Source organism: Prorops nasuta, unplaced genomic scaffold (genome assembly GCF_024137725.1).
Source record: "Prorops nasuta isolate Cenicafe-Biocafe unplaced genomic scaffold, Cenicafe_Pnas_1.2 PNAS00022, whole genome shotgun sequence".
NCBI classification, from domain to species: domain Eukaryota; kingdom Metazoa; phylum Arthropoda; class Insecta; order Hymenoptera; family Bethylidae; genus Prorops; species Prorops nasuta.
In genome coordinates, this window is record NW_027116819.1 from 441,969 (window position 1) to 1,541,437 (window position 1,099,469).

The following is a 1,099,469-nucleotide window of genomic DNA, read 5'->3' on the forward strand; positions in this document are numbered from 1 at the left end:
CTTAGCTCACTCACCTCTATTCGCTTGGTCCTAGTTGGTCCGAACACAGAATTACTAGACCGAGCTAATAGGGAATTCTAGGGAAAGCTTCGACCAAGTGAGTAGAGCCAATTTCCGAACTCGCCTACTGTATTCTTGGTTCGTTCTGCTTTCTGCTTATTGCTTTCAAGCTCAAGCAGTGCAGAGCGCTTAGAAAACAAATTCATGTCTCAAATGGCTTTAGCGCTTAGTAAGCGCTGAACGGCTTTGAACAAATTAGGGTCGATGAAACGTTCGCCAATGCAATGCTGGAAACTTAAGAATTTGAAGCCAAAACAGCAGTTTTCATGTTCGGGGGAACTCGAAATAAAGATATTCTGAAGATAAACTAGATAAGTTAAATGGTAATTTGTCATTTTTACGCGGAATTGTCGTCTATTTAGAATGATCACTTCTTTTTTGGTTTCAAATTCTTAAGTTCCCAGCATTGCATTTGCAAACGTTTCACCGACTCTTATATGCTTGCAGTTTTCGTGTTTGAATTTTGGTATTTTGTTTGTTTATTTGAGCAAAAAATCGTTACAATTTTTAGTTTTATTGTTTGTAAACTTTCTACGGTGTCAACTTATATATACTGGCCGGCATGTATGGCGTCCCTCGATGCATTTAGGAGCTGCGTTATAGGGTCACTCATCATTTACAATAACTGAATATGAAAGAACGCGGATTAGCTTATATTTTGGATTAAAAAACTTCTAATAATAAAATTGTAATTTTTTGAATAAAAAATATATGCTAACTGGCACACTTCCGTCTTGAGTTACTGATGATGTGAGGGGCTTTATAACGCGGTTCCTAAATGCATCGAGGGATGTCATACATTCCGATCAGTGTATAACAGATAAAAGCAGATATACAGCCGAAATCAGACGATGCTTTTTCTCGTGCTGGATTGCTTGCTGAATTTAGAATGATGAATGTTGATTGGATATTTGCATTATTATAACCAATCAGCAAACAATATTTCAATTCAGCAAGCAATCCAGTACGAGAGAAGCATCGTCTGATTTCGGCTTACGAAACGATAAACATGCTTGATGTAAGTTTGTGTTCAGACACATCGGCGCTAAGTTAGCACTATTAAAATATGCGTCAAGAGTGGTTAATTCTGTTAAACTGATTGAATTGACCAATCATGATATAGCGCTAACGTTCTTAAACATAGCTATTCGCTGTCGCACGCAAAGGTCAGTGCCAACTGGTAGTGAATTCAGAACTGACTTAGAAAGGAAAACATTAAACAAATTTTTCACAGAAATTAATATCTAGTGTGTCGAACATATTCCAAAAGTAATTCCATTAATGGTGACCTAATAATTATATTTATTCTATTTTTTGTAACTTGCACTATCTTTTTTTCTCTAATTTTTTCCTTTTTAAGCGGCCATATTTTTATTACGATTCGATGCGCCACCTAGTGAGTGTTGCGATGGCGAATAGTTACAAACTTGTACAGTTTCGGCCATTAATCTTGCGTCAGGCGAGGGGAAGTAGAAATTAAAGGGGTGAAGGGATATCTAGGGAGTTTGTCCGTAGCTGTCAAATGGCGCGATTAACCCTCAATTATGGATTGTAAACAAAAGTAATATTTTCGGAAAACGATTGCGGAAAAGAAGGAAGAATTTTAATACATAACAGAGAAGAAGAAATATATCAAATGAGTATAAATTAATAAAAAAAATGAAAATTATTGTGAATTTTTAAGAAAATATACTTTGTGGCTATTTTATTTTTGTTACAGGTGAAATCCTGTTATGATGGCTTTCTATTAAGGAAAAAAGTTCTTATAAACAAATAAGTGCAAAAGCATTAAGATATGAAGTATTTCTGTGTGGCCCAGTCATTTCGATAATTGTGACTTAATGTTATGATAGTGAATGTGTAAGCGATTAGTGTATATACAACAAACTCTTATTGTAAATTTAATAATCTTGTATGACAATGTTTTAATTGCTATTATTTTAAATTAAAGCTAGTTTAATTAACATATTATTTTTATTTCATCCCTTTCACAAAATTCTAAACACACATGGTAATTACCTATTCTTGTAGTAGTCATATATTCGTTAAATTACTTACAGAATTACAGCTGTTTATATTTGTAAAGCATAGCTGTTTGTTGCAATGATTTTTATTATTCAATGTGAGACAAATTGCATTGGGTTTAGGCAAATGTCTTATTGATCCGCCACATCCTTCCATATCTTATGTAATATTTATTTGCCTTGTTAGTTCTTTCTTTTAGTTTTCAAAATATACCAATATTTTTTTGCTATTTTTATATACACTCAGATATGGCTATTCTATTGAATAATTAATCTTATAAATGTCAAGATGATTGGTAAACCATTGTTCTATTAAATTTGAAGAATGAACACTTGAATTATTTTACTTATAATGTTTGGCATCTCTTCCATAGGATTTATATTTGAGAGGATGTTGTTCTCCAGTACATTTAAGTATACTGCTGAAATCATCTTGCTTTTAGCTTCAAATAATTCACATTTGGATATCCTTCCTCAATATATAATACATATTTTGTTAGTCCTATTTGTTTGTGAAATTTATCTGTTCTAAAACCTTAATTAATCCAGTTACTAGATATATAAAATATCATTTGCAAAGAATTGATATCTTTCTATCAATCTTAACAATATCATAATAGATGAAATGAAATAAGTATTCTATATTCAAAATGGATATCCATGCGTGTAGTTGGAAAACTATTTGAAGCTGAAAACAAGATGAACTCAGGAGTAGTATTGTCAGATCTGTGTGTATGTATAAATGAATAAAAAATTAATGTTATATGTTGTAGACTAGAAGAAAATAGTGTAACAGAGCCAAATAAATGTCGCATAAGATATGGAAGGATGTGGCGGATAAATAAGACACTTACCTAAACCCAATGCAATTTTTCTCACATTGAATAATAAAAATCATTGCAACAAAAAGCTATGCTTTACAAATATAAAACAGTTGTAATTTTGTAAGTATTTTAACGAATATATGACTACTACAAGAATAGGTAATTACCATGTGTGTTTAGAATTTTGAGAAAGGGATGAAATAAAAATAATATGTTAATTAAACTAGCTTTAATTTAAAATAATAGCAATTAAAACTGTCATACAAGATTATTAAATTTACAATAAGAGTTTGTTGTATATACACTAATCGCTTACACATTCACTATTATAACATTAAGTCACAATTATCGAAATGACTGGGCCACAAAGAAATGCTTCATATCTTAATGCTTTTGCACTTATTTGTTTATAAGAACTTTTTTCCTTAATAGAAAGCCATCATAACAGGATTTCACCTGTAACAAAAATAAAAAAACCACAAAGTATATTTTCTTAAAAATTCACAATAATTTTCATTTTTTTTATTAATTTATACTCATCTGATATATTTCTTCTTCTCTGTTATGTATTAAAATTCTTCCTTCTTTTCCGCAATCGTTTTCCGAAAACATTACTTTTGTTTACAATCCAAAATTAAGGGTTAATCGCGCCATTTGACAGCTACGGACAAACTCCCTAGATATCCCTTCACCCCTCTAATTTCTACTTCCCCTCGCCTGACGCAAGATTAATGGCCGAAACTGTAGTATAAAGTCGAGAACAGACCTATAGGCATAGCTTTCATATTCATGTAAATATACCCAAAGGCCATCCATATTTACGATAGTAACTGGTGGCACTGGTGCTGGTAACTAGAGGACTAGAGGTGTACTTTTGCATTTTTCCCAGCTTATCGAAGAATAGTTCGTTACTCGTTAGTACGTAGTCAGTACGTAGTGCCTGGTGCCGTCGTTGAGTTATAGTCGAAATATTAAGCTATTAACAAAGGGAAGCAAGGTGAAAAGAAAATGAAGAGACTCATCCTGTTAATTCTTTGCACATCACTTTTTATTGTTCAAGGTAATTTCAGAAGTTGATTAAAGGGTCGCTTCTTTTCGTCTTATGCAAATGGCAGATGTAAGGTTTTCCGTGACGTTGCAATTCATTTCCCGAAAATAAAATAATTGTTTCTACATTCCTACTACGAAGATACCAAAATGATTCCATTAACGAATTCATTTACCAATTAAGTTTTTCTTTTTCTTTGTTCTCTTCCCACAATTCCTCTCTTTCCAAACCCTTTCCTGTTTTATTCTATTCCTTTTTATGATAAGTCGCTTTGTAGATGCACGCAGAATATTAACGAGCTTAGCTAATTTCGAGATATCTCTATACTTTCGCAGCTTCGCTATGATATCAGAATGTACCAATTGGTAATACAAAATGGAAGTACGTTACATTCTGTCCCCCAAGTTCAAATTTTCCCGACGGAAACTGACAATGTTTAACGTCACATTCAAGATTCTTCTCACTGTTAAATTAATTCTCGTTAATGTTTACGATGATTAGTCATCCTTCTCCGTGTTCTACGAGAAAGTTTGTAAGGCTTAATGATAGTTATTTATACGACGGTGTTGTTTAAATAATTTTTTTGACATTCCAATTTTGTTCAAAAGAAGAATATAAAAGAGGACGAATAATTTCTGTGCGATAAAGATAGGAACATTTGAATACAATCAAAAAATAGGGACGTTAACTCGGCTTTAAACACGTTCTGGTTTATTATCTTTACGCAGCAGACAAAGTACCGATTGTTGTCTGAAGTGGACTTTTTTCTCTTTCTCCCCTTTATTCTTTTTAATTTTAAGCACTAGTGGTTTACTTGAACGACCAACTTCTTTCTCTTTATTATCAGCTTTCTTAGAATAACATTTCCTTATTATTTCCATTAATAAAAAACCATTTAGATTTAATAACGAATTAGTATAATTAGAAATTTGCTTTGTATATGTAAATGGACGAACCAACATCGACCGAAATTAGTAAATAATTGGTAAAGGTTAAATTCAGCTTGGCATGCAAACAAATTCTTGAGTCTGGGCGTTCTTGTTTCAAACTAACTCTCTCGCGCACGCATACAACAAATGCTTTTCACGAACACAAATCTCTGTTTCAAATGACTTATCTGTGACTAACACTAATAAATAAGATAAATCTTTGCGAAGGGTAGATGTATACAAGCCACCAGTAAAGATTGTTTCTCGCGTTTGAAATTCTATATAAAAAATTCAACAGTAATTTAATCATAGGTCCATTGATTTTTTTTGTAATTAGTAACAGGACATACTGTTTATCATTAAAAATAAAATAAAACGCATTTTTTTAAATAAGATAAAATTAGTATTAAAATTTTCTAGATGTAACTTATTAGAATCATCAGTCAAATGATTTTTTATTGGATTTTTCAATTAATTTCATATAAATGAAATTGGAAAAGCTTAACACTGTTTGTCATTGAGATTTAAGGACTTATACTCGTTTCTTATTGTTGTTCGACTGCCGAGATTAAGATGAAATGAAAGAAGAAAGTATCGAGTTTGCATGGTTTTGAATTACATATCGAGTTCTGTGCACGTTATAAGTGATTATGCCAGAGCGTTATCGCGTATAAAGACGTGCAGCATAAGGAAAGGGGTAAAAAAATCGTGAACTTGGCCAAAGATCGATTTATTCATAGCATGATGCAAAATAGAAAAATTCTTTCGTGAGTTTCTCATCAACCAAATTATAAGCTTCACGTTTTTCTAAGTCATTACATTCATATTTTTTTATTCTCTTTTATTATATGTTACTTAGTTGCAATCAAATTTATAAATTCTAATTGATGTCCTCTTTATTATTAGGAAATAGCCTCCAAACATATAATGAAGCAGTACCTCAAAATAGGAACAGAGAGACAATTACACTAAATAGTTCTCAATCACAAAATGTAACAAATTCACCTGGGACTGGTCAAGAAGGCAAAGATGGCAAGCCTGCTAATTCTGTTACATTATCCACCGATTCCCCTCAACCTACAACAGCACCTATTACAACTATAATGAATAATACTGAGCCTATATCTACAATCATAACAACCCAAGCTACTACACCTGCAACGTCAACTGTTATACCTACTGAACCAAAACCTGAACCTACTAAACCTGAACCTACTAAACCTGAACCTACTAAACCTTCATCCGAACCTACTAAACCTTCATCTGAACCGACTAACCCAACAACTAAAGCTCCTCAAACCACAACTCACCTCCCTATAACATCAACAACTGCTTTACCCTTTGAAAATGCAGGAAGGTGGACAGTGAATGATACAAATACTACCTGCATCATTATTCAGATGTCCATTCAGTTCAATGTTACTTATACAGATGACCAAAATAAAGTTTGTAGAATACTTTTGGATTTGTTTTCAGTTTATATGAGTATGATAATTGACTAATCTTGTACTTACTAAAAATTATTGAATATTTTAGACTGTGTATGAAGTATTCGACATGCCTTCTAGTAATAAAACCACCAAAGCTACTGGGATTTGCAATAATACTGCTGAGCAAAACATAACAATTTCATGGCAGAATGATAGCAGCTCTATATTAATCCACTTTGTAAAGGAAGAATCAAAGCCAAGATACAATATTCATCACTTGAATGTAAAATTAGCACCCAGTTACTTCCCAAAGAAAAATTTAAGTATGTATAAAATTAAAAAGTATTAAACAATATAATTTTTCTTTTATCTATATTTAAACATTTTGTTTTGTAGATGAACCAGTTAGTTTAATGTATAATGCAACAGCATTTACCACCACTGTAGGAGACTCTTACAGATGTTTAAAATTACAAAAATTGGATTTAATAGATGTGAAAAATCAATCTGCAGGCTATTTGGCTGTTACAGGCCTACAATTTCAGGCATTTAAGAGTGATAAAACTCAAATGTTTGGATTAGGTATGTGTATGGATTATATTCTTTTTAGCTTTTAAGGTAAATTAAGACTTGAATATAAGGGAAATTTGAGCAAAAAATAAGCAATAAATATATGCCGAAAAGATGCTTCACATTTTAAATGAAAGAAAAGAAACAAATTTCATATTAATGTTTGTTTTGCAGCTGAAGATTGTGCATTTGATACACCAGATGTTGTACCAATTGCTGTTGGCTGTGCATTGGCTGCTTTAGTAATTGTGGTGCTTATTGCCTACTTGTGGAGTCGTCGAAGACGCGAAGCTCGTGGGTACCTTAGTATGTAAAAAATTGAAAATCGAGAAAATCCGTTTAACTCTTATATCCATTTTTTAAAAAAAGTTCATAAAAATTATTATTCGGATTGCGTACATGCCTGCATTTTTGTTTAAAAATTACATTACAAAGACCAGAAGAGAAACTCTTAAAATGAAGTTAGGTATGCGAAAAGTAAACTGATTAATTTAACAAAAATGAACAAACAAAACTTGTACGTAAGTAATATATAAGTTTATAAATAATTAGTTACGTTCCACTTAAATTGCTTCAGAGATTCCAACATCTCGAAATATTCAGTTTATATCTTTTATATATAGTAAGTTACTATAGCAACAGTATTTTTTATTAATTAGAGAAGGAAGAAATCGCGCGAGGGGGACAAAAATAAATTTGTTATTTGACAAATGCATACCCTAATTCATGTTAAATCTTTTTATAGTAAATAAGTGTATTTCTGTTTTTAAATAAGTATGCAAGTATTGCGTTTTCTCGTTCTGTGGGAAGCTTAGAAATAAAAGCAACAATAACAACTGCAGTGTATTCAGAAAAAGGTCTAGAATGTTGCATCGCCAATCTATTCTTCCATAGAATAAGATGTCATGGTTTTAACAATCTTTTATATATTTGTTTATAAAGATTTACGTATAATTTTTTTTTATATGTTCTACTCGTTTTGTTTGATAAGAGTTATGTGTAAAACAATTTATATCCCTTCTTTTCCTTTTCAAAAGTCTACAGGTTTCCATGGTATGGTCAAAAAAAGTACATAATGTTTATATATACATATGTATATATGCTCGTTCTGTGGTTTTTAATTTGCGACGTCCCTGGTTAAGTGTGTACAGATAAAATTAATTATTTGACTAAACTAAAATGTGATATGTTTCATGCTGCTTTGTTAGTGCTTAAACTTTGAGACTGACAAAGGAGGCCACTGAAGATTTTTAAGTACGGTATAAACTTTAAGCGAACGAAAGTGCTGTACATATTATAGAGTAGAACTACTTTTGGATTACATACCTGTATATTGCATATGTGTGTAAAGCAGGTGCCTCAATTATCTGAAATAAATTACTTACCTGAAATAACTCTTCTCTCAAATTACTAAAATTCCTAAGAACTTTTATTAATAAACTTTTCGCTAGTTGTAAAATAGTTGGATTAATTGACTTGCATCGATTTTGGGTTCCAGAAACTGAAAAGAGACTGATAAGTTGAACAACAACTTGATCGTCGATTTTTCGTTAACAAAACCAATGCATTGCAGGTCATGGTGTTTACATGAAATTGATTAATGAGTAAATTGTGTGAAATTTTTTAACATTGGGTAGTAAAAGCAAATAATAAAAATCGTTAAAATTGATGTTTCCATTGTTTCCAACATGGCGCCCGTAGATAGTTCTCCAACTGGAAATATGAGTGGTTTTGAATTTATCTGTTCTTTAAAGGCAGATGATACAATACCAGTGCATAAATATAAATCTGTTAATACTGGTATCACAGTGCTAATAGCAGAAGTCGATGGACCTGTCGTCTGTGGTTTTCTTTGTCTAGGTAATTATCCTAACCTCATTTATATTACAAATTTACTGAAATAAAGTAAATATGAACATAAATATCTTTTGTCTTGTTTAAAATTATTTTCATGCAGGTAATAGATTAATATTTTATTTTATAAATTCCTAAATTTCACTGCATTTTGATTGCAGCTACTGAAGCATTTGATGATGATGGATTACCTCATACTTTGGAACACCTTATATTTTTGGGAAGTGAAGATTATCCTTATAAGGGAGTGCTGGACTTGATAGCGAATAGATGTTTTGCTTGTGGAACCAATGCACAAACTGATGTGGATAATACATATTATACAATGACAACTGCTGGCAGTGATGGTTTCTTATCCCTTTTACCAATTTACATTGATCACGTCCTTTATCCCACTCTTAAGGTATATCCATAGTTCTTAAATTTTCTTATTTTTCTATGATTTAATATAAATATTATTCTTGCTCAGGAATCTGCTTTTCTTACTGAAGTACACCATATTACTGGTGAAGGTGAAGATGCTGGTGTTGTTTATTGTGAAATGCAAAGCAAAGCAAATATTGGAGAATATCTCACTTACATTGAAATGTGTAGAGCCATTTACCCTGGTCATTGTGGATACAAATCTAATACAGGCGGTATTAAAAATTATTTATAATGTTGTTCTAAGACTAAATTTAATATAATATAGTAAATAATTTTAGGAGCACTAGAAAATCTTCGAGAGAGTACAAACAATGAAAAAGTAAAGCATTACCATAAAGAGTTTTATAGGCCAGAAAATTTAATGATCATAATAACAGGACAGATAAAGCATGTAAATGTTTTCAAGGCATTGCAACCTGTTGAAGAGAAGATTATGTCAAAAGTAATGTTCTTAGATAAAATTATATAAAAATTAATAAAGTATTATAAAAAAATTAATTTTTAGGGGCCTAGAGGGCCGTTTAAAAAGCCATGGCAGAGCGAAGTTCCACCTCTTACAGAAAGCAAAGATATTGATATATATTATCCCTGTGATGATGAGGATAATGGCTGTGTGAATGTTGCCTGGAGGGGACCATCAAGCGTTACCGAACTTTATGATTTAACAGGCTGCTCTTTATTATTGAAGTATTTGACAGACACATCAGTGAGTCCACTGCAGAAAGCATTTGTAGAAATAAAGGATCCTCTAGCTAGTAATGTTAGATATTGCTTGGCTCAGAATTCAATATCAATGTTATACCTCATATTTGAAAATGTGCCTAAGCCCAAAGTTCAACTAGTTAAGAATAGTATCAAGATTGTCTTAAATAATTTAAGCAATAGCAGTGATATTGATATGAAGAGGATGAAAACTGTAATTCAACGACACATTCTTGAAACTTTGAGTCATTTAGAAACCAGTCCACATGAAGCTGTGACATATATGCTATTGGCAGATTTTCTTTATGGAAATACAAAGGAAGATGTAGGTTGAAACTAAAGTAATTTATTCCGAAAAAAATAAAGGCTAATATTTTTTTTTAAGTTTAGTTGGATAAAAGATTGAATCAAGTAAAGGAATTAAAGAAACTAATGGAAGAGCCACATTCCTATTGGATAGGTTTACTTCATAAATATCTTATTAATGGACCAATGGTGATAATTAAAGGTATTCCTAGTGTGGAAAAACAGCTTGAGCTAACGCAGAAGGAAAGCGATCGAGTTTCTGATCAAATTGAAAATCTGGGAGAGGAAGGCCTAAAGAAGAAAGAGAAAGAGTTAGAGGAGGCCATAATTGAAAATGAAGTATTTTATCTGTTATTTTTATTTTTTTACTTACTTTTTGTATATAATTGTGATCGTTATAACACTCTGGTTATATTTTAGAAACCCATACCAGATGAATTATTAACGGCTGTACCAGTACCAAGTACAGAATCCATTAATTTCCACTCAATTAAGAGTTATACTACTGAGACAGTTGATCAACATCCAAGACTCGATGTTACTAAATTTCCATTTTTCACTCATTTGGTTCACATCAATACTAATTTCTTATACGTAAGTATTAAATTTAAATGATCTGAGAAAAATGATAAAACTGTTTCAATCATTTAACTAGAAGACGTATATAGAAATTACGGAACGGTTCCGCCCGAAATCTTAGTTTTCAAAAAACAGTATCATTTGAAAAAAGATTTTTATTTTAGCGACTGTTTTAGAATAGCTATAACTGCATCGTTCGTTTGAAAAAATGAAATTTTCAACAAAATATACATTCTTAAACAAATGTTATATTATAAAAATAAAGTCAAAATTTCAAAATCGAATTATTTTATTTAAAAGAGACACATTCTAGGAATTCAAAAAGTCAAAATGAGTGTAAATTTTCAAATAAAGCGGCAGTTTGAAAATTACTAATTTTTATCGAATTGCATATAGTCTACTGGTAAGACAAAATATCAATAGTAGTTGTATTCACTACCAGCGGGAAGGCGGTAGTAAAAACTCTGTACTTACGATACAAAGAGAGTAACGCCTCTGTTAGTCTCTCTCTCTCTCTCTCTCTCTCTCTTTAGGTGCTTTCCAGTTAGACTGAAAATCGACACAGTCAGACACAATCGGACACAAATGTACATTTTGGGTGACATGCAATGTACCATTTGTGTCCGATTGTGTCTGACTGTGTATCGATTTTCAGGCTAACAGGAAAGCAGCCTTTGTCGCATAATAATTATTAATTTTCAAATGAATTGCATTTGGTTTAATTTTATATTGGTAGAACGTGTCTTTTTTTGATAATGCAACCCGATTTAGAAATTGCGACTTTTGTATAATATGAACATTATTTTTTAAACGATTGTTTTTACTTTTATTGGAAAAATCGTAATTTTTTTTTTGAAAAATTCTGTTCTGGTAATTGGAAAAAAGGTATAGAAATTATAATCAATCTTCAAATAACTGTTTCTTTTGGAAACTAAGATTTTCAGGGGAGCTGCTTTGTAATGTTGGTATCCAACCTTGCTCTTAAACCTAATAATATTTTTTAGATGTTTGTTATAATGGATACACAAGCCTTACCAAGAGAATACAAACCTTATTTACCATTATTATTGGAAGCTTTGATGGAATGTCCTGTGAACAGAAATGGAAAAATTATACCATATGAAGAAGTTGTATCTGAACTGGAAGCTGATACAGTTGCAATAAGCACGAGAATAGGATTTGAAAGTGGGAGTAGGTTTAAGTGTGGATCATTTAGTCAAAATGCTAATTTAATGATTCAAGTGGAGCCTAGCATGTATGCAAAAGCAGTGCAGTGGATTAAGGAATTACTTTTCCAAACTCAGCTAACGGCTGAAAGATTGAAAATTATTGCAACTAGAATAGTGAATGACGTTGCGCAAATTAAACGTGATGGGTCTAGAATTTCTAGTGACCTGATGAAAGGAATTATTTATAACAAAGGTAAACTACTTCGAATAAACAAATTAACTCGCATTTTCTATAAATAAAGTATGCAGTATTTTTACATTAAATTATATAACATTTTTCAGACAGCAATCATTATTCATCAAGTCTTTTGCGTCAGCAGAAATTTTTAACAAAATTCATAGAGCAGCTATCCGATGATTCCACTCAAAAAGAGGCACTGGCAGAAATAGAGGAAGTCAGAAAAATAATAACGACTCCAAAAAATATGGTTTTGTACATGGTTATGAACGTGGATAAATTTACAGCACAAATATCCCATATATATGAACCATGGGCTATTTTTGATCAGACGGAGAAAGTCAAGTAAACTGATAAAAAATACTTTATGCAATTTATAAAAGTATCGCAGTCAGTCTATCAGAATTATTTTTTATAATTTAGACTGATGCCGACAGCGGATTGGACGTTAATGAACGATCGCGCGGAAATGCCAGTGAATGGTTGTGTCACCGGTATAGGTAGCACAGAATCGACCTATTTAACTCAAGTTGCACCTGGAATTAAAGATTTTCAAGACCCTGATTTGGCAGCTTTACTCGTTTGTTTCCAATATTTAATTCAGCTTGAGGTAAATTTCCAACAAATTCAATTTCGTTCGTTGAAGTCATAAAAATCCATTAACAATGGTTTCAATAGGGACCAATTTGGAGACAAGTTAGAGGGCAAGGACTTTCCTATGGCTACTCTATTTTTCCTAAACCTGCGGAAGGTCTGTCTTATCTGTCTTTTTACAAAGCAACTAATGTTATTGCTGCCTACAATGAAACTAAAGCAATTGTGGTACGTAATTGAAATTAAAACAATTTTTATAGAAATATATATAAAGGGTAAAGGTAACAGCTACATACAAAATCATTGTAAAAAAAAAAAAAAAAATAATATTTGCAGGAATCCCATGTATCAGGGGGTAAGTGGGAGAAATTGTTGTACGAATCAGCAAAGTCTTCATTGATTTTCATGATAATTGATAAAGAAAAAAGTGTCGGAGATATGGTGATGCAGTCGTTATTATTTTACTTGAAGAACGTGCCTCACGACTACAATCATCAAATGGTGAACAGAATTTCTCATGTAACTATAGAGGACATTGATCGAGTTGCGAAAAAATACCTGGTACCTTTGTTCGATCCTAAAAAGTGTAACACAACTATCGTTTGCCATCCGTCAAAAGCTTCCGAGATCTTCAGTGCTTTCACAAAAATGAATCATGACTTGAAACTCTATGACATCCTTGAGGAAACCTACTTGAATGACTAGTAATACCGTAACATAAGCGGTGGGCTGTATTTTTTTTACAATCTTTTAAGTAAAGCATATTTTTCGTCTAAAAAAGAGTAAAAATTCCAATGTGAATAAAAATTGTTTAGTCTTTCGGGATTGATTTTGTGTTCCGTTCAAAGATATTATACTCTCTATCGTTCAGGTTTGAGTAAAAATAACTGGATAGCTCAACCGATTTGATTCACGATCTGTGGCTTACGTCTTTTTCTACACAACTCGTAATTTTCCGGTCTATTTGTCGCGTGGCGACGCGCACGCGCGCGACTATACCTATATATAATTTACAAAATTAATTTTTTAATCTCTCATATAATGTATAATTTTCAAATATAAAAATTACAAAGCTAATCGTATTTTTCTCTGTTCTTTCTCTATCTAATCTATTTTATTACGTATTTTAACGAATCTTTAAGTTATTCAAAACTGGGCAAACCTGTTTTTTTTTCAAGGGCTTTTAAGATCAAAAAAGTAGAAAGTACATTACCATAAAATGTGCCCAGCTATCATTCAAAGCAGCCTAAAATAAAAATTAACAAAATAAATTTTCTAACAAATTGGAGCAATCGTTTTAATAAACCGAACAAATTTGTATCTCCTATTGAAAATTGTTTAAATATTTATTTAGCGCGGAATATAGTAAACAACTGAAAGATTCGTCATTTTCAGTCAGTCGAATAATTAATGGGATCCAAACTAGCTCTGTATTGTGTGAAATTTTATGAGCTCTCCCTGATTTTCTCATTTTCCAAAAATCAACTAAATACTTTTAAAAAAAGGAAGTTCACACGTGAATCCGTTAGAGCTAGTTGCCAGGTTAAAATTAGCATTTGTCCCAAGTGTTAACGAGGCAGGTCAATGCGAGAAAGACCAATTCCAGTTACATTGATATGAAAAAAAAGAAGTCTTCTAAAAAAATCTAATATTTGAGCAGTACTAAGAAAAAATGTGCGTTGTTTTGAACAGTTATAGAAATGAATTTTCAATGGAAATGTACTAATTGGATACTAGGAGTGGTTTTAGCAGCAGGACTTCAAACAATACCGTTAAAGTGGGGTAACGAAGCATACGCTCGGTCAGTTCAGTGGGCACTCAAGAGAAAATTGCAACTGTAACGATAACGTTGTACTTTCTTGTCGTCGTATGGTCCCCGATGGAACCAGTTTTGTTGTGGCTGACGATTGATTTTCAAAGCAACGCATTACCTGGAAAAATACCGCCGTACGCTGGCCTGTAAGAAATAGATACTGAAAAATAAGACAAAGGATACACTGCTGCGGCTCCTTTGCTTTTCTGTTATATAACCAAACGGGCCAAAACAAAATGTGAATGGAGCATTGATTGAATAGGTATTGAATTAATTAATTGATAAGAAAACCAAACAATTTTCCGCTACGATGGAGTCAGGAAAATCAGTGGTAACCTAAAAACCACGTAGCGAACGAAATAATTATGTCGTAGACGTGTATTTTAATTACATCCGTTGCTTAAATCGGGTAATTAAATTGACGAGACCTTAGAATTTAGATGGGTCAAAATGAAGGTTAATATAAACGAAAACTTGTTTTAAGAGGTTAGTGAGAAAAAAACTCAAATAGGTAAGGAAAGGCAAGATAATAATCGTAGGTATACAAGATAGCAAGGAAGAGGTTATGAAATGGAATCATGTCAAAGAAGACTAAACAATCCAAAGCTGTACACGCACTTGCATCTGCGGAGAAAATAATTGAAGAGAAAGGAGGACGGATGGATATAAGAGTAATAATGTTCAGCGTGTATGAAGGATTTCCTTCGTATATAGCATACGTGACCACAACTTCCATTGGTTCACGGCGTCTAATCATTATTCTAAAATATAATATAAACAGTTTTTTCTCCTTTTATATCCCTACCACCCATATACTTTACTTTTACCGATCATCATCGACCGATCAGGTTGTTCAGGTTGAAACGAAGCGAAGCTTAATGGTAAATGAAATAAAATACAACTCATTTTTCTTAATCATTGCTTTATTAGAATAATATTTGAGGACGTTTTTAACATTTATTTTTTTAAGGTTAAGCGTTTTTTTGTTGATTTCGTGTGATTTCGTGGAACCTCAACCACTGAAGACTCAATTCCAAGTGACTGAACGGAGTGAACCAGAAAACGTAGAGTTCTATAAAAATGAAGTTGTAGCGAGGGAGCGAGGGTACATATTTGAGCTGGAGGAAAACTAATAGGGAAGACTTGTTGGTAAATGAAAACGGATATTAAATGGGGGCTTGACGTTCATTAGGTAAAATGAGATTGGCGAGCGTTTAGTTAGAGGCGATCGTGAAAGAGTACGAAGAGCGTACATACATATACTATTAGTCTGTAAACGCCAGCCAGGAAGGTGGGAGATTTGTGCGGCTATTGCGGAGTGCGGCTTTGACTGGCTTCGACTCGAACGTTGCCTGGGACCATTCCGACCATTCCGTTCTAGCGTCAGCTCTGAGTAACTGGTACACACGCTTTTCTCACATTTCCTATTTAACATTTCACTTCCCATATCTTTAACTCTTCTATACTATTCCAAGATCTATCTACAATATAAATCGGTAGTTTTCTTTTGACTTTTCTAACCGAGCTGCATTTTCAAATCTTCACTTATCACATTTGCATCGCTTGTATTCATTCTGCTGTTTACCACCTCCAGTCCTGTCGGCTTCATATTTTCTACTCTTCTTCTTTTTGTTCCTACTCTTCATTTCTATCTCCTGCCTTTTATCCAGACTTCTTCGAAGCGGATAATCACGAAAAGTTTCGAGAAGACTATTGTGTTATTATTTACGTTTTTTCTTTTCTTCTTTCGAACGTTTAGTGAAGGTGTCGTTGGAAATAATGATTCTGTGAAGTTGCGCTCTATTCGATTCTGTGTGTGAGAGATTCTTTCCTGGAACTAACATGTCTGACACTGTGTCGAAGAATAATATTGGAAATGGCACTGATCTATCCAAAGATAGAGTGAGTACTTTTCTTTTAAGAGAAAATGCATATGTTTGTAGAAGCGAAACAAATGAATTCATAAGAGAGAAAATAATTGAGTGGAAGAAGAAAGTTGTACTATTTCATTCGGATCCAGCAGAATTTTCCATCAGATAGTTCGATTCTTCTCATATATTTATATAAGACACGGTTGGTCCGAGAAAGTTACAAAACTAACTTCATACCTCTCAAACGCGCATTTGTAATGGTCAAATATATTTTTTGCTGATACATCATATAATAAAAATTCTTAGTTTACTCATGCCAAACTATCCAAACTAATAAATTCACCTAGAGCGTATGATTTTAAGAATTAAATTTTTATATTCGCTTATCTAGCCGTTAATTAAAAAGTTATTATGGATTAAGAGTTCTTTGATTCGAGATTCCTTAGTGGCAAAACTATCTGATGGCCTACTCCTATTGGTCAAGAAACGCTTGAGCAGTACGGGGACTAATAGTAACTTTCGAGGTAAGACATTTTTAATCATTAATAACTTTTTAATTGAGGGATAGATTAAAATTGATATAAGAATTTTATTCTTAACATCATTCGCTCTATTGGAATGTATTGATTTGGCATGAGTTTACAGGACACCTTATATATATACAGTAAAGTTTAAATGAATAATCTTGCGAAAGAGGAAAATTGGGAAAAACTTTAAAATTAGTAGAAAGGATACTGGTGTGTGTGTATGTGTGCGCGCGCTGGCGCGTTTAAAGGGTACTAAGTAAGTTTTTCAACATTCTTTGCAGAACGAAGGATTTTTGCTACCACAAACTCGTTTCGTTGTTGTGAAAGCACGTGCTAACATAAGATCTCATGGACCACGTCGCCAGGCAACGTTCCGTAAATGCACTCGGTCACTGGATTATATACGATTTCTCAACCTGTAACATAAAGATTTTCGGTGATTCTCGTCCTTCGCGTGTAACTTAATCTCTTACGTAACCACTCCCCCCCCCTCCCCCAAATTTTTACAAGGAAAAAAGTCAGTAAAATTTTTGCATCTTGGAAAATGATATTACCAAAAATAGAATTTTCATCATACCACCGCAATAAGAATTGAATTAATAAACACTGGCAAACTTTTTTCAAAAGGTAAACATTTTTTCAAAAGTAGAATCATTTTATCAAGGACACGTGCTACGTGTTTAAGACATTTCTTTACATGGAAATTAAAACGAGGGAGCGAAATAAATTTAACGCGTTCGCAGGAACTCGGGCTGATAAAGATTCAATAAACGAACTCACCGTTGCTTAAAATTCGTGCAGGGTCACGCGTGAATTTACGCAAACGTTTGTCGAATTTTAATTTCTAACTGTGAATAGGCATTTAACGTGATTTTTCTTTCCCGCGAAAAGCATGAACTGAAATAATTTCGTTCGACAATGAAATTGTAATATTAAAGTTAACAAGGATCAACTGAGGTCACAGAAATGTTTGTATATAGGTTTTATAATTTGATTCGCCCTAGGTCGTGGACGTGAAAATTCATTCATCTCTTTGTAATCAAATACAAGAACTACTATTTTTTACTTGATACTTTTTAAAAGTTTTTTTTCTATTTAAATTGAAAAGGGTACTACGCAAAAAATGATATCTCTTATAGTTCCTGAATTAATGTTTACATCTACACTCTGGAACGCGTCAAAGTGTACACTTTGTAAAAGGTGAGAAATACGTGACACTAGAGAAATACAACTGAAAAATTCATTTATCCGTGCGTAACTTCAAGAGACATCAATTTGTTGCTTGAGACCTCTTTGGATGTAAATAGAAAGGAGCTTCCAGAGGATTTTAAGAAAAAAAAAAAGAAATACCTTATAATTAATGGAATAGCACTTTTTTATGTCTACGTTTCTACGCCTTGGGGCGTTTTAAGTGCCTCACTTTATAGAATACCTCTTAAATACTTGGCTATCTACGTTTATTTTATTTATTTCAAAACTTGCAGGAAAAAAACCTTCCAATCGAATGATATGCGTGGTTGAAAAAACAAACGAGTTTAGCTATGAATAGGCGGGGGAGAATGAGACAATGAGTGAAATTACAAGTTTGCAATACGTTATTAAGTGGAGGAATTATCTTGATTTCGTGGCACTGGTTGAAAATTGTTGCGGGTTTAATTATTTAGTGGGCCAAGGCCGATAAGAGTTGCTCCAGGCTCAAACGTTTCATGACTTTTTCACGGGATGGCAGCACTTCGAGATTGGCCTATCGATTGTTCACAAATCCAAACATCGTCGTGTAACAGCAAAGTATATATACAAATACAACGGTGTCTCTCGCTTTGCTCCTACCGACGTTTTCTCGACGATTGGCAGAAAATATCTGAAAAAATTGCATATATTTTAAGAGAAGTCGAAGAGTCGTTTGGTGAGAATTTGCGTCGTTTTTTCTCATTGAAAAGGTTATCGAGGAAGATTCGAGTAAAGCGAATAATTCAAAAATGCGTGCTGGCCGCTGCATTCTCATTTGACAGGATCCGTGTAAATAGCAGGGTAAGTAGCAGTGATGCCAGGAATCAAACGACTGCAACCAAAACAATCAGAATCTCTTGTAGATATGCTTTTGTAGTGCGTGTGTTTATATACATATACACATATCCCTCTCCTAGTTACTCTTGTATGTACGTACTTTTTCATTACGGTGAGTATGAGGGGAGGGTTTTTTTTATAATTGTTGTGATAGAAATCTGAAAAATAATAATATACAGTTAGAATCGAAGATAAATCTAGATATCATAAAAAGCACTTAGGTTGTTAAAAACGCTTGTATATTATACTGAAGAATAAATCTTTTTTTAGCGTTACGTTATTTTGTACAAATGGTGTGTACCGGTCGAAGAAAAACTAGTCAAAAATGTCGTGTCCCACTGGGGTTAATCAACAAGTTTCGGCAACTTTTCTGAATTTATATTTTTAAATCAGAGAACGCTAAAATTGATGAGTAATCGTGGCAAATAAATGCGAGTAAATTCGACGTGATAAAAAAAGCTCCTCACATTTGCAATTAATATCGGATGTGTTAAATTTTTTATATCAAAATTAATTGGCCTTGGTCGACGAGAATAGACAGCGATTTTTGGTGATTCCACACGGGTCGAATTTTACTGCGGGGCCAACGGACACACTGGTCACACCGCACACGTTGCGCTTTATTCTTCAAATGAATGCAGTCTCAAATATTTATTCAGCATCTCTCCACAAGGTGAACGGTACGCGAAGGTTTCAAATTGTTTGCCTTGGTCGTGAGAGCTTTGCCATGGATGATCGCAATGCGGAAAACAAACTATAAAATCGTCAATTCTCTCACCAGTCTTCATCCTTTTACACCTTTTTCCACACTACTTATTTCCAAACACCTCAACCAAAGTCCATTGAGCCGAGTGTCCAAATAGTAATGAGAAATGTCCAAATACTGCATGAGTGTTGAGATCCCTGATTTAATGGATCGAGATAAGAGAATTCCACTGCAAATTGTCAATAAGCAATATAAATATCATCGAAAATATAAATATAAAATTGTATGATAATATGAATAAATGCAAAAATAAGCTGAGGGTCAGATTCAGTGAAGCTGATGCTAATAATCGATTACAAAGAGCGGCAAACATAACTGGAATCGTTAGAGAAAACGATCGTTTAATGTATGAAAATGCAAGCAATAAAGTTGATCGGTTAAAAAGTACGCAGCATTAATTATGGTTTACGACACTTTTTCTCGTTTACCGAAGATTTTGTTGTCTCATAGCAATAAATGCGGCCGCTACCGGCCACGGCGGGTTTTCACAGTACCTACGTGCGTCACGATTTTTCTAACCTTTAGCCTGAAATCATCACGAGCGCCTACCGTGGCGTGACGCCGTTTCGTTAAAATCGAATCGAAAGCCGTGAAGAATTCCTGTTCCAATACGCTGGAGCGACCTTTGATCACGAAACGTTATTAGTGCGAGTGACAATAATTAAAATCATTCATCATTCTTCACATGAAAATCCAATACTCCAATTTATTCACTTTTCTTTTCCGTCATCGTAAGAAGTCCCGAGTTATCATAAACCCTACGAGACCGCTCTATTGTCATTATGAATTCGACATTGGCAAAGAATTGGAGGAAGAAGATTCAAGAAAATCCTATAGAACCTTCCGTTCCAATTTCAACGGCTTCGGCATTGCACCAGTTTTATTTTTGCTCTTTTCATAACGATGCGTGAAGATGTTCCAGTTTTTCTACCTCCCCTTCTCTAATTCGGGCCCGGATAAGGATTTGCTCGCCTTTCTATTCAGCGATCGTGTCGATCGTCACGTTTTCCTCATTTTTCCTTCGTAATTGAATCATCTCTTTCTTCTTTTTAATCTATTTTTATCCTTATTATATTTTAGCCATGCTTGATCACCTTCGAGTATTATTATCAATATTGTATGCTAAAAATTTTAACTTATTACTAAGTTTCTTTTGATAAAGATTTAAATTATATCATACCGTAGGACCCATGCAAGGATAAATTATTAATACCTGCAATAGCTTGATTTATCGAAGAACCGTGCGAGACCAATCATTTCCTGAAAAGAACTTGGTAAAGTTGCCATTAAGAGGCTTTCCAGTTATTACCGGACAGCCGGATTGACTCCGGTTTCTAGTTTACCCTCCAACGGTACGCTTTCTAGTCTAATTTCACCATACACGAGTTCCTCTTCGTTACAATTCGCTACTTCACGAATCCCCTTCCTCTGCTTCATTACCTACGTTAATTCTATCAATGAGAAAACTTTCTTATAACCATGGACTGTCTTATAAAAAAATTGGAATTTTTTAGAAAAAGAAATTCCAATTTTGATAAAAAAAGGGAAAACTAGAAAAAAGAGAATTCTCTTGTAGAAATTGATCTTGATGAGAGGGTTTAAAGCTTACACGTTTTTTACAGTTATTCCGTTATTATGTTCGGGTTAAAATTTTCCTATTGACCCGTGCTTCTCTCTCGATTGTTTGGATTAGTTTGTCTGATTATATTGAAATCAGGATTATCCCATTGATCCACTGGAAGGATTTGAGGTTAAAATTGTTTTATTTCAGGACGTGGAGCGTGGGGAGACGAACGAGTGCGTTTTGGAGGGAGTAGTGACAAAATGCGAGGGAACTTTGGCGTCATCTGGTGGTCGTTCTGCGCAGCATACTGGGAACTGCGGTGGATCTGGGATAGCATCGACAGGAGGCAAGGAGAAGAAGACTAGGAATCTAGTTGGAGGAGGTACACGTGGCGCCGAACGTAACGGCGCCGGTGGTTCTGCCAATTCAACTTCCAGTTCAATTTCAAGACGTTGGACGCCAGTCGGCCGTTTGCTTCGGCGCCTGACGGTCGCCATGTTCCTCATAACCGTCCTCGCTGCTTTTCTTGCACTCCTCGCCCTTTATGCCGGTCCCATGTATCTCCTCCAGCTCCTTGTAGTCGTCGCCGTCGCCTATTTCGTCGCCGGAGGTCGTCTAAGGTGGTTCTACGTCGCCCTGAGGACTACTCCTAGGGACGCCAGGTATCATCCTTTTTTCATCGCCCTTATATCCCTTTTCTGTGTTTCTTTTTACCAATTTCGATTTTATCAATGTTTAACATATAATTTGATCTCTGTGTAGTGATCCCTCACTCGTCAATTCTTCGAGTGTACGCGCTAATTTAAACGCGAGTTAACAAAAGTGTCTTAGGTGATTATTTCAGTGAAAGAAAAAAACGAATTTTTAAAACGTCAAGAGTTAAGTTCTCTATTTGCTTTTACGAAATAGGAAACTCTTCCGTCATCCTCGAGGTTTTGTTTTTATTTAGCTGTCACTGGATCACCCTGAACTTGTTGAACGTGTTTTAACCGTGGAATGGGAAAATTCTTTGTTTATTTGTCGTTTACAGGCTAGTCATTATTTGGTAAAACTTTTATTGGAAAAGAAGAGTATACAGTCAATGAAATGATAAAAATTGAATTCTACTACGAAGCGATTGGTTTTGATGAACAGATTTCTAAAAATGAAAAGACGAGAATCGGAGTGGAATGAGCCAAAGTGAAAGGGATTGAAGGAAAACGGAATTGGAAGTTTATCTATGAATTGTGAAATATTGTGATAACTGTTTATCTATGCATTAGTGTTTACCTTAAAGAATTTCTTATTTCCTCACTATATATATATAGGTAAAAGTTGTGATGACTTATAAAGCTCTGAGATTCAATAAATAAATAAAATGCAACCTTTGTGTAGAAATAATTTGTATTGTTTTTATCAATGATCAGTGATTGCCAGACTCGATTCATCTTACAAATGATATTCGTGCTGCTTGTTTAGTTAAATACGTATAGAATTATCTTGGTATTTTTTATTTGTCTTTCACTTTGGGCGCGATCACTATCCTTATCCTGAAATGGTCATTCTCCTAAATGGGGTCGCGTAAGCAAAATGCGTATCGTCTTTTTCTCCCTGTCATTGTTTATCTACTTACAGAATATATTTCGATTTACGTGATATCTGTTTTTGATTTAATTTTTCTTAAACCAAACTCCTCTTTCACTCCCCCTATCCTTCCCCCTTTTCATCGCTAGACACCGTTGTGCGTTGGCTGTCACGTGTGACGAGGAACTCGATATTTCTGACCAAGATCAGAAGATTAATGTCTTACAAGTTCACGCGTCAAATTAATTTTGCATTGCATAAGAATCTAGATAGTTCTAAAGCTGATAATTCAAGAATATCATCAGAATATTTGATAAAATAAAGAAATTCACGTGATTTAACGGTCACGAATGGTAGAATCTCGGTCTTCGTCAAGGTTAAGGAGAAAGTAAAGTTTGCTCCCAGGCCTTGAATGTGAAGAGATACCGTTAGTTAGCCTGCTTAGATGCTTTCGCAAGAATCACGAGGCAAAAATTACCGGTCCACTTGCAATTGCTGCAGAATCAGTCAACCGCCATTATCAGCCTAAATATCAATTAATCGTAAAATTGTTGTAAATGAGACTTTTTTAAACTGTGCTTCTTTCCAATAATATAAAAGCGCGTACGTGGCAAGTATGAAAATGAATATTTATCGCGGTGTAAGTGGGTAAAGGTTCAGTACAGGTTTACGAGAGAGTGGGGAATAGGAGAAAAGTGAGAGGAGCAAAATTATAGAATAAAGTGCGTCATTGGCTTCATTTATTCCAAACGAGTCATCATCGCATATCAATGAATGTTATCTCCATCCATGACGGTGCATTAAATGATTTTGCCCAATTTCCCTCGTTGCATCGGAGTTAATTTATTGTTAATTGTCTCATGTCGCGCGATTAGTCTGTTCGCAGTTCCTCGTGACAGGCGAGTGCACAAAAAATAATGGCGGAAGAAATATGATTTACGCGATAGAACGGAAGGAAAATTTTCCAAGACGGCCGACCACTGACCAGTGAAGCTTTATCGACTTGATAGGAGAAAGTTCTTCTACCCGAGAAGAGAGTCGTTGCATTCGACATGCACAACTTTTTTCCTCGCTTCAAGAGAAATTGGTCTGAATTAGCAACTACCGTGGATAATCATTATACTATTCTCTAAATCTAATCTTTTGTTTTCATTCTTCACCACCATCAGTATTCTCGGATCACAGAAAATAATCTGAAAAACATCCAGTGAACGCTTTAGCATTTGTTGACATTTTTTTCCAGAGCCCTGTTTCGATACATCACACTACGACTGGCGATACGCAAACATGAGAAGAAAAACAGAACTGTAGCGGATGTTTTTAGGCAATACGTGGAAAAGCACCCGAACAAAGCCTGCTTTATTTTCGAGGACCAAGAATGGACGTTCCAACAGGTATACATAAACAAAGTGGTGAAGTTAATTATTTCTGCTTCCAGAAAATTCAACTGAAGAAGGGGAGAGAGAGAGAAGAAATGGTGTAATTATTGGAAGGGAGAACAATACCCCGGCGCGGCTATTTTGTTTCTGTTCAACAATAAGAATCGCGTGCCTATAACTGCTTAACAATTTTGAATCGATTTCCTTTATTGCCCCACAAGACCATTTACCAACGGATAATACTCGCGTGCATAATTTTGCATAATTTTGCAACCACAATTTTGCGCTTAGAATCTTCAAAGTCCGAAGAGCGATCACCTAAAAGAGAACCCACGTATTTTTTGGTATTTTTGCTTAGCTAGTGTTCTTTATCTTTTCATTTTTAGAAAATTTGATAAAATGGTGGGGATTGATTGTTCTTATTTTCTGTAATTATATTTAATAACGTTAGCGAGTAGCGAACGGCCATTGCGTAACTTTGTCGAGTGGACAATTGCTGTTGCAGTTGAGGCTTGCAATTGTTAATAAATCTCACTTAAAATGAGCGTCTCTTTCATTAATTGTCACTGCTCATAATTAAAAGATTAATAGAAAAAACACTTATTTTAATACGTACAGTTATTATTGTATTAAATTGAAGCCGTTGTTGTTATTAGATTATTACCTCGACATTTTCTTTGAAAAGGGATTGTACTAGAAAAGATTGATTCATTTTATTAATTTTGTTCCCGAGGCAGATTTGGAAGAGTTGAAGAGAGAGGTGAATTGTGTTAAAGCCGATTTTAATTATACGATGATAAGAGTTAATTGAACATTTGAGTTAAACATTTATGAGTAGATTTTAAAATGGTTGATGAACATGCACTATGAGAGGATATTGTACGTTGGTAATACTTTGAGATAATTGCAATAAAACTTTTGCTGTTAGTCGAGACAGTAAATAAACACGGATCACACAGTTTCAACGAGGTTGCAAATATAAGAAAAAAGACGCGTAATGCTAGTCGATTCTATTTTGCATTACAAATGCAGCTCTTGTCCAATGCTTGCAATGTTTCAATGGAAAACTAAAGAAGTTCTGCATCTCATTCTATACAATTCCATTGATTGGTTTTGAAACGCATAGAAAAATATTTAATTTTCAACTTATGAATTTTTCAAGATAAAAAATAAAAACATTTATTTTTACTCTTCATTTCTATATTTAACGATCATTGTTGTTTTCAGGTTGAAGATTTTAGCAATAAAGTGGCAAATGTCTTTAAAGCCCATGGATACAGAAAAGGAGACACAGTCTCGTTACTTTTGGAGAATCGGCCTGAGTATGTTGGAATCTGGTTAGGACTCTGCAAACTCGGCGTAATTGTGCCGTTGATCAACACGAATCTACGTAAAAGCTCCTTGCTTCATAGCATAAACGTTGCTAATTGCCATGCACTGATTTATGGAGCGGAATTAACCGAAGGTAAACTTAGTATCAATAAATGTTGGGGAATACTGATAACTGCCTTTGGTCAAGAATTTTAGAGAAATGTTTTTTTTAGCTGTGGCTGATATTGCATCTCAACTGGATGCGAAGTTAGCTTTATACAGATTTGGCGAGAAGCCAATTAACCAGTCAGTGAGCTTAAAGGAAAAAGATTTGATTGCTCATCTGAATGAAGTCTCGTCCGTAGCACCAGTTGTCCAGGACAAATCTGGATACCACGATAAACTATTGTATATATATACCAGTGGCACAACTGGTTTACCAAAGGCTGCTGTAATAACGAATTCAAGGTGATACAATGATAAGGATTGCACTTTATCACTTACTGGCAGCACCATTATTTTTTCCTTTTTCTTATCTTTATTCCAAAGTTTTATATTCTCCTATATATTTTTTCAGGTTCATATTCATAGCGAGTGGAATATTCTATATAGGAACGTTCAAAAGCTCCGATAGATTTTACACGCCTTTACCTTTGTACCATACAGCCGGTGGTGTTATGTCAGTAGGCCAAGCAATCTTGCACGGTGGCACGACGGTGATAAGGAAAAAATTTTCTGCCAGTGCTTACTTCACTGATTGTACCAAATACAAGTGCACGGTTGGACGATTGATTCACTTTACTTTTCTTCTAAATCAAGATTTAATAGGATGGTTATAAAAAGAAATTTTATTCTAGGTTGCTCAGTATATTGGTGAGATGTGTCGTTATATACTGGCAGTGCCGCCGAAATCGGAGGACAAACAGCACAATGTTAGAATTATCTATGGAAACGGTCTGAGGCCACAAATCTGGCGAGAATTTGTTAAGAGATTCAATATTCCCCGTGTCGTTGAATTTTATGGAGCTACCGAAGGAAATGCAAATATAGGTGAATAAAGAAATCTGTTTTCATAAATGAAATAAAAATATAGCAAGCATATAAGCGTTTATTGGATATTTTTAGTTAACACCGACAGCACGGTTGGAGCAGTTGGTTTTGTTTCGCGAATACTTCCACAAGTGTATCCTATTTCTATTATTAAAGTGAATGCTGATGGCGAGCCCATTAGGAATGCAAAAGGACTCTGTCAAGTTTGCGATCCGAGTGAGTAAATTTATATTTGAAGAAAAATAAAAAGAAAAAACAATTGAGCAATAATAAACGTCAATCTTACAGACGAACCTGGTGTATTTATTGGTAAAATTTTACCAAATAATCCAACTAGAGCGTTTTTGGGCTACGTGGACCAAAAAGCATCAAAGTCTAAAGTCGTTCATGATGTTTTTGCCAAGGGGGACTCTGCCTTTTTGTCTGGTATTTATTATTCGTTTAAAATAAATATGATAGTCTTCTCAACGAAATAAAATCTATTTTTAATGACATGCAATTTCTCCTAGGCGATATTCTCGTAGCCGATGAGTTGGGATATTTATTTTTCAAGGATAGAACTGGGGATACGTTTAGATGGAAAGGAGAAAATGTATCGACATCGGAAATTGAAGGAGTCGTCAGTAATTTGGTTAATTACAGAGACTGCATAGTTTACGGAGTAGAGGTAAACTTTTTATTCGGAACAATCGTTTGATATAAATAACTGGTGAGTGCAGTATCTACATTATTTGATATTGCAGATTCATGGAGCTGAAGGTAGGGCTGGAATGGCTGCAATTCTCGATGAAAACGGCACTTTGGATATTGAGAAAGTAGCTTTTGATATCAAAGAACAATTGCCAGCCTATGCGAGACCTCAATTTGTCAGAATCTTGGCAAAAATTGATCTTACTGGTTAGTTGTTAGGTTTTATTTATTTTAATTGTTAATAATACGTAAAATATTCAAATTTCGATGCTAATAAGCAAGAAAACAATGATTCTAGGAACCTTTAAATTAAAGAAAAAGGACTTGCAAGAGGAGGGTTACGATCCACGAAAGATACGGGATAAATTATATTATTTGGATCCGAAATTGGGATACCAACCACTGACACCAGAAGTATATGATCTGATTCAACAGGGAAAGATCAGATTCTAGGTGAAAATGTGTCGCGAATTTGTTTCGTTTGGGAAATTCATCTTTCCTATTATAAATCTGTGAACCAGCTTTGAGCTCGTGTGTTTGAGTAAAAGAAGAAATATCTTTATGGAGTTAGAAAACCTGAAGAACTCTTCAAATGAAGGAAATTACTTGGGATATAAAGGGAGAGCAATCTGTATATTCTTTCTTTCCTACACAAATCTGCTTCCTTTAAGGAATCTTTTGCCCCAACGGAAAAGTCCTTCAGAGCTTGTCTCTCGATCAAGTAATTTATCGTTCACGCACAGAAATGCCAGAGAATTGATAGGAAATCACTGAAAACTTGCTGGTTTTTGATAGGACAATACATGGTCTAATACTTTTATTATCACAGTACATGACCATCGAGGGGTGAGTTTTTAGCTCTCGGAATACATTGAAAATAAAAAGCAAAGCTTCGCAAAGATATATTTATACTTGAAAGATATACAAAGTAAACATTTTTAGTAGAATTTGAGAGACGCTTATTAGCCTGATGAGTAAAAAATTTTACTAAAAACAAACTAGAATTCCTATTTTATAAGCTCGAGCATGACCAATTAGTTAATTCAATCGTCGTTTTTCTACGGCTGCTTAATTTTTCCATTGCACATACAGCTCTTAACACCAAAAAGAATGTTGTTAGTAAAAGAAATCTGAAAGACAGAAATTTTAACATTTTAAATTTATTTGTTGAATTAAATGGAGTGATTGGTCCTTTTCGAGCTATTATCATGTAATATATTTTTATCTTAATTATTACTTTTATTAAAATTTAGTAAGATATTTATATTTTATGTAATTTCATTATATTTTTATTTTATATTTGTAGGACTAAAAAGAAATTATGGAATTTTTGTAAATAGTGGAGTATTTAAAAGATAATAGTAACGAGCCTATTTGATTATTGGTAGATGGCTGGTGATATAAATATGTGTATCCAATGTACAGCCCGAAAAATATAATTTTTTTATTAAGGAATTATCAATTTCCTTTTTCTTTTTAGTCTTATGTAAAACGATACTGGTGATTACTTTGTTCCAGCTGTACAAGAAAGGCTACTAAATTAGCATGCGTTTCAAAGAAGTTACTGTGGAATTTTATAGTTGTATACACGAGCACTGCATATTTTTCTATGTCCGCGATAAGAATATATACAAAAAATTATGCAAGGCAGAGTAATAAAAGCGTGCAAATATTTTTTGATTCCATGACAAAGTCATTTGTTAAACAAGATTATATAATTATATTTCATGGTGTATTTATCGTCGTAATGGCTTAGCGAGAATATTGTTATTTGTTATCTTTTTAGAATAAATATTTTCTATTTTCTACATATGTGATTTATTTCTTGAAACTATATGATTCTACATTACGAATAAGATAAAAATTCAACATAGCTAAATGATAAAATTGGATTATATTAAAATTAGTAAAAAATTAATTAAATTGTTTCAAATTATGAACGAAATTGGTTTAAATCAATAAATTTGGTAAAGAACTCTGTATACTTTAGAGAAAAAGGAATAGTAAAAAAAATTAGCATACGTTAAAGCTGGCTAATGCGTAATTAGCGAGATATGAGTAACAAATTATTACACGCCAAGTTTTTATCACTTATCGCGTTGAGTCTAGCAATGAATACCGCACGTACTTTGCTCGATACGCGGGCTTTTTGGAGGGGGTTAGTCGTAGAAGGGGTTGGGTTTATTCCGGTTTAGTATGACATTTCACCAGAGGGCCAAAATCGTTTCGCTGCTGCCGCCGAGACTGGCCGAGAGAGCCGCAGTGGCCGCAGGGCGCAGAGCAGTTACTAGTGTTACTACCACCATTAGACAAGCAGTGGCGTCAGTTCCTAAGAAACAGCCAGTTCCTCAAGAACTGTGTCTGTCTTTTTTTTCTTTTTCTCTTCTCCTCGGTGAGTGTCTCTTAGTTTTTGCACGCTTTTGTCCGTATCTGAATTTCGTCAATTTTGTTTCTAACCTATAAGTTTTGACTGAAAATATAGAAAACATTTTATTTAACGATTCGTATCCCTTTGTCGTTGCGGAATGTCCATTGGCTAAACTCCAAGTCACTGCAGGCTTTATCGATTTACATAAAAAGGATTAAGCGTGATAACCTCAAATTCACACAGTTCTTTTTGTCACCCTTTTCATTAATAAAATATTTATTTTCCATCTTAATTTCCTTATTGGGTCTCCATTCTTTTCTTTCTAGTAGAAATCCATTCATCTTTGTGACAGGTTTTATTCAATTATTTGATAACTCCAATTCAGTCACCTTTTGATTAAAATTATACGCAAGTTTAATAAAGTGTAAGAAATCTCCTAACTTTTATTTGCAAGCATAGTGTTGTAAATTTTTTTTATTTCAACTTTGCTACGCAATTAAGTTAATTAACATAATACATGTGTATAGTATTTTTTGCCCGTGGGTGATGTTTGACCTTTGTAACCTAACGGTGAGAGGATCGATATTGAATGTGCTCTGCCTGTGCTCTTCAGTTGCTAATAATGGCCTACGAGAGAATCTGATTGGTTGAGACACGTTCATTTACGAATAACGGAATGAATAGCGTGAAGAAAACTTACGCGGATCATTTGTTACTGTTAATTGTTACTCATCTCTTATCGCGGAATATAAGTGCTTTATTCTGACTGAATTTCTACCAAGCTGAATACGATTCAAAAATAATTTGCTGAAGCCACTGGATTGGATCCTGAAAGATTTGCGCAATGTTAAAAGAATAAAAGTGTTTTTTGGGGGGAAGAGAAAGCTGGCGTGCAATTATAACAGTGAACAAAAAATCTGGGGGAAAAATTATACTTACTTGTCTGACAATGTTTATTATACTTAGCAAATTCAAGTTTTGACACTAAAAACTTTTAACTACTTTTAAGGAATGTTTGCATATGTTAATTAAATCTATGAAAACAATTTAAAAATAACAGTGCATCGAATAAAAGATGAAATAAGTATACCTAAAAATCATATTCGTATCACACATGTCCAGCTTCGGCTGATAGTAGCCGAAGTTTGCCGTCTGTAAAAAAAAGGCGCGAAAACTAGAAAAGTTCGTAAACCATCGAGGTCAAAACTCAGATCATCATGTCAGTATATACAGACGGAGATTTTTTTATCCGGACAAATAAATTGTACTGATAAATTAATAAATGAAAGAAGAATAAAATTAGAATATCTTAAAGTAACTCTTTCAATAGTGATCTATACTATAGTGACAAAATAAGAATTTCTTATTAGATATTCAAATTGAGAAACAAGAGTAAAAAATGTACTAGTGAAAAGCATTCATCGATGCAGCTACAAAGGTGAATTAGTTTGTTTCGTATTGTGTACATATTGCTTTTTAATACTTCATCATTAATTATTCAGTGATGAAACAGAAATTTGTTTACTTCCAATTTGAAACATGTTAACGGGATCCCTCACGCATGCTTTACCGACAGTACAAGTTAATAAACAATTTGTTTAATAAAAGTAAAATGCAAAGCAAATTGCAAAAACGGGCTTCTTTATGACAAGGTGCCAATTCTAACGAGTCACTCGAGCTTAAAAAAACTCAAATCGGATGAAGAATAACGTTGTACCACTGTCCCGCGTTCTTGAAGTGGAAATAATCAAAAGTAACCTCTCTTCAAGAAAGCAGCACAATGGTACAGCGTTATTTTCAACTAATTTGAGTGTTTTTAAGTTCGTTTGACTCGTTAGGACTGGCGCATTGTCCAACAAACGCCCGATTGTTCAATTTGCTTCGCATTTGAATTTTATTAAACGAATTGTTTATTGACTTGTATTGTCGATAAAGTAGGCGTGAGGGATCCCGTTAAAATATGCGACTCGCACGCCAGGTGTTACACACCACACGCCGTGCAATAAATCGTGCAATTCCACCCTAATGTCATATTTGCAAGAAAAAATGGATACACCGAATCGAAAGAAATTCGTAAATTCATTCTGCAGAAACAAAGCAGAGGTGCGCGATGATGGGAACTTGCAAGTTGTTTTTAGATGATAGCTTTTATGGCGGAAGAGGGGTTATGTGTGAGCGAGAAGAAAAAGAACGCCTTTACATCTTGGTTTATACTGTATAAAATTTTGTAAAAGAGAGTTGTTCAAAGGGCGATAAAGAAGGGAAGCGCGTAGATACAAACAGAAAGCATGGATCGACGGAAATACACAAGTGTCACCAAGCTATCAATAAGATAAACGATATAACCTCGAAATTAGTAAAAACTTATAATTAAACAAAATTCATGCAAAACACATAAATTTTACCAACAAATCACAAAATTGAATAATAATAATGAAATTATAAGATTTTAGTACTGAGACGGAGTGAAAGGGGGCGTAATTGAAGCTTGCTGCCGTTGTATGTATTTGGAATACGAGCTTTTATAGAGGGGTAGGGGTCGTAGAAAATAAGTGGAGGAGAGGGTAGAATGTGAAAGTAGGGGAAGGAAGGGTCTGGGTCGTCGAAGTTGTACGGGAAGGTACGAGATAGGCCGAGTGGTGGTAAAAAGAGGAAAATGTGTGGTGTGGTGTGAGACGTGAGTTCGCGGTCGATGCGTGCGAGTGAGTGTGACGTTGTAGTGACGTAAGAATTTTGAAGTGTGCAGGTAAAAAGAGAAGGGAAAGGCCAGTAATCCAGATAAGACAGGTGGGGATATTTGTCAAAGGGAAAGAAAGGTTTGCTCGGTATGCTAGAACTTGTAGCTTGACTATTTGAAGCGTTTGAAGTAAAAAAGGAAGGAAAAACGCGACAATGGAAAAGGAAGCAGCTTTTGGTGGGAGTGGGGTGGGAAGAGGAGGGGAAAGCGTAGGAAGACTGACTGAGAGAGCTTGAACAACTTGTGCTTTTCAGACTCGGGCTCGGGGTGACCTGGATACGATGGATGTGAGGTTTTTACTCCTAGTGCTGACAGTTGTCGGGATCATGGTGGCTGGCGTGGCTGCTCGCATCGGCTCCTTTGCCAGGATTGCTCAGGTCCTTATAGCAGCTGCCCTTATACCTATTGTCTACAGGTTTCACAGGAAAATTTACATCATCCTCAAAACCCTCCCTAGAGACATCAAGTAAGTCCCATTAATTCTGAACAATAATTTTTCTCTCTCACAAATCACTATTCTTATCTTTATTATTTTTCTCTCTACACATATACATATACCTACTTCTCACCCAATTTTTTTGTTTCAGTCTCACTTTCAACATGACAAAAGCTTCTCTTCCTGTTTGTTTATTAAATTAGACGTACCATTAGGATCAATTTTGCTAGCAAATTTATGCAAAAACAGTTTTTTTAAACCATGCAGATTACCGGTTTTTTTTATCACCGCAAAACAATATTCGTGCGGCGCCACAAATTTGCAATGAAAATTTCCCTTCATTGCATAATTATTGGGAATTAGAAAGATAGATACGTGCATGCTTCCTTATCGCATTTTACATTTAAAAACTAATATATCGTTAGATACGATAGCTTCAGTAAAGCAAGAATTACATTTTGCGATTGGTTTCGTTTGAAAATAGAAGCTGCTCTCGTGGTAGAATTTTAATCTCCCACATATCGACAGAGCTTTGGTTTGCTGATTTCTAAAAGTCTATTCTGCAATCTTTAACACGAGTAACATTTTGCTTCCTGTATTTAGCAAGAGATGCAGTATAGCATCTTGAGACGATAAGTAATTTAAAGAAGATCCCTCTACTACGCATATATATATATATATTTAACTCAAAGATCGATTCTCAATTTTTTAATACTTTTTTCAAACGTCACATGATGTGATTGCTTTTAATGGAAAATTGAAGCAACGAATATCAGTTCCAATTGTAGGATTCTGTATTGAATTAATTCGCAAAAATGTTTGCATAAATACAAAATTATAGATTGTTTTGTATGCTGGGCTCTATTTGACCATTTTTACTCAGTATTTTCCGGTCCCAAACCCTTATTAACCATCCCAGAGAAAATTGAAGCGTCGTTTAAGCAAATACTCACCCAAAGTTTAGTTTCGATAGCTTCGATTTGGCCTTCACATTAATATTGCACCCGCAGGTGTCGCGTTCACGGACCTCCTGAACTTCGACCGGTGTTTCTATTTTCCACTGAAACCAGCCCAACGGTAAATGTACACCTGACCAACCACTATAAAACACCGATGCAATTTTTTAAAAATATTATTTCCTCTCTACTCCCAATTTCGCATTCAACTTTCAACGTGACCGTTCTCTTTTTGCCATCGAATAATTAAATAGACATTTTCTTATGACGCTATCTCTACACATTAATCATTTTCATTAAACTATGAACTATTCGATCCGTTCTGCCACATACATTTTTATGCACATGGAGACTTTTCGATCCACCATGTCAATTTACGAGCGTTCCAACTTTAATTGGATGCTATTTATTTTTTATTCTTGTAAATACTTTTGTCCCCCACGTTTCTTTCTTCAAGTTCAAACTCTGGCTAGGTGCAAATTGCTCGAAAGTACCACACTAGATTGGAATAAAGTATGTCTCGGGTGAATTTTAAAATTCCAAAATAAGTGCTGTGTGCGGATAAAATAACAAGTAGTGAAAATGTAAAGGAATTTTGAATTTTGCATTGTTGAAAAGTTCGTTGACCTTGAAATAATTAATTGTTGTATATCAAGAATAGCAACGATATGTGTAGATTTAATGTATTCATGCTGATTGCTTATTAGTTGTGATTATTTAGTTATTATTCCTTGTGATTATGAATGCTCGTAATGTCCGAGAATGATAATAATGAATTTACATTTTTATAATAGGTTCCTTTATCGTTACGCTAATGCTGATAAGGAGTCCAAGTTTTTCGCCAAAAATAACATGACTGTCATGAAATTGTTCAGGGACAGAACCCTGAAGTTTCCTAACAAGCCCTGCTTTATCATGGAGGGCAGGATCTGGACCAATGCCGATGTAATTTCTGATCACTCATAAAAGTCAAATTGGTGTTTTTTATTTTTTTTTTTTTTTTTTTTTAATGAAAAATAATAATACTTTTACAATATTTGATGTTAAAGCGAGAAATAAATTTTAGGTGGACGAGTATAGCAACAGAATAGCCGATGTGTTCCAGAAAGCTGGATATAGAAAGGGGGATGCTGTTGCTTTGATGATGCCTAATAGGCCCCAGTTCATAGCCACTTGGCTAGGTCTTGGAAAACTCGGAGTGATAACAGCTTTAATCAACACGCACTTACGACTCCAAACTCTTGTTCATTGCCTGACGATAGCTAATGTTAAAGCTGTTATTTACGTGGAAGAATATTCAGATGGTTGGTTAAATTACTAATGCTATTAGATAAAACTAAGCGAGGGAGTGATACTTCAAAACATATTTTTTATCAAATTAACAGAAGAATCGTTTTTCTTGATACTGTTTCGTTAATATTTCATGAGACAGCGTCATCCAAAAAGTACAGCTATATGCATATATTGATTTATTCTAACATTATAGGGTTAAATAGTTTTTTATCACTATGCTATGATATAGATTCGGTTAAAACCTGCATTTTAAAAGTTATTCCTCAAATGTCATTGTCTCCTGTTACTAACGAGCTTCTCTGTTGCAGCAATCGACGACATTGCAGATTCTATTCGAAATCTGAAGAAATACAAGCTCGGGGCTAGTAATACAAAGAATACTGAAAATGTAATGAATTTAGATGAACTGCTTGATGCTGCCAGTACCAAGCAACCTGTTGTTGAATCCGAGCCAGGGTACAGGGACAGTTTGCTGTATATTTACACTAGTGGTACCACTGGAATGCCAAAAGTGGCTATAATACCTAATTCGAGGTACTTGCATAAGCAATTACCAAACTTACTCTTGAAATAATAAATCTATATTCAGATTCTAAGGATCAATTAAGATATTTAGTTATAAACGGGTTCGATTAAATTACTAGATTTCTCTAGTCTCCTCTAGCTTGGCGATTATGCAACGCTTGACGGGCGGTATAAATCGGCTATTCGATACTGAACATAATGAACGATCCATAATCCTGTCAGAGAGACCTTACAACTTGCCGAGAGAATGAGATTAAAGACTTGAGCAGTTGTGGGACCAGCCAGTTTTCTAGCTGGATAAGGGTGGATCTTCTTCCTAGCAATCAAAGAAAAATTATAAACTTGAAATATCAAATTATTCTTGGAAATGATGATTGAAAAAAGCAAGAGATTCTTCGTGTTTTAGAATTCCGATTGAATTAAACAGTTTCCTTTAATCTTTCAGGTATCTTCTCGTACAGACGGCAACTTTCCATATGCTGGGCCTGAGACGAGACAGTGACGTCATGTACAATCCTATCCCTTTGTATCATATGGCAGGAGGCCTTGTGGGAACTGGGTGTGCCTTAATTAAGGGCATCCCTAGTGTTTTAAGAACTAAATTTTCTGTCAGTGCCTACTGGACGGACTGTATAAAATATAATTGCACTGTAAATAATATTTTATCTAGTATTCTTTCATCTTGATGGTTCATTTTCTAATGATTTCATAAATTTATCCAGTTGTCCCAGTATATTGGAGAAATGTGTAGATACCTATTATCAGCACCACCGCGTCCAGAAGACAGCAATCACACGGTGCGTTTAATGGTTGGTAATGGAATGAGGCCAGCTATATGGCAAGAATTTGTAGATCGATTCAAAATCGAGCAAGTCACAGAAGTATATGGCTCTAGCGAGGGTAACGCAAATATCGGTAAGTATGTAATACAACAAAACAGGTGACCTTTAATAACAGTAATTTTCAATCATTATAAGAGAATAAATTCTGTAATTTTGAAAGAGTGGTGACTGAAAAATTTACGATGGAAGAGAAAATCTCGTAAAAACTATTTTTTAACTTCTAGTGAACGTTGATAACCAAGTCGGAGCTGTTGGCTTCGTGCCATCGATCTTGCCAAAGTCCCTCCACCCAGTTGCCGTGATTCGAGTGAATCCTGATACTTACGAGGCAGTCAGAGGCCCAGATGGCTTCTGCGTTCGTTGTGAACCAAGTAATTTGTTGAAATAATAGTTACAATAATCGATAAAAGGTAGAAGCAATATTAAACAAAAAAATCTTTAGATGAGCCAGGGATGTTAATTGGTCTGATAAAGCAAGGAAATGTATCGAGAGAGTTTAATGGATATCTGGACAAGGAAGCATCAAAGAAGAAAATCATAGAAGACGTATTTGTAAAAGGAGATAAAGCGTTTGTAACCGGTGACATTTTGTCAATGGACGAGTTTGGCTATTTCTATTTCAAGGACAGAACAGGAGATACTTTCCGTTGGAAAGGTGAGAACGTAGCAACTGCTGAAGTTGAAGGGATCGTCAGCAACGTTGCCGGACACAGAGAAACTACAGTTTACGGAGTTCAGGTACTTGATTCTATCATCGAATAGAGGATCTTGTTTAAATTCGATAAAATTTTCTCATTACTGGAACGAATTAAACTTTTGTAACCTCAGAAATGCCTATCAGCCCTATCTGGAGAGAAGGAAATATGCTAATAGGTATTCGTAGAGGTAAAAGGCATCTACGATGTACAAAATTTAATTTATTTTAAATGCAATGGGATTTTATCGATTTCGAATAAGGTCATTTAAGAAAATTGTATGTTTAAAGGAAAGAGATAAGTAGCAACTTTTTTTCAGGTACCTGGAATGGAAGGTAAGGCTGGAATGGCAGCAATTGTTGATCCAGACAGTGTGTTGGACTTTAAAGCTTTGGCCGAGGGTCTTGATAAGACATTACCGTCCTACGCAAGGCCTATTTTTCTGCGAATCGTTAAAGAGCTGGAAATGACAAGCACCTTTAAGCTGAAGAAAATTAATTTGCAACGAGAAGGCTTTGATCCTAACAAAATTCAGGATAAGGTCTACTTTCGTTCTGGGAACAAGGAATATGTGGAGTTGACACCCGAGATTTATCAGGAAATCATCTCTGGGTCCGCCAAAATCTAATGCACGAAATTAATAAATTAAATAACAAATAGAAAAGGATAAGTTTCTTGGGACTGATGGACAATCGTGCTTTTTCAAATAGCAGCTTTACCTCGACTACCAAAGTGTTAAGATCTGGATTTTCTACTTTCCAATTGAATATATCAAAGTGACAATGTATTGTCGTAATGACTAAAAAAATTGTCATTCCATCGGATGGACTGTCTTTTATAAATATTCATCGATCTTCAGGAATATTCGTTCCATTCATCTCAAACGCGAAGTGATATTGTCTTGAACAATTTACGTCAGTTAAAATTGTCGTACGTGATTTATATCATTTTCACAGTTATTGTTCATTGATGTGATGATATGTTTAATATAATATCAAAATATTCGATCGAAAATGGACCGTCTTAATTTATGGTTCTATATAGGTTTTTTTCGCTATTATAGAGAATGTGGATCATTTTGATTTATTCAATTTTACACGTGTAACTCGTGCGTGCTGTATTATAATAATGATAATAATTAGAAGTAAAGCGACGAATCATCGTCATAGAAGGCAAATCCGTAGGCAATCGTTTGTACGCATAATAAATTCCGATTATCCAGTGATATTTCCTACTTAAGACAGCTTAGTCAATTACTTGATCACTCGGATAAAATCCATTTTAGATCAAGTTATTTTAGATAAGTCTGATTCAATCCTCGATCAAAAAAGCTCTAAAACAGATATTTCAAGAACCAAATTTAACCAGATGAATAAATTAATTACAATATTAGATTAATAAATAAATTAGAGTGCACTTCTTAGAGCGTTCACGAGCAAATTTTTATTCTAATGCAACTCCATTAGACTAATTTGCTGCAACTGTAAATATACCTATAAATAATTATATATTGTGTTGGTGCACTCGACTAATGATAAGAGAAAAGCTATAGTGCACTTGGCCTTCATAATGAGTTTAGCCAAATTTTCAATCATATTTCTACGTTAGAACTTGATCAAAGGTAAAACTTGGACGTGTTGATGCTCAAAAGATATTTTGTATGAACGTTCGATGCTGGAGCAAGCCACAAAACGAGCTTTGACGGTTCGTTAACGTGAAACTAAAGCTTTTATTATTGGTGATTGGAGGCATCGATGTCATATTAAATATAGCCATAGTATCATGGCATGTGCCTTGTTATAGAGTTATAGTATCATAATCGTTTGTTTTATCATTTTCAGAATAGAGATGGACAGAAGAACCAATCCTTTTGTGACTTGTTGTAAACTTTGTTAGATATCAATAAAACTTGTTCGCAGGACGTATCATTTATTCTTCTTAATTGTCTTTCTTTTTTTCTCGATCTATTATCTTTAATATTAGTAATAAAATTGTAGAAATAATTTATCAATGAAATAAATTTATTCCAAAATATTGCAGATACGTTCTTGGTCTGTTCCTTCACTATAGAATTGGTGTACACTTTACAGAAAATTTTACAAAGTAAAATTTTACATGGAATATAAAAATGCCCATAGTGGATGTTTGCTAGGTAAATAATAACGAAGACGAGCTGCGAGTAAAACATTGATTTAGATTCATTTTAACTTTAGGCAAGATTAACGAACACTTTATTACAACTAATTGGCGAAAAATTCTTTATAGCTCATTGCATCATCTCAACAAAAAATTATCAGTTTTTTTAATTGGTTCAAAAGCTTTTTAAACTCTATTCCTTCAATTCTCAAACTGAAATGGTGGTATCAGTCTTTGAAAAAACAGTTCTAGGATTCTTTCAGTTTAGTAAATTATAATATTAGCAATTTAAATATATACATTGATTTATTAATCTGTTAAATTAGTCGTTTGCACTTTGACACAGCCTAGCTTGGTACTATAAATACCAGGTTTTTAAATTATTCTGTAAATTATATTATAAAACTATATCACACTAAACGCCCACGCGCACACACACTCATTAACTGAAAGCATTCTTAATAAATAATAAAATTTATAATATAATAATAAATCCTTCAATTTGAGATCCACTTGCTTAAGACTAAAAATCGACTTATTATTCTTGCATTATATTTTGTAACGGAAGTACGGAATTACCTTAACTGCTAGTTCCCTTTTTACTTTATGGCGACTAAATTTACATGATTCGAAGTCGATATTTAAATTACAAATATATTAATCTACAGTAAGTTATGTTATTACAAATCTATTCCTTGCAATATAATAATTTCTTGAATTCATGGCTTTTATCAAAAAGTTATTGAATCCTCATTCCTCTAGTGGAGCTTCTTCTAGTATTCTCAGTAGATATATTAAAAACTGTACCAGAAGAAAAACTTACGCTGTTATCAGCTAGGGGGAATGGCTTTGGCAGTCTGTCCAAATCCGAGGTCAGGCCTAGTGCCAAACCAGGACATTTTCCACTCAAGAGTTTCTTGAAGTAGCTTTTCCTCTTCAGGCGAAAAGTGAAGAAGGGTGGCAACTGCTCTTGTCAAATGCAGTGCCTACAAAAAGATACACTGATATAGAGGAAGAAGTTAAAAGAGATTAAATTGAAAAAAATTAATGTAATAAAAAAAAGTTCTTGCCTCGTACTCCCTGCTGGTCAGAAACTTGATAAGAACATGCTTGAGGTATTTGAAGTTGACGTCGTCCTCCTTGGAATTGTTGTTCCTGGCAGTGATTGTTTTGGATGAGCTAGGATTAAGAATGGCAGCAGCTGGTTCAGCATCGCTGTCCAGGGATGAGGAAGGTACCCTCAATTCTCTTTGGAGTGTCTTTTTCATATCTGACAGTCTCTGTTGCAATACTTTGATTGTCTGCGACAATAATAAATAATAATTAGCTATATATACATTTTTTATTTCTCCGTAATTTAAGTGATTAATATGCTCACCTTATTTTTTTCACTCAGCTGTTCTTCTAAATCCAACAAGCTGCTCTTTAGCATTTTCTCATTGCCTTCCATTCTTTCCTTACTGCTCACTACTTCCTCTAGTTCTCCAATCCTCTGTTTAGCAGTTTCAAGGTCTATAGAGATCTGGTCTGCTTCATTGTTCTTATCCCTTAGACTTTTTTCCAGTTTTTCTACTTTGATGTGTAGTTCAACATTCTCTGTTTCTTGTTGCCTACTCTCCTGCTTTACCATTTCAATACTTTGAGACACCTGAGCATTTCTCAGCAAAGCTGTATCTTTCTCTTCTTTTTCCTTATCCAGACTAACCCTCAGGGTTGCACTAGCTGTCCTCTCGAATTCAAGACTCTTTTTGAAGTGAGCCAGCTCCTCGTGCAGCGATGAATTATTTTTTTTCTCCATGTCATAAGACAAACGTAACTCAGCCAGCTCCGAAGTCGCTGCTGTCAATTTATCAGACTTCTCCGCTAGCTCTGCCTTCAGTTTTTTAATCTCCATCGACGATGATTCCTAGAATTGACAGGAAAAGTGCAATTCAATCATTTTACTCTAAGACACTGATCTTTTAAATTTAGTAGCTACTGTTAAATTCATGTCATTGTCTCTAGATTTTTATTCATAGCATTAACTACTTGATAAAAACCTGCTGGAATAAAAATTGCTTTTAATATGTACAGAAAGTTAAAGAAAATTCTCTATTTTTGTGCTGAGAGGGAGAAAAATAATCTCATTACTCCTGTAAATAAGAAAACGGTGTAGATATAAATATAATAATGATAATGAAGATTGATAATAGTAATAATAATAAAAGTAAAGAGTAGAAAAGAGGCCATTTCTGGAAAGGATAAAAGTGGATTGAGAAATAAGCAAAAATGAATGTAAGTGTGAATCGCTTTTCTCTGTCTTTATTCAACAAATAAAATTTACATCAAATGCAGATTGTTGTACAGAAAACTTGTGTAACCTACCATTTTTTAGATTGTTCTTTTTGCTAAATAATTATGCATCATCTATGACAATTCGATCTCGCACATGACAAGGACTTCGTTTTGCATGCTACATTCATATAGGAATTAATTGTAAAGTTACGATGCGGGTTAAATATGCGTATTGTACAAAGTGTGCGAAAAGCAACAAGCGAAAGATTCATGCAGCAATAATTGTCATTTCAAACAATCTTTTACCATTTTATTAAGACATTTCAGATGTTAATCCTGATATGATAATATTTATTGGGTACGAGACATTCATATTAAATTGCAAATGATATCATCTTTAAATATTTATGACGTGCTATGGCACAAGCCTTTAACATAAGGATAAATAATAGAAATCAAAAAAGAATAAACGATAAAAATATGTATTATAAAGAAATAGATACCTTATATTGATATGCCAAATGTGTTAATAAAATGACTAAAGATGGCATCCGTCAGTAATTAAACGATTAAATACCATCTGGTTGATTAACATGAAACGGAAGCGAAAGCTGCCAGATAGAGCTCTAACGTTGAATATTAACGCTGAATAATAATAAACCTAACAGGAAATGCCTCGATAACGCAAGATAGGGTAAAATCAGTGGTAAAGCTTTATGAATTTATAAGATATGCAAACAAGGCTATTCTATAGCTATGGGTAAACTTTTTAGGATAAGGACCCTCAAATCTTTAAAGCTGTGATGGTTTATTCACGCTATCAGAAAATGAAATAAAATTGTTCAAATGTAAAAAGAATTTCTCGTGGGAGTTAAAATGCTAGCCCATGCACACCAGTCAGTGGCTATCACGGTAACTCACAATTTGCCGTTTATACTCTTCAACCTCATCATCGACGCTGGCACGGAGCTCTTTCAGTTCCGTGGCCATCTCATCGATGTCTTCAGCCATACGTAAAAGTTTGGCATCTTTTGTGGCCATGACAACACTGTTCACTTCAATTTCAGCTTCAAGCTCTTTAATTTTCTGTCTGAGCAACTCCTTATCCTCTTCGAGCCTCCTTCTCTCCAAACCCTCTTCGCCAGCCTGTCTGCTGAGTCTTCCGACCTGAGTTTCCAACCTGGAAATTTTCGCTGACCAGCTGGTTTTAATATCCGACAGATGAACGTGGGTTTCTTCCAATTTTCTTTCTAACAGTGTCCTTTCTCGCAATAGATCTGCCATTCTTTCGTCTATCGTCATGTGATTATTAGTTTCCAAGGCCACTCTTTGTTCCAGCACGAATAGTTTATCCTTTAAATGCCTCACTTCCTCCTCGCTCTGAGCCAGTTGACAGGATAACTGAGATTTCTCCCTCTGAGTTGTATGACGTAGACCCTCCATCTCATCCTGAAATCATCAGTACTGTTAGATTTATTCCTCTAGATTTTAATATATTTGTTTTCTTGTTCTATCTCAAAAAGCCTTGGCTACCTTACCCAAGCAAAAAGAATTTTATTGGATGTGGAAAAGATTTGCACTTGTTTAATAAGTTCAGGCAATGTACAGTTACTCAATATTAAAAATATGATTTATAGCTTATCTATTTTTTATGTGAAATCCTTTTTTAGTTACTTATATTTAGTGAATAGAAGTTACCATTAGCAGAATAGCAGTAAAGCTTTAAAGACGTACCTCTGGCCGTGGCGATAGCAGCAGCAATATGTTCTCCAATCTCGCTTATCAAACTTTCCAATCTTCATGCGTGTGTGGATTTTTATTGTCACAAAAACTTTTTGTATCACTAAATATTTCAGATGCTCCGTAACTCTCCAATTTTATCTTTCAAAAGTAGAAAAATGATTTGCTTTGCATTTGTAGGAGTTACGGAGCACACTCTGTTTAATTTAGCAGTACTCTAAAAATTCCCCGGACTTTACACAGAAATGTAAAAAAAGAAAAAAGAAAAATGACAAAGAAAATAAATAAAAAGGTGCAGGGATAAAATAATTGCATTGGTGAAAAACGAACAAAAAGCAAAACAAAATAAAAATATAGTACATTAAGGTGTAGGGAGAAATGTTTCTTTTAAGCATATCTAAAATATTTTGCACAAAATACAATGAGATAAAGCAAAAATATTGTTTGTTGAAATATTTTTTACGGGAGAATATCAGGGCCAAATAAGCTATATTTGGAAATGATAAAATAGAAATAAAGTGCTGCTTAGGTAAAAAAATTTTAAACAATTAAAAATTGATGGTTATCAAATACTTGCTGCTTTTCTAAATTGGTTAATTAATAATATACCCACCTGAACATTGTTTAATTCATCCTCATATCTTCTAAGTCTTGAAACTTCAGTTTTTAAGCTTTCTATTTCCATTAGTGCTGTTTTAAGATGATGAGATTTCTCCTCTGCTTCCTGTTCTTTCGCCAAAAGCTAAAAGAAGTTAGCTGAATTAATAAATTAAATGATCATTGACTATTTATTAAATATTGAAGTATCACATACAAGGTGTTTAATTTTTGCCATCTCTTGCGTTTGAAAGCCTTCCAATTGTTCTGCATCCTCTTGAAAACTATATAATTTCTTTTTGTACTCTAAAAATTAATTTTTTAAGTTAATTATTTTACTATAAAATAATTATTTCTTTTGAAAATACCTTCAGCATTTTGAAGAGCAAGCTCCAACGAGCGTCTGGTATCTTCAACTTTTTTTACTTCATCTTCCAGTTTAGTTTTTTCCTTCTCTTGCTTTTCCACCACTTTTTTCCATTCCTTCTCTTTTTCTAACATACGAACTTTCCATTCCTCATCCTTTTTGTCCAATCGTTTAATAAATTCATTTTCTCTTTTAGCCAATCTCTTTCTCCATTCATCCTCTCTGCTTTCCAATCTCTTAACTTCCTTGGTGGATAGCTGCATACCGTTATTCAATTTCAGTTCAAAGCTATTTTCTCTTCTCAATGACGCTGGTGGAGAAGGCGAGGCAGCATTGTCATCACGTGATCCATCCAAAGAAATTTGTGAGCCACTGATACTACTAGTAGATCCAGTCTAAAATCAAACGTTATTAAAAGAGGCATAAAACATTATTCTAACAACCTTATAAAGAAGGTAGCAAAAGTAGGTGAGGCACAAATCTGAGAATATTATGCAAAACAATTGAATTACCTGTGACGTATATTTGGAATTTAAGCCACGAATATTACCAGCATTTTTAACAACTGTGGAGACGTCACTGCCAATTTCCTCACGAATTTTATTTTTTAAACTAGCAAACATGATTTAATAACGTCAATAACGATATGAACGATGACAGTGACCACCTGTCAACGTCAACGTCACGCTAATAATGCTTTCTTTATCGCGAACCTCGTTTATCTATAATCCCTAGAGTGCCAGTTTCTTAACCTCCAATGATATGTTTAAAAATTCTGCCAAAATATATGCTGCATTCATTAAAGAATCAAATATCCAACGTATATCTGCGTATCTCATTTATTAGAATTATCAATGAATAAAAACGACTTATCGCAGAGTCTGCTAAATCCGCAATGCAACTACAAAATCCAAGAAAAAAAAGTTTAAGGGTGTCTACGAAAACTAATTTCATGCCTTTAAAAATCCGCCCTAATTTATGTTTTCTTTCCCGTATCTGAAGTTGCGATTGGTGGAAATTTAATTGAAGCCCCATTGGTCAAATTTGGAACAAATGGAACGAACCAGTGATACACCATTTTGCAAAATCGATAACTCTATATATAGGGTATTTTCAAACGTGATAGGCTGTTATGTTGGACAAGAAAGTAAAACAGCCAATCAGATCGCTCTTTGAAAATTAATGAATGTAGGCATATCTTCGAAATCGACGGTTTGGCAAGCCGAGTGCGTGGTTTACATTGTTTACAGGATTTGTCGGTGTGAGTTATGTGATATTTCAAAATAAACAAACAAGGAGAAGCGATATTTTATAGTGAACTGTTTATTTGTAAATCTACCAACAATGGCCCTATTAAACGATACGGCTTTGAAGGATTTTTTTAACGAGTAAGTTGAAATTGTTCTAACTGTATTTGCAAAACGCAGTTCTATTGTTTATTAATCGAACGTGCACTTATAATTCCTTACTGTCATTTATTAATACAGCTTAGCAAGTCACGTTGCACTTAAATAGGCTTAAATAATTAATTTGAAGAATGCATGACTGACATTATCATTGTTAATTAATGTCTACAATATAACCTTATCGGATCTGTACGGATACTTTTAAAGACAATAATTTAATAAAATTTATATAAAATAAAAGTACCGTAAAAGTTAAAAATTGTTATTAATACTTCCGATTTTTAATAAAAAATTATTCCAAAATGATTGGTGCTTAAAACTTATTTCTGTAGAAAAGCTCATAAGGCCATTATCAGTGAAGTACTGAAGTGACACTCGTGTGTGGAGGCTGTATCGTTGGAGATAGTGGAGCTTATCCCCCCACCCTATGATTTCTAAAAGCACGCCTGTGGGGGTTAAGCGTCTACACTCTACCTACAATGATGTTGGTCTGTCCGCCAGCGTGCCTCGCTCTTATTTCGAACACCCACTCCTCCAAACTCAGTTGAATCAGTTGCCTCAGTTCAGTTCACATTTGTGTCTTGATCGGAACACGTCGGATTGTGAATTAATTGCGTCGATTGCATAGTGATCCGTAAAAACAAGCATCCATTCGTATGCTATACAAAACATTTCCAATTAATTTTTTGAAGGTTACGATCTAAGGGAAATTCACAGTTGAACGATATTTATCTTTGATTTTCACAATGGGACTCATCAGACTTTTTGTGAGGAAAAGAAACGTTTTACCACGAAGGATTTGCCGAAAGTCCATGCTTATCTTGCAGTGACAATTTAAGATAAAAATATAAATCGGTAGTTCATACATACACAGACTACATTTAAGTTTAATTTAAAGGTTACTCGAGTGTTAAGTGAGATAAAGTGCAAGGTATCTTTGGAATTGACTCTGTTAGGATTCTTATATTAGATAGAAAGAAAAGACAGAGTTTATTCACGAGGAATAATAAATTGAGTTTCAGAGCGATTGTTGAAGTTTTTTGTTTGGATTGTTTCTTTATGAAGACAAGTTGTGATTGGATCTCGTTAAAACAATCACTAAAGAAGGCCCGTAAACAGTTTAATTGAGAATTTTCAATGTTAAAAATTAATGCAAAGTGGAAAGTTATCTGAACTAAGAGAATTATCTCGATTTTATCTCTATCGATCGGTCCAGCCAGCCTCCCTCCAACTTTATTCAGGGTAGACAACGTTTTCCAAGCTTTCATCACCCTCCCAGCGCAAACTTCACGCTAATAGAAACGAGGGCTTCGATAGTTGTTGCAAAAAATTTCTATATGGTGCAGAAGAACTGAAAAAAGACTGAATCGGGTATTTTAGTCTTGAATCTGTTTTATGGAAGCTCCACGTTTTTCGTTTTTACAAGGCAGCATGTTTTTTGGCGGACATTACTCGGCCCAAACTCAAAACAGCCCGCCATCGCCCATCAGGAATAGCGTATGGGGCAGTGCATACAGCCCTTTCAAAAAGTAAGTACTTTGTATCCTGAGAATGAAAATAAAAAGCATTAACAATAAATATAATAACATCTCATAATGTTAATAGTGATACAATAAAAATTCACTTAGAAAGAATCTAAAATCTTGTATTAGAAAATACGATAAACTTTGCTGAAGGAAATAAAGATAAAATGTTGCTTTCTGTGGGAAAACAAATGAATAATTAGCGTACTTTGTTCGTTTAAGCTGTATTCAATACACTTCAGTATCAGTTTGAAGAATAACAATGAATTATACACCAAAAGTGCAAAAAGTACAGTTAATATAAACAAAGCTATTGCTGGGGTGAAAAGTAGGGGAATTGAAGTCAATTATAGACGAGATTCGACAGGATTTGATGGATTTATACAGAGTTTGGCGCGTTTGTAAACTTATAACAGAATTCTTGATGAACAGGAAGGTCATCGCGGGCAAGTTGCACTTACGCATAGCGCATAAATTGCGACGGAAGCGCAAGCTGATCCATATGGAGGTAAAACTACGATGAGAAAACAAGTTCATTCGCCCACGAACGCCCACGTGGTCATAATTGAAGCGCTAAAGCGCTACAAACAGTCACTAATTGTTCTACTCATCATTTCTCGACTTGATTATTTCTTACCAATAATGATTATAATTTCATAAATAAATTTCATTCTTTTTTAGGGTTAATTTAAATATTCAATAAAGAAATTTGATCTCCGGATGAGATAAAGAGGCTGGAAGAGGGAAAAACTCCATCGAGCTCTGCTACTTTAGGATCGAATTTTTGAAGTACTCTAGCAACACCTGGTGTTGTTGGTAATCCGAGCTGTTCCAAGCATAATCTTATCCAAGCTACAAAAAATCCTCGAAACCCGTTTGGACAGTGCTGTAAACAAAGCCTTTTTCTCAATAATTTATGTAACATTCTGCACTTCTATTCTCAATATTTCAATGATATTATCATACATCTTTGGTTTGTTTACGTCACGAACGACTGTGTGATTCTCTTGTAATCGTTTTTCCCCGATGTAACGTGTTTACATGCGACACGAGATATGTAACAATATTTTTTCTTCAATTTTGTTTGTCTAAAAAGTACATCGCTTAAATTTATCCTATAATTCAACTTTACGATGTAAATCGATTCCTTAATTTCGTTCAAAGATTTTATGTTCTGTTGTGAAATTGAATAAAAATTTCTTCTGCGCGAGAGTTGAATTAGAACTGTATGGTTCCCGCACGAAAATAGATACACTAACAAATTGATTAGAGGAAGCTTTCGCAATGCATGTTCGCGCCTCATTAGAAGACATCTAAGATCGATAACTGCTTTCGAAAATTTACTATGTAGAGCATATCACCTTGAAACCAAAGCACCAATTCAAAACTATTTTTACATGATTGATAATAATGATAATAATAATAGCTGCATAATTCGGCATACTAAAATACTATTACAGTGTAACAACAGAAAAAATGAGCTAATTGTAATTATCTATATATCAAAATATTGCGTTTGTTAGTACAATTCTTTTCTATGAGAAAAGTAATACACTTGAATAATAGAAAACTGGTTTGTTACATAAAAGTATGTTTATTTTTAACATATATTAAATATACAAATTATTGCTGTGTCGACGATATTTTCAGCGGTCCGGGTAGTCTCAATCAATAAATTTAAACGCATTCTTAGTTTACGAAAGTATCGCTATCGGCGGAACTAGAAATATAATTTTAGATTATAATTATAGTATATTTAGCTCATCTTTACGTATGTCACACTGTGAAAAATCCCTTAATCATTTCACAGTGTAATAGTAAAGACAATCAGTTTCACTATATATAAAATTTGTTTATTTCGATGCTGGCTATTGATAGTTTTCCGATCGTATACACACAAACACAGTGACAGTGAATTGAGAATATGTAATAATATATGTATACGAAAAGAGTCTGTCAAAATTTATTGATAAATAATGTTGATTGCATCCTTGTGAGTGTATGTTCCACTACACGTTCTCACCTCAATCTTACCGTGCAGGTAAACACAGCGAATAGCCACTTTACACCGCGAAATAGCGAATTAAAATAAATCTTTGCTTGCATCGTCCGTAAGGGGGAAAAATTAATTCTCATTGATTTTAATAATCAAAATTTGTAAATGGTAGTCCCGGGAGTAGACTGATAAAAGTATTTTTCGTAACAGGGCACGACTCGTCGGGAACATGAATGGTTCATTTGAGATCATCAAGTAAATTGCTCGCGCGAAGGTGGTCAATGATGCATCGTGAAAGCTACATTGAACGTTCAATTGACGAGACGAGCTGTAACAAGAGCTCGTACCAAAGTGGCAAATTATTTACCAGAAAATTTATATCCTAACTGATGAAAACAAAACTCTATTCCAAGTAAATAACGCAAATTCTACAAAAAGCAATAATATTCCAAAATGCAACGAGTTTTCTTCGTAATACAATCTTAAACCAAACAATCGGCTATTATTGATTTATAATGGGTCTGAGTGATAAGGACTTTTTTCATCCGCGCGCATTATGGCTCCAGTGTTTATTGGTTCCAGTAATTATAACGAGCTTCCATAGAATAAACTCTCAATAATAGCGCTAATCCTCGAAGCAAGCTTGGATCAAAACATTCTCCTTTGTGTTAAATCCAATAAATAAACGCATTTATTTGGGTATTACTGTAGTTCTTCTATTCCTGGAAGGGACAAGTTTTTAGTCCTTATACACAGAATTATTTACAAACGAAAGACTCGGTGTATCTTCCCCACTCTCTTTGCTGTTTTTTTCTTCGGACACAAAGAAAACACTACGAGTCTTATAAACTTTTCTCGGAAGGAATAAAAATTTCTAGGTGGTGAATTGGTTTTGGTTTTATTTACACCTCGGTCGTCCAATCGTCGATATAACATAGAAGGCTTCATTCAGGTCTTCGAGGAAATTCGTTAAATTGTTCAAAATAAATCCACATCCCACCTTCTTCAATCTTTTCTTTCCCTCCATTTCTTTCTTAGCTATCTCCTGGCGAGCCTCCAGAGTTCGCCTGGCGGATTTTATTTCGGTTCCTCGGAGTCCCACACCGGACAAAAAGGAACGAATCATTTTCCGCGAATTCGCTACTCTACTCTGCGCGCCTTTTCCTTCATTTTGCTAAAATTCAAAGGAACCACTCGGTACTTTCCCCCTCTCCCCTATTTTTCTCTAACCCCACTCTTCCTCCCGCCATTCCCTAGTTATACAGCTTCGCCGGTAGAGTTCAAATACCTCAGCAGGTTACACTCGTTTAGCCCCACAGTTGTTATAGTCATCTCGATAAATTTTCTAATTAATAATCTTCTTTTTATAAACAATAAACAAACAAATTACGCATAATTAAGGAAAATTTGTCGAGCATGCTGCGTCGCTTTGAAAACTTTAATAAGGATGTTGGGGACCCAGTCTGGCGACACCGGATAAATTTATTTATTTTTTTTACTCTCGTGACCGATACTTTTAACGTCCCTCGTCATTTTTAATACGAATCAATTATCTGCATAGTTATATAAGAGCTCTATTCAAATTAACTAATTAATTTTTTATTTTTGTATACACTGTCTAAAACCGTGGCATCCAGATTTTCCTCGTTTTTGACCTTCCGCTTTTAATCGAAGGTCAAAGGTTATAAAAAAATTAACCAGCTCACACATTTTCGCTTTTACTCAAAGGCAATATTCTTTTTCTCATTTTCGTCTACGCGTATTAAAATTTTATAAAACAACCCGGAATTTTTAATCTCGTGGTTAATTCTTGCTTATTATTTAACGCACAAAATTTTCTCGTCGTAAAATCTAACCTTTCTTCGTTTTTGATCTCCAGTGTTCAAATTGTGTCCGAGGACCCGGAAATTCGTTTCGGTTCTAAATTTAGCTTGTTAAGATTTTCCTGCGATAAAGTCCATCGTTCGCCAGACAATTATTCGCGTCTGAGCGAAACAGGAATAGAATTACGTGAAATCTAAAATAAACCTAACTGGAACTGACCACTATAAAGTCCAGGTCTTCCTCCTAGTTGTGTTGAGCCATCTTGTCTCCAAACTTATCAAACTAGCCGGAAACTCGTTTTCCTTTTGGCAATTCGCCTCTGAAATTATAACGTGAAAGTTTGATGTAAAATAAAAAATTAACATTCAAATCATTTGGATTTTTTTTAACAACAAATAATTCCACCCATCTTTTATAAATATTGCAATCTTATCAAAGAGTAATAAAAAAATAAATTAAATTTGTTTAATTGCATATTTTTTCAAATTATCAAATAATTTACTAATTTGGTCGGGTTGAATGTTTATTTATAGAGCATCAAGCATGGTTCTCGATTAATGAGAGAACAGCGATGAGAAGATTCTTAATAGACTTTTCGTTTTTATCTCTGGAGATAATTTGGGACTGGAAGGAGGGTCTCTGGGCCTTTGGGAACTGCAAAGATTTTATTTTCGAGAAGCACGTGCCTTCGATCCGTTTTCAGTTCGGATCGAAATAGATTTATCTATACGTGACTCTGGCTTGGTCTATTCAGTACCGGAAGGGAAAAAATGCAGTTCCGGTTGGAACGCGTCTCACTTCAAACTCTATTCAATTTCATAAATCCTACTAAATAAAGCACATTAACCTAGCAGATCAATATCTCTTGCAAATTATTTCTCGATACGTTCAGTCATTCATTCATCAGAATTAAAAAAAAACATGCAATATTAAAAAGCAAATAATAATTAATTTGAATTTCCTTCAGCACTGAACAACCGGAAATCACGATACACGAGTAAGTTACCTAAAAAGATATTCAGTGAATTTTCATGGAAAATCTCTAAAGATTTATTGCTTATTCAACTTTTCTCTCTTGTGTTGCAGCATGCCACTCCAGGACCTAACCATGAACGAGACTCTGAGATTAACGAAAGGTGAGTTTGAATAAAAGGACTAAAAACTGAAGTTATAAGAGAGAAAGTTTTGACTCAATTGAAGCCTATTACATATCAACACAAAATTATAGAAAAGAGGATTTGTTTAGTGGTGCATATGTACATTATCAGCACTGGAAAATTTTTTGCATCAAATGCAATGTGTCGCTTGTGTCGAATTTGATACCAATTTGGAAAACACTCAATATCTATATCAATCAATTTTGCCATTTTTCGAATGGTTTTTTTGTGTAGAAATATAGATAGATGTTTCTCTTCAGCATCATTATACTGAGTTACAACAGTCTTATAGTTATAAAAATGCTGTTATATAGTCAAATGGTACAAATTCTTTTATAATGCAATTACAGAACAAAGATCCTGTATATTATTAGTAAAAACAACAGATTTGCAATTGGTAATATTCAATACTCATTTTGGTTCTCCAAAGGTCAAAATTATATTCGTATAATTATGCATGAGCCACTTTGCACGATTGAATTTGGTTTAAAAATGAGTGATTTAGTGTTACAGGTAAATTACTAAAGGATTGGAAGAAGCGTCAATAAGATAAGGTATCGACAGTTAGTATCCATTTTGATTGGTTCAGGAAGAAAGAATTTTCACGACTGGGAAGCTACGAATAATTCATGTTTAATGTCTTGCTCCTTCCATTGTGATTGGTCTATTATATACGTGAGCCAATTTGACCTGGAAAAGCCCTGTGAGACGATATAAATAGGCATGGGCTGATCATTGAACGATAATCGACGTCTATCAATCGCTTGGACTTCCGTTTAAACTTGTGAAGCATGAAGCATAAAGCGGAGAAGAAGATTTTAATGTCTTCAGCAATTATTGCTCCTCATCGTTCTGTCATGAAGCAATCGAGAAGAAATTTCTTCAATTGTGCTTTTGGCATTGCTTGGTGCACGAAGACAAGAAGGGTGAAAGGTAGAGAGTAAATGTGCACGAGAGGCTGATGATTCTCGTGGAGTGGCTGCTCCTGGGTCTCTCGTCTCGGCTGCACACTAGTATTTTTAGCTGTCAGATTTAGGCCGAAATGTCTCCTGGCCTCCTCAGGTATGGCTGCTGCTGAAGTCATTTTCAAACGTGTGAAAAAACCACCTGAAATCCCACCAGACTAATTGGCCACTGTCCAGTCTATTAAAATCTCTAGTGGAATTAATTTTCCTGAAAGTACAAATGCGTCAATTTGGTACTTAGCTGTGACTCATGCTTGCATTTTCCTTGCTCATTTTGCACTGGTGAAAATTTAGGGCGTCCCTAATATAATCTCAGCTGCACTTCAGAGAATCATGCATTAGCTACGAAATTAGCTAATTTATTAATGGACCGTTTGAGGAAGATGTCCAGGTCGTCTGTTCTCCATGCTTCATCTTCCTGGAAAGATTTGCTGGCTTCCAAAAAGGTTCTTGTGTACTTTTCGAAGAATCATCGATATCAGGACAGTTTTTGATTATATTGTAAATATTTAATGTCTTTGTGTGGTTGAAGTCAGAATTGAACAGGAAAAATATTTAGTCACATGATTATCTATGGAGGAATCCAGGGTTAAAGTCTTATTTAATAATCCAACTGTTCACTTGTGAACATATCGTAAACAGATTAGATATATAGAAGACACTGGCACGCGTATATAGTGTACCGAAAATATAATATTAACCTTGCCATTTCTACTGCGACGTAACCTTTTCGAAATCTCTCAGAGTCAAGTGGTCTTTCGCGGTGTACCGATGTGATTTGTGCCTTTGGATACCTGCAGAAATCTCGCTTCGCCTCGGGCAATCTTAGGAAAATAGTAGAAGTTTATGGGGAAAATTTGGAAGAAGTGGTTTTTGAAGCATGTGAAGGATTATTGATGTTATGGGATGTCGCAATTCGCGATTCAGAAACGCCACTGACGAGGCCTCCATCGAGGATCGGCCAATCAAGATCCAAGTTTTATTTGGTACTGTAAAGTATCTAAGAAAAAATTGAAATGTAGATTTTTTGCTATAAATTTAATTAGTGAGGGTTTTCTATTATTGATATTCGGTCTTCTGACCTAAAATCGAAACTGACTAGAGCACCAGGTCAAAGGTCAATTACATCTTTTTATTGATTTATCATCAAACAAAAAACATCATCATGGATCTTTGTGCTTTGGTATTTTGCCAGGACGATAAGTCAAACTGTAGGCGAAAGCTCGCATAGGTCACTACGAGAATAGTCTACTCTAATGTCTAGTCAGTTTAACTGGGAGTAGAAAAAAGTTCAAAAAAGGAACAATTTTCCACGTGTTAAGATCGATCACTCGATTATCCACCAAACTTCAGACTTTTCCATTTGAATTAAGTTTTCCTAACCAATTTTCTCTGCAGCTTCAACATAGATATTTCTGTGCTTTTTAAGCGGGTCGGATTTATTTCATCACTCAATGATTATTACAAAGGGGAGAAAATTTTGTTGGAATCTCTGATTAAGTAGAATATCTTTTCAGGCGCAAATCCTTGGTTACCGGAAAGTCCAGGAGGGGGAGGAGGAGTAGGAGCAACCACAGGACCAGGAATGGCTGGCACAAGGGGAAGAACAATGAAGGAATACGAGGATCAACTGGATAGCCTGAAAAAGGAAAATTTTAATCTCAAACTTCGGATTTTTTTCCTGCAAGAACGCCTGGGCATCACTTCTACCGAAGAAGATATAATCAAATCCAACATTGAATTAAAGGTAAGAGTAGTTGATAAAGTTTACACAACTTTGCGAATTAAGAAATTTATAAATAATATTTAATTAATCTGTTTAGATGGAAAACGAATCGTTGAAGAAGGATTTAGCGAAGAAGCAAGATCTCTTGAATCAGGGAGAACAAGCGATGGAATTTTTTAAACAGCAGAAAGAAACATCGTCGTCTTTATTGAAAAAAATGGAAGCCCTGGAAAAAGGTTGGATAGTGCAAACTCTACTGAAGGCAAAAATTGCACGACACGTCTGAAAGCATGTAAAAAGATTTTTTCTATTGATTTTTAGAATTGGAAGAGAAAGAAAGTATCTTAATTTGCTCCAAACAAGAAGAGGAACAGCTAAGAGAGGTAAGGGTCTCGTATTGTTTTTCTTTGTTCTATCTGGAGAGTTGAAAGGTTATTCTGATAAGAATAGTACACTCTTAGTGCATGAATTATTCGTTTGAATTAAATTGATTTGCTTCATGAATTATCCATTTTTAGGCAATAGAAGAGAAGGAGCAAATAGTAAGGGATCACGAGGAGTCGGTGAAGCAGCTAACCCTGAGACTGTGCAATGTGCAGAAATCTTCGGAAGATAAAGTCAAGAAATTGGAGGCTGATTACGAGAAAGCATTGAAGATGATACAGAGCTTTGTTGCCAGGCAACAGGAGCTAGAGACGAAGTGTATTATGAAGGAAAGAAAAATCATGGATATGCAGATACAGCTTAGCAGGATGCAGACTTTTGAGAAGGACCAGAAAAGTCGAGAATTTTGCATAAAAAAAGAATTAGACTCAGATACTGAAGATCCTGAGCGTGACCAGTGCAATCAGGTTGATACCAATCTTTTTTTTCGTTATATTTGCATGCCAAGTTTTACGATTTCTAAGCTTTTCCATATTTTGGTACATTCCTAGCAATTTATATATACAACTAACGTTTTAAGCTCGACTGTTTTCGTTATTTATTAGAGATAGTTAGAAGAAGTTCTCAATATGGAGAAGAATGTATAAAATGCTTGAGCTGCTACGTATATCATAAGAAAAAATCTTTTTCTTGCAGAATTACTGAGTTTCAAACTTCTCTGCTTTGTGCCATCACTATCACTGCATGCCACTCATTGGCTATCACAGTTTTGCCCTAAAAGGCCATTATCAATGCATGACACTCTCTGGTTATCTTCTATCTGCCTGCCAAGATACAGCTTTTCGTTAAACAATCGTATTGCTTATCTTTCCTCTAACAAAGCTTTAATTCTTTAACTTTTTTTTCTTATACCAAAAATTATCTTAAGGCTTTGCAATAAACTTTGTTTTAATACTAAGCAAAATTTGTATTAATCTTGAAAGCCACAAACAGTATGAAACAGAAATATACTAACGAATTTTTGACAAAAAATTCATTTGCAAAAAATGATTTTTTGAGACCTCTGTGGCACAAAATTAGAGTTGGATATTTGATTTTATTGGCTGTTATAATAGTTTTAAGTGGGACGTCTGGATACGATTACACAGAGAAAGAGAGAGAGAGAGAGAGAGAGAGAGGGGGAGAGAAGGAGGGGACAGAGTTTCTGGGGGTGTTTGGCTCTGTTTCTGCTTGAGAATCTCAGCTTTGCGTCTAAAATTAGATGCTGCCAAGACTGCCTGCTTTGCAGTACACGCTTACCAGTCTTGAAATTTCATTCGTGCTCTTCAAAACTCACCAGCAAAACAATAAACAATTAAAAAATAAGGCAAATTCTCTTTGCTACAACCAAACGACACGCATATTTGCAGTAAAACAAAATTTATAGGAAAAATTGGTGATTCCTCCTCTCTAAAATCGTGCAAAATGTTTGAAAAAGTCAATATCCAAAGTTAATAATTTTCATTAATTATGCTATCCTGCTTGTGTTTTTCCATGAGAATGGAGGTAGGTACTTTGTATTCTGACCTCTATCCCGAGCTAAAATTAAAACTATTAACGTTGCGTAAAAATCGACGCGTGAATGTAGCTAAGGGACAAGAGAAAAAGACAACATCGTATATCCAGAGACCCCAAGATTTTTCTAACGTTTCCCTTGCAGGATCCAGCAATCATCACGCATTTCCCCCAGCAAAACTGGTCAAAGCGAATGAGAAATTAACAAAATTAAATGCTTCTCCCCCCTCCCAATATCCACGCATGCTTGAAAAAAATCCTAAAAAATTAAAAAAAGAATAAAAATACAAAGACAAAAAAAATTGACTAAGAGAAAAGCGAAAGAAAGAATGAAAGCACAATATATATTTTCCCCTTGTAACCCCGATTGGTGTGAAAATAAAATCGATGAGAGCTAAAGTTTTTTGGTAAAATGAAAGTTTCGAGGACTTTGGATGTTGATTGACGGAGAAAATTCTGTGTGCAGCGACGTTTTGAGGAAATGGAAAGGAAAATAGGCGAGTTGAGAAGACAGGTCGAGAGCAACAAGACTGAGAAGAGGATGCTGGAGATGAAGATTCAGGTATCGGCCGAGGTACAAAATAATGAATAAAATATTCTTTGCTCAAAAAATATCAGCCTTGCAGGAATCGTCAGTTCCAAACAACTTTGATACGTGACGTGATTTTTCTTGATCCAGGAACTTCAGGGACGTTTGCAGGAGAGAGATAGAAGAATTATGGACCTGTCGAAGGAGAAGAGTCAGCTACAGCAGGAATTGGGCAAAAAGTTGTTGGAAATAGAGAGACTGAGAAAGGCCTACGAGCAGCTGAGCAAATCTGAGAGCTTGAGATTAACCGAGTTGGAAGCATCGTCGAATAATCAGAAATTATTGGGAGAATTGAGACAGAAAAATCAGGAGATTGAGGAGAAGAGAGAGAAAATCGAGCAACTCACCAAGGAGCTTCACGTGAAGAACCAGAATCTGCAGAAACTCGTGAATACAGAATTGTGGAGCAAGAACAAGGAAATTGCCAAATTGCACAATCATATGACGTCACAGCTGAGCAACGACAAGTCGAAAAAGAAAAGTGAAGTGCGAGAGAGCGAGGCGGCTGTGCAGTTATCCAATCTGATTAAGAGATTGACCGAAATTGGAATAAGGGTGACTTTCACCAATGACGTGGTACAATTGAACTACGTCAATGGAGACGAGTGTATCGATGCAAAAACCATGGCAGATTACGTGAAGAAGCTGCTAGAGCAGAAGAACAAATTGGAGAAGGAAGTCGATTATTTGAAATGGTTGAAATTAATTTCGCAACCCGATGCTGAAGATTCTGGTAGTGAAACTGAGAGGGTACGAAAATATTGCGAGCTATTGCGCTCCCACTTGAAGGAGCTCGTACGCTTTATGAAAGAGATGCTGAAGAACTCTGGAGACTCGGACACAATTGGCCAGGAGCATAAGAAAATTTTTTTAGATGTATTGATGAACTCCAAGCTTCTATCTGATGACGTTCTCGTTGCACTCGAGGAAATATCTATTCGTGAAATGCAATTCAATGTGAAGGTAAATAGGAGGGATATTAGGAAAAGCAGATCTGAGAATATTTTAGACCTTCAGCATCATCACTCCACTCACTCCGATTCGGAAGAATTTTCCGAGCCTGACAGGGCAGTATCTTTAGCTAGAATTGGCCTGCAGCAGACTCGAAAAAAAATTGTCAGACCAAGAGTTTGCAAGTACACAAGGACGTTTAGTGACTCCGATGATTCACTGGATTATATCTCTTATCACAAGACCAATCGGAATGAATTGGCGGAGATTGACTCCAGTCGTCAGATTATGGAGCTCAAGGATGCCAACAATTTGTTGTACTGCGAGCTTTGCAGTTTGCGAAAGGACCTGTTGACCAGAATCGATCTTGATAGCGTGAGTCAATTGCATGATCTTTGGGCCCTTTTCATAGTTCTCCTTAGGTGTAGCATGTAGTGGAAATTTGCACGTTGGTTGGTTCTGGTAGAATCTGTTTCTAAATTAGGGAACGATATTTGGGTAGATTCGCTGGAATGAGACTAGATATTATTATTGTTTTTATAGTACTCTGGGATTAGTCATTGAAAGATTTATCTGTATGTTATATAGACTGATTATGAAAATGGATATTGTAATTTTTTCAGGCATTCGATGAGAAGTTCTCGCCCATCATAGCCAAGCTGGAAAAGTCCCAGGAGGTTTGTGAGAAGATTGAGTCTACCCTGGAAAGTAAGGTGAATGAGTTCTGCACGAGAGACAATAATATCGGTCGCAGGAACGACAGGTGGAGTTTGGAAAATGAAGAGGAAAGAAAAACAACTGAAATAACTACAGAGGCGTTTCTTTCGTTAAGCGCGGAGAATGAGAGACTGAGATTGAGAATTCTTAAGTTGGAGGAGGAGACTAAAGTCTTTAATGCCAGAGTCACGACCTTGAGAGCGGAGCTTGATCATCTCACCCTATCGCACAGTCAGATTCTTGTGGAAAATACCAAATTGACCAACGAGAAGCTCAGGCTCGAGAAGGAGCTCAGGAATACGGAGGCTCGATACGATGCTACTCTCAAGTCTCATGAATTACACAGGGCAAGAATGCTGGAACTGGAAACGGCAAACAAAGAGTTGACGAGGCAGGTGACTATTTGCGAGGCAAGTGATTCAGCACCCAGCTCCAGCGGAGTTTCCTCCATCCCAACAGAGTCCAACACTCACAAGCAGTGTGACGATGGATACCAAATTTATAGCGTAACTGGATTCCTATACTAAAATTTCATTAAATTTATCATATTTATTTTATTATTTGCCCTTCATTTTTTCATTCTTAACGTCAAAATTAAAATTTCGTTTTACAGACTTCGCAGTATTGGTCAGTTGTAAATTCTCCAACCTTAGGAACGCGAAGCAAGTCTAGTTGTTCTCCAGATTTGGGAATTGAGAGTGACGCAGCTTTAACGATAACAACACCTTTTAAGGATAATTTGAAGATTACCGAGTGCATGACTAATTTATTGAGCGACGAGGATGCGAATGATAATCAGAGGGTTCGCGACATTGACAGCGAGAGTCCACCACCTGAAGAAGGTACTTCATCAGAATCATATTATTAGGTGGATTGGAAAGTAATATTGGTTCTCTCTATTTTTTTTAACATAATATTGACAATGCAGATGTGATATTATTTTCCGATCCATTCCCAATATTACATTGAAGATTAAAGATTCCAAACCTGATTTTTTTTTTAAAAAGGATAATCTCTCGAATTAAAATAAGTAACGGATTAAATATTTAAATTATGTATGCGTGTACGGTCGAGATATTGATAATCTAGGAAAATAGTGGTAAAAAAATTGTTTTCTTTTCTAGGCCTCAGCGAAATAGCGGCTTTGAAACAAGAAAATGAGGTGTTAAAAAGACGAATAGCAAAAACTAGGAAAGCCCTTGAGGACACTTATCAGCATGTAACGGCATCCAACAAAAACAAGAAGAATATAGAGAAGGCAATTTTGCAGCAACTGATAAATACTCAAAGCGTACTTAAAAAGACTAGAACCTATGATGAACTGTTAAATTAATTATCTAATATGCTAGCAATTATACAATTGATATCTGTTTTATCGACAAAACAATTGTTAAACTCAAAATTGTTAAAGAAGAACTGATGAAACTTTTGGATCTCGAAATCTTTCTCATGATTCTTATGATATTTTTCTAAGGGCTTACGGTTGAGACGCAATTATTATAGAGTATTAATCGTAATAAGAATCGACGACAAAAATGATATTTTTTTATCATTCGAATACTTTACCAAAAATAACCAATTGGTTGAAAGGGAGAGTTGTGTGTGTGTAACGTTTGTACATATTTACATAAAAGTTCAAACATATGTTTTCTATGTTACGCTTTCTTCCTTTTTCTCCTCACGATGGGAGGCGTTTTAAAAAAATTCACGCATACTTGTACATAAAATATCTATGTATGATTATTTAGCATTTGTATATATAGTATACATGAATAAAGTGCCATTAAACTTTGAGATTTAAAGCATAATTGCTTTGGCTTTTCTTACCATCACACGGGCTTGGATCAGTAAATAAGAAACAGTTTTGTCAGCTTAGATTATGATAAACTTTTATTATCACTCGATGATGACTAGATAATAATATAAAGATCCGTAATAACTTATTTCTCCACGAAAATGCGAATCTGCCCATAAAATCTGATGGATGGCACGAAACTTAATTTCCATCCCAACCATTTCCTACTTTTCATTTCACTTTTCGATCCCACGTAATCTCTTGAAATGCAAGACTGTACAATGATCCATGATCCCTAAATCGTCAAGTATATCATTTCTCCAGACACAAATAGATTTTCCCTTAGACTTGGCAAAGGAAAAACAAATAGTGAAAAACGTAGCTCTACCAAAAGTGGGAAACGACGCAATGTTACATTTTTCTCTTTGAATTTCGAACAATGCTTACCGTCTCGTGGATCGTACGTGCTCCCATCTCTTAATTATCCATTTCTCCCTCCTAGTTATTTACATTTACTGACATTTTGTTATAAATCTTTCTTCGCATAAGCACTGCAGACGATATCCGAGTTTCCGCTCTGATATTTATAAACGAAAGACGATTCCACGGAAAATGAGAAAAATGAACGACGAGATTGGTCCACGAATGGCAAACCAAAAGTATTTGGTCGATTCTCCTCCACTAATTTTTACAGCAACAATCTTTCCTTATTTCATAAATTTCGATCTCGTTTCGTTCATTTTTTTCTGGGCAGGAGGGAGAGACGGGTCTAAAACTAATCGCTAGTCTTAAGAGTTAAGAGCCTATGAGTACCGGGAAACGAGGAACTTGTACATAAATATATTTAGATTAATTAATATCGAATGCTTATCAATATAGATAGGGGAATGCTGGACATGGAATCAGGGAGAGGAAGGTATGGAATGTGCGCGTGAAGCGAGTCTCAGGGACGGCAGGTCGAATAAAGCGTAGAAACAAATCCAAATTGACCACCTAGATTAAATATTATAAATAAACTTTCACGTGTCAATCCACAATAAAGAAAGAAACATCCAAACTGGACCCCACCAATCAGACTTTTAAACAGAAATAAGGTCTTTCAAAATTCTTTTACCATCGTGGTTTCGTAACAAATTATCGACATACATTTTACACAGATATCTGTATAAGCCGAAACGTTTGAGAATTTACTGAATTTTGATAGAAAGTTGAGATTGGTGGACGCAAAACAGTTTGTTACGGTGATTAGATAAATTCTAGACGATATTCGACTGTGATTTAAGGGTTGACGGGTTATGTGGCGTAGTGTGGATGGTGATGTGCGTGAGGGGGTGGCTCTCCCAGCCAGGAGTCTGGCGATGGGGGTAGATCCGGGTATCCTGCGCCACCCCCGCCTCCTCCACCACCACCTCCGCTGGACTCGTTGCTTAAATCTGACGCTGGACCAGCCACCATTCCCCCTGGTCCACCTAAAAATAAAGGACAACGATTACACAATGAATTCCGATTGCACCCTTACCGGAGAAGGAAAGAAAGGAGAGGCGTGGGACAAATGGAAGCTTACCGAGGGTGGTATAGACGGACAAGCCAGCGTCCAGCGGATATGGGAACTGCGGTGGCAAGGACGGCGATCTGGACGTGGTTAGATAAGGTGGTGTGGTTGTACCCAAGTATCCTCTAGGGGGACCACCACCCCCACCGCTGCCCCCTCCACCAGGACTCGTCGTTTCTCCATCCAAACCCATATTGACGACTGTCCCATAACTATCGTTGCTCAGATCTGTGAAAAAAAGATAACAGAGTCATGAAAAGTGTACATTAAAAATTTCCAATAGTCTGGAAAATTGTACCAATTGGTGAAAAGTATACTATATTGTGTTACAAGAGGGGGATGAGGATAAAAGGTGGAAGAGGTTGGTTGACTGTAAATTCCGTTGGATGGTAGATAAATCGGTGATGGAAGCTGGGGTAAGGTTTGGTAGAGGCGCAATCTTCCCGAAATCTGGGCACGGTGAAACGTACAAGCTCAAGCCTGGTATAGCGTAGTTAGCCCTGGCTCTCTCTTGAATATTTGAAGGAATCGCCCGAGTCGAGCCGAGTCTCGAGTGCCGACGCCATTGTGCCTCCGGAAAACTTTCCTCGGGACGAGGCCTTCTCGATAATTAACTATCTCCTCCCCCCTCACATCTACCCTCCTCTAGGGGGAAACACGCGATTCCCGTCTCTTCCGATTCTCCTCCGCGCAAATTTATCACACTTCGTCATCCTTTATTAACCTTCCAGCACCGATGAGTGGCCCTTACTCCTTTTTAATACGAAAATAACCTGATATTATTACGTATTAAGTTTTCACGTGATTTCTATATTTACAGCGAATCACAGTCAATCCCAATAACTAACTAGTAGTTTAAAAATTCGAAAATCAAATTTCTTAGTGAAAATAATGTAAATATCATTATTTCTTATTTTCTTCAGATAAAAAATGTTCTTAGAATTTGTGCAGATCTAAAATTTTATCTGCAATCAATTTTCGAAGAAACGTAAATTTCTTGACAATCGAGGAAGGTAAGAGTGATCTGGATGAAAGATTAATACTGGAGACAGCTCTCTGGTAGCGGAAGTATGCGGTAATGATGCAGAAAACAATTCCTCTCTACTATAACTTTTGTTGGTCCTCACCGTGGTGGCCGAAGGTCGAGTCAAGGTCGACCTTGAGCTCGTCCTTATCCAAAAGCTTATCGTGTCTTGGAGAGTGTCCCCCGCTGGCCCCCTTCATGCTCCTGAAATATTGCGTCCACCTTGTCCTCCCAGCATCCTTCTTCAGCCTCTTTTCCTTAGCCCTCCTAAAAAAAATATTATAAATAAACATTGAGCATTAATTTACCACGGCAGCGTATATTTTGACAAAATAACCAAATAAACAAATATATTAAAACGCTGTAAGATTAGAAAAGTTAAATTTCAACGTCTGATCGTCAATCGACTCTGAAAAGCAGCTTGAAGCCTCATGGTTGGTCGAACAACTGACGTTTCTCGGGTTTCCCGATGAGTCGAAGCCATTTTCCTCCGGACCCACTTGAATTTCCCTCGAAAATCACGTGAAATCGTTGCTAGTGCTTTGCAAGGTGAAACAATGACTCTCGTTGGGAGAAAAAATGGACTATTTGTTGCCACGTGTGAGTCAGATAGGCAAAAACTCTTTTGATAAACAGATAGGCATGCTTCGCAGGTAATCCTACACGAAGCTTTTTTTTTTCTTAAGAGAAAAGCCACTCTTGGGCCACCACGATAATAGTCTAGAGTTCTTACGAACAAAACGCACTGTCGATGCAACAAAGTAGCTCTTATCGAACGTGATTAGATAACAATAACATTTTTTGTCAAGCCACGTGTGATTTTTTCACTTGCATTGCTTTGAGCGTCGATAACGGTTATTGTTTTGCACTTGTCATTCAACAGAATGTCCGTACCTATTTTGGAACCAGACTTGAACAACACGCATATCCAGCCCAGTATCTTGAGACAGTTGTTCACGAACATGTCTGGCAGGTTTCGGACTGGTATTGTAGGCTAGTTTCAGTGTTTCCAACTGCTTAGCAGTGATGGTTGTCCTCGGCCGTTTATTCGGGGGCTCTCCGTCTATGCTGCCACCATCGGCCAATTCTGAAAGTTGCGCATTGTGTTAAAAACGCTAGGGATATTACGAACACTTGAAAATATTCGTGTACTGTCAGAAGTGTTTCAGGACTTAACTTGACCCGTTAGAACGTTTTAAACATGATCCTGATGCTACACGTGATCTATGTGAAAAGCCTACTTCCAAAATTTGTCACGTGGACCATTTCTTATAGAAATAGTAATTTATTTATATTATTTCCCTATATTTAATTCCCCATTATTCCCGTGTATGCATGCAATTGCTAAACAAAAATAATCTATTGAATATTATTCGATTTAAAAGTTAATATATACTTCTTTAGAGAAATAATAGGTGAAAGAAATGTAAATTTCTAAGAGTCTACGATTTTAGACATAACCTCTTCATACGTAGGAGTATTAATAATTTCATTAGAGATTTTGATAGGACTGTCGATACCTTTTGCCTTGGCCGTTTCGTAGTCCGGTTTGCAGACGAGTTTACGGTCCTCCATGAGGTAGAATTCATCACCGGTGTCGAGCTGCCTCGAGCAGAGAGCGCAAGAGAAACAGGTGAGGTGGTAAACCAAGTCCGAGGCTCTTCTCACCACCTGAGAGGGCGCCAATCCCTGGCTGCAGCCCGCGCATTTAGTCCCGAAACGCCTGCCGCACCAACAACATACAACATTTTCAACATTACACTCACACACTTCCGTCTCAATTTCGCCAAACGTTCTTTTCTCTTCTACTTTTCACGCAAATCCTCTATTTTTTACTATCGAGCTCTGGTATGTGAAACGTTTGAAAATTCAGTAAGATTTTTCCGTAGGATCACTTTATCTTGACAAAGATTCAGTTCATTTTGCTACAAGAACTGGTCAGAAAATTTTGAGAGAAAATCCAATAAACCTAAACAAATTCCTCTGTTAAGCAACGCGAAGCAACAAAACACCGGTAGCTCTTCTTGGAACTTTCTTTATATTCCAAACAAATTATTTCCCCTCGGTTTAATACTTTTTTCAACCTGAATCGTTCACACGTAGAAAAGAGCAAGCAATGACCAGCCACGCAATATCGGTAACCTTCCTAAAATGTTAGAATCAATGTGCCCTCCCATAAAGTACCAAATGTCTATAAGACAACTTTTAGTCAAGTGTGCTATATGGGCTATTCATTCCAATAACGTTTTAGGAATGTTTCTGATGGGTTCTTGGAAATCTATACAAACCCAATCGTTGCTGCGACTAGAAGATATAAAAGATTTCTCAAGATTGTAAATACTATAGGGAAAACTAAAAAAATTTGGTGCTTACTTGAAGAAGTCGTCTTTACAGAAAACGTGGTTGTTCCTGGCGAAGCATTTGTCAGTCAGCCTGACCCCGCAGTCTCTGCAAGTGAGGCAGCGTGCGTGCCAACACCTTTCAAGGACACGGAGGACATACCTGTCCAAGATAGCCTCCTGGCAGCCACCGCACTTTGGTATCGAAGCTGCGAACAGAAGAAACACAGATGCACCAATCAGCAACTTTCTTCTGAATAGGTTAAATTCTTTTAAGATCCGATAGGGGGGGGGGGCATCCCCTAGAATTCTCACACAGCGAATAATAAACATCCCTGTCTGCACTCACAATAAAGAATATTAGGTATATGTGGTGGGAGTAGAATCTCTTCGGGTTCCTCGTGCAAATGCATCGTTCGATTTTCTCGTAAGTTTTGCCGTCGGCCACGAACTTCCTCCGGACTCGCCTGGCAAACACTCTCTAAGCCTTCGCAGCCCAACATCTCCAAGCTTATCATAGTCATCGTGATAAAGTCTCGTTTTACACCTTTTCGCTTCCTATCCTCTCGTCTCACTCCCTCCACATACACTTGCTACAACACTTTCCACACAGAAACACACACGTGTATTCGATTAGTTTCAAAAACAAATTCTTATCTATTCTGTTTTTGTCACCGTTGCCCCTTTTTTTAAGTTCTAATAAGACTCTCTAAAATATACAAATTTTAGAAGGGAGGTCGCAGCGATTATAGGGGTTGAATTGGTGGATAAAATTAAGTGTTTTAGGTTAGTTTATTCGAGCCTTAACGATATTTTGCACTGTATAGTGGTGCACGAGCATCGCACAGTCGCACACTGCCGGTGCACGCGTGCGACTGACAAAATTCACGCTAGTTCACGCAGAGCGCGCGCGCGCACGTGGCCAAAGTAGGCGTGGCCAGGACTAGCCCCGATTGGTCGACACCGCCTTCAACATGGCGGACGTCTACACCACCCGAAAAATCATCGTCCCCTTTTCCACCTTGTTCTCCCAGCATTTTGCCAAAATTCAGTCTTCGCCCACCTTTGTCCACTGACATAACCTTAAAAATTTCAAAAATTTTAACGTTTTTTCGGTTTCCCCCTCTCTAACCAGCACAAAGCCACGCCCTAACCTCAAAATTTTGTTCTTTTTTCAAAAAACATCACGCATCTTTGTTTTTTCTTTTCTCGTGATTTTTGTACGCGCGAATCGACAAGTTTTGACAATTTATTCTTGCCCTTTGAGATTCAAGATGGCTTCTAGGTGGGCTTATCGGGGCTCCCTGGGAATCGGCGCGGAAAGTTAAAGGAGTTGGAGGGAAAAAGAGAAGAGTTGGATAAAAAAAGGCAGAGAGTTCGTCGGAATTAAGGGACTCGAGCTTCGCTATTTTACAAATTTACTGCTGTATTTTCATTCGGGCTCCGATGCTTCCTACTTCCAGCTCGATGAATTATAACCAGGTCAGAGGAAGCCGCTTCCGGTAACTTTTATTCACAAACAAATCTTATAAAAATTCGCTTAGAAATGGTACGAGCAAGGAGAGAAAATTCTATTAACTATAAGTAAAATAATTATTAAATAATTTTTTTGAAATTCATTCTCCTATAATCTTCATCCAAAAATAAATATTTTCTTTTAATTCGCACACACAAGTGAATAAAAACGAATTTAACAAAAATTCATTTATTTATATTTTCAATAAAATCTTTACCAAGTGCCAGATAAATTATTGGTCAATTAATTTTTATAAACATTTCCCTCCAGAATTATTTAATTATTTCCCTCTCCCTGTGTGTGTGTGTGTGTAGTATATATAGATATAATTATATAGTGCACAAATGAATGTTTCAAATACAGTGAAAGCAGGAGGAAAGATTGATTGATTTTGCGAGATGAAAAAGGATGTTTGGTGGGTGTAAAAATGCCTCTTTTGCCGTTGGCAGATGCAGCGAATCTTTGTGCACGGCGTATCGATATTTCAAGGCAATACAGGCGGAATAGCTTCTATTTTCCTCTGGGATGTGAATTCCAGTGAAATATGGAGGACATACGTCTTCCTGCTCGTAGACGCATACGTTTACACTTCCCCCACCCCACCAGCCCGCCGTTTCGCCCACCCCTTCGTTTCTTGCATAATTCCACGCACCACTTTCAGTCTTTTCCGTCTTTTCCATGAAAAATTTTCACTCGAAAAATTTCACTTCCGATTCAATGGCCAACGGTTCTTCGAAAGGAAAATATAGAAAAAAAAAAACTGGATTTCTCCTGCACAGTGGGAAAATGAATGTTGAATGTGACCAGCGTTTATGGACTGACGATAATAAAGTTTGGGGCACGGGAGCCCCAATCAGGGCGCTTTAAACCAGGATTAAAGTAATGGAAGTGCTTGTCGTGAGCTTACGACAACGACACTTGGGGGACTGATATACTTTGGTAGATGCAGATTAAGCCTCGATTTCACTTTCGACCAGTTACGATGAATAAATGAAACACTCGATAAACTCGAATAGTTTTCCTGGTTCACGCGTGATAGAAAGAAATTAATTTCTTCGGGGAATATATATTGTAATTGTCATATAAAAATGTGGAAATAAATTGTTAAAGTAAAATAATAAAAATATAAATGGCCACTAGAGAGGACTATCATTTTTCTTGTTCAATTGCAGTGTTTTCCTGGAGAAATCGTGGGGCAAAGTTTTGCGATTGCGCGAATGATATCCGTGGGCGTCCTTGGCGGGGTTCGATCACACGACAACCTCGAGCCACCCCCTGCCACCCCATGCTAGTAAAACCCTCGCCATCCCGAGCAACCCCCTTTCGCGACACGCCTTCGAAAGCGTAAAAAGCGTCACCCCTGGGGAAAACCACCCCCTTCAACCCCCTGGGACCTGCACCCTTGACCTGACAAATTATGACATTTATTTTCCTACTCTGCTAAATTCTCTCCTCTCTCTCTCTTTCTCATATATGCACACACACACACACACACACACAATTAAACGTAAAAAGTTGAAGTATTTAAGAATTTCAAGAAAAAGCACAGAAATTCTTTACCTCCACTGTACATTTTCAGGAAAAAAGTCTGTGGTTATATTATGTATCGCAGTGTCTGATTTTAATATTCGACGTGATAAATCGTGTCACCCTTGGATATTTAATGGCTATATGAATTTATATGTACAAGGCACTTGGCCCATTTACGCATATGGTTAGATCCAAATGGGGACCATGCTCGAATTTGGTACGCGAGAAAATTTTTGCTCGTGCAAAATGGCATTGAATATTAACAACCATGTATATATTATGGGGTGGGAAAGTTTGCTCGCTTTTATCGTTTGAGAAATCAAGCATATATATATTGTTAAAGGAAATTTCGAATTTTTTAATGAAACGAAAAAAATCTAAAATAGCAATGTCATGCACAGGTGGGAGGTTATACAGATTAAATTTTTCTCTTTTGGTGCACGAGGGATGATAAAAAAAATATATTGCAAGGGATCAGGTGGCACTTTTCCATGAATGTTGACGTTTCCAGTGAATGAATCCGGGTGTGGGGGGCGAAGGTACGCAGATGTGCCATTGTCGACGTGCAGAACGAGAAAACGCGATGTTGCGGCGGAGGCAAATGAGACAGGGATGAAAAGGGCACCCGTGCGTGGGTGGAACGCGTCACGCCAGGATGCGTCTCGCTCCCCTTTTCGAATCTCCTCCCAAGTGTCGAGGTACAGTCTCCTAGTTTGACTCCGCTTTACCCCCTCCACTTTCCTACCGCGCCCCTTTTCACCAATTTTTCATTCTAACATTTCTTTTCAAAATTTTTCCAATAATTTTCAAAAAACTACAAACTATTACTCACCAATTTTATTACTAAAAAAGTTTATCTATAGCTACGATTATTCTTAACGACTGCACACATTGAACTTGATTAAAAATACACCACAAGGACACGTTTTCCCGCGTATCGAATGCTCAACTTTGACCTCGTGGACCGATATTTTTAAATTATTATTCAACACGAATCTCGCAACGAATTATTTATAATAATTAAAATTCTCCAAGCGAATTTCCTGGAAAGTGGCTCAAGAGGGTGGGATCGTTGTCCAGGACTGTACTTTGAAAAGGAGGGACAAAGGCACGGCGACAGGTCCTCCCATTGTCCTTTCCGCTCTGATCTCGCGAGCGGAGCGATTAAATGGGCTTAAGCGACAGACATTCACAGTCCATGTGGCCTTTTACCTCCCTCTTCCTTTCTTCCATTTAGACAAAACGACTGATAATCCAAAGCAACGCATTGTCCGACCAGCCCCGTTTGACTTTGCACGCCACCCCCTCCCCCCCCCCCCCTTTCATTCCTCATCTCTCCTGCAATTTCAAAGCTCGTCGCAACCAAATCAAAATATCCCCTTGCGATCCTCGTGCCTGTACCCTGCGCGTTCTTTTGTTTTTACATAAAAAAAAAAAAAAAAAAAAAAAAATCCACTTAAACAGAAAAAAATCGATAAATCCCTCGGTCACGATGAGTAAACGAAAATCCTGCGAGCGTGACCGCAGATGTCTTGGCAAATCAGAGCTTCCGGTTTGGAGCGGAAATGAAAGGGTTGACACGGATCGCTTAAAACAGCTGGGGAGGAGGGAAAAATGAAACGGGGGAGGTTTTTGGTCTTCGAAGGGATTTCCAGTCCGGCAATAAAGTTAATGGGGTGGTCTTATCGGGGATTCCTGGATGTATATATAGTAATCCGTCAGGTTTGCAAGAAGCTCGCCTCGGGCTGTACAGGGCTTGGCTAATGGGGTGGCTAATGTCCCCATATGCGTGAGCGAGCCACGCGAAATGGGCGGTGCGCATGCATAATGTATCGCAAAAATTTCACTTTCATCTTCTCGTCTCTCCAAACACAGTAGTATTATGGCAATGACGATGCTATACTATATAGCACATATACAACATAATCCTGCCTTGTCTAATTTTGCGATTCGAAGAAAACGATTGAAACCTCGCGTCGAAACTAAAAACATTGAGATCTCACCACGGGAAATCAATATTTGATATTTCATTCGGCAAAGAAATTTTTTGCCGAGTCTCGCGCGAATATACGGGGAACGACTTTGGGAGGGTAAAAGTGTATGATTTATGGTGGAGATGGAAGCCTCGTCGGCATAAAATGGTCCGGTGCATAAGGTTCATAAAATAAATCCGATTGCCTAACCAAGGATGGTGGCGTCGATCGATCGAATATCTTCCGAGCGATAAAACGCGAGTCGGAGACATTTGGCCAAACGCGCGTTGTGCAAATAAGTATAAAATGCTGACAATGTGTCCAAGTGTCTGGCTAATATGCCTGACCCACCCCTGACCGAATCCCCTTTTGGCCCTAATAATTTCGTATCCCGGTCGTTTATTGCTTTTTATCGAGGCTCGTCCCATCAATTTTTAGCCTGCGAATTCGCGTTTAAAGGGGGCGAGCGTCTCGATGAAGTAGATTTCGCAATGGAAGGCTTCGAAAGAATTTTCTCTCCTGCAAAAGTTGCTCGTATTCGCGAGGATATTCGCAGGAGCTGCGGGAGTTTGGATGAGAACCGAGCGGAGGACTGTAATAGATTAAAGCCATTCTGGCCCAGCGTAGTACGAAGGGACGTTTATTCCCACTCCCACCCCCTCCCCCCTCCTCTTTACTTCGCGCTATAACAGTCGATCGTATATACTCCGCAACCTGGATTTTCCACGCGTTTTCTTCAACATTTTCCACCATGTTTCCTATATACGCGCAAAATGTCATTCGTGCGAATATGCAGCATATTTTTCATTTATTCTCTCTCTTATTCTTTAATGTAGGGGGGAGGGGGTTAAAAACGATGGGTTTGTACCCACCTGAAAATATTGCCATCTGTAAATGTGTCCTTGTGTTTGTGTGTGTGTTAAAAGGGTGTGAAAGATGGACTGGTGGGGATAGGGGTTTACCAGTGGTCGGGGGTGGAATGTAAGAAGGGTGCGAAAAGTCCACGCAATTTCCTTAATGTACTCGCTAAACGTTCTAACCTGCAGTATACTATATATGCACACATGTATATATATATACTATGCCACCTTTCACAAGTAGATACCACTGCACCGTAGGAGCTTATAACGCTAGACAAAAATAGGTTACACTGGACAGATCCAGCGAGTAATAGAAATTTTTTGCAGGTTTATAGAACCTTGGACAAATTTTATTTTCATCGTTACTCCACTGTATATAATATTGTTTTGCTGGACCTGTAAAGAGGAAGAAATTGATTTGATCGAGAGTGTATAGTATAAGGAGGGGGAGAAGAGGGTGGATGAAGGATTTCCTGCAGGAAAGAAAAATCAGTGAGGAGAAAAACAGCTACGTCACTAAGGCAGATGGTGCTTGACCTGGTAGGTTTTCTTCCTCAGCTGTTTGGCCAAGTAATAATAATAATAATAATTTTGAGGTGTATCAAAACAACGAGCCACCGGCAAGATTGAAACAAACTGTGGCCATAACGCGGAGAGAGTGGCTCGTTCCGGGCTTCAGAATGGGCAGCTGTTTGAAAATGAAGGGCATCTCCCAGCCACGTGCCAAGGAACACATGGGAAGCTCCAGGAAGACACCGGGATATCGTTATTACAGGTGGCCAGGATTCTATCCAGTATCCCCTTTCCTACGGGACAACGACTTGCAAGGATTCTCATTTTTTGTCTCTTCGGTCTGAAAACTAAAAGAGTCCAGAAGAATCCAAGCTTTATCATCGTTTTCGCGTGGGTTTGTTTCCATCGAGAGTCTCGATGGAAATAAATTAATGGAGAAAGTTCGCAGAATTCTCACGCCCATCGATTCTCACAGTATTCAGCGGAGAAAGATGGAAGTCCAGTGGGAATTCTGGGAACTGTCCTTGCTGGCATATTGAAATCATCCCCAGGGACTCGGGAGCTCTCTGGAGCACCATTGGCGAACACTTGACTTCTGCCCAATAGCGTCCCACGTCACGATCCTCCGCTCGTTTATCGAGAAAAAACTTTGAGCGCGAGTCCCTTACGAGGATCCGTGATTAATATTCTCGGGACGAGAGAGAAGAATTAACGAGAATAATCCTCGTGGATGGAGGGAATAGTTTTGCGAGGATATAGCGTTAAAAATCATCCGGCTGGATGAAGGAAAAATGAAAGGGGATGATCGAAGGATCCATGGATCCCGGAAGCTGAATTTCCGCAGAATTTTCAAACTCGCGAGCGAGGCGTCTCGACGTCCCGCGGGAAATCAGCGAAACACGGGACTCCTGGCTTGCATATACTATATATATATATATATATATACGTATATATATACATCTATAGGGCGCACGCGCACCTATCAAGGGGTGAAAATGTTCGGTTTTACGATCGCTGACAGACAGCCAGGAATAAAACAAGGAGTTTCGTTCCCTCCTTACGATTCTATTGTGCTGACCAAGAAACATTTCTCGCAAAGAATCGAGGAGCACGAAATTCCTACGTGTGTTATATCAGAGAATTTTATTGTTCTAATAATTACAAAAATAGATTATCGGTGAGAGATTCTTCTCAGGAGTGGTGCACAGTTGTTGACTCGAAAGATAACGCCAGGATTACAAATCTGTTTGGAAGAATCCTGAAATTGGGCGGGAAGTCACGAACAGCACAGTGAACGCACACAGAAAATCGACTAAGAGGATAGTCGTTATCTGTACGTGAAATCTGTGGGATAGCCAGGATTGGAGGAGGACTCGTCGGTCCTTTCGACCAATCAGGATCCGCTGCTTCACCTGTTCCCAGGACGAGCCTTATCGATCTTAGACTGTCAATGGGCACAATTATTTGGTCACGTGCCCATTCAGCTAAAAATCCCCGGCACAGGTCCCCTCGTCGTGTCCTTCCATTCTCGTCCTTTTCTCCTTTCAGAACTCTCGCCAAATTCCCCACACGTGTCCCGCGAAAGTATCGAAAAATCTATTGTTATATATGTATGTATATACATATGTAATAACGATAAGACCTTCGTCCTTTCTTTAAGGACACGATGGGGGAAAGTATAATAAATTTGCAAACGGCGTTGATTAACACGAGCCTTATCAGCTGGATTAATCACGCGTCTAATCAGTACACGGTTGCACGTGATTGAAACTTTGCTTTATCAATGCACGTGAACCGCTGATATTAATAAACGGAACGATGCACGCAAACGTGGAAAATTCGTTCGTTATCGTTCCGATTTGAAATCACAATTCCGAATAATAATGCTATTAGCAGAATTATTCCTGCTCTTATTTCTCATGATTTGCAAAGAGAGAACGATAAAAATCGCCAATCCCACGTGACGTCGTCGGGCGTTTCGTGGGAAGCCGGCACGACGCATCCCGCGGGACTCCGGGAATGATCTGGATTTCGTCCAGAAGAAATCCCAAGGGAGCCAGTCGTGCCGGGCTTAATTATCAGGGCTCACGGTTAGCTCTGTAATTGGGATTAAGGAACGGGAAAAATGATTATTGCCGCAGTTCTCCCGGATTAAACTGCGCCTCGAGTTGAAAAGTATTTAACAACTCGCTATATATATATATATATATATATGTATATATACACACACACACACACACACACACAGAAAAATATGCATAGTATATACGCGGAAAGAATGAGTTTACTGGAGAAGAAAGTATTTTTGCATCACCAGGCTCGATGATAATGGGGATAGGGTTAAAAGTTTTAGGTGTGATAAAAATTGTTGGAGTTGAATAACGGGGAGATAAGTAAAAGGTAATTGATAAATTAGCATTCATTATAGTGCACGTTAAAGAGAGGGGGATGAAAGCGGAGCGATACTGCGTATTAATAAGTAGATTGGGGGGTGGTTGACTAAGTTTAACGATACGCTTCCGGCAATATTGGGTAACTGCGGGGCTGCTTTACTGCGCAATTTCTTGATTACGCCAGGTTTTACGACGCGAAACGAAGCGACCTCTCGTTAAGCCGTTCGTTTCGCACTCGCAAATTAACCGATTTTATCCGCGCGCTATGATTTCAGCCTTCTCGCTTTTTCCTCTTAAAAATGGACATATTTTGGAGGAAATTATCGAGAAGAGGTTCGTCGTTGGTGCAGAGAGTGATTTGTGGGAGATACGTGCGGGACTTTGAGTAATCAAGCGTGATGGCTTCGTGCATCGGGCACGCTCTATTTGCGCCATGCATGATATGTAGCGCGCTAATAGCGTCCCTTGAGGATACTGCACATCGACCACTCGTAATCCAAAGCGTACGTGTCCCGTATCTATCTCTCTCTCTCTCTCTCTCTCTCTCTCTCTCTCTGGATACACTCGACCGACGATCCTCCAGAAATCACCAAACTTTTCATTTTATCGATCGTCAGAGACAAAGAGAAAAGTTTCGTGCTATATATATATATATATATAATAGTCATAACGATGAAGGTCCGATAATAAGGAGAGTCACCGTAGCGTGGGTGCAGCGTGAATTCGAGGGGCCGAAAACAATGCCCCTCTACCTCTCACAGTTTGTTTGGTCTCCATCTATGATATCTTCGAGAACTAGGACAAAACTATAGTCCTATACGAAGGAGATTTAAACACGTCGAGGAAGATTTATTAACGCAGAGATGTTGTTTTTTCTCTGGTAAAAATGGACGTGGCAAAAATGATGAATGAATATTTATGGAACGAGGAATAGGTGTGGATATCGCTGGGTAAAATCAGGATTGGGATTAATTATGGGTTGGCCGGAAATCGTGATGAGCCAAAGGGGGGTGGGGGTGGTTAATTGGCGAGCCTTCTGGCGAGCCTCCCCCGCAGCTGAGCGCAACACTCCGGAACCAGCCATGGAACTGCGCGTATAGCAGTGTGGAGAAATATGGAATAGCCAGGATGAGGAACACCATGGAAGCCATAAGTGGAGCAAGAGTGATTCAGCCCCCTTTGCCCGGCAGATGCGCGATTTCTAAGATAACTCACCATTATATACTTACCACTATATGGTCTGCAGCAGTCTACACCGTAAAACATCGCACGATTCCCCTCGAGCCAACCTGACTTTGCTTAAACACGATCTCCTTTCGCCAGTCTCAACCGTAAAAACTTATAAGACCCTTGGTTCATCCTGAGAACTAAGCCTGTCTTAGACAACATTTTGCCATATAATTTTACCTCAGGTATATTATACTGGCAAAATACCGGCGAGTTCAGAGGGGGGTAATAAGACGGGAGAATTAGCGGTAGCAGAGTGTTTGCAAAGCACTGGAAGGGTATAAATAAATGGACGTGTGTGCGTATCATCCCCGGAGGATCGCGATATGAATTTCCAGAAGGGATCCGATCTCGGTGAAGGAGGGAATTAGGGGACGGGGGTGATGCTACGTCGAAAGTTTTGTTTGCCGCGGTTTACCTTTCATCCAGCCCACTGTTTACTTTTTCATCTTATTATTTCACTCTTCAGATATTTAAACACACTCGAGAGAAGCCCTCGCCCCTCGAACAAATCATCAAATTCGTTGAGCGACGGTATCATTTCGCATATGTACACTTTATCTTCATAAATCTTGCTTGATAACGCTGATCGAACGGTTGCTTTTTAATTTTCATTTTGGAAATTATTGATCCAGCTTGGTAACTGGATTTATCGTACGGTTATGGATGATTTTCTGGATTTTAAGGCCGGAAAAAAGTAGCGCAGAGTGGACAGGGAAGTTTCTAACCACGTAACGGGGTTGGCCACGCTGGTATGAGCCAGAGCAAACATTGACATGTTCAATCATTTCAATCCCCAACACCAGCTTAGCATTTGTAGAAAGAGAGACGGAGCGAGAGAGGGAGAGAGAAAAGTTGAGAAGAGAAACGTCGGCCATCTGGCCTGGAGTTGCGAGGGGTTGTCAGCTAGAAATCGAGGGTTGGAAATTGAAATGAAAGCAGGTCCTTGCGCAGGACTCGAGTCCTCGCCAATGAGGCCTATTAGGGGATGATATGTTTTTCCTTCCACAGATTTCACCGGCACGTCGTTGACTTTCATGACTCCATTCTTCTCAAAATCCTTTTCTCTCGCTCACTCTTCGACCTTGAGTCACGACAACTTTGTGTTTTTAGGATTTAAGGTAAATTTAACCTTATATGGATTGCCTTATTCGTAAGAGAGCACTGAAATAAGAAATAGTTATCTCAGTAATCGTATAATTCATTGCTTTGTATACATTAAATTTTACCTCTGTACAATAACGATAATAATATATACGTCTCTCTTACACTGTCTCTTTTATTGACCTAAAATTCTAGAAAGCAGTATATGTTTTCTTTCAAACGTGCAATTTGATATCTTCACTGGAAACAAAATAAATTGATATAGAAAAAAATTGCACTGTAAAGGATAGATAATCTTTGATGAAAGGATCATAATCCTGCGAATTGATTATTATCCATGGAATAACAGGAAGCCTCGTAAGTATCCTTTGGATTGAAATAACCCGAGGGCTTCGTTGATGCAACGGTAGAACTCACGTTGGTCTTATCTTCCCACGAAAAGATTTTAATTTAACACTAGAAAACCTAGTTATTGTGATAAAACTTAGTTTGTTCGCCAGAATTATGCAATTGGTCTGAATCGTGTGGCGAACGACCGGATAAGCTGGCGCACCTTTTTCGAAACAAGTGAAAATCTGTCGTATTCAAGTGTAACATAACCTAGTTCTCACGTAACGATTCACTAAAACGAGAGACAGAGACAGAGAGAGAGAGAGAGAGAGAGAGAGAGAGAGAGAGAACTGGTCAGAGATGAATCTGGAATATTGGAATTAATTCGTAGGATTAGAAGCAGGGTAAAATCGAATAAGCTTCGGTTCTTTCGAATGGAAATATGGGAGGGATGTGTATGAGAAACAGAGTGGAGTTTGATTGTAATGATCGAAGAGTGATTTGAATGAAGGTTTCGATGGAAGAATAGAATTTTCTAGTCGAGCTGCAGTAGCTATAGTTTTGGATCGACTGGGCGGAAGAGGAAACGCCCAGTGAGTGAATGGGCTTACGGAGAGCAAGCTAAATGCGACAAAACCGTGATATCCGGTGAACTACACTAGACACGTGACCGAGTCACGTGTTCCTGGCCTGCACACTCTCCATTAAGAATATTGTTACGATGAAAAGCCGCATTATTCACGCCTCTCTTCAAAAAAGACCTTCGACTGTTTACAAGCAGCTTGACCGATACACGCAAACAATGTCCTTCAAAAGCCACGGACGCTTCTCTACTCTATAATAGCTGCCATTTCAATGCCCACGTCGTTGCCCGTTACTAGGCTTCCCGAATTAAATTAAAAGCGTTCAACAAACTACTATTCTTATCCTCCGCATGGTGTCGCCCCCCTCCCCGCCTCTTTTCGCGTTCGCAAACTAAAAAGCATCGAGCGCGAATTGCAACACTAGCGTCATCTTCATACTAGGAGCTTCTTCTTTTCACTAACATCCTTTAGATTATTTCGATCAACCACGATCGATCTTATCGAGCCAAAAACATCGGTAAACCCAACTGGGAAATTTCACGATAGTAAGCGAACCGGTTTAATTTCAACGATGACGTTCTAGCTTTATGGGTGAAAAAGGTTTCGCCGTGACCGTAGACGCTGCGTATTTCATCACTCCTTTCGAACGTTTCGTGCTCGAAACGACCGTTCGATATTTCACTGTGCGATTTATCGGTCTGCATCAAACAGTGCAGTGACAAGTCGAAAATATTGTCGACAGTTCAGTTTCGATGGAATGCACTTATCCAATTTCCTAGAAAATAACGAGGATAGAATCGATCTAGCAAAAAACAGAGAATTTGGCAGAAGTGAGGTTATGGTCGTTTAGTACCCGCAGCAATTGAAAGATGCTGCGTATTCTCGAGTACCAGCATAAAACTCGACGAAAATTAGAACGAAGCTGTCCCGCTGCGAACCTGAGGGTGATAGACAAATTCATACAGCTTTCATTTATAGAAACCATGAAATAAATGAATAATCAATGAGAGCTCTGGAAAAAGCACAGAAAATATCGTGACAGAGGTTATAAAACTAAAATTGCTGTTGGGGTTGAAGTTGGATATTGTATGAATGAGAATATGAGAAGGGAACGATGCTTGTGTAAAATATATTAATGGGAAGATTAGCGAGATGTCAAGAAGTTCAGTGAACTTTTCAAGTATTTCGATCGTTGTCTTATAAAAGGTTGTTGGTGGCACATGCGTTTCGGTTGGTTAGGAGGGCAGAGGAGATATATTAGGAGGAATAGAGCACAATTATCTTAATGGAGTTGTGAACACCAGTAGGCATTATCGATTCCATGTATACTAACCCAGGAAACGTACGTCTATTCCCCACAAACATTCCTCTTCCACCTCCCTACCCCTCTCCCACTTGAAGCATAACTTAAATTAATACTCCATATTTCTCCAGATTCCACGAAAATTCTTAGATCTTCTTTTAGAAAGATTCACAAAACTCCTCTTCATTCTCGATGAAGCAAGAAAGATTACAGGGGAATTTTCAGTGAATTTTTTCAAGTTAATTTTGCAAGGTTAGAAAATTTTCTATAAGAGTAGATAAAAATGGGTGCAGTACGTTATTCAAGATTGTCCATTCGAGTGATTATAATAACGGAACACCTGTTTTTGGTGGAAAATTGCAAGTTTTCATTTGAAAAGCGTAGAGTGCTGGTTGCAGGAATTGAACAATCGACTCATCAGAGTGGACGCGTGCTCGGCACGTGTCAGGAGCGTGCCTGAACAACTGGTGCCCTGGCACAACATGTGCTAGCGACTCCTGCGACGGCGTACCCTATACCCCCTCCCTATACCAACTCAACACCCAGGCAAGTCCCCAAAAATTTTGCCTTTCCGTTGTTGCAGCTGCGAACAAATCAGTTTCCAATTTGAGCGGTTAACCATGCATCGAATTTCCTCTTTGCCCTGCGGCTACTACTTACAGAACAATAACAGTGTTAAACCACGAAAATAATTAAAACTTTTTGGTTTCTTTCGCGTATTGAAATGATTATTTATAAGCAAATAAGCGAATGTGCGTATAAATACCCAATGTTCACTTAAACTACTTCAGCTAAATCTATACCTTTATGCAATTTAAAAATAAAATGGCAATATATAACGAAAGACTGAATTTAACAGTAAAATAATGTATTGTCTTGAAGCGCTCTTAGATTTATCTGAAAGAATGTGAAATTCCAAAGTAAGGTTTTCCATTGAAAATACCTCATAAGGTGACCTTTATAATATCGAATCTCCTCCACCTAGAATATTTGTGAAATTATTACTTATAGACCCACTAAGAGAACGAACAAGTTTTCAGATTATGCTATATTTATTACTATTGTCCATTTATTCAGGATGGATACTTTGGAGAAAAATCAACCGGTATAAAAGTATAATATTGGTCGTATGTTCCAGGAAAAAAGGCTATTCGTCAGAGTCGAAGCGTAACCGATAAAGAAATGTAAACAAAGTGGCAGTGAAGCTTCGTTTGGTGGGAGAGAGGGAGTGCCTCTCTACCTTCTCCCCACCACTACTAATATACAGAGCAGTCTAGAGAAAAAGCCATAGGAGATTAGAGGTGGAGAGAGAAGGTTAAATCGAGCGTCCGCATAATAATTTTGTTTCTTCAGCGCGAGGCGTGTTTGCGATGTTTCGAGACTTGTGTTTCGAGTGTAAACTGTGTTTAGTTCCCATCGACAGCCACTTAATCTCCAATCGGCAAAAAGCAGCACGCGTGGCGCGTATCTCGAGAGCGGGTATTGTTCTCGGGCCGCGCGATTAGCAGCCCAGGGCCCAGCGCCCAGGCAAACAGGAGTCGACTCCTCGTAGGAACGAAGAGTCACGTGACTTGGATAAAAGTGAGCAGCGGCTGGGGAAGACCCTCCGGCCAGAATCAGAATCCTTTTTCGGGTTACGCCCACGTTTTCCCACGAGGTTTTCCAAATACGATATGAAAAATTTGTTACATCCAAAATAATTTGTTGGACCAATTCGCGAACGCAGAGTTGTGTTCGCTTCGCTACAACGTGCTAATTATCCTACTGCATGTGATATGATAATTGATATCTATTTTTTTTGCTACAGTCTGCAATGTGTTTTCTCGCTGAACTAGCGAGATAAGGTAACTATTAATGGTGCCGACGGCGATTCGAAGTGGACTGGAAGACCCGATAAGATTAAGCAAAGTTCGTTTATAGCCGAAGAGAATGAAAATCCATGATCGATTCGGACTGGAAGAACACATCGGACTGAGAAAGGGGAAAAAGTGGGAAAAACAACGGGGACGGAGAAACTTGAGACGAGTTTGGTTTGCAGTGAAACGTTTCGTGGGAACGGCTCGAGGTAAATAGAGTTGCTTTGGATTAGTCGTATTATTCCCACGTGCTGCGGTTGGACAAAAAATTCTTCGAGGTGATCGATGATTCTAAGTTATTTATCTTCTCGTGTTTTTCTTCTTTATTATTTGCTATTAATTTCAGGTGATTGAACGAATCGACTGGTCGTTCTACGAATCGTTGGATGTCCATTGTTTCTTGGGGAGAGAAACCTGGTTGCATGGGATAGCGATAATTCCGGAAACCCCAGGGAAGTCGATAAAGGAAGGCTCGATAACCGGTCTTTAACGAAGTTAGCCGAGCCATGCATCAACCGGAACCGAGAAAACGAAGGACATGAGGAATCCACGAAATCCCCACGAGGTTACGTCCATGAAAAACTGGGTAGAAAAAGAAGCTACAAGATCGGACAAACTTTTCACTCGACCAGCCATATATTTTCCTATTTTTTTATTTCTTTCTCCCGAATAAAAAAATCAGAAGCCTCGCCAATCTTCCCTCTCTACACGACCTAGCCATTACACTGCGCATTTTGTTTTCTGTGTCACAGAAGGAAATCCTCTGTTCGCCTTGGAGAATAAAATACATTTTTCTCAAAGGATTTCGAGAGTTTTATTGCAAAAAAATATTCACGTATGAAAGTACTCTCTGGTTTTTACGTGGGTGTACAGCCTCCCTCGGAATGGCCGCCATTTTCTTTCCACCCTTCGCTCCCCATGAGCTGGCGTTTCCTATGGTTACCACTCGCTTTGGGGAAGGTTGACGTCCTCATTGGAGCTTTATTTCTTCCTCCGCAAAGTCTCCCTCTGTCTAAAGATTCCCCTTTTCCTCATCCCCCAATTCTTACTCATCCTCATCCACCACAAAAGAATTCTCATCGATTTTAATCCACGAAAAGAAACCTCTGCTCTTTCTCGTATTAATAAAGCTTCCCAGATTCTCTCGACTCTCTACGGCTCAAAATTTTCTCCTACTATCGATAATAAAGAATACATACATATATATATATATATAGGCACAAGAAAAAGAATATTTTAGAATTATCCGACGGTGGGGTCGATGGCAGAGCTGTGAAATTTCTAATTGAACGAGAGAATGTCGGTGAGTGGAGCAAGGTCGAAGAATTCCTTAATTATGAAGAAGCTTGACAGGAGACGAGAATTTTCGTGGCTTGCTTCGAGCTAATCTCATTACGCAATCTCCCCAAAGCAATTCTCACGCCGATTTCCTTCCCACTATATACAATACTATATTCGACCATGTCAATTAGAGTTCTTCAAATACTCCCAATTTACCTCTCGAAAATTGCAGAGAATTTATTCTTTTTTTCCATTACCAAAATTCCAGAAAATTCCTGAACAAAAATTCTCCTCTCGATCCACATATTTCTCTCGTACTTGACACAGAATTTTTTCAAGAGCACCATAGTTTGCAAAGAGAGAGGAAAGGAAAAAAATGATATTTCTTAGGGACTGCAGTGGGTCGCGTTTCGTTAGAAGGGTGTGTCGGATATTTTAATAAGGTAAGTGCTGTAAGGCCGGTTACTCTGCCAATGGGGCGGTTTAATCATGTAATGTGTTGGAGGCAGGCCCGTCTTGCACAATCGATACGTTATTGCCTCCTGCCAGCTAAGCCCTCTCTCTCTCTCTCTCTCTCTCCCCCCCCCCCCTATTTTTATTTAAATCCTCCTAGAATAAAAAACGATTTAAAATTTTAACCGAAATAAATCTTGCCAGTAAAATTACTGACGATTCGTGAAAAAAATCTAGTAAAAGTTTATATTGTTGGAGGGGGGATGAATAAGGAAAATTTTTCTAAAGAAGAGAAGAGAAATTGAACGAGGTGGATTCGAGGAAAATCTGGAAGATCGCGTGAATTTTCCTAAGTTAAGACTTAACCCAGAGGAGCTCGGGTAAGATTTGGTGCATAATGCAGTAATCGGTTGCACGCTCGAGTACCCGTCGCGGAAAATCTCGATCGATAAACAAGTCCGTGGTTGCAACGTAACAGCCTTACTACGAAGAGTGGAAAAGTCTAGCGGTTTCAGTGTCAAGATTTTCGTAACGCTTTTTGAGATTCGCCGAATCGATGGGAGATGCCATCTTCGGCCAAAATACGATAAGAAAAACTTCTCTAAATACATCGATATCTAATCGCCATTACCAGTTTGATTTTAACTTATCGAGGGAGGCCGATGTGGCACGATTAGGCGAATCTTTGCTGGCCCGCCGGTGAGACCTTGAAACGCCATGAAAAAACTAATTTTAACCGCAACTTCTCGGGAAAGTCGCGCGAATAAAATCCTTAAGGCTATCTCCGAGCCGATCTGCTTTACCGACCGAGCTGAAAGTTGGAAAACACTCGAAAACTTTTCGCCAATTAATTTTAGGATCGTGGCTAGCGGACGGCGATAAAACTTGTGCTTTATACGCGAGAAGAGCTTCTCGAGAATGGTGTCGGTCGGTTTTACGTGTATTTAATCGTTGCGCAAGAAATCTTATTCTGACATAATTCTGCGGTGAGAGCAACGTCCACCGATCGAGATATTTCTTCGAGTATTTTAGGGGTCACGGAACTTATCGCTGTACGCTACATTGAATTCAATTTCGTTCTCAAAATATTGTCCGTATTATTGTTGAATTATATTACTCGAGATAATTTTATGCACTCGTTAGTAAAGTGTTGGAGAGAAAATCTACAAATAGAAAATTCGCTCGTGGTATCAATGTGGATTTAGCGAAGTAAGAATGTGTCGCACTGTATACAAATATATAAGAAAAAATTTTTGTACAATAATGTCAGAATTTGGCGATGGATAGTGTTGATAGTACACATATACATTTATATATATTTGAATTTTAGTATCACTGTGTTAGTACTCGTCACGCAGTAAATTTAATATTACAGCGAACGATCTGTTTCGAGGAAAGACGATAACTGGAGAAAATTTGGTTGCAAATATTACAGGTTTATAATGCGTCGTGAAATCGAACGATGCATTCTAGTATATATATATACTCGACCATAATAAATCACCGGTAGAGCAAAAACCAAGATGCTTCCGAGTGAATTTATTTCATGGCTCGCCTGTGGAATGGAAAAAAGCACATTTGTCGGCTTGTCGCCCAAGTTTTTGCTCGTGGCGAGAACATTCGTTTCGTCTTGAATATTACACGAAAAATCGATAAACATTATCCTTGACTAATATTTATCTGTAATTAAATATAATATTTGATATGGGAGAAATGGAATGACGTTGGGGATAAATATTATAAGAAGAGAAGAATTTTCTTGAGTAGACGAGTGGGTCCTTTACCTTCAAGATTTTTGTTTCTGGCGAGTAGAGCGAGTAGAACGTCCGGATTCGGCGGAGCATCGGCGAGTTCTGCAGAATCCACGGGATCTTGGCTGATGGATTGGGGCCCGAGCTGAGAGACCTGATGACCGGGTCGAGGTGTCAGCATAACGGGGGGAAGGTGGGGAGGCTGGGGAACTGGGCCCGATGATGGTGTAGCTGCACTGGCCTGGTGAACCGCCGCCGACATCGACAAATCGACGCCAGCTAGCAAAACTGAACTGCTCACCGCCGGGAGGGGGCCCCCCGGCAGTGGCGCGTACGGCAGGTACAGCTCCAGCCTAAGGCCCCCCGGATACTTCCGGTTATTCACAGCACTCTAACGATTCTCACCTAAACCCTCCCCTTTGTCCCCTTACGCTACGCCAATTTGTTCTGTCAGTTTCCTGCGCCACCAATATTCACTTCCGGTTTCACAAATTTCTAAGCGACGCTTCCCTCCCAAAATCTCTCGTTATACTCTCACTCCTCCCAGTGTCTCGTTCATAGATAAACTTTAAAGAAGGGTATTTTGGACTAGCTGAAAATTTTCGGGCAAAATTTTTCTTCTCGCACTGTCAACAATCACTTGAGCACTCGAGACAAGCTGCTTCCGGTAGTTTCCGGATTTCAAGCTTTCATTCTGATCGTGTGGATATCCCAAGGATTCACTTTCCACAGCGTCCGATCGTTTTCCGTAGCGTTTGCTGATTTTTTCCTGGGCCTCCGTGGTCACTTCCGGTTCACTCGGTGGGATCGGGTAAAGTTCTTCTCACTCCACCAACGACGCTTTACGCTCGGCATTGGATGCAAGGAGGGTACGATATATTCGGTTTCTCATCTCGAAATCTTCAGTTGTATGTTCGGGAGAGCTGCCACCGTGCTGGCTCGCGGCCGGCAGCAAACTCGACGTCGTCGATTTCGCGTTGGATTCGGTGCGTTTGCACGCGGTCTTATCTCGACCTTGGGCCCGTCACCGGACTCGGCACGCGTCCCGGGGTTCTCCGCCGCCTCCTCTTCCCACTCCTCAACATGCTCTATCCCTGAAAAATTAATTCCCCACTCTCAGTACACTCTACCTACCTACCTCGTTTTGTACGAACAACAAAACAAACATACAAATTCTATCCGATAAAAGATTTTCCGTACCTACGACCAATCAACGCTCCCTAAATTAATTTCTCCATCTAAAATTCATCGCTTATACATTTTCTTTTATCAATAAATATTTTATCCAATTTCGGCAGTAGCTCTATATTGAAAACCCACTTTATCGCGATTTGAAACGACGAGGCTTTCAAAATTATTAATCGTCCTCGTTCTAAAAACAAAAATACAGATTCTATTAGATAAGAAATATTCTGCACTTTGGCCAACGATCTATCAACGTTCTATTTATAATTTTCCATCTAAAATTGATTTCTTTTTCAGTTTTCTTCCCCCAACTAATTTCATACACGATCTTTGCAGCGACTCTAACGAAAATTCACGATTTTCCGCGATCCAGGACCAGGAGACACGAAAACCTGACGAAAAATTTTGGAACGATCGTGCTATCTCGAGTGGCCAGTCCTGACTGAGGACGCAAGAATGTTTGCAGAGGGACTCGGCGGCTCGAATGAGAAGTTTTTACACGCGAGTCAATGTAAATCGCGCGACGGTCACAATGTAAATCTAAGATGAAGAAAAAGTTGCGCGATCTAGCCGCGGCAACGATCGAAAGAACCGGCGAATTCCTCGATCTCGATCCTCGGTCAAACCCGTTCCTGGATCAAAATCATTTCATGTCAGTCTCTTCTCTCGAATCACCACAAATAATTGCCTCCTCGAATTTGTAGAAACCCTAACAAACCTCAATTTTCACGATCCGTGAAAAACCACCCCTCTGAAAATTCTATGCTATCTAAATTAATAATAATGAAATAAAAAAATAGCAAGATCCATATTTTTGGAGGGAAAAAATTGAGATGATGTATCGAGTAGAAAAAATCATACCGACTAATGGAAAGAATCGAAGAAAATTCGAGATCGAACACACTGGATTTATCACAGCTGGTTGAGTATCGAGGCTAGGCGACGGTAGTCGAGAAAGGGGTTGACAAATTTTCACGTTCGGTTTTATCAAACGGATGGCGCGCGGTACTCTGGACTGTCGGCGAGCGTCGAGACGCCAGCGTCGTGTCGTGGGAGGCTCCTGAAGGGTCGCGCCTGCCAAACGGGGGCGGTTCGACCCCTCCGACACCGCCCGCTTCTCCTCCAAGTACGCGCATGCGCCTTTAAAACGCACTGTTTCACCCTCAAAACAACCTTTCGAAATACCTCGGCGATAACCAAAAATTATCAATCGTCCAAACGCCCTTAATCTCATCCAAAAATCACGTCGATACTTAATTTCGCTGGACGAAAAAAGTATTCGACGATGCATCGTCTTTTTTTTATTTAAAAAAATAAAAAGAAGAAGCATATATATATATATTTTTGGCAAAGGTACTTTGCGAGAGGTATACTATATATAAGGTCGTGCGAACTGGCGCTAATCAGGAGCGATGGTCATCAATGGCGGCCACGTCCAGGTTGGGTTAATCCTCCGAGATTCATCGACCTCGAATTTCACCCCCTGCGAGACGCGGCTACTGCTCATTGGAATTTCAATATCCAACGCTCCTGCGAGCCATAATTTGCCTACCAAAAATTTCCTCTTCTGGGAGAGCGAAAACTTTCTCTCGCTCTTTCCTCGGATCCGTGGAAAATTCCATGCGACTTTTATCATAACTCGAGGATTTTGCGGGATGACTGGTGCAATCTTGGGGGTTAGAGATGGCGAAAAAATTAATGGCTGGGGAAGGGGGGGGGGCTGGCGGTGGCTTGGATTTAGAAATACACGTATAATACATACCTATATACGTCATATATTTCTTTGTAGGCGGGCTTGTAGCGGAGAGCGAACGACTCGTACTGGTTGCACTCAACGAAATTAAACCCACGTTCCTCGACCTCACCGTCCGTCCGTCCGTCCATCCGGACGGACGGTATCGACGGTTTCGGCTTTTACCGAGTTTCACGCCGCTTTTTCTCACTCACTCCCCCCCCCCCCTCCCACATACACACACTCCTCTACCTCTCTTTAACCCACATTTCCCAAATTGCCACGGACCAAAAACACGATTAAACGGTAGCACGAGAATAATAATAATTAACTCTCTTTATTTATTTTTAAAACTGTACCATTGTAAAAAATGAAATTTCAGTTTTTGGACCATGTATGTATACGCTTATCAACGATTATCGCGGAAGAGAGCCGGCGATTCCATTGTTGAAGAGGGAGGAAGAGGGAAAATATAAGTGAATGAGCGATTCTGTGTTGCGAGAGAAAAATTCGGAGCTGGTAAAAAAGAGGAGAAAAAAAGAGGTGAATTTGATGGAGAAATATGGAGAGAGGGAAGAAGCTTGGGAGGGGCGGAGGGGGTAAAAAAGGATGGAAAAAAAGAGATACGAGAGAAAAGAGAGAATATCGAACGGGAGAGTCGAGATAGGCGGAGTCACCCTAGCCAGGTTTCCATGGCAACGTGACACTCTCTTTCGAGCTTACGAGCTTTCGAGCTTTCAGCCTCTGGCATATCCACAATCTCTCTCTCTTTCTCTCTCCCCCCCCCCCCCCCTCCCACTCTTCTTATCGTTTTTCTCCACTTCCCTCATTAAGGAACCAATCAAAAATTCTCCTCAAGATATCTCAATTTAACCATAAAAAAAAAGACAAAAAATAACAATTACCGTATCAACAATTCTCCGATCAGATTCAATTATTCGCTGGCACAGCTATGTATCGCACGATATAATTTCATTATCGAAGCTGCGCGAGACCAAAATAACTTTGAATGCTGAAGACGCTGGCTGTTTTCTCGTTTCGTCGGATTTTCACACGTATTACTCGCGAAACTCTCAGACTCGTCACTTCCAATCAGCTTTTAGAGTAAAAAGCACGACCTTCTGGTGTCCTTCGTGTTTCAGAAAGCTTCGCTCTCACCGTTCGACCACTTTTTAGCCTCGTTCACAGCTCGCATATGCAGGAGCACTGCGTGTTTATTTACTGTCTCCCGTACGTGTGCTGCTAGGCGTTTCAGTGTGTTTACATTAGTGTGCGACGCGAGAAAGAGCGAGACGACATATGCAGACCGTGCCCATCTACGTATTTCACGCGAAACTGTTCCACGGAATTTACGAGCTTTCCTTCAACAGTAAAGGGGGGGGGGGAGCCCCCTCCTAATCTTTTGTCTTCTTTTCCGAGTATCGCTTATACTCGGTTCGTCTTGAGCAGGCCCGGGCTTCCTACGAATCATCCGTTCGATATTTCTTTTTGTTTCGTCAACAAACCAATTCTACGTACTGGCTACACTATTCACATCATCGCCCGTAGCTTGTTTGGTTAACCGCTCATTGCTTCTGAAATGTAAACAAAAAAATCTGTTTATAATTCTCATTGGGTTTTACTTATTAAGGTATTCATTCCGAGAGATCAAGAATCCTATAATAATATTTACAGAACTGATTGAGAACTGGCCACAGGGAGGATGAAGGAAAGATTTTACAGCACTGAACCGAGGCCACGTGAATCGTCATTAATATTCGAAACGAACTGGCGAAAAGTTGGCTCTTACCACCTGCCGTTACGTAATTCTCCAAATTCCTCGCGAATTATCAAATTTGCATACGTAAATTAACGAAATATGTGAGTCTGGCCAGATAAGTATCGATAATAGACAAAAATATTTGTGCCCGAATTATTTATTTATCGAAATATCATTCCTTCATTCCTCGGCAAGTTTTAACGCTGCTTTATCGATCCTACTCACCTAACGGCGCCGTGGCTTAGTTGGTTAAAGCGCCTGTCTAGTAAACAGGAGATCGAGGGTTCGAATCCCTCCGGGGCCTGCGGAGTGGACTTTTTTTCGCTCGCCAAATTTTTTCCAAGCAAAGAGAAGACTCGAAAGTTCGCTTTTCGTTACGAGGAAATTTTCAATGACCGTCGTAACACGAGGATTAACCTTTATTTACACTCTACACGAAAGAACACAAAGAGATTTCCAGAAATATACATAGACGAGCAGAGTCGAGATTGCAAGAGGGACAAGTTTTTAGGGTTTGGTACGTATGTTGTTAAAAGATTTGAGAAAATTTCCAACGAGTAGCAGCAGTCGTTATCTTTTATCCGGTTACTTCGCCAACTTTTTAAAGCTCTGCCGGAGGGTCAGTATTTTTAACCCAGAAGACGTAAAGTTAAATATTCAGCTCGTTCGAGTGCCATAAAGGAGCCGTTGGTGGCTTACCAGGGGCGGAATTTATTATCCGCTTCTTTCTGTAAACTTCTCCCGTCGCATTATTTATAAAAATATTCCGCCACCGTCGAGCGTTTATGTCAATTATCGCCATGTTGTTCGGTCCTTGGGACAAAGTGGTTTAGCGGGTTATAATAATTGCACCGAATTGTTTCGATAAAATAAATTAATAAAAATTTATCGGTCGAAACGCGAGACGCGCATCAATTAACTGGTTAAACGGACAAACCCCCATGAAATTCAATTGTCTTCGCCCCATGCTTCGTCTCGAGGCTAACTACCCTTATATTTTCGTCCCCCTCTACATAAAGCTCGCTATTAGGGTGTCAATTAAATTAGATCACTGGCGAGTCCAGGCCAACTTAACTGACGGCATACACCGCACCTTTCTCGATACAGTGCGTCACACTCTCGAATAACTATAATAATAGCTTTCCTTATTCCGGTATGGGTATAAAAATTTGCAACGACTAATTAATCGTGCAAAATAAAATATAAAAGCCGCAGGGTTTTAATGAATTTAAGCTGTAAATTCGGCAGGGTATTTAATTGCATAAAAATACATTGCGATATATAAACATGGAATTTTTGTTAATATTTAACATTATTCATCGATGGATAATCAAAGTTTGCGCAGTGTGTTAAAATTATGCACTTGACGGGAGCAAATCGAATTAGTCTCGGTAGCTCGTCGAGTGTAATGGCAGGTTATATTTTACAATCACTTGACTGTTTATGAATAATTTAGGTGAACAACCCCTGGCCATTGGCTGGTAGGGTGGAACTGGCAAGCCTCCCAGGACAAAATGCAGCGATCCCCCGGGATTCATCGTCCCTTTGTCGCTGGTGGCTGGAACAAGGATCCGGTATCCCCAATTCACCCTCGTTGCCTGGATCATCCTTCCACGCAAGCTTGTCCTGTTGCCAAACATGTTGGGATTCCTCTTGTCATATATATAGTAATATGATTACGAAATTGTTCATTTGGCCCCAACTTGAAAATTTCGACTCTTTTGACACGATAACGGTATAGTTATATAATTATTATACAATAAAATCGATCGTAATAGATATATCAATGATAACAAACTTACTTGATATTTCGTTGAACATAACTTTGCTTTATATAAAAATACCACTGACTAGGATACTGTGATAGGGTTAGGAGAGGTTTTTCATACCTTGTGAAGAAGTTTGTTTATATTGCTGTTGCTATAAATTACAAAAATTAATTTCATTTTATATATATATATATATATGCAAGTATCCTTGTCAATGGACTCTTCAGGAAAAATCAGCAATTGCTTTCGGAAAATTGCAATCTCTTATCATTCTAGTGGCAAGGTCGACTGTACTTACCTTTGCCAGAGCTCATTGATCGAACTGTTGCTAAAAGCTTCAATTTCCAGGGCTCAACACCCAAGTGTCCCGCATGAAATGTAGCGTGAAGAGAAGTGATCGGATTGTTGACTCGGTGAAAGCTGCGGATCAAAGGAGGTTAAGCACGTGTGATCCTCCATGAATAAGGCAAGAATGGAGAGAAAGAGGGGGGGGGGGGGGGAGGGGGACCAAACGTCCTACGTAAAGTCAGATGACAGATGGGACTGCGCTAATCCGCCATTATCGTTAGTTGCGATCGGTCCCTCGGAACTTTCCTTTCAATTCGCCAAGCCAGACTCTATCCCATGAATCACGTGATCATCCCCAGGATCATTGTCGGGATGGCACTCGATCGACTCGATACCACCGTAACTTTGATCACATGTACCGATGCACTTGCGGAAAATGACACTGGCTCTTCAGCATTTTACCGAATCCCTTCAGCTGTAATTAATTTTAACCTTATTAACTTTTATGGATAATTAACTTGACTATGGTAACTCGATATTTTTATAGAATTTAAAACTTTGATTAATTTTGTTAAATACCTCCAATACTTCTACAACGATAACGATCTCACTATGCTTGTTTTTTGTTTCACAACTAAGTGTTTAGAATTAAAAAAAAAGAATTATTGCATTACTAACAAATATCAATTTAGAACAGTGGGTCGAATGAGTAATGCGATGTTGTATCGCATAATTTGAACAGAAGACCATCGGTAGTCGAGGATTAAAAATTAACGAAAGAAATAAAATTAAATCTACAGAGAATGAAGTTTGGGAAAAATTCGCAGGGCGATTTAATTTTCAAGGTGAGGGAATCGAAAGTGGATCCGGAAGATGGAGCATACGTGACAAAGTTGATTTAGCCGCAAACAGGAATTTTAGGAATATAAACGAGGGAGTTAGGGAATAATCGGGAGGTGGGAAAGGAAGCAGGGGACTTATGTCGGATATACATTTCATTTGGCTGTTGGCCAATTGGCGCGATTGTGCTGTGGCCATTTTACGGATTCGTCGAGTATTTAGTGCCGGCTTACGGATTTTCCCTGTCGAAGCAGGTGGTCCGCCACTTCTGCGATTCATCTTCCCGTACTCGTTCTGCGGTGTAACCGATGATTCTTGCGTTTCGGTTTCCCGCTCATTCTTGCCCCCTCCTACTGCGGTTCCCCCTCCCCCACCTACCACTCACCATTCTTTATCGTCCACTCACTAATCTTCGTTTCTCCTGGACGATTCGCGTGTCTCGCACGAATTCCAGAAACCCCTGCACGCTTTTCTTTCTCTTCTTCTTTCTTCTCATCGACGATACTTTCTCCAAAAACTCCGAAACATTGAAATTTTCATTTATCGTTTATTCGCGAATTTATATTGTTATTTGTGCATGGAACGTACCTTGTCATTTGGATCGAGGATTTTCCGAATTTTTTTTAACAATAATTTCAACATTTTTTATCGATTATTATTATGCCGATACGTTGTTTGTTATCTCGGAATGATAATTAAAAAGAAAAAAATGAATAAAAGAAATGAGGGGGCACCCGGGTTTGAACCGGGGACCTCTCGATCTGCAGTCGAATGCTCTACCACTGAGCTATACCCCCACTGGTAAGTAGCTTCAGAGTTTAGCTCTTCAACTTTTCCCACTCTTGCGATAAGAAACTTATCGCCTACTTCGCGTGGTATAGATAGTAGAACGCGTCGTAACTATTTATAAATAAATAATATAGCCTATAACGTACAATTATTTGGTACAATTGACAAAATTATAACGAAAATATTAAATTCCTTATTATAATAGTGTAATAATATGGTATCTGAAAAAGAGTTTAATGTATAATTTTATTAATTACGAAATACAGTAATTAGGATAGTATGTAAGTGTTAGTTACTAGAGAGGGGGGGGGGGGGGGGTAAAGTTTTTCGAAGCATTTTAATGATTGTATCAGAAAAGCAGAAGCTGTTGTCAAACAAATAGCTGACGGTGGGGATGTCCCTCGAGCCTAGGAAGGCACCGAATGACGACAGGTAGTAAAATTTACTGCGGACCACCTAGTGGCTTCGTGACTTTACCATATGCCAGCGTGACTAAGGCGCACATGTCGAAATCAACGCGCACGAGCCTCCGTAAACGACACACGGGCTTCTCTCCCTTGCCAGCCTCGTAATCGAAAACCGGAAGTCTCGTTCCGATGAGCCCGATTACCATCCACGGAATACCAGAAACGCCTGGTGATGGTCGTTCGACGGTTATCGTGGCTCTGGAATGACTTCCTCGATTCCACGAGACTAGATATATATATATAGCACATAAGTTACGTTATCCAACGAATCGGTATAATACATTATTGAAGAAATCCAAGCGGGCGAGATCCTGGATATAAGTTTGGAGAACGAGGTTTACCAAATTTTTGCTCATTACGCCACGTTGAGTTAAAATTAAAAACTTGCTCGAGTTTTATTTTTACGCTCGAATTCCGGAAAAGGAGAGACGATTGTTTTTTTGCGAAAGGCAAAATTGTGGGTCTTGCAGCTCTCCGGTTGCTTTGCGAATTAATTCATCAAAACATCCACGGTCCAGCTCACACCCTCTTTTTGCCAGCATCTAAATATGGAGCAGAAATACAGCGAAGAATTGATTGTAGGATGCACTTACGTAGTTAACACACCGACAACCAACTAGCTCCCCTGAGTATCGTATATGAATGAAAACTTTGGATATTTTAACTCCCCGTTTTCTGTTTACACTCCTGTGTATACCAGCCAATATTGTTCCACTGTAAACACGGTCAATTGTATCGTCGGTTAGATCAAACCTCAAGATAAGCATGAATTCCCGACTTTTTAACAGCAATTCATGGAATATATTATATAATTGCACGCCAATGGAACACTAGAAGAGTTTCCGTGTCGTCTGAGAATGTTCGGAGAATCGTTGAAACGAGAAAGCCAATAAATTATTATCAAATTTGGGTAGCATCAGCATTAACCCATATTCAATTTTCGTATATAGAGCAGCGTTCGAGTTCTCAGCGACTGAATTAGTCAAGCTGATAGTCTTCAAGAACGCTGACCTCGAATTTGGCGTTTCAATAATTCAGTGAAACATTCAACTTCGCAGTATATATATATATATGTATAGTTATAATGTCCCATTTTAAAAGCTGCTTTTTCCTTTGCTCGATGCACATATATTCCAGACTGGGCCGTTCCGGTGGAAACTGAGAATCGGGCGAGGCAGCAATTGGGTCCTTTGCTGACCCATGCTCTAGCATTCGGTGCAGATGAGTCGATATAGAGTCCTGTCATCGTATATTTCTGCCTGGCATTTCAGTCCTCGGTGTGGGAACTCTCATCCGTGTGAGAATTGGCGAGCCAGTGTGGTGTAGGATCAATATAAGCGATGACATAGCGAGAGCTCATCTTTAAAGCACGCCCACGGAGCTTCGAAGCGACCAATCGCGTGGGAGCTTGGAGAACGGCTGACCAATGGGGAGGAAGCATCGATTTTGCGCGGGCTCTTTTTTTCGCGAATGTGAATTTCTTCGCGAAGCTGACGGCGAGCAGAGATGGAAAACGAGGAGGAGGAGGAGGAGGAGGAGGAGGAGGAGGAGGAGGAGGAGGATCGATGAGGATGGGGTGACTCTTCGAGGGGTAAACGAACCTCCATTTCATCCACCCTCCTTACTGTTATCGGCTATCCCTTTTTCAATCGGGGACCCCCCGCCGGGCAACGTGCCTTGCTACCTCATCTACATTCGATGCGATGCATGCTGCAGCAATCCTCGCTCTCCCCCCCCCCCCTCCTCCACTCGCCTACAGAAGCGTCATCTCGATGTTTAATCCCCTCCTCGATAATGCCTCGCAATATTTTCCATTTCTTCCTCCTATACATAACCTCTGCGAGCTCAACGGAATTTCTTCACTTTCCGTTACACTCAATGTCCCTTCGTAGATTATTCAACTCCTCGAGAATCCCGAGCACTCGTCATTCAATTTCTATATCAATTAGATCCTCCCGGATTCCCTCTCGTTGCTCTTCTTTGACTCCGCTTTTTTCTCCTTTCAAAGTAAATTTTCCCATGCGATGTTCACTTGCAAGGAATACGCCGTTTCCCGCGGCGATAGTCTGCAATCTGAACTTCAAACAGGAAAGTTAAGCAGTGCAGGGTTTAAAATTTCCGTTAAAATTTGCATGCAGATGAATCGTGAATCCTTATGAATGCTTGATTGGCTAACCGACGATTTGTTCAATGGAAGCCATTTTAATGGTCAAAGGTCAATAATGATCCAGCTTGAAAACGATTATTAAACGCGATCTTTTAATTCGGTTTAATGTGGGAAGGAAAATATTTTTAGACAAGTTTGTAGGAATCTTTCGAGAACGTGGAGTGGAGCTAACGCTTGAAACTTATGAAATCTCGATAAAAATTTGACCATTTCCGAATGGATCGCGTTCATAAATAAAAGTTAGACATATACGTGTACTTCTAGGGCCATTTACGATGGAAGTCCGACCGCTTCTCACGGGCCGTGCCCCGGGAGTTGGATTTTTATTAACCGTTACTCTTCGAACCAAAATAACGATAAATTTTTCTGCTATCATATACTTTAATCTATAAGGAATTTTCATAGGAATATACTTACTTTTGTATCATGCAAGCTAGACGAACATTTTTCTTACCTGGATTTGCGATATTGTATACTGAATTATTTTAGATATTTCTTACGAGAGTTTTACAATGATCGAATAGTGCTCTGCATGCGTCGGTTAGAATGGTTTAAACGTAAACGTGCCGCAACCTGTGGAGCATCTTCCAAACTGACAACTGTTCGCTGCGTCTATACCGCAGCGCTTAGTTCGCCAGTGGCCGCTAGGTGGCTACGAGGGATACGTTTCTCACTCATAAGATTAGGTTCACCAGGTATAAATAGGCAAGGGTTCTACCATCTCGTCACTCTGGTTTCACTTCAATACACGAATAAATCTTTCGCCTTTTACTAAAGATTTCCGTGGAGTGAAACAATTAAAAGGGTATTATCCCAATTTTTTGAGCACCCGACTCTTGTCGGGTCGTAAAAATATAACATAATTTTTTAGCAATGGTTGATAATCTGGTCAAAACTTAAGTGTAAGATCATTTTGAAACTTGTGAGATATTTGGTATGGACTTACACATATTTTACAAGTTTAAGCTTTGAACTTAAGGGATACCGCATTTGATGTTATAAGGTAAATTTTGTTTACATTTTCCAGCCTTCTCTCTTGATACATCGAATACGCATCGTAGCATTTTGGAAACTTCACAAGATTTATCCGGGTTGAACAATTCTATTTCTAAGTTTTCTCAACAATTTCGGGCCTTTCAAAAATTAGTAGCAGCAATCCTTGGCTTTTACACCTTATGCCATATGGACATTTAACAGTCGCCACACCGTAATAGCCTGAAGAAAAAGAAGGTAGAATCCATTGTTTACTTATCATAACGTAAACTTGAATTTGTTGGCGAGAAATACCACGCTTTTCATAAACGCTTGATGCATGTCGATAAATTAGGCGTTCCTACCCACTGAATAGTTCGAAAAATGCATCACAAGTGGCGCTACGATTGCTTTTATAGGTCGGCATTCATAGTAATTACTTATATTTAAGACCGACTTAAGCATAGGTTATCTTGTTCTATTACTGTTAGGTGAAAAAGGACAGTCGATACTTTAAGTCAGACTTAAATATAAGTAACGACTATGAATACCGGCCATATAAATTGTTCTATATAACAGCTTACTGCTTTAAACTTAATCGTGCTGCCATCTGTGGAGCTTCTTTGAAACTGGTCGTTGCTTCGAAAGCCTTGTCGGATTGCCACCACGTGGCTACAAAGAATGTGTTGTTTCTCGCAAATGAGTTTAAATTTCTTTTAGGACAAATAGACAGTGAGTACTACGTTTTCTTCAGGTTGTAATCCTTTAGGTGTATTATAGTCAATTGGATGACTAAAGAATGTCTTTAAGACCAATCGCTGAATAAGCGATAATTGCAACCAGTGTCAGATGACACAAAGCGTAAACCCGGAAGGTAGCTACTATTAATTTTTGAAAGACCAGACTTAGTTAGGTCGATAACGATTCAAACATAATTTTTCAGCTTAATCGTCGGAAAAGAAAAATGAGTAATCGGTAAGTTCTCCGACTACAGCCGGATCTAATTGAAATCATTAAGAAAAAAAAAGAACCTTGCTGAGTCCGCAAAGTAGGCCCCGGAGGGATTCGAACCCTCGATCTCCTGTTTACTAGACAGGCGCTTTAACCAACTAAGCCACGGCGCCGGTATTTATGGCTGGAATACGGTACTCATAAGAACTCTAGTAAAAAAAGCCTACAAAGATTGTTAAGAAATATCTCGTTTAAACTACATTTGCATATTTTACATTATTGATTATTTTATTTCAGTAGCTCCCTAAGGGATTGCAATAAAATGGAACCTATCTGTATGTTATATCGTTAGTATAAATAAAATATAAACAAAATGTATGAAAAAAAAACAAAGTTTTAACATTTCATTTGCAACTTAGGATTATATACCAATTATAGTATTTATAAAAAAAAGAAATCTTGGAGGCGCCGGGTATCGATCCCGGTACCTCTCGCATGCTAAGCGAGCGCTCTACCATCTGAGCTACGCCCCCGTTAAGATACTTTATACATTAATGACGTACAAACCTGTTTTATCGTAAGTGTGAAACGAATAATATATTTTTTAAAGAACATACCTTCCTACCTTGTTGCCTGGACAATCTACGTCTTCATGGTCGATTTTTTTTTCTAGATTACATAAATAATTTGACTCGTGCTAAAAAAACTCGTAGATCGTAAAATACTTCCTATAGTTATGCCATGAAGATTCCTTTCTATTCAGGTACACTTCCTTATATAACTTAAATTATGGTAACGATATATTTGCTATTAATTTTAACTGTTCTCTTCGTGCCACTTATATACATGTGTTCGTAACAATTAATGATGAGTAAAAACTATATGGATTCGAGATTTGAAGCAAAAATTGTACAAAATGCCTTCCATCGATCCAACGTTTCTATCTCCATAATTATTCATAAAGAAAAAAAAGGGCTCGTCCGGGATTTGAACCCGGGACCTCTCGCACCCTAAGCGAGAATCATACCCCTAGACCAACGAGCCGATTTGTGAAATCTGTACTTTCTGATAAAATCGATCAAGCTCACCAACCGATTTTGGCAGAGTGAAAGTGAAAGTCGTTCCTTTCTCTAAATTATGCAAATTTGCCTAAAATTGTCCATCACTCGATAAACGTCTGAAATATCCTATATATAAATAAGCATAATTTTTTCATATCACTTTTCGCATTATTAACTGGTTTGCAAGTTCAAATCTATCCCGAAAATTAGACTTTCTAAAACCAATTAAATCTGTCAAAATCTCACGAGTGGAATAATTAGAAAACGCCTCAGGGCTTTGCAAACTACGACGTTAGGAAAAATTTATCAATGGTTGGTGGATAATTTTGTGCAAACAACTGGTTCGTAAATCGGGATGAAGAAAATTTGCTGATGGCTCGTTGGTCTAGGGGTATGATGATTCTCGCTTCGGGTGCGAGAGGTCCAGGGTTCGAATCCCGCACGAGCCCTGCAAACATTTATATTTTGGTGATTCGAGCCTCGAACAGGATTTTAACGACTTTCGAATGCCCAGCGTACTCGACAGAAATTTTAAATCGATTATTTAGCATTTTACAAATTTTCCTTATCATTTCCTGCATATATCGCTCTCACCGGCTGCAATAACGGCACGACTCAAAAATATATAAATTTGAATTAAACTTCTGTAACAATCTTATTTCATATGTTCTATATAGCATTGAGAAAAAAATTGGCCACAAGATAACTCTTTCAATTTTCGCTTAGCAACGATCGTGCCCCTCTTTGGCAAATTTGCACAGGTGATTGCAAAAAAAGAAATATAAATGATTCGAGTTGAAATCTCAGAGTCAGTTAGCATCGCATCCTGTAGCATCGATGCAACAGAGCTCTTACGACAAACCTGTACAAAGCTAATTATTTCTGTAAGAAACATGAATTTTTCGCAATGGCGATAATTTGTAAATTCCTCGAAATCCTAAAACGCTGACATTTTTGTTTCGTCGCTGTTCCGGCTAGAGAGGAATATTACGCTGGAATTTAATGTAGAAAAATACTCGATTCGTGATAGAGCGTACTAATTCGATAAGAATCAATGCGGTTATTGTTGAAAAACAAAATATCCTTGTAAATTAATAGTGTATATCGCTGTAGATGAGCCGGAAAAGTTACGCTCGAAGGACAAAGCGATAAAAAACCAAAAGCCTAATTGGAAATTTTCATCGACCGATCGACAAATTTTATTCAAATTATTGGCATAATTTCAGTTAAGCAGGAAAATAGCGCGTGCCAATACTGAGTGCAATGTTCAATTATGTCGACCGTGACTTTGAAAATTCACTTTTCAAGCTAATTACGGAAAAATGCGATGCGCGTTAGGCTAATTGTTTATCGCAAAAAGATTAAATTTATTTTTTCCGCGTATCATCCGCGGGGATGGGCAAAAAAGGGAGAGAAGAAGAAAGACGTTTTTTCATGAGTCATCGCGAGTGTCAATGAAATTTCACGCGCGAGACAGGGAGAGCTGGGAAATTGGGGGCAAATTGTTTTTAAAGTTGTGTCAATGTTTTCGTGATTTGGGAGTATAGTAGCTTTTGCGTGTCGTTCAAGGTCAAAATGGCGGAGGCTCGACCGTAAAAAGCAACGAGGAAGCTCGCGCTTTATCTAGGAACGAAAACTGGTGGATCGTACGAGCGGCGAGGCAGCGGAGAATATAAAAGTGGGGTTATTTGATTTTTCCTGCAGTAATACGTGACTCGTCGTTCGAAAAAGGTAAACCGAAAATTCCTGTGAATTTTGCATCATCCACCAACTCGTGTGTGTTCCTCCTACACACAAAGAGAGTCCTTTCCATAAATTTTCTCCAAATCGTTGCTCCTCTTGCTCGCAATTATTTTCATTCTCGACATTGTCAGGAAAACTCTCGAGAATTTTCCAAGCAGTTTTCCATCGACCAGCAGAAAATTGTGCTATCGCAGTGAAATCAGATTTTTTTATACGTACGTGAAACTTTGTTGAATCGTTATAAACATTTTCAACGAGAAATTCGACGCTTTTCGTGATTCTCGAATCGAATTTTCGTGATTGTGATTGGTTTTCGTGTCTCTCGTCGAGTTTTCGATCATCGAAAAGAAAGTTTTTCAAGGTTCCAGCCTAAATCGATCAAGGGACTCGTGGAGCTCGTTCCATAAAATTAGAAAGCATTGATTAGTAGCACTCGGGCATGGAAAATATGCAGTGAATCTGAGAAAATGTGTAATTTAAAAGAATAAATTTCTTCTTCCGGTGCCGAAGAGTCGCCTCGGGAATTAATTTGTTTGCAAACTTAATGACGTAATTTTTCACACGTGACACTCGATAATCCTTCGATCCTTAATCTCCCGCTAATCGGGGACTATTCATTTACCTATAATTAACATAAAAATGAAATTCTTACCGAGTTACGCGAAGCACGCTCATTAACCTATTGGTCTTGATAAAAACTACCTATTAATCGATCCAAATCGTGGCAAAATTATAATAATTGCCTCCGATAAAAATTACTATATCTCCCGATGAAAATTCTACGAACTTAATTAAGAAAGATTAACGTCGTGATTTTTAATAGTCACTCTTGTCGTAAGCGATTAGAATTTAATTTTTAGGTATTTGTGTTTCAATGAGAAAGAAGAAGCTAGGGGGGGGGGGGTAGGAGGGTACTGTTATCAAATTGATTAACATTGAAAAGATCCGGAAGCATGGCAGAGCTATTCGTGAGATTTTTCTGGGAGGTCAACAAAATTTTCATGATCGCAGAGGGATAGGACCTGACTTTTCGTCGAGAGGCCGATATTTTGTATAATTACGGAGAAAGCAGGAGAAAGTTTTCTATCCTGGTATTTAACGTTAGCCGACTTCGTCAGGTCCAAGTCATTTCGTCGCAAGAACTTCTGCGACTGACATCGAATATTGCAAAAAAGGACCTATCCAATTTTTTTTCCATTTTCCTCCCCCCCCCCCCTCCCCCCATTAACCTTATCCTCTATACACACTGTGTACACGCACACACATTTATACATGTATACACGATAAATTCTACGAACGTTACAGTTGTGCGAGAAAGCGAAGCGTGATTGGTTGTCATTGGGAAAAAATGGAATCATCGGAGTTCAGGGAGTTTGGAAAAGCAATGGTGGATTTCCTGATCGAGTATCAGGAAGGATTAAGGGACAGAAGTGTCCTGCCTGACGTGGAGCCAGGATACTTGAGCAAACTACTGCCAGAGGAGGCACCGGAGAAATCCGAGTCCTGGAAGGATGTCCTGAAGGATTGCGAGCAATTCATCCTGCCAGGAGTGAGTGGAAAATCGTTTGAATTATAAAGAAAAGAAAATTTTGTTTTAACACCTAATTAAAAATTTACTAATTAATTTTCGTCAGATGACACACTGGAGTTCCCCGAATTTTTTCGCCTATTATCCTACGGGAAACTCTTATCCTGCGATAGTGGGGGAGATGCTGAGTGCAGGACTAGGATGCATCGGGTTCTCCTGGATGGCGAGTCCTGCTTGCACCGAACTCGAAGTAATCACTATGAATTGGCTGGGAAAAATGCTGGGACTCCCCAAGGAATTCCTGAATTGCACGGAAGGTCCTGGAGGAGGAGTCATTCAGGTATAATTAAAAATCTCAGGATATCTTGCACTTTTTTAACGAGGATCAATGTGGTACTTTTGCTTTCTCACGTGTCTCTGTGTGTGGGTTAGGTTTTTTCATTACTTTTTTCACACAAACACTAACGATGATTTTACGTCATTTTATACACGTTTTAGGATCGATTTGCACGAATGTGCAGTTTGGTACTCGAGTTTATGTGTATATGTTTTTTAAATTAGCTGGTCTCACTCACACACACGTGGCTCGAAACACGTTTTGTACATACGTGTGTGATATAAACATGTATAATATGATTGTGTGTAAAATGCACTAATTTTTAGCACAATTTTTGGTTATAAAAATCCTGATGATAATTTGGGCAAGAAGTAAATAGTAAACATTGCACGAATCGCATTGCACGTAATACCCTCAATCGCGAGATGCCAATTATTACATCAGTTGCGATAAGAGAATTTTTCAATATTACAGCGTAAAGTCGTTAAATTTACTGATTTAACAAGGTAATGTTTACAATTTTGTTAACACTGTAAACACCACAGTGTAAAATCAATAAATTCGGTTAATTTGTATTGAAATATTGAAAATCTGTCTTATCGCCGCTGATAACAATTGACATCCCGCGATTGAGAAGCACTGAGAACAATTTACAAAGTTATCATGCATCGTTTCATAATTGATTACTAATTTTTCATCAGGGATCCGCCAGTGAGGCTACTCTGATTTGTTTACTGGCTGCCAAAGAACGTACGATTCGTCGATTAAAAAAACTGCATCCTGAATGGGAAGAGTCAGAAATCAGGACGAAATTAATCGCTTATTCCTCGGACCAATCAAACTCCTCCGTTGAAAAGGCTGGATTTCTGGCGTCTACGCCAATGAGGCTTTTGTCGGCCGATGAGAAATGTTCCCTGCGAGGAGATACGTTGGAAAAGGCTATACAGGAGGACATCGAGAACGGTTTGATCCCCTGTTACGTTTGTGCCACGTTGGGAACCACTGGAACTTGTGCATTCGATAATTTAGACGAGATTGGACCAATCTGCCAGAAATACAACATGTGGCTCCACATCGATGCTGCCTATGCAGGTGATTTCAACTCTTTTTTATTTTCCCACAAAGAACCTCATCCTCCACCTGTGGTTAACGACCAAACTCTTCAAGGTGCTGCATTCGCCTGTCCGGAATTTCGTCATTTGTCCTCTGGCATTGAATTTGCTGATTCCTTCAATTTCAATCCTCACAAATGGATGCTCGTGAACTTTGACTGTTCTGCCATGTGGTAAGTGCGAAGGAGGATTTTAATAAAGGAAAAATGGGACGTTTCTCCTTTTAACGAGCGAACGACGTTTTTCAGGGTGAAGGATGCAGGACACTTGCAGGATATATGCAACATTGACAGGATCTATCTGGCTCACGATAAACAATGGCTGACACCAGACTACAGAGTAAACGCTAGATTTGTTTCATCAAACCCAGCATGGCTCTTCTAAATTTTCTGTATTTTCAATTAAGAATTTTTTCAGCACTGGCAAATTCCTCTCGGTCGTCGATTTCGGTCCTTGAAGCTCTGGTTCGTTTTGAGAATTTATGGGATCGAGGGAATTCAGAATCATATAAGGAGAAGCTTGAAACTGCTCAATGGCTTCGAGAAACATTTGATCAGCGATGAGAGATTTGAAATTGTGACCAAATCTGAGTTGGGATTGATTTGTTTTAGATTAAAGGTACAATTGATATAAAGTGTTGGCAGAAGATTTTGAAAACTCCTTGGAAATATTGTGATTCGATGGGAAAATGCTCGATGTAAAGAGAATATTGCTTAAACAAATCTATCGAGCGATAGTTTCAGTTTGACCTTGGGAGACCTGCCGAAGACCATACGAAGGTCACCTTGATATTTTTAATGGTACCACCTATTTATAAATGCATTTCCTTTTATAGTTCATCCAGAGAACTTCTCAAAACCTTGGTATATTTTTTTTTCTTCATTTAATTCAGTCGTTTACGAGGTTTCACGATTTGTAACTGTAGATAGTTGCTAGTTTGTCTGAGACAGTGTGCGTGACCGTTAGGTGGGCACACACGCATACTCGTTAATCTACGTACACTCTCAAATCGAAATATCTCGTAAACCACTGGATAAAATGAAAGCATGAATGCAGGGCTTTGAAAGGCTTTCAAGGTCAGCTACGAGAATATGTAATAAAAAATAAATAGTTCCATTAAAATAATAAAAACTGACCTTCGTGTAGTCTTCGGCACGTAGCTCAAGGTCGAACCATTACAGCCTTCTGATACATTTTTTAAAGCACTTTTCATTTTATTTCAAACCTTTTTCCAACGAGTCGATATTTTCCAACTTTTTAAACCATTTTTTCACTCTTTGTCAGCAAGTTTTAAGGTCTGATGAATCAGTTTGAAGTTCAGAGCTGTAATGATGTAACTGACGATTTTTTTTAGGGTGAAAACAGATTGACGAAAGAATTACTAGCAAGATTGAACGCACGGAGGAAAATTTACGTCATAGCAGCGACTTATCAGGAGAAATTCGTTATCAGATTCTGCATTGGCAGTCGAAGGTGCGAGGAGAGAGACGTTTCGTCAGCCTGGAAGGAGATCAGCGAACAGGCCAGCCAGGTCCTCAGAAGTTGCGATGGGAAAGATCTGCAAACCCCAGAGAAAAAATCGAATGCCAACGAAATCAGCTCCAGAATTCAAGATCTCAATCTGGAGGCTAAAACTGTTACCCAAAAGATATCATAAAGAAGATGCTTAAAATATTCCTAAGGAAAACACACTTGAAAAGTGTGTGTAAGCTGAAGGAGAAAATTTATTTAACGTAATTTAAAGCAATTGTTAATTAATTAAATTAGGGTCCATGAAATTTCATGAGGCTATATATAGTGATCGTTACGACATAGTATTATTATCTAACGTCAATTTTGACAGGAGAGGGTGAGTGAGAGAGAATGCGTGCGAGAGTATAAGCGTGAAGCGAGAATTGGACAGAGTAGAGGGTTTGTTAGAGACGTGTACACGTCTGATGTACGACGTCACGTAGTTCAGGACAGTGAGGTCAGAATTGAGTCGTCTGTTTGCAGCAAAACACAATCAAGTTCTTACGTATAGATATTCCCTTGTGGTGCGTTTATACGTACCCCCTCCCTCACCACTGTCTTTCTCCTGCAAAGAGGCTCAATTCGGGTATCGCTGCTCGAAGTAGAATAAAATTATAAAATGTAATAATTTTAAATAAATCATCGTACTGATATATAATCACGTGACGTTGTACGTAATACGTAAGACGTACGTCTCTACGTCTCACGTCTGCCCAAGTTCACAGAGAGTGTAAAATATATGTATAATTCAAAAAATAGAAAAGGCGAGTGCAATATTGAAATTCGAATAAAACTCGATCATTTGTCGAATTTTTTCTGCTCCTCTCGATTCCCATAATTACCCCCAAGAGGAGACAACTTCCGGTCTATCGATTTTTGTAAATTCTTTCATATGTGATTTCTACCCACTTTTGATATTATTTTTAACTCGAAGAGGGAAAAGGGGGTAAGGGTCGTGCAATGTTTGCCTCCTCATCAAGATGGCCATACCGGAAGTTGCACCGGCTCCTCAGCAGGTTCGAGCAGCCACATAACCTTTCAATCTTTCTCCTCGTCTTTCAACATTGCTCCAACATTTTTTTTTCTATCCAATGAACGATTTCTTGCAGATCTTACTCGACGAAGAAACCTCATGGTGCAGGGGGAGGGGGGGACGGATGCAAACCGATCAAGGAAGAAAAATGCCAGGTTGAGACGTGCATGGTTGACGCCTGCCAGCAGGAACCGACCGTGGTCATAGTTGGTGCTGGCATGGCTGGCTTATCGGCTGCCCACAGGCTGGTCCAATGTGGAGTTCGCAATTTCACCATACTCGAAGCCACCGACAGGTGATATCAGGCCCGTTGCAAGGTCACGAGAAATCTGGAAAAATCGTTGAGGAAAGTACCAAATTCCTGCAACATGGTTGATCTTCGAGTTCTCCACAGGAATACGACTCTTTCTTCAACGATTTTCTATGATTTATACGAGCAAAAATCCATTATCTCTATTTTTGCATCCCCACTCCTTTGAAAATTAATGCAATGTAAGTAGAAAAGTATTGGTGAACCGTTACGTTAAATCTGAGACGTGCATGGTTGACGCCTGCCAGCAGGAACCAACCGTAGTCATAGTTGGTGCTGGCATGGCTGGTTTATCGGTTGCCCACAGGCTGGTCCAATGTGGAGTTCGCAATTTCACCATACTCGAAGCCACCGACAGGTGATATCAGGCCCGTTGCAAGGTCACGAGAAATCTGGAAAAATCGTTGAGGAAAGTACCAAATTCCTGCAACATGGTTGATCTTCGAGTTCTCCACAGGAATACGACTCTTTCTTCAGCGATTTTCTATGATTTATACGAGCAAAAATCCATTATCTCTATTTTTGCATCCCCACTCCTTTGAAAATTAATGCAATGTAAGTAGGAAAGTATTGGTGAACCGTTTCATTAAATCGACTCCAGACCAGGTGGGAGGATCCACTCTTGCTGGTTGGGTGACGTTGTGGCAGAAATGGGAGCGAGTTGGATAGAGGGAGGATGCGTCAACAACCCAGTTTTCACGCTGGCTGCTCAGGAGGGACTGTTGAAGCAACCACTGACCAAGCCTGATTACAGCAAAGGAATGTTTTGCACGAGCGATGGTCGTGCAATCGATCTTCCAATTAGCATCACTGCTTATCACGCTTTCAAGCACATCGAGTACCAGGCTGCTGCCCTTTTCACCCTTGGATGTGCCAAGACCCATGGCAATCTCCAGAATTTTGTCTCCATCAGGATCCAACAAGAACTGCACAACTTTCCTGAGGAACAAAGGTTCTTTCTAAAAAAATAAGTAGGTGTCCGCTCAAAGACAAACCACCAATCATAAAATCCTCATTTTTGCATACCTTATTAATCCAACCCTCCATATTTAAGAATTTAAACAATTAATTCGAAGAATTGATAACGTTTATTCTTTATCATAATTACAATCATCTTCCTCTATTTTTATATAACTCTAATTTCAAAATATCACTATTAGAGATTTTAACAATAAAAAGAACCATTATATAATTTTTCAAGGTCATTGGTCCCTCTATAAATTTATATTGCTCTAGATCGGATATTTGATAAGATAAAATTGGTGAACATCCCAAGTGTGGTAAGTCTTAAACGTGGACACACTTTGCAAGTGTATTATTTTTTTCAATTCCAGTTAGTCCTCCTGTGGTAAAAGATAAATTGCTCGATGAATAAATTATTATCAGTGGGTATCGTTATCAACAGGTACGACGCAGCCAGAGTGATGTTTGGTTTGAGCAATTGCATGAGATGTCGCTGTGGCGACGATCTCTCCTTGGTCTCGGCCGATAATTATGGCAGCTACATCGAGATTCCAGGAGGAAAAGTCGCAGTCCCCTTGGGCTACGTCGGGGTCCTCGCACCTTTGCTCAGGGACCTCCCCAATGCTTGCATAAAGTGAGTCAGAAATTCCACGTTAAACTCCACAAAAATAAACACAAATCTCCACTTTGTCACAGATACTGCAAACCTGTGAGTTGCATAAGATGGGGTGGAATCAGCGAAGCGTGTCCAAGGGCAGTGGTGAAGTGCTGCGACGGTGAAGAATTTTCAGCCGATTACGTGATCGTCACAATGTCCTTGGGAGTGCTGAAGAATCAACATGAAAAATTGTTTTGTCCTGGTCTGCCAGCCGAGAAGGTCGATTCCATCAACAAGTTGGGATTCGGATCAGTGAACAAAATTTTCCTCGAGTACACGAGGCCTTTCTGGGTCTGGAGGGAGGGGGGGATCAAACTGGCATGGTCAGCCGATGAACTGTGCGATAGGTGTGATTGGGTCAAAGGTCGATTACTCCTCCGAACCTCGGATCAATCTTTTTTTCCCGAAGCAATCTTGGGTCTCAAGGTTATTTCTTCTTGGTTCCTCAGGAGTGTCGAAGGTCGAGGAAATGTCTTCGTCGCAGCATGTCCTGTGTGCCTGGGTCTGTGGCAAGGAGGCGCAGGAAATGGAACTCTGTTCGGACGAAGAGATCGTTGAGTCCTTGACGAAGTTGATCAGACAGTTTACCGGTGACCCTACCATTCCTTATCCTTGCAACATGCTCAGGAGCAAATGGTCCTTGGATCAATATTTTGCTGGTGCCTATAGCTATATGGCACTGGAGAGCACAGTTGGTCACCAGTGTGACCTGGCTTGTCCTCTACCAGGTCGATACAATTTCATGAAATTCCACGAATTTTTTATTTTCCCAGTTTTAATTATCAAAAATCTTGCACGATCCTCCACAGGAACCTGCGAGCCAGTGCCACCGATTATTCTATTCGCTGGTGAAGCAACGATACCAGGACACTACAGTACGGTTCATGGTGCTAGATTGAGTGGAATCCGCGAGGCTGAAAGAATTCTTCAATTAACCAAACGATTCGGTGGTCCTCCCAAACAGTCCTCATCGAAGCTATGATTGAATATTTTTTAAATATTTTCTTAGATATTAATCGGTTTTTCAACGTTTCTGAACAAACGCACTTATTCGTTCCAAGATTGGTCATTTACTGAGAATGATATTCGAGTATCGTTAAAAATCTTGTGAAATCTTTTCCAATAGCTATAGTGAACCAATAAACTGTACCACTGTTCATATGCTAGATCGAGAGGAATGTGCGAAGCAAAAAACTTGATTCAGTAATTTTGAAATATTTCTGTTCACTGTAAAGTAACGATATAAAGAGAACACAGCACTATTCATGAAAATCTTCCCAAACAGTCCTCGTCAAAGATGATTGGATATTTTTTAAATATTGTATTATTGTCTTAGAAATTAACCAGTTTTTGGACGTATCTAAACAAACGCACTTATTCGTTCCAAGATTGGTCATTTACTGAGAATGATATTCGAGTATCGTTAAAAATCTTGTGAAATCTTTTCCAATAGCTATAGTGAACCAATAAACTGTACCACTGTTCATATGCTAGATCGAGAGGAATGTGCGAAGCAAAAAACTTGATTCAGTAATTTAGAAATATTTCTGTTCACTGTAAAGTAACGATATAAAGAGAACACAGCACTATTCATGGAAACTGTATAAATGGAGTATAAAACGTGTGTGAAAAAATGTGAAAAGTCTGAAAATATTTGATCTTATTCAATTGCTAAAAATAAATAAGTTTTTATAGTCCTTTCATCAAACGAATTTTCTTTATTTCGTATTATACATTTATGGGTATTATTCATCAACATTTATTAATACGCATAAAAGAAACTTGAACGATTTTCAACAGGTACGATAAACTTTCAATGTCTTAAGATTTCTTGGTCCCAGTCACATTGATCAAGATCCTCACGAGAGCTTTCCAGCCAATTCTTCGCTATCGTTCAATTATTATTTTGTAATTATTGTCTGGCTGCAGAGAGATTTTTCAAAATTCGAAGCAAAAATATCACGAGGAAGCTACGGGGTTATCTGTAGTGGCCAGTGCTGGCCAGATATAGACTGGCTGACTGGCTCGTGTCGAGAAAAACTATATATATATATATATATATCTGTGATCCACAGTTCAATGATATGTTGGAAAGAATGAATTATTAACACGGATGGTATATACACAAATTAAAAGCTAAAATACTTATAAGACTAAATATATATAGGTATACACGATAATCTTTAGTTCGTTATACAATCTAAAATTTATAATGACAATTTTCGTCCTATAATTTTTGCGCATCTACTATTTTCCGGCTCATAGGATATACAACGATTAACGAGAATTGCGTTTCGTTCGACCAATCCCCTTATTCTCTCGATGTTTCATCTACTCAGCATGGACGATGATAAAGCTAGCGGTTTCATAGGCGACTGCGTCACGGTAAAAGTGGCACAAGGCGACTCAATACTGCAATTTGCCATTTAACCAGTCTTACCTTCGTGCCAAGAAACGATCTTTGGTATTTTTTTAAATCAACAACATTGTCAGAATTAAGCAATTTTACGAAGCTTGTGCATCTTATCCAGATATTGTGCAACGAGAATCGATAAAGATTCTCAGGTGGAATTTCATTCGTACAAATAACTCTGAAGGATTATTCAAATTAAGTTTGGGCAGGGAGGAGTTATGGTCCATTGATCAATCGGTATAGCGATGAAAAGATTTCCAAGTGGAAAATCGAGACAGAATAATTTTGGAAAATGAAGAATCAGGATTGGTTGCAGGTGGGGATGGACAGAGATTTGCAGCTTTTCGCCAGCTGAACCCGCCATCACTTTGCGACAGAGTTTTCAGTCAGTATCTCGTCAGCTCGCGATTTAATTTCCTTCCAAGCAAACTGCACGTCGGATGACTCAGTGTATCTCGAGCAAATTGCGACTCGTAGAAAATAGGTGTCTCTGATTTTCGAGGGAACCAAATGAATATTTCCAGCACCGTTGATTCTCTTCAGCAACGCCTCGTTCGTGTCATTCGAACCCTGAAATATCATCGTTGGAGAACGTTAACACTCGAGGGTCTTTAGTTTTATAGAAATTGGCTGTTTTTGCGTCAGTAATGCATTTCGTTGGTTAAAATACCTTGAGCCTGAAGCAGACCAGACCAAGAATCACTTCAGCAACGATCTCGAATCTTGGATCGGAGAGAACGAGTGATTCGAATTCGTGAGCGAGGGCAACGTGCCTCCTGATGTAATTTTGAAGGTTCTCCACACCGAAGATTCTCAGGACGAACCACAATTTCAGTGACCTGAATCTTCTTCCTAGAGGAATCTGCCAATGCTGAAGAGTATTCGAGGTTATGGAATCATCAACGTGGGAGAGTGAAAGAGAAAAGGATCAAATTACCCTGTAATCTGGAGCAGATCCTTGCATGTCGTGCTTCAAGTAAAGTGGGTCAACATTGAAAGCATTGATAACGTAAGTGGGATCCTTCAGCCACATTGCTGAACAATCAAAGTTCACCAGCATCCACTTGTGGGGGTTGAAGTTGAAAGAATCAGATTTCTCGATTCCCTTCATCAAGTGTCTGAATTCTGGACATATGAACGCTGATCCTGCGTAAGCTGCGTCCACGTGGAGCCAAAGTTCCTCCTGATTGCAAACAGTTCCCATCTCGTCCAAATTATCGAAAGCCAGGGAGCAGGTGGTCCCCAGGGTGGAAACAGCCTGTGGTTGAAAATTCTCTAATTTTCTTATATGTATATAAATTTTGTATTCTTCAATCGACACGAAGAACAATTTTATGCATAATTTGACACAGTTTTTAAAATAACAAACGAGAGAATCAAGTATTCGTGCAAAGTAAATAATTAATTGGAAATTGTAAACATTAGTTACATCGAGGAACTGATTATTCCAGGAAATAAAGAATCAGTTCTATATATATATATATATATATATATATATATGTTTTAGTTGTAAAAAAAAAGCATTTTCCTAGTAACAGCCTAATAATTGTCTCTCAGTGTATTTACAGGAAAATTGTACTAACGTAAAATGGAATTAGTCCTTGTTCCCTGTCTCTGCGAATGGCCTCAGCCAGAGTTTCACCTCGAAGACTGTTTTTCCCATCCACCTCCAGTAGTCTGAATTTCACACCCCCCAGCAAACCAGCCCTCTCGACCGAACTGTGAGCCTGGCCTGAATGGAGAAATTAAACGTCCAAACATTAAGGGATGAATTTGCTTCCATTCGTGGAAAAATCTGCAGAGCCACCAAGATGCGAATTCCTGGCAATTTTTCTGATTGGCAGAATGACACTTGGAGTGTACAATAGGGTCCAGTGGGGAATGGGACGATTATGGGGTAGTTGAGAGGAGCGAGGGGGTGGTAAGGGGGATGAAATAACTCGAGTGGCTATTACTGGTCTCCATGGTGACAAAGTGCTCCTTGATAAAGTGTTGCCTATATACTCTTGCATCCTTCTCTCTCCCCATTTATTCGAGATTCGAAAGAAATCAAAGGTTGATGAAAATACTCACAGGACCCATAAGCAACTAATTTCCCAATAATTTCATTGTCGCTCCAATCAGGATGTTGCTGCTTGATTTGTTGGATCTTTTTTGCTTTTGCACCTAGAAGAGCCACCAGAGTGGCCTCGCTCGCTGTTCCCTGAGGAAGATGTTTATTTGGAGAAAAAATATTGTGAATCGAGGAAATTACATGGAAGAAAAATTTACCTGGATGACACCCCCACCCTTGCCCCCACTGCAGGCTAAAAATTCTTTGGGAAGATCCAACATTTTTCCCAGCCAATCCAGCATGATGACTTCGAGCTCTGTGCAGGCAGGACTAGCTATCTGAAATATTGTTAAACGTGGCTAACTATAGCTCTTCAAGTTTACCATGCATCAATCGATCGATTATCAATTTACCCAGGTGAAGCCAATGCAAGCTATAGCACCACTCAACATGTCAGCCACTATGGCTGGGTAGGACTGGGCTGTTGGGAAATAGGCGAAGAATTTTGGACTGTGCCAATGAGTCACCTAAATCATCCATTTTCATCATTAAATTTAATTTTAATTCAATTGCCTTAACAATTCCACAGGATTACCCCTGGCATGATGACCCTCTCGATGTCCTCCATAATATCAGTCCACTTTTCTGGACTGTTTGGTGCCTCCTCTGGCAAGAGTGGCTTCATGTATCCTGGTTCCACATTCGACAAGGCTCGTCTGCAAAATTCATCTTCGTCATTATATCCTGTTTTTTTTACTCCTCATTCAAATTCAACAAATATCAATCAACAACACCACCTGTCCCTAATATTTTCCAAATAATTCACGATGTATTTCGCCATTGCTGTGGCGAATTCCTTGAAGCTTTCAGGATCCATTCTCGATCTGCAATTAAATATCTTGATGAATCTTCAGGAATGCTCATCGACCACAAACTGCATCGATCGATGATGGAATTTCAAGGAAAGAAGGAAGGACAGTCGTTTGGGACTGTGCGTCGCAAGACTAGTGTCGCTAATGAAGTTGTGCAAGGCAATTAATTATCCAGTAATTATAATCTCGAGTAAAATCATTTTCCACGTGGGGATCCATTGCCATGTAAGGCAATTACGTACTTTCGCTTTTATCGCAATCTTTACACAAGCAACCTTGCACGTTTTTCTAATCAATGACTCAAGCGACAAATCACGTTGCTGGATTTATTTCATAATTCACATCCCACGACTGGCGAGTGTTTATTAATCAGTCTTTTAATTAAGTTTTCCTCTCAAATTGAGAAACGTCTTGGTGAAGTTTCGACAAGTCTCGGAACACTTTGAGACATTGAAGGTGGCGGTAAAAGTGTATCTGGGAGGAGGTGGTGGGGGCTCGATAGACTCGATGGATTAGGTTAATTAGAAAGGTCCGTAAGATTTTCAAGGTCGAAGCAGTGACCATTGCGAAAGGCCAGCGATTCGCTCTACTTTGTACTGTCCCTTGACAATTCTGAGACACCGTTTGCCCTGGCACGCACCAAATGACGTTATTCTTGTCCAATGAAACACCAGTCAACTACCAATTCACTCTTGTTTGCTCCCATCGAGCTCTTCCTACTACAAAATCTCTCCACACTTTGTTACGATGTAACGAGTCGACTGGCAAAAAAAAAAAAAAATAGAACGAGTTCTGACCAGCTATAGTGATATTACACGTTGCAATATCGAAAGAAAATGTTTAAAATTCACGATATAATTTTTCACGAACAATATAGTTCTATGTTTACCGAAGAAAATTTTAATTATTACACGTGCATCGATTTTTGTATTCGTTTTTTAATTTTTACTGGTGAAATTTACGTACGATATTTATTGTCATGAATATTATTAATTTTTTCGAGTGTTTTATTCTACGCGAAAAAAGGACGTGTGTGTGAGTCATTTTCGCGCATCAGTCCTGACGGGTTTTACCGGTCGCGGTGAACGCCTCTCCTTCGCTAGGAATTCCCTCGTGGATAAACCGGGGGTCTCGTGACGTCACTGAGTGCAAAAAAGTTGGCGAGAGACCAGACGTCGTCGGATCCAACTGGTGAATCTTGCATTTCATCCCACTCTCCTTCTCCTCCTTCCGGGAAAAATGAATCCGGCTTGCATCGTCAAAGAAAAAAAAATTAATCCTCTTACCCCCCCCCCCCCCCCCCCACGGTTTAAAGTACGTCTGAAGAATCCTTGCTATAAATGATATCCTTCCATCAATTTCATCTTGGTAACCACGAGAGACGGTAACTCTTTAAATATATTTTTTTATTTATATATTAATTTTGCAAATTTTATAATTTTTTTATCAATGCAAAAAGATTTTTACTCGATCGTAAATTTTTTTTGACACTATGGTTGCTACATTTTGATAAAACGTGAAATATGAATGATACAAAGAGAATAATGATCCAAAAAAAATTATGTGTAATCATTTTTAATTAATTTATTTTAATCCATGTGCAGAAGCAATCTATATATCTGTACGTTCCCACTGCTATCTAAACTATTATTGTTGCTAATCGATAAGTGCGAGATAACTACTACAAAGAGAAATTTAAGCAAATACACTTTTTATATAATCTGTTTGTATAAAACAAATTTTGAATATTCTATAATTCATTTATTCTACACAAATACAATAGGAAAACCAATACTAGATCATAGATTCTTATTCACATTATTATTGTTGGTGCATAATAGTAAAAATCAGAGAAACAATATGAAATAAAACACGAACAAATACAACTTGTTTATAATATTTGAATAGAAATATCAATTACCAAAAATTCTTTAATTTTTCCATTTTACAAGCAAAGCTAAGAAGGAAAAATCTTAACTCGTGATCTGAGATTGCTATCTGATCTATCACTACACTGCGTATCGATAAACGTGAGAGAAAAAATATAAAGAGAGAAACGTGGATAATTATTTCTTTACATTAACGCGATTATTATGCAATTGGCTTTAATTGCAGAAGGACGCCAGGATTTCTCGTGTGTCCATCAGCACGTGGCTTTCATAAATATCCATCGACGTATATCCGCATCTTTACAGATACGTTCGATATTTTAATTTTATCCTTCTCTCGCGATCGAACGTTTCAATTTTCTAGAATTCGTTGCGTAACTTTTTACTCGACCAACTATATATAGATCTTGACTGTACTTCGAATCGATAAGGAAAAATTCATGAAGAAGTATAATGGAATGGTGAAAAAATGAGAAAGGGGGATGATCACACTCGCCTGAATTCGTCCCGTTGATTATCCACGTGGTTCTGGCCGAGTGTTGTCACCGAATCTGACGTTTCGCCACTCGAACGATTCGCTTTCGTGCGATGACTGGGATAATGACCGTTGGCGTGTGGAGCACGAATGTCACTGTGACTGAAATCTCGCCAGCATCGCTCCGTTTTATGTATCCCCTCCCCCCTCCCCACTCCTACAACAATCCCTGGACCAATGGCGGTTCTCCTCCCAACATTAATTTTCACCAGCAATTATTTGTCTAAACGTAAAACATTTATTGATTCGAAAACTTTGATAAAATTCGCCAAATTCCTGTTCCTCGTTCATAAATCGTTTCTTTCTATATAAATTATATTTTTTTCAGATACCTGGTTTTTTTATTAAGATACACGTCGATGTACAGTAGTATTGGAAAAAGGTTTGGAAAATTTTGATATTCGCTCGGGGGTTGTCGCAACGAGGGATAACGTGATTTTCCCTTCGATCGTGATACTGGAAAGCTCGTTCAACGCAATTAGCTGGATATTAGCGAACTTTAACGACCTGTGCAGAGACGAGAGTCAGAGTTTCCTTGTAAAATTATCGTTCTAATTATTCCTGCGAGATTTATCGAAATTTGCTTTTATTCTTCGTCGATGATTTCTCACATTTTTTTGAGTGCAAAGAATTTTCTCAAATACAAACGTCTCGTAATAATTTAGTCTGGTTCGAGGAGATGGGATAAGGCAAGGCGAGAATCGTGGGAAAAGAGGAGGAAAACGTGAACTGAACTCGTTAAAGTGGGACCTGACGAAGCTGACTCCTGCCAATTAAGGACCTCCGAGATATCCTGCAGGATATACGAGAGAAAACTCCCTCAGTTTCCTCAGGATCAATTGGTTTAGTTTGGTTTTCGCAGGGACCCTCCGTCTCTCGCAGCAAGATTTTTCATCGACGAGAAATTAATTTATGCACCAAGAAGGAAAAAGAATATTCGGAGTCGGTTGAAACGTTACGAGGTATCTCGAGATTCGAAGCACTGACAAAATAATAATTATCAATTGGCAAACAGGCTGGGGAAGTGTGGTGGATGAAATTATCGAGGAAACAAAAGAAATATGAAATATAATTTATTGGTACAAAAATATTTATTGGGGGAGACATTCGTTGAAAAGGAGATTTAATCGAGTTGCCACTTGCTTTCCGGCTGATCAAGGTCCTATTGAGAGTGGCAAATTCGATTAGAAGGCTCGTCTGGTTTAAGATTTCCTATTGATCCCCCCCCCCCCCCCCCCCCTCCAACCATTCACTCCTTGGAGTTTCCAGGCCAGGATCGACCTTGCAGGATCGATCGTGATACACTTGCATCCGCCAACGCTCCAATACTTTCACATTCGCAGCTTCCAATGCGACCCAACCTTATCTATCACAAATTACGTAACATCCTTCTTTAAAGATCAGCAAACGTATCGGAAGAAAAATAATTGTCGAGTCAATTAAATTTCAGCAAGAATATTCCGATCGAGGAACAAGGATTCCAAAGCGAACATTTTCGACCCTTTATATACGCAAATCCCATTAGGAATATCAGAAGCACAAAGCCAAAAGCGGAAACAGCAATTTCCTACAGCTGCTGGAGAACCCAACGTTATCTTTGAGGCAAATCTTCGAGAGAAGCAGGAATTATTCGAAAGATTATAATTCTACATCGTTCCTCCATCCCACTTGCTCCCATCGATTTTTCTTGGCTTTTGGACTCTTCACACACACACACACACACACACACACACACACATGTAAGCTAGATAGTTTTATTTATGAGAGTTTTATTTAGTGGGAATACGTGAAACAACGAGAGGGTGGATTTATATTCCAAGACCATTCGTTTTCTAACCTGGGGAAGCTCCCAGTGAAATCCATTGGCAAATGTGCTGCATAATGCATGATTGTCAGATAGAAAAGTACAAGTGGCGTTTTATCAGACAGCAGCATGCTACCCTCTCAAAGGTCGACTCGGAATTTTTTCCATCGACAACCTTGCATTTGTTTCAACGATTCTCCTCCTCTCGCTCTCTCGTGGATTTTTCGGTTGGAACCGAGTCTCTTGTGACGGAATGCAGAGGGTTTATTAATTTTTTGTCATTATAGGGGTGGGGACGTCGAATTTGGGATGATTTATACGGTTTTTCTCTACTGTAAAATGAAATGGGCAGGGTGGATTCTGTACAAGGAAAATCCATTAGGGGATAAAGAAGAAAAGCTAGAATTATCGATCCGAGAAAAGCAACAGTGTGTGACTGGGGATTTCAAAGTTAACCAATTTACTTTGTACGTTTAATTGGCAGTTTAAACGTATAAGAAGCCTGAAATTCTCGCTGCTATCAACGAATTCAATCTCCTCTCTATTCTATTTTATTCTCTAGAAAATGTTCTCACTGTAAATCGATTCGTGCATGGAGGAAAAAATATTTGTTGAATGTAATAAATATTTATTCGAATCAATTGTACGTATGTACATTGAAAATACATGGTACGAGAATATTTATTTAATTTTCGTGCATTTATTTGAAGAAAATAAATGATCCTTATGAAATATTTGTTTCGACAAAGAAATAATTGATTCGTGCAAATTTGTAATTCCTGATATTAATTATTTTTTTCTCTTTAAAATATAAATTTGTTCCAATCAGAAACATAGAGAAACGTTTAATTGAAAAATATGCATTTCAGTTAATTTAATATTGATTCGATTTAAAATTATATTCGACGAATGAAATCAGTATGATTTCTCTCTCTCTCTCTCTCTCTCGCAATTGGAACTAATATTGACTTGATTGAAATAAACATGCGATAAAAATACATTTTCATAAAATAACATGTACTTAATTTAAACAATTAATTTATAAAAGCAAAAATTTTTTATTTGGCTAAAAAAATATTTATTCGTACTTGTGGCATTAATGGGATCTCTTATACCGACAATATAAATAAAAAAAACGTGACAATAAAGTAGATTTTTGAAAATAAGACGTTCTTTCGAAATTCATCGAATCAGCTGTAGAACTGCTACGCGAATGTTTCTATTTTTAATTCAGGTACTTCTAAACCAATTAATAAATTCTATCATTTGTGTTTTGTCATGAGATAACCAACTAGGAGCTTCGAAACATAATCGATTTTTTAAGAATATTTGCTCGGTAACTTCCCTCGCTATCAGAGAATTCACTAGAGTGTTGACTCAAGTAGTAAAAGTTAATCATCTGTAGGATTGCATTTGGATCTACTACTCACATTCGTATCGGTAATATTCTGAACAATAGAAATGCGGTAAGATAATAAATGTTTTTTAAATATAGGGATGTATTTTTAACCAATAAAATTCTATCATTGATTCAAACTAAAAAATTCTTTTCGTTGTCAATATTTACTCGAAAATTTTTATAACTTTCTGACATAATCGAGGAACAAAGATGCTTTGCCTAATTTTAATTTTAATTTTTTTCGTTTATTCAACGAAATATAATTTCGTATTTCTTTTTTTAATTTAAAAGTATAATAAAATAATGTACCACAATTCAGATTGCTTACGTCAGAAATCTATGAAGTGGTATAAAGTTATGTATCCAATAGGATCTCGATCCAATTTATTGTTATTAATTACAATTTTTACATAACTCTTATAAGGAATGTTTCAAAATCATTTTTGTTACCTTCAAAGTTTTAACATTGATAGTTTTGTGAAAATGTACAAGAAAATAGCATTTTTATTTTGTAGAACACAATACTGATTAAAATTTTAATGATTTCTTATCAGCTTTTAATTTCTTGCCAATGTCCTTACACGTGAATACGAACTTTAAAGATAATTTGCATCTATTATATTTATCGATGAGTCAATAATAAATTATGCATTTGCAATTATACGTCCTTTGTCTAATTGTGAAAAATTATAGGATTTTATTAGTACAAATAACAATATTTATATATATAGATATATGTGTATATGTCAAGTTACGTTATTGTGTGTGTGTATATAGAGTTGCCTCATTTATCTACTGTTTCAGTTGAATGCAATTTAACTCGACTGGGCACTAGCATAATTATTTATGTATCATTAGCATTTCCTTATAAAAAAAGTGAACGATAATATAATCAAAGCATATCTTGAAGTATAGAAGACTCGCACGTGCGTGCAAACTCTCGTATTTATTAAAATAATAATGTCTTCATTCTTTATCGAACTGCAGTCATTTTTGCAGTTTGTTTCTTATTTTATTAATTTTCGGTGCATCGCCTTTCCTGGACTTCAATGTATATTATAATCATTAAATTTAAAAGTTTTTTACTTTCTCGGTGTAAAAACATGAATGCCTCACGAATTCCTGTAGATTCAGTTTTTTGACTGCAAAAGAGACTGATATAACGAGTATACTATATTAATTTCTCAACTGTCCAAATACAAACGTCACGAGAGTAAATATTTATGAAGGTCGTATGATAATGGATTTACTTTGTATTTTCCTGAAACTCTTTGGCTCACTTGCAAACTGTGCAAAACTCATTTTTCTGTACCACCGAAAGTACATTCTGAAGTTTTTATCGATCTTGCAATTATTTCGAAGTGAAAGTGAAAAATGTCATCGAAGGAAGACGATAGGGAAAATGGCAGTGATTCACAATTGTCTCGAGTGGACGATACTGAGATTTCGAAAATGTACAATGGAATTTATTGCATCGAGAAAAATGGTATCAAATGGGTGATGCCATCTGCTTACAGCGAGATTAGCGAATACATTTCTAATTTTAAAACCAAGCCTGACGATACTTACATAGTGACATTTCCTAGATCTGGTAAGTTCTTGACAGAAATTTAAGAATTTTTGTTAAATAGCAAATATTACAAAAAGCTGATTGTAATTATTTTTTAATGCGAAAAATATTGAATGCATATAAGTACATTTTTTCTAGAACAGATAAACTCTTGGAGAATAAAAATCATTTTTGCAGTCACACAAAGGCGTATAATTGTATATTAAATAATGAATTAAAAAATTTGCTGTATATAAAAAAAAAAACAAATTTCTTGATCGATGGGATGTGTTTAGTGCTTTGGGTAATCTGAAATCAAATTGTAATGTCACAAACATCTCTGTAACATTCTAAGAATATTTTAAACATATTCGTATATATATATATATATATCCCGTTTATACGAGAATCCTATTTTAAAACCTTTATGCGAATATTTTGAAAACAAAAAGCTGTAATAAAAATACTTCAGACAAAATTTCTATGTTATACAAATTTTCCACTGTTATTCGTGTTATTTAGGCACCACATGGACCCAAGAATTAATTTGGCTAGTGGCAAACGACCTGAATTTTGAACTAGCTACGAGCAAATCACTTACGCGAAGATTTCCATACATAGAGTAAGTTTCTATAGTCTCATAAAAAAAGCTTGATTATTTTATAGTGATTTTTAGGCAAAATGTTGTAGTTGGAAGGAAGCATATTAGCAAGTATATTAATGAACTTACGAATAACGTTTTGCTGAAGGAGGAAGATGCTGCAAAAAATTGGACGAATTATATCGATGCATTACCTTCCCCAAGATTTTTGAAGACTCATCTAGCTATCTTGCTGTCTAAATTTGTGGAGAATAATTGTAAGGTAATTTATGAGTAAAATAAATTAAATAATTCAGTTATAATTATTAAGTTTGAAAATTTTGTTGAGTGTGGGACGAGATTTACTGTTTAATATTTTATTATTTCTTGTGTGATTCTTCATCAATCTAGCATAAAATAAAAATTTCTTATTTTTAAGGCAATCTACGTAGCAAGAAATCCAAAAGACATGCTGGTGTCTTATTATCATTTTCACAAGGCATTTAAACCTTTCAATTGCAAAATGAATTTTACACAGTTTGCTGAATATTTTATGGCAGATTTAAGTGAGTTCACATGCATGAAAATTATATCCTACAAATATTCTATAAAATGATTAATATGTTTGAACGGTTAGCCTTCTACTGTCCACTCGTGGAACACCTGAAAATTGGCTGGGAGCACAGGAACAAGCCAAACGTTTTGTTTCTATTTTACGAGGATTTAAAAAAGGTGAAGATTTGCTTCATATTTTATAATTTTATAATAAACATTCTATCAGCACTTTTTAACGAGTTAAAAATCACCTCAGGATCTTTTGGGTTGCGTAAAGAGAGTCTGTAAGTTTTATGGTAAAACTTATAGCGATGTTGACCTGGAGAGATTGGTGGAGCATTTGGAATTTAGGAATTTCCATAATAATCCAATGGTGAACTTATCGAAACCAAAAGATGACGACACGAGTACCCTGGCTCCCAGATCCTTCATAAGGAAAGGACAAATTGGAAGCTGGAAGGAGGAGTTTTCACCTGATCTAGTGACAAAATTCGATAGGTGGTTGGCTGAGAAATTGACAGGCACAGATATAGTTTTACCAAATTGATATAAAAATGATCTACCAATCATTTAATTTCATTACAATTTTCCCCTAAAATCCTGTTTTATCACTCAATATACTTTTCGAATAAACGAGCAAAAAATGTACAGGTTATAGTACTTATCAAATTTATCAACGATTAGTAAAGAAATTCACAGAATAAAAATTTTTCAAATATATAGTGTATTAAGATTTGTACTCCTTATCAAGTATTATTTTCTAGATATAATTATGAAACGAAATACTCGACTACTATCAACAGATTCAATCTTTTCACATTTCCATTTCATTTTTATAAAAGTTTTTCACGTCTAATCCTATAATTAATTATTCTTAATTTTTGTCACCATAAATCAATTCCCAAAAACAATATTATGTACATCTGTTGAATTCCAGCAGATTACGTACGATCTTGAGTGAAAAAGATAGAGTGATACACAAACGAGCCTACCATTATTTTGTCAATTGTCCAAATACAAACGTCGCGACAGCAATAATATTATTGTATATAGGCCATAAGAGAACGGATTTACTTCGCATTTTCCTCAAACTCTTCTGTCCACTTGGAAACTGTGCAAACCGTGTATCAGTGCTATTCAAAAAATTGTCTTACGTTTTTGTTAGATTTTACGATTATTCGTCAAAGTGAAAGTAGAAAATGTCGTTGATAAAGGACGTGAGGAAAAAGGGCAAAAAATATCGATTGCCTCGAGTGGACGAAGCTGAGATTTCAAATATGTATAGTGGAATTTATTACGTCAAGAGAAATGCTACCAAATGGGTCTTACCATCCGTTTACAGCAAGGTTAGCCAAAATATTTCTAATTTTAACACAAGGCCCGACGATACATGCATCGTGACTTTTCCTAGGTCGGGTGAGTTCTTTTCAACAATTTTAAGGCATCTATCATAGAGTGACACCCAAAAAAGTCTAATAATAATAATTATATTTCTTGTTGCAAAAGTATTTTAAACATGGATATAATTTTCTGTCGCACGAAGATTATAATTAATCACTTGTTTATTGTTAACGATTGAACAATGAACCATTGAATCAAATCACAATTCGTTATAAAGAATATTTTGGAAAGTTTTTGAGATAAACTACGAGAATATTTTATAAAAAATAATAGATTCCATTTAAATAAAAATTACCACCTAATGGCCTTCGAGATTCCACTCAAGGTCGAATTTAGTATACGATTTGATACAGTTTTAAAAGTACTGCAAATCATTTTTGAATTTCGTTATCCTAATACGAGTATTTTCGAGATTTTCTGCTATTCCATTACTTTCGGGGCACCCTGTATAAAAATCATTTGTGGTGGTATAAAGCAAGAATATAAAAAAATCGTTAAGAAAGAGGTGTATAGGGCAGTGCAGTAAAGGGTTAATACTGTATTTTAGAACCTCTTGCGAAAAGCTATAATAAGAGTATGTAATAAACGATAGGTTATGTCCTTTAAAAAAACTTAGGGTGACTCAGGCTTTATCTAAACTTGGAATTATATTTCGAAGTCAAACAATCGAATAAATCTTATATTCTCTTCAGAGTCAAATAAGTGTTAATTATGTGAAACATTTTTGGCATCATATTTAGTATTGATAGTTTGAGAATTACGTCACAGCAACGCTTCAAACAATAGACCAAGTATACTTGCATATAATCAACAAAATGTTATTTTCCAATTTGAGTAAAAAAAAAAAAAAAAAGACACATGCATGCAATAATTTTAAATTAAACAGATCATAATTAATAACTGGTTATTTTTTGGGAATCACACTGTAATAGTCCATTAAAGTAAAGAATCAGATTGATCTTGTATTTTTTGTTTCATCCACAAAAATTGGAGTAAATAAGAAAACAAGAAAAATCGATTCTCCAAAATTTTCTCCTCGTTAGGCAAGTTTTCCTTCGTCTTTCGTGTTATTAGGTACCACATGGACCCAGGAATTGGTATGGCTAGTGGCAAACGACCTGAATTTTGAACAAGCCAAAAGTACACCACTGTTACAGAGATTCCCATTTGTGGAGTGAGTTTTTATTATCAAAGAAAGAAAACTTGATTAATGCTACAGTGATTTTTAGGCTCAATATAATAAGAGAAACGGAGCACTTGAGAGAGTGTATCAATGAATTTACGAATGGCTTGTTAGCGAATGAGAAAATCAATAGAAAATCTTGGATCGATTACCTGGATTCAATATCTTCTCCTAGATTTTTAAAGACTCATTTAGCTATTTTGCTGCCTAAATTTATCGACAATCATTGCAAGGTAATTTAAGATCTTATCGTTTTGTGTTTCTTGATTAATTCTAGCATGAAATGAAAAATTTTTATTTTTAAGGTCATCTATGTGGCGAGAAATCCTAAAGACGTGGTGGTATCTTATTATCACTACCACAAAGCTGTTAAATTTTTCAACTGCAAAATGGATATTTCGCAGTTTACTGAATATTTTATGAAAGATCTGAGTGAGTTGATACGGATCAAAATTATATCCTCTAAATTTTCTACAAAATAATTAATCTGTTTTAACGACCAGCCATGTACAGTCCATTTATGGATCACGTAAAATTTGGTTGGGAGCAGAGGAACAAACCAAACGTTTTGTTTCTGTTTTATGAGGATTTAAAGCAGGTGAGTATTCATTTTCATTTTTAGACTTTTATAATAAAGATATTATTCCTACCTTTTAATCAGATAAAATTCGTCTCAGGACCTTTCAGGGTGTATAAAGAGAGTCTGCGAGTTTTATGATAAAACATATGATAATTTTGATTTGGAGAGATTAGTGGAGCATTTGGAATTCAAAAATTTTCAGAACAATCCAATGGTAAATACACCAAAACCAGGGAAAAACGATGTACATATATTGGATCCCAGGTCATTCGTTAGAAAGGGAAAAATTGGAAGCTGGAAGGAAGAGTTTCCACCAGATCTAGTGCGAAAATTCGATAAATGGTTGGCTGAGAAACTGGCAGACACAGATATCATTTTTGCAGATTAATTTAATAATTTTATTTAACAATAACTTAATGTTATAAAAATTCCCCTAAATATTCCGTCCATTGTTGAATATTAACTTTTCAAATAAACGAATGAGATATGTACAGAGCACTGTTAGCTTTATTGATATTTGTATAAAAAAAAATTTTAAATAAAAATTTGTTACAAAGTATTAAGACTCTTAATACCTTTTAATTGTTTTATTTTTTCAATTTTAAATCCTGATAATTTACAAGTTTTTTTATTTGTAATTAAGATTACATTTTGTCTAACATTGATTGGACTCGATTGATATTATATCGACTTCCTTAAAGGTCATCAAGACTTACCTAAAGTTCTACCTTTACCAATTAAATTTTTCAGTGATGTCAAGGTTATTTAAATACTTTTATTTATATATCATTCATAGATTTATGAATGTAATTTTTTAAACAAAAATACCAGATAGTTTTTTATAAACGAGGATACTTACAGGCTATGATAGTTTTTAATACTTTCCTTTGGCATGTGTAAGCACACGAACACACAACACACACTCGCGTTTGCCATCATTCATTAGTATTTTAATTATTACACTAATTTTTACAAATTTAAATGCTTTTAATTTCACTATACACACTGCACTTCGATATTCTATAAAATTTTTACAAATTTAATAAAATATTAAAGTACAGTATGTGATGCAATTAAAATATTGTTTATATTTGTAAAAATTCCTTTGATAATTAAAATTATAATGAATGTTACCAGTGGAAAATGCATGTGCTGTTTTGTTTTACGGATTTGTGAACTTGCAGTAGCCAAAGGCCAAAGGTAAAACTGTCAAGGACTCTCATAGCTTGTAATTTTTAATGATTTTATTTTAAAGCTTAATAGCATAAGAGAAAATATCCAATTGAAGGATAAAGGTTTTTTATTCTGCTTTTGACCACTTTTATATTAATAATGTATAATCTTGAATGGTAGTACTCAAAAGAAGGCTGGAAATTAAGGAACAAGCCAAACGTTTATATTTTAATCAACGAGGATATTAAGAAAATGCGTAGAAAGAAACTGGGAGAGAACGAGGAAAGCTTTGATCAAAGACAGACGTTATTAAAGGTCACAGTAAAACTCATTAAGAAATCCTCGTTTGAATTTTCTTGAATTTTCCCATGATTCTGGCTACATTAACATTAATATTACAATTTTTGTCAAAAAATTTGTTAGAAGGGACCATAAATGCAGGTTCTTGGTGATTATGATATAAATCTGTGACTGCAAATATAAATTATACCAAAACACACACACACACACACACACACACACACTAATCCTTCAGTTTTATTTATAAAAAATTCCATATTTTTAAGGAACAAAAAATATTTAATAATTAATGAGAGTAAAATTTCGCGAACCAAAATAATTAACAGTACCATAAAAATTATTGGATGGATTAATATTGACAATTAATTGATACTCGTGTAACGAGACAGTGCGTCGAAATAGTGCAATATTTTGGCAGGTGTGGAATTGTTCAAGGTCAACTGTAATTTTCATTTACGCTGTGATCGTTATGCAAATTTGTTACGCAGAAGAGTGTTCAATGATCTCGATAAAGATACAGATTTTCTCGTATAAAAAAAAAATTAATTACAGCCTTCGATATCAACAAATTCGCGATCTTCGACCTAAAACGATGCTCGTCAATCGTTCCTTTTGCTTGCTCTCAGAGATTATTTACATTCAGAGATAAAAACTGTTTTCCCCTACCGGAAATTCGAATACCGACTGTCATCGATATTACTTAAAATATGCTCAACTCTTGTCAATTCATTAAAACATTGTTTCCTTAAATTCCACTCGTTCAAAGGAAAATTTCCGGCGAATCATACCACTTTTATACATATACACTAATTAAATCATAATTGCATCTGCTGTTTTCCAGCACCTCGAATGAAATTGGTCACAGCGTAATATCGATGTTATTATTGATACGAATTTTGTCAAAATATAAAACGTGCATCGTAACCTCGAAATAAGAAATTGACGATAATCAAGTGTAACGATTTTACAAGTAAATTGATCAATTCTTAAGGATCTATCGCCATAAAAGCAATCGAAGGATTGGATCTAAAATCCTGGTGGGGTGGGAGCAGAAATTCTAACAACGATTTATTCCATTTTCGAGGGTAATGGAGACTTTGAAGGACTGTTATCAGTGCTACAACCCGCATTGGTTGGTCATTGTGGCAAGTGGTATGTACTTACACTTGAGGAATAATTGCATAATTGGGTTTTGCCTGGACGAAGATCCTAAACCACCATTCGATCCCTCCTATTCATCCCACATTTTCATGATCTCTGTCCTCTGTTTGCTGGCCGAATACAAACTGTGGCCAAGGTCTCTGAAAGACCCTCCCATATTGTTATTATACATCTACGATGTAAGTTTTTGCCATGATATAAAAAATCAATATATTAATCTGCCATAAATTTATCAACAGATTTTAGTCACAGCCTTGGTGACAAATTTGGTCAAAAGAATCATTTGGATACCACTCCTGCATGTCCTGTATTGTTTAACCAAGGAATCCAGTATTTTTGTAAGTAAAAAAAAAAAAAAAAATGAAATTATTCATTTATTAAAATAATCGAATCTTCATTGATTTTTCAGATGCTAACGCTGATCGATATTTTAAATTTGGATAAACACTCTTATTTAAACACGATAGCATATTTCTTGGACCAAGATTTTGCAGCTGTTTGCCTATCATATTTGACCTCTTTGCTCTCGTTCCTGTGGATGCTAGACGCCACCGAGAACCTCGATGCTATTTTGGATGTATGGGCCAATTAGTGGGGAATAAAAACTAATAAAAAGAATTACTTATCGAGCCAAAAACTGTCGTTAAAGATTTTTTATTAATAAATCAGTACAGATAATCGTCGTTCTTACTTTTACCTCGATTCCTCTTCCTCGCCTTGCATTTGCAGTTGTTTCTCGCGATAGATTTTGGCAATTCGCTGTAAATCCTGTTGGTGAGTCTGTACACGACGTGCCTGTAAAACTCCAGAGGTCCATCGTCCCTGTTGAGATGTTTGCAATTCGTTAAATTCTGCGTTTATTCGGAGCTTCGAAAAATTTCTTACGTCAGAATGGAAAAATTGACGGCTCTCGTGACGTGGAGGGCAGCGAGGAGAAAGATAGCTGCGATTAAACACGACAGGATTGGCATGAAAATCATTTCCAGTCTATTGGCGTTGTGCTTGCAGTAGTGATCGAAATCCATGAGATCCATAAATCTTACGATCTAACGTGAAATTCGAAATGAACGTTCGTATCCCCTCTCTACATTCGTTCAATGGATTTATCAGTATAGTAAAATTGGCAGCAAGGACTACTTTACTTTGCACGACAAGTTGGACGTGAACAATTTGCCAATCGGGTCCCAGATGCAGTTGGTGGTGAATTCCAGGAAAAAGAAAGCAACCAGCGTCTAAAAAGTGTCTCGACAAATGATGACAAGGTAAAGATTAATTGGCATTTGAACGTACTTCGTAGATGGAAAATAAGACCACGTGTGGTTTCTTGAAGCTCGATGGGAAGACGTTGCAGGCTGAGAGAATGACGTAAACACCGAAGGAGAAGACACTGGAGGCTATTTTGGCGAAGATCGAAGCAACCTTGTGACCGGGGTCCTCGGAATCGACGATGCAACTATCGAAGATCTGCACACCGGCCAGATTTAAGAGGAATGGCCAGATTGTCAACGTTATCCTTGCCATTTTTGGTCTCGTAATTCCGGCCGCTCTGGCAGAAACAGCAATTTTCGCGTAAGGTTGTCGAAAAGGCCATTGGAGGTTAAAAAAGTTGAAGCTTAGGAAATTGAGAGGAGATCGATATATGAAAAAGAAGGCATTTATTTCGTTCGAACTGAAATATAAAGTACAAATGGTGTAGATAATATAGTGGTAGTAATGTCATAATTAATTAATAAATATTCATTCAATTAATTAGTACGGTGTGTCCCGGTATAATTGCTGATTATACATAAATACATGTATATATATATATATATATATGCGTATAGTTATGCACGTGCATATAGCCTCTCTTTATTATTTCGTCTGTGTCCCATACATGTGCATAAATATATGTATAAATATAGATATATACATAGTGACAAGTGTAATTGTACTAAAGGGATGTGTTCGCAGTGGCAGCGTTACAGATATTATTCGTATCTTTCAATATATTTTACAGTGATTTTCGTGTTTCTCACGCGGACGACATCGTTTCATTAACTTTGCTATTTTCTTCCAGAGATTATTCATTTTTTCGCTCTCTGTCTCTCTTCCCCACGTCATCTCATTTTTATCCTTTTGGATCTTCCGCTAAAAAAATCATTCGTGATAAAATTCATCAGCCATTATTGCTTTCTGCTTCCTCCTTTATCGAGTAACAATTTGAATAAACGATTATTAATTGAAACATTTTTCGTACTGAGATTCGTTACAAATAATATTCCTTTACGAATTATTGCGAGAATTTTATTATATATTAGAAATAATCGACGGGATCTCTCTTTCCATCTTGATCTCGAGAACGCTAGGCCCTGTTCTATCTCGTTTGAAACTTTCAAGTAAAAAATAATTATTCACATCTGTCTAGGCAGTTGTTTACTGATTTTTTGGATATGTATAATAATAATAATCTCGCATAACGAGGGAATTAAGGAAATAAATTTTTCGGTTAAATAGAAAAGATTTGTATAACACAATTAAAAAATCTACCAATATAAATATTAGAGTAAAGCACCCATTTCCCTCGATTACTTTCCAGTAAAAACGTAAATCAGCTGTCATCTCGTGAATTACACGTACACTTAAGTCGATAATAAATATACAATTGGACGATAATAATTTAAAATAAGTTACGTCGTTGAGTAATAGTACAATTGATACATTCGAGATATATTAATTATTTCTTAAGATAACCAATTACAATAAATAATTAATAATACGTATGGCTTGATGCATAAATACAATCGAGATTAGGCTTTAGCAGTTTTATATCAGACTTTTATCACGTGGTCTTATTTATATTACTAAGATACAAATTTTAAATACGGGAGGCAGTCCAGGCTGGATCGTTCTGATACTTTCCCAGTCTCTCTGATAAATCCGCAAATTTTGCTTTTGCTTCCTTTTCCTGCTTCGTTTAATTTTTAAAGCGAGATTGACGATAAGCCACGTTCGAGGGAACAGAAATTTGTAAGATCGATCGATGTACACGCGCCGATATCGTTTTTCCGACAGATTTTCCATTTCTTTTTTCGTCTGGAAGACTGCGATTCTCGTAAATCATTTATGAAAGGATGATCAATGAGATTGAGCAAGCAGCTTGAGCAAAATCATCTCGATCCTCATCTGCCATTGGTCGAAAAATGTTGCATCCCCAAAAAAAGTTCAATTCTAATATGCATTACGAAAACTAATCGAAAGGCTCTGAAAAAATCATTCTTATCAGCGACCGGTCTCGATAATCGTATCAATCGTATAATTATTTCGCAGAGCGAGAAAAGGTAAAGCTTTTCCCATAAAAAAATCCGTTTTGATCGCCCCGTGTACATCCAGGATCAAGATTAGCTTGAAATATTGCCACTGCACAACACGTTTAAGCACACCGTTTATTAATTCCGTACTGACCAATCAGGACTCCGCATTTTCTATGCTAAAAACGCCAGTTTTCCTAAAACTGTGCCCTTTCCTTATTTTCTACTCGATAGAGGAGTTAGAGATAATACAAAGAACGCAATAGGAATGTGAAAACGAACCAGTGCCCGAGTATTATACAAAAGTGAGAGAGATGCTGGACTTTATTGTGGTTTTTCAATTGTTTCTTCGTCTGAACGGTGGCGCCATCTGGAGTCTCACTCCGAGGACCGTACGTATGACTAGGTAAAACGATTAGAATTACAGTGAAAATGAACTTTTAATGAGCATCAGTCGTCTTACTTAATTATTTTCCCTTAGTCTCTTTCTTTATTGAATATAGTACGCATTTATTCGTTCGTCGTACGAAGTTTCTCTCGTGAGCCAGCGTTTGCTACTAACATAACCTTAGAAATGGACCGAGAAGGTGTTGTAAGAAAACGTGTTATGGCACCCCAAGAAAGTTACGAAGCTCCGCGCTACGATTCCGTATACAAATACAAGTGAGAGACGGGTATAATAGTAAAAAGTATGGTACAGTCTAGAGATTTGTGTAGAGAGGATAAAAACAACGGAATGGTCAGTCAACAATCGTGATGTTCTCGTAAGAAAAGTCCAAATGATCCCCGCAAATCGGCCACTGAGCTGCCGCGACTAGGGAGGGATATCTACGAGACTCATCTCTTTGGCTTTCGACTATTTTTTAAGAAACAATTCGCGCGAAAACCACCAATTCTGGGCTTCTTTAGTATCCTTGGGACGATTATACAACGATCCGTAAGACGGCGATTCTCGCTTTTTTTTTTTTTTTTTTTTTAGGTTAACTACAGTATTCGTACAGGTGCTGGTTACAGGAACTAACCTCAACCACCGAATTGACCAAATTTTCCTTCCTCCCCACAAAAGCGCCGAAGCGAAAACCTCCAATCGAATTGAGTTCTATCGTAGAGAATAAACGACGAGTGAACAACAAAAATATAAATATAGCTTTGATCGATTCTTTTCACGCTCGTGCTTGGCTGGCGATCTCGTTTTTAGAAAAGAAAACCGCGATCTTAGCCTCGTTTACTCGCACGCGCTGTCCTTTGTTCTGCACGTGCAAATATATAATATATATATATATATATTTATGTATATACTTTTATACTCATCTAATAATCATAATAATTACACATACGCTCACACGCGTAGTTTTCCTAATCTCGCACGGACTTTCACGGTTTTCTCGCATCACGTGTTCCTATATAAATTTATATTTATAATATGTATTTATATATTTATATATATATATTTATATATTCACTTTAATATCAATAATAATCGTATCGATGATCGTCTCTCAGGATCAATCTGACAACGCTGTAATGAGGATAATGGGAGAATGGCAATGACGCAAGATGAGGGTGATTCGCTCGATGGATAAGTTCGAGCGCATCGACCGATGGTAAAACAGAGCACAGTGATTTTCCTCTCACGGATTCGATCAACAACGACGGGGGTCGAGAGCACGGTGCGACCGGATATCTCAATGGGGTATGCTCTCCCACGAGTGCTAAGTACTGTCCGTGAGCTCGGCCCGAACAGGAATGCCAGTGAACACGACACAAATCTATCGAATGCGATGATCGACGGATGGAGAAAGAATATAATAAAAGTAAAGTTTTTCGCGACCGGTAATAATTCCTCTTGTTTCTCATATAGAAAAGTTTTATGTACGCTCGCGCGGATTGACTACGTGTGCGTGCGCCTTGTACACGCACCATTTACATTATTATACTATACAGATACAATTAATGCGAATCTCGCGCGCGAACCTCCTAGAAACCACACGTGATTACTCGAGAGAGAGAGAGAGAGTTATTGCAACGTTATCGATGGGGCGCGGCTCGCCTGAGATCAGTTTTCCGCCCTTCCGCAAGTTCTTCTTGCAGCCTCGCGTTGGACGTCATCCGGAAGCTCGAATAGTGCCACGCTACGCTCCAGTGGAGCTCACTTTTTCATATCTCACTCGCGGACGCGTGTCCCACTTCGTACTTAATAAGAAATTCAATAAAAAAATTTATTCCGAAGTCATTATCGATCGAAGGAGATTTCTTTACCGACCGTAGCTAAATCTCTTCGACGCGCCGCTTTTCTTCTGTCCGGCTTTCTAAAAATAATTTTTTTATCTCTTTCTTATGGCGATACTTTCAGGGTTTTTGTTTTTGGTTTCGTCGCGAGCCAGGATGACGTCCCGACGAGTTTTCCTTTGGTTTTTCTATTTAGCTACCCCACGACAGGGAGGAGATCACTCGTTGGAGTCCCGCCGGACTCCGCGCGAACTTTGGTTCCTGAGGATAGTTTCCGGGAAGTGTTTATTCCTCTTCTTCGCTCTCCACTGTGGGACCGTACATATCGGCCAGTTTGTCGAACCTCGGTCCCCAAGTGCCGATGTACTCGTAATCGTGTTGCTCGTCGTCCGTACCTGTAGCACAGGGAGCATTTTATTGTTATTTCTATTACATGAATTATATTTTTTTATTACGATTCAAAAAATTTTTTTTTCTATTTAGAATAAGGAGGGTTAAAATTTTTACCCGAAGCCAAGGACGAGAGTGATCCTGCCGTACTTCCGCCACCCTCGTACGCGTAATTTCGAAGATCGTCGAAGGGAGGCGCATTGGGATCGCTATCTGCCCGCTTCTTGTGATCCTCGATGAAGATACCCACATTTGGCTCGGGGCCCAATGGATCTGAATGGAAGAACATATAGAGATAAAGTGGACGACGACGGAAATAATTTGATTGAAAATTTAACGAGCAAATAATTTTTGCTTACAGGCGACTTTGCAAGGTGGGATCTTGCCACCCATTTCCGGAATGGGTCCTCCGATTGGAATCTGTAGAGGCGTGATGTCGAAGGCAGTCATGTCGTCCTCTCCACCACCCTCGTCGGCATAATTTATAATATTTTCTCTCACGTCGTCGTCTGGTCCAGGATACTTTATATGCGATTCTCTTCTCCTATTGTACACCACGAACACTAAGACTAGAACTGCAAAAAGAACGATAAACGTGGATTGGACGTTGCGCAAATCTAGCGAGATACGGGAGAGAGGTTGTGTAAAAAGAGATGATAGAAATGCATAAAAAAAAAAAAAACCTTGCAACGTGATGAAAAAAGTAAAACAAAAGATCTTCGGAGATGGAATAGAAAGACGAGGGAAAATAAGAGGATATCATATTTTATTGAAGAAAGTACCGAGAATTATTAGAAGACAGACGAGGATGGCCGCTAAAGCCCCCATGCTGAGTTTGAGCGCCTGTCGTTCCTGAACGAGTTCGCAGTTCTCTCCCCAGAAACCTGATGGACACATGCACCTGTATCGGAACTTGGGATCTTGATTGATGCACCTGCCTCCATTGAGGCAAGGGTAGTCGATGCACTCGTTCTTGTCCATGCAGCCTTTGTTATCCGGCGAGGACACCTTGCCCTCTCCGCAAGTGCAGTCGTGCTCGTTCCAAAGATCGATACACTCGAATGGCTCGGCGCAGATAACATTGGCACATGGCTTGTTCGAAGGACACATCCTCTCAAGATTCCTGGCCATAGTCGCCTGACCCCATTGCGTTCCATTCATGGCTGGTGGAAGAGGAAGATGCTTGCCCTCCAACCTGATATCATCCAAACAACCTTGCTGGTAGTCGGCGTAGACCTCGAATGTTCGGATTCCAGTATATTCCGCCTTTCCACCGGCGTAAACTCCTTCCTGCTTGTCCACGAGCAACCACTGGTGACCTTGGAAGCTGAAGGTTTCGTTGAAACGACGTCCTTCGCCACCGTCGAGTTCCATGGTGGCCGCGGAACCATATCTGGAGACTCTGACGGTGTGCCATTGGCCGTCGTCAACAGCCACAGCGGTCAGCCAGATGTCCCTCTCTTCGGTACGCAGGCTGTTCAGGTTGAACCTGAAGTGCAATCTGCTATTCTTGATCTCGAGGATGGCGTACTCTCGATTGTGCTGATCGCTCAGTCGAAAGAGTTCGCCATGGACCTCTCGAGTTCGGAATCTCAGCTGTACCTGAGTCGAAAATTTGTCAGGCTCGAAGGACAGAGCATACTTGACGTAACTCTGAGGCTTGAAGGTCGTAGGAATCGTGGCGAGCATGCAGCCTGGTCCGGTCCAACCAGGATTGCACTGGCACCTGGCCTCCACGAAGCTACCAACGCATGTGCCGTGTTCCCAACACCTGAAAGTCGACTCATGGTTGTTGCAGATCTCTTCTGTTTGCGGACAGCCTGCTACGCTATTCCTGGAGAGTCCTGGATGAGCCAGATCGTACAGCTTACTGTTATGAAAGAGATTCTTGATGCAGCCGTCGAATCCTTTGCCAACTGGCATGTGTTTCCACTTGTAGTTGGTAGGATCGAATTGCTCCACGTAGAGTCCTCCTATTTGCAACGGTGCATTAACATTCAGATACTCGTTGAACGGTGGAATGGTCCCCGTAGCTTGACAATCCGTATCGTTAAACTGCGGCAGCGTACCATCTTCCGGTTCCGAGATATCAGCGGACTTGCAGTAATCTATGATGAGCTTGACCGTTTCCGTATTCCAGAAGATGTCCAATCTGTGCCATTCACCGTCGTACAGCGGTTTCTGAGGTTTCACCTTCAGCTCCAACGTACCCGAACCGAAATCTATCAACAACCTTGGTATTCCCCGTTCCAACTCGACGGAGATGAAATCAGAGACCATTATTTCGTCGGATTCCGGAGGGACGATTGGTCCATTGTAGAGCAAAAGACCATCCGGTTTCTTCGTGATGAACTCGAAGCTCAAATGACTCTGGTCACACATCTCCAGGGCTGGATACCAGGCCCAGCCATTCCCCCTGAAGCTCCTCGCGGTTTGCTGGCATCTTGGACCATTGTAACCCGAAGGACATTGGCAGGATAATCCGTATCTGCCTTCAACGCAACGACCTCCGTTGTAGCATGGGCTATTCCTGCAGGACTCATCCTTGCTGAAGTTTCTAGCACCGCAAGTGCATTCCGCGATCACATCGACTCGTACACCCACCAGAGCTGTTTTATTGGCGTTCACCATATACGGCAAATTGCTGATATCTAAAGTATTCGTGCAACTACCCTCGCACATTTCGTTTTCGTAATAACATTCGTCGATCCCCACCATGGTGATGTTGATCCCAACTGCCTTCTCGATCTCTTCCCGGTGCATCAACACGATTCCGTTTAGTCTGACCGGTTTGTAATACGGGGAGCCATGCGCGGCAAATCGAACATCCGTTAATGGAGGATGAAGTCTTCTGGATTGCACGCTGAAGACATCCACGTTGTCCCTATCTGTGTTGAGCAAACTAGCCAATTTCTCCCTGAATAGATCAGCTTTCGATCTTGACAAAGTGTGACTACTGTAGTTCCAGACTCTGATGAAGTCCTCATCCGTGATACCGGATATTCTTACGGATCCGGAGTTTAGCACAGCCTCGTGCGGAATACTTTTAACGGTGACTGTAACGTTCGCAGGTACGTCCGTTTGGGTGTGCTTTCTGTCGTATACCTTGAACCTCAAATTGTATCGTCCATCGTGAGTACCGGATTTCATCGATATCATCCCGGTGTCCTCATCCAGCTTGAACTGAGCGTGCTCAAGACCCTCCCAATAGAACTTCTTATCAGGCAAATCCCAATCGTCAAGGTCGTACACGTAGACCCTACCAATCTCGGTATCCGGTGACTGACCCGCGTAGTTGTAGACGAAGATATCTTTAGACCCTGGTTGCATCTTGTTATCATTAACGTCTCCGATAATGACGGTTAAGGTGCTCGTACCGGACATTGAAGGACTCCCAGCATCTTTGATGATGATAGGGATCAAGTATTCCTTCTGCTGCTCCCTGTCGAACGACTTTAAAGACGAAACTATGGCCATGCCATCGCCATTGGCTCCTTTCTGATCATGCTCTACGGAGAAGCTCGCTCTGATGATGTCCCCAGCGTTCGGATCCATTCTGAAGGTGAAAGGTGGACCGTTCGTTTTCGACCTGTCATCATCGTCCGTCGCCAAAATCTCCACGACCTTTCTGTGCGGGGCATACTCCGGTAAGACTGGCCTGTAATCCTTTAGGAACCTCGGGGGGTTGTCATTGATGTCCTGAACTATCACCGTCAAAGTTGCCGTAGCCGTTTTCGGTGGAATCCCATCGTCTATTGCCAAAATCTTCACTTGATGCCTGGGTGTTTCTTCCCTGTCGAGACTCCTCTGTATGGAGACTGTTCCATTCTCGTTAATATAAAACTGTCGTTTCCTGTCAGAGCTTCTATCGATCGAGTACGAAACTTTGCTCTTGCCACCTTGGTCAGGATCAGTGGCCTTAAACGTCTCCAAGGTATTTCCTATCTCGGCATTTTCCGGGATGGCGAATTCTATGTTGGCTTTCTCGAACTGTGGCTGGTTATCGTTGATGTCACGCAGTCTTACCACTACCCACGAGTAAGCCACGTGATATTTGTCGTTATCGTTATCTTCTCCTTTATCGTTGACCTGGATCTTGAAGCGGAAGCCGTTGCTTTGTAGTTGGTCCTCGTAGTCCAGTGCCTGGACGATCTTCAGGGACCCAGTGCCATCGTTGTTTCTCACCATGGTGAACTTATCCGCACCGTATCCACTGTTTTCGATTACCTTGTACTGGAACTTGTTGGTTTCATCCTCATCGTGAACAGTCACGGTAAGGATTGGCATCTCCGGAAGATCCGGTCCCTCGGTCTCGTCCACTTCCGTGAACCATTCTTCTTTGGTGAACTGCGGAGGCATATCGTTTATGTCCTTCACCCGTATAGAAGCCGTCCCCGTCCCTGATTGAGATTAACATAAACATTCGGTTAATCGTCTTAAAAACTAGTTTTCTCATGCATGATAACATTGTACCAACCTTTCAACCCTCCCCCATCGTTCGCCACGACCTGTATAGAATAATCCGGCGTTCTTTCTCTGTCCAAACAGCAGACTGCGGTCTTGATGACTCCGGTTTCCGGTTCAATTTCGAAAATGGGAGATCCGGTACCTTCCTCGATGACATTCTTCTCGATGGAGTAAACTAATTTTGCGTTGGTACCTTCGCTCGGGTCATCATAGTCTACAGCGGTCATCGTCATCACTATCATTCCTGCGGTACCGTTCTCCGTGACGTTCCCGAAGTATACGCCTTGCGGGAACATCGGTGCATTGTCGTTGATGTCCTTGAGATTCACTTGGACGTCCGCATAGCCGACCAGACCTTCGCCTCCTTCGTCCTGGGCGAAAACTGTGAAACGCCATTGGGGCCTACCGTTCGTCTGATCCCGATCCAACGGCTTTAGCACGAAAATCTCCCCGGTCGTACGATTTATGTCGAATTTACTGTTCGCCGGGTTCTCCGGATCAATTCCCTGTCCTGTCAGGAAGTACACAATGTTCTGCGGTCTATCCTTGTCACCATCAGTCGCGGTTACCTAAATCCAAATAACCAGTCAAAACGTTTGACCCAAATCCAGACCTAATTTCATTACCACTTTATCAAACTATTTTCGTTTTAGAATAAATTTCGAAAATCTCTCGGTTTCTTCTAGAATGAAAATACAGGTGAGTATTTTTTAGCATTTGCTCGTAAGGTTATTCAGATTTTAGAACAAATTTTAAGTCGAGAAAAGAATGTTTAGGTTTTGCTCCATTGAAAAATAAGTAGTTTTTTTCGAAATTTATTTATCAATGTATTCAGATTTGTGGAAAAACCTTGAAGAATTCTCCACTAAATTTGTGCCAAAAGAGCTATAGGCTTATCTAAACATTTTGATGCGATTGCGTGAAAAATATGCAAACCAGCTCGCACCTTTCATATTTGAAACGAACGAAAAATCAAAAACTTAAACGACAAGATTTCATATATTTCCACATGAAAAAACAGTCGGAAGATAAGGCGATATATCTGGTCTCAGGACCAAGTTTTTTTGTTGCCAGTGAGAAAAATAGGCGAGTATATAGAACTTACCCCAAGAACTCGTTTCGGTAAATTTCTATCATCCTCCTCGGTGATTTGTGTCCAATAATTGGATCTTTCGAAAACAGGTGGATTGTCATTGACGTCCTTCACGTGGATCACAACCGTCGTATGGTTTTCCTTCAAATTATCCGAAGCCGTCAGCCTGAGCTCGTACTGGAAGAGGAAAAATCCACGTGATTCACGATCTTTTCACGATTCCATTTTATTCCATTCGATTCTCCCTTTCCCACAGGATTTTTCATCATTCCCACTTACTCTCTTTCTCGTCTCGTAGTCCAGCGCACCGGCAACATAAATGGCACCCGTCATGTTTTTCACCGCGAAAGCACCGCCTATGTTACCGCTCGTAATCTCGTATCGAATACGCGAGGCTGAAAGGCAGAAATGCAACATTTTTTAAAACTCTTCTCCCAATAAGCCGCGTGCAGTATATAGCACGATGCATTCGGAACAACGAATCTGGATTCGACTTTGCGTCAATGTCGATCCTACGATTGCTTCCCTCCTAGGGGCTCATCGTATATATTTTCCCTTAAAAAATCCTTCTCAACTTACACTCGTCGTGATCTTTGGCGGTGACGGTGAGTACCGTATGCTGGATGTCCTCATTCTCGTCTACCTCAGCCTCGTAGAGGCCCTTGTCGAAGTAAGGAGGATTGTCGTTCTTGTCGGCTATTCCAATTCGAATGAATTTCGTTACTGCAACAAAAAATGAGCACCATTGACTATGGAGATCGTCCATCGATCTTCGTGAAATTGGTTTAAAGTTATAATGAGCAAAGTGGAAACATATGGGTGTGCGTGCTTTGATGTTGAATTTTCGGATTCATTCATCAGCACGATGATTCCAGATGGTATCTATATCTTGCGGTTTACAAATTTAGTTTGGAGTGAGCTATCTTGATGCATTTAGGATCGAAAGTTTTGATGCTCCACGGTTGGCTGAGCGAGTACTCGGTTATTCGACTGATCGAATTAGCAGGGTAGTGAAATGGTTGGCTATGCCAACTGGAAGTGAGACCAGCCACTCTTGAAAGTCACAACCCAATGCCAAAAGTTTCCCAACTCAAAACACCCTTCGACTAATTAAGTAACAATTAACACACTGAGATCGAGCAACAATTTACCCAAGTCCCACCCTGTTAATCCTAACGCATCAACGTGAGTTTTTAATTAGCAAAACGCTCCCAACAATTATCAGTCGTTGGGCATCCTCTTCTGGCCATTTTAGGACAGAGTCAAGCGCTTTTCGTCGAGGCTATAAATCGTTTGATATTCCTCATGAAGCTTCGGACACGACTAAGAGGTATATGGCACGGGTCATGGCGCCAATGGGGGAAGAGTTTAATGCCCATGGAGACCATTGAAGACCCAATTCCAGCCCCCAATCTGGTCCATCGTGAAATTCACTGCCACATGGCTAATAAATCGTTTAACACCACGAGGACCACATCCAGGATTACCAGGAAGAACCATCCCAAGAATCCTGGAAGCTGCAACCGTTGAATTTATCCCAAGGATTAAGGACTCGGATCTTTCGATATGTCCTGCGTTAGTGATGATGGTAATAAATTAATGTAACTCGTGCAACGTCGAGTGGCAGGAAATATATATATATATATATATACACACATATACAGTTAATTTATAGAATTCTTTATTATTTCACGTTAATTTTAATCAAGAGCCTAGATAGCGAGACCCGCTGGAATGTTGAAGAGGGATGACGAGGAGATTAGGAAATTTTGTCGAGTGAAATTTGAGACGAAACGATGTGTTTTCTTGGTGACTGGTCGAATAGGTGGGCAACACCCAGTGGCTGGTGAACGTGGAGAGAAGCGTTACTGGGGCACGGGGTAAGAAATCGATGAAGCCCCCACCCTTCGGCGAGAGAGAGCCACCCCTACTCGAGCAACGACCCCATGCACCATGCCGCGCTGGCCAGATACACGGCATTCGCTTCTTAGCCGCGCCCCCTGACACTCCATTGATTTGCAAAACAGCCTATCAACCCTCAAAATTCATCTTCGCGATCCTTCCCCAAAAATACCCTCCTCGAATATTTCCTTATCGATTCAAAATCCATTCTCCACCGACCAAACACTCCCGAGTCGTTTTTAACCAGGCCAATGGATTCCTCGTACCCACCCCCCATTTCCATAATTCAATATCTCTCGAGGTTAATCTAAATAGATTAATCCTGAAAACGATCGTTAAAATTTCCAAAACTCTCCATGCCAGGGGTATTAAATTGTCAAAGGAAAATTCGATCATAAACGATATTAATTTTTGATGGGTTTAACAGATTTTTGCATGATATATTGCGTCAGTTTTTTCCTCCTGCGTAGAACGACCTAATGGAATATTATTTTCTTCGCGAGAGAGATTTATTCATAAGTGGAGTCTGCATATATTTATGAAGCGTGTCTTGAGAAAATTTTTTCATCCGTTCGCTGAGAGAGAGCTCGAGTAATTTTTATTTCCTATTTATATATATATATATAGAAGAGAGCAGTGTCGAATGGAAAATAATTTTTTTAAGGACACAAAGTAACGATACAAATGAAAGGGAGATAGCGAGAAGCAATCGTACGAGATTCCAAGGGAAGAATTCGAGAATCTTGGCGATCGTTGGCGAAGGAAGGAAAAGCGAGAAGGGTCGGGGCTCGAAAAGTTTGGCTAGTGTAAGTTGCACAGGATATTTGGTAAATGAATTCTCCGTGAAACTTGGTGAATGGTCGACTCTCGCTTCTGAACGAGATCAAGTTTACCCTCCTCCCCCCCCCCCCCCCGCCTCCCCCACTCTCTCCTTTTTTCTGGCTGCCAAGCAGCAGCGACTCGTTATTGAATTAATTCTCTTTTCCCAAAAGTCCAAAGGGAGACAATGTCCGTTTATTCGAAATTTAATTGCATTTATAATTAAAAAGTCATTTGAGAGGAGACCCACTTCGAAAAATTACCGGAAGACCGCGAAAACTACCCGACAAAATATATAGGTAACGACCGTGTCAATTTTCTCTTTCCTTTTTTTTCCCCATTTCCCTTGCCAAATTCCTCGCTCCTGGAATGCAAGTTTTACACCGCTCTGATTACAACCAATCAAATTTTTGTTCAACAATTTTTCCACCAGCGAAAATTACTCCAACAATTTCATACTTACGCGAGATTTCATATTTGTTTTTGGTACGTCGTGTATAAGGGATTATTTAACCGCTCTCGTTATTTCTATGTCTTTTTCTCAAACTTTTTCATTGCCATTGCTCACGAGCGCGTTTCACTCTCACAATATTTTTTCCTCGGGTTTTCGTCCGCCAGGCATTTCCGTATTTTCGTTCCATGGCAATATTCAACTTGTCCTTTCACATGGTACGAAAATAAAAAATATTTATCCATGCATCCTTCCTCATTATTTTCACTCGCCCCTCATTATTCCTCGTTGCTTTATTCTTCATCGACCTACAACTGTTTTTTCCTACCGTTCGCTGTTATTTTTCCACTTTTCAGTCGTCTTTTTCCCATCGTCGTTCATTGTTCATAGATCCCGATACAGAAGGGGAGACAATGGCGTCGTTGGAGAAACGCTGGAGAGCTCGCCAGTTTTCTCTGGAAGAGTGGGGGGGGGGGGGGGGTAAATAAAGGAATGAAAATGATTAAATCCGCGCAGATGCAATTAAATGGAAAGATCGGAGATATCACCCCACTCCCCCCCCCCCCCTCCTCAGGCTCCATCCCGATCCTAAGAGATCAGTTTGATTCGAGACAAAAATATAAATTTTTATCCCAAGGAATAACGCGGCTGATAAAATATTTGTTCGTTTACCTTTGATCTTTTTTCGTTTTACCTCGGGGGAACGAGCCGAGTGCTTTATCATTCCAAGTTGCGACCAGTCTCGACGTTAATTAATCCGGGATCTTCGGTGGACGAGGAACTAGCCTCGAGTGCTTTTTATATATATTTTATGGCCATAGGGGTGGTAAACTCGTTCTCTCGTGAATCGATCGGGTTTCGTATCGAGTTTCCGGGGGGCCCATCAGTGTTCAATCTATTCGGTTCACCAGATGCGACATAACAGGTGCAAGAAAGGATTGCGACGAAAGCGAATCTTCTTCGCTCGTGAAAAGTAAACGCGAGGGGGAAATACTTTGTTAATTCCGTCGACGAAAAATAAAATAAGTAGAATTTTCTTATGGATTTTCAGTTCCTGGTTCGTTCGTCAAATTCGAGGGGCGTTTAACTTGTTCGAAACTAGTTAGGTACAGGTTTTAATGGTAAATTCCTGACTTGGCAACGTATCCTCGTTTAATTTGGGAGAAATCCTAGTGATCCTTAGCAATTTTCTCATGAAAGGACTCTTGGACGATACATTCTGTTCTTTTTTCCCTACATTATCTTTGCCTCTATTATATTTTTGATTTTTTTCTTTCTCTCTCCTACGTCCTTTGTATATATTATTTTTCCTTTATACCGTTGCAATTTTTCATTGTTTCTCACGCCCCCCCCCCGCGCCCAGTCATCTTCCTTTCTGGCCCTGTTTATTCGGGTTATACCACGCTCCACCAATCTATATCCCATTCACTCCCCCCCCCCCCCCCCTCACAACCAACCTGATTGATTTCTGGTCGAAGCTAACATCTATTCAACCGACCAAAACAAATTATGTCCAATTCACTCCAGAACTCCCCAAAATCCATTCACGCGACGAACAATCTACGTGGAAAGTGCATAAAAAATCACACTGCTTTTAAATCTTATTAACGAAGGACAATTGAAAATTATGTCAACATTATTATAGTATTAAATTTACAGGGGCGACTGAGAGGCAAACGAATTTATTTGAAAATATTTCCAATTGTATTTTCGTCGTTATTAAATCAACGGAATAATGATTGACTTAGCCCTGTGTTGGAAACAAATTTTGAATGGAAAAAGGATATAAAGAGGAATTAATTTTTTGCTTGGATAATAATTGAATCGTATTGTTCATTGTATATATATATATATATATATATATACTGCTAAATCAATGTAAATAAAAATATTCACGTCAAGCCCCTTGTAAAAAATGTGCCTACGCCCTTGCATGGATCATACTTTGTATTCTCTCTAGCGAATTTATTTTATATTCGCACGTAGTCCAACTTTATCCAAAAGTTTCGCGAATCGTCGTGCGTGACCGGGAAACGGATTGTTCCCACTATAAAATTAGAAATAATAGATGGGACCAGGGTTGAGCGATAGTAATAGTTTATAATTTTATTACAAAGCTTTGTGTGCAAAAAATGCAACATATTTTCCTAATTTTTCGCAAAATCCTCATTGGTGCTATATACAAGGGTTTTCTTAACTCAATTTTCCCGGAAAATCGACAGTTCTTTGTTATAGCGTTTTGGTTTTATTCCAGGCCTCGTAATGACTTTTACTGCCAGCTGCGAGCATTCCTTTTCGCGCGCGACTTCAGATAAGCTTGTTAGGACACGTTTCCTGCGAAAATAACCGAGTTTTCTTCGGCAACTCGACCTAAGAAAGCTTTTATCGGACGGTATCTCAACGTCTGCAAAACCCTATCGTAAGGAGCTTAATGGGAAAGCGAGGAGAAATAATAATTTTCCTCGCGATTGGGGAAACAACGAGAATAAATTGTTAATTCTGCACATTGTTTCTCGTTTTTGCAATAATCGATGGTAGAAAATCGAACGAGTGTTCGCTCTAAATCGTTTATCAGGATTAAATCGTTTTTCGCATGAAGTATTTCCTCGCGATAATACAAAGCTTTCGTTGTAGGGATTAATTACCAGCGTTGGTTTTACGTTATGCGACTCTCCCCTCTGTATGTTTTCATCCGGTAAGTTTATTGGTCCGAATGAACATTAATTGCCAAAATTTCAAACTCGTGTATACGTGTGTATAATATTAGCTATATATATCGCAGTATTTATTCGTTCGAGCCTTTAAGCAATCTATAAAATCGTGACGTCGCAAAATCGTATGATACTTATTCGAGGAATCCATCGATCAAATTTTTCAATAAAATTTTCACTCCAGTCATCTTATTAGCTGTCAGTTGTAACGCCGCTGTTCGCTGCGTGTTGATAAAATTGTTAATAATTTTTTCGGACGAGTATCATCGAGCTATTCGTGCAAGATTGAATATTCGAGAGTGATGAAAATTTGATGGATGAATTTTCCAGGTATTATTATTTAACGTACCGAGATAAGTGCTGTTGGTGATAACCCAGAAGAGTTTTAGCGGATCAACCATTAAAACACGTTCATCACAAAAAGTCACTGATGATTCTTGCTATTTTTCCTCCCGTTTAAATCTTTGTCGTCACGGAAAACTTTGCGTTCACTCATCTAAATTGCTGTTCATTCCGCGTTTCGCATCACCCTGCGATTGCATTTCTTAATGATAATCTCGCGACACGCGTCTGCTCCCCTGGAATAATCAAGCGTTGCCTTTATTTAAATATTGCGAATCCTCCTTTTTCTCACGTCTGGAAAATCCGTCGTTCATCGACCTCGACTGAAAATTCGTGGAAAACTGCTAACTACGTCATATTGGAAAATTCTGTTAGAGAATGAAAATTATTAAGGAACAACGTTTTGAAAAAACAATCGATTTGGAAGGTGTCTCCCGTGATCTGGTAAACACGGCTGTGAAAAAGCCAATTTTTCCGGAAAATTAGGAAAATTGCTTCTAGCTCGGTACGGAAAAACGTTCAATTTTCGTCCACGAATTTTAGCGGAAAAAACAAACACTGCAGAGACTGATAATATTGATAAAAATAGTGATTTCTACAAAGATCACAAAGGGAACGATAGCTGTGTTTTCCATTCCAGAGTATGACGGATGAAAATTTTTCCAGGAATTTTCCCAATTTTCACTCCAGTCACGATCGTGCGATTATTTTCCGAGTTTCACCAAAAATCGCTCTCTCCCGATTCACTTTGCACGGTGAGCGAAAACACCAGAGGGGTAGTTGGGGGGAAAGCGGGAAAATTTGGGCAGGACAAATGGGAAAAGCCGGAAAATGGTTTTTCCTCGAAGGAAGAATCGGTCTGGACGACAGTGGCGGCGGAAAGGAGAGAAGAAGAAAGGGAAATTTTCCGCAAAGGAGGGAAAATGCGTTAGGGTGAAATTGGTGGATTCTAGTTGGAGAATCCCGAAGGACACGCGAAAAGGGGATGAGAATGGCGCGGAAGGAAGGGAAAGGGGTGAAATCGGTATCACACTGGCACCTGAGAAACGTTGCGTGTGGCGGTCCAGCGGCTTGTGGATGCCGAGCAGACGCAAACTCCCCCACCCCCGGCTACCCCTACCACCCCCGAGAAGCCCGCCCCTTCCACGACAAAAGCCCGTCCCCGTCTGATCAAGGGAATCCTGGAGAGGAGCCGAACATGCTCCGCTACAGCGAGCCCTCTCTCCTCTCGTCAACCTCTCCCCCCACCCCCTCCGAAGCTCACCAACCCTTTGGCAAAAAAAAAGAAATTCAACCCTACCAATTGTCCATAATATAAGCTATACCATCCAAGAGCTTTGTAATTTTTGCCTGTAATTTTTCCGGTCGCAAGAACATTTCCAGGACTTCATCGACGATATTTTGAGTCGTTGGGGGTGGTCGGGGGTGCGCAGGCGTGGGAAATCAGTCGGGCCAGCGCACAATCCGGCCCTCAGTCAATATACTCCGTGTGCCCTGTCCTCGGTGCAACGGAATTCCCGGAACCCCCGCTCGCACACACACACACATACATAAACGTCCTTTCACCCCCGTCGAATCCTTCCCATAGAAGATTCAATCCTTTCAGAGTCCCTCAACCCTCTCCGAATCGTGTCTAGGACTCTTCATAAATCCACCCTTCGCTCACAAAACTCCTCCAGCCCTCCCACCCTTTTTTATCATTATCCTTGGATAATTATCCCCAAAGAATATCATCCCCAATCGATTTCAATTATTTCATCTCATATTTTCCCCCCTTATCCTTCCCCTTTGTAATATAATTTCCCTGCCAAAGCAAATATCGCGGAACATTAAGTTTTTCACGACTCCGCACCGCAATAACGGATCGACCGATCCTTAAGGCGCGCTTATGAAGAAGACGGTTCGAAGGATTCAAGGAATAATTCGTTCCGCGTTTTACGAACTTTTTGCAGGCAATTTAATTTTGCAGGGAAAATTAAGGACGTCTCTCGCTGTTTATTTGTAGATGCCCGTGCTGGAGTAGCTTTCGGGGTGAGACGAGAGGCACGCTCCGTACGAATCAATTAAGCACTTTCCGGCTATTAATTAGCGACATAACTCGCGGAGGTTCGACGCTAAAATTTTCCTTCCTCAAACGCCAGTGTTTCATCATGGCAAATTGCTTTTTATTTACGTCTTCGGTGCTGCAATCGATTCTCGCAAAAAGTTCAAATTGTCTCCTCGTCGATAAAAAGAATTCCCGTTCAATTTGCCAGGGACTTTGAGAAGAGGGATTTTTTGTGGGAGATATGAGCTCCCCTTAAGGTTATACGAGACGTGACAAATTTCGTCTCGTAAAAAACCCGGAGAGAGTCCAACGAAGCACGTGGGTCCTCTCGCGGACGAAGCTCGTCCAGGCGGCCATTTTGTCTTAATTATACGTCACTCTCAGCCTCCACCTCCCCCTCCCCCCCCCCCCCCCACCCCACGAAATGCCCGGGGATGAAATCGAGGACTCGGAAATCTTCCCAGCTGGAAAAAAGAGTTTAAAGCTTGTAATTCTCGCAACAGAAAAGCTTCCTAAAAGCTGATGATACTAAACCATCCCCAACCAACCCTCCCTCCACGTACACCCACACGCGACTTGTTTATGAGACAAATCTCGTTTGGTGCAGGAAAACCAGAAAACTGGACACACAGTCCCAGCGAAATGGACCTTTTTTTTTTTGTAAGGAAAATGTTGGTCTCATCCTGAAAGTGGATCAGGACTGGGATGGTATTGAGTGGAAATTAATAGGAACTTATTTTCACCTATGATTGATATTTAGATTGGAAAACGTTTGTATATTGACCACCAGTCGGATATCCCCCTTTGTGCCGTGCTCGTTCCGGAAATAAACGTCGAGCAAGTCGATCGCTACGGTTTACGTCGGGTACACCTATATATAGAGACGTTCCGAACGGTCCGACGAAAAACTTACATTTTAAAATTAATTTTCTCGTTAAAAACGAAGCTCGACGTTGCGAAGAAAAACGTGGACGATGCTTTATACTCCTTTCCAAATTACAACCAATATTTTTCAGAAATATCTCCAAATTCCTCGAACGATAAATTAATACACTGTCATATGAAATTGATTGGATTTTTAATCCACACTATTTTTCATTCGAAAATTCATGAAAATTACCTATATAGCTTTCACACAGGCTCCCTTGGGAAAAATATAACTACAAAAATCGTAAACTCCAATTACGATTTTTTTATGAATTGCGAAAATTGACGAGAAAATCTATGTTTTTTGTATCTTCGAGAAGCAACTCGTTTAAATTTCAATAATTTCTTACAAGTTTTGAGTTTCTTACAATGGTCCATGATAGAATTCTCCGTGAAAGGGCTGCAGCCTCGTCCACTGAATTGCCGAAACGTTGAACCCTCGAGTTCTTTTATCAACATCGAAATTAATTTCTCAAGTTTAAAACTGACGGATCGGGCTTGAAATTGATAAATTTCGGGCATAAATTCATCAGAGATATGGGAGAAGTTTGGCTGATTTGGGAAGATTCCACCTAGTGGAGAAAAATTTGCAAGTGTATTAAATCATTTGGGTGACAGGGAGGGATTGGTAGTGGTGAGGGGGCGAATGATATTCGCGGAGCTCGTATTACTAGCTGGATCGAATCTTCTTGATATTGTCGCCGGAAACTCGTGCAATTTATGAGATTCCGGAGCGATACGTGTAATAAGAGCATCGCCTTGCTGCGCTTAATCACATCCCGTAAAATACAGGATAGCGAAAAAATAAAATCCTTCGGCTATAAATCCATCGGGACTGCCTCGTAAAACACTTCATTATCGTTAAAGCATTAAAGTAGAAAACTTCTGAAATGGGAAAGGATCAAAGCAGCTTTGGAGAGCACAATTGCGAGGTACCACTTATTCCTGGGCTTTATTTGTCCCAAAAGTACAGCCAAGTACTGCATGTGAATCTAAAAATGAAATACTGCCAATAAAGCGGAATGACTTTAATGATAAATTCTATCGCACGGAAATTTCCTTCGGCACTTGTTTCCGAGAATATCGATATTTAAAATTCGCAATAAATTCAATTAAATTCTAATAACTTGGACGCCAGGAGCTTTTCTACCTCTCGATGTCTATACGGTAAGCAACTAACTTCTTCCAAAAGTATATCACAGTGGTACCAGTTTCACCTTCGAAGGTTGCAAGGAAACAAAAACGAATTTTTTTAAATAGCATTTTTATTTCATATTTATCGTAGCTTATCTCAGGAGCTTTTCAAAACACGTGATGGGTTTATCGTTCCATACAGGCGTTCGCTGAATATTTCCATTGGAAATTTCATTTCTGTATATACATATATATATATATATATATATATATAGAGAGAGAGAGAGAGAGAGAGAGATGGGTGTATAGGTTTGGCTGAAGTTGGCTGAATATAGTTAATTTTGACCCTCCGGAATTAGACAAATTTGTAGGCAATCGAAGTCCTGGTGTTACATAGGATTATGTTACAACAATGTTCCCCAGTTGCCTGTGCTATAAAGCCTAATGCTGTTCCGCCACCTTTTCCGGCAACATTGTGCTTTCGCTGACGTCAAGCGTCACAAAATACGATAGGAAATTGGAGCAATGAAAAAATATCCACGAATGTACCACGATAAAACGAGAGGACGAAAAATGGGAATTTTTAGTAGTTTCTTTGTTTCTCAAATCCTCTTTGCTCGGTTTCGACGATCTTTTTTTCGTTTGTTAAATTTAACAATTCCACTTTTAAATGGTAAAATGAATAGATGTTTCTTCCCCCCCCCCCCCCCCCCCCCAAGGATTCGAATTAGAAGGATGCGCAAAATGGGCTCGATGCGAAACAGATTGCGAGTGAATGGAGTGGAATTAATACCGGCCAGTTTGTGATTTTATAGCTATTCGATATTCACTACGAGGATAATTCGCCAGCGATATATGTGAAATTCGCTGCGTTATGTATACTTGACAGCAGTGTATATCCACGTTGAAAAAATGCTCGACCCAATTTATCAAAATATCTAAACCTCCCAGTCTCTCGTATTCCGAATTTCCTTCGACAGGGATTTTTAAAATTCTAAATCAATATTGGTTTTTTACAGAGCAAACGCGTATGAACGATCGTATAGGCCAATCACTGCGTAGAAAGCACCATAATCGAGGGATTAAAAATAATGAATTAACGTTGTATCAATTTGCATTTCACTCTCGATATTCGTTTAAAAATTATCAGGAATAACGCGTACGTTTGATTTCAGATTTGGACAAATATTAATCGATCATCGTGGTTTTTAAACAGGTAATTCCCTGATTTCGTCCTATATATATACAATTATTTGCAGTTGTCGCGATTCATTTATCATCGATGTTAAGTTCGATAAGAATTTAATCTATACATAATAAAATGACGAAAATCCTTCGCTAATAATTTTCCTCGTAATAAAGATTGATTTTGTTAAACGTAAAAATATTCGAAACTCTCGTATGGTCAACATTTTAACGAGTGCTAAAAATTTAATGGAAGAAATTAACGAATTCTTTGGATATAATTTTCCTCCTAGCGAAAATGGATTTTCCAGTACATAAAAATAATCGAAACTCTCGCGATTCGTATCATCGATAATTGCAACACCTGCCAAAAAGTTAATTCAAGAAATTAGCAAATCCTTCGGGTATAAATTTCTTCCCCTGTATTTTCTCCTGGCGGAAATTATATCGCGAAAGTTTGCGCTAAAAGTGCAATAGAAGAGCAGAAAATTTCAACATGGCCGCTGGCGCGCAGTTTCCAAGTCCTTCCAGTTTGTTTTTGCTCGTGTCTGTGTTAACGTGCAAAGGTGTGGGTCACGATAAACGAGAAACTTTCCACAGTTGAAATGGCCACTGTGCGTATTACATTACACGTGGCCACCGTGTTTCATTCCACCCCTACACACACTCGCACACGTACACGTAAATCCCCTGCGGTTAGGTTAGGTCAAGTCATGCATTTTACAGGAACACACGGTTGGTTTATGCATCAGAACGTAATTGGCTACGTTAGGCAGGATTTTGCGTTTGATTCGTGTAAAAATCATTCTCCTTTCGACGAAAACCCTGAAATCGTATAAATAATCTTTTCCCACCACCAAAAATCCCACCCCCGTAAATTCGACTCGATCATCGACTTTTGCCTCGTCCAAGAAAGTTTTTTCCCCACGCGCCCTTGGAAAATGTTCAAACTTTCGCTATAAAGCGTATAACCTTGATGAACTACTTAGTTGCTTGATTTAATATTTAAAAATCGACTACAAACTCACCCCACGACTCAAACCCAATCCCTGAGCTGAGAAACCTTGGGAAATTCCAGAATTTTCCGGACTCTCCACAGAGTCGAATTGGACGCGTGATGTACGATGCAAATGTGCGAAATTCGATAGGATCTAGTTTCAGACATATTTGAATCAAATATAATTATTCCCATCCAGTTGTGCCAACGTTATATACAAACGCGTTAAATTAATCGTGCACCAATCACGAATATCTCATTTTAACGGCGTTCGCTTATATTTTTCGCTGATTCGATCAATTCGCACAATTCCCAGGACGGTTAACGTGATTTACATGATTTTTCCAGATCTTGGAGAATCGATTAGAAATAAGGTCGACGAGCACGTATAGTATCCGCGGAGCATAAAATGCATACGATCGCGCAGTCAGCAACAAATCCTCTGCTGACTCCACTGGGCGTTTGCATTTCGTGCTTGACAGCTTGAGAATTAACGAGGCAATTTTTGTCAATTTATCGTCAAAATTTATCCAGCGAGAGACCGATCATCCCTCTTGCACGAAAATTTCTACTCGATGACCTCCACTCGACGACCCTGTGACCATTTCATTTCTTGCCTCGAAAATCATTGGAACGATTGGTCCATTTTCAGCATCGACGAAAAATTCCAAGAAAATGTCGACTTTTCCTGGAATTTTCCTGTTTTCGAATGGATTTTCCATCCGCTCGTTTTCTGCTGTGCGAATAAAATGGGAGGGGGGGGGGGGGGGGGGTGGGGTTGCTGAAAGTGAGAAAGAGACACGAAACGTAAGTTTTTTAAGCACGCAGCTTCGGTTTAATAGCTTCCTGGTGTGTTTTCCCGTTTATATCTTGTCCTGACGAGACTCCACGGGCCATTGGACAATGAGCAACTCCCATCAGCTCTCCCCCCCCCCCCCCTTCAAGAAGAACAACGCTGAAACGGTTTCTCCCGAAACAATCGCGACAAGATTCCCCCCGTGTCGGTGCAAACAGCTCCAATTTCTCTCCACCAATCTCCTAGCAACGCTTATTGGTTCCTCCTTTACCCGCAAAAAGTCTCGTTTTTTCACCTGCGCGATTACACCGAGTTTTTCCAGTGATTTTCCATCTTTATGGTAATCGAACCTTCTGCGCGAGAGAAGATAAAACGCTCGAGTGAGTATTTAATATAATTTAAAAATGCTCATTTTTTCATCTTCCATTAAACTCTTTCCCACTGGTTATTAGTCAAGGATTTCCTCGGCAAATTTGCTATACTTATATATATATATATATATATACAAAGAATACTCCAAGTAAGTAATTACACTGATTTCACAAAATCTCTTTCGAATTTGCTCAATGATTTCGTTAAGCAATTTTGTCACTCACCAGAATTAGGCTGACCATTGCTATTGGGCCTCGCAGAAGGGGCCCCATCCCTCGCCTCGACTTCCAGTGCGTAAGCACCCTGCTTCTCACGATCGAACACGACCTTCGTGAAGATTTCTCCAGTCTCGCTGTTGATCTCGAAATACTCCTTCCCCTCGTTCCTCTGACTCTCCACCACGTAATAGGTCACCTGGGGAATGGTATCGAGCGTCGAGTAGAATTTTCCAATAATCGCGCGTGAGACGCTCGCACGCGTGAAAATGGAGCCCACCTTATTGTTCGGGTAGCTGCCGTCCTTGTCGATGGCGTTGACTTGCGTCACTTTGCTGCCGATTGGCTCGCCCTCCAGAACGGTTTCCTGCTCTCGTTCGGTGAACAGTGGAATCTCGTCGTTCACGTCCTCCAATAGGATGTAGACCGTAGCCTCGGAAGCCAGTTGTTGGGCTCCGTTGTTCTGGAATAAAAAATAACATAATAATAATAATGTAATAAAAGGACGTTTATAGTAAAAAAATTCAGTAGTGTTCTATTGATATTTTTTATTGGCAATAATAAGCTTCCTCGTTTACCTCCACGCGTATAGTGAGATTGTACTCTTTGATGCTCTCGTAATCCAGGGGATGATTGACCTTGATATCCGCCCAGGTCACATCCGCCTCGGCCCTTTGCTGCAGATAGAACGTGTGGTACTTGTTGGTTTGCGCGGTGGATCCCGGCATCAGACGATAGAACACCGTTGGATTATCCTCGATTCCAGAACTATATACACACACACACACGCGGAAGATCGATATTAGCCAGGGGCTCTCCAATAGCCGGATTTTCTTGTTCGAAGAACGGAAAAATGGACAGAACAGAAAATCCAAAGAAAAGGAAAAGAGAAATTACCTACTGTCGATAAGTAACATTTACTAGATTTATCACCGAGAAACATTACCAGATACCAATTCGTTAAGCTCGGGGTAACGGAAGAAAAATCAGAGAATTTTATTTACGGCCGGTTCCGGTCGGTGATGGTTTAGTGTGTTAGTGTGAGGAGATCGACCGAATAATTTTCTCCGATATTCTCCCCCCCCCCCCCCCCTCCTCACTCCTTTCATCTAGTTTCACGTGGATTCGTTTTATCGTCATGCACGCTGCTCTACTACGGATTTTATTTGTCTCGCTCTCTGGGATCTGGTAATTTTGTTTCTCGGCGTTGGCAATACGTACGGTTGGTAGTACATATTGAGAGGAAAAAAAACTAACGAATGAACGACGGCTACGAAACGTCTCGGAACGAAAGGTCACCATGCCATTTTTTTTATAAACTTTCTAGGCTCAACTATTAGATACTTGAACATAGGAATCAACGAATCAACTAGCGCGAATAAAACAAAAAAAAACTAGTATATATCTAAAGGCACCTGCGATTTACAAGATATTTGCTTGGCAGATTGGTCGTCCCTCCAGGATTAACACACACACATTCGCATCTGCCAATGCAAAACAGCTCTTCTTTTCTCTATTGTATATGCTTTTTTTCTTTTTAATCCAAATACAATTCCATATATACTAAATAACTATGCAAGTCTGCCAACAGTCAGGCAACGTAATTGGCGAGATACTCTCTAGTTACTTTTCCTCTGTTTCATCAGCGATGAAACTCATGCATCGATGCTGCCCCACTCCTCGCCGCGACTTCGCAAATCCTTACGCGAAAATTTATCAATAATTTCGCCCCCAACGTCGTTCCTCTGATATGTGATTATATTTTGTCACGAGTTGGCGAATCGAAGATGGAAAAAGCCCCGGTAATCCAAACATATAACGGGATTGAACAAGTACAAAGAAATCGGTGCACAAAGCGAGTTTTATAAACGTATTATTTTGTTTCGCGGTTTTTACCTCGGCTCTATATAACGTTTTTATAATTTTGCCCCTCCCTCTTTCTACATTTTTTATGTCATACCGAATTTCGGATCGATACAGTATGACTTTTGCGTTTCCGGACGTTCCACGAGACTACTGTCGTTGAAATTCATTTCTATAGTATGTTTATGCTAATATAATATAGCGTTAGTATTGAGAAGCGAGTGATCGATTAGTGGCTCGATTGTTCAGCTCCTTTCCTTTCTAGCTTTTTCCCTTGTTTTTTCTTTTTTAGTAGAGGTGCTGACAAGCGTGATCGTCGTGAAAATTCTCACTCGTGGTAAACCAACACGCTAGTGGAGAGAGCGTGTACACAAACGTTTGTGTTATTATTCTGCCACCCGGGGGGGGGGGGGGGGGGGGGGGACCCCAATAAGGCGTTCCAGGAAAGACAGGGCAACAAGAAATTCCCCGAAGAGCCCCGAGATCATTTTCCGTGCACGTGCGCGTGTCACCGCGAGATGTGTGCGTGTATCAGTGTGCTCTGATGTGTTCCTAAACTCGTTCGAATACGTGCCAATAATTCCCTAGATCGCGGTACTTCCCCTTTTCTTTTCTTTTCTCTCCCGAGATCTTCTCATGCTGACGCAAAACGGTTCTTCCCTCTAAGGAGAAAACCTCCGTTTGTATTATTCTTGCCACACGTTTTTCCACTTTTACCTCCAGTTTTTCTTTCAGTAACAATCGAAACAATAATTATTATCGGACCAATTATCTAACCTCTAAATTGCTGAAGCTCGGTAAACGGAACTCTGACATCTACGATAAAAGCCGTTGGAGTATGATCTTTGAAAATATAATATTTTTATGCAAAATAAATATAACATTGTATTTTATATAGGCACTTGGGTTTTGATATTGAACGTAAATTAAAGCAGCTGACGAAACATGCCCAAAAATTAATTACGGCATACAAACTCGACTCTAGTCTCTTCTAATATGTCTGCTGTACGCAAAAGGAGAGAAAAGGAAAAAGAAAATCAGTTTTTATTTATCTCTGAATTCGATCAAAAAACGCGACCTTTGTTCAAAAATTTGTTTTTTTTTTAATCTAGGTAAAAAGAGATTTTGAAAAATACCAATCGATCAATAAATTCACCGGTTATTCCAGAATGCTTGAGATAAGTCTATGGTAAAAATTTCTCAATTTTGGCCAAGCTTATCTGTGTGCGCGGTAAGACTTATCTTAAAAACATTTGGAATGCATCGTTGAATTCATTCCACAAAATACAAACAATGAAAAATTGAGGGTGTGTTCAAGTACGTAAGCATCTATTCGTAAAACATGCCCAAAAAATGTTTACGGCGCACACACACTAATCTTATACGAGACTCCTAAAAAAAAAAAAAAAAAATTTAATTTTGTCGATGGAAAAAGAAAAATTTATCAGCGTTTTTCGCGTCTCCTGGTAAAATGAAGAAACTCCTGGGTAATTTTTTAATTAGCCGATCTTTGTAGGGCTTGGTTGGCTCTAGTTGTGGGGAAGAAATTTCCAACGCGTTTAAAGATTGAAATATGTTTGGCGAGCAGGTTGGGTGTCGGTAGAAAAAGACGAAAACAATGCACGAGGGCTGAACACGTGGCGGCCACCTGGCGAGTCGCGCCTTATGCTCGCCGTACAAAAACCACCGGAAGTGCTTCCGTTACTCGTCGAGGCCGTCTAAAATTGCTCCATACGATTTTTTCCATCCATACAATACCCAGTCGTTTTCAACTGCGAGTTTCTTTACCAATGAAATTTTGCAAATGAGTTCGCAAAAACTGAAGAAATGTGAGTACGAATGTGAATGGGAAATAAATAGAAATTGCTCATTCGATTTCGATTACCACGGCAAAAAACGTAATAAAAATTAGCTGCAGGAGACGCAAGAAAACCGATGCCGGTCATCGTCAAAGTAAAAATGGGAAGTGGACCAAAAATGCGGGCTGATGGAAAATAGCAGCGCGCAAAAAATGGTTCCAAAAAGGTGTTCGAAAAAAGACTGAAAAAAATTAGATAGTGTAACAAAAAGACAAAGAGGCGGGTCTCCGTGAACAGCCACACTTACACCGAAAAAAGACGTGCATTTCGCGTGGTTATTGCGTGTGTGCCATTGTGTGCGTGAGAAATCCACGTCACGTGAGGTACTATAAAAATATCTCAACAATTACTCGACTATGCAAAAATGCTTAAAAATTTGCTATATCCAAATGAAAGAAAAAATTGGCAACAAAAAATTGGTTCACGTGACGCTTTCCCCACTCGAACGTGAACCAAAATGGCGTCTCACGAGTCTCGTCTAAAATTCTAACAAGTGTGAGTATTGCTAGAAAGATACCGAGAACGATCCGTTGATCCTCGGAAAAAAATGCAAGTGTCAACAATATCGAGAGGCTGGTAGGAGTGAAAGAAAAATAAAAACAGAGAGACGAACGGATCGCTTCGAAGAAAGAAAGAAAAAACCAAAACATAAACACAAGAGAGAAAAGTGTTCCCGTAACCATTAGTGTGTATATCGCGTGTATCGTGTTGTGATATTCGTACACAATATCAATGAAACGTGCACAAGAACAATGGCGACGAGATATATTTGCGTGCAGGGCGGGTTTACGTGCAGAAATGGCCGCACGCGAATCATTAACAGTGTGACAGACCTGGCTTTAACAGACACAACTTTAGCGCCAACGGCCGTGTTCTCTCTAACGTAGATCGGGCCATATACTACGTGGTCCCATACGGGCGGATTATTTGCACGGTCCACAACGTCAATCTGAACCTCCACCGTTCTCGACAGGGGCGGATAACCCTTGTCGTTGGCCATCGCCTCCAGCTTGTACGTCTCACGCTACGCATTTGTTTAAGAAACGGGAACAAAAAACAAGTGGCAAGTTAGTCTCGGCACGTCCTGCACACTCAAGGCCGACGTCGACCAATGAAAAAACGCGATAGCAGAGAAAATGCCTCTCTTTATCTTCCAGGAATCCCCTCTTGGATGGCCGCCATTTTTCATCACGGCCTGCAACATTCTGCACTGCTTCCCTGCCTAGGGATTTTCGACCCCCTATAGAACATCATTATAGGATACCTAGCTCTCTCGAACTTTGCAAATGGCCTCGCACAAAAAATCTCTATTTCTCATCACACACACACACACACACTCACACATACATTTTGTCAAACACACATACGCTTAAAAACTATGATAACCCAAACGTTTTAAATCTTATATACGATTATGGCTTCCGTTTGTTACCGCGCGTAGACCGCGAGATCTGGACGAGACGGAAAAAATCCTCAGCGGTATAGCCAACCTGCTAGAACCAAACAAACGTGATGGCAACAAATGTTAGTCTTTTCGATCTACGAATAGATATTCGGATATATGAAGCTAGAGAGCTTGTTCATTTTATTTTGGCATTTCGAGTTCTCGCAAGTTCCGATCAGGACTTTTTCCATGCTTTCTCCTCATTATTTTCGTGCGAATTTCCCCCATCTGGTTACTTCGAACCTCCGAACTACACCACAGTCTCCATCTAGCGGTCACGCGACATAGGGGATTCCCGCGAGCTTCTCTACCAGATCTCGATTGGCCGGCGCTTTTAAATATAAAGATAATACAAGTAAAAATAGGGACGGAGTGATAGTAGTTTGGCATTGGTATTAATGTAGTAATTAGTAGGAGTAGTAGAAGTAATAGAAGTAGTAGTAATAAAATAGTAGTTAGTAGTTAGTAGTAGTAGTAGTAGTGGTAGTGTCCGCCAAGCAGCGATCTACCGCGCCGCGCTTGACCATACGTGCTTCCGCTTCCGGGACGGAGAGTCGTGTGTTCGAGGGATTTTGAGGTTAGGTTACTTTTCGTGAAATATACCATAAATGAAAAGCTGCTACATATCCCGGACCATTCTTCCCCTTCCTTCCTCCCATCGGTTCCATTGAGAATCGATAGAGAGAGGGAGAGAGAGTGTGGGGGGGGGGGGGGGAGAAAGAGAAAAAGAGTGAGGAAGATATAAAGAGAGAGAGGGAGAGAAAGAGAGTCGTGGTTCCGGAAACGATACTGGGAGCCATGATACAGACGATACAGACTTTCTGGCAAAGGGCTTTACCGTTGTTCTCGAAACTAAAGAGCAATACAGTGTGGATAAACAGAAAAGTTTAGTGATGGAAGGAGAAAGGAGAGGAGGGGGGGGGGGCAGAGAGATAGAGAGTGGGGTAAAGCAGAGAGGGCAGCACAGCATGGCACGGCACGGCATGTCACGTGTCTTGTCTCTCGGTCATGTCGTGGCATACAAACCTGGCTTTCACCGACGTCACTACAGTACCCACTGTGACATTTTCTTTGATGTGAATGGGGCCGTATACATTCGCATCCCACACAGGTGGTTTATTGTTTCTGTCTACGACGTCTAACACAACCTCCACGTCTGCAAACAAGCTCTGCATCCCTCTGTCGGAGGCCCGTACTTGCAGGCGATACCTGTCACGCTATTGGCAAAACATTGGGCCGTCAACTCACATGACACACTCTGCTCTACGTGGGGTTTTGAATTTTTTTTTTTTTTTGAGTTTTTTACATTTGATTTTTGGCATTTTTTGGTTACTTTTTACTTTTTCAACATTCTTGACTTTCTCTACTGAATTATTTTGCGAAATTTCTGTGTTATTACTTATTTTTTATTTTTGGTTGTTTATTTTGCTGTTACTTGTATGTTTTTGTGCTTTTTTTTGTTTGATTTGTTTATTTTGGTTTTTCATTTCGCCCTTTAGCGATCTTTTCGTTCTTTCCTTGACGTTGCCACTTCGAGAGAGACTGGTCACTCGCCGAATTCGCGAATCTCGTCAAAATTCTACTTTCTTTCTCGTGATTGGACTCTATATAGCGATAATAATTCTATCGATCGAAACGGTGATTATTTTTGCATTAAATCTCGCGGATGAGAGTTTCGAGTCTCGCGGATGTCCCAATTGAATCAAAGTGCGCGAAACGATCAGTGAAAATATCCAAAGTCATTTATCCGTCTCCTGCAACATTAAAACTTTTTTAAATGAAGACGGTGAACGAAATGGGAGCACTCGACACGTTTCTTAATGTTTTTATGTACAAGACACCCAAGAGGCTCGAAACCAAAGAGTTCTACGGTCGACGCGAAACTCGCAAACTTACGAGGTTACGAATAAAAAGAGAACGGAACAAAATCAAGTTACAGAACGTAGATAGATAGATACAAAGTGAGAAAGAGAGAGAGAGAGAGAGAGAGAGAGAGAGAGAGAGAGATGGAAAGAGAGAAAGAGAGAGATAATATCGAGTAAAAAAAATAGAACGAAGTTTTAGACAAGTGACGTCTCCGAGTGACAAAAAAGTGAAAAAAAAAATAATATTGGAAGAAAAAAAAGAAAATATTCTAATTTTCAAATATACCGAGCGCACATAGAGCGAAACGAACGAAAAGGCCCTCTAATCGACTTTGCAACGAGTCTTACGTATTTCCTATCTCATTTACATTTTTACTCCGCGTTACTTTTCCCCATTTTCCGTGCTAGAATTTTACTCTATTCTTTTTTTTTTTTTTTTTGATTTTCCAAGCGAATCGGTAAACGCGCGAGCACACGGATATATATACATATATATAAAGAGAGATATAAATATATATTCAGCGAGTGAAGTCTCGTCGATGCAAAGTGTCGAAACTGAAAAATGGTATGTTTCCTACTTACTGGAGAACAGCCCTTTTATTATTGATCAGATCATCAAATCCGAAGAAAGTAAATGGTGCAATAAACACAAACATAAACAATAAGAAGATTGAAATTAGTTCCTTTACGAAATCAATCAATGCAGGCAACTTGCATGCAAGCGAGAATGCGTTAAAGAGGCTGAGAGGGGGGGGGGCAGGGGTCTTGTCGTGGGAATGGTAGAAACAGAGAGAGAGAGAGAGAGAGAGAAAGATATGGAGTGGTTGGCTAAGGCAGATAAGTCTTGAATATAATAGACAGAGATATACATAAAAAAGAGGTACATTAGCAGGATATTGGTATATCGAGGAACGAAAAAATGGTCGTTTTTCGGGCGTGGTTTTATAGGGTGAACAAAAAATATTAGACGACCCCATTTCGTCTGATTTCTTATTACATTATCATTTTTTTTTTTTTATTAACGACACTCAAAAACCGATGGACGTTATTCGATCACGTGGTTCTCTTTCTCCAACGTGTTTCGTGTCTGTTTTTATCGTCTCCTGACTCGTATTTTCATCGTTCATCTCGCTTGTCTCGTTATATACGCAAATGTACATATATATATATATATATATGTGTGTGTGTGCTTAACGTGGAAAGATACGTGTGCTCGTAACACACACACAAACACACACAAGTATATCGGGTGTTCATTTCTGCTCTAGTCACGACAGTGGTATGCCGCCCCAATCACAGAAGAAAAAATGTCACACCACGAACAGCTTTCTTCGCTATGAGAAACGCTCTCGAAAAAATTGGATTTCTCTCTTCTGTGTTTTTTATCATCGTTATAGTCATTGCTCTTTGCGTTCAACTTTCTTTTGCTTTTCTTTCATACGATCGCTGTCTGTCACGTCGTGGTGTATCGGAAGTGAGATATGGAAGAGTGCGAGGGAAAAAATTCGAAGTAGAAAACAGGATGTTCTGAAAAATCGTCAAAATTCAAAGGAAATAGACGTGTGTTTTGGTAGAGGGTGAGAGAGGGGGGAGAGAGAAAGAGAGAGACATAGAGATAGAATAGAGAGAAAGAGAGAGATTAAACAAAATCATTCGGCAAAAACAAAGCATCCAGTGTTAATAAAAAAGTGAGAAAAATCAATCGGGATGTTATTTTGGGGGGAGAGCGAGATAGAGTTAGAGAGAGAGAGAGAGAGAGAGAGAGAGAGAGAGTGGAGAGGAAATAGGAGCGAGAGCGAGATCCGTTCCTGTAAAGGAATCAAAAAACACATTCATATAAAATCAGCAAGCATTTGTCAAAAATTGTTTATGTCTGATGCACCACAAAATGCGTAGAGGTTGAAGTACACCGTACGTGGGGCTCAAAAAATGTCGTTCCCACCTGCTCCTGGAAGTTCAAAAAACATCACTTCCCTTTTGAAAAACATTCACAATTAGTATTTGTTAGGAGAGAGAACATTAAAAGGTTATTATTGATTATTATTGTTAGCTCGTCTCAATTATTGATCATCATCTTTTTGTTTTTTATTTTTTTTTGCTCTATCTCTTGCTTTTTGTCTCAATGTTTTTCTACGTCTCACTTTTTTTTTTCTCTAGTTTCTGCTTTTTGACTTTTGGTCATCTTTCGGGGCCTCTCCAACGCGTGACGTACAAAAATCGCAAGCTCCGCTCCCTTGGCTATTTTCCATTGAAAGAAAAATCGGTCGTGAGAGAAAAAAGAGCGCGACAAAAAATCGAGCGTTCGTTTCAACGAGCAAAGATCGTTTGGTAAAAATACGCTTGAAGCAAAAAAACCGTCGCGCTTCGATTCGCAAAAAATTTCCTCTTTTCGTGTTTCTCTTTTAAGCAGATTTTTGAAAAAAAGGTAACTTGGAAAAGTGGTGCTTGCCGATTGTTCGATCAAAGCTCTGAATTGGAACGTTCAAAAAGGCTAGTCACGACGCGAGTACATTTATTAGTACGGACAACGATTTAGTATATATATATATATAAATATATATATGTTCTCGAAGAGAGAATCAGAGAGAGATAGAGAGAGAGTGTTCTGTTGCAAAAATAGCCCGAACGGTCGATCGATTCAGGTACATGAAGCGTTTGAGGAAATCAGGCATAGCTAAGTATTTACCATAGTGAACACATTGTGCATATCAATGGGAATTAAAAAGTTCTATACATGTGCCGTAAAAAGGAAACTCATTTCGTTGCATATTAGTGATGAGAGAAATAATTGTCGACCAAATGGAAATGTATACGTATATATACACAAGTAAGTATCGATAACATCTGTATATATACATATATATTTATACTATAATATAGCAATAAATGTTAATCGATAAATACACAATTAACCCGGTAAGTCAGCAACTGAACGTATACTCGCAGTAAGAAAAGTCAACTTAAACTCGACGGAACGTTTAAACACTCGAGTTTTGCTGAATTCTTTTTTTACTCGATTATTCTTCCTTGCAAATGTATATTTATATAGTCTCGTTAGTCTCTTCGGTATATAAATATACATTTCTTTTCTTCAGCTATTTTAAGTAATCCTGAATTTGGGACAGTCGGTATCCTTGGTCCACTTTATATACTTTCAGACGTTTCGTTCGATCAACTTTAGACTATACTCGTGCAATTTTAATAAGATCCTTCTGATTCGTGATAAATGTGGTCCTGGTATACCGACTATCCCAAAAATTCCGCAAAGTACAGTCTAAGGAGGTTTATGATTATTGATAAGGATCGTTACTCACGTCTAGAGGCTTCTTCAAAACGATCCAACCAGACTCTGGTTGAATCTCAAAATAATCCAGCCCTTGGTCATTATTCGGAGAGCTGAGAGAGTAAGTAATCGCGCCATTATTATCGGCATCCTCGTCGGATGCCGACACTCTCAGTATATTCGTGCCTATACTGGCATCCTGTTTCACATTTTCCACGTATCTCTAAAAAAACATGGCCGAGTCAGTGTCGGAAACTCTAAAAATCTTCATTTTTCAGGAGAACGCAGCTCACCTGACGATCGAACAATGGAGGATTGTCGTTAACATCGGTGATTTCCACTGTGAACGAGCAAACACCTTCCAAGGATGGCTCACCCTGATCAGTGGCTTTAACAGTCACAGAGACGAATTTTCCATCATCTCCTTCGCGATCGAAAACCTGTCGCGAAAGGGGGAAACGAATTAATTGTAGTTATAAATTAATAAAAACACTGTGACAATAATCAATAACGTTTTATTTACCTTGTTGGTCAGGACTTGACCAGTCTCCTCGTCCACGGTGAACTTGGTTCCCTTTTGATTGGGCTGTTGTACAATGGAGTATTTCACCTGTCCATTGACACCCTTGTCCTCATCGGTGGCCTGGACTTTGATCACTGGACTCCCATTGGGTGCCCCTTCCTCAACTTTAGGATTGTAAGTGGCACAGTCCTTGAACATCGGTTTATTGTCGTTTACATCGGTGATGAAAACTACAACAACCGCTGTGCTAGTGTGTATGTTGAGGTCACCGTTGGGACAGCAAGCCCCGTCATCCAGGGCAGTCACGTTCAACTCGTACTTGTCCCTGTCCAGGGATATGTTGTTCCCGTGCAACCTAACGTTAATAATAAGAAGCAACAATTATAATTAAAACGTCAAACGTGTGGACCATTCCAATGGTTGGAGAACGCTGTGGAATATCGACCTGATAACTCCGGTTATTTCTTCTATGACGAATTGACCGGAAGTCGTGTTCCCTCCGACAAAACGGAAACGGACATTGTCTCCGTCCTTGTCGGAAGCCACGACTGTGGTAACCAGAGTATTGGGACCAGCGTTCTCGTCCACGTTAGGCGTGTAGACCTGTTGAGAAAATTTTGGCTCCTCGTCGTTTTTATTCTTCGTGTAAATCCGAACTGTCGCGTTTCCGGTCTTCGGTGGTTTTCCTGTCAATTCGGTACGAATTATTCATCCGACAGAAACGATCGTTAGAATATTTCCGCCATACCTTTGTCTTTAGCAGTAACGACAAATTCGTAATAAGCATTGTTGTTATCGGCATCCAGCTGTTTATTATTAACAATAATGCCATTGGTGTCGACACTGAAATGGTCATCCGACACCAAATACTCGATTTCCGCGTTGGCACCGGAATCAGCGTCGGTTGCTTTCACTTTGAGGATGCTCGTGCCCAGCGCTATGTCCTCGTCAACGTTGTGCGCTTGATAATCCGGTAGTTCGAATTTCGGAGCATTGTCGTTTACGTCCGATACTCGAATGGTCAACTGAACGAGAATTTTATTATTAATATTGTATTTAAAAAAAAAAGGAGGAGAAGCGAAGTTTAATCGTAGAATAAATTACCTCGACGGAAGTGGAGAAGCCACCAGAGTCCTCCGTAGCGGTAACCACAAGCGCATAAATGTGTGGCTGTCTGAGGTCCTCGAAATCTAGTTCTTTAGCGAGTTTTACGATACCGGATGTGGGACCGATATTAAAAGTTCCGGCTGCTCCTTGTCCAGCTGCCTTCAGCGTATACCGGATCTCTCGATCAGCGAACGATTTTGCTTTCACTGATATTATGCTGGAAATTTTTTAAAATTATTTCCCGTTAGTTTAAAGGGACATTTTTAAATTTATACGATTTTAGACTCACTCCGAGTCCTTCCTCTGATTCTCCGGTATTTCAGCCTCGTAACGGGTCATGTAGAACTGCGGCGGGCGTTTTCCACCAACGATCGATAACCTCTCTTCAGGGGTGGACTGGAATCGTCTCTCGTCTATTCGTCCATTTTGGTCCTCAGCTTTCACGTACAGCACGTATTCCATGTCCAGTTGGAAAAGATCCGTTCCTCTGGTGCGTACAACACCTGAACGTTCGTCCACTTCGAATCGACCACCAGCTGAAATTCAAATTGAGCCATTAGGAATGAGTAAAAGTTCTGGAAATTTTTTTGAAAATGAGGGACGTAAGAGCATAGCTTACTCCTGTCTCTAACGATGAAATAATGAATATTGTGATCGGTATCTGGGTCTCTGGCCTGAAGAGTAAACACGTGAGTGTTGGGTGGTGCATTCAACTGGACCACAGTCTCCATGGGTAAGGGTCTGTTGATGAAATATGGTGGCTCGTCGTTAACGTCCTTCATATTAATGATCACACGCTGATTATCCGTATCTGAAATGTTTTATCAGCTAATGAAACTGATTATTCTTGAACTCTCTCTCTCTCTCTCTCTCTCTCTCTCTCTCTCTCTCTCTGAGTTTTTCAAGCTCTATTTTGCTCTCAAGCTATAAGCACAGCACGATAACATTAATAGGAACGATTACTCATCGCCATGATGCTACACTATTAGAGATGATCATTTTTTAAAATGGTTTAGTTGGAAACTACTTACATGTTAATTCTGCTTGATCCAATGATGGCAAAAAAATGAAAATATTGTCTCATTAGTAAATAAGCTAAGTATGTATACTACTGAATTTTTGGTGCACCCTAATCGATTTGGCGTGTATAAGCACTAAATTTTAAGCTAAAAAAGAGAGAAGAAAATGAAAACTCATCCCGAATTGGGCCTGTACCGTTAGGCAAAGGACATGGCACGCCGATCTTCTCGTATTTGGAACAAATGGCTTCAATCGACAAAACAATGATACATTAATAAAATAACAGAAATGGTACAAAAATTAAAAATATTTCCGGAAGTGAATAAACTTGCTTGGATTATTTATAAGAATGGATGGAATGATCTATGTTTAACCTTTATTCATATTGGTGATGGTGACCCAGAAATCTATGGTTTTCTCCGGACCCAATTCCTCGTAGTCCCATTTCTGCTTGACCATGACGGAGCCATTAGCACCAACAGTGACCCATTGATTCTCATCTCTAATCTTGTAAGTCTCCTTATCGTTCTCCTTTTCCAGATAAAAAGCTATCTTTCCTTCCTCGTCACCGTCTGACTCAGCAAAATCAACCTTCTTCGTTGGTCTGACTGCCCTCGTCACTCTTCTCTTCTGAATCCTATGGACTTCCGGCTGGGGACCAATCATTTCCGGTTCCAGCTCGTTCTTCACATCCGGCACTGCCGACAGGAACCTCAGAAGCACCCTGGCTGGTTTTTCCGTTGTCCTTCGTGGCGTACCAAGATCATGAGCCTCTATGAGTATCTCGCACTCAGTGTCCTCGTCAGGGTCACCTTCCGGTTCTCCAACCAGCAGTAGTTCTCCAGTCTGTGGTACCACTACGAGAAGACTCGTGGGAGTCATCAGCCTGTAGAAAACCTTGTCCCCATCGGCGTCTTTCGCAGTGACCTTGCCCAGAGTGGAGAACCTCTTCCAGCCTGGTACGACCTTGAAACGAGGAGGATGAGTTTAGAAACGAACAAATATCTAAAAGAGCATCGAACCAAAGTGGATGGACTACCTCGAACATGTAGACGTCTCTCTCGAATACTGGTCCATTATCGTTTTCGTCCATGACCTTGACTATACCACAGATCTTGGAAGCACTGACGAATCCAGTATCGAATGCCCTGACCACCACCGAGTAAAGGGCTTTCGACTCTCTATCGAGTGACCTCGCAGTGACCAAAGTCACGCCCTGGTCCTGGTCCCTCAAGGTCAAATTGAAGCCAGTGACATTGGATCCCTCCTGCTTGAGGATGAACGGGTAACTCCCATCCTCGTCGGGAAGGATGCTGTAGTGGACCGGTAGTACACCCCACTTCCTCAGCACCGGAAATCCAACTATCTCGGCGCCAGCCGGATGGTTCTCCGTGACCTCGCCCTCTCCAAGGTACTCGTGGTAGTTGGACATGTTTCTCCTGTCGATGACGTAGAGGTGGAGGTCGTGGGTCTCCGTTCCGTTCGCCAGCTCCTCGAGGATGATCAAATTAACCGGCCTGTCCATCAACGGTGTCAAATCCGAGATGGTCATCACCAGGCCGTTCTTCAGGACCGCGAAATATTTCGAGAATCCGGTATCCAAAAGCTTGAAACTCGAGCCCTGCTTCTGGTCCGGATGCAACTGAGCCACTGCGTATCCTGGGTAAACATCGTGGGGCAGGAAGACCATCTTCTCCGCCCTCGACCCCGCCAGACCCAACGCCAGGATCACCAGCACCTGGACCCACATCCTTTCTTCTCTTTTCCACTAATGCATCAGTTCACCAAATAATCCTGCACAAACAATATTTTTATCTCAATTATATTTCGAAACACTACTCTCATACATATATATATATATATACACCCCCCCCCCCTTCATATTATTTAATTTCTATCCGCACTGCAGTTTCATAATAATTATAACCACTGGATAGATGGAAATTTTCGACGTTAATGATTTTCGAAGCAGCTGCATATATCCTCTATTTTCGTAGAATAAATCATGATTCTAGGCAATCGCTGGTTCTGCGCTGGCCCACATTTTCCACGAGTTTCCCCAAATGAGCAATAATTTCCACGTGCTTGGCCGAATTCATCATGCCCAGAGAGAGAGAGAGAGAGAGAGGAGCAATGCGAGAATAAATTCGTTCCGCCAGAATTAACCTTAATTTGCTTTTCCATCGGTTGTATCGTAAATTAAGCCTTGGAAATTTTCAACCACGAAAGGTTTATCATCGTTAAATGATGCGGATACCAAAAAATGTAACTCGACATTTTTCGCTAAATCACCTCTGCGAAGAATTTGACGAATGTTTATAAACAAAATCTTAATGATTTTCCTCGCAATCAATTGCAAATTTCGCACTCGAGCATTCTTTTTCAAGGCACTGACGTTTCGAGTTTTGAATTTCGACCGGAAATAAGAGTCGGGCGTACCGGGAGCCGAGCATTGTCATTTAGCGACCCTCCGCCGTTCCATTTGATTCCATTCACACTCGCGAACAACCGGATGCGGCTCGACCGCGGCTCGCTTAACTCGAGAGAGAATGCACACCCGAATAGCGTAGACCCCACCGTCTATCAAAATATTTAATATACTATATATATATATATATAGACGTCACACACGACAAAGTCCCCCTTCCTCAATTTTTTTTCGTGCCGGCTGCACTTGTAAAGCCGGTCTCGAATTAACCTTTCATTTGTCTCTATACAGAATAAAAAAATGCTCCAGTAATTTTATCAATTATTTTAATAAATTAACATTCTTTGATGTTTATAATAAACGCGGTACCAAATTGTTCCGGTACGTGAAATCAAGACAAATGTGAATATATATATATATATATGTTATACTCGTAGCATCTACTTGTGGTGACGACAGAGCGAGAGAGAGGGTAGAGGCAGATGGTCTGGTAGCATAATACAGTTAAGTCCTATAAGAAACACGACACCTAATCCTCCTCGAAACGTATTAAGTGACTGAAGTTTGATACGCGAGTTCTTCAAGGATAAAAATCGACTTATTCCATGAGAATGACCTTTATAGATACGCCCATTTCAAGTGAGCAGATTCAACGACCAAGGGATAATAAAAAAGCCTGAAAGAGGTCCTTCTTGGTATTCGGTGCTACTTCGTTGGCTGATTAACGCTCGAGCGACCGGAAATGGGATTTTAGTAAGCCTCGGATTAGTCGCTTCGGTGATTTTACACCTTATCTCACGCACGAAAGCTCACCTACGTATACGACTCTACTCGGAGATATACCTTATAAACCCTTCTTCAACTAGATACTGTATAAAAAAAATATCCCTCGAGTTACTCCAGGTTAAACGATTAAGGGCAACGATTACCCTTGGAAGAGAATTTTTTTTTAAAAGGGACTTTTGTTATTATAGTCTTTGAAAGAGAGAGAGAGAGAGAGAGAGAGAATGGAACTGGTAAAATAATTTAGATTAGCCGTGAATAATAGAAGGCTTTAGAGGCTGGGAGACCGAGTTCCTTTGACCTTTGCGAATCGCTGGCTGGAAAGGTCGCGCTGGGAAATAACGTGGGCGTGCTCGGCCTCGAATTTTCGCTCCGATACGAAAAAGCATGTGAGGCGGAGAGGGGGGAGAAAGTAAACGACACGGAAAAATGGAGAAAAGCCAATCAAATATTGTAATACAATCCCTCGTGGCGAATTGAAAAGGTGATCGTTGTCGGGAGGGGCGAAAGGGGGTTATCAATTAAACGGATCGAAATTAGAACGAGACCCGGTCGATCTGCCTCAATTGCGAACTTTCGGATTAACCGCCAATCGTTCGTTTATCTCGAAAATCTAACCGGCAAATAGACACTCGGGTATAGCCGGAATTGTTTTCCTAATTCCAACCACTGCATCTCGACTCATCCTCCGAAAACATTCCACGGGATTTCGTTAAATTGCAAATTTTCCCAATAGGTTTTTCCAACTGGTTCGAGTCGAGTACCGCTCGGATTGAGAACCACTGCTGCTGGCTTTTATCTACTCGACCAGGCTGGAGGCCAATTAAGCCAATTAATTGGAGGGTTCAGAGATGCTTCCTAAGAAAATGACGTAGTCTCGCATGTGTCCCAGACAGAGGAAGGTTCACCGTGTGTAATTTACTTAGTCCGATTCGCTTAAAATTTTTCGATCATCCGAGCAAATTAGGTCTTCGTGGATTGGCCAATTTTTCCTCCGGAGCAAATTCGCTTTGAGGGATGGATCAGCTTTGCCGATCCAGGTGGCACGTGCATTAGCGTAGAGTGTGCAGGGGCGAATCTTAAGTGCAGGCCTATATATATGTATACTACTGGTTTGTTAATGAGGGGAGCCCCCTCTCCTGATAGGTCACGTCTCGAGAATACCCATATCGACTCGAGTCAGCGCAATCCACGCTATTTTTTCTCCCCCCCCCCCCCCTTCTTACAAGCCACCATATATACTTCCCATGCAGTGTTCGAGAACGTCCCATGGAACCAACGGTCAAATTCGTAACATGTGACGGTTTTTTTAAGCTCCTTACGTCATCGTTCGTCCTTGAAGAAGTTTTGATCATTTAGAGTGTATAGCCTTGGTTCGGGGAAAGGATTATTTTTGAGAATTGTTGTGTATTTTCTTGAGTGGTCAAAGGGAAGATTTTGCGAAGGGATGTAATAACAGTAAGAGGCACAAAATCGAAGTCTGCTGAAATCATCGGTCAAAGGGACCGCACTTTCCCTTTAATCCCCCACCCCATCCCCACCCTTCTCGTCTGATCTTCGCGCATCGATTTCCGCAAAGCTTCGGAGGCCGCCGGCGCAGTTTAGTTCGTGAAATATTTCGGAGGAGCTCGTTAGAGGACGTTTACCCTTCGTCCCCCCCCCCCCTCCCTGTACCTCTGCAGCTCCTACATCGCACACCCCACTCCACACTTCGCCACCCCATGAGAAATCCACCCCCCCCCCCTCCCTTTTGCCCATCCAGACACGACCCCCAGCTTTGTCCTTTCTTGCCTCTCTTTCATCTCCCCTTCCAGGAAATCCTACGTAGCTCACCCCAGGACACACGCCCCCCCCCTCCGCAGAAATCCTGCGGGAAAATCGCCAGGAAAATATTTATAGCCCGCCGGAAAAGCCCGTGTTGAAAAGAGTGGTGGAACGTTTTTGATTTATGTTATTTTCTGAATAAAAAAGTGCCAGACCCCCATTATTACGAAGGAACGAGATTAGAAAAATATTAGGGGGGGGGGGGGAATTAGGAAAAGTTTAAATCAGGGAAAGTTGGAGATTGGAAGAATTATCTTTGGGGAAAATAGTGGAGATAAAGTTTCGGAGGGAGATGCAAATGTTTACTGAGGGAAATCAAGCGTGGTGAGAGGAAAGAAGGTAGGGAGGTATGGGGTGGGGTGGGAGAAGGGGGGAGAGTGAGAAAAGGAAAAACTTTGATTTCGATGAAACTCGAGGGCGGCATTGATTGAGAGAAAAGAAGGAAAAGTGGTGGAGGGGGTCGGGGTTGTCGACGCCGGCGTCGGCGTCGCAGGGAAGGGGGAGGGGGTGTCAATCGATAGCGCCGTTTCCACCCCCCACCCACCTCCTCCCCCTCTTACCATCCACCTTTACCTTCCAAGCTATTAGTGGCTCTTAATTTGACAGCGAACACGCGATTGTCGGATAAATTCATCAAGATCTACTAACGAACTACTGAATTATGCCACGGGTCAATTTTCCAGCTTCCACTAAAAGCACAATCGATAGCGTTCCGAGATCCCTTTCCCTCGCCCTGCAATTTTCATCCAACGATTTTATCAATTTTTCTCTCCTGAAAGCCCACTTTAATTTTTCTCGCCCGGCCCTCTCACTCCCAATTTAATCCTGATTTTTCTCCTACCTCCCAATCCGATTTTCAAGAGTTTTCAACGCAACGTACTTTCGAGCATCCAAACAACTGCTGCATCACCTGCAATTTCTCCACAAGAGCTGCCAATCCAACGAATTTTCATCTTCGGTCGTATATATATATATATATAGGAACCTGAAGTATATATGTATGTAATTTTTTTCAACGATAGCTGCGATTCTAACGAACTGTTGGATCTTCCATAAAACATATTCTACATTATATATACATATATATATATATGTATGTATATACGTATTGAGAAAATTGCTAGTCTCGCGTCGAATGGCAAAAGTTAAGCTACAGCGATACAATTTTCAACGAGATGTGCGAATCGAAGGTTCAACTTTGATAACGAAAATCTGCATTAAGTATATATATAATTTTTCAGCAAGCACTGCGAATGAAATGAACTTGGATCTTAAATAAAAAAAAACACTCTTACTTATATAATTTTTGATAAAATCTGCAAATAGAACGAGCGATGAAGCTTATCGCAATATTCCCACTTTGGTCTAATGATTCGGTCGAGACTAACTTTATCCGAACCTGATTAGAATCGCGGATGACCTTTCGTCCTGGATAAGCGTGGTGGCTGCGAAATAAAAAATGCAGGCTGATCGGAGTTTCCATTAGCTCCATTTTACGCGATATCGTGCTTCGATGAAATTTATTATTTTTAATACATATTTATCCTTTTCTTCCTTAAGGACGAAGATTGGGGTTTATCGGTTCTTCCTGCTGAGTCGAGGGAACGAAATATGAACGTGACGCGAAGTTTGAGTTTTAGAAATGGGATGAAATAGAGAAGAGGCATCAGTTTTGGTAATACGAGTGAAAGGTTGGGAAATCTCTGGGAGGAGAGTCCCCCCTGGTGCAGTTGCACTTTCGTCTATTGTGGCGAAGCGTCGCGACGTTGCCGTCCCTATTGTGTTCGTTTGGTTTGTACGCTGGGGAGCGGGCCCCTTCGCGATTCCCTTTCTCCCTCGGAGGTCCCCCCCCCCTTCCACCCTCTAGCCCAAAGCACCCTAATTATCGTGCCACGATGCCTTGTCCTTTATACTCTTTTTCTCTCCCTATACATATATATGTATATAATGTAAGTGATTGTAGATAGCTGACGATTTTGGAACACTTTATAGAAGGTAAAATTTTAAAATATGCTCTGGTTTATATGAAAATTTCAAGAAAAATAGTACGAAACCTATAGAAATATTGTAGTCGCCATTTTAATATTTATTTATCGAACAAATCTATTTTTTACAAATTTTTGATTGTACAGTAATAACTTTCATTGGAAAAGTTGTGATCTTTATGAAAAATATTAATTATTTCCTTGCAGAGATATTATATTTGCGTCAGTGATTTATTTTCTTTTTCCATAGTCCAAGGAAAAACTACTTTCCCACGCAATGCAAAGCTATTTCATTTTATTGTTTCAGACAACTTGGAAAAGTAGCGAATAACGAACAGATGCGATACTCGCGGATTTGGGATAACGATAATATCTCCCTAAACAGTACAAATATTAAAATATAAATATGTATCCAAGTTTATGAAAATTACTCTGGCACTGAAAAAAATCCCCAAAAAAACATATAGTTTTCAGCACACGTAATAAAAACGTCCCCTTAATTGTAAATTAGATTTACAACACAGCTACATAATTAATTACAACTCTTGTACATTCAAAGCTCTCCTCTCTCATAATAATAATTTTTCATCAACCCATGTCCCTTTTTCCCCAGCCCTCCCTCCTACGCTTCATTTCATATCCTGTCCAAAACTTTCAAGAAAAATCGCTCCGTTATTCCGGAACTTTCACCGCTCATCTCCCATTTGCTAATTCGCCCCTTTCCACTCGAGCAGGTTTCAATTATGGCCAAAGTTCCGTTTTGTATGGGTTTTTTTTTTGTAGACGGCTGACACGGAGTCAGTCGCGTAATGATACGTCAGGCTTTGGGGTTCCCGAACAGGTATTCTTGGTCTCGGTTGAGCGAACGAGATGAGTGTAGACGGATGGAGTAAAGAGGCTCGTGCCAGAAGAAGGTAAAAGTAAAGAAGCGCAGGCGCGTGCCCCAAGAGCGCGTGCGCCACTTGTCACCGGAAGACCGCATGGAATTTCCTTGCCTTTTCTGCACGCACGACCCTTTGTCCCACGGGCCAGACTCCCTTCCTTCCACTCCCCCCCCCCCCTTCCCCCTCCCATCCTGCTTGCCCCTTAGTAGCTCCTTTTTTCCCCTCGTCATAACCAACGTGCCATATGACACATGCTCCTGCTCCGCCAAAACATCAAACCTTCGCTATTTTCGTACTACCCCATACACCTATTCATTTTTAACTGTGTTCAAAAATTAAACAACTCTCCCTGTAGCTATGCTATTTATCTGAGAATATTTACCCTAAGATTACTTCATTCTGATTTCCCAAATTTTCTCACGCGTGGAAAATCCATATAAGGCTCGGAAAATTCGATCATTTACATATTTAGCTCGGAGAAAATTGGGAGCATCGCGATCAGTGTTGCCAAAACTTGCGTGGATCTATGGAATAGATTCAAGCTTTCCTGAAATTATTGTCGAGCGATTTTCCGAATTTTCCAGAGAACGGAAAATTCAGGGGGAAAATCTATATAAGGGTTTTGAAATATTATCGTTTTTTTTTTAAGCGTGAGTGAATCACTAATATAGGGGAAGGTAAATTATAAATGTGTAAAAACGTTGGGAGTCTGCGGAGAAAGAGGAGCGAAAACCCTGTGAGAGCTAATTTTCCCGCTCGACGAGGGTCATGAAAAGTGCATAAAAAGTGCTGGAGGGAAAAAGTCGCATGCAAGGGAAGTCCTGGACGTCAACGTACAACGATTTTTCGAGTTGCATATAGAAGGGGAACCCTCCTCGATGACGCCATGTGCGCGCGCGTGAATTTCACGCCAACGTAACGTATACACACGTGTGTATGTAACACACACGTGCATTACCGAAGGTACTAGACGTTCGGAAAACGTCGGGCTGGCTCGTATTTCGGGAAAGTCTTCCTCAGTACGCATGCACCGCTACTCGATCTGCACTTGGCACAGGCTGAGCCCTTCCTTTCAAGATTTTATCACTTTTTTTTTTCTACCTCCTCTTCCAATCCTTTCCTACGGGATTCCCCGGAAAATATCCAGGAAGTCCTTCCTCAGCCACGAAACGAAAGAATTTTAATTCGACAGAATTCAGAAGAATTTTTCCTCACGTTTTTCCTCCCCGCGTGAGCAGGAAAATTCAAATGTTATTATCGCGGAAAATTTTAAGGTTTTCCGGAGGGAAATTTAAGATTCGGGCATTTTCCAGGGGGAAATTGTGTGGAATTTATTTTCATGGGAGTCAGTGTTAAACAAGCGGAGGGAATATTCGAGAGTTAAAATACAGGGTGGAGAATAGGCTATTTTGTTTTCCCACGTAACAAACACAACGCGGCGGCCTCGTAACATTTGCCCGCCGGACTTTGCCAGATGTTCCCGTTGCTCACCCTGTCCGTTTGCCCGGAATTCCGGAGACGTTTCAAAACAAGATACCCCCTCCATTTGCCTCTACTATTATTTCAATTTATCGCTGTACAGGTACCCCGATAAAAACGGAAAATTGAATTTTCCTGCGAAAATTTTCACAGGAAAATTCGGAAAATGCGTTTTTCCAAGATTTTTCTACAATTTCTTGGTTCTCCGTCTCCTTCCATACCCTCCCATTGGAATTTTTCACTGAATTTTTCCTGGTATTCGAGAAAATTGAAGGATCCAATCAAATGCTCTCCAGCGAAACGAGGATCGATATTTGCGAGAATATTCCGGACTGGGCAATAACTAGCAAGACTACGGCTGATCCCGGCTTGTATGTAAATCAAGTAATCTAGGAGCACGGAATAATAGTAATGGTGCAAGGGTCCGAGAATTAGCGGTAAATGGAAATCGGCCGGTACCAAGTTTCACGGTTCCACGCGCGTGTCATCAATTTCGTCGGATGGATCTGATCGGCGCGCCGGATGTGGAATGCAGCTGGCTGCATTTATCAACGAGGAAATTGCATTCTGGCCAAAGTATATGCATGCTCGGTTTTTCTAATACACGCGACCGATTCCGGTCACGTAAATAACCGGAACGAACCGTGGCAAAGCTCCCCAAGAATGTGACGTTCGCCAACGACCTTTAACCTCGCGCTTTAGCAATTTTCGGCCTCGATACCAAATACCGCAGTATGTGCGTTTTGGAAAAACTCGGAAAATTCAACAACGGAAATCGGTATTGACCCAAAGTACACATATAGGAAAAAAAAAAAAATTCTGGAAATAAAACATTGTGAGGTGAGAACGGTGAGGGCAAACAAAGGGAAAGTTAGCGCGGAGATTTTTTGCTGATGAAAAAATTTTCCGAGGGACAGAGAGAAGGAGTCACACCCTTGGCAAGCTTGGAAAGTTTAATTTGTTCGCTAGACAATGCGGCAATTCGAGGTAAACGAACCCTCGACTAGAGTGACTCGTGCCAACTTCAGTCCAGCGACCGAATTTACGACTTTAACGTTCTCCAATCCCCACCCCAATGGACACCGCGGATTTTCCCAATTTTCCTTCCCATGCACTCGTCGCTGGAAAAGCCGCGAATATAGATTTTTCGAAACGAAAGAATTCGAGGCTTTTAAGGATTAAACGTCCATTTAATTTCTTTCTCCTATAAAGATTTTCCAGTTTAAACATTTTTCTTTGAAAGAAAATTCCGATACTTTGCGAAAAGCTATTACAAGGGGCGTAACAAACCCTGTTGGGATAATGAAGGGGTCGCCGTCCTGTTATCAGCGGCGAATGACTGCTATCGAGGAAGCCACGCTTATTTTTATTGAAAATTACAGGCTGTCGGGTCGTCCAGACGATGATTAATTCTTAAATGTCTCGGGGTCTAATTTAAACAATGTCTGGCCTGTATTAATTGGATTCAGCAATTTTAATTTTCCTCCCCCTATAGATTGCCATCAGAGCGAATGAATAATGCTTTTAAGCTCATTTTTCAATTGATTTTCCCACTTTTCCAAAATAGATGTTAGTGCATTTTCCGGAATTTTCCTTCGAGCGTCACTTGAGAATCCTCTCCATGAATTCACTTTTGGCCAGATTTGCACGAAGGATTATAAGCAAAGTTGGGAAATTCGGCTCGACTCGGTGAAATCCAGCGAAGCTTCCGTGCAAAATCTGCGGTCCATAATCCCACCTGCATACAAGTCAATTGGGAAAAGCTGCGCAACACGCGTAAACATTTGTGGGAAATAAAAAAGCGAGAAGCATTTTCCAAGACAATCGCCAATTCCGAAACATAAAGTTGGACTTTTACCAGCGATCCATAGCCATAGATAAGTTTGTATCGAGATGGAGTCATAAATTCTGTCCCTGCCACATAAATTTCGAAGAGTCTTCTAGATATTGATCTCCATTAAAGCAAGATCGAAAAAGAGCAAAGTAACATGTAACTTTTGCTCAGTTTTCTTTTCTCCATTTGTTACCAATTTTTTCCATTTTCTTTCGATCTTATTATGCCTTTTTTAAAAACAATCTTGTCAATCTCTTTCGTTTAATTAAATTTCCATTAAACCCGGCTGATCCGAATTTTCCCGCATTTTCCGAATATGTATAATAATAAATTCATATTTTTAATCTGCCTATGGGTATATACAGTTGCTTCATCGGATATTCCGCAGAAGTCTGATTAAATTTGACCGATGACAACGGATAATTCCGAGTCCTCGGATAATTTTTGTAATTTATCTCCTTTGCCTTTTTCCAGTTTTTCATTCGTCACATTCTTCTCGTATTTCCCCCATATACTATAGCTAATTAAATTTGTATGCTTTTTCCTGCCGTCTAGACCTGTCGTTTATTCATTCGTTTTTCCAGAGATCCAACGAAATTTGATCGATGACAACGGATAATTTCGAGTCCTCTGATAATTTTTACAAGATTTATATTTCTTCCCTCGCCTGATATCTTCTTTTCCCACGTCACATTCGATAGGAATGATTGGGCGATAAGTTTAGCCGGGACATGGGGCGCCATGAAACGAAAGAAATTCACGTTTCTAGGGATTCTATTTCGGGAATATAGGGAGCTTTGCCTTCGGGGCTTCAGCGTTCGCGAGATGAAAGATTCGCGGGGAATATCAGTGGTGGGTAAAGGATCTTCGGTGCAGCGAAGACTAAAAAACTGTAATCCTGATGGAGTATATCTAATTCCATCCACTTTCCTTAGGGATATTGGAGACGAATTTCTAAAGTTTAGAGAGAACCCAAGGGTCGAAGAAAAAAAAACATGAAACTTGCTAAGAGCGATGTTGGAAAAATTTAATTTTCCAAGGGTGGCTGGAAATTCCTCGAGTTTGGAGAAGGAACGTTGGAGTATCTTGGAATCCTTGGAAGTCAAAGAGGGGTTGAGAGATCGTGAGGGGAAAGAGAGAGAGAGAGAGAGAGAACACAGGTCGCAGGGCGAACGAGCCACGTCCGCGGCTCCTTACTTGGACAAAATCAATAACCTGTTTGGGGGTGTAGGTCCTAAGAACAGAGGCCATATCAAAACCACCGCAAAAAACCCTAGGCAGGTGCGTGAAAATATCTGCCCCCACACCTGGCCGCGCCATCTCTCCCAAAATTGTCACTCCCCGCCCACGAGCGCTCAACCAAAAATCCTAGAAATCCCCACGAAAACCACCGAGTAACCTCCACCTTCACCTTGCCAATTTTCCCAACCCCTGAGCGTGAAAATTCCACCTCACCCCCCTTCGAGCCCCTCACCAATCAGTCGCGCCCTCGTTAGCGGAAAAACTTTTCCTCGTAAAGAAAATTTAAAGAAAAAAAAACCGACGATTTTTCTTGGAAAATTCGGGTTTTTCCGTTGGAAAAACAGGATTTTCCGCTTGGTTTTAGGGAGAAAATATTGAACAGTGCGTCTTACCGTCTTCTGGCAAATCCTTGGCGTAGCTCGATCACCTCCTGCAGCACTTTTTTCACAGAAAATCCGGAAAATGCTTGTCCGTGGTAAAACTGGTGAAAATTGGTGGAAAATGGAGGTTTTTCCGATGGAAAATCGCAGTCGGGGGTTAATCGCGGTCGTTGCTTCTCCGCGAGGGCGAGTTCGGCATCCTCGCAGCGACCCCTATGAACCCCGCGCCACCCCCAACCGTCGTCGCTCGACAGAAGAGAAGAGGCTCGGGCTCGAACTGTCACCACTAGCCACCCCCGTGGTACACACGAAACTCACCACCGGACCTTCGAGGTCTTGGGTCACCCACGTACCTTTGCTACTCACAATTCCAGTCGGACATCGATGGATTTTCCCCGCTTTTCCAAGGCGTTTTCTCAACTCCGACAGGCGAGACTCTCGCCTTAGGGGTGGATGGGGGTGCAAAGGGGTGGTTGAGAGGAAAATCGATGAGTTTTTCCGGAGTTTTCCCGATGTTTTTTCGTGGAATTTTTTGACGGTTCTGGAGGGACTGGTCGTTGAAATTTTAGGCGGTAATCCGGAGAACGGTGTTTGAGTTTTGCGGGAGGCAAGGCTCGGGTCGAGTTAGCGCGGCTGAGGGGCGCGGACCACTAGCTGACGAGCCGCCCGGATCGTTGGATAAGACTCGAAGGGGCCGTTCCGCTCGACGTGCCAACTCCCCACTCTCTACCGCCCCACCAGAACCATCCACCCAGGAACCCCTTACCCTCCAACCCCCTCTGCGTCACCGTGACGACCGCGCAGCTTTCCTACCAACACCCGTACTCCACTCAGACCGACATCCACACCCGCACTCGGTGCTCACTCATGGTAGTAGTACTCTCTCTCTCTCTCTCCCCCCCCCCCCCCCCTATATCTATCCATCTATCACTATAACCATTCCCAATCGTTCCTAATCATTCGTCATCATTCCATCGTACGTGAATTACAGAAACATTCCTCCCTCAATGCTCCAATCTCAACCTCTTAATCCAGTTGTTTTTTTTTTTTTTTTTTTTTAAATTCTCATTTTCACAATTTTCACCCTTCTCTCTCTATCGTTTAAGAAATTATTTTTAAAAAAATCGTCCTCCTGCAACTTGAGACAATTCGACCTTAATCCACTTTTCCATAATTTTCATGGAAAACGTACTCAAAGGGGTAGTTTTTTCCCTATAGTAAAACGCGTGGTAAATTCGTTTCACCGAGGCTTTGAAGAATACCGATAATTCTAAATGGCCCTTTTCATGCATTTTTTAATAATCTTTCTCGGTAAAAACGTGACCTGTTGAGGGGTGGCACGATCGGGGCTGTGGATAACGAACAGCCAGTATAATACGCTAGCCTATGTTTTCACGAACGACCAGATAAGGGATGAATTTATTTGGCATCGAGAAAAATGACAAGAAGCTCGTGGTTTCCTGCACCAATGTGCCATCGAGATCGCAATCTGGCCCACGTATCGTTTTTTCGCCACTGTTTGGTGGAGTCTGAAAAATACGAGAGATTCAGTTCGGTTTGATTCGAACGAGCTGCTCGAAGCAGGAATATTAAAAGGGCAAATAATAGAAAGATATAAGAGAATAAATTCTACCTGATTTTATTTTTTCCACATCGCAATTGATGGAAGAGACGTGATCTCATTTGGCCAAAGTTTAATTAGAAACACGACAGGCGAATCTTGAAACAATTAATCTCTGCCTCGTTCAATTCGAATTAAATCCATTCCCATCAATCGTAACGGTACCTGCAGCAGTTTGGAAAATAATTAAACCATCATTAAAACGATGCAATATTAATAGTTTCCACTGGAAACTGGATAATAATCTTAATCAATAATTCAGCTGGAAGATCTTTGAATATTTGCAGAAAGATTCGAGTGGAGTCTGAAGTTGGCATCTGACAGCACAATGCACTTTCGATTTTAGCGAAAATACGCTCCAGAGATACCTGGGAAAATCTATTATCCTTTATCAGTTAAGCATCTGTCGGTGTATTGTACTCGTGCGAGCGATAAGAATTTATTACGTATCACGACTCTCTTATCGTATATGTATTTGTGTCATCGTGTCAAGGCTCCTCCAATTTTCGTCCATCAAGGCTATTCCACACATTTTCCCTAAAATTTTCACAAACTTGAGCCTAAGGAAAATTCTGCTTGTTTTTTTATCGACGAGAGAATGAGAGAAAGATTCAAACATATTCGAGCAGTGGCATATAGCGACGTTTGACCAGTATAGCATACATCAAAATAAGGCTCCTCCAATTTTCGTCCATCAAGGCTACTTCACACATTTTCCCTAAAATTTTCACAAACTTGAGACTAAGGAAAATTCTCCTTGTTTTTTTGTCGACGAGAGAATGAGAGAAAGATTCAAACATATTCGAGCAGTGGCATATAGCGTCGTTTGACCAGTATATGTAGCATATATCAAAATAAGGCTCCTCCAATTTTCGTCCATCAAGGCTACTTCACACATTTTCCCTATAATTTTCACAAACTTGAGACTAAGGAAAATTCTCCTTGTTTTTTTATCGACGAGAGAAAGAGAGAAAAACTCAAACATATTCGAGCAGTGGTAAATAACGACGTTTGACGAGTGTTCGATTAGTTAGCATGAAAATAAGTACAGCTTACGTGGACTGCAATAATACTGACAGTACGGATACAATAATTAGTTGGAACTTCCTGCCTTGCAATTCTTTCCACTCTTCCTCAGTATTTTACAAAATATTTGTTCTCTCTTCTCCTCTTCTCTTCAACGTCCATACTAATTTTTCCCTTTTGTCTCGAGTGTCTAATTACGAATAGTTTTGCAAAAAGAATTCAAAGCTGAAGAAAAATATTGCAAGAGAAACGTTTAATCGCGAGAAAAAGAGAAGGAGTGGAAATGAAGTCTCGTTGGTTTTGGTCGAAAGGGGAGAAATTCAAAGAGATTGTTTGATCAAGACAAAAGTTTTATTGTACAGACTTAGAGTAAAGAATAGAGATGAGTGTATGAAATAATATATATAGTATAATTTAATTAAGAACGAATGTCGCGGGATGGGGTGGGTCGAGATGGAAATGGAATTACGTTGGAATGGATTTCGTTGATTTGGGATCCACGAGTTTTCTTGTGATGTCTCAAGCAGAATTCGCCGATCCTTTGGCATGCCTGCTCCAGCATTTCCTTAGGCACTGTGATCACTAGCCTTATGTAGGAGGGATAATCGAAACACTGCAATAAGGACATAAATCAATCTTTGCTCAACCGCCACAATAATTAATTCCCAACCCAAGACATGAATATTAATAATCACGAAATAGTTTCTGCTGTACACCTGATTCGTGCTCTTGACCTGTTACGATAATTAACCCTATAAATTAACTTTATCAAGATATCAATCCATCAGGCAATTTTCATTCATCATCCTATGCTGTTCTTATTTCAGATTTTTTTTTTTTTTTTTTAATATAGGATAAACCACGAGTGATACAGAGCCAAGAGAATTTTTCTCGATTAATTCAGGATAAAATGAAATCTGCAATTACCTGTCCAGGCAGGCAGAAAACTGATTCCTCGGCGAGTAATTGTTTAACAAAGTCGAGATCGGAGTGGAACTCTGGAAAATTCGGGAGGTCCACGTGTACCTGGAAAAATTCTAGAATTTATCGACCATAAATCGAAGGGGTAACGCCCCCTTAGTTTGTCCCGTTTACATTAGCGCCGGAATGGCCCAGGATATTTATTGGCCAGCAAGAACCACCCCCGATGCTCCCCAATAAAATTGCACGATTTGCATCGAAAAGAAATCTCTGCACAGCTGTGATAAAAAATTCGTGAATGCAAACGAGACAAATCGTGTTATTCTATCTCCTCCCCCCTCCCCACCCCCCTCTTTCTCTAACTTGCAAATAATACAAGGCAATTTTAGTTTTTAATATTACCATCATGTACATGGCTCCATCTGGCATTATTGGCTTCAGTCCAGGGATTTTTTTGATCAAGTTGTACGACACTTTCGAATGGGCCTGTGGAGGAACAAGAGAAACGAGCTTGTAAATATTTTCTAATCCAGCAAATTTTCAAGGTTTTAATAAAAGAGAATGATTTTTATCGAGTCCAGTGGATAATTGGATTAACCAGATAAACAGTGAAATATAAGTTCATACAGGAATCTATAAAACCTGGTGGTGATCGTGATACGTTTCAGGACAGATAATAATATAATTGCCATTTACATTACACAGTGGGCATGTATTGGTAATCGGTTACGCGACCAGGACTTTTGAATAGTTAAATAAGGCACGTTCCGCTCGTTCCACAAATATCCGCTTATATTCGGTTAAACTACAATGAAATAATAATTGCCTCTAGTATCGATCAGCACTTTTGCCAGCCACGCCAGATCAATGCTTTTCGTTAAAACGGGATCACCCGCTGCAGTTTCCTTTCAAGCTGGCTGTAAATGGATAAAAATAAGAGTCCCTCTCCACGAGGGGACAAAAGCATTCGCACTTACATGCAAAACTCCCACAGTGTCGTCGAAAAACTTCTGTGGAGTGTGTTTCAAAATCGTTGGCAGGGCCCCCTGAACTATCGTGTTGCTGCCAATTATTCTCTGACTGAGGCAGTGCAATCCTTGCCTGATCTAGATTACCAGCGAAAAAACCAAGAAATTAATTATCCTCGGAATTCCACAATGTTCAAACGATTTTGAAAGGTGAGAAAAATTACCTCTTTGCCCAAAATATTATTTCGATCGTGAATTATTATCCAGCCCATTCTCCAGCCAGGAACGAGGAATCTGCAATGAACGCGTGTATCGTTAAAAATTTCTCAGTGGAGAACAAGTGGATTCCAAGTGGCTGGATGAGTTTTCGTGGAAAAGGGTGCAGGCCGGAGGAAAATCGAACGGTGCAGTTCGGCAGGTGATGGGCATTTATGGTAAAGGGGATGGAAATTTCGATTCGATGCACGTCTCGCGTGCCTACGTACCTTTTGGTCAGACCACTGCACGACAAAATAGGAACTTCGGTCGATAGAGACGCTAACGAGTGGAAAGCCCGGCCCGGAAACACCTGACGGAACAGAAATGGAAACAAAATGCTTATTTCGCCTCTGTGTGCTCCAGCTAATTTCTCCAGCCAAAAAAGCTTATCTTCAATCCCCCCCCCCCCCCCCCTTCATAAAACTATTCTACAATACAAGAAGAGAGAATTCCAGCAGAAAACTCACCATATGCTCGTAGATCTCATCCGCTATGATAGGCACGTAATACTTGGCAGCTATATCTAAAATGTCGAGTATGTGATCTCGACTGAACACGGATCCACAGGGATTCGAGGGATTATTTATAATAATGGCAGCTGTGGATTCGTCGATTTGCGATTCCAGATCGTCCAGGTCGATCTCCCAGCCCAACTCTGGCTGCAAGGACCACAACATTTTCACTCCTTAATTCCCGTTCCTCTTATAAAAATATAATTCTTTCCCCCACTCGATTCCTCGTACATACTCACGCGCAAATTGTAGGATTTCACGTTGATACCGAAGCTTCCAGCGAGTGTTTTATAAATGGCGAAACCAGGTCGTGGGATTAAAATATTTTGACCCTCTCTGGCGAGGGCCGAGATGCTGAGATCCAGGGCGCAGGAACATCCGCTGCAGAGGATAACGTCCTGAAAGGATAATGTGGCCTCTTAGCCAAAGTGCCAAAATTGCTCTTCTGCGAGGCTCCTCGATTATAGTCGAGATCCTGGCGTGGAATTTTCCGAGATTTTTTTGACACTTGTACAGGTCGAAATGATAAATCGGTCATTTACTCGTGATCGAGGGATTCTCGTGGGGTGAGTCGAGGAGTGATTTTCGTGGGACCGTGCAAAGGGTGGATTAAAATGCACTCGTAGGCCAGACGGACCAGCCACGAGCCTAGTGTGGGATTATTCAGGCGCGTTCGCGCAGTTTCGACTTTATAATTTCTAATTAAGGACCGTACCTTGGGGTCCACTCGTGCAAACTCGTTCGAACTGTACTCGGCCACTGCTGCTCTCGCACTTTCGTAACCTGTGCAACGAAAAAGTTTATTTCGATATAGTATATTTAATTAGAATTTTTTATCTCGACGAGTCGTTGACTCTAAAGGAATTTATTTTTAATCCACTTTGAATTTAATCATTGCTTTTTTTAGTTCGTTAATGATCGGTTCATGCACTGAGTGTGGAATTTTTTGTTGTTAAAAAATTGTTGCAAGAGCTTTATTTAATTAGCTTTTTGTTGTTTGGTTCAATAATTATTTTTTATTGAGTTTTAGTTTAGCGAGTATACTTCTGGACTGAAAGATTTGGTTTGGCAAACGAAGGTTAATTTTGTTAGTTTTTTTGGGAAATTCACCTGTGCTTGGAGCGTAACCATTGTACAATTGAGAAGCAACGCTCTCTTGGACAGCCGCGATGACTTCCTTTGGTGGCTTCAAATTACCAAACGTAGTTGGATCACCTGAAGGAGAGAGTAGATCGAGTTAATAATTTTTGAATCGTTACGCTATACGTTAATATCTAAGCTAGTTGGAGCAGCTTTGAAATTTAAATGAGAGTTCGAATTCCATGGTACAACACATTTTTCGTTATCTGCCACTGATTAAGATTCCATCGAATGAAATCTCTGTAAAACTCACTGGAGATTTTAGAGGAGATACGTAGATTGGGGAAATAAAGAAAATGGGAAGAAAGGAGATTTTGAAATATCAATTGGTACAATAAAATGCTTATATAGTGCAATAATAATTGATTGCTCGACGAAACTTGGGAGATCTGGAAAGTTTCCTGATTTGTTCCGAGCCGTCGAATCATTCACCTCGAGAAACTTCCAGAAATGCTTTGACTTTTAACATTTAGAATCGAGAATTCGCACTAAACTGATCAATTGCAAAATATGAATTTATTCCTGTCATTATACAAACTCATCTCCCTGCATAGGAAAACTTCCAAAATTTAATCCCATCTCGAAACCAGTTCTTCCCGATCTTCTTGAATAATTTCCGATTTACTCTTGAAATAGAAATGTAAAATTTCTCTTCGTGCAAAAACACCGATCGACAGCTACTCACGGGGGTTTGTTTTGGACACACAGGAAGCAGGTTTTTAGGAATTTTTAAAATGTTTGCTTATATTAAGTTTTTGCACGGTTTCTCCAACGATATTTACCGGACAGAAATGGAATCGAGAAGACAGGATTGATCGAAATGATGAAATATTGATTAAGAAAACAGAGAATCTCACCGATAGAGAGAGCAATCATGCTTTTTTCCGGATTCGGCTCGCAAACGATGTTCTCTACGATGGACCTGATGGGATTGTGGGTTCTTCTGCCGATTTCCGACAACTTGACGTCCCAGTGGTTCCTGGAGGTGCAAGACATTTTCCTGGCTTCCCTCCACCCACGGGAGTTTTCCTTGGATTCCTTAATTTTTCCTGATTTTCCTTGACTTTTTTCGAGAATTCCCCTCGACCCAGTCGAGTTCTACGATTAAACCTACTCTTACTTCTCTTTATCGACAAACTACAACTCTATCGCTGGCATCTGAAACCGATCGGCGACGGAGAAGAAAAATCGGCACGATTTTCGTGTTTCGCCAAAGCAGAAAACCAAAAACAACAGCTAGATCTCTGATTTTGCAGAAAATCGGCAATGATCGGTAAAGATCGGTAACAAATCGAGAGGCCAGGAGAAAATTGTAACTAGAATTTCTGTGCTCGATGATCGGATCGAAGGATGAGACCAGAATGACATGAAATGTACAAACGAGCAGGGTTTAAAAAGTTTCGAGAGGTTTTGGGAAACGAAGGGGAGAGAGAGAGAGAGAGAGAGAGAGAGAGAGTGCGTAAGCGCAAATATCGATCGCTGCTAGATCAGCGGGGCTCGATCCGCGGGAGTTGGCAGGATGGACCAATGAGCGTTCACCACGGATCGAGCGAACCGGTCGGATTGGTTAAACGGGTCCACACCTTCCTCGTAATTAATTGACCGGCAAGCGTCTCTACGTCACCAAATCGGAGTCCTCGAACCATTGCACGCGCTCGCCCCCTGATCGAACCGAGTCGAGCCTCTCCTTCTTCTCGTGCTACTCTGTTTACCAAACCGATCCTTTTTCCACTCTTTTTTTTTTATCCTGCAACGCCGAGCAAACAAGCTTACTCATTTGTTTTTTTTAAACAACCACGAGCATTGCCACGCTGCCTTCTCGTGACGCATAAAAACCGAACAAATTTTGCGAGCGACGAGAGTGCGAATTTTTTAAAATCGAGTAATAATTTCTATGGTCGGAGATCGTCAATTTTAATTACCCCGTAATGTCAGCGAACAATATGGAGCACTCGTTTAGCGATTGATTATTCATCGATCATTGTTTGGCGATACTCTAATATTATTATTATCATTATTTTTAATATTCTCTCGACAATGCTCAGGCTTATTTTCGAATCTCTAAATTTTCCACGCGTGCGCCTATAAATTTACCGCTTTTTCTTTTATTTATTCGCTCGCACTGGTTTTGCTCGAGCAGTTATTTCGTCAACGAAATTTATCGAAAGTATTGCATAAATAATTGAATTTAATTAAACTGGTTGCACAACGGAACCACCTATATCTATATACAGCGGTCCAAATAAACAAAGTTTAGCATACGTCGATTATGTGTTTTGATCTTTCGTTAATAATATTGAGATTTATGCGAGAAGAGGCTTTATGAAAATAGGGGGGGGGGGGGAAATTAAATAGATGCAACGATGCGATAGGAATTTGGAATACGATTATGAAAAGTTGGTGCTATTGGGATTGGTCAAAACAGAACCAGCTGATTACCATTAAGCTACCAAGGTCGCGTGCGAAATAAATGTTAAAGGAGGCTCGTGTGGTGGGAGATTGAGAAAGCCAGAGGTGTGCGGTGGGGCTTGGTCGAGGGCTGGTCCATTCGGCGACGAATCTCGTGATCGCGCGTCCTGGACAGGCCCCTTTACCACTGAATTTTACCGTATTAATTCACGCACGTGCCGAGCCGCGACACACCCGTGCATAAATCACAGACTTCCGAAATCTGTGAGACGATAGCCGGTTCGGACCCGAGAAAACCGGAGCTACGACATTCCACGTTCTCCTGCATAGATTCTCTCTCTCTCTCTCTCTCTCTCTCTCTCTCTCTATCTCTATCACTCTTGCCAAGTCAAGAGCAAAATGTTTTCATCGATTTTATTTATTAATTAACTTACCGAATTAAAACGCTAATTCGCTTTCCACCGATTTTCCAAATTTAATCGCCCAATACTCGACGCCTTTGAAACTTTCTAGAGATCGGTGTAAAAATCTTTCGATTCTCCTCGATCCATTTGTACCTCGTTGCTTCGATAAACAAACTATGCTGTTGTTTCTAATTAAAAAATATTTTCGGTCATTAAAGTTATTTTTTAGGTTTACGAATATTGCTAATAAAGATTCGTTGGTTTTGTTGATTAATTTACCAGATTCTATTTCCACCGATTTTCCAAATAAATCGATAACACTCGACTGTCTAGAAATTTTTAGAGATTGATGTAAAAACCATTCGATTCTCCTCGAACCATTTGTACCTCGTTGCTTCGATAAACAAACTATGCTTCTCCTTTTGATTAAAAAATGTTGTAGATCCTTGAAATTATGTTATAAGTTCACGAATATTACTGACGATATAATAAAGGTGCATTGATTTTATTTCCACTGATTTTCCAAATAAATCTATAACACTCAACTGCTTAGAAATGTTTAGAGATTGGTGTAAAAACCTTTCGATTCTCCTCGATCCATTTGTACCTCGTTGCTTCCAAAAGAAAACTATTCTGCTCCGTTTGATTAAAAAATGTTGTAGATCCTTGAAATTATTTTACAAGTTTACGAATATTACTGACGATATAACAGACATTGATTGATTTCATTAATTAACTTATCGAATTAACGTATCAGGCAAAATTCACTATTTCCACCAATTTTCCGAGCAACCCCCCTAACGACGACTCCCTGGGAAATTTCTGGAGGTCGCTATAAGAACCTTTCAATTTTCCTCGACCCATTTGCAGCACGCTACTTCGACAAACAAACTGCTATACTGTCCTTTCTAAACAAAAAATATTTTCGCTCCGTCCTTGTCACTATCTTATCGGTTTACGAATATTGCTATATAATGATAATCGAGAGAAAAGCATTGCGCAAATTACTTCGCTATTTTAGCACTACGGCCGAGGTAAATTGTTTATTGTTTTCGTATTGGCTGTGAATATAATTGTTATACCCAGTTTATCCACGTTGCGCTTGTTATTCACAAGTAATAAATACGCAGAAAATTAACCGTATCGTTGAGTATCGTTCCTCGTGAAAAATATTTTTAATCACCTATCTGCAAAAAATAACCAATTATACAAACGTTAATAATTGCAAGGTTAAGGGAAAGGAGAAAAAAGTTGGTATGAAGTTTCAAAATAGAATTTTATTGGCTCAGTAGCAAAATACCTATTTTATTTAAATATTTGGCGTCGCGCAATTATCAGGCTAGAATCGGATTTATATTAAAATTAATATACAATATGTAAATGTGCCATATTGAATATGGGCAGTGTCCATGGTAGTATATAGACTTAAACTTTATACGAAAGATTTACGATATATTTATAATATATATAATATTTATATATATATATATATATATAATATATTATTTTACATGCTAAGTAGTATGCTAGGCACTTTTAGTTATCCAATAGGGGACACGTAAAGAGAAAATGAGTGGGGGAGAATGAAAGAGAGGGGGAGTGGGGTTAAGAAGATTAGAGATAAAGAAAGAAGAGGAGAGGAGGAAAAATATGAGAGAGGCAGTGAAGTCCAGACAGGGAGTCTTGGGTCCCAAGGACCAGGTGAATAAACGTTTAACATTTTGACTGACTGAAACTACAAAAATTACTAATAACAAAAGGCTTGATCTGTACTGTCTGGAATAGGTTTACGCGGTGAGAAAATACGTTCTCTTTATTATAGACATCACTAGAACGCAACTTGACTCAGGCTCCTCCGATCAGAGGTTGCCAAAAAATATCAGGGTCGCACTGGGGGGGGGGGGGGTTTCCTACGTGTTCTTTATGCAGACTTGGCATCTACTGATCCTGGACCTGAGATTGCCCGCCTTCAGGGTCTGCTTGTTGGGCTGCTGGAACTGTTGATGGTCCTCGATGGTCACCATCCAGAAACTGAACTCGTTGCTGTAGTAATGACAGTGACCTTTGGCACCGTTACACTCGATGAACGGCGTCGCCCGGAAGTCCTCCAGACACGAGCCGGAACTGGACAAATCCTGACCTCCACCCTGGGCACCTGCACCGGTGTGCTGAAAGCATTGACGAAGATTCTCAGCTCCTGTCGTCTATCAATCCCCCCCCCCCTTTTTCTATAATTTTTACTGGTCCAGAAACTTACCATTATAAAACTGTAACCTATCCAAAGACCGGACCAGCCTGATGGACACTCGGGGATACTGAGGGATTGACTATGAACGGCTAATACGTTTGCTGGTACCTCGCACACGACGCACCTAAAAACAATTTGCATTGATTGGTATATGGACGTTCGTATATACACAGATCCACTGTGAAAAATTCTCTTTTTAATAATATTACGTCATTAACGATCAAAGTCCTCTTCCGTTTTCTTCCTCTTGGAAAATATATGATAATGTGGCAAAGATTTGATTTTTCCGGAGCTTCGACATTTTCTTACCTGGAGATGTATTCCTCGATGGCGGATTCCTCGACTGGCATCATCGGGATGGGACTGTTCGTGGACAACCAATAGGATCGGTCGTTTCGGCTGGCGTAGTGGCAAACATTATTGACGTCGCAAAATAGGAACGGCATCGTCGAGAACTTTCTTACACACGAGCCAGCAGAACCTGTTTCGTAAATTTATAATACAGGTTAGTATCTGGAAAGAGGCAGGCACGAAACTGGCGCGTGTCTATCAGTCCCAGCAGCCTCATCAACATCCCACACCATTGAGTTTCTTGAAATACTAATTTCAGGATTAATCGCGTGAGTTTAAATTACCATTTTTCCATTACCAAAAAACACCGTTTACCTCGCCGTTATTGATCAAAGTTTCATCAGGATATCATTGGTGGGGAGTTTTCAAGAAAATTATAAACTTTACCTAGATCTTGCGAATGAGCCCTTTCGTCACCATCGGTATAGAGCAAACTGTATCCATCCCATAATTTAATGTGTCCTGGCTCGCAAACTGGCATACTCTGACTCTGACTGTGTTTGACCAGTAGAATTCCAGTGAGATAATCGGGAGTGGCTTCGCAAGGTTGACCCGGCTCTCCTCGAGATCCGGGAGCTCCCACTGGACCCTGAAGACCTGGAAGACCCGGTGGACCAACCGGACCAGACAAGCCAGGCAACCCTGGAGGACCTGGTGGTCCGATGTATCCTTGAGCTCCCTTCATTCCGTCTAATCCTGGGAAGCCTGGAGGTCCTTGATGACCCTTCTCTCCTGGAGCTCCAGGTACACCTGCAGGACCTGAAAGGAAAATTCGTCGATAGAAAATTAACCATTGGAACCAGATTTAATTAATGGAAAATTTAGTGGGAATTGGTTAGCTATGGATATATTATTGCATATAGCACACGAGTTATTGTAAACTGGTTGGTTAACATTCTCGTTTATTTTACAAATCATTCAGCATGTTTTATTCATGTATCGAGATTTATTCCGAGGTGTGACTATTTGTGTAGCGCCTTTTTTATTGTTTTTAAGAAAAATCTAATTTACCTGGGTAGCCACGGTCTCCCTTTGGTCCCATTGGTGGCTCGAGACAGTCCTCACCCTTTTCTCCCTTGATTCCAGCATAACCAATGGCTCCTATCAAGCCTGAAGGTCCTGGATATCCTGTGTCTCCCTTCTCTCCTTTTTCTCCAGACAGTCCAGGGCTACCATCCCAGCCTCGGTCTCCCTTCTCTCCAGGAATTCCATTCAAACCAGGAGCTCCTGTAGGAATATTTTGATCATTATTTAATAGAGTCGTTCTAGCGAATAACACAGGTTATGAATAAAATATGAGTTAAGACATCAATGACTAGCCTGGTAATCCAGCATCTCCCTTCTGTCCAGGTGCACCGAATAGTCCAGGAGGTCCTTGGTCTCCCTTGAGACCACGATCACCGGGCAAACCAGGAACACCTTCCCTTCCTGGAGAACCATCTCTACCAGGTGGACCGTCGAAACCTGATGGCCCTTGATCTCCCTTTTCACCTTGAGGACCAGTCAATCCGTATGGACCTATATCTCCTTTGGGCCCTGGCAAACCTGGCAATCCTGGTTCTCCCTTATCTCCTGCACGTCCAGGTAATCCATCTCTACCGTGTTTACCCATCAATCCTGGTAATCCTTTCTCTCCCTTGATAGTAGCCCCTGGAACACCATCCGGACCAGGTGGACCAAATTCACCTGCAGAACAAATCTCGTTTAGTTGAAATAATCTTATAAATTACAAACGATCGACTCTTTGGTACAAGTTTTGTCACGATACCTTTGGGTCCAGGGAATCCTGGTGGCCCAGGTAATCCAGTAGATCCAGGCAAACCTCTGTCACCCTTTTCCCCATCAAATCCAATTCGACCTTCGGGACCAAGATCACCTTTATCACCTTTGAGACCTGGGAATCCTGGAACTCCTGGCTCTCCCTTGTCTCCCTTGATTGAGATCGTTGGTCCAGGTGGTCCACGATCTCCTTTCTCTCCTAGTGCTCCAAGCAGTCCTGGATGACCAACTGGTCCAGGGAAGCCTCTATCACCCTTGGCACCGTCCAAGCCTGGTCTTCCAGGAGAACCAACCTCACCATCCAATCCAGGGAATCCAGGCGAACCTTGAGGTCCAATCTCTCCAACTTCTCCAGGCAATCCATCCAGTCCAGGTGTTCCTGGCTCACCAGGTGCTCCTGTTGGTCCCTAAATAAATGGGAGAAAAGTGATCACTAACAATGACTTGTTAAATATGCAGGCTCGGCTATTTTAATATATAATTTCGATTATCTTTTAAGAAAAACCAATTGGACAAAGAAATTTCAAATAAAGGATCTTTATCTTTGAGGGGAATACGAGACCATGCTATTCGTTTGACCTTGAAAGTCAGAGGAATGTAATTTAAATTGTTTTAAATGTATCTCCCTATTTTCTATATTTTTATTTAATCCAGTCGTTCGTAAGATACGTCGGTTTGAAATTGCACAAAGGCGTGGCTTCAGCTAAAGCAGTGTGCGTGACTGTTACGCATAAACACTCACAGGCTCACTCCCTTGCTTATGACTTTCAATCGGGATATCTCGTAAACGACCAAAAGAAATGAAAAAATGAAAAAACTGTTGTGAAAAGCTGTTGAGATCAGCTTCAATAACATACTGCAAAAAATGGGAAGTTCAATTTACAAAAATGGAAAAGAACTGTCAAGGTTAAACCAATGGTATTGTCTCATGTCTCCCTCAAAGTGAAAGAGCCTGTTTTGCATTTTTTTTCTCCATATTTTCCTTTCTTACAAAGGCAATCGATGTTGCACATATTAAAATAGTCTACCTTCCATATCAGAGAGAGGAAACTTTAACTCACCTTATCACCCTTCGCTCCTGGGAATCCTATTACACCAGTATCACCCTTTTCACCTTGAAGTCCAGGCAATCCATCGCGTCCAGGTACTCCTCTCTCTCCCTTCAATCCAGGAATTCCATCTCTACCAATTCCAGGTTTTCCAGCGTCTCCCTTTAGACCATCCAGACCATCACGACCTGGTGGTCCTTGTGGACCACGAATTCCAGGCATTCCAGGCTCACCCTTTTGTCCTTTCTCGGAAACTTGTCCAGGTTCTCCCTTTCTTCCAGGGAAACCTATTGGTCCTGTATCTCCCTTGATACCGTCCGCTCCGATGGGTCCTGGCAAGCCAGGCTCTCCAGGTAGACCAATATCACCCTTCAATCCTTCCAGTCCGGGCCTTCCTGGCTTTCCATCCATTCCTGGTAGTCCAGGGAATCCAGGCATTCCTTTTTCACCACGCTCACCTTTGGCTCCTAAAAGTCCTTCGACTCCTGGACGTCCTGGAGAACCAGGCAGTCCTCTGCGTCCAGGGAATCCTTTGGGACCATCGATTCCAGGTTCTCCACGATCTCCTTTCATTCCTGGGAATCCAGGCAATCCTGGTCTTCCCTGTTCTCCTGGTAAGCCAGGCTCACCCTTCGCTCCGTCATACCCTGATATTCCTGCAACTCCAGGAGGTCCAGGTGGACCTACTGGCCCAGTATCTCCCTTTTCACCAGGTCCTCCAGGTAAGCCATTTATACCGGGTGATCCAACATCACCCTTTTCACCGGCAAATCCTGGAATCCCAGTGTAACCTTCAGGACCATCTTTTCCCGGAGGTCCAGGTAATCCCTTTTCTCCCTTCTCTCCCGGGGGACCAGGGAATCCTGGACTGCCCTTTACAGAAATTCCTGGCTCTCCCTTGGATCCTTTGGGCGCTGGTGCTCCTGGATGTCCTCTGGGACCTTCACGTCCTGACTCACCCGGGAATCCCATAGGACCCATATCTCCTTTGTCTCCTCGTGGTCCTGGCAAACCTCGTGGCCCAACAGGACCTGGTGCACCGATTGGTCCTGAAGGTCCAGGTGGACCCTGAAATATTTAATAGTATTTTTATATATTTTTCCCTTCTTATATAGATCTTTGTGCTTCCTTTTCTTACATTAATTCCTTGCAATCCTTTGTCTCCTGGCAATCCATTGTATCCTGGTGGTCCAGGTTCACCCTTTTCACCTGGAGCTCCTCTGTCTCCCTTCAATCCCTCAGTTAAATTCAATGGTGGACACTTGCCTGTACAGTAATTAAATTGTTTAAAAAATGATCCATCTGTTAATTTTTTCATTTTTTTATTAAATAATATTTTCGTCCTTAAATATTACCAGGTTCTCCTTTATGTCCATACAATCCTGGCTCTCCCTTGGGACCAGTCGCTCCCATACGTCCAGGCTGTCCAGGTTCACCTTTCAAACTGGTACCCTTTTCTCCCTTTCGTCCCGGTACGCCTGGCCTTCCAGGAATTCCATCCTGACCAGGGAAACCTCGATCTCCCTTTAAAAAAAAAGCACCAAATCCTATTACAGCAATTTATTCTTCAATCACAACTAAAGATTGGTTTTTGGTGAAAAAACTATTTTTTACCGGAGTTCCCTTCAATCCTGGAAAACCTTCGAAGCCAGGTCTTCCTTTCTCACCAATAGGCCCTTCCGGTCCGACTGGACCAGGTCGCCCTGGCTCACCTCGAATACCCTTTTCTCCTTTCTCCACTTTCAACATACTGAGGGATATCTGTGCATTTGCGCCAGGTTCACCAGGAGCCCCTATAGCACCAGGAATACCATCTTTACCCTAAATAAGAACGCAGTAATTCATTGAGACAAAGATTTAAAATTTCCATTTTTAAGAATAAAAGGATTCGTAAAATACCGGAGGTCCAGGAGCTCCGATCGGTCCAGGAAGTCCATCCGCGCCAACTTCACCAGGGAAACCACGTTCTCCAGGAGGACCACGAGGTCCGGTAAGTCCTGGTACTCCGTCGTATCCCCTGTCTCCCTTGTCCCCCTTAGCTCCAGGCCAAGCATCGATACAACGTCCACCACTGTCGCCTTTGTCACCAGGAGCTCCAATCAATCCAGGGAATCCATCTCGTCCAGGAGCACCTGGCTCACCCCTGTCTCCTGGAAGTCCAGGCGTCCCTGGAATACCATCCAAGGAATCTCCTGGACGTCCACGAACTCCTGCGTACCCTCTTTCACCCTTCTGTCCTTTTTCTCCGTCTGTTCCAGGCAAACCATCCATTCCTTTCGGTCCCTGAGGAATTAGCAAATTATCTTTTTTAAATATCTTATTCAACGCAAACGGAATACTGTCGAGGAAGTAACGCTTACAACAATCGAAAGTCCTTTATCACCAGGTAAACCTCTAGGCCCAGCAGGACCAGGAGGACCATCGAATCCTCTGGGTCCTGCACCTCCAGGGAATCCAGTTAATCCAGGCTCTCCCTTGCCTCCTTTTTCACCTGGAAGACCTTCCGGACCTGGAGTACCTGGTAGCCCTGGTCCTCCTTGTAAACCAATTGGTCCTCTTGGTCCAGGATCACCCGGAAAACCGTCGGATCCTCTCGGTCCTGTTGGACCTGGGAAACCACGTGGACCTTTTGGTCCTGGTGGTCCTGGTCTTCCTTTTCCACCCTATAAACAAAAAAAATATTTAGACTCTTATATGTTTAAAAAATTAATTTAAAAAACGGATAATTATTTTACTCACACCAGGAGGTCCTGGAGGACCTCGCAGTCCGGGAACTCCCAGAGGACCGTCTATTCCTGGTTCACCTTTCTGACCGTGTCTACCAGGAAGTCCATCCAAACCGTCGTATCCTCGATCACCTTTTCTTCCAGGTGGTCCAGGGGGACCAGAAAATCCATCTCTTCCCTACGTGAGAAGATCATTGCCGATGATAAAAAAATCCTAGTTGCCAAAGCCATACAATTTTTCTTTAACTTACACGAATACCTGGAGCACCAGGTAATCCCTTTTCGCCCTTCATTCCGGCTGATCCAGGAATACCATGATCACCCAGTGGTCCAGGCTCTCCTCTTTGTCCATCGTAGCCAGGCTCACCCTGAAATTGAATTGCAGTGAAGTTTCCTGACAGTGCGACCAGTGGTAAAACAGGATAAAATGGTGGATTACCTTGTCTCCCTTAGGTCCAGGATCCCCAGTGGGCCCAGCCATTTCCGAAGTTCCCGTCAGCGGTAAAATAGGAGCAGAGACTCCTGGAGGACCTGGATCTCCCTTCTGCCCTTTATTTCCCTTGAGTCCTTCGAAACCCAATCCAGTGTTTCCTTTTTCACCTTTTGGTCCTGGTACTCCTTGGGGTCCCTACGAGCAACGAACAACGCGATAAATGGAATGAGACTAAAAAACAAATTATTACAAATATTTACATAAGGACCGCGTTCTCCTTTGGGTCCTGTTAATCCTTGGTCACCCTGAGCACCGGGAGGTCCTGGTGGACCACGAACGCCATCTATACCAGGTTCTCCCTTTTGCCCTACAGGAAGACCACCATGGAAGGCAGATTGACCCTTGTCTCCTTTAGGACCAGCGATCCCTCGAAAACCTCGAGGACCTGGTTCACCCTTAAGACCGTCTCTTCCTGGAGCACCCTGAGATTTATCATTAAATTTGTAAGCCAATTTATGTAAAGAATTAAAAATCATGAAAATGATTTTCTTACATCTGTCCCGTTACAGCCATCCCTACCAGGAAGACCAGGAGATCCAGGAGGTCCTTGAACGCCAGGAACTCCATTAATACCAGGGAATCCTGGCATTCCCATTTTTCCCTATTGAAAAAACATCATAGTAATTTTAGCAAATCTATTTCTTCATTTGCTAAATAAAATTATTCTTATTACTCTATCTCCTTTGGCTCCTCGTGGTCCTTGTGGTCCAGGATCACCTTTATCTCCCTTAGGACCTAACAAACCTTCGGCACCGGGGAATCCCCTCTGTCCTCTGGGACCTTGAGGCCCGAGTATTCCAGGAGGACCCTATTTAAACGAATTTTACATTTAATTACTTCCGATCCGAAGAAGCAAAAAAATTAAAACACTCATCCTCACTCTTGATCCTTTTTCTGCAAAACATTTGGGAACGCAGTTTGCAGATCCCGTGCAATTTTTGGAAGGAGTCGCGCCTGGAACTGGAACCGACGAGTAGCTGTCAGGGTATCTTCTGGAGTCACCGGAAGTACCAATCTCTTGATTGTATCCTTGTCCACGATACTCTCCTTGCCTGTCATATCCGCTGGAAATTTCTCGTCCTTCGTAAGGATCCGATCCTTCCGATCCTCTCCCATAAGGATCGGGAACCGCGGACCCTCTCCCGTATGCGTCGGACCCCGATGATCCTCTACCATAAGAGTCAGATCCTGCTGATCCTCTCCCATAATAATCTTGACCTTGACCTTGACTACGATCGCCTTCGTGTACTTCTCTATAGCCATCTGAGGAAAAGCAAGTTTTCACGTGTGATATAAAATGGATGAAGAAAAATGAGTTCCTTCGTATCGACGGTCGGTAATACAGAGATTCATTGGGGAACTCGAAAGGAACTAACCGTAGCCTACGGATGATTGTGGGACGTTCTGACGATAATTATAGTCTCTGTCCGGGTACCTCGGTCGAGCATCGTTATCCGCCTCGTCCGGATAATCCCTGTTTCCGTACCGACTGTCCCATCTCTGTTTCTCTTCTTCCGTATAACCGGCTATTTTCCACGTTAAACAAATATTACAACGGAGAAATTCCAGACATCATGTACGGTTTACATATAAGAAAAGGATTAATATTTTTATATCATATTTAAATAATTGAAAATAATTAGTTTATCAGAATCAATTATAAGAGGAAAGAAAGAAATTTTCTGTAAAATTTACTGTTAAAAAATATAAAAATTGTCGTGTTTCACGTACAGCATAGGTATAATAAAAACAGAAAAATATTAATAATGCTGCAATTTTAACAATGAAATGTTTACAAAATTTTTCGAGTTTTTGATATAAATTTCATTCAGTTAATTTATCAACAAATATATACAAATTATTAAGTAAACACTGTTCAGTTGAATAAACTTTCGAACGACTCGTTTCATCCCTTTGTTACAATTATCTAACAATAAATTTTACAAAAACTTTCTTTCTCCTCGGGAAACAAACGTGATGCAGCAAATTGTTATAAACTATACCTGAGTAATCTGCACTTCTGTGCCCGAAATCTCTCGGACCACCAATGTCACCTCGCTGCAATGGTACTACGGATTGCGCCGTGTGATTCTGATTGCTGTTCCAGGGGTACGTTTGCTCCTAAAAAGGAAATAAAGAAGATGTTAAAAAATAAATTGTCAAAAAATAAGCCTGCTTCCAATGGAGAGAATATATGCTGAAGAATGTTCGAATGGCCAGGCGCTGATCGGCCCTGCAACAGCGCGATTGTTCAGGAACTGCCCAGAGATAATACACTATCTCTGCTTTAAAACGTGGGGTAACGATAAAAGAGGAAGATGTTAAGGACCTTTCAACCCTTTCCAGTTCATTGAGAGAAACGTCTCTGAACAGAGACAGCTTCATTCATCGATCATTCCACGAACTAATTACTTTCTCCTCCTCTTGAACACACAATTATATAAAATTATTAGCAGACAATCAATTGTGCCGGACATTGAAAATTTTCAGTAGAAGTTTATTTGTTGTCAGACTCGATTGTTTATCTCGGCAGTGATGACATCGATGACGCGATCGTTGGATGAATTTACATAAACTGGTTAACCCAATTCCCTTAGATCCAGATAGGATATCATCATTTTGTGACGGTTCAAGAATTGTCCCTTATATCATCGCGTAACTCGTCTTGATTACGCAACACAGTCCGATTAATCCCAACCAAATCCCCCACCGTCTTCTCCTGTATTCTCTCGGTCACGACCTTCTTCTTCTTCTTCTTCTCTTCGTTTTCCTCTTATTCTCGTCCTGCCCCTCCCCACCACCACCCCGTTCTCTCCAAGCGTCGGACTCTCCGGTCCTTTTCATGTTCCGCCGCGCCACGCCGCACCGTTGCGGCGGCGACTCGCGTGGGACGCAAAATTCTTAATCCGAAACGAAGACTCTCTTCGATAATTACGCGGCAAAAATTATGCAATCTTGGCCACCAACACCGTCCGAGAGTCCCTCGTCTCACAATTTTCCATTTGACTTTAATTCGCGCGTCTTCGGCTCCATTCTCCTACGTCACACTCATTTGGGTTTCTTCTTTTTTTGTAACGTTGATTTTGCACTAATTATGCAAATATCTGTGAGACTCTTCTCTCTTCTCTTTTTCTGTTATTGCTCGTTTCTCGATAAGCAATTAAGCGATGTGTCCTCCCCCCCCCCCCTGCTTTGTTTTGTCTCTTCCAAGAAAACGAGTGCTATCACCGCTATAACTCCGCCACGTGCTCGCGGGAAAGGGCAGAGTATGTCCTCTTTAAAAATAACCTAGCACAGCCTAATTCGTATATACGTATCGTGAAAAAGATCATCGGCCCCTTTTTCTACTCCGCGCGTGTTTACGTGCTTGACAGGCTGTGATCATTTCCCTCTTTTTTTCTTGTTTCCGTCGAGGAATTTCTCGACCCTCTCCCGTTCCGAATATCGCGAAGAGATCCTGCGGATCCTGAAGATTGATTTTTGTCGATTTTTGTTTTTTTGTTTTTTTGTTTTTTTGCTAATGAAGACGTTAAAACCGATCACGGGGATCGGGAGTAGACGTAAAGCGTCGAGGTGGATTTTGACTTTCACGATTTTCGAGACTGGATCGTTTCAGGAACTATTTCGAGTCCTGACTAAAGCGTCTCGCGTGCAGCTTGGCAGCGCGTAATAAAATTACGGGCGCAGCAGTTATGCTCGTAGGCGAACTCGCTCTCGACAGACGATTGCCCTATTTCGGATTAGCACCTTGCCGATACTTCCCGTGCTTACCTAATCTCCGTACGATAACCCCGATACCCCACGGAAACGAAAAATAGAAAACACTGTACAAAATTAGAGAGTGTGTGGAATTTTCAATGGAGACGCGAGAAATCGAGTGGGATTATTGGTGAGAATAAAGATTATTGGTATACGTACCCCGCTGACCACCCCTATGAGGCAGACTAGGGATGCGACGAGCCTGAAAACATAAACAAAAAACACTGTTATAGCACCAGAGGAGAATGATGAAAAATGTTCAAACGTTGCGAGAAAATCAAAGTGACATTTTAGGAGGAGTGAACTGACGAATGTTGGAAAAATGAATATCAATCTGATCGAGCGCAATGACGAGGATATCTTGTCACCGGAACACGTGCACTGGTATAGTTCCGGTAGATCAGCTTCCGGTTCTGAAAGTCACCGTGACCTCGGGACCACCGCTCTAGCATCCCTCGAGATTCACCCTTAATAACGTTGAACACAAATATAAAGATGGCGAGAAAATCACAAGAGTTAAACTCGCGAAAATTGGAGTTAAAATTGGATTTCTTCGTTTTTACGGGAAATCTCGAAGAGTCGGAGGATTGGTCGAGCGAAAGTTGGCAGGGCGTTAGGGGGGCGGTAGAGGAAGACCGTAACAGAGCGATTTTAAGGTTCGGTCGGGGAGCTTGGAGGGAATTCCAGGGAGAGACAGGGAGAGACATGGCAAAGTTTCAAGCGGAAAAAGAACGAACTGGCTCACTCACCGCAATCCCTTGCAGGTCATGTCGACCTCCCTATGCCTTGACGGACGTAGGGAGTCGGAAGCTGTAACGGGTGGCACACACAGGAGGCGGCAGGCACTCGGAGGCAGCCAGTGAGAAAATATATCGCGCGGCCCGGCACTGGAGTAGACGCGATGTGGACCGTCCCATCCAGGGAGGGCTCTGAATGAGCTCCGGAGGAGGGAAGGAAGGTGGAGGCGAGCCACGCCAGCTAGAATTCCTCCGCCGAAAGGACCTGTACTCTTCTTCTTGCGCCACTCCCCACCCCCGAATCGCGCGCGCGCGATAATTCTGCGCCAGATAAGGCCAATAGCTCGCTCGGCGAATGATCGACACTAACAACAAACTCCATTCATCCTTCCCCAGGACTTTCCAGGAGGGTCCTCGCGCAAAATCGACCGAGGACGATCAGGACCGCAGGAGCCGTGTTCCGGAAGTAGCAACCGCATCGGTTTGTCCCTCCAAGAAGAGGCTCAACGCATCGAGCCTCCGGACTTTAGACTCGTAGCTAAATTCCGGGATCCGTCCAAGAGACCGGTCCTCGGCTCCTCGAGGGAATACGTTAAAGTGGATCGGATCGTGGGGAGTCGATGGATCGTTTTCGAGGAGGACGCCGGCTCGAGAGAAACACGAGCCAGATGTACCAAAAAAGAAGAGGATCGTCCGAAGAGACGGGGCACAGAGGGGAGTGGGACGAAGATACGGGACCTGCTGGCGCTGGAGAAGGATGGTGATGATTCTGTGGATTGCTGGGAGGAAGGGGAGGAGGAGGGGGAGGATCGGAGCTAGCGCAGTAGCCCGGACGAGACGCGCGTCGCACAGTGACTGTTGCGCGGCCACTGATGCGATGCTGCTCGCCTGCCGGTGGACGCGCGAGCGCCGTGCAACGCCGAGACGCGCCGCGACGCGCAAGGATACAGCGTCTCTCACTCCTCCACCGGTCCACCCGGGACTCCGCGTGTGTGCGCCGGTCAGCACACGCCGTCAAACTCATCCTCGGGCGCTCCACACGAGCCCAAATCCACGACTCCCATCGAGGTTTCCGGCCCTGGCCCCCGTTCGCTCTTCGGCAACGACCAAAACTGTGAGTACGACTCCTCGATCTGGCCCTTCGACGCCCTTTCAAGCCCGTCTTAAGGGTACCTTTGGCATCCCCCTCCCCTCTTCCATTGTTCCTCTGCTTTAGCCAGAGTCAACGACGAACGGTTCCTCCTCGACTTCCCCCGAAATTCCATAATTTTCTGCACAATCGGTTCTCCAAATTTCCTCGGCTTCTCCAGGCCGGAAAACTAACCTGGAAACTAAATTTAGACTGTTATGCGTGACGAAGGATCGCTGTGAGAAGTTTAGTGTAATTTTGTTGCTCTCAGTTACAGGCTCGAGGGACTGGAGGTGGGAAAAGAAACGTTAGAGGGTGGGGACGTTCTGGAAAATTTCAAGGCTTGCGGAAAAGTCGTTGTGAAAAGTATACGAGAGGTGAGTCGAGGTATCATTGGTGAGTTGATTTGGAGTCTCGTGATTTTTGGAGGAGGTTTTATCGGTTTTGGACGCGAATAGTGTGGTTCGGTCCCTCTGGCTGGGGGCTGGGGGGACGCTCAGGGTGTCCCGGACCACGTGTTCTCGCTGAGTGGAGGGGAGGGGAGGAGGAGGAGGAGGAGGAGGAGGAGAAGCAGCAGAGCAAAAGGTGTTCGCCAGGTATCATGCGGTGCACAGACACCGCGATTACTAGGAACGCGATCCTCTGGGTCATCGTTCTCGTCCTTCTTGCCCCTTGGATACCTCAGAACGATGCTGTGGTGAGTCATCTATATTCTCTCTTTGTTTATCATTTTTTTTTTTGAATATATTTTCCTATATTTCAATTCACATATATAATTTGCTCTCTTAAAAAAAAAAACATAAGTAATAATTTAAATCGAAGGAAAACAATTGCACTTTAATCGTCGAAATTTCCTTCACGATTTTCTAATTTATCTTCTGGTGCTGTATTCGCGAACAAAATGAGGGAATTTCGCAATTCTGTCAGTGCTTTGAATGGAACGTGGGCAAATGACAATTTGATGAACGTAGGAAGCAAACCAATTTAGCGAACAGGGAAGATTCGTCTCTCATAAAGAAAACCTTAAAGTGACAAAGTCTCATTGGTTAAAATGGTATCTCGATTTTGTTGTTCCTCCTAGATCAACTTTTCATCTGCATTTCGAGGAGAAACGAATATGACAAAAATCAACAACGTACACTGAAAATACTAAACTTTTAACTTACACACTCGTTCGTGTGTGAATTTGTAAATATTTTTACACTTTTCAATGTTTTCTTTCCCAGATAAATCGCATTAGTCAAGTACGTAGTTTTCTCGCAATAATTATCATTATAATGCACTACAAAGTGCTCGAACAAATCTGGCTAAAACATATATATATATATATATATATATCACAGTTATAGCCACAAAATAAAAAAAAATAGCTAAAGCTAAACGAATAAAATTTATGAGATATAACGTTTTATAATTGTAAAAATTAAAAGCATAGACAACGATACATATTAAATTTTATATATATATATATATATATATATATATATATAGTATATATCACACGAATATCATGTTAGAATAAAAACGTTAAATTTGCGGTGCGTTGCTGCAGTTGGACGAGTGAAACGCGTTTGCCAAGGAAAAGATTTCCCTTATCGACTGCCAGACCCACGTGAATTTCTGTGACTTTCTATACGCCGCGTGTTCGCCCAAACAAACACAGGAATTAAACGTTACACAAAAAGCTCCTTCAAAAATCTAAAAATTCTCGAAAACGACAGTTAGAATCCAAAAAAATTGTTTGTTAATTTTCACCGAAAAATTCCCCTAGAGTCGAAATGGGCGAATCTGGAGATTTCAACGCTGGAATCAGCGATGATTCGACCAAAAAGCAGATAGGATCCGTATATGTTGCTAGAAAGTTTGAGCGAAATCAGATCGTATCATTTTTCGCGATCTTAAAAAGCGAGCCACGAGCAAACGAAACTATACGATAAAACCAAACGACATTGAACCCAGGCTAAACCGACAGCAAAGTTTCGTGAAAAAAATCAACAAGCTTGCAGATTCCAAGCGAAAATAGTCGAGTTTTGCGTAAGGAATCGTAGAATTTTTGCCTACTTTATCGAGTAATATTATCGGCGTAAATGAATAATGGCCATTACGAGCTTCCGCGTCAAATTTTTCCTCGGACTCGGTCTGACATCACTGACTAAAATACATATATATATATATATATATACATGTGTAAATTGATCAGAAACGTGAATGGACCGTTTCGAGCTGCGTTACAATTTCTGATAAGCCTCGAGGGTTGAGTGATAACCCGCTCGGTCGACTATTCGGAAATAAATTTTTCAGGGACATTTAAATGCAGTTGCTCAATGCTAGATCGTGTATCTTCGTCGTAATTATAATGGAACAGCTGTAAACTTGTATCCTTTCTTTTGTTTATTTTTCCTCCAACTCGAATCTATTTGAATTCGACTCCTCGATCAGTATATATATATATATATATGCTACCATTAATATCTTTTTTTCCCAATCCATACGTCTCTATTAGTAAAACGAGTGATTGTATTAAACTATACACTCAAAGACACTTGAAATTCAGTGCCATTTAATTATAACGTTGCTCGATAAATTTAATCATCAAAACTTGAGAAGATTGAGATAATCGGTCTAGATTTTTTCAGCCTGAAGAAGAGCAAACGCGTTTAATTGATTCTACGAAGTTTATAGTAGTATAATTCCTTTTCAGAGATAGACATATATATATATATTCTGAAGGAGTTTATTTATCTGGGCTCGGGAGTCCGGGGATACATCGACAAGACTTTCTTTCATCAAAATTTCTGGGTAGTCTCTTATCTTCGGAGAACGAGAAGAGGGAGGGGGTTAAAGTGTGGGAGGAAAAGGAAGAGGGGGGGGGGGGCTCGAAAAGAGTTCATGAAGAAGATAACGAATTTTCTAACTAGGAGGAAGACCAGCGATGGCCGAATTTCTCGAAATTCTAATCCGTATCTCAAATTGCCAGTTGACAGGGTGAACGCAATAAGCGTATTACGAAACGCGCTAGCCTCGATACATATTATCGTTGATCGCGTTAAAAGTTCAACGAGGTTATAAGCACGTATTGCGTATTCGGAGATAGCGTCAAAAACTCTGCTCGACCAAATTTCGCGAATACGCGCTATTTCTCGTAAAAATTACGTTTCGTCTGCCTCTTTCTACCCCCGCCGCTCTTTATTCTTCCAGGATCGTGTGAAAATTCCACTAGTAAGTATTGTAAGGTAGGTTAACGATTAAAATTTGAAATGCGATTAGAGGACGAAGTGACAACACTGCTCGACGAGGCAGTCGGGATATGGTGCTCGGATCGAAGAGAAGTGTCGCACTAAGCTGTAGAAAATATATATATGTAATAAAACTCGACGAGGTGTTTCGACCAGAGAATCGGTATTGGAATTATTTATCCATACATATTACAGTATATATATATATATATATATAGTTTTGTAAAGAAAGGAACTTTTCTGTTACATTAAAATTGGTATATAAAAGTGAGAAATCTTTTTCATGGGGGAAAGTTGATCGGTATTGTAATTCCAGGCGTTGTGTATATACTGGAATCGTCCAATCTGACCGGGTGCCGATTGCGAGGAGACGAAAATAGGACGAGTTACGCCTTCGTATCCGCTTCTATTTCCGCGCATACTCAACTTTTCCTCCCACCGACCGGGCTCGCTTTCCCTCATCGGCGCGGCGTCCGGGTCGAAGGAACTCTGGGAAGAGCGCACCCTGGGTGTTCGCGGGGTATCATCGATGGAACCCAAATCCGAATTCCGACTAAACTGTTCTCTCGAGGCTATTCTTAACGCTCTGTGATTTGTCAATTTTGCGGCCACGTGGAGAGGAATCGACGGGGTGAAAATATAAAATTAAACGATCGAGCTGACAAGGCCGACTCGCGCTTGGACTTGGTACCTTAATTCTTGGGGGTCATCTTGCTTAGCAAAGATCAAATTACGCTGGAGAAACGCCCTGTAGGCAGAGTCGACGCGGTAATTCCTCTTTTACTTGCAAAACGCACTATTGAGGATATTATGTGTAATATACGCGTGACACTCGAGTGTGTTTCGGTTCCAAACCGGTGATTCTGTCTGCGTAGACTCTGTAATCTATTTTTTCAAGCATCTTTTTACACTCTCTCTCTTCGTTAATTGAGTAGATCGTTGAGACAAAACTGAGGGGGGAGGGGATAAAATTAAACAATTCAGGTGCCAAGGTCAACTCGCGCTTGACCTTGGAAGCTGACCGTAGGTCATCCTGATGGTTTGGCAAAGATCGAACAACTTTGGCAAGAATCACCCTGTAGGAAGCCACGCCCCTCGAAACGAATCACCCTGTAGCCTCGAAACTCTTGTTGATTTCTCACTGTTTGTCAATTGAACGGGCACGTGGAGACGAATCAGCGGATGAAAATAAAACGAAACAATCGAACCGACGAGGTCAGATCACAGTTGGACTTGGCAGCTGATCGGGGGTCACCACGCGTTATATAGCCACGGTTCATTGCCAGCCTGGCGAGGAAAGTCCAGCAATCGATTCTCAGAATTTTCTAGCTCCGATTTACAAAGCACCATGATCTTTGTGTCGATGAACAACGAGTGTGCGACGAAAAGTAAGAAATTTCACTCTTTATCGCGAAACGCATCCACTCTTCGCTCCATCTTGACATACATTGACGAAGCAAATAGGGCGGAGGGTTTTCGAAACTCAGACTTCGTTCCGGCATAATTTAGCAGAGAATGGAACGCGTGTTTGATCAGGCCCCATCAGCCAGGCCATTCGTTTTCTTTTTTTTTGTTTTTTTTTTCACCCAAAGCATCCCAGACGTCCCGAAATCCTTGGAAGGACGAGTACAGTGAACGCCATAAGTGGTTTCTCTCCTCTTCATCCCTACCCGAAACTACCGAATAAATACTTGAATTTAAACAATTTTCCTTGAGTTAGAAAAATAAAAAATTTCCACTTTTCCATCAATTTTTCACCAATTTGGCGATTCGGGAGGATCGCAGGAATAAATCGGAACGGAGATTGGCATGGATAATAATTTTTCTGCCAGAGTGTCCAGGGCCCCCCGCCCAGAGAGTTTGGCAATCCAGGCGTCTCGGTCTGGTCGAGCCAGTTCGATCGTTTAAACGCTCCTCCATAAATGTACTTGAATTTTAAAAAAGCTCTCCTTAAAAGCCCCTCCGATGCAAATTTCCCTCGTCCCAGATGAGTCAGAATTTGGAGCCTGCAATTTTCAAGGTCGATCGTTGCAACAACGTCGTTATATCACTTTAACGTTCCTCCCTCCACAATGATCGACGATCCTGATGCCTCATTGTAATTTCTCGCTTGGAGTTTCTCCACCTAGAAAGTCTTCTCTTTGATTTTCCTTCGAGGCTAAAAGTGGAGATTTGCAAATATCCTGCGTGCTTGGCGCAAAAACTTTACGAGAGTCGAATCGGTCTAAATATTTAGAGACTCGGTCTGGCCTCTCCGAACCGTCGGATTCCGAAAATGGTTCCAGAGCACCGTTCGGTTTCCCAATAGCAAAACACGCGTTGCTCTCTCCAGAGGCAAATCGTGTTAAGCTTGGAAGATCCCAGTTAATGCTCCCGGAAATCCCACCCTGGATTAACGAGACACGCTTTCAAATTGGAAAATAAACTCGGTTCATAAATTTCTTGGCGAATTAATTTTAGCAAATATATATATAACGATAGAAATTTCATTTTCACCTTTGAAAATTCTTATATAGTGAAAATCCAATTTTTCTATCGTTCATTGCTCGTACGTAAGTCTATTTGTTCTTCTTACGATTGAACAATATATATATATATATACACTCAACTCAAAATGATACAAAAACCACATAAAAATATGTTCATCGACACCAATTAATCTCGTCGTTAAAATCCAGCTAAGAATCTGCTACACAGAAGCAACAAACTACTGTTTGTCGTTCAATCATTTAATTTACTAATCAGTGTTCACTTTTTATGCAATTTATAAACAAGCATTAATAAACACTACGTACATAACAATATTTATTTACTCTTATTAAAAAACCTCAGGTTTTTTAAGAAGATAAATTAGCGAAAAATTGTAAACTAAAAATTTCATAAATATACCGTTCGACTCTACTCAACATAATTAGCGTCTCGTAACTAAGGGATAATGGCAGAGAAAGAGTGCGAAGGGCTCGTTGGTCAAAGCGCAGATGTGTTTCAGGGAAAACGTTGGAGAGTCGAGCGAGGAATCGAGGGCAGAAGGCGAATTCCTCGATTATCAGTCTCGTGGAGCTTTTATCCCTTATTATCGCGCTACGTAGGAACAAAATGGCACAGTTGCGCAATTGATATATATAAAGAAGCTCGAGAGTTAAACGTTGGGCCTCCGGGACGCGCTCGGTTGACTCGCTGAGGGATTTCAGGGGGTGAGGGGATGAGGAGGGGGGGGGGGGGGGGTAGGACTGTTGCCACTGGAGCGGAAAGAGCGTTTTGCGCCTCGAGATTCGCAGATTGCAGAGTGCACGCCGCGCCGCGAGATCATCCGGAATTATGTCACGAGCGGCCCTGAACAATATTACGTCATTCAACCGAGGCCTCCTTCGCTACCACGGAAAATGACAAACTCTTACAATCTTATTATTTGGCTATGCGAGCAAACGCCCCAGAATTTTCATCACTTCGATCGTTGAGTTGAAGAAAAACGAGGAAAATATTGCTAATTTTCCTAAAGTTCGATTCTACTATATATATATATATATAAGGAGCGTGGAGCAAATACAATGATAGCAAAGTATCAATGTGTAACTGTACACGTATAAAAAAATTGGTACTCCAAAACTGCGAATATTGACCGATAGTTTGTGCTGAAAGTATGCATATACACCAAAACACATTCCAATCTCACTGTCATTGTGTTGGTATGCACGGTCCCTATACGTATGATACCCTTGAGAGCTGCAGAAACGGAAAAGATGGAATTTTTCTTGGAATTCCGAGTAAAACTTTCAGTAGTTCTCTCGAGTTTATTACAAGAACATTGAAATATTTTTGTTAGCATGAAAATTCTGCAAATTTTTATTAAATAAAATGTTTAGGCTTCGATCGAGTAATTTAATTTTTAGCACTCGTGATGGAATATTGACGAAGCTGAGCGATAATTCGTTTGGCAAAGAAACTTTGATTCGACGATAGAAATAAAAGTGGAAAATGATGTTACAGGTATGCCAGGACCTGAAATGCGATTGCAAGGGGGTAAAGGGCCAGCCTGGTCATCCTGGAATCGGAGGACCTCAAGGTCCCGAGGGACCCCCTGGTGACATCGGTCCCGATGGTCCACTGGGACCGAAAGGGGAGAAAGGTGCAGCTGGCGAACACGGATCTGCCGGGGAAAAAGGATATCGAGTAAGTAGCGAGTGTTCTCTTTGTTAAACATCAACGAAAGCATGACGCGTCACAAGCGCGGGAGGAAAATCCATTGTCACGTGACGCAATCGATGGCAGGCGAGAAAATTCAAAGCAGCTCCCACGACGCCCGCGTGATCGTAAAATCTCTGGCCCCGATTGAAAAAGTCTAATAAATACGCCACGCAGCTGACTTTTGCACACAGTTTATCGTCTATGCGCAGAATTTAATTATTTCCTCGAACCAACTCTGCCCTCCAGATGTTCCCGGATTATCCCTGGGAATATTCTCTACCCACTGACCAGCAATCTTAAAAGTTTCGACGTTCCTCGTCCTATCCGCACTGCGAATGCAATTTTTTTATTTCAACACTAAAGTTCTTGGTCGATTTGTGCGGATTGCGAAACGCGTTGTTTCCATTATAAATTAGAGAGTGTAATTAGAACACATTCGAAACTGTGTTCAACTAAAAAAAAATGAAACTCGAATAATAGTGTGTGGTAATTACAGAAATTTTTAATTAAATAAATAATCAATTTTATAATGCACATAAAGTGTCTATAGAATTATTTGTGCAAAAATTTTGAATCTGCCTGTGGCATGCACCGATTAACATCAACCAAATGCAATCGATCGATGCTGAAGAATTCTATTGGATAAGAGTCAATTTGTGCGGATTGCGAAACGCGTTGTTTCCATTATAAATTAGTGTAATTGGAACACACTCCAAACTGTATTCAACTACAAAAATGAAACTCGAATAATAACGTGTGATAATTACAGAAATTTTTAATTAAATAAATAATCAATTTTATAATACATAAAAAGTGTCTGTATAATTATTTGTGCAAAAATTTTGAATCTGCCTGTGGCATGCACCGATTAACATCAACCAAATGCAATCGATCGATGCTGAAGAATTCTATTGGATAGGATACGTGTGCCACTGGCAGACAGCGTCTCGCAGCTGGCACTCGGAGGAATCTGGGTAATCGTCACGTAGATAGGGATCAATGCCAAACTGGCCAACGTAATTCGCTATTAACACCCACGCGTCAACGATTCGTTAACCTAAAGCGTGGAATTGCAGGCAACCCACGACGACAATTCCACGAGTCGCGTTCGATGAGATTGAGATAAAATCATGTCATTCTCATCAGACTAACATTTGCCATAATTTCAAATTGAAATCAATTCGTTGAATCCATGTTTAAATTATTTCCTTGCTTCTCTCTAGAAATTAGAAAATTAAAGACGATTCGTTGTGAGGAGAGAGGGGGTGGGAGAGAGAGTGGGGAACAAAGGGTTCCGGAAGTATCGAAATTTCCAGAGTTACACAGAGACCGGAAGTAGTGCATCCACCCCCGGTCCTTTCAGATATATACGAAAGCGTGGGCCAGCGTGTCACTCTTATCGCGAGAGAAACGTCTAATTCATTGTTGCGCTCTTTCATGAAAGCTGATTTCTTTTCTCGAGCGTTTATTATTAACAAAGTAAGAGGCCAATGGCACGTTTTTGTGCCTCTGCGTGGTCGCTCTCGGCGATTTCATTTATCTTTATCGGCGCTTAGATAGCCTACTTCGCGAAGAAAAACAAGGGGCCGCGAGTAATTGCGTTAAATACCAGGAAAATCGTTATTAAACAAATCGAACAACGCGAGAAATCTTTGCGAAAAATTGTCTTACGAGATTCGCGTCATCTTCTTGCTGAATTTTTGCATGCTGCGTGTACGTGGAATCATTGCAAAATTGTAACGGAAGAAAGTGTGAAAGAAGGCGATGACTCGTCATCACTGCACTCGATAAAGCACTTCCCATTGACGAGTGACTCGTACCGGAAGTTCGTATAGTCATACATGGCGAACGAGTCTCACTCCCATATCCTCTGCCTACAATTTCTCTCGATTTTTCACTAATTTTCTCCAAAAAGTCACTATATATATATATATATATATATATACACACTGATTTCTCTAAGGTTTTTTAATACCTGAAGATGTTGACGATCGTCGAGATGAAATCCACCTGAATAGGTCTTATCAATGGGTTTTGCAATTTGGCAAGAAACAGCGATAATCCGGAGGTGCAAATTCGAGTGCATTGCGATGTAAGTGGACTCCATAGCCGAATATGTGAAAATGGCCCAGAAGTATACGAGATTTCAAGGAAACTCGACACCCGAGAAATCGCCAGACTGCAGACTCACTGACACATTATCCCTCGGGAGCCCATGAAACATTTTCTACGAACGGGATTCCTTGTTGGAGTACAGGAAAATTCGTTACCACCATTTTTTTTTTTTTTTTTTTTTTTTTTAGAAACAATTCTGTACTCTTTTTTAATATCGATAATTGTTTATGTTTATTCCAGGGTGACGATGGTATCAGAGGCTTCACCGGAGTACCGGGACTCTCGGTGAGTGAACGATTTATTTTACATGGGAGATAAACGCAGTTGTGGTAAAAAGGCTGTTTACAATGGGATATAAATTCTGATCGATAGGGAAGTCCTGGTTTGTCAGGATTGATGGGACCAGACGGTCTTGACGGATGCAATGGAACGGATGGAAGAGCAGGTTCTCCGGGACTTCCTGGATTCTACGGTGATCGAGGTCTTCCCGGTCCTGATGGAGACCCAGGACCCGTTGGTGAAGCAGGAGAGGGTGGAATCAATTCAAAGGGGGTGAAGGGCGAAGTTGGAGATGCCGGAAGAAGCGGACCAACAGTGAGATGATATTTTTTCTTTTTCTGGAAAAAATTTATGAATTGCGTAGAATAATAAAATTACGTGCTGTCGATCGTTCCTCCGAAGGAAAATTCTTCGTGCAAAAATGGCGACGAGAGAATGAAGATTTTTCTTGGAACTGTCCTTACGCTCAATTTGTATTTGTACTACAGGGTTATCCAGGAGCATATGGAATACCAGGAAACATGGGTTATCCTGGGGAGACCGGTGACATGGTAAGTAACAAGGTTCAAGTATTCCCTTTGAAATACCGTAACTGGAGAGTCCCTGAACTTGCAAGTAGAATCACGATCCAGCGATAGGCGGAATCTCCCCCTTACCAAGGACTCCGCTTCCTTAAGAAATAAAAAAACCTACTAGTCACGACAGCTTCGCGTTTCCAACGCGGTTAAAACGAGTCCATTTGAAACTAAAATAACCCCTCCTGGATAAATAAATTGCACTATTCGCTGCAAGAATTAATTCATTATATATATATATATATATATATATATTTTCTTTTGTCGAGGCTATGCAAAAGTGAAAAAAATACAAAGCAAGGTGATAAAAAGTATTCTTTCACACAACGAAGAATTTCTCCAGTAAGAGGGTATCGTGTTACAAGCGAATTCGCGTCGGTAAGTGATCTCGAATTCTTTTCGAGGCACGTGTTATTCTCGCTTACTATCAGGGAGAAACGCTTATTAGCATCCGCTGAAATCTGATACCAGAACTCGTCTACTCTCCAGTGGCTCCCTCTCTTTGGGAAATACGAAATGAATGGAGGAAGGATCGTTGCTTCATCATTTTTCGATGATTCGAAATTATTTTGACAGGGATATCCAGGATCTCCGGGATTACCAGGGATTCAGGGAGAGACTGGAGATGAGGTTTCCGGTCCACCTGGACCTCCTGGTGACCAGGGAGACCGAGGAGAACCTGGGGCACCGAGCGACGATCAACAAAGCAAGAAGAGAACTGATACCACTCCTATAAAAGGTCCACGAGGTCCCAGGGGAATGCGGGGAGACTTTGGTGAACGAGGTCACAGAGGTCAAACAGGACCCAAAGGTCCTGCGGGTCGTCCTGGTTACCCTGGTGCGAAAGGAGGCAAGGGAGAGCAGGGGGACGATGGCCAAAGAGGTAAACAAGGATACGAGGGTCCTGCAGGTCCTCCAGGAGAAAAAGGAGAAAAGGGTGCTCCTGGTTATGCTGGAAATCCTGGACCCGATGGCTTGGACGTAAGTGTCGTTGTATACATTTAAGCTTGGTAAATGCTATATGGATCTGATAAGGAGAGAAACTCTCGCTTAATTACGTAATTAACGTACGAAATAAATTAATATATTGTAATTATCGTTATTACGGAGATATTAATTTGATAATTTATTAATTACTGATGCAAGAATAGTTTTATTCAGGTGAGAATGAACCTTCGGTATAAGAATCTTGTTTTCAAAAATGTTTTTTTTTTTTCTTGTTTTTAATCCGGACCGATTTGACGTTTCAGGGAGAACCAGGTGAAGCAGGAAACCGAGGAGCTCCAGGAAGACAAGGAGCTGAGGGAGAGCCTGGCTTGTATATACCTGAACTGGACGAGATTATTGTCGGAAATATAGGGATTCAGGGAGATGTTGGTCCACCAGGTGAGCCAGGACAATCAGGAACACCTGGTTTGCCAGGAAAAGTAGGTTATATCGGACCACCTGGGCCACCGGGACCTGCAGGACCGCTTGGAACCGCAGGTGTTAAAGGATCATCTATAAAAGGAGAACAGGGGGATGATGGTAAGGATTTATATTTTCTCAAATGATATATATATCAACATTTTATATCACCCTGATAATTAATTCTTTTTTTTAAGGCCTTCCTGGATCGGTTGGTCCTCAGGGACCACCTGGATTTCCAGGTCCCGTAGGTCCTTTTGGAGCCAAGGGATTCCCTGGTATCACTATTATTGGTCCACCAGGGTTAGATGGAAAACCTGGTTTGGACGGATTCGATGGTCCACCAGGAGACCGAGGCGACTCGGGCGAGCCAGGTAAATAAACTTATTAATTATAAGACTTATATAATTATATAATAAAGTTCTGAGAATTGGAAGAGAGGGTATTTTATTAAAAAAAAAAAAAAAAAAAAAAATACAGGTCCGAAAGGATTCCCTGGTAAAGGAGTTCAAATCAAGGGTCCTCCAGGAGAGCACGGTCTTCCGGGTCTACCTGGAGTTCAGGGTCGAGATGGAGTGCCAGGACACCCTGGACTAAAAGGTCACAAAGGTTTCAAGGGTGACGACTGTGGGGTTTGTGAGCCAGGTCTGCCAGGGTTGAAGGGAGACATTGGAGATTCTGGACTCGATGGTTTTCCTGGAGCACCTGGATACGCAGGTCTTCCGGGACCACGCGGGCCAAAGGGTATTCCTGGGAAAGAAGGACGACCAGGTGCAACAGGCTTGTCTGGTGAAAACGGAAGAGCTGGATCCATCGGTATACCAGGTCCCAAGGGAAAACCAGGAATTATTATCTGGCCACCAAGATCGAAGATAGATATTCCCTTTGGAGATGTGGGTGATAAAGGATTCCCAGGATTCGAAGGTTTAAGGGGACCGAAAGGAAAACCAGGATCTATTGGAGACACTGGTCCTTCGGGTCCTAAAGGAGAGAAGGTAGAAATTCTCTTAAGCAGTTCTCGATAATTAAATACAATTTACAAATAATATTTAGGGAGATTTTGGTCTTCCTGGACCTTTTGGAAGAGACGGAGGTCCTGGCTGGGATGGAATACCTGGTGAAAAGGGAGAACCTGACACAATACCAATTGAATTTTTAATTGGTGAACCTGGACTTCCAGGATATCCTGGTATCAAAGGTGAACCTGGTGATATGGGAATTAAGGGAGAGGCCGGGGAATCAGCTGTATTCATCTTGGATATTAAAGGAGAAAAGGGATATAAGGGTGAATCCGGATCCATAGGTATATAACAATTTTTTTTTATATTTTTCTCCCCTCAAAAAGGTCAATAAATTTTCATTCTTGCCTGTTTTCATCGCCCTACATTCAGGATACGAAGGTAACAAGGGCTCTCAAGGATTCACAGGGGACGAAGGATTGCAAGGTTTCCCAGGATCTCCAGGACAGCCAGGAATATCACCTCAAGGTCCTGCAGGACTTAAAGGATATCCTGGAATGCCTGGAGAACAGGGTCTGAGAGGACCTGCTGGTACTCCTGGACCAATGGGTCAGGGTGGTTTCCCAGTAAGTCAGTTATCTCTTCAAACATTATCTTGTCCACTGATTAATGTATAATTGTTTTTTCTTTTTAGGGGCGCATTGGCGATAAAGGAGATCGTGGTGATCCTGGTAGCAATTTGACTTATGGTGAAACAGGTGAACGCGGTTGGTACGGTGATAAGGGTGATTTTGGTGATGCTGGTCCTCAAGGTTATCGCGGACGTACTGGAGCGGATGGTCCTAAAGGTATTAAAGGATCCAAAGGTGCTTCAGGATACGTAGGATTATATGGACTTCAGGTAAATTAGAACTAAATCATTTTTCTACCTTAAGAGTATATATACTTGTACGGTAACTGTTGGAATAAGAGAATCACATACTTCGCTTCATTTTTTAAAAGCTAAATTATACAGATAAATTTAAGCTCTTGCAAGTTATTTATTACATTTTAGAAAAAAATTAAAAATTGTTTGATTCATTTTATTTATTCGTTGTAAATTTTCTGGCCGAAATTCTAGTGATCGTAATGAACGTCTGACAAATTGGAATGAATAATTTTCACAATCCTAAAAAATGCCACTATGGAATAGAGTACAAATGATTCATTCGTATAAAAAAAATGGCAGCCTTTGAACGATTAAAATAAATCTTTCCTCTAAATACTAATTAAAGAGGCGAGAAGAATTAACAGCTTCTAATAATGGATTTAATTCTCAGGGAGTAAAAGGTGTGCGAGGAGATAGTATCCAGGGTCCTCGTGGTTTTCCGGGACTGCCAGGTCATTCTGGATTTCCCGGAATTTTGGGTGAAGTTGGATCACGAGGTAAATATATATCATGAATCATTTTAATAGGCTATCCCGAATTGTTTATAGAATTACAATTTAACAAAAATCCCAATTCTAGGTCCGGATGGTTCCTCTGGCGTTGATGGAATGAAAGGACTGAAGGGAGAAGTTGGATTCATCGGACGTCGTGGAGACGACGGTGACAGTGGTCCTTTCGGATATCCAGGTATGGTGGGAATTCCAGGATTGCTAGGTATGCCTGGACCGGAAGGAGATATCGGTGAAGTCGGAGAACCAGGGCCTCGTGGCTTGCCAGGATACGAAGGGAGTCCAGGAGCTTTTGGATTGAAGGGAAAACAAGGAGATCAAGGTTATTCAGGAATACCTGGAATTAGAGGACCTCCTGGTAAGTCATTGTCTATATGTTACTTGTCTATATTTTAATTAAAAGTTTATACATGGCCGATATTCTTTAACCGTAGGTTTCAAGGGAATGGCTGGAGATGTTGGTCAAGATGGTCCAGATGGTCCAGTAGGTGAAAGTGCCTTTAGTGGACCCCAAGGAGATATCGGTGATCCAGGGTATATGGGACAAGTAGGTCCTCCAGGACTGCCAGGTTTTGATGGAAGACCTGGCTTGCCTGGAGAACCAGGAACGGCTCTCGATGGATTCGATGGCGTTCCTGGTGACAAAGGAGACGCTGGTTTGGATGGCTACGAAGGTATCGCGGGACCAAAGGTACTTTTTATTAATTAAATTTAAGTATGTTGCACTGTGGATTTGGATAAATTATTGTATTTTCTGCTCAGGGAGAAATTGGGGATATAGGGCCAGACGGGTACAAGGGACAAAGAGGAGATGCAGGATTAAAGGGTGTCGCAGGATGGAGAGGAATAGATGGAAGGTATGGAGAGAAAGGTCATAGAGGTCCAATGGGACCACCAGGATATGATGGACCAAAGGGCAAGCGTGGATTGGACGGAGATCCAGGAATCATAGGACGCCCAGGAATGCCAGGTGATATCGGTGCACCAGGTAGATTTGGCATAACAGGACCACCTGGTCCTAAAGGTCATATCGGTGACCCTGGACATCCTGCTTATGGTACCGCCGAGAAAGGAGAGTTTGGACTTTATGGATTACCTGGACTTCCTGGACCGAAAGGAGATATAGGGGACTCTGGCTTCGACGGGAGACCAGGATACAAAGTCAGTAAAAAATGTTACTTACCTGCGGAAAAAGTAAAACAAAAGGAGTTGAGTTAATGCTGTCAATTTCAGGGAATGGTCGGTGATAGAGGATTTCCGGGATCCGAAGGCTTCCGAGGATTCCCGGGACCACCTGGAATACGAGGAGATGTAGGACCACCTGGATTACCAGGACTCCCGGGAGAATTTGCCGAACCTGGAGAACCTGGCAGGAATGGATTAGACGGAATACCTGGAACATCTGGTATTCCAGGACAAAAGGGAGCACCGGGGGAATATGGATATAATGGTCCTAAAGGAATTTCTGGAGCGCCTGGTTTCTCTCGGCCAGGATCAAAGGGAATCGTGGGCGATCGAGGTAGTTCTCACAATTAAATCTTTTTCACAATGATATATTCATTTTCCTTATTTCTGAAAATATTTCATTATTAAAATTCCCAAAACAGGACGACCAGGATACATCGGCATACCAGGAGCACCTGGATTGGAGGGATTGCCAGGATTTCCGGGATCTCCAGGACCAAAAGGTTTCGTGGGTGAGCCAGGATATGCAGCAGGAGCGGACAAAGGAAAACCTGGAGAGTTTGGAAGACCAGGAATCAATGGACGACCAGGTAAATTATGATGGATTCCAATATCATATTTTATTTAATGTATGACAATAATAATGGAGCAATACAATTTTTTCGATTAGGCTTGAAAGGACACGTTGGAGATTCAGGCTTACCAGGATATCGAGGAGCTCCAGGAATGAAAGGAAATCGTGGAGACGATGGAGAACCAGGACCTCCGGGACCACCTGGTCCCGAAGGTCCTCGAGGACCCAAAGGAGATGGTGGCAAGAATCCATTCCCTCCTTTCCCCAGGAAAGGCCTACCCGGTGATGTAGGATTACTTGGAATACCTGGATTACCTGGACGTCAGGGACTAATGGGTGATCCTGGTCTCGATGGCCTCCCAGGTCGAGCTGGAGAAATAGGAATGATGGGACCTGTTGGTCCCGCTGGTACCGATGGTGTAGATGGTCCCGTTGGTCATCCAGGACCTCCTGGTTCCATTGGATATCGTGGACCACCAGGTTAATAAATATTTCTTTTCAATTCAACGGTATAACATATCTCTCCCATGTGTGAGAATCATCGCGTCTCAATATGTTCTTGAAATTCAAGGTTTCCCTGGTATACCTGGAGAGCCAGCACCACCTGGTCCTGGCCCAAGGAACAGAGGATTCCACTTTGCCCGACATTCACAGTCCGATCTAGTACCAAATTGTCCGAAGAACACGGTAAAATTATGGGAGGGATTCTCTTTCCTACACATTATGGGTAATGGTCACTCCTACGCCCAAGACCTTGGTGAGAAATTATTCGAATGAAGAATCAGGATTATTCTGTACCAATCGTCGAAACAATAACTTCAATTTTGATTCAAGGCAAACCTGGAAGCTGTTTAACGAAATTCTCAGCAATGCCTTACTTGTTCTGCGATCTGAGCAACGTTTGTAATTATGCCCAGAGGAACGATTACAGCTATTGGCTGACCACCACCGAACCAATGCCAATGACGATGGAACCAATCCCATCACCGGAAGTGGGCAGGTACATATCGAGGTGTTCTGTCTGCGAGGCTCCAACGAGATTAATCGCGGTTCACAGTCAATCCATGAATATTCCTGAATGTCCTGGTGGATGGGAGGAGCTGTGGATCGGTTACAGTTTCCTCATGGTACGAGTGATGATTCTTTTAAAATAAATCTACAGGAAATTCGAGAGGAATACCAAAATGAATGTTACATTACAGCACAGAGACGCAGGAGCAGCAGGAGGTGGTCAGTCCTTGGTATCACCTGGATCCTGCCTGGAAGAGTTCAGACCAAGGCCATTTATCGAATGTCGTGGCCTTGGTACGTGCAATTACTTCACTACAGCAACATCCTACTGGGTGGCGACAGTAAAGGACTACGAGATGTTCAGGAAACCAAAATCACAGACCCTGAAGGCCGATCACACATCCAGGGTGAGCAGGTGTGCAGTTTGCATAAGAAGAAAAGTGACGGAGGAACCAAGGGTTGTCTTGAGACCACCTAGCTCCAACGGATATAGTCAAACGGGATACCATAATCCCTATGAACAGCCAGCTGTGACCTTGCACGACCCCTTGCAACAGCAGCGGGGTGCTCAGCCGAGGACCAGGCATCAAGGTCACAGAAGAATTCCTCACCAATACAAAAGAAGAGGTGGACGCATTCGTAGACCAACAACGGAAGCTCCCAGTGCCTAAACTTCCTCCACCTGGTATTGTTAAAGCGCTTGGAGAACACTGGAGAACACTCTCTGGTTCACCTGGATGATCCCGAGAGTCACGCTTATCTCCGGATGACCTTGTGCCAATTGGACACTCCCAGAAATCTTACTTTAGTCATATATCGTTTTACCGAGTAACTTATACTGCCATTTTCAAGGTCATCCTGCTCGAAGGTCATCCAGGAAGGACCTCGGGAAGTATTCAATTATTTTTGATACGGTAGATATTTCTAAATTTCATCGGACAGTGTGGAAGAGTACGTTGTCAGTAGTAGTGTCAAGTATATAACTATAAATCGAAGGCTGTCGACTACATTTAGAGTAAAGCCAAATATGCCAACGAGCTAATAAGCTGCCATTATTTACCGGTGAGAGCAGTCGCTTTAATCGCGGCAAAATCTGCTTTCGACAAAATTACACAGAGATATATTAAATGATAAGTAAATAATAGTAATGTAAATTAACATATTTCTATTGCTATTTTAAAATTATATACCACAGCAATAAAGCTATATAAACGATAAAACCAATTATCCCTGTACCCTTTCTCATGACTTACCTCTCGCAAACATTTAGGGAGCGTCGAACAATGAAAATGACAGATTTCAGAGATGCAAGTGATTCGGTCAAAGTGAATTGACAGCTTGAGATCGGTATTATATTTATATTTATAAAATTATTCATCATTAGAAAGCACATATGATCTATCTATATGACGTAATTCGCTAAGCGCGCACGCCACACGCAAGTACACGCACTCATAAATTTAAATGCACAGGCATACTGGCGCATTTATATCTCTTTTCTCTCCTTTATAATTTCTCTCTCTCTCTCTCTCTCTCTCTCTCTCTCTCTCTCTCTCTTTTTGTCTCTCATTCATTCTGCCATTCAATCGGTCATTCGCTCGCTCACTCTCGCTGTCAGACATATACATACGCGAGGACATATGCACACATGTACACGAGCCTCGATACACCTCAATGTGCATGCGTGTACGTGTGGGTAAGTACATGTGCATACACGTATGTGTACATAATCAGAGTACCTCACGAATGTGTTTTAATTTGTATTTCATAATAAATTTGTTATCCCATCCCTCGTGAAAATCGCAATTGAAAGAGATTATCGATTTCAATGGATTTGTCTCTTTAACTTTTTTTTTGTCACAATTAGCCATTGCTCCCCTAGCCGTTTCATTTTTTGTTTTCTTAAATCAGCACATTCAATCGTGGAACAAATCAAAACCAATGAAAAACATCAGTGAATCATTACGATAATACATATCATACATTTATTTATAGCAATTAATGATTCGTATCTCTCGCTTTATTTATAAATAAATTCACAATTATATATATTTATTATATATAATATATAAAATCAATATACAAAAGTCTATGCGCGTTGTTACAATCATGTGAATCAATTAATACGACTTTTCACTCTTGCGCGCCGATAAATTCATTCAATTCGCAACGTTCGAGATAATTTAGTTCTTATTGGCGAATCCATAAAGTGGTTTTCACGTTATCATAATAATAATAATAAATTCCTTCATCTATATAAACCAATATATTGCTACTTTAACCAAATAGATTTTAGCTTAACGAAAGACGTTATGAAAAAAAGAAAACAAAACTCTTACAATAAAAAAAAATTGAAATTGTTGAAAAATATTTTTTCTTTCTCTACCCTCTCTCTCTCTCTCTCTCTCTCTCTCTCTCTCTCACACTCGCTCACTCTCTCTCTCTCTTTCTCTTCTCCTCTCAAATTTTGTTCGTTCCCTAATTGCGATTCCCGCGGGACGCGAATCTAAACTCCGAACTTTGAAAAAATAAGACACTTGCGTGAGATTTCTTTCATATGTATGTGTATACGTATATACACACACTCACGTCTCGTGTATATATACGTATAAATATATATGTAGTTAAAAGATTTCCTCCATCATCTTTCTTCCCTTCTTTCGTTTCTCCTTGTTTTATCTTTCTTTCATATAACAACAGGCGTTATCGTTAATCATTTAGATGCATAATTTAGTGTGCATTTTTAAGGATCCAAAAAGAGAATTACCGACCTATGCAAAATAGAAGGTTGATTTCATTTCTTCACACGTATACATATATATATATAAATATACGTTTATTTATATATAAAGTATATATAAGTAACGTCTATCATTATACCATTTCTATGCTTCTTGGTTTACGGTTACTCATATATAACTCGTATATAAACCGATATACACATATATACATATACATTTATACAATATATATTTATATTTATATAAAGGTACTCTTACTATCGAATAGAAATATGTGTATGTCAAGTGTTTGACAATATCAATATTGACATAATATAATAATAATAATAATAATAATTATAATCCTTAATGTTATAATATAGTAATTGCAACAAGAATATTGGTAAAAGTGATGATCATGATGTCAATAATAAAATAAAATAAAATAAAATAATAGTCGTTACAATAATAATATAATATTAATAATAATAATAATAATAATAGCTATAATCATATTAACAACAACAAGTATTCTTTGATACATTTTGGTTGCAGATTCTTACAATCACAAATATATTATTCCATAATGTAATAGTCAAAAAGGATGTTAAATTAAGAGAAGAAGAAACGTGATAATCCTCTACTTTTTTTCATTTCTGTATACAATAATTAAACCTATAAATAGTTCTATGTTCAACAGCCAGTGGTATAGTAAAGTATACCTTTGAGGTACCTACGTAGTTTCTTTCAGTGATACCAAATACAATACTGACGGAGAACGTGACATCTTTACAGGTATAGCGAGACCGTCAGTTTCGTTTTAATTTTCTGATCGGCATTGAAACCTCGGGAGCCCCAGCATTATCTTGTCACGGTTGTGAATATCTCGCGGTAGCACGGAAGAGCGCCCCGAGAGAAAGGCTTCTCGCGCAAAATAACAGGAGGCTCCGCACCAAAAAGCCGTGTCCTCGCTGACGAATAAAAAGCAAAAGTTGAAAAATAGAAATTTTATCCTCGCTCGGTCGGTAAGAGCGCGAGCAGTACAGCGGACCAATCCCGATTAAACTAGATCTTCCGCGGCCGGCCCACATCTACCCTCCTCGGTCAAAGCACCAAATTCCCTCGTGCAAGAAACAGTCGTGACGTTCGGTAGTCCAACGAAACGGAACAAAATACATATACCAATTGGAAAAATTAGTCAATTACAATCTTTCTTTTCGTTTAACAAGCCAAGCCCATCGAGCCAATATAAAACTAGACAAAGTAACCAAGCAAGTAACATATAGAGCCTTAGCGCGGAAAAGGCTAACAATCAACAGTCGTAACTCTATCAGAGAAAGCACTCTACGCCCCTCTCTCTCTCTCCCTCGTCAAATAAAGAATAACAGCGAGCGATAAGAAACAGGATTTCAAGCCCTTGCACGCCTCGGTCTCTAACGCAAAATTTTTCCATCGAGAACAGAGGAGCCTGCACGATCGACCGAGCAGTCTCTCGCTCCGACACGTCGACGAACAAATCGTGTTCTCGATCGGTAACTATCACCGGTTCTCCATTATAAATTTTCCCCCTCCTCTTTTCCCTCCAGTTCGCACTATTTCCCGGAGGGTGCGCACCAACGGTGTCGTGGTTGGCCGGCTTCCCACGCACTTTTCTCGCGCAACGTCAGCCTCATCGGTACGAATGAACAAATTGTCAGGTCAGCCGAGCAAGCCTGAAGGGGTCGATGGAGAAGCGAAAAAACGACGCAGCCACAGCCAAATGTGAAAACGGAAAGAAGTTTTGGTCCTTTGAGTTCGAAAAAAAAAACGATGCAGACGCTATTGCAAAAGCCCCTTCTTCGCAGCTTTACAAAGTGAGAAGAATCGTTCTCTGTACATTTTACATCTTTGTTACATTCCTTCTAGAGAGCGCCGCGTACTGGTTCGCATTGTATTTGGTGATACGCATCTGAATACTGACTCCTGTATCTTTATACCGTTTACATATATAATACAATAGTATTCATTTACGTATTAGAAGTGCCCATATACAACTTGAGCTCCGCTCCTCGTTTTCAGCGAATATTTAGCTTAAGATTCGATTAGCGCTCGCATTCTATCACACTCTCACGCTGCCATTCTCGCACTATCCCGCTCAGACGTACGTTACGTATCTGATACACGCGTATGTACATTTATATATGCCCTCGTTGATGGCCGGCAGTCACTCTGACAGCAGCTTCTGCAGCAACGACGACTTCGGATCACCTCGGGCCACCTCCTCCATAGTAGTCTACGAAAGAAAATTTTCTCGTTAATTTTCGTTGCACAAATTTTCTCTATAAATATATATATATATATATATATATATATATTATTTATCAGTCACTCTACATAGGGAGAATCTTTGTGCCTTTTCGCAAGGTCGTTCGTTCGTCGAATTGGCTAATCGAGTGGCGAATCCTTGCGAAAATTGCGAGATACAGAAAGATAGAGATAGAGAGAGAGAGAGAGAGTAAGAGAAAAAGCAGTCTTTGAGGGTGCCTCTTAACTGTTTTATCGTCTGTCGGTAAGGTAAATTCTGACTTTCTCCCAATGCAGAGGACGAAGATTTCTTGAGAATAGGCTAATGAGAAATAGATAGAGAATAAAACAAATCAAGTACTACTGAAGCAACCTCGGCTACACATCCAATTCAATGCACACCAAAGGCTGCTCTACTTGCTCATTGGCTTTCTAAAATCGCACAAGTTAATTGATCGATTAGGAGTACGTTAATTGCGCGCAGGCAATTCAGCGCAAGATCTCTCTGTTTAAAATTTTTTTGTGTTATCTCTTGCTTCGACTCTTTACATCGTTTACATTGGTTTTTCCAAAGTCTCAGCTCTGCATGCAGCGAGAGATAGTCAAAAGTTTCTACGAAGGTTCTAATCGGCTCACTGTGAAAAAGCATTACAAATGCGAGACGCACGTTCACGAGACAACAAAATGCCGCAAAATTATTCTGATAATGAGAGAAAACTTATAAGCGTTCTTTCTTTTCGTACCACCACCTCCGAATACGAAACATCGTCGGCATGGATGCGCAAAAAATAAGAAATATATTAAACAAAAAGTGACTGCCTTGAGATTTGGCGGACGGAGATAGATGGCAGATTCGGAACAATTGCGCGGATAAACTCGAAGCAATTGTTCGATTAATTTGAGATTCGCAGTACAAGGTTTGTAATCGATGCAAGTATATATACATATATATATGTATATATAGAGGATCCTTCGCTCAAAAATATCCCAGAGCATGGATGAGAAGGACGCGCATCCCCGTAATTACAAGAGATACTCAGTTTTTGCTTAAAACCTTTCCAAAGCCTTTTAACAATAGCATTTGGCAAGGTTTTATACACTTTTTCGTACATCTTTCATACTGTTACAAAAATAAGCGTCTCTTTACACGTACACTCTGGGTTGCTTTTAGCGATAGAGCCGATATATAAACATTTACATAAAACAGATACATTAATCGAAATCAAGTATATCGATCACGAGAAAAAGAATCAGATTAATTTATGCTATTAGATCGTCAAATTAGTTTTCTTCTTAGAGAATTAATTGCAAATCAGAAGATTGATGTAACGTTACGTAGTCTTGATTAAAAAGTAACGGTATACGCAACGGCTATGCTGTTAATAATTGTATGCAATTAATACGGTCTAGCAAGATCCACTAATTAGCCTCGGCGTGATATCCACGAGTGTTCGATGCAAGCCAGCATTCTAAGCTCGTTACGTAACAGTGATGGAACAATGATCCTCGGTAAATGTTAATCTCTCCTACTGGCAGATGCTAAATCGTGAATATATTTAATTATATTAGTATGCCTGGCACATTTCAGAGTGTAAAACTTGATTGTTCCCCTCCGTACTAGTTCTACTCGAGTCGTCTCTATCAAATTACACACTTCATCGTTTCTATTCACGCATGAAAATTCTCTCCTGAAAAAGAAAAAAAAAACAGCTAAGAAATGCAAGAAAAACGTCAAACATGCATCTCTTCCCTTATAAAAATCACCCCTACGACAAGTTTTACGCTCGGTGCGTATATGAAGATGTTGAAGAGTATCGAAAGACAATTTGATTATAGATAAGATATATCGTGCAGAAAATGTTGAAGCCAAGCTTAAAAAGGGAAGACAGAGAGGGAGAAAAAGAAAAAGAGAAAGAGAGTAAGAAGGAAAGAAAGAAAGAGATAGAAATAGCGCATACAAAAAATGGGGCAACCTGGGCTAAAAGTAACAAACATTCCCTTCCAGAGATTTTTGCAGACTGACAGAAATATTTGTAATATTTAATTTTTTCTGCCCAATTGTTATTCCCAGATATTTTTACCAGCCACTGAAACCACTGGCCAGGAGTGTTCGTTACTTGTAGGTGAGGTCTCCGCCGAGATGAGAGATACGTTAAGATTTTAGATTTTAAATGTGGTTGTTGAAGGGGTCTTACCCTGGAGGACGAGGGGGCACTTCCGGCGCTCCCAATGGCCCAGCTCTTGGCAGGGCCATCGCTAATCACAGCCTCACCTAAAGTTGGGACATCGTTACCATAGATATTCAAAACACAAATGTCATGCCTCTCCTTACAAGAATCAAAGCTGCCAACTTTTTAATTGCCCTGCCAGTTCTCTAATTAAGCTGCCCTCTTTTCTTCTCGACAATTAATGACAAAAAGCGAGTTAATCTCTTGGCCCCTCTGGGCACACCCATAACAGGTCTGTAATACTTTTTCACAGCATCCAGTATGGACAACCCAGTATTTGTGTCAATCTCGAAATTCTATTTACAATTTTTGCAGAATACTCTTAAAGACGTGGGAGAAGGAACGATTCAGACTCTCTTCAGCATCCTACGTTTAGCATTCAATACTCTTTGCTCAGAACTTGGTACCAGCAAGGTTTGCTCCATACCAAAGCGTTACAAGTCCATAAGAATATTCTGCAAGTGGTTCAACGTACATTCTTCGCAATATCCAAAATATTGTCTTCCAGGTACTTCGACTTTTTAAGAGCAATGATAAATGGAAGGACAGGGAGATGAATTCCTTTCTGTTCTTTTCTTCTTCGTGAATTTTCTAAGCGTACACAAGTGCTGCTGCGTACCTGCAGGAGACATTTCGAAGGTGAGGCCGAGAGCCTCGAACTCGTCTTGGGAGACTTGGCCCGAGAGATTGTTCTGGATGTTGTTGGGTACCCTCTGTTGCTGCTGTTGCTGCTGCTGTTGCTGCGTTCTGGCGCCAACGATCGCTCGCAATTCCTGCCTCACGAATTCCGACGTCATGCTACCAGTGGTGCTCGCGTTACCTGCAAGAAAAAACTCAATTACCAAACCATCCTCGAATCCCACGATGAAGAGTCAACGTATGTTTCAGGTATTTCTTACAACAAAATATGAAGAAAAAAATTCTTTCCACGATTTGTGCAGATTATGACAAAAGCATTGAAAAAAAAATCAATTTTATACCAGGATGACATTGTGCATTTTTGATGGAGAAGCTGATAACTTACTTCAAGGTGAAGGTGGGGGTAGTGGGGAGTAGCTTTATTAATAATTCTACAATTGACAAAATGTAACATTGCTGCGAATGGTACCATTTTCTATCTTACAATCTGCGGTGAAACTTTTCTAAGAAACGTCGACACTGATATCACATGAAGCATTAAAACAGATTAATCACGAAAGCCAGGATGTATACATACAGATATACCTTATCGTTAGTTCACATGTTCCCATAGTACTTAGAGATAAGCGATACTTAAAATTAGGATTACATTAAAGTGTTATTTTACAATTGGTGAGACACAGAGATTGGAGGTTGCTGAAGATGAGAGTGACGTCTTGGCTCGTTCTACTTTTTTCCTAGACTTGCACAGAGCTGATAAGAATTAAGCCAGATCAGGAATTTGTCAAGAAAACTCTTCGTTGAATCAGAGATGGAGGGATCCATCCACGAATTTCTATCATCGAGAGGTTCAAAGGTCAAACAGACTCTCATCCGGATCCTCGTGTGTCTGATTCAAGGAAGATTCTCAGCTACTATTTACACTAAAAGAATGTACATAATAAAATTCTATGGATAAAATAACGCACTGTACTTATGTAGATACTTAATTACCATCAGGTTGGCCAGAGAGAGCGAGAGACGATAATTACTAAAAGCAGAGATTCGTGGTATCTTAAGGGTTACGTGTATCTTTTTTTTCCTCTGTTTTGTTAATAACACAAAGTGAGAAGTGGGTGATTACTGAGACACATGGTGGGCCAGGGGGGTGAAGGAAGTGTTAATGTACATTTTCACGTGGAGAGTGTCACAAGAGAATGTCTATAGCGAGGTGCAGAATGGATGATACATTAAAGCAAGACCACGGAATCCGATAGTCGACGATGGGTGCAACATGAGAAACCCAAGTGGGGGAGGGGAAACTTGATGAAGCGGACGTAACGCGGGACGACCATTATCCGACCAAACGTGACAGATTCCATGCTGCCTCTTCTCCCTAATACGGACACGAGTCGTGTGAAGAAGGAGCTGTTATGTACAAAAGAAAATCACCTTTGAGATGGAATAAAAATGAAAAGCTTTCGTGTGCCAGGCCATGAAAACAAAATGAAGGGGTGAGAAAATATTTCCTGGACACGAACAACGTGACCTTGCGACGTAACAATGGAAAATGAAGGAATTACTCCTGCGATGAAGTCCTGGTTACCAGATGTTCCATCCGATTAACAGGTGGTGTATATGAGAATGAGCAAGATGCAGGAAGAGGAATAAGAGAGGGGTCCACAGAGATTGAGGGAAAATCGTGACGAGAGAGTGAGGTGCTTCCAAAAACCAATTTTCATGCCCTTTTCTGTGGCACGTGGAGTGGAAGAAGCCATATGTCATGTTAAGAGGGGGGGGGGGGGGCTCAGGATTAGAGGGTTTGTTGCATGATGATGATGGTCACATGACATTAATTGGTCACATGACTTACCACCCATCTGGTGATTGACGTGATTACCAGGTGGCATGGGCCTGGCGTCCTCCTGAGGGCCAGGATAGAGAGGAGTCCGATCATAACAGAACTGACTCGGCTGCATTTCTGCATTGAGAGTATTGGCGGTGTTGTGGTATAACATAGAAGAATGTTGTTGCTGATTGGAGAAGTGTTGATGGGTATTGGTAGCGTTATGTTGGTTGTGGTTCGGTGTTGCTGGGCAACCAGAATGTGGATGACTAGGTGAATGGAGAGGTTGTTCCTTACTGACGCCGCCGTAGTGCCGGGGCGAACCAACCCCACCTGCAACATCAAGCTCATCTATCTTCTGCTCCTTGATGCTCCGCGCCGCTCTACGGACGCTGTACCCTCGAGCCCAACTGCTTGCCCATGCAAGCTCTACACCCAGCAATATCCAGTTATTATTATTATTATTAATCAGTGTCCCATCTAATCTACTGCCATCCCTCGTGTACAATCTTTCTCACATTCTGTGCTCTATAATTTCAATCGAGACAAACATTAAGATCGTTTCTAAAAGAAAGAGGACAAAACTGAAAGAGACTTATCTTGACGATCGGAGCGATCCTGAGTAAACTCAATTTTTGCGAAAGAAACTGAGCTTAACAGCCAGGGAAATTAATCCATGGACCGAATTTAGCATTTGGCTCTCGCTTTGCTCGGGAGAGACCACTACGAGCGTGTCTCGATATCGATTATTTATGAGGGGAATATAAATTACCCTTGACAGGCTTGAACCGCAATGCTAAATTCGGTGAATAAAATCTTTAATTCATAATTAAACAGTGTGATAGTATTCGTGTCGCGGTAGTAACGTCACCTTTGCTGCTTGTAAATTTGTCCTCGCTTTTATTCTTATTATTATGTTTGCTTTTTGTTGCATTGTTCTTTGGTTTACAGCAGAAACTACTGTTGCGAGCACAAACATCGATCTAAACACGTATATATATATATATATATATATATATATATATAAAGAAGAAAAGAGAAAAAAACACAGAGAGAAAAATACCAAATTTCTCTATGGCATGTCCCACTACTCTATGTAAACAAAATATATTCCTACTCTCCATCAGATTCAAACAGACTTATTTTGATCATGTCTACTTACCCCCAGTTAAGAGCACAAAAGAAATATACAGAGAAAAAATTCATAAATAAATCTATTAAACGAGCAGCCCATTAAACGTCAAATCACTTGTCACTAACAAGAAAATCATTCTTTCACAATGTCCTGGTTTTCAAATCGCGAAACGAGTCGGTACGGTATTATTCGTGTTAGAAGAGAATCCTGAAGTTGTTCAGGATGATCTTAGCGATAGTTTCTCTCGCAAGGTTTTATTGCCTGAGGAGAATCTTTGTGAGGAATTCGTCGAGTGTCTCCCCAGGGGCAATCGAGAATTACCTGGTAACTGGGTGGTGGCAGAGGGCGTTGAGGTGGTTCGCTGCAATCGGTACTGAGTCGAGGGGTTGGCACCCGCAGGGTTAGGAACAGCGGGTGGGAACTGGCTAGCTGTAGGGGAGGTTGGCGGAGGAAAGGCTTCCGCTGGAAACGGAGATTGGCGTGCCGATGCTGGCGTTCCTGGAGATGGCATAGAGCGTTGCTGCTGCAGTTGCTGTTGTTGTTGCTGCTGCTGCTGCGGAGTTGCTGCCTGTTGCTGCGATCGCACCTGATTCACGTTGAACAATCTCGGGTTGTTCCCGTAATTACCCTGCAATGTTAGTTCCAATGTTAGTACCTATTGCCAAACCCACGTTGCCTAGCAACGGGTAACCTACCTGCGTGACACGTGGCGACACTGGCTGGGGGTGGGAGAAGGACAAGATCCCCCCAGGCGAGTGCGGTGATAATCTTGCAGCAGCGGAGACTTGCTGATTGTTGTTAAAACTGTTGCTCACGATAGAACTGTGTGGTAAAAGTGGAAGAGTGAGGAGAGAATTAAAGATGCAGTTGCGAGAAACTTTTCAAAGAATTCACAATGAGAATTGCTTACTGCTGAGGCAACGCTGCTGGGTGCGAATACGAATGAGCCAGTCGGTGCCCGGAAGGCATCTGGACGGATCCCCCATAACCTGGAGAGACTTGTGAATCTGGGACACTCGACCGCTTCGCAGAAATGCAAATGTTTGTTAAGGACGTTTGATCTATGGATATAAAGTTTATTAATGGACATCGAACGATCGATTGCTTACCTGTAATGACACGTTTGGAGCAACAGTATTGTTCAGCAAATTATCAATATTGTGAATGCCAGTGGTAATTTGGTCCGTGGCTGTGGCATTGGAAGGAATGAGTAGTTGCTGTTGCTGCTGTTGCTGCAGCAATCGTTGCTTGAGCTGTTGCTGCTGCAGCAACTGCTTCGTCCTTTGCTGCTGTTGCAGCTGCAAGTGTTGCTGCTGTTGCTGAGGAGTAAATTGCGCTGCTGCTTGCCTCACGCCCAGCTGTGCGTTGAACCTCATCCTTGGCTGTTGCTGGTACACAGGTGGAGGTTGGTAGCTATGGGTCGTCGTCACTGGTGTATTTCCCAGCTGAAAATGGATCATTGAATATCATCATTTATATACTCTTCGTGATGCTTGTCGAGTGTGCTCCTTTTCCCTCTGGCAATCTATCCCTGGTGCTTACCGCTGTTGAATAGGCTGGAGGCGTGACAGGTATAGTAATGGTGGAAGACGTGGGATTCACGGCAGTCTCGCACAACATCAACGATTTCTGGATGGCGTTTATCGCCATCTTCTCGTTCATTGCGTTGTTTTGACTCTCCTCGATAACATCTAGGAGGTTTGCTATCGCGGATGAATCTGTGGAAAGGAAGCAATGTTACTTTCGGAGCTGTCATGTTCCTTTGTTACCATAAACAACTCTCTCCATCTGCCGAAGAAGAGGGCGAGGTTACCAAGAGGGTCGAGTCTTACCCGTGATAGCCTCATCTGGAACAAACTCGATAACCTGGTCCAGGATATCCGATAGATCCGGATCCGAGGATTGGTTGTTATCCCACGTTGCTGGGTCTGTACCTGGCTGCCTGTACTCCCCACTATTAGCGAATTCCGGATCCATCTGTCCCATTTGGGGCCTATGTTGCTGCAGGAGGGAAGAAATATAACGTTAGTTATATAAACCAACTGTGAAACTGGGACGATCGAAGGAAATGTTCAGCAATTTTTGCTTACCTGACTTAGCATATGACTGAGGTAGGAATTGGTTGCTTGGCGAGGTAGTTGTCTCGGTTGGCTTTGGAGAGGAGTACGAGCCGACGTTGCAGTGGTCGTTATAGTGTTACTGCCACCAATCGTCTGCATGCTACCGCCACTGCTCCATGGCTGTTGCTGGGGCTGTGGTTGTTGCTGGCCCTGTTGAGGCTGTTGCTGCTGCTGTTGCTGCTGCTTCAAACGGTCGCCCACTCGAGGAAGCTTATCCTGAAATTCAATCCCAATAAGTACAACTGGTTGCTTAAAGACGCCCTTGGAATATTCCTATATCATCCATTTCTCAGGACGATCCAACGAACCTGTGGTGTTGCCGATATCACAGACGCAGGTACAGGCGGGATACTCGTTGTTTGAGGGGGTTGCTTGGCCAATAGCGAGGCCAGCATCTTATTCTTTTCCCAAAGCTTGCTCGTGTTATTAGCAGCATTATTAGCAGAGGACGTGACTTGATGAGAGCTATCCATCGGTCGTTTAACAGCCACGTTCAAATCACCATCCTCCCCTGGTCTCTTCTGGCCAATCTGACTGGTGCCAGTGTGAGGGATGTGCTCCCCAGAGTGAGAGGGAGATGGCGTTGTGTTCCTGAAGCCCAAGCTCACCAGCAGAGGATCATCGGTTTGCTGCTCCTGCATCTTCCTCTCCTCATCCTGGTCCTTCAGCAACTGCTGCAACAACTCGTTCCTCTTCTTCAGACCAGCTCGAGCTTCCTCGTCCTCGTCGTCATTTTTCTCGTTAAGAAGCTGAAACCACACCCCCTCGATCAGACCAAAACACAAGAATCTCCACAACAAAGCATACCACTAAAAAAACCACATAAATACCTGAAGAAGCATGTTATTGCCAAGAGAGGACTTGGTATGATCAATGCCAGCCTTTGGCATACTACTAGGACTAGCCTTCATCTTGTTACTGTGTTCCGGATGATAGTCGTCGTCGTCCTGTTGATTCAACAGGATCTTCAGTATCCTGTGCTTGTTCTGATTATCACAGTCGTTACTGGTATTGTCCTGGCTGTCCTCGTTGCTGCCCTTGGTCAGGAGGTTCCTCAGTCTGCCGGATTCGGTGGAGACCAGACTGTTCTGGCCATCCAAGGCAGAGGCTGCGGTGGAAGGAACGGAGGTCCTCGAGTTGTCCGCGAGGGACGTCGAGGATTTGTCCTTGGGTGGAGGCAGCGCAGCGAGCGTCTGCTGGCCGTTGGACTGCAGCGTCGTCGTCGTCGTCGAGGTTGATCCAGCCGGAGTGGCAGCACTGGCCATTGACGATTCCTGAACAGGACTGAAGGGGAAGGGATTACTGAAGGTTGCCGCGTTGCTCGGGCTGAAGGCAGGAGGTAGTGTCGCAGTATTAGAGGAGAACGCCGCGGTTCCTTGGGGGGAAGCCGGGGTTGGTTGGCTCGGGGGCCTCGAGTTCTGCTGACTCGCGCGACTCTCCGGTCGATCTGGCCAACTTCCGCCCTCCAATTCCCACGCGGAGCTCGGGAAGAACTCGAACTCCAGATCCATGCTTCCGGTAAAGTTGTTGAAGAGGCTCGTCGTCGACAGCCCGGTCGGCTCCGGATTGCTAAAGGACGAAGAGGACGAGGAGGACGAGCCCGCGTGGCCCCCTCGACCAGCCAAATTGTTCACTTGCCCGTTCACGTGGCCCATCAACGGCCCACCCACGTTATTGTTATTCTTACCCGGATTGCTATTACTATTATTCGCACGGACACTAAACTGTCCCGAGTTCACTTTGCTGTTGGAAAGCTGACCACCCTCGATATTGTCCCTATTCGGACACAAAAACACACTTGTAGATCAATCCTCGTACACTTGCACTCCCTTCTCCTCTCCTACTCTCTTGCTTCCGGCTCAAGGATCCCTATCGATGACCTTGAGCTGTTTCAACCTCTTCCACCGAACCCTCGACGATCCTGAGGTCGTCGTTGCTCGAGAGTCACTCGTATAGGGATCCTTGCGCTCCTTAATCGCAAACTCCCATTACAATTATCTCTGCTTCTTGTACAAAATATTATATTTTTTGTGTTCTATCACCTCTGTATATATTCACATGTATACAGAGGTAATGTACAATGTAATACGAGAAAGAATCACGTGACCAAGTGCAGAAGATTTTTGTTCGACAAAGAAACACTCCATTTGCTGCTTTTTTTCTCCCTCTCTCTTCTTTACTCTTCATGAACTTTGATTCTCACGGTGGAAGCACCAACGACATCGCGTTGGGCTCGTGGCTGTGATGGATCAAAGTCCATGAATGTGGAAATTAGTCCTCGAGTGTGCCAGTAGAAAAATTAATGCCGACAAGAATAAGAAGAAGAGTGCGGCTGTAAAGAGGAGACTCAAAAATCTGTGGACCTGGTATTATTCGAGATTAGCATATGTCGTGTATAATGTCCATTGTTGGCAAAGAGTGAGCGCTCGCAAAAGTAAACAGGGATGAAGTAGAGAGATACAAATAATAACAGGAAGACAAGTATGCACGTGACTCGTTGGTGATTTTTGTCCATTTTTGTGACAACGAAAATTCGTCTTTTTTTTTTTTTTTTACACAGTTTTTATATTCTTTTTCTGATTCAAGAGTGGCCAGATCTCCAACACCGGAAAGAAACCTTCGAATTCGTGTGAAGACGCGCGTGTGTGCGTGTACAATGTACATATGATAGGTATGTCGATTCTCGCTGTCCGTTTCCAATGGAAAAATTAATATCGACGAGTGCTCATGCAGGAATCGTCAGGATGAATTTGTTTTTTCTCCAAGCCTCTACAAGCTTTCGCAGGCGGGAAACTGTATCGAGTTGAGCAAGCTCCGTGACCTGGATTCGTTTATCTCTCGCGAGATAAGGAAGACCATGTATCTTGGCATTAGCAACACAGGCTAGGTCAGGCTTCATTGAAATTAATTCATTCGATCCATCAGAATTTTGCCAAGAATTCAATAAGTTACTCCGCTATCAACTTTATCCATTATTGCAGGAAAATAAAGCTTTTGAAAAACGTCCCCGCCGTTTATCGGAAAAGCTTGCAGCCGCTTGGAGGAACGATGAGGAACGTCGCGTGCGGTTGAAAGTTATGGACAATTGATCTGTCACTGCACTGAGAAAAAAATGGTTAACGAGTAAAAAGCTGTGGTACATGTGTATGTGTGTTTATAGATACAAGCGTGACGTCAGAATTGGAGGAGCATGAGATTTTTTCTGTTATTTTTGTTTGATTTGTTCTTGTTTCGTTAATGGACACCTGAGATATGAGAGGCACTGTTAGAAAAGTGTTCTTGGGCTTGTGCGCCAACTCACCCAATAATTGAATTGGTAGCCATCACGAAATCTGAATCGTTCTCGTCTGTTACGTTAGCTTTGAAGAGTTTAGACTTCGTCTGAATGTTCAAGACCTTGTCAGGGGTTATGCACAACCGGTAGACCGAGCTGGTACCCTCTCCAATCTGCAGCGTATCGTTCAGATGTGCTGTCAGCTTATTGAGATCATGAGGGTGGCACAAGTCTTTCCACACGGTGCCTTTAAGGTCCTAAAAATATTAATTTTCATGAAGACAGTGGCAAACCTTCCACAGGCATTAATTGATAAGCTTACAAGAGGAAGAGCTTTTTCTACATGCTTATGAACAGAGGGGATATCCGAGATGGTTCTTTTCAACGATAGATCCACAGCCCCGCGAGTCGCAAAAGCCCGAAGCTTTGGGACTCCCCCTTTTTTACGGGGGGGGGGGGGGGTAACATTGCTTTTAGCGAGAAAAAAAATTGTCCAAGATCGACAAGGGTAATGCAATCGATGGTGACGAATGAAGAGAAAGGAAGGGGAAGAGTTTTACCGTCAAGTATTTGGAGTAAGCAGGTGATAGCCAGCTTGTATCAACGGCAATGATCTTGCCGGAAACGTCGAGCTTAACAGTGAACTGCTCGATTGGGGTGATGACGGGTTTTTCGTTGTGGGGAGTTTTTCTGGCCACACACATGACGCAGGGCCCAATGTCCGAGGACTCTGACGAGATGTCTCCGAGTTCTAAACGATCGGCTTTACTCGTGAGAAGAGAAGAACTGATATGCATGGTCTCATACTGCGATACTCGCTGCTGCTTCTCTTCCATAGTCTCTTCTTTATCATCGGGAGGCTTTACCAAGAAACGGCAACTGAAAGTGCGACTTCCCGTGTGAAGCTGCGGCTCGCTCGTCCAGCCTAGTGACAAATTTTATCAGCGATTATTCATCGATATACATACAACGCCACGTCCACATTTCTCAAACATTTATCACACTCAGGGGAGCTCTGGACTCTGACTTTGCATCTTCCTTTCCAATTCACTCTCGAGAACTCTTTTCCATCCAACCTGCCATACTCGATCAGGCCACGTTTCCTTGTTCCTCACTCCTTACACTCTTCAGGATTCTCCTTTGTACAGGATCCAACCGGTAACACGACTCATAGACGTAAACTCTTTTTTTCTTTCCAACTGGAAGAGATACGCAGTTTCTTCTGCAAGAACTTTGCGAATTTGGATAGAGGACACTTGAGAAAGATCTTGTTGAAAAATTGATATCTCTTATGGTCAGAGAGTTGGACAGAACTTGGTTTTATGATACAATGACTCAAACCATGGATATGGGTTCTTTTTCCTTTGTAATTAGAAGGGATTTGAATTTTCTGTACAAGATCTTTCTAGGTGCGAAGAAACCGATTGAAAAATCTCTCGTGCAAAAGTGGTATCTCTCAGAGTTAGGAAATCAAGTGGAATTTTGTGTCCATTGTCTGGATCGTTTTATCAGTCAGATTCTGTACCTATACTGCTTCTCTTTCCGTCAATCTGTGGATCCTGATGTGTATACCCACCTAGCGACATCGGCGACAGGCTCGACATGAAGATGTTATGGTCTCCATGGTGAACAATATTATAAATATCCTTGCCGAGGACATCTTTTTTAGTATAATTAATGAAATCAGTTATATTCTCCGTCACGTAATTCACGCGACCCTCGGCGTTCACGACGAATAGAAAGCCATCTAACGCCTGGAACAGTTAAAAAAAATTAATTTTTTTGTACGATAAAAGGCCTGGACTTTTTAAGGGGGGAGGGGAATATTTGTTAAAATGAAAAATATGAAATACCTCCAGAACAACGGGGCCGTATTGTTTATTGGGCAAAAGGGTAGCATTAGTCGAAGTAACTTCCCCTTGTTGAACTGCATGACTAATGGAACGCTGGTCTTGATCAATTTGCCGGAGCTGCAAAAAAATTCAACGATGTATAAACAATGAACGATCGAAGGACAATAGGGAGATTTTTAATTAACGATGGAGGACGAATAAATTTTTAACTTTTTTTTCGAGCATTCAGAAATATTCAGCTATCGTGAAAAAGAATTTTAATCCTTCCACCAGCATACTTCGCTATAATGTATCGCTAGTATAAAGATAACGCGACGACAATAAAAAGCTGATTTGACAGTTCTTGAATCCCGCGGCATGCGGTCTTGCATAGCTTATGTACTATTTATTATTAATCCAACAACGTAATACCAACAATTATACCTTCAAACGCGCGTCGTTTATTCATTTTTAACTATTTTTTATTTTTAGACACTTTTATCGATCTTTTAGCACTTTATAGGAAAGCAGATTTTTTTAGTGTTTTTCCTTGAGAACGTTGTTCATTAAACAGGTGCGTATTCGCGAATTGAATTATATCGGGTGCGAGAAGAATTTATTAATGCAATGTTTCGAGATTAAATAAAATACAAAGTTGAAGAAATTCCTTTTCTCGGAGGCCCCTATTTTTCTCGCGATTATATATACTGCTTAACCACTGATAGCAAACCAGTTTCGCTTCTGTACCGAAAACGTGCTACATAGATAAAGGCATTACGGACAATTCGCATGATAAATCGAGGCCTAAAGTCGTATGGCTGCAGGGGCAGCACATCGTCTGGTTATGAATTGCGCAATATCAGACGGTTGAGACATTACTCGAGGAAGAACCGTTCGCCGCTATACTACCTCTCTCGTACACACTTTCCTTCTTCTTCCTTTTTCTCCTAACACACATCAGAGGCCTCATTCTTACTCTCTACGCCCTCTACATTCTCCACTTTGACTGGAAATATTTCCCATCCGCTTCTCCCTTTCCACTATAGCTCGCTCAATTAACACTTCGAAAGCGTTTCCTCGACCAACTTCACTACCTCAGGCCTCCCTAACCTAAGTTTTCCTCTACCCTACTACGCGACGATCTTATAATTATTCTCCATACACTTATTTCCCCAATTACACTCGCAACTCGTTTAAGGAGTTTCTAACCTCTTTTGAGATTTAACCAACCAACCAACCAACTCTACCCCGCTGCACGATTTTAATTTCTCTCGTCAATTTTACTGGTCTGCCTCAGTGTTAAATTTATATATTTCGTCGCGATGTTTGCGCGATTAATATTTCATCAATTTTTTCCTTCCCACGATGGATTTTCAATCCGAGCTCGAAACGAGACGCACGCGAGGGAGAACGAAATAAATCATTTCTATAATTATCAAAATTATCGCTCATCGGGTGATGTCAGAGATTGATTACGCCAAGTAATACAATTAAAAAACCATTTGACGAGATCCGAAAAACAAGCATCGCTGTCGAAAATGATTTTTCTCATTACACAACGTTACAAGTTCTTATTTCAAGTTCGTTGGATTGTCCGAAACGAAGAGTTTGGTAAGCAAAGCAGCGTTTAACGTTTTTACGAAACGCCTGCGTGAAATTAGCTTCGTTCGCTTCTGGTGTGTTTTAGGTTAAAACTCGAAACCGCGAGACGTGCGAAGGAAGCGCAAGAAGCTTCGATTCTCGGTTAGGAACAATGGAAATATCTCGAAATTCATTGCGAAGGCAGCATCGGTTTTCATGAAATTTGCAAATGCTTCGGGGCTTTTTCAAGGTTTCAAGTCCAAGTTTGGGTCGATCGCTGCTGATTTGTAAGTTGGGAACTGGCGTTATCGACGGAGAAGAGGTCAGGACTGCGCAACGGCCGCCAGATCGCGCTGCTGATCGTTGGCTCGAGAGGAGAAAGATTGGAATGAGCGGTGGAGGGGGGACCGAACGGTGAGCAGTAGGGGTAAGAGAGCGGCGTGGAGGGGCTGTTGGAACAAGTGACTGTGGAACGAGGCAAGTTCACGAGTATAGTAGGAACGAGGCAAGTTCAAAGGGTGGGGAAAAGCAAATGCGGGGAACAGAGGCGAGTGGAGGGAAAGTGAGGCAAGTTGAGCATAGATGGAAAAGTGGCGGGGATGAGAGAATTAAAGGAGACGGTAAGGTGGGGATCGTGGATGTATGGAGGGTTGGTGAGAGAAGACGACGGTCAGGGGTGGCGAGGGGTGAGACTGGAGGAGCGGAGGGCCGCCATCGCGTCGCGTCGCGGCGCCGCACGATGCGATGGTGGCCTCGAAAAGTCGGTGACTCCGCTGCTGCGTTGAGAGAGGAGGAGGACCGTCGTCGTCGCTCTCCATGCAGTGTTGCCGATTCTACGACTCCGCGACTAACTAGCACTAGCTCGAGCCACCATTGCAGGGCCCCGTCATCTACCTAGACTTCACGGGCAACCATTCTTTTCTCTCCCGATAGCTACACATTTTTATATTCCACAGAAAAATTCCTACGTTAACGACTACCAAACCTCAAGCCTGTTCCCCGAGCTCTCGCGGTCTCTGTCCCTTGCTCCCTGCCTCTCTTTTACCAAACAACAGAATTTTTCAATCTTTCCGTGTACTAATGGACAAAGAAAATTATTATTTCAAAAATTTCTCCCGTCGTATCATCTCAAATTTGGAATGCTTCAAAGTCCCAAGTTTCGGAAAGAGATTTATTTTCTTTTGAGGAAAGAGTGGTAGCAGTAAAAGTCATGGGAATACAGTTAGAGTCAATTGCTAGTAGCTGGATAATTTATTCGACTCGGCGAATGGAGCGGAAGAAGGCAGAAGCCAACGCAAGATTCAGTTAAATTTACGATGTTTCCGGTAGCCATAACGACACTCGTCGCAATGGCCAGTACTGAGTCTGCAATCTCGCGCTAGACTACGCGGTCCCGTAACCGCCTAACACCCTGACTATTAGTAAACAATTTTAACCTCTTCGTGTCGCATCGGATCGGGAGATGAAAAATCCACCAGAGCCAAATCTTCGAGATTGATAACAAACAAAAAACTGTTAGGATTACTTTTGTTTATTACGGCGAAGGTGAACTGGTATTTATACATCAGAACCTACGTAGGGGAGAATAAGCTTGCTTTATGGTTTTAACCAGATGGAGTGTGTGGGCAAAGCGTGATAATCCGGACGATTATCGGTAGAGGGGGGAATTTTGGGGTTGAAAACGAGGCTGTATCATTTGGAGAAGGCGAATCTTTCGATCCTCGCTCGGCTATCTCGGTCAGGTCAGCGGTTTGCGCGCAGCTTTGGTGCGCAGATGACGTCACGCGAACCCTTGCTGAAAGTGTATCCTAGGTATCGCCATTTCGAACGTTTCCTATCGGCCTCCGTGACGTCAGCCAAGGTCACGTGAGCATCCTGCGCAGCATTTGGAAAATCGGCGAAATCCCTGCGAATTATCCCCGCGTATACCGCGTACCGTCCTTTTCTACTTAAGCCGAAAAATTCTCCCTCTTTGCATCTTTCTCTCGGCTCATCAGACACGATGCTGCACGTGCAGCTCGCTTAACCTCAAAAATTCATTCGATAATTAATCCAACGGTTCGGTTTGCTTCTATTCCACAACTGTACACTGTATATGTTTGAATATAAACATATACAGTAAACGAGGTAAAAAATAATTGCCGGGATTACTTTCAGTAGATCAATACCAATTCTAACCAGCCACTGACGTAGTTATCTGAAATAGCCGAAGCCTTACAAGAGAATAGAGGAAGAAATTCGATATTTTTACTCGTGATTGTTGGAGTTGGTGTTTAATTAAATATATCGATGACGTCACGGGGATTCTTTTTCTACTGACCAAAAGTATAAAGCTTTGGTGTTTTCGTCTCTATTACAGTGTTTAAGAGTGTTGTAACTGTTTTTCTTTTTTTTTTCTTTCTTTGTTCCGAGTGTTCCTCTTGGGTGATCCTTACCTGTTCGACGGTTCTGTTAAGAATCTGACATTTGTCAGTCTTGCCAGAGCTCATATCCGTCGCATAGTACAGCTCGGCAAGCTCATCGATATACAGGTTTTCCAAGTTCCGCCGTCGTTTTTCATTAAGGCACTTATTACTGCAAATTAATTTACAAAATAATTATAAATATTTTTTGTTAAATTCCTTCGCTCTTTTTATGCATCACTTTTTCATCCCATGAGAATACTCACATTTGTGACTGCGGCTTGGCATCTGATTTCTTTCTTTTCTTACTGATGGTACCAGTAATCGCACTCATTTTGACCCACAATGGGTCCTGTAAATCACACGGGCCGGGCCTGCAAGCAAAGAAATCCTTCATTAGCGAGAAGAAAGCTAGAAATAAAAATAAAACAAGAAAAAAAATGAATCATCAGTGAAAAAAAAGAGAGCTCGGAGAGATAAGAGAATTTTAGTGGACTTGTGGAAATCCAACGCAGATCGCGAGCACAAATACGAGCTCGGGCCAATTTCGTGAGATCAATACTAGGGAAGCTAGTGGGGTCAAGAATGCGTGACCGAATCGACGCAAAATTCATAACGCTAGTGGCACGAGCGACGAGAGGAAGAAGAATAAACAGAAATACGACGAATTTGTGACAAATTTTAGGGGCCAAAGGTCAAACTCTGTTGTTGGGATTTTCATATTTTGTATATATATATATATAGGATCTCTCTCTCTCTCTCTCTCTCTCTCTCTCTCTCTCTCTCTCTCTCTCTCTCTCGACACCGATGAATTCAATAGATTAATTTTCAGACTCAATGCGGAATTCATTGTAATAAATTTCGAGATTAAACGAATAAAAATATTTCTTATCCACGGGTGCATAAACAGGCATTAATATGCAGGAGGCATTGTATTCGATATCCAATTGAAAATTCTTTCCTAAGAATTTCCCAGGGTGTCGTTATTTGACGGTCACTCATAGATATTACTTGCATAAACAACAGTTGAATGTACCCATACAGAGATGCGTTTTTATAAATGAGACGAAAAAAGACCATCTTATAAAAATTCTATATATAAATATAAAGGTGGAACGCGATTGGAAACATTTTAATTAATAAGTAAAATGACTAAAACAGGCGCACCAATGGGGTAAAATTTCTGTTCGTACGATTTAACGCTTGAAATATTCCCAGATAATACAAATATACACACGTGTGCATCTCGGTTGAACGTACTGCAGCTGCACTTATCAATATTGTCGTTCTTAACACCGTATTACGTATGTTCGTGAACTAAAATTAAACTCGAGTGACGTTATCGGTCTGTACAAAGATTTTCGACATTATTATGTACGCTACACACAACTATTACAAACAAACCAAATCCAAGACAAATATTTCCCTCAACACCCCCATAAAACAATAACTTTCGATACGACCTAGGTGAGGCGACGTTTAAAATCAAAAGTGATATAACAGATGGAACGATGAAAGTTGGAAAACCGGCTGCTCTCCCCTCATTGTTCTCTTATTTTCTATATTACAAATATATAAATGTCGAGATGCGCCAGCAAAACATCTGGGACATGAAGATTGATCGGAAGCACGACGACCTTGAGCCTCTTGATAGGATAATTAGACTTTTTATTAACGTATGGAGAAACATCGCGGCAACAACATGAAATCACGGGCGATGATGCTGCTGACTGCTCGAGAATGTTTCTCCAATGCAAATATAACACCGAGAAACACGAGTAGGTTCTGCCACTATATAAATACATACATATCTGGATTGCCTTTGAATAACTTTAATCCTCTTGAATGTTCTATTCTATGCAAAATGACAAAATCATAAGAAAATTGTATTTCTATCAAGAACTACAATTGAACAACGCGACCAAATTTCATTATTAGTTTCATTCGTGGAATTAGCACGTTAAATTGGAAAATACTGTTGTTGAGAAAAAAGAGTCGTAAAAAATGTGCGTGGGTATAATTTCTTTTGAATATAATATAATACAAAAGGAATATCCTATACTGATAAGATTGATGGATTCTAGAAATTGAGAATACACGAATTTAATTAGGGAAATGTATATAGTTAGATATATAGAAAAAGAGAGCGTGGAGCTAACGAATCCTATTGTCCGAAAGACTCGCGCGTGTTGCTGCGCGCTCGGATAAACTGGGGGGGGGGGGGGGGAGGGGGGGAGGCAGCGTATGTGTGTAGGAAAGAATTGAAAAGTGTTGGGAAGGAGCGATAGTGGCTCTCCGGTGACTCTCGCTGCTCTCCCGGGCCCCTGATTGGTCGGCTGAGACTCGAGACTCACTTCACTGGGCTCGCATAACACGTGGTAATGCGCCACGCAACATCGACAGCGGCAAAAACCTTACACGCTCTCCGTCGCTCTTTATTTACGCTAAATAAACACAATTCTCCATGAAACAGATGAAAAATTCGTCTGTACAAATCTACATTAATCTACATCAGCACACATACGCGTTTCCACTTAAATTTTCATCTACCTTCAATTTACAGTCTTCTCTGAGTTATTCGCTTCAGCGTGCTATAAGCTTTTTGGAAACATTCACTCGTCTTACCTAATTTAGCCCATCTTGTCAACATTACCAAGAAACTAAATAGCAGAGCAGATTGAATTAAGCGTTCTGAGAAGGGAACACAGGTGTCCCATTGTTTGTGCTATAGGGGCGCACGCGCTAATTCCCTTCAAATGGGTCACAAATCGTGCGTGCCTTTCAGCGGATTATACAAAAACGAGGAATTCTCTCGTGTAATTCTTATTAATAGCCACTCGTCCAAAACACAACAAAGATCTTTCCATGATGCAAACCAATTAATTTTTTACCGTCAGCATCGTCTCTATTGAAATATACACGCTTGATGGAACAAAAATCGATTAGCTTTCTTCTCTCCCCTGATATTTCACAGAATTATTTCAGCACATATTAATATAAACCAATGATCTCCCCTTGCCTTGTGGATCAGAAAATTCATCAAACTTCACTACGCAGCTATCGATTTACACGTGTTTTTCTATGTTTTCGATGCGACGACGAATCTCGTCGATATATCGATACACGAACACTTTTTAGAAGGTATCAAAAAAACACAGAATATTTAACGTGTGAGAGATTCCATTTGTCCACTATATTCGAATGCCTCGTGATAATAACAGGAAGTTCACCAACTATTCCAATCAACGCACCTTATCGATGCGAATTGTAATTAATCGAAATTCACAAACCAGTCGTTCGAGCGTTTTCCGGATGCTCGAAATTCCGTATTCCTTCCAAACAATTCAGCCACATTATCGTTTTTTTCGAGATTTATGAATATGGGAAAAATATAGGTTATCCTAGGCGAGACTGCTTCAGAACTGGATTGAGTTAGAGAAGTAGTTTCTTGATGAGTTTTGACAGAGGAAGAATACCTAGAGGACCTGCTCTAATGTGACTAAACTTGGAGTTGGATGAAATCTGGAGGGTTCGTCGTGTTTGGCGTCGACAAGGCAGTGGCGTAGAGTTGGGCTGGTATCGGTTGTGGGTCGACTCGTGTATGCGGGACCTGTACCCGCGTCTAATATAGGTCAGTAGGCCAGGGCGATCATGGCAACGCGGACATGCGCGCCACGGTGTGCTATACGCACGCACTCTAAGAGAACTCAAGAGAAAGAGAAAAAGAGACCCACCCGTATATGTATATACATGTGTGTGTATATATATATACGTTACGCGAGACACGGGGATAACTCGCTGCTTTGTCACAAATCCCTTTCTAGTCCTTCCTTCTTATCCTGGCTGAAAAATTCATTTTCTCAGAAATCCAAAAATCCAGCTTGGGACTCGATCAGCCAATTCTATATTTTCTATCTATAGAGAGACTGGATCGAGGGATCCATAGGCCTTTTGCTAAATTGATTCCGATTGGTATAACACAACGATTGATTTTCATTCATTGCAGAAGGTAAACAGACAGTGTCACGAGAGACTAGTGGTGGTAGCGTAGACAGTGTAGTAGCAGACCCACCCGACTGACGATGAACGGCAGCACCACCAGCTGAGCCGAACACGACCGAAGTTCCCCGAGCGTTCACGGAGCCACATATTCGTTCGTGGGCCAACGATAGTAAGAGTTAAAACTCTGCCGGAGGTCAGATTCTCACTTCCGTGACATCGCTTTCCCAAAGCCAAACTCGTTTTTCTATCTCTTCTACATACCTTCCGCATCAATTTTCCCTTAAAAAATCCATCGTCATTCGTTCCTCGATACACTGGATTTTTCTGCTTAACCCTCAAGTGCTTGCGAGGTTTTTCAACTCCTTACTATTTTTAACCAATTTTATCCCTTTGCAATTGGGAGGAAGCTTTCGATTTATCGGAGAGCCGGTTCTGGGGAATTTAGTAGCGAGACGAATCGTTTGTATTCAATTAGCGAGTCGCTGCCGATCGTATTAATAACACATCCGTGTCCGGTCTAATCTACGATACGGTTATGTACGAGCTTAATAAAGATAGCGACGTTTCGCTTTGGAAGGGTCTCCTGGAGGGAGGGAGGTGTCTACGTACGGCCAACCTCGCCAATAGACATTTTTCGTTTTTCGACCCAGGAACGTTTGATTCGTTAACAAAAAATACAAAGAACGAATATAATGCACAAAAAGGTAATTATAATCCTGAAAATTGTTGTTAATCTACAATGATATGGTCATACAAAGAACCTATACAGCATAATTGACTAAAAGTTACTATTTTATAATTATCTTTTTGTAATTCAATTGACTAAAAAACGGCTAAAAGATGGTATTAAGTCACTTGATGCTGTATGGGAAATACGGTGGTATCTCGACGTGAAGTGATTTTAAAAAATTCGATACGCTATATACCATATTCTTAATTATATTTTCGATGAATATGTTTTGAGATAGGTTCACTTAACTCAAATGTTACTACAACATTATATACTTAAGAATAGCGTTTGTTGGTTGACATTACTTTATACCTGACACTGACAACAGAAGTTTTATAAGATGGAAAAAATTCTAGCAATTAGTGAAATTGTCGAATTTGTGTAAGATTAAAAGTAAACTTTGTTTGATTCTAATTATAAAAGTGAGTTTTTCTGCATTGGTAGGTTGCAATTTGAAGTTGGAGTGTCGAAGCAGAGAAAAAGGCGAGGAAAGGATAAGGAAACAGTTGCGTTGAACTGGCCGTGGTTTCCCCTACTCTCTGTAATGCCTGCAACTTACAATTGCATGCCGGGGGAAGTGTGTTACTACTCGAGCGTAACCGACGAGACCTCGACCAATTTAAGTACGCGATCGCCTTCTACGTACTCTTTGCCGCCGCTCTGTAGTTGCTGTGGCTACTCACCTAAGTGTGTGTCACTCGAGTCACCCGGCTCGCATACCTGCTAAATCACATTGCGTCACGAATCCTGAACAATTTTATTCACCTTCGCATTATATTAGGATTCCTTCTATTTACCATTCGTTTATTTTTCCCTCTATTTTCTTAAATCTCATCATTCTTCGGAAAAAAGTATTTACAAACGATTTGAGACTAGCTCAATCGTGACGGAGTCATAGGATATCTTCAGCATTCACACTTATTAGAGTAGTTTAGGAGGATCAATAATTTTGAAAGTGAATTTTATTCACATTTGCATGTGTATATAAAAGTCTGATCTAAAGATACCAATCGGAAAAATTTAGATAAGAGAGAGAATTTTTAAGTCTAGTCTTTATAATATTATTCGGGGTATTCTATTGGTCAAAGCTTTATCCTAATGAGTCAATAAGAGAGCAAAATCACCAAATCGCGAACCAATAGAAAATCCCGAATTAAATAATGTTTAATCCTTATTAACTTTTTAAATAACTAATGAATCTAAAACTGTTAAATGTTACATTTTTTATGAGTATACGCCCTTAAGAAAAATATCTACCTATATCTACCAGGAATGCTACTGTATTTTTGTTTCTTTCCTAAAATCTCATCATCGTTGAATCAAAATCGTTTTCAACGCGCTCACAAGCTTACTATTACTAGAAACACAAGTCTCCACCTTTATTTTTAAATCAGTGGCGGAGGAAGAGCGATAATTTTGAAAGTGAATTCTGTTACCGGGTGAAAGCAGTCGTTCCTGTGTGATCTGTGAACGTGACACGGTGACCAAATTCTGAGGTGCGATACAGACTGTAACGAATATTATTACTCGCTTTCACGTGCTTGCCTTTACCAATTGCAAGCTACAAGCTTCTTTTGTAAAAGACTATTCTCTGATTCCAAGCGAGTAACGCGCCAAGGATCGAAATGAAGCGAACCAGAGTGTTTTGAAAATTTTTAATAAAACTCAGTTATGAAGAGAGGGATCGTTTCAGGGATCTCTCGGAGCTGCATTCATTCGGTTCTTCCGATGTGCCGGGGAAGTCGAATGAAGAATCTCGAGAATGATATTTAATACCTGGCCTGGGTGGACGAGATGCTAATGGTAAACACCATAGAGGACCCCCTCCCCCCTTTCCCTTCCACTGGGTCGAACTGCGGCGTTGCCATGTCAGCGAGACGCCGTCAAGTCCCGCCGTTGCTACGATGACGTAACACAGAAGTGCTTGCGTCACAGATCAAGAGGGGGGGGGGGAATTTCGAGCAGGGGTAGGTTGAGGCTTTAACAGCCCCCGGAAAAATTCATCGCTCGAACAATCTTGACAATTTTACTATATTGCATTCGAAAAAAATTATCAATCATGCGGAAATATTCATAAATGAGTAAAACGCTGTAGAACGTGGACGTAGGAAGATGCTATCTCCCTATAATTGTATAAAGGATATTCAATTTGTGCATAGAACTTTATCGAACCTACGATTTGCATTCGAAGAGGTTTTAGGTAAATTTTCACAATTTTTTTAATAATTATTTTAATAAATCAACATAAACGTTTTCCTACCTGCCTGCTTTCAGGCGTTTTACACGGTCGATCTTATATACAGGGTGTCTATTCAAATTTGCTCGAAAATGGGAATACAAAATAGTATTTATATCTAACACTAGTAGATATTAAATGTTGCGTGCTATATTTATTGATACAAATAAAAAGAAAATTGAAAAATATATGTATAAATGAATATTTCCTATAATTGTACACACATACTCTCACGGACACAGAAAAATAAATTTTTGCATCCACACTCTAGGGCGAGTTAAAATAAACACCCTGTATACAGGATGGGCCATGTAAAAAGAGAGAGAGAGAGAGAGAGAGAGAGAGGGGAAAGAGCGCCCCAGAGCACACATTAGAGATACGAATCTTTGTGCAGGGTCTTCTTGACGAAATTCCCTTCGATTTACATTCATATTAGTCGCATTAAAAAAAAAATAGATATCTCTAATAATTAGGGAAATAAATATTTACTTTATTCACGCTCTGGGGCGTTTTTAGTGGCGCACCCTGTATATAGTGTACTCCGCTATGAAAATTGGAGAATTAATTTCAGATCGAAAACGCGGTGAAATAATTTATCGAGAACGCAAGCTGGAAAATGAACTGTGGAAAACAACGAATGGTTGCTGGCGTATATCAATATTTGTGTAGGTGTGTTGGTTGTGCCTGATGCACAGGATCAGTGCACCCAGCGCGACGTTCCCGGAGACAGCATTGTTCGCACGGTCGTAGAACTGCGGCAAACTTCGTGTCGGATCGTTAACAATGTAGGCGAGAATCTTTGCTCTTTTCATTAATTGAATTTTTTACGAAAACACCCTTTACAGGAATTTTTCATATTAATTTCCTCTGCCAAATTAAACGAATTGATAATATCATGGAGAGCATTGCGTTCATTTTATATTTTGGACAATCTAATAAATAATTTTCAATCGATTTTCGTTGCACATAACAGTCTATAATGATATAGAATACATGTATACCTACTGTACCTGCCACTTAAAATGCCCCTGAGCATAGATGCAAAAAGCCGTTTATATTATATAATTATAAGGGATATTAAATGAATTTCTTTGAATGCAAATAGAAAGGAACTTTAAAATTTGTTATGCAAAAATTTTACTTCTTTTATACATAGTTTAACGAGAAAAATATTTTCTTACGTCTCTCTCTCTCTCTCTCTCTCTCTATGTTCTGGGGCGTATCAAGTATCTTGCAATGTACAGGGTTTACCACTCGAAGTACCCAAAAGCCTGTACGCAAGGAAACATTTATGTTGATCTAGCAAAATAACTATTAAATATATTAAATTCTTGCATAGGAATTCCCTGGATGTAAATAACGGCCAGAAGTTTCCAAAAGATATTTCACTGAAAAATGTCGTACCTCTTATAACTATATATATACGTACATCCTTATAGGTTAGTTAGAAAAATTCGTGTCTCATTTTTTACTCTCGGGACATCACGATGGTGTACGGCAAATTAATTAAATTTCTTATCGGGAGATCTTTCGTGATCCAGGATCGTGAATGGTGTTTCAAGGTCACAGGTATCCCGAAGGTCCCGTGGGTTAGCGAAGAACCTGGGAATGTGGCTCCAGGATTCTCTTGAGGAGCGGCCGCACATGCGAGCTATTACTTCCGGTCGGTCGTCTCTTTCATGGAGAGAAGAGGAAGAGTGGTAGAATGGGAGGGAGGAAGGGAGGGAGGGAGGGAGGGGGGGGGAGGGGAGTGGTACCAAAGAGAGAGAAGGAGCAACTTCCCTTCTCGCCGTTGGTTTTCGCGTTCCTTCCTTATTCCTTCCTTTTCCCAGCAGCAGCACAGCGCCTTCAATGATGGCAGAAAGCTCCATTAAGGCTTCACGATAATGACTGCCAGTCGCGTACGCGCACCTGCAAACCGGATGTGCCTGCACGAACACTAACCGCGTATCGCGCGCTTATTTATCGCCCCGTCCATGTCACTACTAACGAGAGAAATAATAAATCCGCCATTTTTCACCAGCCATCCTCCCTTCGCGATGGCCCTAGGGAATTTTCATGTTCCATAATCGCTTTGCATAGAAAATCCCCGTGGAAAATTTATTTTGATTCCTCGACCACACAATCCAAGCAAATTTTCCAAAAAAGAATTCAAATTGCCATACGTAAGATTAAAATTGTGAAATTCGTTGGTTCGCGAGCCAACTCTAGTCCCATTGACGACGCAGTCACCATTCGTATCGAGATGCTCAGTTGAGCATACAAAGTTTTCTGTGCACACAAGTGTTGAGTCGAACGCGCGTCATTTTGGTGTACAGGCTAAACTAAAAAACATTTCTGTACGTCTGGGCCAATCTCAAGGGTTTACGTAATTGTTCCAAAAGAGCTGATATATACACTCGTGATATACCTATATATTTTAATTGTTATATATATATATATATATATATATAGCGATCAATTTATTACAGGCTCTCGTGTACTCCAGTCAAAAATATTTAGAAATCGTGAAAAGATAGATCCGGTTGGTGAAACGAGTAATCCGATGGTGTGGCTTTGACCAATCGAATCGTTTAAGAGGAAATATTGAATTTTTATATAGTTGATTTTCAGGAGGATGAAATTAGAAGCCAATCCGGAGAGAGGGAATGATAAGATCGATAATGGAAGTTCTTCTTGGCGTAATTATTAATTCAACGGAGGCAGCGCGCAAAGACGATTAAAGGGACGGTGTTAAGCTCGATGGCGAATTTTCCTTCGCTCGCTCGCGTAGGACGACGAATCCGAAAAGCGCCGGATGTAATGGATAATTAGCCGACGCATAATTTCGTAGACGTTACGCAGACATCTCTCAATTATCCCTGCAGATCCTGCATGCAAAAAGGTCGTTAGATAATTACAGTGTTATCGTGCAGAAACATTTCGTAATTAGTCACGACATATTTGATTTGTTCAACTAGCTACCTAACGCGTCTTTAATATTACAGGTATACGCATATATATATATATATACAATTATTTTCTCTCACATTCTCCACTACTTATAATTCCGAAGAAAAGAAAAATTTTTCCGTAAATATCGCACCGTTCGTTAAGGTTAAATGGAAAATTTGGTTGGCGGAAAATTATGAGCAAATTTAAGATTAGATATATATATATATATGATTCAAAAGAGAGAGGGCATATATATATATATATATATATACAGAATAGGACGCACGATAATTACTCAGGTGGAGAACCGAAGAGACGACTCGATTTCTGTTTTCGCAAAAACGGAATTGCGCAGCTGCGGGACGTTTTGGCCAATAGGATCGGAGAGTATCGCCGCGTGGTGGCCACGGGGGTCAGCGGAGCCAGCGCCGCGTCGCTGCTGGTGCTGCTCCTGCCTACTCGCACTGAATTTTATCGCCTATAATTGAATCTGCCATTTCGCGAACAAAGCCACCTATCGATTTCTACCCACTGCCATTGCCATGCGGCAGAAACCAATCCCGACGCTCGATCGTCAATTACGAAATCACTTCCCTGGCGCACGGAGTCTCATTCTGATTTTCATCCCCGATTAAATTTACACAAACTAATTGTTTTTATTTCGACATCGACTGGACGCAATAAGAACTAGCCTCCGATAAATCATCCTCTCCATTTGCAAATATCTCATTTATCGCCACCGTTATCGATAACACCGAGATAATCATTTCGCCTGCAGCTGTCGAATCTTCGCAAGAATTTATCATCGATGCGAATCAGCGCTCGATAATTGCCGCTAATCAACAACGACAACAATTTTCCTCCTTCGATTTTAACAATAACCTAATTATTTGGTTCTGTCATTCATTGTGGGGTTTCCCATTTTTTTTACTCAATAAAGATAATTTTGGTCGTTTCGTTGCTCCTCGTCGGGTTTGATCATTTTTTGTAGAAGCGTTCAGAGGCTCGACAATCGAGAGACGCGAAAAGATCATTTTGTAGTACGCGATTCGCCGGAATTTTTCGTGTGCTGCCGAGCGTGATGGAACACGCGTGTGCCGACACTGTGGGTGCTCGTCAATGGACGGCGAGAGAAAGAGAGAGAAAAAAGACGGGCTGACCTGCCTCAAAAAGCACGCGAATTAAATACTCCGTAAACAGCAATGGCGATCCTTCGTCCATCTAAAAACAGACGCTGAATTTCCTATAATCACTTTACGGCAAATTCGTACCAAACTAATCTTGGAATCGACGGGAAAAAATATCATTCAAATTTTTGTCTTCTCTTCTCGACAAGTTTTATAATTCCTGTTTTTTAATTTGAGTGTAAAGTTTTTCTTCGCAGATTTTTGCAGCATCGATAAATCAAGAATTCTATTGTCTCGTTAAATTTGAAGATTATACGCGTCGAGATAATATTTTGAATGGCCAATTTAGCACCAATTTCATCCTATTAGTATCTTAGAATTTACGAAAAAGTAGAAAATATTTAATTTCTTATTTTTTACTCGAAAAGTTTTACAGTTTCTACCATATAATTCGCGTAAAATTTTTTTCCACAGATTTTATAGCATTGATAAATCAAGAATTCTATTGTTTCATTAAATTTAAAGATTATATGCACAGAGATAACATTTCGAATGGCAAGCTTAACACCAATTTCAACGCATAAAAATGTGCTAGAATTTACAGGAAAAGAAGAGATTACAAATTTATCATTTTTTTTATTGCAAAGTTCTATAATTTTGCATATTTCTTATAAATTATTTTTTGCACTAATAAATCAAATTTTCCATCGCGCCTCTTAATTTGAAGATTACACGCATCGAGCTAATATTTTGGAAAGCCTAACGACGATCGCCAATGATTTCAAAGACGAAGGAAAATTCTAGGAGTTTGGATAAAAGTTGGGGAAAGGAAAAATTGTATACGGGATGGATTAGCTGGCGTGGTCGGCGTCGCCCTTGCCGACGTCGTCGTCGTGTCGACGGATTCGTTGTGTTCGTGCGCAGAACTGGTTGTATCGATTTTGCAGACGCACAAGCACCAGCTTTCCAGCCCGGTCGACGCATAGCAAACGATACGTGCCACGTAGCCGACGGTCCTTGGCTAATGAAAATCTGAACAATCTATACGTCGCACAAAAATAACCAATTTTTATTTTCAACGCTTTCTCCTCGCAATTATAATACTCTGCACAGCCACTTTATCACAATTACCGGCAAGAAAATCGTAAACGCTTTTAAGAAAATTTTATAAACTGTTTTATTAAGAATTTTAATTTCGCTACGCGAATAATTTAAATAAATTAACTTATGAGTAAATTTTAACACTTTTTGCAATTGTTTATTTCGAATCGAGTCCTCAGTGGAGGATTTTCCCAAGAGGTTTATCACACAAGTTTTGGTAGCAACGCGGATCCACAGGGAGCGTCGACTGGGCAATTAGTAAGATATTAATTGCCGGGAAAATCTGTTTTCGGAGATTTCGGCGAGGAACATTAGCGATAATGATGAAGATAGCTCCGTGACAAAGTGGGAAGGTTCCCCTAGGGCGCTACAGGGTGCCAGTACCCAGTCGAGGATGATTTTTCGTGTGGGAGAACGGGGGTGTGTATCGACGGAGCGCAAGGAGTGGCGAGTATCGATCAGTCTGCGAAGAACGAACACCAGTCGAGGACAAGGGTCAAGGTCGCCGAAAGTACCACGCCTGTTTCCACACCACGTCAAGCTACGCCATCCATGCCAAAATCTTCGGCTCGGGAAACCCCCCGCAAAATTACAACCAAAATCGTTGCAATAATACTCTAAATTAATTCCTCCGTTCAATTACGTAACGGCGATTGCAAAAATGCACTCTAAATATTTGATAAATACCGCAAAACTCACGCTAGTGATAAACCAAATTCTGGTCATCGGCGAAGAATCACGGTTTCGCGTGAGGATTTTCCAAAACTATACAGGTTCTCCACCAATGCATCCTCGAGCTTCCGAGGAAACACTGGATTATTTCGATTAGCTAGACGGAAAATAATTTCTGCACAGTCCTAATTCTCGATCCGAGGCGTCGGATTTGTGCGTGATTCGGAGAATCGGCTATCGGAACGAACCTTGACCCACAATCTCTACGTCGGTGAGGCCGATGCGTCAGAAATGTCGGCGACGATTTCTTTCCTGGCTATTTCTTGTACGGCCTAACCCCTCCCGTCCGCGATATAAGCGCGAATAACGCGAGAATAAACGCCGATCATCCGTGGAAGTCGCTCGCGTGGCGATTATCGATCGACGAGCGGTTCTCCAATAAGCGAGATGCGAAACCTCGCACACAGGTATAGACATTTTCAACGGAGTCAAATTTTGGTCGATCTACGTCGGTGAGGTCGATGCGTCAGAATTGTCGGCGACGATTTCTCGTACATCGCAGCGTAACCCCTCCCGTCCGCGGTATAAGCGCGAATAACGCGAGAATAAACGCCGATCATCCGTGGAAGTCGCTCGCGTGGCGATTATCGATCGACGAGCGGTTCTCCAATAAGCGAGATGCGAAACCTCGCACACAGGTATAGACATTTTCAACGAAGTCAAATTTTGGTGGAATATCTTCGTCGAAATGGCGGCAGAAATAAAAACAACCGAGTAAAACGCTCGGAATGAAACCGGTGGAGGGAAGTCGAGAAGAGGGATGGAGGGGGGGGGGGCGATAAAAAAATTAAACGAACGGATTTATAGCGAGCTCCGAAGACGAGGAAACACAGGGTTAAACGAGATTAATCGATCTCACAGGTGAAGCTCGTTAATGAGACGAACAGCTGGCCGTGGCTAAAGTTGGTCGACGCGATGAATCAAACATCGGGATTTTTCACGGATCCACGAGTGATCCACAAAAAAGCAGTTACTATCGGATGTTCGAGTGAGTTTGGGCCGGTGCCACAGAAGCTTATAAAAATATCACTTTCGCGTCACGCATTCGCACCTCTTGTACTTTTTTCATCGGCTCGCTGGCTCCTACGCGGAGGTGGCGCGCCATTAAAGTAGGTGTCAGAAATATCTTTTGTCTCAGCTGCGCTCTCATTAGTCACACGATGATTTACCGCCCCTACATCATTTTCCTATTAACCACGTAACATCCCCTCGAGTCACGTGTCGTCCAATTAATTATATATATATATACTCTACAGCCATTAATCCTGCTCCTCCACTTCTTCGGACTCTTTTTAATACTTTTCCGTCAAGGAACAACTATTTTGCTGAGCCAACAAACGCGATATCCTATTCCCGCCTTTTGAAAATAATTTCATTATATCGTGGAAGGTATTTATAATCGAGTAGTTATGCTTGAAATAAATCAGACATACCACGCTGAGTATAATTAAAATGATTTTAAAGTGCAAGCAGAGTTGATGGGGATTTTATTGCGGGAAAGGTGGAAAGAAATTATGTAGAATTGTTTGGAGGAAAAAGGCGAGTGGGCTCTCCAGGAAATATCGATCTGTCCCGTATCGTAACGGGCCGTAGAATTGGAAATCGACGCTTGTTCACGGCCGGAGTCGTGCAGCTGTGGGCAGTTTTGTTTAGAAAGTTCCTACGCCGGCAGAAGGCCATGGAAATGATGACGTTACACAAGCACGCGGGAGAGGCTAGCTGCTATTACGGCACTGCCACCTCTCTCGAGCTCAACTCGCTCTCCAAGTGTGGAGAACTCCTGCAGAGAGGGGGGAACTCCTTTAAGGAGAGTTTCTTCAACGATTTATACAGACTCTGCTACGTCCCGGAGCATAGATGCGAGAAAACGCTTGTATCTTTGTAAATATAAGAAATACGAAACATTTACATAGGACCTTTTCGAAACCTCTTGCTATTTGCGTTCAGAAAGGTCCTATACAAAATGTTCGTATCTGTGATAGTTACCATAATAGAGAAACATTAACATTTTCGGAGGACCGTGATTCGTTGTACAAGGTGTTCGATAGTTAACCACGTGTTAAACAGAGAAATTTATACGGAACGAAGGATTCTAAGAATAAAATTCTTAAAGCATTCGTCGATCTAACCTTAATTAAGAGTAATTAAGAATTATAAAAATTCCTTTCTATGCGAAACTTCTCATTAGTCCCAGGATGGCTCGAGCGATGTCTGACCAATGGGACAGGGTCATCAAATTTAATGATTATCCTGATAGGAAATCCGCGAAAAAAATCATTCTTAATCCTCGAAATCTATCTAACGAGAGCGTTACAAAGTTTAATCGTGAAATCCTTCGCTTTAAATTATTTTTATAAATTTGTCACAGTCTGATCAGCCACTTTTTAAATAAAAAATCTATCGGGATTTCAACTTTTAATCTCCAATTAACTTTATTCTACTTACCGATCATCCCTTTAATTATTATCATCGACCTTCTAAATCTAATAATTTTAGGTGCTTCTTCTTCTTGAGATTTACCCGTTGATTATAACGCATGTATAAGTCAGAAGCGAATAATTACCGAAGGAAGAAACGGGATTCGAAATCGGTGATCAAGCGAGAACATTTGGCAACCAGGAGAGAATTTTGGGAGAAAGAAAGAGAGCGGTTAACGCAAAAATTAAAACAAATGTCTGACGGGAAACCGGAAACGTGGCGGTTAATGGGTTCTCGGAAGCGTTTGGTTTCTGAAGTCACCCTCTCTCTCTCCGGATTCGAAATCCGAATTGGACGGGACAAAGAACGACGAGGTTTCTGTTTGGAAGGGCAAGAGGAGGAGGGGGGGGGGGGGGGATTAATGCAACAAACGCGCGGTCCAAGGCCGTCGCAACAACAGCGTAGCGCCGCTCACATTTCATTAAGTGTAATGCCCGACGAACTATAGCATTACCCACGTTAACACCGCTACACGAATGAGCAAAAATCAAAATAAACAAACGACGCTGCAGATTTATCAGTAAATTTTCCATAATCCATTGTATACTATTGAAGTATTAATTTTGTAAAATTGATTTAGATGATTAATTCGTCGATGCTGCGGTTAATGATCAAATACATAAGAGAGAGAGAGAGAGAGAGATGGCGTACGAATTAAAAGCGATTAAAATTAAATATGGCGGTTGGCAGCTTTCGTTTTCGTGGAGAGGGCAGAAATCAGCTGTTACCAGTGGCTCGTAAACATCCCCCCCCCCTCCCCCTCCTCCTCCATCGAGCTGGCACCTTTCCCCGAGGAAATCTCTCGGTGCGACTCGTGCATCGCCGAGAGACACACACGGATCTCTCGCTCGCATATTAAACGTTCAATATCCGCGGTTTAACGCCGAGTGTTACTAAAAATAATTTATTTACGAGCGCTGCTGATAAGTTGCTACTAAGCCGTTCGCTCTGAAGTCGCCGCAAAGAAATTTCTGGTTCACGGTCCCCGCGTTCGAATCAACGGCCAACTCGTCCGAATTCTTCGGCCCGTTCAAATTGAGAAATTGAAAGTTTATCATGAAAATTGTGCAGTTTAACGAACGGCCTTGTTTTTTCTTCCCTCCGTTTTGTCCCGTTGCGCGGGATATAATTACTAGTTTTTTTTTTATTAGAATAATCAAGATAATTGCAGGATTATCGCACGGCGTTACTTACGATTGCGCAAGGAATTGGAACACGGAGGGCCTCTCTCGCGTCTCTTACTTTTCTACTCACGCGCAACAGCAGCTTTACGAGCGATCGATCAGCCAATCGTCGATTTGTACAATTATGACGCCGATAAAAGCCTATGGCAATTGTCGAAAGAAAACGGGTTTTCTCGTAGTCGTAAAAAGAGAGAGATAGAAAGCAATAGTATACCAAATAATATCGAGCCGAGGGAAAGGATGTTGAGGATTTCTGCTCAATAAAATTACACAGCGATAAAAAACTGTTCTTCGTCTTATCTCGATTTAAAACTACGTATAAGACGGAAGCGTCGCGAAACCTCGTATGAAAAAGGGACGCTAAACCGATATGCAAAATAGGTGTGCATGTTTCTTGAATCAATCCTCGTTGGAGGTCAGTGGTACTCGCGGGATTCCCTGAAGAATCCAGGAATAGTAATAATAGTAGTCGATGTAAACATAGTGAGTTTTGGCAACACTGAAAAGGGGTGAGAGCACCCAGGAATAGATTTTCACGGATTGCGTGGTCGGAAACACCTGAACAACTTATTGGCGAGTCGTGCACCACTCGATCCTCGGAGCGGATCTTGCGATATATATTCACTGGTCGCAGTGCGGACGAACCAATCCGGTGAGTCGATGAAACGTTTCCATGAGAAATAAACATCTCTCCGAGCAAAACCAAATATGAGTCGACGGTACGGAGAGAGAAAAACTCAACAATGCACACACTGTAATCCTCGATAACCGATTTCGCGTAATCTTGGGAAATATTTTCTTAAGAATTTCCTAAATATACATATATATGTATGTATGTATATGTATATTTATCGAGTAAAAAGAAAGGAAGATAAAGAGAAAAACGAATCGGTGTTTTCCTTTCGAGCCTATCAACGTTTAGCATTCACCTCGACCTCAACGTCATCGTTGATTTTCTCTCGGTTTTATCTATGCTTTTCCAAGAGCATTCGTCACCACTTTTCTCGGAATTGATAATGGCCCAATCGCCGAAGAAAGGAACCACAATCGCTATCGGCAATTATAGCGCGTCGCTAACATTCCTTTCGTTACTCGACCCGCCAGAAATCTCGGTAGAATTTTTCTTATCTTAAGACAATAACTGGTCCATTAGCGCTCTATTGTGTTTCTTCCGTTTACTCGCTCGCTTCGACGATGATTCTCACAATCGACAAAAAGCTTTCGCCGCGGAGGAATTCTTCGAAGCCTTGGAATACATGGTGAGAAGGTAGTAGTGTGTTGTTAAGAGGGTCCGAAAAAAAATTGGTCAACAACGTCTCCCCTCTTCGCGCACGGAGCTTTTTCGCGGAGGAGCTTGTTGTTTTGGGAAGCCCATATAGAGAGTCCGAGCGGATTAAACGGGGTCCAACAACGAGAGAGTTGCCAATCGATCTTGCGTATTGATTTATCGAGCCGCGAGTACCATTCAGTCTGAGGCAAGCCAAGCATTGGCCAATCACGCTAGAACCTGCCAGTAGGCGTGTTTACGGTAGGCCCACAACATTCTAGACAGGCTTGCAATGCCTTATAATTCTCGTGGAAAAATTCGCCCAACCTATACCATGCACGCCCTTATGGTCCCTCGATGTTATATCCACCCTCTGGGTCTACTATATATATATATATATATAGTTTTCAGAATGAAAATACAAGAAAAAACTTGCAAAAAATTGAGGTTTCTCAAAACCTGGACGATGGAACATTTTTACTTTACTCGTAGAAAAAATTTAATATATCCGAATCACCTTCTCCCGAATTGGAAGAATTTGGATAATGCTTCGCGCGCGCGTGTTTAGCAAATTCTGTATATAACTGAAGATTTATTTTCGTAATGGTTTAACAGTCCACTGATGTATCGAGTCGACGACGTTGAGAGAAACGAGGTGAAAAATTCCTGATTTGATAAATCAGTCGTAAATTTTTCATAGTGTTTATACGCTTGATGGTTTAGCTCGTAGTTGACGCTACGAGCACAAAGGCGAAATTAATAGGTTCATTAACGGATCATGCCGCGAAACACGTGCATCCCGACGTTTGCGCAATGCTTCATGATTTGTCACGACGGAGTCACATTTTACAAGCTACTTATCGCTCGGAAAGTGCTGGGATAATCGCGATGAAAAAGCCATTGTTTACGACACCAACAAGTGGGTCTCGGTCGGGTGTTTCGTAATCAGCGATTTCCTCAATTTTTTTCTACCCAATTTTAAGACACCCGTCGATCCACTTGGTTGAATTAAACGGACAAACCTTCTTGATCTTTATTGATCCGGACAGCAAGATTCGGCAAAGGAGTCGGAGAGATCGTAACAGAGATGCCTACTCGGCAGCCGAGTCGATTAAATAGCGCCTTAACACGGGTGAAATGGAGGCGCAAGGAGAAAGTGGAAAGTAATGTAGGCAACCTTATTGTTGTTCTTATTATTGTGTAATGAGCGTAACTCGGTGGGTACTTCATTAGTATGGCATTACGTGGCATTGAGGAATAATTACGTGGCTTCCTGCCGATCGGAAAACTCATCCGGTACCACTTTCCTTCGTTGGAGCACCACGAGCACGTGCTTGGAAAGCTAAGTAATTGCCTAAATTCGATTTACAGAAATCACGCAGAGTCCCTTGGTAGAATCGTTGCTACAGTTTGCCTCGTTAGAGACCGATCGGCTCTATATGCTTTCTTGCCTCAACGAGAAATTCTTCAACGTCAGCGACGAAGGTGTTGGCGAACAATGGCGAACGCTGGGTAATTAGAGTGACAATACGGACAGGGCAGCAGCGCGCTATTACGGCGAGAGTTGCGAATTATTTAGTCCTTGGAAGTCGAACGTTTCTAAGAGCAACGCACGGATGAGTCACACCGTCTCCGAGCTGGAGCATCCGTTGCTAGGAGCCACGAGAGCTCCCGTAAAACTGCTGCTCGATCAACTCGCGCGATTCGTACGTCGTAAATAATAATTCTAAAAACACGCTGGACAATAGAAGATACTCGAAATCCGCTTAGACCTCAATTTTTCTAACCTCCTAATCCAAGTTTAGCAGGCAGTTATCCTTTCGTAGACAAAAACTAATAATCATATTTTTCCAAGTTGCCTAACACGAGTTTTCTATATATATATATATATATATTTTGCGAAACACGGTTTCCAGTATACACTGCGAGATAATTGGAAGACAGAAAAATTCCCTCTCTCGCTAAAGAGATATATAGCGAGAAAAAATTGATGAGAAACTTCTGCGGACCATGGGTTTGCCTTGCGCGCCATAAATAAGCGTGTAAGTACGATCACGCACTCTTTAAAGGCCATCCAATAGGACCACCGAACGTTAAGCGAGAGTGAGAGTGCCGTGGTGACCCGCAGGATTCCGCGAAATTCGGCCTACGTCCGCAATCGGGCCTGTTATACAACAAAACGAGCATGGTATAAATGGTAGATTTACATTTTACGTACATCTTTCCTTTCTTCCTCTCTTCCTCTCTCTCTCTCTCTCTCTCTCTCTCTCTAAAATTCTGACCAATTCTAGAATAAATCAGATCTAAACGCGTGCTTCAATTGAGAGAGAAAAAAATACACAGTCCTCTTAACGTAGCGAAATACTAATTAATTTAAGAGTAATATGGTTTCTGAGCGTGGATCTCTGTACCTATGCAAGAGGTTTGTAAAGTTCTTTCCGCGCCTAACTAAAAACGCTGTTGCGAGGCTGAAAAATCTACTTGGTTGGAAAACGGGCAGAAAGAGGGACGGAACGGTGGAAAAAGGGCCTGTTGCATGAGAAACAATGTAGGAAGCTCGCAAAAGTCAAATCGAAACAGTTGTTTCTCGAGTTTTTTGTTTCCGTTCAACCGCCGTGACAATGAAAAGAGTGCGGTGGCGCGGACAGCGGGAATGGGGCGGAGGTACAATGCAATTTTGCTTCACTCGTCGAATTTGTTGGTCGAAGACCGGTGAATAATGAAATTCGGTAGAATAGGCGGTCGACGAAAGTAGCGAGCGTGTATTTTTGCGAAAGGAAACGCGGTCAGGCTGGTGTATGCGAGAGAAGAGAAGAGAAGAGAAGAGAAAAGAAAGTCAAGGTAACGCTATTTTTCCTGCACGGTCGAACGAACGACGGACAGATGGACCGTCGGTGATGCTCGGCAAGTTCCGGTGATCGTCGCGGAGCCACGATCTACCTCGGTGTAGTCCGCTGTTGTTCGGAAAGCGTGAAACCTGGCAACGCCGCAGGCACGACGACGCACCATCAAGAATCTATATCCCGACTTCGTACGTTTTCGGATAATCTCGAGCGTTCTCGCCCGCTCGACCACGTGACTCCCGGTACACGCTGCTGCTGCCGCCGCTGCTCTGCCGTAGCTGTGCCCGAGCCCGATGTGCCGCTCTTACTCGCTATTAGGCAAACGCGATTTCGGCATATTTTCTTTTTTGCTGCTGTTGCTTCGCCTAAAAATGCTGACTCCGGTGACTGGCTAATTAAAGTGAACTTCAGAAAAACCGACTGGCGTCTTTCCGACGTATGAATTATTGACTCGACTATCGATCAAAGAACGCCAGATTTAAGGACGAAACGACGATAAGCGGATATTCTCCGCGACGGAACGCATTGTTTTTTCGTCCTTCTTTCCTTCTCTCGCGAAGCATTTCGTATGAATTCTGTAGGTTAGGCACGTCGTTCAAACATTTTCCATCCGGTTAAGCTTTTGGAACGTTCAAATGGGACAAACGTCCACGTAATTCACCGTTATGTATTATTCGATCATGTAACGACGTTCGAGAGGATAATAAGCGTTATATCTCGCGTTAAGTTAAGCCGTTACGCTAATGGTTATTTACGCATTGCATAAAATTGTTAGAAATTTACGTCGCTGTCCCGATTACGAAGCTTTTCTCCAGCCTCGGTTTTTTCGGTTAAACACAATGCTGGACGCTTCTTTGTCGCGGAGCGACGTGCTGCTGTTGGTATCATCGCAGTCGATCCAACTGATATCCGTTATAACTTGCAAATCCCTTACGCAATTCCATTACCACATCCACGGGCCACGCTCATTAACGCCGTCTAATGCGTAACTCGCCGAATTATAGGCGACCTTGAAACCGCTCACGGGAAAGTTGATATAATTAAATCACGGCGTAAACGGCTTAAGGAAATCACCGAACTCTACCTATATATTTTTTATTTATTTTTTGTTTTGTTTTAATATTGCTTCAACATTTTGATAAAAAATTTACGGGCTTGTTTTATCGTTTTTAAAGAACGGAACTCACGAGCAAAAGGTTAGCAGAGATCTCGGTATTGTATAAATCGCCTTTTATGATTATGGTCACGTTTGAATATTAACTTTGATAAATATTAGGGAATAAAGATTGTTGAGTCACGAAAAACTAGTGCTTTGTAAGGCAGTTTTTGTTGAAATCTGTTGAGGTTGTGTCAACAGGTAAATTTGCTGTATAAGAGAAGTAGCGCCTCAAAGACGTTTCAAATTGAAATTTGTCGATGTTGTGACGGATAAATTTACTGTATAAGAGAATAGTGCCTCGACGCTGGTACATATATTATTGCTCTTCTATGTATGTACTTGTCATGGAGATACACAAAAAAGAAAAGGCCTCTCCTCTATGACGAATTCTTTGGGCAATGCATTGTTTTCCAAGAAAACTTAATTTCTTCCATCTAAAATTACTGTGATTTTCACCCACGTTAATCGCTTTGAATGGGTGAAGAGATCCTTCCAAGGTACAGGATAGTTTTACGTTTTCAATAGAAGTTCGTTGGGGAAAAAAATTTGTTAATTTCCTGCCGAGCAGGTAGAATTGACTTTATTCGTGGAATGAGTCGGAGAGTCGGTCGGATTTCAAAAATCGTTTCGCCCAGTTTGCAATGCGAGTTCCCGCAGGTAGACACGCGAGGGATACTGGCATATGGGTGAAAGATATTCTCTCCACATGTTCACAGACCAAACTTAGAGCAGCATCCAGAGTGTCTACTGGTCAGGTAGACGATCCTGGACAAGTTCGCTCCAGAAACTAGTAGAAAACAACGACGACTCAAACCCAAAAGCCTTGACTACCCAAGAAGAATAGCTGTGGTCTGCCAGCAAGCACGACTCTCTCGAGTCTTTGTAGCTAAAAAAAAATGTCCAGTGTGATTTTTTGTTAATTTAGACAAAAATGTTATAAGAGCTTTTAATAAACAAAACAAATACTTCCAAAGTCTCCGCTTACTTCAATCTCCGATCTTGAAAATTTTATCGAGGTGAGAAAATCCATGCGGAAGTAATTCTCTAATTACGCGACTATTGTCTGGGCGCTCATGATCCTTTAATTAGGCTACTTAACGAGCTCTAGCGTAGGGAAAAGCCTTTCCTGGTGATGGATAATACAATATTCTGCTGGAATAATATAAATAATGAAACATACCCTGCATTTTCAGTGGCAACAATGGACATGTGCCTCCTCTCATCGAGGGTGGGCGCGGCGTCGTACTGCCGATTGAGATCCGTGGTAACGAATAGAAAAGTCACAAGCAGCAATAATATTCGGAAACTCCGCCAATTCAATGGGCAACCACTAGCATCCACGCCCGCACCAGCACATAAAAATGGGAAGTACACAAAACACCACGAAACACCAGGAGGCCCCGTAGGACCCCACAGCAGAACCCCAAAAGGATTCTACCCTCATAAAGTTGGCACTTTTGCTATAATGTTTCCGTTTCTTTCAGCCAGTTGGCCGTTTATTGGCAGTTGTCTGTCATGCGAGAGTGGCTGCCAAAGATCAACCCAGATAAGGATCCACTCTCTGCTTTTGCTATTAATTTTAGTCCAATTTATCAATGGCTCCTTGCACTATCAAATTCAACATGCAACTCAATTTTCTTGTTCCTCCTGTGGACTTTGAATTCTGCCGCCGGAATACTCCTGTCAAACAAAAAATACATTCCATTAGTTTTATGCTATTAAAACTGATTAGACCCTTCGTGATAATTTATTTAAATCGTTTATTTATCCTAGCTTGTGTGCGAGAGACACTATTGACAACGAATCATGAAAAATCACAATTCCTTCGTCGAATTATCTAACAATTTTTTGACCTACTTTTTATTAGATAATTTAACGTTTTCAATCAGCTATATTTTCCCCCTTATCAGATGACGACGTACATCATCAGGTGATACGCACAATTAATAAGGTTACCAGGCATATGCACTCTCTAGCCGAGTATTTATTTATTAATGAAGCTCAATATATGGATTTACGTCAGTCAATTGTGCGATAGAATTTTGCAACCAGCACTCATCCCCATTAGTAGAAAATTTTATCAGCTACTAATTGATAAAGCAAAAGGATTAGAAAATAGCGCATAATATTTTGAAGTAATACTATCTCTGGGAACAATCAGTCTAAATTTATGCGCTAAGCGCTCACGAAATACCAGAGAGAAGGATTAAAGACAAAGAGTCGATTATCGTTTGCTATAAGTAAGCGCACATGGCGCTCCTCGAAATTTCTTTTAGCCTCTCTGATTCACCTTGAAAATTCACTACAAAAAATTTGACAGTCCCTAGCCTACGTGAATAAAATTAGTGATGATACTGATAATAATCGGTGAAAAAGAAAATCCACCGAGAGAATTGTGTGAAAGGTTATTTTCGAAATGTTTGACGTATCAACAATTTAATCCTATTAAGAAAATTTTATAACTTTTGTGCACTGACACGACCATACAAGGTAATTTTTAATGCAATGATATTGATTAAAAAGAAATCGCTGGATTTCAACGAGTCACGGGTTAATAGGTGTACCTTTATTCGCAAAATAACAAAAAAAGCGTATGTTTGGCTCGAATATTCTGCCATTAGATGAGATTTTTCCTCGAATATGGAAAAAATTATAGAACTGCTCCTTTCTTTCTCGAAGAATCGTGTGGGTAGAGAGGACAGACCTGTGTTTTCCGAAGAAAAACACAGTGTGGCGCCACGAGATGCTCACGTCGAATTCTAGCGGCGGCCTGCACGTGTGTCGAAAGGGATTACGAGTTCCAAACCTATTAAAACCCTAGCCAACCAATCAAAAGTTCTCAGGAAACTCGTAAAAATCCTAAAACTTACAAGGCTATCACAATTCTTCAAAAGATCTTCCCACTTTCCAAAAACCCAAAAGAACGAAGCTCTAACACAATCCACGCAATAAAAAAGCTTGAATAAACCAGAATTTACATTTAAACCAAAGAAATTTGCTACGAAGCGAAATCCAAGCACACGATTCATAAATTCTCAAGAACAGCTCGACTTTGGCATAAATAACGATGATTAATTATTCAAGAATGAAATATCCACACACATTCGCACAGAAAGCACGTCGAGTTTCGTAACTTCGTCAGGTTTGCTGGAAAAAACTTGGAGGTTTTCCCAAAGCACGGCCGATCCACCGAAGAACAAAAAGATTCCAAATAGCTTTGCGTGTCCCTAATGTAGACGCTGCATTTTGAACACGGTCAAAAAAATGATAAAGTTGACGGAGGCTATCTAGATACACGAGTACACACGCGTATATTTTATACACTGGCCAGCATAGCTCTAACGACACTAAAGTCATCTAGACGAATCTTTCAACAAATTTGTTTACACAGATCTGTGAGAGAGAGAGGGATTTATGAATGACTTTCAGTGTCCGTCGAGGCACAAAATGTCCTCGAGAGGCAAACAGAGCGCATCAAGAGAGCAAAGAAAATAAATAGAAGTCGAAAAGATAGGTTCGATTCGAGTAAAAGTGATTCCTGAAGGAAAATGTGTTGGGAGAATCACAGTGAGGGCTCACCCTAGATAAGCTCGGAGCTGCTCAGGGTTTGGTCCGTTATGCGTTGAACATCTCCAACAGGGAAAAAGATCCTCCTTACCCCGCCTGGAGCGGGCCACTCTTTCCTCTCTCGTCCCGCCCGTTTCTCTCTCTCTTACTCCCCTTTACTCCTCCTCTCTCGATGTTTCTCTTACACTCGCACTCTCACGCACACACGCACACACACACAAACACTCTATCTCTCTTTCTTTCTCCGTTGCTCACACACGTCTTGAAATTCTCTCCTATGTCGCGTCTGCGCGCGCGCACTACGTGCGTGTTTGTGATCGCGTGTCAGTGTGTTTTTGTATGTGAATGCGCACTTTTGATTAGCCGTGTGACGTCACAGGATTATCACGGCATCTCCCGTGGGACGCGAGGCTATCCTAAAAGGCTCGCCCGGGCACGGGCGAGGGGAATTTCGTGGCAATAGAAATTTCGCCGCCCGCACAACTCACCCGCGGAATTCGTGAAACGACTGACTCCTCGACGCAAGCAACGGAGCACACACCAGCCCGGAGGTCTTCCGACAGCTGGCGCTACGAACGCAGCAAGTTCTGCCTTCGCAGTATGCGTGTGTGTGCGCGCGTCTGTATATACCATATACCGCAAATCATCGAATTCAAACGAATATCAACGAATGTCGCCGAGCATGACCGACGAATTCCGATACTCCACGAGTCATGGCGTAAGTATCCGAAGATGTACGATGGTTCGCGCGTTTCTAGCAGAATATTTAAAAACGTTTCAATCTCCTAAATTAATAACGAAACGAATATCCTTTTATATTATAATAAACAAGTAACTGTAAAGTAAATATTTACTGTTGGGATCAATAAACATTTTTGACAATGTATTGCTGAATAAGAGAGAATACAACAAGCTAATAAATTAACTAAGATATCAGATATCACGAAGAATTAAGAAAAAAAAAAGTTTAAAGTAAGGAATTTTCCTTTTTTTAGGTAATGAGAATTATATGTATGTGTCAAAGCTACCAATATGCAGCTTATTGCAAGCTGCAAACTAATCGGAGTTTGGACAAGTGGAAATGAAGATAAGCGGATTCACACGGAATTGTACGAAAATGGACGACATAACGCGAGTTACTTCGGGAATATGTGATTCAACATCAAGTACACAACCCTCGTTCGTACACGAACATACTGTATAGACTAAGATTTCAACAAAATTGTTCACTTCCAGTCTGAACACTCCAAATTCATTTCTTTAAGCTTATCCAAAAAATCGCGTATCCTCTAAACCCTATCCCCCCCCCCCTCCGCCTTTCACGCTCGTTTGAAAATAAAACGTTCTGTATTATATATTGGACTTGTAATAAAACATTTTGATACAAAACTAAGTAAAAATAGATTAACTTTAATATTAATTGCATGAAAAATATTGATTGTAGAGGTAAAGAAATAAACAGAAATTCAGGTTTATTTGCGATACAAATAATTTTAATATGGAACGATACGAATTTTGAGTATGCACAATTATAGTACGGAATAATTCTCTTACAAAAACGTGATACTGAACTTTATTTTGTAACAAGCGGAAGAATTTCTGGGCAATGCAGCTCAGCCAGCTGTTTAGGACTACGCCCATTATTGTCTAACATTGTTAAATCTGTAAGTGGAATAAGAATTTCGCAGACGGCCGGCAACTTCGCTTGAATTGCCCTGTGCAAAGCTGTACAGCCATCGACATCCTGCAGATTAGCGGAAGCGCCATGGCGTAAAAGCAATTGGACGATTTTTACGTGACCTTGACTAGCCGCCCTTTGAAGCGGTGTCGCCAAAACGCAGCGTGTCCTGACATCCACAGAGGCCCCGTTTTTCAACAATAATTCACTAATTTCGTAATGTCCGTTTCTCGCCGAATAATGTAAAGCAGTGTAACCAGCAGAATCCTCAATATCGACGGAAACTCCTTTCCTCAGCAAGAGATTCACGCGATCAAGATCATTGTACTGAGCTAAAACATAACCTAATCAGTGCACGCTTCAAAATACAACAATAAACATAACCAACTTACCGGCAAACCAGATTCCCCTCTCGAACTCCATTTCACAGAGGGTTTGACGAATGTTGGCTCCACGTCCATTATTAGAATGACAGCAAGAGTCGAATGACCCGTGTGAATGATCCATGATCTTCCCTTAACCAAACTATTCGCTTGGAAATCACAAATCTCTTCAAAGTTCTGGCAAAAAAATATCTTTATCCTCGTGCGATAATTTTATAACATATATATATATTGTAAGTGCGACTTATCAAACATAGACAAGGTGTGTATTTTCAAAGCCTTAATATTCTAAGTAGTCCGAATGTATTTAAGAATACATATCATTGTTTTAGAATTAGTGTCTTAAAAAAAGTATTTTTTATCTTTTCCTTAAATCACGTTAACTTTTGCATCGGATAAAGCTGCGTCAAATGTATACATACATGAAATTCCTTAGTTATCTGTACGACAGAAACAAGTTTACACAGTTTTGTAATGCAAGGCAGTCTTATCTCGATTACAGAGCCTTGTAAAAGAACTCTTACGTTAATTGAAAAATGTAGCGTACTTTGTTGTGTGTGTGCATGTGTGTGTATGTGTTTATGTTTTGTATAGCTATGTAAGCCTTAACATGGAATTATAATCTGAAAATTAATCGAATGTACCATGTAACGAATACATAAAATATATATTAATAATTCTTTCGAAAAAGTCGAGTAAAATTTATGAAGAAAAATGTGTTTGGTCCGCTTCTTCCGGTAAAGATAAAAAAAAGCAAACTTAGCTAAATTGACCCGAGTGCCATGACAGAAAATAAAACATCCCAAGTAATCCGAGAACTTTTCCATTAGCCTCACGGAAACTTGGACTTAATTGCATATCTGATTGCATTCTTGCGACTAAATGCGTACATAAGAAAAAAAATATATATATATTAAACATTTTAGATTTCTCTTTGCATTGTCCACATGACTGTAGTTTCTCCGCTACTGGAAATAACACGGTAGCCCAGCTCCGACAAAGCGTTTATAATTGTAAACGGAGAACCTATAACGATAAATCACTTGAAATACATTCTTAAATCGATAAAGACCGAGTCGTAAATACAATAAAAAAACTTACCTCCAAAATTAATACCAACTGAAAGGGGAGTTTTAGTTGGGAATCGTTTGGACAAAGCTTTAGCTTCTTCCGGTGTTAGCCCAAATACGCTACAGTCAAGTGCGAATGGAGAAGCCAGTACTCCTATATAATAATAAGTGGCCAACAGCTTATCAGCAGTTTCTGTATTCACCTGACTCATTCTCTTTTCGTTTTATAATCTGTTTACACTTCGTTGTCTTTTACTTCTAAAATCGAAAAAAGTCTGTTACATTTCACTCGAGACTCGCGGGATCGAAATTAAATATTTAATTTTTCTTCACCTATCTTTAATTGTTTAAAGTACTCTAAAGCATACAATTAACTAGATGCATCGTGTAATTAAAATATTGTGCTCTACTTTTTCTAATTAGAGATAATTAAGACCTTCCATCACAACTTCCATGATTACAAATGAGCCCTATTATAATTACGTAGACAACAATACAAAAATCAAGACATTTTAAGATATTTAATTTTGACTTGCTTTTTTAGAACGTACCTGGTTTTAGAACAGGTTCAGGCTCTGGCTCTGAGAAGTCTTTTCTCATAGTCCACATATACTCATTGTAATCTTGCTTTACACTAGTACTTGAGGAAGCTACCACTTTATATCCAAGAACTTCTAGAGCAGTTAAAATAACACAAGGATGTTGCAAGTATACAATTGTTGAGTCGTCACAGTAGCCACCAGAAGCAAACCGACTTAATTGTTCAATATCTGCTGCTATAATATTATTCTAAGATAATTTTGGTGACCTTATTTAAAGTGCAGATTGAAACTGATTCTTTCTTAAAATAAAAGTATAAAACTCATACCTTTTAGACCAGACACTAAGACCCTCCAGGGGTATCTATGACCGTAGGATGCAAGATTACCACGTACCAAAATGTAAGGCATCTGTGATCAGCTAAAACAGACTAATAAACTTTTTTTTTCCCATAGACAATAGGCTCCAAAAATAAAAAGCCACAAAACAGAAAAAAAAAACATTTATTATATGAAAACTTGTGAAAGCTACATAAACATATATGTATATATACATTTTTATAAAGTTGGATTACATTTAAAGATTGTACCTTTTAATATCAATCAACATGAAAAGTTAACAATTTTTTTTAAGAATTAAGACTGTGTAAACAAATACATAGTGTGCAATATATTAGATAAATACTTTATATTTACCACGTATGAATATGTAACAAAGTAGCTACATACTCTGAATTTTGTTTTTATCGTTGAAAAATGTTCAACAATTAGAGAGAAATTGATGAATAATAACAAAATGTTCACGCCTGTAAACGAGGATCTTCTCTTGCCTCTTACCGTTGCTTGACCACTTTGACGGAATTAATAAATGACAACGTTGTGATTTGTGTTTGTAGTATTCATCGTCGTAAAGTATGAAAATTGTATAGAAGGGTATGTTAACTCAAAGTTTCGAATGCTACCTTTTTACTTCATTTTTTTACCGAATAAAAATAAAAAATGTCTTAAGAAAAAACTCATCATATAGACTTGAATTTTAAAAAGTTTAAAAAACCTGTGCTATTGTACGTTCGCAAAATAAATTTCTTTCTGTTATCAAAAATTGGAATACTGCGTTTATTTCTTTTCCATTTCTTTGTAGCATTGTAAACTTGGCCTAAGCAGGATTATCCAAACAATTATTGGTAAAATGAGAAGTAAACAACAATTCCTATTGGTCAAGAGCTAGATATTGCTTCTAACATTTGATAAAAAAAAAGAAATCGATAAATAAAACCCTTTTTAGAATAGAATCTTTTATACCTCATTTATCAATTATCTTTAAAAAATTTGTGGAATTATCCCGAAGCATATCACTCTCCTAATATCTCTTAAGTGAATTTTTCTCTATTCACGACAATTATTATGCATGTATATACCGCCATTATGTTCATGGACAAGAATCTTTTTGAAAACAAGGATTGAAATTGAAGAATATTTCCGCAAACTTTTAATTTAAATTTTAAACAATTTTTAGCTTTTAAAACTATTAGAAGAAAATTTTTTAAAATATTTTCCGTTGTGGAAAGAGATTACATTTTAAAGGAAACTAATGGGTATGACAGGTGGTTTAGTGTGATTTTGACATTTCGTCGCCGCCATCGCTCTTTACGGTCATCTGCCATATTGTGACTAATATAAAGAACTACAAAATAATTCACTGAACGAATAATATATTTGGCACCTTTGATGGAAATTTGAAGTGTTTAGTGTGTTTTAGTCGGGGTGATAGTTTAGTGCATTTCTTTTCTCCCGCCTGCAAGACTTTTTAAAGTTTTCATTTTACCGAGTAATAATTCCATAGATCGTAAGTATGATTCACTCAATTATCAAGGAATTTCACTAGTCTGACCATTATTGCCTTACGATTAAAATTATATCACGAAGTAACTAAGCGTAAAACTACGTAGTTGTGGAACATAGAATTGCGAATTCTTTGTTAACCTTTCGCTACGTAATAAATACTCTGTAATTATACAAAACACTTTAAACACCATAGTACACTAGACAGAACAATTTTGCATATATATACGTGCGCATAATATATATAGAATATACACATCCAAGTGAATTTATATTAATTAATTCTGCTGTAGCTTCAAAATGTCGACTGGGCCATACAATTATTCCTACATCTTTAAATATATTATTATTGGTGATATGGGAGTAGGAAAGTCATGTTTACTTCACCAATTTACAGAGAAAAAGTGTAAGTGTTACTTTTCGTAATACCTAATATCTTATTGTAGCTATTTCAATAATTTATTTTACAGTTATGGCGGACTGTCCCCATACCATTGGTGTTGAATTTGGTACCAGGATTATTGAAGTTGCTGGACAAAAAATTAAGCTTCAAATCTGGGATACTGCTGGACAAGAACGGTTCAGAGCTGTCACCAGGTTTTTATTATTTTTTTAATCATTACTTTTATAAATTCCATCTTATATATATATATAAATGAATAAAGAAAAAAGTATTTTTTATTTAGGTCATACTATCGGGGAGCTGCAGGGGCATTAATGGTATATGACATCACACGGCGCTCAACTTACAATCATCTAAGCAGTTGGCTTACAGACACAAGGAATCTGACTAATCCAAGCACTGTATGAAATATATAATATTTTAGATAACACTATTTAAAATAATAATAGAATGCTTGTGTATGTGTGTGAAACTTGATTTATAATGATTTTTCATTTAATAATGTTTGTTTAAGCTGCGATTAAAATAATTTGTCCATGAACTAGGTAATATTCTTAATTGGTAATAAGAGCGATTTGGAAGGCCAACGTGATGTTACATATGAAGAAGCAAAGCAGTTTGCTGATGAGAATGGATTAATGTTTGTTGAAGCTAGTGCAAAAACGTAAGGATTGTTGCTTCTTTTGGCTGGGGAGAACTAATATAAAGTTAATAATAATAAATTTGTAGGGGTCACAATGTTGAAGAGGCCTTTTTAGAAACAGCAACTAAGATATTCCAAAGCATACAGGATGGACGGTTAGCCATAATAATTCTATTAATGATTTTTTGGATATTCCATTTAGCGCAACCAAGTATTTTTCAATTTCTTCTTTTAATTTATAGACTTGATCTGAATGCAGCGGAGTCTGGAGTCCAACATAATCCTAGCCAGCCTGGTCGCACTAACTTACAAGGGGTGTCCAGTGATATGCAGGGCAAAGACTCTTGCTCTTGTTAGGTTAATATTTGTTTGTAAATAGGCACGTTAATTCATTCGTACTACTGATGCATATTCTATTTAACGACTATACAGACCGTCGTCCCCTATCCTCCAAAGAAATATTCAGAACTTTTGTTAACATCCTTTTTTTTAACCATTGTAAAACGTCTACAATTCACTTGGTGTTCTATATCAATTATTTATTTGTTTTAATTCTGTACATTGACGGGAAAACGATCTGTGTTGGTCATATACTTGTATATGCATGTCATAATACAATTCAGAGGCAAGGTGCAGTGAGGAGTAAGATCAAACTTGCCATCATTCCTACCTGTGCTGAACAAGAGTTTTATCATTGTACAGGCAATAAGTTATGCTAATCATGAAAGATTTCTTACTGTGACATTCATATAGTTTATTTAAATACTATATCCAGAAGAATGCTTTGTGTTGTAATTCAGCTCGTATTAAATAATTAAACTTTGGACATGATAAGGCACGATTCTGTATTTTCTTCATATTTTTTTATGAATTAGGAAAAATCATGCAAACACCTTAAGATGCAGAAAAAGATTGTACAATTTTATATGAGATGGTTAATTTTCTTTTCCCAAGATTTACTAATGTTAACCAAGATATCACAGTTCTCATATTGCCTCATGGAGAGTAATTGTGTCTTATTAATTACATTTTATTAAATATATATATAGCAAAATACAGTATCTAACAGAACAAATAATATAAAAGTAATTAAATTAGAATTAAAAGAACACACGTGTATGTATATAAATTTTAATAATCACATAAGGAGTCAAATCAATTATTAATATCTTTTTAATATTAATTATATCTCTGACCTTTTTTTTTCTGCAACATATTATATGCATGCATTTGAATAATAATAGAACACAGTGCTTTGGTTTTGTTAATTTGATTGAAGCTATTTAAATAAATTTCAAAACTGATTACTGCTTCAGATCGAACAAGATATAGGTGCTTTAAAAAATAAGCGAGTACTGATGTAAGAACAATGTATTGTTGTTTTACGAAAGAAAAAAAAATCATTTGCTTTTATTAACGTTTCTTACTTTCTACTTTAATTTATGATTTTAAAATAATCAACATAACGAAAAGAATTATTAAACAAAAATATGGGTTAATAACATATTGTATAATTAATAACAAATTACTTATATATATATGCAATTTGTACTGTTTTCATATGATTATAATGGCAGCTTTTAACTTTACATGAAATAAGATAAGGCAGATACATAGTCCGACATTTTGTTTTGTTCATATTATTTCATTTGTGTATGTGTAGCGGGTATATCGCCCTCTTATATCGGCCTATACACAAAGGATGTCACAAAATATTGGACAAATTTACCTTAATGCTGATTGGTTGCGTTTCAAATTTTTAAGCGCTAAGGTAGCGCTATATCATGATTAGTCAGTTGAATCAATTTGACCAATCATGACACGTATCTTACCTAGCGCTACCGTAGCGCTAAAGTTTTGAAACGCAGCCATTGTCTGGCCAAAAAGGCTGCATTCAGAAAGCGTTACTACCGCTGAGCGCTGATCACTGAGGCTACGTTCGTTTATTAGCTGCGAGTATTAACGGGATCCCTCACGCGTGCTTTACCGACAGTACAAGTTAATAAACAATTCGTTTAATAAAAGTAAAATGCGAAGCAAATTGCAAAAACGGGCTTCTTTATGACAAGGTGCCAATTCTAACGAGTCAATCAAGCTTAAAAAAACTCAAATCGGATGAGGAATAACGTTGTATACCACTGTCCCGCGTTCTTGAAGTGGAAATAACCAAAAGTAACCTCTCTTCAAGAACGCAGCACAATGGTACAGCGTTATTTCTCAACTAATTTGAGTGTTTTTAAGTTCGTTTGACTCGTTAGGACTGGCACATTGTCCTACAAACGCCTGATTGTTCAATTTGCTTCGCATTTGAATTTTATTAAACGAATTGTTTATTGACTTGTACTGTCGGTAAAGCACGCGTGAGGGATCCCGTTAAGGGTCAATTCGACCAAGTAGGCTAGTCTGACTTAAGTTGATATAGTCCCCGTCACATTAACTATACCAACTTAAGTCAGACTTGGGCTCTAGCCTACTTGGTCGAATTGATCCTAAGGTGCGATTACTCAAAGTCAGGCTAGTAAGGAAATGAAATAATACGGTTTCACGTATAAAATTAAAAATTGTGCAGTGACAGTACTGACATTATTATTTATTTTCTTTCTAATTTTATACATTTGATGAAACAATGAAGAATCTATTAATATTTATTCCGATAAGTTTCAGTAAAAAAAAGTCAGGTTATATATTTGGCAAAATAGTGCAAGATGTAAATAAAGATGTAATAAAATTGTACGTTATTTACGTACGAGATTCAAGATGTAGACATTCTTGCAAATCTAATTTAAATCTTGTGGGATACTATTTTAGCAGTGAAAGTACAGCTACGTATTCAGAAAAACAATCATCTGAGTGGATAGACATTTATCTATCAAAAAATATTTCAACTAATAATTATGAATATGATATAAAGAATATAATTATAAATGGTGAAAAAGTTCTGCTAACATTCCATCATATATTTATAATAACTTATGATAAGCTGGCTTTGGAGGAAACAGAATTGTTCTCGTCCAGGTCTTCTAAGCAAAATCATTTTTATGAACTCAGAAATATCTTGCAAAACCACCAAGTCAAAGAGGAAATACAAAGAAAGTCTGGATTTAATAGCATTAAAAATACCTTAATTACTTATCATGCATTTTTATGTTTTTATCCAGTTGTATTTTTAACAAAAGCAATGAATAAGTTAATGCCACTATTAAGGTATTCCTCATTAGGTTTACACATTATTCACTGGTTAGAAAATATGAAATGGATGTTAATGACTATTATGCAGAATAAAAGATTAACTTTAAAAACTGGAAACTATATTAGTACCACTATATTTGACATGTTATTAGGGATATTTGTATTAAAATTTTTGTTAAACAATATCATGGATATTGCACCATCTATAGCTCTTTTAAATAATGCTGAGGTAACAAAAATTGGTTTAATGTATTTTATTTAAGAATATATGTTAATAATTTTCAGCATGTGGTAGAAGCACTTAAAAGTTTGATAGATTGGTTAATGGGAGCACCAGCAGGATTAAAACTGAACTATATGTTTAACACAATACTAGGAAAGTTTTTCCTTTACAATATCCATCTATGGTGGACTTTCTTGCTGTTTATTCAACCTGTAATGGATTTTGCATTTAATGTATTGTTTTTGTTTGGGAATCTTGGAATTACATTTCAGATATCAATTGCTGCTGATCTTTTGAGTTTGATCAGTTTCCATTCATATTGCATATACGTATATGCTGCCAGGTATGAGATTCACTAATATATAAAGCATGATTAAAATAAAACAATAAATTCAGGGAAAAAATTATTACAGGCTTTTCAGTGTACAATTAAGGGGTCTTACAGCACTTTTCAGACTTTTTGTAGGAAAAAAAAAAAATCCATTAAGGCAGAGAATAGACACATGTGAATATCAACCAGATCAACTCTTTATTGGTACTTTATTATTTACAATTCTTCTGTTTCTTATGCCAACAACATGGGTTTATTATACTGTTTTTACACTGGTAAGTATTTACAAAAATGAAACAAGAAGTTGTGACAGTTTATTATAATATTTAATAATTTTAGTTTAGATTAATTTTAGTTGGATTTAGTGGATTTTTAACTAGGCTAAAGTTTTATCTACAAGTAATACCATTCTATGCAACATTGAAATGGTTACTTGGATCAAATAGTGTAAAAAGTATGAATAACTTTATAAATTTATTAATTGTATATTAGAGTAGAGGGATAAAAACCTTTCTCTTTTTAAAAATATTTTTTTAGGTATTATTGACTTGAGGTTAGGATCCTGTCAACCAAAAAAACCTATCACTTTATTTACATCTATGACTGTTTCATCATGGGCAGAAACATGGAACAGAAGTATCCCAGATACAATTTCCATACCTCCTCAAATGAAATGGAAAAAAATCATAAATGACATGATATGGGGTCAACTATTCTAACGCATTTGTAGTCTTTGTTGAATGATGGCTAACTATCTTCTTAATATCATAGTCTCTTATACCAAAAATGCTCAACACACCATAGTGATGCAAAACGAGCATTGTCAAAGAAACAATGCCAAATTCAAACTTGTTATGTAATTTTTTTTAACTTTAAGTGCATTTATTTTTGTACTATTAGCAAGAAAGTATTAATTGTAGGGTTTTCCTGTTAACAGGAATCTAAGGATCAATTGCACCAACCTGACTTAGCTTAAACCCTGGTTAAAATAGCATAGTTTATGTAACGGAAACTATTGTTTAACCAGAGCCTAACGAGTTAAGCTTCAGGTAAATTGTTGGTGCAACTGGCCCTAAGGACGAGTAAAATCAGCTCTTAGTAATTTGGAAATACAATATTCCACATGACATTATATAGCACAATTATCATAACATCAAGTTTTACTTACCCTAAATAAAATCTCAGCTGGTCACTCATTAATGTACAGTTCATAAAAAGTTGATTTTATATTAAGCCTACGGCACACTATGCTGGATTTCGTGCTAGAATGCTTGCTAGAATTGTGAAGACCAATGATGATTCAGTTGTGAATTAAATATAATAATCTCATTGGTCTTCACAAATCTAGCAAGCATTTTAGCACGAAATCCAGCATAGTGTGCCATAGGCTTTACTGAGTCATTCAAGTGATCTAATATCAGAAGGCCAAAGTTATACAAATTGACTAGAACTTATAAATGGTTAATTTATTTCAACAGTCTAAATAACTTTAAATAAATTTTCTAAATATTAAGTCATTTAATTTTTTAATGATTCCTGCTTGTTTTCATATGTTTTTCTTTCTCTTTCTACACTATTAATATCATAATCTGCAAAGAAAGGATTTGTAGATGTTAAATATACATCTACATCATTCTCCTCACGCAGTATAAAAAAATAACCCATAAAACATGCAAGGCAAATGTGAATGACCCAATGCTCGTACCAAAGTCGACTATCTGTAAATTGTTTAGCTGTTTGAAATGTAGCAGCTTCGCTGGTAGAATATGTAATGGGATTGTTATCTTCTTCGTCTACCATCGCTCTTTCCTTACCTTCTTTAGATGCTACGCATCGCGCTTGTTGTCTGAAAATAATTGCAGTTAATTAATCACACACAATATTAATAATAAATTGTTAATAGAATAGTAAAGCATAAAAAATCTCGTTAATACTGTGAGATCTTTCATTGTTTTACTTACATTTGCAACAAAACGAATTCATTCCTTAAAACAGGTCTTAATAGACGTCTTAACATGATTATCGTAAAAAGATACCTGAATCTGTCTGAATCTATTCAACAACTTGGTTTTTACAGTTTCACTTAAGAAGAGGTTAATAATGAATGAAAGACAATAGAGAGGGATTTTAGTGGATTTTAGTGACTGCTTGCTGCTGCTTGCTTAGCAGTGCTGGTTGGTGGCGTTGGTGCTGGTAAGTAGTGGGAAATCCCTCTTCTCCCACCACGTCGGCTAGCACGCACACATATGTAGTATGTAGCTTAGTACATCATAGGGCCGTATGTACCATTAAACGGAACTTAAGTTTAGCACGGTCTCAAACTCTGTCTTAATTAAGTTCGTTTTCTGTCTTAAGCTAATGCTAAGCCCTGTTCTGAGATCACGCGAAAAGCTGATTTAGTTGATGCTTAGCTCAGATTGAGTACGCAACCTATTTTAAGACAAACCAAGAAACAAAACCAATAAATTGTATACTTCTCTTTCATGTCATTGTGTGTACTACAACCTGTCATAACATAACCCAAAATTCCTTAACACAAAGTGATAAAATAATTTTAGTACTTTTTATTGTATATTACAAATATATTCACTGAATAAATATATGATAAAATAGAATTATTTTTGTTTACATTGTTTATATCACAGGTTATAATAACACTTTTTAAAACATTGTAAATTTAAATAAAGTGTCAAATGATATATATTTATTAATTAAGAAAAAAGTACAAACAATAAAGTACAATCAAAAGATTCACTGACTAGCTCTGAATAAGGAATAAAATTAAAAATTTAATTAAGCCTTAAACTTAAATCTCAACGAAGTTTACGAAGTACGATCTTAAAATGGAAGCTTCAGTCCGGTCTTAAGCTGAATTCATGAACTTAGGTTAAGAAGAGTCTTAAGCAGGAGCTAAGCACAAATTCGAGCTAAAGTTCCGTTTAATGGTATGTACGGGCACTACGGGCCGGTATACTACGGTATATACCGTATATACACTATTGCTCAATAATCTTGCGTCAGGCGAGGGGCAGTGGGGATAAGAGAGGCAAGGGGTTATCTAGGGAATTCTAGTGGACACCGTCAAATTTTTGATCGGCTATCCCTTTGACGCAAAAGAGCTGTCAAAAGCTAAATTAACCTGTATTTTGAAGAAATACAGAAACATAAATATTTTTAAAAAACAAATAAGAAGAAAGAAAGAAAGGATTTTAATAAATATATAAAGAAAAAATATCAGATGAGTATTAGTTAATAGGAAATGTTAAAGTAATTGTTAATTATTAAGAAAATATACTTTGTGGTTTTTTTATTTCTGTTACAGGTTAAATGCTGTTTCTGATGAGCTTAAATTACAGAAAAGAAATATATATAGACCAATAAATAAAAAAGGACTAATTTATGAACCATTTCTGTGTGGACCAGTCATTTCAATAATTATGATGTAATGTTCTAATAGTGAATGTGTAAGCGTTTGGTGTATATACACAAAGAAATTTTATTATAAATTAATAATTATATATAATAATGTGTTGATTCTTATTACTATAAATTAAAGCTAGTTCAATTAAAATATTCTTTTTCTTTCCTCCTTATCTGAATTCTATACATACATAGTAATTACATATTCTCGTAGAATCTATTCTTTAAACTAATTAAATTGTAACTATTTGGAATGTGCAAGTCATAACTATTTGCTTCAATGATATTTATTATTCATTGTAAGAGAAATTGCATAGAGCCTCTGCAAATTTCTTATTAATATGTCACATCCTTCTACATATTATCTTTTATGACATTTATATGCCTCCTTTGCACTATTTTCTTCTAGTCTATAACATATAAAAATAATTTTACAATCATTAATTATTATACGCAGATCTGATGATTCTGCTGATCTCTAATTAATTTTATAAATATTGAAATCATTGATAAACCATTGTCTAGTTAAATTTGAAAAATAGGCATTTGAATGATGTTATTTAAATTTGGTATCTCTTTTGTGAGATATGTTTTCATAGTACTTGGGAAGATAAAGTTCTTTAGAAGGTATGTGTACACTAATGAGTTCATTTTGCTTTCAGCTTCGAATAGTTTTTCAACTACGTGTTTGGATATACATTTTGAATATAGAATATATTTATTTTGTTACTCCTATTATAATGTTGACAGAATTGGTAGTAAGATATATCAATCATCTGAAAATAATAGAATATATATATGGCGACTAGATAAATTAAGGATTTAAGACAGATAATTCTCAACAACAAATAGGAGTAACAAAATAAGTATTGTATATTAGGAATGGATATCCAAATATGTAGTTGGAAAATTATTTGAAGCTGAAAACAAGATTAACTCAGCAGTATACATGAATGTATTGGAGGACAATATCCTGTCAAATGTAAAGAAAAGATATCATGTAGACGAAGTACCAAACATTATATTTAAGTACAATAAATTAAGTGAAGTGTCTAGATTCTTCAAATTTAATAGAGCAATAGCTTACCTATCATCCTCACATTGATAGAATCAATTAGACAGCAGAATAAGCATACTTCAGCGTATTTGAAAATATCTAGAGAAATATTGGTATATGTTGAAAACTAGAAGAAGAAGGAACAATCAAGGCAAATAAATGTCACACAAGATGTGAAAGAATGTGACAGATCAATAAGAAATTTGAAGAGTCTCTATGCAATTTGTCTCGCATTGAATAATACAAATAATTGAAGCAAATAGTTATGACTTGCACATTTCAAATAGTTGCAATTTAATTAGTTTAAAGGATAGATTCTATGAGAATATCTAATTACTATGTATGTATAGAATTTGGATAAGGAAGAAAGAGAACGAGTATTTTAATTGAACTAGCTTTAATTTATAGTAATAGGAATCAACACATTATTATATATAATTATTAATTTATAATAGAATTTCTTTGTGTATATACACCAAACGCTTTCACAATCACTATTATAACATAATTAAACCATAATTATTGAAATAACTGGTCCACACAGAAATGCTTCATAAATTAGTCCTTTTTTATTCATTGGTCTATATATATTTCTTTGCTGTAATTTAAACTCATCAGAAACAGCATTTAACCTGTAACAGAAATAAAAAAACCACAAAGTATATTTTCTTAATAATTTATAATTACTTTAACATTTCCTATTAACTAATACTCATCTGATATTTTTTCTTTATATATTTATTAAAATCCTTTCTTTCTTTCTTCTTATTTGTTTTTTAAAAATATTTATGTTTCTGTATTTCTTCAAAATACAGGTTAATTTAGCTTTTGACAGCTCTTTTGCGTCAAAGGGATAGCCGATCAAAAATTTGACGGTGTCCACTAGAATTCCCTAGATAACCCCTTGCCTCTCTTATCCCCACTGCCCCTCGCCTGACGCAAGATTATTGAGCAATAGTGTACATACTTGTAACATCTAACATCCGTCATCCGTGAGATCTTTGCTTGTACTCCTAACGGAGGCACAGCGAACTTTTAGGTGCCCAGTCGCCCCAGTCTACCTACCCAAGTACCCACTGCCCAGTGCCCATGCCCATTGACTAGGGAGTGAGGAAAGGGAGAGTGCGCCGGAGAGCGAGACGGCCACCGTGCCCCGCGACCCAACCCAACCCGAGATTCAAGCCAGAATCCAGTCCCGGACCGCTCAGTACGACATATCTCCGATTTCCAATAATATTTATTGATCAGTCTTTTACGGGTAATAACGAATTAGAAAAAAATAACTTTTTCGAACGGTTTGAAAATCCCAGATAAATTTAAAAATCCCCTCGGACGTTCCCGTAAGATTAATAAAACAGGTCAGTGTCCGGGGAAAAGAGAACAGATGGCAACCCTATCAAAGAGATATTTAAAACAAAAAAGGGCTGCACAGAGAGAGTTACAAAAATTAGGAGCGCTTAGGCAAGAGGCCAAATCAAAGGCTATCAGTTATGTTTTAAAGGTAACAGTGTTCTGTTAAAATTAATCCTTCTCTAGTGCAAAAGAATAATTGTGTAGATATTCATATATAATGTGTTTTAGTGGAAGCATTCTAAGAGTGAATGGAAATTTGAAAAAATCAGACAAATTTGGTTGATAGATCATTTACTAGATGAAACTGCAATACCTGAAGAACATTTTCCTATTGTCCTGGAATATTTTGAAGGATGCAAAGGTATCGCGCGTGAACTGCTTTTAAAGAAAGGAATGGAAGTAATGAAAAAGGTAGAAGATAACGAAGCTAACAAAGATGAAATTATGGATACAGTTGCTTATAAAAGAGCTAGAAGACTGCTGCAAGCTATACCTAACGAATTACCATTATGACTCATAGATTTGTTAAAATTAATATTTTTTATTATTTACGGGCAATAATTCAATTATTTTGTAAATTGAGATAATTCATTATAAATTAGTAAGACAACTGTATATATAATTGCAAATGTAATTAAAGATCGTTTCTCATAATACATCTATTTTATACTTATTTCATGCATTTGTAAATAATATAAGTGTCAAAGAAAGGAAATTCCTTACATATAGGGAATGGGTTGTATTATAAATAAAGCTAAAAGCACTTTTTACATCAATTTCTCAATAATCTACATATTTGTAATAAATTTCATTAATTAGAATATTTATTAACAAACTGCCTAATCTTATCAGTATCCTGTAGCCCCACCATCCTGTCTAGAACTTTTCCATCTTTCATTGCAATTAAGACTGGTACAGAACCAACCTAAATTGGCAAAAATTAAATTAATGTTGAAACAATTGCTGTATGCCTATAATGATAGACAAGCCATACAACAATCACTTACCTCGTAATCAAGAGCTAGTTCACTGTTTTCGTCAATATCAACTTTAGCCAAAGCTATCTTTCCTTGTTTCTCAGCTACAACTGACTCTATTCTTGGCGTTAACATACGACAAGGATTACACCATCTGTAAAAAAAAGACAATATTCATTTTGAACGTTTCCAAAAAATCAATTAAGAATAGATTATAGAACAATTACTTACGTGGCAAAAAAGTCAACGATTACAGGTACTTTAGAATTCTTTACTCGTTCGTCAAAATCTTTGTTATCCTGAACTTTAAACATTGCTGGAACCGACTGTTCTTGTGCCGGAGCATTAGCAAACGTCCTGTTACCCATCGTTTGACGAAAACCTCTGGCAACTATCCTCAACATTTTTACTCTCTATTTAGAAATTGGCAGTTTATTGTCAAGGATGCAAGGACAAATGTTTAACAATTTTACACGCTGCGTAATAACAAGTTGTTTTCTAACCTCAAATTGAGAGCTTCAAGTGGCTTGAAGTAGTGAAGTTAGCTTTAAGTCGTCAGCAGTCGTCAGCTGATCGTTTTACTCTCGTTGATCGAGTTCAAACTGTTCAAAGAGTCGATGCGATAGAAGAAAGAAAAAAAACTAAAAACATACATATCACATATTCACATATATGTAATATGTATTGCATTGTGGACTTTAGCCTTTTTAACCTGGATAACCCTGTATTCAGTCAAGCATTTTTTACTTCATCTGCTTATTTTTCTTTTTCGAAACAGCTGATAGGGTAACACGTTTTGAACAGTATTGAAATATACATATATTAGTCCTTCTCGACTCAAGATAAATATATAATGGTTGAAGTTCGAGCTATTACGTAATATTGGGCATACTAATAAAAACAATGGAATATTTTTAGAAGGATGTGGAATACATTTTGTAGTAGTACTTTTAAGAAATTATTATCCTAAAGAAGAGTAGTCTAAGTAATAGCGTAGTGTTTTTTGCATAAAATTATAAAATATATTATTTTAATCCATTGTAGTTATGCGGGAAAAGAGGGATAGGAGGAGGATCTAAAGACCTTGAAGGAGCAAGTTATGCTGTAGGTATGATCTCGTATTATGGAAAATTGAATTTTTACTGTGCGTTGCGTTTGTTTGACCATGGCCAAGTTTTAGCGCGAGCTTTGACACTTTTATACTACCACCTGATACAGAATACTGATGTATTAAATCAATTCGGCATATGAAAAAAGAGAAATGAATAATAAATGAGTATATATTGCGTTATCATTTGTAGGCAGGTGAAGTATAAGCGAATGATTGCGCTGAAAATAGTAAAGATCCGAGAATATCTTGGTTAAATATAACCATATGACCATATTGGCAATACGTTTCCAGGAATTCCTAAGACACGGTCGGACAGTATGGACATGAGCCTACAGCTCCAATTGAAGGTGTAATATATAGTATACTCATCGATGATCATGTATGTGCAGTATATATATATATATATATATATATACTATCTGGACTTGACCCGAGAAGAAAGCAATAATTGTTTGCACACATCATTGTGCAATGGTATATTAATTTACTTTAATTGCTCTATTTAATGTTTCTAGAGATTTATACTTATGAGGGTTACATTTTCGACGAAGTAAACGATGAAAGCTGAAGGAGTCTGTTCTATTTAACGTATATGGGGTGAGTCACCTAAAGATACACCAGAGCATAAACGTAAGAATACAGCTATCTTCATAATTATAAGAGATATCAATTTTTGCATTTGACCTTTTGGAAAGTCTTCCAAGTAAAAAAATCTGTGTTTCATTTAGTTAAAGAGATAAACGAATTTTTATTTTCTGTGTATCTAGAGCATGTTAAAAGTGCCTCACCCTGCATACATATATATAGTATATATTGGTATACCCCAGAAAGGGTAGAGCAATCGTCGTGCAATCCGTAAATGGAGTTATCGCAGCAGCAGGATGCACTACATTCGACTGTGAGCAATGCATATTCATTACGATCATAGTGCATTACTGGAAGTGAAGAAGATGATGAATGAGGAATAATAAGCAGCACGTGGCAATATTGGCACCACACCTATATTATTAGAGGAGTGGTCTGTAATGTTTAAAATATAGCTTACCATCGGTAAAGATAAATTCTTCTGGGATTTGTATTTACGAGCTACTATTTGGAGCACGGCCGTTTTAAGAATAGGCCACTGGTAAAACTAAGGAAAGCGGAAGCAGCTGTGCATAAGAGCAATCACAGGCAGCTAAGAAAGTGAAAAATATTGAATGATCTGTGCGCAAGGACAACGTAGTGTCGTATCGAATGAATCAAAAGCAAGGCCGCAGTCAGTAGGTTAGCTATTCTCGTTATTCTCGTTGGTTGGAGATGAAATCCTAAGATCGATGGTTACCATAACGACCATCTCCCCTCGCAACAATTTTCTATGGATGTGCCTTAGCAAAGGAAGGGGAGGTTTACTCGCTAGACTCTCCTCTTTCGATTCTTTTCATCTGTTAATTTCATGGATATATACAATTGTCCTTGATCAATAAAACTCATTTAACAATTTTTTCTCGCAATCCTAGAATTCTTACGCATCCGAGTGCCGGAAAAAGGTGGTTTTGCTTGGGATAACTCGAAACATTCAAACTGCAGATATAAACACTCGTAGCATTGACAATTGGTAGCAAGCCACGCGCCAAAGGTCACACCAGTCATGACGTCACAATGAAAATAAAAACGAGAGACAACGAGCCCAATGCTTCTGCGATTTATCAGACTGATATACCTGTGGGTATATTTGTGGGTAAGTCTGTTGTGCACAATGTACGTTACCGGATGCGAACGATGTTTGCTCATCTTAGCATCTACTGCGTCCTAATGCGTCTTGACGATTACGCAACACCTCATAATATGCATTCCCGTCGTATCCTTCGCAGTCGAGACAACTATCGCATCTTAAGAGATTTATTTACAATGTTCAAGTTCGATCCTAACTTGTAATACTAATTGGGCAACAAGAACAAATCGAGTCTGGGATAATTTTATAATGAGAAAGACGAGAAAAAGTATGATAGCATTAGGCAAGTATGCAAGCTGAATTATGTACATAATTTTCATTATGCCTGAGCGTGTCAAGGAAATTTTCTATTAGAGAGTCACGTATAGCAGAGACGGTACAGACCACGAGAAAAAGGAGATGGAAACCCATATTAAATACAGCGATGGAGGAGGGCAACGTACTAAGCTTACATAGATGGGTATGAAGACAATAAAGGAATCTTACTAGTGGCTACTGGCTAGTTGGCTACAGTGACTAGCAGTTAGCAACCCTCCCCACGTCCGTACTCCGTAGCCATTGCGGCAGGCAGCCCATCGTAGTCAGAGACAGAGTCAGTTCAGTCAGTCAGTAGTACTACGCCGTGGCAACAACACGAAGCAACGAGATGAGGCGCCTCCTGCTGCTCCTCCTGCTGCCGCTCCTATTAGGCGCACTTTTGCAACTGGTCGCTAGCCACGAGCCGTTTCGAGTGATTTTTGAATGGAAAACTGTTAACGTTTCTTGGCCGTCAGAGGAGCTGAGGGTACACAGTATCAATCACAAGTGGTACATACCTGCCAATCATCCAGTCGCTGGCATAAAATTATGGAAGGGCAAAATGTATCTAACCTTCCCGAGATGGAAAGAGGGTGTACCGTTTACACTGGGAGTCACATCAGCGACCCCGATCAAAAACATCACAGACCCGAAGGTGGAAGCCTACCCTAATTGGGATATGCAAAAAGTCGGGGACTGCAGAGCCTTCCAATTTGTGCAGAGCATGGAGATTGATCCAAAGGGACGAATGTGGGTATTGGACACGGGTCGCACGGAAACCTTGACGCTGGCAGCTAAGAGCAGATGTCCCCCCAGGCTCGTGATCCTCGACTTGGAAGACGAAGGCAAGGTCCTCAGAAGCTACAACTTTCCGAGTACCGTAACGCCACCTGAATCATCTTATCTAAACGATATCGTTCTCGATCACGAGGATGGTGGACTAGCGTACATCAGTGACAATGGAAAAGACGATCCTGGAATCATCGTGTACTCCCTGCGGAACAACACATCATGGAAAGTACGTCATGAGTCCATGAAAGCCAAGCCTGAAGCCGTCAGTTTTATGGTGAAGTCGACTCGTATCGTTTCACCGATAAACGTCGATGGTATTGCACTCTCCCCCGCTAGTGCTAAGAACAGGACTCTTTATTACAGTCCACTGTCCTCGTTCAATCTGTTCTCTTTACCGGTATCGGTACTGAAGGACAGTGAATTGTCGAAGAACGTTGATAGTTACGTGAGGGATCTTGGTAGGAAGATTTCTCAAACCGATGGAATGGCAATGTCTGCCAAAGGAGTGCTATATTTTGGCCTTCTGGCTGATGACGCCGTAGCCATGTGGGATTCGCTGTCTTCACCTTCCTTCAACAATGGTCAACGAACCATCTCCAGGGATCATTTCCTCATGCAATGGCCGGACACCTTTGCTTTTGACGAGGACGGGAACATTTGGTGCATCAGCAATTCTCTGCAGAACTTTTTGACCAACCAAGTGAACCCTAATGTTACGAATTACCGAGCGATCAGGAGCAAGGCCATGTCAAAGAGCTATCAATATTTGGAAGACGGTAGCTCGCCAATCTTACCAGATATCGAAGCTGGTGCTGATGCCAGGATGAGCAGCTTTGCTTTGGCCTCTAGCCTCGCCCTATTGCTCCTTTTCATCGCTAAATAAACTAAGCAACGCTCGTTCGTTCTTTACATCTGTTAACTCGACAATTCGCAAGTCCAAACCGTGCCCTAAATAACATATAATTCGCTGAGTGGTTATTTCGATAGCATGGAACTAGCCGCATGCTCCCAGAAAGATGAAAAATAGCCGCGAGCGTGTGTTGCGCAACGAACCTGTAACTCATATGGCCTTATTTCTATCATTATGGCGTTTCGCTGTTCTGCGAGGACACGCGCCAATTAGCATAAACTGCATAACGAAAATGTAAATTGGCCTTGTCGTCAGTCGGTTGATGCGGAAAAGAGGAAAAAAAAGCGGGATAACAATCTCGTAAATAGCAGCTTCCCACTATTGTTTCGCTTTCAGTGGGATTCGGCCTAGTTTTCGAGTGCGGATCGCCTATCCCTGAACCGTGAGTCAACGACAAAATCACTCTACAGTGCCTTACGCTCGCTTGCTGCTGGCGACGTTACGTCCACCGAATGAGCAAAATCATTTTTTGCTTCATTTCTAAAGCCATAATCAGATGATGCTCTTTCGCGTACCGGGTTACTTGCTGGAATTGCAATGTTGGTTGCAGGTTGATTATAACTATGCGTCTATCCAACTGGGAGTCAGGAGTCACCGTTCTAAATTCGGCATGCAATCAAGCGCGTGAAAGAGCACCGTCTGATTTCGATTTAGTCTATCTCTAAACATACGTACAAAATTGTCATTTCATTGGCCATAAGGTACATATGCGAGACTCGTACTACTTAATTGAATCGTGCCTCGTGTGAGAGCTTCTCTCAACCCTTAAACCAAAATATATATTTCTTCGATTACAGATCTCTCTTTCTCTTCAGTAGCGCACAGTACGTTTAAACTTTCTATTAGCTTTTACCGTTCTATTATAGGAACAAGATAATCTCAGCGATTAGACACTCGTGGAGAATCTAGTCGAGTGAAGCGCGGAGGGACATTTGTCTAGTGTTCCGTCTACCGTTCGATGTTTATCCGTGTACATGCTTCTTCTCAGGCTAAAAAGGTTTCGCTTCGTTTAATTCCATTCAGTTGTCCAGCTGGAACGCAATAGTCAAAATCGCACGGTAATTAAACGTGACGCACTCCTTTTTAATCTTAACTCCACAAATGGAACGAAAGATCTTACAAGAATTAATTATTAAGTAATGTACATCGTATTTTTCACAGTAACTTTTCTACAAATATAAGAATCATGGCAAAAATTAATATATATTTTCTATAGTGCACAGTGATGTCTGCACCAGTAACTATTCATTTACGTCATAATGCTACGCGTTGTGTGTATAGATTATTTCGTATAAATAAAGTATATAATAATATTATATCCTAGTGTACTGAAAGTCAACCTTATTATTTCAGGATAGGAAAGAAGAAGATATTTGTAAAACTTTTATTCATGTATAACGTATACCACCATGTTGCAGTATGCGTTACTCAATCTTAACAAGTTTGCCGATTGAATTTTCATAAAATTGTCTTAAGCACACTTAACTGCTCTTAAAGTACGTAGAACAATTCTACTTTGTATCATGGTGACTTAATAGAGAGGGCAATCTACTAATTGGCCCGTTACAATACAGATGCCGAACTTTTTGAAGATTGCTTCAATAATTTTAATGACGCGATTTATAATGACTCTTTAATTATTTTATTATTGTTTGGCTAATGTTTCTGCCTTTGCTACGACTTCTTCAATGGGTCCAACCATGTAGAATGCGACCTCTGGAAGATGATCATATTCTCCAGCTAAGATTTTTTGGAAACCTTTAATCGTTTCTTGCAAAGGTACTAATTTACCAGCGTGACCAGTGAAAACTTCGGCGACCTAGGGTAACACGTTATCAATAGTATTGCACAGGGGATAATGTGATTTTATAATTTAATTTTAACGATGCAGATACACTTACCTGGAATGGTTGAGACAAGAACCTTTGGATCTTACGGGCACGTGCGACAGTAAGTTTGTCCTCTTCAGACAATTCATCCATACCCAAAATGGCAATGATATCTTGGAGTGACTTATAGTCTTGAAGGATTTTCTGGACACCACGGGCAATGTTGTAATGCTCGGTACCAATAATGTTCGGGTCCATGATACGAGAGGTCGAGTCAAGAGGGTCGACAGCGGGATAGATACCTGAGAAATACACATTAATGTTATACGAAATCTGGTAAAATTACTTCGATGCATTAAAATATAAATAGATTGATCCAGGTGAGTATTAGAGAGTCAAGTAATTACCTAATTCGGCAATGGCACGGGACAAGACGGTAGTAGCGTCCAAGTGAGCAAAAGTGGTAGCTGGGGCTGGATCGGTCAAATCATCAGCAGGCACGTAAATAGCCTGTACAGATGTAATGGATCCTTTCTTTGTTGTCGTAATTCTTTCTTGCATAGCACCCATGTCAGTGGCTAAGGTTGGTTGGTAACCTACGGCGGATGGGATACGACCCAGCAAGGCTGATACCTAAAAATATGAATTATTTTATACTTCTGCTTCTTTAGCGAGACTACATTTGTAGAATTGAACAATTGTTAAGAATATTGAAACTGAGAAAAAAACGCGTACCTCAGAACCAGCTTGGGTGAACCTGAAAATATTGTCAATAAAGAGCAATACGTCCTGGCCTTCCTGATCACGGAAATACTCAGCGACGGTCAAACCAGTCAAGGCGACACGGGCACGGGCGCCTGGAGGTTCGTTCATTTGCCCGTATACGAGTGCTACCTTTGAGGTCTTATCCTTCAAGGAGATGACACCACCCTCAATCATCTCGTGATACAAATCGTTACCCTCACGGGTTCGTTCACCAACGCCAGCAAACACAGAGTAACCACCATGAGCCTTAGCTACGTTGTTGATAAGCTCCATAATCAACACGGTTTTACCGACGCCGGCACCACCGAATAGACCTAGCAATGTCAAAAATTCGCTTTAATATTTTATTCGATCCTTCGACAAGACTCAATAATTTACCAATCTTTCCTCCCTTGGCATAGGGAGCTAGAAGATCCACAACCTTGATTCCAGTAACCAAAATCTCTTGTTCTACTGACATTTCCACAAATTCAGGAGCGTCCGCGTGAATGGCAGCAAGCTTGTCCGTATTAATAGGTCCACGCTCATCGATAGGCTCCCCGATCACGTTGATAATTCTGCCCAGGGTCTCAGCACCAACTGGAATACGAATGGGATATCCAGAGTCCAAAACTGATTGACCACGGATTAACCCTTCGGTACCTGTAACAAACAGATTATTAGAGAATGATACCAAAACAATATATAAAATAAGATCTTACCATCCATGGCAATAGTACGGACAATGTTTTCTCCCAAATGTTGGGCAACTTCAAGGACTAGCCTTGGAGAGCGATTTTGTACTTCAAGGGCATTTAGAATGGGTGGAAGGTCATCTTCAAACTGTACGTCAACGACAGCACCAATAACTGCTACCACCTTACCCTGGGCAACTTTCGTAGAAGCTGCAGCTTTTGCTGCATAATCTCTTCCTAGATAAAAAGCAGAGTATTATTGTCATTAAAAAATTTGTTACCAAAAGTTACTAATGAACATTAAAAATATTGAGAATTAAAAGCAATATTATCATACATTTCAATATTATGCTTTATTAAAGCAATGAATTGTTGTTAGATAACAACTATGACCCAAAAGGTTACATAATGCAAAATATTTTTATTCCCAGCAGAAGGTTAAGGGATTCCTTTCAGTTGGAACGTTTTTCAAATCTCGTACGAGATTCGCCATGGAATATTTAGCGAATGACATTAATCGAGGGAACTGGAAAAATTTGGTCGAAGGGAATGATAGGGATTAGAGAAAAAATTGACTTGAATAATTTCTCTTATTTGGACCACATGGTCTCATTATAGATTTAATATCGACTATGATAGAGTTTGATGAATCTGATGTATTTGTATGCCGATAACGAACGATCGTTGATCAATAGCGGTAATAATGGGATGGAACGGCTGCCGCCATGTTTAAGATAACGTGCCCGAATAGAAGAAACACGGATTATATAATGAATACATGACTAAGTTATCAATGAGAGAAAATGGATATACCAGACGAAAGGACTAATTCGACTAAGGATAAGCAACGTAGACAAGTTGTAATTGTTAATCTTTGAAGATATAAAGGGGTTGTCGTGAAAGGGGCATATTACATTGACGGGTACAGTACCGCTACGGTGCACGAGAGAATATTTCTCTCTTATGATAGGCTGAACTGTATCGAGAAATTTGATTTGAGAATTGGTTTACTCACTGTTCGCGGATAAAGCTCCGGATACTTTTGCAATTTCATTTTGAAGAAGGGTGGGTTTTACAGCCCTAAGGGCTCCAACGGCTGCCTTCGACACGGCACTCAACATCATGGCCGATGAAGTGAGAACGTCGTGCTCGTGATTGAGCCGAATGAGTTGAGTTGAGATAGAGGAAAGACAACCGAACCGGAACGGACCCCGAGAAGTGGAACCATGCCGCCATGCCGGTAGGGCTGAATCGCGGAATGGAACGAACACTGCAGTTACGCAAATATGATCTTAAAAATTCGATTCCAATTGGACTACATTGGACAATTGTTCTCTTTTGTCCAATTATTGCTTAAAACTGTGCTAACGCACGTAGCAATATATATATTTGTCCAACTGTGTCTTAAATTACAGCCTATAATTGTAGGAAAAAGATTTTAGATAAAATAATTTTGTGAGATAACTCCCATTTATCCTTGAAAATGGAACATTTTCTTCCACACATGTATGGCTTATAAAAAATGTATCTCCAAACTTGCAGGAGAGAGGATGACGATGAGATCGAGCGAGCGAAATAAAGAAGAGTGGGGGTTGAACAAGGAACTGGGAGGCAGTGGGAGGAACTGGGAGGAACTAATGCACAGAGGAACCAGGAAAATCATAAGAAACAGGACGGTTGTGCACGAGCACTAAGATCCCTGGAAAGTGGAAACCTTTATTTCAGTTTAGTCAGCTGTTGTTGGTGATCAATGATCCTTGGTGATTAAGTAATCATCAAAAGTGGTACACATTTTTCATTATTGATTAAACAAATAATAAAAGTTATAAAATGTTCAGACCACGTGAAGTACGTAATTTTGATATTCTGAAAGATCCTTTTGTCTCAAGAGTAACACCCCTAATTATTCATTTAGATAACACTTATATGATACCATTGGAGGTAATTATAATAATACAATTTATACCAATTTCAGTCCCGATGTACGACAATTACAGAGAATGCTTATTCAATTGTTATGATAAAATTTTGATATCTATTTTGCATCATATTAAGTCCAAATTTAAATTTTAACATTAAGAAAGCAATAGTAAAGAAAAAATAAAATTATATATTTTGGGTTAGAAAGCTTGACAACAGTTTTTTATTTTAAATATATGTAATAAGTCTGTAGACTAATTAAGAGATCCAACATTGTTCTTATGAAATAATTGATCAAAAATCAAATCTTAATATCTGTCTGTTATTCTTTCATTTACTCTGCCACTATTATTTCTTCCCACTTTTATAAAAAGATTTATCAGTCCAGTTTATTTTTTCTGATTTGTAGAAGGAGACATTGAAATGCAATCTTAGTTGCTACGATAGTATATTTGCAGTTGATCGAGAACATAGAAAAAAGTGTGTGGATGATTGCAATATTACAACCCTAAAAGCACAGACACACATTCAAAATGAAATTTCAAATTTACAGGTATATTTTTCTTCTCATAAATTTAAGTAATTTCTTACAGAATATAAGATAAAGTAAAAATATATATTGCAGAAAGGTTTGGTAACATGTGTATCCAAATGCGAAGAAATGTATGATGAACATTTAAAAAATGTGGACAAAAAAACTGATAGAAAAGATCATGAAGCTTGCTTTAAAAATTGTATTGCTGAATTTGAAAAAACTTTGGAAGAAAGAAAGAAGGAAATGGAAAGAGTATTGAAACATAGATCTTTTCCATCTGTTTAGAGATTATTTAATAAATTGGATCAGGTAGAAAACAAATAAATCTAATAATGAACATAGCATTGCAAGTAATATCATTTCTTTATTGTTACAATAGACTTTGTGTTTATTGCACACTTTTCCATGATATAAAACCTTTCCATCACTCCCAATCTCTCTCTCTCTCTCTCTCTCTCTCTTTCTCTTTCTCTCTTATTACAAATAATCGGTCAAAAAATATCGCATAAATTCTCATCTAAACGGTAAAAAGTCAGCAAATAAGTCAGTTAAATAAGAATAATTTAATTATAAATATAACACAACATATTTCGTTAATTCTTTTTATCTAGCTTATGTGTTCTTGTATATCCGGACATCCGGATGCAGCATGATCCATATTATGAAGAAATCGATAAAAATCGACGTTCAAGCTCACAGTTTAAAGGTGGGGGGTGCTTAACAAATTCATTTTAATCATTTTGTCTCTTCGTAGCGATCTCGAGAGAGAGAAGTACTAAAGATCGCAGCAAAGCTTTCTTTGTTATTGCATAACGCGGCTAGGAGTGAGAGGTCACTCTTTCGTCGGTACGTGATATGCAAACTTTCGTTGACCCTTTTTCGCATGTCGTCTGTTTTCTTTTTCAATCACCCCCTTTTGTCCATTAGGCTCGTGGAAGCATCTGCTATAAAATATTAGCTGAAAATTAAAAAGCCATAAACTGCCTTCTTTTTCCTCTCCTCTCGTCAAGCTACCAATTCGACTGCAATCTTGCATCGAGTGTTACAATATTTTTTCTCCAAATTTTTTCTTTCGCTTTAGCGTTTTTTCGCGTAAATTTTAACCGATCGGTTTAGCAATTCCGCGAATACTTCATCAATGAATACACACACCTGCGCATTTATCGTCGAGCGACGAGTTTATTGGAGAATATCCTATATGTCGGTAAAACCTTTTTTATCACCTTCAATGGAAATATATTATACGAAAAAAAGAGCTTGGATTTGATTGACGTTTAGTGTCTATGGTTCAAATATTGAGAGGAATACAAGAAATATTTTTTCAACGATTATCTGGTTTCTTTGGACTAGATTTTTAAAAATTGAATTGAAATTACGCATTTCTGATGCTGGCATACTATTATTAGGTAGAAAATGAATGTGAGGTACGAAGGGAACATAATTCACGGGAGTACGCGAACAAAATTGGCCAGTTATGGAATTAGCTCTGCGAGGACATAATACGATTACTAGAAAGACGAAGATAGACGAGTCTGCTCTGTTCTCCATACAAACAATTTTCCTTCGTATAACACAAATGTATCAGTTTTTGCTGTTCTTCGTACTAGACAAAAAACTCACCAAATTTGTAGAACCAGTAATAAAAAAGAACATACGGCACAAAAGTAACTACGGTATAAAACGATGCTTTCTTTTTTATCTTTCTTGAATCAAAGAATAACGAGCTCGACTTTAACAACAATTAATCGACCGTGCTTCTCTCTTTTTTTCCTTTTCCTCTTGTTTCACGCAGAAACGTCGAAAATACTGGTCAAGTCTGCCAGGACACCCATTTGAAAAGTTTCTAAATAAAACTATCCTAAACTATCACCAATTGTAAATTAATATTTTGCATCTTCATTGCTCAATCAACATTTTGTATACACGCCTGCTTATATATATAGAACGTACAAAGAATTATTCTCGCTTGCAGGCTTTTTCGTTTTTCTACACTAAATGACCGCGGAGCAAAGCAGTTTCGCGGCTGCACGTGGCCAATTTCTCCAGTGCAATCTTAAATGAAAATCATACAGACTACAATTTTCAGAGGATAATTAGAGCCAAACAACTAAAATGAAAGACTCGACGATCGCATCATTTTAATCCTGGCTAATTAAGCTAACGCCACCATTACTAAATTTTAATTGTTCTAATACATAGACATACACATCGTATTCTCGTACATATATACGTCGAATTAAATGAACGTTCAGTTGAAGGACAATTAAAATTAAGTATCGATCGGTGGTTAACTGGTGGAATTGGCCCAGGCTCTCGAAAATATATTCTTAAACAAGTATTCTAATTTCGCCAACAGAACGAATGCAGCAAAAATGACAAATGTGACAACCACTAATTATTCCAGTTATTAGCGGCAATTGTAATTATCAGATTTGCGGAGCGCGCATCTTTATTCAGTCTAAATTTCGCGCACGTGCGCGTGCGTGTGTCTCTAAGCAACACGAATCAGGGAAGAATTCTTTCGAGCTTCGTGACAGCACGAAAATTTCCTGCATCGCTCGCTTTGTCACCATTGCAACTTGCCTAATATGGCTTTTTTTTAGGCTTGACCAAAATGATGAGAGTTTTATCTTTTATACGTTCTGCGTGGCACTCATATACATATATATTTGTACTTTAAATACTTGTCTTAGTCCTTTTGTCAAATTTGCCCAAGTTTTTCCCATAAAGAAACTCAAGTTTCAAAATTTTTGTAAGTTTCCTTCTTTTTCACAGTCAAATGCACAACGCAATTTTTCAGTTCCGCATACCGATATGTCTAACATTTACTTTACTAAATAAAGAGTAATTTTATTATTCGATATTTCGCCTTGTTTATGTATTCAAATATTGGAGCGTAAACAATGATTGAAATACTATATGGTTAAAAACATGGTGGGCATTTAGATTTGTAGTTTAACATGGTACTATATGGAGATCATTTCGACAAGCGGATCTGTAACATTATGTTAAAATAAAATCCAGCATTTTGGACAAGCCTTCGTTAAAAATTAAATTATAGCTTTAATTAGCCGACCTAACTAGTCTGCGTTTAGGTAAAACAAAAATATGACAACAACTAGTGGGGAAAGATAATAATCGATTATAAAAAAAGAAATGAGTGCGTATTTTTTTGTTTGTTGTTTCCTTGTTGTTTCTAGTTTTTCTCTTGACAAGGTAGTAAGTATCGTTCAAACTTTTAATTACACGAGAACTACTGATTCCTTCAGTTTTGGCATTCGAGCCCTGTAAAATTTCACAAAAACTATCACATAATTAGAGAGCTATCGTTTATCCAGTAACAATAGATTCATGGAAAAAATAACCATGATGAAAATATCATAAAAATCCACTAATAAGTGTAAATAATTGAGAAAAAAGTCACAACTATAAAAAGCAATAAAGTAGATTGGGGCACCGATTTTTACGTCACGCAACCCTTAAAACGGCTTCTTAAATCAGTTATACATATTCGTCTGGAATTAATCAATTGATTTGCTTAATGCGAGTCTTTTATCTGTGTTAGCAGTTTTATCATTTTGTCAATTGTACCAAGGTTCGTCGCGTGATCAGTAGGCCTCGTGAATCATCCACGCAAGCCTGTCGCGTTTTCTAATAATTCTAGTGAACTACCGAGCTCAATGATTGGAGCATTGAAAACAAAACCTACAAGAAAAAAAAATGATTCCAAAGAATCGTCTAGGGAATAACAGAGAAATGGTGTGGAGCAAAATCTTAATTTCGCTCTGCGGCCTGCCACTCGCTAAAGATCAAGTGCCACTTACTAATTAAAAAAGCAATCGGCATAAAACACACTTTGAATATCGATCCTTGCAGGTGAATGAGCATAGCTGCAATCTCCTACTTACTCTTACTCATCTCACTGACAATCCCAGTACCAATTGATAATGAAACGATTGAAATGAATTATTGTTGAAAGATAATTGAGAAAATAACATTCTTGCGATATTTGTCGAAAGATGAATCTACAAGGTTAGCTCGTTATCACTTGATAATTGGTATCGAATTTACAGCGAGATAATTTAAATTCAATGAGCAAATGGAAAGTATCGAAGGATCATTATGGAATATTCAAAGCTGCATCAAGAATGAGAATCGTTTTCTTATGGCAACTGCCTCATTACGAGTGAGTCTATGAAAGAGTTACAATTTTCTTAATACGCAAACCAATCAGCGAGGACATAAAATTTAGATGCAGCCGTCTCGCTGCTCTCATTGATAAGTGACAAGAGGAAGACCCAGTCGATGGGTTTGCGCATATTAAACTAAAGCTGCCTCCATTGTAAAAATATCAGCCTAACCAAATACGCTCGCGTTTTTTAAAATTCATTCGAGGAGCGAGCTGTGTGCCTCTGAGGGAATGGTGAGAGTTTATTTTCTCTCATTCAATTTTTTTCTTGTCTTTTCTTTCCTTTTGTTTTTTGATTGGTTAAAAAGCTCTTGTTCTAGATGCTCGTTTAAGGAATGAACGATTAATTCGAGGGAATGACGACGAGGTACCGCTTCAATACAATCGCAAAAGCTTCTTTGGATGGCTGATATCAGGGCTCCTCCAACACAAGTCAGAAATGTCAAAATATCAGATTAACCTACACGGATCATTCGACAACAATGCCTCGATAAACTGAGTGCTTTCGCAAAACGGTACGCATGGCTTTACCAGAAGGTATAACCGCCTTCCGTTCCACCTCCTAAGAACGATCCTTTCTTTTGCGACAGGGCTACGCTATGCCCTGCCATTGCAGCTAGCTGTGCAGCGTTTGCTGCTACTCCTGGTGGTGGTGGTGGCAAGACTGGCTGTGAAATTCCATCGAATCTGGTACCATCGAAACCGTTCTACAATAACAAAACAATATATCAATTGACGCTCAAATAATGTACAATAATTACAAAAAGTGCTCCAGATTTCATAGGAATTGCAAGATTCTACTGGCCTGATGAAGAGACTCTTCGTCTCTTATATTAAACCACAAAGAATTTTGAAGTTTGCAGGAGCATACACAAACTTACAGATACCATAATAGTAGGTCTAACTGGTGCAGGCTGCATCGCTGCTGCAGGATAGTACGCTGCAGCTGCAGCTAATGGTGGATAATATTGCAGTGGTCCATATGCAGTTGGATAACCAGTCAGGTATCCTCCAGGATATCCTTGACCATACATTGGCTGATACATCTGTAAAAAATGTTTAGATTACTTTTCAGTGTTTAAACCTTACAATTTTCTTTTCTAAAATTAATATCTTCATTACCATGGGATGCGTGAGAGTTTGATCATACGTTGGTGGTGGAGGACCCTGTGCTGCATAGAGCTGGGGCTGATTAGGGAAAACCCCGTACGGTGCAGCGCCTGCAACTGTATTTATATATTAATATTTAGATTCTCTATTGATATACCTTATACTGGTGTTTCTAAATCGTCTGAGAGGAAAAGAAGAAGAAGAGGTTCCTTACGCGTACCACCGTAGGTAGCTGGCTGTGCTGGTGCAGGGACAAAGCCTGTAGGTGGATGAGGAGCCACGGGGTATGCTGTAACACAAGGAATGCAGAATGAAATAACGTATGGTAATTCATCATGAAAATCGACTAAGCCCAACGGTACGTGATACCACTGCCATAACAGCACGTCGATAAGCAGACGAGTACACAGCACGCTTGGGAATAATTTCAAATGCAATAACAATTATTTTGGCTGATATCTGTGACTCTACACGAGTTGAAAGAAGACCGTCCCTGCTGAAGTCTCGTACTCGTCTTGCCCTCAACTTAAGAAGTGGTACTCCCACACCCAAGTATATCTTACACATGACATACACCGTTTTTATCAAGGTACTATTCAAAGCTCAAACAATGTTAGTCACTAAATAATGGTGGAAAGAAATAACCGAAAGAACGGTCTCCTACCCTCCTGTCATTCACAAAATAACATTTCTCACTTATATCTCTTATGTTACATAATAATAGTATTGCAATATTTTCTCTGGTCCGATAATTTTCCTACAACTTCTAGGTGTCTTTAGTCGAATAATTTGCACTAATTCAACATTGTCAATGACAGGCAAGGAGGTAAAATGGAAACATGCGTTCCTTCAAAGATCCATGTTAATTTTGCACGATTCCTCGATGGAAACGCATTTGTAAAGCGAGTCATACTTGAGAATAGCATTTTTAAATAATTTTACAAATCTCTCGTGTAAATCAGGGGACGAGCAACCTTTAATTTTAACGAAAGACCTTTATCACTAGAATTTTGATATTTTTGTAGTATTTCGTAGTTACTGTGCTCTTTTTAGAGAACTTAAATTTAGTGTAGTAGAATTATTCAAAAATTGGTTCATTGGTCGTTTTTCTTTCATTTTTGACTCAACGAAGATTCACTTTTGGTCGATTCTTAGGAATGTAGAAGCGAGTTACTATTCTCAAATGAAAACTCGTTGAGATTCACCTACCTTTACTTCTAAAACTAAGATAATATAATACGAAACCGATCTCAAAGCAAATAGCGTTACGCAATCAAGGTGAAAGCCGATTACATTCGTCTGATGACCAAATCTGAGTGAATAAATTTGAAAAAAAAAAAAAAAAAAAACTGGCACTTGAAGAGTAGATGGGTCCAGCCAAAAGGTATATACGTCTGTCTTTAGTTTCTACTCTCTTTTCTTTCTCTATTTTTCTTAATATGCCATGGCGATCAAAAATGAATAGTTATTTTATTGTAATAAAAAAAGCAGTTATAGAATTGACAAAATTCTGTAAAATCAATCAGTGAAAATAAATGTAATTAATTGTTATTATTATGTAAAAAACCATAATAAAATTTCAATTTAAAAATTTTCAACTGCGACTTTCCACTCTTCAGTTGTTCGAAACTAAGTAATTTTCAGATGCATTTTCATAAATGGAAAAATTGTAATAAAACCAGAGTAAACAAAATTCAAGGTAACAATAATTGTAACGAGGTAAAAATGTCGCCAAATTCTCAGGCTTGGTCATATTAAACAAAAGAAAAAAGGAGAGAGAAAAATAACAAACGAACAAACAAACAAATAAAAAAGTACAAACAGAGCTAAAATAAAGCTAGGGATAACAAAAAGGAAGAATGATTGATTGTTCGAAAGAATGATCTTTGGATAATCCGAGTAATTAAAAGATTCGATTAGGAAAGAGTTTCTTTGAAAAAACTAAATGGCAAAAATATAATATATATATAAATTTCAAGTCTTTACCAAAGTTTAAACCGATAAATTCGAGTTCGGCGGGCGGTGAATGTGTAATTTATACAATGAGTACAGTGGTACGTTAAGTATATATATATATAATATGTATAGTATAATGTGGATATATATATAGTATATATATATCAAGTTCCACACATTCAAAAAGTTGTGACAAGATTTAGCAAACCACAAATTTCTGCAAATATCCATAAATAAAGGTAAAACATGATTAAAAGTTCTTTATAATTGCGTATATATATTATTAATCTGGATGCCCCTTTAATGTCTGCATAAAAGTTTCATAAGTTCAAATTAATATATCGTGACTCAGATTGACGCGTGTCTTTTGCTAGTTTTTCCGACAACAATAACAATAATAATATTAACATAGATAGTACAATAATAGGAGCATCCAGTTGTGTTTTAGTACTCTATAGATTACGGCCTGTGCCATTGCGATTAGCATACGCAAACTCGTTCGTTATTTTCGTTTCTTTGGGGCGCAACAGGTTCTCCCCTGCTTGCGTATGATAGTAGCTCAAGCTCAGCAGCAGTGGATGGACATGTTGTATTCTAACATAGACGTCAGCCCACACCAAATTGTCCACGAGGGTCAAATTGAACGTCGTCCTGACGTTTGGCAGAAAACTCCAATTTTCAATCGTTATTTCTGCTATTCGTCCAAGTTCTTTCGGGGACGTCAGGACGACTTCCAACAATTCCAAATTTCTTTGTGTGTCAGAGTGCCACGGTGCAAACAATCATTAAATCCAATAATAGTATACATATATACATATCTGCATACGTATATACGTATAGAGTGTGCTTATACACACCCCGACAATCGCGCCACAAAATTGCGCGCGCGACTGTGTGTGCGTGCATTTAATTATAATAAAATTCTTTCTTTCAAATGCTCTTACAGTTGTTTATTGGCTCGTTGAAAGTTTTTCTTTATTCTTTCGCAGTTTCATGTAGCATTTTTGCTATTTAACGTACACTGGGTATATACTAGATCATCGATACATTGACAATACAATTTTATTGGTTCTTATAATTTAACATGCTTAACAAACGTTTTGCAAAAATGCTACTATGGAACAGTTGCGCCTCGACACGATCGAATGACCTACGAATGAATAATCACATCATTCTGTTTCAGCGTCTTTTACATTTGCCCGGTCACTCGATTCTAGACGGAAGCGCAAATACTTTTACGGTTTAAACTAGTATCGTAAAACACTATCTGACTTAAGCTCACTATTAACAGAGTTATACGTGACAATATCTGTCCACGTGCCCATGCAAATTATTATAAAATTTTAAAAAATTGCCTAAGGATTTATCAATGCAGCAGTAGCATTAATTAATTAATGTGTATGATAATGTACACAGACCTCTGCATTATTTTAAATATTTAGGAAATTTTCATTGAGAATAGTCTATAAAATCTAGCTAAATAATAAAATAAAAAATGTTCCGGGCCAACTCTTGAAGCTTGTTCAAAAAGGTCCATGTTTTATTAACCTTTACGCTACCGGGGATTTCATTTCTTCACCTCAAAACAGTTTTGATAAATTTGATGCCTTGTTTTGGCAATGACCTCCTCAATAAAGTTCAAATCATAAAACCGTCTTTTAAAAGACATTCCGCTTATCTCAAAAGGTTTATTATTATTACCTCAAGGAAGACCCAATAAAAGTGAACAATATTTGTAGAAAATTTAATTTCACAAGCTCTTTAGGCACTGACTACAGGATTTTTGCGCACAATCCGTGACACACTGTGTAGGACACGCAAACATACTTTAGTCAGTCTCCGATGCTACCCTCAGCTTCGTACAACATACTCCCAGCACGAATACTTTTATTTCTCGTAGCACTGACTCTGATTGCAATAATACATTCCGAGCATGCAAAACCAAAATACAAAAGGGAACAAGTAGAAGAGAAAAAGAACTGAAGCTACTGCGTACCTGCGTGCTAAACAACCAATGTAGACAAACGTAATTCTCTGTAATACTGAAATATTCCACAAAAACTGACCATTCGATTAGACCGAAAGAGCTTGTCTCTAATCTGAGCATTATTACGTTTGCCACATTTCGTTAAATCCATCGAGCAAATCTTTTTTAATACTAGAAAATAAGCAATTCGAGTTACCTTAATCTTAAGAACAAAATAAAGTAGAAAAGTAGAGAATATGAATTTCCAAACTACATACATGCAAGCCTGGACCACAGGTTTCATTATTTTAAGAAGTTTAAAAACCGTATTCAAGTAAATGTGCTATTATAGGTCATCGATGAATCTTCCAAACGATTCTTATGAAACTTGTGGCCAAACTCAGAAGCAGCATGCGCTATTGTTAAAAGTGAGCTACCAACTTTCTATATTGAATGCTACCAGCAATATTATCAGAAGTACGCTGAGCTTTTATAGATACAACATCCGTGTTCACCCAGCTGACCTACTATGTCTTGGCGCTTGCGATCTTCAAATATCAACAATTCCTCCCGCGTGCACTTTCCAGACATAGTAGTTCATTATTAGAAAGTAAAAAGAAGAAAATAATTCTTCCCCCCTCCCCCTCTCTCTCTCTTTGAAACAAAGAACAGAGAAAAGAAGAAAAATAGAAAAAAAAACAAACAGAAAAAAAGGAGTAATAAATTAAGCAATCAGCCAATACCACGATTTCAGTACGAAATATTATAATATACACCCATATCAATATATTACGTTCATATTGATCTGGATGTATTGGCAGCCGGACGTCACTAATTCAAAAAGTATTGCCGGCTCTCACGTGAACATTCGAGCGAATTCCTTTACGTCGTCTCAACTATTTATTCATCGTATTCTCCTATGAGTATTTCTAATTGATTATGAGACCATACTTGTTGCGAGCTAGCCTGTAAAAATGAGGAAAATCATATTAATAAGATTGGGAGAATAGGGGGCACTAAAGATTGAGGCGGACAGCCATTTTGTACGCGAAACGGACACTATAAAATGGCCGAGCTTTTCACACTCTCGTATATTCGTATTTTCCTCATATTACAGATTAAAGCTATCAATCACAATCAGTTACTTTTTGAATCAGGGATCGCGCGGTGCGAGTCTATACATATATATATATATATATATACACACACATATACATATATATATGTATATAAATTCAATTAATTATACACGTATATGTATGGACCTACAGGCACTTGTGCAGTTGGCGGCACGTGTGCGTGTAAATCACTTACATACATGTATATACATATATTTATTTATGTTGGTATATAAACACGTAGTGAGTTTAAGGTAATATATAGAGTAAGGTGAGGTTAGATACGTGGCTTAGGCTGCGCGAACGCCGGTCTTCCAAGCTCCACCTACTGACTGGGATCAAATCGTCTTTGTAATGGTCCGCTGCAAACATATTGACAGCCACAACTGTAGGCGCTATCCTTCGCTTCAAAAGCTATACCATCATGATAATATGGTCGCACACGTTTGCGGTACAATATCCTTTTATTAAAGATATGTGTACCATCGGTCTACTTACGAGCTAACCTTTTATACGTCCTTAACACTACAATCCGTCTCTCACGCCTGCTGCTTGGGTATATAAAGCAAGATCGTTGTAATTATATGTCGCATTAAGGTCCGTAACATTATTATATCTTTTATCAAATCGGGATTAACTACTTTTCTCAATTTTAATGTTTACGTGATCTTGGAGCCAATTCACAGTATTCTTACTGCTTAATTCACCCAATGCTTATATATTGCTACAAACGTCTTTTTAGAGAGAAAATGTCAGAGTTGCACCGATCATCCATGGTCTATACATAGATTTCTTAAAGTTATTTAAACCAGCTATTCCATAAGATTTGGTTTTTTCCTAGTTATTGGTAGAGAGATAGAACAAATAAAGATGCTCTACGAGTCCTCAAGATTTTGTACAATCCTAATATTAACAATATTCTATTGCCTTATTGAAACTTATTAAAATCATACTATTTCAATTCTATTTATGTTATCTAAGACCGATCCTGTATTTTCTCTCTTAGGCTCCTTTAGTTAAGTAGTATAATGTTATCAAAAAATAACAAAATATCTTGTCTATTATTGTGGATTTTCCTTCTGTATATAATTACAATGGCCTCTGGATAATTGTTTCCAAGAATACAATATCTGTTATTCATTAATTTTTGGGATACTGTAAATGTTGTAAATATCAAAGAATATAAAAAGGATGTTAGGAAGTACTTAGATGAGTTTTAGTGTAAAAATGCTAATAAAATGCTGAAAAAACTAGTCCTTAGTCGATGGGGATGGGTCAACAGGACAATCTTGAAACTTGGTACTTGATAAATTGGATTGGAGTTGGAGCGTAAATACGGCACAATTGTGGGTTTTGGGTTGTGGTTTGGGAGAGGGGGAGGGAGGGAACAAAAGGAGTAAAGAATTAAAAGTGACTAAAATTACGAGTTATCACCCAAAGGTAGATGGAGGAGACGAATGAAAAGTGGAATGATGAAGTATTTAGAAAAGAAAAGTATGAAGTGGAAAAACAATTCGGGTAGGAAGAAAGGAGTCCGGAGGCCATTTTGTATTTCCCACACGCAGAGCGAGGTATTGATTAATCTGTCAGTGAACAGAGATAAAATTTGTTCTGATTATTACGCGTGTTTGTCCCACGTTTCTGAGTTTAACGATACGAATATGATTGGAATGCAATTCACAGGTGTCGGACAGCATCGCTGACATCGTAAACTCTCTCGATCGCGCACGAGTTACAAGTAGTACTCGCGGCTCAAAAACACGAAAAACTTGAGCACGTAATAACACATAACGCTATAATCGTATTTGCGCGATTATTACGCATAGTTACCTTTTTTGTCGGTCATTATTGCTTTAAGTTTCACACTCTAGAAAAAAATACGTTACTTCTAATGAGATTTCACCCGATTTCAGTTTCAATATATCGAGAAGACACACAGGGAACGGCTGTGACACTTGACAGACACTAGCGCCTAGCGCCCTTTTATTGAGCGTGCCTGTGGCCCAGAATCCCTGAAATTCCATTGGTTCAAAAATTGACGCGCAGTACCCAATCAACGACAACCAATCCCGTGTGTATGTACAATGGCGCGTTGCAGTTTGCTTTTAGTCGCCACTTTAATTTATTCATGTACTTCGATTTCTTTATTCTTTCTCGCCTTACTTAATTCTTTGTTCATTAAGATAATTATTAAGAATTTATATAGTATAATAAATGCTGGATTGCACATGGATTGCACCTTGAAAGCACACACACATGACTTCACAGTCATGTGTGCTGTTAGGGCAATCTCCCTTAGAATCTATAGTATATGTGACACATCTTGTAGGTTTTAACAAGGAGCACTGGTGTAGTATGGTATATGTACGATAAAAATGCTGCAATAAGTGTCACGCAAACTATGGAATTGTGTTCACCGTGGGTACGTTCACGGAGAATGCTTATCAACGCTACTGCGCACATATAATAGGCAATTTTCTCTGCGCAGTAGCACAAATAGCACTAAATAGCGTCTCCGTGAACACACCCTCAGTCTCATCTCTCACAAGTCACAACAGTCACATCTCGCCAATTTTTGCCATTTAGCATTAGCCCTCGATCGAACTAACGTGATTCCCTCTGTATGTATACATATACATACAGGAATATCATATGTATGTATGTTTATACATACATACATATAGTAATGTAGTAACTATATGTATAAGTACTATACCCCTCCATACCCCTCTAGAACAAAGGCTAGGTAGGTCTAATGCCTGTTTTTATTAACATAACCTCAACTCTATGTTAATTTACAGGAAATAATAAAGAACAAAGAAAAGAGAGGAAAGGTTTGAAAAGGTTAGTAACTATCATTTAATGAAATTTATGAACATTTGCCATTTAACTCTTTTTCCATTATAGTTTACTAGATAAAATTAATCATGGGGGAGTTAAACGTATGTTTCCAAGTTGACACTGATAATTCTGAAAATTTTCCATCCTCAAAAGCTTTCTGTGCATTTAAAAAACAGCGTGATTGCTTCTATGAAATACTCAGGATCTGGGAAGAAAATCATTCTGCACCTGGATGGCTTTTTTCCAAAGCATTAGGTGATAGAATACGTAATATGTTGACAGTTCACAATGATGCAATTAATTATTACCATTTTGCAAGACTTTTTAAGTCACAATTTTTGATATCTTGTATACATAAAAAACAGGTAAAAAAATGTATTTTAAAATGAATAGTTTCTTAAACATCTGTTATTTTTAAAGATTTATATTATTCAATAATTATTAAATAGGATGAAGCTGTTGATGATGAAAGTTTTAGTTTTTTAAAAGCGCTAAAGGATGTAAATCCTGAGAAATTGACACAGCTTAGAAAGAGGCTAGTCACTCCATTGCCCTCATCACCAGAAGCATTAGAACCTTCCTTTCCTGGGATTCAGGAATTTTTTAGAAATTTTGTTGTACATGCATTTAATCCATTATTTTATGTACATCTGGAAAATTGTCTAGTATACGAAATCTTAGAATTGAATGACACACAGTTTGCTGGAAGTGAAATAGAAGATTCAGGTAATAAAATTAATCAGACTAATATTATTTTTTAGATTTTTATTTTCATTATTCAGCAAAATAATTCATTTTCAGAAAATGCTGTTGATGAAAGAACAAAACAAAAATTTGTGACATGTTTATTAAGTTTGAGACTGCTGGCGAAAATGCTAGGATTTCTCGTTTCATTGGCATATTCTACGGAGCCAAATTCTTCCAAAGAAATAGTTGCAGCACAAATAGAAATAAGAAGCAAGGTAGGTGTTTTCGCTTACGTTGTTTAAGCAGTAGCTTAATAGTAAATTGTCTTAAGAATGAGTTTATTATAGCTGACACCTCCTTTAAATCTTCAAATATGCTTGCAAAACGCATTGGAGCAAGGAAAACTTTCCATGACAATACCCTGGGTGGTAAAATATTTAGCAATGCTGGACAATATATCTCTGCAAGCTCTATTTTATAAACAAGTTCTGGAGTTATTGTACTATATATTTTGGGCTGTCAATCAATATGATTGCTCTGCAAAGGATAGCATAATTTCTCCTAAATCTGCGATCTTACTTAAATGTACTCTTAATTGGTTTTTCAAACTATCAAACATCCCAAAGGACCTCTGCTCTATTTGGCAAAAAAACTACAAAGATAGAGAAGCAAAAAATCAGTTATTATTTGACAAACAAAGCATTCAGAACACTATCAATTTATCTATTGTATCAGTTGCCCCAGTTACACCTGTTAAATGTAGACTCGATAAAATTGAAATAATAGATGAAAACGTTCTTAAAAGTTGCAAACCATCCATGAGCAAATACACAGATGTAAAAGCTATTGCTGTGAAAAGGAATGGTACTACTATTCGTGGAGGGAGAAATAAACACATCACACCAGTTTCTAGTCCACTGCATAAATCTGAAAGTCTTAGTGTTAAGAATTTAGAGGTGAATTCAAACTATATTTATTTTGGCAATCTTAAGAATTATGAAATTTAATCGAAGTTAATATTGTTCTTTTTAGTTACAATTGGAAGAATCGTTTTTCCATGGTCAACCAGCATCAACAAGGAAAACCGTAGACTTTGTATCCGAAAGAGTCGCGTCCACTTGTGTAAAATACATTTGCAACACGTTATTAGCAGCATCGAGGGAGGCCAATTTAAACGCATTTAGGAAAACTATGAAAGCGTCTTATGACCAAATGAGAGCGGAGAAACAACGTGAAAGAGCTACGTTAGAGATAGGCACAATTAAAGTATGATCTTGTAATTAATCGATATTGTCTATTTCTATGTTTATGGATAGTATATGAATGGAATATGTTAAAGAACACAAATTGTTCACCGTTTTAAATAATGTTTTTTAGGCTTCTTTGGCGGAGGATATCAGAACCCGCGCAGGGACGGTCTCAAAAGAATTGAAAGAGCAATGCGATAAAGTAATTCCAGAGATTTGTGAGGCGAGAATACAAAAATCAATCGACTCGTTGCTGCCAGAAGACTCGTTACCAAAAGTGAAAGAAATGTGTATAAAGATTGCAATAAGAATGGCCACGGAACGTATGAATCAGTGGATCCAATCGCATGTATTCGGTGGCTCGTTGTTTGCCAAAGACATGGATGCTGAAGTAAACAGATTTTTTAAAAACAGTAGTTTAGTCAGAGGTACAAAAGGGAAGAAGCATGATCCAGATGCTGCTGCCCCTACTGACATTATAAATGAAATTAGGGTACGTTTTATCAGTCTTTCCAACTTATATTGTCTCATAATAAACTTTTATGAATTAAAAACTTTATTTTCTTGCATTATTTTAATATACACAACAGTCAATGATATGGGATTTGCTTGAGGATAAAGGAAAAAATTTAGCAGAATCCTCAGTTAACATTATTTTAAGTAAGGTAAAACAGTGTATGGAAGAAAGAGCTGATTTACTACCTGGTCCTGAAAGGATGATTCATACGCTTACTTTGGACTTAACTCTGTTTCTCAGTAAGTTAATCAAATTAGCAATCAACATTATTAAGAAGTAAAAGTGGATTTTATCTTTTAACTTTTCAGTTGCATATCGTATGGACATTTTTTCGCATGAAATTCAAAATGGATTCATAAAAGTGTGGAAATTAAGTCAAAAGAGCTTTCAAACTGAACCACTAACCTTCAAATTATTGTGTCCAAGAAACGTAATATTGCTAGAAGAAACGAAAAATAATGATGTATGGGTTTATTATGGAAAATTTATAAGAAAATTGTTAGAAAAAGATATTATAAATATTGATACGTTGAGTGACCAATGCGTTGCATTATTTAGACATGAGTGGCCAATCGTAAGTAATTTAATTTTCAATACACGTAAAATTTCGCATTGACATCAGTATATTATAATTGTTCGTTATATTTATTAACCCTACGTTAGTCGCGTTAACTAAATTTTTGTAGTAGTCGCATGAGTGACTATTGTCAACTGACTTAAATAAGAGCTATTTTTGAAAAAAATAATTTTTTATTGCAAACAAGAAATAAAGTATTAACAAATAAAAATATATAGTTTATATTATTTGGTTGCAGCAAGATTGAAACGTAAAATATGAAAAATGTCAATCAAAATGTTTTATTTATTATTTTCTTTGATGCAACTCATACAGATTTCTTTGAGCTGTTCATTGCAAATCCATCTCTAACATTTACGCACTACTTTCTTGTTGTTTTGTCGAGAGCTCTTTCACAATAAGAACAGCGTCCCCTAGATCCTTTTCGGTCTTCATGGAGTAAAGTTGATGTTGAAGGTTATTTTTCTCCCATAACAAAAAAACTTTGCGGCGAAGTTCACGTGGAATTCGTGGTATACGTGCTCTTCGTTGTATTTGGGGTTTCAAAAATTCCCATGCTGCATTTTGAATAAAACGTCGTTCGGTTTATCCTGCCTTCTATATTATGTGGTTTATTCTATAAATACAAAAGGCATTCATTGCTGAAACATTCAATAAATTGTAGAATACGACCATAAGCCAATGTCTTGTATTCCTTGCAACATTATATTTTTGACAAAGTAGGTCAACTAATCAACTTCAATTTTAGTGCAGTTTGAAAAAAGTGATCATATGCGGTTTTTGTTTTTCTCTTGTTTCTCCATCTAAAGAATGTCGTGATGCATTGTAGAAACTACTAATACTACTTTCATTTTTTTGGGACAGTAGGAAACTAGCGTACATTTGTCTTGAAAGCCAAAAATTGAGGTATTATGTTTTTGATCTTTGTTTGGCAAAAATTCCTTGGGTATCTCTTTTTTGTTTTTACGTAATGTCCCTATATATATAAGCTTCTTTTCGTTTAGTAACTCGTCACAACCAATGGGAGACTGGTAAATCAGTTATCTCCTGTTATATTCCGATTCTAAGCTGAACGGGTTCTATCATTCTAATAACAATATCCTTTGCATTATTACTTTGTATGGGCCTTCTGGTTGAAGACCTATATGTGTCTCAAGTTTGACCGTATATGCTGCTTTAGCGTCCACTAAAGCAAATGTTTTTATGCCATACTTACTGGGCTTATTGGTTATGTACTCACGAAAACAACAACGGCTTCTAAATGTAAACAGCTACTCATCTGTTGTAAGATGTTCACATGGAGAATAATGCTTTTCAAAATTATTGATAAATAACTCAAACATTTCTCTAATTGCTGCCATTTTATCAATCTCCCTACGAGCATTCCAGTCATTGATATTGTCAAATTTTATGCATCTCAAAAGAAAGTGAAAACGTTGGTCACTCGTTGTCAGATAACATGACTCAAGACCATCTCCTTATGAATTATCCCACAACAAAGAAATATTTTTACGAGAATATCTCAAGGTCCCTATAATATATAGGAGCCCCATAAATGCTTTTATTTCAATTTCATCACTATTTCTTGCGTCCCAGTCTCTTGACTCTCTTGTGAACTTTTAACGTACTTGTTCAATATAAAGTTAGTGCAAATAGTAATTATTAACGGGAATCCGTATACCGACATTACAGGGCGAAAACTGTTTCGCATGCAGCGTCGTTATTTATTGGCGGATTGTAAAGTTGTTATAGGTTTTTGGAAATGCCAGAAGATTATCTACTGAAGTACGTTGGGCAAATTAACAAAAAATGAAAAAAAAATTTTGTTTAAATAAATATATTAACATTATTGAGAAACAACAATTAAATCGCAAAATCCCCCAACGTACTTCACTAGATAATGTTCTTACGTTTCCAAAAAGTCGACAAAAATGCAAATCCATCAAAAAAGGACGATGCTACATGCGAAATAAATAATAGAAGAATTTCGTGTTCGGGAAGTCGCCAACACAAATTTCTTCCATTATTTAGTTCGCATGCAGCATCGTCATTTCTTGACGGATTTGCATTTTTGTCGACTTTTTGGAAACGTAAGAACATTATCTAGTGAAGTACGTTGGAGGATTTTGCGATTTAATTGTTGTTTCTCAATAATGTTAATATATTTATTTAAGCAAAAAATTTTTTTCATTTCTTGTTAATTTGCCAAACGTACTTCAGTAGATAATCTTCTGGCATTTCGAAAAACCTATAATAACTTTACAATCCGCCAACAAATGACGACACTGATGCGAAATAGTTTTTGCTCTGTAATGTCGGTATACGGATTCCCGTTAATATAATCTTCTCGTTTACAAAACGTTATAACGTCTTTACTTCTTTCTTGGCATTTCGTGTATTACGTGTAGGTCCAGATAAATTGTTTATTATATTATGTACCCACGCGCGCGTTCTTACGTTTATTGGTGGACACATTTTTAGTCACTTAGATTCGCCGTCTTTACTAGTATAGAATTTTAAACCAACGCATTTAGAGCTTTTGTCTGTGGATTCCATGTCATTTTCCGAAAGACTCTGCTCGGATTCTGACTGGTGATTACTTCCTAAAATAATATTTTCCTCTTTTTGATCACTCAAGTTTTCATTTTCAATCGAAAATTTTTTCTCGTCACTAAGTTCTTCATGCCACTTGGATTAAACTTCGGGATTTTTGCTAAATTCCATTTTTCTCTTTTTTTCCTGACATACCTTTATTTTTGTTTTTATACATCTAAAATCAATATATGAAAGTATAAAACGTATAAATACAAGTTTATTCAATTTACCGTAAAAATTGAAAATTGATGCTGAACAAATTTGTGCTTTAAAAGTCGCACGGGAGACAATTGTCAACTAAGTCACTTTGACCATTAATAATTATAATGCCTCAAATAATATAAGTACATTGAAATTTGAATGTCGTATTCTTTGTTACTTAATCGAAAGACACTGAGAGCGCTATTGCTAATAGTATTCAATTAGTGAAGTAATTAAGCATTTACTGACAGTGAATGACATATGTATATCACCTGCATGACTAACATAGGGAGGGTAAAAATAACTTTGATTTTTTTTTTTAGTCAACTTTCAAACAATTATCAAAGTGCCTAACAGAAGGAATCCAGAATTGCAGAATAACAAATGACGAAGCAGAGAAAGCAAAATATTTATTGGGCTGGATAGCAGAGACATATCACGAAATGGAGTTTACTGACGACGACAATTTCGCTGATTAAAAATACTCTCTGTTTTTGTTAATTACAATTTGTTTTAATTATGGAATTAATGCAATTTTGTATGTTGAACGTTGTACATAGAAATTATTGTAGATTTTCTATTTTATCTAAAATGACTGCTAGTGGTTTTTAATGTTAAGATATTAATTGTAGTTACGAATTAATTCCATGTATATTCTACAATTGTTTTTGTACTTGATTGAAAATATTGGTTGCACTATCTTGTATCAAAGATAGTGGAACATAAATGAACTATTTTTTACAAACGTTTTTTCAATTATCCCATTCATTTAAAATTCAAGGTCAAAAATAATATTTTTGCGATTAGTGTTTGAATAATTGGTAGGGATAGTTGATATTCAGTGTTGAATTCTGTGCAACATGCATGCGAACGAGAATGCATAGTGTGAGAAATTTGACCCGGTATGATTCCAGAGAAATATCAATGTAAAAGTAAAAGGGGAATGAGGATTGAGGATAGGACAGGAAAAGACTGTAAGACTACGCTTTCAAATTGAGAATCGCAAATGGGTTATCGAAAAAGTTCATAGGAACAGGCTGCTGGATTTGAGTGGAACGGGCCTATAGTTAACACGGTTCATAGTTCACACGCGAGCGGAACCCTTCCTTAGTGCGGCTGGCGCACTTAAGTAGGAAGCTGGCAACAACTTGCTAGCGAGATTGCTCCGCGTCGTAGCCACCTGATGGCGTTGAGAAGAATTAGGGAGTGATAAAAGGAAACGGAGGCCGGTATTAATAGTCGTTACTTATATTTAAGACCGCGACTTAAGAATAAGTTACCTTTTTCTATTACTGTTAGGTGAAAAAGGAGAATCGATACTTTAAGTCAGACTTAAATATAAGCAACGACTATGAATACCGGCCACACGGTCAGAGCGAGACGGCTCAAGCAAGAGTCCTGAACCGCTCACGGCTTAACCAAACATATCTCCGACCCCAACACAGGAGGGGTAGTTGATATTTTCAACAAAATCTCTTTAGAGGGCCTATGGTGAAATAGTTCAATCAGCATTTAAACAATTTAGAACAATCTTTGTAGGATTAAGCATATTATCTCCAATATAGATCAGCTAAATTTTTCAAGCTCGTCATATATATAGGAAGGCTGTGATATTGAGAATGTAAATATCAAATTTCAGTCAGTATGGCAATAATGGAAATAGACTTTCTTTATTGGATTATAATAAATACATTAGAATGGCGATTAAATTAAAAGAGAATTTATGGCGTTGAACAATGTAAAGAGTACATTTTTATATAAATTAATTTATAATTTCTGTAGGAAAGAATATTTCTAATACTTCTCGGATAAAAGGACGCTTCTTTATTAGCTTGTACATTTTTCATTACTCGAAATTATCATTGATTTCGTTGTTTCATCGAGACACGCCAATTTCGTAATTAAAAAAATTGTAGGATTTCACGATGAGTACCCTTCATTAATCGTGTATACAAAATTAATTTAAAGAAAAACCATTCATTTTAATATACATAAATTATATTATACATAACATTGTCATCGCATACTAAGAAACATTTGGCAAATTAATCTATAATATATGAATTTGTAGAGCACGAAAAAGCTTGATTTTTGTATATAAAATGTAGTGTAAAATAATGATATAGGCACTTAATTGTTTAGCACAGTACCGAGAGATAAGTTTTAATAAACAGCACCTCTAATATATATTTAATCCATCACAAGTTCATTAAATCACAGTTTGGTTTGTAGGCTGCACTTTAACAATAATATTTTCTTTCCAAGGGTATAAACAATTAAAAGTGCAATTGAACAATTGAACACTTTTAAAATTTATTCAGGCCAATTAAAATAAAAGGCTTTATTCAGGCTTATTTAAATAAAAGGTTCTTTGACAATTGAACCTTGCGTGAAAAATTATTCCTATGCTCAAAGGTTATTACTTCCATATGTGAAATATTGAAAATGATATTTGTTTATAGTCATAAATTTATTACAGTTAATTTCATTAATTACTTGAAATTTATATTTCACACAATTCCAACCCCAATTGGAATCTAATATTTTACTAGAATGCATACAACTCATACCTTGTTGTCTTTTCTTTAAAGTTATGTTATTGAATGATAGTTGTGAATTATGAAACACGTGCTTTATCTATTTCTTTCACGTGAGAAAATATGAAGTACATTCGCAGTTACGCAAAATATGATTATGATGACGTAGTACGCATTACACATTACAGATTAAGTATTATTACATCAGATCTAAGGTTATACGATTCTTTTAATTGCAAGACAATACAATAATCGTAAAAGGATTCTCATATCGTACCATTTGATATATAAATTTCCAGTTGGAATATGATACCTTTTATCGCCTTATCATTATTATATAATTAAGGAATGTTACGATTTATTCTTTATCTCACTGGTCATTTCTGTTATAAATGATATTTTGTGCTAAATTTCATATTTTCTTCATTATCCCATCGACCACTTCATCTTATAAATCATAACCTAAGTTAAAAATTAAACCATTTCCTCATGGATCGATTTTCTTTCAAACAATTGCTCGTGCCAAAGCTTTTCATTCCATCATTTACACTATTGGTCGAGTTATTGATTAATAATAGAAGTATTCGTTTTCTTATTTCTTTCGTTTACAGGACTTTTAAAAACGAGGTTCGATGTGAAAAAATTAAGTAGAAAATAATATGATTATTTTAAATATTCTTAAGTTTCTATTTTCCCGTTAGTTTCCGATAGAATCAGTTAAGGACAATAGCTGCTATAGCTACTCAACGATGGATATAGAAAATTAAAGTTAAATAATCAAATTATTACATTTAATTAACACTTACTAATAATAATTATGGAAGCATTCACAGCACTTGGAGAAACTTTTCTGCATTGCATTTCTATTGTAATGGGTCCGTTACCATTACTTCTCGCATCAGTTTATTACTCCCGAAAGATTCACAATAAAAATAGTAGCTAAGAATTCTCCGTCTGGCTCTTTTGTATCTTTTTAAAAAATTGAAATATCCTTTCAAGACGCAGGAAGAAGTAAATCAGCAGGAGAAAAATATAGATTATCCTGTTTTGATAGTGCTTCTTCCTAATAGGAAAAACTAGAAAGTTATCTCCCACCAAGTCTTCAACTATAATATTTCTAAGGCGAAAGTTACTTGTTATAAACACACAGCATTCTTAATTCTGATGATATTTGTAATATCCACAATCGTGTAACTTATTAATGGTGAATCCTTGGAAGCTGGCAAGTATTACATAACAGCTAATTCAGCAAAGCCATGAGGTTAGATTATGACAGTCTCTGATGATGCTCTGCTAAAAAATGTCTTGAGAATTTCAGGATAAAGTCATCTAGCCTGTGTTCGTGGACAAAATGAAGTTTTCTCATAATCTTTTCTGTAATTTACACATTCTGCAAAGGTTTAGGATGAAGTGGTTCGGTAGCAGCAGCATTCGCCTTCTGCTCGGCCCTTCTCTTAGCTCTGAGCTTCTTGGCTCTGGACTCAGCTCCAACTGCCAAGAAATTATTATGGAAGTACTCCTCGATTTCTGACAATTTCTTGCCATGAGTTTCCGGTAATAGCAGCCACACGAACACAGTGGCGCTCAAGGAGACCCCAGCAAAAAACCACTGAACCGCGTAGGAGCCACCGAGAAAACTCTGCAAGCTCCTGTAACTCTGCAAAGCAGCGAACATGAGCAGGTTCGCCATTGAATAGCTGATGGAATGTGCGACTCCTCTAATCTCAGTTGGGAAGAGTTCTGCTGTCATTGTCCAAGGGATGGTGAGCATTCCTATCATGGAGGTGCACACGTAAAGCAAGAGGCACAAAACGGGAACCCAATAACCACTCCTGTCGCCATTCTTGATCATCAGCGTGAAATATCCAGACACTACCATGCACGCCGTCATCCCCAGCGACGAGATGATGCACAGTGCTCGCCTCTTGTACCTTCGGAGCAACCACGTGTTTACCATTGAGCACAGGAAGCGTGTCACACCGACGAAAATTGATGCTACGTATTCATCCACTCCTGCTCCCACTTCTTGGAACCACGTGACTGCGTAGAAGAGAGTAATGTAGATACCAGAGAATTGTTGGAATGAGAAGAAGAGAAACAAGATGGCCATTGGCTTCCAACCGGTTGGTTTCAGGAAGCTCCTCATTTTGGTCGACCAATTTCCATGCTTGCTCTTCCGCAGTTCTGATAATTTTATGGCGTTCTCCTTCATTATCTGCGTGAACTGCGCCTCTGCAGCTGACACTTTTCCGTGCGTCATTTCTGATTTGTACAACCTGAAAAGTTATGTCGGACTTGAATTTAAAAGTTTTTAAGTCTATAATATTAATGTTACTATAAAATGAGTGTTCTTAAGTGCCGAGTTTGACGTGTATATTATAAATTTCTAGGAAGATACGGTTTTAATGCTAGCTATAGTATAACGTATAGCGTCAAGAACGTTCGTAGAATATTCCTAAAACGTAGCAGCAACGTGTCAAATTGGTTCCACGAACGTTTCTCACGCTATTCGTGCTATCTAGGTGGTAGATGGGAGCTAACCATTCCAACGACTTTCTGGCCTCGTCGATTCTGCCTTTGGAGACGAGCCATACTGGGGATTCCGGGATGCATAGTTGAATGAGAATTCCAGGGACTAAAGCATAGATGATGCTTAGCCAGGCGACGATTCTCCAGTGTATGTAGGCGCCCTTTACGTAGGACAGGACCATTCCAAAGGAAGCCAAGGTTGGACCAAAAGAGATCATCGAGCCCCTTAATTCGGGCCTGGCCACTTCCGTTATATAGACTATAGCTGGTGATATTGCCAAGACTGTGGCCAACCCGGTAAAGATCCTGCCTATCAGGAGCATTGGAACATTCTGCGATAATGCTATCAATATCCATCCAGCCACGTATGGAATTGCACCAATCTGTAGAGTCTTCAAACGTCCAAGCGTCTCCATCAAAAATCCACTCACTAATGCTCCTACTGGTGCACACACCACTATCACACTTGCTGTAAAATTACAAAAGTTAACGTCAAACAATTATGACATAACGAATACCTTATATATGCATATAAACTAATCTTATTTATATATTTTTTCTTTTAATTTTTCACATTATTTCATTAATTCATTTAAATCACTAATTCGATGGATATTACTCGATGCTAGAAAATTGTTTCTATACAATCTGGTTGGATATTTTAATTTCATTGAAAGGACTGATGACGTCAGTGAGGAAGAGGTGGGATTTGATAAATATTTGAAGAATAGATTGATAACGTTGGTAAAGATAGCTAAGGATAAATAAGTAAAAGTGATTTGTAGAGCCTCGCAAATCTAACGAGTTCCTTCATCTGATAAGGATAAAGAATAGCTCGGATTACGACTGATGTAGAGATTACAATATAATTGACTTTAACCAGCTGAAGGATAAGACGGGAGAAGCGAGACGAATAATAATTTTTTTCCAACATCTTGGCCTACAATTCAATAAACTATTAATTATGTTGAGGATATAATTAAAAATTGCCCTTAATTATTTAAAATTATATTAAATTAAAATGGTACCGCAGAAAAAATGGTAAATTGCTCATCATCCTTCATTATAATCATTGGAAAATGGAGAAGTACAATGAGACAGTTTGTTTATTGTTGGTAATGTTTGCTCAGTCTAGACGTACTGTCTGTCGGCATTAATTCCGTATAAATATTAATTCATCGCGTACATACGGGATATATTATCATGCTAAAACGCATCAGGGAGTAAATGTTATCGCACCGTAAAATCCTACAGCAAATTTCTGTTTAATCCGTTGAGCCAGTCGATACAATTTGTGATTCATACAATTCAATTTCAGTCCAGACGGGATTTTAGTCATTATCGATCATTAATTAACATTGAAAATTCAATGATTAAACGATATTTTTTAAAAATTTCTTGACCAATAATGGCTAGGTATGTAATTATTTGTTTTGTGTGTGTGTGATGGAGAGACACATGTTATTCTCAATTATCATAATTTATCCTTAGCTGTTAGCACGTGTGAAATAAACTTTCTTACTAATCCAGGAAGTTTCAGTACGAGTGGCATGAACCTCGGCATCCTCGGCTTCAAGGTGAGGAACGAGAATCGCGGAATAGGCCATGCTGATGCCAACTGCTATATGAAAAGATGCAGCAATTATACACGCGATGATCTAATAAACATAAATCAAAAATATTGACAAATTTTTAAATTCACACACGATAATTATGCAAACTATGCATTTGCATTAAATAGATTGTATAAACGACTACAAATATCCAAACTGTTGTTTCAGTCTGTTCTATACAAGGACAGTTTTTTAATTACAAGAAGAGCAAAATTAAAATTATGAATAAAGCTAATCCGATTATTAGAAATATATCATTATTTCTGTTAGAGATTTCCACGATGGAGTTACTTTGCGAATTAACTTGCGGTGACATTTCTTTTTTTATGTCAGGTTCGTTGAGTTACGTTACGTAACGCACTTATGGCAATTAATCTGTTTTTATGAAAGCCACTTGAAGTTTACTTCGGAGCATTAATAATCTTTACAAAGCAATTGTTGTTCCTTGCACGGTGCAGTAATCTACGAATGCTAATGTATTTCAACAATTTGTTTTTGCAATGTAAATTGTGCAGAAATGAATTATTCTTCGTCCTGTGCGCTGTTACAAGATTTTCCTGATCGTTTAACACGTTATTGGAGAAACATAAAATTTCTTTACCTGCAAATAAAATTAATCGATATGAAATTGAAAATTGCTATTAATCTCGTATAGAGTAATTGATTTTTAATAAGGAAAATGATCATTTTACCTCAGGGAGGGCAGTTTTGAGTTTCACTGGCTCTGTGAATCCTTTGTTGAGACTTCTGCTGGACACTATGGCATCTTTGAAGCACTCTCTCTCATTTTCCTCGATATTCTTCGAAGCCTCGCGCTCCACACTGCAAAATTACACACCCCATTTAATTTCGCTCGCAACACGCAAACTAGCTTCTTCGTTTCTCTCTCTCTCTCTCTCACACACACACACACACACACAAGCACATGCATGCTCTCAATCAAAGCTAGGCTGGCAAGGGACAACCCAAGTTTCTCTCGACAAATCAAATTAGGACTCTTGCGTATAAAACGATATAATAACAATAATAATAATTAAACAAAAAATCCATTTCTTTATTCCTTATTGCATAAATAATTCGATATTAAAAGTCGTGAAATTATTTCTCCATCAATAAAATTTTATTTTTCATGCTTGCAAAAATATTTAATTTTATTTAGGAAGAACTCTCAAGGTCAAACAATTCTAACAAAACAATGACTTTGAATAATAATTTTTCTCAAGGAATCTCGTGGAAAACTTTTCCCCAGGATTTTCCTTCTCAAAGTTCCTCAATCAACGTGCCAAAATATTCATTTTTGAAGAATTATTTGCAATGGTCCTTAATCCTTGTTTCCATTGTTTAATCCTGGAGGAGAGGAATGACTAGCGATTCTCTCTGTCTCTCTCTCTCTCTCTCTCTCTCTCTCTCTCTCTCTCTCTCTCTCTCTCTCTCATGCGTGTACTTTGGCCAGATTCTTGCGAAAGATGACGCGCGCAGTAAAAGTAAAACTGCTAAAAGTCGCCTAGGTCTGGCGGCGATGCTAAGATTTCGTTTCGTTTCTATCGATCATGCGGTCGGTCTCTTGCGTCACCAGGGAGACTCTTGGGCGCTTCGATAAAGCCAAGCAAAGCCCTTTCCTAGTCGCGTATCGTCACCACCGACCAGCCTTTTCACTCGCACACTCCATTACGCTCTTCTACCAAACTTCCTTCTTCCTCGACAAAATTCACACGCTCTCTCCCTCAATCACACCTGCAAGTTTCATCAAAAAATTCTCAGAAACGAAAAAAATGAAACCTTTGCAATTTTCAAACAGTGAAATCAATATTATTAGTAAACACTCAAAATTATGTTATAAAAGACAAAAATAGAGAAAACTAAGAAAAAATATATAAAAAAGTGCGAAATATAACAAATAAATTCAAGAAAAACAACAACAAAATAGAAAAGAAAATTTCAGAAAAATGCAAAAACGCACTAAGCTTTGGCGAGAATCGACGAGTCCATTCCACAATTTCGTCATCTGTAAATAATTGATTTCTTAATTTCGTGTATTTTTTTGTCATTTTCTTGTTTTAAGGAGGAAAGTAAGATCGAAGCGAAGCAAAGTGATGCGAAGTGATTTCAAGAGGGAAATCTATCGCTATGAATTTCGTACAAGAAAACTGTTTTATATCGATTGGCCATTAAGCGAGGGAAATGACCGAGCAGCAGGGGCAGAAGCACACAACGGTCAAAGAACAATCTTTTCTCGCATCGTTTATCATTCGTTCGATCCATCCCCGTGCTTCCAACTATATATATGTATGTATATATATATATATATATATATATATATATATATATATTCTCGATCTCTTCCTGCCTCTGCCTTTACTGATTCTTCTTCTTCCTTAAGGATAAACAATGCTTAAACTGATTCAGTTTTAGCTCATCGAATCTACCAACGACTTATTTCTTATTCTTTCTCACTTTCCTTTTGCAGATAAATGAAGCCTCGTAATTAAAAACAAATGAATTCTTTCAAAGAGAAACCAAAGACTAATTGGTCAAATATATAAACGAAATCCAGCTAATCATCGTTCGAGCTCATTTTTTTCTGCATTAAACTTGTTGTTCGTTTCTATTTATAACACAAACACACACATACTGGAGGATAATTGCTGTCTGCGCAATTTGCAGAAATTTTTAAATGTCTGTGCGGAAATGAACATTTATCGACTTTCAGTTCGAAAAGAGTATCGACCTTCAACTAAAAAAATATATCAATAACGATAGGCTCGTGAGAGAAAAAGAGGACCGGTTAGTCAAACTAACACAATATCCAGATAATTATCGATCCAGTGCAATTTTCCCAAATTTCACTTTCTCTATACATTTCTATTGATATATATAATAAAAATCGAGGAGAATTGTCCAGTTGCCAGAAAATTCGCAAATTCGATAAAGCCCCTATAGGAGGACGATTTTCCAAGTTGCATCAAATAATTTGGACAAATTTCTTAATTAAAAATATTCGATTTAATTTTAAAAATTTTCCCTCCTCACTTTCCTCGCTGTTTCCTCGATTAAAAATGTTCTTTCGCAAACTAGCAATAATTTTATTCAATGAAAAAGTAAATCTCCAATAAAATACTGTTAAAAAAATAAAGTAAGAAAATTTTTGAAAATTCGGTAGAATTTGAGAAATAATAGGGGGGGGGGGGGGGGGTGCAGGTTGTGACAGAAAATTGGTTAGGTTGAAATAGGAGATAGCGCGAAACTTGTTGTTTTACGTTACGCAATAGCGTAGCAGTACATGAAGATTTCCGGAGTAAATCGTTCTTCGAGCAAGTGTCTTTTAACAGAGTAAGGAGGGGGGAGGGGGAGGGGGAGATAAGCTTGCGTGAGAAAATGCAAGTTTATGTGTACGTCTTCTAGGCAAAGGAGCACGCGAGTTAAAAATTTATACTATCTTCGACAGATAATTGCACGATGATAGGCAAGAAATGAAAAATTAATGACTATCGCGATGGAACTATTGTTGATAAAAACCAACGAATAATGCGACGGTTTCAGATCGATTTTCAACAGATAAAATATTCTCTCTCTCTCCCTCTCTCTCTTTCTTTCTCATCCGAGTGATCGAAGAATCGAATTTAGATAAAAAATTATAGCAAAAAGAAGAAATAAAACTGCTAAACCCAAGTGACAAAAATATCGTTAATAATATTTTATCAATGAATACATTCAATTAAATATCAATAGTCAAACTTAACATAGTTTTCCTTTTTCCACCTTTTTGTTGGTCGATTGGAAAATAAGCAAAATTTCGCGAGAGCTTGGCCATGACCTTGCAGCTATTCGCGACAACTCCGACGGTGAGTCTTTGAAAAATTCTAGCGAATAAGCATTGTCGTGCGTGAAGGAAAACAGTAAAATTTATAATGCAAACGTCGTTTTTTACCTTTGAAAGTCATAAAATTGGAGTATCAAGTTTTAAAGTTTTGAAAACATATTTTTTGTGGAGCATTTAATAGTTTTGTCAATTGCATTTAAAGAGGGATTATGTAAAAAATAATCATTTACTATACATGTATATAGCTGAAGGAGATAAATTTTGTATGTAGGAAACATCCAGTTCTCCATCCATCAGCCTGCTGTTTAGCATATTAAATGAGTAGTTGGTAACATGTGCATAGGAAAAAAAAGGTAAGTAAGAAAATTGATGGGAATGGCAGTACCTATGACCAAATCCCCTGAATCGTGAGATGGCAATTATGATACCAGTATCCAAGTCAATTTTTCAATTACAGTGCAGACTAGTTAAAAATCTTCCCATTTTTGAGGCATTGCAATCTTTGCAACAATTAGAAAGACAACAGTGAGTGAATAAAGGTAGTATAGCCAAACACTATCGAGGGATAAACAATTGATTTATAATAACAAATATCAGTAAACATTCAATGATTGGTCAAATTGAATGTAATTGCAATAGTAAATAACGTTGGAAAATATCGAATGTTCCATATACAAGTGAGATTTGCGTTGTTTTTCCCAAGTTTTCCATTGGGAAAAAGAAAAAATTGAGAGAGCAGGCATAAAATTAAACGGTGGAAAGTTATACGTGCAGCTTGTCCTTGAACGACCTTCGAGAGAAATCCATCAACTTTTATCGACAGTGTAAATTGGCTGGACAATCGATTGGCTGCACACATTCGCACCTTCTCTCATCGTCAAATTCAACCATCCGAGTAATTAAATTCTCCGATCAACCTAATGCTTCGAATTATGATAAGGAGCGAACGAAGAATTCGAGCATGTTTATACTCTAGTACATTTGTTTAACGCTTGCCATTCTTATGAAAACCTTCAACTTATCAATTTAATATTCCTTTGCAATAATTATTTAATTAGCTCGGTGCAAAATCTGGATATGACTGGCTGATCCATCATCCTATCGACAGTATCATAATAATCGAATGACGAGCAATTCATTAGAGACACGTGCGTCGAGTAATAAATAAATGAGAAAATAAACGTTTGCACACTCGTTATAGCATATTTTCTTTCTTCACCATTTCCAAACAAAAATCTCAAACGCATTAATATTGTTTGAGAATACTTATTGAATTGGCTCAGGATAAATTCCGAACGTTCGATCGATTAATATTGATAGCGTTATACCATATATAAATATGTGTCATCTGAGAATATAATTGAGAGGCAAGCAATTAATTAGAGATACGTGTGCTCAGTAATAAAGAGATTAAAAACTAAGTACATAATTCTAATGTACCAAAAAATTGCTTGGCAATCCCAAAATATATCACAAGAGTGTGACACATACTAATATTACATTGTTATAATTATATTCAATCGACTCGAGACGAGTTTTACAATTTTCTAATTGTTTAACAATAATGCTATCCCAAATATACCAATTAAAAATATTACAGAGTGACAAACGATTAATTGGATATACGTGTGGGTCGCAGAAAAAAAGGACATTACAAATTAAGTAGAATATATAGTACATAATATTATAACAAAGCAAACTATCGATTTTCCTTTTGATTTGCACAATGAGAGTTCCGCTATTATAATAGAATGACCGCTATTGATCAGATGATTTCCGTTAAGCAAACAATTCCATGAAATATTCGCCTGATGAAATTATGCACACACGCTACGCCAATGCATTTTCTTATTAATTTCTCAATGTTCAGCTTTTTCCCTGCGATTCTTCTTGTTCTCTGCTTTAACAGAGTAGATATTGCAGGAAATTGTCGCAGTGCCTCTTACCTCAACGAGTAAGGATCCATTGTATATCAGTGGGGTGCTCGGGGATATTCGATCAAGATTCAGGAACGATTAAAAATGGCGTTGTTTCCCTCTGGAAAGCTCCTCTGGATAAATACGACGATCAGCACACGTTCCAACTCGTCAACTCAGCTTCGAATCACGGTGCACGCTACCATCCATTACAACATCTGAAAAGACGACAAAGAAAATTAATTACATGAAATAAAGAGAGTCGAGAGAATTTTTATTCCTCGTGCTGCGACGTTCGAGTAGCGAAATCGCATTGGCGTAGACTCTACTTTTTCTCGCGAAGCGAACATAACCAATTTCTTCCAGGAATTTGCTTTATTATGTAAATAAAAGCTTAGCTGGACTTTCGTACCTGCGTCAGAGAGCATTGAAGAAACAAGAATCAGAGTGAAATGACTGACGACTTATGGCCAGAAAGGCCAAGAGTTACTAAAACTTACCGAGAATGGTCTCAACGCTTTTTTATTGGACCTTTTCAGAATGATGTAAACAACGAGTGAATAACAAAAGGAGAAAATAAAATCGTATAATTTTTACAACGGGATAACGAGCTTCCTCTAATTTATTTATAAATATAATATGAATAATTAGTAATTAAATAAATGTGTATTTAAACAAATAATAAATTTCCTATTTTTGTGAACAAAAGAATTTTAATTCAACTTGAAAATTCTGAATGGTAAAAATCGAGAGTTTCTAATAAGGGAGAAATGTTTTAATTTATATTTCTATTTGTTAAATTGATATGTAGGAGGATGAGGGATCTAAAAACCTTACCCGCATAAAATACATTATCTGATTTGATATTCTTCTTGAGAAAGTGGAAGCTTTGCTTGGTTCGACTACTCTTTCGAGTCAACTGGATCAGTCATTCTTGCAGCTGCACACGAATAAACTCAATATTTTCGAATCTAGCCGATTATTAATTTAAACCACTAATTCAACTGAAAATGGATATTTAGAATTCGTTATTTTTGCTAAATGTAAGCTCTATTATGACAGCGGTTTAAAAAACGACGCGTTAGATTTATAAATAATCTTGTCGAGACGTTAGATAATTTGGCAAGAGGTTTGGTGTTACGCGAAGGTCATCGGATGGCGAGATTCGAACATGCGTGTGAAAATCTTGTTAATGATAATTAGAGACACCTCGAGCTACGAGATAATCCTACTTTTCTCCATAAGAAAAGTCATCCAATTTGCTATCGTCTTTTACCATAAAGAATCCTGTCATTAATTATTCGATTATTCCAGAAACTATTATTTATTTTCACTGTTTTTTTCTAATCAACTATACAGATCATTACAGTTTATCATTTTTACCGGTGCATTTTTTGTAGTGTATTTTTATTTACAAATATTTAATTTTTGTTTAGTCTGTTATAATTATTTATTTATAGCTGCTTATATTATTATTGTTTATTATAGATCATTTTGGCAGAAGCCTAGAGAACCAAACGTCAAACGGAGAATTACTGTAGGTGCAAGGTTCAAGAATTTTCGAGAGATGCAAATCGAACGTCGAATAGTGGGGGGAATCCCCTGATTCGTCAAATCGAGTTTCGAGATCTGCCAGTTTCTAGTTACGGATCGTTCCATTACACGCCATTTCTACCTAGTGCACATTTTCCAGCTTCCGTTATTAACGCACAACCAGCAGCAATTTTCCCTCCAACCTCGCTCAAATTTTTATTACAAATTGCTTTTTTCCCCCACTATACTCTCCATTCGTGTTTATTCCTATTATTTCACTCGTGGTACGTCCTTGCATCTGTTTGGACTTTCGATACAATTTCAATCCTTAATTTTCCAATTCAAACAGATCAATTCTAAAGCCAACTATACCTAACAAAGCGAAAGCTATTATTTATGTTTCGACGATTAACGATTTCCGTCAGAATTGATTCCTTGTTCTGAAAATTCCTATTATCTAATCAATTTTTTCTTCGGAACGACATTTCTATTCAAAGTTTAGCAAACCAAGCCAAGGGAGAAATATTACAATGCACAGTAGTTCTGAAATAATTTAACGCACGATTATAATGTGATACAGATAAATGCAAATTCGACGAGAACCAACGACAGAGATATAACACCATAGGAAATATGAAAGCTAGGGTATAATCGAGCCCCAATTCACACAAGTGTAGTATTCATACGTATAGTATTGACATTAAAAAATTTCCAAAACAAACAGTCCAGTTCGAGATACGACGCAAGCCGCTAGATACCAACGTCAATGACTCTATATTACAATACGATCAAAAGTCGAAGCAGCTAAAATTTCGAATTCCAAGCTCTCAAATTCAAATATGTTTCATACACGTTTCATTTTAAATAAAAACAAATAATAACAAACAATTATACAAAAGATTCGGCAATATAAAAGGGTAATGTTATTTTGTGTTTATTGAAATAGGAGAATAAAAAGAAGTGAATGATAAAGAAATGAGCGATTGTGGAAAATAGTGCTAAGTGAAAGAAAAGATATAGAAACATGTACTGACCTTTTAGTATGGAAACGAATTTTGAAGATGTAGTGTTATGTGTCGCTTGAATTTCGTAAAGAAGAATGGAATGAAACGTGATTGGTGAACTTCTCGTTGAAACTGGCCAGCGGGATCCGTATGAGACGATGGTCGGCAACCGACTGACTCGAAAGCCTTCGAGAACGAACCGAAACCGACCCGACTCGACTGATTCGTTTCGACTCTTCAACTACACTCGACCTGACCCAACTGAACACTAAAAGCTGAAACTTAACTAGAACTAAAGGGGAGATACAAAACAAAAGTACGAGTACGAGTTGCTACATCGTCGTCGATCTCACTTTGTCTCTCATCCCCTTTTCCCATTCTTATTTCTCATCAGTTCCCCTAACCTCAAACTCAAACCAACTTACCCATCTATAGTTTTACGTTTGTTTACCACCACATGATACATCCGATTTTTCTACTCTTCTTTTTTCTTCACCTATAATTTCATTTCCCACCATTCTACAAAAGAAAAATATAATTTTTATAATTTCTTTCCTGTATTCTTTTTTTTAGATATTTATTATTACACTAAGCAGTCATCATTTAATTAAAAACGAGGATTACGCAAATTTTCTTTAATATTGACTTTCGCTTTCGAAGAAACAAATTTAATTTTTCGTTCATAACTCACTCCAACTTACGATTCGTTTGCGTTCGATTAGTTCGATAACTTAAATCGTGATGCGAAACGCCCGCCATTTGTAATTAACCGTATCCATTCCAATTTCGAATGGTGTGGGTTAACCAATTAACCCCTCGCGGCACGAATGAAAATGTTTTCATTTCCACGACAGCTGTGAAAATTTCCAGCATTGATTGCGCCTACGCTACGACACAATTCAAATAAGAGTTCACGATTATGTTGATTTAGGAATTATGTAAACTGACCTCCGTTGAATCTGTTCTCAAGAAATTGACAATCGTGGTGTTTTAGCCAGTAAGCTTTCTATCTTCATAATCTCGAGAACAAAATCGATGCTAGCCACTATTTACTATACAGGGTGTAACAAAAGTGTTTCACCAATTAAACAGCAAATTTCGATGTGTTTAGGGTTTATCGATAATTAACCTCCAAATTCCATTAAAATAGGTGCAAACTGCAAGGGCACGGGGTCGGGGGTACCCCGCTAGCCGAAATACTGCTACGGTATTGGCGTGACGTCATAGCATCACGTAAGGTTAGCTGCAGCTGCCGAAAAATAACCAAAAAATGCAAATTTTAAAAATTCTTACACTCGACAACCACCGCACCGTTTTCAATAGGATTTCACGATTTTATTTGAACATTCCTCAGAAAACACTTCCCTTAAAATCTACCAAGTTTTAGTTACACCCTGCAGATTCGAACAATACTAGGAACAAGTTCATAATTAATTTTTTTAAATATTTCTTTGCTATTTAGGATATTTATTTACGATTAAAACAGTTTTACAAGTGAGTATACTATTTTATCCGTACACCATTTAGTTAAAAAAACAAGAAACGAAAGGAAAAATACCATATAGGTGTCAATTCGTCTATTTATTAACACAGCGTAAATATGTTTACGAAGAAACAAGCGCGTAGGGTTTATGCTGCGACGTTACGAGAATTCTTTTGAGGAATGATGGTGCAGTAGGCTACAATTCGACGGTTCTTTGTGGGACAGTAAGGATCTAATAGCTGGAGATTCAGGTAGAAAATGCATCTGAGAATTCAAGCGTGAAGTTGTGCCAGAGAAGCAGGTCGTCAAGTGGCACTTTTTCGTCACTGTTTATGCCTTCGAATTTTTTGGAAAACTTCTATACAAACTTGTCACAAATTCCCTATTAAAGGTAAACATTCCTTCTAAAATACCACTACTTACCTATGAAAATATTGCGAGGTTGATGCATACGATATGTGAAATTAAATAAAAAAATAATCAAAATGAACAAAGTCATGGAATTCAGGTGAATCGAAGTGAAAGCAATGTGCAATCAAAAAACCATAAAAACGCCGATAAGAAACTATGTTTCTGGCTCAAGAGTGTTTTTACTTTGATATAAAAAAATATTGTAAACACCCGTAATATTTAATTTAAAAATCTTATACAATATTTTGTACAATGTGTAATCGCGTTAAATATTTTAAAATCACTTTGGTGCGTTCGCAGGTTGGATCGTCTAGTAGAAACAGTGGGAAATTAGTAGGGCCATGGAGCAGTGTAGAGTTCAGGTGTATTTAGATAAGAAGATGAGATAAAAAATGCTGCCCACAGTATCCAGGCGTGGTACGGCCCTGAGCAACTGGGTTAAAGACCGTGAGCCTTTCTCCGTTTCTTTTTAGACTCCTAGTGATGTGTTTACACTCTATTGTCCTGCTTGGATACGATACATATTGTATATATAGGATAAGTATACTATAGCTAGAGCAAGCTCTCCAACGACCACGTGATTTGCACGCCGTTTTAGTGATGTGCACTCGTGATCGCCAGATGGTGTTACTTTTACATAATATTTTTGTTAGGGACAACAGAATTAAAACTCTCAACTATAAACTCTTCGATCCTTTTATCGTCTGCGTACACCCTTCTACTATATCGTATATTGGAGCGAGATGGTATCATGGTAATAATGTTAAAATTATCTATATACAGCTAATTGATAACATATACGTATTTTTCTCAATAAACTAATTTTTTTCTCAATTACTGTCAATCTTATTTGTTTCAGGAAATATATAAAAAATTTATACAATAATATTAAAATTGTATACAAATCGTTACAGAGGAGAGTCGAATAAGGCTCAACCGCAGGTACGATCGGATTAACAATGATCTGTTATCACGCGGAGTGATACATTAATCTGCTGGGATTCGTATTACAGGTATAAGTCGTCTATTCGCTCGCACAATTCTGAGTAAGAGAAAAAATTTCCCCTTCGGCTCCCTTTGACAATGCAGATAAATCGAATAATTCAGAAACCTTGAATCATATTGATACGACGCAGTACTTGAATAAGGAATCCTAAAAATATCAATGAAATCGATGAAAGATCTTTAGAAAAATTGTATCTCCAATATAGTATTTTGATAAGATATTACAGGAACTCTTTCAGTGTTCTTCCACAGTTAAACAAGACTTTATTGATCATTAAACAATAGTAAGTAAAATTCAGTTTTTTTTTATTATATAATCATTAATTTAAATTAATAAATAAAAGATTCTTTTTTTACAAAAAGCAGCTCCATTGTTAACATCGAAAAATTGGATACCTTGAATTACCTTGGTATGAAATATTTGAACCAGGAAACTTGGGAATATCTATGAATTTGATGAAAAATCTTGACAAAAATTTTATCTCTATTATATCTCGATAAGATGTATATAAACTTTCTGGCTTATTCCAGTTATCAAAGTCATTATTTATAATCACACACAGCAAATATAATTTAGATTTATTATGCTTGTACTTCCCCTACGTTTATTTAACAAACAATGGATTTTTTTGTCACAAGTCTCATTCCAATTAGCTTCTTGTCTCTCTTACATTGTTGATAATTCGCTAGACACAATAATGGCAAATTTTTCTTTTTTTTTATAAAATACCAAACTTCGTCTTCGCGAAAGATTTGCCCAGGCTGACCTTTGTTCCCTAAACTGTGCTCTTTACGTTTTGCTACTTTTTTCTATAACTAGGTCGATTCTTAAACTTTTAACTGTAACGTAACACGATACCTACCCGTTTGTTGTTTAACTGCTTATTCACGGTCATTGTGAGAATTCCAACCGTCTGTTAAATCATTCTTGAAATATTTTCCTGCCTCTATAATGCTGAAGCAGGAAAAGCCATGTTATTGTTTCATTAATTTTATTGTTGTTCATTTTGTATAATAATATAAATAATACATTTCTCGTAGAAAGGTAATAATCAAGTTCAATAATTATCAACATAATAAACATGAATTAATTGTATATATATATATAACTATTTTTATTAATAAATTTATATTTATAAAACTATCAATAAATCAATAAAAATGATCGACTATTAATTTTAATTTATTGTGATCAACACTTTATAATTGTCATTATGGCAGTGTTACGTTAATAATTATCTAAAATGGAAATGTCGTACGTACGGATATTCTACAATTTAATTAACAAAGTCGATTCTGTCACGAAAACAGAAGTTATAATCATTGTCGGAGCTCAAATGTTCACTTGACCTCTTTTCATTGGAGCAGTTTGTTCGTTACATCATTCTATAACTAAAAGTTCGCAAATCATTCTCAGCTGTTAACAAATTCAAGTTTATACAGGGTGTTGCAAAATTTTTGCCCTCTTCTGTAGAGGGCGTCATCTTACACCATCGACATTATTTTTTCATCTTAGTCGTTTTGATGATGTTATTTTTGAATCGAAATGATGTAATAATATTTTTTCGTAAGACTGCTATAAAAAATGGGTATGAATAATCATGAAGAGAAATATTCCATTAACAATCAAAGCATCAGTTAATATTAAATTTACCTGATTTTATAATTTCATTAAGATTATAATTTAAAAAATAAATGTTGTTACTTTTAAATTATTTAAGTACCAATTTATTGATTTTGTTTTATCCGTGAACGATAAGAGTTGCTTTTACTTTATCAACCTCGACTGGTGGATGGTACGAAGAGTGAGATAATAATTCTAGTCGATAATGAAGGTATCTTTCTTTTTTTTTAAATTAATCTGCTGAAAAAAATCATGGCTAAACGAATAAGAAAAATTCGAGATCTCGTAAAAAATTATACATATTTATTTACTAACAATAAAAAATACAAAACAGAAGACTTTGCACTTACGATTGTTACATAAATTCTAAGATGACAAAATGATCTCATATAGAAGCCTCTTCGAAGACTCAGAAAATTCTTAAGATGCACATTGTTAAATCTTAATTAAATATATACATTTGTATAATGTTTATAGAAACACGATGCTACACGATATAAATAAAAAGTAACATTTTCTCTATAAACACTATAATTGAGCCAGCATTAATTAACAAGAAATGCAATCGTATGTAAAGCCAGCCATAATCTTGCTCCTAAACTATGTCTCTGATAGAAACTTAGGAATGTTGATAATACTGAACAGATTTCAATAATTATTATAACCTTATATCACGTCTTACACTGAGTATAGGATATGAACTCGTGGTCCTTGCCAATAACGAGTCTCTAAAGAATTTTTGAAATCACATTTGAAATGGCATTTGATAATCTAGCTAATAGTATGCTAAAAAGTAGTCAACAAATAATTAATACAAAAGGTTACCACTTACTCAAATACAGTTATCTTTCTATGCAAAAATGTAGGAGTTTATTAAAAATCTTGCTAAAAAATAATCAACAGGTAGATGTCGTTTGAGTTGGCTGCAGGTTAAACAGGTAAACATGGCTCCATGATAAAAGAATAATCATCGAGAGATTCTTTTATCAATTGACTAAATGTACAAGTGTTCCCATTGGAAAACCTGAGGAAGACGATCTTGATGGACATTACCGTTAGTTTCTTTGCTGTCTTTTTCAGGAAAGTCGCTGACGCCAAGGTCGAAAGAAAAGTTATCGTAAACAAAGGCATTGGACACCATGGTGGTGAGTTTTTCTTCAGAAATGGTAGCATATTTTTTCAAGGTCACGTTATTTGGCTGAATAAACAAGTTTCTCTTGTCAAAATAGTTGGGCCTCTCTTCGTCATCATCATCATCATCACCATCATCACTCTTATTGGAGAACTTCTTCTCAATGTCCTCGAGGCTCTTGCCCCTGGTCTCAGGGAGAATTCCAAGGGCGAAGAGGGCACCGAGAAGTCCAGCAGAGCCAAAAATCCACATGCTGTTCTCCAGTCCAATGCTACTGCTCATATCCGGATAGGTTTTTATAGCCACAAAACTTAACATCTGCACGATGCTCGTGGTGAAACCCCCGAGTGGACCTCGGAACCTCAGAGGGTACAGTTCTGACGTCATCACCCAAGGCAGCGTTAGGAACCCTATCATCGACGACCACACGTGACCTCCTATGCAGACCAAAGGTACCCAGGATGTCTGATTGTACCTGAAATTATGAAACCCAAAATAATGTTACAACCTAATAACCCATAAATCATTAAAGATTAAAGTTGTAATGGAGGAAACGTTAAATGAGGAAACGAGGAGATGAAGAGTCCCTGATTCGTTTCAAGGAGGGATTTGGCTTTGAAGAAAGGTGTATATATATATATATATATATATATAACCAGTCGACTTGTATATCGTTCGAGACTTTCACATCGAATATTCATCACAATGAATTTTGCCAAGGATGATGGTGAGATACGCGAATGGGAAAGACCGGATTGTTGACGAGGAGCGATCGAACGAGGCACGTATGTATATCGCTTCTTGTCGAGCGTTTGTATCGTGTAAGGATCTTAGGAGATATTTAAATGTGTAACGCGAGGGAAGTTTCGAGGGTATAACCGTTATGTTTGTGTGTTGAGTAATTTATATAGAAATTTTAGGTTGGAGTAGAAAAGTTCAGGTTTGGTCGGACGAATGGAAAATCTTCTTGATTGATGATTTTATTGCAAGTCATCTTAGCTTTTTATATAAAATTGTAGAAGAAACGAAATTATGAAGCGATCGCAATAATTATTTTTAAAGAAGTACAGGAGATTGGGTTATTGAGTAGAAGCAAGTAAAAGTGCAGGTTTGACTGGACGAATGGAAAATCTGGAATGATGATTCTATTGTAAGAATAAACTCAGTTGTACATATCAAATGGTAGAAGAAATAAGATTACGAAGCGATTGCCACCTCGGCTGTGTATATAAAATTGTAGAAAAAAAATATGAAGCGATCGTGATAAATATCTGTAAAGGAGTGCAGGATATTGTGCTTTCGAGTAGAAGCAAGTAAAAAAAGTGCAGGTCTGATTGGACGAATGGAAAATCTTCTCGAATGATGATTCTATTGCAAGAGTCACCTTATCTTTGTACATGAAATTGCAATGTAGAAGAAACAAGATTGTGAAGCGATCATGATAGATATCTCTAAAGGAGTGCAGGATATAGGACTATCCAGTAGAAGCGCGTAAAAGTGCAGGATTGACAGGACGAATGGAAAATCTCAAATGATGATTCTATTGCCAGATTCATCTTAGATGTGTACACGAATTTGTAGAAGAAACAAGATTATGAAGCGATCGCCATAGATATCTCTAAAGGAGTGCAGGATATAGGGCTATCGAGTAGAAGCAAGTAAACGTAGCAGGTTTGATCGTACGACTAGAAAATCTTCTGGAATGATGATTCTATTGCAAGAATCATCTCAGCTGTGAACATGAAATAGAAGAAAAAAAATTGTACAACGATCGCAATAAATATCTCTAAAGTAGTGCAGGATATAGGACCATCGAGTAGAAACATGCAAACCTGAAGGATAAGGCAACGCCAAAGGCGGATAAGGCCATTCCGAATCCACTGGCGAAGGCCAAGGATTTTCTGCCAACGCAATTGGCCAATCCAGCTCCGACAATGGCAGCGAACAGTCTGACGATGCCAATGGCCACACTGCCAAGGTACTCGTTGATGTCAAGCCCGATGTCCTTGAGGACGCTGACAGCGTAAAAGAGGATCACGTAGATCCCTGACAGTTGTTGAAGAGTGAAGAAGAGGAGGAGGATGAGGAATGGTTTCCAAACGCTCGGCCTGTGAAGCGACCCGACCAAACTCTTCTGCTTCTCCTCACGCTTCGCGCTGCAATCGCAAAGCTCCTCGTATTCCTTCTCCGTGCAACTTCCGCTTCCTCTTAACCATAACAACGAATCCTTGCCTTCCTCCCTCCTTCCACGGCTCACCAACCAACTTGGACTCTCCGGTATCATCCTGGAATTCAGTATTTCAAAATTATACCCTCGCTGCCTGCATGCTCTTCCCTTTATACTGGGTCGTTCAGATGAAATGAATCGGATCATGGACATAGAATGCTGTTTAACTTCGCAACTAGAAGAGATAGCTATTTTTGTTATAGAATCTTTTTGAAGCGTCTTTTGAATTGCTTTCGAAAAGGTCTTATGGCAAAAATTGCTATCTCTTCTAGTTGCGAAGTTAAATAGCATTTTATGTCCATAGTCTGATTCGTTTTATCTGAACAATTTGTATATTCTTCTATACTAAATCAATAAATAACATTAGGATGTTTACAAGATGAAATACAAGCTGCCCCAGAACTTGGATACAAAAAGACGCGTATCTCTTTATAACTATAAGAGATATTCAATTTTTTCACATGACCTTTTTGAAAGCTAATAATAAGGGGCTTCGAAAAGGTCCTATGGAAAAATGGAATATCTCTCATAGTTAAGGAGATACACGCTATTTTGTATCCATGTTCTAGTGTTCATCTTACATGAAACATCCTATATAGTAAATATACAAGTTTTAAAGTAGTGGACAGAGGTCGAGAATAATTAACATTGAGTTCTAGGGTAACAATGGTAAATATCTACCTGGAAAGTGCCAATGAGAGAATTGCTGGACCGACGCTAATTGCAGCTGTCCGTTGCCAGCTTGTGATTGCTCCTAAAGTATAAACTATCAACACTCCGAAGGAGACTAGAATAGGGCCGCTACTGGCTAACCAGGCTCTTTGGTGTGCTGCTGCAGCCTGAAGAAATATTCTTTCGTTATATCCTCGCAATCTGCGATTAATTATAGGAAACCAATAATATTTGCAAAACATTATTATATAACGATACAAATACAATAAATCAATCATTTTCCACCGTGCAAAGAATTTCCTTTACAGTTTTATAAAATGAATTCTTCTCAGTCTAAGAATTTTCATTGGACTCTAATCTGCTTTCTTGATAAAGCAATTATCATCGTAACTCGAATTCCGAATCATAAATGGAGAGATGTGTATTTTTTATTTAAGGAATAAAAAAAAAATATTTATTAATATTTAAAACTTGATTGACATGATTGAAAAAATGTACAAGTACTGTTTTTAGTATACACTGCTTTTTTATAGTATTTCTGACCTCACTGACGTATAAGTAGATTCCATTGGCCATTCCTGCTCCAATTCCACTGATGAATCTACCAACGTACAGCATCGGTACGTTTTCTGATAAGGCAATGAGGACCCAGCCAATGGCATGTGGCAACGTTGCCAAGGCCAGTGCGGATCTCCTGCCGAACCATTCTGCTGATAACCCTGCAATTATCGCTCCCAAAGGATTCGAGATCACTCCCAAAGACGCGATCCATGAAGCTTCCGATTGGTTCGCGAATTTCGACTCCAACAGCTTTGGTACCAAAATGGCGCTGAATCCTTGGGACAACCCCACTGAGATCTGACCGGAATGAGCTGCTAATCCTGCTAGAATCTGTAAAATTCATGCCAATAATTATTCAATTTTTTTAATACTTCATTCTGTCAATTTAACACTTTTAACTTTGTTTAAACAATTAAATAATTAAGCAACAAGTTCTCAAATATTTATGCAGAAAAATTAATTCCAATACTGCACTCTGTCATTTTAACACTTTTAACTTTAATTAAACAATTAAATAATTAAGCAACAAGTTCTCAAATATTTATGCAGAAAAATTAATTCCAATACTGCACTCTGTCATTTTAACACTTTTAACTTTGTTTAAATAATTAAATAATTAAGCAACAAGTTCTCAAATATTTATGCAGAAAAATTAATTCCAATACTGCACTCTCTGTCAATTTAACATTTGTAACGTTGCTAAAACAATTAAATAATTAAGCATCAATTTGCCAAATATTTATGCAGAAAAATTAATGAAAAATTCTCATTTGTTGATCAGAAAATATCAAAGGGAAGAGTTGGATAAGGGCGATTTATTGTGATTTGAGATTGTAGCCAGTGAATGGAAAAAGTATTCGAGAAATGCAACGTTTTAATGGTGGCACGTTAAGGAAATGCAGAAATGCATAGAACTGTGATTACTCAATGGAATACAATGCAGTTTTATATAATCGTTGCTGGAAATCTTAACTGGTGCAATGAGGCCATCGCCAGTCACTACTCTTAATTGTTATTCTTTATAAATAAATAAAAGAAGGAAACCTTCTCGTATTGTTCTTTTCTAATAGGTCATTGCAATTTTTTCTCCTCTATTCATTCCACCTATTTTTATCGTTACACTCAATTTTTTAACAGAATTTCCAAATTTTCCTCTTCCAATAAAAAGACAAAATTTAAAAAGGGTGCTATAGAACGACTCGTGTTGTTGGAGTTTCACTTTTAATTCGTAGTTGAAAAAAGTGTGATTGACTAAAAAAACAATTATATAATTTAGAAAAAACGATGTGGATGTTGGTGGTGGAGGGGGGGGGGGGGTTGTTCGGCAGACGTCGAGATTTTTTAGTTCCGATCTATGCGTCTTTGATCAGCTGGATCTCAATTGTGATCCTCTTATGTAATTCCACAGTGATAAGAGAACGTAATGAAAGATAATCACCGGTGAACGCGCTCCGATTTTTTTTTCTTCTTGCTTTTTCAGAATTTCTTGCCACGAATGTTTTTGCGTCTCTACTGATTTATCTCGCCAAGTTTCACAACAACAAAAACTTGATGCTAGAATTAAAGGACTTTTCGAACGTGTTTGTATATGCTAAATAAAATTGGAATTTTACTGAAAATTGTTTGAAAATTAACAGACAGTTTAAACATTTAAACTGTCGGTTATTATAGCTAAATCTCGATTGTGATCCTTTATCCTCTTACGTAATAATAATAAGAGAACATAACAAGAGATAATCACCGGTGAACGAGCTCCGAGATCCTTTTTATTCTTCCGCTCTTACAGAATTTCTTACCCCAAACATTTCTGCTTTTTATTATTTTCCATGCAATTTATCGTTCCACTAATTCCCCGCTTTTCTGTATTAACCAGTAATAAAAGAAAAAGCAAAAAAAAACAATGTTTATATCTTAACTCGACTTAAATTTAATTAGATTTTTCAAAATTCGATATATATAAATTATTATTTAAATTTTAATTATTTTTATTAATTATCACAGTCGTTAATTGTGTTTTATTCGTTTCTTCCTTCCTTAAAAGCAAGGACCCTTCCCAGTAATTTTCAAAGATTTTTCTCATTACGTATTAGATTTTCATCAAATTCTTTAGAAAAAGTTTTAAATGGTCATTATGTATTGCAAAATTATTGTTTAACTTTTTTTAAAGTTTCTTAATTATGTTATGATAACAATCGTTTTAAAAAATAGTAAATTGTTTATGCATTTTTTTGTTTAAATCACCAGAATTTTCCTAGTGACCTTGCAAATCTCTATTTTGTTTGGTCAGATTTTGATCAAGAACCTTATGGCAAATTTTCAACCGTCATTATTTATCAAAATTATTATTTACTTCTTTTCAATTGTTTAAATTGTTTTACGATAAGAATCGTTTTAAAACAAGTTATTTGCTAGTATTTTTAAGTGATTGTTTAAAGAAATTATTAGGAGTAGTTTTACCAGTGATTTTCGTTGGTCTTTGTTTTCGTGCCTTCAGATTTTCATCAGATCCTTTTGGCAGATTTTCGAGCAGTCATTATTCACTTGCGTAATAAGAGCTATACAAACAGGAAATAACGACGAGCGAGATAGGTGCGTAGAAACGTCCGTTTAAGCTAAATAATGTCAAATCCTCTTTCCAAATCTTGCATATTTAATTAACCATTTAATTACCAAATTATTACAAATGAATAAATCCATTATTGCAAGGTAGAGTGAAAACCACTGATAATGAAGGGGGGGGGGGATGTTAAATTCAGTTTAGGGAGAAAACCTTGAACTTAAATGGAAGAATATTTTTCATTCGATAGCAGATAATGGCAGACATAATTAACGAATTAGCATACTGGTCAATCAAAAACCTTCGAATTATCTTGTTAACAGAGAATCGAGTGTGACTCACCAAAAATGATGTTTTAATCTTTAAAAAAATAACACAAAATACTGAGCCTAATAACATTTTTCTTCGATCTCACTATTACACTAAAACTCCATAATAAGTATATTGGTAATTATTAAAATTTAACACAACCAATTATTATAATAATTAATTAAAAAAAATCATGAACAAACAGGATAACGTTTCAAATGGAATAATTTACAAAATTGTGTTAAAAATTTGATAAAATCAAGTGAGACTTACACCCTTTTTGTCTCCAGAATGGACAAGCTTCCACCAGAGTTTCACTTGAGCTATCATCGTGGAAAAAGGTGAGGTGAAACCTGCGAAGAAAGAGAGAAATGTTTGTCACACGTAAAAATAATTTGTATTGTTAAGAAATTGGAGAGAGTGGGGGGTAAGAGTATAAGAGTGACTTGTGTTTTTGTTCAGATGAAAGAACGAATGAGAGCTTTGATCTTGTGTGGGAAATTTTTAATGATGTGTGATTATTCTAACGCGTCTGCTGAGTCATATTTGAATTAATCAAATCATTCTGGAGTCATGCGCTTAATGCAATTTATCTATTAACCCTGTTCAGGCATCAAATTTTCGAACGTGTTATCTCGTGACAGTCATTAGATCCAGTGTTATTATGTATTATTCAATGATCGTTCGCACGTGGTGCAATTTCACGTGTTTGTATGCTTTATAAACAATCTTTGTTGAGAACTTTTTGTCTATTAACAATAGCATACATATATGTATATATATATATATATATATGGATGGTGTCTAATTAAGTTATCCAAAATTGATAACCTCACGTGGAACCAATGATTTTGAAGAATAAAATTTATTAAACATTAAACATTTCTTTATTCGATCTTTACTATCATAGGAATTGACTTATGATAACATTTTAACTATTTGTGAGACGTTTGGTAGGTCATTCAAAAATTTGTAGAATATTTTGAAGCAAATGATTGTTCATTCTTGATAAATTTATCATTTTTGTAAGAATTATACTGTAAATGTATATTCGTTCTTACAAATCTTTTAGCTTGACTTGATTTAACACGACACATTGTTTACTTAATTAAATATTCATTTTTTTTATAATAGTCTTCACTATCATATTTTTTATGATTATCATCATTAATATTTTATCAGGAAAACTCAAGAGTCGACTGTACAGGTTTCTGTTTTTGAGAGTTTTACAATTTTTTTTTTATTTTTCAAGCAAGTTTTGATTTCTAGAATTTTGAATCTTTTGGTTAAGACTATATAGTTAATGTCTATAGTTTGCTATAATTTTGAGTATTTTGAATCAGAAAAGTGATGATTAAGAAATAATTTTGTCAAGGAAAAATTATAGTTTTTTGTAAGGCTCACATCCATTAAAAATCCCTGAATATACTATATATAACAATCTTGCACGATGCATTATTTTATAAACAATCGATCCTCGAAATTTTATCTTTATCAACAATAAAATTTAATCAAGAAAAGATGAAAATATAATTCCTGCAATTATAATTATCATCAGTGTTAAGACTGATACGTTGTTCATAAAAAATGCTATTTCTGTATCGAAGCATTTGCTAGAAATCACTGAACGAAGGAAGAATTTACAAATATTTTTACGATCAGCTGTCTTGAGAGAGATAAAATTTCTGGAAGTTAATGCAATCTTGACCAATATTTGTATTGAATATTATCTCGAGAGAAATGTTATTGGTAGTTGTTGCATCGACAGATTTCTTGAATGAAAAGAAGATAATAGAATGGAAACTATCTTATAATTCCTTGCAGCAGTTTTAAAATAAAAAACTTGTGTTTATACGAGGAGCTGTGTGGAAATCGATTCGAATTTTCAAATTGATTTGATAATTCAACGAGTCCATTGATCTAATCGAATTTTACGTGAGTAAACAATACATTAGAAAATAATTGTCACAGAATTAATCTTATCAAATCTCGATAATCGTACAATGTCCTTGGTTCGATAGATAAGTTCAACGACCCACATTCGTCTTGTGTTGTTTATGTTTATTATTTTCTAATTATTGTCAAAGGTGAAAAGTTTTTTCACACAAAGTTTTTCCTAGAAAATGTGGAAAATCTTGTTTATTGTGTTTGTATAACCGAGCAAAAAAAGAATCTGCGTGGGAAACTGTGATAAACATTGGAAAATATTTTCGGAGCAGCAGACGACGCAATTTCGAAGAGAAATTGAAACGAGTAAAATGAAAATGGTGGGAAAAGAAAATTTGGCCATCATAAATTATTTAAACGATTATTCGAGTTTACGATCCAGTTTGCGATAAATATTACGCATTAATCGTTATGCTGACTATCAATTGGCTCCAGATTACGTCACAATTATCAAATCAGATCTTCATCGATCAATCCGGGAGCATCGGAACAAGGTTTCATCGATGTTTATAAATAAATCGAGGAAAATGCGTTTGTATTTTCCGGATTGACTCGGTGACAATAAGAAAATCAGGCAAAGTTAACGATCGATTACAAATATCGATAAACAAACAATATTGTCAATTCAAACATGTTTTGACAATTTCTAATATTATTATTATTTGCACTAGAATTTTCCGGAAAATTCAAACGTTAATTCGAATATATTTAAAGAAAATTTATATAAACAAAGAATGAATCATTCGAAGAAAACAATCTACAGAAAAAATGATGATGAAAATTTAAAAAAAAATTCGAATTTAAATTTTGAATGTTTAAATAAAGATGGACCAATCGGTACCGACTCACCGTTATTTCCTCGGTTTTGTTTTCCTCAACGATATACGTGATGCTCCTTGCGTTTATTTTAGGAGTTTTTACAATTCGTCTGGAAAATTCGTGCGGCTCATGTTTGGGTATCGTTGTAATTCGCTTTGATTGCAGCGTAGAGACCGGCCTCGAGCGTCAAATTGAGCAGCGTCTGTAGAATTACGTGCGCTTTTTCGAGATCGGCAATCACTGCCAATCCAGATTATCTCCCTGGATCGTCACTGTCATTCGCTTCTTGTTCGGACAGACGGACAGACGTTTTCAAAAAATTATTCTCCCCCCTCTCCTCTTCGCAGTCTCGCGATTTTCCTGCAATTTTTCCAGCAACGACAAACTTTTCCCCACCCCTCCCCCCTCTATTTTCCTCTCGGAAAATTTATCAGTTTTTCTATTCGATAATTGAGAAAATATATTTTCACCTCAACACTGATCGTTGTATTATTTGTCTGTCTTTGTTACAGTGACGTTTCTTCGTATTTCTCTGTCGCAACGACGCGCGGAAAAGCCAAATTTTCTCACCGTTTTATTTTCAGATACGCCTCTTGAAAAGTCAAGGTCATTGGCACCAGTGCTCTTCTCCACGACTGGATGGTCCCAGTTATGCTTGGATCTCTGCTTTTCACCTTTTCCCCTTACATTATAATTTCTTCCTTCGTGTGTACTATATATACTATATATATCTCGATCACCGCTCTCAACACTCTTTTCCAACCAACCGAAATTTTCTCCTCAAATTAGATTCATTTTCGGCAACTATATATCACTTTTCGACGAGAATAATTCGCTCAAAATTTTCATTCGACACTATAAAAAAGTCGGAAAATTTCCAGTGTTAATTTGTTAATTTTTTGCAGACTGCAGCGAAAGTTAATATCGAAGTATGAAATATTTTTGCAAAGGGTGAATTTTCCTTTTTCCGGTTGGAAAAGGTAGATGCGTGGGGAAATAGTTGGGTAGCGTCGAGTGGTCGAAGCCGAATGAGCCTGGCAAATTTTCGCGTTAAACTGAGAGGATTTTCGCGGGCTGGCTAGCATTTATAGCGTCTCTTCTCGCCAGGGCCGTCTCGAGGTCCCGCAAATGCCACGTCGTCCGATATTCTCCCCCGTCGCTCCAGCTTTGATTAAGCCCGCACGCGGCACACGGTGCTCGGCACATGGTGCCTCTTGCACCCTCCCCCCTCTTATCCCTCCTGCACGATAAACTATATATATGTATTTTCAACCCCCTTGTACATTTTACACGAATTTTCCTACTTGGACTTTTCGTTTCTGGATTTTCCCACTCGACTTTATCTGTTTTTCCCTTTATCAATGACCCCCCCCCCCCCTTAATTTTGTTTTATTTTCCAGTTTTCCTTGTATTCTATATATATATATATATATCGAGAGACACTGCAGTATCTCGACGGCAAGTACATATAAAAGTAGATAAAGATATATATATATATATATATTTTTGTTTGCCATGATTTTCCCTAATTTTTAGTGCCTTCCTAATTATCGAGTTTTTCACAATTGTTTAATTTTCATTTGAATCGAAGCCTGGAAAATGATTCGATCAACGTCCCCGCAGCCAATCGAGTAGAAAAAAGCGGAGGCTCCGGGCGGGACTCGATTGGCGGCGCAGCGGTTTGCTCTCGCGGCCTCCGCACGCAGCGCGAGTCGAGTGATTGTAAATCCCAGCTAAACACGCAGCGTCCAGTAAAAATCCTCGAGTGATCCGTCGATCGCACCACTTTAAACGTCCCTGACCCAGGAAAACTTGGAAAATGAAAAAACAGATTTCTCTAGGGACCTTTCTTGTTTCACCACTGAGAAAAATCATCGTCTCATTTAGGAAATCGTGAATTTTCCGAAAATGGAAAATGGCTGGAATGGAAAAAGAAAATTCTTTATTGAGATATTTTGTACAAAGTTTTTCATCCAAGACGAATCATGCAAAGCGGAAAATCAGTTTTTCATAGATATTTTCTTTGTTTTTTTGTTGTTGTCGGAAAATTGAGTCTGTCATTTCCCGACGAAAATGTATCGGATCGAGGTGGAAAAATAATAACTCGATATAATCGATACTCGAACCGGTCGATACTGATTAAAGTTACGCAATGATCCATGCGATTATATACATATAGTATATATATATATATATGTATATACGATACAGCTTATCGCATTTTTCCGACGAGGCGCGAGGCTTGGAATATTGGAAAATCTTTGTTCGCCGAGAGTTCGCGATTAAACGTGAAAATGATAATTTCGAATAATTTGTTGAAAAAAACTCTAATGGACAAAATAGCAGTTTTCCAGGGAGGGGAGGGGGGTTAATAAAAAATGTAATTAATTAAATTGCGAATGAAAGGAAAATTGATTGGAAAATCGATATTTGTCACGACGCACGGCGAACATCGCAAGGACGACCGTTCCTTTGGCGCTTGTGCGGGTCAGGGATTAGCCGCTTTGTATTATTGTTCTTAGCGAAGCGCTTTTGTTGCTATTTTTTATCTCTCGTGTAAGCCTTACGATCATCGTGGAGGACACTCTATTTCCGGCAGATTCCACCTTTCCGTTTATAAACAATTCGACACGATCCTCACTTTGCGAGATTTAAAAAAAAAAATCAAAATTATAACAATAACAACAAAAATCTCAAAAGCCACGGGAAAATTACAAGAAAATTGTTACGATAAAAAAAGCAGCATTGTTCTTAGCGAAGCGCTTTTGTTGCTACTTTTTATCTCTCGTGTAAGCCTTACGATCATCGTGGAGGACGCTCTATTTCCGGCAGATTCCACCTTTCCGTTTATAAACAATTCGACACGATCCTCATTTTGCGAGATTTAAAAAAAAAATCAAAATTATAACAATAACAACAAAAATCTCAAATACCACGGGAAAATTACAAGAAAATTGTTACGATAAAAAAAGCAGCATTGTTCTTAGCGAAGCGCTTTTGTTGCTATTTTTTCTCTCTGGTGAAAGTCTTACGATCACCGTGGAGGACGCTCTATTTCCGGCAGATTCCACCTTTCCGTTTGTAAACAATTCGACACGATTCTTATTTTTCGAAATTTAAAAAAAAATTAAAAATTGTAACAATAACAAGGAAAATGTCTAAAGCCACGGAAAAATTATAAGAAAATTGTTACAATAAAGAAAAACAGCTATATAAAGCGGAAATCGATTTCGCTAGATTTTAATATTCAATCAAACTTGGGATATTCGCGCTCTCGTGTTTCTTTTGTTTTCTTCATCAACAGACTCCTTGTTTTTGTTTATATACAATTCGACAAGGTTCTCATTTGGCAAGATTTTAAAAAAATGTCAAAATTATACAAATAACAAGGAAAATGTTTCAAGCCACGGGAAAATTATAAGAAAATTATTACAATAAAGAAAAAATAGCAATATAAAGCGGAAATCGATTTCGCTAGATTTTAATATTCAATAAAACTTGCCATATTCGTGCTCCCGTGTTTCTTTTGTTTTCTTCATCAACAGATTCCACTTGTCCGTTTTACAATTCGACACGTGGTCCAAATATTGCAAGTTTAAAAAACTTTCAAAATTATACCAATAAAAATTAAAATGCCTAAAGTCACAGGAAGATTATAAAATTGTTACAATAAAGAAAAAGCAACAATATAAAACGGAAATCGAATGCGTTAAATTTTAATATTCAATAAAAATTGCGATATTCGTGCGCTCGTGTTTCTTTTGCTTTCTCCATCAACAGATTGCACCTTTCCGTTTATACGCTTAAACAGACATTATTTATAAAAGCTTAAAAAAAAAAATAATAATAATAAGCATGTACGAACAATTTTAACGTGACAATACGAGAAAATCGTATTAAATATTTGTAATTGGGAAAAAATCGCAGTAAACCGGAAGTTGATTACTGTGGGTTAATAAAAGGCGCGCGTTACACGTGTCTTTGTATGGGTGTGTGTGTGTGGAAGCGTATACGTGTGTTGTCCGGAGTGAATAACCTCAATGACACGTGAATCAAACTCGTTTCCTTCAACGGAGAAGCATCGGTTGTCGCAGACGCCAATAATACGAGCATAATAACTGTATACATATATATGTCACACTCACTCTCGAAATTTTAAACGATCAATGAATGACAATACTCGAGAACGATCAATTTTCTTTGTTTCAAATTGCAACATAAACAAAAAAAAATTTTAAATAATATAAACACTGTGTTGAGGGATCAATGAAAATTTCCAGATGATATTGTGATAAAGTGGCTGAGGATTGATTAAAATATTGAGTGAGGGACGTTTAAAGAGAGAATTACTAAAAAATATAAAATATTAACCATTGAATTTTATTTAGTTGAAGAAAAAATATCCATCTCCTCTCGAAATTGGATCATTTAGGATATAGCAAACTGTTTAAAATTCTTGATTCGTGAAGCACGCTTAGTTGTAGGTATATCAATTAGCGATGAAGCTAATTGGCCGTGTCGGGACTAATAAATGTCAATATTAACGTAATTGGGACGTTTTTTTTAAATTCAGACCATAACCGATTATCTTAATTGATTATCGCTACGTGATCGACGATCAATTAGAAAATGATCCTTGATAAATGACTTTTGTCATTTTGTTCAGCCTTCTCGATATTTCTATAACAGAATTTTTCTGATTCTCCTCTCACTTTTCTTCCCAGAAATTTCCCTCGACACTTGCGTTTCCCCTCGACCAATCATTAATTCAAAATTGAATTTGAAAGTAAAATCACACATTATAATTGCGTAATTGAAAATATTCTGTTAATTTTAAATTTAGGTCGCGCAACTATTTATTTTTCATCGAAACAACGAACCGAAGAAAGTTTGAGAAAGTTTAAGATCGTTCTTATGTTTGACTTAATTGTTGTTTAAATTAATGTTGCTTTAACGAGACGATATCCGCGGAGATTAGGCGATAAATCTTTCGACGAATCTGCGCAAAAAAACTTTCTTCGTCTTTTCACCGATAAATTGAATATATAATCGTTACGATTAATCGATTGGGATCATCGATCAACTTGATCCAAAATCCAAATTTCACACATTTATTAATGTACAAATTAAAGAGTTTTTAGCTGATAATTATTTATTTTGTATCAATTAATTCATCAAACGTATATCTTTAATTAATTTACACTCGATGGACGTTTAATTGTTTAAAATACCAAATCAGGCTGCGAGTTGGATCGTATAAGAAAGATTAAGCTACAAAGATAAGAGCGATGAATCGATTTACATTGGTTATTTAAAAGTGAATTAAGGAAAAATGAATTATTCCACGATTTTCACGTTTAAACATTGTTTTTCCACTTGCCACGTAAACAAGAAAAATAATTTGTTTGTGGTTTCCTCGTAATAAATTAATGCTCTAGGAGGGGAGGGGGAAATTAAAGTGGACGTGGTTACGACGAGTATAGAAAAATTAATGAACAGCGACAAATGTGACAAGGATTAATGGGGGATGTAGTTTGTTCTATTTCTGATTCGAAGGAGCGATCAGCCTGGGGCAAGAATGATGCAAACGAGGTCGGGGAATCGGAGAACCGGAAGTCAAGCCCGCATCGGAGTAGCCAGAGATAAGAAGAAAAAAAAAAGGAAAGGTTCGTTGACAGTTGCTTCCACAGCTGGTATATCCTTGGATTTACTTCCTGAGTGTTTTGCGTTATAGTTATTATCGTCCAGTGCCACGCAGTGAGGTTCCGCTTGCCGAATCTCCATTCGATCCAATCTTCTCTCATGGTCGACTCGAACAGATATACGTTTTTAATTCATTAACTTACTGGGGCCAACGAACGTCGATATACGATAATTGCCATATATATCACAGTGCACAAGAAACTGTTCAATTTTTATATTATTTTATAATGGTCAATTATCAAGGTATATATATATATATATATATATATATATATATATATACTATATATAGTTGAGTAGCATTTAAATCACACTTCACACGAAACTGTTCAATATTTATATTAATTTATAATGGCCAATTATCGAGGTATATATATATATATATATATATAGTTGACTAGCATTTAAATATATCATATAACATTTTACATGATATATTATTCCATCATTATAATAACTATAGGTTTTTAATTGTTAAAAATGTTACTTATTTTTATACGAAAATTTCAAACTAGTTAAATTGAAAATTCAATCTCTGATAAATCTGTTAATTAATTCGAGCGATCCATCAGGGAAGATGATGCGTGATTGCAATGCTAATTGCAATTATTCATAATTAATTTGTTGTGTCTTTATCGACGGTATGACGCAAAGGGGTCGATAACTATCTCGATTATATCATTCGTTTACTGCTGGTGGGTGATGTGACTTTTTTCACTTATCTAACGTTCGCCACGCATATCCAGCACTCGATGCGAACGCAAACTCGGGAAAAATTACATAAGCAGATTGGCAGATCGCTGCCCAGCCGCGATCAATTTCCAGAAAGTCTCTGCAATTATTCACCATTATTATCCACCACTAAAGCAGCCTCGTCGTTCTTTAAAATCAACTTGGTCGATCGGGTCGTGTACAATCATGTTCATTAAAATTAAACAATTTTTCTTGCCATGTTCTCTATACGTATTATAAACATTGATTCAAGTTCATTAATTGTTATTATTATTGTAGGAAAATTCATATGGTGCAAATATATTGATTAAAGAATTGTTTCAAGTTTATTAATTGTTATAATTATTGTACGAAAATTTATATGGTGCAAATATATTGATCAAAGAATTGTTCAAGTTTATTAATTGTTATCATTATTGTAGGAAAATGTATATGGTGCAAATATATTGATTAACCCATTAACGTCCAAAATGTCAAAATTTCTTGCACGTTTTCAAAGTGATTTTTCCCTATGTAATTGGCGTTGAAAAAATTATTGAACCACATATTCTGATGTAAAATTGCATGCTCTTTCAGAATCCGTCGCCAGAATCATGATAAAACTCACAGGAAAAGAGATATGCTCGATTGAAACATAAAAAATACCTAAATTTTCGAAAAAAAAAATTTTTAGGATTTTTTTTCGACGTGTTACGGTGAAGATATCACCTTGCGACCATGATCAAAGGTGATCATGGGAGTTGAAGTTTAACAGGGAATTTTTTTGTTGACCTTGAACCATCGCTTCTTTACAAAATGGCGGAAAAAACGAATTTTTTTTTCAATCTTCATCAACTTTTTTCTCGAAATCTATGGTCTTTAGAAAAAAATTCATAAAAACAAAAATGCCTTAGAATCGCTCGAGGAACATTCTCAAATTTTTTCAGAATTTTTTGAGACAATTTTTGAAAATTCCATTTCACAAGTTTCCCGGAAAATCAAAAATTGTCTCAAAAAATTCTGAAAAAATTTGAGAATGTTCCTCGAGCGATTCTAAGGCATTTTTGGTTTTATGAATTTTTTTCTAAAGACCATAGATTTCGAGAAAAAAGTTGATGAAGATTGAAAAAAAAATTCGTTTTTTCCGCCATTTTGTAAAGAAGCGATGGTTCAAGGTCAACAAAAAAATTCCCTGTTAAACTTCAACTCCCATGATCACCTTTGATCATGGTCGCAAGGTGATATCTTCACCGTAACACGTCGAAAAAAAATCCTAAAAATTTTTTTTTTCGAAAATTTAGGTATTTTTTATGTTTCAATCGAGCATATCTCTTTTCCTGTGAGTTTTATCATGATTCTGGCGACGGATTCTGAAAGAGCATGCAATTTTACATCAGAATATGTTGTTCAAGAATTTTTTCAACGCCAATTACATAGGAAAAAATCACATTGAAAACGTGCAAGAAATTTTGACATTTTGGACGTTAATGGGTTAAAGAATTGTTTCAAGTTTATTAACACTAGATTGCCTGAAGAAGTCATTTTGACTGCTTTTTAATTTCTGTTAGAGAAAAATATGTATATAATAATAGAATTTCTTAGGATTTTAAAACTTTATACAAGCTTATGTATAAAAAGTCTTAATATTCTAAGAAATTATATTATTATAAACACTTTTTTTCTAACTGAAATTAAAAAGCAGTCAAAATGACTTCTTCAGGCAATCTAGTGTTAATTGTTATCATTATTGTAGGAAAATTTATATGGTGCAAATATATTGATTAAAGAATTGTTTAAGCTTATTAATTATTGTCATTATTGTAGGAATATTCATATGCTGCAAATATATTGATTAAAGAATTGTTTAAGTTTATTAATAATAATTATTATATGATTTAGAATATTTTACACTGTATTTTATTGCTCGCATAAACGCAAACTAAATTTTATCAGATTGCCTATACACACACACACACACACACACACACACACAGTAAGAAATTTCATTATTTCTAGAACATTTAATCCATGAAACTTGGTGGAAAGGTGCATTTGACCAAGTTATAACGTGCTTTATCAAACTAACGAGACTGAAATTTTCAGAAAGGATATTGCATTTGCCATTACAATCTTGCGCAATGGTGATGTAACAATAACGCAGTTAAAGTGACCGCAGTAAACTGTAAAACAAACGGAGACGTAATACAGAATCTAGACAAGAAACGATTTTATAAAATGTCATATAACATTAATTAATTTTTCACAAATTACTCGTGCTTAAATAAAAAATTGGACTTTACTTAATTTTGTCGAGTCATCGAATTATTTGGCGATATTAATCCAATCATCACAAAGACACATTGCTTAATGTTGCCTGTTGGAAAAACTTGGAGCAAATAATTTTATTTTAATCTAAATTTAAATAATAATTTTTATTCGATAATTGTAAAATTTCAGTGTTAAAAATTAAAAGTTTATTAAATAAAATGAATTTATTTTTTGGGATTACAAAATTGTACATTTTTTAGATGGATTCATTCGGGTGTTGAGTTCACATTTGAAAGCTTTTCCAAAGTGCACGTTGTTCGAAATAGCACCCCAGACTCTAGCTTGTGGAAGTGCGTGGCAATCGTTGAAGTAAAGATGCTCCATTTTTTCTCGTTTAATGTGGCTACAATGTGACTGGAGAAAAAAAAATTTCGATCTGAACGAATGGTAGACATATCAAGAGACACGGTAGTGTCTCGACGACAAGTGCATATAAAAGTAGATAATTACAAGTCTATAGGGAGCGTGCAGCAAATACAATGATAGCAAAGTATCAATGTGTAATTGTATAGGGTAAATGTGGAATATATGTGGCCCAATGGGATATATGCCCTCTCTCAATATTTTCTAGACAGACCGTAACCTATACGAGCGCCAGTTACTATTATATTTACGTTTTGGTTATTCTCGATGGCAGTTGAAAAGTGGAAGTCGTACCACAACAGTACGTGCTTTATTTTGGTGAATGAGTTTGTAGTTAAGTGATTTAGTTAAATCTTTGATATAGCGTACAATTTTGGATTAACGATAGAAGGTATATATTATTTGAAACCATTTCAATTTTGGTTATGTTGCGTTCATTGTAACATTTTTTATTATGTTTTGTTCATTTTAAGCTTAGAAATCTGTTAGAAACAACTGATTTCACGAAGGGCATTTATCCCATAATTTTGTACCTCCAAGGGATATATGCCATACCACGCATAAGGATTTATGCCCCAATCTCAATGATATTTCTTTTGTGCATGATTTTTCGTTGTTTCCAGAGATGCCTCGAAAGTACGTCCGTAAGCCACACATTAAGCCAAGAGCAAGTTGGTCAGAGGAAGATCTCATTGCAGCCATGGATGCCGTAAAATCTGGAGGATGCGGAATTAACCAAAGAAGCGAAAATTTTAAAATTCCATCCAGAACATTGAGAAGACGAATTGCTCAAAATAAGGAGTCCGTTGAGCACAATCATTAGGAGATGTTGAGTCATAAAAAATATTTTAAATATTTTAGCAAAATTTTTAAAAATTCATAGTAAGTGAATAATATTGCAAATGTAGGTTTGGAAGAGAAAGAGAAAATTATTATTATAGAAGAAGGCAATGATTGTATGTATGCCGTACTATTAATAAATGGGTGGACAAACATATTTAAAGAAATCGATTCAAAAACTGCTTATGATCTCATTTCTTTTGCTGGAACCCCATCGATGTATAATTGTTACTGTTTTGCACTCGAAATGAATTTAATTAAAATTCATTGTTTTGGGAATATAGGCGAATACAATGTGTCTATTAACGATGGAAGGTTGAAAGTCGAGGAATTTATGCATCAAGTGCATCCAAATTCCATAGTAATAATCGATAGCATTAATGATTTAGGAAAGTTTTTTGATCTTGAAAAAGGAATTAATTTGATTCAAGAGCTTAGCTGTAAAGTAAAAAAGGTCATTCGTATATACAATAGAAGCTGTTCTTGTAATATTATATATATATATATACATATATATATATATATATATATATCGAACAGACAACAATATTATTAAAAATATATATTAAGCTTGAAAAAATCCATGAAGTATCTGCAGCAGGCATTAAATATATTAGTCACCTGACAAACTATGGATTGGGAGATACAGGCATAAATGTTAAAGAAGTGATTATGCAGAATAGCGATCTTGAGATCATTGTCGAATTAATTGAGTAATTCATTGCAGCAATTATGATGATCCAGATTAGCAAGAATTGAAACAACAGGATGATGACAGTGAAAATGCTGAAAATGTAGGGTCTGAGAATATTATGATTATAGATCCAGATTGCGAAGTTTGTATTATTTGAAATATCTTACTAAAGTTAGAGGGGTGGGGGTTAATGAGGAAAAGAGGCTGTGCAGGTTGGAGGAGAAAATGCAGAGAAGGGATAGGGAAGATAGGAGGCGAAACGTGGTAGTTTGGGGGGGGGGGGGGGGGGTGAAGGAAAGAAGCGAGGAGAGAAAGCGAAGGAGGTGAAAAATCTTTTGCAGGAATTGGGTGCGGAGGGGGAGATGAAATATATAGGAGGGGGAGGGAGGGAGGGAGTTGTAGTAAGAATGAAGAGGTTGGAGGTGAAGAAAAATATAATGACGAGGAAAGGGATGATAGGTGAGAAAACTATTAGGGTGGAGGATGATCTTACGTGGGAGGAAAGGAGAATAAATGGGAGAATAGGGGATAGAGCAAGAGAGGAGAGGAGAAAAGGAAAGAGAGTGAGGATAGGATATGGGAAGATTTGGATAGAGGAGGAATGCTGGTTTTGGAGTGAAGAGTGTGACAGGCTGGTTAAGGTAGTTGTCGTGCAAATAATGTTATCGACAAAAGTGTTTAATATGTTTAATATCGATAGTAGGTATTATAATTTAACTGTTCTGAAAATTTGAAATTAATTGACCGTTTAGAACTAAAGTTATCTGCTTTCAAAGTTCGAAATTTTAACATGGAAAGCAATGGGGATCGCTATGATTGTACGAATCTACAATTAAATACAAGAAAAATAATCGACAGATTTTCTTCAAAAAAGAATAGCAAATAAATGAATATGTTTGTCGTCTGAAAAAAAAAAATGAAATTTATTGACCGCATAGTTTTTTAATGAAAGCAAAAATAATTGTAACGTGTAATGGACACGTCGTATCAAATGAAAACCTAAAAATGTGGCAACACTGTAAACTCTAAATTGTCTTATGCGCGGGAATTCAAACTTTTTATATGAAAACACAAACAACAGTTGATATATTTTGAGAATTTAATATTTATTAATTATAAAGGAAAACGATAAAATACAATTAATAAAAAATAACTGTTTTGACATTTTTAAAAATTATTTTCTACTATATTTCACTCACAATATTTACGCGTGACAGCTAACGTACAGTTAGTTGTTGGGTTATAAACAAGTGCGCACTGCGCATGCGATATAAATCAGTGTTGTCAGATACGTGTGCTTTTGGTACAGGCTTAAACAAAATTGTTTGAAAAACTTTTGACTGGGACAGTACAACGACAACTACCTTAAGAGAGGAACGAGGGAGGAAGTCGGCAGGGAAGGTATAGGAAAAGGGGTTGGTGAGGGGGGAGCAGAGAAGGTGGTGGGAAGGAGAGAGGGGTTTGGGGGAGGATGGAGGGAGAAAAATGGAGGATGAGGAGGAGGGTAGTGGTAGAAGGAGGGTGCGGAGGGAGTGGAGGGGAAAGGGAGGGAAGGGAGGCATTTAAGAAAGGAAAGGTGAGGACGAAAGGGATTAGGAGCTGTACCTTTTGGAATGTAGCAGGTTTGGGAGAGGGAAGAATAGGGACTTCTGGGAGGGGGTTGAGGAATGGGACATAGTTTTCTTGATTGAGACTTGGGTAGAAGAAAAGGGATGGGGAAGAATCAAGAGGGAGGTACCGAAGGGATACAGGTGGGTGGTGAGGCAATGGGCATATAGGGAGAGCAAAACAGGCAGAGCTATGGAAAGAATGATTGTGGGGGTAAGAGAGGATTTATGGCAAGAGGGGCAGATGGAGATATTTGAAAAGTATGAGTTGGTGATGGTTAAGGTGAAGGGAGAGAGTGGGAAGGAGTATAGAATAATAGGAGTACACATGTGAGAGAGGGTGGATGGGCAAAGGCAAAGGAGAAGATAAGAGGGGAAGAGTGGACGAGGGAGGAGGGGAGAGATGCGTAATAGGAGGGGATTGGAATGCGAGGACGGGAGAACTAGGAGGGGTAAAGGGGAGGATGAAGGGAGCAGGGGGTCGGAGGATAAGGGAATGGATAGAGAGGGGAGGAAGATGGTTAGGATGTTGGGGGAGCTCGGAATGGAAAATTGGAATGGGAAGATGGAAGGGGATAGAGAAGGGAAAATTACATATGTAGGAAGCGGGCGGAGTTCGGTAATTGATTACGTAGTGGGATGTGAAGAAGAGTGAGGAAGGAGGTAGTAAGTTAGAGGGTTCTAAGTAGGACGGATTCGGACGATATGCCGTCGAAGATCGAAATGAGTTTAGGAAGTAGGAGTAGGGAGGCGAGGAGAAGAGGGAAAGGTAAGGTGTGAAGAGAGGAGGAGTAAAGAGGTGGGATGGCGAGAAGGAAAAGGGCATGTGGGAATTGTTCGAGGGATGGAAGTGGAGGGGGAGTGGGTGTGAGGAATTGTGGGAAGAAAGTAAGGGGAAGGTAGAGGAGGTGGAGCTGGAAATAGGAAAGAAGGAGGGAGAGGTGAGAAGGGTGGAAGGGTGGTTTGATGAGGAGTGTAGGGAGTGCAAGAGGAATCTGAGGGGAAAGTTGAAAAGGTGGAGGAGGGGAGAGTTGGGAAGGGAAGGATATGTTAAAAGAAGGAAGGAATACAGGGAATTGTGTGAGATAAAGAGGGAGAGAAGAGGCGAGGAATTTAAGAGGGAGAAATATGGAAGTTTTTGAGAAGATGTAGGGCAAGGGAGGAGAGAAGGGATGAAAAGATAGGAATGGAGAAATGGCGCGAGCATTTCATGAGCTTATTAGGGGGAGTGGATGGAAGGGTGAGAGAGGGGTGGGGGAGAGAGAGGAGAGGATGAAATTGGCATAGAGGAGGCGAGGAGAGCAGTAGAGAAGGTTAAGAGAGGGATCGAAGGCTGCGGGGTTGAATGGAATAAGAAATGAAGTGTGGAATGGTGGAGGAGAAGTTTTGGTAGAGGAATTGTGGAAGGTATTGAATGTAGTGTGGACGGGGGAGGGATGGCCGGAGGATTGGAGCGTAGGGGTGATAGGGTCGATCGAGAAGAAAGGAAAAGGGAGTAAGGCAGAGGAGTACAGGGGGGTGACTCTGATGTGTACGGCCAGTAAGGTGTATTCTAGAGAAGAGGTTAGAGAAAGAATTGAATGGGAAGGAAATAATTGGAGAGGGGCAGGCAGGTTTCGGAAGGGGAAGAGGAACGATGGATAATATATACGTGCTAAATTGTATAATAGGAAGGCAAGTTCACAAGAGGGTAGCTGGTTTAGTAGCAGCGTTCATAGATTTGAAGGCAGCGTTCGACATGGTGAATAGGAGGATTTTATGGGAGATTCTGGAGAAGGAAGGAATAAGTGAGAGGCTAAGGTGGGGAATAAGGGATTTTTATAGGGAAACTAGGTGTGTGGTGAGGGTGGGTAGGGAGAAGAGTAGGCAGTTCTGGACGGCGAGGGGTTGAGAGGCAAGGATGTCCGTTAAGTGCGAAGCTGTTCCTATTATATATTGCGGATTTGGAGAGGAGGCTTGAGAGGAGGGGGAAAGGTAGGGTGAGTGTGGGTAGCACGAAGTTATCTGCGCTGCTGTATGCGGATGACGTAACGCTGCTAGCGGAGGATGTGAGGTGTTTGAAGTTGACGTTGGGGGAAGGAGAGAGGTTTATGGCGGAAAGAGGCTTGGAGGTAAATGTGGAAATATCGAAGCTGATGAGGGGTTTGGGAAGAGGGTGAGAGGGGAATATAAGGGTGGAGTGGGGAGGGAAATGAATAGAGGAGGTAAGGGAATTTAAATACCAAGGTTACGTGGTAAGGAGAAACGGGGCGCAGGATGGGGAACTGGAGGAGAGAGTAAGGAAGGCAATGGTGGCGCTGAGGGAAGTGTGGGGAATATAGGGAAAATGTTGTTCGGAAAGGACGTGTGGGCAGGAGGATGTGGCTATTTGACAGGCTGGTTTGGCCGGTGCTGTCATATGGAGTAGAGGTGTGGGGATGGAGGGAAAGGGGAAGAGTGGAGGGACTGAATGAGAGGGGGATGAGGTGGATATTAGGGGTGGAGGTAGAGACGCCGGGGTATATGGTGAGGGAGGAGAGATGAAAAAAGAAAAGCTGAGGATAGAGGTAGCAAGGAGGGCGTGGGAATTTGAGGAGAGGTTATTGAGAAAAGGAAGAGGGAGCAAGTGGTCGAGGATGTGTTTGAGAGAGGTGGAGAGCAGGAGAAGGGATGGGAAAGTAGGATCTGGGTGAGAAAGGGAGAGGGCGTGTTTCTTAGAAAGGTATGAAGAAAAGAGGGAGGGAGATACAGGAGGAAGGGGGGAAATAGAAAGGGAAGGGAAGTGGAAGGGGATGGAAGGAGTGATGAGGAAGGAGGAGGAGGAGGAAGAAGTGGTGGATAGGATTGCGAACAGCAGGTATAACAAATGGTATAGGGAAATAATGACGGAGGGGGTGCCGGTGTATTTGAGGGAAGAGGGAGATGAGAAAAGGAAGAGGAGAATAGCTAGATTTAGGCTGGGAAACGAGATGAAAGAAGGAAAGTATTGGTTGGAGGAAGAAGATAAGAAGTGCACAGAGTGTGTGGGTACGGAGTAGAGAGCTGGGAGCATGTGCTAGAGGAATGCAGGGGTGGGCAGGATATAGGGGATGGGGGAGTTGGGGAGGGTGATAGTTGGATGAGGGAAGAAGTGGAGAGGAGAAGTGGGATGAAGGTGAGAATGAGTGGAAAAGGATTAAAGTCGGGTATGAATGGAGCGTTAGAATGTGGATGGATGGATGGAAGGATGAAGGAGCGAAAGGGCTCTCTCTCTCTCTCTCTCTCTAGGATGTGAGTGGAAGTAAGATGTGTGGCGATGAAGGTGGAGTGTGGGCCACGGTGTCCCATATTGATATAAAGAAATAGATGTAAGATGAAGCGTTTTTTTTAATTTTAATTTTAAGGAATATGTGGAGAACTGTATATTTTTATGAAATTGACGAAGTGTGCATGGAGCGAAGTCCATCTGTACCCCGCAAGGGCAAATAAAACAACTGAACCGAACTGAATTGCTCAAAATAATGATAAAAAAGTTGTTCTTGGGAAACCGTCTGCTCTTGGTCTGGAAAATGAACACCGATTAGTTTAACACATACAGAAATTACCAGTTTGTGGCTTCGCACCCCCTGCACGATCAGTTCGTAAAATTGCTTACCAGTTTGCCAAAAAATTAAGCGTAAAATCGATATTTTCCATAAGAAATGAACATATAGTAATTCTGCCAGGTTGCATTGGTTCTATTCTTTTATGAAAAGACATTCGGAGCTATCTATCCGGAAAAGCGAAGGCCTGTCCCTTTCTCGAGCGCGAGGAATGAACCGCCAAGAAGTGGACGGTTTTTACAAACTACCGAAAGAAACTTTAACGAAATTCGATTTAATCAATAAGCCGCACGCTATTTTCAACATGGATGAATCTGGTATACAGATGAATAATAACCGAGGAACAGTTATTGCTAAGAAGGGTAGTAAATGTGTTCACGTATTAACGTCCAAAGAATATATGGGGCGAAAACGTGTCAGTTATAGCTTATTGTAACGCGGAAGGCACCTTTTTACCTCCAATTTTCATCCTTAAAGGTGTGAGAAAAAATCTCGCTATTTTAGAGGGGATGCCACCAGGATCGGATTTATATTTGAATAAACAATCTTCGTTTATCAACTCAGAATTGTTCTTAAGGTGCGGGTACACGGCGCGGACTTTTTGGCGCGGCCAGCAAGTTTTTGGGGCGGACGCGTGAAGTAAACGCGCGAAGCCAATTGTATCCGAGGATAATATTTAATTATCCGATACCCTTGAAATTATTTAGTTGACAAGTTGTCGGTAGAGAGCATAACGGATTCGAAATTTAATATTTTTGAGTTTATATAATTATGTCGAGACGTAGAGAACGAACTTGTTCAGCCATGAAGCTGCTAATAGTAGACGCGTCGTGTAATAGCACCTTTAATTAACAAAGCTAAATCAAATTCAAAGTCACTGAATTTTGAAACTGAATTCATCCCGCGCCGTTGACTCTACGCGCCGCGCGTCCGCTCCACACGTTTCACGTGCCGCGCGTGTGTTCCACGCGCCGTATACCCGCACCTTTAAAGTGGTTACGAGAAATTTTTATTCCTCGAAATTGAGCCTGATGGATTCGTCATTTTGATCCTTGATGGACATAGTTCACAAGTCACTGTAACAATTTGGAGATGTTGAAATACGGCGAAAACAACAAAATAATATTACTCTGTTTACCAAGCCATACAACACAAGCTTTGCAACCGCTTGATAGATCATTTTTTTAAACCGTTGAAAGATTATTACAGAAAAGAAGCCGATAAATTTATGTCTCGTAATCCATCGAAAAATATCTGTCGAAATGTCATTGGTAAGTTGATTGGTGCAGCTTGGAACAAGGCTGCTACCATCGCACGAACGGAATGGCTGGATTTGTGGCTTGTGGAATTCATCCTTTCAATGATAACATTATCCCAGATTATTTGTTCAATATTTCGGATGTATAGCTAATGATTCGATTCGTTTGGGTGAATTAAAAAATAGCAATGACAATTTTTTGGAGAATGACGGTAACTATATCTATTTTGGTTTGATGAACATGAACTTGCAGCAACATTTGAGGATTCCGATCCTAATAACAACAATACGGTTAATTTCAACATCAATGAAAATTCTATGGATTGTGTTGGAGCGTATGAAGAGGTAAATTCAAGCACCACGGAGATTCCTTCTAGTTCTTTCACAAATAAATTTAATGCAGAATCTCATTCATCTCAACATATCGAACTAACTATAAATGAATGTGAACAGACTAAGGCACAAAACGGCCAAAGAAAAAGCCCATTGCAATTGCTGAAAAAAATAGCTCCTTTACCGAAAATTTCGACAAAAAAAAAATGTACAAAAAAAGACAGCAAAAATCATTTCTCCAAAGGAACCAATCGTAAAAACTACAAAAAGGACCACTGCGCAAGAAAAGAAAAAGAAAGAAACAAAAATTACTACGAAAAACTAGAAAAGACACATTTCTCCAACAAAATCAAGGGAATGCCCCAAAAAGAAAGCGACAAATATGAAGAAATCAAGCGAAAACGATGTCGAATGCGTTGAATGTTTAGAGAGATATTTAACGACAGTTGAAAAAGTAGACTGGATAAAATGCATTAAATGCGATAAATGGTTACATGAATCGTGTACTATGTATCCAAATAAATGCAATGATTGTGGTAGGCAAGCTAAACGAATGCAAATTGCTGAAATGGCAAAAAGTCATATTTAATCACGAGCTTTGATTAAATAAAAGTTTTGTTCGATTTCTATGTATTTAATAGTTCATATTTTTTGCTATAATTAATCGCTTAAATATTTTTATTTTTGTTAAACTTTTGCATTCTAATTAAAATTTGATAAACTGAACAGGCATTTCATCAAGATTTCAGTATGTTTCGTCATCTAGGCATAAATACCATCATGGAGCATAATTCCCTATAAGAGGTGGCATAAATCCCATTCATGGGGCATATATCCTTATAATCTTATATATAAAAACAATTAAATATTGAAACTCCCAAAGTAAAGCAATATAAAGAAGTTTAAATACGAAATTCCTTAATTTCTTAAGTACAAGGAGATATAAATTTCATATTAAACATATCAATGCATTTTTCTGTTCATTAGTTTTAAATAAGGTTGGGCATATATCGTACATTTACCCTACATATAAATAAATTGGTACCCCTAAACTGCGAAATGACCGATAGTTTGTGCTGATAGTATGCACATACACCAAAACACATTCTAATCTCACTGTTATTGTGTTGGTATGCACGGTCCCTATACCGCCGAGTACTACTGAGTAACTTACACAGCAAGTTTGGCCATCCAAATTTTCAAACCGATTTATATGTATATAATTGACAGGTTAATTGTTTGATTTATAAAAAATAACTTACGTTAGCAAATTGCATAAATATTAATTGGTCCCAGGTAAAATTTTCGAATTCAATCAACTGTACATTTTCAAAGCCAGTTTCTTTTTGATATTCTGTCAAGGCATTGGTTGATACTTGCAAGCCCATTGAATCAGCAATATTCTCAGATAACGTAAACTCTGCATCAACCTGTGCATGTATTACAATAACAATAGTTTAATCGACGCTTTTAATTCAAATCGATTCTATCGTTGTAATTACTCACGCAAACTTCAGTCGTTTCATCGGATAATTCTGCGATGATGAATTTCTCGTATTGATCGATAAAACACTTAAGTTTCGTCATAAAAATCTTTTCAGTTTTTGGTAGCCACCAATCGACAAAGTTTCCATGTTTATCAAATTTGTGACCTTTAGCAACAATAATATAGTTTATATGTTAATATATGGTAAAATTAACATTAGAACAGAATATTTAGATTACCCAAAAGGTCCAAAGAGTGAAAAACCTCATGAGCTGTCATGGTACCAAGCACAGCATAATTTAAAACACTGTAAGAAAAGTATTATTATAAAACATTTAAATTTTCTTTAAAGTTTTATCATTTTTATTGAATTAACTATTATTTTACAGACATTAATCTATCAGGATCAAAAACTGGAGGTTGTAAGAATGCAGCTGTTACACCTAAAATCAATTCATCAGAATTATTTTAATATTAATATATTTATTCAATATTATACAAATGTTTTTGTAAAATTACAACGACTATCTTTGGCAATTCTTTAACGAGCAGCTATCGTTATAATTTTATAAAAACATGTATAATCAATTATCACAGAGGAAATGCTTTTTTTTTACCAAGTGCATTGGCGCTGTGTTTGTAATAAGCATTTATTTTGGAGGGCTCTAAAAACCATCTGAAAAATGAGAAGAAATAATTTAAATATTAAAATACATTTCTTATAAAATTTATATTGTATATTTTTATATTGAATTTTATACTCAGTTCTGTGGTAAGGTTTTCGGTATTTAAGTAGTTCTATCAGACCAATGAATTTCTCAAGAATCAAAATGCTTTCGAGATAGGTTGGCCCAAGTTGAAACTAAAAAAATTATTTTGTTAAAAAAACTATTTTAAATGTAAAAGATTGATTGGCTAGATTTTGGGAGAGAGAGAGAGAGAGAGAGAGAGAGAGAGAGAGATAATTAAATTACGTTCTTGTAAAATCCGTCAATGGTGGCAGCAGTGTAGTGTTCCGGATAGCCTACAAGTTTTTTAATATCATTCACTTTTTCCACAGATTTCGATCTGGTTAATGGATCCATCCATTCTATTTTGCTAACAGCATCTCCAGCTGTTTTTACAATATGGTCAATAATTTCTTCAGACTAAACAAAATGTTTGCAATAATTTTTTAAACGTTAATGCAAATATCGATTTTAAATAGCTTACTTTGATTTTCGCATATTCTGGAAAATATCGTCTTACGTATTCGAAAGAAATAGCTTTTTCCAAATTTGGCTGCTTTAAACATATTTCTTCTCTGAATAAAATCATTGTTATATAAGTGATATATAAATATTATTCCAAGTATTTTATAATTTTCAAGAAGAATTACCTCGTTTGTTGTGATTTTTTTACTACGTTGCATTCATTGTAGAATGTATCCTTTATGTCGTTTAATTTAGTGCCACTATAATTAATCATGTGACGCACTACAGTCCAAATCATATAATTAACTATAGTATTTATATAAAAAAAATGAGTTAAAATATTTTTGTGTAATTATTTTTTTAGAAGAATTTTATATCATTATTGTTTTACCAATTGTACGTGGTTTGGTTATTTTCAAAATTGGTGGCAAAAGTTTGAAGTAGTTCAAGTTTGTTATATCTATTTTTTCAGACTTTTTAATATCAATTCCAACTTGTTTAAATAGTAGCTGCCATAATTCCAGCCAATCTATCTGAAAATGAGAATTTTTCGAGTTTTATTTTATAAAAAAAATTTATTAAGCAATTTTTAAAATATTACTTTAGCATTTGCATCATCTCCACCATTAGAATCATATATATTTTGAAATTTTTCGAACGAAATATTTTCGTTCTCTTTAGGAATGTCCATACTGCCTTGCGACAACGTTCTTATCTATAAGTGTAAGTATATTTATTTATTTAATTAAATGACAGAACTAATTTTGAAATTTTGAAATTTTCATTAATTCCAACCTTCAACAATTTTAGTTCAAATTCAATCATATGTTTAATATCTTCTTCCATACTCGGAATAGTACCATTTTCACCCTGCTTTTCTCTAAGATACGATGCAACATCCTGTATATACTTTTTGTAAATTTTTACGAGAATATATTGCCTTGGTGTGTTTTTGCAATCAGCAAAACCAGAAAAGGGCTGGAAAATCTAAAAAAATGACAAATTTTTATTGAACAGCTCAGAGAGGAGAGTAACAATATTTTCTCAATATTTTCAGTCAGAGCTGGGAAATTTTTGCACATTTCAGTTGTTTACTATAGTCACTAATAGAGATTTTCTAATAGTGATGACTATAGTAAATAGCTGAAATGTGCAAATAATTCTGAGCCACATGTTCTAAGTAAACTATTGTACACTGGCTAGCCAGATAAGTTGCTCAGACCATGGACATAAAATGCTGTTTAACTTCGTAACTATAAGAGATAGCAATTTTTGTTATAAGACCTTTTCGAAGCGTCTTTTGATTTTCGTTCAAAAAGGTCTTATAACAAAAATTCCTATCTCTCATAGTTACGAAGTTAAACAGCATTTAATGCCCATAGTCTGAGCCATTTTATCTGGCTAACCCTGTATACCTACTGCAATTATTCGTTTGTGAGCTTCTTTCAGGTTTTGCTTAATTCTCATGGAGTACAAAAAATGTGGTGTGTTAAATCGATAAGCCATTTTCATATATGCTTGCCAAGTGTGAATAATTGCATGTTTCGAATCAATCAATGGCCAGCCTCCAATCTTCTTCAACAATTTTAAAATGGTCCCTGCATCGTTTTCGTCGATAGTTACTAAAGCAAGAAAATCAAAATGCAGTGAAAACTTTTTTTGCAAATAGAAAAATAAATTTGTATTATTATATCAAGCAGTATGTGAAAATCTCACCAGTGTCCATGCACATTTTGTGCAGTTCTCTAACTTTTTTCAAAGATTCAAATCTCGCAGGCATCAATGTGTTTGTAACTATGTCTATATAAAAAAATCATTTAGAATCGATTTATTATTTAATATTGCGTTAATAATAACTTTAAAACCTCGAACTCGTTCATTTACAGTATCCACCAACGAATCGAACGCAGTGACACTGGATTGTTTGTTCGGTATAGGATGCTTTTCCTTCCATGACCCACACATGAATCCGTAAAAATCATCACAAGGATTTATCAATAAATTCATACCACTCTTCAATATTTCAGCTATATAAGTAGATAATAATAATAATAATAATCTAATGATTAGTCGAGAAAGAAATACATCAATTATTGCTTACCAAATTTGATGCATTTTTCTGTTTTACAAATTTGTTTATATCTCGGACGCAATTTGCAACGAACATTATTATTGTGATCCATTGCAAGTGTTATTGCAGTTCTAATAAATTAATAATCGTATTTATTTGATCCAATTTTATTACCAAAAATAAAAAGTCTAAAGCTTATATTTAAATAATATTAAATTATTTACAATTTTCATACTGGAAATTTAAAAATTTGGCCAGATTTACTGTAAATAATTTAATATATTTATTGTTTAATAAAAAAAATTGATATTCACTTACGTTAATAGCAGTAAAATGAACAATTGATTCATGATCGTGGATGATTTACTTGTCATTATCCAAAATTCTTTCATCAAGTTAATTTTATAACTACACTCTAATATATATACACATACCACCGTATTATACGATTCGCTAATTTCTTCCGAGCACTTTTATATCAAAGTACACTATAATAATTCTGCTATTCAGAACCAGTGACTCAAAATTTTATTCAGCTTCATTTCAAACTTCTTATAAATATGCCAATACCAGTTTTTTCAAATTCACACATAACACACTTGATTAAGGTACAAAACAAAGTAGTAGCAATAATAAAAATTTATAAAAAAAAAAATCCAAGACGAAAAGTTTGTTTCGATTCAAACAATTTATCGACGTACGCTACTGGTGTGATATCGAATAAACTATAAAACAACTTTATCAGCTTCAGCATGCCACATATAAGTCACTTAACAATATTTATGCAAGTTTTAAAAAAAATAATTCATCAATAAAATCTGTAGAAAATTGTTGAAATAGTCTCTGTAAGTTGGAAAAACGATAGTGAATAGGATTGGAGAGGATATTAAAGAATGAAATCTACAGTGACTTTCAAAATGTGTCAATTAATCGTGCTGATTCTACTGACGTGAGCAAATTTCATTTTATTGCAGAAATAAAAAATCTGGCATACATGATAATAAAATATAAATGAATAAATTTATTAATTACAAATAGAGTTGCAACAGCTGTTGCACTAGAGTTCAGAGCTGGTCCCTCGTGCCAAGACAGAAAGAAACCTTACCGACTATGCACATCAGAAAAATGCAAACAAATTGGTAAATCTAATAGATAGCTGCAATTTTATGTACTTCGATCCTTGGATTATTATATTTTTTGTTCAGCCTCAGATATGAAGAGTGGTATGAAATTTTCGGTAAATCCTTGTGACGATTTTTACGAATTCATGTGTGGAGGGTGGGCGGATAGCCACCCTATTCCAGAAGGCAAGAGTTATGTCAATGCATACACTCCAATGACAGACAAGATACAAGAACAAATTTATGGTAATAAAAAATTATTATTTTGCTATGTTAAATAATAAAATGATTCTAAAAGCATTTATTTTTAGATATATTAACTAATACATCGACACATGTAAGTTTTGCATCATTGGGAAAAGTTAAAGATCTGTACAAATCGTGCATGAACCTTGGTGAGATATTTAAGAATGATAAAAAGTTATACATTGAATAATTGTGTATTTTTGTTTTAGAAAATATAAAAAACATCGGTGTTACGACGTTTTTAGATTATATAAAAACAATTGGAGGTTGGCCATTACTTCATTCTGAATCTCTAATCAAATTTCGAACCATTTGGCAGACAGCTCTTAAAAAGGAATTGGAAATTAGATCGTATAATTCATTGTTCAGTTTGCAAATTGATCAAAATATAAAAGCATCTTATGCTCGAATAATTAGAGTAAATATATATATATAGTTAGAATAAAATTTTGCTCAGGGTATGCTTCGTTTAAATTATCTTAATCTTATAGATTCTCAAACCCACAACAATTTTTCTTCAAAAGATAAATTTGCAATGTTCCTTAACGAGAATTCGTTTAAGACAGTACAAAAAATATATATATGATGTTGCTTCGTATCTTAGGATAAGGCAAGATAAAACTGCTAGTCATTCACAAATGGAGGAAGCTATTAATAAAATGATCGAATTTGAAATAGAATTAGCGAAGGTTAGAATTAATAATAAATTTTATTTTACATATTTATTTAAAACTGTAAATTAATTTTGATTAAAAAAATATTCTTGCATTTAGTTAAAGGAATCAAAGGCAGGGACACAACACAATATTATGACGATTGAAGAATTTCAAAATCTGTATAATTCGAATGGCGGAGATCATACAAAAGCTAAAGTAGCAATAAATAATAGAAAATTGTTAAATTTTCCAATAAAATTGTCATCATGTAATAATTCTTGAAAGAATCCTATTTTTTCAGATAGATTGGTTAGAACTGATACAAAATTTGTTCAAAACATCTAAGATTGAAATTAAAAAGTCAGAACTGGTAGATGTAGGACATTTGGACTACTTTAAAAAATTGCCAGCAATATTAAAAATAACCAAGTCACGTACAATAGGTATAAAACAAGAATTATGCAAAATCTTTTTAACAAAATTGCAAAACAAAATATTTTAATTATTGATTACAGCTAATTACATTGTTTGGACCTTGGTACGTTACATGATTGGTTACAGTGACACTAGATTAAGTGAAATTAGAAATATATTCTACGTCGCGATAAATATGAACAAACCAGGACTAATAACGAGGTAATTTTCTTAAAATTTTAATTTTATCTAGAATTTCTATTTTATCCAATGACAGAATCTTGATTTTATCTATAGAGAATCAGTATGTTTGAAACAACCAAATTTAGAAAAAGCCATTTCTGTCGAATACTTGAGACGATATTTTCCAGAAGATATGAAGATCAAGGTGAGAATTTCACTGCCAACATTCAACTCTTAAGCGAATAAACGACAAACGTGTATTTACAGGCAAAAGCATTTGTCAAGCATATTGTAAGTGTAACTGAAGATACTGTTAACAAAACTGAATGGATGGACCCAGAAAGCAAATACAAAGCTGTAGAAAAAATTAAATTTATTAAAGCACTCGTAGGCTATCCTAATTTCTACACTCCTCGTTACATCGACGAGTATTACAAGGATGTAATTTTATTTTAAGAAGAATTTTATATCTTAGATCAAAACCTTTCTTTTAACGAGATAAAAATATTTTTAGCTAGAAATTGGGCCAGACTATCTAACAAACATGATTAATCTTTTAAAGTTGAATGATTTGCGAGAGTTGATCAAACTTCGACAAATCTACAGCAGATCTGAGTAAGATTCAATATAACAAGAAAATGATTTTTGATATTATTAAAATCTTTGGTTATATTATTTTTTAGGTGGTACGAAGAGTCAATGACAGCGAGTATTTATTATTTACATAGAGCCAATAACATCAGTAAATAATTTTTTTATTTTAATTGTTAATCTATTTAAAAAAAATACAATACTGACATAAAATAAAAGTTATAATAATTATATCATTATAGTGGTGACAGCCGGCATGTTACAATATCCAGTTTATGATCCTGATAGACCAGAGTGAGAAAACGTTTTCATAGCGAAATAATAATTAGTCAGTGATAATCACGAAATTTTCTCTATTACAGAGTATTAAATTATGCTGTTTTGGGTGCCAAAATAGGTCACGAGGCTTTTCATTCTATCGATGTTAAGGGTAAAATTAAATTTGTTCAAATGATACTTGTAAAGTTTGGCAGAAAATACACTTTTTAACAAATATTTTTATAAAGGTTTCAAATTTGATAAAGTAGGCAGTTTGTCCGATTGGTTGTCACCAATTTCAAAAGAGATACTTAACGAAATAATGAAATGCTTCATAGATCAATTCAATCGATTTATTATCTCAAGATTATCAGGGAATAATAAAATTGCTCACGTAAGTAATACTGATGCACTGTAAATAAAAATTATAACGTTACAACAATTTTATAATTCTTAAGTTTTTTTTGCAGTCTCATATAAATTTTTAACTACATTAGTTGTTTACAAAGTTGCTCACAATTATCGTTGTAACTTTACAACAAAAAATTACATTATAGATAAATTAATATTATTCAAAAGTTTACCTTTTAAAAATTAAAATGTGAATTCTATAAATCATGTTATCCTCTATGATTAGTGTATTGCATTTCATTTCTGAAATCTCTAACATTAAATAATTTATCCAAAACGATTTCCAGGTGAATGGAAAAAGTACATTATCGGAAAATATTGTCGACTCCGCCGGTTTGCAAGTTGCGTTCGATGCTTTCATGGATTATCAGTTGCAAAATGGCAATATAGATATACGTTTAGAGGGTCTGGAAAATTTTACTTCATACCAATTGTTCTTCATGCAATATGCTAACGTGAGTAATTTAATGGGTATTTAATTTGTACACGTTTAAGTAATATATTCATTGCACTATATAAATCAATAAAGATTATCTGGATAATTTTTGTATAACAGTGTGTTTCTTGAAGTTTCTTTGTAGTAACATAAGTCCAGAGAAATTAGCATCCATAAATCTCCATGACTGCCATCCAGCCCCCCAAGCTAGAGTCTGGGGTGCAATCTCAAATCATCAGGATTTTCCACGAATTTTTAAATGTGACGTTGGAACTTTCATGAATCCACAAAAGAAATGTTCTATTGTAAAACATTAATATTTTTGTAAAATCTGCTTACTAAATAAATTATTTCAAGAATATAGCCAGTAGTGTAAATACGTTTTACCATTTACCAATTTAAAACTAAAATTTGCTTAACCTACGTTATCGCACTGGCATAAAATGTTCTATAAAATTAATATATTAGCTGAAGACAAGGCTAGTAAGCTATTTAATTTTATATATACAATCTGCATTTTCATCACTTTGATAATTCAAGCCAAAACTATTGGTTTGAAAAATATTTCACAGCTGATATCCATAGAAGTATTTTGTTAAATTGGGGTAGTTGTACAAATTTAACTCTAAAAATGTTTAACCTACGTTATCGCATTGGCATAAAATGTTCTATAAAATTAATATATTAGTTGAAGACAAGGCTAGTAAGCTATTTAATTTTATATATACATGCTGCACATTTTCAGCACTTTGATAATTCAAGTCAAAACTGTTGGTTTGAAAAATATTTAACAGCTGATATCGATAGAAATATTTTGTTAAATTGGGGCAGTAATAATTGTTGGATCAGGGGAAGAAGCTAAAGTAACTTTGTCTGTGTAACCATGGATCAGCTGGTAATTTTCTTTTTTTTTACGTAAGTAATTTATTCTTACTTCATTATAAATTTATTTATCGATATTGAAAGGATAATAGTAATAAAGTATTACAAAATTTATATATATGTGTAATTTTATTAGAATTACAATACAGTCGGTATTTGGCCTCGACAAAGAATTCCATACAGACAACTACAAAGTTTGCACTACAGAGAAATGCAGACTATCTGGTAAGATAAGTTGTACGTTAGAGTAGATCAGGAAAAATTGAATTTTAACATTTGTATCAATGAATATTTGATACAATGCTTATAGTTATCTTGTTAATTGGTGTAAAACTGAGTCAAGATATAGCATAGTGTCTCGACACAGCAAGTACATATATATATACAATATACAGTACGAGAGGTCCAGCTTATACCAAATGTGATTTATATTTAACAAAAAATATTTCTGTTTATAATTAGTGGCAATGATTAGTAAATTTTCGAGCCGAAAAATAAGACCTGCTTTTGGGCTGATTTCGTTGTAATCAGCACAAAACTAGGCCTTTTTTTAGTTCAAAACAAGACTTTATTTTTCGACTAGAAATAATCTACATTAAAAAAAAGCAACTTCATACTAGTTAAAAATAAAATTAAATTACGCAGTTTACCCAAATTAAACTTTTCTATAATCCTGTTCCATGTCCATTTTTTAAGAATTTTCTTCGCAGTGCCAATGCATTAAATCATCCTTGATCATTTGTAGAAAAATTTATCAAGGCTGGAATGGATGAGTCGGTAAAACCTTGCGACAATTTTTACAAATTCATGTGCGGAAATTTGAACAAAAATTTTACCAATGAAGATAAAGAGTACCACATTGATACTTTTGCATATTTGGAGACGAATGTAAAAAATCGAATCATTGGTAGTAAAATTATTAGTAATATAGTTTTTCACTGTTAATCAACTACAATAGAGTTTTTTGTTTAGATATGTTAAGAAATAAGAAAACTGCAGCAAGTACCAAAGCTTTCGAAATAGCCAGAAGTGTAAACGAAATGTGTTTGGATAGTGGTGAGTTTTAATTACGTTAATTACTGAATTTATTTTGCTGAGTCATTTAAATTTTTACTGGGGTTTTCTTTCGCTATTTTAGATACTCTCAATGAAAATGGATTTAAAATTCTAAATGATAAACTGACAGCAATTGGGGGTTGGCCACTGACTAATTCATTAATTATCAATGCATTTACTACCTGGCAAAACAAATTGAAACAGGCATTTCAAAATAAAAGATTTAATCCTTTTTTCACAATAACTACTGTACAAAACTTAGGAGACACTCGTTCTCGAATAATAAGAGTATATATACATATTATCATATTCACGTGAAAAATAAAATATGAACTTAGCAGACTACGATCTAAAATACATCAATTTATTAATTTGCAGATCGACCAACCAACGATACTTTTACCATTAGATATAGACGAGTACAAGAAACAGATCCTTGATTTTGCTTGGGACTTGGAAACAAAAAATGGTAAACGTGTTAGAAATGCGTGGATAAGGAAAGATATCGACGAGATGGTCAATTTTGAAATAAGTTTGGCAATGGTCAATAATATTCTACATTTACATATAATTATTAATTATAAAATGTTTCAAATTGACATATTTTTTGTAATACTAACTGATATACTGCTCCTGTATACATACACAGATAAGAGTTCCATCATCCAGAAAAACACCCATCATTCAAACTATCATGAATGGACCAATAACAATTTCAGCATTTCAAAATTTGTACCTTTCATCTGGGGGCCATGACTACAATGCTAGAGTAATATAAAATATTTCATTGATTAAGAGATTGTTAATTTGCAATAAGGTTCTAATTCGGAATAATTTTGCAGATTAATTGGTTAGAGTCGATACAGCTTCTATTCAAGCAAGTTGGAATTAATATTACAGATTCAGAATTCGTATCTACACAGTACATGGAGTACTTTAAAAATTTGCCACAAGTTTTACAAGATGCCACACCTCGAGCAATAAGTAATAAAGTAGTCCTTTTCTACAATTATAATATACCTATACAGGACACTTGACTAAAAGTGGTCTTATAGATATCTTTTAGTCATCCAATTGACTAAAGACACCTAAAAGATGCCACTAAGTGCTCTATGGGTATATATCAAGAGGCACGGTAGTGTCTCGACGGCAAGTACATTGAACTGCAGTCGAGATACTAGTATATATACAGCAAGTTTTGGTCATTCAATTTTCAAATCAATATCATTCGTTGCATTATTAATTTAGAAGTTTCATTTAAGTTTTAATATTTTTTTCATATATATATATATAACATCAAATTTTTATTTATTTTATTTTTGCAATTATTTACCACAGTTAATTACATAATTTGGACCTGGATACGTAAATTGCTTAACTACAGTAACACACGATACATTGAAGAGAGAGGTAAATTTTTACAGATTGAAACTAATGATGTTATGTCATCAACAGAAGAAGACAGGTTATTTTCATAAATTTTATATCCCAATTAATATCTTTTCTACATAATTCTTTAATTATTCAAGCCTCATTTGATTTAGATATTCAACTTGTTTTTCGCATCCAAATTTAAATAAAGCTATCTCTTTCGAATACACACAGAGATATTTTCCGGAAAATGTGAAACAGAAAGTAAGCATCTTAGATCTATCAATCGGTTAACCCTTAATGCGCACACTTCCTATTAATATCATAAAACGTACATGGGGTCTAACAGACCCCAACTTTTTATAATGTCTATATAACTTGTATTTTCAAGTATTCTATTACGAAAATAATTAATAATATTTTTCATGAATCGGTTTTTCACAATTGACGGTACAAACACAAAACTTTAAATCCTGAAAGCTACAATTAAAGCTATTTTCTTTGGGGTATTTAGACCTCTAGTGCACTTTAAGGGTTAAATAAGTGAAACCTGTATTTATTTACAGTCACAAGAAATTATAAACCACATTGTACAAATATCGAAAGAAGCTATCGGTAACACAGAATGGATGGACGAAGTAACTAGACAGAGATCAGCCGAGAAAATTGCATCAATTGTTCAACTCGTAGGCTATCCTGATTTCTATTCTTCTCCTGCAATTGATGAGTATTACAGCAATGTATATTTTACTTTTGTAAAACACATTTGAGATATTTAAAAATTAATTTCCTAACAAGATAACCAATTTTAGTTTAAACTTGCACCAAATTATCTGGAAAATATATTAAATCTTGAAAGATTAAACGATTTGAAAGTATTGAGTTTACTTCGAGAACCTTTTAGCAGAAAAGAGTAAGATTTAATATTCTAATAAAGAGACAATGTAGCAGAAATTTTTGTATAGATCCTTTATACTCATGCATATTCCTTTTTTCAGATGGGATATCGAACCGACGTTGGTGAATGCATTTTATACCCGTACAACCAATTCTATCAGTAAATAATGTTTAATATTTAATAGTTGAATAATACATTTTATAAACAAATGATATTTATAAAATATTTCTTGATAAATTATTTCAGTCGTAGCTGCTGCCTTCTTACAATATCCAGTGGTTGACGTCGATATACCAGAGTAAGGAAATTTATTATAATTTAATAATAAAATAGTGATTATTGATTCTTTTCTCTCTTTTTAGTGTTCTGATTTATGCTATGCTTGGTAATATAATTGCTCATGAGATATTTCATAGCTTTGATGCTGTGGGTAAGCTATTTTTTTATTTAATATTGTTATGGTAATTGTAAAATAAAATATGCAATGCTCTAATATTTCTGTTGCTGCTAAAGGCCACAGATTTGATAAAGATGGAAACTTGGCTGATTGGTGGCCACCCCATATGTTCCAACTTTACAATGAGAGATCCAAATGTTTTGTCGAACAATTCAGTAATTTTGTTGTATCAGATTTATCGAAAGACGGACGTACGAATTGTGTGAGTAATGAAAATGAATCAATTGTACATAATAATAAAATTTAAGCCTTAATTAAGATAATTGTAGGTTAATGGAGAACGAACATTATCAGAAAATATTGCAGACACTACGGCTTTGCATATATCATTTAATACTTTACTGCATTTTTTAAAGTATAATAACGATACAAATAATTTAGGGGATTTACGATTGGAGAGCTTAAAAGAATATAATGTTTATAAATTATTTTTCATGCAGTTTGCTAAGGTATGTAATTTAATTGAATAGCCTGTTCCTTAATTATGACAAATATTTGAAAAAATTTTTGTTCTCTAGTTACTTTGTGGTAGCGAGACTCCAGAACAATTGGAACGTTTAAACGATTACGATTGCCACGCAGTTCCTGAAATTCGAGTCAATGGAGCTATTTCGAATCACAAGCTCTTTCCTCAGGTTTTCCACTGTGCAGCAGATGCACCTATGAATCCCTCGAAAAAATGCTCCATTGTAACATAACCATGTTTTTAAGTTTTCTGGAATGTATATATATGTATATATATATATCGGAGGGCGTGATATATAAATATGATTTTGGTTCTCCATGTTAAATAACATAACACACAATAATGAAAGGATATTAAAATAATCCATACACTGTTTTAACTCCACAACTTTTATTCGATCGAACGTGCATCACTAAAGGTTAAACCCAAACTGAACTGATCGTTAGGATCCTCTCCCCACTCCATCAATCTTATTCATCCTCTCATCCTTTTTTCACTCACTAGCCAGGACTATCAACAAAAACATTCAGCTCAATAGGCGAACTTCAAAATACACTCTTCAACAACATCGACATGGCCATCTATGACAGTCACACGTCCTCGAGTTCTTCTGTAACTAATACACACAAAAATGAAGAATAGGAAATGCTCGGCCTCCCTGGCAAATAATTTTATTATTAAAACATGAAGGTTAAAACCGAAATCACTCGCTTTCTTCATGGTCTCGAATACTAACAATATCAAAGTTATATTGCCTAGACATCTCTGCCACAGCAGTGTCATCAGATCAAATTCTTTATCAGGATTTCCAAACTCTTACAGCCCAAGCAGCTTCTCCCCCTTGTTGTTACCGAGTAACCATACATATAGGTAAATCTTTTTAATTATTTCAAGCTAGATTAGAAAAGATACTATAAACTCTCTAGATAACTGTTAGATAAAGTGAAATGTTTTGACGCTTTCCACGTAACAAATATTCGAGTCTATAAGTGTTTTATTACAGCTTAAAAAATTTCTTTTTCTGGTTTCACGCGCTTCGAATTGTTTTTGTATCTTGGAATCTTAACTACAATATTAATTACATTATATTAAAGAATGATAAGGTGTGGGTACACGGCGCATGAAATACATGTGCGGCACGGACATTTTTGGGTGGCATATAGGGTTTTGTCGCGGTGCAGTGCGTACAGAAAATGCGCGGCGCAAAAAATATCTATCATGGAGGTATGCACAGTTAGGCTCTATAATCTTGCACCAAGCAAAAGGAAGCAGAAAGCAGAGGGGCGAGAGGATATCTGGGAAGCTTGTCTGTAGCTGTCATATGGCGCGGTTAACCTTCGTTTATATTCATTGGTTAGATGTTTCTTAGCACACTTTAAGTAAAATGGTCTTAAGACGAGACCTGGTGGGGCTGAGAGTTTTAGTATTTGCAAGGGTTTTGAGGAATTATAAATATTAAAAAAAAAGAAAGAAAAAGGAAAGCCAATAGCACGCGGTGTTCCCAAGCGGTCACCCATCCAAGTACTAACCGCGCCCAACGATGCTTAACTTCGGTGATCGGACGAGAACCGGTGGACCCATCGTGGTATGGCCATTGGCTGACAGTGATAGTACTTGCAAGAGTTTTGAGGATTGATTTTATTAAAAAAAAGAACGAAAAAGAAAGCCAATAGCACGCGGTGTTCCCAAGCGGTCACCCATCCAAGTACTAACCGCGCCCAACGATGCTTAACTTCGGTGATCGGACGAGAACCGGTGGACCCATCGTGGTATGGCCATTGGCTGACAGTGATAGTACTTGTAAGGGTTTTTGAGGATTGATTTTATTTAAAAAAACAGAACGAAAAAGAAAGCCAATAGCACGCGGTGTTCCCAAGCGGTCACCCATCCAAGTACTAACCGCGCCCAACGATGCTTATCTTCGGTGATCGGACGAGAACCATTTTCCATTTTAAGATAATTTTATTAATATAATTAAGTAATTCAAAATAATATACATATTTTGATATATCTCTTCCTGTAACAACAGTACCTACTTAGAAAAGTTTAACCTGTTAAATTACATTATAAACAGAATATATAAACCTCTATTTGCTCATCACAGTTTATCAGTCTTATCATAATAATTAAATACTAATCACGTATCTTATTGACACCTGTTACTATATAGGAAATCAATTGCAAAACCTATTTATAACAATTAAGAATATTCTTAAATTAATCTGTTAAGGAAATTGGCAATGACTCGTATAACATTTTATGTTTAAATGTTTTAGGTATATTATGATATCTATATTTATAGTAACTCTCCTTGTCAAAACATTACATTTCAAATTATTTGTATAAAACCTTTGCGCAAGTTCCTGTATGTATATAATCTTTTATATATTGAACCTTAGTTACGTCATGTAAGTATTTAATTTTAGTATATCTTCCTTCATTAAGTACTAGCCTAAGACACTTATTTTGAAATCTTTCTAGTTTGAGCAAATGTGCATCTGCTACACCACACCATACAGGCGCCGCATATGACATAATAGGTCTGATGACCATTTTGTATAAGATTAATTTATTTTCTTGACTTAGGCCCGAATGTTTAACCATTAATGAATATATGTTCCTAAGTGCAATGTGTGCTTTCCTAATGATTTCATTAATATGTACTTTAAAGGTAAGTTTGGTGTCCAATCTTACTCCTAAATATTGTACAGATTTGGTATCTAATATCTGAGTATTGTTCATTCTAATAGGTTGAAAGATTTTTGTATCCTTCTTTTTCTTTGTAAATACTACTACCTCAGTTTTACTAGCATTAATATTTATCATCCACTTTTTATAGTATTTTTCAAGTATATCAAAATGTATCTGTATTTGTTTCGTTGCTATCACAGCTGAGAAAGAGTGTACATAGATTGCCGTATCATCAGCAAATAATGCCGGACCAAGAACCAAATCTTGTGGTATCCCCGCTCTAATACATCTTGGTGTAGATAAACAATCATTTACTTTTACCTGTAATGTTCTATTATTTATATATGAATATACACATTTAATTATATACAACGGATAATCAAATTTAGACATTTTGTAGATTAATCCATCTATCCACACTCTATCGAAAGCCTTTTCTATATCTAATAAGGACATAACTGTAACTTTGCTATTATTAAAACTTAGCTTAATATCATTTGCAATTCTAATAACCTGTTGAACAGTATTATGTTTACCTCTGAATCCAAATTGCTCATTAATTATTACCTTATTTTTATCCTCATATTGCTTAATTCTTTTAAGGACAACTTTTTCTACAATCTTACTTAATGCTGTTAATAATGATATAGGTCTATAGCTACTTGGAATAATAGATGGTTTACCCGGCTTCAGAACAGGTATTACAATTGCTTGTTTCCACAATAATGGGAAGTATCCTAATTTAAGAATTGCATTTACTATATACATTAATTGCACTACAGCTTTTTTAGTAATTTGTTTAATAACAATATTTTGAATATTATCATGTCCTGGCTCTTTAAACGAAGGTAATTTATTAATAACTTCCTTTATCTCAGCTGGTGAAGATAAATGCTTATTTACATCAGTATTATCACCAGAGGAGATAATCCTCAAAACATCATTTATAATTTCTTTTTGTTCTTGCATAACATTTTGTTAATCAATGGAATGTACACCCTCATAGTGATTGGCTAGCATTTCTATTTTATCATGATCCGATATGGCCTCAATACCATTACATTCTATCATAGGTATTGTTTTCCATTTGTTTGTAAGTTTTCTGTTAATTTTCCATAAGGAATTATCTTTAATATTAAGTTTTTTAAGTTGTTCCTTCCAACTTATATTTCTGTATGAATGAATTTCAATACCTATATTTTTAGTAAGTTTTTTTTAACTTCATCTTTAAGTTTCCAATTTTGAGTACGCTGCCATATTCTTCTAATTTTATTCCTCTTTTTTATCATAGTAAGTATTTATATGCTTAAGTTATCTTTTTTATCTTTAAAAATTTTATTATTAATCGTAATTTTTATAGCACCTTGCACAGCTTCAGTAAATTTATTAACTTCTTCTTCTAATGTTTGTTTATACTTATAATTTTATTATTAATAGCAATTTTACTATCTAATACTTCTTTAAATCTGTCCTAATTTACATTTTTGTAATTTAAAACTTTTTTAGTACTTACTTTACTGTACAAGTTACTACCCACACAAAACATTTCAGGTGTGTGATCTGAACTTAATTCATTGAGGGATTCTATGTTTATTATATTACCCACATTTTTATTTATTATTAGATCAATTATTGTTGGTGTGCCACCATTTGGTGGATAATGCGTTTCATCTGAATATAATATATTACAGTTAATATTATTTTTGACATATTTAAGTAATATATTACCATTTCTATTATTTCTATGACATCCCCAAATTATACTTCTACAATTCAGATCACCAACCAACAATGCTCTACCTGGTCTCCCCAATAACAAATCTAAATCTTTTTGTTTTATAACATTGCTAGGCTTGTTATACGCTGCTATTAACAAAATATTATTTTCTAATTTAATACATACATTTTCAATTAAAGATTTAGCCACTTGCAATCGCTTATAACCAATACCATTTTTAATTAAGATTGCAACTCCATCAGCTGCATTATTCCTTGATTGTTTCTCAGTAGTATATCCTCTGATGTTAAAATTAGCCTTTTCAGATAATTTGATTTCGTTGATCATGCATATGTCAACTTGGTGTTTATTTATAAAATTAATTAGTTCTCCTATTTTGCTTCTTATGCCATTAGCGTTCCATGATACTAATTTTAAATTAAACATCAATATTAATATCAGTATCAATGTTTTGTAAAAATTTGTAAAACGCCTCAAATTTTTCCATTTGTGTTCTGCAATGTTGTAATTGTTGCGTTAGTATTCTTGCTGCATATAACATTTTTTTAATATCAATTAATTGATTAATTGTTCTAATTTCATTTACAAATGATGTGATATTTGTTATACTGTCTATTTGATTATTTATTTCATTATTATTATTGCTAGCTGTCATTTGTGCATGTGTTACTGAATTAGTATTACTTGACAATTCTTTATCAGTATTTGGCATAGACATTGACATTGACGTTTTATTACGTCTATCATGTATATTTGGAAAATTATTCTTATTAACTTCATACATACTTTCTTTGGTGTTTCTAGAACTATTAATTTTAGTTTTCGTTGCTTCCTCTACTATTTGTAATTTCCTTTTATATTCAATACAAACAGTAGCATTTGCTGGATGATCATCACCGCAATTAATACATTTTGCTGGTTCATCCTTAGGATTTTACATTCATGCATCAAGTGATTTTTAGCACATTTTACACAATATGGTTCTGAGTAACAATTTGCAGTAGCATGTCCCCATTTTTGACACCTATGGCACTGAGAAAGTTTTTTTTTATTAAAATATGATTCCCATATTATTCTAGTGTAGTTCAAATAATTTATATTATTTTGTAATTGCTTTATTGCAACTTTTCCTTCTATAGCTATACTATTAGCATGGTGTTTCTGGTTCCTTTCATTAAATTCACATTAATTATCTTTAAACCATGACTTACCAATTCATCTTTTATCTCGGTAACATTAATTTCATTTATATCACCTAACCCTTTAATCACGAAGGTTCTTCTTTTCATGTTTCTTCTAGTGTATGTATGAAACTTAATATTTTCTGTTTTCCAATTTTTTATTATCTGGCCATAATCCTCTGTTGTAGTTGTATACACTTGTGCTGTTTTATTATTGCTATATTTAATATAGAATTTACTTATAGCATTTCTTTTTATCATATTATCAAATTTTTCATGATTTGTGACACTATCATGTAATACTATTGGTAGGAGTTTCTCTGGTTTGGTTCACTCGTTCAGTCTTTACCATTTCAATTTTGTGAACATATGGCATCCACCGACTCATCATTACCTTCATGATCGGTTCCCATGTCATTTTGATTTTCATTGTCCTCTAAAACTCGATATCTATTTTTATGTAGAAAGCTCATTATTGGCCCTTTGCTTAGCTTACTTGGTCTTTTTGATAAGTACCTACATATTTCCTTCTAATGCTTTGAAATATGTTTGTATCGCCATTTTTCACTTGAATATTGCTAGAAGGGTTGTTTTGATTTGCACACTCTTCTTTATTCAGATCTACTAAAGCATGTACTTCTATTATTTATGTTCACAATATCACAGTTTAATGAATTGCAAATTGCAAATTGGAAAATTTACTATTTTGCAATTCTGCAATACTCTTTCAACTCTTATATCTTTTTAGCTGAGAATAAGTCACTGCTGGTAACTTCTGTTGCTACCTGTACGACGATTCGCACGAGACTGGGACGAGAACCGGTGGACCCATCGTGGTATGGCCATTGGCTGAAAGTGATAGTACTTGCAAGAGTTTTGAGGATTGATTTTATTAAAAAAAAGAACGAAAAAGAAAGCCAATAGCACGCGGTGTTCCCAAGCGGTCACCCATCCAAGTACTAACCGCGCCCAACGATGCTTAACTTCGGTGATCGGACGAGAACCGGTGGACCCATCGTGGTATGGCCATTGGCTGACAGTGGTAGTACTTGCAAGGGTTTTGAGGATTGATATTATTTAAAAAAAAGAACGAAAAAGAAAGCCAATAGCACGCGGTGTTCCCAAGCGGTCACCCATCCAAGTACTAACCGCGCCCAACGATGCTTAACTTCGGTGATCGGACGAGAACCGGTGGACCCATCGTGGTATGGCCATTGGCTGATAATGATAGTACTTGGAAGGATTTTGAGGATTGATTTTATTAAAAAAAAATAACGAAAAAGAAAGCCAATAGCACGCGGTGTTCCCAAGCGGTCACCCATCCAAGTACTAACCGCGCCCAACGATGCTTAACTTCGGTGATCGGACGAGAACCGGTGGACCCATCGTGGTATGGCCATTGGCTGATAGTGATAGTACTTGCAAGAGTTTTGAGGATTGATTTTATTAAAAAAAAATAACGAAAAAGAAAGCCAATAGCACGCGGTGTTCCCAAGCGGTCACCCATCCAAGTACTAACCGCGCCCAACGATGCTTAACTTCGGTGATCGGACGAGAACCGGTGGACCCATCGTGGTATGGCCATTGGCTGATAATGATAGTACTTGGAAGGGTTTTGAGGATTGATATTATTTAAAAAAAAATAACGAAAAAGGAAAGCCAATAGCACGCGGTGTTCCCAAGCGGTCACCCATCCAAGTACTAATTGCGCCCAACGATCAGAGTCCCAGATTTGCCTTTATAAAAATGATTTATAGCCCTAAACTCTAGAGACGTTCTGCTATCGCTAGACGTTCATGAATCAGCTAATATATCAGATTACTTTATAATCTGTGAATGTATATATTTAGCAGAATGCAAGCATTGAAAGAGCCAGTCCACCCAGCGTCACGTCTACGTTCTTGGCTCTCTCACGAGACTTCATTGAAATTTATATAAATCTTTATAACACACGCTTTTCAAGAGGAGAATAATATATTTTGCTCAATGCTGTTGTTTATAAATTATCTAAATTTCTCAATTATTCTGTTTTAAATTAGTCTTCCAATTTATTGTACTAAGCACTATTAAACTGTGGTTAATTCATATTATACGAATAAAATATCTCTTTTTTGAGCAAATAAATCAGTGGTCAATAGTTTATAATGATCATAAATAAATATACCAAATTAATCATTTGTACGGCTGGCATTTTTGTGTGTTATTTTTATTTTGGTATTCTACTAGAGAAGATACTGAGAGGACAATATGGAGAGGGCAACAACAAGGTGCAGTTTACTTATGCGTTTGCTTTAGTTTTTGTTGAATGTGTGGTAAACTCTATATTTGCAAAGAGCATTTTGATGACTGTAATGAAACAAGGCGAAGACACAACGGCAACTATATATTATGCTTCTGGTGCTCTTACATATTTACTTGGAATGGTTGGCAGTACTATGGCACTAGAATTTGTAAATTATCCTACTCAAGTTATTGGAAAAGCTGCCAAACCAATTCCAGTAATGGTGTTAGGAGTATTGTTTGGAAATAAGGTGATTAAACTTATTTTTAAATATATTTTATTCATAAAACATTGTATTTTAAATATCATTTTATAGGTATACCCTAGTAAAAAATATGCTTTCATACTCTTAATTGTAATTGGAGTAGCTTCATTTATGTATAAAGATGGGGTTACTGCAAAGCATGTAGAATGTGAAACTTATTGGTTTGGTGAATTGTTGTTGCTATTATCACTAATAATGGATGGATTAACTGGTGCAGTAGAGGAGAGAATGAGATCTGAGCACAAGACAAAGCATGGACACATGATGCTTAACACGAATATGTGGTCAGCTGCTTGCAGTGGTGTTGTAATTTTGATTTCTGGTGAATTATTTAAATTTATTAGATTTTTACAAAAATATCCAGCCGTTATTTGGCATATAACAACATTATCATTGTCTGGAGCTGTTGGGCAATTTTTTATATTTTTAACTGTATCAGATTTTGGACCCTTGCCATGTTCTATAATAACTACAACTAGAAAATTTTTCACTGTACTAGGATCTATTTGGTTCTTTGAAAACAGCTTTTTACTAAGGCAATGGGTTAGCACATTTATTGTATTTTTAGGATTATTCCTGGATGCGATGTATGGATAGGTCTGGTCTCTGAGAAATGAAACTATCGAGTAGATAGATATACGATAAACGATATAAGATTGGCGTAATAATATAATATATTTTTCAATGATTAAAGCAGAGGAGCTTGGGACAAGTTGTAACAATTTTAGCAAAAATATATGCATTATTTTAAATTTATTTGTAATTTCTTATAGTGATAGCTATTATATTTCTCAAACATTAATTATTCGTTTATGTAATACACAAATAAATCATTTAGAATTTTTGTTGATATCTTAGCAAAAAATATATTTTTCTAAATCTTTTAATCAACTGTTACACAATTTGCCCCACATTTGGGGCAAGTTGTAAAAGATGATTTGCAAGCATTACACAATAAAAATGTCAACAATTTGAAATCTTTTTCTTTGTGTTTCCTTTATAAATTGATGAAAAAAAGGTTGACTTAAGTACTATTAAATATTTACAGTAAAATAAAATAAAAATTATTTAATTGTGTGTGTGTGTGTGTGATCATAAAGTTGATTGAATTAGCCAGTACAAAAACTTATAGTATCGGACTCAGTAAATAGCCTGTTTTGTATTATGCATTTATTATTGTGTATTGGTGAATTAAAAAAGGTACTGGCAAATTTTAAAAAGAACTTAGAATTCGGTTAATCAAAGAGCTAGATAGATCACCGGCAAAACATAAGCGGCACTATTTTTGAAGCAGAACGTTCAGGTCCTTTAATTAATTAACACCATTACTGTACAATTAAACCTGATAGTGATGTAGTTCTGGTAACTACGGTACCCGGCCCTAGGACCTACAAAATTTTTTAAGAGGAGTATCTTTTTACTTCTACATATGAATATGACTGAAGCAGGACGATATTCACGCATGCGCAAAATAAAATTAAAAGAGCTCCATGGGAAAGAGGCAGTTCCATGACTTCCATGCACAGTGGCAACTGGCAGATCAAACCGCACTCGCAGAAAACTCTTTTCGCAGAAGGTTTACTCAAGATTGAAAAAGCTGAAATGGAGTATTGAAATATTTTGACAGGAGGAGAAGAGGTTAGTGTTAGGAGTAAACTGCAGAAGTAATCATCTGTAATGTAATTGTACGCAAGTTATGAGGAATAAATATCAGATAAGTATTTCGTATGTCATATAAAAATATATAATTATTTTACTTTAAAAGAGATTGATTCTTTGTATTATATATGTTGCAGATTGTTTCCTGAATTATAATATAAGGAGAGTGATTGAAGACACAATGGTACGCACAAATATTGGTTATGCAAAGGAGCTTTGTTATTTTTATATTATCGTTTATTCAATACAGTAGATGCATTATGACAAGCTTTTATGAATACTTGTGAGTAAACTGAATTAAAGCTATTATTAAAAGCTATGTATCAACAGGACTAAAGGGACTATATGGTTTTCCCAATACTGTTTAGTATCACTTTCATAAAAAATTATGCTTATATGTGTTATGTTTACTTTTAGTTAATATTCACAATGATGAGCTATGGTTCACCAAAAATTGAAAATGGGGAGGGAGAAGAAAAGTTTGGATTTGCCTATGTAGCCTCTGGAGCCGGTTAATTAATTATTTTTATTCATATATTAATGCAGTAATTTCTTAAGATTTATCGTTATATTAATATTTTATTTTTGATTTTAGGTGATACAGCAGAAAAGATCTCTGGTTCAGCTATACACGAGTAGGTTACTACGAGTTAATTGGAGGAACTATTCATATAGGTGATATAGCTCTCATTTTGGAAATAATATATTTCTGGTTATTATGAATGAGTCTCTTTCAAAATCTCTTAACCTGCCTAAATAATTATTTACTTATATAGGTTTACAAGGAAATCAAGGGTGCGACTGTACGAGATCCACTACTCAGAATAGGAAAACCCTTGTCTGTTAAATTGCGGCCTGATATTCTTGGCAGCAGTTTTAATGGTATTCAGCGTCCACTTAGAGACATCAATGAGAGCTCACTACCTCCATTTATATTCCAAATGGTGTTAGTGTGTGTCTTGCTTGTCCCATACTACACATCTTGGGAATTAAATTTATAAAATGTTAAAGGCCGCAGCCATATCAATGGTGTTGATTTCTTTGGAACTATTCACGAGAACACGCTGGCAAAGTAGAGGATGCTATCTCCTGCAGTAAATATTTAAGAGCCTTCAACAATTTCCCCAACAAGAACTTTCCTGAATGTGTCCTACTGAGAACAAAAGTTTATGAGATTCTTCAGGAAGAGTAGGATTTATCTGAAATCGTGCAGTTAGTTGGTAAAACTTTCCTAGCTCAAAGAGACGAAATAACCCTGGAAGTTACCAAGCTGTTGAAGGATGACTTTTTATAACAAAGCAGGTAATTGCAACGATTCGAGTGTATAACGTGCAAATTACGAGTGTTTATTCGTAAATTCCATTTTCTTTTTTCTCTCTAGCTTCAAGCCATACGATCGTCTCTGCCTATCCTATAAAACCGTAGGAGTGTTGCGAAATGTGATCGCTTTTTACGATATGGCTAGGCAAGCAGTAGAATCTACAGCTCAGTCAGACAATAATAAAATTACGTGGAACATTATTTGGGATAACATAGTAAACATTATCTATCAACTTTGCTCTATGAAATTTAAGATAAATTTATTACGACTATTTTCACATTACTGTAAATCGTATTCCTATCTAACGATCTATCTCTTTTAGGAGCCTGTGAAAGACGTTGAAGCAAAGGTTTGATCAGACTTCTATCAACATCACGAAGACATCCAACAAGTATTCTTGAATTCATCCTACTGAGAGCAAAAGTTTATGAAATTCATCAGGAAAAACAGGACTTTCAGTTCTTCCCTCCTAGGCTCTTCGAGCTCTATTCGACCAAAAAATTTATTATTTTCGTCAGACGGTAGGCTATAAGGTGCCGAAGAATCCTGAACTAGGTTCGGACGCGGGAAGGATACAGAAAGAGTAACAACGGAAGATCGACGATGCTCAGCCTCTCAGCGATGAGGAGGTGGATGTGAGAAGGAGAAACTTCTCATTTAGGGCTTCACCAACTGGACCAAACGTGATTTTAATCAGCTTATAAAGGCAAACGAAAAGTATAGTAAGGATGATATCGAGAACATAGCCAAATACGTTGAGGATAAAATGTCTGAAGAAGTTATGGAGTATTCCGCGTTATCCTGGGAATGCTGTCATGATCTTCAGGACATTGACAGGGTAATGGCTCAGATAGAGCGCGGCAAGTCAAAATTCAGCAACGAGCCGGCATAAAGAAACCCCTAGACGCCAAAATGACTAGATACAGGGCTCCTTTCCATCAGCTCAAGATAGCCTATAATACTAACAAGGGCAAAAAGTGCACCGAAAAGAAGACACGAGGTTCCTCGTATGCATGCTTCACAAATTGAGCTTCGACAAAGAGAATGCTTACGAAGAGCTCAGAGCAACCATAAGTTCCGCTCCCCGATTCCGATTCAATTGGTGCGTTAATTCCAGAACAGTCTTGGAGCTCCAGCGCAGATGCAACACCTTCATTACTCTTATAGAACGAAAGAATCAGTCAATTGAAGGAGAGGGAGAGAGGCAGGAAATAAGGAAAAAAGGCGATAGCATCGGTACCAAACTTGCGTCTGAAATAAAAACAGAATCTACCTGAACCTCAAGAAAAACCAAGGAAAAAGAAGAAATAATATTGCTCTACTTTTAGAACGTAAAATTATACATTTGGAAGCTTAATGAAATCCATAAACGAGCACAGACTTTGTTCGGTGTCATTTTCTTGCTCTCTATATTTATAAATCTTACACACGAATTTCGAAATTGGTGTGTCTGACTTTCTAGTGTCGAAGAGATGAGTTGGAGAGAAGGTGAAGGATTTTTTGCTATTTTCCCGATTCAATCTTATATATTTTCATTTGTAAAATATAAACAACTAAAAAATTAAAATAGAAAGGAGAGAACCAATTGATAAGATAGTTTCTGGTAAAATAAACATTTTCGGCAATCAGTCTGTTTACTAGAGAATGTACACAACTGAATACAGACCCATACAGCACACTTGACTAAAAGTTTTTTTATAGACATCTTTTATTCATCCAATTGACTAAAATACGTCAAAAAGATGTTTTTAAGTAACTCGGTGCTGTATGGGTATATATATATTAAAGCGTGGTTGTAGATTTTATTTATTTTTGCCGAGTTAGACGGAGTTATTCATTTTATGAATAAAAGTGAGTGTGTTTATATTACATAAACAATTAAAAATACAGGATACTTAACCATAAATCATTCAAATAATATTCATAAATTTCTTATACACGATTATCATTGTAATAATGTAATTGATTTTTAATAATTTCAATAATTGAATTCTTGCAAGCAAACATTTTTCTGTATAATTTCTTGTGTAAAAATTACTTTTTCGATTATTTGACGAATAGGTATAAGTGTTTGTGGGAATCTAATGAATAATACAGTGATCTTTTTTTAAATGTAATTATTTATGTAAATACATCACAATGAAAGGAAACATTATAAAATTATATTTTTAGAAGCTTGTCAAATTCATATCTCATAGTAGCAGAAAAATAATATCATTCGCGGGAAACTAAAGTACTCTCTACCATATATATAGACTAGAGTTTTGATATATATATATATATATATATCTTTAATACACACTGCTGCGTACTCCTAGCAAATATATACTTTCTGAAATCTTAAAGTAAATAATTTTATTTACTGTTAGCACGGGCAGTAGAATACATGCATTTAGTTTACAGCGAATACGTTTCACTATTCTAGATTTATGTTTGTTTCATATATACATTTGTATCTATATACTTATTATTATAATATATTGCATATTTATCTGTGGCAAGATCTGGCCTTTTTTAGGCATCTATTAGCGTGATTTGCCATGATCTGCATTATCGTAAAATTAATAGTCTTTCTTTCGGAGTAATTAATAAAAGAGAAATTAAAATAACAATATATAAATCCAATGATAAATTATTTAAATCTAAAAGTAAAATATTCTCACTTGCCGATCCGGCGAGTGATATATCATATTTACAATCTTAAGAATATTTAGTTCGATGATATAGAAAAATCACACAGAATGTAAAATGTGTACAAAGCTCTATAAATATTATGTATAAGAACAGTTCAAAGTGCAAATTGGTAATGATTCCTCTTACGTTGTTTGTTAATTGCAAATCTATAAATTACAAATCGTACATGAGAGAAGGGAAGTTTCAAGAACTTTCAGAGTAAGATTATAATTGAACGAAACACCAAATGTTCCTGTGTATTATCCATTTGTTTGGAACTATGAAAGATCGTTTATTGCCAGGATATACGACGGCCTTAAATTTAATTTGGCCTCTTTCTAATGTATAATTAATGCTTAGTCTATAACCAATTGAAAGTATTGAAACTGCTCGACAGTAAAGCCAGATTGTGCCGCAGTGTTGCCAGAAAGTAGACCGTCCGAATTGTTTGTCCAGTCTTGCCCCTGTACAGAGTTGCCAAGTGTAGTACTTTCGGTACTACCGTATTACTGGCCCTATATCACCTCAAGCAGCTGATGGAGTTACTGAAGTTTCACAAAGTCAGATGTTGGTAAAAAGTCAAATGTTGATAAACAGAAAATGTAAATTAATTAAAACATACATTTTACTTAATTATTTTTATATGTTGAAAGTATGTTTATTGATTATGAAAAATTTAATCAAATTGTTATTATAGTGAAACTGAAAACATTAAAAAAGTAGCCTGGGCATTAATTATGAAGTTCATTTATGCAAAATGCATTACAAATATCAATAAATTGAATGTGTTGACTGTGATATTTTTTCAATATTAATATAGATTATTTTATTAGTTAAGCGCTGCTGTTTCAAAAAATGAAAAGTGTGGAAATTTTCTTTAAATTCTGTAGAAAAATTAAAAGAATAATTTAATTTTTTAAATATTACACTCTTACAAAACGTTATGAAATCCCACAAAAAACAGACTTCGCCTGTAAAAAAAGGCGGTAATAAACCATCTAGCATAAATAATATAGTAAAATTATCCAATTAAAAAAAATAGTGAAGTCCTAATATTAGGCAAGTGTATTTTTTCACGTTAGCAAAAGTTAAATTTTTGAAAAAAAAAGGAACAAAAAAGTTACTGGCCGGGCCCGTAATGTCCATGCACAGTGAGAAATAGAATCGTCTATGGTTCGGTTAACTTCACTCTTTATTTTAACATGAAATTTGCTATACTACGCTATAGCTGAATCTCACACACGATTCAATTTCCCACTATGCATAGACATTACGGGCCCGGCAAGTAACTTTTTTGTTCCTTTTTTTTTTGAAAAATTTAACTTTTGCTAAGGTGAAAAAATACACTTGCCTATTATTTGGATTTCACTACTTTTTTTAATTGGATAATTTTACTATATTATTTATGCTAAATGGTTTATGTATTTGCCGCCTTTTTTTACAGGCGAAGTCTGTTTTTTGTGGTTATATAATCCACATCTTCTCTGATGAAGCAGATATTTTTTTTTATAACAAAAATTCGTCTTCGACTTCGGCTTCAATCGTTTCTGGCATTGCATCATGTGCGCCTTCGCTTTCAGCGTCCCTTTGATGTACATTATTATTTCCTGAAACAGATACGAATACCGTAGTGTTTAAATTTATTATTAAAAGAAAAGAACAGGTCTATTTGTAAAAAGAATGTACCTGATTCTCTTGACTGTGTATTGCTGAATATGACGGGAGTAAAATTGGTTGATTGCTCCAAGAATTCTATGAGTTTCCTTTCTAGGAGTCCCTCATTGGCACACAAAATAGATTTTTCTAAATTTGTCCAAGCAATAGGCAGCCATTTATCCAAATTCGAAATAGTTTGCGTTTTTCTGCAGTTCCCTTTTTCCAACTGCCTAAATTTTGTATGATAACTTCTTGTTATCTCTAATATACCACCTATAAATAAATTATTTTATTTAAGACTTTGCATAAGATCTACAATGTACACTATATTGCTAAAAGTGAAATATCTTAATATTTATAGCTTAATAAAATTAACGATTTACTTACAAATGAATTTATAAAATGTGGGTTTAATCCTTATAAACTCTTGGAAAAATAAATGATAATGCTCTTGGGCGTTATTTGTTCTGTTGGCTGCTTTAAATATAGAGAATAAATTTACTCCCTTTTTAGTAATCCATTCTCTATAAAAATAAAGGATGAAAGGAGATTAAAATTTGAACACCCTTTCATGTTTTTCAATCTCCTGGACCAACTGTGAATACGCAGACTCTATCATATCTGGTGGTAACCAAAATAAATTTGTGAGCATCCTGATGAAATTGTCGCATTTGGTGCGATCAGCACTATTTAGATGGGATATGCCACTCTGCATTTTCAGTTGTCTGGCTTTTTTTCGAATACTCTGAAAAAGATTAATGTAAATGTAGTTTCAATTATGCCAAAACTGTAATTATAAAGTTATGGTCTATTTGCACTACATCTCTAATTAATTGTTCTATTCATGTTTCCATTAAATACAAATGTTTTAAGTTCAGGTTCAAGACTTCAGTGTTATTTTGAGCAATTCAATATTTAAATATATATTCAGACTTATATAAACAAAATGGAAGTAGCATCCTTGTTTGTGGCAATCTGCAAACATATCTTGAATACTGTTGTACAGACCACATTCGAAATTTGTGACAAAAGTTTTGGGGCCATGTTTAAAGCTATTTTTTCCTTAATTAATTTGAGTGCATGAAAATATGATGCTTGAGTCTTATTCGACATTAATGCCCATGCAAAGGGAAATACCTAAGGAAAGCATAGTTATTATTCATTATTATATTTAATATTTCATTCGCTAGATTTTATTAAATATTATTAATGATGATGCTAGCTTTGCCGTATTTCTCCGTCATTACGGTGAATAGCTGATATACCCTTTTTAGGTTAGGTTTGGTGTTATATGTAGCATCAGCAAAGTACTCTGTAGCGTCATTGGTCACTAAAGAGGCAAAATTTTTAAAGCCGAATACGACGCATCTCGATCCATTGTCTTCGTTACAGTAACCTAAAGCTTCTAGTTTAAACTCAAGACACTCGCCATCTTGATTGACGAAAAAATGCATAATATTTTTCCATTGCTCTTGAGTTCTGAGCATTTCCTCCATGTCATGCAGGCCATCTGGGATCGTGGTTTCGTGTTACCGATCCAGTTTTTTAATGACCTCTTAATTTCGTCAAATGATAGATACTGCGACTCTTCAGGGTATCTGATATGAAACAATACATATATTTCATGAAGTAATAAAATACTATTTAATATATAAGTTATTATTGAGTTGTAAGTTTAAAATTATAATTATTTCTACTAAACTGTAATATTTATCTATTATCTAATAAACATATTTTGCTGAAGATTTAATTAATTTGTATTTATTACCTTCGAACGCATTCATCGTAAATTTCCCGCGCAGTTGCCATTGAATTTTGCGAAAGATCTAAAGCCAATTTTCTAATTTTTACTTAGCATAAATAAGGAGAATCTGCATGATGCATGTTGTGCTCGGATGTTAATCGTAAAGTTCCATTTTCATCAATAGTTTCCTCACCGGAACCAAGACGGTCTTTACAAATTAAGCACCTTTAAAAAGAAAATAAATATTAGTTTATAAACTACCAATAAAAATTAACAGGACGCTTATTTTCATAAGAAATTTGATGATTATGTTCTATTAAACTATCATAACTGTATTAAAGATTGTACATATTGCCACCAATGTAAGAACCAAGATTATTATCAAAAAAGTTAAGAACAATATATTATCTCAATTTGGTACAATATTTGTAAAGCAATTATATTAAATTTATAATAAATAAGAATTTATCGCTTTAATTCTCCTCTGGCATTTACGTATTTTTTATTTTCGTGGTAGACGAAGCCATCGTAAAACACGTTTTCTGTTTTTTTTATTTTTATATCATTATCAGATACAAATTTGCGTTTCCTCGGCCTTTATATAGATTGAGACACATTACTGTTTAATTGATTGGACATTTTCGTTGTGCACACCGTAAGGATTACGCGAGAAATGGGTATAAAGTACAAATAACTATATATATATATATATATACATATAACCTTTTATCTAAATGATTAAAAATGCAATAGAATTATGATGACATTATTTTGTGTGACATTTTGTTCTTAACTAATGTAATTTATTATAAACTGACTCATGAAAAGAAATCTAACCATATACTTATTATATTAAACTTAAGCTTTCACCAATATACGTGACTAGGTTGACATAAAAATGTGTTGTAAAATTAATTTATATACTTGAATAACCGATGCAAAAACTACGTTTATCTCTATATCGAACATTTAAAAACAGCTTTGATATATCAAGCCAATAAAATTTGAATCATCCATTTATTATATAACGTTTAAACAAATATTTTCTTTAAGTTGAATTTGTGGCAGTTTAAGGAATTACAAATAACCAGTGGATTAAAATTAAATATACTTTATAAATATGGACCTGCTGGTAATTAAGCTTCTATTGGCGTGAGTAATTTATTCATTGAGATTGAAAATGTACAGTAATAATAAAATTTGATAAATACGAGTACGTTTATTAGAGTTGCAGTACAAACTGCAATGGGCACCGACAAAGAAACTCGAACAGAAAATTATGAAATTTGCACAACAGAAAGCTGCAGGCAATCTGGTAAGATGAGTTGGAAACTAAGACAGATTAGAACAAAACAGGTTAGATGCTGTCGATTTATGCATTTAATATATAACAATTATATTCAAATTGTATTATTTTTCATTCGTAGCAAAATTAATGTTGAGTGGAATGGATGTTTCGATAAAACCTTGCAACAACTTTTACAAATTTATGTGTGGAAATTGGGGAAAAGGAGACACTAATCAAATTGGACAGAATTACACTGAAACTTTAGACTCATTGAACAACATCATACACGATCGAATTATAGGTAGTAAAATTATTATTAATTATACGTTTCGTGCAATCGATCAAATTCTAACATAATTCTAGTTTAGATTTGTTCAAAAATATGACAAACTCAGTAATGAGCAAATCTTTTGAAAAAGCCAGACAATTACACAAATCATGCATGGATATTCGTAAGTTTTAATTTTTTTTAACAATTGAATTTATTATTCTATGCAAATTAAATTTTGCTATAGCTCTCTTTTATGGTTGTAGAAACTATCAATGAATACGGAGTTAAAAGTTTATTCGATTATCTGAAACCTATTGGGGGCTGGCCACTGACTCATTCGAGGCCTATCTTTCCATTTTGCTCCTCTTGGCAAAAAGCTTTTAAAAAAAGATTTCAAAATCGGAGATCTAATCCATTTTTCTTTATATTTATTGGGAAACATATTACAGAGTCCAATACTCGAATGATTACAGTATGTATTTTAATTAATAATAAATTATATAAAAAAAAAAATTATAATATAAAATAATAGATTCTTTAATTTAAAGATAGATCAACCTACGATAGTTTCACCATCCAATTTGAAAGGTTATAGGAAACTTATCTATGATATTGTTTTGTATTTAGCAGAAAAGAGGAATAAATCTATTAGTAATTCAAAGTTAAGGCAAGATATTAAGGAAATGGTCGAATTTGAAAGAAAATTGGCAGAGGTCAATAATAATCTCAATCTAAGAATTATTTATTAGAAAATTTTATAAACCTTCGTATTACAGTTTTATAAATTTATGTTCTCTGATGTAGATAGCAGTACCAGAATCAGAAAAAACGCCTGTTTATCAAATCATTAACAGTACAATGACAATTGAAGAATTTCAAAAATTTTACAATTCACATGGAGGAAATCATAAAAGTGCCAAAGTAATAGAATAAATATTATATTAATTGTGTATGTGTGAATTTGTTAATTTATAATAAAATTTGTAATCGTGTATAATTTTATAGATCGATTGGTTAGAAACAATACAGCTTCTATTTAAACAAGTTGGAATTGAAATTCAGAAGTCTGAACAATTATTTACATCCAGCTTAGACTTTTTTAAAAGATTGCCAGGAACTTTAAGAGATGCCACACCTCGAACAATAGGTATAATAAAGCAATTTATTTTCTAAAAGTATAATCAAATTGAAAACAAGTACATCTATATAGCTATAGATTAATTTAATACTTAATTTACTTTAAATCATTTATTACAGTCAATTACATGGCTTGGACTACGATACGTTACATGGTTCAATACGTTAATACGAGATTTATTACAAGAGGAAATGCATTGTGGTACACTAAAAATGATAAACTACCATCTGAAGAAGAAAGGTAATTTTTACAAAATCATCATAAAGCAATTTTGAAATAATTTCGATACATTCTTTGACTTGCTCAAACTTCATTGGATCTAGATATTCAACTTGCTTATTGCACCCCAATTTATATAAAGCAATCTCTTTCGAATACGTGAAAAAATATTTTCCAGAAAATGTGAAGGAAAAAGTAAGTGTCTTGGATTTAATTATCACTTGACTGAGTGAAACATACATTTCTTTACAGTCACAAGAAATTATAAATCATATGGTAAAATCAGCGAAGGAAGCTATCAATAGTACAGGATGGATGGATGAAACAACTAAACAAAAATTTATTGAAAAACTTGAATCTATGGTAACGCTTGTAGGTTATCCTGATTCCTATAATTCTTCTACCATTGATGAGTATTACAACAATGTATCAATTCTTTTACAAATCGAGCTTCAAATATTTTAGACCATTTTCTATAATAATACTATATAATTGTAGTTTCAACTTGGATCAAACTATCTGGAAAGTATCCTAAATCTTCAGGCATTGAACGATTTAAAGGAATTAAATTCACTTCGAAAACCTTTTGACAAAAGAGAGTAAGATTTCACTTTGTAAAGCTAGACGTCTTATCAAAAATACTTATATTAAATTCTTATTTATTCATCCTATATTTTAGATGGTTCAATGAACCTACAGAAGTGGATGCATTTTACACTCGTACATCAAATTCCATGAGTAAATAATTTTAATTCTTTAATATTTTCTTAATTAATCATAATTATTGAAGATAATTACATACGACAAATTTTCAATTAATTAATTAATTAATTTTAGCTCTAACAGCTGGCATCTTACAATTTCCTGTGATTAGTGTGGACACACTAGAGTAAAATAAATTTAACATAATTGAACAATTAAAAAAATAGTGATAAATACATATATCTATATTTTTCAGTGTTCTGAATTTGGCTATGCTTGGTAGTATAGTTGCTCACGAATTATCTCATGGTTTTGACGATATAGGTAAGTCGATTTTTTAAGTATAATATACCTGGTATTGTATATACTAATTGCAAAATTAAAGAGTCAACTTTTTAACATTTCTGTGGTGCCAAAGGTCAGAAATTAGATAAAGATGGAAACTTGGCTGATTGGTGGACACCACAAATGTACGACCTTTACTTTGAGAGATCCAAATGTTTTATCGAACAATTTAGTAATTATACTATCCCAGAATTATCGACAGAAGAACATACTACTTGTGTGAGTAATGAAACTGAAAGTATTGTACACTGTAATTAAATTTGAGCCAGGATTAAAATAATTGTGTAGGTTAATGGAGAAAAAACGCAGTCAGAAAATATTGCGGACACTACTGGCTTGCATATATCGTCTAATGCCTTACAGAATTTACTAAGGTATATTGGTGATAAAGATAATAGGAGCGATATACGGTTGGAAGAATTAAAGGAATATAATATGTACAAATTATTTTTTATGCGATATGCCAATGTACGTGTATTTAATCGAATATTTCATTCTTTCAATAATTTGTGTTTATTCGTAACAAAAATCTCTCTTTTCCAGTTCTTTTGTGACGTCGTGACTCCGGAACGATTAGCATATCTTTATACATACGATTGCCACTCAATTCCTGAATTTCGAGTCAATCGAGCTATCTCAAATAATAAATACTTTGCTGAGGTTTTTGAATGTGAACCAGATGCACCCATGAACCCTTCGAAAAAATGCTCCATTTTAACATAATTATTGTTGTAATTTTTCAAAAATAATTGTTATTATTGTCATTAAGTAGCTTACATGAAAGTCTGTACTTAACAAATGTAATTTCTTGTAAAATTACTCATGGAAAAGTTGAAGTATATATGTTATATTAATCTAAAATTTCTGCTTACACACATAACTTCTGTAGTGACATAAAACTATTATAATAAAATTCATTTATTCATTTTGAATACACGATCCAAAAGCTATTTTTATCTTTATTTGAAACATTTTAAAAAGTCTTTAGATAATTCAAAGCAATCCCATTGGCGAGTTTCAGTTAATCGTTTTTGAGATAACATTAAAATAGTGATAAGGAAATGGAAAAGTTTTTGTGAAATTTGAGTTGCAATAAACTGAAGCAGAGAGAAAGAATTAAAAGGATTAGAAAATTAAAATTAGATTGATTTTAACCATGGATCATTTTATAATCTTCCATTTATCGACGTAAGTAATTTATCCTAATAATTGATATTACTATTGTATGCATCATTAATATGTTATACATTAATCATTGAATTCTTAGAGCAGTCATCATAATAGCACTGGGCTACGCTAAAGAAATTTGCGACACAGAAACATGCAGAGAAATTGGTTAATATATATATATATTTATAATAGATAAAAAATAACTACTCCTTAAAATATTTTCTTTTAGCACACGAATTTAAAATGGGAATGAATACTTCGATAAATCCATGTGATGATTTCTACGAACATTCATGTGGACAGTGGAAAGAACGTCATCCAATACCAGATGATGCTATGGCCATTAGTATGCACAGATTAATAGAGACAAATTTGGATTTGCAAATAATTGGTATAGTGAAAGAACAATTAGTAATAAGTTTATAATTTTTAAACAATTATGAATAATATTAATATAATTATAGATATTTTAACAAATACATCAGCAGAAGCAAGTAGTAAAGCTTTAATTACAGCCAGAGACTTGTACAAATCATGTTTAGACGTTGGTAAATTTTTCAATTAATTAAAATTACTTTCATGCAATATAAATTCAATGAAAATTTTGAAACATTTAATTGGCTACTTCAGAAACTCTTGAGAAAGATGGAGCAAGGGATTTATTGGCTCATTTGCAAAAAAATGGAAACTTCCTTCTACTTGATCCAGAGGCTTCAATCTCTTCTAGCAACTTTTGGCAAAAATATCTCAAAATGGACTATTTCTTGCTCAAGGACAATCCTTTATTTATTTTAAATATTAATCAAAATCTACAGGATTCTCGCACTCAAATGATTACAGTAGAAAAATACTCTTACTCATCTAGAACTAAACTTGGTTACAATTGACAATAAATTTTCGTATTGCAGATTCAAAAACCTGCATTATTTTTATCCGAAACAATGAAAATGAATGATCCATCCAAAACAGAGGTATTAACTGCTTATAAAAAGTACATTTATGATGTTGCAACTTATCTGAGAAGAAAAAGTGGTAAATGCAATCTTCAATTGGAGGATATGGAAAAGGATATTAACGAGTTGATTGAATTAGAAATTAAATTGGCAATGGTTAATAATAGCTATATCAACTAAAAAATTATTAGTTAAAGAGAATATATGTTAGATAATTCATTATATTTTAATAATAATAAATATTTTTGTAGATAAAGGGCAATTCATCTTTCAACAATAAGATTTCAATTGAAGAATTTCAAAATTTGTACAATTTAAATGGAGGGAATTATTCAAGTGCTCATGTAATGCCAACTATTTTTAAATAATAAAATTAACATTCCAATAAACAAATGTTGACTCACATTTACTTTTCCAGATAAACTGGTTGGAAGCAATACAGTTTCTATTTAAAGAAATTAATTTTCAAATCACAAAATCAGAACGATTACAATTTTTTAACTTGGATTTCTTCAGAATTTTACCAGAGGTTTTGAAGGATACTAATTCTCGCACAATATGTAAAAAAATAACATTTTCCTCATTTAGTAATTTTAACAATTCTTTTTTTACATTATACTGCTTGTTACATGTATATATATACAGCTAATTACATTGTCTGGAATTTCATTCGTTCTAAAATCAACTTCAGTAGCAAAAGCTTAATTGCAATGAAGAAAGAATTTATTGAACAAGTAAATATAGGTGGATTGCCAGAAGCAAAAAGGTACGGCGTAGTTTTTCGTGCATGAATGTTCAACAATCATTTCCTTTTAAATCTAAAATATTCTTAGCACACCTTATTTCACTCAGGGAATTAATGTGTTTGAGACATCCAAATTTAGAAAAAGCCATTTCTTTGGAGTACGTAACACGATATTTATCTGAAAGTAAAAAACACGAAGTAAGTGTTGTTGCTTTAGACATTTTTTAAAAATAATATATTTAAGGTTGCGTTAAGTACAAGGTCATTCACGACTTTAGACATGTTATATTGAAATTAATGAAATAAATACAAATGTTTATTTGCAGGCACAGAAATTTACCAACCATATTTTAAAAGTGTACAAAATGGCTTTAAGCAAAATTAACTGGTTGGATTCGACAAGTAAGGAAAGATCTCTCGAAAAATTACAAGCTATGAGAACATTTGTAGGCTATCCTGATAATTACACTTCAGTTGTCATTGACAATTATTACAAGAAAGTAAACATATTTTCGTGTGAAAGTCTTACTTTGAAATTTAATATTCTCAATGCACTCAATATAACATTTCAGTTAAACCTTGGGTCAAATTATCTGCAAAGTATAATAAGTCTTGAGAAATTCGAATATCTGACTGAATTGAAGAAACTGAGAAAAAGAAATAATAGAAACGAGTAAGTTTTAACACTTAATGAGAAACTTGAAATTTTTTTAAAATATTTTTAATAATTAAATGTTTTCATCGTTACACTTTTTAGATGGCATTCAGAACCCAGGACGATGAAAGCTTCTTACAAACCATCAGAAAATTCAATTAGTAAGAAGAAAATCTTTCTACAAAATTTTGATAATTACTATTATTTTGGTTAAATGAAATTAAAATTTAATGAAAAACATTTCAGCTATCACTTCTGCTTATTTGCAGCCTCCAATACTTGATAGTGAAAGACCAGAGTAAGAAAAAGTTGTACTAAATGGTATGAGAAACTTTGAAGTGTTAAAAAAATTTATTATATTTTTCAGAGTACTAAATTTTGCTTTGTTTGGATTTGTAATAGCCCATGAGATTTCTCACGGTTTCGACTTTAGTGGTTATTGAAATTTATCTTGATTATTTATATGTAGTAAAATTAATAAAATCAACATTTTAATCTCTCTCTTAATATTATTGAAGGTTCCAGATGGGATAAGGATGGAAACATGATTGATCTGTGGACATTAAATGTCCGCAACTTTTATAAGGAAATACTTAGATGTTTTATAGAACAATACAGTCAATATATCATTCCAGGACTGCTTTGTGAAAATCAACCATTTCGTGTAAACAATCGAAAAACTTAAAAAAAATTAATAATAATCATGATTATATCCTTGAAACTCGATTGGTATAAATTTAATTTTTAGGTCGATGGACTGAAAACTTTTATAGAAAATATTGCTGACTCTACCGGTTTGCAAATAGCGTACGATGCTTTTAAAGAATCTCAAAGGAAGAATGGTGGTAAAGAAGTGCGATTGGTGGGTATGGAGAATGTTAGCTCTGACAAATTATTTTTCATACAATACGCACGTGTAAGTATACACACTAAGCAAAAATTATTTGATTCTAATAAATATTTATTTAAATAATTATTAATTCAATGTTTAACTTAATTTAAATCAATATCTCATCGAATTAAACAGAAATTTAATCGAATATTAAAATTATGAATTAATTTTACTTTATATTTATTTCATACATACGTTTTATTTTGTTGTAGTATTGGTGCAATAATATGAGAGAAATTCAAAAACTACTCGAATACTGTATAGATAATCATGCACTGCGGGAAATCAGACTGAAAGGAAGTATCTCAAATCACAGAAGCTTTGCTAAGGTTTTTGAATGTAAACCTAACGCGCCTATGAACCCATCGAAAAAATGTTCCATTTTGTAGAAATAATGTAAATGCTGTCGTAATAAGCAAAATATATAAATGCAGAATACTTCAGGCCACATGTGGATCCTTTTACTAAATTTTCAAAAATTAATTATTTATTTTCAATATTAAAAATTATTTTAGCTGTTTTAAAATTTTTATCATTCGATGTTACTTTCGCAACTTCCGGCTGAAAATATAGAAAAGCAACATTGAGACCAATAGTGTATTTTCTTTAAAGGAATACCCTATTCAATTTTTTTCCAAGCATTTAATAAATATATCATTTAAAAGGTGTATAGGAGTTTGAGATAATAATTATAAAAAAAAAAAACACAATGCATATAATGATCACATACTATTTTGTTGTACAGAAATTTGTCCTTTTACACTACATGAATTATGATATAAAAGTTTTTGAAAGAAGCCTAACTATATCTATTATATTAATCTAAGTTTCATCAATATACGTGACTATAATGACATAAAATGTGTTATAAACTTAATTTATTTGCTATGATAAACGTCACGAAAGTTATGTCTATCTACCATACGAATATATAAAAGTAAAAGTTTCAATAACCGAAGCCTATAATATTTCAATCATCCATTTATCGGATTACCTTTAAACAAATACTTTTGTTAATTTATAAATGTGAAAATTGAAGGAATGTCAACGAATCGGAATATAAAATCAGCATTGATTCGAAATATGAGCCATTTTGTAATTTTCTTTCTAATGACGTAAGTAATCAGTTTCTAATTACTTTTTAATTTTTTTAACATAAACTACAGTATACAATTGGTCATTGATTTTTTAGAGGAATTTTGATTATAAGAATGGGTTACGGTTTTGTGATTTGCAAAGAAGAGAAATGCTTAGAAATTGGTAATTATATATATATATATACAGGTTTAATAGTTAAGGAAACTGTAGCCTTAAACGAGAATGTATTTTTTGCAGCAAATGAATTAACAAAGGCAATGAATATTTCGATCGATCCATGCGACGATTTTTATGGATACGTGTGTGGAAACTGGAATAAATATCATCCAGTTTCGGATAACGACCTGTATCGATACCTTGATATGCCGAGTATTTTGAATACTAATATGGACAAGCAAAAAATTGGTAGGAAAACAACGCAGAAAATATGATATAAGCAAAGTTATAAACAATTACGAATAATGGGTATTTCATTTAGATATTTTAACGAATACACCGGGGTCAGCAAGTAGTAAAGCTTTAAAAACAGCCAGAAAACTATTTAGTTCCTGTATGGACGTTGGTGGGTTTTTCACTAGTTTTTAACAAATTTTTATGTAAAAATGGATATATTTAAAGTGAATTTTTTTGTAATTTTAGACAGTCTGGACCAAAACGAAGCGAGTAATTTATTGACTAAATTAAAAACATATGGAGACTGGCTATTGGTGAATCCAGAGCCTGTATTTGGAGTAAAAAAGTCCTGGCAAGAATACCTCCAAATGGAATATCAATTTGTCAGCGATAATCCTTTTTTCAGAATGAATGTTGGCCAGCATCCAAAACTTTCCAAAGTTCGACTGCTTGTCGTACGTGCGGAATACCATCATAAATTTATAATTAAATTTGTTGATAGTTTATATAATTAGATTCTGATTTTACAGATTAGAAAACCTATTATGTTTTTAACTGGAACAGTGCACGTTGATAATCGTATCAAGAGGGGAGTGATAAAAGCTTATAAACAGTACGTTTATGAAGTTGCATCGTACCTCAGAAGAAAAAGTGGCAAATGTAATCTTCATTCGACCATCGACAAAGATATCCACGATATGATCAAATTTGAAATGAATTTAGCAAAGGTCAATCATAATATTACAGAATTAAAAGCTAATGATAAATTAGAGAAGAAATATATAGACAGTTCATTGAACTTTAAAACTATAATATACATTTTTGTAGGTAGAAGACACTAGGAGCAAATTACTAACGATTGAAGAGTTTCAAATTATGTATAATGATAATGGAGGAGATCACCCAAATGCTCAAGTAAATTTAATTTAATAAAATTATAATTACAACATATCAAGATTTAATTTGATTGTTTCTCTCCAGATGGACTGGTTGGAAGCAATACAGTTTTTATTCAAGGAGGCTGGAGTAACAATTACAAAGACACAAAAAGTAAAATTTTTTGATTTTGAATATTTTATGCAATTGCCACAGACTTTGAAGGTCACCAATTCTCGTATAATAGGTATAATAAATGATCCAATTCTTATACATAAACATTCAAAAGTATTGCATTTGACTTTTTATTTTTGCTACAGCCAATTACATAGTTTGGGCTTTCATACGTTATAACATAAAATACAGTGGGAAACAACTAATGTCAATAAGAAAAGAATTTAATGATAAAATATATATAGGCGGAATGCCAGAGATCAAAAGGTAATTTTTTTTAGTCAATGAAAAACTTTCTTCCCAAAAATCCTTAGTGTTCATATGTTTACTTAGGGAATTAACGTGTTTGAGACATCCAAATTTAGACAAAGCCATTTCTTTGGAGTATTTAAAACGATATTTCATTGAGAGTAATAAAAATGAAGTAAGTATTTTTAGGTACTGCATCAGAATCGATGGGATAAATACTAAATGTGCATTTACAGGCACAGAAAATTATTGACCATATTTTCAAAATATACGAAGAATCTTTAATTAAAATTGACTGGATGGACTCGAACAGTATAAACGTCACTGTGGAAAAAGTACAAAATATTAAAACACTCGTAGGTTATCCTGATGATTACAATTCATCTACTATCGACGAATATTACAAAAATGTAATCTATTTACACATATGCAACTCGTCCCTTGAAATTTATCATATAACGAGTCGATTAATATTTCAGTTTAAGCTTGGTTCAAACTACTTGGAAAGTATGATAAATCTTGAAAAATTCAAATATTTGGTGGAATTGAGCCAATTGCCAACAGATATTAGTAGAACTCAGTAAGATATAAAATATATATAAGAATGTCCAATGATCTAGAAAATATTCTTTATAATTAAATTTTTCCATCATGATAATTTTCACAGGTGGAATGTAGAGCCAACGATGACAGATGCTTGCTACAAAGCAGGAGCAAATGCTATGAGTAAGAACATTATTCTAAATCAATAAAAAAATCTTTAACATTTAACAAAATTTAATCGAATGAAAATAATGATAAACATTTTTCCAGCTGTGCCTGCTGCTTTTTTGCAGTTTCCAGTTTTTCATCCTGATTTACCAGAGTAATTTGCACTAAATAGATAAATAAATTACACATGAGCAACTTGTGAAAATATTAAAATTATATTTTTCTTTATTCAGGGTACTGCTTTATGCATTTTTTGGATTTACAATAGCTCATGAGATTTCTCATGCTTTCGACCGTTTAGGTTAGTCTATTTTACCCTAATTATTTACAAGTAGTAAAATAAAAAATATTAAGCCTTCAATTTTGCAATATTATAATGCAGGTGTTAAATGTGACAAAGAAGGAAATGTGGTTGACATATGGCCTCCACACATATACGAAATTTACTTAGAGAAGGCTAAATGTTTTATAGACCAATTTAATAACATTCTTGTCCCAGAGCTGTGCAGTTCAACGAAGTCTGTCTATGTAAATATATATATATATATATATATAGTCATACTGAATTTTGGTAAAACTTATTGATAATCTCGATTAATCTTGGAACTTGAAATCGAATCGATTTAATTTTTAGACTAATGGACGACTGACATTATCAGAAAATATTGCTGATTCTATTGCTTTGCAAAGAGCATACGATGCTTATAAGGACTATCAAAGGAAGAATGGTGGTATAGACGTGCGATTGCTGGGTTTCAAGGATATCAGTTCTGACAAATTATTTTTCATATATTATGCGCTAGTAAGTAATTAATACACATGCATTGATTTTATTTGTATTGATTTTTATAGAACAGGATAATTTTGTAGAATAGGTGCACTAACATGACACCACAGAATAAGGCTATTCTACATCGAACTGATTGCCATGCATCTCCAGAAGCCAGATTGATAGGAAGCATTTCAAATCACAATAATTTTGGTGATGTATTTGGTTGTAAACCAGGCAGACGCATGAATCCATTGAAAAAATGCTCAATTTTTCCATAATCAATTAATGCTGGCTCCAAAATTATTGTGAAACTTGTAGTAACAAGCAAAACATTGTAGAATAAAGATATTTTTTGTAAAATTTCGATCTTGTTTTTATAGTATTAAATTTTGTAAACAAATGAGTTGTGGAAAAAATAAAGACTTAATTACATTACCCATAAATTTTCAGCAAATACGTGACTATACGGTGACATAAAATTTGTGATAAAATTGACTTATCTATATTAATAAATGACGCGAAGCTAGCTTTATCTTTCTTTAGATACATTACAAGAAAGAACTTTGATAATTCAAGCCAAAAATATTTAAGTTATCTATTTTGTGTGAAATAACGTTTAAATAAATATATTTGTTAATTTTGAAATGTAACAGTTGATGGAATGAGAAAGTGAAAAATATTAAAACTAATTTAACTTTAAATATGGGTCAGTTTTTAATTTTTATTTTATTAATGTAAGTAATTTATTCATAATTAATGTTCATTTTACTTACGTAACTAAAGTGTAAAATATGTCATTGTTTTTTTAGAGCGATAATTCTTATTATAAGAATAAGTTATGCTCATGAGGTTTGCAGAACAGAAAGATGCATAGAAATTGGTAATTATGTAAAACTGTTTAGCAGTGAATGAGAATATCTAGCCCTTAAAACATTATTATTATTTTTTTGTAGCGAATAAATTCAGGAAGGTAATGAATACTTCGATTGATCCGTGCGATGATTTTTATGGATATATGTGTGGGAACTGGAATAAATACCATCCGGTTTCAAATAATGATCCGTATCGATACATTAATATGTATTCTACTATAATAGACAAGATGCATCGGCAAAAGATTGGTGGGAAAATAATAAAAATTGAATATTGGTTCATAACTAATGACGAATAATATATTATATATACACACTTCATTTAGATATTTTAACAAAAAAATCGAAATCAGCGAGTAGTGAAGCTTTAAAAAAAGCCAGGGAATTGTTTAAATTTTGTATCAATGCTGGTAAGTCTTTCGTTTGTTACCAATAGATTTTTATGCAAAAATGAGAATTTTTATAACTACTTTTTCCATGATATCAGAAAAAATAAAAAAAAATGAAGCAAAGAGTTTACTGGAAAATTTGAAACAGAATGGAGACTGGTTATTATTGAATCCAGAACCTGTATCTAGTTCTAAAATGAATTGGCAAAAATATCTGAAAATGGAATATCAATATTTTCGATATAACCCTTTCTTCAAATTAGCTATTCGCTATGCTCTGTTGGATATCCACGTTCGAATGATTGTAGTACGTTATGTTAATATAAATATATATAGAATTTTAGATTGAAATTTCGGCAAAAACAATAATGAGTTTTGGATTTACAGATTCAGAACCCTAACATATTTTTGTCTGAAATAATTAATACGGACGACCAAAGAAAGAAAAAGGGAATCGCCTCTTATAAGGAGTACATTCACGACGTTGCATCGTATCTTAGAAAAGAAAGTGGTAAAAGTAATGTTCATAAGGGTATGGACAAAGAGATAGACGAATTGATCGAATTTGAATTAAGTTTGGCTAAGGTCATAATTATTAAAATCCTCTTCCAACATCACGAAAAATCTGGAAAAATTGTTGAGGAAACTGTTAAATTTGTGCACCATCGCGTTGTTCAATAATTGTAGGTTCTACATAAAATTGAAACGTTTCATAAACAGTTTTTCGTGGTGTTGAAGCAAACTTGGTATAATCAATTTAAAATGCATTAATTGATTATAGAAAAAAAAAAGCCTAAAAATCATTAAATCTGTTTGTTAACCAATATATATTTTTACAGCCAATAGAAGACAGAAATAAATTAATGGCATTTGAGAATTTTCAAATTTTCTATAATAATATTGGAGGAAATCACTCAAATGCTAAAGTAATTTGAATCCATTAAAATTATCGCCATAAATCATCAAAGTCTAATTTATTTAGTTCCTTTTGTAGATAGACTGGTTAGAAACAATACAGATATTATTTAAAGAGGCTGGAATTGCATTTACAACGTCAGAGAATGTATTAATTCAGGACTTGGGATATTTGGTGGATTTGGTACAGGTTTTAAGGGTCACCAAACCTCGTACCATTGGTAAAATAAATGACAGGCTTCCCTCATTCAGAGACTTAATCAAATTCTAATTTTACGTTGCATTTTTTACTGCAGCTAATTACATTGTCTGGAATTTCATACGTCATAACATTAAATACAGTGGCAAAACCTTATTGTCAATACAAAAAAAATTTAATCATAAAGTATACGCAGGCCAACTAACAGAATTCAAAAGGTACTTTTCTAATGTTTGCTATATTTTCTTTTAAAATAATCTTAATGTTTATATCTTTACTTCAGAAAAATCACGTGTTTGATGAATCCCAATTTAGATAAAGTTATTTCACTGGAGTATATAAATCGATATTTTATCAAAAGTAACAAAGACAAAGTAAGTGTTTCTAGGTACTACATTTCCAAATTTGTTGAATAAATACAAGACATTTGTCCACAGGCACAGAAATATATTGACCATATTTTAAAAGTATTCGAAGATGGTTTTAGCAAAGTCGGCTGGATGGACCCTGAAAGTAGACAAATATCTGTTGAAAAAGTGCAAGCTATTAAAACACTTGTAGGTTATCCTGACGACTATACCTCAGCTGCCATTGATAATTATTATGAGAATGTAATATATATTTTTATAAATATCAATTCTCCCCCTTGAAAATTATCTCTCAATAGTTTCATTCAATAGAAGTAGCAACTGTATGGAGAGCTACTAACAAAATACTACATAAGATTATCTGGTCGACTTGAAAAGGCCCTTTTTACATGGTTCATTAATTATATAACTATATTTGTGTATTTTATTATTACTTCCATACCTGCTAATTCTATAGGGAATACCATTTATGACAAAAAAAAAAACAACATTTTTCAGTTTAAACTCGGGTCAGACTACTTCGAAAGCATGATCAATTTTGAGAAATTCAAATATTTCATTGAGCTGGACACATTGCAAAAAACTATCAATAGATCTGAGTAAGATTTTTAAGCAATTAAGAATCTCCAATGATCTAGGAAATATTCATTTTAATAAAATAATTTCTTCACACATCATACATTTCAGATGGGAAGTAGAACCAACGGTGATAGATGCTGCTTACAAAACAGCAAAAAATGTTATTAGTAAGATAACTTTCTTGAAACCCAAAGCAATAATTATTAATAATTAAAATTCGATTGGAAAACAAAACTAATACGTACTCTTTCAGCTGTGCCTGCCGCTTTATTGCAGCCCCCTGTTTTTGATCCAGATACACCAGAGTATGTTTCACTATAATCAGATAAATAATTACAATACCCAAGAAATTTAAAAGTATAATAATTATATTTCTCTTTCCAGAGTATTGATTTACAGTGTGTTTGGATTTGTTATAGCTCATGAGGTTTCTCATGCGTTTGATCCTTTCGGTTAGTATAATTCATCTCTTAAATATTTGTAATTAGCAATACAAAGAAAAAAACAAGATGTCAAACTGCTAATATAATTAAAGGTATTAAATGTAACAAAGAAGGGCATGCTGCGAATTTGTGGCCACTTCCTGTACACGAAACTTACAAGGAAAAAGCTGATTCTGTTACAAATCTATACAATCGATTTCCCATCCCAGAACTGTTTATTGAAGGGAAACCTGTTCACGTAACTAAAATTATAATGAGTCAATACAATTTAATAATATTCCCGATTCTTCTTAAAAATTTAATCAAAACAATTTGATTCTTAGACTGATGGAGAAAAAACTTTAGCAGAAAACATTGCTGATTTGATTGGTTTGCAAATGTCATACGATGCTTATAAGGACAATCAAAGGAAGAATGGTGGTAAAGACGTGCGGTTGTTAGCTTTCGAAAAAATTAGCTCTGACAAACTATTTTTCATGCATCATGCTCTTGTAAGTATTTATTAGTTTTATTTATATTTTTCTTTTTTCTTACAACAGGGTTATTTTTCAGTCTAGGTGCACCAACATTACACCAAAGAATAGACTTTGCATGCATCAAACTGATTGCCATGCATCTCCAGAAGTCAGATTGAGGGGAACTATTTCGAATCACAAGGATTTTGGTGATGTATTTGGTTGTAAACCAGGCACACCCATGAACCCTTTGAGTTCTAACAAATGCTTCATTTTAACGTAATCATGTTTTTGCTGCTTCTAGAATAGTTTTAATACTTGTAGAAAAACAAATATTTTTTTCGTCGTTTTTTTCTTAACCTATAATCTTTGTCGTAAAACAACTCGTGAAGAGAATTTGGCCATTGGTCTTACATCAATTCTATAAGTATTCAGCTATATATTTAAATAAATGATATAAAAAATGTTATAAAATCAATTTATTTGCTTGAATGCACGACACGAAAGCCACGTTTATCATTTTTACGATTATCATAAAACTAAACAAATATTGATAATTTAAGCCAATAAAATTTCTACGATCCAGTTATGAAATAATGTTGAATAAATATTTGTTAAGTTTAGAAGGTTATTGCAGACGGAATTGGGAAAGGTTATTTGAACTACACTATATCTGTATTGATTTTAAAAATGGGCCAGTTTGTAATCTTTCTTATAACAATGTAACTAATCTATTCCTAATTGATTTTTCAGAACAATTCTGATTGTAAGAATGGGTTATGCCCATGAGGTTTGCAGAATTGAAAATGCATAGAAATTGGTAATAATATGAACAGCTGTTTAACATATTGAATGAGAATATCCAGCCCTTAAAATATTATTATTATATTTTTTGTAGCAAATGAATTCAGTAAGGTAATGAATGCTTCGATTGATCCGTGCGATGATTTATATGGATATATGTGTGGGAACTGGAAGAAATACAATCCAATTTCAGAGAAAGATCCGGAATGATTCATTGATAGTTATCCTGTCTTATATATTAATATGGATTTGCAAAAAGTCGATAGGGAAACCAAACACAATAATAGTAAACAAATTTACAATGAATTATAAATAATTAATGCTTTGTTTATCTATTTTGACAAACACTTCGATAGCAGCAAGTAGTAAAGCTTTAAAATCAGCCAGAAAATTGTTTAAATCATGTATGGACGTTAGTCAGTATTTCATTTCAATATAAAGAATTTTTTTGTATAAAAAAGGAAATTTGTAATGAATTCTTTGGTGATTTTAGAAAAGATTGACAATGACGAAGCAAAGAATTTATTGGCTTCTTTGAAGAGAATGGGAGAGTGGCTTTTGTTGACTCCAGAACCTGTATTTGGTCTAAAAAATTCCTGGCAAAAAAATTTCAAAATAGAATATCAATTTATTATTGATAATATCCCGAGTCGAAAAATTTGGTCTGACTTTAACCTAAAATTTAGTTCAAAAACAGACCTTTAGATGCTATAATAGTGACCTGCATTTGGACTACTTAGGGCCAAAACAGGTCAAAAGCAGGTCTCAGATAGGTCAAAACTAGGTCTTATAACCTGCTTTTGACCTTTCTGATTAAGCTTAAATAAGGACATGGTTACTAAAATTGCTTTGGCTGTGTTAAGAATAAAAATTAAATTATAAAATGATTATATAGAAAGTTTAGATAGGTCATGTAACACACATTTATATGTCGAGATTGGTTACGGTAAACCTAACCTGATAAGTTTAACACTTATGAGAGAATTGACCCGGTCTCCCTGGTCTGGACCTGGGTGGATCACCCTTGATCTGGTGCTGCTGTGTACGTACTTAAGTATATCGTGGACTACAAGTTAGGAGCGAGAACGCTTCGCATGGTAGCCACTTGGTGGTAGCGAGTAGAAGCTGGGAAAATTTAGTTTAAATTAAGACTAAATTTATAGCATAATCTTTTTTTGATCTAATATAGTTTAAAACCAGCCCAAGTCGAAAAATGTGTCTTGATTTTGACCTAAAGTGACCTGATATTGATTTAATTACGATAATTTGTAGTTCAAAAATAGATAATGATCGAATCCTGATATTTTTTTGAACTAGATTTAGGTCCAAAAAAGATCACGATCTAATTTTAATCTCATTTTGAACTAGTTGTTAAGACAAAAAGAAATTACGATCAAATCCTGAACCTAATTTGAACTAACTATTAGGTCAAAGATAGATCAGAATCAAATCTTGAAAATTTCGGATTAATTATTAGGTCAAAAACAAATCCCAATCGAATCTTGAAAAGAGTTTGAAATATCGCTACAAGGTCGAAAGGAAATCACTATTCAATCTTGATCTAGTAGTTTATACATATAATGAATAAAACTTTTTATAGAGCGCTGGATTTCAATCATTAATCCTATAACAATAAACACAACCAGAGTTAGAAGTGATTTTATATATATTATTATTTTTAACTCTGTGTTGATTAAATTATTGAATTTTTAAATAAATAATTTTCTTATGTTTTAATAAATTAATTTACACTACTTTTACAAGTAAAATGATTCTAAATACTACAGAAATTGAATTAAATTTAATTGTGTGTAAAACATTACATCCATTCTTCTAATACTGTAGTGACTTTTTTTCTTCTAAATAACTTATTGTTTGAACTACAATTTTTGTAATAATATATGCTGCATGTTTCGTATATTTTCCCTGGTTAGGCTCCTTTGATAGTGCCGAAACTATAGGGTTAATCTTTGTTCAGTAAAAAGAACACAGACTAAGGTGTATCGTTTACACAAAAAAAATATATGTAATGATAATAAATTATTATACATATTTCATAAAATTTAATTACTGAAATTATTATACATATATATACAAATAATTGATTAGTAAACATTTTAAAATTTATATATTCCTTTTTTAATGAGTTTACTGACTCTGCAATAAATAAATTATCATTCAAATTAAAAAAAAAGTTAACTGCTATAATATGACTAACAGAAATTATATTTATACTATTGGATAAAATACATTGATGTATATATTTGAGTTCAATGTTATTTGTTTTAAGGTTTCCATGTATTTTAAATAAATTAACTGCTGCAAAATGTCTTCCATTGCAAACACATTCATTTCCTTTGCAACCACAATTCGTTACTTTCATGAAATATAAAACTTTAGCAAAAGAGCGTAATCCGTTTTCATTTAAAAATGTTATACATGAAGAATCGGTTTGCAATTGTTTACGGTATAAATGAGCAACATATAATTTTTCATTTTTTAATATTCTGTAGTATTGTCTTATGGATATATTTTCATTGTTAGCAGGATCTAACAGTTTTTTCAAATATTACGGTATAACTTGTAATTTTGTGTAGTTTCCAACTACATGAAATGTGTGGAACGATTCAATAATCTTCACCTGCTTTTTATATTTAAGGGCAAATTTTTTGATTGGTCCATTTGCCACTTGGCTGACTGTATAGAAGTACTTTAAAAATTGCCAATGTGAAAATAATATTTGGGAATCTATATTTGTAGTCCCATGAACAAGTTTGGTTAGTTGCCCATTAATGTTTTCAAAGGGAAAGCTCGAGTGAGTCCGCAGTGGTCCAAATTTTTCAACTTCCTGGGACAGGTGCAACATTAAATGAATATTTGTGGAGCAGAATTGCAATCCATATAACTCTTGAAATTCTTTAACAAAAGCTTGTAACATTCTGTTTGCATTTCTTATTTGTTCTTTGGAAATGCTATCTCCATTTAGTAACGAAATGCCACTAACAAACAGCATATAGTGGCTAAAATATTGAGGCGTCAATATTTCTCTTAAAATAATAGGAGAATAATAAAAACACCGGCATTTCAACTCAGACGCTTTCCAATATGAAAATTTATCGACGCTTTTCATCATGCGATGAACAAATTTTGGAATTTTCATTTTACGTAGTTTCTCATTAACCACTTGCATCATCGGACGAATGGAAAATCTTTTATTTGCATGAGAAGAGTCAAACCACAATATTAAGAGGTTTTTAACTACCCCTTCGAAAACTACGTGAATCGAATCAATTGCCGTTCCTTCTATATAGTTAGGCATTATATGTGCTAATGAACAAGGCCCCTTTATACCTTTGACCGATGTGAAATTCTTTCAACCGATTTTCTTTCGACTGATTGCGCAGCATAATGGAGTGTATCTTCAAGATTCCTATTTTTCCAACAATTTGTATATTTATAGATCCGTGTGAAGCCTCCAGTTTCTGTTCGACAAACCTCTGACCGAATGTCACAATTTGGGCAACCGTATTCACCATTGAATTGCTGGATATTTAAAAATAAACTTTTTGCAGGGAGATCACAGGTTCCACTTATCAGCATACAACGGATTACATAAGATCTACCTATATATGGTATTTTAATTTTCATACCAATGTATAATTCTTGAAGCTCATCTTTTAATGACTGCACAAACAGATATGCAGATGGTTTCGCTTTACCAAACCATAGTCCAGCAAGTATCGTCTTTTCCCGAAGGCTTCCCGAGTCGAAATTTAAACTCTTTTTTAGTACTTTCTAAAGCCTGATCTCACACTTATTTGTAGTATCAAATTAGGCTTTATTAAACACTATTTTAATCCGGAATACGCACGGAATCAGCAGTCAAACAGGACAAGAAAAAGGACTGATTATGTTCTGATTTAATTCTTATTTTCATCTGTTAATTCATTCTGATCTTAGTTCTGATGTCGCCTTGAATTTTAGATCTGTTTCCAAACTGGATTTTTATCATATATATATATATATATATATATATGAACCTGCAACAAAATGTCCCAAAGCATGCCGATGAAATCTATTACTTCAGAAACTATTACAATAAAATATTCAAGTTTATATATTATCTTACTGAAAAGGTAAAATCTAAAGACAACATTTTTTTATATTACTGTGCGGAATTAAATTTTGTTTTATGTCCATATTCTGGGATATTTGGAATGGCGAACCTATACTGCATGTAAAAATGAGTTGAAATAACAAAACTTACATAAAAATATCCAACATACTATCTTTAATCTACTTTTACTAAAATTCAAATCTTGTAACATACAGTGTCACGTATTCGAATGGATAATATACAATATTTTTATAAACATTTACTAAATAGTATTGCATCTATTCATCCGATAAATTTTCGTCCTCTGATAATTTATTATCCACGAAATTCTCTTGGCGTTGCTTTTGCTTCTTACTACTTCTATTGAACTTAGTTTGAAGTTCCTCATCGTCAGTATTAACATTTCTATTGAAAAATGTATATTATCGGTTAAATAATTTTGTCTATATGCAATTTAAACGGAATGATTATATAACTAAATAAATATAACTACTCTTCAACAGGTTTTGATTTTCTTTTCACGGGCTTCCGATTCGCAGTTAATTTATTTATATGTTGTATAAACATTTGATCTGTTATTTTCTCTGTTTTGGAATTTATAAAATCTGAAATAGATATAGATTAAAAAGAAAATTAATAATTATAAGCAGATTACATTCTTAGTTTCAATGTCATATGTACAGATGGTATAGTATTATATATAGCTTATTTTTTTAATAAATAGATTACGTTATATGGTCAAATATTATTACAATTTAAAAGAGACGGCCAAATATAAAAGATAAATTCAGTAAAATTCGCACACATCTTATTTAGCTATAATGATGTAAAATATAGAATTCCGAATCATATTAATTGCGAAAAGAATTTCACATTAGACATAGAAATCATACATTTGATGAGTTTATAACTTACTATGCAAAGTAGAAAATAATCTGGGATGGATACCAATTGTTCCACGGGTTCCCTTGGCTGTTAAATGTTTCAAAACCTGTCCGTATATTTCTACTAAAATCTCTGTCACCAATTTTTTCCAATTTTTATGGCCTTCGAAATTCATATTAATGATGTTAAATCGAGTTTCTGATATAAAAACATTCGAATTTTTTACAATTTCCACCTTTCCTCTCTTGGCAGTAGAAAAATCATCAATTATCTAAGAAGAAATACATGTATTAGATTTTTATATGAATATTGCAATTTGGAAGACCTCGAATAATGAAACTGTATTAAAAAATTATATCGTAGAAATTTGAAAAAACAAACCCCATCAATATAAAGAACTTTAAATGTTTAATTATTTTATATTTATTTCCTTACTTTTGCTAATTCTTCGTTGAGCTTCGTCTTTAATTTAAGGTCATACGAATATTGCATGGATGCCAACAATCTTTTTTGGAAATTTATCTGTTCTAATGTAACTATAAATAAAATTATTGATTATTTTAATTATCACGAATTGCATATAGATTGCATAAATATAGTATATTTTTGCATCCCTGCTTTATGGCATTTTAAATGACGGACAAATCATATTTACCATCTGGTATTTTGAATAAGCAATGCGATATCATATACGAATTATCCGCGTTTATTTTTTCTTCCTGTACAGACTCTTTTCTTGTGAATTCTTTTTCGTCCTTTTTATTATTTAATGAGTAGCTGCAACTAGCTTGATCACTACGTGTATCGTATTCTTTCTCCTCGCCTTTCTCCAAATCTTCGTCAGAATCTTTATTTTCTTTATTTTTAAAAATAGAATCCGTATCGGAGTTGCTATTTTCAAAATCGAAATATTTTTCTTCCTTTCTCTTGCTTCCTTTATCTCTTTGTACAACTTTTTCTGTACTTTTAAAAATTGTATTCATTTCGGATATATTATCCTCCATATCCAAACAATTTTGCTCCTCCCTCTTTTTATCCTTCGCATATGTTGTATACGTGTTACTGTGGGTTTTTAGAAATTATAGCTTTTGCAAATGCTTTCTTTTTTTCAGGAACAATTTGGCCATTTTCGTCAATAATTAATGTTTCCAAGTCAGTTCTATTATCTAAAAATTTTCAAACGAGATTTAGTACTATTAATTACATTTCCAGTAGGATCATTTATTCTAACAGGAAAATTCGTCTCAATAACGAATTTCGCTACCACAACTAATTTAAGTACAGGTTATATATTTCCTCCTATTGTCATAAAAAACAAAATAACCTATACTAAAGACAGTTTCATTTATAAGGTGTGACAATGAATAACAATTTAACTTAATTTCAAAAGAATGCCTTTAAAGTGTAGTATTTTTAAAAATGCATACCGCTTATTTTAATAATTCTAGCAGCAAACCATTCTTTTTTTCCTGCAACTTTATCCAACCACAATAATTTGATGTTCTTTCCTTCATAACGATCGCACGGTTTAATCAATTTACAATTTATTACATCCACCGTTTTTGACTCTTTCCAAAATATTGAAGCATATTTTTCATTTTTTAAACCTTTTGACGCCATTTGAACAGTTTTACATCAAATTGATCTTAAATCCAGACGCACCCACATAAACTATCTGAAGCTGTCAACAGAAGCTGTTTCTAAGAGACATATTCATCGATCTTCGAACATCAGAATAGTTCAGAACAGTAATTCGCGCATAACATTTTCTTCGGTTCTTCGATGAGGTTAATTTTCCATTGGATTTTTAAGTAAAAATAATATTTCAATAATTATAAGCATGCGAAAAAGATTTTGTCAACTAACGAGCAATGCTCAGCTTAGATATTATAAAAGATTACTATCACATGGAAATAATGAAAAGTAATTATATAATACGCTTCCGATAAAAAAATTAATCGTGCTATTATAATACTTTTTTTGATAAATGTTCAATCAAAAAATGAAAATATCAATCTTTTTCAGTAGTCCTTCACCAGAGAGTAATGAAAATAGAGCTGTTGGGATTGTCGAACATTCTGAACAAGATAATCATCAAAATGATCATTTTCAAGACGATGTTAATCCAAATATTAGAAACATTGATCTAAATGGCGAATGTAGTGATGAAATTATAATATATATAAAAATTTCGAAAAAGCTTTATTATTGTTCGAAACATTAACTTCTTTCGCGATAAGCAACGATTTTCGTCGAAATATTTCGTTTCAACTTTAAATCGCTAAGAAAAGATATTTCTCGATCGAGATTCTTGATAAAATCCATATCATCTTATTGCAAATTTAATGCACTATAAGATACTATATTTTAAAATTTCTATAAACCATTCCTATCGTTCGAAACATGGCTTCTTTCGCGATAAGTCACATCGTTGAAATATTTCGACTCAACGTTCAATCGGTCAGAAAACCATATTTCTCAATCGAATCGAGATCGCTAATGAAATACTTTCCATTTTATTGCAAATTTAATGCACTAAATAACAGTATATGTTAAAATTGTTAAAAAACTTTCCTATTGTCCGGACATGGACTTCTTTCTGGATACGTCACGCTTTTTGTCGATATGTTTCGTTTCAATTTTCAATAAGTAAGAAAACATATTTCTCAATCGAGATCCCTGATGAAATACCTATCATTTTATTGCAAATTTAATTGGCTAAAGAATAGCATGATTTATGATTTAAAAAAAATTATCTTAACATTAAAAATGCTAACAGTTTGTTTCTCGTACATATAGTCCATTCGGTAATATTCATACAATACGCACGATTTAGCACATTTTAAGTAAAATGGTTCTAAAGACGAGAACCGGTGGACCCATCGTAGTATGGCCATTGGCTGATAGTAATAGTACTTGCAAGTGTTTTGAGGAATGATATTATTAAAAAAAAGAACGAAAAAGAAAGCCAATAGCACGCGGTGTTCCCAAGCGGTCACCCATCCAAGTACTAACCGCGCCCAACGATGCTTAACTTCGGTGATCGGACGAGAACCGGTGGACCCATCGTGGTATGGCCATTGGCTGATAGTGATGGTACTTGTAAGGATTTTGAGGATTGATATTATTAAAAAAAAGAACGAAAAAGAAAGCCAATAGCACGCGGTGTTCCCAAGCGGTCACCCATCCAAGTACTAACCGCGCCCAACGATGCTTAACTTCGGTGATCGGACGAGAACCGGTGGACCCATCGTGGTATGGCCATTGGCTGATAGTGATAGTACTTGCAAGGGTTTTGAGGATTGATATTATTTAAAAAAAAAAGAACAAAAAAGAAAGCCAATAGCACGCGGTGTTCCCATTGTTCCCAAGCGGTCACTCATCCAAGTACTAACCGCGCCCAACGATGCTTAACTTCGGTGATCGGACGAGAACCATTTCCATTTTAAATATTTTTTATTAATATAATTAATTAATACAAAATAATATATATATTTTGATATATCTCTTCCTTTAACAACAACAGTACCTACTTTGAAAAGTTTAACCTGTTAAATTACATTATAAACAGAGTATATAAACCTCTATTTGCTTATCACAGTTTTACAGTCTTATAATAATTAAATACTAATCTCGTATCTTATTGACACCTGTTACTATATAGGAAATCAATTGCAAAACCTATTTATAACATTTAAAAAATATCCTTAATTACTCTGTTAAGAAAATTGGCAGTGACTCGTATAACATTTTATGCTTAAATACTTTAGGTATATTATGATATCTGTAATTAGTAACTGTCCTTGTCAAAACATTACATTTCAATTTATCTGTATAAAACCTTTGCGCAAGTCCTTGTATATAATCCTTTATATATTGAACCTTTGTTATATCATGTAAGTATTTAATTTTAGTATATCTTCCTTCATTAAGTACTATAGCCTAAGACACTTATTTTGAAATCTTTGTAGTTTGAGCAAATGTGCATCTGCTGCACCACACCATACAGGCGCCGCATATAACATAATTGGTCTAATAACCATTTTGTATAAAATTAATTTATTTTCTTGACTTAGACCCGAGTGTTTAACCATTAATGAATATATATTCCTAAGCATAATGTGTGCTTTCCTAATGATTTCATTAATATGTACTTTAAAGGTAAGTTTTGTATCCAATGTTACTCCTAAATATTTTACTGTTTTGGTATCTAATATTTGAGTATTGTTCATTTTAATAGGCTGAAAGATTTTTGTATCCTTCTTTTTCTTTGTAAATACTATTACCTCAGTTTTGCTAGCATTAATATTTATCATCCACTTTTTATAGTATTTTTCAAGTATATCAAGATGTATTTGTATTTGTTTCGTTGCTATCACAGCTGAGAAAGAGTGTGCATAGATTGCCGTATCATCAGCAAATAATGCCAAATTGGTTCTATTAAATTTAGGTATATCATTTACATATATATTAAATAATGCCGGACCAAGAACCGAACCTTGTGGTACCCCCGCTCTAATACATCTTGATGTAGATAAACAATCATTTACTTTTACCTGTAATGTTCTATTATTTATATATGAATATACAAATTTAATTATATACAACGGATAATCAAATTTAGACATTTTGTAGATTAATCCATCTATCCACACTCTATCGAAAGCCTTTTCTATATCTAATAAGGACATAACTGTAACTTTGCTATTATTAAAACTTAGCTTAATATCATTTGCAATTCTAATAACCTGTTGAACAGTATTATGTTTACCTCTGAATCCAAATTGCTCATCAATTATTACCTTATTTTTATCCTCATATTGCTTAATTCTTTTAAGGACAACTTTTTCTACAATCTTACTTAATGCTGATAATAATGATATAGGTCTATAGCTACTTGGAATAATAGATGGTTTACCCGGCTTCAGAACAGGTATTACAATTGCTTGTTTCCACAATAGCGGGAAGTATCCTAATTTAAGAATTGCATTTACTATATACATTAATTGCACTATAGCTTTTTTAGTAAATTGTTTAATAACAATATTTTGAATATTATCATGTCCTGGCGCTTTAAACGAAGGTAATTTGTTAATAATTTCCTTTATCTCAGCTGGTGAAGATAAATGCTTATTTACATCAGTATTATCATCAGAGGAGATAATCTTCAAAATATAATTCATTATTTCTTTTTGTTCTTGTGTAACATTTTGTAAATCGATAGAATGTACACCCTCATAGTGATTGGCTAACATTTCTATTTTATCATGATCCGATATAGCCTCAATACCATTACATTCTAACATAGGTATTGTTTTCCATTTCTTTTTAAGTTTACGGTTAATTTTCCATAAGGAATTATCTTTAATATTAAGTTTTTCAAGTGTTTCCTTCCAACTTTTATTTCTATATAAATGAATTTCAATACCTATATTTTTAGTAAGTTTTTTAAATTCATCTTTGAGTTTCCAATTTTGAGTACGCTGCCATATTCTTCTAATTTTATTCCTCTCTTTTATCATAGTAAGTATTTCTATACTTAAGTTATCTTTTTTATCTTTAAAAATTTTATTATTAATCATAATTTTTATAGCACCTTGCACAGCTTCAGTAAATTTATTAACTTCTTCTTCTAATGTTTGATTACTTATAATTTTATTATTAATAACAATTTTACTATCTAATACTTCTTTAAATCTGTCCCAATTTACATGTTTGTAATTTAAAACTTTTTTAGTATTTACTTTACTGTACAAGTTACTACCCAGACAAAACATTACAGGTGTGTGATCTGAACTCAATTCATTGAGGGATTCTATGTTTGTTATATTACCCACATTTTTACTTATTATTAGATCAATTATTGTTAGTGTACCACCATTTGGTGGATAATGCGTAGGTACATCTGCATGTAATATATTACAGTTATTATTTTTGACATATTTAAGTAATATGTTACCATTTCTATTATTTCTATGACATCCCCAAATCTTACTTCTACAATTCAGATCACCAACCAACAATGCTCTACCTGGTCTTCCCAATAACAAATCTAAATCATTTTGTTTTATAATATTGCTAGGCTTGTTATACGCTGCTATTAAAAAAATATTATTTTCTAATTTAATACATACATTTTCAATTAAAGAATTAACCACTTGCAATCGCTTATAACCAATACCATTCTTAATTAAAATTGCAACTCCACCAGCTGCATTATTCCTTGATTGTTTCTCAGTAATATATCCTCTGATGTTAAAATTATCCTTTCAGATAATTTGGTTTCGTTGATCATGCATATATCGACATGATGTTTATTTAGAAAGTTAATTAGTTCTCCTATTTTGCTTCTTATGCCATTAGCGTTCCATGTTACTAATTTTATATTAAGCATCAATATTAATATCAGTATCAATGTTTTGTACAAATTTGAAAAACACCTCAAATTTTTCCATTTGTGTTCTGCAATGTTGTAATTGTTGCGTTAGTATTTTTGCTGCATATAACATTTTTTTAATATCAATTAATTGATTAATTGTTCTAATTTCATTTATTAATGATGTGATATTTGTAATATTGTCTATTTGGCTATTTATTTCATTATTATTATTGCTAGCTGCCATTTGTGCATATATTACTGAATTAGTATTACTTGACAATACTTTATCAGTATTTGGCATAGACATTGACATTGACGTTTTATTACGTCTATCATGTATATTTGGAAAATTATTCTTATTAACTTCATACATACTTTCTTTGGTGTTTCTAGAACTATTAATTTTAGTTTTCGTTGCTTTCTCTACTATTTGTAATTTCCTTTTATATTCAATACAAACAGTAGCATTTGCTGGATGATCATCACCGCAATTAATACATTTTGCTGGTTCATCCTTAGGATTTTACATTCATGCATCAAGTGATTTTTAGCACATTTTACACAATATGGTTCTGAGTAACAATTTGCAGTAGCATGTCCCCATTTTTGACACCTATGGCACTGAGAAAGTTTTTTTTTATTAAAATATGATTCCCATATTATTCTAGTGTAGTTCAAATAATTTATATTATTTTGTAATTGCTTTATTGCAACTTTTCCTTCTATAGCTATACTATTAGCATGGTGTTTCTGGTTCCTTTCATTAAATTCACATTAATTATCTTTAAACCATGACTTACCAATTCATCTTTTATCTCGGTAACATTAATTTCATTTATATCACCTAACCCTTTAATCACGAAGGTTCTTCTTTTCATGTTTCTTCTAGTGTATGTATGAAACTTAATATTTTCTGTTTTCCAATTTTTTATTATCTGGCCATAATCCTCTGTTGTAGTTGTATACACTTGTGCTGTTTTATTATTGCTATATTTAATATAGAATTTACTTATAGCATTTCTTTTTATCATATTATCAAATTTTTCATGATTTGTGACACTATCATGTAATACTATTGGTAGGAGTTTCTCTGGTTTGGTTCACTCGTTCAGTCTTTACCATTTCAATTTTGTGAACATATGGCTTCCACCGAATCATCATCGCCTTCATGATCGGTTTCCATGTCATTTTGATTTTCATTATCCTCCAAAACCTGATATCTATTTTTATGTAGAAAGCTCATTATTGGCCCTTTGCTTAGCTTACTTGGTCTTCTTGATAAAGCACCTACATATTTCCTTTTAATACTTTGAAATATGTTTTTATCACCATTTTCCACTTGAATATCCCTAGAAGGATTATTTTGATTTGTACACTCTCCTTTATTCAGATCTACTTTTATTATTATTTATGTACAATATCACAATTTATTAATGAAATGCAAATTGCAAATTAGAAAATTTACAATTTTGCAATTCTGCAACGCTCTTTCAACTCTTATATCTTTTTAGCTGAGAATAAGTCACTGCTAGTAACTTCTGTTGCTACCTGTACGACGATTCGCACGAGACTCGGACGAGAACCGGTGGACCCATCGTAGTATGGCCATTGGCTGATAGTAATAGTACTTGCAAGTGTTTTGAGGAATGATATTATTAAAAAAAAGAACGAAAAAGAAAGCCAATAGCACGCGGTGTTCCCAAGCGGTCACCCATCCAAGTACTAACCGCGCCCAACGATGCTTAACTTCGGTGATCGGACGAGAACCGGTGGACCCATCGTGGTATGGCCATTGGCTGATAGTAATAGTACTTGTAAGGGGTTTGAGGAATAATATTATTAAAAAAAAGAACGAAAAAGAAAGCCAATAGCACGCGGTGTTCCCAAGCGGTCACCCATCCAAGTACTAACCGCGCCCAACGATGCTTAACTTCGGTGATCGGACGAGAACCGGTGGACCCATCGTGGTATGGCCATTGGCTGATAGTAATAGTACTTGTAAGGGGTTTGAGGAATAATATTATTAAAAAAAAGAACGAAAAAGAAAGCCAATAGCACGCGGTGTTCCCAAGCGGTCACCCATCCAAGTACTAACCGCGCCCAACGATGCTTAACTTCGGTGATCGGACGAGAACCGGTGGACCCATCGTGGTATGGCCATTGGCTGATAGTGATGGTACTTGTAAGGATTTTGAGGATTGATATTATTAAAAAAAAGAACGAAAAAGAAAGCCAATAGCACGCGGTGTTCCCAAGCGGTCACCCATCCAAGTACTAACCGCGCCCAACGATGCTTAACTTCGGTGATCGGACGAGAACCGGTGGACCCATCGTGGTATGGCCATTGGCTGATAGTGATGGTGCTTGTAAGGGTTTTGAGGATTGATATTATTAAAAAAAAGAACGAGAAAGGAAACCCGAGTCGAAAAATATGTCTTGATTTTGACCTGTTACTAATCTAGAATTTAGGTCAACTTCAGGTAAAAATGTTAATTTTTATGATCTGATATTAGTCTACTTAGGGCGAAATCAGATCGAAAGCAGGTCGAATGACTTGCTTTTGACCTAAATCATAGGTCATAATGAGGTTTTCACTAAAGAATGCTCCACAATAATTTTTGGAAAATCTTTAAGGGGTTATATAGAAGATTTCCTAGATTTATCCTGAAACATTATATATTAATATTGTTTCAAAGTTCATTATATATTTTGTTTATGTTAAGTACAGGGTGATTCTTTAACGGCGGGATATAGAAGATTGGTGTTAGTTGATTATAGCACCCGGAATTATGAAATCCAAGAACCCTGATTGGTCAATATCGTATAGTGCCAACTTACAATAGACCATTACCAATAGTTTGATACAAAAAATGAGACCCATCCGCCATTTTGGTGTAAAAGTGTTTACATACTTTTCGTAAATAGAAGCAGAAGGAAATGAATGATCTGTCAAAAGTAGTGATTCAGATTAATTTGTGATAAGTGTAACTTTGGCAAATAAAAGTGATGATTGTAATAAAAAGAGGAGATAGGGAAGAACTTGGTTTTCATAAAATTTATTATTTTATGTATTAACCATGACTGACTCAATGAGTTCAGTCAAACCCTTACATTACAGCGTTTCCATCTTCTTTAATAATCAAGTGTATTTTTGTAACAACAAACTCAAACTTCTTGTTATACCAGTGGACACAATGACCTATCAGATGTTATCCATTTCCATCAAAGAAAAACATATTTAAGTTCTCATTGAGTCAGTCATGGTTAATACATTAAATAACAAATTCTATGAAAACCAAAGTTCTTCCCTATCTCCTCTTTTCATTACAATCATCACTTTTATTTGCCAAAGTTACACTTATCACAAATTAATCGGACTCAGTACTTTTGACAGCTCATTCATTTCCTTCTGCTTCTATTTACGAAAAGTATGTAAACAATTTTACACCAAAATGGCGGAGTGGTCTCATTTTTTTTATCAAACTATTGGTAATGGTCTATTTTAAGTTGGCACTATACGATGTTGACCAATCAGGGTTCTTGGATTTCATCATTCCGGGTGCTATAATCAACTAACACCAATCTCCTATGTCCCGCCGTTAGAGAATCACCCTGTATATGCATACTTATTTAATTTTTTGGCTAAACTTAAATATTCTAATTAGTGATAATGTTTTAAAAACAGGAAAGGACGATTTAACTATCACAAGGTCTAGATATCATTCTAGTAAAGGAATTTGCTTGGTTTTACATATTCTTATCATTATAAAAAGATTATACGAAAACGTTTCTCGGAGCTTACCAGTCTAATTAGATCAAAATAAGATCTTTGCTTTGTCGGCATTGCGAAATATCAAAGGAATTAGACTGTAAGCAGGACAATTTTTTCGACTCAGATTTACTTTAAAACCAATTTTCGAGCAAAATTTTGCTTTTCCAATGATGCAGCAAACTGCTCTATCTGATAAATCAGTAAGATTTTCAAAAACTGAAAAAAATACTATTTCTTATTAAGCTCTTTTAATGTAATACTTATTTTTTAACAAGCTTAGACCAGTTTCATATGTTGCGTCACCGAAAAGATAAAAAGACTTGAAAATTGATCTACGAATAACGCTGTATTATTCTCCAGAGTTTTCAACTAAATGAGTGATATCGAGGATAATTTTAAAAGTAGGCAGAAAATAGATTTGATTAGCACCAGGATCAGGAATGTAAGACATTAGGAGGTAATATTATTAATAGGCGTAATTGCGTACGTGTGTGTATATGCATGTGCGACAATACGGAGCAGAGGAAAAGTACAAACTTCTTTTGTTATTATAAAGGGGAACTGTCAACGAAAGTGAGAATAAAATAATTTTTCTGTTAAATCAAAGCCCTGTGATTCATCGGTTTAAAAATGATTTATCTCAGCAATGATGCTTTTACGGATGTCATAGTATAGGACTTTTCTACTTACTTTAGCCCCAAGGATAAGTGGTTAAAATTAAAAACATCATTGCTGTTATACCCTTTAGAGATATATTGAATTGATAAAGTTTAGTAATATCCTCGATCATTCTTGGAACTTGAAATTGAATCAATTTGATTTTTAGACTAATGGGCGACTAAAGTTATCAGAAAATATTATGTATAAGCTAGAACCACCCTTAGCGCTGAATAAAATTTAGAATGAGGGAAAACTTAGTGCTCTTTTATTGCTAATCATTTGCTAAAAAATTTAATCTTTTGCTCAAATAATTTAGCAGGAAATTACAGATAAAATGGGTAGTCCAACTTTACGTTAAACTAGAACCCCCCAAATGGAAAAAATTAAAAATCGAAAAATATAGGGTATTTTATTGCTTTTGTTTTACTTTAAGAAAATATAAAGATATTTTTAAAAGCGTTGACGGGAAAGAAGATATAACTATCATCGTATCCGTCAGGAGCAGCAGGAGAATATCAACATTACCGCTGCAATACCCAAGCAGCAAATAAATCAGTTCCTTAAAAACTCATGAAATTTATTTTTGATATCACTTTACCAACCTAGAACAGCTGAGCAATAGATATTTAAAGAAACTACACTAGAGAATAGCACCGGAAGAATTAACTTAAGCCTCTGCTTCAACTTTCGTGAGCCCTGGGCCAGCAAGAAAATCCATTCTTTGAAAATATCTTGTAGTAATTAATTTCAACTATTTGGGAGCCAAAATCATTGAGCAAAAAAAAATTATCCATGGTAGATCACTCTGAACATCGATATATGATATGCATATGTAGTATAAATCTCAGATTATAGCCTATCATCGTTAAATATTTTTTTGCTCAATGATTTTGGGTTCCAAATAATCGCAAATGATTACTATAAGAGATGTTTGAAGAATCGCTTTTTTGATGCCCCAGAGCGTAAGAAAGTTGAAGCAGAGGCTTAAGTTAACTCTTCCGCTGCTCTTCTCTAGTGTAGTTTCTTTAAATATCTATTGCTCAGCTGTTCTAGGTTGGTAAAGTGATATCAAAAATAAATTTCATGAGTTTTTAAGGAACTGATTTATTTGCTGCTTGGGTATTGCAGCGGTAATGTTGATATTCTCCTGCTGCTCCTGACGGATACGATGATAGTTGTATCTTCTTTTCCGTCAACGCTTTTAAAAATATCTTTATATTTTCTTAAAGTAAAACAAAAGCAATAAAATACCCTATATTTTTCGATTTTTAATTTTTTCCCTTTGGGGGGTTCTAGTTTAACGTAAAGTTGGGCTCCCCATTTTATCTCTAATTTCCTGCTAAATTATTTGAGCATAAAATTAAATTTTTTGACAAAAAAATTAACAAAAAAAGAGCACTAAATTTTCTCATATTCCAAATTTTATTCAGCGCTAAGGGTGGTTCCACCTCAATATACATGAAAATATTGCTGATTGTATCGGTTTGCAAAGTGCATACGATGCTTATAAAGACTTTCAACAGAGGAATGGTGGTAAAGATGTATGATTGCTGGGTTTCAAGGATATTAACTCGAACAAATTATTATTCATATATTATGCTCTCGTAAGTCATTAATATATATGCATTGATTTTTATGGAACAGCATAATTTTGTAATCTAGGTGCACTAATATTACACCATAGAATAAAGCCATTCTACATCGAACTAATTGCCATGAATTTTCAGAAGCCAGATTGGGGGGAAACTTTTCAAATCACAATAATTTTGGTGATGTATTTGGTTGTTAACCAGGCACACGCATGAATTCTTTAAAACATGCTGCATTTTGCAATAATCAATTTATACTCATTCTAAAATTATTGTAAAACTTGTAATAACGAGCAAAACAATATAGAATGAAGATATTTTTTGTTAAATTTCAATCTCGTTGCTATAGAATTAAATTTATGAACAAATGAGTTGTGGAAAAAGTCAAGACTTACCTATGACATCACCCTTAAATTTTCAGCAATATACGTGACAACGGTGACATAAAATTTGTGATAAAATTGACTTATTTCTATCAATAAATGACGCAAAGCTATCTTTATCTTCCTTTCCATACGTTATAAAAAAGAACTTTGATAATTCAAACCACTAATATTTAGGTGATATATTTTGTAGGAAATAACGTATATATTTGTAAATTTTGAAATGTAACAGTTGAAGGAATAAGAAAGTGAGAAATATTAAAACTAGTTTGACTTTAAATATGGGTCAGTCTTTAATTTTTATTTTATTAATGTAAGTAATCTCTTCATAATTAATTTTCATTTTACTTACATATAACTAAAGTTTAAAATATGTCATTGTTTTTTTAGAGCGATAATTCTTATTATAAGAATAGGTTATGCCCATGAGGTTTGCATAACAGAAAAATGCATAGAAATTGGTAATAATATGAACAGCTGTTTAACAGTGAACGAGAATTTCTAACCCATAACATTATTTTTTTTTAAGCAAATGAATTCAAGAAGGTAATGAATACTTCGATTGATCCATGCGATGATTTTTATGGATACATGTGTGGGAACTGGAATAAATACCATCCGGTTTCTAATAATGATCCGTACCGATACGTTGATAAGTTTTCTATTTTGGAAGACCAGATGCGTCGGCAAAAAATTAGTAGGAAAATATATAATGAAAATTGCATATTGTTTCATAACTAATCGCGAATAATATATATACATACTTCATTTAGATATTTTAACAAACACATCAATATCAGCGAGCAGTGAAGCTCTAAAAAAAGCCAGGGAACTATTTAAATTATGTATGAACGTGGGTAAGTTTTTCATTTGTTACACATAGTTTGCCATGTAAAAATAAGAATTTTCAAAACTACATTTTCCATGATATTAGAAACAATTAAAAAGGATGAAGCAAAGAGTTTACTGGATAATTTGAAACAGAATGGAGATTGGTTATTATTGAATCCAGAATCTGTATCTAGTTATAAAATGAATTGGCAAAAATATCTGAAAATGGAATATCAATTTTTTCCATATAACCCTTTCTTCAAATTAACTATTTTCTATGCTCTGCTGCATGTCAACGTTCGACTGATTATAGTATGATATATTGATCTAAATATGTGTAGAATTTTAGATTGAAATTTAGTCAGAAGCAATAATGAATTTTGGATTTATAGATTGAGAAACCTATAGTATTTTTGTCTGATTTAATTAATGCGGACGACCAAAGAAAGAAAAAGGGAATCGCTGCTTATAAGGAGTACATTTACGACGTTGCTTCGTACCTTAGAAAAGAAAGTGGTAAACATAATGTTCATATGGGTATGGACAAAGAGATTGACGAATTGATCGAATTTGAACTAAGTTTAGCTAAGGTCATAATTACTAAAATCCTTTTAAAACGTCATGAAAAATCTGGAAAAAATGATGAGGAAACTGTTAAATTTCTGCACTGTCGTTCAATAAATGTAGCTTCTAAACAGAATGGAAACGGTTTCATATAAACAGTTTTTCGTGGTGTTGGAGCAAACCTAGTATAATCAATTTAAAATGCATTAATTGATTATATGAAAAAAAATCCTAAAAATCATTGAATCTGTTTGTTAACTAATATATATTGTTACAGACTATAGGAAGCACAAATAAATTAATGACACTTGAGGAATTTCAAATTTATTATAATAACATTGGAGGAAATCACTTAAATGCTAAAGTAATTTGAATCCATTAAAATTATCAACCCAAATTAAAAAAATGTAATTTGTTTAGTTCCTCTTTTAGATAGACTGGTTAAAAACAATACAGATATTATTTAAAGAGGCTGGAATTGCATTTTCAACGTCAGAGAAAGTATTAATTAAGGACTTGGGATACTTGGAGCATTTAGTACAGATTTTAAAGGTCACCAAACCTCGTACAATTGGTAAAATAAATGACAGACCCTCCATATTTAAAGACTTAATCAAATTCTAATTGTACGTTCCATTGTTTACTGTAGCTAATTACATTGTCTGGAATTTCATACGTTATAACACTAAATACAGTGGCAAAACCTTATTGTCAATAGAAAAAAAATTTAATCATAAAATATACACAGGCGAACTATCAGAATTCAAAAGGTAATTTTTTAATGTTTAATATATCTTATTTTAAAATAATCTTAATGTTTATATTTTTACTGCAGAGAATTCATATGCTTGATGAATCCAAATTTAGATAAAGCTATTTCACTGGAGTATATAAATCGATATTTTATCAAAAGTAACAAAGACAAAGTAAGTGTTTCTAGGTACTAAATTTCCAAATTTGTGGAATAAATACAAGACATTGGTCCACAGGCACAGAAATATATTGACCATATTTTAAAAGTATTCGAAGATGGTTTAAGCAAAGTTGACTGGATGGACCCGGAAAGTAGACAAATATCTGTTGAAAAAGTGCAAGCTATTAAAACACTTGTAGGTTATCCTGACGACTATACCTCAGCTACCATTGACAATTATTATGAGAATGTAATATATATTTTTATAAATATCAGTTCTGTCCTATGATATACTTATCTTTTAATGGTTTCATTCAATAGAAGTAGCAGGTATATGGAGAGCTACTACCAAGATACTGAATAAGATTAACTGGTCGACTTGAAAAGGCCTTTTTTACGTGGTTCATCAATCATATATTTATATTTGTGTAGATTATTATTACTTCCATACCCACAGAGCACCAAATAACTTAAAGACATTTTTAGATGTCTTTTAGTCAATTGGATGACTAAAAGATGTCTATAGGACAACTTTTAGTCAAGTGTGCTGTATGGGTACCTGCTAATTCTAAAAGGAATACCACTAATGACAAAAAGAAACAACATTTTACAGTTTAAACTCGGATCAGACTACTTCGAAAGCATGATCAATTTTGAGAAATTCAAGTATTTCATTGAGTTGGACACATGGCAAAAAACTATCAATAGATCTCAGTAAGATTTTTAAGCAATTGAGAATGTCCAACGATCAAGGAAATATTCATTTTAATAAAATAATTTCTTCACAAATCATACATTTTAGATGGGACATAGAACCATCGGTGGTAGATGCTTTTTACAGACCAGCAAAAAATGTTATTAGTAAGATAACTTTTTTAAAATCCAATGCTATAATTATTAACGATTAAATTCGATTAAAAAATAACACTAATAAGTACTCTTTCAGCTGTGCCTGCCGCTTTCTTGCAGCCCTCTGTTTTTGATCCAGATACACCAGAGTATGTTTCACTATAATCAGATAAATAACTACAATACACAAGAAATTTGAAAGTGTAAAATTATATTTCTTTTTTCAGCGTACTAATTTACAGTGTGTTTGGATTTACTATAGCTCATGAGGTTTCTCATGCTTTTGATCCTCTTGGTTAGTATATAATTCATCTCTTAAAAATATATAATTAGCAATACAAAAAAAACTAGATGTCAAACTCCTATAATATAATTAAAGGTATTACATGTAGCAAAGAAGGAAAGGTTGCGAATTTGTGGCCACTTCCTGTACACGAAACTTACAAGGAAAAAGCTGATTCTGTTATAAATCTATACAATCGATATCCAATCCCAGAACTATTTATTGAAGGGAAACCTGTTCACGTAACTAAAATCATAATGAGTCAATAAAACTTAATAATATACCCGATTCTCTTTAAAAATTTAATCAAAACAATTTGATTCTTAGACTGATGGAGAAAAAACTTTAGCAGAAAACATTGCTGACTTGATTGGTTTGCAAAAGTCATACGACGCTTATAAGGACAATCAAAGGAAGAATGGTGGTAAAGACGTGCGATTGCCGAGTTTCCAAAAAATCAGCTCTGACAAACTATTTTTCATGCACCATGCTCTTGTAAGTATTTATTAACTTTATTTCCATTTTTTGTTTGTTTTAACAACGTTATCTTTCAGTTTAGATGCAATAGCATGACACCAAGGAATAAACTTTACAAGCATCGAATTGATAGCCATGCATCTCCAGAAGTGAGATTGATGGGAACTATCTCGAATCACAAGGATTTTGGTGATGTGTTTGGTTGTAAACCAGGCACACCTATGAACCCTTTGAGTTCTAACAAATGCTTCATTTTTACGTAATCATGTTTCTGCTGCTTCTAGAATCGTTGTAATACATGTGGAACAAAATGGAAGCTACTATAAAATAAAAAAATTATTTTGTTCGACTTCTTTTTCCTAACCAGTTATTTTTATCGTAAAACGACTCGTGAAAAGAATATGACCATCGGTCTTACATTAATTCTATAAGTATTCAGCATTATACATAAATATAAAGACATAAAAAATGTTATAAAATCAATTTATTTGCATGAATACACGAAACGAAAGTCACGTTTATCTTCCTCACGATTATCAAAAAACCAAAAAAACATTGATAATTTAAGCCAATAAAATTTCAACGATCCAGTTGTGAAATAACTTTTAAATAAATATTTGTTTAAGTTTAGAACGTTATTGATGAAGGAATTAGAAAGGTTTCAACTACACTAAATCTGGATTGATATTAAAAATGAGCCAGTTTGTAATCTTTCTTATAACGACGTAAGTAATCTAGTCCTAATTGATTTTTAATTTTATATTGTAACGAAGTTCCCCGTTACGTATACGAGATACAGAATAAAGAACATAAAAGCTACCGAACAGTGGATAGTATTAATCCCTACGTTACCGACTCGTGAGATAGGCTCACGAGTGGATTATAGCTAACGTCAAGGATAGACTGACCGTTGACAGGCAGAGTCCCGGATGAAAAGACCGGCGCTCCAGTAAACGATGTCCAGGTTGTCCTAAGAAGTAAGGTAGGGCCATGCCAAACAACCCAGGCAACCTGAGATAAAGAGAAACGGCCTCGGGGAGTCCTAAAAAGAATGACCGTGTCTATAATTCTCCACGAGGAGGGGAGATAGAACATCGAGTCTGACTTGAACGCTGGTTACGCGCTTCAAGCAGGCTGCGCGACCATGGGACTGTGTTGATGTGTCCGTGCGAGCTGGTGAACGCGTGACGCGGCACTCAGACAGCCATGGGTCCGTTCGCGTACGTGAGATGTGTGCTATAGGCCAGCCTGCACGTACGTCATGACTGGATACCGGCCAATGCATAGTGGGTTGTGCAGGGGCGTAGTTAGCCCGTTGGAATGTGTCCCGGTGCCCTCCGTAATCCCATAGGCTTGCGCTATGACTGGACGGGCCGCGAACATTGCCTCCGTGGTGGTCCGCTCCTGGCAGGCTCTATGCTTTGGCAAATGATACCGCATGTTCCCGCACTCCTCACCACCACCTGAGTATGGGTGGTGAGGGATAGATGTATGCCTCTCAGCAGATAGGTCTGCGAGGCTCGGACTTCCGCAAGGAACCCTCCCCTCTCTTCACGACCTAGCATACTGAGCGACCCTTGATACCGCTACCGTCCAAATGCAAGGCCGCAGGGCCGTATAAGATGCATAGAGAATGGAGTCGAAAGACTCCAATGATAACGTAGGGTTGTTGGCCACCCAACTGACCAACTGGCGCCCTGATACCGATAAAAAAGGACGGGCGAAGGTAATGGGAAAACCCGTAGAGTGAGTGGCCCCTCACACTGACGGGAATAACGTTACAATATAAATAACTATACAATGAGTGATTACTGGTTGATCTTTTAAAACAATTCTGATTTTAAGATTGGGTTATGCCCATTAGGTTTGCAGAACAGAAAAATGCATAGAAATTGGTAATAATATGAACAGCTGTTTAACAGTGAATGAGAATATCCAGCCCTTAAAATATTATTATTGTATTTTTGTAGCAAATGAATTCAGTAAGGTAATGAATGCATCGATTGATCCTTGCGATGATTAATGTGGATATATGTGTGGGAACTGGAAGAAATACCATCAAATTTCAGAGAAAGACCCGGAACGATTCATTGATAGTTATACTGTCTTATATACTAATGTGGATTTGCAAAAAGTCGGTAGGGAGATAAAACACAATAGTAGTAAACAAATTTATAATGAACTATGAATAATAAATGGTTTCTTTAGATATTTTAACAAACACATAGATAGCACCAAGTAGTAAAGCTTTAAAAACAGCCAGAGAATTATTTAAATCGTGTATGGACGTTAGTCAGTATTTCATTTCAAGATAAAGAATTTTTTTGTATAAAAAAGGAAATTTGTAATGATTTCTTTGCTGATTTTAGAAAAGATTGACAATGACGAAGCAAAGAATTTATTGGCTTCTTTGAAGATAATGGGAGAGTGGCTTTTGTTGACTCCAGAACCTGCATTTGGTCTAAAAAATTTCTGGCCAAATATCTCAAAATGAAATACCAATTTATCACTGATAATCCTTTCTTCAAATTGACTATTGGACAACATCCAAGGCGTTCCAATATAACATTAATTCTCGTAAGTAAATTCCGTTATAAAAGTACCATTAAATTTAGCCAGAGTCAATAAAAATCTTTTGTTTTACATGTAGTTACAGAAGCCTACTGTATTTTTATCCAAAACAGTGGAATTGAATGATCATGTTAAGACTTGTGAGTTATAAAAGCTTATAAAGATTACATTCGTGACGTTGCCACGTATCTTCGGAAAAATAGTGGTAAACGTGATGTTCTTCCGGGTATGGACAAAGATATTGATGATATGATCGAGTTTTAACTTAGTTTGACAAAGGTCAATCATAATATTTTATGTGCATACACATAAAAACTATTAATTAAATAATTTTAGCAAATAGATATAAAAATTTATTGAATTTTTAAATTAATATACAATATTTTAGTTATAACCCAATAAGCGTGATATAATGACTATTGACAAATTTCAAGATTTGTATAATCGTATTGTAGGAAATCATACAATTGCTCAAGTAATTTCAATCGATTAAAATGATGACCTTCTTATTGTACGTCAATATTGAATTTCCTTATTTTTTTAGGTAGGCTGGTTCGATGCAACACAATTTTTATTCCCTCAAGCCAAAATTAAAATTACAAGATTACACCAAGTACTGCTTCTTCACTTTCAACACTTTGAGCATTTGCCAGAGATTTTAAAAGCCACCAAATCTCGTACAATTGGTGTATAAATAAGTGATCATTTCTTGATTCATCAATTCAACATTATTGTAAATTATTTTACCTATTTTTGCTATAGCTAACTATATTGATTGGACTTTTGTACGAAGTAGTATTAATTTCAGTGGCAAAGGTTTAATGTCAATACGTGAAAAATTTAATGAAAAGGTATATAGAGGAATAAGGGCAGAATTCCAAATGTAACTTGTTATGATTGGAAATACTTTCCTCGGAAATATTTTTACTGTTTACATTTTCACTCATAGTTGTCACGTGCTTCATGTATCCAACTTTAGACAAAGCCATTTCTTTGGAATACGTTAAACGATATTTCATTGAGAGTAATAAAGACAAATTAAGTATTTTTAGGCACTGCATTAGAATTCATGGGATAAATTCTAAGCATACATTTACAGACACAGAAAAATATTGAATATATTTTCAAAATATATGAAGAATCTTTAGTAAAATTGACTGGATGGACTCGAAAAGTAGAGAAATCAATGTGGAAAAAGTGCAAAGTATTCAAACATACGTAGGCTATCCTGATGATTACAATCCACCTATTATTGACGAATATTACAAAAATGTAATATATTTACACTTATGCAACTCTTTCCTTGAAATTTATCATATAACGAATCGATTAATATTTCAGTTTAAGAGGGGAGCTTCGTGTAACACCACGAAAAATGAGCAGATTTTGGGAATTTTTTTCAGGGGTAAGGAAATATATAATCGAATCGCTATTTTTGCTGTTGATTGTATGTATTCTCAAAAGTATTATCATATTTTTTTTACTTTAGTTGTGTTGCAAAAAAAGTTACTTAACTTTAATGTTAAAGTGTTCGCAAGAACACCCTCAAACGGCGTGACGTGTAGCTTCTCTAAAAAAACAAAAATTCATGTTTTCCTTTTTTAACTACAATCCTAATAAACTTCCCCTCTGGATGAACCTTGTTTCATTGAAAAAAATGATAATTTAAACATAAGTATCAACTGTGAAAAATAAAGTTTAAATTTGACCATTTTTTGTTCATCTTTAAAACAGATTACTGATTACTGATTCGTAAAATATTTTTAGTTTAAGGTTCATCTATAGGGGAATTTTATTACCTTTAAAAAAAATCAAAAATTTTTAAATCGGTTGAGAACTTCTCGAGTTATGCGTCACGCCAATTCGGAAAAAGTGGTTTTGAGAAAAACGCGTTTAAAGTTTCCAGTGGAAAAGAGACTCAGCTGACGGATGATAACAGGATCGATAACTGTTGACTATAACAAATATTTTTACCAAACTTATATGAAATATAGTCTTAGACAATGTATGAAAAGAAGGTTTGACTGTACACAGAAATAATGAAAGCTATTGTTTCTAACGGAACAGTACGCTCCGCAAGCAATATTATTGCATGACGCACAACTACAAAAATCTCTATAATTATGTATTCAGTTCGAATTTTAATGTAATAAATTAAAGGTAATATCTTTAGACTATGTACTATCCACATATGAAAAAAAAATCGATTTTAAAAACTTATTATACAAGGCTCCCCCCCTTAAGCTTGGGTCACACTACTTGGAAAGTATGAAAAATCTTGAAAAATTCAACTATTTGGTGGAATTGATCCAATTGCCAGAAGATATTAATAGAATTCAGTAAGATATAAAATATAAATAAATTCCACAATAATCCAGAAAATATTCTTCATAATTAAATTTTTCCATCATGATAATTTTCACAGGTGGGATGTAGAGCCAACGATGACAGATGCTAGCTACAAAGCAGGAGCAAATGCCATGAGTAAGAACATTATTCTAAATCAATACAAAAATCTTTAATATTTAAAAAAAATTCAAACGAATGAAAACAACGATAATTATTTTTCTAGCTGTGCCTGCTGTTATTTGCAGTTTTCAGGTTTTCATCCTGATTTACCAGAGTAATCTGTACTAAATAGATAAAGAAAAAACACATGAGCAACCTATGAAACAATTAAAATTATATTTTTCTTTTCAGGGTACTGCTTTATGCTATTTTTGGATTTATAATAGCTCATGAGATTTCTCATGCTTTCGACAGTATTGGTTAGTCTATTTCACCCTAATTATTTAAAAGTAGTAAAATAAAAAATATTAAGCCTTCAATTTTGCAATATTATAATGCAGGTGTTAAATGTGACAAAGAAGGAAATGTGGTTGACATATGGCCTCCACACATATACGAAATTTACTTAGAGAAGGCTAAATGTTTTATAGACCAATTTAATAGCATTCTTGTCCCAGAGCTGTGTAGTTCAACGGAGTCTGTCTATGTAAATATATATAGTCATACTGAACTTTGGTAAAACTTATTGATAATCTCCATTATTCTTGGAACTTGAAATCGAATCAATTTGATGATTAGTCTAATGGACGACTTACCTTATCAGAAAATACTATGTATATTAAGCTAGAATTTACCATTAGCGCTAAATAAAATTTAGAATGTGGGAAAATTTACTGCTCTGTTATTGCTAATTATTTGCCAAAAAATTTAATCTTTTGCTCAAATAATTTAGCAGGAAATTAGAGATAAAATGGGGAGTCCAATTTTACGTTAAACTATAGAACCCCCTAAAAGGAAAAAATTAAAAATCGAAAAATAAAAGAATAAAAATGCAGGGTATTTTTAAACTTTTTTTTGCTTTAATAAAATATAAAAATATTTTTAAAAGCGTGGACAGAAAAGAAGATACAACTATTAACGTATCCGTCAGGAGCAGCAGGAGAATATCAACATTACCGCTGCAATATCCAAGCAGCAAATAAATTAGTTCCTTCAAAACTCATGAAGTTAATTAATGATATCACTTTATCAACCTAGAAAAGTTGAGCAAAAAATATTTAAATAAACTGCAATAGAGAATAGCACCGGAAGAGTTAACCTGAGCCTTTGTTTCAACGTTTATAAGCCCTGGGCCAGCAAGAAAATCCATTCTTTGAAAATATCTTGTAGTAATTAATTTCAACTATTTGGGAGCCAAAATAATCGAGCAAAAAAATAATTAGCCATGATAAACCACTCTGAAGATCGGTATATGATATGCATATGACGTATATTATTTCTGATTATAGCCTATCTTCGTCAAATATTTTTTGCTTAACGATTCTGGCTTCCAAATAATCGTAATTGATTACTGTAAGAGATATCTCACAAAAAACAAGCTTCGCTTGTAAAAAAAGGACGGCAAGTACATAAGTCGTCTCCAGCATGATTAATACAATAATATAAAATATTTTAATTAAAAAAAATAGTGAAATCCAACTGTTAGGCAAGTATAAATTTTTACCATGGCAAAAATTGAAATTTTGAAAAAAGTAAATAGTAACACAAAAATTACTTGCCGGGCCCGTTGTATGCAATCGTATTAAATAGCCGCATTTTTAACCTACGAGATGACGCTGAAGTTGGCAGCAACTTTCCAGCAGCAAGTTTCGCTAGCGAGACGCTCTGAACTTGCGCGACACCCGGTCTACGCTGCTCTTATTAAAATAAATAATAAATGTTTTTACATGCACTGCCAAATAGCTATCATGAGCAATTATTCTTAAGGCAACATAATTTATTCTTAAAACATTAATTGCGTAAATTAATCATTAAAAATAGTTTATTCAGGAAATTTATTTTCCGAATCTTTTAAATCATAATTAACTAAGAAATAAATTTTTTTAATTTTTTTAAATGACCCCTCCTTATAGAAAATTTAACGCTGAATCCAATGGAATTCCGTTTTTTAGGGAACGCGGTCTCCTTAATACTTTTTTTTACATAGAAAGATCGTCAAACGCTTAAAATAGGTTACAGTGCAGTACATCATTTCCAGGCTAATATCTGATAGGAAATTTTTTGAATGTTTTTAAATAACTACTTATTTTAGGAAATTTCATGCTGAATCTAATGGTATATGATTTTTTGGAGAACGCGGTCTCCATAATCACATTTTTTGCATAGAAAGATCGTCAAACGCATAAAATAGGCTACAGTGCACCATTTCCAGGTTAATGTCAATTAATAGGAATGCAACTAATGTTATAATTGTTATTCAACTTTTTAATAGCTTACACTGCATATATATTGGCTGAATGTCATCATTTAAGCATCTTTTAGTAAGGGCATAAGTGAAAGATGTTTTTTTTTTTAAATGACATTTCGTCGTGTTTGCTCCATGGGATTCTATTGATTAATTTTAGTACACATAGAATAAGATGATAAAATATACATTTCTTTTACGTAATAACAATTTTTTTATATTACATATGAATTAACAATATTTTTTAATAGACGCACAATATATCAAAGTATTACTCCAACCGTTTGGTGGCTTCTTTATAGGCTTCAGACTGCAATTTCTTAGATTTTCTTTACCATGGAGATCTGCAATTTCTTCGAATATTTTTACCCTTCTATCTCGAATCAATGGTCGATCTTCCTGTTCCATTATTAATTTGGCTATACTTTTACGGAAACTATCCATATCATTGTCGTTAAATACAATATAATTTCCCGAACAAATCATGTACATGTACCAACACAAATGCACACCACAATTGGCACTGATTGTTCCATTTTTTCTACATTGTCTTGAAATATCTTTTGGTATATGGCAAAGCTATTCGTTCCAATTTAAATTTTGCAATTGCTTTTGTTTGAAGACTTGCTCAATAAAGGAACACATGTTATTTACTAAGTTTTTTGGAAGTAATGAGTGTAAAGAATCTAGGGAGAGAATATTTTTATCTTTGAAATGAATAATTGGTAATGTCCAGTGTTGTTTCGAATGATCATAAACAGGTGCCAGCCATACATTTGCATTACTTATTTTTTGACTAGTAACCCATTTTTGATACCCTTCAGAGATACATAGCTAGATATAATTTTTGACACTAAGAAAGTATCAAAAATTATAATTTTATCGATATTTTCTAGCATATATTGGCACAGAACACCAAAACAATTAACTATTGCATCATCAACGTAAGCATTGCTTTCCAAAGATCGAAAGCTATCTTCATTTACGATAACGTTGCCTAGATTTTTATACAAGGAAGGAAATCCTTCTGGGTAAGACGTGTCAGACGATATAAGCTTAAGAGCTGTTGCTGTGCTGGAATTAATTTATTCATATGATTGTACTGTTATAACCGCTGGATCATCTATGGATTCGCTATTTGAATCGTGTTCTACGTTAATGCCCCTAAAACATGATTGTTGGGAATGAATTGACACATCATGTATTAGTCCACTTTTTGAATTTAGCTCAATTTTAATTTCTTTATTACTTTTGAAATATTTATTTCGATATTTTCTTTTACGGCACCATTTTTCTTCTATTAACGATATATCTTGACGAACAGCTTTTGTTGATCTTGCTCTGTATAGTTTATATTTTTTATCTAATAATCTGCCTTTCAAAATTCTTCCCATTTTTTGAACAAATCTAGGCAATAAGATTTTTTTCTTCTTCAAAGGCAAATCATTTTTTAAAGTCTTGAAAAAATTTTCAACAGCAGCGTTTGATTCTCTCCTTATGTTGAAAGATTTCAAAATGAGTGGTAACCACATTGGATAATAAGGAAATAAATATTTTAAAGTATACTCCATCAACTGTTTATTATAAAACTGTTTATCCTGTACATTTGAGCTACTACGTTTTCCTGTAGAATTGTAAAAATTGAACTTTTCTTTAAAAATTTTAGCGAAAGGAGAAGAATTAATGGGAGACGTTTTTTCCTGTCGCTCATCTGCATTTAAAATGGTTTCAACGTCTGATAATTCAGATTTTAATAGATCTGGATCATCTACTGAGTCTGATGATGAATAGCAATCGCTATTAGGAATATTTGTTTTCAAAATATTCAATTCTCTGCTTCACACAGCCGTCCTCTTTTTGTAATCCAAAAATTTTAACAAAGTGTTCAAAATATTCAAAGGCCTCTTCGAGCTCCGTACAATGAATGAATTTCGCTATTGCTTGTGTAGCAAGTTTCCTATGTGATAAAATTGGACAAATTGCGGAAACTTTTTTTATGAAATTCTTTAAGAAATGCGACGAGCAAATATGAATTTTTGTTAATTGAGAGAATGACTAAGATTCCTCTCCATTTAATATGCTCATAACAAATAATAAGATATTGCCATATATTTATTTTATTAAAGGCTTCTGTTATTGCCTGAATTAATGCCAGACTGAAGTCCGTTTCTATTTTCATGACAGTGGGTCTACGCTTTGATAATTTTTTAAGCTGGTAATCAAAAGAGGATAAAAAGGACACAATTGTTGGAATGTCATGATTACTGCTTATCAATTCTGCTATCGGTAAAGGACTTAAGCTAGTTTCTTTGTCAGGAAGAATTAAGGCATAATAATATAATCTTTTTGAACAATTTATAGGTTGACGAATTATGGAACCTGTAGCATCTAAATGAAGATTGACTGCTTCTTTTGGTAAGGAAAGTAAATATTCTAGCTGCATTTGTGTAAAAAGGACTGTATAAACTGGATATACAGCATAATGTTGTATATACCCAGAAAAAAGTTTGCCGGGAAAAATTTCTTTGAACTCCTCTATTAATTTGTACATAAATAAAATCGAATCAGAATCGAGATCATCAGCTTTGTTACAGTCAGATGATATTTTTTGCATAACAGCAAAGGTTGGACATGACGTTAAATCTCCTTCATCATAAAAACGTTCATTACCATCTGCTATTAACTTAAATCGTTCAAGACTAGGAGTGCTATTGATGATTGCTTTTCACAATTTATTTTTTTCTTCTCCTTTTGTATGTCTTCTGCAAATTTCTTGGGTACTGTGTTTAATTTCCTTAGTTTGCCTAATATGCATCTTAGTATTAACAAACGGATCTCTGATAGGCGTTATAATCGTGAAATAATAGGAAGAGTAATTTTTATATTTGCAAGTAGCTTTTGCATAAAAATAAACTCTTGTACGTCCAACATCATTTCTGCATCTACTACAGATAAAATTTATTACACAAGAATACTTTTTCTTAAAAATTTTATATAACTCATCTGTCCAGCCTGGCCTAAGAATATGAGAATTACTCCAGTATTTCATCCAAAAATAACTAGGAATATGTAATACACTATTTGTTTCTTCTTTATCCGAAATAACTGAGTCTGTCTTTTCTTCATTTTCTACGCTATTAATTGCATTATCATTTAGTTCATTATTTTTCGAAAACACAGAAGTAGTACTTTCAACAATATCATTGGAATTTGTATGTATCTTGAAATTCTAGGTTAAACAAATTACCGTCTTCATCTAAACAGCAGCCTTCGTTAGACAAAGTTTTTATTTTATCTAATGCCTCAATTTGTTTATTTTTTTCAAGCAAAAGTTTTTGTATTGTGAAAGCATGTCAGGAAAATATCATATAACAACTTGGCGTATATTTTTTAACAGTTTTTTCACTGTAGCTACGTAAAATTTTTCGGCAAATACATTGGTATATATTATTCGGCGTTTTATAACACGCTTTGTACAAAATCTGCATAATTTCGTCAATAGTTTTATTTTCATCAAAAATGGACGGAATAACTTCTGCTATATTCTCAGGCGTGATATGCATTCTGATCAATATTTGTAATAATCGTTATTTAAATAAGACCTGCGATATAATTTATCAAAATTATTTTTACATAAAAATACAATACCGTCAGAAATTATTTTGTCATAAAAAATTCAAAACGTTTTTAAATCAATGGTGCTGAAGCTGGCAGAAAGTTTGCCAGCAGAAACATGTTTTTTTTACAAATTAAAGCGAAATGAAGTAAAGAAATCACGTTTTTGAACTTTCTGCAAAGAATTTCCATAGCAGGAAATTTATATATTTTTTTTCAATTGGATATTCTAATAAAGAATTAAATAACGAAGAGAATGGTACTATTTCCATCGGAGATCTCGACTCCCTTAATAATTTTTATGAACGAAAAATGATAAAATGAAGCAAAGAAATCGCGTTTTTGAATTTTCTGCAAAGATTTTTTCATAGCAAGAAATTTTTTTCTACTATACATTTTGATAAATAATTAAATAACGAAGTGAGTGGTCTTATTTTCATCGGGGATCTTGGCTCCATTAATAGTTTTATTTAACGAAATATGACGGAAAATACCACCGAAAAACTTGAAGAGTTTAAGAAAACGCGATTTTGTTGCTTCATTTTGTCATTTTTCGTTCATAAAAATTATCATGGGAGTCGAGATCCCCAATGTAAATAGTACTATTCACTTCGTTATTTAATTCCTTATTAGAATATATTTCTTTGAAAAAAATTTTAAAAATTTCCTGCTATGGGAAAATTTTTGCAGAAAGTTTAAAAACCGCGATTTCTTTGCTTCGTTTCGTCTTATTTTGACAAATAAAATGTTTCTGCTGGGAAACTTTCTGCCAGCTTCAGCGCCATATATCCAGTGGGAGCATTAAAATTGGACTAAGATTGGCACAATATTCGAAATCATTAGGTCAACATTGTTCTACAATATTGTGCAAATTTCGGAAATGATACCGCATGCAATGCTGGGCCCACCATTTGTAGCACTCATTGGAACAAGATTGTTTACCAATATTGAAAAAAGTTCGGAAATGATAACGCCATGCAAGCTTGGGTGAATCACAATTACCAATATTTAGCGGAGGTTGAGCCAATGTTGGATCTGACATTGGAACTGATAAAAAATATGACAATCATACTCCTCTCTCTAACCGCTATTTCGATGCAACACAAGCAATGAGAGTCGGAATGGGAAGAATGTTTTAACCATTTTCCATGATGCCTATAGACGCACATAAACATTATCAAATAACACATTTGAAACAATTTTCGCTGAAACTTTCATCAAGAGACATGGTAGTGTCTCGACGGCAAGTACATAAAAGTAGAAAAAGTCATGCCTATACCGCCGTCGAGGCACTACTCTCTTATACAGCTAATTGGGGCGTCCCAATTTTCAAACCGATTTTTCTCCGCGAATAATCCATTGCCATTATTTAAGTAAAGCTTTTTTTAACGTGGTTTTGAAAAAGCTGTTATTTGCGCCTAAGAACATCAAAATCGGTTCATGCAATCCAGAGATCTCATACTCTGTTAGCTATATACAGGGTGTCCGGTTAACTATGGCCAATCCGGGATATTCGGATAGAGGGTAAAATTTCGAGTAAAAAAGTTCGAAACACTTTTTTGCTAGCACCTATAGTTAAAAAGTTATTTGCAATTAAAGATTATTGATATTACAGTAGCCTTTCTTAAAGAGGAAGATTGTTTTGGTCGCATTAAAAGGCCAAAAATGCTAAGATTCTGTGAATTAAAATACTAAGAAAGACACAAAGCCAAACATCCACTTGAACCTATTCAAGTGGTTGAAGGCCGATCGAGAGTGTCGAGCGCGAACTCCATAAAAACAATCAAAACATAAACAGTCTTGACAAAAGCTATAAGTTAAGAATGAAACTTTTACAACTTTCATTTAATAAATGAATTATTTATATTTTTGTATTGTACGTATTTTGACGATGAAAATGAGTCCAAACTTAACATAATTACTGCTAATTTTAGCGATACTATTAATCATTTAAAACTTTCAATTAATTCTAGAATTGACGTAATTAAGTTGTGTTTGGACTCAATTTCATTGTAAAAATAAGCACAATTCAAAAATATAAATAATTAGTTTGTTAAACGAAAGATGCAAAAGTTTCAATCTTAGCTTATAGCTTTTCTCGAAAGTGTTTATGTTTTGATTGTTTTTATGGCACTCGCACTCGAAACTGCCGATTGGTCTTCAATCACTTCAATAGGGACCGTGCACATCAACACAATGACAGTGAGATGAGAATGTGTATTGGTGTATATGCATACTATCAGCGCAAACTATCGGTCAATTTTCGCAGTTTTTGAGTGTAATTTATTTATACGTATATAGTTACACATTGACACTTCTCTATCATTGTGTTGATGTGCACGGTCCCTATAGGCTCAAGTGGATGTTTGCTTTGTGTCTTTCTTAGTATTTTAATTCACATAATCTTAGCATTTTTGACCTTTTAATGCGAGCAAAACAATTTTCTTCTTTAAGAAAGGCTACTGTAATATCGATAATCTTTAATTGTAAATAACTTTTTAACTATAGGTGCTAGCAAAAAAGTTTTTACAACTTTTTCACTTAGATTTGTGTCCCCTGTCGGATGGTATAGGCATGGCCATCGTTCGTGGGACACCGTGTATACTAACTGCAGTGTATTCAGGCACTAGCGAGAAATCTTCATCGACGACGCCATCTAGGAAAACATTTAGTAAATAATGAAGCTTGGTGACCAAGCTTTAATTGGAGATTGGGTCAACTTTTGTATTACAAGCATAGAATGAAGGTTACTGTATCTGTATACACATCTTCCTGTTAAGATTGATAAAATTTTTAAAAATACTTGCTCCGAAATAAACGAAATTATTTAGTATTTATCATGAGACTCAATAGTTTTTTACTAATCAAAAGTCTTCCAAGCTAGGATAAACTGTTGAGCATTGAGTAATCATCCAAGAATTCTCAAATAATTATTTCTGAATGACGGACCAAGCAGTTTTCAACATATAAAATTTTAACTTTGGAATAAAATCGTTTTTTCAGATGGCCCAATATTGCAATGTTTATAGAAACAAGATTAGAAACATCCTTTTCAACATTGGATCAAGCATTGTACCATGCATGGGTGAAGTTAGTAATTGAGTATCATTTTTAATAAAATATAATGCACTTTTATCACGCTTGAAACAAGAATGTATCAAGGATCAGTATAACATTAATTTTTGGGGTTTCCCAATCATTGGTCACATATAAAGGCTCAATAATGTACTTTTTAATATTAAAATCTTGAACCAAGGGATTTTTATCGGTAATCGCTAATCAACGTTTACCCAAGCTTGTGCCTATTTCGAACATTGGGTATACATCCGAAAGTTCCCGCTGGGGCATTTGGTTTTTAGGATAATAAATATTTCCTGACGGTAGTCTATGTTTAAAATATTTCCTTGGCAAATAACTAAAAATCGTGTAATGCTCTTACCTTTAGTTGCTGGTAAAATCTGTTGCCCAAAAGTCTCTATTCATAAAGAATGATAATAGCATTTAAATAAAATGAAACGTGAATTCACTTTCTGCTTTCCAATGCATCGGTGCCACAAAAAAATTAAAAAACACTACTAATCACTCATTACATAAGAAGAAGGTACGAGCACTGAATGCACACGACGTTCAATGGTAACTGATATCGTTTGCAATTGTGAACATGTATTCCTCCGTGGTATTAGCGATTCTTATGTTTCTTAATGAAAAAATTGAATGCACTTTTCGGTTGTTTAGCTGATGTCCAAAGGAGTACATAGTAACAGAGCAGTATAAGTAAGCACGGTGGGGGAAACACCGATTTCACTTTTGTTACAAAAAGAAATAGTTAAGGAGACCGCGTTCCCTAAAAAACGGCATACCATTGGATTCGGCATAAAAAATTTCTATAAGGAAGAGTCATTTTAAAAAATTCAAAAAATTTCCTGCTATCAGATATTAGCCTGGAATTGATTTACTGCACTATAGCCTACTTTAAGCGTTTGACGATCTTTCTATGTAAAAAAAATATTAAAGAGACCGCGTTCCCTAAAAAGCGGCATACCATTGGATTCAGCATGAAATTTTCTATAAGGAGAAGTCATTTAAAAAAATTACAAAAATTTCTTTCTTAGTTAATTATGATTTAAAAGATTCGGAAAATAAATTTCCTGTATAAACTATTTTTAATGATTCATTTACACAATTAATGTTTTAAGGATAAACTGTTTCCTTAAGAACAATTGCGCATAATAGCTATTTGGCAGTGCATGTAAAAACATTTATTATTTATTTTAATAAATGCAGCGTATACCGGGTGTCGCGCTAGTTCAGAGCGTCTCGCTAGCGAAACTTGCTGCTGGAAAGTAGCTGCCAACTTCAGCGTCATGCATTATGGCACTTTCGACAGCACACTAGTGCTATTTATATTTTCCTTTCATGAATTTAAATTAGGAAATACACCAATTAATGCAATGGAAGCCTCTCTTTTTAGATGTACAGCTTTCACTTCCTAAATTTATTGACTGTATGACCCATCACATGTAAAATATTGCAATCATGAACTCATTTCATATTTACAGATCTACATGATATTGTTATAGTTTTCATTAACTATTTGATTTATATTTCTAAAATTGTATGCCAAAAATGACCTACAAGCCCTTCGCTTTTAAAGGATTTGCTTAGAAATTCGTCCCTTTATCTACCATTTTCTTAACTGTTACTCTGGATATCAACTATGAATCAGGGCTCTTCTTCAAAGAAACTAGTGCTGTTTGTATTTTGTTTTCATTAATATAAACTAAAAAATACACAAATTAATGCAATGGAGCCTCTCTTTTTCAGATATACTGCTTTCAGTTTCCCAAATTTATTCACTGTATATTCTATCGCATGGAAAATATTAAACTAATGACCTCTTCATTATTTCATTTCGAGATGATGTTATCATTGTATTTATTATTTAATTGACTTATGTATTTAAAAGAATTTATGCCCAAAATCACCTACAAGCCTTTCATTATCAAGAATTGGCTTCCAATTTTTTCAATTTCTCCACCTTTTCCTTAGGGTTAACTTTCAACATTAACTTAGCATTATGGCTCTTTCTATGGTAAACTGGTATCATTTCTGACTTCTTTTATTTAATATTACAGTTCAAGCCTGCACAATGACACAATACACATTATTATAATTCTATCTGAAATAAAATTTCACTAAGTACCAAAAAGTATATTACATACTATATTATAAAATTCAATGTTATACTTATAAAAAATTAAATTTGGATATTTTTTTTGAAGATAATAATAATTTTTTCTACTCTGAATTGGGAAGCGTAGATAAGTATTTGGTTTCAATATTTATTTAAAATAAAATTGAATATTATTTAACGATTAGCAAATATTTATCTACTTTTCTTTAATTGTAGTAAAAAGAAAGTTTTGTCTCCTGGAAAATAGTTTTTATATATGATATAGCCTATCGGAGAGTTAAACTCCACATCAGTTTAAAGAAAAAAAATTTAAACATGCATTTTGTTAATGATTTCAATACCTGGAAGTATAGCATATGATTTTCAGATATCATAACAATTTCTTGCAACTAATATGTTCCTGATAATCACCAATGCACATAAATATTGAAAGGATACTTCTCTTTGGTATAGTGTTGAAAATATGTAAATATTAATCTTACTTTATCCACTTAGCTCTATCCTCAATAATGAAAATAGAAATCTTCTATTTTAATTTATCTGAAAAAGAAATTTCACAAGGTACCACAAAGCATATAACCTCCTGTATTCTAAAATATTATGTTTTACTTATCTAATAATTATCGACTCCTTATGTCATCATTATTCGAATTTATTTATCATTTTTAAAATTAAACACATTCATCTAACTTAACAATGAACAACCTCACTGTATTAAATATACATAGAGCCACAACCTTACATTACAATTGACAGTTAACAAGTCGCCGGATTAGTTATATCGATTACATCGATTTTATTTGATAGTTCACAACCATGAATTTGTCGTTGAGTTTAATCGGTTGGCAACGCTGAGAAAAAATGACGTCATTTTCCTCTTAGCGGCCAACTTCAGCCCGAGACATACATACATTCTGACTGGAGAAGAAGATTATGAAGAAGAATCTTAACTCTCGACATATATATATATAGCTAACTGAGTATGATATCTCTGGATTGCGTCAATCGATTTTGATGTTCATGGGCTCAAATGAAAGCTTGTTCAAAACTATTTTAAGACAAGCTTTACTTGAATCATGATAATGGATTATTCACGGAGATAATTTGGTTTGAAAATTGGGACGCCCCAATTAGCTGTATAAGAGAGTAGTGCCTCGACGGCGGTATAGACATGTCATTATCTACTTTTGTACGTACTTGCTGTCGAGACACTACCGTGTCTCTTGATTTGAAGAATAGACTTGTTTGCTTGTGAAACCTTAGTAAATGTAAACGAGTAGCCACATTCTAACACTTCCGGTACTATTTTGCACTACAGATGCGTTAAATATATTTTTGCTCAATGATTTTGGGTTCCAAATAATCGCAAATGATTACTATAAGAGATTTTTGAAGAATCGTTTTTTTGATGCCCCAGAGCGTAAGAAAGTTGAAGCAGAGGCTTAAGTTAACTCTTCCGGTGCTATTCTCTAGTGTAGTTTCTTTAAATATCTTTTGCTCAGCTTTTCTAGGTTGGTAAAGTGATATCAATAATAAATTTCATGAGTTTTTAAGAAACTAATTTATTTGCTCCTTGGGTATTGCAGCGGTAATGTTGACATTCTCCTGCTGCTCCTGACGGATACGATGATAGTTGTATCTTCTTTTCCGTCCACGCTTTTAAAAATATCTTTATATTTTATTAAAGCAAAACAAAAGCTGAAAAAACCTTGTATTTTTTTTTTATTTATTTTTCGATTTTTAATTTTTTTTCTTTTGGGGGTTTCTAGGTTAATGTAAAGTTGGACCCTCCATTTTATCTGTAATTTCCTGCTAAATTATTTGAGCAAAAAATTCAATTTTTTGGCAAATAATTAACAAAAAAGGAGCACTAAATTTTCCCACATTCCAAATTTTATTCAGCGCTAAGAGTGGTTCTAGCTTAATATACATGAAAATATTGCTGATTGCATCGGTTTGCAAAGTGCATACGATGCTTATAAAGACTGTCAAAAGAGGAATGGTGGTAAAGACGTACGACTGCTGGGTTTCAAGGATATTAACTCAAACAAATTATTATTCATATATTATGCTCTCGTAAGTCATTAATATATATGCATTGATTTTTATGGAACAGCATAATTTTGTAATCTAGGTGCACTAATATTACACCATAGAATAAAGCTATTCTACATCGAACTAATTGCCATGAATTTCCAGAAGCCAGATTGGGGGGAAACTTTTCAAATCACAATAATTTTGGTGATGTATTTGGTTGTTAACCAGGCATACGCATGAATTCTTTGAAAACATGCTGCATTTTGCAATAATCAATTTATACTCATTCTAAAATTATTGTAAAACTTGTAATAACGAGCAAAACAATATAGAATGAAGATATTTTTTGTTAAATTTCAATCTTGTTGCTATAGAATTAAATTTATGAACAAATGAGTTGTGGAAAAAATCAAGACTTAACTATGACATCACCCTTAAATTTTCAGCAATATACGTGACAACGGTGACATAAAATTTGTGATAAAATTGACTTATTTCTATCAATAAATGACGCAAAGCTACCTTTATCTTCCTTTCCATACGTTATAAAAAAGAACTTTGATAATTCAAACCACTAATATTTAGGTGATATATTTTGTAGGAAATAACGTATATATTTGTAAATTTTGAAATGTAACAGTTGAAGGAATAAGAAAGTGAGAAATATTAAAACTAGTTTGACTTTAAATATGGGTCAGTCTTTAATTTTTATTTTATTAATGTAAGTAATCTCTTCATAATTAATTTTCATTTTACTTACATATAACTAAAGTTTAAAATATGTCATTGTTTTCTTAGAACGATAATTCTTATTGTAAGAATAGGATATGCCTATAAGGTTTGCACAACAGAAAAATGCATAGAAATTGGTAATAATATGAACAGCTGTTTAACAGTGAACGAGAATTTCTAACCCATAACATTATTTTTTTTTTAAGCAAATGAATTCAAGAAGGTAATGAATACTTCGATTGATCCGTGCGATGATTTTTATGGATACATGTGTGGGAACTGGAATAAATACCATCCGGTTTCTAATAATGATCCGTATCGATACATTAATAATATGTATTCTACTATAGAAGACACAATGCGTTTGCAAAAAATTGGTAGGAAAATAATGAAAATTGAATATTGGTTCATAACTAATCACGAATAATATATATACATATTTTATTTAGATATTTTAACCAAAAAATCGAAATCAGAAATTAGTGTAGCTTTAAAAAAAGCCAGGGAACTATTTAAACTATGTATAAACGTTGGTAAGTTTTTCATTTGTTACAAATAGTCTTCCTTATAATAATGAAAAGTTTTAAAACTACTTTTTACATAATATTAGAAAAAATTAAAAAAGATGAAGCAAAGAGTTTACTGGATAATTTGAAACAGAATGGAAACTGGTTATTATTGAATCCAGAACCTGTATCTAGTTTTAAAATCAATTGGCAAAAACATCTGAAAATGGAATATCAATTTTTTCCATATAATCCTCTCTTCAAATTAACCATTTTCTATGCTCTGCAGCATGTCATCGTTCGAGTGATTATAGTATGTTATATAAATATAAATATATACAGAATTATAGATTAACATTTCGTCAGAAGCAATAATGAGTTTTGGATTCACAGATTGAGAAACCTAAACAATTTTTGTCTGAATTAATTAATGTGGATGACCAAAGGAAGAAAGACAGAATCGCCGCTTATAAGGAGTACATTCACGACGTTGCATCGTACCTTAGAAAAGAAAGTGGTAAAAGTAATGTTCATAAGGGTATGGACAAAGAGATAGACGAATTGATCGAATTTGAATTAAGTTTGGCTAAGGTCATAATTATTAAAATCCTCTTCCAACATCACGAAAAATCTGGAAAAATTGTTGAGGAAACTGTTAAATTTGTGCACCATCGCGTTGTTCAATAATTGTAGGTTCTACACAGAATTGAAACGGTTTCATAAACAGTTTTTCGTGATGTTACAGCAAACTTAATATAATCACTTTAAAATGCATGAATTGATTATAGAAAACAAAAACCCTAAAAATCATTGAATCTGTTTGTCAACTAATATATAATTTTACAGACAATAGAAAGCAGAAATAAATTAATGTCACTTGAGGAGTTTCAAATTTATTATAACAACATTGGAGGAAATCACTCAAATGCTAAAGTAATTTGAATCCATTAAAATTATCACCTGAAATTATCAAAGGGTAATTTACTTAACTCCTTTTTCAGATAGACTGGTTAGAAAAAATACAGATATTATTTAAAGAGGCTGAAATTGCATTTACAACATCAGAGAATGTACTAATTCAGGACTTGGGATACTTGGAGCATTTGGTACAGGTTTTAAAGGTCACCAAATCTCGTACAATTGGTAAAATAAATGACAGACTCTCCTTATACAAAGCCTTAATCAAATTCTAATTTTACGTTCCATTGTTTACTGTAGCTAATTACATTGTCTGGAATTTCATACGTCATAACATTAAATATAGTGGCAAAACCTTATTGTCAATAGAAAAAAAATTTAATGATAAAGTATACGCAGGCCAACTACCAGAATTCAAAAGGTAATTTTCTAATGTTTAATATATTTTCATTTAAAATAATCTTAATGCTTATATTTTTACTGCAGAGAATTCATATGCTTGATGAATCCAAATTTAGATAAAGCTATTTCACTGGAGTATATAAATCGATATTTTATTAAAAGTAACAAAGACAAAGTAAGTGTTTCTAGGTACTAAATTTCCAAATTTGTTGAATAAATATAAGACATTTGTCCACAGGCACAGAAATATATTGACCATATTTTAAAAGTATTCGAAGATGGTTTAAGCAAAGTTGACTGGATGGACCCGGAAAGTAGACAAATATCTGTTGAAAAAGTGCAAGCTATTAAAACACTTGTAGGTTATCCTGACGACTATACCTCAGCTGTCATTGATAAGTATTATGAGAATGTAATATATATTTTTATAAGTATCAATTCTCCCCCTTGAAACTTATCTCTCAATAGTTTCATTCAATAGAAGTAGCAGCTATATGGAGAGCTACTAACAAAATATTTAATAAGATTATCTGGTCGACTTGAAAAGGCTTTTTTTACGTGATTCATCAATCATATAACTATATTTGTGTATTTTATTATTTCTTCCATACCTGCTAATTCTATAGGGAATACCATTTATGACAAAAAAAACGCAACATTTTTCAGTTTAAACTCGGGTCAGACTACTTCGAAAGTATGATCAATTTTGAGAAATTCAAATATTTTATTGAGTTGGACACATTGCAAGCAACTATCAATAGAACTCAGTAAGATTTTTAAGAAACTAAGAATCTCTAATAATCTAGGAAATATTAATTTCAATAAAATAATTTCTTCGCACATCATACATTTTAGATGGGACGTAGAACCAACGGTGGCAGATGCTTTTTACAAAGCAGCAAAAAATGTTATTAGTAAGATAACTTTTTTGAAATCCAATGCAATAATTATTAACAATTAAATTCGATTAAAAACAACAATAATAAATACTTTTTCAGCTGTGCCTGCCGCTCTTTTGCAGCCCCCTCTTTTTGATCCAGATACACCAGAGTATGTCTCAATATAATCAGATAAATGTATACAATACAAAAAAAATTTGAAAGTGTAAAAATGATATTTTTCTTTCCAGAGTATTCATTTACAGTATGTTTGGATTTACTGTGGCTCATGAGGTTTCTCATGCTTTTGACCCTCTTGGTTAGTATAATTCATTTCTTAAATATTTATAATTAGCAATACAAGAAAAAACAAGATGTCAAACTCGTAATATAATTGAAGGTATTACATGTAACAAAGAAGGAAAGGTTGCGAATTTGTGGTCACATCCTGTACACGAAACTTACAAGGGAAAAGCTGTCTCTATTATAAATCTATACAATCGATTTCCAATTCCAGAACTGTTTATTGGAGGGAAACCTGTTCATGTAACTAATAATGGGTCGATAAAATTAAAAAATTTTCTCAATTCTCCTTAAAAATGTAATAAAAACAATTTAATTCTTAGACTGATGGAGAAAAAACTTTACGAGAAAACTTTGCTGATTTAATGGGTTTGCAAAAGGCATACGACGCTTATAAGGACAATCAAAGGAAGAACGGTGGTAAAGAAGTGCGATTGCCGGGTTTCAAAAAAACTAGCTCTGGCAAACTATTTTTCATGCATCATGCTCTTGTAAGTATTTATTAATTTTATTTGCATTCTTTCTTTCCTACGACAGCGTTATTTTTCAGTTTAGATGCAGTAATATTACACCAAAGAATAGACTTTGCATCCATCTAAATAATTGTCATGCATTACCGGAAGTCAGATTGAGGGGAGCTATCTCGAATCACAAGGATTTTGGTGATGTATTTGGTTGTAAACCAGGCACACCCATGAACCCTTTAAGTTCTAATAAATGTTTCATTTTAACGTAATCATGTTTCTGCTGCTTCTAGAATCATTGTAATTCTTGTAGAACAAAAAGGAAGTTACTATAAAATAAAAAAATTATTTTGTTCTACTTTTTTTTCTGAACCTTTTATATTTATCGTAAAACGACTCGTGAAAAAATCTAACCAAAAGCCTTATATTAATTCTATAAATATATATTCAGCAATATACATACACTACCGGTCAAAAGTTTAAGACCACTTGAGAAATTTGGCTGAAAAACAGTTGCTTCTTTAAACGCGCATAGCTTGATAATGAAGAAAGATAAAAGAAAATTCGAAACACCATTGGGAAGGTGATGAAATTCTGCATACGATGGAATTAGATTCATTTCCTAGAAGCTGATAATTACAGAATTGCAATTAAATAAAAATGCTGCTAAATTAAAAAATTTTAATTTTTCGTTATGTCAATTCAACCGGCTGCAGCACTTGTAATAATTATGGTAACTATGTGAAACTTTGGTGAGATAAAGCTCAAAGTTTTAGCTTTAATTTGAGCCATCACACGTAACGATATTCATCGCATTTACTTTATTTTCATAACGTTTTTCTGAGTAATGTCGGGAAAAATTTTAGACCGAAAAACAACTGCCCAAGCATTTAAGACAATTTCAGATCGAAGAATCCGTCGGTATATTAACGACTTATTCTACTTATTCCATATTGCACTTTTATTTAATTAACACAAAGCACTATTCAATTTTAAATTAAATCAAAAAATGTAGAGTAATAATTAACCAAATCTATTTTATTAATTCGAAGCTTTACAATTATCATATTTCTTTTAATTGAATAAAAGTGCAATATGGAATAAGTAGAATAAGTCGTTAATACCGACGGATTCTTCGATCTGAAATTGTCTTAACTGCTTGGCCAGTTGTTTTTCGGTCAAAAATTTTTCCCGACATTACTCAGAAAAACGTTATGAAAATAAAGTAAATGCGATGAATATCGTTACGTGTGATGGCTCAAATTAAAGCTAAAACTTTGAGCTTTATCTCACCAAAGTTTCACATAGTTACCATAATTATTACAAGTGCTGTAACAGGTTGAATTGACATAACGAAAAATTAAAATATTTTAATTTAGCAGCATTTTTATTTAATTACAATTCTGTAATTATAAGCTTCTAGGACGTGAATCTAATTCCATCGTATGCAGAATTTCATCACCTTCCCAATAGTGTTTTGAATTTTCTTTTATCTTTCTTCATTATCAAGCTATGCGCGTTTAAAGAAGCAACTGTTTTTCAGCCAAGTTTCTCAAGTGGTCTTAAACTTTTGACCGGTAGTGTACATATAAAAACATAAAAACGGTTATAAAATCAATTTATTTGCTTGAATACACGGCACGAAAGCCACGTGTACCTTCCTTGCGTTTATCAACAAAAATTTGATAATTCAAGCCATAAAATTTCAACGATCCAGTTATGAAATAACTTTTAAATAAATATTTGCTTAAGTTTAGATCGTTATTGATGAAGGAATTGGAAAGGATTGAACAACACAAAATCTGGATTGACATTAAAAATGGGCCAGTTTGTAATTTTTGTTCTAACGATGTAAGTAATCTATTCCTAATTGATTTTAATCGTATCCAAATTATTATAAAATGTGTGATTGGTCGTTGATTTTTTAGAACAATTCTGATTGTAAGAATGGATTATGCCCATGAGGTTTGCAGAATAGAAAAATGCATTGAAATTGGTAATTATGAATAGCTACTTAACAGTGAATGAGAATCTCGAACCCATAAAATATTTCCTTTTTTTAAGCGAATGAGTTCAGTAAGGTAATGAATCCTTCGATTGATCCGTGCGATGATTTTTATGGATACATGTGTGGGAACTGGAATAAATACCATCCGGTTTCAAATAATGATCCGTACCGATACATTGATATGTATTCCACTTTGGATAAAAAGATGCGTTGGCAAAAAATTGGTAGGAAAATATTTAATGAAAATTGCATATTGTTTCATAACTAATCGCGAATAATATATATACATACTTCATTTAGATATTTTAACAAACACATCAATATCAGCGAGCAGTGAAGCTCTAAAAAAAGCCAGGGAACTATTTAAATTATGTATGAACGTGGGTAAGTTTTTCATTTGTTACACATAGTTTGCCATGTAAACATAAGAATTTTCAAAACTATACATTTTCCATGATATTAGAAACAATTAAAAAGGATGAAGCAAAGAGTTTACTGGATAAATTGAAACAGAATGGAGACTGGCTTTTATTGAATCCAGAACCTTTATTTAGTTTTAAAATCAATTGGCAAAAATATCTGAAAATGGAATATGAATTTGTTCGATATAACCCTCTCTTCAAATTAACTATTGGCATTTCTATAAAACGTTTCAACTTTCCAATAATTATGGTATGTTATATCGATATAAATATACATATATGTATATATATATAGAGAGAGAGAGAGAGAGATCGAGAGAGACAGAGAGTTTTAGATTGACATTTCTTCACAAATAATAATGAGTTTTGGATTTACAGATTGAGAAACCTATACTATTTTTATCTGAATTAATTAAGTCGGACGACAAAGAAAAGAAAGAGGGAATCGCCGCTTATAAGGAGTACATTCACGACGTTGCTTCGTACCTTAGAAAAGAAAGTGGTAAAAATAATGTTCATAGGGGTATGAACAAAGATATTGATGAATTGATCGAATTTGAACTAAGTTTGGCTAAGGTCATAATTATTAAAATCCTCTTCCAACATTACGAAAAGTCTGGAAAAATTATTGAGGAAACTTTTAATTTTTTGCACCATCGCGTTGTTCAATAATTGTAGGTTCTACACAGAATTTAAACGGTTTCAGAAACAGTTTTTCGTGATTTTGGAGCAAACCTAGTATAATCAATTTAAAATGTATAAATTGGTTATAGAAAAAAAAACACTTAAAATATATTTAATCTGTTTGTTAACCAGTATATATTTTTGTAGATAATAGACAACAAACGTATATTATTGACACTTGAGGAATTACAAATTTATTATAATAATATTGGAGGAGTTCACTCAAATGCTAAAGTAATTTCTATCGATTAAAATTATCATCTCAAATTATCAAAGTGTAATTTAGTTAGCTCCTTTTTCAGATAGACTGGTTAGAAACAATACACTTATTATTTAAAGAGGCTGGAATTACAATTCCAACGTTACAGAAAGTACTAATTCAGGACTTGGGATACTTGATGCATTTGGTACAGGTTTTAAAGATCACCAAATCTCGTACAATTGGTAAAATAAATGACAGGAACTTCATATTCAAAAACTTAATCAAATTCTAATTTTACGTTCCTTTTTTTACTGTAGCTAATTACATTGTCTGGAATTTCATACGTCATAATATTAAATACAGTGGCAAAACCTTATTGTCAATAAGAAAAAAATTTAATGATAAAGTATATATAAACGGACTACCAGAATACAAAAGGTAATTTTGAATTTTTCATATATTTTCTTTTAAAATAGTCTTAATGTTTGTATTTTTACTGCAGAGACACCACGTGTTTGATGCATCCAAATTTGGATAAAGCTATTTCACTGGAGTATATAAATCGATACTTTATTAAAAGCAACAAAGATAAAGTAAGTGTTTTTAGGTACTACATTTACCAATTCATGGAATAAATACAAACATCTATCCACAGGCACAGAAATATATTGACCATATTCTAAAAGTATTCGAAGATGGTTTAAGTAAAATTGACTGGATGAATTCGAAAAGTAGACAAACATCTATTGAAAAAGTGCAAGCTATTGAAACACTTGTAGGTTATCCTGACGACTATACCTCAGTTACCATTGACAATTATTACAAGAATGTAATATATATTTTTATAAATATCAATTCTCCCCTTTGAAAATTATCTCTCAATAGTTTCATTCAATAGAAGTCGCAGGTATATAGAGAGCTACTAACAAAATACTTAATAAGATTATCTGGTCGACTTGTAAAGGCCCTTTTTACATAATTTGATAAATCATATAGGGAAAAGGAGGGTAAGAGTACGCACTTAGTATGAAAAGTAACGAAACAATGTAACAAAATGTATTTTAAATTGAAATATTTCCATTTTGGCAACATTAGAACGTTAGCTAACTATAGCCATAACAAAATAAAAATTTATACATAGAACAAAAAAATATCATAACGATAAAAAAGTATGTTTTGTGCGTACTCTTAGGCACACTTAGCGCAAACAACGGCTAAGAGTAAGCACAACATCTTCTAAGAGTACGAACGGATTAATTTTAAATGTTCGCACTTCACAATTATCACAGCAAAATGCTCCACGTCCTGCATATGTAGTGCAATCTTCATGATAATAGCTGCGACAAAAGTTGTATTGGATCTAATCAGTATTTGGAGGCTTCACATATAATTCATGGTATTCAGGGCACCAAACTTTATACTAAATGTCGATGATTTGGAAATTTTTATTTTAGTATCTTTCCCAGTTAAATATGGTGATTTCTAATTTCTATCTGCACTTGCAGTTTTTGTTGCTGTTGCTACTTCTATTTCGTTTTAAAAAGGAGAGTCGGTTAAAACTTCATTGATGCGTACTCTTCGCTTACGTATTCTTTACCAGTGGACTTCTTAAAAAGGTATTCTCTCACTAAATATCAACGGCACAATAATATATCGAACTTATTCCAATACAATACTAAGGAAATATGTATGATTACTAGTATACAACAGTAGCTGTTAAATATTTCATATGTTTTGATTATAGCTTAACTTTGTTCGCTTCAAAATAATATCAATATTTTCAAAATCATACTCCTCACCTTACTGTCATGATGGACGTATATTGCAGATACAATTTTAACATATAACGTAATTAAATCAGTATGTAACTATAATTAAAAACTAGTGGCCCAATCTACTCAAAAGAAAAAAAAAATTTGCAGGTGATATTAATAGCGACCGCGTACTGTTACCCTCCTTTGCCATATCAATATTTGCGTATTTTAGTATTACATCCATACCTGCTAATTCTATAGGGAATACCATTTATGACAAAAAAAAAACAACATTTTTCAGTTTAAACTCGGGTCAGACTACTTCGAAAGTATGATCAATTTTGAGAAATTCAAATATTTCATTGAGCTGGCCAAATTGCAAGCAACTATCAATAGAACTCAGTAAGATTTTTAAGAAATTAAGAATCTCCAATGATCTAGGAAGTATTCTTTTTAACAAAATAATTTCTCCACACATCATACATTTCAGATGGGAAGTAGAACCAACGGTGACAGATGCTTTTTACAAAGCAACAAAAAATGTTATTAGTAAGATAACTTTCTTTAAACCCAATGCAATAATTATTAACAATTAAATTCGATTAAAAAATAACACTAATAAATGCTCTTTCAGCTGTACCTGCCGCTTTTTTGCAACCCCCTGTTTTTGATCCAGATACACCAGAGTATGTCTCACTATATAATCAAATAAATATATACAATACAAAAAAATTTAAAGGTGTAAAAATTATATTTCTCTTTTCAGAGTATTCATTTACAGTGTGTTTGGATTTGCTATGGCTCATGAGGTTTCTCATGCTTTTGATCCTCTTGGTTAGTATAATTCATCTGTTAAATATTTGTAATCAGCAATACAAGTAAAAACAAGATGTCAACCTCCTTATATAATTAAAGGTATCAAATGTAACAAAGAAGGAAAGGTTGCGAATCTGTGGCCACTTCCTGTACACGAAATTTACAAGGAAAAAGCTGATTCTGTCAAAAATCTATACAATCGATATCCAATCCCAGAACTGTTTATTGAAGGGCAACCTGTTCACGTAACTAAAATCATAATGAGTCAATAAAATTTAATAATATTCCCGATTCTCCTTAAAAATTTAATCAAAACAATTTGATTCTTAGACTGATGGAGAAAAAACTTTAGCAGAAAACATTGCTGATTTGATTGGTTTGCAAAAGGCATACGACGCTTATAAGGACAATCAAAGGAAGAATGGTGGTAAAGACGTGCGATTGCCAGGTTTTGAGAATACTACCTCTGACGAACTATTTTTCATGCGTCATGCTCTTGTAAGTAGTCATTAATTTTATTTGCATTTTTTTTCTTACAACAAGGTTATCTTTCAGTCTAGGTGCACCAATATCACACCAAAGAATAAACTTTGCATGCATCAAACTGATTGCCATGCATCTCCAGATGTCAGATTGAGGGGAACTATCTCGAATCACAAGGATTTTGGTGATGTATTTGGTTGTAAACCAGGAACACCCATGAACCCATTGAGTTCTCATAAATGTTTCATTTTAACGTAATGATGTTTCTGTTGCTTCTAGAATCGTTGTAATATTTGTAAAAAAAGGAAGCTATTATAAAATAAAAAAATTATTTTGTTCGACTTCTTTTTCCTAACCAGTTATATTTATCAGAAAACGACTCGTGAAAAGAATCTGGCCATCGGCCTTACATCAATTCTATAAGTATTAAGCTATATACACCAATATAAAGACATAAAAATGTTATAAAATCAATTTATTTGCTTGAATGCACGACACGAAATCCACGTTTATCTTCCTCACGATTATCAAAAAACCAAAAAAACATTGATAATTTAAGCCAATAAAATTTCAACGATCCTGTTATGAAATAACTTTTAAATAAATATTTGCTTAAGTTTAGATCGCTATTGATGAAGGAATTGGAAAGGATTGAACAACACAAAATCTGGATTGACATTAAAAATGGGCCAGTTTGTAATTTTTGTTCTAACGATGTAAGTAATCTATTCCTGATTGATTTTTAATTTTATATAAATAATTATACATTGTGTGATTGGTCGTTGATTTTTTAGAACAATTCTGATTGTAAGAATGGGTTATGCCCATGAGGTTTGCAGAACAGAAAAATGCATAGAAATTGGTAATTATGTAAAACTGTTTAACAGTAAATGAGAATATCCGCCATTAAACAATTGTTGTTTTTCTTTTTGCAGCGAATGAATTCAGTAAGGTCATGAATCCTTCGATTGATCCATGCGATGATTTTTATGGATATATGTGTGGGAACTGGAATAAAATCCATCCTATTTCAGAAAAAGACCCGGAACGATTCATTGATAGTTACACTGCCTTACATACTAATGTGGATTTACAAAAAGTCGGTAGGGAGACAAAACACAATAGTATTAAACAAATTTATAATGAACTATGAATAATAAATGGTTTCTTCAGATATTTTAACAAACACAGCGATAGCACCAAGTAGTGAAGCTTTAAAAACAGCCAGAGAATTATTTAAATCGTGTATGGACGTTAGTCAGTATTTCATTTCATTATAAAGAATTTTTTTGTATAAAAAAGGAAATTTTTAATGATTTCTTTGGTGATTTTAGAAAAGATTGACAATGACGAAGCAAAGAATTTATTGGCTTCTTTGAATAGAATGGGAGAGTGGCTTTTGTTGACTCCAGAACCTGTATTTGGTCTAAAAAATTTCTGGCAAAAATATCTCAAAATGGAATATCAATTTATCACTGATAATCCTTTCTTCAAATTGACTATTGTCCAGCATCCAAGGCGTCCCAGCACACCATTAATTCTCGTAAGTGAATTCCGTTATAAATGTAGGATTAAATCTAGCCAGAATCAATAATAAGTTTTCGTTTTACATCTAGTTACATAAACCTACTGTATTATTATCCGGAACAGTGAAAATGAACGATCTAGTCAAGACAGAAGTTATAAAAGCTTATAAAGATTACATTCGTGACGTTGCAACGTATCTTCGGAAAAATAGTGGTAAACGTGATGTTCTTCCGGGTATGGACAAGGATATTGATGAAATGATCGAGTTTGAGCTTAGTTTGACAATGGTCAATCATATTATTATATTTACAAATATAAACCATATATTATATAATTTTAGAAAATAGATATAAAAATTTATTGCATTTTTAAATTAATAAACAATTTTTCTAGTTACCACCCAATAAGCGTGATATAATGACTATTGACAAATTTCAAGATTTGTATAATCGTATTGGGGGAGATCATCCAAATGCTCAAGTAATTTCAATCGATTAAAATGATGACCATCTTAGTGTACGTCAATATTGAATTTGCTAATTTTTTTAGATAGACTGGTTAGATGCAATACAATTTTTATTCGATCAAATCAAAATTAAAATTACAAGATCACACCAAGTTCTGCTTCTTCACTTGGAACACTTTGAGCATTTGCCTGAAATTTTAAAAGCCACCAAATCTCGTACAATTGGTGTGTAAATAAGTGATAATTTCTTGATTCATCAATTCAACATTATTGTAAATTATTCTCCATTTTTTGCTATAGCTAACTACATTGTTTGGACATTTATACGAAGTAGTATTCAATTCAGCGGCAAAGGTTTAATGTCAATAAGTAAAAAATTTAATGATAAGGTGTATAGAAGTGGACAGGCAGAATTCAATAGGTAATTTTTTATCATTGGAAATATTTTCCTCTGAAATATTCTTATTGTTTACATTTTCACTCAGAGTAGTCAAGTGCTTCACGTATCCAACTTTAGACAAAGCCATTTCTTTGGAGTATGTTAAACGATATTTCATTGAGAGTAATAAAAATGAAGTAAGTATTTTTGGACACTGCATTAGAATTCGTGAGATAAATACTAAGTTGTGCATTTGCAGGCCCAGAGAATTATTAACCATATGTTTCAAGTGTATAAAGATGCTTTAAGCAAAACTGACTGGATGGACCAGGAAAGTAGAGAAATATCTATAGAAAAGTTGCAATCTATTTTAACACTTTTGGCCTATCCTGATAATTTCACGTCGACTACTATCGACAAATATTACAAAAATGTAATCTATTTACACAGACGCAACTCCTCCCTTGTAGTTAATCATATAATGAGTTGATTAATATTTCAGTTTAAGCTTGGGTCAAACTATCTGGAAAGTATGATAAATATTCAAAAATTCAATTATTTGAATGATTTGAGCAAAATGGGGCAAATTATCGATAGGACTCAGTAAGATTGAACGAAATAAGAATCTCTAACGAGAAAGATCAATAGAATATTCTTATTAATTCAATATTTTCTTTGTCAAACATTTCAGATGGGACGACGAGCCAACAAATACAGACGCTGTTTACAATCCAAGATCAAATTCTATCAGTGAGACTATTTTTCTGATTCAATACAATAATTATTAACGCTTAAATTCAATTAAAATGTATAATAGAACAATGATTAACTTTTTTTCAGCTATACCTGCTGCTTTTTTGCAGCATTCAATAATTGATCCTGATAGGCCACAGTAATTTGAACTAATTAGAAGAAATATATAGGACATTCTTTGCTAAATCGGCCACCCCCCCCCCCCCCTCTACCTACTTCAATATTTGAGATAAAATAGTCTTCAACATAAGAGTATTTTCGGTACAAATTACTATTTTTTAATGCTGTTAGAGGTTTTGTGAAAATTGAAAATGGCCGACCCTAATGCAAGGCTAAAATAGAAGGATATGTAAAATTTAATTTAACATTTTGCAATAAGTTTTTCATCTGGTATAATGAAATTACTCTACATAGGCTTTTTTCTGTATTTTTTTTTGCCAAAATGTCCGATATAATGTAGAGAACTTCATTCAATTCATTTTTTTATTAATTTTTTCTTGAAAACTACAGGCTTAACTAAAAATTGCTGTAGAATAAAAATGACTTAGGATTTTTTGAAGAGTACCTTCACACTTTTGTAAATAATTATTGATTTTTTAAAAAATCGAAAATTCAAAATATTCAAAAAATTTTAAGAGTATTATTCAATCAGTTTTAAGACATTTTTATTTTAAGCAATTTTTATTTAAGCGTGTAGTTTTCAATAAAAAAAATTAATAAAAAAAATTAATTTTGTGAAATTTTTTACATTTTACCGGCCATTTTGGCTAAAAAATATCAAAAAAGCCTATGTAGAGTAATTTCATTAAACCAGATGAAAAACTTATTGCAAAATATTAAATTAAATTTTACACATCCTTCTATTTCAATCTTGCTTTTGGGTCGGCCATTTTGAATTTTTAAAAGACAACGGTATCAAAAAAAACATTTCAACGAAAATTTTCACATGCTGAAAACTATTTTATCTCAAAGATTGAAATGGACGGGGGGGGGGGGGGGATTTGGCAAAGAATGCCTTATACACATATATGAAATTTCGGAATAATAAAATTGTACTTTTTTCAGAGTACTGAACTACGCTGTATTTGGATTTACAATAGCTCATGAGATATCTCATGCTTTTGATCCTCTAGGTTAGTCCTCTCTAGATGAAATGTTCGAAACTAACAAAATAAAAATTGCCAAAGTCATATAAAATGTTATTAATATTATTGTAGGCGTTAGATGCAACAAGGAGGGAAAAATTGCTAATCTCTGGCCAGCTCATACACACGAAATTTACAAGGGAAAAACTGATTTTGTCATAGATCAATACAATCAATATCCGGTCCCGGGGCTCTACAAACAAAGGAACGCTGTTTATGTATACAAATTTAAATCACGATGAATCAAAAAACAACTAATAATACTCTCAATTACCATTACAATCCTAATTGAGCCAAATTCATTTTTAGACCAAAGGAGAACAAACGGTGACAGAAAATGTTGCAGATTTGATTGGTTTGCAAAAGGCGTACGATGCTTATGTAGACTATCTAAGGATGAGTGGTGGAGAAGACATGCGACTGCCAGGATTCGAAAATACTACCTCTCACAGATTATTTTTCATGTTTCATGCTCTTGTAAGTATTTACTAATTTTATTTGCATTTTTTTTTAAACATCGTTATCTTTCAGTTTAGATGCGTTAGCATGACAACAAAGAATAGAGGTTGCATACATGATACTGATTGCCATGCATTACCGGAAGTCAGATTGAGAGGAGCTATCTCGAATCACAAAGACTTTGGTCATGTATTTGGTTGTGAACCAGGCTCACGCATGAACCCTTTGGAAAAATGCTCCATGTTTGCATAATCCTGTTTCTCCTGTTTCTAAAATTATTGTAAATCTTGGTGTTACAAGCAAAAAATTAATAAAAAATGACTTTGCATGAATTTTTTTCCATTCTTTGTAAATTTCATACAAAATGATTCGTTAAAGGAGAATATAATCACATCTGTGGTATTAATCGTAAGATTTCATCAATGCACATGACTACAATGTCATAAAATATGTTATAAAATTAATTTATGTATTCCAATACACGACACGAAAGCTACTTCTATCTTTCTTTCGAATATTAAAGAAAAGCTTTGATAATTCAAGTAAATAATATCTTTGTAGTTCACTTATAAAGAAAACTGTTGCAAAAATATTTTTTTTAAAGTTTAGAACGTGATTGATGAAAAAATTTGAAAATTTTCGAGTGCTAAATTGGATTGATTTAAATTATGAAGTAGCTTGTATTTTTTGTTGTATGTGTGTAAGTGATCTATTCATGATTGATTTTTAATTTTATCTAAGTAAGTATAATGTGGGATAGGTCGTTGATTTTTTAGAACAATTCTGGATGTAAGAATGGGTTATGCCCATGAGGTTTGCAGAACAGAAAAATGCATAGAAATTGGTAATATTATATAAAACTGTTTAACAGTGAATGCCAGACCAGCATTTAAAATATTGTTATTGTTTTTTTTTTAGTAAATGAATTCAATAAGGTAATGAATGTTTCGATTGATCCATGTGACGATTTTTATGGATACATGTGTGGACAGTGGAACGAAAACTATCCAGTTTCAGATGATGACTTGGACCTATTTGTTAATAGTTGCAGTTCCTTGAATACTAACTTAGATAGGCAAAAATTCGGTAGGGAAACAACGAAAAATACAATGCAAATTATTAAACTATTACGATTAATGAATATTTCATGTAGATATTTTAACAAACACATGGATAGCAGCAAGTAGCAAAGCTTTAAAAAAAGGCTAGAGAATTGTTCAAATCGTGTAAGACGATAGTGAGTTTTTTACTTGGCTATATAAAAAATCTTCTACGCAAATACATAAATTCTTAATGTTTCTTGTTTCTTTTTTTGTGACTTCAGTAAAAATTGACAAAAACGAAGCAAGAAATTTCTTAGGTAATTTGAAGAAATTTGGGGACTGGCTTTTGTTGACTCCAAAACCTATATATTATCCAAAAAATTTCTGGCAAAAATATCTCCAAAAGAAATACCAATTGATCGGCGATAGTCCTTTTTTCCAATTGAGTATTGGCCAACATCCACTGTATTCCGAGTTTTCAATACTTGTCGTACGTGAATCTTTTGCCATAAAATTTTGTCACGAGTGATAATCAGTTTACGTTTTTCAAATGCAGAAACCTAAGGTATTATTAGCTGGAACATTGGAGTTGAACGATCATAATAAAAGAGGGGTAATAGGAGCTTACAAAGAGTACATTTATAACGTCGCGTCATATCTTAAAAGAAAAATTGGTAAATGTAATGTTCCTTTGGTAATGGACAAAAATATTGACAAAATAATAAAATTTGAACTGAGTTTAGTCAGGGTCAGTGAGATAATATTAATGTATTTTAAAAATTTTCAATTAATAATAGAAAAAAGAAGCACTTAAAATTTCATTGAATTTTAAATCGATTATACATTGTTGTAGAAAGAGGATAATAAACGCAAAATGATGAAGATTGAGGAATTTCAAAATTGGTATAATGGTTTTGGTGGAGATGATTCAAATGCTCATTTAATTTTAATTAAATAAAAATATTATTCCAGTACATCAAGACTTAATTTGCCTTTTCTTAGATAGATTTGGTTAGAGAGCATTCAGTACTTATTTAAAAAAGTTAAAATTCAAATTACAGAGTTACAAAGAGTACTACTTCTTGATCTGAAATACTTTGAGCATTTGCCAGAAATTTTAAAAGCCACCAAATCTCATACAATTGGTGTGTAAATAAGTGATCATTTCTTGATTCATCAATTCAACATTATTGTAAATTATTTTCCATTTTTTGCTATAGCTAAGTACATTTTCTGGACTTTTATACGAAGTAGTATTAAATTCAGTAGCTAAGCTTTAATGTCAATAAATGAAAAATTTAATGATAAGGTATATAGAGGAGTAAAGGCAGAATTCCAAAGGTAATTTATTACGACTGGAAATATTTTCCTCGGAAATATTTTTACTGTTTGCATTTCATTCCTGATAGTCAGCACGTGCTTCACGCATCTAACTTTAGACAAAGCCATATCTTTGGAGTGCGTTAAATTATATTTCATTGAGGATAATAAAAATGAAGTATGTATTTTTGGGCACTACATTAGAATTCATGAGATAATTACTAAGCGTGCATTTACAGTACGGAAAAATATTGAATATATTTTCAAAATATACGAAGAATCTTTAAGTAAAATTGACTGGATGGACTCGAAAAATAGAGAAATCACTATGGAAAAAGTGCAAAGTATTAAAACACACGTAACCTATCCTGATGTTTACAATTTATCTATTATTGACGAATATTACAAAAATGTAATATATTTACACATATGCGACTCCTCAGTTGAAATTTATCATATAACGAATCGATTAATATTTCAGTTTAAGTTTGGGTCAAACTACTTGGAAAGTATGATAAATCTTGAAAAATTTAAATATTTGGTGGAATTGAGCCAATTGCCAAAAGATATTAGTTGAACTCGGTAAGATATAAAATATATATAAGAATGTCAAATTATCTAGAAAATATTATTTATAATTAAATTTTTCCATCATGACAATTTTCAGGTGGGATACAGAGCAAACGATGACAAATGCTTACTATACAAAGCCGGAGCAAATGCCATGAGTAAGAGAACATTATTCTGAATCAATACAATAATCATTAATATTTCAAAAAATTCAATCGAATGAAAACAATAATTAATATTCTTCCAACTGTACCTGCTGCTTTCTTGCAGTTTCCAGTTTTTCATCCTGCTTTACCAGAATTAACTACACAAAATGGATAAACAAAAACACATGAACAAACTGTGAACTATTAAAACTATATTTCTCTTTTCAAGGTACTGCTTTACGCTGTTTTTGGATTTACAATAGTCCATGAAATTTCTCATGCTTTTGACCGTGTAGGTTAGTCTATTTTACCCTAATTATTTACAACTAGTAAAATAAAAATATTAAGCCTTCAATTTTGCAATATTATATTGCAGGTGTTAAATGTGACAAAGAAGGAAATGTGATTGACCTATGACTTCCACGCATATACAAATAATTTACTAAGAAAGAGCTAATTGTGTTATAGACCAATATAATAACATTCTTGTCCCAGAGCTGTGCAATATAACGGAGTCTGTTGTGACGAAGTATGATATTCGTCATTCATATTCTTTACAGGGTGTAACAGCAATGACGTTTTTAATTTTAACCACATATTCTTGAGCATAAACTAAGTCGAAAAGTTCTGTACTATAACATCCGGAAAAGTATAATTGCTGAAATAAATCAATTTTAAACCGATAAATCAGGGCTTCTATTTAGTATTTTCCGTTGGACCCGGTAAGCAGGGGTTGCAGCGCCACCTACCTGGCCTAGTGACAATCACGCGTAATAATCTCAATCGCGGTCGATGAGAAAATAGTTCCGCGCATGCGCAAAATTCATTGTCCCGCGTTTCGCAATGGCCGAACGAGATTCATACTTTTGGAACCTACGTAGTCGGTTGTGCCACAGTTTTGTCTTGTAGAATCAGTAAGGGCACTCTCCTGTTAGATATTATTTATTTCCTCTCTACCAGTAGTAATGCACCATAGCGATTACACAGAAGAGATTCCCTGGTTGTTAGGGAAAAAGTCTAGTATGATGGATGGAGCCGATACAGGATGCTTTGAAGGAAGACAGAACTTGGGAAAGACTGTCTAGCACTTGGTACACCTCTTCATTAGGTCCCTACATGGTATTCCCATTTATTTTATCTGCGTATATAGTTGATTCCAGGTGAATCAGACCTCGAATTTGCGAAGTCAAGCCTCCTTAATCTTATACTCCTCTTTCCTTCAGCTTCGTCCGGCATTAGTACTAGTAGAATTTTCTTTATATTTGTGTTAATTGTGTCACGAGTATTTTATAACAAAGAAAAATCGGTTTGAAAATTAGGACAGCCAAACTTGCTGTATAAGAGAGTAGTGCCTCGACGGCCGTATATATATGTCATTATCTACTTTTATGTGTACTTGCCGTCGAGACACTACCGTGTCTCTTGATTAATTTTCACTTTTTCGGACTTGTCTAAACCTAGTTCGGGATTAATAACGCGAGTCGCAGAGGGAATGCACTATATTCAAGGGATAATCATAGGTTGGGGTGTAACCCCTCGATAGAGGTGAGCATCGTGGATTTTTCCTTCATGGCTTTCCTCACCTATTCCGCGATACCCTTCAACCCCTACCATTATTTTTATTTTCAGTTGAATATTTTAACTCTTATGTGCCCACCCGGGTACCCGTGTATCCTTTTACACATATAAATGATCATAACTTCTAAATCAATTGATGGATCGAATTAGCGCTTCAAATCTCCATTGTTTAGAGCTTTCTGAAATAAGAACCATACTGAAAAACTAAAAAATAATTTTTTTTCTATAAAATATTGAGCAAAAAAGTTTACATATCGCTGGGTGCCATCCAGGGTACCCGGGTACCCACTAACCTTTCATCAATGTTTTTGCTGACTATTTACTTATAAACAATTTTTTTTTTTTTTAGTAGAAGGGTTTATAAATAAACAATTACAATAGCTTAGGCTATAAAATATTATACGATAGTATTTTGTCATGCGAGCCGTATTCTTAGGAAATTATCCATGCTAATCTACACCGAATGTCGAAAGTGATTCACGCGCTAGCTAAGGTAAACTTCCCGATCTTACTTATAAATTTCTTTACAGACTCAAAGCCGGAATTTAAATATGAAAAATATTACAAACAGTTCGACTTTAATGCCTAATAAATACATATAAATTATATAAAGCTTAATTCTTTATAAATAAAGTCGAAGAATGGAAAAAAGTGTAGAGGATACCCGGGTACCCTGGGTGGGCAACAACGTTGGTAAGGCTGGGTGAACATATAAGGATTAAGTTAGTAGTCTAAGTGAATCGACCGGTTTTGCAGGGTATTTTTCGGGAATTTTTTTGACTACCTAAATGAAATGCAAAAAATCTGAAAATGTTATATGTTATTAATACTATATTGAATTATACAAAAATATATTTTTTTTCATTTTTACGGTATTTTATTTAAATTATATGGGGTCAAAGTGAAAAAAAAAACATGTGCTGCTGGCCCGTGAGGTATCTCCAATTTGGATAATCGAAAACAAGAAAATGCAACAGATTATTGTTCAGTAGGATTGTCATTCTCGCTGGAACTAGACAAAATTAATTTGGTTGAAAAATAAAAAAATGGCGTACTTCGAAAAAAAAGGAGCAATTTTTTTAGTGTAAATTGAGCTATAACTTAAAAAATAATGGATGAAAATAATTATTCTAGTTCCGGCCAGAATTACAGATGTCTAGAATAACCTGCAAAAACTTCAGCCCGATCGGTTCAATAGAAAATCTGTTATGCCTCGGGCCGACCGAGAAAACGTGGTTTCGAGAGCAACGCGTTTAAAGTTTGGCTAACAGAACTTTCATCCTCACACTAATCGTCGATCCCCGGTGCGTACAAGAAGCCTTTGGTCTCTTCATACGTGTCAAACACGGGTATATCTGGTTATATTATTTCATATATCAAAAAGTATAAGAAACTCCAAGGACATATAAGGGTAATGAGTCATAATAGTGAGAAATAACCGTTAGCAGCTGTCACGTAACTTAAGTGTTCAATTATGCAGCGCTCTCGAATATATGTTATATCTTTGTTAATATTTTGAATATCGGTTTAAAATTTATACACCATATTCTCATGTTGGTATACTATCGAAATATGAAACAAAATTTTGTACGACCCAAACAACTAAACTACTACGTTAAAGCGTGTTGGTACACGCCTATACACGGTCTAAAGCCGGTCAACCGCGGAGGGATGAAAAGAACTATTATCGAACTTGGCGCACAACAAAAATTGTAATAATTGTCAAATTTGTAAAATAGGATAGTTCGCTAAAAGGAATTAAATAGATTTAAATTCAAACTGGTATACATAATTTATTATTGATCGTTATCCGGCGAACATCCCGCTCCTTGTATCTTGTCATCTGTCTCTGGTCCCTGCTTTCGTCTAATAAAACAAGGCCGAATATTATCTCAAAGAAAAAATTTAGGTACTAGCTTAATGAGAACACCTTTCGTGGCCGAGCTGTGAAACGTTACGTTAGACTGTCTATGTTAATATGGAGTCGTATTGAGTTTTGTTAAAATTTAATAATATTCCCAATTCTCTTTAAAAATTTAATCAAAACAATTTGATTCTTAGACTGATGGAGAAAAAACTTTAGCAGAAAACATTGCTGATTTGATTGATTTGCAAAAGGCATACGACGCTTATAAGGGCAATCAAAGCAAGAATGGTGGTAAAGACGTGCGATTGCCAGGTTTTGAGAACACTACCTCCGACGAACTATTTTTCATGCGTCATGCTCTTGTAAGTAGTCATTAATTTTATTTGCATTTTTTTTTTACAACAGCGTTATTTTTCAGTTTAGATGCACCTATATTACACCAAAGAATAAACTTTGCTTGCATCAAATTGATTGCCATGCATTACCGGAAGTCAGATTGAAGGGAGCTATCTCGAATCATAAGGATTTTGGTGATGTATTTGGTTTTAAGCCAGGAACACCCATGAACCCATTGAGTTCTCATAAATGTTTCATTTTAACGTAATCATGTTTTTGCTGCTTCTACAATCGTTGTAATACTTGTAACAAAAGGAAGCTATTATAAAATAAAAAAATTATTTTGTTCGACTTCTTTTTCCTAACCAGTTATATTTATCAGAAAACGACTCGTGAAAAGAATCTGGCCATCGGCCTTACATCAATTCTATAAGTATTAAGCTATATACACCAATATAAAGACATAAAAATGTTATAAAATCAATTTATTTGCTTGAATGCACGACACGAAATCCACGTTTATCTTCCTCACGATTATCAAAAAACCAAAAAAACATTGATAATTTAAGCCAATAAAATTTCAACGATCCTGTTATGAAATAACTTTTAAATAAATATTTGCTTAAGTTTAGATCGTTATTGATGAAGGAATTGGAAAGGATTGAACAACACAAAATCTGGATTGACATTAAAAATGGGCCAGTTTGTAATTTTTGTTCTAACGATGTAAGTAATCTATTCCTAATTGTTTTTTAATTTTATCTAAATAACTATACAATGAGTGATTACTCGTTGATTTTTTAGAACAATTCTGATTATAAGATTGGGTTATGCCTATAAGGTTTGCAGAACAGAAAAATGCATAGAAATTGGTATTTATGTAAAACTGTTTAACAGTGAATGAGAATATCTAGCCTTTGAAATATTGTTATTGTTTTTTTCTTGTAGCGACTAAATTCAGTAGGGTAATGAATCCTTCGATTGATCCATGCGATGATTTTTATGGATATATGTGTGGGAACTGGAATAAAATCTATCCTATTTCAGAGAGAGACACGGAACGACTCATTAATAGTCATACTGTTTTACATATTAATATGGATTTGCAAAAACTCGGTAGGGAAATAAAACACAATAATAGTAAACAAATTTATAATCAATTATGAATAATAAATGCTTTGTTTAGATATTTTAACAAAGAAATTGATAGCAGCAAGTAGTAAAGCTTTAAAAACAGCCAGAGAATTGTTTAAGTCGTGTATGAACGTTAGTCAGTATTTCATTTCATTATAAAGAATTTTTTTGTATAAAAAAGGAAATTTGTAATGATTTCTTTGGTGATTTTAGAAAAGATTGACAATGACGAAGCAAAGAATTTATTGGCTTCTTTGAATAGAATGGGAGAGTGGCTTTTGTTGACTCCAGAACCTGTATTTGGTCTAAAAAATTTCTGGCAAAAATATCTCAAAATGGAATATCAATTTATCACTGATAATCCTTTCTTCAAATTGACTATTGGCCAACATCCAATGCGTTCCAACATACCATTAATTATCGTACGTGAATTCCGTTATAAAAGTACGATAAATTTTAGCCAGAGTCAATAATAAGCTTTCGTTTTGCATGTAGTTACAGAAACCTACTGTATTTTTATCCAGAACAGTGGAAATGAACGATCTAGTCAAGACAGAAGTTATAAAAGCTTATAAAGATTACATTCGTGACGTTGCAACGTATCTTCGGAAAAATAGTGGTAAACGTGATGTTCTTCCGGGTATGGACAAGGATATTGATGAAATGATCGAGTTTGAGCTTAGTTTGACAATGGTCAATCATATTATTATATTTACACATAAAAACTATTAATTATATAATTTTAGATAATAGATATAAAAGTTTACTACATTTTAAAAGTAATATGCAATTTTTCTAGTTACCACCCAATAAGCGTGAGATAATGACTATTGACCAATTTCAAGATTTGTATAATCGTATTGGGGGAGATCATCCAAATGCTCAAGTAATTTTAATCGATTAAAATGATGACCATCTTAGTGTACGTCAATATTGAATTTGCTTATTTTTTTAGATAGACTGGTTGAGTGCAATACAATTTTTATTCGCTCAAGCCAAAATTAAAATTACAAAATCACAACAAGTACTGGTTCTTCACTTGGAACACTTTGAGCATTTGCCTGAAATTTTAAAAGCCACCAAATCTCGTACAATTGGTGTGTAAATAAGTGATCATTTCTTGATTCATCAACTCACTATTATTGTAAAATATTCTCCATTTTTTGCTGTAGCTAACTACATTGTTTGGACTTTTGTACGAAATAGTATTAAATTCAGTGGCAAAGGTTTAATGTCTATAAGTAAACAATTTAACGATAAGATACATAGAAGTGGACAGGCAGAATTCAATAGGTAATTTTTTATCTTTGGAAATATTTTCCTTTAAAATATTCTTACAGTTCATATTTTCACTCAGAGTAGTCACGTGCTTTACACATCCAACTTTAGACAAAGCCATTTCTTTGGAGTATGTTAAACGATATTTCATTGAGAGTAATAAAAACGAAGTAAGTATTTTTGGACACTGCATTAGAATTCGTGAGATAAATACTAAGTTGTGCATTTGCAGGCCCAGAGAATTATTAACCATATGTTTCAAGTGTATAAAGATGCTTTAAGCAAAACTGACTGGATGGACCAGGAAAGTAGAAAAATATCTATAGACAAGTTGCAATCTATTTTAACACTTTTGGCCTATCCTGAAAATTTCACGTCGACTACTATTGACAAATATTACAAAAATGTAATCTATTTAGACAGATGCAACTCCTCCTTGAAATTTATCATATATCGAATCGATTAATATTTCAGTTTAAGCTTGGATCAAACTATCTGGAAAGTATGATAAACATAGAGAAATTCAATTATTTGAATGATTTGAGCAAAATGGGGCGAATTATCGATAGAACTCAGTAAGATTGAACAAAATAAGAATCTCTAACGAGAAAGATCAATAGAATATTCTTTTTAAATCAATATTTTCTTTGTCAAACATTTTAGATGGGAAGTAGAGCCAACAATGACAGACGCTTTTTACAATACAAGATCAAATTCTATCAGTGAGACTATTTTTCTGAATCAATACAATAATTATTAACGTTTAAACTCAATTAAAATATACAATAGAACAATGATTAACTTTTTTTCAGCTATACCTGCTGCTTTTTTGCAGCATCCAATAATTGATCCTGATAGGCCACAGTAATTTGAGCTAATTAGAAGAAATATATAGGGCGTTTTTTACAAAACAGCCACTCCCCCTACCTACTTCAATTTTTGAGAGAAACTAGTTTTCAATATAAGAGTATTTTCGTTACAAATTACTACTTTTTAATGCTGTTAGGCGTTTTTGAAAATTCAAAATGGCCAACCCATAAGCAAGACTGAAATAGAAGGTTGCGGAAAATTTAATTTAATATTTTGCAATATGTTTTTCATCTGGTTTAATTAAATTACACTACATAGGCTTTTCTTTGTGTTTTTTTGCCAGAGTGGCCGGAAAATGTAAAAAAATCCACAAAATTAATTTTTTTTATTAATTTAATTTTTTTCTGAAAATTACAGGCTTAAATAAAAATTGCTATAGAATAAAAATGTCTTAGAATTGATTGAATAATACTCTTAAAATATTTAATAATTTTTAGAAGCATTTTTTGAATATTTTGATTTGGCGATTTTTAAAAAAATAAAAAATTATTTCCAAAAAATTTGAAGGTACTCTTCAATAAATTCTAAAACATTCTTATCTTATAGCAATTTTTCTTTCAGCTTGTAGCTTTCAAGGAAAAATTAATAAAAAAAATCAATTTTGTGAATATTTTATATTATACCGGTCATTTTGGCAATAAAATATAAAAAAAAGCCTATGAATAGAGTAATTTCATTAAACCAGATGAAAAATTTTTATAAAATGTTAAATCAAATTATACACAACCTTCTATTTCAGCCTTGCTTCTGGGTCGGCTATTCTGAATTTATAAAAACACCTAACGGCATTAAAAAATAGACATTTCAACGAAAACTTCACATGGTGAAAACTATTTTATCTCAAAGATTGAAATAGGTGGGGGGGATAGAAGGGCGATTTGGCAAAGAATGCCTCATATACTATATATATATATATATATATATATATATATTAGGGTGGCCATAAAAAAATAAAATTTTTACCGATGCTATTAGTTTGTTAAGAATGATGAAAAAATAGGAATCAAATTTGTTTAGATTTTTTTGAAGCCGTTAAATGAAGCCGATATCATTTTTAAAATTAAAAATTTAGATTTATTGAAAACAATTTAACAAAATTATAAATTAATATTGTGGTGGATTAATGTTTTTTTTATTACATTTTCTTGTAAATTAACTAAAGGACTTTTCAAAGCACAATATTAATTTATAATTTCGTTAAATCGTTTTCAAGAAATCTAAATTTTTAATTTTAAAATCGATATTAGCACAATTTAACGGGTTCAAAAAAATCTAAAAAAATTCGATTTCTATTTTTTCATAATTCTTAACAAAATAAAAGCACCAGAAAAAAATTTGTTTTTAATGGCCACCCTAATATATACATATATGTATATATACATTAGGGTGGTCGTTAAAAAAAATTTTTTTGACTGATACCCCGAAAACCACTAGTATTTGATGAGAAATTACAGTGGTTGAAACCTGTGGCCTGATAAATGATGGAAACACGTGCCTCAATGCAATCAAATACAATTTTCGAAGAATTTTACAGTTTTTTGCAGATAACTCATTAAATATTCGATTTTATGAAAAGATGCATATAACTTTTTCTCTGAAGAATTAAATTCTACATAATAAAGGTTCTATACATTTTTCTTCTAGAATGCATACTAATCGAGATATTCCTGAAAAATCGATCCTCTTTTTCGTTTGTACACATTATATTGACATGCTCATATGAATAGTTATTCTCATTTCGCTGTAGTTACACATTTTATTTCTCTTAATTTAATAAAATATGTTAATTGTATGGTAAACTAAAAATAATTAGTCATATAAACATATCAATATAATGTGTATAAACGAAAAAGAGGATCGATTTTTCAGGAATATCTCGATTAATATGCATTCTAGAAGAAAAATGTATAGAACCTTTATTATGTAGAATTTAATTCTTCAGTGAAAAGGTTATATGCATCTTTTCATAGAATCAAATATTTAATGAGTTATCTGCGAAAAACTGTAAAATTCTTTGAAAATTATATTTGATCGCAATAAGGCACGTGTTTCTGTTATTTGTCAGGCCACAGGTTTCAACCACTGTAGTTTCTCATGAAATACTAGTGTTTTTAAGGATCCGCAAAAAATTTTTTTTTAATGACCACCCTAATATACATATATAAAAAATTTCGGAATAATAAAATTTTACTTCTCTCAGAGTACTGAACTACGCTGTATTTGGATTTATAATAGCTCATGAGATATCTCATGCTTTTGATCCTACAGGTTAATCCTCTCTAGATGAAATATTCAAAACTAACAAAATAAAAATTGCCAAAGCCATATAAAATGTTATTAATATTATTGCAGGCGTTAGGTGCAACAAAGAGGGAAAAATAGTTAATCTTTGGCCACCTCATACACACAAAATTTACAAGGGAAAAACTGATTTTGTCATAGATCAATACAATCAATATCCGGTCCCGGGGCTCTACAAACAAAGGAACGCTGTTTATGTATACAAATTTAAATCACGATGAATCAAAAAACAACTAATAATACTCTCAATTACCATTACAATCCTAATTGAGCCAAATTCATTTTTAGACCAGAGGAGAACAAACGGTGACAGAAAATGTTGCAGATTTGATTGGTTTGCAAAAGGCGTACGATGCTTATGTAGACTATCTAAGGATGAGTGGTGGAGAAGACATGCGACTGCCAGGATTCGAAAATACTACCTCTCACAGATTATTTTTCATGTTTCATGCTCTTGTAAGTATTTACTAATTTTATTTGCATTTTTTTTAAACATCGTTATCTTTCAGTTTAGATGCGTTAGCATGACAACAATGAATAGAGTTTGCATACACGACACTGATTGCCATGCATTACCGGAAGTCAGATTGAGAGGAGCTATCTCGAATCACAAAGGCTTTGGTCATGTATTTGGTTGTGAACCAGGCTCACGCATGAACCCTTTGGAAAAATGCTCCATGTTTGCATAATCCTGTTTCTCCTGTTTCTAAAATTATTGTAAATCTTGGTGTGACACGCAAAATATTAATAAAAACTGACTTGGCATGAATTTTTTTCTATTCTTTGTAAATTTCATTCAAAATGATTCGTTAAAAGAGAATATAATCACACTTGTGGTATTAATCGTAAGATTTCATCAATACACATGACTACAATGTCATAAAATATGTTATAAAATTAATTTATGTATTCCAATACACGACACGAAAGCTACTTCTATCTTTCTTTCGAATATTAAAGAAAAGCTTTGATAATTCAAGTAAATAATATCTTTGTAGTTCACTTATAAAGAAAACTGTTGCAAAAATATTTTTTTTAAAGTTTAGAACGTGATTGATGAAAATATTGTAAAGTTTTCGAGTGCTAAATTGGATTGATTTAAAGTATGAAGCAGCTTGTATTTTTTGTTTTATGTGTGTAAGTAATCTATTCATGATTGATTTTTAATTTTATCTAAGTAAGTATAATGTGTGATAGGTCGTTGATTTTTTAGAACAAGTCTAGGTGTAAAAATGGGTTATGCCCATGAGGTTTGCAGAACAGAAAAATGCATAGAAATTGGTAATATTATGTAAAACTGATTAACAGTGAATGTAAACCAGCATTTAAAATATTTTTATTGTTTTTTTTTTTTTTATTAGCAAATGAATTCAATAAGGTAATGAATGTTTCAATTGATCCATGTGACGATTTTTATGGATACATGTGTGGACAGTGGAACGAAAACTATCCAGTTTCAGATGATGATTTGGACCTATTTGTTGATAGTTGCAGTTCCTTGAATACTAACTTAGATAAGCAAAAATTCGGTAGGGAAACAACGAAAAATACAATGCAAATTATTAAACTATTACGATTAATGAATATTTCATGTAGATATTTTAACAAATACATCGATACCAGCAAGTAGCAAAGCTTTAAAAAAGGCTAGAGAATTGTTCAAATCGTGTATGGACGTTAGTGAGTTTTTTACTTGGCTATATAAAAAATCTTCTACCGCAAATACATAAATTTTTAATGTTTCTTCTTTCTTTTTTCGTGACTTCAGTAAAGATTGACAAAAACGAAGCCAGTAATTTATTGAGTAATTTGAAGAAATTTGGGGACTGGCTTTTGTTGACTCCAGAACCTATATATTATCCAAAAAATTTCTGGCAAAAATATCTCCAAAAGGAATACCAATTGATCGGCGATAGTCCTTTTTTCCAATTGAGTATTGGCCAACATCCACTGTATTCCAAGTATCCAATAATTGTCGTACGTGAATTTTTTGCAATAAAATTTTTTCACGAGTGATAATTAGTTTACGTTTCTCAGATGCAGAAACCTAGGATATTTTTATCTGGAACATTGGAGTTGAACGATCATAATAAAAGAGGGATAATAGGAGCTTACAAAGAGTATATTTATAATGTTGCGTCATATCTTAGAAGAAAAAGTGGTAAATGTAATGTTCTTTTGGGAATGGACAAGGATATTGACGAAATGATAAAATTTGAACTGAGTTTAGTCAGGGTCAGTCGTATATAATGTATATTAATCTTTTTTAAAATTTTTCAATTAATGATAGAAAAAAGAAGCACCTTAAATTTTATTGAATTTTAACACGAATATACGTTGTTGTAGAAAGAGGACAATAACCGCAAAATGATGAACATTGGGGAATTTCAAAATTGGTATAATGGTTTTGGTGGAGATGACTCATACGCTCATGTAATTTTAATTAGATAAAAATATTATTTCAGTACATCAAGTTTTAATTTGCCTTTTTTTAGATAGATTGGTTAGAGAGCATTCAGTACTTATTTGAAAAAGTTAAAATTCAAATTACAAAGTCACAAAGAGTACTATTTCATGATTTGAAACACTTTCAGCAGTTGCCAGAAATTTTAAAAGCCACAAAATCTCGTACAATTGGTATGTAAAAGAAGTGGTCATTTCTTGATTCATCAATTCAACATAGTTGTAAATTATTTTCCATTTTTGCTGCAGCTAACTACATTGTTTGGACTTTCATACGTAATAACATTGAATTCAGTGGCAAAAGCTTAAAATCAATAAGACAAAAATTTAATGATAAAGCATTCGAAGGAGGAATACAGGAATACACAAGGTTAATTTTTGCTCCCTTTATGAAATATTATATTTCAAAATATTCTAAAATTTATCTTTTTTATCTCAGAGAAATCACGTGTTTGATGCATCCAAATTTAGATAAAGCAATTTCTCTGGAGTTTGTAAAAAGATATTTCATTGAAAGTAATAAACACAGTGTAAGTATTTTGTGGCACTACATTCGAATTCGTAAAACAAATCAAATGACGAGCATTTACAGGCCCAGAAAATGATTGATAAAATTTTGAAAATATACATAGAGGATTTAAATAAAATTGACTGGATGGACGAGGAAAGTAAAGAAATATGTAGTGAAAAAGTGCAAGCTATTGAAATGCTTGTAGGATACCCTGATGATTTGACGTCAGCTACTATTGGCGATTATTACAAGAATGTAATCTATATTTTTATAAATGTTGCTTTTCCCTTGAAACTTATCATTCAATAGCTGCATTCAGTAGAATTAGCAGTTAGAGAGCTGTTACCAAAATACTAAATATGATTTGTCGACTTGAGAAAGAACAACTATGTTGCTGACCAATCATATTTGTGTATTTCAGTATACACAATGTTGCTACATATCTGCCACTTCTATGGAATATAATAACCAATGACTACATTAATATTTCAGTTCAAACTAGGTGCAAACTATCTGGAAAGTATGATAAACCTTGAGAAATTCAATTATTTGGTTGAATTGATTAAAATGACAGAATACGTTAACAGAACTGAGTAAGATTTTAACAAATAAAAATCATCAATCTCCTAAAATCGTCCTCGTAAGGAAATATTTAATTGACAAAGCTTTTCAGGTGGAAAGTAGAGTCAACAGTAGTAGATGCTTTTTACAATTCAAGAGCCAATGCTATCAGTAAGAGACAGTTATTCTAAATCAGTAGAATGATTAATAAAATTTAAGTTCCATCAATCAAAAGAAGCAATAATAAATATTTTTCCAGCTGTTCCTGCTGCTTATTTACAGCCTCCAATATTCGATCCTGATATGCCAGAGTAATTTTTACTAATTAAATAAATAAATACTATATAAAAAACTTGAAAGTATTAAAAAGATATTTCTCCTATTAGAGTACTGAATTACGCTTTTTTTGGATTTACAATGGCTCATGAAATTTCTCATGCTTTTGACCCTGTCGGTTAGTACAGTTTGCTTCAAAATATTTAATAAATTATCACAATAAAAAATATTAAGGTTCCAACCTCGTAAAATTGTTGAAGGTATCAGATGTGACAAGGAAGGAAATGTGGCTAACATGTTGCCACTACACATACAAAAAATTTACGAAGAAAAAGCTAAATGTTTTACAGACCAATATAATAAATTCCTTATCCCGGAACTCTCCTGCTCAAAGAAGCCTGTTCACGTAAATAATCATATCGACTTGATAAAATTTAATGATACATTTTCGATTTTGTTTGTCCTTGGAACTTGTGAGTCAACTTGATTTTTAGACCAATGGACGTAAAACTTTAGCAGAAAATATTCCTGACTGTATTGCTTTGCAAAAGGCGTACGATGCTTATAAGAAAAATCAAAGGGAAAATGGTGATATAGACGTGAGATTGCCAGATTTCGAGGATACCAGCTCTGACAGATTATTTTTCATGTTTCATGCTCTTGTAAGTATATTCACTAATTTTATTTGTATTTTTTTTTTAAACATCGTTTTTTTTTAGTTTAGATGTACCAGCATGACACCAAAGAACAAACGTTGCATACATGAAACGGATTGCCATGCATTACCAGAAATCAGATTGAGGGGAAGTATCTCAAATCATAAGGATTTTGGCAATGTATTTGGTTGTAAACCAGGCTCACGAATGAACCCTTTGGAAAAATGCTCCATGTTTGCATAATCCTCTTTCTGCTATTTCTAAAATTATTGTAAAGCTTGGTGTGACAAGCAAAATATTAATACAGAAATGATTTTGCAGGAAGTTTCATCTTATCGTATTAAATTTATTATAAAATATAAGTAATGACTATATATATAACTCTAGTTGCTCTGTTATTCTTGAATATTCACCAATACACGTGACTGCAGTGACATAAAACGTGTTATAAAATTAATTTATGTATTTCAGTACACGAAATAAAAACTACGTTTATCTTATTCCTTTCGAATATTAAAAAAGAACAAGTTTGATAACTCGAGAGCCAATAATATTTCAGTGATCCATTTATCAAATAACGTTTAAACAAGAATTTTTCTTAAATCTCAAACGTGACAGTTGGAATAACTGAAAAGAATGAAAGTGTAAAAACTTATTTAACTTTAAACATGGGGCAGTTTATAATTTTGTTTCTACTGATGTAATTTATTTATAAATGTTTTTTTAATTTATTTATACCTAACTGTACTATATGATTTTCATAATTTATTTTTTAGATCATTTATCATTGTAAGAATAGGTTACGCTCGTCAAGTTTGTGAAACAGAAACATGCAAAGGAATTTGTAAGTTATGCATGTATATTAGGGTGGCCATAAAAAAAGAAAATTTTTTCCGGTGCTTTTATTTTGTTAAGAATGATGAAAAAATAGGAATCAAATTTTTTTAGATTTTTTTGAAGCCGTTAAATGGTGCCGATATCGTTTTTAAAATTAAAAATTTAGATTTATTGAAAACGATTTAACAAAATTATAAATTAATATTGTGCTGGATTAATGTTTTTTTTTATTACATTTTCTTGTAATTTAACTAAAGGACTTTTCAAAACACAATATTAATTTATAATTTCGTTAAATCGTTTTCAATAAATCAAAATTTTTAATTTTAAAATCGATATTGGCACATTTTAACGGCTTTAAAAATTCTATAAATTCGAGGATCTCTTTTTTTTTTATAATTTTTGACAAATTAAAAGCTTATTGGAATTTTGGTTTACATCTAACCTCGAAAAAGTGAAAGAACATCGGATTTTTAACTTTAAAAACGATATCGGCACCATTTAACGGCTTCAAAAAAATCTAAGAAAATTCGATTCCTATTTTTTCATCATTCTTAACAAAATAAAAGCACCGGAAAAATTTTTCTTTTTTTATGGCCACCCTAATGTATATAGATAGAAATTAATAAGCAAGAAGCCTCTAATTCATAAAACATTATATACTCCTTCTTTATAGCAAACGAATTTACTATGGGAATGGATCCATCGACAACAGCATGTAACGATTTTTATGGGCACATGTGTGGAGGGTGGAAGAGAAACCATCCGATTCCAGATGACGAAGAATCCATTGATACTTTGAGTTTTCTGGATGATAGATTGGATATGCAAATTATTGGTGATAAAATGAACAATGGTATAATACTGAGTTATAATAAAATATTCAACGCATCTTTTTTTTTTAGACATTTTAACAAATACGTCGATAAAGCCAAGTACCAATGCTCTAAAAACTGCCAGAAAATTGTACAATTCGTGTATGGACGTTGGTGAGTTTTCCACTTGGATATAAATAATGTTCTATGTAGAAATTTCAATATTCATTTCCAATGATTCTTTTCATTATTTTTAGTAACTTTTGACGGAGATGGACCAAGGAATTTATTGGATTTTCTAAAAAAAAATGGAGGCTGGCTTTTACTTAGTCCAGAACCTGTATTTACTCCAAAAACCTTGTGGCAAACGTATCTCTTAATGGATTATCAACTTTTAAGACCTGAACCTTTATTTGTTGTGGAAACTGACTTGCATATACTTAATTTTGCAATTCAAATAATCAATGTACGTCAATTACGTACGAATAAAGTTGGAATGAAAATTGATCAAAGTGAAAACTGAATTTTTCATATTCCAGATTAAACAACCTGAGCTTATTTTATCCGAAACAGTAATTATGGATGAGAAATCGAATAACGCATTATTAAGAGCTTATAAAAAATACATTCAAGATGTTGCATTTTACCTTAGCAGAAAGAGTGGTAAATGTAAACCTCAATTGTTTATGGAAAGAGATATTGATGAAATGATCGAATTTGAACTAAAATTGGCAAAGGTTGATAGTACAATATTATTGAATAAATGCAGAAAAAATTTTATGAACTGTCTGAGCATTTTTTAAAATAATATGCTTACGTTTTTATAGATAAGAGAATTTTCGTTATGCAAGATGAAAGGAGAATGTGTCTACAGAATTATGACAATTGAAGGGTTACAAAATTGGTATAATACATTAGGAGGAGATGACCCCAGTACTCGAGTAATTTTAATTAATTAACATTACTATTGTGATATATATGTTTGATATATAGATTTAACTTGCTTTTATATTTTTAGATAGACTGGTTGGCAATAATACAGCATGTGTTTCAAGTGACTGAATTGAAAATTAAAAAATCTGATATGGTACAAATCTCTAATGTGGAATTCTTTGAAAAATTGCCAAATCTTTTAAAAGAAACCAAAGCTCGTACAATTGGTAAGATAAATGGGTGTTTTCTGATTCACAAAATTAAAAATCTTTGTTTACTTTACTACATTATTTACTATACAGCTAATTATATTGCTTGGACTGTGATACATTATGGGATTGACTTCAGTGGCAGAAGTTTAACTACAATAAAAAACGAATTTTTCATTAAAGTAAAGGATAAATCATATTCAAAAAAAGAGAGGTATTGTTCTTTTTTTGTATTTGTTCATCAATTTTTAGCATATTCTTATAAAATTAAATTTTTTATCCAGAGAAATTACGTGTTTGAGGCATCCAAATTTGGAAAAAGCTATTTCTTTCGAGTACGTAAAACGATATGTGCCTACAAATTATAAAAGTGAAGTAAGTATATTTTATTCACTCTATTCTAATAAATGGAATAAATGAATTCGAAATAAGTATAAAACGTACATTTGCAGGTTCGAAAAATTATTGACCATATTTTACTAACGTACGAAGATAGTTTAAGTAAAATTAGTTGGATGGATTTGGAAACTAGACAAAAATCTATTGAAAAATTGCAAGCTATGAAAATATTTGTAGCTTATCCTGATGATTATTCTTCAGCTAATATTGACAATTATTACAAGAAAGTAATCTTTCTTTTTTTCAAAAATATTATTTTTTTCTCTTATATTTTTTTATTCATGAATTGACCACAATAAAATTTCAGTTCAAACTAGGATCAAACTATCTAGAAAGTGTAATGAATATTGAGAAATTCAAATATTCGAAGGCATTGAACGAACTGCGAGAACCAGTGAGCAGAGATGAGTAAGGTTTAATATAATAAGAATTTTAATGATCCAAAAAATATTCATCGTGATTAAATATTTTTTTCCACCACTGCACTTATTCCCAGGTGGTATACAGAGCCAACGACGATAAATGCTGCTTATCAACGAACAACAAATTCTTTCAGTAAATAATTTTTTTTTTAAATCAATGCAATAATCATTAACATTTAAATTCAATTAAATGAAACACATAATAAATATTTTTTAGCCGTGACAGCTGCCATATTGCAGCCTCCAATTTTTGATCCTGAAAGACCACAGTAAGGATAAACATTGCATTTTAACCCGTTAACACCCAAGCGTCTCGATTTTGATGCACATTTTCAACGCGATTATTTTATGTGTTATCGACATTGAAACAATTTTATTTTTACATATTCTTACGTAGAATTTTATGCTCTTTAATAATCAGCAATCCAAATTTTGATGACACATCAGGGGGAAAAAATATGGCCGTTTTAATAATGAAAAACCTGAAAAATTTCGACACAAATGATTTTGTAGAATTTTTGTTACTATGTTACCGCAAAGTAATTGTGTTAAAATTATGATCAGTGATGATCGGAATAGTTAAATTATAATTCAGAATTTTTTTGAAATTTTTGAACCCCCCCCCCTTTTTACAATATGGCGGCCAGAACGTAAATATTCTAGAAAAACGTAAACTAATTTTTTTCTCGGAAACTATTTAGTTAAGCACAAAATAACTAAGAACAAAAATACCCTAGAATCGATCAAAGAATATCCCCAAATTTTTGCATACTAGAAAACAAATTTCAGAAATTTAAATTTTTGTGATATTTGGAAACATCAAAAATTTTTGTGTATTCTCTGATTAATTCTAAAGTATTTTTGATTTGAGATAATTTGTGCTAAACTAAATAATTTCCGAGAAAAAAATTATTTTAGGTTTTTCTAGAATATTTACGTTCTGGCCGCCATATTGTAAAAAGGGGTTTTTAAAAAGCTTCAAAAAAATTCTGAATTATACTTTAACCATTCCGGTCATCACTGATCATAATTGCAATATGATTACTTCGCGGTAACATAGTACAAAAAATTCCAAAAAGACATTTGTGTCGAAATTTTTCACGTTTTTCATTATTAAAACGACCATATTTTTCCCCCTGATGTGTCATCAAAATTTGGATCCCGGATTATTAAAGAGCATAAAATTCTACGTAAGAATATGTAAAAATAAAATTGTTTCAATGTCGACAACACATAAAATAATCGCGTTGAAAGTGTGCATCAAAATCGCGACGCTTTTGAGTGTTAATGGGTTAATTAAATAATTTTATAGAATGAAAAAGTTAACTCTCTTTTAAAAATTATTTGCTTTTTTTCAGAGTACTGAATTATGGTGCGATTGGATATATAATAGCTCACGAGATTTCTCATGCTTTTGACGACAGAAGTGAGTGAAATTTATCCAAAATATTTATAGGTAGAGCAATATAAAAACTGCATAAATTTTCCAATTTCATAATATTATTAAAGGCTGTACATTGGGCAAGGATGGAAACCTGGAGGATTGGTGGCCACCACTTATATACGAAATTTACAAGCAGAAAGTTTTTTGTTTTGTGGAGCAATTCAAGAAATATGAAATTAAAGAGGCGTCTGCAAAATTTGGGAGGATTTGTGTAAATAATCGAAATGGATATAAAATTATATCCCATATTACCATTAAAATTACAATCGAGGCAATTGATTTTTAGACTAATGGAGAACTGACGTTATCGGAAAATATTGCTGATTCTACTGCACTGCAAATAGCATACTTTGCTTACAAAGATTATCAAAAGAAGATTGGTGGTATAGATATAAGATTGGTGAATTTGGAGGATGTTAGTTCTGACAGATTATTTTTCATGATATTCGCTTACGTAAGTATATATATATGTGTGTGTGTGTGTGTTAATTTTAATTAAAATTTTTTAATTAAATAGAGTTTTTTTTACAGACTAAGTGCAGCAATATTCAACCAGAAAAATTATTATTCAACAACTTTAAAGAATGTCATGCATGCCCAGAAGCCAGAGTGAGGGGAAGTATTTCGAATCACGAAAATTTTGCCTTTGTTTACCAATGTAAAATTTTCAGCAAAATGAATCCATTAAAAAAATGTTCCATTCTAAAGTAATAAAATATGTTGATGATTGATTGTTTAAGATGCAACAAAGAACAATATACAAACAATACTTGCATAATTTTTTACTCACAATATTTAATTACATACTTTATACAGTTATACATATTTGCATTTTGGAATCTTAAAAATCAACACTACATTTTGCTTGTTTATAAGGACTTGACAAAAAATCGTTTAAAAATTAATCGTAAGTACAGTTGAGTATAAAGATATTAGCCAATTTAATATTGATGGTCATGGCCAGCACACGTACAGAATTGCAATAAAATGGAATGTGCAATAAAAATTATTTATCTACTGGATTTTACAATGATAAAGTATTTTTTTAGCTCTTATTTATGCATATTTTTAAATATAAGCACTTTGATAATTCTACCCAAGAGGACGAACCCATTGCACTCGTTCTACCAGGAAGTATTTGAGGTATATGATCTTTAGTAAAATATTCGAAAACATTTCGAACGTATTAATATCAGAAGATGAAGATAAATTTTCTATATTTTCTCTTTCCATTGATGTAAGTACACTGTGAAATGTTGTTGGTTTAATTTCTTGCAATAAAAGATTAAAATTAAAATTCATCAGATTTATAATAATGGCTGTAATGGCTGCTGATCGCAATCCTGGTTGCAACACGAATGAAAAGGATTATGATCTTTGCACGTCACCGGAGTGTCGACTGATAGGTATAGATATATAAATAAGAAGAAAAATATCCCATTAAAATTAATAGTTGTCTAATTTTTTTCTCATTATTAAATATTTTCAGCAAGGGAATTATATAAATCAATGAACTTTTCGGTAAATCCTTGTGTCGATTTTTACAATTTTATGTGTGGTATGTGGAAAGTAAAGCATCCAATTGCTCGTCATCAAGTATTGACTGACGCACTTGACGAAGTAACAGCAAATATTTATCGACGATTTAATGGTAATGAAATAACAAATTATAAAGCTTTGAAGAAAAAAAAAGTAATATACATTTTTATTCGAACTTGTATCAATAATGATTATCATTTAATTAGTTAGATTATTTTATTATAAATTGAGCAATTTTTATGTGAAAATCAAATATTGACTGACGCACTTGACGACGTAAAAACTACTATTTATCAACGATTTAATGGTAATAAAATAACAAATTATAAAGCTTTGCAGAATAACAATTTATATCCATTTTTATTCAAATTTGTATCAATAATGATTATTATTTAATTAGTTAGATTACTTTATTATAAATTGAATAATTTTTATGTGAAAGTCAAATATTTATATTTTGTTAATTATCCTTTTTTTTAAATGTATGGATTTTATTATTTATTCTAAACTATTAAAAATCAGTACTGTTATCAAAGTATCAAATAGGAAACTAAATTAATTTATACTTTTCCTCAAAATTTTCTTAATTATCCCATCGATATAAAATAAGAATTGATGAATTAATTTTAATTTTTTTTTCTAGAAATCCTATCAGATTCCATAGTAGGTAGTACCACAGCTTTGGATAAAGCTAGAAGACTACACAAGCAGTGCTTGGATATTAGTAAGAATCTCGAGCAATATTAGTGAAATTTATACTTTTGAGTAAAAATTAAAACTAAACCCATTTATTTGCAGAAACTCTAAATGAACAAGGTGTAAGGCCAATATTCAGCTATTTAAATAAATTGGGAGGATGGCCTTTGCTCAAACCAGAGGCTATATTTTATTTTCGCAATTCTTGGCAACTAGTACACAGAAAGGGTCTCCAGACTATAGGTATACTTCCCTTTTTCGACATCGGTATTGACCAAAATAAATTACAATCTCACATTCGAATAATACAGGTATTCGTATGATCGAGGGCCATGGCACAAGCAGCATCTGCAAATAATGTAACTCAACGATCACTGTACATATAAGTATAAGAACAATTGAAACAAAAGATTTTAGTCAATTATTTAAGTATTGATCGTTTTCGATTCGACAGCCACTGTCTGTATCATGGCCATTAAAATTGAAATATTCGTTTGGTATCAATTATGGTATTGACATTAATTAATTATTTTGAAGATATCACAACCGACGCTTAATTTAGAAGCAACAAAAGAGGAGGATCGACAACAGAATAGGAACATAAAGAATTATAAAAAAGTATTACAAGATGTTGCTTGGTATTTTAGCAGTAAAATGGAAGAAAGCGATACAAATTTACGCATGAATGCTGAGATTGAAGAAATAATCAAATTTGAATTGGCTTTGGCAGATGTTGGTAACAGTGCTATATTTCTATAATAAATAAAAATTCGTATAGTAGAGTGAATGATTTTAAAAATAAAATTCTTAAGTCATTTTTGGTTTAGCCATAATTCAGACAAATTTTTCAGTCCATTAAACGTTATTCTTCGTAATATCAATAAATTTAATTTCCTGATATTATGAATAACTGCAATTAGTGGATTGATATTTTTTCTGTGAATTTACTAATTACAAAAATCTTCACTTGGAAAAATATATATGTCATTCCTTGTATAAGATAATGTCCCATAGAGCATCAAATGACTTAAAGATATTTTTTAGGCGTCTTTTAGTCAATTGGAGGACTAAAAGATGTCTATAAGACAACTTTTAGTCAACTGTGTGCTGCATGGGATAGTAGTACCTTTGTTTCTTCTACATCGAGAATTATTTTCCGCAGATAAGGGTATCACGATTAGACAGCAAAAACGTTGAAAAAATTCACAATATCATGACTATTGAAGAATTTCAAAATTTTTATGATTTGCATGGAGGGAGCCATTCGAATGCTAAAGTAACACTTTCTTAATTTTACTCGCGTTTAAAGTCGTCTGTTTAAAATGTTCAATTTTAGATCTACTTTTATAATATTTCAGATAGATTGGCTGGAGACTATAAACGGTTTATTTGAAAATACTGCAATTCGTGTTGGAAAAAAGGAGAAGATAGAAGTGCGTCATCCGGACTTCTTCAGAAAATTGCCAGAAATTTTAAAGAACACCAGATCACGTATAATTGGTATTAAAAATACTACGTTGAACTAAAGAATTCATAATACACCTTTTTTCATATATTTCTTTCTTTATTTCAGTTAATTTTGTAGTTTCGTCTTACGTACGTCATATGATTTATTACAGCGATACTTATTTAACTGATATAGCGAATGAATATTTTTCTAGAAGCTATCTTGAAGAAACAGCAGAGATCGAAAGGTAGATTTTTTTATTATTATTAAATTATTTATTAACATAACCCTTGATATATTTCCATATTTAATTGTTTTTAATAATATATAGAAGAGGAACGTGTTTGACTCTACCAACTTTAAGCAAGGCTGTTTCCATTGAATACATAGGGCGATATTTCCCAGAAACTATTAAAACAAAAGTAAGTTTTTCGAGATATACCAAATTCCAGTTAAATAAATAAATATAAACAAATAATCTATACAGGCAAGAAGTATGGTTGACCAAATTTTAGAAACGACTGTAACAGTTTTAAACGAAACACAGTGGATGGATGATCCAACCAAACAGATATCTATAGAAAAGATGCAAAATATGAAAAAACTTGTGGGGTATCCTGATTTGTACAGAGCTAATGACATAGATGCTTATTACGAGGATGTAATTATCTCCGATATAAAGAAATATACTTTTCATAATTATAATTATCTTTGTAATATGTGAAATTAATATTTTCAGCTGAAACTTGGATCTAGCTATTTAGAAAGTATAATAAATCTCCTGAAACACAATAGATTAAAAGAATTTTCCAAGCTTCGAACACCAGTTAGCAGATTGGAGTAAGATTCGAATAATTAAAGAGTACCTGAGATTAAAAAGAAACTATTTCATTAAAACAGACTGTGATTATTAACTTTTTATTTTAACTCATTTCTTAGATGGACTGTAGAGCCAACCGTAGCAAATGCCTTTTACACTAACTCATTGAATGCTATAAGTAAACTTTTTTTTTACCCATTATTATATACAATTTATAAGTTAACAAAAAATTAATTAAACAAAATCTAATCTAATTCATTTCAGTCGTACCAGCAGGTTTCCTGCAATATCCTATTTTTAAACGTGATAGACTATAGTGAGCAAAATTCACAAACAATATCAGACTTAAATAATAAAAAAAAAATAATGAAAATGTTTTTTTTCTTTAGCGTTCTGAATTATGCTGTAGCTGGATTTATAATAGCTCATGAAATTTCCCACGCTTTCGATATGAATGGTAAGTCGACTATTTCTCTTACAAATTTAATTAACTAAGAAATGACAAACATAAATTATTTTCCTAGGTCGAAAATTCAATAAAAATGGAAACTTTGGTAATTGGTGGTCTCGAATCATGTACGAGATTCATACTAATATATCTGAGTGCTTCGTGGATCAGTACACTAAATTTATAATCGAAGAAATATCAGGACCGACAAAACTTATTTGCGTAAGAAAGCAAAATGAATGAATAAAATTCAACGATATTCTTCAATTTTCAGCTGCTTGAATATAAAAATAATGTTTAGGTTGATGGAAAATTAACGTTGTCAGAAAATATTGCTGATTCGGCAGCCTTGCGTATTGTATACCGGGCTTTTAAGGCATACCAGGCGAGTGTTGGTGGTAAAGATATACGATTGATGGGGTTGGATCAGTATAGCTCAGACAAATTACTCTTCATGCAGTTTGCTCAGGTGATTATATATAATTTAACATTTTTTTGATTTGCCAAAAAATTGAAATGCTTTCAATTTTTAATTCCTACAGTCTTTTTGTACCAATATGAGAGTTGGAGAGGTTTCACAATTTATAACCAAAGACTGCCACGCGACACCTCGAGCTAGAGTCAATGGAGCTATTTCGAATCATCCAGATTTTGCTCGAATTTTTGAATGTGATGAAGAAAATTCTCCTATGAACCCACCAAAGAAATGCTCCATATTGTAACGTGGTATTTTTTCTTTATAAGCAAAATGAAAATTGTTTAGCCATTCAAAACATATATGCTGAATATTCAAATAAACGATTCATTTTCCAAGTTTCCTTTCTTATCTTTACTTTATTTTTAACTCTTACACGTTTTAATGAAACACAAAAGTTGACTGATAAAAATAAGTAGGAAAATAAAAATAAAGATACAAGTCAAATTCAATTTTTGATAAAAGAGACTGTACTATATTTCTTGTACACACGAATGAATTCGACAATTGAGAAGAATAGTGGACGGAATGAAAAGTGAATTGGAATTATGAATATTTTCATATGTATATATCAAGAGACACAGTAGTGTCTCGAAGGCAAGTACATATAACAGTAGAGCCGACGCTACCGTGTAACTTATACAGCAAGTTTGACCGTCCCAATTTTCAAACCGATTTATTTTCGTGAATGATCCATTGTCATGATATATATCTTCAGTTGAGTGAGTACGGTTTAATTTTTTATTTTTTTGTTTTCAACAACGTATCAGGATACAAACATACATATATTAGACTTATAGCTATAGTTTCACTGGCTTCTGAAAATAATCTAAAAACATTAAAAAAATATGAAACTTATATTGTTATAACATATGCCATAAATTTATTGCTATCGATCCATCTCATTGATTAACACGTCATTCCTGAAGCTAGAATTGAGGTCACTCTCTCAAATAATCAAAACTTCGCACAAGCCTTGAAGTATGGACCCAGCACCTCCATGAATTCACCTTGAAAATGTTCCATAAAAAATAGCCCTTACTTAATAAAAGTATCCTAATTAATTGGAATTATTTTAAATAAAAAGCTACATTCATCCTTCCCTATAATATACAGTAAACGTAGTATTAACAATTGTGCTCTAGATAAGAATTAAAATTATTATTCAAATGAATATAATTCATGCTGTTGAATAAACTAATATTTAATATTTAAATTTCTATTAAATTCTACACGTGCACGAACGTACCATGTTTTATTACTATAAAATAAACTGCTAATGCAAACAATATACTATAATACCAATGACATAAAATTTATTTATCAGCTTGAATATATGTAATAAAAATGTATTTGATTTTATTAATGCTTAGCTTGTAGTAAACGTTTTCATAGACAGCACCAAAAGTTTTACTAATGTTAAATAGCTGGTATTAAAAAAATTCTAGGTAAAGTGAAATTTTAATCAACTTGGAAACAGAATTTTGAAAACGATTGGATCATAGACGTAAAGTGACTAAATCATGGATGAATTATCAATCTTGCTACTATTTGTGTAAATAAATTTAAAAATTTTTTATTTTCAATTTTCTCCACAAGTGAATAAAATTACATTAATTTTGCATTATACGAATATTTAACAGGTGCATAATAACTTTTGCAAAGGGCTCTGACAAAAAACCTGCTTGTCCCGTAGAATTGAGGGGTTATGAAATTTGTGATTCAGGAGATTGTCAAAAACTCGGTAAAGTGAAAAACACAATAGAAACAGGTTTTCAGTTAACTTGCTATTAAATATTTGCAGCACAAGAATTTAGTGCCTCAATGAACACTTCGGTAGATCCTTGCGAGGACTTTTACAGTTACATTTGTGGAACATGGACAGAGAGACCACTAATTGCCTCCAATCAGTTTTTAATTGCATCATTTGATAAATTAGCAAAATCAGTAAAACTCCATATCAAAGGTGTTTATTATTCTATCGTTAAAATTTAAAGTAAAAATTTGAATGTAAATTATTTTTATTCTTAGATATTCTCACAGATGTAAAACCTGGAAGTACCAAAGCTTTAAGCAAAGCTAGAGAAATATATAAATCGTGTATAGATAAAAGTGAGTTTTTTTTTAATACTAATTAATACATAGAATCTCTTATTTTTTCATTTAACTAAAATTTCATTTCCATTTTTTAGGAACTATTGATCAAAATTCAGTAAAGCTGATTAAAGAGCAATTGGAAATAATCGAAGGCTGGCCTTTGCTTCGCTCGCAATCCATATTTTCTTTTTCCTCCAAATCTTGGCAATCGGTTTTCAAAAAATTTTTTAAAATCTTCCACCCTGAATTTTTGTTTTATATAAAAATTGGAACCAATGATAATCCTACTCATTCTCGAATTATTAAGGCAAGTACTACTTATCCAAAATGAATGTGTACATAATATCAAATTTTCACTTTAAAGCTTCATCAACCTGAACCAGCTTTTGCTCAACCAATAACTTCAGAAAGTCACTGGGAAGACCAAGTGATGAAAAATTACAGAATATATATCCATAATGTAGCTCTGTATATTCGAGAAAAGAGTGGTAAAAGTATTACGAATCCAAATTTCGAACAGGATCTCAATGAAATGATCGAGTTCCAACTAGATTTGCTAAAGGTCAGTAATATTAATACTAACTGGAGAAAAGTTGATTATGACAAAATCACAAAATTGCATATTATTAATTATTATTATATTAATACAAATTAATCTGTTTCCTTTTACAGATATCAGGATGGTCGAAAGGCAGCAAGGCTATTAGCCAGAGGTACAGTCTATTGACTATTGAAGATTTTCAAAATTGGTATAATTATTATGCACAGAATCATCTAAATGCTAAGGTAATACAGGAATCTTTTGAAAATCTATAAAAACCAATAAAAATTTGTACAAATATTCAATGTGCTTATAACTTTTGCAGATAGACTGGCTGGAAATAATACAGCTTTACTTTAAATCATTGCAGACTAAAATTAAAATATCAGAGAAAATAGCAGTAACAAATATCGAATTTTTCAAAAAATTACCATCAATTTTACAGAAAACAAAACCTCGAGCGATAAGTGATTAAATAGTTCTTATACTTGTATTAAATCAAAGCAAAATTTAAATTCACAATTTATTATTTATTGTAGTTAATTACATAGCATGGCGTCTGGTTGATTTTCTGATTGATTACAGTGATACAAAATTAGTTGATTTTAAAAACGAATTTAATTCTAAAGCTTTTAAAAAAAATCCAGCACAATTGCCTAGGTAATTTAAAAATTAGAAGTTCGAATCAACATTAAAATAATTATTTTATTATATTTCTATTTTTGTGTTTATCTTTTTTATTTAGAGAGACAGTGTGTTTGAAGAATCTAAATTTAGAACAGGCTATTGCTTTAGAATACGTAAACCGTCATTTTTCAGGAGCTGATAGAAAGAAAGTAAGTCTTTCCACTATATATATATACCCAAAAAAACAGTCTTCGACTGTAAAAAACGAACGGCAAATATATTGATCCTATTATTAATATTCCAATTAAAAAACGTAGTGGGATACAATGGGCAAATATTTGAATTTTTATTAATATACGTTAGAAAAATATTCAAAACAATAAAGTTACTTACCTGGCCTGTAATTTTCATACGTAAGTCATTACCTTACAATGATAGCATTTAACAGAGACAACAGTTGAGGGAGCAATGTGTCATTGGGTATTATTTTTAAATCCTATAATACTATCCAATAGAAGTAGAAGTTTAAAAAGAAATACTCAATAGTTCCACAACTGTTTTCTCTGTATTGAATGCTACCAATATAAACATCGTTTCTCGCAACTTCATAATGTGGCTGTTTCATGCTATTACGTACAATTGGCCCGGCAAATACTTTTTTTTTCTTTTGGATATTTTTCTAATGTGTAAAGCTTGCCCATTAATTGAATCTCATTACGTTTTTTAATTGGAATATTAAAAATAGGATAAATGTATTTGCCGTCCGTTTTTTACAGGCGAAGACTGTTTTTTTAGGGATCTCACAACGTTTTTTAATGATTGCAATAAGTAAACAAAAAGCAGGTAACTGTGCATAATTAATCGTGCATTCCAGAGAACAATGCTTGTTTATTATTGTAAGAGTAATATGACCACCCAATATGCACTTTTAATGAATTATTATGTCATTTTTTTTAAGTATAGTTTTTTATATGTATATATAAAAGCCCTAAACCTTTTATTCAAAATATTTTAATCATTGTAATATAATATGACCATCCAATATATATGTTACCGATTATTTGTTCACTTCCTCCATGGTTACCGATTGTTTGTTCACTTCCTCCATTGTTACCGATTGTTTGTTTACTTTCACCATGGTTACCAATTGTTTGTTTACTTTCACCATGGTTACCGATTGTTTTTTTACATTCTCCATGGTTACCAATTGTTTGTTTACTTTCACCATGTTTACCAATTGTTTGTTTACTTTCACCATGGTTACCAATTGTTTGTTTACTTTTAACATGGTTACCGATTGTTTGTTTACTTTTACCATGGTTACCGATTGTTTTTTTACTATCACCATGGTTACCTCTTTTTTGTTTACTTTTTCCATGGTTACCAATTGTTTGTTTACTTGCTCCTTAGTTATACATATGTGTATGTGTGCACGCAAATCAATCGATATAATTCTCATGAGTAACTAACTTCAGGGTGAGACATACTCGGAAGGAGGAAATTGAAAGAATTTATGTGTTTTTTTTTTTTTTCAAAATTCGGGGATACGGCTCCTATATGTCTGGAATGCGTGGACCGATTTCCATGTTTGAAGGCTCATTTGAAAGATCTTTGAATGCACAAAACATAAAAACATAAATAAAATTTCTAAATTAATAATGCGACGAATGATATTGATTTGAAAATTGAATTACCAAAACTTGCTGTATACATATACTAGTATCTCGACTGCAGTCCAATGTACTTGCCGTCGAGACACTACTGTGTCTCTTGATAGGTGGATAATATTTTTGTGTCTGATAAAAACAAAGAGCCAAGATTCGTAAATTTAGTTATAAATATGAAAGATTTAAAATTGTCCACTTTATAGAAAAAGTGCTAAAGCTTTGATTGTATTACAGTCGAAACAAATTGTTAACCATATTTTAAGAACTGCTGAAAAGACTGTTAGTAAAATAAATTGGATGGATCCAGAATCTAAACTGAGAACTGTTCAAAAAATACAAGCTATTCTACCACTAGTGGGCCATCCTGATTTATTCATCTCTCCTGCAATTGAAGACTACTACAAGAGTGTAATTATAATTAACTAAACAATTTCCTCCCTCTGCATTTTTAAACTTATTTATTAATCAGATAAATTTTATCAGTTCAGACTTGGCTCATACTACCTAGAACATATGATAAATCTTCACCAATTTCTCAACAGGAAATACATTGAAAAATATATTACACCTTACGACAGAAAAGAGTATGACCATAAATTATAAAAAAAATATTGCTTGTGATATATATTCAATGGTCCCATGCATCTTGTATTTCAGATGGGATAAACCACCAACATGGGTGTACGCTGCATATTCACTTACAACCAATAACATCAGTAAATAAACTATTTTCACATATTTAAAGAAAATTACCACAATTTACATCAATATGTAACAAGCTTTATAACAAATTATTTTTAGTCATCAGTGCTGCTTTCTTGCAATATCCACTGTTTAATATTGGTAGACCAGAGTGAGAAAAAGCTTCTGAATAATCTTTATATCTACTTAATTCTTAATTAATGCAAAATAATATAAATGATAATGCAACAAAGTTATATTACATTTATAAAAGTACTTATTCGCTTTTCAGTGTACTGAATTATGCTGTAATAGGAACCATAATAGCTCATGAAGTTTTTCATGCTATCGATATGACAGGTGAGTGGAATTAAAATAATTTTTAAGCAAAATAATTAAAGTACAGTAGATATAACGCCATCGTAATGTTAACGAAGGTCGTAAGTTCGATATGGATGGACATTTAAAGGATTTGTTGTCACCATCCACAAAGAAGATGCAGGATGAAATGTCTGAATGTTTTGTAGATTATTACAATAAGTTAGAGATTTTGGAAATATCAGATAAAGACAACATTGTTTGCGTGAGTAAAATTGATCCATCTTCTTGAATTTTCCATATATTCGATCCAATGTAATTTTCTTTTCAGAATGATGGGAAACGCACGCTATCGGAGAACATGGCTGATTTGTTTGGTTTGCAAGTAGCTTACGATGCTTTCAAAGAACTTCAAATCTCCTCTGGTGTTAAAGATATACGATTGGTGGGAATGTTGGATAAGAATTCGGATAAATTATTCTTCATGCAATTTGCCCTAGTAAGTGATTCGATTAAATCTTTTTTATTATTCATCGCCATTGTGAATTTATCCAATTTAAATTTTATATTTTATCTGCAATTAAAATATATTTTTTTCAGTACCTGTGTGCTTATAGAATGAAAAGAAGTACGGCATTAACCCACCTTCAAGATTGCCACGCAACTCCTGAAGCTAGAGTTAAGGGGAGCATATCGAATCATAAAGATTTTGCACGTGTTTTTAACTGTGAACCTGATACTCCTATGAATCCAACACATAAGTGTTCCAGTTATTAATGATGATTTGCTTACGAGGAGCATATTATAAAACAGCTCATGTAACTCTCATGTAACAATTTAAACATGAAGAATATTACGATTAATAATAAATAAAATAAGTGATTTTATATTGCAAAATTATTTTTTTCTTTCTATTTTATTATGCAAAATAGAAGATATTTACACTCTATTCAAGAAAATTTACTAATACAATGACAGTTGGAAATGTTATATGATAAACTCTTATCATTATCGACCTATGATTCCTGACTACACACTTAACATAAAAACTGTATATTATTAGTTATTTGTAATTCCCAACGAAAACTTTGATAATGCATGCATTAATTTCTGTTTCAAAGTAGCGTAATTTTTTTATTTGCACAGAGAATTAATATAGTGAAACCCGTGTAAACGATTGGGGTATGAAAAGCTAAAAAGACCACTAGTATGAATCGGTTATTAAATTTATTTATTTTTACGTAAGTACAGTTTTATTTTAAACTATTTAAAGAAAATTAAAGATGTAGTGTATTGAATAAATATTTAGCAACTACATAAAAATACCAAAAAAAGTTTATCAAAGTTAAACCCTTTGCATCATCTTCATTCCTCCTTTGCAACTAAAAGTTTGTATTTTTATTTTTATTTTTATTTTTATTTTTATTTTTATTTACCACACATTGCTTACTTTTTTTTGTGAAATTTATTTTTTCATTCAATCGCATTCACCAGATTTCTCGATTTGAAAGTACAAATAGATAAATGACTATATGCTTTCGTAACAATCACTCATACTATTTTTACCAGGCTCAAAACTGTATGAAAATTTACAAATGGAATAATTAAACCAAAGAATTCATACAGTTTTTTTAGACATTTTTCAAGATTAACTATAAGAATATACAGGGTGTAACAGCAATGATGTTTTTAATTTTAACCACATATTCTTGGGACTAAACTACGTAGAGAAGTCCTATACTATAAGGTCCGGAAAAGCATAATTGCTGAGATAAATCAATTTTAAACCGTTGAATCAGGGCTTTGATTCAACGGAAAAATTACTTTACTCTCACTTTCGTTGACAGTTCCCTTTCAAAAAACAAAAGAAGTTTGTACTTCTCCGTCGTTTCGTATTGATTGTACACGCATACACACACTCACGCAACTACGCCGATTAATAATATTACCTCCTAATGTCTTACATTCCTGATCCTGGTGCTAATGAAATCTATTTTCTGTCTATTTTTAAAAGGATCCCCCCATTTAGTTGAAAAGTCTGGAAAATAATACAGCGTTATTCGTTGATTAATTTTTAAGTCGTTTTATCTTTTCGGTGACGCAACTTACGAACATTATATCAAAGAAGCTATTATAAGAAACTGTATTTTTTTTCTGTTTTTGGAAATGTCACTCAAGCTTTTATCAGATAGAGCAGTTTTCTGTGTCAATGGAAGAGCAAAATGAGTCGAAAATTGGTTTTGAAGAGAAGCCATAGTCTTATCTCGAAATTTCGGCCTAAGTGGAGAACTCGAAGGATCCCTTTACGAATAAATAAGCCTATTTTCATTTTATGAAAGAACAATACACAAAATTAAGAATAATTTTGTCTCTATGCCATAGATTTACTATAGTTTTTGCCTTTTTACATAGTGTCTGCTTAAATGGACTTGCCAGTAAAACTAGCCAATTGCTATAGAGCAGATTCAAGTTTATAGTGACTAGAAGTTGATATGGTCACCACACAAATGAAATATATTACAATTCACTAAGCAAATCGTAATAAACTTTAAAAGAGAAAAGCATAAGTATTTACTAACTTATCTGAAATCTTCTCGTACCTAAGAGCGTGCAAAGACTATGAATAAAAATCTGCAGCATTAACAAAAAATTATTCTTAATTTTGTGGCTTGTCCTTTCATAAAATAAAAAAAACTTATTTATTCATAAAGGGATCCTTCAAGCTCTCCACTTAGGCCGAAATTTCGAGTTAAGACTATGGCTTTTTCTTCAAAACCAATTTTCGACTCATTTTCCTCTTCCAATGATGCATCAAACCCTTTAATCTGATAAAACAGTGAGATTTCCAAAAACAGGAAAAAAATACAATTTCTTATAATAGCTCTTTTAATATAATACTTATTTCTTGACTACCTTAGAGCAGTTCATATGTCGCGTTGTCGAAAAGATAAAACGATTTGAAAATTAACCTACGAATAACGCTGTATTATTCTCCAGACTTTTCAATTAAATGAATGCTATCGAGGATCCTTTTAAAAATAAGCAGAAAATAGATGTCATTAACACCAGGATCAGGAATGTAAGACATTAGGAGGTAATATTATTAATGGGCGTAGTTGCGTGAGTGTGTGTATGCGTGTACGACAATACGGATCGGCAGAGAAGTACAAACTTCTTTTGTTTTTTGAAAGGGAACTGTCAACGAAAGTGAGAGTAAAGTAATTTTTCCGTTGAATCAAAGCCCTGATTCATCGGTTTAAAATTGATTTATCTCAGCAATTATGCTTTTTCGGACCTCATCTAAAGGACTTCTCTACTTAGTTTAGTCCCAAGAATATGTGGTTAAAATTAAAAACATCATTGCTGTTAGACCCTGTATAGTGTAAAGCATACCATTCCGTTTAAAGAAAAAAACTCAAGGTGACCTTCATAATTAACCTCCACGAGGACACACAAGGTCAAATTTTGAGACAGGCGGATAGAATAATTCGAGACCTACAATTTTTTATTAAATATTTTGTTCAAAAACGCTTAATTTCCAAATTATTTGGAGACTTGGAACACTTTTCAATATTTACACTTAATATTATTTTATTAGACTTCTAGTAATGGTCGCAAAGAGCTCCGACCATGAAGTCAGATGCGCCGGAAGATCAAGTAACTTTGAAGTGTGCGACTCGGAAAGCTGTACGTTAATTGGTAAATATATATAGAAAAAATAATAATATAAGGCACACATTCTTAAATTTATATTTAATTAATATAATGGTTTAATATTTATTTATATATATATATATATATATATACACAGCAAATCAAATGATTGCTTCAATGAACACTTCGATACATCCTTGCAACGATTTTTACACTTTTATGTGTGGATCTTGGAAAGAAAAAGAAATAAGAACTGATATTACAAGCTTACTTGAATTTTATGATGAAATTATCAAAAATGTAAATGTGCAAATTACAGGTATCGAAATTTGTACTGATAAAGTATTAAATAATGAAAGCATAATGCACAAAATTATTATTTTTTTTTGTAGATATTTTACAAGGTGCTAGAGCAATAGCGACAGCTGCTATGGGAAAAGCCAAAAACCTATACAGAGATTGTATGGACCTTGGTAATGTTTTAAAGAGCTTTCAACATATTTTTTTGTTTTGTTTTTTTTTTTTCACAAAAAGAACTGACACTTCTATACATATATATACTTCAGCCACTATCAATAGGGACAGTGCTAATTCGATGTTAAATGAAATAAACAAAATTGGAGGCTGGCCTATACTTCAAATGGGAACATTTCAGGAATCAGATGTCACGGAAAGATTGAAAAATCTACAATATGATTCTTTATTCACTTTGGACATTGTACAAAATTATAAAAAGCCTGATACTCGGATAATTATGGTATAGATCTTTACACATAACTCTGAGAAAAATTTTGCATAGATTGTGATTCCACTAACAGTTATTCGTGATATCAATAAACTAAATTTTTGAATATTATGAATAATTCGAATTATTCATAGTACACATAAATTTAGTTTATTGATATCACGAATAACTGTTAATGGGGTCAAAATCCATGAACAATTTTTCTGGGTGAATTAGAATAAAACGTGTTCACATGATAAAATCCAACTATAATTTATATATTTAAAGCTTGTCCAGCCTACACCATCATTACCTAGCGATATAAATTTTGAAGGTCGAGAGAACAACGAAATAATACAAAATTACAAGAAATACATTCTTGATGTCGTTTTACATCTTTCACGAAATCGTTTGAGAGATCTTAGTCAATTTCTGTTGCAGAAAGATATTAACGAAATGGTCGATTTCGAACTACAATTGTCCAAGGTGCGTAGCATTAATATTATGATTAATTTTTACACATTTTTCAAAGCCACTCTCATCACGTTAAAATATTTTCTAGTAGATATGGGTACAAGAAACAGAAAGAGAAAAGAAGGAGAATTATGGATTTTTGAAAATTCAGGAATTTCAAGAGTTGTACGATTTAAGGGGAGGAAATCATGAAAAGGCCAAAGTATTTTTATTTAATTTGAATTTTCCGAATTGTTAAAATTACCTGATTGCTTATTTTCCAGATAAATTGGCTGGAGTCAATGCAATACTTGTTTAATGAAATTGGAGTTGAAATTACAAGTTTTGAAAAGATAGAAACTTTGACCCTTGGTTTCTTCTTGAAATTACCAGCTGTTTTACAGATAACCAATCCTCGAGCAGTAGGTAATAACAATATACAGGATTTATTATCAAGACTTTAAGATATTAGATTTTAATAAACTTTAAATAATTTATCACAGCTAATTACATGGTTTGGTGTTTCGTACGCTCCTTGATTATATACAGTGATCAAAAATTGATCACTGCAAAATATGAATATCACGATAGCATAGATGTATATACAGATCCAGGAAAAAACAGGTAATTTTACTGGAATTCTCAAGCATTTACAATTAATTTTTTATCAGATCATAAATTTTTTCTTTAATTTAGAGAATCAACGTGTTTTAATAATTTAAATTTACAAAAGGCCATTTCTTTTGAATACGTGAAAAGATATTTTCCGGGTAACATTAAGGAGAAAGTAAGGATTGCTGTGTAATAAAAAATTTTTTAAAATTAAACATTTTTGGAAAAAAGGTAACACGTGTGTTTACAGGCGACAAAATTTGCCAAACATCTTATATCGATAACGAAAGAGGCTATTAGTAAGAGCAGCTGGATGGATGCATTAACTACACAAAAATCCGTGGAAAAAGTAGAAGCTATCAAAACTCTTATAGGCTATCCTGATCATTACACTTCTACTTATATCGACGATTATTACCAAAATGTAACTTTCACTAGCAACAATTATATTCTTACTACTTTTTTAAAGGCTATGAAAAAAAGTTCGAACGATGAAAAATATATAATATAAATAACAGAATAATTAATACAAATTTTGTATCAAATCAAATTCAATTAATGAGATAATTCTTATTTTTAATATTCTGTTGCATTATATTTTTCATTATTCGATATCCTCACTTTTTGTCGTACTCTATATACGATCAATAATTTTAGTTTACACTTGGATCGAGCTATCTCGAAAGTATCATAAATCTTCAGAAATTCCAGCGACATAAAGAATTTTCTAAACTTCGACAGGTTTTTAACAGAGACGAGTGAGATTTTAAATAATTAAAAAAATATATTATGTAACTGAGAAGTTAAAATTAAATTTGATAAATCTTACTTTCTAGATGGAACGTTGAGCCAACTGCGTGGAACGGTTTCTACGATGTTGTAACCAATGCACTAAGTAAATAAATTTTTAATAGTTTTTATATAATTAATAAAATATAAATGATACAATTACTAATAAATTATTTGCAGCAATGACAGCTGGCTTCTTACAACGTAAAGTATACGATATTGACAGACCAGAGTGAGAAAAATTCAAATAAAAAAAAATTAAAAATTTACTAATATAAACAATGTTTCAGCTCAATCTAATTTATTCAATTTTAGTGTACTGAATTATGCTGTGTATGGTAGCATATTGGGCCATGAAATATCTCACGCTTTTGATGTCGATGGTAGGGTATAATTTTTTCTATTATAAAATTAACAATAATTTTGTCTGACAAAGTTATGTAAACAAATAAAATTTACAAAACATTGATTTTTCTCTGAAAGGTCACAAATTTGATAAGAATGGACAATTCGATGATTATTGGTCTCCACGAATGCGTCTGGTCTATAAACATAGAACCGATTGTTTCGTGGATCAATTTAATAAAATGCCAATTCCAGAATTAGAGACAGAAGATTCTGTCCCTTGTGTGAGTAGTAAAGAATTAAAGTTTCTCTTTAAATTTGAGTATTTCCTGGACTAATGATGTGTGTAGGTCAATGGACAGAAAACCTTGTCAGAGAATATTGCTGATTCGACTGGTGGACAATTGGGATACAATGCTCACAAAGAGAATAAGAAGGAAAATGGTGGAAAAGATATAAGATTGATAAAGTTAGAGGGTTACAATTCGGATAAATTATACTTTATGCTACTTGCATTTGTAAGTGTGATTTGATTAAAACCTAAATTAATTAAAATTCCTAATAAAAATTTCTACATTAAAATATTTTCTTCGTAGAGCTTCTGTGGCCATAGAATTCCAAAACATGAAGTATCCACACAACTTGAGGATTGCCATGCAACATCCGAAGCCAGAGTCTGGGGAACTATACAGAATAACGTGGATTTTGGTGAAGTTTTTGGATGTCCTCCTGGTGCCCCCATGAATCCAATATCAAAATGCACAATTTTGTAGAAAACAAAAGAAATATGAAATTTATTCTAAATGTTAGAGAAAATACCTCCTCGAGACTTATGCCTGAATAAAAAATAGACGAATCGTTTAATTTTCTTCCACCAATTTTGTTTCATAAAGAAAAAATCGAAAATGTACGTTATAAAAAGTTGAGGGAGTTTGAAAGTTAATATTGAGGCATTTGAAGGTGTCTTTTATTGACATAAATTAAGCTGCAATATTGATTTACTAACGTAAATACACACCAAATATAAAATATAATACGTTTAAATTTATATTTATAGGTACAATATCAGAAATTACTTTGATAAGTTATACGATATTGCTAATTTTTTATCACTGTTTTATCATAAAACGTTCATAAAAAGGGGATCCTTGGCAAGAAAGAAGTAATAGACAGTTTTGAAATATACGATATACAGTTAAGAGGAATGCCAATGACTAGTTTGAATTCAAAGTGCAATTATGGGCCAGTTATTAATTTTGCTTGTACTGATGTAAGTATAGATTGAAATTTGTTTATTAATTACGTCGATGAGGTTCAAAGTATTGTCATTACAAAGAAATCAAATATGCTTAAATAAGGAATTCAAAGTGAAATTTTCTATAATTTTATTAGATTTGCAAGAACGTTTATCGTGGAATCGACGGATTATGATTTTTGCACTACAAGAAGCTGTAAACGAATAGGTATAAATATATATGGGGCATTAATTGCCTAATCGGCTACCCCCCTGCCCACTTCAATTTTTCGGATAAAATAGTTTTCAGCATATGAAAATGTTCGTTCAAATGTCTATTTCTTAACCTTTTGACTGTGCCACGCGTTTTGAGATTTCGTATCCGCTGTGCGCAATAATTCTGATTTTTTTGCGCAATGTTAACTTTGCAGACGTAAATAATACAAAGCGAAGATAGTCGTGTGGAGCAGTGATATGTATAGAATTATATAAATACCGATTCTCTTATGTAAAGTTCACTTTGCAGGATGGAACACGTTCACAGATGTTTAAACGTAAATAATACAAGGCGAAAATTGTCGTGATGAGTAGTAAACTATATACAGGGTGAGGCACTTAAGCCGCCCCAGAATATGGATGCAGAAAGGCGCGTATCTCTTCACCTATAAAAGATATTCAATTTTTGCATAGAACCTTTCTGAAAGCAAATAACAAGAGGCTTCGAAAATGTCCTATGGAAAAATTGAATATCCGTTATAGTTAAAGAGATACACCTCTTTCGGCATTCGTATTCTGGGGCGGCTTAAGTGCCTCACCCTGTATAAGAACAAGCCGCGAAAATACTCGTTTGGAGCGTATGGGGCATCATTTTTTATTGCGAATATATACGTCTGGAGCAGCGAAAGGGTTAATGCCGGTAGGCGTTTTTGAAAATTCAAAATGGCCGACCCAGAAGCAAGGCTGAAATAGAAGGATACGTAAAATTTAATTTAATATTTTGCAATAAGTTTTTCATGTGGTTTAATAAAATTACTCTACATAGGCTATTTTTATGTCTTTTGCCAAAATGGCCGGTAAAATTTAAAAACATCCACAAAGCTCATTTTTTTTTATTAATTTTTTCTTGAAAACTACAAGCTTAAGGGGAATCTGTATATCGACATTACAGAGCGAAATCTTGCGCCAAACGAAACAGCCTCATTTCTTAACCGATTTTCACGTTTATGCACTTTTTTGAAAACGCCAGAAGATTATCTAGCGATCTTCGTTGGCCGATTTTTCAAACAATGAAAAACTAAAAAAAAAAGTGAAATTTAAAAAATTGACCAACGAAGATCGCTAGATAATCTTTTAGCGTTTCCAAAAAGGTGCATAAACGTTAAAATCGGTTAAGAAATGAGGCCGTTTCGTTTGGCGCAAGATTTCGCTCTGTAATGTCGATATACAGATTCCCCTTAAATAAAAATTGCTGTGGAATAAAAATGTCTTAGAATTTGTTGAAGAGTACTTTCAATTTTTTTGGAAATAATTTTTGGTTTTTTGAAAAATTGCAAAATCATAATATTCATAATTCGTTTCCAAAAATTTTAAAAAATTTTAAGAGTATTATTCAATCAATTCTACGACATTTTTATTCTACAGCAATTTTTATTTAAGCCTGTAGTTTTCAAGAAGATATTAATAAAAAAAAATGAGCTTTGTGGATTTTTTTACATTTTACCGGCCATTTTGGCAAAAGACATAAAAATAGCCTATGTAGAGTAATTTCATTAAACCCGGTGAAAAAGTTATTGTAAAATATTAGATTAAATTTTACGTATCTTTTTATTTCAGCCTCGTTTCTAGGTCGGCCATTTTGAATTTTCATAAACGTCTAACGGCATTAGAAAATAGACATTTCAACGAAAATTTTCATATGCTGAAAACTATTTTATCTCAAACATTGAAGTGGGCAGGGGGTTACCAATTTGGCAAAGAATGCCCCATGTATATATAAATAAAACAATGAATCTCTTAAAAATGTTAGATTTTCTGCAGCTAATTAAATGAATGTTACGCAGAAAATGAACTATTTAATGCTATCAATTTTTCCACGGACCCTTGTGACGATTTTTACACATTCATGTGTGGATCTTGGAAGCAAAACACCGCGATTCCCGCAGATCTGCTCTCAATCGAAACACTCGATTTACTAGATGCAAATGTATACATTAATATACAAGGTATAAAAACATTTTGATGCTTAAAAAAATGTGTGAATTAAATATTATTTTGTTGCTTATTACTTTATTATTTCAAGTATTAGTTTTTTAAAGAGACGAAATACATTTTTTTATTTCAATATAATCTGATATTTAATTAATTAGAAACGTCACTTTTTTAGATATTTTAACCGATACGAGTAATGAAGGTACAGAAGCTTTAAAGAAGACCAAAGATTTATACAAAATGTGTATGGATGTTGGTGAGAATTTCAAGTATTCGTGAGAGAATTTATTCCTGATTATAATCATTATTAAAATTATATTTCCATTCTTACCAGATGCTCTCGATAAAGAGGGTATAAAACCTATTTGGGACTATTTAAAAAAGATTAAGGGTTGGCCATTACTTCAGCAAAGGAGAAGGTTAAATTGTTTACATTCCTCCTGGCAAAACATTCACCAAAAGGTGCCTGATATTTTTGGAGATTACGTTTTATTCGATATTCAAAGCGCTGCAAATAGACACCCTGATGCTCCTGGAATGATACACGTAAATACATATATATATATATATATATATATATATATATATATATATGAGCAATTCCACCAATTCGTGAACTGGTTAAACCGACGCACATCCTAGATTTTTTTGATATTTTCAGATCTTGTACTCTTTACCGATAAATGATTCTCGACTTTTTTTCAGAATTTTTTATCCATTATTTACGACGTGGTTATCTTGGAAAGTTTTTAATTTTAAGTACGTCCTATCTTTTAATTAATTTTCTATATTTTTTCAAAAAGCTTAATAAATTTTTTTCATACATGATTTCCATGTAAAAAAATCTCACCTTTCCAGTGGAATAATTGTTTTTCTAGTAACATCACTTTATACCGAAGAAATTAGCGTTTAAAGTATAAAAGCAAATTTTTCAGGAAATGCGTATTTTTTTTTTTTTTTTTTTTTTTTTTTTCGTAAAGTTGAGAAAATTTCACACGGAACCTGTAACTTTCAAATGGGATTCCTATTAAAACTCGTCGAATCGATAATAATAAAATAAAAAAAAAAGAAATAAAAAATAGTTTACCGCAAGTATTATTGACTATCTCGATTCTTAGGGACGTTCTTTCCAAGTATGACACTAGAGAGCCTGTAATATTTATTCGAAATGACTTAATCTTATTACTATAAGTACCGGTGCCTTTGCGTAAAAGTCGAGATTACGTAGGAGTACCAACCTAAATTTTTTGTTCCCCAACCCTTAATATACTCTTGTTATGAAAGTTTAAAGTTTAACATTTGTATAGGTTTGAAGTTAATTTAAAAATAAAAAATGATATTCAGAGTAGAAAAAACACATTGGGGGAGCTATTACTACAATTAAAAAAATTTAATCTGGTACTCCTACGTAATCCCGATTTTTACGCAAAGACACCGGCACTTATAGAGACCGTGCACACCAACACAATGATAGCGAAGTGTCAATGTATAACTGTATACGTATAAATAAATTACATTCAAAAACTGCGAAAATTGACCGATAGTTTGCGCTGATAGTATGCATACACACCAATATACATTCTTATCTCACTGTCATTGTGTTGGTGTGCACGGTCTCTATATGTATAGTAATAAAATTAAGTCATTTCGAATAAATATTACAGGCTCTAGTGTCGTACTTGGAAAAAAGTCCATAAGAATCGAGATAGTCCATAATACTTGTGGTAAACTATTTATTATTTCTTTTTTTTTATTTTATTATTATCGAATCGACGAGTTTTAATAGGAATCCCATTTTGAAAGTTACAGGTTCCATGTGAAATTTTCTCAACTTTACGAAAAAAATACGCATTTCCTGAAAAATTGATTTTTATACTTTAAACGCTAATTTCTTCGGTATAAAGTGATGTTACTAGAAAAACAATTATTCCACTGGAAAGGTGAGATTTTTTTACATGGAAATCATGTGTGAAAAAAATTTATTAAGTTATTTGAAAAAGTATAGAAAATTAATTAAAAGATAGGTCGTACTTAAAATTAAAAATTTTCCAATATAATCACGTCGTAAATAATGGATAAAAAATTCTGAAAAAAATTAGAGAATCATTTATCGATAAAGAGTACAAGATCTGAGAATATCAAAAAAATCTGGGATGTGCGTCGGTTTAACCAGTTCCCAAATTGGTGGAATTGCTTATATATATACATAATTGATCAAATTTATTTCTAACTGTAACATAATGCAAATTTGTGTTAATTTCAAGATTTTCCAACCTCAGACAGTTTTGTCCAGTGGAATTTCATTTGAGAAACAAGAGGATCTAGATTTGATAAATAATTACAAAGAACAAATTCGTAATGTTGCTTTGCATTTTATAAACCAGAAAGGTCTAAGTGTGATGGAAGATATGGAGCAAGAAATTAATGATTTGGTAGATTTTGAACTACGTTTGGCACAAGTCAGTATAACAATATTAATAATTAATTCGAGCAATATCCAAATAAGATTAATTATAAAGGTTTTTTCTCATAGATTAAAATCCCACTTGTGGAGAATGCTGATATCGATCAACTCCTCAATGACATGCCAATTGAAGGTTTTCAAATGGAATATAATTCTTTCGGAGGAAATCATCCAAAAGCTAAAGTACATACCTATATGTATATATATATATATATACATATAAGAAAATAAAGAATCTTCAAAAACATTTAATAAAATTGTAATTTTTTAATAATGTTGTATACGTTTGTAACTTTACAGATAAATTGGTTGGAGACGATAAAGTATGTGTTTGAACCATTAGGAATTAAAATTAAAAAAACAGATGTTATAAATCCTATACACATGGACTATCTAAGCAAACTACCATCTGTTTTAAGGAAAACTGAACCACGTACAGTTGGTAATTTAATTAATTGATAACTTAAGAATAATTGCTAATTCGATATGGCTCCTCCTTATTTATTTATTTAACATAACTTTTTTGATAGTTAATTACATTATTTGGCATTTGATTAGACGTATGATGAAATACAGTGATACAAGATTAACCCATATTATACATGAATTTTATGCTAAAACTAATCTGGATGAAATGCCAACGATTCGAAGGTAAATAATCTATGAATTTTTACCAATTTCTGTCAATTTTGGTACATATATATAATAATATATTTCACTGTTCTTTCATATATAGAAAAACAACGTGCTTGGGGCATACAAATTTAAGAAAAGCTATTTCACTCGAATACTTAAATCGACATTTTTCAACAAACACTAAGACCAAAGTAAGTGTTTTATCAATAAAAATTCACATTTATCCAGTAGTAAACATATATTTACAGGCAGAAGAACTTATTGACCATCTTATAAAAGTAGCAGAAGAGACCATTGGTAAAATCAGTTGGCTGGATGAAGCAGGTAAAAAAAATACTATGGAAAAAGTGTCAGCTATAAAAAGATTTGTAGGCTATCCTGAGTCTTACACTGCAGAAGCTATTGACGATTATTATAAAAATGTAATATTTTTAAACAAAGATAATCTTTTGTTTATAACCGAATCTCTAAAAGTCTCCTTAATTTTAGTTTAAACTTGGCTCCACTTATTTACAAAGTATGATAAATCTTTATAGATTCCAAAAGCAAAAAGACTTGAGTAAACTTCAAAGAAGGTCTGAATTATCGAGGTAAGAATTGAAATAATGAGTGGTTTATTGCTGAAAATGATTTATCCTTTATATTTTATCTTAGCTGGGAAGATGAGCCAACCGAAGTGGGTGCTACTTACTCCACATTAACCAACGATATCAGTAAATATTAATTTTCTATCTTTTCAATGACTCTTCAATCTATGATAAAATATAAACTTTTATTAATAACAATAATAATTTATTAGCTGTTACAGCTGGCTTCTTGCAATTTCCTGTTTTGGTAGAAGATGTACCAAGGTAATGATGTTCCTGCAATAATTCACACAGACTATAATAATAATAAATATTTCTGCAACATTATATAAATATAAAAGACTTTTTCCATATATTGTCGCAAAAAATATTATGAAGGAGCAAAGAAAACAAATTATTGCAACGAAAAAAATATTATTCTGCATTTTTCAGTGTACTGAACTATGCTGCACTTGGCAGTATAGTGACTCATGAAATTTCTCATTCTTTCGACATGAGGGGTAAGTAAAAAGAAATTAAATCATAATTAATTAAAAAAAAATTTATTTTATCGCTTTTTCATTTTTTTATTCGTTGCTGAAGGTTGTAGAATCGATAAATATGGAAACTTAGTTGATTTGTGGAGTCCAGAAATGAGAGAGATTTTTTACGAGAAGACTAAATGTTTTGTGGATCAATTCAGTAAATTTGTAATACAAGAATTGTCAGTGGAAGGACGTAATGTTAAAGTGAGTGCCCATGCAATTAAATGAAATAATAAAATCTGGATTCTCGATTTTTTTAGAGCTTTAGTAAAGTTTCACTGCAATTTTAGATCAATGGAAAGATCACCTTATCAGAAAATATTGCTGATTCGACTGGCTTGCAAATAGCATACAATGCTTTCAAAGATTATTTGAAACGAACGAGTGGTACTAAAGAAGTACGATTGAAACGATTGGAATCTTACAGCCCACAGAAATTATTTTTTATGCATTATGCTTATGTGAGGATGTTAATTGTATTTTTATTAAATTATTTTTTATAATATTTATTTTCGAGTGCCATTTTTTTGCAGATCTTTTGTAGTAACACGAGACCTGGAAAAGCTGCCTACTGCCTTGATCCAGATTGTCATGCAACACCTGAAGCCAGGGTCAGAGGCAGCATTCAAAATCACGAGGATTTTCACCAAGTCTTTAGTTGTAAACCAGACACACCTATGAATCCATCGAAAAAATGCTCAGTTTTAAGATAATAATTTCTCTTTATAAAAATGTTTTGTCGAATGAAATTATTCTCTTTTATATTGTTTACATTAATATACTGTAAAGAAAAATTATTGTTTTCTTTGAAATAAATATAACGTGTTAAAAATTCTAAAACTTTGATTTTAACAATAGTCATTAAATAATGTTTATGGAAAAGCAGGTTGCTGACAATTATTTTATATATATATATTTAGAGCAGTTATAGCAACGACACAGAATTTGCTATAAAATTGATTTATCAGGTTTAACACAATGCAGTAATATATTTTATAAGCTTCCTTATGTATACATTTTAAGATACATTTTTCGATAGTTTTAGCCAATAGTACATTAGCAAACTTTAATCTACAATTTTTATTTATCACAAAATAGTGAAAGCGTGTTTCTAGGTATAAATAAAATATTATATATCTTTTGGAAAACAGGATAGTTAAGAGAGTTGAACGCAATTCAGTAATAAGACAATTTTAATCAAAAAATATGAGTTATTTATTAATTTTGTCTGTGTTTTCGTAAGTGTATCTTCGTCTTTGCATTTTAATTTTTTCAGCATGACTATATTTGTATTTAATTATTAGACTCGCAGTAATGGTTGCAGTAGGAAGAATTGAAATTTGCAAAACAAAAAAATGTGAATTAATTGGTAACTATAAAGAAAATAATAACACGAAAATTTTGAAGAGTTTAATTATGCAAAAATGATGAACATTTTTCATTATTAAACGTCTTTACAGCAAATCAATTTATTGATTCAATAAAAAATTCGACGAATCCTTGCGACGACTTTTACGATTACATTTGTGGATCGTGGAAAGAAAAGCACCCAATCCCCATTGGTGAATCCTTCATTAATTCCATCCAGATATTGTCAAAAAATGTAAAGTCACAAATCAAAGGTATAAAAAATTTTTCTGTTGACAAAATGTAAAATAATTAACAATAAACGATAGCAAAAGTGTTTTTTTTTCCTCAGGAATCTTAATGGATACGAGGCCTAGAAATAGTAAAGCTTTAAACAAAGCCAGAGATCTGTTCAAAATGTGTAAGGATATTGGTGAGAGAATTTCATAGAAATTTGTTAAGAAACGCACTTAAAACGTTCGAACGTCGTAAATTGAACACTATGCGACACGTTGGAATGTTTCAGGAAACGTTCTTGACGATACGTGTGCTACGAAAATAATTTCCTATAAGATACATACAAGTTTCACTAAAATTTTGCTTAACGCGTTTTAGGAACGATCGAAAAAAATGAAGTAAAACCAATTATAGAAATGATAAAAAAATTAGGTGGCTGGCCAGCAACTTTTTCAGGTGAAACAAAAACGTGGCAAACATATTACAAAAAAGGATATGCATTTTTGGAGCCTACTTCCTTGTTCAGTATAAATCTTGAACCTAATCTGAGAGATTCCAAAACTCTAATGATTACAGTATATACATATAAATATATATTTTTTTTAATATATTACATATTGAAAAAAAAATATTCCAATAATACAAACTCTCCTTAATAAAAGAATTTACTTTTATAGCTTCGTCAACCCACTCAAAGTTTATTTCGATCATTAAGTAGTCTAACTCGAAACAGCAAACATTTTAAGGAACAGTACAGGAAATATATCTATAACATTGCTTCGTATTTCACAAAAAAAACTCACAATTGTGCTTTTCCTTCGCACATGAAAAAGTTCATCGATGAACTGATCGATTTGGAACTTAATTTAGTAGAGGTAATGAAAACTTTAAATATTTTATTATTATTAATTAGCACGATTAATACACTGCTTATAATAATTGATCAAATTTAATTGTTCATAGATATCAGTTCCAAAAGAAGCCAACCAAAACATTGACCAAATGTACGATACAATGACGATTGAAAATTTTCAAAGAATATTTTATTCGCAGCTGAAGGAGGATGATTCGAATTCCAATGTAAATTGAAAAGTTTTAAAGGTTTGAAATTCTTGATAAAAATTGCACATGTTTATAATAAGTTTTTTTTTTACTTGGCAGATGGATTGGCTGGATTTAATAAATTATTTATTTAACGAGGTTGGATTTGCAATTGAAGCATCAGAATTCATACAGACTCCACACTTGGCTTATTTCTTAAAATTACCATCTGTTTTGAACAAGACTGAGCCACGTGCAATTGGTAACACACACACACATTGCTGTCTCTTTATAACAACAAATCATTAACGGGAATCCGTATACCGATATTACAGGGCAAAAACTATTTCGCATGTAGCCTCTTCATTTGTTGACGGATTGTAAAGTTATTGCATGTTTTTGGAAATGCCACAAGCTTATCTACTAAATTACGTTGGGAAAATTAACAAAAAATGAAAAAAAAATTTTTGTTTAAATAAATATATCAACATTATTGAGAAACAATAAATAAATTGAAAAATCCCCCAACGGGCTTTACTAGATAATGTTCTTACGTTTCAAAAAAATCCACAAAAATGCAAATCCGTCAAGAAATGACGTTGCTGCACTTGAAATAAATAATAGAAGAAATTCGTGTTGGTGACTTCCTGAATCACGAAATTCTTCTATTATTTATTTCAAGTGCAGCAACGTCATTTCTTGACGGATTTGCATTTTTGTGGATTTTTTTTAAACGTAGGAACATTATCTAGTAAAGTACGTTGGGGGATTTTTCAATTTATTTATTGTTTCTCAATAATGTTGATATATTTATTTAAACAAAAATTTTTTTTTCATTTTTTGTTAATTTTCCCAATGTAATTTAATAGACAAGCTTCTAGCATTTCCAAAAACATGCAATAACTTTACAATCCGTCGACAAATGAAGACGCTACATGCGAAATAGATTTTTCTCTGTAATGTCGGTATACGGATTCCTATTAATGTAAGCCTTATTTTAATGTTTTTTTATCCCCCCATTATTGGCGTCAGTTAATATCATGATTTGGACATTGGTACGTCGTACAATAAATTACAGTGACAAAACGTTGATAGATTTAAAAAATAAATTTTACTCCAATTTCTTTAAGGAAGATACAGAAGAAAAGAATAGGTAATTTTTTAATAAATATTTCTAGCTGTCCCTCAGTTATTTAATTATATATTTTGTATTTAATTTAGAGAAGCAACGTGCTTGGAGCATCCAACTTTGAGAAAAGCCATTTCGGTCGAATACGTAAACCGATATTTTTCAGAAAGCACTAAAACAGAAGTAAGTATATTTAAAAGACTGCCCAGAAATTAAAATATTTAGTATCATGTATACAAATTTACAGGTGAAACAATTTATTGACCATATTATAAAAGTAGCTGAAGAAACAGTTGGTAAAAGTAGCTGGATGGATGAACCAACTAGAGAAAAATCTGTGGAAAAAGTGCAAGCTATCAAAACTCTCATAGGCTACCCTGATATTTACACTTATGATGTTATTGATGAATATTATAAAGATGTATTTTTTTTTTTCTAACAAAAACTATCCTCTATTCACATAATTAATTATTAATAAAATTTTATAATTTTAGTTGCAATTAGGTTCCAATTATTTGGAAAGTATGATAAATCTTCAAAAATTCTTATCCCTCAAAAACTTGGCTGAAATTCGAACTCCTTATAGCAAAACTGAGTATGATTGTAAATAATGATAAAAATTTTATGAAAAATTTTTATTTTAATGAATAATAAATTTTAGATGGAGAATAGAGCCTACTGAGAAAGATGCTTCTTATTCAATGACTGCCAATGCCCTCAGTAAGGCCTCCTCAAATTATTTGTCAATTATTATTAAAATTTGAAACAAATTAATAATTAAAAAAATTTTCGTAGCCATAACAGCTGCTTATTTGCAACCTCCAATTTTCGATGCTGATAGACCAGAGTGAGAAGACATTTAGAATAATTTAAAATTTGAATACAAAATTACTTTCATGTACAATAAATTCACTTTTTCAGGGTATTGAATTTCGCTTTGGTTGGTTTTACAGCAGCCCATGAGATTTTTCATGCTTTCGACGTGGAGGGTATGCAACCACTTTCTCCATAATTTTAAATAAAAAATCATCATTTTTACAAACTATCGCATTCTTTGCTCGAAAGGTCACAGATTCGATAAGTATGGAAACTTGGTTGATTGGTGGTCACCACGTATGTATGAGGTTTTCGGTGATATAGCCAAGTGCTTCGTGGAACAATTCAAGACATTTGTCATTAAAGAATTATCGATGGGCGGTCCGGATGTTTGCGTGAGTGATCAGTCATTCCATTTAAATATATATATATATATATATATTCAGGGTGAGGCACTTAAGGCACCCCAGGATATGGCTGCAGAAACACACGCGTATCTCTTATAGTTAAGGAGATATGCGTTTTTTTTTTATTGATGCGTTGGAGTGGCTTAAGTGCCTCACAATGTATATACCTATACCTATACGTAATTTGCTTTCAGAAAGGTCATATGTGAAAATTGAATGTCTTTTATACTTGAAGAGACACGCGTCTTTTTTTTTTTTTTTTTTTTTTTTTTATTTTAAAATCTTCAAGCGACAAAAGTGCTTATGTGACTACAGACACGCGTCTTTTTGTATTAAATTTTTGAAGCGACTCAAATCCCTCATAATGTATATACCCACCTATATACGTAATTTGCTTTCAGAAAGGTCATATGTAAAAATTGAATATCTCTTATAGTTAAGGAGACACGTGCTTTTTTGTATTAAATTTTTGAGGCGACTCAATCCCTCATAATGTATATACCCACCTATATACGTAATTTGCTTTCAGAAAGGTCATATGTAAAAATTGAATATCTTTTATAGTTAAGGAGACACGTGCTTTTTTGTATTAAATTTTTGAGGCGACTCAAATCCCTCATAATGTATATACCCACCTATATACGTAATTTGCTTTCAGAAAGGTCATATGTAAAAATTGAATATCTTTTATAGTTAAGGAGACACGTGCTTTTTTGTATTAAATTTTTGAGGCGACTCAAATCCCTCATAATGTATATACCCACCTATATACGTAATTTGCTTTCAGAAAGGTCATATGTAAAAATTGAATATCTCTTATAGTTAAGGAGATACGTGCTTTTTTGTATTAAATTTTTGAGGCGACTCAAATCCCTCATAATGTATATACCCACCTATATACGTAATTTGCTTTCAGAAAGGTCATATGTAAAAATTGAATATCTCTTATAGTTAAGGAGATACGTGCTTTTTTGTATTAAATTTTTGAGGCGACTCAAATCCCTCATAATGTATATACCCACCTATATACGTAATTTGCTTTCAGAAAGGTCATATGTAAAAATTGAATATCTTTTATAGTTAAGGAGATACGTGCTTTTTTGTATTAAATTTTTGAGGCGACTCAAATCCCTCATAATTTATATACCCACCTATATACGTAATTTGCTTTCAGAAAGGTCATATGTAAAAATTGAATATCTTTTATAGTTAAGGAGATACGTGCTTTTTTGTATTAAATTTTTGAGGCGACTCAAATCCCTCATAATGTATATACCCACCTATATACGTAATTTGCTTTCAGAAAGGTCATATGTAAAAATTGAATATCTATTATAGTTAAGGAGACACGTGCTTTTTTGTATTAATGCTTTGGAGTGGCTTAAATGCCTCACAATGTATATATATATATAACATTAATTTCTCTACATCTTCGTGGTATTTATAGATCAATGGAGAACGCACGTTATCGGAGAATATCGCAGATTCGGCTGCTTTGCAAATAGCGTACGATGCTTTCAAAAAGAAACAAAAGGAAACTGGTGATATAGATGTACGATTGGTCGGAATGGAAGATTTCAGTTCGGATAAATTATTCTTTCTCCAATATGGATACGTAAGTGTTTCAGCGGAGAAAAACGCAAAATTTTTTAATTATTATTTTCTTGCAAATCATTAATTATTCGACGATCAACGTTGATCCAATAATTTAACTAATTAAGTACGTCTCTTTCAGCTCTTTTGTAACAATATAAAACCATCGAAATTGAAATCCATCAACGAACAAGATTGCCACGCAACGTACGAAGCTCGACTTTGGGGAACTATTTCAAATCACAAAAACTTTCCAAGTATTTTTGATTGTCAAGTAAATAGCCCCATGAATCCAGTAAAAAAATGCACCATATTGTAACGATAACAATAGTTTGTTTTACATAATTGGGATTGATATAAATTACTATGTTATTGGAATTATTTTCTATCTAATATAAATCATAAGTTTCACAAGTGTTTTTCAATGTAATTTAAACAGTCTTACATAAATTGAATAAATAAATGTTCTATCTTATAATAATAACAGCTTTATCCATATTTAATTTGGCTCAATTAAAATTATTATTCTGCACAACTACCTTGTAACCATAAAATTATTGCTAGATGCAGTAGAAAATACTCACTGATATTTTCCTTACAATTATTAACATTAAAAGAAATATATATGTAACATAAAATAAAGCAAGGTAAGTATATGCTCTATCTGAAAGTTGAATTTCGTAAGGTGACCAAAATATTAGCAATAAAATAGATTTATCAACTTGAAAAAGCGATAAATTTTATCTATTTTATATGCTATCCTTATATGTGCTCTTAAAAATGAATATTCCGATATTACTAGCCAATAGTATCAGAGAATTTCAATCATTAATTTGTCACAAAATGCTCCAAGTGTTCATCTTTATAAAGAAGAAATTATTCTAAATTAAAATGGAAGAGAATCTACAATAGTTACAACTATATAACTATACAAATATGAGTGAAATAACAATTTTTCTTCTATTAACGTAAGTACATTGGTTTTTACATTTTCACTGTAGACACATGGTATTATATGCAATTTTAGTAGATTCTTAGCAGAATTTGCACTGGGTACCAACAAGTCATCTATACACTGCTTACAGCATTCGCAGGCCCAAGAAAGCTACGTAACTTGTAAAACAGAAAGATGTAGAGAAATTGGTATATAAATACAAAATTGATAAGCATATTTTTATCACCTTAATTCTGCTTAATCTATTAGAAATATTTTCTAGCACAAGAGTTAAAAAGTGGAATCGACTTTACAGTCGACCCTTGTAAAAATTTTTACAAATATGCTTGTGGTAATTGGTTAAAAACCCACCCTATTCCACCTAAGGAGGTTTTCGTTAATAATTATCAACGTTTGTTGAGCACCTTACGTTATCGAATTTCTGGTAAATATAACAATATTAATAATTCAGTACTAAAGAATATACATAGTAGATCAATTATATAAAGTAATTTCCATGCAGATATCTTAAATAACACAAGGACAGATGCTAGTACTGAAGCATTAAAAAAAGCCAGATATATCTACAAATCCTGTGAAAATATTGGTGAGATTTTCTAATGAATTATCTACAAAATTCCTAGATCTTTTCAAAGACTTATTCTTTTACAATAACATTTTTTAATTCCATTTTATGACAGTAGAAAACAAATTTTCTTAAACACTTTAAGAATTCTGAAACATTCCCTAAGCCTTGTTCCAGAACGAGCATATGTTTACTGTCATACAATGGGCTCAAAAGGAATGATTTGTGCCAGTTGAAATTCGATCATTGGACTATATATGTATAAGAATAAAAATTAACTGCATCGATGTTTCCTAATTTTAGATGCTAGAGATAGAAATGGAGCAAGTCCATTATCATATCAATTAACAAAAATTGGTGACTGGCCATTGCTTCATTCGGAGCCTCTCTTCTCTTTTGGTAGCTCCTGGCAATCAGTTTTGAAAAAATCTTTTGAAATTAGGCAACCCACTGCTTTATTTGAAATCTCAGTTGTACAGGATTTGAAAAATTCTTCATCTCGAATAATTTCGGTATTATGTAAAAAATTAGAATAAAATTTCTTCATTCTGCACGAATTGATATAATTATTATTTTCTTAAAGATCACTCAACCTACTACAATTTTACCTCGCACAAGACTTTTGGAAGTTCCAAAACTTAAAAAGCAAATAGAATTATACAAGAAGTTCATAACTGATGTTGCCCTGCATCTTAGAAAACAAGCTGGTAAAAAAAGGAATGCTCCACTTATACATATTGATATCAACGAGATGATCGAATTTGAACTTGGTTTGGCACGTGTGAGTATAAACTTTACAATTACAGATTATTGATTTAATAAAGTTTTAAATTTCTCTTTATATAAATCAATTTCACGCATTTTTCTAGATAAAAGTAACAGCTTCGAACAATGTCAACATTGAAGAAATTTACAGTGGTACTACTATTGAACAATTTCAAGATATATATGATTCTCATAGGAAAGTTAGCTCAGTATCCAAAGTAATAGAAATTATTTTATACAAAATCCATGAAAATTGCTCATTCTGTAATAAAATATAATCTATTTACAGATTGATTGGTCAGAAATAATAGAACTTTTATTTAATCCAGCTAAAGTTAAAATTAAAAAATCAGAAATGATAGATGTTGCAGACATAGAATTCTTCAAACAATTGCCTGCACTTTTAATGAAGACAAGACCTCGTACAATTGGTAAAAAATCATTGCACTTAAGATTAATAATTTTTTCTAATAAATCAATTTAATTATTTAATATAGTTAACTATATCATCTGGACTTTAATACTTTATATGATAGACTACAGTGATTCCACACTCATTGATATAAGAGATGAATTTTACAGCAATGCTGACCAAAACTTAATAACGAATAATATCAGGTAATTTTCATTGTAATGTTCAAACTATATTCGGAATGATACTTTGTTGGTTTTTAATTCAGAGAGCCATCCTGTTTGACGCAACCTAATTTGGAAAAAGCCATTTCATTTGAATACATAACTCGATATATGACAAAAAATATTAAAGGAAAAGTAAGTCTTTTCTAAAGATTCTCCTTAACTGAATAAATACCAAAACATGATTTTATAGGTACAAAAAATTGTTGACCACATTTTAAAAGTAGCTGAAAAAGTTGTTAGTAAAATAAGTTGGATGGATGAAGTAACTAGAGAGAAATCTGCTGAAAAAGTCAGATATATAAAAACACTTATAGGCTATCCTGATTTCCTCTCTAAAACATACATTGAGAATTATTACAAAGATGTGATTAATTTTTATTTTTCAAAATACCACTCTGTGCTTAAAGATTTAATGCTTCTAATGAGATAAATCATTTTAGTTCAAGCTTGGGGTAAATTATCTGGAAAGTATCATAAACATTCATTTATTAAAAACCAGAAAAAAATTGGCTGCACTTAGAACACCTTTTAATAGAGACGAGTAAATAAATTCTACATTTGTATATCTAAAATTTTAGATCTAATCAAAAGATTGTTATTAATCATTACAGTTCTTTGTATTATTTCCTAGATGGGACTCAGAGCCAACTGACAAAGATGCATCTTATAAACGGACACAAAATGCCTTAAGTAAAATTCTTTTTTACTTATTTAATCAATAGTCAAAAGTTAGAATAAATTCGAATAAAACTAAAAATTAAAATTTTTTCAGCTATCACTGCAGCAATGTTACAATATCCAATTTTTGACCCTGACAGACCAGAGTAAGATTAAAAAATAATTTAAAAATTAAAAGTTATAAAGTAATTACAATGTGAAATATTTCTATTTATTTCAGATTTCTGAATTATGCTACGATTGGTAATATAGCAGCGCACGAGATTTCGCATGCTTTCGACGTTATGGGTAAGTTTAACAAAAAAAGATTTCTCAAACAAAATAAGAAAACATAAGATTAACATAGTATTTTCTTACTCCAAAGGTCATAAATTTGATAAACTTGGAAATTTGAAGAATTGGTGGTCACCCCATATGTTTGCAATTTATAAGGAGAAAGCTAAATGCTTTATAGATCAATTCAGTAAATTCTTAATACCAGAATTATCAAAAGAGGGATATGATACTTGCGTCAGTAAAAGAATTGATTAATTAAAACTAAAACACTTGGGAATTTTTCTGCAATATTGATTATAGTAATTATATATAATTTGATGCTCCCTATAGGTCAATGGAGAAAAAACGGTATCGGAGAATATTGCCGATTCGGCTGCCTTACAAGTGTCATACGATGCTCACGAAGATTTCAAAAGTCAGAATGGCGGTATTGATGTACGTTTGGAGGAACTCGAAACACATAACTCAGATAAATTATTTTTCGTACAATTTGCTCGTGTAAGTTTTTTTTTAGCACATTTCAATTTTTCAGAAATTCGTGGTTTCAATTACTCTTAGTTTCATGTTATATTTTTACAGTTATATTGTCGGAATTTGGAAACACAAATATTAAAAAACCTCCATTTAAATGATTGTCATGCAACATCTGAATCCAGAGTTATAGGGAGTGTCTCAAATCATAGGAAGTTTCCAAGTGTCTTTAATTGTGATCCAGGTACTCCCATGAATCCAATAGAAAAATGTTCCATTTTATAAGAATATCTTATATAAATTGAATCGCTATCTGAGTGTTTGACAAAACCTCTCTCCTTACATTTACCAATATCATATTTGCCACCTTCCACTTGTCTACCCAAAGAATTTAATGAGCAATTACCAGGTATTTCATAAACAAATAAAATTAACGTAAATACAATTTCAATATATTTATATAATGGTGACTTAAAAATACTTCTATATAGATAGTCAACAGTAATATAAAAAAAATTAAACACAATGTTTTTTTGGATGAAGAACAGAAAGTATTAAATCTTTTCCTCAGGAATTTGTGTATTTTCTTATTTAGAAAATTACAGATAAAGAAGTACAAACTTCTTTACTTTCTATTACTATAAATTCAAGCACACTCACAACTTATCTATATAATTTGTACACTAATTAGTTATTCTTCTTCATTTGTTTTATCACCAGGTTTTTCTAAATTATCAAATAAAGTAGTTTTTAAAACTTGTTCATCTTCCTTGAAGTACATTTGGTCTAATGTTTGGTTAGTTGCTGAAGAAAAGTTGTGTGGCTGATAATAACGAATTGGTTCTATGCCGTCTTGGGATACATATTTTGCAGATTTGCGCAATGCATCTAACCGAGTATAAATCCTTTCAACTTCATGTCTATGCGCGTCATACTCATAATAAAATTGTTCAGATTGACTAAACCAACGAACAAAAAACCTTGTTATAGGATTCTGAAAAAAATGTATAAATTTATACCTTCATTCAGGATACAATAATACAAGCCCAAATAAACAGATATGAATAACAACATTTTGGTTGGTAAACAAAGCTTTAAAATATTTCATCAAATTAAAACTATAAACCAGAAAACCTACCTTATAATATTCGTATTCTTTTGGCTCGTAACCTTCTGGAATTGGTTGTAATTGAGCAGGGCCAATAAATATATTTGTCAATAATATAGTAATACCCACTGGTATTAGCCCCAACATAGAATAGAAGTGAAGTAAATCTTTTGATTTAGTATATTGCCATTCTGTTGATTTAACAACCATAGCTCTAGGACCTCCTGACATGCATCTCTTTTGTGTTACAGCACCTGGAATAAGTACTTTCATTGAAAATTATTAAAATACACTTTAATTATAATTATTTACATCTTTTTAATCTATATTATTTTTGTTTCTTTACACTTTATATTAGTATTAGAAACATTCAATTGTTTCATAAGTAAAAAAAATTTATCTGTCAATAATAGATTCAATTCTGGCCATAACAATTACTTTTTTAATTTGACTTTTGTCATATATGTGCATTGGAAAATAAAAGAAATTGTTCAGTTACGTAATTAAACATTGTTAATAAAAGTTTATAGGTTATGTGAAATAATAACAATGTATTAGTTTTAAAAGGAAAAATTACCAGTTTTTATAGCACTGATTGGTAAGCTTCGTGCAAAAGCTGATATTTTTGGGGTCAAGGGGCCCAAAAGGCAGCTGAAAACTGTCATTTTAAATTATTTTTAACAATTCACCTTCCTTTAAATTTCACCACTGCGCGCACGCAGCACGAACGAATAAAATCCGATGAGATTCGATCGGGATACTTCGTAAATTCTTCAGCGAGAGAGGAAAGAAAGATTGTGAGAATTATCAGAGAAACAATGGGAGTACTTGGCTAGTTTTGGATGGAGTGGGTTTTATCTTCTTACTTATGCTTATTGTCAACAACAAATTCCAGAAACTTTAAATTTTAAATATTCTAAAATTTAATTGCTATAAGTCGCATCTTTTCGAATAATGAATCTATACTATGCATAACACTAGTATTACAGAGATTTTATATATTTGTCTATTATATTATCTACAATTTACCATTAAAATTTAGGCTAATTGTTTTATACATATATAAAAATATAATGTATACACCTCCATTTTGATAGTATAACATAAATAGTCAAAGCATATGATATATAATTTTTTCGGATTTTCGATGTGAATTAAAAGTTTATTTAAGAATATAGGAAAGTAAAATAAAAAATTATTGTTAAAATTGAAAAAAGATTCTTTTATATTTCATCAACACACGACTAAAACATGACCATTCCTGCAAGACAAGCATTTCTCTCATATAATTCATGATATTAAAACAATTTCCATATAACTTTATATACAATTTTTGTATGTGACTAGTAAACGTTTTCTAAAATATATACAATTCATTTTTTGGCACAGCCGGCTGTGACCATCGATTTTATTATATGCGACGTACGAGACAGAGAGAAAGAGAGCAACAGTTTAATTCCTCAATGATCCAAAATGCGTAAGTTGCCAGAAACAATTTTATTCTCCAGAATAGTTCCTGATGGTAAATCAATGCGTTCTCCATGATTAGCTATGATAATTACAGTTCCTCTTAGCGAAACTGATTTACCAAAAGTAACGTCACCCGAAACTGTCAAGTGATCCAGCTCCAAAACATCTGGTATCGATGCAAATCTTGTCAAGAAGTCCTTTACCTAAAGAAACCATAAAAATGATCTCTATTAGTTCTAAACGAAAATTAATTATATTATTATATTACTAATATAATTCAATTCATTATTTTATTACCTTTGCAAAATGATTATCTCCGAGTTTAATAAAGGGTGTAGTAGGGAACATTCTCTGTGAGCTCATTGTTAATGAGCCATTTTTCAATGCATATAAATTGCTCATGACCAATAAGAGATCTGATGTTTTTTTAACAGGCAAGAACCTGCTTCTTGGTACATGTATGCCTATGCTTCCTTCGAAGGTTTTCATAGCAGCACCTACAGCTGTTTCTAGTTGAATGACACTTTGGCCGGAGCTTAGTGTTTTATCGTTAACAATAATTTCTAGATTTAATTTGTTGGACTGCAAAACTCGTTGAATAGCTAGAAAAAAATGTTAATAATTTAACTTAAGTTATATAATATTAACTATGTTTAAAAACAGAAAATAAGGATTTTTATTAATCTTACCGCCTAATTTAATCCATAGATTGTTTGTATTGAAAAATTTAAAGGTTTTGACTGATTTAAAGTCATCTACATGTTCTTTAGGAACTTGCGCAATCTCGAGCAAACGTAATTTATCTTCGTACTGGATAAGAGTACCTCCCTGCAAAAAAATTACAGATCATTGAATATCAAGGTTCTTTTGTTGGAGCAATGTTAGGATAGAATTACTGTTCAATCAACGTTCTAAAAATATTTCTACTGCTTTACCTTAACGTCCGCTCGAGTTTTATCCGTGACCTCCATTACAAATTCCATTGGAGTATTTTCTTCCTTCGATAATAGTAATTGAAGAATTTTCGTGTCAACTGTGGCGCCCAAATTATCAATGTTTGATATAAAACAATATTCGCGTCCCTGTGTGTAGAATCATTTTTTGTGTATACATATATTTTACATTATCGGATTATTTTTAAAAAATACATGATTGAAATGAAGCCAGATAAAAATAGGACAATCGTCTACCTCTTTAATGAATTTGTTCAAAAGACCAGATCTGTTGAAGCTTTCATAGAAGTCACCGTGTCCTGGAGGATACCATCTAAAAGAAATTATATATTATTAATTTCCTGATAATTATATTATTTCACATATGCGAATAAATATAAAATATTTAAAAAAAAAACTAACGAATCCATATCTTCTTGTACATCTACATCCTTAGCTATGGGCAGTAAAGTGTCTGTATTTATTCTTGGATAGGAGCTCTGACTAAATGTATAAATTTGCACATCGATTCCTTTATACTTTCGGATTATTCTTGAGGTGTCTTCCTCCGTATTAAACGAGTTCATAAGAACTAACGGAACACTCGCGTTATAGGTTCTATTCAGATACTGAAAACAAAAAATCAAATTAATTTTGCGCCCATAAAAATTGGTTTGGTGTCCAGTGATAAATATAATTTTGCATTAATGACTTTTATCTTCTATCCCTCCCTTGGAACTACTCATAAATCAGTGAATTTAACAGCTCTACAATTACCTCGATTTGCTGAACTGTAAGGTCCAGAAAGGTAAGACCATTGCGGACCACAATAACGGATTTAGGGCCATGACATCCCATGCTCGTTCCCAAGCCTCCATTCAGTTTAACGACGATCAGCTTATTCAACATAACTCTTATCTCTTCTGGAGTAGGAGTCCTCAATGAATCGTAATCCCTTATCTAAAAACACAACATATTTATATAACGCCAATTCACGAATAACCAAAAATCGATCGACAATTGAAATGAACCAAATTAAAAATAAAGTTTATAATTAAAATCCAAAACAAACAAGGACCATTTTATTCGGTGCAAAAGGACATGCATCATCGCGCAGACGTCAGTATTAATACTGAGATTCGCAAATATACAGGATGTACAGAAAACAATTTTGCATGTCATCTGCATCGCAATAACAAATTAATCACACCATTGACAGGGACTACTATGAATTCAGATTCAAATTTGTGGGTAAAATTTAACACGAGCAGACGTACAAAAAATTACGTAACTATAGTACATTTATGAGTCCAAAAGTTACTAGTGAAACTGAACGACTATATAGTTGAATTTAATTTAAATAAAATACTAGATATATATATATAAATTAATTTTTTTTAAGTTTTAATGAAATTAATTAAATAATTGTCAGGTTTTTTGTTATTATGCAATATTTACAGAATTTTCAGGGAGTTTTTGGATCCTGTCCCAGTCTAGGGAGGGTCCTTCTTCTTCAAGGAATCTTCTAAATAGTTTTGTATAGCCATCGAACATCCTTTGGAATTCATCCTTATCTTTTTCTGGAGATGTTTCCAGCAGATTGTCCAATTCTTGCTGCAGCTCTATTTCAGCATCCTGCTTGGTCCTCTTCCTGAATGCCTGGGTATCTGAAGGACTTCTCGTGTGACCACGTGCCTGATAATGTTTAGCGAAAAAAAAATATATATGTAATTAATTGAATCATAATTTACTTTCTTTTTAGATCTGCCTCCAAATTTCGTTGTCGCTAACGTCAATCATCCTTAATAAATTTATGATAAAAAAAAATGTTTAAAGATAAAAACCGTTTTTCTATACAAATTTACGTATAATATAAATAAAATAATTTGTATGATTAGCTATAGTAAATTATCCTGTCAAATTCTCATTAAAAAAATAATAGGCTCGATTAAAATTAATAATTATTCTATGAAAGTTTTTTATGCTAAAATTGTCGTATTCAATCTGATCAGCTGAAGCTGGATTAAAAATTATTTATCAAAAAACGTCAGTAAAGTTATTAACAAATGAACCACTTTTTTGTGGGTTTTTCATTTTTCTAAGTGGCACTTGTTTACTCTCTCCACTGTCTTTTATATCTCATGGAATACTTTAAATTGTAAAATATATAAAAATTTTCTATTCTTAATTGCTAATTTAAAATAATTTCCATGTTAAATGTCATGATAACCGTCGACTCTTTAAAGCTGCTTTGTTTTATTCTATTTTAACATGTATACGTGTTTGTACCGTGTATCGTTTTAAACTCCAACTTATGCGTAAAATTATTTTCGTACTTGGTAGATATTTTTATTGGAAAGTATATACTTTTTAAATTTCTCAATCGGAAACTTATAATGCGCGGACAGCGAAAATGCAAAAATTCCAGACGGTAAGAATATTAATCGCAGTGAAATTTTCTTGCAAAACTGCAATTACGGATAGAATACAAATTTTCCTTGTGTAATTTGGTACAGGCGAGTCGTTTGATCATCATTGTGAAACTGGGGTGACACGATAAGAAAAGATCAGCTGATAATGGAAAACATTAAAATCGTTAGAAAAATGCATTATTCCTTAATGGTTGTTTACAAGTAAAAGCACTCGTATAAATAGGATAGGCAAACAAAAAATACAATAATTAAAAAGAGGTAACAAAGCTTAAATATTCCATTTAGCAGGCAATGTTTAGTCAAACGTTTTCTTTTTGTTAGAGACTATCGGCTAAACCAATTAAGTGCTGCGCGAAATGTAAAGTACAGTTAAAATAAATATTAACGGTGTATATGTATAAAAATAAATGAGAAGGAGCGCGATAACGCATATATAAAATTTAAAAGCTTTCATTATATATTTTAATTTAAAGTACAAAATATCCATGAGCCTGAGTGTCGTGTTCCAACGGTTCCTAATAATTAACATCACAACGCGTGTAAAATTTCCAACGGTTATAACAGTAGTCGAGTGCCCCCCCCCCCCCCCCCCCACCGCCCATTAGTGAATAAATTATCAATCCAACACTCCGCGTGAGTTAAGATTACGTTTAATCTTTTAATCCTTTCTACGCGCCTCAATTGTCCCAGTCCTATTTTGAAAGCAATGAAAAAAATCATCAAACGTTTCAAACTTCTCAGAAGTTACTAACTTCCTACCTCCCTCGATTCGAATGCTATGTAACACAAGTAATAACTGGTTGATTAGTCAGTTTCTAATATTTAGGGGCCAACAAACATTAAAATATAGAATTGAAATTACTTTATACAAGAGTGAAATAGTCTGAATAAATATTATGATGGAATTTTTGTTTATATATACTTGTTAAGTTTTCTAACCAATCAGACAATGTGTCATTTTTAACATATTATACTGAATGACTTGCTAAGTTATATAATTTTCATCCAATTGACGATGGAATTTCACTGTGTTTTCACAATTAATGTTGTGGCGTAACGCAATTATTTATAGAGAATAATGCGAAAGATTCTGTGAACAACAAGTACCACTATGTCATCTCTTGGAAGATTAATTATTTTCTCACTTATTTACACTCGTTTACTTACTTCAATTACATGGCATAAAATGATTTAGCAATATTGTATATTGTTCTAAGTATCATCCGATAAACACTAGCGCCACAGTCTCCATTCTCTTACATGTTTAATTCATCTTCATATTATATTTTACATTTATATTCTTCTATGTAACTAAATCACTTCTAATTATCACGTAAATCTAATGAAACTACAATTTATGTTATCCCGAAATTGCTCTAAATTTTATTTTTGTAAGAATTCTCAATTGTATATCTTGCTAAAAATAATTAAATAAAACTGTTGTCCTTGGTCACATAGACTATGTTGAAAACTATTATAAAACACGCGATAAACTAGAAAATTGGCGTAAAAAAACTTGGAAAATCAAGGGACAATTAATTGATGATAAAATCAAAGAATCTTATTTATGTTTCTATCTTTTCTTCACTTGAGAGAACTTACTTTTAAAAGATATTCCATTTTCGAAGTAGTTATTCAGAAACGTTCAGAGCGGAAAAGAATTAACCGCCAAGCTTGTGTGTTGACTTTTGGCAAAAATACACAGTGGACAAAGGGGACTACTCACGGAGAGAAAATTCAAAAATGTAAACAAAGAAAGGCAAAAAATTCTGATGCGGTACGGTGACGTTTCATTCGATTAACAAGTAGTATCAAGATTGGGAGTCACTGCGAGCCTAAAATTCGAACTTTAACGACTTTAACACTAGATTGCCTGAAGAAGTAAAGTCATTTTGACTGCTTTTTAATTTCAGTTAGAAAAATAGTGTTTGTAATAATAGAATTTCTTAGAATATTAAGACTTTTTATACATAAGCTTGTATAAAGTCTTAAAATCCTAAGAAATTCTATTAATTCTATTATTATATACATATTTTCCTCTAACTGAAATTAAAAAGCAGTCAAAATGACTTTACTTCTTCAGGCAATCTAGTGTTAACAGAAATGTCGGAATTCCGTCGTGCGAGCAACAACGAACGCATCGAGACTGATTTTCTTGTGGCTCTGTCTGGCTGTAAATACATTTCGTTATTATCACTGTGACCTTCGACTGCGTTATCAGTACTGGCACCTTGTTAGAGCATGTAACCCTTTCGTATAACCTCACTTCTCACAAAGCTTCTACTTTCTTCAACTGTAGGAAATTTTTCGTCTGCTAGTTGAAAAACTATTAATTTTCTTTTCGAGACTTAATATCTTTAATTGCAAATACTGTCAACAATCGCACAAAACATATAAATTAAAGAAGAAAGAAACACAAACTTTTTTGAACTTAGTTCTTAACCTAAAACTGCTAAAGGTTAGTTAAAGAGGAGTTTTTTTTCACACTTCTAAAAAATAATATGAAAATTTATTAAGAAGAAGAAAGGTAGCAATAATGATATTTTTGACCTTTTTATTTTATCAACACGTGTACAAATCAAGATCATGCAGAAATCATCATCAGCCCACACGATTTTTACGTGACCCTCCCTTCCTTATCAACTTACATCATCCTATACAAAACTGTATCACCAACCCCACTTCATTCGAAAAGCATTAACTTGCTTGAATGTCATTTGGAGACAATTCAAGCTTTTTTTAGTCATAACTACTCAGTGAGTTAAACATTTCCCTTAGATAAGAGCTATTATGTCACTGATAAGAAATTCTTCAGACAATACTGCATTGTTTTAACGAATAAGAGCCACGGTCTTTTCTTGTTTACAAAGCTTGCATTAATAACATTCCGAAAGGAAAATCGAGACAGATAAACTTTCATCGAAAATGCTACTATAATCTAGGAAAAGCATAAGAAATAATATTATTATTATGACTGTATAACTGTCCCAGATGTTTGAGGTTCTAATTGAAAATATTAAATTTAAGTATTATTTAATTGTAATAGAGAAATATTAATTACAAATGATGAGCTCATCAGTAAAATACGAATTATTTTATGAGTGAAGTATTCGATTGTGTGACTTATATTAATCATAATTAATATGGTAGCACTCTATATAGAATGGCTACAAGCGCTTTATAGCATGATTAAAATTAAGGTGTTTACAAGTTTTAGTAAAATTTACCTTCCTATCGTCGACAGCGAGCATTCTTGTCCTTTGACGAGACAGCTTTGCTGAGTTGGTTGGTGGCCCTCAAGAGCCACTGCAAGGTCAAGAGAAGGACAAAAATAGGCGTGAATACCTGTATCTTCTTTGTGGTATTCGAATTTGGAACGGATTCAAACTTGCTAGTTTGAATTTCGAAAGCTTACAAATAAAAAACTTAAAATTTTCTTGAAAATGAAACAATCTTTCTAGTAAATCCGACGAGTACAACCTTAACTGACGTTTTAGCGTTGATACTTGATCCTGAGAATCAGACTCGGCCAGTCTCGCCGGTTTTCGGACAGAAAACGTAAAAAAAAGTCTCTACTGGCGAGGTTAACGGTTTAAATGGCTCTGTGGATCTCGAAGTATTCCATTGCCATTTTAAATTAAATTCTAATAAGCTTTAACATTGAGGAACCAAATGACCCATCGTGAAAGAAAACAGATTTTACCTTATTTATTATAGAAAAGACAGATGTACATATGTTGAAAATTTCACAGTCGGCTTGGTTTGGTGGTAGATTTGTTTTCGATCAATATTCGTTTGCGCGGTTTATTTGAATATAAATCGCATTGTGTGATGTTTATTCTGTAAAATTGATCAAAATAGAATTAATAGTCACTTAGCAATTAATTTGTTTGTTTTACCTACCTGTGCAATTATCTTTATTTCTTGAAAATTATTAAAATAATTGGCTCCAACGAAATGTTAGTCTATTTTTTGGTAAATTTATCTTATCTAAATTAGCTTTTATCACTATCCAACCTTAAAAAAATAAAGGTTTGATTCATACTGCATACGCCATTACATTTTTTTATCTAAAAATTGCCGTAATTGGTTCTATATTTTTTATATCACGTGATGAAAAATAATCTAATCATTTTGGCTTCCGCTATAAAAAGATTCTATAAGCATGTATATATATGCGGAGAAATTTAGGAATGTACAAAGAGAAATAATAAATTTACAATTTATAACAATAAAACACTTTATTAAGTATTATTAAATTATACATATAAATATATGCATTAGGGTCAATATTCAAACAAATTTTTGTTCTTTAACACTAAACCTATCATGATGAAATGATCGTCATCTCAATGTGTGCGAATATGAATAAAAATAGTTTATTTAGAAATAGTAAATATTTTATAATCTTTAACTCCTTCAAAACAAATGTGTTGGATAGATTTAGTGTTATAATTCTCCTGACCTTTTGCCGTAATAAAAGTAGAAAATATCGAAACTTTCAATGAAATTTACAGCTAAGAAATACTTTGGTTCGCATTTTTATACACTTCTTTGTTAGTTAATTACTTTGATTCGCAAGTATTTCTCAGTATAATCGATTAAAGATACTTACGAAGCATAATGTAAAAAAGAATTATCATTAAAAGAGAGCAATTTTCCGTGCGTGAACCAGCGGAATGAATATCATTATCATGCTTTTGTTTTCCTGATTGCGTCGTACACAAATCGCTGAAATCCTCGTCCTCGCACAGATCATAAATCGTAGTTGCTCGTGGTTCGTAAAAGACTCTCGCTCTCCTAGCTAAAATCAGTAAAATTACCATTTAAAAACATTGTTGATTTTTCACTTAGTTAAATTATTTTCAAATACTTACATGAGTCATAGTAGTCGTAAATTGAGACAGGAACAGGTTTTTGTTTGACTACCTTGTGTGTTCTGAAGGCAGAAACTGTTGGGCAGTACTCCTGTCTCACCATCTAAAAATGACATTCAAATTTTACAGGAATTTCGTAAAAAGCTGACTTTAATTCAAATCATTTGTCAGGTCTGGAACATTACTTTATCGAAATAGAGCACCACCATGGTATCGCCATTTCGTGTCTCGACTCTCTTCACATTCTGCGATACTTCTAAGCTCGGCAGAGTGTCCCTGTCAACTGTAAACCCTGAGGGAAGAGAGACTTCCATCACCGCCATATTACTTTCATTAGCTTCTTTTGTCGGTACAAATCTAAAAAATAATATAAAACAGAAATGATTGTTTAAAGGACCACTCGATTTTTCGTAAATTACTTAAATTTACCCTGAACAAATGGACAATTGCAGATGATTAGCATTGGAATTCTTGTCGACTTGGGGATCCAATGTAAACAATGGCCAAGCTCCAGTTACGTTTAGATTGTATTGAGAAGATACTTGAACCAGTGCGAATCCTGTGCCTGACGCAGTGATATTTACTAATCGTGTTTTCTTGGGCAACTAGAGTATTGAAACAGTAATTAAATTAGACCGAATAATCAAATAATTAGAAAAGAGAAAAAACTAATTACCAAATGTTTCTGTAGAATCATAACGTTTCCAGAGTTGATATTAATATAATTTTTTCCACCATCTTCGTAAGTGAACGTTATTCTGATATCATTGTTTCTGCTGGCTAATCTCTCACCCAATTTAGCAAGAGCATAAATTCCTATTACGGTATCTTGAGTGGAAGCAAAACCACCCTCAGAATTTCTTTGTTTCACCATCCATTTCATGATATCAATAGAATCAGTCAGAAGATTCTTATTAAGATAAGTCAGAAGGGCGTAAGAAGTCATCTCGACGTCTACCGACCTTGGTAGTGAATACCAAGGATTCTTATTGTTGCTGGGAGTAGGTTTGCTCCACCATTTAAAATCATTTTCAGTTTTGGCTGCGTTTTGTAGCATATTGAACGCAGTAACTTCGTATGAGTGCCTTGCTAAATTAAGGACATAGGTACAAAGACTCAAAGCATATACGTCTCTCTCATCCAAGTCCTCCATATTTCTAATAACGTAGTTGACCCCTTTGTTGATGGTGTTCCTGAATTTATCACTGGAATCCGGTTTCTCAAGGAAGGCGATTAATGTGAAAGCCGTCAAAGCCAAACCTTTGGCAGCACCGCCTTGCATATCCCTGTGACTAACTTTACCGACTTCTGGAAAACTACCATTAGCTGCCTGATTATTCGACAACCACGTTAAAGCATCGTTGATAATTCTATCTTCCACTGCCACATACTGAGCTGCTTGCTTAAAGGATTTAGCCACGAATGCTGTTAACCATGTGCTACCACTAGCATCCGACATACCAAAAGCACTGAATGAACCGTCCTTGTGTCTATACGTCAATTCTTGTTGGTAACCAATCTCCAAATATTTCAAGGCTTTGCTTTGAATTGCCGGTGTTAATTGATTCGTATTCCTTAAGTAGTTGAGAATTACGATGTTTGGCACAAAGTTTAACATGTTTTGCTCCCCGCACCCCGATGGCATTTTGATCAAATTTGCTAGATTTGGAATGCTAGGTCCTAGAATGTCTCCTACGGCGGAGATTTCTACATGCTCAGATCCAGACACTGCGTTTTTAGGAATATCCACGCTGATATTTGTTTTTAGACTCCTTTGATTTCGTAAATCAATAAAAATTGCTCTGTTCCTGTACTGTGTCTCTCCTTCGGCCTAAAAGTTTGTATCAAATAATAATTGTGACTTTGTTTAAATTAATCAATTTGAAATATACCTTCACTAGCAATTTATGCTCAACGATATCCTTAGCCACGCGACCATCGGCAATAGCTTTTATTGTGATGTACCCAAGTTTCTGAGGAATAATTAGGAATGATACACTGGAACCAGAATTTGCCTTTACTTCGATCTGCTTCTTACGATACACCTCTAATTCTGGAAATCATTCAAATGCTTCAATACGGTTCAAAGAAAATTCACTAAAATTATGTGATTGATCAGTGAATATACATACTTGGCGCATCATTTACGTCATTGGAAACTTCAGCGAATTCAAATTCATCAGCGTTTTCTAACAAAACTTCACAAATCAGATCCTTGTTCATATAGTTAAATACTACAATTGGTATAGCAACAGTTTCACCACGAATCACAGAGTATGGCAGATCCATTGATAAAAAGAAAGGTCTGAAGACTTTGAGCTGTAACATTAAAAAAATTATATTCTCTCCCTATTTCATACCCTAGAGTACATATAATTGTTTAATTTATTAAAATCTAAAAATATTATTTTACTTTTCTCGGTTGCTCTATGAGACCTAATCCATGAACGTCATTCACAGAAAAAGCAGTGAGAATCCAGGAGGTGATTGAATCTGGTACTGCTCGTCTCAATTCTGTCCTTCCTTCTGGCCTGATGAAAAAAATATCTTATACATCAACTCTCAATCATCGAAATTATTTGTTATTCTATAGAGTCAGGAAAGGTATAGTATGTCAAATGAAGAGATTAGAGAAATAAGAATGAACAGAATTTTGCTTGGCAAAGTGAAAAATATTTGCAATATATATATATATAAAGCTCACTCCATTAGAACTTATTTACAAGAAAACTATACAAAAAACACAATAATGTGTGAATAAAATGAATGGAACTATTTCATTAATAATATTTGAATAATTTTGTGAAGATCCTCTGATTTAATTAATTAGTCAATTATAGTTAATGCAGTAGTTCCAATGATTATTTTACTATACAGCTCACAGAAAAAGAAAATATAAAAAAAGTTAAAACTATGTACGAAAGCATGCACATAAAGCTATGATATACAACATAAATAAATACCCTGAAGAGAAGTTCGTAAAAAGCCATGTGTTTAAGATGTCATGCATAAGGAAAACACGGGGCTTATTCCACACAGGGAATGGGATGCGAGAAAATGCGTAAGGACCTGCCAATGGTGGCCTTGTTGCTAATCTGTGTGTAACGGGTGGACCAATGTCAGGCCTAAGAGTAGATGCCCCATGTGATGCGCCTTCTATTCTACCACTTAGATTCCCTGGCTGCCCTGTAATCCAATCCCATTTATCATATTGCCACAAAACAAACGTATGCTATTTCTAACATATTGATGGTACAAATTATGAACTGCTGTTATAAAAGAGAATTTTCATATTTTTTCTTCTGCCAATCCTGAAAACAATGAAGCTTCGATCACCCCATAACCAAATTTATTTACACTAAAATCCTTCACCCTTTTTGCAAAGAAATTAACACTTTTGCTGTTAATCATAAGATAATTATTTCATATAAATAGCAAATGTTTTAATAAACATTGATTTATGTATGCGTTGAAATTTTTGTTAGATGAAAAAGATAGAAAGAATAAAGTTCAGTTTAGTCTAGTAATAAGTTATGAGAAAAGTGTAAAGAAGCTTTAGGCTTTTACAGTGTAATTATTTGAAACCCTTTTAAAATTTGAGAGAAAGAAGGAAAAATGAAACGAAGATTGAAAAGGTATGGAAACTAAATTTCTATAATCAATTCTTTGGCATTACCCAGCATCAAGCGTTTGCCAAAGCCAAGTTTCGGGGAAATTCTTGCGAACTTTGACTTTCTCGGACGGGAATGTAGCTGGAGCTGAGCCCGCTGCAGCAGTTGCAAACATCACTCCATCCAAACTAGATCTGTAGTATACTATGCACATACAAGCCTTTTGTTAAAAATTAAATTGGTTTTAGTCTGGTGAGTTTCAGCAATAGACTCTCGCCGACACTAATCTAATCATTATTTTTCATGCCTTGATCAAAATTTAACTGAAATACTTCGAATATCCATTACAATGTTTCAAATTCTTTCTAGAACAAAAATATATTACTTACGAAGAGGGAAGTTCTCATGTACATATCCATTGGTGAGAATGGTGACTCCAGATTTCTAGTAAAAAAGAAGTTAAAGAAATTAATTTAAGTTTTGGTCAGAATTAATTTTGATTGCAATATTTTTTGCCACCTTAAAAACATCATCTGCTGTACCGGATCCAGGCCGCCAGAAGGAACGACCAAAGTCCAAATCAGAGTAGGGAGATTCCTCCACGTTGTCGTAAGATCTTAGCTCCTTCATAACTTGACTCTAAAACAATGATAATATTATAAAGGAATTTTAAAAAATAACTCGTGTTTTATGCAATTCTTAAACATACTAGTGAGATATCGTTTCCAGATTTTAAAAGCAGTGACCGCTGATCAACTCCTAATAATCCAATATAAGAGTTTGGTTTGGAAGATACTAGAAGGCTAACGTCATCTCCGGGTTCAGTTTCTCCAGGTGTGACTTGAATATCCACCTTTTTTAATAAGATAAAAAATATACAAAATTTCTTTGTTTTCTTTTTTCTGCAATTCTATCACTTACAAAATTCTGTAAAGCTCCTTTAAGCTCTACATCTAAAGCATCAGCTATAACTTCTCCATCTTCAAGTAAGTAATAAACAATAATGTGCGCTGTAGGAGCCATGATAGACCTCGCAAAAATACTAAAATAACAACAATTTAATTAGAAAAATCAAAAATGTCTATAAATGCCTTATTTAAAAAATGCTTACTGGAAGGTTACAGTGCTATTTCCACGAGCATTAAACGAGCCTACATCAACGATATCTCCACGAGCAAGAACCTCATAATTTAAATATTTTAACGGAGACGTAGAATTTACTTCAATCACTATATCACTATTTACCTATAATAAATTGTAAATCATAAATTGCAGTTAAAATATACAATTTCTTATGCTTATTTGCTAGAGATAATTTTAAACTTACTGAAGGTTCTTCAGTTATCAGAGTAGCTTGGATATATTCGTTGCTTCTTGACATAGCTTGATTAGTTTGTGGGAACCATTGGTGAAAATTCAAATATTGAGCCTAAATTAAGTTGATTTTATTAATATGAAAGCTGATTAAGAATTGCGCTTAGAATTACCTCGATATTTAAGGGGAGAGACAAATTATTTTCACTTTTAGCAGGATAAAAGTCTAATTGAATCATTCCATTTACATCCAGCATTTTTGTCATATTAAAATAAGCTGATGGATTATAAGTATATCCATAAGCAATCAACACAGGGTTCTTATTATCGCGTACTGGAGAACCATCGTGATAAGCTAATTTAATCTATAAAAACAAAAATTAATTAAGAAAAGCTTTGAAAGACTTCATTAAAATTAAAGTAATTATCTTACAAAAGCTGTATATTTTAATCCAGGTTTATAATACTCAGAAGTTTTTATTAATTCCATGGTATATTTATGCTTGTAAAGAGTCATCTTCATTGACGTATTTTGCCTCCTTCCAGTTAATGCTTCTTCAACTGCTACATCAATCATAATTGGTCTTTCATAGTCATCAGATAATCTACAGGATTTAAAAATAGTAAAAATCATGTATTATAAACTTGTTTGTGTTGATAAAGCATTTATTACCTTAATTCAGACATAATGTCAAAGTCAACAGTGGCTTTTCCAGTAAAATTAGATAATACTTTTCTTACGGGTGATTGGAAAATTGGTTGAATAATTCCAGAAAAAATATCTGGATACGCAGTAATGGTTGCTTCTCCTTTGACAGGTTTTCCATATGTGTACCTTTAAGAAAAATGCAAAATAAATATCTTTTCAATTCATCACTATTTCTTAATAATTACTTACTTAGCCGAAACAGATACTGGAATTTTCCCTTCCTTAAATGTTAAATGCTCTGGTGCATCTATGGTGACCTCAAATTTGGGCAAAACATACTCAGCAACTGTAAAATCTTTTTCAAAAGTTTGACCAGCTACATTTGCAACAATTTTCCATTCACCCAACACTGGGAATTCTGATAGCTCCAGCTCTCCACTGAAAATCCCACGAGTTAATGGTGGTCTACTCCATTGTTTAATTCTATTTCCACTGCCATCCTTTAAAAATTGATTACTCAAAATCTTCTAATTTTTTGGGCATTAATTAATATTTTATAATTTACTTACAACGATATAGACATCTAATTGTCTTGTCAAGCTTGGACGCATATTTGAATCCAGAACAATGCATCTGAACAAAACTTTAGTACCTGGTTTATAAATTGCTCTATCTGTTATGATAAAAGTTGAATAACTTTTATGAATATATTCGATTGTTGTAGAATTTGAGAATTCAATTCCTGATAGAGAGCGAACAGAAAGTCTGTATGTTCCAGGGGAGGTTTCACCAATCTACATAAAACATGCTATTATTAAATTTATAATGGTGAAAATGAAAAATAACATAAGCAAAATTAATTATACCTCTAATCTAGCAATTCTTTTTGAATAAGGTAAAACTTCAACCGTTTGGGAGGCACTGAAACGTTCTCCATTATCCAAATCTCCACTGAGTTCAACAAAAACCGTTGATATGGTTGAGATACCAGCAGTGCTTACAGCTACATGATATTCCGAATCTGGTCTTACAACACTTGGTGCTGTGATTGTGTAAAATCTGCAAAAATAGTAGAATTACACTCCCTGAAGGTACAATATCATAAAACAAAAATAAATAAGTGATATTTACAGAGTTGTTTGTTTTGATTTTAAATGTAAATGTAAAGACCAAAATACGAAAAATTGAAGCGATATAACAAGCAATTGTATAAAATAATGTTTGAATATTATAAAATTAACAGAATTTGGATTCGGAATATAAACGATTTTATAAGCCATGATGAAACGATGAGGTCATAGCTGATAATGCTTGATCAAATATTCCTTTAAAAATGTTACGGTAGCTCGGGTAGTTCAGAATTCAGACAGCGTTTGGAATGTATACAAATGAAAACAAAATGGCCGGATCGAAAAAAAAATTCAAATCACTGAACACATGACCTTATCTGTAATATTTTTATACTAAATTTTAACTTTATGCAATCTTTCTACATTCTATATCTTGTAAACAAATAGTTATTTTAGAAAATTTCATTTACTTACGATTCTGCGGATGCATAGTTAATAAATACTAAAATAAAAATGCAGCGATAAAACGCTAGCCAATCCATTATTGATCTCTGAAAAAAATATCTTACATAAGTCATTAAATTTTTATTGTAATTGGAATAATTACTTTATGATTATTTTATGTAAGCCGGACTAATAATTAATGTTTTAAATGAAGGATCTAAAAACCATCCAAAATAGAATCTGGAAATATAATGGATGGAATAATCCAATAATTTCCTTTTTAAATTATTTAAGACAAAAACTGATTTATAAGACTAGACACCTTTGATTAAGTTAAAATCGTTAAAGGTAAAAAGTTAATCAAATTAGTCAAACACGTAAAACACAAAACTCTCTATAGAATTATTTTTTATTATTGCTAAACAGATTTTATTTATACTGCAAGAGAGAGTAAAGTAGAATTTTTCCTTTACGATCGCGATAAATGTTATTGTGAGCAAACTTTGTTAAGGATCAAGCGTTTTCCTTTGATCATTGAAAAAGAATTTTATTTGTTACAGCGGGATTTTCCCGTATAATTATAATAGTTAAAAATACCATTTAACAATAGGGAAGATTTTGATTGTTTTATAGTTATATAAGGCTGTCACGAAAACAAATTAAATAGTGAGATTAAATCAACCAAAGATTACAATGGTACACGTTCTATTTACCATCTTTTCACCGTTCTCGGAGTGAAAAATAAAGTAATGATGAGAAAAAAAGCGAACAATGGTAAAATTAGGTTATTGGAGTACGGGTAAAAATCTTTCACTAGTTTTAACATATGTCAATGTTATATTAAGTAAAGTATTTGGAGATTTTTCTAGTATGGTAAAAAAATTTGAAAAGTAACTAACGAAGAGTCGATAAAGCCAACTGACGAAATGTTTTGTGTATGTACAGTATGCAGGTAATGCTGCAAAAAATAGGAGGGAAGGGCTGATGACAACATAAAATTACGCAACTGATTGAGCTTCTCATTGGTGGATTCGACCGATTTGGAAAACGATCACGTATGCCATCATTATTTATACACGCGACATGTCACACATGAAATCATCGAGAATTCACTGCCATTCGGGCATTCAATTCTCTCACCTTAAAATACCCGGAAGTTCACATGTTTGTGCTGCTGACGCGACTCGAATTTTAACGTCGATGAAAAAATTTCTGCCGAAAGCGTGGATTATTTTGTCAAAAAGCAACAAACGAAAAAAGCTCGTATTACAAAGAATGCTGAAAAAACAACAGCATAATACCAGGTATATCCAAAAATAAACGAAATCACTCGTATACGATAAAATATTCCTTTTTTGAGCCTTAACAACAACACAAAAGTAAAAACCAGTATTTAAAGTACTAACAAACCTTTCACAAAGTATTCGCATAAAACGACACAAAAGTTTAAAGGTAAATAATAAGCACTATTACAGGATTGAGGAAGGAAGTGAGAAAAATTGTGATTTGCGAAAGAGGATGTTGCCGATTGAAGTTAAACCTTGGATAATTGTAAGTTAGGTAATTCGTGTAAATAAAGCAGAAGCGGTTAGGTTTGGATCGTAGGAACTGGATCCTGTGTTAAGAAATGGTAGAATGGTATTTGGGTGGTTCAGATGATTTTGTAAGTGTTTCATTGGTGGTAACAAATATATATGAGTGAGGAAATAGCTTTTCTTGGTCTTAGACTCACCTGGTGGTAATGAGAGATCAAAGGGAAGATCTTCACCGATGACTATCGGTTCAAGAATTTCGGTAAAATGGCACGAATAACGTTGAGACTTTTTTGCAAGAAACGTAACGAAGTGTGACAAAGTGGCGCAGAACTGCCAATGATGGCCGCGAGAAAGCGGATCGCAGGAAACAGGTTTGCCTTCGATCTCCACTGCTCCCTGAAGTCCCTGGTTTACTCTTTACCGTTAGGGAGAACCGTGACGAGATCACCTCCTTCTTCTCCAACTTTACCACCACCACCTTTTCCTCCTTCCTTTCTTCCACCGGACGCCGGGCCCAAACCAAATATGCTCAGATCCGATGCATCTCCCGTGCAAGCCCCCTCATCATTATCCACCATTCTTACTCATCCAAACCAACTCCGCCCTTCTACTTTTTGTTTCCTTCCCTTTCTGTCACTTACATTTCTAAGTCAATTTTATGCACTTGTATTTACATTTCTTCGATAAAACTTCCATTACTTTTTGTTCTAGTTAAGAGCTTCTTATTGAAGTTCGGATTAATCGAATGTAGCTTTCCGTAGATTTTTTCTACTCGGTCGATAAAAGTTTCCTTTAACAAATAAATCTCGCATGGTTATTTAAATACAAATTTTGAAGGAATCCTTTATGCCTAATTAGCTTAGGCAATTATTTTTTAATTACTTAAATGAAACTTTTGAAGGATTTTCTTAAAGGATTTAATCAATATAGGTGTTGAAATCAAGCTTCTTTTAAATAAAATCAGTTTATTACCTATAAACAACATACTCAATGCTTTCTGAAATAAATAGCATGTATCAACAGTATTTACAAACTTTACTTTAGATTCAGAGTTCTTTTCAGTTTATGAAGAAAGATATTTTCTCCCATAAAATTGTGCCTTTTTTTCAAAGCCAACAGATTTTATTGGTGTATTTATTTTGTAGAATGGATTCATAGAATACTGAAATATTTATAATCACTATTAAATCATATGTAATCAAAATAAATCAGTTAAATTAATAAATTTATACTTCTATTGTTTTACCTTAATATACGTTTCATACATTTCATTAAAGAAATTTTTTATTCCATCTTCATTTTTACTGTCGTGAACCATAAGAAACCTGATATGAGTAGCAGTAACAAATGCACTGACAAACCATTGATTAAATTTATCAACTACTTTCAAATGCATATTTGTAGTTTTCCATGTATGCTCATCAACCAAATCTAATGCTGCATGAGCAATAAACTGGCTTAAATGAGTATGATCATCCTTCTAATGGAACCAAAAATAAACATTCACAGCTAAATAAGGATTTGTAATAGTTAAAAAACAAACATAAAAAGAAAACAAACCTTTCCATCCTTTCCAGAAGTATTAAATTCTATTTCAAAGAGTGGATTATCTGTGTGGCCAACAATAACAAAGTAGTAATTTGCAGACATTTTCAATAAATATCTTTTAATCCTACTTTTGTATTGAGGTTGTTTCTAGTGATCCACAAGAAGAATAAAGCTGTCAAGTTTTCCTATGTATGATATATTTGTAGAGATAACACAACAGATAAGAGTTTCCTCTACACTGTGGCACTTTTCGTTTCTATATAAGATACTATGCTCTCTATTTCTTACTCAGTATATTTTTAGCTTAACATAGCTATCAAAAGATTACAAAAAATATAGATAAGGTTATCAATCTAAGAAGTGAAACTAAATTTTATTATTATTTTATAATTCTTATAATCATAAATAAGAGAGATACTTTTAAGTGAACATATGCATAAATAAGTAAATTTTTAATCGTGTTTTTTCATTACAACCATTTATAATTGCAAAAATTTACAGGTAAATATATGTAAAGCATGAAACACACAATAATACCCTAACCTCTCTATACAGAATGAATAGTTAATTATTTTGTTAATTACCTGCAACACGCATATTCATATCCATTATTAAAGTAACACAAGTGCGCACTTGTGGTCTACAAAGCAAATTTTATCGTTTTGCGATCTGTGACACTGACGTTACTTATTGGTTCTACGTGTGATACGTGTCGTGAAAAATTATCCAAGTTTCTCTTCTGATCTCTGACTTCTGCGGTCTGCCTTCGGCTTCTGCCAGCTCTGACTTCTGACTTCTGTCAGTTCTGTCTGTCTGGTACTCTGGTTATTCTGGTTCTGTCTCTGTCTGCTTGCCTTTCTTTCTACGAACTTACCGGGTGTCAACTCTGTCAACTGCCAACTGCCAAATTGTCAAGTGCCAGGGTCCAGGGCCCAGTTTCAGGCAACAAAATTCAATTAAACGGCCATTAGATGATTTTCAAGCCTGCCAGGCTCCACCAGGCTCGGCAGGCTCCTGGGGTTATTCCGTCGATTCCATCCAATTGAGTGAAACAGGCAAACCTCAGTCGGTAAACTTCAACGTAAACAAATAAATTTTATTTTTGCCTGGATTATTCAGTTTGATTCAGTTGATCTTATTTTATAATGGAAACAGTTTGTATTTTCATGGAATTATTAACGTTTCGTGGTTAGTTTCTCTGACATTATATTTATTGACCCACGTGATACAAGCTATAAGTGGATCCTCCATTAGGCATCTTATTTCAATAATTTATTACAAAAGAATCTACTGAGATTTTCAACTCATTCCCTATGTTGTAATGAAGTGATCACTTTTAAAATAGAACTTTCTCATAAAATGCAGGATGATTCTCTTGGTAAGCGTAGTGGTTTGAAAATGATGAACCTGCAAAATAATATATATTGATAGTTGTATACACATAATGTTTTAGTTGATTAGTAGTTAATAATTTTTTTTTATGCTTTCAGGGAAGTAAGAGAATTATATCCAGAACAATTATCTTTAAACAGCAAAATAAATTTTGGAGATAGAAATGTAGTGGTAATAAATTTGGATAAAACCAAATTTTTTTCTTTAAATACTGCTATTTTATTGCTGTGTAATTATGGGTCAACAACGCATATCAAGTTTTGAAGGTTAATCTGATTTCATCTTTAATTTTGATATTAGTTTTCTAAAAAAGTGTAATTTATATTTGGAACAATTTTCAGCAGATGATAATAGCTTCTCTTATAATTACAATTACAAACAAGTAGATTAATATTTGGCAATTGGTTTTTAATAATCAATTATAATATAAAAGGATATTAAAAATAAATATTGATTACCTTTTCTGTAATTATAGTTATAAAAAGTTATCAGCATATCCTTAAAAACTGTTCGAGTACGGGATACATCTTTTTAGAAATTTGGTATAGATTTATTTCTTTAACTTATATCAGGGTTTAATTAATTTATCTTTTTTTGCAGCATCTGTTTCGGCTATGGGAGGTAGAAGTGGACGCAGGTTTATCCTAACTCTTGCTATTGGAATGATATTTGGATTTATATCTGCATGTCTCCTTATCACTGCTATGAAAGATGTTCCACATATGTTCAGTTGGGTAGCTGGGAATTCTGGATTATCCAGAGATCCTCATCACTATTCTGAACTGGAGCCAGAGGTTACAACCTTTAAGCGCTTGAAGTTATAATTATGAACAATGACAGAGAAGTACAAAACCATATACAATTTTAGATGGGTCCAGACATAGAAGTTAGATTTCATGGCAATGATGAAGATTTTCATAAAAATGAAGACAAAGTTGCTCAAGATTTAGCAGGTAAAGTTCGTGTTCTCTGCTGGGTTATGACTGGACCAAAGAACCACCAAACCAAAGCCCGTCATGTAAAAGCTACATGGGGAAAACGTTGCAATATTTTATTATTTATGAGCTCCGCAGAAGGTAGTTTAAGTGGAGTTATGGAATATCATTTAAATTTTATCAATATTTGTAAAAGCTTAATTAAAAATTTTAATACAGATAAGTCTTTACCAACTGTTGTATTACCAGTAAAAGAAGGTAGAGACAATTTATGGGCCAAAACTAAGGAAGCTTTTAAATATGCATATGAGAATTACAAAGACAAAGCTGACTGGTTCTTGAAAGCAGATGATGATACGTAAGGTTAATTATTTGTAAAAATAAAGAAAATACTACTATTTTTTTTATATATATATATATAATAAATTTTAGATACGTCGTTGTGGAAAATCTAAGATACATGCTGTCAGCCTACAATCCCAGTTCAGCCTTGTATTTTGGATGCCGATTTAAACCATTTGTAAAACAGGGCTATATGAGTGGTGGTGCAGGCTATGTTCTTAGCAAAGAGGGTTTGAAGAAATTTATTGAAGATGGACTTCCAGATAGAAAAAAATGTAGAGCAGATAATGGAGGATCTGAGGATGTAGAAATGGGAAAGTGTCTCGAAAACGTTGGTGTTCGTGCTGTGGATACAAGGGATCCGCACGGTAGAGGCAGATTTTTTCCGTTTGTACCTGAACACCACTTAATTCCTAATCACGTAGATAAGAGTTTCTGGTACTGGAAATACATTTACTACGATACCAAAGACGGGCTAGATTGCTGCTCCGACAGTGCCATTTCATTTCATTATGTCTCACCAAATATGATGTATGTTTTAGAATATTTGATTTATCACTTGAGGCCTTATGGCATTAATCATTGCTTAGAAAGTTTACCCGAGTCATCAGTTGAAACAAAGCCCTAGTCTATTTATCATTCCATGAATTAAAAGACACGGCAGTGTCTTGATGGCAAATACATCAGGACATACATATACCGTCGTCGATTTTTTTAGTAGGCAAATTTTAAATATGGAAATTCCATCTAAAGGGAAACAATGAAAGTATTTTTATTGATTTAAACTTTGATTCGATAAATCTAATTAATAATTATATTAATTAATATTTTGAAAGATTTTAAATAGGTTGTTGCTCAAAGAAAATGAAACAGATGCATTTTAATTATTGTTCTCAACAGTGCTTGAGTTTACGGCACATTGTTTGAAACTCGAAGAGCTGGTGAGGCTAATATTTTATTGACGCACGCTAGTGTCAACGGTAGATATATATAAATATAGGAGAGACCGTTAGGACACTGTTAGTACTTAGGAATTATTGTTTCACAAGATTTTTCTTGTTCCAGTCACTTTTTGTAAATGTTTTGAAAACAATATAAAGCTTTAGATTTTCAATGATTTTAGATAATTACAAAAATTGATGAATAACTTTAAACTCAAAGTGCCAGTAAGTAAGAATTTCGATTTCTTTTCCTTTTAGATAGATACGATACTAGTCTGTCCAGTCATTCATTTGTAAAGTCTTTAAAACTGTGTGATAGGTTTGCAATGTTTTTAGATAGATTTATTTCTTGTTTTGTAAATTAGGTTAATTATTCAAAAATGGAGATCAAAAAGAATCAAAGCACAGTGATTTTTACAAGCTCCTTTGAAGTCTGTAGCTTTTAAGTCCTGCATAAGCAAAGTGAAATTATTTTTAAGCTTCAAAAGCGGCCATGAATTTACTTAAAAAAGATATATCTGTAATTACTTTATAAATTAACAAAAACGCAAATAAATAGGTGTAGTACCTTAATCTACAATTCATCATGTTCTAAGAAATATTTAAAATAAATCACAAACCGAAACCAACTTAATGCATTGTAACTAAATCGTGGTATTGTTTGCGTATAATCATTGTACGATCAGAAATAAAACGGCTAATGTGATTGAAAGTTGATAATATATAAGAAAGCGCAAATTGTGGAAAAGATATTTTTAACAAGAGGAAAAATGATTAGGAAATTGATGGAAATTATATTACAAGACGCGTACTTATATCAACCATAAGCCACGCTGTGCTTGCAATATGATTATGTAAGACACTTATGTAGAATGATGTATATAATTATATATACACATAAAACTGTATTTCGTAATATTAATATAATAATAATAGTAATAATAATTTTTTTTAATAATAATAATAATCCCAATAATGACGTACTACCCAGGTAATAAATACTATAGATACAGAGCGAGTGTGGGCGTATGAGTAAATTAACCAATTAATTAGAGGGAAAGGGGTATAAGGTAATTAAGGTTCCTATGTACAAGACATATTTGTACTATGCGACTGACGCAATTAGCCAAAAAAAGTGGCCCAACTCAGACGCGCCCATTCTCTCCTTGTCTTTTTTTTCTCTTAAGCCTGCAAACCTCTCTCGTTTACTATTATATATATATATATATATATATATATATATATATTATATGTATGTATGTATGTATATATGTATATATATAATTCACATTGCCACATACGCACGTAACAGTGTCTCTTAAATAAAAAAAAAAGTAGAAATAAAAGACCCCAACTTTCAATACCCCATGGAAAGATTATCGTTAATTTGTTCGCTCATTAATTCATTAGGGATGTATCCCAACCTTGCACATGTTTTTCGACACTGAATACATGCGTATATTAAATATATTCTATATTTTTATATATATATATATATATATACTTTATTGGTTATATATATAATTATATATATATATATAATCACTCTTTTTGCCATCACTCAAATTATCTAATCTCGGCGATGTTTCATAAATTATTTATAAAAAAAACAATATTTTACACCTATAATGTACATTTTAGAAATCATTGTCCCATGGTTCCAACAGAACTGAATCACAAATCTTATCCCTTCGAAGTTTCTTTCTTCCCCGATACATCCTTTCTTATCGATCACCCCATTCAGCTCAACTAAATGAAAAATCTGGGCGACAAAGAAAAACTAAAAAGCATTCGAATCCTCGATGGGCGGACTCATAATAAAACTTTTATAATTGTTTTTTTTTGCTCTTTAACATCATTGAAAAACACTAAGTGGGTCTGGGAAACATGATAACAGCGACCCATAATTGAAATACAATTTGCAAAAATTGCGATATTATCGCACTGGGGGCTTTTACGAGGCATAAATATGTTTATAAAAAGAGCTTTGCCTCCATCCCTCTCTCTCACTCTCTCTTTCCTCCCTCATTAACTATATCTCTTGCTCGCTCTTTAGTCTTCTTATATCATCTATATAAAATTAAAAAACAACGTAATATCATTTATATTACTTCGTCGTTATTAATAATAAAAACTTTGTACAAAAGTCAATTTACAATTAAAAACTTTTGGTTATGTAAACTTTCTAGAGATTCTGATTCAGTTGAAGTATCTACCAACGGAGAGGCAAATACAAATCAATTTCTGTGTACGCTCTCTTTTTCTCTCACTCTCAGCATTAAGTTAAATTCATTCATTGCTATCCTTAAGCTACATTTATTGGCATGGTCAACGAGACCCGAGTGATGTTCCAAAGATCGATACAAATCATGCAGACTCAAGGTCGACTTAGGCCAATTGCAATGCTACTTGGCAAAAGAACCAAATCGATCCCGAAAACTTAATCACTCAGGCCTCTTCTTATTTTGGTAAACGTAAAGGTATCTATGTTCGATCTGCAATAGAAAAATTGTAAAGAGAACTACTGTTAGGTTTGCATTCATTACCGTCTAGTACCTCGTGGAGGATTTCAACAATTGACCGAGCGTTCAAGAAACCAACTTGTCCGCTACCAGTCCAGAAGCGCGTCCTTCATCAAATAGATACAAATTAATTGCCTGACCTGGCAGAGTACCGTCCCTAAAAGGAATGAACGATTCCTATAAGTCAGGTAGTCGAGAGTGATTCATCTTTAGTAGTTTCGAATGATCAAATCAGTTTCAATTTCAAGCTCAATGAACTTTAAACAAATGGGACCAGTAGGGGACGAGGGAGGAACTGGTAGTGACTTGTTTTATGTCCTTGAGTAAGAGAGAGTAAAGAAGGACAGGTTTTCTGAACGCTCAAAGCGTGCCCAGCCCATGGTTATATGATATAATTGTCTAGAAGCCGATTGGGCTACAGGGTAGAGGCTGCTCTCGTAAAGCCCCGAGTGACGGTACGATAATGAGTGCATGAGAGAGGTGCACGTGCTGCACTACGAAGGGAGAGGGTCTGGGTCAGACGAGAGCTGCCGCTGCGTGATAGAGCTGCATCAGCGCCTGGACGTGTACTGGCAAACAAGACAAACGATCTTTTGTGTTCGTATCCACTGCTAGCCAGGAGAGCGCGTTGTAACCCTCTAACACATATCTATAAATTATAATATTTCAAACTATAGTAAACTGTCTGTAAATTATATGTGGATGAAATGTAAATAAGGATTATTTATCAATACGCTACCTGAGCACATCGGTGGTATATTGTGAGTCAAGCGGGTGAGCTGTTAGAGCGCTTTGTTGTTGGAGCAAATCATCGCTGTTTTGCTGAATAGCCGGGCTGTGCAGATGCAGGGCATTCTTTAAAAATACAGGACAGACGTCTTCCAGGTGTGGACAAGCTGCCCAAAACCAAGGAGGCATTCTTCCCGTAGGAGCTGTCGATACTAGGTAACCCAGAGCCAAAGGCTGTTGCAGCAGAGTACCAACTTCTTCGGACTGCTCTGCTACAGCCGCCTAAAATTTTATGTTATTCTATAAGTTCTCAGCTTCTTTTACACTTCATATTTATTTTTCTGCAAAGCTCATTATTTTTCGAGTTAGTAAGAAAATGCGATTTATTTATTTTTATTAATACCATCCGCGATAGTTTAATTGATATTTTATAGTTATTCATACCCTTGGTGTGTTGCTGCATTGGAAAGGACTTCCAGGGCCGTCATGATTTCCCAGGCCCGAACCACCTCCGTCTCCTCCTAATGGAGAGCCTTCAGGTCGATGTGGACTCCCACCGGGACTCTGTCCTCCACCAGCACCGGCTTCTGGCCAAACGCTGAAAATGTCATTAAAATCTCCCATGCCCTCCATTCCTTCTGGCATGTCATCGTTTAACGCGGAAAACAACTCATCGTCTCCCAATTCTGGACCATTTATGTGCTGCTCTTGAAATGCTGTCTGGGATGACTGGAAATGGTTAAAAAAAGCATGAATTAGAGTAATTGCATATATTATAAATGTTTGTAATAAATATATCTTTTGATTTTTATATTTTACTAAAAATCTTTCAATTTCAATTTCTTGCCTAACGTATAAATTTTTATAGCGAGCATAAATTTAAGCTAGTCTAACCTGTGTGGTAGCAGATGTGGGGAAGACGAGGATATGCGTGCAGGTTACGTCTTGCGGAGTAGAAAGTTGACAATTGACGGAGGTTTGGCTGAATCTTTCGTCAGGTGTGAATTGATCTGCCATCAATCGCAAAGTGGAGTCGGGCTCCAAGGAAACCAAACAAGCACTCAGCACGCATGGTGCTGCTGTTGGATAAAGCAAACTGCATTGCCCGCAAATCTCCTTCAAATGTTTCGAAGCTTTGTGCAGGGCTTTTCTAGACAGAAGCCAGCTCCATCCTTTCAGTTCCCCATGGCCAATTCGCCCAACTCTACCCACGACTAATCTCCAAGGTTGAACCTTTAATAAAATGTCAATTTAACAAATTCTTGATAAAAGGCAAAAGTTCTAGAAATAAATATGTGAGAAGGCAAAGGATCGCACACGCATAGCGTGAACTCATTTTTACCTCTTTCACAAATCTAAAATATCCTTAATAAAGTCATGGATTTACTAATTGGTTATCGGACACTTACACCTTGCGACATGACGGCTAATATGAAATCCATGAGCTTTTGTAATCCGATCCTTCTAGCGGATGCTCGTTTCCTACGTTTTCGATTGGGTATATCGATGTTGATGGTGGTGGTTTCGAAGATCTCACCGCGGTCGTCTGTGGCAACCGCTAGCAGCCATGATTGGTCTTCGCTGAGGCAATAGCTCAAATAGAGAACCGCGCACTCTTCGGGACCAGCAATCCCGAAAGATTCAGGCGCTTCACTTTTGGCACGTAGCGGTGCCAATACGTAAGCAGGTGCATATAGTCGATAAGGTGCCTTGTTCCTTTCCTGATGTAGAGTTGCAATAGTATTACTAAGTGACTGAAATACGAGCACAGTGCGTTATCGCTCTGTTACGCTCACTTTCTCAATGATGCTAAATTAGATACCTTTCCCCAATAACCCATTCAATATATTCTTTTGATTCATCGAATTACGACAATCCCACTCTATCAAAGAATCATGTATGATAATTGAAATTATAAGGCAATAGTAAATGAAAACCATGATATCCACTATATTTTCACTATCTCTAATCGTCTGTTTTATGTATTAAACAATTACTTATAAACTTAAGAGCTTTGGTATCACTGCGTATAAGAATTTAACAAAAAATCAAAGATATGGTAACACAGTATAAGATAAAAAGTAAATGAGATTGAACGAAACCCAAACCAAATTTATAACTATCAGAACTTACATCCTTGCTTTTGAGGAAAAGATCGGCAGCGGCAGCTGTGCCGAATCCGGTGAGGCTCTTCACCGTTGAATTATGGTTCAGCAATCGACGTCCTTGAAGGAAGACGTTCAGTGCCAATGCTCTCATTTCGTCCTGAATTTTTCGCCTCTCACGAGACCGTCCTAATTCCATTATGCTTTCTAAAGATATCAGCTGCGAAACAATCGTTTTTTGAATAAAACAAAAATTTCGTACAAAAATTTATGATAAGGAATGATTTGGTGCATTATTCTTATGATCAAAAACAAGTTAAACTCACTTGTACATTAATATTGGACCTAATATTTTCGGGCATACTATCAACTGCAGCGGAGTATGCCCTCAACAGTGCGAGTATCGCAAGTCTGCGCCGATCGGAATCTTCAATACCACCCAGCGAGAAAGGTTCGATGAGATAAACGACTACTGCTGGAGGTTCCACTTCCTCTTCGTCTGGCCCAATCGTCGTCGTCGTCGTCGTCGTAGTTACAGGCGTCGTTGTTGGTTGTGATGTTGGCGTTATGTTTCCAGCATTCGTGCTGGAAGTTGTTCCTGTTGTCGACGATGGTGTCTCACTTCGTGGATTTTCTCCTTCTGAAATTTGCAATACCCTGTGATTTCTCTCAAACCCAATAGATCTATTTGCTTCTGTTACACTGTCTGCAGTTTCAAAAATGATGACTAAAATTATTAATACACACACACACACAACCATCCCTGCTACACTAATTTAACACTAAGATTCTATCTAATTTGTCTATTTATTAGAACATATAATTTTTCCAATTTCTGTGATACATACCGACAGACTCGGGTTTAATAGTAGACACATCGGGAGTAGCAGGCATTGTTTCGTTAACAGGGACAGTAGTAGTCTGCTGCTGCTGTTGCTGTTTGACATTTTGGGAATCACCCGGCTCGAGTAAACTTCGGTCTTGAATGACCTGCGTCAAGTATGGGGCTAGCCTGTGGTTGCAAACCTGAGCATATAGCCTCAGCAGTTCCCCCAGTTGGTTCTCCCCTAGCAGTTTGAACCAATCATCGATTGGTTGCTTTGTCAGTTTCTGTGCCGCCGTTTTTCCTACTCGCAAAATTCCGTCTCGAAGAGCTTTGGAGATGGGTGTGTGTCTTCCCAGTCGACAAATCTACAATGAAACACAACCGATGTAAGGAAACTAATGACTAGTTAATGGAAAACCATGGTGCATTCAGCATAAGAGAAAGAATTAGAAAAATATAAATTTGATAATAAATACTTTATGCGAAAAAATCATACCTCATAAGTGGTTCATACCTCATAAGTTGTGGAAAGCTCTCTAAAGAAGGATTTGACTTTACTGATGACGTAGTCGCTGTCAGGAGCGACTACAACGTATGCAACGTCCCTAGGTCCAGCATACGGTTCCAGAAGCAGCTTCTCCCAGTAGCTCAGAGCGTATGGTGATAGAGATAACCAGTCCCTATCATAGCCTACAACGATGGCTGGAATTGGTTGTGGCTCGCATCTGTCATCTGTTCCACGACCTGCCAAACGATGAAATTGCCTCCAGGTCAAAGGACCAGCTACTGTATACGGTGCTTCCCACATTCGCGTAGTACACTTTTTCTGTACAGCGTCTTGTAACAATGGCTGCAATGCTCGCATCATTCTTACGATGTCACCACTGCATTGTGGACCACGCGCCCTCAAAAATACCCAACGATGCACACCGTTCATACGGTTTGTTCTTTCGCTCTGAGAACTGTCAACTTTTCCTAAAAAGATAATAAATGAAAATTGTCATCAATTACTTGCTATTACTCTTAAAAATGTTTAACCTTTTTTCAGTTTCTCTGGTGTGATTAATACACTATTGAAAAAGAGTCTATGGATATTATGACTTACCTTGATCGAGAGCAGCAAGAGAAACCTCGTTGCCATCATTGAACTCGAGGGTATTGACAGTCGGTGGTGGAGTAGGATAGCTTTTTATGGACGAGTAGATCCTGGACGCCCTATAGAGACTACTGGCTGAGCTCTGTACGATTAAACATTGTTCCCTGACGAGTTCCAGGACACTAGAAGGAATAATATCCAAACCTTCGGTTGTTTTACCAGGTCCACACGCGACGGACATCAAAGATCCCTTTTTCTTTTCTGCTGGATCCTCTGCTATACCAGTAATCTCCATCTCATCTTCGTAAAAAAGTCCAGCTCTGTGAGCCAAACGCCTATTGACCACTGCACTGAACCCGCAGCTGCATCTGATCTGATCGTCATCCTGGAATAATCCATTTCCACCCGCCCAAGAGCCCGTCAAATAAATTCCAGCATCAGCACCTTTAATATTGCCTACGACTTTGGGTCCTGCGTTACACACACAAAGACTGCAGCTATCGAAGTTGTGATCCCTGAAGATATTGAGTGCAGTGTCGCCTAAGAGGATGTTGACGACGAGAGAATTGGATTCGGGCGCCCTAGCCGGTCCGGGAGTATCGGCTTCGATGCTATTGAGATTTTTGTTGAGATAGGATGAAGTGGTAGAGGTTGCTGGACTTGGCTGATCATAGGGAGGAGGCGGGGGCCGTACAGAAATATTGCCAGCCCTATAGGGAGCACCTATAGGTGCTGGACTCGGCGGGAGAGGTTGTTGGGGTGCCTGTTGCTGCGGAGGTTGTTGAGATGGCTGCTGAACTGCCGGTTGAACCGTTGCTTGCTGAGGTTGTTGTTGAACAGAGCTAGGTCTAGTGGGTTGGACAGATTTCTCCTGGGTTTGATTGCACTGCCAGGATGGTCTATACACGCAGTGCGGTGGCAGTGTGACGGGTGGCAGGGATTGACTTGGCAAATTCGTCAACGGGGCGTATTTGGAAGAGCCGACCATCTTGCATATAGGAGCTGGCTTGAATACGTAAGACCAATCCTCGATTGGTTCCTCCTGGGGAGATCCCATGTTTGGATAAATGTCGGGTAGATGCTTGTACGGTCTTTGGGGAACGGATAAATCCGTTTGATCCATTAGAGGATCGCTTAATTGGCAAGGAGAAGCCACAGGATTGTGTTCCAACGATGGAGGTGTTGGAAACATCTTGGACAATTCCTCAGGTCTTAAAACTCCAACTCCTCGACTATTGTGCTTGTTCGTACAATCCAATCTAGTCTCTTCATGTATTCCTCCTGATTTATTAGAACCTGGTGGTGTTTGTACTTGCAGCTGGTTCAAATTCTGTCATCAAATGTATTTTAGACTATCAGTCTCCAGCGATCGATACAACAAGTTTTAGTAATAGAGATGGAAAGTAATGCAAAGCCTACCGTTTCATCGCTGGAAGTGTCGGGATCTGAGTTGTCGAATATCTGATCTAAATCTTTGTAGGATGCTTGCAAGCCCTCGCTGGTGAAGAGAGATCCTGGTTTTGGTGGTTCCTCTCTTTGCCTTCTGAGACCATCTACTCCGCCATTATTTTCCTCTCCTGTTACGTCAAACTCGTATGGATCTCTCCTTCCAGCGCAGTCTCCCTGTAGGATTAAAAGATTCTTTATTAGCGTAAATTAATATCATCTCTTTAGCATCGTTTATTAATTCATTTAAATTAAAAACAAGGAAAATCTTAAAGAGCAAGATAAGTCTCTGATGGAAATCATTAATGTATCATGCTTACTGAAGCTGTATTAGGTTCTTGTTTGATCTCCAGCTTAGGTGCCAGGGATTGGGAAGTCTGATTGGTCATTGGTGGATAAAGGGTGTTGTTGCGAGTATTGGTGGGTGCAGCTGGTGAACCCTTGAATCGTTTCACCGGATGATTGAGCCATGCTTCCTGTGTGGAGTAATCGTACAGCCACGACAAGGGTTGCTCATCCTCTAAAAGAGCCCCTTCATACTCTCTGGATGCCAAAACTGGTCGTTTTAAGATTGGTCCAGGTGCTGGACTGTGTACCTGTAATTCCCAGAATCGAATTAAATTACCATGAGAAAATATAATAAGCTGTTGTATTATCTTGAAGTTTTTGTACTTACAGGTGATCGTGGCTGGTTATTACAGGCAGAAGAAGTGGACTTGGGTCCCTGGGATGGCGTGAGAGGTGGGACAGTGTTGACTTGACTTGGTAGAGGTTGCGGACTGAGGGTTGGCATGGTAGGCTCAGCTGGTGGAACCGAGGCTGGTTCGGAATGCGGCGTTGGAAGAGGCGATGGTGCAGGTGATCCTGGTGAACCTACCGATGGTACTGGTAAACAATCTCCTCCAGTCGGTGGGCCTCTGGAATAGGACGGGGGTCCTCCAGGAGGCGTGTTCGGGGCTTCCACTCTGCTCAACGCTGACCTATTGAAAACATTATCAATCTTAAGAAAAATCCCACCTATCGACCACCCATCACTTTCCCATATGATTACGAGCTGACAAGCGATGAATCATTGAATTTCACAAGCTTTTGAATCTTTCTTGATCCTCCCTCGATCCCCATTATTTAAATTAATACTACCGTTTGATCCAATTGAATGAAAAAAGAAATATATCAAGTTCCCAGTGAGAGCAAGCTCATGAGTTCCCAGACTAATCCTAGGATGGAGAGATTTTTAAATGAATTAAGACCTAAGTATATTTAAAAGCAGTTATTATGGAGGCTAAGAATGATATTGGATTGGGAGTAGAAAAAGGAGTTGAAAATTGTTACTAGACAGTTTAGGATGAGTCGCATGCGCTGAAACCTTCTAGAATGGAAGCTTATATGGTGCATGCATGTCACACTACTCAAATGCTTTTCACCTAATCTATTTGCAAGCAAATAAATGAATTTTTTTACATTTTTATAAAGTTATCTTTTATTAAATATCTCCTTCTTTCATCGGTTAATTAGTATTCCCATTCGAAATCTGACCGATTCATTCAGTGTTATAATTTGTTAATCGAATGAGATGGAAAAGCTAATCGAAAGCAATGGTCCTCCAAGTAAATGTTATTGCATCACAAATGAATGATATGGATGCTCATGAAATGCTACTACAGTGTATTTGTGGATATGTGTATTTTTTAGTGGATATTATATGTTAAATGTCAATTAAATAAAAATGACACAAAAAATGATTTGTTCATCCATCCGGGGTTTGGAACCCACCTGGGGGCATTTGCAGGGACAGAGGGACAAGCATCCCACTGGATGGTAGAGCGTCGGTGGAATGGCACGACCCTCCGTCCACTTTTATCTAATCTCTCCCTCTGAACCTGAGAGGAGAGCAGGCCCTTCCAACCCCCGGGGGTCGTTGACCTGGAACCGACTTATTTAACATCTTTCCTTTCTTAACACTAAACCTAATTCTACTTCTCTCTTTTATTTCAATTTTATTAAAAAAAAAATAAAGAAACTATCAAAATTCCTGTGTTTTAATTTCCTGGCCACTTTGGGGGAGCACTTGTATTTGTAATATTGATAGACTTCTTGCATGCAAGAATGCTGCGACTTAGCATTTAAGGACTATGTGCATTACGATCTTTATTATCTACGTAAAGTAGCTTGCATAGATATAAAAAGCAAAGAGTTTCCTCTAACAAACACAAAGTTGATATTGATATTGTATGTAGTTCAAGGAATCTTTTTCCTCGTTTACTAATTTAATATGCTTTGTACATCTAGAGCAAGACGTAGCATGCACACAAAAGTGGCTAGGTCACTGAATGCACATATTACTTATTACCAAGGGGACTCGTAAACTATGAAAAAAGACAAACGAAGGAAAATGTAGGAAAACAGGGAGCAATCCTGTACACAGTTTGTAAGCTAAATTGTACTAGAATACTGTGATAATAGTTTTAGACTAACTTCAGACAACAAGCCAATATAATTGAAGTACAGAAAAATTTGTCATGCTGGAATCTATAATTTTCTGAACGATGTCATATTAAGAGTAAGGATAAAAAGAAAACAAATAATATAGCAAAAAACAAAAGAATGTTTAAAATATTTTGGTGGTTGGGTAAGGAGAGTACTTAAAACTTTGAGGGGGAAAAAAGAGAGAGAGAGTTGTAAAGAAAGAAAGAAAGAACATTTCGAAGAGCTTGAGGATCTTACTTCGAGCAGGTACAGGAAGACTTTTGCGTGGGCTCGATGAAGCTCCAGGTAGGCGACTCCGGGGAAGATTCGGTCTTGGAAGCTGGAGATGGTGAGTTTAGTGTACATTCTGCCCAGACGCGTTCTGGTAGTTCGATAGCAGCTCGTAGCTCTTGTTGAGTGAGCAGTGGATTTTCATAGCTAGTTGGGCTGTTCGGTGGTAACAATGGGACTTCTGGCGCCACATCATCCATATCAGTCACAAGGACATAACAGGATGGATAACGCATTCTAACACCACCTACGAGTACCTCCACCAATGGTGGAAGTCCCGAGTCTATGCTGCTACCATTTATCGGATAGAAGTGTTTCCATTCTTCCAATAGCTGACTATCCAACCTGCCAGCCTGGCCTGTCAGGGTTCCTGCTAGTCCGTAAGGGGCCAGAATTACTGAAAAACAATATTAACTTGTTAGAAAATATTATGAGACCTTGTTCTTAGAAACAATTCGCTACGTTTCATCAGCTTCCTCAGACATTAAATATTCGTGAGATTCCTTTAGCTCCAATATTTAGTATAGTTTGAATCGAAGACTGACTTTTTATAAGATATTGATTCGGAAAATCAATGCGAGGTTTGCCAAAGGTCGTAGCTAATTACTAAGCAGTAGCCTTGAGGAGATGGCCTGCTCACCTTTAACAGCGGATTGAGCGGTTTGGGCTCGTTGCAGGCAGGCCCTGGTAAGATGTCGGACTGCTGGATGCTGCCTGACATCCACGCTTGCACACACAGTACTCTCGCCATGAACGAAAAAGGCGAATGAAAACGACAGATGACTGCTGCAATAAAACAAACAATGTTGATATTAATAAAAATTCCACTATTCGATAATTGGCATAAAAATATATTGCCGGATATTGCTTTATCAATATCAATGAGTAATAGTTAAAATGTATAAAATGACTAATATAATTACTATTTTTATCAGTAAATTTATTTTTCTAATTACCTGGTGCAACGGTGTTTCTCAAATCCATCGTAGGGCTGCACAAACCATTTTCCTAGTCGAACAAAGTCGCGAGACAATAAGCACCGTTCAATTAAATTATGAAGAGCCTTGAAGAGAAGAGATCGGCATTCGTAAGACAGTCCGCTCTCCCAAGAGCCTTGCTCGCTTTCTGTAACGAACAAAAAACATACAAGGCTAAGAATGAGAATCACTGAACCAAGTAACACGTGCTGCTTGGTCGATAACGCTACTCGTCCACATTTACGTCATATCAAGCAGTGACGTCTTGGAAAAATTCCTAGACTATTTGAACGCGCGTCGTAATTTCTACCATTAATCTTTTTCTCCACTTCTTTCAACCAATAATTATTCTCAATATTGAAATTAATCAATACCATTGAACAATTATCAATTTACTCGTAATATACTTAAAATATCGTTAAAATTATTCATTTTTGTCTCGTTTAAATATTACAATGTGGCCCTCTTGAATTTTTAACAGAATTCTGAAGAGTTTCAACGAGGTATCATTGTGCTCGCTGCATCGAATGAATTGGAGGTAGGAAAATCAAGTCTCTTGGACGGTTTTGAGGTAACGGTTCACCGGCTGGTTCCGCAAGTGGTGCACCCTGCGCATCTACGATACCGTGGACAAGTGTGCTTTAGTTCAGCGACCCCGCAAACAGCAAGACGATACTCGTGTTTGACTTGTTCGCACTGCTATGCTTATTGCTAATCAAATTTTTTCATACACTCTTTTCTACCAATTTCTCAATTGAAACAAATCTCGCGCAAACCACTTTATCCACTTGCTTCCATTAATTTATAAAATTACAAAAAAACAAAAACATCTAAATTGCCTACGTCCATTACATCGTTGACAAAAACATTTCTTATTTCTACGTTTATCAATTACAGATGCTAATTACTTCCAGACGCATCATACATAAAATACCGAATCATACAATCAAATGCTCAATCACAAATTAAACGAGATACGCAAGAATAACTGATAGGAGTTACAATTTTGTTTGAATCGCGAAACGTTAATAATCGACTAAATTTATCGCTCATTAATTTTTGTATTTTCCATCGCTGCAGTTTTCAAGGAAAGTCGAAGCTGTCGTCTGGGTCCTCCTTCGATAAGGAAACCTACCACAGGGTTCGGGTGAGACAAGTCCGGATAGGTCGGGTTCCTCTCCATACCAGAAGATCCACAGTTCCTTGGCTGCGGTGAGTGAAAGGGGTGGAGGCGCTGGGGATGGTGCGATACCAAGGTCGAAGATACCCGCTCCGGGATTAGAGTTGGATTGATGACCCGATTGGCCGGAAGTACCGCCTGGACCAGTGGTCCCACCTGGACCAGAAGTTCCAGCGGTGTTCGGTGCTCCAGCGACGCGACGCCATACGCAGAGGATGTCACCAGCTAGGCAACGCGAGAAACTTGATAGCACCGGGTCCTCCAGGGGTGTACCTCCAAATCCACCCGCCACCTCTCCCCACACAAGCTTCTTCCATTTTATGCCGCAGAGGTCCGTCTGAAAATTACACACGTTTATTAGTATGAAAATATTTCTCAGTGGTAAATCATTTTTATTTTAACAGATAATTTTTTCAGACAAAATTCGCCTGAAGTTTGATAAATTTCTACAAATTAAAATTTATATTTGGCAAAGATTGAAGGACAAGGGTTGGTGGATTCTTCGTGTTCTTATAACGTAGATATCACACTTTTCGTACTCGTTCTCGATTAAGTCAGATTCTTCTCAATTCGTGAGTGCAAAATTCTCGTGGAAATTATTTGCATCGTTAAATTTAAGTGATTTTTCTTTTTCTTCGTAGTCATTTGGACTGTTTTTTTTTTGTAGAATAAATGGAGTGTTTTTTGATTGATCGTGGAGTAAAATTTAATTATATAAAAATGAAGAAGTTCTGCGAGTAATTAGCAAATTTACAGGTTTTTAAATCTTCTCGTTAGATTTTTTTGGCAAGGAGGCAAAACGCAGGGTAAAAGGGAAAGAATTTTGTCTCTTGAACTTGCACCCACCACCTTGCATCTCGTTTTCTATTTTCGGCACGCGTGAAACGTCCATCTATTTCTTCGTCTATTTATCGTCCTTCGGCAAGCCGAGGCCAGCCAGAGATTGTTGCTAGCTACGGCTACGTTCACCGCGGTGCGAGTTTCACCAAATTAGACGCCATATTCACCCCCTCCACCTTCTCGACCAAACTTTTTCCGAAATCCTACAGAGCCAAACAAAATAATACTACAGTCTACAAAATCTATATATATATATATATATGCTCTTTTTTGAAAATCCTTTCTTTCAGAACTATAATTTTTTAGAAAAATTCCATTCTTCTTTTTGAAAAATCAACAAAAAATCTATAAATAAAATACAGAGCAATACTCGAGTCCGGAAAATATTTCCACTTGCAAATCTTTGTTGCTCGAAGAGAAAAATTAAAATTTCATTAGAGGAGCATGAAAAATTAACACTGTCGTTCGTTAAAGGTGAGTATTGATGAATATATTTATTTTTGAAAATATTTTTAATTCACCCCCTCCAACTTCGACCAAACTTTTTCCAAAATCCTACAGAGCCAAATAAAACAATATGGAGGTCTACAAAATATATATCTATGCTCTTTTTTCAAAATCCTCTCTTTCCAAACTATAATTTTTTTAAACATTCCATTCTTCTTTTTGAAGAATCAACAAAAATCCACAAAATAATACAAACAATACTCGAATCCAGAAAATATTTCCTCTTACAAATCTTTGTTACTGGAAGAAAAAAACTGAATTTCCTCTAGAAAAGCATGAAAAATTAACACTGTAATTTTTTAAACAACAATATTAACACTAGGTTTACAGGACTCGTCGATTTAACAAAATATAAACTTTCCAATGAAATATCTCGAAAATCACCTCTTCATCGACTCCAACAATTTTGCATCGTTAATTACTCGTTTCTCTCAAAGAATTTATATTTCCCCCCTCACCGTTTTTACTTTCAATTCCACCATTGCCGTAAAAAGATTGCTACACAAAACATACTTAAACCTAATATAAATCAATATATTTCGAAAAATATTTCTCAGTTCAAGAAACAGGGGAATAATACCGATAAGAGTAAATGGAGTTTTTGCGATATCGAGAGCGCGGTGTACGTGTCCAGCTGCTGCGAGAATCCGCCGGGAGGGAGGTTTAAATAGCTTTCGCGTTAATTGAGCGGAAAGTACACAGTTTCGACTCGAGTGGGGTGTGTGCGCGCTGTCTGTCGGGTTTCGTTCAATCGTACGGCGAATCACTGTCAATTAGTCGACGTCACCGTCGATCGTCGGGGAACGGTGCCCCCCACCCCTTCCGCCGTTACCCTCGCGCGGCGAACCAACCGGGCGACTCACCCCGCAAAACTCCGACGTGATTTCATCCCTGACAAGAATCTCAATGGAAACCCCCACTGGTGCCAGTTTTTGAGAACGGAATTCAACTTTTCTCGCTGAATCGCTCCTCGCGAGCGAATCAACGTAATTCGCGCGTGTTTTATTGTTATTCGTGTAATTGCAAGAATTTATCAACAATGATTGGTTGAGGCAAGATACTTTAAATACTCGACTTTTTATACGGATTTTGAGAATAAATATTTTTTGTGATCAGTAATGAAATGGAGTTGAGTATAGAGCAAAGAGAGTATTTGAGAAGAATATTCTTATTAATGAAGTTGCATGAATTTATCAACAACGATTGGTTACGTCGGGAGATTTTAAATCCTCCATTTTCTGTGCGTATGTTTAAAGAGAACAAAATATTTTTTACGACCAATAGAAGAAACGATGAAAAATTATTTTACTATAAAATTGCTAGACATTTGTTGATACGCGAGTAACAATGACTGGTTATGGTTGAATGAAGTGAGGTTGAGTATAGAATATTTGGGAAAAGGATTTTTATTAATGAAATTGCAAAAATTTATCAACAACGATTGATTACGGAAGAGACTTTAAATCCCCGACTCTTTGTACGCATCTTGCAAGAAAACAAATTTTTCTTTCGACGAATACCGAAGAGGGGTTAAGTATAGAATATTTGGGAAAAATAGTTTTATTAATAAAATTGCAAAAATTTATCAACAACGATTGGTTACGTCAAGAGACTTTAGATCCCCTAGCCTTTGCATTCATCTTGCAAGAAAACCAATTTTTTGTTGCGACGAATACTGAAGTGGGGTTAAGTATAGAATATTTGGGAAAAATAGTTTTATTAATAAAATTGCAAAAATTTATCAACAACGATTGGTTACGTCAAGAGACTTTAGATCCCCTACTCTTTGTATTCATCTTGCAAGAAAACCAATTTTTTGTTGCGACGAATACTGAAGTGGGGTTGAGTATAGAATATTTGGGAAAAATAGTTTTATTAATAAAATTGCAAAAATTTATCAACAACGATTGGTTACGTCAAGAGACTTTAGATCCCCTACTCTTTGTATTCATCTTGCAAGAAAACCAATTTTTTGTTGCGACGAATACTGAAGTGAGGTTGAGTATAGACCACCCAGGTTGAAGAAGTCTATAAGAAAAAAGGAAAATATGGAGCAACGTTCGAGCGCTGCACGCGGGCGGATCGAACATTTCCTGATACGCGTTGTTTACAATTGCCAGCAGCAATTTCCGGCACGCGGCATTTTCGGGTGTAATGCACTCGACTCGCCTCGACTCGGCTCTCCTCTCGCAGTCGATTTCAGCTATTTCGCGCGCGCGTACGGCGCATATGTGGCAATGTGTGAGTGAGGGCGCGTGCGCGAGTCGCGCTCCAGGGCTTTTCGTTCGCCGGCCCATCGGACCTTTCAATTCTCTTTGCGCCTAATCCGTGGTCAGTGACGCCCTACTCCCACCCCCACCCTTTTTCCTCATAATTTTGCATTTTTAATTTTGTTAACTGGAAAATCAAATTTTCATTGATTTTCTCTTTGGATTTTCCATAGGAAATTTGGAAAACAGCGAGGTTTCGAGGTCATCGGACGGTCGAACGTTGCTCGTGCCAAATCCATGGTCAGTGACGCCCCCTTCCCCCACCCTTTTTCTTCATAATTTTGCATTTTTAATTTTGTTAAGTGGAAAATCAAATTTTCATTGATTTTCTCTTTAGATTTTCCACAGGAAATTTGGAAAAGAGCGAGGTTTCGAGGTCATCGGACGGTCGAACGTTGCTCGTGCCAAATCCGTGGTCAGTGACGCCCTACTCCCTCCCCCACCCCTTCTACTACCATACCCCCTAATACCTTCTCCCCCTCTCTCACTCGTATCATTGCATCTTTGTCGCTCCTTGTTTACCTCGATCCACTACACTATTTTTTTCCTCATTCTACTTTCCCAATTATCAAATGGAAAATTAAATTTTTGCAAAAAATTCATTGTCCAAAGAGAAAATAATTTCATGGATCGTAAAGTTTCCTCCTTTTTTATGAGAAAATCCTTGTCATTGTAGTTGTAGTCTTTCCTTTTCCACTCCTTCTGACTCCCCCTCCCTCTCTATTTTACATTTTTTTTCTTTACGGTCCATCCCTCTATGTTCATGTTTTGTACTCCTCTGTACTGGTTCACGTATCCTCCCCCCTTAGTTTCCAAATAAAAACTTCAATTTTCTTATCACAAAATTCTCAAAAAAAATTTATTTTTGAAAAGGAAAAATATTTAATCGATGAATGACAAATTTTCCGATCATCCTCGAACGTTAGACCGTTGTTCGGTCGACCGAGGCTCCAAATCTCGTCTTGGGCTCCTCTGCTTGCAAAGACCGTCTCTTTCTAATCTTGATCGTCAATGACGATCAAGAGAGACAGAGAGAGACATATGAATGATAAATTGATTTTTCTGATCAGGAGAGATTCAGCCTGTTGCTATTTAAGACATTGACGACAAATTGGCAGTTTACGCGAGCTGCGACACACACACACACTCGTTCAAAACCGACCAATGCGCGCTCTTTATTCTCATTGTCCAACCACTCCTCCCCCCCCCCTACTGCCGAACGAACCAATCATAATTACTGCAACCTTATAATGATTCGGGCAATGATTCCATTCCAAGCACCGTTTTCTCTCGGATTTGTCACCGGATCGACTTAATATTTTAAATTTTCCATTTTCTCGAAAGAATCGTTCCTTCGAGACTGTTCCGAAAATCATTGAGGGGTGCACGGATGGATTTTCTCTGGTCACTGGCGAAGTTCTAAGAAATTTCGGGGTTTCTGGGAAAAAGCGTTGCTTCGGTAGCGCGAAATTGCTGGAAAAACAATGGCTCGCTGGGTCGTTTGGAGAGTCGGCCGTTGGTTGCTGTTGCTCTTGCTGCTGCTTTGTATAGAGAGAGAATCGACGCGTTCTTCTCCCTTTCACTTCTAAGCGTGCAAAGTGCCGCGCGCGCATGGAATGGAGAAAACGTTCGGCCAGCACCAGCAGCGAGAGACGCGCATAGTTGGGTGCTGCTGCTCCGAGGGGGATATATTTGGTAGCGGAGCGTGGAAAAATACCGCGGAGCCATTGGATAACCGTTATTTCGTTCGCCAGCGACTAATGTCTGTCTGTCTGTCGCGACACGACTCCCTTTTCTTTTCTTTCTCATTTTCCACCGGTGAATTTTCTTCTCGTTGATGAAGGTACGCATCCATAATGGCTGGAGAAACAAACGTAATTTTTTATTTTTCAACATGTTCTCCAGGAGGAATCCACTCGCTCCAATCTGCTTTCTTCCCTTCTCTTTATCTTTTCTTCTTCATTCTTTCTCATTTTCCACCGGTGAATTTTCTTCTCGTTGATGAAGGTACGCATCCATAATGGCTGGAGAAACAAACGTAATTTTTTATTTTTCAACATGTTCTCCAGGAGGAATCCACTCGCTCCAATCTGCTTTCTTCCCTTCTCTTTATCTTTTCTTCTTCATTCTTTCTCATTTTCCACCGGTGAATTTTCTTCTCGTTGATGAAGGTACGCATCCAGAATGGCTGGACAAGCAAACGTAATTTTTTATTTTTCAACATGTTCTCCAGGAGGAATCCACTCGCTCCAATCTGCTTTCTTCCCTTCTCTACATCTTTTCTTCTTCACTCTTTTCATTTTCCACCGGTGAATTTTCTTCTCGTTGATGAAGGTACGCATCCATAATGGCTGGAGAAGCAAACGTAATTTTTTATTTTTCAACATGTTCTCCAGGAGGAATCCACTCGCTCCAATCTGCTTTCTTCCCTTCTCTTTATCTTTTCTTCTTCATTCTTTCTCATTTTCCACCGGTGAATTTTCTTCTCGTTGATGAAGGTACGCATCCAGAATGGCTGGAGAAGCAAACGTAATTTTTTATTTTTCAACATGTTCTCCAGGAGGAATCCACTCGCTCCAATCTGCTTTCTTCCCTTCTCTTTATTTTTTCTTCTTCATTCTTTCTCATTTTCCACCGGTGAATTTTCTTCTCATTGATGAAGGTACGCATCCAGAATGGCTGGAGAAGCAAACGTAATTTTTTATTTTTCAACATGTTCTCCAGGAGGAATCCACTCGCTCCAATCTGCTTTCTTCCCTTCTCTTCATCTTTTCTTCTTCACTCTTTTCATTTTCCACCGGTGAATTTTCTTCTCGTTGATGAAGGTACGCATCCAGAATGGCTGGACAAGCAAACGTAATTTTTTATTTTTCAACATGTTCTCCAGGAGGAATCCATTCGCTCCAATCTGCTCTCTTCCCTTCTCTTTATCTTTTCTTCTTCATTCTTTCTCATTTTCCACCGGTGAATTTTCTTCTCGTTGATGAAGGGAATCGTCCAAAGTGACTGGACGTTCAAACGCGACCCTAGATTTTTCAACAGGTTCTCCAAGAGAAATTCACTCGCTCCAATCTGCTTTCCTCTCTTCCTTCTAATTTTCCACCGATAAATTTTCTTCTCGCCGATGAAGGGATGCCTCCAAAGTGGCTGGACGTTCAAACGCAACCCTCGACTTTTCAACGGGTTCTCCAAGAGACATCCACTCGCTCCTATCTACTTTCTTCTCTTTATCTTCTTTCTTCATCACGAATACACTTATCTCGACTACTGAACGTAGAGACTATCCGGACAGTGAAAGAAGAAGAGGAGGAGGAACACGATCAATTTTTCAAGAGGATTTCCTAGAGCCTTGACCTTGATCCTACATACTTTCGTCTCCACCTCTCGATTTATCGTTAACCTTTTGTAATCCCCCAATAATAATCTCCTCCTATACCATTAATTCCTCTTAAATCGATGTTTCCACATACGAATTTCCTACTCGACACTATACAATATAACACTCTAGATCTTGCATGCTTAATGGTTAGCATTTTCCATTTTCTAGGAAGAAGTTTTCGTCATTGGGAAAAATATAGAATTTTCTTCGGTAGGTAGAGATTGGAAAGGTGAGTTTTCGCAGTGGGAATAATCAATCGATGAAGCACATACATATATATATATATATATATATATATATATATATATATAGTTGGGGGAGGATGATGCTGCCGAAGGATTCAGGGATGAGGTGTGGAAAAATGATCGGATCGGATGGGATGAGGTGGAAGGAAAGGAAAGAGAGAGAGAGAGAGAGAGAGAGAGAGAGAGAGAGAGAGAGAGAGAGAGAGAGAGGAGGGTTTAGAAGGAGAGGAGAGAAGCGTAACGGTACGGGGCTATACGGGGCTGTCAAGCCTGCCGGTTGCTCTGGCCTCTCTGATCAATACAAGCAAGGCGACGCGACGCTACGTTACGCTACGCCACGGTACGCGACTCGACGCGACGAGAGCAAGGCCGTCCTCGGGGCTCCTACGGGGCGCGTTCCTCCTGCTACGCTGCTTTAACGCGGGACTCCCCCCCTATTATCATTTTTATCCTCCGCCGAGATAAAACAAAGGCGTCGGACCACGCTCTCTCCAGGCTGTTTCGAGAAACGCGCTTCTTCCAATCTCGATTAATGCCACCAACAATCTCTTCTGCGTGTATATATATATATATATATATATATAGAGAGAGAGAGAGAGAGAGAGAAAACAATGACCCTCCAACGACGAAATGTCATCACTTTATTAGAATCCTTTGAGAATAATCGAACCGTTGTGTTTTGCTTCTTAAACGTTTACTGAGAATCGATGATGAATCGCGATGATTGGTCCTCGTGGATGGAGAGATTTTTTGTATCGAAATGGTGGAGGTTGATTCTCGTCGCATGGAAATTCCGGTCAAAGCTCGCTGTGTGGTGGCTGGGAGGGGCTAGAGGGGGTGGTGGGGGTGGAGGGGGTGGCCGGCGCGGCGCTGGGTTGGGAAAGGGCACGGGCGATTGAACGGCACCAGGTGGGCACGCGCGCATGTCCCGAGAACCCGCAGGACTCCCAGAGCTTCCCTCTCGAATCGACGCGAAATTTCTCCCAACCTTCCAGACTCTCTTATCGCCAAAAAACACCACCGACTGCTCATTCACCACTCATCGATCCCCCCCCCCCCCCCCCCTCGAGATCAGCATTCGTCTATCTATACGTCAAATCTCCTATTTTTACATACCCCCACTTTCCTATTTGTCATACAGTTGAGAAACAATCGAACGCAGATCCACCATTCGAACACAGAAATTAAATAATTTTGTTGATTTTTAACGCATCGTTGGAGATTTACCGAGAAATCTTTTCAATTTCTGAAAACCGTAAACGATTAAAAATAAATCCTGAGTCGTTTTAGTTTTACGGAGAAAATCGGCTTTTCCATGGAATCGATTGGTTTCCATTTGCGAGTGGGTGCAGTGGGACATTGTGTCTCGTGCGTGTTACAAGTGTGTACGTTTGTTGTTTATGTTACACACTTGACTGATTTGCACAGATCGAGAGTCTCCCGCTTGCACGTGCCGTTAAAGTCGCCCAGTAATGTCGACACTTCTCCGAAGTGTCGATTCTAAAAGATAAAAAAGAAATGAAAACATTAGATCCGTTCGTATTTCTAAAAATCATCCTTCTTTGTAAAGAAGAAAAAGCCCAGAGCGCAGAGCTAATAATGTATACAATACATAACAAAAAATGTAAACATCAAGATCGTGGAGCGAGCAGAGAATTTTCAGAATCGAGCCTGGATTTTGAGAGCGACTCCTCTTGGACGAATTTCGACAGGGTGAACAACCGGGATATTTGACCGCGTGAAAGCAGGTATGCCTAGACATATCCCACTAAATCAGCAAACTTCATTCGTCTGACTAATCTGCCCCGAGACTCGAAAACTTGGCGTCAACAACTTGACAAGACGGTGACTACTGGCCAGAATTCAAATAGAACAAAGGAGCAACGCGATCGGAGATAAGAATTCTTTGTTGCTTGCTTTCTAGGAAATGTTTGCTGCAGGGAAAAAAGTGTTTTGGTCGTAGAATCGTACAATCTCTCTCAGAGGCTTTATCGAAAAAGATTGCAAGCTTTTGTTATTCCAATCATCGAATCACGTGGCTTTCTTATGGATCGCGAGCAAGTTTCATCGAGAAACGATCCATTTGTATTTAGTAGATGCGACAAATTGTTTCGTCAATAAGAAAACAAACACGGTCATAGTTTTGTATCAGTTTTTATTCCTCTCATAAAAACACGTGGCTTTGTTATGATTCGACGAACATCCATCGAGAAATCGCCCAGTTGTTTTTTCTAAACACGATAAATTCTTTTCGTGGAAAAGAAACCAAACAATAATATAGCAAAGTCTGCCTCTGTCATTCCTGCCATCAAAACACGTGGCTCTCTCACGAATCAAGAAACTTCCATCCAGAAACGATCGAGTCTCCTTTGGTTTAGATCTGACAGATCTATTTAACCATTCGACGACTGCATCCGTTTGGAAAAAATTCAAGCCACTTTAGGCATGCAATATCAAGAAAACGTTTCGACAATTCCCTCCCATTATACATAACAGTTTTTACGGCTGATACTCTTGTTCAAATAATCTTAATAAACCTGTTTCTTACTTTGTGGAAAGAAACATTGTAGAGTAAGAAAATAAAAGGGAAGAGGACATTGAATTGAGGAAGAAGAAGAGAGACAAACATGGAGAGTATAGTTTTGTATTATGCGGCGAGGTTCTCGGCGGTGCAAGGCTTTCACCTAGACGGTTCTCCCCCTCCAACGGGTTTCTCTTGGTGGTCGTAGCACCAGTTTCAGCATAATCTAGCCGAGTTGACTTCGGCTTGGTCCGGAGAAGCTCGTCTATGCCTCTCTCTTTTTCTATCTTGCGTGCATCTTCTATCTCGTTCTTCCCTTCCCCACTCTATCTCTTTCTCTCCATCTCACCCAGTTATTCCGTTTCTCCCTCCTTCATATATTTACTCCTATCTTTCTCACGCTTCTTCCAAGTCTTTTCACACTCTTATTCTCTCTCTCTCTCTCTCTCTCTCTCTCTCTCTCTCTCTCCCCCACACACCTTCACCTACACCAGCAACGCATCTACGAGAAATCCGGAATACGCCGCTGGAATGCGCTCGCTCGCGGATAAAGAGACCTCTACCTTAGGCTAGCCGCTGAAATCAGCCAATCAGAACACGAAACACCAGTCCAAACGAAATTTCGTTACATCTATCCGTGATCTGACTTTTTTTCTTAGCCTCCGAAAGCTTCTTCTGTCCATTGGTCATTGATTCGAAAGTTCCCAGCTTGCTTCCGGTTCGCGTTTCAGGATCCCCTCTCTCTGTCTCTCTCTATAAGATTCCAACTGACACAATCACTTCTCTGTCGTTTTTTTATCTAAAAAAGGACGAAAAAATTGTTAAATAAATTTCAACTTTATTTCGGACATTGAAAATTTTTCCGGAACGTTTTAGAGACGAACCAAGCGTAATTTTGTCGAGTTGTGTTCTATTCGTAATAAAAAGGCCAAAGAGCGTGATTACAGAATAAAGTAGAGGCGGGTCATTCTCATTGGAAGGCTGAAAAATGTTCGCAGCATGAAAATCTTGATCCCCGCGGTTTACACTGGCAAAGTTTTACCGGGAGAAAGCCGCCGCTTTGGAGTCATTACAAAACCGGAGCAGCTACTAAGCCGTGTACAAAAAGCAAATATACAAGTGTAAGAAGTAAATATAGAGTTGGAAATAATTTCGACACAAAGTCGCAACGTCAACAATTTTATCGATCTACAACTGCGCTGAAGGTTATGCGTGAGGCATTTTCAACGAAAAATATCAATACAAAGAGATTCCTCGAAGAATGAGAAACAAAGTTGCCTAAATAAATAGCTATAAGAGGAATTCGATTCTATACGTAAACACATTGCTATTGATTCATCAAATTTACCACTCAAAATTCAAACCGCTCAAATTTCAATTGTTTTTAGTTAATCTGTTAATAATTGAGCTAACGTAAACCGGTAGCAATCGATAAAATTTAGAGATTAAAAAATATAAATGCCAGATATTTGGTGTGTGTGTATGTGTGTAGGAAAAATAATTAACCAAGAGAGAAAGCCATTAGCATACAAAAATAACTTGCTAATTATTTATCGAATTTCGTAGTATAAAATATAAAACATTTATATTCTAGTAAATTTAAGTGGATATTTTAATCACGTTAATGCAACCAAGTAGGATCGATATTTTATACTGAGAGATTAAAAATTGGCAAAGGATAAACGAATAGATCGGATTATTTGAAAAGAAAAAAAGCTGTAAAAAATATAATTATATATATATATATTTTAATTTATTCACCAATTTCCCTGTAAAAATAAATCGTGTTCGAGTAAAATCATTTGGACTTCTTTACAATTAAAAGATTAAAGATTAGAAAAGAATAGGCAAATAGTTTGAATTATTTAAGAGAATAGAAACTGAGGAAAATACCATTTAATTTGATTAAAGGTTTGTTTAATTAGTGCTAATGAAATGCATAATCGATATTAATAAAATGTTTACATATATAATTAAATAAACAAAATTGGAATTGATTCAAGTATACATTTTTAACTCGATGAGATAATTATTATAACCAAGTAAGCACACGTGTAATTCGTAATTATTAAAACCAAACGATTCCTTCATAGTATACAGAATTCCTTTTAAACTATTCACAAAGGTTTCATCAAAAACATAAAAAAATCGAGTAACAACAAGCCGATCTACTAAATGAATCAACACAAATGAAGAAATCCTACTGTGTATATAAGCGCACAGATATAGATTTGTTTTTAATTTAATCACCGAATTTCCCAATAAAAGGCAAAAAGTAGAAAAATGCAATAATTAAAATCAAGCCGATCTATCAATCGCGTTGATGTAAACGAGTAAAAATCAATAAAATTGAGAGCTCAAAGATTGGCGCATGGATAAACGACGAGATCGGATTAATTAAGAAGCGCGAGAGAGGATTGTATAAATTAAGCTGTAAAGAGCACCCCCCTCCCCTCCTCGACCTTCCCTCTATCCCTCTCCCGATGAGGGAAGGTTGAAAAAGATAATAAATAAAGTACCGAGTGTCGATAAACAATTTTATCGATCGATCTGCATGGATTGGGTTGAAGGCTAGAGATTCGCGGCTTCCATGTTTTGATCGTGTCTACGAGAATGCAGTGTGCGGAGAATAAACAGAAAATGTATCTGTCGCGGCTCGCGACTCGAGTAATACGTAGGAGAGCGCATTTGTGTGTGCAAGAGTCGCGCGCATACGCAAGATGGTGAAGCAGTTAGCAGATGGAGAGAGCGAGACAGGCCGAGAGACAAACGGAGAGGGGGTAGAGCCGTGAAGGGGGGGGGGAGAGCGGCCGATGATTCCGAGCCGAGAGGCCTTGCACATACAGGTAGAAACGTTTACAAGCACTACGAGTCCATTTACAGTCTCGCTCGCTCACAGCCTTCTCTCCCACAATCACTGAAATTTCTGCCACAACGCCAGAAAACTCGAGAAAACACATCCTTCCACTTGTATCGATTTTATCCCCAATATTCACTCAAATTCAATCTTATAAATTCTTTATAGAGTTTTGTATCTTTGATATTCTCCTATTTTTCCCAAGAATCGTAGAATTCTGCGAATCCTCTCTCTTTCGAAGAAGTTTGGGTTAATATTAGAGATTCACAATTGGTATCTATTTGGTTCCTGAAATTCGCTATGACTTAATCGTGTACTGTACACAGGCTCTGGTGTTTTTTAGCCGTCTTCTGGATTTTCGAAGAATTACAGATTCAACATAGAGGTTTTTCTGGAGAAATATCGGAGATCCGTGTTTTTCTTCTTGTATTGATTTAATTCTCAGAATTCACTGAAACTCCATATTATGAGTCGCATGGTGACTTTTGAATATTTTTCTATTTCTGGCAGAATTTATGTATAAAAGATTTTGATAGATTTTTTTTTTAAGAGATTTGAAGAAACATTGTAGATCTAAAAATGTTAAAAGAGTTGAGATGAACGTTGTTGAAGATTGATACGAAACGGGAACTTGCAAAATGCGAGCTGTCAAGTCTCGTAGGTTGTGACACAGTTTTGAGGGGTAGCGAAATCCGAGGTCGCTGGATTCTTCAAAGACGAGAGAGGAACATGAGTCTCACCTTATCTATCCACCTCGAACCGGGACCAACTTCAAATCGCACAAAACACACATATACACACCCACGAGCTGGAAAATCGACCCAATCCCAAGCGGAACCTCCACGAGTTCCAGCAGTTTCGCGTGAAATTGAAAGATTCTTTAATGGCGTTTAAATGCGCTTAATGGACCTGTAGATAAAATCCGATCGACCAGATGAAAAATTATTTCGAGCTTAGTTCCCCGAACTTTTCAAGCAATTTTTCCAATAATTTTTCGTACGAAGACAGCCAACTTCATGGGATGAGGAATGTCCAATGCTCGAGGTAGCTTAAAAGAAAATCTTACATCGAATCGTGAAAATATTGGACAATACCCGAGGTACACACTTATTCACTGCAGTAGGTAGTAAGCGTAGAAATTTTCCATGTATTTATACATATATATGTACAGTTTACCCGCAGCAATTTATTTGGTATATTACAGTGCAGAGTTAATTCGAGCGAGGAATTATGAATGCTTCTAGTAAAAATTCAAGACGCATGGAGATATCTGAGAAAGGGGGGAGGGAGGAATGTTTGTGCCAAGTCGAAGAAAGATCTGAAAAGTGTGAGGAGAGAAAATGTATTGGCGTGGGTAACGGAAGAATGGTAGGAAGTAAGAAAAAAAAGACAAAGTATGACATTCGATGGCAGAAACTTCAAATCCACTGACGCACACGGAGAGTGCTTGGAAGCAGAAGCGAGTAGGAGGTTAAGGGGCTAGGGGGGTGCGTGGGGGGGGAACACAAACACGAAGGATCAGTGGCCAGCGAAGGAAATCCGGGCGAAAAATATAGGTTAGGCGAACGATGCACTTGGAAATTGGGATAGACTGATGTAAAGCATAGGCTAGATGGTAATGGAATTAGTTTCTCGTAGATTTCGAAGCTGTACAGAGGTATTTGGGAAGAAGGGGGTACTCTGGGTTGGGATTGCCATCACTCACCAGTGCGAAGAAATTCGTATGGCAGTCCTCCAGGCTGGCGCCGTTCGTTTGATGCGACGGGTGCGTCATGGCTGCTCCATCTCAGCCGGAAGTCCCATTAGTAATCACTGCAATCCGAAAGCCAAGAGGCCCGGAAAAATCACACGGCGAGGCCGCTATTATTCGAGAACATTTAGGAGGGTTTTCACCTCTCAATGGCGACTGTAAAATGGCGGCGGGCGGACGATGGGAAACAACAAGCGCGGCTACACTGCCGCCTGCTGGCGCGGTTTGCACCAACTACGGCAACTCGGCAACAAGATGGCGGCGCTCATCAGGCATGGCACCCTGGCCAAAGCTTTCCAGGCCACCACCAATCTCCTCTTCGTCAATTCGGTCAGTAATCCAATCACCTTACACGATAAACCACCCTTCAAACGTTCGAAACCTCCTTGTTCGCCACTTTTGAGATACGTGATATCGGTCCCACTTCCTCCTGTCTCTTTAACTTTTTCACCATTTTACAGAGGCAACGTATCGACTGCAGGCTCAAGTCTAAGAAGCCCAAGAAACCAATAGTCCTCAACAAGTACGAGTACGATCACAATTCTATCGCGTCAAGAGGGTGAGCGATCCAACTGTTTTTATCCTCTTTTTCAGCAACAAACTCTTTCACATCGCGCCGATGGCTCTTTGCCGGACGACACACTGCGGCCATATTGCTGTTTGCCACTTCTCCCCCCACCTGAGCCAATAGCGCGACAGATTTGACAGCTTCCAGGGACGGCTCCTCCGATTGTTTACCTTTTTCCACACTCCTTTGACTTTCCTCCCCCTGACAGCCAGCCATCCAACACTTTCTATTATTATATTTCACGCTTTTTTTTAAAACTTTTCCTCCCCATACTCCTAATACTTCTTACTCTCCTATCTATTTTTTCGACAAAAATCTTAGAATTCTTCTTTCACATTTATAATCAGTTTCAAAAGTTGATGTTTTCTCGAGTAATATTTCGTCGAATAAAACTTGCCGGTTTTTTTCCGATGATTATAACTAATCCCAATTTGAAAAAGTTTAGTTATCCTTTGAGTATTTTTTTCTCGGCTGCAGGGGATTTTATGTAGAAATTTACAGCAGATTCTTAGAGTATTGAGTGGTTTTAATTTTTAGCATCGATATGAGCTTTTTGGTATTTTTGGGTTTGATGTGACGGCCCTGTTCGATATTGGTCATAACTGTATCTCTTGAAAACACAATTGAGGGCACCACTGTACGGTGAGGTAGATCGATCTCCTGTCTCCGTATCCACCCCCACTCCGTCTTCCCTAATGTGTGTCTCGAAGGAAATTTTACTCCTACTCCACTCCTCTGCATTTTCATCTGTATGAAAACTTTAGCGCGAGATAATTTTTCTGAGGAGCTATTGCCACAATTTTTATCAAAAGCACGCCATGACGAACTCTCAAAGATGGCAGAAAGGGTGTTGCAACTGTAACCGGTGGATCTAAACAATGTTTGAAAAAAGTGGAGCGTTGCAACGTAAAGAGAACCCTTTTATTTAATATCAGCATTTTGAAAATAGATGGAAATCGCGTCTTACGTAATTTTATTTATTTCATATTGCAATTTTGTACAGAAAATTCGATCGATTCATGTAAATTGGAGGGTTCGATTTTGGGACAGGGGCGCATGCTCCATTTTTTTAGTCGTAACAACCCAATATACCTGATCGATTCTCTCCTACGATAAGCGGGACTATAATTTTTTATCCTAAACTTTTTTTTACTATTTCCAATAACTTCCTTAAATGAAAAGTTACATTTCACTGGAAATGAAACAAAACAACAAATAATGTTAAATTGATAATCCAATTAACGGTAGAAATTGAAAGATTATCGATTCTGCTGAATTAATTTTGAACTGTCTGACGCATGAATTTTTTTATAATCTCTAATCGTACAATGGCAGTAAATTTCTGTTCAATTTTCAGATTTCTTCGAAATTACAAACCTTACACACCATCGAGTGACGTGTGTGAGCAGATCGACGAGATCTGCCAAAAGGAAAATATACCGAGCGAGTCTGGAAAGATATTGGATGATCCAATTTTGCGATTTAAATTATTTAAAGCCTGCTCTGAGGTTTTCAAGCATTCCATACCAAACTCTCAGCTTTGTTACATAGAAACGATAGGTAAAAAACATTCACTAATATTTTATTTAGCTTAATTATATATATATATATATATTTATATATATCAACAAACAGAAAAACAAGAAATTTTAAATTATAATTTTACTTTCAGACGATTTAAAAAAGTTCTACAGAACACCTGTAATTTCTTCTACACCGTTCGACGGATTAGTAAATAGTGATTTACCACCAAATCTACACATACAAAGTGAATACCTTCGTTTTCATCCAGGTACTATACATTCTAAAAAAATGGAACCTTTTTTTAAGGTCATTCAAGGTTACTTTTGCTCCAACTAAACTTAATATTTTTTTTAGACACAGATACACTTTTTAAAGGAAAGACGGCCTTCCCAAGAAGCTCCACAATAGTCACAGGTCTCAAGTACAAAAAGAAATATCCTGGACACAAGCAGGACGATCCATATTATATAGAACCGAATATTATGCAATAGAAAATATAATTAAATTGATTAAGTAAGACTTAGCCAGTCAAGATAACAGCAACTGGGTCCAGTCTGTGTTGTAATCATATAAGTCAATAAACATTGGTTTATCATAGCACTCGTTATTAAAATACCCACACGGTGTGTAGGATCGTTCATAGAGTCTCGAGAGACAATATATATTCCAGGTAGAAATAATCAAGTAAACTTTTAACAATAATATATATAATTAAAGAAACCACCCCTGGAACAAAATGATGAGGTTTCTGCTCATGATAACGTTAACATTACAAATTTTGACAAGAGTAGCATTATTTTAATGTAAGAATAACAATGTCAATTTTTAACAAAGTATCATGAATAAGGGTATAAGATTAAATTTACTTGTTTAAGGACTAGGTATAAATTAATTAAGTAAAAAATTGGTAAAAGAGTACTGTGAGTTGTTGAATGGATAGAAGAGATTTACGCAAAAGTGGACGATCGACTTATCAAGCCCACGTAGCAACCACCGAGGCAACGCGTGGGTGTCAGTTCACGCTCAGGCAGACAGAGCTCGTTCACCGGTTAATTGAGAGAAGTGAATTTGTAGTATCTTCTTTCGTCATGCCTGGAATTGCCAGTGCCACCGGTTTAATTTCCGCCAGAGTCAATCCCATCCGTCGTGCAAAGACTAAGGTGATCCATCGTACAATTATAAATTCAAAATGTCATAAAATACAATTGTATCAACGACGTTATCATTTCACAGAACCGCTCCGTTTTAACAAACGTACAAATACATTTTTATTGATCCAAACATGAATATACATATATATGTGTGTGTATAAGAGAAATGAAAATTGCTATATACTAATTATTGTAAACTTTGAAATAACAATAATTTATTATTACATATTGAAACAAACTAATTTTTTCAGCGAGTGGAGCTTTCTGGCTCAACCAAACGTGCTCCATTTGCTCTTCGACCTTTTGCTGGCCTATTCAACCCCTATCCTTATGGCTGTTCAGTGCTATGCAATCATCCTGCTGATTGTGAAGCTAAGGAAGTCGTGCGAAGAGTCAAAGACTCGTGGGTAAATTACTCCAAAGTTTTCAATGGAATAGTTACATTTACAAGCATTTGGAAGACTTGTGCAAGTTTAAACAAAGAAAAAGAAATACAAATAACTAATCTTAGATTTTTAAGTAAAGGTATTCTTGTGTAGGAATAAAAGTGAATAATAGAATTTATGAATGAACAGGCCACCGAAGGAAAAGCACTGCTGTTGCCAGAGGAAATGGAGATGATCCGGGCGACTTTGCTGGCTGGTGGCAAAGCTGGGACAGAGGCATCGGATAATCCGGCTGGGACAGCTGACGCTGTACCAGAGGAACTTTTCCGAAAATATACTGATACTGACTCTCGACCTTTGACCCCAGCACCCACACTAGTCAGCCACCCTGCTCTTACCAACAGACTAGCCCAGGAGAGCATTCAAGCCTGCCACCCACGAGAGAAAACCACCCTCGTCCTTGACCTGCGTGGTGAACCTCAGAATGCTGTAAATAATACAATCTTTTACATCTTTGCTAATTACATTAATATATACTACATTATAGTAACTAAAACTCAATATAATATTCGACATTAATGCAGATATAGAAGTGATACTTTTTAATTTTGTTTACATCTACTTGAAAAAAAAGTATTGTTACTTACAAATATTTGCTACGAGGACTACAAAAACGTTAAATTTTAGGACGAAACTTTAACGTGGCACGCTCTTACACTGGAACCACCACCGACTCTAAAAAAGTCAGAAGTAACAGCTTGTAAAATTACAGTAAGGCCACAACATTTAACAAGACAATTACCAGATCCCATTGTGACTCCAGAACCAAATTATGACATGGTAAATTGAAAGCACTTTTTTCTCAGATTAAATATAAATCCAAATACTGCTTTGAAAGTGTCATATGCGTTTAGAGTCCAAATGATAAAATAAGCGGAAGTGATGAACCAGTGATCATTCGTCGACGTGGTAAAAGACTCAGGAAGAGAAAATGCAGAAGAGATTCGACTTATGGGCAGCAAACTGAGGTTCGTGACCCTCCAGAGCCATCAGAGACTCAGGTGTCCCAGGTTGAAAGTGGATCTAGAAGAGAATCGTAGATAGTCTTTTTTTAACGTGTAGTGAAATTTAAACATTCTTGCAAACAATAAATTAATACCTTTCAGGATTCAACCTATTTCTCCTGATCATTCTGACGAGATACCTTCACCTGGAAAGCCTTCATCACCTTCAAATGCAACTGAGTTCTCGTCCAGTTTTATTTCTCCAGAAATTCTTCAACATCTTTGTAGAGAGCTGGACCGCGATAAAGTGGAGGCAGAGTTTTCCATCAAGGTCATTCTGCAAACTAAAATCATAAATCTTCATTAGAAGTTACAAATAATTAATCAAAAATTAATAATCATTCATATAGAGAAGAATAGCCTTGGAAGAGGCTTTGAGGGTAAAGGGTGAATCTTCAACTTCCAACACCTTTCAACGTCCAAAATCGTCCATGAAACATGTGCCTAGAATTTTTTTCAGACAGGCAGCAAGATTTGAAGTTTTACACTCCCAAAGTCTTTTAGGTATTTTTCATCTATTGAATAGAACATAAGTGAGTTATGAATACACTAATATCTTATAAATTAACCACCAGTATTAATAATTAGATTTAACAACTCTGGACTATCTGAGTAAACATGTATACATTTTGGAAGGACGCAAATTCATGTTCAGCAGAGCTTTTAAACTTTACCAGGATGATTCTCGACTGTTGCCAGCTGAAAGGGTGTTCGATGCATTGGCTGATGTAATGGGGGGATCGTTGACCGAAGAGCAACGTTTACGTTTCAATAATCTGATTGGGGAGATTTCTCAGGCCTTGAACTTTCGATCTTGGTGTGGCATTTGTGCAGCTGCTGAGAGACTTTTGGTTCCTCTTCAACCCAGGGACCTTGATCCTCCAACTTGGCTGGAAAGAACAGATTTTGAAACCCTCGATAGGAGACTCAATTCAGTTCAGGTTAACCCTCTTCTAAAAAAACTTCTCGAAGAAATTCGTGACAGCTAGATTTTCGTTTCCAAATTGCGACTATTCCATGCGAGATCGTCGTAGGTGTGCACAATTACCGAAATCTACGCGAGTAGATATATTAAAATTAATAAAATTTGGCAAATAAAATACTTAGAATAAATTATTCATTGAACTATATTGCATAAAAAATAGTATATCTTAAAGCTCAAATAGCTGAGTATGTGATAAAGTTTTATCAAGAATACTGGTTTGAATGAAATTATTAGGGAAAGCAATCAAGAAATAACGTGTTTATCTCACATTTTATTGCCAAGATGGACCCGCACTCGTCCACCAGAGCATACACAATTATAACAATATATTCGATCATTTTCCTGTCAATATACAAACGAGCTTGATTCTTTGACTTCTTCGCGTTTACAGTAACATAATAAATAAACGATTGTTCCTCTCTCGCTCTTTCATTCTCACATTCTCTCTCACTCTCTCGTTATTTGTAGAGTAATATAAAACCGTCCTGTATTAGTAAATAAATTAAGTAAACGAACTGTACGATGCGTAGAATTAATTTTAATACGTTTTCCTTCATTTTCTTTCTTGTTATATCAATGATAATACACTACCGAGTACTCGTGTTTGTGTGTGTGTGTGTGTGTGTATGTATGTCTATGTGTCAATGTGTGAACACATACGATGTGATTTTCCACTCTTTGTTTTATCCTACAAAAATTGCATCGTATTTATTCTCTCGCACGCTTCCTTGCTCTGTCTTTATCTATCTATATATTTCGCTCTTTATTTAATTACACTTTCTACACTTTTACAATCCTTAATTAATTCACGCTATTAACGACCTTTAAATTGCAGAAAGCGTAGCTAAAAGTGTCCTTTAGTGTGTTAAAAAAATCAAATTGAATTCAATATGGTATATCTGATAATGGAATAGTATATATATATATACATACATAAATATATATGTATATATAGCTGTATCAAACAATGATATTTCTTCAAAAATATAAATATTTTTTTATATAATTATTATTTTGATTTGAGACGTATCTGGTGGTTAATTGAAAAGTGAACAACGTGATTGTTATATTAAATTCAATTGATTATTCTCATGTTTGTGTGTGTATTTGGTGTCGACGGGCACAGTCGCTAGTCGCTACGCCACATTGCACATACAACTAACGTATAAATATAATGTATAACGACGTGTCGCTACGCGTCCAAGAGAAGCATCGGACTCGAGAATATTCGCTTTTTCAAGCTTACGCTTGCTCTTGGACTGTTTTCTTATTCTCTTTTTCCTCTCTCTCTCCCTCTCCCTCTCTCTCTTTCTCTCTTTCTTTCTTTCTCTCTTTCTCTCTAATTTCTTTCACACGCTATATCTCTTTGTTTCTTTGCTAATACACAACTCTACTTCCTAGAGTCTCTATACAGCGTGGCGCTACCCGCCAGGGATTTTCTGGCTCTCCCGGATTCGGTTCAATTCTTTCGGGTTCATCCAAGGCTTCGAGATCTGCAAGCTCCAATAATCAGCATCGTTAGGATCAACGGAACCTTTCAAGGCTTATCCGAGATCCTTTTACATTCTGGTGGACTGTTGTTAAAGGTCATCGATAAAATACCCTGTAGTATTGCTGCGATGACAAAGGATCATCCGGGAGAGGGTACTGCGGGATAGTCCTACATGGATTCCTTTCCAGGGTCTATCGTGCTAATTTAGCTCGTTATGGATTGGTTCTTGGGGGGTATTACGAGAACGGGATTGGTCTCTCTCCGACGGAACAGAAGAGGTCCGATGCTCGTGTTTTTTTAGTATAAAAAAAGTCGCTGCTGCTGCTGCGGGGCAGTGGGACTGGAGTGTTGGGAGGCTTGTACCTCGACGGAGCGCTAGTTTCCGTTCGTAGACCGTTGCATAGGCGGGATCACCGCATCCCGCTCTGTGCCATAAATCTTTCCTGCTTTCCGCGCCATATTACCCAGCATCTCCATCGAGCACTTGTGCGCCGATCTCAGCGACAACGCCCACTCTTTTAAACTTATCTCATCCTAAAAAAAAATGTATTAGAAATATGTACTATCATCCATTCAAGTATGTCAAAGAATGATTTCATAATATGGAATAAAATATAGAAATTTTTGAGGAAAACGTTCAATCTTCACTCGCATTTTATTGTAACGTTTTCTTGATGGACTCACGGGATTTGTTAGTACGATTTTCGCGTCTCTCGTGCGAACTACGATACACTGCTCTCCCTTCACATGCTGCAGGTCAGCCCCGACCTCCTCTACCTGAAAATTAAAATTCGTAAGTCAAAACAAAAGATTATTTAGTCTATTGATTAGTGAAAATCATAATACTTGATCAAGGAAAACAAGCTCCGGCTTCGTTGTCGATTCCGGATGAAGCTCCAAACGGTTGGGATAAAGTTTGGCATAACGAGTTTGCCATGCACTAGCAAACGGACCACCCAATTTCTTTATATAGCCGTGCAATATACAATCGGAGCCTGAAAGAACAAATCTAATTTTAACGAAGCTAATAAAAATGAAAAAAAAAAATAGTATAAAATGATTCCGTTTGGAAAATTTATGGAACCTTTCTCGTCGGCGTCGAATCTCAATTTCTGCTTGGCCTTCTTTTTGTTCTCCAGTTTGTCAGCTTCGCTGTTAATGGTCTCGAATACAGTCTCGGCTACTTCCGCCTGCCATCTCTCGGAAATTACGAGTGGAAAGTTTTTATACAGATCTTGATCGGCGTCTGTAAGCTTGATACCCTTGGTGTCTTCCTCATCGAAGGAGCCAATGTCGAAGGCGTCTGCTGCGTTTACCTCGCCACGTGGAGGAATTAACGGTGGTGTATATTTCTGCAGATAAACCTGCTGCCAATCAATACCGGCAAAGAATGGGTGTTCTTTCAGCTCGTCCGCTCCTCCACCGCGACAACCCAACCTGTTGTTTATGTCGCGCTGTAGTAAACCTTGCAGCAACGATCGTAAATCACGCGAAAACGTTTCCGGAAGCTCTACGTTCTATAAAAATATTTATAAAAGTACCTCTTTAAGGTTTCAACAAAATGAAAATTGGTAACGAAATCTTTCAAAATTTTGAACGCACCATTGTCAATGTCATATGATCAATTTCGTGTTTGTCCTTGGTTTTATGTTGCCTGAATGGACTGTGTCCTTTCAACAGTTTGTACAGCATACACCCAAAAGAAAACCAGTCTGCGCTGGAGTCGTATGGCGTACCTTTCGATAGTACTTCCGGTGCCATGTATCCATGCGTTCCTCTAAAATTTACATTAAATAATTAATACTATTTTATTGAATAAAAAGTTCTTAAAAAGTAATTTATATAAATAACATAATTTAGTTCAATCATAAAAGAGTTAAAAGAAGAAATGCCTACACGCTCGCATGGGGCTTCTTTTTGGAGAAATCGCAAGCTAATCCTAAATCTGATATCCTAACATGTCCATGTTCGTCCAATAGAATATTCGCTGGCTTTAGGTCACGATAAACAATGTATCTGCGATGCATGTGCTCGAGGCCTAAAATAATTTCAGCCGCATAAAATTTCATCTCGGGCTCGTTGAAAACGCCATGTTGGCTTAAATGGTAGTGCAGATCGCCCCCGTTCATTAAATCCAATATAAAACATAATTTATCGGGCGTGTGAAACGCATACGTCATGCATACGATGAACGGACAGTCTACCTGCAATTATTAGTTAGAATCAGTAAATAAATAAATTACATTTTACATTACAAATATTAAGATTGTGGTCGGATACGTTAATAGTTTTCTAGATATAACATTAAATGACCAAATGATGGTCATATTGTAGCATTGTATTCATTTCTACGAATACCCAATATGTAGCTTCATCGCGTGCGTAACATTAGCGTTAATTAAATTGGATATAATTTAATTGAATTCTTATTTCTGTCTTACAAGTGCTGTTTCAATATTTTGTTATGTTCATAACTTACTCCAGTACTGACTAGGGACAGCATTATCCTTTCATTGAGTGCCAACGTTTCACCCTGCTTCATTTTAATTCTCTTCTTGTCCAGGCACTTCATAGCATACATTTTTCCAGTGTCCGCCTTCCGACAACCGTAAACCTCCCCAAATCCTCCCCTTCCTATTATCCGATGTACGCTGAAGTCGTTCATGGTCAACTAAAATCAATATTTTATTATTCCATTAATCCATTTGTAACACTCTTTATTCGTTTTGCACTATTACCGTAACTTTTGCTATTGTGTATATAACTAAACTGTATATGATGATGTCTTACCTGAATATTAAGCTCTAAATTTTTCCATTGGCAGAATCGAGTGTATTTGTCACTGTAAGATATTAATGAATTATTATACAAATGATTTTGATTGATTCTTTATCCTTAATTAACTCTTGAATATTAAACGAGTATCTTATCAAATTCTAAAATATTTACCTTTCCAGGAACTTTTTGAATGGCTCTCCACGTAGGTGATTAAAAATTTCCTCAATATATGGCTAAAAATATGATATAAAAAATTATACCCCGGACAGAAAAGATCAATTAATCGAAGGAAATTAATTAAAGTACCTCAAACAAATTAACTGGTACTTCATTTTTCATTAAAAACTTGTGTACGTGCGCCACTGCTTCCGAAGAATATTCCTGAAAAAATAAAAAAAATCTTTTTAACTCTTTCACGATTAATAAAGTACCAATGAAAATTAAGATATATTTACTTTTTGGGTAAAGCTATTAAACATTTTTGTCTAGATTATCGGACTTTTACAGAAGCATTGGGCCAGCGTGCAAGAAAAGTGAGTATCTCCATGGAGATTAGGACGTGAATTTTGGTTTGTGGGAGTGTTCGAGAGAAAAGGGAGGTGAGGATAATAATCCTGGCAAGAAGCTGCAGAATTTTCGTCCCACTGGGCAGAGAATGGAAGCCCTTTTCCACCTAACTGTCCTTCATAAATATTTTAGAGAGCTGGCCAAGCAGTTTCTTCACACATTTTGTACCCTACTAAAGTTGTCTGTGTAATCTCCAACTTATTCACTTCCGCCGTCTTTGGTGGAAGCCTATTTCCGTGGCTTTTTCAAGTAGCTTTTTCCCTCAAGGTTTACTCCCATTTTTACTACTCACCCTCCACCCTCCACCCTCCCCACATCTTACACTCTTCCCTTCTTGCTTTCCCCCAAATGTCTCATCTCAAAGCATCCAGTAAAACGCTCCAAGCTAAGCCAGATGTTTCACAAAATGTTTCTTCTCTCAAAGTGATCTCTCAATTTCACAAAAATCATTCCTATAAGTCACTCCACTTCAGTCACCCCCCAAATATTCAAATCAGAAACAATGAAAGATGAATTTTTAAATTGAACAATGAGCAATCGATTAAAAATGTAGAGGATGGTTCATGAAACTGAAGAGAATGAGCACTTCAGGTTAATCATAAAATAATGGAGATGATAAGGAAACGTAATTTTAAGAGAAAATTCAATTGGGAACAAGAGATCAAACGATCAGGAAGTCTTACAAACTCGACTAAGCGCCCCTATCGATTACTAATTAGAAATTAGTGCCATGTAATAGCAGAGCATCAAAGTTGTCAGTGTCCTATAGGTGAGTCTCCCCCCTACCAACTCTCCACATTGAAAACAGTTTTCATGTTCCATTCCAATAACTTGTGCCTACAATTGACCTCCATTTTAAAGATTGCAGCAAAAAAACTCTGACAAATTAATTGAACAGATACTATGTCATAACTCAAACTCGATTACCTAGTGCAACAATAATTTTGTTAGCGTCAATGAAAATCACAATGAAATTACGTCCCTTTCGTCGCAGCAGATATTCAATTAATTTATTGCAACGAGTAATTTTGTTGTTCGATCAATTTATCGCAACAAATAATTCTATTATTTTCCACTAAATATCCTTGTTCCAGCGTATCCATCAAATTATCTGGGATAGCCAGATTTAAATGACCCATCGTGCAAAATTCCCTTTTATACATAACGTTCCATACAAATTGCATCAATTCGAGTTCACGAATTTAACAGATTCTTAGGGATAAATCAATTGAAAATTCGATAGCCTGAAATATCGAGGAAAGTTTTCTAATTGCCTGGCGTTTAATTAGGAGTTGCGAGAGGAAAGTTCCTGCGAACAGCGTGGTTAAATGCAAGGATGTGGAATCTTGATAAACCAGCGACCACATCGAGTTTGATAACTGGTGGGTTTAGTTAAAAAATTGCAACGAAATGAATTCAGAGTTAATATGCGAAGACCCGATAAAAATGTAGGCACGAAAAACTGATAAAAATAGAGAGAAGCATAAACACGATTAAATAACGAGCGATTATTTCGAGATTTTCAATCTTTTCCCCTTCCTAATTTGACTCTCGTCCCTAATAGCTACGCAGTACACAATTATTAGGATGGAATGTATGGAATTTCATTCGTTGAACTTTTGTAATCTAATTTTAGACCCCAGGATGAAATTTGTGGGAGAATCAGGATCACTATCAAACGAGAGAGAAAATTCTCACTCTCCGAATGGAATTCTTGCTTGAAGCATTTGTTGTTGTTCCACAGACGTCTCGTTTATAATGCAAAATGCATGTCATTTGGACGATTATGACGTAGTGATGAGCGAATTTTAAAGCTTCTTTTTCTGGATACTAACATGAGCATGGGCGAGTAGTTCTTTCATGATGAAATTATCGTAGATCTCTCTGGCAAGTTTTCTCCTCTCCTCTGGACACTCCAGCTTTTCGTATGCTTTGATCTATAAGAGTAAAAAGCAAAGGACCCATTGGCTTAGTCGTGCTTGAAAATATTGCCTGAATGTTACTTCAGCTATCACATGCTTGCATTGAACAAACCTCTTCGTAAAACCTCAACTGTGGAATTGGCTCCTCCGCCACTGTCTCACAAAAGTCTTTGAATAAAAGGTATCCTGAAAGAACATTATTCTTTGATTTATCTTACAATCACTAAACTACTTTTCTCCCATTCTCTTCCCTTCCATATTCATTAGTCATTATATTGATAGTTTAGTAGTATTAAAGAATAACCTTACCTAACATTTGATTGAAGATTTTATCAAAGTTCACCTCGTTTTTCTTTTCAAGATACTTGTGCATTACGCTTCTCACGCTGAAACAAACACGAAAATTCATTTAAAATTAATATAGATTTATTTTCCTCAATATTACCTAATTGGATGTTCAATGTATTGAATGTTGTGTATATTGTAATGTAAATAAGGGAGAAGCATGTGTGTGTATCGAGAAGCGTAGAGATTAAAAACGAATAAAAAATTCTTCCCTTTGGTGCCCTTGACAGGAACCCTTTTCAAAAGATTTCATTATGTATCTCACAGGATGCGCTTTGCATCTTAAAAAATCGATGTGCTGCTCCAATAGGACGCAGCTAGTCGGCCTAAAATTAGAACAGGGAAAAGAAAACATGCGGGCTTTGTCAATGGCAAATATTTATCATTCTCCCGGTCTTATTAATTTAACAGATTTTCGATACAAAAAATAACAGTCTTAGTTATCTACTTGCAATTGCAGGAATTCCATTCCGACGGTGAGAACTAAAAAATTTCATCCTATGGATGTCATTTTTCGTCTATATTCTCTATTTTTTGATAAATAATACAGAAAATTAATATTCTTCAAGTTTTAATCGTTGCATATTGGAAATTTGCAAATTAGCAGGGGAAAAGCTAGTCAATTGATCATTCGTTTTAGAAAAAGTAGTTGAAATTGAGAAACAAAGATGGCTACGTTTTGTCCAATTGGGTAATTGTTACTAGACAGTAAAATACAATCAGTTTCTATTGGCGCGCGAGTTTTTCAAAGCCTTTCGAAGTAAGTAGTTCAGTTTGGTGTTCTCCCACAGGTAAGGGTAGAGAAAAAACGCAAGAATTCCATCGATCGTACTAAAACCAGGTCAGTTTTCTTTACTGCATTTACGTGTTTTCTTAATACACCATAAAAAGCGACAAGTTAATTAGAGGACCAGAAACAGTCTACGCCCAATTTTATTCGAGAAACTTGGAAAGACCAAGAGTACATACAATTGGATCGATATTGTTATTCTCTATTCATCCGAATAGTTTCAACTTGCTCTCTTCAAAATATGGTAAAGTATTTTTTGCATACAGTTATTTCGTGGTTATATCCGTAAAACCTCCGGCTGAATTTCACAAACAACGATGAATAATGCAAAAACTTACGATCAATATTTTTATTTGATAATCATCGAGCTAGCATAAGTGAGTAAAAAATGTAATAAACATACTAATCGATCGGTATTCTTATTTTTCATGTCTGGGCCAAATTTTGGTATAAGCAAGAAGTAATCATCGTGTTTTTATATCGTCTTCCAATGATCACAGTAACGAGTTAGATGAACAGAGGTACCTATACGAACATCGGTTATGTGGAATACGAAGTTTCCTCTGATAAATCTACATATGTATAATGAGAAATAAAGATTAAAATTGAAGCCCGAGAGATGAATCTATTAAGCACGTATACTTGTCTTACATTCGCTGAATTAACCTAAACGAACTTTTATTTTTTTCAGAAAGGTCAAATCATTTTATGTACGTGTGTCGAATCTGCAGAGTTCCTCGAGTTAACTCCCGTGAACAATGAAAAATAATTCTATTAGATGCTGCTTCATCATTCTCACGCCAAGTGAAAGATCTGAGTGGAAAAGCTCGCTTGAATTTAAGTTGGATATTTTCCAGAGTAAAATGACTGACTCATTTGATAATACAAGTGGGTCATTTTTTTTTCAACAGTATCGCATGACAAATGTATCGAGAGTATCGTGGAATACGTCCAGCCATCAACAAAAGTATTGTTGTTACAACGGACGTTAAAGGACGACTATAGGAGAGCTAATACACAATGTACATCTACCTTCTATTCAATCCTCATCCATTTTAACCAAGCCATTATAAATTGAATAGACAGAAAATCACGCATCGCAAGTATTATTAACGATTCAATAAACTTGAGAGAGAAAAATCCGAAGAAATGAGGTTAGGTTCGACACGGTCGATCCGCGCAATGGGCCGTTCGTGAATCAGAGGTTAAGAGAAAAGTTAGGGAGGAGATTTGTCAGATGGGTGAAAGGTGAAATGAGAGGGAAGTTTGAGTTGACAGTGCGCTTTGCCAAACTGGGTTTGTTTGCAGCCACTCGGAATCGGAAGAGCGGAGCAGTAACACAGTGTTTCATTGTCCCTTTAATCGGTGTTGATCGACAAACGGATTAGCGGAGTTTGAAGTGGCGCCATTTTTTATTATCTACGGCCAAAGGAGCGAAAGAACTGACAAATCGATGACATTAAAAGGAGGTCGACTCCCGATCAGATTCTGCTCGATAAATTCGAGGCAAGCATTCCATTCCAGTCTGTGCACCCGGCCCTGAGAATGTTTGTTGAAAGTAAAAGAATTTACTCGCCGGAAATAGATGAAACGCTCCCTGGTAGGATTTAGCCGACGGATGCTGGCCCTGCTGGCTCGACCGAGGAAATTAAGAATCTTGATTGGTCAAAGTTCGCTGTTCCACAAAATGGCGACTTTTCTCATCTCGCCTGAAACTCTTCCATCATCCACAATCATCCAGCACCAATTTTTCCTCGTCGCGATGACGCTTAATTTTGGCATCTCGCATCGATAGGATTTCCTCCATGATTAAAACCTGACGTTTCTAGTAATTCGCAGTGAGATTTATTTTCTATCGTCGATCCAACGGATAATTAATTTATCGGAACGGGTTACTCGAGCGATCGATTAAATCCGTCAAGTTCCAGTAATGAGAAAAACATTGAAATCCGATTGGACAGGGACGAAACCGAATGGGGACGGAGTTTCGACTCCGACGAGATTAATTCGCAAAATACACACGCGGCCGAAATAGTCGAGTGGCCTCAACTTCCATGAATAATTTATAGCTGGCAAGTACGAAATAATCGTGCGATTCCCGGAAGTAAATCAACGGACGCGCGCGCGCGAACGTCGATGACCTGTAAAATATCTGAAAACTCGCGCTTTTCGTCTTTTTCCGGTAATACCGGAAATCGCGAAAATATCAACCCAATAAAAATTTATTGCTCTTTCCAGGAAAAGTGAAATCCACGTGGGCTGCTCGCTGGGTGAATAAGATTGATGAGTCGTGTTCAAGTGTGCCGTCAACGCTGGTAAAATGAATAAAGAACCACCCTGTACCATTTGGATTGGAAAATTCATCAATCCCGTCGCAACTTGCTTCATACATATCTTTGTTAAGCTGCTACACAAAACTTTATTGATCTGCTTCTTCCCAGAAGACTCGCTCCATCGAACCACTCTAAAAGTTATTACAGGTATGCCTGGAATGTAAACTTGCAAGTATTTCATACAAGATATTAGAATCTTCCAAGAATTTAACGTATTTCGCTATCGATTAATTGTAAATTCGAATAAATCGTCGAAAAACAATTCACAGAAAAGTTAGAAGCGCTGTAGTCTCCAAGGCAAATAATTCAAAGGAATACAAAGTCGTGCAAAACTTTATCAAGGAACACGGTAGTGTTACGACGCTAAGTAATTAGATTACCCACTTTCACGCCAAAAGCAGCTTTAATTACCACGTGACTCGTACATACGACGGTAAGCATATTCAACTTCAAATTATTTTCTTCTCCTTCTTCCACTCACGATCATCGATGCTGCATCGATTCTACGTGAAAAACATCTCTATCTCTTCGTTCCCTTGATTTATTCATTAGTTATCTCGATTAAATCAAGGTATACATCAATGATGCAACAAAGTATTAACTAAAATTGAGCAACTATTTTCAGGTTAGGTTTGATTGCTATTAAATAATAGCGGTAGGGATAATTATAGCGCTTGACCCAATAAATATGAAAGCAATAATAACAATTTCGAAGATGAAAGCCTCGTTAGAATGAGCCTTGAGAGTAATTTATTCACCGTATTCACGTTCAAGGCTTACATTCAACAAAACTCGATTCCAGGATCGTAGAGGAAGAGGGAAAGCGAGCGCTTAAAAATTGCTCGACGTAAAAGCAGAAAAAAGATTGAATGATCAAGGAAGGAGAAGACCTAGCCAACGAAAACTCTGTTAATACTTAAGCTTCTTTAGGATTTTTTTTTCTTTCTTTTTCTCTCTCTTTTTTTTAATCAAACAAGACTGAGAAGCATTTGGCGTCCCGATAGCTTATGGCGTTTAGCTTGGGAGCTTTTTCCGTGCTTTCGTTTATGTTTGGAGAACATGGACCGGTTACTCGGGGGCAAATCGTTTACTTACTTTCCTGCGGCTACACATTACACGTGTCCGTGAATCAAAACAATTTCTGGGAGCAGCTCCGTTAACATCGGCTTTTACAAAACGTACGAAACGTCAGCCAATGGCGCAGTATACCGCCGCGTTTATTTTATCTAGCCCTATACTAGCGCACGATAATACCTTATCTTCCAGCAGCCGTAAAAGAAGAAGAAAATGTCTGATTTTTGCTCGATCGGCAATCACCATTCGCAATATTACATAGAATCACTCGAATGCGCTTACGGATCAATTTTAATCGTTTTACAAATAACAACAAAATGTATCATTTCTGTAATGCAATGCAAAATTTCTCTAATAATTTCTCACTCGAGGATTAGCTGGTTTCTTGCTTTATCTTAACTTATTTTCTACTAAACCGTTGATTTCAATTTAATACACTATATACACTGAAATTAGTTTTTATATATTCCAATGCATTTCTGAGAAATAAAGAATCGATGTTTGGTTAAACTGTTGTCATTAAGAATGAATAAAATACTTTCTTAAATAAATTTGTGTTAAGACAGCTGTTAAATTACTATGTTTAATAATTATGATAATTTAGCCTCTCAACCCTTTTTATTTCTTATATCTGAAGAATTCTGAATCACGACAAAAAATGCATCAGTAAAATATATAAGACTTCTGGCAAGATCTCCTTGTCGAAACACGCATAAAGCAGCTAATCCGTACATAAATTTTGATGCCTCTCAATAACAATGACTTATTATACAACATAACACGATCGACTGTATTTATCGGAATGGACTGACACATAATAACATTATCTTGTTCTGTTACATCATATGAATTTTCACTAGTCAAAAAATTACAGTACAATTGGGTGGAAAACATCTGGGGCTGGAGTAAGGAGAAGCAGGCAATGGACCAAAGGCGATTCACGTTGAAGCTTGAAACTTCTTCGAAACCAGAAGTTCCAAATATAACGAAAAATAGGTTTAACATAGCGTAGTGTGTTTGCAAGCCAGAGAGAGAGAGAGAGAGAGAGAAAGCTAATGAAGAAGAAAAGAACAGTATGGGAAGAGGCAGTAAAGGTTTAATTGCGCAGACAATATAGCATAAGACTATATTGTACTTTCACGTGTTGGAAGATTCACAATTGGCAACGTGACTGCATAATGAGCAATTTAACAAAACTTGTGTGTAGTATGCACGTATACCGTAATAGCAATGTGATGAGAGATGGGTGCACAGAGCGCTCTTCTGTTTGTAAACATTTTTTTCGTAAGGAGGGGAAAGGTTGCTTGAGTGTAAATAGGATGTAGGGGGGAGAGAAGGAGGAGAGTAAGAGTCAGAAGTGATGAGAGTAGCGTAGTAAAGGGAGGTAAATGACACGGGGGATAACGTAAAAATAAGAAGATGCCTCGAGTTAAGAATCAGGATTAGAAGTACCTAGGGTCTGGCAAGACGATTTTCTTGCTGGCCCTGGCCGCCGGCGTGCACTTGCTCTTCTCCATGGCCATTAGGTAGCTGACGTCGGCCAGCACCGCCTCGAGGTCCGCCATTTTCTCGCTTTAGGTGTCTCAACCTCTCGCCAACCAAGATGACCACACTAGAAACCCGTCCGTCACTTTCAACCCCTCGCAACACCCACTGACTAAGGTCACCCACTACTAACTTCCTTCCCGTCTTCCTCGATTTTCTCTCCTGTTCTTCTTTATATCATACACACACGCGCGCATACATCCACGCTCGCTCACTCGTTCTCTCTCTCTCTCTCTCTCTCTCTCTTTCTTCTTCCTTCTTTCTCACTCTTTTTCTCTATCTTCCTTCCTCTCTTCCTCTCTATCTATCTCTCCGTTCTCCTTTTTGATTCCCGTAATACTCCGAATCTCCACTGACAAAGGGAGAAGAATCTTTTCTCGAAACGAAGAACGACTCCTCGAGGAAGACGTATATGTCGGCGTTTCTGATGGTCCCCCAGCTCCTGGGCAAGGCAAGAGAAGGCTTGCAGTAGCGATTACTGCATATTTTTAGCGCAACACGGCCAGACGCAGCTTCCCCGGCGACGGGGACGGCGTAGGCGACGGCGACAACGACGGAGACAACGTCTGCGGCATCCCCACACTTCGGCCTTTCCTGAATCTTCCGGAGCTCCTCACCTCACCCTCCAAAAACTAGTAGCTGAACAACCTCTCCAAGGAAGTTATGTCTTCACTCGCCCCTACTCCTTCTCGCCGACATTCTCATTGGACGCCACTCAAGGCTCAAAGATGAGCTTGCCACGACCCTCGAGAGCAAATTTTCCGTCGACGGAGCTCCCGGATATCACAATTTTACGCCGCTACGGAGTTCCGTTCCTTGTCGTTTTCTTTTTCACTACTGTGACTGTGACAGTCACCGAACTCTCGTCTTGCCTCTCTCGGCCTCTCTCTATATCTGTGTGAATGCTGTAACTGTGACTGTTTGTGGTTGTAGCTGTGGCTGTGTGGCTGCTGCCCCTGCCTGGCTGTCTATCCAAGGTGGCTATGGACTTACGTACGAATTCGAAAAATACGGAGTACAACTGTTTACGGATTACGGCGCTACGGGTATGGCAGATCGTAGTTACGTTACAGCACGTTACAGTACTTATGGTAGGACTGGGTAGGACTACCAATGCTATGGCCTTTCTATGTTAGGAACGATCTCTACTTCTCTGTGATTGGCCAGTTTAAGCCTACCCTAGGCCATTCTCCCATCCACTCTTCCTTTTCTTTATTCTATCCCTCCTTTTTTTACTACTGAACATCATGGAGGTGCATACGACCGTACGAAGTACATACAGCGACACTAACGGACTTGACGGGTACCCTACATAATTTCTATTCGTTTCATCATCCTTTCCAACTCCTTTGGTAATTGGCCAACCAACCTTGACTTTCTTTCTTTCTTCTTCCCTTTCTTTACTTAGTCTTCTATTTTCTTCTTTTTTTTATCCCCCCCCCTCGTCCATTTTTTTTTTAAATCTACATGGATATTATATAACTTTTTAAGTTTAAATAAACTTTGAAGTTAAAAATCTTATTGGCTCGGTCGGTAATTTTACGAAAAGGGGAAATAAAAATTTTCGGATTTTAGCCGCGTAAATAATGAGAATTTTCAAGAGAATCATTGAGTAATCTTAAATATATACGTAAATATATTGATATTGATTTTAAAAGTTTTTATAATAAGTTACGTTGCATATTTTTTGTTTTATTGTTAAATACTTGGTAGAGATCGAAAAGAAATACACTATCGGAATCGGAGCCCTCAGCTGTTATGCCCTTTATATAACTTTAACCGCGGCTGAAGCGGGTGTCGGTGATCACCAGAATTGGCGCTTTTGCAATTTGAACATAAAGTTTGTTTTTTTTTTCATTTAACTGCTGCACAAATGTATACTTGTTGAATAGATTGAATGAGAAAAAATATATTTAAAACAAATTCATTTTACTTCGACTAACTATACCAGTTCAGTAGTGCAATGAAAAAAAAAAGGCCCATGGTTTTTCTTTCCACTACACAGTTTGGTCGAAAAATGCTAATTCTGGTATCACTGCAGAACGAAAATTTTTTATGTCGGTATGGACCGAAAACGATATATATATATAGATATACATTTATCATTGCAAGTACCGATATTTATCGTTAACTTCTACTTCTGCTTAACGATACCGAAATTTGTCGATAAGAGTTACAGAATTGATTTACAGGTGTTGCATTGCAATGTGCCCCCGTGACGTGGCCCGCGAGAACCCATCTACAGAATGATTGGATTGGCCAGCACGTTTTTTTGCGGGCCAATAGAGATTTGATTGAACGAGTATAATCCCGCATAAATTGACCAATCGCGTAATATATTTGTATGTCTTCCAACGAATTATGCCGATTGCCGATTATGTACTGCGCGTCACGATTTTTGCAAAATATTTTTATTTAAAATTTTTTTAAAATTTATCAGCAGCAATAAACTTAACGCCAACAGTCTGTATACAATTTATTATATTTTCAACTTTTGTTTTTTATTTATTATGTAAATGAGAGTTTACGAATTTGACATACCTGCTAGGAGAAGCAATAATTGAAATATGGCTTTAATGAAATTGTAGGCACACAAATGGGCATGCAGTAAAACCAACAGTATATGATATAATCAGCTTTGCTATTAATTATTAAAAACTACAAAATGACTAGTAGAGATTCTGCAGTTTCCTCCAAAAGTGCTGATGACCATAGTGTTGAGGTTAATGTGAAGAAATTATAGTTTGGTTTTTAATAATTGGTTATTATTGATGAATGATATTAATTGGATATATTTTTACAGACCTTGGCAGAAGTTTTTCGATGTTTCATTTGTATGGAAAAATTGAGAGATGCTCATTTGTGTCCTCATTGTAGTAAGTTATGCTGTTACACATGCATTCGCAGATGGTTGACTGAACAACGTTCCCAATGTCCACATTGCCGTGCATCATTACATCTGCATGAATTAGTAAACTGTCGCTGGGTAGAAGAAGTTACTCAGCAGCTTGATACACTTCAAGCTGTAGCTTTATCGACTTCCAGAAATGATAATTCTAATGAAGACCGGTAGTTTTTCTTTTTATTTAAAAAACTGATCAATAATTATGAAACAATTTACAAGGTATTCAAAGATCTTGAAAACAGTTGAAAAACTAATCTATATAAGATTGATTAGATATCTGTATTGGTTTGGTTTTTTCATATTTTTAAAATATTCTAACAACTAATTATATATTAGTTGATTCTTTCTGCCATACTTAGTTTTCAAGATATTTAACTGTTTCTAAACTTTTTAAGCACTTTATAAATTCACTATAACTTGATTTTCAGCTGTATTGCACATTGTGAAAAATTGTCTGTCTATTGCTGCACATGCCATCGGTGTATTTGTCACCAATGTGCTTTATGGGGTGGTTTACATTCTGGGCATGCATTTCAGCCTTTAGAAGAAGTTTATGAAGACCATGTTACTCAAATCAAAGTTGATATAGGACTGTTAAAACAACGATTAATGGAATTAATTAATCTTGTACAAGAAGTGGTAAGTCTAATAATTCTAATATTGTAGAATTTTATAAATATAATACATAGAAAAATTACAGGAAAAAAATGTTGAGTCAGTCAGGGCAGCTAAAGATGAGAGGGTACGAGAAATAAGAAATGCTGTAGAATTAATAATTGCTCGTTTAGACTCTCAATTAAAAGCCAAACTACTTACTTTAATGGGTCAGAAAAATGCATTGACTACCGAAACGGAAAACGTGGAGGCTATAGTCCAAGAAGTGGAACATCAACTACACGAACGTACACGCTCTGAACTTATTAAGAAAAGTTCAGATTTATTAACAATGATCAATCAAGTTCGCACAAAACCGATATCTCGTTTCGTGACAACTCGTGTACCTGCAGATTTTCATAGGTAAACAAACCAATAACATCCTAGATATGAACAATTTAGTTTTCAAAGTTTAATACTACAAGTTACATTTAAAAAGATAGAATAAAACATGCGGATCTTGACAGTTTTTTCTTTCTTAAATCAAATTTATTTAATGTTTTTATATTGTGTGTAATTTTAAACAAAACGTTGTATAAGAATCTAAACTTAAATGAATCTTTCATGCAGTGAAATAGTGCCAGGATATGATAGCGCAACATTTGCAATGCAAAATTTTACCCAGCTACAATTGAAAGCAGATCCTGTTTATTCTGCTCCATTACATGTTAATGGTTTATGCTGGAGATTAAAGGTATATCCAGATGGTAATGGGGTTGTACGTGGAAATTACCTATCAGTCTTCTTAGAACTCAGTGCTGGGTTACCAGAGCCATCAAAGTAATTTTTATCTTACTTGTTTGTTAAGATACTTAACCTTGAAACCATCTTTTAACAACAACGATTTCTAGATACGAATATCGCGTTGAAATGATACATCAAGGTTCACTAGATACAAGTAAAAATATTGTTCGTGAGTTTGCATCAGTTTTCGAAATAGGAGAATGTTGGGGTTACAATAGGTTTTTTCGGTTAGATTTGCTCGCATCCGAAGGATATCTTAATACGGAATTGGATACACTTATTCTAAGGTTAGCTCAAAATTAATTTTAAAGTTTTCAAATTTTTTAATTTACATACAAAATAATCTTAAAATATTGTTCTTTAATTTCTTAGATTCCAAGTTCGTCCACCCACATTTTACCAGCGTTGCAGGGATCAACAGTGGTATATCAATCAATTGATGACTGTACAAAATCAGTATTCGACGCAAATCAACGATTTAAAGGAGGTAAAATTCTAATTAGAACAAAATATACACTTATCCATTAAGATTTATACTAGAATAACAGTTAAAACAATTTGTTTTGATAGAGATTGGCCAATGAAATATCTCGCAATGCAATAGCAGCAACTAGAGTGAATACTACAGATTTATGTAGTCTAGCAAATATATCTCCAATTATACAACAAAGTCATGCAGCTGGTGATCAGCTTATTAACACCAGTCCTATTCAAACTATTGATGCATTCTCAGTAATTAATCCAACATCCAGCAGGCAGGAATTTTAATATAATATAGTTTCAACTTAAAACGAGAGTATTATAATGATAAATAACTTTACAGATCTGCGCAAAACCTGGTGAACAGCCCGAACAGAAATGCAGATCAATTGTTACCACTTTGTGATTTAAATAATTTAGATTTAAGAGATCTAGATCTTCCTGATGCTCATCAATTGGAATCTTCCTCAACTACATCCACAGTCTCATCAAAAACCAATGCAAAAAAGAGCAATTTAAACTTAGTGCCAATCTCTTCCACCTCTAATATCAATAATGAATCTTCTGAAAATGTTGGTCACTCTTCTCCAATACCAGCTTATTCAACCGACAGCAGTATAAGTGACGTAAGAGAAAAGTTAAAAAAAGTTTTTAATATTAAAGCTACAGTTTACAGTTAAGATAAGCGCTTATACTGATATAGTCTGTAATCTAAAGCCGTTTTAATTTCAGGAAAGCGAGAATGACGTTTGTTTGGATTACAGTGAGCATGTAGAACCAAACACGGTTCTTTTGGATGATAATTCCAATGATGAAAATGACGTTGATGATGAGACTATGTCTGGTAATATAATACTGCTTCCTTCAAAATTTTTTCATACTTTCATTTCCTCATTGCTGGACCAGGTACCTGCTCGAGCATATTGGTGGTTAGATGGACAATGAGGGGAACAAACAATAACGGGAATTTAACAAGTGAAAAATCAGATGAATTTAATGAGAGCTCCATCCTTGAAAATTCCGATCACCTCCTAACTAGCTAAATTCCTTTGCACATATAAAATTTCTAAAATTGTCTATTGTTTAGTAAAGTTTTTCCTTTATAAAATGTCCTGCATATCCTTTTTAAAATTATTAAGATGTTTATGATATACAGTTTGTTACATTAAAATACAATTTTTTCTATAGTAAAAAAACTGCTTGTAAATTTAAATATTTTTATTTTAATGATATAGATTGATATTTTTAATGAGGAATCAATGATATTTTTTAGGTGAGAATGATGTGGAAGTTGCAGAATCTTTGCCGTCGTGGATTCAAAACAAGCTAAGGAAGCAGGAAGATAAAAATTCAAATGTTCAACCTTGCAGGTATTTTTACTTACTTCCAATAGTTGGAACAACAATTTTTTTTCTCTTTGATATTAATTGAATTAATTAAGCGATGGAATGAGATAAATTAGATTGTAGTAATTAAAAATTAATTGAAACAGGCTGCTGCTTAAAGATGGTTTGAAAGATGAAATAATGCTGCTACATTTGTTCGAGATGCAAGATAGAATTTCAGGCTGTAATTCTCTTCAATTTAATCAAATGGATGAAGCATGTGGCACAACGAACTCAATGCCAAGCTTGCAACGCAATTCATCTCCTTTACATTGCAATCTTCCACTTTCCCCAATACGAAATTCCACAGGATTTCCACAAAACGATCAAATTTTCGGAGAACAACCGTTCACAGAAAAAAATACTAAACTGAAACTATCGAAACTGAAACTCTTAGGTAACTTCTCTGATTCTGGAAATCAAACCAGCAGATCGGAGCCGACAACAAGGGCCAATTCAATGGAGAACGATAAAATTCTGCCTAAACAACTTAAAACTCCTGAATTTGAGAACAAACTGTCAAAGTTGATAGTGCCAAACGGTAAAGAAAAATCGATAAATATCGCAAGGTTTTTTTCAAATTAAAATGTACTCGAGTTAATTAACATTTTAAAAATTTTATAGTAGCTCTGGATAGTGATAAAATTTCGAAGCATATGGTCTCAAGGAGGCAGTCTTCTCCAGCTGCAACATCCAATGTCACTTTGATTAATCAACAATTGTTTGAACCTATTCATCAATTATTCGAACCATTTAAATTATCTCCACTGAAAGATACAGGTTTCATGTCGAAACTAAGGCAAGTTGATTATTTTTCGACTTATATCGTTTATTCTTATGTACAAGGTGACCGAGCTAAGAGTGTTGTTTTGTTTAACTTTGTATTTTGCTGTAGAAAAAATATTCCTGCCAGTGTGAAGGCTGCATTATATCCCCAAGGACAAGATGGAGCGTCGTCATCTACGACAAATATGATTCCAAGTCCCAATAATTATAGCTGGGCACCTGCATCTTACCAGCATAAGCATACCGCGTTAGACAATTCTAAGCAAAGATTACCGACTTCAGGATCAATCAAGAACCATTCTGACAAGTAGGTTCTTAAGGTTTTTAACCTTGTTTTAATTAATGTTGAAGAAATAACAAGATTGTCCACAAAGCTGTTTATTAATAATGAACTTGATGTTATTTTAGAAAACTGAAAGAAGATAACTACTCGTCAAATTCATTGTAAATTAACTTAAAAAAATACTCAAAACATTAAAATATAGATTAAAGTTAAAAATAGGATGAGATGAAATGAAAAATTGTGATCGCTTGCACTGCCAATATAACATGTATTTGTTTTTTTAAGTTATTCTTTCATATATGTCAACAATTCTACAGATCATTAGTTACTTGGGAATTGTGTGATTATTGTTGTATTTTTTTATATTTCTTAGTTATATTCTTTTCGATTGTTTAAACTAGTTCAATCTCGTAGTAACTTATTTATGTTTTACATAATAAGCTATCGACTGCTACTTTAAAAGATTGACTTGTTTAAAATTGTTTATTTATTTCAGCCATAATAGTATTATGATTAACGACACTGTTACTTTAAAATGTAATTATAAGAACATTGAATTTTTTATTCATTGGTGAGAAATAAAGAAAAATTAAAATTTTTTCATTATTTATATAAAAAGAGCTTTATTAAATACTGATCAGAAATTATAGCTCTATACATGCAATTAGATATCTTTAGTGCATTTAAAGAACTTACATTTATTCACGAATAGTCTTTTAATTTCTATTGTTGTGTACATTGGACTTAATACATATTTGTGGTTATCTTTTTCATGCTTTTTTGTGATGAAACAATATTTTTAGAAACTATTTTTCTTTGATTTACAAATATAGTATTTACATTTACTATCTGTACAATTATATCTAATTAAATTGTTTCCAAAAATGTGTTGAAGACAAAAAAAGTATAAAATGAGCAATATAAAAACTTTTCTAAAACTATGTGAACAGTTTTAGATCAAAGTTTTTTCATAATTATATATATAATAGGCAACTATATACATTGTAAAATACTTCGTTATATATAACCTAAATTATATATACAACAGTAAAAAACCTCGGATTTGCCAGGAAACATGTTATTCATTACTACTGCTGGCTTTGGTAAGAATATTAAAATTATTGTCTTTTGATAATAAATTAGAAATAAATTGAGCGTCTTCTGGATGTAAGTTTGCCGTTTCTTTATTTGGTACATAATACTGTCCTGTGAATTTTTCAAAGTACCTGCCAAGCTCGAAGTTGTTAATCCAACTCGGTGTAGGCGCTGGTAAAAGAAGTTCTTGTGCAACGTAATGAAGAATACCGTTATCTTCGCAAACCAGGTAGCAAGGCTGATCGTCAAGACCGAGCCCCTCCATATCTACATCGACCATCCAGGTATATTGCTCTTCGTAATAAGGATCCCATCCAATCGTTACACACATATATCCACGAATCATGTGTCTGAACGTCAATCCTATTGCGTACAATACCTCTGAAGTTCGTTTTTTCGGCAGGACCGGTGGCTAAAAACCAAATAATAATTACATTAAATCTCTTTATTGAACAATAATTATTAGTTTTCCTCTTTACTATTCTCTATCTTTTTTTAATCATTTTGATACTTGCCTTAGGAACCCTAGTTTGCTGATAAGCCTCCAGTAGTTGTAAAATATTGATTGCTTGCTCTTTTGTTGTGGCATCCATTTTTCTTATCACTTTCTCTGTTAAAATTTCTAGATCCCTAAGCACCATTTGATGGTGCATATAAAATTTGGTCAATTGTAATATATGGTTAGCGTCATATGGCTGAACTAAGTGAAGGAGTTCCAATGCAGATCTTAGTCTTGCTGCTCTACCATTTCGTACTGGGAACTGCCTAGCTGCCGTTTCCAGATTATTGGCCATTCTTGTTACAACCTAAAGCAAAATAAAATAGAACCAATTATTATACTGCTACTTAATATACTAATTACTTCTACATACAATTTTTACATTTTCCTATCACACTAAAAATTTAAAACTAACTTCAATGACATTGGCAGCATTGTGCCTTTCTTTATTCACTGGGCATTCGATTCCCCCAATCATTGCACCGACTCTGGGACAGTGTCGTTTTGTCAGAAATTTTCCTCCATTGATAACATCAATATAGAGGCTTTCAGCCTCCTCAGTTTTTGAGACATTGCTATAGTTTTCCTTCCATCTGAGAAAGAAATGCGAGGGGAAACTGACACCCTCACAACGAATTCCCAACCTTCTAGCAACACTCTCAAAAATGATTCCCAATATTATAGGAAGTCCACATCTATTTTCTAAAACTCTGTCTATGAATGAGTTTTCAAGTATATAGTACACTTCACGTTCTACATAAAAGCCAAGTTCATTAAATAAAATACTGCATAGTGCACGCATGATTTTCCTACTTTTAGAAGGATCCCATTGATTATCAGGGATATTATTGTTACGCCAATATTCAAATGTCTCTGCGGGTGTAAGGAAGATAGGATGGTTTGGACAAGTTCCTCTCAGCTCTTCTTTTGTTTGTTCTGCAATTTTATCAAGCAAGGAAGAAATTTCTTTGCAAGATATTTTCCTTGTCGGTTGACTCCATTGAGCAACAAGTACAGCACCTTTCTCCATAATTTGTTTTTGTTCAGGGAGGCTTATAAAATTTTCCCATTCTTTTGTCAGTTGAACTTGAACCATATGTCTTAAAACTTTTTGGGCATAATATTTAATTGTGAGATTCTCGTAACTATTTAAACGTTGGAAATAATATATTTAAATATATTAGTGAATAAATAAACAGATAATAATAATAAGTACTAGACTTACATGTTAGGATCGTTAACAAGATTAAGTAGCTCGCATCTAAGAAACTCAAATGCCAGTGGTGCTGCTCCATGATCAGAATCAAATAATGGGTCAAACTCTCTCAACTCCCAATGGGAAAGGTCATCCCACTTATTACCTCCTTCTTGATAATTTTTTGATGACATCAATGAAAGAAGATACATCATTGTCTCCCTTGACTTTATACTTTTTTCCATCTGTTCTCTCCAACAAGTTATTCTATTGCCACTGTTTACATAGTCTGAGTATACATCTCTCATAAATGGCCATCTAAGAATAAAGATAATTCTACTAACCACAATTACAGTAAAGAATAAATAAGAAAAATGATATATTAAGTTAAAAATAGTAATAACATAATTATAGAGGTTTAAACATTATTTCAAAGTAGATAAAAAGTAAAAACTGTTTATCAAAATTTCTTAGTAATATATTACCTCTGGAAATATTTAGTTCGCCATAATTTATTTTGGCTTGTGACGACATGATGAAGATGTTTGCAGACCATTGAAAAATGTGCTATGTCGGAAACAGCAATGTTTACATCTTCTAGGATGTAGGAGATAAGTTCGCAAGGCAGATGTGTAATTACGATGCATCCTTCCATTTTCGCTAATTTTTAAAGATTAACACAATGAAAACACTGTTTTGCAACGCAAAAGTATTTGTGGTAAAGAACAGCGAAACCACCAAATACAATGAGACACTTAAACTTCGAATTTTGATGTAAATTTACGAGGATAACACCAAAAATAAAATCTCATATACTTATTTTAGAACTACAAAGAGAAACGTTTATTTTAAATAATTTTAAAGTAGAAGCAGTTATCTGTTTTTCTACATAATTATCATTTCGGTCAATGCATTTCTTTAGACACTGAAGCAAGTTTGTCTCCACCGCCCACGTTCCTGTTTATGTCAATGTAACTAATACCAGTTGCTGCTATGTCGTTGGAAACGTATTTAAATATGTACTACATTACTACACCTCATTTTTCGCTTGATCGTAATTACTGAAATCCATGTAGATAAAACAGTTTTTAAACTTAAGAAACAGGTGGCAATTATTGAGCACCAAACTCAGACTTTAGAATGAATGAATGGTAATTGCTGATAATGTTTTATCCAAATTGTTGTGCGAGAACAACGATAAAAGATAAGTTTCTAAGCCTCCTCAAAGACATGGCCGACATAGCGGCGAGCTAGTGTAGGTTTGTGACAAGAGCATAAAAAAATTGCCACATAACTTACAATAATGTAACGACCGACATTGCGATTTTGTAGAAAAATAGATAACTATTTAGATATTAAAATAGTGTAAACATTACTGGAAAGAAACATTTCTTTATAATTCTTAAAAAATAGGAATCTTCCTTTTAGGATTACCTTCGTATGCCTACACATACACAACACACTTTGTAAACCTGAATGCTTGTGCCAGCTTAGGATTGACTGACAGACGTGTAACTAGTGCAATGGCGCAAAAGTGGTGCAACCCGTGCAACCAGGTTTCCTGTCCAATGCAACTGCGTTGTCTGCGACGACAGTTCTGGTCTTTCTCGTATGTATTTAGTTGTTTGATCTAACTGTCCAGACCAATCAGATCATCAGATTCTTCTGATTCCTTGGTCCTCCCATGCGATTCGCTTATTTTATTAATATGCAACTAATGTTGTTTATCAGAGCAATTTACTACAGACGTAATCAACGCATTTCATCATATTCTATTATAACTTTATACATATTTAAAATATCAACTTATTCCATTTTATCGTTATTATAAATCTGCATAATACTAATGCTTTGAATCTTGGTCAACCTAATTTCTGTCGCATGAGAATTTTTATAGTAACTGAGCATCCATAGTTATTGCATTTTACTATGTAACAACTACAATTGTGCGTTTGAATTTAATATAGTACATTTTGTTACATTAGAAAAAAATAATACACAGCAAATATGGAAAAAAAATGATTAATATATACATGTTTTATTAATTTATCATAAATTTGAAGATCTTAAAAGAAAATTAGAGAAAGCTAATGAAACGGAGAAAAAACCAATAACACGTTTATTTCTCTTTACCGAAGAACACGATAAAAAAAATCAAATAAAGTACTGCACGCACAATTGACTATATGTATATATATTTTTAAAAAACAATTTATTTAAAAAAGTTATATTAATAATTATCAACATAATATTAATTATACTACAGAAACAAGTATAGCAGTTTTTTTATTCAGTCATATCTGTAAAATTGTGCAAAACATCACCATTATTTTTGATTATATTAAATTTTGTCATTAATACAAGATAGAAGAAAAACCTAGTTTAATTTTTTTTTTAAGATTTGTATGTTATTATTTATACAAGCTATATACAGAATGTCTACACTAGACATATGCACAAATTATGTACTCTGTTTTACTAGGAAATGGGTGATTAAGCCTGATTATATGTGAATTTCAAATGTTTATAAAAATTTAATTGAAATTTGCATGATTATGATTGAAAAATAAATTATCAAAAAATAAGCAAGAAGTCAAGACAGATCACAAGGTTTTCCAGTAAATCATGATCAATAGTATAGGTCATTCAACTTCCTAATCATCCAATTTTTTGTTGTAATCTCTGTTGAAGCTCAAAATTAATATAATTTCACTTAGCTCTCAATTCATTGAGGCTATAAATATTTTAATAACAAAAAAATGCTGTAGGAGTATTTATAAGTGCACAAAGTAAATAATATGTACAGGGTTAGTTTATAGGGCTTACTTTACCAACTATTAACATAACTTATTTATTTAGAAAAATTATAAATTAGTAAATTCTTTGCCATTTGAAACTTTACCAAACTGATAAATTTTTCAAGAAATTACCAATAGATGGAACAGTCAGCTCTAAAATATGTCTCCTTTAAATTTTTTGGCGCAAAAACCTTTGTACAAGTTTTCTTTTTATAATAATTTCCTGAAGGATACAAAACAGTGAAATAAAATTTAACTTAAAGTGTCTAATAAATAAAAGAAAATTATGTTCATTTCCAAGTTTTTTTTTTAAAACTATTTATGAGTTTTAGCTTATCAGAAATATTCCTGGTAACCTGTTATATGTATTAAAGGGCTGTTCTCATGTATAAAAGGTAGTATATGTAGGGTTTCTTTGAAGTCTTACACAATTTTCTGATTATAAATAAGACTTTAAATATGTAAAAATATTTCAAAAGCTTTAAAGATATTACAGAAGATGTAAAAGGAAAATGAATACTTGGATTTAACGAGTTTTTTTTTATTTAACTTTAATAGGATTCTTGTAATTTTTACTAGTATTTAAAGTCTTAGCTACTTTAATATATTAATATTTAAAAAACTAAACTAATCATTCTGGTTTGAATATTTAAAACTATTTCTTTTAATAGGCAGGTAATTGTGTAAAACTTCAAAGGCCTGTGCAAAAGTTTATATCAATGTAAATGTTAATAATAATTAATGCTTTGCTCTTTTCAAAATAGTTACAAACAGTCAATCTTAATTGTCAACCAAAATAAACTTATAATTCCTGCTACATTTTTATTTAGCCAGTTAACTGCAGGATTCAACTTTATTTACACAAGTCACGACTTGTGAGTTGTTTAAATAAAATCAATGAATAAAGATAATATGCCTGAAATACAGGTCTAATGGTCCTAAAATTTACAATTTTAATAGTAGCTTTAACTTATGTAATGCTATCTTACACAATGGGTAGACATGTCAAAGACAATGAAATATAAATTTTGTATGACCTGTATTTTCCTTAAACACAGCAAACTGGTTAAGAACAATATTGACTTAGCAGCATGTACTCTTTGCAGGCTCTGCCTCGACTAGATTAAAATCAAAACCGCTAGGCCTAGCAAATCCAGTTTTAATGCCATCCCATCCATCTTCTACTTTGTATTCTCCTGTTTGTATTCTATTATAAACTTCCTGTGTAACTGCACGAAATGCTTCTTCAACATTAACACCTGTTTTTGCACTAGTTTCAACATGATGTATGCCATGCTTATCAGCAAAAGCCCTTGCTTCTTCTACAGAAACTTCTCTTTGGCCACCATCAGTTACCAAATCTAGTTTGCATCCAACTAATGCAAATACTGGTCTATGGGGCTCTATGTGCCTACGTGCTTCCATCATCCATTGTGGTATATGCTCAAAACTAGCTCTGTTACAAACATCATATACTAAAAGAGCTACTACTGAATTTCTGTAGTATGATTTTGTTATTGATCTGTTGAATAATTTCATTATATTATTTTATTATTGTACTGAAAAATTCTTGTAACTATAACATAAATTATTGTTTTATCTAATACCTAAATCTTTCTTGACCAGCAGTATCCCACAACTGTAACTTTATTCTTGTACCATTCTTTACATCAATCAAGCGTGCAAAAAAATCAACTCCAACTGTTGGATCTGATATCTATAATTACAAGAAAAATTTTATTATTCTATGTATACTTTTATTACATAATCTAAATAAATATAATACTAATCAGATTAGAAAAAAGTGTAAAAGTATATTTTTTATATCACTCGTAATTAATAATAAAACGTAAATATTGATGATTTATCAATCACTGGCGTTTTATTTAATTTTGTCAAGTTTTGGTTAATTATTGTAAAAAATTTAAAAGTAATATAAGTAATCACGAATATATATGAATTGGCAAAACAGAAAAGACGTGAAACATCTAATGGTACATACCTCAGCAAATTTACCATCAGTAAAATATTTTAAAAGGGAGCTCTTTCCTACTGTACTGTCGCCTATTAGTATTAAGCGAAATTGATAGTCAAAAGGTGGATCCACCATTTTCATGAAGTTCTCTTCAACTTTTTAAAAAATATACAATATTTTAATAAAAAACACACATTTTAACTGAGATTTGTCTTGCATATACAACTCATCACTTTAACCAACAACGCATTAGCCAATCCAGTCTATCTCGGGCTCACTCAACTCAGGCTCACAATCAGCCCAGTCAGCTGCAGTCAGTGGCAGTCAGTTGCAGTAAGTCACAACTAGTCACAACACTACTTCTTATGATACATTGATACATCTCCTTTAAAGACACGAGACACCAGCGCAGTGTTGCCAACTCTGCCATTTTTAATTAAGCTACAGAGATGAAACGGGAGATTGCTCATAGCAGGGTCCTAAAATAATCCTTGCCGGTAGGCGGCGCTGATGTTTGAAAATTCCATAAAGCCACTAACGCCATCTGTCGGACGCGAATGAGAAGCACTTTGTTAGGCACACACACCATTACTGTGGTGCGAATGCGTGTGCAACCTCCTTCGGCTACCATCGCTCAGCTTCGGACATCTTCGCTATACATCGAGTTCGAGAGAGAACGGCATAGTTTTATCGGATCTCTCTCTCCCTCTCGATCTAACTTTCGTTTAGCCGAAGAGCCCGAAGAGCCGAGTAAAATTCCTTTTCGTTCTGCTTCAATCCTCCTCTATCTTTCAAACCTCAGATTCGAGTTCGATTCCATCCAATAAATTTTTTTTTTATTGTAGAATGTATGTTTTTATTGCCATGAACATATTAGATTAAAAAATATGTAAAAATGGGGTTTTAATATTCCATAGTTACGCTCAAAATATTCTTATAAAAATTTAATTTTTATTTCGTTATCAATTCAAATAAGTTATGAATGATTACTATAAATATTCTAAAATTATAAAAAATAAAAAAAAAGAGTCGAAGAGGTCTCGAACATGGGCTCATCGGTTCCAAAAGCCGAGACCTTACTACATGCGCTATAAGAGACTTAAGAATATAGATGATAAACTTGCATAAACTTTATAGCTTCAAATTCGCGTACTCTCCATGTTACACAGATACAAGTATACCTTCTTTCCATGTATTTATACTTTATACTGTGAAATTAAACCAAATATATGAAAATATTATTAGGTTAATTATATGGCCCTAGACATCTACTATATTATTTAGATATCTTTTAAATTTGTAATAAATCAATTCCGGCTTTATGACTGAATTAGTAATTTTGAAGTGTCAAATAATATTTAAAACGTAAAGTGAAACACAGAACACTTCACTTTTATATTTGAATCGCATGCCATTTTTATTATCTACGTATTTTTTCATTTCCCTTTAGAACTTGGGTTTTCTTTCGAAAAGATTGTATTTTTCGTTCCATTACATGCATAATTTAACGCGCGAGTGATTTTAATCGTTAATATTTATTACTCTACAAATTCACCGCTTCGACTATTTAAATTAATATTTCTGTGTAATTACAAGCTTTTTTTTTCTAAACATACAGTTATTAATTAAACAGAACAAATTAATGTTTTACGTGTTTCTGTAAATTAATTTAAGAGTAAAAACGGCGAATTTATAGAAAATGTATTAACGATTCTAGGGCCATAAAATTAACCTAATAATATTTTCATACATTTGGTTTAATTTCATAGTATAAAGTATAAATATATCGAAAGAAGGTATACTTGTATCTGTGTAACATGGAGAGTACGCGAATTTGTAGTTATAAAGTTTATACAAGTTTATCATCCATATCGTTAAGTCTCTTATAGCGCATGTGGTAAGGTCTCGGCTTTTGGAACCGGTGAGCCCAGGTTGAGATCTCTTTGACTCTTTTTTTTTTCATTTTTTATAATTTTAGAATATTTATAGTAATCATTCATAACTTATTTGAATTGGTAACGAAATAAAAATTAAATTTTTATAAGAATATTTTGAGCGTAACTATGGAATATTAAAACCCCATTTTTACATATTTTTTAATCTAATATGTTCATGGCAATAAAAACATACATTCTACAATAAAAAAAAAAATTTATTGGATGGAATCGAACTCGAATCTGAGGTTTGAAAGATGGAGGAGGATTGAAGCAGGACGAAAAGGAATTTTACTCGGCTCTTCGGGCTCTTCGGCTAAACGAAAGTTAGATCGAGAGGGAGAGAGAGATCCGATAAAACTATGCCGTTCTCTCTCGAACTCGATGTATAGCGAAGATGTCCGAAGCTGAGCGATGGTAGCCGAAGGAGGTTGCACACGCATTCGCACCACAGTAATGGTGTGTGTGCCTAACAAAATGCTTCTCATTCGCGTCCGACAGATGGCGTTAGTGGCTTTATGGAATGTTCAAACATCAGCGCCGCCTACCGGCAAGGATTATTTTAGGACCCTGCCAATTGCCATGAGCAATCTCCCGTTTCATCTCTGATACTACGTACACGGCGCGTGAAACGTGTTGACTAGTGTGGAGAGGACACGACGCGCGGGGAGCGGAGACGCGCTGCGCGCCCTACTCAAAAGTCCGCGCCGCGCGCGTATGTATTTCACCATTCACGTGCCGTGTATCCGCAGTCCACAACATTACAGGGGCCACATTGTTCGAAACTGCTTCATGTAATACATACGTTCATGACGTCCATTTCAAAAATTACTTTTGGACACGAAATACAAGTTGTGAAAGTAGGAATTTTTGTGAAATGGTTAAGTGAATGCTTATACATAACGAGAGCTAAACCATAAGGAAAACATAAATAGCTATTTAAAAAATTTTTTACTTTTTAATAACTCAAAGTTTTAATAGACTTATTGGTAACTTCTAATCTTCAATAATACATTTGACTAATTACAGCCTCAAAACATACAAAAGATATTGTTTGGATTGCATTAAAAACTATATGGTCAAATATATATTATATTATTATATTGTCTTGTTGAAATAAGAGAAAATCGCTAGAGACTTAAAACAGGCTTTTATAAAATTAATTTAATAAAACTTAAAGAATTTAAGTAAAATACAGATTCTACAAAAAAAAGTCATGGCATTAAATTTTTTTATGAAATCGCTTTAAACAAGAGGATAGCTGGCAGTGCTGGCAATTCCACAGTTGTTATGCTTATTTCTACTCATTTTAATGTATCCTTTGTCCCCCCAAGTTTCACCCCAACTATTTTTCACCAGCCAATAATCATCTCCTTCTTCGGTAGTCCCATAACCTACCACTAGAACACCATGGTCCAATTCCTCTGATGAACATTCTTTTTCATAATATACACCTATCAAGATTATTTCATTAAATAAAATTTATACTAATAATTTTAATGAAATTTTACCACATAAATAAAATTAAACAACCTTCAGAGTAAAATTGGAATGATTCGTGAGACGCATCAATGGCAACTGAGACTGGCCCAACAGTTGCAACAGCTGCCTGCAGTTTTTTCTCATTTCCTTCTGGAACATCTACATATCCAGCATCGGTGGCTTCATTGTTCTTTGGATTATACCTATAATTATGAATTATAAGTGCAATGGTTTTTGAATTTAAAGTATACAATAATTTATGTAGAAATAACTCTTTTATTCAATTTACCTGCATTTGTCATTTTCAGCTTCATATGGATATGATTTTTCTGAGTCAAGTCCTTTATTTTCTTTGATATACTTAAATGCTTGATCCATGAGGCCACCATTACAACCATTATTACCATATTTTCCAGAACAATCAATTAGATTTTGTTCGCTAAGAGATACAAGCACTCCAGTCTTTCGGAAATGCTGACCTTCCAATGAACCAGTCTATAAAATAATGCAAAGTTCATTTTTATTAATGACAATAGAATATAAAACTTTATTCATTTAACTTTACAGAAAAAATAATCATTTCTTATGCATTAAACTCACTGCTGAAAATGCCCAGCATGATCCACAATGGCCTTGATCTTTTATAGGCGTAACAGCTCCTAAAGTTCTCCAATCAACAGTTTTTGGTAACTCAACATTCGCTGGCTCAATGAAGCTTGCACCAATCAGTGGAGTTTGAGCTCTCAGAAGATGATTTACAGATTTGTTGAATCCATTTAACAAATGAACAAATTCATGATGAAGCTGTCCATTAGTGAGGTTTCGTTAAAAAATTAATTTATATTTAAAGTTAAATACTCCAATTAACTTGAATTAAATTTACCATATCACCATATTTATTAATCTTCAACTTATAAGAAACTTCTCCTGCCTCGTATCTTTGATTGTGTTTGGCAATCTTGTGCCTATTGTCCATAAAGATTTTCATCCTAAATTTTTCTTCTGTTTCAGAATTGTAGAGCTTTTTGTGCTCAGCCTATTTGTATAAAAAGAAAAAAGGAAAATAAGATTATACAAAAAGTTGAAAAACAATGCTTTCATAATAAGGATATGATGAAACATATACACATACTACCACATGCTTCAGCACTGTTATCAATAAGAGGCGTAAAATGATTAACAAAAATAAAAAATAATCTGTGTAATTGATATATACATTTTATAAACATTTACTATTTTGCAGTTAAAACTAGTGAATATACTGACTATTATCAAAAGGTTTTAATAAAGTGAAGTGACAAATGCAGAGATATAAAAAGCAAAACCAAGTTAATACAATGATTTTTCCAAAAGAAGTTTGTTTATGATTCCAGTTTATAAGATTAGCTATAAATAATAATTACCTTAAAAGTATGCCACTCTTCCATTACAAGGTCAAAAAAGGAAATTCCTTGAGCCATAGCTATTATGGCTACAAGGATAACAAACAAAATCTTCATTTTTGCTATTTAATGTCTGCAACTGAAAAACAACTAATTTAAACAATTAATTTAATTAATAAACAAACTAGAGGATAATAAATTTATATAATGTAATAAAGTTGACAAAAGGTTATAAAAAATACTTGATAAAGACATTGAGAAGTAGTTGTAACAATATAGAAATAATTAATAGATTAAACAATATACTAGAGTTAAAACAATCAGTTATAAATATAAATATCACCAAACACGCTCAGAATTTATGTGATGTAGTTAGTTAATATTTTTTCTTATGAAAAGTTATTCAGATTTATAGCAAACAAAAAGTAACCACATTCTAGTGAAATAAACTTAATTACGCTCTTACGGAAGAGTTATTAATTGTCCAATGTTAATCTCTTTCAGACAATAATCGCGCTAGCTCGGAGAAGCGTTTGAATTTTACGTGCATAACATGTCAACATCGAACGAAGAGATTATATATATTTCGAATAAAAGAATTTAGAACACAAATCAGTTATACTAGCGATCTTTACAACGCAAAAAATTACGTTAGAGTTATAGAGATTTCAGAACAAAATTTGAAATTCTGTTTTTCTCAAAAAGCTTAATATACATTATATAATGAGAAATATCGTAAAAGTAAATTTGTTAGTTTTGGGTTGTTTACATCATACAATGTTAAATGAAGGAAAAGGAGCCAACATCGAAATTCAAAAATGAGTCGTAACTTTGTAAACATACAAAATCTAATGCTATCATATTTGAAAATTTTGATATCCTTACGAATTCTGATGTTTATGAGTTTATTACACGTTGGTTCAAGAAGAAAAATGAAAATAATTAAATCTCGTTGACTCTAGATTTTTCTCTAAAGTAAAAATGATTTGCATAGAATTCATACAAGTATAGCATTTGTACAAAACTCAGTAATGGAGATAAATAGTTGCTATAACTGTAAAATATTTTAAAGTAAATAATATGTATATAGCTCAATATTTCTCAAACTCGGTAGAGTTAGCCGTTATCCACAAAATGTCTTACTAGAAAATACTGCGTAAAATCTTGGAAAATTAGTACGCATGAATACATTTCTATATTACAAATTGCAGATTAGATGTTAGAAATCTGATTTTTAATTAATATACACATCTTCAGATGAATTCATATACAATATAAAATTTAAAAAAGTAAACATTGCACAGCTGTTTTATGAAAGAATGTAACTAACAGTGTACAAATATTGACGAAAACTTTATCCGTTTTCCTTTCAATGTAATCATATCCTAATATTAGACAAAGGATGATTGAATATTGTTAGTCATAGCGTCTTTTATTTGTGTTATTCATGGGGAATTTACAGGCGTAATAACAAAATGAGAATTACTAATTACTCACCAATTTAAAATGGTAAAAGACAAAAGCACAAACTTCAACGGGTACTTGGATGATGACACCAAATGTAACTGACTGCTAAAAATGAAAGTACGAAAATACTGGGGGGAATCAGTCCTTCTCATTATATACATCCTCCCCCTCCACTTATCGAGTTTTCCAGTCAGGAGCGTAACTACTAAAATATTCGAAAAGAAAGGTTTGTATGATACATGATATTCATGATCTTAAGTGAATTCAGATGGCAGCACAACATGACGGAAGCAATAGGGATAATAAAAAATTTCAAAAGACCTTTAATAGAAGAACAAACAATATTAAATGCTAAGTATATTATTTTTCTTGTGAATTATTATCATATATTGTGAAAAATGTGCTATAATACAATCAAATAGGAAAACTTTCCATATGTCACCATACAATCTATTCCATTAGTTCTTACTTCGACCGTTAGGCAGCAGCATCGATCATCGAGATCGCGATCACCCGTGAGTGCCCTCCGTGACACCCACATTTGTTACACCACTGGCTAGTACGTGATTCATCTTCTATTCCGAATTCTCGATGAGAATGGACAGAATGGGACAGAATGGACTTGCAACGTTGCAACTGTTATAACTGTAATTTTTTATTATATTATCTGCGGGCTCACGTGAAGTTTACAAAGCAAGATTAGCCCTCATCACCACCCTGTCCCATTCTTAGAACATCCAACATCGACAGACGGAATTCTGATGATTGTTGTTGATTTGGACGTTTTATGATTCAACTAAAATTGGGATCTGACATAGAGGAGTGGCCTATTAAAAATGGCCGTCCAAAATATACTTATTGTCTGTAAAGTCTTTCTCTAGTCCAATTTACTGCCACAATTTTTAATTACACAATAAACTTTATGGTTTTTTTTTTATTTTAATTTCACTCATATTTGAATTTCTAAAGAAACAATATTAATAACCCATGGGTTTTAATGGTCTGGTGTATTTTGAATAGTTAATATTTTAACCACCAGATGTCACACCAACCAATGTTAGATCCCAATATAATCTGCCAGCATCATGTGACTGTGATTATCAATAGTAACCCATATTGAAATCCGACTAATCAGATATCTTTTAGTCACATGAGCGTGTAATCACTGAATAATATAAACACAAATATTATTACAACGAAATATTCAATTTTTAAACTTCCCCTTTTATTTTTTGGTTTTATCATAATATAATCAATGAATAAAAATTTCCCCTGAATAATTAAGGCAATAATTTGCGCAATTTACGAAATTAATTTTCCAATATTATCAACTATCGCTTTTACTTACAATTAAATTTATTTTAATATAATATCTGAATTTATTTTCTAGAATATATAATAATTATTTGCCATACACTATTCTTTTGCCTATATATTTATTAGGATTTTGAAGAAATACAACATTTTCGCTACAGCAATAAAAATCTTGTTTCCGTCAAGAAGGAGTGTGTCATTTGATGCCTTTTCTTCACAAATAATTTTTAATTGGTGCACACTAGACAATGACAGTGAAATAAGAATGTATATTGGTGTATATGCATACTATTAGCGCAAACTATCGGTCAATTTTCGCAGTTTTTGAGTGTAATTTATTTATACGTATACAGTTATACATTGGCACTTCGCTATCATTGTGTTGGTGTGCACGGTCTCTATAAGCTTTACAGATTTTAGAATTCGAATTCTATTTATCAATTTTGTATTTAAAACTCTAATGTAGAAGATATTTGTGGAAGATTGGCAATAGTATTCTCACACATACACACACATTGTCATTGCAATAACCTACATTACCTACAATATTCGAAGCTGGTCAAAGAGGTGTCCATTAAGTTGGCCGGACATATATTGAATAATGAAAAAAAAAACTACAGGAGTTGTTTGTTAAGCATTTGTAGATGTTTGTTATATCAATAAAAGCGTTTGTTAGTTGCTAATTTTTGAGAAAATGCAAAAATAAAAACCAGCGTTAAGTTGGCCGAACATTAATTACTTTTCTTTAGATAGGGTGTTATATCGATTCAGAATCGTTTCTATAGTTTCTACATATAAAAGAAAAAATGTTTGTTAGTTAATGGATTTGAACGAAAATGAAATGAAAAAATTCACAATTTAGTTCGAGAGCAAGTATAAGTTATATATATATATATTATTCTATTTTACGATTTTACAACTATATTGATAATAAACGTTTGTTAGGTGTTTGTAGATTCTTGTTACACCAATAGAAACATTTGTTATGATTGATAATTTTTGCAAAAATGCAGAAAATAAAAATCGCATCAGTGTAAAGTTGACTGGACATTAACTAAATTTTTCCTTAAATAATATAATCAAATCGATGTACATAGTACAGTTGGGTGCAGAAATCTTGCGTCGGGCGAGGGGAAGTAGGAATCAGAGGGGTGAAGGGATTTCTAGGGAGTTTGTCGGTAGCTGTCAAATGGCGCGATTAACCCTCAATTTTGGATCGTAAACAAAAATAATACTTTCGGAAAACGATTACGAAAAAGAAGGAAGGATTTTAATACATAACAGAGAAGACAAAATATATCAGATGAATATAAAGTAATAACGAAAAATGAAAATTATTGTGAATTTATAAGGAAATATACTTTGTGGTTATTTTATTTCTGTTACAGGCTAAATCCTATTCTTCAAGAGTTTAAATCGCAGGAAAGAAATACTTAAAGACCAATGAATGAAAAAGGACTAATTTACAAAGCATTTCTGTGTGGCCCAGTAGTTTCAATAATTGTGACATAATGTTGTAATAGTGAATGTGTAAGCGATTACCGCGATTACTGTCTATACAAAGAAATTTTATTATAAAACAATAATGATGTATGATAATGTTTTGATTCCTATTATTATAAAATAAAGCTAGTTCAATTAAAATTTATTATTTTAATTTCTTCCTTATCCCTACAAATTCTATACGTACATAGTAATTACATATTCTTGTAGAACCTATCTTTAAGCTACTCTAACTAAATTGCAACTACTTTAAATCTGCAGGTCATAACTATTTACTTCAATAATTTGTATTATTCAATGTGAGATAAATTGTATAAAGTTTCTACTAATTTCTTATTCATTCGTCACATGCTTCCACATCTCGTATGACATTTATTTGCCTTGATTGCTCCTTCTTCTTCTAGATTTGAACACATATACCAATAATTCTCTAGATATTTTCAAATATGCTCAGATATGTTTATTCTGCTGTCTAATTATTTCTATAATAATTAGGATAATTGGTAAACTATTGCTGTATTAAATTTGAAGAATGGACACTGGACTTATTGTACTTAAATATGTTTGGCACCTCATCCACATAATATCTTTTCCTTCCATTTGAGAGGATATTGTTCACCAATATGTTTATGTATACTGCTGAGTTCATCTTGTTTTTAGCTTCAAATTATATTTTCCAGCTACATATTTGGATATCCATTCCCAATATGCAATACTTATTTTATTATTCCTATTTGTTCATGAGACTTATCTGTCCTAAAACCTTAATTTATCCAGTAGCCATATGTATATCCATCATTTTCAGATGACTGAAATATCTTTCTATCAATCCTGACAACATTATAATAAGAGTAAGGAAATAAGATGAGTATTCTATATTCAAAATGTATATTCAAACGATTCAAACACATAGCTGGAAAACTACTTGAAGCTAAAAAATAAGATGAACTCAGTATTATACACATATAACTTTTAAGGAACTTTATCTATCCAAGTATTATGAGAACATATCTCACAGAAGAGAGGCCCAATTTAAATAGCATCACTCAAACGTCCATTTTCCAAACTTAATAAGACAATGGTTCAACAATCATTCCAATATTTATAAAATTAATTACAAATCAGCATAATCATCTTATCTGCGTGTATTTAAAAATGATAATAAAATTATTGTTATGTGTTGAAAACTAGAAGAAGAAGGAACAATCAAGACAAATAAATGTTATACGAGATGAGGAAGCATGTGACGGATCAATAAGAAATTAGCAGAAATTTTACACAATTTGTCTCACATTGAATAATAAAAATCATTGAAGTAAATAGTTATGACCTGCAGATTTAAAATAGTTACAATTTAGTTAGAGTAGCTCAAAGATAGGTTCTACAAGAATATATAATTACTATGTACGTATAGAATTTGAGTGTGGTTAAGTTAGAAATTAAAATAATACATTTTATTTGAACTAGCTTTAATTTATAATAATAGGAATCAAAACATTATCATACATTATTATTATTTTGTAATAAAATTTCTTTGTATACACAGCAATCACTTACATATTCACTATTATAACATTATGTCACAATTATTGAAATGGCTAGGCCACAGAGAAATGCTTCATAAATTAGTCCTTTTTCATTCATTGTTGCTTAAGTATTTCTTTCCTGTGATTTAAACTCATGAAAAATAGGATTTAGCCTGTAACAGAAATAAAATAACCACAAAGTATATTTCCTTATAAATTCACAATAATTTTCATTTTTCGTTATTACTTTATATTCATCTGATATATTTTGTCTTCTCTGTTATGTATTAAAATCCTTCCTTCTTTTCCGCAATCGTTTTCCGAAAATATTATGTTTGTTTACGGTCCAAAATTGAGGGTTAATCGCGCCATTTGGCAGCTACGGACAAACTCCCTAGAAATCCCTTCGCCCCTCTGATTCCTACTTCCCCTCGCCTGACGCAAGATTTCTGCACCCAACTACATACATACATTAGCTGTGTTTTATTTAGCTACACTTTTAACACTTTTCTACACTTTCCGTATTTCTGTCTTTGTCCATTGTATAAGTTGACACGTTAAAAAGTGCACAAAGTGTAAAAAGTGTAGCAACTTTTTGCTAAATAAAACACAGCTATTGTATTATGGTCATGTTCCATTATTAGCTGTGTTTTATTTAGCAAAAAGTTGCTACACTTTTTACACTTTGTGCACTTTTTAAGGTGTCAATTTATATGTATGTACAATGGACAAAGACAGAAATACGGAAAGTGTAGAAAAGTGTTAAAAGTGTAGCTAAATAAAACACAGCTATTGACTCTGAATACTAGTAATTTATAGGTTGCGTGACATTAAATACATATGCATACATATGTATAGCTTCTCAGTACTCGCGGTCCATAGCGGAACACGGCGTATATCCCAAGGCTCACTGAGGCTCACTTGCCCACTTGGGCCATTTGCACATTTGTTTGTAAATCGCGAGTGAGGTTGCAAAGTGTTGGTTAGACGTTAGAGGAATAACGAAAAAATGAACTCTAAACAGCAGTATGATATTTCCATCAAAAATAGAGAAGTTTTAGAGTTCAAAGCACGAACACGGGCTGAAAGTCGTTACAATTTTATTACAGAATGTTATCATCCCCAGAGAACAGGCGAATTGGTTTGTGTCAATAGTTATATAAGCTAAATGAATTAATTTTTCAAATGTTTGATTATCATTTGTACTAAAAATAATTAGATTTCATTTTTGTAATATTTTTTGAATTTAGAATGCTAACATTTGAGCATTATTAAGGTACAAATGTTATTCAAGTTATTTTAATCAGATAGATATTGGATATATAGATTAATACAATTATAAGCATTAGTAAAGTTTATTTTATTTACAGTAGTTTACTTTTAAAAATTTCTTAGTTTAAATTTTTAATGGAGTCAGTAATAATGGATTTGTTATCTAATCTCTTTGATATTGACATTTATCCACAAAAGATTGGTTTATTTGTAGTTAAAATTAATAATTTTTTGGCATATATATATGTTCTCTACAGAGAACTGAAATAACTTAACTACAAGCTAAATTAACTATTTTTTCAGTTTGATATTCCACAAATCAGATTTGAGAGCACACATAAATATTCTTCAAGGTTCTTTGAAAAAGCTCATTCTTGGAGGAAAGGCTTTCTTTGCCTACTTTTCTTAATTCCAATTTATGCCGATGCCTGTCATGAAAAGTATAAGGTAAACTTAATTCACATTGTTACACAATAGAATTTATAAATTTAATATAATTATAAAAAATTGTTTTAAACCTTCATTATAAATGTAGAATTTATATTAAATAAATATTTAATTCCTTCTTAATTATTGCAATATGCTCAGAAATAATACATTAATAAATTAAGGAAACAATGATAAAGCTTTAAAAATTTCCTTTTTCTTTACAGAGATATAAAACAAATGAAGCACTTAGAACTGGTGCAGTGCCATATGAAGCTCATCCTTTTAAATTCGCACGAAATGCTCACAGATGGCAATGGAATGCTGCTGTACACAAAATGGGTCATGATGATTTTTATTAATATCTTACAAATTAGCAAAACATTATCTATAGTATCAAGAATACATGCATTAAAAAATAAACTTAAACTTGGAATCTGTTAAACTCATGGTTTTATTGTACCTTATATTAGTAATGAATTAACTATATAAAATTCTAACGATCTTCCAACTGCTTATCTCGTACAATGGCACTTTCATCAAACTTTATCATATATGTAGTCCCTTTATGCCAATGGGCTGTTACTTTTGCAGGCTGTACAAAGGGATAAATATGTATTATAGTAATACAGTAATAAATTATTCATTCTGAGAATAAAGATTATACAAACTTACAAAACCACAATTGCAAAGAACAGCCTCTATTATGCCAGCAGTGAAGGAAGCACAATTTAAATTTCCTTTATCCTTTGGAACAGAAATAAATTTATTAACCAATGCTTCTTTTTCTATAATGTAATATGTTCTTTCATCATCATTTGCTCTTTCCAGTTTATCTGCTTCACGTCCAAACAAAGATTTCCATAAAGTGCTTTTAATGAACAATAATATGGTTAACAATTTGATTTCTCGCTTTCCCCCTTTCTCTCTCAATACTAGCAAATCTGTTATTTTGTTACCGACTTCTGTTCCTAGCTCTGCCAACCTATTTACATGAAAGTTTTGTTTATCAAATGATATTAATTAAGATTTTATAATTAAATTAAGTAGTAGAATCTGATAGAATAAACATACTTATTTTGCAGCTCCGGTACGGTGTAAACTCGATTTTGACAATATTGTACCAGTTCAGAAAACAACAATGCAAAACAACTCAAACTAACCTCTCCCTTTCCTTTGCTTAAAGATTTATCCAATATACTTGTTCTAGTTCTGACAGCTGAAATAGTTATACTCGACATGTTTTTATCAAAAGTTAAGAAACTTTTTAGGTACTCGTATAATTTATCTTATGATGACATTCACATTAACCCCAGTACCTGATAGTCAACTATGTCATGCTCTATACTTTTAAATGTCAAGCGTAATCAATGATCGTTTAATTTTCTTTAAGATATTTAAACTGTCGCTACTGTCAGTTTTGTCATATGAAAATTCTATACGCGTCAGACATAAACATACATACACAAATTTCATTTGACAAGATCAAAAACGGAAACGTGGCCATTATTAAGATTATTTAGCAATTGGATTGGATGTTGCTGTATGTATGTATGTATGTATGAATATACAAGGTAGCCCGTAGGTCACTTGTTTCAACGACCCTAACCTAACGCATACCAACCGATCATCACCGATCTTCGTCGCTTTCTTTTTGCTTTGCAAAGCTCGATCAATCTTGAAATTTTCTGTCGTCTTTGAATTTACCGACCTTCGGATTATTTTCGTTGTCGTCGACGAGAACATCGATGGTTATCGACGTCCGACGGTTTAACCATATTTATTATATATTGATTAGTTTTCAATAAAATTTTCAAATAATTCTATCGACGATGTTACTATTGCTAATTTACAATAGAATAAATCTCACGACAATTTTTAACATTTCGAAATCAATAAGTTATTTTTGAAGTTATCGATAAGAAACCAATAATTGTCGATAACTAGTTTCAGATTTCAGAATAAGAGTCTGCTTGGCATCGCTGCCGCAATCAGATAAAAACGTCAAGTTGATTCTTTAGAATCTAATAAAAGTAAAAATCCAAGGAAACACATACAAGAGAGTCCCCAATGATTCAGTTTTCTTTGTTCGAATTTAATTAACTTGCCAAGAGATGAATTTCTATACATAATATTTATCATTGGTACGTAACATATTTCTTTCCGCCAACATGATGGAGCTTAATGCTTTAAATCTTATTTGTAAACAAACCCGAGGTCTCCTTATTTTTCTTATTTAGTACATTTTTTATTTTCCTCGTTCGTATATCAAAGGATACGACGTATTGTTAGTAAATTTTGTGACATTCTCATAAATTGTAAATATATTTATTTGCTGCCTAATACTCTTGAATGAATAATTCTATGATTTACTTGCAATTTCAGACACAATCAAAATGCATGGAATTAAAAGAGTACTAGTGTTTTGCACACTAACTACTGTTTTGCCCACAGTACTGTTTATTATACCCCTCTATTTGCGTCACAGCTTTTATGCTGATGTAGCATATGCGGTAACCGAATCTGACATTTTGGAAATCAATGATGGCATTTCAACCCTATTCTGTTCTGTAAGAGAAACAGTGCTTGTATCATATCATATCGTATGCTATAAACCTTTGTAGCAACAAAATATTGTAATAGCTAATGTTGCATCGTTTCATCTTTCAGGAGCATACTCTTCAAATGAATGGCTCGTTCAATGCCTTTCAAATGTCTCACAGACCTGAGATAGCTTCATCTAGGAAGCACTTACAGCTAAAAAAAAGTATGAATTTACCAGATGATACTTTGGAATATTGGGGCTTTTATTTATTAAGGGGTGCAACAGTTGCCTTATCGGTTTGCTCAAGGTAAATTAAATTTTAAAAATGTATTTTACAAGACAATTCTTATAATGAAGTAATATAACTTTTTTTAGATTTCAAGGAGCTTCTATACTAGTAGTGAAAGGAGAGAGAAATCTTCGTACCTGTGGTATGCTTGAGCATAGTAACAATAAAAATAGAGTGTCGGACATGTATTTACCAGACAGACAAGTTAAAATAACCTTTGAATCAACTGCACAGGAAATTAATTCTAAAGAATCTGTTAATACCTATGATCACCATAAGCTGAGTAAAGTTAAAATGCCCAAAGTTACTACTGCTTCTGTAGCAGCTGTGACTATGAAACTAGTAACTGAGACTAAAAGCTCTACAGAATCGTACAATAATCATTTAAATACCTATACACCTAATGATACTGATGAATTATACAGAGAAGCAGAAATGTATGCTTTGAAACATTTGAAAGATGATCGATCAAGAAATCATATTTCGACAAGGAAATTAAGACATGCAAAAAGAAGACTACATAAAGTAGAAGTAGAAAAAGATAGAAAAGAGCAAGAAAAAGAAAAATATATAAAAAAGTTAAAGGAAATGCTTCAGCATGAACGCGACACCGACAATGAGAGTGAAGAGGTAAATGGGAGTGAAGAAAGGAAACGTCGGCAGAAGAGAAATCAAGATCTCTTTAGTCCTCCCTCGTTATTGGACCAAGGGATAAGACACGGTGGCAATGCAGGTAGAAATTTAAGTGATACGAGTGACGCGTCTTCAGTTTCAAGTTTTGAAAACGGTTTGTTAAGTTGTTACGAAGGCTCAATCTTATTGGCTCAAGAATTCGATCCTAGTGATCAATGCATAGATGTTAACTATTTGCTAAGTGGAAAGCACATGCAAACAAAACATAACGTCACAGAGGATGGTTATTATTATTACATATTTTATAGCGATAATGACTTTGTTTCCAATGATATCCATGCATTGTTCGATATTTATAAACCTACATTTCAGTACGAGAATGTAACAAAGTCATGCATAAATCAAACAGAATGCACTTTCGCCTTAACTCCTATGTCTTTGGACAAAGTAATTGTAGAGGTACCCACTAAAGATGGAATTGAGCACGAATTGGACGAGATTCATCTTCTCATTTCTGTTTGTCATCCCCGTATGGGAATTTACGTAATTTTTCCAATTGCTGTACTCTTTTTCGTCCTTGGTTGTGCATTTATGTAAATTATAAACTGCCTTTAATTTATATGGCTTAATTGAAAATATTTTATAAAAGAAAAAAACTATATTTTTATACGAGTTTATATTAAATTTAAGACTGAGCAAACTAGAGACGCTGAAGCGTCAATCGTATCTAATTGTTTTGTAGACCTGACAATTGTATGAGAGTTTCCTTGATATGATAGCAGCTAATAATTCTTGTTGTAATTTTACAATTGCGCTTAATATAATTCTATATGTACATATTTGCATTGAATGCACAACAAACCTTGTTAATTTATGTATAAATCTTATATATACCATAAAACTTTGTACATACAAAGCAGAATGTTATGTAACAACTGAGTAAATTTTGTTTACTGTAATTATCTAAGCACATAACTAATTATGACACAATGTGTTCGTGTTATATCGTACTTATAGCAATAAAACGTATGTAGAAGTTTTTCTTTTTATTTGAATTCTTTTCTTGTACCAAGAACAACAACAAGCAAATTCTGATAGGTTTAGAAATAAGTAGCTGCAGCAGCGTTTAGGCCAACAAAGAATAGCAATACGAGCTTATTTTGTATTCGTCTTACTGAGAAAAAAATTGATACCTCTAAGGAAAAGCAAACAACTTTTTTACAAATTTAACACGCGCACACACACAAGCTTATCTTTTTGTATTTATAATTTGTAATAAATTTAGTTGTGACTGAATATGAACAATAGTGTACATAATAAGAGGCGCAGAAAGTTATTTGTACGTAACTCTACCAAGTACACGAATTATTGCTGGATTAATGATTCAGTTATATAGGGTGTTTTGCGTAATATACCCCAGAGCATGTATACAAAATGACGCGTATCTCTTTAACTGTAAGAGATATTCAAATTTTTCATATGACCTTATTGAAAGCAAATAATAAGAGGTTTCGAAAAGGTTCTATGCAAAAATTGAACATCTCTTGTAGTTAAAGAGATAAGCCTCATTTTGTATCCATGCTCTGGGGCATCTTACGGCGGCGTCTTATGCAAAACACCCTGTATATGTCGATTTTGAACCGAAATCAGACGATGCTTTTTCTCGTACTGGATTGCTTGCTGAATCGAAATATTGCTTGCTGATTGGTTATAATGATATAAGTAGCCAATCAGCAGTCATAATTTTAAATTCAACGAGCAATCCAGTAAGAAAAAAAGCATCGTCCGATTTCGGCTTTTTGATCTTTGACTATATAATGAATTCAATATCGAAAAAAGAAAAGTAATAGGCGCGCACGCACGTTTTCGTCTTGTAATAATGTTTAGAATGTCGGATAGAAAAAGTGAAACTGTCATTTTTGTGTTGGTTTTTACTAATTATAGGTTTCAGAATAAAATGAAGTTTATAAAATTCTGATCTATCATTTTCAAAGATTTGAAAGGTGATTAAACTCTTTTAACTATGAGATCTAGCTAATAGCAGCAGAAGCGATTTTATTTTAAATTTTCTTAATGTCGAAACAAGTATTATGTATACTAGATAGGGAATACAGAATTATAAATATTCTTTTAAATAAACTTCTTTTTATTAATCCTTCAAACATAATTTATTGTTGTATCTCTCATATCTGAAACTTAAAACTGTACACGGTGGTAAATCCTTTTACCTGCATATATATACATAGGAAAAGAAAGGGAAGGGACAAAAGCTTGATTTGAACCGAAATTTTAGTCTAAGATTTACCTCGGGTGAAAAGAAAGAATTTAGAACCTTACAAAGGTCGACCCTCCAATAAAGAGAATATTCTATAGAAATTGTTTTGCAATATTTGCTTTATTGCTGTGAATAATAAGGTTCTTGAAAGCCAAAAGTCATAAGCATAACAGTTCTTTTATTACTCGATATTATAAACAACTGTAGACGCAGTAAGTAGAGAATCGAACAGAATTGCGTATGAATTTTGGTGGCTAGAACCTTAGAACATTAAAGCTTATCTGGGTTTAAGGGGAATCTGTATATCGACATTACAGAGCGAAATCTTGCGCCAAACGAAACGGCTTCATTTCTTAACCGATTTTAACGTTTATACACCTTTTTGGAAACGCCAAAAGATTATCTAGCGATCTTCGTTGGCCGATTTTTTAAATTTCACTTTTTTTTTTAGTTTTTCATTTTTTGAAAAATCGGCCAACGAAGATCGCTAGATAATCTTCTGGCGTTTTCAAAAAGGTGCATAAACGTTAAAATCGGTTAAGAAATGAGGCCGTTCCGTTTGGCGCAAGATTTCGCTCTGTAATGTCGATATGCAGATTCCCCTTAAGACTCTACGCGCCATATACGTTAGGATTGTAAGCCGACATAAACAGAGCGGTTGCCTTTAGACAAAAAAAAACAGAAAGTATCAATAAATCCTTTGAGAGGAAAATTTTGTTACTGCATATTTTCATCTCTATAGTCTTATCCTGCAATGTGAACGGCAGCGCGGATGGCGTAATCGAGGTTTATTTACTATATTTACTTTGAAAAATTAACAAAGAAAATAAGGAAAGTACAGTGGCGGGGGAAGATTTCTCGTATCCCACAATCCGACCTCGAAGAGAGCTCGTGTTAATTGCAATGGGCGGGGCTAAAGGCTGCTGCTGCTGCTCTGTGCTGCTCTGCTGATCGCCTTGATAGCCAATTGTGCACGAGTGCACGCTGCATGCATCCTATCCTATCTACCTGGATTTGCCGGCTGAAATTTCTTCAAACAAAAGTGCTATTCATTCTAGGTTGTACCGTTACGACTTATAAAACTTTTACAAGTCGACTAATTGTAATTTTTCCCGTTTCTGAAATGAAGCACGGTAAAATAGAATTGACGAGAAAGATTCAAAATTGTAGTGGCGGGGTTAACTCCTAGATTCACTATCCAATCGCAAGGGCTGAAGGCTAGTGACGCACGTCCGGTTCTAGCTAAAACATCACATTTTAATAAATAAAAATGAGTCTCGTAAATTTTCTTAAGAAAATCGCCGAGTGATAGTTGAATAGTAATTTTTTAAAAGCGGGAGCTTTTTACGTATTTAATTTAGTCGGTCATTTAGAGTTCGGGGAAATTTTTGACAGTGTTCGCAGCGCCATCATCGGAGTTGCTGAGAATATTTGTTGTGACGTAGTAGGAACTCGTCCTTTCCGTCGACCAACCGTGAGTGGAACATGTCGCATACATCCGAACGAAAGTAAGTAAAGTTTTTCTTGCTTAATCCAAGTCAGTATTGGATATCTTCATTCTCCTAAATCCTTTATTTCTCTCCAACTATCGTCCATTTCCTGCGGTCCTGGCTGACTCTCGTCTGCTGAACGCGAAAAACCGAAGAAAAGTAACGGCAATCGACGGATGCATGCACACGAGACTGACAACATGGCGTGCGTTCGTTTTTGTCACATTGTCCATGGAAAATGCCGCTTTTTTCACGGCCAGCAAACCGTCTCTAACCTTACTTTTATTCAACCCTGCATTTGTATTCCAACCTTTTTCTACTCTTTAATTAGTTTAGTAACTTTCGCTCTTCTCACTGCGTTCTAAGCTTCTCTCCCTTATTTAAAACACCCAAATACGTTATTCCTTCGCGACTAATTACGTAATGAAACGTGCATTTTCAGCAAATTCTTGCCGGTTTTTTTTTCGTTCATACGTTTATATCGATTTCCTGGTAAATTACTGCGTGAAAATCTGTCGCTCTTAAGAAACGGTATGCCTTGCCTTTTCGGTCACGCGAGAGTGTGACTCACTGTCAATGATCGTCATCGATGCGTTTGCAATTTTTCCCAATAACACGCTTTCGCCCTTCCATGAACTTTATATATTTTTCCGCAACTTTTGCTAATATTTAACGATTTAAGATTTTTGTTTGGTCTCTGTTCTATACGTTCCTCTCTCACTACACATCACTTCTTTCTTTTTTCATTGAAATTTAAATTCTCAAGGTCAATATTTATCATTCGGAAACGTGTTAAATATCGTGATTCTTTTATATCCATCCCCACTCTTTATTTGAGAAATGAAATTTCCTGGAAACACGTTGCTGGTATAATAATAATTTTTTGTTTTCAGTGACTTTTTTTCTCAATATCCTTGTTTTTATTAATTTGTACCGAATTTTACAGAAATGATGATCAATGGTCTGGGGATCCAAAGAATGGACCTATTGAGAGCGATGAACCTCTGTATGATGGACCTCCAGGAATGGACCCTGATGGCATCATCGAGTCCAACTGGGACCATGTTAGTATATTATTTAATCTTTGTTTATTCACATTTTAAACTTGTAGATTATTGTTTGAATATGTTCTGTTTAAAAGGATTGTTAATTAAACCAATCTAATAAAATTTGTTTCAATTTGTAGGATGTCGATAATTTCGACGATATGAACTTAAAGGAAGAGCTACTTCGTGGTATCTATGCCTATGGTTTTGAAAAACCATCTGCAATTCAGCGGCGTGCTATTATGCCATGTGTTAAGGGCCATGATGTTATTGCTCAAGCCCAATCAGGTAAAATATTCTGAATCCAAATGTTCAATGTTATTATATAAAAGTGAGCAACGATTAAAGAAAGCAATCATTGACAGGAACCGGAAAAACCGCCACTTTCTCAATTTCCATCCTTCAACAAATTGACACTAGTATAAAAGAATGCCAAGCATTGATTTTAGCACCAACTCGTGAGCTTGCTCAACAAGTAAATATTATTTTTAGCTAATTAAAAGGAAATTCTTAAAAATCTATAGAAACTTACTATTGCTGATTTCATTTTACAGATCCAAAAAGTAGTAATTGCGTTGGGAGACTTTATGCATGCTGAATGTCACGCTTGTATTGGCGGCACCAACGTTCGCGAAGATATGCGTAAGTTGGACCAGGGTGTTCATGTTGTTGTTGGTACTCCTGGTAGAGTGTATGATATGATTAGTCGACGGGCGTTGCGAGCCAATAGCATCAAACTCTTCGTACTCGACGAAGCCGACGAGATGCTGTCTCGTGGTTTTAAAGACCAGATTCATGATGTGTTTAGATTGCTACCTAATGAAGTGCAGGTAATTTAACACAATGAATAATATAGAATTATGAAAATGAGCCGATACTTAGAGGGAAAATTGTTGTCAGGTCATTTTGCTGTCAGCTACTATGCCATCGGATGTGCTTGACGTTTCTAAATGCTTCATGAGAAATCCAATTAATATCTTGGTGAAGAAAGAAGAGTTGACGTTAGAAGGTATCAAACAATTCTACGTGTTCGTTGAGCGCGAAGATTGGAAGCTGGACACTTTGTGCGATTTGTACGATACCCTTAGCATCACTCAAGCTGTAATCTTCTGCAATACCCGTCGCAAGGTCGATTGGCTGACAGACAACATGCATACGCGTGATTTTACCGTTTCTGCTATGCATGGAGACATGGATCAGCGGGAGCGTGATCTTATTATGAGACAATTCCGTACGGGATCTTCCCGTGTACTCATTACCACCGATTTGTTGGCTCGTGGTATCGATGTTCAACAAGTCTCGCTGGTAATCAACTACGATTTGCCTTCCAATCGAGAAAACTATATTCATAGGTATGTTTCACTATTTTTATAGAGGGTAAACCGCTTAAAATGCCCAAGAACATGGACGCAAGAATGCGATTCTCTTTTAGTTACAGAAATTAATGACTATGTCCATGATCCTAGCAGGGCATCTTAAGCAGCGAAGAAATCTGTTATTTTATCATATTCTGTTATCGTCGTATTAAATATATCTTTGTACATGTTCAATCATTTTCTTTTCACCTCTAGTGAATCTTGATGGGATAGTTTTGTTTAAAACGAAAACTTGAAATTATCTCACAGCAATAGCAAATATTTAGTTTGTGCTGATCAAAGTCAATATTTGACTCGTATGATTTTAATTACATGCTTCGCTTGTCACTTAACTCGCTCGTTTAATCCTCCATTACAAATCTACTTCTGATCAATTCTTCATTAATGAAGTCTTGCTTTTTAATCATCGATTAGTAAGTTGATTTGCTTCTTTACAGAATTGGTCGTGGTGGTCGCTTCGGGCGTAAAGGAGTGGCTATAAACTTCGTCACAGATGAAGACAAACGTGCTCTAAAAGATATTGAGCAATTCTACAATACAAACATCGATGAGATGCCAATGAACGTTGCCGATTTGATCTAACTCTCACAATTGGCTATAATTCATTATAATAAAGAAAAAAAAACCAATAATAAAAAAGTAAGTGAACATAAGGAGCTCTCAGCTGATCTCTCATGGTGTGTGAGTATATAAGAGTGAATCGGTGAACTCTGAAAAGTATATGTAAACGCGATCTACCAAAATATTCCAAGGTTATCGTTTAATTGTTTCCGTTTACCGTAAATTGTAGATTACACAGAGGAGGAAAAACTAAGAAAAATAATTCTCTTTGTTCCGTTGCGAAGATCATACAGTAATATAAAACTATTGCACTCTTACAACTATTGCGATTAGTACTATACCAATACCATTTATTGCCACTGCTGTTACTTCTGCTGTTAACTATCATCGGTGTATATCGGGATTATTGTTGTTTTAAGTTAGTACCGTTACCATAACATCATCGTCGACAGGGTAGTAAGGAAACGAGCGTTAGAGAGCATACGACCCCATTCAAGGTTTAGTTTTCCTTCGTCCAGATGGACCCAGTCTTTTTCCCGCCTACAATCCTCTTTCCCTACATCCTATGGCTCGTTGCTCATTGTCCAACTTTTCCTAGTATCGTCTCGAATAATCCGTCATCCTTCAAATTCCCAATAAGAGCGATTTGTACTGTTCGAATCCAGGAACTCCTCGTTCTCATCAGCAATCAGATGTTCCTGAATCTTCTTACAACAAGCATGAGCGTTTTAACATTTCCTAACAGTGTATCGGTGAAAGCTTGTAATGCCATTTACTTTAGGAAATTTCCTTACTGGACTGGACTCGAGCAGCTTTTCTTGACGCGTTTCTCACCCCATTTGCGAATTGTTTGTCTGAGCAGAGGTGTAGTTGGGTATTGGAGGGGGTATTTCAATCACAAGCGTTGCCGCAGAAGAGATTCGCTCGGATTTAGATAATATGAATTTTTGTATATCTCCCAGATGCATTTTATCTGCATATGAAATAAAGTATTTGACCTCTATAATGGTCGTCTCTTTCTTTTCAAGTCTTCATCTTTTCTGTTATAACATTCTTTTATTACTTTACACACTCCAATCTGACTATGAAACCCCTGTATAGACAAAAAGTATTTACGTATAGGCATTTTTATGGTTTTGAAACAATGTGTTACGAATTCTCTTTTTTGTTTAAGAACTTGATTAGTTTTGCTTTTGTGAGGCCGCGAATGAGATTCCTTAAAAATAACAAAATAGCTTTTTCATGTCGTTAAAGAAATTCCCTTGCTAATCAGTTGAATTGTTAGCGAAGTTTTTATTGTGATAACGATGACTACTATATTAAATTATAATTTTAAATTATTAACACTTTCGAAAAAAAAAAGAAAAATGTATGAGAACTCTTATCTACTTTCTATTTATAAAACTTCGACCTTTTTGTATACAGTTCTCATAGGGTTTTGTTTGTATATTTGCAGGAAGTTATGGGCGGCCCACAATGAGGGAGATTTTTTTTGGAAATAAAGACCAAATTTCCTGATAAAAAACACATTAATTTAGTAAACCACCTTTCAAAACTCCTAGCAGGCGTATTATTATTCTATTTTATACAAAAATAAATACATAATAACACTGTTAGGATATGAAATTTAAAAATACATATATCACACAAGCGCGCGCGAGTTTATGATTAAAGTTGCTGTTGCAAATTGCTCTCACTCAGCACTTTTTGCCAGAGTTCTCGATTTCTGCATATGAAGGAAGAAGTTTTTTAAAAGAACGAATGTAATTGATTGAGAATAATTGTGCAAAGGGTTATTTATTAAACGATAATAATAATTACGAATTATATATATATTTTTTTTGTTTTTTTTTTTTTTTTTTTTTTTCAAAAACATTAATCTGTAAATATTGTGAATGTATTGTGAAATAATTCAATAGTTTGTTTTGTATTCACATATCATGTATAACTCGAGAAGATTCATGTAGGTTATTCACAGCATCATGAATAATTTTTTCCTTTTTTTATAACACCTTAATGTGGTGAGTCTGAGGAAATAATTAATGTTTTTATTTATCTAATTTATTTGAATTGACCATTTCTCTTATACCTCCTTCTTAAGTTTTTGCATGCATCAGTGATTCCACTAATAAAATTTCGAAATTTCATAATACTAATAAAATTTGTTTATTACCGCTATGCTGAAGGTGGATGAACTCTTTCTTTCTCTTTCAAACAAATTTTTCTTTATAAGAAAATAAAAATTGGAAGCACCGATCTAGTGATAATTGCAATTTATTAACAAAACACGACAAATTGTATAGATGAGAGATATATGAAACTTCAACTTTTCTCAGACATTTATTCTACTCCATTTTCTCAGTTCTCATAAGAATATCCTATTTTGTACGACAAAGAGTGTCATTATTTAATCACGTAAAGTGTTATATTGATAAGACATTTTATAAAGATTGATTAATGAATGTGTCTTGCTGATTTGCTCTTTTGTAAAACGTCCAATAAGCAAATCTCAAAGAACAATTGGCTCTTAAATGTTTAAGTCATAGCGCCAGCATTTATCAGTACAGAGCAAAATTCGTATGAAGATTCTACGGATTCATGTGGTTAATAGCCATGCAAAGCACTTTGCTAGATTTTTATGAGAACTAATGATATTTTCCTAATTTAAAGGACAATATTAACGCACACTTGTTGAGGGGCAGTTGATAATTTCTAAAAATTACGTTTAAATGCAACAGGGAAGAGAACGAATCGTTGCATTAAAATTTGTTATTAAAAAGGATAGTGTATTTCTTATAATTACCTAATCATGTATGCACACTTTTCAAAAAGCTCCAGTAATGGTACATTAAAGAGAATGAGAAACTGTGGGTGTACAATAAGCCTCTGTATCTATCAATCTTCTGGTTCAATGTCTTCCTTTATAAAAGCAGATTAATGTTTTATAAGAGATCTTGCGTAAGATAGTCATACTGCTTTTCTAAACTTTCAATATATACGTACAGTGTTTCTTTATAAACAATCTTCTCTATACACACATGTGTGTATATGCATATATATACTATTAAACATATTACAGAAACTTACCAAACATTAGTTAATACACTGTTGCATGCATGAGAACATTTAATATTTAGATTAGAAGCGTATATTTTTGTGAAAATTACTAATTATTGCTAGAAGGTAACGCTTTGTTTTTTCTTTTACGGATTTTAAGTATTTTCCATTAAGTGAAATGGGAATTTATTATAGCATAGTATACTGTAATATGAATCTGTTATTATCAACGATGATGCTGAAAGGTCATGATTACATTTGCTATCAAATGAATCACTGTTTACAGTAAACATTGTAAAGGTAATGATTATCAAATTTATTCTAAATATGATAAATTAGTTTTTATAATGACTCTTTTTACAAAATGCACACAAGGTTTTAATATTTCTCGTTTTTTGTAATGTTCTTATGTAAATGACTTGTCATTTTTCAATCTTTTATCATATGATTTAGACAGTTATTTTATGCTCTTAACATTAACGTGTATATTCTGATAAATGTAGGCAATGACTATTCGAATAAAATATTTATTCATGAATAGGTGTTTCCTTAAATTTGAAAGAACTTTATACAAAGCTGTTTATTTTTGATAGCAAACTTGAATTGGTGTTGAATTAAAAATGTTCAATAGAAAAATCTGAATGTTAAATTAAAGAGATTTATACATTTTCTTTTAATATAAATTTTTTTCCTAAAACTGAAAATAAACTACATAAATACTTTTAATGTGGTATAGATTTAGATATAGAAATATGATTGATAAGTTGTATCAGTATATTGCTGTACTGCTGATTCTACATATTGATAAGAAAAAGTAAAAAGTCAAGTTTTTTCATTATTGCAAGGAGCTGCGTCATGGTCGCGTAAAATATTGTGCCCACTTGTTGATTAAACGAATAGATTAATTTGATAAGAATAATGCCTTTGAAAGGTATAAAGGTACTGGAGTTAGCTGGTTTGGCTCCTGCTCCATTTTGCGGAATGATTTTGACAGATTTTGGAGCATCTGTCATTAGAGTAGATAAGGTGAGGTTAGAATTGATTATTTTATCGATTTAAAATTTTTTTTATGAAATATTACTATACTTACAAATAAACAATTAAACTAAATCTTTTTTATAGCTGGGCACTTCGTTTATGTCTGATCCTTTAGGAAATGGTAAACGTTCCATAGCATTAGATATTAAAAATAAAGAAGGGCAAATAATCTTTAAAAAATTAAGTGATAAAAGTGACGTTATTATTGATCCTTTCAGACCAGGTTTGTTTATTCTTCTTTGTATCTAAGATTTCCATATATTTTAAAACAGCTTTCTACAGGTGTAATGGAACGACTAATGCTTGGACCAAATGAACTTATGTCAACAAACAAGAGATTAATTTATGCCAGATTAACGGGATTTGGACAAAGCGGGCCATACTCTAATATGGCTGGCCATGACATTAATTATTTAGCTCTATCTGGTAAAAATCATTCTTTTCAACCTGTGTTATAAGATAAATTTCTTATGCATTTTGAATGAAATTTATAGGCCTATTATCATTATTTGGTCGTGCAAATGAAAAACCTACTGCACCAGTCAATTTTGCTGCTGATTTTGCTGGAGGTGGCCTTATTTGTGCCTTTGGTATTTTACTCAGTCTTTTGGAGCGAACTAAAAGTGGCCTAGGTCAGGTAATCGATGCTTCAATGGTCGAAGGAGCTGCATATGTAGGAAGCTGGTTATTTCGATCACAAAATATGCCCTTTTTATGGAATAATCCACGTGGAGAAAATTTGTAAGGAAATGAGAAAAAGAGAGAGAGAGAGAGAGAGAGAGAGAGATAGTGAGTGAGTGAGTGAATGAGTGAGTGAGTTTTAAAATTTCTTTTAGCTTTAAAAAATATATTTTTTATTATAGACTGGACACTGGAACACATTTTTATGATACTTATGAAACAAAAGATAATAAGTTTATGTCTGTTGGTGCATTGGAACCTCAATTTTATGAACAGTTTATTCAAAAATTAGGTTTGAGTACAGAGGAGATATCGCAGTATAATGAGTTTGAAGAGAAACGCTCAAAGATCTCAACAATCTTCAAGTCAAAAACTCAAGCTGAATGGTGTGACATTTTTAATGGTACTGATGCTTGTGTAGTGCCTGTAGTTAACATAAATGAAGCTGCTTTACATCCACATAACAAAAGCAGACAATCATTTTTAGTTGACAAAAATAATTTAGTAATACCAAACTCTGTACCAAAATTATCCAGAACCCCTGGTAAAAGTGCAGCGGTTTTACGAAATCCCGAAGTAGGGAAACATACAACTGAAATACTTTTAGAATTAAATTATTCAGCAAAAATGATAAAGAATTTATTATCCTCTGGAATTGTGAAACAATTTCAGAAACGCGCAAAGTTATAAAAGTTATGTAGACAGTACTGTATATCGATTTTATGAATAAAGTTAATAATATGTATATAGTATATATATTCTTGTACTTTTAAGTAAAACTTTTAACCATTTTTCTATTTCTAACACCCTAACCTCAAAATTTTCTTGAAAAGAGCTTAAATTGAGTGTTCGATGTGGATTAACTAAATTAACTAAAACGTTCCCCATTGGAAAATAGACAATAGTGGCATTTCAACTTATTCTTAACCATCGAGTCCTCTTGAACGATATCATGTCAAATGTGTTCGATATTTCAAAGGAAACCAATTTAATAGATAAAGCTGATCAAGAAGAAGAAAAACTCGAAATAAAATTAGTGGATCCAACGATAAGTTACGATACATTTTTCAATCAATTTTTCGTTAAAAACGTACCATGTATTATTTCTTCAGAAATTACAGAGAATTGGCCGTGCAAAAAGCAATGGGTTTTGGATAACGCGCCAAATTTCGGATTTCTTGAAAAAGTCTTTGGTAAACTCTATAATTAATCTATAATCAATTATGTAATAAGTAGTTTCATTAATAGTTAAAATCATAAAAATTCACTTAGTCAAAATACTTTTATAAGTTATCTAACAAATTTTAGGACATAATGAAGCACCTGTAGCAAATTGTAATGAAAAATATTATAATTCACAATCAAAACAAAAAATGTTAATAGCAGATTATTTGAAATATTGGAAAGGATATAAAGATTCTAATTATAACAGTAAAATACAATTGCTATATTTAAAAGACTGGCATTGCATACAAAATTTCCCTAATATCGCTATATATAATGTTCCTAAGTATTTTTTGTCTGATTGGTTAAATGAATATTATATTGCACATCCAGAATTAAAGGATGATTATATGTTTGTCTATATGGGTCCACGTGGATCTTGGTAAATTAATTTATATAAATAATTTTTATTTATTTCATCTCTTGGAGCATTATTTAACTAATTGACAAACATTTATATTCAGGACCCCTTTTCATGCAGATGTTTTTACTTCGTATAGCTGGTCAGCAAACATTGTTGGAAGAAAACGTTGGTTATTGTTTCCACCTGGTGAAGAATATCAGCTTTGTAATTTACATGGTCAATTGATATATGATGCAACGTCAGAAGAGCTTTTTAATAAATCTATATATAACCAATATAATTCTGAAACCCTGAAACATTATGATATTATTCAGGAGTCTGGCCAAGCAATCTTTATACCCTCTGGGTGGCATCATCAAGTTTGGAATTTGGTAAATACCTGAAGATAGCTTTAAATAACGAAGCTGCTGTTAATAAAATTATATTAATGTTTTCCTTTTAAAAATAGGAGGATACAATATCTATTAACCATAATTGTATCAACGGCTGTAACATTTGGATAATGTGGATGGCATTAAAAAAAGAATTTGCCCTGGTTATAAGAGAGGTAGAAGATTGCAAAAATATGGAAAATTGGAGAGAACATTGTCAATTGATGTTAAAAACTAGCTATGGAATGGATTATATACAATTTTATGATTTTTTATCATTTATTGCAAAAAGACGCTTAAACTCTATTGTAGAGGGTAATCCAATAATTTCTTTTAAAAACTACAAGCTAGGGGCTAATCAATCTATGTTTGATCTTCGAAGCTTGAAAACTGTTCTAGAGGATTTTATTGCAGAAGTTCAAGACAAATCATTGTACAGTTTAATTTGTAAGAGCAACGAGTTACATGATTTATTAAAAAGTGTAACTTCAATTCTTTGACTGTTTTATGTTGAAATTATTTAATAAAATAAAACAAAACCACATCTTTTAACACAATATATATCCAAAGTTTGAAAATATATATTAACACATTTAATTGTAACTTTTATAAATAAGTTAAATTTATTCATTTTAAATTTTAACATTTTTAAGATAATTTACAATGTATTGAATCTTTAATATGTCTGTTTTTCTATTCCATTCTTGAATTGAGTAATTATTCTCTGATTTACAATAAGTCTTTGACTATCATATGATTGATTTATGTATCCAATTTCCAATTATGAAATCATTCAATGATTACTAGCAATGTCACGTAGATCAAATATTATACTTTAATAATTATTTTAATCACAATGTACAAAAATTCACTTTGTAATAATTAAATGTAATAGAAGCCTAAGTTTAAGCAGTTTCAGATCACAAAAAAGCAATGTAAATTTAGCATGGATAATGAATAATCTTCAGTATTATCATCAATTTTTTTTCAATAAACAACAAATTAATCTGTAACATTAGAAGACTGTCATGTGATTTTGGTATAAGTAGACAGAAATTTGTTGGTGCTGCTACATGTTCTATGCTTCTGTCAACAGTACAGTAATGATGAAAAGTTTACATTTTTAAGGTAAGTAGAAGCTACATATATTACGTTATTTATGAAAGCATCTACATTTTAAATGACAAAATATTTGTTTGTAATAATCGATCCAAAATATACCTTCATACAATAATCCCTAAAATATAAAGAAATTCGATTTCACAATTAAAGACATTAGTGAATAAAGGTGTCGTGTCGTAAAAAGTTCATTACAAGATAATTCATTTGATGAAAAACTCATTATTTTTATATTTGCATTGAGAACATTTTTTAATACTTTTTATTAAATAAAAATTATACCGAGACCTTCCATTTAACACTACTAATAGCTGTATGTACTTAACTCCTTCATCAAATAATATTCTCCTAAATAAAACAAACCACGGCTGACCAGTTAATATTTGAAAATATCAGATAAAGTAAGGTCTATTCAATATTGAGTACAGTATTCTTAACCCTCAAGAGGAGTACTATTACAGTTTTGCGGTTCAAGAGCACATGAATATGTCATTATCCATGTTTTTCATCATTCATATTTTACGATTAAATTAACCAATTTAAACATCTCTCTTTTAATCAATACATTAGAGGGTTTAAAAACAAATAACGACGACGAAATGATTATAAAAATAAAAGTACTTTTAATATAACAGACAAAATAGAACATAATTAATGAAAAGTTGTAAAAATATGATGTTTTTCTTGGATATCCTATACCCTGCAGTACTCCTCTTGAGTATTAAAAGTCTAAAAACGTTAATTAAGACACACACCTTAATCCAATAATATCTTCAATTGTAATAATTTCTATCAGTGATATGATTCTCGCTCGTTAACTCAAGTATAAAAGATTTTGTCCAATCATGAATTTCTTGAAAACAAATGGTACTAGTAGACTACTCATTAAGAGGACATTTTCAAGAGATGCTATAATACCAGTCTGCCGTAAATTGTTTTCAATTGTACGGTACAGACTTCAGAAAGCTATATGCTAATACGACATTTTCCGAGATTTTACATAAAAGTTCTATTTCTTCTTTTCGTAGTTATATCTAATAAGATTCAAGGCGAGATAAGGTTGTATCAAAAGGCGACAATTCTTTATAATGTTGAAGTTTCCAAAGAAACGTTTTTTCAAACCCCGCGTATTGTCTTATACACTTCTAATTGCATAAGCATAAATACCTTACATTTAAGAGCTATTTACATAACGTAATTCTAATAAAAATGTACAAAATCTATAAACGCATTACGTTTCAATTTTTATACAATAGAATGGGGCTTTCTGTGAGAAATTTTAGAAATACAGATTCTACGATATCTAGTGGATTCCAGAAAATGCATAGATAGAATTTGTATAATGTCATTCGTTCATTCTATAGCAATGATGACATTGGACTGCCGACTATTTTTATTCGTTGATCAATAACTAATTGTATTTTAATTAATTATCAAATTAATCTCACTTGCGTCAATTAAATGATCGAGCCTTGAGCGTAGCATGTGAAATAGACAACTCTGTCTATGTAATATTTTTTCGCAAATTCTATTCGCAGTGTAATAATTCTGATACCTTCTTAGTGCTTGAAGATTGTATGATTTTTGTGATATGCGCTTTACACACTTTATCAGTATTAAACTATAAATAATTTACTTACTACAATACATTATACTTCAAGTAGATATGCTTGACACGAAAGATGAGGCGGGCTTGTACCTATCTTAAAAATGAAACACATTCTTTGGAAAGTATTCAGCATTGCTTTGCATACGATTTAATAATTAATATTGCACAGATGCAAAAACTAGGAGAGAAGAATTGTTCTAAAGCTTTTATATATAGCTTCGCTTAAAATTGAACTAAAACTTAATTTTTAATTTCTTTCTTTTTAAAAATTGAATTTACAAAAGAATCAATAAAATTAAAATTAGAATTTTACCTTGATTTTTACAAGTTTTACGATTTTTTTTAATCGCGATAGAAGGATCTCATTATATATTTTAGAAAACACTAATAATTTTTCAGCTTGCATGGCAAGTATATCTACTGCATTCATAAACGTCACGTTTCACAATGCCTGAACGATTTTTAACAATGAGAATTTTCAACACTATATGAAGGTCAAACTTGTGAAACGTGAATATAGCATGCGTTTATGATAAATTTTTATATCATCTATATAATAGATACAATTTCTTGAGAACGTGCAGCTTCCGTCTTTTTACAATAAACTAAAAGAAATGAAAATGAATTATTGGAAATGCTTTAGAAAAATCAACAAACCAACAAAATAAAGGAAGCCTTAATAAAACGATTAACATTTTCAGGGGCTCTTTTGGAAGGAGGTTCAAATCATATTGGTCTTTACTTTAAAATTAAATTGGATGGGTAGGAAGTGTTTGTAGAGGTGGTACTGTCGGAGTGGTAGGTGTCGTCGGAACTGGCACTGATGCTGCTGGAATTGGTTGATGGGTTGGCCTGGGAGGTGACAACAGTTCCTGTCTATCTCTTTCCCTTTCCCTGCCAGGTCTCCATGCTTCCAAAAGTGCTTCGACTCTTTCTTCAGTAGGTCCCCACCGTGCTGCTCCTGCAGCGTTTTGCAACCAGACTACTAATGTGCCATGCGCAGCTCTGATATTAATTTCTCCTCTGAAAATTCGTTCATCTTACTTTAATAAGTAAAGATTAAGTTTTCTTCTTTAAGATAAATAGCAATTACTTACAATTAAGAACAATCTTAAATACTTTTTTATTAAAACTTACTTAGGTAAAACATGTTGAAATCCATTTCTATATTCGTGTTCCATTGCAGGTACAACAACCTGTTTACGTTTAAAGTGACTCCCTTCCAATTTGATAAGAGCATTGGGTGCTGGATCTCTCCATTCGGGCAGAAAAACTACGAAGGACAACGGCTCGGTGGAATCTGATAGTAACCGTTCAAAGTGGTTCACCATAGCTTCCATAAGCTCTTCGCAGTAAGGTGGATTTGCTTGAAAAGAACCACTTACAGGCCTGAAATCGAGAAATGGACCTCTCGAGCCAAAATAAGAGTCTGTATCGGCAAAAGTTGAACAATATTGTCTAAAGTAACAATTGAGTGGAGAGGCAAAACATTCAAACGTTACTCCGAAGGAGCGCTGAAGGCACTCGAAAACAGTCACAGGTAGAGCCATTTGCGTAGCTTGACCCTCGTTAATTCCAAGATAGGTTTGATATCTTTTCAGCATACACCAAACACGAGGCAGAAACATCTCAAATTTTTTGTCATCGAAACAGTTATACCTGTAGAGGTGTTCAAGCTTTGTCAGATGACTATTATTGATGCACATAGTATCTCCATGGAAGCGAAGCATAGTCTGTTCCCTTTCTGGTAAATAATCCACTTGTGGAAGTCTAGGGGTTGGCAAAGAAAATTGCACTGGGTAACACCAAACCTTTCTCTGTGTGCTTGCAGGCCCACCGAGAGGTATTACATCTCCTAGTCCGTTATCTTTAAGAATTTGATTATTCTTGTCTTTTACTTTTTTTGCATATTCAGTAGATAAATGATAGATCTTCAGACAAATTCCTTCGACGCTCGCTTTTACAGTCTCTGTCAAATGTGGTTGGCATTGACGCTTCAAGTGAGCCAACCTGTCTTGAAAATCATCAAACGTTGCACCAACTGTCCGTCTAAGCCATTGAAAAGTATCTTCAGCATTCCATTTCACCACTTTTCTACTTTCTGGTGAAGCTGCCCTAGACTCAATCATTTTCTTGGCTGCTTCTGCATATCTGGATAACTGCTTTCTGGCATCACCCGTGAATTTTGGCCTAACCAGCTTGATAGGTATATCATTCATGATTTCCCGATACATAGACATTGAGATTTCAGGGAAACACTGACTGGGTAGCAAAGGATCAGAGCCGCAATCTATGACTTTTCGCTCCATCAGCCAGCGGTTAAAAGAATCCTTTGGAGCATCTATAGATTCCCTTGTATGACACAACTCTTGATAACATTGTCGTAATTTTGATAGAAGGCCACATCGTAAAGCCTCAACATCGGGATGTACATGTGGTAAATTAGAGGGCGCACGTTCGAAAATTATTACATTTGTTGGAATTTCCAAATCCCATGGACCCCTGTTAAATTATTAATAAATTACTACATAAAACTAAGATCAATGAATATCTTTTCAAAAACAAACCAAATACTAAAATAGCAGCTCTTACACTAAAATAAACTTTTTCACAGGTTGTACAGCGTTGCCCTCTTCGGATGCTCTTCTCTTTAATGCACCACCGGGTGTACCAGGTGGAATTGCCCCATTACCAGGTATAGGCGATACTCCACATATACCTAGAGGATCTGTAATAGGATCAAATTGTGGTTTAAGAGTTGGAATAACCCATAATGATTCTCCCGTTAACTTATTCCAAAAGTATGGCCTATTTTCTCTTTTGCTCCAAAATTTTTTCCATCCCTGTTGTTGAAGCTCTGGAGTGAGATCAGGTTCAGGAAAACTTCCTGGCGGAATACCCTACAATGACAAATTGCTTTAAATCAGTATCAAACAAAAATAAAATATGTTATTCTAAAATTAAATCATACTTGAGCTATTAGCCCTGGTTGCTGAATATGACTAATCGACGAGCAATGTTCACCCGCAGTCTGCACCTGTGGTAGTATAGGAGCTTGGAGTTTAACTGGTGTAGGAACTATTACTGCAGACACAGTCGAAGTAGCGTCAGTTTGTATAGTCGAATGATGATGATGCATTGCTGGTAAAGATGATACTGATTGTCCTGTTATTGGCTCCCACGAAGTAGTGATAGGTACCTCCTGTTTTCCTCCACTTACTTCATTCATGGTTGGTTAAATTCTTCAATTTTATTCAATAAATAAAAAACCATGAATAAAGCACTAACGATTTTCCTTCTGCAAAATATTGCACATTAGGGATTGATGTTACATTAAAATCATCTTTGCTTATATGCGCTGTTGAGAAGACTGATTCTTAGTAATAATATAAAAGAAACAGATTTCTCTTGAATACGTTATTTAATAAGATAATATGCAAAAGTCAATAATGAAGCTTGATTGACAGTATTCGATGATTTAATGTTTGTTTACATACTAAGTTGACGATATTATTTGTAGACAGAATTTAGCGATATAATCAGGTAGAAACGTGTAAAATATATCATAAAGTTAAAAGAAAACTTACAGAAATTCATGGAGATATCATTTCATTGAAAATTTTCCAATAAAATTAAAATTCATTCATAATTTGTGCAATTTGACGCAACGATCTCCACCTGTACAACGCCATTTGCTTTACTGATATATATATATTAAAGATTAAGGCCTCTTTTTATTAAAATCCAAGCATCAAGTTTTAAGGTATGTTTTCATTCTGTCGCACTCATCGATAAAATGTGCGATTTCAAAATATTATCGAATAGCTACTTGTAGAACCAATAACAGCTTTCTCTTATTAGCTTAGCGCTGCGAAAAATAATTATGATTGATCAAAATGATCAAATTGAAATATTGGCGACTGTTCAGCCAATCACATTAAGTATTTTTTTTCATAAAAGGAAAATTTTTATGCACTCAGTAGTCAGCAGTCAGCACTATAGCGCCAGCCGCCAAATAGTGCAGCGTGTCCGTCGTGAACGCCCGGTGTTACAAAAGTCTTGTTTAAGCTGGATTAAGTTAATTACATTATATTTTATATCACGTAGAATATAGCATAATTAACTTAATCCAGCTTAAACAAAACTTGTGACACCGGGCCTTATACACATAATATACATAAAGTATGCGGAAAGTATACTAAATTAAAACGCCATATTTCTAGTTTCCTTCTTCCCCCTCTTCTCTCGGCATGATAATGGCGTCATCTGCCATCATTCGACAGTCATACCTCGCATCACAAGTGTGCACTGAAATAAAGTATATTAAATATTAATCAAGTCATTTCCAGTTTAGTACATACCCAATTACAATAAATGGAAATCCCAAAAAAAACAATTGATGGTAATACACCATTCAGAAAATTAAATCCAGCAACGTTATATAAACTTACTCAAATTCTAAGTATTTCTGATTGTTGGAAAAAATTAATGATTATTATTCCTAAAGAAGATAATCCTAGAATTCCCAAATTCAAAAGTGAAGATTTCGGGTAAGCATATATATATTAACTGAAAATAGACCTGCAATATAGTATTTTTCATTAAAGTATAAAAAAGAATTTAAAAATTTTTAGATTGATTGAACAAGCTGCTAAGAAGCAAAATAGGAATGCAGCTGCAATTCTCTTAGATGAATGGTTGGCTGTGTCGACTATGGGGAAGAAAAGATCACCAACAATAAATATGTTATTGGAATTATTAATAAAAGCAGAATTATTAAGGGCTGCAGATTTTATTGCTAGAGATGTTCTACAGAGTATGCATGATTAATTTAAATTTGCTTTATAAATTAATATATTTATGTAAATGGTTAGTAAAAAATTCTTCCATTATAGGTAGGCTGCCAAATCGACCACAATTTGGTCCAGTTGCTTCTGTAGACACTTCTGATGGGGTTATTAATAAAATATTGGAAGAAAGAGTAGAGCTACCAAATCCTTCTATAGATGTAAATTTTATTTGTGGTGCAACGTTGAAGCAAGAAATAAACAAATCAATGTGTTTTCCTAACATTGTAAGCACATCAAGGTGTAATACACACACACACATAGGTAATACAAAAATAACAAAACTAAATTTTGCTGATAAATATCAGGATGAATGTTTAAACGTATTACAATTTCATGGATGTGTTGATCTTATAGAATTTAGAACTGAGAATGCTGAAAATATTGAAGAAAACCATAGCAATAAAAATGAGTTTACTTCGCAAGAATTGTCAAAAACTTTTGAAGAAATACCTGAAGCCATAATTACAATGAATAAGAATGACAAGCCATTCATCGATCTTCCAACAGGTTTCAATGATTGTTTTCCGAGAACTTTTAATGCTGGTTTTACAATTATCAATAATAAAAATCTTGTTGAAAGTAAAAGTGACTCTCCTGAGCAAATAAACGAATGTGCAATTCCAATTAGTGGTAGTGAAATATATAATGCAAAGAATATTGAATTGAATAGTGAGCCATGTGTTTTAGAGTCAGCTGAACTACCAGTTTTCCTGGTAAACTTTGAAAATCCTGCAATGAATAATGAAAGCCCATGTACTGTACAAAAAAAATCTAACAATGTACTAGCTACTCTTAAATCTGAAGAACTACCTGTTATATTAGTAGAAATTAATAATGCTGGAATGTATCAACCAAATAAAGCTCAAATTTCAACTTAGCAATTACTTAAGGCAAAGACCGAGCTTATCACTGTATTTCCCAATAGCACAGAGTCGACTTATATTTTACTTTATGTCGACTACTGTTGCCTAAAGTCGACTTTAATGTAAACTTATTCTTGCTAGAAAGTCACCTTCAAGCCGTCTTTAACGGGATCCCTCAAGCCCTCTGTAGCCAATATTACGGAACGAAAAACGAGGGAGAATTGTCCAGCGCTATTTTTCAACCGATTTCAATGTTTTTGGCAGAGTTGCCAAGTGTAGTACTTTCGGTACTACCGTAGTAGTTAGGGTGAGTCCGACCAAAACCTGTAAGGTAAAATTTTACCATGTAGGATTGCCAATTTTTCGAAAATACATATGTTGATTGGCTAATTCACAGCAAATTGGCAATCCTACATTGTAAAATTTTACCTTACAGGATTTGGTCGGACTCACCCTAATTTCAAAATACATAATGCATGGTCCGTGAGCCAAGACAAATGTTAGTATTTATTGTATCGTACATACATACCACAAGTTATAAAGTAATATAAAGAAATAAAGTGACAGTTTTAATCTTACTGACAGCTGATATACTGATGGTATAAGTGAATAAATAAAGTGACGAAATTTGTAAAATGTACATAAAAATAATTTTTAAAAGTATATAAAGGACTGAACATTTTAGATAAGTATAACAATAAATTTTATAATATAAAATGTAAGATATAAATATTTTGTGGTACTTTTTGGGATTTTATTTCAGATTAAATTATAGTAATGTGTTTACTATGTCACTACTGAGGATGGAGCTATGTGGATTGAACATTAAAATGAAAGGAATAGATTCACCATATTATGGTTACTGTGTCATCGCTGAGGATCAAACTGTGTTAATTGAGATGAATATTAAAATAAACAAGTCAACACATTGGGTAAATACGATACAAATAAAGAAGCTGGCAGATTACATTTGTAATTTCAAATGTAAGATTTTATATAGTACTTTTTGGGATTTTGTTTCAGATTAAATTATTGTAAAGTGTTTACTATGTCAATGGTGAGAATGGAGCTATGTGGATTGAACATTAAAACAAAAGGAATAGATACACCATAATGTTGTTTCTGTGTCATCGCTGATGAGGATCAAACTGTGTTAATTGAGACAGACATTAAAATAAATGAGTCAGCAATTTGGATAAATACAATAATAAATAAAGAAAATGACAGAATAGATATATAATATAAAATGTAAGATGTTTTATAGTACTTTGTGGAATTTTGTTTCAGATTAAATTATAGTAATGTACGTGTGTTTACTGTATCACTGCTGAGGATGAAGCTATGTGGATCGAACATTAAAAAAAAAGAATAGATTCACCATAATGTGGTTACTGTGTCATTGCTGAGGATCAAACTGTGATAATTGAGATGAATATTAAAATAAAGAAACTGACAGATTAGATATATAATATAACATGTAAGATATTTTACAGTACTTTGTGGGATTTTATTTAAAGTTAATATATGTAAAATAAAATTTTTGTTTTCTTTTTACAATTGTATCTATATTAATTACTATATGTTGCAATCTCTTAAAATTAAGCCTCTGCTTTTATTAGCAAACTAATAGTTCCACACGGCAGTGATGCCAGAATCAAGCTTTTAGCAACAAAAATGCAGATAAGCGCTAGACAGCAGCAGTATAGAAAATTTAAAGAGAAGCGGTACAAACACAACTATGCCTGGAGAGCATAGGTGTGATTTGGACTTCAGGCAACATTGGCTTTAGAAGAAGAGCGACTACCGCTAACCTTGACATTTTTACGTGTCATCCGTGTGAAGTGGTGCTGCGTTTACCTAATAACTCAAAGCAAATAAAAATGCTTTTCCTAAATTGATTTTTAATTTTGATAAAATGGTCAAATGTAGCCATTAATTAATTAGATTTGGTAATAAATACAGAAAATGCGTTTTATTATAACAAATGAGTTGAGGTAAAATAAACTCAATGTTTTTATATTAATCTGTTAACAAATGCATTTTTTATTTATTATTGAGTCCAATAAATTAATGGTTATTAAAAAAAAAATTCCTTGTAATGAAAAAAAAAATAAAAAATTTTAAACTTCACCAAGCCTCGAACACGAGCCCACCGCATGACAAACGGCAACCTTACCGCCTGCGCTACAGCGCTCACTTGATGTACCAAAAGCAAAACAGCCTTTTAAAGACTGAATACAATTCTTTCATTAACTCGTCATAAACGATCAAGAATTGGCTGTAATAATAAATACATTTATATACACAGCATTATTGCACTAAATTTATTATATTTTTAATTTGGAGCATACATTTTGCATGCAGATACAATAGTTTAAGGGTAACCATTCAGTACTCTAAATACATTAAGCTGTTCATATGCTCCATTGTCATAAATTAATTAAATAATATTATAATATATGTTACACGTGTAATGGTATAATTTATGATAGATGAGCATATGAATAGTTTAATGTATTTAGAGTACTGAATGGTTACCCTTAAATTATCATATCTTCATGCAAAATGTATGCTTCAAATTAAAAACAATAAATTTGGTACAATAATGCTGTGTAAATAAATGTATTTATTATTACAGCCAATTCTTGATCGTTTATGACGAGTTAATGAAAGAATTGTATTCAGTCTTTAAAAGGCTGTTTTGCTTATGGTACATCAAGTGAGCGCTGTAGCGCAAGCGGTAAGGTTGCCGTTTCATTCCTCTTCGAACGTTGCTAGCGAGCGGATAAATTTGACTTAACCTAAAACACTCATAGTCCCAGAATAATACAGTTTCCTGTTCAAAAGAATATACCTAAAGAAGAAAAATAACCTTACAAATCCTAATCCCAATTTTGTACAAGGTAAGGAAATCTTGACTAATAATTACAAATCCTACAAATCCTAAGTATTGTCCATCGGGTCCAAACCATGGCTTCGCAGAAGGATAATATAGAGCTTAATTCTAATAAAGATACCCTATCTATAGACAACTCTAGAATATTGTCTAAAGCGTATGAACAATCGGATAACAGATATAATGACCAGCACGCGGGTCCGTTCTTAACTCACATGATTTCAAACGATTTTAGGGTGAATCTAGGAAATCTTCATTTAATGAAAGTAGGTAAGCTGTTAAATAAATACATTAGCACTAATATAACCCTAAAAAAAATTAGTAAAACAACGATTCAACTCAAATGTGAAAACTACGAACAAGCAAATAAGTTAACTGAAAATAACGAAATAAGCAACAAACTAAACTGGTTCACATTTATTCCAAATTTTGCTGTATACAAAACTGGAATAATTAGGAATGTTTTTTCTGAGCTATCAGAAAGAGAAATTTATGATAATATAGTATTAAACAATCCGAACATCGAAATCAAGAAAATCGAAAGAATGTCGCGTTGGGACAATAATAACAAGGTAACAATACCTACCAACTCGATCAAAATAACAATTCTAGGTAACACATTACCCAGTTATGTTTACCTTTTTTTTGTGAAACTTGCAATAAAACCTTTTGTTGACAAAGTACTAAAATGTTTCCAATGTAAGAGATTTGGTCACACAAAGAGCCAATGTCGTGGACACTTTAGATGTGGAAATTGCTCAGGAGATCATAATGAGGAGACATGTACTGATAAAATATTGTGTGGTAATTGTCATGGACCCCATAAAAGCCTTGACCCTAGTTGTCCGATATTCAAGTACATGGCCCTCATTAGGAGAATCACAGCATACACAAGTTGCACTAAAAATTATGCTAGGAAATTAATAAAGTTAAACAATTTCACAAACGAAGTAGAAATAGAAAATCACTTTGATTCAAAGGCTAAACCAGACACTTCTAATCTATTGTCTGATTGGATTGACCTATACTATAGTAGGCATAATAACACTCATCAACGCAAAATAATTGAATATGACTCAATTGCTCTAAATTGTGAAGAAGTAAATTCTGGAAAAGATAATAATATGGGAAATAACGCTAATGAGTTGAGTAATGGAGATAATCCCACGATCACGGATGATATATTAAATTATTCTAACATTAAAAATAATGCAGACACTTGCCAAATTCAGTATAATCAAAACTGTCTTGGTAGCGAAACCCCACAAGATTTTGATGAAATCTTTAATTTTGGTTCTATAACTTGCAATTCTATACTAAATAATGACAATATAGAAAATATAGATCCACCTGAAGATATAAATCAAAATATTATAGACAATATAAGCAGCCATGATGAAAACTCAACCTTCATTAATATTCAAAATTCTAACCAATTATATTTGGAAAATGTCTCCCAGTCATATAACAATGGCACTGATGAGTTACAACAGGTTCAAACACCAAGAGATGTAATGGTAGTGACGGAGAGAGTATCCCAAAACACGAAATCGTTTCTACCTAAAAGTACACAAAAAATAGTTATGAAAAGAAGTAAAAGAAGTGTATGTAACAAAAGTTCCTTAAATAATCTGCCAACTAAACTCTTAAAGAAGGAAATTGTTTCCGAAATAGTAAACAATTAATACATTACATTACATAGACAATACCATCAACATAAAGTACCTTTCACCATCTGATTATTAATGACTCAGCAATATATCAAGTAGTTGGCAGACAATACAAAACGTTCAATAATGAAACAAAATGATTCAAAGCGAACTAAATCTTCTACTATGGAACGTGAGAAGTGCCACTAACAAATATGCTTATTTAACTCAATTGTCCATGGAATGCAATTTAGATTTGATTTGTCTGACAGAAACATGGTTAAATAGTGACATCAATTTTAATCTACAAAACTACAATACTATAAGAAGAGATCGAAAATCATTTGGTGGTGGCGTGGCCATATTTATTAAAAAATCAATTCTGGCATTCAATATATCATCAGAGGAAATAGATAGCTTGAACTTTGAAAGTCTTATCATCAAGTTGAATTACAATCAAAAGACGTTATGGGTGTTTTTAATATACAATAAGCCATCAAACGTCATTAAAACTCAAGAATGGTTTAAATTCTTCTCCAGTGTCAATAACATAACAAAAGGTTCAAATAACGTTTTAATTCTCGGTGATTTTAATTGTCAACATAATAATTGGGGTTCTACTAAGTGTAACTACGCTGGCTCTCAATTGTTCAACTTCCTCAGTACGTCAAATTATCAAATACTAAATAGGGACATGTCTACCAGATTCACACACAACAAAGTAGTAAGCATTACTGATCTAATTATAGTAAGAAACTCATTTAATTATTTATACAATTGTAAAGTATTAAATGACATATTCATCAGTGACCACTACCCTATAATTTGTAACTTTGATTTGGAGGATAATATCTCAGCTAGTAATACTAGATTCAAATTAAATACAAAAAAAAAATAGACATGTCCAGCTTTATAAATCATTTATCTACATACAAATCTAATTCACCGATTGACGAACATAATTTCATATATCAATATGATAACCTAATTGATTTAATCACTGAAGCTCTGGAAATTAGTAATGTAAAAACGAATAAAATACAAACTGAGAATAGTAATCACAAAAACAAAAAGTATAACTCATGGTGGGATGATGAATGTAAAAATCTATGGGAAAGAAAAAGAAAAGCGGGTAAAACATTTATATTGTGCAATTCTACAGTAAACCTGAATGAAGTAAAGAAATTAAACCTTGAGTTCAGAAAATTATGTAATCATAAGAAACAAGAAAAATTCAAAGAATTTGTTGGAAAACTAAATCCTAAAACAGGTATAAAGGAGATTTGGTTAACTATTAAAAAACTAAAAAATTCAAAAGCTCACGAGACTGCAAAGGGCATGGACATTCCAGATAAAATTGTTATTGAAAATTCAATAAACAATCTAACGCCTTTATGGGTTACCCCCCCCTCTCTTTGAAATGCTAAATGACATTTATAATATTAACAATAACTCAGCTGAAGAATGCATGAACAACGACCTCATGACAAGTTTTGATAACTCACCTATAAAACAAAGTGAACTGATAAATGCTATCAAAAAGCTGAAAACGAATACGGCTTCAAGTGGTGACTTGGTAAACAATGAATTGGTTAAATCATTCCCAAGTAACATTATTGATATAATCCTAAAAATCTTCAATTTCATACTAACTACAGGAAAATACCCTTTCAGATGGAACTCATTTGATGTCATTTTGTTGAAAAAACCTGGATCCAATAAATACAGACCCATATCCTTGCAAAACACTATAAAGAAACTATATGAAAAACTCATTCAACAAAGAATTCATAAATTTGCCGAAGCAAACTCTTATATCCCAGGTACACAGTTTGGTTTTCGCAATAACAAATCATGCCTTGATAACTTAGCGATTTTATCCGTTAACATATATTCAGCTTTTATCAAGAGATCCATACTAACAACAATATTTTTAGACATTGAAGCAGCATTCGACAGGGTAATCCCACAAATCTTAATTTTGCAATTAAAGGAACTGAAATTTCCTGAAAACATTCTTAAATACATTTATGAGTCCTTGACAATTAGAGATCTAAACTTCTTTGTAAACAACTTCCATATAGGAAACAGAATCTCATCGATTGGGTTACCACAAGGATCAGTTTTAAGCCCTATACTGTTCAACATATATATAAACCACATAAACAGGGTTTTACCAGAAGAAGTTAGATCATTAAAATTTGCGGACGATATAATTATATTTATTGAAAACCAAGACCAAAACACATCAAACCAAAAACTTACTGAAGCCACAAGTAAACTTGAAAACCACTTGAAGAACATCGGACTTAATATATCTTATAACAAAAGTAAGATGATTCAATTCACCAGGAAAAGGAAAATAACACCAATCAATGGCATAAGCACAGAAAATGGTTTAATCGAAAAGGTTAAAGAATACAAGTTCTTAGGTGTGGTATTTGATGAAAAACTATTATGGAAGGCCCACTTAAATTATACAATTGGAAAAATTTGTAAATTCGACCGTATAGTGAGATGGTTAAAGAAAAACTCCTGGGGAGCACACCCATCTACTCTTCTTATGATATTCAGAACAATAATTAGACCGGTTGTCGAGTGGGGCCTTCCGATATATTTAAATCCCTCCAACAACTATATTATAAATAAATACAATTCACTACTTGGAATCCTATTAAAAAAATCATTAGGAATAACAGCTAACGCTTCGAACAAAATATCCTGGGTTCTGGCAAATGAACCAACAATTCAATATAGAAGTAAAATAACATCATATAAATTTATTATTAACAGAATGGTACAACCAAACAGTCTCATAATTAAAGAGATAAAGGAACTAGATAACCTAATCAAGTCAAACGGTTACTCTTCAAGTAGATACTACCCTAAGCTGCTTAACATTTTCCAAGACATAAACCAATATAATAAATGCCTCCCTAAAATTAACATATCAAGTAAAAATAAAGAAATGAAATTAGTTATGGAAAATATTGCTATCAATTTGGATATAGGAAATACATGTAAGAAAAGCACAAATCCTAATAAAACATGGAACATGCTGTTGCAAAAGTTGATTGATGAATCAAATCTTGTTACTACCAAAATCATTTATACGGATGGTTCCAAGTTTCCAGAAAACGGTCCAGTAAATGCTGCCATATATGATTCAACGTCTAACACTATAACAAAAATCAAAATCAATAACATAAACTCTATATTTATAGCTGAACTGGTGGCTATAAGGAAAGCACTAAAAATTTGTTTACAACACTCATTAACAAAAAATTATAGATACGAACAATTTATTGTCTGTTCTGATTCGATGTCTGTAATATCGGCCTTCGACTGTGTAGAGCATCACTCAATTTATTCATCTCCGAGTCATTAAAAACCTTGCAGAAAATTACTTACATGAATAACCATGTTCATCTGATTTGGGTACCAGGACATAAGGGTATTATTGGAAACGAAATAGCTGACAATATTGCAAGTAATAACGAAATACCTCCTAACTTGGAAATCAAACATATTGACCCAGAATCTTTATATTTATACCTCAAGGGACAAACAATGCAAAGTTATAGAATGGACATTACCACCCCAACAAATAGTTCTGAAGATAAATTCTTTAAGACATATAATAAAGTAAAATTCAAAAAGCCATGGTTTGATAAATTTGATTTGAGCCGCAACGAAATAGCTATTACAAACAAGATTTTTTCAGGTCAATTCATAGATTTAAATTACTTGTACAAAATTGGTAAATCCTTATCCTCAAACTGCCCATGCTCACCCAACTCCCCACAAACCCTAAATCATTTACTCTGGGACTGCTCTCTAATGGACTCCTATAGATACCTAATAAACGATATCATCAAAGATTACAACCCAGATTTTGACATAATAAAGACTATTTACTATATTATCAATACCAATATAGGACAATTGAAAAAATTAATAAAATTCTTGAATAATATACCCAAAGTTGTGGATGTTTGAATTCATATTTCCCTCCTTATAGAGGGCGTTAGTATTAAAAACATGGCGAATGGTCATTGAATACCGAAGCCAACACAGAAAGAAGAAGAAGAAGAAGGTTGCCGTTTGTCATGCGGTGGGCTCGTGTTCGAGGCTTGGTGAAGTTTAAAATTTTTTTTTTTTTTCATTACAAGGAATTTTTTTTTTAATAACCATTAATTTATTGGACTCAATAATAAATAAAAAGTGCATTTGTTAACAGATTAATATAAAAACATTGAGTTTATTTTACCTCAACTCATTTGTTATAAGAAAACGCATTTTTTGTATTTATTATCAAATCTAATTAATTAATGGCTACATTTGATCATTTTATAAAATTTAAAAATCAATTTAGGAAAAGCATTTTTATTTTATTCATTCACTTATACCATAAGTACTTCAGCTGTCAGATAGATCAAAGCTGTCACTACTCCTTATTTCTTTATTACACTTTATTTTTCAGTAAACTAACATTTGTCTTCGTTCACGCCGTTCACGGTGACAGGCTGTGAATATAGGGTGCATTCCAAATCACGCATGAAGCGCATAGAATGTACAGTTTATGTCACATTTATTATAGAATTTAAGTGCTTACTGCGCGCATATGCGTGACTCGGAACGCACCCATAATATACAGGGTGATTCTCTAACGGCGGGACATAGGAGATTCGTGTTAGTTGACTATAGCGCTCAGGATGATGGTATCTGAGAGCGCTGATTGGTCAATATCATGTAGTGCCAACATGAAATGGTCCGTTACCAATAGATGAATAAGAAAAATGAGACCCATTCGCCATTTTGGAGTGGAGAAGTATTTACATGAGTTGAGTTCAGAATTAAACTCTTTTCACTCCGTCTAGTAATTCTGTGTCCGGGAGCAAGTTAGAGAGTGAATAGGGAATATGGAAGAGCTGTGATAGCTAATTGCTATTCTATCCCCACTTCTAAAAGGAAAATAGGGGTAAGGATAAATAAGAAATATTGGCACTAATTGGGAGCTCCGTCTGACTAGTTTAAGCGGGAAAGAAGCAAAATTGACAAATGTTGGTTTCATTATTTTGGAATTAAATTTCAAACGTTTGTTTATATAAATCTAAGGGCCTGATAAAGTAAGTGAAATAAAATTTAAAATAATACAATATCGTGTATAGTTAAAAAATTAATCTTTTATTTCTTTTTAACAGTTGTTATGAATAATGAATTTAGTTCGTGTAGACTCTACCAATTTTAATTTAATTTATTTTGATAAAATAAAAATGGATGTCCTACTGCAAGAAAAAAGTAGTGAGTAGTTTATAAAATTATATTAAAAATATATGGAGGGATAAAGTTGCTACTGGAATTTTTCATTTTTGCTGTACTACTAAATTATTGCAATTAATTGAAAGAAGACAGTTATCAAAATAAATTAAATTAAAATTGGTAGAGTCTACACGAACTATATTCATTATTCATAACAACTGTTAAAAAGAAATAAAAGATTAATTTTTTAACTATACACGATATTGTATTATTTTAAATTTTATTTCACTTACTTTATCAGGCCCTTAGATTTATATAAACAAACGTTTGAAATTTAATTCCAAAATAATGAAACCAACATTTGTCAATTTTGCTTCTTTCCCGCTTAAACTAGTCAGACGGAGCTCCCAATTAGTGCCAATATTTCTTATTTATCCTTACCCCTATTTTCCTTTTAGAAGTGGGGATAGAATAGCAATTAGCTATCACAGCTCTTCCATATTCCCTATTCACTCTCTAACTTGCTCCCGGACACAGAATTACTAGACGGAGTGAATAGGGATTCTAGGGAAAGCTCCGTCGGAGTAAAAAGAGTTTAATTCCGAACTCAACTATGCTAGTTGTAGCAGAAAGAGGTGTGAAATGGAAAAATGTCAAATAGTGAGGTTACTAAAGTAAAAATGGAAAATAAAGAATGGAAAGTTCGAATATTCTTACTTTCCATTCATTATTTTCTATTTTTACTTTAGTAACCTCACTATTTGACATTTTTCCATTTCACACGTTTCACACCTCTTTCTGCTACAACTAGCATATGGCTGCTTTCCAGTTATGAAAATCGACACAGTGACAGTCAGACACAATCGGACACGAATGTACATTTTGGGTGACATGCAATGTACCATTTGTGTCCGATTATGGACGCTTACGTTCAATGATCTGTTCGGGTTACGGTTCAGTCTAGTCACAGTGAGGCAACTGAAGAAAATTCCCTAGATGGATCAGATTTAGTGAGGAGGCTTCCGCGAGTGAACCAGATCTGATCTGGTTAAGGGAATACAGCAAGAATCTAATCAAACAAATACTGTCAATACCGTGGACCAAGGTTGCCAAGTGTAGTACTTTCGGTACTACCGTAGTACCCAAAAGCGACATATCCTATAGCGTAGTACTATTTTGGGTACTACGCTATAGTCGCTGCTGATACTACTGGTCGGCGGAAATACGTCAGAGGGTAGAGACTGTAGAGGGACCGCAATATAGATATTTCTAATTACTAATTTCAAAATGCATGGTCCGTGATCCAAGACAAATGTTAGTATATACATACCACAAGTTATAAAGTAATATAAAGAAATAAAGTGGCAGTTTTAATCTTACTGACAGCTGATATACTGATGGTATAAGTGAATAAATAAAGTGACGAAATTTGTAAAATGTACATAAAAATAATTTTTAAAAATATATAAAGGACTGAACATTTTAGATAAGTATAACAATAAATTTTATAATATAAAATGTAAGATATAAACATTTTGTGGTACTTTGTGGGATTTTATTTCAGATTAAATTATAGTAATGTGTTTACAATGTCACTGTGCTGAGGATGGAGCTATGCGGATTTTCAAAATTAAAATAAAGGAATAGACTAAACATAATGTGGTTATTGTGTCATCGTTGAGATTCAAACTATGTTAATTGAGACGGATAATAAAATAAACGAGTGAAAAAACTGGGTAAATACAATAATAAATAAAGAAGCTGACAAATTAGATATATAATATAAAATGTAAAATATTTTATAGTACTTTCTGGGATTTTATTTCAGATTAAATTATAGTAATGTGTTTACTATGTCACTACTGAGGATGGAGCTATGTGGATTGATCATTAAAATGAAAGGAATAGATTCACCATATTATGGTTACTGTGTCATCGCTGAGGATCAAACTGTGTTAATTGAGATGAATATTAAAATAAACAAGTCAACACATTGGGTAAATACGATACAAATAAAGAAGCTGGCAGATTACATTTGTAATTTCAAATGTAAGATTTTATATAGTACTTTTTGGGATTTTGTTTCAGATTAAATTATTGTAAAGTGTTTACTATGTCAATGGTGAGAATGGAGCTATGTGGATTGAACATTAAAACAAAAGGAATAGATACACCATAATGTTGTTTCTGTGTCATCGCTGATGAGGATCAAACTGTGTTAATTGAGACAGACATTAAAATAAATGAGTCAGCAATTTGGATAAATACAATAATAAATAAAGAAAATGACAGAATACATATATAATATAAAATGTAAGATGTTTTATAGTACTTTGTGGGATTTTGTTTCAGATTAAATTATAGTAATGTACGTATGTTTACTGTATCACTGCTGAGGATGAAGCTATGTGGATCGAACATTAAAAAAAAAGAATAGATTCACCATAATGTGGTTACTGTGTCATCGCTGAGGATCAAACTGTGATAATTGAGATGAATATTAAAATAAAGAAGCTGACAGATTAGATATATAATATAACATGTTAGATATTTTACAGTACTTTGTGGGATTTTATTTAAAGTTAATATATGTAAAATAAAATTTTTGTTTTCTTTTTACAATTGTATCTATATTAATTACTATATGTTGCAATCTCTTAAAATTAAGCCTCTGCTTTTATTAGCAAACTAATAGTTCCACACGGCAGTGATGCCAGAATCAAGCTTTTAGCAACAAAAATGAAGACAAGCGTTAGCCAGCAGGAGTATAGAAAATTTAAAGGGAAGCGGTACAAACACAACTATGCCTGGAGAGCATAGGTGTGATTTGGACTTCAGGCAACATTGGCTTTAGAAGAAGAGCGACTACCGCTAACCGTGACATTTTTACGTGTTATCCGTGTGAAGTGGTGCTGCGTTTACCTAAAAACTCAAAGCAAATAAAAATGCTTTTCCTAAATTGATTTGTAATATTGATAAAATGGTCAAATGTAGCCATTAATCAATTAGATTTAGTAATAAATACAGAAAATGCGTTTTATTATAACAAATGAGTTGAGGTAAAATAAACTCAATGTTTTTATATTAATCTGTTAACAAATGCATTTTTTATTTATTATTGAGTCCAATAAATTAATGGTTATTAAAAAAAAAATTCCTTGTAATGAAAAAAAAAATGAAAAAATTTTAAACTTCACCAAGACTCGAACACGAGCCCACCGCATGACAAACGGCAAACTTACCGCCTGTGCTACAGCGCTCACTTGATGTGCAAAACAGCCTTTTAAAGACTGACTACAATTCTTTCACTAACTCGTCATAAACGATCAAGAATTAGCTGCAATAATAAATACATTTATCTCCACAGCATTATTGCACTAAATTTATTATGTTTTTAATTTGAAGCATACATTTTACATGAAGATACGATACTTTAAGGGTGTTCATGCAATACTCTAAATACAAAACTATTCATATGCTCGTTTATCATAGTTATTCGACTACATATAACAAATATTATAATATTACTTAATTAATTTATGATAGTTAAGCATATGAATAGTTTTGTATATAGAGTACTGAATGGTTACCATTAAATTATCATATCTTCATGTAAAATGTATGCTTCAAATTAAAAACAATAAATTTAGTACAATAATGCTATGTAGATAAATGTATTTATTATTACAGCTAATTCTTGATCATTTATGACGAATTAATAAAAGAATTGTAGTCAGTCTTTAAAGAGCCTGTTTTGCTCTTGTTACATCAAGTGAGAGCTGTAGCGCAGGCGGTAAAGTTGCCGTTTATCATGCGGTGGGCTCGTGTTCGAGTCTTGGTGAAGATTAAAATTTTTTCATTTTTTGTTTCATTACAAAGAATTTTTTTTTTAATAACCGTTAACTTATTGGACTCAATAATAAATAAAAAAATGCATTTGTTAACAAATTAATATAAAAACATTGAGTTTATTTTACCTCAACTCATTTGTTATAATAAAACGCATTTTTTGTATTTATTACCAAATCTAATTAATTAATGGCTACATTTGACCATTTTCTCAAAATTAAAAATCAATTTAGGAAAAGCATTTTTATTTTATTTATTCACTTATACCATAAGTACATCAGCTGTCAGATAGATCAAAGCTGTCACTACTCCTTATTTCTTTATTACACTTTATTTTTCCGTATACTAACATTTGTCTTCGTTCACGCCGTTCACGGTGACAGGCTGTGAATATAATATATATAATTTTTGATATATTACGTTCTGCATTTAAGATGGCTACTGACGTATTTCCGCTGGCAGTATACTTTGTGCAGTCTGCATTCCTTATATCAAAATTCACTTACTATAGAGCGTAGTACTATTCAAGATGGCGGACTTGGCAACCTTGCCGTGGACCCTAATTTACAAAAATAAGCGGGCGGGATTAAAATTATCAGACAAGTAAGTTAACGGACATAAATGACGTAAAACTATAAAATTTACTAGCAATTAAAATAAAGGAAGAATTGTAAATATTATCAACAATTTATATTTCTTGGATAATATATTCTTATTATAGCTGTTTGACTAATTATCAATTTATATTTACAGGTTAAACAAAAGAATGGATTATTTAAATATTTGGAGCCTGTTATTTGAAGATGACGATGAAGAAGATAATCTCTTTTTATTACCTTCTACTAGAGAGAGTCATAGAAGGATTGAAAATTATGTTCCAGATATGATGCTTAATTATTCTTTGACAGGTAATTGTGATCCCACAAAAAACAGACTTCGCCTGTATAAAAAGGCGGCAAGTACATAAACCATTTAGCATAAATAATATAGTAAAATTATCCAATTAAAAAAAGTAGTGAAATCCAAATATTAGGCAAGTTTATTTTTTCACCTTAGCAAAAGTTAAATTTTTGAAAAAAAAGGAACAACAAAGTTACTTGCCGGGCCCGTAATGTCCATGCACAGTGAGAAATAGAATCGCTGTGTTTCGGCTAACTTCACTCTGTATTTTAACATGACATTTGCTATACTACGCTATAGCTGAATCTCACACACGATTCAATTTCCCACTGTGCATGGACATTACGGGCCCGGCAAGTAACTTTGTTGTTCCTTTTTTTTTCAAAAATTTAACTTTTGCTAAGGTGAAAAAATAAACTTGCCTAATATTTGGATTTCACTACTTTTTTTAATTGGATAATTTTACTATATTATTTATGCTAAATGGTTTATGTACTTGCCGCCTTTTTATACAGGCGAAGTCTGTTTTTTGTGGGATTTCATAACGTTTTGTAAGAGTATAATATTTAAAAAATTAAATAATTCTTTTAATTTTTCTACAGAATTTAAAGAAAATTTCCATACTTCTCGTTTTTTGAAACAGCAGAGCTTAACTAATAAAATAATATATATTAATATTGAAAAAATATCACAGTCAACGCATTGAGTTTATTGATATTTGTAATGCATTCTGCATAAATGAACTTCATAATTAATGCCCCGGCTACTTGTTTAATGTTTTCAGTTTCACTATAATAAAAGTTTGATTAAATTTTTCATAATCAATAAACATACTTTCAACATATAAAAATAATTAAGTAAAATGTATGTTTTAATTAATTTACATTTTCTGTTTATCAACATTTGACTTTTACCACCATCTGACCTTGCCAGACTTCACTAGTTTCATCAACTACTTGAGTTGATACTGGGGCAAGACTAGACAAGCAATTCGCAAAGCTTTGAATAAGCTACAATCAAGCATATATTCAAAGCTGACTATGTCGTTTTGCATACCACGTTTCTTTTTAGCACCAGTTACTATCACATTTATGCTGCTAATTCTTGACAAAGGTGATATAGGAGATATATTAGCGAGTCGTCCTTATAACATTTCCTGTGCCAGAGTCCTCAAATGTTCGTTTCGCTAATTTCTATACACTGTTGAAACTGGTCGGATTTCTGGTGCTGCAAAATGGAGTGGAAACCATTAATTTTTGGACTGAGTTTCAATTGAGAATAAACGTGCATTTTTTCATGCATACCAATGACTAGTATACTGCCTTTGGCCTAGAATACTAGCATAGGTAACAGAGGAAAACAATCAACAGTTATTAACTCAATTTTACAGAATTTCATCCAATGAATCTCATCCTTAAATTATGGCTGAGCAATGGATGACGATTATCGGAATATTGGCTTATTCTTACTTTGCCAATCTTTCAATGCTTTCATCCTTGCCTGTTTCAAATACCAGAATGCAGGAATGAAAAGCCCAATGTTTGATTCAACTCCAATAGTCAGTATGTGAGCGAACCTTCTTCCTTGGTTTTCTAATTCAATTGTACCAAATGTATTTAAGTCAAAGCACAAGTATTACTATTTGCTATAATAAACTTGCACAGTGACTGTAAAATACTAAATGATAACACTATGCGTAAGCCTGAAATCAAATTCATCATTTAACAATCTTAATCTTCAAAGAAAATAAATATTTGAAGGAACATGAAACATCTCAGTTACTTACCAGTATTTGATTTTGCCCCATCTCCATTTTCTTTATTGCTTGTTGACCTAACTTCTGTAATATTTGGTTGTCTTCGCATCTTTTGTAAACATCTACTATCGTATAATTTGTTCAAATCCAAATACTGGTCAACTTGTATTTTACGTAAATAAAGATTTTTTGGAATGTTTCATATCTTTCAAATTAGCATTGCCATAATTTAATCTGAAATATTTGTTTATATATATATGATATAACCTATCGGATAATTACAATCAATATCAGTTTAAAGAAAACAAAAAGCAAAACATGCATTTGATTAATGATTTCAATACCTGAAAGTTTAGCATATGATTATTAAGTACCTTAACAATTTCTTTCAATTAATATCCTCCTGATAATGACCGATGCACATTACTGTTGAAAGTATATTTCTCATTGGCACAGACTTGTAAATATTAATTTTATTTAATCCAGTCAGCTCTATCCTCATCAATGAATATGAAAATATTCTGTCTTAATTTATCTGCAAAAAGAAATACCACAAAGTACCACAAAGTATATACTACATCCTGTATTGTAAAATATAATATTATACTTATCTAATTCGCGAATCCTTCAGTCACTGTTAATTGAATTATTTGTGATTGTAGAAATTAACAGATGCAATATCGCAACACGATGAATAACCTCACTGCATTAAAATAAAAATAACCTCACATTACAATTTACACAGTTCAATATAGTCGCCGAATTGACAGTTCACAACCATACATAGTTTGATCGTTGAGTATATTATGTTGGAAGCGTTGTGAAAATGACGTCATTTTTCTTAGCGACCAACTTCAGCCCGAGACATACACTCTGGCTGGAGAAGAAGAAGATGACGGAAAGAAATTAAATTCGTTATATATATAGCTAACAGATTATGAGATCTCTGGATTGCGTGAACCAATTTTGATGTTTATGGGCTCAAATAAAAGCTTGTTCTAATCCATTTCAAGAAAAGCTTTACTGAAATCATGACAGTGTTTCATTTACGGAAAAAAATCGATTTAAAAATTGAGACGGCCAATCTTGCTGTATAAGATACAGTAGTGCCTGGACGGCGGTATAGACACGTCTATACCTACTTTTATGTACTTGCCGTCGAGACACTACCGTGTCTCTTGATCATTCTTAACTATCTGTGTATACCCTGTATGATTTAATTATGTCAGCTAGTATTTTGTAAAAAATATTATGAATAATATTTTTAGGAATTATGATTTGCTTTTATATATTTTGAGACTATAATATTTTTGCAGACTTTAAATCACATTTCCGACTATCCAAAGTGACGTTTGAAATGTTATTGGAGAAAATAGGTCCATGCCTAATGCAAACAATTAATGGGCCATAAATTCTACCATTTAAACAACTTGCTATTACGCTATGGATATTGGGAAATCAAGAAGTATATAGGTATATTCTCTAATTTTAATCCTTGTTAGCATGAAGAATTCTTTCACTATTGTTTTGAACTTCCATTTTATTACCATAATAAAAAGAATTCTATCATCAATATTTTAAGAATTACGAATTTTTCTAAGATATTTGCAACTCTAGAAAGAATTTATTTTCTCTTTCATAAAAAGGACATCAAGCCAAATTCTTTGTGCTAGCTAGGATTGCACGATATCTTTTTGCATTCATTTGTAAGACTATGTACTGCGTGTAAAATATACAGTTCTTAAGAGTTAACCTATAATGTACATTATTTATTTATTTAAATTGTAGAAGTATTTCGAAATACAATATAATAAATAATAATAATACCTCAATCATTAATTATGTTGAATATTACCAACATACTCCGTTACAGATCTGTTTCTGATAGATTTAACTTGGCTAAAAGTAAAATTTGGAAATGCGTCTTCAATGTGGCATATGTTTTGCAAAATTACAAAACAGAATACATAAAATGGCCAGATCAACATCACTCAATGCGGAATATAGAAAAGTTTGCAGAAATAAGCAATTTCCCTGGCATAATGGGTGCTATAGATGGATGTCATGTGCAAATAAGTGCTCCCATTGACCATGCTAATAGCTACATTAATCGAAAAGGCTTTCATTCAATAGTCCTCCAAGGAATCTGTGATCCTAATAGGAAATTTATTGATGTTTTTACAGGCTATTGTGGTAGCGTTCATGACGCTCGAATTTGGCAGCTTAGCAAAATTAAACGTGCTATAGACAATAGTCCACAACAATTTTTTCCTGAGAATACTCATTTATTAGGGGATTCTGCGTACCCACTGTCCAAAACTCTTCTCATTCCATATAGAGATAATGGGCATCTAAATGAAGTTCAAGTTAATTATAATAGAAAACTATCTGCTATAAGAATGGTGATAGAACGAACGTATGGTCTACTGAAAGCTAGATTCAGGAAATTGAAATATGTGTATATGTACGACACAGATATGATCCCTCTTATTATTTTAACTTGCTGCATATTGCATAACATTTGTATAGATAATGAAAAGGAACAATTCGATCCAACTGTAAATGACGAAGACGATTATAATGTAGAAATCGATAACAAATTTGTGGATGCTTTTGTGGATGGAGAAGAAAAAAGAGAGGTAATAGCCCACTTACTTTTTTAATATGCGAGAATATATTAATATTTCTTACATAGATTTGAACTCTCAAAAATTGTATGAGTTAAATTTACATATAAATATATTGTACAACCAGACATTCAACGCGATAGTGTATACGTTGAGTTTTACTTATTGACATTGTATATAACATTCCAGATGAAATAAAACAAGTTATGTAAATAAAATATTATCACTCAGTATAGGTTTTAAATAAGTACTTCCAAATTATATTGTTATAAGATTTGCGTTAAACGTGGCTGGGTTAGTAGCAACAGCATAATTTGTTTTTTGTTTGTGTTCCAATCCTAAAAAGGAAAAATAATGTATAAGATTGCTGAAACAAATGAATCATTTAATTTAACTGTTTTATACTACCTTGATTTATTATGTTGAAACATATTTATTTTAATCTAACTTGTTTATCAGCTACTTTTAATATCATCAAACTTAAATATACATTATTATGCTCACAGAACAAGAGTCATAATCTAGTTTTCAGGATGGTTCACAAGATGACATCTGTGCCTTGGTAGTAGGCAAAGGTGTTTCGTAACATCTTGTAACAACATTTAGATGCCACTGTTATCTACAGTAGATACAAAATATGTTTAATGTATAATGTTTTTAATACATATCTTGAACAGCAAAAGAATTTCTTACCTGCACTTTATACGGTCAGTCTTTTAATAGGTTTATCTCATTGCGTTAGGTCAGTTTTAATTAATATTTAGCTGCAATTTATAATTCTTTGTTGCTAGAATTTGATTAATCCTAATTTATTATATTGGGACGTATTTATTCTATTGAAACTTGTCTAATACAATATCACGAAATATCTTTGAATATGATAGTTTTGCAAAAATCATATTTTTTTAACAAAATTTTAAAACAGTAGAAAGTAGAACGATGGTTTGACCTTTGACATGGGGCTAACATCTTCTCTGTTTAGAACAAAAACATAGGCCTCCTAAAAAATAATGCATGCTGTCAAATGGTGTTGGCCAACAATTAATTAATTTTTTCTAGTATGAAGAATCTGAAAATTTAATCGCTTAAAATAACCTGTCGTTAATCCATGTCCAATTAATGTTCCAATGAATTAAAATATCCACAATTGTTTTGTCAAAAAATATTAATAAATTAGTGTTTATGTACATATAGTTAAAAGTTCAAAATTTTTCGATAAAGGCAGTTAGTATAAATTAATGTTTAAAAATGATAAAAATTTGTAGATAATTATAATGAGCTTTCTAAACACAACATTATGCATACATATAGTCATTTTTATTTATTTAAAATGCTGTTTCATAATACTTAAAAATTCTTTTTTTAATTCCATATTTTCTTGATGATGCCTTTCTCTTTGCTCATAAATGTTGTCAATTGTTTTTTTGACAGTTTTAATTGACGTTCGTCTTCTTATGCTTCTCCTATCACCCACTTTCGAACAACAAGCATTATTATTAAATTCACTAGTTACTATTTCTGTAACAGGGTCATCTGTATTACTTATTTCTGTTACTTGTGGCCTCACTATGGAATCAGAAATACTATATGCTATTGATAAAGGGGTTACTTCAGGCATCGTATACATAATTTCATCTATTATTTCAAAATGCTCCCAATTTTCTCTGCTACCAGCACCAGTTCTGTTGCTATTGTCCTTAATATGCTTATACTTCTTTTTTAAATTTCTCCATTTTGTTGAAAATTGCTCCCAGTTTACTAAATATCCTTTGTTCACTAAATCTGCAGCTATTTCATCCCAAAATTTTTTTTGAAGCTGGTTCTTGTCATGTATGGTTGTTTTATGTTTGTGTAAGTTCTCTAACAACAATTTTGTACTCTGACTTGTCCAGGAATGTCTAGTCTGATCTGTTTAAGGTAAAAAAGTTAAATTGGTTTAGTATTTGGTTTTTAACTACGTGATATACTAGTGAAATTAAGTAGAAATTATACAACAAGCAAATATTTTTCATTCTAGGTATTCCCTTTTTGTAGCAGCAAACATAAACTTAATTATTATTTTTCATATTTCATGAATTTCCTACATTTAAAAGAGATAACATACCTACATATTTATTATGCGTTTGATATTGATTCATCTTTAAATAAATCCTGAAAAACAAGAAATAATATCAAACACAAAATACGTTTTCATCAATAAACAAAAGTTAAATTTATGACTTTAAATAATTCTCATTTTTCCATAAATTGTATTTTTTAAATGATAAATGAAACAGCAAAGAGAGAAAAGATAATACAAATTATAAAAAAAAATTATAATTTGCTTACATTTATATTAGTTTCTTGAATATTTCTGCTCTTATTACGTCTGTGTAGTCCCAACTGAAACCCCTTAACCAGATCAGATCTGGTTCACTCGCGGAAGCCTCCTCACTAAATCTGATCCATCTAGGGAATTTTCTTCAGTTGCCTTACTGTGACTAGACTGAACCGTAACCCGAACAGACCACTGAACGTAAGCGTCCTTATGTCTGACTATTGTCGATTTTCAAGCTAACAGGAAAGCAGCCATATGTAAATTGTAAATACTTCTCCACTCCAAAATGGCGAATGGGTCTCTCATTTTTCTTATTCATCTATTGGTAACGGACCATTTCATGTTGGCACTACATGATAATGACCAAGCGCTCTCACAGCTCACTGAAGAAGAAGAAGACCTTAACCTATTACATATCTAAGGCTAAGCGGGCTAAGTTGTTCTGTGAATCATAAGAAAACATTTACATATATAAAAATAATTTATATAAACGTGAGAGAGATTAAAGTATAAGCAAATAATAAGGCTTACTTAAAAAGATTTAAGTTTTTACCAAGTAAATTACATTTATTTAGTATTAATACTACACATATTCAATCTTTGTAATAATTGTCCATGCCTGCATGTACACTAATTAACCTATAAATTCAGCAGTGTAGATTTATGACTAATTATATATATATTTTTTAAATAGATTTTGTAATTTATCATGAAGAGGAAAGAAAGAGAAATTTCTGGTAACCTTTTAGCAAAGAAAGTGAAAAAATTTAAAAGATCCGCCAACGATGTGGACACATATGACACAAATATTCAGACGAAGAATAATGTTAAAGCTAAGATAGAAAATAAGAACAGTAATTACGAGAAATTTAATGTTAATAATGCGAAAGTTGAGAAAAAAGTATTTAATAAAGTACATGTGAATAGGTTGAAAAATGAACAAAAGAAAAGTTTGGCAGTATGTAAAAATGGATCATCTACTGAAAAACCAGATTGGATAGAGATAAAAAAGGGACATAAAGAACTTAGAAAGAAGAGAAGAGAGAACAAATTAACAGATATTTATTCTATGTCCATCAAATCCAAGCAGATTGGAGAAAAGCTAAGGAGATTGGATTGTAAACCGAATGAACGTAATGAATTAACAGGAAAACTTCATGCATTAATGGAAGGAAACTATGATAAAATTATTTTTAGACATGATATGTCTAGAATTGTACAATGGCTATTTAAGTATTGCTGCCCAGAAATTAAACAAAAAGTTTTAGATGAATTGAAGCCTCACATTTTAACTGTATTTCAATCAAAGTATGCAAAGAATTGCATAAATGTGATGTTAAAACATGGATCTAGTAAAATTAGGCAAGATATACTTATTGCTTGTTATGGCAATGTTATAAATTTACTAAGTAACAATATATCTACATCCCTTATTGAATTTGCTTATTCCAATTATGCAACAAAGATTATAAAAGTCCATTACAAACAAGAGTTTTATGGAGATATGTACAAAAGTCAAAAAGATGACAATATTTTAAGTTTATCAGATGTATTCAAAGCTACAGCAGATATGAAATCTGCTACACTTACTGCTGTTAAGAGAAACTTGATTAGGGTATTGAATAAGCACTTGATTCAATCTTCCCTGGTACAATTAGTATTGTGGGAGTTCCTTAGTGTTTGCTCTTCTGAGGACAAAGAAGAGATCTTAGTAATGCTAAGAAGTTCAATTGTGGAATTGTCCAAGTCAAAGATTGGAGCAAAAATTGGTGCAATGTGTGTTTGGACTGGTACAAATAAGGATAGAAAGTCTATAATGAAATCTTTAAAAGATAATTTAAAAGATTTAGCCACCTCTGAATATGGATATATTGTGTTATTGTCAATTTTTGACTGCGTAGATGATACAGTAATGATAGGAAAAATTATATTAGCAGAGATTCTCAAAGAATTAATAGAAATAGCATTAGATGAACATGGAAAACATGTTTTACTTTATCTTGTTGCTAGGAGAAATCCACAATACTTTCCACCAAGTATTGTTAAATTTTTAAAGCAAGGAGATAACAATGCTTCGAGTAAAAAGGCTGCTGATGTTAGAGAAAGAGAATTGAAAGAAAGTGTCATTGAGGTACTATTAAAATCTATAGCAAAAGAAACTTCAACTTGGTTACAGAACAGCTCAATTGCAATGGTAGCATTGGCGATTCTTAAAGCAGGAACTGGAGCAACACTTAAAGAAGCTTTTCTTTCAATTATCAAGTTTATTACTGACGAAAGTTCGTTAATTACAACTGAACTTCCTCATTGCCACCCAATTGAGCACTCAGGCTTACATGTTATGTTGAAAAAATTAATTCAGAATGACAAACAATTGATAGTAAACAATGAAATACAATTTGGAGATTTACTTATTGAAGCATTAAACACAAAAATTCTCGAAAAGTGGACAGAATGTAACCGAAGTTGCTTTATTTTGATTCTTTTATTAGAGAATGAATCAGATTTAATTGTAAAATCGCTAACGTCTAAACTAAAACCATTTGTAACTAGCCTAGAAATGAAATCTGGCTCTGGTGCGTTAATACTGTTAAAAAAGTTAAAAGCTATTTAAAATATTAACTTTTAATCTAATATCTTTGTATATTTATTAATTAATAAACATGATTCATGGAAAGTAGGTTTATTTAAACTATTTTACACAATCAAGTTTTAAATAACGAAAGTAAAGATTATACACACAAATCATTTTGAATGAAATAGATATAACAATTTTTTTTTATTTTGTTAGATTCTATTATACATTTCTTATATGTTAGTATGTTAATAAGATATCAAATATTTAGCAAATAGAAGAAAATTGTTGTCATTACCTATTCTTCAAATTCTATACCGAAGGGCGTGCTAAATAAAAGCCGCATTCAAAATTCTTATAGGATCAATCGACCAAGTATAAAGGTGGAGTTCGGACACGATCGTGGTTTAATAGTGTATGGCCTATAATTGCCCTATACATATGTATGTATGTTGCATACCGACCGACTACAGACCGAGCCGACCGGCTCTTTAAATTAACTCAGTACTGTATTCAGAACTATTGAATTTTGAGTCTTGGCTGCTAACTTCATACTGCTTCACACATTATATTTTATAGTTTTCTAACCTTAATTAAAGGCATCGAATCTATTGAGTCAAGTTCGAAAGTTTTTTTAACAACAAAAAGTCATTTGCATTGTCTTTTCGAGAACGTTAGTGTAACAATTTGTAAGTATCATTCTCTTTTTTCATAAACCTATTAATCTTTAATCCAAGAGAATTTACAAGATGTTCAATACTTGACGTTTCTTTGTAAGAATTAACTTCACTTTTGTTCATATTTAACAATCTTTTAAAAATCAGATTCATTTCCCTATTTAAGCAGATTGGTATAATATCATTCTTCATTATTTTCTTCTTCAGTTTTATCAAGTTTTTTTAAAATAGTGTACAAAAATTACGTTAGTATACAATAGCCTTAATATCTTTAGCTCTTTTTTTAATAAAGGTGTGATTATGAGAATGAAAATTAATTATTTATACATTTTATTCAATTTATTTTTGTCTTCTGTAAATAAAATTTTACTTAACTTTGGTAAAAATCTAAGTTATTTTATCTACATTACTGGATAATAAAACATAGCATGGGTTTGTATTGCATTGTGGGGTATGAAGAGTTTCTTCCAAAAGTTTTAAGGATAGGATTAAATTTTCAAAATTTGGTCTTCTATGGGGCTGAGAAGACCAGCATTGAAGCATTAAGTCATATACTTCGTTTGATATACTTATTGGTTTCTCTAAACGACCTTGATTGTGTAACACATAATGTAATAATTGTTGATCGGATATATTTGGATAAGGAAAAGTGCCTAGAGTTGCAATTTCCCAAAGAACTACCCCAAACGACCAGACATCACTTTTTGATGAAAATTCTCTATCCCGTATTGCTTCTGGAGACATCCAGCGGATTGGCAAAGGTTTCATACTTCCTGGTATATTGCTCATAATGTAAATTCCATTGCGAGAAAGTCCAAAATCTGAAATCTATAATTAAATTTAAATAGCTTTTAGTGTAATGTATTTCTGACTAAATATTTTTAAGTTCTTGCTTCTTCTTATTACTTTTAGTGTTAAATCTGCAGTGATCAAAATATTCCTAGCTGCAAGATCTCTGTGAGTGATTCCTTTTAACTCCAAATGTGCCATTCCCCTAGCGATATCCAAAGCAAATTGAAGAAATTGATAATAATCGATTTTTCCATACCAATTGTTTTCAAATTTTGTGTTTGTTATGTTTTTTTGTATGTTTATATACTTTCCTAAGAAATTTTTGTCTTCATTATTGCTGCTAGTACTCACACTGTTGAAACTTCTTTGGGAGCAGATGGTTGTGTATAATGCTGTATCAATTACATTTGATAAATAGTTTAATAAGCTATAATGTGTATAGATGTATAAATTGCAAAGAGCAATAATTACTTTCAGAGATCCTGGGTTGATGAATGTAACCATTCACTTCTGGCTGTTTAGCATATTTGTTCTCAGCATCTCTTCTTGAATACAAATATGCCAGCAAATCTCCACCTTGCAAATATTCTAGAATTATACACATTGGCTTCTTTGGAAAGGAACAGTATCCAATCATTCGTACCAGATGAGGATGTGGCCCTGCAGCTTTCATCATTTCAATTTCTTCCATTAGCTGTAACCGTGCTTCAAATTCCTTTGCTGGATTGGAATTGTTAGCCATTTTAACAGCAACATTTGTTCCATCATTATCCTCTAGGTGTCCAAGATAAACCTTTCCAAATTGACCTTCACCCAATTCACGAATAAGCTTTACACATTTGTTAGGAATTTCCAAGGAATCGTTATAATTTTTATAAAGTAATCCCTAAAAAATAACTTAAAGAGTTTAATAAAAGTCGGAAACAATGTTGTTTAGTTGTAATTATGAAAATAACTACCTCAACTTCTTGCTCAACATACAAGACATTTTTATTTTTGAGTATAACTTCTGCCCACTGAAATTTGCATTTTGGTATTGGGTTCAGTTTGCTGGTACTAAAAGATTGATAAATTCATAAAAATGAAACGCAGCTGACTTAATAGATTAATTAAAATTGAATAATTACTTTGAATTAAGCTCATTTGTCCACAAAATATGATCGGTCTTTTTTCTTTGACTCAGGATTTTAATAGCTCCTATCACAATGATAATACTGACAATTCCACCAGAAGCATACCACTAAAATAAATTAATTTAAAATAAAATGCAATAAATATTAAAAATAAATGAAAATGGTATTTTAATTATACAATTAAATATTAATTAAAAACTAATCCCATACAATTGTTGCATTTTGCTCCACAAATTTCGTGTCTTGTGATTGTATAATGTAAAATCCTTCTGGACCATAGCAATTGTATTCATCAAAAGCAGTTACTATTATTTTATCATCAGATTTCAATTTTATTAATTTTCCATCAACGTACGAATCCCACGAAAAAGCTGTGCATGTGGCTGTTGCGTTTCCAATTCTCGTATTATTATAAACACGTAATCCTGCTGTTGATATTAAAACTGGAATGCCAATACTGAGAGATTTTTATTATTGAGTTTTAACATTTTCTACCTACGAAATTACATTTGTATATATTGGAATATTTTCTGTAAATTTGTTACCTTATTATAAATCCTCTTACAGCTCGAGCGCTTGTAAACGTTTTCCATTTTATAATAACGCTTCTATTTGGTTCTAACAGTACGTCTACTTTTGGCTTTGGTAATTCTACGTTTGTACCGGTGCAATTGCATTTATCGCCGACACAATTTGGAATCGTGTAAATTAACTATAATAGAATGTTGAACGTCAAGTTATATCAAATAATTTAAAGTACATATTATTAGAAAAAAAGGGGACGATATGAAATATACTTCTGTTTTTTCTGAGCGTTGAGTTCTTGGATTTGCATAAACAACAACACGATAAGAACAATTGTGTAAAAAAACTATTTCCGGTATATCACTAGAGGATATTCTTTTTGGTAAAATCACTTCCCTCTCTTGATTATTTTTGGTTGTATAATATATTGATTTCTCAGGGCATTTAAAATACGTCCGGTTGTCTGATAAACCAGTAACTAAAATGCTAAGAAAATATAGTTTTGTGTGAAGTTTATATTTTTTTTCTATTTAAAATAAATGATATTTTTTTCACAAGGTATATTGTTTTAGCAAAATACCTGTAAGAAGAAGGTGTTACCCCTTTGTTGGATGGTACCCAAGATACATTTAACTTCAATATATTCTTTACGTTACTATCCTTAAAGTAATGTTCTTCAATTACTTTTACCGTTAAATTCCGCACAACATCAGTAGTCCCAATTTTATTGTTTCCATGAACTTTGTTAACCAGAAAATAGCACACCAGTAATATATAAAACACGCCCCCCTTATTGATAAATAATTTATTATCTTTAACTAACATCTCTTTTCCTTGTCACATGACCAAATATTAGAGGAAAATTTCAGGTAAATTTTTTACATAGCTTTAATTTAATTTTTACTTTTGGGATACAAATCAAAAGCGTATGCCTCAGCGCTCACACATATATTGAAAGTAAAAGGAACCATCTCGGGATAATCTATCGCTAGCTCGGTAAGCACCTGGTAGAATCTTATCTGATAACTTTTCAATGGAGTCCGAGAATTCTGCAAGACCTTGATAAGAGATAAGCATAAATATTGAACACTTTGAGTCAATCACATATCTGTTGTGTTGTCACTAGCAAAGAGAGTAATTGATAAAAATAATTAAGAATTACAAAAGTTTATTTAGTTAAAGTTGTTTATTGAAATGTATTACTTTATATAAGCTTTATAAAAACTTAAAATATTATCTTTAACGTAGGAGCCCCGCATATATTAATTATATTTAAATGTTTCAGAAGCCAAATGGCCTCGGCTGCTATGTCACCAGCTGAGGATGACGAGCTAACCCTACCTCGTGCATCCATCAACAAAATGATTAAAGAAATTTTGCCGCATGTCAGGGTGGCTTATGAATCTAGGGAGCTCATTCTTAATTGTTGTACAGAATTCATCCACTTATTGTCATCTGAGGCTAATGAGATCTGTAACCAACAGCAAAAGAAAACGATTAACGCTGAGCATATTTTATTAGCTCTTGAAAAGTTGGGCTTTGGAGATTATAGTGCAGAAGCGGAAGCTGTTCTACGAGATTGCAAAGCAGTAGCAGCAAAAAGAAGACGGCAGAGTACTAGATTAGAAAACTTAGGTATTCCTGAAGAAGAGCTTCTCCGTCAACAACAGGAATTATTTGCAAAAGCAAGAGAAGAACAGGCAGTGGTAGAACTGCAGCAATGGCAGCAATTACAAGCTGTTGCACAAATGGCATCTATGCAACAAGCCGACAGTGAACAAGAAGATTACTCATAAAGTGTAAAAATGAAATATTTTCAAAATAATAAAATCATGTACACAAATTGGTAAAATCTTATAAATAAATTTATGTAATAGCCTGTGTTAAGTAAATAAGTTTTTGAAGAATATGCCATACATAAGTAGATGTAAGGATTGATTAATAATTCTTTGTATATTTTATTATTAATACTAATATCAGAAATATAAGAGTTAACAGCTTACCATATGGTTTTCATTTAAATATCCTGTTTTCTTCTTTAAGGGAAGTATCTTCAAGGCATTAATCTGCCATACTCTGATGAAAGATGACTCTTTTTTATGGCTTCCATAACTTTAGAAACATAATGGTACCTGAAAGAAGATATACATTTAATATAATAATGAAACAAGTACAAGGATTATATAAATTTTTTATAATTTCCTACCAGTTTCTTTCTGTTAATGTTGATGGTGTCATAGGATGGCAGGTCATGGAATGTATTTTCATTCTTAATTTTCTAATAAGCTTTTCTTTATCTTCATGAATTGCTGGATCATCTGTGGATATTACAAATCAGATATCACTATTTTTAATGTTTTCATTTGAATTTAAGGAACCTAATCTTTTATATAATAATCACCCTCTTTGGTTATTTTTGGTACAAGAAAGAAATTCAAGCCTCCATCAGATACAGAATCACACATGTCTAAACTGCTATGAGTTCGCAGTCTAGAGGCTGAAAATATTTTACTATAAAATCCTTTCATTTTCTCAATATTATTTGGTGTGAAATCGTGTAATTCAGCTTTGTTGTGTAGGAATAATATATGTGGATTATATTCAACATAATCTTGATCCATTGTGGATGTTGATGCTGGCTTTAACATTTCTGCTGTTTGCAAGAACCTGTGAATTTTTTATTTATAATCATTATCATTGATGTGTACCACATATGTATTAATTATATTTAAACATAATAATTGTTTTATACCTCAATATATCAGGATCAACAAACCAATCTTGAACAAATATAATTACATGACAAACAGAGAATAGAAATGCTGCAAACTGCAAAGACTGTAACTCTAAATTACTTTCTGCATTAGTAAAATCTGTTGATTGTTTTTTTTGATCAAACGTAGATGAGTGATCTATTAATGAAGCAGATAAAATAGGTTGTGTATCTAGATAAATTACTCTGTTTTTGGACACATAAAAATCTATTCCGCTTGTGCAGTTTGATCCACTTTCATGATGAGATAACTCCTGAGCTGGGAATAAATTTGATCTGAAAGTAGAGAAATTTTCTAATTTGGATTTGTAAGAATTAGTTGGTTATTATTCATACATACATATATTCTGAGGTGAGAAAAGACATTATCGTTGACTTTCCAACACCTTGTGGTCCCAAAATACCCACAACCAAAAAATCTTGCTGATCGCATAAGTATTCTAAGGGTTGTTCACAAAGCTGCATATTTTCATCCATAAATTTAACATAATTGGTCATTTCGGTAGACATTGTGATTGTAGTTTTTGGTGCTACAGTAATTTATAAGTAGTTATATGATCATAGAAATAAATTTTTTACTGTAATTTATTAATTTAATGAAACTTACGGTCTTGTGACTTAATTGATAAATTTGTTGCCGACTCCTGCTCTTTCCTACAATTAAAATATTTATCCAATCCATAAATGTTAAATAATATTAAGTATAATATTTATTTACTTGTTTCCATTTCGCTGGCTTGGTGAAACTGCTCTGCTTTCACCCTCTCGGGTTTTTAAAATAAAGGTTGGCCTATCAACCACTTTTACTGCAGCTCGACCTTCACCTTCCTTAGTATCATTATCTTTTGAAGTTGTGACAAGCATTTTTCTTAATATAAACAAATTTATATAATTTCACACAATTTCTACCTGTTATAATTAATAATAACATTTAGTCACTTCATATACGTTTAACCTTAATTGGAAAATAAATTCATTATTAATTTAAAATAAACAAAAAATGATTAGTATGTGCAATTTTTTTATGTTTATCACTTAATTTGTCTAAAAACCCAAATTACAAAGAAATGAACATTTGTTTCCATAACTAAAAAGATACCACTATTTTTCAGATGAACTTTTTGAAGCTCTATCTGATACTACGCATTTCTGAGAAGTTCTAAGTAATAAAAATTAATATCTGCTGTAGTTTTATCCTTACAGTAGCTGCAGTATGCACTAAGATGTTTTAGGCTGTGTTGTACATACATATGTATACATACATACTACACAACTTTATTTCACTTACCAGTAATGGCAGTAATACCATTTACTAATTTAATGAGGATGAATCCTAATCTACAAATTTACCACATACTTTCAAAGTTAGGTTCAGTTAGGTTATGGTCACAGAGTCTCTTTATTGTCTGACAGGAATGACAGGTGATAACAATAGAATCATAGAGCAGAGGGGTGAGGGGTCAGCACTCAGCAGGACTCAACAGGATCAGGACTGACCAGTGACCAGGATTCAGAACCATTTAGGACTGTTCAGGACTAGTAAGTAGTTAGGACTCTTGTCACAAAAGTTCTTACTCCGCAGTCCGCTGTCCAGCTTGGCCGACGGAGATGACCAAAGATGACCGTCCGATATCCGTCCGATATCCGTCCACCCATAGAACAACCCTCCTTGGTGTCTTGCTCGATTAAATGAATTTGATCCAAATAAACAAAATGTTCATTTAAGCAATCTAATTAAATTAAAATTTCTAACTAAACGTAATTAAAAAATTTGGATAATTTGCAAATATATTAATTTTACTGATTTATAAAGTGGTTTATTATAAAATTGCTTTGTGTATATAGTTAAAAGCTTCAGCCGGTATATAACCTATTTGAGGTTTAAATCTATTTTTAATTTGTCGAGATCATTTACACACACCAGTACTATAGCTAAGTTTAAAATAAACTTTCGATATTCTAGCATCATCTAGATATTTCTGTTGCTTTTTTATACACTGTGGGAGGTGCTCAGGCAACAGAAGAAATTAATATTCCGCGAGTGGCAATACGAATTATAATTTAATCAGTGAAAAATATTTTTTTATATAAAATATTATATTTATAAAAGTTGCAATATAGAAAGGTAAAATAAAAACTTGCATTACTAAGAGATAGATTATTACCTATGAATAAATTATTTGTATAAAATCTTTATAGAGGGAACAAATAAGAATGACTAAATCTAGCTGGACTTCTAAAGAATGGAAGGAGAAAGGCAATGAGGATTATAGAAAGGAAAACTATGAAGAGGCCGTAACTTCTTATACAGAAGCAATAAAACTGACTAGCGACAATGATCCTGAGAGAGCTGTGTATTATAAAAATCGTGCAGCAGTATATCTCAAGCAACATGATTATGAAAGAACAATTAAAGATTGTGACAAAGCATTAGAAATAATTCCCAATGATCCAAAAGCCTTGTTTCGAAGATGTCAAGCACTGGAGGCAATGGAAAGGTATGAAGAAGCTTATCGGGATGTAAGATATATTATTAATGCAGATCCTGGAAACAAGGCAGTTCAACCTACCGCTGCCCGGTTGCATGAAATTGTTCAAGAACGGTATAAACAGAATTCAAGAGTAAGCGCAAAGGTATGTAAAGCTAAGCAGTAAAAATATAAAGAGCTCTGTGACAAATATTAATTATAATATGTTTAAAATAGGTTATTCAAATGTTAGAAGTTGCTTTTAATTTAGAAGGAGATAAGGAAAAACGTGAATCTGGAATGAATAATCTGTTGGTGCTCTCTCGTGAAAATGCAGGTGCTGAATTGATGTTCAAGGAAGGAATAGTTAAAATGATTTTACGGTTGTTAAAACTTGAAAAGAATGAAGAGATCATTATCTCAGCCATTCGTATCCTTGCAGAACTCTGCAAAGATAATGTTCCTAGAACGGAAAGTATTCTGACTATAATGGGTGTACCATGGTTTCTGGAGATGCTCAGCAGTAAATCTCAGGAAAGAGTAAATGCAGCCCAATATTGTCTACAAACAATATTGAATACCTTCAGTGGAATGAATAATAAAACCGAGACGAAACCAGACAGAGAAATGTGTGAAAAGTACAAGAAAGAAATTGATACAATATTGACGTGTCTAGTTTGCAGCATGACTAGCCGTACAATTACTGGCATAGCAAGAGATGCAATAATCGAATTGATCATGCGAAATGTTCATTACACAGCTCTTAATTGGGCAGAACGTTTAATTGATATTAATGGACTTCAAAGATTGATGGAAGTTGCCAGTGAGCTTGAAGAATACAAATATGAATCTGCAATGGATATAAGTCCCTCTACACGAACAATAACTAGCGTGTGTTTGGCAATAATTTATGAAAACATGTACTATGATGCCGCGAAGGATAAATTCAGAAATGCCATTGAGGAATTCATCAAGGATAAGCTACTCACACCCGATATTGAATCAAAAGTACGTGTGGTTGTTGCAATAACCACTTTATTGCTCGGTCCATTGGACGTAGGAAACACGATAATCGCGAAAGAAGGAATTATGGAGATGATTCTTGTAATGGCTGGAACAGATGATCCTTTGCAGCAAAAGGTCGCTTGTGAATGTATTGTAGCGGCAGCATCCAAAAAGGACAAAGCTGCTGCTATTATAAACCAGGGAGTAAATATTTTAAAAAAATTGTACCAATCGAAAGATGATTCTATCAAAGTACGAGCACTTGTTGGATTGTGTAAACTGGGTAGTTCTGGGGGTACAGATGCGACGATTAGACCTTTTGCTGAAGGAGCTACAAAGAAATTGGCAGAAGCTTGTAGGAGATTCTTGATAAACCCGAAGACGCAGAAGGATATGAAAAAGTGGGCAGTGGAGGGATTGTCTTACTTAACATTCGACGCTGAGGTAAAGGAAAAGCTGATAGAAGATAAAGAGGCTGTAGCAGCTATGATAGAGCTGGCTAAAACCGGAGATCAATCTGTTCTATATGGAGTGGTGACAACTTTGGTGAACCTTTGCAATGCTTATGATAAACAAGAGATGATACCGGAAATGATAGAGCTGGCCAAATTCGCTAAACATCATATTCCTGAGGAGCATGAGCTGGACGATCCTGATTTTGTGAATAAAAGACTGGTAGCTTTAGCCAAAGCCGGAGTAACCAGTGCTCTGGTTGCTCTTTCAAAAACGGACAGTCAGAATAGCAAAGAGTTAATTGCCAGAGTTTTTAATGCAATTTGCAGTCAGCAAGACGTTAGGGGTCTCGTTGTACAACAGGGTGGAGCAAAAGCCTTGCTGCCTTTAGCTTTGGATGGAACAGACAAAGGCAAGAAACAAGCTGCTCAGGCTTTGGCAAGACTGGGTATTACTATAAATCCAGAAACAGCTTTTCCTGGACAACGAATAATGGAAGTGGTCAGACCTCTGCTGAATCTTCTAAATCCAGATTGCACAGCTTTGGAGAACTTTGAGTCTATGATGGCCTTGTGCAATATAGCTGGTGTTAATAATAGTACCAGGAAGCATATTCTGAAGGAGGGTGGATTTCCTAAAATCGAAGCTTATATGTACGAGGATCACGAAATGCTGAGAAAAGCGTCCATTCAAGTCATTAATAATTTAGTAATGTGCGAGGACACGGTAACATTCTTCGAGCAGGAAAACGATAGAGTCAAGTACTTGGTGATTCTTTGCGAAGATGAGGATGAGGATACTTGTAAAGCTGCATCTGGAGCTTTAGCAATGCTGACCTCGATGAGCAAGAAAGTTTGCTGGAAAATTTTTGAGACCAAATCGTGGCTAGATTCATTAAAGTTTTTACTGGCCAATCCAAATTCCGAATTGCAACACCGAGGACTAGTTATCATTATTAATTTAATGGAAAGTGAAAAGGACATTGCTTCAAAACTAATAAAGACTGATTTAATGGAACTTTTGATGGCCTTAACCAAAATTGAAGAATTTAAAGATAAGAAAATTAAGGAGCTCGCTTATTCCGCGCTGGAGGCTGCTGCTAGATGGAAGCTTATAAAAAAGAACACCGATAATGCCGAAATTCAACGAAATAACGATCAAGCAGAAATAAATAATATTGAAAACATTGAATGAGCATCTTTGTATTTAAAACTTAGAAACTTTGACAATTATTTATGGGTGTGTTAAGTACAAGTATTGAATATATATAATATTTTTCTTTTGCATAAAATGTTTTAATTAGTTAAGTTCAGTTATCTATTAGTAAATCAAAATTTTGCACTCTATTGCTAATAGCAATGATAATTGTCATAAAATTTATAAAATTAATTGTACATTAATTTCATATATTGAATTAATATTGTAAATACAGTGTGTACCTAATTATTCTGAACATTTAGATGCAATAAAAATTTTAAGGAAAAATAGCATAAGATTAATATAAAAATATTTTTTACCTTTAGAACTTTTAAAATTTTTGATATATTTTTTTACAATAAAACAAGATGAATAGCTATTGTCTTAAGAATGGTTCATTTAGAGCTTCTTCTGCTGTAATTCGTGTTTTATAATTTATGCTGAGCAATCTGGTTAATAAACTGTAAGCCTCCCGTGGATATTCAATATTTGTTGATTCCTAAATCAAGCCCTATGTATTTTTCTATTTTTATGTTTATTACATACAAATCGCAATATATTAAAATAAAAAAAAATCAAATTAAAAATTACCTCATCGGGTATATTACTACTTTTTCTTCTTCTTAACTTTTGGCATAAGAGCATAATATCAGTCTCTGGAATTTCTTCGCTAAATATTATTTTTTTTCCTGAGATAATAGATGAAAGACAAAGTATAAACAATAATAGCAACATATCAAAACCAAATGAAAAAACTAAAATAAGATCCAACACACCCAATTGTCTTGCATATTGCTGTACTTTTGAAGTTCCAAATACAGAAGTTATTTCTGCCAAAGCTGAACAATCGTCTGGTCCATGGAAAAATGAGATAGCACCACTAAGGATACACAACAATATCACTCCACTGGCCCAAATATCTATAGCTAAAATTCAATCATTCGACACATTTATTACAAATATGCTTAATAATAATAAAAAGTTGAGTGCTTCTTACCAGATGTTTGGGCATTGTGTTTTAGTAAAACCTCAGGAGCTCTGAAACCAGGAGTGCCTGCTCTTGGTGCTGTTTCTGTTGGTCTTATTAAACAGATTGAACATATCTTTGGCTTTCCAAAACAAAAGCACTTTTCTTCAACCTTTCTTCCCATATTTAAAGATGTTTTTGTATTCTATAAAAATGAATTATACACATATTAAAATATAAAATATTAAATTTTAATATGTATAATCCATTTCTTTACTTCATCCAGTCTTTTCCGTTTAAGGGACATAGGTTGAAGCTCAGTCTGCTTGGGACGATTAATTGTATTAGGCTTTGATACTTTTTGTGCCAATCCAAAATCAACTAGTAAGTACCTGTGGAAGTTGAAATGATATTTTTATGTCCTACAATAATTTTATCTAGTTTAGTGTACCTTCGATTATGTCTGTCATATAAAAAATTTGTTGGCTTAATGTCTCTATGAATGACATTAAATTTATGAACTCTTCTCAGAGCTGTTAATAATGCTCGCATATAGTCCTTTGTTTCTTGAATACTCATATCATGTACATAATCCTAAGTAAAAAAAGAATGTAATAATTTCCTTCCTTTAATGATAAAACAAAAAATGAACTTTGATCTCTTACTGAAAATTTGTTATGTCTTAAATATGGCATTACAAATACTATGGATCCTTGATATCTTAAGCACATTTCCAGTCCAACAATATGATCAGTACCACTGAAAATTCGAATAACAATTATTATACTACTAGAAATTTTATTTATCTATTTTATTCCACCTAAATAAATATAATAAAATTCAAAAGTATACTAAAATAATTAAAACATTTGTACCCAATTTTTTGTAGGCATTCTAATTCCCGCTTTACACGATCTGGATGAGAAGTAGGAACTAAATATTTTAAAGCAAACTTTTTGGTACTTTTTGATTTCTTTAAAATTCCTAAAAAAACTGAACTAAACGTGCCTTCTCCAACTTTCCCATATATATGAAACAATTCATTTAAACTTGGCATGGTACTTATTAAATTAGTAACACAATCATTTGGCGAATCTAAAAAAAATAACTTAAATTATTTGTAGTTTAAGTATGAATATTGCAAAAACATTACCTTCGGTTATATCCGCCGACATTTCCATTGTTAATATAACAATTTATTACGTCTTTATATTTAATGCAATAAAAAAATTATTTTCATTCTATAAAATTTAAATATTTTTTGGTGGTGTTACGCATCTATGATACGTATTCGAGCTGTAAGTGTAATGCCTGTAATAGCTGTATACTTAACCTTATACAAAAACTTCAGATTTTCGTTTCGTTTTGGCGCCATTTAGTACGTAAATAATCAGTGTTCTCAAACACATCGAAGTGAAGTCTTTACCTAAAAAAGGCATATTGGAATGCAGCAATAGAATTATTAGAATGTAGATTATTTTCATTTATTTGGAGTATTTGGACTAAAGCGCGCAGGCCATAATCGCTATAATCAGACGTAATTATATATATATATTTATATATAGTGTATATGTACATATTCCGATTATATTACATATTTATAAAATGACTTTAATATGATAAATCAAGAACTTTTTTATCAATTTAAAATTCATCGTGTTTATTAGGTTTTCGTTAAGAATTGTCTTTCTAGAACTAAATGAAAAATGTTTATAAAAAATATAAAAATTATTATTGAAAGGTAAAAGAAACTGTGTAATAAGACCGGTCCCCTATTACCTGACCAAGATTAAGCATGTAATATATGGGCACTGGACACTATATGATTAAAATAGTTTAACAAAAATCAACAACTGGTTTTTAAGATTACGACGGCCATTTCAATCCATTCGAATTCTATCGGATTTCTTACTCAACTAAATACAATTTTTTTTGCGCTTTTCTTTGCAGATTCCAACAAAACAGGATTAGAATCTTCGGAGGATGCCGGCACTGAGTTGACAGTACTTTCAACATTAATTAGCACCGAATGAGGACTCGTTTTTAAGGTCTCCACTGCCTTTTGAGTGGTCTTGCTCCAATTTTTCCAGGCTAAGTCCTCGTCACCTGAAAAAAAATTGGCTCGAGGTTGGCGAGCGTGCGCCATCGCGTAGATTGGGAGATACGAGGAAGTGATAAAGTAGCAGAGAACGGGACAGACTTTTTACGCTTATAAAAACATAACACTGAAGCATCTAAGCATTTTCATTAATATCTATATAATTAACGATAAAAAACATTTTGTCCAATGCTACACTCATTTGTACTCAAGTAACACTCGACGTGATAAAGGAAAATATTGTAAGTCTTTCGTGCTGCCTGCCTTTACTTCTTACTTTTTAGTTTCTCCGACAAGTCATCAAAGGCTGGATCTTGGATGTTCAGCATTAGACTATTTCCACTCAGATATACTCTGTTTTGGGAAGTCGCAATCTGAAATAATGGTTTTTGCCACTTAGTACAGTCTTTCATCCTTCATCATAAAAGCTTGGAGAAAAAAATATTGGATACATACTGTGCGAGCAATCTGCTGGGCTGCCCGAAGTTTTCGCAATTTAAGATATCCAGGGTTTTGGCTAATAGCCTGTCCAAGGTGCATGGAGTTAAGGCAAATATATTTTATAATTATAAAGTTTGTTTAACATTAAAAGATTAATGTTTTGATTACACGTATTAATATATAGTAGAAAGGATATCATTTTTGCAGCTTCTGCTTCTCCCTCAGCTTGAACGATCTTTCCTTGCCTTTCCTGTTTTGCCCTTTCTACTACAAATGCAGCTCTCTGAGCCTCCTGTTGTGCTACTTGTTTGGCTTCAACAGCAGCTGTATATTCTTTTCCAAAACTAAGCTCTGTGATAGAAACATCATCAAGTATAATGTTAAAATCTCTAGCACGCTCCGTCAACTCTTTTCTAACCATATTTGATACTTGTTGCCTCATTGTAATCAACTGAGATGCATTAAATTTAGCAACAACGGATTTTAATACTTCATTACATATACTTGGCAGAACCTGTAAATTATTAAAACTATTCAAAAACAGAATTTTATATCAACTTTATATATTAGCCTGATAATATGCTCAACTGCACATAAACATTTAAGCTACTTTTTTATAATAAATCATTAATAATTAGATCAGATCACATAAGTTTTAATAAAATTCAATTTGATCTTTTCACATCCTGTATCAGAATTTAGCACCCTCCAGTAGAAGCTTCGCTATGGTAATTATTTTGAACTACATTTGTTTTGATTATAATTCTTAATTCCAAATGATCAGAAGTCTAGTTCTGACCTTAGGCATCAGCATCAAAAGCTATATATTAAGAGAGCATTTTATAAAATCACCATTTTAAAATGATAGCATCAAGATTATGATGCTTAATTTGAAAAAGGCATAGTGAAAGCTATGAAAAACTAGGTAATATGGTCCAATTATTCTTATTTTTGATTATGAAGAAGTGGTAAAAAAGTAAGCATAGCTTTTGCTTTTGCGTTAATGCGATTTACGCAAGAGTTACTTAATATTTACCTTTTCATCATAATCCAACCCTAATTGGCGGTACATAGATGGTAAGGTATTAGCATCCGGTCTTGATAAAACCCTAAGAGATATATTGACCATTTGTAAATCTTTAGATCCAGTAGGAGATGAGATTTTTCTTGGTCTACTTCGAATATCATAGATAATTGGATGTTGGAACCATGGTACACGGAAGTGAAGACCTTCAGCCATGACATCTTTTTGTACACCAGTAAGACGAGAAAATAAAATTGCTCTATGCCCACCTTCGACTAAAATATTAGAAGCATTAATTGTTAATTACTAAAAGCAAATGTAATGTTAAAAATCTCTTTAAAATCTTGTTGACCGATAAAATTACATAATTATTAATTGACTAATATAATTTTGCAACTATAATTTATTGCACTTTCCTGCTAAGTAATGTAGCTATTAGTAAAAACATTCCAAAATAAATGATTTACGATGAAAAGTTAAAACTTTGCTTGATAATGTTAAATTAAGATGAAGTATTAACCTGTATACATGGATTTCATCAAACCGACACCAGCTACGCCGGTAAGGATCAAAGATTTTATTCCTAATGAGGCCATATTTGGATTTTTACCAAACTTTGAGAAGATTCCATTTAAATTACTCTGTGACATTGTTAATAGCTATTAACTAACGGAATAATAGCGAACAGTTACTGGGATCTGCACCTTTTTACTCTTTAACGTAGAAAAATGAAGAATATATATCACACGTTAGAAGAACGGAAGATATCATTGCCTTATTGTGCCTTATAGAGATGGAGCCGGAGGCGATGGATGGAGTCGATGGTGCTGATTGCATGGTGGGGCGAGATGGTGCCGCCGTGGGGATGATTGCATCATTGCATGGTGGGGCGAGATCAGCGATGCCAAGTCCGCCATCTTGAATTACAATACATACGCTGCATGCATATTAAGGTTGAGTCCCACCAAAACCTGTAAGGTAAAATTTTACCATGCAGGATTGCCAATTTTTCGAAAATACATATGCTGATTGGCTAATTCACAGCAAATTGGCAATCCTACATGGTAAAATTTTACCTTACAGGTTTTGGTCGGACTCACCCTAAGGCCCGATTCCACAAAACTTGTTTAAACTGGATTAAGTTAATTATGCTATATTCTATGTGACATAAAATATAGCAAAATTAACTTAATCCAGTTTAAACAAGGCTTGTGGAACAGGGCCATAGTCGTTACTTATAATTTAAGACCGACTTAAGCATAGGTTATTTTTTTCTTTTACTGTTAGGTGAAAAAGGACAATCGATACTTTAAGTCAGACTTAAATATATTAAGTAACGACTATGAATACCGGATCACGATCCAACCTAACCGCAGGAATGCAACGTCGAAAAAAAAATTACTAGATGGATCAGAGGCTTCCGCGTGAGCTCGATGAGCTCGATCCGATCCGATCAGGAGATTCAGAGGGTTGGTGATGGTTGGTTGGTGATCAGACTGATCAGACAGATTTGGCTACCGCATTGAGGCATTACTGGGAGCTTTCCATCTACGGACGTTTACGTTCGTGATCCGATCCAGTAGTGGGATTCTGTAACTCTTAGCGACAACTTTCGGTATCGTTAAGTCCAGTTACCGACAGAAATCGCTAAGTGCGATTCTGTAACTCAGAGTCAGCGATGATTGTCGCTTGTAATGTCGGTACTGTCGGTAACCTACCGAATCCTACCGAATAAACGTACCTTTCCTTCTTAAGAAAACTCTTAGTACAATCTTAGTTAAGCGACGGAGTTACGAACAATTGAAGTTAATATAAATTGTACTAAACCGAATCATTTAGCTGAGAATTGATATTTCACTGAGTTTTTTATTGAAAGGAAAACTAAAAATATCGTTATAACTTAACAACGACCGAGATAGATGTCGCTAGAGGTTCAACGGTACTAATATAAAATTTATCCGACGAATAACGTTTATAAACCTTTGCTTTTCCTTGCACGCATTCCACCAAAAACTCACAATGCTCGTAATAAATAATATATACCACATCAACTATTATATTGTGAGTGTTTTTGGCCTCAAGTGGGTCAAACCCCTTAACGACAGCTGTCGGTATCGCTAACTACCGACAGTTATCGCTTGCGCTAACGAATGAGCGATTCTGTAACTTTAGCTTTACGACAATAGTCGGTGCAACTCATATTTGTACGATAACGATAAAATTCGTTAAGGTTCTAGGGAAGCTGGTAATATTGGTGTATTAATACCAACCGAAATAGGAATTTTTGTGTTACTTGACTATATCATTTTTGACTATAGCAATTCTTACTATAGCAAAATTATCATATTTTATTTAAAAGAAGTATTAAAACGTAAGTATATTTTAATTAAAATAAGTAGTAAAAATTAATGTTTTAACATTTTTTTGAGTTAGACAATGTACAGTTAGTGCCTGTGTGCTATAGTTAAATAATACAATTAATTCTATATTTGAGAGAAAACCTCTGCATATATATATATATATATATATTTATTTTTAAATATAAAAATTGGAAAAATATTAAATTTTATTTCCTACGATTTTTACTGTAAGCCTTAATTTATAAAGAAAATTTATTGTAAGTACTTTTTTGTGATTTCTAAATATTAATTTAAGAAATATTTGTGACATTTATTATATTTACTTTCTCGGTAAACATCTACCGACGCCTATCACGGTCGTCGTTAAGTTAACGATAGAATTCGGTAGCGACCGCCATTTTTAACACCAATTATCGAAAACTTTGTGTTACAGAATCGCTCTTAGCGATATCTCTCGGTAACTCGATTCAATTACCGAAAGTTGTCGATAACTAGTTACTGAATGCATATAGACGGAAGTTACAGAATCGCTCTTTTCGTTACTGCAAGCGACAACTATCGGTAGTTAGCGATTCCGACAATCATCGCTGGGAAGTTACAGAATCCCAGCACAGATCACGATCCAACCTAGCCACAGGAATGCAATGTCGGAAAAAAAATTACAAGATGGATCAGAGGCTTCCGCGTGAGCTCGATCCGATTCGATCAGGAGATTTAGAGAGTTGGTGATCAGACTGATAAGACAGATTTGGCTACCGCATTGGGGTATTACTGACGTACCAACAGCGAACGGCATTGACGTAATTGAAGTAACAATAACTATTATCCAAAATAAATTTAATTTAAAAATATATAAAAAAGATAAGCTGATATTATAGAAAGTAATTGTATTTAAAATGACATAAGCTTAAGGCATATTTTTGAAAATTCTTTGATATGGATATTGTACAAAGTGATAGAATTAATATTTTGTTTTTATCTTTAGATTTATGAAATAGAATAATGAATAGAAGTTGACAATATAGCATAGGTATATTAATGATATAGAATAAATAATATCTGAAAATATTTGTTTTTTTAATTACTATTTATATGTAACACATATCAGATCCATGTAAAAGTGTAGATTTTACTTGTTATAATAACTTAATTGTATATATATGTTTAACGTATGATACAAAAATAAATTACATTTATAATACTTGAAACGACAGTATAGACTTTGCTAATACATACTATGTGTCAAATAAAAAATTACCCACTTTATACATTTTAGTAATAATTTAAAATTTTTCATTATTTGGAAAGGTTATAAAATTTCTTTCTGAAGTCATATTTGAGCAGTGTCTCCTCTTCACAAGTGCCTTATGAAGAATAAGCATAATTAGTGGAACCAATTTTGTTGAAGGCATATTACACACGTAAAGGGCTACGCATAGGGGAAAACCTTTTACGAAGAGGTGATATGACTATATGAACTACCAGAAATAAGAAAATGTACTATTTATGTCTTCGTAAAAGGTTTTACCTCAGGCGATCTTCCCTTTACATGTATAATATGCTTTCAACAATTGATTCCACTAATTATGCTTATTCTTGATAAGGCAATTGTGAAGAGGAGACACTGCTCAAATATGACTTCAGAAAGAAATTTTATAAGCTTTCCAAATAATAATAAATTTGTAATTATTACTAAACTGTATAAAGTGTGTAATTTTTTATTTGACACATAGTATTAGCAAAGCTTATACTGTCGTTTCAAGTATTATAAATGCTATTTATTTTTTTATCATACATTAAACATATATGTAGAATTAAGTTATTATTATAACAAGTAGAATCTTCACTTTTACATGGATCTGGTATGTGATACATATAAATAGTAATTAAATAAACAAATATTTTCAGATATTATTTATTCTATATCATTAATATACCTATGCTATATTGTCAACTTCTATTCATTATTCTATTTCATAAATCTAAAGAAAAAAATCAATATTAATTGTATCACTTTGTACAATATCCATATCAAAGAATTTTCAAAAATGTGCCTTAAGCTTATGTCATTTTAAATATAATTGCTTTCTATAATATTAGCTTATCTTTTTTATATATTTTTAAATTAAAATTATTTTGGATAATAGTTATTGTCACTTCAATTACATCAATGCCGTTCGCTGTTGGTACGTCAGTAATACCCCAATGCGGTAGCCAAATCTGTCTGATCAGTCTGATCACCAACCCTCTAAGGGTGAGGTTCACCAAGCCCGGCTTGGGGCTAGCCGGGCTAAACTCATACAGCTCATGTAACGGAAACTATACTACTTTAGCCCGAAAGTATACCATATTAGCCCGGCTAGCCATTAACTATCAAGCCGGGCTTGGTGAACCTCACCCTAAATCTCCTGATCGGATCGGATCGAGCTCACGCGGAAGCCTCTGATCCATCTAGTAATTTTTTTTCGACGTTGCATTCCTGCGGTTAGGTTGGATCGTGATCGATCACGAACGTAAACGTCCACAGTAAGCCGACTTGTGCTGCTCTATGGGTGCATTCCAAATTAAGCATGAAGAGCGCATAGAATGTACTGTTTATGTCACATTTATTATAGAATTTAAGTGCTTACTGCGCGCATATGCCTGACTCGGAGGGTGAGATTCACCAAGGCCGGTATTCATAGTCGTTACTTATATTTAAGACCGACTTAAGCATAGGTTATCTTTTTCTATTACTGTTAGGTGAAAAAGGACAATCGATACTTTAAGTCAAACTTAAATACAAGCAACGACTATGAATACCGGCCCAAGTCCGGCTTCGGGCTAGCCGGGCTAAACTCATACAGCACATGTAACGGAAACTACAGGGAGGTTCTCTAACGGCGGCATATAGGAGATTCGTGTTAGTTGACTATAGCGCTCAGGATGATGGTATCTGAGAGCGCTGATTGGTCAATATCATGTAGTGCCAACATGAAATGGTCCGTTACCAATAGATGAATACGAAAAATGAGACCCATCCGCCATTTTGGAGTAGAGAAGTGTTTACATGCTAGTTGTAGAAGAAAAAGGTGTGAAATGGAAAAATGTCAAATAGTGAGGTTACTAAAGTAAAAATGGAAAATAATGAATGGAAAGTTCGAATATTCTTACTTTCCATTCATTATTTTCCATTTTTACTTTAGTAACCTCACTATTTGACATTTTTCCATTTCACGCCTCTTTCTTCTACAACTAGCATGTAAACACTTCTCCACTCCAAAATGGCGGATGGGTTTCATTTTTCGTATTCATCTATTGGTAACGGACCATTTCAAGTTGGCACTACATGATATTGACCAATCAGCGCTCTCAGTTACCATCGTCCTGAGTGCTATAGTCAACTAACACGAATCTCCTATATGCCGCCGTTAGAGATACACCCTGTATACTACTTTAGCCCGAAAGTATACCATATTAGCCCGTCTAGCCTTCAAGCCGGACAGGCCGGACTTGGTGAATCTCACCCGGAATGCACCCTATGTATAATTCATTAGCAAACAAATCGATAGCCGTATGTATACTATACAGCGTAGCATAATTCAAAATGGCGGAGTTGGCAACGCTAAAGTGAACATAGAACAGTCAACAGATCCACACGCGGAAGCAGAGATGAAACGGGAGATTGCTCAATTGCTCATGCGAGGTCCCGAGGCAATCCCTACCGGTAGGCGGCGCGGGTGTTGGCAAACGCGTGTCTCAGGTCCATCGTCCATCTAACCCCTAACGCCATCTATCGGAAGAGACCACGAAGCACGAGCGTTAAGCTTAGAATAGGGTAAAACATATATGCATTGTTGCCAGAAAGCGGAATAAAGAGAGAGCGGAGATATTTTCTCGGACCTCTCTGTCTTTCTCGCTGTTAGCTTCTAGCAGAAGAGTCGAGGCAAAATCTTTCAGTTTCGCTTTGCCGAAAAGCTACCAATATTCGATGTCATTTATATTTGCAGGCCAATGCCTTTATACATGATTTTTTTAGCATATTTATTTATCAGCATTGACTTATTTAAATCAATAATAAATTAAGGAAATGCGTATTTGATATATAATAATTATTTTAACTATAATTTCATCGTTATATTTCGCTTATTTCCGTAAAATCTGCATTTCTTTAGTTTATTATTGATTATTGTAAGTCAATGGCAATTTAAAAAAATTTAATCTTAAAAAAAAAAGAAAAGTACCGATCAGGAATCGAACCCGGACCCACGAGTCGCCACGCGATTACCTTACCGCCTAGACCACGAGGCTTCTTCAGTGCACCGTAAACAGATAGTCTTTTTAAGGGCTTGAAATCTTCTATTGAACCATATAAATAAACGAAGAACCGACATCTTTATTCATTATTATTCTATCATAATGGTACACAAATTAAAGAATAATTATATAATGTAGATTTTCAAAAGCTTTTCCAATAACCAAGAACGGAAACTGCGAGCGTTGATTATTTATCTTCGTTCTTGGCTATTGGAAAAGCTTTTGAAAACTATTCAAAATATAATTATTCCTTAATTTGTGTACCATTATGACAGAATAATAATGAATAAAGCTGTCGGTTGCTCGTTTATTTATATGGTTTAAAAGAAGATTTCAAGCCCTTAAAAAGACTATCTGTTTACGGTGCACTGAAGAAGCCTCGTGGTTTAGGTGGTAAGGTAATCGCGTGGCGATTTGTGGGTCCGGGTTCGATTCCTGAACGGTACTTTTCTTTTTTTTTTTAAGATTAAATTTTTTTTAATGGCCATTGACTTACAATAATCAATAATAAACTAAAGAAATTCAGATTTTACGGAAATAAGCGAAATATAACGATGAAATTATAGTTAAAATAATTATTATATATCAAATACGCATTTCCTTAATTTATTATTGAGTTAAATAAGTCAATGCTGATAAATAAATATGCTGAAAAAATCATGTATAAAGGCATTGGCCTGCAAATATAAATGACATCGAATATTGGTAGATTTTCGGCAAAGCGAAACGGATAGATTTTGCCTCGACTCTTCTGCTAGAAGCTAACAGCGAGAAAGACAGAGAGGTCCGAGAAAATATCTCCGCTCTCTCTTTATTCCGCTTTCTGGCAACAATGCATATATGTTTTACCCTATTCTAAGCTTAATGCTCGTGCTTCGTGGTCTCTTCCGATAGATGGCGTTAGGGGTTAGATGGACCTGAGACACGCGTTTGCCAACACCAGCGCCGCCTACCGGTAGGGATTGCCTCGGGACCTCGCATGAGCAATCTCCCGTTTCATCTCTGGCGGAAGCCTCCTCACCAAATCCGGGTTAATCTAGGATTTTTCTCGAAAGTTGTATTACTGCGACTGTAGTAAACCCTAACCCGGATCAGATCACTGAACGTAAACATCCATAGCTTGTTGTAGTTGTTGTTAGTTGATTTAAGTTGTTTGCAAAAAGAAGGTTAGTTGACTGTCGGTTTCTACTATTTAAAATTATTATTTTCATTAGGTAAATAAAGAATTATATTTTCTTTCTATTAATAATTTAATGGGGAGTTAATTATTATTGACTTTTAATCAAAAAAATTTTAAGCAGAAAATGTCCACAATTTCTAATGAAAAGAAAAAGCCAGTCTGTGTTATTGTTCTTGGAATGGCTGGTTCAGGAAAAACCACATTTGTACAAAGACTTGTTTCTACTTTATATGATAAGGGAAAGCCCTATGTAGTAAATTTAGATCCAGCTTGTAAGGAAGTGCCTTATCCTACAAATATTGGTAATATTTATTGTCATTAATTTTGTATTCCTAAGAAAGTTTAAAAGAAAAATTTGTCTTTTTTTCACAGACATAAGAGATACAGTCAATTACAAAGAAGTTATGAAACAGTACAAACTTGGTCCCAATGGAGGAATAGTTACCACCTTAAATTTATTCTCAACAAAGTTTGATCAGGTCATAGAACTTATTGATAAGGCAGGAAAAGATCATGAATATGTAATTGTAGATACGCCAGGACAAATTGAAGTATTTATGTGGTCAGCCAGTGGGGCAATAATTACAGAAGCACTGGCTTCTCAATTTGCAACAATTATTATTTATGTTTTAGACACAGTTAGAAGTGTCAATCCTATTACTTTCATGTCAAACATGCTGTGTGCTTGCTCTATACTTTATAAAACAAAATTACCCTTAATCGTAGCAATGAATAAGGTAGATGTTTATGGATATAATTAGTTTTTATCTAGCTATAAAACTGATATTTTCCAGATAGACGTTGTTGAAAACAGTTATGCTGTTGACTGGATACAGGATTTTGAAGCCTTCCAAGAAGCTTTAGATCAAGAAACAGGATATATCAGTAACTTGACACGAAGTATGGCTTTAACGTTGGAAGAATTTTATTGTCACTTGCGTAGCTGTGGTGTTTCTGCAGTAACTGGTGATGGAATTGACAGATTTTTTGAACTGGTACAAGAGGCAGTTAAGGAATATGAAACGTAATTATTACAAAGATTATAATTTTTTTGTATTAAAATTTTAAGAAAATTCTAATCATAGCTTTACAGGGAGTATAAAAAAGATTGGGAAACTTTTAAACAGATAAAGGCTGAGCAGAAGGAAAGTGAAGGAAAAGAGCAATTAGAAAAAATTATAAAAGGAGGCAATTTATTGACTACAAATAATTATACTGGAAGGGAGACCTCTTGCATTCATTTAAAGCATTCAGGTCAGGAATCCAGCGATGATGAAGAAGGAGTAGAAAATACTTTTGATGGAGAGAATGAAAATGAAAAAATGGAAGCTGAATCTTTCAAGAAATTTTTAAATAGGCATAAAGGAGAACAAGGAAAACAAGCTAAAAAATCTAATTTACCTAGTACTAGCAAAGATACCTGATTTTTATTACTATAATAAAATGCTTAATGCGTAATGTATTCAGTATTGTAAAATAAAAATTTTATTTTTCTCTTTTTTTTAAATTTAGCATTGTTTTATTTCTTCCTGACGATGAAAACGCAGTTTTAATAATGTTCAATTAAAATAACTCGTTTTGATTGGTCATAATGGTTAGCTTTTATTTTTTTCGTGAAGAGCGGGTAGGTGAGCTTTTCGGCTTCTAATACAATCCTATATACATACATATGTATAGGCTGCGGTCCGATAAATGCATACAATGCACACTTTCGGTGTCAGTCTTTGGCCCAATAATCCTGTCGTTGACAAGGGGAAGCGGAAAGCAGAGGGGCGAGGGGATATCTACTAATATCTAGGGAGTTTCTCCGTAGCTGTCAAATGGCGCGGTTAACTTTCGTTTTTGTATTGTAGACAAAAGTAATTTTTTCGGAAAACGATTGCGGAAAAGAAGAAAGGATTTTAATACATAACAGAGAAGAAAAAATATATCAGATGAGTATAAGTTAATAACAAAAAATGAAAATTATTGTGAATTTATAAGCAAATATATACTTTGTGGTTATTTTATTTCTGTTACAGGCTAAATCCTATTCTTCATGAGTTTAAATCGCAGGAAAGAAATACTTAAAGAACGATGAATGAAAAAGGACTAATTTATAAAGCATTTCTCAGTGACCCAGTGATTTCAATAATTGTGACATAATGTTGTAATAGTGAATGTGTAAGCGATTACTGTCTATACAAAGAAATTTTATTATAAAACAATAATGATGTATGATAATGTTGTGATTGCTATTATTAAAAATTAAAGCTAGTTCAATTAAAATTTATTATTTTAATTTCTTCCTTATCCCCACAAATTCTATACGTACATAGTAATTACATATTCTTGTAGAACCTATCTTTAAGCTACTCTAACTAAATTTAAACATTTCGTTTAATAAAAGTCAAATGCGAACCAAATTGCAAAAACGGGCTTCTTTATGACAAGATGCCAATTCTAACGAGTCAATCGAGCTTAAAAAAACTCAAATCGGATAAAGAATAACGCTGTACCACTGTCCCGGGTTCTTGAAGTGGAAATAACCAAAAGTAACCTCTCTTCAAGAACGCGGCACAATGGTACAGCGTTATTTTTCAACTAATTTGAGTGTTTTTAAGTTCGTTTGACTCGTTAGGACTGGCACATTATCCTACAAATGCTCGATTGTTCAATTTGCTTCGCATTTGAATTATATTAACTTAACGGGATCCCTCACGCCTACTTTATCGACAGTTAAAGTAAATAAACAATTAGTTTAATAAAATTCAAATGCGAAGCAAATTGAACAATCGGGCGTTTGTTGGACAATGTGCCAGTCCTAACGAGTCAAACGAACTTAAAAACACTCAAATTAGTTGAAAAATAACGCTGTATTATTATGCCGTGTTCTTGAAGAGAGGTTACTTTTGGTTATTTCCACTTCAAGAACGCGGGACAGTGGTACAGCGTTATTCTTCATCCGATTTGAGTTTTTTTAAGCTCGATTGACTCGTTAGAATTGGCACCTTGTCATAAAGAAGCCCGTTTTTGCAATTTGCTTCGCTTTTAACTTTTATTAAACGAATTGTTTATTGACTTGTACTGTCGGTAAAGCACGCGTGAGGGATCCCGTTAAGCGGCCATTTTTATCACGATTCGATTAGTGAGTGTTGCGATGCCGTGAACACACTTCATCTCACTCCCCAGATCACTATACACAAGTGTAAAAAAAATAGTTTCTTCTTTATATTTGTCCATTTACCCTAACACCTGGTCAAAAATCAAGATTTTAAAGATAAATTTGTTAAAATCATGTAAATAAATCTAATCTTTTAATTAGATTGGACCGTTATTATTAGAAAGACTTAACATTGTAAAAGGTAAGAATACATGAGGATTTTTTAATTTTTTACTCTTTTTGACCTTTAAAAAATCCTATAACTGGTTATGATCATGAGTCCTCTAACGGACTCTAACCTCTTTATAAAACCTCGCTAGTCGCTTGATCGAAGATACATACATTAGCCATGGCCCGCCCATTGCCAACTGTTCATTTTATGTGAAAATTTACATTATTATTTGTTATATGTAAATTGTTATGTTTACCGAATGGAAATACACAGGAGTGTTGTATTTGCATCTTTAACTTTGTAAATGTTTAAAATTGATTTTAATCACTTAAGGTATTTTCCTTTACGTTAAGTGATATTGACATAATATATAGTGTTTAAAATTATGGTTTATTAATTTAGAGTAAATATTAGTAAGTGCTGTTATAAAATATATATATATATACATCAGAGTTTATTGTACAATATTGAATTTTCATAGTATCTAATGAATGTTAGAAGCCATAAATATCTATTGATGTTATTTTCAGGGCAAGGACTACTATAATCGTAGAAAAATGTTAAGATCACTAAAACTGAGAAAAGCCCTTACAAAGGTCAATCAGAAGCCTTATTTAAGATGTCAAGATTTCCATGTCTCAATAAACATTCAACAACTATCAGCAAATATTAAAACACCTACTATTAATAATAAACTAGATAAGTTTCAGAAAAATGAGGTTATAGAAGGTTTTGTTGTAAACGAGGTTGCAGAAGTAGAAGACATGAATCTTACTGCTATAAAGTTAACACACATAAATACAGGAGCACAGTATTTGCATCTATCAAGAGACGATAGCAACAATGTATTTTCCATCAATTTTCGCACAACGCCAATGGATTCCACTGGTTTGCCACATATTTTGGAGCACACCACTCTATGCGGTAGTGAAAAATATCCTTGCAGAGATCCATTTTTTAAAATGCTTAGAAGATCTCTAGCAACTTTTATGAATGCTATGACTGGCCCTGATTACACTCTTTATCCATTTTCAACACAAAATTTTAAAGACTTTCAAAATCTACAATCTGTTTATTTAGATTCTGTTTTCAAGCCAAATTTGAGAGAAATGGATTTCAGACAAGAGGGTTGGAGACTGGAACATAGCGAAGTAGCTGATAAATCATCACCGATTATTTTTAAGGGTGTTGTTTTTAATGAAATGAAAGGAGTTTTTAATCAGAATAGTGCAATTTTTGGTGAAAAACTGTTAAATTCTCTTCTCCCTAGCCATACCTACTCTGTCATATCGGGTGGAGATCCTTTGGTTATTCCTAATTTGCAATATAAAGACTTGGTGGATTTCCATGCAAATTATTATCATCCATCAAATTCGCGTTTCTTTTCTTATGGAAACTTTCCTCTAGAGGAACATCTTAAACTTATCAATGATCGGTACCTGAATTCATGCAGTAGAGTAGATATTAGTCAAACAGAAGTACCTCCTGAGAAAAGATGGACGAAATCTAGAAAGGAGCACATTTATTGTAGCTTTGATCCAATGATCGCAGATCCAAAGAGACAAGGATCCATAGCAATTGCTCAACTATGTAACGATATCACCGATGTACAGGAAACATTTGAAATTTATGTATTATCTCAGTTGTTACTGAAAGGTCCAAACTCAGCATTTTACAAAACTCTGGTGGACTCAAATATTGGAAGCGGATTTGGCCCGATTACGGGCTTCGAATCTCAATGCAAGGACACCATGTTCGTGGTTAGTCTACAAGGAGTTAAACCGGAAGATTTTGAGAGAGTTGAAGAGATTTATAACGAAACTGTGGATGACGTGATTGACAAAGGATTTGAAAAAGAACGAATTGATGCTATTTTACATAGCATCGAATTAAGTATTAAGCATCAGTCTTCAAATTTCGGATTAAATTTGCTATTTAATTTGACTCCTCTGTGGAATCATAACGGAGACCTTGTGGAATCGATGAGAATCAATAGAGCGGTGAAAAATCTGATTTACAAGCTGAAAGAAAGTCCCGATTACTTTGAGAAATTAGTGAGAATTTATCTGAAGGATAATTGTCATCGATTAACGTTGACGATGTCTCCTAAAGAAAATTACCATGAGGAAAAGCAACTAGCCGAAGATAACTTGCTCGAGGCTAAATTGAACGGTCTGTCGAAGGAGGAGAGGGAGAAAATTTTCGAGGATGGTATGAGGTTACTGACGGAACAGCAGAAGCAAGACGATGCCAGCGTTTTGCCAACTTTGAAAATAGAAGATCTGAAGGCTGATGTGGAAAGGTATGAACTAACCGACACGTGCGTCTCCGGCGTTCCGGTACAACTGTCGGTTCAACCGACGAATGGAATCTGTTATTACAGAGGGATCCTAGATACGAAACATCTATCTTCAGACTCGAAGAAACTTCTGCCGATATTCAATAGCGTTTTAGCTAAGATGGGCACGAAAAACTATGATTACAGAAGCTTCGACCAGTTGATAGAATCGAAAACCGGTGGGTTATCTATCTGCAATCACGTGGCGGAAAGCAAAGACGGTAATTCTGAATACAAGGAGGGAATCTTTATTGAGTCGTTCGCTTTGGATCGAAATGTCGAGGATATGTGGAAAATTTGGGTGGAATTGTTTAATAATGCGAGGCTGACGGATCTGCGACGGTTCGAAACTTTGGTGAAAATGGAAGCAGCTCGCGTGGTCGACGGAATCGCTGGTTCCGGACACATGTACGCGATGAGCACTGCTGCCAGCTTGGTCTCTCCGATCACCAGATTTAAAGAGTCTTTATCCGGAATGGAATTTGTCAATCGATTAAAATCGATAGCTCGAAGGAAGGATTTATCGACCTTGTTGGAGCAAATGCAGCAGATCTCGCAGCTCGTTCTCAACAGAAACCTCCTAAGGTCGGCGATCAATTTCTCTTCGGATAACAAGGATGATATCTTGAAGAGCCTCGACTCGTTTTATGGCTCGTTAGAGGAGGTGGATAACGCGAGTTGTGGGAGTAAACAGGAAGGTAGCTCCTCGACCGATGTTACCACTCAAAATGCCATACATCATGTATTGCCTTATACAGTGAATTATACGTCGAAAGCGATCGCGACTGTTCCGTTGATGCATCCCGACTACGCAGCCTTAAGGGTACTCTCCAAGCTGGTAACGTCTATGTATTTGCATCCTGAGATTCGCGAGAAGGGCGGAGCTTATGGTGGAGGAGCAAAACTGACGACTGAGGGAGTCTTTGCATTTTACTCCTACAGGGACCCCAATTCTACCCGTACGCTCGATATATTTGATAAGACCCATGAATTCCTCGCCCACTATAGTTTCCCTCAAGTCGATATCGACGAGGCGAAATTAGGGATCTTTCAGCAGGTAGATGCTCCGGTTGCGCCCGGAAATCGAGGACTGAGCAAATTTACCCTTGGTTTGACTTACGACGACATTCAGTTGCACAGAGAGCGACTCAGGGCTGTCACCAAGGAGCAGCTGATCGACGTTGCGGAAAGGTATTTGAAAGACGAACAGCAACAGCAGGGAAGTAGGTTGATTGGCAGATGTCTCATTGGCCCAAAAAATGCAGACATCTTAACGAGAAAGGCCGAAAACTGGAAGATAGTGGAGCAACGGGAGGAGGAAGCGAGCTAAGGAATCTTGTTCGCGATGAAGCTAACGGACGATTCGAACTATTCATCTTCATCCCTGCAAAAAATTAGCATTACCTACAAGTATTCTTCTCTCCCCCGTTCGATCTTTGAAGCAGAAATCTCTGTTCACAGCTCTGTGACAAAAATGAACGCGAACGTCTCTTCCCTTCCAGTTGATCCAACGATTTGACAGCTTAGCTCGATCCATCAAACGTAACGCCAGTAGTTTACCAAAAAAGCACAAAAGCTTCGATCGCCATTCAAAATTTTAATATATTCGATTTTCATGTATAAACACATTTTCTTTAAATAAACTTGTTATAATTATTGTTAAACATCATACTCCTTGAATTTACACTTCTGGCTTCTGTCTCTGCCCATATATTAGAAAATTTAAACGTTTCGAGACCCCTGATTGATAACGCACAATCTTCAGTGGATATGCTCTGAGAGCGTTTCAATGATCATAACCTCAGGATATTTTTCTGACACTCCAATGATAGATGCTGTTTCTTTGATTCAACGCGGTTATATACCTAATATATTGTATATTGCCCCTATTATTATTATTATTATTATTATTACCATCACCATCTTCTTCTTTTACAGGAAATGCTTCGGTCGAACGATACTCCCGTAAACTCTGAATATTTCTCCAAAGCTATTGAATTCTTTCATGAAATGCGATGGCTGTACAGTGTTCCACTGACGGAAATATTGGTTTGCGACTCATTCGAGGCTTTTCCAGAAGGCTGGCTGAACGTTCTAGAGAAATTAGATAATCAGAGTTTAAATCACTTTGTCTCGGAAAAAATTATTCCATCCGATTGGCCAGAGTCGTTAAAAAACTTTGTCAAGAAATGTAGGGAGATGGATGGATTGTCAGAGAGCATTCCTTCGGTAAACGTGGATATCCCAAAAAATTTTACAAGGGGGCTGTCAGGAAAAAAGAAGCATGAGATTATGCACTTGTCTCATTTGATAAACGAGCAATGCAAAAATGAAAACATTCATTTGATTATTGATTTTGGTGCAGGACTGGTAAGCGTTTCTCATTATTCCACTGTCAACTCTCCAGTATAATATTTTAACAAGGAAAAGAAATATTTCAGGGATACGTATGTCAATTACTGCACTATCTCTATGGCTACAAAGTACTTGGATTGGAAGCGAATGAGCAGAACGTAAAAACTGCTAGAATTAGACAAACCAAGTATTATCCCGAGTCGTTGGATCACGTAAAATATGCCCACTGCCAATTAAAAAGTAGCTCTTTGCCAATCATAGATGCAATCTTGCAGCGAGAATTTCCTCGAGCTACGAGTGTCTGCTGCGTTGGTTTACACGCTTGCGGAGATCTTAGTATTTACGCTTCTGACATCTTTTCCAAAATGCCAATAGCTCGGTGTTTAATTTTAGTTTCTTGTTGCTACCATAAATTGTCGACATTGGAGAACAGTGATTCTCAACGACAATATTTTACAAATTTTCCAATTTCATCGATTTTTCGAAACTCTATAAAGAAAGCAAATATGGATGTGAGCACCTTCTTGAAAATTCCATTTTTAAGATTAGCCTGTCAAGAACCCACTGACAGATGGAAAGATATTTCGGAGGAATCTCATTCCAAGCATTCCTTTTATGCACTTGCCAGAGCTACATTGCAATTATATGCAAACCAATGTAAGAAAAACAAAATAATAATCATTTATATCAATAATTTATTACGTCATTATTACAAAATTATTTTAATTTTAAAACTTATCTTAGGTGGTTGTATTCTCAAGAAGAAGGCTCGAAAAGGTACAAGAAAGTCCCAATGCTTGACCATAGAGACATATATCAGAGACTCCTTGTCCAGATATACATTTCAACATATCGAGCAGGAATCATCGTCCGTCAATAGCGATACGCATTTCAAGAGACTTTTACATTTGTGGGAAGAACAGAAAAGTAAACTAAAGACTGCTGAAATTTATACAGGACTCCAGCTAATGCTCCAAGGAGCAGCAGAGTCGTTGGTATTGAATGATCGATTCTGTTGGTTAAATGAGAGAAATTTACTGAATAGTATTGTACCAGTTATGAACAAATCGCTATCACCCCGCTCACACGCACTGATATCTCAAAGGATGATTATTTAGTCAGTCGTTATAACAACTGTTTTTATTAACATTATTTATATTTATTATACTTCTATGGTGTTTTACATTGCTCCAAAGGAATCTCTATCTTCCATAAGGATGAATTTGGGATGCAGCCTTAATGTTGGTTTTAATAGTACTAGGAGCTTTACCCATTTGAACTGGAACAATTATAATCGTTTCAATTTCTGCATCTATTTCAAAGTTTTGAGAAATCAAATAAATTTTATAAAATGTCTTACCCAGAGGACTCTGATTAGGCGTTTGTTGTTGATTCCCGGGCCTTCCTACCATCATACTACTAGCTACTGAATTTACACCAGGCTGAACCATTTGAATAGAATCAGACTGAAATGTATATAGGTTTATTTAAAGTGCTCCTTCAAAGTCTTTGACTAAAATTTCTAAACATTTATTGCTGTACCTTCAACCCTTTTCCCATTCCTACAGCTGCGACTAATGAATGTGTATCGGATGCACTGCTAGTTTGTGCCTGAGCAGTTCTAGAACCAGCTTCACTTTCCCATTCTTCTCGAGTCTTATTAGCAATGTCCCAGACATGATTAATTACTTTGGTATACTGAGCTACTTGTTTCTGAAATGGTCAAGAATTCATTAACAATGAATTAAACATATCGATCAAACAGTTCCATTGATTCAATGGGCTAAGATTTTTATCCAGTTAACTAGCAATAGCTTACATTGTAGTCCTAGCCGTTGTTTAGTCAGCATTTTGACAGAGAAATAAAATAGCTTAAGTTATTGATACAAACCCTCCTCTCAATGATTTACATATTTGCATAAAACAATCTAATTTTCATTATAGGATAAAATTTATATTAACTTCCTTACATGCGAGGTTTCATAGTTTAAGTTGGCTGCTTTAGCTTCCAGCTGCAACATCTTTTGTTCTGCCTGGGGTTCTGGTTTAGTTCTTAAGTAATCCGGTACCAGATCGTGGAGAAACGTTGAAATTCTACCCTCGGTAAGTCGAAGTAGCTCTTCGTCCTTATCTGGACTTAGACGGAGTGGTAGAATGGTCAGACTCTTCAGATTTGGCGCCTTGTCATGACTCAGTATTTTTGACAAACTGGTTAACTGTATTTTAACAAGCATTAACGATTGATTGTTTGATGATGTATCATTACGAAAACATAAAATACACTTACGTGGCCAGAAATTAAAGCAAAATTGTCGAGAAAATTCGGCCAATTTAAAGTTTCAAACTCATTCTCCAATTTAAATATCATTGCAGCAATAGCACTCTTTAAATCATTCACTCGCATGATTATTGCTTCTAAAGCTGAATCTAATTGTTTTTCTTCCCTCTGCATTTTCATGCAAGTTTATCATTAAAGGTATATGATTACACTTGTTGCTCGTTGTTAGCAGTTGTTACTGTTAGGGTGAGATTCACCAAGTCCGGCTTGTGGCCATTTTCCCCAGGAGCAGAAAATATGAAGGCCAATAGAGGGTGCGTTCCGAGTCACGCATATGCGCGCAGTAAGCACTTAAATTCTATAATAAATGTGACATAAACTGTACATTCTATGCGCTTCATGCGTGATTTGGAATGCACCCAGAGCCAATACCCAAAATGGCGGAGTTGGCAACGCTGTACTTGGAAGCTCACTGCAAGCTATTTCGGAACGAATTCATGCAGTAATAACGGAACGCAGCCAGAGTAATTATAAAAATTTACGTAACATATTTTAAAAGCTAAATTTCTACAAAAATATTGACTGTATATTTTTTTTTAATAAACTGAACTCTACATATAATCTTTTTTTCTCAATATATTAAGTAATCTACCGTAAATTTCATTGACATTGTGGAAATCTCAAGCACGGGAATTTGATGGTTCAAATTTTCCAGTAGTAGCCATCAAACAGGAGCTGCTGTTAGAGAGTTCAATGGAGGAAAAGGCTTAACGCTTTTTGATTCCTCCATAAATCAAATAAATCCTGTTATACTAGAAGCAAGTATGTCAATTACTGTAAAGCATAAATTACTAAGTCAATTTAAATAATTTTATCATTTTGGTATCTTTATGAATCATTTTTATTAGGTTACGAAAATGTGGTTCAAATCCATTGATAGTAGGGAAAAATGAGGTACATCTCTAGTATATCTAATATGGATACATACAAGGAATATATCACGTTTCAAGAATCGGCAGACTTGAAATTGGGGTATAGCCAGGCTGACTACTATTTTGTCAAAGCTACCATTGAAATGGTGGAGACAAAGAAGTCTTTGTACAAGTCATGCCCAACTAAGAATTGCATTAAAATGTAAGTTAATAATATAATCTTTTTGTACTTTAAAATAGCCTTTTTCTTATATCTGATAAAAGTTGCTTACAATATTTCAACTAATTTTTATATTTTAGGTAACTGACCAACCTAATAATGTTTGGATGTGAGAAGTGTGAAGAAGAGTTTCCTAATTTTTAGTACAAGTTAATATTAAATGTGAGTATGATTGTCCAATTTACTATTAATTTAATTATACGTGATCATTTAATACAAGTAAAATTATTTGTTGGAATAAAATAATTCAAGTGATTTTAACAGATTCAACAAGAAGTAGCGGACTATAGCATTTGATGCAGAAGCAAAAAAATTACAAGGTTGATCGGCAGATATCTTAGGACAACTTCAAGAAATTGATAACATCAATTATGTTAAAAATTTGAAGAAAATCATATTTAACACTTCTAAAATATGAAACTAAATTGAAATATCATAAGTAACTTTTATCAGCTATAAGAAAAAGGCTATTCTGAAGTACAAAAAGATTATATTATTAACTTTTTCATGCAATTCTTAGTTGGGCATGATTTGTATAAAGACTTCTTTGTCTCTACCATTTCAATGGTAGCCTTGACAAAGTAGTAGTCAGGCTGGCTATACCCCAAATTCAAGTCTCTTGATTCTTGAAACGTGAGATACTGCTTGTATGTATTCATATTAGATACACTGGAGATGTACCTCATCTCTTCGCCAATGCCAATGGATTTAAACGATATGTCAGGATTTACTTGAAATATGGAGGAATCAAAAAGCGTTAAGGCTTTTCCTCTATTGAATTTCCTAACAGAAGCTCTGATGGCTACTACTGGAAAATTTGAACCATCAAATTTTCGTGCTTCAGATTTCCACAATGTTAATGAAATCTATGGTAGATTAGTTAATATATTTAGCAAAGATTATATGCAGAGTTAAGTTTATTAATGATTATATTGTCATTCAATATAATTTTGGAAAGTTTTTGCTTTTAAAAAATATTATGTAAATTTATATGATTAGTTTGTACAAGTTAAGAGTCAAAAATAAAATTATAATTGCAATAAACTTTAAGATAGAAATACAAAATAGATGGTTAATCCTCGATGCATTTTTTATACAAGTACCATCAAACAACACGTTTAAGAAAAAAGTAGGTTTTCCGTGAAAGTTTGCGTGGTTAAAGGTACATTCCTACTGGTATCATTTATGCATGTGCTATATTTTACGTAACAATAGATGCCTTCTTTTGCATTTAAAATGAGTCAAAGCAATCTATTTAGATATGTACAGATTAAATTACAGAAACTTAAATAAGTTGTTGAGAGGTCCTCGCCCCCTAAGCGATCCTACTACATATGTATAGGTGAGGGGATTGAAAAAAGGTAAAACCGAACAATCGCACTGCGCAGTAGCAATTAACACAACTTCGTTCCGTGAACGTTCCTTTTATATAATAATTTACAAATTATAAACGTATATGTAATACAGAAAATTAATTATAATTAATTACCTTTATTTTTAATAAGATAGAAAGCTAAAATTAATGGATTATTTATTTATTTAAAGTTTAAATGCAAATATTGCAAAAGTTGTTATTCGTGCTAGTTATTTGGAAATAACCTCAAAATGGATTCAACTTTCATGCAGATAAGAAATGTATCTATATTACACATAGTTAAATCGAAGCTTGCTTAAACCAAATGTAATGCTTATATTGTAATTGCCTTTATAGTTCAAAGATTTTCTTCTCCTATATAATCAAATAACCGAGAACTGTTTCCGAAGATGTACTAATACTTTTAATACAAGAGATATCACAGAAGAAGAGGTAAAGCATGTACTTATAAATTATATTTAATTATGCATTAAGCTAATAAATATTTTAGGATCTTTGTGTAAAAAACTGTGCAAACAAACATATAAATGCTAATCATAAAATAATGGAAATTTTTACTGAAGTTCAGCCAATAATGGTTCAACGTAGGATAAATGACATGAATTCCACACAAGCTGCTGTGCCAAAACAAGAATCAATAGAGCAACAGCAAGTTGAGGTGTCAAGTATATAAAGACTGTGAAAGAAAATATTTATTTTTAAGAATTATTATCCTATTATCGTTATTGCAAAACTATATAATTAAAGATCATATTAAATAATAAAAACAACATATAAGCATTTATTTATTAATAGGAATTTGTATACACATAATTTACACACACAATAGCATTTTTAATGAGAACATAAGTTATTGATTATATTAAATCTTATTAAATTCAGTGTTTTAACAATAAAGATTACTTTTTATATCTTTTATATCAATCATTCAAAGTTAGATTATAGTTTTTCTAGTTCAAAAAATTTAGTTATGATATTTATTTTAGGGTCGGTGTCTTCGCCCAGAAAGTCGGACTTAAGTAGGTGTACCAACTTAAATTTTTAATAGTAATAATAGCTTTCACAATGTTTTTCTCCTCTACATATAATTTTTTTATTTTTAATTAAATTTATTAAGTCCATACATATAAAATTTCATGCAATAAACTATCAAAACAAAATATATTCGGAATTTTGTGAACAAAAATTTGTGATTGGTACACCTACTTAAGCTCGACTTTTCAGCGGAGACACCGACCCTTAGTACTTAAAGATTGATATTATAACTTTCAATTATAAGTCTATTAAAAACTGAAAATAAATCCATTTAAAAAGGATGCATAAATAATTGTGATAGTGTATTATAGTGTTGTAATAATTACTTCTGCTTCATTTTCAGTCGTTTGAAAAAACACTGTTGACACTTACAACTATTATTTTGTTTAAGTTCAACACAAGCATTTCAGCAACAATTTTAAATCTATTTACATAATAAAACGGTATATATATATTACCAATAGATATCTCTTGATGAATTACACAGACTAATAAATATTTTTAAAAAATATGACTAGATCTTTTAATTGTTTCTTTTGTTTAAAAAAAATTGTAGTTTATATATGTATAATAGAAGATACAGGTATTTGGTATTATACTAAAGCCATTTTTCGTTATTAAACTACAAGTAAGCTTCAAGTACTAAAACTATACTTCCTGTTACATAAAGTATAGATTCTTGGTACTTAAAGCCTGCATGCAGTAATAGCGGAATACCTCTGAATAATTTTGTATAATTGTTTACAAAGAATGTAAATTTAGAGAATTTAAAAACAAAAATTAGGTAGTTTGTGAGTAAATAATTATTAAATTAAGGTAACATTAAAAGTCATGAAGTATTATGGTTGTTCAGACCTATTAAATAATAATATTGATATTAGGAACGCATCATAAAGTCTTATCATGATTTGAAATTGGTTTAAGGAATTTAAATTTGTGCTTGTTTCTGACTATTCACAAATCTTTCCTTCTGTGATTAGCACACTTATATCTTAACATTAAAACACCATTCTAAAGAATTACTAATGCAGATAATACCATAGTTAAATATAAGCCTCAATTTCTACGAAATAATATACTTATTTACAGTAAGATCTTCCTGCCAGTCAAGTATAAAAATTAAGTTACCAGGTAAAACTCTGCAATGCAGAACTCATTTGTTTGTTATTTCTAAAAAGCATAAATTATATAATTAATAATATTTTAATCATTTTAATTTCTCAATTTTTTTGCTTCAACAGAAACGAGTCTGGCAGTTTGTCACTAAGTATTAATAGGGCAATAGGAATGTCTTTTTTTTAATGCAGCTTACTAGATCAATGGAAGGTGTTTATATTCTTTATCAAAATTATTGCTCCAACCATGATGGCAAAGTTGAATTTGGGGACTTTACCTTAATGTTGAATTGTTTAAGCGTTGCTTCCAATGCTGTTTGATTTCCAGAAAAGTATGCAGATATAGCATTGTGGAACAATAATAACTGTTTGTGCATCACTTTAACCTGAAGCAAAAATTTACATTTCAATTGTCTTCATTTTGAATAATACTTTTTTTGTTATATTTTAATAGTAGAGACTTACTCTATTTTCATCTAAAAATTTCAATTTGATAGACACATCAGAACGTAGCTTCTCAAAATTTTCTTTGTGCTCCTCATAATGAAGATGAGCTTCTTCTAATCTGGCATTGTTACTACTATCAGATTTAGCTGCTTGAGCTAATATTTCCAAATCTGTCCTATAGGCGTCATATTCTAACCTAAAGGTAAAATTTTCAATTTAGGCTTTTTCATTTAACTTCCTAATTGACAATGATATTATTTTAATTGATTAATCTCTTTTACCTTGCTGTCTCATACTGACGAACTGTGAGCAATGTGTCCTCAATAGTTTTATTACATAAAGTATTAACAGAAGAAACAAAGAAATTTAAGGCACCTAAGAGTGTCTCTCCATTTTTAGTTAAGCTTCTTTGGGTCTCGGAATTGTAAAGAAATTCTTCTTGTAGCTCAGGTGATTTTTGTGCCAGTTCAGAAAAGGCCTCACCTAAGGCATGTTGCGTTTGAACTACATGATGGAAATGAGATGCCAATGCTCTGGACAGTCTAAGTACATTGCAATATTTCTTCTGTGTGTCTCTCAGCAGATCTATCTGTGTTTCTAGTTCTAAAATTGAAAAATGTCCAATTATTTTAAAACGTAACAATTGCTTCCATTTACTACTTTTTAGTTAGCATTACCTGAATCTACAGTACGGGATGTTTTCCCAAGTTTCTCATACATTATCTGTTTCGTACATTTATATGTAGAAATGCTCCAATTCTTGATGCTCTCAATTTTACTTTGAGCAGAACGCATGGATGGGCTATCTCCATTTTGTATTGGACTACTTGGAGAAACTGACACAGCTGTGCAAAAGAAATAATTTGCTTTATCAATGGATAATATAATAATTCCCTATATTGGAAATAATAAAAATATTTACAAGTCTGAGAGGTAGGACTTCCAAGAGTCAAATTTATGGTTGCTGGTCTTGGCTGATTATCTCCAATATGATTATTTGGTATATGAGGGGGTGGTGTTCCAGTATGAACTGCATTTTCACTCTCATTCAATGATGGAGCATCTTTCAACATTTCATGAATACTTCGCTCCATTCCAATTGATATGACATGTAAATTTATAATTTACTCAAAATCTACAAAATTTAATAAAATCAAATCAATAAAGTATTAAATTAATAATAAAAATAACTAACGATTTAATAAGGGCATATATCGGCTTTTATTCTAAAATTACCAGAACATTTTTTGAATAATAATAATAACTAAAAATTAATATAATACCTATGTAGATTATAAAATCAAGCAAAATTGAAAGGTTAACTTTTCAAAAAACTTTACCTCATTGACACTGTCACGTTTGGAATTGGAATAGATTAAAATGAATGATTTGGTCTTATGAATGAGCTAGTAATTATCTTAAAAGGAATAAACATTAAACTCACCAGCAAAACAAACGCTCAGCTAGATTCAGCGAGATCAACGTAAAAAAAAAGATATGTTGTCAAAATTTTATTTTATGACGTCACCGACGAGTTCACCCTCACCGTCGCAAGCAGTCGCAAGTATCAGATTCAGTGGCGTTTATAGTATACATAAGAGCAATAATCAGAATCATTAGGGATTCGTTCAAAAATTCATTTTAAGGTGTTTCGTAAATTCCCTACAATGTAATATTTTACAACTATACATACTATATACTATACTATAAATTTTTGGTTATTCTAGTTATGTATAAAGATAATTAAAATGTAACATTTTTAGTTAACTATATTCATGTTAAATTCAATACATGTACATATATATGTATATATAGCAGCAAATATCGTAATTGTTTTTCTTAATTTTGTTTATTTTTAGAACACCTATACATACAACACGTGTTTGTAAATATGGCGTCTATCATTGTATAATTTCTTGTAGTGTAATATTAGTAATTTTTGGAATGTTTTTCCGGGTTTGTACTTTAGGTATAAGTATTATCTGTAAAAATTTAAATAAATATTAACGAGAGATTAGAAATAAAGTTTGTTGTAATGTCGTCGAATTCCACGAGTGGTGGTAGGACAGCCAAATATCATAGCCTTATAGATAAGTTATTGTCGTTGACTCATGCAAAAAAATGGGATAAAAATTCAATAAATGCACATTTAAGTGACTTGAATGACCTGGATTACAAGCTTCATGATGTTCCCAGTGATGTAAAAAAAATTGGCAATTTTTGTTTGAAGTTTCTAAATTTGAGCTCAGTTAAATTCATCATCATTTTTGCAGGCTGTAATGCTACTAGCCATTAATTTAGTTCGAATTGTACAGCCTATGGAAACAGCGTTAATTAAAAACACATGTCAATTTCTAATCGCTTTATTGTCTGCTGAAATCAAAAGTCAGAGCAGAACATTTGTGACTTGTAAACGTTGGGCACTAGAAATATTAGAGTTTTGTGATTTACTAGCTTCACCTAGTATACTCTTACTCTTGCAACATTTATTACTAGCAGAAAATGATATTGAGGTAAGAATGAGTTTTTTCTATTTTTCAAAATATGTTTGTATGTATTAACTTTTGTTATTTTTATAAAATTTTAGAGTCTGCAATTATTATTTGGTGAGGATGGATTATTGCTGAAATTTTTAATACCTCCATTTCATTGCATAGATTCAACATTTCATGCCATTGGTTGCATTCAAGCAGCTATAGTAAAAAAAAATAATAAATCTAACATGTCACTAACTTACATATCCAATTTTAAGAGTATCACTGTAAATACTCTTTTGTCATTACCATATTCCTGTAAGGATATACAGAACTACAATAAGGTAACATTATTATTAGCAATAATAATTCATTATTAAAAAAAAAGAAGATCATTCTTTATAATAAATGTTATAGATTGCAGATTCATGCCTTAAAATTTTACATATTATAATTGCTGATAAATTAATTTCTGTCACATCAGACATGATTGGTGAAATATTAGGGATTGTGCAAGCATTTTTATTTTATGGTATTAAAGGCTATCACCCTATAATGCCACAGTGCCTCCGACCAGCAGCAATGAATTTACCAGAAAAAGTTCACTCAATTCCAAGAACAAGAATTTCAAAAAATGATAAATTTAAATATAAGAAACAAGCTAAAAAATCTTGTGAAAAAAATATTGTAACTTTGGAAACTAGTTCAATAACAAAATGTTCCAGTGGCTCTGAAACTTCGGATACTGAATCAAACAATTCAGTTTACAGAGATGTTAAAATAAGAGAAGAAGCAATTTGTTTATTAAAGGCATTGATTAAAAATGGGTCAAATCGAGATATATTTGGTTATTGGCCACAAATTGTAGCAACTGGCTCCAGGAAGGATGCTAGAGTAATAGCACAAAGTATTTTGAAAGAGCCTTCATCGAAAGTAAAACAAATTGTTTTGAATACTTTAAGTGACTTACTCACAAGCTCCACAGCATTTTTAATGCATGCTGAAGACACTGACCATGTTTCATTTATCACATTCTTTGGCACAGTCAGCTTAATGATTAAGGAATTACATTTTTCTTTGTCATTGGCCTTAAGCACAGAAAAAAATATTGCTGTCTTAATTCATTTATTAAAATGTGCTACTGCACTCATTCAGGGAACTCCTTACTCAAGATTAAAGCCAGGTTTAGCTACCAAATTGATCAGAAATAGCAGATTATACATGCATCATAAAGGTAATAATTGTAGCTTTTTGATGGAAGTCAAGTGTTGAAATTTTGTCTTTCAAGTATTTTTGAAAATTATTATCTTTAGATCCTACAGTAAGAGTCACAGTGCTGTGTTTATTCGAAGCTTTAGCTTCTTGTAGTCCAAGTACACCAGAAATTTATAGTATCCTGGAGAAGCAATATCAAAATGATTCAAAAGTTGAGAGTTGGAATACTTGCTCATGCTCAAACGAACCTTCTTTGAATTTCACTATAGAAGAGGTCGATTTTGAGGATTTTCAAGAAAGTCTAAAGGAAAGTTCAGAAGAGACTCAAATGACACAGAAGAGCATGAGCTCTTTAGTACAAATTTGCTTACAAAATATTTCTAACCAGGTATACTGTTAAAATAAATCAGGATAATCTTTTCATATACGTTTTTTAAGACTAATCTTTTTATTTTAGTCTGCAAATATTCCAGTGAGGCTACAATCCCTAAAACTTATTGGAAATTTATCAGTCAATGCGACTAATTTAATATTAAACCATTTGGAAATAATAACAAATACTTTAATATCAGCAACACAAGAAACTAAACCACAAGTAGCTTTAAATGCTTGCAGAGTTTTGGAAATTCTTGCAGGACTTTTTTCTCACAGAGATTTAGATGATAATTATACAATGTTATTTTGGGAACTTACATTCGACATATTAATTGCCTTAGTACAGGATACACAAATAATATTAAGAGAGGCAGCTTGTGATTGTTTAGGAAGTATTGGAGCTAATATTTTTAGTCAGCTATCTGTTAGTACCTGAATAAGAGTATTGAACATAATTATTTTACTAGACTCTATATATATTAAAAACTTTAATCAATTGCTTTTAGAGACAAAAAACTGTGTTAGTTATTACAGTGCTTTTTGGAGCAGCACGTGATAAAGAAAGTACAGTAAAATCAGCAGGATTGAGAGCATTGGGAATGTTGGTGACAATTCCATGTCTTGAAGAGGACACTGGTTTTCTCATGGACTTGGCGAATATCGCTTGTTCCGCAGCCGAAAATAAAAATTTATCAGTGCGAGTAAAAGCAATATGGACATTAGCAAATTTATGTAATTGTTTAACCAGAAGGAGGTAAATATTTTTCTATAGACTAAAATATTAAAAAATGTTTGCAGTAATTTTATTTTGTAGGTCCATAGTAGAATCAGAGCCTATTCCTTTGGATGTTTTATTGCCAGAACTTTATGAAGTAGGCATCAAAGCAACTAAAGATAATGATAATGTAAAATGCAATGCAGTAAGAGTGGTTGGGAACGTTTTGTATCTATGTCCTGAAAGACAAATGCTAAAAGATACCTCAGTTGGATTAAATGTCTTAATTAATTGCGCTGCTATGGGAGGAGATATGAAGGTATTTAAAACACAATATATTTTCTTTAACATAATTTTTATTTTTATAAAAAATAAATGATACTGCAGGTTCGATGGAATGCTTGTAGAGCTATCGGATTAATTCTGAGCTCAAATCCTGATAATATTTTACCATCTACTTGGAGGGTAAGTAAAATTAATTCCATTCTATGAATTTAATTATTCAGGCTCTTCTCGGTTTCTTCAAGGATCAAGTATTTCCTGCTTTATCAACGTTGATTTGTCATAGTCCTAACTTTAAAGTAAGAACGAATGCAGCCTGGGCTTTGTCTGTTTGCGATAACTATGGAAAGTACGTCATACCGTTGTGGAAATCCGTGATACAGGCACTAGAGAACTCTCAACATGTCGCTAATTATACAGAATATCCCCATAGAGATGCCTTAGCTCAACAAGTAAGTAATTATTTTAAATAATATGATCTGAATTGATTAATGAAATGAATATTTATTTTCAGCTTTGCCTAACTTTGGCTCATTTAGCCCTTTGTACTGAAACTTCCCAGCTGCAAGCTCTTTGGTCAGAAATTGAAGATCACATTGCTGATATTTCAGGGTATATACAACAATTTCAGGTTTGTATTATGGTTAAATTTATTAAAAAAAAAAAATACGAAGCATTACAATTTTCTCGATTATTAAGAACGTTTATTTACAGAAAACAATACTACCAGAAAATGCAGGAAATATTGCAAAAGCACAGGCAAAATTTAAAGATTATTCAAAAACTGCAATATCTTCTGAGCTTTCAGATATTGCTCATACTATTGGGAATTTATTTGAAAAAACTAGTCAATTCGAAAATTAACATATTAATTTATATATTTATTTTTTTTTCTATTACTTATTTATACGTTTCATTTTTCATTTGAACAAATTGAGTTACAGTTTGTATTGGATTTATATTTTTTACTTTTCAGCTTTTATCCTTATGTGTGTGTGTATATATATATATATATATATACACACACACACAGATTTACATACACATGTATATATATATTTTATAAGGTCTTTTACAATATACACACAAATCTTAATTGTTTTATAAGTAATTGTTCTCTTTAATCTTCTTTCTTTATACTGTCGTCATTATCTATTTGTGCATAGCTATTAAAACTGTTCTTGCCCTTGTCAATACATTCATCATCAGACCTTACATTCTCATCTTTAGTTTTAAGTATTAATTGTTCATTATCAGAGTCACTGTCATCATCAGTTTTATCATCTGTTTTATCTTTACCAGATTCCTGTGTAGGTTTCATTTTCTTTTTCAGTTTCTTTTTTAAACGTTTTGCACGCTTTTTAGCCGTCCTCTCATCCGCTTTCTTTTTATTCTCCTCCAATTTTTGATGATATTGCTCATCCAATAATTCCTGATAAATTAATCAAAATGTAAAATTAGCATTAAGAAGACATAGGCAAATATATAAGTTCCTTTATTAGTGATTAAACTATTTGCTTTTGATTATGATATTAGATGGCTAATAAATACTGCAGATATATTTAACTCCTTTCCCTGCAACTGGAGACTTGATCACAGCAAATAAAACCAACTCAAATTTAAATGTCTTCATAAAACATGGTATTTTCATTTTAATAAGAATTAATTTTATTCATGCTCTTAGCCTACTAATGTACACTTGTCTGTATTGCCCTGAAAAACTTCATATCTTACCTTCTGTCCTTTTTCTTGAATAAATTTTTGCCTTGCATATTCTTTTCTTCGTAAATGCCTATATACATGAAATTCTCCACTGCCAGCACCAGCGCTACTACCCATAACATTACGTACAAATTCTGGTACAGCTGGAGTACCTTTACTTTTTGCTTTTTCTGGTAAAATAACTGGCTTCTCCTAATAAGAGAATATATATATATACATATATATATATATATATTGAATAAACTACTTTCAAATTGAAATTAATAATTAAAATAGAAACATACAGGATTCTTCATTAATTTCATAAGTTTAAGCCTTTGAATGTCCACCGCAGTTTTAGCCACGATAGGTTTCTCCTCTTCTTTATCCTCTTTCTCCTTTTCATCCTTTTTCACTTTTTCTACTTTCATCATTTTTCGACCCTAAATTTCTAAAAAATATTTCCACTACACAATTTTAAGGTTATGTTTGCTTTTATTTATAGCAAGTTGTCAAAAATGACCGAATCAATGCAATTTCTGGCGTTCGATCAATTTACCCGTGAGACAAGTTTTTCAAACATATAGGAGAAAGTTTCTTTCGTCTTTTCTTTTACTATTTTTGAAACAGATTCCGCTGTATAAATCGATTTTCTCGCAGTTATTATGGAAGGTTTCACGTATTTTAATGTACCTGATTGAACGGTTAGACAAAGAACATTTCTCATATCCCATTCCACTATTATCATTGTTAATAATTGTTTATTTCTTTCTACATTCAGTGGCACCATTAAAAAAAGTCGTATGTATAGAAAACAGTATTCCAATTTCAAACGATTTTACAACGCTATGTTCAAGTTTGCAATGCACATTTCACCACTCACATACATAGCTGTAAGCTATAATATACTATATTATGAGTTACTATAGCTTTTCTCTTACTTCTTATTACCGCTCTTACTAATATATATACAAATAATCTCTATTTTACGTGATACGTCTAATATATTCATTATAAGCTAAAATGTATCTATTGAAATTCTATTTAAATACAGTACACTTCGTCCGCAGGTCAAAATGTTGTTAATTGATTACTTTAAAAAAAAATTGTTTTTATTAAAGATTATGGTTTGAATTGTTCAAATAAAGATTAAACATAAAACATTCGAAAATATCAATCGGAATCCTCGGAATCACCGGAATCACATTTCACGCGTTCTCCTTCTTGTTTTGATCTAGCTATGAGCTCTTTTGCTGGATTAAAAACGCCATTGGTTTGCTGATTACAAATATAACATCTTGTACTCTTTTTGTAGTGCTCCAGGGCGCATTTTTCGCAGAAATAATGCTTGCATCTGCAAAAAGAATAAGCGATAACATTTTGCGTATTATCGTAAAAATAATTTAATTAGTTTACTTTGTTACGATAGGATCCGTGAAACTGCCACGACAGATGAAGCACTTAAAAGGCAAGTTATCATCGTCGCTGTCAATTTCATACTTTTTGTCATCTTCATCTCCACTATTATTATACTCGCCCGAGGCAGCTTCTCTTTCTAATTGCCAACCGAGTTTATAATCCGATCTGTCGTGGAGAAATTTGCAGCTATCTAGAGTAACATCAAAGATAAATTGTCATTAAAATAAAATATAGAGAAATATGAGATTGACACACCTCCAAATCCGCAGTATCCAGTCTCTTTGTAATCTTTACAAATATCTGGCTGATAATCCCATCTAACTGTTGCCCTGAGATTAGCTGGTGCACGAATTGGCCCTTTCCTTACCATTCCACTAGAAGCATTTCCTGCTGCTGTATCTTTCTTCTTGTAGTATTGAGCATAGTTATTTAATCCCCTGTAGACTTTGTCATCCTCTTTGCCTTCTAATTCCTAATAAAATATAGTGGTATTAAAAATTAGGCACAATTGGTAAATTTAGATATATTTTACCTCATTAATTTTTTGAGCTTTCTCAAAAATAGCCTGCGCATCTTTGTCTACTTCAGTTTCAGTTTCCAATACAGCAGTAGCTCCTTGGTCGCTGGGTCCAGCAGGCATAGGAGTTCTTTTGCTTTTATAAGACACAGTTACTCCATCATCATCACTACTGTCCTCATTGTTTGTGTTTCTTGTATATTTTCTTAAACTGGTCTGTAAAACACTATATTTATGCAAGCTCTAAAGCATATATAAATATAATTTATAAAATATATTGACTCGAATTATTGGAATGTAAGGTGTGACAAAAGTTCAGTTTTAGCTGGATGTTTTAAAAGCTAACAATTTTAGAAGTAAATATGTAATGGACTTGTAAGGACTGCTTTTGGTAAACTATCTCATGATGTGCTGGGTATAATCTTTGACCAGTTATGAAGGTTTAATGAAGTTTTTCTTCAGGATTTAAATGAGAACTCCATTTTTATCGTAAATTTCTCACAGTTTGTATTAAGAGTTTTCCAAAACAATGTTGAAATACCATTTTATCTGACGTTTGAATAGATTGTTGAGGGAATGCTATTGTGAATTTGGAGACCCGCATTGGTATGTACTGAGTGTATCTCTATCTTTTTATTATTAACATAGAAGCAGAGGATAGAGATATTCTAAGTGCATACTAGTACAGGTACTAGAATTCGCGATTAGTAGTCATGCCTATTAAAAAACTATTTTGGCTATAACCAATTTTAAGTATATTCAGTATTCTGGAAGATTCTTGAAATAAGCTACATGAATATATGTAATAGACAATGGTAGTTCCCATTTAAAAACTCGAAATGATATTAATATGGCTTACAACACTTGACCCAAGGTTAAAGCAAGTGCATAATCTATTAACTTCTTTAAAGTTCATTTTAAAAATCCAATACAGATTTATTTTTAAAATGCATATAGCTTTCGAGATACTTGACCGTTCCAGACTGTATTGTTAGATCCTTACTATGATACTATTTGTCAGAGAAATAAGTTTTTACATTATTTCATACATACTGAAGCAAATTAAAGTATTATACCATATAAAATGGACAAAAACAGGCTTACACTTTGTCTCATAGGATTATGATCCTCTATTTTTTTCTCCTTTTTGACAACACTTGTTTCATCTTCGCTGCTTTCTATGGAAAATTATTATTATATTGTAAATTAATAATAACCTATTTTTAAAGGTTTGAACTATTGCTAATTAAGTAAAATAAGGATTTCTAAACGGGACAGAACATGTCCTATCTTATTATTAAAAATACCATTTTCTTCTTTTCGTTTTCTCGTTGCTTTGCTTTTATTTTTGTATTTTTTAAACAGAATATTGTTACTTTTCTTCTCTGTAGGCTCTTTCACGTCATCCATGTTGTTTTGTCAACAACTCGCAATACCAACTAAAGAACGTCAGTTGCTCTAGATTCAAATATACTTGTTTTTATCATTTTCAGCTATCTAAACTGTAAATATTATCGTCAATTACAAATACAATTTAAGTGAGTCAATCACGAGCGTTATACATTTTCTTTTAATACATTTTTAGAACCGTGTGTTTAATAATCACCTTAGTCATTTTCAGGTTATGTTTGTATATAACATAATTTTCTACTGCAATGCATCTAAAATGATTTTTCTCTTTACAGTTTAATCGAAATGAGTAAAAAGAAGAGCATGGTTATTAATTTTGAGGATAATGTTATTCTGATGACAAGAAAGTTTTTGAAAAGAAGAATCATGTGCTCCGAGGGAAAATTTAGGCATCATGTGAAAGAAAGAGCACACATTTTTGAGCTGATAAAAAGCACTGTTGAAATGGGAGAAAGTAACTCTGCGCTATTGATTGGTCCAAGAGGCTGTGGCAAGACAGCGGTTCGTACAGTTTTTACTGATAACTAATCTCAGATTTTTATCATTTAGGTTTTATAATAATGTTTTTTATAGCTCATCAATTGCGTGTTAAAAGAGCTGTCTACTTTGAAGATATTTAAGGATAATGCTTTAATAGTTAATTTGCATGGATTAGTTCATACGGATGACCGTTTAGCTTTAAAGGATACCATAAGACAAATGCAATTGGAAAACATAGTAGGGGATAAAGTATTTGGTAGTTTTGCAGAAAACTTGCAGTTCCTTTTAGAATGTTTAAAATCAGGAGATAAAGAACACTCCAAGCCTGTGATCTTCATTTTGGATGAATTTGATCTCTTTTGCACCCACCAGAATCAGACGTTGCTTTATAATCTTTTTGACATTGCTCAATCAGCTCAAGTGGGTACAAATTATTCGAAGGTATATGGAAAGTATTATTAATGATAATTTTTCAATTCTCAATTGTATTTTAGGCCCCAATTTGCGTAATTGGAATAACATGTAGACTGGATGTCATAGAATTACTAGAAAAACGAGTAAAATCTCGATTTTCACATAGGCAAATATTTCTTTTTCCTGGAGACATTAGTTCCGCAGATAACTCAATAACAGCGTTCGATGATCGTTTAGAACTTTTCCAAAATTTGCTGAGCTTACCAGATGATGAAAATGTTAATAAAGTAGAAGAGGAGTACGATGATTGTACAGTAGATCATAATTTTGCAAAAACGTGGAATGATCGTATTAGAACTTTAGTTAACAATGTTACAATGATTAATTTGTTGAAACGAATGTATCAAACAACCGTTAGCGAAAGAAGTTTTCGAAATTTTTTGGCGGTTGCTGTTTCAACTCTATCTGAAAAGCATCAAAGTCTGGAAGTTAACGATTTTGTGGAAGCTAGTAAAATGTTTTCTAGAGATGATAAAGTTTTGATGCTTGAAGGTTTATCTGTTTTAGAAATATGCCTGGTAAAATAAAATTAATAATTTATCATCATGCTAACTATTAAAGCAATATTGCTCTTAAATTTTGTATAAACCGTGATTTATAATTATTTTAGATTATTGCAATGAAGCATGAAACAGAAATTTATGATGGGGAACCATTGAATTTTGAGTCAGTGTTCAATCGTTACATTAAATTTGCCAATGAAAATTCCTCTATACAAAGCGTCCAAAGACCTGTAATTATGAAAGCTTTTGAGCACATAAAGGTAAATGAATAATTACCAAAGATAATTTTAATAGTAGACAAAACTAATTGACCACAATTATCGGAATTGGTTTTCAGAATTTGGAAATCTTAGTTCCGGTCACGAATACATGCTCTAAAGTAGAAAAGGAGTACCAGTGTTATAAATTTTTATTGACTTCAGAGCAAGTGATGGATGCCGTAAAAAGTTATCCAGGACTTCCAACTGCCGTGTGCCAGTGGACTCTGAGCAGTTTCAATTAAATTAAGGAAAGAAGTAATAAAGACAGTTTGACGGGAATGAGGATTTGGTTGTAGTCCAAGTTAGATCTCTAGTGCCATTTATCATTCGTTCACCAAGTCTATAAATTATTGTTATTTATTTAATCGTAATCATCGGCATTTTGTAGTTAAAGGTTGTAAAGGGGTGTAGTAGAAAACCCTTGTAATGTCTCATAGCTTTAGATACTTATACACCAATGATTAGTACGCGAGATATAAACCAACGAAAAATTGTTATCTTTCTGATACTAGCGTAATTTTCAAAAAGAGTCCTGCCACTATAATACATAATTTAAGATTAGTCTTAGGTCTATGCATGTTCGGGCAGTACATATTATCATTGTTATTGTTGTGTTATCAGTATGCGTGTGTATATATTCGTGAGTTTGATCAGCGTATCAGCGTTTGTAACGCGATAAATGCGAATGTTTGTCCATATTATCTAATTATTTATAAAAGGGAAAGAAGTCGATTATAAAGGAACGTTTCAATCAACCCGTTTTAAAAATTAAAGGTAGGATTTTAAGCTACTTTTCATTCAATCAGAATGATAATTGAAAAGTGTATTTTAAACTCCTTTTATTTTTAAAGCTAAGGCGTTTAAAATAGTTGTATGTAAATTAATATATTTCGTATAAACGTTATTACAATCGAGTACGTTTATATATTTGAAATAAAGTTATATTATCTGGATAAAAAAATAATTTTCAATCAATCCATACACGAGAGATTGTATTTTCTGGCACGATAACTTCGGTTTTCGTCGAAATTACGTTTAACTTCTTTAATGTCTCCAATTTTTCCAGCTTTCCTGCACTGCCCAATTTTTTTAAGCGTCGTTTTTTTAATAAATATGATTCGTGACCTATAAAAAAAATTGTTTAAATTATATAATTTTGTTACAAAATGCATTTTCGGCTCTTACCGGGATTTAGTCCAACAGGAGGAACCTTGTTTAACTTTTTCTCTTCCGAAAAGTCTGGAAAAGCTGAAAGAGCTCTATGAACTCCTACCTACGAGTTATTATCATTGATAAAAAAATGTATAAATAATTGTTTCATTCAGCAAATCTATTGAATGAATTTAAGCGAAACGACCTGAGTATGCAGAATTCGATGCTCAACCAAATCAGCTCCAAGTAGTTCCTCAGCGGCATCCATTCTGAGCGGAATTATTTTATTTATGACCTGCGAGAAAATGTAGTTTTTTATCGAATTTCAATAGAGAATTTAACATTATTATCTTCTTTTACCCATAATAAGATAATAGAAGTGAAAAAACTCCAGCTGCACAGGCACAAGACACACAAAGATTGTACTCCTAATAAATACCAGCCACCACCTAATGGAATATTTGAAGGGATGGAAACTGTACTTTATTACTATTTAAAAGAGCGTTGTTTAATTGTAACGGACCTTTAAATAAGCCTCTCTTGCCATTAGTAGTGCCCAGTGGAACGGCATTGTCCGCGAATAAACCAATTGCGAGAATTCCCCAAATACCGCTAGCACCTGGAAATGGGGTTTTGTTAAAAGAAGCACTGGGACTAATTTTTGAGAGGAAGATAAAGAAAGAAAAACCGTGAGTCGCTGATGCTCCGACTGGATCGTCAATGTGAATTTTATCCAACAGTGGCATAGTAGCGCAGGTGATAAGACCACCTATCATGCCTACTACCATTGATTCCCATGCTTTGAACAAGAAGCAACCACCTTTAAAAGGAATAATACTTGATCAGGGAAGAAACACACGTATATGCACGCTCGTGCACAGGGTACAGAATGAGCTTTATCCTTACCAGTCACAGATACCAATGCGCCAAGAATACCATTTATTTGACTAAGAATATCAATTCCATTGGAGCCTGATAAACTAAACATTAAGCCAACGAGACCTCCACCCATACTCCCCATCATTGTGGAGACAGCAGCCCTTGCTGCATATTGCCATTTGTTTTTGCTTACTCCATAAGTACTTCCACTGTTAAATGCCAACCAGCCCCACCTTGTGCAATAATTTCTTCCGTCATTTCTATGTTGTGTGTACGCTATATACGCACCGCGTATTACGCTTAATTCTTACCATAGCACAAAAAGACCTAAGATAGCATTAACAGGACTACCCAGTGGAAGAGGATCCGTACCATTATCATACCTTCCTAGCCTTGGACCCAACATTATAGCACAGGCCAGAGCTATAAGAATGGTCGATACAGAAGAGAATCAATTAATATATAACGGTGAATGGATATTTCAGTGTAAACGCTTATAAAATTAAATTTTTAAATGTACAAGAAACTCCGCCAATAAGGTGCACGACTCCTGAACCAGCGATGTCTACGACTCCCATTTGTTTCAGAAAGCCATGATCTCCCCAGACCCATCCAGCAGGTATGCAGTAAACTATCGTGTTGAGGAATGAAAACAGGCAGTAAGCCTTAAAATTGCACCTGTAAATGCGAGCAAAAATATCTTTTAAATCTAAACTTCTTTACTTTGCTCTATGCAAAGGGATAATATCATATCAAAAGTGCACACAAGTTCAATCATTTTCTCATTTTTACCTCTCAGCCATTGCACCACTAACAATGGTAGTAGACGTTGTTGCAAAACTCAATTGAAATAAAAAAGCTGCGCAAATCGGCCCCATCAACGGATCGTCCACCGTTGTATCTACCATATACCCACTGAGACTCACAAAAGGATTGTTAGACTTATGCAAACCGAAGCTCATTCCGAATCCGAACAGCCAATACGTCAGCCCTCCTAATACAATGTCTACAACATTCTTCATCATAATGTTAACTTCATTTTTAACTGATACGCATCCGGATTCCAGCATTCCAAAACCTATATTCAATTAAAAATTGAGGTCACATTTATTATAAGTAATATCATTTACTATATTATTTTACCTGTTTGCATAGTAAAGATTATAAAAGAATTTGTAATGATCCAATTACTATCCTCTTGATTAAGTTTAAGAGTAGAAAGAATATCGTCAGGATCAGTAGCATTGCTAATCGTGATATTGTTTTCACCATTTTCTACCTCCATACTGTATCGCTAACAAGAAATTGTGCCAGTTGCAAAAGACAGTCCCTAACGTTAGATCTTGTATCGTAAACATATGAAAAATTAATGATCTTTGGAGGAAAACATATTAAATATTTATTCGTTCCTTTGAGTGATCGGTTATAAACGTGCTTTAGGAATCGATGAAATAAGAATCAAGTAGGTTACTGAAATGTCAACTTAATTACTTTTTATCTTTTTTTATTGGCCCACGTCCAGCCGTTACATAATTTTCCTGCTCGTCATGTATACAGTAACTTGTCATCCCTTAAATATTAACCATTAAATCATGTGAATATGGTAAGAACTCTAGTCTAAAGAAACAAATAAAAAAAAAAAAAAAAAACCTTATCTTATATAAAGAAATCTGGTTTTAATGTATACATGAGCTTAGATTCATAAACTCGTTAATTTCAGCAGTTATAATCATGATAGTTTACACGATACATTAATAGATACAGAAACTTTTATTCAATGAATCTTAGGTCTCGATAGCTTCTAACGTAAAGAGCGTAGTCCAGAAACGATTGTTGTTAAATCAATTTTTTTTGCTTGCCCTCAGGATAATTCCAGTAAACCAATAAGGTTAAGCCATAAGTTATGGCAAGCTTGATTGTAACGTATCAACCATTTACAATAAATTTGTAAGAGAAGCAAACTTAGTTAATTGTTTCCATTTAGATTGCATATGAGGCATTTTGATAAAATTCACCTTCCCTGCTTGAATAATAATGTTTCTTTTTCTCGAATGCACCTTAAGGGACTAACACTAGTGACCATAATTTTTTCGCTTTTATCCTTTTTAAAGTGGTGCTTCCATTCATTTCTATGAATTTAGTTTCCATAAACATTTTCGTCACTATAAGCTATGTAAAGGAAAAAGTCCTCTTCGTGATGTTCCTGAAAATCATTATTAAACATTAGGTTAACTTTAAAAACTTGATTAGAACACTTTTATGCACTTGACATAAATGCTTTCGTTTAATTTATTAATAAGTATGGTAAGGAAGTAATAATATGGAATATGGCCAAAGTGTAAGCAAACAGATGAAGATGTTTAAAAATAGCTTAAAGGACCAGGAATAAATAAATGACTTTGCAGGCATCAAACAGCACATATCATTTTTCTGACAACTTACCGAATACAAAGATCCCATTGTCGCGCTTGTAGGTGGAATGATATTATTGACAAAGAAGAACAAAGCATCTTCAGGGCGAAGATGAATCCTCTTGCGAATTAGGAAATAAAATTGTCCAACAGTCAAGTCTGAAGGTACAAGGTATTTTTGTTTATCCAAATCACTGATTTTTGCCTTTGGAGCTTTCTCGACAATAACCTACAAAGGAATAACAATTATGCAGTAAAAAAAGACAGTGAAATCAACATAAAATTTGTAAGAAAAAAATACTAAATAGAAATAAGTAAGATTTACAGTATAATGAAATTTTACTACCTATGATGTATAAGGTATGAATATAAAAATCCAAGAAAAAAACAAAGTAAAGTTACAGAGCTAAATATTATTTCAATCTTTATCATGCAGAAACGTTGATATAAAGAAAAAGATCGATAATAAGTGATTAGGCTACTGTAAGGGACATGCAACTGCCGAAGAAAGAAAAATTATAGTAAGGATCCGAATGGAATTCTAATAAAATTTGGCAGCACTACGACGCAAAAATTCGACCTTGGTTCATTCCAATTTCCAGGCATAATCAACTATGAAGATTGGAATGAAAAGTAAAAAACGAAAAGTTGGGCAAAACGAGTGAAAAACAATGGAGTCATGTTACTCTTTATAGAAGAAGAGGATAATGCGAAGATTTATCAGTTTTACTTACTGGCACTCTATCCGGATATTTTCGTCTGATTTTCTCACCCTCCGTCTTCCTCTTCTCGAAAGGGTGCTCCTCCTTGTACTGAAACTTCATTTTCCTCGCGCTTATTGCACGAGCTTATGGATTTTCTTAATCTAGCGACTCGTCTTTGTTCGCCAAGGGCTCTAAAACTCGATTTTCCTAATTTGCTCGACTGGAGAAATGATTGCAAACTCTCTCGCTCGCCTTGTCTTTTCAACAGCTCAACCAGCTCAACTTCTGTCACAACAATTCTTTTGCGTCAGATCAGCTGCGCAATCTACTACTGCGCCGCGGAAAAATAATCCCTCTATTTCTCTTGAGAAAATCATAGATAATTAATTCCTGTAAAAACTATAATAATCCACTGTACTTATCTTAATAAATTATTTAATTTGACAAATTACCTAGTTTCGCACTTTTCGTCATTTTCCTTAGCAGACTTTCAGAAAGATTATCAATCAACTGGTTTTGCATTTTCAAGGGCGGATTCAGTATTTCAAATCGGGCGTTTCAGATATTCAGAGAGAGAGAGAGAGAGAGAGAGAAAGAAAGAAGAGAGAGAGCAGCACTAATAGCATTAGATTGATCATTCTAGATCAATCGAACAAAATTGCTTTGCCTGTTAAATTGCTTTCAATCGTAATCGTATATACCATTAGCAATTAATCCTCCTTACTATAAGATACTTTAAACTCACAAAACTACAATGTTTTACTGTACTTATGTGTGCATCTGTGAAGGATTAACGAAAATTTAAACCTTAATTTTATTCTAATTTTCCTGAAAATGCAGAAATTACCAAGTATAATTAGATCATTTTATCATTTAACTTAATTCTTTGAAAATTTTTTAACATAGTTATTGTTAAACGCCTTCGTCGAATTCGCTCCTGCGGGGTCATAGCACGTCTCTGTTACACACTTGCATGAGCTTTTATTACTACGCGTCAGGTGACACATGAATTTTACGTCAATTCTATCCAAGAACCATTGTTTCTTATCGAGTTTTCCAATTTTATCTCGATCCATATAAAAATTATTAAATGGAAGCCTCATTTAAATTAACATCTTTAAAACATTAAAAAATACCCTGTTACATTCATAACTTTTAGATTTTAGTCGTACCTTGTAATTATATGATGAATTAAGATATTGTAAACAAACTAAATAATAATAATAGCAATAATGATTAGGTTTTTATCAAAATTAATAGATTAGACAGAATTGAGGTTTTCAAATATTTATTAATAGAAGTATATATATACATGCTATTGCATGTTTATAAAAATGCACATAAACACATTTATTCTGCATCCTCTTCGTCATCGTCTTCCTGGCTATTGATCTGGAAGTACCTAAGCTCGTAAGTATCTTTGTCTTTCGATACTACACGTAGCCAATCACGCAACTTGTTCTTCTTTAAGTATTTCTTTGTCAAATATTTCAGGTACCTAGAAATACAGAGTTAACCAAATAAGTGCAAATATCATTCTTCTCTGTTGTGACATTTATAACTGGAAGACAGCAATAATATAATTGTAATTTGTTAAATTGTAATAAAAGGAAGACACCCACCGCTTGGAGAAGTCAATATCGCTATTAACAATGACTTTTGATTTACTTCTTTCCAATGTCACATTATTTCCAAGGTTGTTGGTCTTACCATTGACCTTAATCCTTTCCTGCAGATATTTTTGCTGAAACGAAAACGAAAATGACAAACGTGTTAAAGGCTTAGTAAAGGTTATGGTTTTCTATGGGTTTAGTGCGAATCAATTAGAGAATTAATTTCTATGCGAATGTTTCTTTAATGAGTGAAACTAATCGATTCGTTAGCAAATTGATTTAAAACTTACGAAATTTGCAACATCCATAATATTGTCATCGGAAGGATGAGTGCAGTCGATGGTGAGAGAAAGTGAAACCTTCTTTTTCTGACTCTTGCCCCGGAGGGCCTGTTTTTTTACGGGTCCCTTGGACTTTTTTGCGTTGATCTGCAAAAATAATTGTAAACAATTAAAACTAACAATTTTTAAAATTACTTGACATTCAGAGGTGCGAGCTCGTGCGCGTAATGAAAACAGGGAGCCGTTTTAGCATCAATTCCTAATCCAACTATGTCTTTGCAATCGTCCAAAACCAAGCGACACATATAACACATTTCGATTGGTCATGACATATACTTTCTTTGTCATGAAACATTTCTTTAAAATCTTGATAGTTTATTAGATAATTTTACTTTTTACAAAAGTTACACTCACCACTGCCATGTTTACCGATCCTAGAGACGGATAAAAAAGAAAAAGTCAAGTATGGGGGGCGCCACTTGAACATTCTTTCTCCTAGCTCCATCTATCATCTACTCTGTAATTTCATCATTGATTACATTTATGCCTCGTTCGTGCCCTCGTAAGTCCACTAACCCCTAACGTCATCTATCGGAATAGATTGCGTAGCACTTTGTTAAGTTTGTTCGACACGCACCCGGTACATACTTTGGTGCGAATACATTGTGAGACCCCCTTCTCTTAACGGGATCCCTCACGCGTGCTTTACCGACAGTACAAGTCAATAAACAGTTAGTTTAATAAAATTCAAATGCGAAGGAAATTGAACAATCGTGCGTTTGTAGGACAATGTGCCAGTCCTAACGAGTCAAATGAACTTGAAAACACTCAAATTAATTGAAAAATAACGCTGTACCATTGTGCCGCGTTCTTGAAGAGAGGTTACTTTTGGTTATTTCCACTTCAAGAACGCGGGACAGTGGTACAGCGTTATTCTTCATCCGATTTGAGTTTTTTTAAGGTCGATTGACTCGTTAGAATTGGCACCTTATCATAATGAAGCTCGTTTTTGCAATTTGCTTCGCATTTGACTTTTATTAAACGAATTGTTTATTGACTTGTACTGTCGGTAAAGCACGCGTGAGGGATCCCGTTAAGAAAACGGATCTCCAGGGCTGGGATTCTGTAACTTCCCAGCGATGATTGTCGGTATCGCTAACTACCGATATTTGTCGCTTGCAGTAACGAAAAGAGCGATTCTGTAACTTCCGTCTATATGGATTCAGTAACTAGTTATCGACAACTTTCGGTAATTGAATCGAGTTACCGAGAGATATCGCTACCCACACAACATTCAGACATCTCAAAGTCGTCCATATGACGTCTTGGTCTCTGATTGGACGTCTTCTGTTTGGACGAAAGGAAGCATAGGCGGCGTCCACAAGACTTCTTATGTCTCGGTTCTCTCTGTCTTGTGGATGTCTCTATAAAGGCATGATTGATGTCAGAAAAAAGACGTCCGTAAGACGACCATTTTATGCTCTAATTAAGAATGGAAAAAATTGAAATTTATGTCTTCAATAAGACTTCAGTAAGACGTCAATGTTTATTTCAGAAACATGATCAGATATAAGACGTCTTGGAGACTTGAATAATTGTCTGCGATAAGACTATTTGAAGACGTTCTTTATTTTCTTATTTAAGACTTCTGTAAGACGTCAGGCGCAAGATTTTTATTTATTTTTTTTTTTCTAGCGCGAGAAATTTGAAATTAGTACAACGTACGTTTCGATTTTGTTCATACTGAGCACTATTAAACTTTGAATCAAAATGCAATATATGGTATTTGTTTACACAATTGTTACATATATGTTCTCTATATCCGCCGTAAGTCCAGCTAGAACGAGATTTATATTGTAACATTGTGTAAACTTGCATGCACTGCATTTTGATGAAAAGAGTTGTGAAGTACTTCTGCACGAACAAAATCCATTTCCTTAAAAGATAAAATAACACAGTTAACAAGATCAGTTTGATTTTCAATATAAATATAATTAACACGAATAATATATTTAACCGTTTAACAATTTAACAAAAATAAATATAAAAATTTAATATAAAAAGGTAACAATTATTGTGCGATTCTATTCCGCTTTTTTAGTTCGTATCGCACTCTATCGCCCGCGTGCCGCAACCATTGCTTGACGACTTCTTGCACGTCAGACTCCGTGCAGCTTCCGGCTTCCATTACACACTCTGGAACAAATATTAATATTCTTTATAGAGAAATTGTTCCTCTCATAAACGAACATGTATAGCATTCAATTCGAAAAGACGTCCATAAAAATTCAAGGCCATATTTTCGAACTGAATACAGTGAGAGCTACAAATGCCTAAAATATCCATTTTTTATTTTAAATGTATTATAGAGTAATATAAATATATGTCGAAGAAGAACGAGCAGGAGGAAGTACGTCGAATTGAATGTTTACGCGGAGGCTGCGTGTTTATTCTTTTCAAAAGGCAGTGATAGTTCAAATTCTAATGTCTTCTATTTAACTACTGTTGGTCATATTTGCTAGTACCAATTGCAAAGCTAGATGGCGCATCTCTTTCTCGCTAGCAACATTCGTAAGATGTGTTCCAATATATAGTCGATGGGACCATTTGTATGATACCTTTGTTCGAGGCAGTAACAAAGGATCAACAAGACGGAGCAGTTATAGAGTGCATTCGGTTGACACTCAGCGGTCTCAGTTGCTAAATAAAATATGCATTTGATTGACCCACTTCAATTGATCAGCCAATCGTCTATACTTCCTCTTTAAGTATATGTAGTATAATAAATATTATTCAGAAAAGAATGTATACCAATAATAGTTTTAATTATTAAATAGGACGAGAATTTTATCGTCTTCTTTTGGCCGGTCCATGAATAACGAATGGCTGCTTCATCCGTCATCACAATTTTTAAAATATTTCGCGTGAAATTCTCTGGATCCACGCCCCCTATTGATCGAATTTTTGCTCTCTGAAAGTATATATATTATATTAATCATATTTGTAGATATATATATTATAATCGAAGTGTATATATTTCTATTGAGAAGTTTAAATCGAGTCAGAGATGCCTTCAAGCAATAGAATTCTTTCAGAGGTGGATTCCAATTCATAAACGAAACTTGAGTTCAAGCTACCCTTGAAACCTATAAGATGTGTAACATACAATATAGATTTTACACGTCTTAGGCTGCCTTCACATGCGGTGTAAGATATGTACGGTGTACTACGCCAGCACCCAGCAGACATGCTTGCGCATTATCGCGAAAATGATTTGATTGGTTAATACGTTTTAGCGTAAGTTACGTTTACGCACCTTACACCGCATGTGAAGGCAGCTTTAAGCTTGAACTTCATCTTAAGTTTCGTTTATTAATCCCGGGGCATTTATTTCTATTAAGATAACATAACTCAAACCCAATTTAAACTCTTCAATGGAAACATGCATTACATACATATATTTTTAAGAAATTTGAGTCTGATTTCAGCCTATGTTCGAACTCTGTGACTGCTTCAGTCGTGGCGAGTGGCAAAAGTTCATTAACTTCGTTGAAGCTGATAGTTTGGGAGTTTGAGGCCGAATTATTTGATAATAAATTGCCTGCGATTTCCAGTAATTCATTGAGTTTCCTCAATATAAGTTTATGTTCTTCTCTACAGGCTCCTATAATATATATATTTAATTAAATAGTTGCGAAATGCAACATATGTATATTTTGAATTCATATTTAAATCGACATTTAGCGCTATTTAAAACAACTTATTAAGTGATTTATTTGACATTTGAATGAATGATAAATCATAGGGTTTGTCCCTTTTCGTTAATCTGCAGTAATGGCGCAATTGACATATACTGACCGGAATGTATGGCGTCCCTTGAAGCATTTAGGAACCGCGTTACAGGACCGCTCATCTCATTAATAACTCAAGACGAAAAAGCGTGAGTTAGCATACATTTTGGATTAAAAAACTTTAAATAATGAAATTGAAAATTTTTTTTAAATGTATGCTGAAATACGCTTTTCCATTTTCAATTACTTATGGTGGGGGACTCTATAGCGCGGTTTCTAAATGCATCAAGGGAAGCTAATACATACTGGTCAGTGTATAAACTAACATTGACGGTTTACAATGCTAGATTCGTTCGGTGTAGAACTTATTGAATTTTGAAATGCGGACTGTTAATTGGTTATTATAACAATGCAGATATCCAATCAACAATCACAACGTTCTAAAATCCAGCAAGTTGTATGGACACGCATCCAGTATCATATCAATGTAGCACATGGAACAAACAAGGTCAATAAACATACTGCAGCATGACGTTTCTGTGTGCTCATGTACTTCATTAGTGTAATTAAAAATCTGCCCAATGTCTCCTACGTCGCTGATAGCTGACGTAATGCCGTCAGTAGCTTCAGCCGGGCTCACAGGCACCAGATTGGTATCCTCTCCATCTGCTGGGTCAAGTGTCTCACCAGTGTAACTACAAATGATTGTTGAAATCAGTATTGCTGTAGTGAGTGCTGTTGAGATAGTTAAAGATGCTATGACTAAGGATAACACAGGTAAATAAATACAAACACTTGTGCCTCTTCACTTATATACCCATCATAGCATGCATCATTATTTTCTTCAGTATTAATATACTCAGAGGGGATAGGACTTAATTCTTCACGAGGTACTAATAATATTGAAAATACAATGTACATAATTTACTTCATGTTTTATATAACATTTTCAAAGTAAATATCTAAATGAATAGTACCATTTCAAGAATCTTGGTATGCTTCGTCCAAATATTCCTCCATCATTGGAGATGTAAACTCCTCATTCGCTGAATGATCCATAGACATGTCTGGAATAATGATTTTCATTTTGTAAAGCCCACGACAAGCCCTTTGATTAGAATTAAACTGTATAGAGTTTAAGCAGTATAATTCTTTCTACATGAAATATATCATTTAAACTGCAGTTTAAATTTAGTCGGAGAGTTTGTTCTGGGTATAATTTATATTGATTATCTTACTACTGGTAGCTGGAATATTATGACCAGTTTGCGCAGTTTTAAAGCTGCTAGGAGGCTTTGTAAAGACCCTATCCTTTTTCTTCTGCAGGTTTTGCATTTTAAGTGGCTGCGATGGACCAGGCATGGAATCTGAAGTACAATTGGAAATAAAATAATTTATCAACTCCATAAGGGAACTGTTAAAAATGTGTTGATGCATTAAGTGACAACAATGTAGAAGTAAGTATAACACAAACCATTCCTTTGCTGGCTCATTCTTCGCATCTGGCTTTGCATGGTTTTCTTTTTTTCTACTGAGTTGACCGGAGGCAACGATGGTCTTTGGCACACAACTATACATCAAGTAACAAATTAGAATCTGAAAATTAATTATAAAATCATAGTTTAAGTAATTTACTGGTTCTATTTTTTAAAAGCTTCTCCTGTGTATGCTGCGACATCTTTTAGACTTCACAGATTCAACTGTAACAAAGTAAAAGTGAAATATAGATTTTTTTATAGATTATAAGTTTTATATTAAATTATAAAATTAGAATTATAGATAAGATAGTTTACAATTATGCAGTTTCCATTGTCGAATGAATAAGAGGCATGACATAATGATTTGCACCATGTGGTATTCTAAAGAGTTTGCTTTTTATATCAGCCAATGGCCAAATTTGTGATGTTGTAAGGTTTTGAGATTGGCAAATATTCACTAATTTGGAATCGAAGGGATAGTTTTCCAATGAGAGTACATTTTCTAATTTTCTTCCTATAATCACTGGTTCATCATTTTTATAGGCTATATGTTCAATAATTACTATTTTATTATTTTTTAGAAGAACTGTATTATTATTTTTCATATTACTGATTTTAAAATTTGGAAACACTGCAAATATATGTGGACTATTACAATTAAGTGGAATATTATTATTTATTTGTTTAATTAGCTGTGGATATGTAATATCATTCTTCTGTGGCGATGATGACATTAAAGATTTTTCTGACAGTCGATTATATAATTGTGCCAGAGGATTGTCTCCTTTTCGTATCAGTTTCTTCAAAGGACTAAAATAGCTTTCATATGGAAAAGAGCTAAAATCATCAAGCGGACCATATTTTAAAGAATCACCTACTAAATGTATCAAATTATGTATGTTGTATATCAAATGTTCTTTACCATATAAAATACTCATATTTATAACAAAATTATGTAATAATTCATTAGCATAGTTAGAATTTTTTTTGCATTTTACAGGATCACAAAGTATTCTAACTGCGCAATGCAGCACATTGAAATGCAAGTAATTATTCTCAGGAAGCAAATCTATTAAAGCTATGAGGCCAACATATAATAAGAAAAGTCTAAACTCATCTGCTTTCCAATTATCTAAATCAGCAATAAATCTACATTTTCTAGCAAATTCTGATGGTACATATTGCCTTATAAGCAGCAATCGGTTATTAAGAATTTGTAGATTTTCATTAATCAAATATTTTTCTTTTATCCAAATATGTAGCAACCTCTTCACTACACCTAAGCAAATAAGATGCATGTAGTCAAGAGGGAATTGGCTAACCATTCCTAACGAAAGTTCTTCAAATGGTGATACGTCAATATGGTGCTGTGGTTGTTCTCTATTCCTAAAATTTTCATCAGTTCTAAGTATGCAGTTTAAATTTGGGAATATTGTTCTACGTAAAAATCTTTCGCCCTTTGTAAGACATTTGCCACAACCGTAGAAACAATTATGAGACTTTGTGCATTTGATGAAGGATCTAGCTGGCGAATCTGCTATTACGCACCGTATTTTTACGAGGTATGTTTTATTTTTATAGGTAAAACCATTTGTCGATAAACTTTTATATTCATTGCAAAATTTTTCCAGATATTCTGATATAGATTTAGGATTTTCTTTGCCGCAGTGTGCCCCGATGAGAAATGGTTTTTTAAATAAATGGTTACAAATCTTTCCCAATATTGGCCATATTTTTAAACTGGAGCTCCTAGAGAGTGAAACCCCATCTATATGGATGTCTATAAGTATTTCCTGGTTATTGAAGGGTAAATGTACTGCAATATTTCTCCATTGCTCAGTAATACTTTTTTCAATCCCATAATGCATATATTTTTCGTTCCAGGTTAGTGCGACTGTTGTATTAACCTTGGGTGTATGCAAAAGAGTTCTTGAATCCCTTGGCAAATTATGGCCTTCCTCATTAAATATTTTCAATAAACTACTGAGTGCATTGTGCTTGATATTGAATTGTAAAGCCCAATTTCTTAATGATGTCGCTAGGTTATTTCCTTTATTATTTGCGTTTTGGTTAATTATATCAGCACTGTAATTATTGTCATCCATTGGTAATTGCGGTGGTACACATGAATTTAATAAATTTACATCAGTTAAATCAGAAACAGGGTTGTTGTTCATTAATATATCACTTTCACTCATTAAGTCAACATAGCTGTTTGAATCATCGTGAATTAACCTATCACTTTCAATGCCCAATTCACGAAAATCATTATTTGTAGCCTCTAATATACACTTATTCTTTTGTCGTCTTGATAATAAATAAAAAGGCTTTCTTTTCATCATCAAGGACGCAATATTATTTAATTATATAGCAAACTATAATATTTTCTGGAGCACGATGCACAATAATAATATACGTGTTACACGCGATTATACGTTAAAGCAAATGCAATGGTACTTACCGGAACAAGAGTAATAATTATTATATTTCTGATTTTTGTTTCACGAAACAAAACGTTTTCATATATTTGGCAGCAATATGTTTTTCGGTTATCTGTCAATTCAGTATGTTTCAAAATTAATGCGTCTAGTAGACTTCATTTGAAATTGAACGACTTGACGTCTGCGGTAAGACGTCATTAGGATGTAGTGGTTCGAAGTCTGCCATAAGACGTCAAAACGACTACCTTTAAAGCCTACGGGCAGACGTCTGCTGCAAGACGTCATTGAGATATTCAATGATTAGAAGTTTGTCAAAAGACGTCCAAAAGTCCTCATAAAAAACGATATGGTCAGACGTCTGCCACAAGACGTCAAAACGACGTTACCTTTAAAGCCTACGGGCAGACGTCTGCTGCAAGACGTCATTGAGACATTCAATGATTAGAAGTTTGTCAAAAGACGTCCAAAAGTCCTCATAAAAAACGATATGGTCAGACGTCTGCCACAAGACGTCAAATCGACGTTACCTTTAAAGCCTACGGGCAGTCGTCTGCTGCAAGACGTCATTATGACATTTTTTGATGAGAAGTCGGTCACAAGACGTCCGAAAGTCTTCATAAAAAATCGTATGGTCAGACGTCTGCCATAAGACGTCAAATCGACGTATCTTTAAAACCTACGGGCAAACGTCTGCTGCAAGACGTCATTATGATATTTTTTGATGAGAAGTCGGTCACGAGACGTCCGAAAGTCTTCATGAAAAATCGTATGGTCAGACATCTGCCACAAGACGTCAAATCGACGTATATTTAGAGCCTTCGAAATAATGTCAATCTTAGGAGGTCTTGTGGACGACTTTTGAGACCTGATCGTCTGATGTCAGCGACAAGACAACATAGGGACTACTTTAGGATCTGAATGCTGTGTGGGTAAGAGCGATTCTGTAACACAAAGTTTTCGATAATTGTCGTTAAAAAGGGCGGTCCCTACCGAATTCTATCGTTAACTTAACGACGACCGTGATAGGCGTCGGTAGAAGTTTACCGAGAAAGTAAATATAATAAATGTCACAAATATTTCTTAAATTAATATTCAGAAATCACAAAAAAGTACTTACAATAAATTTTCTTTATAAATTAAGGCTTACAGTAAAAATCGTAGGAAATAAAATTTAATATTTTTCCAATTTTTATATTTAAAAATAACTATATATATATATATATATATGCAGAGGTTTTCTCTAAAATATAGAATTAATTGTATTATTTAACTATAGCACACAGGCACTAACTGTACATTGTCTAACTCAAAAAAATGTTAAAACATTAATTTTTAATACTTATTTTAATTAAAATATACTTTCGTTTTAATACTTCTTTTAAATAAAATATGATAATTTTGCTATAGTAAGAATTGCTATAGTCAAATTTGATATAGTCAAGTAACACAAAAATTCATATTTCGGTTGGTATTAAATACACCAATATTACCAACTTCCCTAGAACCTTAACGAATATCGTTATCGTACAAATATGAGTTGCACCGACTATTGTCGTAAAGCTAAAGTTACAGAATCGCTCATTCGTTAGCGCAAGCGATAACTGTCGGTAGTTAGCGATACCGACAGCTGTCGTTAAGGGGTTTGACCCACTTGAGGCCAAAAACACTCACAATATAATAGTTGATGTGGTATATATTATTTATTACGAGCAATGTGAGTTTTTGGTGGAATACGTTCAAGGAAAAGCAAAGGTTTATTAAAGTTATTCGTCGGATAAATTTTATATTAGTACCACTGAACCTCTAGCGACATCTATTTCGGTCGTTGTTAAGTTATAACGATATTATTAGTTTTCCTTTCAATAAAAAACTCAGTGAAATATCAATTCTCAGCTAAATGATTCGGTTTAGTACAATTTATATTAACTTCAATTGTTCGTAACTCCGTCGCTTAACTAAGATTGAACTGAGAGTTTTCTTAAAAAGGAAAGGTACGTGTTTATTCGGTAGGATTCGGTAGGTTACCGACAGTACCGACATTACAAGCGACAATCATCGCTGACTCTGAGTTACAATCGCACTTAGCGATTTCTGTCGGTAACTGGACTTAACGATACCGAAAGTTGTCGCTAAGAGTTACAGAATCCCACTACAGATTCTCCAGCAATTCTCAGTAATACCAATATCTCACTAATAAAAACATTTGTATAGCTGCCAACTTTATTTTTATTCCAGCAGCTGGCCAGTAATTTTCGAACACGCCCACAGTAATACATATGTACATATTAGTATCCTAAAAATCTGATATCAGTAACTGCAAGGATAAAAGTAGTTAAAAATAATTGTCTAAAATTAATCCAGGGTGAATATTTTTAGATTTTACATTAAATTTAAACTTACTTAATATTTCAAATGGTCAATGCTATAACATTTGATATAAGTTGCAATAAAATCTAATACAAACCATAAATGCAATCTCAATTTTAAAATAATTAAAGTTCAGGATCGATAATTGCATTTCAGATTTAGATTGACTGAGCTGCAGGGATTCACAGGGATTCAACTGCGTCTTCAGAGAGAAAAAATACCCTAGATTTCGTATCATATGTATGTAACTATCTCGGAAATGATAAAAGCAGATTGCAATTTGAGATAATGTTATTGATTATTATTCACGGTGGAAATCCTTGTTTGTAACTGTTATATAGAGGAAGTGAAAGCTTAAAATTCACTTAAGTTGAAAAGTAATTTTTTTCGCAACGGCTGTATGAAATAAAAGACAATTAGATATTCACTGTCGCACGCAAAGGTCAGCGCCAACTGGTGGTAAATTCAGAACTGACTTAGAAAGGAAAATATTGAAAAAATTTTTCACAGAAATTAATATTTAGTGTGTCGAACATATTGTAAAAGTAATTCCATTAATGGTGACCTAATAATTATATTTATTCTATTGTTTCTAACTTGCACTATCTCTTTTTCTCTAATGTTTTCCTTTTTAAGCGGCCATTTTTATCACGATTCGATGCGCCACCTAGTGAGTGTTGCGATGGCGAATATATGCCCGTATTCATAGACGTCACTCGAACTCTCCACTCAAGTTTTAATGCTACAGTTACAGTTTACGTTAAATATACTGTAGTATTTTAGCCTGTTTCGAGTTCGAGTGGAGCTCGAGTGACGTCTATGAATACGGGCAATAAAGGTATATGAAAGAATATAAATGACCATTCAAGGTCAAGCAAATACCTAAATCTTATTATATCCTCTTTGACATTAAAAAACTTTTTTCATATATACTTTAATAAAACGTAATTCTCGACAAATATTTCAAGTATGGCATATGGATTTAGAGCTGTCGATATCTAAAAAACTGTATTTTACAATTAATTTTAAGATGTTTTTCGAATATTACCATTAAATTTCTTTAAGACACCTTTACGATTATTTCTTTAAAAGGTCATTTGGCAAATATCATTTATATTTCTATAAAATATTTTATTTTGTGTCATATCTTTTAGATATCAGTAAAATGGAATCTTCAAGAAATCTTTCATGCGACATCTTTTAGATTTCTTTTAGAATTTCATAAGAATTTAATAAAGCTTCAAGGCTGTATAGTTTGGAAAAAATATACAAATTTCCTGCGAGTTGAAAAATTCAGCAGACTGTTTCAAAACTTGATTTTGTGATTCACGAATTCTATGTTCATTGTTAAAATACGACATTTAAGAGGACACGATCCCTCAAGAAAGTAGCACCATTCTCTTTAGAATTTTATACAAATGACTGAATGGTTGAAAAAAATTTTTAAAATGTCCTGCTTTCTGAAAATTGCTTGTTGATGATGACATTCCTTGACGATAAAAATCATTGAACAAAGTCGATTTCGTTAACAAATATCATATGAATGTTTTCTTTTTTGATTAATTTAAGCTTCTGCGGCATTCAAATCCCGAAATATTAAGTTTTTTGGGAAAATTAAGTATGAGCAATGGTGCTCAACTTGCATCCGTAACTGTCGGCTGGAGCTGTCAGCTATCTTCAGCGTCATGTTAATCAAAATTAAATTCCCTCCTTTCAATTATAAAATCATTAATAACTGTCTTTTATTAAATTTATTTAAATGTGATTATTGTTTTATAATCTCAGAAATAATTGCAGGATGGATAACCAAAAGATTGTAGACAAAACATATACAACACAATATCAAATGTAACGCTCTGTTACAATCAAACTATGATACTTTTAAAGAATACTAATAACATGCAACAAATATTAAGAGCTAGCCTTAATATAAAAGAAAAACCATGCATTGTTCATACGAAAATATAAATAAATTATACCGTCGGTTAACACTGGAAGAGCGTGTCTTTGAGCAAGGTAAGAATCAATAAAATATTATATTTCCATTATTTTATGCCCAAAACCACCTGCACAAGTTTTTCTTATAATATGCTAATTAATCAAAATTGAATGCATTTTGAAAAGAAATTAAACTACAAAGCCCTAATTTCACATAATAATGATGTGAATTTAGTAATTTTATTATATATTATGAAGGGAAATGGGCTTTAGCTCTAAATATTCATAATATTGATAAAAATTTAGTGCCTTTTTGATATTTTTGGAGGATCTGCTCTACGCATGAAATTTGCATTCTACCATTTTTTTAGTAGAAATTAGAACATTTCATTGTACATACACTGTGCCAAATTAATTTGTGGTTCATTTGGCTAACTTCAGTCCGTACGGTTCGTATGTATTTCATAGTAATAATTATGCGATTGATCTTACAAGACTAAATGTATTAATTCATAGCAGCGTCAGCAATTTCACTATAGTTGATAAAGTAGAAACTGAATATATTTGGAGGAGAAGCCAGATTTTAGTTTAAATTTCTTTCAAAAAGCTTTAATTAAAGGGAGAATGTGTAATTTTGTAATTTCAAATACCAACATTATGCTCAAGAATAATGTATGTATATTACTGAAGGATTAATATTTACATAAAACTTAACACAATTTAATTTTATATAACAAGGTGTGTGATTAACCATAGAAGCGTTATCTCGATCTCTATATAAAGTTATATTTTTATTACTCTTATATTAGCAGACTCGTGTGAATAGTTTTTGATTTATTTAAGAACATTTCATGAAATGAATTACATGGTGTCATTGCTATAAAAAAAGGGAGAGAAAAAAAGAAAGAGAGAAAGACAGTTAAAAATGAGCAAAAAATGTAAATACTATTGAAAAATTAATGCAACTGAAAGTTAACATACATGTTTTTGGTTGCGTCCAAATAGCACATTGAGCTTATAAAGTACGCATATATATTTTATGCTATATACGTTTATTACGCAGTAACTTGAGCGCTTTGTGCGGTATTTGAAACGCAACTGTTATCTCATAAAATTCGTCCAACGCAACGCTTTTTCACTTTTTATTTAATAAGTATATAATTATATACAGCTCTATATTTCTTACTCCTGCAATAATAATATAATTTTTTTATATACATTACACTATAAGCTGGTTTGTATGAATTCTCACAAGAAATTGGGAGTCAAAAATGATCGAAACTTGTAGCCGTCATATTACGATTATAATACATATTTTAATCGAAGTAATTATTCTTATCGCGCAAAGTAAATATATCATTTAAAATTTTTAAGAGGAGCCACCCTCTAAAAACGAGAAGAAAAAAAAGCTTGGTGTGTGTACGTGCATATGTATACAAAAGAGGAAGGCCGTTTAAAATTAATCGATTGCTATATATTAATAGTAAATTTTAAGTACAGCGATAGAACTTGTGGCCACATTTCTTATGTTTCATATCCAATTAATATTCGACCTTATATTACGTTAAAATTCTGTTTCCAGCGGAAAATCGTTGCTCTAATTGCGAAATACCATATACATATATTCTGTGATAAGATATTTAATCGGATGTCCTCTATGCTATTCTGGAACTTTAAATGTTAAAAGACACTATGTATGTAAATATTACGCATATTCTGATATATTATATCCTGTTATAGGACATGGCATCCAACAAAAGTCATGTACCCTATTGTAAAATATATATATGTATACATATATATATATATATATATATACTCTCTATTACAGGATATATCATTATTACGAATTCGAGATATTTCGCTTGTTCCATTGGATTTCTCATATCAAATATCCTTCTATGATCGAGTTATCTCATCTTTTATTATAGGATATTATAGTTAATATATTACAATATTTACCGTTGTCGATACACACTCTATTGTAGAATGCAAAAGTATAATTATATAGAGCGCGCATGTTATTGATTACTATAGTATTGCGAGCGTTGGATCATTAAACAATTATATTTATGAATGCAGAAATTATTTGTCGGCTTGTTGAATATCTCATAGACCAAATTATTATATCGATCGGTATATATGTATATATATAGGAATCAAGCGACGCGTAATACTTTCGAATAAGATTCTTTGGTAGAACGAATATTTAACATTACGAATAAAATGTTTACTATACAAATACGTTCATCTATAAAATTCTCTACGATTGCATAATAATAATAAAGAAAAAAAAATTCAACTATATAGTTTTATAATTGTTTATATATAATATATTTTATAGATTGGATGGATAAGTGAGGTTTATGATTTTTATTCAAGCATAAGTATACCTTTGTTAAGATTATTAATATCGGACAGTAGGGGTTGATCGAAATGCATATCTCTCTCTCTCTCTCTATATATATATATATATATATATATATCCAATTACGTAATATCAAATTATTATCAATTCAATGCGAAAAGCAAAACGAACGATAAGCATATTGCTTTATTTCAATAGACTACTAGTCCAGCCAGTAATATCGTCTAATAAATTGGATCATGCTCCTATTGGCCATTTCGATCAAAGATAATTTAAGAGGTTAGCTAGGCGTGGATGCATCGCCTCCGATTCAATAAATTGTTTAGTTTAATAAATAATTCAAGGTCCAAAGGAAGTAAAGGAAATACAGAGGAGAGGAGTGGGCTGTGATATCGGAGCCAATCGGCAGAGGCTTTTGGCAATCCTGTGGGAAGGAAGGGGAATGATGACTGTCATTCGCTTGTACAATGATAATTAATGTATAATACTTTCTTTTACCGACTAGATTGTGAGATCAGTGGTAGGTAGGAGGGGGACACAAAAGATAGTTTATTGGCCGATAGCCAGAGAGTATGCTAATTTTGACAAGAGATAGAAATGTGTAATTTTTGAAGTAGGAAACTAGCGGGATGTGGGATCCGGTAAATCGGCTGATCGAACACTCGGCCATCTTGTGTTGCAGTTGCAGAGCGTGTTACACAGAGGTCGCTGCGTCGCGTCGCGTCAGTCGCGTCACAATGCTTCCAGCGGTTAAGTATTTATATAGTGTATCGTAGTTTCTGGATAAAAGTGCCGACGAAAGCAGCTCCAGGTGTTTCCTTTCCTGATGAAGCCGCAGGTGCTGCTGCTGGTCCTGCCGCAGCTCCTGGCGCTGGTCCTGGAGGAGGCGCCATATTAACTGGATAATTGTACGCGGGGGGCGGAGGTGGCGATTCCGGCATAAATTTCGCTGGAACAAGCCATAAACCGTTAAACTTCCATTTGGCACGAATGAATAAATAAACACACACGCAAACATACACATCGCGCGCATTGCTTCTTATTCTTTTAACCAATGCTCACAGCCTTTCTTCCCTATTATGGTACCACGTCAACTTCATTAACCTCCAAATATTTATCATATGGGAGATTTCATGGATATATTATGCTTTTCACAAATCAAATATATATTCATTTGTTTGAAAATTACTCAAAACTATACAGTTAGAAATAAAATTCTGTATAATCGTCTGTAGAGGTTTATAATTAAAATTTGAACATAATGGAAGAGATCCACAGTGCCCTTCTAATAAATAAAATTGATTACTCGTTGATTCCTCGAAACACTTTGTTAACAGGATCTTTTGTAACAAGTCAAACAAAAATACTACATATCAAATATAAAATATATATTTATAAATATATCGAAAAATTACTCAACTTGACTAGAAAAGTAAATTATAATGAAATGCATATGTCAGTAATAAATCAGTATTTAAAAGAAAGAGTAAATAACATAAATGTATAGTTGATTGAGTGCAATCAAGAAACCAGTTAACATATCATAATTTGAACTTTATTTCGTGAAGAATATATAACAATATGTTGAGAAATATGAATGAGAAGTTTGCTGCATTTTTATAAAAAAATGAAAATATATTGTTATTATGCATCTGTCTGTTTAAATTTTGGCAACGATAGAGAAAATCTAATCAAGTTAGAAAAACAATTTTTTTCGCAGATTTATGTACAATATGTTTGATATACACATCAGTAATAATTAATTATTTACTATTCAAATAACTAACTTATTTATAAAATGTCCTTAAGCAGCCTCGTAGTCGAAAAACTGTTGACCTAACTGAAAGAAGCTGAACAATGTAAGAATAAAAATTGCGATAATAAAAAATGTTAAATAATAGCGAAAGTCGTGTAATTTTGGTAATTCTCCAAGTGGTCGTTAAAAAAAACAAACGAATAAAAAAAGAACATTATAAACAAAGTAAAAGAATCGTATCTTCGCGAATAATTTAATTTCAAAATCGCATGCATATTAAATCGATAAAATCTTTATGTTATTCTTACCTGAACAAATTTACGGAAAGCTCTCTATAAATTCTTCATGAAGATGCAAATTTCACTTAAGAAACGCACAACGCAAAAAAATATCATGTCCACTTTAAATGGAATAAAATTTGTTAGAAATAAAAGCAGCTATTCCAACTCCACAATTAGTTATAAAAATCAAATGATTAGAAAAAAAATAAATAAGAAAATCAATCAAATAAAATTAATAGAAATGTAGTTGTATTAATCTTTTATGAGATTGTGCATTTCTTTGTTTCGGCTACGTACTGAATTTTTTATTTGATACTGTACAGTGTTGAAAGCAGCATAACCATGATCATCATATAATCACCTTATTCATTCTACGTAGCCTCGATGGTTCCGTTGTCGCATACGTACACAATTATATTTCTGTACCATAAACACAATAAACGAGTTTCAAATAAATACACTGTCTAGATATTAGATTTCAAAAAACTTAATAAGAAATTATCGAATCCTATTATTACAAGTTACTAGAGAACCGGGCTCGAGCGGTTAACAGAATTATAAATTACAAAATTGCAAGGTTTAAATATTCGTAGGAACATGGAAGTTTCCAATAGTTACAATTATTGTAATTACGCAGTAGCTTCAAGAATCAAAGCATAGTATTACAAGTCGTAAAGAAAATTATTGAAGCTAATTTTTGACCAAAAAAGTGCTTGATGCAAATAAAGTTGACTTAAACAACAATTTAGATTAATCAACAATCATTCGACGGGTAGATATTTGCTCCCCGATGTACATTTTGTATAATTTCAATAAAGATTTTTAACAAATGGTTGACACGCATCATTTGAGGTTTATACAGGATAAGAGATTAGATAGCAAGATGATTCAATCGTGAATATCCGAGACTGTTTCCCTCGTACCGCGAGACATCGCATAATCATTAAATGAAACTTTACTAACATTATTATTATTCATTATTGTTATTATCATTGTTATTATTAATAGTTATTATTAACATGTATACATAACATCTGTAGGTAATATTTTTAAGCCTTAAAACTTATATCCTCCTAACATAGACGTTCCGGCAGATTTGATTTCCGGGAAAGTTTATTTCTCTCATCTGTTTATGATTGGTTTTTCCTTCTTCCGTGTATACAGGGTGCCCGAAAACTATTGGCCGGTTCGCCGAAGGGGCAAATCAGTGCAAATCACTGTCCTAAAATGCTTCTTCAGAATGAAAGAACAAAATGATCGCGTGATTAAGCACGGTGTACGTATAGAGAGGAGCAGACTTCCAGCGCCCGTGAGGATAAATGATATTATTTACAGTAGGAGATTGACGAGGCGAAGCAAATGTCGGTTCACCGCCGTGTGCCCGTGCACCGCCTATACGTAACCTCGCGAGCGCGAGTGCCATTTCACAAATATTTCTCAAACAGCGTAAACTGTAAACTCACTTCACGATAAAATCACAAAAGCTAGGAGTTGCCATTACGGCCGCCACAAGCCCTGCATTTATAGCCTCATTGATACCGTTTGGTATTATGACCACGACGATATATAAAGCGAGAGAGAATATCGTGTTGACGAATCGACATGCGACTTTGGACTCAGCGCGCGGCTATTCCCGCCATTTTGTTATGAGAGTGGAATGGAGGATTTGATTGGATGGCTGAATCGTGGGATGCAGGCAGGGTCCGCAGGGATCGCTGAATGCGCGTGGAAGAGTTGTACGATGCTGCCCCTGTACGATCAGCGGCCGAAACTCGTTGCGGGCAACCTGCATTAACCGATTAACCTCTCCTATTTGTACACTATACTTTTTCTCGCGAAGGAAGAGAGCCTCGATAGACGAAGGAAAGACGATTCTTTTCTCAATAATCGTGTAACACTTAAGCTCGTCTAACGTTCTTTTAGATCTCATCTATAAAAATAACATTTTTTCAATCGTTGGTAGCTATGACAATCGCAGTTATAAATAAAGGGAGTTTCTTCGTATATTATGGCAGATGTATTTCTAGGTGTTCGCTACGGTTAAGAGGGATCGTTATTTGTCGTCAGACCTTCGTCCATTGGTGAGATATCGAAAGAAAGCCGATTCTTCGAGCGTTGACTTTCAGAAGAACTCGACAAAGACGATGTTTCAAAGGTACGTGTGGGCCATCTTCTATATTCCTTCCTACAGGGGCTCCTTTTCGCGCCTTTCATTTTTCGTCGTTTTGTCTTTCCTAATATTTTCGAGGCTTTGATTTTCAAACAGATTTCTCGAACGAAAAGGAAAAAACCCTCTACATAGCTTTATCGGTCGGATCACCACAGATCGGACACATTTTCTTCTTTTTACACGTTCCAGTTTTTTCACTCATATAGTGCAGCTTTCTTTCCTCTTCCGATCTTTCTACCACTCTCACACGCATAAACTCTTTCGCCCTCGCCCTCTCTCTTACTCCCACTCCCACTCTCTCTGCCCTCTTCCCAGCTTTCGTTACCTTTTTAGCTCTTTTGCCTTCCTCCCCCATTTCTCTTACTTATTCTCGCGTATTGTTTTGCGATTCGTTGCCGCTGGAGATGTAGGCTGCAAAATAACAACAACGTATTCCCACATATATCGCAACGCCGACATCTTACTTTACCCGATATACGCCTCATATTTTAGATTATTGCTGATTTTTTTAATATTTGTTTCCAAATAAATGCATGCAGTAATTTGTGTATCTTGTCGTGGATAGTTTTGTTCTCTCTAATTATTTTTATTATGAAATGCTTACATTATGAATTATTCGAATTCATATGTATACGGTAAAACTACCTACGACAGACTATAAATAAGTTTATAAATAAAGTTTATTTAATCTACAGCACAGAATTCAACATGCGTTACATCAATATGGTAAAAATAATTCAAAATGATAATTGGATAAACCAATGATCTATTACCATTATCTCCCACAAGTATATATATAGTATATATACATATATATATATATATATATATATATATATAAATTATATCCTATTTTCAACACAAGCACTGAAGCTGAAAATTAGATTTGTCATTCCACATAAATTCACAAGCCATGCAGCATTAGGATGCGTTTATCGAAGATTTAGAAAAATAAACATTCTTGAATATCTTTTTATTACAAAATAAAATTATGTCCAGTAGGTTTGATCTTTTCCAAACCTATTGGAAGAACTCTGAGAAAAAAAATAAGAGAGGATTGCAAGAATTACATCAAGCAAAGCAGTCACGAGGTATGAAGATTGTCCCAGATAAGATTATTGTTATATTTTTCTTTTATGTATCATTTATCAATGTATTGTATTTTATATTTTGATGTATTTTATGATGCTTGCACTGTTGCTAAAATAAATTATAGGTTTATTTATTAGTTTGCATAAAAAAGAGAGGAAGACTTTCGTGCAGAATTGTGCAAAAAATAAATAGCCAGAAGAGCCTTATCTGTCAGTATGGTTAGAATCAGCTCCTTAAAAAGAAGGAAAATAAAAATATAAAGAGCCCCTTCACGGAACACATTATTAGCGCTATCAATACGCTACTGCGCAAATAAGAAAGTCTGAAAAATGTGCGCAGTAGCGTTGGTTGCGCTAATGGGCTCCGTGCAATGAAAAATACAAGAAAAAATAAAAATATTAAACATAAGAATAGTATTGGCTTGATTGGTACAAGCGGTTGTGTCCTTGACCATTGATACTCTTACTGTTTATCAAGAGACACGGTAGTGCCTCGACGGCAAGTACATATAAAAGTAGTAGATAATGACATGTCTATACCGCCGAGCACTACCGTTAACTTATACAGCAAGTTTGGCCGTTCCAATTTTCAAACCGATTTATTTCCTTCAATGATATCATGTTACTCTTACATTTTTCATTACGTGATACTTTTTAACCTGTAAGCGGCCGGCATTTTGGTGAGCGTGCAGAAGTCATACTTTGAATTATTTTTCTATAAGAAAAGTTCCCAATGGACCTGACATAAAGGCTTAACCTTGAAGTGTGCCGATCGGCACTTTCCGGCCGCCTGCAGGTTAATAGCCTGCTCCATGAACGGGCCCAAAGATTGCAGAGATTTTTTTTAAAAAGGTATACATATATATATATATATATATATATATACACATATGTATATATATGCATATACGAATAGGACTTTCTTATCTTGAGATGAGTAAAGGTGTAGAATGAAACTAAAATTAGAAAGATTTTAGAAAAATATGTTTCAAGTGCAGGAATAATAGTTGTCTTACCGTGCTGAAGAGTAGATTAGGGTGAAATAAATAAACCTTGTTTAACTTGTAACTATACTGTTGTTGATATTGTTCATATCATTGTTCGTAGTATCTTTATTGTGCTTGTTATTGATGTTGTTCTGGTGTCCATCGTGTTTTCATATTCTCAGTGGTTAAGTTTTTTTCTTCGTTACGTTTTGCACATGTAAATCACATATAGAGCACTATTTTTACCACCAGAAAATTGAAAGCAATTGTCTGGGACTAACTTCGTAAATAAAAGAAGATACCACCAAAAGTACAGACAGACACATAACATTTACTGTTGAGGCAAAAATAGGTTTCTTTCGTAGAAACGCATAGTTTTCAGTTATGTTTGTAAACAAAAGTGCTAGGTTCAAACGAAAGAGGTTAGGATTAGGTGGAATTGATGGAAATGCAGGAGTCCGCCAATCAAGAGACAGATTTTTATCACTGAATGATACCAGCTAAGCAAAGAGATTAATATAAGGCAAAATATTTTTGAAACGCAAAACGATGAAGATGAGTCAATAATTAATTAGAGGAAGATGGGTTGAGAGGGGAAAAAAAGAGTGGAGAGGCCCGTTTGTTCCATTGCTACTTTGCGTGACCAGTATCCTTAATCTCTTTATCTCCCGTATTACTTTAAATGAATGAGAATCGAGCTAAATTGTATTTGGTCGATACAGTTTAAAAAAGAAAAAATTAATTTAATCAGTAATCACACAAACGAAATTAACAAGTATCAATAAAAAAAAGCCGATTTTAAAAAGAGTTATTTTAACCTATATGTTACATGAAAATCTCTCTAGGATCATTTACTGATTGATTCAAATTTAACGGAGAAAATTGAATTTTATTATTTAATTTTGTAATATTAGCAAGTCGACGTTGTTAGTTTCGAAATTATCGGTTTTATTCATGAAAGTGGAAAAAGAGTTATTCGCAAAATAAATAATTTGACCGCGCCAAGTGCGAAGGTGCGAAGCGAGAACACAGTTATCGAGCTTTTGGTAATAATTAAATAATATAACGCTAGATGGCGCAAGAGTGAAACTATTAACGCGCAGGCGCCGCTATCCCCGCCAATCAGGCTTTCAGTTATAAAACTCCACGCTCGGTAGTTACTTTTAGCAATTTTATACGGCGTGTGACTAGGCGAGTCGTGTGGATGAGAGAGCGATACTGTTGAAAAATTCAATTGAAAATAAAATAAGTGAACTTCAATTTAACGAATACTGATAGATATCGATTGACTCTTGAATTAGCGGAGGGTAATTGTGTAAGAGAATAGAAATAGAGAAGCAAGTACACGAACAATACCTATTCAGGCAGACAGTGTTACAGTATACGAAGCTGGGATTTTTCAGGGTTTATTATACGTGGTGTACGTGGATAAATAGGTTTGAAAGTCGGGGAGGTTAAAAGTTGATTGGGGTGCGAAGGGTTATCAAAAAGGATTTAGGTTTCAACAACGAAGAACAATGGCTATAAACATCCGTGTAGGCTTCGGGTGAATGTCCTACAGATAGGGATAGAGAGAAACAGAGAAACAGTGATACAAAGTATCGCAGTTATTTTGCTTTCTACCTTCAAACTCACTCACACACAAATCTCTTCCACCAATCAGCGCGCCTACATGAAGTTTGCTAGACGAAAAAGAGAAACACAGAGATATCACACGTTAAATGATGTATGTGTTCGTCGATGAAAATTTTTTAATAAAATATATATCACGTTCAACATATAGGTAATCGGTGTTTGCAATTTTTTTTCATCATGACATTACGTTATAGTAAAATAACCACCGAAGAGATGAACTCCTCTTTTACTTACAGTATTGTAAACAAATGCATAACTTGACTTTTCAATTAATAATGTGATTCGATTTTTAAGATTATTTATTAATATTTATATGTGATCAGTTTTCGTATAAGGTCAATGCGACTCAAGCGAAGCACGTTCACATTATCATAATGCGCATTTTCCAGTAAAAAAGAAGAGAGTTTAGTATTTTTCACTGGCTTAGAACAATTCAGTAGGCACATTGGTTGCCTCTTACATCTCGTGCAAACATTTTCTTTGAAAGATGTTATTTCTTAGATGTTTGAACTGACAGTAACACTTGCCAAGAACGACTAATTCGAAATTCTTTATAATTTAACTTATCAATATAATATATAAATATATATATAAACTTCATAATCTTTGAAAATATATTTTAATGTTTAAATAAAGCAAAAAAAACTTAACTGTCAATAATACTTGCACAGTAACAGATTCAAGTTAATAATTTGAAAATTTAAATTTAATCGTAAGGATTGATATTTCTGAATGAATCGTTCGAAAATTTGGCATAATTACACCAACCAGGTACACAAAACATAGAAGCAGTTACAGTGGCGATTTCAGGATTAAATTGGGGTTAATTAGATTCGTGTACTTACCAACAATAATGGCCACCACGATGAGTCCAATGACGCCCATAATAATCATCATCTGAAATAATGAAATGTCACTCAATAGGGATACAAGTCAATAAATTAAGTATTAACAGTTTTTCCCAATATAATTATTTACCTTTAAGTTTTGTAGCCAAAACTTTCTTTTCAATTTTCCTGCTTGTTGCTCAAACTGTGACGCGCCTTGTTGCAAGGCATCTGGAAAAAAATCGATGGAATTAAAATTGAAACAAAGCTCACTCGATCGTTGCGCAAAAATTCGTGAGTCAATCTTAATTTATTTCAACTCATCCATGCTACATCAATTAACACTAGATATACGGACAGAGCCAATTTGACTCATTCCAAGGTATTTCAAAAGCATAATTTATATGTAAAAAATGTTTTCAATAAATTTTTTAATAATAAATCTTTTACTTAATTTAAAGTAGAACTAATTTCTATATATAAAGCTTCAATTTTCGTGTATTATTCAAATTATCTCACTTTGGTAAAAATAGGTATAATTAACGTCCGTAGATCTAGTGTTAAAAAGTAGATTGACCTATCGACTAAATAGAATTGCTAATTTTTTTGCAATTATACGGGAGAGAGGTGGAAATAAATCTTCCAATCAATAAAATGCTCTTTACTATTAAATTGCAAAGCAAATTTCTATTGACAAGAAATATTAGAATATTCTTCTAAAAAAATTCTTATATATTATTTCATAAGAAATTATATTTAATCTAAGTTAATTTGGTATTGAATTGCGAATAGCAAATTTTGTTACTAACACTGTCAGGATTCATACATATACTGCAGTTGTTTAAAGGTTAGGAAAGTTTTTGAGTAGAAAATGATCGAGGCTGGTCAGCCGCGTAAGAGTGAATATCGATCCGGTGGTCTCTCAGTAATCGATATCAACGTGCAGTCGGACGCGCAAGTTCGAACTACTTTGACGCTGCATGAGCCCCCCCCCCCCCTGCTCCTACCCTCTCCCACTTCTATTCCACTCATCGTTACGCCTCTCCCTCTCTCTCTCCCTCTCTCTTTCTCTCTCAATGAACCATCGCAATGCGTAATTGTACGCGCGCCACGAAAATAGATAGCGCCTCTTAATTGAGCCCCATATGATTCAATCCATTTTAATGAAGCCTGCAACGTAAACAGATCTTCTTCGATGAATGGAACGAGTGCTTGAATTTTCTTTAACAAATTCAATGAAACATTTCATTGAAACTCTTGCTGGATTATTTTGTATCGGTACTGTATATATTGCGCATAGTGATTTCAATCAACTGCAGATATTTAAATATTATTGAAATAATATATCTATCGACCTGATATTGATCGATCAATGACTATTGTCCGATTAATGATATAACGTTAATATTAATATTGAATCGAATAGACGCTTATTGTGTCCTCAGAGTAATGATAGTGGTTTAAGGTAGAGAGAGAGAGAGAGGGAGAGAGAAATATATATATAGAGCGAGGAAAGAAAAAAGTGTTGTTAAGTATGAGGGGGAAGGGAGGATCTCGATGCGTGATTGGTCGATCCCACATACCTGCTCGATCGTCGAGTTCGGATAGTTTCTGATCACGTTCGAGGACCTTTTCGACGTTTGTCTTCATTATGTCAACGACCTCGTCGACCTGAGCCTGCGTCTGCTGCAACCGTTTTTGCGAGGCGATCTGTTGGGGTGTCCTGGGCCCTCCGACTATCCCGTCGCTTCCAGCACCGGCACCCGCACCCGAAGCATCCGGCGCCAGACCGCCCTCAGTAGCCCTGCAAACATCAAATTTAAATCATTTGTCAAAATCAAAAAATTCTCCATCATACTCGCTCTTTTTACATAAATGGGCAAATATTTCCTTTTACACCGCGAACAATCGTCTACCAATCGTTCTCCATAAAACGATATTTTCATTTCTCGTTAAAAATGAAAATTTGCTTTTTGTAGTATTGCGTCGAAAGAGCTTGCTCAGATTTATCAGTGTATGTTTGAAATCTAATTTTGTTTGAATAGCTCGAGAGAGATCGTATTACTTTGATCAATGTTTCGTTAGGACGGTTGCGAGTAGAGAGAAGTAAATACGAGTAAGTGCGTATGTACCGAGAACTCGCGCATCGCAACAAGTATTTACTATCCATAGATTCGTTGGAGGAGAGGCGTGTCCGGACTCCGGCATCGCGTCGTCGAGGGCTGTTTTTTTCGAGACGTTCCAGTGATTAAGAGTAAACAAACGAACGGCGAGTCGAGCCCGAGTGGCACCGTGCGGCAAATGTGTGTGTATAGCTGTGTTTGTGCGTGCTACGACGAGTGACGCGGACTTCTCTTGGCTCGACCGGTGCAGCGCCTACATAACCTATTAATGATTCTATGTTGAATATATACATATATTGGACAGTGTATTTTCTCGTCGCATTGAAAAACCCGTGCAAAAGGCCAAAGTTCGTGACACGGTTCACACTGAAAATCAAATGAATCTTTCTTGCATCTTTGGTAAAACTTTACAGTGCTCTAGATCCTTTTCATCGTTAAATATCAGCTTTTTATTCTTTATTTGGTCAACTTGATATAATTCTTCACCTTGGGTATTTGACTAAAAACCTTATAATAACTTATCTTTCCGCCCAACTATCAAAATCTCTCAGACTCAGTTCTCTTTCACACATTATATTTTTATCTTTATTTCGTTAAAATGGTATTCATCGATTTACGTTTATAATTTAACATGTATGATAAGACTCATATAGTATCGCCCCAGCAAGTGTAAGTAGCGTGACCTGGTTTTCTCATTTAATCGACATTCATCGAAATAACATTTTTTTGCTTCGGTGTAACGAAGGAAGAAACAGCGACAAGTGCAGAGCGTTGAAATTACTGTAAAATTAGTGAAATGAAATACAAGCGGGGAGATTGAGATTAATTGTATAATGAGAGATGATGCTGAGAGTCTCGACTAGAATTGACAATACCCCTGACTGACGATGAGGTTTTCCTGTTAAGTAACAGAACGTTTTCAATTATTGATGACTGAATAAAAGGATAATAATAAACCATATGCGTTACGCGCGCGTACGGAAAAGTTTATCAATAACGACCGGCTATCGGAGGGTCGTCCATTTATGCTGACTAGAAAAATAGTAATTTTGTGGTAATTAACTAATAAAGCCGTTGGCTCTAGCATTTTTTCAAGCCCTTCAAAGGTTTGACACAAGTTAATTCTGACTTTCATCGAGTCCATCCGACAAAATTGACAATCCACAACTCTGTTTTAGCCAACAGAATTTTTCTTTTTTTCTCCCTTTTTCATCTCCTGCTGTAGGTTAAATTCTCCCTCTGACAAAGTTATGCGTATGTTATTGCTTCTTTCTTCAGTTCCAAACACGTTCGAGTGCCAAACAACTTATAGCTTACGTAGAAGCGCCATCGGTATATTTACGGTTATGAGAGAAAAACGAATAATTTTATTATTGAATTGGCGCAGAGCTCCTTATTATACAAAAACACCATTATTATTTGCCAATTACTCATTAACCACTTTCATCCGTAATTAAAATACGGAAATAAGTTTACTGTTAAAAATTATCGTGCTATACGTACTTCCTACGAAGATTAAAATAAAAGCTTTGTGAAACTTGGCAATGACAATACAATATGTATAGACATGGTCGACCTTTGATAATCACTATCTCTATTTCCCTCAACAAATTTTCCTTTTGTCCCTGGCCCCTCTAGCAAAATGTCTACTAACCTCCTCACAGTGACGAGATTTTAATTGATAATTAGTTAAAAATTGGAAATTTTGCTCTATCGGGAGAGTAACTTCGGAGCATCGTCCAACAATTGTGGAATAATACGACGCGTGGAGTGACGTGCTTCACGCCTGGACCGTTTGGCTTGCTTGCGGTAAATAATGAGTGGAACGTGGAACACATGGAACGCGTTTCGACTGTCAGCCGCCAGTCGCGCGTCGCGTTTCGCGTTCCTCTCTCGCTAGGCTGACTAGACACCGTGTATTTGCCCCTTACGCAGCTAGTAAATTTTACAGAAACCTCTCTTTCTCTCTCTCTCTCTAGATGCTTTTCAAAAGAAGCTTATGTATGCATTAACGATTTGTTTTCTCCAATTAATCCGCTGGATGTCATTCGTCTTGGTTTCGTGACTCGTCCAAATTAGCAGGCAAAGAGCTTGCACGCACAGTGTTGTCAGAGCGACATCTCATACAGACACACAAACCTCTTTACTAAAATTATCTGCTAAGGTTATGAAGCTGTCTAAAGAAAACCTTTCAGAAAATAAGTTTACCAGAACGAGACTGATTATCTATTTTATAGTTTTTAAGAGATGTAAGTAAAATATATATAACTATCGTAACACACGCTATATGTATTTCACGAATATTCTACAGGAAACACTGTGCTCTCAAAAAAATTAAGCAATTTGTACATTCGAGCAATCCAGCAAGAAGTTTGTAGTGCGCAAATAACTGTTACATTAGTAATCCATTACTGATTTATCTATATATGTATATACTACTATAAAAATGTAACTATTATTTATGTACTAGTACTAGTTGTTAATTCTTTCCTTCCAAATAAAAAAAAGAAATTGAAATCCTATCTGCAAAACTACTGCATTAATAATTTCGAGAGAGAGAGAGAGAGAGAGAGAGAGAGAGAGAGAGAGAAAAGAGGAAAGAACGAATAATACTCGACGAATGCTACTCATTGGAAGTTTTATTGATAACCTTTACGATCTCGAAGGCACTAGCGTCGCGATCATGTCGACGGCATTTTCAAAGTTTGACCCAACGACATTGGTGAAAAAGTTATATTAGTCCAGAAGCAGAAAAAAGTAATAAAGGATAAAAATACTTGAATCAATTTGACCGGTAAAATTTGGTAACTAATTTTAATGGAGTATTTTGTAAGGTTAATCAAGCATGGAATATAAGCAAGGAGATATACTACAGTAGCAGAATCCGTTATGAAAATCAGCAAAGAGGAAAATGACAGTTTTCTTAGAATTCCATGCTTGATCTCCGATAGGAAATAGAAGCTATGGGGAGGCATAGATATAGGAGGATTCGTACAACTATGTCGACAGAACTAAACAAAGAAACAAAAATTACTTACCATTGATATATAAATAAAACTGGACAATGATACAAAATTAATTTTTACAGTGCACCGTAATTTTAATATTTCCAAATATTTAAGTCATGCCAGCCAAAATCCGGCCAATTTAATTGAATTAAACATTCATGTTTAACAACACATATCACTAATTTTCTTTTTGCTCTTAGGACGCGATGTATGAGTTTAATGCTTCATCTACGAACATCAAGCCATATAAACTACTGTGAATGTGTCAGCATTGATTATCTAAATATAGACAATGAGTGTAACGTTTAGTAGACCACGAACCATGCACACTACGATCATTGTATAATTAACAAATAAGATATTCAATAAAGTTTATCAGTCTTTCGAAATTTGTTCAACTTAACCTAACCTATTGGAGGTGAATTTTGAGACAAATATAAAAGAGTAAACAAGGGTTTTTGCAAATGTTTATTTTCAACCACGAATCGTTAGTATATTTGTCTGTGAGTTGTTTTGCTGCCCCTGCTGGAATGAAAGGAGTGTAGAAAAAGTACGGAGGGGGGAGGAGGAGGAGCTTTAGAAATGGTAATAAATCAAGGTGGACCGCTTCCGCGAAAGCGGTATATAATTTATTATATTTCGTCTGCTGGAAACGGAAGTTGACCGTTGTTGGCATTTGAAAGGCTTATGATTGGTCCGAGCTAGAGAGAGAGAGAGAGAGAGAGAGAGAGAGGGTGCGCGCGTTTTCATTTTCAAATTTCCAAAGTCAGTTATTGATAGAATTGCATAATATTGATGTGAGAAAATTCTGTGATTTTCGTAAACACTGTTTAACCTCCTATACAGCTTTAACTTTTTATGGAACGATCGTTTAAAAATTTCTTGTTAGATTTATCTTTTTTCTCGTATAACATATGAGACACGATAGAAAATTGCTTTTAAAATTTTATGAATAAAGTATTAAATGCGTGGAATGATAAATTCTCTCTCTCTCTCTCTCTCTCTCGTCAGGTTGAAGGAAGAAGCGAAAGGGGTGCGCATCTCCATAAAGTCATAAAGGATGTGTTATGGTTTAAAAGCTGTTTATCTTCTTCCTCGGTTGAATTTGGGAGAGCAAATGTTCAGATGGATTCAGTCCCTGTGCATTTTATTGGAAAATTCTGGTACGGATGAGAAACTTGCTGGTGTCTTGCGTGCAATGAAATCGATTGACTAGAAAAGACCAAAGGAATTGCGTCTTAAAGTGGCGTCCCTTTAATATATCCGACTATAGGTCTTGACATTTCACACTCACACCTCTTCCCGTCCTCCGTCTATCTCTCTCTCTCTCTCTTTCGAGTTATACTACCCCTCGCACATACGTATGCACCATTCATACCGGTAGAGTCAAGTATACCTTTTACATTACAAATTAGCCACATTCCCTGTCATTTAATTTCATAATTAATTGTACGATCGCGCGAAGAGACAAACAAAATATAAAATGAAAGATTTGGGTAGTTTGCAAATGAATGCGATTGTGTCAAGCATATATATATTGTTTTTTTTAACTTGGTTAATTTTTCCCATGTGTACGTGTGTGTGTGCTTCCAACAATTGTCCTGCAAATATTTACCACTTTATATTTTTTTAAAGTCTCATTTTTCTTTTTTTCTGTGTTATTTATTTACAATAGATATATTATTATTGAGTATAATATGATATATTTTAATAGATGAAACGTAAGATTATTTGTAAGACACAATTTTAAGCTTTCGTGACATTAACTAAAAGAGGGACGCATTGAGTTTAAAATTGTTAATCATCCACGCTCTTTTAAAGTTTGGCACGAATTTTTGAAATAAAAATAATCGATAAAAAAAGCAGTGTGCTATTTTGTAGAGCACGACGCTTGCCCGATGAATTTTTCAGGCAGAGCTCATTTCTCAGAATCTAACTAGCAGGAGATTGGCCGCCCATTTTTCACATCTATAGGAATACCTCCTAACAGTCCTAACCCAACTACACAGTTCCTCTTCGGTTCGAAATGATCCACGACAATTATTTGCGTTGCGCTAATCTGTGTGGCACACTTGTTCTTCCAATACACAAGAGAATGGATTCTATAAGAAAGATGTTGCTACGTTCTCGATTCGAACGAACGTTCCAAGTATTTCAAGTGGAAAATTTGCAATTTTAACGATAATCTCGAGGCTTACGGAAGAGTGGAGGTTATGAAGGATTAGCGATGGTTTCAGGGCGAGAAAGGTGGGAAGAGTATATATCGGTATTTCGGGTCAAGTCAACCTACGGAAGAGGAGAGAATCGATTGGCAAAACGAAGAAAGCCATGGAAAAAAATGTGTCCGTTGGATGGAAAAATGGACGCCAAGAGACTCGTTACTCACATGTTTGTCGTTTGACAGTTTTTGGCTTCCTTCCGTCTATCCTCGGTCTTCTCTGCCCGTCAGTTATGCACGTACTTTTCACCAGAGACAGTCTGAGACTGGATGCCCGAGTTATTGATAAATTTTCCAGCGACACCTCGCGATATGCCGGTGTTCGAACGATATCTCGAATGTCCTCGAGTGTCAAGTGCACTTTCCAACCTGAAACTGCGCGGGAATCTGGAATTTTCTACGATTACAATCGAGGCCGAAAATTTCCTTTGGTATTTAATGATTTTTTCCGACACTGCCAGTTGTCGAGCTATAGAAATTCTTACGTGAGGGAGTGCAAGTTTAAAAGGACACGTCGAGAACTGACTTCGATTCGAGTAGTCGAGTCGCCGATGGCTCCATGTATGACCGAATACTTCTGGGCATGCGTCGCAATATCAGTCAATAAACGACATCACCCCAAAACCCTCATGCGCGAACACACCCTGGACACTTTCAACCAGCAGCCGCGTAGTTCTCCATTCCCTTCACCACGATCTTCATTTTCCTTTTTCTATTAATGAAAATTTCATCCCAACAAATAATCTATAACGTAATAAACCTAGGATTCTTACCTATCGATTGCTAAAATTACCATAAATAGTTCACGATTTAAATGTTGAAATTTCATTTTTCCAAATTATTCAACTTTTCTACTCTAAGCTCTTTCATATAATCTGTTTGATAAAAAAATTTCGTTAAAACAATTGTATTGGTATTTTTTTTATCGTTTCGTTAAAGAAATAATTATGCTTGAGGTAAATTATTAGTTTTAGGGAGAAAACTTGCTACGGTCCTGGGTAATGACAGTAGCACTAGCACCAGTAACTCCAGCAAGCAGTACCATGCAGCACTCAGCAGTCCAGGAACTCCAGGCGTCCAGCACCATTCTATAGATGGGGGCTACGAGCGTACGCGCTTCGCTATGGCACGTTACGGGCTCTACCTACTCGACCTGCATCATCTTTTAATTATGTTGCTGTCTCTTTCGGGTTGAATCATCGAACAACTGCAGGACTCTCGGCATGTGTATGGATACAAGAGACTTTTTCCGCAAATACTTCAAAATGTTTCAACATTTTGGTAAGCTTCTCGCATATCCAAATTTTCTTTATCAAAGTTTTCACAACTGTAGCTTCAATCTTTCATCTTCCTCTTTGCTTCTCGTACTTCAATCAGAATAATTTCTATTTTTTTTATGTAGATAAATTATAGTATAATTATTTGCTATATGACAAGTCTTCCTTCTTTTTTGCGTAAATGATATATTTATTAAAGGTGAAAACTCTGATTAAACTTTTTGTTAATTTACTACTCTATATAGGCTATAGTATACTTATTAAAATACTCATACTATTCTTATTCAATCAACTAAATAACTTACAAGATTATTTTATGCAGCCAATCGATCTAATTTTATCGATTTTAAAGTTACGTTTGGTAGAAATAGAAAGATAATTAAGGCCTAGAGCTTTAAGGGTAGTTTTTCAACCAGAGATTTGCGCGTCATCTATGGCATCTTTATAAAACAACAAAGATTTAATTCTTCAATCGGTAAGATAGATTCCTGCCATATCAGTTGTCGAAAACAACTAGTGTGTTTACTTTTTTTCAATTTCTGTCACGTTTCTGCTCGAATCAGCTGCATCTTCGTTTAATATTCATTTACTCGATAAATTATTCATTTCAAGCTCTCCTTACCTGCTTTCTTGTTTTATACATAAATTTTGTGCGACATTTTTCCCGTTTTTTTGCTTAATGAAGTATGACGTCATAAATATATCGCCATTTTTCATCTATTATATATACCGTACCGTAGTGTTTGTTGAGTTTGTAGTTACGCTTAATAGCATTATCGTTTCGATACACCACTTAATTGTTCATCGACTTATCACCGTAAAGAGATTTCCTTTCCTTATACTAATTACTCCACGTTTCCTTTATTTACACGTGAGTACCACTTTTTCATATTTGCATTTTACTATCGAAATTTGAATAAATCTTATAGACAGGTTGTAGCTCGTATGACATTTACATATACAGTACGGTTATCGTTAAATCTTGTGACGTGTGGAGAATTCAATTTTTTTTATCATTCCCTTTATCAGGCAGTGGCATAGGATTGATATTTAACAGAATAATATTTTAATGATACAAGATTTATCTTTCACCAATAGATTGTAGATTTTAAGGTTATGGGCGTGCCTGAGATCCTTGAATAATTAGTGTTATTAAGTCGTGCCAATGTTAATTAAATTAATGAGACAAGAATTCAATTTCTGTTACAGAATCATGGATGGTAGTGGCCACTCAGGGGATGGTGACTTAGGGGGTCCCAGAAATTCCCAGCAAGCATCTTCTGCTAAAAAATTACAGCAGACACAAGATACAGTGAACGAGGTTGTGGGTATTATGAAAGTAAATGTCGAAAAAGTGCTGGAGAGAGATCAAAAGTTGTCAGAGTTGGAGAATCGTGCAGATGCTTTGCAGCAAGGTGCTACTCAGTTTGAGCAGCAGGCAGGAAAATTGAAACGAAAGTATTGGTGGAAGAATCTGAAGATGATGATTATTATTGGCGTCATATGCTTGGTTATTCTGATTATCATTATTGGTGAGTTGAACTATAATTTGAATTATTACAGCAAATTTTGCTTCTCTATACTTACCTATAAAATTTTTGGACCAGCTACTTCCTTACCTAGTTCATCGTCGTCTGACCCTGAGCCTTCAGCTTCGACTGGACACTGAAAATATTTCAACAAAGAAAGAACATGTACTGACTAATAATTTGTATCTTAACAGATTTTATTATTTGGGAATTATAAGTGGGGAGTATTACATTAGAACATTTGTGATCGTACATTATACGAATATTTGAATTTTTATGAGAAGCTGGAGAATTTCTGCCTTCAAGAAATGCACAATTGTTACAATAATAATAAATTTAGGTGGTACGGTCTTCCTTACAAGTTATTAACAGTCGTACGATTACTGGTATTATATTTTTACAATGTTCACTTGTAGATTTATTGTGTTATATATATATATATATATATATATAACACAATAATCTATAGTACATGTGTGATTGTTTAATAAAGTGTATTCCATAAATCAGATTAGTATATTGTTGAAGTCTAAGTACATTTTGTAGATGAGAAATTTAACACTGGATTTAATATTTCCTATTAAACAATCATTTATGTACAATGTTAGAGATATTTGTTTATCGATATGGTATTCTATGGGAAAATCTCCTTTATATAAATTATATAAAAAGAGAGGAGGATATTTTGCTATAAGGTATTTGCTTAAAATTTTCATACTGAAAAATAAATGGAATATTTTTTATCAGATGCAGAATTTTATTCATTGGAAAACATTTTGACGAGCCTAATATATAGTAAAGCGAGGAACATTACGCGAGTAGTTTCAATTTCAAAAAAATACTCTCTTATTTCAATAGTAAGATCAAAACAGATAATAAACACGTTCAATGAGGACGCATAGTACTGTAAGTAATCTCTGGTTCAAGGCCATTTTTCTTTTTGCTAAACCGATATATATACCTGTAACGATGTAACGAGCGTTAATTAGCGATGTTTGCGATTCTGTCTCTGGAACAAACTTGTATTATTTTCCCCTTCAAAAATACGTTTAAAACAAAATCATTTTGCGCAAACCATTTAGTTTTTACATACTACCGGTTTTATTTTAAATTTACAAAACGTTTAATTTTCGATAACATTGTCCTCCTTATTTCTTTGTTCCACTCATATACATCAATTGTTGCTTTAATCCTTCAAAGAAAAATATTGTCAGCCTGATAACACGATCATTCATGCAGATATATGTTTACACAATTCCAGACCTACTCCCCAAAATATGAACTTTTTGCGATAAAATTCATTGCGAAGTAGCAAATTTGGATCGTCGTATTTTTCTCCTTCAAATATATTTTTCACATTTTCATTAGTTATAATTGTACTGAAACTGCTTTTTTTAATAACAATAATCATGATAACTTATAAAACAGTTGTAAGTTATTCTATCTTAGATATCCAACTAAAGGATGAATCAAAAAAATAAAATTTGAGTTTAGCCTGAAATTTTAAGGAAATAAGTCGTAACAAAACTTAGTATGGAATGGAAGAGATTTTCTGTTCGAGACTACAGGAAGAAGAAAGTGGAGAAGAGAATATATATTAAGAGAAACATATAATGAAAGGGTCGGAAAAAGTGGAAGGGAGTTGGCGATATATGTGAAATCAAGCAGGAGGTATAAGATATATATATATATATATATCGATGGTAAGCAAATAGTTGGGTACAGTTGATCTTTTCGCTGATAGTAAGCCTAGAGCGACAAGTGGATGTGGATGAAGAATGACAAATTTGATTTCGCTGCAAACGGTGGCAGAAATCTCAGGCGTTTCATTCATGTACCTATCAGTCGGCTGACGACCGTCCAACCGGACGGACAGTCAACTCAGTCAAGCAAGTCAAGCAACGTCGTTCTCGTCTCCAAGTTGCAAATTCGTTTACGAACCTCGCGCATTTGACTGAAAAGTGTCGTGAAATAAAAAGAAAATTTTCGCTGTCTCAGAAACAAATGGTGTTAGTTTAGAAAAGAAAATAAGTTGCGTCCTACAATCGTGCCAACACAATCTCACTTGGATAATAAAACAAATATCACAAAGCGCTAGAAATTATCAAATTTTAGAGGTTAATCCTTCACCCCTAATCTCCCCCCTCTCTCCAATTATCGACTACGTCAATCGAATTCGATTAATCGAAGCTGTGTACCTCATGCCCCTATCCTTAAAATCCCTATTATATTACTCTTTCTTTTTTTCTAAATCTGTTTTTCCTATCCCCTTCTTCTTTTCTTCATCTCATTATTATCGCTATTATTGAGATAAAACCTATCGTCTCGCGCGGTAGCTGGATAATTAACTGACAGCTTTTACTGCAAAAATTGCGGACAGAAATTAGTAAGGTTTTTTACATCAAGGGTATTTTACGCAATACTCGAAAAGCTCCGTTTAATGCCAGTTTTTTCATTCAGCTTTAAAAAGAACTTCGTCTTAAACTCCCAATTTGCTAATCTTATTTACTCGTAAATTTTGCTTTTTCTTTCTTGTTTTTTGTATTTTTTTTCTTTCGTTATCTTTGTGCAAATACATGATTTTTCAGCGAGCAAAAGTAATTAATTATTTATGCTCTAAGTGAGGCAGTAAAACGATGTATTAAGCTGATTTTATGTAACGATCATCTCTTTTACGAATAATAACACGTTTTATAGTGGGATCCAGGCAAGGCGTATCAACTTTTATCGTAGGCCACGCTCAAATAGATGTCCCCCCATATGGGAGAATAAAGACTTGAGAATCCTCTGGAGGCGTCGAATGCTGAGCGATTTGTGAGAAAAATGGCAATTTTTTCGAAACTCTAACATCTCTCGGTGACAGTTTTGGAAGTTCTGGTTAATTATTGGCTTGCAGTCAAGGGTAAATCGCGAAGGGGGGAGCCATGTTTTTTCCAGCAAGCGTCAGTATGCTTTTCGTCGGCGGAGACTCTTGACTATCACTCCAGTTTATAAAAAAAAAAAAAAAAAAAAAAACGCCAAAAAAAGTGAAAAGATAAAAAGACTCCCGTGAACCAACAGCTCCAGTTTATTTACTCGCCGTTTTTCCTTTTGTAATCTACGCTTTTTCCACTTTCCGCTGAAATCCAACGTTTCAACATGGCCGCTACCGGCAGTGGAGCCGAGGAGGAGTATGGACTCGGCTATCAAAACACTTTGGTGAGTAAACAACAGGATTTATTTGTCTCGTTCTAATTTATACGTAATGCGACCAATAAAATAGTTCTGAGAGAAAATTACTGTGAAATAGAGCCGTAACTTTTTCTGCGTAAATAATGTGGATAGCTGTTAATGTATTGAATAACAGCAAGATAGTGTAAGAATACTCTGAGAAAGAAAGCGTTAAAAGCTTTGGACTAAAAATTATTCGAGAAGAAAAGGATAGGATCGGTAGGTTGAAGATTAACCCTTAACGAACGAATGCCGCCATACTCGCGACATCAATGTCGCGAGTATGGCGGCATTCGCTCGTTAAGGGTTAAATTGTGTCTGATTTTGGAGAATCAGCGACATCCGGTGTAGTGAGTCAATGCGTGAAAGGGAAGAAGGATGCGGAAGACGGCGTCGAGCACTCGAGGCGTCATTCGACTTGGCGGCTTATTTATTTTGATTGTTCGCGCGAGTGCGCGACACCCGGTAATAATGTCATTGTCTTATAATTCAATGGCACCCCTGCCCTTTTGCTCCCAGTGCTCCCACCCCAATATTTCAAATGTGACAGCGTTCAAGCGTGGCCCTACAACATTCAGCCACTCAGGTCAAATATTTATCTCTCGCTCACCGAGATACGCACGTCTTAACCTTGTATAGCTCAGTTCTCATCGTTTTAACAATTTCATTATAAAAATATTCCAGCTTTTTCGTCAGTTCCATCATTTTTACCCGAAAGCTTATGGTAGCTTATAACACACTTGTCAATATAATTCTCGAAGCTGCTTTCCACCTAAGAAAATTTATCCATTGATTAATTATCACTAATTAATTTAGCTGTTTAAGAACAAATAGGTCCACATAGTCAAACAGATGTACAACTATTAAAGAAGATTCATGATTAAAATTAATTACAAACAACCGGATGAAATTTGATTTCTCTGCCAATTAATCTAGCAAATGATTTTATCACTAATAAATCTCTGTCTTGTTAGGAATAATTTTGAAATTCCCTACAAGCGTAAAGTTCGTTTTAATCAAGACTAGTTAAAGCTTTTAAGTGAATTTAATAATGTGTCATATTATTTAAAATAGCTGTATCCAGATTAGTCGAAAGGAAAACTCATCTTTTCTGTGTAGCAGTTCCTCATAGATACTCGTATAACCGTGAATTCAGATTATAAACAAAGTTTTAATGTATAAACACATACATACCATTGATGTTTCTGTCGAGAAAGAGAATTGGATTTTCTTATATTTCTTTGTACTACCCTATTGTTGACAATATAGAAAGCATTTATCCCGTTTCTGATAAAATCCAAGAATTGCGAGTGAATCAACAGCATTCTGCGAATGGAAAGAAAGTTATTACCTACATTAATATAAATATACATATAGTCTTCTCTCTTTCGACTGAAATTCTCCTTTAATTGGAATCGACTCACTAAGAAAGGCTAATTAAATAAAAAAATGAATGTTGGCAACGTTCCCTCAGACTCGTCAGCGTCCCTGAAGAGGTTAAAGAAAGCTCGCGCCAAAAACTACAGATATATAACTGGGCAGGGCACATACAGGGATGCGCGATCTGGCGATCATACGATGCAGACAGCAGCGGATGGTAGCCGCGGTTTCTGCGTGTACTTATTCTTAGTCGCTGGTCGCTAGTGTCGCCTCCCTAGTAAATAGTTTAGTGAGCTAACAAATTCCGTTGACGCTGTTGACGGTACAAGTCATTAAACGTGATTAATTTTAGGTTATCTAAGGTTATTTATCATTTGAAACTTTGTTGAATAACTCTATAAGAATGGGGAAAGGACAATGTATAACCTCAAATTTGCATTTGGCTTCTCCGTCGATTATTACCCGGCTTTTTTTCGACAGTCGAACGAATAATATTGTTCCAGCAATTTCGTGTACCGGAATAGATTGACGGGCGATAAGAGAGCTGAAAGGTTTTATTAGATGGTGCAAATACATTCAAGGATGGCTCCAAGTTAATACTATCATTCAAAATAAAGTAACCTTTCAAGATTTTCTTAACTTCTTTTTCAGACTCTCTTAAATAACGCTAACTACGGTAGTTAGTGTAACTTTTATATTTTTTCTTATAATCGCTTTTGCATTATTTATCAATAACAACAGATAAGTTTTTGGTGACTCGTTTCTTTTTTTCTTCTTTTTTTTCTAGAAATTGTATTAAATTCTGGTAAATATGATAATCTTCCAATTGTTCTAATTTTCTTCACTCCTTTGTTTTATCGTATAAATGTAATTTTTTTATATTTCCCTTTTCTTTTAAGGTTTTCTAGTTTTTGAAGATTTGATGAAAAAGCAATAGGCTTTGCGAGAAGCTGCAAATATTCTGAAGGATGATTCAAAACTAATATTGCTAATCGCGGAAAAATTATTGCAGCTTGGCGCATAGTTGTAGGCGTGTGACTGTACACAGGTGGTTTTCTGTAGACATTTGATCGTCAGCTATTTATCACGTGTTCGAACGGAGAATGTTTGATATCGTATATTACGGGGAGCTGCTTCTTTACGATAGGCAATAGACGAAAGTATCTTGATAGGTCTATCCACAATCACGTGCCGGGCCGTTCAAATGTGTCTTTAATCGAGTTTTTATTGCGACATTTTTGTAGTTGTTAAATGAAAACTAAACTGGACGATTTCCATTTTCTTTCTTGAAATTACCAAGCATTTATTATAAAATTTTATTTTACATTCATGTAAATCTGTGAGAGAATGAGAAACAAAACTGTTTTCTTATGAGTAATACTGTTTAATAAACAAAATTAGTTTATTATTAAATTATAGTTATGTTTTGTTTCTTTTTGTCTATCATATCAGCATATCTCTGTACATGATAGTTTATATAGAAATGTAAAATAAAGCGTAAAAATCGAGACAATATACTGTCTTTAACGCGAAGGTTCATGCATGAACCATTTGTGTTTGTGGATTCTTCTTTAAAAACAGACGAATCTCAATTGGGTTATTGAGTACTGAGTAGTAGTGAGTAGTGGAGTGAGAGTAGTGGGAGAGCTGGTAAACAAGCCAGATTCTACAGGTGTGCTTGAGAGTCCCGTGATGCAGGGCCGAGTGTGCGTTTCGACACAATTCTCGTTGTTGAGACTTGAGGTCGACACGACACCTTTTGCATTGTGCTACAACCTCTCGAGGCATCCATCCGATATAAACACCGAAAAATCGTTGGCCGATTATCAGATGGACCCTGAGCAAAAGTTGCAAAATTTCATCGTGCGAAACGCAGTTGACGGAAATTTTCAATCTTGCAACCTGTTTCCACCGGCTCCCCCCTTCTCGATTACCTTCAAACTCTGTTAATAAATTTGGCCAACTTATTGCCACACCGAAAGAGCAAATTATTGAACATAATAAAATTACTATAATCTCTCTTTTTTATTTTTTTCTTATTTTTCTTTAATTAGGCCAATTAATTGTTCAACGAGGTTATTGGAAAATGTTATTATAATAATATTAATAAACATTTATTCGCACGATATTTATGCAATAAATTAATCGATGGTCCGTTCTATTCGTGATTATCGAAAGATTGTTATTACCCTATTACTCTACTTCCCTTAGATAACCTTGAAATTGTATTTGAATTTTATAAGATATTGTTATCATAATTACAGTTGACGTCTATTTTTGGAAGAATTAGCTTTTGTAATAGGCGGTAAAAAGGATTCTCGTAGCAGAGTCGTAGGAGGAAAATTGTGGAAACTAAATGTTTCAACATTGAGGAGAATGTTACTAAGAATGAGACGATTACTGAATAGTAAATTCTATCTTTGTACTTGTACATCTCATTAAATCGTGGCATTAAGCCTCACGTGTTTTTCCTCAAATCATTTTGTTAAGTAAGGGAACGATTAATTTTAACAAATTCAATTTATTTGTCGCATATATTGTTAGACAATTCGATGAAATCATCCGAAAGGAGATACTCGACAAGTTGGGCATTTTGCCAGATGTTTCATCTCTTTCAAAGAGAGTATATGTGTATATATATATTCTACGTTGTTATTTCTTCCTCTGTTTTTTTTTCTGTTTTACCTGGTCACAAGACTGAAAGGATGGTCCTGTGACGTGAGATCGATTAGTACTCGTTAACACTGAAGAATCCTGCGTGAACTGCCCCAGACCAGTTTTTTTTAATTTTTTGAAAATTTCTTTTTACACTGATCGCGTCATTATTTCCTCGCGGCGATGACTCTTCTCCCATCACGTGCCGGCCGTGTCGTAAGCGTAGCGTAACTGTGTAGTCTGTGCAGCACTGCAGCAGAGAGCATCAGCTACATGCCATGTGCCACGCGTCATACGGTAAGGTAACTCGAAGAAAACCAAGGAAACACTCGTACATGGTCTTCGCCCCTCCCTTATCATCCATTTCAATTATCGAAGCTTGAAAATGTAATGGAAACTCATGGAAGATATTTTTAACAAATATCCGGCTATTGAGAATTTTTAGTGACATTTTTCTAGCGTTCACCATATAAGGTTGGAAAAAAGATCGCGGGAATAAAATGGAGGCGTAAAATCGATGTAGCATGGATTAATCGATTTCTCGATCGATCAGACGTGACCAATCATCCGCGAGTTGATCGACGCGTGAACAAAGAGTCGCATAATCGAGAAAAGACGCGTGTATAATGTAATTTGCATTTTTTAACCGATTGCAGAGGGAATTAATCATAAAGTTGGATAATGCAATGTTAAGTAGTTTGGTAAACTATTTTCAGTAGGTGAAAGGTCCGCGTGATCCGAAGTTAAAAAATGTAAATTTGATTTGCACGGTAATATGCGTATCAAAGCAAGCTTTTATTAGGTTAGGTTACCAACAGGTACCAAGTTTAAGGTTAGTTTTAGATGGCACATAGGTGCAGGACTGGAGGGATGATGGTTATGGATGGGGAAGTTAAATTAACTCGACGCAACAGGGATGGTCGGTTTACGAATTACGGACAACTTGATGATTCGGGTGAATCTGGTGGTTTCTGGTGATTCTGGTAGGTTAACTCGACGTGCTTTAGGCTAACTATCGTAAGGTTAGCATTGTCACAATCGGGCCAAGCGAGGTTAGTGTTCTCAAGGCTGATCGGCTAATAGCAACCGCTTTATCTTGGATAAATTATGGGTCACTTTGCCTATAAAGATAAAAAATATGAAGAGAAAACTAGAGAAGTGTAGTATGTACATGTAGGGCGCGTGATCTTTGAGAACCGATCTCTTTTGTGAGCCAGATATAATCTGATTATCGTAACATGTGGCATCAATATTTGCATTCCAATATCGTTAAGTACAAGCTGTACAAGGACGTATATTGTACACAACTATAGACATAAGTTGGAATGTGTGCTTGTAGAACAAATAGAAACACTTGGAAGCCCAGTAAGCAGGTAACTGAAATAAGCTTGACTGCTCGAAGATTAGCTATAATTAGTTTTATAATCAATCAAATTTTGAGTAACACGTTGCACACACGCAAACATTTGCTTTGTAATATAATTATACAAAAGTATATAATGTGTAATGTAAAAGGTGAGAAAAATATTAATAAAGAAAATGATAAAAAATAATTGTTTCTTTCATTATCGCGGATGTGATAAAGTGTAAAATTGTAGAGCTAAATAGAAGAGTGGTGAATGAAAATTAAAGACATGGACATATTTTTAGAGAATTGTGTGAGAGCTACTTGTGTAGTCTTATCGCTTATCAATGTTTCTTTATAAAATATTGTCGCAAGGATAGCAAACTTACAATGGCCATATATTATAGAGATGAAATATTTTGTTCTTAAGATATGCAACGAGTTATGTAATCGTGATTAGAAATGCGCTGCGCGCTTTATCACTATATTATCATCTTTTCTTTCTTCCTTCTAGTCTACCCAGACTGAACAATTCTCTATTTTTATTTCCTCTTTTGCTCGTTGGACTTTTACCAGCATTGATAAGTAGGTCGTTCTTATTATAGTCAGCCAAAAGGTGGTTCTATGTGCATTTGCTAAATTCCGCGTATTCGCTTGCATGCTATGACCAGTTGCAATGAAGAATATTAATGCCAACCAATGATTACTTTAAATTCAAGTATCAATACATAACAGCATGATTCGTGCACGCGTAAACTGTCGAGTGAACTTTTAAACTGTAAACAATTATGACAACGCAATTATAAGCAGAAGAAAGTTGATAAACCGAATCAAGATGAAATTGAAAGTTGTGTAATTTAAAATCTATGGTAAAATAGTAACTCGTGTCGCCAGAGAACTTTTCAGTTGTCATCAATTGACAACAACAGATTTGACCAGTTAAACTTATAAAATTTTTAAAACAATTAATTATTTAGAAAAGTTTATGAGAAAAGTCTCAAAGATTCCTGGGTTGTGATCATCGTTCTATGATTAATGGCATACGATTCATTGTTTATACACATGTATATATATATATATATATATAATATTAAAGTTTGAAATTGGAGATGTGCCCAGGTGGTAGTTTTGAATATCCCGCTGAGAGAGTTGGAAGGGAAGGAAGGCAAGAAGGGGCACACGTGGAATACACTATGGAAAATATGGGCCAATCGCGACGTTATATTCGATCGTTATGTTTTGCACAGCGTTTACAGCTCTCGCTGTAGGTAGATAGGAGGGCGCGCGTGGTGCGCGGCGCGGCGCGGCGCGACGATCGTTGTTGCATACAGATCATATATATATATGTATGTATCGTATATCGATCGCATTGGTTTGACGTTTATCGATCTGCGCAAATAATCGACTGTTGCCAATGGCCGCCGCTTCTTCGCTGCTGCTGCTGCTACATCGATCAATTGATTGGCATGATCCGCGACGAAAGGCATAATAATACGCGTCAGGAGAAATTTTGTCGAAAGATTTTGCTTGCTTGCGAGTGTGGAAAATAAGAAATTATAGTTGGTGGTGGTCACACGCGCTCTACTCCGTCTGTCCGTCAGCCCGGCCAGTCGGCCTGGCCTCTCTTCTCACTGATATAGATAATTCGAGCAACGAATGGGGATTGGGCTGGCCGCTGGGATTGCTGGGAACTGGATGAGAAGCGACGAGACAACAACGCCAACGAGCCAACAACGACGACAGTCAGTAGTAGAGCGGAGACTAGCTCGCCAAGTAGATAAGGACTCGCTAGACAGACACCCCGAGTGCTGCCAAGAATATAATTCAACAATAACGAAACTTAGATTGCAATTAAAAATAAGCACTCTCCATCTCCTTTTTTCATCGAGGCATCTCCAAGTCGAGAGGAGAGACATTAGAACCAGTCTTGGTAATAAAACATGTACATACCATGTTTCAATATAATTTCATTGATTTACACACCGGCCAGTCCCAACTGAATTAATATGGTAAATCAATCTTTTTTCACCATCTATTTAGAAAGATTAGAGAATATCATTGGGTAATTGAAGAAATAGGTATACTCTCCTCCTGTTTGATCAACACGAATGCAAGTGGAATGTTAAATCATAGTCAGTTTTAACAATATTTTAAATGCACTTCTAACTAAATTAATAGAACGAATGAGTTTTTATAAGGATCTATTTTTAAGTAATATGAATGAAAGTAGTTGCGAGTAGATAAAGCATCGCTGGGCAGACGAGGCGCGTAAAGAACATAATTGTGTATTATACTTGCAACACACACGCGCACGCAGCGCGACCTTGCATTTAAAAATAAAGCATGCTCTCTTTTTCGCAAGTGAAAAAAGAAAAGGGAGGAGAATAAACCTTAAATCGATTAAAAATTCGACAAATTTTTAATGCAACAAAAAGATCGTTTTTATACGAGGAATCTCTAATTTAACGCAAGCAATAAATTCTTTTGACTATTTATTATTAATAATTGCTCGAACTTGACTATAGAGCATGAGTTTTGGAAAATTAAAATTGTTTAATCACTGTGTTGACAAATTTCAGCGTTTTATTGGTTTAATTCCCTCACTGCTGACGTGAAAAGAAAAGAAGAAAAAAGTCTATGGGGAAGCTCCAATTGGATCGATTTCACCATGTTCCAGATGGATTTCCATGGATATTCTCTTAATTACTGTCGGAGTGAATGCTGAGAGCCAGGAGTGACGGATCTACGTATGATCGTGTATTGGTTGGTAAAGCAGTAACTATAAGAGAGAGGGAGATAGAGTCTCGAGGATGCTGCTTATTGCACAGTCGAAGAAGAATTTCTGCCTCCCAAGTACTTGAGCGAGTACCGAGCGACGCACCGATTTATACATATACATATATATATATGTATGAATATGAATATATAAACGTCGAGTTACGTAAAACTTGTCCCATGGAAATTTCGAATCGCGTTAAAGTTCGATTGATTGATTAATCAATTGGATTTATAATAGTAGAATATATTTTTTTGTAGGATTGGTCCCATGAAAATTGTGCGACTTATCTCTCCCCTTCCCTATTTATGTTTATACACGACACTAATAACAGACAGATAAGCAGCAACGCGAAAGATTATGCGTTGTGAAAAATTCGCGGGATTTTATGCAATTGATTACATAGTCTGTGGAATATAAAGAGAGAGAGAGAGAGAGAGAGAGAGAGAGAGAGAGATTCACGAAGAAAATAATCTAAAAATAAAAGAAAGCTTTGAAAGTGTGTGCATATATGAAATGTGAATTGGTATATATATATATATAGAAGGAAGAATTTATACTGGACATTTGTTTTGAATCCGTGAGCGATTTTTAGCAATCTGTCTGAAATATAGTTCGGTAACTCGTTGTTTTGAAAGTTATGAGAGCCCCCCCCCCCCCCCCATTCATAATATATATAATATGTATGCGACAGACTGGGGCTGGCTTATCAGTGTTATCGTCGCAACAGACGGAAGAATATCACCGAGTAATTAAAATCACCTGCGGATAACAATAATAGGTAAAGATATCTAAAAGCGTGTATTAGACCAGAGATCGCTGGAGAAAGAGATTGGTGCAAAGCAAAAAATCTTACGATCTTCGTTGCCGGGAATCTAAGAATTTTCGATAATAAAATAACAGTACGACTAAAACCAGTGGTTGCGAGTATCGAGCAAAAGAATCCGAGAAGAAATATTTCACGTGAATTATTTTCGCGAAGGAAACGAAATTGTAAACGCAGGATAAAGGTATCAGTTGCTTTTATACGCTATATATGTCATTGGAGAAAGAATTGTGGAAAAGAAGGAGGGGTGTCGTTGGTTTAAATCTACATTGAATATAATAGAGTGGAAAGAAAGGAATTTTTGGAGGGCTGAGGGGAGAAGGGGAGGAAGAAGAGACGAAATTTGTGGAAAAGAAAAAGAAGAGGAGTCGTTGGTTTAAATCTACATTGAATATAATAGAGTGGAGAGAAAGGAATTTTTGGAGGGTCGAGGAGAGCAGGAGAGGAAGAAGAGACGAATGTTATCAGGGTTATCTATGTACGAGAGAAGATAGAAATGTCGTTGAGAAGCGTTTTGCGGAGAGTGAGTTGGACGGTGCCGGTGTCTGGACCGTATCGCACTCGAGGAGGAGCATCGATGTCGTTCTCCGAGCAGGATTCCTCGAGAAGAGAATGTCCGATGGTGGTCCCGAAGGAGGAGGTGGTGAGATTCATCGAGGAGTGCATGAAAAAGGCCGGGACCAGCCCCGTGGACTCGAGGGTGGTTGCTCATCATCTTATGGTCGCCGATTATCGAGGCCATTTCAGCCATGGTATGAACAGAATGCAAATGTACGTGAGGGACATTGAGAAGAGGGTCACCGACCCTAAAGCCAGGCCGAAGATCCTCACGGATTTCATGGTAAGCCTTAGCGCTTGTGTCTTCCGAAACTGCGATATATAAATATATATATGAGCAATTCCACCAATTCGGGTACTGGTTAAACCGACGCACATCCCAGATTTTGTTGATATTCTCAGATCTTGTACTCTTTATCGAAAACTGATTCACTAATTTTTTTCAGAATTTTTTATCCATTATTTACGACATGGTTATATTGGAAAGTTTTTGATTTTAAGTACGCCCTATCTTTTAATTTATTTTCTATACTTTTTCAAATAACTTAATAAATTTTTTTCACACATGATTTCCATATAAAAAAATCTCACCTTTCCAGTGGAATGATTGTTCTTCTAGTAACATCACTTTATACCGAAGAAATTAGCGTTTAAAGTATAAAAATCAATTTTTCAGGAAATGCGTATTATTTTTGTAAAATTGAGGAAATCTCACATGGAACCTGTAACTTTAAAAATGGGATTCCTATTAAAACTCGTCGAATCGATAATAATAAAATAAAAAAAAAAAGAAATAATAAATAGTTTACCTCAAGTATTATGGACTATCTCGATTCTTAGGGACGTTTTTTCCAAGTATGATATTAGAGCCTGTAATATTTATACGAAATGACTTAATTTTATTACTGTAAGTGCCGGTGTCTTTGCGTAAAAGTCGAGATTACGTAGGAGTACCAATCTAAATTTTTTGTTCCCCAACCCTAAATATACTCTTGTTTTAAAAGTTTAAAGTTTAAAATTTGTAGGTTTGAAGTTGATTTAAAAATAAAAAATGATATACAGAGTAGAAAAAACACATTGGGGGAGCTATTACTACAATTAAAAAAATTTAATCTGGTACTCCTACGTAATCCCGATTTTTACGCAAAGCCACCGGCATTTACAGTAATAAAATTAAGTCATTTCGAATAATTTATTACAGGCTCTAGTGTCGTACTTGGAAAAAAAGTCCCTAAGAATCGAGATAGTCCATAATACTTGCGGTAAACTATTTATTATTTCTTTTTTTTTATTTTATTATTATCGATTCGACGAGTTTTAATAGGAATCCCATTTTGAAAGTTACAGGTTCCATGTGAAATTTTCTCAACTTTACGAAAAAAATACTAAAAAAAAAAAAAATACGCATTTCCTGAAAAATTGATTTTTATACTTTAAACGCTAATTTCTTCGGTATAAAGTGATGTTACTAGAAGAACAATTATTCCGCTGGAAAGGTGAGATTATTTTATATGGAAATCATGTGTGAAAAAAATTTATTAAGTTATTTGAAAAAGTATAGAAAATAAATTAAAAAATAGGACGTACTTAAGATCAAAAACTTTTCAATATAACCACGTCGTAAATAATGGATAAAAAATTCTGAAAAAAATTAGAGAATCATTTTTCGATAAAGTGTACAAGATCTGAGAATATCAAAAAAATCTGGGATGTGCGTCGGTTTAACCAGTTCCCGAATTGGTGGAATTGCTCATATACAGGGTGTTTTTCTAGCGGCGACATATATGAGATTTGTGTTAGTTGAGCATAGCATTTGGAATGGTCGAATCCGAGATCGCTGATTGGTTAACATTGTGTAGTGCCAGCATAAAATATTCCGTTACTAATAGTTTGGTACAGAATATGGAACCCATCCGCTATTGTGGTGTGTAAAAGTTTTTACATGCCAATCGTAACAGAAAGGGTGTAACATGGAAAAATGTCAAAAAGGGTGAGGTAACTAAAGTAAAAATTGAAAACAAGAATGGACAATGTACGAATATTCTCATTTTTCATTCATTATTTTCAAATTTTACTTTACTAACCTCACATTCTTGACGTTTCTCCATTTTACACTTCTTTCTGCTATAATTAGCTAGTAAACACTTCTACACACCAAAATGGCGGACTTTCCATTTTCGTCATCCAATAGTTGGTAATGGCCCAGTTTAGGTTGGCACCACACGAGATTGACCAATCAGCGTTCTCGGATTTCATCATTCCGAATACTATAATCAACTAACATGAATCATCTACGTGACGCCATTAGAAAAACACTTTGTATATACTTTTGAAGAGATGTATTTCAATCTTCTTTCCATACAATTGTTATGTTAATTATAAACGTTTAAGAATAGACATATACACGGTAGTGCTCGGCGGTATAGACATGTCATTATCTACTTTTATATGTACTTGTTGTCGAGAGACTACCGTGTCTCTTGATAAGGAGAGAGTTGACATGGTCCAATGATAATTAAAGCTCGTTACAATGTGTGTGTGAACAATTTTAGGCAATAGGATTGGTGGATGGCGAGAACGCGCTGGGACAAGTGGTGGGGAAGGAGTGCATGGAGCTGGCCATAAAGAAAGCAAAGGATTACGGGATAGGAATGGTGGTGGCGAGAGGATCGAATCACTACGGTATTTGCGGATATTACACGATGATGGCCATCGAGGAAGGGATGATCGGTTTCACGTGCACCAATACGAGTCCTCTGATGGCCCCGACTAGGAGCAAGAAGGCAGCCCTCGGGACGAACCCCCTGTCCCTGGGAATGGGAGGAGCCACTGCTTCGGACAAATTCATCTTGGACATGGCTACGACCACGGTGGCCTTGGGCAAGGTCGAGCTGGCCAATAGGAAGGGCCAAGCGATACCGGCCAATTGGGCGATGGACCTGAACGGAAGAGGAACCACCGACCCTGCGGAAGGCCTCAAGGCCAATCTCTTGTTTCCTCTCGGAGGAGAAGAGTCCTCTTCCGGTTACAAGGGTTATGGCCTGGCCACCATGGTCGAAGTCCTATCCGGTGTTCTGGCGGGGGCCAATTTCGGACCGAACATCAGGAGCTGGAAGGGGGAAGACAGGATCGCCAATCTCGGACAGTGCTTCATGGCCATCGATCCTAACGCTTTTGGACCTGGATCCCACGAGAGACTCTCCCAACTCTTGAATCAGCTCAGGAGTCTTCCGAAATCTGGGGAGAAACCTGTTATGGTTGCCGGAGATCCTGAAGAACTAGCCATGCGGAAGGTCGACCAGGAGGGCGGCATCTCCTATCATCCCAATCAGATCAGGGATTCTGCTGAATTTGCTCTAAAAATTGGCGTCGAACCTATGAAACTATGCCCTGTAAAAAAACCTGATTAGACTTAGAGGGCTTGTAATTTTTTATTTTAACACGATTCGGCATGGTTTTCTACTTTAGCTGGAGGAAGATGTTGATGTTTATGTATTATTATAGTATATACAGGGTGATGCACTTAAGCCATCCCAGAATATAGATAAAGAAAGGTGCGTATCTCTTTAACTACAAAAGATATTCAAATTTTGCATAGGACCTTTTCGAAGCCTCTCGTTGTTTGCTTTCAAAAAGGTTGTATGCAAAAATTGAATATCTTTGTTAGTTAAAGAGATACGCGCCTTTCTTTATCCATATTCTGGCACGGCTTAAGTGCACATCACCCTGTATATATATTTATATATATATATGTATGTATATATTGTTCGAGCGTAAGCTACCGTATATATAGGTTAATATATAAGAGATTTATTGGAAAGGATGAGGCGTTGTTCCGCAGGCTTAACGCAAGGCAATCGAGGTGGTGCTCGATCGTGCGTGCAATGTATCGGACGCGTCGGCCTTGCTCTTGGATTCTCCGCTGCATTTTCCGCGTTATTCCCTACACAGCTGCTCTCAGGTGTAACACACGTGCCTCTCTGCGTGCATACTGCTCTGCGCTCCTCTACTTGGCGTATCTCAAAAAAATATGTTATACAAGAGTCAACACGACGATATATTAAATAACAACGTTGTTACTTATGCAATCATTATCGCTCTATGCGAGAAACACGTTAAACTTTACCTTAAAAAGGATTTTATCGTTATATATATATATATATATATACAAGTATAAATATTGATTGTTAGTCGTCACGAAAAATAGTATATAGACACTTTGTTTCTGTTATTACCAAATACCTTATATATTTATATATATCATTTAGACTATAATAGATATAATACTTGTAATTATACAGTGCCCATTTAAAATCACAGAATTAGCCTTTGGCAATCTCTGTCTCGCAAAGTTTATATATACAGATATGTTATAAAAATTGTTTAATATATATACACTGTTCTTTATATTTCTTATTAAAACGTGATGCAGGAGAACGTATGTAAAATATTATTGTTTAATAAATTTGTATAACATTTCAAATACACTTGTATATATAGTAAATATTAATTATACATAGTACGCAATGATTTTGCAGGAATTGGAGTAAAGAAATTTCAAGTTGAAAGTGATTACGAGCTGGCTGGTCCAGTTGGCCTACGAGCCTACTGTTATACATCAAAATTATCTTATCAGAAACGATATAAAAGTTTTTGCTTCGATTTCATTACGTAACGGAGTATGATTTCTGTAACCAATGATTCAGTGGTGGCTGAAAAAATTATTTAACAATCGATATTATGTATCCAACTTGTTATGACTTGCGTACACAATAGCGGACAAATGATGATTGGTAGGTGATTAGAGGAGAAATCGACGTATTCCATTGAGAAGTTGGACGTGACAGTCAACGCACATGCGACATATTTATATCTCGGTGACACAAGGCAAACTGCCAACTGTTCCATGCAATTAGCAGTTGAATCCCAATGTCTATTGATGCACTCGATCCATTTTCATCATTTTTATCCTACCTTCCTCGTGATTTTTATTCACTGCAGGATACTGACAGTTATATATGTTAAAATCAACTCTTCGATTTTCATAAAATTTTTTATATCGATCATCTTCTTAAATAGATACTTCCTCTATTGGTCGGACCAAACCATACAAATATTTTACAATCATTAATCAATGAAATTTTTCGATCGAGAAATATTAAAGTTTATCGCAGTGATATTCACTGCAGGATACTGCCAGTTATATATTTTGAAACCAACTCTCAAATTTTCATAAAATTTGTTATACTGGTTTCCTCTTAAGTAAATACTTCCTCTATTGGTCGGACCAAACCATACAAATAATTTACAATTATTAATCAATAATATTTCTCGATCGAGCAATATTAAAGTTTATCGCAGTGATGATATTCTGTCCGAGCAATCAATTTCATGTATTTTTATAGTGCCCGTGTATATCAACACAGAGACAGTGAGATGAGAATGTGTATTGGTGTATATCCACACTATCAGCACAAACCATCGGTCAATATTCGCAGTTTTGGTGTACCAATTTATTTATATATATATATATATATATATCAATTACACATCGACACTTCGGTATCATTGCATTTGCTGTACGTTTCCTATAGGGACCGTATATACTAACTCAGTGACAGTGAGATGAGAATGTGTATTGGTGATGCTATCGGTCAATTTTCGCAGTTTTGGAGTACCAATTTGTTTATATATATACAGTTACACATCGACACTTGGCTATCATTGTATTTGCTGCACGTTCCCTAAAGGGTCCGTGCATACTAACACAGTGACAGTGAAATGAGAGTGTGTATTGGTGATGCTATCGGTCAATTTTCGCAGTTTTAGTGTACCAATTTATTTTATATATACAATTGCACATCGACACTTCGCTATCATTGTATTTGCTGCATACTCCCTATAGTAGATTAGATCGGTTTGCCGAATGTTTCTAAGAAATCTCCAGTGTTTTCAGGAACCAAAATGGCGGCGGGTTCTACGAACCACGGCGAGGCGCGCCGGGGATGAAATTTGTTCGCGCTGTTCTGCGTTGAATTTTTCATGGATGCCGATGGAAGTAGATAATACCGGATCGTGGCAGACCTGCCGTCGCAACAAGTAGAAAAATTGCGCGAGTCGGATAACGGGCGGGCTCCAACGCTACCAACGCGCGCGCGCGCGCGCGATAACCCGGGCTGTTTTTTCCATCAGAACGCGCGCGCATGTCCTTCCGGTCAACAACCCCCCCCCCCCCCTATCGCTCCAACTTTCTCGAGAAAATTTACTAATTATTAATAGATAAACTTTCATCCCCCCCCCCCCCCCCCCCATCTTTTGAAATTATTCAATGTAATATTTTTGATAGAAAGGTTAATTTTCATGCGCATGCGCATAACGTATTTCTAAACTCTAATAACCTCACTTTTTCTTTCCAAACAAATGGAAATAAAAATGTTGAATGTTAAATACATTTGTTATTCTTGCAGATACATACATCGATACAGTGTATATGTGTGTGACACTTTACAGAAAAATTTAATAAGTAATAAAGAATATCGTTAATCGAGTAAACAATTATTATTATACCTATACTTTTGGCTCTTTTGTCTGAAATCAAGCCTTGCATGGAATGAAAATTGTTCACAGAAAAAAGTTTTCCGACATATTATGCAAAAATATTTATTTGTCTGAAATCAAGCCTGACAAACAATAAAAATTGTTCTGAGAAAAAAACTTTCCGACATATTATACAGAAATACTTATAAATGTTAATTTGTTTCTCCAATGTGTGTGTACCCTAAAATATTTCTATCAATATTTATTCATTTGAATTGCCATTGGAACGAGTGTCTCGAGTGGTCTTGGTCGAAAGGTGAAGAGAAAGAGAGAGAGTAGAAAAAACATCAGTACACAAATCGTACACATAAGTGCATGTGGCCTTTGTAAATAAAATTTATGTCTATTTTGGTTACCGAGGCAAAACATGGAATAACCGCAGGTCAATCTGTTATACCCGCGTTCGTTTGCTTGCAGAAATTAGTGTAAAGAGCAATAAAAATGCTATATTATCTTCTTATTGCATATAGATATACCGTAATAAATAATGCTGCATGCGTATACGTGTACGTAATTCGTATAAATATCTCGGCAAACAAACTCTTTTCTTGGAAATAAAAGAAAATCTTGTTAGAAATAATGCTACGTAAGTGATACGTATAATGCACATGGATGCGATAAGAACATTTTTCCTGAACCCAGGTGCAATGATGAATGAACCCATTTCTTTGACATTTCAGAGTATAATCTCTCTCTCTCTCTCTCTCTCTCTCTTTTATTTTCTTTCTTCTTTTTCATCGTCGCCGTCGGTAAGGAAGAAATCTCTGTTGTCTGACACAACTTTTATTTTCCACTGCACGAGAGACAATATATATATATATATATATATATATATATAAGAATATTATCAATCAATAAGAGGAAATAACCTAACGTGTTTATATTTGTATATATGTATATTAGGGTGGTCGTTAAAAAAAATTTGTTGACGGATCCCCAAAAACCACCAGTATTTGATGAGAAACTACAGTGGTTGAAACCTGTGGTCTGATAAATGATGGAAACACGTGCCCCATTACGATCAAATACAATTTTCGAAGAATTTTACAGTTTTTCGCAGATAACTCATTAAATATTCGATTCTATGAAAAGATGCGTATAACCATTTCTCTGAAGAATTAAATTCTACATAATAAAGATTGTATACATTTTTCTTCTAGAATGCGTACTAATCGAGATATTCCTGAAAAATCGATCCTCTTTTTTGTTTATACACATGCATTATATTGACATGCTCGTACGAGTAGTTATTCTTATTTCGCTGTAGTTACACATTTATTTCTCTTAATTTAATAAAATATGTTAATTGTACAGTAAACCAAAAATAATTATTCATATAAACATATCAATATAATGTGTATAAACGAAAAAGAGGATCGATTTTTCAAGAATATCTCGATTAGTATGCATTCTAGATGAAAAATTTATAGAACCTTTATTATGTAGAATTTAATTCTGCAGAGAAAAGGTTATATGCATCTTTTCATAGAATCGAATATTTAATGAGTTATCTGTGAAAAACTGTAAAATTCTTCGAAAATTATGTTTGATCGCACAGAGGCACGTGTTTCTACCATTTGTGTGTCAGACCACAGGTTTCCACCACTGTAGTTTCTCATCAAATACTAGTGTTTTTTAAGGTTCCGCCAAAAATTTTTTTTTAATGAACACCCTAATGTATATATATATATATATATGTGTGTGTGTGTATGCATATACTATATTAAAAATATAGAAAAAAGAATGAACGCACAATCGTGTTCGTAAACTGCCTAAGAGTGTTTGTCAATTTTATGAATGCAAATTGAATTTGGTCGGCCCTTTTTTCGCAAGCTTATCAGCTGCGATTTATCTGGGATCCTCTCCAAGTTCAATATAACGAGCAATTAAATAAATTTACAATGCCCGAGAAGTTTGCGACTCGACTTTGGGAATTATCTCGAAACGCCGTTGCATCCTCAGTTTCGTTGCTCCTCGTCTCTCGCGTACTTAGATTTTTCTTTCGTTATTTCCTGCCCTTTTATTCCCATTTCCTGCATGTCGAGGGACCGAGCGTCGGATGATCCTGTTGCTGCTGGGCACACCCTCGAATCTAGAGGTAGGCTGTCAATCTATATATATATATATACAGGGTGAGGCATTTAAGCCGCCCCAGAATATGGATACAGAAAGGTGTGTATTTCATTAACTTTTTAAAAAATATTCAATTTTTGCATAGGACCTTCCTGAAAGCAAATAACAAAAGGCTTGGAAAATGTCCCATGGAAAAATTGAATATCTTTTATAGTTTAACAGATACGCGTGTTTCTGCATTCGTATTCTAGGGCGGCTTAAGTGCCTCACTCTGTATATACACATATAACGCGATAAATAACAAAGTTAATCGTGCACGGTGAATGGAAGGAACTCTAGAGACAAAATTTTTAAATCCAAGCAAATAAATAATGAATTAATTTAATGTTGCGGAAGGGGGAGAGATTGAATTGATCGAATTCATCGAGTTTAACAGATTGGATGAGTGGTGAAAAAATCGTTCCTATAGAGGGGGGAGAAAGGTGGCTGTTTATATATATATATATATATATATATAAAGAGAGAGAGAGAGAGAGAGAGAGAGAGAGAGAGAGAGAGAGAGAGAGAAAAGTTGGCTGGTGACTGACAACTGGAGCCAACAAAGTGACCCGATTGGACACAATTGTATCGAAGAGAGAGAGAGAGAGAGAGAGAGAGAGAGAGAGAGAGAGAGAGAGAGAGAGAGAGAGAGAGAGAAATAAGGAGTTTGGAAAGAAGAGAATTTGGATGGAAGCTCGAGTCATCCATGACGAAGAAAACAATTCATCAAATTACTTGGGTAATTTTGACCAATGATAACAACTGATGACTTTGAAGGCAGCCTACGAACTACCGGCGAAGGAAGTGGCCAATTGCTCGTTGCTCGCCTCTTTCCGTACAGTCGACAGCACCACCACCACCATCATCATCACCACAATTCCTACATACCAACAAGATTCCCCAATTTCAATTCAGCGATGTCCTCTCCCCTATGTACGAGACAAGACTTTTGCGTGGAGAGAGCTTAAGCGTGGCAGTAAAATGAAAAAAATTCTAACGATATTCACGATATATATATATATATATATATATATATATATATATATATAAATAACGTTAATCATCGAGGCAAAAGACTCGATTATAAATTTCCGACTTTTCGGAAGGATTAACGCGAGTGACTATCAAAATGGTAAATAGAAAATGGGAAATTCTCTTCTTTGAAATAATTCCTCGATCGTTTATATACATATGCCTGCCATATGTGTAAGACAGAGAGCTTGTATTGTAGAATTTCATGTTGATAACTTTAAACAAGGAAGAAAATGATTGGTCATTGATAAATATGCTTTCCACATGTATAAGACAGAGAGCCTGTATTATAGAATTTCATTTTGATAACTTCAAGAGAGAAAGAAAATGATTAATCGTTTCTATATATATACCTGCCATTAGCGCAAATTACAGAATTTCATACTAATATCTTTAAGGGAGTGAAAAAATGATTGGTCCTTGATAAATATGCTTTCCATAAATATATAAGACAGAGAGCCTGTATTATAGAATTTCATTTTGATAACTTGAAGAGAGAAAGAAAATGATTAATCGTTTCTATATATATATACCTGCCATTAGCGCAAGTTACAGAATTTCATACTAATATCTTTAAGGGAGTGAAAAATTGATTGGTCCTTGATAAATATGCTTTCCATAAATATATAAGACAGAGAACCTATATGATATAAAATTCCATGCTGATATCTTTAAAGAAGATAGAAAATGATTGTGGTCGTTGATAAATATGTCTGCCACGATCCGTTACAAAATTTCATGCTGATATCTTCCAGGGAGTGAGAAAACGATTAAAATCGGGGAAGTTCGGTACGAGAGCGGCGCGGGCGACGAGTTTGCGAAAGCCTCGAATGGAGGCAGTCACACACACACACAATGTACTTAATAATGAGTTGGCAAATTGTATATATATATATAGCGTTGGTGCATGGTCGTGCGATATATGGATGGATGGGCCCTCCTAGCTCCTCGAGCCCCGATAGCTTCTAGTAGTTCGCTTATTGTCAGTCCGATTCACTGCATGCCAGTCACGACTCACGCTCAACTCCCAACCAGTTTACTCCACTCGACCCTGCGAACGCATTTCCAAACTTACATCGATTTCCCGCCAAAAATCAAGAAAATCCCTCAACGCCCACTCGTCCCTCTCAGAAACTCCTGCGACGAAAACCACGGACGGACGGACTTCCATTACGGTGATAAAAAATACAATTTATTTCGTGATTCGCGCGACGAGTTACTCGGTGCGTTCAAATTTGTCGAAAGGAACGAGAAAAAGAGCTCGGTGCTCGTGTTTTCGCGCATCGCCAGATTCGCGGGAGTGGCTGTGCGCGAGATTCGCTTATCGTGATCAATGAGTTCGGTGGTGATTGCGGAGGCTTTGATAATAAATTGCTATATGTAGTGATAAAGGACGAGATCGAGCTGTATATATATATATATATATATATATATATAGGTTGTACGAGGAGTTTGGTAAACAAATAAATGGATCCGATGCTGGAAACATTTTCGAGCGCGGCTTTCCTCGACTTCCGGTGATAAAGAAGGAACTTCCGGTTGTCGTTGTATTGGAACTTTGCTCGTCTGCAACCACCCTCGAAATCGAACCTCTGCGCGATTCTCGAGAATCGAGTTGACTCTTTTCCTCTCTTTGTATATATATATATATATAGAGGTGGGAATAATGACGAGCCAAATGCAGACGAAAAAGGAGGAAAACCTCCATCATCTGCATCCGGAAGGAAGCGAGGAGGAAGTGGACAAAGAATGGGAGGAATTCTCGAGGCTCGTAGCCAAGTTGAAGGAAAATCGTCGAAATCGACCGCACAGGTAAACACGCATGCACCGATGGGACGCGGAGTAATTTGCGTTTATAGCGAACCATCGAGAGATTCGACACGTTCTATATGTATATATATATATATATATATAGGATGTTTTGCGTAAGACGCCCTGTATATTAGTCTTATAGTTGAAAAACTAGAAAAAATTCATCGTGATACTATTATTCGTTATTTGCACACATGTACAGTAGGATTAAGCTATGAATGTGTAGTGATGTATATATCAGTGCTGACTATATCGGTCAATTTTGTCACTTTTTTTGTTTATGTATATATAGCTACACATTTTCACTCGACTACCAAGGTGTAGGTTTGTTACGTTCCAATACAGCAGGTCTCGGAAATTTTTGCACATTTAGGTTGTTCACTATATAGTCACTAATAGGTATTTGCAATTAGTGATAATAGTAAATAGATGAAATGTGCAAAAATTTCCGAGCCCTGCAATACAGGGTGACGCATTTTCGAGTGGCTACACGAAACATTTATATAAAATGAGGTGTATCTTTTTAACTGTGAAAGATATTCAATTTTTGCATAGGACCTTTCTGGAAGCAAATAACAAGAGACTTCGAAAAGGTCCTATGCAAAAATTGAATATCTTTTCTAGTTAAAGAGATATAAGGGGTTTTCTGTGTATTATTATGCGGTTTAAGTGACTCGCACTGTTGGTGCGCATACCACTGATGTGTGTGTGTGTGTTATGCAGACTACACAAATTTTATACGAAGTTTCTTTTCAATAATTATATAACACGCGCTAACGGAAAATTAATGAACATTTTTGCTAATTGGAAGGAAAGATAATTAGAGTATTATATATATGTATGTATATATATATATATATATATACAGAAGCATTATTGAAACAACTATTGCAATTACGTCTGCACAATTTCATGTCCGATTTATCAAGAGACACGCCAAGTTTCACACCAGCCTGTACTATTTAACTGTATACTTATATATATATGACCATTCTACTCGTCATTTTCGACCTCCGCCATTTTCACATGGATTTATTTTATTAAAATTCCAGTAAAATTGTCCTATATATAAGCTATATCCATGCACCAGTGAGACGATTTAATCTTGCTGCTGCGAACCTTGAAGTTTCCAATTCGATCGACGCATTAAATTTGTAGCTGCTAAGAGTACAATGAAATATTTTATGTGCTTATGGCTAATCCATGTTGTGTTTTTACTACAAAGTCGCTGAACAATTTATTTTACGTATTGGTCCGAAAAGAGATGAAATTTGTAAAATTGCAAGCTACTGATATATATATATATATATCATAGGGATAGAGAAGAAATTGGAGTGGATCGACCGATTAAATTGGTCAATTTTTTATAATTACAAAAGCGTCTCGATCGAATCTATATAAAAGTGCAGGCGTAGTGCATGTGCGCAGTGTATTGTCGTGCAGCTAAATGTATATATACATTAGGGTGGCCATAAAAAAAAAAAAAATTTTCCGGTGCTTTTATTTTATTAAGAATTATGAAAAAATAGGAATCGAATTTTTTTAGATTTTTTTGAAGCCGTTAAATGTTGCCGATATCGTTTTTAAAGTTAAAAATCCGATGTTCTTCCACTTTTTCGAGGTTAGATGTAAACCAAAATTCTAATAAGCTTTTAATTTGTCAAAAATTATGAAAAAAAGAGATCCTCGAATTTTTAGAATTTTTTGAAGCCGTTAAATTGTGCTAATATCGATTTTAAAATTAAAAATTTAGATTTATTGAAAACGATTTAACGAAATTATAAATTAATATTGTGCTTTGAAAAGTCCTTTAGTTAGATTACAAGAAAATGTAATAAAAAAAACATTAATCCAGCATAATATTAATTTATAATTTTGTTAAATCGTTTTCAATAAATCTAAATTTTTAATTTTAAAAACGATATCGGCACCATTTAACGGCTTCAAAAAAATCTAAACAAATTTAATTCCTATGTTTTTATCATTCTTAACAAAATAAAAGCACCGGAAAAAATTTTCTTTTTTATGGCCATCCTAATATACATATATAGTACTTTTACTCGATACATCAGCTATAACATAGCTGCACATCTCATTCATTAAGAACTACAAACACACACACACACACACACACACAGGGTGGAACGACTAACATTTTTCTAGTCGAGATTAGGGCAACATTCTCAATAGATGGACAGTAACCAATAATTGGACGAAGGTAGTAATTATCATATATGTTTTGTTGAAATGATAACTGTCTTTTTTTTTATTTTAAAAAATATTTTTAGTTATTAATACATATTGATTACCTTTTGAATTTAATCCGAATCTTTTTTAATATTTACCATTCATTGTCCATCTATTGGTGTTTTTGGTTATTTGACAATTTTCTTTATTATAATCTAATTCAAATTATTTCTAATAGGTAAAATTATTTTTTATTCGATTTCGTCATTTGTCTTTAAAAAAAAATACTATATTTTATATATATATACAACAAAGTACTAAACTGACCATCTATTATTGGGCAAGTGACCATAGAACAGTTTCCTTTCACGATGCACGTGCATACATGCATCGCACGAGGGAAAATGCACTTTACGCGCGATTATTATAGGAAAACTTTATTTTCCTATATATATATATATATGTATTATCATACACAACAGCCTCAATGGATATGTTTTCTCTCTCTCCCTCCTATTCGGTACCCTATTTTATTTGATCAAAACTGAAAGAAAGAACGATTAAACTCAACACTTGACGTGTATCTATATATAATTTCGCAACATACAAAAATATTCGAATGGAATACATGCATGTGTTAACAAAATAATCAAAGATAAGAGAAGGAAGAATTAAACTCGAATTATGGAATTGACTCGAATCAGTTCGATTTATTTTATATCACCCTTATGGAATTAAGTTTTTATAACAATCGATATAACCATATTATATATGTATATACATGATGTTAGATGATCCAATTGAAAAAATAAAATGAAAATTATACCTGGCAGACCCTCGCAGGCTTTCTATCCATGTCCTCCGGCAACGTTGGAGGAAGGAGAGCAGGACTTTGATCCTTTCGACTATATCAACACTATCGTAAGAGTTTTCTCCAATATCCCTATATATATAACTCACACTCTAAAAAGTAAATCATTGCACGATCCTGTTCTCTCTCTCTCTCTCTCTCTCTCTCAGAACTATTTTACAACTGCACTATATATATATATATATAAGAAATTGTGGAAGGACGAGGTTATTAACGAGAAATTTGCGCAGATGTATGGTCGATACACGAAGGACCTCGGAGAATACGCGAAGGAAGAGGCGAGAAGGTCCAAGTACCAGGAGAGAGCGAGGAGAAAGTACGAGAAGACGAGGGCCGAAGGCCTGAGAAAGTCGAGGAGAGGAGCTTTGTGCCGGAAGTTGCTGGCTCTCCTGGCCTTCCTCTGGAAGCACACGGGGGCCAGACTAGGCGAGGACTGGGTCTTCCTGGCCTTGCTCGGCATCATCATGGCCTTGATCAGCTACGCCATGGACCGTGGCATTTCCATGTGTAACAACGGTCAGTCCTCAATGTCTTCGCGCTGTAACAACTTGTCAACTATACATATACGAGTGTAGAGATTTCTAACGTTGGCCTCTTTCCACTAGCCAGGATATGGCTCTACCAGGACCTTACGTCGCATCCGGCGCTGCAATACTTGGCTTGGGTGTCACTTCCGGTTTGCCTGATCCTCTTCAGCGCTGGCTTTGTCCACATAGTGGCGCCTCAGAGCATCGGATCCGGCATCCCGGAAATGAAGACGATCCTCCGAGGCGTCGCCCTCAAGGAGTACTTGACCTTCAGGACTTTGGTCGCCAAGGTCATTGGTCTGACGGCGACCCTTGGCTCGGGATTACCGCTTGGAAAGGAAGGACCCTTTGTTCACATCGCTAGTATCGTGGCCACTTTGCTGTCCAAGCTCGTCACTAGTTTTCAGGTATTTATATGCAGTAAGGAGTGTAACTGAAGCAAGGTTTTGTAATTTTATATAGAAACTTTTTATTTTTTTTGAATAAGTAACAAATTGGACAAAGAGTAGCTTTGATGAATACATAATTATACTTTGAACTTATGAAATATGCCTTTTTGATTACGAAACAGGTTTTTATTTACGTATTATGAACGAAAAGAATTGACTCGATTTTGAACTTATATCATCGAAAGTTACATATTTTCCTTTCAATCTTTTGTCCACAGTCCTTTAGCTTTTAAAACTGCATTAATATACGTCTTGGAATACCGTGTACCAGTGTTTCTCAATAATCCTGAGATATTTTTTACCATTGCTCCTTAATTCTTTTACGCAATTCTCTAATTGAAAATGGTATAGTGTATCGTACGAAGCACACAATCGTTATTTCAATAAGCTCCATAGATTTTCTATTGGATTAAGATCAGAGATTTGTGCAGGCTAATCTAAAGCTAAACATTTTCACTTTCCCGCCAGTTTTGTACACTTTTGGCCATATGATTCGGTTCCCGATCATGTTGAAAAACGACATTTTCCTCGGGGAATGGCATATTTTTAACAGCATCTAAAAAATGTTGCTGTAAAATATCTTTGTAAACGCACTGATTCATATACCAACAACAAACACCCCCAAAATATAAGGAAACTACCTTCATGTTTGAATGTTTGCTTAACAATGTGTAGTTTCAGTGATTCACCTTTCCGAATCCAACACCAAGAAATACCATCTGAACCAATTTGGTTAATTTTGGTCTCGTTCGACCAAATAACTCGTTCCCAATCAACAGTTGTCCATGCTTGATACTTTTTAGCAAATGATAAGCGAAGCTTAATGTTTTTTTTTTTATAACATCGGCTTTCTTTTACATTTAATAATTTTTAAATTAGTTTTTTTAGCAACTCTCCGAGCTGTTCACTCGCTAATTTTAATACCTACGTATTTATTTCTTAAGTATTTGTGCAGCCACTAAAGCAGAACTAACTTCAACCGATGTGTTCAAATGCACAATTCTTCGCTCGTTTTGCGGTGTCAACATTTTTCGCCTTCCTCCTGATGCACTCGATAATATATTTTTACAGTATCTTTTTCTAATTCTTTGCACTGTCGACTGTCTGACATTACACTTTTTCGCAACTTTACGCGTAGATAAGCCATCATTTAATAGGGAAGCGATTCTTTTAGTACAATTGGACTAAATTTTCTTCATAATGGTTTCTCTTACAGACATTTACTTCATCGTTCGACTGAATACAACAAACTGAAGGTTAATATATCCAGCTATTGAATGTACACATATAGAGCTAACAAATGTAAACATATCGCGATTACAGACGAGTTAAACCATATTTTTTCAAAGCGGTGCAAAACCGAAATAAAACCTTTTCTTCGGAAAAACAAAAATTAAAACTTATCTTGCAACCAAAGAAGCTTATTTCATCAATTAAAAGCATAACTATGCATTGATCAAATGTATTTTTTATTCGATTTACTAATTATGAGAATAAGTCAATTTCGTATAAGATTACATAACATTAGTTCAGTTATGCCCCTTACTGTATACAGGGTGAGGCACTGGAGCCACATATGGATTCAGAAAGACGCGTATCTCTTTAACTATTAAAGATATTCAATTTTTGCATAGGACCTTTTTGAAAGCAAATAACAAGAGGTTTCGAAAATATCCTATGCAAAACTTGAATATCTTTCGTAGTTAAAGAGATATGCGTTCTCTTTGTATTAATGCTTTGTATGGCGACTCAAATGTCTCAATACTTCCGGCTGCTGCAACGTCCTTCCCTAGATATGGACGAAGGACTATATCCTCCAGCTTATTATTATTATTATTATCTCCCGCGTTCTTCCAGGGTATCTACGAGAACGAAAGCAGAAACTGCGAAATGTTGGCAGCCGCTTGTGCAGTGGGCGTGGCTTCCTGTTTCGCAGCCCCGATCGGAGGTGTGCTCTTCAGCATCGAGGTAACCACCGTCTATTTTGCGGTGAGAAATTACTGGCGAGGCTTCTTCACCGCGGTTTGCGGTGCCACCATGTTTCGTTTGTTGGCCATTTGGTTCCAAAGCGAGGAGACCATCACCGCCATGTTCGCCACCAACTTTACCATGGATTTCCCCTTCGATCCTCAGGAGCTTTTCGTCTTCGCGCTCATCGGCGTTGGCAGTGGCCTCGGAGGAGCGTTTTACGTTTGGCTTCATCGCCAATACGTCATCTTCATGCGCCGGAACAAAAGCATGAACAATTTCTTGCAGAAAAAGTAAGCGTTACCACGTATACGTGTGCTCCTCCTTATATATGTATAAGGGGGGGGGGGGGGAGGGGAGATCGGAGTCGATTGTAACACAAAGAGAGTCATTTTTTTGGTCAAAGATTCTATCATTGTTAAAAATATCAAAAAATTGTGATACTTGCTAAACGTATGTTTAGAATGCAAATATATTTTTATCGAAGTGATATTTTAATTAATCTATATACGTAAACGATTAATATGGTACCACGTGCAATTTGTTACATTCGACACCAGATAGGTGTCAATTGTAACATAACCATTTTCAATTTTAAAATGTGTATAATTCCCATAGTGCATGGATAAAGAAGTAGTTGAAGATACTTCGATAAACGGAGTATGTTATCTAAAGATAACATGCATTAAAGAATGAAATTTACTTGTAAATAATCATAGTAACAACCATTGACTGTTTTATAAAAATAAAATTCTTTTTATAAAAATTATTTTTGCTTCTTGTTACATTTGAACATTTACTAGATCGGAACGATGATTATTGCAATATGTAATAAGTTATTGACTGCGTGATAGAAACATCTATGATTTTCCTGTTCAGTTAGCACGGTACAATCGACACCAGTTTACTAGTTACAATTGACCCCAAACGTTCCAAATTACTGCGTAGTATAATTTCGCCAACATGATATCATATTTAAAAATCATTCGACATTGAAAAATTCACTCAAGAAAATGACGATTTTAATCGTGTATTGAATTTTAATATTCATACAAAATAATAACCGAGCAATTCAGAGTTAATAGAGCAAGTGAAATATTTACAAAAGAGTGCAAAAAACTGATTTTCTCATTTTCACAAACAGTGGCTTAGCATTAAGGGGGGAGCCTCGTGTAATAATTTTTTAAAATCGATTTTTGTTTCATATATGGATAGTACATAGCCTAAAGATATTATCTTTAAAATATTAAATTAAAATTCGTACTGAGTACATAGTTATAGAGATTTTTGTAGTTGTGCGTCATGCAATAATATTGCTTGCGGAGCGTACTGTTCCGTTAGAAACAATAGCTTTCATTATTTCTGTGTACAGTCAAACCTTCTTTTCATACATTGTCTGAGACTACATTTCATATAAGTTTGGTAAAAATATTTGTTATAGTCAACAGTTATCGATCCTCTTATCATCCGTCAGCTGAGAGTCTCTTTCCTACTGGAAACTTTAAACGCGTTTTTCTCAAAACCACTTTTTCCGAATTGGCGTGACGCATAACTCGAGAAGTTCTCAACCGATTTATAAAAGTTTTTTTTGTTTTAAAGGTAATAAAATTCCCCTATAGATGAACCTCAAATTAAAAATATTTTGCGAATCAGTATTTAGTAATCTGTTTTAAAGATAAACAAAAAAATGGTCAAAATTAGACTTTATTTTTCACAGTTGATACTTAAGTTTAAATTATTATTTTTTTTTTCAATGAAACGAGGATCATCCAGAGGGGAATTTTATTAGGATTGTAGTTAAAAAAGGAAAACATGAATTCTTGGTTTTTTAGGGAAGCTACACGTCACGCCGTTTGAGGATGTTCTTGCGGACACTTAACAATAAAGTTAAATAACTTTTTTTACAACTCAACTAAAGTAAAGAAAAATATGATAATACTTTTGTGAATACATACAATCAACAGCAAAAATAGCGATTCGATTATATATTCCCTTATCCCTGATAAAATTCCAAAATCTGCTCATTTTTCGTGGTGTTACACGAGGCACCTCCCTTAACGGCCCTAAACTATTGCAACTACAGTATCTTCTAGTATTCAATGAAGTTCCTAAATATTTTTAAATTCCATTAACGGACAGAGCCATAAATTTGAATGTTACAATTGCCCCGTGTTACACAATTAACTCCAGTCTCTCCTATACATATATATATATATATATATATATATAGGTATATGTATAAGCATCACAATCAGTGGCAGCCAGTATATATATTCGAAATCGATACTTGCAACGACCACGAAATTTTTCTTTCGCTCTTAACTCGATCGTTTTATCTAATGTTTCTCTCCTCCTGCAGTCGATTCCTCTATCCTGGAATGGTATCACTACTGGTGTCCTCGGTGTCCTTTCCACTGGGTCTTGGACAATTTATGGCAGGAGCTCTGAACACTCACGACCAGGTCCATGGGCTATTCACGAATTTCAGTTGGACCAAGGAGAACCTCGGAGCTGAAGAAATGGACATCGTCAAGCATTGGTCCACTCCTTACACCGACGTCTTCACTGGATTGCTCAGCTACACCTTTGTAACTGTAAGAACCCTGCCTCTCTGCAAATATGTCCTATCAACACTTTGATTCTGATTCTGATCATTCCTATGTGATTCCATACATCGCAGTTCGTTTTCTCCATCATAAGTTCAACGGTCCCGGTACCATCCGGAATATTCATTCCGGTCTTCAAGATCGGTGCAGCTTTGGGTCGAGCGGTTGGGGAAGCCATGGCTCTATGGTTTCCCAATGGTGTCCGTTACGGCTCGCTGATCACTCCTATAATTCCAGGTACCTAATTTGATTAATTAGTCTGGTCGATTGATATATATACCGGAAGTTGTTTATATCTCACCATGGTACGTGTTTTTCAGGTGGCTACGCCACCGTGGGAGCAGCAGCTTTCTCAGCTGCAGTTACTCACACCATTTCTGTCAGCGTCATCATATTTGAAATGACCGGCCAGATAACCCACATAGTGCCTGTAATGATAGCCGTTTTAATCAGCAACGCGATTGCCGCGCTTCTCCAACCCAGCATCTACGACAGTATAATTCTTATAAAGAAACTACCATATCTGCCAGACCTTCTACCTTCCAGTTCTGGTAATTTCATGCGAGCAATTTTATTACCTATTTCTTGCATCTATTTTCGTAAAGGTCATTAGCCCTTATATGCAAGGTATTTGGCATAAGACGCCCCTAGCATGGATACAAAATGACGCATATCTCTTTAACTATAATAGATATTCAATTTTTTCACATGACCTTTTTGAAAGCAAATAAGAAGAGGTTTCGAAAAGCTCCTATACAAAATTTAAATATCTCCTGTAGTTAAAGAGTTACGCGTCATTTTGTGTCCTTGCTTTGGACGTCTTACGCGAAACACCCTGTATGTATACAGGGTGTCCGGTTAACTATGGCCAATCCGGGATATTCGGATAGAGGGTAAAATTTCGAGTAAAAAAGTTCGAAACACTATGTGGCTAGCACCCTTAATTAAAAAGTTATTAGCGATTAAAGATCCTCAGTTTTAATTGGATTTGCTTGGACGGAGGATTCTATTGGTCGCATTGTTAGCCCATAAACGTTAAGATTCAGTAAAAGTTAATACTAATGCAAACACACGAGCAGTGGACACACCCACTTGAGCCTGTGGTAGTGACCGAAAGCCGAGCGACCGAGTCTCGAGAGCGAGCGTCATAAAAACAATGAAAACATAAACACTCTTGACAATAGTTGCGAGCAAAAATTTAAACTTTTGTAATTTTCAAGTAAGAAGTTAATAATTATCATTTTTGAATTGTATGTATTTTTACGATGAAAATGAGTCCAAACACAATATAATTATGCCAATTTTAGAGTATAATTAACAGTTTGAATTAATTAATAATGTCGCTAAAAAAGTCAATTATGTCGCGCTTGGACTTATTTTCACCATAAAAATATGAACAAATCAGAAATAAGAATTAGAAATTTCATAAAATACAATTGCAAAAGTTAAATTTCTTATAAATGTCTTAATTTCATTACCCCGATTCCCACTTTCATCTGCCGATCAAGCGCGTAGAATTATCGAGCTCCCAAGGCTATTCATTCAACAATAGGCCTCGATTTAAAAAACAGAAAAACGTAAACACATTACATTAAACAAAGAGAAATTTAACTTTTGCAATTGTGTTTTATCAAATTTCTAATTCTTATTTCTGATTTGTTCATATTTTTATGGTGAAAATAAGTCCAAGCGCGACATAATTTTTCGAATTTTTTTACTCGAGATTTTACCCTCTATCCGAATATCCCGGATTGGCCATAGTTAACCGGACACCCTGTATATATATATATACACTGCCGGTCAAACGTTTAAGACCACTTGAGAAATTTGATTCAAGATCAGTCACTTCTTTAAACGCGCATAATTTCGGAATGAGGAAAGATAGAATGAAATTCAAAAAGCCGTTGGAAAGCTGATAAAATTCTACATATAGTGAAATTAGCTCAATGCACGGAAAACGTGTAGTTATCGAATTACAATTAAATCAAAATGCTGCTAAATTAAAAATGTTTAATTTTTCGTTATGTCAATTCAACTTGTTGTAGCACTTGCAACAATTATGGTAATAATGTGAAACTTTGGTGACATAAGGTTCAAATTTCAGCTTTAATTTGAGTCATCAAACGTCACGATATTCATTGTATTTCCTTATTTTTATAACTTTTTTCTGAGTAATGTCGAGAAAAATTTGTGACCAAAAAACAACTGCCTAAGCATTTGAAACAATTTCAGATCGAAGAATTTGCCGGTATTGAGTGAGTTATTCTACTTGTTCCATATTGCACTTTTATTCAATTAACACAAAATACCATTAATTTTTAAATTAAATCAACAAAAGTAGAGTAATAATTAACCAAATCGATTTTATTAATTCTAAGATTTACAATTATCATATTTCTTTTAACTGAATAAAAGTGCAAAATAAAACAAGTAGAGAAGCTCACTCAATACCGACGAATTCTTAAATCTGAAATTGTTTCAAATGTTTGAGCAGTTTTTTTTTTTTTGGTCACAAATTTTTCTCGACATTACTCAGAAAAAAGTTATGAAAATAAGGAAATACAATGAATATCGTGACGTTTCATGGGTCAAATTAAAGCTGAAACTTTGAACTTTATGCCACCAAAGCTTCACATAATTATCACAATTACTGCAAATGCTACAACAAGTTGAATTGACGTAACGAAAAATTAAAAATGTTAAATTTAGCAGTATTTTGATTTAATTGTAATTCGATAACTACACGTTTTCCGTGCATCGAGCTAATTCCACTATATGTAGAATTTTATCAGCTTTCCAACGGTTTTTTGAAATTTATTGTATCTTTCTTCATTCCGAAGTTATGCGCGTTTAAAGAAGTGACTGATTTTCAACCAAATTTCTCAAATGGTCTTAAACTTTTGACCGGCAGTGTATATATACATGTACGTCATTTCCATATAATATATATATATATATATATAAATATTCTTTCTTTCGCATTGACGCACAAAGACAGAACCAGCTCGTGGACATTTAATCGGGTAAAGTATACGAGAATTTTTATCAAGTTTTTTCATCCAATGATCGATCGCCCTGCAATAATCTCTTCGATATGTACAGTCTCTCTCTCTCTCTCTCTTTCTTTGTAATATGTATGACTTTTTCCAGGTATCTACAATATTTACGTGGAAGACTTTATGGTTCGAGACGTAAAATACATCTGGCATGGAATCTCCTATCAAAAATTGAAGGAAATTTTGAAGGAAAACCGTAAACTCCGAGGATTTCCGCTGGTCGATAATCCAGACTCGATGATTTTGCTAGGTTCCATTCAGAGGCTCCAACTGATCAAACTGATAGAAAAACACATTGGACGTGAGAGGAGGCTACAGGTATTTTTTCTTCTTCTTCTACCATTAATTAATCTATGTAGAATAATTAGTTGCTCGAGCAGTATTTGTTTACTTTATCCCATCGAACGATATATATATACAAGTTTAACCCCCCCCGGAGGATTTACTCATATCATAAGAAATTTGTAAAACTTAGGTCGCCCAGAAATGGCACAAGGAAGCCGAAGAACGTGCCAGGGAGGAGATGGAGAGACAGATGAGAGAGCAGGAAAGGACGAGGAGGCCATCGAGATTCGAGGTGATCCCAGCACCGGATATCCTCAAACTGCAGAGGCAGAGCGTCAATGACTTAACGATGACGGGACAAAATGGCAGTGGCCCTGATCACGTAAGGATTCCATCCACCTATATATACATATATATAGAAAAATATCCCAATAATTAATTCACCTCTAATTTTCTTATATAACAGCACACTTACCACTCACCAGTTTTTGGCTCGCAACCAAAAAAGTCAATCTTGAAGAAAACCAATTCGTTCACTCTTAAAGGATTCAGTCCTTTGGTCAGTCCCGCAGCTACGCCATATAGCACAGTCACCGGGGCTGAAAGCAGGTACGTATATATATATATATATATATGCATGTGTCACGACCAATAGTTTTCCAAAATTCCACGCACCAATCACATCAATTTTTTATTCAAGGATACGTCTGGCTTTCGAGGCGATTTTCCGAAAATCAGCAACATTGCAGGATGTGGATCCTGACCCTGAAATGGGAAACAGAAGGGAGAGCAACAGCAGCAGCACGGATGCTATAAATGCTGGTGCGCGTCAACCGATGCTGCAGGCTCCGAGTCCTGCGACCTTGAAGAAAGTTCAATTGGTGAGAGAGCGAGATGCGCGCGCGCGCGCGCACCTGCGGTAGTCTCGCTTAACTTTTCCTAACGAGCCATCGCAATGATCGTTTTTAGCCGAGAGAGAGGGTTATAGACATGTCCGCGGAGGACCAAAAACGATGGGAAGAGAGCGAAATGGCGCTCCAAGTGGATTTCTCCAGATGCCACATCGATCCGGCGCCCTTCCAATTGGTCGAGAGAACCTCGCTCCTCAAGGTTCACAGTCTTTTCAGTATGGTTGGTGTGAACCATGCTTACGTAACTGCTATTGGACGATTGGTCGGGGTGGTTGCTTTAAAAGAGGTATTCTAGACAACCCTCCCCCCTCACACTTATACCTGCACATTTATATTAGAAATTTCACATTTTATATTGGACTAGTTCGGGTGGCTATTCGCGATCTAAAGCGATTTAACATGGCGGAAGCAATAGGAATAATACAAAATTTCAAAAGACCTTAATTAGAAAGACAAGTAATATTAAATGCCCTAAGTATATTATTTCTTGTGGATTATTATCATATTGTGAAAAATGTGCTATAATACAAGCACAAATATGAAAGCTTTCCATATGTCATCGTACAATCTATCCTTATTCCATTGGTTCTTATAGACGATAGCGGCGTAGATTGAGATCGTGAATAGTCCAATTCGTTCTTCGCAATATAATTATACTAGTTTCAATTGGTTAAAAACCATCCTTCTTCCTCCTCATTATTATTCTTGCAATACTTGCAGAATTTTACTCCTATATATACAATTTTGTCTTTCTAGCTGAGAAAAGCCATCGAGGACGCAAACGCAGGGATTTTATCGACTCACACGGAGACGCAACAGTTGGGACTGTCGAGTTTGAGTTTAGCTAGGAGCGAAGCCAACTGCACCGACAGTAAAAACGTCAGCACTGTCAACTCCATAGATTCGGTCGTCAACGAGAAGGTGGAGAAGTTGGAGAAATTGGAGAAGCTGGATAAGGCATGAGAGAGGAATTTAACGCGAGCAAACTCTCTCGCACGTGCCTGCCACATCTCCTATCGTATATAGCTAATTGTGATAGTCGCGTTGCAGGATCTCCAAAACGTGGCCTTAAAACACACTGAGAAGAATTATGACGGCGCGACGCATCGAACGCAGAGCGATAAACTTTGTTCGAGAGATAAAACGTCTCTCCATATGGTGTGGACCAGATTAATAATTACAGATTCCCAAAGCATCCAGCGAGTAGTCCAAGTATATCGCGTAAACTATATATACCTAAAATACACGCGTCTGCACCCCCTCCTTTCTCCATTAGAAAAATAAATCTCTACTAATTTTCTGTGATATATATATGAATTAATATCCTTGCGATGAAAGGGCATTTCGATAAAGATTCTATATAGTATATACGTATGTATGCATGTACATCAAAAGAGCTTCCAAACGTTTAATTTTTGCGTCAGCAGTCAGTCGCTTCAGAGCTGCACACACACACACACACACACACACACACACAGTTTCTAGATATATACATAAATTTTACTTCCGAAATAACAGAGACGCCAATCGACCAGGATTTTCAATTCAATTCCAGTGCTCGATGTAATATGCTAATAAATTAATGTTTACCTTGAGAACGTGGCTTGAAAGATCATTCGATACGTTTCATAGATGTATAATATTTCAGACTTATGCTATACCTAAATTCTATATAACAAATAGTATAGGAATTCTCGTCCATCACTTTTCCTCGCTCCAACGCGCGAGTCTCCATTCTTAATTTATACAGTTATTATTTACCCCGTAATATAATATTTGTCTATACATATGTGATAAATCAATTTTTCCATTTTAATTAGTTCAATATGCATAAATTGTATATATAATATTCTATTTACTCGTTTAAATTGTAAGAGATTTCGACCATGTTTCGGAAATTCAGCACTTTCTTCTCTTAGATTTCTACTTGTTTCCAAAATACTGCAGAAAAAACTTATTGTAAATAATATCCAGTCAAATGCTCGTGCGCCTTTTCTTTTCGAAATGCTCCTATTATAAGATCTTTTGAAAAGTATATCTAATGTTCAGCTGCTATTGCTAAAATATCTCATCATCGGAATGTACATGTACAAAATTTCTGTATAACTCAACTTAGAAAAATTTCCTTCGTATTATCAAATTATCGGCCTCATTTATTTCATATCCAAAGCCAGCTTGCTTCCTACGAAGAAAAAACGATGAAGTATGATATATTAAGGTATGTGTAATTAATTGATAATTGCTTTTATATATATATATCGTACTAATTGCTATATGAATAGAAACGTCGGAATGTGTGCATTTAGCTCGTACACTATACAAGTGAAGTGGAGTTAGTTTCTTAAGTACGTAGTTTGATTAAGCCGTGGGTAAACGAAAAGATCCGACGATATTTGAACTGATCCAAATATTCGGACCCGACCCAACCCGACCAACCAGCTTCACTTTTACCTAGCACCAACTGACGTCGGTTCCGTCCGTCCGCGCCGTCCGGTTCCACCACTTCCGCCGACGTTCCCGGCCGAGGCCCGACTCCCCCCCCCCCCCCCCCACCCCGGCTTCATCGAGCTAAATATTTCCGTTTCGCGTTCGGTCGGACTTCAGCTTGAGTTCGGCTTCGATCGGCACTCGACGGCCGGCGCTTTTTATGTACTATGTTTCCTTCCCTGCTTCCCCAATTCCCCACCGGCTGATCTGTTGGATCGGCTGCTGATGATCATCGTTCCCAATTCCCATGATTATACAAACAGTGTTTCTATTCTGTGGATTGGATCGGATTGGATTGGCATCTAGTCACAGTCACGCAACTGTCAGCAAAAAAAGACTAGATTCCCTATAATCCGGTGTGTCTATTTCTGGTCGGATTGGATCGGATCGGATTAAGATGGCGGCGTCTATGGTCTGCTAGAGTGATGTGTCAAAATGACATTTAATACCAGTAGATCGAAGAACTGGAATATTAGCAATCAATGAATAATGAAGAGGTGCTCTCCAAGCGACAGAATATACTTATGCTGTTGTAATACACATTGATGCAGTTATTAATTCAGATGAGTATAAATTTCACTATTATATATGTAGAATTTATTGGAGTACGAGATTCTTTGTGGTTTCTATGATTTTTACAGGTAGTTTTCTTTATTGCAATCTTTGAGATGCCTATCAAATGAGGAAAATGGGTTAGATAGGATAATTAGGAGAGATAAGAAACTAGACGAAAGGACTGCAATTTGAAGAAAAATGCAAGAATTGTCCAACATTTGTTTATTTGAAGTTTAAGTGCAGCCTCCATTACTTGAACTATACAATTTTAGCCCATGGTTAATTTAAACTTGTTTAAATTAAACGGCCTTGAAGGTAAGAATCACTTTTTCTTATTATATTAATTCGTATGTCTTAACCGATTGAAGAAAAGCTAATACAATAGCAGTCAAAATATAAGAAATCTTTTAAATTAAATAATAAAGTATTTATTTTATTTTTCTTTGATACTTAATACGATAAATATAATTAATGTTGCCTTAATGTTTACAGAATCTGAGGATTATGGATCCATCTACTATTATTAATTTCATTTTGGATATAATCGATGGGGAAGATGGGTTATTATTAGAAATAACAAGGCAAAACCATTTCCGTATTCCAAATTTTTTTACAAATGTTGCCTTACGTTACTCCTTAACAGGTAACAAAATATATATTATCAGCTATTTAATGTTATAAATTATTTTGGAATTCTATGCTTTTTTTTTAGATTTTAAATCTCATTTTCGTGTCAATAGAGAAACATTTGAAATATTAATTGCAACCATTGGCCCAAACTTAGTTGAGAGAGGAAGTTTTCGCATATCAGTTGCAAAACAAATTGCAATTGCTCTTTGGATATTTGGCAACCAAGAAGTATATAGGTAATTGACTAAGAACTAACTATCCCACCTATCGGTGAGCCTCTTCGTAAATCTATTTATTTGATAACATTTTAAATTGAATATTATTTACTATAGTTTGCACTTTTTACCAAATAGATAAGTTTTACTAAGATGTAGGTGGAACCACTGACCCTTAATCATTTTAAAATGTAACCATAAACATATAAAAGTTGATTATTAATGCAATTTTGATATAAGATTGATTTTCGATTCCATTTTATACCACCTATTCACAGTTTGAAATGAATACAATGGATTTTTAAACACTCTGTATTTAAATTATATATTTCCGATTAACAGAAACAAACACGAAAATTGATTTCATATTTTTTTTACAGATCTGTAGCAGACAGATTTGGCCTCTCCAAACAAACAATCTGGAAATGTGTTTTTAATGTTGCCTATGCTCTACTTGATCATGTTCAAGAATATATTAAATGGCCCAATCAGAGTCAACTAATTAATATTCAACATGGCTTTTTATCAGCGAGCAATATACCTGGTATCATAGGATCTATTGACGGATGTCACATTCCTATAAGTAGTCCTACTGAGTACCCCAACAGTTATGTCAATCGAAAGGGGTTTCATTCGATGGTTCTTCAAGGAATTTGTGACCATAAGATGAGATTTATTGATGTTTTTACGGGCTTCTGTGGTAGCGTCCACGATGCCAGAGTTTGGCAGCTAAGTGACATTAAAAGATTGAGTGATAATAACGTTAACAGATATTTTCCGGAAAATACACATTTGATAGGAGATTCTGCTTATCCATTGTCTCAGCACTTGCTTGTTCCTTATCGCGATAATGGGCATTTAAATAATACCCAAAAAACGTTTAATACTCAACTATCAAAAGCGCGCATCGTAATAGAAAGAGCATTTGGTATATTAAAAGGACGATTTCGGAAGTTAAAATATGTTTACATGTATAATACGGAAATGATACCATTAATTATAATTAGCTGCTGCATTTTGCATAACATTTGTCTGAGTAATGAAGAAGCAGATGGCGATGATGACTTCGATTCATTAGTTTATGATAACGAAGCAAACTCTTACGAATTTGAAGATGGTATAGACAAAAGAGATATCATTGCTCATTTATTAAGCTAAATTTGAAGTCATTAAGACAAGGCCCATATACAGTCGCTTTATTTATGTATTTATTTATATACCTTTTAATACTTGACATTATTTCATTCTTTTTATAAATTAAAAATGTAAGACAGGGCCCTTATACAGCCACTTTATCTTTATTTATTTATTTATATATATATATATTTTACTATATGACGTTCCCATTGTTCTTGTATAAATTTATAAAATATATAGACCTGTAATAAGCATACAATTCAACGATTAGCTCAGCAATAAATGTACTTTATTTTTAAATGTGTCATATATGCATGGGAGAATTGAATTTAAACATGAAATAACCGGAGAATTAAGTTATAAGTCCAAGTTTCACTTAATTACAATTGAAAGCTTCATATTATTATATTAGTGAAAAATAATTACTAATTTACCTCCAATATAAATTTTATTTTGGTTTTTATTAAATCACTGTAGTCATAATATTGAATACTTCAAAACTTTCCATTTCAAGCTTTGTCGAAAAGTTAAAGATGTATATAACTGTTCATATAAATAATAAGAGCATTATTAATATAATTATAATACAAATTTTATAAGATATAGATGTATACTTATAAGTGTTAAAATTTACCTTCCTGTCTTTAAGCTTTCTTGTTAAATAAAATGTAGCAAAATTAATCTTGTCAAGTCACTGTTGTCATAAAATTTAATCCCTCAATAATTCACACCTCAGGCTTCGTCAAAGAGTTAAAAAATTACTTTTTTCTGTAAATAATAAGGACATAATTAATAATACTAAATATTATACAGCTTAATAAATACAAATGTTATAAGCTATATATACTTGTCAAATATTACATACACTTTCTTCGTACTGTCAATGATCTTTATTTAAATATTGTTGAAATAGATTTAAAAATTGTTTTTTAATTTCCATATTTTCTGCATGATGTCTCTCTCTTTGTTCGTATAAGTCTTGATTTGTTATACTACTTGTTCGTTGTCTCCTCCTTCTTGATCTATTTCTATTTTCATTCCCTGACAGGTATTGTATTTCATCCTCGCTGGAACTGTCATGCTCTCTCCTCCTATAGTTATTAATATTTGCTTGCTCTGAGAGCCTGAATCCACTGGTGCTTGAACCTATTGAGATGGGGGTTATCTCAGGTAATGGTCTCAAAAGTTCATCCATTATTTCAAAATGCTGCCAGTGGACTGGAGCACCGCCAGTCTGAGATAAAATATCTTTAATCTCCTTATATTTTTTTTTTAAATTCTTAAATTTAATATTGCACTGATTGCTAGTTACATTATAGCCTCTTTCCCTAAACTTAGCTGCTATTTCATTCCAAACAGTTTTTTGGATTATTCGATTATTTGCCAGCCTGCCGAAATTACTTCTCACTTCTTCAATTAAGAGTTTAGTGGAATTTTCATCCCACTGGTATTTACCTTATATCAAAATTAATATAAAAATTCATTAACATATTTTATCAAATAATATATATATATAGTAACTATTTGCCAATTTTTAATATATAGTTACATATTACTCACCATTTAATTCCACTGTATTATCCATTATATATTTCCCGTTCTTTTACTGCTATTGTATTAGCTTTCCTTCAATCGATTAAGACATACGAATTAATAAGAAAAGTGATTCTTACCTTTAGGGCCGTTTAATTTAAACAAGTTTAAATTAACCATGGGCTAAAATTGTATAGTTCAAGTAATGGAGGCTGCACTTAAACTTCAAATAAACAAATGTTGGACAATTCTTGCATTTTTCTTCAAATTGCAGTCCTTTCGTCTAGTTTCTTATCTCTCCTAATTATCCTATCTAACCCATTTTCCTCATTTGATAGGCATCTCAAAGATTGCAATAAAGAAAACTACCTGTAAAAATCATAGAAACCACAAAGAATCTCGTACTCCAATAAATTCTACATATATAATAGTGAAATTTATACTCATCTGAATTAATAACTGCATCAATGTGTATTACAACAGCATAAGTATATTCTGTCGCTTGGAGAGCACCTCTTCATTATTCATTGATTGCTAATATTCCAGTTCTTCGATCTACTGGTATTAAATGTCATTTTGACACATCACTCTAGCAGACCATAGACGCCGCCATCTTAATCCGATCCGATCCAATCCGACCAGAAATAGACACACCGGATTATAGGGAATCTAGTCTTTTTTTGCTGACAGTTGCGTGACTGTGACTAGATGCCAATCCAATCCGATCCAATCCACAGAATAGAAACACCCAGAGCATGCTAAGGATTATAGGTTAGGTGGTGTAACGAGTTAAAAATGTTGACCAATAAAACATTTTATCGAAAAACGAAAGGAGGAAATATTTTTAAGGTACCTCATCATGTTATACAGACTTGAGATTATAATTTAGGTTTTCATTGTAAAAATACTTTTTTAAGAAATTTTTCTGTCATTTAGATTATAAGGGAGCACTATTTGAGGGATGATATCTGGTGTGGCTCTGAAGCTTGTACTCTGTGCAAACAGGACTCCAGAAACATTGTTTTGGGAATAGAAGACACTGGTGCCAAAAGTTCCTTATATTCTCATCCCTATTATTTGCTTTTAGATACAAATATAGTATTAGATCAGGTAATTATTTTTATTATAACTTTTATCTCATCTGTATTATTGATTAAAATCATTTTAGATTGATATACTGGAGGAACCTATTCTTAATAATGTTATTATACCGCAAACTGTGCTAGAGGAAGTGAAGCACAGAAGCACTAATGTTTATAAGAAATTAAAAAATATAATTGCAGATGATAAAAGAAAGTTTTATGTTTTTATCAATGAGCATCACATGTAAGTATCTCATTTTCATCTAAGTAGGAAGAAAAACTAAAATCTTGTTTTTCTATTCTCTAGAGAAACCTATGTCGAACGAGAGCCAGATGAATCGGCCAATGATAGAAATGATAGGGCAATTAGGGTTGTCACCAAATGGTACAACAAACATTTACAAATTCATAAGGATTTCATCGTTAAGGTAATTTTATTAACAGATGATAAGCAGAATGTAGAGAAGGCTCTCAAAGAGGAAATACCAGTAACGTCAAGTAAGTTAATATCTTTTAATTCTATATAAAACTACATTTAGAGTTGATAAAGTTAGTGTTCCCTAGTGCAGGAGTACATATCGTCGTTGGAAAATGCGGTAAATTTATTGGACAAAATTTCTCATAGAAATTATGCTTTGGAGGGAGAAGGAAGGGAAATTTATCCGTGTCATCTTGCACCTGCTGAATTGCACGAAGGTATAAAGTCAGGAAAGCTTTTACAGGGAACATTTTATGCTTCGAGAGAAAACTTTCTCGAAGGATCCGTGAATTTTGAAAGTACTGAAAAATCAGTGAGTTATTTTAATTTATGTATGTATATAAGCAACTTAACAAATTCTATCAGAAACTTTACTTATCTTTCCCACATGAAATTCACTAGGTCTTAATACAAGGAAGAGCAAATCTTAACAGAGCGATCGATGGAGATTTAGTGGCTATTGAACTTTTGCCAGAGGCGGAATGGTCCGCGCCAAGCGAGATTATTTTGCAAGATGAACAAGAAGCTGATGGAGGAAATGGTTTAGAGGAAGATGAAGAGGAGCTGACTAAAATTCCAGCTGAAGCAAAATCTGAAAAAACACCAACTGGAAAAGTCGTTGGAATAATTAGAAGAAAATGGCGTCAATATTGTGGTATTTTGCAACCTAGTGAAATGAAAGGGGTAAATCAAGTGTTTCTTTCTCCTTTGACTTATTATCTCATACATATACTCTCCTATATACATGCATATTGACCTAGTTTATTTATTTCGCACACGCGCCTGCGTCTGTGTTCCTTGGTCAAGTCCATTGTCTGTCACAGGAACATGTGTATTTGTGCAGTGTACCAATATCTGACAATTTTTTACATTTACTTTTGTGGTTTAGACCTCAGATCAATGATAATATGCGTATAATACCCATAATAGAGTTAATTTTGAAAGCACGTTATTAATGTGTTAAAATTTACCGTCTTTCTTGTCAAATTGCTAAAAATAACACTTTACAATTAAACGGAAAAAGCTATAAGTGCCCTTTTAACAGAAAGTATTTTTAATATAGATTCGTACGTTTCTTTAACAATGACAAAGTAGAATACAAGGCCATTAACTGAACTAAATATAAACTAAATTAAAATTGGGATACTGCCAAGCTTATTACAAGGTCTTACAATCTGTTTACTTTCGTTCAAAAATTTTATACTTTACTTTCTGTCATCTGTGTACTTAGTCTCTTTTTCTTTATTTCCATCACAATTATATTCTCTTTTTTTATCATTAATTTAACCATAGAGTTTACAATTAATATAAATTAATTTTTAACATATATTTGCAGCATATTAAGCACTTGTTCATTCCTGCTGAAAGAAAAATTCCAAAGGTCAGAATCGAGACTAGGCAAGTTGACATTTTGAAAAACCAGCGAATCATCGTGGGCATCGATTGTTGGCCACGGAACTCTAGATATCCTTTAGGTCATTTCATAAGAGCTTTAGGTCCTATCGGGGATAAAGATACAGAGAATGAAGTTTTGCTATTGGAGCATGATGTACCGCACAGTAGATTCTCAGAAGATGTTCTTGCTTGTTTACCACAGCTTCCCTGGATAATTACGGATACCGTAAGTTCATTGTTACAATATTCAATTGATCATAAATGCAATTAATAAATTTCTGTGTAGGATGTTGCACAAAGAGAAGATCTTCGCCACTTGGACATTTGCTCAGTGGATCCGCCTGGATGTACGGACATTGACGATGCATTGCACTGCAGAAATTTACCAAACGGCAATTTTGAAATTGGGGTTCATATTGCGGATGTTTCACATTTCATTCGACCAGGAACTGCCGTTGACAAAGAGGCTGCTCTTAGGTCAACTACTGTTTATTTAGTGGACAAGCGAATCGATATGGTACCAGAACTTTTGAGCTCCAATATTTGCTCCTTGAGAGGCGGTGAAGAGAGATTTGCCTTTTCTTGTATCTGGGAGGTCGATCGAGATGCTAACATAATCCATACGAAATTCCACAAGTCTATAATAAAATCGAGAAAAGCCATGACATATGAGGAGGCACAGTTAAAAATTGACGATAAAGCGCAGAACGATACCATTGCAGAGTCTTTGAGAAACTTAAATGATTTAGCCAAGAAGCTGAAGAAGGGACGTTTAGCTAATGGGTACGTAATATCTACTCTAATTGATGATATATTAAAATATAACCTTACTCCCCTAATCGCACATTATTCAATTTGCGTTTTTTAAGGGCTTTGGTTCTAGCATCACCAGAAATTCGATTCCAAGTTGATAAGGAGACTCACGACCCAATTGACGTGGAAGCGAAGAAGCTACGAGAGACCAATTCTATGGTTGAAGAATTCATGTTACTAGCAAACATTTCAGTGGCAAAGAAAATTTATGAAGATTTTCCTGAATGTGCTATGCTCAGGCGACATCCGGAGCCTCCACAAGTTAATTTTGAGCCACTGATTAAAGCTGGAAAGAATCAGGTAAAAGTACCAACCGAAATTTATATAATAGGGTTTTTGTTTACTTATTTCCGTAATTCTATATATAGGGTTTTGAAATTAATACGAATAGCGGAAAAGAATTGGCTGATTCGCTCGAAAAGGCGTATCAAGAAGAGAATCCATATTTCAATACAATGTTGAGAATATTGGCAACAAGATGTATGAGTCAAGCTCTTTACTTCGTTAGTGGAATGCAACAGCAAAACGAATTTTTCCATTACGGATTAGCTTGTCCCATTTATACACACTTTACATCGCCTATTAGAAGGTAAAAAATATTTCTCTTAACATTAAAGTAGCATATTCATTTTTGTATTAATTACAGATATGCCGATGTGATAGTCCACAGACTATTGGCAGTTTGCATCGGAGCTGACGCGACGTATCCAGATCTGTTGGATAAAAAAAAGAATCATGCTTTATGCCACAATATGAATTATCGCCATAGAATGGCTCAGTATGCTGGACGTGCTTCGGTTGCTTTTCACACTCACGTAAATATCGCTCTCATGATTTATTATAATAATAAGTATAAAATTTGTTTTAACATGAACAATTTTTCTTTGCAGCTCTTCTTCAGGGAGAAAACCGAGGATGAGCAAGGATACATTTTATTTGTTCGAAAGAATGCCCTTCAAGTTCTTATACCCAAGTATGGTTTAGAAGGAACGGTTTATCTCAATAGCAAAGAGTGCCCATTAAATTTTGTATTTAATCCGGAAGACCATTCTTTATCATGTGGAAAATTCATATTCCATACATTCGATCCAGTCGTGGTTCAAATTAGCTTGGATAAGTCCAACGTACAACACGAGAAATTAATTTTCAAATTGGTCGAGCCAAAGGTAACAAATTATTCTTTTTAAACTTATTTTCCAATGACTTTTATAATGTTCAAATATTTATTTACCTTTTCATTGCAATTAGATCGAAGGGTTTAGCGTTCCAAGTACGTCTGTGTCAGAAAAAATGGAAGTCGACGAGGTAAAATTAGAGGATTCAAGAAACATTAATAAGAGGGATGCTCACACACCTCAGGCAAAGAAACAAAAAACTAAGAGAAAGAAGAAATAAATGCTATATCTCTCTGAAGTGAATATTTTTTGTACACTTGGAAATAATAAACTATGAATGATAATGATTGAATCAATTTTATTGTCCCTAATAAATTAGTATATCCTCATATTCTTGAAGAAAAATATTTGTCGATATCGATTAGCTTGTATATTAGAGCTACACACTGATCCACTTGATTTACTTATTTACTGATGGTAATTTAAATGACAGGCAGCGATAGTCTGCTTAGTTCATTGGTTTGCCAGTAGGGGTCGTCAATATATTTGGTGTTATATTTACAATTTGCTGCAATCTAAACTAAATAACTTTTACATGGCGGACGTAACGAGACTGCTGTAAAGGTTTGAAATAAATTTTGATAATTGTAGAAAAGCCATCTAAAAAATGTCCACCGGTAACTTGTTCCAAAATTGCACCTGTGAGTACTCAAAGAAATTTTTGATCAGCGTAGTATAAACTTTTAAGAAACCTCACAATTGTCCATCTATCTATCGATATTTTTTGAAAATCCTTCAATTTCCACGACATTTTTTAACCGATATCACCATTTCTTCTTCTGGCCATTTTCGATCACAACTGAATGCTTCAAAAAAAAATAACGATTGATAGATGATAGAATATTGTTTTTTTGTCTTTCTTTGTTCTTCCTACGAAAAATTGGAGTTACGGTGAAACAATAAAATATCTTTCAATAATAAAAACGACCGATTTCTCATGTTAGGAGCCCTTCTCGGTATCAAAGCTTCTAGAATCTCGTATTCAGTTTTCTCCTTGTGAATGAAATTTTACCTTTCCTGAAAACTCTAAAAAGCAGTAAATATCTGGAAAATATTGCTTTTTGTCAAGGTTTTGGTTAAGATTTACTTTGAGGTTCAATCCTAGCAACGAAGTCAAATTTCTCTCCAGATTTAGACTATTCGTCGAGATGATAGAAGCAATAATTTTTTGGTATTTCATAAACTGCTTATGCGAAGAAGAAAATTCGTCGCAGAGACGATATCCGATGACAGTCTGCAATTTTAGATCTCGCATAGAAGATGGGACTAGTATTTTGAAAATTGTTTCGTTTCTATTTATTTATAGGGGAGGAACAATATGAGAGTGATCCGTTACAATTTCCTCGACCCGCTACGGATGAGATAATAAGGTAGGTACACTAGAAATCATCAATCCTTTTTAATCATAAAGTAATTCCTTAACTTTCAATACAACTCAGCTGAGTCCACATGTAATGTATTGTTGTACTCAGAATATTTATACTATCGTTCATCGCTAGGTAGCACAGACTCGTTGATGATTGTACTAATCATTTAAATTTTAGCGTATACGAAGTGTACATAAAAGAAGAAATCATTGGTACAGATGGAAAAAGCAATGTTTCCTTTTCCGATTTGCCAGGAGGAAACGATTCCCAGTCAATTCAAGTAAACAAAAACAATTCCCCCAAACCATAGATAGAGTGCTTCAATTCGAATTATTCAGAAGAGAGACGAACAAAAAAAAAACGTGAAAAACTTAATTAGCCAAAACTTTTTCAGGGGAGCCAAGTGAATCTGGATGCCATTCTTGAATCAGAAATAATCGGGAGCGAGGAGGTTTACCGGAGTCTTCTTGAAAAAAATGGATTTAGGTTGAAGGTTAACTTTTTTTAGCGCCAAACGTAAACTCACTTTATTCACATTTGAAACGATAGTAAAAAAGATTACTTATAAAAGTTATGATTTCATCTCCGATTACTGTAACATTAAAACTGTTGCTGCTAGTTTTCTGCACGTTTCTTTTAGCAATCTATTTGATTTCTAGCTTTCGGACGAGAGCTTAAAAGGCAAGGAAAACGTCGTCATTTACTCTCAGCCAATCAGCGATCGCTTGACACCAGGGGTGCCTCACCACGTCGATAAAAACGATCCCAGGTCGAGGTTGCACTTTGTCAAATATCTCAAACGAGATGGAAAAACATTAAAAATCTGGGAATGTGGAATCTGTAAGGATATAAAGTTTCATTCAATTCTATATAAGCCGCACAATCTTTAGCTCTGATTAACAATGACTCTCTTGTTATCTTCTTATGCGATCCATACAAATCGATAAGATTGATTAAGTATTTGAAAAAAAAGTAAATAAACCAATAAAAACAAACAAAACAAAAAATCTATTAGGTTCGAAGGAGTTCAGGCATCAATACACACTGATGAGACATTTACCAACGCACACGGACGAGAGAAACTTTAAGTGTGATACTTGCGGTAAAGCTTTCAGACAATTATCCACCCTTAGTCAACACAAAGCCATTCACAGCGATGCCAGGCCATATATTTGTGAATTTTGCAAAAAGACCTTCAATCGGTAATTAAAATTTCATCCAACTTTATTTATACTTTTCTTTCTCACCACCTGCACTACATCTTTTTAGAAAACCCAATGTCACCTATGATCATAATTCTGTGTACTTCTTTGGCTCTCTCTCCTTAAAATTACCTTTTGTTTCTAGAGTATCCACTTTAATCTCTCATCGGAAAACTCATTCCGAGAACAAACCGCATAAATGTCATCTTTGTGGGAAAGGTTTTCATCAAAAAGGTATAGATTTGATTTCTCTCGATAATCGTATTTATTTAAATAATTTATTCGTCGCTATATTTTGTCAATTATATAGGGAATTTGCGCAATCACGTATTTACGCACACCAACGAGAGACCATACAAATGTGAGATTTGCGGCAAGGGATTCAATCAGATGTCGAATTTGGTCTGCCATAAAGTAAAAGCGCATGCGCATGTGGAAAATATGCGTTATAGCTGCACTATTTGTGGCAAAGAGTTTCCACGAAGATCTTCCTTAAGGTCTCACGAAGAGGTCAAGCATGGAATAAAATATCGTCAATCCAATAATGCTCAGATCGGCGATGATGAATCGAATAGTATTAAAAAGTATATTATACATTTATTAATCGTTCATTCGATAATTTTGATGCTATTGTAAGATTCATATAAATATATTTGAATTTTTTCTTCCATTAATTAAGTTAAATTCAATTAATTTCAGAAAAAATGTCAGAGTTGTCCTGGACAATGACGAGGCTTCAACATCTGAGAACAATAAGGAAGTCGTGACAACGGTAATTTCTTTGTTTAATTAAAAAAAAAAAGAACAAAATATTAGCACCACTCTGAAATCTTCATCGTCCATCTCTGTATATGTAAGAATAGAAAGCTAGGCTGTAGCTTTCTTCCAAAAATATGAAATTGATGTGTAGAGTTTCTAATGAGAGACTGTTCAATATTCCAAGAAAGAACATGGACATTCTTAGTGCTCTACACCTAAAAAGTAGCTCTCCATTAAACAAATTTATAAATCCTGACAATCCCTGAGTACCTAGTGAACAAAAAGGAAGAAGAAGAATCCTTATTCACACATTCCTGTCCAATCTAATTAACTAGAACAATTGCAAGAGAAAAAGAGACGATAAAATTGTTAAAAACTTGTTGCAGGAATACAAAAAGTGGAATGGTTAACTGGGCAATAATATTTGGATAGGAATTACAAATAAAACGGAATGGATGACAATTTTCAGCCGGGGCATTTTGTCTACAATAATAATTAATAGTATCTGGTAATTATTCGATAACTGAAACAATGTATCTAACTATTTTCTCTTTTCTCTTAGATTATAGCACCAAGCAGTGAGACCATAGAGATAACAGACGAGGACAATAGCGGTTCAACATTCACAGATATGAACGCTATGAATTTTGATCAGAATAAAATTAGTGAGTTGGCTACGATAATACAGCCAGCTGACGATGACGATGAACTTCGATTTTTAGTCGAGCCTCGACATCTAGAAAATTCACAAGGTTGTTTGAAATCTTGCAATTTGATTAGCATTACATAACTTTAAAGGAAGTAAAGAATTGTTTACTACAATCTTGTACATAATGGAATTAGCACTTTCCTGTTTTTCAGGGAATCTACTGGGATCTTTAGATTCGCAGTTTTTCACACCGGATCGATTAGAGTCTGATCGTGGAGGTTACTTGGAAATGTCAGCCAACGACGAGTGCAAGGAGCTGTTGGAACTGGCAGCTCATGGTGGAATTCAGTTTGTCCATGCGACGGAGGATGGTCAGTACGAGTTGCTGGCAAACAATGAGGCGCGAAAACTTATTGACCAAAATCCACCAAGTATAAAACTTTTAGAGACCGACGAAGTAGGCACTGTGGACGCTCCAAGTTTCCACGGTTTCAGCGATTCCTTCATTTTCGGTGCTGAAAATCAAATAATGGTCCTCAACTCGTCGGATGTCTCCCAGAAGATCAACATGTCCGATGACGTTCAGGTTCTAGATAACAAAGAGATTCGAATTCTCGGAAGAAAACAACCGGACGAGCCTCAGCTGCCCGATATGACTTTCCTCTCCCAACCAATTGATTTTGCATGTCCAAAAAATTCCGATTTCTTGGACAACAACGAGTTGGACTACGTATGCGAGAATAGTTAGTGACTTGACTACGCTTCAATTGGGACTTGTGATATTGGAGATTTTCTTATTTATCTTCAGTTAAGATTTTGTAGCACAGAATTGTAAAAAGTCTGTTTTTTAATATATTCTCATGGTGAATAGTACTTAAACTTACTCTTACTTTCGATCTTAATGCTTGGATTATTAAAGATATTTAAATTTTCTTCTAAATTCAGCGAATGCAGTTTCAATAACGAATTACTTTCATAGCTAATATTATACTTTGGACTTTTCGTCACTTGAGATTTTTTGCTACACAGACCAGCTCTAATTTCGGTGAATACCAATCGATAAAGTTTAGTTACTTGCAATTATTTTTACGAGATCATTGTCAAGGTTTTAAATAGAGTCGATTCCTCGAGAGAAACTTTGGAAAATTTGGAGCAATGTGTGGGAAAGTAACAAAGGTCAAAGTGCACTGTTTCAATAAGATTATTTGTCTTTGAAGTAGCATTTATGATTAGCCTAATCTGCAACTTTTATCTTCAAATTTTCCAAGCACTGTTACAAGTGAATTAGCGCGCGTACCAATGAATAATGGTACATATGTTTGTAACAAAGGACAAAATTCCTGTTCTCTACCGTTTTATTTAAAAACGATAAATATCTCGTAACTGTACGATCAATCGTTCGAATGTTAAATGATTGGCTTGTGTGAAATTAATTAACTTTGCGATTCGAATTTAGAGAAGATCATTAAACTCCCCTCTTCGTATGTGTTTCTGATAAATAAAACTGCTTATGCGTGCAATCAATAATTTATAAAATGAAATATCTATTAGGCAATTAATAGTTTGGGTGATTTGGATCATTAAGTTGAACCCAACTGAATCGATTAAAGATTTTGTTGCATTCACCGATAACTCAAATATAGCTTATTTGTGCAATAAATGATCCAGATGATCCGGACGAAGCGGAACTAACATATAGCGATTTTTAGTTATATCGAGCTATAACTGAGCTTTATCTTGTTTGAGACATAGAAGAGAGAGAAAAGTTATAGTTAATTTAAGATGGCAAAGTATCGAAATACCAATATTAGATGTTCAGTTCTAAAGAAATAAATGATGTAGGTTCGTGTTCTTTCGTTATCTACCACTTATCTCTGTGTCAATTTATTAAGGATAGGCTGACAAGTCCATGTTAGAAGTTCAAAAAGTGAACCATTGAAAATTCCAAGTGCGTCTTACAATTAATCACAGAACGTATAGTTTCTCGCGTTCACCAAGAGGTTGAAGAAATCTGTAGAAAAATAAATTCGAGCGAGAGCTTGAAATTGAATAAAATTAAGATTTGCAATGGAATCTCTTCGCCAAGTAATTACTGAGATAAGTTTAAACGAGGAGGCGATGTTTTTTTTCTCCTTCTTTTTAAGAAAGGAATGTAAAAGAGAAAAATGTGAGAAAAACAGTGTGTACTACAAGAAGGAAGAGAGTTCGGCGGGGGAGGGGGAGGGTGGTAAAGCGATATAGGCTTTCTTTGAAAACAGCTGTAGCTGTTTACTGCTCTATTATCGTATTGGGTAAGGAAAGAAAAAAAGAGAAAAAGTGCATCGAGGAGATGAGAGTAGCGGAGTATTAAGTAGAATAGATGAATGAGAAGACAGATTACGGATGCAGATGCAGATGCAGGGGTCGAGTATTGACACAGCAGGGGTGGGGGACTGAATATGAAACATGCAAAGTTGCTTTTTCTCAATGAATTACTCGAATAAAACAAGAAAAATGCAAGCGTCTTGAAAAATTGTACTAGCTGGGAGAAGGAAAAGAGCCGAGAATGAATTTTAATTATCTAATTGGAAAAGAAGAAAAAGGGAGGGGGACCGACGAATGAAGGGGGTCCAGAGAGGAGAGGCTGAGATGAATGAGGGAAAAGAAGGGGAAGAGTGGAGAAATAGTGATGATGAAAAGCAAAAAATTAAAGGCACAATAAGAATACAATACAAATCCATTAAAATATTTGTAAAAAATAGAAAAAGAAATCAGCTTTCGGGTCCTTTAACCTGACAAATTTAAACTACGCAAAGATTAAACAACGAATAAGGTTTAAATGACTACTTTTAAATCTTTAAAAATGACAAAACCTTTTTTAAAATAAATGAAAACTAGAGCAAGAGGGGAAGGGTGTAGGGAAACAACAGATTTTTATTGTTATGGATTTAAAGAGAAAGAAAATGGTGGATTAGGTGAATAGGGGGCTAGGGGAAGCGGGTTGAAATAAAAATTGAAGAGAGAATCGAATTTGATGTACGGTTACTAAACAATGAGGGAAGTTTAAATAACTTCGTTGAAATTCTACAAAGTGAAGAGAATGGTTTGTTAAAGTAAAAAAAGGAAAAAGGTAGAAAAGTAGGATGGAAAAGTAGAGAATCTTGGATAGTCTTATTCAGTGGTGGATTTGAAGAGAAGAAGGAAAGTAGGGGAGGGAGAGGAGGAGGAGGAGGAGATAAAAATTGTAATGTGTATCGAATTAGATGCATAAGGAGAATCCGTGTCCACCTCCAGGCTGACCAGGCAGGCTCCAGTGGCATGAAAAGGGAGTTGAGCGTAATAGTGGGGGGTGGGGAAAAGAAGATAAAAGGCCAGAGGGAGGAAAGCGATTATGCTCTTGTGGTTTTCTCTTCTGATCGATTGCGTGAGAGTGCCCAAACACATTCTGGAGACACTTTAACGAGCAATGGGACATGTTCGTGGCCTTAGCCGGGGCCTCCTCTTAGGCTACCTTCTTCTTACTTTCTTTATTCTTTACTCCAGTGCAAGTAAGTACCAGCCGCCATTTTCTTTCTTCACCAACGTTCCTCCTTTACACATTTCTCATCTCTTCCGTTCTCTCTCTCTCTCTCTCTCTCTCTTGCGTTTATTGAAATGTTAAAAACATGAAAAATAAGGTGCATAACGAGTAAGAGAGACTCATCCCGAAGCACCGAAGCATATTTTCAATCCATGTAGAGTCGTAGAGAAAGACGGTTGTTTATAAATTATATATATAGCATGGAAAAGCCAGTGAAAATGACGAGACCCCTTATGCACCATCTCGATCTGAAAAGAATAAGTGGTAAAAGAATTGTGTATTAATTGGGAAGAACAAACAAATTTATAAAGCTCTTTTTGAGGTTAACTCCGCGGATATTTTGTTACATTGCCTAATCGTAATATTGTAACTCGGCCATTTATCATGATCGTAAAATAATCATTATCCAAATCTCTATTACTAAATAATATAATTATTATGAATTAAAAATCACCTAAATCTCCGACTGTGTGCGCTGCAGGATTGACGAGAGTTTTTTCTCAGCGAAGATTTCTCGAATTTTCCACCAAGTTTTACAATGAGAATCAGCTATTTGCATAGCTAGCTCGCTTTAATTGAGCAGAGCGATTATCAGGGGTTCAAATGTTCAAAGTCTCGCAGATTAAAGCTTACTTGCACACCAATCAACCAATGTATTTATAACATCTCCGTGACGCCCCTTGGCTAATTATAAATAGTTGTAAATTAATATTTCCTGACTGAAAAATTAGAAAGCGAAGAGAGAAAGGGTTGCGGGATAAAAATTTAATTTCATAATTATCTTAATCCTTTTCGTTGTGGTATAGCTACATTTTTCATCCGTTAAATACGTTATTCTGATCGAAGGATGGCGATTCAACTCGATAAAAAGGGCTAAAAACATGATCGTTTATCTTTAGTTTTAGAAGTGAGCTTCGAGCGGCGATACGCGCGAAGAGTACGAATAAAAATCTCAATTGAAAATTATTGAAATTCTTCGCTTGTCCGAGTCGAAATTGATTCTGTTAAATAAAATAATTTGTGGTTCAAGGACGTCCGTGATAATTAGCAAATCTCATTGATAATGAATGGATAAAAATTGAAACGATTATCGAAAATTAAGAGTGGGGATATAAGAAGGGGTGTAGCGGGGATAGAATAAAAAATCGAATCGATAGTGATGTAACTTACACGCTCTTCTTAGCTTTTTTAATTCTCTTATCGGGCAGGAAGATAAAGAAGACACGAGCACAAGTTCGATAAATAGTTTTCGGAACGTGTTAAACTTTATGTGAAATAAATGTTTATCGCTTTTCTACGGGGACAAATTATAGACCTTTTTTTTTCTCTTTTTCATTGGTGAAAAATATGTGGACTAAGAGCAGAGATTGGCTAGTTAGAAATTCTCTCGAGAAAAGCACCAATAATCCAATGATAATTGTTATGAAACACATCCCTAACAACGTTACACTCGATTTTAACACGATCTTTCAGTCATTTTGCTCTTAAGCATCACTCTTTGAGAATAATTCATTCATACTATAGATGTTTGTTTATCATAACAAATTTTTGGCATTTCTTCACTGGTGGCTATATTTTATGATTTTCTTTTTAACATTTTTTTGTTTATTTAATTAAACTGTATTTGATAATTGAAATTAAACCCCGAGAAGAAAAGAAGTCCGTTAAATCGAAGAAATGCTGTTCGAAACAAGTATGAGTGAAGAGACGGAACAAGCATAGAGAAATCGGTTATAGGGTATTAGGGTCCGTGTTATTACAATTGCTCATGGCTGCCTTCGACCCTATCCCTTCCCCCCTAGCTCACCAATCAATTCCACAATTGATAAATTGATATGTAGTCACCGCGGCAGCAAAATATACCTGAACCCTCTAACCCCTCGATGTCTTCGTAAATATTCAGATTTGAGTGTCAATAGGTACAATCTTGTAATGTAAACTTTCAAAAAAGCATTGTAAAGTAACGTGCGAATGATTCTTAAAGAAATAAGTTTTTACGAACAGTCTCGCGAGGTTATTTAATGGAATTTTCCTTGAATCCTCTTCGAGTTCCCTTTTCACACTTGCTCTCTTCCTTCCTCTTTTCCATTTGTATAGCTATTTACCCTTCTAACCCAACACCAATAATCATCGGTTTCAACTATAAAAAAGGTTATTTTCAAATTTTCCGACCAACTTCGCGACGTACTATTTTTGGGTCGATTATTGGTTACACTTAGAGAATTCAGGCCCGGTTCCGCAAGCCTTGTTTAAACTGGATTAAGTTAATTATATGCTATATGCTATGTGACATAAAATATAGCAAAATTAACTTAATCCAGTTTAAACAAGGCTTGTGGAACCAGGCCTCAAAAGTTGAGTGAGCGATCAGTGATTCTATCGCCTGATTGGTCAAACTTTCGCTTGAGGCCAATCAGATGAGAGAATCACTGATCGCTCACTCAACAGTTAACTGGGCAGAATGCACCCATTCTTGCAGAGAAAGAGTAACGGAGACAATTTGTGCATTAAATACGTCTAGCAAGCTGTTTTTCTTGTTGAAGAAATCGGTGCGGCTATGTCAAACTTGCAAGTAATGCGAAAATAGTGACATGTGCAGCTGGCCACGAAAAAACTCAAAGATTGACCTAACCTAGACCGAGATACTCCGCGCCCCGCGGTGATTCATTAAACATTCGATAAAACTGATTACATTCATTTTTCACATCTACTTCTGGACGTTCCGGATGTTTGCCACAATTTTCTAAGAAAACGAAAATGCAATGCGGTCAAATTTCTCTGCCTTTCTTTATCGCTTGCTAATTTTCACATCTATTAACTATCTCGTCATTGCGTAATTGATATGATTCGGTGGTTATAAGAACGATTTACAGTTATTACACACAAATGGCGACTTCCGGTGTTGTGAGAACTTATGAGATGAAAAATAATTAGCTGATACTCGAGAGAAGCATCACTTTGGTTGACAAGATAAAGAAATGCCACTGTGGGGTATATGTAGAGTGTAGCTCTCTATCCCAAAACTCTACGGTCCCCACCACAAATCAATTGTTGACGGTCAAACGAAAGAGGCAATGATTCTGCGAATAAGGTGGTAGACGCCAGCTTCAAGAAAATTACGGTGGTAGGTTGGAACAGATTCGACAGATTCCATTGGTAGAAACACATTGAAAAGAGAATTTTTTGTAGTTTGGAAAGCGGATCAGCGGATGACCAATTACTAATATTTTAATGGCAAAAGTGAGATAATGGATGTTTACTTTACGTGCTGACTCGTGCGCAATACGCTCGAGCGTAATATTTTTTACGAAGCCTATCTCAATTAATCAACAAAGTTCCATCAGCATGGGCAGAAAAATACAACAGCTCTTTCCCTCTTTTTCTCGATAAATCTTCTATTTCTGAAGCTCTTTTATTAAAGTTTATTAACTTAAGGAAAATCAATTTCAATTAATGTACTTAGGGTGAGGACCTTTCAGCTTATTAAGTTAATTTTGCTACATTATACGTCACGTGAAATATAGCAAAATTAACTTAATGAGCTCTTAATAATCTGAGAGGTCCTCGCCCTTAGCTATTATTACAATTTCTTTCTCTTTTCACTAATATTTGACAATAATACATAGGCGCCTGTGTAAGTATCTTTTTATCTTTAGCCCTGTTGGCCTGAGAAAAAAGTTCTTTAGAACACGCGTGTAGAGTTCAATGAAATGAGTTATCGACCTAACCCCTCTTCTCTCCAGATTGTAAGGAGCGTGACGTTGAGTTAAAAATGATGACTGTGACTCATGTTAGCATCGGAGGAATTGCTTCCTGCCCCTGCAATCGGATTAATAAGAATAGTGCCTCCTGGTACAATTCCCTTCGATAAGATTTGCTTGGACTTACTATATTAGTATTTCTATATAGCTGTCTTAACCTCAAAGACCAAAAGATTTATATGAAATCCATATATTTGTAAATCATTGACAAATCATTGTGGAACTACTGTGAAATAATACCACCGTTAAATAAAAGTATGATATTTACGAGATTTTAGTGAAGAATTCATCATTGTCGCATTGGTATACAGAAAATTGGAACTGTACTTTGATTTGTTTTTCTCTTAATGCTATATTGCGATTATTCATTGTTAATAGTTGGTCGTTCTTTCGGAAAAATATAATAATACTCTACTTATTGATAAACAATTGTCAACAATTAACAGGAAATAATGTCCCAAATGATTGTTCGCGTTTTCTTAGAATTTTGTTTCAATTAACCTTAATTATAAAGAAATATATTGAGGATATAAAGATATAACTAGGAAATGTCTACGTATTTCTTTTATTTTTTAACCCCCTTCATGCTGCCATTTTCTTGACATAAGATTAATCGGAACGGATTATCACTCTCATTTTTGTGTGGTTTATAATAAGAAGAATGTAATCGAAGAATTTGGTGCGACGAAAAGGAGATTATTATAGAGTTGCAGGAACGTTAAAATGTTCTACAATAGCCACAATCACGAGGAGTAACAAGTCCCACACGGACTCTCCAAGAGTCACAACAACCGATTACCAAGTTATCGGTCGACCTTACGGAGTTCACTCTCGGTAATAAATAAATGTATTTTTTCTCACTTTATCTCTACATAGAGAACGAGAGATTATGGCCAATACGGCGAGCTTAGCTCTCACTCTCAACCCTTTCTCTCAAGTTTTTCTCGACAAACACGTTTTCTTTCGCGCCAATCTGTCTTAAACCTAAGAGGGAGAAATGGGGAGAGGGAGAGGGGGGGGGGGGGGATGAAGAAAAGTAAACAAACCTCAACGCATCGGCAAGTCTATTCGAGAAAAATATCAGATAGAAACGGAGAGAAATTTTAACACCAATGCATCATACTATTTATAAAAATGTGACCATCTTTCTATCAATTGTTTATTGAATCAAGTGATAAACTATTGATATCTCTTTCTTCTTAATTTCAGACAAATGCACCACTGGCTGTCGAGGATGTGAGTAAACAAAGAGAGAATGACAAACATTCGAAATTAATTAATAATTTAGAATAATGTGTATACTCTCTATAATTATTTGCAACGAATGGAAAATTATTGCGGAAAATCACAAATGTCGTTCTACGGATTAGTGGATTTTTCGAATAATCTCCATTGTTACGACGTATCTGCGAGATTGCATTGTTTTTGCTTTGCACCCATTACAATATCTTTTCTCCTTTTCTAAAAATAATTTATAATTAGCAAGATGCAAATCAATTTCCTTCGGCTTTTTAAGTTTATAATTGCAGTTGTTGTTAAATCTTGCGGATTCTGAATTAACTGTGATATATATATATATATATATATATAAATTGTTGCTTCAACTCTCGCTAAAAACTTAAAAATATTAATATTTTCATCTAAATTTACGCGATCACTGCAATTATATTCGTTTATTCCTGATATTCCAGTACACACGGATAATGCATACAAAGAAGGAAGTACATACACTTACGACTTCGAAGGAAAAACTGTAACATACGTCTCCGATGCCCAAGGAGAGGCAACGCTCAAATTAGGCGCGACTGTCGAGTTGTCGGTAAATCCCGACTGTATTCGTCAGGTGAAGCTGAAAAATGTTCAGATAAACGGTGCGGTAAGTCAAAATATCCAATAATTAAAGATAGGATTTTATAAGCGAAAGTAAACTAATGTAATGTATTAACGAAGTTAAAATGAGGGACGATCTATCTTGGCTGTCGTTGATGCATTCAACAATTTTTAGGTTAAGGCTGCTCTTACCGATAATGGATAATAATCTGAAATAGTGTGATAAATGCTCAAATGTGGCAGATTGAACCTAGAAACGTTTTCTAAGACTCGAATTTATAAACCAAACTAAGCTCGAATTTCAGCTTAGAAATTACTTAAAACGAAGACCGAGCTTAGCACTGTATTGAAGGTTAAAGTGAGACAATTGATCTTAGCTAAGACCATGCTATACTTAAGTTTCGTTTATAAATTCGGGCCTAATTGTTTCTGACACACACACATACACAATGTGTTCTACATGTATGAGGAATCCAGCAGGAAATACAGTGAAATTGAATGAAGAAAAAAGGAAGACTTTAATATTACTCGGCCTTGTTATCACGAGTTATTGGCTAATCAGAAGACGAAATTCGCTATATAAAATCTATAAATATGACAAAACTGTTGTTGGAAGCTTGTTGAATTTCCTTAAGGTGATCTTGAAGCAAACTATCGCTCGCTACTGATAAATATTGATAAGGTGCTTTCATATCGCAACAAATTGAATAAATTAATATAAAGGATTTATTACGTATGTGTGTGGAGTAAATTATGGAAAAACGAGCTGACGAATTAATGCGATAAGCGTTATCACGTTGCATTGCGTAATTCCCTAGGAGAAAAGGCTAAAATTCACAGTCTGATCGACGAGAGTTTGCGAGATGACAAAGACATCCATTTTCACGCTTGAGCGATCACGGCGTTTGATAACGTTCCGAGCTCGTTATCTAAGGGTCGCGAGAAGCTTTGACAGCTTTGTCAGATAAGCGCGTGCAAAACACCAAAGCTTCTCTAGTGAAAATAAAAATTCTCTCTAACGGCTTCCAACCGGTTGTACCAAAATATTTCTCTGCACACTTATTTATCGTTTTAACGATACACGTGTTTATTAATTGTCTTAAAGTCGATATTTATGTCTGGAAAAATGCTCGAGTAAACTTTATAAACACTTTTCAAGAATTTTTATAATGAATACAGCTGACAGCCGGGGGGTTTATTTAGCGGTGACTGCTTTCAATGACGTTGCAGGGAATGATCGGTAAATTAACAACGAAAATTGAACCGTCCGGTGTCTGACACAAGCCACAGGGGAATAAAGAGATTAAATACCAAGTGGAGACCGAAGCAGCAATAATATTTTTAGAAGAAACAAGAAGATGGATCCTTCGGGAAGAATTTTGCAGAAATAAATTCATATTTGCATGATTATCGTGCATTTAGAAAAATGTTTTATGTATAGATTAATTGTAAAATGATACTTTTATTATAGTCTTTAAAATGCATGATGATTCGTTGAAATTAATTGGAAGGATTTTTCCAGGCTGTACCCGATGTCGAAGTTGAAAAGTACGCTTTGCAATTCAACTATCATCACGGACACGTGGACACCGAGGTCTGTGCCGAGCCTGGTGACACACAGACATCACTGAACATCAAGAGAGCAATAATTTCCCTCTTCCAATCTGCCATTCTCAATGAATCTGGCACAAGCACTCACCATGAGGTAATTTTGTTCCCGATTAAAAGGTTGATAGCCGCGAGCGATCAGCGGTGGACGTATGATATAGTCGCTTTGCTTCTAAGAAATCATATTTCATGGATCAATTCTACTGAATAATCGTCATATCGAAGGAGTTTCTATATAAAAGAAAAAAGGCTCTAAAATAGATTTTGCATATTCACTGAACTTAGCAAGAATTATGTAGGTATGCTCTTTGTAAAAACAGAATCTATCTCTATTGATTCTTTCCTAGAATATTTTCTTCATCCAGTTAATTATATATGTATGTGCTATTTTTAAATTTTGTAATGAAAGCAGTTGATTGAATTTTAAACATTTTTTATATAGATTGTTAAAGAAGAATAATTTTGAGTGGTAAATAAGTTTTATAGAGATTACTAGAAGATTCAATCGGATGAAAAAGAATATATGTAGTAAAAAAAATACCAAATGAAAAACTAATATATTTTTTTATTGACAGACTGACGTATTCGGTGTGTGCCCAACGGACTTCTCATTTACCAAAGAAGGAGAGATCCTTACTGTTCGGAAACAAAAGAATCTGGCTCACTGCTCCCACCGAGAAAATATCCAACCAGGACTGTTATCGGCCACTTACGATACCAGCTCGAATATCCAGTCGTCCCCGTTATTGGCATCGCAGCAGTACATCGAACAAACATTCAAGAGTGGAGTTCTCGAGAAAGCAACGTCGAAGGAATCCTACCGTTTCAGACCTTTCAGCAACGACGAGGCTGGAGCCAAGACCAATGTTGAGTCCACTTTGACCTTCAAGGGTGTAAAAGATGGCGCTTCAAAGTCTGGAGTTAGCTTGCCAAAGTCCTTGATCTTCGACGCACCACATCCAGTGACGAAATCCTCGGTGGACGCCATCAACAATGCTCTGAAGGCTGTCAGTGCCGAGGAGGTTGACGGTGTGAAGCCGAAGGCAGCTGAGAAATTCGCTCAACTTATCAAGGTCCTCCGAGTCAGCAACAAGAATGACATTCTATCCGTGTACCACAAGGTCCAAGCTGGCGCTGACTTCGACAAGGTCCGCGACAAGAACATCCTGCTGAGCGCCCTTTACCGTTGTGGAAGTGGAGAAGCTGCAGAGGTCGCCGCAGATCTTATTAAGAACAAGGAAATCACAGGGATCCAAGCTCTTCTCTATTATGCGAGTCTTATCTTCGTCCACCACGTTAATCTTCCATCCATAAGTGCTGTAACGTCTCTGCTGGACCAGCCTGATCTTCCCAGAGTTGGTTATCTTGGAATTGGACAGGTAATTGGCAAGTACTGCGAAGGACATCCTTGCGATGATGTAAAGGAAGTTAAGGAAGCTATTCACAAGATTCGTGAGAAAATTGGAAATGGTAAGGCTAAGACCAGGGAACAAGAGAACAAAGTTATCTCCGCCATCAAGGCTCTAGGCAACACCAGATTTTTGGATGATAGCACTATACAGAAATTGGCCAATATTGCAGCTGATAAAAATGTTAAAAACCGAGTGAGGGTCGCTGCCATTGAGAGTCTGCCTAGCAGGTGCTCCATGAAATGGAAGAATGTTCTTTCCAAGGTCCTTGGAGATCTCGAGGAAGACAGTGAAATTAGAATTAAGAGTTACCTGTCTTTGGTTGCTTGTGCCTGTCCCCATGTAGCCACAGTGGTTAAGGAAACTTTGGAAAAGGAGAAAATCAACCAAGTTGGATCCTTCATCATCAGTCATCTCAGGAACCTCAAATCTTCCACAGACCCAACCAAAGCAATAGCCCAACGCCATCTTTCTGGAATATACCTCAAAACCTACAAGTTCCCCGAAGACTTTAGAAAGTTCTCCTTCAACAATGAATTTTCATACAACATCGAAGGTCTTGGACTTGGCTCTTCGACCGAAAGTAACGTCATTTACAGTCAGGACAGCTTTGTCCCAAGATCTGTCAGTCTCAATCTGACCACAGAATTATTTGGAAGGTCCTTCAACTTTTTGGAACTCAACGGTCGTATAGAGAATCTTGACAGAGTGATCGAACGCTACCTTGGACCAAAGGGAGTCTTTGGTTCTGCCAAACCTGAAAAAATTGTCGAAGAAGGTGTGGGAAATGCTATAAAAGTTAACGAATACATCAAGCAGAAGGCGGAGGAGTTGAAGAGAGGCCGTAGAGAGGTTAAACAAGGTGAATTGGACAAATTCGCAAAGAACGTACACTTGAGGAATGGAGAGTTGGACCAACAATTGGACATTGATCTGTCGGTAAAGCTTTTTGGAGTGGAATTGGCTTATCTGAGCTATCAAGGCGACCACAGCAAATTGTCACCTAAGCAGATAATCGACAAGGTTTTCGACAGTATCGACCAGTCATTCAAGAAGGTCAAGAACTTTGATCACAATCTTCAAAACCATCTGCACTTCTTGGACGCTGAACTTGTATACCCAACTGGTCTAGGTTTATCGTTGTCTTTGGGCGTGACTGGTACCAGCGTAGTCAACCTGAAGACCAACGGAAAGTTGGACGTTTCTGGAATAATCAAGGACCCGGAGAACGGTGCTGCTCGTTTCGCAGTTGAACCCAGCGCATCCATCAAGGTCGGAGGAAGCGTGATCGTTCATGGTTTCGATGTTCAGTCTGGTGTCAAAGTAGGCATTACCCTGCACTCATCGACGTCCACGGATCTCTCTGTGAAGATGTTGAATGGAAAGGGCATTGATGTGAATTTCGGTATCCCCAAGAAGAAGCAGGAGATCATCGATGTCTCCAGCGAGGTCTTGTTGAGTTCTGGACCAAAAGGCGAGAAGTTTGTAGCACCTAAATTTGGAAAGGGAAATGAACATTCCGATTGCTTCGATCAGTTCTCCAGCTTATTGGGAGTCACCGTTTGTGGTGAGGTGAAGTATCCTTACGAGGACATTTCGTCCCTGCAGAAGAAGCCATTATTCCCATTGAGTGGACCATCGAAATTCTCTTTATCCGTAGAGAACAACGATGTGACCAGCTACCATTTCAAAGCTCATTACGACAGCCAGAACGATCCTCCTAAGCGTTTACTGGAGATCGTCCTTGAGACACCAAACAGCAAAACTAACAGACACGTGTCCTTTTTATTCGAAGCTGGTGTACAGCCTGACAAACACGTCAAGGTCGCCTTTGACTCGCCCATCAAGAAAGCTTCGGCCGAGGCCGTTTTAAAGACCACTGCACAGGAAAAGACATTCTCCGTCATTCTGATGAACGACCAGATGGAGTACTTTGCTCGCGTCGGTGTAATTGCCGATGGTAGCAAGTACAAGCCAATATTGGAGTACAAAGTCCCTGAGCACATTGAGAAGCTCGCTGGTTCCAAGAGTGTCAAGGGTGGTCAGCAGTACAATGTTGAAGGTACCGTTGATGTCACTGATCACAATGGAGGCAAAAAGGTGACCTTCAACAATGTCAACTTAATATCCAATGGGAAACCACTAGTTGGTATTGATGGAAATGTTGGATCTGCGCCACATCAAATATACATGGACCTAAAACTGTCCTATGGACCAGAAACTTTGTCCCTGAAACTTGATGGAAAGAAACTTGAAGACAGAAACTACGAAGCTTCCCTAGCTGCTGTGCCATCGAAAGATCCAAATATTGGCTTCAATGTTAATTTAAATTACAAGGACAGTCCTACAGGAGTAGATAGTAAAATAGTCTTCGTTCATGGTCCAGATCCAAAATCAGAGACAAACAGACTAACCATCGACAGCAAATTTGTAACCAAAACTACTCAACCTTTGGAAATCGTTAGGAAGATCAAGATTACTTATCCAGCTCAGAATTTTGTTGTTGACCTTGATGGCAAGGTTACAGGTAATTCTATAGATGGTGAGGCTAAGTTTAAGTACAATGACTTTAAACTAGGAACAGAGTTGTCTGGATCCATCAACAAACAGAAACAGGGAGACTACGAGGTGGAGTTTGAGGTTGAGGTGTTCGACAATAAATTGGAATTCGAAGCAAAGAGGACCATTCTGGGACCCCACAAGAACAGCTTCAAGAACAAGTTGGAGCTTACCCCTGGTGGCAAATACAGTGCTGATGCAGTAGTCACTTACGATGTCAAGCCTGGAAACGTGAATGTTCAAGTAGATGCTGACTTGAACTTGAATAAGCAGAAAGTGAAAGTCGACACTGCTTTGGAGGTAAATCCAGCCAAATTACACTCAAAGGCTCTGGTATCAGTGGACTCCACCCCCTACATTGACTTCAAATTGGACTCTCAAAGAGGAAAAACGCCCAATGGTAAATTGAGTTTGACATTGAAAGATCATCTCAAGGCTAGTGGAGACTTCAACTACGCAGCTGGCAAAGGTGATGCTCAATTGGTCATCGACATTCCAAAATTACCAAGGAAGATCACTGCAAAAGCAAATATTCAGGTCGTTGGTGGTAAACACAATGGTAACATCGAGCTTCTCCTCGATGGCGACAAATCTGGGAAGACCAAGAAGATTAAATACACGACATCGACTGACTTTGTGCACAATCCAGAACTTAAATCCATTGACTCCAAGAACGTACTGGATATCCTCTCTCATAATATTGAGTTTAATGTAAAGGGATCCCTCAAGGGTAAATCCATCCACGAGGGTGTCCTCACTGGAAACGCTGATGTCACCCTGCCAAATGGTAGATACATTACCTACAACGTCGACAGGAAGTCCGAGATTAATGACGGTAAGATCTTCGCCTCCATCAACACAGAGTTGGCGATTCACGAAAAGAAAGGTGGACCAGCCATTAAACTCACGCACACTGGCGTGGCCAAGGATTTCTCCAAGAAATTAGGCAGCTTCGACGTGCAGACCCATTGTTCATTCATCAATGTTGATAGCAAGAACTTCGACGTGTCTTTCAATGTCAAACATCTTGGAGACAAAAATACCAAGAGGGAAATTGGTGCTGGCTTCAAGGTCGGTGGTGCTTACGTACCTAAACCTGTAAACATTCAAGCTAACACTAAATTGGAGAAAGGTACCATTGAGGTGGAAGGTTCTGGATCACTTGGAGACGATGCTGCTCTTCAGGTGAGCATTATTTTATCATTTTCAATTTATATTAGATTTATTTGTAGTTAATGATATAACAGGGAATGACGATAAAATTAATTAAATAGGTTGGAGCTACTTACGTCCCAGGTAATCATGAAACAACTCCTTGCAAATTGGACGGTTTTGTCGACTTGAAGAAGATCCCAACTGAAAATCTGAAGAATCTGAAGTACGAGTTCCATACTACTCTCTTGCATACGGAGGATGGTTCGAAGATCGAGGGCAGCAGGGACGACACGATTACGTATAATGATGGAAAGAAGATCAAGGTCAACGAGAAATTGAAACATTCAGGATTGGCACATCCAGACCACAAGAGCGAGGGCTCTTACGAGTTGACAGTGACTTCTGAGAAAGGACCAATAAGCCTAAAGAGCAATTACAAGCATGATGGAACTGGAGAAGAGAAGAAACTTTCTGGTGCCTTCAATCTGCTGAATAATGACAAGGAGACCAGCTTCAATGGTGAAGTTTCCTTCACCAAGGACCTGAAGAACATTAAAGCTAGCGCCAAGATCGCCACTCCTCTAGAAAAACTTCGCAATATCGACCTTGAAGTCAAACACAAGGTAAGAATATACTATAATAATAGTTGATGAAAGCTATTGAATATTAACAATAATTATATACTGTGATAAAGGAGTGGATTAAAACGTGAAGGTTTAACGAATAATTAAATTTGTATCATTTTCGCTGTTCAGGAAGAAAAGGAGGGAACACTTTTCACAACTGAATCAGCAGTAACCATTGATGGAAAGAAATACACTGCTTGGAGGGAATTCCAGCTCGATGCCCTGAAGAGCAGCTACCATTTGATCTATACTTGCCCGAAAGGAAAAACAGAACTGATCAGCAAAGTCGAGAAACTTGGCGATCACCACACGTACAACGAACTTTCACTCGTTACACCTGATCATTTTATCAAATCCGATCTCCGCTTGAACCTTCAAAACCTCGATGAGTTCCTGATTAACCTGAACTTCGACAGCAACTTGGTGAAGAAGGGTAAAATTCACGCTGAAATTGCCAACAAACCTCAGAAGCCAGGATCCGGCAAATCTGGAAGATCCATTGTCGTCACTGTCACTAGTGATGGCAAGAATCTCGTAACTGGAAGGTATAAATAACGCGATAGTCGAAATAATAACATGATTGCATTATCCAAGACTCAATGTGAATCATGGATAAAATTTGTAAAAATGTAAATTTTTTGCAGCACGAGCTACAAAAAGAAGGACGAAGATGGCAAGATTGTGGTTGAAGGTAATGGAAGCGTGAAAATCGGCGAGAATACTAGGAGTTCTTCCTTTAAATACACAAGGCAGCAGCTGACACGCGATGTGGACGGTGAGACCGGTGTTGTTGTTTTATTGAACGCCAATTTCGGTCCATCTGCTGTAGTGGGTGAATGGAAACTCACCAATAAGGAGTTCCATGTGTTTAACAGTTTCTGTGAACAGAACAAGGATTGTGCACACTTGAAGATCCAAGCTATCCAGGACACCGATAGTAAGTTAATTTACAAATGATTTCATGTATAAATAACCGTATAAATGCTCAAATTAATCTGTTTTATTTTAGACAAGAGCTATTATAAATCTGACAAGACTGTCGAGTTGAACCTGAAGAAATTCAGTGTTCCAGTAGAGTTTGGTCTAAAGAGTAACACTGAGATCAAAGATTTCAAACTTGATCATACCGCCAGCTTGTATCTTCACTCTTCCAAGGACAAATCTGAGTACAGTTATCAGTTCTACATTCATCCTAAGGAAGCAGGTATAGTAAATTTTTCTATTAATTTTCCTGTGCATAAGTTACAAATTATTCCTTATAATAAGCCAGTGGTAAATGAGAATTGATTACATTTCTTATTTAAAATTCGATTTTTTAGCCTCTATTTTGACCCTGCCAACTCGTGAAATGGCTTTGATCGCCACTTACGATGCTCCAAAGACAAAGAAGACAGGTGCTTTCAGATTTGACATCTCACACTATCTTGACAGGAAGAATAAACCATCTGATAAGACTGGAGTATCTCTGACTGGCGATTTGAATATTGAGAAAACTAGTGGATCCATCAACAGCGAGCTTAAATTCACGTATCCACAACAGCCAAAGGTAATTAATTAATATGATTAATCAAAATTTTTTTTTACTGTGATAATCTTCATAAAGATAAAAATTTTTCATGAAAATTTACTTATTTAGGATCTGACTGTAAACGGAAGACTGCATTATGGTGGCGAGCATTTGTTGGACGCCAATTTGGATATCGATTTGTTTGCCAAAAAGTCCCAAAAGATCTCAGCTTTGATTAAACTCCAGCGTCAACAAATTCCAAACGGTTATAATTTGACCAACCACGTTGAGATTAACAGCAAAGGTCAACAACTCAAGGTCGATCTGAAGAATCACCTTGCAGCAGCTACCGACGCTTTTGGCCTTGGATCAATTCTTTCTTATCAGGACAACAATCAGAAGCAAAAAACCGTTGGCGGTTTGTTGGCTGTAAATCTGAAGCAGGCTAGTCTCGTAGTCTTTGTTCCTGGCAAGGAATTGATAAGAGCCGATGCTAAGATAGATATCAGCAAAGGTCACCAGAAGGTCGACGGAGAAATCGCCATCTTGAACAACAAACCACTCGTTCTTAATGTCGAGTCTAATGATCTTAAAGACTCCAAATTTACCCTCTACAAAAAAGGTTTGTTAATTATTCTGTTTACATCTATCAATTGCCCCCCTAAAGAAGAAAAAAAAATTATTAATAACTATATATTAACGGAGAATTCACGATTTCTTGTCAATATTTCTAGACACTCCAAATGATAAGCTAACTGGAAGCAGCAAATTCGTATTGGGACAATTGGCAGAGATTCATGCTGATGCCTACAAAGGTGGTGCCAAACAGCATCTCTTCAGCGTTACAGTTAACCTTGACGAAGAGAAATTCTTGAAACCAGACTTCAGCTACGAGAAGGAAAACATCGTTAAAGTTGGTGTAAGTAGAAAAAATTATTTTAATAATTTCCTACAATCACATGGAGAATTATCACCTTGATCACGATATATAAATTGGATTTCTTTATGCAGGGACACTTAAAGGATAACCTCATCCAAGTCTTGAAACAGCTGAAGGAAGTCAGCGAGAAAGTCAGTGACGGCGTAGCTGATGATTTCAAGGGTCTCTTGGAGCATCTGAAGAAGGCCCAACCAAACGTAAAGCCACTTTTGGATTACTACCAAACCGAACGTGACAAGCTGAAGAAGGAATTGGAATCAGACCCAACTGTTGAAGAAATCGAAGCTAAATTGTAACTATACTTTAATCTTCAGTTACTTGTATAAAATTTTTAAGACAATATTTTCTCTTTATAATTTTTTTATAAAAATTTTACAGGAAGAAGGCACTTGGTGGTCCAATCGCAGCAGTCACCGAGACCTTGAAGAACATCTCTGAGAAATTGCAGAAACTGCAGAAACAGTACGAAGAACTTGTCGCAAAAGTAACCGAAGCTTTCAAGAATGTCTATCCACAGGTGAAAGAGTCCTGTAATAAGATTCACAATGCAGCAGTGGAAGTTGCTGATTCCGTCTTAAAATTGGCGGGAGTATATGTCAGAGCAGTTTTGGATATCATCAGCGAACATGAAAAGGATATCAAAGAATTGGCAAAGATCGCATCTGAGCTTACACAGGACATTGGCAAGATTCTATTCAAGGGAGTCCATCAGCTGAAACACGACGTCGAAGGTTTCGTTACGAACTTGGTTAAAGAGGTGAAATCCCTACCGATCTATGAACTCCTTAAGGAGAAATATGCCGAGGTTAAGAACTTCCAAATACCAGAAACTGTCGTCACTTCAATTGAAGATCTGTGCAAGGCCATCACACCTGTCTTACCTACCGTAGAGCTTCGTGAGCTCTTCTCTTCCGCTTACGAATACTTCATCAAGCTCGTCAAACACGAAAAGGTTCAGTTCTTATTTAATTTGGTCGTCTCGAAATATTCATTGAAATGTAAATTCTAAAATTGGATTTCTTCCCTATGAGAAAATGTTATTAATACTGCGAATTTACAGGTCGACGATGGAAAGGAGATCAAGAAGATTTACACGAACTTTATCGCTGCATTCCGGTCGGTCGTGAATCTTTTGCAATCCCAGGTGACCTTCGACAATGTCATCAAGCTAATTGACGCCAGAGTTCCAACAGATTTAAGCCTCCTCGTCGAGCTCACTGGTGTGAAGTCTCTCAAGGTTTCCATCATCAATCTTATCCTCAATAACGAATTGCCAAGGCCATTGGACATCTACCACACCTACAGGTATTTTATCTGTTCATTTCCATACGCAATATAATATTTAAATTGTCTTATTTTTAAAAATCAATTCCAATTGAATCAATGCGAATATCTCAAGCCAAAATATATTTAGTCCTAGATTAGAAAACGTACCGAATTAACAATTGATGGGTTTGCTTTCAATTATTTTTCAAAGACCACCACTAAATCCACTGGACGTTATTCCACCGTTCAGCAAGACTGGAACTGTGACCGATGGCGGACAAATCTTCACTTTCGACGGCCGTCATTTTACACTTTCTGGCACTTGCGATTACATTTTGGCCCAGGACTTCCAAGATGGAAACTTCTCAGTAGTAGCCAACTTCAACGGCAACAGCCTCATGAGCATCACGCTCACCGAAAATAAGGAGAGCATCACCATAAAGAACAATGGAAACGTACGTGATCTTTATTTTATACTTAATTTTTTAAATTTCTCCTTATTATTAGTGAAACTTTTTATTGTTTTGTTTAACTTTGAATTAAATTGATCGTAAAGTACAATTGTCTCATCATTATTTATTGGTGCAGCTGCAAGTGAATGGAAAACCAGGCGATTATCCTGCAAACACGAAGAATCTTCAAGCATTCTTGGTAAAACCATTGGCAAATATTAAATCCAACTACGGAATCCACGTAAGGTGCAATGACAAAGCTCCGTTGATTTGTACCGTGACCGTTTCCGGTTTCTACCTTGGAAAATTACGCGGTCTTCTTGGTGACGGAAACAACGAACCATATGATGACTTTACTCTTCCTTCTGGAAAGGTACTAGTGAAATTATTATTATTTCACAATGTTTGATCAAATTTTCTTTTACTACCTGTCATTTATATACATATTTTTCTAACCTTTCAATAATTATTTTCATTCCATTGTTCAAATCTCATTTTAACGTTTGTTCTTTCTCGCTCCATTATTACAGTTGTTTTAATTAATTTCTGATAATAATTGCTTCACTCTTCTTAGAATTATAATTAAACTGCTTAGTCTCATCTGGTTTGCAAAATTTATTGAGTAAATTTGGTAAATTATAGCTAGAATAAAATTTATTTATTTAATTAGGTTGCATCCTCCGAAACCGAATTCGCAAATGCTTATAAATTGAAGGCTGACTGTCCAGCTGCAGTGGCCACTGAACATCGTGAAAAGGCACGCGTGCCAATTTGTACCGAATATTTCTCATCCAGCAGTCCACTTAGGTAATTATTTTTAATAGAATTATATAAGGGCTTAAAAGGAACATACAAATTAATATGAAAATGCTGATAATGATATTTTGTGTTCGTTAGTTCTTGCTTCAACTACGTCAATGCCGAACATTATCGCGAAGCTTGCGACGCCATTGTTGGTGACGGTAACGCTAAAGGTGCTTGCACAATGGCTTATGCCTACTACGGAGCTTGCAAGAGAGAACGAGTCTTTGTTTCCGTTCCTAAAGCATGTTGTGAGTAACCATAAAAGGATTCCTCGTGGAAAAATTATTATCCATCAAAAATGCTCATTAAAAATGTGTTTAATTGGAAATTTAATAAAATTTGAACTTTTGCAGCTTCCTGCGAAGTTGGTGGAAAACAAATCGAGCTTGGCGACTCTTTCAGCGTAAAGGTCCCCAAGAAAGAAGCTGATGTCATCATCGTTGTCGAACAAGCTACGAAAAACGAGAAGATCGTGAACGAGTTCGTTCTTCCCTTCATCAACGACCTCAGAAGTGAATTAAAACAGCAGGGTATAACGTAAGTAACTTTGAATTAAGAATTTCTAGTCGCATTTTATTTACTAAACGAGATTGAGTTAAGTAAAATTAAAGTTATTTATTAAACTCAAAGAGCTTAAGCAGAATATTAATATTTTTACAAATTTTAATAGCGATGTCTTCGTCGGTCTGATCGGCTATGGAGATGAACTGGATTGGCCACAACATTACACTTCCGGTGGATCCCTTAACATCCAAGGTGATACTCCCATTAAGAACATGAAATACGAAGAGTTGGAGCCACTCGTTACTGCTCAGGTTGGTCAGAGGATTCTGCACTTAACAAACTTTAAAGTATCGTGCTTTCTGCAATACTCAATGATATATTGTATTGTTTGCTTTCAGGAAGCTAAAGAAGGCTCGATTGAGAAAAAGTTGACTTATATTGGACAAAGATTGGATGTTGAATTGGGCACGATGTCGCTTACCGATGCTTATGTCGAGGCTATCAACTACAAATTTAGGCCAGGAGCAGCCAAGGCAGTCATTGGCATCGCCGCTGGTCCATGCGAAAAGAGTCCTTACCCACTATCGGTAAGCGTGTTTTATTAATTTCTTGTAAAAAGAGATACATTCGTAAAATGTCACCTCAAAGAGAATATTAATTTAAATGACGAGGTTCGAACGATTATTATAAAATAGTACTCAATTAACTTGTTTACAGTGAAATTTCTCTGAAAATAAAAGTGTATTAACCTCAATTGATTTATTACAGCTACAGCACTTGAGAATACTCTTTGGTCAAAAGATGTACAGAGACTTGGGCCTGACTTACTACCATATGTACTTCCCTGGTGACTTAAATGTTTCCGGTAAGCCTCAGAAGAATATCGTCGGCTACGATCAGAAGAGTGCATACACTTTTGCCGATAGCAAGAAGAAGCCGCTAGAGGGCAACAGCGACACGAAGAACAATCTGGTACCGCAAAATAAAGATGTCTGTGGAGAATTTGCCATTGCTGTAAGCTCCTCTTAAATTTTCTTCCGATTAACTTAAGATCATTGAAACCTACATTTTAATTTATCTTACTCTCTTTTGCTTCTGATACAGTCTGGCGGTGCCGCATTCAGCTCTGACAACTTCCTGGATGCTAAGGCCAATCAGAAGAAGCAATTCGCAACAGTCGCAGCAAGAAAAGTCAGCGATCGTTTAGTTGACGTTGAGATCGAGCAAGATTGTACCTGTGTCCAGCATAAGGGTATCGGAGCTCGTCCAAGTTGTAAAATTACTAGCCGAAAGGTTAAAAGCGAGACGGTAAGTTTACATTTTCTGTTAGTATTATTATTAGCAGTATTATTACTGTTGGTATTATTGATATGCGTTTGTCAAATATAGTGCATCGCATCTAATTCATATCAAGTTTAAGTAATCTAAGCTATATCAATCATATTAACCAAACATTTGACCTTATGCAATTAGCATTTTTTTTCTTATGATTATATTAATACGAAAAATAACATGACTAAAAGCTCGTTAATTTAGATTATGTTTTCTATTTCTGTTACAGAACTAAGGAGTGAAAATAAAATCCATTGTGATTGTGAGAATTAACTATCAATGCATTTCTTTACACCAGCTCGAATTAATATTAATTAGAACGATCGATTAAGTTACTCAATTTTTCTCTATTTCCGTTTCTTTATTTTTTAATAATAAACAAAAACTTTATCACGACTTCTGTTTCGAGTTGTTACAATATGGACAGTATTTATTTTTAGAAAAAAGATTGAGTAAACATTGTACACCGTGGTCGCTCAATTATTGTCAGATGGGGAATAGCGAAAGCACAGGTGTCAACTGCACAATTAAAATTCCTTTATCACTTTCCTTATTAATGTTTGAAGATTTTTAATCGTCAATTACATTTATAATTAAAGGCTGGACTTGGAAATGGTGCAGAACTTTTAGTCTCAAAATTTGTCTAATTTAGTCGCGGGTTTTGCACTGGCAATATTTTAGCAGAACCACTCTGTACATGTGTACATGTATACAGAAAACAATTAAAATGAAAGCTTTTCATTTCCCTCCTTATTCTATTATTATTATTATCCTTTGTTTTCTTTTCCATCTTTCACTATTCGGTTGGTGCTATTGATTTTTAATTACATTATTAATTGTATTTAGTTTAGCTGTGTACCTGTCAGCATAGTGCACTACGTATTAAATAAACGTCGAAGTATATTAATTAATCCATTGAATTTTAATTATAAGATGTAAGAAATTTACTATATGGGTAAACCGTGACATTTGACCAAAATCGATATGTGAGGGAGCATGAATTCTTAATAATAAATATTGAGATTTTATTTTTTGCTGTTTATTATTATATTATATTTGTACAATCCATTTATATTTATATTTCGTATCCTTGGACGCTGTAATAAGGATACAAAGTCAAAGGCATTTCGCACGGAAGATAAGGAGAATTACAGGGGAGGGAGCATAATTCGTAAAGTTAGTGAAAAATAGGTAGGGTAGAGAAGGGCATTGGCGACTCGCAGTTGGGTCGGTAGCTTGGATGAAATATCGTATGACTTTTTGACGTGCTTTTAACGGATTGAGCCGAAAATGGCTCCCTGCCTTCGACATGTCCGCGAGAATCTATATTCTGGCAAGGACAATATGAACGGTCGAATAGGCTTGGGGGGAAGGATATATAATCCTACAATCCCCCCCCCCCCCCCCTCCCCATCTCCACCCTACCCGAGTACCCGACCATCCACCACGATCCATATCGCAACCCTTCAACACCGGGGTAAATTTTTTTTTCACTTTCCGCTTCAACGCTGATTCGGCGAAACGGTCAAGCGATGTCCGAGAGGGTTCACGGAAAATAATGTCCACGATTCATTTTTTCCAAACACCCAGCATGAAATGGGGAACACTGCAAGAGATTCGATCCGACAAAAAAAAAGTTGACGCAGATTTAGGTCCTACGTAAAGTTAGCCGCTCAACTGTCCACATATTATTATGGAAGAGGCATATTTTTGACCGAACAGAAACAGAAGAGAGCTCAGTGCCTCAGATATATTTTTTGTCCTAGTATATTATTTAATTAAAGTATTTCTCGTTAATAAATGTATATGCATAATTGGGACGATTTTTTGAACGTCGATGGAACAAATCGACTATCGTAGAGACTATCATCACAAAGACGGTATATAATTTATCTTTTTCATCCACCAGATCTACCTGTGATAAACGTATGAGATAAATTCCCAATTTCCCAACCTCTTTCAATCCAACTGAACCTGACCAATGGGTTTTGTAAAGGTACAGAATATTGTCTAGAGATGGCGCCACCTGCACCTCATTACACTGATTCCGCATGCAATTCTTACAATTGATTTAGTAATAAATCATAAGGATATATTGGCAGAAAATGTGCTAAATACAATATAGCCGCTTAAATATAAGCTTTTCTGAGAAAATAATGAATTAAGTCGGGAAAAGGGTCGGCTGAGATTAGCTCGAAAGACTCTCTTGCTGAAATAGGGATTGGGGAGAGTGTAGTGGCTGACGTGGCTGTGGGCCACAAGCTTGTGGTTTGAGATAATGGGGATTTAATTTGTGTAAATAGCCTCTTGTAGCCTCCAGGCAAAACATCCGATAAATGGTTGGTAAACTCATAAGTCGCTGGATCAACACACAATTACACCAAACAAAGTGAAAATGTAGAAAAACAGCCGTAAGCAAGGTATACACGAAACAACACTTTGAAAGAAATTGCACAATACCATTGCCGTATACTGTTGTATACTATAGTCAGAAGTTTAGAGCGTGTACATAAACAGAGAATCGATAAACAATTACATCGAACCAAATACTTCATACGAATGCATTAGATTGTTGCGTATAATAATAATAGTAACATAATCAATAAAAAAAGATATGCTATTATGTTTAAGAAAAGAAACACGTTTGGGAAATGTCACAAAAACATTATAAAAAAGGAGCTTCGTTAGTATGTCCCATACAGATAAAGCCGACCTACGTGTGTTACGTTGGAGTGAAAATTAGCTACACATGTACGTGAAAGATAATCAAAATCTGATGTGAAGTAGTTGTAAAAGAATAGCGGAACAGGATAACAGTTAAATCGATTGGAAAGCAAAGTCCTACATTGTATTTTGGAGACAGATTAATAACATAGTAACTCGATTCGTTTCGGTGAAATTGGGGTGGAGGAATAATAGTCTAGAGGAAGAATAGGCAGAGAGAAATTCTCGAGTTTCGAAGCAGCGAATTCAATATATCTGAAAAGTGTCCGAGACTTGGGCAGGTAAGGCTCGCGTAATCTATACTTGTTAACATGTACAAATGCCAAACTCCCTAAGTGTCTTTGCATTGAGAGAAGGAAAGGAGGTCCTGGAATTGTTCGAGGGCCTCCATTAGATTGTATGCTTCATTGTATTTGCTAACATTGCGGTAATCACGTGACACTTCAACTGTAGCAGATCTCTGAGATCAGATTAGATACGGAGTGTTGCCTGTTAAATGAACAGCGAAATTGGAGGGAAAGGGAGGGGCTCTTCCCAAACAGAAATCCTAGACGACTTTCACTAATTCTTTATAAATCGCTGAAGCATTTTATTTTCACGAAGAAAAAAAGATCCCTTAATAGCGAAGAATATCCTTGGTAAATACGGTAAATACTAAGAAGATGAGTATAGTGAGGAAATCTGGATATAATTGGTAGCTTCCTGGTATTTATAAAGGTTATGTTTAGATTGTTGTTATGTCAAACGCTTTGTAATCTGACGAACAATCAAAATAATGGAACTGTATGTTTACTCTTTTGAACAGAGAAGAAAAAAATGTTGGTGAAACTGGTCGGTGTAATAATATAAATCAACAGTAAATGCAGTTTTCACCCCCTTAACTTCTGTGGCTTTCACAACTACACTCTTCCGATTTTCGCTCTTTTGTTTCTCGCCCTCTCTTTTCCCTCGGCTGGTTTTTTTTTCAGCTCACTTCTGACCCCTGTTAGCCCCCCTCGTTCTCTCAGAATGATAGCGTTTAATGGATACGCCCGTACCTTTCCTCTAACAATCGCAAAGAGTTAGCAGAAACACTTGTACACGATATTCTGAACACGTTGATGCGAGAAGTCATGTGAAAAATCGCTGAAACGTTACGTAAAACCTTCTATGGCTTACAAATAGCTCTCCGAGCGAAAGGACCGTAACCTCAAAATACGAAAAAGTTTCGAAGCAAAAAGTTGCCATTTTGAAAGATATGAGAAATAAATTGATTCGACAATAGCCCGAGAATGGCGCTGTGGTGGGAAAAGGAAAGGAACTGAAAGGAAGAAGAGCAAAGAAAGAAATGGTGCAGACAACTTTTGGTAGCAGTCAATATGGCGGCTGCAGAAGCAAATAAAAGGGTGAGATAAATTAATAAGTGATTTGATGGAATAGACAGGGCGAACTGGATTGGTGGAGGACGATATTATATAGATTTAAGTGCAGCATTGGTACGCACCAGTGTTGGTATTTATCACTATGTACCTTTTTTACTCTCGCGCATATCAGCCACTCAATGTGAGAACGCGTTCGATGATGGATAAATCAATAAACCAATACGAATACTGCCGGTACATATGTGGCTGCTATTGAAGTAACCTGCGGCTTATCTACAGCCAGGCGTGTACGTATAATACAACGACCTATTTAATACATATATACATGTATATATCATATGCTTCACCACCGTATTAATTGCTTCTTTAATTAATATCCAAAATTCCTTCGTCAAACTCCATACAGCAAATTTCGAAAGAATTTCAATCAATTATATTAATCTTATTGATTTTCTACAAATGTCTACGATATTTGTAATATCTTTAAAATCTTCCGTAGCTTCCGGCTTTTTATCGTAGTTTTAAGTAAAAACCTAACCTACAATATGAAAATGTAGTTTTAAATGCAAACACTCGTGCAGCGTGTGGTAATTTCGTTAGCATTTGTAGAGTTATCAATATTGATTGGTCAGTGGTTGTTTCGGGATTAAAAACGATGATGGACAGGTGAAAAAAGTGAACATTCAAACTGATACATAGAACGCGTGTCATATTAGCGTGTCCATTTGAAAAATTGATGCTCAGAGGTGCTCAACGTATCACAAGAGCCTATGGTTTATACGGAAATTTCATTTTCCAATTTTTTCCTGATACGTCAAAAATATCAACCACGTTCCCGCGTGTTTGATTTTCAGCTCTTATTCAACGATATAAAATCCGAGTTTGGTCAAATGTCTCCACGAGAAAATCATGGCGTTGTGCGCCATGAAGTTTAACTGTTGAGAGAAGAGTAGTGGTGTGTGTATAAAAAGGGACAAAAATGCATTACGAAAAGTTTTCAGTGAATTAAATTTCAATTCTGTAGGAGACTCGTCATTGAACAAAGAATCTGGATGTAATTCCATTGTACTTTTTCATGCGCGCGCACAAACGTGAAGCGTGTTTCAAGTGAGGGGTGGGGAGAGAGAGAGAGTGAGAGAGAAGTAGTGGAAGAAAAAGAGAGAAAGAAGCACTCAAATGAAAAACTCATACAGTGAAATAATCAAAGACAGAGGAGATACCGGGGTAAAATTATAATACCTACAATGGCTTTATTCTATTCTCATTGCGGGTAAATAACATCTGTACATTAGATCACTATAAAATCGGTTGCCATTACAAAGCTACAATGGGGTTTCCTCCCTATTCAGAGTCTTATTGTAAGTTGGAATCAAAGGTTTGTTGTCGTGCTGACTGGTGGTGAGCAGAGTGTTTTAGCGCGCGTTTAGTATACTATACTATAATACTATATACGTTAACCTCTCTGTATTGAGAGTGATATAGCGCGAATGGTGATGTAGTGGTAGTGGTCTCTCCATCTTTCTCGGTGGGCTCGGTAGGTGTCGTAAAATCTTCGGGCGTTCTATTACACTGGCAAACGTACAACTTTGAAAAAACTAAATATTTTTCTAAATTCAAATTTATAATGTTTTTCTAATTTAAATAATTAATTACAATAAATAATAAAAATATAGTTATTGAAAAAATAACGTAAAGTTTAGTGGAGAGTAGGGAAACAGTGTCAAATGTTGTATTAATTGGCATTATTTTTTTAGGGAAAGCACGAATGATGACTAATACGTAAGATAATCTGAAAAAAGGGACTAATGCAAGAGGAGAAGAACTCGTGGAGAAATTTGTCAGGGAGGGCCAAGGACACGATGGATCGAGGAAAGAATGGAGGTAGTGTGGAAAGAGATTTGCGGTGAAGACATGTTCCATGGTTCGACGAGGGCGCTGTGAACCTTGAGGGAAAAAATGAAAGAAATGTTAGAAGGTGAGAAAGGCTTTTCGTCCTGTTCGTCCTGTTCGTAACGAGAGCCTTTATAATTTGGAGGAAGGACGAACAATAAGAGATTGTCAACAATTAAGGAAATTGATATATTTAGCAAACTGCGCGGTGTAATTGATGTGGCGAGGTGAGACAGACAAACTAACGAAGTTAGCGAACCTCTATCAAGAGGGAAAAATGTAACAGCTAAGAAAGCAAATGTTAAGAAGCTTGTTTTACTTCATAGAGAGATGGGGAAAAGGTGAAAAAGTCAAGAAGAAGTGAGTGGGAGAATAGAAATTTTAAAAGAAAAATCTAGGAAAAAGAAGCAAAGGGTTAAAGTAAGAATTAAATGTAAAGTATATGTGGATGGGGTGATGAAAAAATGAGAGAAAAGTTGGATGAATGAAGAAGGATAGGAAAGGGGGGAGGGGTAGATTTTGGTTGGCAGTGGGTGTAACGTGGACAAGGAGTATGATGGAGGGTTACTAAAGCAAAGAAAGGTATAAAGAACGATGGAGAATGGAGAAAAGAAGTGTGCTTCTCGGTAGTGAAGGCTGAATCGAGCAAAGGAAGCAAGTAGGCTTAAAAACAGTTGGTCGAAACAAAAGGCAGAACGTGGAAGAAACGTTCTGAGCATCGGCCATTGTGCCTATTATTAAAAGGAGTTTCGAAGAAAAAAAAGGGTAATGTGTTGTATTGGTACGTTACCGTCGATGCTACTCCAGCTTGACCAACTTTGCCAGTTTTCCACCATGTACAATTATTTGCACGAAAATGCCAACAATCCATACATGTCTCGCTAGAGCATTGTTTATTTTGGAGAGTAAACAGACATTGCTGAGAAGCTTTTCTCAATCTATCCTCGTTCGTCTTTGTAATAACTCAACACGGTACAGTCTGTACAATACCTTGTTATAAACAAATTAAAGTTTCAATGAAAGTTTTACAGTTAGTAAATATAACAAATGCTATAAAAAATCTGGTATAAGCTATAATTATTGGTACACTTGAATATTTTACATTTGCACAGTGTTGTGCAATAGAAAGGATTATTTTAGCTATGTAACAATAAAATATGAATACAATGTTATAGTAATAGTAAAAGGAGGGAGAATATCACGATAGAGCAATAAAGAAATTATAGTTGGCTGATAGCAATTGGAACAGAAAATGGAGGCACAGCTAGCATAAAGATGCTACTAGATACGAGTGAGCCAGCAAAGGATCCGATAGCATATACAAAATCGTATATTCTCAAGCAATACAAGTGTGGTATACCTAAACTCAATACCAGTGAGAAGGATCTTGCATGAGAGAGATCGGAATGGTAGGGGATTCGGCAGCAACAAGGGATACCACTAAAGGATTCCATACCAATACAGAATAAACCAGGAAAGTCTTCCAATGGAGCTTGAAAAGGATGGCAGTACTGAAAATGATAAAATGGTAAAACGATATACTGATGAAAGATACCAATGCAGTTTGGAAACCTGTAATATTACAAATAATGTTAAAGAGTGGAAAAATAAAGGGTAAAACTGCGGTAATATAATAAGACGAAAAATAAAATATTAAAGCTTCATAAGGAAATTGAAAAAAGACCAATAATATAGAATGGAATATCGTAAAATATTACTGCGAGTAATGATAAAACAGTAAAAGCAAACTGTAAAACAATAGAGTAAGTATAAATATTAATAGCGTTGATCAAGATAGGAGTGTATTGTAGGTAGTAAATGAAATAAAGGAGTGAGGGCTGCACATGGACACATGGAAATTGAGGGGTAAAGTTGAAATGCAGAGTGAGCATATATGGTGGCGCAGCACTATTATGAAAAGTTGGCTTGCGAATATAGCAATGTCGATGGAGAACACATGGAAAGCTTCCACCGACATAGAGGAAGAGAGAGATGGGAATAGCGAGAGTCGATTATACACATGTACGATGCAACATAGATTCGATAGAAGAAGGACCAACACATGGAAAGTTGGGATACACGAACGATTGTAAAGGTATAGGAATAGGTATAGTCGGTAGTAGAATGATAGCTCGTAGGCAGGTGGGTAGGCGGTGTGTCCCCTTTTCACCCGGCAGATATAAACTCTTAACATGTTGGTGAAACGAGATGGTGGACCAATGAGGAGTCGGATAGGCGGAGCAACGGCGAACGGAGGATCCTGCTTGGTGGGATCCCCTGGGTGGAACACTGTGGCACAGTGTTTTATTTCTTGGCTCGATGGAGGGGAAAGGGAGGGGGGGGGGGTGCGTTAGTTTCAGCCCCGCCCCATTCAATTCCGCGCTTCCACATGGGGGTAGGGGTGTAGGGTGGTTTCCACCCTCCTCCCCTTCTCACCTCGCACCTTCGAACGACGAGGGATGGTGAGTGAGATGGGTGGCGGGCGGTGTGTATAGTGGGGCGGCAAAGGGGGGGAGCTGCAGGGTGGCTCTTCGAATGTCGCCTCCGCACCACCACCAACGCCACCGCCTTTCTATCCTAACCTCTCCACCTTCCACAAGCTGCCTCAATCGACTGTTCCGGGATGCTGCAATTGTTGACATCCCCCCGGCAGAGTGAGACAGAATCGAGATATAGCAACAGGGGGTGGAGCCCCCGGAACATCACCATTTCCACGCTGGACGCCGATCCACTGCCATCCTCACCGGTTTCACCGGCCTCACCAACCTCATCGACCTCATCGGCCTCACTGACCTCAACGACCCCGCTTCTGAGACACTCGGAAAAACGCCACGAAGACCAGACAGCTCCAACTACCCACACCAAATATTACCACCAAGTCAGTCGGTCGTCATCGACTTCTCCTTACACGTTCCTCGATCATTTTATCGATGCATTTCTCGAAGCCAACTGATTCAAGATCTATATAGCCCAACGAGTTTGAAGAATTGAGAAGTTTCTGTGAATTTCTTCCAATCTCGTGCCGGAGTGAAGCTCTCGCTGCTTCCTTATTGGCTGGATCCAGTGGAAAGTGTTTGTTCTAGTAGTGATGAGTACCGGAGTGAATAACACTTTTTCGTGCTTTCCCGCCTAAATTGTTGCTGCTTTTAGAGATTTTTGGATTTAACGAGAATTTGGTGAGCAGGGTTCTCTCGTGGAATTTGATTTCAAGATTTTTGTGATTGAGCTAGAGTGCTTTCTCTCTCTCTCTCTCTCTCTCTCTCTCTGATGTTTGCTATGAATCGTCGCAGCTGAAAGAAGGATTTTTGGTCAAGAGCGTTGCTTCTTTGTGCAAGTCATTAAAAGCATGTCTTTGCCACGCGGAGTCGGTTTGGGTGTAGATGTTGGACAGTTGATGCAGCAACAACAGCAGCAACAGCAGCATCACGTGCTGCCGGCATTCTTCCTGAGAAGTGCCGAGAGATTTCAAAGAACACCCAAGTGCGCGAGATGTAGAAACCATGGAACAGTTTCCGCTCTCAAAGGACACAAACGTTTCTGTCGATGGAGGGATTGCGTCTGTGCCAAATGTACACTTATCGCTGAGAGACAACGGGTCATGGCTGCCCAGGTGAGACAAATGTCATTTAACAATTAATCTCTTTCCCCTTACCTTACATGATCCTGCCTCATTTAATTAAATAATTGGATGGATGAATATTAGATCAACAATATTAACACTAAAGGTATCGATTAATTTTTTACACGCTTGTGTTAATATTTAAAATGGGTAATTTGATCATTATGTAATAGATTTATCATTGAATTGTTTTTGTAATTAGAATATTAATTTTATTTCTTTTATTTATCTCAAATTATCATACTTATATAGTACTCGAGGGATGCAAAGTCTTTTGTTCAACAAGCTGTCGTATATATCTAACAAGGTTAAAATGTTTAAATGCAAACAGAGAAATGGAAAAATATTTATCTTTATTCTCTTCAATTTGTGTTACTTTATAATTTTAATTTTTCGACTGTATATTGCAATGGAGTGGTATAGATGTTACTTAATGAATTTCAGGTATAACGATGGATGTGGGGAGAAAATATTACTTCCATCTTTCATCTTAATAATAAGTTTATTCTGTACATTTTTTTTTGTTTTGCAAGGACATGTTTATGTATAGGAGGCTCGTCCGTGTTTGACAGTGAAATCCTGGCGAGTATTGGGATTTAATCTGCAATTCCGCAAGTTGTACAAGTTGAAAAATTTCAAGGGAATTTAATTTAAGTTTGCCACCATCGTCGGTTCGTGGCAGCGTGAAACGCGGCATAATCAAAACCAATTCTCTTACTTATCTCTCACAGCGGCAAATGGAAGAAGCAGCAGCCAACGTCCTTTGCAACTGGCGTTTTTTAAATTGAATCAAAGATCCCAGTGGCAAATAATAATTCGGAACTACGGAGAGCGAAAGAAAGCCATAATGCTCAGACATTGCTTAAATCACAATTGAGAATTCAATGTATATTTCTGGAATTATTTCTTTTTATGCTTAAAGAACGAAGAGAAAACTTTTAACTATTAATTAGGAAAGAAAGAAAGAAAGAAATATAAGGAAGAAAGGATATTGTATAAAATAATGTTTTATAGAGAAATTATCAGAAATGATAATATAGCAAAAATGGTGAACAAATAATTTAATGCAAATGTATTATAATAATAAAAAGTTGATCTTACTATTGTTTTCCCAAGGCACTTTGGCAAGTATTTCGTCTCTTTTACAGTAACGAGAGAAAAGGTTATGTGAGGAAATGAAATATAGTGTGAGAAAAAATTGGCAAAGAAGGAAATGAATGGAAAAGATGATTCTTTAAAGGGAGAAAACGTAGGGAAAAAAATCATTGAGCTGTGCGTACTACGTGGATGAGTTTTATCGTTTGGATCACAAACATATCAAACTTCGTATCAAGCATGCAGCCCTTAAATTAGGGCTGGGTAGCCTATTGTATTCGATGATTTGATCAGTGGGCAAATTTTATGAAGGATTATCTTAATCCGAATAGGGTCCGTCGTACCTGAGTTAAAACTGTTCATACGAGCGAACAATAAATTCGGTAAATTGAGATATTCGTCTGAAGAGGCCCTCTTCCTTCATCTAAATCCAACCTCTCCACATAAACTGATACGTATATAAACAAGTAAAAAGAAAAACTTAGTATTATTTAATTAAATTCTAGAATGCTGCATTGCATCATTACTATTAACGTTTCACTGAATTTTATAATAATACTATAATTATTTAATTAATAGTACAAATAGGGGGGGGGGGGTGAAGAAGTAACATATATTTATATGTAGTTGATTAAATCAGTAAAAAATTAATACCAATATACTATACAATATTATTTTCTGTACAGACAGGCAGACAGATGAGCATAAAAATTCATTATTTTGGAGAAGAGAATATCTCAAGTGGTAAAAATGGTAATATTGTATAAAGGAACATTGACCAATGTTTTCAATCATATGCTTTGTCTTTTTCCCTTCTGGCCTTCTCTACCGAGAGGAATCGTCAAGCGGTAGAATAAAAAGATGCACGTGTTTATTTAAGAATTTCGACTTTGACCAGAGTAAAAGTATCCGTTTAAACTAAGAAGGTACCGTCAACACTAAAATGTAAAACTCGTCTCGCCGCTATTTTTCTTTTCTAAATTTTATTTGACCAACCATCAGAAACATCACCAGCAGCTCCGCTGTTAATACTTTTACGCCTGACGCAATGTTTACCGTACATTTGGTACCTAATTATGTTTGGTTCCCTGTTAATTCGAACTCACTTTTTACACAATGTTGCTTATGCATTCACGCTTACACTGCCAAACTCTGCAAATTTTATCCTAAAATAAATTTACTTCTGATTCTGGTTTGAGTTAATTATTTTTTTAACATTTCCATGAGAATTTGTATATTTTGAATTGCCTTTGGTTGGTAAAAGTTTTAAGCTGGAGGCTTGAAGTAAAGAAACCGTTTAGTCTAGCCTCACCCCCAACCACCACAGTTATAGGGACCCTTCATTTTACGCCCTACTAAATACTCAGTGCCTTTATGCTTATGAACTTTACAGCGCTATATATTATAATTAGTCGCACACGCATCAAAAACAATTTAATTTTAATCAACAAACGTTAAGGATCGGTCAATATACCAGCTTTTGAATTTATCTCTTCAAATTTTCGGGAAACTCTTCTCTATTTCCTTATTTTTTATTTATCTAATTTTTATTCTCTCTTTTCTTCTACCGTCATATCTTCTTCGCTGTTGCCTTAAACTTTCAATTTATCATTTTTTTAGCACATCACCGTTTTTAACATTTTTAATATAATGCTCTTGCTCTTAATAAAACATTTCATTTTATTTTTGTTGGCCCAAACATCTATTGAATTTTTGACGGCTGAATAGTTTTGTTCGAATGATTTTCAGTAGACCAGATGAGTTTTTATAGCTTTTTCCCTTTCGCGCTTCGACCAAGGGCCATGAGCGAATGTTGGAAAGTACTCTTCACTCTGACTTTTCACGTTTCCCACAAAAATTTCATTTTATTTTCATGTACCAACGTTGGTCACACCCGCTGGCACAGTTTATAAAACTCTTTCCTCTCGATCGTTTAAATATTCAATCAATTTTCGTTCATTTCTTTTCATAATTTCTTGTTATAATTCATCAATTATTAATTTATCCCTTTTCCAATCGTTTCATATAAATTATCAATGAAAGAATTACGCAGAGAATAAGATTTCAATTGTTTGAAAAGTTTTTTATTTTTCACGTAGTAAAGCTGCCGTGTTGGATGCTAAAGAACTAGAATGCATTGAGGCTTTTATATGCGCTGGAAATGAATAGACCTGCCATTTTAAAGAATATATCTGTTCCATTAGAATTATGCGCCGCCTGTATACCCATTTGAATTACTTGGAACCAGCAACTGAAGCTGCGAATATTCTATTCAACAACTCATTTTATGAAGTATACGATCTTTGTAATAAAGAAGTAATCAATTTCACAATATGAACGTCATTTTTCTTCTACATTTTTATTTTCACCCCGCGTTTTAGTACATATCTCTCCCTCTCTCTCTCTCTCTCTCTCTCTCTCTCTCTCTCTCTCTCTCTCTCTCTCTCTCATTTTCATAAATTTAAACTCTTTAATCACTTTTTTAAAGTCCCGTAAATGCTTATAAGTTTGTTTAAAATTATAGTTTACATAAACTATACGAACCATGCGTATAGAAACTTTTGTATACAACCAGTTTTCTATAATTGATTAATGCAAATAGAACGAAACTTTTTACTGGCTTTCGACAAATGGCGAAATGAGAGAATTAATAACGTATTTCGACCAACTCTTTGGCTTTGATGTGAGAAACTTTAGAATGGAGCACTTTCAATACTGTTGATGCGGTGAACATTTAAGGAATTAAACTCTCGATAAAATCGGTTTCGTAAAAAAAGAAAAAAAAATCAGAGGAAACAAAGTGGGTCCGAATGGTCGTCTGAAATGTTTTGGAATAAAAATATAATTTAAACTACCAATTTACCCTTTAAAAATTATTCAATTAGTTTTAATAAGCCGACAATAAACTGTGATAGACTAGTCCTTTTTATAAAGTTTTGACTATAACTGACTTAATAAAAGTAAATATAAATTTTTATACCATTTAATATTCTCAAACGTCTGTAGATGAGAATATACAATGATGGAACAAATTATTCGTGTTTAGAATTTGAAAGGTTATAGAGACCGCAAAAACCATTTGGCTGCTTCTCTAAAATACCGAGCTGACTGAAGAGTTGGACAAATATATCTAAGCCTATGTCCTCAAAAAAGATACTCGATCTTCCGACGGCTTTATTTTCATTTCTAACCTAAAATATGGCTACGTTGGCTTTTCAGTTTGTGTCTTGTTTCTTTATTTGCTTCTCGTTCTTATTTATTGGGGATATAAATGGGTTTAACAAAGATGAGCGCGATCGGTGAATTTTTTATAAAATGTATATATAAAATAAAAAGGAATTTGGTGAAATGTTATTTTCTCTATAGGGGTTAACAGATAGATATAATTCAAAGTAATCTGATGGTAGTATCGAATAGCAGAAATTGATACGAAACTTAACCTTTGCTTCTTGAATTTCTTCTCACTCGAGCAACTCACAGACCAGGAGATCCAATAAACCTAAAACTAATCAGATTGATCATATTGCTGGGTTGAGGTTATATTGACAGAAATATAACAAACTATCAAACAAACAATGAATAAGAAATTCTGGATTGTTTCGAGATAAAAAAAAGCAACTCATTCAGCAGAACTGTTGGAAATTCAAATCTTTAACCAATATAAGAGCAATTTTATAATCATATATCACTAGGTGAGATGTGATAGAGGAAACTCTACCGACGGCTGCGTGGGAAAAATGTTTGAGTTTCGAACGATGTTTATGAAATAGATCGAGCTTTAAAATAGTAATTCTGATTTTTTGCTCATTGGGCAATTTAACCAGAAGTAATTTATATTTATAAAATTAAATAATTTTTAAAATTTATATTGAGAAATTTATAATAAAGAAACAGGCTCTTCTTCAACATAACCTCACGAAATGATCTAGACTAGGAGTATGATGAATATATACATACGATCCCAAGATGAATAGGTTATGATGATGTATTTAATGTGATAAGAATTTCATATTCATGAAGCTGTTAGCTGTATGAAGATTGTAACGGATCAGCCATAACTTCGCTCAGCTTTTTTGCCAAGGGGCTGTTTATCCCCATCGAAATGACACGCCCCTAGTGGTTAAACTGGTTTTTGCACCTCTACAGTAACATCTTTGGCGGAAAAAAGAAACAAAGAAATACAGGAGCCATGTTGAATCACTGGGTAAAGAAAAGACTTTCCCCTTTTTTTGCGCGATGTGGAAAATTCACCAGAATATTGGCAGGATAAGAAACGTATCTACATCAGATATTTTCCTAAGATCTGTATAATATTTAGGCAAGTAAACAATATATATGCCGTCGGGAAAATATCAAGTGGTTTAATAAGTACATAATTGTGATGCAAACACATCTCACTACTGCGAAGGATAAGTTTGCTGTACAAGAGAAGTGTTTCAACGTTATTTGGAACTTGCAGTGTTTAAATTTATACTTAATGTGTTCCTTATAATACAGAAGAACTTTTGCAATAATTGAAAGAAAAGAAGACAAGCTAATTCTTAAAAAATAAGGTATTGAGATTTGTTGCATTTTTATGAATATTTAATAAGATAGAAGAGGAAATTTGATTTTCCAATGGAACAAGATGGCGACCGAAGGATTCTGATTGAAGTTGGATTAATAACATTCCGAATGACAGGTTGGTAGAATAGTGAATAGAATGCGATGGTCGTAACCGATGAGTTGAGCCGTCAGCTCTCAGCTCAGTTCTCCTAATAACATTCCAGACACTGCAGTACTGCACCAATATGGAGACCGACTGCCTGACCTAAATAAGATGCCATTACGAAGAAGGTTGATCGAAATTGTGTAACTTCAATTAAACGTCGTGCGCAGCCATCCTTGCTATGCAACCCACGTGCTCGACAATAAAAACTTGTTAAAAATCAAACGAATAATATTAAAGAAGAAAATATTGGGCTTTTTTTATCGATTAATCCTTGCACTTAACAAGTATTAGCATTTTTCCATTATAACATTATCCGTAGAAACTTTACTTAAAATTAAATAGGATGGAAATATGAAAAACAAAATCTTCATGATTTAATTTTGGATAGAAAAGAGCAATGAAATTGATATCATTTACAGTTAAAATTTTATATAGAGGTTATGTTGAAATGATCAGGTTTACATTTTTGTCGGTTTAGAAAGAAAGTGAAGGTAAATGTAGGAGATATCGTTGTATCTTCCATCATAGGTATTTGTGATACGAGACTGTTATAGGCGATTGTTGGCAAAAGTTGTTTTCCTTAAGCACATGAGTTACGTGAATGGCTGAGGAGGGTCTCGTCTCGGGGAGTCTTAAGGCTGCCTAATCGAGCGTTCTGTGCCACGCTTTCGAGTTTTTCGCCCGAGTAAACAGGATAATACTCTGTTTTGATAGCTGGCCACAATTTTTCACGCAAAACACAAAACGTTTGGTGAGCTTCTAACCTTTTAATCCGATTTTGTTCAGTCGAATTCACTTGAATTTAATGTGCTATTGAATCTCCGATAAAAGCCAATTATATCGATATAACGATTGGAGGGGAAAAAATGTGGAATTTCAAAAAGTTTATTTAACGTTAAAAGAGATTTCTTGTCACTAGTCAGATGGAAAGAGTTGCATAAAGTGACGTTCGATTGAACAAAACGGAAGTGTTTAAAGTAACAAGTGCGAAGAGCAAGGCTTTTATTACAAGTAATACTCGTCAGGTATTATCGAAGGCATTACTTTTGTATGGGTGGGGGGACTCTTGGTGGCTTTCTTCGCTTAAACTCTCGAGAACTACTTGGCTTCCCTTTGCTTCCTCGATCACTGGCCCACTGGCTAAAGATGCTATTGTCTCACATCAGCCACGAGTTTATACTTATAATATTATAGTGTACTCGTAAAAGAGTAAGAGAGCCACTCGAGATCCCTCAGTGATATACACGTTATAAAGAAATACTAATTGCCATTTTTGCGATTGTTCGCTTAATAATTTGAATAATAATAGAATTGTTTTGAAAAAGCAATACTTAATATTGTTTGGCTTTTAAGTGAGAGAGAGAGAGAGAGAGAGAGAGAGAGGGAGTAGTAGTAGTAGTAGTAGTAGTCAGTAGAGTGTTACTGAGGATGTTTTGGAACGAATTGCAGGTTGCTCTAAGGAGGCAACAGGCGCAAGAAGAGAGCGAGGCTCGCGAATTGGGTTTGCAGCTGCAATATAATAATGGCAGTTGCCCGAATAATACTGGGGTGATTGGAAGCGCGCAAGGTTCGGGAAGTCCCGCGAGTAGTCCACCGCCCCCACATCCGGTCCACGCGACGCCACCGACGGCGTCTCTGGCGATCCCGACCGCAGCTGCGGCAGCAGCTGCAGCAGCCGCCGCCGCCGCAGCTCACATCCAAACGCAACTGCAGCAGCAGCAACCGGACTGCAGTATGCTCCAGCGCAAAAGGTCCTTCCAGGACGATTACAGGCAGCCCAAAATCGAGAGACTCGAACCTGCCATTGCTGACATCACTGGTAAGACCAAAAAGCTCATGTTTTAATTTAATCTAGCGTTAGGAAACCTACCTAAATCATCGAATAAATAAAGCCTGTGTCTATATCAACCTGTAGATCTACGATTCGCAAACAATTCATTTATTCTGTATCAAAAGGCAGAGAAATATTTTTGAAGATTCACAACTTATTTCTTCATGTTTATCCCATTTTTACGCTCAATGACTCCATTTACATGCACGATCATTGTCATATTATATAGCTGTGGTGGTTACCAGGTCGATATATCAATTATGTTAGAAGAAATTTAATGTGGCAACATATCGATATAGTTTTTTATTATTTCAAGAATAAGAGAAGCTTTATTAGAAGTGTTTAATTTCGGACAGAACAAAGTTATCTGTGCTCTGCCTCATGTCAGGTAGTAAAAGTAAAGCTAAATTACGTACCTAGTCTCTTTAGAGATTTTGCTATGTTATTACATAGATAATATTTTAAGAAATTTCAGCGGTCAAAAATATTATGCTTGGATAACAATAAATAAATAGATTAGTTATTTTCATTACGCGATAGGATTTATATCGAAGGATCTTATTATTTAAGAGTATAATGAAACAACGCGTAATTGTTGAATTTCTTTAATGTGCAATGGCTTGAACGAATGCAGCAAAAAATCTGAGGTTTTTAAGCAGAAAGTGAGCAAGGCAGGTGGAATTAAAATGTAGCAAGTGTGACGATTATAATTATAGGGACTCTGGTGGTAACTGGCAGGCTGGTTCTATATGTGTGTGTGTGTGTGTGTGTGTGTGTGTGTGTGTGTGTGCAAGTAGGAATGGGGGAAAAGAAAAGGGTTGAAGAATGTCGTATTTAAGAAGAGGAGGGTTTCCACTGAATTAACAGCCGCCGCTAATGAGTGGGACTTGTGCTTCAAGTAATGTAATAAAGAAGCACTAATTTCTTCATTATTTGCCTCTAATATTATATAAAACTGCCCACTTGCTTTCCTCGAACCAGCAAGTAGCCTAATAAAAGAATTTGCATTGTTTCTTACTCGATTCCACTCCGAAACATATAAATTAGCTTTAAGCATTAAATTTATCTCTCAATCTGTGCAACGTAATTATAAATTCTGAAAGACATTCAAACGAATTATGAACCTTTTTTTTATTTTATCCAGAAGAAATATATTTTCCTGCTTTGTACGACCATAATAAATCGTCGGAATATTTTTCTCAAGACTCTGATCATAAAAGGAATATTATTTTAAGAAGTAAATTGGTAGTAATTCTGATTGATTATATTTGAGGTGGCGTCCGTGCAGTTAGAAATTCATTTTAAAATTATTTACTTTGAAATAACTGTATTCGTGTATTTGCCGAATTAGATCGCAGGATAAAGGGGACAGGAGCGATTTCGCACAATTTCAATGTGAAGGACTATGAAGGAAGGATTTTTCCCGGGTTTCTTTCTCTCCCGTCGCAGTGAAATACACGAATCGCAGTAATCGCACACGTAAAAACGGGACCACTTGGCTTTGTCTCCAATCACACGTATAAAAAACACACGGGGCGGAATCCCATCGATCGACGCTTCGAGCCTGCTTATTTTCAATGCCCTTTCACCCCAATCCACCCCCTCCCCCCACTTGTGTTACCCTCTAACGAACCCCCCATCACAGCCGTCACGCCTAATTCGGATAAACGTCTCGTTGCAGCCACCATTTAAAATTATGCAGTCTTATAAAAATATGAATCGTTAACAGATTCAAATACCCTCGGATATAGATCGTAAGAAAAATTCAATTGTGAAAAAATTGGCCAGAAAACATGGCTTAGTAAAATAAAAAATACCAACGAATTCTCATTTATCTACCAATCATTACAACAATTATAGTCTTATAATGTTCGAAAAATCAATTCCATGACGAATCGTAGAGAAATAGCAGAGATAGAAAAACGTATATAAGAATTGCCAATCGATAAGATAATTTGACGCTGAAGAGCGGATAGGTTTTCACTCCTCTTTAGAAGTTGGAGGTTAGGCCTAAGTGGAAAGTGTGCCCTTTCGATAATATATAAAGGTAAGGGGCTCTCCTTTATCGGTGCTCGCGATTCATCGCTCCCACTCAACGCTTGAATCAAATGCAACACGCACACACACCAGTCCGAACGGATCAAATGCATTCCTTTGAATTAGATTCATTAGGTCGAAGGGACATAGCCAGGATATTTCGTCTTTCCCCAGGATTTTCTTATATAGAGATTATTATCCCTTTTGTGGGCCTCTTCAATACATACAAGATAGATATATTGTGCGCACATGCGCCACCGCACTGAATACCCTTTATTCTCAAGGATCACTTTGGTATTCTGTCCAAAGACCATTATCAAGTAGTTTCTCAGAGCGGAGCCTTCTTCGAGTGTCCAAGAAACTTTGCACACAATCAGTTCACTTTTGCCAACCCCGCCAAATTATTTCAAACAGACTCCCCCCCTTCTTCGCTTTCTCTCTCAATATATATATATATATATGTGAAAGATAGCTTCTCTGTTACACCCTCTTGAGTAGCCCCTTCAAACTAAACCTCAACTGATTTTCAAATTGAATACATCGAAAATGAGGTAAGATTAGGTTTGTCCTCGGTTATTATTCCAGTGAAATCTACACGTAACGTTTTACCGACGTTTCTTTATATTTTGATAATTTCGCCAAATATTGCATTCTAAAAGCATTCTTTCACAAGGCTCATTGTAATCGTAATCAAATATATAGTTGATAGTTCCATCTAATATTGAATATCTTCGGAAAAATGTGGTGCTATTGACACCTTAGTTGTTAGCTAAAAACAACAACACGTCACAGTGTGCACAACAATGGCGCCAGTCATTGTCTAAATTCTTTTCTCTAATAAAAATTGCTGATGAAACAGTTTAAAATTAGTGTTCATGTGGGTAAATTGGTTTTCTTTTCAAAAAAATATTGAGTTTTTTTTCGATGGACTTGCTTCTTTTTGACCTCAAATTATAGTCATTAAACTTTGTTCCAGGACGACAAATATCCCTTTATAAAATTATTCGCAGAATATAAAATATAAATATTTATAATTTTCATTATTTTCTCAAAAACCACACCTTGTACTGCCGTTAATCACATTTAAATCGCTAGATTATTGATTCCCCTCAAAATAACTTGATGTTCTTGGAATTGTAGAAGAATTTCTCGAGGAAAATTTTTGAACACCTTCATATATGTTAAAAAAAAACCTAATGGCATTTAAAAAATATCGTGAGAAAATTAATGTAGTCGCGACTCTTTTGAATTCTTGATATGTGCAAAGTATTAAAAATACCAGTCAGCCGTTCGCTAAGTGCCGGGCGAGATAGGTCGAAGCTGCTACGCGTTTACAAACAATAACAAATGTTAGATATTGGTGTTCCTTTGTGACAGACAGCTCTCTTCAACCAAAGTCCTTGAATGGGACGGTTAAGTAAAACATTTTCAAACATATATATATATATATATTATATCGATACGGAAAGTTAAAATGACCAAATAAAGTATCCTAGCTATAGTTTTGCATTAATAAAGTGTGAGCGAGGAAGAAGCTGCGTCGTGGATTTAATTAGCGAAGAAGTAGAGGTGGATGTGCATCGGACACCCCAATTCAATTCTACGCGGTAGGACAAATAAGGAAGGGGTGAACGGGGGGGGGGGGGGAGGTGGCTTTTATATCGAGGCCTTTGAAAAGACGTTAATACAGATACATGAGATGTCTCTTTATCATCGAGGCAGAATGCTTACGTTGGAGAAATAAGGATAGAGTCGGAGACTGAGACAAAGAGAATAGCAAGAGAGAAAATATGTGAGAGAGAAAGTTGTAATGAAAGACAGGAGGGGGGGGGGGGGGAGTAGAGTGAAACGAAAAGGCAGACAGAGTTAAAGTGAGATAGATACTGGAATGAGATAGATATATAGCAAGAGTGGAAGAGAAACGAGAGAAGAGGGGGCTGGAGTCTTGAGTCGAGAAGTTTAGCAGTAATTGAATTTCTCGGGCCAGTGCCTTCGACCACGGGGGATGTTGGCACTCGATAGGTCGGAGGTCGGAAGGGTAACCAAGGCTATAGGTACTCTCTGCGGTAGGTATCTCCAGGGGGAAACTCGGCAATACCCTATTATACCAAGATCCGCCTCTTACATTCAACCAAAAAGAGTCCGGGCAAAGAGAGCGGCGAAGAAAACGCCTGCGAACTTATTGCAGCGCGGAGGGGACTGTCTTAAAAACATTTCGTCGGTCAACCTTTCCTTTTATCCCCCCTCCCCACTCTTTTCATACCACTCCTCGAGATGTACTCACATTCAAAGGGACGATCCTTATCTCTCCTTTCACCAACTTTGGTACACCAACCTTACCGACAATTACAGTTTTTCACTTCCATTCCAAGTTTTTAACTTGGTTTTTGAGGTTAAGTACGTCCCTAACCTATTTCCCGAGGACGAAAGTTAACTCGCGCAAACACAGGCCTAACGCTATTTCCCTCGCGATCTGGATATCGTTGTGTTCAGAGAGGGTCTCCAGTTCGAAGGTCGAGGAATCAAGGTAAGTTCGAAAACAAGTGATAAACGGTGCGCACTGTGTTAAAGAGGTTCCAGAAACGTGACGAACCCCGAGTCGGGAAGGACATCGGGCGGTCGCACACGCTGCGCCAGAGTGGTTGATAAATTAGATTTTAAACTCGATGGTTGGAACGCTGATACAACTGACGATTGGTCGGGAATAAGCCAAACGAGGTGTCCCACGCAACCCGTTCGCAGAATAAATACGAGATTACGGATAAGAGGAGGCACACGCGTGCGATTGTTCGTCGAATTGCATTGTATCATAAAGTGGCTTTGGAAAGGTTAAGGGGGCACAGAGACCGGGACCGACAAAAGTTGGCGTGTCAGAAATGTCAAACGCCTTAAAAGCGGAGTTGGGTATATATTAGTAGCCACTCGTAAGATCAGCAAATTGAATGCGAATTGGGCGACGATACGCTGGAAGGGTGGCCGGCTGCATTTGACAATATAACACGCGGGAGCTGTTTGGGGTTGCCGGCGCAAATAAACGATACAAAAGGAAGCAGCGGCCCAACTGATTGGATAATTTGCTGCTCTCCTACACACCAAAACTCCGCCACTCGAGACTCCTTCGTTCGTTCCGCGTCGAGCTCGAGCTCGTACAGCCGAGACCGATCTTCCAACGTCGGTCAATTTTTCCCCACCCTCCTTCATCGCGCAAACAATTACCGATAGAAGTCTACCTTACCGACCGAGCATCCTCGCCGAACAACCTCATCTCGACTTTGATCGAATTTATCGGTGCAACTGAATTAAAATGAAATTTCTACGCGCGGTTATTTCGTTTGGATAAACATTCTAAAAGCTGCGCAGTTTAAACAACTTCCACTTATGGAATTGTTGATATGCCGTGGTTGAGTTAGGCGGTTATTTGCGGTGAATAACTTGGGTCAGCCGGGAGAGGCTGGATTACTTGTTTAGATAGGTGCGCCTGCTTAGGTAAGGATTCGTAAAACACGTGCGCCGACAGTCCGACACGAGTACATCGGCAGCCGAGTGTTTGTACAAAAGTTTGCCGGTTTGCCTATCGGGAGACCACCGAGACCAGCATATTTTTAAGTAGATACTTTTCAATGTATTTCAACTACAGTCTCCGCTCGCTTAGCTACGAAGTGTACAGCGCAAACTCTCTTTCGAAATTTTTCCTGGCTTCGTTTCGCCTTCCCTCACCTTTTCTGCCTTGGCAGAATCTATGTGTATCCGGCGTAGCGTTTAAAAATAACTCGACTCGGCATTCAAAGCTTGAACATTCCAACAAAATTACATTTATTTCCATATTTTTCTCTTGTGCTATTTTTATAAAAATATTCTTCTGTTTTATTGTTATAGAATAGACGCTTATAACGAACATGTTGTAATGTGTAACGCAGAGGAAGTACGTTTATTGATAGAAGAGCGAAGAGTGGGAGTGAGAATAGGGGAGGGAGGGTAGGTATGGTAGAGCATCGTTAACTCATGATCGAGAAGGGACAAAGGGGACTAAGGAGTTCTCGAGTGGTTGGAGTAGGGAACACAGTGGGGAAGCCATAGTGTCAGTTTCCCCTATCGTCCCTAGATCTACCAAATTGACATGAAAATTTGTATCCACTAATTGATTAATCATGTAACTGGAAATGACAAATAATTCATTTTTACAATTTTTCAAAACGACTAAATATTCCTGGTAATTAATCAGTTGACACTTGCTGGAGCGTAATTAAAGGAACAATAATTTATACGAATTTTTAGGCCTGTAGCCTGTGTAGCAGTGTTTCTAAAGAAAATTGCATTGGCTTTTCGTAATAAAATAGAATGGATATGTCTGAGACAGCCATCCCATGGGTCTTTTGAACAGTTTTGGCGTGAAATTTGCTGGGTAAATATTTAATAAAAATGAGAAGAGTGAGCTGGGGTGAAATCTGTATCCCGGGGCGTCCATTCAGGTCGCATAATTTGACGCATCCTTCGAGGGATTAAACTCAGGCTAGGTTGTGCCGTGCCGGTTGTGGAACGAAGAAAGGGTGGCGTTGGTGCTGTTAGTGCCGTTGGTGCTGCTACGGGAGTTTTGGAGTTGGCATCTTAAAAATGGCGGCTGTGATCTAGAGGAGTGGCGTCTTCTTCCTGCTGGCTATGTTACTTTCATCTCACCTACCTCTCTATTTTTCCACTGTACATATCTACATCTTCTTCGTTTCTTCCCGTCTGATTACGCGACTTAAACTCCTCTTTCGTTTGGGTATACGAACCCTGCTCTGGTTATGTTACTTTCATCTCACCTACCTCTCTATTATTCCACTGTACATATCTACATCTTCTTCGTTTCTTCCCGTCTGATTACGCGACTTAAACTCCTCTTTCGTTTGGGTATACGAACCCTGCGGTTATGTTACTTTCATCTCACCTACCTCTCTATTATTCCACCGTACGTATCTACATCTTCTTCGTTTCTTCCCGTCTGATTACGCGAGTTAAACTCTTCTTTCGTTTGGATATACGAACCCTGCTCTGGTTACGTTACTTTCATCTCACCTACCTCTCTGTTATTCCATCGTACATGTCTATACACATGTTCTTAGTTTTTTCCCATCTGATAGTCTACGCAACTTAACCTCCTCTTCCGTTTGGGCGTATGACGACGTTGAAACGTTTCTTTCTCCTAAAAACAGGCAAAGGTAAGAGAATGTGGTACGTAATGTGGAAAAAGTCGTGAGAAGAAACGAAAAGACAATGAGGGAATGTAAATGTAGGAAGAAGGAAATGGAAGGCAAGAAATAGAATGTTGGAGAACTGGTGGAAAATCGCGAAAGAAGAGGATTATTGGAAGGGGTAGAGAGTCGAACGAAGGAAGCTGGATTTGCGGTGGAGGGGAATTGATCGAATTGTGCGCAAGCGTGAAAGGAGTTTGATGGAAAGAGGGGGACGGGGGTGGGATGGGGTAGGAGGTGACGAAGAGCAATCGGGCAAAACGTTTTTAATTATTCCGCGCCCAACCGTCTTTTGTTTTGGCGTTTACGCCTCGTAAACGTTTGCTAACGGCCGGGGGATACAAAAGGGCAAAGGTCGCCAAACCACCTCCTTTTCCATCTTATATCCCCAGCAAATATTCCACTGGTTCACCGAGCCCCTACGCAATCTTTTCTGCTCCTCGGTCCTCGGTATCTACGTGATTCCACCGGGTCTCCTATCCACTTAAGCCCGCGCTCGGGCGCTTTTTGGCTTCCGAATAAATAGATCGACCAACGAAAATAAAAACTTTACCTTTCGCTTCTTTCCACTCGTTCACAGGTCACCCTAACCTCTTTACCAGTTTTCTTTCACGATATCCGATATGGCTGGATCAAATTTTTCCCCTTTTCCTCTTCCCAGCTCCTCGGTACTCGACAGTATTCTTGCAAACGATTCCTCTGTAAAAGGCGATAATTATCTTTGACTCTTTGAAAGAGCGAGATATAACAAACTGTTTGATTCGTGTTCGTGTGATTTTTAGGTTATAAAGCTAGATAAGTTTGGTTTACGTGCAAGAATGGAAAAAATAACTTTTACACGATGAGTTTTTATCAGCCGCAGTTTAAACTTCGACACTACCGCGAGTCTTCGGTTAGTTTTTATGGAAAAAAGAGAAAAGCTTGGGAAGACCGAAACAAACACTGGCTATCATATTTCACGATAAGAAGCAGGCGAGAAAACGGCGCGGGCGTGTGGGGGGTAATTTTCTTTGTCGCCGGAGATATTTATAAGATATTTTCGAAAACTAAGCTCATTGAGAGCACAATGGAAGCCTTATTTAAGAATATAAATCAGAGATGGGCGGGTGAGTTTCGGTAGCTGTAAGTGAGTAGTGGTAAAGTTTTTTTCCAGACTCGAGAGCTGGAAACACAATATGCTAATATAAGATTGCATATAAAAGATAGCAGGGCCATTACTTTTTTCCCACCTCAACTTCAGCGAAGCCCTAAAAAAATTCCTCACCACGATCTTTCGTCGAGAGGGCGCAGCAGGAGAACTTTTTGTAGCCACATTCTTTTTAATTATCTTGTAAAACTTTCCCGTTCCCTTTGCACCATTTCTTCTATTCGCTAGAATTTAAAAAAAGAATTGTCACTGTTGATGGCGATATTGCACATACTTATGTAAATCGATAGAGAAAGAAATAAAGAAAGCATAATATTTACATTTAAGGATCCGTCACCATTGCGTTATAGGTTATGTCGAGTGAAATTTGCATAATTTACTTTTTTCCACATTTGTGTGGTTGCTATACGGGGATGTGTAGAGGTTTCTCCTTGTTCTTTTCCATCGGAGCTCGGCATCCAACATCCATGCTACTCCGGAAACCAATAGCCTTTTTCAAGCCTGCTGAGCGGGAAACTACTGAGCCACTGAGGCGAGGTGGTCGTATTGGTCGTAGGAGAGCAAGCGAAAGGTCTGTATGTGCACGCAAAACAAATACACTCATGAGCGTGCATGTGTAGAATACCAGTGCACTCGCTTCAGTCTCCAGACACAAAAGAAATGGCGACGATTTAATGACTGATTGATTTCCATGCTCCGTTATGCCCGATGTCTGAGTTAGTCTCTTCTGAAACTCCACCGTCTCCGCCTCCACTTCTGCCTGCCTGCTTTTCTTCCTCCCATCCCGCATCATTCCGTTTTTCCACCCCCTTTTGTCTTACTCGCTTGGCAAATTTCCTCTTCTCGCCCGTAGCTTTCTCTCTTTTGTCTACTGTTATTCACCCTATACCCCTCCCCCCCCCCCTCTCTTTCTCTTTCTCATTTATTTTCACTTCACTCCTTCCTTATCGCAAATCAATTTTAGTAATTATGTAAATAAACGGTTGAGTTATAACAACACTGAATCATCGTTAATAAAAATATCGCATTTATACTTGGCATTATTGCTCAACTGTCCACCAAAATTCATACAAACTATATTTTATTTTTTCCTTCGTTGTTTATCTTCGATGCTTGGCTCAAGGAAAACCTATTAATTTATTTTCCCAATTACAATGGATCTCCAAAGGCTGAAATTCTCCCATTGTCCCCTTAAAGGAGAAATTTGCAATTTCCAATCTCCAATTTCGAGCTCTCTTTCCTCTAAAACTTTGCAGCTTCCTTGTGCAGAGAGTTTTGCACAGGCTGGACTTTTCTTTGGATCCTACGAGGCACGAGTCTTGTTGGAAGAATGAGGGCGTATAAGGGGAGTTTGCGAGAGAGGAAGCGGTGACTTTGCTGCGTGGGAGTATGGGCTTTTGGCGGTTGCGTGTCAGCGAAACTGTTGCACTTTCGGAGACTTCTCCGACGGCACAGGAAAGATTCATCCCACTCCCAGTAATAGTCCTGTTGTCCCACTAGAATAGCTCGTCCATCGTTAAGCAGAATTTTCTATCGTTTCCATCGTTCCATCGTACGACTTAAACACGAAGGAATAAGCTGCACTCGACTTTCTTTCGTCGTTTTCGTCCAACATAACCTGAAAATTAAATAGAATCGTGAGAATAAAGTCAGTCAGTCGATTCGAACGGATGGTACATTAACGCTGAAAGCCCGTTGAAATTTGTATATTTCAATAGTTTCATCGAAAAACGGAACGCAGGACACAGATATATCGACCGCTGTTACAAAAATGCCCCTTGATCAGAGCCACAACTTTTATTCTTCGTTTCGAATACTCGAAAGTTCTCGCTTGAATTGCCGCTGTTTGTGAGAATTGGGGTGAAATTGGCTGGTTTTTGTCCCGCTATTTCAATGAAAACAACATATATTGGCAAATGCCTTTGTTGAGAGGGCGTTGATTTCAATATGGCGCGTGTAGCTTTCGCGCCAAAAGGGAGGCAAGAGTATCATAACCTCTTTTTCTTCACCGTTAGCTCTTTCTGTTGCTTTCTTTTTCCACTCTGGTCTTGAATTTCGAGAAGGGTCTATGCAGTATATTGTAATTTCCCTTCTACCCCGAGCACGAGTGGAATATAACTTTCCCCTTTGTCTGCAGTTTAGCGTAGGGTCAAATAGATTCGCCTAGCTGCTATTTGGTCGCAGCATATTGCGTGGCTAATCGCTCATTGATCAAATAAAAGACACTTCGGAGCAGCACGTAAATCAGCGGAAAATGCAAAATTCGAATATCATGGTAATTTATCGTGTCGCTTTAAATGTGAAATAATAACATCGGTGATTTTGACGTTACGTGTTTTTCGAGCTTGAAGAATTCTCATCTCCGAAACGCTGTTTATATTTTTGATAAAAATCATTTCATTTAACGAGTAAGTTAATTTGAAGTAAGGAATGTGCTAGTATAAGAAGTAACGAGATACATAAGAAGAGTATCCCGTGTAGAAGCGATGTAAAAGCAGCTAAGCTACTCCTTACAAAAAGAATCTAATTTATGGGTTTGTGTTGTGTCTTCCACACTTGCTCTGCAGGCTGCGTTCTATTACTCCTATTCTCTATTATGCACCGATGCTTTAGACCGGAAGCTCCTGATATCTATATGCCATTCTAAATTATTTGCCATTGTCCTCGCATGATTCCATTGTCTGTGTCTGTCGCCACCGTACGGAGATATGCGACGGCACTGGTTAGGGCGTACCTACAACGACACAGCTTGATGAATAATGCTACTCCCATATACGAACGAACGAACCCTTCCTACATTCACAGACCAGTCTTCACTGTCATGTTACTGCCAGTAGTGCCAGTCGATATTAAAAGTTTTTCTCCTATCAATCATCTCAATTTTTCTTTTTGAAAACTTTTGCCAATTCTATGTTTCCGTGCCATAACCTCAAAACCAGTTTCCAATCATCTTTATGAAAATAGCAAATTTTCCTTTCAAAGTGCTCGTCCCTCGGATGATATATATACGCAACTTTTATTTTAATCTCTCGCGAGAGATAAGTCGGGAAATTGAAAGCCGACGCCGACGATTAGAATACAATTGGTTCATTTTTATTGCTTCTTCTTTATCGTGGATTTGACGGGGTGACGGTGTAAATATTCGACAGGGGCTGGTGCCGCTGGTGGCCGAGGGTTAACTGTCGGCTCCCCAACGCCAAGTGTTAATCACGCACCCCTTTCCTCACAAATTTCAATAAAGATATCTAATCAAAAGTTCGTCCCTTACATCATTGGACCACGCGATACCGACACGCAAGTACATTGAATGAAAAATTGCCATTTTCCATCACCGGTGTGACGCTTTATAGAGAATTTTAATAATCATAAATAACTTTGAAATCCTTTCACGTCGGATATATGGAATGCAATATTCAGGATGAGACAGTGTTATACTCGGATTCTTTTGTGCCGCGAGAGCTAAAGTCTAAAATTAAACTAGAATTATATACTACATTGAGAAGACTCGACGATTAAAAGTACAGTAAACTAATGAAATCTCTTTTAAACTTTGATCGAATGAAGGACATAATATGGAACGAACAATTAAACGACAGTATTAAAATATTAACACCTTGTGGGACCCTAACCTATAAAGGTTCTGAAAAGCAGAACTACTGGAGTATTTATAATGGACGAATAGCGGTTAGTAGCCCATTGAATGATAAGAGAGCAGCACAGACACTGCACACTGGACCTGGCATATTCGTAGATTCCAGGTTTTCCGATAAATATCGAAGAAAACTATAAGGGAGCGGGGAGTGAGAAGGAGGAGCGAGAGGATTTGAGGAATGCGAAGGAGCCCTTGAAAGCATCGGGCACGTGACGATATTTACTGTGGCATACCACAACGTGACTTTATGAAGGTTATATAGCACATAGAGGGACGTTACCCTCGCTATGTACCCGGGCGCGGCACAAGAGGGTGATTTCGGTAAACGGGGATGGTAGTCGAGGACAACACTTTAATAACCGCTTCATAATACCCACAATACAACCAAGGACGGCAAGGATCACCGTCATACGCTTTGTTACTGTCCTACATATTCACGCTTTACGAACACTAGCTCAAAACATTCGTACATTCATCGTGAGATGGCGCGCTGGCTGGATACAACTTCCACAGATCCACGCGAGACGATACAATAAATCTCTCTCTCTCTCTCTCTCTCTCTCTCCATTCCTCCCTCTGTCTGTCTCTTTGTTTCTTTCTTTCGCAATATTGCATTCCATTCCCCTGACGTAGAATGTCAAGTCTTATTAAATTATCAGAAAGGAGAGCGAAAGGGGAAACTAACCTTACTTTTGTCAAAAGCGTCGAATTTGGAACCGACAGAATTTTTTAAGAATCACTCGTTGCTATCTATACACTACCTTGTCTCCTCTTGATTAATTTCATAAATGATTTAAGGTGGTTCCCACGAGAATGATTTAGTTTTAAAAGTTGCTTCATATTTTGTCCAAGGCTTAAACAAGACATCATAAATGTCATATTAAAATTTCAAATTATTTGACCGTTTAGTTTTTGAGATATTGTTGTTTAAAGTTTTATGAATCACCCACAGTAAGTATAACTATATATATATATATATCAATATTTTTATGTTTTCGCAGCTTTTTAGACAGTAATATTTAATAAACGGTTTTCAAAAATGACTTGAAATTTCATATTAATATTCCTTATAATATAAGAAATCTTTGAGTAAAAGATGTGCAAGATTGACCGACAAATAATAAAATTAACGCATTTTGAAAATACTAAATTCGAAGAAATAATCGTCGAAGGTAAAAAGCAGACAACATTGCAAGTGGATAACGCGCGTGCGCAAAGTTATTATGGTTTGCTGTTTACATTTAGTGTGATGAAAACGTTGAAATCTAAATAAAATATGAAAATAAGTAAATAGTGTAAACATAAATAAATTCATTTATTTACAACTAAAAAATATTCACGAAACAATTTATGCGTAATTTCTTTAAAGCATAAAAGGAACAAACATGCTAATAATGTAATTAAAACAATTAAATGACATTTTAATTGCGTTGATTTCTCAAAATGTTAAACTAAAATGTTGTAAAAAATGGCCGAAGCCATACGCTCGTGTTGTGTATAAATTGCGACGTAGCAAAATTTTATTTCGCACTCTATATATCTATCATCTAACTCCATTCTAAGAAACAACTGTCTCTTTTTTATACCAAGGGAACTACCTTAATTGTTGGTAGTAGCAAGTCCTCTAAATTTTTAGTTTCATTATCAAACGTAAAATTTAAAATACAGCTGATTTGTAGCACGCAACGTTAAGCTCTATAAGCTTGAGTAATGAATGGATGGAATTACACACGGGCACTACGAGTTAGGAGGGGAAGGGCTGGCCAAGCTTTAGGGTTGAGCGAGCGTCGCCGTCGTAAAGCGTAACAATTTGGACTTGAAGTGGCTGTTAGCAACATCTCGGTCAGCTCATCCTAGTCCGATATGCCGATCGCGTACTTATTATACAAGCAGCAGAATTGGTGTACACGTGCACGTCTATTCAAGCAGCGGTATAATAAGTGATCGAATCAACAACGTTGAGAGTGGAAGTCCGCCTCCACCGACCGCTCATTATAAACTTTAACCACACCCTTATTTGTACCGGATTCGAAGAATCGTTAAATGCGTCCAGTGCTCCAGACCATCTCTACCCTTAAAGGCCCCTTCTCACATTTCACAATTGCCGTTCGGTATTCCCCATTCAATTTATTTCCCATTGCTAGCCCACCTCCTCCCTTCCCACTCGCCTCTACCGCTCAACGAAATCTGCAGCAAACACTAATAAAAAGTAAAAACTCACGTAACTTCCTCGTATTCCCTTTCAGATCTCCCTTTTTTACTTTCAGGGCTTAAACTGCCAATGGTTCGAGTGTTTTTCAGAAGTACAACCTTTTAATGATGCAATTTTTTTTCGTTTATTGTTTCAGGTCTGAAAAGACCCAGATTGGTGCTTGATGATGCTGTAATGAAGAGGAACAGACTGCCCAAAAGTGAAGCTGGCACTGAGGATGATCACGATTCGGATTCTGGAGGAGAAATACGATCCGACAATACACAAGGTATCAGAGAGATTTAACATAAACGGAGATATACAGTAGTTTCGACGGCAAGAAGAGAAAATATCGTCATAACCTCAAAAACAAGTTTAAAAACGGTCATCTTAATTATGTAATCAACAAAAGCTAACTCGATTCCATTGATTTCCTTGTGTAAAAATGTATATTTATACGTTCATTTTCAAAAATATAATCCACCAATCTTTGCTAGTAGTTTCAGCTTCATCCGGCATACCGGAAGTGGAAGTAAAACAAAAAAGAGCATGCAGTTTAAACGACTCCGAGGATGGGAGTCCAGAACCAGGAAGTCCAAGTCCAAACCACACACCGTCAATAACTCCAACGTTAACGCCTCAGAGAGAAATCACCCCTGTACCTGAGAATCTCAGCTTGAAGAAGGACGGAAGTCCACATCAAATTGCTCAGGGGATTCAACCGGTGGATTTAGTCCAGCCTAGGCATAGTCCTGTTCCATCCACGTTAGCTGTAATTATTTATATATTTTAAAACTCAGAATATTTCAGCATTCTTCAGTAAACTTTATATAATTAAAGTAATGATTATTCCTTAATTAAGCTCTAACTGTATAATTAATTGACATATATATATATATATATATATATATTTTAAAGATGGCGGCTGCCGCGGCACACTTTCCCCCCTATGCCCCTTTGTATGCACCGGGAGCAAGCCCCTTGTATTGTCCACCAGTTCTTTACCAGCATCAGCATCATCATCACATATCCGAATCTCGAGAAATCCAGATGCAAATGCAAATGCAGATGCAAAGCATGCAACAAGCCTGTGGACTTCAGGTCCAACAGCATCAACGTTCTCCTGTCGATGTTCTACTTAGGGTTTTCCCTGGAAGGCGACGCTCCGACGTGGAGGCACTGCTACATCGTTGCAAAGGTATAGCATTCATAGAAATTACATAGAAATACTTCGGTTTCATTCAATAATAATTATTGATTATCTTACTTAGGTGATGTTCTGGCGGCCATGGAATTGTTAGTTTGCGACGACAACTTGCAACCAAAATCTGCATTTTCCCCTTTGGCAAATGCTTTGGTTACGGCTGCAGCGGCTTCTGCCTCGATGTCACCAAGTTATCCAGGCAGAGCCACCTACTGTACCACTCCGATACCATCAACTAGACATCGGTTCCTTGCAGCACCCTATGCGGGTACTGGTTACCTACCGACGGTAATAAAACCACCCAATCAAAATGCTCACCATAATGGAGCGGCAGACACTTACAGGGAGGGCAGCCCTGATAACGCTAGTGATAAAACTAGTTACTCGGAGTGACCGGAAAATCATCTAGCGTGGCCGTAAATCCATCGTAAATCGTTGTAAAATCTCATTACATTTTTAAGACGTATGACGATAACGAGAAACTACTTTCTTGTGATAAAACAGTCACCTATCAGGGTTACTTTTCATGAGAAGAAAAGGAAAAGCTGTAAATGATTCTTTACAAGAATTGTCAGTCTTAGGAAGCGTACTGAATGTGGAAATCGAATACGCATTTAGAATAAAATATTGCCAACAAACTTAGACATAAGAAATACTGTAAAATTACATGTGATCAAATTTATAGATAGTTATTGTTCATATATGCTATAGCTGCAGGGAGGCTTTTAGACTCGAACATCATTCCTTAAATAGCACAATGCTAAAAAAATATTCCTTTTCCTTTGCAATACTTAATCTTGATGCAATGTTTATCGGATTTTCTAGGAAATTATCTGATGAATATTCTGTATTTTAAATATACAATTTAATTTCTCCGTAATTCTCTTGTAATGCCAAATGAAACTTTGCTAAACTTCATCATATTTCATAAGATACATATCACATGATGTATATTCATCATTCATTTGGCTTAAAAATATTTCAACTTTAATATAACACGGGAATTAAAGGAGAGACCAATTCTTAGGTCGGCGTTGAACCGATATTCAATCAACGTCGTTGGATAATTCGAATAAATATTATCCAAAGAATGTTTAATTCCCTATAGAATATGTATAAAGTAATGTCACAAACACATCAGAGATAAATTCTAATCCATATATATTTTGCTCATTTACACCAGTACGAAGCAATGATAACAAGTGTTCAACGACAGCAGGAGGAATGCTGTCTGGTAACATTGAAAAACCTGTATGTGGTTTAAGAATAATGGAAAACGCGTCAACTATTGTTATAATAATATTACGTGAAAAATCAATAAGACGTACTATATGTTATAGAAAAAAAATTATATCGCCAAGTCCCCGGTGAGTTCTTATTAAAAGATTTATTATTATTATCATTAAATAGATGTAGTTATATATATATATATATATACATATTAGGCGAGGACGGTGAGACTTTAGTGAGTAAATTATTTTATTGTTCAATTATGCTTCATAGGTTCAAATATATTTATATCATTTCCATTCCAAATTTCAATAGGTTTATATTCGTTATCATCTTTAAAAATATATTATGTACGATTTCTCTGAGCGCTTTGATCCAGATGAGAAATTTAAAACTGAGTATTTGCAAAGCCATGTAAAATATTTCCTAAATATATAGTGTATTTAAATTACCTTACCGTGCATGTAATCTTTCTTTTTTTTTTATAAAAACAATCGACAAACATTAATACTTACTTTTTTAAAATTAATGTCAACTGCCATTTAAAAATAATAAACTAGTGAGTGATTGGGTTAGTTAGTTTAACGCTTATAGTTGGTTGGTTGGATGAGAATGTAGGTACATACGCTAATTGGTCGATATGTTCAATTGATAAAATTTGCGGGAAAAACGGAATGTCAGTTGGGCTAGTTAAGCTGAGTTAAGCTAGCATTTGCCGTTGTCGCTTTGCCTTGCCAGTTGCCGGTGCAGTCAACTATTAAAATGAAAGAGGTAATTACTGTAAAAGTGGTTCTAATTAATTCCTCTTTATTTGTATCAACATCGAAAAGGTAAGATTTATAATTTATTTTAATGTAACCCATAATATCCACAACAAATCATGACTCCAGTTTAATTATTACAATTACAACGGAGATAACACATTAGCTGTATTCGAATTTTAAGAAATCTTATATTTTACGCCAGTAACTAATATTAATTGACATCTTGAATGAACTGTATTTTAATTTATTTTCTATCAATACAAAAAAAAGTGATTTTGTTGGATTATATATCACTTGCAATAATTTCTGGAAAATCAGTGTGATTAGTTTGTAGTTAATCACATATGTGAAAGGAAATAAAAGTTAAATCTCATTTATACAAAGAATATATGAAATTTTATTACAAAAAATGAAATGTTGACAGATATAAATTTTGATATTTCGCGCGAGTAGTTTTTCATATAAATTCATTTTACACATTTTAAATTATATAGTTAATAATTTAAATATGTATTGCCATTTGACGGCCCTACTATTACTATTATCATTATATTTATACTTCTGTACAAAATTTTAAACAAATTTAATATTTTATATTTATATAAAACTTTAAATATTTTTTTTGTATATGGAATGAAATCAAAAAACATGTCTGTACCATATGACAAGTAACTGCATTCAGCAGAGTAATTGTTGAGTAAACAATATATATATATATATGAACTGGCTAGTTATTTATACGTACCAAATGTCAAACCAATAGAATATTAAGATTTTAAGATAAAGCTCTCAACATCTGCAAATAGCTTTTTACACTGAATGCAATTAAGTATTTTACAAATTATTGATTAAAATATTTGCTTGTAGTAAATCATATATAATATTTAATTGTCTATTCATAACCTGAATAATTTAAACAATTTTTTTTTAATAGATAAATGTGTATGAAATTTCAGTTCAATGTTTTTGTCTTATAGTGAACTCGGAGGCTTGCACTAGTGCACACTGAGTGTATCTCTTTCTTTTTTTTATTAATGTAAAAGTAGAAGATAGAGATATAATCAGTGTACACTAGTACTGGTAACAGAATTCACGATTAGCTTTAACTAAAATCATTTTAAATAGACAATTAAACAATGCAAAAATCAAAATCTTTTGGAAGACAAATATTTCACTGTACACAGATAGTGTATTAACATCCTTCTAATTTAAAAAACTTTTTTGGTACCATCTTTCAAATTGATTTGTGACACAGCAGGACTAAGTAACCTAAGTTTCAAGTACTTAAAAATTAAGTTTCTTTTATACAAAAATTAGCCTAGTTAATTTAAAAAATGATATCCGTTTAGTTATTAAGGTTAGAGCTCTGTAGATCTTGCATGAGCAGCTAATTATGCTGCTTCTATATTCTTTAAATTTTGTATCTTTCAATGATTAATTTTTTGGCACTTGTATCACTTGACCCTGCAATGCTGCATTTATAACAAATAATCCTAAATAACAGTATCTATACAAATGCTAAATAATACAATTTATAAATATGTTTCATGATTTCTTTAGGTCTTAAATAAATTTTAAACAATTTATCCTGAAGTAAACATGCTTCTGACTTAAATAACAAAAAATTAGTTTATAACTTTTCATGGTAACTTAAAACTTTTTAAAAATAGCTATTTTATGGCTGCTTTAACCAATTGTGATTATTATAAACTTTTGTTCTGAAATAGGAATGGCTTGTTTATAGAAATTTGATACTTAGATATACTAACAGCAATGTAATAATTGAGCCAAATTCAGTTGCAACAGAGGTTCCTGCAGCTCCCCCAGTGACAGCTTCCCCAGTGGCAGCAGCAAACCGTGCAGTAATCAAATTTTGACATGGTGTGGATCTTATAATAAAGTTAAAAATAGAATCTACTATATTAGCTGGGGTTGGATCTTTGCAACCTTCTAGTTTTTGAACAGTGCAATTCTGAAGCTTCTTCATGTCGCTAAAAGAGAAAAAATAAATTTGCTATTTATATAATATAACATGAAGTGCTTATTTTAGTTAAAAATACTAAAGAAGGAATAATTACGTGCATCCCTGTTCTGTGTATACCAGGGTTGGTAAACTTTCTAGCGATGGTACTCCCCCATTCGGATTTGGCTGTGGAATGTAGTGCCCGAAGGTAGAATTCAAACAGTCTTGAATATCTTGTTGTTTATCTTGAAAACATTCTGGTCCACCAGCAGAAATGAAAACTGCAAACAAGATATTATCCATTGACCATATACGAATTTGTAAGTTATTATTAGTTTTTATATTGTGAAGATTGATATTAGAATCTATTATTCATAAAAATTTTTAAGACGGTAAGTTAATATTTGGATATAATTATACCAAGCCATTATTCCTCTAATTTTTTTAATTAAAAAATATACTTACGAGCAATACGATCACCTTCCTTGAAACAAACAAATTCTAACAAAGATTCTGTAACGTTCCAGATGATCCTTTTGGTCTCTTTCTCTTTTTCCTCCAAACAGGCATCAATTTCATTAGTGAAATTTGTTACGCAACCTTTTAATATTGGAGCCTTTTGGCAATACTTCTTGAAGACAGTATCAAGTTCACCAGTGGGTTTGGCCTTTTCCATCTCATCCTGGAGTTCGGTGACATTAATCAAAGACCTTACGCAGGTTTCCAGATCTTTTTGGGCAACTTTAGCCTTGTCAAAAGCTTGTGGGCCACCATTCTTGTCACATTTTTGTTTAAACAGATTCGAAGCCTCTTCTATGGAAGGTATAGCCGAGGCATCCAAATTGAGTTCTGGTACTTTGTTCAAAATGTCCTGGACTTCCGGTATACTTTGCTGTGCAGGACTATGGCTTATAAGTCCTATAATGAAATATCAAAGATTGGAATTTATTGTTTGGCACTCAAATACGCTTATCAAGCTAGAAATTGAATTGGTTTATGCATTTGATAATTGTGCGCAATATTTGTTTGTACTCATATAACCTAATTTGTTTTGGTTTTACTTTTTTAGGAACCTATTCATAGTCACGTATCGTACGTAATGTATGCAATGTGACTGTTGCATTAGTGAGCTAATCATGTTATTAAAACCGCATCTAATTTATTTTCAAACCGTGGTAAAATTGAAAGCAAAAAAAATTATATATTATTTGACCCACATAAAATTTGTATGGCCTGGAATCATAATGAAGAGGATGCGAAATAACGAGAAAATTGCAGGAAGGTTTTATGCAAAATGTTATTTGATCCAGTTAGGAAGTAATATTGCACGGAATTCCGGTCAGTGGCCTATATCATTTGCGGTTATAATTGTGGCTAACGCATACATGTAATAATAATCGTCAACCGCAAATTCGCTTATCTGATAAATTTCCACAAGACTTTTTTAACCTGCCAGGAAGCCTCCAACTATAAAAATATATCATTTTAAAAGGTCTGAAAAAATGGCAGTGTAGAACAAGAGGCACAGGTATCATTAGTCAGAAAAGAATAATTTATATAGAAGCGCACATTAAATAATGAGCGAAGAAAATTTTAATGGAATCTAGAGTGACAAATTTGAATAACACTTGACGAACTTGTTGCGACTTAATATTCTTGCCAGAGATCTATCATTTTACATTGATAGTATAGTACATACAAACTAATAAATAATAAATTAGGTATCATCAAGAAATCTCACACACATTCAGACTACAAGAGTTTTTAATCTCTGGACTTTGTATTGGTCGTGTTCCACCAGATGATCGTCTTTATACCGTAATATTACTTGCTTTGACATAAAAAATATTCCAAATGAATATCTATTATTTTGCTCGTATCTTCTCATATAACCCGTTCAATTGATTTTTTTATTATCTGGTACGAAAGACCTTAAATTTTGCTGTTATATGAATTTATTATCACTTTAATTTCATATGGTCGTTTTTCGAAGGAATTTTATTCCGATTGTATTCATTCAGACGCTTTGTTCCCTTTGTGTTATTTTTACATTACGCAGATTCGCTAAAAGACGAATGGATGATTGTGTCTTATCTTTTCTGTACTGTAAAGATTATAAAGCTTCTTTCATTAGCGAAAAACAAAAAAAAATAGGACACTACCGACCGGAATTTAAAAACTAGTCTTTCCGGTTCGTTCGTTTTAGATAAATATACAAACGTTGAATAAAAAATTGAAACTGGATGTATTGATTTTTTACATTTTCAAGCCATTTGATGCATTCCATTTACTTTTGATAGTCTTGATCTGTTTGTAACCGATTTTCCCAATGTATCACAATTCTATTGATTTCGTACCAAGCAAGTTTCAAATGAGTTTGTTATCATGCAGTAGATTTGTTTGGAGGGTTGATATTAATTTTCCGTGTTCTATCACCCAACTTCATCTCATCATTAAACTTAGACAGTACACAGTGTGTAACTCTTAACCTCTAACCTGCGAATGACGGTATGTAAATGAGGATCAACCGCGTGGGGAATAAATCATATTTAGCTGAAGCCACGCAAAATTTGACTTGGTTCAACACATGCTCAGTTTTTTCTTATAGAGCGATGAGTCTCTTCAAGTATGCCCCAACATAAGTGTATACTCATTTTTTTGTGCAATTTTTGTCCTATGATTTTGTATTGTGAAAAAGTTGTAATCCTTTTTTGAATTTATTTATTATATCATTTTCATCAATAGAAAGAAAACACAATGAAAGATTTAAATGGACAATTTATCCAATAGTTTTATAATTATTACTTCGTACAAGTAAAAATTAACGAGTTAAAATTATTATATTCAAGCTAAATGCTAACAAAAACATTCTCTTTCTCTCTCTCTCTTTCTCAACTTTCTTCATAAAATTCAACTACCTCGACGAAATGCGACACTCGCTGAAAACTAATTTTTATAGTTGCAACTCAACTCTAACGTTTCTTGAAATATTTCGTGTAATCTGTTGCGGCTTGTTATCAAATCAAGTACAATAAGGAATGAATCATTCGAACAAAGATCACCAATCTAATCGCACATTTCTTGTAAAATATCAGCACTACTGGCAACTGATTATGTTAATAAAAACGCACACACAGGTCTAGAGTCTTGAATTTCCGACTTATAAATCTATACAATCGTAACGTAAAATTATAGCCGGGGGTTTAAAATTACACTTGAAAATTTTGCTAAGAATTTCAAATTTTTATGCATTTTGTTAAAATTCCTTTATAATATTCTAATTCATTACAGATCATTCTTCCCCTTTTACTCCATTTGTACAAACACTTTAATTTTAGTATATTGAAAATGACTTACAAGTTTGAAATAACAGGTATATATAAAAACTACGGGCCATAACCTTGAACCACAGTCTACCGTGCGGAAGTCAAAGTGCGAGAGACGTGCACGGTATAAATATCAATTTATTGTTTCGTTTATCAAGATAAACAGAAATTATAAGACGATTTTCCACAAGTACCTTGAAAACAATGTCACGAACGACTCATCCAGTATAAATGTAGATTCATTGGAATTAACTAGCTGGATTCCTTTCTAATAACAAAATAATATCGTTAACCGTACGAAATTGTCAACTCACCCATAAATAAGATCACAGCAATGCAGCACCTCATGTTGAGTTCTGTGAGACAAAATAAAATAGGGATAGTCTCGCTGAAACACTTAATCGTTGATAAATTTTTGAAAAAATGCACTGAGCCCAAGTTAAGAGTAAAAGGTTCAGAACATGACGACAAGCTAACCTCAACTGAAAAGCACGGCGGACCGGTAGACACTACTAGTAGACACAGTAGACACTGCTCGCTCAGTGAGTTGAGTTCAGTTTGCTCCTTTACGACCACCTCCACTGGCTCTACTTCACCACTCACCAGGCATCACATGCTCAGAGAACCAGAACCACTCATTATATCTACTGTATACGTGTGTATTCTAGGAGGAAGGGAGATAAGCGAGAAGGACGAGAATTGCTGAGATAGTAGGAAGAAAACTGGAGAAGCATGCCAAGTGCTCACTGTCTCTGATCGTTATCCCCCCAATACTAATGCACTAGCGAACTAGCTGGCGCTTGCGCCTCATTTACGTAACCTCCGTTTGACTACACAGAATATTCTAACAGTTTTCCTTAACCATTACTTACTGGAAGCTTCAGTATTGCCAGCCGTTAGCCGTAAACGTCTAAGGCACAAACAGTGTGCTCCAATAATGTAGAAATATTAAAATAATTGATTGGTCGATAAAGCGTGTAGACATGAAATTTAATTTGCAATTTTCATCCCTTAACAATTTCTCGTAATACTTTGTTTTAATGTGAAATTCAATTAATGCAAATTTCTGGTTGACTTTGTTGCCCTTACTCGGGTAGAGAAATGATCTAGCCCTAATAAAGCATGCAATTGCGGTCAAGCCGAGCTTATAAATAAATAGGTTAATAGGATTATAAGCGGGTCATACTTTTAATCTTAGGTGAATTAACTTAGCTTAATTGAATTTAATATGAAATATCTCTTTTCATAAGCAACCATTGTTTTTAAACTACGATAGAATTTTTATCTCAATGAATCTTCCCGATTTTATAAGAACAAACTGTTGACAAGTAATATTTAAGTTTTAATAAAAGATTGTTATGAGTTTTAGTTTGTGAAAATTAAAGATGAAAGTAATTAAAATATAATCTATCTGAAAATGGTAATATATTAAATAAAAAAATTTATCCTCCCCGACGGGGAATCGAACCCCGGTCTCCCGCGTGACAGGCGGGGATACTAACCACTATACTATCGAGGAATGGTTGTATAGTTTGCTTTTTTTCTGGAATTCGTTGAGTGATGTGTTTTAAACTGACAGTAGTATAAGAGATTGATTCAAATAATAAGTAATACTTGAAGGTCTTGAATAATATAAAGAGTAGTCCAGTTTAAACATTTTTAAATAACCTTAATTTTCGCAAATAGCATATTTAAAATGAAGTTTACAATGCTTTATTTAATATCTAATAAATGATAACCATCATTAAATATTTGTCCTAAACAAATGCTTGGAATTAAAAAATCTATTTGAATTAACCTAGGCCTATAAAAGATTATAAAAGACTGTATAATAAGATCGAATTATAAAATAGTAAAAAAAATTAATTGCATCGGCCGGGAATCGAACCCGGGCCGCCCGCGTGGCAGGCGAGCATTCTACCACTGAACCACCGATGCTTGTTTCATGGGTCGTGAAATGTTCTACCAAACATATTGTCCAATAGCAACAAATTCTGGGAAGCTATCATGGTAATAATAAACAATTATAATATAATTTATTTTAACAGAAATTTTTTTGATAACACTGCGCGATGACTAATCAAAAAATATATTTACGGCGACGATAAGTTAAATCTGTAAATTCATTCAATTATTTTGAACATATATTTCTACCGACATAATTTTTAGTGTGAATCGTGACTTCTTTCAATTGACATACTAAAAGCATCGAATGAAGTTCGTAAAACCATTATTACAATAGATTTAATTTAGATAATAGTAAATAATAACACGCATAACAATTGAATGAGTCATAGGTATAAAAATAGTTTCAAACCAAGTGTTAATTGAAAAACCTCTGTAAATATACTATTATATTTTTCTTCGCTTTTATTTAATTTATTAATTTTTTATTTAATTATTTACCAGTGATAATAAAAAAAAATTAAAATAATTAAAGTGAAAAAAAAAAGATTGCATCGGCCGGGAATCGAACCCGGGCCGCCCGCGTGGCAGGCGAGCATTCTACCACTGAACCACCGATGCTTATGTTAACATTTGAGGTAAGATGGGTTGATAAGTCCTTGAATATTTAACAAATCTCAAGGACTCTTTTTCAAATTCTGAAAAAACAAATGTCTAGTATTCCCGCAATATAAAAGTTATATTTTGTATGCTTACTAATAGAAAATTCATTCGGTGAAAACAGCAAACGTTTAAAAGAAATGTATTTATTGAATAAAATAGAAATTCAGTGAGAAGAGTTTCTCTGACTCTGTTTATAGCGAAGAATTGTTTTTTTTTTAAGGTTCCGTTTTCAATATACTTATCTCTTATGCCACAGCAAGCATCGGTGGTTCAGTGGTAGAATGCTCGCCTGCCACGCGGGCGGCCCGGGTTCGATTCCCGGCCGATGCAAATGAACTTTTTGTCAATCCTTCAATTTAATGCGATAGCTGTAACCCCAGTAAAATAAAAATATGACTAATAGACAATGACATCCGGGAATAGGAAATTTTCTAATTAAGAAATATACTCTCAATTATAATAGTTTATGATTAATAATTGGATTATAATTATTACAATATATTTATTGAAATTCCTATCTGATAGAAGTTTTTTAATTATTTTTAATATTCTTTATTCAATTAACATTGACATACAAGAATCTTAGTTTACTTTATGTGGAAGATTTATATATTTAAAGCATTTGTCGTTAAATACAAATTTGATATATTTTTAATTTATTTTTCAAGACAAATTCGCAAATTGTATATATCTAATAGTGTTTAAAATAGCACAAAACCTTAACACACTACCGCATATAAAGAACAATTTAACATTAACATAAATATTTTAAGTATTTCAACGATGAAATTTACAAAATTTGACTTAAAAATGAACGACACTTATTGGACCCTGTAACCAACTTCTTTGCTTAAACACGAAATCTGTTTTTATAAGCACTAACATATTTAAAATGTTTAGCGATGTAACAGAAAGTGCTATACTAAGATAGTCAACACTGTTTATTTTTGGTAAAATATGAGATTAAGAATTAACACACGATCAATTGTCCCGCTAGATGATGCAGCGGGGGAAACATTAGTTTTATTTTTGAAATTGACAGCTAAGGAATGGCAGAGAAAGAGATGAACATTTGCAAACAGCTAGCAAGTAAAAAGTAAGACTGAAGTGAGTTATTGCTGCACTGTGTGACTCTGCAATGGCATTATTATTTGATATCAATGTATAGTTTAATGTATAAAAAGAAAGTAGAAAGAAAATAACAAAGTTAACAGGCATTTATTTCATTTGTATCAGAGACACAATAAAAATTCAACAAATTTCTAGTAATTGGTTTTGTTATTAATTAGAATACGAACAACGAATGTTTGTGAAAATGGACGAATTAGAGCTTATAAGCATTTCGCATCATTAAATCAAAATAAGCATCATGATCGATGCTTGCACTAATTGCGCTGTAGTAATTCATAAATTCCTCCTCGGTCACCTGTAAAAATGAAGCAACGTAATAATAGTGGATCTCATGGCTCCGAATTTAGAAGATTTTTTAACAATACTAACACGACCATCCTTCGTCGCATCCTGCTCGAAATTGTTGAGAAACTTTTTCAAGATGTTTTCTTCACTTTCTTCGCCACTGATGTAACGAGGATGACATTTGACATTGTAGACTCCTTTCAAATCTTCGATGGTTATCTCGCCATCTCCTGTTTTGTCCAGCTTTTGAAAAGCTTGTTCAACCACTTTCTTGCGATTGTCTGACATTGGTGGCTGTATATTATCAAATAAATGTATAAATATTACTAGATTTCACCAACAAATACATTTTATAATTATATTATTAACTCTTACTCTAATGTGAACAATGAACTCTGTCATGTTGATGTTTCCATCATCGTTGTCATCAAATTTTTTAAAGATTTCAGCAATCTCCTCTTCAGGAATCTCCAAACCAGATTCCACGAGGCCCTTCTGGAATTCTTCCAAATTTAATAAATTGTTACCATCGTCGTCCATACGATGAAAGGTCCTGAAAGTAATAATTGATTTAAAAGTCACTTTAATATACGGATGTATGTATTTAATTATCACTGGATAATCTTAAGTTATTTTTAATTTGTAAAAAGAGAGAATTTAAGGATGAACTTACCTACCAAGCCCAAGGATGCCATTGGCTCCCCTGGCCAAGCAGAGCAAACGTAGCTTTTCTACGGAGTCCGTGGTGGAGTGTATGGCCCTTTGGGCCCGATTTATCATCTCAGTTTCCTGCCTGGTAGTCGCACTCTGTGGCCTGTGAGTGAACATTACTGCCGAACAGAAAGAGAATATGTTTGATCATGTGAGACTCTCGATGACTTGTATCAGGTGTCTAGACTCTATAGAGGACAGGACTATGCAGCTTTCAGAAATGGCGCACGGATCCAATCCTCCAATGGGCTGCCCGGCCAACCACTGGGGATGAAATGAATGAAGCATCCACTGTAAAAATGTCAGCTATAATGTAAATATCGATAATAATAATAATAGTAATATTACAGAGAATTGTGGAAACCTTGGAGAAAATTTGGAAAGGAGTACATGAAGAATGAGATGTTTCAATTGAAGCCATGAGCGAGGGCAATAATGATTTTGACACTGGGTCAAGAGCTTGAGAGACGAAATGTATTCGAAAGAAGGCGAGCTTGAGAGCGATTTTGTCTAATCTGATTTAATAAAACATCGTGGCAAACGCACGGTAATCCAGTATGGAAAACATCAATACAGCTGATTTTTTGCGCGAATGCGAGGCTAAAGTAAATGGGAGGAGTATTAGCCAGAGTATCATCAGACTCTAGAAATGTCTGCAATTGAATTCTGAACAAGCTGCGAATGACTCGAAAGGATTTTCGCTTGACTTTCGTGTCTTTCTCTCCCTTTTCTACAATAAAGATTATAATTTGAAACGTGTCAATTGAATCTTCATCTTCATTCTCCCTTCACACTGACATTAAATTCTGAATAAAAATATTTTATTATTGTGTACGCTATTTGTTGCATTATTGTTGATCCCCTCTGGGCTCCATTGAGCCCTGGCCCAATAACAGTATCAACATCGCGCTTCGAGGCTTGTGCGAAAGATTAAAATTTTAATGGGAATATTTGTGTTTAGCGTGACTGATATAGGAAGCGATAAACATTATGCGCCTTGCATAAAAGTCATGCGCGCTCTTATCAAATAAAAGCTACCGGTGCAATCTTTTGTCTTTTTTACTCTAGTCGATTAAAAAGTAGAAGGGAAACTGTCCCTACACTGCGCATCGATAAGGTCAAGGAAGAACGGGTTTTTCTTGTGTGAAAAAAGGTGTGCTTCTAAGGTCATCAGCCTCTAAAAGAGCAGCTATAAGCTAAGCTAAGCCAATGTGGCTCTGTATGGGCTTCTTGGAAATGGAGTAGCACACTTTCCAAAGCTTTTTATGTAATTTTCAACTATTTTCTCCAAAGTCAATCATCCTTGGTAAAGAGATAGAGTAACATTTGCGTAGAAGAAAATTGGGTTATCGACTAACAATCATCCATCACTCTACTACCAATATTTATAGCTTATCATTCTCGCCGAACAGCTACACCTGTTCGATTTACTCAGAAAAATGTAAATCCATACATTCATCTAGTCAGTCGGGGGAAAGATTGATAAATTCTCTTCGCTATTGCAACAGTGAATTTTTACAATAAACATTTGTCAAATCGATAATTCATTAAATTTACATATGATTCTTTCATAGATATACATCTGTTCAATTTACCAAGGAAAATGTAAATCCATACATTCATCCAGCGGAGCGAACATTGCCTCTGTTATTTCATCTATTGGGAACATGGAATTTTTATACCAACAATTTTATCGAATCGATAACTTGATAAATTTCTATCTGGAAATTTATAGCCCGGCAGTTTTCCGTAGACTCGTAATTTTGTATAATTGATAATCAAGTGGAGATGGCCTTAATTATCAGCCATGCTTTTGAATAATTTACCTAGGAAGGCATAAAAGATTAAATAATCAATCGTCTCGAGCCATATTTTTAACAAATTGCACCAATTCTCCGAATGGAGTTGGTCAAGGCCAATTATAAAATAATTACCATGATGAAAACTACGTAATATTATTTCTTGCGTATAGAGCTTTTAATAACACCCCTTTATCCAATAGCGGTCGTGCCACAAACATTTACAAATTCAATAAATAAGTGTAAGACGTTAAGACATACACGCGAGAGCATTTGAGAGTAATGAAAACAATTTAAGCGCAAACAAACAAAACGGAATATAATAGTTAATTTGTTAATAATGAAATATCAATCCTAAGATAAGCCTGTATGTGACTCGTTCAATACTGGGTTACAGCAGTCTGGTGAGTTACAATTTTCTTCTTTTTCCTAGAAGATACAACAATAAGAATGAAAATAAGCCTTAAGCACAGTAAAAAATAGCAAAGAAAATCAATTAAATAACGTATAAGCAATAAAGAAAGCATTACCGTGTCTCTCGAAGTAATTAAGATTTTTATCGAGTCAGTACATGGGAATGTAATATAGATTGTGTGGAAATGAGAGATATAAGGAACGAAATAAAAGTGTGAGAAGAATTTAAAGATTTGAAAATTTATTCATAATACAATATCAATTGTAAGATAAGAGGTTTTGTGAATCGTTCGACACTGGCTACAACGGACCGGAGTTGTTCGCGAGAGTGCGTTTATACTTTTTCCTCAGAGGTACTATAGATAAAAAAATATAAATAAACTTACAGAACGATGAAAAACCATAAAGTAAATTGAATTTCTAACAGGTAATGATCGGGACACTGTACTGTGTATCTTCAGATAATTTATCAAACTGGTGTGAGATTAGGTAGATAGATTGTGTATGAGATGATAAGAAAAAAAAGAAAATTATATCAGGAGAATTTAAAAAAAAGAGAACTCACCGTTTGAGCAAACCGGTGATTAAAGTTGTGCGTTACGCGTGGAGATGGCGAGATGGTGGGATGAGAAAGGGGGGATGGGGAAGAGTAGTTTTGAGAGGAACCAAAAATTCCTTTATAACAAGGACCGGAAGCCGAGTGACAACTGAACGAAGCTTCGGCAGGAAGTTGGCATGCTATGGCATATCACACATATGTAGTACAACATATACACACGTGCCGGACTAGAAAATGAGGTATGTTCGACAAACACGGTTAGCATGCAGCGCCGCTGAATGTATCCATAACGACGCAAGTGCCACAACAGGCAAAAAAAACAACGCAAAACTAAACCTAGACAAATCTTGACAATCCCTTTAATTCTATTTAACATCTTTTTACGCACTGTCTTCTCGAGAAACGAGGAATTCTTCTCCTTTCCATGTCAGTCATTTTCATTATTTACAACATTCTAATTATAAGGAGAATATTATAAAAATCTATCATGTATTCATTTCGGAAGATGATAATTTCTTTTTAATAATAAAGATAGGTTTAGAAAGTTCTATAAACTATTTATTTATGATGAGTACTCTATACGTATGTATATATATATATATATATATATATATAGCACACATGTGTAATAGGGCTACACCTTAGATAAGAGTAGCCAAGTATCAGATACACATAAATACTTACTCAGTCACCTTTTCAATCCTCTTATCTGTATTCGTGAACTCTACGAAATTATTGTTATGAAACCGTTCAATGTGAGATCAGTTACATTGTGATCAGTTATACTGATCTGAGAATGACATCAAAGTAGTTTTTTCTTTCTGTTCTATAGGTTCGTATATATATTCGTTCTCTTATTGAAAGAGCGGCGCACAATAATATTCTACAGCTTATTAATTCTCTGGTGATGTTTATATATAGCTGAAATAAAGCTTAGAATTGTTAACTTTTTTTCGATAGGACGAAACTTTCAACAGCCTTTGGATGGGTCGTCAAGTGGATAAGGCCCTTCAAGTACTCATTATTCGCTTCCGCTTATTATCCTATTTCAAACTAGATCCAGCCGGGAGTATATTTTTACTGCCCGAGCTGATGACATTTATTACAAGGCCCAATTGACTTTTGCGAAATGTTAGTTAGAAATAACAACGATAAATCAATAAGTAGCAGATTAGTCATTTTACTTTTTCCAAATTATCATGTTTTCTTAAAACGCACTGAGTTTGCTTAAACGATGTTATTTCTTTTGTAAATTAAGTCTAATATGCTTATTTATTGAGAAGAAAGCTAAATTGCTTTGTAATCAATTATAATGTTATTTACTAACCTCAAAAGTTTTAGATTCAATTGCTCAAACATTGACTTTTTTGAATTGCCTAATATCCCTCGATTGATAAATTTCGATAATTATACAATTGTTATTGCGACAAAGAAAAAAAAAGAATATTCAGATTTTGAAATCTTCAGAGTTATCGGTAAGGGGAAAAACATTGGAAGATCTGTTTTATCGGTGGCTGATAATTGGATACTTAGTCGGTAACCGGCATTTCAAAAACCGAAACATCTGAAAGTTCTAGAACGACATGGTGTCAGCGACCAATCAGCTTTGGACATTTGGATTCGTGGGCCAGCGGGCCGAATGTTATTGGTTCCTAGTCATTGCGTGGTTCAACCTCATTGGTTAACGTTATACTCCTCTTTACCTATATCTCATCCTTGCTAGGATTCTGTATATGACAGTCGGTGAAAAACAGCGGAGTGAGGTGCAACCGTGCAAAGGCTTTTTCCAGCTTTTTGCAATTTGTAAATTGCCTGCTCAAGAAAACTCCTACCATGGGAAGTAAATTATTGATCGCTGCAGCTCTGTGTCTTCTGGCAGGTAATTTCTAATGAATATTTTGTATAATTTATTTTACTTGCAGCGTATTCCCACTATGATCTTTGCTAATACCTGTTTATTTTTCAGGTTTTGCCAGAGCTGAGCTTGATGCTGAGGATGTTGGCACTGTTGATAAAAATTTAGGAGCCAGCAAGGAGGCATCCAGAACAGGTGAAATTTATGTCAAAGTTTTTAATAGTGACTTGCTTTTAAACCTATTAAAATTTCTAACTGAATTCAAAGATTGAATGTTGAGTTTGTTTAAAGAGTTTACCATGTTGCTACAATTTTTCTAATTTTTGTATTTTCAATTTATAGACGATGAAGTAGTACAAAGGGAAGAAGAAGCTATAAAATTAGATGGACTAAATGTAGCACAAATCAAGGAATTAAGAGAGAAAGCAGAAAAATTCACTTTCCAAACAGAGGTGGATCGCATGATGAAGCTTATCATTAATTCCCTCTATCGTAACAAGGATATTTTCTTGAGAGAATTAATTTCTAATGCGTCAGATGCATTGGACAAAATCAGATTTCTTTCTCTTACAAATAAAAATGTTCTGGATTCCAATCCAGAATTAGCTATTAGAATAAAGGCTGATAAAGAAAATAAGATATTGAGTATCACCGATTCTGGTATTGGTATGACTAAGAAGGATCTTATAAATAATTTAGGTACTATTGCAAAATCTGGTACTGCTGAATTTTTGGGGAAAATGCAAGAAGCTTCTGCTAATGCTCAAGAGGCAAATGACATGATTGGGCAATTTGGAGTTGGTTTCTACTCTGCGTTCTTAGTTGCCAATAGAGTGGTTGTAACTACCAAACACAATGATGATTTGCAATATATTTGGGAATCTGACAGCAATAGCTATAGTATCGTTGAAGATCCAAGAGGAGATACTCTGAAACGTGGAACTACTATCAGGTATTTGAATATACAAAACTATTACTAAAAATTAACAATAAAAATGATAACAGTACTTATAAACAATTATTATTATTCCAGTCTTCACATGAAGGATGAAGCTCTTGATTTCTTAGAAGAAGATACCATTAGAGACTTGATAAAAAAATACTCTCAATTCATCAACTTCCCTATTTACTTATGGAGCAGCAAGACTATCCAAGTGGATGAGGAGGACATCGAAGACAAGCCAGAAAAGACTGATAAGGAAAAAAAAGATACCGATGAAACTAAGACTGAAGAAGAGGAAGAGGAAGATGCTAAAGTAGAAGAGGCCGCTGAAGATGAAAAGAAAACTAAGAAAGTCGACAAAACTGTATGGGACTGGGAACTCTTGAACGACTCCAAACCAATCTGGACCTTGAAACCATCCGAAGTTGATGACAAAGAATACAATGAATTTTATAAAGTTTTAACGAAAGATACTCAAGAGCCCCTGGCTAAGATTCACTTTGTAGCTGAAGGTGACGTTACGTTCAAATCTCTTTTATTTATTCCCAAAGTTCAACCCAGCGACAGTTTCAATCGCTATGGCACAAAAGCTGAAAACATAAAGCTATACGTAAAACGAGTTTTCATCACCGATAAATTCACAGACATGATGCCTAATTATCTATCTTTCATTCGAGGTATCGTCGACAGCGACGACCTCCCACTCAACGTTTCCCGGGAAAACCTGCAACAACACAAACTTATCAAGGTCATTAAGAAGAAACTGATTAGAAAGGTTCTAGATATGATTAAAAAAATTCCTAAGGAGGAATACGAACAATTCTGGAAGGAGTACAGCACAAATATTAAATTAGGAATCATAGAGGATGCTCAAAATCGTGCAAGACTGTCCAAACTTCTACAATTCCACTCGTCTACCCAAAAGAATCCCACCTTCCTTGCCGATTACGTATCAAGAATGAAGCCAAACCAACAAAAAATTTACTACATTGCTGGTGCTTCTTTAGAGGAAGTTAAGAAATCTCCATTTGTCGAAAGACTTGACAAGAAAGGCTACGAAATTTTGTATTTAACCGAGGCAGTCGATGAGTATGCCATCTCAGCAATTCCAGAATTTGACGACAAGAAGTTCCAGAACATTGCGAAAGAAGGGTTTACATTAGACGAGGGAAGTAAGGCGAAAGAGAAGATGGAGAATTTGAAGAAAATTTTTGAACCATTGACAAATTGGTTGAGTGATATTTTGAAAGATCACGTTAACAAAGCTCAGATATCTGAAAGATTGACGGACTCTCCGTGCGCTTTGGTAGCTAGTATGTTCGGATGGACTGGAAACATGGAAAGGCTGGCCATTTCCAATGCTCACCAGAAAAGCGACGATCCACAAAAATCTTACTATTTAAATCAAAAGAAAAGTCTTGAAATTAATCCAAGGCATCCTCTTATCAGGGAGCTTTTGCGCAGAGTGGAAATGGATCCTGCTGATGAAACTGCAAAGGATATCGCTCTGATGATGTTCAGAACAGCGACTTTGAGGTCTGGTTATATGTTGAGGGAGACCTCCAGTTTTGCGGACAGCGTTGATCAGCTCATGAGAAAAACTCTTGGAATTCCTTTGGATGAGACACCGGAAGAAGAAGAGGAAGACGATTCCGCCGAAGATGTGCAGGGATCTGAACAAACGGCTGAAAGCAACGCAGATGACGAGGATGAGGAAGAGAAGGACGAAAATCACGACGAACTTTAAATTTTATAATTGTTACCTAAAGAAAGACTTCATTTTATCTTTCCACTGTTATACAATGTATAACACGGAGATATAGCCGATACAGCATCATTATAAAAAATTTATTTGTACAGCAAATCTCATTTTCATGTAGCTTTTCCATCAGAGATTTTCCATTTTCTTTAAAAAAATCGTTAAATACAAATTTCTGGTGAAAAAGCTTATATATAGTCGCCTTTGCCTAAGATTATGTCTTGTAATTACAAAATCGATGCAGTTGTAAAAAAGCAGCCTGGTCACCATTATTGATAATGGATGTACTATCCTGTTACGCGTAAGACTTTATTTTTACCAATTTATTTTGATCTTCCATTTATTTGCTATAGGCGAAGAAGAAGCCCCCCGACTGACCATTATTATTAGGCGTGTTGTGCGAGCTGTGTGAATGTATTTGTATATGAAATTAAAGATATATGAAACAAAGCTCTTTTTGCCCATTTGTCCTTTTATTTCCGCATCGTCAGAAAGTATACAATTTCTTTTTGACATAAACAGAATACATGCTTTCAAAGTTAAATTTGTTTCTGTTTTTAATTAGATTGTTGTAATTATTAAAGGTAGGTAGAGTAGCTGTAGTATTAAGAAAAAAAGAAGGGAGAATCAATGGCGCTAAAAATTTGTGCGAATTTCATTTTAAATTTACCGAGATCGCACATCCGGTAACCATATTGGTATTCTCTGACAATCAGCCAATGGAATATCAGTATTCCCGTGAAACCAGGCCAAACAACTCGAAGATAGAAGCGCCACCGATCGTTCATTTCCGTTTTCGAAACCGACGTCACCCACTCGCAAAAGTCCGTGTTTTGTGTTTCTTTGGGGCCACGATGATTCTCGCTAATTTGGAGTAAGTAAAGCTGAAAAACATTCCGTCATTGTTGCCAATGATTAGTGAGAAAAGTTCGCGCAGACTCGCTCGAAATTGAATTTGGCCGCGAGGATGCCCGGAAATTTCCTACTCAGCAAATATTTCATTAGTCTTTGCTGAGAAAACGCCATGCCGGTGCACCGTGCAGGAAGCTTTCTCTAAAAACTTATGCCGACAAGAGGCCTCGTTGAACGAGAGAGAAATCCCTAAAAATCCTAATATCCACTCCCAACCATTGACCTCTTTCTATGCCGCGTTCAGCTTAAAACGAAAAACATTCCAATTCTGCTGCATTTATAGATCGCGATAAACAACAATAAATGGCGTCGATATACTTTTTCTCTCTAACTATGACCGATTCTAGTTTTTTCGATGCTTCCCTGATTATCCCCAAAATCGTTATTCGATTGTTTCCAATTATTTCCCGAATATTTCCATAACGATCTCTTGGCATGAGAAAAGTGTTGATCGCTCTTTTGGCTCGTGAGAATGTAGGTTTTAACTAATTGGCATTAAAGTGTATGTTGTAAATTACGGTATGAGATAGTGTTATGTCGTGATCTGTCAAATGGAGTGGACTATTAACGTATGTTAAGTACCTGATACTTAAATCTACCATTAGACTGTTCTTTAACCAGCCTAGACTGAGTTGCCATACCACCCGAATCCGGCCAAATGTATTTTTACGATTTCACTTTTATTACATCGATCTTCCTACCTAAGTTATCTGTCAATTGGATCAACTAACTTTTTTTCCTACACTAATTAGACCGATTGATCGATGATCTCTAATTATCGCCAGCATTACATAAGGATTTTCATTAATTTGTTCCATAACCTGCATCCATTTTTGACCCAATCGTTATTATGAAATGCTAGAATTACCTCTACCAATCTGCTGCAGAGTCTATTTTAATTGCCAAAGTAGTAGAATTAATTACTGAGAAAGAAAATACCCAACTGTAACTGTATGTTATTTTACATATTTCAATTGTTTGCTGCCATTTTTTCAAGGAAATAAGAGAGTTCATTGGCTTGTCACACCGTTGTTTAAATTCTGTAAAATTACAATTTACTTTATGATAATTGTGGAATAAAGTTGCATCTATAATTGAATTGCTCTGCGAATAAAATCTATAAATTAGTGTTGGAATTATATAAGTAATTGTATTCATTTTCTTATAGTAATTATCTTCTTTTTCAGATTCGAACGTTTAAAATTGAAACTGGATATCATTATTTATTAAAAAAAGAAGGGAATTAAGAAACATAAGAATAGTTTATTACTAAAACAGATATAAAAAAACAGTAATATTATTAAAAACTAGATATTAAAAAATTAATTCTGTTTACAACAGTATAAATAGCCTGAATTTAAAATGGGCATTCAAGACTTGCAAACCTTCTTGGATAGTAATTTTGTGCAGGGTGGATCTATACCAGTAGATTTATTAAAAATTGCAAAATTTGCTGCTATACAGAGACAACACAATCGTATAATCAAAGGTCCATTATCAAATAGCGCTCCAAAATTAAAATTGGTTCTTGATGGAGAGTGCTGCCTAGATAGGTTATATGGAGGTTTTTTTTCCGGTAAGTCTAATATTTGAACTAAAATGCTTGCATATCCAAAAGTCTAATTTAACCAACTATGGGTTAAAATAAAATAGATTGAGTGGTGGGGATTACAAATTATGAATTAAATTAAAGTTAAAAAATAGTGTACTTCCTCTATATGAACTATACCTTTAACTCATGTCTAGCTTGATCACGCATGATTGGGCCAATTTTTTAAAAAGTAAAATGTTTTCTTTGAAAATATAGATTGGGCATGTGGTGGACAATGGAACCGCATGGTCCAATTTCTAGCTGTTCTCATTCAATCGGCAGAAACTTCAGGATTGGAGCTAGCTGTATTTTTTAATGGTTGTTTTGAGCCTGCCAGACGCGGTGACTGGATCCAAGAACAATTGCAAGTCAGAACTAAAATTAATAATGTAAGTATCAACTTTTTAATTTGATAATAATAATTATATTAAAATGTCAAATTATAGCAAATGCATTATATATCTTAGGTTTTGAAACATATTGCTAGCAAAGGTACTCCACCACCTAAAATATGGTGGACTCCACCAGTGTGTTTAAGGACTAGCTTACGTATGGCTCTTAGATATTTAAATGTTGATGTGGTAAGTGAATAATATTAAACTGATATAAACATATGCAGAGATATAAAGGCAATCAATAATTCTGTTATTTTGTATTTAGTTAAGCAGTATGGATGATCATCATCAAGAAGTAATTGCATACTGCAGAGAAAATAATTTTAATGGATTGATAGCAGATGATGGAGAATATGCAGCTTTTGATCCACCGAGATATTTTTCATCCGAGCAATTAAAGTTGACATACAAAGTAATAAGAAACGTTTACAGTAAAATTGTTTGAATAAAAATAAATTGGCAAATTATAATAATTTAATCATATAATTTTATTTTTTTCAGGGCTCTCTTGAAACAAAAGAATATAAAATGTCTGAAGTCATAAAAGCTTTAAACATTACTCCTGATAGGTTATGTGTGCTGGCTGCACTCTTAGGAAATTACATTTTGACAGAACAGGACTTGGCATCTTTTCATAAAAAAGTTATAACAGGGAATAATGGTAACAAATCAAATGGAGAGACATTGATCAAAGCAGTTGGAAATTTCGTGAAAGATCTTCCATCACTCGAAATAGAAGCAGTTGCTCAACAAGTTTTTGGGTCTACCTCTGATCCCAGATGCTCCAAATTGAGACAATCCGTTCAATATTATATTAACGGTACTAAGGAAGGGTTTCTTCATTATAAACCTGAAAAAACCACAAAAGGTATTGAAAATTTAATTGTAAAAGAAATATACGTTAGTCATCAGTGACCTTTAATCCATTCACTGTCAGTAACAAAGCACTTATCTATGGGCGTTACCTAAGTTTTAATTTTGAATGTTAACGTATATGAGCAACTATAGCAACTTGTCAATATGGTTGCGTTATAAAAGCCAATACGTAAAGAATGAAGTGTATATAACTCAATTTTGGAATATCTTCATTCACGTTGTATAACTTTTAATTTTGTTTTGCTAATGGTTAAGTCAGAATAGATTATATCGCAAGGTAAGACGGTAATTTGTAATTACTGTTTCCAGATGTTATTAAATCAGAATTAAAAGAAACAACTCAAGTCCAATCGAAATCATCCGAAAGCACGTGCATTTCAGAAAGTGAAGCAAATATGGAGGCGTCAAAATTCGCTTCTGAAACAGTTGAAAGCGAGCGTGAGAGCTTGAACGCTTACAAGCAAGCTACTGCTAATGCTAAATCAGCTCCACAAATCGTTATCGATCCTCCAGGAATTCAAGGACACGGTGATGTTGATAACTCTCGTTCTGAAGAAGAGCAAAGTAAGCGCATATAGATAAATTAATATAATGATAAATACTATAATTTTTGTATAGTGTTTTAATGAATAAATCCTATTAACTTTTCTTATTTCAGGCAATGGGCATGCTGTGAATGGTAATCACAGTTTATTAAGTTCATCAAGCTCGAGTAGTAGTTCTTCGGCAACTTCACCGTCCCACGCGACAACGGATGCTACAAAACAAAATGAAAAGTCATCGAGCATTCCTACCACAGTACCGGAAGTTATGAGAACTGCTTCAGAGCGTCATCAAAAAGGACTCATGTCACCACACATTTACCAAATTCTCATCGCTGGCGAAATCAAATTGCCTGTTTTACTTGAAGATGAGCGAAATAGGGAATTTCCTCCAATTCATATTATTTACAGACCCGTCCGTCAGATGGTGTACGCGATTCTATTTAATTTGCACCACAGAATTTATTTGGCAACTAAGAGTAAAGAAAAAGGAGGTAAAAGAATTGATGTGTAAAATTAGTTGAGGTTAGCTTTGATGTAATGTAAGTCATTTTGTTATTTAGATAACGAGAAGATAGAAGTTCCTGACGTTGTTATAAAAGAGTGGGTATGGTCCAAGACTAATCCATACCAAACTCCTGAATTAGTGAAAGCCGAACAAATTGGTTGGGGAGTACCTACCATACAGCGTTTATGGTTTGGGTAAATAAATGTTAAACGAAGAACTTAATTGAAAATGAAAATCTCAAGGATTTTAATGTTTAAATGTAAACATTTCAGAACTGGAATAGATGATAAGCGAAGGAGGCTTCGAGGATTTTTAACTTGCATGCGATCCGATACACCATTCATGTTAAATACTAACTACGTGCCTCAGCACTTGTTGGTCATGGCTTGTGTTTTGAGATACATCATGACTTTCTCGGACAAGATTAAAGTCTTTCGTCGTCAAGAATTGGATGCCTTCATTGCGCAAGCTTTTGCTCCTGAACTTATGAATGCTCAGCATTTGCAGGATCTTCAGGTAATTTTGAATATATTGTACGATAATTTGTAGAATGAAAAATAATTCATTATATTAATCAGATCGATCAATTCAAATATTTTTGCAGCTTCATCTAGTCACGTCTCGAGGTGTGCAGCTGGCTACATTGTTCATGGCAGGAGTGGAAACTGCTTTGTTGGCAAATGACGCGTGCGGTGCTCCAATCCCATGGCTTATGTGCTGTCCATGGCTTTACTTTGATGGAAAGCTCTTCCATCATACTCTGGCGCGAGCAACGATAGTGAAAAATTTATTGGAGCTATGCAGTGGTCAAATAGATCGAGTTATGAAAGTTGAGAGAATGAGAAAAGCAATACTCGAAGGAATTAACGTTGTTTTCGCACGACCTCCTCCACCTCAGGTTCCTGCTGGAGGTAAGAGACTAAACTATAAAAAAAAATTCGCTCTTTCCAGTGTGCCTTGGCTACTTTGTGATTTCGTATATATCGATTGTTTAACATAATGTATGAAACCACTTTTAAATGTATTCATTAAGATAGTATAAATAATAAAATATTATGTAAAACACATTGCTTTGCAGATGTTCGAGTAACTATAGCGCCGAACATTTTCCCGAATACCTTGCCTGTCACTGACTGGAATCGAACGATTGGACTGTCTATTAGGAATCAACGTGTAGCCGCCAACTCAACTACTCCTCAGCGAGGTATAATGCGACGCCCAATTCCATCACGAGGTGGCCAACTACAAATAGCAGGTGTCGTGGTGGGTCAGTGGGGTCCCAACTACGGGCAACCTGGTCGAATACCTCCCCAGTCCATTGAGGGACATCCTCGTGGCAGATACTCGCCTCAGGTACGGTTTTCGAATCTACGCAAGCTCCATTACATTAACGCACAACAACCTTTAGACGGACATACTATAAACGTTCATGCAAAAGAATTCATACCTAGAATCCAATAGAAATTATCGTTTAAATTAAGATCACAAATAGTGAATTCACAGTCGTAGTCCTTTATAGTGTCTAAAAAATTATTCCCGTCTTTTGTATTCGTATCTTAACTTTGCAATTTTCACATGAGGTTTTTTTCGTTTTTTAAACGTTTATACAATTTTCGAGTCACTGTATTTATACAGGAGCCTGTAACCGTTTTATATGTAGTGCAGTACTGTTGTAATAAAGGTACCTGTATTTTTATTGTATCAATTGGTGTATTATTTACTTAATAAGACAACTAAATTACTTTAATATTAAAAAGAGTAATCCTCAGAGGTAAGTAAGAAGATTAGATCCAGGACAGCTTTTTAAGATTTTCTTCAGAAAGATTCTTTAATGATTGATGTTTTGTTATAGGTTACATCGATTGGTGGGATAAAATATAGCATCGCGAGGGGAAGCACTATAAGGAGGCCAAGTTTTCCATCGCGAGGGTCTAATCGTACATCGGTCGCTGGTCGAGGAAAGAAGATACAAATGAAGGTAAATTACTTAGTTCTAGAATACTTCATCCTTCCAACAATCTTAACAGTCCACGATTTCAAGTGGTTTGTTTTCCATTGGAAGGATATTAAATTAATCAGTTTATTGCTCTGCAGTACTTTGTTTATATAATGTATTCGCTGATCTCCCAACTGATACAACTTAAAAAAATTATTTTTCATACGACGACATCTCTTAAATATTGTAATTTAGGCAACAAGTAGCAAAAAGAAGCCTCCTATCAAGAAGGGTAAAGAATCGGAGAAGAAAGAGAATAAAGATCGACTTAGTCCATCTGAGGAAGTAAATTACGCGTGAGTTAATTATTTTGCTAATTATATTAAAGATATTGAAACAAACAATATAGTATCATATAAACCTTTAGTTATTTTGTATAATATTATAGTTAAAATTGCAAAAATTTTTGTTGTAGAGAGTCGCTTTCGAGTCTCGCAGTTCCAAAAGAACCAGCTATAGTTGCAGGTCAATTCGAAGATGCTGTTGAGAATAGTAAAGCAATAGAGAAAGGGCAAGGTGACGCACCACTCGCTACCCCTGTGGAAAATTAGGTATAAATTAATCAAATTTCTGATTCTTTGAAACTCCCGGACGCGACTCAAGACTGCTAACGTAATTGTATGATAAATCGAGCCTGTTGTGCACTTTGTACATTTATTTCAACTTCGCGCTAGCTCCTTCATTATTCTGTTCTTCTGTAAAAAGTTTCGTGTTATAACATTTTCTCGTGTTTCTTTAGTTTATAACTGTTAATTAACTTTTTGTTACGTTCAACATACTAATTCTTTTTCTTTTACAATAAAATTAATAAATTTCAAGCGTGATTATTTTATTCCGAAGTAGCTTTTCTTAAGTTTTTTTTTGTATGAGCGTTTAAAGTAGCTTTATATGAATTTTCGGTAAGTTTGGAGTAATTAGTTTGATTTGTAAGAGTTGGAGATAAAGTATGCCAAGAATTGCGCAGGTTTGGTAAATGTAAGTGCACAATAACTCAAAAAGCTCTACTGGGGCCAAGAACTAATCACTGAAAACAAGTATGGAAAAAGATGATACGAAGAAACAAGAGGACACTAATTTCCAATTTACGAAGAAATTGGATCATATACTCACTGCCAAACAACTTTTGAAGAATTGGATGATAACGTTTAGCTTCTCCCCAAGGTTGGACGAAGCTGCTGAAGATTGAAGAATAGGAAGCTGCATTTTCCAGATTAAGGATCAGTGTGAAATAACAAGAAATCCTTTTAACAAGATTAAAAGATGGTAATGGGATTCCCATTAGTATGACCGTTGACGAAAAATTAATTTTCTTGCAAGATAAAGGAATTAACGTGGAATTGCTTGCTATGTAAAAAAGAACAAAAGTGTTAGACGCGTTGAGTTTGGAAAGTAGAGAACGGGAAAAATCACGAAAGATTCTGAGTCTTGACTGATTAGTGTATGCGTGCGCTAATTTTACTACTTGGAAACAAGTCGTCAGTTGCTACAAGTATTTAATTCTTAAGGAGCGTGATTATTTTTTTTACGATGAAAATATATATTTTCCGCTGTTGTATGAAATGCCCGCTCCGGTGGTCTTCGGTCAACGTTGGTTCCTAAAATAAAAAAAGACAAAAAAAAACGACAAGACAAAGATAGTTAGGAGGAGAATGCCTGCATCAGGTGACCACGCAGAAATAGCCTGCGATTGATTGTCAGGCGTTTTATAGCAAAAATTTCTAAGAAAAATGAGAGTAGCCAACGATGGCTGAACACGATCGCCAGCGTATGGAGACTGACGCTTTTCATATGGCTAAAATATATATTTATATATATATATGATTTAGGTTAGTTCCCATAGCGTATTATACGTAAGATGTGTATGGGTGTCCTGTGTGTTTGATGAGTAATTAGCGAATGAATGTACAGTGGACACTGGAGCTCCACTAGCAGGTGACTGGAGTGCTCTGGAGGGATATTATTGGTGTAATTTGTGAGAAAGAACTTTGTTATTTATGCAAGAGATTTGAGAGTGATGTACATAAATGAGAATGTTATTACGATTTTGCGCGTGATCTTCTGTTAGGTACTCGACGTGCAAATGCACCTGCATAGAAGGAAAGAGATCGTACACATAAACTGTTAATATATATTTATTTGATGCTGCTTTATAGATTGAGTCGTGGATGGCGCACCGAGATTGAAAGCCTCCAAATGTCGAAAATGTCAGTTCCTTGAGATTTCAATATGCTACAATTTTTGAAACTTATGATTATTTAATGCCTTTTCAAAGTAACCAGCGTTAAACTGATTGTTTCCTCTTTAGTTTATTAAATTCTTTTAAACATAAAATTTTTTGTATTTTGGGAAATTTACTTATATAATTTAAATTATTTTGTAATTGTATTTGCTTTAAAAATTTGGAGTTTACATTTGTTCAGTTAGAAATTAATTTTGCAATTTTCGACGTGAGATTGTTTGAGAATATTCGATGAATATTGTGGTAGAGCCTTTCCTCTGGAGATAATAGTACGTACCGCGAGATTATTTATGCGATAAATTAAAGTATGAAAAAGAACGATTATAAAGATAAACTTGTAGCATATTAAAATAAAATCTCTAGTTTCTATTGTACATAAGCGACGAGGTAATGGTTACTGGATAAGTAACAGTGTGCAAGTGATAAATGTACATATGGGGGGAGAGAGAGAGAGAGAGAGAGAGAGAGAGAGAGAGAGAGAGAGAGAGAGAGAGAGTTGCGTTAAACTGGGATTTGCGTAGCTTAGAAGACGATTATGTTAAAATTATATTATTTATGAGTAGAATGGTCTTGATGACTTTCTACCAAAGATCAACGATGGTTTATTATTTAAAATAATAAATATGAGGATTGAGCGACGAAAGCTTTTGGTAGCTTATAACAAAAAACATTAAATGGAATTTACAAGACAGCACGACTTAATATGACCTAGAGAATAAGAAGGGAAGTAATTATGAGCAGAATATAATTAACAGAGAGAAAGAAAAGGAGTGAGGTGGTCAGACTATGATAGACATTTAAAGGGAGTAACTGAGAAAGAACCATTTATTGAGATAATATAATGTGACGTGATAAAGATAAAGTGTTATATTTTTGTAGATTTGTTATTGCGTAAAATGCATTAAGACAATGAGAATCTTTATATAACTTGAATGAAATCGCAGTTAATGAGAGCCCTCAGAAGTGTAAGAACTAAAGATCTGAGCAGACACAAAAGTAATGCGAGTTATGCGAATGAGAATTGCTGTTACTATTAACAGGATATATGGAAAATTCGGCAAATTTACACAAACGAATAATTTTTACACAGTTATACAAGTGATTCAGATTTTTTCTAGATCATCTTAAGTTAATGAAAATATGCGATAAAATAATAAGAATTAGTAACACTGTTATCGGATGTAAAAAATTTAATTTGCTAAAAGAATGTAAGGTTTTATTGAAGGGAATTTTTTTGAATTAAATTAACATAAGTTTGCTAAATTAAATTAAGAATCGAGAAATTTGGTTAACGAAAAAGTAAAATGGATTTGAAAAACTGTCAGCTTCAATGTGCGTTTGAGCGTTTAATAACAAGTTCAGCCCCTTCTCGCATTATTCAGTAGATCACATTTAATAATTGGTTTCAGTTCATTATAAATTGTAGAAGAAACCAAAGAGTTTTTCAACATTTTAGCAAATTAATGTTGCTTTTATTGGGTGAAAAGAGAATAGTGGATATGCATCACCACATTGCTGCATGACTTTTTCAAGCTTGAATTTTTCCAAAATTAGAGCAACAAAAATAGCTTTTCGAGAATGTCGAGTGATTCAATGATTTACTCGAAATCGTATGAAAACCACGAAGCAAATAATCGCTTACTTCGTAATGCAAAAAGTCATTCTTCATTGACTATTTGAGAATCAGCGAATTCCTGACGTAAGAAAAAATATAAATCGAGTGCTTAGAGAGAGAGAGAGAAAGAGAGACAAATTAGCGAATCTCAACGGCTACCTTATCATATATTCGTGAAGATAAATTACTTTCTTTCTCGAAAAGCCAATCAGTTTGTCGGAAAACGAATATAAACTCGAAGCACTAATATCAGAATCAATCTCTAAACGACATTTTGAATAACTTTATATTTCCATAATGTCAATCGCCGCCGTGCTGATTCGATGAGGAACTAATGGTAATAAGTAGATAAATAAACGAACAAAAAGAAGAAACTTCAAACATGGAAATCGACACGAGATAAATGAAAAATACAGGTCTTTGTGCCTGATTTTTGTTGTATAAGTAGAAGAGAGGGGCCCACGTATCTTGATCTATGCAACATAAAAGAAACTCATGCAAACGTTAAAAGATATACGAGTAATATCTGCATATTATATTCGCACTTATTACGTGAAATCCTTGTGAAACCTGTTTTTTGTGTGACTTTGCACGCATCCTTTAAAACTGAGAGGGAATTCTAAATGCGCGCACGCACACAGTTAAAGTAAAGAAACGGTAAAAAATCGAACGGTACAGTTCGTTTAGAACTTTGAAAAAAACTTCTACCGTTGGTTGTTTTGGTTTGCCTTTCAATGATTTTCCGAACGCTGCGAGAAAAATGACCAGTAGACTTACCGGACCTAATAATTCAATAGGCATATATATGTATATATATAGCTAAACCCTCTAAACTTTAATGGAAAAGCTGATATCTCCTCTTACCACTTTTTTACTTACTTTTATTTTTCCCTTGTCTTTGCTTTTCTCAGTTATACCATAGAGCCTTAGGTATCGTATAAAAGCAATGAAAACAATGAAAAAAAGCAATCATTTAAGTTGAATTTTGTTTTAAATGATTAAGCAACAAAAAAAAACAATATATCTTTATGATTTTCACATAATAACATGTAGAAACCTAGATGTACTGTATTACATTGCTATAATGGGCATTAAAATCTTACTGCATTCTTTTGTTACTTCTTTTTGTTTAAATAACGAATGTCGTAGCTGCTAGCAGTAAAGTTTGCGATTTTAAAAGCGGTGGACAAAGGAAGGATAATGATTTGCTCCGATAAGTTCTGTCGATTATCTACATAATTTTGCTTGTACGTCAGAAAAATATCGAAATGTATAATTAAATAAAATAGTGGGGCAAAATGTCATATTATATAAAACGCAAAACTACCACTACTATTTACTACTCTTACTATTACTATTGAATTTAACACTTATCAATGTAGCTGAAAACACAAAAGTGGACCCCGATATTATATATTCTTATTAAATATTACATAATGTATATTCTGATATTATTTCTCATAACTAAATGAAAGTGGTGCATGCTGAACGCGAACCGAATATACATAAATATCATAATCGTTAGTTGTTTATTTTTTTCTTCTTAAGGCCCAAATACAATTGAAAGAATTAATGAAACAGGAGATATTAATTGAACGGCTAACGAGAGTCAGAAATCATATAAAATCTGACTTGTTATTTATTTCAATTGTGTCTGGAACTTTACTTTCCGTGTAACCTTTGTTCTTGTATTTTAACGAAGCGCAAAATTCACGCAGCGCGTACGCACTAATAGAGCAAATTAACAAATGGAAAAGTAACTTATTGTTTAATTACCGAAGAAAATTCAATTTTTGAAATGTAGCTTTTAATATTGACTTAAAACAAGTTTGTCGCTGTGTGACTCTTGCTTAAATTTCACTATAGAAATTTCACTTTATCATGTAATATTTCAAATCAGCCATTTATTCAAGGGTTTTTGAAGGATTCTTTAAAAATTCTTCTAAATTTCTGTGGCGAAATTATTAGTTTACCGTAAAATAGATAAGTGCGTTCGAATATACTGAAATTTTTACTTCCTCTTGTCAAGGGTGAATCTCGAGTAAATTATTGTGGTTAAATAAAGCGAGCAAAAATAAATAAGAATAAACGAAATGCAAGCTTTTGCTACGAGGAAGGGTAGATTAAAATGTTGAAAAATTGGAAACGAGCGCATAGGAAATCAGCAATTGCTAAGTAAATCTCATTAGTCGATACGAAAAGGATCGTAATATGTTGAGTCTTCGCTCTTATAAAGCAGTCGATGTGCACTAACTAGTTGGAAATATTATAACTTTATTGTTGTAAACTTGTAAAACAAAAATTGCTACCATTTATGTCTAGTGTCGAGCGGAACTAATTCTGCGCTTTTAAAAATTAAACGAACAAAATTCACACGTATTCCATATAATAGAAACCGTTTAGTACTAAAATTTCTTATCCTCGCCCCATTATAGTTGAGAATTAATACTGACGAAAACGCAAGGCAAATTTCATAAATCTGCCGGAATTACGTTTTACCTATTTAACGAAAAAGCAATAATAAAAATATACACAAAAAAATTGATAAATTATTTGGAAAATGTAGAATAAATGATAATATAAATGTAGCTGCAGCTCTATAATAATACCGCAAAAAATACTACAGGATGAATCTCAAATATATACGAGTGATTATTCGAAATATTAAAAACCAGGTATAAATAAACTTGCACCTTAATAATGAATGTTGTAACGATTAGAAAGTTCGAAATGCATTGCTACTATGAATTAATCTTATTTCAAAATGCTCTGCTTCTGTCAAAGATATTCCAATTAGTCTTGAGCTGATCTTTAGATTGTAACAAGGCGATCCTAGCGAAAGATGCTTGCAAGTTTTCATTACAATATATAATATTCTTAATTTTGCTATGTATTTTGAGTAAAGAAGCAGTAACTGCTTAAAAATTATACAAGTGCATAGTAAAAAAGAAATAAGGTTTATATGCAGATTCTCTAATAAGTTTAAAAATCACGTAAAAAGAAATATTTATTTCCCATTTCAACAATATTTTGCGGTATGTTGTTGTATATCATTCGAGTAAAATGAAATTGCTTCATTTGTAAAAAAGGACGAAAAATAAAGCAGCTCTTAACACGAGAGGACCTCAAACATGGTTGGCTGACATTTTCGAAAGTTTAATGATTTATTGAAGCGTGTTGTCATGTCTTAAAAATAATTAAAGAAATTTAAAACATTGCACATTGCGTCTATTCATTTTTATATATTATCAAGCAATTAAAATAATCCTTTCGACCATCAATGATTATTATCATGAATCTACTATTATTTTATCGCAATTTTCTGTACCTTTCTATTAATTTATAACAATGTTTGATACATATAAATATTATAATTTAATAGTTTTTGACAAATTTATATACAAAAACAAGTAATTTTTACTCGCAGGCAATTCGCTTTATTGGAAAATCTATATTTTCTATATGAAGGATTCGTTGGACTTTGGAACCTGCCGTCGGAGCTTCCACGATGTATTCTAATTTCAAGCTCTTCTGCTCTTTTTCATTTTCGATTTTTTCCCTTTTTTTATCACTGGCTCCGATAATATGAACGCTTAATTTTCTTATGTTTTCTCCTTCCAACAGATTATCGTGTACAAAATTTTTTAACTTCTTTATGGTAATTCTTTCAATAGCTTCGACCTCTCTCTCCATTCTATCGAATACGAACTCCCTGGTTTTGATTTCTTTCCAGTTTCTGTCCACTTCTTCCTTCAGCTGAACTAAAGCTTGTTTTTTTAATTTTATCAAAGCCTCCTTGTTCTCGCTAAATTCTTCCTCCGACATTGTCGCCAATTTTTCTTCAAACGATTTAAGAAATATTTCCATTCTTTCGTTAGCGTACTCTGTTGTGTATTTGTCGGCTTGGGTATTAATTACCATTGAATATCCAGATACCCCATAAGTATCATTGGACGTACAAAATACATTGTACCCTAGCTGCTCTTTCGTTCGTAATTGATTGAACATTGGTTCTTGCATTATCATCTAAAGAAAACGAAAATATTAAAACTAAATAAATTTATCAAAGAAAAAATTTCATATATCAAATAAATTTATACAAACCAGAATTAAGTCAACTACAGCTACCAAATCATGGGTTTGGTTATCACAAAATTGATAATAATTAGCCACAGTGGAGTTCACATCTGTTTTATTAATATTTTTCACCTTAACTTCATGTATTCCTTTTGGTATTTCCGTAATAGATAGTACAGGCATAGCAAATTTGCAATTCAAGATTTCCGTGCATTTTTGTACATTGTTTAATATCTCTTCTTCTGTCATGTTTCCTTGCACAAGACCCAAAAAAAAAAAACTGCTGACAAACTGCTTGACAAATGTCTGAAACTCCTCAAACTGAATTTCAGACAAAACCGTATGACGTTGCAATGCTGAGCTGTATTCTTTAATCAAAATACAAAATCTAATTTCCTTAGCTAGTTGACCAGGCTTCACTACTTTATTATAGTAGCTCTTAAGTTGCTGTTCTTTCATTACTTCGAACAGATCCTTTTTTATGAGATTAGGTGAATCTGCTATGTATTGAGAAATCGTTTGAAGTAGCAAGGGTAGCTTCTGGTTAAAACCATTTAGTTTAATTTCCAACCCTCTGTTGCGCGGTAAACATTCTTGTTCTAATTCGGCTACCGTTGCTGGGTACAATTCCTCCACTAACATTTGCTTCATGATTATGGTGTAAAGCTCTGTCATTGAATAAGTTCGGGCTGACTGAGAAGTGAGTGGAGATATTAAATAGAAATACATGTAGCACTCTGGCATTCTAAATTTTGGATCGGGCCTATACCAAATCTCACACGTTTCATTCTCCAGAATCTTTTTAGGATAATCTGGGACTCTATCGGGCAATGAGATCAAATTGAAATTATTCGTTAGATAAATATTGGGTAGAGGCAAATGAAAATCTGGCAAAGGCTCAATTGTTTTCCATCTTTTGATGGACTCCAAAGGAATATCTTCAATTTTATATCTTGTGTTGAACCAGGGTTCGACTTTATTGAACTCTTCATCATTGTAATTTCTATTAGATATTATTATGTTCATATTTTCTGGATGCAAACAATCAATGCATGCTTGTATTCCTTCTGGATTGTATTCGAAATAGAGCTCACTTCCGGTTATGTAATCTTTTGGTTCGTAAAAATGCATGCTCTCAGATAATTCCTCAACGTAATCACAAGGGTCTTCTTCGTCAACGAACCTGAACTTGGTCTCTTCAATTTGACATATTTCATCATAAATTCTTTTCTGAGGTCCAGCTTTACGGAACATATTGATATAAGAATAAACAGCTTCCAAAACTTTGTCTAAATTGTTATGACCCTCGTCTGTCAGGAACAGACTTAAATATAAAAATGAATACATGGAATTGTATTCAAAACCAGTCTCGTTGTTGCCGCAGTATAGTTCAAGGCACCACATTTTCTTTCTAAGGTAGCTAATTAAGGAGCCCTTTCCTTCGTGGCCGATAATCCATGACACGTATTGATGGGGTTTGCTTTTATACGAATCAAGCAAAGGTGGCATATTCCATGTAATCTCAATCTAAAATAAACAACAGTAAATGGAATAATGGTAAAATTAGCATTTACTGCTTTCATATTTAATTCATACCATGCATACGTCTTTTACAGGTCTGATTTTATAAATTTTTCTGAACTTGTCTGTATTAAACGTAATAGCTTCTTTATATTTTGTAAAATCATCTCCTGGCAGACCATTTGTCGGTACATCGCTAAAACATTCGACTACATACTTTTCTAAAGTATCCAAAGGTAATCTTGCCTAAAAACAACCAATTTAAAGCATTTAATTTAAAATTTAGTTTTATAGATAAGTACTCACTTGAATAGCCACTGTCATTCTGTGAGCGCTGTAGTGACGTTTTCTAAATTTATGTAGCTCTTCATATAATTTATCCTCTTTTACATTGTCTTTTAAAGTAATAGAATTTCCCCACATGAATTTTCCAGCTGGATGATTATCTTGAGCGAAAGAGGAAAATAATTGCTGCTTCCTGTGAGTGTCAGATGGTAGAGCCATTTGGAACTCTAAACCAAATGTAAATTAGTTGAAAGTTGATTGAAATTTCATTATATTTGAAAATAAAATAATACATACCACTCTCTACAGCTTCTCTTTCTCGTGAAATTGCATCCCTCTTCATTAGGGGACTGATAAAAAACTGTGCAAAGCGTGTTAGTGTTGGAAGCAAATGCTTTTCTTGCACTTCAAAATAAAAAGTTGTTTGCTCACATTCTGTAGAAGCGTTATCAGATCCTCCACATTTTTGTACATAGGCATCAAAGTCATTTTCCTGTTGCAATAATGTGGTTTAAGGGATTATATTATCTTTTTAAATATAATTTTTTAATACCTGTGGAAACTTTTCAGATCCCATAAAAACCATGTGTTCTAAGAAATGTGCCATTCCTGGAATTTCAGGGGGATCACTGAAACTACCAACTCCTATGCAGAGGGAGCATGCAGCCTGTTAATGTAAAATGTGTCTATGTTTTATTATTCATTTTAATTCAAAAAATGATTGGTTTTTATTAAATATACCATCTTCTCTTCTTTTCTTCCATGGGAACTATCTTTGATAATACTTTCACCATCAGATTCCTCTTCTTCCTCACTTTCACCCATGCTTTTCTCATCTTCACTTCCATCTATACTTTCTTCACTCTCGCTTTCACTAAGAGTTTCTAAAAAAGTTATTAAAATCACTTAACCATATTAATTTAATAAAGCAAATAAAGCACTTACCCGAATCTTTTTGAATGTCAGCTTCAGAGCTATTATCAGCAATTAATAAAGCTCTTAAATCATTATGTAATATAATTACTCTAAATAAAGTAAATAAATATTATTTTCTTTCTTATAAAAAGTTGTGATAAAAAATATTCTATGTGTGATAAGTTTTATTCTCACCTGTACTCTTTTTTGTCGTTTACAGATTTTACAGGTTCATCCAAATAAAGAATTCTTGTATCATGGTTTTGCATAATATTTTCAAATTTATTTTTATCCTTATTACTTTCATTAATTTTCTCTTTTACACTTTTATCTATAAAACTGGACATTGTCTCAACATGTGACATCCAATTTTTGAGGTTATGTGATTGCAAAATACGGCCAGAAATTACTCTTAGAATTGACTTTATCCTTTCGTTTTCCTATAGAAATGTTTGAGTCAGTAACATTTGCATAATCCATACGCGTTTTAGCTCTGTATATGATAAAAACGAGTGATAGTAATATTACAATTAATCATAAAGAAAAAGTGTCATCTACAGACTTTTGTCACTTTTTAGAAATAATGTAATTAATCTAATGAGTAAATGTAAACAACATATATAATGTATTTATTATTCTAATGCAAAGAATCTAGTAATTTATAATCATTTAAGATAATATGAATATTAAAATGGAAGAAAAACGCTTTCTTAAAAAAAATTGTGATTATTTTTAAACTTACCCAGCATTCAAAGTTTAAAGATGTAGTGAATAAATGAGATTTACAAAACAAACGTTTTACAGTGGTTGGAAATCTTAGTTATCATAATAAATTATCGTGAATTGTAAGTATAGATTAGGGGAGAGATTCTTATATTCTGGGATATTTGGGTCACTCTTGGTCTATGTGTACATACATAAATATGCACATTTGCTAGAACATATTATAACTGGCCACCTATAGGTATTTTGGTTTCGATAGTTATTATGTGAAGGTAAAATAATTGTACTGTATATACATCAGTAGAGCGTTTTTAGTAACAGCAAAAGACTATATTTTTCGCACTTGATTTTAAAATGCATTTGAAAAAATGGGAATTGATATAAAAACGACAAATAATTTACCCACAGAAAGCATTTATAATTATTACAATTGTTTTCCTAGCTTTACCAGGGCCAAAGACACAGTTACATATTAAATTTTAAATTTAATGTAAAAAGTTATTAAGCCGTTAACCGAACCGAGGCCGCCGAAGCATAACCCGCATAACCGGAAGTTAATTACCGACACTGTAGGGAAAAGCATATTACACCTTTTTATAATAATTTAATCCAAAAACTATTTTAATAGCAGATTTATATAGAGCATAAGCCTGCCTATTTGGGATTCTTTTCTTTCTAAGAATAAAAATAAAAATCGGAAAAAATGTACTTTTAATTGATACTAAAAAATTTACTAAGCCTCAAATTAAAAAAACAAAGAGTCACGTCTATGTAGATTAGAAACGTAAATATAAAAGGTTCTTGTATTCGAAGCGAAATAATTTATATTTTTGGCGTAATTTGCTTTTTAGGAAAGAAGATCCAAACGGACAAGATTTTAATAAAATTCGTGATATGGCGATAAAAGATGAAGAAACTCTGGAGTTCCTGCCCCTGGTCCACCCTGATAAATTCATAGAAGAGAGATAGAAGAAACATTTGACTTTTTACAAAAAGCTAATAATATTTTCTTAGATATAGAGACCCTTGAAAATTTTAAATATTAATTAAAATGATTATTTTGATTAGCAACAAAGCCTTTATTTGTAAGGTATACCTATGTATGGATCTAAAAAGTGGCATAGGTAAGAATCCAATAGTAGAATTTGTTTTCTCAAATCAATCCTAAAACCACCAGCTGGAATGTAATGCCATTGGTAAATGCACCAAAATTGGATGACAATGTTTCACATAATATCAGACTAATTGGTAAAAAAAATGTTTAAAGGCCACAAATATTATTGAAGAACAAAATTGATAACAGTCCCAAACCCTAGGAGCCAAGAACAAAAGGAAAAGTTTAATATCTTAAAATTATTAACAACTTATTTAGAAGAAGGTGATAATGGGGATGTTTTTAATCACCCATATGAAGTGGAGTCTGACTAATTTGAGCCACACTGTGATCAATTGAATAAACGAGAACCAGTCAAATACAATTCAATAAAAGAAACTCCAATAATCATGTTAAAAAAACCACAAGACCTACAGAGGTTACACAGTGACTTAAAAGAATATAAGGAGATAGCTATAGATTTGGAGCATCATTCCTACAGGCACTTTCAAGGAATTGCTTGATGCAAATATATACAAAGCATAAAGATTATACTGTAAATACCCTTTCATAGAGATCAGAGCTGCATGAATTAAATGAAATTTTTACTAAACCAACAGTACTAAAAGTGTTTCATTGGTGCAGAATCTGATATACAGTAGCTCCAGAGGGATTTGTCATTGTGTATCGTAAATATGTTTGACACTCATTAAGCAGCTAAACAACTGAATTTTCCATATTTAAGTTTATCTTATTTGTTGAAACATTATTGTGATATTGATCCCAACAAACATTTTCAATTAGCACACTGGCGAATAAGACCATTGTCTCATGGTTTAAAAAAATATATCAAAGAAAATACACTTTATTTACTTTACATAAGATGCATGTTAATAAACGATTTAATATATTCTGCTAATGGTAAGCCAAATATGCTTAAAGCTGATTATGATAGAAGTACGCAGTTTTGCAAGCAAACTTATATAAAACCAGTGTGGGCAGAAAAATCATATATGAATATATGTAGAAAAGGTCAAAAGATATTTAACAATAAGGAATTAATACACTTAGAGAAATTCATAAGTGGAGAGATACAGTCGCTATAGAAGAAGATAATAACACAGGTTATGTTTTACCCAATCATATGTTATTAAACATTGCGGAGACCCTCCTCAGAGAAATGCAAAGAATTCTGGCCAGTTGCAATCCTATTCCACCTTTAGTGAGACAAAATTTGTTAAATCTACATAAAATTATATTCACTGCTAGAAATCATCCTTTAATCAAATCAGTGGTACCAGTGAAGATCACAAAACCTATGGCTCACAGAACTGAAGTAATAAATTCAGAAGCATGGTCTTATCTCCCCCATGACATACCGAATGGTGCTGAAGCTTGAAGTAATTTACCTTATTTGCTGGATAATAATACAAAGGACAATTATCCTATGATGGAATCAGTGACTCCATAAAGTAGTATTCTCGATAGTCCACCAACATCAGAGGTAAGTATTCAATATTGAAAGACAAGTTATACGTAAAATTGAAGAAATTAAGGGTATTTGCTGTATTTGTTTTACAAAAGGAGGGTGGAAACAATACCGAGACATTTATGAAAGAAAAATCAATTTTCATAAGTCCGTTTCAAAGGTATAAGGCATAAGAGCTATAATGCAGATAGTGCTATCTATGGTGGCTGAAGAGGAAGCGAAGAAACGGGAAGCTGATAAAAACTTAGCTTAGAGGAAGGGAGATTCGTGAAACTTAAAAAGGATGAAGAGAAAACTGTAAGGTGTGTAAATAGAGTTTATGAACATTTTAAAAAAGAGTCTGAAATAATTCCGGAAAAAAACTAAAATGCAAAAATCCAAATCAAACGCCGCTTGACCAAATGCCTGGCAAGAAACGAAAGAGAAAAGTAAATGTTGGTGACGACAGTGATTTTGACGTTACACTTATAAATGACTCAGTAAAGAAAGTGAAAAAATTCCTTGCAGAGAAAAAAGGAAAAGACAAAATGTAAAAATCCGAACATTTTAATAACAGACTAACTGTTAGGTGAATTCTTTATCTCCCTAGAAATAATAATGAGGATATCAGTATCACGAAAATAGGTGATACGATTTATGGTTTTTTAGATCAAGAGTCAAAGGTGATAAGAAGAAAATTAGTAAACAACTGGAACAAAACTCTATGCTGCGATCAAAGAAGTTCGACCACCAGACAGTAAATTTCGAAAGTTTCCAAGGCGGTAGCATGCAGAAGTCATCGCAACATATAAAATTCCGGCACAACCTACGGTAAATTTATATTTTTATAATGATGGTAATTTACATTTTTTTACAACAATCAAGTCACATCAACAATGCTTGATTTTTTATAGAAAAAGGAGAAACGAAAAAGGTGGAAAAAGCAGAAATTCAACGTATGAAAAGCCTATTGATGATTAGATAAAAGAGCAATATTTTCTTTTTTAAATCAGTTATTATCGTTTAAACCAATAATATTACTCGAGCGAAACGTTTTTAAGATTTTATAAACAAAATATTTAGTACTTAGTCAAACGTATTCGCCGCTACACCTTTTGCTAAGCTTAAATTTTCAACCATTTGTGCTATAATTCTTACCTTTTTTTAAACGTCTGCAATAAAAATATCTATTCCATGGTAATTTTATTAGCTTTTTTAGATATAAATAAGCATATAACTTGGAAGTGTAAAAGAATATGATATGTTAAACATAAATTTCATAAATTTTAAAAACTCCTAAAAGTTCTTATCTAGTTCCTCATTAGCAAAGCATATTATTCCATCAAGTTTTGAGGCAGAAATTAAAAGTTGTTTGTACAGGTTTTCAGTTGAGATTTTAATGAAAGAATTTTATTCACTTGAAAGAATCTTGTAGGATGGTGTGTTTTATGTACAGGTATTAACAAATTACAGTAATTACGCAACTGGTTTGGATTATTTGTCCCATGTTTAATTTATGCAAATGAAAATTGTTACAGACGCTTTGATAGACTTGTGCTACACGACATTGAAAGAGAAGGATAGAAGATTGTTTTGAAAACATTTGGAAGATTAATGTTGATGGCTTATCGGAGAATCGTGCCACGTCCAGTAATCTTTTTTCTCTCTTATTGGAGATGAAGCCAAAGTATAGCTGGAGCTAAAGTATAGTCGGACTTGTCGCATTTGAAGTCGAGTGGTCTCACAGTGATCATCAAGATGGCAGGGTGCATCCAGCTTCTTCTCGTGTTATCAATATTTTCGCTAAGCACGAGTTTGAATTTGGTATCAAATTCATTGAATACGACCTTTCGGAAGATTTCAAACGTTCCGGATGTGGTAAGCGGTGGATTGGCCAAAACTTACAATGGAACAAAGGAAGTAGCCGCCGAAGCTTACAATACCACCAAGGGAGCTGCTGTGGACGCTTACAACAGCACCAAGGTCATAGCTGCGGATGCTTACAACAGCACCAAGGGAGTAGCTGTGGATGCTTACAACAGCACCAAGGTCATAGCTGCGGATGCTTACAACAGCACCAAGAAAGCAGCTGTCGGGGCTTACAACGAGACGAAAGAGATCATGAAAGAAATACCAAAGGTTGTAAACAAAACGGTCGAATTGGTGGCTGAAGACACTGCTGATTCTGTAAATAAAACTTTAGAAGCTGTAAAGACTGTTGTGCCATTTTTAAATGGTAGCAGTTTGACCGATTTCACTTTTACATGGACCAATGGCTCCGGACACGTTTATTCCTCTGCATCCCCAACGAAGCCAGAACAAGTAGACTGCCTTGGCCTCGGGAAAACCGTCGCGACTGCTCTGGGCTTACTCTTCGTGGCCAAAGCAAACGGTTCTGATGCTCTGGACGTGAAATTTACCTTCTCCTCCAGGAAGCAACCCAACAGGGTCTCCGTGACGATCGGTGACCAATTTGGATTGGAATGGACGGATTTTAAAATCGAAAGAAGAACTGTGATCATAGTCCATGGATTTTTGTCCCATGGCAATCAGAAATGGATCGCTGATTTGGAGAAAGCCTTTCTTCGATGGGTAAATCTCCTTGTTTTATATAATAATGTAATAATGGTGTTTATTACATTTTGTTATTTTAGGGAGACGTTAATGTAATCGTGGTGGATTGGAGCGCTGGAGGAAACACATGGAATTATTACAAAGCAGCTGTAAATACGAAAATTGTTGGTTACCAAATTTCACAGTAAGTTGGGAAGTGTATCGATCAATTGATTTTATGAATGCGCAATTGTTCATTGGATGAAAAATATATATTTTGCAATTTTTTAAGGCTTTTGGAGCACATAGCAAATGACACTGAAGTGAGACGAACAAGCGTGGACAAGTGGGGCCCATTGCATTTGGTTGGTCATAGCTTGGGTGCTCACATTTGCGGTTTTGCTGCCAAGGAATTAAAGTCGCGTAACAGCACGTGGCCTCTAGAAAGGATAACTGGTCTTGATCCTGCTCAGCCTTGTTTCAAAAATGTCGCCTCAAGCGTATACTTGAACAAAAATGACGCGCCTTTCATCGATATCATCCATACCAATGGAAAATTACTTTTAAATCTTGGCCTTGGGCTGCCACAACCAATAGGTACAACTGTTTTCTCCCTAATTTGCAATTTCAGATTATGATAAATATCTTTCCCCCTTATCCCCCTCCCCTCCCCCCCTCCCCCCTCTGTAAATACATACTATCCATAAATTAACGAACGCAAGGAATTATTTGTATCATATAAAACCAACTGTTATATCAAGGTCACGCTGACTTTTATCCAAACGGTGGAAGAGTACAGCCAGGATGCGTGAAATCGGAGTCCTCGTTTTTCGACTATTTACCAATACCAAAAGCAGGTAATATAAGCCCACCGATGCTTGTAATTTAAAACTTAAACGCACTCTTGTTCATAGAAGCGCAATTTATTGATTTTAATGTTACTTGCACACTTTTTCATCGCGTCGTTATACATGAAATACATGTTTCAAAAATTATCATTTACTTATTCAAAGTAAACAATTTAAAAAGTTTTTAGTATATTGATGTCTATATAGTTTTAAATAGAGGTAACGTAATAAAATATAACATAAATTTGACTTCCAAGCCAGAGTGTTCTTTAAGAATAATTTCACATTTCACACGATTAATATATTGCATTTTTATATGTCGTGTTTAGTGATAGAGCAGACGATATGCAGTCATGGAAGGTCCTACATTTACCTCACAGAATCTTTAATATCCGCTAGTAATGGTAACTGCAGTTTCTGGGCACACCGATGGGATTTAACTTATAGAAGTGTATTACCGATATTATCCGAACCCTGCAACAAAAATGTCTGCAGCGAAATGGGAATAAACGCAGAGTATTATCCACAGAGAGGCTCGTTCTTTGCTGCAACTGAAAGTGACGCGCCATACTGCAGTAAGTTTATCATGAGAATTATTCTCGAGAATAATCATACATCTTGATGTTTACCTTTTTTACAGCAAATGGAACAAGTATTACGGAGGAAGTTCAGAGACAATTAGAAATTGACCATACTGATGAATTATTTGATTAAGAAAAAGATAAGAGACATATTAACCATTTTTATATTCTATATACAATTGAATGAAGGCATAGTACAAATTTTATATACATACCCTCATGGAAAAATATACGTATCAAAATATAATAAAAACCAATGAAATGTGTTTTATTTCTTCAAAATATAGTTATAATTATGTTTGGGAGAAATGGAAATTTTTCCATTGTTCTTTACTATATTTTAAAATATATATGACATATTTAATTATAATATTACCGACAGTTATCGTTTATTTTTAAAAGTATTTTACTACATATTTTTCAACGAATTTTGCAATATACATTTTTCCATGGGAGTTAACTGACTCATTTGAAAGATACTTAACTAGCTTTATACATGATTAGCAGTTGAAATGCTTTTCGGAATATTACATAAATCTATTCGAATTGTAAATGCCACTATTATAAATCTGGAAACGCTTAATATTTTTAAAAACTATTAATAAATAAATAGAATTTGTAAATGTTAAAAATCTTTCTATCACTATTAATTTGATTATAAAATGCATTCAAACGAATGTAAAATATCGATCAATTTGTAAAGGTAAGGAGCTATCTAAAAACAATAATCCATATGGAAGAACGAATTTGATTAGTCATTTGGTAAAGGCACTGTTTCGTACGAGGAAACGAAGTTTGCTAATGGATCACTTGGACATAAGTAGCAGGAAAAATACCAGTTCGCCCTCCACACTCACCGATCCACCAGCCATCGGGCTGCTTCTGGTGAACGGTGATCAAATCGCCAGGATTTAGACTAAGCTCGTCGTTGAGATTTGCAATATATTGATAAATTGCTCTGCATCGTTCAGTACCGTCCGGCTTATTCGTAATGTCAACCACGTCCAAATGATCCTGATTATTATTGTCCTCTGATTGACTGCTGAATCCATCAAAATCACTGAAATCTTCCTCATCCGGTGGATTCTCAGAGTTTCCATCTCCAGCTGTTCTATCAGTCCAGTTTTCGCCCTCCTTCAAATGTACCTCAAGCTCATCCTGACTATCTTGGATCTCAAACGATTCGTTCTTAGCCCAAGAAGGAATCTGTAAGAAAACTATATGTTATACCACCCCATCTCTAAATCGAATCAAACGGTATACGCTTACTTTAAGAACACTCTGTTGAAGTCCTTGTTTATCACGAGAAACCAGGATATGCTCTGCCAACGGATGCTTACCCCTTTTGCTCCCTTCCACCTCAGCCAGGGTGCCCCCCACCTTGTATCTTGCCGCCTCGAAATACATCAGCATGGAGCGCATCTGAAAAGGTTTGGTCAAAAATTCATATAACACGTAATTCCAAACGTTTCCTTAAGAAAAGTACGCCTACATGATGAAGTTTATCCGTAACATTTTGGGTACTCTCGTCAGCAGCAAATGCTGGAGTTTTGATGAATGCCCTGTGGAGAGTTTCCAGTCCCTCTCTGCCTCTCCTCTCCCTATCCAAATCCTGCCTGATCAGATGCAGAACTCTCACTAACGCCTGTTTCCTTCTCTCTCGGTTCATGGCCAAGGTCATGTGCTCCGCGTAGAAATCAGGTAGCAACTGCTCGGTATTACAACTCTCGTTATTCTCGATTCGACGAATGAGATTCTTCAAGGACTCGACGTCCTGCGAGACGTTGCAATTGCGGACCGGTGGCGACAATCTATCGGCGCTCTACGAGATCAAACGAGTAACGAATAATCGTGAATTTCCGGTTGTACTGGGATGTAGCGATGCGAAGTGTCAAAAGTCGCTTCTCATTTTCTTTATCGTTGCAATCTATATTTTCACACTGCAACGCATAGCTCCGATGTACAAGAATACGGAAGAAGGACTTTTGACGCTTTCCATTGCCACGCATGGATACAATTTGAAGCAGGAAATAGGGACCTGCTGGAGCTTCGGAGCCAACGCTTGAAGGTGAGAAAGGTAGACATTGGCGAGGTCCTTGAGGGCACTGAGCCTCTCCTCCTCGAGCAATTCCATTTGTTTGGCGCCCCTCCACACGGTACTCTCGTACTCGAGCCTGGCTCGTTCCGCCCTTACGCTAACAGTATAAAATTCGGTATCCGCCCTCCTCGAAGAATCCTCAGCCTTCCTCCTGCGCGACTCCAGCTTGGTCGCCTCCTTCTCTGTCATGTGATGCTGCTGATGCGACCTTCCACCGCTATTATTATTATTCTGCTGATTCTGACTGATCGACTGCAACCTCGCCAAATCCTGCAATCTCTCGTTTTCCCTGGCGCAGGCGAAACTCTGCTTCTTCGTCTTCGCAGCTGCTCCTCGCCATTCCTGAAGAGACTTGGATGCCTTGTCCACCGAGTTCTCTATCGCCTTTCGCGAACGACCTTGAGCTTCCGCTACACCCACCTGAAATACATAAACACCGTTAGAAACATTCTCCTTCGACACAATCGATATTAACCAGAGACTTGTACTCTCGATGCAGACTCTCATTGGCAAATGTGAGAATGCAGAGACCTTAAGAGGACTGCGTCCAACCATCGCTAAACTTAAAATTATGCTAAATCCCTCGTCACTCTTATTCCTCGACCATGCCAGAGCTGAAAATTGCAGATTGCGCCAGTTGGAATTGTGCAATCCGGCTCTGTGGATAAAATCTAAATGACTTCTCGAAGCACTAAAAAGATAAGCGTTGTGCTTTTCTTTCTCAACGAGGCCTCCTACCGTGTTATTATATACGATGAAAATTCGAGTTACAGGAGTCTACAATGATAATAACGGTGAGTGTAAGTGATTTAAAGGAAAGCGTTGAAAGTGATAAGGCGCAGTTACCCTGAGTGGCTTGGCCAGTTGTTCGCCGAGTGCGATGCCCCATACCCTGTGGGCTTCCGCGGCAGCCTCCATTTCCTCGCCGACACACCTCCATGCCTCGTTCACACCTCCTCCACCATTTCCACCTGTCAATTGCGAAAGAATACATGAATTCCGATCGATCCCAGCGTGTAATTCGTCGCTCTCCCCTTCGTTGCATGTATACCTTGATCTTTCGCAACTGCTTTGGTTAATTTACCGCTCAATTTGCTCAGTCCTTTGGCGTACGTGGCTTCCAGCTCGGCCCTGCGAACAAACCATCGTGAGACGCTTTCCCAGATTTTCAAACCCGATCCCCTCTTACCGTTAATTATACAACTTTGACCAATTATAAATTTTCATAGAAAAAATTCCACTTGAAATAAACTACAAAACAATAATATATATATATATCCAAGTAAATTGATTTACAAAAATGGTTAAATTGTCCAATCGATCGAGTTGCTTCGAAACGAAGGTTCAAAAAGTTGTATATTTTGCCAGGAAGAGTTCCATAGTCCACTCGCGAGCAGTTACCTCTCGTGAAGAATCGCAGCAAGCTCCTTGCAGAAATCACCACCTTGCTTCACGTATCTCCGTACATCGTCGAATCCTCCCTGGCCAGCCTGAAAAAAAACACACACACTTTCGTTATTGCCATATCTCTCAGCTACGTCGCAGGGTCATACTGGTCGGTAAATCATATCTTTGAAGTTTCGATATACAAAGGTACGAGCGAGCCACACTGAATCCTCGTGGAAAGTGCCTAGCACCTAGCGGTAACCACGGGTTCGTGCCTGCGGAATGAAATTCTTGCGAGAATTACGAGCAAATTGCATCAATTAATTTTTTTCTCCTCCACTGCCGGAGAGACAGTATAAAAGCCATGGTATATATATATATATATAGTGTACCCGCTAAATACACACGTATATACGGCGACTATCTACTTTTCCGACTAAACGGACCGATGGAGTGACTGCGGGAAAAACGCGTATTGTGTTCTCTCGCGCGTAGTGTCCGATTGGAATCGATTGGCGTGCGGGATCGACAGGTTCTGGCCTATTGAGATTTATGGATCGCCGATCTAGATAGGTGCGAGCCCGGAGATTAATGGGCCCGCGGATCCCGTATTGCGTCCCGTCATTTTCCAAACCAGTTATCTCTTTGATACGTTAAACGATTCTCTCTTCCTCCCTCCCTCTTCCTCACCCCTCCCCTCCCCCCCCCCCGCCCCTCTCTCCCTTTTCAATCGCTACATTTCCCCAACAGTCCTTCGATCCTCACCCAACAATTTAATACCTATCCCCGTCCAATTATTTCAAGATTCCACGCAATACTCGATCGATAAATCAAATAACGATTCCTGGGGCCTCGCGTGATTTCCCTCGAGAGTTTCGACGAATTCGCGCGATAATGGATGATTCACCGCGGCGCGTCGATCGTGATAAATAAAAGTCATCCGGATCCTCATTGGTTGTTCCGCACGGACGGAAAGGTGACGAGCGAACGAGGGTTTGGGACATGGAAATTGCGGGAATTTCAAATTCGCAAGAATTTAATTCTTTGCAACGAATTTAAAGCCATGCAGATCCGGCTGTTCGTGACTCGAAAATTAATACCGCAATCCGCGAGGCGAACGATCCGTTTCGGCTGATAAGACGTTGTCACGCCTGTCGATAAGCTCTGCTTACGTCTTTTCGACCGTTTCTTGCGATAGAATTGCGCAAAAAGTTTGACGAAAGGAGAGATTTACATTTGGGACCGAGAACGTTCTTACCTATATATATATATAGCTCTGTATATACCGAATTATTTCGAAATTAGTATTTAATCTATTCCCTCCCCTCCCCCTTTACTTATCATTCGCAACAGGAAAACTGGTTTCGATCAAACGAGGGAAGTCGAGGGATAAAACTTAACGACTGACCAATCAATGAGAGAAAAGTCGATAAATCACATCCGCGGGTCAATATATAAATTGGTATATCGAGAAAATTCATCGATACGAGGAATAATAAATTAATTGGGATCGACCTATATATATTATATATTACACTGTATTATTATACAAGTTATATATATATATATATGTGTCTATGCAGAGAAACTCAAAGTCGATTAAGCGAGAATCGCGGAATTGCAAGAGTCAAATTAGGTCGGTGTAATTATGGAAAGGGTCGCGTTAATTATAGGCAATTTCTGTGTGAAATGTATATGTGTGTGTTATGTAGAAACCCGGAAGTCTGAGTATAATTCGTGTCGCGCAGTGATAATTAGTAGGTTTAATTCTCGTTATCTGTAATTGAATCTGCTGAAAATGTCTGCTAGTTTTCATGGGACGAGTCAGAGGACACGTGACTGTTCGTCGACAGAATTCCAAGCGCAGGTGTTCATATGAAAATAATTCTTTGTTCTGACGTTTTAACAGAACTACTGTATAATAGATAGATATATAGAGATAGAGATAGAGAGAGAGAGAGAGAGAGAGAGAGAGAGAGAGAGAGAGAGAGAGAGAGAGAGAGAGAGAGAGAGAGAGACTAGAACTCTTTAGTCATATGGAAAATAATAGACTTTCAGAAATTAATGACGTTTTCAAGCTCATCTTTCATTCAATCATTTATCAATGACTGAGTGTCGCGTCTATATATATATATATATATATATATATATATATATAGCTCTTTAGGAAAGTACTTTTGGAAACCGAGATTATTGTTATGTAAATAATTCTCCAATGACGTTTGAATATCAGTGAATTTTAGAGCGAGAGAGAGGGAAAACTCGTTAGTCACTATAGGAAAACATTAAAGTTGCAGAAGATAATTACATTCTCAAACTCATCATTCATTTATAATTATTTATCAATCACTCTCTCGTTTATCTTTGTGAAAATATTTTGTAAAAACAAAAATTATTGTTATGTAAATAATTCTCACGTGACATTTGAATATAAACAAATTTTAGAGAGAGAGAATTCGTTAGTCACTATAGGAAAATATTAGAGTTGGAAAAGCTAATGACATTTTCAAGCTCATTTTTCATTTAATTATTTATCAATCACTGACTCTCTCCCACACACACACACACATATATCTCTATGTGAAAGTACTTTTGGAAGCAGAAATCGATTATCGTCATGCAAATAATTCTCACGTGACGTTCGAAGAAGAAGAGCGAATAAATATACTAAGAGAGAAAAGGAGCAAAGAGGAGGACCCCTCGTTCCTCAGCCCCTGCAAGCATAATATACCACACGAAGAGTTTGAGGAACCAGTGACGTTTCCAAGCTCGTATTTCATTTGATTTATCAATTTGAAACGATCGCCTCGGCTGATATCACTCCCTGAGAATGCACTGCGCAGCTCGACGATTGTTTCACGATTTATCGCACTGACTATCTCGCGTATCTCTCTATATATGAAAGTACTTTCATCTTACCGAGATAATTCGGTATGCTTTACCCAATAATTTTCTTAATTACGAGCCTCAGGTTGCACGAGTCGCGATTAATCGTTTTTCGCGGAAGGATTGATAGAGGAGAGTGCTCGGGATAAATTGTGAGAAAATAAACTGTAGAGAGAGAGAGAGAGAGAGAGAAAGAATATATATATATATATAAAGTTTAATCGAAGCTTTCGAATGTGGATTGTATCGCTACTGTATTATATATATATATATATATGTAGGATTGGACGTAAATCGAATAAATTTATGACGGGACCATTGAACGGAGCGTGGGATAAATTTTCTTTTATACTGTATCGATGCGTGGAGACGACTGTACTGTATACTTCTTCAATAGTTGGAGTACGCGTCTCCCGTTTACGCGCGCGAGAATACCGGAAAGTGCTTTATAGCACGTTAAAAGCGGCAATATATAGGGTGACTGTAATAAAATTAAATATTCCCGAGAGTTTAGCATTTTGCCAGAATGGAAAGTGGGTTTCTATCGACGCGCGAAGATGAATATACTCGAGTATAACCGCAGTGCCTCTATATACACATACCCACAACACTCTGAATTTATACCGACAAAATATTTCCAGCCAATAAACATTTTTATTATACGATAACGAACGAAATTCATTGATGCAACCAACAATTTTATCGATATAAAGAATCATGAATTATTTCATTATTACAATAAATTATTTATTGTATCAATAAACTTATTCGATATTCTTATATAAAAATAGTTACCGGCTGAAACAAATTTTTAAAGTATAAAACTTTACAACGTCCCCGTGTACAAGTACGCGGAACTACAGTGACAATATTCCAGAAACAAAGCATTTAGTGCCACTATGACAAATCAAGTCCATTTAACAGTGAATTTCGTTAATATTCAGAGAGATAACGTTTCTTCAGCATAAATTCCAACGAAACGATCTCTCTCTTCGCATCCTAGAGACCGAGCGCAGCAGAAAAAATAAAATATCCGCACGAATTGGCGCATCCGTCGAGTACTCAAAGCGTGTGTCTCCATCGACTCGCACGGAGGAATAAACACGCGTGCGTAGTTGGACCAATAAAACTCGTCTCTTGGCGCGTGCACCATCGCAGCGAAGCATATACGAAAACACATTAAAAGGTGCTTAACGCAACTGCAATAAAATTAGATATTCCATCAAGTCGGTGCTTCTGGCGAGTACTCAAAGTGCGTCTCTATCGACTCGTGAAGGCGCTTCGACACAGATACAAAGTTGGACCAACGAAACTTGTCTCTCTCTCTCTCTCTCTCTTGCCTTTATAGGCGCGCTGAAACACATGAAAAGACTTTAAAAGCGTGCATATGCACATATAGAGATAGTGAGCATAACAAGGTGGAACAGCGGCTCGAGACGGTGCATCTCGGAGGCATGGAAAGTGTGGGAAAGTTGCGCGTAGAAAATCGTTTACTTTGTTTTAGTCATGGTCTACCGGTCTTATCGAGCCCCCCCCCCCCTCCCCCCCTGGATCTGATAAATTTCGAGGGGAGTCGCCAGATGAAATTATCCACGACGCGAACCATCGAGAGCCTCCGACGCGTTGGAATGCGGTGGAAAAATGACAAATTAGCTCGAGGGGCGAAATTACAGCGAAAACCCAATCCCCCCTCCTAGCGATTCGACCGCGAAACTCTTCCCTCCGTTTCCGCCTTTTCTCATCCTCCAAACGCGATTGTCCCGACGACCTCCACGATTTCACCACGCTGTTAAATTATACGCTTTTATTTACGTCGGACACGTACGAGAACGAAAGCTGTCTTCTCGATTATCTTCGGCGAATAGTCATAAATCACGTGACGCAGCCAACGGTTCCCTCTACTCGAGAGAGCACCGGTATAATTCTAATCCTTCCCATCGATCATTTTCCTCCCCCTTCTGACTGGAGTATGATGGACAAATTTCTTCTTTTCTTCAATTATTATGCCAATCGTCAGTAATTTTTGTCATTAATTTAATTGTTGTAATTTTGCTTCGTTGTTTTCATGGGAAATTATTTTACAGGATCGATGGTCAAGAGTGGTGTTGCAAGTTTGCAGAAGTTTTTTGTTGTGGCAGTTAAAAGGGAATGCGATGGATTTGGATGAAACTGAAAACAGGTGAGTGTTTTCAGGGTTGTGTGTCGAGAGAGAGAGAGAGAATCGAAAGCGAATGTCTCGGCAACGGCCGCTAACAGTACGAGAAGGAGCGAGGCAAGGTCAACAAGGATACGTCTCGGAGAGAACTACTTTCGAGTTTTAATTCCAGCACGCTGGGCCCCCAGGTTACCTCTTAGCCACCTGTACTGTCTCCACGGTGAAATCGATCGGATCGACGAATGCACCGACGTCAAACTCCACTCAAACACCGCAAATTTTCTTTATGTATAGCGAACGAGTGATCTTGTTAATCTCGATACAATAGAAATCATTCGTAAAAGTCCAATAAATTATACAGATATTTGCGTTAAATATGAATAAGTCTTTACGGTAGAAGAACGTAGAGCGACGTTAATTTTTAAAACAGCAGTTCTGTTCCAAATATATATTCGGGCAATTTTTATGTTCTTCCGAATTCCTGAATTTGATTACAGCAGGAATCATTGAGAAAAATCATTGTTTGCGAAAGAAATAAATTATTCAGGTATTTACATGAAATATATATAGACAATCGACAGGTTTTCTTCGCGATAGGAGAACGTACAGAGCGATGTTAATTCTCATCGCGTTAGCACTTCTGTTCCAAATATATATTCGGGCAATTTTTATATTCTTCCGAATTCCTGAATTTGATTACAGCAGGAATCATTGAGAAAAATCATTGTTTGCGAAAGAAATAAATTATTCAGGTATTTACATGAAATATATATAGACAATCGACAGGTTTTCTTCGCGATAGGAGAACGTACAGAGCGATGTTAATTCTCATCGCGTTAGCAGCTCCATTCAAATATATATTCGAGCAACTTTTACTCTCTTCCGAATTCCGGGCAGCGCGTTTTACGACTCGGGACAAAAAGCAAGAGTACGTCGACCTATTTGGAAAGCGAGGCGATGCGACGCTGACGAAGGATTGTAGTGGGGTGCGCGAGTGGAGAACCATTTCCAAAGAATAGAAGAGAAAAAAAGAAGCGCCAGTGGACGTTGAGACGGAAAGAGCTCATCTTGCCACTCGAAACTTTCGTAAGAGTGAAAGGTTCGCGCAGGCATTTTCCTTCTTTGCCTTCGATTCGATATTGCAATTGGTTTTCCGCTTCCCACTAGCTTCGCTCTTCTCTCATTTACACACAAACGACAAACGCGCATCTCTATCTCTCTCCCTTTTTAACTCTTCTTCCACCTTAACAATTGCGAGCTTCCCTACTATTTACTAATTGCTTTATGCGACGCGTTGATTTACATTTTAATTACTTGTCACTGGGAGATTAGCATCTCTGAAGGAACGCTTTCCATATCTTGTACGAGATAAAATTCGAAGATTCTAGCGATTGAGAAACGGTTCATTTTCTCAAACAGCTGACTTGATGGTAATTTAATGGAGAAAATACTGAAATAAGTCGAGAGAGAGAGAGAGAGAGAGAGAGAGACCCACTTGTGTGGGACGAAGCGAGTAAAAATACATCCACAAGGATAAAGTGTACAAAGTTCAGAACCAAGGAAGAAAGCGAGTTCCCGCGGTACGTTGTTGTTGTACCTCGTCGAGATCCTGGGCATGTAATATATGAGCGGTAGCGATCAGTCCCCTGACGGAACCGAGCATTCTCCTTTTGATCAGGCCACCTTTGCCCTCCGTGGCCTCCTTAGGAGCCTCTTCAGGGGCGTCCTCGGTCATTTCCGCTTCAGAGTCCGAGCAGAGTCTGTCGACGCTCAAGGTCACCATTTTGGAGCCTGGCCCACGGCCCCTGTTGCTCCTCTTGGCAGCGTTTCGTCCCAGAATATTATCCGAGCTGGTGGTCCTCAGCTGCCGCAAGGACCTCGAGGGCTGGGACCGAGCGTTGCTGCAGGCCAGACCGGAATCTGGTGACCTCGAGGACTCCCTTTCGGCTCCAAGTTCTTCGGTAACGGAAGCCAAGCCGAATTCCTCGACCCTCGTGATAGACCCCAACTCGATCCTCGCTCTTGCCTTGGTCAGATCGTAGGAGCCAGATTTCAACACTCCGATCCTCTTCTTGTCGCGCTCCTCCTGCTCCTTGGCCAGAGCACCCACAGCCTGCATCCTGGCGTGTCTATTGACCACCTCGCCGATCCTCCACTTCTCCTCCCTCAGCCAACTCCTCATCTTACCCCAAGCTTTGCCCAGCTTGCGCCTCTGCAAGCTCTCCCCCCCTAATCTCGAACCAGCATCCACGGGATACTCGCCATCCGAGTAGGATCCGGACATGGAGCCTATTCCAGGATCGCGCCTCTCCCTCTCCGAAGCACCGAAACTCCTGCGACACGGGAGGTCACTGCTGCCACCGCTCATCCTATTAATTTTCATCTTTGCCTCGAGAGGCTCCCTCTCCTCCTCCTGCACCACCATCGAAGAGGCCTTTTCCTCCACGAGCAGACTCGACCTCGGAGGATCCTGCAGCTCGCAGCTCATCATGGGACTCTCCCTGTCCCCCGTGACGTCATCGGTGCTCCCCTTCTCCAGCTGCAGAGAGAGTTCCACGTGAGATCCGCGAGGGAAATCGTAGAGATTGCTGCAAGATTCGTCCCGAAGACTCCCGCAATTTTCCGAGAGTTTACCCTCGGTCTGCTGCAGGAAGCTGAAACTGATGCTCGGAACGCCATCCTCGTCGGTCACCACGGAATTCGCAGCTATTATCTCCACACTGCTGCTCAGCCTTCTTCCGGTCGACGTAATTTCTGTGTCCGGTGCCGACAATGCTGTATCCAGACTCTTCCTGGCTTCCGCGTTGTTTCCGTAAAGATCCTCCATTTTGTCCTTGGAGTCCTCGAATTCTCGACAGTGAATTATCACCGGTGTCGGCAGGTCGTACCAAGTTGTGCCGGAATTTGATCGATGTTGCTTGTTGTTGCTGCTACTGCCATTTACCAGCAAGGTCGATGACCTCGACGTGGATCTCAGCGACGACAGAACTTGCTTCACTTCGTTCATCTCTCTCCGACGACAATTTCTCTCATCGATCGTTTTTCCTATCTATCGTTCGAAATTCATTCTTTAGAATTGTGTCTGTTCGTGTATATTATAGTTGTATTTACATCACACAACTGGTTTTACGAAATAAAAAACTCGTTGAAACACGCTTACCGTCTGCTCGCAGTAATTTGATCATCTTCCAAGTTTGAATTTTTTTTTTAGGTTATCTTATCGTTTTATCATGGATCCTTCTACGATTCACCGTTCGTTATCACGTTCGAATTTTAGTTTTCTCCAATGGCTGACCTGTGGCAATGTTCGTGAGGTTGGGTGCGGCTCTGTTTTCGTATACTGGCACTTTGCTATTCATCGTATTCCCGATTGAAAACTCCCGGGGAGAAATGATAATGCGTGAGATACTGACACTGCCACTCGGTAATCATTTCCACACAAATCGATTGAACTCTATTCCACGAGAGCACCGTCGAGCAACGGTTTAAGAAAACGTGTTTTGAAAACTCGTCCGACTTGGTCGGTTCACGCACCGATACTATTTGCCCACAGAGGATGACAGAGGCATCGTCTTCTATGATGCCTCACCACACGACTTCCTCGAATTTCCCTCCTACCGTCGATCGCCAAGTTCAATATTTACTACTGTACAACGCGTCATTGGTCAATCGACGTTTCGCTCAGAATCTCGCTTAAGCGATTCTTATATACATATATGTATATATATGGATGGTAGTTAGTCTGAACACACTAACACGTCAGGAGTTTCAAGAATGTTTACTTCTTTTCGGCGACGGTGAGAAACACAGACAGGATACAGTACTCGAAGTGTGTCGGTACACTACCGATGTCGATGAGACCGTTTCACGAGTCCGTTGCGCTCCCCACGACGCAGCGGCACACTCGAGAAACCGAACGGGATGTCACAAGTGCAATTCATTAGACGTTCTCCCGCCATAAAAAGTTGCATAGCGCGACCTCTCTCAAAAACCTCCCCAGTCTCGAAACGATCGTCAAAGATCCTTCTGTTCTACACTCGAGCATCGATTTTCACACTCGATTCACAATTATTCGCCTGTTACTCACCGTCTTCATTATTCTGCATCAACACTGCGTAAAATTCATTGGAAATTTTCAATGCCATCCCACTAAGCGAAACTTTCCATCAATCGATCGATCGATGTTTTTGTAAGTTTATCCTCAATCGAACCTCCTCACTGTGCTACGAACATTTTCTTTTCCATTCAAGCTCGATGTATAAATTCTATCGTCTGTCGCAGTTATCCTTTGAACAAATACAACCTTGGGAGGTGAACTTTCAAGAAAATTCAGTGTTTATTCGGTAAAAGTGCTAAAATCAGATGGTTGGAGCTTCGATTGGTGATTTTTAACCTTAAAAACTGCAATGTTCAAAAATCTCTCATTTACTTGCGGTGAGAAAGTTGGAGATAATTTTTAATCATTGTTCATGCTTTTCTTACAGCGATGATGGAACTATAAATTATGGAAGATCTGTGGTTGGAGTCGAGCAACAGTGCTGCTGTGGAAATAATGTAGGCTATTCGAGTGGGTAGGCCGAAATCCAAACAATGCCGGAACTGTGACAGATGCTCCTGTTTTTCTGCGCTCTTTCACGAGTCAACCTTTACTCGACTAAATTTTTCATTATTCGTAAATCCTCGGATTGTCGTTACACAATTATTTCCATATTCCTCTCGAATGAATAAAAACCTCTTCTTTCCGCTGCTCTAGCGTGTTGCGTCAATTACGTAAGCTGATCGGTTTTTGCAAAGATGCACTTTGATGAGAGGAGGAGACTAGGAAGGTGAATTCAACTGACAATGAGTCAGGTGCAGAAGAGTTTGCAAATGTGCGCGCACCAGTTTCGTTACATAAACGCACAGCTCCATGCTCCAGTTTCCTCGATCATTCTCTCTCCACGTTCTGTTTACCAACTGCGTTATCGCGTGACAGAAACCAATCGTTTTTGGCCTCGGTAAGGCTACTTCTCCTTTCGACCGAGCGTCACCACTATGCACCGGATACAAAGGGACCACCACCACGATTTTATAAACACTACGTGTACTTGTAATATCCTTCTCGAGAACTAAACAAACCACCACTCGACTAGAACCTTAAATACACACACACACACACACAGTACACACTTCTACTTTATCTTTCAAATATAAAAACACTCTCGGAACTTGTAATTTTTCCCTGAATTCCAACACGAAATAGCTTTTGAGATATCGATTGTTTTTGGTTACATGGTCGTAGGAGAGTTTGAAAGCAGAGCAGCGAACGGTCGCTGGAGGATTAAGTACAGAGTGAAGAGTGCTCGAAAGGAAAGACTGGAACGGAATCTTTGGCGCAACTTGAGCGACACTCGAAAGCCGACTGATTCGCGCTGGAAGCCACGTTATACAACGCTACACACGCTTAACAATTATGCAGTATATATACGAACACACATATATATATATATATATACACGTATGTATGTAATATAGTATATATTATACTGCACGTATTACGTTGCGTTCAAGCATTGCACAACCGAGTAAATTCCAGGTATATCTCCGTGAAAGAGAAAAAAGGAAAAAGAGGGAAAATTAAGCTGAGATTCTATTGGACCTTTCGGCAGACCGTGTGTGAAAAACGAGCGTCAGCTGATCGAGTGTAATGGCGCAACGTGATAAGTTTGATGAAAATTCGCGTAAGATCAAGGTTAGCTCGGGGACAAGGTCTATGAGAGCGCGGAGAGGTGGAGGAAGACTAACGGTTGATCTTGGACGCGAGAGAGGTATTCGAATGGACGAGAAGCCCGTTTAACGGAGGAGAATTAATTGGTATATATCGGTCGAAGTGGATAGAAAACTGGAAGGAAACAGAAGGAAGCGTGTATGGGTATAGGCTCGCGTTGACTGTCCGCGCCAGCTGTGCCGATGTTACTGTAGAAGCGATCGAGCAGTCGAGTACTCGAGTTTAGCGACACACGCTATACGCAACGCACTAAAATGAAGCACGCGGTCGGCGGCAGCGGCCGGCGCCTAGGCGGGGGGCCCTGCATTTTCTACTCGTCGATTATATTTAGCCAACTCGTTACGAGATCACACGTGTTTCGTTCCTTCCAATCAACCAGTTACACCAGCTTTTCTACAAAGATTTAAACGAAAAATCACCAACACTGCTACTACGTTTAAAAATACTAGTATTAACATGTTTATGTACTCCCTGCTGCTTCTACACACCATAACATATCTCTAATTGATATTCGACCAGTACGTTTCTTTTCGCAAGGGAAATCATACCTGAAAAAACCACAACCTGTATCGAATTTATTCGATATGTAACTTTCCACTGGTTCGAAATTCTTATTTTGCTTGGTTTTACATATTTGCAAAGCTTAACGCCGCTCCATTCGTTGTAAATTATAATTATCACTTTTATCGTCCTTGTACAAAAAATCCATTCGCACGTTCGAGCTTTTTCGACGAAGCGATACTAGTTCGACTGGAGTCCTCGTTGCTGAAAAATCATGAAAATATTTGCTTCTTAAGGTCCGTTACTTAGGTTAGGAAAAATATGTTGTTTGATAAGCGCGAATTGTGACTGCACATGGAAATATTGGAATTTTAATGGAGGAGGAGAGGAGACGAAGTGGTTGGGCGTATGGTTTTGAGAAGTCGTGATCGCGAGGAAGGCACGGTTGAGAGGTTAGGAAGGGAGGAACTGGAGGAAGCCGTATACGTATAGTGGACTTCCGTACAGGTCAATGAAACGTCGAAGATGAGTGGGGAAGGAGGTAGCGTAATAACAGACTGTCTGTACATAGTAAGTCATCGGCGAAGAAAGGAGAAAGAAAGGTAAAAGGCGTGCGAGTGTAGCGGATGCGCAGAGTCTTACAAAACGAACGGTCAGCTACCTCGCTAACCCACTCGGCCGCTCCTTTTTATATTTTTACGACCTTGACCCGTCTGCTTCTCGGCAGGCGCAGGATGCGTATCGCAATGATTCTCTCGATGCATTAATACAGTTAAGAGCGTCGGTTTTCCGAGCGCCGATCCTCTCGACAGGAATGCTCTTAATTGCTGCTTTCTTCGCCAAACATTCCCGTTAGCTGGAAATTGCACATGAGTCGAACCGCGCCACGCTATTATACCACGGGATCCACTCTGCGGCCTGAACTTGGCTCGCATATCCACTTCGCAATTTATTCACATTGGAAGTATATTGGAACGCTCGAAGGGCCACCGGAAATGACAACCTGGCCGTTCCTGGACCGGGGCGGCGGCGGCGGGGCCCCTGCCCCCTAGCGACAACGTGCACGCCGGTTGTCGCCATAACCCAAACATGGCGTCCGAAACGCACATGCGCGCGCATCACCGCGAATAAAGGTTAGAATTTCGAAGAACGGGCCTGTCGGGGGCTTCGGAAGGCTTCCCTCTCTTTTTTACTCAGAGAAATTGTAGCGTTTAGCGACTAGGTACGCCGTTGTATTATATTTCTTCAAGCCGAACTGGTCTGGCTTAACGAAGCCTTGCAAAACGTTATTGTTAATCGCTACTTTCTCTCTTCGTGGAAATGCATAAATTTTCCGTATCACTTCACGCAAGAGCTGCATTTAAGACGGAGTAGAAATTAAGATTCAATCGCGCGGATATTCCGGCGCTACAAGGATTAACGGGTGTAAAATCAATCAGCTTTCGATTGATAAGGATACGGTGGAAGGTGATAAAACTCATTATATGAATTATGACAATTCACAGAGTTATATTAAACGACGTATAGCTGCTGGCCGCAAGGACAAAGCGGAAATAACAGCCGATGCGCTAGTCACAGTTTAGCTACTTCGAAGATTCCCGAATACGGTGTATACCCTAATGTAAACAAAGAAAAAGAAAGTCTTTTCAGTCTCTTTTTTTCCCTGAACCGAGTCTCCCATGTGTTGACAAAGTTTCGATGCACCGCCATTTTTGTTAAGCGATCATTCGTGTGTTTCGTACTTTCGTAGATGGACGATCTGGCAACGGCGCGTTTCCGGCGTGTACCTAACCTAATACTGTATCATTACAATAATGTTTGTACGTACGCCGCCGCGAAAGGAGAAACGAGCAGAGCGCAACAAACCGAATCACTGATCAGGCTGATTATATCGAAGGAAAGAGAGTAACGTTTTCACGCTGAGAGACGAACATCGTAGAACGGCGGAGAACCCGTTTTGTTGCGTGGGGTCCAGCTGGCGGGCGGCACAAGGCGTAATAAGAGAGATGCGAGCGCCGAGCGATCTTCGTGACGTAAGACTTTCACCCCTCGGGGACTCCTGTCGAGTCCTGTCCGCCTCGAGAGGAAAGCCAAGAAAAAACATGAACATGTGTGAAAGGGGATAAAAATCACTTTACAAACCCGTCATAATTCCGATCGCTCCGCCTACGCACTTTCATCCCGCGCAATAAATCACTCATAATTATGCAAGCCAATAATACTTATCCAATAATTATCGAGCGTTCGAAGAGAATTGCTTGCATCGTCCGTCCTTTCGTTTATTATAATTTAGGAACTTTTTTCCTCGCTCCCCTACCGTTTCCATCCATCCTCCTGATCCCGAGAGACTTTCCATTTCAGTGATAGGTTATCTCTTATCCAATAATTATGTAACTAAACGAAACACCTTTGCTGCCGGTTGAACTTTCAGGTGGCCGGTTATTACGTGCGATCGGGATTCTCGCACGATTCCAGTGATACTCGTGAGAGATTTCAAGCAATCAGGTATTTTTATTTAAAGTAGCCTCCGACTCTCCTTCGATGGATAACCACTTTAGTCTTTCATGATGTGCAGTTTCATTGTAAGTTGTTTTCTTTTCCCGATAGATGACTCGGCGACTGCGTCAATGAGATCGTCGCAGTAGCGACTTAAGCCGTAGCGGTCCTTGTTAAGACGATTCCGTTGGCCGTACACCCACGCAAGGCCAACATCTTCAGAAGAATTGTTAAAAACTTTAATAATTAAAGAAACGGCACGATGCGTTAACGAGATATCAGCTTTTCAGCCTTGTAACACATACGAGACACTATATATGTATAATGCCTTTTGCCATTCCCTACACGCGACGCCGCATTCTTCTTCTTTTCTCGCCGATAATCGCTCCCATGTAACTGCATTCGGCCACGGCCGCCCCTCGATAATTACTACTGCTTCAAGGTCAACGAAAAACAACTGCAGAGCTCTGCCGAAATATAGCCCATAGTGTAATTGCAATCATCGTAAACGAGAAAGAGAGTCGAGCGTGCTAACTTTCTAGACGAAAGATTAAATCTTCAATTGCTTGCTCGCGCTCTCTATCATAATCAACACCAATTAAAGTCAATCTTACCCGATTCAATTGTTGCCAAAATCGCATTATATCCAACGTTTGTAGTACTCGGAGAACAATATCTTTTACAATGGATTGAGAGATAAGCTATTGTACCCTTTAAAACTTCAATACGTTTATCATCCTTGAAAAAATTTCATATACTGCTACAATCTACCTGTACTTACTCGGCAAATAGATAACGTATCTCTTTCTTTTATTAGTTTCGTTTCTCTGAGAAATCGGTTAGGCGATAAGGGCTAATAGGTAAGATTAAAGAAAGGAAGAGAAAAGAAAAAATAAACAAGGTACTTACTCCATATTTGTCTTTGTAAAAGAGAGAACTCGTCGACATGACGTTAGGTCGCTGCAACAAGTCGCTAAACCCGCGTCAAAACGAATCCAGTCTCATTATACGCAGGACTGCTCCGTTATTCCGAGCCCCCCTCTCTCTCTCTCTCTCTCTCTCTCTCCCTCTTCCTCTTCTTTAACCTATGTTTCTGTCTAATCCCACTTTGTAAACAAAGTTTCACCCCACAGCTCCACCTGTCACTGCACACTAGGCGAACCGAAAAACTAAATCCAAACAAGTTTCTCCGGCGTTCTTTCCAAGAACAATGCAAATAACAGCAAGAGTCAATAGTGTTTGGGAGAAAGCAAGCTTGAAGAGGGAGTTGTAACGACGAAGAATAAGGAAGAATGCATTCTATCAGTTTGAGCAGGATTTAAATGGATGAATAATGAGCACCATCGAGTGAATTGAAGTCGCGAGAGAAAGAGACTGTTGTATCAGGTTGTATGTGTACACTCTCCGACTGTACTGTCTGTCCAGTTAGTTCGTAGCCACGATCCACCACGGCTCAGCCACGATAGAAGGGCGCCCCTCCACGCGCTGACCTACAATTCCCTGACTCCTTCCTTCCACTTCCTCGCTAAATACGCATCACTCGCTTTGTCTTCTAGCACGATAAACTACGTTGATAAAAAAAGCACCAATCGGCACTAAAATAATATATTCCGTATTATGAGATCCATTTTATTATTCCTGTGATCTTATTACATCTTTTTCGATATATTTATCGTTTACTTCTACATCCATTAATTATTACTATCTCCACATCTTGCTATTCTTTTTCTTTTCCAAATTCAACAACTTTCCAAGAATTTTAATTATTTTCAATAATTGTATATATTCTTTTTCTTTAAAACAGTCATGAAAATTGATCTCAAAACGTGTATATAAGAATATAATTCCTATTTATTTTTCTTTTTGTTTTTAATTTTTTGTTGTTTCGACGATTTAATAGTATTTGTTCACTATAGAATTTAATTTAGTAGTACATTTTTAATAGTTTTTCGAGGGAAATTGATATATGTTTGTATATTAAGTGTTGAATGTAAACTCTTTCAAAAAGGACGAATAAATTTAAATTATACCGGAAGCGAGTATCGATATCTCGCAACCATGTTGTTTGGTCGATTGTCGCGTTTGGACCTATATCGAATAAATCGAAATAGATTAACGGGGCACGGTTGGTAAGTGCGTTGTGTTTGCTAACGAAGCTGTGAAAAATGACGCAAGAAGGCCAGTAAGTATAATAAAATTCACTTAAACCCTCGTTGCAATTGCTTTTCTGATCACGATTATCAAAACCGCTGTCGTTCCGTGAAACTATATCTTCGGTATTAAGTTAATACGGGAGAGTGTCGGTCTACGGCTTCAAAGGCACCGCCATGTTGTACAATTTTATTGATTCTCGAAATTTCTAGAAATTATACTAAATGCCGGCACATTTCTGATTATTTATAAATTCTTGTCCCGAAATATATAACGATAAATCATATTTTCTATGATCGGCTGCTTGTTTGGCCTTATTTTTTTATACGGCCTCGTGCTGCATGGCTAACTGATAGCGATTGCCGAAACACCATTCTAGCGATAAAAACACAAATTCAAATGCTGAGTTGGATTAAAAACTTTTGTAATCGATTATTCTTTTATTTTCGTTATTTTTAAATCTCTATTAGAGCATTGTTTTTTCTAAGTTGACTTAAAACTACCCAGTGTTGTAATGACTGGCATTTTTTCGTGATGATAATTTACATTTTTATTTCTAACCTATAATGAATTCGAATACTCGTGCTATTTGATTGCAATCACTGTGGGCGCTAAGTAATATTTTTCATGCGAAAATCAATTCTTTCAGATTACCTCCTCCACCAGTATTATGGGCGCAGAGAAAAGATATTCTATTTGTTACAATTTGCTTAGAGGAATGTAAGGATCATGTTATCAAAATCGAACCTGAAAAGATATATTTCCAAGGTGTTGGTGGAACGGAGAAAAAGAAATACGAAGTTACGATTAATTTGTATAAAGAGATTGACCCGGACAAAAGCATTCAAAACTTACGAGGTAGATCCTTTGAGCTAGTTCTCTCGAAGAAAGAAGATGGACCTTATTGGCCACGTCTTACCAAGGAGAAAAAAGCCCATTGGTTAAAGAGCGATTTTAACAAATGGAAGGATGAAGACGATAGTGATGATGAAGATGATATGGGCATGCGAGACTTAGGAAGTCCTAATATGGAATCGGTAATAATAAAGAATGACTACTTTTGAAAGGTTGAACTCATTAAGAGCCATTAATTTATTTTCAGATGATGCGTAAGTTAGGAGGTTTGGGAGTTGGAGATGACAGTAAACCAAATTTCGATGATTTAGATGATGGGGAGGGTGTTGATAGCGATGATGAAGAGATGCCTGACTTGGAATAAAATGACTTTAACGTTACAACATTTAAGCATTATTAAAAGCGGTGTGCTAAGATATGTACATTGCCAGGCAATATTTCAATAGATCATGCTATTCAATTTTTTAAATGCAAATTGTTTTGCAAATTTGTTAATGGCCCATATTGTAATAGGAATATCAGATAGGCAAGGTGTACTAAGTACGTCAGGAAAAAAATATTAGTGGTCGATCCACGAACAACAATAATGCATTACAAGGACCTCCATACCACTCCTTTTAGTCTTTAGTTCATATGCTAAGTTATAATGGACAAGCTTTTTTAATATTAATAACTATGGTAATAAAGAATTGTGTAAAATATAAAAAAAAAGGCAAAAATAATTGAAAAATGAATTCTCTATTTATTTCTTAATGAGTGTTAGGGAGTACAAAGTTTGCTTTAGGGGATAAACAATGAAATTTTGTAGAAGCATTGGTTTATCCAACAATGCTGGATGCACCACGCAAGGCCAGATATCCGGCAGTTATATCCATCGGTAGGCTTCGAACTGTTGTGAATTCTTCGGCTGTCGCGTAATACAACTTTGTTTGAGGATCTGTGTATCGTGCCTAAAATCGTGAAATAAATAACGTTTGTATATCGATGTGTTATCAATTCTGTTAGTAACCAAAAGCTTCGTTCATAAATTGCAATTTACCGGCAGTCCAGAAATATCCGAGTATTTCTTAGCTGGTTTGAAGCTAGGTGGCGCGTTAATTGAACTGTCTGAAATTTAATTACCTAATTCAAAGATAATACACGACGGATATTGGTAATATTGTTTTAATAATAATATATTTACAATGAATAGCGTTAGTCGGCCAAGGTAATGCGCGTTCCTGAGCCAAGACTTGTTTTAGAGATCGCCAGGTTCTCTTTTTCCCAGAGCTACTTGTCGGCCGAAATTTTTGTTGGAATGTTGGATTTTTAAAAACTGGCAAAGATTTTTTACCAGACTCCAAAACTTCATCGTTCACCATTTTTCATTAAAATTAGTATGTATGTACCATCAAAGCAAGTATTACTATAAAATTATATAAGATTCTACAACGACTTTTTTTTTTCTTGGGGCCGGTGTAACGGAGCAATTCAGGCAAACCTCATGTACAACATAGCGAGTAAAAATCTGAACATGAAAATTTGGGTTGGCAGCAGTGATTGAAAAGCCAGATGACGTCATTTTTTATAGAATCAGTTTTTGCCAAATGGTTAGTACACGAGACTTTTGACAGGTTCAAGATGGGTTCAAGGATGTAGCGAGCTTATTGGTGGCCCTTTTGGTTTCTAATTGAAGACCTAAGGGCTACTCCTACCAAACTTCTATTAAGCTAATTATAACTAAGTAGTGGTACCAACCAATGCAGAAACTGAAAATTTTTGAGTTTAGATGTTGGTTATTCGAGAGATTGTAAACTTCGATTAATTTCACGCAGCTTTGTGAAGTTTGAAGTAGTGTGGCGGCAATTTGTAGCTTGATATAAACAGTATGTGTATTAGATGCTTTGACAATTTATTTTTAATTGAAAATTCAAATAACCACTTGGTATAGTGATAAATAAGCTTTTTATGTTATTGCATAATTTATTAAAAATTTATTTCAATATAGTAAATATTCATTTGAGATTTAACCTATTATATTGATTAACAGAAAAGGCATAAAAACATATACTATAGTTATCTTCAATTAAATTTTTGTGTGAAACACACATTAACATAATTTTTGTACTTTAATATTGACAGGTAATTATACCGAAAAAATAAATATCTTCCTTGCATTAAGTAATGTTGAAATATTTCAAAATGCAAAAAAATTATTACATATGTGATAAATTAATCATGTACTGAAATATTTCATATAGAGCATGCAGAATCTTGAACAAACTTCTTTAGAATGGTTGTTGAACGATACATTTTCTGATAAAGATGAGGAAAACATTTTATTTCATCGACGAAAATCCAAAATAATTAAAAACAGGATTAACTGGTTCGAACTTCTTAATAATAATGACTTTATACGAAGACTACGTTTATCAAAAGATGACTTTATTTTAGTCCTTGATAAAATAAAACACAAATTGTATTATAACACAGAAAGATAATAATTTTCAATATAATTGTTTAAATATTATCTATACATTATTCCTGCACTGTTTTACATATCGAGTGTGTGAGTACGAATAATCAGACACATGCAATAAAGAGCTTCATGCTAATTTTAACACTTTATATACGTTAATTGATATAATTATGTTTTAATTTTAAATGGGAACTTTCAGAAATAATTCAATTCCACCGCACATTCAACTGCTCCTAACGCTAAGATTTTTAGCCACGGACTCTTTTATTATTGCAGTAGCCGATTTTTGTATGGTTAGTAAAAGTAGTGCTCATAAATTAATTCCAAATGTATTTATTGCAATTGCTGAATTACGTGAGCAATTTATAAAGTTTCCTGATGAAACTGATACTATACTACTCACTGAAAAAAATAATTTTCATTTAGCTGCTTTTCCCCGAGTAATAGGTGCAATAGATTGTATACATGTGAGAATTAGATCTTATGGTAATAAAAATACGTTATTCTTACACATTTTTCCTCAAACACTATTAATTTAATTTAATATGTGTATGCATTTCTTAATTTCAGGTGGAGATAACAGTGAGCTCTACAGAAATAGAAAGGGTTTTTTCTCTGTTAATGTACAGGCCATCGTAAATTCTAAATTAGAATTTTTAGATGTAGTAGCACGTTGGCCTGGAGCAAGCCATGATGCAACTATATTCGACAACTGTAGGATTAAAGCACGGTTTGAAAGAGGAGATTTTGGCTGTGGCACTTTACTGGGCGATTCAGGGTATCCTAATCTTCCGTACTTACTCATACCCCTCTTGAATCCTGTTACACCAGGAGAAATTTTATATAATGAGTCTCATATACGAACTCGAACAATGGTGGAGAGATGTTTTGGGGTATTTGTTAGAACATTTCCAATACTATCAATGGGATCCCGATTTTGGTCACTTAAAATAACTCTGCCAATGATAACTGCATGTGTTGTTTTACATAATATCATACGAATGTCAAAAAATGTAGAACAGTTCACTCCGGATCTATATAATAATATTAACCCATTAACGTCCAAAATGTCAAAATTTCTTGCACGTTTTCAAAGTGATTTTTTCCTATGTATTTGGCGTTGAAAAAATTCTTGAAACACATATTCTGATGTAAAATTGCATGCTCTTTCAGAATCCGTTGCCAGAATCATGATAAAACTCACAGGAAAAGAGATATGCTCGATTGAAACATAAAAAACACCTAAATTTTCGAAAAAAAAAATTTTTAGGATTTTTTTTCGAAGTGTTACGGTGAAGATATCACCTTGCGACCGTGATCAAAGGTGATCATGGGAATTGAAGTTTAACAGGGAATTTTTTTGTTGACCTTGAACCATCGCTTCTTTACAAAATGGCGGAAAAAACGAATTTTTTTTTTTCAATCTTCATCAACTTTTTTCTCGAAATCTATGGTCTTTAGAAAAAAATTCATAAAAACAAAAGTGCCTTAGAATCGCTCGAGGAACATTCTCAAATTTTTTCAGAATTTTTTGAGACAATTTTTGATTTTCCGGGAAACTTGTGAAATGGAATTTTCAAAAATGTCTCCAAAAATTCTGAAAAAATTTGAGAATGTTCCTCGAGCGATTCTAAGACATTTTTGTTCTTATAAATTTTTTTCTAAAGTCCATAGATTTCGAGAAAAAAATTGATAAAGTTGAAAAAATAAAAATTCGTTTCGGCCGCTATGTTCTAAAAACCTATTGGTAAAAAAACGTTCTGTCTACGAAAACTCGGAAAAAATTTTACAATATTGCTCGAATGATTCTAACTTATTTTCATTCTTTTTTCAAAGACTTATAGATTCCGACAAAAATTTCATCCTTTATTTCCATTTCATTTCGGCAGATAAGCGTAATTTTTGGTCTCATGTATTCATGAATATTCGTCTTTTTTTGTTCTCTTCTTTCGTATTTTTGTACATACGGATGAGTGATAAATAAACGAAATCTTTAATTTCATACATTATGTCGCGGAAACGTGTAAGATCTTCTGAATATGAATCAGATTCAGAAGATAGTGATTCAGAACGCAACGTATTGATTCCGGATCCTGACTATACAGGTTCCGATGATTCTGGTTCCGATTTTGATTCAGATTGCGAACATGAAATACCCAATATCACTTACAATAAAGCTCGTGCAAATTATTCTGAAAAACAAGATAAACTTGAAAAAGGTCATGAATTCACTTGGATTGAGGGTGAAAAGTTACACCCTGATTCTTGTGAAGATAAAGTATTATTGTCCGAATCGCAAAAAAAGAAAATACGTAGGAGCGAACCTTTTCAATTGTTTGAAACCTTTTTTTCTATTGAAATGAAAAAATATATTATTGATGCGTGTAAAGACAATGTTTATGATCTGAAATTGAAAGATCTTGATACTTTTATTGGAATAGTTATTTTTTCTACATTCAATCCCAGAAAATCACAGAGAGATTACTGGTCATCTGATCCGTATTTATCTAATGAAGTAGTTTCTTCTGCAATGTCTCGCCAACAATTTGAAATCACAAAATCTAAATTGGAGTTTTCAAAAAACAAAGACAAAGATTCAAATGATCGAGGATGGCGCGTTCGTTCTCTACTGAAACTTTTTCAAAATAACGTCATGAAATTCGGAATATGGAGAACTGCTCTATCCGTTGATGAGATGATGGCCAAATCCTATGCAAAAACTGTTTTGAAACAATTTATTCGAGGAAAACCGATAAGATTTGGTTTGAAATTTTGGGGCTTGTGTACTTCGGACGGCTATCTACTGAATTTGGATCTTTATTGCGGCAAGAATTCTCAAATTGGAGATAAGTTATCTAAATGTGCTTTAGGTTCACGAGTAGTATTATATTTATTACAACCATTTTTTCAAATAATAAGTTATAACAAAATTTCTCAATTTCATCTGTACTTTGACAACTTCTTCACGAACATGGATTTGGTATTACATTTGAAGAAATTGCGTTTGAAATGCACTGGTACTATCAGAGATAATCGAGTCAAAGAAAAAAATGTGCTTGATAAGAAAGCTCCAAGAGGGACATATGTGGTGAAGCACGACGTAAACAGTGGCATAAATTTCATTACTATCATGGATTCGAAGCCCGTCTCAATAGCTTTAACTGCAGCAGGTGTCAATCCTCTATCTATTTCAAAAAGATACAGCGCAGAGGCTAAATCTAAAATTGAAATACCTTTTCCGCAAGCTTTTCACCTATATAACAAATTCATGGGAGGTGTTGACCTGTATGACGGACATTGCAATGACATACTCCCAAGTATACGATCAAAAAAATGGACATGGGTAGTTTTTATGAGACTTATACAGGCGTCTATTACTAATTCTCTTGTAATTTCAATGCTGCTAACGATGGAAAGAAAAAAGTTGGAATAAAAGAGTTCACTATTTCGATTGCCAAATACTACTTACAGAAAAGTAGTCGCAAAAGTAAAGCACATGGACGATCTAATAGTGACAAATTGAGGATTTGTTAGAATGGAAACTGTCCAATAAGAACAAGAATTTTCTGCAAAACATGTAATTTAAATATTTGCAATAAATGTTGGCTAAAAAAGCACACCTAAAAGTATGAATAAGTGAGAGGCAAGGGGACTCACGGAAAACAAGCACCCCGAGACGTGAGAGGCAAGGGGACTCACGGGAAAAAAGCACCCCAAAGGGGACAGAATTTTACCACGTCCACGCCGTAGTCTCTGGGTAACGCTAAGAGTAAAAAAATCTTCCTAAAATTTGCACAGAAATCGTTTTTTACCAATAGGTTTTTAGAACATAGCGGCCGAAACGAATTTTTATTTTTTCAACTTTATCAATTTTTTTCTCGAAATCTATGGACTTTAGAAAAAAATTCATAAAAACAAAAATGTCTTAGAAGCACTCGAGAAATATCCTAAAATTTTTTCAGAATTTTTGGAGACATTTTTGAAAATTCCATTTCACAAGTTTCCCGGAAAATTAAAAATTGTCTCAAAAAATTCTGAAAAAATTTGAGAATGTTCCTCGAGCGATTCTAAGGCATTTTTGTTTTTATGAATTTTTTTCTAAAGACCATAGATTTCGAGAAAAAAGTTGATGAAGATTGAAAAAAAAAATTCGTTTTTTCCGCCATTTTGTAAAGAAGCGATGGTTCAAGGTCAACAAAAAAATTCCCTGTTAAACTTCAACTCCCATGATCACCTTTGATCACGGTCGCAAGGTGATATCTTCACCGTAACACTTCGAAAAAAAATCCTAAAAATTTTTTTTTTCGAAAATTTAGGTGTTTTTTATGTTTCAATCGAGCATATCTCTTTTCCTGTGAGTTTTATCATGATTCTGGCAACGGATTCTGAAAGAGCATGCAATTTTACATCAGAATATGTGGTTCAAGAATTTTTTCAACGCCAATTACATAGGAAAAAATCACTTTGAAAACGTGCAAGAAATTTTGAAATTTTGGACGTTAATGGGTTAATCAGCAATTAAATATTAACTTACAACATGACCAGAGAGGATATATAATTGCAAACTATTTTGAAGGGCTAGTGTAATTGTAAACTAATAAAGCTGTAATTGCATCTAATAAAATATCTTATGTTAATTATTCTCTGAATTATATATAAGATTAAGACAATTTTTACATGTTTTTAATCAGCATTAATGTTATATTAAGATATTTTTAAACTTAGTTAGAATATATAGTTAATTAGCGAAATAAAGGCTTGCAAAATATCCCGAAAATTGTTATTGACAGCTAAAAAGTTAAAAATATAGAAAAATTATTTCAAAATATAAATAAGATTTATTAGTGTACGAAACAATAATATATCGTTAGAAACGTGACAATCAAATTATTAATTATAACAAGCACACGTCGAATCAAAATGAAAAACCGTTTATCAATTGATTATTTTTACTGTAACATAAATATATAAACGAAATTTTTAATTAACTTTATGGCATATATTTTATTTAAAGTTAAATCTTCCATAGAAGTGTAAAATATAAAAATATCAGACAGTACATAACGTAATATAACACTTTAACTAAAATAACCATGCAAATCGTGTTCTATAACATAACATTATATGTAAATTACGAAATGTCTATGCATGTGAAAAATGTTTCTTTACTAAATCAGTCTGAGGTGATTTTCAAATCTTTAAATAATACTAAAGAATCAACTATCATAGACAATACGTTTACAAAATTAAATATTCCTTTCACAGCCTTCGCTTATTAGTAACAATAAATAGATTTACTTTACTAGGAATGTCTTATTAAATAAAAAAAACTTCTTCGACCCAAGATATGTAGCGGGGTGTCGATGAGAATTGGTAACTAGATGGAAAATTGAAAACATTTAATATGGTTGTTAGCAATCATTAGTATATCTATTCATAATTGTTGGTAATATAAGCAATTTGGCCATTTATGCCGTTAAGTTGTAAGCACTGCCTAGGTGGCGCACCGATCTGCGCGTATGAGCATAGAGCTGCTCGTTGCTCTTCCTTCTTCTCGTTTCTGCACCTTACCTGATCGTACGTAAGGTTACTTGTAACGTTTTGTGCCCACTTAGATACTGTGCAAATACCTACTAATAAAGGGTAGTGTGCAATTTAACCCAAAATCTTTTGGGGAAGTCTGAGCTACTCTATAGAATATATGAAAGTGATGTAAAACCACCGGAAGTCTATTAGATGCGCGTAAAATATGCGCAGATAACTATGTTGTGTTTATGTAATCAGAAATGTCAATCGTGCAAGCAAACCCGTTGAGCGGAGATAGGTTATGAGTCAAGTTTACTAAAAAACAGCAAGGAGAACAATTTTAATTCTAACCCAAAAAGAAATGCTATCATCGAAGTATCAGATACGTATTAATGTTATATATACATATATATTTGTATAATAAGAATGAGATACTTTGTGAAAATTTTTCTGATTTCAGATAAACTATTATAAATATTGGAATAGGAGAATAATCGTTTTGTTCTTTTCACCATTAAATGTGCTGGAATACATTAAGGAAAATGTCATATTTCTTACAGCAACCCTCTTTTTCAATATGAGGTATGTTCAGATCTCATAGGGCTTTCCCTCTGCTATATCATCTGCATTGAGTTGGACTAAGCGCAATGGGTATTTTGTAAGATTATTCCATTACGTAAGGCCTTTATTATATTTTATATTTACAAATGCAGTGTTATGCTAAGTCATATTGAAATCAAATTATCATACTGACAATTAGGTCATGTGCAATTTAATTGTTTCACAGGTAAATACAGTGTTATGCTTGGTTATAATTTTGCCTGTGTTTGCATAGAGTAGTCTAAATTAGAAATTACTTTGAGGAAATTTCTAGTTACACTTGGTGCAGTTTGACGTAAGAATACAGTTTGAATAAAAAAGAAAAAAATGTTATCAACTAATAATATGCCTGAGTATAAGGTGGTACAATTAGCAGTAACAGCCTTTACTTGCACGCCCTTTCAATTCATAATAATAAATAGGCAAATTGAATTATTATTTGGATAACTGATTATCAGAGTTTATTTAATAAGAAAAATCTACTGCGCTTTGACATGAATGCTATAAGGTAACAACGTATGCTCTATTTCTTATATTTACTTATTTTTCTTACAGCGAGATGAATAACTATGTGGTATGCATTATTCTTGTTATGAATATGAGGATTTGTGAAATCTGCTTTGTTTATAGAGGTTAAAAGAGAATCGAATTTATAAATTGTACAGTATTCTGCCCTGCTGCACCAACCTTCGAAGAAATATTATTTGAAAATCTTCTGTGTTTTATTTTAGATTGTAAATGTCCATGACAAGTACATGATTTATTTTCAAGTGAATTAAATAAGGATAATGCGTTTTAATGCTTTAAGTATTAATGTACCTTCAATATTTAGAGTTTCGGAAGAAATTTCTACCAAAGTGATATCATCTTGGATTGATTTTCTCAAAATGACACAATGTTGGATAAGAGTAATTGATACAAATTATCATAAATTCTAATTATCTAAGGAGAATAACAATATTCAGTCAAGACTTTTGACATAAATCTAATAAGAAGCTGTGCTATAATGGTGTATCAAAGATTCAAATTCGGAACTATACTGTGTAATACGAATTATTAATAAAATCTCAAGGGTTTTTAGAACAAATGGTATGTTGCAAAAATTTTCTTATTTAAATCATATTTTTATTTCTTTACTGCCCCATAGACCTAATGGTACCTTCACCTATTTAACGTTAAGTTAAGAATTTGTTAAATCAGCGTTTTAATGATTAAGATATAATTGTTTGGTAAATTGTTCAGTCTTCTGTCCTTTTGTTGAAATTGAAAATATCCATAACCAGTGTTTGCACAAACGAATTTAACGATAGAAATATATTTTAATGTTATATGAATTAATTAATCTTAAATATTTGTAGCTTATACGAAGAGATTTCTATGAAAGTCAAATGAACATATTAAGCTGTATTTCTTGAAGCAAATATATTGTATAAGAGTGTTAGTAATACAAAATACATGAGAAATTATTTATTATTAAAAATATCAATCATTTTTGTAAGAGATACGTATTTGTAATTTCCAAAAGAAACAAATATATTATACAGGTATAAATAAAATCTAATCAAATGTATGTTTTTAATAGTAACTATTTCAAATTAAAGTGTATAAATAAGTAATCTGATGGTTTTACAATATAAATTAATTTAAATTTAATAATAACAAGCCTTTCAGGTTTCCAAGCGTCAACTTTTTAATTTTTGATGAATCAATATTTTTAAATAATAATTCTGAAAATTGAAAAAAAAAACATTTTTTTATCAATATAGTTAGAAAACGAAATAAATTTATTTATTACTATGCTAAAGGACTATACAAATTAATTACCTTGATTCTTTAAGAGTTTTTTAATTTGCAATATAACGGTTTGATTTAATAAGACAGATGTATTGATAAAATTATGAATGTATTGCAATTTCTCCTTTTCAGATGTGCATCCTGCTAATGATTTTTCTAAAAAGGCCCAACCGCCTTCATCGTCCAAGAGCCAATTTTGAAACGAGCGGGAATATTTTCTCTTATGCACAATATTTTTGCCGTGGCCTCTATCAATTTGGGCAATCTCAATGTTATAAATCTTTATTAATTCAATCAGCTTTTCTGAAAGTAAAAGTTTATTTATTACAAAAATAAGGTTTCAACATGGTTTTCCCAGATAATAAAATTATTTCCAACGACATAACAATTATCAATTTTGTTACAGGAGCTGTATTAAGTAGCAAAAGACTTTGCACAGAGCTTATAGTGATATTAGTCCTTCGTACAATTTCCTATGCACCTTAGAAAAAATGTTGCTCCCGTCCGTTTTGAAACAAAGTTTTCATCGCCAAAACTTACAGTATGTTAAGTATTTTTTTATCTCTGGAGCACGTTAAGATGGATATTTCATTATAATAATCGCGATCAAAAGTAAAATATTTCTATTTAACGTTAAATAATATATTATTATAATATTTTGAGAAGCTCTTGATATAAATTTACCTAATATGAATTAAAAAATAGTGTATTTCATTTCAAACATTCGAGATGATGGTCACTTGATTGAAATTCTTTTTTATTTTCTTTTAATGAGGTAGCTTTTATCTCAAATTTCTTTTCACAGTAACGTTTGTATTTTTTTTTATGTTTTCTTAAATCGATTGAAATGATTCGTCCTTGTCGTAAGATGAAAGAATTTCAACGCTATAATAATAATATATAATAGTTACCGTACAATACTTTATCTACTTTGTGATTGTAGCAATAATGGATATTACTCAATCCTAAGTACTCTTAGATCGAGTGATAACTCTGTTTTATAATGAATTGCGATACGATAGCCTTAGTTTAAGTGGGAAAACTTATGTAATACTTTTCCAACGTTATAGAAATATTAATTAAGAGCCCATTTCCATAAAGTTTTTGCCAATTTATATATGCTATTATTAAAATAATTCATAAATTCAAAGAGTGATATTTCAAAAGAACGCATCAAAAATCGCTTTTATTTTCCTCCTCGATTCCCGGATCTATTTTTACAGAAGCATTTAGAAAATATGCTGCACATCCAAACTCTTCTCTTTTAATATTATTTATTACCATGGAAAAAAGGTTTAAACGAAGGTATAGAATGCTCTACTATATATATGATTATTCTTAACGTATACATACCAACAAAATTACCAAGAGTGGGATGAGACCCCATTTTTTCTTTTAAAGTTTTGTGATACCTTTCTTGGCCATTATTTGTAGTATCATTTACTCGATAAATAGAAAACACCTGTACACCTATTTGCTTCAACCAGTAATTTTTAAAATAATTAAAAAAATTGTAATAATTTTCAAAAAGTTTTCGTTCTGCCATCGTTCTCTTTACAATTTCCACGAATTCTTCTTCAATATTATTCGCAGGCAAATAAGCTAAATTGCATATTTTTCTAAATAATACAATAGCTTTTGTCATTTCTTCAATGTTAGCGTTTGGTTTCGAAAAAATGTTGTTTTTCTTAGCTTTTTTTTTTAAGCTCTATTTAAAATTTAAATATATAGGCAAATTATAATATAGATCTATAAGTGTTAATTATATACAATTGATAATATAATAAAGAATGAAGCAAACTTGGAGAAAATGGAATAGGCATCCAGTGATAAGACAGCCTTGAAAGACTGTTTTAATTGCATTGTGCAATCCAGTTTCGAAATCACATATGCACAGCAGGGGCTCCAAACGTGTCATGATTTTTTCTCTTATAAATTGGAAAATTTGTATATAACTCCTTTCGAATTTGTTGGACATGAGAACCCAGATGATTGGCACAAACTGTTAAAACAGGAAGCAGATATGAAGAAAACCTTTTTTAAGCACACAAGATATTAAACCGATGGAATAAAGTATTTTTAATTACCTTCTCATTATATTTAGCCATGATTGTGAGCAGTTGATACACGTTGTCAATTATTGGCGTAGTATCGAATGTTGCATCGATTGAAAATATCGTACAACATTCGAATTTTTTAATAAACTGCTTATCTGCTAGAACGACCGAAACGTTCTCCTTTCCATGTTCAAATTGGAAAACATTAATTTTATGCAATTTACTATTTAAATTAAATTTCAACAATTGTTTCCATTTTTCTCCATTCATTATTTTTTCGCACTCTTTTAAGCTCTTGGGATTTTTAACAGGTTTCTTTAATCTCCAATTATGCAAAGTACGCCTTATCTTTTTATATGGTATATTAGCTGCTTTAGTAGGGTTTCTGAAAATATAAAACGTATATTAATAATACAAAATAATTAAAAAAGAAATATTATGTATCCCTTACCTGATTGCCACAGAATTATATACGGTTTTCGGTGTTCCTACGTCTCTATTAACGGCTTTAAACAATTTTTGACGAAACTGCGCTATTTCTGCAAAATTATTAGGTTTCTCGTGGTTATGCTCTTTCATAGATTTAAATTGACCGTCCACGAGTTGTGCGGTAGCCGAACAAAGTTTGTTTCCACACCTTAAGTACCTATTAACAATTTTTTAATTAAAACTGATTTTAATCATATAATCTACTCAATATTGAATATTTATGAAATAATTAATAAAATTTCAAAAGTTCAGGTTAAACAGAATTAAACATTTTTATTATTAATAATTGACAAAGTACTTTCGTATAAATTTACTTACGTTATTAGATTTCCCTTTTTATTCTTGTATAAATGTTTTTTATAATAGACATACATATCAGGGTATAAAACTGTAGGCATTAATTTTTTATTTCGATTATCCATATTTTTAATGGGGATACAAAATATATCGGACGTTAATCATACGTTTCATAACACGATTTTAAATCGATCTCTTGACATATATAGAGATAACTTCATAGTTTGAATTAGTTACTTATTTTCTATAAAATCCTTTATCCCCATTAAAAATATGGATAATCGAAATAAAAAATTAATGCCTACAGTTTTATATCCTGATAAGTATGTCTATTATAAAAAACATTTATACAAGAATAAAAAGGGAAATCTAATAACGTAAGTAAATTTATACGAAAGTACTTTGTCAATTATTAATAATAAAAATGTTTAATTCTGTTTAACCTGAACTTTTGAAATTTTATTAATTATTTCATAAATATTCAATATTGAGTAGATTATATGATTAAAATCAGTTTTAATTAAAAAATTGTTAATAGGTACTTAAGGTGTGGAAACAAACTTTGTTCGGCTACCGCACAACTCGTGGACGGTCAATTTAAATCTATGAAAGAGCATAACCACGAGAAACCTAATAATTTTGCAGAAATAGCGCAGTTTCGTCAAAAATTGTTTAAAGCCGTTAATAGAGACGTAGGAACACCGAAAACCGTATATAATTCTGTGGCAATCAGGTAAGGGATACATAATATTTCTTTTTTAATTATTTTGTATTATTAATATACGTTTTATATTTTCAGAAACCCTACTAAAGCAGCTAATATACCATATAAAAAGATAAGGCGTACTTTGCATAATTGGAGATTAAAGAAACCTGTTAAAAATCCCAAGAGCTTAAAAGAGTGCGAAAAAATAATGAATGGAGAAAAATGGAAACAATTGTTGAAATTTAATTTAAATAGTAAATTGCATAAAATTAATGTTTTCCAATTTGAACATGGAAAGGAGAACGTTTCGGTCGTTCTAGCAGATAAGCAGTTTATTAAAAAATTCGAATGTTGTACGATATTTTCAATCGATGCAACATTCGATACTACGCCAATAATTGACAACGTGTATCAACTGCTCACAATCATGGCTAAATATAATGAGAAGGTAATTAAAAATACTTTATTCCATCGGTTTAATATCTTGTGTGCTTAAAAAAGGTTTTCTTCATATCTGCTTCCTGTTTTAACAGTTTGTGCCAATCATCTGGGTTCTCATGTCCAACAAATTCGAAAGGAGTTATATACAAATTTTCCAATTTATAAGAGAAAAAATCATGACACGTTTGGAGCCCCTGCTGTGCATATGTGATTTCGAAACTGGATTGCACAATGCAATTAAAACAGTCTTTCAAGGCTGTCTTATCACTGGATGCCTATTCCATTTTCTCCAAGTTTGCTTCATTCTTTATTATATTATCAATTGTATATAATTAACACTTATAGATCTATATTATAATTTGCCTATATATTTAAATTTTAAATAGAGCTTAAAAAAAAAAGCTAAGAAAAACAACATTTTTTCGAAACCAAACGCTAACATTGAAGAAATGACAAAAGCTATTGTATTATTTAGAAAAATATGCAATTTAGCTTATTTGCCTGCGAATAATATTGAAGAAGAATTCGTGGAAATTGTAAAGAGAACGATGGCAGAACGAAAACTTTTTGAAAATTATTACAATTTTTTTAATTATTTTAAAAATTACTGGTTGAAGCAAATAGGTGTACAGGTGTTTTCTATTTATCGAGTAAATGATACTACAAATAATGGCCAAGAAAGGTATCACAAAACTTTAAAAGAAAAAATGGGGTCTCATCCCACTCTTGGTAATTTTGTTGGTATGTATACGTTAAGAATAATCATATATATAGTAGAGCATTCTATACCTTCGTTTAAACCTTTTTTCCATGGTAATAAATAATATTAAAAGAGAAGAGTTTGGATGTGCAGCATATTTTCTAAATGCTTCTGTAAAAATAGATCCGGGAATCGAGGAGGAAAATAAAAGCGATTTTTGATGCGTTCTTTTGAAATATCACTCTTTGAATTTATGAATTATTTTAATAATAGCATATATAAATTGGCAAAAACTTTATGGAAATGGGCTCTTAATTAATATTTCTATAACGTTGGAAAAGTATTACATAAGTTTTCCCACTTAAACTAAGGCTATCGTATCGCAATTCATTATAAAACAGAGTTATCACTCGATCTAAGAGTACTTAGGATTGAGTAATATCCATTATTGCTACAATCACAAAGTAGATAAAGTATTGTACGGTAACTATTATATATTATTATTATAGCGTTGAAATTCTTTCATCTTACGACAAGGACGAATCATTTCAATCGATTTAAGAAAACATAAAAAAAAATACAAACGTTACTGTGAAAAGAAATTTGAGATAAAAGCTACCTCATTAAAAGAAAATAAAAAAGAATTTCAATCAAGTGACCATCATCTCGAATGTTTGAAATGAAATACACTATTTTTTAATTCATATTAGGTAAATTTATATCAAGAGCTTCTCAAAATATTATAATAATATATTATTTAACGTTAAATAGAAATATTTTACTTTTGATCGCGATTATTATAATGAAATATCCATCTTAACGTGCTCCAGAGATAAAAAAATACTTAACATACTGTAAGTTTTGGCGATGAAAACTTTGTTTCAAAACGGACGGGAGCAACATTTTTTCTAAGGTGCATAGGAAATTGTACGAAGGACTAATATCACTATAAGCTCTGTGCAAAGTCTTTTGCTACTTAATACAGCTCCTGTAACAAAATTGATAATTGTTATGTCGTTGGAAATAATTTTATTATCTGGGAAAACCATGTTGAAACCTTATTTTTGTAATAAATAAACTTTTACTTTCAGAAAAGCTGATTGAATTAATAAAGATTTATAACATTGAGATTGCCCAAATTGATAGAGGCCACGGCAAAAATATTGTGCATAAGAGAAAATATTCCCGCTCGTTTCAAAATTGGCTCTTGGACGATGAAGGCGGTTGGGCCTTTTTAGAAAAATCATTAGCAGGATGCACATCTGAAAAGGAGAAATTGCAATACATTCATAATTTTATCAATACATCTGTCTTATTAAATCAAACCGTTATATTGCAAATTAAAAAACTCTTAAAGAATCAAGGTAATTAATTTGTATAGTCCTTTAGCATAGTAATAAATAAATTTATTTCGTTTTCTAACTATATTGATAAAAAAATGTTTTTTTTTTCAATTTTCAGAATTATTATTTAAAAATATTGATTCATCAAAAATTAAAAAGTTGACGCTTGGAAACCTGAAAGGCTTGTTATTATTAAATTTAAATTAATTTATATTGTAAAACCATCAGATTACTTATTTATACACTTTAATTTGAAATAGTTACTATTAAAAACATACATTTGATTAGATTTTATTTATACCTGTATAATATATTTGTTTCTTTTGGAAATTACAAATACGTATCTCTTACAAAAATGATTGATATTTTTAATAATAAATAATTTCTCATGTATTTTGTATTACTAACACTCTTATACAATATATTTGCTTCAAGAAATACAGCTTAATATGTTCATTTGACTTTCATAGAAATCTCTTCGTATAAGCTACAAATATTTAAGATTAATTAATTCATATAACATTAAAATATATTTCTATCGTTAAATTCGTTTGTGCAAACACTGGTTATGGATATTTTCAATTTCAACAAAAGGACAGAAGACTGAACAATTTACCAAACAATTATATCTTAATCATTAAAACGCTGATTTAACAAATTCTTAACTTAACGTTAAATAGGTGAAGGTACCATTAGGTCTATGGGGCAGTAAAGAAATAAAAATATGATTTAAATAAGAAAATTTTTGCAACATACCATTTGTTCTAAAAACCCTTGAGATTTTATTAATAATTCGTATTACACAGTATAGTTCCGAATTTGAATCTTTGATACACCATTATAGCACAGCTTCTTATTAGATTTATGTCAAAAGTCTTGACTGAATATTGTTATTCTCCTTAGATAATTAGAATTTATGATAATTTGTATCAATTACTCTTATCCAACATTGTGTCATTTTGAGAAAATCAATCCAAGATGATATCACTTTGGTAGAAATTTCTTCCGAAACTCTAAATATTGAAGGTACATTAATACTTAAAGCATTAAAACGCATTATCCTTATTTAATTCACTTGAAAATAAATCATGTACTTGTCATGGACATTTACAATCTAAAATAAAACACAGAAGATTTTCAAATAATATTTCTTCGAAGGTTGGTGCAGCAGGGCAGAATACTGTACAATTTATAAATTCGATTCTCTTTTAACCTCTATAAACAAAGCAGATTTCACAAATCCTCATATTCATAACAAGAATAATGCATACCACATAGTTATTCATCTCGCTGTAAGAAAAATAAGTAAATATAAGAAATAGAGCATACGTTGTTACCTTATAGCATTCATGTCAAAGCGCAGTAGATTTTTCTTATTAAATAAACTCTGATAATCAGTTATCCAAATAATAATTCAATTTGCCTATTTATTATTATGAATTGAAAGGGCGTGCAAGTAAAGGCTGTTACTGCTAATTGTACCACCTTATACTCAGGCATATTATTAGTTGATAACATTTTTTTCTTTTTTATTCAAACTGTATTCTTACGTCAAACTGCACCAAGTGTAACTAGAAATTTCCTCAAAGTAATTTCTAATTTAGACTACTCTATGCAAACACAGGCAAAATTATAACCAAGCATAACACTGTATTTACCTGTGAAACAATTAAATTGCACATGACCTAATTGTCAGTATGATAATTTGATTTCAATATGACTTAGCATAACACTGCATTTGTAAATATAAAATATAATAAAGGCCTTACGTAATGGAATAATCTTACAAAATACCCATTGCGCTTAGTCCAACTCAATGCAGATGATATAGCAGAGGGAAAGCCCTATGAGATCTGAACATACCTCATATTGAAAAAGAGGGTTGCTGTAAGAAATATGACATTTTCCTTAATGTATTCCAGCACATTTAATGGTGAAAAGAACAAAACGATTATTCTCCTATTCCAATATTTATAATAGTTTATCTGAAATCAGAAAAATTTTCACAAAGTATCTCATTCTTATTATACAAATATATATGTATATATAACATTAATACGTATCTGATACTTCGATGATAGCATTTCTTTTTGGGTTAGAATTAAAATTGTTCTCCTTGCTGTTTTTTAGTAAACTTGACTCATAACCTATCTCCGCTCAACGGGTTTGCTTGCACGATTGACATTTCTGATTACATAAACACAACATAGTTATCTGCGCATATTTTACGCGCATCTAATAGACTTCCGGTGGTTTTACATCACTTTCATATATTCTATAGAGTAGCTCAGACTTCCCCAAAAGATTTTGGGTTAAATTGCACACTACCCTAATAAAGATGGTTGCAACCATTACTATTCACTTAAATTCATAGTTCATTACCACCTAAATCTATAACAATAATAATCAATTATATTTTTGTTAATATTTATTATCCTTTTGCTTTACCTTCGTTTAATAATATTGAACCTATAAGCATGTTAAACATAAATTTATGAGCACCCTTTTTTAAAACATTCAAGCTAAAACGTAAAAATAAATATTAATTATAAGAAATATCAATAAATCGAAATGAAAATACTTAGATGCATGGAATTATGCTCTTTTTCTAGTTGCAGTAGTTCAACTATTAGTTTTTCTTTATGCAATTGGATTTGCAGAATTTCCTTCTCCAGTACAACTTTTTCTGACATATGCTCCTTTATTAAATTAGTTAAATCTATTTTGCTCTGAATCAAATTTATTTGCATATCACTTAAACTGATTTTCTTTTTATCCATTCTTCTATTTACATTAGAATCCGATGATGAACTCCCACCGATCGCATTGCTTAAAGGTGTACTCAAAGGTGTTTTAAGTTTAGTAGGTTTCCAATTATTCCAAGATTCTATCTTTTCATTGTTTACCAGGTACTGCCAATAATGATTAAAAATATTTTTTATCACCAGTAAGAATGATTACTTATAGGTTTATTCTATATGCAAACACATGTAAGATAATTCGATCACCTCAAAAACAGGGTCATCCAATGCATTTTCTAGATTTGTATTATAATTTTCGTCATTTTCATCTACAAAATTGGTGACAATTTCATTATTATTGGCATTTCCATCATAAGGATTCACGAGACCTTCTACAGATATACCTATTATCTCATGAATTTTGTCATAAAGTATATTCGGCTTTATATTACAAGTTCCACCATCTAGAAGTTACAAAATATTTTCAATGTAATAATTTTTTGTAAATATAAGAAATATTTAAAATTTATGTTGGTTTATAATTACCTGTTAAGTAGGTTTGTTTTTGTAATGAAGAATAATGCTTTCTAGTTTCACCTTTCAAGTTATTCCACTGTACTTTTAAACGATCCATGCCCCTATTGCCACCTGAATGAATCTTAATGTTAAATTCCGCAGTAAGTTCAGTCCAAGCTTTTGCCTTATCCTTGTAACCAACATGATCAGTCTTTTTGCTTTCTATTATTGCGGCATGTTTCTTCACTAAATCTACCAATAAATTTTTTTCTTCCAATGACCAATTTCCAGTCTTCTTAAGCTGCTTATTCATTTCTGAAAAAATAAAATCTATGTTAATATAATATCATTATTCTGAAACATTTCAACATTACTTAATGCAAGGAAGATATTTATTTTTTCGGTATAATTACCTGTCAATATTAAAGTGCAAAAATTATGTTAATGTGTGTTTCACACAAAAATTTAATTGAAGATAACTATATATGTTGTTATGCCTTTTCTGTTAATCAATGTAATAGGTTCAATCTCAAATAAATATTTACTACATTGAAATAAATTTTTAATAAATTATGCAATAACATAAAAAGCTTATTTATCACTATACCAAGTGGTTATTTGAATGTTCAATTAAAACTAAATTGTGAAAGCATCTAAAGCCTACGGCACACTATGCTGGATTTCGTGCTAGAATGCTTGCTAGAATTGTGAAGACCAATGATGATTCAGTTGTGAATTAAATATAATAATCTCATTGGTCTTCACAAATCTAGCAAGCATTCTAGCACGAAATCCAGCATAGTGTGCCGTAGGCTTAATACACATACTGTTTATATCAAGCTACAAATTGCCGCCACACTACTTCAAGCTTCAAACTTCACAAAGCTGCGTGAAATTAATCGAAGTTTACAATCTCTCTGATAGCCAACATCTAAACTCAAAAATTTTCAGTTTCTGCATTGGTTGGTACCACTACTTAATTATAATTAGCTTAATAGAATTTTGGTAGGACTAGCCCTAAATAGTAAAATATTCATTATTGGTTTCAATATATAATTTTTATATCTAATACGATTACAAAGCTGTACTTTTTCTATTCCTAGTTTTTGGCCAGTTCTTTTGACTGACGTAATATCATTGTGGTCCTTTTACACCAATAAATCTTCATGAAACCAGGAAACGATACCTTTATGTAATTATCGCTCTATAGAATTATAAATATTTATATTAATTAAAAGATAATTTTAAATTACATAACGCTTTTAAGAGTTTAATAAAATTCACTTTCAACAAATTAAACTTTTTTTCATTTATCACACCGCTTCAAAATTAATTATAAAGCACTGCACTATATAATTCTTATACAAAACCGGCAACTTCCATTTTTTTTACATGTTAACATAACAATATCTACAGTTTTAATTTAATTAAAAACACACAAAATCAAGGTTTAATTTATTTTATTAAGTAATAACATTTCATTACATTTTGTCAGCTACAAATCTTAGTGATAATTATTAAATACATTATTTCACCAATTGTTAATACATGCTTTGCATTTAACATTGTTAAAAAGATATTAATGTAAACAAATGTACCTGTCAAAAGTCTCGTGTAGTACTACCCATTTGGCAAAAATCTGATTCTATGAAAAATGACGTCATTATACCTAATAATCACTGCTGCCAATCCAAATTTCCATGTTCAGAATTATACTCGCTATGTTGTACATGAGGCTTGCCTGAATTGCTCCGTTAGGCTGCCTTCACATGCGGTGTAAGATATGTACGGCGTACCGCGTACTACGCCAGCACCCAGCAGCATGCTTGCGTATTATCGCGAAAATGATTTGATTGGTTAATACGTTTTAGCGTAAGTTACGTTTACGCACCTTACACACTGCATGTAAAAGCAGCCTTACACCGGCCCTTGATGTATGGGCAGAGATGAAACGGGAGATTGCTCAATGCTCATGCGAGGATTGCGAGGTCCCGAGGCAATCCCTACCGGTAGGCGGCGCTGGTGTTGGCAAACGCGTCTCAGGTCCATCTTGTATTCTTGTAGCGCCCAATTCTCCAGAGCCACCTAGAGTTCGCTGTTGAACTTCCAAATCGAGAGGTGCGAATCTAGTTGCTCTTTCGTTCGGTGAGGAGTTCGAGAAAGTAGACCTAGGAGTGAGTACTGTCTTGAGACGGATTTGGTAATGGTTGCGAGTTTTCGCAACGTTCTCTCGCTTGTAAAAGATTGTATTGTTGAAGAAGTTATAAACTATTAAAGCTGAGCTTATGGCTCGTGTAACATCTGTGCGTGTAATCAATTACCCGTGACTGAATATATAATTGGACAAACTCATGCTATGGGAATTCGGCCTTATCGGTCTATTCCTTTTGGCGGCGTGTTTGTCGTGGAGAATGATTGCAGCGTTGGAAAGTATAGAACGGACCATCGGTTTCCACATTGGTGACCCCGACGTGATCGCGGGTAAAAGTTCGAATTCTAAAAGTACTTTGGTTCTACGCAACAAGAATCTTGTTCATACTCGAGTCAAGATGGCGGAAAAAGAAGCATTGCCAGATACAGTTTTGGCCATTAATCTTGCGTCGTGGCGAGGGGAAGCAGAAATCAGAAGGGCGAGGGGATATCTAGGGGATTTGTTCAGTATGTATCTGTCAGTTCTGTCAAATGTGTTAAATCGATCAGTTAACCTGGAATTGTAATATAAACAAAAATAATAATTTCGAAAAATATATTCTGGAAGAAAAAGGAGGTATTTTATAAACAAAAAGATGAAATAATATATCAGATAAGTATTAATTAATAGAAAAATGTGAAAGTTATTCTAAACTTTTAAGAATATATACTTTGTGATTATTTCACGTTACAGGTTAAATTCTATATTAGAGGACTTGTAACAATAGGAATTAAATATTGATTTCATCTCTGGATCAGAAAGAACTGAACTCATGCCTCTAGCTTGCTGCTGTTATCCTACATATAAGAATAATAAAAATGATAGAGCGCTGACTGGATATGTGAGGATAACATAATTTATTTTAATACATATTGGAAATTACATTCAACTCAAGAAAAATATTACTTTTATTTCTTCATTTTTTATTCAGTATGTATACATAATAATTACATATGCTTATAATCTTATATAGCTTATACTGATTAATTTTTTTTTCTTTTTTTAGTTTTAGGTGCGTGGGGAAATGCATTTACGCATACCCAACCTTAATAGGCTATGGTTATGTGGAAAGAACCCCTTAAAGTTCAAGACTCCCCCAGGAGGAGTGGTTTTTTTGGTTTTCTTGAGAAAGAAAACCTCAACCAAGCCGCCACCCCTGGGTATACCCACTAAAACCCCCTGCACCACCAGGAATACAACAAATGCCCCTTGGAATATTAAATACGAAAAAGTAATTAATATCGAAGAGCATAGCCGTTTGATGCAATTACTTCATCCAAACGACGTGGGACTGATTGCACAAGTTTTTGACAGATGCTTGGTTCATTCGTCAGCTCTTCCCACATTTTCCTGACGTGGCATCTTAAGGTCTCCTTTGACCTCTCCACTTCTGGTCTCCATCTTTTTACGATGATTCCCCATATGTTCTCTATAACGTTGAGATCAGGGGATTTTGCTGGCCAATGGATTTTATCGATCTCAGGATGTGTATCAAACCACTGCGTTGTAAGTCTGGAGGTATGGACACTAGAATTATCCTGGATGAATTTAATGATTGGAATCTCAGGATATCTTCTTCTTACGCTAGGAAGCATACTATTCTCCAGGAGATTTGTGTAGAATGTGGAGTTTATTTTTGTATTCACCTCAAACATCTCACCTACTCCGTCTTTAGACATCCAGCCCCAAAAAGCAACACTTATTCGGTTGCTTCTATTAGTAGGCAAAACGTAATGATCTTCGTATCTCTTGTTATCCGGTCTCCAAAAATGCAGCCTCCCATCTTCTGATGACTGGAATACTTTTTCATCGGTCCATATTACATCTTTCCAGTAGTCTTCATCTTTGGACAGATATTCCAAGGCAAATGCAACTCTTTGCTGTCTATGTTCATTTGATAATTTGATCTTATGTACTGCGGGATGACAATGAATACCAGTTTCATGTAGTCTTCTACGTACAGTCCTTTGGCCTATATTTAAATTTGACTGGTGTAATATGTTGGACGAAGACTGAAATGGATCCTAATGCATTAATTCCTCTATCTGCCTATTTTCTTCTTCAGTTGTTAATCTTGGCTTTTTGTTACTTTTTCTTTTCTCACACAATCCTGAATATCCTTCTTCTCTGTACTTTTGAATCCATCTATTAATTGTTGATTTGTGCACTTGCAACTTTCTAGCAATATCTTGCGAATTACTTCCTCCTTCCCACAAACCTATTGCCACTCCTTTTTTAATTAATAATTCACTATTTTCTGACATATTTAGCACTTTAACTTTTCAGATAAACGACTATCAAACTTTTTGAAGAGTTTAAACTAAAAAACAAATTACAAAAGCACTGTTTGTCATTTGTTTTTTAGTTTAAACCCTTCAAAAAGTTTGATAGTCGTTTATCTGAAAAGTTAAAGTGCTAAATATGTCAGAAAATAGTGAATTATTAATTAAAAAAGGAGTGGCAATAGGTTTGTGGGAAGGAGGAAGTAATTCGCAAGATATTGCTAGAAAGTTGCAAGTACTGTGACGTGGCCCATTCCGCGCGGCTTGGTGGCGTCACAAAAGTATTGGTAGTGTTTTCCTTTCTTTTCTCTGACACTACTAAGTATGGTCTCCGTGTTTGACCCGATTATTATAATGTACTACAACTTTTGCATTTCTGGCTTTCCTTAAGGCATGCTAGAATATAATTCCATAGCTCAAGGGCAGAGGAGACTCCAGGGTCACAGCAGGATCCCGCCAATGAACAAAGGTTTGAAATAACGATAATTAATCTAGGTCTCTGTTAATGCCGATGACGGTCTATTCATTCTTGTTGTCATTGGATACTTTTGACCCCGTTTTCGTTATCTCGGGCACGATAGTCCCCTATATTGTAACCTGTTCCCTGTCCGTGTCGACCTGGGGGAGGGCCTCGACTACCGCCCTTCGCCGATAAGCACCACGGAATTGACCCTCCGCCAAGGACAAACTGCACCTATACTAGAGCACTTGGATTCGACTGGGATTTTCTACCGTCTTCGTAACCACCTACCAGGTTGGCAGAGGTGCTCCAAGGATATGACACGCCTGAAACTTTACGGGAACGGTAGAGCCATGTGATGAATTAAAGGCGGCATCGGGAGGGGCGAGACTTACGATATCGCTCACTCATGTTTTAGTGCAACTAACACAATATTAGTTCACTAACAACGTTGAGTCCTATCCATCACTATCGTCATGACTAATATGAAAATATTGAGAGTCGTTTAGGACGACATTTTTTCCCAGCGACGAAGCAGGGAAAGGAACAATATACAGACAACAATAACCGACATCGTTAATCATCGTGATTTTTCGGTGATCCGCTCGATTCCCGAAATCAATGTGGAGGAAGTGGGGATGATCGAGGATTCCGAGAATGTTCGCCTTAGTGCGGCACTTCTGCTGTGGACCTGGAACCTCCAAGACCTGAGCTACATTACGTCGTCCACGAGCGCTTCGCTAGTGATATACCGCCCTTCCGGAAATACATAGCCTGCTTGGGAGCCGGGAAGAAGTTCGAAAAAGGGAGAAGAAGCCAGAGGGAGAACGAGATCGAGAAATTAAGGAGGACAGCAGGCGGTGAGTGCCCTCCACTCGAGTCGACCATGCCAGATTACGCGTCTTAAACTCTGTTCCTGTAGTCCCCTCCTAGCTAGTAGTTTATTCAGGCAATTTCATGCCTTTTCGTCCCGATATCGTATGAGGAGAGTCATCTACCGAAATCAGGGATTTTATTGTGGGGAAATTTAGTGTAGAGTGAGTGAAACGGGGACTTCGGCGTTTTAGGAATAGCGAAGTAACGTTTGGCGGAGTCGCGCGTCGAGGCCGACCTGGTGCCGGCTCGGCATAGATAATTCTAGAATTGGGAGTAGGTGAATCCCAGATTGAGTGTCTATAGATACCATACTCTCCTCCCCGATTCACTCATATGTTGGGGTTATTTTCTCCGTCTATGGAACGTGTGAGTTAAGTAGTTTGAGTAAAAATCTAGGGCATATAGCAGTTTTGACGATAACGGTAGGGACTCGAATCATCCGACGAGAGGACGTAGTTCCGATTTATATAGGCTCTAAGGAATTCATTGGCGGTAATTTAACGATCTAAGTATTGGCTCCTTAGCTGTATTCGGTTAGGTTTTCGGGGCTGTTCTCCGAGTATTCAAGTGGAAATATTCCTATAGGCGGTAATGCCCGATAATTCCGAACCTTATTTTCTTGTCTAATGACTTATTAATTGTAATATCCTCTTTCCGATACGGGAGAGTGGCTGTAAGGCCCAATATATGGGTCCGAGTGGGAATATCTTACCGACCTATTGTATGATTCTTTATATTATTATTGAAAGTGGTATCCTTATTCCCTCCCTTACCGAAGAATAAAGGCCTTTGGTTTCACTATACTTTTCTAGTGTGTTCTTTTGTGTCGCCAAGACAGTATGTATCGTATCCTGAATGATATAACCTTAAAAGTCTATCCTAACCCTGCCCCTCTCCTTATCCAGACCGGGACCGAGCTAGCCTAGCAGTTGGAGAAATCTTGGGAGGACGTATAAATTGGAATCTTCCGTTCTTGCGATATCGATACTGGTCCAAGCGGACCTGGCGCCCAACAATCACGGATTTTGGTGGATCTAGTTAGGATATTAATTTAGAGTAATCGTCGTCTGAAAGACTTGAAATTTAATCGTCCCTCAGAAACTCCTTAGTGTAGACATTACAAATTTTGCTCTACGCGGCAACCAATCGCAAGACGCGTCGGATTTTGCCGCGTAACAGTACACAAATCAACAATTAATAGATGGATTCAAAAGTACAGAGAAGAAGGATATTCAGGATTGTGTGAGAAAAGAAAAAGTAACAAAAGGCCAAGATTAACAACTGAAGAAGAAAATAGGCAGATAGTGGAATTAATGCATGAGGATCCATTTCAGTCTTCGTCCAATATATTGCATCAGTCAAATTTAAATATAGGCCAAAGGACTGTGCGTAGAAGACTGCATGAAGCTGGCATACATTGTCATCCCGCTGTGCATAAAATTAAGCTAACTAATGAACATAGGCAGCAAAGGGTTGCATTTGCCTTAGAATATATGAACAAAGAAGAAGACTACTGGAAGGATGTAATTTGGAGCGATGAAAAAGTATTTCAGTCATCTGAAGATGGGATGATACATGTTTGGCGACCAGATAAGACGAGATACGATGATCGCTATGTATTACCTACAAATAGAAGCAACCGATTAACTATTGCATATTGGGGATGGATGTCCAAAGACGGAGTTGGTGAGTTGGTTGAAGTGGACACAAAAATGAACTCCGCAGTGTATATAGATATTTTGGAGAACCAAATGCTGCCTAGTGTAAAAAGAAGATATCCTGAGATGCAAACTATTAAATTCATCCAGGATAATTCTAGTGTCCATACCTCCAAAATGACGAAGCAATGGTTCAATAATCATCCTGAGATTGAGAAAATTGATTGGCCATCAAAATCTCCAGATCTCAATGTTATTGAAAACATATGGGGAATCATTGTAAAAAGATGGAGGCCGGAAGAAGAGAGGTCAAAGGAGGCCTTAAGATACCACGTCAGAAGAATGTGGGAAGAGCTGACGAATGATCCAAGCATCTGTAAAAAACTTGTGCAATCAGTCCCACGCCGTTTGGATGAAGTAGTTGCATCAAACGGCTATGCCCTTCATTATTAATGACTTTTTTTCATTTAATAATCCAAGGGGCATTTCTTGCATTCCTAATGGTGCATGAGGTTTTAGTGGGTATACCCAGGGGTGGCGGCTTGGTTGAGGTTTTCTTTCTCAAGAAAACCAAAAAACCACTCCCCCTGGGGGAGTCTTGAACTTTAATAGGTTCTTTCCACATAACCATAGCCTACTAAGGTTGGGTATGCGTAATAGCATTTCCTCACGCACCTAAAACTAAAAAAAGAAAAAAAAAATTAATCAGTATATGCAAAATGAGATTATAAGCATATGTAATTATTATGTATACATACTGAATAAAAAATGAAGAAATAAAAGTAATATTTTTCTTGAGTTGAATGTAAATTAAAACAAATTGTTAGATTGTTATTAATTTATAATAAAACTCCTCATATCCAATCTTCGCTCTATCACTTTTATTATTATAATAGGTAGGATAACAGCAACAAGCTAGAGTACAGGAGTTCGATTCTTTTTGATCCAAAAATGAAATCAATATTTATTTCCTATTATTGCAAGTCCTTGAAAATAGAATTTAACCTGTAAAGTAAAATAATCACAAAGTATATATTCTTAAAAGTTTACAATAATTTTCACGTTTTTCTATTAATTAATACTTATCTGATATATTTTTCCATTTTATTGTTTATAAAATACATCCTTTTTCTTCCAGAATGTATGTTTCGAAATTATTATTTTTGTTTATATTACAAATTCCAGGTTACCTCATCGATTTGACACATTTGACAGTACTGACAGATACATACTGAACAAATCCCCTAGATATCCCCTCGCCCCTCTGATTCTAACTTCCCCTCGCCAAGACGCAAGATTAATGGCCAAAACTGTACTATGAGACACACAGAGTTGGCCGGAGTTAAGCCTATGGCACACTATGCTGGATTTCGTGCTAGAATGCTTGCTAGATTTGTGAAGACCAATGAGATTATTATATTTAATTCACAACTGAATCATCATTGGTCTTCACAATTCTAGCAAGCATTCTAGCACGAAATCCAGCATAGTGTGCCGTAGGCTTTAGCGTCAAGCCACCTCCATTTTGGCGGGGGAAGCCCCGTGTATGGTTTCGCCAGCTTGAGGCTCAGTTTCACACAGCGGGCGTCAAAGTGGACGAAACAAAGTTCAACTACGTTCTACAGGCGCTAGATTCGGAAACGTTGGAAGAATTGGGAGACGCCATTTTTAACGAGCCCCCAGGAGATCGCTACAGTAAAATTAAGCAGTACCTGGAAGAAGCTTTCGTAGATAGCGAACAAAAACGTCTCAAACTACTACTGAACGAGTTAGAGTTGGGAGATCAGCGTCCCTCACAACTGTATAGGCGCATGAAAGACTTAGCAGGTACGAAAATGTCGGATGATTTTCTGAAATCTTTGTGGTTGCAGAGACTCCCAACACAAGCGCAGGCCATCCTTTCCACGAGCGAAGTGGATTTGGTCACTCTGGCGCAATTAGCTGACAGGATTTGCGAGGTATTTACTTCAAATAACAGTGTAGCTGCTATAGCTGGTGTCAGTTCACCTAGAGCTACGTTAGAAGAACAAATCTCAGTACTCTCGAAGCAGATGGCTGACCTCTCAAGCTCAGTCAAGCAGCTTCGATATAATCACGCTAAAACAAGAAAGAGATCTAAGTCTCGAGGCCGTCGTCCCTCGAGGGACCGTCGTTCCAAGAATAAAGAAATTTGTTGGTACCACTTCAGATATGCACACAAGGCTAGGAAATGTACGGAGCCCTGTTCCTGGTCATCTGGTACTCAGAAAAACTAAGTCATCTGCAGATTGCAGCGACCAATCTGCAGAGTAATAGTAGTCGCTTGATCCTTTTAGACAAAGGTAGTGGTTACAGATACCTTGTGGACACTGGAGCTAATGTATCTGTTTTTCCAGTCAAAGCTACTGATCGTCGATATAAAACTACAAGAATTCTTTACGCAGCCAACGATACCAAAATAGCAACATACGGAACCAAGATTTTATCCATTAACCTTGGTCTTAGAAGGAACTTCTGTTGGCCTTTTATTGTAGCGGACGTTAGCACTCCTATCTTGGAAACAGATTTTCTATCCCATTTTAATTTACTGGTAGATGTGCGAAAGAGAAGACTGGTGGACCAAGAAACAGATCTTACTGTGTGTGGTAAAGTGTCAAAAGAAAAAGCTCCCATGGTCAACAGTGTTTCTATCAACTGTCGATTTAAAGAGATCATCAAGGAGTTTCCGGAAATAACTAGAACCAAAGTGGTTCCAGCAAGAATTAAACACAATGTCTTACATTACATTGAAACTACAGGACGACCTGTTACGGCCAAAGCCCGTAGATTAGCTCCTGATAAACTAAAGGCAGCCAAGCTTGAATTTCAATTTATGCTCCAGCAAGGCCTTTGTCGTCCATCCAAAAGTCCTTGGGCGAGTCCATTGCACCTAGTTCCTAAGAAAAACGATGACTGGCGTCCATGTGGGGACTACAGAAGACTTAATGAGTGCACAGTACCGGATAAGTATCCGATCCCATTTCTCCAGGACTGTTCGCAGCTTCTTCAAGGCATCAGTATCTACTCTACAATAGACCTGGTAAGAGCATACCAGCAAATACCTGTCAACCCTGCAGATATACCAAAGACCGCCATCATTACCCCATTCGGTCTTTTCGAGTTTCTGTATATGACTTTTGGTCTTAGGAATACAGCGCAGACATTTCAGCGTTTTATGAACGAGGTCACTAGTGACTTAGACTTTTTATATGTGTATCTTGATGACATTCTGGTTGCTTCACGTGATGAGGAGGAGCATTGTCAACATCTTAGGATATTGTTTAAAAGGCTACAGACTTATGGTGTCGCGATTAACCCTGTGAAGTGCCAGTTTGGCGTGTCATCTGTGAAATTCTTGGGCCATGTGATCAGTAAAGATGGGATCCTACCTGCACCCGACAAAATTAAAGCAATTGTGGATTTCGCACAACCTAAAACTGTCAGTTCCCTCAGACGTTTCTTGGGAATGGCAAATTTTTACAACAGGTTTGTACAAGGCATTGCAGAGATACAGGGACCTCTACACCAGGCGTGCGCCAGTGCATCGAAAAATAGTGTGCGGCCAGTTAACTGGAATAGGGAGCTTGTGGAAGCCTTCTTAAAGATTAAGGATAAACTCGCTAAGGCAATATTACTGAATTTTCCTATGGCAACAGCGCAATTGATTCTCCACACAGATGCATCGGATAGAGCCATTGGAGCAGCGCTGCAGCAGAAAATCGGTGGTAAGCTTGAACCACTCGCCTTTTTCTCACGGAAATTGTCAACTACTCAACAGCGGTACAGCACATACGATCGTGAACTGCAGGCTATTTACTCTGCTATCAAGCATTTTCGTTACATGCTTGAAGGCAGAACGTTTGATGTAGTTACGGATCATAAACCACTTATTTACGCCTTTGCAAAGAAACCAGATCAGCTTTCCCCCAGACAGTATCGACAGCTCGCATTTATCTCTCAGTTTACATCGAGCATCAGTCATATTTCTGGGGAGCACAATATAGTGGCAGACGCGCTCTCACGTGTAGACGCTTTCGCCATGCCAGTAATTATTAGCCTTCAGGAAATAGCTGAGTCTCAGAAAACTGATCAAGACTTACAAGACATATTAGCAAGCAATAACTGTTCAATCAAGTTACAAGCATTTAATTTATCAGACTCGCAGGGTGTAATTTATTGTGATTGCAGTACTGAAGTTATCCGTCCCTTCATACCGAAGCTTCTCCGCTACAAGGTGTTTTTATCGGTACACAGATTATCACATCCCGGTGGGCGTGCTACACTGAAAGCAATTGGCCAAAAATTCGTTTGGCCCAGTATTAACAAGGACGTTAAAGGATGGGCAAGAGCTTGTGTAGAATGCCAAAGAGCTAAAGTTGGTAGACACACACACTCAACACCAACTAAAATTCCAATTCCGGACCAACGTTTTAATCACATCCACTTTGATTTAGTAGGTCCGTTACCTCTGTCAAATGGTTTTAAATAGTTGCTCACTATAATTGACAGGTTTACTCGTTGGCCTGAGGCCATTCCGTTGAAAAGCATTGACGCCAATACAGTAGCTCAACACTTTTTGGTCAATTGGGTCGCAAGATATGGAAAACTTGCAAAAATAACAACGGATCAAGGTTCTCAATTTGAGTCGGCATTGTTTAAATCTATTGTTCAGTTCTTGGGTGTCGAAAGAACCCGTACAACTGCTTATCACCCAGAATCTAATGGCATATTGGAGCGTTGGCATAGATCGTTGAAAACTGCCTTGCTCTGTCACAATAACAAGTGGACCGATACACTACCTTTTATATTGCTAGGATTACGCACGCCTACAAAGAAGAATTAAAAGCTTCACCTGCAGAATTTGTTTTTGGTACTACTCTGGAAGTTCCCAATGAATTTTTTGAAGAGCCCAATCCGAACAACCAGAATTTTCTGCTGTCAAACCTTCGTGCTAGGATGAAACTTATACGCCCAGCTGCAACGGCACATCACTCTGCAAATAAACCATTCATGAACAAGGACCTTCTTACCTGCTCTCATGTGTTTCTTCGAGTCGACTCCACAAGGATGGCATTGGAAGCACCTTATTCTGGCCCCTATGAGGTTCTTCAGCGGGTGACAGATAAGACCTATGCAATTAACCTTAATGGCAAGAGAACAATAGTGAATATCGATAGACTTAAGCCGGTACATCTGTCAATGGATTCGGTGGATCAACCTAAAGTGCTGCCTTATCCTCGAGCTGACATAAGTGAGAGGTGTAGTGAGAACTTGATTACAGGCGATGCATCAACAACTTTTATTACGAAAAAGACAGTTAAATTTAGCAATTAAGTAATTTATATCTTATGTAAATATTGTAAAAGGTTTTTGTATATTCTAACTCACAAATATCGTTACACTAGAGGGGGAGCCCTGTAGCGCCCAGTTCCCCAGAGCCACCTAGAGTTCGCTGTTGTACTTCCAAATCGAGAGGTGCGAATCTAGTTGCTCTTTCGTTCGGTGAGGAGTTCGAGAAAGTAGACCTAGGAGTGAGTACTGTCTTGAGACGGATTTGGTAATGGTTGCGAGTTTTCGCAACGTTCTCTCGCTTGTAAAAGATTGTATTGTTGAAGAAGTTATAAACTATTAAAGCTGAGCTTATGGCTCGTGTAACGTCTGTGCGTGTAATCAATTACCCGTGACTGAATATATAATTGGATAAACTCATGCTATGGGAATTCGGCCTTATCGGTCTATTCCTTTTGGCGGCGTGTTTGTTGTGGAGACTGATTGCAGTGTTGGAAAGTATAGAACGGACCATCGGTTTCCACAATCTAACCCCTATCGCCATCTATCGGAAGAGACCACAAAGCACGAGCGTTAAGCTTAGAATAGGGTAAAACAGATATGCTTGTTGCCAGAAAGCGGACCGTCGATCTGCAGAATTTTCCCCTCCACTTACAACCACAGATGCAGGCTCGTTTGCGTGAGCCATCCTCGCTGCTACCGCTGCTCGATGGTCACGAACACAAGTAGAAGCGTCCGTACATGTGTTGACCGGCTTCGCTCGCTCTCGGCTATCCTCGGATTAAAGAGAGAGCGGAGATACTTTCTCGGACCTCACTGTCTTTCTCGCTGTTAGCGTCTAGCAGAAGAGTCGAGGCAAAATCTTTCCGCTTCGCTTTGCCGAAAATTTACCAATATTCGATGTCATTTACATTTGCAGCCCAATGCCTTTATACCTGATTTTTTCAGCATATTTATTTATGAGCATTAACTTATTTAAATCAATAATCAATTAAGAAAATGCGTATTTGATATATAATAATTATTTTAACTACAATTTCATCGCTATATTTCGCTTATTTCCGTAAAATCTGCATTTCTTTAATTTATTATTGATTATTGTAAGTCAATGGCCATTAAGAATAAAAAAAAAGAACCGAGCAGGAATCGAACCCGGGCTCACCAATCGCCACGCGATTACCTTACCGCCTAGACCACGAGGCTTCTTCAGTGCACCGTAAACAGATAGTCTTCTTAAGGGCTTGAAATCTTCTATTGAACCATATAAATAAACGAGCAACCGACAGCTTTATTCATTATTATTCTATCATAATGGTACACAAATTAAAGAATAATTATATAATGAATAGTTTTCAAAAGCTTTTCCAATAACCAAGAACGGAAACTGCGAGCGTTGATTATTTATCTTCGTTCTTGGCTATTGGAAAAGCTTTTGAAAACTATTCAAAATATAATTATTCCTTAATTTGTGTACCATTATGACAGAATAATAATGAATAAAGCTGTCGGTTGCTCGTTTATTTATATGGTTTAAAAGAAGATTTCAAGCCCTTAAGAAGACTATCTGTTTACGGTGCACTGAAGAAGCCTCGTGGTCTAGGCGGTAAGGTAATCGCGTGGAGATTCGTGGGTCCGGGTTCGATTCCTGATCGGTACTTTTCTTTCTTTTTTAAGATTAAATTTTTTTTAATGGCCATTGACTTACAATAATCAATAATAAACTAAAGAAATGCAGATTTTACCGAAATAAGCGAAATATAACGATGAAATTATAGTTAAAATAATTATTATATATCAAATACGCATTTCCTTAATTTATTATTGATTTAAATAATTCAATGCTCATAAATAAATATGCTGAAAAAAAAATGTATAAAGGCATTGGGCTGCAAATGTAAATGACATCGAATATTGGTAGATTTTCGGCAAAGCGAAACGGAAAGATTTTGCCTCGACTCTTCTGCTAGACGCTAACAGCGAGAAAGACAGAGAGGTCCGAGAAAATATCTCCGCTCTCTCTTTAGTCCGTTTTCTGGCAACAATGCATATCTGTTTTACCCTATTCTAAGCTTAACGCTCGTGCTTCTTGGTCTCTTCCGATAGATGGCGTTAGGGGTTAGATGGACGATGGACCTGAGACACGCGTTTGCCAACACCAGCGCCGCCTACCGGTAGGGATTGCCTCGGGACCTCGCATGAGATGGCATGAGCAATCTCCCGTTTCATCTCTGCCTTGACTTCTTTTAGATCTTCCCCTGTATCATGCTGGGCTATCCCACTTCTGAGGCTGTGGAGATCTTAGAAGGGTTAGATAAATAAAGGACTCCAATTTTCAGTATCTATTCCCAACTTTATTGTCTGCCCGCTCAACGGCAGCTGCTCTTGATCTGGATGTGAAAACGGTGGCGCTCACATCCACTAGCGTTGCCAAATTTAAAATTTCAATTATGGTTACATTGCTTACAATAGTTGTAGTTACATTCGCTTACAACAATTTAGACTCAGGTAATCTTCAATAATTTGATGAAAAGAGACTCAGTAAGTTTCTTTATAAAATGTTTTCTGCAGCCTTAAAATTTCTTATGATTCAGGTAATATTGGATTAAGCTATTATGCAGATAATTCATAATTGCAAAAAGGAATGGTAGACACGTCATTGAATACAAGTGAACTCAATGATGATATTGGTATGTTAAATTCTCTCCAAGTGACTTCAAACTAGCAGCAGTCTTAACGGGATCCCTCACGCGTGCTTTACCGATAGTACAAGTCAATAAACAATTAGTTTAATAAAATTCAAATGCGAAGCAAATTGAACAATCGGGCATTTGTTGGACAATGTGCCAGTCCTAACGAGTCAAACGAACTTAAAAACACTCAAATTAGTTGAAAAATAACGCTGTACCATTGTGCTGCGTTCTTGAAGAGAGGTTACTTTTGGTTATTTCCACTTCAAGAACGCGGGACAGTGGTACAACGTTATTCTTCATCCGATTTGAGTTTTTTTAAGCTCGATTGACTCGTTAGAATTGGCACCTTGTCATAAAGAAGCCCGTTTTTGCAATTTGCTTCGCATTTTACTTTTATTAAACGAATTGTTTATTAACTTGTACTGTCGGTAAAGCACGCGTGAGGGATCCCGTTAACGGGATCCCTCAAGCCCTCTGTAGGCAACATTACGGAACGAAAAACGAGGGAGAATTGTCCAGTACTATTTTTCAACCGATTTCAATGTTTTTGGGCTTGTTGGAATCGTTAGGACTCGCCCTTTGTCATAAATGTTGAGAAACAAAGTTATCGTACGTCGATATGCTCACTGCTCATGTGTGAGCCGTGAGCCAAACATTGTACTAAGGCGCCGGAGCGCACTACTTGCGTAAACGGTATTGTACGGTAGTTGTAACTCCGCGATCGTTGCCCACGTAGCGTGTGTAACGAAGAAGCATTGCCAATAAAGCATACCAAAAGAAAAGTTTATCTTTCTCTTAAATCCTATCGTCTCTCTTTCCTTCCGATAATTTTAACAGGTTATGGGCCCAGGCAAGCAGCCTGCGTAACACTGGATTGTCGAAGTCAGAGAGAGAACGATAGAGAGAGAAAACGGTTATCTCGATTCTTTCCTCCTTTGTGGCCGACACGTGGTTGCCATCATAGTGTACCAGTAAACGCGTACGGGAAAATAATCGAACGGAAATGGCGGAATCAACTCTGATAAAGAACATCAAGAAGTTTGATGGCTCGAATTTTCAAGCGTGGAAATTTCGAATGAACTCGATGCTTATCGCGAACGCGATAAAAGACGTCGTAACGGGCGAGCGAGTGATGCCGGCAAGCGCAGACTCTGCCGATGGCAAAAAGTGGGTGAAAGACAACGCGACGGCCATGTACATAATTTCCTCGTCGATAGAGGATTCCCAGCTCGACTGTATGCTCGACTGCAATACAGCGAAGCAAATGTGGGACAAATTGGTGAGAATTCACGAACAAAAATCAGCGTCAAACAAGATGCTCTTGCTACAAAAGTTCCACGGACATCACATGGATTTAAATGAGTCGGTTGTACAACACGTTTCCCGGGTACAAAACATGGCGTCTCAGCTGAAGGATCTAGGAGAAGCAATCTCGGACACGGCCATAATGGCGAAGGTTCTTGGCAGCCTACTGGTAAAGTATAACGCTCTCCAGACAGCGTGGGACAGTGTACCAGAAGAAAGGCAAACCCTTGATAATCTATTAGAACGATTATTAAAGGAAGAAAGAAGACTCGAAGGTGACGATGACGTCACTCGAGCCTTAGCCGCTGTTAGTCTTGGCGGGAACAAAAAGAAAAAGTTCGCCGCGAATCAAAACAATAACAATGAGAAACCCCGCGAGAGTAGAAATACGAGTGTCGAGTGTTTCTATTGTAAGAGGAAAGGACACCTTGTTCGCGATTGCCGGAAAAAGAAAAGGGACAGAGATTACACCAGTGAAAGTCCTCGCGAGTGTGCGTTCGTCGCTTCGACAAGTGAACAAAAACAGCGACAAGTGAAGTCAGAGACAGTGCCGAGTGGTGAGGTCGTAGAACGGCTCATGACAATCGACACAAGCGATGTCTGGATTACAGACAGCGGTGCGTCCAGGCATATCACTTACCGACGAGACTGGTACAGTGAATTCGAGCCAAGCAGTGGGGAGTCCATATTGCTCGGGGACAATGGCGTGTGCCACGTAAACGGTAGCGGCACTGTGCTCATCGATAGACTTGTGAACGGAAAATGGTGTGAGGCTCGAATCGAAAACGTGCTCTACGTTCCGAAGATTCGAAAGAACCTGTTTTCAGTTGGCGTATGCACTGAAAAAGGTTTCGATGTCTTGTTCAAAAGAAAACTAGTGACAATTAACCGTGATGGTGAGGTTTTCGGTGTCGGTGTGCAACAAGACAATCAAATTTACCGAATGCTCTTCAGAGCAAGAAAACCAAGTAGTAAAAAAGAGGTAAATGTATCAACTGTCAACTTGCGTGTCTGGCATGAACGAATGGGACACATAAACAATAAAGTTTTGCGCGAAATGACGCAAAAGGGGCTAATTCGCGGTGTGAAAATAGCGGACATTGACAATTTCTTCTGTGAATCGTGTGCCTTCGGAAAAGCACACAGACTTCCGTTCAAAAGGAACGAGACAAGAGAACCACAAAACCGGGAGAATACATACATTCGGACGTATGTGGACCATTCTCAATAGAGTCGATCGGTGGTGCAAGATTCTGCATAATCTTCAAGGACGATGCATCAGGATTTCGGTATATGTACTTCATGAAACACAAATTTGATGTTTTCGAAATTTTCAAGAAATACGAAAAGCTGATCGACAACAAATTCGGCAAACCGATGAAGGTGCTACGTACGGACAATGGTCGAGAGTATTGCAACCGTGAAATGAAGCGATATCTAGAGGCTCGTGGAATCGAGCTGGTAACCACGGCACCTTACACTCCCCAACAGAACGGGAAAGCCGAGCGCGACAACAGAACGATCATCGAGAGTGCGCGCACAATGATAACGGCAAAGAAACTTCCTCTGTCGCTATGGGCGGAAGTAGTCGGAACAGCAGTGACCGTGCTCAACCGAGTTCTGGCTACAGGTAAGGAGAAAACTCCATACGGGATCTGGTTTGGGAAAACACCAGATGTGTCTCATTTTCGAGTATTCGGGTCGGATGCGTACATGCATATTGACAAACAATTTCGCAAGAAATTAGATCCGAAGGCCACAAAGTTGATCCTAGTTGGATACCAGAACGACTCGATGAACTACCGTCTGTACAATCCACAGAATAAGAAAATATCCGTGTCGAGAGACGTCACATTCAACGAGAGGTCGCAACTTGGGGCAGAAAAAGAGGAAGAACTCGAATTTAATCTTCGAGCGGACGAAAAAGAAGAAGTGGCAGAACCGCTCGAGCAGCAACCAGAGGAAGAGTACCAGGATGCTCAGGAAGAACCTGAAAGAAACGAACAAAAAGAAGATCCTCGAGAAGAAGATCGGCAACAACCAGGAGATAACAGACAACTGCGGGACCGTGCAAACATCCGACGACCCATAAGGTATGAGGTCGACTTCGCCGAATATAATCCGCCAAACACATTTCAGGAGGCGATGAACAGTGCCGAGGCAGAAAACTGGGCCAAGGCGATTCAGGAAGAGTTCGACGCGCACGAGCAGAACGAGACTTGGCCGATCGTACCAAGAAAAACGGATCGAAAGCCCATAGACTCAAAATGGGTGTTCAAGGTTGTACGAGACACATCAGGCGACGTATACCGGTACAAAGCGAGACTTTGTGCACGAGGTTGTCAACAGAAAGAGGGACTTGACTACACGGAGACCTTCTCGCCAGTCGTGAGATACGACTCATTGAGAGTTCTATTGGCCATGGTGGCGGAACAGGACTTGGAGCTCACACAATTCGATGTGAGAACAGCCTTTCTTCACGGTGAGCTGAAGGAAGAGATCTACATGGAAATACCGGAGGGACTCAACACCAAGAAAGAAGAAAAACGTGATTTCGTGTGTAAATTAAACAAATCGTTGTACGGCTTGAAACAAGCACCCAGGTGCTGGAACGAAAAATTTCGCGAGTTCCTAGAAAAATATCAGTTTCGCGAAACGGAAGTCGACAAATGTATCTTTCGAGGACGGGTAGACGGTGTAGATGTATTTTTAGCACTTTTTGTAGATGACGGACTCATCGCAGCAAAAACAAGTGAATCCCTCGAGTCAGTAATAAAATCGTTAGGAAAAGCGTTCGATATTACGATCGGGGATAGAAAATTATTTGTCGGGGTACAAATAGAGCGAGATCGAACAAAGAAAACCATATTCTTGCATCAACAAGCGTACGTAAAGAAAATCCTTAATAAATTTAAGACGATCGATGCAAAAGCAGCAAGTGTTCCTGCCGACCCGCACGCGCGACTAGTTCCAAACGATCAAGACGATGAAAATCCAAGTAAAGTACCGTTTCGAGAAGCAGTGGGTTCCTTAATGTTTCTTGCGGTTGTGACGCGGCCGGATATCGCGTATTCGGTGAGTTCAGTTAGTAAATTTCTTAGCAATCACAATGAGAGCCACTGGCAAGCGGTGAAACTAATTTTCCGGTACTTGGTCGGAACAATAAAAGTCGGAATAATGTACAAAAGCGGCGGGAGTAACTCGGAGTTACAGGGGTTCTCAGATTCAGATTTTGCAAGCGACGTGGAGACGCGTAGATCTACCACAGAGTATGCGTTTTGTCTATCAAACGGAGTCGTGACGTGGTCGTCTCAACGACAAAAGCTAGTCACACTCAGCACAACGGAAGCTGAGTACGTTGCGGCAGCAGCAGCTGCGAAAGAGGCCATTTGACTGAGGAAACTGTTAAATGATCTCGGGTGTCTACCGGTAACTGCGACAGTTTTACAAATAGACAATCAAAGTGCAATCCGGTTAATCAAAAATCCGGAGTTCCACAAGCGAACCAAACATATAGACATTAAGCATTACTACGTTCGCGAGACTGTGGAAAGTGGGGAGATATCGGTAGAATATGTTCCTACGGATCAGCAGCTAGCTGATATATTCACCAAAGCACTTCCAAAGAGACAGTTTCAGCATCTATGTAACGGTTTAGGCATAGGGTTCTCGACGCACTCAAACGGCGGGAGTGTTGAGAAACAAAGTTATCGTACGTCGATATGCTCACTGCTCATGTGTGAGCCGTGAGCCAAACATTGGTTGCATTCAGTAGAGACAACAGTTGTGGAACTGTTGAGTTATTCTTTTTAAACTTTTACTTCTATTGGATAAAATTATAGGATCTAAGAGTAATAGCCAATAACATACACCGCTCCCTCAACATTTATCTCTACTGAATGCAACCATTGTATTAAGGCGCCGGAGCGCTCTACTTGCGTAAACGGTATTGTACGGTAGTTGTAACTCCGCGATCGTTGCCCACGTAGCGTGTGTAACGAAGAAGCATTGCCAATAAAGCATACCAAAAGAAAAGTTTATCTTTCTCTTAACGGGATCCCTCACGCGTGCTTTACCGACAGTACAAGTCAATAAACAATTAAGTTAATATAATTCAAATGCGAAGCAAATTGAACAATCGGGCATTTGTAGGATAATGTGCCAGTCCTAACGAGTCAAACGAACTTAAAAACACTCAAATTAGTTGAAAAATAACGCTGTACCATTGTGCCGCGTTCTTGAAGAGAGGTTACTTTTGGTTACTTCCACTTCAAGAACGCAGGACAGTGGTACAGCGTTATTCTCATTCCGATTTGAGTTTTTTTAAGCTCGATTGACTCGTTAGAATTGGCACCTTGTCATAAAGAAGCCCGTTTTTGCAATTTGCTTCGCATTTGACTTTTATTAAACGAATTGTTCATTGACTTGTACTGTCGGTAAAGCACGCGGGAGGGATCCCGTTAATGTCATTTATAATTTACAAAGCTGTTGAACTGGTTTTATTAAATGTAGCAATTTAAGGCAGTGACCTATGGGAGTTATGGGACTTGCAAAAGTAATACGTAATAAGATTTCGAGATGAGACTTAAGGACCCTTCGCAATTTATTGCTGCTTTGGGGGCATCAATCAATATTTCGTCATTAAAAACTAATTTTATGATAGATTAAAATACTTTTTTTTCCAGATTAATATAAGAAATATCTCGGTAAGGCTGTACGTGCTATACGTAAAAGAAAATGAAGGGATATACATTTATAAATTTATTAACGTGTTTCCATGTATAAGTCCTATAATATAGATGTAAACATTAATAAAACATAAATTTTAAGAAATTGTTAAATCCATTTCTTTATATAACTTGATTAATCCTTTTCTCCAGGTATAAAAATTAGACTCAAAGAATGTAGAAAAGTTAAGAGCTATTCCGATATTGATTTTAAAATAAAATATTTGTTGTTCAGAAATCTCAATTTATGATTATAGTTACAAGTACATGAGGCTTCAGATATCCTGTACAAAAGTCTCTTTGTATGTATCTAACTTAATTTCACATTATTATTATTTTACTGCATTCAAAACCTTATGGGACTCGTAATACTAGTACAACTGCTACATTTTGGTAATTATATTTCGTATTTGTCAGTACCAGGTATTATCATAGCAAATATCCTAAATGAACTCTTTTTAAATTAAATTATGGTAGTCATTTAGCATATTTTAACTGTTTCATCATCCAATACTGCTGCCATCGTTTGATGATACACAAGATTCCATGCAAAACAATTTATATTTCTCTTGTATCCTCTTAAAATTGCTGTGCTGGTAGTTCACTCTTTTGCGCAACACATACACATTGTTACCTAACAAAATGAAATATTTAATAAAGAAGTCATAAAGAATGTGAATAAATTCATGGATCTATATTAATATTTAAAACTTTCCTAAAGCGAGCTATACCTTTGGTACTATAGTAGTGCCAAATACTGATTGATGCTCCCAAAGCAGCAGTAAACTGTGCAGTGTCCTTAAGTCATATCTCAAAATTTTATTATGTATTACATTTGCAAGTTTCATAAGTCAGTGCCTTGAATTGCTACATTTAATAAAACCAGTTCAACAGCTTTGTAAATTATGAATGACATTAACCGTTGATATTTTTACAGTCTGAAAAATCAATGGAAATTGAGTAATTTATCAACAAAAGGAATTTTATAAAATGGAATGGTTATATTCTCAGACGATGTTCAATTTCAAAGGTATACTCAGTGTTTTGATGAGAATATACAGCTTAAACGGATTTTCAATCGTTTTTACATCCCAGACACTTTACGCATACTTCTTTCTAGAAATAGGAGACACTGCCATCCATATTTTGCGTATAATGGGTCATGGACACTTTTTGGAGCACAAACTATCAAATGACTTCATTTTGTAATTTCAAGCTGCAAGGGCTAAATGGTTTCTGTGTTTCCTATGTTAAAGAAACAAATTTGACATTAAGCCAAAAATAAAAAGACATTTTGAATTGCAGCAATTTGATAAAGGTGGTTTGTTGGATCAACATCACAAACCATAATAGCCGTATCTCTTAAGACTGCTGCTAGTTTGAAGTCACTTGGAGAGAATTTAATGTACCAATATCATCATTGAGTTCACTTGTATTCAATTACGTGTCTACCATTCCTTTTTGCAATTATGAATTATCTGCATAATAGCATAATCCAATATTACCTGAATCATAAAAAATTTCAAGGCTGCAGAAAACATTTTTTAAAAACACTTACTGAGTCTCTTTTCACCAAATTTTTGAAGATTACCTGAGTCTAAATAATGTGATATATACTGTGACGAGACGCTTGCTTTGTCGCTGCCCCATGCACGATACCGCGTGGTGGGGAGAGCTGTGGCGTACGTGGCGATACCGCGGCCTATACTGTAGCGTGCGCAAAGTATAGAGTCCTCGTCATGCCCCTCCCTAACTACCCAGAACGGCCGCTCCGCAGCGCCGATTCCGTTTTCGGCGGCTCAACTGGGTATATAAGACCGAGCTCCGACCCAGTTGAGCATTCCGTACCCAGGAGCTCTCCGGGTATATTCCACCTATCCTACGCAGGAGTTCTCCGCGTACACCCATCCCTGGCTCAGGAGTTCTCCGAGCACTTCCTGGCGCAGGAGTTCTCCGCGTCATCCACACCGATCCCGCCGCCTATGCCATGCTAACGGCCGTGTCCAGGAGTTCTCCGGACCAACGGCCATTTTCTTTCAGCCGCTAACGTTCTTACTTTGCAGCTCCCCCGTTGACCGCCATATTGGCTACCGCCATATTGGCTCCCCGGGCCCTCCCGTGAGGCCACCTACCGTCGCGCCGCCTACCGGTCCGTTCCGAGCCCTACCGAGAGGCTACCGACCGTCGCGCCGCCTACCCGAGCCCTTCCGTGTGGCTACCGAGCGCAGCGCCGCCAGCGGGCGATCATTGTACCTGCGAGATAGCGACCGACACATTTGCGTACACACCTGCAGCGGCAGTACATGAACAACATAAACACAATAGATTAAGGTTATTGTGTACAAAAACATTGTAAATACTATATGTCTTTTATTTATCCTAAATAAAACACTTTTTATTATCTACATTAAACTCGTCCAAATTTATTTTGATCCTTCTCGGTCAAGCGAACCGAACGGTTTTGCGACGACTAAACTCGTCGGCAAAACACGTTACAATACATTGATGTTTCTGCATCTTTACAGATCAGCAGAGCAGAGGATACACTATACTGGTGGTAACTTAGTAGATGAGGGTAAATATACTTTTGTGGTATAACCACCGCAATTATTAAATCTTATGGTTTGTCATCCTAGCCATTATGTGCTTGCTAAGAAGTACCTAATCTGCTTGCCAATAAATTTTTCTTTGGATGTACTCTTGAAAATGACTTTGTGCACCATCCAAATTTAACCAAAGTATCTGTAACAAATGATATTATTCACAAAGCATCGCGTTCCAATGCATTTTATACATAAAGATTAATTTTTACTTATCTGAAACAGATTTGAACATAACCATCCAGTTGACCTGCCAAAATTTGTGTTTACATAAAATAAACCTTGCTTTTACTACTTAATCGTAAAGTCAGCCGTAATCACAGCAAGCAGAACTTGCAGCGTAGCTACTTCCCAGAGCTGCCAACTCAAATTGACCTTTTTCAGGTTTATTTTTTTTTTTTTTGGGAATGCTGCTTTCCACTTTACAATGGCCTTAAGGCAGGGATTCATAAACAAAACTTGAGTTCAAGCTCCCCTAAGATGTATAGGGCCAATGTAACAGTCCAAAAGCAGGCAAGTCTCATGTACAACTTGGCGGACAAAAATCTGAATGCGGAAATTTAAGTTGGTAGCGGCCAAACGTGACGTTATTTTTGAAAGAGTAAGTTTTGGTAAAACGGGTAGTACAATGCGACTTTGACAGGTCTCCGTGCCAACTTCCAGCGGTGCTTTGTTGAAATGAGTGTAAAATTATAACAATAACCTTAAACAATGTGTTGTAATGTGCGGCTATAAATTAATAAATAAGGAAAAAAGTATTAAAAAAGAAAGTTATGTGAAATAAATTTATCTACTTTATTATAGTGTTGAATATATATGTATATTTTAAATCTGATACATTTAGAGCATGAATAATCTCTTATGCATATTATATATATATGTATCTCATTTTATTCTGATTACAACAGTAATATAACACGTCTATGATCTGTGAACAGAATAAAAGTGTTAACTATATATAGAAGAATTTAAATAAAACGCGTCTGCTTAAATTTAAAACGAAAAGTTTTTTCACCTGAATCTCTTTAAATTTTTAAGTTTTTCTTCGGCAATTTCAATTTTTAATTTGTATAATCGAATTTTTATTTCTTGCGCTTCAATTTGCTTCTCTATTAGAATATTATATTTCGCTCCCGTTTGATCTACATCCCTTCTAGCTTGTGTATTATTTTCATTTAGCGCTTCTCTTCCTTGGCTCATAAAATTTTGCAGTGATGCATTTATTGGCTGCCTTAAAAGATTTGGACCCTCGCCATGTCCCCAGTTGGAAATGTTTCCCTCGTTTACCAGATTCTAAAATGGAATACGAGATTTAAATATTTTACGGGAACATATGTACCTATATGAATTAGGATGTATTATTAATACATCAATAATAGGTTGAGGGTCATCTACATCCTCTTGATTTATCTCAGTCTCTAACAGCTGCCCTACAGTAGAATATATGGCCGTCGATGGAAGACAATCGCTATCACGGCTGTGTGATATACCCACCGCAGATTTGCCTAATAGCGAGCTTATTTTTTCTAAAAATTCGTCTACTACTGGAGCTTCAGATATGCCACCTCCTGAATAGAAATTATTATTTTACAAACAAATAATATGAAAAATAGTAAATACATAGTATATTTTATTACCAGTTTTATAAAGCTCTGACATTCGCTTTGATTTATACTTCCTCGCCTTTGCTTTAAAATTTTTCCATGCGCTTTGAGGGCACAATTTGGACCATTTTGTTGGAAGTAAATTGTTTAATTCCTTCTTTATTTTAATCCACGCTTTTTCTTTATCTGCACGAGTGGTTCCATCAGTTCTTTTATTTTCTATCGTCTTAAAATATTTCATTATCACGTTTAAAAATATTTCACGCTCGTCTCTGTTCATTTTGAAACAACGATGGCCTTTTTTTGAATATCGTGCAACATAACCCAATGATAGCGATGTGAGAATGAATAACACAATCTATGTTAGGAAAACTAAATTTGAAAGTTTATAAAAATTAATTATAGATAGCACCAGTGCTGAAAATACACATATACATTATACAAACTTTTGCTTCGTTTTTGTTATGGTGTACACGGTGTCCATAAATAAGGATTTTAAGTTTTTCAATTTTATTACGTTGGTTCTGAAACTTTCAAGCGCCGTGATATAATTTATATTGCAGTTAAAACCCTTGAGAAATATGGACGAAGATAGAATGGCAAATAATGAAATTGCGAGACGAAGACTTTACCGTGTGTATATACGACATAATCATTTGTTATTTTTAAATGATGAAGAGTTTCGATATCGTTTTCGTCTAAACAAGACTCAATTCCAAGAAGTTTTGCTTCAAATTGAATCGAAAATTGTTCAAAGAGAATTGTAATCTGTTTTTATTTCTCGTATATTTGTTTCGACAATGATAAAAGTAAACGTATTTATTTTTTCTTTCTAGAAATAATGCTGTTCCACCTGTAATACAACTACTAGCCACATTACGATTTTACGCAACAGGCTGCTTTTTACAAATGATAGGTGATTTTTCTGGCATGTGTACGAAAACAGCACAAACTATAGTGCATCGCGTATCATTTGCAATAGCAGACCTGTTAAAAAGATATGTTAAGTTACCTCAAAGCGATTTGGAAATAATGGAAAATGCAAAAAACAATTTTTATATTTCCGGAATGATACGGGTTGCAGGAGCTATCGACTGCGTGCACATTTGTATAGAATCATATGGTAATAATATAAAGTTTGAGTTTTTAAAAAGTTATATTCAGTATCATTACATTTTGTATTTATTTATTCATGTTGTCTATATATAGGAGGTGATGACGCCGAACTTTGGCGTAATAGAAAGGGATTTTTTAGTATCAACACGCAGTGTTTAGTTAATAGCGATTTAGAAATCTTAGATATCGTTGTTAGGTGGCCGGGATCTACCCATGATTCCACAATTTTTGAACACAGTCGTTTGAAGCAACGCTTAGATAATATGGAATTAAAAAATTGTGTAATCTTGGGAGATCGTGGTTACCCTAACGGAAAATATCTGATAACACCTTTGGCTAACCCGACAACACCGGCAGAAATACTTTACAATGAGGCTCATATTAGAACTCGTTGTATGGTAAATATATAATAAATGTAACAATACAAACACACATACAAATATTTTATTTTCTCATTAGAATTGTTATGATTAGTGCACTTTTGATTTTTAGGTGGAGAGATGTTTCGGAATTTGGGGCCGTATGTTCTCAGTGCTCACCATTGGATCGCGATTTAAAACACCTGTGCGAACAATTAATGTTATTATAGCGACTGCTATTTTATATAACATCACACGCCGAGATAAAAAGAAAAGTAAAAATGGTATGCAAAGATACATCGATATTGAAGAGGTCTACGCATCTCCAACCGACGATGACCGTAAATTTTTAATCGAAAATTGTAACGAGGTTCTCTCGTTACGTATCAAGATACCGGATTTAATAAAGAAATTAAAGAAAAGCTAACGATTAGTAGTGGTTATTTCAAACCCTACATTACCGACTCGGTGCATAGGTTTCCGAGTGGACAGAAAGTACCGTCTAGGAACATCCCTGTGGACCGTCAGAAGACCGGATGAAAAGACCGGCGCTCCACTTAAAAGTCCAAGCCGACCAAGCGAGCAAGGCAGGGCTGTGCCAAGTAACTTGGTGGCTTGAGACGAGGAGAAGTGGGCACAGGGACTCCTGCGAAAGGCGAATTCTCTAGTCCCCTGAGGAGGGGGAAATAAGAGAGTGAGTCGGGCCTGGGACGTCGCGCAAGGCGGACGTACACCACACCGGCTCACCGATGAGTGTGTCCGTGTGCGTGAGGTGAGCTTGCTCCCTACGCAACGAACACACTGTATGCTATCGATGCATAAGGGACCTGTGCAGGTATGGTAGGTTTCTGCTGCATGCCGGGTGCCGCCGCTAAGTCCATGGCAACGCGCATGGCACCGCGGACTTGGGCATTGCGGGGATGCACCACCCTGACAGTCCCTTATGAGAAAAGATCACGATAACGTTCTCGTCTCCTCACCTCCCCTCATATGTATGAGTGGGTGGGTGGGAGAGTGTGTCTATTGTCGCGAGGCTCGGGCTACCTGTAAGGAACCCTCCCCTCTCTCCACGACCTAGCACACTGAGCAAACCAGGCTTCCGTACCGTCCTCTGTGCACTACCAATCAGCCCATTGGAAAATGCATACGATTGGAATGGCGGGGTAAGACCCCTATGTTAACGCTGGGTTGTTGGTCACCCACACGACCAACTGGCGCCCTGAAAGTACCGAATGTAAGGACGGCCGAAGGTAATAGGAAGATAACTATCACGATCAGCCCATCGTGGTAGAAGAATCCATTACAAAATGTATTTTCAAGGTAAAAACATACAACTTACATATACGATGTATATATATGTGCAATATATATCAATTAATACATATGCATTATTGTCTTCAGATTGGTATAAGTAAAGTACGGTGATCTTCGTTTTATATGTCGTTCATATTTAAATTATTTAACTGACATTAGGTCATTATTATAATTTTATCATTCTTTACCAAAAAGAAGAGGTATAATATAATTACATTGTGTTTTCTTCAACTACTACATACAATATGCAATCAATATTATTTCTCTTACAGATATTTTGTTCAAGTTGCTGATTTGGCTTTTTCTGCGTTGATATTGTTATGTTGCGCAACGCGCCTATATGTTGAGCAGTCTACTGCATGACTTGGACACTTATAGATTAAAGTTTAAACATTGTTTAAAATAATTTTTTTATGCTAAATGTGTTTTTAATATTCTTAGAAGAAGTGGACTTGTCGTTTGGTAAACTTATGCTATTTTCATTTTATATTAGTATTTTTTTGCTAAATTACTAAAATATTTTAAAAGGGATCCTACTATTTATTTTACTAATATTGTTTCATTAATTGCAGTAATTTCTTTGGATCAGAAGAGACTTATTATGTACAAGAAAAGCATAAGGACCTATGAAGAAGCTTGGAAAAAGCTTTGTGAGATACTACAGTTAACACTGACTGTTGAAGAAATAGAAAAATTACTTGTAATATACAGGGTGTAACGAAACGACCGCCTTTTCTCGTAACTGGAGGTTCGGGGTGACAAACTGAGTGCACGTGTAAAATTTCGTTCGAATCGTTCAAGAGGTTTAAAAGTTATTTCTATTTAAAAATCACCCTTTTTTAGTCCTTTTCGAACGACTTTAACTGCATAATGGAAAGTGGAGAAAGTGAAAAACAATTGATGAGCATCCAGCTAGAATGTAACAATTATCGATCGCGTGCGGTAATACTTTTGCTATTTATTTCTTTAATCTGGCTATTAGATTAATTTTAAAAATAACAAAATCCTTTACATTACAATTCCAATTCAATTCAGTACAAGCATCATTGACTGATTTGATTGAAAGAGCGAGTTGACGCAATGTAAAGGAAAGTATCAAAAGCTAAGATATCGCGCGAGCGCAATGATAACTTAATAGACAATGCATGAGGGCATTCTCTTTCTACTAACGAAGCTAAAGGGAATGATTCAAAATCAATACATTGATGAAGGAGAAAACTAAACTCACCCATTAAATGTTCTGCAAGTTCCTTTAAATCGAAGTTTTTGAAAAAGCTTCAAACTGGCTCCTCGATGATTTCCAGAAAGCACACTATAACTGATTTTGCATTTAAACACTTGTGAATTTAAACAAATTAGGTATTAACCTACGTTTCTTCAAAACACTGGTGAATTTGACACTTTTGAACTGTTTGAAGTAGGGTGATTAAGAGTGGTCGAAACGAATTATTGATTATTCTATCTCTCTGTGTCTCTCTTTTCAGCCTACTTCAAACAGTTCAAAAAGTGTCAAATTAACCGGTGTTTTGAAGAAACGTAGGTTAACACCTAATTTGCTTAAATTCGCGAGTTCTTAAATGCAAAATCAATGAAAGTGTGCATTCTGGAAATCATCGTGGAGCCAGTTTGAAGCTTTTTCAAAAACTTCGGTGTAAAGGAACTTGGAGAACAATAATGGGTAAGTTTAATTTTTTCTATCATCAATGAATTGATTTTAAATAATTCTTTTTACCTTCGTTTGTAGAAAGAAAATGCCTTGATGTGTTTCCTATTAAATTATCAGTGCAGTCGCGTGACATCTTAGCTTTTGATACTTTCTTTTTCATTCTATCTTCTCCCTCTTTCCATCAATTCAGTCAATGATACTTGTATTGAATTGATTTGGAATTGTAATGAAAAGGATTTTGCTATTTTTAAAATTAATCTAATAGCCAGATTAATGAAATAAATAGCAAATGTATTATCGCGCGCGATCGATAATTTTTACATTCTAGTGGGGTGTTCGTCAATTGTTTTTTCACTTTCTCCATTTAATTATGCACAGTTAAAGTCGTTCGAAAAGGACCGAAGAAGGGTGAGTTTTAAATGGAAATAACTTTTAAACCCCTTGAACGATTCGAACAAAATTTTACACGTGCATTTGGATGGTCACCCCGAACCTCCAGTTACGAGAAAAGGCGGTCGTTTCGTTACACCCTGTATACTGTGTAGGTTAAAACTATTATTACAAATAGATATGCACATATAAAGTAATGCTATCTATGCAGCTCTGAAACATTAAAATATCCAATTCCTGAGTTTTATGCCTTTGCGAATTTGTTATTAAGAGTATTGGTGTATATTTGATGGCAGTGATAGTTTTTGTGCAGAAGGTTTATGGAGAAACATGTAGCAATATGGTTATATGTGCAAGAAGTTTCTGAAACACAGTTGCATTAGTCGTAACCTTAAAATCGATAAGATCAGTTTTCCCTTTCACTGGTGTATATATAGTAACTATTGTAAAACTTATATCTGTCTATATAATTAATTATTAAGGATCTGATATCTTCAGAGAAATTAGTTTTTTCCTGCTTTATATTGAACGACTTATAAAGTGCAATATCTAATTGTCATTGTATTCATAATTGATGGAAAAGATATTCTTTTCAATATGTAGCTAGAATTGTTTGTGGCCCAAACAACACTTATAATACAAATGTCGTTGAGTTTACACTAAGAGCAAGAACTGAGTGGGTTAAATAATCCATTGAATTTACGCTATTAAAAAGATTATAATACTAGGTTGATATAATATTAAAATTTATTTTTTACAATATATACATGTAGTATAAATCTGTCAGATGGTAAAATACACATACATATATATATATATATATATATATATTCAACACTATAATAAAGTAAATAAATTTATTTCATATACCTTTCTTTTATAATACTTTTTTCCTTATTTATTAATTTATAACCGCACATTACAACACATTGTTTAAGGTTATTGTTATAATTTTACACTCATTTCAATAAAGCACGGCTGGAAGTTGGCACGGAGACCTGTCAAAGTCGCATTGTACTACCCGTTTTACCAAAACTTACTCTTACAAAAATAACGTCACGTTTGGCCGCTACCAACTTAAATTTCCGCATTCAGATTTTTGTCCGCCAAGTTGTACACTATTGCTCAATAATCTTGCGTCAGGCGAGGGGCAGTGGGGATAAGAGAGGCAAGGGGTTATCTAGGGAATTCTAGTGGACACCGTCAAATTTTTGATCGGCTATCCCTTTGACGCAAAAGAGCTGTCAAAAGCTAAATTAACCTGTATTTTGAAGAAATACAGAAACATAAATATTTTTAAAAAACAAATAAGAAGAAAGAAAGAAAGGATTTTAATAAATATATAAAGAAAAAATATCAGATGAGTATTAGTTAATAGGAAATGTTAAAGTAATTGTTAATTATTAAGAAAATATACTTTGTGGTTTTTTTATTTCTGTTACAGGTTAAATGCTGTTTCTGATGAGCTTAAATTACAGAAAAGAAATATATATAGACCAATAAATAAAAAAGGACTAATTTATGAAGCATTTCTGTGTGGACCAGTCATTTCAATAATTATGATGTAATGTTCTAATAGTGAATGTGTAAGCGTTTGGTGTATATACACAAAGAAATTTTATTATAAATTAATAATTATATATAATAATGTGTTGATTCTTATTACTATAAATTAAAGCTAGTTCAATTAAAATATTCTTTTTCTTTCCTCCTTATCTGAATTCTATACATACATAGTAATTACATATTCTCGTAGAATCTATTCTTTAAACTAATTAAATTGTAACTATTTGGAATGTGCAAGTCATAACTATTTGCTTCAATGATATTTATTATTCATTGTAAGAGAAATTGCATAGAGCCTCTGCAAATTTCTTATTAATATGTCACATCCTTCTACATATTATCTTTTATGACATTTATATGCCTCCTTTGCACTATTTTCTTCTAGTCTATAACATATAAAAATAATTTTACAATCATTAATTATTATACGCAGATCTGATGATTCTGCTGATCTCTAATTAATTTTATAAATATTGAAATCATTGATAAACCATTGTCTAGTTAAATTTGAAAAATAGGCATTTGAATGATGTTATTTAAATTTGGTATCTCTTTTGTGAGATATGTTTTCATAGTACTTGGGAAGATAAAGTTCTTTAGAAGGTATGTGTACACTAATGAGTTCATTTTGCTTTCAGCTTCGAATAGTTTTTCAACTACGTGTTTGGATATACATTTTGAATATAGAATATATTTATTTTGTTACTCCTATTATAATGTTGACAGAATTGGTAGTAAGATATATCAATCATCTGAAAATAATAGAATATATATATGGCGACTAGATAAATTAAGGATTTAAGACAGATAATTCTCAACAACAAATAGGAGTAACAAAATAAGTATTGTATATTAGGAATGGATATCCAAATATGTAGTTGGAAAATTATTTGAAGCTGAAAACAAGATTAACTCAGCAGTATACATGAATGTATTGGAGGACAATATCCTGTCAAATGTAAAGAAAAGATATCATGTAGACGAAGTACCAAACATTATATTTAAGTACAATAAATTAAGTGAAGTGTCTAGATTCTTCAAATTTAATAGAGCAATAGCTTACCTATCATCCTCACATTGATAGAATCAATTAGACAGCAGAATAAGCATACTTCAGCGTATTTGAAAATATCTAGAGAAATATTGGTATATGTTGAAAACTAGAAGAAGAAGGAACAATCAAGGCAAATAAATGTCACACAAGATGTGAAAGAATGTGACAGATCAATAAGAAATTTGAAGAGTCTCTATGCAATTTGTCTCGCATTGAATAATACAAATAATTGAAGCAAATAGTTATGACTTGCACATTTCAAATAGTTGCAATTTAATTAGTTTAAAGGATAGATTCTATGAGAATATCTAATTACTATGTATGTATAGAATTTGGATAAGGAAGAAAGAGAACGAGTATTTTAATTGAACTAGCTTTAATTTATAGTAATAGGAATCAACACATTATTATATATAATTATTAATTTATAATAGAATTTCTTTGTGTATATACACCAAACGCTTTCACAATCACTATTATAACATAATTAAACCATAATTATTGAAATAACTGGTCCACACAGAAATGCTTCATAAATTAGTCCTTTTTTATTCATTGGTCTATATATATTTCTTTGCTGTAATTTAAACTCATCAGAAACAGCATTTAACCTGTAACAGAAATAAAAAAACCACAAAGTATATTTTCTTAATAATTTATAATTACTTTAACATTTCCTATTAACTAATACTCATCTGATATTTTTTCTTTATATATTTATTAAAATCCTTTCTTTCTTTCTTCTTATTTGTTTTTTAAAAATATTTATGTTTCTGTATTTCTTCAAAATACAGGTTAATTTAGCTTTTGACAGCTCTTTTGCGTCAAAGGGATAGCCGATCAAAAATTTGACGGTGTCCACTAGAATTCCCTAGATAACCCCTTGCCTCTCTTATCCCCACTGCCCCTCGCCTGACGCAAGATTATTGAGCAATAGTGTACATGAGACTTGCCTGCTTTTGGACTGTTCCGGGGTAAGTTCATATACGCTAGTAAAGTACAGTTGGGTGCAGAAATCTTGCGTCAGGCGAGGGGAAGTAGGAATCTGAGGGGCGTAGGGATTTCTAGGGAGTTTGTCCGTAGCTGTCAAATGGCGCGATTAACCCTCAATTTTGGATCGTAAACAAAAATAATATTTTCGCAAAACGATTGCGGAAAAGAAGGAAGGATTTTAATACATAACAGAGAAGACAAAATATATCAGATGAGTATAAATTAATAACAAAAAATTAAAATTATTGTGAATTTATAAGGAAATATATACTTTGTGGTTATTTTATTTCTGTTACAGGCTAAATCCTATTCTTCAAGAGTTTAAATCGCAGGAAAGAAATACTTAAAGACCAATGAATGAAAAAGGACTAATTTACAAAGCATTTCTGTGTGGCCCAGTAGTTTCAATAATTGTGACATAATGTTGTAATAGTGAATGTGTAAGCGATTACCGCGATTACTGTCTATACAAAGAAATTTTATTATAAAACAATAATGATGTATGATAATGTTTTGATTCCTATTATTATAAAATAAAGCTAGTTCAATTAAAATTTATTATTTTAATTTCTTCCTTATCCCCACAAATTCTATACGTACATAGTAATTACATATTCTTGTAGAACCTATCTTTAAGCTACTCTAACTAAATTGCAACTACTTTAAATCTGCAGGTCATAACTATTTACTTCAATAATTTGTATTATTCAATGTGAGATAAATTGTATAAAGTTTCTACTAATTTCTTATTCATTCGTCACATGCTTCCACATCTCGTATGACATTTATTTGCCTTGATTGCTCCTTCTTCTTCTAGATTTGAACACATATACCAATAATTCTCTAGATATTTTCAAATATGCTCAGATATGCTTATTCTGCTGTCTAATTGTTTCTATAATAATTAGGATGATTGGTAAACTATTGCTGTATTAAATTTGAAAAATGGACACTGGACTTATTGTACTTAAATATGTTTGGCACTTCATCCACATGATATCTTTTCCTTCCATTTGAGAGGATATTGTCGACCAATACGTTTATGTATACTGCTGAGTTCATCTTGTTTTTAGCTTCAAATTATATTTTCAAGCTATATATTTTGGATATCCATTCCCAATATGCAATACTTATTTTATTATTCCTATTTGTTCATGAAACTTATCTGTTAAAACCTTAATTTATCCAGTCGCCATGTATATCCTATCATTTTCAGATGATTGACATATCTTTCTATCAATCCTGACAACATTTGTAATAAGAGTAATGAAATAAGAGTATTCTATATTCAAAATGTATATTCAAACACGTTGCTGGAAAACTACTTGAAGCTAAAAAATAAGATGAACTCAGTATTATACACATAACTTTTAAGGAACTTTATCTATCTAAGTATTATGAGAATATATTTCACAGAAGAGAGGCCCACTTTAAATAGCATCATTCAAATGCCCATTTTCCAAATTTAATAAGACAATGGTTTAACAATGATTCCAATATTTATAAAATTAATTACAAGTCAGCATAATCATCTTATCTGCGTGTATTTAAAAATGATAATAAAATTATTGTTATGTGTTGAAAACTAGAAGAAGAAGGAACAATCAAGACAAATAAATGTTATACGAGATGAGGAAGCATGTGACGGATCAATAAGAAATTAGCAGAAATTTTACACAATTTGTCTCACAATGAATAATAAAGATCATTGAAGTAAATAGTTATGACCTGCAGATTTAAAATAGTTGCAATTTAGTTAGAGTAGCTCAAAGATAGGTTCTACAAGAATATATAATTACTATGTACGTATAGAATTTGAGTGTGGTTAAGTTAGAAATTAAAATAATACATTTTATTTAAACTAGCTTTAATTTATAATAATAGGAATCAAAACATTATCATACATTATTATTATTTTGTAATAAAATTTCTTTGTATACACAGCAATCGCTTACATATTCACTATTATAACATTATGTCACAATTATTGAAATGGTTAGGCCACAGAGAAATGCTTCATAAATTAGTCCTTTTCATTCATTGTTGCTTAAGTATTTCTTTCCTGTGATTTAAACATTTAAACTCATGAAGAATAGGATTTAGCCTGTAATAGAAATAAAATAACCACAAAGTATATATTTCCTTATAAATTCACAATAATTTTAATTTTTTGTTATTAATTTATACTCATCTGATATATTTTGTCTTCTCTGTTATGTATTAAAATCCTTCCTTCTTTTCCGCAATCGTTTTGCGAAAATATTATTTTTGTTTACGATCCAAAATTGAGGGTTAATCGCGCCATTTGACAGCTACGGACAAACTCCCTAGAAATCCCTTCGCCCCTCAGATTCCTACTTCCCCTCGCCTGACGCAAGATTTCTGCACCCAACTGTACTAAACAAAAACAGTGAAGCGAGAATGTGTAGTAATGCATATGCATACTAACAGCGTTATTTATTGGTAACATTTAGCATTTTTGGGAGTACGTTTTTCTATACATATATTGCAATACAATCTCCTTCCTACATTATGATTGCATTAGTATACTTTATTAGCGTATAGTCCGAAATCCGAATAGTCCCATCGGTCCCGTCACACGTCGACTCTACCAACTTAAAAATCAGACTTGGGTTGCGCTTAAGCCTATGTGTCGAAGATGTCGATGACCCTTAAAAAGGTGGTTAACTTTTTTATATTAGTCAGAATAGGTTATGTTACAAAAGCTCTTAAAAATATCGAATGTTCGTGAGATATAAGAAAAATTATCTCATTCTCATAAGATACAAGTAGTTTGTTGATGTTACCTTTCCATTTGAAAATATTATCATCTCGACTTGAATCAAATTATGGCTTAGTAAAAACGGTAAAAACAATAAAGCAGATAATATATCAGCTATCTCACAAATCTTAAGTCAAAAAAGAAGAAAAAAAGTTGCTGCACTAAAACAAAGAAAATTATTGGTTATTTTCAATAAAACAAAATTCAAGCCAATTGGACGTATCATTTAAGATTTGTTTTTTGAAAAAGAAGAAAACATATAAGTTAAATTTGAACTAAATTTTTAGTTTCGGGCAGGATTTCTTGAACAGATACAATGAACACCAAAAATCCAACCGGGAAAAGGGGTAAGATTAGACGTCAAAATAAGGTTAGGTATATTCAGAATATATTCGCATATATGTAGCTCCATGACATCGTACGCATACATATACATACCCGTAGGTGCGTGAGATCGACACCATGGAGGTACGAAGTACCTGGAGAGAGCCTTAGAGCCTCCGCACAGTTTCCGTAACAACGTTACGTTACAGTAAAGCTTAGTTTAAATTTAAACTTAAGGTTGGCGCATACAAAACGTTATTAAGTTAAGTAGACAACTGGCTAAGGGCCTCCGCACACCGTTTCCGTAGCTACATTACGTTACGTTAAGGCAACTACAATAATAGTTGCAAAAATTCTTTATAAATATAAAAATATCACCTCAGACCTGTTTATTACAAGCATCCTGCCTCAAAAAACTTAACTTTAGCAATCTTTTGTGTGCGCTAAGCTAAGATTAAGTTTAATCCTGCCTTAACGTAACGTAATGTAGCTACGGAAACTGTGTGCGGAGGCCCTAATAGTTGCAAAAATTCTTTATAAATATAAAAATATCACCTCAGACCTGTTTATTACAAGCATCCTGCCTCAAAAAACTTAACTTTAGCAATCTTTTGTGTGCGCTAAGCTAAGATTAAGTTTAATCCTGCCTTAACGTAACGTAATGTAGCTACGGAAACTGTGTGCGGAGGCCCTAAGTCTTCCTTTAGGGCCAACGATACAGTCAGAAATTCAATGCTAACAAGTTAAAAAATTGAAGTTAAAAAAGCAGTTTTCGCACCAGATAAAGAGCAGTTATACTTGAAAATAAGTCATTTTTAAAAAATTACTCCAACCTTTATTCAGATTATTTAACTTTTCAACTGGACGGCATGAAAAGTGTTCTTTGGACTTCAGTTTTTTAGGTTGCTGACAATAATTTTTCGACTGTATACCGTTAGCCCTTAGGGTGAGATTCACCAAGTCCGGCTTGATGGCTAGCCGGGCTAAAGTAGCATAGTTTCCGTTACATGAGCTGTATGAGTTTACCCCGGCTAGCCCTCAAGCCGGACTTGGTGAACCTCACAGGGTCGGTGAAACGCCCGCAAATGCAATTTTGGAAACCTAAAATTCGAAGCCAAAACATTATTTTCATGATCGGGAGCTCGAAATAAATATACTCTGAAGAAAAAAGAGATAAGTTATATGGTAATTTATCATTTTTACGTAAAATTATCGTCTATTTAGAATAATCACTCCTTTTTTGGCTTCGAATGCTTAGGTTTCCAGTATTGCATTTGCAAACGACCCTTCTGATGGTGAGGAACTTTATGACATGTGGTTCCTAAATACATCAAGGGATGCCAAATTTGTCGGCCATATGTACATATGTACTATATGCGTACTTTATCAAGCAGCTGAGGCCTGCAGGCAGGTCCCTGAGATTACTGTGAGGTTCACCAAGGGCCATACTCATATCCTGGTACATATATATCAGAGACGTGACTCGAGCTCGACTCAGGCAAAAATATATAGTATATGTAACGTAAACTATAGTATAAAAACTCGACTCGATTCGAGTCACGTCTATGAGTATGTACTACGGCCCCCAGCTGAGTGCTGCACGCAATGGATTGTAGCTAATAAATATAGAATATGCTCTGGCGACTGCTGGCGACTGGCTCTTCTAATATTTCTCGTAAAGGTCAAAGGGGCGCGTAATATCGTGAACATAAAAAATTCTCTTTAAAGTGAAGAATTGTTGTATTAATTACAGTCAAAATGGCTCGAAGATTTTTCGTCGGTGGAAACTGGAAGTTGAATGGTACAAAAAGCGAAATTGATGGAATTGTTGCATTCCTAAAAGCTGGCCCACTAGATCCGAATGTTGGTAGGTAAAATTTGTCACTCAAAAGTCTCGGTATTTTCCAGAATATTAATGTTATTTGGTTTGCAAATCATTTTTGTAGAGGTTGTGGTTGGTGTACCTTCAATTTATTTGACATACACCAAAAATATTCTTCCAAGCAATGTTGAAATCAGTGCTCAAAATACATATAAAGTAGCAAAGGGTGCTTTTACCGGTGAGATTAGCCCTGCAATGCTATTAGATAATGGAATACCTTGGGTAATTCTTGGCCATTCTGAGCGCAGAAATGTCTTTGGAGAAACAGACGAGCTAATTGCAGAAAAGGTTGCCCATGCACTTGAAGCAGGTGTAAAGGTAGGATAAAAGTAAGAAAAAATTGATGCAAGGCTTCTTAAAAAAAATTACATTTTCTAGGTGATAGCATGTATTGGAGAAAAATTGGAGGAGCGAGAGAATGGAAAGACAGAGGAGGTAGTTTTTCGTCAAACCAAAGCTGTAGCAGATAAAATAAAATCATGGGACAATGTGGTTTTAGCCTATGAACCAGTCTGGGCAATTGGTACAGGAAAAACAGCAACTCCTCAGCAGGCACAGGAGGTGCATGAAAAATTGCGAGCATGGTTTAGTCAACATGTAAATCCTAAAGTTGCAGAGACACTGAGAATTATTTATGGAGGTTCTGTCACAGCTGGAAATGCGAAAGATTTGGCTAAGGAAAAAGACATTGATGGATTTTTAGTGGGTGGAGCATCTTTGAAGCCAGACTTTGTACAAATTGTAAATGCTAAGCAGTGAAGTTGTGTTAAAGTTTTTAAAAATTATATTAAGTATTTAAAATATTTGGCTTATGTTCCTTAGATCAACAAGTTTAAAAAACCTGAATCCATTGATTCATTGCATTCACACTATGTGGAAATTTGAGCAGAATGTACTATTACAGATATTTACAAGTGTTGTATTTAATTGAAATGTTAACAAATTATATATGTATAACTCATCTACAATGATCTAAATAAATGTTAGTTAAAATGCATAATTATACATACTACTTTTGGTATTTGTTTTTATATGCATATTTATTTATTTAATCTAAATTGTCATTTATAACTGTATTTGGTGGAATATCTAGATTATCTGGATTATATACTCGATCTATCTTTATCCTGGTACATGCTACATCTACTAATGACTTAAAAGTCCTTGGCTCCCAAATTGCCAAATCTGCTAAAGTCTTGTTATTAAGTAAAATATTGCACCTAGTTAGACCTTCTAGCAATTGTTTTTTATTTATTCCATGTTCCTCACCAGCAGCAGTTAATCTTTGAGTCCAGAGCTGCAATTTGACAAATTATCATTTATTCCATAATAAAATTCAAATGTAAAAACTTACATCTTGCATATCGAGTTTTTTTAATTTTCTAGCTTTTGTGGTATATACCAATGCTCTAGTGACACTTCTAATCGCGATACTGTAACAATTTCTTCTTCTGCCTATGAAATGCTAAAATTCAAAGATTCATTAATACCTAAATCTAATAAAAAGTCTTCAATTTTTAATCAACTTACTGCTGCAAGTTTAAAAATTTTCCTTTTACGCCAAATTTCATCGGGACCTTTTCCCTTTCCAAATAAACAAGCTGTGAGGAATACCATTTTTCACTTTGTCTATAGCAATTTGCTTGTTTCTTTTTGTTAACTTTCTAAACTATAGTAGAGCAGTGTCTGCGCTTAAAATTGATCGAAAGAAAGAATGGAGCTTGAAGGAATAAAATCAGGTTGAAATTAAAGGTTATATTACAACGTGCAACGTGCAACTATGGACGTTTACGTTCGTGATCCGATCCAGATCACGATCCAACCTAGCCGCAGGAATGCAACGTCGAAAAAAAAGTTACTAGATGGATCAGAGGCTTCCGCGTGAGCTCGAGCCAATCCGATCAGGAGATTCAGGACGTTTATTTTCAGGGATTAGATCCAGATCTCGGATCAGACTTACCGCAGTGTCGCAGCTTACGAAAAAAAAATACTAGATCAACCTAGACTAATCCGGATCTAGTGAGGAGGCTTTCGCGAGAGTGAATCCGGATCCAGATTTAAGTAGAGTAATTAGGGCCTATTCAGGTGTGGAAATTTTAGCTGTCATTAGTGGCATTATTCTAATCAACAAAAGGTAAATATTAAATTTCCAATTTGTTTTGCTAAAGATAAAGAAAGAAGTATAATAATCATTAATAATTTTCACCTTCTATATAATATATTAATTTTCTTACATAATTTCTCTTAATAACATATTATTTACAGATTAAACAATGGATTATATGAATTTATGGAATATTTTATTTGAAAATGATGAAGAGGAAGATGATGTATTATTATTTTCCTCCTCATCATTTTCAAATAAAATATTCCATAAATTCATATAATCCATTGTTTAATCTGTAAACAATATGTTATTAAGAGAAATTATGTAAGAAAATTAATATATTATATAAAAAGTGAAAATTATTAATGATTATTATACTTCTTTCTTTATCTTTAGCAAAACAAATTGGACATTTAATATTTACCTTTTGTTGATTAGAATAATGCCACTAATGACAGCTAAAATTTCCACACCTGAATAGGCCCTAATTACTCTACTTAAATCTGGATCCGGATTCACTCTCGCGAAAGCCTCCTCACTAGATCCGGATTAGTCTAGGGTGATCTAGTATTTTTTTTTCTTAAGTTGCGGCACTGCGTTAAGTTTGATCCGAGATCTGGATCTAATCCCTGAAAATAAACGTCCTCAGACATGGATGTAAGAACAACTTCTGGATGGAACATAAAGCCGGGGTTTGGACGAGGGGAGTGAAACCTTAAGGGCCGTTCTAACGGAGCAATTCAGGCAAGCCTCATGTACAACATGGCGGACAAAAATCTGAACGCGGAAATTTGGGTTGGCAGCAGTGATCGTAAACTCCGTGAACGTCGTTTTTTGTAGAATCAGATTTTTGCCAAATGGTTAGTACACGAGACTTTTGACAGGTCCATTTGTTTGCGTTATTATCTTTTTAACAATGCTAAATGCAAAGCCTGTGTCGCCTGTGTTAACAAATGGTGAATATATTTAACAATTATAACTACGATTTGTAGCTGACAGAATGTAATGAAATGTTATTACTGAATAAAATAAATTAAACCTTGACTTTTTGTATTTTTAATTAAATTCAAACTGTAGATATTGTTATGTAGCATGTAAAATAGATGGAAATTGCCGGTTTTGTATAAGAATTATATAGGGGAGTGCTTTATAATTAATTTTGAAGTGGTATGATAAATGAAAAAAAGTTTAATTTGTTGAAAGTGAATTTTATTAAACTATTAAAGTTGTTTTATAATTTAAAATTATCATTTAATTAATATGAATATTTCTAATTCTATGGCGCCAAAATTACATAAAGGTATCGTTTCCTAGTTTCATGAAGATTTATTGGTGTAAACGAAATTGAGAGAACATGTTAAAGTTAAAGCAATAATGGCTAATTTAATAAGAGCCATAATGAATCTTATATCGCCAATGAACGCCTTTGAAGCGAGTCAGTTGATTCATGTATTTTTTTGATAATAATTTATTATCCAACGATTATTCAAAAGGCGAAGACTTCTTTTTATTCCAACGTTCATCGAAATCTATTTCACATGAAAGGCATGAATTATGTTGTGTTATACTTCAATCTTTGTTCATTTTTGGAAAAAAAGTCTTCTTCCTCCAACAATGGTATTACGTCAGTCAAAAGAATTGGTCAAAACCTAGGAAAAGGAAAAGTACAGCTTAGTAGTCGTATTAGATATAAAAATTACATATTGAAACCAATAATGAATGTTTTACTGTTTAGGTTTTTAATTAGAAACCAAAAGGGCCACTAATAAGCACGCTGCGTCCTTGAACTGTCCTTTTTCGTACTTTTGGTGAAATTGTCACAATATTTAACTGGAATTAAACGAGACAAATAAATCCATACAAAATATACTACATTTGCATCATTTTTGTTCTCAACTAAGTACAATATTCAACAACCTAAAATTGTGAGTCTTTTAACAGCCAGCATACGGGATCTCCTAAATTTTTGAGTGAATCAGAACATTCCATTTTGCTATTATCAGCATACGTCTTATGAATTGATCAGCAATATGACTAATGAATCCAGTATCTTGCACTTTCTATGTCTACGTAAGAGCATTTCCAAATTGTCCTCGTTTAATGCACTTTAAACCTTGGATCCTGCAAATATTAGTAATTAATACATATCTTTGAAATATCTAATTATTGTCAGTATGAAAAATTAAATCAAACTACTTACCAATATTATTCATGTTATCCTTGAGAATATCTATTGGATGCCACATGAATTCCACGCTGTAAAATATAGTAATATAAATCTGCAGTTCATTGGTTTTCTCATACAAAGACTTGTTATAAAACGATAGGTTATACTTACTACACTGGTTGAAGGAGTATATTGACGTATGGGGCTACTACGGTTGTTTCACTGAAAGCCATTTGTGGCGCTTACTCGGGTGACTGTACTTGCCGGAAATATGGGTTTATGGCGCCAAAAATTTTCAAACATAAAACTTCCATAGTGATATAAAATTTTTGACTCAATGCCTTTTTAAAATAACAGATGCCACATCGCCGCCGGAATAATATTTAAATTTAACGTATTTACAATAAATAATAATGAAGGAGCCTTTTATACCAATCTGTTGAAATTAAAATTATTTATATTTATAATTATAATAATGTATGTATATACATTTCTTGGCATATACTCTACCTGCTAAAATATTCATCAATTAATCTTTGACGATCATCACTGCAAGGTGGCGAATGGACTTGGGTGATGCTTATGTAATGCCCAATACTTTGTGGGACTTTTCTGCTATCCCGTCGAGTAATGTTATATAAAATTGCGGTGGCAAGTATAACATTGATTGTTCTTTCTGGCGTTTGGAATCTTGTGCCCATCCTACCATTGCTGACTGGGAACATATTGCCCCAGCAGCCAAAACACCTTTCCACCTTAAAGTTTAATAAAGACACAAATTAAAATTAAAAAGAAAATAGTTTAATTAATATATTTATTTCTTACCATGCAGCGGGTACGTATATGGGCCTCGTTAAATAAGACCTCTGCTGGTGTTTCTGGATTCGCGAGAGGAGTCACCAAATATCGACTATTTGCATAGCCTCGATCACCCAGGATTATACCATTTTCGCATTCAAAATTGTCGAATCTATATTTTAAGCGACTATTTGCGAAAATGGTAGAATCGTGTGTGGAGCCTGGCCACCTCGCAACGATGTCCATAATCTCCAAATTGCTATTTACTAAGCATTGTACATTAATGCTCATAAATCCCTTCCTACACCTCCAGAGTTCAGCATCATCTCCTCCTAAAGATGAAATATATTAATAAGTTAAAAATATTCAATTACATGGAATTTATATAGCTTACATATGTATATTTCTTAATAAAATAAAATGTATTAAGTCATACATATACTTACCATATGATTTAATGCGTGCATGTACACAGTCTATTGCACCAATAACTCGTATCATGCCAGAAATTTCGAAATTTTGGGCCATTAAATGCAAAATATCCTCCTCTCTTTTTGGAATTTTAATATATTTATCAAATAGCTCATTTACAATGGCATGCGAAACTCTGTGCACGATTATCTGTGCGGTCCCCGTGGACATCCCGATAAAGTCGCCGACAACTTGTAAGAAGCATGCTGTAGCATAGTATCTGAGGGCCACTAACAATTGGATTGTCGGTATTACCGCATTATTATTTCTGCAATGATATCATATATTTTTTAAAAAAATTCTTTGACCTATTATTAAGAAAAAAGATATACATATATATAAATGTATACATACATGTTAATCTGCACTATTTTGTGTTCAATTTGTGTGAGAACTTCATGAAATTGAAATTTCGTCAAGCGAAATCGCATACGAAATTCTTTGTTATTATATTTATCAAAATAATTAATCCTTTCGTACTTCCAACGTCGTTCTCTTTGTCGTCCTTGCTGTCCTTCCTGCATATTTTCCATTTTTATTCAATAGTAAAATAATCACTGCGCGAAGTTTCACGCAAATATTTTTTATTCTTTTGTTATAATGTCGATAATAATAATATAAGAACTCAGCCCACAGCAACAAAACAAAATAGTAAAAATGAGTGCCATAAATTCGCTACACACACATACAAACAAATATACGGAATTCATATTGTTTATTGTTTCTGTGAGCTAATTGATTTTTAGCACAAAAGTACTCAGAAGAAAGATCATAACATTATAATAAAAAGGTAAGAATAAACATTTTTGTGATAATTAGTGTTAATAAGCTACTTATCTATTTTCGATTTTACTATTTTATGTGTCAAGTTAATAATAATTTAATATTAAATCTCATCTAAGCATATAACTTTAACCAAACTAACCCTGTAAAATATAATTTATCATAACAATTTCTTTTCTTTTCTAGATGACTGGCAGAAATGCAGAACATAGAGCTGCTTTTATATCTATAATTGAAAAGTACTTTTCAATTATAGAAAATAAAAAAACTGATGGTTCTTCTAAAGGGGAAAAGGAAAAGGCATGGGAGAACATTAAAAACGAAACAGCCAAAGCCACTGCTGGACAATGGGCAGGATTAGATTTAAAAGCATCGTGGAAAGCGATAAAAGCAAATGCCCGAAAATACAAAGCAGCTCAGTCTTCTGAGCTGTATAAAACAGGTAATATATGCACCATATTATATTAGGGTGTTTTAATAAAAAAAAAATCTCGTTTGTTTAATTGGTTAGAAGTATAAAAAAGTTATGTCCTACTTTTTTAATATTTCTAACCAATTAAACATAATGGCCATGTTTTTTTAATCATTATAACATATATATATATATATATATGTATTTTGGTAGGTGGTGGAAAATCGAAGGCCCCGGCTTATGACGAAATTTTGGAAAAGGTGGTATCCCTAATCGGAAAATCGGCTGTGGGCATAACAAATTGTTTCGGGAGCGATTTCATGCCTTCGTCCACAATCAGTCGGCCACAGTCGATCCCTACTGTTCGCCCAGAAATTAGTAAAAATAATTTGAAACGATCAGCCACCCGCACGGTATCCGAATTACTGGAAGAAAGTGACTCGGAGGATCTCGATGATCCTTCTGCAGTTTTTCAAGTAAATATTAAGTTTCTTTTCATATAAAAAATAAAAATAAAAAATTAAAACACTTCCATTTTTTAGACATTAAAGGAAGCAGGAGAAATCCAATCCTGGGGAAACGAAGCGGGTCCGAGTACACTACGAAAGCCAATAAGTAGCCCCTTAAAGAATATTATAAGAGGCAAAGTAGGAGCTACGACATCAGGAGTTGTTGTAGACAACAGCATTACAACAGATTATAAGCACCATCTCCAACAGAAAATAAAGGTGCAGCAACAAAAATACAGATTATATAAAAATTTAGCTGATATAGCTGAAATTAAGCTTAGAAGATTACAGCGAGAGGAAAGGTCAGATTTATCATAATTCATTTTAGTATCTTCATTTAATTTTTTAATTTAAATAAAAGAATTAATACCATTTAACTTACAGGGATTTAATTTAAACATTCAAATTTTTTAAAAAATTATGTAAATAATTGTAAATACGTTAAATTTAAATATTATTCCGGCGGCGATGTGGCATCTAATTGAAATTCTCAGCACATTTGAAGGACTTTATAATGTTGGTAAGCTTTATATTCAGGATGAGAATCAAATTACGATTAATAAAGCAATATACGAATCCTTTCTACTAGAGTATGGCAGTACGAGCCATCACTCATGGCAACGTGGTTCTACTTATCCGATGCATTGTTAAAAGCAAGGCAAAGCAAGGTTAGAGATTCTTGTGCAGGTACTGCCGATGGGAAGCGAATCTAGAATATTTAAAGTAATAGATATTCTCAAGGATAACATGAATAATATTGGTAAGTAGTTTAATTTGATTTTTCATAATGACAGTAATTAGATATTTCAAAGATATGTATTAATTACTAATATTTGCAGGATCCAAGGTTTAAAGTGCATTAAACGAGGACAATTTGGAAATGCTCTTACGTAGACATAGAAAGTGCAAGATACTGGATTCATTAGTCATATTGCTGATCAATTCATAAGACGTATGCTGATAATAGCAAAATGGAATGTTCTGATTCACTCAAAAATTTAGGAGATCCCGTATGCTAGCTGTTAAAAGACTCACAATTTTAGGTTGTTGAATATTGTACTTAGTTGAGAACAAAAATGATGCAAATGTAGTATATTTTGTATGGATTTATTTGTCTCGTTTAATTCCAGTTAAATATTGTGACAATTTCACCAAAAGTACGAAAAAGGACAGTTCAAGGACGCAGCGTGCTTATTAGTGGCCCTTTTGGTTTCTAATTAAAAACCTAAACAGTAAAACATTCATTATTGGTTTCAATATGTAATTTTTATATCTAATACGACTACTAAGCTGTACTTTTCCTTTTCCTAGGTTTTGACCAATTCTTTTGACTGACGTAATACCATTGTTGGAGGAAGAAGACTTTTTTTCCAAAAATGAACAAAGATTGAAGTATAACACAACATAATTCATGCCTTTCATGTGAAATAGATTTCGATGAACGTTGGAATAAAAAGAAGTCTTCGCCTTTTGAATAATCGTTGGATAATAAATTATTATCAAAAAAATAAATGAATCAACTGACTCGCTTCAAAGGCGTTCATTGGCGATGTAAGATTCATTATGGCTCTTATTAAATTAGCCATTATTGCTTTAACTTTAACATGTTCTCTCAATTTCGTTTACACCAATAAATCTTCATGAAACTAGGAAACGATACCTTTATGTAATTTTGGCGCCATAGAATTAGAAATATTCATATTAATTAAATGATAATTTTAAATTATAAAACAACTTTAATAGTTTAATAAAATTCACTTTCAACAAATTAAATTTTTTTTCATTTATCATACCACTTCAAAATTAATTATAAAGCACTCCCCTATATAATTCTTATACAAAACCGGCAATTTCCATCTATTTTACATGCTACATAACAATATCTACAGTTTGAATTTAATTAAAAATACAAAAAGTCAAGGTTTAATTTATTTTATTCAGTAATAACATTTCATTACATTCTGTCAGCTACAAATCGTAGTTATAATTGTTAAATATATTCACCATTTGTTAACACAGGCGACACAGGCTTTGCATTTAGCATTGTTAAAAAGATAATAACGCAAACAAATGGACCTGTCAAAAGTCTCGTGTACTAACCATTTGGCAAAAATCTGATTCTACAAAAAACGACGTTCACGGAGTTTACGATCACTGCTGCCAACCCAAATTTCCGCGTTCAGATTTTTGTCCGCCATGTTGTACATGAGGCTTGCCTGAATTGCTCCGTTAGAACGGCCCTAAGGGTGAGTTTCACCAACTCCAACCAGTAGTGGGATTCTGTAACTCTTAGCGACAACTTTCGGTATCGTTAAGTCCAGTTACCGACAGAAATCGCTAAGTGCGATTCTGTAACTCAGAGTCAGCGATGATTGTCGCTTGTAATGTCGGTACTGTCGGTAACCTACCGAATCCTACCGAATAAACGTACCTTTCCTTTTTAAGAAAACTCTCAGTTCAATCTTAGTTAAGCGACGGAGTTACGAACAATTGAAGTTAATATAAATTGTACTAAACCGAATCATTTAGCTGAGAATTGATATTTCACTGAGTTTTTTATTGAAAGGAAAACTAATAATATCGTTATAGCTTAACAACGACCGAGATAGATGTCACTAGAGGTTCAGCGGTACTAATATAAAATTTATCCGACGAATAACTTTAATAAACCTTTGCTTTTCCTTGCACGTATTCCACCAAAAACTCACATTGCTCGTAATAAATAATATATACCACATCAACTATTATATTGTGAGTGTTTTTGGCCTCAAGTGGGTCAAACCCCTTAACGACAGCTGTCGGTATCGCTAACTACCGACAGTTATCGCTTGCGCTATCGAATGAGCGATTCTGTAACTTTAGCTTTACGACAATAGTCGGTGCAACTCATATTTGTACGATAACGATAAAATTCGTTAAGGTTCTAGGGAAGTTGGTAATATTGGTGTATTTAATACCAACCGAAATATGAATTTTTGTGTTTCTTGACTATATCAAATTTGACTATAGCAATTCTTACTATAGCAAAATTATCATATTTTATTTAAAAGAAGTATTAAAACGTAAGTATATTTTAATTAAAATAAGTATTAAAAATTAATGTTTTAACATTTTTTTGAGTTAGACAATGTACAGTTAGTGCTTGTGTGCTATAGTTAAATAATACAATTAATTCTATATTTTAGAGAAAACCTCTGCATATATATATATATATATATATATAATTACTGCTTCTATATTCTAATATTACTTTTTCCCTCCTATAGTTGCTTACACTATTTCCACAATGATGAGAAACTAAAATCGCATGAACGTGATTGTGCGCAACTCAATAAAAACATCAGAATTGTGCTACCTGACAAGGACCGTTGGGTTTCCTTCAATAACATGAAGAACAGTGAGAGGGTGCCATTTGTCATATACACTGACATTGAATGCTTGCTTGAAAAAGTTGAGCAAACGGATGACGATATTGGTATTTATCAAAAACACATACCTTTTAGTATAGGTTATTATTTTAAAAGCGTTCGTGATTCATCGCTCTCAACTTACAAATCATATCGTGGACTTGAGTGTATAGAATGGTTTGTGCGAGAACTCGATAAAATTGCTAGCATAGCGAGCGAAAAACTAAAGACTGTAGTGCCTATGAGAACGCTAAGTATGAGTGAAAATTCAAGGCATTATACTGAGCCCAACTGTCATATATGTAAAAAGCCGTTTCTTCCAGATCAAATACGTGTTCGCGATCATGATCATTTAACTGGTAAATATACGCTAGTTAAGCATCGACAAAAAACGATCGAAACGCCATCTCATGAGAGCGCGAATACATTATCAGGTACATAAATTTAAAAATCGTAATATTAACCTTTGCTGAAAGAACTAATGATAAAATTTATTAGCATGCTCACAAAATAAAGTAAGGCTAAAAGAATGGCTCTTTTACTAAGAAGTGGATTCCAAACGGTAGATACCAGCTTATTTAGGCGAAAAAGCTTAAATAAAGGAAGAAAATTAATTGAAAGTTATCACGTGAGTGATGTAGTGGAGGAGATTTACACAGACTTTCATATTTTAAAAGGTTTTGTTCTGCGTGAAACTCCTGGTGGTTTAAGTACCAAAACTGATACCAATATATACAGACCGGAAATTCAGGTAGGAGATACCTCGGTAGCAAAATTGATCAATTTGACGTCAGTACGCTTAGAGCTTTAGTTATTTCGACGTCATTGGGACCAATTTTCCTATAGAAGAATGATTTATGTAAATAGCTCAGTATATTTTATCTGTACTAAATTTACCCCTATATTAGATCAATCAAGATCGAAGTGTCAAAGATACACTATGCTCCTGTAAAGCAGGAAAAGGATATTGTAAGCACGCTGCCGCAATATGTTTATATGTAAATTTGGAAAATACGTGTTCAAAAACAGATAAGCCAATGATATGGAACAAGCCTGCACAATCATAATTGGATAAATACCATAAAGGATCGAAAATTATAAACCTTTTTCCACCAAAATTAGTGATAGGTGATACTGTTTTAGTTTTTGAAGATGTAACGAATATTTCAAATAACCATTTTTTTGAAAATTCATCCTTCATCCATATGGTACAAGCCGAAAAGAACTCCATTCTAGAGAAAGAGGAAAATTTGTTACAAAAAACTCGAAAAGAGGAAAGCTATCGCAAAATTTTGCATAAATTATTAGAAAGACAAATTGTTGCTGACCCTAGAAGCTACCATTCTTACGAAACTTACATGTTTCAAAATAAATTGAAATTAGTAAGACAAAAATGTTCAGCGGAATATTTATCTTTTTACAACAAATATGTAGTAGTCTCCGAGAAAACCTGGGAAGATATTTGCTTTTTATCACTGAAACAATCCGAAAGTTATACTTGGTTCAGGGAGAGACATGTAAGAATAACATGCAGCAATAAAGCACATGCTATTAAAACAAGGCAGTATAATTTTGAAAGTTTGGTCCGGCGGTTTCTTAAGCAGAAATATTCTGTAAATCTAATACCAACTTTGCGCTACGGTATTGAAATGGAGCCTGAAGCCAGATCTGCTTTTCAAAAGGCTACTGGCTACCACGTTCACCAGGTTGGTTTAGTAGTATCCTTGAAGCAGCCATTCCTGGCATGTAGTCCAGATGGTGTTATTTTTAATGAAGAATGCGAACTATTAGAAATCAAATGTCCACATAATCGGCAAAATGCAAATATTGTGGATAAAGAAAACTTCCAATCTTTTCTTCCATATTTGAGTTTTGAAGAAAGTAGAAATTTGATTTTAAAAAGAAGTAGTCAGTATTATACGCAAATTCAATTATCCCTGTATATTCTTAATGTTAATACTTGTCACTTGTTCGTTTATTCACGTGGACAGTATGTTCATCTATTAGTCGTGAAAGATGAAAGTTTTCTTTTAGATGTTGTGCCAAAAATAGAACAATTTTATTTCAAAAATTACATTCCACTTTTAGCGCAGTGTAAACAATTTGATTGAATAAATAATTAAGAAACATAACATTGATACTATTAGAAATATTTGTAGATAGATTAAATCATAATGTTGGCTTAATTAATGGCTCTTTGTTATTTGCAAGCACACATGCAACATGCATAATTGTATCAATATATGGAAGCATTTCAATATTCACACGATCCAGCACTCTGAATATTTTTATCCTCTGAATGGCCCGCTCAACATGTATTCTAACACTAGCTATCGAATATCCTTCTAAAACTTCTTCCCTTGTAAACTGTGGATCAAATGCAAATGGAGGCATAATAATCGTACATTCTTTTTTTAATAACTCTGATCTAATTTGAGGAAAGCCTTTGTCAGCCATGACTTCGTCACCGGGCTCAAGGAGTTTTATAAAACCTGAATCATTCGCTATAAAACCATCCGTTGCACGACCCCCATAGCCTTTTGATATAAACGAAATGTAACCAGACGGAGTAATAGCAATTAAATATTTTAAAGTAAAACCAGATTTATAGGTAGAATACATTAATGCTCGTTGTTCAATTGTAGGAGGCGTTTCACATTGCAACTCAGTACAATCAATTATTGCCCGACAATTAGGGTAATTTGCAAATGATGCGGGCGTTATTAGCTTTACAGCTTCTTTTGAGGGCCAAAATATCCAGGTTTTTGTTTCTTCAAAAACCACATGAAGGATGCTATAAAAAATGGATGATGCTGTTACTGTGGAAACTTTAAAAATACATCCAAGTGCAGTAAACGTTAAACCCAGTTTCATCTTCATTAAGAATAGAAGTAGTCTATCTGCAGGACATAATGTTCGATAAAATTTTGAAGGGCCTTCAAAATGTACTTTTAAAATATTTAAAAGTATCATAAAAAAGGATATTGTAACTCCCCCTAATTGTTTCATACTACTGTTATCTTTAATATTTGCTGACCATTGAAATCCATCCTTTATATTAACATTCGTTGCTATAGACTTTGATTTATAAAGTTTAGGAAACATAATTTTTTTATCTTTATTAGTGGGTTTTTTAACGAAGATATATGTTTGTGTTGACGCTTCATTTCTGGAAGAATCTTGCCAACAATATAGAGTATTTGAACGGTCTACACCGTTAGCAATCGTGACTTCTTCAGAAGGATCTGTTTGAACGGCTATCTCGCATTTATTAACTAAAGGCAAATTAACTGTTTCAATAAAATCCGAAACGACACCGTCGGAAACAATTCTTAGTTCTTCAGACTTTCGTGCCTCTCTGCGTTCACTTCTTTCTGCTCGTGCTGCAGTAGTTGACGATATTCTTGTCCAAGGAAAAATTGTAGGATTATAAGAATCCTTTCTGGGATCATTACATTTTTTACCTCCGACAAAATGTTTACTGCAAATGCGTGAATTTTTGGTCGGAATCCAAGGCTTATTTTTATATCTGCCAACGAAAAATGAATCAAAATCAAACCATATTATCATTTATCAAACAATATTTCCTCACTCTTTTCGACGGATGGATATTATCCATTTTTTTCTTCTTTCTTGTTCGTAACTACGCCCAGGAAATACATAAAAATGGAGTTCACGGTTTTTTCTTTCACTACTAGGACACCCGGGCACGCAACAAATACGGTTTCCACTACTTTTAAAATTCATATCCCTTATTTTATAAAAGAAATTAAATTATTATTAATGGTAGAAACCAAAATCGAGATTTTAAATTTCTCCCTACAACTTATAAAAATTGACGACTGGAGGCGTTGCAAACGATGCTTAACTAGCGTATAGGGGACCTGTTCATAATAATTGTAATTTAAACTTTAACGATTCACATGTAATACCAGTAATTTTTCATAATTTATCAGGTTATGATGCACATTTTATTTTCGGTACAATCGCTAACTTGTATGAAGGTTCAGTACACTTGTTACCTGTACATAAGGAGAAGTATATTTCATTCACTAAATTCATCCGTAAATATAATATACAACTAAGGTTTATCGATTCTTTCAAATTTATGGCATCTAGTTTAGACAAATTGAGTTCATAGTTAACGAGATCACAGTTAAAAAATTTAGAGTCAGAATTCTCATATTTAAACATAGAACAATTTAACCTTCTGACAAGGAAAGGTATTTTTCCTTACGATTACATAAATAGTCTGAACCGTCTGGAAGAAACTGCTTTACCTCCACGCGAGATATTCTATAATAGATTATCCGATAGTGATATTAGGGAGGGTGCGTATAATCACGCTAAGGAGGTATGGACCAAATTTCAAATACGAACACTTAGGGAGTATAGCGATCTCTATTTGAAAACTGATGTACTATTGTTGGCTGACGTTTTCGAAAATTTTCGTGATAGCTGCATGCAAACTTATAATTTGGATCCTGCTCATTATTATACACTCCCAGGCTTCACTTGGGATGCAATGCTCAAACATACAGGAATAAGATTAGAACTTTTCACTGACGTAGAAATGCTGCTTTTCGTAGAACGGGGCATACGTGGTGGTTTAAGCCAATGCTCGCACCGCTATGAAAAGGCTAACACAATCGGTACATGCAAAACTACAATCCCGAGGAACCTTCTAAGTATTTAATGTACTACGATGTAAATAATTTGTATGGGTGGGCAATGTCTCAACCGCTACCTACTCACGGATTTCGCTGGATTGAAAATGTTAATAATTTGGATATCTCTAATATACCGATAGATTCACCCGAGGGTTATATTTTAGAGGTTGACTTAGAGTATCCAAGCATGCTTCACGATAAACATTCCGACCTTCCGTTTTGTCCCGTACGTGATGCACCACCGAGTACACGTCAGAAGAAGCTACTTGCAACTTTAGAAAATAAGGAGCGCTATGTTATACACTATCGTGCTTTACAGCAATGTATGCGTAATGGTGTTGTCTTAAAACACATTCATCGCGTTTTAGGATTTCAGCAGTCCACCTGGTTACGTAAATATATCGATCTGAACACTAGTTTGCGTGCAGCATCTAAAAATGAGTTTGAGAAAAATCTTTTCAAATTAATGAACAATACGGTGTTCGGTAAGACTATGGAGAATGTTAGAAATAGAGTTGATGTGAGACTCGTGAGTAGGTGGGAGGGAAGATATGGTGCTGAAGCAATGATTGCTAAGCCTAATTTTCACAGTTGCACTATATTCAGTGAGAATTTGGTCACGATTGAATTAACAAAATTAGCAGCTAAATTCGATAAGCCTATATACGTAGGTATGAGCATTCTTGATATTTCGAAAACATGTTTGTATGATTTTCATTATGATTATATGCTTCCTACGTTCGGTAGCAAATGTAAAGCGTTATATACCGATATGGATAGTCTAATATACAGCATTGAGTGTGATGATATTTACACTATTATGAGGGAGAATCTTGCTAGATTCGATACAAGCGATTATTCTCCCAACAATCAGTACAATTTACCTCTTGTAAATAAAAAAGTCCCTGGACTGATGAAAGATGAGAATAATGGGTAGATAATGACAGAGTTTATTGGACTGAGATCAAAAATGTACACATTTAAAGTACAAAATAAAATTATCAAAAAAGCTAAAGGTATTAAGACTTACGTTGTTGCTAGAAACATAACCTTCGAGGACTATAAGGACTGTTTAACAAATTTTACTGTACAAGTCCGCAATCAAAATTTAATTCGCTCAAAATTGCATAATGTTTATTCGATTACGCAATGGAAAGTAGCTCTCAGCCCATACGATGATAAGCGTTATATCGTGCACGGAACTGTATCGACTCTACCATGGGGCATTATAGAATAAATTAATTATATTTAAATTGAATAATTTTATTAATAAATATTGTTTTTACAAAATATTATCTTTATTTATCCATGAATTATGTTTATTATCGAATCCTAACCACTTCACAAAGACTTTATCACCCTTCTTACGTAATACCTTCTCCACTAGATATACATTAGGATTAGCAGTTTTTAAAAGTTCATATTCGTAGAATCCTCCGTATATATCAGTATCATAGAGTCTCTAAGTAAATATATAACAGGATTTGTTTTCAACACTTTTATAATTTCAAATATTTCAGTTGTCCAATTTGGTGTGTATCCCTTTGCGAATACATTCTTGTATTTACTGATTCGAACAAAATCACCTACTTTGAACTTGGCACGGCCAACAATCTTTATATTATTGTATACTGTAGTCAGGAGCATATTAGCATGATCTGGCGTCACATCAACTGGTCGCATTCCTATAGTACGATGTTTTCTTGCGTTGTAGTCTTCAACTAGTCGCTGCAGTATGCCTCGCCACTTATAATTTCCATTCAACGTAAATCGTTTCCACATTTCAGTCTTCAGTGTGCGATTCCAGCGCTCAACTATCGTAGCTTTCAATACGCTGTATGTTGAGTAATAATTTATTCTACGTTTTTTTATAAGCGATTTGAAATCACTATTATAAAACTCCTTGCCATCATCTGTCTGCAAATTTTTGGGACATCTCCCACTTTTCAGAATCTTCGTAAATGCATCTGTCACTTCCTTGCCAGTTTTGGTTTTTAGTGCTACTGCCCATCCAAATTTCGACAATGCATCAATAACTGTGAGAATATAGTGGTAACCTCCGTCAGTATAATTCTTCATATCAACCAGATCTGCTTGCCAGAGGTCATCGAAGCCTCGTATTATAACTCTTCTACGTTGAAAATTCCGTCTTGCAGGTACATGCAGTTCTTCGACCAATTTTTTCTTTTCTTCACTATCCATAACTCTTCAGGTATGTGTTGGGTTTACAAGGGTACAACGAGCACTGATGGTAGTAAAAGTTTCTTTTTCCTAATAAAACTCTTTGTCGAATTATTTCAAGAAGAATTCTCCTTAGCATGATTCTCCCCATGAAAAATAGCACTTTTTTTTTTGTTTAATTCCGCATTATCTTCATTATATGTTTCTTTGATTCAGCATCCTCTTTAGTCCGATTCTCCATGAAAATTGATGCATATTTCTTTAAATCTGCATTATCTTCAGCATGTTTCTGCATGAAATTACTCAATTTCACTTGAAAATCATTCAGCCTTCACTCGGTTTCATCCAGTCTTAACGCAATACTTCGTAAAATATCACTGTTTTCTTGCATTTCATTTTTAAGGTTCTCACGTACAGTATTCATATTATCCAGCAGAACACGCATATTCACAGCACATTTCTCATCAGTAGCATCAAATCCTAAATTTGAAATAATATTCCCCTTAGCATTAAATGCATTCATACGCTTATCAAATTTTAATGTTTCATCTTCAGTTTTGCGGAAATATTTTCTCACATTACTGGCAGTGGAAATACCTCCAAATTTATTTATCGACATTGTGAAGTAACACAATCAACTGGGAAATTATGGAAAGTGTAATCTCTTTTATAGGATAATACGTTGTTCATGAAGCTCCTCAATTATTGATTGTATCTCATTCTGATGATTCGTATGACCTGCAGCAGATGATGCTATCAAAATCCTCAAACGTTCAAGTAATTCGTTCGGATCATTCCAATGTACATAGTTCACTGGTTTATCATTAACACACATATAACCGCTACCTTTTACAAGATTCTTTGGAGGAAATAATGGACTAATTATTTTCTTCCATTTATGACCCTTATTCCCACGAAGCTTTCCCTCGCTACTGTAATCTGCTCTGTGTACATTAGTTTGAGAAAGAATATTCTTATATGTTTTTAAATCATCTTCAGTATAATCATGTGGCTCTTTCATGAAGATCAATTCAAATAGACCAATAGTACCCTGATAATACTCATCATCAATAATAATCAAATCTTTACGATTTACTTTAAAAGAACATTTTCCAAGTCTCATTTTGTTAAGTCTAGCATCTCGTTCAATTCCAAAATTATCATCAATTAAATCCTTATTTTTACGCAGAAACATCTCTATATATTTACGTCCAATTGGTGCATATTCTGACAAAGAACTATTTAAATCTAAGGATCTTTGCAATGGTGATGATGGAGTTTCTGCTTGCATTGGTGATGGTATTGCTAAATCATTAACATCCTTTTCCACTTTCACTCCCTCCTCCTCCTCCTCCTCCTCCTCATCCCCATCCTCTTCCAGAGAAAGGTATAATGTTTCATTAGGTCTTGAATTTCCTTGCTCATCATCATCATCATCAGATGAAGGGGTTGGAATTTTAATTCTAGAGTTGTCTGCGAAATATTTACGTTGTGGAGTCGATGAGAAATAAGTTCTTTTACGTTCCGATGGAATAATCAAAGAATTATCGCTTACAGAAGTCTTCTGTAGCGGTTCCTGTTTATACTCATATTTCGGGGACACGAAGGTCATCTCATTATGTTCAGTGAGCTTCTTCAATGGCTCAACAATTGGTTTAAAAGTTTAATTTAAATTGGTTTCCATCATTTCTCTTCCTGATTTGAGTGCACGATATTTTTCACGAATTACTTTACTTTTCGCGGCAATCTTCTTTAGCAGCATCTTTTCTTCCATTTTCCTGCTTTCCATGTTTTCCACGTTCATTCCACGTTCAATCTACGTTTCCACGTTCAATCCACGTTCAATCCACGTTTTTATTTCCACGTTTATACTAGGTTTATTCCATGCTCATTTGATATGTGTGTTCTGATGGACACTTAGCTCTAAACTGAACAATCTTAAGCAAACGGTATACTATTTAATCTTAGCATACTCATCGAAACCTTTCCGATATCTACCATTTTGAATTGTACTATCCTTGTGGATCACTAGAAATCCATAATCATGGTGCCAGCACTTTGAACACAATTCATTGAATTTTTCAAATGACATATCCGTGTTTACATGATCGTTATAAATATGTTTTAAATTAGTACCATCTTGCTTAAAGATTATGAGAAGATTTGCATTATCACGAATCATGTGTTTAGGAATTTTAGCATAAGTCTGGCAGAGGTAGAAGCAGTCAATATTTGAATGTCTACCCATGGAGAAGTAGTCTCTGATATTATCCTGCTTATCGTTAGCAACATCATCAAATATGAAAATAGAATTGGGTAACGCCTCAGTTACCTTTACAACGTCGCTATTGTTTGAAAATTCAAAATATCCAATACCTTTTACTCCTTTTAATAACCGTACAAGGTATTGATACTTGGGTTGTTGAAGCGACTTTGAGTATACATAAATATTTTCAAATCTCACACCGTTAGGACTTTCTACGAGACTAAGCAGTACGTTTGTTTTACCGCAATTCGAGGGTCCGCAAATTATACTACGAATTGTAGATGGAAGTAGGGATCCATGACGTTTACTCCTTCCTCCACAACCTCCACCGACAATAAAACGATCGGCGTTGGAGACACGAATGTGCAGTGGTTGCTTTACGAAATCCATAACTGTAAAACTCTATGATCATGCAAGCTATTTATAGGCTCGAAGCAGATTATCTCATCAGTTCTCATTATGTCGTTGTTAATGTTAGATGAGTACTGACCACTGTTGACTCACAACCGTCCTGAATCGTGGGCAAATGGGAATACTTGTTCCCGAACCCAGATAGACACCAAAAAAAAAAAACCGTCCTGAATCCCTGGAAGAAATTGGAACTTATAAAACTGGTATGTTTTTTAAATTATTTCATTTTAAAAAATTAAATTTTATTAAACTTTTTGACGGTTTTGGCCCCATATTAATATAAATAATGTAATCTTTTTTTTTTTTTAGTTAAAATGGAAGCAGATATGGTAATTCAACTACTAACAATCCTTTTAGAAAATGAAGTAGAAACGTTTAATAATGACTCAATGCAAGAAACGACAAACAGACAATTGAAAGAAATTAATTTAGCTGGAAAAATATCTGCTTATTCAAAGGTAGGCATCATAAGTAACGAGGATTACGAGAAGTTTATACACAATTTGCGTATAACTGCTAGTGAATTCCGCTTAGCTATAGATTCAGCAGATAAGAATATTATCGAAACAGACTTGCGAAGGTTAGGCAATAACAATTTTGTTTTTATAAATGTTTTTGAAATCCTGGTGAAGGTGGCTAGTGCCAGACAGTGGAATTAGCCTAAAAAATGTGCCTGTCCTTTATAATATAAAATGTGGAAAACAATTATTGTCAGTCCCTTTTTTGAATGTATAATACATTAATACTAATATGAAATTTTTTTTTCAGTGTAGAAAGAATAATGCAAATAAATAGTCTACCAGGTAAGATATATTTTTTTAATTTTGTCTTCGACACATAATGTGGTTATTTATTTACTTTTTTTGTTTTTGTAGCAGAAGGACCAGGAAATGATCAAGGTCAATAGAGTCAGTATCTTTTTCTAATCGTGACTCCTCGTTCTTTTCTTTTGTAAAAATTATTTAAAATTAAGGATTGGGATTTCTCCTATTGGTAATCCAAAAATTACGCGAGCGCCTCTAACGGCTAAAATATGAAGCTCTCTAAGTAAGACAACTCCTGGATTCTGTTTACATTTCAGCATCATTTGAAGATTTAAATAATTAACGTATAATTATTCAATATACAACATCTACTTATGCTTTCAATAATTGACGTAATGAATATGTCAAAAGGATATATTAGACCTATGCGTGAAGGAGAAGAGCTGTATAAAAGTGGAATGATCATATCTGTAGGGAAAAAAGAAAAGAATGGAGCTTTGGTTCAAATCCAGGCTTTGGTTCTCCGTACTTCGGGCCTACAAAGTAAAGATCCTGCAACTGTAAAAATATGGATTGATACCTATGAAGAATATGGAGCAAGGATACTGCAAAATGAGGAAAACTTCAGAAATTACTGTAATTGCCCTGCTGGTAACTCCCAGAAATGCAAGCATATAATGGCTGTAATGCTCTATTTAACTAAGTATGTCCAATTCTTCCCTTCAACAATAATAAGTAATTTACTTTTTATTAATTTTATTCTCTTATATATAGCTGTTATGAAAGTGAGCTTGATGATTTGAGCTGCACAGATATTGAGCAACAATGGGGATTTTTAAAAACTTCTACTTTAAAAGACTACAAAGCAAAGCAACTATCTGAGTTATGTCATGTCAAAAAGCAGAATGATATTTATATTAATAATATACCAAAAGTAACCACAGAAATGCGAGAAAAGTGGAGACAAAAATTAATGAACTGTAAGCACAGTGTATAATGTTTCTGTTTACCGAGGAAAAACGTGGCCTCTGGAATTGCTTCAATTATTTACCATAATTGCTGCAACGATAGTAATATAATATAAAAGTGTGTTTTGTTATTTTCTATTGTATAGGCTGTCCACTTGGAGAGTATTCTATATTTATGAGCTGTATACGTATGGGACAAAACTTAGAAGCCTGTGTAGATGAAACAAATCTTCAAGAATTACAGCATCAACAGTTAATTAGAAGACTTTTAACTTATCGCAGTTGGCGTATCCTTGGTGAAATTAGAAACATGACATTTGAAAAATTGCAAACATTACAGCCTGAACTAATTGAATTTTACCACAAGCATGTTGTCGTTACATTGGATCAAAGTGTAAATATATCTACCGTAAAGCAGGGAACTCTAGAATGGCACCGTGCCAGAAATATTAGACAAACGTCTACGAAAGCCAGATCTCAGTTCACGTATTATTTTAATAAAAAAGCTAATTGGGATGCCAGATACATGGAGGTTTTCCATAGCAATTGGCAAGGCAATATACACACTCGTAGGGGCTTAGAAGATGAGATATCATGCAGACTTAAATTTAAAGAGAGAAATATGTGTGATGTATTAGAATCTGGTCTTTTGGTTCGTCCTGAAGTACCTTGGCTTGCATGCAGTCTGGATGGAACAATGTTGGATGAAACTTGTAATTTTATCAGGAATATTGAGATAAAATCTTTTAAAAAAGGCACTAAACTTACCGCAATAGAACTTATTGAAATGGAAGTAATCCCTACTTTAGATCAAAATGGCAACATAAAAAGAAATACTCAGCATTATGCTCAAATGCAATTAGGCATGCTAATTTCAGGACTTGACAAAACTGAGTATTGTATTTATTCTCGTGTTAGTGAAAATTATATAAGTACTACCGTTTCTTTTAATGAGGAATATACTTTGTATCTTTGCTCTGTATTGGTAAATGTTTATTTTGATCAATTTTTGCCAAGAATGATGTTATCTCATAACAATAATAATAAAATATAACTTATAACTATTTTTTATTATTTCATAAAATATCTTTATTACAACTTATTACATAAATTTGTCAATATTAATCACAGGAGGACCTAAGTTTGTTAAACTACAAACGATTATAAGTATATCTTCAACATAAGGCATCAATGTCCATGATATTGGTCCGCGCAGAAATTCATACTGTCTTAATCTTTGGATCACTCGCTCTACATGAACTCTTGCTCGCGCAATCTCAGCATTTTGGATACAGTCTTCTTGACTCATTTGTTTCTGTTTTTGTAAAAACGGTGGCCTGATAAGATCTAAATACAGCTAGAATATAAAAACAGTAGTAAATTTTAACAAATAATTAAACATCAGTAAATAATTAGAATTACTCACATTCATACATTCATTTTCTATTCTGTAACCTTTATCCACCATGATACCATCTTTACAATCCATTTTAAAAAGGATTGAACTATCATTTACGATATGCTTGTCCGTTGCTCTTCCACCATAAGGTACACTAATTTCAGTTATGAGTCCTGAAGGTGTTATACCAATGTTAAATTTAACAGTATAGGTCTTTTTATATTGAGAGTAAGTTAAAACCCTGCATTTTAGACATTTAGACTGTTCAATAGGGATCTCAGCACAGTCCATAATAATCCTTGTATGTTTAAAATTTTTAAATGACATTGGTAAATTATTTCTAATAAGTTCTTGGTCAGGAAACGGAATCATAACTTTTAGAACTTCAGCAAGTATAGGACACATGTTTCTAAAATAGTTTGCACATGTTTGACTATTTACATCAAACAGAATACTTAATCCTGCAAATGCCATATTTTGTTTAATTTTAACCATAGTCAAAATTACTCTATCTTTCACAAATAATATCATTTTGTTTGTCGTTGTTTCAGTTATTAAATCTTCAACACAAGAGACAATGGTATCTAGAAGTTCTATAGAGTGAATTCCAGTGAAAGTGAAGAGCTTCGTTTTATTATTAAGAAGATTACTTAAATTAGAACACTTTACTGGTTGAACAATTCTTTCTGTGAATTTTGGAAGAAAATTAACCTGTGTACATTTCTGTGTTGCAACATTGTCATATAAAAAGTCTGCAAGTTCAATATTGTCTTGAGGTCTACATTCTCTATGATCAGCTAGATTCACTTGAACCCCAGTGCTTAAAATTGATTTAAGCTTCACTAAAGTAATATTTGTGCTTTCTTTATTTATATTCATGTCAGAGACAGTTAATTTATCAACTCTAGCTTTTTCTGAATTTAAATTTGATATTTTCCTGCATTGAAAAAAATGAAATATATTTATAAAAAATTTTAATTGAAAGTAAAAAATTTATATAAATACATATATATACCTGCTTTCTCTATTCTCTGCCCTTCTACTACGTGCTAATTTCTCTTCTTTTTTAATAGGCTGCTCAGAAATTTCATGACTTCTAGCAGGAAGATTCAGACTAGGAATAGCGGTAGGATAAAGCATATGTTTTATAGTATCTTAAAAAAAATAAAATAAACTATCTAAGCATGTGAAATATGTATTTGGAATATTAGTAAAAAATATATATTTGTACTTACTAACAGTGGTTGGAAAATAGTCTGATGGAAGGAAATGATGGGAACAAACCCGCATTGTATTACTTGCCGGCTTGCCCATTTTTAAAGCTGTTTCCCACTGAGATCTTCTTCTTTTGTCTTTTGGAAATAAATGTAAACTTCCTGCGGTGTCAGCATAATTTGAGCATTGCGGGACACAGCAGTAGTTTGTATTTCGTTTCTTTTTGTCCATAGCTTTTATCACATTTATATGACTACATACTCATGTGCCTTATTTAGAAAGCTTTGCATTTTAATCACTAGAGGCGCCCGCTTGAATCTTTGGATTGCCAATATCCTGAACTTCCTCACTTTCATTTTGTTGCGCTAGAAGAGTGGTCGCAGTTTTTTTTTTTAATCGTTAAGTTTGAAGCAAAATTGCGTCAAAAAGATCGGCATTAGATTTAGAAGAGGAAACTAGGTTAATAGAAGATTATTTCTGTTAAGAAAATACACCAATACTTAGTTTAATCCACCTTTATATATTCCACTTTTAATACATATTATCTTTTATAACAAAATAATTATAAAATACTTGTGTTATTTCTAGTAGCATGCTTCCACTGCGCCACTGCTACGGGAAGAAGAAGAAAAACGGAAAAATTAGCAGCAGTACCACCAGTTACATAAATCCCTAGCTAGTACCACCAACCTATATATGGAAATTTACTATATTTTCACACACCTCCTTAAATTTACATAATTTTATGCAATATTTAACATCTTTCGGAAATTTTCAAACTTAGTTCTACCTAAAGGTTTTGTAAAGAGATCTGCTATATTATATTCCGAGTTAACCTTTACAATATCAATCTCTCCTCTTATATAACTTTCGTTTACAAAATGAAAATGCGTTTCAATGTACTTCGAATTTTTTGTAAAGTTGCCATATTTCCCTATATTAATCGCACCAGAATTGTCCTCAAATATTTTTATAGGTACATTTATCTTGATATTAAAATCTAACAAAATATCTCTTATTAATTTTATTTCGCTAACACATTCAGATAGTGCAACATATTCTGCTGATGTGGACGATTTTGTTACACTTTTTTGTTTTTTTGATTTCCAATATATTGTGTTTCCAAACAATCTTACTATATAACCAGTGGTAGATTTCCGATCATTTATATCGCCAGCCCAGTCGGCATCTACGTAGCAATCTAATATCTCTGAACTAATTCTTTTGCTAATTGTTAACTTCAGGTGCCTTGTTAAAAATAAATATTTTAGGACTCTTAACGCATACTTATAATGTGTATCATCATAACAGTTCTGAAATCTACTTAAGTAATTAATACAAAAACTGATATCAGGTCTTGTTCCTGAACTAATGTATAAGAGAGCTCCAATTAAATTTCTATATTTAATTTTATCATGTAATACTTTCGCTGGTTCTAGTTTTAAGTTCTGTTCCATTGGTGTAGCGTATAATTTTGAATTTATAATGTTATACTTTCTCGCTAAAGAATCAATATAATCACTTTGATCTATAGACATGTTTCCCGTACCATGCTTGTATTGGATATTTATTCCTAAGTATGTTTTGACTTCACCTAAATCTTTCATTTTAAATTTTTCTTTCAACAGATTTTTTATAGCTTTCAAATTTTCTTTATTATCGCAACATATGAGCAAATCATCCACGAACAATATTAAATAGACTTTAATCCCTTTTCTTTCTTTTAGTATATATAGACAACAATCATTCTTACTTCTTATAAATCCTAAATTCATTAAGTAGTTATCAAAGCATTCGTACCATGCTCTAGGGCTTTCCCTAAGTCCATACAAAGCTTTATTTAATTTTAATACTTTGTTAGTACAATTACTATAACCTTCAGGTTGTTTTACATATACCCTTGATTTTATGTAGCCATTTAAGAAGGCTGTTACTACGTCCATTTGCTCTATATATAGATCCTTTTGGCAACACAATGTTAATAAAATTTTTAAAGTTTGTAGTCTTGCAACAGGAGAGTAAACGTCATCTATAACATCATTTTGTTGATAACCTCTTACTACTAACCTAGCTTTATATATATTATCATTTTTCTTAGTGAATACCCATTTTAAATCTAATATCTTTTCTTCGATTGGTCTTTCTACATATGTCCACGTATTATTTTTATTTAAACAATCTATTTCTCTATCCATTGCGTTTACCCACTGTTTTGATTCTTCACTATTAATGGCATCCCTAAAGCACGTTGGATTTTGTGCACTTACATAATTCACATATACTAAATTATTATAGACAAAATTATCATCATTGAATCTAATTGGCTTCTTTGACTGCCTGGAGGATTTTCGCTTTGGTACAGTTGTAGTTTGTTCATCAACGGATTCGTTTAAACTTTCATACTCGTCTTCGCTTTGATTTGCATCTTCATTTTCTGATTCACTTAACCTAACCCTCATGTTACTCCTTAGTTTATCATCTAGCTTTGTATCAATAAAATTGACGCCATCTTCAATTATATCTACGTTCCTGGCTATTACAATTTTTTTATCAATTAAAACTCTATATCCGACATTCTCATACCCTATTAAAATTCCTAAGTCTGCCTTTTTATCCCATTTAGACTTTCGTTTTTCTTCAGGCACTTTTACAAAAACCCTACTTCCATAAATATGCAAATTTTTCATACTTGGTTTTGTACCGAACATAATTTCAAAAGGGGTTTTTTCTTTTTCTACAGAATTTGATATAATACGATTTTTTAAATATGCTGCCGTTTTAACTATTTCCGGCCAGAAACTAACATGTATTTTGGCTTCAGCAAGTAAACATCTTGACATGTCCATAATATCTCTATTATATTTTTCAGCAGTACCATTCAATTCATGTACATAAGGCGGACATGGTTCTAAAGCTATACCTTTATTTCTAATAAAATTATAAATATTCTTATTCATATATTCAGTGCCATTGTCACATCTAATTCTTTTAATTTTCTTCCCAATCTTATTTTCAATCAAATTTACGTAATTTACGAAGCATTCATATACTTCATTTTTTGACTTTATAACATGAACCTGAGAAACTTTGCTATAGTCATCAATGAACGTTAAAAAGTATTTTTCCCCATTTACTCCTGTTGTACTATGTGGACCATTTAGATCAGTGTGTATTAATTCAAGAGTTTCTTTTGCTCTTTGTCTATTATTTTCGAAAGGTACTTTATACATTTTATTTTCTATGCAAATGCCACACTTGTAATAATCACTTTCTAATTTAACTGGTAAACCTTCAAGCATGCCCTTCTCACACATTTTACTTAAATAATTAAAATTTACATGACCTAATGTTCTATGTAATTTTTCTTTGAGAGTCATACTACTTTTAATAGATACATTTGTTTCACTATTCAATAATAAGCTTTTTATACGGTATATATTGTTTTCTTTGTAAGCTATTGCTATTATTTCTCCAGTTTTATCATATATTTTTGACTTATCTCCTATAGATACTATTTTATTGTATTTAGTTAATTTACCATAACTTATCAAGTTTTTATCCATCTCTTATACATAATACACATTTGACATTTTATTCGTTTTCATTTGACCATAAACTTGAAAACTATGAATAATACTACCTATCTTAGTTGCTTTTAAATAACGACCATCGCCAACTTTTACATTTACAGACTCTTTGAGATCAATACATTCATTAAAATATTTATCATTATTGACAATATGGTCCGAACAGCCACTGTCCAATAGCCATTCAATTGATCCTTCGCAGTTATTTACCTCTACGCATGGTTTATTTATTATAGATTTACTTATTAATTCCGCTCTAAATCCACTCATACCATTATCATTGGACTGTTGTTGATAGCTTTGATGACCTTCATATTGCTCATTCCTGTTCCACTGTTGTTGATCCGATCTTCTACCATAAACTTGACTTCTTTCATTATTTCGATTATTATTCCATTGTTTTATTCCTCTTCTTTGTTGATTATGTTGCTGATATTGATGACCACCTCCTCGCTGTTGTAACCCATAGTTCCATGATTTTTCTGTTCTTCCTTCTTGTGTAGTGTTTCGTGATCTGCACTGGGCCTTAAAATGACCATACTTCCCACACTTAAAGCATTTTATATTTTGCTTCTTCTCTACCTTAAATACATTAGAATTGCTTTTACATTCTTCTTCTTTGTTTTTTAATTCATGCATTATAATTTTATTCTTCACATATTCTACGGTCTGCTCAGATTCTTTTAAAATATCTACTAAGTCTCCAATATAACTAAGAGAACTTGGTAGCATTTTGATCATGTAGCTTAGCTTTTCTTTTTCGTTTATATTTGCTCCAGCACTTTTTAATTCATTTATTAATTTTTCAAATTCGGTAAAAAAGGTACTTGATTCATTAAAATCTTTCAGCTTTAATTTCTCCAGCTTATTTCGTAGACATATTTGCAGTGCTGTTGATTCCTTCAAGTACATTGCATCAAATTTTTGTATAATTCCACGAGCAGTTTCCTCATTCTTCACAAATTGTAGTTGATCGTTTGAAATGCCATTATATATATAATTCATGGCTTTCAAATCCTTTTCCAACCATACATTTTCAGACACTTGTGCATCTCTTTCTCTTTTAATAACCTCATCACACTTTTTTAGCCTTAGAATTATCAAAATTCTTCTTTTCCAGCAGTCATAGTCCTTGCCGTTAAATATTGGAATCCGCAGATCATCCTCCATTTTGAATAACGTTAATTTTCCAAACAAGCTTTCTTAATTTTTTTCAGATACGAAACCACTTTCTGCTACCATGTTAAGAAAATACACCAATACTTAGTTTAATCCACCTTTATATATTCCACTTTTAATACATATTATCTTTTATAACAAAATAATTATAAAATACTTGTGTTATTTCTAGTAGCATGCTTCCACTGCGCCACTGCTACGGGAAGAAGAAGAAAAACGGAAAAATTAGCAGCAGTACCACCAGTTACATAAATCCCTAGCTAGTACCACCAACCTATATATGGAAATTTACTATATTTTCACAATTTCGAGCTAAAAAAGAAATTAAGAAAACTAAATCAAAAATCAAAGAAAGAAACTTCCATAACTCCCTCAAACTCGAAGAGTTTCCGAGTGGAGATGAACGCTCATGAGGAAGAGGTTCAGGAACCTGTTCCTGACGAGTTATTAATAGGTGAGAAAGAATTGCTGGTGTGCAGGGACGAGTGCCCTGACAAATCCAGACGTTTTTTTTCGCTGTCGTGCTAGGACGGGTACCTAGACAAGTACAGTCGTATATTTCTGTTATGTTAAAACATATTGTATTTACATTAATACGGTTGTTTTAATTTGACCAATTGTAGATGCAGAGCAAGAAGTCTTGATACTGGACCCTGAGGGTATCCTAGAAAATCAAGAAAATGAAAACACTGCATTACATACAGAGAATTTTATGCCTATAACAGAAACTGAAGTAGTGGAATTCGATTGCTTGGACGAAGACATTTTAAATTTATTAGGAAAAGATTCTACGAAATCAGGGAAGGTAGAAGCGAAGTTTCATCCTTCTTTGGAGAAACGTTGGTGGTTCTGGCTGGAGTCAGGTCTTCCTAAAGAGGAAAAACTAGAACTCCTAAAGAAGTATGAAAGGCCGATTTTATTTGAAGCTCCTAAGCTTAATAAGGAGATAACATCTCTGATAGGCGAAACAGGCATTAAAAGAGATAACTATTTCTGTGATCAGCAGAATTCGTTGGGTTCAGCCTTAGTGTCGTTGGGCACAACAATAACTTCACTCCTTAATAGTGAGGACCAATTAAATAAGATAGAGTTACTTGAGAGACTAGGAGACACAGGTAAACTCATGTCTAACCTCCAATTTGAATTGACGAAGGTCAGGAAATCCTTTATTACACCAGGTTTAAGCAAAAGCATGAGATCCTTATTTTCAGATAGAAAATCGGGTACCTGGTTATTTGGTCCGAATCTAAGAGAAGACATTAAGGATGCCAAGTCAATGGAGAAGCTAGCTCAAGAAATGAAAGGGTCAATCTATAAGAAACCCTTGCAAGCATCGGGAAATTTAAACTTCAAAGGCCCGTTTGCGAGAAGATTCAATTACAGTCAAACGGGCTGGAGGAACAAGAATTACACCCAACGACATTATTATGCAAAAACGGGAAAATTCCAATCGAAGTCTCCCAACGTGAATCATCAAGTGAAAAAGGACCAATTCAAGAAAACTTAAAAGAAGTGAGTACAAGAGCGGGTCGTTTGAAAAGGTTCTATGAATCATGGAAAACAATTACATTGGATAAATTTGTATTAGACTGTATTAGAGGTTACAAAATTTTATTCAATTGTAAACCAAGTGGTTTTGAAAATAGAATGGAACCAAAGAGATCAGATCAAGATTCTAGGGAAATTGGTTTAGCTATAGAAGCTCTTATAAAAAAAGGTGCAGTAGTACAGTGTAAATTTCAAGCAGGCCAATTCTTATCGTCCTATTTTGTAATACCAAAGGCAAATGGAGGTAGGAGATTTATACTCAACCTCAAAAAACTGAATTCTTTTATAAGTACAAGTCATTTTAAAATGGAAGATATTCGTACCGCAATTAGATTAATTAGAAAAAATTTTTATATGGGACTTTTAGATTTGGAAGATGCTTACTTTCTGGTCCCTGTCCATAAAAACTGTAGAAAATACTTAAGGTTTAAATTTAAAAATATTACTTATGAATTTACTTGCTTGCCTTTTGGTTTATGTACGGCACCATTTGTATTCACAAAGTTAATGAAACCGGTGGTTGCTAGGCTTAGGGCTCAAGGTTTACTATCGGTGGTTTACTTGGATGATTTATTATGTATAGGACAAGATGAAATCTCATGTAAGGAGAATATACATAAAACGGTTATATTGTTGGAATCATTAGGATTTATAATTAACTTTCAAAAGAGTAAACTTTTTCCCTCAAGAGAATGTCAGTTTTTAGGATTTATTATGAATTCAATTGAAATGACGTTGCAATTGCCTGAAAAGAAAAAGGATGTCATTAAGAACACAGTTAGGAGTTTAAGCAGGAAAGAGGTATGTTCAATTAGAGATCTATCACATGTAATAGGCTTGTTGGTAGCGGCTAGTCAAGCAATAAGATATGCTTGGACTTACATTAGAGGTTTAGAAAATTTGAAATACGTGGAATTAGCAAGGAATGGAAGAAATTATGATGCAACAATGACCTTATCAACACAATCGAGAAGAGATTTATTATGGTTTGAAATGAATATTGATTCTGTAAAAAACACAATTGTTAGAGATTGTATTGATTGTGAAATTTATACGGATGCTTCTACTTCAGGTTGGGGAGCGTTATATGGTGATAAACGAATTCATGGCTTTTGGTCAGTAGAAGATTTGAAAAACCATATCAATTTCTTAGAGCTATTGGCAGTTTATAAAGCGCTCAAAACTTTTTCGCCATTATTAAAAAAGAAAAATATTCTACTAAGGGTGGACAATACCACCGCAATAGCGTATATAAACAAAGCAGGAGGTGTAAAGTTTGAACATTTGAATAAACTGGCTAGGGAAATCTGGCAATGGGCAGAAGAAAACGATGCATGGCTTTTAGCATCTTATATTCCTTCCAAGGAAAATAAATCAGCGGATGAATTGTCTAGAATTTCCAATATGGATGTAGAATGGGAACTTGCATCATATTATTTTGATCTAATAATACAGAGGTTCGGTGAACCTGAAATAGATCTATTTGCGTCCCAACTTAATAAAAAATGTGTAAAATATTTTACGTGGCAACAAGAACCAGGGGCATTTACGATAGATGCGTTCACTATGTCCTGGAAGGATATGTATTTATATGCATTTCCCCCGTTTTCCATGGTTCTAAGAACTCTAATGAAAATTATAGAAGAGAAAGCGGAGGGCATTGTAGTGTTACCAAATTGGCAGGGTCAACCCTGGTATCCGCTATTTTTATCCATAAGTATAGAATATATGATATTGGGACCTGATTATGAGATGCTACTATCTCCTTGCAGATCTGTCACTCATCCGTTAGCCCAGAACCTATCACTAATTGTAGCCAGGGTATCAGGCTAGCTTTTCTAAAGGAGAATATTGAGGAAAGCACGGTTAATATTTTGTTAGCCTCGCTAGCAGATGGAACGAAGAAACGTTATGAAGCTAATTTTATTAAATGGAAACATTTTTGCGATAAAACCAATACAAATCCATTTCAACCATCATCGGAAATAGTCTTAAAGTTTTTTACGGAAAAGTTTAAAAATGGGGCATCTTATGGAATGCTAAACATGTATCGGGCGATGATCTCTTTTATATCGAGAGGTGCCTTAACCAATAACAATATAATTTCAAGATTTATGAAGGGTGTATGTAGGTTGAGGCCTCAAAAACCTAAATACGAATATGTTTGGGATGTGTCTCTAGTGTTAGAAGTTTTAGAGAAATGGTTCCCATTAAAAGATTTAATGTTACAGAAGTTATCAGAAAAGACACTCATGTTACTAGCACTGGCTACTGGACATCGAGTTCAGACTTTAGGCGCAATTAAAGTTAGGGATATAAAAATCGGTATCAAGGAGGTAACCATACATGTAACAGGGTTTTTAAAAACCTCGGGTCCTGGCAGGAGTCAACCCTTAATAGTCTTACCATTTTTGACGGATAAGCCAGAGTTATATGTGGCTGGTACGTTAGTACATTATTTAAGTTTAACTAATAGTTTAAGAGAAGGCATAGATAGTCTGTTTATTACGCATAAGAAGCCATTTAGAGGAGCATCGACTCAAACACTTAGCAGATGGCTCAAGGCAACATTAACAGCTTGCGGGGTAGATACGTCAGTTTTTAAGGCGCATTCAGTTAGACATGCGTCAACGTCGAAGGCTTTTTCTAAAGGAGTAGATATAGAGTTAATTAGAAAATCGGCAGGATGGACAAAAAGATACCAAGCTTTTCAAAAATTTTACAATAGACCTATTCAAACAGTTGACAATAGTTTTGTTGCTTCAATACTAACATAAATGTTAAATTCAAAAATTATATTATATTTTTTGTTTTGTTTGTGTATTCAAGTAGTATGAAGCTTTATTAATAAAGGAAGATTGAAGTCAAAATTTTGCTAAGCTCTTAAAATCTACATTGTAATCTCGAAGTACGAGGCTTGAAATGTAATTGGGTGATCGAACGAGCTTCGCTTCGCGAAGCTCGTTCGATCATAATTATATGAAAGCCTCGTACGAGAAGATTACAACCCACCCTCGGATAAACCCAAATCCCTAGAAAAATAAAAATAGCAAAATTTTTTGTAACTCTGAAAGAAAGTGAGGAAGTTCAGGATATAGGTAGGTATACGGGTAGTGCATACACTACATAAACATCTAGAAGGGCTTCATCTTTGATGTTTTTTGGATCTGAAAATTGCGACATCTAGCGGGAACAAGATGATACTACATTGTAATCTTCTCGTACGAGGCTTTCATATAATTATGATCGAACGAGCTTCGCTTCGCTTCGCGAAGCTCGTTCGATCACCCAACTCTTGGCGTGGCGTCACGTAGAGCTACTGAAGCATCCGTGAAAGCACCCCACTTCGGCCACTTCTGCCTCCTCGAACGTTGCACGCATACCATTACTGCAGTACGTGCATGTTTCGGTCTCCTTCGTATAGCTCCGGTATATTTCGAGTACGAGAAAGAGAGGTATACTTTTCTCGGACCTCTCTTTCTCGCGCTCCACCTTCGTTCGTTTAGCCAACGAGTCTAAACGAGAGAAGCCGAGCTAGCCGAAGAAAATTATGAAATGTCTTTTTCGCGGCCAGCTATGATAAAAGCTGACCACACGCTAAATGAGAATATAAAGATAAAATATTTATAAACAAACAGCCATTAACTTATTAGATTTTATAATAAATAAGGAAATGCGATGATATTACGTAACATTGGTCAATTTTCTTAAGACTCATATGTAACGTATTATTGTTAAAAATATTTTATTTTCTTAATTTATTATTTAATCTAGTAGGTTAATGGTAATAAAAAAAAAAATTCATGACGAAAAAAAAAAATTAAAAAAGTTTGCATGAATCTGCGGGAATCGAACCCGAGTCCGCGTAAGTAGCAAGCAAGCGCCTTATCATCTGCGCTACGGGACGCACTTGTCAACCAAGAAGCTTAGTGGCCTGTTAGATCGATGGAAGCTTTCTCTATGAAATTCAATTTACAGAATAAAATATCAATTATAATCGTACATATATTTATTTCGCATGTCTTTTCCTAATGAAATAAAATTTTTTTTTGCATATTTCTAATCATTAATGACTTTAACAGCTGTAGCTTCAAAAAGTGACTCCAACATTACGAAGAATATTTTTGATGGCTGTGGAATTAAAAATAAGTAACCCAAGATTTGTATTAGGGATTTAATTTATTATTTCTATTGCAATCAATTTATTTTGAAATAGCTCATATATAGAAGAACGATTTATCGTTCTTCACAAGTAAACGCGCATGAGAGACTGACAGAGATGAGACGATGTAGCCAAACAAAGTATTTATATAACATATATACTGTATTAAAAGGCTATCAGAATATAAAACTTACATATTGAGTAAGTACAACAGAGATAGCCTGTGTTATGCAGCGAACAGGTAAACTAAAGCGTGCGCTAGAGAGAGAGCCCGCTATTTAAAGTGCGAGAAGAAGACAGACTGATAAACACACAACACTCGGTTAAATGCCGCAAAAACCAAAGGCTATTGAACCCACAGTAATTGCTTCGAAATCAAACAGCTGATCTGTCAAATAGATCGAAAAATGATTCCTTCTTCTCTAATATTCACATACGGAAGGAGAAAATTATTTTGACTTTTAACATAGCACAATTGAAAGTGACAATATTTCTTAAAGATATAAATGCATATATTAATGCTCTGTGGATATAATAAGTATTTATTTTAGCAGACACATAAACATCCACTGTTATTATCGGACAATCATTTTCTGATTACATCTGTATTGATATTTATTAACTCCTTTGTGTTTCAAAGTTAAAGGAGTAAATGCTTTAGTATCCGAAAGATACTTATATATGTATCCAATGATTTAATAACCAACTGCTTTACATTTATTTTAATATTTATTGGGATGGGATTTTTTTTTCTTTTTTTAAAGAGGTTAAAATGCCTTTATGCACACCATCAAGCAGACTTATCATTATAAAAATTGTCTCCTTGTTGGTAGTGTGGGACTCATGACCCCCAGGAATTACCATTGCTCCGATTATTTCAAAGTTGGTTCAAGCTCCCTGGTTCTTTAAGGTCTAAACACTACCCACTAAACAATCCTCCTTTCATTACTCCTTACAATTGTAATGATTTTATTCGTATTGCTTTGCAAAGTAGTCGCTCAATGCAGACTGAAATTATTTATTATTGCTTTGCAAAGTAGTCGCTCAATGCAGACTGAAATAATTTGTTGAAGCTTTGCAAATTAGTCGCTAAATGCAGACTGAAATTATTTATTATTGCTTTGCAAAGTAGTCGCTCAATGCAGACTGAAATAATTTGTTGAAGCTTTGCAAAGTAGTCGCTAAATGCAGACTGAAATAATTTGTTGAAGCTTTGCAAAGTAGTCGCTAAGTGCAGACTTTCCTTTCACATTTTATTCTACTTCGGTATCATCATCACTATCTTCATATGCATGCAGATTTAAGTTACTTTTAGCTGTAACAAGTTTTGAAGAATATAATGAATTTTTCATTAATTCTAAGTGCTGTTTGGTTACAGTCATTGATAGTGATGTTTCTTCTTTGGATCGAAGTGCGTATTTTACTACGCAAATTGCATTCAATGTTTCATGTGAAAGTTTATTTCTTTTTCTTGTTTTACTATCAGGTATGATAGAAAAACATCTTTCTGCTTCCGCGTTTGAATGAGGAAGAGATCTTACTAAATTTAGTAATGCTCGTAATTGTGGATATCTCAGCTCTTTATTGCTATTTTTTGCTGAACATATTGCTTGCCACATATTATCGAATGATAATTTCGACCAGTATGTCTTTACATCATATGTTTCATTAGAATACAGAGATGTCCATTCAATTTTGATTGAATGTTCATCAAAATATCCTAAACGACGGCAAATTTCCAGTAATTTTATACTACTGGTTTCTCGATCCTCATCAAACAATGCTTTTTCCATTTGAAATATATTTAGATTTTCCAAAAATTTATCAAATATTGGAAAACGATTACGAACCTCTTGACTGGCTTTTATCAAGAAAGATAAACAGTTTTGACGAATTAATTGAATTTGTTCTTCGTTCAATTTTTCTTCAATCAATCCATCTTCTAAATATTCAGCACAATCAGGGCCGATATCTATTGACTGAAGGGGAAGCTGGTTATCAGTTCTTCCAAAATCAATATTCCGTAAATAAGGAATTAAGATTTCATCTTTTAATAAAGCAGGCTTGATAAATTTTTGTAACAAAAACATTAAGAATTTCATGCACAATTTATGCAGTACATGAATTCTAGTTTCGCTTGCTTGAAAAAATGCATTAAAAGAATTAAATTTTTTCAATACATTTTCCAGAAAATATAAGTAAGCCTTTGTTTCTGGATTATTCATTGATAAAAGCATTTCTTCTGCTTGACTTTTATTTTCTGACATTTGTTCTAATAAAAAAGTATGAATAATGTTCCATTGTTCTAAAATCCGTTCTATGCATGTATGACGAGAGAGCCAACGCGTTTCTGCATATTTTAATAAATTTTTAGTCTCTTTCTCAAAAGACTGCTGAAAATCTTTAAAAATAGCTGTCCTTTTAGGACTTCCATTTATAAAAGTGACTATCTTTTTTATAAAGTTTCCGCATTCTACTGGCAACGTTTTACATGCATTAGAAGCTACTAGTGCAGAGGAGTGACTAATGCATGGCATTGTTACAAATCGTGGACAATTCTTTAAAAGTCTAGTTTGGAAAGAATCGTTCTTTACAACCATTACCGATGCATTATCACAGCTTAATCCAATTATCTGTGATATTGGTATTTCTTTTTTTATAAGTTCACTACTAAATGCTTTAAACAGTTTATCTGCTGAACAGTCGCTTGCATCTAAGTTTATTAATTGAAGTAAATTTACTTCCACGCGTAATGATTTACTGTCCACGTATCGCGTAAGTAGTGTCATTTTTTTCTCATTACTAATGTCTGAAGTTTCATCCTCAAATACGGAAAACTTATGATTTTGTAACTTATTAGTTATCCGTGCAGTTTCATAAGGACATAAGACATTAGTAATAATATTTCTTAGTTTTGTTTTCCCCAAAGACATTGATTGCAGAACATCCGGTTCCTTACCAATTTCTTTGAAGATTGTCAACAACTCTGCACTGTACGTAAATGGAATATTATGTTCCACGAAGAAAGTTGCTAGCTTGATTTCAGCGACTTTAACTTTATCATTGAAATCAAGGTGACCTTCTTTAGAAGTACCAGGATATGTCATTTCCTCGTCTTCTACAATATCTAATTCTTTTATTTTTACTTTATGAATCTCGGAATTAGCATGCTGAATGACTTTTGCTTTACCGGATTCATAATATTTTTTGCAAGCAACGCAAAAAAATTTATAATTGTCGTTGGGGACGCTCCGTAGCCAAATCTTCCAAGAAGGGTTTTCATCAAACCATTGAGGTTGAAAACGCTTCCGTCTGGAGATTAATGATTTCCCCTTTTCTTCCATTTTCTATTTATATTATTATTAATATATTGTACTCACAATATTAATGTATTCCTCTACAGGTAATCCTTTATCGTTTCTTTAATAAAAATCACTAGTCACCAAAGGTAAAACACTTGAATGAACCTAGTAATTATTATAAATATCTTTTCAAAAATTAATAATTTTTGAAAGGCACAACACGCTCACTTAATTACTCAATATTTGTGTAATCTTTATTCGCGTTATTATTTTAAGTCGTTCAATGTAGACGATTGAAACCGACTGAACGATGAATATATACATTAGCTGGAGAATCATGTTATTGTTTGTATTTTCTAATAAGAGATACATAATACATATAACTGGATCATCCTCCTTAAGCCTTAAGCGTTAGCCTTTACCGGTATCAATTTGGTGCGAAAGTAAACAAATATTGACAGCCCGTGTGAGGTCTGGTTGAAGTAGACGTCTCATTTCCAATGGATCAGCTGGCCCGTCAGTTTGAAGCGTAAGTACTCTAACTTCATTTTGTCCTAAATATTCAGATTTAATGACAAATTTTAATACTTAAAAACAATTTATAATAATATATTCGTTTGAGTGTTACAATTAAAAATTTTATCTTTAAAATATCCATTTTCTAGAATTTGAGAGATAATCGCAATTCTTATCAAAACAGTGTATATTATTCTTGGTTTAAAATTTCGTTTGTTTTGTTTTCCAGAATGCCATACATAGAGGAAGCCTCAGAAAGTAAGCATATTTATCTCATAATCTAAATAATTTTAAATTATAAAATTATATTAATTTTTTATTATAATTTTTATCATCAAAAGACGACAACCCCAGCATTGGCGACCGGCTCCAAAAGTTGGAGCGAATGGTGCGCGCATTGCTGGTGCGCCAGCAGCAGCAACAGCCACAGCAACAGCCACAGCCACAGCAGCAACAGCAACAACAACGGCAGCAACAGCCGCAGCTGGAGTGGCCGGGAGAAGGGCCCTCCCACCCACAAAACAATGTGGGTGAGGGTGTGGGGCAGGCGGTGGCCACAGACGAGCGAACCCGTAAGCATACATATTTATTAAATTATTAAAATTATCATACCCGCAGTCCACTGGTTGAAATAGGTATAGGTTCATATTCATTCCTTAATGTATAAAAAATTGCAATAAAAAACTGCAGTTGTTGGAAGATTAAAAATTCTTAAAAATACTGTTGGCCATTTGTTAAAATCATTTAAATTTTCTTGAACTCTGTATACGTTTATAAATAATTGTACTTAAATAAAAAAGTAAAAATTCTCTTATTAAATTAACTATTAATTTATTGCATGTATTATATTGCAGGAACTTTGCGAGGGGGTAAGGCCCGGCGCCATTGGGCGCAAATGCGCGGTGGAGGAGTTGGGAGAGGAAGAGGAGGAGGAGGATTTAGAGGAAGGGGAGGATTCAACGGAGGTGGTGGAAGAGGAGGATGGAGAGGAAGTGGAAGAGGTGGAGGAAGAGGGAGGTGCGGGGAAATAAAAAATTTTTATTTCAATTTTTAAATAAAATTTATATTAAAATGTAATCAGGTCTACTTATTCATCTTATCCTATCCCATTTTCGTAATAATTCTTCGAATTTGTGAAGGGTTATGAAAGGAGGATTGTTTAGTGGGTAGTGTTTAGACCTTAAAGAACCAGGGAGCTTGAACCAACTTTGAAATAATCGGAGCAATGGTAATTCCTGGGGGTCATGAGTCCCACACTACCAACAAGGAGACAATTTTTATAATGATAAGTCTGCTTGATGGTGTGCATAAAGGCATTTTAACCTCTTTAAAAAAAGAAAAAAAAATCCCATCCCAATAAATATTAAAATAAATGTAAAGCAGTTGGTTATTAAATCATTGGATACATATATAAGTATCTTTCGGATACTAAAGCATTTACTCCTTTAACTTTGAAACACAAAGGAGTTAATAAATATCAATACAGATGTAATCAGAAAATGATTGTCCGATAATAACAGTGGATGTTTATGTGTCTGCTAAAATAAATACTTATTATATCCACAGAGCATTAATATATGCATTTATATCTTTAAGAAATATTGTCACTTTCAATTGTGCTATGTTAAAAGTCAAAATAATTTTCTCCTTCCGTATGTGAATATTAGAGAAGAAGGAATCATTTTTCGATCTATTTGACAGATCAGCTGTTTGATTTCGAAGCAATTACTGTGGGTTCAATAGCCTTTGGTTTTTGCGGCATTTAACCGAGTGTTGTGTGTTTATCAGTCTGTCTTCTTCTCGCACTTTAAATAGCGGGCTCTCTCTCTAGCGCACGCTTTAGTTTACCTGTTCGCTGCATAACACAGGCTATCTCTGTTGTACTTACTCAATATGTAAGTTTTATATTCTGATAGCCTTTTAATACAGTATATATGTTATATAAATACTTTGTTTGGCTACATCGTCTCATCTCTGTCAGTCTCTCATGCGCGTTTACTTGTGAAGAACGATAAATCGTTCTTCTATATATGAGCTATTTCAAAATAAATTGATTGCAATAGAAATAATAAATTAAATCCCTAATACAAATCTTGGGTTACTTATTTTTAATTCCACAGCCATCAAAAATATTCTTCGTAATGTTGGAGTCACTTTTTGAAGCTACAGCTGTTAAAGTCATTAATGATTAGAAATATGCAAAAAAAAATTTTATTTCATTAGGAAAAGACATGCGAAATAAATATATGTACGATTATAATTGATATTTTATTCTGTAAATTGAATTTCATAGAGAAAGCTTCCATCGATCTAACAGGCCACTAAGCTTCTTGGTTGACAAGTGCGTCCCGTAGCGCAGATGATAAGGCGCTTGCTTGCTACTTACGCGGACTCGGGTTCGATTCCCGCAGATTCATGCAAACTTTTTTAATTTTTTTTTTTCGTCATGAATTTTTTTTTTTTATTACCATTAACCTACTAGATTAAATAATAAATTAAGAAAATAAAATATTTTTAACAATAATACGTTACATATGAGTCTTAAGAAAATTGACCAATGTTACGTAATATCATCGCATTTCCTTATTTATTATAAAATCTAATAAGTTAATGGCTGTTTGTTTATAAATATTTTATCTTTATATTCTCATTTAGCGTGTGGTCAGCTTTTATCATAGCTGGCCGCGAAAAAGACATTTCATAATTTTCTTCGGCTAGCTCGGCTTCTCTCGTTTAGACTCGTTGGCTAAACGAACGAAGGTGGAGCGCGAGAAAGAGAGGTCCGAGAAAAGTATACCTCTCTTTCTCGTACTCGAAATATACCGGAGCTATACGAAGGAGACCGAAACATGCACGTACTGCAGTAATGGTATGCGTGCAACGTTCGAGGAGGCAGAAGTGGGGTGCTTTCACGGATGCTTCAGTAGCTCTACGTGTTAGTGAGCCTATGGAGGCAGAGTGGGGAAGCATTTTAGACCCAGTCTGGCTTCACTGCTACTGACCACTGTTGACTCACAACCGTCCTGAATCGTGGGCAAATGGGAATACTTGTTCCCGAACCCAGATAGACACCAAAAAAAAAAACCGTCCTGAATCCCTGGAAGAAATTGGAACTTATAAAACTGGTATGTTTTTTAAATTATTTCATTTTAAAAAATTAAATTTTATTAAACTTTTTGACGGTTTTGGCCCCATATTAATATAAATAATGTAATCTTTTTTTTTTTTTAGTTAAAATGGAAGCAGATATGGTAATTCAACTACTATCAATCCTTTTAGAAAATGAAGTAGAAACGTTTAATAATGACTCAATGCAAGAAACGACAAACAGACAATTGAAAGAAATTAATTTAGCTGGAAAAATATCTGCTTATTCAAAGGTAGGCATCATAAGTAACGAGGATTACGAGAAGTTTATACACAATTTGCGTATAACTGCTAGTGAATTCCGCTTAGCTATAGATTCAGCAGATAAGAATATTATCGAAACAGACTTGCGAAGGTTAGGCAATAACAATTTTGTTTTTATAAATGTTTTTGAAATCCTGGTGAAGGTTGCTAGTGCCAGACAGTGGAATTAGCCTAAAAAATGTGCCTGTCCTTTATAATATAAAATGTGGAAAAAAATTATTGTCAGTCCCTTTTTTGAATGTATAATACATTAATACTAATATGAAATTTTTTTTTCAGTGTAGAAAGAATAATGCAAATGAATAGTCTACCAGGTAAGATATATTTTTTTAATTTTGTCTTCGACACATAATGTGGTTATTTATTTACTTTTTTTGTTTTTGTAGCAGAAGGACCAGGAAATGATCAAGGTCAATAGAGTCAGTATCTTTTTCTAATCGTGACTACTCGTTCTTTTCTTTTGTAAAAATTATTTAAGATTAAGGATTGGGATTTCTCCTATTGGTACTCCAAAAATTACGCGAGCGCCTCTAACGGCTAAAATATGAAGCTCTTTAAGTAAGACAACTCCTGGATTCTGTTTACATTTCAGCATCATTTGAAGATTTAAATTATTAACGTATAATTATTCAATATACAACATCTACTTATGCTTTCAATAATTGACGTAATGAATATGTCAAAAGGATATATTAGACCTATGCGTGAAGGAGAAGAGCTGTATAAAAGTGGAATGATCATATCTGTAGGGAAAAAAGAAAAGAATGGAGCTTTGGTTCAAATCCAGGCTTTGGTTCTCCGTACTTCGGGCCTACAAAGTAAAGATCCTGCAACTGTAAAAATATGGATTGATACCTATGAAGAATATGGAGCAAGGATACTGCAAAATGAGGAAAACTTCAGAAATTACTGTAATTGCCCTGCTGGTAACTCCCAGAAATGCAAGCATATAATGGCTGTAATGCTCTATTTAACTAAGTATGTCCAATTCTTCCCTTCAACAATAATAAGTAATTTACTTTTTATTAATTTTATTCTCTTATATATAGCTGTTATGAAAGTGAGCTTGATGATTTGAGCTGCACAGATATTGAGCAACAATGGGGATTTTTAAAAACTTCTACTTTAAAAGACTACAAAGCAAAGCAACTATCTGAGTTATGTCATGTCAAAAAGCAGAATGATATTTATATTAATAATATACCAAAAGTAACCACAGAAATGCGAGAAAAGTGGAGACAAAAATTAATGAACTGTAAGCACAGTGTATAATGTTTCTGTTTACCGAGGAAAAACGTGGCCTCTGGAATTGCTTCAATTATTTACCATAATTGCTGCAACGATAGTAATATAATATAAAAGTGTGTTTTGTTATTTTCTATTGTATAGGCTGTCCACTTGGAGAGTATTCTATATTTATGAGCTGTATACGTATGGGACAAAACTTAGAAGCCTGTGTAGATGAAACAAATCTTCAAGAATTACAGCATCAACAGTTAATTAGAAGACTTTTAACTTATCGCAGTTGGCGTATCCTTGGTGAAATTAGAAACATGACATTTGAAAAATTGCAAACATTACAGCCTGAACTAATTGAATTTTACCACAAGCATGTTGTCGTTACATTGGATCAAAGTGTAAATATATCTACCGTAAAGCAGGGAACTCTAGAATGGCACCGTGCCAGAAATATTAGACAAACGTCTACGAAAGCCAGATCTCAGTTCACGTATTATTTTAATAAAAAAGCTAATTGGGATGCCAGATACATGGAGGTTTTCCATAGCAATTGGCAAGGCAATATACACACTTGTAGGGGCTTAGAAGATGAGATATCATGCAGACTTAAATTTAAAGAGAGAAATATGTGTGATGTATTAGAATCTGGTCTTTTGGTTCGTCCTGAAGTACCTTGGCTTGCATGCAGTCTGGATGGAACAATGTTGGATGAAACTTGTAATTTTATCAGGAATATTGAGATAAAATCTTTTAAAAAAGGCACTAAACTTACCGCAATAGAACTTATTGAAATGGAAGTAATCCCTACTTTAGATCAAAATGGCAACATAAAAAGAAATACTCAGCATTATGCTCAAATGCAATTAGGCATGCTAATTTCAGGACTTGACAAAACTGAGTATTGTATTTATTCTCGTGTTAGTGAAAATTATATAAGTACTACCGTTTCTTTTAATGAGGAATATACTTTGTATCTTTGCTCTGTATTGGTAAATGTTTATTTTGATCAATTTTTGCCAAGAATGATGTTATCTCATAACAATAATAATAAAATATAACTTATAACTATTTTTTATTATTTCATAAAATATCTTTATTACAACTTATTACATAAATTTGTCAATATTAATCACAGGAGGACCTAAGTTTGTTAAACTACAAACGATTATAAGTATATCTTCAACATAAGGCATCAATGTCCATGATATTGGTCCGCGCAGAAATTCATACTGTCTTAATCTTTGGATCACTCGCTCTACATGAACTCTTGCTCGCGCAATCTCAGCATTTTGGATACAGTCTTCTTGACTCATTTGTTTCTGTTTTTGTAAAAACGGTGGCCTGATAAGATCTAAATACAGCTAGAATATAAAAACAGTAGTAAATTTTAACAAATAATTAAACATCAGTAAATAATTAGAATTACTCACATTCATACATTCATTTTCTATTCTGTAACCTTTATCCACCATGATACCATCTTTACAATCCATTTTAAAAAGGATTGAACTATCATTTACGATATGCTTGTCCGTTGCTCTTCCACCATAAGGTACACTAATTTCAGTTATGAGTCCTGAAGGTGTTATACCAATGTTAAATTTAACAGTATAGGTCTTTTTATATTGAGAGTAAGTTAAAACCCTGCATTTTAGACATTTAGACTGTTCAATAGGGATCTCAGCACAGTCCATAATAATCCTTGTATGTTTAAAATTTTTAAATGACATTGGTAAATTATTTCTAATAAGTTCTTGGTCAGGAAACGGAATCATAACTTTTAGAACTTCAGCAAGTATAGGACACATGTTTCTAAAATAGTTTGCACATGTTTGACTATTTACATCAAACAGAATACTTAATCCTGCAAATGCCATATTTTGTTTAATTTTAACCATAGTCAAAATTACTCTATCTTTCACAAATAATATCATTTTGTTTGTCGTTGTTTCAGTTATTAAATCTTCAACACAAGAGACAATGGTATCTAGAAGTTCTATAGAGTGAATTCCAGTGAAAGTGAAGAGCTTCGTTTTATTATTAAGAAGATTACTTAAATTAGAACACTTTACTGGTTGAACAATTCTTTCTGTGAATTTTGGAAGAAAATTAACCTGTGTACATTTCTGTGTTGCAACATTGTCATATAAAAAGTCTGCAAGTTCAATATTGTCTTGAGGTCTACATTCTCTATGATCAGCTAGATTCACTTGAACCCCAGTGCTTAAAATTGATTTAAGCTTCACTAAAGTAATATTTGTGCTTTCTTTATTTATATTCATGTCAGAGACAGTTAATTTATCAACTCTAGCTTTTTCTGAATTTAAATTTGATATTTTCCTGCATTGAAAAAAATGAAATATATTTATAAAAAATTTTAATTGAAAGTAAAAAATTTATATAAATACATATATATACCTGCTTTCTCTATTCTCTGCCCTTCTACTACGTGCTAATTTCTCTTCTTTTTTAATAGGCTGCTCAGAAATTTCATGACTTCTAGCAGGAAGATTCAGACTAGGAATAGCGGTAGGATAAAGCATATGTTTTATAGTATCTTAAAAAAAATAAAATAAACTATCTAAGCATGTGAAATATGTATTTGGAATATTAGTAAAAAATATATATTTGTACTTACTAACAGTGGTTGGAAAATAGTCTGATGGAAGGAAATGATGGGAACAAACCCGCATTGTATTACTTGCCGGCTTGCCCATTTTTAAAGCTGTTTCCCACTGAGATCTTCTTCTTTTGTCTTTTGGAAATAAATGTAAACTTCCTGCGGTGTCAGCATAATTTGAGCATTGCGGGACACAGCAGTAGTTTGTATTTCGTTTCTTTTTGTCCATAGCTTTTATCACATTTATATGACTACATACTCATGTGCCTTATTTAGAAAGCTTTGCATTTTAATCACTAGAGGCGCCCGCTTGAATCTTTGGATTGCCAATATCCTGAACTTCCTCACTTTCATTTTGTTGCGCTAGAAGAGTGGTCGCAGTTTTTTTTTTTAATCGTTAAGTTTGAAGCAAAATTGCGTCAAAAAGATCGGCATTAGATTTAGAAGAGGAAACTAGGTTAATAGAAGATTATTTCTGTTAAGAAAATACACCAATACTTAGTTTAATCCACCTTTATATATTCCACTTTTAATACATATTATCTTTTATAACAAAATAATTATAAAATACTTGTGTTATTTCTAGTAGCATGCTTCCACTGCGCCACTGCTACGGGAAGAAGAAGAAAAACGGAAAAATTAGCAGCAGTACCACCAGTTACATAAATCCCTAGCTAGTACCACCAACCTATATATGGAAATTTACTATATTTTCACACACCTCCTTAAATTTACATAATTTTATGCAATATTTAACATCTTTCGGAAATTTTCAAACTTAGTTCTACCTAAAGGTTTTGTAAAGAGATCTGCTATATTATATTCCGAGTTAACCTTTACAATATCAATCTCTCCTCTTATATAACTTTCGTTTACAAAATGAAAATGCGTTTCAATGTACTTCGAATTTTTTGTAAAGTTGCCATATTTCCCTATATTAATCGCACCAGAATTGTCCTCAAATATTTTTATAGGTACATTTATCTTGATATTAAAATCTAACAAAATATCTCTTATTAATTTTATTTCGCTAACACATTCAGATAGTGCAACATATTCTGCTGATGTGGACGATTTTGTTACACTTTTTTGTTTTTTTGATTTCCAATATATTGTGTTTCCAAACAATCTTACTATATAACCAGTGGTAGATTTCCGATCATTTATATCGCCAGCCCAGTCGGCATCTACGTAGCAATCTAATATCTCTGAACTAATTCTTTTGCTAATTGTTAACTTCAGGTGCCTTGTTAAAAATAAATATTTTAGGACTCTTAACGCATACTTATAATGTGTATCATCATAACAGTTCTGAAATCTACTTAAGTAATTAATACAAAAACTGATATCAGGTCTTGTTCCTGAACTAATGTATAAGAGAGCTCCAATTAAATTTCTATATTTAATTTTATCATGTAATACTTTCGCTGGTTCTAGTTTTAAGTTCTGTTCCATTGGTGTAGCGTATAATTTTGAATTTATAATGTTATACTTTCTCGCTAAAGAATCAATATAATCACTTTGATCTATAGACATGTTTCCCGTACCATGCTTGTATTGGATATTTATTCCTAAGTATGTTTTGACTTCACCTAAATCTTTCATTTTAAATTTTTCTTTCAACAGATTTTTTATAGCTTTCAAATTTTCTTTATTATCGCAACATATGAGCAAATCATCCACGAACAATATTAAATAGACTTTAATCCCTTTTCTTTCTTTTAGTATATATAGACAACAATCATTCTTACTTCTTATAAATCCTAAATTCATTAAGTAGTTATCAAAGCATTCGTACCATGCTCTAGGGCTTTCCCTAAGTCCATACAAAGCTTTATTTAATTTTAATACTTTGTTAGTACAATTACTATAACCTTCAGGTTGTTTTACATATACCCTTGATTTTATGTAGCCATTTAAGAAGGCTGTTACTACGTCCATTTGCTCTATATATAGATCCTTTTGGCAACACAATGTTAATAAAATTTTTAAAGTTTGTAGTCTTGCAACAGGAGAGTAAACGTCATCTATAACATCATTTTGTTGATAACCTCTTACTACTAACCTAGCTTTATATATATTATCATTTTTCTTAGTGAATACCCATTTTAAATCTAATATCTTTTCTTCGATTGGTCTTTCTACATATGTCCACGTATTATTTTTATTTAAACAATCTATTTCTCTATCCATTGCGTTTACCCACTGTTTTGATTCTTCACTATTAATGGCATCCCTAAAGCACGTTGGATTTTGTGCACTTACATAATTCACATATACTAAATTATTATAGACAAAATTATCATCATTGAATCTAATTGGCTTCTTTGACTGCCTGGAGGATTTTCGCTTTGGTACAGTTGTAGTTTGTTCATCAACGGATTCGTTTAAACTTTCATACTCGTCTTCGCTTTGATTTGCATCTTCATTTTCTGATTCACTTAACCTAACCCTCATGTTACTCCTTAGTTTATCATCTAGCTTTGTATCAATAAAATTGACGCCATCTTCAATTATATCTACGTTCCTGGCTATTACAATTTTTTTATCAATTAAAACTCTATATCCGACATTCTCATACCCTATTAAAATTCCTAAGTCTGCCTTTTTATCCCATTTAGACTTTCGTTTTTCTTCAGGCACTTTTACAAAAACCCTACTTCCATAAATATGCAAATTTTTCATACTTGGTTTTGTACCGAACATAATTTCAAAAGGGGTTTTTTCTTTTTCTACAGAATTTGATATAATACGATTTTTTAAATATGCTGCCGTTTTAACTATTTCCGGCCAGAAACTAACATGTATTTTGGCTTCAGCAAGTAAACATCTTGACATGTCCATAATATCTCTATTATATTTTTCAGCAGTACCATTCAATTCATGTACATAAGGCGGACATGGTTCTAAAGCTATACCTTTATTTCTAATAAAATTATAAATATTCTTATTCATATATTCAGTGCCATTGTCACATCTAATTCTTTTAATTTTCTTCCCAATCTTATTTTCAATCAAATTTACGTAATTTACGAAGCATTCATATACTTCATTTTTTGACTTTATAACATGAACCTGAGAAACTTTGCTATAGTCATCAATGAACGTTAAAAAGTATTTTTCCCCATTTACTCCTGTTGTACTATGTGGACCATTTAGATCAGTGTGTATTAATTCAAGAGTTTCTTTTGCTCTTTGTCTATTATTTTCGAAAGGTACTTTATACATTTTATTTTCTATGCAAATGCCACACTTGTAATAATCACTTTCTAATTTAACTGGTAAACCTTCAAGCATGCCCTTCTCACACATTTTACTTAAATAATTAAAATTTACATGACCTAATGTTCTATGTAATTTTTCTTTGAGAGTCATACTACTTTTAATAGATACATTTGTTTCACTATTCAATAATAAGCTTTTTATACGGTATATATTGTTTTCTTTGTAAGCTATTGCTATTATTTCTCCAGTTTTATCATATATTTTTGACTTATCTCCTATAGATACTATTTTATTGTATTTAGTTAATTTACCATAACTTATCAAGTTTTTATCCATCTCTTATACATAATACACATTTGACATTTTATTCGTTTTCATTTGACCATAAACTTGAAAACTATGAATAATACTACCTATCTTAGTTGCTTTTAAATAACGACCATCGCCAACTTTTACATTTACAGACTCTTTGAGATCAATACATTCATTAAAATATTTATCATTATTGACAATATGGTCCGAACAGCCACTGTCCAATAGCCATTCAATTGATCCTTCGCAGTTATTTACCTCTACGCATGGTTTATTTATTATAGATTTACTTATTAATTCCGCTCTAAATCCACTCATACCATTATCATTGGACTGTTGTTGATAGCTTTGATGACCTTCATATTGCTCATTCCTGTTCCACTGTTGTTGATCCGATCTTCTACCATAAACTTGACTTCTTTCATTATTTCGATTATTATTCCATTGTTTTATTCCTCTTCTTTGTTGATTATGTTGCTGATATTGATGACCACCTCCTCGCTGTTGTAACCCATAGTTCCATGATTTTTCTGTTCTTCCTTCTTGTGTAGTGTTTCGTGATCTGCACTGGGCCTTAAAATGACCATACTTCCCACACTTAAAGCATTTTATATTTTGCTTCTTCTCTACCTTAAATACATTAGAATTGCTTTTACATTCTTCTTCTTTGTTTTTTAATTCATGCATTATAATTTTATTCTTCACATATTCTACGGTCTGCTCAGATTCTTTTAAAATATCTACTAAGTCTCCAATATAACTAAGAGAACTTGGTAGCATTTGGATCATGTAGCTTAGCTTTTCTTTTTCGTTTATATTTGCTCCAGCACTTTTTAATTCATTTATTAATTTTTCAAATTCGGTAAAAAAGGTACTTGATTCATTAAAATCTTTCAGCTTTAATTTCTCCAGCTTATTTCGTAGACATATTTGCAGTGCTGTTGATTCCTTCAAGTACATTGCATCAAATTTTTGTATAATTCCACGAGCAGTTTCCTCATTCTTCACAAATTGTAGTTGATCGTTTGAAATGCCATTATATATATAATTCATGGCTTTCAAATCCTTTTCCAACCATACATTTTCAGACACTTGTGCATCTCTTTCTCTTTTAATAACCTCATCACACTTTTTTAGCCTTAGAATTATCAAAATTCTTCTTTTCCAGCAGTCATAGTCCTTGCCGTTAAATATTGGAATCCGCAGATCATCCTCCATTTTGAATAACGTTAATTTTCCAAACAAGCTTTCTTAATTTTTTTCAGATACGAAACCACTTTCTGCTACCATGTTAAGAAAATACACCAATACTTAGTTTAATCCACCTTTATATATTCCACTTTTAATACATATTATCTTTTATAACAAAATAATTATAAAATACTTGTGTTATTTCTAGTAGCATGCTTCCACTGCGCCACTGCTACGGGAAGAAGAAGAAAAACGGAAAAATTAGCAGCAGTACCACCAGTTACATAAATCCCTAGCTAGTACCACCAACCTATATATGGAAATTTACTATATTTTCACAATTTCGAGCTAAAAAAGAAATTAAGAAAACTAAATCAAAAATCAAAGAAAGAAACTTCCATAACTCCCTCAAACTCGAAGAGTTTCCGAGTGGAGATGAACGCTCATGAGGAAGAGGTTCAGGAACCTGTTCCTGACGAGTTATTAATAGGTGAGAAAGAATTGCTGGTGTGCAGGGACGAGTGCCCTGACAAATCCAGACGTTTTTTTTCGCTGTCGTGCTAGGACGGGTACCTAGACAAGTACAGTCGTATATTTCTGTTATGTTAAAACATATTGTATTTACATTAATACGGTTGTTTTAATTTGACCAATTGTAGATGCAGAGCAAGAAGTCTTGATACTGGACCCTGAGGGTATCCTAGAAAATCAAGAAAATGAAAACACTGCATTACATACAGAGAATTTTATGCCTATAACAGAAACTGAAGTAGTGGAATTCGATTGCTTGGACGAAGACATTTTAAATTTATTAGGAAAAGATTCTACGAAATCAGGGAAGGTAGAAGCGAAGTTTCATCCTTCTTTGGAGAAACGTTGGTGGTTCTGGCTGGAGTCAGGTCTTCCTAAAGAGGAAAAACTAGAACTCCTAAAGAAGTATGAAAGGCCGATTTTATTTGAAGCTCCTAAGCTTAATAAGGAGATAACATCTCTGATAGGCGAAACAGGCATTAAAAGAGATAACTATTTCTGTGATCAGCAGAATTCGTTGGGTTCAGCCTTAGTGTCGTTGGGCACAACAATAACTTCACTCCTTAATAGTGAGGACCAATTAAATAAGATAGAGTTACTTGAGAGACTAGGAGACACAGGTAAACTCATGTCTAACCTCCAATTTGAATTGACGAAGGTCAGGAAATCCTTTATTACACCAGGTTTAAGCAAAAGCATGAGATCCTTATTTTCAGATAGAAAATCGGGTACCTGGTTATTTGGTCCGAATCTAAGAGAAGACATTAAGGATGCCAAGTCAATGGAGAAGCTAGCTCAAGAAATGAAAGGGTCAATCTATAAGAAACCCTTGCAAGCATCGGGAAATTTAAACTTCAAAGGCCCGTTTGCGAGAAGATTCAATTACAGTCAAACGGGCTGGAGGAACAAGAATTACACCCAACGACATTATTATGCAAAAACGGGAAAATTCCAATCGAAGTCTCCCAACGTGAATCATCAAGTGAAAAAGGACCAATTCAAGAAAACTTAAAAGAAGTGAGTACAAGAGCGGGTCGTTTGAAAAGGTTCTATGAATCATGGAAAACAATTACATTGGATAAATTTGTATTAGACTGTATTAGAGGTTACAAAATTTTATTCAATTGTAAACCAAGTGGTTTTGAAAATAGAATGGAACCAAAGAGATCAGATCAAGATTCTAGGGAAATTGGTTTAGCTATAGAAGCTCTTATAAAAAAAGGTGCAGTAGTACAGTGTAAATTTCAAGCAGGCCAATTCTTATCGTCCTATTTTGTAATACCAAAGGCAAATGGAGGTAGGAGATTTATACTCAACCTCAAAAAACTGAATTCTTTTATAAGTACAAGTCATTTTAAAATGGAAGATATTCGTACCGCAATTAGATTAATTAGAAAAAATTTTTATATGGGACTTTTAGATTTGGAAGATGCTTACTTTCTGGTCCCTGTCCATAAAAACTGTAGAAAATACTTAAGGTTTAAATTTAAAAATATTACTTATGAATTTACTTGCTTGCCTTTTGGTTTATGTACGGCACCATTTGTATTCACAAAGTTAATGAAACCGGTGGTTGCTAGGCTTAGGGCTCAAGGTTTACTATCGGTGGTTTACTTGGATGATTTATTATGTATAGGACAAGATGAAATCTCATGTAAGGAGAATATACATAAAACGGTTATATTGTTGGAATCATTAGGATTTATAATTAACTTTCAAAAGAGTAAACTTTTTCCCTCAAGAGAATGTCAGTTTTTAGGATTTATTATGAATTCAATTGAAATGACGTTGCAATTGCCTGAAAAGAAAAAGGATGTCATTAAGAACACAGTTAGGAGTTTAAGCAGGAAAGAGGTATGTTCAATTAGAGATCTATCACATGTAATAGGCTTGTTGGTAGCGGCTAGTCAAGCAATAAGATATGCTTGGACTTACATTAGAGGTTTAGAAAATTTGAAATACGTGGAATTAGCAAGGAATGGAAGAAATTATGATGCAACAATGACCTTATCAACACAATCGAGAAGAGATTTATTATGGTTTGAAATGAATATTGATTCTGTAAAAAACACAATTGTTAGAGATTGTATTGATTGTGAAATTTATACGGATGCTTCTACTTCAGGTTGGGGAGCGTTATATGGTGATAAACGAATTCATGGCTTTTGGTCAGTAGAAGATTTGAAAAACCATATCAATTTCTTAGAGCTATTGGCAGTTTATAAAGCGCTCAAAACTTTTTCGCCATTATTAAAAAAGAAAAATATTCTACTAAGGGTGGACAATACCACCGCAATAGCGTATATAAACAAAGCAGGAGGTGTAAAGTTTGAACATTTGAATAAACTGGCTAGGGAAATCTGGCAATGGGCAGAAGAAAACGATGCATGGCTTTTAGCATCTTATATTCCTTCCAAGGAAAATAAATCAGCGGATGAATTGTCTAGAATTTCCAATATGGATGTAGAATGGGAACTTGCATCATATTATTTTGATCTAATAATACAGAGGTTCGGTGAACCTGAAATAGATCTATTTGCGTCCCAACTTAATAAAAAATGTGTAAAATATTTTACGTGGCAACAAGAACCAGGGGCATTTACGATAGATGCGTTCACTATGTCCTGGAAGGATATGTATTTATATGCATTTCCCCCGTTTTCCATGGTTCTAAGAACTCTAATGAAAATTATAGAAGAGAAAGCGGAGGGCATTGTAGTGTTACCAAATTGGCAGGGTCAACCCTGGTATCCGCTATTTTTATCCATAAGTATAGAATATATGATATTGGGACCTGATTATGAGATGCTACTATCTCCTTGCAGATCTGTCACTCATCCGTTAGCCCAGAACCTATCACTAATTGTAGCCAGGGTATCAGGCTAGCTTTTCTAAAGGAGAATATTGAGGAAAGCACGGTTAATATTTTGTTAGCCTCGCTAGCAGATGGAACGAAGAAACGTTATGAAGCTAATTTTATTAAATGGAAACATTTTTGCGATAAAACCAATACAAATCCATTTCAACCATCATCGGAAATAGTCTTAAAGTTTTTTACGGAAAAGTTTAAAAATGGGGCATCTTATGGAATGCTAAACATGTATCGGGCGATGATCTCTTTTATATCGAGAGGTGCCTTAACCAATAACAATATAATTTCAAGATTTATGAAGGGTGTATGTAGGTTGAGGCCTCAAAAACCTAAATACGAATATGTTTGGGATGTGTCTCTAGTGTTAGAAGTTTTAGAGAAATGGTTCCCATTAAAAGATTTAATGTTACAGAAGTTATCAGAAAAGACACTCATGTTACTAGCACTGGCTACTGGACATCGAGTTCAGACTTTAGGCGCAATTAAAGTTAGGGATATAAAAATCGGTATCAAGGAGGTAACCATACATGTAACAGGGTTTTTAAAAACCTCGGGTCCTGGCAGGAGTCAACCCTTAATAGTCTTACCATTTTTGACGGATAAGCCAGAGTTATATGTGGCTGGTACGTTAGTACATTATTTAAGTTTAACTAATAGTTTAAGAGAAGGCATAGATAGTCTGTTTATTACGCATAAGAAGCCATTTAGAGGAGCATCGACTCAAACACTTAGCAGATGGCTCAAGGCAACATTAACAGCTTGCGGGGTAGATACGTCAGTTTTTAAGGCGCATTCAGTTAGACATGCGTCAACGTCGAAGGCTTTTTCTAAAGGAGTAGATATAGAGTTAATTAGAAAATCGGCAGGATGGACAAAAAGATACCAAGCTTTTCAAAAATTTTACAATAGACCTATTCAAACAGTTGACAATAGTTTTGTTGCTTCAATACTAACATAAATGTTAAATTCAAAAATTATATTATATTTTTTGTTTTGTTTGTGTATTCAAGTAGTATGAAGCTTTATTAATAAAGGAAGATTGAAGTCAAAATTTTGCTAAGCTCTTAAAATCTACATTGTAATCTCGAAGTACGAGGCTTGAAATGTAATTGGGTGATCGAACGAGCTTCGCGAAGCGAAGCTCGTTCGATCATAATTATATGAAAGCCTCGTACGAGAAGATTACAACCCACCCTCGGATAAACCCAAATCCCTAGAAAAATAAAAATAGCAAAATTTTTTGTAACTCTGAAAGAAAGTGAGGAAGTTCAGGATATAGGTAGGTATACGGGTAGTGCATACACTACATAAACATCTAGAAGGGCTTCATCTTTGATGTTTTTTGGATCTGAAAATTGCGACATCTAGCGGGAACAAGATGATACTACATTGTAATCTTCTCGTACGAGGCTTTCATATAATTATGATCGAACGAGCTTCGCTTCGCTTCGCGAAGCTCGTTCGATCACCCAACTCTTGGCGTGGCGTCACGTAGAGCTACTGAAGCATCCGTGAAAGCACCCCACTTCGGCCACTTCTGCCTCCTCGAACGTTGCACGCATACCATTACTGCAGTACGTGCATGTTTCGGTCTCCTTCGTATAGCTCCGGTATATTTCGAGTACGAGAAAGAGAGGTATACTTTTCTCGGACCTCTCTTTCTCGCGCTCCACCTTCGTTCGTTTAGCCAACGAGTCTAAACGAGAGAAGCCGAGCTAGCCGAAGAAAATTATGAAATGTCTTTTTCGCGGCCAGCTATGATAAAAGCTGACCACACGCTAAATGAGAATATAAAGATAAAATATTTATAAACAAACAGCCATTAACTTATTAGATTTTATAATAAATAAGGAAATGCGATGATATTACGTAACATTGGTCAATTTTCTTAAGACTCATATGTAACGTATTATTGTTAAAAATATTTTATTTTCTTAATTTATTATTTAATCTAGTAGGTTAATGGTAATAAAAAAAAAAATTCATGACGAAAAAAAAAAATTAAAAAAGTTTGCATGAATCTGCGGGAATCGAACCCGAGTCCGCGTAAGTAGCAAGCAAGCGCCTTATCATCTGCGCTACGGGACGCACTTGTCAACCAAGAAGCTTAGTGGCCTGTTAGATCGATGGAAGCTTTCTCTATGAAATTCAATTTACAGAATAAAATATCAATTATAATCGTACATATATTTATTTCGCATGTCTTTTCCTAATGAAATAAAATTTTTTTTTGCATATTTCTAATCATTAATGACTTTAACAGCTGTAGCTTCAAAAAGTGACTCCAACATTACGAAGAATATTTTTGATGGCTGTGGAATTAAAAATAAGTAACCCAAGATTTGTATTAGGGATTTAATTTATTATTTCTATTGCAATCAATTTATTTTGAAATAGCTCATATATAGAAGAACGATTTATCGTTCTTCACAAGTAAACGCGCATGAGAGACTGACAGAGATGAGACGATGTAGCCAAACAAAGTATTTATATAACATATATACTGTATTAAAAGGCTATCAGAATATAAAACTTACATATTGAGTAAGTACAACAGAGATAGCCTGTGTTATGCAGCGAACAGGTAAACTAAAGCGTGCGCTAGAGAGAGAGCCCGCTATTTAAAGTGCGAGAAGAAGACAGACTGATAAACACACAACACTCGGTTAAATGCCGCAAAAACCAAAGGCTATTGAACCCACAGTAATTGCTTCGAAATCAAACAGCTGATCTGTCAAATAGATCGAAAAATGATTCCTTCTTCTCTAATATTCACATACGGAAGGAGAAAATTATTTTGACTTTTAACATAGCACAATTGAAAGTGACAATATTTCTTAAAGATATAAATGCATATATTAATGCTCTGTGGATATAATAAGTATTTATTTTAGCAGACACATAAACATCCACTGTTATTATCGGACAATCATTTTCTGATTACATCTGTATTGATATTTATTAACTCCTTTGTGTTTCAAAGTTAAAGGAGTAAATGCTTTAGTATCCGAAAGATACTTATATATGTATCCAATGATTTAATAACCAACTGCTTTACATTTATTTTAATATTTATTGGGATGGGATTTTTTTTTCTTTTTTTAAAGAGGTTAAAATGCCTTTATGCACACCATCAAGCAGACTTATCATTATAAAAATTGTCTCCTTGTTGGTAGTGTGGGACTCATGACCCCCAGGAATTACCATTGCTCCGATTATTTCAAAGTTGGTTCAAGCTCCCTGGTTCTTTAAGGTCTAAACACTACCCACTAAACAATCCTCCTTTCATTACTCCTTACAATTGTAATGATTTTATTCGTATTGCTTTGCAAAGTAGTCGCTCAATGCAGACTGAAATTATTTATTATTGCTTTGCAAAGTAGTCGCTCAATGCAGACTGAAATAATTTGTTGAAGCTTTGCAAAGTAGTCGCTAAATGCAGACTGAAATTATTTATTATTGCTTTGCAAAGTAGTCGCTCAATGCAGACTGAAATAATTTGTTGAAGCTTTGCAAAGTAGTCGCTAAATGCAGACTGAAATAATTTGTTGAAGCTTTGCAAAGTAGTCGCTAAGTGCAGACTTTCCTTTCACATTTTATTCTACTTCGGTATCATCATCACTATCTTCATATGCATGCAGATTTAAGTTACTTTTAGCTGTAACAAGTTTTGAAGAATATAATGAATTTTTCATTAATTCTAAGTGCTGTTTGGTTACAGTCATTGATAGTGATGTTTCTTCTTTGGATCGAAGTGCGTATTTTACTACGCAAATTGCATTCAATGTTTCATGTGAAAGTTTATTTCTTTTTCTTGTTTTACTATCAGGTATGATAGAAAAACATCTTTCTGCTTCCGCGTTTGAATGAGGAAGAGATCTTACTAAATTTAGTAATGCTCGTAATTGTGGATATCTCAGCTCTTTATTGCTATTTTTTGCTGAACATATTGCTTGCCACATATTATCGAATGATAATTTCGACCAGTATGTCTTTACATCATATGTTTCATTAGAATACAGAGATGTCCATTCAATTTTGATTGAATGTTCATCAAAATATCCTAAACGACGGCAAATTTCCAGTAATTTTATACTACTGGTTTCTCGATCCTCATCAAACAATGCTTTTTCCATTTGAAATATATTTAGATTTTCCAAAAATTTATCAAATATTGGAAAACGATTACGAACCTCTTGACTGGCTTTTATCAAGAAAGATAAACAGTTTTGACGAATTAATTGAATTTGTTCTTCGTTCAATTTTTCTTCAATCAATCCATCTTCTAAATATTCAGCACAATCAGGGCCGATATCTATTGACTGAAGGGGAAGCTGGTTATCAGTTCTTCCAAAATCAATATTCCGTAAATAAGGAATTAAGATTTCATCTTTTAATAAAGCAGGCTTGATAAATTTTTGTAACAAAAACATTAAGAATTTCATGCACAATTTATGCAGTACATGAATTCTAGTTTCGCTTGCTTGAAAAAATGCATTAAAAGAATTAAATTTTTTCAATACATTTTCCAGAAAATATAAGTAAGCCTTTGTTTCTGGATTATTCATTGATAAAAGCATTTCTTCTGCTTGACTTTTATTTTCTGACATTTGTTCTAATAAAAAAGTATGAATAATGTTCCATTGTTCTAAAATCCGTTCTATGCATGTATGACGAGAGAGCCAACGCGTTTCTGCATATTTTAATAAATTTTTAGTCTCTTTCTCAAAAGACTGCTGAAAATCTTTAAAAATAGCTGTCCTTTTAGGACTTCCATTTATAAAAGTGACTATCTTTTTTATAAAGTTTCCGCATTCTACTGGCAACGTTTTACATGCATTAGAAGCTACTAGTGCAGAGGAGTGACTAATGCATGGCATTGTTACAAATCGTGGACAATTCTTTAAAAGTCTAGTTTGGAAAGAATCGTTCTTTACAACCATTACCGATGCATTATCACAGCTTAATCCAATTATCTGTGATATTGGTATTTCTTTTTTTATAAGTTCACTACTAAATGCTTTAAACAGTTTATCTGCTGAACAGTCGCTTGCATCTAAGTTTATTAATTGAAGTAAATTTACTTCCACGCGTAATGATTTACTGTCCACGTATCGCGTAAGTAGTGTCATTTTTTTCTCATTACTAATGTCTGAAGTTTCATCCTCAAATACGGAAAACTTATGATTTTGTAACTTATTAGTTATCCGTGCAGTTTCATAAGGACATAAGACATTAGTAATAATATTTCTTAGTTTTGTTTTCCCCAAAGACATTGATTGCAGAACATCCGGTTCCTTACCAATTTCTTTGAAGATTGTCAACAACTCTGCACTGTACGTAAATGGAATATTATGTTCCACGAAGAAAGTTGCTAGCTTGATTTCAGCGACTTTAACTTTATCATTGAAATCAAGGTGACCTTCTTTAGAAGTACCAGGATATGTCATTTCCTCGTCTTCTACAATATCTAATTCTTTTATTTTTACTTTATGAATCTCGGAATTAGCATGCTGAATGACTTTTGCTTTACCGGATTCATAATATTTTTTGCAAGCAACGCAAAAAAATTTATAATTGTCGTTGGGGACGCTCCGTAGCCAAATCTTCCAAGAAGGGTTTTCATCAAACCATTGAGGTTGAAAACGCTTCCGTCTGGAGATTAATGATTTCCCCTTTTCTTCCATTTTCTATTTATATTATTATTAATATATTGTACTCACAATATTAATGTATTCCTCTACAGGTAATCCTTTATCGTTTCTTTAATAAAAATCACTAGTCACCAAAGGTAAAACACTTGAATGAACCTAGTAATTATTATAAATATCTTTTCAAAAATTAATAATTTTTGAAAGGCACAACACGCTCACTTAATTACTCAATATTTGTGTAATCTTTATTCGCGTTATTATTTTAAGTCGTTCAATGTAGACGATTGAAACCGACTGAACGATGAATATATACATTAGCTGGAGAATCATGTTATTGTTTGTATTTTCTAATAAGAGATACATAATACATATAACTGGATCATCCTCCTTAAGCCTTAAGCGTTAGCCTTTACCGGTATCAATTTGGTGCGAAAGTAAACAAATATTGACAGCCCGTGTGAGGTCTGGTTGAAGTAGACGTCTCATTTCCAATGGATCAGCTGGCCCGTCAGTTTGAAGCGTAAGTACTCTAACTTCATTTTGTCCTAAATATTCAGATTTAATGACAAATTTTAATACTTAAAAACAATTTATAATAATATATTCGTTTGAGTGTTACAATTAAAAATTTTATCTTTAAAATATCCATTTTCTAGAATTTGAGAGATAATCGCAATTCTTATCAAAACAGTGTATATTATTCTTGGTTTAAAATTTCGTTTGTTTTGTTTTCCAGAATGCCATACATAGAGGAAGCCTCAGAAAGTAAGCATATTTATCTCATAATCTAAATAATTTTAAATTATAAAATTATATTAATTTTTTATTATAATTTTTATCATCAAAAGACGACAACCCCAGCATTGGCGACCGGCTCCAAAAGTTGGAGCGAATGGTGCGCGCATTGCTGGTGCGCCAGCAGCAGCAACAGCCACAGCAACAGCCACAGCCACAGCAGCAACAGCAACAACAACGGCAGCAACAGCCGCAGCTGGAGTGGCCGGGAGAAGGGCCCTCCCACCCACAAAACAATGTGGGTGAGGGTGTGGGGCAGGCGGTGGCCACAGACGAGCGAACCCGTAAGCATACATATTTATTAAATTATTAAAATTATCATACCCGCAGTCCACTGGTTGAAATAGGTATAGGTTCATATTCATTCCTTAATGTATAAAAAATTGCAATAAAAAACTGCAGTTGTTGGAAGATTAAAAATTCTTAAAAATACTGTTGGCCATTTGTTAAAATCATTTAAATTTTCTTGAACTCTGTATACGTTTATAAATAATTGTACTTAAATAAAAAAGTAAAAATTCTCTTATTAAATTAACTATTAATTTATTGCATGTATTATATTGCAGGAACTTTGCGAGGGGGTAAGGCCCGGCGCCATTGGGCGCAAATGCGCGGTGGAGGAGTTGGGAGAGGAAGAGGAGGAGGAGGATTTAGAGGAAGGGGAGGATTCAACGGAGGTGGTGGAAGAGGAGGATGGAGAGGAAGTGGAAGAGGTGGAGGAAGAGGGAGGTGCGGGGAAATAAAAAATTTTTAATTCAATTTTTAAATAAAATTTATATTAAAATGTAATCAGGTCTACTTATTCATCTTATCCTATCCCATTTTCGTAATAATTCTTCGAATTTGTGAAGGGTTATGAAAGGAGGATTGTTTAGTGGGTAGTGTTTAGACCTTAAAGAACCAGGGAGCTTGAACCAACTTTGAAATAATCGGAGCAATGGTAATTCCTGGGGGTCATGAGTCCCACACTACCAACAAGGAGACAATTTTTATAATGATAAGTCTGCTTGATGGTGTGCATAAAGGCATTTTAACCTCTTTAAAAAAAGAAAAAAAAATCCCATCCCAATAAATATTAAAATAAATGTAAAGCAGTTGGTTATTAAATCATTGGATACATATATAAGTATCTTTCGGATACTAAAGCATTTACTCCTTTAACTTTGAAACACAAAGGAGTTAATAAATATCAATACAGATGTAATCAGAAAATGATTGTCCGATAATAACAGTGGATGTTTATGTGTCTGCTAAAATAAATACTTATTATATCCACAGAGCATTAATATATGCATTTATATCTTTAAGAAATATTGTCACTTTCAATTGTGCTATGTTAAAAGTCAAAATAATTTTCTCCTTCCGTATGTGAATATTAGAGAAGAAGGAATCATTTTTCGATCTATTTGACAGATCAGCTGTTTGATTTCGAAGCAATTACTGTGGGTTCAATAGCCTTTGGTTTTTGCGGCATTTAACCGAGTGTTGTGTGTTTATCAGTCTGTCTTCTTCTCGCACTTTAAATAGCGGGCTCTCTCTCTAGCGCACGCTTTAGTTTACCTGTTCGCTGCATAACACAGGCTATCTCTGTTGTACTTACTCAATATGTAAGTTTTATATTCTGATAGCCTTTTAATACAGTATATATGTTATATAAATACTTTGTTTGGCTACATCGTCTCATCTCTGTCAGTCTCTCATGCGCGTTTACTTGTGAAGAACGATAAATCGTTCTTCTATATATGAGCTATTTCAAAATAAATTGATTGCAATAGAAATAATAAATTAAATCCCTAATACAAATCTTGGGTTACTTATTTTTAATTCCACAGCCATCAAAAATATTCTTCGTAATGTTGGAGTCACTTTTTGAAGCTACAGCTGTTAAAGTCATTAATGATTAGAAATATGCAAAAAAAAATTTTATTTCATTAGGAAAAGACATGCGAAATAAATATATGTACGATTATAATTGATATTTTATTCTGTAAATTGAATTTCATAGAGAAAGCTTCCATCGATCTAACAGGCCACTAAGCTTCTTGGTTGACAAGTGCGTCCCGTAGCGCAGATGATAAGGCGCTTGCTTGCTACTTACGCGGACTCGGGTTCGATTCCCGCAGATTCATGCAAACTTTTTTAATTTTTTTTTTTCGTCATGAATTTTTTTTTTTTATTACCATTAACCTACTAGATTAAATAATAAATTAAGAAAATAAAATATTTTTAACAATAATACGTTACATATGAGTCTTAAGAAAATTGACCAATGTTACGTAATATCATCGCATTTCCTTATTTATTATAAAATCTAATAAGTTAATGGCTGTTTGTTTATAAATATTTTATCTTTATATTCTCATTTAGCGTGTGGTCAGCTTTTATCATAGCTGGCCGCGAAAAAGACATTTCATAATTTTCTTCGGCTAGCTCGGCTTCTCTCGTTTAGACTCGTTGGCTAAACGAACGAAGGTGGAGCGCGAGAAAGAGAGGTCCGAGAAAAGTATACCTCTCTTTCTCGTACTCGAAATATACCGGAGCTATACGAAGGAGACCGAAACATGCACGTACTGCAGTAATGGTATGCGTGCAACGTTCGAGGAGGCAGAAGTGGGGTGCTTTCACGGATGCTTCAGTAGCTCTACGTGTTAGTGAGCCTATGGAGGCAGAGTGGGGAAGCATTTTAGACCCAGTCTGGCTTCACTGCTACTGACCACTGTTGACTCACAACCGTCCTGAATCGTGGGCAAATGGGAATACTTGTTCCCGAACCCAGATAGACACCAAAAAAAAAAACCGTCCTGAATCCCTGGAAGAAATTGGAACTTATAAAACTGGTATGTTTTTTAAATTATTTCATTTTAAAAAATTAAATTTTATTAAACTTTTTGACGGTTTTGGCCCCATATTAATATAAATAATGTAATCTTTTTTTTTTTTTAGTTAAAATGGAAGCAGATATGGTAATTCAACTACTATCAATCCTTTTAGAAAATGAAGTAGAAACGTTTAATAATGACTCAATGCAAGAAACGACAAACAGACAATTGAAAGAAATTAATTTAGCTGGAAAAATATCTGCTTATTCAAAGGTAGGCATCATAAGTAACGAGGATTACGAGAAGTTTATACACAATTTGCGTATAACTGCTAGTGAATTCCGCTTAGCTATAGATTCAGCAGATAAGAATATTATCGAAACAGACTTGCGAAGGTTAGGCAATAACAATTTTGTTTTTATAAATGTTTTTGAAATCCTGGTGAAGGTTGCTAGTGCCAGACAGTGGAATTAGCCTAAAAAATGTGCCTGTCCTTTATAATATAAAATGTGGAAAAAAATTATTGTCAGTCCCTTTTTTGAATGTATAATACATTAATACTAATATGAAATTTTTTTTTCAGTGTAGAAAGAATAATGCAAATGAATAGTCTACCAGGTAAGATATATTTTTTTAATTTTGTCTTCGACACATAATGTGGTTATTTATTTACTTTTTTTGTTTTTGTAGCAGAAGGACCAGGAAATGATCAAGGTCAATAGAGTCAGTATCTTTTTCTAATCGTGACTACTCGTTCTTTTCTTTTGTAAAAATTATTTAAGATTAAGGATTGGGATTTCTCCTATTGGTACTCCAAAAATTACGCGAGCGCCTCTAACGGCTAAAATATGAAGCTCTTTAAGTAAGACAACTCCTGGATTCTGTTTACATTTCAGCATCATTTGAAGATTTAAATTATTAACGTATAATTATTCAATATACAACATCTACTTATGCTTTCAATAATTGACGTAATGAATATGTCAAAAGGATATATTAGACCTATGCGTGAAGGAGAAGAGCTGTATAAAAGTGGAATGATCATATCTGTAGGGAAAAAAGAAAAGAATGGAGCTTTGGTTCAAATCCAGGCTTTGGTTCTCCGTACTTCGGGCCTACAAAGTAAAGATCCTGCAACTGTAAAAATATGGATTGATACCTATGAAGAATATGGAGCAAGGATACTGCAAAATGAGGAAAACTTCAGAAATTACTGTAATTGCCCTGCTGGTAACTCCCAGAAATGCAAGCATATAATGGCTGTAATGCTCTATTTAACTAAGTATGTCCAATTCTTCCCTTCAACAATAATAAGTAATTTACTTTTTATTAATTTTATTCTCTTATATATAGCTGTTATGAAAGTGAGCTTGATGATTTGAGCTGCACAGATATTGAGCAACAATGGGGATTTTTAAAAACTTCTACTTTAAAAGACTACAAAGCAAAGCAACTATCTGAGTTATGTCATGTCAAAAAGCAGAATGATATTTATATTAATAATATACCAAAAGTAACCACAGAAATGCGAGAAAAGTGGAGACAAAAATTAATGAACTGTAAGCACAGTGTATAATGTTTCTGTTTACCGAGGAAAAACGTGGCCTCTGGAATTGCTTCAATTATTTACCATAATTGCTGCAACGATAGTAATATAATATAAAAGTGTGTTTTGTTATTTTCTATTGTATAGGCTGTCCACTTGGAGAGTATTCTATATTTATGAGCTGTATACGTATGGGACAAAACTTAGAAGCCTGTGTAGATGAAACAAATCTTCAAGAATTACAGCATCAACAGTTAATTAGAAGACTTTTAACTTATCGCAGTTGGCGTATCCTTGGTGAAATTAGAAACATGACATTTGAAAAATTGCAAACATTACAGCCTGAACTAATTGAATTTTACCACAAGCATGTTGTCGTTACATTGGATCAAAGTGTAAATATATCTACCGTAAAGCAGGGAACTCTAGAATGGCACCGTGCCAGAAATATTAGACAAACGTCTACGAAAGCCAGATCTCAGTTCACGTATTATTTTAATAAAAAAGCTAATTGGGATGCCAGATACATGGAGGTTTTCCATAGCAATTGGCAAGGCAATATACACACTCGTAGGGGCTTAGAAGATGAGATATCATGCAGACTTAAATTTAAAGAGAGAAATATGTGTGATGTATTAGAATCTGGTCTTTTGGTTCGTCCTGAAGTACCTTGGCTTGCATGCAGTCTGGATGGAACAATGTTGGATGAAACTTGTAATTTTATCAGGAATATTGAGATAAAATCTTTTAAAAAAGGCACTAAACTTACCGCAATAGAACTTATTGAAATGGAAGTAATCCCTACTTTAGATCAAAATGGCAACATAAAAAGAAATACTCAGCATTATGCTCAAATGCAATTAGGCATGCTAATTTCAGGACTTGACAAAACTGAGTATTGTATTTATTCTCGTGTTAGTGAAAATTATATAAGTACTACCGTTTCTTTTAATGAGGAATATACTTTGTATCTTTGCTCTGTATTGGTAAATGTTTATTTTGATCAATTTTTGCCAAGAATGATGTTATCTCATAACAATAATAATAAAATATAACTTATAACTATTTTTTATTATTTCATAAAATATCTTTATTACAACTTATTACATAAATTTGTCAATATTAATCACAGGAGGACCTAAGTTTGTTAAACTACAAACGATTATAAGTATATCTTCAACATAAGGCATCAATGTCCATGATATTGGTCCGCGCAGAAATTCATACTGTCTTAATCTTTGGATCACTCGCTCTACATGAACTCTTGCTCGCGCAATCTCAGCATTTTGGATACAGTCTTCTTGACTCATTTGTTTCTGTTTTTGTAAAAACGGTGGCCTGATAAGATCTAAATACAGCTAGAATATAAAAACAGTAGTAAATTTTAACAAATAATTAAACATCAGTAAATAATTAGAATTACTCACATTCATACATTCATTTTCTATTCTGTAACCTTTATCCACCATGATACCATCTTTACAATCCATTTTAAAAAGGATTGAACTATCATTTACGATATGCTTGTCCGTTGCTCTTCCACCATAAGGTACACTAATTTCAGTTATGAGTCCTGAAGGTGTTATACCAATGTTAAATTTAACAGTATAGGTCTTTTTATATTGAGAGTAAGTTAAAACCCTGCATTTTAGACATTTAGACTGTTCAATAGGGATCTCAGCACAGTCCATAATAATCCTTGTATGTTTAAAATTTTTAAATGACATTGGTAAATTATTTCTAATAAGTTCTTGGTCAGGAAACGGAATCATAACTTTTAGAACTTCAGCAAGTATAGGACACATGTTTCTAAAATAGTTTGCACATGTTTGACTATTTACATCAAACAGAATACTTAATCCTGCAAATGCCATATTTTGTTTAATTTTAACCATAGTCAAAATTACTCTATCTTTCACAAATAATATCATTTTGTTTGTCGTTGTTTCAGTTATTAAATCTTCAACACAAGAGACAATGGTATCTAGAAGTTCTATAGAGTGAATTCCAGTGAAAGTGAAGAGCTTCGTTTTATTATTAAGAAGATTACTTAAATTAGAACACTTTACTGGTTGAACAATTCTTTCTGTGAATTTTGGAAGAAAATTAACCTGTGTACATTTCTGTGTTGCAACATTGTCATATAAAAAGTCTGCAAGTTCAATATTGTCTTGAGGTCTACATTCTCTATGATCAGCTAGATTCACTTGAACCCCAGTGCTTAAAATTGATTTAAGCTTCACTAAAGTAATATTTGTGCTTTCTTTATTTATATTCATGTCAGAGACAGTTAATTTATCAACTCTAGCTTTTTCTGAATTTAAATTTGATATTTTCCTGCATTGAAAAAAATGAAATATATTTATAAAAAATTTTAATTGAAAGTAAAAAATTTATATAAATACATATATATACCTGCTTTCTCTATTCTCTGCCCTTCTACTACGTGCTAATTTCTCTTCTTTTTTAATAGGCTGCTCAGAAATTTCATGACTTCTAGCAGGAAGATTCAGACTAGGAATAGCGGTAGGATAAAGCATATGTTTTATAGTATCTTAAAAAAAATAAAATAAACTATCTAAGCATGTGAAATATGTATTTGGAATATTAGTAAAAAATATATATTTGTACTTACTAACAGTGGTTGGAAAATAGTCTGATGGAAGGAAATGATGGGAACAAACCCGCATTGTATTACTTGCCGGCTTGCCCATTTTTAAAGCTGTTTCCCACTGAGATCTTCTTCTTTTGTCTTTTGGAAATAAATGTAAACTTCCTGCGGTGTCAGCATAATTTGAGCATTGCGGGACACAGCAGTAGTTTGTATTTCGTTTCTTTTTGTCCATAGCTTTTATCACATTTATATGACTACATACTCATGTGCCTTATTTAGAAAGCTTTGCATTTTAATCACTAGAGGCGCCCGCTTGAATCTTTGGATTGCCAATATCCTGAACTTCCTCACTTTCATTTTGTTGCGCTAGAAGAGTGGTCGCAGTTTTTTTTTTTAATCGTTAAGTTTGAAGCAAAATTGCGTCAAAAAGATCGGCATTAGATTTAGAAGAGGAAACTAGGTTAATAGAAGATTATTTCTGTTAAGAAAATACACCAATACTTAGTTTAATCCACCTTTATATATTCCACTTTTAATACATATTATCTTTTATAACAAAATAATTATAAAATACTTGTGTTATTTCTAGTAGCATGCTTCCACTGCGCCACTGCTACGGGAAGAAGAAGAAAAACGGAAAAATTAGCAGCAGTACCACCAGTTACATAAATCCCTAGCTAGTACCACCAACCTATATATGGAAATTTACTATATTTTCACACACCTCCTTAAATTTACATAATTTTATGCAATATTTAACATCTTTCGGAAATTTTCAAACTTAGTTCTACCTAAAGGTTTTGTAAAGAGATCTGCTATATTATATTCCGAGTTAACCTTTACAATATCAATCTCTCCTCTTATATAACTTTCGTTTACAAAATGAAAATGCGTTTCAATGTACTTCGAATTTTTTGTAAAGTTGCCATATTTCCCTATATTAATCGCACCAGAATTGTCCTCAAATATTTTTATAGGTACATTTATCTTGATATTAAAATCTAACAAAATATCTCTTATTAATTTTATTTCGCTAACACATTCAGATAGTGCAACATATTCTGCTGATGTGGACGATTTTGTTACACTTTTTTGTTTTTTTGATTTCCAATATATTGTGTTTCCAAACAATCTTACTATATAACCAGTGGTAGATTTCCGATCATTTATATCGCCAGCCCAGTCGGCATCTACGTAGCAATCTAATATCTCTGAACTAATTCTTTTGCTAATTGTTAACTTCAGGTGCCTTGTTAAAAATAAATATTTTAGGACTCTTAACGCATACTTATAATGTGTATCATCATAACAGTTCTGAAATCTACTTAAGTAATTAATACAAAAACTGATATCAGGTCTTGTTCCTGAACTAATGTATAAGAGAGCTCCAATTAAATTTCTATATTTAATTTTATCATGTAATACTTTCGCTGGTTCTAGTTTTAAGTTCTGTTCCATTGGTGTAGCGTATAATTTTGAATTTATAATGTTATACTTTCTCGCTAAAGAATCAATATAATCACTTTGATCTATAGACATGTTTCCCGTACCATGCTTGTATTGGATATTTATTCCTAAGTATGTTTTGACTTCACCTAAATCTTTCATTTTAAATTTTTCTTTCAACAGATTTTTTATAGCTTTCAAATTTTCTTTATTATCGCAACATATGAGCAAATCATCCACGAACAATATTAAATAGACTTTAATCCCTTTTCTTTCTTTTAGTATATATAGACAACAATCATTCTTACTTCTTATAAATCCTAAATTCATTAAGTAGTTATCAAAGCATTCGTACCATGCTCTAGGGCTTTCCCTAAGTCCATACAAAGCTTTATTTAATTTTAATACTTTGTTAGTACAATTACTATAACCTTCAGGTTGTTTTACATATACCCTTGATTTTATGTAGCCATTTAAGAAGGCTGTTACTACGTCCATTTGCTCTATATATAGATCCTTTTGGCAACACAATGTTAATAAAATTTTTAAAGTTTGTAGTCTTGCAACAGGAGAGTAAACGTCATCTATAACATCATTTTGTTGATAACCTCTTACTACTAACCTAGCTTTATATATATTATCATTTTTCTTAGTGAATACCCATTTTAAATCTAATATCTTTTCTTCGATTGGTCTTTCTACATATGTCCACGTATTATTTTTATTTAAACAATCTATTTCTCTATCCATTGCGTTTACCCACTGTTTTGATTCTTCACTATTAATGGCATCCCTAAAGCACGTTGGATTTTGTGCACTTACATAATTCACATATACTAAATTATTATAGACAAAATTATCATCATTGAATCTAATTGGCTTCTTTGACTGCCTGGAGGATTTTCGCTTTGGTACAGTTGTAGTTTGTTCATCAACGGATTCGTTTAAACTTTCATACTCGTCTTCGCTTTGATTTGCATCTTCATTTTCTGATTCACTTAACCTAACCCTCATGTTACTCCTTAGTTTATCATCTAGCTTTGTATCAATAAAATTGACGCCATCTTCAATTATATCTACGTTCCTGGCTATTACAATTTTTTTATCAATTAAAACTCTATATCCGACATTCTCATACCCTATTAAAATTCCTAAGTCTGCCTTTTTATCCCATTTAGACTTTCGTTTTTCTTCAGGCACTTTTACAAAAACCCTACTTCCATAAATATGCAAATTTTTCATACTTGGTTTTGTACCGAACATAATTTCAAAAGGGGTTTTTTCTTTTTCTACAGAATTTGATATAATACGATTTTTTAAATATGCTGCCGTTTTAACTATTTCCGGCCAGAAACTAACATGTATTTTGGCTTCAGCAAGTAAACATCTTGACATGTCCATAATATCTCTATTATATTTTTCAGCAGTACCATTCAATTCATGTACATAAGGCGGACATGGTTCTAAAGCTATACCTTTATTTCTAATAAAATTATAAATATTCTTATTCATATATTCAGTGCCATTGTCACATCTAATTCTTTTAATTTTCTTCCCAATCTTATTTTCAATCAAATTTACGTAATTTACGAAGCATTCATATACTTCATTTTTTGACTTTATAACATGAACCTGAGAAACTTTGCTATAGTCATCAATGAACGTTAAAAAGTATTTTTCCCCATTTACTCCTGTTGTACTATGTGGACCATTTAGATCAGTGTGTATTAATTCAAGAGTTTCTTTTGCTCTTTGTCTATTATTTTCGAAAGGTACTTTATACATTTTATTTTCTATGCAAATGCCACACTTGTAATAATCACTTTCTAATTTAACTGGTAAACCTTCAAGCATGCCCTTCTCACACATTTTACTTAAATAATTAAAATTTACATGACCTAATGTTCTATGTAATTTTTCTTTGAGAGTCATACTACTTTTAATAGATACATTTGTTTCACTATTCAATAATAAGCTTTTTATACGGTATATATTGTTTTCTTTGTAAGCTATTGCTATTATTTCTCCAGTTTTATCATATATTTTTGACTTATCTCCTATAGATACTATTTTATTGTATTTAGTTAATTTACCATAACTTATCAAGTTTTTATCCATCTCTTATACATAATACACATTTGACATTTTATTCGTTTTCATTTGACCATAAACTTGAAAACTATGAATAATACTACCTATCTTAGTTGCTTTTAAATAACGACCATCGCCAACTTTTACATTTACAGACTCTTTGAGATCAATACATTCATTAAAATATTTATCATTATTGACAATATGGTCCGAACAGCCACTGTCCAATAGCCATTCAATTGATCCTTCGCAGTTATTTACCTCTACGCATGGTTTATTTATTATAGATTTACTTATTAATTCCGCTCTAAATCCACTCATACCATTATCATTGGACTGTTGTTGATAGCTTTGATGACCTTCATATTGCTCATTCCTGTTCCACTGTTGTTGATCCGATCTTCTACCATAAACTTGACTTCTTTCATTATTTCGATTATTATTCCATTGTTTTATTCCTCTTCTTTGTTGATTATGTTGCTGATATTGATGACCACCTCCTCGCTGTTGTAACCCATAGTTCCATGATTTTTCTGTTCTTCCTTCTTGTGTAGTGTTTCGTGATCTGCACTGGGCCTTAAAATGACCATACTTCCCACACTTAAAGCATTTTATATTTTGCTTCTTCTCTACCTTAAATACATTAGAATTGCTTTTACATTCTTCTTCTTTGTTTTTTAATTCATGCATTATAATTTTATTCTTCACATATTCTACGGTCTGCTCAGATTCTTTTAAAATATCTACTAAGTCTCCAATATAACTAAGAGAACTTGGTAGCATTTTGATCATGTAGCTTAGCTTTTCTTTTTCGTTTATATTTGCTCCAGCACTTTTTAATTCATTTATTAATTTTTCAAATTCGGTAAAAAAGGTACTTGATTCATTAAAATCTTTCAGCTTTAATTTCTCCAGCTTATTTCGTAGACATATTTGCAGTGCTGTTGATTCCTTCAAGTACATTGCATCAAATTTTTGTATAATTCCACGAGCAGTTTCCTCATTCTTCACAAATTGTAGTTGATCGTTTGAAATGCCATTATATATATAATTCATGGCTTTCAAATCCCTTTCCAACCATACATTTTCAGACACTTGTGCATCTCTTTCTCTTTTAATAACCTCATCACACTTTTTTAGCCTTAGATTTATCAAAATTCTTCTTTTCCAGCAGTCATAGTCCTTGCCGTTAAATATTGGAATCCGCAGATCATCCTCCATTTTGAATAACGTTAATTTTCCAAACAAGCTTTCTTAATTTTTTTCAGATACGAAACCACTTTCTGCTACCATGTTAAGAAAATACACCAATACTTAGTTTAATCCACCTTTATATATTCCACTTTTAATACATATTATCTTTTATAACAAAATAATTATAAAATACTTGTGTTATTTCTAGTAGCATGCTTCCACTGCGCCACTGCTACGGGAAGAAGAAGAAAAACGGAAAAATTAGCAGCAGTACCACCAGTTACATAAATCCCTAGCTAGTACCACCAACCTATATATGGAAATTTACTATATTTTCACAATTTCGAGCTAAAAAAGAAATTAAGAAAACTAAATCAAAAATCAAAGAAAGAAACTTCCATAACTCCCTCAAACTCGAAGAGTTTCCGAGTGGAGATGAACGCTCATGAGGAAGAGGTTCAGGAACCTGTTCCTGACGAGTTATTAATAGGTGAGAAAGAATTGCTGGTGTGCAGGGACGAGTGCCCTGACAAATCCAGACGTTTTTTTTCGCTGTCGTGCTAGGACGGGTACCTAGACAAGTACAGTCGTATATTTCTGTTATGTTAAAACATATTGTATTTACATTAATACGGTTGTTTTAATTTGACCAATTGTAGATGCAGAGCAAGAAGTCTTGATACTGGACCCTGAGGGTATCCTAGAAAATCAAGAAAATGAAAACACTGCATTACATACAGAGAATTTTATGCCTATAACAGAAACTGAAGTAGTGGAATTCGATTGCTTGGACGAAGACATTTTAAATTTATTAGGAAAAGATTCTACGAAATCAGGGAAGGTAGAAGCGAAGTTTCATCCTTCTTTGGAGAAACGTTGGTGGTTCTGGCTGGAGTCAGGTCTTCCTAAAGAGGAAAAACTAGAACTCCTAAAGAAGTATGAAAGGCCGATTTTATTTGAAGCTCCTAAGCTTAATAAGGAGATAACATCTCTGATAGGCGAAACAGGCATTAAAAGAGATAACTATTTCTGTGATCAGCAGAATTCGTTGGGTTCAGCCTTAGTGTCGTTGGGCACAACAATAACTTCACTCCTTAATAGTGAGGACCAATTAAATAAGATAGAGTTACTTGAGAGACTAGGAGACACAGGTAAACTCATGTCTAACCTCCAATTTGAATTGACGAAGGTCAGGAAATCCTTTATTACACCAGGTTTAAGCAAAAGCATGAGATCCTTATTTTCAGATAGAAAATCGGGTACCTGGTTATTTGGTCCGAATCTAAGAGAAGACATTAAGGATGCCAAGTCAATGGAGAAGCTAGCTCAAGAAATGAAAGGGTCAATCTATAAGAAACCCTTGCAAGCATCGGGAAATTTAAACTTCAAAGGCCCGTTTGCGAGAAGATTCAATTACAGTCAAACGGGCTGGAGGAACAAGAATTACACCCAACGACATTATTATGCAAAAACGGGAAAATTCCAATCGAAGTCTCCCAACGTGAATCATCAAGTGAAAAAGGACCAATTCAAGAAAACTTAAAAGAAGTGAGTACAAGAGCGGGTCGTTTGAAAAGGTTCTATGAATCATGGAAAACAATTACATTGGATAAATTTGTATTAGACTGTATTAGAGGTTACAAAATTTTATTCAATTGTAAACCAAGTGGTTTTGAAAATAGAATGGAACCAAAGAGATCAGATCAAGATTCTAGGGAAATTGGTTTAGCTATAGAAGCTCTTATAAAAAAAGGTGCAGTAGTACAGTGTAAATTTCAAGCAGGCCAATTCTTATCGTCCTATTTTGTAATACCAAAGGCAAATGGAGGTAGGAGATTTATACTCAACCTCAAAAAACTGAATTCTTTTATAAGTACAAGTCATTTTAAAATGGAAGATATTCGTACCGCAATTAGATTAATTAGAAAAAATTTTTATATGGGACTTTTAGATTTGGAAGATGCTTACTTTCTGGTCCCTGTCCATAAAAACTGTAGAAAATACTTAAGGTTTAAATTTAAAAATATTACTTATGAATTTACTTGCTTGCCTTTTGGTTTATGTACGGCACCATTTGTATTCACAAAGTTAATGAAACCGGTGGTTGCTAGGCTTAGGGCTCAAGGTTTACTATCGGTGGTTTACTTGGATGATTTATTATGTATAGGACAAGATGAAATCTCATGTAAGGAGAATATACATAAAACGGTTATATTGTTGGAATCATTAGGATTTATAATTAACTTTCAAAAGAGTAAACTTTTTCCCTCAAGAGAATGTCAGTTTTTAGGATTTATTATGAATTCAATTGAAATGACGTTGCAATTGCCTGAAAAGAAAAAGGATGTCATTAAGAACACAGTTAGGAGTTTAAGCAGGAAAGAGGTATGTTCAATTAGAGATCTATCACATGTAATAGGCTTGTTGGTAGCGGCTAGTCAAGCAATAAGATATGCTTGGACTTACATTAGAGGTTTAGAAAATTTGAAATACGTGGAATTAGCAAGGAATGGAAGAAATTATGATGCAACAATGACCTTATCAACACAATCGAGAAGAGATTTATTATGGTTTGAAATGAATATTGATTCTGTAAAAAACACAATTGTTAGAGATTGTATTGATTGTGAAATTTATACGGATGCTTCTACTTCAGGTTGGGGAGCGTTATATGGTGATAAACGAATTCATGGCTTTTGGTCAGTAGAAGATTTGAAAAACCATATCAATTTCTTAGAGCTATTGGCAGTTTATAAAGCGCTCAAAACTTTTTCGCCATTATTAAAAAAGAAAAATATTCTACTAAGGGTGGACAATACCACCGCAATAGCGTATATAAACAAAGCAGGAGGTGTAAAGTTTGAACATTTGAATAAACTGGCTAGGGAAATCTGGCAATGGGCAGAAGAAAACGATGCATGGCTTTTAGCATCTTATATTCCTTCCAAGGAAAATAAATCAGCGGATGAATTGTCTAGAATTTCCAATATGGATGTAGAATGGGAACTTGCATCATATTATTTTGATCTAATAATACAGAGGTTCGGTGAACCTGAAATAGATCTATTTGCGTCCCAACTTAATAAAAAATGTGTAAAATATTTTACGTGGCAACAAGAACCAGGGGCATTTACGATAGATGCGTTCACTATGTCCTGGAAGGATATGTATTTATATGCATTTCCCCCGTTTTCCATGGTTCTAAGAACTCTAATGAAAATTATAGAAGAGAAAGCGGAGGGCATTGTAGTGTTACCAAATTGGCAGGGTCAACCCTGGTATCCGCTATTTTTATCCATAAGTATAGAATATATGATATTGGGACCTGATTATGAGATGCTACTATCTCCTTGCAGATCTGTCACTCATCCGTTAGCCCAGAACCTATCACTAATTGTAGCCAGGGTATCAGGCTAGCTTTTCTAAAGGAGAATATTGAGGAAAGCACGGTTAATATTTTGTTAGCCTCGCTAGCAGATGGAACGAAGAAACGTTATGAAGCTAATTTTATTAAATGGAAACATTTTTGCGATAAAACCAATACAAATCCATTTCAACCATCATCGGAAATAGTCTTAAAGTTTTTTACGGAAAAGTTTAAAAATGGGGCATCTTATGGAATGCTAAACATGTATCGGGCGATGATCTCTTTTATATCGAGAGGTGCCTTAACCAATAACAATATAATTTCAAGATTTATGAAGGGTGTATGTAGGTTGAGGCCTCAAAAACCTAAATACGAATATGTTTGGGATGTGTCTCTAGTGTTAGAAGTTTTAGAGAAATGGTTCCCATTAAAAGATTTAATGTTACAGAAGTTATCAGAAAAGACACTCATGTTACTAGCACTGGCTACTGGACATCGAGTTCAGACTTTAGGCGCAATTAAAGTTAGGGATATAAAAATCGGTATCAAGGAGGTAACCATACATGTAACAGGGTTTTTAAAAACCTCGGGTCCTGGCAGGAGTCAACCCTTAATAGTCTTACCATTTTTGACGGATAAGCCAGAGTTATATGTGGCTGGTACGTTAGTACATTATTTAAGTTTAACTAATAGTTTAAGAGAAGGCATAGATAGTCTGTTTATTACGCATAAGAAGCCATTTAGAGGAGCATCGACTCAAACACTTAGCAGATGGCTCAAGGCAACATTAACAGCTTGCGGGGTAGATACGTCAGTTTTTAAGGCGCATTCAGTTAGACATGCGTCAACGTCGAAGGCTTTTTCTAAAGGAGTAGATATAGAGTTAATTAGAAAATCGGCAGGATGGACAAAAAGATACCAAGCTTTTCAAAAATTTTACAATAGACCTATTCAAACAGTTGACAATAGTTTTGTTGCTTCAATACTAACATAAATGTTAAATTCAAAAATTATATTATATTTTTTGTTTTGTTTGTGTATTCAAGTAGTATGAAGCTTTATTAATAAAGGAAGATTGAAGTCAAAATTTTGCTAAGCTCTTAAAATCTACATTGTAATCTCGAAGTACGAGGCTTGAAATGTAATTGGGTGATCGAACGAGCTTCGCTTCGCGAAGCTCGTTCGATCATAATTATATGAAAGCCTCGTACGAGAAGATTACAACCCACCCTCGGATAAACCCAAATCCCTAGAAAAATAAAAATAGCAAAATTTTTTGTAACTCTGAAAGAAAGTGAGGAAGTTCAGGATATAGGTAGGTATACGGGTAGTGCATACACTACATAAACATCTAGAAGGGCTTCATCTTTGATGTTTTTTGGATCTGAAAATTGCGACATCTAGCGGGAACAAGATGATACTACATTGTAATCTTCTCGTACGAGGCTTTCATATAATTATGATCGAACGAGCTTCGCTTCGCTTCGCGAAGCTCGTTCGATCACCCAACTCTTGGCGTGGCGTCACGTAGAGCTACTGAAGCATCCGTGAAAGCACCCCACTTCGGCCACTTCTGCCTCCTCGAACGTTGCACGCATACCATTACTGCAGTACGTGCATGTTTCGGTCTCCTTCGTATAGCTCCGGTATATTTCGAGTACGAGAAAGAGAGGTATACTTTTCTCGGACCTCTCTTTCTCGCGCTCCACCTTCGTTCGTTTAGCCAACGAGTCTAAACGAGAGAAGCCGAGCTAGCCGAAGAAAATTATGAAATGTCTTTTTCGCGGCCAGCTATGATAAAAGCTGACCACACGCTAAATGAGAATATAAAGATAAAATATTTATAAACAAACAGCCATTAACTTATTAGATTTTATAATAAATAAGGAAATGCGATGATATTACGTAACATTGGTCAATTTTCTTAAGACTCATATGTAACGTATTATTGTTAAAAATATTTTATTTTCTTAATTTATTATTTAATCTAGTAGGTTAATGGTAATAAAAAAAAAAATTCATGACGAAAAAAAAAAATTAAAAAAGTTTGCATGAATCTGCGGGAATCGAACCCGAGTCCGCGTAAGTAGCAAGCAAGCGCCTTATCATCTGCGCTACGGGACGCACTTGTCAACCAAGAAGCTTAGTGGCCTGTTAGATCGATGGAAGCTTTCTCTATGAAATTCAATTTACAGAATAAAATATCAATTATAATCGTACATATATTTATTTCGCATGTCTTTTCCTAATGAAATAAAATTTTTTTTTGCATATTTCTAATCATTAATGACTTTAACAGCTGTAGCTTCAAAAAGTGACTCCAACATTACGAAGAATATTTTTGATGGCTGTGGAATTAAAAATAAGTAACCCAAGATTTGTATTAGGGATTTAATTTATTATTTCTATTGCAATCAATTTATTTTGAAATAGCTCATATATAGAAGAACGATTTATCGTTCTTCACAAGTAAACGCGCATGAGAGACTGACAGAGATGAGACGATGTAGCCAAACAAAGTATTTATATAACATATATACTGTATTAAAAGGCTATCAGAATATAAAACTTACATATTGAGTAAGTACAACAGAGATAGCCTGTGTTATGCAGCGAACAGGTAAACTAAAGCGTGCGCTAGAGAGAGAGCCCGCTATTTAAAGTGCGAGAAGAAGACAGACTGATAAACACACAACACTCGGTTAAATGCCGCAAAAACCAAAGGCTATTGAACCCACAGTAATTGCTTCGAAATCAAACAGCTGATCTGTCAAATAGATCGAAAAATGATTCCTTCTTCTCTAATATTCACATACGGAAGGAGAAAATTATTTTGACTTTTAACATAGCACAATTGAAAGTGACAATATTTCTTAAAGATATAAATGCATATATTAATGCTCTGTGGATATAATAAGTATTTATTTTAGCAGACACATAAACATCCACTGTTATTATCGGACAATCATTTTCTGATTACATCTGTATTGATATTTATTAACTCCTTTGTGTTTCAAAGTTAAAGGAGTAAATGCTTTAGTATCCGAAAGATACTTATATATGTATCCAATGATTTAATAACCAACTGCTTTACATTTATTTTAATATTTATTGGGATGGGATTTTTTTTTCTTTTTTTAAAGAGGTTAAAATGCCTTTATGCACACCATCAAGCAGACTTATCATTATAAAAATTGTCTCCTTGTTGGTAGTGTGGGACTCATGACCCCCAGGAATTACCATTGCTCCGATTATTTCAAAGTTGGTTCAAGCTCCCTGGTTCTTTAAGGTCTAAACACTACCCACTAAACAATCCTCCTTTCATTACTCCTTACAATTGTAATGATTTTATTCGTATTGCTTTGCAAAGTAGTCGCTCAATGCAGACTGAAATTATTTATTATTGCTTTGCAAAGTAGTCGCTCAATGCAGACTGAAATAATTTGTTGAAGCTTTGCAAATTAGTCGCTAAATGCAGACTGAAATTATTTATTATTGCTTTGCAAAGTAGTCGCTCAATGCAGACTGAAATAATTTGTTGAAGCTTTGCAAAGTAGTCGCTAAATGCAGACTGAAATAATTTGTTGAAGCTTTGCAAAGTAGTCGCTAAGTGCAGACTTTCCTTTCACATTTTATTCTACTTCGGTATCATCATCACTATCTTCATATGCATGCAGATTTAAGTTACTTTTAGCTGTAACAAGTTTTGAAGAATATAATGAATTTTTCATTAATTCTAAGTGCTGTTTGGTTACAGTCATTGATAGTGATGTTTCTTCTTTGGATCGAAGTGCGTATTTTACTACGCAAATTGCATTCAATGTTTCATGTGAAAGTTTATTTCTTTTTCTTGTTTTACTATCAGGTATGATAGAAAAACATCTTTCTGCTTCCGCGTTTGAATGAGGAAGAGATCTTACTAAATTTAGTAATGCTCGTAATTGTGGATATCTCAGCTCTTTATTGCTATTTTTTGCTGAACATATTGCTTGCCACATATTATCGAATGATAATTTCGACCAGTATGTCTTTACATCATATGTTTCATTAGAATACAGAGATGTCCATTCAATTTTGATTGAATGTTCATCAAAATATCCTAAACGACGGCAAATTTCCAGTAATTTTATACTACTGGTTTCTCGATCCTCATCAAACAATGCTTTTTCCATTTGAAATATATTTAGATTTTCCAAAAATTTATCAAATATTGGAAAACGATTACGAACCTCTTGACTGGCTTTTATCAAGAAAGATAAACAGTTTTGACGAATTAATTGAATTTGTTCTTCGTTCAATTTTTCTTCAATCAATCCATCTTCTAAATATTCAGCACAATCAGGGCCGATATCTATTGACTGAAGGGGAAGCTGGTTATCAGTTCTTCCAAAATCAATATTCCGTAAATAAGGAATTAAGATTTCATCTTTTAATAAAGCAGGCTTGATAAATTTTTGTAACAAAAACATTAAGAATTTCATGCACAATTTATGCAGTACATGAATTCTAGTTTCGCTTGCTTGAAAAAATGCATTAAAAGAATTAAATTTTTTCAATACATTTTCCAGAAAATATAAGTAAGCCTTTGTTTCTGGATTATTCATTGATAAAAGCATTTCTTCTGCTTGACTTTTATTTTCTGACATTTGTTCTAATAAAAAAGTATGAATAATGTTCCATTGTTCTAAAATCCGTTCTATGCATGTATGACGAGAGAGCCAACGCGTTTCTGCATATTTTAATAAATTTTTAGTCTCTTTCTCAAAAGACTGCTGAAAATCTTTAAAAATAGCTGTCCTTTTAGGACTTCCATTTATAAAAGTGACTATCTTTTTTATAAAGTTTCCGCATTCTACTGGCAACGTTTTACATGCATTAGAAGCTACTAGTGCAGAGGAGTGACTAATGCATGGCATTGTTACAAATCGTGGACAATTCTTTAAAAGTCTAGTTTGGAAAGAATCGTTCTTTACAACCATTACCGATGCATTATCACAGCTTAATCCAATTATCTGTGATATTGGTATTTCTTTTTTTATAAGTTCACTACTAAATGCTTTAAACAGTTTATCTGCTGAACAGTCGCTTGCATCTAAGTTTATTAATTGAAGTAAATTTACTTCCACGCGTAATGATTTACTGTCCACGTATCGCGTAAGTAGTGTCATTTTTTTCTCATTACTAATGTCTGAAGTTTCATCCTCAAATACGGAAAACTTATGATTTTGTAACTTATTAGTTATCCGTGCAGTTTCATAAGGACATAAGACATTAGTAATAATATTTCTTAGTTTTGTTTTCCCCAAAGACATTGATTGCAGAACATCCGGTTCCTTACCAATTTCTTTGAAGATTGTCAACAACTCTGCACTGTACGTAAATGGAATATTATGTTCCACGAAGAAAGTTGCTAGCTTGATTTCAGCGACTTTAACTTTATCATTGAAATCAAGGTGACCTTCTTTAGAAGTACCAGGATATGTCATTTCCTCGTCTTCTACAATATCTAATTCTTTTATTTTTACTTTATGAATCTCGGAATTAGCATGCTGAATGACTTTTGCTTTACCGGATTCATAATATTTTTTGCAAGCAACGCAAAAAAATTTATAATTGTCGTTGGGGACGCTCCGTAGCCAAATCTTCCAAGAAGGGTTTTCATCAAACCATTGAGGTTGAAAACGCTTCCGTCTGGAGATTAATGATTTCCCCTTTTCTTCCATTTTCTATTTATATTATTATTAATATATTGTACTCACAATATTAATGTATTCCTCTACAGGTAATCCTTTATCGTTTCTTTAATAAAAATCACTAGTCACCAAAGGTAAAACACTTGAATGAACCTAGTAATTATTATAAATATCTTTTCAAAAATTAATAATTTTTGAAAGGCACAACACGCTCACTTAATTACTCAATATTTGTGTAATCTTTATTCGCGTTATTATTTTAAGTCGTTCAATGTAGACGATTGAAACCGACTGAACGATGAATATATACATTAGCTGGAGAATCATGTTATTGTTTGTATTTTCTAATAAGAGATACATAATACATATAACTGGATCATCCTCCTTAAGCCTTAAGCGTTAGCCTTTACCGGTATCAATTTGGTGCGAAAGTAAACAAATATTGACAGCCCGTGTGAGGTCTGGTTGAAGTAGACGTCTCATTTCCAATGGATCAGCTGGCCCGTCAGTTTGAAGCGTAAGTACTCTAACTTCATTTTGTCCTAAATATTCAGATTTAATGACAAATTTTAATACTTAAAAACAATTTATAATAATATATTCGTTTGAGTGTTACAATTAAAAATTTTATCTTTAAAATATCCATTTTCTAGAATTTGAGAGATAATCGCAATTCTTATCAAAACAGTGTATATTATTCTTGGTTTAAAATTTCGTTTGTTTTGTTTTCCAGAATGCCATACATAGAGGAAGCCTCAGAAAGTAAGCATATTTATCTCATAATCTAAATAATTTTAAATTATAAAATTATATTAATTTTTTATTATAATTTTTATCATCAAAAGACGACAACCCCAGCATTGGCGACCGGCTCCAAAAGTTGGAGCGAATGGTGCGCGCATTGCTGGTGCGCCAGCAGCAGCAACAGCCACAGCAACAGCCACAGCCACAGCAGCAACAGCAACAACAACGGCAGCAACAGCCGCAGCTGGAGTGGCCGGGAGAAGGGCCCTCCCACCCACAAAACAATGTGGGTGAGGGTGTGGGGCAGGCGGTGGCCACAGACGAGCGAACCCGTAAGCATACATATTTATTAAATTATTAAAATTATCATACCCGCGGTCCACTGGTTGAAATAGGTATAGGTTCATATTCATTCCTTAATGTATAAAAAATTGCAATAAAAAACTGCAGTTGTTGGAAGATTAAAAATTCTTAAAAATACTGTTGGCCATTTGTTAAAATCATTTAAATTTTCTTGAACTCTGTATACGTTTATAAATAATTGTACTTAAATAAAAAAGTAAAAATTCTCTTATTAAATTAACTATTAATTTATTGCATGTATTATATTGCAGGAACTTTGCGAGGGGGTAAGGCCCGGCGCCATTGGGCGCAAATGCGCGGTGGAGGAGTTGGGAGAGGAAGAGGAGGAGGAGGATTTAGAGGAAGGGGAGGATTCAACGGAGGTGGTGGAAGAGGAGGATGGAGAGGAAGTGGAAGAGGTGGAGGAAGAGGGAGGTGCGGGGAAATAAAAAATTTTTATTTCAATTTTTAAATAAAATTTATATTAAAATGTAATCAGGTCTACTTATTCATCTTATCCTATCCCATTTTCGTAATAATTCTTCGAATTTGTGAAGGGTTATGAAAGGAGGATTGTTTAGTGGGTAGTGTTTAGACCTTAAAGAACCAGGGAGCTTGAACCAACTTTGAAATAATCGGAGCAATGGTAATTCCTGGGGGTCATGAGTCCCACACTACCAACAAGGAGACAATTTTTATAATGATAAGTCTGCTTGATGGTGTGCATAAAGGCATTTTAACCTCTTTAAAAAAAGAAAAAAAAATCCCATCCCAATAAATATTAAAATAAATGTAAAGCAGTTGGTTATTAAATCATTGGATACATATATAAGTATCTTTCGGATACTAAAGCATTTACTCCTTTAACTTTGAAACACAAAGGAGTTAATAAATATCAATACAGATGTAATCAGAAAATGATTGTCCGATAATAACAGTGGATGTTTATGTGTCTGCTAAAATAAATACTTATTATATCCACAGAGCATTAATATATGCATTTATATCTTTAAGAAATATTGTCACTTTCAATTGTGCTATGTTAAAAGTCAAAATGATTTTCTCCTTCCGTATGTGAATATTAGAGAAGAAGGAATCATTTTTCGATCTATTTGACAGATCAGCTGTTTGATTTCGAAGCAATTACTGTGGGTTCAATAGCCTTTGGTTTTTGCGGCATTTAACCGAGTGTTGTGTGTTTATCAGTCTGTCTTCTTCTCGCACTTTAAATAGCGGGCTCTCTCTCTAGCGCACGCTTTAGTTTACCTGTTCGCTGCATAACACAGGCTATCTCTGTTGTACTTACTCAATATGTAAGTTTTATATTCTGATAGCCTTTTAATACAGTATATATGTTATATAAATACTTTGTTTGGCTACATCGTCTCATCTCTGTCAGTCTCTCATGCGCGTTTACTTGTGAAGAACGATAAATCGTTCTTCTATATATGAGCTATTTCAAAATAAATTGATTGCAATAGAAATAATAAATTAAATCCCTAATACAAATCTTGGGTTACTTATTTTTAATTCCACAGCCATCAAAAATATTCTTCGTAATGTTGGAGTCACTTTTTGAAGCTACAGCTGTTAAAGTCATTAATGATTAGAAATATGCAAAAAAAAATTTTATTTCATTAGGAAAAGACATGCGAAATAAATATATGTACGATTATAATTGATATTTTATTCTGTAAATTGAATTTCATAGAGAAAGCTTCCATCGATCTAACAGGCCACTAAGCTTCTTGGTTGACAAGTGCGTCCCGTAGCGCAGATGATAAGGCGCTTGCTTGCTACTTACGCGGACTCGGGTTCGATTCCCGCAGATTCATGCAAACTTTTTTAATTTTTTTTTTTCGTCATGAATTTTTTTTTTTATTACCATTAACCTACTAGATTAAATAATAAATTAAGAAAATAAAATATTTTTAACAATAATACGTTACATATGAGTCTTAAGAAAATTGACCAATGTTACGTAATATCATCGCATTTCCTTATTTATTATAAAATCTAATAAGTTAATGGCTGTTTGTTTATAAATATTTTATCTTTATATTCTCATTTAGCGTGTGGTCAGCTTTTATCATAGCTGGCCGCGAAAAAGACATTTCATAATTTTCTTCGGCTAGCTCGGCTTCTCTCGTTTAGACTCGTTGGCTAAACGAACGAAGGTGGAGCGCGAGAAAGAGAGGTCCGAGAAAAGTATACCTCTCTTTCTCGTACTCGAAATATACCGGAGCTATACGAAGGAGACCGAAACATGCACGTACTGCAGTAATGGTATGCGTGCAACGTTCGAGGAGGCAGAAGTGGGGTGCTTTCACGGATGCTTCAGTAGCTCTACGTGTTAGTGAGCCTATGGAGGCAGAGTGGGGAAGCATTTTAGACCCAGTCTGGCTTCACTGCTACTGACCACTGTTGACTCACAACCGTCCTGAATCGTGGGCAAATGGGAATACTTGTTCCCGAACCCAGATAGACACCAAAAAAAAAAACCGTCCTGAATCCCTGGAAGAAATTGGAACTTATAAAACTGGTATGTTTTTTAAATTATTTCATTTTAAAAAATTAAATTTTATTAAACTTTTTGACGGTTTTGGCCCCATATTAATATAAATAATGTAATCTTTTTTTTTTTTTAGTTAAAATGGAAGCAGATATGGTAATTCAACTACTATCAATCCTTTTAGAAAATGAAGTAGAAACGTTTAATAATGACTCAATGCAAGAAACGACAAACAGACAATTGAAAGAAATTAATTTAGCTGGAAAAATATCTGCTTATTCAAAGGTAGGCATCATAAGTAACGAGGATTACGAGAAGTTTATACACAATTTGCGTATAACTGCTAGTGAATTCCGCTTAGCTATAGATTCAGCAGATAAGAATATTATCGAAACAGACTTGCGAAGGTTAGGCAATAACAATTTTGTTTTTATAAATGTTTTTGAAATCCTGGTGAAGGTTGCTAGTGCCAGACAGTGGAATTAGCCTAAAAAATGTGCCTGTCCTTTATAATATAAAATGTGGAAAAAAATTATTGTCAGTCCCTTTTTTGAATGTATAATACATTAATACTAATATGAAATTTTTTTTTCAGTGTAGAAAGAATAATGCAAATGAATAGTCTACCAGGTAAGATATATTTTTTTAATTTTGTCTTCGACACATAATGTGGTTATTTATTTACTTTTTTTGTTTTTGTAGCAGAAGGACCAGGAAATGATCAAGGTCAATAGAGTCAGTATCTTTTTCTAATCGTGACTACTCGTTCTTTTCTTTTGTAAAAATTATTTAAGATTAAGGATTGGGATTTCTCCTATTGGTACTCCAAAAATTACGCGAGCGCCTCTAACGGCTAAAATATGAAGCTCTTTAAGTAAGACAACTCCTGGATTCTGTTTACATTTCAGCATCATTTGAAGATTTAAATTATTAACGTATAATTATTCAATATACAACATCTACTTATGCTTTCAATAATTGACGTAATGAATATGTCAAAAGGATATATTAGACCTATGCGTGAAGGAGAAGAGCTGTATAAAAGTGGAATGATCATATCTGTAGGGAAAAAAGAAAAGAATGGAGCTTTGGTTCAAATCCAGGCTTTGGTTCTCCGTACTTCGGGCCTACAAAGTAAAGATCCTGCAACTGTAAAAATATGGATTGATACCTATGAAGAATATGGAGCAAGGATACTGCAAAATGAGGAAAACTTCAGAAATTACTGTAATTGCCCTGCTGGTAACTCCCAGAAATGCAAGCATATAATGGCTGTAATGCTCTATTTAACTAAGTATGTCCAATTCTTCCCTTCAACAATAATAAGTAATTTACTTTTTATTAATTTTATTCTCTTATATATAGCTGTTATGAAAGTGAGCTTGATGATTTGAGCTGCACAGATATTGAGCAACAATGGGGATTTTTAAAAACTTCTACTTTAAAAGACTACAAAGCAAAGCAACTATCTGAGTTATGTCATGTCAAAAAGCAGAATGATATTTATATTAATAATATACCAAAAGTAACCACAGAAATGCGAGAAAAGTGGAGACAAAAATTAATGAACTGTAAGCACAGTGTATAATGTTTCTGTTTACCGAGGAAAAACGTGGCCTCTGGAATTGCTTCAATTATTTACCATAATTGCTGCAACGATAGTAATATAATATAAAAGTGTGTTTTGTTATTTTCTATTGTATAGGCTGTCCACTTGGAGAGTATTCTATATTTATGAGCTGTATACGTATGGGACAAAACTTAGAAGCCTGTGTAGATGAAACAAATCTTCAAGAATTACAGCATCAACAGTTAATTAGAAGACTTTTAACTTATCGCAGTTGGCGTATCCTTGGTGAAATTAGAAACATGACATTTGAAAAATTGCAAACATTACAGCCTGAACTAATTGAATTTTACCACAAGCATGTTGTCGTTACATTGGATCAAAGTGTAAATATATCTACCGTAAAGCAGGGAACTCTAGAATGGCACCGTGCCAGAAATATTAGACAAACGTCTACGAAAGCCAGATCTCAGTTCACGTATTATTTTAATAAAAAAGCTAATTGGGATGCCAGATACATGGAGGTTTTCCATAGCAATTGGCAAGGCAATATACACACTCGTAGGGGCTTAGAAGATGAGATATCATGCAGACTTAAATTTAAAGAGAGAAATATGTGTGATGTATTAGAATCTGGTCTTTTGGTTCGTCCTGAAGTACCTTGGCTTGCATGCAGTCTGGATGGAACAATGTTGGATGAAACTTGTAATTTTATCAGGAATATTGAGATAAAATCTTTTAAAAAAGGCACTAAACTTACCGCAATAGAACTTATTGAAATGGAAGTAATCCCTACTTTAGATCAAAATGGCAACATAAAAAGAAATACTCAGCATTATGCTCAAATGCAATTAGGCATGCTAATTTCAGGACTTGACAAAACTGAGTATTGTATTTATTCTCGTGTTAGTGAAAATTATATAAGTACTACCGTTTCTTTTAATGAGGAATATACTTTGTATCTTTGCTCTGTATTGGTAAATGTTTATTTTGATCAATTTTTGCCAAGAATGATGTTATCTCATAACAATAATAATAAAATATAACTTATAACTATTTTTTATTATTTCATAAAATATCTTTATTACAACTTATTACATAAATTTGTCAATATTAATCACAGGAGGACCTAAGTTTGTTAAACTACAAACGATTATAAGTATATCTTCAACATAAGGCATCAATGTCCATGATATTGGTCCGCGCAGAAATTCATACTGTCTTAATCTTTGGATCACTCGCTCTACATGAACTCTTGCTCGCGCAATCTCAGCATTTTGGATACAGTCTTCTTGACTCATTTGTTTCTGTTTTTGTAAAAACGGTGGCCTGATAAGATCTAAATACAGCTAGAATATAAAAACAGTAGTAAATTTTAACAAATAATTAAACATCAGTAAATAATTAGAATTACTCACATTCATACATTCATTTTCTATTCTGTAACCTTTATCCACCATGATACCATCTTTACAATCCATTTTAAAAAGGATTGAACTATCATTTACGATATGCTTGTCCGTTGCTCTTCCACCATAAGGTACACTAATTTCAGTTATGAGTCCTGAAGGTGTTATACCAATGTTAAATTTAACAGTATAGGTCTTTTTATATTGAGAGTAAGTTAAAACCCTGCATTTTAGACATTTAGACTGTTCAATAGGGATCTCAGCACAGTCCATAATAATCCTTGTATGTTTAAAATTTTTAAATGACATTGGTAAATTATTTCTAATAAGTTCTTGGTCAGGAAACGGAATCATAACTTTTAGAACTTCAGCAAGTATAGGACACATGTTTCTAAAATAGTTTGCACATGTTTGACTATTTACATCAAACAGAATACTTAATCCTGCAAATGCCATATTTTGTTTAATTTTAACCATAGTCAAAATTACTCTATCTTTCACAAATAATATCATTTTGTTTGTCGTTGTTTCAGTTATTAAATCTTCAACACAAGAGACAATGGTATCTAGAAGTTCTATAGAGTGAATTCCAGTGAAAGTGAAGAGCTTCGTTTTATTATTAAGAAGATTACTTAAATTAGAACACTTTACTGGTTGAACAATTCTTTCTGTGAATTTTGGAAGAAAATTAACCTGTGTACATTTCTGTGTTGCAACATTGTCATATAAAAAGTCTGCAAGTTCAATATTGTCTTGAGGTCTACATTCTCTATGATCAGCTAGATTCACTTGAACCCCAGTGCTTAAAATTGATTTAAGCTTCACTAAAGTAATATTTGTGCTTTCTTTATTTATATTCATGTCAGAGACAGTTAATTTATCAACTCTAGCTTTTTCTGAATTTAAATTTGATATTTTCCTGCATTGAAAAAAATGAAATATATTTATAAAAAATTTTAATTGAAAGTAAAAAATTTATATAAATACATATATATACCTGCTTTCTCTATTCTCTGCCCTTCTACTACGTGCTAATTTCTCTTCTTTTTTAATAGGCTGCTCAGAAATTTCATGACTTCTAGCAGGAAGATTCAGACTAGGAATAGCGGTAGGATAAAGCATATGTTTTATAGTATCTTAAAAAAAATAAAATAAACTATCTAAGCATGTGAAATATGTATTTGGAATATTAGTAAAAAATATATATTTGTACTTACTAACAGTGGTTGGAAAATAGTCTGATGGAAGGAAATGATGGGAACAAACCCGCATTGTATTACTTGCCGGCTTGCCCATTTTTAAAGCTGTTTCCCACTGAGATCTTCTTCTTTTGTCTTTTGGAAATAAATGTAAACTTCCTGCGGTGTCAGCATAATTTGAGCATTGCGGGACACAGCAGTAGTTTGTATTTCGTTTCTTTTTGTCCATAGCTTTTATCACATTTATATGACTACATACTCATGTGCCTTATTTAGAAAGCTTTGCATTTTAATCACTAGAGGCGCCCGCTTGAATCTTTGGATTGCCAATATCCTGAACTTCCTCACTTTCATTTTGTTGCGCTAGAAGAGTGGTCGCAGTTTTTTTTTTAATCGTTAAGTTTGAAGCAAAATTGCGTCAAAAAGATCGGCATTAGATTTAGAAGAGGAAACTAGGTTAATAGAAGATTATTTCTGTTAAGAAAATACACCAATACTTAGTTTAATCCACCTTTATATATTCCACTTTTAATACATATTATCTTTTATAACAAAATAATTATAAAATACTTGTGTTATTTCTAGTAGCATGCTTCCACTGCGCCACTGCTACGGGAAGAAGAAGAAAAACGGAAAAATTAGCAGCAGTACCACCAGTTACATAAATCCCTAGCTAGTACCACCAACCTATATATGGAAATTTACTATATTTTCACAATTTCGAGCTAAAAAAGAAATTAAGAAAACTAAATCAAAAATCAAAGAAAGAAACTTCCATAACTCCCTCAAACTCGAAGAGTTTCCGAGTGGAGATGAACGCTCATGAGGAAGAGGTTCAGGAACCTGTTCCTGACGAGTTATTAATAGGTGAGAAAGAATTGCTGGTGTGCAGGGACGAGTGCCCTGACAAATCCAGACGTTTTTTTTCGCTGTCGTGCTAGGACGGGTACCTAGACAAGTACAGTCGTATATTTCTGTTATGTTAAAACATATTGTATTTACATTAATACGGTTGTTTTAATTTGACCAATTGTAGATGCAGAGCAAGAAGTCTTGATACTGGACCCTGAGGGTATCCTAGAAAATCAAGAAAATGAAAACACTGCATTACATACAGAGAATTTTATGCCTATAACAGAAACTGAAGTAGTGGAATTCGATTGCTTGGACGAAGACATTTTAAATTTATTAGGAAAAGATTCTACGAAATCAGGGAAGGTAGAAGCGAAGTTTCATCCTTCTTTGGAGAAACGTTGGTGGTTCTGGCTGGAGTCAGGTCTTCCTAAAGAGGAAAAACTAGAACTCCTAAAGAAGTATGAAAGGCCGATTTTATTTGAAGCTCCTAAGCTTAATAAGGAGATAACATCTCTGATAGGCGAAACAGGCATTAAAAGAGATAACTATTTCTGTGATCAGCAGAATTCGTTGGGTTCAGCCTTAGTGTCGTTGGGCACAACAATAACTTCACTCCTTAATAGTGAGGACCAATTAAATAAGATAGAGTTACTTGAGAGACTAGGAGACACAGGTAAACTCATGTCTAACCTCCAATTTGAATTGACGAAGGTCAGGAAATCCTTTATTACACCAGGTTTAAGCAAAAGCATGAGATCCTTATTTTCAGATAGAAAATCGGGTACCTGGTTATTTGGTCCGAATCTAAGAGAAGACATTAAGGATGCCAAGTCAATGGAGAAGCTAGCTCAAGAAATGAAAGGGTCAATCTATAAGAAACCCTTGCAAGCATCGGGAAATTTAAACTTCAAAGGCCCGTTTGCGAGAAGATTCAATTACAGTCAAACGGGCTGGAGGAACAAGAATTACACCCAACGACATTATTATGCAAAAACGGGAAAATTCCAATCGAAGTCTCCCAACGTGAATCATCAAGTGAAAAAGGACCAATTCAAGAAAACTTAAAAGAAGTGAGTACAAGAGCGGGTCGTTTGAAAAGGTTCTATGAATCATGGAAAACAATTACATTGGATAAATTTGTATTAGACTGTATTAGAGGTTACAAAATTTTATTCAATTGTAAACCAAGTGGTTTTGAAAATAGAATGGAACCAAAGAGATCAGATCAAGATTCTAGGGAAATTGGTTTAGCTATAGAAGCTCTTATAAAAAAAGGTGCAGTAGTACAGTGTAAATTTCAAGCAGGCCAATTCTTATCGTCCTATTTTGTAATACCAAAGGCAAATGGAGGTAGGAGATTTATACTCAACCTCAAAAAACTGAATTCTTTTATAAGTACAAGTCATTTTAAAATGGAAGATATTCGTACCGCAATTAGATTAATTAGAAAAAATTTTTATATGGGACTTTTAGATTTGGAAGATGCTTACTTTCTGGTCCCTGTCCATAAAAACTGTAGAAAATACTTAAGGTTTAAATTTAAAAATATTACTTATGAATTTACTTGCTTGCCTTTTGGTTTATGTACGGCACCATTTGTATTCACAAAGTTAATGAAACCGGTGGTTGCTAGGCTTAGGGCTCAAGGTTTACTATCGGTGGTTTACTTGGATGATTTATTATGTATAGGACAAGATGAAATCTCATGTAAGGAGAATATACATAAAACGGTTATATTGTTGGAATCATTAGGATTTATAATTAACTTTCAAAAGAGTAAACTTTTTCCCTCAAGAGAATGTCAGTTTTTAGGATTTATTATGAATTCAATTGAAATGACGTTGCAATTGCCTGAAAAGAAAAAGGATGTCATTAAGAACACAGTTAGGAGTTTAAGCAGGAAAGAGGTATGTTCAATTAGAGATCTATCACATGTAATAGGCTTGTTGGTAGCGGCTAGTCAAGCAATAAGATATGCTTGGACTTACATTAGAGGTTTAGAAAATTTGAAATACGTGGAATTAGCAAGGAATGGAAGAAATTATGATGCAACAATGACCTTATCAACACAATCGAGAAGAGATTTATTATGGTTTGAAATGAATATTGATTCTGTAAAAAACACAATTGTTAGAGATTGTATTGATTGTGAAATTTATACGGATGCTTCTACTTCAGGTTGGGGAGCGTTATATGGTGATAAACGAATTCATGGCTTTTGGTCAGTAGAAGATTTGAAAAACCATATCAATTTCTTAGAGCTATTGGCAGTTTATAAAGCGCTCAAAACTTTTTCGCCATTATTAAAAAAGAAAAATATTCTACTAAGGGTGGACAATACCACCGCAATAGCGTATATAAACAAAGCAGGAGGTGTAAAGTTTGAACATTTGAATAAACTGGCTAGGGAAATCTGGCAATGGGCAGAAGAAAACGATGCATGGCTTTTAGCATCTTATATTCCTTCCAAGGAAAATAAATCAGCGGATGAATTGTCTAGAATTTCCAATATGGATGTAGAATGGGAACTTGCATCATATTATTTTGATCTAATAATACAGAGGTTCGGTGAACCTGAAATAGATCTATTTGCGTCCCAACTTAATAAAAAATGTGTAAAATATTTTACGTGGCAACAAGAACCAGGGGCATTTACGATAGATGCGTTCACTATGTCCTGGAAGGATATGTATTTATATGCATTTCCCCCGTTTTCCATGGTTCTAAGAACTCTAATGAAAATTATAGAAGAGAAAGCGGAGGGCATTGTAGTGTTACCAAATTGGCAGGGTCAACCCTGGTATCCGCTATTTTTATCCATAAGTATAGAATATATGATATTGGGACCTGATTATGAGATGCTACTATCTCCTTGCAGATCTGTCACTCATCCGTTAGCCCAGAACCTATCACTAATTGTAGCCAGGGTATCAGGCTAGCTTTTCTAAAGGAGAATATTGAGGAAAGCACGGTTAATATTTTGTTAGCCTCGCTAGCAGATGGAACGAAGAAACGTTATGAAGCTAATTTTATTAAATGGAAACATTTTTGCGATAAAACCAATACAAATCCATTTCAACCATCATCGGAAATAGTCTTAAAGTTTTTTACGGAAAAGTTTAAAAATGGGGCATCTTATGGAATGCTAAACATGTATCGGGCGATGATCTCTTTTATATCGAGAGGTGCCTTAACCAATAACAATATAATTTCAAGATTTATGAAGGGTGTATGTAGGTTGAGGCCTCAAAAACCTAAATACGAATATGTTTGGGATGTGTCTCTAGTGTTAGAAGTTTTAGAGAAATGGTTCCCATTAAAAGATTTAATGTTACAGAAGTTATCAGAAAAGACACTCATGTTACTAGCACTGGCTACTGGACATCGAGTTCAGACTTTAGGCGCAATTAAAGTTAGGGATATAAAAATCGGTATCAAGGAGGTAACCATACATGTAACAGGGTTTTTAAAAACCTCGGGTCCTGGCAGGAGTCAACCCTTAATAGTCTTACCATTTTTGACGGATAAGCCAGAGTTATATGTGGCTGGTACGTTAGTACATTATTTAAGTTTAACTAATAGTTTAAGAGAAGGCATAGATAGTCTGTTTATTACGCATAAGAAGCCATTTAGAGGAGCATCGACTCAAACACTTAGCAGATGGCTCAAGGCAACATTAACAGCTTGCGGGGTAGATACGTCAGTTTTTAAGGCGCATTCAGTTAGACATGCGTCAACGTCGAAGGCTTTTTCTAAAGGAGTAGATATAGAGTTAATTAGAAAATCGGCAGGATGGACAAAAAGATACCAAGCTTTTCAAAAATTTTACAATAGACCTATTCAAACAGTTGACAATAGTTTTGTTGCTTCAATACTAACATAAATGTTAAATTCAAAAATTATATTATATTTTTTGTTTTGTTTGTGTATTCAAGTAGTATGAAGCTTTATTAATAAAGGAAGATTGAAGTCAAAATTTTGCTAAGCTCTTAAAATCTACATTGTAATCTCGAAGTACGAGGCTTGAAATGTAATTGGGTGATCGAACGAGCTTCGCTTCGCGAAGCTCGTTCGATCATAATTATATGAAAGCCTCGTACGAGAAGATTACAACCCACCCTCGGATAAACCCAAATCCCTAGAAAAATAAAAATAGCAAAATTTTTTGTAACTCTGAAAGAAAGTGAGGAAGTTCAGGATATAGGTAGGTATACGGGTAGTGCATACACTACATAAACATCTAGAAGGGCTTCATCTTTGATGTTTTTTGGATCTGAAAATTGCGACATCTAGCGGGAACAAGATGATACTACATTGTAATCTTCTCGTACGAGGCTTTCATATAATTATGATCGAACGAGCTTCGCTTCGCTTCGCGAAGCTCGTTCGATCACCCAACTCTTGGCGTGGCGTCACGTAGAGCTACTGAAGCATCCGTGAAAGCACCCCACTTCGGCCACTTCTGCCTCCTCGAACGTTGCACGCATACCATTACTGCAGTACGTGCATGTTTCGGTCTCCTTCGTATAGCTCCGGTATATTTCGAGTACGAGAAAGAGAGGTATACTTTTCTCGGACCTCTCTTTCTCGCGCTCCACCTTCGTTCGTTTAGCCAACGAGTCTAAACGAGAGAAGCCGAGCTAGCCGAAGAAAATTATGAAATGTCTTTTTCGCGGCCAGCTATGATAAAAGCTGACCACACGCTAAATGAGAATATAAAGATAAAATATTTATAAACAAACAGCCATTAACTTATTAGATTTTATAATAAATAAGGAAATGCGATGATATTACGTAACATTGGTCAATTTTCTTAAGACTCATATGTAACGTATTATTGTTAAAAATATTTTATTTTCTTAATTTATTATTTAATCTAGTAGGTTAATGGTAATAAAAAAAAAAATTCATGACGAAAAAAAAAAATTAAAAAAGTTTGCATGAATCTGCGGGAATCGAACCCGAGTCCGCGTAAGTAGCAAGCAAGCGCCTTATCATCTGCGCTACGGGACGCACTTGTCAACCAAGAAGCTTAGTGGCCTGTTAGATCGATGGAAGCTTTCTCTATGAAATTCAATTTACAGAATAAAATATCAATTATAATCGTACATATATTTATTTCGCATGTCTTTTCCTAATGAAATAAAATTTTTTTTTGCATATTTCTAATCATTAATGACTTTAACAGCTGTAGCTTCAAAAAGTGACTCCAACATTACGAAGAATATTTTTGATGGCTGTGGAATTAAAAATAAGTAACCCAAGATTTGTATTAGGGATTTAATTTATTATTTCTATTGCAATCAATTTATTTTGAAATAGCTCATATATAGAAGAACGATTTATCGTTCTTCACAAGTAAACGCGCATGAGAGACTGACAGAGATGAGACGATGTAGCCAAACAAAGTATTTATATAACATATATACTGTATTAAAAGGCTATCAGAATATAAAACTTACATATTGAGTAAGTACAACAGAGATAGCCTGTGTTATGCAGCGAACAGGTAAACTAAAGCGTGCGCTAGAGAGAGAGCCCGCTATTTAAAGTGCGAGAAGAAGACAGACTGATAAACACACAACACTCGGTTAAATGCCGCAAAAACCAAAGGCTATTGAACCCACAGTAATTGCTTCGAAATCAAACAGCTGATCTGTCAAATAGATCGAAAAATGATTCCTTCTTCTCTAATATTCACATACGGAAGGAGAAAATTATTTTGACTTTTAACATAGCACAATTGAAAGTGACAATATTTCTTAAAGATATAAATGCATATATTAATGCTCTGTGGATATAATAAGTATTTATTTTAGCAGACACATAAACATCCACTGTTATTATCGGACAATCATTTTCTGATTACATCTGTATTGATATTTATTAACTCCTTTGTGTTTCAAAGTTAAAGGAGTAAATGCTTTAGTATCCGAAAGATACTTATATATGTATCCAATGATTTAATAACCAACTGCTTTACATTTATTTTAATATTTATTGGGATGGGATTTTTTTTTCTTTTTTTAAAGAGGTTAAAATGCCTTTATGCACACCATCAAGCAGACTTATCATTATAAAAATTGTCTCCTTGTTGGTAGTGTGGGACTCATGACCCCCAGGAATTACCATTGCTCCGATTATTTCAAAGTTGGTTCAAGCTCCCTGGTTCTTTAAGGTCTAAACACTACCCACTAAACAATCCTCCTTTCATTACTCCTTACAATTGTAATGATTTTATTCGTATTGCTTTGCAAAGTAGTCGCTCAATGCAGACTGAAATTATTTATTATTGCTTTGCAAAGTAGTCGCTCAATGCAGACTGAAATAATTTGTTGAAGCTTTGCAAATTAGTCGCTAAATGCAGACTGAAATTATTTATTATTGCTTTGCAAAGTAGTCGCTCAATGCAGACTGAAATAATTTGTTGAAGCTTTGCAAAGTAGTCGCTAAATGCAGACTGAAATAATTTGTTGAAGCTTTGCAAAGTAGTCGCTAAGTGCAGACTTTCCTTTCACATTTTATTCTACTTCGGTATCATCATCACTATCTTCATATGCATGCAGATTTAAGTTACTTTTAGCTGTAACAAGTTTTGAAGAATATAATGAATTTTTCATTAATTCTAAGTGCTGTTTGGTTACAGTCATTGATAGTGATGTTTCTTCTTTGGATCGAAGTGCGTATTTTACTACGCAAATTGCATTCAATGTTTCATGTGAAAGTTTATTTCTTTTTCTTGTTTTACTATCAGGTATGATAGAAAAACATCTTTCTGCTTCCGCGTTTGAATGAGGAAGAGATCTTACTAAATTTAGTAATGCTCGTAATTGTGGATATCTCAGCTCTTTATTGCTATTTTTTGCTGAACATATTGCTTGCCACATATTATCGAATGATAATTTCGACCAGTATGTCTTTACATCATATGTTTCATTAGAATACAGAGATGTCCATTCAATTTTGATTGAATGTTCATCAAAATATCCTAAACGACGGCAAATTTCCAGTAATTTTATACTACTGGTTTCTCGATCCTCATCAAACAATGCTTTTTCCATTTGAAATATATTTAGATTTTCCAAAAATTTATCAAATATTGGAAAACGATTACGAACCTCTTGACTGGCTTTTATCAAGAAAGATAAACAGTTTTGACGAATTAATTGAATTTGTTCTTCGTTCAATTTTTCTTCAATCAATCCATCTTCTAAATATTCAGCACAATCAGGGCCGATATCTATTGACTGAAGGGGAAGCTGGTTATCAGTTCTTCCAAAATCAATATTCCGTAAATAAGGAATTAAGATTTCATCTTTTAATAAAGCAGGCTTGATAAATTTTTGTAACAAAAACATTAAGAATTTCATGCACAATTTATGCAGTACATGAATTCTAGTTTCGCTTGCTTGAAAAAATGCATTAAAAGAATTAAATTTTTTCAATACATTTTCCAGAAAATATAAGTAAGCCTTTGTTTCTGGATTATTCATTGATAAAAGCATTTCTTCTGCTTGACTTTTATTTTCTGACATTTGTTCTAATAAAAAAGTATGAATAATGTTCCATTGTTCTAAAATCCGTTCTATGCATGTATGACGAGAGAGCCAACGCGTTTCTGCATATTTTAATAAATTTTTAGTCTCTTTCTCAAAAGACTGCTGAAAATCTTTAAAAATAGCTGTCCTTTTAGGACTTCCATTTATAAAAGTGACTATCTTTTTTATAAAGTTTCCGCATTCTACTGGCAACGTTTTACATGCATTAGAAGCTACTAGTGCAGAGGAGTGACAAATGCATGGCATTGTTACAAATCGTGGACAATTCTTTAAAAGTCTAGTTTGGAAAGAATCGTTCTTTCCAACCATTACCGATGCATTATCACAGCTTAATCCAATTATCTGTGATATTGGTATTTCTTTTTTTATAAGTTCACTACTAAATGCTTTAAACAGTTTATCTGCTGAACAGTCGCTTGCATCTAAGTTTATTAATTGAAGTAAATTTACTTCCACGCGTAATGATTTACTGTCCACGTATCGCGTAAGTAGTGTCATTTTTTTCTCATTACTAATGTCTGAAGTTTCATCCTCAAATACGGAAAACTTATGATTTTGTAACTTATTAGTTATCCGTGCAGTTTCATAAGGACATAAGACATTAGTAATAATATTTCTTAGTTTTGTTTTCCCCAAAGACATTGATTGCAGAACATCCGGTTCCTTACCAATTTCTTTGAAGATTGTCAACAACTCTGCACTGTACGTAAATGGAATATTATGTTCCACGAAGAAAGTTGCTAGCTTGATTTCAGCGACTTTAACTTTATCATTGAAATCAAGGTGACCTTCTTTAGAAGTACCAGGATATGTCATTTCCTCGTCTTCTACAATATCTAATTCTTTTATTTTTACTTTATGAATCTCGGAATTAGCATGCTGAATGACTTTTGCTTTACCGGATTCATAATATTTTTTGCAAGCAACGCAAAAAAATTTATAATTGTCGTTGGGGACGCTCCGTAGCCAAATCTTCCAAGAAGGGTTTTCATCAAACCATTGAGGTTGAAAACGCTTCCGTCTGGAGATTAATGATTTCCCCTTTTCTTCCATTTTCTATTTATATTATTATTAATATATTGTACTCACAATATTAATGTATTCCTCTACAGGTAATCCTTTATCGTTTCTTTAATAAAAATCACTAGTCACCAAAGGTAAAACACTTGAATGAACCTAGTAATTATTATAAATATCTTTTCAAAAATTAATAATTTTTGAAAGGCACAACACGCTCACTTAATTACTCAATATTTGTGTAATCTTTATTCGCGTTATTATTTTAAGTCGTTCAATGTAGACGATTGAAACCGACTGAACGATGAATATATACATTAGCTGGAGAATCATGTTATTGTTTGTATTTTCTAATAAGAGATACATAATACATATAACTGGATCATCCTCCTTAAGCCTTAAGCGTTAGCCTTTACCGGTATCAATTTGGTGCGAAAGTAAACAAATATTGACAGCCCGTGTGAGGTCTGGTTGAAGTAGACGTCTCATTTCCAATGGATCAGCTGGCCCGTCAGTTTGAAGCGTAAGTACTCTAACTTCATTTTGTCCTAAATATTCAGATTTAATGACAAATTTTAATAATTAAAAACAATTTATAATAATATATTCGTTTGAGTGTTACAATTAAAAATTTTATCTTTAAAATATCCATTTTCTAGAATTTGAGAGATAATCGCAATTCTTATCAAAACAGTGTATATTATTCTTGGTTTAAAATTTCGTTTGTTTTGTTTTCCAGAATGCCATACATAGAGGAAGCCTCAGAAAGTAAGCATATTTATCTCATAATCTAAATAATTTTAAATTATAAAATTATATTAATTTTTTATTATAATTTTTATCATCAAAAGACGACAACCCCAGCATTGGCGACCGGCTCCAAAAGTTGGAGCGAATGGTGCGCGCATTGCTGGTGCGCCAGCAGCAGCAACAGCCACAGCAACAGCCACAGCCACAGCAGCAACAGCAACAACAACGGCAGCAACAGCCGCAGCTGGAGTGGCCGGGAGAAGGGCCCTCCCACCCACAAAACAATGTGGGTGAGGGTGTGGGGCAGGCGGTGGCCACAGACGAGCGAACCCGTAAGCATACATATTTATTAAATTATTAAAATTATCATACCCGCGGTCCACTGGTTGAAATAGGTATAGGTTCATATTCATTCCTTAATGTATAAAAAATTGCAATAAAAAACTGCAGTTGTTGGAAGATTAAAAATTCTTAAAAATACTGTTGGCCATTTGTTAAAATCATTTAAATTTTCTTGAACTCTGTATACGTTTATAAATAATTGTACTTAAATAAAAAAGTAAAAATTCTCTTATTAAATTAACTATTAATTTATTGCATGTATTATATTGCAGGAACTTTGCGAGGGGGTAAGGCCCGGCGCCATTGGGCGCAAATGCGCGGTGGAGGAGTTGGGAGAGGAAGAGGAGGAGGAGGATTTAGAGGAAGGGGAGGATTCAACGGAGGTGGTGGAAGAGGAGGATGGAGAGGAAGTGGAAGAGGTGGAGGAAGAGGGAGGTGCGGGGAAATAAAAAATTTTTATTTCAATTTTTAAATAAAATTTATATTAAAATGTAATCAGGTCTACTTATTCATCTTATCCTATCCCATTTTCGTAATAATTCTTCGAATTTGTGAAGGGTTATGAAAGGAGGATTGTTTAGTGGGTAGTGTTTAGACCTTAAAGAACCAGGGAGCTTGAACCAACTTTGAAATAATCGGAGCAATGGTAATTCCTGGGGGTCATGAGTCCCACACTACCAACAAGGAGACAATTTTTATAATGATAAGTCTGCTTGATGGTGTGCATAAAGGCATTTTAACCTCTTTAAAAAAAGAAAAAAAAATCCCATCCCAATAAATATTAAAATAAATGTAAAGCAGTTGGTTATTAAATCATTGGATACATATATAAGTATCTTTCGGATACTAAAGCATTTACTCCTTTAACTTTGAAACACAAAGGAGTTAATAAATATCAATACAGATGTAATCAGAAAATGATTGTCCGATAATAACAGTGGATGTTTATGTGTCTGCTAAAATAAATACTTATTATATCCACAGAGCATTAATATATGCATTTATATCTTTAAGAAATATTGTCACTTTCAATTGTGCTATGTTAAAAGTCAAAATGATTTTCTCCTTCCGTATGTGAATATTAGAGAAGAAGGAATCATTTTTCGATCTATTTGACAGATCAGCTGTTTGATTTCGAAGCAATTACTGTGGGTTCAATAGCCTTTGGTTTTTGCGGCATTTAACCGAGTGTTGTGTGTTTATCAGTCTGTCTTCTTCTCGCACTTTAAATAGCGGGCTCTCTCTCTAGCGCACGCTTTAGTTTACCTGTTCGCTGCATAACACAGGCTATCTCTGTTGTACTTACTCAATATGTAAGTTTTATATTCTGATAGCCTTTTAATACAGTATATATGTTATATAAATACTTTGTTTGGCTACATCGTCTCATCTCTGTCAGTCTCTCATGCGCGTTTACTTGTGAAGAACGATAAATCGTTCTTCTATATATGAGCTATTTCAAAATAAATTGATTGCAATAGAAATAATAAATTAAATCCCTAATACAAATCTTGGGTTACTTATTTTTAATTCCACAGCCATCAAAAATATTCTTCGTAATGTTGGAGTCACTTTTTGAAGCTACAGCTGTTAAAGTCATTAATGATTAGAAATATGCAAAAAAAAATTTTATTTCATTAGGAAAAGACATGCGAAATAAATATATGTACGATTATAATTGATATTTTATTCTGTAAATTGAATTTCATAGAGAAAGCTTCCATCGATCTAACAGGCCACTAAGCTTCTTGGTTGACAAGTGCGTCCCGTAGCGCAGATGATAAGGCGCTTGCTTGCTACTTACGCGGACTCGGGTTCGATTCCCGCAGATTCATGCAAACTTTTTTAATTTTTTTTTTTCGTCATGAATTTTTTTTTTTATTACCATTAACCTACTAGATTAAATAATAAATTAAGAAAATAAAATATTTTTAACAATAATACGTTACATATGAGTCTTAAGAAAATTGACCAATGTTACGTAATATCATCGCATTTCCTTATTTATTATAAAATCTAATAAGTTAATGGCTGTTTGTTTATAAATATTTTATCTTTATATTCTCATTTAGCGTGTGGTCAGCTTTTATCATAGCTGGCCGCGAAAAAGACATTTCATAATTTTCTTCGGCTAGCTCGGCTTCTCTCGTTTAGACTCGTTGGCTAAACGAACGAAGGTGGAGCGCGAGAAAGAGAGGTCCGAGAAAAGTATACCTCTCTTTCTCGTACTCGAAATATACCGGAGCTATACGAAGGAGACCGAAACATGCACGTACTGCAGTAATGGTATGCGTGCAACGTTCGAGGAGGCAGAAGTGGGGTGCTTTCACGGATGCTTCAGTAGCTCTACGTGTTAGTGAGCCTATGGAGGCAGAGTGGGGAAGCATTTTAGACCCAGTCTGGCTTCACTGCTACTGACCACTGTTGACTCACAACCGTCCTGAATCGTGGGCAAATGGGAATACTTGTTCCCGAACCCAGATAGACACCAAAAAAAAAAACCGTCCTGAATCCCTGGAAGAAATTGGAACTTATAAAACTGGTATGTTTTTTAAATTATTTCATTTTAAAAAATTAAATTTTATTAAACTTTTTGACGGTTTTGGCCCCATATTAATATAAATAATGTAATCTTTTTTTTTTTTTAGTTAAAATGGAAGCAGATATGGTAATTCAACTACTATCAATCCTTTTAGAAAATGAAGTAGAAACGTTTAATAATGACTCAATGCAAGAAACGACAAACAGACAATTGAAAGAAATTAATTTAGCTGGAAAAATATCTGCTTATTCAAAGGTAGGCATCATAAGTAACGAGGATTACGAGAAGTTTATACACAATTTGCGTATAACTGCTAGTGAATTCCGCTTAGCTATAGATTCAGCAGATAAGAATATTATCGAAACAGACTTGCGAAGGTTAGGCAATAACAATTTTGTTTTTATAAATGTTTTTGAAATCCTGGTGAAGGTTGCTAGTGCCAGACAGTGGAATTAGCCTAAAAAATGTGCCTGTCCTTTATAATATAAAATGTGGAAAAAAATTATTGTCAGTCCCTTTTTTGAATGTATAATACATTAATACTAATATGAAATTTTTTTTTCAGTGTAGAAAGAATAATGCAAATGAATAGTCTACCAGGTAAGATATATTTTTTTAATTTTGTCTTCGACACATAATGTGGTTATTTATTTACTTTTTTTGTTTTTGTAGCAGAAGGACCAGGAAATGATCAAGGTCAATAGAGTCAGTATCTTTTTCTAATCGTGACTACTCGTTCTTTTCTTTTGTAAAAATTATTTAAGATTAAGGATTGGGATTTCTCCTATTGGTACTCCAAAAATTACGCGAGCGCCTCTAACGGCTAAAATATGAAGCTCTTTAAGTAAGACAACTCCTGGATTCTGTTTACATTTCAGCATCATTTGAAGATTTAAATTATTAACGTATAATTATTCAATATACAACATCTACTTATGCTTTCAATAATTGACGTAATGAATATGTCAAAAGGATATATTAGACCTATGCGTGAAGGAGAAGAGCTGTATAAAAGTGGAATGATCATATCTGTAGGGAAAAAAGAAAAGAATGGAGCTTTGGTTCAAATCCAGGCTTTGGTTCTCCGTACTTCGGGCCTACAAAGTAAAGATCCTGCAACTGTAAAAATATGGATTGATACCTATGAAGAATATGGAGCAAGGATACTGCAAAATGAGGAAAACTTCAGAAATTACTGTAATTGCCCTGCTGGTAACTCCCAGAAATGCAAGCATATAATGGCTGTAATGCTCTATTTAACTAAGTATGTCCAATTCTTCCCTTCAACAATAATAAGTAATTTACTTTTTATTAATTTTATTCTCTTATATATAGCTGTTATGAAAGTGAGCTTGATGATTTGAGCTGCACAGATATTGAGCAACAATGGGGATTTTTAAAAACTTCTACTTTAAAAGACTACAAAGCAAAGCAACTATCTGAGTTATGTCATGTCAAAAAGCAGAATGATATTTATATTAATAATATACCAAAAGTAACCACAGAAATGCGAGAAAAGTGGAGACAAAAATTAATGAACTGTAAGCACAGTGTATAATGTTTCTGTTTACCGAGGAAAAACGTGGCCTCTGGAATTGCTTCAATTATTTACCATAATTGCTGCAACGATAGTAATATAATATAAAAGTGTGTTTTGTTATTTTCTATTGTATAGGCTGTCCACTTGGAGAGTATTCTATATTTATGAGCTGTATACGTATGGGACAAAACTTAGAAGCCTGTGTAGATGAAACAAATCTTCAAGAATTACAGCATCAACAGTTAATTAGAAGACTTTTAACTTATCGCAGTTGGCGTATCCTTGGTGAAATTAGAAACATGACATTTGAAAAATTGCAAACATTACAGCCTGAACTAATTGAATTTTACCACAAGCATGTTGTCGTTACATTGGATCAAAGTGTAAATATATCTACCGTAAAGCAGGGAACTCTAGAATGGCACCGTGCCAGAAATATTAGACAAACGTCTACGAAAGCCAGATCTCAGTTCACGTATTATTTTAATAAAAAAGCTAATTGGGATGCCAGATACATGGAGGTTTTCCATAGCAATTGGCAAGGCAATATACACACTCGTAGGGGCTTAGAAGATGAGATATCATGCAGACTTAAATTTAAAGAGAGAAATATGTGTGATGTATTAGAATCTGGTCTTTTGGTTCGTCCTGAAGTACCTTGGCTTGCATGCAGTCTGGATGGAACAATGTTGGATGAAACTTGTAATTTTATCAGGAATATTGAGATAAAATCTTTTAAAAAAGGCACTAAACTTACCGCAATAGAACTTATTGAAATGGAAGTAATCCCTACTTTAGATCAAAATGGCAACATAAAAAGAAATACTCAGCATTATGCTCAAATGCAATTAGGCATGCTAATTTCAGGACTTGACAAAACTGAGTATTGTATTTATTCTCGTGTTAGTGAAAATTATATAAGTACTACCGTTTCTTTTAATGAGGAATATACTTTGTATCTTTGCTCTGTATTGGTAAATGTTTATTTTGATCAATTTTTGCCAAGAATGATGTTATCTCATAACAATAATAATAAAATATAACTTATAACTATTTTTTATTATTTCATAAAATATCTTTATTACAACTTATTACATAAATTTGTCAATATTAATCACAGGAGGACCTAAGTTTGTTAAACTACAAACGATTATAAGTATATCTTCAACATAAGGCATCAATGTCCATGATATTGGTCCGCGCAGAAATTCATACTGTCTTAATCTTTGGATCACTCGCTCTACATGAACTCTTGCTCGCGCAATCTCAGCATTTTGGATACAGTCTTCTTGACTCATTTGTTTCTGTTTTTGTAAAAACGGTGGCCTGATAAGATCTAAATACAGCTAGAATATAAAAACAGTAGTAAATTTTAACAAATAATTAAACATCAGTAAATAATTAGAATTACTCACATTCATACATTCATTTTCTATTCTGTAACCTTTATCCACCATGATACCATCTTTACAATCCATTTTAAAAAGGATTGAACTATCATTTACGATATGCTTGTCCGTTGCTCTTCCACCATAAGGTACACTAATTTCAGTTATGAGTCCTGAAGGTGTTATACCAATGTTAAATTTAACAGTATAGGTCTTTTTATATTGAGAGTAAGTTAAAACCCTGCATTTTAGACATTTAGACTGTTCAATAGGGATCTCAGCACAGTCCATAATAATCCTTGTATGTTTAAAATTTTTAAATGACATTGGTAAATTATTTCTAATAAGTTCTTGGTCAGGAAACGGAATCATAACTTTTAGAACTTCAGCAAGTATAGGACACATGTTTCTAAAATAGTTTGCACATGTTTGACTATTTACATCAAACAGAATACTTAATCCTGCAAATGCCATATTTTGTTTAATTTTAACCATAGTCAAAATTACTCTATCTTTCACAAATAATATCATTTTGTTTGTCGTTGTTTCAGTTATTAAATCTTCAACACAAGAGACAATGGTATCTAGAAGTTCTATAGAGTGAATTCCAGTGAAAGTGAAGAGCTTCGTTTTATTATTAAGAAGATTACTTAAATTAGAACACTTTACTGGTTGAACAATTCTTTCTGTGAATTTTGGAAGAAAATTAACCTGTGTACATTTCTGTGTTGCAACATTGTCATATAAAAAGTCTGCAAGTTCAATATTGTCTTGAGGTCTACATTCTCTATGATCAGCTAGATTCACTTGAACCCCAGTGCTTAAAATTGATTTAAGCTTCACTAAAGTAATATTTGTGCTTTCTTTATTTATATTCATGTCAGAGACAGTTAATTTATCAACTCTAGCTTTTTCTGAATTTAAATTTGATATTTTCCTGCATTGAAAAAAATGAAATATATTTATAAAAAATTTTAATTGAAAGTAAAAAATTTATATAAATACATATATATACCTGCTTTCTCTATTCTCTGCCCTTCTACTACGTGCTAATTTCTCTTCTTTTTTAATAGGCTGCTCAGAAATTTCATGACTTCTAGCAGGAAGATTCAGACTAGGAATAGCGGTAGGATAAAGCATATGTTTTATAGTATCTTAAAAAAAATAAAATAAACTATCTAAGCATGTGAAATATGTATTTGGAATATTAGTAAAAAATATATATTTGTACTTACTAACAGTGGTTGGAAAATAGTCTGATGGAAGGAAATGATGGGAACAAACCCGCATTGTATTACTTGCCGGCTTGCCCATTTTTAAAGCTGTTTCCCACTGAGATCTTCTTCTTTTATCTTTTGGAAATAAATGTAAACTTCCTGCGGTGTCAGCATAAT

The 1,099,469-nt window shown here is 35.3% G+C and overlaps 139 protein-coding genes, 13 long non-coding RNA genes, 23 other non-coding genes and 2 pseudogenes across 308 annotated transcripts in view; 91 read left to right on the plus strand and 86 right to left on the minus strand.

Moving 5' to 3' along the window:
• Window positions 1–3,750: 3,750 nt before the first annotated feature.
• On the plus strand, window positions 3,751–8,279 carry LOC136781269 (lysosome-associated membrane glycoprotein 1-like). Its single transcript, XM_066740121.1, has 5 exons — window positions 3,751–3,968; window positions 5,792–6,330; window positions 6,422–6,638; window positions 6,712–6,897; window positions 7,060–8,279. Exons 1-5 carry the CDS (start codon window positions 3,917–3,919, stop codon window positions 7,197–7,199), a joined length of 1,134 nt encoding a protein of 377 aa, XP_066596218.1. The 5' UTR covers window positions 3,751–3,916; the 3' UTR covers window positions 7,200–8,279.
• A 112-nt stretch (window positions 8,280–8,391) lies between these two features.
• On the plus strand, window positions 8,392–13,821 carry LOC136781268 (uncharacterized protein C05D11.1-like). The gene is made up of 12 exons (XM_066740120.1): window positions 8,392–8,745; window positions 8,901–9,142; window positions 9,209–9,377; window positions 9,444–9,607; window positions 9,671–10,192; window positions 10,258–10,512; window positions 10,594–10,767; window positions 11,757–12,174; window positions 12,264–12,504; window positions 12,583–12,769; window positions 12,838–12,981; window positions 13,090–13,821. The coding sequence occupies exons 1-12, from the start codon at window positions 8,574–8,576 to the stop codon at window positions 13,456–13,458; spliced, it is 3,057 nt and encodes a 1,018-aa protein (XP_066596217.1). The 5' UTR covers window positions 8,392–8,573; the 3' UTR covers window positions 13,459–13,821.
• A 1,858-nt stretch (window positions 13,822–15,679) lies between these two features.
• On the plus strand, window positions 15,680–29,162 carry Fatp1 (Fatty acid transport protein 1). 2 transcript variants are annotated; one of them, XM_066740288.1, is made up of 13 exons: window positions 15,680–15,966; window positions 16,326–16,468; window positions 21,569–22,023; window positions 24,168–24,318; window positions 25,531–25,768; window positions 25,848–26,082; window positions 26,192–26,393; window positions 26,472–26,664; window positions 26,740–26,880; window positions 26,953–27,090; window positions 27,174–27,331; window positions 27,408–27,561; window positions 27,653–29,162. In XM_066740288.1, exons 2-13 carry the CDS (start codon window positions 16,409–16,411, stop codon window positions 27,805–27,807), a joined length of 2,280 nt encoding a protein of 759 aa, XP_066596385.1. In that variant the 5' UTR covers window positions 15,680–15,966; window positions 16,326–16,408; the 3' UTR covers window positions 27,808–29,162. The 2 variants fall into 2 exon arrangements, with proteins under 2 accessions (XP_066596385.1, XP_066596384.1); XM_066740287.1 differs by lacking the exons at window positions 15,680–15,966; window positions 16,326–16,468 and adding an exon at window positions 18,440–18,995.
• Window positions 18,853–21,553, minus strand: LOC136781401 (uncharacterized). 3 transcript variants are annotated; one of them, XR_010823910.1, is made up of 6 exons: window positions 21,407–21,553; window positions 21,011–21,248; window positions 20,770–20,919; window positions 19,810–19,966; window positions 19,132–19,189; window positions 18,853–19,026 (listed from the first exon to the last, which is right to left on the minus strand). It is a non-coding gene; the product is annotated as an uncharacterized lncRNA (long non-coding RNA). The 3 variants fall into 3 exon arrangements; XR_010823909.1 differs by having other exon boundaries at window positions 20,729–20,919; XR_010823911.1 differs by having other exon boundaries at window positions 19,499–19,966; window positions 20,729–20,919.
• Window positions 29,163–29,585: 423 nt separating the features above from the next.
• LOC136781400 (long-chain fatty acid transport protein 4-like) lies at window positions 29,586–39,127 on the plus strand. Of its 3 annotated transcripts, none has more exons than XM_066740290.1 (10): window positions 29,586–29,746; window positions 32,714–32,925; window positions 34,646–34,796; window positions 34,918–35,155; window positions 35,453–35,678; window positions 36,115–36,319; window positions 36,392–36,584; window positions 36,736–36,882; window positions 36,954–37,249; window positions 37,526–39,127. In XM_066740290.1, the coding sequence occupies exons 2-10, from the start codon at window positions 32,741–32,743 to the stop codon at window positions 37,832–37,834; spliced, it is 1,950 nt and encodes a 649-aa protein (XP_066596387.1). In that variant the 5' UTR covers window positions 29,586–29,746; window positions 32,714–32,740; the 3' UTR covers window positions 37,835–39,127. The 3 variants fall into 3 exon arrangements, with proteins under 3 accessions (XP_066596387.1, XP_066596388.1, XP_066596389.1); XM_066740291.1 differs by lacking the exon at window positions 29,586–29,746 and adding an exon at window positions 32,379–32,509; XM_066740292.1 differs by lacking the exon at window positions 29,586–29,746 and adding an exon at window positions 32,523–32,636.
• A 112-nt stretch (window positions 39,128–39,239) lies between these two features.
• LOC136781399 (golgin subfamily A member 1-like) lies at window positions 39,240–45,259 on the minus strand. Its single transcript, XM_066740289.1, has 8 exons — window positions 44,833–45,259; window positions 44,322–44,715; window positions 44,171–44,259; window positions 43,970–44,098; window positions 42,538–43,065; window positions 40,721–41,248; window positions 40,413–40,643; window positions 39,240–40,328 (listed from the first exon to the last, which is right to left on the minus strand). The coding sequence occupies exons 1-8, from the start codon at window positions 44,941–44,943 to the stop codon at window positions 40,173–40,175; spliced, it is 2,166 nt and encodes a 721-aa protein (XP_066596386.1). The 5' UTR covers window positions 44,944–45,259; the 3' UTR covers window positions 39,240–40,172.
• Window positions 45,260–45,606: 347 nt separating this feature from the next.
• On the plus strand, window positions 45,607–60,906 carry LOC136781173 (centrosomin-like). 7 transcript variants are annotated; one of them, XM_066739949.1, is made up of 12 exons: window positions 45,607–45,708; window positions 52,037–52,066; window positions 52,156–52,205; window positions 54,709–54,938; window positions 55,015–55,153; window positions 55,239–55,300; window positions 55,436–55,768; window positions 57,322–57,429; window positions 57,535–58,770; window positions 59,019–59,618; window positions 59,726–59,954; window positions 60,237–60,906. In XM_066739949.1, the coding sequence occupies exons 1-12, from the start codon at window positions 45,665–45,667 to the stop codon at window positions 60,443–60,445; spliced, it is 3,270 nt and encodes a 1,089-aa protein (XP_066596046.1). In that variant the 5' UTR covers window positions 45,607–45,664; the 3' UTR covers window positions 60,446–60,906. The 7 variants fall into 7 exon arrangements, with proteins under 7 accessions (XP_066596046.1, XP_066596047.1, XP_066596044.1 ...); XM_066739950.1 differs by lacking the exon at window positions 45,607–45,708 and adding an exon at window positions 46,272–47,255 and having other exon boundaries at window positions 59,019–59,522; XM_066739947.1 differs by lacking the exon at window positions 45,607–45,708 and adding an exon at window positions 46,276–47,255 and having other exon boundaries at window positions 57,322–57,417.
• Window positions 60,907–60,990: 84 nt separating this feature from the next.
• On the minus strand, window positions 60,991–86,674 carry Lim3 (Lim3 homeobox protein). The gene is made up of 8 exons (XM_066739953.1): window positions 86,543–86,674; window positions 84,530–85,590; window positions 65,857–66,031; window positions 65,004–65,206; window positions 64,378–64,570; window positions 63,587–63,750; window positions 62,472–62,687; window positions 60,991–62,376 (listed from the first exon to the last, which is right to left on the minus strand). The coding sequence occupies exons 2-8, from the start codon at window positions 84,756–84,758 to the stop codon at window positions 62,201–62,203; spliced, it is 1,356 nt and encodes a 451-aa protein (XP_066596050.1). The 5' UTR covers window positions 84,759–85,590; window positions 86,543–86,674; the 3' UTR covers window positions 60,991–62,200.
• A 2,728-nt stretch (window positions 86,675–89,402) lies between these two features.
• On the plus strand, window positions 89,403–89,476 carry TRNAT-AGU (transfer RNA threonine (anticodon AGU)). Its single transcript has one exon. It is a non-coding gene; the product is annotated as a tRNA-Thr (tRNA).
• Window positions 89,477–92,794: 3,318 nt separating this feature from the next.
• On the minus strand, window positions 92,795–92,866 carry TRNAC-GCA (transfer RNA cysteine (anticodon GCA)). Its single transcript has one exon. It is a non-coding gene; the product is annotated as a tRNA-Cys (tRNA).
• A 3,351-nt stretch (window positions 92,867–96,217) lies between these two features.
• LOC136781486 (U5 spliceosomal RNA) lies at window positions 96,218–96,337 on the plus strand. The gene has a single exon (XR_010823928.1). It is a non-coding gene; the product is annotated as a U5 spliceosomal RNA (small nuclear RNA).
• A 1,177-nt stretch (window positions 96,338–97,514) lies between these two features.
• On the minus strand, window positions 97,515–97,588 carry TRNAT-AGU (transfer RNA threonine (anticodon AGU)). The gene has a single exon. It is a non-coding gene; the product is annotated as a tRNA-Thr (tRNA).
• Window positions 97,589–97,875: 287 nt separating this feature from the next.
• TRNAA-AGC (transfer RNA alanine (anticodon AGC)) lies at window positions 97,876–97,948 on the minus strand. Its single transcript has one exon. It is a non-coding gene; the product is annotated as a tRNA-Ala (tRNA).
• A 439-nt stretch (window positions 97,949–98,387) lies between these two features.
• TRNAP-AGG (transfer RNA proline (anticodon AGG)) lies at window positions 98,388–98,459 on the minus strand. Its single transcript has one exon. It is a non-coding gene; the product is annotated as a tRNA-Pro (tRNA).
• A 391-nt stretch (window positions 98,460–98,850) lies between these two features.
• On the plus strand, window positions 98,851–98,925 carry TRNAP-CGG (transfer RNA proline (anticodon CGG)). The gene has a single exon. It is a non-coding gene; the product is annotated as a tRNA-Pro (tRNA).
• A 1,147-nt stretch (window positions 98,926–100,072) lies between these two features.
• On the plus strand, window positions 100,073–105,512 carry LOC136781337 (3,4-dihydroxyphenylacetaldehyde synthase 2-like). Its single transcript, XM_066740189.1, has 8 exons — window positions 100,073–100,207; window positions 101,525–101,768; window positions 101,854–102,087; window positions 102,786–103,176; window positions 103,252–103,369; window positions 103,445–103,535; window positions 103,614–103,814; window positions 104,551–105,512. The coding sequence occupies exons 2-8, from the start codon at window positions 101,568–101,570 to the stop codon at window positions 104,851–104,853; spliced, it is 1,539 nt and encodes a 512-aa protein (XP_066596286.1). The 5' UTR covers window positions 100,073–100,207; window positions 101,525–101,567; the 3' UTR covers window positions 104,854–105,512.
• A 384-nt stretch (window positions 105,513–105,896) lies between these two features.
• On the plus strand, window positions 105,897–109,364 carry LOC136781226 (spermine oxidase). The gene is made up of 6 exons (XM_066740053.1): window positions 105,897–106,036; window positions 106,653–107,003; window positions 107,457–107,648; window positions 107,711–108,036; window positions 108,122–108,400; window positions 108,482–109,364. The coding sequence occupies exons 1-6, from the start codon at window positions 105,909–105,911 to the stop codon at window positions 108,652–108,654; spliced, it is 1,449 nt and encodes a 482-aa protein (XP_066596150.1). The 5' UTR covers window positions 105,897–105,908; the 3' UTR covers window positions 108,655–109,364.
• An 8-nt stretch (window positions 109,365–109,372) lies between these two features.
• Window positions 109,373–115,461, minus strand: Ddc (aromatic-L-amino-acid decarboxylase). Of its 2 annotated transcripts, none has more exons than XM_066740052.1 (10): window positions 115,396–115,461; window positions 112,936–113,022; window positions 112,734–112,854; window positions 112,552–112,665; window positions 112,357–112,476; window positions 112,159–112,288; window positions 111,669–111,817; window positions 111,023–111,343; window positions 110,756–110,956; window positions 109,373–110,655 (listed from the first exon to the last, which is right to left on the minus strand). In XM_066740052.1, the coding sequence occupies exons 2-10, from the start codon at window positions 113,013–113,015 to the stop codon at window positions 110,449–110,451; spliced, it is 1,443 nt and encodes a 480-aa protein (XP_066596149.1). In that variant the 5' UTR covers window positions 113,016–113,022; window positions 115,396–115,461; the 3' UTR covers window positions 109,373–110,448. The 2 variants fall into 2 exon arrangements, with proteins under 2 accessions (XP_066596149.1, XP_066596148.1); XM_066740051.1 differs by lacking the exon at window positions 115,396–115,461 and adding an exon at window positions 114,084–114,219.
• A 4,022-nt stretch (window positions 115,462–119,483) lies between these two features.
• LOC136781229 (sulfotransferase 1C4-like) lies at window positions 119,484–122,039 on the plus strand. The gene is made up of 6 exons (XM_066740056.1): window positions 119,484–120,228; window positions 120,709–120,808; window positions 120,863–121,049; window positions 121,206–121,332; window positions 121,404–121,498; window positions 121,578–122,039. The coding sequence occupies exons 1-6, from the start codon at window positions 120,012–120,014 to the stop codon at window positions 121,866–121,868; spliced, it is 1,017 nt and encodes a 338-aa protein (XP_066596153.1). The 5' UTR covers window positions 119,484–120,011; the 3' UTR covers window positions 121,869–122,039.
• A 402-nt stretch (window positions 122,040–122,441) lies between these two features.
• On the plus strand, window positions 122,442–124,964 carry LOC136781250 (sulfotransferase 1B1-like). 2 transcript variants are annotated; one of them, XM_066740098.1, is made up of 6 exons: window positions 122,442–122,737; window positions 123,797–123,896; window positions 123,952–124,138; window positions 124,211–124,337; window positions 124,409–124,503; window positions 124,583–124,964. In XM_066740098.1, exons 1-6 carry the CDS (start codon window positions 122,521–122,523, stop codon window positions 124,871–124,873), a joined length of 1,017 nt encoding a protein of 338 aa, XP_066596195.1. In that variant the 5' UTR covers window positions 122,442–122,520; the 3' UTR covers window positions 124,874–124,964. The 2 variants fall into 2 exon arrangements, with proteins under 2 accessions (XP_066596195.1, XP_066596196.1); XM_066740099.1 differs by having other exon boundaries at window positions 122,510–122,667.
• Window positions 124,965–127,046: 2,082 nt separating this feature from the next.
• Window positions 127,047–127,711, plus strand: LOC136781390 (uncharacterized). The gene is made up of 3 exons (XM_066740273.1): window positions 127,047–127,298; window positions 127,359–127,457; window positions 127,529–127,711. The coding sequence occupies exons 1-3, from the start codon at window positions 127,047–127,049 to the stop codon at window positions 127,709–127,711; spliced, it is 534 nt and encodes a 177-aa protein (XP_066596370.1).
• Window positions 127,712–128,778: 1,067 nt separating this feature from the next.
• On the minus strand, window positions 128,779–178,933 carry LOC136781420 (neural-cadherin-like). The gene is given in 24 exon segments (XM_066740323.1): window positions 128,779–133,033; window positions 133,146–133,301; window positions 133,388–133,603; window positions 133,811–137,428; window positions 137,506–138,064; window positions 138,601–138,765; window positions 138,868–138,983; window positions 139,168–139,311; window positions 152,496–152,685; window positions 152,767–152,949; window positions 153,065–153,254; window positions 158,679–158,869; window positions 160,100–160,111; window positions 162,832–163,023; window positions 163,094–163,240; window positions 163,324–163,678; window positions 163,769–164,009; window positions 164,072–164,348; window positions 164,428–164,647; window positions 164,720–164,966; window positions 165,050–165,241; window positions 165,825–166,410; window positions 166,412–167,244; window positions 178,302–178,933. Coding segments are annotated over 23 exon segments (9,096 nt in total). The 5' UTR covers window positions 167,201–167,244; window positions 178,302–178,933; the 3' UTR covers window positions 128,779–132,923.
• A 2,348-nt stretch (window positions 178,934–181,281) lies between these two features.
• On the minus strand, window positions 181,282–188,417 carry Tat (Tyrosine aminotransferase). 2 transcript variants are annotated; one of them, XM_066739996.1, is made up of 14 exons: window positions 188,156–188,417; window positions 187,828–188,080; window positions 187,579–187,736; window positions 185,593–185,833; window positions 184,706–184,810; window positions 184,311–184,378; window positions 183,835–183,993; window positions 183,551–183,742; window positions 183,311–183,393; window positions 183,050–183,119; window positions 182,835–182,963; window positions 182,260–182,343; window positions 181,864–181,962; window positions 181,282–181,549 (listed from the first exon to the last, which is right to left on the minus strand). In XM_066739996.1, the coding sequence occupies exons 4-14, from the start codon at window positions 185,729–185,731 to the stop codon at window positions 181,355–181,357; spliced, it is 1,323 nt and encodes a 440-aa protein (XP_066596093.1). In that variant the 5' UTR covers window positions 185,732–185,833; window positions 187,579–187,736; window positions 187,828–188,080; window positions 188,156–188,417; the 3' UTR covers window positions 181,282–181,354. The 2 variants fall into 2 exon arrangements, with proteins under 2 accessions (XP_066596093.1, XP_066596092.1); XM_066739995.1 differs by having other exon boundaries at window positions 187,828–187,993; window positions 188,095–188,417.
• A 388-nt stretch (window positions 188,418–188,805) lies between these two features.
• Window positions 188,806–200,856, minus strand: Col4a1 (Collagen type IV alpha 1). The gene is made up of 24 exons (XM_066740013.1): window positions 200,703–200,856; window positions 200,113–200,155; window positions 198,198–198,315; window positions 197,571–197,720; window positions 197,075–197,457; window positions 196,868–197,002; window positions 196,688–196,795; window positions 196,395–196,616; window positions 196,141–196,329; window positions 195,953–196,069; window positions 195,715–195,879; window positions 195,336–195,638; window positions 194,875–195,258; window positions 194,590–194,796; window positions 194,331–194,499; window positions 194,114–194,241; window positions 192,988–194,043; window positions 191,916–192,333; window positions 191,468–191,833; window positions 191,159–191,374; window positions 190,535–190,906; window positions 190,106–190,277; window positions 189,806–189,920; window positions 188,806–189,716 (listed from the first exon to the last, which is right to left on the minus strand). Exons 1-24 carry the CDS (start codon window positions 200,720–200,722, stop codon window positions 189,459–189,461), a joined length of 5,814 nt encoding a protein of 1,937 aa, XP_066596110.1. The 5' UTR covers window positions 200,723–200,856; the 3' UTR covers window positions 188,806–189,458.
• Window positions 200,857–201,298: 442 nt separating this feature from the next.
• LOC136781207 (collagen alpha-5(IV) chain-like) lies at window positions 201,299–220,002 on the plus strand. The gene is made up of 24 exons (XM_066740012.1): window positions 201,299–201,804; window positions 202,091–202,196; window positions 202,278–202,516; window positions 209,043–209,225; window positions 211,596–211,640; window positions 211,728–211,949; window positions 212,123–212,185; window positions 212,786–213,190; window positions 213,460–213,736; window positions 213,814–213,990; window positions 214,097–214,611; window positions 214,670–214,919; window positions 215,008–215,201; window positions 215,270–215,476; window positions 215,895–216,000; window positions 216,083–216,370; window positions 216,447–216,703; window positions 216,775–217,173; window positions 217,246–217,531; window positions 217,620–217,787; window positions 217,868–218,251; window positions 218,343–218,528; window positions 218,606–218,898; window positions 218,974–220,002. Exons 1-24 carry the CDS (start codon window positions 201,448–201,450, stop codon window positions 219,451–219,453), a joined length of 6,087 nt encoding a protein of 2,028 aa, XP_066596109.1. The 5' UTR covers window positions 201,299–201,447; the 3' UTR covers window positions 219,454–220,002.
• Window positions 220,003–220,125: 123 nt separating this feature from the next.
• Window positions 220,126–266,840, minus strand: tai (taiman). 2 transcript variants are annotated; one of them, XM_066740014.1, is made up of 21 exons: window positions 266,194–266,792; window positions 263,795–264,294; window positions 241,088–241,195; window positions 240,855–240,993; window positions 236,860–236,976; window positions 236,583–236,760; window positions 235,567–235,931; window positions 235,034–235,263; window positions 232,563–233,508; window positions 232,041–232,481; window positions 231,703–231,948; window positions 231,445–231,613; window positions 231,155–231,330; window positions 230,722–231,057; window positions 230,523–230,635; window positions 230,308–230,434; window positions 229,934–230,240; window positions 228,505–228,810; window positions 226,633–226,833; window positions 225,981–226,057; window positions 220,126–223,774 (listed from the first exon to the last, which is right to left on the minus strand). In XM_066740014.1, exons 2-21 carry the CDS (start codon window positions 263,821–263,823, stop codon window positions 223,706–223,708), a joined length of 4,680 nt encoding a protein of 1,559 aa, XP_066596111.1. In that variant the 5' UTR covers window positions 263,824–264,294; window positions 266,194–266,792; the 3' UTR covers window positions 220,126–223,705. The 2 variants fall into 2 exon arrangements, with proteins under 2 accessions (XP_066596111.1, XP_066596112.1); XM_066740015.1 differs by lacking the exon at window positions 228,505–228,810 and having other exon boundaries at window positions 266,194–266,840.
• A 791-nt stretch (window positions 266,841–267,631) lies between these two features.
• Window positions 267,632–268,393, minus strand: LOC136781210 (ankyrin repeat domain-containing protein 39-like). The gene is made up of 2 exons (XM_066740016.1): window positions 268,252–268,393; window positions 267,632–268,191 (listed from the first exon to the last, which is right to left on the minus strand). The coding sequence occupies exons 1-2, from the start codon at window positions 268,364–268,366 to the stop codon at window positions 267,755–267,757; spliced, it is 552 nt and encodes a 183-aa protein (XP_066596113.1). The 5' UTR covers window positions 268,367–268,393; the 3' UTR covers window positions 267,632–267,754.
• A 737-nt stretch (window positions 268,394–269,130) lies between these two features.
• LOC136781211 (uncharacterized) lies at window positions 269,131–270,772 on the minus strand. 7 transcript variants are annotated; one of them, XM_066740022.1, is made up of 4 exons: window positions 270,548–270,757; window positions 270,181–270,282; window positions 269,864–270,088; window positions 269,405–269,570 (listed from the first exon to the last, which is right to left on the minus strand). In XM_066740022.1, exons 2-4 carry the CDS (start codon window positions 270,260–270,262, stop codon window positions 269,548–269,550), a joined length of 330 nt encoding a protein of 109 aa, XP_066596119.1. In that variant the 5' UTR covers window positions 270,263–270,282; window positions 270,548–270,757; the 3' UTR covers window positions 269,405–269,547. The 7 variants fall into 7 exon arrangements, with proteins under 7 accessions (XP_066596121.1, XP_066596119.1, XP_066596118.1 ...); XM_066740021.1 differs by lacking the exon at window positions 269,405–269,570 and adding an exon at window positions 269,646–269,782 and having other exon boundaries at window positions 270,181–270,272; window positions 270,581–270,772; XM_066740020.1 differs by lacking the exon at window positions 269,405–269,570 and adding an exon at window positions 269,646–269,782 and having other exon boundaries at window positions 270,581–270,772.
• Window positions 270,773–271,292: 520 nt separating this feature from the next.
• Rab14 (RAS oncogene family member Rab14) lies at window positions 271,293–274,158 on the plus strand. Its single transcript, XM_066740281.1, has 7 exons — window positions 271,293–271,697; window positions 271,987–272,099; window positions 272,164–272,290; window positions 272,380–272,497; window positions 272,642–272,760; window positions 272,826–272,894; window positions 272,982–274,158. The coding sequence occupies exons 2-7, from the start codon at window positions 271,994–271,996 to the stop codon at window positions 273,094–273,096; spliced, it is 654 nt and encodes a 217-aa protein (XP_066596378.1). The 5' UTR covers window positions 271,293–271,697; window positions 271,987–271,993; the 3' UTR covers window positions 273,097–274,158.
• A 345-nt stretch (window positions 274,159–274,503) lies between these two features.
• LOC136781391 (phosphatidylinositol N-acetylglucosaminyltransferase subunit Q-like) lies at window positions 274,504–277,788 on the plus strand. Of its 5 annotated transcripts, XM_066740275.1 has the most exons (6): window positions 274,508–275,469; window positions 275,548–276,157; window positions 276,214–276,494; window positions 276,565–276,757; window positions 276,822–276,936; window positions 277,020–277,788. In XM_066740275.1, exons 1-6 carry the CDS (start codon window positions 275,366–275,368, stop codon window positions 277,199–277,201), a joined length of 1,485 nt encoding a protein of 494 aa, XP_066596372.1. In that variant the 5' UTR covers window positions 274,508–275,365; the 3' UTR covers window positions 277,202–277,788. The 5 variants fall into 5 exon arrangements, 4 of the variants coding, with proteins under 4 accessions (XP_066596374.1, XP_066596373.1, XP_066596372.1 ...); XR_010823908.1 differs by having other exon boundaries at window positions 274,504–276,157; window positions 276,827–276,936; window positions 277,020–277,154; XM_066740274.1 differs by having other exon boundaries at window positions 274,509–276,157.
• A 139-nt stretch (window positions 277,789–277,927) lies between these two features.
• LOC136781397 (uncharacterized) lies at window positions 277,928–279,004 on the minus strand. Of its 2 annotated transcripts, XM_066740285.1 has the most exons (3): window positions 278,444–279,004; window positions 278,297–278,328; window positions 277,928–278,200 (listed from the first exon to the last, which is right to left on the minus strand). In XM_066740285.1, exons 1-3 carry the CDS (start codon window positions 278,497–278,499, stop codon window positions 278,001–278,003), a joined length of 288 nt encoding a protein of 95 aa, XP_066596382.1. In that variant the 5' UTR covers window positions 278,500–279,004; the 3' UTR covers window positions 277,928–278,000. The 2 variants fall into 2 exon arrangements, with proteins under 2 accessions (XP_066596382.1, XP_066596381.1); XM_066740284.1 differs by having other exon boundaries at window positions 277,928–278,328; window positions 278,444–278,678.
• A 2,928-nt stretch (window positions 279,005–281,932) lies between these two features.
• LOC136781396 (uncharacterized protein C7orf50 homolog) lies at window positions 281,933–283,088 on the plus strand. The gene is made up of 2 exons (XM_066740283.1): window positions 281,933–282,460; window positions 282,541–283,088. Exons 1-2 carry the CDS (start codon window positions 282,344–282,346, stop codon window positions 282,823–282,825), a joined length of 402 nt encoding a protein of 133 aa, XP_066596380.1. The 5' UTR covers window positions 281,933–282,343; the 3' UTR covers window positions 282,826–283,088.
• On the minus strand, window positions 283,074–283,872 carry LOC136781395 (thioredoxin, mitochondrial). The gene is made up of 3 exons (XM_066740282.1): window positions 283,521–283,872; window positions 283,320–283,443; window positions 283,074–283,237 (listed from the first exon to the last, which is right to left on the minus strand). The coding sequence occupies exons 1-3, from the start codon at window positions 283,691–283,693 to the stop codon at window positions 283,124–283,126; spliced, it is 411 nt and encodes a 136-aa protein (XP_066596379.1). The 5' UTR covers window positions 283,694–283,872; the 3' UTR covers window positions 283,074–283,123.
• A 1,251-nt stretch (window positions 283,873–285,123) lies between these two features.
• Window positions 285,124–289,429, plus strand: LOC136781393 (dopaminechrome tautomerase-like). Its single transcript, XM_066740280.1, has 3 exons — window positions 285,124–285,666; window positions 285,900–286,120; window positions 286,254–289,429. The coding sequence occupies exon 3, from the start codon at window positions 286,761–286,763 to the stop codon at window positions 288,084–288,086; it is 1,326 nt and encodes a 441-aa protein (XP_066596377.1). The 5' UTR covers window positions 285,124–285,666; window positions 285,900–286,120; window positions 286,254–286,760; the 3' UTR covers window positions 288,087–289,429.
• A 54-nt stretch (window positions 289,430–289,483) lies between these two features.
• Window positions 289,484–292,562, minus strand: ATPsynbeta (ATP synthase, beta subunit). The gene is made up of 7 exons (XM_066740279.1): window positions 292,397–292,562; window positions 291,409–291,618; window positions 291,086–291,349; window positions 290,678–291,021; window positions 290,350–290,575; window positions 290,015–290,244; window positions 289,484–289,932 (listed from the first exon to the last, which is right to left on the minus strand). The coding sequence occupies exons 1-7, from the start codon at window positions 292,503–292,505 to the stop codon at window positions 289,759–289,761; spliced, it is 1,557 nt and encodes a 518-aa protein (XP_066596376.1). The 5' UTR covers window positions 292,506–292,562; the 3' UTR covers window positions 289,484–289,758.
• Window positions 292,563–293,023: 461 nt separating this feature from the next.
• Window positions 293,024–294,178, plus strand: LOC136781215 (uncharacterized). Its single transcript, XM_066740030.1, has 3 exons — window positions 293,024–293,322; window positions 293,711–293,854; window positions 293,927–294,178. The coding sequence occupies exons 1-3, from the start codon at window positions 293,212–293,214 to the stop codon at window positions 294,119–294,121; spliced, it is 450 nt and encodes a 149-aa protein (XP_066596127.1). The 5' UTR covers window positions 293,024–293,211; the 3' UTR covers window positions 294,122–294,178.
• A 2,732-nt stretch (window positions 294,179–296,910) lies between these two features.
• LOC136781214 (DAZ-associated protein 2-like) lies at window positions 296,911–306,165 on the minus strand. 3 transcript variants are annotated; one of them, XM_066740028.1, is made up of 5 exons: window positions 306,006–306,165; window positions 299,356–299,424; window positions 299,148–299,251; window positions 298,907–299,071; window positions 296,911–298,732 (listed from the first exon to the last, which is right to left on the minus strand). In XM_066740028.1, the coding sequence occupies exons 1-5, from the start codon at window positions 306,019–306,021 to the stop codon at window positions 298,553–298,555; spliced, it is 534 nt and encodes a 177-aa protein (XP_066596125.1). In that variant the 5' UTR covers window positions 306,022–306,165; the 3' UTR covers window positions 296,911–298,552. The 3 variants fall into 3 exon arrangements, with proteins under 3 accessions (XP_066596125.1, XP_066596126.1, XP_066596124.1); XM_066740029.1 differs by having other exon boundaries at window positions 298,913–299,071; window positions 299,350–299,424; XM_066740027.1 differs by having other exon boundaries at window positions 299,350–299,424.
• Window positions 306,166–306,807: 642 nt separating this feature from the next.
• Window positions 306,808–313,642, plus strand: dlt (codanin-1 like protein dlt). The gene is made up of 11 exons (XM_066740294.1): window positions 306,808–306,921; window positions 306,977–307,019; window positions 307,083–307,381; window positions 307,466–307,742; window positions 307,818–307,978; window positions 308,051–308,659; window positions 308,736–308,969; window positions 309,081–309,443; window positions 309,541–309,706; window positions 309,776–310,041; window positions 313,164–313,642. The coding sequence occupies exons 3-11, from the start codon at window positions 307,103–307,105 to the stop codon at window positions 313,317–313,319; spliced, it is 2,511 nt and encodes an 836-aa protein (XP_066596391.1). The 5' UTR covers window positions 306,808–306,921; window positions 306,977–307,019; window positions 307,083–307,102; the 3' UTR covers window positions 313,320–313,642.
• Window positions 313,643–314,483: 841 nt separating this feature from the next.
• LOC136781403 (facilitated trehalose transporter Tret1-like) lies at window positions 314,484–327,981 on the minus strand. Of its 3 annotated transcripts, XM_066740295.1 has the most exons (7): window positions 327,823–327,981; window positions 325,286–325,473; window positions 321,480–321,524; window positions 320,212–320,341; window positions 319,429–319,564; window positions 317,919–318,375; window positions 314,484–317,653 (listed from the first exon to the last, which is right to left on the minus strand). In XM_066740295.1, exons 3-7 carry the CDS (start codon window positions 321,506–321,508, stop codon window positions 316,759–316,761), a joined length of 1,647 nt encoding a protein of 548 aa, XP_066596392.1. In that variant the 5' UTR covers window positions 321,509–321,524; window positions 325,286–325,473; window positions 327,823–327,981; the 3' UTR covers window positions 314,484–316,758. The 3 variants fall into 3 exon arrangements, with proteins under 3 accessions (XP_066596392.1, XP_066596393.1, XP_066596394.1); XM_066740296.1 differs by lacking the exon at window positions 321,480–321,524; XM_066740297.1 differs by lacking the exons at window positions 321,480–321,524; window positions 325,286–325,473; window positions 327,823–327,981 and having other exon boundaries at window positions 319,429–319,527; window positions 320,212–320,334.
• Window positions 327,982–328,414: 433 nt separating this feature from the next.
• Window positions 328,415–331,847, plus strand: LOC136781405 (uncharacterized). Of its 2 annotated transcripts, none has more exons than XR_010823912.1 (5): window positions 328,415–329,666; window positions 329,987–330,440; window positions 330,546–330,628; window positions 330,700–330,975; window positions 331,055–331,847. It is a non-coding gene; the product is annotated as an uncharacterized lncRNA (long non-coding RNA). The 2 variants fall into 2 exon arrangements; XR_010823913.1 differs by having other exon boundaries at window positions 331,058–331,847.
• A 600-nt stretch (window positions 331,848–332,447) lies between these two features.
• LOC136781404 (facilitated trehalose transporter Tret1-2 homolog) lies at window positions 332,448–342,904 on the minus strand. Its single transcript, XM_066740298.1, has 6 exons — window positions 342,570–342,904; window positions 340,047–340,126; window positions 336,890–337,237; window positions 336,356–336,513; window positions 335,280–335,732; window positions 332,448–333,922 (listed from the first exon to the last, which is right to left on the minus strand). The coding sequence occupies exons 2-6, from the start codon at window positions 340,101–340,103 to the stop codon at window positions 333,310–333,312; spliced, it is 1,629 nt and encodes a 542-aa protein (XP_066596395.1). The 5' UTR covers window positions 340,104–340,126; window positions 342,570–342,904; the 3' UTR covers window positions 332,448–333,309.
• Window positions 342,905–351,458: 8,554 nt separating this feature from the next.
• Window positions 351,459–365,084, minus strand: LOC136781437 (neprilysin-11-like). Its single transcript, XM_066740348.1, has 18 exons — window positions 365,005–365,084; window positions 364,717–364,817; window positions 364,481–364,642; window positions 364,332–364,415; window positions 364,035–364,237; window positions 363,411–363,602; window positions 363,217–363,330; window positions 363,007–363,148; window positions 362,801–362,921; window positions 362,635–362,725; window positions 362,397–362,570; window positions 362,184–362,284; window positions 362,040–362,098; window positions 361,814–361,865; window positions 361,662–361,729; window positions 361,443–361,588; window positions 361,199–361,366; window positions 351,459–351,635 (listed from the first exon to the last, which is right to left on the minus strand). The coding sequence occupies exons 1-18, from the start codon at window positions 365,076–365,078 to the stop codon at window positions 351,459–351,461; spliced, it is 2,229 nt and encodes a 742-aa protein (XP_066596445.1). The 5' UTR covers window positions 365,079–365,084.
• Window positions 365,085–365,557: 473 nt separating this feature from the next.
• On the plus strand, window positions 365,558–369,365 carry LOC136781237 (membrane metallo-endopeptidase-like 1). Of its 2 annotated transcripts, none has more exons than XM_066740074.1 (18): window positions 365,558–365,635; window positions 365,725–365,825; window positions 365,892–366,053; window positions 366,119–366,202; window positions 366,263–366,471; window positions 366,545–366,742; window positions 366,827–366,925; window positions 367,011–367,152; window positions 367,225–367,345; window positions 367,421–367,511; window positions 367,574–367,747; window positions 367,821–367,921; window positions 367,990–368,048; window positions 368,140–368,191; window positions 368,260–368,327; window positions 368,404–368,549; window positions 368,854–369,021; window positions 369,137–369,365. In XM_066740074.1, the coding sequence occupies exons 1-18, from the start codon at window positions 365,580–365,582 to the stop codon at window positions 369,317–369,319; spliced, it is 2,214 nt and encodes a 737-aa protein (XP_066596171.1). In that variant the 5' UTR covers window positions 365,558–365,579; the 3' UTR covers window positions 369,320–369,365. The 2 variants fall into 2 exon arrangements, with proteins under 2 accessions (XP_066596171.1, XP_066596172.1); XM_066740075.1 differs by having other exon boundaries at window positions 369,123–369,177.
• A 230-nt stretch (window positions 369,366–369,595) lies between these two features.
• On the plus strand, window positions 369,596–374,494 carry LOC136781230 (endothelin-converting enzyme 1-like). Of its 2 annotated transcripts, XM_066740057.1 has the most exons (18): window positions 369,596–369,917; window positions 370,021–370,109; window positions 370,630–370,791; window positions 370,857–370,940; window positions 371,023–371,228; window positions 371,319–371,483; window positions 371,590–371,709; window positions 371,783–371,924; window positions 372,279–372,405; window positions 372,485–372,575; window positions 372,878–373,051; window positions 373,124–373,224; window positions 373,310–373,368; window positions 373,456–373,507; window positions 373,572–373,639; window positions 373,723–373,868; window positions 373,936–374,115; window positions 374,185–374,494. In XM_066740057.1, the coding sequence occupies exons 1-18, from the start codon at window positions 369,886–369,888 to the stop codon at window positions 374,362–374,364; spliced, it is 2,178 nt and encodes a 725-aa protein (XP_066596154.1). In that variant the 5' UTR covers window positions 369,596–369,885; the 3' UTR covers window positions 374,365–374,494. The 2 variants fall into 2 exon arrangements, with proteins under 2 accessions (XP_066596154.1, XP_066596155.1); XM_066740058.1 differs by lacking the exon at window positions 370,021–370,109 and having other exon boundaries at window positions 369,598–369,917.
• A 1,118-nt stretch (window positions 374,495–375,612) lies between these two features.
• On the minus strand, window positions 375,613–375,731 carry LOC136781477 (5S ribosomal RNA). The gene has a single exon (XR_010823920.1). It is a non-coding gene; the product is annotated as a 5S ribosomal RNA (ribosomal RNA).
• Window positions 375,732–375,796: 65 nt separating this feature from the next.
• LOC136781487 (5S ribosomal RNA) lies at window positions 375,797–375,915 on the minus strand. Its single transcript, XR_010823929.1, has one exon. It is a non-coding gene; the product is annotated as a 5S ribosomal RNA (ribosomal RNA).
• Window positions 375,916–380,657: 4,742 nt separating this feature from the next.
• On the minus strand, window positions 380,658–380,776 carry LOC136781488 (5S ribosomal RNA). Its single transcript, XR_010823930.1, has one exon. It is a non-coding gene; the product is annotated as a 5S ribosomal RNA (ribosomal RNA).
• Window positions 380,777–380,842: 66 nt separating this feature from the next.
• LOC136781489 (5S ribosomal RNA) lies at window positions 380,843–380,961 on the minus strand. The gene has a single exon (XR_010823931.1). It is a non-coding gene; the product is annotated as a 5S ribosomal RNA (ribosomal RNA).
• Window positions 380,962–381,027: 66 nt separating this feature from the next.
• On the minus strand, window positions 381,028–381,146 carry LOC136781490 (5S ribosomal RNA). The gene has a single exon (XR_010823932.1). It is a non-coding gene; the product is annotated as a 5S ribosomal RNA (ribosomal RNA).
• Window positions 381,147–381,212: 66 nt separating this feature from the next.
• LOC136781478 (5S ribosomal RNA) lies at window positions 381,213–381,331 on the minus strand. The gene has a single exon (XR_010823921.1). It is a non-coding gene; the product is annotated as a 5S ribosomal RNA (ribosomal RNA).
• A 303-nt stretch (window positions 381,332–381,634) lies between these two features.
• LOC136781249 (solute carrier family 35 member B1-like) lies at window positions 381,635–383,229 on the plus strand. Its single transcript, XM_066740097.1, has 2 exons — window positions 381,635–382,273; window positions 382,340–383,229. The coding sequence occupies exons 1-2, from the start codon at window positions 381,887–381,889 to the stop codon at window positions 382,883–382,885; spliced, it is 933 nt and encodes a 310-aa protein (XP_066596194.1). The 5' UTR covers window positions 381,635–381,886; the 3' UTR covers window positions 382,886–383,229.
• A 1,147-nt stretch (window positions 383,230–384,376) lies between these two features.
• On the plus strand, window positions 384,377–385,947 carry LOC136781439 (V-type proton ATPase catalytic subunit A-like; annotated as a pseudogene).
• LOC136781440 (chromatin-remodeling complex ATPase chain Iswi-like) lies at window positions 385,695–387,212 on the plus strand (annotated as a pseudogene).
• A 240-nt stretch (window positions 387,213–387,452) lies between these two features.
• LOC136781385 (uncharacterized) lies at window positions 387,453–391,985 on the minus strand. 3 transcript variants are annotated; one of them, XR_010823904.1, is made up of 6 exons: window positions 391,366–391,985; window positions 390,419–391,195; window positions 389,985–390,342; window positions 389,628–389,870; window positions 388,564–389,548; window positions 387,453–388,486 (listed from the first exon to the last, which is right to left on the minus strand). It is a non-coding gene; the product is annotated as an uncharacterized lncRNA (long non-coding RNA). The 3 variants fall into 3 exon arrangements; XR_010823905.1 differs by lacking the exon at window positions 387,453–388,486 and having other exon boundaries at window positions 389,296–389,548; window positions 391,366–391,566; window positions 391,837–391,985; XR_010823906.1 differs by lacking the exon at window positions 387,453–388,486 and having other exon boundaries at window positions 389,296–389,548; window positions 390,419–390,734; window positions 390,821–391,195.
• A 418-nt stretch (window positions 391,986–392,403) lies between these two features.
• Window positions 392,404–396,235, plus strand: LOC136781238 (endothelin-converting enzyme 1-like). Of its 2 annotated transcripts, none has more exons than XM_066740076.1 (18): window positions 392,404–392,493; window positions 392,568–392,656; window positions 392,769–392,930; window positions 392,998–393,081; window positions 393,164–393,372; window positions 393,449–393,613; window positions 393,705–393,821; window positions 393,906–394,047; window positions 394,158–394,278; window positions 394,362–394,452; window positions 394,510–394,683; window positions 394,756–394,856; window positions 394,937–394,995; window positions 395,095–395,146; window positions 395,216–395,283; window positions 395,378–395,523; window positions 395,593–395,772; window positions 395,848–396,235. In XM_066740076.1, exons 1-18 carry the CDS (start codon window positions 392,462–392,464, stop codon window positions 396,025–396,027), a joined length of 2,172 nt encoding a protein of 723 aa, XP_066596173.1. In that variant the 5' UTR covers window positions 392,404–392,461; the 3' UTR covers window positions 396,028–396,235. The 2 variants fall into 2 exon arrangements, with proteins under 2 accessions (XP_066596173.1, XP_066596174.1); XM_066740077.1 differs by having other exon boundaries at window positions 392,483–392,493; window positions 392,568–392,697.
• A 163-nt stretch (window positions 396,236–396,398) lies between these two features.
• On the plus strand, window positions 396,399–400,369 carry LOC136781380 (neprilysin-11-like). Of its 3 annotated transcripts, none has more exons than XM_066740251.1 (18): window positions 396,399–396,492; window positions 396,572–396,639; window positions 396,704–396,865; window positions 396,939–397,022; window positions 397,105–397,313; window positions 397,383–397,583; window positions 397,679–397,771; window positions 397,846–397,987; window positions 398,073–398,193; window positions 398,280–398,370; window positions 398,499–398,672; window positions 398,745–398,845; window positions 398,930–398,988; window positions 399,074–399,125; window positions 399,195–399,262; window positions 399,346–399,491; window positions 399,576–399,743; window positions 399,932–400,369. In XM_066740251.1, exons 1-18 carry the CDS (start codon window positions 396,461–396,463, stop codon window positions 400,106–400,108), a joined length of 2,148 nt encoding a protein of 715 aa, XP_066596348.1. In that variant the 5' UTR covers window positions 396,399–396,460; the 3' UTR covers window positions 400,109–400,369. The 3 variants fall into 3 exon arrangements, with proteins under 3 accessions (XP_066596348.1, XP_066596349.1, XP_066596351.1); XM_066740252.1 differs by having other exon boundaries at window positions 396,416–396,492; window positions 396,577–396,639; XM_066740254.1 differs by lacking the exons at window positions 396,399–396,492; window positions 396,572–396,639 and having other exon boundaries at window positions 396,799–396,865; window positions 396,939–397,018.
• Window positions 400,370–400,696: 327 nt separating this feature from the next.
• On the plus strand, window positions 400,697–405,268 carry LOC136781375 (neprilysin-11-like). 2 transcript variants are annotated; one of them, XM_066740241.1, is made up of 20 exons: window positions 400,697–400,834; window positions 400,912–400,979; window positions 401,055–401,222; window positions 401,296–401,379; window positions 401,457–401,665; window positions 401,741–401,938; window positions 402,039–402,125; window positions 402,192–402,333; window positions 402,407–402,527; window positions 402,594–402,684; window positions 402,746–402,919; window positions 402,989–403,089; window positions 403,177–403,235; window positions 403,323–403,374; window positions 403,454–403,521; window positions 403,603–403,748; window positions 403,855–404,022; window positions 404,091–404,726; window positions 404,802–404,872; window positions 404,946–405,268. In XM_066740241.1, exons 1-18 carry the CDS (start codon window positions 400,761–400,763, stop codon window positions 404,268–404,270), a joined length of 2,190 nt encoding a protein of 729 aa, XP_066596338.1. In that variant the 5' UTR covers window positions 400,697–400,760; the 3' UTR covers window positions 404,271–404,726; window positions 404,802–404,872; window positions 404,946–405,268. The 2 variants fall into 2 exon arrangements, with proteins under 2 accessions (XP_066596338.1, XP_066596339.1); XM_066740242.1 differs by lacking the exons at window positions 404,802–404,872; window positions 404,946–405,268 and having other exon boundaries at window positions 404,096–404,238.
• LOC136781441 (neprilysin-11-like) lies at window positions 405,095–405,934 on the plus strand. Its single transcript, XM_066740350.1, has 4 exons — window positions 405,095–405,113; window positions 405,191–405,274; window positions 405,352–405,560; window positions 405,641–405,934. The coding sequence occupies exons 1-4, from the start codon at window positions 405,095–405,097 to the stop codon at window positions 405,932–405,934; spliced, it is 606 nt and encodes a 201-aa protein (XP_066596447.1).
• Window positions 405,703–409,461, plus strand: LOC136781383 (endothelin-converting enzyme 1-like). Its single transcript, XM_066740261.1, has 14 exons — window positions 405,703–406,179; window positions 406,248–406,389; window positions 406,465–406,585; window positions 406,651–406,741; window positions 406,805–406,978; window positions 407,234–407,334; window positions 407,423–407,481; window positions 407,568–407,619; window positions 407,699–407,766; window positions 407,850–407,995; window positions 408,081–408,248; window positions 408,310–408,491; window positions 408,966–409,032; window positions 409,111–409,461. Exons 1-13 carry the CDS (start codon window positions 406,117–406,119, stop codon window positions 409,024–409,026), a joined length of 1,428 nt encoding a protein of 475 aa, XP_066596358.1. The 5' UTR covers window positions 405,703–406,116; the 3' UTR covers window positions 409,027–409,032; window positions 409,111–409,461.
• LOC136781386 (uncharacterized) lies at window positions 406,748–408,419 on the minus strand. The gene is made up of 3 exons (XR_010823907.1): window positions 408,292–408,419; window positions 407,560–407,629; window positions 406,748–406,874 (listed from the first exon to the last, which is right to left on the minus strand). It is a non-coding gene; the product is annotated as an uncharacterized lncRNA (long non-coding RNA).
• Window positions 409,462–416,984: 7,523 nt separating the features above from the next.
• Window positions 416,985–417,103, minus strand: LOC136781479 (5S ribosomal RNA). Its single transcript, XR_010823922.1, has one exon. It is a non-coding gene; the product is annotated as a 5S ribosomal RNA (ribosomal RNA).
• A 65-nt stretch (window positions 417,104–417,168) lies between these two features.
• Window positions 417,169–417,287, minus strand: LOC136781480 (5S ribosomal RNA). Its single transcript, XR_010823923.1, has one exon. It is a non-coding gene; the product is annotated as a 5S ribosomal RNA (ribosomal RNA).
• Window positions 417,288–422,075: 4,788 nt separating this feature from the next.
• Window positions 422,076–422,194, minus strand: LOC136781481 (5S ribosomal RNA). Its single transcript, XR_010823924.1, has one exon. It is a non-coding gene; the product is annotated as a 5S ribosomal RNA (ribosomal RNA).
• Window positions 422,195–422,259: 65 nt separating this feature from the next.
• On the minus strand, window positions 422,260–422,378 carry LOC136781483 (5S ribosomal RNA). Its single transcript, XR_010823925.1, has one exon. It is a non-coding gene; the product is annotated as a 5S ribosomal RNA (ribosomal RNA).
• A 65-nt stretch (window positions 422,379–422,443) lies between these two features.
• Window positions 422,444–422,562, minus strand: LOC136781484 (5S ribosomal RNA). The gene has a single exon (XR_010823926.1). It is a non-coding gene; the product is annotated as a 5S ribosomal RNA (ribosomal RNA).
• Window positions 422,563–422,627: 65 nt separating this feature from the next.
• On the minus strand, window positions 422,628–422,746 carry LOC136781485 (5S ribosomal RNA). The gene has a single exon (XR_010823927.1). It is a non-coding gene; the product is annotated as a 5S ribosomal RNA (ribosomal RNA).
• Window positions 422,747–426,985: 4,239 nt separating this feature from the next.
• On the plus strand, window positions 426,986–431,057 carry LOC136781182 (neprilysin-11-like). 2 transcript variants are annotated; one of them, XM_066739969.1, is made up of 18 exons: window positions 426,986–427,114; window positions 427,192–427,262; window positions 427,331–427,498; window positions 427,575–427,658; window positions 427,736–427,944; window positions 428,025–428,222; window positions 428,474–428,560; window positions 428,629–428,770; window positions 428,846–428,966; window positions 429,032–429,122; window positions 429,186–429,359; window positions 429,723–429,823; window positions 429,912–429,970; window positions 430,056–430,107; window positions 430,186–430,253; window positions 430,338–430,483; window positions 430,569–430,736; window positions 430,796–431,057. In XM_066739969.1, exons 1-18 carry the CDS (start codon window positions 427,083–427,085, stop codon window positions 430,979–430,981), a joined length of 2,157 nt encoding a protein of 718 aa, XP_066596066.1. In that variant the 5' UTR covers window positions 426,986–427,082; the 3' UTR covers window positions 430,982–431,057. The 2 variants fall into 2 exon arrangements, with proteins under 2 accessions (XP_066596066.1, XP_066596067.1); XM_066739970.1 differs by having other exon boundaries at window positions 430,801–430,943.
• Window positions 431,058–435,089: 4,032 nt separating this feature from the next.
• Window positions 435,090–436,317, plus strand: LOC136781442 (neprilysin-21-like). The gene is made up of 6 exons (XM_066740351.1): window positions 435,090–435,449; window positions 435,519–435,628; window positions 435,715–435,773; window positions 435,862–435,919; window positions 435,990–436,057; window positions 436,139–436,317. Exons 2-6 carry the CDS (start codon window positions 435,558–435,560, stop codon window positions 436,315–436,317), a joined length of 435 nt encoding a protein of 144 aa, XP_066596448.1. The 5' UTR covers window positions 435,090–435,449; window positions 435,519–435,557.
• A 13,151-nt stretch (window positions 436,318–449,468) lies between these two features.
• Window positions 449,469–453,450, plus strand: LOC136781203 (neprilysin-11-like). Of its 2 annotated transcripts, none has more exons than XM_066740004.1 (18): window positions 449,469–449,609; window positions 449,687–449,757; window positions 449,827–449,997; window positions 450,070–450,153; window positions 450,231–450,439; window positions 450,520–450,717; window positions 450,973–451,059; window positions 451,128–451,269; window positions 451,345–451,465; window positions 451,531–451,621; window positions 451,685–451,858; window positions 452,113–452,213; window positions 452,302–452,360; window positions 452,445–452,496; window positions 452,576–452,643; window positions 452,725–452,870; window positions 452,951–453,118; window positions 453,178–453,450. In XM_066740004.1, the coding sequence occupies exons 1-18, from the start codon at window positions 449,578–449,580 to the stop codon at window positions 453,361–453,363; spliced, it is 2,160 nt and encodes a 719-aa protein (XP_066596101.1). In that variant the 5' UTR covers window positions 449,469–449,577; the 3' UTR covers window positions 453,364–453,450. The 2 variants fall into 2 exon arrangements, with proteins under 2 accessions (XP_066596101.1, XP_066596102.1); XM_066740005.1 differs by having other exon boundaries at window positions 453,183–453,325.
• Window positions 453,451–454,639: 1,189 nt separating this feature from the next.
• On the plus strand, window positions 454,640–459,798 carry LOC136781388 (endothelin-converting enzyme 1-like). Of its 4 annotated transcripts, none has more exons than XM_066740266.1 (18): window positions 454,640–454,942; window positions 455,020–455,087; window positions 455,156–455,323; window positions 455,400–455,483; window positions 455,563–455,771; window positions 455,900–456,097; window positions 456,353–456,439; window positions 456,508–456,649; window positions 456,725–456,845; window positions 456,910–457,000; window positions 457,063–457,236; window positions 458,463–458,563; window positions 458,652–458,710; window positions 458,796–458,847; window positions 458,928–458,995; window positions 459,077–459,222; window positions 459,308–459,475; window positions 459,533–459,798. In XM_066740266.1, exons 1-18 carry the CDS (start codon window positions 454,911–454,913, stop codon window positions 459,716–459,718), a joined length of 2,154 nt encoding a protein of 717 aa, XP_066596363.1. In that variant the 5' UTR covers window positions 454,640–454,910; the 3' UTR covers window positions 459,719–459,798. The 4 variants fall into 4 exon arrangements, with proteins under 4 accessions (XP_066596363.1, XP_066596365.1, XP_066596364.1 ...); XM_066740268.1 differs by having other exon boundaries at window positions 459,538–459,798; XM_066740267.1 differs by having other exon boundaries at window positions 457,063–457,182.
• A 270-nt stretch (window positions 459,799–460,068) lies between these two features.
• LOC136781389 (neprilysin-11-like) lies at window positions 460,069–464,521 on the plus strand. Of its 2 annotated transcripts, none has more exons than XM_066740272.1 (18): window positions 460,069–460,176; window positions 460,255–460,322; window positions 460,396–460,563; window positions 460,634–460,717; window positions 460,795–461,003; window positions 461,077–461,274; window positions 461,381–461,467; window positions 461,537–461,678; window positions 461,754–461,874; window positions 461,939–462,029; window positions 462,092–462,265; window positions 462,335–462,435; window positions 462,524–462,582; window positions 462,673–462,724; window positions 463,651–463,718; window positions 463,803–463,948; window positions 464,040–464,207; window positions 464,267–464,404. In XM_066740272.1, exons 1-18 carry the CDS (start codon window positions 460,145–460,147, stop codon window positions 464,273–464,275), a joined length of 1,977 nt encoding a protein of 658 aa, XP_066596369.1. In that variant the 5' UTR covers window positions 460,069–460,144; the 3' UTR covers window positions 464,276–464,404. The 2 variants fall into 2 exon arrangements, with proteins under 2 accessions (XP_066596369.1, XP_066596368.1); XM_066740271.1 differs by having other exon boundaries at window positions 460,074–460,176; window positions 464,262–464,521.
• A 248-nt stretch (window positions 464,522–464,769) lies between these two features.
• Window positions 464,770–467,940, plus strand: LOC136781236 (uncharacterized). Of its 4 annotated transcripts, none has more exons than XR_010823884.1 (11): window positions 464,770–464,889; window positions 464,950–465,033; window positions 465,108–465,275; window positions 465,343–465,426; window positions 465,514–466,573; window positions 466,642–466,730; window positions 466,792–466,964; window positions 467,034–467,134; window positions 467,220–467,280; window positions 467,393–467,564; window positions 467,645–467,940. It is a non-coding gene; the product is annotated as an uncharacterized lncRNA (long non-coding RNA). The 4 variants fall into 4 exon arrangements; XR_010823885.1 differs by having other exon boundaries at window positions 464,813–464,889; window positions 464,966–465,033; XR_010823886.1 differs by having other exon boundaries at window positions 464,819–465,033; window positions 465,514–466,377; window positions 466,453–466,573.
• A 183-nt stretch (window positions 467,941–468,123) lies between these two features.
• On the plus strand, window positions 468,124–471,379 carry LOC136781279 (neprilysin-1-like). 3 transcript variants are annotated; one of them, XM_066740128.1, is made up of 3 exons: window positions 468,124–468,387; window positions 470,908–471,075; window positions 471,132–471,379. In XM_066740128.1, the coding sequence occupies exons 1-3, from the start codon at window positions 468,298–468,300 to the stop codon at window positions 471,315–471,317; spliced, it is 444 nt and encodes a 147-aa protein (XP_066596225.1). In that variant the 5' UTR covers window positions 468,124–468,297; the 3' UTR covers window positions 471,318–471,379. The 3 variants fall into 3 exon arrangements, with proteins under 3 accessions (XP_066596225.1, XP_066596227.1, XP_066596226.1); XM_066740130.1 differs by having other exon boundaries at window positions 471,137–471,379; XM_066740129.1 differs by lacking the exon at window positions 468,124–468,387 and adding an exon at window positions 469,129–469,339.
• A 304-nt stretch (window positions 471,380–471,683) lies between these two features.
• LOC136781183 (neprilysin-11-like) lies at window positions 471,684–477,401 on the plus strand. Of its 4 annotated transcripts, none has more exons than XM_066739971.1 (18): window positions 471,684–471,775; window positions 471,854–471,921; window positions 471,998–472,165; window positions 472,236–472,319; window positions 472,397–472,605; window positions 472,679–472,876; window positions 472,983–473,069; window positions 473,139–473,280; window positions 473,356–473,476; window positions 473,541–473,631; window positions 473,694–473,867; window positions 473,936–474,036; window positions 474,125–474,183; window positions 474,274–474,325; window positions 476,532–476,599; window positions 476,684–476,829; window positions 476,921–477,088; window positions 477,142–477,401. In XM_066739971.1, the coding sequence occupies exons 1-18, from the start codon at window positions 471,744–471,746 to the stop codon at window positions 477,319–477,321; spliced, it is 2,148 nt and encodes a 715-aa protein (XP_066596068.1). In that variant the 5' UTR covers window positions 471,684–471,743; the 3' UTR covers window positions 477,322–477,401. The 4 variants fall into 4 exon arrangements, with proteins under 4 accessions (XP_066596068.1, XP_066596069.1, XP_066596070.1 ...); XM_066739972.1 differs by having other exon boundaries at window positions 477,147–477,289; XM_066739973.1 differs by lacking the exon at window positions 471,854–471,921 and having other exon boundaries at window positions 471,725–471,775; window positions 472,097–472,165.
• Window positions 477,402–477,653: 252 nt separating this feature from the next.
• Window positions 477,654–481,351, plus strand: LOC136781381 (neprilysin-11-like). 2 transcript variants are annotated; one of them, XM_066740256.1, is made up of 18 exons: window positions 477,654–477,769; window positions 477,846–477,913; window positions 477,994–478,161; window positions 478,229–478,312; window positions 478,401–478,609; window positions 478,670–478,867; window positions 478,979–479,065; window positions 479,128–479,269; window positions 479,345–479,465; window positions 479,535–479,625; window positions 479,688–479,861; window positions 480,099–480,199; window positions 480,280–480,338; window positions 480,427–480,478; window positions 480,554–480,621; window positions 480,704–480,849; window positions 480,938–481,105; window positions 481,168–481,351. In XM_066740256.1, the coding sequence occupies exons 1-18, from the start codon at window positions 477,738–477,740 to the stop codon at window positions 481,207–481,209; spliced, it is 2,010 nt and encodes a 669-aa protein (XP_066596353.1). In that variant the 5' UTR covers window positions 477,654–477,737; the 3' UTR covers window positions 481,210–481,351. The 2 variants fall into 2 exon arrangements, with proteins under 2 accessions (XP_066596353.1, XP_066596352.1); XM_066740255.1 differs by having other exon boundaries at window positions 481,163–481,347.
• Window positions 481,352–481,678: 327 nt separating this feature from the next.
• On the plus strand, window positions 481,679–487,151 carry LOC136781378 (membrane metallo-endopeptidase-like 1). The gene is made up of 18 exons (XM_066740249.1): window positions 481,679–481,799; window positions 481,876–481,943; window positions 482,613–482,774; window positions 482,842–482,925; window positions 483,009–483,217; window positions 483,291–483,488; window positions 483,579–483,692; window positions 483,770–483,911; window positions 483,987–484,107; window positions 484,178–484,268; window positions 484,346–484,519; window positions 484,600–484,700; window positions 484,789–484,847; window positions 484,932–484,983; window positions 486,073–486,140; window positions 486,224–486,369; window positions 486,445–486,612; window positions 486,690–487,151. Exons 1-18 carry the CDS (start codon window positions 481,768–481,770, stop codon window positions 486,867–486,869), a joined length of 2,169 nt encoding a protein of 722 aa, XP_066596346.1. The 5' UTR covers window positions 481,679–481,767; the 3' UTR covers window positions 486,870–487,151.
• Window positions 487,152–487,234: 83 nt separating this feature from the next.
• LOC136781372 (membrane metallo-endopeptidase-like 1) lies at window positions 487,235–491,915 on the plus strand. Its single transcript, XM_066740238.1, has 18 exons — window positions 487,235–487,395; window positions 487,464–487,564; window positions 487,648–487,809; window positions 488,341–488,421; window positions 488,496–488,704; window positions 488,931–489,125; window positions 489,556–489,669; window positions 489,752–489,893; window positions 489,967–490,087; window positions 490,172–490,262; window positions 490,328–490,501; window positions 490,580–490,680; window positions 490,780–490,838; window positions 490,925–490,976; window positions 491,050–491,117; window positions 491,185–491,330; window positions 491,410–491,577; window positions 491,651–491,915. Exons 1-18 carry the CDS (start codon window positions 487,358–487,360, stop codon window positions 491,828–491,830), a joined length of 2,202 nt encoding a protein of 733 aa, XP_066596335.1. The 5' UTR covers window positions 487,235–487,357; the 3' UTR covers window positions 491,831–491,915.
• Window positions 491,916–492,118: 203 nt separating this feature from the next.
• On the plus strand, window positions 492,119–498,384 carry LOC136781373 (neprilysin-11-like). 2 transcript variants are annotated; one of them, XM_066740240.1, is made up of 19 exons: window positions 492,119–492,305; window positions 493,011–493,138; window positions 493,227–493,327; window positions 493,388–493,549; window positions 493,615–493,695; window positions 493,776–493,987; window positions 494,045–494,242; window positions 494,353–494,466; window positions 494,547–494,688; window positions 494,761–494,881; window positions 494,967–495,057; window positions 496,750–496,923; window positions 496,999–497,099; window positions 497,173–497,231; window positions 497,317–497,368; window positions 497,489–497,556; window positions 497,634–497,779; window positions 497,846–498,013; window positions 498,115–498,384. In XM_066740240.1, the coding sequence occupies exons 2-19, from the start codon at window positions 493,107–493,109 to the stop codon at window positions 498,289–498,291; spliced, it is 2,199 nt and encodes a 732-aa protein (XP_066596337.1). In that variant the 5' UTR covers window positions 492,119–492,305; window positions 493,011–493,106; the 3' UTR covers window positions 498,292–498,384. The 2 variants fall into 2 exon arrangements, with proteins under 2 accessions (XP_066596337.1, XP_066596336.1); XM_066740239.1 differs by having other exon boundaries at window positions 493,032–493,138.
• A 232-nt stretch (window positions 498,385–498,616) lies between these two features.
• On the plus strand, window positions 498,617–505,015 carry LOC136781376 (membrane metallo-endopeptidase-like 1). 3 transcript variants are annotated; one of them, XM_066740246.1, is made up of 18 exons: window positions 498,617–498,696; window positions 501,121–501,213; window positions 501,326–501,487; window positions 501,561–501,641; window positions 501,735–501,925; window positions 502,181–502,378; window positions 502,458–502,568; window positions 502,630–502,771; window positions 502,849–502,969; window positions 503,042–503,132; window positions 503,208–503,381; window positions 503,615–503,715; window positions 503,794–503,852; window positions 503,927–503,978; window positions 504,062–504,129; window positions 504,230–504,375; window positions 504,442–504,609; window positions 504,688–505,015. In XM_066740246.1, the coding sequence occupies exons 2-18, from the start codon at window positions 501,123–501,125 to the stop codon at window positions 504,862–504,864; spliced, it is 2,133 nt and encodes a 710-aa protein (XP_066596343.1). In that variant the 5' UTR covers window positions 498,617–498,696; window positions 501,121–501,122; the 3' UTR covers window positions 504,865–505,015. The 3 variants fall into 3 exon arrangements, with proteins under 3 accessions (XP_066596343.1, XP_066596340.1, XP_066596342.1); XM_066740243.1 differs by having other exon boundaries at window positions 498,673–498,755; window positions 501,113–501,213; XM_066740245.1 differs by having other exon boundaries at window positions 498,673–498,755; window positions 501,113–501,201.
• A 211-nt stretch (window positions 505,016–505,226) lies between these two features.
• On the plus strand, window positions 505,227–512,571 carry LOC136781377 (membrane metallo-endopeptidase-like 1). Of its 2 annotated transcripts, none has more exons than XM_066740247.1 (18): window positions 505,227–505,361; window positions 505,484–505,554; window positions 507,386–507,547; window positions 507,709–507,789; window positions 507,868–508,079; window positions 509,798–509,992; window positions 510,067–510,180; window positions 510,298–510,439; window positions 510,528–510,648; window positions 510,734–510,824; window positions 510,882–511,055; window positions 511,123–511,223; window positions 511,288–511,346; window positions 511,433–511,484; window positions 511,653–511,720; window positions 511,803–511,948; window positions 512,035–512,205; window positions 512,278–512,571. In XM_066740247.1, the coding sequence occupies exons 1-18, from the start codon at window positions 505,330–505,332 to the stop codon at window positions 512,455–512,457; spliced, it is 2,172 nt and encodes a 723-aa protein (XP_066596344.1). In that variant the 5' UTR covers window positions 505,227–505,329; the 3' UTR covers window positions 512,458–512,571. The 2 variants fall into 2 exon arrangements, with proteins under 2 accessions (XP_066596344.1, XP_066596345.1); XM_066740248.1 differs by having other exon boundaries at window positions 505,293–505,361; window positions 507,363–507,547.
• A 330-nt stretch (window positions 512,572–512,901) lies between these two features.
• LOC136781379 (membrane metallo-endopeptidase-like 1) lies at window positions 512,902–518,746 on the plus strand. The gene is made up of 18 exons (XM_066740250.1): window positions 512,902–512,982; window positions 513,049–513,113; window positions 513,205–513,366; window positions 513,444–513,524; window positions 513,707–513,903; window positions 514,006–514,203; window positions 514,292–514,408; window positions 514,490–514,631; window positions 515,402–515,522; window positions 515,591–515,681; window positions 515,746–515,919; window positions 515,993–516,093; window positions 516,160–516,218; window positions 516,294–516,345; window positions 516,420–516,487; window positions 516,564–516,709; window positions 518,169–518,336; window positions 518,457–518,746. Exons 1-18 carry the CDS (start codon window positions 512,951–512,953, stop codon window positions 518,631–518,633), a joined length of 2,151 nt encoding a protein of 716 aa, XP_066596347.1. The 5' UTR covers window positions 512,902–512,950; the 3' UTR covers window positions 518,634–518,746.
• A 409-nt stretch (window positions 518,747–519,155) lies between these two features.
• On the plus strand, window positions 519,156–522,951 carry LOC136781371 (membrane metallo-endopeptidase-like 1). 2 transcript variants are annotated; one of them, XM_066740236.1, is made up of 18 exons: window positions 519,156–519,282; window positions 519,342–519,457; window positions 519,532–519,693; window positions 519,772–519,855; window positions 520,138–520,346; window positions 520,418–520,615; window positions 520,704–520,817; window positions 520,889–521,030; window positions 521,097–521,217; window positions 521,280–521,370; window positions 521,429–521,602; window positions 521,679–521,779; window positions 521,870–521,928; window positions 522,011–522,062; window positions 522,137–522,204; window positions 522,281–522,426; window positions 522,523–522,690; window positions 522,772–522,951. In XM_066740236.1, the coding sequence occupies exons 1-18, from the start codon at window positions 519,251–519,253 to the stop codon at window positions 522,946–522,948; spliced, it is 2,214 nt and encodes a 737-aa protein (XP_066596333.1). In that variant the 5' UTR covers window positions 519,156–519,250; the 3' UTR covers window positions 522,949–522,951. The 2 variants fall into 2 exon arrangements, with proteins under 2 accessions (XP_066596333.1, XP_066596334.1); XM_066740237.1 differs by having other exon boundaries at window positions 519,201–519,282; window positions 519,345–519,457.
• A 271-nt stretch (window positions 522,952–523,222) lies between these two features.
• Window positions 523,223–524,558, minus strand: ND-SGDH (NADH dehydrogenase (ubiquinone) SGDH subunit). Its single transcript, XM_066740263.1, has 3 exons — window positions 524,349–524,558; window positions 523,802–524,025; window positions 523,223–523,657 (listed from the first exon to the last, which is right to left on the minus strand). The coding sequence occupies exons 1-3, from the start codon at window positions 524,434–524,436 to the stop codon at window positions 523,355–523,357; spliced, it is 615 nt and encodes a 204-aa protein (XP_066596360.1). The 5' UTR covers window positions 524,437–524,558; the 3' UTR covers window positions 523,223–523,354.
• Window positions 524,559–524,966: 408 nt separating this feature from the next.
• UGP (UDP-glucose pyrophosphorylase) lies at window positions 524,967–532,109 on the minus strand. 4 transcript variants are annotated; one of them, XM_066740259.1, is made up of 10 exons: window positions 530,681–530,774; window positions 530,208–530,440; window positions 527,632–527,868; window positions 526,951–527,133; window positions 526,597–526,802; window positions 526,432–526,507; window positions 526,177–526,323; window positions 525,931–526,069; window positions 525,539–525,843; window positions 524,967–525,444 (listed from the first exon to the last, which is right to left on the minus strand). In XM_066740259.1, exons 2-10 carry the CDS (start codon window positions 530,223–530,225, stop codon window positions 525,232–525,234), a joined length of 1,524 nt encoding a protein of 507 aa, XP_066596356.1. In that variant the 5' UTR covers window positions 530,226–530,440; window positions 530,681–530,774; the 3' UTR covers window positions 524,967–525,231. The 4 variants fall into 4 exon arrangements, with proteins under 4 accessions (XP_066596356.1, XP_066596357.1, XP_066596354.1 ...); XM_066740260.1 differs by having other exon boundaries at window positions 530,208–530,452; window positions 530,681–530,741; XM_066740257.1 differs by lacking the exons at window positions 530,208–530,440; window positions 530,681–530,774 and adding an exon at window positions 531,833–532,109.
• Window positions 532,110–532,833: 724 nt separating this feature from the next.
• On the minus strand, window positions 532,834–542,592 carry LOC136781240 (CD109 antigen-like). 4 transcript variants are annotated; one of them, XM_066740083.1, is made up of 23 exons: window positions 542,303–542,592; window positions 540,601–540,677; window positions 539,923–540,115; window positions 539,626–539,850; window positions 539,306–539,556; window positions 539,081–539,242; window positions 538,841–539,012; window positions 538,581–538,772; window positions 538,421–538,522; window positions 538,205–538,338; window positions 538,015–538,135; window positions 537,803–537,946; window positions 537,613–537,732; window positions 537,483–537,537; window positions 536,446–536,668; window positions 535,896–536,013; window positions 535,615–535,801; window positions 535,375–535,535; window positions 534,159–535,313; window positions 533,912–534,087; window positions 533,668–533,839; window positions 533,483–533,585; window positions 532,834–533,409 (listed from the first exon to the last, which is right to left on the minus strand). In XM_066740083.1, the coding sequence occupies exons 2-23, from the start codon at window positions 540,666–540,668 to the stop codon at window positions 533,207–533,209; spliced, it is 4,437 nt and encodes a 1,478-aa protein (XP_066596180.1). In that variant the 5' UTR covers window positions 540,669–540,677; window positions 542,303–542,592; the 3' UTR covers window positions 532,834–533,206. The 4 variants fall into 4 exon arrangements, with proteins under 4 accessions (XP_066596180.1, XP_066596179.1, XP_066596178.1 ...); XM_066740082.1 differs by lacking the exon at window positions 542,303–542,592 and adding an exon at window positions 541,284–541,421; XM_066740081.1 differs by lacking the exons at window positions 540,601–540,677; window positions 542,303–542,592 and adding an exon at window positions 540,188–540,418.
• A 444-nt stretch (window positions 542,593–543,036) lies between these two features.
• Window positions 543,037–544,379, minus strand: Trs20 (TRAPP subunit 20). Of its 3 annotated transcripts, none has more exons than XM_066740095.1 (4): window positions 544,238–544,379; window positions 543,666–543,800; window positions 543,352–543,585; window positions 543,037–543,267 (listed from the first exon to the last, which is right to left on the minus strand). In XM_066740095.1, the coding sequence occupies exons 2-4, from the start codon at window positions 543,753–543,755 to the stop codon at window positions 543,169–543,171; spliced, it is 423 nt and encodes a 140-aa protein (XP_066596192.1). In that variant the 5' UTR covers window positions 543,756–543,800; window positions 544,238–544,379; the 3' UTR covers window positions 543,037–543,168. The 3 variants fall into 3 exon arrangements, with proteins under 3 accessions (XP_066596192.1, XP_066596190.1, XP_066596191.1); XM_066740093.1 differs by having other exon boundaries at window positions 543,666–543,966; window positions 544,238–544,378; XM_066740094.1 differs by having other exon boundaries at window positions 543,666–543,838; window positions 544,238–544,376.
• On the plus strand, window positions 543,974–548,556 carry C1GalTA (Glycoprotein-N-acetylgalactosamine 3-beta-galactosyltransferase 1). 5 transcript variants are annotated; one of them, XM_066740091.1, is made up of 6 exons: window positions 543,974–544,154; window positions 545,144–545,311; window positions 545,646–545,839; window positions 545,914–546,121; window positions 546,200–546,338; window positions 546,413–548,556. In XM_066740091.1, the coding sequence occupies exons 2-6, from the start codon at window positions 545,281–545,283 to the stop codon at window positions 546,948–546,950; spliced, it is 1,110 nt and encodes a 369-aa protein (XP_066596188.1). In that variant the 5' UTR covers window positions 543,974–544,154; window positions 545,144–545,280; the 3' UTR covers window positions 546,951–548,556. The 5 variants fall into 5 exon arrangements, with proteins under 5 accessions (XP_066596188.1, XP_066596187.1, XP_066596185.1 ...); XM_066740090.1 differs by lacking the exon at window positions 543,974–544,154 and adding an exon at window positions 544,580–544,718; XM_066740088.1 differs by lacking the exon at window positions 543,974–544,154 and adding an exon at window positions 544,584–544,722.
• On the minus strand, window positions 548,149–575,365 carry skd (mediator complex subunit skuld). 3 transcript variants are annotated; one of them, XM_066740079.1, is made up of 19 exons: window positions 575,226–575,365; window positions 560,857–561,238; window positions 559,701–559,869; window positions 559,385–559,530; window positions 558,712–559,141; window positions 557,761–557,910; window positions 556,664–556,967; window positions 556,308–556,583; window positions 555,961–556,164; window positions 554,551–555,871; window positions 553,960–554,420; window positions 553,468–553,810; window positions 552,946–553,259; window positions 552,648–552,839; window positions 551,924–552,235; window positions 551,409–551,747; window positions 550,959–551,243; window positions 550,525–550,796; window positions 548,149–550,434 (listed from the first exon to the last, which is right to left on the minus strand). In XM_066740079.1, exons 1-19 carry the CDS (start codon window positions 575,292–575,294, stop codon window positions 550,302–550,304), a joined length of 6,102 nt encoding a protein of 2,033 aa, XP_066596176.1. In that variant the 5' UTR covers window positions 575,295–575,365; the 3' UTR covers window positions 548,149–550,301. The 3 variants fall into 3 exon arrangements, with proteins under 3 accessions (XP_066596176.1, XP_066596175.1, XP_066596177.1); XM_066740078.1 differs by having other exon boundaries at window positions 551,924–552,268; XM_066740080.1 differs by lacking the exon at window positions 557,761–557,910 and having other exon boundaries at window positions 551,924–552,268.
• Window positions 575,366–575,450: 85 nt separating this feature from the next.
• Window positions 575,451–577,959, plus strand: mRpL50 (mitochondrial ribosomal protein L50). The gene is made up of 5 exons (XM_066740092.1): window positions 575,451–575,600; window positions 575,732–575,829; window positions 577,196–577,398; window positions 577,511–577,630; window positions 577,717–577,959. Exons 1-5 carry the CDS (start codon window positions 575,451–575,453, stop codon window positions 577,851–577,853), a joined length of 708 nt encoding a protein of 235 aa, XP_066596189.1. The 3' UTR covers window positions 577,854–577,959.
• A 133-nt stretch (window positions 577,960–578,092) lies between these two features.
• LOC136781242 (uncharacterized) lies at window positions 578,093–581,043 on the plus strand. The gene is made up of 8 exons (XM_066740086.1): window positions 578,093–578,522; window positions 578,765–578,920; window positions 579,089–579,388; window positions 579,587–579,739; window positions 579,814–579,995; window positions 580,066–580,234; window positions 580,314–580,467; window positions 580,552–581,043. Exons 1-8 carry the CDS (start codon window positions 578,295–578,297, stop codon window positions 580,950–580,952), a joined length of 1,743 nt encoding a protein of 580 aa, XP_066596183.1. The 5' UTR covers window positions 578,093–578,294; the 3' UTR covers window positions 580,953–581,043.
• LOC136781247 (uncharacterized) lies at window positions 579,251–580,148 on the minus strand. Its single transcript, XR_010823887.1, has 4 exons — window positions 580,059–580,148; window positions 579,702–579,982; window positions 579,547–579,634; window positions 579,251–579,386 (listed from the first exon to the last, which is right to left on the minus strand). It is a non-coding gene; the product is annotated as an uncharacterized lncRNA (long non-coding RNA).
• A 148-nt stretch (window positions 581,044–581,191) lies between the features above and the next one.
• Window positions 581,192–594,911, minus strand: LOC136781241 (G protein-coupled receptor kinase 1). The gene is made up of 14 exons (XM_066740085.1): window positions 593,702–594,911; window positions 588,017–588,093; window positions 587,820–587,893; window positions 587,621–587,722; window positions 585,525–585,599; window positions 585,390–585,451; window positions 585,231–585,282; window positions 584,920–585,111; window positions 584,337–584,644; window positions 584,043–584,217; window positions 583,525–583,957; window positions 583,287–583,435; window positions 583,125–583,217; window positions 581,192–582,974 (listed from the first exon to the last, which is right to left on the minus strand). The coding sequence occupies exons 1-14, from the start codon at window positions 593,812–593,814 to the stop codon at window positions 582,816–582,818; spliced, it is 2,064 nt and encodes a 687-aa protein (XP_066596182.1). The 5' UTR covers window positions 593,815–594,911; the 3' UTR covers window positions 581,192–582,815.
• Window positions 588,862–590,965, plus strand: LOC136781275 (uncharacterized). The gene is made up of 3 exons (XR_010823895.1): window positions 588,862–589,086; window positions 589,297–589,363; window positions 589,534–590,965. It is a non-coding gene; the product is annotated as an uncharacterized lncRNA (long non-coding RNA).
• LOC136781248 (uncharacterized) lies at window positions 591,122–593,691 on the plus strand. Its single transcript, XR_010823888.1, has 3 exons — window positions 591,122–591,322; window positions 591,445–591,608; window positions 591,801–593,691. It is a non-coding gene; the product is annotated as an uncharacterized lncRNA (long non-coding RNA).
• A 1,160-nt stretch (window positions 594,912–596,071) lies between the features above and the next one.
• On the plus strand, window positions 596,072–601,936 carry LOC136781204 (E3 ubiquitin-protein ligase TRIM37-like). 3 transcript variants are annotated; one of them, XM_066740007.1, is made up of 16 exons: window positions 596,072–596,306; window positions 596,383–596,516; window positions 596,598–596,863; window positions 597,128–597,338; window positions 597,400–597,716; window positions 597,924–598,133; window positions 598,205–598,384; window positions 598,470–598,584; window positions 598,668–598,852; window positions 598,921–599,203; window positions 599,310–599,421; window positions 599,851–599,947; window positions 600,070–600,503; window positions 600,587–600,761; window positions 600,858–601,055; window positions 601,157–601,936. In XM_066740007.1, the coding sequence occupies exons 2-16, from the start codon at window positions 596,460–596,462 to the stop codon at window positions 601,194–601,196; spliced, it is 2,880 nt and encodes a 959-aa protein (XP_066596104.1). In that variant the 5' UTR covers window positions 596,072–596,306; window positions 596,383–596,459; the 3' UTR covers window positions 601,197–601,936. The 3 variants fall into 3 exon arrangements, with proteins under 3 accessions (XP_066596104.1, XP_066596103.1, XP_066596105.1); XM_066740006.1 differs by having other exon boundaries at window positions 596,072–596,257; XM_066740008.1 differs by having other exon boundaries at window positions 596,072–596,516; window positions 600,590–600,761.
• A 153-nt stretch (window positions 601,937–602,089) lies between these two features.
• On the minus strand, window positions 602,090–605,979 carry LOC136781205 (F-box only protein 21-like). Of its 2 annotated transcripts, none has more exons than XM_066740010.1 (6): window positions 605,255–605,979; window positions 604,306–604,647; window positions 603,851–604,138; window positions 603,041–603,770; window positions 602,642–602,932; window positions 602,090–602,538 (listed from the first exon to the last, which is right to left on the minus strand). In XM_066740010.1, the coding sequence occupies exons 2-6, from the start codon at window positions 604,473–604,475 to the stop codon at window positions 602,110–602,112; spliced, it is 1,908 nt and encodes a 635-aa protein (XP_066596107.1). In that variant the 5' UTR covers window positions 604,476–604,647; window positions 605,255–605,979; the 3' UTR covers window positions 602,090–602,109. The 2 variants fall into 2 exon arrangements, with proteins under 2 accessions (XP_066596107.1, XP_066596106.1); XM_066740009.1 differs by having other exon boundaries at window positions 604,306–604,480; window positions 605,255–605,978.
• A 111-nt stretch (window positions 605,980–606,090) lies between these two features.
• Rab39 (RAS oncogene family member Rab39) lies at window positions 606,091–608,964 on the minus strand. Its single transcript, XM_066740011.1, has 3 exons — window positions 608,621–608,964; window positions 608,226–608,335; window positions 606,091–608,140 (listed from the first exon to the last, which is right to left on the minus strand). Exons 1-3 carry the CDS (start codon window positions 608,732–608,734, stop codon window positions 607,702–607,704), a joined length of 663 nt encoding a protein of 220 aa, XP_066596108.1. The 5' UTR covers window positions 608,735–608,964; the 3' UTR covers window positions 606,091–607,701.
• Window positions 608,965–611,606: 2,642 nt separating this feature from the next.
• On the minus strand, window positions 611,607–615,042 carry Cp1 (cathepsin L). 2 transcript variants are annotated; one of them, XM_066740025.1, is made up of 7 exons: window positions 614,889–615,042; window positions 613,413–613,530; window positions 612,893–613,045; window positions 612,610–612,813; window positions 612,299–612,504; window positions 612,061–612,212; window positions 611,607–611,981 (listed from the first exon to the last, which is right to left on the minus strand). In XM_066740025.1, the coding sequence occupies exons 2-7, from the start codon at window positions 613,506–613,508 to the stop codon at window positions 611,773–611,775; spliced, it is 1,020 nt and encodes a 339-aa protein (XP_066596122.1). In that variant the 5' UTR covers window positions 613,509–613,530; window positions 614,889–615,042; the 3' UTR covers window positions 611,607–611,772. The 2 variants fall into 2 exon arrangements, with proteins under 2 accessions (XP_066596122.1, XP_066596123.1); XM_066740026.1 differs by having other exon boundaries at window positions 613,413–613,541; window positions 614,889–614,999.
• A 4,095-nt stretch (window positions 615,043–619,137) lies between these two features.
• LOC136781342 (uncharacterized) lies at window positions 619,138–620,183 on the minus strand. Its single transcript, XR_010823898.1, has 3 exons — window positions 620,050–620,183; window positions 619,449–619,660; window positions 619,138–619,374 (listed from the first exon to the last, which is right to left on the minus strand). It is a non-coding gene; the product is annotated as an uncharacterized lncRNA (long non-coding RNA).
• LOC136781341 (uncharacterized) lies at window positions 619,869–621,344 on the plus strand. The gene is made up of 3 exons (XM_066740194.1): window positions 619,869–620,342; window positions 620,777–620,920; window positions 621,127–621,344. Exons 1-3 carry the CDS (start codon window positions 620,211–620,213, stop codon window positions 621,259–621,261), a joined length of 411 nt encoding a protein of 136 aa, XP_066596291.1. The 5' UTR covers window positions 619,869–620,210; the 3' UTR covers window positions 621,262–621,344.
• On the minus strand, window positions 621,336–622,155 carry Trs31 (trafficking protein particle complex subunit 31). The gene is made up of 3 exons (XM_066740192.1): window positions 621,974–622,155; window positions 621,575–621,884; window positions 621,336–621,494 (listed from the first exon to the last, which is right to left on the minus strand). The coding sequence occupies exons 1-3, from the start codon at window positions 622,138–622,140 to the stop codon at window positions 621,396–621,398; spliced, it is 576 nt and encodes a 191-aa protein (XP_066596289.1). The 5' UTR covers window positions 622,141–622,155; the 3' UTR covers window positions 621,336–621,395.
• Window positions 622,156–622,486: 331 nt separating this feature from the next.
• Window positions 622,487–625,415, plus strand: LOC136781339 (uncharacterized). Of its 2 annotated transcripts, XM_066740190.1 has the most exons (5): window positions 622,487–622,667; window positions 622,847–623,043; window positions 623,285–623,469; window positions 623,570–623,751; window positions 623,820–625,415. In XM_066740190.1, exons 3-5 carry the CDS (start codon window positions 623,296–623,298, stop codon window positions 624,961–624,963), a joined length of 1,500 nt encoding a protein of 499 aa, XP_066596287.1. In that variant the 5' UTR covers window positions 622,487–622,667; window positions 622,847–623,043; window positions 623,285–623,295; the 3' UTR covers window positions 624,964–625,415. The 2 variants fall into 2 exon arrangements, with proteins under 2 accessions (XP_066596287.1, XP_066596288.1); XM_066740191.1 differs by lacking the exons at window positions 622,487–622,667; window positions 622,847–623,043 and adding an exon at window positions 623,111–623,186.
• A 2,599-nt stretch (window positions 625,416–628,014) lies between these two features.
• On the plus strand, window positions 628,015–632,639 carry eIF4A (eukaryotic translation initiation factor 4A). 4 transcript variants are annotated; one of them, XR_010823915.1, is made up of 8 exons: window positions 628,015–628,149; window positions 629,078–629,195; window positions 629,318–629,465; window positions 629,543–629,652; window positions 629,732–630,007; window positions 630,078–630,529; window positions 630,991–631,234; window positions 631,344–632,639. XR_010823915.1 is itself a non-coding variant. In XM_066740300.1 (7 exons), exons 1-7 carry the CDS (start codon window positions 628,127–628,129, stop codon window positions 631,133–631,135), a joined length of 1,272 nt encoding a protein of 423 aa, XP_066596397.1. In that variant the 5' UTR covers window positions 628,015–628,126; the 3' UTR covers window positions 631,136–632,639. The 4 variants fall into 4 exon arrangements, 1 of the variants encoding a protein (XP_066596397.1); XR_010823916.1 differs by having other exon boundaries at window positions 630,991–631,192; XR_010823914.1 differs by having other exon boundaries at window positions 630,991–631,192; window positions 632,571–632,639.
• A 155-nt stretch (window positions 632,640–632,794) lies between these two features.
• Window positions 632,795–636,642, plus strand: Amacr (Alpha-methylacyl-CoA racemase). 2 transcript variants are annotated; one of them, XM_066740302.1, is made up of 5 exons: window positions 632,795–635,197; window positions 635,294–635,432; window positions 635,492–635,635; window positions 635,704–635,950; window positions 636,073–636,642. In XM_066740302.1, the coding sequence occupies exons 1-5, from the start codon at window positions 635,090–635,092 to the stop codon at window positions 636,578–636,580; spliced, it is 1,146 nt and encodes a 381-aa protein (XP_066596399.1). In that variant the 5' UTR covers window positions 632,795–635,089; the 3' UTR covers window positions 636,581–636,642. The 2 variants fall into 2 exon arrangements, with proteins under 2 accessions (XP_066596399.1, XP_066596401.1); XM_066740304.1 differs by having other exon boundaries at window positions 635,082–635,202.
• A 58-nt stretch (window positions 636,643–636,700) lies between these two features.
• On the plus strand, window positions 636,701–638,406 carry JMJD4 (jumonji domain containing 4). Its single transcript, XM_066740301.1, has 4 exons — window positions 636,701–637,083; window positions 637,199–637,496; window positions 637,579–637,849; window positions 637,927–638,406. Exons 1-4 carry the CDS (start codon window positions 636,843–636,845, stop codon window positions 638,347–638,349), a joined length of 1,233 nt encoding a protein of 410 aa, XP_066596398.1. The 5' UTR covers window positions 636,701–636,842; the 3' UTR covers window positions 638,350–638,406.
• Window positions 638,407–638,561: 155 nt separating this feature from the next.
• On the minus strand, window positions 638,562–644,601 carry Pcif1 (Phosphorylated CTD-interacting factor 1). Its single transcript, XM_066740299.1, has 5 exons — window positions 644,165–644,601; window positions 643,549–643,875; window positions 643,170–643,477; window positions 641,715–643,079; window positions 638,562–641,600 (listed from the first exon to the last, which is right to left on the minus strand). The coding sequence occupies exons 2-5, from the start codon at window positions 643,804–643,806 to the stop codon at window positions 641,327–641,329; spliced, it is 2,205 nt and encodes a 734-aa protein (XP_066596396.1). The 5' UTR covers window positions 643,807–643,875; window positions 644,165–644,601; the 3' UTR covers window positions 638,562–641,326.
• A 67-nt stretch (window positions 644,602–644,668) lies between these two features.
• Window positions 644,669–646,453, plus strand: LOC136781411 (uncharacterized). Its single transcript, XM_066740305.1, has 4 exons — window positions 644,669–645,127; window positions 645,212–645,393; window positions 645,473–645,688; window positions 645,782–646,453. Exons 1-4 carry the CDS (start codon window positions 644,952–644,954, stop codon window positions 646,303–646,305), a joined length of 1,098 nt encoding a protein of 365 aa, XP_066596402.1. The 5' UTR covers window positions 644,669–644,951; the 3' UTR covers window positions 646,306–646,453.
• Window positions 646,454–657,444: 10,991 nt separating this feature from the next.
• On the plus strand, window positions 657,445–658,878 carry LOC136781277 (uncharacterized). Its single transcript, XR_010823897.1, has 3 exons — window positions 657,445–657,833; window positions 657,926–658,094; window positions 658,186–658,878. It is a non-coding gene; the product is annotated as an uncharacterized lncRNA (long non-coding RNA).
• A 5,904-nt stretch (window positions 658,879–664,782) lies between these two features.
• On the minus strand, window positions 664,783–666,016 carry LOC136781345 (uncharacterized). The gene is made up of 3 exons (XR_010823899.1): window positions 665,923–666,016; window positions 665,638–665,848; window positions 664,783–665,567 (listed from the first exon to the last, which is right to left on the minus strand). It is a non-coding gene; the product is annotated as an uncharacterized lncRNA (long non-coding RNA).
• A 151-nt stretch (window positions 666,017–666,167) lies between these two features.
• Window positions 666,168–667,649, minus strand: LOC136781278 (uncharacterized). Its single transcript, XM_066740127.1, has 4 exons — window positions 667,558–667,649; window positions 667,334–667,380; window positions 666,325–667,137; window positions 666,168–666,229 (listed from the first exon to the last, which is right to left on the minus strand). Coding segments are annotated over exons 1-3 (636 nt in total). The 5' UTR covers window positions 667,560–667,649; the 3' UTR covers window positions 666,168–666,229; window positions 666,325–666,550.
• A 273-nt stretch (window positions 667,650–667,922) lies between these two features.
• On the plus strand, window positions 667,923–670,300 carry LOC136781414 (pumilio homolog 3-like). The gene is made up of 2 exons (XM_066740310.1): window positions 667,923–668,102; window positions 668,241–670,300. Exon 2 carries the CDS (start codon window positions 668,256–668,258, stop codon window positions 670,158–670,160), a length of 1,905 nt encoding a protein of 634 aa, XP_066596407.1. The 5' UTR covers window positions 667,923–668,102; window positions 668,241–668,255; the 3' UTR covers window positions 670,161–670,300.
• A 354-nt stretch (window positions 670,301–670,654) lies between these two features.
• Window positions 670,655–675,244, plus strand: LOC136781419 (protein Dr1-like). 3 transcript variants are annotated; one of them, XM_066740320.1, is made up of 2 exons: window positions 670,655–670,810; window positions 674,534–675,244. In XM_066740320.1, exon 2 carries the CDS (start codon window positions 674,541–674,543, stop codon window positions 675,042–675,044), a length of 504 nt encoding a protein of 167 aa, XP_066596417.1. In that variant the 5' UTR covers window positions 670,655–670,810; window positions 674,534–674,540; the 3' UTR covers window positions 675,045–675,244. The 3 variants fall into 3 exon arrangements, with proteins under 3 accessions (XP_066596417.1, XP_066596419.1, XP_066596418.1); XM_066740322.1 differs by lacking the exon at window positions 670,655–670,810 and adding an exon at window positions 674,101–674,244; XM_066740321.1 differs by lacking the exon at window positions 670,655–670,810 and adding an exon at window positions 674,293–674,444.
• LOC136781413 (vascular endothelial growth factor receptor 1-like) lies at window positions 670,842–674,225 on the minus strand. The gene is made up of 9 exons (XM_066740309.1): window positions 673,829–674,225; window positions 673,521–673,734; window positions 673,269–673,435; window positions 672,934–673,180; window positions 672,718–672,830; window positions 672,550–672,646; window positions 672,062–672,476; window positions 671,705–671,982; window positions 670,842–671,626 (listed from the first exon to the last, which is right to left on the minus strand). Exons 1-9 carry the CDS (start codon window positions 674,071–674,073, stop codon window positions 671,186–671,188), a joined length of 2,217 nt encoding a protein of 738 aa, XP_066596406.1. The 5' UTR covers window positions 674,074–674,225; the 3' UTR covers window positions 670,842–671,185.
• On the minus strand, window positions 674,579–677,444 carry LOC136781417 (nonsense-mediated mRNA decay factor SMG9-like). 3 transcript variants are annotated; one of them, XM_066740315.1, is made up of 9 exons: window positions 677,310–677,444; window positions 676,740–676,930; window positions 676,629–676,675; window positions 676,362–676,551; window positions 676,001–676,297; window positions 675,650–675,915; window positions 675,455–675,566; window positions 675,252–675,380; window positions 674,579–674,719 (listed from the first exon to the last, which is right to left on the minus strand). In XM_066740315.1, the coding sequence occupies exons 2-8, from the start codon at window positions 676,883–676,885 to the stop codon at window positions 675,302–675,304; spliced, it is 1,137 nt and encodes a 378-aa protein (XP_066596412.1). In that variant the 5' UTR covers window positions 676,886–676,930; window positions 677,310–677,444; the 3' UTR covers window positions 674,579–674,719; window positions 675,252–675,301. The 3 variants fall into 3 exon arrangements, with proteins under 3 accessions (XP_066596412.1, XP_066596415.1, XP_066596414.1); XM_066740318.1 differs by having other exon boundaries at window positions 676,740–676,889; window positions 677,310–677,436; XM_066740317.1 differs by having other exon boundaries at window positions 676,740–676,976; window positions 677,310–677,433.
• Window positions 677,419–681,156, plus strand: LOC136781412 (protein unc-45 homolog B-like). 3 transcript variants are annotated; one of them, XM_066740307.1, is made up of 4 exons: window positions 677,835–677,900; window positions 677,985–678,146; window positions 678,221–678,655; window positions 678,727–681,156. In XM_066740307.1, exons 3-4 carry the CDS (start codon window positions 678,236–678,238, stop codon window positions 681,139–681,141), a joined length of 2,835 nt encoding a protein of 944 aa, XP_066596404.1. In that variant the 5' UTR covers window positions 677,835–677,900; window positions 677,985–678,146; window positions 678,221–678,235; the 3' UTR covers window positions 681,142–681,156. The 3 variants fall into 3 exon arrangements, with proteins under 3 accessions (XP_066596405.1, XP_066596404.1, XP_066596403.1); XM_066740308.1 differs by lacking the exons at window positions 677,835–677,900; window positions 677,985–678,146 and adding an exon at window positions 677,419–677,560; XM_066740306.1 differs by having other exon boundaries at window positions 677,855–678,146.
• A 313-nt stretch (window positions 681,157–681,469) lies between these two features.
• LOC136781415 (cell division cycle 7-related protein kinase-like) lies at window positions 681,470–683,452 on the minus strand. 4 transcript variants are annotated; one of them, XM_066740312.1, is made up of 9 exons: window positions 683,265–683,451; window positions 682,987–683,206; window positions 682,777–682,870; window positions 682,563–682,705; window positions 682,389–682,503; window positions 682,142–682,316; window positions 681,921–682,070; window positions 681,736–681,833; window positions 681,470–681,643 (listed from the first exon to the last, which is right to left on the minus strand). In XM_066740312.1, exons 1-9 carry the CDS (start codon window positions 683,290–683,292, stop codon window positions 681,521–681,523), a joined length of 1,146 nt encoding a protein of 381 aa, XP_066596409.1. In that variant the 5' UTR covers window positions 683,293–683,451; the 3' UTR covers window positions 681,470–681,520. The 4 variants fall into 4 exon arrangements, with proteins under 4 accessions (XP_066596409.1, XP_066596408.1, XP_066596411.1 ...); XM_066740311.1 differs by having other exon boundaries at window positions 681,736–682,070; XM_066740314.1 differs by having other exon boundaries at window positions 681,502–681,655; window positions 681,736–682,070; window positions 683,265–683,452.
• A 398-nt stretch (window positions 683,453–683,850) lies between these two features.
• LOC136781418 (prohibitin-2-like) lies at window positions 683,851–686,522 on the minus strand. Its single transcript, XM_066740319.1, has 6 exons — window positions 686,195–686,522; window positions 685,687–685,949; window positions 684,847–685,164; window positions 684,666–684,743; window positions 684,487–684,583; window positions 683,851–684,217 (listed from the first exon to the last, which is right to left on the minus strand). Exons 1-6 carry the CDS (start codon window positions 686,322–686,324, stop codon window positions 684,024–684,026), a joined length of 1,080 nt encoding a protein of 359 aa, XP_066596416.1. The 5' UTR covers window positions 686,325–686,522; the 3' UTR covers window positions 683,851–684,023.
• Window positions 686,523–693,304: 6,782 nt separating this feature from the next.
• LOC136781233 (GPN-loop GTPase 1-like) lies at window positions 693,305–695,144 on the plus strand. 3 transcript variants are annotated; one of them, XM_066740066.1, is made up of 5 exons: window positions 693,305–693,544; window positions 693,629–693,812; window positions 693,883–694,247; window positions 694,305–694,534; window positions 694,604–695,144. In XM_066740066.1, exons 2-5 carry the CDS (start codon window positions 693,635–693,637, stop codon window positions 694,932–694,934), a joined length of 1,104 nt encoding a protein of 367 aa, XP_066596163.1. In that variant the 5' UTR covers window positions 693,305–693,544; window positions 693,629–693,634; the 3' UTR covers window positions 694,935–695,144. The 3 variants fall into 3 exon arrangements, with proteins under 3 accessions (XP_066596163.1, XP_066596162.1, XP_066596161.1); XM_066740065.1 differs by having other exon boundaries at window positions 693,305–693,496; window positions 693,632–693,812; window positions 694,604–695,142; XM_066740064.1 differs by having other exon boundaries at window positions 693,632–693,812; window positions 694,604–695,038.
• A 1,495-nt stretch (window positions 695,145–696,639) lies between these two features.
• LOC136781358 (presequence protease, mitochondrial-like) lies at window positions 696,640–700,833 on the plus strand. 3 transcript variants are annotated; one of them, XM_066740211.1, is made up of 2 exons: window positions 696,640–696,854; window positions 697,355–700,833. In XM_066740211.1, the coding sequence occupies exon 2, from the start codon at window positions 697,382–697,384 to the stop codon at window positions 700,490–700,492; it is 3,111 nt and encodes a 1,036-aa protein (XP_066596308.1). In that variant the 5' UTR covers window positions 696,640–696,854; window positions 697,355–697,381; the 3' UTR covers window positions 700,493–700,833. The 3 variants fall into 3 exon arrangements, with proteins under 3 accessions (XP_066596308.1, XP_066596310.1, XP_066596309.1); XM_066740213.1 differs by lacking the exon at window positions 696,640–696,854 and adding an exon at window positions 696,993–697,237; XM_066740212.1 differs by lacking the exon at window positions 696,640–696,854 and adding an exon at window positions 696,993–697,157.
• A 50-nt stretch (window positions 700,834–700,883) lies between these two features.
• On the plus strand, window positions 700,884–702,635 carry LOC136781361 (methyltransferase-like protein 25B). The gene is made up of 4 exons (XM_066740218.1): window positions 700,884–701,018; window positions 701,101–701,532; window positions 701,604–702,174; window positions 702,262–702,635. The coding sequence occupies exons 2-4, from the start codon at window positions 701,104–701,106 to the stop codon at window positions 702,633–702,635; spliced, it is 1,374 nt and encodes a 457-aa protein (XP_066596315.1). The 5' UTR covers window positions 700,884–701,018; window positions 701,101–701,103.
• On the minus strand, window positions 702,195–704,096 carry LOC136781365 (mediator of RNA polymerase II transcription subunit 8-like). 2 transcript variants are annotated; one of them, XM_066740228.1, is made up of 6 exons: window positions 703,805–704,096; window positions 703,488–703,733; window positions 703,337–703,345; window positions 703,060–703,230; window positions 702,878–702,983; window positions 702,195–702,796 (listed from the first exon to the last, which is right to left on the minus strand). In XM_066740228.1, exons 1-6 carry the CDS (start codon window positions 703,973–703,975, stop codon window positions 702,720–702,722), a joined length of 780 nt encoding a protein of 259 aa, XP_066596325.1. In that variant the 5' UTR covers window positions 703,976–704,096; the 3' UTR covers window positions 702,195–702,719. The 2 variants fall into 2 exon arrangements, with proteins under 2 accessions (XP_066596325.1, XP_066596324.1); XM_066740227.1 differs by lacking the exon at window positions 703,337–703,345 and having other exon boundaries at window positions 703,805–704,094.
• A 188-nt stretch (window positions 704,097–704,284) lies between these two features.
• LOC136781369 (mitochondrial import inner membrane translocase subunit Tim10 B-like) lies at window positions 704,285–707,240 on the plus strand. Of its 3 annotated transcripts, none has more exons than XM_066740234.1 (7): window positions 704,285–704,617; window positions 704,704–704,929; window positions 705,028–705,109; window positions 705,200–706,109; window positions 706,493–706,582; window positions 706,659–706,754; window positions 706,813–707,240. In XM_066740234.1, the coding sequence occupies exons 5-7, from the start codon at window positions 706,553–706,555 to the stop codon at window positions 706,993–706,995; spliced, it is 309 nt and encodes a 102-aa protein (XP_066596331.1). In that variant the 5' UTR covers window positions 704,285–704,617; window positions 704,704–704,929; window positions 705,028–705,109; window positions 705,200–706,109; window positions 706,493–706,552; the 3' UTR covers window positions 706,996–707,240. The 3 variants fall into 3 exon arrangements, with proteins under 3 accessions (XP_066596331.1, XP_066596330.1, XP_066596332.1); XM_066740233.1 differs by having other exon boundaries at window positions 704,288–704,617; window positions 705,212–706,109; XM_066740235.1 differs by lacking the exons at window positions 704,285–704,617; window positions 704,704–704,929; window positions 705,028–705,109; window positions 705,200–706,109 and adding an exon at window positions 706,119–706,308.
• Window positions 707,095–710,478, minus strand: LOC136781363 (arfaptin-2-like). Of its 4 annotated transcripts, XM_066740225.1 has the most exons (7): window positions 710,364–710,478; window positions 709,842–710,054; window positions 709,597–709,785; window positions 709,201–709,522; window positions 708,938–709,115; window positions 708,751–708,858; window positions 707,095–708,527 (listed from the first exon to the last, which is right to left on the minus strand). In XM_066740225.1, the coding sequence occupies exons 2-7, from the start codon at window positions 710,011–710,013 to the stop codon at window positions 708,522–708,524; spliced, it is 975 nt and encodes a 324-aa protein (XP_066596322.1). In that variant the 5' UTR covers window positions 710,014–710,054; window positions 710,364–710,478; the 3' UTR covers window positions 707,095–708,521. The 4 variants fall into 4 exon arrangements, with proteins under 4 accessions (XP_066596322.1, XP_066596318.1, XP_066596321.1 ...); XM_066740221.1 differs by having other exon boundaries at window positions 707,095–708,858; window positions 710,364–710,477; XM_066740224.1 differs by having other exon boundaries at window positions 707,095–708,858; window positions 709,597–709,764; window positions 710,364–710,473.
• A 337-nt stretch (window positions 710,479–710,815) lies between these two features.
• LOC136781359 (HEAT repeat-containing protein 6-like) lies at window positions 710,816–714,855 on the plus strand. Its single transcript, XM_066740215.1, has 12 exons — window positions 710,816–711,119; window positions 711,193–711,432; window positions 711,507–711,737; window positions 711,811–712,627; window positions 712,707–712,996; window positions 713,066–713,407; window positions 713,490–713,737; window positions 713,798–714,017; window positions 714,086–714,163; window positions 714,226–714,432; window positions 714,495–714,611; window positions 714,695–714,855. The coding sequence occupies exons 1-12, from the start codon at window positions 710,955–710,957 to the stop codon at window positions 714,842–714,844; spliced, it is 3,105 nt and encodes a 1,034-aa protein (XP_066596312.1). The 5' UTR covers window positions 710,816–710,954; the 3' UTR covers window positions 714,845–714,855.
• On the minus strand, window positions 714,841–716,786 carry LOC136781366 (PRKR-interacting protein 1 homolog). The gene is made up of 3 exons (XM_066740229.1): window positions 715,987–716,786; window positions 715,715–715,894; window positions 714,841–715,412 (listed from the first exon to the last, which is right to left on the minus strand). The coding sequence occupies exons 1-3, from the start codon at window positions 716,113–716,115 to the stop codon at window positions 715,101–715,103; spliced, it is 621 nt and encodes a 206-aa protein (XP_066596326.1). The 5' UTR covers window positions 716,116–716,786; the 3' UTR covers window positions 714,841–715,100.
• A 54-nt stretch (window positions 716,787–716,840) lies between these two features.
• Window positions 716,841–719,145, minus strand: LOC136781364 (E3 ubiquitin-protein ligase RNF113A-like). Its single transcript, XM_066740226.1, has 6 exons — window positions 718,925–719,145; window positions 718,722–718,795; window positions 717,633–717,833; window positions 717,356–717,572; window positions 717,098–717,290; window positions 716,841–717,035 (listed from the first exon to the last, which is right to left on the minus strand). Exons 1-6 carry the CDS (start codon window positions 719,025–719,027, stop codon window positions 716,855–716,857), a joined length of 969 nt encoding a protein of 322 aa, XP_066596323.1. The 5' UTR covers window positions 719,028–719,145; the 3' UTR covers window positions 716,841–716,854.
• Window positions 719,039–720,999, plus strand: LOC136781362 (origin recognition complex subunit 4-like). 2 transcript variants are annotated; one of them, XM_066740219.1, is made up of 6 exons: window positions 719,039–719,155; window positions 719,303–719,528; window positions 719,601–719,927; window positions 720,002–720,499; window positions 720,592–720,744; window positions 720,822–720,999. In XM_066740219.1, the coding sequence occupies exons 2-6, from the start codon at window positions 719,313–719,315 to the stop codon at window positions 720,984–720,986; spliced, it is 1,359 nt and encodes a 452-aa protein (XP_066596316.1). In that variant the 5' UTR covers window positions 719,039–719,155; window positions 719,303–719,312; the 3' UTR covers window positions 720,987–720,999. The 2 variants fall into 2 exon arrangements, with proteins under 2 accessions (XP_066596316.1, XP_066596317.1); XM_066740220.1 differs by lacking the exon at window positions 719,039–719,155 and adding an exon at window positions 719,166–719,238.
• A 695-nt stretch (window positions 721,000–721,694) lies between these two features.
• Window positions 721,695–724,124, minus strand: LOC136781360 (putative ammonium transporter 3). 2 transcript variants are annotated; one of them, XM_066740217.1, is made up of 11 exons: window positions 723,919–724,124; window positions 723,568–723,853; window positions 723,296–723,453; window positions 723,087–723,198; window positions 722,803–723,008; window positions 722,585–722,716; window positions 722,420–722,515; window positions 722,257–722,345; window positions 722,102–722,191; window positions 721,930–722,017; window positions 721,695–721,869 (listed from the first exon to the last, which is right to left on the minus strand). In XM_066740217.1, the coding sequence occupies exons 1-11, from the start codon at window positions 724,058–724,060 to the stop codon at window positions 721,712–721,714; spliced, it is 1,557 nt and encodes a 518-aa protein (XP_066596314.1). In that variant the 5' UTR covers window positions 724,061–724,124; the 3' UTR covers window positions 721,695–721,711. The 2 variants fall into 2 exon arrangements, with proteins under 2 accessions (XP_066596314.1, XP_066596313.1); XM_066740216.1 differs by having other exon boundaries at window positions 722,420–722,716.
• Window positions 724,125–724,262: 138 nt separating this feature from the next.
• LOC136781368 (gamma-aminobutyric acid receptor-associated protein) lies at window positions 724,263–726,213 on the minus strand. Its single transcript, XM_066740231.1, has 3 exons — window positions 725,921–726,213; window positions 725,218–725,415; window positions 724,263–724,978 (listed from the first exon to the last, which is right to left on the minus strand). Exons 1-3 carry the CDS (start codon window positions 726,008–726,010, stop codon window positions 724,913–724,915), a joined length of 354 nt encoding a protein of 117 aa, XP_066596328.1. The 5' UTR covers window positions 726,011–726,213; the 3' UTR covers window positions 724,263–724,912.
• A 948-nt stretch (window positions 726,214–727,161) lies between these two features.
• Window positions 727,162–728,276, minus strand: LOC136781367 (large ribosomal subunit protein eL22-like). Its single transcript, XM_066740230.1, has 4 exons — window positions 728,199–728,276; window positions 727,794–727,931; window positions 727,513–727,634; window positions 727,162–727,388 (listed from the first exon to the last, which is right to left on the minus strand). The coding sequence occupies exons 1-4, from the start codon at window positions 728,205–728,207 to the stop codon at window positions 727,241–727,243; spliced, it is 417 nt and encodes a 138-aa protein (XP_066596327.1). The 5' UTR covers window positions 728,208–728,276; the 3' UTR covers window positions 727,162–727,240.
• Window positions 728,277–731,984: 3,708 nt separating this feature from the next.
• Window positions 731,985–735,208, plus strand: LOC136781218 (uncharacterized). 5 transcript variants are annotated; one of them, XR_010823879.1, is made up of 7 exons: window positions 731,990–732,352; window positions 732,902–733,546; window positions 733,635–733,948; window positions 734,054–734,227; window positions 734,316–734,615; window positions 734,685–734,860; window positions 734,938–735,208. It is a non-coding gene; the product is annotated as an uncharacterized lncRNA (long non-coding RNA). The 5 variants fall into 5 exon arrangements; XR_010823881.1 differs by having other exon boundaries at window positions 731,992–732,352; window positions 732,902–733,032; window positions 733,230–733,948; XR_010823880.1 differs by having other exon boundaries at window positions 732,015–732,352; window positions 732,902–733,032; window positions 733,746–733,948.
• On the minus strand, window positions 732,385–735,689 carry LOC136781216 (uncharacterized). Of its 2 annotated transcripts, none has more exons than XM_066740032.1 (5): window positions 735,515–735,689; window positions 733,211–733,275; window positions 733,050–733,145; window positions 732,814–732,942; window positions 732,385–732,642 (listed from the first exon to the last, which is right to left on the minus strand). In XM_066740032.1, the coding sequence occupies exons 2-5, from the start codon at window positions 733,251–733,253 to the stop codon at window positions 732,557–732,559; spliced, it is 354 nt and encodes a 117-aa protein (XP_066596129.1). In that variant the 5' UTR covers window positions 733,254–733,275; window positions 735,515–735,689; the 3' UTR covers window positions 732,385–732,556. The 2 variants fall into 2 exon arrangements, with proteins under 2 accessions (XP_066596129.1, XP_066596128.1); XM_066740031.1 differs by lacking the exon at window positions 735,515–735,689 and adding an exon at window positions 733,369–733,499.
• A 3,908-nt stretch (window positions 735,690–739,597) lies between these two features.
• nSyb (neuronal Synaptobrevin) lies at window positions 739,598–758,883 on the minus strand. Of its 5 annotated transcripts, none has more exons than XM_066740325.1 (6): window positions 758,748–758,883; window positions 758,431–758,649; window positions 752,497–752,717; window positions 751,065–751,144; window positions 750,932–750,983; window positions 739,598–743,116 (listed from the first exon to the last, which is right to left on the minus strand). In XM_066740325.1, coding segments are annotated over exons 2-6 (546 nt in total). In that variant the 5' UTR covers window positions 758,433–758,649; window positions 758,748–758,883; the 3' UTR covers window positions 739,598–742,925. The 5 variants fall into 5 exon arrangements, with proteins under 5 accessions (XP_066596422.1, XP_066596421.1, XP_066596425.1 ...); XM_066740328.1 differs by adding an exon at window positions 750,075–750,133 and having other exon boundaries at window positions 742,978–743,116; window positions 758,431–758,813; XM_066740327.1 differs by lacking the exon at window positions 739,598–743,116 and adding exons at window positions 743,143–746,785; window positions 750,075–750,133 and having other exon boundaries at window positions 758,431–758,813.
• Window positions 758,884–759,230: 347 nt separating this feature from the next.
• On the plus strand, window positions 759,231–762,308 carry LOC136781424 (synaptobrevin-1-like). 2 transcript variants are annotated; one of them, XM_066740331.1, is made up of 3 exons: window positions 759,231–759,543; window positions 760,749–761,071; window positions 761,147–762,308. In XM_066740331.1, the coding sequence occupies exons 2-3, from the start codon at window positions 760,753–760,755 to the stop codon at window positions 761,206–761,208; spliced, it is 381 nt and encodes a 126-aa protein (XP_066596428.1). In that variant the 5' UTR covers window positions 759,231–759,543; window positions 760,749–760,752; the 3' UTR covers window positions 761,209–762,308. The 2 variants fall into 2 exon arrangements, with proteins under 2 accessions (XP_066596428.1, XP_066596427.1); XM_066740330.1 differs by lacking the exon at window positions 759,231–759,543 and adding an exon at window positions 760,110–760,410.
• A 453-nt stretch (window positions 762,309–762,761) lies between these two features.
• Window positions 762,762–800,343, plus strand: ClC-a (chloride channel protein 2). 6 transcript variants are annotated; one of them, XM_066740069.1, is made up of 15 exons: window positions 762,762–763,454; window positions 763,766–763,882; window positions 763,965–764,266; window positions 788,660–788,945; window positions 789,035–789,363; window positions 791,263–791,666; window positions 793,733–793,967; window positions 794,054–794,216; window positions 794,300–794,530; window positions 797,130–797,353; window positions 797,511–797,702; window positions 797,787–797,929; window positions 798,021–798,201; window positions 798,290–798,517; window positions 798,988–800,341. In XM_066740069.1, the coding sequence occupies exons 3-15, from the start codon at window positions 764,207–764,209 to the stop codon at window positions 799,192–799,194; spliced, it is 2,883 nt and encodes a 960-aa protein (XP_066596166.1). In that variant the 5' UTR covers window positions 762,762–763,454; window positions 763,766–763,882; window positions 763,965–764,206; the 3' UTR covers window positions 799,195–800,341. The 6 variants fall into 6 exon arrangements, with proteins under 6 accessions (XP_066596166.1, XP_066596165.1, XP_066596167.1 ...); XM_066740068.1 differs by having other exon boundaries at window positions 763,766–764,266; XM_066740070.1 differs by having other exon boundaries at window positions 762,762–763,185; window positions 763,766–764,266.
• LOC136781387 (uncharacterized oxidoreductase YjmC) lies at window positions 770,839–778,294 on the plus strand. 2 transcript variants are annotated; one of them, XM_066740264.1, is made up of 3 exons: window positions 770,839–771,667; window positions 772,238–774,101; window positions 776,371–778,294. In XM_066740264.1, the coding sequence occupies exons 2-3, from the start codon at window positions 773,757–773,759 to the stop codon at window positions 777,226–777,228; spliced, it is 1,203 nt and encodes a 400-aa protein (XP_066596361.1). In that variant the 5' UTR covers window positions 770,839–771,667; window positions 772,238–773,756; the 3' UTR covers window positions 777,229–778,294. The 2 variants fall into 2 exon arrangements, with proteins under 2 accessions (XP_066596361.1, XP_066596362.1); XM_066740265.1 differs by having other exon boundaries at window positions 772,336–774,101.
• Window positions 800,344–801,151: 808 nt separating the features above from the next.
• Window positions 801,152–803,777, plus strand: LOC136781354 (uncharacterized). Its single transcript, XM_066740209.1, has 4 exons — window positions 801,152–801,588; window positions 801,766–801,916; window positions 801,986–802,139; window positions 802,499–803,777. Exons 2-4 carry the CDS (start codon window positions 801,778–801,780, stop codon window positions 803,274–803,276), a joined length of 1,071 nt encoding a protein of 356 aa, XP_066596306.1. The 5' UTR covers window positions 801,152–801,588; window positions 801,766–801,777; the 3' UTR covers window positions 803,277–803,777.
• On the minus strand, window positions 803,371–805,426 carry LOC136781355 (uncharacterized). 2 transcript variants are annotated; one of them, XR_010823901.1, is made up of 5 exons: window positions 804,816–805,426; window positions 804,121–804,710; window positions 803,890–804,023; window positions 803,690–803,798; window positions 803,371–803,497 (listed from the first exon to the last, which is right to left on the minus strand). XR_010823901.1 is itself a non-coding variant. In XM_066740210.1 (5 exons), the coding sequence occupies exons 1-3, from the start codon at window positions 804,838–804,840 to the stop codon at window positions 804,136–804,138; spliced, it is 522 nt and encodes a 173-aa protein (XP_066596307.1). In that variant the 5' UTR covers window positions 804,841–805,426; the 3' UTR covers window positions 803,688–803,798; window positions 803,890–804,023; window positions 804,121–804,135. The 2 variants fall into 2 exon arrangements, 1 of the variants encoding a protein (XP_066596307.1); XM_066740210.1 differs by lacking the exon at window positions 803,371–803,497 and having other exon boundaries at window positions 803,688–803,798; window positions 804,121–804,489; window positions 804,568–804,710.
• An 82-nt stretch (window positions 805,427–805,508) lies between these two features.
• Dis3 (exosome complex exonuclease RRP44-like protein Dis3) lies at window positions 805,509–810,015 on the plus strand. The gene is made up of 13 exons (XM_066740208.1): window positions 805,509–805,637; window positions 805,725–805,898; window positions 805,957–806,114; window positions 806,178–806,368; window positions 806,435–806,661; window positions 806,751–807,032; window positions 807,685–807,969; window positions 808,030–808,526; window positions 808,613–808,856; window positions 808,925–809,145; window positions 809,203–809,371; window positions 809,447–809,722; window positions 809,805–810,015. Exons 1-13 carry the CDS (start codon window positions 805,584–805,586, stop codon window positions 809,949–809,951), a joined length of 2,925 nt encoding a protein of 974 aa, XP_066596305.1. The 5' UTR covers window positions 805,509–805,583; the 3' UTR covers window positions 809,952–810,015.
• A 240-nt stretch (window positions 810,016–810,255) lies between these two features.
• Window positions 810,256–813,586, plus strand: LOC136781198 (zinc finger protein Gfi-1b-like). The gene is made up of 10 exons (XM_066739997.1): window positions 810,256–810,372; window positions 811,038–811,101; window positions 811,276–811,378; window positions 811,493–811,591; window positions 811,758–811,938; window positions 812,114–812,300; window positions 812,446–812,534; window positions 812,611–812,884; window positions 813,000–813,072; window positions 813,446–813,586. Exons 1-10 carry the CDS (start codon window positions 810,339–810,341, stop codon window positions 813,467–813,469), a joined length of 1,128 nt encoding a protein of 375 aa, XP_066596094.1. The 5' UTR covers window positions 810,256–810,338; the 3' UTR covers window positions 813,470–813,586.
• Window positions 813,587–813,676: 90 nt separating this feature from the next.
• On the plus strand, window positions 813,677–815,721 carry LOC136781199 (uncharacterized). The gene is made up of 3 exons (XM_066739999.1): window positions 813,677–813,811; window positions 813,921–814,079; window positions 814,155–815,721. Exons 1-3 carry the CDS (start codon window positions 813,691–813,693, stop codon window positions 814,454–814,456), a joined length of 582 nt encoding a protein of 193 aa, XP_066596096.1. The 5' UTR covers window positions 813,677–813,690; the 3' UTR covers window positions 814,457–815,721.
• A 1,381-nt stretch (window positions 815,722–817,102) lies between these two features.
• Window positions 817,103–838,048, plus strand: apolpp (apolipophorin). The gene is made up of 25 exons (XM_066739961.1): window positions 817,103–817,235; window positions 822,238–822,264; window positions 822,720–822,904; window positions 824,381–824,563; window positions 825,042–829,619; window positions 829,709–830,212; window positions 830,345–830,760; window positions 830,860–831,152; window positions 831,225–831,419; window positions 831,535–831,761; window positions 831,852–832,344; window positions 832,457–832,641; window positions 832,734–832,954; window positions 833,041–833,614; window positions 833,723–833,967; window positions 834,140–834,383; window positions 834,517–834,753; window positions 835,051–835,187; window positions 835,278–835,432; window positions 835,538–835,721; window positions 835,855–835,999; window positions 836,087–836,275; window positions 836,457–836,702; window positions 836,793–836,996; window positions 837,250–838,048. The coding sequence occupies exons 1-25, from the start codon at window positions 817,154–817,156 to the stop codon at window positions 837,253–837,255; spliced, it is 10,155 nt and encodes a 3,384-aa protein (XP_066596058.1). The 5' UTR covers window positions 817,103–817,153; the 3' UTR covers window positions 837,256–838,048.
• A 7,718-nt stretch (window positions 838,049–845,766) lies between these two features.
• On the plus strand, window positions 845,767–871,691 carry LOC136781202 (doublesex- and mab-3-related transcription factor A2-like). 2 transcript variants are annotated; one of them, XM_066740002.1, is made up of 6 exons: window positions 845,767–846,605; window positions 853,870–854,239; window positions 868,667–868,798; window positions 869,007–869,281; window positions 869,428–869,707; window positions 869,781–871,691. In XM_066740002.1, exons 1-6 carry the CDS (start codon window positions 846,342–846,344, stop codon window positions 870,104–870,106), a joined length of 1,647 nt encoding a protein of 548 aa, XP_066596099.1. In that variant the 5' UTR covers window positions 845,767–846,341; the 3' UTR covers window positions 870,107–871,691. The 2 variants fall into 2 exon arrangements, with proteins under 2 accessions (XP_066596099.1, XP_066596100.1); XM_066740003.1 differs by having other exon boundaries at window positions 869,010–869,281.
• Window positions 871,692–872,080: 389 nt separating this feature from the next.
• On the minus strand, window positions 872,081–877,753 carry LOC136781344 (27 kDa hemolymph protein-like). Of its 2 annotated transcripts, none has more exons than XM_066740197.1 (5): window positions 877,474–877,753; window positions 877,311–877,352; window positions 874,136–874,588; window positions 873,786–873,951; window positions 872,081–873,698 (listed from the first exon to the last, which is right to left on the minus strand). In XM_066740197.1, the coding sequence occupies exons 2-5, from the start codon at window positions 877,342–877,344 to the stop codon at window positions 873,446–873,448; spliced, it is 906 nt and encodes a 301-aa protein (XP_066596294.1). In that variant the 5' UTR covers window positions 877,345–877,352; window positions 877,474–877,753; the 3' UTR covers window positions 872,081–873,445. The 2 variants fall into 2 exon arrangements, with proteins under 2 accessions (XP_066596294.1, XP_066596293.1); XM_066740196.1 differs by having other exon boundaries at window positions 877,311–877,392; window positions 877,474–877,752.
• Window positions 877,754–878,443: 690 nt separating this feature from the next.
• Window positions 878,444–878,515, minus strand: TRNAD-GUC (transfer RNA aspartic acid (anticodon GUC)). The gene has a single exon. It is a non-coding gene; the product is annotated as a tRNA-Asp (tRNA).
• Window positions 878,516–878,863: 348 nt separating this feature from the next.
• TRNAG-GCC (transfer RNA glycine (anticodon GCC)) lies at window positions 878,864–878,934 on the minus strand. The gene has a single exon. It is a non-coding gene; the product is annotated as a tRNA-Gly (tRNA).
• A 517-nt stretch (window positions 878,935–879,451) lies between these two features.
• Window positions 879,452–879,522, minus strand: TRNAG-GCC (transfer RNA glycine (anticodon GCC)). The gene has a single exon. It is a non-coding gene; the product is annotated as a tRNA-Gly (tRNA).
• A 301-nt stretch (window positions 879,523–879,823) lies between these two features.
• On the plus strand, window positions 879,824–879,894 carry TRNAG-GCC (transfer RNA glycine (anticodon GCC)). The gene has a single exon. It is a non-coding gene; the product is annotated as a tRNA-Gly (tRNA).
• Window positions 879,895–880,172: 278 nt separating this feature from the next.
• On the minus strand, window positions 880,173–890,884 carry LOC136781224 (calcyphosin-like protein). 8 transcript variants are annotated; one of them, XM_066740045.1, is made up of 5 exons: window positions 890,515–890,884; window positions 881,654–881,982; window positions 881,356–881,533; window positions 881,065–881,274; window positions 880,173–880,990 (listed from the first exon to the last, which is right to left on the minus strand). In XM_066740045.1, exons 2-5 carry the CDS (start codon window positions 881,806–881,808, stop codon window positions 880,889–880,891), a joined length of 645 nt encoding a protein of 214 aa, XP_066596142.1. In that variant the 5' UTR covers window positions 881,809–881,982; window positions 890,515–890,884; the 3' UTR covers window positions 880,173–880,888. The 8 variants fall into 8 exon arrangements, with proteins under 8 accessions (XP_066596142.1, XP_066596146.1, XP_066596147.1 ...); XM_066740049.1 differs by lacking the exon at window positions 890,515–890,884 and adding an exon at window positions 885,791–886,086 and having other exon boundaries at window positions 881,654–881,810; XM_066740050.1 differs by lacking the exon at window positions 890,515–890,884 and adding an exon at window positions 885,156–885,492 and having other exon boundaries at window positions 881,654–881,810.
• Gp93 (heat shock protein 90 Gp93) lies at window positions 886,188–889,470 on the plus strand. The gene is made up of 4 exons (XM_066740041.1): window positions 886,188–886,342; window positions 886,430–886,513; window positions 886,661–887,270; window positions 887,352–889,470. The coding sequence occupies exons 1-4, from the start codon at window positions 886,297–886,299 to the stop codon at window positions 889,006–889,008; spliced, it is 2,397 nt and encodes a 798-aa protein (XP_066596138.1). The 5' UTR covers window positions 886,188–886,296; the 3' UTR covers window positions 889,009–889,470.
• Window positions 889,791–902,912, plus strand: LOC136781221 (constitutive coactivator of PPAR-gamma-like protein 1 homolog). 3 transcript variants are annotated; one of them, XM_066740039.1, is made up of 16 exons: window positions 889,791–889,894; window positions 891,120–891,508; window positions 891,740–891,912; window positions 891,991–892,104; window positions 892,184–892,330; window positions 892,420–892,786; window positions 893,104–893,358; window positions 893,453–893,830; window positions 893,900–894,038; window positions 894,117–894,360; window positions 894,449–894,755; window positions 894,923–895,197; window positions 895,697–895,822; window positions 896,036–896,136; window positions 896,256–896,391; window positions 896,805–902,912. In XM_066740039.1, exons 2-15 carry the CDS (start codon window positions 891,295–891,297, stop codon window positions 896,389–896,391), a joined length of 2,976 nt encoding a protein of 991 aa, XP_066596136.1. In that variant the 5' UTR covers window positions 889,791–889,894; window positions 891,120–891,294; the 3' UTR covers window positions 896,805–902,912. The 3 variants fall into 3 exon arrangements, with proteins under 3 accessions (XP_066596136.1, XP_066596137.1, XP_066596135.1); XM_066740040.1 differs by having other exon boundaries at window positions 897,002–902,912; XM_066740038.1 differs by lacking the exons at window positions 889,791–889,894; window positions 896,805–902,912 and adding an exon at window positions 890,441–890,501 and having other exon boundaries at window positions 896,256–896,658.
• Nrd1 (Nardilysin) lies at window positions 898,482–908,035 on the minus strand. Of its 2 annotated transcripts, none has more exons than XM_066740034.1 (10): window positions 907,235–908,035; window positions 906,688–906,932; window positions 906,523–906,602; window positions 906,319–906,461; window positions 906,131–906,244; window positions 905,875–906,070; window positions 905,599–905,804; window positions 905,368–905,538; window positions 903,799–905,298; window positions 898,482–903,720 (listed from the first exon to the last, which is right to left on the minus strand). In XM_066740034.1, the coding sequence occupies exons 2-10, from the start codon at window positions 906,855–906,857 to the stop codon at window positions 903,112–903,114; spliced, it is 3,189 nt and encodes a 1,062-aa protein (XP_066596131.1). In that variant the 5' UTR covers window positions 906,858–906,932; window positions 907,235–908,035; the 3' UTR covers window positions 898,482–903,111. The 2 variants fall into 2 exon arrangements, with proteins under 2 accessions (XP_066596131.1, XP_066596132.1); XM_066740035.1 differs by having other exon boundaries at window positions 906,688–906,985.
• Window positions 908,036–909,374: 1,339 nt separating this feature from the next.
• On the plus strand, window positions 909,375–914,390 carry LOC136781223 (phospholipase A1-like). The gene is made up of 10 exons (XM_066740042.1): window positions 909,375–909,812; window positions 909,893–910,365; window positions 910,446–910,607; window positions 910,691–911,232; window positions 911,315–912,368; window positions 912,431–912,534; window positions 912,622–912,926; window positions 913,091–913,186; window positions 913,507–913,752; window positions 913,818–914,390. Exons 5-10 carry the CDS (start codon window positions 911,535–911,537, stop codon window positions 913,889–913,891), a joined length of 1,659 nt encoding a protein of 552 aa, XP_066596139.1. The 5' UTR covers window positions 909,375–909,812; window positions 909,893–910,365; window positions 910,446–910,607; window positions 910,691–911,232; window positions 911,315–911,534; the 3' UTR covers window positions 913,892–914,390.
• Window positions 914,391–914,551: 161 nt separating this feature from the next.
• Window positions 914,552–926,779, minus strand: Nost (Nostrin). Of its 2 annotated transcripts, XM_066740037.1 has the most exons (9): window positions 925,444–926,779; window positions 923,881–925,332; window positions 917,258–917,346; window positions 916,908–916,987; window positions 916,703–916,827; window positions 915,797–916,276; window positions 915,251–915,580; window positions 915,028–915,180; window positions 914,552–914,964 (listed from the first exon to the last, which is right to left on the minus strand). In XM_066740037.1, the coding sequence occupies exons 2-9, from the start codon at window positions 925,288–925,290 to the stop codon at window positions 914,557–914,559; spliced, it is 3,075 nt and encodes a 1,024-aa protein (XP_066596134.1). In that variant the 5' UTR covers window positions 925,291–925,332; window positions 925,444–926,779; the 3' UTR covers window positions 914,552–914,556. The 2 variants fall into 2 exon arrangements, with proteins under 2 accessions (XP_066596134.1, XP_066596133.1); XM_066740036.1 differs by having other exon boundaries at window positions 923,881–926,779.
• Window positions 926,780–933,089: 6,310 nt separating this feature from the next.
• p23 lies at window positions 933,090–934,783 on the plus strand. The gene is made up of 3 exons (XM_066740000.1): window positions 933,090–933,229; window positions 933,848–934,235; window positions 934,301–934,783. Exons 1-3 carry the CDS (start codon window positions 933,213–933,215, stop codon window positions 934,415–934,417), a joined length of 522 nt encoding a protein of 173 aa, XP_066596097.1. The 5' UTR covers window positions 933,090–933,212; the 3' UTR covers window positions 934,418–934,783.
• LOC136781201 (INO80 complex subunit C) lies at window positions 934,776–935,993 on the minus strand. The gene is made up of 3 exons (XM_066740001.1): window positions 935,237–935,993; window positions 935,093–935,160; window positions 934,776–935,003 (listed from the first exon to the last, which is right to left on the minus strand). The coding sequence occupies exons 1-3, from the start codon at window positions 935,412–935,414 to the stop codon at window positions 934,872–934,874; spliced, it is 378 nt and encodes a 125-aa protein (XP_066596098.1). The 5' UTR covers window positions 935,415–935,993; the 3' UTR covers window positions 934,776–934,871.
• Window positions 935,994–944,263: 8,270 nt separating this feature from the next.
• Window positions 944,264–945,831, minus strand: LOC136781258 (uncharacterized). Its single transcript, XM_066740112.1, has 3 exons — window positions 945,785–945,831; window positions 944,462–944,734; window positions 944,264–944,364 (listed from the first exon to the last, which is right to left on the minus strand). Exons 1-3 carry the CDS (start codon window positions 945,816–945,818, stop codon window positions 944,276–944,278), a joined length of 396 nt encoding a protein of 131 aa, XP_066596209.1. The 5' UTR covers window positions 945,819–945,831; the 3' UTR covers window positions 944,264–944,275.
• Window positions 945,832–949,115: 3,284 nt separating this feature from the next.
• Window positions 949,116–950,683, plus strand: LOC136781259 (uncharacterized). Its single transcript, XM_066740113.1, has 3 exons — window positions 949,116–949,162; window positions 950,213–950,485; window positions 950,583–950,683. Exons 1-3 carry the CDS (start codon window positions 949,129–949,131, stop codon window positions 950,669–950,671), a joined length of 396 nt encoding a protein of 131 aa, XP_066596210.1. The 5' UTR covers window positions 949,116–949,128; the 3' UTR covers window positions 950,672–950,683.
• Window positions 950,684–980,002: 29,319 nt separating this feature from the next.
• Window positions 980,003–981,323, plus strand: LOC136781444 (putative nuclease HARBI1). Its single transcript, XM_066740352.1, has 4 exons — window positions 980,003–980,184; window positions 980,258–980,544; window positions 980,631–980,935; window positions 981,030–981,323. The coding sequence occupies exons 1-4, from the start codon at window positions 980,003–980,005 to the stop codon at window positions 981,321–981,323; spliced, it is 1,068 nt and encodes a 355-aa protein (XP_066596449.1).
• Window positions 981,324–992,592: 11,269 nt separating this feature from the next.
• On the plus strand, window positions 992,593–993,879 carry Tpi (triose phosphate isomerase). Its single transcript, XM_066740122.1, has 3 exons — window positions 992,593–992,852; window positions 992,932–993,185; window positions 993,246–993,879. Exons 1-3 carry the CDS (start codon window positions 992,744–992,746, stop codon window positions 993,624–993,626), a joined length of 744 nt encoding a protein of 247 aa, XP_066596219.1. The 5' UTR covers window positions 992,593–992,743; the 3' UTR covers window positions 993,627–993,879.
• On the minus strand, window positions 993,629–994,660 carry mRpL20 (mitochondrial ribosomal protein L20). The gene is made up of 3 exons (XM_066740123.1): window positions 994,398–994,660; window positions 994,222–994,332; window positions 993,629–994,164 (listed from the first exon to the last, which is right to left on the minus strand). The coding sequence occupies exons 1-3, from the start codon at window positions 994,482–994,484 to the stop codon at window positions 993,916–993,918; spliced, it is 447 nt and encodes a 148-aa protein (XP_066596220.1). The 5' UTR covers window positions 994,485–994,660; the 3' UTR covers window positions 993,629–993,915.
• Window positions 994,661–996,182: 1,522 nt separating this feature from the next.
• LOC136781352 (uncharacterized) lies at window positions 996,183–997,086 on the minus strand. Its single transcript, XR_010823900.1, has 3 exons — window positions 996,892–997,086; window positions 996,703–996,804; window positions 996,183–996,623 (listed from the first exon to the last, which is right to left on the minus strand). It is a non-coding gene; the product is annotated as an uncharacterized lncRNA (long non-coding RNA).
• Window positions 997,087–997,567: 481 nt separating this feature from the next.
• On the minus strand, window positions 997,568–998,943 carry LOC136781445 (putative nuclease HARBI1). Its single transcript, XM_066740353.1, has 5 exons — window positions 998,765–998,943; window positions 998,386–998,678; window positions 997,967–998,271; window positions 997,652–997,896; window positions 997,568–997,577 (listed from the first exon to the last, which is right to left on the minus strand). The coding sequence occupies exons 1-5, from the start codon at window positions 998,941–998,943 to the stop codon at window positions 997,568–997,570; spliced, it is 1,032 nt and encodes a 343-aa protein (XP_066596450.1).
• Window positions 998,944–1,005,690: 6,747 nt separating this feature from the next.
• Window positions 1,005,691–1,007,091, minus strand: LOC136781446 (uncharacterized). The gene has a single exon (XM_066740354.1). The coding sequence runs from the start codon at window positions 1,007,089–1,007,091 to the stop codon at window positions 1,005,691–1,005,693; it is 1,401 nt and encodes a 466-aa protein (XP_066596451.1).
• An 8,792-nt stretch (window positions 1,007,092–1,015,883) lies between these two features.
• Window positions 1,015,884–1,017,626, minus strand: LOC136781447 (uncharacterized). Its single transcript, XM_066740355.1, has 4 exons — window positions 1,017,416–1,017,626; window positions 1,017,196–1,017,334; window positions 1,016,208–1,017,117; window positions 1,015,884–1,016,138 (listed from the first exon to the last, which is right to left on the minus strand). The coding sequence occupies exons 1-4, from the start codon at window positions 1,017,624–1,017,626 to the stop codon at window positions 1,015,884–1,015,886; spliced, it is 1,515 nt and encodes a 504-aa protein (XP_066596452.1).
• A 4,934-nt stretch (window positions 1,017,627–1,022,560) lies between these two features.
• LOC136781449 (uncharacterized) lies at window positions 1,022,561–1,026,486 on the plus strand. Its single transcript, XM_066740356.1, has 4 exons — window positions 1,022,561–1,022,615; window positions 1,022,785–1,023,466; window positions 1,023,517–1,025,371; window positions 1,025,482–1,026,486. The coding sequence occupies exons 1-4, from the start codon at window positions 1,022,561–1,022,563 to the stop codon at window positions 1,026,484–1,026,486; spliced, it is 3,597 nt and encodes a 1,198-aa protein (XP_066596453.1).
• Window positions 1,026,487–1,029,124: 2,638 nt separating this feature from the next.
• Window positions 1,029,125–1,031,215, minus strand: LOC136781450 (zinc finger MYM-type protein 6-like). Its single transcript, XM_066740357.1, has one exon. The coding sequence runs from the start codon at window positions 1,031,213–1,031,215 to the stop codon at window positions 1,029,125–1,029,127; it is 2,091 nt and encodes a 696-aa protein (XP_066596454.1).
• A 6,230-nt stretch (window positions 1,031,216–1,037,445) lies between these two features.
• Window positions 1,037,446–1,039,188, minus strand: LOC136781451 (uncharacterized). The gene is made up of 4 exons (XM_066740358.1): window positions 1,038,978–1,039,188; window positions 1,038,758–1,038,896; window positions 1,037,770–1,038,679; window positions 1,037,446–1,037,700 (listed from the first exon to the last, which is right to left on the minus strand). Exons 1-4 carry the CDS (start codon window positions 1,039,186–1,039,188, stop codon window positions 1,037,446–1,037,448), a joined length of 1,515 nt encoding a protein of 504 aa, XP_066596455.1.
• A 4,934-nt stretch (window positions 1,039,189–1,044,122) lies between these two features.
• Window positions 1,044,123–1,048,048, plus strand: LOC136781452 (uncharacterized). Its single transcript, XM_066740360.1, has 4 exons — window positions 1,044,123–1,044,177; window positions 1,044,347–1,045,028; window positions 1,045,079–1,046,933; window positions 1,047,044–1,048,048. The coding sequence occupies exons 1-4, from the start codon at window positions 1,044,123–1,044,125 to the stop codon at window positions 1,048,046–1,048,048; spliced, it is 3,597 nt and encodes a 1,198-aa protein (XP_066596457.1).
• Window positions 1,048,049–1,050,686: 2,638 nt separating this feature from the next.
• Window positions 1,050,687–1,052,777, minus strand: LOC136781453 (zinc finger MYM-type protein 6-like). Its single transcript, XM_066740361.1, has one exon. The coding sequence runs from the start codon at window positions 1,052,775–1,052,777 to the stop codon at window positions 1,050,687–1,050,689; it is 2,091 nt and encodes a 696-aa protein (XP_066596458.1).
• Window positions 1,052,778–1,059,007: 6,230 nt separating this feature from the next.
• LOC136781454 (uncharacterized) lies at window positions 1,059,008–1,060,750 on the minus strand. Its single transcript, XM_066740362.1, has 4 exons — window positions 1,060,540–1,060,750; window positions 1,060,320–1,060,458; window positions 1,059,332–1,060,241; window positions 1,059,008–1,059,262 (listed from the first exon to the last, which is right to left on the minus strand). Exons 1-4 carry the CDS (start codon window positions 1,060,748–1,060,750, stop codon window positions 1,059,008–1,059,010), a joined length of 1,515 nt encoding a protein of 504 aa, XP_066596459.1.
• Window positions 1,060,751–1,065,684: 4,934 nt separating this feature from the next.
• Window positions 1,065,685–1,069,610, plus strand: LOC136781456 (uncharacterized). Its single transcript, XM_066740363.1, has 4 exons — window positions 1,065,685–1,065,739; window positions 1,065,909–1,066,590; window positions 1,066,641–1,068,495; window positions 1,068,606–1,069,610. The coding sequence occupies exons 1-4, from the start codon at window positions 1,065,685–1,065,687 to the stop codon at window positions 1,069,608–1,069,610; spliced, it is 3,597 nt and encodes a 1,198-aa protein (XP_066596460.1).
• Window positions 1,069,611–1,072,248: 2,638 nt separating this feature from the next.
• Window positions 1,072,249–1,074,339, minus strand: LOC136781457 (zinc finger MYM-type protein 6-like). The gene has a single exon (XM_066740364.1). It carries the CDS (start codon window positions 1,074,337–1,074,339, stop codon window positions 1,072,249–1,072,251), a length of 2,091 nt encoding a protein of 696 aa, XP_066596461.1.
• Window positions 1,074,340–1,080,568: 6,229 nt separating this feature from the next.
• LOC136781458 (uncharacterized) lies at window positions 1,080,569–1,082,311 on the minus strand. The gene is made up of 4 exons (XM_066740365.1): window positions 1,082,101–1,082,311; window positions 1,081,881–1,082,019; window positions 1,080,893–1,081,802; window positions 1,080,569–1,080,823 (listed from the first exon to the last, which is right to left on the minus strand). The coding sequence occupies exons 1-4, from the start codon at window positions 1,082,309–1,082,311 to the stop codon at window positions 1,080,569–1,080,571; spliced, it is 1,515 nt and encodes a 504-aa protein (XP_066596462.1).
• Window positions 1,082,312–1,082,894: 583 nt separating this feature from the next.
• On the plus strand, window positions 1,082,895–1,086,820 carry LOC136781459 (uncharacterized). Its single transcript, XM_066740367.1, has 4 exons — window positions 1,082,895–1,082,949; window positions 1,083,119–1,083,800; window positions 1,083,851–1,085,705; window positions 1,085,816–1,086,820. The coding sequence occupies exons 1-4, from the start codon at window positions 1,082,895–1,082,897 to the stop codon at window positions 1,086,818–1,086,820; spliced, it is 3,597 nt and encodes a 1,198-aa protein (XP_066596464.1).
• Window positions 1,086,821–1,089,458: 2,638 nt separating this feature from the next.
• LOC136781460 (zinc finger MYM-type protein 6-like) lies at window positions 1,089,459–1,091,549 on the minus strand. The gene has a single exon (XM_066740368.1). It carries the CDS (start codon window positions 1,091,547–1,091,549, stop codon window positions 1,089,459–1,089,461), a length of 2,091 nt encoding a protein of 696 aa, XP_066596465.1.
• A 6,229-nt stretch (window positions 1,091,550–1,097,778) lies between these two features.
• LOC136781461 (uncharacterized) overlaps window positions 1,097,779–1,099,469 on the minus strand; it is a 1,743-nt gene continuing 52 nt past the window's right edge. Inside the window, exons 1-4 of the mRNA XM_066740369.1 lie at window positions 1,099,311–1,099,469; window positions 1,099,091–1,099,229; window positions 1,098,103–1,099,012; window positions 1,097,779–1,098,033 (exon numbers count right to left, since the gene is read on the minus strand). The exon at window positions 1,099,311–1,099,469 is cut by the window's right edge and continues 52 nt beyond it. Coding sequence (XP_066596466.1) covers window positions 1,097,779–1,098,033; window positions 1,098,103–1,099,012; window positions 1,099,091–1,099,229; window positions 1,099,311–1,099,469 — 1,463 coding nt within the window. The remainder of the gene's footprint in view (window positions 1,098,034–1,098,102; window positions 1,099,013–1,099,090; window positions 1,099,230–1,099,310) is intronic.

What these genes read in the sequence shown, in the direction of transcription:
- LOC136781337 (XM_066740189.1), top strand. Translation starts at nt 101,568, where the DNA reads ATGGAATCATCGGAGTTCAGGGAGTTTGGAAAAGCAATGGTGGATTTC. An exon ending in AGCAATTCATCCTGCCAGGA is followed by an intron (nt 101,769 to 101,853) that starts GTGAGTGGAAAA and finishes AATTTTCGTCAG; the next exon opens with ATGACACACTGGAGTTCCCC. An exon ending in CTGGAGGAGGAGTCATTCAG is followed by an intron (nt 102,088 to 102,785) that starts GTATAATTAAAA and finishes ATTTTTCATCAG; the next exon opens with GGATCCGCCAGTGAGGCTAC.
- LOC136781279 (XM_066740128.1), top strand. Translation starts at nt 468,298, where the DNA reads ATGGAGCCGATACAGGATGCTTTGAAGGAAGACAGAACTTGGGAAAGA. An exon ending in CTTCATTAGGTCCCTACATG is followed by an intron (nt 468,388 to 470,907) that starts GTATTCCCATTT and finishes TTTGATTCTTAG; the next exon opens with ACTGATGGAGAAAAAACTTT. An exon ending in TTTTCATGCGTCATGCTCTT is followed by an intron (nt 471,076 to 471,131) that starts GTAAGTAGTCAT and finishes GTTATTTTTCAG; the next exon opens with TTTAGATGCACCTATATTAC.
- LOC136781377 (XM_066740247.1), top strand. Translation starts at nt 505,330, where the DNA reads ATGGGCCAGTTATTAATTTTGCTTGTACTGAT. An exon ending in AAGAAGCTGTAAACGAATAG is followed by an intron (nt 505,555 to 507,385) that starts GTATAAATATAT and finishes AATGTTACGCAG; the next exon opens with AAAATGAACTATTTAATGCT. An exon ending in TCATTCTTTCGACATGAGGG is followed by an intron (nt 511,721 to 511,802) that starts GTAAGTAAAAAG and finishes TCGTTGCTGAAG; the next exon opens with GTTGTAGAATCGATAAATAT.
- LOC136781424 (XM_066740331.1), top strand. Translation starts at nt 760,753, where the DNA reads ATGGATGGTAGTGGCCACTCAGGGGATGGTGACTTAGGGGGTCCCAGA. An exon ending in TATTCTGATTATCATTATTG is followed by an intron (nt 761,072 to 761,146) that starts GTGAGTTGAACT and finishes TTTTTGGACCAG; the next exon opens with CTACTTCCTTACCTAGTTCA.
- LOC136781451 (XM_066740358.1), bottom strand. Translation starts at nt 1,039,188, where the DNA reads ATGGACAAAAAGAAACGAAATACAAACTACTGCTGTGTCCCGCAATGC. An exon ending in CTATTTTCCAACCACTGTTA is followed by an intron (nt 1,038,897 to 1,038,977) that starts GTAAGTACAAAT and finishes ATTTTTTTTAAG; the next exon opens with ATACTATAAAACATATGCTT. An exon ending in GCAGAGAATAGAGAAAGCAG is followed by an intron (nt 1,038,680 to 1,038,757) that starts GTATATATATGT and finishes TTTTCAATGCAG; the next exon opens with GAAAATATCAAATTTAAATT.
- mRpL20 (XM_066740123.1), bottom strand. Translation starts at nt 994,484, where the DNA reads ATGGTATTCCTCACAGCTTGTTTATTTGGAAAGGGAAAAGGTCCCGAT. An exon ending in AAATTTTTAAACTTGCAGCA is followed by an intron (nt 994,333 to 994,397) that starts GTAAGTTGATTA and finishes TTTGAATTTTAG; the next exon opens with CATTTCATAGGCAGAAGAAG. An exon ending in AAAAACTCGATATGCAAGAT is followed by an intron (nt 994,165 to 994,221) that starts GTAAGTTTTTAC and finishes GTCAAATTGCAG; the next exon opens with CTCTGGACTCAAAGATTAAC.
- LOC136781366 (XM_066740229.1), bottom strand. Translation starts at nt 716,115, where the DNA reads ATGATGAAAGTAGAAAAAGTGAAAAAGGATGAAAAGGAGAAAGAGGAT. An exon ending in TGAAATTAATGAAGAATCCT is followed by an intron (nt 715,895 to 715,986) that starts GTATGTTTCTAT and finishes TTCTCTTATTAG; the next exon opens with GAGAAGCCAGTTATTTTACC. An exon ending in TTCAAGAAAAAGGACAGAAG is followed by an intron (nt 715,413 to 715,714) that starts GTAAGATATGAA and finishes TTAATTTATCAG; the next exon opens with GAATTATTGGATGAGCAATA.
- Lim3 (XM_066739953.1), bottom strand. Translation starts at nt 84,758, where the DNA reads ATGTCGGCGGCGGTTCACCAGGCCAGTGCAGCTACACCATCATCGGGC. An exon ending in TGTAAAGACGACTTCTTCAA is followed by an intron (nt 65,207 to 65,856) that starts GTAAGCACCAAA and finishes TTGGTGCGGCAG; the next exon opens with GCGTTTCGGGACTAAATGCG. An exon ending in GTCCGTCTATACCACCCTCG is followed by an intron (nt 62,377 to 62,471) that starts GTAAGCTTCCAT and finishes CTTTATTTTTAG; the next exon opens with GTGGACCAGGGGGAATGGTG.
- Tpi (XM_066740122.1), top strand. Translation starts at nt 992,744, where the DNA reads ATGGCTCGAAGATTTTTCGTCGGTGGAAACTGGAAGTTGAATGGTACA. An exon ending in CCCACTAGATCCGAATGTTG is followed by an intron (nt 992,853 to 992,931) that starts GTAGGTAAAATT and finishes TCATTTTTGTAG; the next exon opens with AGGTTGTGGTTGGTGTACCT. An exon ending in CACTTGAAGCAGGTGTAAAG is followed by an intron (nt 993,186 to 993,245) that starts GTAGGATAAAAG and finishes TACATTTTCTAG; the next exon opens with GTGATAGCATGTATTGGAGA.
- LOC136781399 (XM_066740289.1), bottom strand. Translation starts at nt 44,943, where the DNA reads ATGTTTGCTAGTTTAAAAAATAAAATTCGTGAGGAAATTGGCAGTGAC. An exon ending in ATGAATTAAACAATGTTCAG is followed by an intron (nt 43,066 to 43,969) that starts GTGGGTATATTA and finishes TGATGATTTCAG; the next exon opens with GATGAGATGGAGGGTCTACG. An exon ending in AAGAGTATAAACGGCAAATT is followed by an intron (nt 41,249 to 42,537) that starts GTGAGTTACCGT and finishes TGTCAATTCTAG; the next exon opens with GAATCATCGTCGATGGAGAT.
- LOC136781419 (XM_066740320.1), top strand. Translation starts at nt 674,541, where the DNA reads ATGGCCTCGGCTGCTATGTCACCAGCTGAGGATGACGAGCTAACCCTA.
- LOC136781214 (XM_066740027.1), bottom strand. An exon ending in AGCTACCTACGGTGGTACGC is followed by an intron (nt 299,252 to 299,349) that starts GTAAGGAACCTC and finishes ATATAAATACAG; the next exon opens with TTGCAGGCGCTGCACCGTAC. An exon ending in AAACTCTCACGCATCCCATG is followed by an intron (nt 299,072 to 299,147) that starts GTAATGAAGATA and finishes CATTTTTTACAG; the next exon opens with ATGTATCAGCCAATGTATGG.
- p23 (XM_066740000.1), top strand. An exon ending in GAAGTCCTAATATGGAATCG is followed by an intron (nt 934,236 to 934,300) that starts GTAATAATAAAG and finishes ATTTATTTTCAG; the next exon opens with ATGATGCGTAAGTTAGGAGG.
- LOC136781437 (XM_066740348.1), bottom strand. Translation starts at nt 365,078, where the DNA reads ATGAAAGAATTTTGGATAATGACAAGTAAATCATCCACGATCATGAAT. An exon ending in TTCATTTTACTGCTATTAAC is followed by an intron (nt 364,818 to 365,004) that starts GTAAGTGAATAT and finishes TTAATTTATTAG; the next exon opens with AACTGCAATAACACTTGCAA. An exon ending in GAGATGATGCAAATGCTAAA is followed by an intron (nt 363,149 to 363,216) that starts GTAATATTTTAA and finishes TCTCATTTTCAG; the next exon opens with ATAGATTGGCTGGAATTATG.
- LOC136781450 (XM_066740357.1), bottom strand. Translation starts at nt 1,031,215, where the DNA reads ATGGAAGAAAAGGGGAAATCATTAATCTCCAGACGGAAGCGTTTTCAA.
- LOC136781400 (XM_066740290.1), top strand. Translation starts at nt 32,741, where the DNA reads ATGGATGTGAGGTTTTTACTCCTAGTGCTGACAGTTGTCGGGATCATG. An exon ending in CGTGGAAGAATATTCAGATG is followed by an intron (nt 35,156 to 35,452) that starts GTTGGTTAAATT and finishes TCTCTGTTGCAG; the next exon opens with CAATCGACGACATTGCAGAT. An exon ending in CGAGGGTAACGCAAATATCG is followed by an intron (nt 36,585 to 36,735) that starts GTAAGTATGTAA and finishes TTTAACTTCTAG; the next exon opens with TGAACGTTGATAACCAAGTC.
- LOC136781268 (XM_066740120.1), top strand. Translation starts at nt 8,574, where the DNA reads ATGGCGCCCGTAGATAGTTCTCCAACTGGAAATATGAGTGGTTTTGAA. An exon ending in CTGTGGTTTTCTTTGTCTAG is followed by an intron (nt 8,746 to 8,900) that starts GTAATTATCCTA and finishes TTTTGATTGCAG; the next exon opens with CTACTGAAGCATTTGATGAT. An exon ending in GATCAGACGGAGAAAGTCAA is followed by an intron (nt 12,505 to 12,582) that starts GTAAACTGATAA and finishes TTTATAATTTAG; the next exon opens with ACTGATGCCGACAGCGGATT.
- LOC136781441 (XM_066740350.1), top strand. An exon ending in TAAATTTTGTATCAATGCTG is followed by an intron (nt 405,275 to 405,351) that starts GTAAGTCTTTCG and finishes CCATGATATCAG; the next exon opens with AAAAAATAAAAAAAAATGAA. An exon ending in TCCACGTTCGAATGATTGTA is followed by an intron (nt 405,561 to 405,640) that starts GTACGTTATGTT and finishes TTGGATTTACAG; the next exon opens with ATTCAGAACCCTAACATATT.
- LOC136781442 (XM_066740351.1), top strand. Translation starts at nt 435,558, where the DNA reads ATGAAAAATCTTGAAAAATTCAACTATTTGGTGGAATTGATCCAATTG. An exon ending in AGCAGGAGCAAATGCCATGA is followed by an intron (nt 435,774 to 435,861) that starts GTAAGAACATTA and finishes TTATTTTTCTAG; the next exon opens with CTGTGCCTGCTGTTATTTGC. An exon ending in CTGATTTACCAGAGTAATCT is followed by an intron (nt 435,920 to 435,989) that starts GTACTAAATAGA and finishes TTTTCTTTTCAG; the next exon opens with GGTACTGCTTTATGCTATTT.
- LOC136781446 (XM_066740354.1), bottom strand. Translation starts at nt 1,007,091, where the DNA reads ATGATAATATGGTTTGATTTTGATTCATTTTTCGTTGGCAGATATAAA.
- Trs31 (XM_066740192.1), bottom strand. Translation starts at nt 622,140, where the DNA reads ATGTCGAGTATAACTATTTCAGCTGTCAGAACTAGAACAAGTATATTG. An exon ending in GTACCGGAGCTGCAAAATAA is followed by an intron (nt 621,885 to 621,973) that starts GTATGTTTATTC and finishes TCATGTAAATAG; the next exon opens with GTTGGCAGAGCTAGGAACAG. An exon ending in TTCTTTGCAATTGTGGTTTT is followed by an intron (nt 621,495 to 621,574) that starts GTAAGTTTGTAT and finishes CCCTTTGTACAG; the next exon opens with CCTGCAAAAGTAACAGCCCA.
- LOC136781417 (XM_066740315.1), bottom strand. Translation starts at nt 676,885, where the DNA reads ATGCTTGTCACAACTTCAAAAGATAATGATACTAAGGAAGGTGAAGGT. An exon ending in AGCCAGCGAAATGGAAACAA is followed by an intron (nt 676,676 to 676,739) that starts GTAAATAAATAT and finishes TTTTAATTGTAG; the next exon opens with GAAAGAGCAGGAGTCGGCAA. An exon ending in GTTGATCCTGATATATTGAG is followed by an intron (nt 675,916 to 676,000) that starts GTATAAAACAAT and finishes AAAAATTCACAG; the next exon opens with GTTCTTGCAAACAGCAGAAA.
- LOC136781269 (XM_066740121.1), top strand. Translation starts at nt 3,917, where the DNA reads ATGAAGAGACTCATCCTGTTAATTCTTTGCACATCACTTTTTATTGTT. An exon ending in ATCACTTTTTATTGTTCAAG is followed by an intron (nt 3,969 to 5,791) that starts GTAATTTCAGAA and finishes CTTTATTATTAG; the next exon opens with GAAATAGCCTCCAAACATAT. An exon ending in CTTCCCAAAGAAAAATTTAA is followed by an intron (nt 6,639 to 6,711) that starts GTATGTATAAAA and finishes TTTGTTTTGTAG; the next exon opens with ATGAACCAGTTAGTTTAATG.
- LOC136781449 (XM_066740356.1), top strand. Translation starts at nt 1,022,561, where the DNA reads ATGAACGCTCATGAGGAAGAGGTTCAGGAACCTGTTCCTGACGAGTTA. An exon ending in CTAGCTCAAGAAATGAAAGG is followed by an intron (nt 1,023,467 to 1,023,516) that starts GTCAATCTATAA and finishes TAAACTTCAAAG; the next exon opens with GCCCGTTTGCGAGAAGATTC. An exon ending in AAGAGAAAGCGGAGGGCATT is followed by an intron (nt 1,025,372 to 1,025,481) that starts GTAGTGTTACCA and finishes ATCTCCTTGCAG; the next exon opens with ATCTGTCACTCATCCGTTAG.
- LOC136781229 (XM_066740056.1), top strand. Translation starts at nt 120,012, where the DNA reads ATGTCATCGAAGGAAGACGATAGGGAAAATGGCAGTGATTCACAATTG. An exon ending in CGAAGATTTCCATACATAGA is followed by an intron (nt 120,809 to 120,862) that starts GTAAGTTTCTAT and finishes AGTGATTTTTAG; the next exon opens with GCAAAATGTTGTAGTTGGAA. An exon ending in ATATTTTATGGCAGATTTAA is followed by an intron (nt 121,333 to 121,403) that starts GTGAGTTCACAT and finishes TTGAACGGTTAG; the next exon opens with CCTTCTACTGTCCACTCGTG.
- LOC136781250 (XM_066740098.1), top strand. Translation starts at nt 122,521, where the DNA reads ATGTCGTTGATAAAGGACGTGAGGAAAAAGGGCAAAAAATATCGATTG. An exon ending in CAGAGATTCCCATTTGTGGA is followed by an intron (nt 123,897 to 123,951) that starts GTGAGTTTTTAT and finishes AGTGATTTTTAG; the next exon opens with GCTCAATATAATAAGAGAAA. An exon ending in ATATTTTATGAAAGATCTGA is followed by an intron (nt 124,338 to 124,408) that starts GTGAGTTGATAC and finishes TTTAACGACCAG; the next exon opens with CCATGTACAGTCCATTTATG.
- C1GalTA (XM_066740091.1), top strand. Translation starts at nt 545,281, where the DNA reads ATGGGTCAACAACGCATATCAAGTTTTGAAG. An exon ending in ACGCATATCAAGTTTTGAAG is followed by an intron (nt 545,312 to 545,645) that starts GTTAATCTGATT and finishes CTTTTTTTGCAG; the next exon opens with CATCTGTTTCGGCTATGGGA. An exon ending in ATTCTGAACTGGAGCCAGAG is followed by an intron (nt 545,840 to 545,913) that starts GTTACAACCTTT and finishes ATACAATTTTAG; the next exon opens with ATGGGTCCAGACATAGAAGT.
- Dis3 (XM_066740208.1), top strand. Translation starts at nt 805,584, where the DNA reads ATGTTGACCAATAAAACATTTTATCGAAAAACGAAAGGAGGAAATATT. An exon ending in CCTGGATAATTACGGATACC is followed by an intron (nt 807,970 to 808,029) that starts GTAAGTTCATTG and finishes ATTTCTGTGTAG; the next exon opens with GATGTTGCACAAAGAGAAGA. An exon ending in AAGGGACGTTTAGCTAATGG is followed by an intron (nt 808,527 to 808,612) that starts GTACGTAATATC and finishes GCGTTTTTTAAG; the next exon opens with GGCTTTGGTTCTAGCATCAC.
- LOC136781216 (XM_066740032.1), bottom strand. Translation starts at nt 733,253, where the DNA reads ATGTCGCAGCATACACAGGAGAAGCTTTTAAAAAATAGAACCA. An exon ending in GCTTTTAAAAAATAGAACCA is followed by an intron (nt 733,146 to 733,210) that starts GTAAATTACTTA and finishes CTTGATGTATAG; the next exon opens with TTGTGTGCCAAAGACCATCG. An exon ending in AATGAGCCAGCAAAGGAATG is followed by an intron (nt 732,943 to 733,049) that starts GTTTGTGTTATA and finishes ATTGTACTTCAG; the next exon opens with ATTCCATGCCTGGTCCATCG.
- LOC136781173 (XM_066739946.1), top strand. Translation starts at nt 47,122, where the DNA reads ATGGAAGCTCCACGTTTTTCGTTTTTACAAGGCAGCATGTTTTTTGGC. An exon ending in AGATTCAGGTATCGGCCGAG is followed by an intron (nt 57,430 to 57,534) that starts GTACAAAATAAT and finishes TTCTTGATCCAG; the next exon opens with GAACTTCAGGGACGTTTGCA. An exon ending in GAGTCCACCACCTGAAGAAG is followed by an intron (nt 59,955 to 60,236) that starts GTACTTCATCAG and finishes TTTCTTTTCTAG; the next exon opens with GCCTCAGCGAAATAGCGGCT.
- LOC136781445 (XM_066740353.1), bottom strand. Translation starts at nt 998,943, where the DNA reads ATGGAAAATATGCAGGAAGGACAGCAAGGACGACAAAGAGAACGACGT. An exon ending in TGCACGCATTAAATCATATG is followed by an intron (nt 998,272 to 998,385) that starts GTAAGTATATGT and finishes TTTCATCTTTAG; the next exon opens with GAGGAGATGATGCTGAACTC. An exon ending in ATATACGTACCCGCTGCATG is followed by an intron (nt 997,897 to 997,966) that starts GTAAGAAATAAA and finishes TTAAACTTTAAG; the next exon opens with GTGGAAAGGTGTTTTGGCTG.
- LOC136781341 (XM_066740194.1), top strand. Translation starts at nt 620,211, where the DNA reads ATGAACTCTAAACAGCAGTATGATATTTCCATCAAAAATAGAGAAGTT. An exon ending in CCCAGAGAACAGGCGAATTG is followed by an intron (nt 620,343 to 620,776) that starts GTTTGTGTCAAT and finishes CTATTTTTTCAG; the next exon opens with TTTGATATTCCACAAATCAG. An exon ending in CCTGTCATGAAAAGTATAAG is followed by an intron (nt 620,921 to 621,126) that starts GTAAACTTAATT and finishes TTTTCTTTACAG; the next exon opens with AGATATAAAACAAATGAAGC.
- LOC136781396 (XM_066740283.1), top strand. Translation starts at nt 282,344, where the DNA reads ATGGCAACCCTATCAAAGAGATATTTAAAACAAAAAAGGGCTGCACAG. An exon ending in CTATCAGTTATGTTTTAAAG is followed by an intron (nt 282,461 to 282,540) that starts GTAACAGTGTTC and finishes AATGTGTTTTAG; the next exon opens with TGGAAGCATTCTAAGAGTGA.
- LOC136781365 (XM_066740228.1), bottom strand. Translation starts at nt 703,975, where the DNA reads ATGAAAATGCAGAGGGAAGAAAAACAATTAGATTCAGCTTTAGAAGCA. An exon ending in TTGCTTTAATTTCTGGCCAC is followed by an intron (nt 703,734 to 703,804) that starts GTAAGTGTATTT and finishes GTTAAAATACAG; the next exon opens with TTAACCAGTTTGTCAAAAAT. An exon ending in GCCTAATCAGAGTCCTCTGG is followed by an intron (nt 702,797 to 702,877) that starts GTAAGACATTTT and finishes TAATTGTTCCAG; the next exon opens with TTCAAATGGGTAAAGCTCCT.
- LOC136781403 (XM_066740295.1), bottom strand. Translation starts at nt 321,508, where the DNA reads ATGGACTCGTCGATTCTCGCCAAAGCTTA. An exon ending in TCAAAACTGCCCTCCCTGAG is followed by an intron (nt 319,565 to 320,211) that starts GTAAAATGATCA and finishes TATGTTTATTAG; the next exon opens with ATCATCGCGTGTATAATTGC. An exon ending in GCCAGAAAGTCGTTGGAATG is followed by an intron (nt 317,654 to 317,918) that starts GTTAGCTCCCAT and finishes ATAACTTTTCAG; the next exon opens with GTTGTACAAATCAGAAATGA.
- Cp1 (XM_066740025.1), bottom strand. Translation starts at nt 613,508, where the DNA reads ATGAAGATTTTGTTTGTTATCCTTGTAGCCATAATAGCTATGGCTCAA. An exon ending in AAGAGTGGCATACTTTTAAG is followed by an intron (nt 613,046 to 613,412) that starts GTAATTATTATT and finishes TTATACAAATAG; the next exon opens with GCTGAGCACAAAAAGCTCTA. An exon ending in GCTGAAAATGACAAATGCAG is followed by an intron (nt 612,213 to 612,298) that starts GTAAATTGAATA and finishes TCATAATTATAG; the next exon opens with GTATAATCCAAAGAACAATG.
- LOC136781201 (XM_066740001.1), bottom strand. Translation starts at nt 935,414, where the DNA reads ATGGTGAACGATGAAGTTTTGGAGTCTGGTAAAAAATCTTTGCCAGTT. An exon ending in GCCGACTAACGCTATTCATT is followed by an intron (nt 935,161 to 935,236) that starts GTAAATATATTA and finishes ATTAAATTTCAG; the next exon opens with ACAGTTCAATTAACGCGCCA. An exon ending in CGGATATTTCTGGACTGCCG is followed by an intron (nt 935,004 to 935,092) that starts GTAAATTGCAAT and finishes TCACGATTTTAG; the next exon opens with GCACGATACACAGATCCTCA.
- LOC136781363 (XM_066740221.1), bottom strand. Translation starts at nt 710,013, where the DNA reads ATGGAGCGAAGTATTCATGAAATGTTGAAAGATGCTCCATCATTGAAT. An exon ending in CGTCAGTATGAGACAGCAAG is followed by an intron (nt 709,116 to 709,200) that starts GTAAAAGAGATT and finishes TTTTACCTTTAG; the next exon opens with GTTAGAATATGACGCCTATA. An exon ending in AATTTTTAGATGAAAATAGA is followed by an intron (nt 708,859 to 708,937) that starts GTAAGTCTCTAC and finishes TTTTTGCTTCAG; the next exon opens with GTTAAAGTGATGCACAAACA.
- JMJD4 (XM_066740301.1), top strand. Translation starts at nt 636,843, where the DNA reads ATGTCAAATGTGTTCGATATTTCAAAGGAAACCAATTTAATAGATAAA. An exon ending in ATTTCTTGAAAAAGTCTTTG is followed by an intron (nt 637,084 to 637,198) that starts GTAAACTCTATA and finishes AACAAATTTTAG; the next exon opens with GACATAATGAAGCACCTGTA. An exon ending in ATCATCAAGTTTGGAATTTG is followed by an intron (nt 637,850 to 637,926) that starts GTAAATACCTGA and finishes TTTTAAAAATAG; the next exon opens with GAGGATACAATATCTATTAA.
- LOC136781413 (XM_066740309.1), bottom strand. Translation starts at nt 674,073, where the DNA reads ATGTTAGTTAAAGATAATAAATTATTTATCAATAAGGGGGGCGTGTTT. An exon ending in ATGTTGAGCAAGAAGTTGAG is followed by an intron (nt 672,477 to 672,549) that starts GTAGTTATTTTC and finishes GTTATTTTTTAG; the next exon opens with GGATTACTTTATAAAAATTA. An exon ending in CTGCAGATTTAACACTAAAA is followed by an intron (nt 671,627 to 671,704) that starts GTAATAAGAAGA and finishes ATTTAATTATAG; the next exon opens with ATTTCAGATTTTGGACTTTC.
- LOC136781444 (XM_066740352.1), top strand. Translation starts at nt 980,003, where the DNA reads ATGGACGAAGATAGAATGGCAAATAATGAAATTGCGAGACGAAGACTT. An exon ending in AAAATTGTTCAAAGAGAATT is followed by an intron (nt 980,185 to 980,257) that starts GTAATCTGTTTT and finishes TTTTCTTTCTAG; the next exon opens with AAATAATGCTGTTCCACCTG. An exon ending in CATTTGTATAGAATCATATG is followed by an intron (nt 980,545 to 980,630) that starts GTAATAATATAA and finishes GTCTATATATAG; the next exon opens with GAGGTGATGACGCCGAACTT.
- LOC136781418 (XM_066740319.1), bottom strand. Translation starts at nt 686,324, where the DNA reads ATGTCACAGAGTAATTTAAATGGAATCTTCTCAAAGTTTGGTAAAAAT. An exon ending in AAGCAGAAGCTGCAAAAATG is followed by an intron (nt 684,744 to 684,846) that starts ATATCCTTTCTA and finishes AACTCCATGCAC; the next exon opens with CTTGGACAGGCTATTAGCCA. An exon ending in CCCAGCAGATTGCTCGCACA is followed by an intron (nt 684,584 to 684,665) that starts GTATGTATCCAA and finishes CCATTATTTCAG; the next exon opens with ATTGCGACTTCCCAAAACAG.
- skd (XM_066740078.1), bottom strand. Translation starts at nt 575,294, where the DNA reads ATGACGCACCCGTCGCATCAAACGAACGGCGCCAGCCTGGAGGACTGC. An exon ending in CGCTCAATCCGCTGTTAAAG is followed by an intron (nt 559,142 to 559,384) that starts GTGAGCAGGCCA and finishes ATTGTTTTTCAG; the next exon opens with TAATTCTGGCCCCTTACGGA. An exon ending in TTTTCCTCAAAAGCAAGGAT is followed by an intron (nt 552,269 to 552,647) that starts GTAAGTTCTGAT and finishes CTCGTATTTCAG; the next exon opens with TCACTTAGTAATACTATTGC.
- Rab39 (XM_066740011.1), bottom strand. Translation starts at nt 608,734, where the DNA reads ATGAAAATGGTGGATCCACCTTTTGACTATCAATTTCGCTTAATACTA. An exon ending in CTGATGGTAAATTTGCTGAG is followed by an intron (nt 608,336 to 608,620) that starts GTATGTACCATT and finishes TTGTAATTATAG; the next exon opens with ATATCAGATCCAACAGTTGG. An exon ending in GCTGGTCAAGAAAGATTTAG is followed by an intron (nt 608,141 to 608,225) that starts GTATTAGATAAA and finishes ATTATTCAACAG; the next exon opens with ATCAATAACAAAATCATACT.
- LOC136781202 (XM_066740002.1), top strand. Translation starts at nt 846,342, where the DNA reads ATGTCTTTGCCACGCGGAGTCGGTTTGGGTGTAGATGTTGGACAGTTG. An exon ending in ACGATCCGACAATACACAAG is followed by an intron (nt 868,799 to 869,006) that starts GTATCAGAGAGA and finishes AATCTTTGCTAG; the next exon opens with TAGTTTCAGCTTCATCCGGC. An exon ending in CTGTTCCATCCACGTTAGCT is followed by an intron (nt 869,282 to 869,427) that starts GTAATTATTTAT and finishes TATATTTTAAAG; the next exon opens with ATGGCGGCTGCCGCGGCACA.
- LOC136781199 (XM_066739999.1), top strand. Translation starts at nt 813,691, where the DNA reads ATGAACGCTATGAATTTTGATCAGAATAAAATTAGTGAGTTGGCTACG. An exon ending in ACATCTAGAAAATTCACAAG is followed by an intron (nt 813,812 to 813,920) that starts GTTGTTTGAAAT and finishes CCTGTTTTTCAG; the next exon opens with GGAATCTACTGGGATCTTTA. An exon ending in TGTCCATGCGACGGAGGATG is followed by an intron (nt 814,080 to 814,154) that starts GTCAGTACGAGT and finishes TAAAACTTTTAG; the next exon opens with AGACCGACGAAGTAGGCACT.
- UGP (XM_066740257.1), bottom strand. Translation starts at nt 531,856, where the DNA reads ATGCTCGCTGTCGACGATAGGAAG. An exon ending in AAAAACTCCCTGAAAATTCT is followed by an intron (nt 527,134 to 527,631) that starts GTAAATATTGCA and finishes TTGTGTTTTTAG; the next exon opens with ATAAGGGATTACGATTCATT. An exon ending in TCTATGGATTAAATTAGGCG is followed by an intron (nt 525,844 to 525,930) that starts GTAAGATTAATA and finishes ATTTTTTTCTAG; the next exon opens with CTATTCAACGAGTTTTGCAG.
- nSyb (XM_066740325.1), bottom strand. An exon ending in CGAACTCGACGATCGAGCAG is followed by an intron (nt 751,145 to 752,496) that starts GTATGTGGGATC and finishes ATTTTTTTCCAG; the next exon opens with ATGCCTTGCAACAAGGCGCG. An exon ending in TTTGGCTACAAAACTTAAAG is followed by an intron (nt 750,984 to 751,064) that starts GTAAATAATTAT and finishes TCATTATTTCAG; the next exon opens with ATGATGATTATTATGGGCGT.
- LOC136781390 (XM_066740273.1), top strand. Translation starts at nt 127,047, where the DNA reads ATGGAGACTTTGAAGGACTGTTATCAGTGCTACAACCCGCATTGGTTG. An exon ending in TGTTATTATACATCTACGAT is followed by an intron (nt 127,299 to 127,358) that starts GTAAGTTTTTGC and finishes ATTTATCAACAG; the next exon opens with ATTTTAGTCACAGCCTTGGT. An exon ending in CCAAGGAATCCAGTATTTTT is followed by an intron (nt 127,458 to 127,528) that starts GTAAGTAAAAAA and finishes TTGATTTTTCAG; the next exon opens with ATGCTAACGCTGATCGATAT.
- LOC136781372 (XM_066740238.1), top strand. Translation starts at nt 487,358, where the DNA reads ATGAAGATAAATTTTCTATATTTTCTCTTTCCATTGAT. An exon ending in CACCAGATCACGTATAATTG is followed by an intron (nt 489,894 to 489,966) that starts GTATTAAAAATA and finishes TCTTTATTTCAG; the next exon opens with TTAATTTTGTAGTTTCGTCT. An exon ending in GACCGACAAAACTTATTTGC is followed by an intron (nt 491,331 to 491,409) that starts GTAAGAAAGCAA and finishes AATAATGTTTAG; the next exon opens with GTTGATGGAAAATTAACGTT.
- LOC136781457 (XM_066740364.1), bottom strand. Translation starts at nt 1,074,339, where the DNA reads ATGGAAGAAAAGGGGAAATCATTAATCTCCAGACGGAAGCGTTTTCAA.
- LOC136781452 (XM_066740360.1), top strand. Translation starts at nt 1,044,123, where the DNA reads ATGAACGCTCATGAGGAAGAGGTTCAGGAACCTGTTCCTGACGAGTTA. An exon ending in CTAGCTCAAGAAATGAAAGG is followed by an intron (nt 1,045,029 to 1,045,078) that starts GTCAATCTATAA and finishes TAAACTTCAAAG; the next exon opens with GCCCGTTTGCGAGAAGATTC. An exon ending in AAGAGAAAGCGGAGGGCATT is followed by an intron (nt 1,046,934 to 1,047,043) that starts GTAGTGTTACCA and finishes ATCTCCTTGCAG; the next exon opens with ATCTGTCACTCATCCGTTAG.
- LOC136781198 (XM_066739997.1), top strand. Translation starts at nt 810,339, where the DNA reads ATGTCCACCGGTAACTTGTTCCAAAATTGCACCT. An exon ending in ACGATTCCCAGTCAATTCAA is followed by an intron (nt 811,379 to 811,492) that starts GTAAACAAAAAC and finishes AAACTTTTTCAG; the next exon opens with GGGAGCCAAGTGAATCTGGA. An exon ending in AAAATGGATTTAGGTTGAAG is followed by an intron (nt 811,592 to 811,757) that starts GTTAACTTTTTT and finishes TTTGATTTCTAG; the next exon opens with CTTTCGGACGAGAGCTTAAA.
- Rab14 (XM_066740281.1), top strand. Translation starts at nt 271,994, where the DNA reads ATGTCGACTGGGCCATACAATTATTCCTACATCTTTAAATATATTATT. An exon ending in CCAATTTACAGAGAAAAAGT is followed by an intron (nt 272,100 to 272,163) that starts GTAAGTGTTACT and finishes TTTATTTTACAG; the next exon opens with TTATGGCGGACTGTCCCCAT. An exon ending in GTTGAAGCTAGTGCAAAAAC is followed by an intron (nt 272,761 to 272,825) that starts GTAAGGATTGTT and finishes ATAAATTTGTAG; the next exon opens with GGGTCACAATGTTGAAGAGG.
- Nost (XM_066740037.1), bottom strand. Translation starts at nt 925,290, where the DNA reads ATGAACGAAGTGAAGCAAGTTCTGTCGTCGCTGAGATCCACGTCGAGG. An exon ending in GCTGCGATTCTTCACGAGAG is followed by an intron (nt 916,988 to 917,257) that starts GTAACTGCTCGC and finishes GTTTGTTCGCAG; the next exon opens with GGCCGAGCTGGAAGCCACGT. An exon ending in TTCAACAGAGTGTTCTTAAA is followed by an intron (nt 914,965 to 915,027) that starts GTAAGCGTATAC and finishes GTTTTCTTACAG; the next exon opens with ATTCCTTCTTGGGCTAAGAA.
- LOC136781447 (XM_066740355.1), bottom strand. Translation starts at nt 1,017,626, where the DNA reads ATGGACAAAAAGAAACGAAATACAAACTACTGCTGTGTCCCGCAATGC. An exon ending in GCAGAGAATAGAGAAAGCAG is followed by an intron (nt 1,017,118 to 1,017,195) that starts GTATATATATGT and finishes TTTTCAATGCAG; the next exon opens with GAAAATATCAAATTTAAATT. An exon ending in TAGAAAATGAATGTATGAAT is followed by an intron (nt 1,016,139 to 1,016,207) that starts GTGAGTAATTCT and finishes TTTATATTCTAG; the next exon opens with CTGTATTTAGATCTTATCAG.
- LOC136781383 (XM_066740261.1), top strand. Translation starts at nt 406,117, where the DNA reads ATGGCATTTGAGAATTTTCAAATTTTCTATAATAATATTGGAGGAAAT. An exon ending in AAAACTATCAATAGATCTGA is followed by an intron (nt 407,335 to 407,422) that starts GTAAGATTTTTA and finishes CATACATTTCAG; the next exon opens with ATGGGAAGTAGAACCAACGG. An exon ending in TTTGATCCAGATACACCAGA is followed by an intron (nt 407,620 to 407,698) that starts GTATGTTTCACT and finishes TTCTCTTTCCAG; the next exon opens with AGTATTGATTTACAGTGTGT.
- LOC136781240 (XM_066740081.1), bottom strand. Translation starts at nt 540,336, where the DNA reads ATGGCTTATAAAATCGTTTATATTCCGAATCCAAATTCTGTTAATTTT. An exon ending in AAGGAGCTTTACAGAATTTT is followed by an intron (nt 537,947 to 538,014) that starts GTAAGTGATAGA and finishes TTATTAAAAAAG; the next exon opens with GTGGATATTCAAGTCACACC. An exon ending in CTGGAAACGATATCTCACTA is followed by an intron (nt 537,733 to 537,802) that starts GTATGTTTAAGA and finishes TCATTGTTTTAG; the next exon opens with AGTCAAGTTATGAAGGAGCT.
- LOC136781183 (XM_066739971.1), top strand. Translation starts at nt 471,744, where the DNA reads ATGGGCCAGTTTGTAATTTTTGTTCTAACGAT. An exon ending in TCATGCTTTTGATCCTACAG is followed by an intron (nt 476,600 to 476,683) that starts GTTAATCCTCTC and finishes ATATTATTGCAG; the next exon opens with GCGTTAGGTGCAACAAAGAG. An exon ending in TTTTCATGTTTCATGCTCTT is followed by an intron (nt 477,089 to 477,141) that starts GTAAGTATTTAC and finishes GTTATCTTTCAG; the next exon opens with TTTAGATGCGTTAGCATGAC.
- Ddc (XM_066740052.1), bottom strand. Translation starts at nt 113,015, where the DNA reads ATGGATCCTGAAAGCTTCAAGGAATTCGCCACAGCAATGGCGAAATAC. An exon ending in TTGGAAAATATTAGGGACAG is followed by an intron (nt 112,855 to 112,935) that starts GTGGTGTTGTTG and finishes TGAATTTTGCAG; the next exon opens with ACGAGCCTTGTCGAATGTGG. An exon ending in AAGGACTAATTCCATTTTAC is followed by an intron (nt 111,344 to 111,668) that starts GTTAGTACAATT and finishes TTTCAACCACAG; the next exon opens with GCTGTTTCCACCCTGGGGAC.
- LOC136781371 (XM_066740236.1), top strand. Translation starts at nt 519,251, where the DNA reads ATGAGTGAAATAACAATTTTTCTTCTATTAAC. An exon ending in TTGAACTTGGTTTGGCACGT is followed by an intron (nt 520,616 to 520,703) that starts GTGAGTATAAAC and finishes GCATTTTTCTAG; the next exon opens with ATAAAAGTAACAGCTTCGAA. An exon ending in AAGAGGGATATGATACTTGC is followed by an intron (nt 522,427 to 522,522) that starts GTCAGTAAAAGA and finishes TGCTCCCTATAG; the next exon opens with GTCAATGGAGAAAAAACGGT.
- LOC136781226 (XM_066740053.1), top strand. Translation starts at nt 105,909, where the DNA reads ATGGTTGACGCCTGCCAGCAGGAACCGACCGTGGTCATAGTTGGTGCT. An exon ending in TAGGTGTGATTGGGTCAAAG is followed by an intron (nt 108,037 to 108,121) that starts GTCGATTACTCC and finishes TTGGTTCCTCAG; the next exon opens with GAGTGTCGAAGGTCGAGGAA. An exon ending in CCTGGCTTGTCCTCTACCAG is followed by an intron (nt 108,401 to 108,481) that starts GTCGATACAATT and finishes GATCCTCCACAG; the next exon opens with GAACCTGCGAGCCAGTGCCA.
- LOC136781389 (XM_066740271.1), top strand. Translation starts at nt 460,145, where the DNA reads ATGGGCCAGTTTGTAATTTTTGTTCTAACGAT. An exon ending in AGAAAAATGCATAGAAATTG is followed by an intron (nt 460,323 to 460,395) that starts GTAATTATGTAA and finishes TTCTTTTTGCAG; the next exon opens with CGAATGAATTCAGTAAGGTC. An exon ending in TCATGCTTTTGATCCTCTAG is followed by an intron (nt 463,719 to 463,802) that starts GTTAGTCCTCTC and finishes ATATTATTGTAG; the next exon opens with GCGTTAGATGCAACAAGGAG.
- ClC-a (XM_066740067.1), top strand. Translation starts at nt 785,226, where the DNA reads ATGACGAGCCAAATGCAGACGAAAAAGGAGGAAAACCTCCATCATCTG. An exon ending in TCAGCTACACCTTTGTAACT is followed by an intron (nt 793,968 to 794,053) that starts GTAAGAACCCTG and finishes CATACATCGCAG; the next exon opens with TTCGTTTTCTCCATCATAAG. An exon ending in CCTTCTACCTTCCAGTTCTG is followed by an intron (nt 794,531 to 797,129) that starts GTAATTTCATGC and finishes GACTTTTTCCAG; the next exon opens with GTATCTACAATATTTACGTG.
- LOC136781344 (XM_066740197.1), bottom strand. Translation starts at nt 877,344, where the DNA reads ATGAGGTGCTGCATTGCTGTGATCTTATTTATGG. An exon ending in GGAAGGTGATCGTATTGCTC is followed by an intron (nt 873,952 to 874,135) that starts GTAAGTATATTT and finishes TCTTGTTTGCAG; the next exon opens with TTTTCATTTCTGCTGGTGGA. An exon ending in TACACAGAACAGGGATGCAC is followed by an intron (nt 873,699 to 873,785) that starts GTAATTATTCCT and finishes TTTCTCTTTTAG; the next exon opens with CGACATGAAGAAGCTTCAGA.
- LOC136781414 (XM_066740310.1), top strand. Translation starts at nt 668,256, where the DNA reads ATGAAGAGGAAAGAAAGAGAAATTTCTGGTAACCTTTTAGCAAAGAAA.
- LOC136781355 (XM_066740210.1), bottom strand. Translation starts at nt 804,840, where the DNA reads ATGGATAATACAGTGGAATTAAATG. An exon ending in TAATACAGTGGAATTAAATG is followed by an intron (nt 804,711 to 804,815) that starts GTGAGTAATATG and finishes TTTTGATATAAG; the next exon opens with GTAAATACCAGTGGGATGAA. An exon ending in TTAGGGAAAGAGGCTATAAT is followed by an intron (nt 804,490 to 804,567) that starts GTAACTAGCAAT and finishes ATTTTATCTCAG; the next exon opens with ACTGGCGGTGCTCCAGTCCA.
- LOC136781388 (XM_066740266.1), top strand. Translation starts at nt 454,911, where the DNA reads ATGGGCCAGTTTGTAATTTTTGTTCTAACGAT. An exon ending in TTGAACTAAGTTTGGCTAAG is followed by an intron (nt 456,098 to 456,352) that starts GTCATAATTATT and finishes ATATTTTTGTAG; the next exon opens with ATAATAGACAACAAACGTAT. An exon ending in TCATGCTTTTGATCCTCTTG is followed by an intron (nt 458,996 to 459,076) that starts GTTAGTATAATT and finishes ATATAATTAAAG; the next exon opens with GTATCAAATGTAACAAAGAA.
- ND-SGDH (XM_066740263.1), bottom strand. Translation starts at nt 524,436, where the DNA reads ATGACAGTTTTCAGCTGCCTTTTGGGCCCCTTGACCCCAAAAATATCA. An exon ending in AATCAGTGCTATAAAAACTG is followed by an intron (nt 524,026 to 524,348) that starts GTAATTTTTCCT and finishes TACTTATTCCAG; the next exon opens with GTGCTGTAACACAAAAGAGA. An exon ending in AAGAATACGAATATTATAAG is followed by an intron (nt 523,658 to 523,801) that starts GTAGGTTTTCTG and finishes CATTTTTTTCAG; the next exon opens with AATCCTATAACAAGGTTTTT.
- LOC136781415 (XM_066740311.1), bottom strand. Translation starts at nt 683,292, where the DNA reads ATGGAAATGTCGGCGGATATAACCGAAG. An exon ending in GAATGCCTACAAAAAATTGG is followed by an intron (nt 682,871 to 682,986) that starts GTACAAATGTTT and finishes TCGAATTTTCAG; the next exon opens with TGGTACTGATCATATTGTTG. An exon ending in TATGACAGACATAATCGAAG is followed by an intron (nt 682,504 to 682,562) that starts GTACACTAAACT and finishes CAACTTCCACAG; the next exon opens with GTACTTACTAGTTGATTTTG.
- LOC136781205 (XM_066740010.1), bottom strand. Translation starts at nt 604,475, where the DNA reads ATGGAAGGATGCATCGTAATTACACATCTGCCTTGCGAACTTATCTCC. An exon ending in CGAACTAAATATTTCCAGAG is followed by an intron (nt 604,139 to 604,305) that starts GTAATATATTAC and finishes CTTTATTCTTAG; the next exon opens with ATGGCCATTTATGAGAGATG. An exon ending in AGCAAACTAGGGTTCCTAAG is followed by an intron (nt 602,539 to 602,641) that starts GCAAGTATCAAA and finishes TTTGGTTTTTAG; the next exon opens with CCACCGGTCCTGCCGAAAAA.
- LOC136781230 (XM_066740057.1), top strand. Translation starts at nt 369,886, where the DNA reads ATGGATCAGCTGGTAATTTTCTTTTTTTTTAC. An exon ending in GCCATGACTACAATGCTAGA is followed by an intron (nt 371,710 to 371,782) that starts GTAATATAAAAT and finishes ATAATTTTGCAG; the next exon opens with ATTAATTGGTTAGAGTCGAT. An exon ending in TCATCAACAGAAGAAGACAG is followed by an intron (nt 372,406 to 372,484) that starts GTTATTTTCATA and finishes CATTTGATTTAG; the next exon opens with ATATTCAACTTGTTTTTCGC.
- LOC136781373 (XM_066740240.1), top strand. Translation starts at nt 493,107, where the DNA reads ATGGATGAATTATCAATCTTGCTACTATTTGT. An exon ending in CAGGAGCTGATAGAAAGAAA is followed by an intron (nt 495,058 to 496,749) that starts GTAAGTCTTTCC and finishes ATTGTATTACAG; the next exon opens with TCGAAACAAATTGTTAACCA. An exon ending in TTTAATATTGGTAGACCAGA is followed by an intron (nt 497,369 to 497,488) that starts GTGAGAAAAAGC and finishes TTCGCTTTTCAG; the next exon opens with TGTACTGAATTATGCTGTAA.
- LOC136781453 (XM_066740361.1), bottom strand. Translation starts at nt 1,052,777, where the DNA reads ATGGAAGAAAAGGGGAAATCATTAATCTCCAGACGGAAGCGTTTTCAA.
- LOC136781237 (XM_066740074.1), top strand. Translation starts at nt 365,580, where the DNA reads ATGAAATCTACAGTGACTTTCAAAATGTGTCAATTAATCGTGCTGATT. An exon ending in AGAAAAATGCAAACAAATTG is followed by an intron (nt 365,826 to 365,891) that starts GTAAATCTAATA and finishes TTTTTTGTTCAG; the next exon opens with CCTCAGATATGAAGAGTGGT. An exon ending in TCATTCTATCGATGTTAAGG is followed by an intron (nt 368,328 to 368,403) that starts GTAAAATTAAAT and finishes ATTTTTATAAAG; the next exon opens with GTTTCAAATTTGATAAAGTA.
- LOC136781361 (XM_066740218.1), top strand. Translation starts at nt 701,104, where the DNA reads ATGCTTCGGTCGAACGATACTCCCGTAAACTCTGAATATTTCTCCAAA. An exon ending in TTGATTTTGGTGCAGGACTG is followed by an intron (nt 701,533 to 701,603) that starts GTAAGCGTTTCT and finishes GAAATATTTCAG; the next exon opens with GGATACGTATGTCAATTACT. An exon ending in GCAATTATATGCAAACCAAT is followed by an intron (nt 702,175 to 702,261) that starts GTAAGAAAAACA and finishes AACTTATCTTAG; the next exon opens with GTGGTTGTATTCTCAAGAAG.
- LOC136781215 (XM_066740030.1), top strand. Translation starts at nt 293,212, where the DNA reads ATGTTCAGACCACGTGAAGTACGTAATTTTGATATTCTGAAAGATCCT. An exon ending in CTTATATGATACCATTGGAG is followed by an intron (nt 293,323 to 293,710) that starts GTAATTATAATA and finishes TCTGATTTGTAG; the next exon opens with AAGGAGACATTGAAATGCAA. An exon ending in ATGAAATTTCAAATTTACAG is followed by an intron (nt 293,855 to 293,926) that starts GTATATTTTTCT and finishes TATATATTGCAG; the next exon opens with AAAGGTTTGGTAACATGTGT.
- LOC136781210 (XM_066740016.1), bottom strand. Translation starts at nt 268,366, where the DNA reads ATGGATCATTCACACGGGTCATTCGACTCTTGCTGTCATTCTAATAAT. An exon ending in GAGGGGAATCTGGTTTGCCG is followed by an intron (nt 268,192 to 268,251) that starts GTAAGTTGGTTA and finishes GTTATGTTTTAG; the next exon opens with CTCAGTACAATGATCTTGAT.
- LOC136781238 (XM_066740076.1), top strand. Translation starts at nt 392,462, where the DNA reads ATGGACCTGCTGGTAATTAAGCTTCTATTGGC. An exon ending in TGCCACACCTCGAACAATAG is followed by an intron (nt 394,048 to 394,157) that starts GTATAATAAAGC and finishes CATTTATTACAG; the next exon opens with TCAATTACATGGCTTGGACT. An exon ending in CTACCATCTGAAGAAGAAAG is followed by an intron (nt 394,279 to 394,361) that starts GTAATTTTTACA and finishes CATTGGATCTAG; the next exon opens with ATATTCAACTTGCTTATTGC.
- LOC136781387 (XM_066740264.1), top strand. Translation starts at nt 773,757, where the DNA reads ATGTCGTTGAGAAGCGTTTTGCGGAGAGTGAGTTGGACGGTGCCGGTG. An exon ending in AGATCCTCACGGATTTCATG is followed by an intron (nt 774,102 to 776,370) that starts GTAAGCCTTAGC and finishes GAACAATTTTAG; the next exon opens with GCAATAGGATTGGTGGATGG.
- Trs20 (XM_066740095.1), bottom strand. Translation starts at nt 543,755, where the DNA reads ATGTCTGCAAATTACTACTTTGTTATTGTTGGCCACACAGATAATCCA. An exon ending in CTTCTGGAAAGGATGGAAAG is followed by an intron (nt 543,586 to 543,665) that starts GTTTGTTTTCTT and finishes TGGTTCCATTAG; the next exon opens with AAGGATGATCATACTCATTT. An exon ending in TGTATGAAACGTATATTAAG is followed by an intron (nt 543,268 to 543,351) that starts GTAAAACAATAG and finishes TAAATATTTCAG; the next exon opens with TATTCTATGAATCCATTCTA.
- LOC136781367 (XM_066740230.1), bottom strand. An exon ending in TTATGGATGTTGCAAATTTC is followed by an intron (nt 727,635 to 727,793) that starts GTAAGTTTTAAA and finishes TTTTCGTTTCAG; the next exon opens with CAAAAATATCTGCAGGAAAG. An exon ending in GATATTGACTTCTCCAAGCG is followed by an intron (nt 727,389 to 727,512) that starts GTGGGTGTCTTC and finishes CTGTATTTCTAG; the next exon opens with GTACCTGAAATATTTGACAA.
- LOC136781362 (XM_066740219.1), top strand. Translation starts at nt 719,313, where the DNA reads ATGAGTAAAAAGAAGAGCATGGTTATTAATTTTGAGGATAATGTTATT. An exon ending in GAGGCTGTGGCAAGACAGCG is followed by an intron (nt 719,529 to 719,600) that starts GTTCGTACAGTT and finishes TGTTTTTTATAG; the next exon opens with CTCATCAATTGCGTGTTAAA. An exon ending in AAGCTTTTGAGCACATAAAG is followed by an intron (nt 720,745 to 720,821) that starts GTAAATGAATAA and finishes ATTGGTTTTCAG; the next exon opens with AATTTGGAAATCTTAGTTCC.
- LOC136781456 (XM_066740363.1), top strand. Translation starts at nt 1,065,685, where the DNA reads ATGAACGCTCATGAGGAAGAGGTTCAGGAACCTGTTCCTGACGAGTTA. An exon ending in TCCTGACGAGTTATTAATAG is followed by an intron (nt 1,065,740 to 1,065,908) that starts GTGAGAAAGAAT and finishes GACCAATTGTAG; the next exon opens with ATGCAGAGCAAGAAGTCTTG. An exon ending in CTAGCTCAAGAAATGAAAGG is followed by an intron (nt 1,066,591 to 1,066,640) that starts GTCAATCTATAA and finishes TAAACTTCAAAG; the next exon opens with GCCCGTTTGCGAGAAGATTC.
- Amacr (XM_066740302.1), top strand. Translation starts at nt 635,090, where the DNA reads ATGCCTTTGAAAGGTATAAAGGTACTGGAGTTAGCTGGTTTGGCTCCT. An exon ending in CTGTCATTAGAGTAGATAAG is followed by an intron (nt 635,198 to 635,293) that starts GTGAGGTTAGAA and finishes TCTTTTTTATAG; the next exon opens with CTGGGCACTTCGTTTATGTC. An exon ending in TATTGATCCTTTCAGACCAG is followed by an intron (nt 635,433 to 635,491) that starts GTTTGTTTATTC and finishes AGCTTTCTACAG; the next exon opens with GTGTAATGGAACGACTAATG.
- tai (XM_066740014.1), bottom strand. Translation starts at nt 263,823, where the DNA reads ATGTCCATTGTTGCCACTGAAAATGCAGG. An exon ending in TTAACAGAACCGTCGAACAG is followed by an intron (nt 236,977 to 240,854) that starts GTAAGGATCACC and finishes ATTTTTTTGCAG; the next exon opens with CTCCGGCAAATTGATCAAGA. An exon ending in CCAGCAGCGTTGCCTCAGCA is followed by an intron (nt 230,435 to 230,522) that starts GTAAGCAATTCT and finishes TTTACCACACAG; the next exon opens with TTCTATCGTGAGCAACAGTT.
- LOC136781359 (XM_066740215.1), top strand. Translation starts at nt 710,955, where the DNA reads ATGTCGTCGAATTCCACGAGTGGTGGTAGGACAGCCAAATATCATAGC. An exon ending in TAGCAGAAAATGATATTGAG is followed by an intron (nt 711,433 to 711,506) that starts GTAAGAATGAGT and finishes ATAAAATTTTAG; the next exon opens with AGTCTGCAATTATTATTTGG. An exon ending in GAGATGCCTTAGCTCAACAA is followed by an intron (nt 714,433 to 714,494) that starts GTAAGTAATTAT and finishes ATTTATTTTCAG; the next exon opens with CTTTGCCTAACTTTGGCTCA.
- LOC136781404 (XM_066740298.1), bottom strand. Translation starts at nt 340,103, where the DNA reads ATGATAGCTCAAGTGAAACTCTGGTGGAAGCTTGTCCATTCTGGAGAC. An exon ending in CTCTCATTGGCACTTTCCAG is followed by an intron (nt 335,733 to 336,355) that starts GTAGATATTTAC and finishes ACTGAATTCCAG; the next exon opens with GATGATACCGGAGAGTCCAA. An exon ending in GGCGTTGCCTTATCCTTCAG is followed by an intron (nt 333,923 to 335,279) that starts GTTTGCATGTTT and finishes TCATAATTTCAG; the next exon opens with GTACAATCAGACATCCTGGG.
- LOC136781375 (XM_066740241.1), top strand. Translation starts at nt 400,761, where the DNA reads ATGTCAACGAATCGGAATATAAAATCAGCATTGATTCGAAATATGAGC. An exon ending in AGAGAAATGCTTAGAAATTG is followed by an intron (nt 400,980 to 401,054) that starts GTAATTATATAT and finishes TATTTTTTGCAG; the next exon opens with CAAATGAATTAACAAAGGCA. An exon ending in GTTCAACGAAGTCTGTCTAT is followed by an intron (nt 403,749 to 403,854) that starts GTAAATATATAT and finishes TTTAATTTTTAG; the next exon opens with ACTAATGGACGACTGACATT.
- LOC136781259 (XM_066740113.1), top strand. Translation starts at nt 949,129, where the DNA reads ATGGGGTCTCATCCCACTCTTGGTAATTTTGTTG. An exon ending in CACTCTTGGTAATTTTGTTG is followed by an intron (nt 949,163 to 950,212) that starts GTATGTATACGT and finishes TTTTACTTTCAG; the next exon opens with AAAAGCTGATTGAATTAATA. An exon ending in AAAACTCTTAAAGAATCAAG is followed by an intron (nt 950,486 to 950,582) that starts GTAATTAATTTG and finishes TTCAATTTTCAG; the next exon opens with AATTATTATTTAAAAATATT.
- LOC136781458 (XM_066740365.1), bottom strand. Translation starts at nt 1,082,311, where the DNA reads ATGGACAAAAAGAAACGAAATACAAACTACTGCTGTGTCCCGCAATGC. An exon ending in CTATTTTCCAACCACTGTTA is followed by an intron (nt 1,082,020 to 1,082,100) that starts GTAAGTACAAAT and finishes ATTTTTTTTAAG; the next exon opens with ATACTATAAAACATATGCTT. An exon ending in TAGAAAATGAATGTATGAAT is followed by an intron (nt 1,080,824 to 1,080,892) that starts GTGAGTAATTCT and finishes TTTATATTCTAG; the next exon opens with CTGTATTTAGATCTTATCAG.
- LOC136781381 (XM_066740255.1), top strand. Translation starts at nt 477,738, where the DNA reads ATGAAGCAGCTTGTATTTTTTGTTTTATGTGT. An exon ending in AGAAAAATGCATAGAAATTG is followed by an intron (nt 477,914 to 477,993) that starts GTAATATTATGT and finishes TTTTTTTATTAG; the next exon opens with CAAATGAATTCAATAAGGTA. An exon ending in GCTCAAAGAAGCCTGTTCAC is followed by an intron (nt 480,850 to 480,937) that starts GTAAATAATCAT and finishes CTTGATTTTTAG; the next exon opens with ACCAATGGACGTAAAACTTT.
- LOC136781221 (XM_066740039.1), top strand. Translation starts at nt 891,295, where the DNA reads ATGGGCATTCAAGACTTGCAAACCTTCTTGGATAGTAATTTTGTGCAG. An exon ending in ACCTGAAAAAACCACAAAAG is followed by an intron (nt 892,787 to 893,103) that starts GTATTGAAAATT and finishes TACTGTTTCCAG; the next exon opens with ATGTTATTAAATCAGAATTA. An exon ending in TAAGAGTAAAGAAAAAGGAG is followed by an intron (nt 893,831 to 893,899) that starts GTAAAAGAATTG and finishes TTTGTTATTTAG; the next exon opens with ATAACGAGAAGATAGAAGTT.
- LOC136781203 (XM_066740004.1), top strand. Translation starts at nt 449,578, where the DNA reads ATGGGTCAGTCTTTAATTTTTATTTTATTAAT. An exon ending in AGCAGCAAAAAATGTTATTA is followed by an intron (nt 452,361 to 452,444) that starts GTAAGATAACTT and finishes ATACTTTTTCAG; the next exon opens with CTGTGCCTGCCGCTCTTTTG. An exon ending in TTTGATCCAGATACACCAGA is followed by an intron (nt 452,497 to 452,575) that starts GTATGTCTCAAT and finishes TTTTCTTTCCAG; the next exon opens with AGTATTCATTTACAGTATGT.
- LOC136781379 (XM_066740250.1), top strand. Translation starts at nt 512,951, where the DNA reads ATGAGTTATTTATTAATTTTGTCTGTGTTTTC. An exon ending in TGGAACTTAATTTAGTAGAG is followed by an intron (nt 514,204 to 514,291) that starts GTAATGAAAACT and finishes AATTGTTCATAG; the next exon opens with ATATCAGTTCCAAAAGAAGC. An exon ending in ACTCCTTATAGCAAAACTGA is followed by an intron (nt 516,094 to 516,159) that starts GTATGATTGTAA and finishes AATAAATTTTAG; the next exon opens with ATGGAGAATAGAGCCTACTG.
- dlt (XM_066740294.1), top strand. Translation starts at nt 307,103, where the DNA reads ATGGGGGAGTTAAACGTATGTTTCCAAGTTGACACTGATAATTCTGAA. An exon ending in GGACTTAACTCTGTTTCTCA is followed by an intron (nt 309,707 to 309,775) that starts GTAAGTTAATCA and finishes TTAACTTTTCAG; the next exon opens with TTGCATATCGTATGGACATT. An exon ending in TTAGACATGAGTGGCCAATC is followed by an intron (nt 310,042 to 313,163) that starts GTAAGTAATTTA and finishes TTTTTTTTTTAG; the next exon opens with TCAACTTTCAAACAATTATC.
- LOC136781204 (XM_066740007.1), top strand. Translation starts at nt 596,460, where the DNA reads ATGACTAGTAGAGATTCTGCAGTTTCCTCCAAAAGTGCTGATGACCAT. An exon ending in CCGACAGCAGTATAAGTGAC is followed by an intron (nt 599,204 to 599,309) that starts GTAAGAGAAAAG and finishes TTTTAATTTCAG; the next exon opens with GAAAGCGAGAATGACGTTTG. An exon ending in GGTTTCATGTCGAAACTAAG is followed by an intron (nt 600,762 to 600,857) that starts GCAAGTTGATTA and finishes ATTTTGCTGTAG; the next exon opens with AAAAAATATTCCTGCCAGTG.
- LOC136781258 (XM_066740112.1), bottom strand. Translation starts at nt 945,818, where the DNA reads ATGGGGTCTCATCCCACTCTTGGTAATTTTGTTG. An exon ending in CACTCTTGGTAATTTTGTTG is followed by an intron (nt 944,735 to 945,784) that starts GTATGTATACGT and finishes TTTTACTTTCAG; the next exon opens with AAAAGCTGATTGAATTAATA. An exon ending in AAAACTCTTAAAGAATCAAG is followed by an intron (nt 944,365 to 944,461) that starts GTAATTAATTTG and finishes TTCAATTTTCAG; the next exon opens with AATTATTATTTAAAAATATT.
- LOC136781364 (XM_066740226.1), bottom strand. Translation starts at nt 719,027, where the DNA reads ATGGATGACGTGAAAGAGCCTACAGAGAAGAAAAGTAACAATATTCTG. An exon ending in ATAATCCTATGAGACAAAGT is followed by an intron (nt 717,834 to 718,721) that starts GTAAGCCTGTTT and finishes AGTGTTTTACAG; the next exon opens with ACCAGTTTAAGAAAATATAC. An exon ending in AAGCTCAAAAAATTAATGAG is followed by an intron (nt 717,573 to 717,632) that starts GTAAAATATATC and finishes ATATTTTATTAG; the next exon opens with GAATTAGAAGGCAAAGAGGA.
- LOC136781211 (XM_066740021.1), bottom strand. Translation starts at nt 270,262, where the DNA reads ATGCCTTACATTTTGGTACGTGGTAATCTTGCATCCTACGGTCATAGA. An exon ending in CTTAGTGTCTGGTCTAAAAG is followed by an intron (nt 270,089 to 270,180) that starts GTATGAGTTTTA and finishes ATAATATTATAG; the next exon opens with CAGCAGATATTGAACAATTA. An exon ending in TGAACCTGTTCTAAAACCAG is followed by an intron (nt 269,783 to 269,863) that starts GTACGTTCTAAA and finishes TAATTATAATAG; the next exon opens with GGCTCATTTGTAATCATGGA.
- LOC136781278 (XM_066740127.1), bottom strand. An exon ending in AACGCATAATAAATATGTAG is followed by an intron (nt 667,138 to 667,333) that starts GTATGTTATCTC and finishes TACCTTAAACAG; the next exon opens with ATCAGACTAGACATTCCTGG.
- mRpL50 (XM_066740092.1), top strand. Translation starts at nt 575,451, where the DNA reads ATGGGAAACAACAAGCGCGGCTACACTGCCGCCTGCTGGCGCGGTTTG. An exon ending in ATCTCCTCTTCGTCAATTCG is followed by an intron (nt 575,601 to 575,731) that starts GTCAGTAATCCA and finishes ACCATTTTACAG; the next exon opens with AGGCAACGTATCGACTGCAG. An exon ending in TTGTTACATAGAAACGATAG is followed by an intron (nt 577,399 to 577,510) that starts GTAAAAAACATT and finishes TTTTACTTTCAG; the next exon opens with ACGATTTAAAAAAGTTCTAC.
- LOC136781378 (XM_066740249.1), top strand. Translation starts at nt 481,768, where the DNA reads ATGGGGCAGTTTATAATTTTGTTTCTACTGAT. An exon ending in CTACAAATTATAAAAGTGAA is followed by an intron (nt 484,269 to 484,345) that starts GTAAGTATATTT and finishes GTACATTTGCAG; the next exon opens with GTTCGAAAAATTATTGACCA. An exon ending in TTTTCATGATATTCGCTTAC is followed by an intron (nt 486,613 to 486,689) that starts GTAAGTATATAT and finishes TTTTTTTTACAG; the next exon opens with ACTAAGTGCAGCAATATTCA.
- LOC136781207 (XM_066740012.1), top strand. Translation starts at nt 201,448, where the DNA reads ATGGTGATGATTCTGTGGATTGCTGGGAGGAAGGGGAGGAGGAGGGGG. An exon ending in CCGGAAGAAGCGGACCAACA is followed by an intron (nt 211,950 to 212,122) that starts GTGAGATGATAT and finishes TTTGTACTACAG; the next exon opens with GGTTATCCAGGAGCATATGG. An exon ending in TGGGTCAGGGTGGTTTCCCA is followed by an intron (nt 215,202 to 215,269) that starts GTAAGTCAGTTA and finishes TTTTCTTTTTAG; the next exon opens with GGGCGCATTGGCGATAAAGG.
- LOC136781369 (XM_066740234.1), top strand. Translation starts at nt 706,553, where the DNA reads ATGGATTCAACTTTCATGCAGATAAGAAAT. An exon ending in CTTTCATGCAGATAAGAAAT is followed by an intron (nt 706,583 to 706,658) that starts GTATCTATATTA and finishes TTGCCTTTATAG; the next exon opens with TTCAAAGATTTTCTTCTCCT. An exon ending in GAGATATCACAGAAGAAGAG is followed by an intron (nt 706,755 to 706,812) that starts GTAAAGCATGTA and finishes TAAATATTTTAG; the next exon opens with GATCTTTGTGTAAAAAACTG.
- LOC136781376 (XM_066740243.1), top strand. Translation starts at nt 498,724, where the DNA reads ATGAATCGGTTATTAAATTTATTTATTTTTAC. An exon ending in CAGAGATTGTATGGACCTTG is followed by an intron (nt 501,642 to 501,734) that starts GTAATGTTTTAA and finishes TATATACTTCAG; the next exon opens with CCACTATCAATAGGGACAGT. An exon ending in CGGGTAACATTAAGGAGAAA is followed by an intron (nt 503,133 to 503,207) that starts GTAAGGATTGCT and finishes GTGTGTTTACAG; the next exon opens with GCGACAAAATTTGCCAAACA.
- LOC136781242 (XM_066740086.1), top strand. Translation starts at nt 578,295, where the DNA reads ATGGATAGAAGAGATTTACGCAAAAGTGGACGATCGACTTATCAAGCC. An exon ending in CAGAACCAAATTATGACATG is followed by an intron (nt 579,740 to 579,813) that starts GTAAATTGAAAG and finishes ATATGCGTTTAG; the next exon opens with AGTCCAAATGATAAAATAAG. An exon ending in AGTGGATCTAGAAGAGAATC is followed by an intron (nt 579,996 to 580,065) that starts GTAGATAGTCTT and finishes AATACCTTTCAG; the next exon opens with GATTCAACCTATTTCTCCTG.
- ATPsynbeta (XM_066740279.1), bottom strand. Translation starts at nt 292,505, where the DNA reads ATGATGTTGAGTGCCGTGTCGAAGGCAGCCGTTGGAGCCCTTAGGGCT. An exon ending in CCGTACTATTGCCATGGATG is followed by an intron (nt 291,350 to 291,408) that starts GTAAGATCTTAT and finishes TGTTTGTTACAG; the next exon opens with GTACCGAAGGGTTAATCCGT. An exon ending in TGCCAAGGGAGGAAAGATTG is followed by an intron (nt 291,022 to 291,085) that starts GTAAATTATTGA and finishes TGACATTGCTAG; the next exon opens with GTCTATTCGGTGGTGCCGGC.
- Gp93 (XM_066740041.1), top strand. Translation starts at nt 886,297, where the DNA reads ATGGGAAGTAAATTATTGATCGCTGCAGCTCTGTGTCTTCTGGCAG. An exon ending in AGCTCTGTGTCTTCTGGCAG is followed by an intron (nt 886,343 to 886,429) that starts GTAATTTCTAAT and finishes TTTATTTTTCAG; the next exon opens with GTTTTGCCAGAGCTGAGCTT. An exon ending in CAAGGAGGCATCCAGAACAG is followed by an intron (nt 886,514 to 886,660) that starts GTGAAATTTATG and finishes TTCAATTTATAG; the next exon opens with ACGATGAAGTAGTACAAAGG.
- LOC136781454 (XM_066740362.1), bottom strand. Translation starts at nt 1,060,750, where the DNA reads ATGGACAAAAAGAAACGAAATACAAACTACTGCTGTGTCCCGCAATGC. An exon ending in GCAGAGAATAGAGAAAGCAG is followed by an intron (nt 1,060,242 to 1,060,319) that starts GTATATATATGT and finishes TTTTCAATGCAG; the next exon opens with GAAAATATCAAATTTAAATT. An exon ending in TAGAAAATGAATGTATGAAT is followed by an intron (nt 1,059,263 to 1,059,331) that starts GTGAGTAATTCT and finishes TTTATATTCTAG; the next exon opens with CTGTATTTAGATCTTATCAG.
- LOC136781412 (XM_066740308.1), top strand. Translation starts at nt 678,236, where the DNA reads ATGACTAAATCTAGCTGGACTTCTAAAGAATGGAAGGAGAAAGGCAAT. An exon ending in ATTCAAGAGTAAGCGCAAAG is followed by an intron (nt 678,656 to 678,726) that starts GTATGTAAAGCT and finishes TGTTTAAAATAG; the next exon opens with GTTATTCAAATGTTAGAAGT.
- LOC136781182 (XM_066739969.1), top strand. Translation starts at nt 427,083, where the DNA reads ATGGGTCAGTCTTTAATTTTTATTTTATTAAT. An exon ending in CACCAAACCTCGTACAATTG is followed by an intron (nt 428,771 to 428,845) that starts GTAAAATAAATG and finishes TGTTTACTGTAG; the next exon opens with CTAATTACATTGTCTGGAAT. An exon ending in AAAACTATCAATAGATCTCA is followed by an intron (nt 429,824 to 429,911) that starts GTAAGATTTTTA and finishes CATACATTTTAG; the next exon opens with ATGGGACATAGAACCATCGG.
- LOC136781459 (XM_066740367.1), top strand. Translation starts at nt 1,082,895, where the DNA reads ATGAACGCTCATGAGGAAGAGGTTCAGGAACCTGTTCCTGACGAGTTA. An exon ending in CTAGCTCAAGAAATGAAAGG is followed by an intron (nt 1,083,801 to 1,083,850) that starts GTCAATCTATAA and finishes TAAACTTCAAAG; the next exon opens with GCCCGTTTGCGAGAAGATTC. An exon ending in AAGAGAAAGCGGAGGGCATT is followed by an intron (nt 1,085,706 to 1,085,815) that starts GTAGTGTTACCA and finishes ATCTCCTTGCAG; the next exon opens with ATCTGTCACTCATCCGTTAG.
- LOC136781397 (XM_066740284.1), bottom strand. Translation starts at nt 278,499, where the DNA reads ATGTTAAGACGTCTATTAAGACCTGTTTTAAGGAATGAATTCGTTTTG. An exon ending in GAATTCGTTTTGTTGCAAAT is followed by an intron (nt 278,329 to 278,443) that starts GTAAGTAAAACA and finishes AATTATTTTCAG; the next exon opens with ACAACAAGCGCGATGCGTAG.
- LOC136781223 (XM_066740042.1), top strand. Translation starts at nt 911,535, where the DNA reads ATGGCAGGGTGCATCCAGCTTCTTCTCGTGTTATCAATATTTTCGCTA. An exon ending in AGAAAGCCTTTCTTCGATGG is followed by an intron (nt 912,369 to 912,430) that starts GTAAATCTCCTT and finishes TTGTTATTTTAG; the next exon opens with GGAGACGTTAATGTAATCGT. An exon ending in GTTGGTTACCAAATTTCACA is followed by an intron (nt 912,535 to 912,621) that starts GTAAGTTGGGAA and finishes CAATTTTTTAAG; the next exon opens with GCTTTTGGAGCACATAGCAA.
- Nrd1 (XM_066740034.1), bottom strand. Translation starts at nt 906,857, where the DNA reads ATGTCACATGTTGAGACAATGTCCAGTTTTATAGATAAAAGTGTAAAA. An exon ending in AAGAGAAGCTGTAGAGAGTG is followed by an intron (nt 905,805 to 905,874) that starts GTATGTATTATT and finishes CATTTGGTTTAG; the next exon opens with AGTTCCAAATGGCTCTACCA. An exon ending in CTGTAAAAGACGTATGCATG is followed by an intron (nt 905,299 to 905,367) that starts GTATGAATTAAA and finishes TGTTTATTTTAG; the next exon opens with ATTGAGATTACATGGAATAT.
- LOC136781358 (XM_066740211.1), top strand. Translation starts at nt 697,382, where the DNA reads ATGTTAAGATCACTAAAACTGAGAAAAGCCCTTACAAAGGTCAATCAG.
- LOC136781395 (XM_066740282.1), bottom strand. Translation starts at nt 283,693, where the DNA reads ATGTTGAGGATAGTTGCCAGAGGTTTTCGTCAAACGATGGGTAACAGG. An exon ending in ATCGTTGACTTTTTTGCCAC is followed by an intron (nt 283,444 to 283,520) that starts GTAAGTAATTGT and finishes TTTTTTTTACAG; the next exon opens with ATGGTGTAATCCTTGTCGTA. An exon ending in AACTAGCTCTTGATTACGAG is followed by an intron (nt 283,238 to 283,319) that starts GTAAGTGATTGT and finishes TTGCCAATTTAG; the next exon opens with GTTGGTTCTGTACCAGTCTT.
- LOC136781391 (XM_066740274.1), top strand. Translation starts at nt 275,366, where the DNA reads ATGAAGAATCTATTAATATTTATTCCGATAAGTTTCAGTAAAAAAAAG. An exon ending in CTCTTTTAAATAATGCTGAG is followed by an intron (nt 276,158 to 276,213) that starts GTAACAAAAATT and finishes AATAATTTTCAG; the next exon opens with CATGTGGTAGAAGCACTTAA. An exon ending in ATTATACTGTTTTTACACTG is followed by an intron (nt 276,758 to 276,821) that starts GTAAGTATTTAC and finishes TAATAATTTTAG; the next exon opens with TTTAGATTAATTTTAGTTGG.
- eIF4A (XM_066740300.1), top strand. Translation starts at nt 628,127, where the DNA reads ATGTCGCATACATCCGAACGAAA. An exon ending in TCGAGTCCAACTGGGACCAT is followed by an intron (nt 629,196 to 629,317) that starts GTTAGTATATTA and finishes TTCAATTTGTAG; the next exon opens with GATGTCGATAATTTCGACGA. An exon ending in CTCGTGAGCTTGCTCAACAA is followed by an intron (nt 629,653 to 629,731) that starts GTAAATATTATT and finishes TTCATTTTACAG; the next exon opens with ATCCAAAAAGTAGTAATTGC.
- LOC136781354 (XM_066740209.1), top strand. Translation starts at nt 801,778, where the DNA reads ATGGATCCATCTACTATTATTAATTTCATTTTGGATATAATCGATGGG. An exon ending in CTTACGTTACTCCTTAACAG is followed by an intron (nt 801,917 to 801,985) that starts GTAACAAAATAT and finishes CTTTTTTTTTAG; the next exon opens with ATTTTAAATCTCATTTTCGT. An exon ending in GGCAACCAAGAAGTATATAG is followed by an intron (nt 802,140 to 802,498) that starts GTAATTGACTAA and finishes TTTTTTTTACAG; the next exon opens with ATCTGTAGCAGACAGATTTG.
- LOC136781368 (XM_066740231.1), bottom strand. Translation starts at nt 726,010, where the DNA reads ATGAAGTTTCAGTACAAGGAGGAGCACCCTTTCGAGAAGAGGAAGACG. An exon ending in AATATCCGGATAGAGTGCCA is followed by an intron (nt 725,416 to 725,920) that starts GTAAGTAAAACT and finishes ATTCCTTTGTAG; the next exon opens with GTTATTGTCGAGAAAGCTCC. An exon ending in CAATGGGATCTTTGTATTCG is followed by an intron (nt 724,979 to 725,217) that starts GTAAGTTGTCAG and finishes AATGATTTTCAG; the next exon opens with GAACATCACGAAGAGGACTT.
- LOC136781233 (XM_066740066.1), top strand. Translation starts at nt 693,635, where the DNA reads ATGTCCACAATTTCTAATGAAAAGAAAAAGCCAGTCTGTGTTATTGTT. An exon ending in GCCTTATCCTACAAATATTG is followed by an intron (nt 693,813 to 693,882) that starts GTAATATTTATT and finishes TTTTTTTCACAG; the next exon opens with ACATAAGAGATACAGTCAAT. An exon ending in TAATCGTAGCAATGAATAAG is followed by an intron (nt 694,248 to 694,304) that starts GTAGATGTTTAT and finishes GATATTTTCCAG; the next exon opens with ATAGACGTTGTTGAAAACAG.
- LOC136781339 (XM_066740190.1), top strand. Translation starts at nt 623,296, where the DNA reads ATGCATGGAATTAAAAGAGTACTAGTGTTTTGCACACTAACTACTGTT. An exon ending in TTTCAACCCTATTCTGTTCT is followed by an intron (nt 623,470 to 623,569) that starts GTAAGAGAAACA and finishes TTCATCTTTCAG; the next exon opens with GAGCATACTCTTCAAATGAA. An exon ending in GCCTTATCGGTTTGCTCAAG is followed by an intron (nt 623,752 to 623,819) that starts GTAAATTAAATT and finishes AACTTTTTTTAG; the next exon opens with ATTTCAAGGAGCTTCTATAC.
- LOC136781360 (XM_066740216.1), bottom strand. Translation starts at nt 724,060, where the DNA reads ATGGAGGTAGAAAATGGTGAAAACAATATCACGATTAGCAATGCTACT. An exon ending in CAAGAGAGGCTTATTTAAAG is followed by an intron (nt 722,346 to 722,419) that starts GTCCGTTACAAT and finishes ATATTCCATTAG; the next exon opens with GTGGTGGCTGGTATTTATTA. An exon ending in CTTCTATTATCTTATTATGG is followed by an intron (nt 722,192 to 722,256) that starts GTAAAAGAAGAT and finishes ATTTTCTCGCAG; the next exon opens with GTCATAAATAAAATAATTCC.
- apolpp (XM_066739961.1), top strand. Translation starts at nt 817,154, where the DNA reads ATGGGACATGTTCGTGGCCTTAGCCGGGGCCTCCTCTTAGGCTACCTT. An exon ending in GCACAAGCACTCACCATGAG is followed by an intron (nt 824,564 to 825,041) that starts GTAATTTTGTTC and finishes TTTTATTGACAG; the next exon opens with ACTGACGTATTCGGTGTGTG. An exon ending in AGAGTCCTTACCCACTATCG is followed by an intron (nt 836,276 to 836,456) that starts GTAAGCGTGTTT and finishes GATTTATTACAG; the next exon opens with CTACAGCACTTGAGAATACT.
- Tat (XM_066739996.1), bottom strand. Translation starts at nt 185,731, where the DNA reads ATGTCTTGCACCTCCAGGAACCACTGGGACGTCAAGTTGTCGGAAATC. An exon ending in TGAAATCCTACAATTTGCGC is followed by an intron (nt 183,743 to 183,834) that starts GTGAGTATGTAC and finishes TGGTCCTTGCAG; the next exon opens with CCAGAGTTGGGCTGGGAGAT. An exon ending in ATAATATTTTGGGCAAAGAG is followed by an intron (nt 182,964 to 183,049) that starts GTAATTTTTCTC and finishes CTGGTAATCTAG; the next exon opens with ATCAGGCAAGGATTGCACTG.
- Col4a1 (XM_066740013.1), bottom strand. Translation starts at nt 200,722, where the DNA reads ATGACCTGCAAGGGATTGCG. An exon ending in TCGGAGCTCCTGGACCTCCG is followed by an intron (nt 194,797 to 194,874) that starts GTATTTTACGAA and finishes GTTCTTATTTAG; the next exon opens with GGTAAAGATGGTATTCCTGG. An exon ending in GGGAGACCGTGGCTACCCAG is followed by an intron (nt 190,907 to 191,158) that starts GTAAATTAGATT and finishes TTTTCCTTTCAG; the next exon opens with GTCCTGCAGGTGTACCTGGA.
- LOC136781249 (XM_066740097.1), top strand. Translation starts at nt 381,887, where the DNA reads ATGATCATAAATAAATATACCAAATTAATCATTTGTACGGCTGGCATT. An exon ending in GAGTATTGTTTGGAAATAAG is followed by an intron (nt 382,274 to 382,339) that starts GTGATTAAACTT and finishes ATCATTTTATAG; the next exon opens with GTATACCCTAGTAAAAAATA.
- LOC136781393 (XM_066740280.1), top strand. Translation starts at nt 286,761, where the DNA reads ATGAGGCGCCTCCTGCTGCTCCTCCTGCTGCCGCTCCTATTAGGCGCA.
- LOC136781224 (XM_066740045.1), bottom strand. Translation starts at nt 881,808, where the DNA reads ATGTTCACTCACAGGCCACAGAGTGCGACTACCAGGCAGGAAACTGAG. An exon ending in AGTTCATTGTTCACATTAGA is followed by an intron (nt 881,275 to 881,355) that starts GTAAGAGTTAAT and finishes GATAATATACAG; the next exon opens with CCACCAATGTCAGACAATCG. An exon ending in ATGCGACGAAGGATGGTCGT is followed by an intron (nt 880,991 to 881,064) that starts GTTAGTATTGTT and finishes TCATTTTTACAG; the next exon opens with GTGACCGAGGAGGAATTTAT.
- LOC136781460 (XM_066740368.1), bottom strand. Translation starts at nt 1,091,549, where the DNA reads ATGGAAGAAAAGGGGAAATCATTAATCTCCAGACGGAAGCGTTTTCAA.
- LOC136781241 (XM_066740085.1), bottom strand. Translation starts at nt 593,814, where the DNA reads ATGGCGGACCTCGAGGCGGTGCTGGCCGACGTCAGCTACCTAATGGCC. An exon ending in AACTACTCGCCCATGCTCAT is followed by an intron (nt 585,600 to 587,620) that starts GTTAGTATCCAG and finishes TTATTTTTTCAG; the next exon opens with GAATATTCTTCGGAAGCAGT. An exon ending in ATTCGACGCCGACGAGAAAG is followed by an intron (nt 583,436 to 583,524) that starts GTTCCATAAATT and finishes TTGTTCTTTCAG; the next exon opens with GCTCCGATTGTATATTGCAC.
- LOC136781411 (XM_066740305.1), top strand. Translation starts at nt 644,952, where the DNA reads ATGGAAATCCCAAAAAAAACAATTGATGGTAATACACCATTCAGAAAA. An exon ending in TTCAAAAGTGAAGATTTCGG is followed by an intron (nt 645,128 to 645,211) that starts GTAAGCATATAT and finishes AAAAATTTTTAG; the next exon opens with ATTGATTGAACAAGCTGCTA. An exon ending in TGCTAGAGATGTTCTACAGA is followed by an intron (nt 645,394 to 645,472) that starts GTATGCATGATT and finishes CTTCCATTATAG; the next exon opens with GTAGGCTGCCAAATCGACCA.
- Fatp1 (XM_066740287.1), top strand. Translation starts at nt 18,687, where the DNA reads ATGGCAGCACTTCGAGATTGGCCTATCGATTGTTCACAAATCCAAACA. An exon ending in CTGTCAAGTTTGCGATCCGA is followed by an intron (nt 26,881 to 26,952) that starts GTGAGTAAATTT and finishes TCAATCTTACAG; the next exon opens with ACGAACCTGGTGTATTTATT. An exon ending in GCATAGTTTACGGAGTAGAG is followed by an intron (nt 27,332 to 27,407) that starts GTAAACTTTTTA and finishes TTGATATTGCAG; the next exon opens with ATTCATGGAGCTGAAGGTAG.
- LOC136781380 (XM_066740251.1), top strand. Translation starts at nt 396,461, where the DNA reads ATGGATCATTTTATAATCTTCCATTTATCGAC. An exon ending in GGATTGCCAGAAGCAAAAAG is followed by an intron (nt 398,194 to 398,279) that starts GTACGGCGTAGT and finishes TATTTCACTCAG; the next exon opens with GGAATTAATGTGTTTGAGAC. An exon ending in AAAAGAAATAATAGAAACGA is followed by an intron (nt 398,846 to 398,929) that starts GTAAGTTTTAAC and finishes TACACTTTTTAG; the next exon opens with ATGGCATTCAGAACCCAGGA.
- Pcif1 (XM_066740299.1), bottom strand. Translation starts at nt 643,806, where the DNA reads ATGAATGAAGTAAGTGGAGGAAAACAGGAGGTACCTATCACTACTTCG. An exon ending in AACCAGGGCTAATAGCTCAA is followed by an intron (nt 643,478 to 643,548) that starts GTATGATTTAAT and finishes TTGTCATTGTAG; the next exon opens with GGTATTCCGCCAGGAAGTTT. An exon ending in GTGAAAAAGTTTATTTTAGT is followed by an intron (nt 643,080 to 643,169) that starts GTAAGAGCTGCT and finishes ATAATTTAACAG; the next exon opens with GGGTCCATGGGATTTGGAAA.